This window comes from Antechinus flavipes, chromosome 3 (genome assembly GCF_016432865.1).
Source record: "Antechinus flavipes isolate AdamAnt ecotype Samford, QLD, Australia chromosome 3, AdamAnt_v2, whole genome shotgun sequence".
Taxonomy (NCBI): domain Eukaryota; kingdom Metazoa; phylum Chordata; class Mammalia; order Dasyuromorphia; family Dasyuridae; genus Antechinus; species Antechinus flavipes.
The window spans coordinates 451,612,291-452,475,323 of NC_067400.1; the positions used below are offsets into that span (position 1 = coordinate 451,612,291).

The 863,033-nt window shown below is 34.8% G+C and overlaps 5 protein-coding genes, 1 long non-coding RNA gene and 1 pseudogene across 20 annotated transcripts; 4 read left to right on the forward strand and 3 right to left on the reverse strand.

Annotated features, from left to right (window-relative positions):
* The first annotated feature begins 40,166 nt into the window (after positions 1 to 40,166).
* LOC127557312 (peptidyl-prolyl cis-trans isomerase-like 4) lies at positions 40,167 to 50,726 on the forward strand (annotated as a pseudogene).
* A 37,381-nt stretch (positions 50,727 to 88,107) lies between these two features.
* N4BP2L2 (NEDD4 binding protein 2 like 2) lies at positions 88,108 to 169,055 on the forward strand. Of its 8 annotated transcripts, none has more exons than XM_051986482.1 (11): positions 88,133 to 88,227; positions 90,728 to 92,079; positions 106,311 to 106,435; positions 110,382 to 110,470; positions 110,828 to 110,904; positions 117,993 to 118,127; positions 148,159 to 149,939; positions 156,991 to 157,076; positions 159,306 to 159,351; positions 161,246 to 161,446; positions 164,231 to 169,055. In XM_051986482.1, the coding sequence occupies exons 2-10, from the start codon at positions 91,064 to 91,066 to the stop codon at positions 161,407 to 161,409; spliced, it is 3,519 nt and encodes a 1,172-aa protein (XP_051842442.1). In that variant the 5' UTR covers positions 88,133 to 88,227; positions 90,728 to 91,063; the 3' UTR covers positions 161,410 to 161,446; positions 164,231 to 169,055. The 8 variants fall into 8 exon arrangements, 5 of the variants coding, with proteins under 5 accessions (XP_051842444.1, XP_051842442.1, XP_051842441.1 ...); XR_007952039.1 differs by lacking the exons at positions 88,133 to 88,227; positions 164,231 to 169,055 and adding exons at positions 88,276 to 88,612; positions 158,305 to 158,419 and having other exon boundaries at positions 161,246 to 161,298; XM_051986481.1 differs by lacking the exon at positions 88,133 to 88,227 and adding an exon at positions 88,276 to 88,612.
* Positions 169,056 to 196,609: 27,554 nt separating this feature from the next.
* On the forward strand, positions 196,610 to 225,088 carry N4BP2L1 (NEDD4 binding protein 2 like 1). Of its 2 annotated transcripts, XM_051986486.1 has the most exons (5): positions 197,559 to 198,007; positions 219,355 to 219,482; positions 219,814 to 219,902; positions 222,101 to 222,177; positions 223,464 to 225,088. In XM_051986486.1, exons 1-5 carry the CDS (start codon positions 197,727 to 197,729, stop codon positions 223,717 to 223,719), a joined length of 831 nt encoding a protein of 276 aa, XP_051842446.1. In that variant the 5' UTR covers positions 197,559 to 197,726; the 3' UTR covers positions 223,720 to 225,088. The 2 variants fall into 2 exon arrangements, with proteins under 2 accessions (XP_051842447.1, XP_051842446.1); XM_051986487.1 differs by lacking the exon at positions 222,101 to 222,177 and having other exon boundaries at positions 196,610 to 198,007; positions 223,464 to 223,520.
* Positions 225,089 to 230,373: 5,285 nt separating this feature from the next.
* LOC127558020 (uncharacterized) lies at positions 230,374 to 233,931 on the reverse strand. The gene is made up of 2 exons (XR_007952705.1): positions 232,941 to 233,931; positions 230,374 to 230,610 (listed from the first exon to the last, which is right to left on the reverse strand). It is a non-coding gene; the product is annotated as an uncharacterized LOC127558020 (long non-coding RNA).
* A 5,826-nt stretch (positions 233,932 to 239,757) lies between these two features.
* BRCA2 (BRCA2 DNA repair associated) lies at positions 239,758 to 305,397 on the reverse strand. Its single transcript, XM_051986488.1, has 26 exons — positions 305,142 to 305,397; positions 303,448 to 303,699; positions 296,307 to 296,421; positions 294,070 to 294,119; positions 293,921 to 293,961; positions 293,514 to 293,625; positions 291,903 to 291,952; positions 287,366 to 287,480; positions 284,387 to 285,493; positions 277,166 to 281,998; positions 271,752 to 271,847; positions 269,929 to 269,998; positions 268,125 to 268,558; positions 267,480 to 267,661; positions 264,303 to 264,490; positions 259,360 to 259,530; positions 258,541 to 258,898; positions 257,864 to 258,019; positions 256,876 to 257,020; positions 251,199 to 251,320; positions 246,203 to 246,404; positions 245,812 to 245,975; positions 245,576 to 245,714; positions 243,859 to 244,103; positions 242,597 to 242,737; positions 239,758 to 240,544 (listed from the first exon to the last, which is right to left on the reverse strand). Exons 1-26 carry the CDS (start codon positions 305,185 to 305,187, stop codon positions 240,128 to 240,130), a joined length of 9,951 nt encoding a protein of 3,316 aa, XP_051842448.1. The 5' UTR covers positions 305,188 to 305,397; the 3' UTR covers positions 239,758 to 240,127.
* Positions 305,398 to 315,000: 9,603 nt separating this feature from the next.
* On the forward strand, positions 315,001 to 321,073 carry ZAR1L (zygote arrest 1 like). The gene is made up of 4 exons (XM_051986497.1): positions 315,001 to 315,764; positions 318,333 to 318,425; positions 320,082 to 320,156; positions 320,745 to 321,073. The coding sequence occupies exons 1-4, from the start codon at positions 315,126 to 315,128 to the stop codon at positions 320,886 to 320,888; spliced, it is 951 nt and encodes a 316-aa protein (XP_051842457.1). The 5' UTR covers positions 315,001 to 315,125; the 3' UTR covers positions 320,889 to 321,073.
* Positions 321,074 to 327,296: 6,223 nt separating this feature from the next.
* FRY (FRY microtubule binding protein) lies at positions 327,297 to 841,707 on the reverse strand. Of its 7 annotated transcripts, none has more exons than XM_051986496.1 (63): positions 841,493 to 841,707; positions 723,097 to 723,269; positions 561,274 to 561,473; positions 532,121 to 532,174; positions 513,942 to 514,081; positions 501,504 to 501,594; positions 501,001 to 501,080; positions 500,821 to 500,901; positions 492,803 to 492,971; positions 490,699 to 490,791; positions 490,504 to 490,602; positions 487,346 to 487,447; positions 477,590 to 477,693; positions 476,948 to 477,056; positions 475,095 to 475,181; positions 472,256 to 472,427; positions 470,876 to 471,008; positions 465,522 to 465,629; positions 454,819 to 455,077; positions 452,925 to 453,107; positions 450,351 to 450,437; positions 448,123 to 448,382; positions 447,683 to 447,872; positions 446,509 to 446,633; positions 442,160 to 442,217; positions 441,287 to 441,378; positions 440,905 to 441,077; positions 437,658 to 437,818; positions 436,359 to 436,469; positions 434,149 to 434,303; positions 427,938 to 428,037; positions 427,190 to 427,361; positions 426,713 to 426,969; positions 426,006 to 426,152; positions 424,059 to 424,227; positions 422,092 to 422,182; positions 416,181 to 416,263; positions 409,189 to 409,339; positions 407,555 to 407,658; positions 406,344 to 406,529; positions 402,461 to 402,659; positions 398,175 to 398,296; positions 391,475 to 391,662; positions 389,031 to 389,125; positions 388,026 to 388,633; positions 386,742 to 386,839; positions 386,211 to 386,381; positions 383,585 to 383,725; positions 383,038 to 383,217; positions 380,241 to 380,402; positions 378,891 to 378,965; positions 375,178 to 375,348; positions 365,583 to 365,783; positions 364,830 to 364,991; positions 360,425 to 360,591; positions 357,077 to 357,266; positions 351,615 to 351,764; positions 350,563 to 350,661; positions 346,518 to 346,601; positions 334,482 to 334,499; positions 332,157 to 332,267; positions 329,901 to 330,103; positions 327,297 to 328,780 (listed from the first exon to the last, which is right to left on the reverse strand). In XM_051986496.1, the coding sequence occupies exons 3-63, from the start codon at positions 561,391 to 561,393 to the stop codon at positions 328,522 to 328,524; spliced, it is 8,910 nt and encodes a 2,969-aa protein (XP_051842456.1). In that variant the 5' UTR covers positions 561,394 to 561,473; positions 723,097 to 723,269; positions 841,493 to 841,707; the 3' UTR covers positions 327,297 to 328,521. The 7 variants fall into 7 exon arrangements, with proteins under 7 accessions (XP_051842456.1, XP_051842451.1, XP_051842450.1 ...); XM_051986491.1 differs by lacking the exon at positions 841,493 to 841,707 and adding an exon at positions 803,294 to 803,970; XM_051986490.1 differs by lacking the exon at positions 841,493 to 841,707 and having other exon boundaries at positions 723,097 to 723,409.
* Between the last annotated feature and the right edge of the window lie 21,326 nt (positions 841,708 to 863,033).

An 863,033-nucleotide genomic window follows, 5' to 3' on the forward strand; every position in this document is an offset into this window, starting at 1 on the left:
CAATGAATAACACAGTGCCTGGCACATAAAAGGTGGGTAATAAATGTTAATTGGATTAAACTGAAGTTTTGCTATGTGCTTATTTATATAAATATTTGACAAGATTGTAATAAAACTGCTATTTCTCCTTCTGCATTTTTGTTTTCTCTGCTTTTCTATAGTATTTATTGCCTCTAAAAATTTCTCTGCATTTTTATAAAAGTAAATCTTACTAGTTTTTTTCAATTTCAGTAATGACCAATGCCATTTATATATATACACATACACCTCTATGAAGTGGATGCATTGTGATGACACTTTTTTTAGAAATTTTTTTTCAATAGATATAAAATAGTAAAGGCTATAGGTTTTAGGAGATGAATTCTCAACACAAAAATATGGCTTCAAGAGGCCACTAGGTGGTGCAGTGTAATCAGTGCTGGATTTCGAATTAGAAAAAGAAAATCCGCGTTTAAATATTACTTCAGATTCTTTACGTTTCTATGCCCCAGTTTCCTCATGTGTAAAATGGAGTTAAAAACATCTCACATATTTTACAGGATTGTATTTAAGTATGAATTAATTAATGTATGAGTATTCAAAAGAAATAAAGCACTTTGCATCCTTTTAAAAACTATATGAATACTATTATCATTTTTGTTATTATTTGAGAAGCACTCATGATTTCTAAATAGTGAGTGGCTGTTGCTCCCAGGTCCTCTCAGTCTTCCAGACTTTTCTTGATAAGCTTGAAATGATTTCTCACTTTTATTGTATTCTATTTCCATTAGAAACCAAGAACCACAAGAATATGTCCAGTCCTGGCCTTACCAAAAGCTATTTGTGAGAGTACTCACACATCCATCTGCATATGAATCTTCAGTTACCATTGCCAACATCCCAAAATTGATGAGATTTTTTTCCTATATAAGTGTACTTTTAAAATAATTTTATTCCCAGAATAAAGATATCACCAGCATCTATCATAATTTTAGATATAAAACTGGCATTTATATATTGCTTATAGAATTTAATAAGAAAAAGTAAATTGCAGTGTGTCTAACAAGTTAATGTTACCATATTTTACAGACTATACCATCCCTTGATAAGGTTATATTGTTGTGCAAACTAATTTGTCATAGTGGGATAAAACAATATAGCATTTCACTTTCACAAAATGGCATCACCTCAGTATGGTGAAACTAAAACTATAAATTACCATCTCATCTAGCTCCACTGGGTAATATAGTTTTTGGAAGTTCCAAATAATGATTTAAACATATTTTGATATACAGTTATTCAAATGAAGAAAAGACATCTAACTATGATGTAGGTTTTAAGGATCATGGCATATTTCCTTGATTCCTCAAGACCTTTCATAATTTTCACAATATACAATAAAATACAAAACTTTAGCAAGTCAAGCTGAAAGTAAAAAGAGATTACACCTCATAAAATTTTGTGCAAAAAAAAAAAAAAGAATTGATACCAAGAGAGAGAATTTTATTTTTCATAACTATAAAGACCCTTAAAAACAAATGATCAACAGAAAAAATGGAGACTTGAATTAAGAAACTCTGAATATGTTTTGTAAGGTTGGCAAGAATAAACAAATTTACTGGCATAAAAATGTTGTATGAGGTGCTGAAGACCTAGAATTGTTATAAAGGCAACTTCTTGAACTGTATCACTAGAATCACCAAGTAATGATCATCAAGACCAGTGAACTCTTAGATAGTATCAAATGAGTGTATAGAAATGTAAAGCTGAAGTGTCAATACAAAAATTGAAATAAATACTCTGCTGTAAGGCTTACAAAGGATTTAACATACATTATCTCAGATGATTCTCATAACAACTCATGAGGTCATTAATGAAATTATTATGATTCCCAAATAACCATTAAAGAAATTGATACAGAAAAATTAAATGATTTACCAGGGTCATATAATAAATGGCAGAGTTATCATATGTTGTACAAAATCAAAACATTCAAACTTTTCAATGGTCTATTCAGCATTTAAGTCCAAAATAATGGTCAAACAGCATGATCAATCCTGTTAAATGTATCATTTAACACAAATAAAAGGACAAATCCACCCTCTAAATAGCTTACTCAGTGGAGATTTATGTCCTGAATATCACAAATAGTATGACTTTCTGCAAATAGTGTCTACACTATCAAACTAGAAAATTTATAAGTGTGAGCAGTGTGAAAAACAGTTACATGCTTGGCATTATCTCTAACTATGAAAGACCAAATGACAGCTACAATATGGAGCTACCCATGTCTACCCTTAACCCATCTGACTCTTCAGGTTGTCTAGACTTTGTAGATAACCCTTGAAGTAGAAGAAAAGGAAAAACAGGAGTTATCCATGGCTTCCATTTATTCAGAAGATTAGACCTGCGGACCTAAGATTTCCCCTTAAAATGCCTTAGGCCAGATCCCCCCTGTGACTGAAAAATCAGAGGAACTCTTTGCTCAAGTTTAGATCTGGCTATCATCCAGCTTGCTGATCCTCCCTTTGGTCTCAAGCTTTGATTCTGCTTGCTCCCTTGGATCCTGCTGAATTTGTGTTGCCAAATGGATTGCTAAAATAGCTAGAATAACTCATTGCTTCTGGCCCTTCCTGAGATCTGTGTTTAACAAACTCTTTTTGGATTTCATCCACTCAGTACAAAACCTGCCTCCTGACCTGTTGTTTTACCAGAATTATGATTATCTTGCTGCTGACCTCCCTTCCCTACTTCTTACAGACCTCCCTAGGCTCATCCCCACTGCTCTCCTTGACCCTATCTCCTGAGGAAAGCTCAGAAGGGTGGAAAAAATTGGTATATCACCCAGAGAGTTCTGTAACACACGGTGACCCTCAAAATTCTTCAGTACTTGGAAAAAAGCATCTCTGTAGATGGTTAACTACAAAATTATCTCTTGACAGTCTGGAATTTTAACTTGTACCACTTGGAAGTTGTTTCCTGGATGATAAAATAACAGAATCTTGTACCAATAATGTTGTTACTGGTTGTTTTGTTTTTATAATCATTGTATTCATTAAGATATACTAGTATTAGCCATTTAAAAAATTAAGAATGTAGGCAGCTTAAAGTAGACTATGAATAGTACATACATACTATATAGAAATGATAAAAATAAAATAGAGGAACAAAGCTAATTTAAATTGTCCAAGATGTAGGAAGAATAAGGGAACTCATGTAAGAAAAGATGATATATACACTAGATTATAATTATGTTTTCCAGGTTACTTGGGTTGAAGGAAGTATGAAATGAAGTGGAATAAAACAATCTATCCCTATTCAGAAGAAGCCATCTTTGCAGGTTATTTGGAGTTATCCAAACACATCTTTTTTTCTATGTTACTATCCTCTTTCTTCCCCCAAAATGTATCCCTTTCCCATAAGTTCCAAAGCCCCACTATTCATGTTAGACAAATTCTCTGGGTTAAAGAAGTATCTTCAAAAAACATTATCAAGATGCAGCTTTTAACTAATCAAGCGACATTAATTTATTTGCACTCCTAAAAAACTTGTAGAGAACAGGGACCTGAGGGAATAAGAATGTCAAGAATCAGCAAGCAAAAGGAAGTAGTTGAAAATTTTTGGAGGATGATGGACAAGGAGTATTGGAACCTTCTGAATGCCCTTGAAATTCATACTAAGTAAAGAAGTAGTCTATTCTGTCTATACAAGAGACCAGACTGAATCACCAACATCATATGATTAGAGTATGACAGAAAGGTCCCTACACCCAAAAATGTTCCCCCACTGATATCTAAAATTCTTTCGTTGGTGATTTCCTACTTTGTGTTAAGTCTTGGGTTTATTGTGTGATCCTTTAAAAATATTCCTGTGGTTATCAACCCCTAATACCTTAGTAAAAAGCAATGTAGTATACTGGCAAAAGGTAATCCGTCAGTCAATCAATAAGTATTTATTAACCTCTGTTACTCTGTGTCAGGCACTTTGCTATACTCTGGGAATAGAAAAAAAAAAAGCTATATGCATGCCTATTTGTATGTGTGTACATATATATATATATATATATATATATGTACACGGAAAATTAGAAGTCAAGAATACCTGGTTTTTCATCCAGCTTTCCATCCTTACTAGCTGTGTATTCATTAGCAATTAACTTAACATTTCTTAGCCTTAGTTTTCTCATGTTTAAAATAAGAATAATAATACTTGTTGTACTTATCACCTAGGGTTGTTATGAGGCTCCAATAAGGTACTACTGCAAAGATAAATTTACAAACTTTAAGTGTGATAAAAATGTCAGTCAGTCATATTATATATGAATTTATTAGGGGAAGAGGTGAAGGGATATTAAGGAAGCTGAAAATTTACAAAACAAACTTTACTTCTAAAATTTGCTTAAGATAGGAATATCCTTTTTTAAAAAACAGTGGGTCCCATGCTAAGTGAAATGAGTAGAACCAAAAGAACATTTTACACAGCAACAACAAGATTATATGGTGATCAACTCTGATGGACTTGACTCTTTTCAACAATAAGGTGATTCAGGCCAATTCCAATAGACTTGTGATGGAGAGAGCCATCTGTATCCAAAGAGAGGACTGTGCGGACTGAATGTGAATCACAACATAGTATTTGCATCTTTTTTTGTTGCTGTTTGCTTGCTCTTTTTTTTCCTTTCTCGTTTTTTTCCTTTTTGATCTGATTTTTCTTGTGCACCATGATAAATGTGGAAATATATATAGAAGAATTGCACATGTTTACTTGCTGTCTAGGGAAAAGGATGGGGGAAGGAAGGGAGAAATTGGAATACAAGGATTTGCAAGGGTAAATGTTGAAAACTATGCATACTTTTGAAAATAAAAAGCTATTATTTAAAAAAACTGTGGATCATATTTTAAAATGTGATTAAGATAAGAATATGCCCCCCTTTTAAAAGTGAATCACAGATCAAAAACCAAAGAAGCCAAGTGGTACAGTGAATAGTGCATTGGATTTGAACCAGGAAGATCTGAGTTCAAATCCTATCTCAAACATTTACTAGCTGTGTGATCCTGGAAAAGTCATTTAGCTCTTCTTGCCTTAGTTTCCACATCTGTAAAATGGGACTACTCACAACATCTACTTCCCAGAGTTTTTATGAGGATCGAATAAGATAATATATAAAGGGTTTTGCAGACCTTAAAGTTCTGTACAAATGCTAGTAATGATGATGGAGATGATGATGGTACTGATGATAGTGATAATGATGATATTTCCAAAGATATTAGTATTTAATTATCCACTTAATTATATTCAGCTTCAATTACAATCTATTGACATCATCTTTCTATATCTTGGCTGCTTATACTCTCCTGGCCTACTAATTCATATCAAATGAGGATCAAATGAGATAATAATTGTAAAGCCCATCTCACAACCCAATGAGTGAAACTCCTCTTTGCAAAAGTTTGCTAACTGGGGAAAAAGGGCCCAGGATTGTGGAGGTATACAGACAAGTCCAAAAACCATGTCTTTCACAAATTGGCCCTGTGACCCTCATTCACAATTGTTGATATATCAATAGAGAATTTCCTTAACAAGATCTTCTTTGCACACTTTATTAAATCAGTTTTGACCCACTCCTCTCCAAAAAAAGCTGAAGTCATACTTCTCTCCAGTATCCCACATTCATATGAGAAGAAATAATCCTATATGGGAAAAAAATGGTCGAGTTTTTTTTTTTTTAATCCTGAATAACTGTTTGATCTATCTTTATTTTTCACATAGTCTTTAAATTGGATCCTGCAAATATTTCCATTACATTATAGCAAGTCTCTGGACCAAAACTAAGAACAGACAAAGTTGGTTGCTTTTTGGAGCACAATATGGCAAGTGGACACAAATAAGAACATCCTTTAATAAGTATACAGTACACCCATTTATAATGCTAGAAAATTCCATTTTCTCTAGTAAATATCTATTTGGAAAGGAAGGATAGAGACAAGCATTTATTAAGTATCTATTATGTACCAAGTACTATGCAAAGTGTTTTGCAAATATTGTTTCATATAAGTTTCATAACAACCCTAGGAGATATCTCCATTTTATAGTGAGGAAATTGGAATATAATTGATATAAAATCACAATTATAAAATGAAGACTCAGAATAACAGAATTCTCTTTGTATATCACACATTGACCAATAGAAATGAGGTCACATGAATGTTCCTATAAAGTTTATGCTTTGTTTAAATGTTGTTATTCATCCTTCATTGGGAAGAGGACCAATGACCTATCACAAGGGTGATTTGTGACTGAGTTAGATGAAAGTGAGACAGAGTTGCACAAAGACATCAGCCTCTCTCTTCCAGAGTTATTGAAATCCAGTGGCAAGACAAAAGGCAGAATGACTGGTGATGGCCTGGGATTCACTGTATGACCTTGACATCTTTATGCATAAACAACCTCTAAGTGCTCTCCCGCACCTGCTTCAGCCATCTTCATGGCAGTTGGGACAAATGGTTCTCAAGGGAACTAGGTGCCTCAACAGATAGAGCACCAGCCCTAGAGTCACAAGAGCCTGAGTTCAGCTCCGGCCTCATACACTTACTACAGCTAGGTGTCTTTGAGCAAATCACTGAACTCTAATTGCCTTTAAAAATATAGTTCTCATCCTCCTATTCTGCTGAGGGAAGTTTTCACATAATTGAGATAAATATCTCACTAACTCACTAGCAAGTTTGAAACCTATCAGTTACTCTCAACCTGATTTAAACTATATGCTGAGATGGTTTTATCAAAGTGGACCACAGGTTTGTGGAACCACAGGGGAGAATATATAAAGAAAAAACTGTTGTAAATTTAACAGCATATAGAGAATATTGACTACATACCTGTCACCTCTAAATTCAAGTAGATTTTTTTTTTTTTTTTTTTTTTTGCTGAGGCAATTGGGGTTAAGTGCTTTGCCCAGGGTCACACAGCTAGGACGTATTAAGTGTCTAAAGCCACATTTGAACTCAGGTCCTCCTGGCTTCAGGGCTGGTACTCTATACTGTGCCACCTAGCTGCCCCTGGTACTACAATTTTTAAATCTTATCTCAGATATATAGGTGCCTTGTCTCAGTTTTGGGTAGGCACATTTAAACATAGTCCCACCAATAAATGAATGTTTCCTAGGAGAAAAAATTAAGATCGATAAAATAGGAACAAATTTTTGAGAAAAGCTGGTTTTTAATACAGATTATTACACTAAATTCAAATTGCTATGGCAAGATATTGAGCTAGAAAAGTTCAGTTGAAAATTCAGTTTAAAAAGTGAATCTGGAGCTCAGGAGAGAGGTAGGAATAAGAATAATAGTGAACATATAGCTCCTCCATTTCCTTATATTAGCAACTAGGTGGGACAGTGTGTGAGGGTCTGGAAGAGAGGAGGTAAGTCATAGAGATGACAAAGACTGCAAGAATTTGCCATTTTCTCCTCCAGCTCATTTTGCAAATGAGGAAACCGAGGCAAATAGGGTTAAAAGACTTACCCAGGATCACATAGCTAATGTTTGAAGCCTGATTTCAACACAGGAAGATCAGTTTTCCTAACTCCAGGTCCAGCACTCTATCTACTTCACCACCTGGTTACTAATATAAGGAAATGGAGGCCACCTCAAAAGATAGAAGACTTCTCTAAGGTCACAAGGCTTTACAGAGCTGGATTATTTTAGTAGTCCAAAAAATTTCCTAATTAACTTGGCAAAGAAAGTAAGGAAAAAAATATATTACATCTTGCAGGCAGAAGTTTGCCTCGCCTTCAAACTTAAATCTAACCTAAGTCTTGAATAAATATATGAGTTTGCAAAAACATTTGAGACATTTAAGAGGGGGTTGGGGTGGGAATGTCTTGCCCTTGGGCACAGATGAGTTCTTCCATCCAAGGATTTGTTTGGTATTTTTATACATTTTATTACTATTTGAAAGTAGCTTAGACAAGAAGAGAACTATATTCAATTGACTATGTTTAATAAATAAAAGCAAAACTCCAAAATTGAGAGATTGAAAAGATTTTTTAAACTATTTTCTAGAAGAAATAAAGATTTGTATTTGGAAGCAAATATTCATTCTCTACCAAATCATCATCTTGAAAAAATATATAGTCAAGATTAATTTACTAAAATGTTCATGAAAAAATGTTTAGAAGATTATGGCACTGTGAATAGAGTGCTTGTTTGATTTAGTGTCAGAATAATAGGAGTCTAAAACCATGTCTGAATTGACTAGCTATGTGACAATGGGAAATGATTCAACCTTTCTAAACATCAAGTTCCTCATCTATAAAAAGGGGATAATTACGTCTAAAGTACTTAAATCACAATTAAAATGATATAAAGTACTTTGACATTTAAAAAAAATTAATTACTATACTTACTGCATCACCTCACAATGACTCCTGGAGTTGCTGATAGAAATGCTATAAGCTTTGTATGTATGTGTGTTGGAATCCTAGTGTTAACTCAACTTGAAACAAGGTGATAACTCAAGGGAGATGTTAGAATCCTAGTGTTAACTCAATGTAATTGATAGAATGCTTGTGTTCACACCTTTACTCATTGGAGTTCACAAGTATGGGAGTTTCACAAAGTAAACTTTGTAAACATTTGCTTTTTATCACCTGGCTGCTTTTTGGATGATTATTACTTTCAACTGAAACTAAGGCTGCCTCCAGAAAACCTCCCCTGAGAAACCTGCTTTCTCCCAGAGAGAACCAACTTATATTATATTAAAGAAGAAAAATACCCTGAATGTGGGGCTGACAGACCCCTCAGTGGATTTCAGTGGAAAAGCCTGTGATCCTGTTCCAGTGGAAAAGACTCTTCAACCCAGAAATTAGGGTGAGTACAACAAAGAAATTTTGTTAAAAGAGTTAAAGTAGAATTTCAGCTAAGATGGGACAGATATTTAGAAAGCAGCCTTCTGTTTCTGTTCAAGGAAAATGTTTAGAGAGCATTCAAGAAAAATGTTCAGAGACCATTGCTAGACTTAGAAAAAAATCAAGGTTTAATTATAACCTGGGAGCATGTCGTTAATCTTTTAAAAACTGTACAGCACACATCTCCTTGGTTCTTTACAGAAAAAGATTTGGATCCAAATGAGTGGAAGTTAGTGGGAGAACAACTAGGTGAATTCTACAATTCTCATCCAAACTCAATTTCTAAAAATATACTTTATACATACAATTTAATACAATTGGCTATAAGAAATTATTTAAGTGTTAGAATGAAGAAAAAGAAGAAACAGCAGGAAGGAGAAGTGCCAACTAAACTAGGTGAAAAGAATGGAGTTAATTACAATTCTGAGTGTGATACTTCACAGCAGGAGGAATTAGATCATTCCACATCTCATGACCCTCCCTCCTCAATTAACCCTTCATGGGTGGAGGAAAAAGGGGGAGGAAGAGAGGCAGAAACACAGTCAGCTTCTCTTGTAAAGCAGAATATGACAAGATTAGAAGAGGCATTAATTAAAGCAAAAAATGAAGCAGAAGATATATCTGATTTTATAAATGCACATCCTGTGATTGAAAAGCTTGACTCTTCAGGTCAAAAAGAGAGAAAATATACTCCTTTTAATTTGGAAAAAATTAAAGATTTGAAAAAGGGTTGCACTCTTTATGGGGTTACATACTCTTATGTTAAGATGTTACTAGATAATTTGCCTTATGAAATCTTAACCCCGAATGACTGGAAATCCATAGCTAAGACATGTCTAGAATCGGGACAAAATTTGTTGTGGCTTTCGGAGTTTCATCAATTATGTAGAATTCAAGCTCAATGCAATAGGCAAACAGGAGCTATTGTACAAGTTGCTTTTGACCAACTAGCTGGTGAAGATCAGTATGCAGAGAGTTTAGAACAGATTTATTATCCCATAACAATGTATGAGCAAATTTCTAAGGCTGCAATAAAAGCTTGGAATTCTCTCCCTGGACAGAAAGATGGAAATAAAGCTTTTACAAAAATAGAGCAAGGTCCCAATGAACCTTTTGCAGATTTTGTGGGACGTTTGTAAACAGCTGTAATAAGACCATTGGAGATAATGCTGCCACAGAAATAATGACTAGACATTTAGCTAAGGAAAATGCCAATGAGGTTTGCAAAAGAATTATATGGGGGCTAGACAAAGATGCTCCTTTAGAGGACATCATAAGATGCTGAGCCACAGTGGGCACAAATGCTTATTATACTCAAACTATGATGAATATGGGAAGACAGGGTCCCTCTTGGCAAGGAACTTCTAGAGAAACTCGTTGATGTTTTCAATGTAGAAAAGTTGGACATCTTAGAGCTCAGTGTAGATATGGAGATAGAATGAGAAGACAGGGTGAGAAAATAAAACCCAAAACCCCATGTCCAAAATGCATCGAGGCTTTCACTGGGCCTCTGAATGTAGATTGACCCAGAGAAATGAGAGGCAAGGCCCAGCTCCAAGGTATCAATCAAAGGAGAGGTGGGGCATGATGTCAGCTGAGGTTACACCCAGAGAGACTTTAGAAATTCAGGACTCTGATGTCATCAACCAACAGAAAAGCAATCAGGATTATAGTTGGGGAGAATATAGGCCTTTTTAGACAACAAGGCAATATCCAGTACAAATAGCTCCAATGTAATTTGATGAGGAGAAATCCCAAAAGTGGTAAATAGAAGGGAATTAGATAGATTAACTGCTTGGGAGAAAGGGTTTGCTTGTATTTTTACAGACAGAGAAGGATACAGATGGAGAATGAATCAGATGGGTGCCAATGAGCTGCATTCGCCTTGTCTATCAGAGAGAAACAGAAAAAGAGAAAAACCTCAAAACAAAGGATAAGAGTTAAGAAACATCTGACACTGAAAGAGCATGGCTGACAATGAGACTGTTAAAAGAACTTTAAAATCTTCAGCTTTCAGTTCTTGAAAAACCAGCAACAATCACTGGATTCCCTGAGATGAAACAGAAAAAGAGAAAAACTTCAAAACAAAGAAGATTTAAGAAAGAGCTGACACTGAAAGAGCATGGATGACAATGACACTATTAAAAGAACTTTTAAAATCTTCAGGAATCATTGGATTTCCTAACACAAGATGAGACTGTTTTAGTTCTTAAAAAACGAGCAAGAATCATTGGATTCCTTGAGATGAAGAATTGTTGATGAGACTATTGCAGTACTTCAGAGCTTACAGAAACTATTGGATTCCTGGCACATGAACTAATGGACAGTGGATTCCTTTTGGACTATTTCTAGGACTTATAGACATGTGTAAATTCTCAGGTTGATTCATGTTATTTGTTACATTACTATTAGCCTGTGTTATATTGCTATGTGCTTATGTAAATTATGTGTAATGCCTCCCATATTGATGGATTTATATATACCATGTATATCTGTTTCAAGTTCTGGCTCATATTGATGGATTTATGTATACCTGTTTCAAGTGAGCCGCTTCAGAAACCTGCTAATCTGATTTGACTTCCTATTTCTTTTGATGTTTTCATCTCCCTTCCTGAGATGTCAGGGAGGGTGTGACACCTTCTTTTTATGGTGTTTTCACTTCTTTTTTGAGCAGTCAGGGAAGGTGTGATCACCTTCTTTTTGGGGTTCTCACCTCTTTGAGAAGTCAGGGAGGTCATGATCACCTATGTTCTAAATCAAAAGAAAGGGGGAAATGTTGGAATATCAAAAGAAAGGGAGAGATGTTGGAATCCTAGTGTTAACTCAACTTGAAACAAGGTAATAACTCAAGGGAGATGTTAGAATCCTAATGTTAATTCAATGGAATTGATACTGTGGTGAGCTTTTTCTTCTCAAAACTCAGCCAGGTGATAAAAGTTCAGATCTTTTATTATCTCCAATATAGCCCGATTAGTTTAGAGGCCTATCTCTCTGCTTGGTTCCAAGAGCTCCCTCCAAATGTCTCCAAATCCAAAGGTTCTGGTCCTTCAGCCTCTGCCTCTGTTTTCTTCTGCCTCCAACCAGCACAGAGATGGAATGAATCTCTTGTTTCCTTCACTTGGGGCTCGGCTAGCTTTCTGGTGAGTCTTTCAGACCAGCTTGGTCTCAGTGGGGGAAGTGCAGGAGCCCAGCCACCAACTCCTCTCCAATGCAGCTGAACTCTCTTCTACGACTAGCCAGCCAAGTGGAAAATATATTCTGCCTTGCCTCGGAGAGAGGGCTTCTGGCGTAATTCCGCTGAAATCTTGACTTGTAGCTTCTTCACTCTGAAGGACTTCTTTGACTGACCCATTGAAGCTCTATTTATGCTCCTTCAAGAGAGGGATTGTGGGTTTTCTCCCATAGTGCTCTCTGGCCCAAAGAGCTTCAAGGGAGGTGTGAACTCATAAAGGTACAAAGTTTACTTTGTGAAGCTGGCATACTTGTGAACTCCAATGAGTAAAGGTGCAAACACAAGCATTATACTAATTAGTTCTACTTAGTACCTTGTTTAAGGTTCTGCCCAAAACATCTTCTTGTAAGATTAGATCAACTCTAATTAGTTAGCAGTTTGTAAGGGTTCCAACATGATACAATGCTTGTTCACACCTTTACTCATTGGAGTTCACAAGTATGGGAGTTTCACAAAGTAAACTTTGTAACTTTGTGAATTCACACCTCCCTTAGGTGTACCTCCAGAAGGAGGAGTCAACCTTTGGGAAATCATATATAAAGAGGCTCTTAGCTTCAGGTTAGTTAGTTACTTTGGGTTAAAGAGAGTTCAGCTGAATTACATTGGAGAGGAGCACTCTGGGCCAGACACAGAGTACTCTGGGAGAGCCAGAAGCCCTCTCTTGGAGGCAAGAAAGATTCATTACAATTTTTACCTTGGTTCTGGCTGGAGGCAGAGGCAAAAGCAAAGGACAAAGCTGCAAGAGCTCTTAGAACCAAGGAGAGAGAGAGGTCTCTAAGAAAAGCTAACCGGGCTATATTGGAGACAATAAAAGATCTGAACTTTTATCACCTGGCTGTATTTTGGATGATTATTACTTTCAAGTGAAACTAAGGCTGCCTCCAGAAAACCTCCCCAAGAAACCTCCTTTCTCCCAGAGAGAACCATCTTATATTATATTAAAGAAGAAAAACACCACATATGTGTATGATTCAATCTATTTTATTTTTAATTTATGGAATCAAACAAGCATTTCTATAATAAAATTAAAAAGATTTTACACGGAACTGCAAATCTATTATATATAATTTACTATTTCCTTTAAAGTTATCCTGTAAATATGTTTGTTTTCATTATAAATAGACATATGATAGTGTTGGGGGACTTAATACCATTAGCACCATGTGACACCATGTGAACAGGAGCATCTGGGGGATTTAGCTATCAGTAGGGATTTCAATTTGGGCTTTGAACATGTGTGGTTTTTTTAATTTTTATTTTTATTATAGCTTTTTATATATAAAACATACGCATGGTAATTTTTCAACAACAACCCTTGCAAAAACTTCCCCTCCTTCCCTCCATCCCCTCCCCTAAATGGCAGGTAGTCCCATATATGTTAAATAGAACATGTTTGTTTACTAGTGTCCCATAGGATGTTCTATGCAAAGGCTATATGATTACATCAACTACAACGTAATTATCAGACTAAAATAAAATAAATTTAGTGGCTTAGACCTTCTTGAACAAATCAGAAATATGATTTCTTTGATTGGAGGAAAGGGGAAAAAATTTTTAAATAATTGATTTAGTTCCTCCATAAACTGAGAATTTGGTACTATAATGACAAATCATTTGGTACAACCACACTCAAGGTCTTGCAATAACCTCAGTTTATAACATAAGTACATGTACACACACATACACATACACACACACACACACTTTCTATTCCATACCTGTGATTTTTTCAGTGTAGGAAGATAGCAGTGAGGAACTTTCTTTACAAATACAGATTGGCACCTTCTCCCCAAAATAATTTTAGACCACTGTCTGAGGTACTGAAAATTTAAGTAATTTTCCAAGTATCTCTATAATCTTATTGAGAGTGTGTATATATGTATGTGTGGAGAGAGGGACAGAGAGAAAGCAATAAATATAGATATATGTAAGTACGTATAGCTATTCACACATTTATACATATATATACTATATAGGCATGGACATTTTCCTCTATGTGCACATGTGTACATTTAAATGGGCCAAACTTGAATTGGTAGATAGAATTGAATAGGTAGAAAATAGGGCTCAATTATATTTCAGAAATTATATTATGCTTTCCACAATCCCACAGTCCTTCCCTTCACCTCTCAAATCCTATTTCTCTAACATCAAGTTCTCCCACTAATTCTTTGTTATAATGAATATATCGGAATTGTATGAAAAGAGAAATAAATATAGAGGAAAATTACAGTGATATAAAACCAAAAGCTATCAGTAGCAATTATATTAAATGATAATTATTTAGATTACACTCAAAATCTTGGTGAGAGATAGATACTAGAATAGCAGGTATCCAAAGACCTGGGTGCAATTCCTAGGTCTGCTACTTATTAATTGTATGACTTGAACAAGTCACTCCAACTCTAGGAGATTCAACTTCTTCCTCTGTAAAAGGGGAATGATAATATTCCCCATTTCCTACCTTGTATGACTATAGTAAGAAAACCATTGAATAAACTCTAAAGTGTCATATATATTTGAGTTGTTATTATTATCAATATTATGTATGGAGGGTTGCAATTTGTACTATGGGAAGAAGTGATCATACTTCTAAGATCACATATCCCTTCACTTATTATTATTATTTATGACTATTCTTCCAAGATAAACAAGTGACATCCTATTTTCTAAAATAGAAATCCATTACATTGTATGGTAGTTTGGTGAATGACCTACATTGTTTTGACTTACAAATTTTTAGCTTTAGTTACTTAAGGTAAGCAAATACAGATATGTAAATAGTAAATACAAAAAGCTAGTTTTGCTTAGCAACCAGCAGATGGAGCTGTTGAAAAATTCTCACCAGATGTAAATGTTTCAGGGTGCTAAAACTTGATCAATATTAGTGTAATTTTGCAAAATTGACTACATGTGAATTGTCTAATCAGTAAATAGTATAATTTATAAATGAGTTTGAAGTTTTTGTCATATCCTATTATAAAATAATTTATTTTATTTTAAAATGTCCTCTAGAAAATTTTCACCTTCAGATTAAAAAACGATTAGTAATATAAATGTAATATCTAAGAGAAATTTTAGAAAGGCCTCATTAAAAATGAGTCTACACTTCTGAAAATGAACAAATTTAAACACAGAGTGATCAAAATTGTAAATCAAGGACAGATGACTGAAGAAAAGATATTGATGACAACCACTTAAATTGAATTTCTTATTTCCAATTCCTTTATGGTTGATGTATCATTATTACCTTATCATTCTTAATTTAATATTTGTTGATTGCTTTAAGTTTTCTAAGGATCACAGTAACAAGTAACAGTAACAAGCAACCTTTGAGAGATGGTGAATTAAGATTTTAATTCTTCATTTCTACAGTCACTCTTCTTCTTTAGGTATAGGGTTTTTACCCCATTATTACCAATACCATTTTCAGGAATAACTGCTACAATATGAGAGGTATGAGTAATATAGTCACAGAATCTTAGAGTGGGAATGGCTTTTAACAATTATTTTGCCCCATCTACATATTGTAGAGATGAAAAATATGAGTTATCAAAAAGACTGAAGGACTTAGAAGTTTTCTTCTATCCATTTAGAAAATACTATGGACATTAAGGTTCATAAGTGAGGCTTGAAAGGACAGTGGCAAAATAACCATTTTTAGTAAACGTAATGCTGTGCTCAGATTCTTCATAAATTTTTGTTCTATTCAATTGAATGAGTTAAACTGGAATCAGACTCTATTGTAGTAGTTCAAAACTAATACAACTTGCTTCTTGGACTTGGTGTAACCTGAGTTCATGCTTTCCTATGGAGGAACTTGAATACTAAGCAAAGACATTTAAACTTTATTCTAAAGGCAAGAGGGAACCACTGATTATTTTTTAAGCAAAAGAGTGATATGATCAGACTTTTAAAATACTTAAAATATTTCTCTTGTAGATTATACAAGAGTTGAAATGGTAGCAAAGATATGGAAAGCCTTGCAATAGATCTGAGATGATAATCAAGCCTATTTTTTTTTAAATTTTTATTTAATAATTACTTTATATTGACACTCGTTTCTGTTCCGATTTTTTTTCCCTCCCTCCCTCCACCCCCTCCCCTAAATGGCAAGCAGTCCTTTATATGTTGGATATGTTGCAGTATATCCTAGATACAATATATGTTTGCAGAACCGAACAGTTCTCTTGTTGCATAGGGAGAATTGGATTCAGAAGGTATAAATAACCCAGGAAGAAAAACAAAAATGCAGATAGTTCACCTTCGTTTCCCAGTGTTCTTTCTTTGGGTGTAGGTGCTTTTGTCCATCATTTATCAATTGAAACTCAGTTAGGTCTCTTTGTCAAAGAAATCCACTTCCATCAAAATATGTCCTCATACAATATCGTTGTCGAAGTGTATAATGATCTCCTGGTTCTGCTCATTTCACTTAGCATCAGTTCATGTAAGTCTCGCCAGTCCTCTCTGTATTCATCCTGCTGGTCATTTCTTACAGAACAATAATATTCCATAACATTCATATACCACAATTTACCCAGCCATTCTCCAATTGATGGGCATCCATTCATTTTCCAGTTTCTAGCTACTACAAACAGGGCTGCTACAAACATTTTGGCACATACAGGTCCCTTTCCCTTCTTTAGTATTTCTTTGGGATATAAGCCCAATAGAAACACTGCTGGATCAAAGGGTATGCACAATTTGATAATTTTTTGGGCATAATTCCAGATTGCTCTCCAGAATGGTTGGATTCGTTCACAACTCCACCAACAATGCATTAGTGTCCCAGTTTTCCCGCATCCCCTCCAACATTCATCATTATTTTTTCCTGTCATCTTAGCCAATCTGACAGGTGTGTAGTGGTATCTCAGAGTTGTCTTAATTTGCATTTCTCTGATCAATAATGATTTGGAACACTCTTTCATATGAGTGGTAATAGTTTCAATTTCATCCTCTGAAAATTGTCTGTTCATATCCTTTGACCATTTATCAATTGGAGAATGGCTAATCAAGCCTATTTTTAATTGTAGCAGTGGGGATAAGGAACAGGGTACAAATGCAAAGAGTGGTATATACATATCAATTAGGTATGAGAGAGAATAAAGAAGCAAGAATCAAGGTTAACTTCAAGATTTGTGATACCAAAGGCAAAATTGTGACATCAGAAGGAGAATGATGTTTGACAAGAATACTAATATTTAAAGATGTGGCTCTGCAATTCAGAAAACAGTTTAGGTCTGAAAATGTATATTTGTCAACAATATTTATTAAGCAAATATGTCAGTTCTCTATGCAAAGTAAACACAGAAATCTATGGCATAAAAGTGGCTATTAACAACTGTGAGAGTGAATATGTCACTGTACATAAAGAATGTATAGAACAAATAGTAGGAAAGAGAAACAAGAATGGATCTTTGCTGAACATCTGAACATTCACTCTTAGGGTTTAGGAAGAAGCTATGGAACCAGAGATATTGGAGGAGAGGATGAGGTGGGAAATAAACTTCATTATATCATGAGGAGATTACTGGGAAAGATTGAAATAAGGAAAAACTCCATGACAATTATAACTATCAAAATGTGAAACTACCTAACATCCCCTTCCCTGTAGATCTTCAAGCAAAAACTAGATGATGATTTTTCAAGTAGGATGTAGGAGTAGTTGTGTTCAAATATAAATTAGAATCCAAGTCAGTAAACACTTATTCAAAAACTACTATGTTCTGGGAACTGTGCAAAGTGCTAAGGATACAAAAAGAGACATAAGCTAGTCCTTGTCTTCAAAGAATTCACAATTCAATAGGGGGAAACAACCCATAAAGAGAAACTTAACGTCCTAGCTGGGTGACCCTGGGCAAGTCACTTAGTCCCAATTGTCTCAGCAAAAAAAAAAAAATGGAGGAGAAGAGGTTACCTGTAATGGGATATGATGAAATCCTGCCTACAAAGTGGAAAACGAACTGAGGATGTGTGAGTTTAGATTTCATCATGCAGAATAATGAGTTTCTGGAAATCATGAAGTTCAGGAAAGTAATCCTTTGGTGCCCTCCTTAAAAAGTGGAGGATCTGGTAGGAGCGTTTTAATATCCATCTTCTACCTTGGCCAAGCAGAGGGAGTGAAGGATCAGGGCTATTGAGGAGTGTGAGTTTCAGATCTGATTTCATCTTGCAAAATAATGAATCTCTGGAGATCCTGAAGTTCAGGGAAGTCCAGAAAAGTAGGAGACATGAAGGATTAGAGAGACTGAAGAAATCTTTACCTGTGAGATTCTGAGAGTCTCATATTCCATGGCCTTCCCCTACTCTTGGATACTCCATATTCCAATAGGTAAGCAAGCATTGGTCTCTGGCTGGTTCTCCTCCTGCCTTCCTAACTAATCTTTCTCAGAGACTTTCACTGGCTTGTCTTATATTTTCAACCCCCTACAAGTGTGTGTTACTTGAAGTTTTGTCCTGAGTCTTTCACAATCTGTCTCCAACCTTTAAAAAAAATAATATCCATTCATTTTGTTTCAGCACAAGAGACATTTCTTTACACAAACCTAAACAAATTATCTTAACAAAGCTCAGTCTTTAAGGAAAAAGTTTACTAAATGCTACTAGAAAGGATTGTGTCCTTTCATTCTGATAGTTTGATATAACAAGGATCATTGAAAATAGCTGGGATTCAATTGATAAATGATCAAAGGATAAAAACAGACAATTTTCAGATGAAGAAATTAAAGGCATTTATAGTCATTTGGAAAAAAAATGCTCTTAATCACTATTGATTAGAGAAATGCAAATCAAAACAGCCCTGAGGTATCACCTCATACTTATCAGATTGGCTAAAACAACAGGAAAAAAATAATGATAAATGTTGGAGGGGTTGTGGGAAAATTGGGACATTAATGCATTGCTGGTGAAGCTGTGAACAGGATCCAGCCATTCTAGAGAACCATTTGGAACTGTGCCCAGGGAGCTATAAAACTATGCATACCGTTTGATTTTTTTTTATTATTGTTATTATTATTATTATTGGGGGTTTTTTGGAAGGGGCTGGGAGGATGTTTGGTTTTTTTTCCTCGAAATAAAGAAGTGATATTTTTAAATGAAAAAAAAAAGTCACCGTTGGGTCTGTATCATAAAGACATCATAAAAGAGGAAAAAGTAGCAGGTTTTTTGTTTTTGTTTTTGTTTTTAGTGGCAAGAAATTGGAATTTAAGTGGATGTCCATCAATTGGGAAATGGCTGAATAATTTATACTATATAAATGTAATGTAATATTATTTTTAAAATTGTTTAAAATAGCTCTTTATTTTCAAAATGATACAGTTTTCAACATTCACCCTTGCAAGACCTTGTGTTCCAAATTTTTCTCCCTCCCTCCCAACAGCAAATAATCTAATAAATAGTTTAAACATGTGCAATTCTTCTAAACATATTTCCACATTTATGTATAAGAAATAAAAAAATAGAAGGAAAAAAGAAGGGAAAAAAGATGAAAATACTATGTAGTGATCCATATTCAGTCCCCATTGTCTTCTTTCTGGACACAAATAGCTCTTTCCATCACAAGTCCATTGAAATTGCCTCAAAGCATTTCATTGTTGAAAAGAGCTAAGTCCATCACAGTTGAACATCACATAATCTTCTTGTTGCTGTATACAAAGTTCTCTTGGTTTTACTCACTTCACTTAGCATCAGTTTATGTAACTCTCTCCAGGACTTTCTGAAATTGTCCTTCTGATCGTTTCTTATAGAACAATAATATTCCATAATATTCATATTCCATACCTTATTCAGCCATCTCCCATCTGATGGGCATTCACTCATTTTCTAGTTCTCTGCCACTACAAAAAGGGCTACTACAAACATTTTTGCATATGTGGGTTCTTTTGCCTTTTTTATGATCTCTTTGGGATACAGACATTGCTGGACCAAAAGGTATGCATAGTTTGGTAGCCCTTTGAGCATATTTCCAAATTGTTCTCCAGAATGATTGGATCAGTTCACAATTCCATCAACAATGTTTTCACAGTTTTCCCTCCAACATTTATCATTATCTTTTCCTGAAATTTTAACCAATCTGAGAAGTGTGTAGTGGTACCTCAGAGTTGTCTTAATTTGCATTTCTCTGATCAATAGTGATTTGGAGCACCTTTTCATAACACTAGAAATAGTTTCAATTTCTTCATCTGAAAATTGTCTTTTTGTATCCTTTGACCATTTACAAATTGGGAAATGTTTTGTATTCTTATAAATTTGAGTCAATTCTCTATATGTTTCAGAAATAAATCCTTTACCAGAGTCCTTGGATGTAAAAAATTCTTTCTACTTTCCTTTTACCCTTGGCTGCATTGGTTTTGTTCGTACAAAACCTTTTTGATTTAATATAATGTAATGTTCTCTAGTTCTTCTTTGCCATAAATTTCTTCCTTCTCCATATATTTGAGAAATAAAACTATCCTTTATTCTCTTAATTTGCCTGCAATATCACACTTTATGTCTAAATTATTAACCCATTTCTATCTTAGTATAAGGCGTTAAGTGTTAGTCAATACCTAGTTTCTGCCATGCTATTTTCCAATTTTCCCAGTAATTTTTGTCAAATAGTGAATTCTTATGCCAGAAGTTGGGTTATCAAACACAAGATTACTATAGTCATTGAATTTTGTAACTTGTGAGCCTAACTTGGAATATTATTGTTCTATAAGAAATTGCAGCCTAATTTCAAAAAAGTCTAGAAAGACTTACATGAACAGATAATATGTGAAGTGAGTATACAGTGAATCTTGTATAAAGCAGCAACAAGATTACGTGATGATCAACTGTGATAGACTTGGCTCTTTTCAACAATGAAGTGGTTCAAGGCAATTTCAATATATTTGTGATGGGAAGAGTCATTTATATCCAGAGAGAGAGCTATGGAGACTTAATGTGAGCCAAAGCAGGGTATTTTCACCTTTTTGTTGTTGCTATTTAAGCAAAGATTTTTTTCACCCTAGTTCATATCTCTTCTTCTATTTCTACTTGAAATTATTTTATTTATGCAAGAGTTTTCAAATTTCATGCAAGTATGATTGTTCATTTTGTCTTTAATAATCTCTTCTCTTCCTGATCGTTGACTATGAATTTTTTCCTTAACCTAACATGTAAAATATAAAACAATCCATTCTAGTGTTATCAATTCTTAAATCAAATTATCTGTTATTGGAAAAAGAAAAAGAATTTAGTGAAAAAGGCCAAAAAAAGCAAGACTCAGGACGTTTTCAAGGACTGGTACTGCATAATGATTGTGGAGAATTGAGAGAATTGCTAGAAGGATTGCTGAATTGCAGTTGGGTAGATATATAAAAGGGGGAGTCCAGCAACTATGTTTTTTTTTTTTTTTTTAATTTATTTATTAAAGGCAGGACTGCTTAGAATTTTTGGAAAGGCAAGTGAGGGAAGTTCTGTCCCCTACTTAGTCACAACAATCTCATACTTCTGCCTCTGTGTTTATTCTTTCTTGATGAAATATAAATGTAAATGACTATTCTGGGATGAAAGTGTCCAGATGACCTCGGGGGATTTCTAGGATATTCGTAAACCTGAATAATGGCAGCAACAACAGTGGCTACTGAAACAGTAGAGAAGGATAGCAGTGAAAAATATAGAAATTCAACCAACTGAGCCGCAATTCAGAAAGCATGATCTTATCATGATGAAGAAAAATATTTTGAGTATACTCTCTAAAAGGTCATCCTTCAGGAGAGCACAGGTACACCTAAGGAAACTTCATCAAGATTTTATCAAGGGAGAGAAGGACATCCAGAAAAGGACTTAACTAAGAAGTGAGAGACACAACTTTGCTACATATATTTTTTAAATATTTTACTCACTACCTTTATACTGAAAGATTGAACTTATTCTCCTCAGGAAGATTTTCTGTATGATTGGAGAGCATGATCCCAGTTTAGGAGAATGTTAACATTAATTTCCTACTGTGTTTGCTTAGTAAATATCTCTTTCTTTCTTTTTTCTCTTTTCAGTAGTATTTAATTTTTCAAATTACATGTAAAGATAATTTTCAACATTCATCATTGTAAGATTTTGAGTTCCAAACTTTTTCTCCTTCCTTCATCTCTTCTCTCCCCAAGACTGCAAGTAATCTAATATAGGTTAAATGTATACAACCATTTTAAACATATTTCCTTATTTGCCATGTTGTGAAAGAAAAATCAGAACAAAAGGGAAAAACCACAAGGAAGGAAAAGCAAACAAACCTCCCCAAAAAAGTGAAAATAGTGTGCTTTGATCTACATTCAATCTTCATAATTCTCTTTCTGGATGCAAAGAGCATTTTCCATCACAAGTCTATTGAAATTGTCTTGAATCACCACATTACTGAGAAGAACCAAGTCTATCATAGTTGATCATCATATAATTTTGCTTAGTATACAATGTTTTTCTGGTTTTGCTCACTTCACTCAGCATCAGTTCATATATCTTTCCAGATTTTTCTGAAATCAGTCTGCGCATCATTCCTAATAGAATAATAATATTCCATTATATTCACATACCATAATTTACTCAGCCATTCTCTAATTAATGCAATCCATTCTTAATGTCCAGAAATACCTTTTGCTAAAGTTAATTGAGCTCCTTGTTAATTGCTGCTGGGAATCACATTGAAGAAGTCTCAGAAGCATTCAGTACTGGAAAATAAATCACACAGAATTATTTATCCTAGGAATCTGGAAGGAGGAGAAATCAGCCTCCCTCTAAAGACACCAACCTGTAGGGGCAGATAGATGGTGCAATGGATAGAGCACTAGCCCTGAAGTCAGGAGGATCTGAGTTCAAATCTAGCCTCAGACACTTAACACTTCCTAGAGTGTGATCCTGAGCAAGTCACTTAACTCAAATTGCTTCAGCAAAAAAAAAAAAAAAAAAAAGGAAAAAGACACCAACCTGTGAATTCACATACTGCATATGGGGAGAAGTCCCTGAGAAACTAATACATAGAACTTCTTTCTTTTTTTTAATTTTTGTTTGTTTATTAAAGCTTTTTATTTTTCAAAACATATGCGTGGACAATTCTTCAACATTATCTCTTGCAAGACCTTGTGTTTCAATTCCCCCCCCCCCATACCCTTCTCTAGATGGCAAATAGTCCAATATATGTTAAACATGGTAGAAATATATGTTAAATTCAATACATGCATACATATTTATACAATTATCATGCAGCACAAAAAAAATCAAATCAAATCAGCAAAAAAATAAAAAAGGGAAGCAAAATAAAATGCAAGCAAATAACAATAAAAAGAGTGAAAATGCTATGTTGTGAACCACACTCAGTTCCTACAGTCCTCTCTCTGGGTGTAGATGGCTCTCTTCATCACTGAACAATTAGAATTCATTGTTGAAGAGAGCCACATCCATCAGAATTCATCTGATAATATTTGTTGTTGCCATGTATAATGATCTCCTAGTTCTGCTCATTTTACTTAGCATCAGTTAATGTAAGTCTCTCCAAGTCTCTTTGTATTCATCCTGCAAGTCATTCCTTACAGAACAACAATATTCCTAACATTCATATACCATAATTTACTCAGCCATTCTCCAACTGATGGGCATCCACTCAGTTTCTAGTTTCTAGCCACTACAAAAAAGGGCTGCCACAAACATTTTTTGCAGATGTGGATCTCTTTCCCTCCTTTAAGATCTCTTTGGGATATAAGCTCAGTAGAAATATTGCTGAGTCAAAGGGTATGCACAATTTGATAACTTTTTGAGCATAATACAACTTATTTCTTTAAAAATTATTTCTTTGTGACCTCAACTTTTGGGTTAAGAATTCAGTATTTGACAAAAACTGCTGGGAAAATTGGAAACTAGTATGGCAGAAACTAGACATTGACCTACACATAATACCATATACCAAGATAAGGTCGAAATGGGTTCATGATCTAGACATAAAGAATGATATTATAAATAAATTAGAAGAACATAGGATAGTTTACCTCTCAGATCTGTGGAGGAGGACGGAATTTGTGACCAAAGAAGAACTAGAGATCATTATTGACCATAAAATAGATAATTTTGATTATATTAAGTTAAAAAGTTTTTATACAAACAAAATTAATGCAGACATTAGGGAAGGGAAGCAATAAACTGGGAAAACTTTTTACATTCAAAGGTTCTGATAAAGGCCTCATTTCTAAAATATATAGAGAATTGACTCAAATTTATAAGAATTGAAGCCATTCTCCCATTGATAAATGGTCAAAGAATATGAACAATTTCCAGATGAAGATATTGAAACTATTTCTAGTCATATGCAAAGGTGCTCCAAATCACTATTGATCAGAGAAATGCAAATTAAGACAACTCTGAGATACCACTACACACCTCTCAGATTGGCTAAGATGATAGGAAAAGATAATGATGAATGTTGGAGGGGATGTGGGAAAACTGGGACACTGATACATTGTTGGTGGAGTTGTGAATGGATTCAACCATTCTGGAGAGCAATTTGGAATTTATGCTCAAAAAGTTATCAAACTGAGCATACCCTTTGACAAAGTAGTGTTTCTATTGGGCTTATATCCCAAAGAGATCTTAAAGGAGGGAAAGGGACCCACATGTGCAAAAATGTTTGTGGCAGCCCTTTTTGTAGTGGCAAAAAATGGAAACTGAATGGATGCCCACCAATTGGAGAAAGGCTGAATAAATTATGGTATATAAATGTTATGTAATATTGTTCTGTAAGAAACGACTAACAGGATGATTTCAGAGAAGCCTGGAGAGACTTACATGAACTAATACTAAGTAAAATGAGCAGAACCAGGAGACCATTATACATGGCAACAAGAAGACTATATATACAATGATCAATTCTTATGAACATAGTAGCTCTTTTCAATAATGAGATGATTCAAACCAGTTCCAATTGTTCAGTAATGAAGAGAGACACCGGCACCCAGAGAGAGAACTGTGGGAACTGAGTGTGGATTACAACATAGCATTTTCACTCTTTCTGTTTCTATTTGCTTGCATTTTGTTTTCTTTCTCAGATTTTTTTTCCTTTTTGATACAATTTTTCTTGTGCAGCAAGATAATTATATAAATATGTATACATATATTGGATTTAATATATATATTTTAACATATTAAACATGTATTGGACTACCTGCTATCTAGGGGAGGAGGAAAGGGGAAGAAGGTGATAATTTGGAACAGAAGGTTTTGCAAGGGTCAGTATTGAAAATTACCCATGCATATGTTTTGTAAATAAAAAGCTTTAATAAAGTAAAAAAAATGAATTAAAAAAATTAAAACAATTATTTCTTTATAATTCTCACATGAGTCTTGGTAGAGTTGTTCTCAGTAACACCTTTTGACATATTTTTAATGGAATTTCTCTTCCCAGCACTTTATCTTGGATTCTATCAATAATAGACAAAAAGGCTAATGATTTTTATGACTTATTTGCATCTAACTACTTTACTGAAATTCTTGATTATTTAGATACGTGTTTTTCAATGATTTCTAAGATTCTTTTTTTGGCACTTCCTTTTTTAAAATTTATTTTATTGAAAGAAATAGAAAAAGAAAAAAAAAGCAATACAAAACAAAGGAGAACATTGTCATGTGCCCAGAAGAACATCAAGAAGGATTCAAAATATATAATAACAAATATCAGTTCAAGAAAGTATACATATATATTAGTATAAGAAATTATATTCATAACTAGTCAGCTTTTCTTTATTTTCTTGTAAATTGTACTTTTATTCTCTGCTGCTCTTTTTACTTTATTCTTTTTTTCTCTTTTCATCCTCTCACCCCACCCCCCAAGTGGGTTATAGTTAAAAAGGGATATAACTCCTCTTTGTAGTGGCCAGAAACTGGAAACTGAGTGGATGTCCATCAATTGGAGAATGGCTGAATAAATTGTGGTATATGAATGTTATAAAATATTATTGTTCAGTAAGAAATGACCAACAGGATGATTTCAGAAAGGTCTGGAGAGACTTACATGAACTAATACTGAGTGAAATGAGCAGGACCAGGAGATCATTATATACTTCAACAACAATACTATATGATGATCAATTCTGATGGATGTGGCCATCTTCAACAATGAGATGAACCAAATCAGTTCCAATAGAACAGTAATGAACTGAACCAGCTCCACCCAGTGAAAGAACTCTGGGAAATGAGTAGGAGCCACTACATAGAATTCCCAGTCCCTCTATTTTTGTTCGCCTGCATTTTTTATTTCTTTCACAGGCTAATTGTACACTATTTCAAAGTCCGATTCTTTTTGTACAACAAAATAACTGTTTGGACATGTACACTTATATTGTATTTAATGTATACTTTAATATATTTAACATGTATTGGTCAACTTGTCATCTGGGGGAGAGGGTGGGAGGAAGGAGGGGAAAAATTGGAACAAAAGGATTGGCAATTGTCAATGCTGTAAAATTACCCATGATATAACTTGTAAATAAAAAGCTATAATAAAAAAAGAAAGGATATAGCTATAAATAATATATAAATATATATACACACACATACACACATACCCCCACATATGTACATTTTTCCTATCTCTGCATGTTTTTTGCTTTAATTTCTGCTCCTAACTTGCTTTACTTAACCTCACCCCATCTATGGATCCCCTCCTGGTCTTCTTACCTCACTCTTTGTTTCTCTATCTACCCATCCTTCCCCACTTATTTCTTTCTAGATTTTGGAGAGTGTTATACCCTTAATGGTATATATGTAGTATTGTCTATTTAATTCATTCCCAATGTGAATAGGTTTTTGGAATACAAGTCTTCCTCCCCTACTAATGCCTCTGCATTTATTCTTCCTCTGCACCTCATTTGTATGACATAATTACTATTTTTACTTTAACTCTGCCCCAATCTTTCTTTTGAGCTGTCTTTTTATCGATGTCAATTTTAAATATGTTAAAAATTTCCCATGTAAAAAAAAGTTATAAACAATTTATCCATGTTGAGTTCCTTGTAATTGATCTTTGAAATTGACTCCTATATGTTAAATTTTCTATTAAGTGTGGGTTTGGTTGAAAGTCCTGTAAATCTCCAAGTTTATTGAATGTCCATTTTTTTCTCATTCAATATTATAGATAATTTTGCTGGATATAATATTTTTGGCCACAGGCTTAGTTCTTTTGAAAGTAGGTAAATATGATTCCAGGACTTGTGATCTTTTATTGTGGCAGCTGATAAGTCCTGTACAATTCTCTCTCTCTCAACTTTATTTTACTTGAGGGTTTGGGGGTTTTCTTTCACAGCATGACTTTTATGGACATTTTTTGCATAACTTCATATGTGGTTTTTTTAGTGGGGGCTGAGGGTAGAGATAAAGGGAAGATTCTGGAACTCAAAAGTTGTTTTAAATGTAATTGGGGAAAATATAAAACAAATAGTTAAAAGAAAAGAAAAGAAAATCACATTTCTAATATCAAAGAAATTTTGACCTTCTCAAAATAGTATTTGCTCATTGATACAAATTACAACCCATCCATACTCCCACACCTCCCAATGTATCTGTACCTTGCTGCTTCATTACTTGCCCATCACCAAAGGACTTTGAGATAAGTAGAAGTGTTAAAACAAAATGGGTAATATTTTATTATAATGTCTGTGAAGAAAACAAACCTAAGAGAACTAGAGAGAGGGTGAGAAAGCAGTAAGAGTAGAACCTTCATTCTTGGGAGGTGTGCTTATAATTTCCCTGAAGATTCTGTAAACAGCTAGTAAGGAATCATTTCTTTTAATAGAGACTACATTATATCCCAAAAGCAATTTTCAGAAAGAGGAAATTTCATCAGAATAACAGAGATATTATTCACAAAATCCTTCATTAACAGGTCTCATTTACCTATCAAAAGCAGAATAGTGACAGAGATTAACCTAGACTTCTATATGAGACATATGTGTAAAGCCTCTTTGCCAATATTATTTTTAAAATATCCCCCCTCTTTTGCCAAGGTCTGTTGTAAAATGGACTGGAAAAGGCCAATATAAATTGGCCAGCAACTTTTCAATATAAATTATTCAAAAGAAAATACTGTACAAACAAATGTTATACCCACTTTAGTAACAAATTTAAATAAAAGTTACTTTCCCATTGATGTAATAAAATATTCCATGTTACATCCCTCTAAAAAACTTGAGTACATTAAACTCCTCTTCTCTAAGCCTTAAGAAAGATATTTCAGCTTTAGTTTCAATAATAAAATAACAGGTCCCACAGACAGTTGTATCACTTTTTTACATTTAGATAGGGTCTTTTAAAAACCTTTTTTCATAGATATATATATACATTTGGCAACAGATGGATGACTAAGCCAAATTACTCATTTACCTAATTATAAGATATGACTATATAGTTTAATATTGAAAACAGCAAAACATTTTATTTTCTTTCTCATTTTTTCTGGTTTGATTTGATTTTTCTTATGCAGAAAGATGATTGTATAAATATGTATGCATATATTGGATTTAACATATATTTCTAACACATTTAACATATGTTGGACTACTTACCATCTAGGAAAGGAGGTGGAGGAAGGGGAGAGAAATTGGAACATAAGGTTCCAATTGTGTTAGTTAATGTTGAAGAATTATCCATGTACATGTTTTGAAAATAAAAAGATTTAATTTTTTTTTAAAAAAGGCTATTTGTCCCTCCCCCCCAAAAAAAGAAAACAGCAAAATATTACATACTTGAACAGTACTTATGATTTCTATTGACCACTTACTCTGATTATAGAAATTTGCTATAAGAAGAAATTAAAATAACATCTTTCAGGGCCTCAACATGAGAGCACAGTTGACAATCAATCATGTAGTAACAATGCTACTTTAGCCAATTCAGCTCTCAAATGATGGGTTACTAACTTAATAATTCATCAGATAATCATTCCCAAATTCACAGCACAAAACAGTAGATGTCATAATCCCAAGAGATTTCATCTCAATAGCAAGGTTGCTAAATGGGTTTCAAATTCTAAACTATCTCTCCCATGTGCCTGTAAAGCAAGAAAGCTATAGATTATATTCATTAAACAATGAGACCACGATGTACTTAATAAATGTTAGATAATTTGCTGAATGGGCTTTGAAATAATCATTTTTAGAAAATTTGCAATTAAACAGAAATTTAACAAACTTCTCTTATAAATTGCTTGCATTAGTATATCAATGCTATATTTTTTGATATAGCATCACAAATGACTTTATCTTAAAACACTCATAGTCCTGAACAACCATATCCAGTGAGGAAAGGGTGGACTAAGCCATCATCTTCCCAAGCAAACAGATCATGCAAATAACAAGTATGCAGTTTTCAATTCTAAAGAAATCCAAGTTATGTCAAACTCCTGAAACCTACCTTCTGCAGAGGAGCAGTCTCTCCCAACCATGCCCTGTAAGGAATCCCTGCCGTCCTCCCCACAAAATCTACTTGTAGACCATTGCCACCATCTTTGGGAAAGCCCATCATGGCATGGTATCTTTTCCTTTTCCTTTTCCCTCATGCCATGTGGTGTTTCTCCCTACTCTACCATGCTTTCTGACCCCACTTCTCCTCCTTAACTTAAGTATTTAGCCTGCCAGCTACGGGCATACCAACCTCATGGGGTGTCTCCTTTCTTCTGGCAAATGGCAAGTTACACTAAAGAATTTGTCCTTTCGATCATTATTAAAACCCCTTTTTGTGCTCTCTCATTCTATTTCATACTTATCATTCCTGTTGTCTGTTATATGCCTCCATTTTGCCTGCAATCTCTTCCCTACATAAATCTTTTTGCCAAAAAGAATGGCCACTATGAATTCTTCACATGACTTAACCTTTTATCAATTTTAAGTTTTAATATTACAATAATCCTAAATAACTTAAGTAGCAATCTCACAATTTTCATAAGTAATAGCCAAATAGACATAACATAGCTTATAGCAAAAATGGATAGGAATCTCATATAATTTATAATCAAGTTTCCAATTTTAATATAAATTGAAAAAATTGAAAATAAAGTTATTTTAAAAATCACTATTTTAAGGGGCAGCTAGTTGGTGCAGTGGATAGAGCACCAGTCCTAAACTTAGGAAGACCTGAGTTCAAATCTGGATGAGATACATAACATTTCCTAGCTGTGCGACCCTGGGCAAGTCACTTAACCCCAATTGCCTTCATCCCCCCCCCCAAAAAAAATCAATACTTTAGCTTATGGTATTCAGACTGTCGAGTGCTTTTGCAAATAAATTTTTCTTGTCCCTTTTTCCTTTCTTCTCCTCTTTCAGAAAGATTTCTTCAAGGGCTATAGTTGATGACTGACTCCTGTTCTTCATTCTCAAAGAGGACCAAAAAGATATCACTATCTTGAAGTTCAAGCTCTACCACTGTTCAGGCATGAATAGTACATAGGAAGATTTGGAGTGGCAATGTCTAAAGTGTAATCTTAGGTCTCTTTTGAACTACTGCAATTCTGCTTTGGTCCTAGAGCATAGTAGCTTCTTTGATGTGGGCACACCATGCTTAGCAGTCTGTTTCCAGTATCTCCCATGTCTCACAAATGATTCTATAGTTCTTCAGAGAAACCTTGAGCATATTCCCGTATTAAGTCTTCTAACCACCAAGAGAGTCCCTGCCTTGTGTGAATTCTCTGTAAAATAGTTTTTTAGGCAAAAGTATATTTGGTCCTCAAATAGTATGGCCCGCCCATCAGAGTTGAACACTCTGTAAAAGAAAGTTTGAAAGTTGAGGTTGAGAAAGGACCTCAGTGTTCAGTACCTTGGCTTGCCAGGAGAAATTTAGAATCATCCGAAGCAATTAAAATAGAAGCAGTTCAATATGTTGGTAGACTATCTTGGTTCCACAAGCATGCAACAAATGAGGCCAGCATAGAGGCTCTGTAGATCTTCAGTTGGTTTGTCCAATAATTTCCTCCCTCTTACACTTTCCTTAAGAGCCTCCCAAACACTGAGCTAGCATTGCATGCATAAGACTTTTCATCTACCTTTATATCCCTGGAAAGTGTACTGCCAAGATGAGTGAACTTATGTTAAAACATGTTAAAAATTCCTCCATTTGTTGCAACTGATGGTTCCATGTATGGATGGTATAGTGCCAGTTGATGGAGACTGTATTTTCTTCGATCAAATTCTTAGATCAAAATTAGAGGGAGGGAGAATAGAAGCTATTGTCATTTTGTTCCCAGGGCCTGTGTTTCCATTTCAAGTCTCAAATAGTTTACTACCATTTCAAAGATTTCAGGCAGTCTAGGAGAATGGAATTTTTGAGGGGAAAGAGTTATTATTGTCATAATATTGAAACCCAAAATTGATAAATTTTATTAATTGTGGATCATGATGTTGGGCAAAAAAAAGGAGTAGGATATTGGGGAGAGAGAGATAGGATGTTGGAAAAAGAAAGGGGGGAGGGAGAGAGAGAAAAGGGGAGAGGTAGAGAAAAGAGAAGAGAAAGAAAGAGGCACAGAGACACACAGACACATACAGAGAAAGAGAGAGAGATGGGGGAAGGAAAGAGAAAGAGACATAGAGAGACACAGAGAGACAGACATACACAGAGTGGGGGGAAGGGAGACAGGCTGTTGGGCACAAAGAGAGAGAAAGAGAGGATGTTGGGCTGGTACCAAATGATATGGTTTGAGGATCCAAAAATGATATGAGATATATAGATCCCAGATGATGATAGGCACCAAAGATTGGGGTTTGGTCATGTGAGGAATTCTTAGTGGCCATTTTCTTTGACAAAGGCAGATTTGTTTGGAGAAGAGGTTGCAGATAAGCTGGTTGGATAGCAGTGGATACTGCAAGGTGGGGTGGATGGGGAGTAAAGTGGAAAAGCATAGAGGATCTGTAGATCTTCAGTTAGGTTTTTGGTAGTTAATCTGAAATTTGGAATTGAAAACTGCATTCTAGTTATTTGCATGATCTGTTGCTTTGGGCAGGTGAAGGTGTAATCCCCCTTCCCTCACTGCATGTGGCTGCACCTTAGAAGTGAGAAAACAAACCTAGTTCCTGGAGTTCACTCCCTCTCCCCCTCCCAATTAATTGTTTCAATTGTTTAAAAGAATAGCTTATGTTTACACCGTTTTAATAACTTAATATTTGTTTTTATTTTTCAAGTCTGTGTTTTTTTAAGGCAAAGTCATTTGCAATGCTATATCAAAGATTCTACTGCTTAACAATACAAAGAAATTTTTTTAAGAGATAAATTATCATATGATTTTATTTTTATTTTTTTTATTTTTGCAGAAGTAATTGGGGTTAAGTGACTTGCTCAGGGTCACATAGCTAGGAAGTGTTAAGTGTCTGAGGTCAGATTTGAACTCAGGTCCTCCTGACTTCTATCCACTGCACCACCTAGCTGCCCTAATACAAAGAACTTCTAAGAGAAGTTGTGAGATTTCTGTTAACTACAAATTCTCTGAAAAAGAAGTTATCTAATATTTATTACATGCATCATGGTCTTATTGTTTAATGAATATGATAGCAAACATGTTTTCTTAAAGTATCTAGAGGAGGATTTCGATCTTCCCTGTGTCTAGTTTTGGTTGTGCTGCTCTGCAGGTGTTAAGGTCCACTCCTAAGTGCAAAACCCAAAAAGCTTGTAAAAGATTAAAGAGAATTGTACCATTAAGGGGTTAGTTGGTTCTCAGAAAGCCCCCACAATAGTGAAGAATCATAACACATTTAAAGGAATTGCAAATCAGCCTTTACTGATGCAGATGTTGCTTGTGTATTGGGAATGAAATAAATCAGAGGCAAGAGGGAAGTAGAGAGAGGACAGAGAACAGCAATTGACTCTCAGTTTCCTTGTATTGTTATCATCCTCTCACATGAATGTATCTATTCTGCTGGTCAGAATTAGATCCCCAGAAGCCATTAGCAGATTGCTCCCATAATACCCATCAGCCACTAGCAGGTTGCTCCTGTAACATGCAGGCACATGGGAATAAGGTCTAAAACATCTGATTAGAAATTTGCTATCAAGATGAAAAGTCATACTGTTTTGAGTTTTGAATTTGGGAATGATTATCTGAATTAAGTTAATAATCCACCATTTGAGAGAAATACCATTAAGTTACTCAAATGAATTCTTGAGTTGACTATAAGGTGGGATTGTTAGGTATTATATCAGGCCCCTACTTTTTTCTCTTATAGCAAATTTCTATAATCAGAGTAAGTGATCAATACAAATTATAGCAAATTATAAGTATATTTCAAGTATATGATATCTTACTGTTTTCAATATGAAAACATGTAGTCATTATATCTTATTATTAGATAAATGAGTAATTTGTCTTAGTCATCTAGCTGTTGCTAGATGTATATGTCTGTATGAAATATCTGAAAATATGAAATAAGGTCCTTAAAGGACATTATGTAAATATAAAAATAATTGCTACAACTATCTGTTGTTTAACTGTTTTTTAGCAGTTATTTATTTATCTGATATTTAACTGATTATTGAAATTAAAGCTGAGGGCGGAGCCAAGATGATGGAGAGTATTCACATCTCTAGCTACTTCCTCTGAGTTTCCCTCAAATCAATAGCAGCTTAAGCCTCTGGACCGGTTTTGGAGTGACAAAATCCACAAATATTTGGATGGTGGAAAAAGAGGGCGGGGGGGAGGGAAGGGAGGAGGAGAGATTAGCTGTAAGACATCAAAAGCAGATACAAAAGGCAAATTGTGACCCCACTTTAAAACCTTGAACCCCAGAACTGACCTGAACACACAGACCTAGCATGGGAAGTCAGTCAGCAACAGTGGCCCCAGGGAAACTAAAGCAGCTTTTGTCCCTTAAGCCTTAAGAGAAGACTTCAACCTCTGAAAAAAATGAGCAAAAAAACCAAAAAGAACTCTGACCATAGACAGCTTTTATGGAGAAAAAGAAGATCAGATTGCACACCCTGAGAATCATATAGGCAAATCATCCCTAGATGAAGCCCCAAAGTGTGATATAAGTTGGTTCCCATCAGACAAGGCTCTCTTTAAAGAATTCAAAAAGGATCTTAAAAGAGAATTAGAAGAAAAATGGGGAAAGGAAATGAGATCCTTTGCAAGAGGGTATGAAAAAGAAAAAACAGAAATTATCTGAAGAAAACTCCTTTAAAAATAGATTTGATGAAATGGAAAAGGCAAATAACTTCTTACAAAATAGATATGAAAAAGAAACCAATTCATTGAAAAATACAATGTGTGAAATGAAAAAAAAAAGGCAATGATCAAAACACATCAATTAGCCAAATACAAAAGGAGTTAAAAAAACTAACTGAAGAAAATAATTCACTAAAAATTAGAATTGAACAAATAGAAATGAATGACTCAATGAGACTTCAAGAATCAGTCAAACAAAATTTTTAAAAAATGAAACCATAGAAGAAAATGTAAAATACCTCATCAGAAGAACAACTGACCTGGAAAATAGATCTAGGACAGAAAATCTAAGAATTATTGAATTTCCTGAAAAATATGATAAAAAAAAGACCCTACATATCATCTTTCAGGAAATCATCAAGAAAACTGCCCAGATATCCTAGAACCAGAGGGTAAAATAGCCATTGAAAGAATTCATCAATCACCTTATGAAAGAGACCATAAAATGAAAACTCCAAGGACCACTATAGTTGAATTTCAGAATTATCAAATCAAGGAGAAAATATCACAAAGCAACCAGAAGCAACAATTCAATATAGAGAATCACAATCAGGATTACTCAGGACCTATCCACTTCCACTCTAAAAGATTGAAGGGGAATGGAATCTGATGTTCTGAAAGGTTAATGGGCTTGGATTGCAGCCAAGAATCAACTAAACAGCAAAATTGAGCATTATCTTTTAGGGAAAAAGATGGACATTCAATTCAATATTTTTACCTTCTGAATCCAATTCTCCCTGTGCAACAAGAGAACTGATCAGTTCTGCAAACATATATTGTATCTAGGATATACTGTAACATATCTAACATATATAGGACTGCTTGCCATCTCGGGAAGGGGGTGGAGGGAAGGAGGGGAAAAATCAGAACAGAAACGAGTGCAAGGGATAATGTTGTAAAAAAAAATTACCCTGGCATGGATTCTGTCAATATAAAGTTATTATTAAATAAAATATTAAAAAAAAAAAAGAAACAGGTGAATTTCATCTGTTTCTGATGAAAAGACCAGAACTGAATAGAAAATTTGATCTTCAAATACAGAACTCAAGAGAAGCATAAAAAGGTAAAAAAGGAAAGAAAAAAAGTTTCTTTAAAAAGTTAAAAAGCTTATATCCCTATATGGGAAGATGATATGTTTAACTCTGGAGATCTGCATCTCTGTTATGGGTGTACTTAGAGGGTGCAGGTATAATTTGATTTGATTGTGATAATTTTAAAAAGAAACTAGAGGAGGAAAGGTGATTCTACTGGAAGAAAAGGAAAAATGGAGTTAAAATGGGGTAATCTCATGAGGAAGCATGAAAGACCTATTGCAGTTTAGGGAAATGTGAATGTGAATGGCCTGAACAGAAAGCAGATTGCAGACTGGATTAAACAGACAAATCCTACAATTTGTTATTTACAAGAAACTCATTTAAAGCACAGTGATACATTTAGAGTAAATGTAAAAGACTGAAGCTGAGGTAAAAAAGAAAAAGAAAAGCAGGGGTAGCAATCCTGATCTCAGATCAAACAAAAGCAAAAATAGATCCAATTAAAAGAGATAGAGAAGAGAGTCAGCTAGGTGGCACAGTGGATAGAGGACCAGTACTGAAGGCAAGAGGACTTGAGTTCAAATCTGGTCTCAGACACTTAACACTTCTGAGCTGTGTGACCCTGGACAAGTCACTTAATGCCAATTGCCTCAGGAAAAAAAAAAAGAAAAAAAGAGATAAGAAGAAAACTACATCCCTTAAAGGTACCAAGGATTATGAAGTAATATCAATACTAAATATATATGTACAAGTAGTATAGCATCCAAATTCCTAGAGAAGAAGTTAAGAGAGCTGCAAGAAAAATTAGGCAGCAAAACTATACTAGTGGGGGATCTCAACCTTGCTCTCTCAGAGCTAGATAAATCAAACCAAAAAAATAAATAAGAAAGAAGTTAAGGAGGTAAATGGAATCCTAGAAAAATTAGGAATGGCAGACCTTTAAAGAAAATTGAGTGGAGACAGAAAGGAATATACTTGTTTTTCTCAGTAGTACATGAAAAGTATACAAAAATGGATCATGTATTAGAGCATTAAAAACCTCAAAATCAAATGCAGAAAGGAAGAAACAGTTAATGTATTTTTTCTCACATCATGATGCAATAAAAATTACATGTAATAAAAGGCCATTGGAAAATAGACCAAAAATTAATTAGAAACTAAATGATCTAATCCTAAAGAATGAATGAGTGAAACAACAAATTATAGATACAATCAATAATTTCATCCAAGAGAATGACAACAATGAGACAACATACCAAAATTTGTGGCATGCAGCCAAAGTGGTTATTAGGGGAATTTTATGTCTAGGTGTTTACTTGCATAAAATAGAGAAAGAGAAGATCAATGAATTGGGCTTGCAATTTAAAAAACTAGAAAAAGAATAAATTTTAAAAACTCCCCAATTAAATGCCAAATTTGAAATTCTGAAAATAAAAGGGGAGATTAATAAAATTGAAAGTAAGAAAACTATTGAATTATTAAATAAAACTGAGAGTTGATTTTATATAAAAAAACAACAAAATAGATAAATCTTTAGTTAATTTGATTAAAAAAGGAAAGAAGAAAATCAAATTGTTAGCCTCAAATCTGAAAAAGGAGAACTTTCCACCAATGAAGAGGAAATTAGAGCAATAATTAGAGTAATTTTGCCCAACTATATGTCAATAAATTTGATAATCTAAGTGAAATGGAGGAATACCTACAAAAATATAGATTGCCCAGATTAACAGTAGAGGAAATAAATTATTTAAATAACCCCATTTTAGAAAAAGAAATAGGACAAGTTATTAACTCTCTAAGAAAAAATCTTCAGGGTAGATGGATTTACATGTGAATTCTACCAAACATTTAATGAACAATTAGTTTCAATACTCTGTAAAGTATTTGAAAAAAAATAGGGAAAGAAGTTCTATCAAATTCCTTTTATTACACAGATATGGTTCTGAGACCTAAATGAGGTAGGGTGAAAACAGAGAAAAAAAATTATAGACCAAAATATTAGCAAAGAGATTACAGAAAGTCATTTCCAGGATAATACACTATGACCAAGTGGGATTTTATACCAGGAACACAGGGCTGGTTCAATATTAGGAAAACTACTAGCATAATTGACTATATCAATAACCAAATTAACAAAAATCATATGATTATCTCAATAGATGTAGAAAAGCATTAAATCCATAAAATTCAACACTCATTCCTGTTAAAAACACTAGAGAACTGGAGTTTTCCTTAAAATGACCAATAGCATATATTTAAAACTATCAGCAAACATCATATGTAATGGAGATAAACTAGAACCATTCCCAGTAACATCAGCGATGAAACAAGGTTGCCCAATCTCACCATTACTATCCAGTATTGTATTAGAAATGTTAACTTTGGCAATAAGAGAAGAAAAAGTAATTAAAGGAATTAAAGTAAGTAATGAGGGAATCAAATTATCACTCTTTGCAAATGATATATTGGTATACTTAGAGAACTCTAGAGAATCAACTAAAAAACTACTAGAAACAATTCACAACTTTAGCAGAGTTACAGGGTATAAAATAAATCCACTTAAGTCATCAGCATTTTTATATATTATCAACAAAGTCCAACAGCAAAAAATACAAAGGGAAATTTCATTTAAAATAATTGTTGATAATATAAAATATTTGAGAGTCTACTTGCCAAGGCAAAGTCAGGAACTATATGAACAAAACTACAAAATATTTTCTATATAAATAAAGTCAGATCTAAACAAACAATTGGAAAATTATCAAGTGTTCATGGGTAGGCTGAGCAAATATAATAAAAATGACTATACTACCTAAACTAGTCTATTTATTCAATGCCATACCAATCAAATTCCCAACAAATTATTTTATAGATCTAGAAAAAATAATAAAGTTAATTTGAAAGAATAAAAGATCAAGAATTTCAAACTAATTGATGAAAAAATGCAAATGAAAGTGGCCTAGCTGTGCCAGACCTAAAACTATATTACAAAGCAGCAGTCATCAAAACCACTTGGTATTGGCTAAGAAATAGAACAGTTGATCACTGGAATAGGTTAGGTTCACAGGACAAAATAGTTAATGATTATAGTAATCTCATATTTGACAAACCCAGAGATCCCAGCTTTTGGGATAAGAACTCACTATTTGACAAAAACTGCTGGGAAAATTGAAAACTAGTATGGCAGAAACTAGGCATTTACCTATACCTAACACAATATCCCAAGATAAGGTTGAAATCGGTTCATGATTTAGATATAAAGAGTGATATTATAAGCAAATTAGAAGAACAAAGGCTAGTTTACCTCTCAGATCTGTGGAGAAGGAAGGAATTTGTGGCCAAAGAAGTGGAAATCATTATTGAACAGAAAATAGATAATTTTGGTTATATTAAGTTAAAAAATTTTTGTATAAACAAAACTAATGCAGATAAAAAGGGAAGCAATAAACTGAAAAACATTTTTATATTCAAAGGTTCTGATAAAGGCCTCATTTCTAAAACATATAGAGAACTGACTCAAATTTATGAGAATTCAAGTTATTTTCCAATTGATAAATAGTCAAAGAATATGGACAGACAATTTTCAGATGAAGAAATTAATACCATTTCTAGTCATATGAAAAGATGCTCTAAATCATTATTGATCAGAGAAATGCAAATTAAGACAACTCTGAGATTGGCTAAGATGACAGGACAAGATAATGACAAATGTTGGAGGGGATGTGGAAAAATTCTGATACTAATACATTGTTGATGGAGTTGTGAATTTATCAAACAATTCTGGAGAGCAATTTGGAACGATACTCAAAGGGCTATCAAAATATGCATGCCCTTTGATCCAGCAGTGTTTCTATGGGGCTTATATCCCAGAGATCTTAAAGGAGGGAAAAGGACCCACGTGTGCAAAAATGTTTGTGGCAGCCCTTTTTGTAGTGGTAAGAAACCGGAAACTGAGTGGATGTCCATCAATTAGAGAATGGCTGAATAAGTGATGGTATATGAATGTTATGGAATATTATTGTTCTATAAGAAACAATCAGCAGGATGATTTCAGAAAGGCCTGGAGAAACTTACATGAACTGATGCTAAGTGAAATGAACAGAACCAGGAGATCATTATACACAGCAATAACAAGATTATACGATGATCAATTCTTGGTTTATTTAATTTAAGTTTGTTACTAACATGGGAATAACATTTGTTTATAGAGTGTTGTATGGTGTGTATAATGTTTTCTTTTGATTTATATTGATTTATTTATTGATTATATTAATTTATATTTGATAATTTTGATAATTTGATAAATATATAATTGATTATATTAATTTATATTGAAAAGCTGCTGGCCAATCTATATTGGTGAAAGAGGGGAAATATCTTTTTAAAAAAATACTGGCAGAGATGCTTTATATATATGTTTCATGTAGAAGTTTGGGTTAATATCTCTATCTTATTATCATGCTTTTAACAAGTAAATGAGACCTATTAATGAATGATTTTGTGAATACCTCTGTTATTCTGGTGGGATTGCCCTTTTTCTCAAAATTGCTTTAGAGTTATAATATAATTCCTGCTAAAAGAGATAATCCTTAAGCAGGTATTTGCAGAATCTTCAGGGAAAATAGGAGCAAATCTCCTAAGAGTTCTGCTCTTTGTACTTGCTCTCACTCTCTCTAGTTCTCTTAGGTTTGTTTTCCTCTCAGCTTTGAGCAATTCACCTTCAAATGATCAGCACTAAACAACTGTATTGATCAGCTTCAGGAGTCTGACTCAACCCACTGTAACTTGAATCAGCTCAATGTCCTTCAAATAAGACCCTGTAGGATGACCCAGCTGAACACCTATTCTCAGCAGAAAGTAGTTTCAGAAGATGAGATCATTGCCCCAGTAAGAAACAAAATTTTTTACCATAAACCCCACTGACATACTGATGAATCCAAGAAAGATTTATTTTACATTCTTGCAAGAATGGGTGCCTAGGTGAGTAGACACACTTTGAAACTCCAAAGGTAGCATTTTATTTCCTATTCTAAAGCACAAATACCTCCCCTGATTCCACATTAATTGGATGTTACAGAAATTACATGTCATGAATCTGTATCACTCATTAACTTTGATATAGCATCCTAAATGACTTTGTCCTAAAACAACCACAGGCTTGAAATATAAAAACATTCAGTTATTAACACTATGTCACTATAAGCTATTCCTTTAAACAATAAATGTAGTTAATGTTAAAGTAATTTCATTTAATAAGTAAGATGGAGTGGCAGAAGTTGGGGGAGAAGCTTCAATGAGTGGGTTTATTTTCAAAATCACTTCTAAGAAGCAGCTGCACCCAGTGGAGGAAGGGTCTCTCTCCTAACTCTACCATATATTCAGATTCCACTTCCTTTTGTAGCTAACTCTTTTAGAATGCTAAGTCCCTTTCAGGATTTGGCCTTCCAGCTAAGGGCATGAGCCAACCTTCTTCTGGCAAATGGCAAGTTCCACTAAGAAACTTGCCCTTTCCATCATTAATTATTAAAACCCCTTTCTATTCTCTACCACTCTACTTCATATAATTACCATTTTTGTGTTTATTCTATTTCTCCATTTTTAAGTCCTGGAACCACATCTTTTGGTGCTAGCCAAAACATCCTCTTTACAGCAACTTATCACATCAATAATCCCTAACAATTTTAGGTTTTAATATTATGACAATAACCCTATGTGGGACAGTATCTACTGATGTGGGGAACCCTGAAACTGTCCTGACTCTGGGGGAAATGCTTGAGAACTCCTTTAAGGGGAGAAACTCCTTCAACCCTGCCTCTGTGAAAAACCACCCCAGGGAATCAAGATAAAGTGCTTTCATTCTATTATCTTGGTGGGACTAGTTGAATCCAGGACCAGTCCTGCTTAGCCCCAGCTGGAGATTTAGATTTCTATGGAACTCTATTTCTATGGAACTTTCTATTGAACTGAAAATTGGCTCCACTGCTCCCAGTAGGCTGTCCCATTCTACTGGAAATCTAGATCTGGGACCGGTAATCTCATTCAATTGAAACTTCTATTCAATTCGAAGAATTCAGTCTGATTTCAACTCAAACTGCACCCAGCCCCTAGCAAGTTTCAAATTCCTTATAAAAAGGGGTAACTTCATGCACTTCTTTGCAGAAGGCCAAAGCAGGAATATGCCATGCCAAGGAATTTCTCTCTCTCCTCGGCATGGCTGCTTTTGAGGACCCTCTGCCCACTGAGAAGTCATTCTCTTCTCAGTGTCAGACTCCATTTCCCTAGAGGACTATATTCCTCTTTACCTCTCAGGATTTCTCTACTAGGAGATTTCTCTGCTAGGAACTTTATCTTGTAATGCCGGAGAAACTGAGGCAGGAGAGAGATTAGAGAGTTTTAATATTTTATTAATGGGAGAGTAAGATTGACTGGACAGGACTCTCGTCTCAGATTATCCAGTCAGACAGAGATAAGTATACTGGGACCAAGGAATCCATATTGGTCCCAGGGCTGGAGGAGTCCGGCATACAACTGCCAGCCGCCATACTCCAGCAATGAATGGAGGAACCCCAACTCCTTAAATACCTTTTTGGAGACAAAGAAGAGAAAGGGAGGGAAAGTTTTTATCAGGGAGGGGAAGCCATAAAACCCTAAAAAATCCGGAGACAAAGTAAAGATATCATGGGTTATCTTGGAATATTCTAAAGGAATATTGTAAATCCTTGAGGACACAAAACAGTCAGGAATCTACTCTCTTATCTTGCTAATTTATAAGAGATTGAGACAGAACAGTTAAAGAAACTGAGACAAGGGAAACTTTTACAGGGAAACTGAGTCAGGACAGTTAAAGAGAACTGTGGCATAACAATCTCTCTCTCTCTGTCGGGACCTTGCCACAAAGGAAGTCAGTCTTCCTAGCAAAAGTTGACTTCTCAGTGCCAATAAACTTCTTTTTGCCAGTCTTATCTTTTCAGGTTCATAAATTCTTTTACAAAGGACCTGCACGGACCAGAAGGGGATCCCACAACTCTGCCCTGCTCCAAACCTCATCATCTACCACAAAAACAATCAGACTCTTAGAGAAAGAAAAAGCAAAGAGGGATTTATTATGATTTTGCAAGAAACGGCATCTCTCAACTAATAAGGTGTTTATCAGTAAAGAAATGTAAAGTAAAAACTGCAAAACACATTGATTAAATACTCTAAAAGCAGAAGTCCCCATCCCTGCCTGACCTTTTCTCCCATTGTTTGGGGGAGCCCAGGTTTACATTTCAATCCAAGAAATCTAACTCAGAAATAAAAGAATAAATTGCCTTTAAAAGAAATATTAAAATTCTAATGAAGAGATAGTGAAAAACACAAAGGGACAAACATCTGCAACTTTTTAGCTATAGCTCTCTTTTTTTATTACAAAGTCTCATCATATTTAAGATATAGTTTAAGACTGTCTTCCCATGAAAGAGTCTTCCCTAAACTATGTAGAGATAGACCACACCTTTTTATGAATCCAGAGTCCCCAGAAAAGTTGGGACTCTGAGGGTTGGAAAACTTAGGGACCTATGAGGCTGACTCCAGAGCAGTAGTTCTCAAACTTTTGTTTTCAGTATCTTTATCGTATTAAAAATTATTGAGGATCTCTCCAAAGCATTTTTGTTTATCTGGATTATATTTATAGACATTTACCATATTGGAAATAAAAACTATTTTTGAATTTGTAGACCCTCTAAAAAGGTTTCAGAGATCCCCAGAATTCTCTAGACCATATTTTGAGAACCACTGCTCCAGAGTATGGAGTTTTGGGGGAGCCTACCATTCTTTGGATAGACTGGACTGGACATAATTCTACACAAAGCAGCCCTGGCCATTCCCAGTCCCTTTTAGAAAGAGAAGCTTGAAAGCTTAAGAAAAAATCAGGATACTCTGCATTAAGATGTACAAACAAACAAACAAACAAAACCCAACTTTAAAATCCCCCAAATGGCCATTTTTTTTTTTTTTTTACTTTGTAATTCAGCTAACTGAGAAAAACATTGAAGACAAAACAGATTCACACCCATACATTGCTTTTAAATTCTTTGGAAGTGTTGCATAGGAACTTTCTTCGGTATTGAAAGGCTCCTTGACATTTACATATGAATTTAACTTTTAACATACCCAATGCTCAGAGGGTGCATACTTGAGCCAAATAGTACTCTTCCTAGCAGTAGTCTTATTTTTCCTTTTACATCTAGAGGCATTACCCCAATTAAAATTTTTTTTCTTAGGTTCATGCTTAGATTTATTACTGAATACCAATTATGGAAGAGTTGCCTCCTTTCTTCAGGCTAATTAAATGCTTCCCCTTTCAGTGGATCACTATCTCTAATGATCCCAGCGCCCAGTTCAGTTTGGCTTAGTAATCCCCTTTCAGCTTTTCCCCCAGGCTATATGCATAAATATTGCAGATCGTTCCTCTCTCCACCAATGAGACTATTCCTCTTTTTTAATCTGTAGGAGCTTCTTCTGATTTGTACTCTGGCAAGTCTGTCTCTTTGGGCTTCTACTTTCCCACAGAAGGGTCTCCTCCATCAATTCCAAAGACTTTGAGGGATGCTTCCCCACAGGCACCTGCTTTTGAGAGTGAAGAGGGAGTTGCTTGTGAGATCCCCAGAAGTCCCAGACCAGTCCCCAGAAAATTGTGTGAGCCAGCGACCACTAGACTGATATAATTCAAATAAATGTTTCTCAGAGCCAGAGCAAAAAGATGTTTATTCAGTTCCTGCTTGGAGATTTGAGAATATGCAGCTCTCAATTGGGGAGAGTAAAAGAGAACAAAGAAAACAGATTTCAATCAAAGAAAATAAACAGACAAGAAGTGAAGAGAAGTCTTTTTCCAGAATTCTTCTTAAATTTTAAGTTTGTTAAGCTTCTTAAAACTATTTTGGAAGATTATTAACCCTGAGAAATAACGAGTTACATAGATCCCAATGAAGAGATGAGTTTACTGATAATCTACAACTTTGTTAAGTAGGAACAATTTCTAATGATTGGCTTTTACATCAGAAATGTTGAGCTTAAGGCCACTTCCTTAGATATGAAGATGAGTTGTACATTTTTTATGATGAATCTCTTACTATTATAATTATATGGGATGATCACTATTAAATGGTATGTGCTTGAATTGTGAATTTGTTTACTTTAAGCACAAGATCTTAGAAATTTGTGTACATATATGGAAACATTACTTAAAAATAGATTGTTAAAACAGTTCTGGTAATTTACCTTAAGAGGTCACATGTTTGTATCTCCCAACTAAACAAATTAGGTTGTTTTCTAAAATGTATATTGAATAATTTATAGAAATTATGAGCTATGCTTTAAAATTTTGTCAGCTCTGCTGGACATATGTAAAAGTTTTATGAAATTTGGTACAAAGTTATTTAGATATTAACTATATTGTGAATCTTAAAGTTTAAAAAAAAGGTGATTTTTAAAACAAGGCACAAGAAAGATTTGCAAAAGCAATTGATAGTTTGAGTGGAATATTTAGTAAGAATATCACATGGTCAAGCATTGATTTTAAAATAACTTTTTAATTGGAATGTATATTAAAATAGGAAATGACTAAATTACATGAGATTCCTATCCATTTTTGTGATAGACGACATTATGTCTTATTTGGCTATCACTTATGAAAATTGTGAAATTTCTAATTGAGTTATTTGAGATTATTGTTTTAATATTGAAACCTAAAATTGTTAGATTTTATGTGGGTTATGTAGACATGATAATAGGCACCAAAAGTTGGGGGTTGGTTGTGTGAAGAATTCACATTGGCCATTATCTTTGACAAAAAGTAGATTTATTAAGGAAAGGGCAAGCTCCTAGTAGAATTTGCCATTTTTCAGGAGAAAGAAAACACATTATGAGGTTGGGAAATGTTCTTAGCTGTCAGGCTAAATCCTGAAAAGGACTTAGCATCTTAAAAAAGTTAGCCATAAGAAGAAGTGGGGTTGGGATGCACAGTGGAGTTAGGAGGGATATCATAGGGCAATAGCCATACGGTGGCTCATGGGTAGATTTTGTGGGGAGGATTTGGCCCCAAGAACTGGGATTTCTGGATATGGCAGGCAGGGTGAGGCTGCTCCTCTGCAGAGGGTGGACATAACCTGTATTTCACACTGGACCATCTCTCCAAAGAGTGGGACCATGGAATTGAACTGACTTAATCCCTGCTCTAGGATCCATTTTCCTGCTTTGTGAACTTGACAGCTTTGGAAAAAGTTTGGTTGTGGGTGTAGTGTTCCAGTCTCTTCATCTTTAGGTTTCTAGAGGTTTTTGATTGGGATTTTTGGTAGTTAATTTAAAATTTATGTTTGAAAACTATATACTAGTTATTTGCCTGATCTGTTGGCTTGGGAAGGTGAAAATTTAATCCACCTTTTCCCTCATTGAGTGTGGCTGCTCCCTAAGCAAGAGAAAATAAACCCACTTCACTGGAGCTCACTGCTCCCACCACCAATTAATTGCTTTTATTGTTAATAATTGGACTTTTGTTATTTTTCAAGTTTATAGTTACTTTAAGGCAAAGTCATGTTTGATGCTGTATCAAAGATTCCACTGCTTAGCAATGCTAGAAACTTTTAAGAGGTTTGTTAGAACTGAAAATTCTCTGAAAATTATTATTTCTACCAAGGTCTCCATCTGTCTTTAGCAAATTATTTCATTATTTAAGTGCATAATGATCTCATTTAAATGAATATGATAACAAATATGATCTATAGTTTTCTTGAAGTACCCAGAGCAGGTTTCTAACTGACAGTCTTGCATCTAGCTTTGGTTGTACTCTACACATTTGATAGATAAAAATCTGATTTGTGAAACTTGCTATTGAGATGAACTCTCTTGGGACTGTCACTAATATTGTTTTGAGTTTTGAATTTAGATATGATTGCCTGTGAGTAACCCACCATTTGGGAGAAATGCCATATGTTATTCAGAGGGATGCTTTCCTGAACTCTTACAGGTGGATGTCTTATGTGGACAAGAGCTAGGGGACAACCTTAGCCTCTGCTTAAGGTGGGATCCTTTTGACTCAGTTTCCCAATTCTGTTTTTTTTGTTGTTGTTGTTTGTTTGTTTTCTACCTGATTATTCCTGAGTCTGGTTATGAAGTAGAATTGTTACTGCACGATTAGTTGTCAGAGCTAAGGATGCTTTATCCTGTCATGTATGTGCTCTCAAGCTGAGGCCCTGAAGAATCAGTTTTGACTGATTAGATTATATTATAATCATGTCTCTGCTTTTTCCTCTTACAGCAAATTTCTGTAATCAGAGCAAGTAGTCAGTAGAAGATTTGAACACCATACAAGAATGTAGATGATATCTTGATCTGCAGCTCAACCCTGGAGGCTTCTCTAACTGATGCCATGAAAACCCTTAATTTTCTTGGTTCCTGGGGTGAGAGTTTCTTTGTCTGAAGATCCACTTTGCCTATCAGTCTGTTAAGTATTTGGGTCATGAATTAACCTCCAGCTCCCTCTTGCTCACATATGGAGAGGAAGTAGATGATCTTATCATGCCCTAATCAGGCCAAGGCTTTTTAAGAACGTGAAAGATAAACTGACCTCTCCCCCACCTTAGCCTTACCCAAAGTCTTTTACTCTGTATGTTGATGAAAGGCAGGGCCAGGTCCTAGGGGTCTTGACTCAGTCCCTGAGACCCAATTGCAGACTCCTTGCTTAATTCTCAAAGAAACTTGGCATCTTTGGGGTGACCCTCCCACCTAGAGTAATGGTTGCCATGGTCTTTTTAATTGAGGAAGCCTCTAAGCTTACCCTAGGCCAGTTATTGGAGATTCTAACTTCCCACCAGGTTCAGAGCATTTTTGCCCTCACTAGAGCTTTAGAATTGGGGAAAGGAATGAGAGTGAATAACTATACTTACTCCAAATATGTCTTTCATGTTTTGCACACTCAGAGGGACTATGTTGAAAGAAAGCATGCAGGGGAACAATTACTACAAACTGTCTATGGACCTAGAGAGGTTTCTATTATTTTTCATAAGCACATCCCCCCCTTACAATAGAAGGGGGATTCATATCAGGCTAAGGGAAACAGGCTTACAGATTCAGCTGCCCATGATGCTGCCTGTTTGCCCCTGGCCACGGCACCTTTAATTCCCCAAATCCTGGCTCCTACACTCCCTCATATAGCTCCCACGTAAGTAAATTCTGAAAGGGATGTTAAAACCCCCCATCCTGAAACCTATTTGGAGAAGGGGTATACTTAAAGGAGGACTGGCAGATGGATTTTGCACATGTGCCCTCTAGCAGAGGTTTCAAACCACTTTTGGTTTTGGTACTAATTGGGTAAAAGCTATTTCTTGTAAGACTGAAAAGGCTCTAGAAGTTTTGCAAAAGGAGACCATACTCACTTAAGGCCTCAATGCTCCACCCATTGCCCCATCTGCTTTGAGAAAACAAAAGCAGGAATTTGGGGAAAATGTTCTTTGATATTTATTCTAAGAAAAGCTGTCTGACTGAGATACATTCATAATAGTCTCATTTCCCCACCAAGTCTTCCTTTGGGTGGGATCCCTGGGTTCCCTAGTAACCCCATACTATTAATTCCATCTTTGTTTTATTTTTTTGCTCACATTTAGTCTTTGGATTTTTAATCTGCTTGTGAGAATTGTTTCTTCCAGACTCCAAGTCATGAAATTCCAACTACTTGGTCAACCTGAAATCACCTGAGACCCGATTCTGACATTCAGCACCAGACCCTGCTGCCCCTGCCTATGAGTCTCTTGCCTCCTCTTCTCAGTCTGGATCCCACTGGGCTGGGTGAGCTCTACGCCCCTTGTCAGCCTGAAGCAATTCCAGAAGATGAGACCTTTGTCCCTTTGTCCTAGTGAATCTGGGTCTGGACTGCCTCAGGTGGGAAGGATGGGATAATGGTCCTGAGGCCCTTGGGCCTCCACAGTGCTGGAGTTCTATGGCTGCCAGACTCCAATCTGTTCTGGGATGACTGGGTTTCCAAGACAAATGGTGGGAGTCAGTGAAAGGGGGGTCTCTAATTCCTGCTCGTTGCTTTAAGCAGCAATGTCCTGTCACCCACTTGCTTATGCACTTAATCATTAGAATAATTCAAGATTTCTTAACTAAAGAGGCTCCTGAAAGCTTCCACTAATGTGCAGATGTTGGTTTAAATGGCAGAAGGTGGGTTACAGTTATTACTAAAAAGGGACCAACCTGAAGGCTTAGGTAACAAGGATGTCCTTCTAGAGAAATGGATCAGGTCTGGTCTGAGAAATCTTCAAAGTTTGAAATAAAGAAGAAGAAGTGAATGGGACCAGGGTGTTGGAATCCTTACAAACTGCTAACTAATTAGAGTTGATCTAATCTTACAAGAAGATGTTTTGGGCAGAACCTGAAACAAGGTATTAAGTAGAACTAATTAGTACAATGCTTGTGTTTGCACCTTTACTCATTGGAGTTCACAAGTATGCCAGCTTCACAAAGTAAACTTTGTACCTTTGTGAGTTCACACCTCCCTTGAAGCTCTTTGGGCCAGAGAGCACTATGGGAGAAAGCCCATAATCCCTCTCTCTCATATCCCACAATTCCTCCCTCTTGTATAAAAGAAACAGACAGAGGCTCTCGGTCAGATTTCAGCGGAATTACACCAGAAGCCCTCTCTCTGAGGCAAGGCAAGACAGAATATATTCCACTTGGCTGGCTGGCCACAGAAGAGAGTTCAGCTGGATTGGAGAGGAGCACTCTGTTGCAGACACAGAGCACTTTGAGAGATTTCACCGGAATGACATGAAGAGTGGAGCCGGCTGGAGGCTGAAGAAAGCAGAGGCAGAGGCTGAAGGACAAAACTGCAAGAGCTCTTGGAACCAAGCAGAGAGATAGACCTCTAAGCTAACCGGGCTATATTGGAGATAATAAAAGATCTGAACTTTTATCACCTGGCTGTGTTTTGAGAAGAAAAAGCTCACCACATTTTGACGCCTGAACAGGGGCCGACAAAATCCTGATTCCAGGGAAGGCACCCAGAGAGAATTTTTATAATATTTTATAGAAGAACAAGAACCCAACATTTGAACTCCCAACATTTTGGCGCCCAAAGTGAGGCCATACAATTGTATAGTGATCAAGCAAGGTTTTTTGAAGCAGAAAAAATGCCAAGAATTAAGCACAAGAAAAAAGGCACAGTATCTATGGTGAATAATGGCAGTGATCAGCATGGATCTCAGTTTCTTATTACCACAGGAGAAAATCTAGATTATCTTGATGGTGTTCATACAGTATTTGGTGAAGTAACAGAAGGAATGGATGTAATCAAGAAAATTAATGAAGCCTTTGTTGACAAAGACTTTGTACCTTATCAAGATATCAGGATAAATCATACAGTGATTTTAGATGATCCATTTGATGATCCAGCTGGCTTATCAATTCCTGATCGATCACCAGAGCCAACCAAGGAACAACTAGATAGTGGCCAAATAGGAGCAGATGAAGAAATTGACGATTTCAAAGGGAGATCAGCTGAAGAAATTGAAGAAATAATGGCTGAAAAGGAGGCAAAAACTCAGGCTATTCTTTTAGAAATGGTGGGAGATTTACCTGATGCAGATATCAAATCTCCAGAAAATGTCCTGTTTGTATACAAATTGAATCCAGTGACCACAGATGAGGATCTAGAAATAATATTCTCAAGATTTGGACCCATAAAAAGTTGTGAAGTTATTCGTGACTGGAAGACAGGAGAATCCCTTTGTTATGCATTTATTGAATTTGAAAAGGAAGAAGACTGTGAAAAAGCCTTTTTTCAAAATGGATAATGTGCTTATAGATGACCGAAGAATACATGTAGATTTTAGCCAGTCTGTTGCAAAAGTTAAATGGAGAGGGAAAGGTGAGAAATATACCAAAAGTGACTTCAAGGAGTATGAAAAGGACCAGGAAAAATCTAAATTTGCTCTCAAAGATAAAGCAAAACCCAAACAGGATGCAAAATATGATCTTGTGCTGGATGAAGAAACAGAAGACTCTAAATCAAGTCACTCACACTCAAGTAAAAAACATAAGAAGAAAAGTCATCATTGTTCTGAAGAGGATTATTCCACAGTGAAAAATTCTAAGGCTTCCAGCTGGGAGTGGCATCATAGGAGACATGAAGAAGAGTATTGTAAAGAGAAGCGGAAAAGTGAAAAAAGGAAACGGCCTCAGAGCCGCAGCCGCAGCTGCAGCCGCAGCCGCAGCCGGGATAAAGATGTCCACTCTGGCAACAGTAGATCTAAACACCAAACAGAACACCATGAAAGAGAAAGGGATAGAAAGAGAGACAGAAGCAGAAGTCCAAAGAAAGTCAGAGACAAAGAAAGATCTAAGCACAGGTGAAGGAAGAATTAGGTTAACTGCTTGGGGAAGAGGATCTGCTTATATTTCCACAGATGGAGAAAAAATCAGATGGCTGACAAGGATACTGTTAAAAAAGACTTTTAAAATCTTCAGGAATCATTGGCTTTCCTAACACAAGATGAAACTGTTTTAGTTCTTGAAAAACCAGCAAGAATCATTGGATTCCCTGAGATGAAAAATTGTTGATGAGACTTTTGCAGTACTTCAGAGCTTACAGGAATTATTAGATTCCTGGCACATGGACTAATGGACAATGGATTCCTTATGGACTATTTCTAGGACTTATGGATATGTGTAAATTTTCAGGATGATTCATGTTATTTGGTTACATTACTACTAGCTTGTGTTATATTGCTATGTGCTTATGTAAATTATGTGTAATGCCCCCCATATTGATGGATTTATGTATACCTATTTCAAGTGAGCCCCTTCAGAAACCTGCTAATCTGATTTGATTTCCTATTTCCTTTGGTGTTTTCATCTCCCTTCCTGAGATGTCAGGGAAGGCGTGATCACCTTTTAGGTGGGGTTCTCACCTCCTTGAGAAATCAGGGAGGTCATGACCATCCTATGTTCCAAAACAAAAGAAAGGGGGAGATGTTGGAATCCTTACAAATTGCTAACTAATTAGAGTTGATCTAATCTTACAAGAAAATGTTTTGGGCAGAACCTGAAACAAGGTACTAAGTAGAACTAATTAGTACAATGCTTGTGTTTGCATCTTTACTCATTGGAGTTCACAAGTATGCCAGCTTCACAAAGTAAACTTTGTACCTTTGTGAGTTCACACCTCCCTTGAAGCTCTTTGGGCCAGAGAGCACTATGGGAGAAAACCCATAATCCCTCTCTCTCATATCCCACAATTCCTCCCTCTTGGATAAAAGAAACAGACAGAGGCTCTCGGTCAGATTTCAGCGGAATTACGCCAGAAGCCCTCTCTCCGAGGCGAGGCAAGACAAAATATATTCCGCTTGGCTGGCTGGTCGCAGAAGAGAGTTCAGCTGCATTGGAGAGGAGTTGGTGGCTGGGCTCCCCACTTCCCCCACTGAGACCAAGCTAGTCTGAAAGACTCACCAGAAAGCTAGCCGAGCCCCAAGTGAAGGAGACAAGAGATTCATTCCATCTCTGTGCTGGTTGGAGGCTGAAGAAAGCAGAGGCAGAGGCTAAAGGACAGAACCTTTGATTTTGGAGACATTTGGAGGGCTCTAAGCTAAACCGGCTGTGTTTTGAGAAGAACAAGAACTCCAACATTTTGAACTCACCACATTTTGGCGCCCGAACAGGGACCGACAAAATCCTGATTCCAGGGAAGGCACCCAGAGAGAACTTGTATAATATTTTATGAAGAACAAGAACCCAACATTTGAACTCCAACATTTTTGGCGCCGGAACAGGGAAGCTGGCATACTTGTGAACCCCAATGAGTAAAGGTGCAAACACAAGCATTGTACTAATTAGTTCTACTTAGTACCTTGTTTCAGGTTCTGCCCAAAACATCTTCTTGTAAGATTAGATCAACTCTAATGAGTTAGCAGTTTGTAAGGATTCCAACACCAGGGGAAGATTTCTCAGAAAGTCTATGAGATGGAGTGGATCAGATCCTAAGCCTAAGCTCTAGGAAGTCACATGACCCACAGGAAGTAGACCATTGGTCAGTGATCATTTCTTTTTCAGTCCATCCAATGAACCCAAGTCTTTTGCTATTTAATTCATTTCCTGTTTACTGCCCAGGGCTATACACCATGCTGAACTGCTCAACTGTAGTGCTTGGGCTCTCCTTGCAAGGACCAAATAAATGCTTTCTGTTTGTGTCTGAAGATGCCTCTGAGTGGTCATTTTGGGTAAGGGGGTTTAGCACTCTGTCTCACACAGTATCCTAGTGAAGTGAGGCAAAGGACAGGCAACAGAGAAGAGTTTTTAAACCCTAAAACAATCATTGGAGCTCATTACATTGTGTGGTAGGGGGACCAGTGAAATTGTTGAGGTTGGGAAAGGGGATCCCAAAAGTCCCAGACCAAGGTCACGAGATGTCTCAAAATAATTTGCAGACTTGAACCCATCTCCTTAGTCAAGGGGCAAAGTTTTATTGAAAGTAATGGTATGCCATTATAAAGCTGACTGAATTCTAAGGAAATCCAGTAAAGAAATTGAAGCAAGGAGATACCACTTTCAATCATAGATATGCTAATTCTATGGTTCATAGTAGGAAAGAGTGGTTCTGGATTGACCAGCTTGTTACTGGCAAGATTATCAGTCAGCAATGAATTGGAGTGGTCTTATTCACTATTTTCTCAGACTTTGATCTGTGGGAGTTTCCTAAAGCCAAAAGCTATCTGTCTAAGAAGTGGTCTTAATCAGATAGATTGGGAGTGCAAGTTTCCTGAGGCAGGTTCAAAAGCTAGAAGATCCAGGACCATTGACCCATTAGAACAGAAGCCTCCAAGGTCAGGGGACCACAAAATCACATTACATCAAAATGATCAGATCTTTATTTTAGAAATATTAGTTTGAATGGAGGCTGGACTGGAATAGAGAGAGTTATGGCAGACAGAGCAATCAACAGGCTATTGTAATAGTCTAGGTATAAAGAGATGAAGATTGGCACCAGATTGGAAGCAGTGTCAAAGGAGGAAATGGGATATATGTTTGAAATATTAGGAAAGGAAAATAAATAGGCCTTGCTTGGCAACATATAGCTGTGTGGGATAGTAGTGACCACTAAAAAAAAAAATCAGCAGTCCAAGTATGAGTAGAGGAAAAAGTTTATTTCTTTTTCATGAGAAAGGGTATAAAGTCTCTTACACCCAAATCATGGTTTTAGAGAGAAACACACCCAAGCAAAGGGTATTCCCTTTTTTATTCCCCAATAAAAGCTTCCCTTCCCAACACTCTTGTTCCTTTCTCCATTGACTGGGATTTCTAAGGTGCAGTTTCTAAAAAAATTAGGTAAGAAAGCTTGAGGCTATCAAATATTTAATAGAGTAGGGTGTTTCCCATTCAATCCAGTCTCTGCCCCAAGAAGCTTCCAACCAAGGGGAAGATACAATGGAAAACAGAGGGACAAAGAACAAAACATTCTTTTCAAATCTCAGGCCACCATCTCTGACTACAAAACCTAGTCCCTGCTCCTAAGAATCTTGCATTCTTATATACTTTGGGGGGAGATGACCTTCACTCCACCACCTTATAGGTTTCAATTTTCTAATTTAAGTTTCATTTCTCAAATTTAATTTTTATACTGTGAAAACCAAATAAATCTATTTCTCACATAGATATGGTAGGCCAGAGAATAAAAAGTGCAATGATACCGAGTTTGAGAACCTGAGCAACTGAGAGAATGGTAGGAACTTTAATAAAAATAAAGAAATTTGGAAACAGAGAAGGTTTAAGGAATAAGTTAATGAGCTCAATTTTGATGTGCTGAATTTTAGATGTCTATAGGACAAAGAGTTTGAAATGTCTACAAGTCAATTGGAAATAAAAGACTGGAGATCTGCAGAGAAGTTAGAATTAGATTAGTGGATCTGAAAATTATTTGCATAGAGACAGTAATTCAATTTATGGGAGCTGATGAGATCATCAAGTAAAATAGTATAGAGAGAAAAGAAAAGCCAGGAAAATCCTGTAGGACATTCCACCATTAGTGAGTGTAACCTAGACCAAAGCTTCTTAAACTTTTTCATAACCACTTTTTGCCAAAGAAATTTTTATAGGACCTTTGGCATATAAAATAGGTATGACTGGGACTGATTGGATGAAGTTTTCTTGAGACTAGGCCTAAGTCACATGGTCCCTATACCCAGAGCAGGAAGATGGGGCTCAGGATTCAGGAAGTCACATGATCCCTATGCCCAGTCTAGAACTCTGGGTTGCAGGGAGTCATGTGGTCTCTAAAGGTCAAACCCTCAAGAAGTCACACCTACAGGAAGGGAAGTGACCCACAGGAAGCAATTCTATGGTTGGTCAAGGATGGTTACTTCCTTTTAGACTCTCCAATGAAAAGGTTTGGATCTTTTCCCATATAACCGAGTGTTCTGCTTCTTGCTGGTCAGGTTCAGGAGCACATGGCAGGAGATGGCTCCCAAGTGTATCTGATCCTCTTCCTGCAGAGATTAAATAAATGCTTTCTCTTTGTAATTGAAGATATCTCTGATGAGTTAACCTGGGAAAATTTAGCACCCGTCCCACACAGGTATATAAAATGGGGATACAAATCAAATATTTACTGATAATAAATCATAATTTTATGATCCCTCACATTCAATTACATCATCCCCCTATAGGATTGCAAACCAAAGTGTAAGAAGCTGGGGCTAGGGGCAGCTAGGTGGCGCAGTAGATAGAGCACCAGCCCTGAAGTCAGGAAGACCTGAGTTCAAATCTGGTTTCAGGCACTTAACACTTCCTAGCTGTGTGACCCTGGGCAAGTCACTGAAGCCTAATTGCCGCAGCAAAAAAAGAAGGAGAAGCTGGGACTAGATGAAAAGCCAGCAAGAGATTAAGCAACAGTGGTTAGATAGATCAAAGGAAAAACAGGAGAAAGTAACATCACAAAAATTTAGAGAGAAAAGAGTATCAAGGATGTGTGGAACAGTAGTGACCACAAAAAACAATCAGAGACTCTCAGAGGAAGAAAAAGCAAAAAGTTGATTACAATCTTGTGAGAAAGGGCATCTTCCATCTGACAAGGTGTCAGCAAAAGGAGTACAAAGTGAAAACTGCAAAACACAAGATTAAATACCCTGAATGCAAAAGCCCCCACCTCCACCTGGCCTTTTCTCCCATTGTTTGGGGGAGTCCTAATGTTCTAATCTTGGAAATCTAACCTAGCAATAAAAGAATAAATTGCCTTTAATAGAGGTACTTAAATGCTATTTAAAAGGTGGTGGTGATGTAAACTGTAACCTCCTTGATCTTAGGTGGGGGGAGGGGGAGGATGGACCTGGCTTAGAGAAACCCTAAAAATCTCAAACCCCTCTAGGGCTCTGGGAGGGGCCCCCACTCTCCGGTTCACTGGGGAAACTCCCAGATGGTAATCTCCTCCTACAATTCAATTGGAGATTTTGGCCTAGAGCATTACCACCCTTTATTGAGTTGAAAATTAGTCCCTCAAATTCATCTGAAGATTGATGCCTATATCCAGGCCACAAAACCTCAATATAATCAAAGGCTGAAACCCCAAACTTTTGCTAAAAGTCCTAGGATTTAGTTCCCTGAGAAGTTGGTTCTTCTCATTATAAACCCATCTAAAAACCTGCTTTGGCTAAAATTCCTTTCAGGATTTAGCCCACTGAAGAAATTATTTCTTCTCAGTGTAATAAACCCATTTTTTGCTATAAACTCACCTATATTTGGGATTGCAAATTCTTTCACAAAACCTATGACACTGGCCAGGGAACCCCATTGCTGTTAGGAGATCTCTCAGCCCTCATTTCTCACACCTCAACAGTGGGAAACAGGAAGGGGCAAAAACCTGCAATTTTTTAGCTATATCTCTATTTGTTATTATAAAGTCTCAAATCACAATTAAGGTATAGTTTAGGGCTATATTCCCATGATTGTCTTCACTCAGTAAATTCCTGTAGAGACGGAAGATAATGCGGAACTCTGAATAAAGTATACTTGAAGCAAAGATACTTACTGCAAGGTGTTAACTCAGTGTGATTAATGAGATGATGGTTCTCTAGTTCATATATACTTACTATGGTGATCTAATGGTTCTCTAGTTCACACAGATTTAGTGTGCTGTAATGCTGTAATCATACTAAGGTATTTAAGGGCTGAGAAGACTGGAAATAGAGACATTTCCATCTTTGACCATCCTCCTGGTGGCTCTCCTGCCTCCTTAACTCCTCCACTAAGATCAAGGTCCGTCCCGAGATCCTCCAGAAAGCTAGCCTGGACTTTACAAATTCCACACACAAGAAGAGAATGATTTATAATGACAAAGGTTGGAGAGAAATCAGGGAGGATGGTAACAGGGAGGTTTTGAAAGGGGAGGTTTTGTGGGAAAAGATAAATTCTGTTTTGGACATGTTGAATTTGAGGTACTTAAGGCTCTTCCCTATTGCACCAACAACTATACCTTGTCTAAAAAAATAATAAAAAATCTAATTTCTAAGAATCTTCTATGACTTTTTAATCAATTGCCTTTTCTGAATGCTAAAAAGTCTTTTCTCTCAATTCTGAATGTTTTGAAATCTGTTCTAAAGTCTGGGGTACAGACCAAGTTGTGCTTAGGCTCCAACTTGTTATCAATTACAAAATCACATTTTTTTGGTAAGTCAGATTTTAATCAAAGATTGAACTCTATATTCATGGATCTATTCTGGAGAACAGGGCTAGAAAAAATTGATGTTATGGAGTCCTTCTTTAATACCCATCAAAAAGAAAAGTTCTTTCACAATGACTGCGTTTGGAATTTAGCATCCAAACTATGAAATTATGAAATACATAAATGTCATGTTTATGAAATAAAATGTCATTCTATTGCAACATAATAGCTCGACTTATGACAAGGCACCAATATTTATGATGGCATAATCAATAAAATGCATCATTATTGGTAAATTAGTAAAGACAAAATTCATGCATGTCTTTATTATGACTATATATTAAATGGATATTGATTCAATGCTCTCTTTGCATAAAGATTAGTCACAAGTCATAACTATAAATAACCTTGGAAGCAAATAATATAAGAAAGATAATCATAAGCAAAAATGACACATACAAAATCAATGGAAATTTATTTTTGGAAGAAGGAAATTTTTAGTACGCTATGAATTAAAACCTCTAAATGGTATTTTCCCACAAAGACTTAGAAAATAATTATAAAATAAGGGTTTTGTAATGTTTTTGGAATTACCAACTCAAAGTATATGAATATCAATGTTTTCTGAGTAAAAATGGAGTCTCATGAATGATGTCAAAGGGCATATGGCTGATTGGCAATTTGAGTTTTTTAAGCAGACTTCCCTTAGTAGTAATTTGGAAAGATTTTTTCCTATTCTTCCTTTTAATTTTGTTCACTTTTAGTCACATGTGAGAAATGTTGTCACTGTGAGAATCGTTGCTGTTCAATGTCATAAATACTGCCATGAACATACCATGCCAATGTAAGAGGGAGCTGTATTTTCATCAATTCAAATTTGGGAACTCATGGTGTGAATCTGTGAACTGCATCCTGTCTAGTTCTTGGTTACAGAGGATGCATGCCCTAGGGCATTTCATAGAATTTAAATGATTTGCCCAGGATCACATAGCTAGTAAATGTAAAGGGAAATCAGGTTTTCCATAAATCTAAGACCCATTCTCGATCCCAACTGCTCACTCCCTCAATTCTACCCTCCAAAAGTTCCCCTCCAGATTTACCAATCCTTCCACTGTGATCTTTGTGTATGACTGCTCAAGAATGTACAAACTTGCTTTCATCATAAATCTTTTTCCTTTCTCCATTCTTCCCTCTTCTGGTACTCCTTGAGTCTTGGCTCTTCCCTGATTTCACTGCATTTCTGACCAGTACTTATACTTTCACATATATCCCCAACTCTCCAGTGGGAACAAGGTTTTTTGAGCATTCCTTGCTCCCCATTGCTTACATCCTGACTTTCCATCTATTACCATCACTCAGAAACCTTTCCTCCTTTGAAGCTCATATTATTCAATTTGATCACCCAGTTTGGATCCTAAGAGTTATTCTCCATTGACATTCAGAAAACTTTTCCTTCTTCCTTCTTACTTCCTTAGTGCCTTGTTCAGTCTTTTCTCATTCCCTCAATTACTTCCCTAATAATAGGGGACTTTAATATACTTACTGATAGTCTCTCAAGTACCGTTACTTCCCATCAGTCCTTCAATCTACTCAATTTTCATAACCATTTCATCTACCCACAGATATAATCAACTGTTCACTTGCTCCTTTGTCCTGATTTGGATAATGCTTTCCAAACTTGAACCTTAGATTATTCTACTGCCTTTTTCTCTATTTCTCTATTCAAGCGCTGCTGTATAGAGCCAGTTGGTGACTGAATATATTACAAAGGTATGTTACATAATCTTATTAGGGCCTCATCGCAGCAAGGCAATCCCTTTAAACCTCCCACTCAGCATAATAAGATAGTCTGAATCTTTTTATATCTTCCTCAGACTTCCTATAGTACTCCCCCATCTTCAATTTTTCCTTAGCTGAGGACCTCACTTCATATTTCACTGAAAAATTGAAAGTATTTACAGAAATTCTCCTCTTCCCTTTTCTTCATCTCACATCACTCAGATATCTCCCTTATATTTTTCTTCACTGCTATCTCTCAGGAAAAGATGGCCTTTCTCTCTTTTAAAGCAAGCCCTTGTTCATTTTTGCTCTTCTTCTCCATCACATTGTTTCCTTTGTCACCTCCATTCTCTCCAATCTCCAATTTCTCCCCAATTATTGGCTTCTTTCCTGCTTTCTACAAACATACCCATGTTTCTCCCATTCATTGGGAACAGATTAGGTACACAAAAGCAAAAGGAAATTGATCTGATAGCCTAGCATTCAATAAACACGAAGATCCCAGCTACTAAGATAAGGATTCACTATTTGATTTTCTTAAATTGCTGGAGAAATTGAATAGCAATATGAAAGAAATTAGATTTAGATGAACACCTTGCACTTTATACCAAGATAAACTCCAAATGGATAATTGAACCTCATATAAAAAGTAACATTATAAAAAAAATTAGAGAAACACGGAAAAAATATCTATCAAATGTATAGATCGAAGGAAAGTCAAGATAAAAAAGATCACAGAAAATAAAGTGGATGATTTTGAACAGATAGAACTTAAGTTTTATTACAAATAAATCTACTAAAGCAAAGATTAAAAGGGACACATTAATTAGGGGAAAAAAAGTCTTTGCAACAAGTTTTACTTCTATTTAAGTACTCTGAGGGGAATGAAATGTAATAAGTATTTATTAAGCACCTACTATCTACCAGGTGCTAAGCTAAGTGCTTTATAAACATCTCAGGAGATAGGTATTATTATTATCCCTATTTTATAATTGAGGAAACTGAGGTAGATGGGACACAGATTAAAATTGGATTTGAACTCAGGTCTTCCTGACTCTAGGCCTAGCATTGTGTCACCTAGCTGTCTGAGAGGCTAGGGAGATCATTCTTCCCTGTCATTGTCTAGCACACCTGTGTTCACCTAATCCAAATACCCACTTTCATTTTACCATTTAACAATCAAATTAGCTTTTCCAAAGGAATATTTACTTTAAGGGCATAACAAAAGGAAATTTACAAATATTTTTCTCTCTGACTGTTGAGGGTATAATCTCTCCTACATCCCATCATTCATAGTTCAGCTCAGTTCTTACACAGCACTAGATCTATCAATTTCCAAGTCCAAAGTCCCCCTGAGATTGTGTCCCAAGACCCTAGTTTCTTGGTGCTCCCTCACTAGGCTACTTGCAATTATCTGATGTGGAATCCTGGGTTCCAAAGTCCTGATGACTTGAATTCTCAGCCTGGTGACTCCATTCTCTATACCTAGAACTAAAAAAAAAAGTAAGCAAAATCCTAAACCCATATTTCAAGACCAAATAGATGGCTTAAGAAAAGAGTATAGTGGCCCTCAGACATTTCTTATTTATTTCAAGCTGTCTCATTCAGTACCTCTTTTTTTTTTTTTTTTTTTTTTTTTTGCTGAGGCAATTGGGATTAAGTGACTTGCCCAGAGTCACACAACTAGGAAGTATTAAGTGCCTGAAACCAGAGTTGAACTCAGGTCTTCCTAACTTCAGGGCTTCCTAACTCTAACCACTGTGCAATCTAGAGTTCTGGCTAAGTAGCTAATTGGAGCAAGTTGGTGACACAGTAAAATAAAAAGAAAATGGCAAACTACTTCCTGACAGATAGTTGATGGATTCAGGATACAGAATGAGCCGTTTTTGTTTTTTTTTTTTTTAATTAAAGCTTTTCATTTTCAAAACATATACACAGATAGTTTTTCAACATTGACCCTTGCATAGCCTTCTACTCTAAATTTTCCCTTTCTTCCCCCCACTTCCTCCCCTAGATGGCAAATAATCCAATATATGTTATACATTTTAAAATATATGTTAAATCCAAAATATGTAGACATTTGTACAATTATCTTGCTGCACAAGAAAGATCAGATCAAAAAGGAAAGAAAATGAATAAGAAAACAAAATGCAAACAAACAACAACAAAAAGAGGGAGAATGTTATGTTGTGGTCCACACTCAGTTCCCACAGTCCTTGCTCTGGGTACAGATGTCTCTCTTCGTCACAAGACCATTTAAACTGCCCTCAATAATCTCATTGTTGGAAAGAGTCACATTCATCAGAACTGATCATAGTATAATGTTGTTGCCGTGAGACTTTTTTTTTTTTAAGAACATGGTCAATGAAAGAATTTGTTCTCTTTGACTATGCATATCTGTTACAAGAATTTTTTTTTCTTGGAAATAAAATAGGTTTGTTCATTTAAAAAAATAAAACTTTATGGCCTCAGACATTTAATTCTTCATAGCGAATTGCCTGTGTCAGGATGTAAATTGCCAGGCAAGTCATTTAACCCCAAATGCCTCAGGAAAAAAAAAAATAAAACTTTAATTTAAAAAATGTTCACTTGATCTTTTCTTCACTTCTAGATAAGGTCCATTTTTTTCTCCCTTTGTTGGCTCAACTCCTTGTAAAAGCCACTTACAATTGGTATTTCCTCTTTTTCCTCTTTCAGTTCTAAACTCTGAAATCTGACTTCCAAGTTGATTACTTAATGAAGCTGCTCACTGTAAAATAACTGGTGATCTCTCAACCAGTGAGTTTATTCCCTTCCTGATTTTGCTTCTGACTTTCTGGTTGCAGCCATCAATCTCAGTTGCCTTTGTACCTGAAGGCTTCCCACTCTGAAACCTGTTGCCATGCCAGTTTCCATTTCCTATTGTGTGGATACAGAGACCGTAACACAAATTGATTACTCGGAGAGCTCTCAGAGTAAAGGTAGAAAGTTTTTTATTAGAATATTGAAAGAAACTGGCAGTCCCACTCCTACTAAATCCAGAATGAGGAGAGTCAGATTGCAGAAAGGAGGGTGGGATTAAATAAACAAGCACTGCCAAAACCCTCCCCAAAATCCCAAAATGCAAAACATTTAATCTAGATTAGCTCTTGCCATTACTTTTCCCTTATGTAGCAGATAGGATAATAATAGGCTGACTAGAGATGAGGTAACTACATAAAAAGTTTCATTTCTTCAAGTTACATGATTTCTAAGAAAGCAAAACTGAGGCCTAAGGCTTCTCTTACTATCTCAGATAGTTTCTGAGAAAACACATTGCTTACCCCACACACCAGTGATGAGTTTCTTCAAGAGGTCACCGTTTTGAGGAGGGGGCTGGGCTGGCCATCTTTCATTTCCTACTTCACAACTTTATTTTTGATTTTTCTAACTTTGTTACCTTGTCATCATATTCATACCTTCCCATACCCTTTTCCCTTTTATAGGTTGCTTTCTTCTATTAGAAAATAAACACCTTGAATGTGGTACACAGTAATAGCAATATTAATAATCAACTATGAATGACTTAGCTATTTATTCTCAGCCACACAAGATAATTCCAAAGGACTCATGATGAAAAATGCTAACCACTTCCAGAGAAAGATAATGAAGAATGAAAGCAAATCAAAGTATACTATTTTTCATTTTCTGTATTTCTGTGTGTGTGTATTTTTCTTTGACTTTTTTCACAACATGACTAACATGGCAATATGTTTTACATGATTGAGCATGTACGATCTATAACAAATTGCTTTCTGTCTGAGGTAGAAAGAAGATGAAGGAGGACAGAGAAAATTTGAAACAAAAAATTTTTTATTGAATGTTAAAATTTGTCTTTATGTTCAACTAGGGGAAAAATATTGTTAAAAAGAAAAGAAAAAAAAAGAATATCTCTTTTTTCCCCTTGTATTTGTATCCCCAGGGCTTTGCAGTACGTCTGGCACATAAATGCTAAATAAATTCTATTTGCCTTGCCTTTAACTCTTAATTGCTAAATCTAATGCCCTTTTTTAAATCATTCTTCTTGACGTTTGTTCAACCTTTGATTCTGCTTACACTTTTATCCTGAATAATCTCTGCTCTCAAGGTTTTCATAACAATACTTTTTCTTGGTTTTCTTCCTATCTGTCTAACCACTGCTTCCCAGTCTTCACGGCTAGTTTTTATTCAGATTCCCATCTGAGCTGGTGCAGTGGATAAAGAGTCAGACATGTAGTTCAGAAAATTTGAGTTCAAATCCAGCCTCAGACATTGACTAGCTATGTGATCCTTAAGGTAAGCAAATCACTTAACTCTGCCAACCTCAGTTTCCTTATTTGTAACAATGAACTGGAAAAGGAAATGGCAAACCATTCCAGGATCTTTTCTAAGAAAACCCTTCCAAAGGGGTCATGAAGAGTTGAAAATAACTGAAAAATGACTCAATAAAAACAATCCAAATTACACATTCTAGCCAAGGGATCCCTAAGAACTTTGTCCTTGGTTCTCTACTCCCTCTCAATTATCTCTTGGCTATTTCATCAGTCCTCATGGATTAAATTTTCATCTATATGTATGTAGATGATTCCCAGATCTATATGTTCATCCCTAACCTATCTCCTAAGTTCCAGCCTTGCATTTCCAATGTCCTCTTTTATATCTTGAACTGAATATCCTTTAGACATCTCAAATTCAATATGCACAAAATAAATCTCATTTTCTTTTCTAAATACTGTCCTCTTCTAAACTTCCTTATTACTACTCTCCTATTGACCCAGGCTTACAGCTGGTATCATCTTTGATTTCTCTCTCACACTCACTCCACATATGCAATCTCTGGACAAGTTTTGTCATTTTTTCCTTCACAATATCTCTAGTACATGTTCCCTTCTCTCTACTCATACAGCCCCCATCCTAGTGCAAGCTCTCATCACCTTACCCCTAAACTATTACCTCAAGTCTCTCCCTACTCCAGTCAGTTCTTTCCCAAATTTACTAATCAGAGACATTTTCAGGTACAAAGAGAAGGCATTTATTTAATCCCTGTGGGGAGAGGCCCAGACACACACCTGGGAGCCATCCCAACTCCTGCCATGTGCTCCTGGACCTGACCAGCAGAAAGCAGAACCCACGGATAAATGGGAAAAGACTCAAACCTTTTCATTGGATAGACTAAAAGGAAGTAACCATCCTTGATCAATGTTGTTTGCTTCCTGTGGGTCATTTCCCCTCCTGTGGGTATGACTTCTTGAAGGTTTGACCTTTAGAGACCAGGTCCTGCAACCCAGAGTTCTAGACTGGGGATAGGGCTCATGTGACTTCCTGAATCCTGAGCCCCAAGACCTCATCTTCCTGCTCTGGGTATAGGGATCATGTGACTTTGGCCTAGCCTCAGTACTGAGAAAACTTCATCTAATCAGTCCCATTCAGTTCTCAGCTGCCAAAGTAATCTTCCTAAACCAGAGACCACCCCCTTCCCCACTCAATAAACTTCAGTAGCTCCCTGTTCATTCTAGGAGCAAAAATAACATCATGTGTTTATCTTTTAAAGCTTTTCATAAACTGTTGCCTTACTACTTGCTAATGATGAGGTCTAGATACGGGGTACCTAAATGAAATTAGGGTTCAATTGAGGTCTAGTGGCAGGTTCAGGGTACAGGGAGTCAAATGGAGCTCCCCTGCAACCCCATTGGATTTGGCGCAAGGATATGGCAGTAAATGAGGTCTAGTAGCGGCGCGAGTCCCCAATAAAAGCATTTATTGACCCGAAAAGCTAGATTGATAAAAGAGGTTTATTATTGGGTTTGGAAGTAAGGTTAAAGTATAGGCAAAGGTAGAGAGAAGAAGGACACCGGACAGAGGGTACAGTGGACAGAAAGTCCTGACAAGGCTAGCATGTTTGGGACCTCTGCAAAGAACGGGTCCTAGTGTGACCCTTTTATAATGGGAGATTTAGCTAGAGGAGCCTTTGGGTGCAACCCCCAACTTGGCTCAGATCCAGATGGGGGCTGGGACAGGTCCGGAGGACCAGGATTTGTGAATCAAAAGGTAATTTACATTAACTAGGTGGGGGTTGGGAACCAGAAAGAAAGGAATCTTAAAGGGACCATATCCACATCACTTATATTTTGTTGTTCAGTCATGATTCATTGTGTCTACCTTTTTTCACCCTTTTTGAGTTTTCTAGACAAAAGTGTTCATTGTTATTCAGTTTTGTCTGACTCTTCATGGCCCAAGATGATAGCACATTAAGCCCTTCTATCCTCCATTATTTCTCAGAGTCTGTCCAGGTCCTTATTTGTGTTTTCCATGATGCTGTATATCCATCTCATCTTCTGCCCTTTCCTTTTCCTTTTGCTTTCTATCTTTCTCAACATAAAAAACATGGAAACATGAAAAAACAAACAAACAAACAAACAAACAAAAAACAAAAACAAAAAAAAAAAAGTGGTTTTTTTTTTTCCACTGAGTCCAGTTTTCTTATTATATGGTCAAAGTATTTAAGTTTCAACTTCAATGAATAGCCTGAATTAATTTATTTAAGTATTGACTGGTTTGATCTCTTTGCTATTCAAAGTCATTCAAAAGTCTTCTCTAGAGCCATAATTTGGAAGTATTGAGTCTGTAGCATTCAGCTTTTCTTATGGTCCAACTCTCACAGTCATACATTGCCATTGGAAAAACCTGAACTTGGATTAAATGCACTTTTATCAGCAAGATGATAGCTCTGCTTTTTAGCACGCTGTCCAGATTTGCCATAGGTTTTCTTCCAAGGAGCATGTATCTTTTAATTTCATGGCTGCAGTTACCATTTGCAATGATCTTTGAGCCCAAGAATATAAAAAACTGATACTGCTTCCATTCCTTCTCCCTTTAATTTCTTGGAAATTATGGGAAAAGTTACCAAGATCTTTGTTTGTTTGGTATTTCGGGGGGAAAGCTTAACAGCTTTAAGCCAGCTTTTACATTCTATTCTTTGACTCTCATCAAGATGTTTCTTAATTCCTCTTTCTGCCATCAGAATGCTATCATCTTCTTATCTGTGATTGTTAATAATTGTCCCAGAAACCTTAATTCTAGTTTTTGATTCATTTAACCTAGATTTCACATGATGTATTCTGCAAATAAGTTAAATGAGTTGACAATATAAAGTCCTATACTCTTTTTCATTCTTAAATCATTGGTTCCATGTTTGCTGTTCTAACTATAGCTTCTTGATCCATATACAGATTGCTCAGGTGAGAAGTAAGATGATCTGGTTTCCCTGTTTCTTTGAGAACTTGCCACTTTGTGATCCTCATAGTCAAGGGCTTTAGTGAGTCAATGAAGCAGAAACAAATGGTTTTTTTTTTTGAAATTCCCTTGCTTTCACCATAATCCAGTGAAAGTTGACAATTTGGTCTCTAGTTCTTCTGACTCTTCAAAAACCAGTCTGCTCATCTGATAATTCTTGGTTCCCATATTGCTGAAGCCTAGCTTGCAGAATCATAAGCATAAACTTGCTGGCATGTGAAATGAGCACAATTGTTTGATAATGTGAACATTTATTTTCTTTGTCTTTCTTTAGGATTGGGATGTAAATTGTTTTTTTCTAATCCAGCAGTCACTGTTGCGTTTACCAAATACATTGGCATGTTGAGTACATCATCTTTTAGGAATTTAAATAGCTCAACTTGGGTTCCATTACCTTCACTAGTTTTATCATTAGCAATGATTCCTAAGGCCCATTTGCTTTTATTCTCTAGGATGGTTGGCTCTGAATCAGTATCTATATCATTGTGATTATTGGTGACATCAAGAGCTTTCTTGTATAGTTCTCATATTATAGTTTTTGCCATCTTGTTTTAATCTCTTCTGTTTCTGTTAAATCCCTACCACTTTTGTCTTTTATCATAACCACTTCTGCATGAAACTTTCTCTTGATATCTCTAATTTTCTTGAAGAAATCTCATCTTTCCCATTTTATTGTTTTCTTCTATTTCTTTACATTGCTCATTAAGAAATCTTCTTATCTCTCCTTGATTCTCTATCCTCTAGAATTCTGCATTCAGTTGATTATATATTTCCATTTTTCTTTTACTTTTTGCTTTCCTTCTTTTCTCAGCTATCTGTAAAACCTTATCAAGCAACTATTTTGGTTTTTTTTTTTACTTTTCTTTTCCTGTATTACACAATATTGTGAACCTCTCTCCATAGTTCTTTAGTCATTCTATCTACCACATCTAATCCTTTAAATCAATTTATCACCTCCGCTTCATATACATAAGAGATGTTATATGTTTCAACGGTTTGCCCTTCTTTTTTCAGTTTAAGTCTGAATTTTGGCAAAAGCAGCTTATGATTTGAGTTATAGTAAGCTTCAATTCTTGTTTTAACTGATTGTATAAAGCTTCTTTACTTTTGGCTGCAAAGTATATAATCCATCTGATTTCTATATTGCCTACCTGGTGATGTCCATGTGTAGAGTTGTCTTAGAGAGTAAAAAAAAAAATGTTTGTTATGACCAGTAAGTTATTTTGACAAAGTTCTATTAGTCTCCGCCCTGATTCATTTTGTATTCCAAGGCCAAACTTGCCTATTACTCTAATTATCTTTTGATTTCTTATTTTAGTATTACAATCTTCTATAATGAATGGGACATCTCTATGTGTGTGTGTGTGAGTGATTTCTAGAAGATGATGTTCATCTTCACAGATACTAGACCAGTTTGCCATGTCCTTCTCCAGCTCTTTTTACAAATGAGGAAACTGAGGCAAACAAATTTAAGTAACTTGCCAGGATCCCACAGTAAGCAAGTGTCTAAGGCAGAATTTGCCCTCAAAACTGACTCAAGTCTTGGCACTCCATCTATTGTGCCATTTAGCTGCCCTTGCTTATTCTTTACTGCTCTTCCTATATTCTAAGACGAGAAATACTAGTTTTGTTTATTATTATTCTTTTGTGATATTCCATTTTCTGACTTTATCCTTTTTCAGTGGCTATGCCTATGTTTGGAAAGCTCTTTCTTTTTAACTCTACCTCCTGGTTTTTCAGCAAGATTCGGCTTAAATCTTACTTTCTGCAAAAAACAGTTCTCCATCATTTCTACTGTTAATGCCTTTCTTTTCATTTATACTATATATGTTAGATATCTGCACAACTCTGGCCTCAAGAAGCTTACAGTCTCTTTATCCCAATTTATTAACACTCTATTCATTAAATGGAAATGTTGGAACAAATATGTATTTTTAAAAATCATATTTGGAATGAATTAGGAAGTAACTAAGAGAGTGAAGGCTTAAATACATATTTGTCCACTTGTTTTCACACATTAAATTATAACATCCTTGAGGAAAAGTATCTTTTGCTTCTTTTTGTATCCCTAGCAATTGGCTCTGGTCTTGACACATACTAGGTACTGAAAATTGTTTATTGATGATTATGATTGATTAAACCACCACAAGTTCCTGATTTGTAGGTATGTAATTTTTAATATATCTTGAACTAAAGTTAGGCAATGAATTTGGCCCAGAATTAGATATAAGGAAAAGAACAGATTGAATTGCATTTGGGAAATTGTGTAATGCTTTTTATGCCTCCAGGCTTCTCCTAAAAGGAAGGCCCCAGCTTTTAACACAAATATTCTTGCAGCAATGCTATATGGATGAAAATCACAGAATTCTATTCTTCAAAGAAATTAAGTTATAAGCGACCCAAAGGATAAGAGAACAGACTGCTTTTATTATCAATAAACATCCACCTAAAAGGATGTAAAGGATTTTTCCAAGAAGATGTGTAATTAGAAGAGGGAAACAGATGGACAATCCATGTGTTCCAGTAATGCTTTTCCAATAATATGAGCTCCCAGTGTATTTTATGGATCCCTTTAGAGGACTATGAGAGTATATGGTTAAGAATGTATAAATGAATATGCTCTATATTGTTGAAAAAGTGTCCACATTGATGAGCTCATAGACCTGTTAAAGTAGTAAAATAAAAAAAGACAGCAATTTATATGTTAATATTGAGTCAAGCTTTATCTGTTTATTGTCATTGATATCCCATGTTCAGTGGATGAAATTCTGGATTTCACATCAGTCTTCTCTTCAATAGTTCAATGGAATATCTCTCAAAGCAGGTGTCCCTCTTCAAATTATACATCTTGGAAAAATCCTTTACTTCCTTTTAGGTGGATGTTTATTGATAATAAAAGCAATCTGTTGTCTTATCCTTTGGGTATCCTATGACTTAAAACCTGTGAAGAATAAATTCTGTAATTCTCAGCCATATCGCATCTCTGCAAGAATATTTGTGTTAAAAAGAATGAACTTTTATTTTAAGGGAGAAGCCTGGAGCCACAAAAAACATTACACAATTTCCCAAATGCAATCCAATCTGTTCTTTTCCTTATATCTGAAACTAGACCATATTTTGGTAGATTTCCTTTGAAGTTTGGTGAAGTGTACCGTTCCTTTTCAGAATAATATATTTAAATGTATAAAATGAAATAAATAAGATTACCAAGAAAACCAATTTTATTGAAATATAATTATGAAAATAATTTTCAAAGAAACCAAGAAGTATTCAGAGTCTAGATTAAGAACCTTTCATTTGGAAGGTTAAGCAAATTGACATAATCAGGTGGTGGGACAAATTGATGAATATTAAGTTTGACTTTGGTCATATAGTTTGTTTGTTTTTTTAAAGTAGGACATTCTTTAATGTTTAATCTGCATTATTAATATTTTCCCCAGCACTTTCTTAGACAATCAGCAAAACAATAAATCAAGCCCCAGTTCATAGCATTTGTCAAATTTCAAGCTGTAAATGTTCATGCTAAAAATTTAATAATTAACTCTCTTGAGCCCCTTCAAGCTGACTCTAGCACAACCCTGCCTATATGTCTTCTTTTTAAATTATATTTATATTATAGCTTTTATTTACAAGATACATGCATGGGTATTTTTTCAGCATTGACAAATGCAAAACCTCTTCTTCCTGCTTTTCCCCTCCTTTCCCCCATCCCTTCCCCCAGATGGCAGGTTGACCAATACATGTTAAATATGTTGAAGTATAAGTTAAATACAATATATGCATACATGTCCAAACAGTTATTTTGCTGTACAAAAGAATCAGACTTTGAAATAGTATACAATTAGTCTGTGAAGGAAGTCAAAAATGCAGGCAGACAAAAATAGAGGGATTGGGAATTCTATATAGTGGTCCATAGTCATCTCCCAGAGTTCTTTCGCTAGGTGTAGCTGGTTCAGTTCATTACTGCTCTGTTGGAACTGGTTTGGTTCATCTCATTGTTGAAGATGGCCACATCCATCAGAATTGATCATCATATAGTATTGTTGAAGTATATAATGATCTCCTGGTCCTGCTCATTTCACTCAGCATCAGTTCATGTAAATCTCTCTAGGCCTTTCTAAAATCATCCAGTTGATCATTTCTTACAGAACAATAATATTCCATAATATTCATAAAACACATTTTATTCAGCCATTCTCTAATTGATGGGCATCCACTCAGTTTCCAGTTTCTGGCCACTACAAAAAGGGCTGCCACAAACATTCTTGCACATATAGGTCCCTTTCCCTTCTTTAAAATCTCTTTGGGATATAAGTCCAGTAGTAACACTGTTGGATCAAAGGGTATGCACAGTTTGATAACTTTTTGAGCACAGTTCCACATCACTCTCCAGAATGGCTGGGTGTATTCACAATTCCACCAACAATGTATTAGTGTCCCAGTTTTCCCACATCCCCTCCAACATTCCGCATTATCTTTTCCTGTGATGACCGAGTATTTAAAATCAGCCAGAGTCAGGAATTCAGGTTAAGGGAAAAATCTTCAATCTTTATTGAAGTGAAGAGGTGAAGAAGGATTGCAATAGCAATATGGGCAGACAGGAAGCCCCCTAGCAGAGGGGATTGGAGGTGAAGGGCAGTCGCGATAGCAATGCGAGCAGCTCTGACAAGACGCCAGCCAGCAGTCTCTCTTTTCTCTTCCCTTTCCACTCCCCTGCCTCCAGTCACCCGAATCCTCATTTCCTATACAACACATCAGGACTTGCACAAAGAGTGGGCAGGGTCATTCTTTCTCCAAGCTTATATATTAATAGAGTATGGTCCAATTACACCGGAATACACCAATTTACACCGGAAAGGCAGTGTCCAGAGTGAGCAGCTCCACTATCTTTAGATAATCGCCAGGTGATGTGGAGAGACCCAGAAAGTGGTGAATAGAAGGGACCAGATAGGCTAACTGCTTGGGGGAGAGGGTTTGCTTGTATCTCTACAGGTGGAGAAGGAATCAGATGGGTGCCAACGAGCCGTATTCACCTTGTCCATAGCAGAGAGACGGAGTAGACCCTTGAAATGAAGGAGAAGACCCAAGAAACATCAGGTGGTTCTGTTGCCGATTGTGCTCACCATTGAAAGAGTGTGGCAGTTATGGCGTTTGACTCATGGACATAGAAAATCATTGGACTTCAAAACCCTCAGAAATTATTGGATTCTCTGAGACATAAGATTGTTGTAGGACTTGAAAGCCCTCAGGAATCATTGGATTTTCTGAGAAATGATAAGACTGTTAGAGGACTTCAAAATCTGCTGGAATCATTGGATTCCCTAAGACATAAAAAGACTTTTGCAGGATTTCAAAAACTTGGGGGGATCATTGACATGTGAAGCAATGGACAATAGATTGGTTTTGGACTATCTCTTGGCTGCTGAAGAAGGCATATGTGTGACTGCTATTTGTATATTCTCCTTCTAGGACTTCTGGCAATCTTTTACAATACCATATTGATTTATATTGTTCATTATACCACTACTTGCGTGTACAATTCATGTTTGTTACACCACATCAAGCCTGCACTGACTGTGGGGAGAGTCATCACTAATAGCCTCTACATTATTGCTGTGTGTTTGTGTAATACCTCCCATGGTGATGGGTTTGTGCATATCCGTTTCTAATAAGACCCTTCAGCCCAGAGACCCGCTAGCAACCCCTGTTGGAATCTTTACAAACTGCTAACTCATTAGAGTTAATAGATTATTGATCTGCTCTTACAAGAAGATGTTTTGGGCCAGAACCTGAAACAAGGTACTAAGTAGAACTAATTGATACTATGCTTGTGTTTGCACCTTTACTCATTGGAGTTCACACGTTTGGGAAATTTCAGGGTTTAGTATGAGATATCTGAATTCACACCTCCCTTGAAGCTCTTAGGGCCAGAGAGCACCATGGGAGAAAACCCATAATCCCATTCTCTCAGAAGAGTCATATATAAACCAGTGAGGAGTGATTCAATCGAATATTTTCCACTTGGCTGGCTGGTAGCAGAAGAAGAGTTTTCAGAGGAAGAAGCTACAAGTCGAGAGCTCAGTGAAGATTGAGAAGACTCTCTCAGAGGCAAGACAGATTCAACTTGGTGCTGGCTCTGGAGCCTGAAGAAAGCAGAGGCAGAGGCTGAAGGACAAAACCTTTGGATTTGGAGACATTCGGAGGGAGTTCTTGGAACCAAGCAGAGAGAAAGGCCTCAACTAACCAGGCTACTTTGGAAGGAGAAAATAAACATTTGTATTTTTACCAGCTGGCTGCATTTGGGGTAATTATTGATCTGAACTGATACTAAGGCTGCCTCCAAGAAAACCTTCCCCAAGAAACCTATCCTCTCCCCCAGAGAGAATTCTACTTATTTTAAAAGAAGAAGATCACTGCAAACCCCCACTTCCCTTTGGTGCTTTTCATCTCCCTTCCTGAGATGTCAGGGAGGGCATGATTATCTCCTTTTTAGTGCTTTCACCTCCCTTCCTGAGAAGTCAGGGGGGTCATGATCACCTCCTTTTCGGTGCTTTCACCTCCTTTCCTGAGAAGTCAGGGAGAGTGTGATCACCTCCCCTTGGGAGATCTGACCTCCCTGAGGAGTCAGGGATGGCATGACCACCTATGTTCTAAAACAAAAGAAAGCAGGAGATGTAATGGGCTGAGGCTCGAGTTGATGCACTGAAGTCCCAAACATGTGAGGCTAAATAGTAATTGGACCATACTCTATTAATATATAAGCTTGGAGAAAGAATGGCCTTGTCCACTCTTTGTGCAAGTCCTGATGTGTTGTATAGGAAATGATGATTTGGGTAGGTGGAGGCAGGGGAGTGGAAAGGGAAGTGGAAAGAGAGACTGCTAGCTGGCTTCCTATCACAGCTGCCCATATTGCTATCACAATCCTTCTTCACCTCTTCACTTCAATAAAGATTGAAGATTTTTCCCTTAACCTGAATTCCTGACTCTGGCTGATTTTAAATACGTGATCATCACAACTAATGAACTTTAGTACTTATTAGAGTTCACACCTTTCACACCTTTAAGATTCACACCTTTAAGAGAGCATATATAAGCTAGGAGCCTCAACCAGGATGGACTCCAGGAGATTCAAAAGTCAGAAGCCCACAAGCCCACTCTCAGAGGTGGAGTCAGATTCATTTCATCTTCCACCTTTGTGCTGGCTGGAGATTTTGGGAGGACAAGAGGCTAAATCAGAGACAAAGGACTAACGGCAAGAGCTCTAGGAACCAAGAAGAGAGATAGTCCTCTAAGAAAGTTAACCGGGCCAAAGGAAGGAGATAATACTTGGAAAGAGAAAATAAAGGATCTAAACTTTAACAGCTGGCTGCATTTGAGGTGATTATTACACTGAACTGAAAGGAAGGCTGCTGCCAGAAGCCCCCCAAGAAACCTGCTCCCAGAGAACATTACACTTTAGAGTAGAGAACATTACACTTCCTTTGCTGTCTCCTTTAGAGTTCATTCTATTAAACATTTCCCTCATATAGATCTTGGTTGTTATTATCATCATCCCAAACTAATTTTTCTTCTTTTCTCAAGCAGTATATTATTCAGCTCATTTCTTCTCATCTTCTTCTCCTCCCCAATTTCTGCACTATAATAGGGAATTTCAATAAAATTGTTACTATTCCCATAAATACCATAAGTTATTTGAGAGTTCAGTCCTCTCAAATCCTATGACCTACTCTTTAATTCTACCTTAACCACACACAGAGATGGTCATACCCTGCCAATCAACATTAACCACAACCACTCTACTTCCAAAACTCAACTCATATTGCTTTATTTGATAATAACTTTTTTTCATGTCTTACTCCTCCAAAACCTATTCTTTGTCTTCATTCTCATCTCCAGTTTTTCCATTGCTTAGTACTTTCAGTGATTATTCCATCTGTTCTGACTTCATTTTTCTTTCTTTCCAATCTCTCCCATAAATTTTAACCAATTCACTTCCAATTCAACTGCCCCTATAGTCTTTTTTTTTAATTTAATTTTATTTAATAATAACTTTGTATTGACAGAATCCATGCCAGGATAATTTTTACACAACATTATCCCTTGCAATCACTTATGTTTCGTTTTTTCCCCTCCCTCCCTCCTCCCCCCCCCCCAAGATGGCAAGCAGTCCTATATATGTTAAATATGTTGCAGTATATCCTAGATACAATACGTATTTGCAGAACTGAACAGTTCTCCCACTGCACAGGGAGCATTGGATTCAGAAGGTAAAAATAACTCGGGAAGAAAATCAAAAATGCAAATAGTTCACATTCATTTTCCAGTATTCCTTCTTTGGGTGGAGCTGTTTCTGTCCATCATTTATCCAATGAAACTCAGTTAAGTCTCTTTGTCAGAGAAATCCACTTCCATCAGAATACATCCTCATACAATATCGTTGTCGAAGTGTATAATGATCTCCTGGTTCTGCTCATCTCACTTAGCATCAGTCCATGTAGGTCTCTCCAAGCCTCTCTGTATTCATCCTGCTGGTCATTCCTTACAGAGCAATAATATTCCATAACATTCATATACCACAATTTACCCAGCCATTCTCCAATTGATGGGCATCCATTCATTTTCCAGTTTCTAGCCACTACAAACAGGGCTGCTACAAACATTTTGGCACATACAGGTCCCTTTCCCTTTTTTAGTATCTCTTTGGGGTATAAGCCCAATAGAAACACTGCTGGATCAAAGGGTATGCACAGTTTGATAACTTTTTGGGCATAATTCCAGATTGCTCTCCAGAATGGCTGGATTCGTTCACAACTCCACCAACAATGCATCAGTGTCCCGGTTTTCCCGCATCCCCTCCAACATTCCCCCTATAGTCTTGAATCTTTTATCCTCTTGACCTATGGTCTTTCATTCTTTGTCAAACCCTAAAGCTGAATTATTCCACCACACTACCTCCCTTTTCATTCAGATGTAGTTAAGGAGTTGGAGAAAGTCATACAATTGTGCTGACTGAATAAATTGCAAATGTATGTTATTTAACTTCAAGAGGGCTTTCAAAAGGTTTCTCTCTTCTCTCCCTCTTCTATTTTCTTGTCGGAACACTTCATTTCTTTAATGAAAAAATTGAGATCATTTATTGTGAATCCCCTTTTCTTTTCTCTTCATCATAAAACCCCTTCATTTCATCACCCACTCTTTCCTCCTCTATTCCAGTTTCTGTTAATGAGAGTGCCCTATTCTTTCTCAAAATCAACTGCTCTAATACCATGTTCTCCATTTATTCCAGCAGATTTCCCCTTCAATTGTCTCCCCTCTTTCTAGTCTTGGGCATATTTGAAGACATACAAGAAGAAACCAATGGAAATGGAGAAGTTGAAGATTAAATCTTCAATACACCTTACTATCTTCTTAGGCTTTCATCTTATTTTCCTTCTCCATGTCCTTGAAAAAGCTATGTATATGTTCATCAGTTTTTTGTCTTCTCATGAGTTCCTTAATATTTTGAGTTTGGCTTCAGTTCTCATCACTCAGTTGGATTATCCACACCAGGAATGTATTTCTTACTCATATTTACCTTATAGTTTCCCTTTCTCTCTTTTAAGATTCAGCTCAAGGATCATCTTCATTATGGAAACTTTTCTGATACAATAGCCATATTTTTTGCCAGAAATAACAAAATTTGGCAACTAATTGGATTTGTACTGTTGACAGATTATTACTTTAAATGCCTTTGCTTTGAATTGTTGTCTTCCGACTTTCAAATAAAAGTAAACACATTGATAGGGGCTCATAAATTATGAGGTTTCATATATACCCAGAGGGCACCATGGGCCTGCAGGAGCTATGAATAGAGACACATGTATGAGATGGAGTATACTTTTCCCTCCCCAGATTCTAGGTGTCCTAGGTACTACTATCATCAGTTTTCCAGGACCAAGTTTGATATTTTGATATATTTCAAATGACCTCAGTTCAGGGAATAGCTTTAGAGAAATCATGTAGTAGAGGTGCAATTGGAAAATGAGGTCACATGGGAAAACTACAGAATAATGGAGAGATAATTAAATACTCTCTTGGTGTTCATGAAATTTCAAGAAGCCCAGAAGATGGTTTTCAGAATTTTGGGTGAATTCTTTGTGATGAACATCTGAAAAGACAAATTGACAAATTGTACATAATGAAAAGGCATAGATTGTGTATAATCTATATTGATGGAAAATCTAAATTGATGAGAGCAGAGATCCATTAAGGTATTTAAGCAAGTAAGCAAAAAACACTTATAAACTATTGCAAGACTCTGAGAATATGACAAAATGAAAAAGTCCATGCCCTAAAATAACTTAAATTCTTCAGGAAGATCCAATTTTTATGAAGAATGTGAGTAAGATAAGTTTAGGAAGGAGAAAACATTATAAACAAGAGGTATCCAGAAAGGCTTCTGTAATAAAAAAAATATCTTACCAAGAACTCCACTGATTCACTGATGAATGCAAGAAAGATTTTATATTCTTGTAAGAATGATGCTTAGGTGAGTAGATACACCTTTGAAACTCCAAAGGCAACATTTTATTTCCTATTCTGAATTACAAATCACCCACCCCATTTCTCATTAATTGGATATTACAAAAATAACAGGACATGAATCTCCTCCCCTCATCACATACCCTGTCCCTACTCCCAAAGAGCTTACATCTAAAAGGAAGGAGGTAACAGAGGAGGGCTAAGGCCAAAGAACAAAAGATTCTTTTCAAATTTCAGGTCACCACCTTTCATTACAAAAGTCAATCCCTGCCTCCAAAGAGCTTACATTCTTTTGGGGAAAGATACACTCTACCCTTGATTATTCCTTGATGTCCATATAGATTTCAGTTTTCTAATTGAAGTTTCAATTCTCCAATTTAATTTTTGTAACTGTGGAAAACAAATGTCCATCCATTTCTCACACTTCTTAAAGGAAGCTGTACCTGAACTAAGCCTTTAAGGAAGAAAAGTAATGCAAAGAAACTGAGATAAGGAGGGAGTTCATTTTAAGAGCAGAAGATACTTCCATGGAATAACAGAGGTAGGAGACAGAATCATGAACTCAGAACAATAAGTAAGTTGATTGACTGGAACCATGTAAAGAGAAATAATATGAAATTAATCTTGAAGATAGGCAGAAGTTAGACTATAAAGGACTTTAAATAACAAATTGAGGAGTTCCTATTTTACACTAAAAGCAAGGAAGACCAGTAGGTCTTCCTAAAAAGCCCCCCTTCTCCATTTGGGAGTGGGCAATGGGGTAGGTGGCTTGCCCAGAGTCACATAGCTAGTAAGTTTTGAAGGCCAGATTTGAATTCAGATTCTCTTGACTCCATGACTCATACTCTATCTACCATACCACTTTGTTAAGGATGTCTAAGTGAAGCGGCAGGCCAATTCTCTAAGAGGCTCCACAATTGTGAATCATAACACTTGAAGGAGTTGCAAAGCAGCCTTTACTGACACAGGTATTGCTTGTGGACTGGGAATGAAATAAATTGGAGACAGAGGGAATAGGAGAGAGGTCAGAGAACCCAACTGCATTTCAGCCTCCTTGTTTTATCATCATCCGTTCACATGAAGAGATCTATTCTACAGGTCTGAGGTAGACCTCCAGCAGCCACTGGCAGGTGGCTCCCGTATCACAACATCAGTTGGTTGTCCTGTTGGGACCATCTTTTAAGAGCTCAAAGCATGTGAACCCTTTGATCTCAGAGGCGAGCTGAATGAGGCAGGAGATTCATAGAGTATGAAAAGAGCTCCAGTTTATTATGCAGCCTTGTTGATATACATTTTCGCAAGCGTAATCAGTGCATGAACAGTAGATGATAATCCCCAATCACCATTCAGAGAAGCAGCTCATGGGCTTTGTGTATGCATGGCATCTACCAGTGGGAGGAGAACCAATCCAGCAATTGAGCTACTAAATTGCTGGATTTTAGCAACTCCCTCACAGGCAAGAGGCCCTGTCAACTCATCCCTGCTCATGAGCAACTAGCTGTGACCCTTGACTTACTTGTTCCTGTGATTACAAACCATTGCTCCTTGCTCAACAAGGGTGTTTCTGGTGTTTCTGCAAAGTGGCAGAAAACTTATTGCGCACCAAGGTCGAGGTGGTCTCAGTACTCCCTCTCGGCAGGGTCCCATAACTCAGCAATTCTGCCTTTTTATCTTTTAGATAAAGTCCTTTCTTGAGCAACCTCTGAAAGGATGGTGGAGAAAGCTCTATAAAAGCATCCAAATATTACAGGACAACAACAAAGCAGTAACAACATAACAACATACAGGGCAACCCATGATTCTAATTTTAACCACCATGAAGAGTTATCAGACCAATGTATGATTTTTTTCAGCAGTTTTATCTGGATTCAAATCTCCATGAGAAGATTTCTCTATATAAGATGCTAATTTACATAAACTTTTTATGTCACCTTCATTTGTATTATTGAGAAATGTCATTTAAATGCTTCTTGATACTGTCCCAATCATAATCTTGACATGTATGATTATACAGCAAAGGGGTTACACAAACCTTTGCATATCTGTAATCACATTGTAATTGAGCCTGGAGTTTCAATAACTCCATTTCTGCTCCTATTTCCAGTGATACTTATCTTAAATCTTTTATCATCTGATACAATTGTTCTTCTATCTTAGCTTGTCAGGCAAAACCTACTGAGACATTCCTGGCTAGTTCCTCTATATATGTAGATTGTACAATGCTATTTTGTACATTAGATATGAACATTGCAAGAGACACTAATGAAACTGTAAGTGAAAACAATATAGAAATACCTATTATGACACAACTGAAGCATCTCTTTTTTCTAATGGGACTAAGATCTGTTTCCTTTTCTATTATGGTATTGAACAAATGATCACTCTTAGTATGATAACATTTCTCACTTTTGATAGGAAGCATTAATACATAAGTTCTAGTAATCACAAATACAGTCTGATTTTCAATTTCAGTATCCAAGCAATCATTAACTGTATAATTCCAACAAGTAACATTGTAAAAATCTAATGTTTCTTTGGTAACAGTTACAGAGTCTCCCCACATAAATGTATATTTCCCTCCCAGACAGGCTTTAGTATAGAACTGGTATTCAATTCTCATGCCATTTGTCCAAGAACCAGGGCCCAAGATGTTTTTCCATGTGCCAAGCTGCCGGCCCAATTCTTCAGTGACAAGAATGTGTCCCATGGAGGCTTGTGCTTTCCATAAACCTTTCCAGGTTGGCAGGTGGAACCCTGAAACTCTCCTCTGACAGGGACCCACCCTTTGGGGCAATTTAGTGATTTCATTAAGATTAATCCAGAATCACTCCCTATTTAGCTTATACTTAAATAGTCTCATTTAGCTGGAGATCCAGACCTGATATTTCTATTGAGTAACTGTACCCTCTATTAAGCTGAAAATTAGTCCAGGACCACTCCTAGTTAGCTCGAACTTAAGTGGTCTTATTCAATTGGAAATCTAGGCCTTGGGGCAGTGACAACATTGAAGTAATTTCATTCAATTGAAACTTCAGTCTCAGATTTCTTATTTAAAGGTAAATTTGGGACTCATTTCTTTGCAGAGGCCCCAAAGCAGGAATTGTGCCACGCCAAGGGACCTGTCTTTGGCATAGCTTTCTGCCAGGACCCCTGCCCTCTGTGAAGACATTCTCTTCTCAGTGTTAACCCTTCTTTATCTCTCTGCCAGGAGTTCTCTGCTAGACTTTTACTTTTTGGTCAGGATCTTGCCACTGAAGAAGTCAGTCTTCTAGCAAAAGCTGACTTCTCAATGCTAATACATTTCCTTTTGCCAGTCAAATTTTTCAGGTTCGTGAATTCTTTCACGTTGGACCTGTGCCGACCAAAAAGGGGCTCCCACAACTCTCTGCACTACCACTAGCCTCATCATTTGATTACCTGACTGGGAATGACCTCATCACAATCATATAACAAGTACGAGTATGGATACAGCACGCAGATGTGAGGGGCCAACCTGATGACCCCTTTATGTAGACACACTACTGAAACCCTCCCACATGGATGAGGGTATTGCTATGGCAGGTTGTTCCCTGCAGGCTCAGCGTGTGTGTCACATGATACCCCTTATCTGAAATTGGCGTTTGTAGAGTCACCTTCTTCACTTGTGCACAATAGGTACTATTCCTTCATGGCCAGCACAAAGGAAGTCTATTTGCAAGTCCAGCAAAGTTGTACTTTACTTTTGCCATAGTTCCATTGTATTTCTCAAGTGAAATCCATCCCCGATTATTCCGGATGCATTTCCTGTTAGCATTACATCAGGTATAAATTCCCTCTATGAAACAATCCTAGGCCATAGTGGGTCCATCATGATAGCCCACCTTTTGGCCTCTGTTGCCAATCCTGAGTGTACGTAACACAAACTCATATATATAGAAAACATTTTGCTAGTGGTCTTGGGGGTATGTCTTCTCCTCCTTTTTGAACAGTTGCCTCTTCTTCCTTCTTTTCCTCTTCAGTTCTATGCAAAATTTGAGATGTCTGGTGGGACTCCACTGCTGAAGGTTTTCTCCTATGGATACAAGCATATCCTGGCCCTCACATTAGAACCCTATAGGGTCTTTACCATCTTTCAGGACCCTTTTTCATTGGGTTCTTTGGGGGCCTTCTTAATGAAGATGGAATGTTATTTTTGAGTGATTCTTTGTCTATATTCACAAAGAATATTTCATAACTGGACTTAAATCATTTGAATCAAATTTTAAGTAATTTATTGTGTCTATATTTATTATATTTATATTGTATAATATATTTATTTATTTATTCTGAGTGATCCTACCTCTTGAGAGTCTGATTAGTCCCGTCTACAATGGCCTGTCCTGTAGGTTGTAAGAAATCCCAAAATTATGATGTAAGGAGAATTCCTGTAAGAATTGTTTTTAATATTTTAAAGGTATATGAGGGACCATTATCAGTCTTAATGGTGTGTGGGATACCCATAGAAGCAAAACAGTGAAATAAATGATTTATTACATGTAAAGCAGCTTCCCCCTGTTAAGAGGATGCAGATACAAAGCGTAATAAGTGTCAACACCCACATGAATTTTCCCATATGTGTAACATCTATTTGTCACATATCATTTGACCTGTCACCTCTGGGGTTAGTCCCCAGTCCTACAGGTCTTTGAGAATATGGTATATAAGCTACACATCTTTTTATTAAATTAATTGCTCAAAAGTAGGCTGAACCAATATAATAAAAAAGACAATATTACATAAATTAATTTACTTATTCAGTGCATGCAAAAAAAGTCAAAGGATAACTTTATAAAGCGAGAAAATAAATAACATTCATCTGGAAGAACAAAAGATCAAGCATTTCAAGAGAAATAATGAAAAAAACAATTGAAAAGGAAAGGGACGTAACACTAACAGATCTCAACTATGTTACAATAGTAATCATTAGAATAATCTGGTGTTGTTTAAATAGAGAATTTGATCATAGTAGCTGATGAGATACATATCATACCAAATAAATGAACTTAGCCAAAAGCCCAAAAAACCACAATTACTAGGATAAAGACTCACTATCTAACCCAAACTGCTAAGAATAATGGATTGGCAGAAATTAAAGTGATACCAACATTTAAAGCTTTATGGCAAGAGAATTTCTAAATAAATACATGATCCAGCCGTGAAAAGTTATTTTATAAACAAATCAGAGCACCAGTTTTCAAATTTCTTGGCATCAAGCTCTCTTTACATTACATAAAAATTTTTGAAGACTCCAAAGAGAATTTGTTTTTATGGGTTATAGCTTTTGATGTTTTCCATATTCAGAATTAAAATTGATAAAAATTTAAAAATATCCTTTAATTTATTTAAAATGATAATAAATCCATTACATGTCAATATACATACTATATTTTTAAAATTAAGATTTTTTTCACACCCCAAAAAAATCAATGAGGAAAATAGCATTGTTTTTCCATACTTTTGCAAATCTCCTTTATGTTTAGCTTAACTGAAAACAGTTGGATTCTCCTATCTGCTTATAATACTTTATAATATATTTAATGATTTATAAAAATACATGAAGAAAATCTGTCACCATATGATATGTTGCTAGAAAAGGGAAGAATATTTTAATAAGCAATTAATATCCTAATATTATTATGAAATTAGTTTTGACTCTCTGAAAGGGCCTCGGGGTCCTCTGACTATACTTTGAGGAACAAGGAAGAAATGATTTTTCAAATCTATAGATAGGGAACAAGTTCAATTGATCATATATGGTATAGAAAAGATCAGAGAAGAAAATTTTGGTACATAAAATTTAAATGTTTGTGCACAAACAAGCTCAATCCAACTAAGATTTGAAGGAAATTGTTAAATGGGGAGGAAATGCTTTGCAACAAGTTTTTCTGATAAAGATCTGATGTCTAATATATATATATATATACATATATTGTTGTTTGTCCTTCATTTTGAGAGGACCATGACATCAGGAAGGTGATGCCATGACATGTAAGTGAATTGGATTTAAGTGAGGGAAGGCTCATTTTCCCTTCCAGAACCATATGGGTCCAGTGCCCAGATATAGATCAGGATGACTAGAGATGGTCCTGGATGCTTTTATACAGACAATTTAATCTGCAACTGAGTTTAGTTGTTGTTATCATTATTCTAAATGTTAAAGTCTGTTCATTTATTAAAGGCATATTCTCAGAGATATGTTTTTAGAAAACTAGAATATGTAAAAAAGACTTTTAAAAATTAAACATTTTTAAAAGTCTAATTAAACTAAAACTTTTTACTAAACACCTACTAAATGAGCCAATATAAGAGATTCTTTAGGTGACAAAAATGTTTTATAAGGTAAGTTCTTTCTTACAGTAAAAACTTTTTGTACATACTTATATTGAATTTAAATTTATAAGAGCCATTTCCCAATTTATAAGAATTTAAGGATACGAATAGGTAATTCTAAAGAAAAGATATCCCAGTCATCTATAGTCATACAAAAAATATTTCAAATTATTAAAAAGAGAAATGGAAATTGAAGCTTCTCTGAAATTCCAACTTTCATACATCAGATTGACAAAGTTGGGATAGGAATGTGCTTGTTGGTAGAGTGGTAAATTGATCTAGTCATTCTGGAAAACAATTTGGGACAAAGTTATTCAACTGTGCACATTCTTTGATCCCCTTATACCACTTTTAGGCAAATAACACTAAGGAGATCAGAGAAAAAGAAAAAGGTCATATATGTACAAAAATATTTATAATTGGTTTTTGTGGTAGCAACGAACTGAAAAGAAAGAGGATGATCATTTGCTGGAGAATATTTGAATAAGTTACTGCTTATGAATGTTTTGTACTATAAAAATAAAACTTAGGAAGACACGTGTACTGATGATGAGTAAAGTCAATACCAAAAGAATAATTTATAATATTACATCAAATTTATAAAAAATGAACAATTGTGAAAAACTTAAGAACTCTGAACTAAACAATGATCAATCCTGATTCCAGAGACTGATGATGAAGAAAGTTATTCACTTACTGACAGGAAGGTGATTGATTAAATATACAGAACAAGACATATGTTAGTCTTAGTCAATATGGGAATTTGTTTCCTTGACTATGCTTATTTGTTACAAGATTTCTTTTTCTTTTTCTTAGAGGATTTGAGGGAAAGAAAAACTGCTTGACAATTGAAAAAATTAAGAATAAAAAAATCCAACCTAACCTAAAGATGTTCACACCCCAAAATGAGAATTGGATTGGAAAAAAGAACATGGATGCAAATTATGCTATGTTATGGAGCTGACCAAAAGAATCACTTTAGTCAGCATGCATCCAAGATTAAAATTATTTTATAAAATTTTACAGAGAAGGATGTTGGAAGATTATAAGAGGGATTTTCTCACAAAACCACAGGTAATAGAGGGAAAATAAAACAAAAACTTTAAAGCAAACTTTGTGAGTGACTCAAATGAGCAAAATGTTAGTATATATAGTTACATATTTGAAATTCCTTTGAGGCTTTTAAGAGCATTTCCTCTTAAAGTCTGGCACATTCCATGTTGTAGGATTTTATTAAGTGTCTATGGTATGCTTAATGAATTATTCTTGTGAATCAAAAAGAACTTTATCACACTAACAGGAAGCTAAATAGTATGTGATTTTAATCAGGAATCTTGCCACTTGAGATGAATTGCTTTTTCCTTGGAAATGGTGGACACATAGAAGCAGACCATCAGTATATTTTGTCCTACATGGTCCTGTGTCTTTTGTATTTTCTTCACTATGTTTCTTCATTACAATGAAAGCCCATTAAATCATGGGTAGGGATGGATTTGAGATTATTAATCCAAATCAACATTATCTTTGCTACTGTGAAAAGTTATGACAATATATGTGTATACATGTGCATATTTCTGAGGTTAACATATAAAACAAGCATTTTCATATACAAAGTAGAATATTTTTAAAAGATGATTTTTTTCACATACAGTTTGTTTTTTTTCCTTTTGTAATAAATTCAACATGAAACTTTCAAAGCTCTCTTGTTTGCTATCTGTTTTGACTATAACAATTTACTACCTCTGAATCTATTTGGAATCCTTGTAATTCTACATTGTAGATTGCCTACACAGATGCTCCCTTCGCTGATCATCATGCCAAGTTCTTTTATACATCCTATCAGCCTCTCTTTCAGGTGTCCCTTTCCACTTTTCACTATGTGTTCTGGATATCCCCTGTTCTATTATTTTTTATTTTGTTAAATATTTCTCAATTACACGTAAAAAAATTCTTAACAATTAATTTTTTAAACTTGAGTTCTAAATTATTTCTCTCTCTCATCCCATCCCTCTCCTTGAGAAGGCAAGCAATTTTATATCAATTACACACATGAAGTCATGCAAAACATATTTCCATATTAGCCATGTTACAAGAGAAAACACAGACAAAAAAATGAAACCAGAGTACTTTTTTTTACAACATTATCCCTTGCACTCACTTCTGTTCCAACTTTTCCCTTCCCTCCCTCCATCCCCTCACCTAGATGGCAGGCAGTCTTATACATGTTAAATATGTTGTAGTATATCTTAGATACAATATATGTGCAGAACCGAACAGTTCTCTTATTGCACACGAAGAATTGGATTCAGAAGGTAAAAATAACCTGGGAAGAAAAAAAAATGCAAATAGTTCACATTCGTTTCCTTGTGTTCTTTCTTTGGGTGGAGCTGCTTCTGTCCATCATTTATCAATTGAAACTGAGTTAGGTCTCTTTGTCAAAGAAATCCACTTCCATCAGAAAACATCCTCATACAGTATTGTTGTTGAAGTATGTAATGATCTCTTGGTTCTGCTCATTTCACTTAGCATCAGTTCATGTAAGTCTTTCCAAGCCTCTCTGTATTCATCTTGCTGGTCATTTCTTACAGAACAATAATATTCCATAACATTCATATACCACAATTCACCCAACCATTCTCCAATTGATGGGCATCCAATCATTTCCCAGTTTCTAGCCACTACAAAAAGGGCTGCCACAAACATTTTGGCACATACAGGTCCTTTTCCCTTCTTTAGTATCTCTTTAGGGCATAATCCCAGTAGTAACACTGCTGGATCAAAGGGCATGCACAGTTTGATAACTTTTTGGGCATAATTCCAGATTGCTCTCCAGAATGGTTGGATTCGTTCACAACTCCACCAACAATGCATCAGTGTTCCAGTTTTCCCGCATCCTCTCCAACATTCATCATTATTTTTTCCTGTCATCTTAGCAAATCTGATAGGTGTGTAGTGGTATCTCAGAGTTGTCTTAATTTGCAGAGAAATAAAGTTTTTTTTTTTAAATATGTTTCAATCTGCATTCAAACCTCATCAATTCTCTCTCTGGTAGTGGATAGCATTTTTCTTCATAGTGCTTTTGAATGGTCTTGACTTACTGTCTTTTAAAAATTAATAATATCTTTTTAATTTTCAAAATACCTGCAAAGATAGTTTTCAACACTACAAAATTTTGTGTTCCAAATTTTTCTCTCACATTCTCTACCGACCCTAATACAAGTAATCCAATATAAATTAAACATATACAATTCTTCTAAACATATTTCCATATTTATCATATTGCACAAGAAAAATCAAAGATGAAAAGGGGAAAATATGAGAAAGAAAAAAAAAAAGCAGCAACAACAAAAAAAGTGGAAATACTATGCTGTGATCTACTTTCAGTCTCCATGCTTCTATTTCTGTGTGTGGATGACTGTTTTCCATCATAAGTCTATTGGAATTGCCTTGAATCACCTCATTATTGAAAAGGGCCAAGTCCATCACAATTATCATCACATAATCTTGTTGTTGCTGTGTACAACATTCTCTTAATTCTACTCATTTCACTTCCTATTAGACTTTCCAGACTTTTCTGAAATCATTGTGTTCATAAGTAAGAGTAACCAAGTCTTTTACTGTTGCTCATTCTTAACAATATTGCTGTTACTGTTTACAATGTTTTCCTGGTTCTACCACTTCATTTTGCTTCAATTTATATGTAATTTATGCATATTTTATACATATTTTTCTGAAACCATGCTGTAATTTCATCATATTCTTACACTACATCTTATTTGGCAATTTTCGAAATGTCGAGCATTCTCCTTCTGTTTTAATATTAACAAACTTCCCTTCCTGTTAGACTTCTATTCTGTGCCCCAAATAAGTTTATATATATATATATTTTGTATCTATTTACATATGTATACATTAGTTTCTCCCCCCAAAAGAATGTAAGCTAGATGGAATAGTGCAATGTTACTACTCAAATAGAAACTATTAGACCCACATAAGATCCCTGCAGGCTGCATATTGATACAGAAAAGCATATATTAACATTATCTACATTCTATTGTGACAGCTAGGTTACCATACAGTGGATAGAGCTTGGAGTCAAGAAGATTCATCTTATTGATTTCAAATCTGGCCTCAGACACTATCTATCTATATTACTCTGAACAAATTAATTGAACTTGTTTGCCTTAGTTCCCTTACCTGTAAAATAAGACAGAGAAGGAAAGAGTGAATCCATCTAGTACTCTGCCAAGAAAATCCCAAATAGGATTGTGAAGAGTTAAACAACTGAATAACAATATTCTCTTATATTTTGCTTGACTGCACTTTGAGTGAAATGGCCTCATATTTGACATTTCTGAAATGAATTGTATTTTCTCTATTATCAGGAGGACCCAAGTTCAAATCCTGAATCAGCTACTTGCTACCTACAAGAGAAAGCAGATGCTTATTGGCTTAACTGCTCTAAGTTTCAGTTTTCTCACGTGTAGATTAGGTGTAATACAGTTGCTGGAAAACAAAATGAGGTAACATATGCAAAGCCTTAAATCATGATATAAGCACTATTTATATATTAAAAAAAAAAAAAACTCTTTGAACCCTGGAACTAAATCATTTTGATTTTGTATCTCAATAATCAAGCACAGGTGCTTAATATAAAGAAGGTGCTCATTAAATTTTGGTGGAGATGAAATCAATGGAAATGACAGTAGTGTTTTTAAAAAGCATTAATAAAGTAAATGTTCATTAAAAAACAAAACAAACACCACCAATAAGGTTTTTTAAATCTTGGTATTTGGGAGCATCCAGGTTTTTCTGAGATTTCGGGGTCATCGCTAGGAAAACGCATCGAAATAATCAATTCCTCTGTCCTTTGGAGGGCCCGCGGGGAAACTTTAAGCGCACACTCCCTTTATACACAAACCGACAATAGCTATTTAAGTGAAAAAGGGAAACTTTTACAGCATTTCCTAGTTCCAATTGCAGGAAGTTCTTCCCGGCTTTTAAAAAGAAAAAAAGGACACTTTCGCAAAGGATTCTGGAAGATGTAGTCCCGAGACGACGAGATTCGAAAGGGAGGTTCGATGAGCCAGACTCCAATTCCGAAATGCCTAGCACCTGAGGCCGAGGCCCGGAAGTGGAAAGAGCAGTCGCCATCTTGTTGAGAGCTGAGACGCTGCTGGCTGTGGACGGAGCCCCAGGGGTTCACCCACAGCCGCTACCCCGGAGAGCTGAGCCTCCCGGGTTTGCTTTTCTTTTTCTCACACACAGGTTGGTTTCTAACTACGAGACGGTTTTATTGGGAGGGAAAAATTAACGCAGAACTTTTAGGGAACGTGCACTAAGGCTCGCTAAATGTGGCTTGTATTTCGGCCTTTTTCCTTTCATTGCCTTCCGCCATGGGCCTTTCGGGTTTATTCTGGTTTGGCAGTCAAAGGACTTTGGGGAAGGCGTTATTCGAAGATTTGGAAATCAATGACCTGTGGAGACCTCCAGGACTCCTAGAGAGGACCCGGAAACGCCCTGGGGGTGGGGGGTGGCAGAAGCCAATGACGTATTATCGGTTCCTGTCTATGAGAGTCTGGCATTCCTCAAGCCCTGACCTCTTATTCTCCCTCTTCCTGGCGATGTTTACTTTAGAGTTCTCGCTGAGGAGGTAAGGAGTGATCGAGCTTATAAAACTTAGGCGAATGGAGCTTTTGACAGGCGACATGCTGGATATCCGGCTTTGCCTGGACTCGTCCTTTTTCCTCCTCTGATGTATTTTGTCCCGAGGCTCAGTATTGGTATTTGTGTCCCTTATTGTATATCTCTGGGTCTTTCAGATATGTGTGATGAGGAGCCAGTAGCTCTTTGAGGGGCTTTCTTTATCCCATCCTGAATTGGTTGCATTCATTCAGTACATAGTTGTTTAGTAAGGTTTTGAACACTTCATGGAATACAAAATTGATTAAAACTTAAATTTTCCTTCAGGACTTTACGGGTCATTGGTAGAGTTGAAACAATTAAGTGAATTTCTAAGCCACAAGACCAAATAATAATGAGACTTGAGAGGTTTTGTGTAGGGAGAAAAATCTAAAGAGGTCGTGGAATAGAGACATGATTGGAAAAATTGGACAAAATTTATTGGATTCATTGTAATCAGCCCATTTAGTATGACAGGCAATGATGAGAAAGAGAGGCAGAGTGCTTTCAGAATGTTTATCTTCCCATAAACTTTTTATCTCAGAGAAGTCAAATTCAAAGATTTTACTATAAAATAGATATCGTAATTGTAACTTACTGAAAGCAATAAGACTCACCAGGTGATCTCTTAAGTTCTTTTGCTGCTCTTAAGATCTGTATTTAGTGGTTCTTCCCTATGGTTTGGGGGCACGGTGAACTTTTGAAATATGGGCCAGGCTGGACCCTCAAAGGAGATTGGTTGGAAGGAATACATATTGGAATGAGGTGAGAGATAGTATGTTTAGTTTAGGATTCTCAGAGCAATAGATGGAAAATACATGTTGTAGGAAGATTATTTGAAGGAACAGAGTCAATTTTGGCTGAAAAAGAGAAGACTTAGTGGAGAATTAGTATTTGAAAGGAGTTAAATTTATTGTGCCCCCAAAAGACAAGGGAACTAGCAGAAGTTGCAAAGAAGTAAAAATTGTTTAAATTAACAATTATTAGAGCTATCTGCAAGAAGGGTGTTTTAACAGTGGATTTTCCTTTCCCAGGAAGTATTCAAACAAAGGCTGCCTGATCTACTTGTTGAGTATGTTGGTGGAGCATTTTGCTATTTAAATATGGTTTGGACTAGAAGAGTCTCTGAAGCCTATTGAGAGACCTTGAGACTCAATGAAATTTAGGTGAAAAAAAAAAAAGGACAGTGTGATTCAGAAAGGCAGAGAGCCATAGAATTTTTTTTTCCCCTAAAGTATACACAGCCATCAAATATGAATGTGATTAAAAATAAATCAAACTATGTCTTTACTAAAGTTAAACATTTAAGTAAAATAGTCAATTATCCTTTTGTCTTTTTTAGGATTTTGAATATGGGAAGTGCCATGTTTTTTCCTTAACTATATTATGTGTGTTATTTCGTGTGCTACTAAAAAAAAAAAAAAAAAAAAAAAAAAAAAAACAGTGCGTAGGTTTTGTATTAATTTGATTTGTAAACCAGCCTTTTTAGTACTTACTGAATAAGTTCTTTAAATAATTGGATTTCAGTTCTAATACTTAGGAACTGGAAAGGTCCTTTGCTAATTGATTAGAACTTATGAATTTATGTTATTACAGCTGTAAAATCATACAGGTTTTTAAGTGGAAAAGAAGTGAGTTATGAAAGTTATCTCACATATCTTTGGCAATAAAGACAAATTAAATCAGTGATATCATTACTGTTCTTGTAGATAAGTGTCTACATCATAAAGACCTTCATTGTTGGTACACATTTCAAATTTTGCTAATACTCTACTTTGAAAAAAAAAATAGTGAATTATGCTTCCAGACTGAAATTGACTCTATTTTGGGGTGAGAGATACTAAAAAAGAGGGGATCTTATGGAAATAATTTTCTGCTTAAAGAATATTCATGTATCTTTAATGAATTCTATTTTTTTAAGTGAAAATAATATTTAAATACAGACTTTACTACATGTGATCTTTATCTTTAGTTTTTTAGATTTTTGCTTCTTATTAAAACTTTATTTAAAAATTTAGATTTTTCTTTTAAAAATCAATTCTACAGTCAATAACATAGCTATTAATTGTATGAATTTTCCCTCCAGATGCCTTACTGTGAAAATTAAGCTAAGTCTTTGGGACATGGTTTAAAAAAATCTAGCAAGTGAAATATGCAATAAAAAACTGAAATCAAGAGAAGAAACTTATACCATTTCCATGATGGTGGTGACCATTTTCACAGATCCTAAGAGAAAACAGAAAATAACTGGTTATCTTTATCCATCTTTGATTACAAGGAAAATGGAAAAACTCAGGAGAGCAAGACTAAAACTACAATTTTGTTGAAACTTTTAAGGGACATAATTCCTTATAAAAGGCCAGATATTATTGAATCATTTCATTCAGAAGATCTATAGCATGAAATTTCTACGGTAGGATCCATGAACATCAACGAAATATCTAGAAATAACTATACTTATGTTTCTGGAAATAGTAAAGAAATTAGAATGGAAAGAAATCACAAGGTAGCTATCCCAGTTAGTGGAGAGGAAGTGGAATATAGCACAAGCAAAGCATTCATAGGACCTATTTACAAAAGTCCTGAGGAAAATGAACGAGATGAAAGAAAATGTCACACAGAAAAAGTCACTGGTGGACTAGAAAACAAACAGAACCCTTCTAATAAACTGGATATAGACAATGAGTTATCTCAGTTTTACAAAGAAATTCAGGAACTTGAGAGTGAAAAAGAAGATTTGGAAGGTAATTGTCAGGAATTTAAACCTCAGGAACAATTTAGTTTATGTTATCAAGGTCATTCCAATGACAATTTAAAATCTGATGAAGAAAAGGAAGATGCTTGGTTTAGTACTATACATTCACTCCCAGGTGATGAGCAATATTTTAGTAATGAGCCAGTTGGTTGGAACACTGAATATGCAGTTAATGGACAAATGGAACCTGTGTTTTTTAACAACCCAATTCCTACTTTTAGGCCCGAATGGCAACCAGTGGAATCCTCTTTAGTTCCTCATGGCCTTTTTCCTTCTGGGTTCAATTATCATTTAAATGTTCAAAGATTTAATCCCTCTCCATCTCCACCACCAAATGTTTTCCATAGTCAAGATGTTAAATTATGTGAAATGTACAATGGATATAATATAACCAGTGTTAACACAAATTGGAATTGTCCAACATTTGATCAGACTAGCAGATATTCTGATTGTGATGGGAGAAACAGTAGCATACAGCCCTTTAGAAACGGCCGCAATGAACAAGATGGACAAGAAAGTAATGGTTTTTGTGAAACAAGAGAAGAATCTTGGGAAGACCCTTCTTTATTCCAGATGGAGAAAACAGACAGGCTTATGAACCAGCAATTCCAAGAAGAAAAGCTAAAGAGGCTACTTATTCTTTTAAGAGGTCTGCCTGGCTCAGGGAAAACAACACTGTCTCGGTAGGTGAATAGTGAGTGATAATGGAACTATTTAGTAATCTTAATGGTCTTAACACTAAAAATACTACTGTAATCAATAGCAAGTATGCTCAACATGTGTAATAAAGTGTAATAAAACATGTCTCAGCTGAGGAGAAAGCGAGTTATAGACTTTTAAGGAAATATAAATTTATTATTTTTAAGTACATAGAAAAACACTGCTGGTGTGGGAGAAGGAATTAGGTTTTATTTGAAGAGAATCTTAAGTCCTTAAAATAAATATGGTAAATGTAGCAAATTTTATGAATGAATTTAATAAGGATGCTAGACATTTTGGGTATTTAAGAATACCTAGCTAAAAGTTAGAAAAATTAGATTTTAGCCATAGCTTTGCCAATTATTAGTTGTGTTATCTTGGACAATTCGCTAAACCTTATTTTACAAGTGACTTATTTGCCCAGTGTTCTTATCAGTCAGTAAACATTTATTAAGCCCTTAGTATGTGTCAGGTACTGTGCTAAGTTCTGGGAATACAAAGAAAGGCAAAAGACAGTCTTAAGGAGATCGCAGTCCAGTGGGAGAGACATTGTGCAAACTATTAAGTATGAACAAGCTATGTCTAGAAGTCAATAGAGAGAAGGCTTAATCTCTCTGGTAGAGAGATCAAGAATTAAGAGGGATCAAGAAAGGATGGATTGGAATGGAGTGAGACTCATGGTATTGACAAAACCAGAAAATTATTGCAGTATAAGTCTGAGGAGAGAGCCTACTACAGTGTTGAAGGAGAGAAAGGGGTATATATGAGAGATGTAAGGTAAATAGATTCAACATGACTTTAGCAACAAATTGGATAGAGTGTAAAAAAGGAGGGGTTGTGGGTGACACCTAGGTTGCCATCTGGGGGGAGAGAATGGTAGTTCCCTGAGTAACAATAGGGAAATTAGGAAGAGGGGAAGGTTTGAAGAGGAAAGGAATAAATTCAGTTTTGAAAATGTTGAATTTAAGATGTTATGTCATACATGTCACTTATTTGAAGAGATCCAATAGGCAGTTGGAAGTATAAGACTAAAGATCAGCAGAGAGGTATTAGGCTGAATAAGTAGATCTGAAAATCTTCTGCATAGAAATGATAACTAAATCCATGGTAACTAATGAGATCACCAAATCAGGGAGAAAAGAAAAGGGCCCCAGATCATTGTGGGATACCTACCTTTATTGGGCATGACCTGAATAAAGATCTAATAGGAGTAAGAGTGGTCAGCTAGATAGAAAGAGAACTAGGAGAAAAGTTCAGAAAATCTATAGAAAAGAGAGTTATCAGTAGTGTTAAAGGCTGAAAAGAGGTCAAGGATAATAAGGTCTGAGGAAAGTTCTTCAGATTTGGCAGTAAAGGAATTGTTAGTAACTTTTGGAACGGTTGAATGAGGCATTTGGATGCCAAATTACAGTTAAAAAGAGTGAAAAGAACTAAAGAAACCTTTGTTAGATGGCTTTTTTTAAATTATAGCTTTTTATTTACAAGATATATGCAAGGATATTTTTTCAGTATTGATAATTGCAAAACCTTTTATTCCAATTTTTCCCCTCCTTCCTCCCACCTCCTCCCCCCAGATGGCAGGTAGATCAATACATGTTAAATATGTTAAAGTATATGTTAAATACAATATATGTATACATATCCATGAGTTATTTTGCTGCACAAGAAGAATTGGACTTTGAAATAATGTACAATTAACTTGAGAAGAAAATAAAAAATGCAGGACAAAAACGGAAGGATTGGAAATGCTATGTAGTGGTTCACACTCATTTCCCAGAGTTCTTTCACTGGGTGTAGCTGGTTCTATTCATTATTGAACAAATGGACTGATTTGGTACAGTTAGATAGCTTTCTTAAAGAATTTATCCTTGACATAAGAGAGATGTGGAATGATCAGGGAATAGAGGGATCAAATTAGGATTTTTTGAGGGTGAGGAAGATGTAGACTTGATTGCAGCTGGTAGGCAAGAACAGACTGTAATTAAGGGAGAGTATGGATGACTGGGAGCTTGCTGCTGAAGAATACTTGAGATCTTTTATGCAATTGGCTAGAGAAGGGTCATTTCAGTACTTGAGATTGGACAGAAGGCAAAGATAATGGCAAAAGCTTCTGGGACTTGTAAGCTAAGCAGTGGGGGAGAAAAATAAGTTGTAAGAAAATTGCCGATAATTTTATGTAGAATCTCATTTGATCTGCATTACAATCCTATGAAATCAGTGCTATCATCCCCACTTGACATGAGAAAACTGTGACACAGAGAAGTTTAAGGGACTTGCCTAAGCACTCCCAAGACCTTTACCAAACACTGAATAATCTAGCTCTTCAAGTTAAAAAAAATAAATAAATACACACACACACACACACACACACATGCATAATGCTGTGAGATTTGCAAAGCTCTCTACAAATATTGTCACTTGCTCCTCACAACAATCTTGTGAGGGAGGTGCTGTCATCCTTGTTTGACAATTGACAGAGTTGAAAGTCAGATATAACAACCTACCAAAGGTCACATAGTGAGTATCTGAGGAAGGATTGGAACTTACGTAACTCCTGTTACAAATGAGGATAAACAATGGAACTTCTTGATAACTTTGATGCTTTTGTGGTGAATTTGTGAGTTTTGTGTCATAAATCATATTGTGAAATTTTGTTTCTTCTAAATATTGTTGTGCAGTAGTCTCAGATGTGTCCCACTGAGTCTTCATGACTCTATTTGGGATTTTCTTGGGAAAGATACTGGAGGGGTTTGCCATTTCTTTCTCCAGGTCATTTGACACATCCAGAAATTGAGGTAAACTGACTGCCCCATTTCCTAAGTAGTATGTTTGCTGAAATTAAATTTGAGTACTTATTAATTACTGAAGGTTTTGTGATTTCAGTAGTATTTATAAAAAAGAATAAAGTTATCTAGCAAAGGCATTTTATGTTCTAGAATTCTAGAATCTTTGAAAAAAATTAATAGGAAGTTTGATTAAGCAAATTATTGATTAGATTTTCCTGAGCAGAATGAATAATTACAATTGGGAAAGATAAGAGGTTAGGCAAACCGGGAAAACTTAATGGATTATTTTAAAATTGAACACAAATAGGAAGAAAAAATAGTATTAAAATAGTATTCTTCATTTCAAGTCTTTCACAGGCATTGTATGGGTGTGAGTATATGTGTACATCTCCCTTCCTCTACTTTTCCCCTCATCCCAGCATTGCTATTGAAAAGTAGATTCCCTGCTAATTGAAATTCTCCCTTTCCAGGCAAGGTCTTAACTTCTTAAGGCATGTGTAAATAAAGATGAACTTCTGCTCCACTTTTAAGTCTGGCTATGGAATTTAAGTAAAGGTCTTTGGTTTATCAAACAGAACAATATTAACTTTTCCTTCTTCCTGGAAAAGTACCAAAAACCATTCAATCCCAGCAAAAGAGGTATTTGGGAAGGAGAGGTGTATGAACGTGCTAATTTTGGGTTCTCTGGTATCTCAGAGTTCTTCCCTGAACTTTGACTTAGTTTTCCATTTAGAAATTCATTTGACTTTTACTAAAGAATTTCAGACACGGACACTTTATCCTTGCATGTTGTTATTGAGTCTTTCAGATTCTTCCTGAACACTTTAGTGGTTTTTTTGGTTACTGAAATGGTTTGCTGTTTTTTTTTTCTAACTCATTTTATAGATGAGGAGCTGAGGCAAACAATTAAGTGACATGCCCAAGATCACATAGCTAGTAAATATTTGAAATCAGAATTGAACTCATGAAGATGATTCTTCCCAGTTCCAAGCCCAGTACTCTATCTACTGTTGCAACCTAACTTGCCTTGCTAAGTATTGACAAGGCTTATTTCTTTCAGATGAGTCTCAAGGCTAAAATGACTTATGGAAACTATAGGATTTCTTATTATTTTAAGAACAATGTGAGTAGACAAATAGAAGAATTTTAAGAGGGAAAAAGTTCATCATAGGAAAGGAAATTTATGAGATTAAGAGTCATTCCTCAACTGAGAAACAAAGTTTATGCATAGTTGTAGATGGCTAGTATTGAATAAGTCCATGAACAGGAAAAGTCTGGGGTAGGTATTACTTGAGATCTGCCCTCTGTAAGGTCAAATAATTCAAAGCATTGGCTCACCACCTCTCTTAACAATCAATGAAAGATATACTTGAGATAAATTTTGGATAATCTTGATGGAGAATGCCCATGACAGGAATAAGGTAGCTCAACTACACTATTTACAACTCTGTTTTGACAAATATCTTGTTATTAATAGTTACTGTTATTTATGATCCTGTTATGATATAACCTTATTATTGCTAGTTAAGATGGAACTGAAATGTTGAAGTATCTATACATTAACCCTGGAATGTATATAGTGCCACCTGGAGGTAGCTGGTGTTAACACTAGCTTAAAGAGCATATAAACTCTGGCTCTCGGATTATAAATAAAAATTGCAAAGCAAATTTTTTTCCGCCTGGTTTTCTGTATATTTGATTCAGATTTACACACTCTGTGTTCACTGGAGCTGAACTCCCACAAATAGTCAATTTTTAGAAATTCAAGCTGTTATTTGTCCTATCCTGTTAAATTGCTGTTAAAGAAATGCATGCAAAATAGCTCTTAGATAATCACCTTATACCTATCAAATTGGCTAAATTGATAACAAAAGAAAAATAATATATGTTGGAGACTCTGGGGAAATCAATGCAAATCAATGTTGATGGAGCTGTGAACTGGTTCACTCATTCTGGAAAGCACTTTGGAACTGTGTCCAGAAAGCTATTAAATTGCATATCCTTTGACCTAGTGATACAGCTGCTAAGACTATATACTCTAAGGGGATGGGGGAATAGGTGGTAATTAAAATCCATTTACACCTCCCCAAATAGTAACTCTTTCTAGGAGCTTCTTTGTAGGAAAGAATTATAAACTGAAAGGATATACCCATCATTTGGGAATGGCTGAATAAGTTACATGTACAAATGTGATGGAATCCTATTGTACTGTAAGAAATGCTGAAGGGGGTTAATTTCAGGAAAAATCTGGGAAGACGTGTTAGGAATTTATGAAAAGCAAAGTGAGAAGAACCAGGAGAACAATGAGAACAGCAATAGTAATACTCTAAACAAAATCAGTTTGAAAGGCTTAGAAATTCTAATCACCACTATAACCAATCATATTTTCCAAGGACTAGTGAAGAAATATGCCATCCACTTCCAGTTAGACAGTTAATGAACTTAAGAATGCATATTTAAACTTTTTTTCATTTCTTTGGACAATGGCTAATTCAAGAATTTATTTTGCATAACTGTACATATTTGTCATGGGACAGCTAAGTGGTGCAGTGATAAAATGCTTGAAAATAGAAACGCTCATTGTCCTGAATTCAGATCTGGCCTTGGACACTGTATGACCTTGGGCAAGTCACTTTATCTTGTTTGCCTCAGTTTACTCATATATAAAATGAGCAGAGAAAAAAAATCACAAACTACTCCAAGTATCTTTGCCAAGAAAACCCCAAATGGGATCATGAAAAGTCTTGACATGACTGGACTATGGCAAAACATTTGTCATGGGTTTTCTTTTTCATGCCTCCACAATGGATGGGGGAGCATATGGAGGGAGGGTCAAAATTCAGAATAAAACATAAAATTGAATGAATTGAATGAAAAAAACAGGACATTAGCAATTTTGAAGAAATGTGCACATTTTATTCATAAATATTGACAATATGCATTAGAAAAACTATAATGTTAGTAGAACTTGCTGTTCATTACATTATATAAATGTATAATTCTATTAAGTGTGAATATGGTAGTTTGGGGTTCAGTGAGCTTCTTTGGAAGAAAAGCTACTATAGGAAGTTTGAGGTGGTTTTTAAGAAGAAAGGTGGATTTTAAAAAAAGAAAAGACAGATTGAGAGGATTCCTAAATTTTTTAGAAATTATTAGATAGTGATGTTTAATACTTACAGGTATGGGAATAAAGTTTGATTTTAACAAACACTTTCCTAGTCAGCACAGCACCAGGATAAAAGGAAACAAATTCAACCTTAAGAACATAAACATGAAGACAGATAGCTATGATATAATGTTGGGAAATGGTATGTACAAAGGAGACGTCTAGACCAACTGTAATGAAGTATAGGAGGAAAGTAGAAAAATTGCTTTCAGCTTGAAGAATAAAAGCAAGAGTGAATTTTGTGAGGGGAAAAAGGTAGCAGCAGAATTTGGGCTTGAAGGAAAAGAACAGGAATCTTAGATATTTAAGTGGAAGTGTTCCATTCATGACATGGGCACAACCTGAGATGGAAGAGCAGTGAAAACATTCCTTATCTTCCCATTCCTATTTTCCTATCTTCTAGGCTCTGCCTGAAGTATCTTGTTCTCCAAGAAACTTTCCTTTGCCCAAGCCCATAATAGTCTTGCTTTCCTTCAAACTTCTGCCCATTTGTTCTTCATACTACCCATTTGGCATTGATATAAAATTTAGTGTTTTATTTTTATGTGTATTTTGGTCAACCAACTAGAAAATAAGTTCTTTGAAGTTAAAACCTAAATTTTATACTTAACAGTTATAGTACTTGCATTTAACACAGTTCTTTAGAATCATTAGGTGTTTAGTAACTGTTAATAAAATAGAGTATGAAGAAGGTTTTTAATCTGGGTAGATAGAAGATTGTTAGTATCGGAAATAAAATTTGGTCTCTAAGGTCTTACATACAAGAAGAATGTCATCCATAGGAAATTGGAAGTAGGACTGATAATTTTGGTAAAACATTTGGTGTTTACCTTTCTTGCTAAAAATTTATTTTAAACTTACATACAAAATAAGAAAAAATAAAATAGAGAAAAAAGGGGAAAAAATTGTGTCATGTGCCCATAAGAACAGGGAGGACTTGAACAACTGTGATGGTGATACAAACTAATTTCAATGGACTTGTGATAGAAAAAGCTATCTGCAGCTAAAGCGAGAACTATGGAGATTGAAAGTGGATCAAAAAAATACAAAACATAATATTTGATGGTGGTGGTGTTTGTATTTTTTTCTCTTGTGTTTTTTTCCCTTTTGATCTTATTTTTCCTACATAGCATTACAAATGTAGAAACATGTTTAGAAGAGTTGCATACCTTTAACTTATAGTGGATTTGCTTGCTGTCTGGAAGAGGAGGGGAAGGAGGGAGAAAAATTTGGAACACAAGATTTTGTAATGGTGAATGTTGAAAACTATCTTCATATATTTAGAAAATATATTTAGAAAAATAAAAAGCTATTAAAAAAACCAGGGAGGATTAAAAATATAGTATAACAATAAATTTCCATTTCAGGAAAGCATATATGATAATAGAAGACATTATATTGATGACTATTCATCTTTGCTTCCCTTATAGGTTTTCTTTTGTTCTCTGCTATGTAAAAATTTTTTAATAACAACAGCAATAATTAATTAAATTTCATTGATATTCTAGAATGTTTCATCTCTGTCACTGACTAGCTTTGTAACATTGGACTAATCATTTAGTCTTTTTTGGGCCTCAGTTTCCTCACCGGTAAAAGGAGGTATTGACCTAAATGATTCATAAGATCTTCTCCAGAGATCAGATTTTATGCTTACATGAATGTGGTTTGGAGCCATGTTAGAATACTTTATTTTTTTCTTTTTAAAATTGTTTTATTTTTTCTGGTTACACATGCACATTTCTTTATGAATCATATTGGGAGAGAAAAATCAGAATAACCAAAAAAAAAAAAAACTAGAAAAAAAAGTGAACATATCATTATTGATTTACATTCAGTCTCCATAGTTCTCTCTTAGCATGCAGATGACATTTTTTTCTTTTTATAATAATAGCTTTTTACTTTTCAAAATATGTGCAAAGATAATTTTCAACATTCACCCTTGCAAAACCTTGTGTTCCAAATTTTTTCTCACTCCCTTTCTCCCACCTCTTTCCCTTAACAGCAAGCAGTCCAGTATATGTGCAATTCTTCCATGATATTTCCACAATTATCATGTTACATAAGAAAAATCAGATCAAAACCGAGTTGGGGGTGGTGGTGGTGGTGGTAAGGGGACAAGAAAACAAAAGCAGGCATTCAAAAACAAAAAAAGTGAAAATACTATGTTGTAGTCCACATTGATTCCTCATAGTCCTCTTTCTGGATGCAGATGCTTCTCTATCACAAGTCTATTGCAATTTGCTTGAATCACCTCATTGTTGAAAAAAGGAGATGGCTTTTTCTATCCAAAGTTTATTGGGATTATAATGGATCATTAAACTGCTGAGAAAGAACAAAGTCTTTCATAGTTGATCACACAATCTTGCTGTTATTATCTACAATGTATTTATTCCTGGTTTTGTTTATACTCAGTATCAGTTCATATAAATCTTTACAAGCCTTTCTAAAATTGGTTTGTTCATCATTTTTTATAGAACAATAATCCATAATTTTCATATACCATAACTTATTCAACCACTCCCCAATTGATGGGCATCTACACATTTTCTAATTTTTGCCGCCGCCGCCACCACCAAAAAAAAAAAAAAGTTTGTCACTGCAATCATTTCCTTTTCCCTCTATGATTTCCTTGGGATACAGTTCCAGTAAGTACTAATTCTGGGCCAAAGGGTCATAGTTATAGCCCATTGGACATATAATTTCAAATTGCTCTCCAGAGTGATTAACTTCACAACTCCACCAACAATGTATCCCAGTTTTCCCATATCCCCTCTAATATTTATTATCTTTTCCTATCTAATCAATCTGAGAGGTATGAGGTGATACCTTAGAGTTGTTTCAATTTGCATTTCTTTAATCAGTAGTGATTTATAGTATTTTTTCATGAGTAAGAAAGGCTTAAATTTCATCATCTGAAAAGCGTTCATATCCTTTTGATACTGTGTACTTTTAAATTCTTTTTTCTCTTCTCTTCACCAAACTCCCTGAAGCAGGCTATAATTTTAAGCATGGTATATTTATGTGTGTATACACACACACACACATATATATATATACATGCATGCATGCATGTAAACCAGTATTAATACGGCTGATATAATATAGCTTTCTCTCCTGATTGAGTCTTTAAATTTGACTTTGAGATCAATGCTTATTATCCCTACATTTTTTTCCTAATAAATTATACTCTTGATCATTGTTATTATGTTTGTATATATATCTCTTATTTTCTATGTCTACTAACTTTTCTACTTTAGTTCTAGTCTTTAACTTGCCTTGGGCTCAAAGCTGTGCGGGCACTCGTGTGTGTGTGTGTGTGTGTGTGTGTGTCTGTGTGTGTGTCTGTGTCTGTGTCTGTGTGTGTGTATGTACACGTACATACTCAACAACCTCCCCCCTCCCAAACCTCCTTTATCTTCTCCAAACCCCACCCTTTTCTTCCTCCTTAATCCCTTCCATTGTGGGGGAATAAACACTCAGATTACTCTAACCCTTCTATATTCTACCTGATCTTTTTCCCTCCACCCCTTATTTCTTTATAGATTTTAGAGTGCTATACCCTCCTTGGTTTGTATATGTCTTATTCTCTATTTAACAGATTCCTGATATGAATAGGTTTTCAAAACTACCATCCTTCCTCCCTCATCTAAATACTCTGTGGGTTCTTTCTATCTCATTTGTATAGTATGATAAATATTTTTACCTTTTCCTAAACAGTTTTGCTTATCAAAGTTAGATTATACTCAGCTCTGCCCCAGTCTTTCTTTTGGACTATTTAATCATTATTGTCAGTGGCTTAAATTTCCTTATAAAAAAACACAAATTTGTCCTTATTGAGTTCGTTGAAATTCATTTTTGATGTTGACTCTTATATGTTAAATTTTCTATTTGAGTTTAGGTTTGAGACAGAATCCTAAAAAATCTGAGAGTTCACTGAATGCCATTTTTCTTCCTATTCAATATTATTGCTGGATACAATATTTTTTGCTGCAGGCCTAGTTCTTTTGATTGTCAATATATAATATTATATTTTATTGTAGCTGCTAATAATCCTATATAATTCTAATTGTAGTTTCAGGGTATTTGATTTTTGTTTGTTTCTTGTAAAATTTTCTCTTTGATCATGGATTTCAAAATTTAGCAGTTATATTTATTTCCCTTGTAGATTTCTTTGAGAGAATGATCCATGGGTTTTTTCCTATTTCTACTTTGCCTTCTTGTTCTCACTTCAGGACAATTTTCGTTGATTATTTCTTGTATTATTGTGTCAAGGTTCTCTTTTTTGGTCTCAGTTTTCAGCTAGTCCACTAGCTTAAGTTTTCTCTTGATCTATTCTTCAAATCTGTTGTTACTTTTCTTGTAAATTGTTTCACAGTCTCTTATATAATAAGTTTTCATTCTTTATATTTTGTTTTGTTATTTCTTGGTCTCTTATATAGCTTCATTGGTTTCTGTTTTAATTCTAATTTCTAAAGAATAATTTCTCTTTTATTTATTTGTTTTTGATTTTGTTTTTGTTTTTTTGTTTGTTTGGTTTTTTTGCTGAGGCAGTTGGGGTTAAGTGACTTGTCCAGAGTCACACAGCTAGAAGTGTTGTCTCTGAAATAAAATTTGAACTCAGGTCCTCCTGATCTTCAGGGCTGGTGTGCTATCCACTGCACCATCTAGCTGCCCCATAATCTCCTTTTCTTGTTGGTTGACTTTATTTTATTTTAGTCTTAGTTTTTCTTCAGTTTCATTTGATTTGAGTTCTATAAATTCTGAGCAGGTAGCCATTTAACATTACTTTTTGGAGTAGGAGAGGCTCTTTATTACTTCACTGTCCTCTGAAAATGAACCCTGTTTTCCCTATTCCCATAATACGTTTCTATAATTGAGTTTTTTCTTTTTTTCTTTGCCTGTTTTTTTAATGAGAACGATTAGTGTAAGGTCCCTTTTATCCTGAGCTTGAGGGGATGGTACCTCTAGCTTCACTTCAGCTCTCCACTTTGAAGAGCTCTCCCTTCCTGCCAGAGTGTGTATCTGTGTCTGTTTTGGGGGGGAAAGAGCAGGGGGGGGGGTGAAGGGGAGGGAGGGGGTGGGGGGGGAAGCTGGAAGCACCCAGTCTTCTGGGTGTCAAACCTCATATTCTCCACCCTAAAGGTTCTGTATTTACAGCTAAGGATTTATTCAAATCCAGCTAACCTCAGGTCTTGGCCTCTTGCTGTTTCTCTGGAGCTAGCATGGAGGTGTCTACACTTCACACTTATTAAACCTCCCTTTTCCTGAAGTTCTTATTCAGGTCTTATCTAGTTATCTCTTGGAAGATCCCTGCCCTAAGGCTTATTAGTTTTTCACCAGTTTACATTCACTCTTGAGGCACAATTTTGTTTGGTCTGTAAGGAAAATCTAGAACATTTTGAATTTTCTGACCTATCCTACCATCTTCCCAGAGTCCTCCCCTTATGTTTACCTTTCTTACAGAAGAAAGTAGAGAAAGGAAGCTGCCAAGGTGTTGAACTGCATTGAAGACGTTACAAGGGCCCCTTCCCCTGTTCTTAGTGCAGGGAATATATTTTTTAAGTAGTTCATTATGCCTCTTTTCAACAATGAGATGATCCAGGCCAGTTCCAATGATCTTGTGATAAAAAGAACCATCTGCACACAGAGAGAGGACTGTGGGAACTGAGTGTGGATCACAACATAGCATTTGTTGTTTGCTTGCATTTTCTTTACTTTTTTTTTTTTTTTTTTTGATTTGATTTTTCTTGTGCCGCAAGATAATTGTATAAATATGTATGCATATATTGGATTTAACATTTTTACCATGTTTAACATTTATTGGATTACTTGCCATCCAGGGGAGGGAGTGAAGGAAGGCAGGGGAAAATTGGAATATAAGGTTTTGCAAGAGTTAATGTTGAGAGGCAGCTAGGTGGTTCAGTGGATAGAGCATCAGCCTTGAAGTCAGGCTCTAATCTCAGATACTTAACATTTCTAGCTGTGTGAACATGAGCAAGTAACTTAACCCCAATTGCCTCAGCAAAATTAAATAAATAAATAAAAACGTTAATGTTGAAAAATTATCCATGCATATATCTTGAAAATTAAAAAGCTTTAATAAAAATAATTTTTAAAAAAAACATAGTCCAATCACATCTGATTGTTTTTTTAATTAGGTTTACTGAGAGTGTTACTAAATTCATTATTTGTTTTTGGTATGCATGCAGGACTTCTGACAACATTTGACCAAAAGAACTTTGAAAAATTTTTGTTTTTCAAAAGTACCTTCAATATTTAATTGAAATTCCTTATTTGTTTTAGTTATTTTTGCTTAAAATGTTTAATTTTATGTTCAATATCTTTAGAATATTTTATTCAAGTGTAAGAGCTCATTTTGTTCAATTTTTTTTTCATATCCAAAAGTACTCCATTATTTTGGAGATTTTTAATTCAAAACATTTTTAAATGATAGCTAAACATATTTATTTTGCCTTCTGTTGGGGGGGATGTTGCTAACGCCCCCCCACCCCCGCAGAAGAAGTGGTAAAATAAAATAGCTTATTTCTTACTTCTGTTGTTTGTCAGCCCTTTATTTATTAAGTAGCTCTTGTGTGAACTCAATAATAAATGTTATGGAGGCAAATTAAATGACATAAAAGCAGCAAATAAATTATAAGCTAGTTTGTCACAAGCATATGAAAGTACTAAACAACTTTTATAAGCATTAAAGGGAGTATACAGTAGGGTAATGAAATATAGTCTAGATTTCACAAGACACCTAACATTTGTTTCTAAGTTTCTGATAATTGTTGCATTTTCTTTTTGAAGTTTTCAAAAACCCTGTGAAAGAAAATTGCAGATTTTTCAAATGCAAGATGTGGACAGATTAGCATCTTTTTACTTTTCAAAAAGGTTTGGAACAAGAATAATTTTTTGAATTTTTGGAAGTAAAAAACCCAAGACAGGGTCTGTTTCATAAATTTTGAGAGCTATTTAAAAATAGATTGTTGTATTTTGTTACCAAATTGTAGCATGCTTATATTTCATTGTTGGAAGTGAGTGTATTGGTGATAATAAGATGAGTATTTTACTAGTCTAGTATTTTTTTAGGGAACTTATATCCTGTTACTTTCTGTGACCTAAAGTGCTGGGAATGATGGTAGTTAGAGAAGAAAAGGAATGTGGGTCTTGCCCAATCATTCTCAATATTCCTTCACTTCATTTTTCTGCTACTGGCTATATAAAAGACTGATATATTCTCTATTTGGAACTTTGGAATTCTGGGTATATTGTTAAATAAAATAAAAGTCCTTTCTTCTTTTCTCCTAAGCGAAATTTATTTAATTCTCTCCCCACTTGTTCACTCCTAACTGAATTCCATTTAAAATGTTTGTACCATTTTAGGGGTTCAGATATTTTATGCCACAACCCCTAAACATGAAATTATTCTTCATGATATTGTTTTGTTATTTAGAGTTGTTTTGGATCAAATGTAAGATTCTTTAGAATAAATATTCCTATAGTGTTCATTTTCAGATTATTAGTTCATTGAAGATGAATTAATTATATAGTTACTAAAGATAAAGTATCAAACTGTTACTGTTGTATAAGGTTACTGGCTTAGTAGGCTTGAAAATCTGGTTTTTGACATCTTCAGTTTGTTTTATTAAAGCCAGTAACATGTTAAGAGCAACATAAAAGCTCTTTGAAGTAGACTGTGGCAATAGCAAAATATGACTGTTGACAGCAAAGGAAGGGAAAAAAAAAAGTGATTTGTGAGTATTCTGAATAGGGAAAGATAACGCTAACTCAATTCAAGAACTCCTGATGGTGTTGCTGAAATATAGAATAGTTGATAATTTTTAATAAACTATAAGGATTATATTATGGTTATTTACTAAGGCAAAGTATATGTAATTCATTGTAGAGATATTTCTAGAAAAATATATATTAATAAATATTCATTCCTGTGTTGCCTCCTCTCAAAAAAAAAAAAAAAAAAAGATGAAGCCAAGAGAAAAAAGTTTTTCTGATTTGTGAAGAGTTTAAAAAGTGGCAGAAATAATGTATATATTTAAATCCATCTTGGATTTTGGCTTTAAACAAATAATATTTCTTCAATGAGGCGACATGCCCAGAACTGAATTAATTATCTCATTTCATTATCATTTCAATTATTAAGTATAGCTAATATGCTTTTGAGTGTTTTTTAAAAATGTATTTCTAGATATGTAGAGATTTCTATATATAACATTTATAATTTCTTTGCTTCTGTTGACAGTGTTCTGCTCGGTCAGAATCGTGGTGGCATCGTCTTCAGCACTGATGATTATTTTCGGCATCGAAATGGGTACTCATATAATGTTAGACAACTTGGTGATGCCCATGATTGGAACCAAAGCAGAGGTGTGATAACATTAGATGACGTCTCAGGTTTTTTAATAAATAAAACACATCTCTGTGTACCTGGTCAAATCAGCATAGAGATCCTAGCATATAGAATTTCAGAATTGGAAGGAATCTCAGTAGTCATTTAGTCTACCTTATTTCTGAACAGGAATCCTTTCTGTAGCATCTCTTCAAAATACTTATCCAGCTTTTGCTTGAAATCATATAATGAAAGGAAACCTCCTGTCTCCTGAGGATCCTTTTCTTTATTAGATTTTCCCTTATGTACAGCTAACAATCAAGAACTTAAAATGCTAGAAGCTAGAGCTATTCTTTGTGTTTTCCCCTCCCCCTACCCACACCCCCCCAAATTCTTTTATTCCTCAAACCAAACAGCTTTATTTACATAATTGATCCTTTTTGTATATTGGTGTCTTGCCTTTGATCCTGTCTGATTCTTGGAAGAATAGAGCTGTCTAGTAGATAAAAATGTTATATTTGAAGTAAGGAAATTCAGGTCCTGTCTAAGGCACTTTTTTAGTTCTATGACCCTAATGGAGACATTCAATCTTTCAGCTTTCATTTTTTTATCTGTAAAATGGTTATAATAATACCTATTGAACTTTATTCTAGACTGTCAGGAGATCCAAATGAGATAATAGGCAAAGTGAGTCTGACACTTTCTTATCTTTCCTAGGGGCTGCTTTGGTTCTCCTAAGCATCCTTGTTTTCCCCATTGCCCAGTACTTTCCCATTGGTCTTTGGCTGCCAAAAGCCCAATACTGTTTAGTACCACATTTATATTTGCCCTTTCTACTTCTGATTTATCTCTAAAAGAGCTTCCCTTTGCATTTGATCATCTGATTAACATAATGCACAGTAAGTTGAGAGGATCAAAAGATTTAAAGATCCTCCAAGTCCAATCCTCTCTTTTTGAGATCCAAAGAAGTTTAATTGATTTTTTTTCCTCAAGATTATTGATAGTGAGGAAGGAGGGAATAATTATTAAGTTTTACCCTCCCAGGATTACCTCCATTTCAGATATCTTCATTAAAATCCAGCCAACAAGCATTTATTAAGCATCTACTATGAGTCAAACCTTACACTAAGCAGTTGGGATACAGAAAATATGCAAATAGTAACAGATCAAAGTAAGGTAACTATATGTAGGATAAATAGAAAATACTCAACAAAAAGAAAAAACTAGAATTAAGAGGGATTGGGAAAGACTTCCTGTAGAAGGTAGGATTTTTAACTGGGCCTTGAAGCAAGCCAGGAGATAGTGATGAGGTGGGAGAACATTACAGGTATGGACAACTGCCAATGAAAATACCTGATGCCAGGAGTGGAGGTTTTTGTTTGAGGAACTGCAGGGATGCCAGCATCATTGGATCACAGGATACATGGCAAAGGAGTATGAAAAGTATAAGAAGACTGAGAGAGTTAGCTTATTAACAGTATTAAACACTAAGCAGGATTTAAAATTTGATCTTGTTATGTGATGAGAACAACTGGAGTTGATTGAGTAGGGCAATGATATGTTCTTACCTGTGCATTAGAAAAATCACTGCATGGCTGCATTAAGAGTAGGCTAAATGGGGGAGGCCTTTGGATGAGGGGGTGTCAAAGTAGTGGCAGTGAGGGGGGGGAGGTATTTAAGAGATGTCACAAAAGTGGAAATTGACAAATGGGGTGTAGAAAGTGAGACAGTGAGGCCTTAAAGGTGAAACTTACCTTGGGAGACTAGGAAGTTGGTGGTACCTTTAGCAGTAATAGGGAAGTTTGAAAAGGCTAGGGTTTAGGAAGGAAAAGAATTCAATATTCAACATTGTAAATTTGAATTGTCCAAAAGGCATTTGGAGATAGACTAGAAGTCAACATAAAAGTTAGAGCCAGATAAGTCAATCTGAGAATCGTCTGCATAGGGAGTTTATGGGATCACCAAATGAAAAGAAAATAGGGGAAATGATATGATCAGACTTATCACTTGGGTGAATGAGTAGAAGATAAACTAGAGTGACAAAAAATGAGGCAGGGACACAAGTCTTGGCATGAGGTGGGTGGGAATTTGCACTAGGAAAATTACAATGTCAGTAAAGAGAAAGGGTCATATATGAGAGAATTTACAAAGGTAAAATCAGCAAGAATTAATCACAGATTGGATTTGGGAAGTAAGAGAGAAGGAAGAATAACATTTTTTTGGTAGCTATTTTTTTATTATTATAGGTTTTTATTGGCAGAACATATGCATGGGTAATTTTTCAACATTGACCCTTGCAATCACTTCTTTCCCTTTCTTCCCTTCACCTCCTCCCCTAGATGGCAGGCAATCTCATACATGTTAAACATATTAAATTATATCTTAAATACAATATATGTGTATATATTTATACAGTTCTCTTGTTGCACAAGAAAAATCAGATTTAGAAAGGTAAAAATAACCTGGGAAGAAAAACAAAAATGCAAGCAGTCCACACTCATTTCCCAGTTTTCTTTCACTGGGTATAGCTGGTTCTGTTCATCACTGTTCAGTTGGAACTGAATTGGATCCTCTCATTGCCAAAGATAGCCACTTCCATCAGAACTGATCCTCATAAGTATTGTTGTTAACGTGTATAATGGTCTCCTGATTCTGCTCATTTTACTTAGCATTAGTACATGTAAGTCTCTCCAAGTCTCTCTCTATTCATCCTGCTGCTCATTTCTTTCAGAACAATAATATTCCATAACATTCATATGCCATAATTTATTCAGCCATTCTCCAATTGATGGGCATCCATTCAGTTTCCAGTTTCTAGCCACTACAAAAAGAGTTGCCACAAACATTTTTGCACATGTGGGTCCCTTTCCCTCCTTTAAGATCTCTTTGGGATATAGCCCAGTGGTAGCACTGCAGGATCAAAGGGTATGCACAGTTTATACATTTTTGAGCATAGTTCCAAATTGCTCTCCAGAATGGTTGGAGCTTTCACAACTCCACCAACAATTTCAGTGTCCCGGTTTTCCCACATCCCCTCCAACAATCGTCATTGTCTTTTCATGTCATCTTAGCTAATCTGACAGTTGTGTAGTGGTATCTCAGAGTTGTCTTAATTTGAATTTCTCTGATCAATAATGATTTGGAACACCCTTTCATATGAGTAGAAATAGTTTCAATTTAATCATCTGAAAATTGTTGATATTCTTTGACCATTTATCAATTGGAGAATGGCTTGATTTCTTATAGAGTTATTCTCTCTATGTTTTGGAAATGAGGCCTTTATCGGAACCTTTAACTGTAAAAATGTTTTCCTAGTTTATTGGGAAGAGTAACATCTTGATTGTGAACCTAATACTAGAAGGATTAACCTAAAATATCTCAAGAATAGAATTGTCAGGAATAAGGTATATATTTTAGACTGAGGTGGTCTTTTTAGTGTTATTACTTGAATTGATGGATCCTATCACCTCCCCTCAAAACACTGCAAGCATAGTTAGTAGTTTAGCCATCTATTTCTGTGATAGGGTCTTTTTTTTTTCCTGTCCTAAACCTTGGACTAGGCCATATTGGTAGATGTTATAGCCATTTATATTGTTCTGATTTATTGATTGAGCCTATTCTTAAATTGTTTTGAAATTTTAAGTTAATATGGAAATAACCAGATTGACAAGTTCTTTTAAATACAAGTGCTTTATGCCACATTCTTCTTAGAGGAAGGCACATGCAAATATGTTGCTATATGACTCAAGTAACTAAGTGTGAGATATACACAGAGCTTTTTGGTCCCAGTTACTTGGCTAAAACAATTGTAGCAAGCAAGCTAGTCAGAGTAAAATCATAGTTCTGCCTGATTTAGAACAAAGAAACAAATTCTTTTTCTAGAAACTTTTAACAGAATGATTGCTTGTTACCATTTAATTCTGTTTTGTGTATTTACTTTGTATTCCTGAAGTGTTTTTATTGAAATTTCCTTTTTTTTTTCAGCAAAGAAAGCTATTGATCAGGGAAGATCTCCAGTTATAATAGATAACACTAATACCCAAGCTTGGGAAATGAAACCTTATGTGGAAATGGTAAATATGAGTAATAGAAAATTTTGATTTAGTCATTGTTTTCTCTCTGTACTTTCATTCACAAATACTAAAAATGTGGGTGCTTTGATCTTTTTATTCCTGTTTCAGAAAAGATTATTTTAAAAATTATAAGTGATGATTCTCATATAGATGAAAGTAAATTTATCATGTTAAATTAACAATTGAAATAAAGTAAATGCCAAACAAAGGAAAAAAATTCTAATATATTTTGTCTAAAAATGTGAAATTTACTGTGTTTCTTGAACAGACTTAAAGTGCTCCTTAACATATATGCAGTGGTACAGCTTTTCTTATTTTAGGAAATCTAACTTCACTTTTAACATGATTTTTTTGTAGGCTATAGGCAAAGGATACCGAGTAGAGTTTCACGAACCTGAAACATGGTGGAAATTTGATCCTGAGGAATTAGAAAAGTAAGAAAACACTTTAATTTCTCAAATTAATATTTTTTACATTGCTAAGTCACTTGGCAATAATAATTTATATTGATCTAATTTGTAAAGCCCTATTGCATACATTAACTCTTAATTCTAACTACTAATTTCTGAAGTAGATGAATATGTTATAAATGTTTGAAGATTTACCCAGTCACAAACTACTCAATGGGATTAGCATTAGGATTTTCAGACTTAATTTAATGCTTTTCTATTATATCTTGATGCCTTTCTTAAATTGCTTTAAATTTCAGAATATTAATGCTAAGAGTTCTGTTAAGTGACAACTATATCAAATTTAGTCTTTTGATTTAAATGGAACATTGATTTCTTGTTGTTATATTTTAATTTATTCATATCTTTTGTTTTTATGCCACTTTTTAATATGTCCCTTCCCAGCAAGATAAAACAGAGAATAAAAAAGGAGAAACATTTCAGCAAACCAGCAACTCCAGCTCCTATCCCCACCCTAACCCTGTGTGATGACTATATACATCCAAGAAACATTTTTTTTTATGTTAAAGCATAGTTTTTAAGAGATCCTGTCTTTGATTGCATTAACTATCTTTTATTGTCTTTAATTTATTTAATTTATGATTTATCTCATGTGAATTCTAAGATATTAGAAGTAATCATTACCTTTATTGCCCTCTTTCAGCAAAATAACCACACTAGGTCAGCTTTTCATTTTGCTTTTATTCTCCTATCACCTCTTTTCTAGTATACTTCTTGGCTTCCCTTTGTATTTCCTTCGTCGTCGTCGTCTTTTTTTTTTTTTAATTAAAACTTTTTATCGACAGAACCCATGCCAGGGTAATTTTTTACAACATTATCCTTTGCACTCATTTCTGTTCCAATTTCCCCCCCACTCCTACCCCCTCCCCCAGATGGCAAACAGTCCTATACATGTTAAATATGTCACAGTATATCCTAAGATACATACAAACAATATATATGTGCAGAACCGAACAGTTCTCTTGTTGCACAGGAAGAATTGGATTCAGAAGGTAAAAATAACCTGAGAAGAAAAACAAAAATGCAAACAGTTTACATTCATTTCCCAGTATTCTTTCTTTGGGTGTAGCTGCTTCTGTCCATCATTGATCAATTGAAACTGAGTTAGATCTTCTCTTTGTCAAAGAAATCCACTTTCATCAGAAAATATCCTCATACAGTATTGTTGTTGAAGTGTGTAATGATTTCTTGGTTCTGCTCATTGCATCAATTCATGTAAGTCTTTCCAAGCCTCTCTGTATTCATCCTGCTGCTGGTCATTTCTTACAGAACAATAATATTCCATGACATTCATATACCACAATTTACCCAACCATTCTCCAATTGATGGGCATCCATTCGTTTCCCAGTTTCTAGCCACTACAAACAGGGCTGCCACAAACATTTTGGCACATACAGGTCCTTTTCCCTTCTTTAGTATCTCTTGGGGGGATAAGCCCAGTAGTAGCACTGCTGGATCAAAGAGTATGCACAGTTTGATAATTTTTGGGGCATAATTCCAGATTGCTCTCCAGAATGGTTGGATTTGTTCACAACTCCACCAACAATGCATCAGTGTCCCAGTTTTCCTGCATCCTGTATTTCCTTCTTTAGACCTGTTTCTTTCATTTTCATGTTTTTCAGAGAAGCAGTCTTCTTTCCTTATTTGTTTGACTTTCTCGTTGCATCTTCTACAAAGCAACTGCAGTGATGAAATGAATTCTTTATAGTTTTTCCTAACATTGTGATAGGGAAAAATAAAATGAAAGTTAATAAGCTATGGATATTAAAGTTAAGCATAGAATATATTTCCTGATACTTTTTGACATGACATATAATTCATCATATAAAAATTTGAAGGAAGAATGAAGGAAATGATACAATCTCCTAGCAGTGTTTGAAAAATAATTTAATTTTCATTCTTTAGTAAATCTGGTCTGGTTTTCAGTCCCATAAGACTTTCTTATCCTTTTTAATTTTTGTCAGTTTTTTTTTTTTTTTTTTTTTTTTTTTTTTAGCTAATGTTTCCAAGAAAGCCTAATGTGCCAAAATCTATCTTTTGGTTCTCAAAGATATCACTGCATCACTTGGGCTGCCCATAACTTATATTTTATTTTTTATAATATGATTGGTTTTATCTTCTTTTTTGGTCACATATTTGATGTTACATAATTCAGACTCAGAACACCATTAGAAAAATGTTGATATTAAAGAAGTGAACTTTTATAGCAACATATATTCTATATATAATAATTTGGGACCCTTAAAAGAAGTTTGCAAGATCACATGATTGGCAAGGTGGAGGACTAGTTTTTGCAAGTCCTTGTAACCCAAAAACCTCAGAAAAAGGAATTATATGCCAGATGTAACGTAATCAAAAAATCAGCACTCTTTATTTTGCCTCTGCTATGTGCTTGTTGAGGGAAATAAAAAGGCCAAAGATGAAAGCAGAGAGCTTATTTTTTTGGGGAAAGGAAGATGAAGGGAATTTATATGTAGAAGTATATACAAAGTAAATGTATACAGAATAAGTAAAAAATAAGCAAAAAATAAACCAAATAATTATGAAATTAGGACAGTAACAGTTGGAAAGATCAGGAAAAACATGATGTGAAGTAGTGCTTGAGCTCCATTCACCAGAAGAGACAAGGAGATGGCATTCTTGGGTGTAGGAGAGCCAGGACAGAGTTGATAATGTAACTAAGCCATCCAGGGAGAAAAGGAGAGTAATGTAAACTTGGGCCAGAGAGCTAGATTGCAGTCCAGCTGTGAAGAGCTTTAAAAGCTAAATATAGGAATTTATATTTTATCATAGAAGCCATAGGGAGCCATAGCTAATTCTGATTTGTATCCCAGATTTGTAACCTCATCATTATTCTCCTCTTTCTGCAGGCCCCTCAGCTCTGTATATCCAATCAGTTGCCAAATCTTGCCATTTCTACTGGGACAATACCATCTGAATCTGATCTCTTCTCTTTCCTTATATAGATACCACATGCTCTAATTGCAGCAGTTTCCTAATAGGTCTTCCTGCCTTAAATTTCTCTCCAGCTATCCTCTATACAGTTAACAAAATAATGTTTCTTAACAAAGCTGACCGTGGTGCAGAAAAAACACAAAACTTTTATATGATCTGAATAATTGACTTGCATACTCTCTCATCAGGAGAAATAGAAGAATCATATAGATTTATAATTGTCAAGAAGAGAGCATAGTATCACAGATGTAGAAGGGATCTCAAAGACTATTCAGGCCCTTTCTTGTCACACATGAGGAAACTGAGGCCTAAGGACATTAAATTACTTATTCAGTGTCACAGAAGTAGTTAAGCAAAAACAAATAATAAAATCAATGGTTGTGTTTATAGGTTGTTGGGTTTCTTAAATTCAACTGAAGGATTATTGAGGTTTTTAAAGAACCCAAGAAACTAGATATTTTAAAGGGAACTTAAAGAATTAGCATAAGTAAAGGAAGAAGAGTTAAGCTATAGTAATATTCCAAGGACTAAATGTCATAATACTTCCTATAAGTAAAACAGATTGTTTTAGTGGTAATGGTAACAGTGGAGAAAAGTATAGAAAGTGGCAAAGAGGAGGTAAGAAAAAAGGGGGAGCTGAAGACACATCCCTACTAAATCTATAAGTGAATAAAGGATAGTAATTTCTTCAGACATTTAAGAATAAGAGTGAAGGCTTTGTGGGGAAAAAAAAGACAATCTAAGGGAAGGATTTGGAATGGGAGGAGAGTAAAAGGAGAATCTCACTCCAGAAGAGGAAAAGATTAGGCAATATTAAAGAATATGCACATTGGGAGCAGGGAAATATATGTCTATGCTAAGAAACAGGCTTTTGTCTGCAGGTACTTGAACTTAAAGAGATCACCTTTTTATATTTCCCAAGGATTACATCTCATCCAAGGATAGAGAGATCCCACTTAGTTCAATGGAAGTTAGCACTTAGATGATGACGGGGGGAGGGCAGGGATAGAATAGAGATAGGATAACTAAGTCTTAATAGTACTAAAACATCATGGTAAAGACAAGGGAGTATGACCAAGGACAAAGAGTGGTTCCAGCTGCTCTTATTTGATATTGCTTCCATAATTAATTAATATTTCTAAGAATGAGACATAACAGAAAATTAGGAGTATGAAATAAGAACAGTGAATTCATTAAATGACAGTGATGGAAAACAGGAGAAATGTCTCCCCTATCCTTAAAAAGCCTTTGCTGCTCCTACCATTTCCTCAAATTATCAAATTATCCTGTAGCTTTTCTTGGTTTTCTCCTCACTTATCTTTTAGTTCCTTAAAGTCTAGCTTCTGACTTTATTGAACAGAAATTGCTTTCCCTCAAATTATTGATCTTTTTATTATTAAATTGTTGACCTTTTCTCAATAATCCTTCTCCTTAGTATTCCTTATTTCCATCAAACCTCATCTCAACTACCTTCTGAATGAAGTTTCCTGATCCTCCCAACTTCCTTCCCCTCCAAAAACTCCTGACATTTCACTTCCAATTCAGTGCCTTTTTGCTCATTCACTCTGCCCCATACCTGGAATGCCTTCTTCCCATCTTCACCTCCTGGCTTCTCTGGCTTCTTTTAGGATTCAGTTTAAAACTCACTTCTCATATTCTTCCCTCCTAGCCCCCATTATGTTTCATTTCTTTGAGATTCCTTCTTATTTGCACTGTATCTATCCACAGAAGCAAGTGAACTCCCTGAGGGGTGACACTGCTTTTTCTCTTGCCTGACACTTAAATGCTTCTGAAAGAAGGTTACCACCTTCTTTGTCTTGGTGGGTGGTGGTGAATAAAATGGTGTCAGCTGTTGAATTTGTAGTCTTGGTAGAGAGATAATGTGTATAGATAGAATTAATATATATAAAAGATATGATTGAGACATCCTTTTGTTTTTACTTGGTACACTAGAGCTTCTATATTACACACAGATGTCCTAGATGAGCATATCTCCCTGCTTTATACAACATTTTATTAAAGCAGTTTTCATAGTTAGAAATGAAGAGAAGGATCAAAACTATATTTTGCTCTTCTGAGCCGTTTCTAAAAATCAGTAAATAATGCTGCTTCCTAACTAAGTGAATCACTTCAGCTCCCTGGATCTGATCTTCTCATCTGTAAATAAATAATCTCTAATGTACCTTCTGGTTCTGAATCCTTTTATTCTAAATAAATACTAGAGGGCTCTTAGACTTTCACACTTTTCATTCAGGTAACTATGGAGATGTGGTTTGTTGTAGAAAATCAGCATAATTTGCTTGTTCTGTTTTCAAGTGTTCAAGATGTCAGTTCATGGAGAGAACATTTTTATACAGTTTTTTTTTTTTAATAAGTAAGGAATCATTAGTTGTTGATATATACTTGTTTTTGTTTTTAAGTAATAGCACTCTCTATGATCATTTGAAATTTTTTTTCTCCTTGAGATATTTCAAGAATTGACTCTTGAGTGCTTTTAAAATTTTGTTGACTCCTAGTATAGACTTCTTTTTTGCTCATTCTCTAGCTCATTGTAACCCTTCCTGATTTAATTTTCTAAAATATGATCAGGATGACAGGAGATTGCACCAGATGCAGTGTGGTAGTTGGTCTTTTTAAATTAATAGGTTTTTTTTTTTTTTTTTTTTTTATCAGGGGGATTCCCCCCGAAAAAAAAAATCATTCTGGGAGGGGAAGACCTTCAAAGTTTCTGGCCAAAGCAAAAACAGTTGAGACCTGCTAAAGACCTTAGTTGTAAAAGCCCAAAGTCTCCCATTGCATTCAGGATTATCTCTGTCCAAATCTATGTATGGCCACTGGACCCTGATGGCTCTAGAGGAGAAAAGGAGGCTGGTGTAGCTTACCTAGTCTTAAACACTGCATAAAAACTTCCATCTGTTCTGTTTGTTGTCATCCTTTGAGATTCAGAAAATACTTTGAGGATGATCTGTTTTAGCTGGATCTCCTCCCATACTATTTCCAGACTGATTTTTTTCCTCAACTGTTTTAGATATTAAAGTTTTAAAATTAAAATATTGAATTATTAAAGTGATTATTAAGTAGAGCTACATATAAAAGACATAGTTGAGACATCCTTTTGTTTTTATTTGGTACAGTAGGGTTTCTGTATCACATGCAGATATCCTAGATGAAAATATCTCCCTGCTTTATACTACATTTGTTGTATGAAGTTAGTAAAGTGTTGAATTATGAAAGTGATTGTTAACATTCCAATAAATTTGTTTTCCTAATATTAATAATTAAATATCTTAAAAGTAGTAGAATTATACTAAATTCAGTAATTCTTCTCCTTAGTATTCCTTATTTCCATCAAATCTCAACTCAACTACTGAATGAAGTTTCCTTATCCTCCCAACTTCCTTCCCTTCCAAAAATTCCTGACAATCTTTACTTCCAATTCAGTGCCTTTATCATTAGAACAGTTTGCCTTTCTGTTAAGCTTAAGAAAATAATATGATGCTCCTAATCATGTAATGAATTATATGGAGCTATAGAATTTCTAGTTTCTAATCTTTGAGTTAATCTTTTCAAAGTATTCAATCTTACAGAAGTATTCAATCTTTAGTTTAACGACAAAAGGTAGTATAATTATTGATTTTGCTTAAAAAAATAAAAATTGTCACATTACTAAATTTTAGTCAACAAAGCAGTTTAATATACAGTTTACTCACAAAGGATTGGTTTTGATTAAACTATTAAGCTTTTTGTTCTATCCAGTGGGTTTAAGAGCTTAAGTAATGCATTCCAAATTCTTTGTATAGCTTCATGAGATTCCTAATAATGATCAGTTTTTAAGTTGGCATTTTGTAAACTGCAGAAAGGTGGATTTCATTGACAGTTAATTTTTTCCTGTGAATTGCTCTACACTTTTAATTATTGTAAATGAACTTTGAGAAAGCAGAGATAAATAGTGACATATAAAATTTATGGCCTGTCTTGTTTATTTCAGTTTTTAAAAACTAAAAACAGTTTTTAAAAGTGCTATTGTGCTAGTGTTTAATATATAAGTATAAAAAGAACTATATATTTCTTAAATTATAATTCTTCTTTTTCATAGGAGGAATAAACATGGGGTATCTCGTGAAAAGATTGCACAGATGTTGGATCATTACGAATATAAAATGTCCATCTCTATTGTAATGAATTCAGTGGAACCTCCACATAGAAGGTCTGAGAGACTTCGAAGACAGAGGTGGGGAGGCTGTCTAGACTCATGGAATCACTTTGATGTTGCAAAATAACTAATATTCAGTCTGCTTTCAACTAAAATGAGCTGTGGCTTACCTCTAAAAAACAAGCATTGAGATTTTCTGGAGGTTTTTAAATAGGTTCAAGTCTAATAAAAAAGAACTATCATTACCTTACAGAGTTTGTTCCCAGAAAACTGTTTAAATTTTAAAATGTAAATAAAAAATAGTATATACAATTGTACATTATTTTTTAATAATTTTTATTGTACTAGTTTTGGTTTTAGTAAAACATCTGAATAGTGTGGTGTGATACAGAATTCTTTACTTTGGTTGAATCTTAAAATAATTTTGAAGTCCAAAGTAGGAACCATTGAGCAGTTTTTAATAAGTTTATTGTAAAAATTGATTATAGATAAAATCTTGACTATTCTGCTCTCCCACAAACAACTTGGAATATGCAAAACTTAGCTAATTTGTTACAGTGTATTCTAATATTTTATATGGTACTTATTTCTTTATATGGGTAAAAATTGTTTCTACAAATATGTCCACATAAACATTTCTAAAACTACAACCAATGGCTTAATTATTTTGAATAGATTTTAATTTTTAAAAATAAATTGAATAGTCCCTTAGAATTGATTGTAATAAAATTTTACCATAGGATATTTTGCTTTTGCCACTTGTCTTTATACAGAGCACCTTAATATTTTTTTGAGCAATAGCTTTTCTGTTGATTAGAATTCCATAAATTAATATTATAAAATAATACTCTTAAGTTAATATAATTCATCCCCCTTAATTTCAGGCAAAATTCAATAATTATATATGGAACTAGGACGAATGAACAGATAAATGAAAATGTATTTATATTTATAAAATGTTTACTAGGTATCAGGTTCTGTACTAACTCAGGATATGAATAAGTTCAAACTAAGCATGGAGACCCTTTACAATCTGACATCCTTATAAACTTTCCCATCTCTAATTACTGCCCTTTTATTCACTCAGTAGGAATCATTTACTACAGTTTTCAGTTTCATTTGTGAGAAAACTGAGTCCCAGGGAATGTGAGGTGTTTTGTTCACATAGCATAAAGCTTCAAGCAAGAGAGAAAATTCAAACCCAACTTGGTCTCTTGATTTCAATTGCCCTTTCTACTGCCTCTATACAATTTCCCTGGATATATTCTATTCTTAAAGGTCTCCAGCAAACTCTTTCATCATTTCTTTCAAATGTTTAACAGTTTAACCATAAGAAAGCTTTTTTTAAAGAAACCTGTGATTTTACTTGCATACGGATTGTGTATCGATGGAATTATAGACCTTCAGTGCCATAATAGATAGTTTCTGAGTTGTTGTGCCCAGAACTGTTTATCACCTAGTGGCTAACTTCATGGTATAAAGCCCCTTCCCACTAATAGAAGAAATAGGGCTTTATAAAGAACTTGATGGCATTTTACATTTATAATTCCCCTTCATATGTTATGTTACATCATATGACATCCATTACCAATTAATTACTTTTTTCTAAACTCAACATTCCCAATTTTTGCATCTTTTTTTTTTCTGCTGCTTCTCAATATTTTGCTGTTCTCTTAAACTTTAATTTTAATTCTTTCCTCTTTCTCTTTATCATTCTTGCACTGTAGAACTTGAAACCAAGTGTAATATTCAAGCAGTCTTTAGAAAAGTTATCTCAGGATTACATATTTGTACAGCTCAGTACCATGTTTAGTTTTAAACAAGTGTTAACCTCACTCTTGTTCTTGTTCAGCATGTATCTGTGTATCTGCATTTATAAAAACAGGCATATGCTAATTCATGCTTCATATTTTCTTTCTCAGAAGAGTTATTATTATAGTCTTATTCCCAAAGTACAGTTTTCTAAAGTACACTCATGTACTGGAATCAATAAAAGCAAGTTTGATTTTTCTTCAGGGAAGAAAAAATAATTGATGATTTTTTTTTTTTTAACTTGTGTCCCCTTCAAAATTTTTCTTAGGAAAAGGAACATAGTAATACATACTTCCTTTTAGGAGTAAGAGGAAAGTAACAGGGAGAAAAATAGGTCCTAGGTTATATCTTGTGATTACTATTGATTCATTATACTTTTCTATAATCTATAGCCATAATCTTCCATTCCATAGTCTTTATATCTGGATATATAGATATATCTATATATATACTCCACAATGATCAGGCAAATTCTGAAGCATCAAATAAAAAATTAATTACCTTTAGTAGACCATATATCTTAAGACCCTAAAGGGAATATTTTTAAGCAAGTAACAGTTTTTGGTAGAAACAACAACAAAAAATAACATCAGAAAAAGATAAATAAGTGATTCCTTTCCTTTAAATTTCCAAATTAATATTTTAGGTGATCACCTAGCAGTGAAATAATTAAATTATAAACATGAAATTTATTAGTTTGAAAATTGAAGTGATTTGATGATCCAAAATTTATTGGCAGAACTTAAGAAAGATGGGATCTTTGTGCTCATTCCTTCTCCCTCCCCTCCTCCCCTTCATATCCCCATCTCCCACCAGCAGCATAAGTTAATTATACTTATTTTTAACGAAATAATATTGTGTATTATCCCCTCAGCACTCATTCTCTGTCTGGCCTGAGTCTAAAAATTATAACAAATCTTTAGTTCATTTATATTAGTGAACTGCAGCTATAAAGTTTACTCACAGTTCTTAGCTATGTTTTTCATAGTTTTTATATAAATAATTGTGCCCCCATAATAAGCTAATTTGCAAGTTTTTTATGTGCCACAGTCCTATTAGTATTTTTTAAAATTCATTTGCATGATCTCTCAAGTGGAACTTGGTTATATTTGACTTTTATCTTTGTTTTGAATTAATATTCTTTATTTGTGCTTTGCTTGCTTAACTGGAACATTAGTTCTGTTTATAAAATCTCTTAAAAATATTTTGTGTAAAAGACTGGGTTGTATTTTTTGTGGATTAATGGAGTTGAAAACTTTGGAAGCAGATGCTATTTAGTATGTCTTTCAATTAATGTAATCTATTTGGGATTTTCCACTTTCTACATAGGGTTAAGCTTCTGAGAGATCATGACTAATTGGGTAGTTATTGTTTGTTATTAGAGAAATGGCTGGATTTTTTTCTGATACTAATTTTGAAAATATTTGTAGAGTCAATAGGAGGTTATAATTAGTGGACAATGTAAAAGAAAAGCAGTTTTTAATTGTTGCCAAAGTATCAAAGTTTACGCCATAAGTCATTGCTTTGCCAACTTTTGTTGCATCTTTTTTTAGTATAAAAGATTGGTTGAAATAAGTATATATTCAGTTTTCTGAACTTAAATGGTCAATTAACTTGAGTAAAGCCAGCTTTTACCTATACAGAACAAGGAAGCATTACATAGCTTTTCTATTAAAAAGCCATTCACATTAAAAAGCCAGATATTGAGAGCAAGTAAATTAGATTAATTTTCAAAGTGAGGTTCAGAATGAGAAAATCTGATGCTCTGTTAGAAATTTACATGAGATTTTTCCCCCCACATTTCTAATGAAAATGGAAACTTGACAACAAATAGGAATTAGCTAGTAATGACTAGGTAAAACAGTCCGGCCTTGTAGTCTTAAGAAGTTCTTAAATATTTTGGTTCAAATTGTAAAATTTTTTTTGTTAGGACAAATATTTACTTTGGTGGGGTAGCTGAATTTTCAAAGTGAATGCCTGAAAAAAACTTATATTTTACTTTCATAGATCAGAAAACTAGTAATAGGATACTTACATTTTTATATCAGGTCAAATTGCATAATTGAAGTGATTAAAAGGGTGAGAAAATACAGATTTTCACTTGATCTACTCCTTGAAAGCCTGAGAATGATGAGTTAAAATGCATTTCCCTTGGAAATGAAATTTTATTCTCCCACTCTACACATGCTAAAAGGGAGGCAGCCAGATACACAACTATTTCAGAAAAAGCCCTAAGAGCAAATAGAATTTGAATTGGCTATTTCAATCTTGCAACAATTTTGATTTACTTTGACTAGGTATCTTGGGTAACCAAGGGTTTAATCAAAGATTATCGTTCTAGTTGTGAATGGTCTCATATTCTTTCTAACGTGGTGAATTAGAAAAATCTTTGAAAATATACTTTGAATTTTTAAAGAAGTTATTACTTTTAAAAATTCTATCATCAATTTAAAAATAATCAATACATTTATGTACAAAAAAAGGATGTATTCTGTTAATTATAATGATAATTGAAATGGCCAGTTTGGAATATTTGTGCTTAGAGTTCTAGTTGTCTTTTCAGATGTGGGGACAGGTTAAATAGTTAACTTTTTCTAGAGATGATTGTTTTTGCCTACAAATTTGTCTCCTTTATTTTTTTGATACCTTAGATTTTTCTCCTTTACTCCTGAGTATGACAAATTGATGGAAATTTTTGAAGGAGCTTGTATATCCCAGTCTTTCCTGTATTTTGTAATGAAAATTTCATTTTCTAGTTTATTCATTATTTGCTTTTTTTCCCCTTCATTTTAAAATTTCAGTTGATTTCTAGGATATATTTATATTAATTTCTATTTCTAGATAAATTTTTTGTATGGTGTTTATTTGAAATGGACAGACAGACCTTAGGACCTTTAGATACTATAAATTAAATCAAGATAAATGTTATACAGAAGAGTAGATGAGGAAAAGGGCAGAAAGTTTTTAGCCACTGTTTAAATCCTATTCATATCAAAAAGATTTCTTTGGATATGTGGGTGTGTGACTCCCACTAAGGCTCTTAATAGTATAATAATAAGAGTGTTTCGGATGCAGGATATTTCAAAATAATAAAGTAGGACCAATGTTTTGGTTGCACCTGATTTATCAGCTACTTCTTTTAATCTCAAAAGAAAGAGAATGGAATGATATATGGACGTCTGAAGACCATTAGGTAATCTCTTTGCCCTTTTGTTGTCAGCTCTACTGATTGATTGTATCTTGCTTGATGAGTTTAGGATTGGAGTAATGAATTATAGTAAAGTATCTAAGTATATGGAGCTTCCTGACTTACAGGCAAACTCCTGGCATGGAAGTACTTTGTAAAAAAGTTTTTAAAGACTTTTCTAATATGTTCATTGTTAGGAATTACAGATATTGGGTTGTTGTATTTGGAATAGAGGTAAAATATTTACCACATTAAGTATATTTGTTTTGATATTTTCCTCTAATAAGTTGCACCTAAAGTGTTTTAAAAGATTGATGAGCTTCTTTGACCTTTTAGTTTTATTAGTTAATATTTAATTCTTTCCTACAATCTTAACTCTCAGCACCATTTGTTTGTATCTATCTTTTTTTTAACTTTCATTATTCATCTAAAAGTCATGGAAATCATTTCAATCTGTTGAATATGTATAAAAATAAAGTTTTATATATATAATATATATATTTTTTAAAAAGAATTGGGAGCATTTTGTTATTTACAACATTTTGCAATCATTTCCTGTTCAAGAAAAAAGGATTTTTAAAAATGCTTTTTTAGTTTTATACCATCACTAGATTAAACCCCAAACTTAAAGAGCAATAGATAAAATAACAGAATTTTGGTATTGCTTTATAAATTCAGGATGCTTATTTTTATAAGAAAAAATGTAAATGCTTCATAAAAACTTATTAGCTTACAATTAAGTGATTCCTTTAATTTTAATATACAAATGTTGGGAAAAAGCAAATGATTTAATCTAGTTAAATTTTATTTCATTTCCTTAGAGATCAGTTTGGTCTTTCCTTTTAAGTGCTTGACATATATAAGGGCATAATAAATATTTGTTGTCTGTGTCAAGCTACCAGATCAGGGTGGATGTCTTTAATTGTGAGCCTAGAGAGTTTTATCTTGAACTAGTATTTAAAGAAGAGGAAAGCATTAATCTCATGGATTAAGATTGTTCCCAAACTAGTAAAATGAGAGACATGAAAAATGTAGAATTACAAAATTTTAGGACTGGAAGAGAGATCATCTAGCCACTATTTTTACAGTTGAGGAGAACTAGATTTTTTGTGATAGGGACAAAAGGGGCATTTAAAAGATTTTGTATCCCTGGTGTGTAATATACTGCTTTGCACATCATAGTTTCTTAATTAATATGTATTAACTGTTATAAACAGAATGTCTGAAATTGGCAGTTAGAAACAACATGGTATGTGATATTGATAAAAATGGAGTTGATATACGGGGAATTTAATTTTAGTCCAATATGAGGTTTGGTCTAGGCATTTTGCATTTGATTGATTTAAGAAATAATTTGAATGGTGAATTTCTCTTCTGGGAATTGAGATATTGGGGGAAAGACTTCATAGTGTTTTAGGATTGGAAGCGATTATTAGACAACACCCTTTATAATTAGGAAAAAAGAGAGTTTTCTTACTGTAAGTTTTCTATTAAAACTTATGCTGATGTATTGTTAAGAGGCTATTGAATGTTAGAGAATTAGTGGGATAATAATTTCATTAATCCTGGATAGAATATGCTGAGTTGATAGATACAGGTCATTATTTACTTTCCAACTTATCCCTAAAGACACTTCTGATTGTGTGCACTCATCACATAGCCTTCAGATCTGCTCTTTTGTTTCTAAGAATAAATCCTAGATTACTATGAATTTAACTAATATGTAGCTTCTTTTGCTGTTTCACATACCTTTCATTATGACAAGAACTTTCAGAGGTAATTTGTTTTTGTTTTTGTTTTAATAGTTTTTTATTTACAAGATATATGCATAGATAATTTTTCAGTATTGATGGTTGCAAATTCTTTTGTTCCAATTTTTTCCCTCCTCCCCACCTCTTCCCCCCCAGATGGCAGGTTGACCAATACATGTTAAATATATTAAAAGTATAAATTAAGTATAATATATGTATATATGTCCAAACAGTTATTTTGCTGTACAAAAAGAGTCAGACTTTGAAATAGTGTACAGTTAGTCTGTGAAGGAACTCAAAAATATAGGTGGACAAAAATAGAGGAATTGGGAATTCTATGTCGTAATTCATAGTCATCTCCCAGAGTTCTTTCCCTGGGAATAGCTGGTTCAGTTCATTACTGCTCTATTGGAACTGATTTGATTCGTCTCATTGTTGAAGAGGGCCACGTCCATCCGAATTGATCATCATATAGTATTATTGAAGTATGTAATGATCTTCTGGTCCTGCTCATTGCACTCAGCATCAGGTCATGTAAGTCTCTCCAGGCCTTTCTAAAATCATCCTGCTGGTCATTTCTTACAGAACAATAATATTCCATAGTATTCATATATCACAATTTATTCAGCCATTCTCCAATTGATGGGCATCCACTCAGTTTCCAGCTTCTAGCCACTACAAAGAGGGCTGCCACAAACATTCGTGCACATACAGGTCTTTTTCCCTTCTTTAGTATCTCTTTGGGATATAAGCCCAGTAGTAACACTGCTGGATTAAAAGGTATGCACAGTTTGATAACTTTTTGAGCATAGTTCCAAATTGCTCTCCAGAATGGCTGGATATATTCACAATTCCATCAACAAGTATCAGTGTCCCAGGTTTTCTCACATTCTCTCCGACATTCTGCATTATCTTTCCCTGTCATCTTAGCTAATCTGACACGTGTATAGTGGTATCAGAATTGTCTTAATTTGCATTTCTCTGATTATTAATGACTTGGAGCATCTTTTCATATGGCTAGAAATAGTTTCAGTTTCTTCATCTGAGAATTTTCTGTTCATATCTGACTATCAATCGGAGAATGGCTTGATTTCTTATAAATTAGAGTCAATTCAGAGGTAATCTTTTGTGATCTTTTTAAAATTAAGTTTTGTTTGTTTCAAATAAAGACTCACTTTCCTCCCCTCTCTGCCACTATCCTCTGAGAGAGCAAGAAAAACAATACTTGTAAACTTGTAGAGTCAAGCCATACAGATTACTATATTAATCATATTCAAAGAAATTGTCTCAGACTGCACTTTAGAGTTGATCATTTCTTACAGGAGGTAAGTACTGTTTTTCAATCATGAGTGTGATTATTTAATTAATAATCTTAAGTTTTTGCTTCAGTTTTTATCCATCATAAACTCTAGTGTTTGATGTTATTGATATCTATTTCTCTCTTGGATACTGTTTCTTCTCTGAATTTTCATGCAATAACTCTTTTGTTTGTTTGCTGCCTCATCATCATCCCTATCGTTATTACTATGTGCACCACAAGACCTTAGCCTAAACCTCCTCTCTCCTCTTTCACTTGGTGGTCCCTTTGTTTCACTTAGAAGATGATTTATACATTGATATCTCTGGTCCTATTTTGCCAAGTTCCAGTTTTACATCTCCAGCTGCTCATTGGAGATTACAAATTAGGTGTCAATTAGATAACTCAGATTTCACATGTTCAAAACAGAGATCATTATCTTCCTCCCCACTAACATCCCTATACCTTCCCTACTCCTCACCTTCCCTATTGAGAACACCACCATCCTTTCGGTCTTCCAGATTCACAACCTCATCATTATTTTTGACTACTCACTCCCTTGTCTGAGATATTGATTCCATTACCAGCTGTTGCCCTACCTACTTGTATAAAAATACAACTTGTATTTTTGACTCCTCTCAATTCACATGGACTATTGCCATCATCTCTTCTCACCTGGACTATAGTAATTAATGGCTTGCCTAATTGGTCTCCCCTCACATTCACCAAGCATTTATTAATCCCTTGTTATATGTCAAGCACTGTGCTAGTAGTACAAGGATGGTGATGATAGCATTTGTAAAGTGCTTTAAGATTCAATTAGATTAAGATACTATAAAATTATAGTATCTTACCTGATCTTCAAAGCAATCCTATGAGGTAGATGGTCTCATTTTATAGAAACTTTAACCAAGTGGTTAAACTTGCTCCAGGAAATATGTAGTTGGTAAGTTGTCTGGGGAAGGACAAAGACACTTAGAAAGATAAAAAAGTGAGAAATGGTCTTCATTGAAGAGGCATTCTTTGAGGTTGCCTAAGAGAGTATATGCCAAATAAAAACAAGATTAAAAAATAACAATCAAAAGACAGGGCATTACCAGCTGGAGATGTCAGAAATGCTTTCATATTGAATATGGTACATGAGGGGAAAAAAGGAAATAGAATTTTAAGAAGTGGAGAGGAAGAAGAGCAAGAGCATTCCAGATATGGACTACAACAGCCTGTGCAGACCCAGAAGCTGGAATTTTGTGCCTGGAAACAGTAAGTAGGCTGCAATTTATTTAGATCAGTAAGCATTTGAAAGTGAAAGGGTGAAGAAATAGATTAGGGCAGATTTGGACTTGAGGAACATCACTTGACTTGGGGAAGGCTGAGACAAATTGGGGAACTCATTTAAGAAGCTCATTCAGTATCAGATAAGAGGTCTTGTGAGTCTAAACTGTGGGTGGTGGCCATGAAGAGAGACAAGATGTTTGTGGCTAAAGAAATGACAACATTTAAAAACTGGCTTACATATGTTGGATGAGAAAGTGAGGTAACTGAACAAAACAAGGGTAAAAAGAATGGTGAGCACATAATAAATGCTATCTAAATGTTGGCTGCTGTAATTATTATTTTGGACATGTTGAATTTAATATATCTACAAGTTATATTATTCTATATGTCCAATGGAATTTAGATACCCAGATCTGGAGGTTAGGAGAGGTTAAGAATAGATCAGCTTATCTGAAAATCATCTGCTTAGAGATGATAACAGAGTCCATGGGAGCCAATGAGATTTTCAAGGAAATTAGTAGAGGAGAATAGAAGAGTGTTCAGGACAAAGCCTTTGGGGTCACCCACCATTTTGGCTATGACCTGGTTAAAGAGCCTACAAAGGAGATTGTGAAATAGGCAGGGAGGAGAATCGGGAGACAGTAGTATCCCAGAAACCTAGAAAGGAGAGATTCAAAAAGGTGATTGGCAGTGTCAAAGATTAAGGAGAGGTCAAGAGTGATTAGGGTTGAGAAAAGAGTTAAATTTGACAATTAAGACAATTGATAACTTTGGAAAGAGCAGTTTCAATTGAATGAGGAAGTCAGAAACCAGACTACAGAGAGTTTTGAAGAGAGAGAGAGAGGCAGTGAAGGCTTTGATTATGGAAGACTTTCTGCAAAGGAAGTTAGCCACAGAAGGGAGATAAGTGACATCTAGCAGAGATGGATGCAACAAATGAGGATTTTTCAAAGATGAGAAACTGATATATTTGTAGGCAGCAGAAAACTAGCTGATTTAGTCAAAATGAGAATGATAGAGGGGTTGCTAGAAATAATAGCTTTATGGAAAATCCACTTTAAAAAAAATCTAGTATAATAGAATTACTGTCTCTTTTTAGTATAGATTTTCTGATGATTCTGGATCTAAACTAATTCCTGATAGTGATCAGTATCTTCTTTTTACTGAATCTGCATATTGAGTTCCTGAATTGGAGCTTTTTCTGGTGCCAATCTCTCACCTACTGAGCTTTTGGGTGAGCTAGTCACCCTTACTTTTATCTTTACCATGATCACCCAAGTTACTGTGCTGACCTCCACCTCCTGGGATGTATCCGTGCTAAGAGTGCTGGTAAGTTTTATACTCTTCTGTGTTTTTGTGGTTTAAGATACTGAATCATATGGACCTTCTCTTGGCATCAGAGTTCTAGGAAACTTGGAGCCCCTGGACCTAGGGAGCTCTAGGCTGAACTTCACTCATACTAGTCTTTGCTACTTCAATTTGCTTCCAAAATCCACAATATGAATTTCTGATAGGAGCCCTTTATTCTTATTGCTTCCAGATAACAAGACTTGTAGACTATATAGTTGTCATTGTTGTTGTCATTATCGCCATTGTCTTTGTCATTGTTATTGTTGTCATCATTTTTTCCTTTTCTTCCTCCTTTTTCTTTTACTTCTTTCAGTTCTTTGGTAGGTGAAGATCTTAAAATAATTTTTCATTTAATGATGATTGTTTTTAGGTTTTTATTGGTAGACATGTATAAAAACAAGTTCTGTTTAGTCTCCTTTTTATATCTATAGTCAGTATCTTAAATCTAGAAATTGGTATTAGACTTCATTTTCAGTCTTCTCTAAATCTCGCACAACAGCATCCAAGGTTTTTAGGATAGCCATGTAGATCAGTGCTGTTCATTCTGTGGTAAAAACTGCATATTCGAGTCATACTAGAAGACATGCAGAGAATCATGCATATATGCATGGCATGAATATTATGTTAAAGGAATGACACTGAGGTCATGAAAATCCTACCTACAGCCCAGGATTTTCACTAACATTATGGAGTTGAAACGTTACTAAATTTGTTTAACTGGCTTCCATGATATTTAGTATAATTATTGATAGTCAAAGATATAAAAATGTTTTTTAAAAATCTCACTGCAAAATTTTTAATTTCCATTAAAATCCCATTTTAAAAATTCTAAGTAGAATTATTAGAAATCAGTGAGCTCATCACTTGAAGATAAGCAATATGGTATTAATACCTCAAACTAAATATACTTGAATGTCTATTGAGTTATTATATTTTCTCAATATTATAGTTAAGAGACTTCAATTTGCCTCAGATGTCATCTTCTGTTTCTTAATTTCTTAGAGGCAATGTCCTATTTGATGTAACAGGATTTCCATTAGTGCAGCCTGTCTGTCAGCATGAGGTCATATAACTGCTGGGCCAGATGTATTTGTTCTACAGATAATGGTATTAGAATTAAAAAACAGATGATGTAAATTTGACAATCTAAGCAGAACCAGAAAGTCACAGAAACAGACTTTAAGCATAACTGGATTTGAATCCTGGTTCTTTGTGACATTGGGCAAGTCACAACCTCTCTAGGGTACAATTTCTTCATTTATTAAAAAGATTTTGTACCAGATGGCCTCTAAGGTCATTTTTAGCTCTAACTGAATATTTTTATGAACCTAAAACAATTCAACTTAGCCATATAATGTTGGGAAACAACAAATACGACCACATTTATATATTAACTTGTAAGAATTGGAGTTTTTTCTGATCAGAGGTAGATATTGTGCATCCCATTTGGCAGAATAGGAGGGATGCCAACAATGATTGTAGTCATGTGTTGAAAGACAATATCTACACATTCATAGAGTAGAAGATACAATGACCATTTTAATCACATACTTGACCACTTTAATGGTGTGCATTACATACATTTGGTAGTATCATCAACTTTGAAGGACAAGAATGAACAATTAAAAAACTTAAGGTGTGTAGTTCAAATGCTAAAAGTTGATTATAATATTCATACCTATTCCAGGAGTCCTCAAACTTTTAAAATAAGGGGCCAGTTCACTGTCCCTCAAGAGTGTTGGAGGGCCGGACTATAGTGAAAACAAAAACTTTGTTTTGTGGGCTTTTAAATAAAGAAACTTCATAGCCCTGAGTGAGGGGTATGAATATCCTCAGCTGCCGCATTTTGGCCAGTGGGCTATAGTTTGAGGACTCCTGCCTATTCAATATCTGACCTGTCAGTACTAGAATTTAAAATTTTCTTTGTATCTTCAATTGTTAGCTTGGAACATTTATTGATACACAAAGCAAAGTTGTACTTGGGATGAGATTCACAGTGACACTAAGCTGAAGACCTGAATATAAAAGTAGCCAAAGTAAATTTCTTAAATTTAGGTCCTTTGATTTGATAAAAAATTCAAAACAATTTTAATTCAAAAGAATTCTTGAAAACCAACATGGCATAGTGATGAGAGCTAACTTTGGAGTCAAGAAGACCTGAATTCAAATCCTAACTCTGATATCCATTGACTATGTGATCATGGACAAAATATTAATATCAGAGCTCCAGACAAAACTCTGAATTAAAAGATGACAGAAGGTAGTTTGGACATCTACAAATGTTAATAGTATGGAATAGTTGAAGCATTTCAGAGAACATTTCTTAAGGTGGATGTTATATTGTACATGTGAAATGATAGGTTTGTGAAAATTCAATATTGGAATTAAACAAAGTGCTTATTGGGACAGTAATCTAAAAAAATTTCAAGCATAGCAAATTAATTTGATTTTTATTAATAGTTCTTTAGAGGAAAATTATATAGGTTTTACAAAATGTGGGATATAAAAGCTTGTAATTAACTATTTCCCTCTTTTGTCTTGGCTTTTAAAAAGAGTATATACTGTGAAATATTAAATACACTGTTGTGGGTGTACTAGATAAAATATATGTAGACACATTTGTCAGAAAATAACATTAGGTTATGGAGATAAAGTTAAGTAAAGCTTTTTTTAACATCTAAAATAAAGTTTTTTTATATGACATGTTTTGAAGAGCATTGCCTTAGGTAATACTTCAATCTTTCAATGTTGATATTATTGAATTCTTGAGGCAGGTAGATGGCACAGCGGATAGAGCACTGGAAGTCAGGAGGATTTGAGTTTGAATTCAGCCTCAAATACTTAGTACTTGCTAATACTCATCCATTTGCCTTGCCAAATATGTATATGTAGTTTTATTCTCCACACTTTTAGAAAAGAAATTTAGTTCATAATGCAAGAAGAGTTTGAACTAACTTATTTTGCTTCCCTCCAAAGAGGCAGAGTCATTATTAGCATAAAAGTTGTATCCAGATGTCTTAGAAATCATAACAAAATTCTTTTGAAGACTAGGCACCTTTACTCCATTTGCTCTACTGTTCCTGCTTCAGTGCTTTAACTTGATTCCTTCTACACTTGTCTGGATTCCATTTTTGTCTTACAACTTCTTTGTCTCTTCAATTCCTGCAAATTCTGTTACTGATCTCTGACTTGCTTCAACATACAGCTTTCTCTGGCACATCTTATTTATTTATTTTTTATTATAGCTTTTTATTTACAAGAAACATGCATGGGTAATTTTTCAGCATTGACAATTGCAAAACCTTTTATTACAATTTTTCCCCTCCTTCCCCCCACCCTCTTCCCTTCATGGCAGATTGACCAATACATGTTATATATGGTAAAGTATATGTTAAATACCACACACACACACACACACACACACACACACACACACGTCCATACAGTTATTTTGCTGTACAAAAAGAATCGGACTTTGAAATAGTGGCACATCTTATTTAAACTGTTTTTAAGTCCTTGTTCTCATCTCGCTGAGACTCCAACTTCTCTCTTCACACTGTCTTCTAGGATCTCTCTTGACGTATTTCCAACTGACCTCAATTATAGTCTTTAATCCAACTTTCACAGACTCCATTTTCAGGATTTTCTTCCTCTAGGAGAAATGTCCTCATGAAACTTAGGCTAATTCATGTTCTGGCCACTTAAGGATACTTCTCTGACGACAGGGAATTTTTCTATTCCCAGGTAGGCATAGAGTATTCATCAGCTAACATCACAGCATTAGAAGCTGAATGGAGTGGGTTGATTCCAATAGAGAGGTTCCTGCCTTGTCAGTTAATTTGAACCAATTACAAGCAGAGAGTACAAATCTACAGCACTATTAGCAAGTTACAAGAAAGAGAAGTATGGCTCTCAGAGCACTTCAAGAAAGGTCTCCTTTACAAAGCCTGGCCTATCAGCTCATGCAAAAAATTATAAAGTACAACAGAAACTTCTTAGTTTTTCTAGAGCACCATTCCTCACTCTCTGAACCAAGGTAGGGTTCATTTTGCCCTGCCACTTAGATCACTCTAGTTATGTACCATGCCCTCCTTAACTAATCACTTAATACTGGGAAAGTATTCAAAATTTGGATGGTTCTCTGGATGGTTTAGCAAATATTTGACAGCCCTGTCTATGAGCAAGATATCCATGTAAGGCAATGATATTCTCGGGAGAGCCAGGGATTAGATATTTATGCTGACTCCTTCTGAATCTTCAATCAATTTAAGAAAGATGAAGCTGTGCTTTTCAAACAATTCCCACAGTGCATGAAGTTCAAAGGCCATCCATAATTTCTCCTAAACTAGTATATGAAGATTTGAATTCATCTATATTGATGGACCCTGCTTCTTGACTAAGGTACCAGTACAAGAAAGTAATCTTACTGTTGAACTCTGAAAGATGTCTACAGGTAAAACTCAAAGCTCATCTTGTTGAATGCATACATTCTTGGCAAGAATTTGTTTATACTTCAGCTTGCTAGGATACTGTTTTACAGATTGCCCTACTAAGGATCTAAGAACTGAAAAACTGGAAATGGCCAAGTTCTTCAGTGACTAGCTTTTCTCTGGTACTCTCTCAAGTCTCAGTCTTTTTCAGTAGGGACCTAGCTGGTTGATCAGTCTTTCCTACCTGAGGTTTTGTGGCTAACAAACTCTGGATGTAGATTCTCATTAGCTGGAGGAGGCCACTAGCTGTAGATCAATTACCTCTGGAATCACTAAATACTTCTTGTTCCTGGCAGTACTCAAGATCCTGAGGTTTTTCTTTTTTGACATCCACAGGAGTTTTGAGGTTTTTCTTGTATATCTACATTTTTTGGGATTCTAGGTAAGTCTTATTCAACCCTTACTGCCTCCCATAATACTTTAATACTCATTCTAAGCTACCACTATCCACACTAATCCCTGAATTATCAGCACTTTGACTCCTTAGGAAATGTTATTTAAATGGGAAAATGCTATAGAATTATTTTCTCCTGACACTACTTTGCATTAGACTTCCTTTTTGTGTGTACTTTTTGTTTGATTTTAGGACTCAAGATCTAGATCATCTGAGTTTTTGGAGAATAATCTTTCTTGACACTCCTGCACACTTTCTGCCCTAGAATCCTAAAGCTCCATGAAAAAGAATAAGGTCTGGTTACATCCCAATTATTGAATTGCCATTACAGTAAGGGGTTAGTTTTTGTTACTTCTCATCTTGGACTTTCTGGACCAGTTAAAGTGAACCGCTATCAAGTTGGAGGTCTATTTTGACATGAGAGATGAATGGAAAAATTGTTCCAAACTCTATACACACATATTGAAAATGTAGCAATACCCTTTAGCTTATCTAATGTTTCAGCTGTGTTTTCCATATTTTGTGAACTCCATCTTCTAAAATAGAATTGAGTTGTAAAATGGTAGTGTAGCTACATGATACCTTAAGTTACTTATAGGTCCCTAATTCCCATATCAAAGTAGTCTATGTGGTTTCAGTGTACCTTCATGATCACCATCTCTGTGAAGTTCAAATGTACTCAATCACCAAGGAGCTAGAATTTCTTGGGCATCTGGTAGGTGGACATGATGTTAGAAAGAGTCACTGGAAGATGTACTTAAATAGGAATACTACCAATAAAATGAAGGATTTTGAATATTTCTTATGGAATATTATCATCTCATTGTAGAGTACACATCCCTGATTTATTGAAAATTCCCAAGTCATTAAAATAACCAAATGTCTTACAACAAACCTTCACATCTTTTGAAGGCAATTCATCACTGAACTCCTCCTATTCTTGGATCTCAACAACTGTGGCTAAATTTTGTGTGGACAGAACACTGGGGGCCTTAACATAATCACTCAGCACTTCTACTACTACTCTACTTGTCTTGCATCTTCTATGTTTCTGGATTTTACCACTGACCTGCCTACCTTTTAGAATCAGGTTTCTATCTTGGTAAGGCATAGTATAAACAGAAGTGGCCCACTTCCTCTTTTGTCTTTTCCCTCACAGCTTCTGAAGTTCTGTGAGTGTGTTTCCAGGATTCATGTTACTTCTTCTCAAGCTGCTCTTCCACCCTCATCTATAATTGAAGACTGATTACTCCCAAGTTAAGATCAACCTGTCTGCTTCCTTTGGGTGAATGGAGAACACCAATTGCTTCTTAGATTAATACCTAACTTACACCTCTTCCCATGATGATTGGACCACCATAATCCTCACTTTGAAGTTTTCATTTTTTCATCTTTCTTTGCAAACCTTCATTATTGTTGTTGTTTTCCCCAGTTCCCATTATGTGGACCCTGATCTTAATTTGAAGATGGTTACCTAGGAGAAATTGAAATCATCAATCTAAACAGCAGATGACTTCAGAAACTCTCAAGATGGTTTATAAATAATTGCTGTCACCATTGTGCCTTGAAGGAACACTTCCAGATAGAAGGACAGGTTAGCTGTCTACCAAGAAATTCTGCTTTACCTGCTTTCCAGAAAATTGGAAGATTAGTTCTTTGGCCATCATGCAAGTAGTTGGTCTTGTAGCCTTCAGATCCAAGATCCTTTACTCAATCTGAATCCATCCCACATTTCATTTATTGCTGTTATATCTAGTTCCAAGTTTCACCCACTGCCCTTTCATACCCTCTTAGGTTTCCCCAATTTTCTGAAGGTCAAAAGCAGTCTGTGGTATAGGGAATCCTGTTTTCTGCCGCAGCAAATGACTGCCTTCAGGACAGTTTGAATTACTCAGCTTAATTCACTTTGTTCTGTTTTCCATGACTCTCAAATGCCATTAAATATCTTGCCTCCACCCTGTGACTTATTACCTTTTGGAAATATTTTCAGTATATTGTTTCTCTCTTTTTGGTTTCCTTCTATTGAATACATTACTCAGCTGGAAATCACCTCAAGCATATTGCTTTCTCTGGCAAATCAGATCTAGCCTGCCTAAGAACCATAATTCTTCAGGGTAATTCCACTATCTGGCTCTGGTCTTAATCTCCCTCCCTCTACTTAAGAGAATTCTGAGTAATCTCCATCAAGTGAAGAATTCTAGACAGCCTCCAGATTACATTTCATCACTCAGCAACAAATTTTGGCAGGACCAAATCTCTACTCACCAAGATACACTCTCTAGCTCACAATCCCTTTGAATAATAGTGGCATAAAGGGGTTTTATAGTTACTGACCATTTTTAAAAACTTTCTGATTGTTATGTAAAATACCTTCATTAATAAATTTTTCCATATTATAAGGAAACAAATTTACTTAAGCTTAGCAGTCAATTTTCTACCTGCTGAGGTATAAGCATAGTTCTGGCCTGCTTGAGACATTTTTTCCCCCTGAGAAAAGTATTATTTCTGTTTTACACATCAGTGAAATCCATAGTATATTGGATGTTCTCCATTTGGGAAGAGATTCTTTTTATAGGAAATAACATTTCTCATAGTTTTTCGTATATACTTCACAATGGTAGAAGTACCCTGGAATTTAAGATTAGCTATAGAACTTAAATATTATAGCTATTGTCAGTTATAATAATAGTAATAATAATAATGAACTTTTGTATAGTGTTTTAAGATTTGTAAAATAGTTCGTATACATCTCACCTGAACCTCTCAACAGCCCCTTTGAGTGAAATTTGTACTACAAATATCTCTATTTTACCAATTAGGAATTTGAAACAGGGAGAGTTTAGGTGACTTGCCCAGGTCATATTGCTATAAATGTCTAAGATAGGATTCAAACTCAGGTCTTCCGATTGATTCTAAGTCATAACACGCTAGCCACTGCACTGTACTCCTTACATTACACCATTCACTTAATGTGTTCTGCAACTACTTTCAATTTTATATCAAGTAGACTTGTTACAGATTATTTATATCCAAGTTCTATTTAATGTAAAAGGAATAGGGTTAGCAGAGGTATTTAAATATGAGAAGTCCCTTTTTAGGGTCATGATAAATGATGAGCCACTGAGTAAGAAGATTGTTTCAGAGTACATAAGAGCAGTATATGGCCTACTGTATCCACAGATTTGTCTGTATTCAATTTCTGAAAACTCTCCCCTCTGTCCTCTCTAGGGTCTCCCCCAAAAGAGGTCTGAGTATCTGCTCAGAGTAAAAGGCAATGGTGGTAAGAAGGCAGGTCAATGGAACCAAGAGAAAAAAAGGGCCTTTCTTTCCTTAGCAGGACAGCGAATTAAAGAAACTGTAAGTCATTCTGTGATGAACCAAAAAGACTTAACTTTTTGCAGATTTCAAATGTGCATTCCATATCTGTTTTTGTTACTAGTAAAACAGTTTTTGACCCCAACCTATGCTAGATCTGCAATTTATATAGAGGCAGATTAATTCTCTAGTTTATTTTGTCTTTATAGTTTTAATAGGTGTGAGAAACTTTTATTTTTAATATGAATTCTTAGGAATGCATGACAGAATTATTTATGTTTAGCTGTTTGTCATGATATTGACTGTACATTGCAAAATGTATTCATCTATTTCTTGACAGCGAAAATGATATAAGTCACATAATAAAGGAACAGAAAATGAGTTGAGTTTTGGCAGCTAAGTAGTATATCAATAGCATAGGAAAGATGTCATTGTCATAGATTGAGTTAACACTTTAGAACATTGAATCCATATTTCATCAGTTTTTATTCTATACAGATGGCAAGGCTGCTGTTAAGATAAAATAAAAAGCTTTTTATATTTGACCTAGTCAGTTGAAATAATTGGGACTTAGCTGGATTTGCTGACAAACTGTTGAGAAGATATAGCTTAAATATTCATTTCAAGAAATCAAAATGTCAAGAAAATGCTAGTTTTGATAAAGTTTTTAGCAAGGTCTACTTTCTATATTTCTTTTATAAAGATAGGCATAATGAGTATGATAATTACATTTAAGAATTTAATAATAATATACGTTTAAGAAGGAAGGAATGAAAAGGTGGGCAGGTCTGGTGTGTGTCTACTGTTATACTAATCACTTTGGTATGTTGAACTCATTATTATTGAAGGTAATAATTCATTTCAAATAGTATTATAATCTGAAATAGAGAATTTATGATGCAGAAAAATCATCTCAGTGCACCATTTCTAGAAATGAAATTAGTTCTTCTAATGACTGGCAAGGAGGCTATGAGATCATCAGGTGTTGTAGAGGACTTTTCAGATGGAAGAAATTGTATGCAATGACTGGACTGGATTTACAGGTTGGAATGTCTTTGTAAGTCACCTAAAAACATGCTTATGTTCCCAAATGAACTGACTATGTTTAACCTAATTTAGAGTTTTTATAGTAGCTAAAACTTTTAGCTCAAATTTTATCTTTATTGTTTTCCTTCATTTTGCTTGGCTTAAAAAATGACAAAGGATGCATTAAGGGTACTTCTTGACAGTTTATTTGAGTTTCCCTAAAACATAATTCTCCCCTCCTTTTTTTATGTCATAGTAATATTTGTTTTTAAAAAATTCACATTTTGCTTTCCTGTTTTTTATAAACTGTGGTTCATAAAAAGACCTAGAGAAAGATTGAATAGATCCTCTATAGTGAATTGATGGGAGGCATGGACTAGTTATAAGATAAAAAGACATCAACGGGTTATCATCTACACAGATATCTACTTTATAAATCTTTCAGCAGGTGGTTGTAATAAACACAATTTATGATTTCTACATCTACTTACATATAAATCCTCATTATTAAAAATACTCACCAGCAGTTTATATAGCACAGTTATTCTGAGTTACCAATATTCACCTTTCTAAAGTACTTTCCATATGCATAATTGACTAGTTTTACAGTACTTTTAAATTCTCCTACCTACCTTCTTGGAGGTCCCTCCCAATAGCAATTAAGCTCACCCAACTCGACAGTGCTACTTGCATTCCATACATGGAATTGTCTGATTTAATATTTTCCTACTACCGTGTCCCTTAAAATGATTGTGTAAATACAGCATTCCTTGAAACTTTTCTTTTTTCACTGATTATTACTGCTTAATCAGCTTCAGTTCACTCAATCTCATTTTCATCTTTATTTTTATTCTTTAATTTCTTTTCTATTTGGTCATCATTTCCAGCTGTTGCTGAGTTTTCTCAAGAATGACCTTTCTTTTTTATAGTAGCTAAAACTTTTAGCTCAAATTTTATCTTTATTGTTTTCCTTCATTTTGCTTGGCTTAAAAAATGACAAAGGATGCATTAAGGGTGCTTCTTGACAGTTTATTTGAGTTTCCCTAAAACATAATTCTCACCACTCAATTTGTGATCCCTGAAATGGCCTTAATTATGAGTGGTAGGCATAAATATAATCCTAAAAATACTTGTATCAAGGACAAGGAAAAACATTTGTGAAATTACATGTGTAAAATGAATTCCATCAAAAAAAATTAATTCCATCAAACTCTAAAAACTTTAAAAATGTTAGAAGCCCCTTCAGATTCTCTCCAAGTCTCCTTTTACTTTCTCATTCCTTCTCTAATTAAATCTATTTTATTTCAAGCATTAGCTTTACTCATATTTCTGCAAATTATCACATCAGTGTGTTACTGTTAGACACTGCAACCCATCTATTCATTCTCATCTTATCCCATTCCTCCATAATTACTCTATAAAATAGAAATATTCCCAGTATGTTTGTGTAAGCTGTATACTTGGATTGATGACAATTTTTTTTTAATTACAAAACTGTTATCCAGCAGGGGACCATACCAATTCATATAACAATTGTTTGTTTGTTAAAGCAAAAGGTATTTTCCCAAGAACAAAATGTTATCGAAGTTTATTTTTGGTACAATTGGTCAATAGTTCACTGGGCAATGAATGAACGATTCAAAACTATAGTGAAAGACTAGGGCAAATTCATTAAATATGTATTTTTTGCTTTTGGTAACTAATATACGTTCATTAGATCCTGGAAGGCCTGGGAATGTAATGGTTGAGTTATTTTAGTATTTTAAACTCAGGATATGGTGTCTTTTTAAAAACAAAAGTGCCAATAGTATAACCCGTATCTGGGTATCTGTTGTGGAAGTAGGCTGGCTCTCTCAGTAGTTTGATGGTGAGCTACATTTTATAAGACAAAGTAGTGACTGACAAGAAAATCATTTAATTTTTTTTCATTTTATATTCATTGTAATAGAAGGAATCTTGTGCTCCTTCACTGTTCTTAAAATTAGTGTCAATTTAATTGCCATGTTTTTATAAGTTAAAAACTCTCAAGATATTCTTCAGTTATTTTAATAACCAAAATCTTTATTCCTAGAAATTGAAGATTTTGTAATAGAAATTTAAGGTTTTTAAGAATAAAAGGCACAGATAAGGAAAACTGAAGGAATATAACTTAAATTATTGATTTTATAAATGAACTGTTATGTGTTGATTCCCTAGAGTTTAGAATCAAGTTAATAAATCTCTCCTAACTTCCTATATCTTTTTTTTTTAATAGCTTTTAATTTACAAGTTATATGCATGGGTAATTTTACAGCATTGACAATTGCCAAACCTTTTGTTCCACTTTTTCCTCTCCTTCCCCCCGTTCCCTTCCCCCAATATCAGGTTGACCAATACATGTTAAATATGTTAAAGTATAAATTAAATACAATATAAGTATACATCTAACTTCCTATATCCTAACCAGGGAATCATGGAATTCACTTATTCATTAAGTACCTAATATGTATAGGGCACTGTTTAGGAGCTAGAGTAAATAATGCACCAGAAAAGTAATGTAACTGATTCTGGGAACTAAAGACTCAAATAAGTCTTATTACGTAACACAAGTTGTGCAATAGGACTGCAGGCTGACATAATCCATTATTTATTTTTGTTGATACATAAAACTTTTTCCACTTATAACCCTTTTTTGCCTGAGAAAATTTTACATGACCCCAGATATATAGGCATGTAAGATAGGTGTACAAAGCAAACATTTACTGATAATAAATCATAATTTCATAATCTCCACATTCAGTTATGAGACCCCATATGGAGTTGCAAACCACAGTTTAAGAGGTTTGAGGCATTAGATTATGTCTTTATGCTATGAGTATATGCAATGACTTTCTTATAGAATACCTAGAAACCCCAAACACCATTTGAAAAAAATATTGAACATATTAGGTGAAGACATACCAAGAGCATTAAAGAACATAAAATTAAGAAGACCATCTGAACTTGGTCAAATAGATGGAGAAGTAATGTATGCTGAATGTGACACATTTTTAAAGATTTCCAGGAATTGATTTTTGAGTCTGTAAGAGAAGAATGCAAAAGAATGGAAATGTTCAAAGGGGATTTTTTTTTTTTTACCACCACCACCAAAAACAAAAGGAAAAAAGAGATATCTAGAAAGATAGCAGCCACTCACCTGTTTTTCTTATCTCTAAAATCTTTATGAACATCATCTAGGAAACCTATTGAAGTCATCCTTGATTTAAAAAAAAAAATAGATGAGAAGGAAACAGGATTTTGCTGACAATTTCCTACAAATAGAGGCAGCTAAGTGGCACAATGTTACTATCTGTGTGACTCTTGGGCAGTCTCTCATGTGAATTTTTTTCACATGTGAAAACTCTTTTCACATCTTCAAATTTCTTTTTTCATGTGAAATTTATCTCTACCATTATGTTCAGGTCCTTTAAATTTCAGTGACATATCACGGAGAACCATGGAGATAACTTTGCATAAGGTCCACTGAGCAATGCCAAAGAAAATGTGACAGGGATACATATGCTTGTCAAATAGGTTTGCCAGCGATGTGGAGAATCTATGCAGAATTCAAAAGAAGGTTGCTTCCCTATTGATGGTGAGATTCCTCTGGTGTTGAATTTATGGATGACATGGTGCTGATTGCATTGAGCCCCAGAAGTTTCTGTATCTTTCTCAGAGCCATAATTATTCAAAAGAGATTGATCTAGTTATCCATGAAGAAAAAACAAATAGAGGATTGCAAGCTCACAGATTTAGAATCCATTCCTTTAGTTCCTGGAATCAGTATCTATAATTAGTACTTGTCTTGGACATTGTTAGGGTCAGTAGGGAGCACAGTAGATGGAGAATTGACCTTGGAATTAGAAGTCATTTTCCTTAATTAAAATCTGGACTCACCAGCTGTGAGGTCCTAGGCAAGCTACTTAGCTTGTTTACCTCAGTTTCCTCATCTTTAAAATGAATTGCAGAAGGAAATGGCAAACCACTCCAGTATCTTTACCAAGAAAATCCCAAATGAGGTTGCAAAAAGCTGGACATAAATGAAACACCTGAACAACAATAAAGGACATTGTTTATTATAGCATTTTACACAGTTCCTTGTACATATTGGGTACCCAAGAAATATCTGTTGAGTAAATAAATGAATACTACAGTTTCTCAATTAGGATGTAGGAAGTAAGAAAAGTGAAAGATTTTGTTGCTTCTATTATGAACTCTGGAGAATCAGTGTAGGACATTTATAACTGAGGATGAGAGTTTGTTTCTACAGGGTCATGCAGCTAGTAAGTATTAGTTTTGAACCCAAATTTTCTTGATTCCAAGCCAATGTCCTGTCCACAAAAGTATATTGCTCTTAAATGTAACAAAATATCCATAGTAGGATTATTTGTAAGCACCAAGATCCTGGAAATAATGAGGCATCCATCTACTGGAAAATAACAAAATGTGTCATATGAATACAATTTTCTATCATTAGAAATGTCAACTATGAGAAATCTAGGTAAACATGGCAAGACAATATGAAATAATACATAATGAAAAGAGTAGGACCAAGAGAACAATCTATACAATGACTACAATAATCAAATTAAAAATAATGGCATCTGAATTCAGATTCATTGCTATGAGTGGTCTTTTCTACAGTAAATGAATTCTACAGTAATGAAATACCCTTCCCTCCTCTTAATAAATGCAAATCCCTTAAAAATAGAAATGGTTTCATTCTTTGTATTTGTAACTCTTGTATCCAGCACCAAGACTGATACACACAGAGTAGACATATAATAAATGCCTGTAGATTAATTATATAGGTGGATGACTGGTTGCAGAATGTTGTGTACTCTGTCAGATATCAATTTTTCAATTTTATTTAACTTTTCTTTGTTAAAAGAGAATGTTTAAGTGGAGGGGAGAGTATTTATTGTAAATTATCAATGCTTGGAGTGGGAAAGGTTACCAATAAAGATATTTTAAAATGTCTGTTTCTTAAATTGTAACATATATTATTTGTCCATTGAAATTCATTGCATGATTTCATCAATTTTTATCTTAGACTGCTATTTCACATGGGTAATGAGTTGGATACAAAATGAAACAGAAAGGAAAAAATGATTGCATTATATTTAGAAATTTTCACAGTCCTTTTAGTAATCTTATGCTGTTTGCTGATCTAAAAGTCCTTATTTTTACTAGGAGTATTCTTTTGGTACTAAAATAAAGTGCTAAGTCAAAGAATACGATAAGTCATAATGGCAAGTAAACCAAAGGGAATAGAAAAATACATGATTGGTGTGAGCATGCTATATTTTACTATCAGTGAGGATTATGTTGGCAAGCAGAAATATAAAAGATTTTATCCTTCATTTATATTCCTAGAAAAGGAAGTAAGCTGGTCATGTAGCAAAAGTAAGGAATAATAGGTGGTCTAAGTACTTCACTGGTATACAAAAATAGGAGAAAAATAGGGAGGCCTTTAGGCCATGGAATGCCTTTACAAATGACTCATAGAATATGTTAAGAAGAATTGCATAAAGTATAAAGATACCAATGGATTGCTTTTTGTACACAGAGAGAAAAGTCCCTGGATACCTATGAAATCTTGAACTAATCAAATAATCACATAAAGATCATAGACAACTATTCTCCAAAGGTTGTGTCAGCTGCCTTCAAGGTTACTGATGGCTTATTTTTTAAAGCAATATTATTTTTACATCACCTACATTTCCCAATGTATGTCTTCTCCCCCTACTTCTGAAAAGAATATCTTATAACAAAGAATAAAAAAAGAAGCATCACTAAACAATAAATCAAAAAAGTCTGAAATTATGTACAGTATTTCAAAATCCTTCTGCAAAGAAGCTTATAAAGATATAATCTCATTTCTCTTCGTGGGGCTAAGTTTGATCATTATAATTTTGCAATATCTACTTTCATTTGTTTTGTTCTTATTGTTATTCCCATTTCCATTGGTGTAGTCATTGTGTATATTGCTTTCTTAGTTCTACTTCTGTAATGTTCAGGCTAGCTTTCTGGAGGGCCTTGGGACCAGCCTTGGTTTCAGCAGAATAATCACCATGAGTATAGTCAGGAATAAAGTCCAAAGTCTTTATTGTCTCCTTCACTCTTCCAGTATGAACCAGTCTGCTCCACAGTCTTTTCCAGCAGTCTGACTCACAGTTTGACTGACTGTCCCCAGTTTCTTTCAGCAGTCTGCCAGTCTCCCCCATAGTGCAGGAGGCAGGAGAGCTACCACAAGGATAGTCAGTGATAAAATATCTGTCTTCCAGTCCTTGTTAACCCTTATATACTTTATTGTAATTATATCATTACAGCATACAGATTATGTGTGAACTTAAAGAACCATTATATCACCATTCTAAGTACTAAATATATAAGTGAACTAGAGAACAATCATCTCATCAATTCCATTGAGTTAACACCTTGTTTCAAGTATACTTCTCCAGAGTTCTGGCTCCCTACATCTCCCACTTCATTTGTTTTAGAACACAGATGGGTCACACCCTCTCTAACTTTTCAGTAAGAGAGGTGAAAACACCAAAAAAGGAGGTGATCATGCTCTCCCTGACTTCTCAAGGAGGGAGGTGAAAACATCAAACCAGATATTGTTATCAGCTTTCCTCTGGACTGAAGGGGTTTTACTTGAAACAGGTATACATAAATCCATCAGTATGGGAGGCATTACACAAGCGCATAGTAATATAACACAGGCTAGGAGTGATGTAACAAACAATATGAATCAACATGAGGAATTATACATGTCCATATGTCCTAGAACTAGTTCAAAACCAATCTATTGTCCATTACTTCGTGTGTCAGGGAATCCAATGATTCCTGCAGATTTTGAAGTCCAGCAGCAGTCTCATTGACAATTTTTATTGTTCATTGGCACATGTAGTCAGAGATGGAACCATCTGATGTTTCTTAGTTCTTTTCCTTCATTTCAAGGGTCTTCTCCATCTCTCTCTGATGGACAAGGTGAATATGGCTTGTTGGTAGCCATTTGATTCCTTCTCCATCTGTCCCCCAAGCACTTAACCTGTCTGGTCCATTCACCACTTTCTAGATCTCTACACATCACTTGGCGATTATCTAAAGATACCAGTTTTCCATTGAAGGGGAACAAGTAAGAGTACAGGCAGGCCTTCAGTAGCAGCCCTGCCTAAAAAGCCAAAGTACTCAATTGTAATCTTAAGTGTTGTAAGATGTCTCTTCCCCATAGATTGATGAGAATTTTTTCAACTACAAAAAGAGTAAAAGCTCCTGTTAGCACTAACTTCAGTTATTGATCCTCCTATGCCAGATATGTAGGCGTCTGCCTTAATCTTTGGCCACTGACTGGGCCAGTTGGCACCTCTAATGACTGTATGTGTCTACCAATCCTTCTAATAGTATGCTATTTGCAAAGATAGTGAGCATAGGTCGGTCAGCTGTAACAGCTGCAGGCTAGAATATTCCTGGATTCTGTTGCTTGGAGTCAGAATCTGGGCAACTATCACCAGATTGCTTATTAGGAGTCTGTATCAGTAAACTTGATGCTACTACTTCTCCTGAGTAATGTCACACATTGTCTACCTGTATTAGTGGCTGGGATATTAACTACACAATCCCGTTTCCCACATCAGTATATGGATGGACACTTTTGTAAATACTCTCAGGAGGTAAAATGGTCAAGCCTACTGTGCCTGGTGGCAAAGGATCCATAGGCCGGGTAGGGACTGATTTCACCTCTCCAGGGAGTATCTCAGTAGTCCTAGTTGCATACAACTCTATTCTCCCCAATTGTAATCCCTTTCTCCCATCAGGTTGCTACTCGGCTGATTGATCATATCTGAGTATTGAACTTCTAAAGATTCTCTGGGTGTGAGGTTGGCTGCCATCATGCCCCACCTGTTTTTTGCCTGGAGCCCTGGACCTGGACCTCATTTCCCATTTCCCTGAGTCAATCTACATTCTGAGGCCCAGTGGAAGCCTCTGTTGCATTTTGGAGATGGGATATTGGGTCTTGTTGTCCAACCCTGTTTTCTCACTCTTTCTCTATGCCAACATTGAGCTTTCAGATGCCTACTTAACCACATTGAAAGCATTGACGAGTCTCTCTAGAAGTCCCTTGCTAAAGGATCCCTGTCTTCCCACGTTCGGATCTTGGGAAGTCTGCATTATAGCCTGAGTAAAAGATATTTGTGTCCACTGTGGCACAGCATCTTATGATCTCCTCTAAAGGAATATCCTTGTGTAGTCCTAGTATAATTCTTCTTTTTAGCATTTTCTTTAGCTATTATCTTATCATAATTTCTGTTGCTATATTTTCATCAATAGTTCTTGTGACAACTGTCTGCAGATGTCCCACAAAATCAGCAAAGGGGTCATTTGGGCCTTGCTCTATTTTCCTGAAGGTTTCCCCTCTATCTTGCCTTCCTGGGAGGGTGCCCCATGCTTTGATAGCAGCAGCAGCAATTTGGTCATATTCTGCCATAAGGTAATTAATTTGTGCTAAGGTGTCTGCATAAAAACCTAAACCTGCTAGTTGATCATAGGTGATTGGTATATTAACTCCAAGTTGCCTGTTTCATTGGGCTTGAATTCTACAGAGTTCCTTATATTTAGAAAGCTACAACAAGTTTTGTCCAGGTTTTAAACATGTCTTTGCTATAGGGGTTAAAACTTCAAAAGCCAAATTCTCTAATAACATTTTAACATAGGATTACAAAGAAAGCTATATTAAAATGCAATTAACAAAAGCAACTTTTTAAAAGTCCAAGGACTCTAGGTTAAATTTTAGTCAAGTGAATGAGTCATCAGAGATAAGGAAACTGTAACTACCTGTGCTGATTATTAGATGAGGCTTCTGCTATTTTTGGAGCAGACAAGACCCTGTCTGAGTGTAGTAGCTGAGAGAAATTGGAGAGATAATTATGCCTGAAGGGATGAATAGACCCACCCACAAAAAAAGTACAAAGGCGAGTAAGAATGACTGACAGCCCTGCTTAATCTTAGGGAACCACTTCACTATCCCATTCTTTTCTCACAACTGCCCTGTAAGAAAGGTACTGCAGGTTATTACAGATGAGAAAACTGAGATTCAGAGTTTAATTGTTGAAAACATTTACTCCATTGACCCTTGAAATAATAATAATGTTTGGGAATCATCCCCCTAGTCTAGCTATTTTCACAACCAGTTAAATGGAAAAAGACTTTTGTGCTCTAGTTAGAAGATAAAATATTGAGTTGTTCATATCTTACCTCTCATAAATTACTCCATAATCTGGAAATGAAAACAATTAGGTAAAAGGTCAGTTAACTCTTTTCAGCTCTTAAGGTCAATGATGTATTTGCTTCATTCTGTATTCTTTCTTTTCCTTCTTTCACTGTGGATTTTTGTCTCTACTCCTATTTCTATACCCTTTTTTCTCTTTCTGCCTTCCCTCCCTTATTCCCTATGATCTCTCTTTCCTATCCTTTTGAGTTTCTCATTGTTAGAAAAAGGATAATTACATTTTATTGTGACACCAAAGAGAATTCCCTTAAAACAAAATGACTTCCACCAAATATCCAAATAGGGTAAATTTGTTTTATAAGCTAGATAGAGAGGGAATCATTGTCACTTAGGGAATTTGCTCATCCCAGATCTTGGAAACAGCTGCAAGAATAGCTATCCATTGATATGAAAAGTTAGTTTTATAAATCAAAAAATGAGTTCCTTAAAGGTAAGTGTTTGGGGGGAGGGTGGGTTATATGCCTAGCATTAGTACAATACCTGGCACATATTAGGAATTTAATAAATGGTGTTGAATTTAGTTGGGTTGATCCATTAGGAAGCATTGATGTTCTGAGAATGAACAAAATGTGTTTCACAATGAGTTTACTTCTTGACTTTAGGAAATCTCAATTGTTTATTGATAGATTAAAAGACAATTATTAAAAAGATAAAATTTCCTTGTTTCAAGAGACTGCCACTAAAGGTATTTTATAAAATTCGCTGATTTAAAAAATTATTTGAGAATGGAATTTTAAACACAAATTTATTTTTTATGTAAATTGTTCAGTTCCATGCAGGAGTATAGTCCTGGAAACCTGCTAATACTGTTACATGATACAAAACGCCATCATTTTGTCATGCATAGTATATTAAATAGCATAGTTGTAAATTTTCTAATTTCTGTTTTCTATATTTAGAGAAGAAAAATTGAAGAAACCTAGCAGAGCAAGTCAGAGGAGAAATAGAAGAAGAAATAGGAAACTGAAGAATAGTAATGCTAAATCTATGGAGAAAGAATCATATGGAACCCTAAGTTATCCTGTGCCAGAGGATGAAGGCACATCTGAAAGTGAAGAGCATTACTCAGAAGAAGAGAATGATGGAAATTTAGTCTCCATGTCCATTGGAGATTTGGGATGTACATCAGCAGACTCTGTAAATAGACATAGTAAGGAAGGTAGTAAAAGCATAAAATTTGAACTTGGAAAAGAAAATATTTCTAATGCTCAAACTGTCACATCTGTAACTTGGGAAAATCCACCAAGGTGTGACTCAACTGCAGAAAGTAACAACTTGTATCAATTAAGTTTGACATCCATTCCTCATGAAAATGCACTTGGATACATATATAATCATCAGACAACAGTTCAAAACTTTGTAGAAAAACAGAATAATCCCTATGTACCAGGTATCAGTTGCTCAGAAATGAAGGCTGATAATCATGTTGAACCAAGTTATTCTGTGGTGTGCGGCATGAAGGATAGAATTGTGTCTGCTAAGGCCACTTGTGTTCTCACAGAAGAGGATAGCATGTCAGCTGAAAGCCTCAGTGATAAAGAAATGCTGCCTAATCAGTGCAGATTTAACTCTTCATATGAAAATTTAAAATATGGGCACAGAGCAAATAGGAATCAAACAAATTGTTGGGCTTTTTTCTCAGCTACATTATCTGATGAAAAACTGGAGTGGGATTTGGACACACAGCCTTCTTTTACTGGTTGGCCTGAGGGGCCTCATAACTTTATAAACCCACAGAGACAAAAGAAATCTAGGTGTTCCAGACAGACTTGTCCAGATAGCCCTAGAGAACTGATGAGACTTGTCTACAGAGATAAAGGTACAGACCCAGGAAACCATCTGCAAGCACTGATGGAGGAGAATGCTGATGCATTAAGAAATGAAGAGCTGGCATCTTCTCCAAATAAACTTACAGACCTAATTCCATTCATGGAGACAGAAACTAATATCCTTAGAAGCAACTTGCCTGAAATATGTGTCCAAAGGAAAACATCAGCCATAATTACTAAGAAGGGAAGACCCAGAAGGATTTTTAATTTGGCTCCAAACTTTCACCTGCCAAGACAAGCTGTGGTTAGTGTAGAAGAGAAGAGGGATGCTCTGATAGCAGGTAGTCAAATATTTAAAAACATTTTGGTTGTAGAAAATGACAGAAGTCCAGAAGTGAATCATGAAGAGAAGAATAAGCCAGAAGGGATGACAGTCCAATGTAATCTATCACTAGGTTATCCCATAGATCTTCCATCCAACCCTGGAGGAGAATTGCAGTCTCATGATGTATCATTTAGTCAATTGAAACAGACTTTGTGTCTCCCTGAAAGGGCTGTTCTGAAGTTTTTGTTTACAAGTGAGAAAAGAATTGTGATGTTTAAATCACAAACAGTGGGAAATAGGCTGAATGAGGTAGAACTAATTTCTTCAGAAATTTCAAATCATAAGCCCAAAATTTTATTACCTGCTAAAATTTCTTCGGAGCATCCAAGTTTTGGCTTTGATGTTTTTTCTGGAAGTTTTGGTGCCAAAGTTCACAAAGGAAATGAGTCCAAGTCATCACAATGTGTACAAGCTGAATGTAGTCGAGATTCACTAAGGGTCATGCCTAATTCCTTTGGTCTTCCCTTATCTCAGAGATTTGCTTTCCAACTTGTAAATCTGTTTGGATCTCCTGGAGTGCCAATAGGTAACTCTTTTGGTCACTTTCTTAAAATGAGTTTTTTAGTTTCATCCTGCCAATTGTCTTATAGTCAGTTATCACATGGTGTTTCACTTATTCTTTCATATAGTTCAATTTTGCAATCAGAAGATTCATCATGAATTGTGCTTTTTCCTCACTATTAGTTATTTTGAATGAATGATATTATGGGTATTTTTAATCTGAATAAATTCTGGGAGAATTTGGTGAGAAGATGAGAGTCAGACTGGACAAATAAGTGACGAAGGGATTATTGAGGAAATTTAACTCTTATTTCCCTCACAACTTGCTATCTTGTCAGAACTCCCAGTTGGTACGTGATCCCTATTTTGTCTTCATTCAGTTATAATAAAATTGTGCAGCTCAGGTTGAAATTTTTTTTTAATAACTTTTTATTGATAGAACTCATGCCAGGGTAATTTTTTACAACATTATCCCTTGCATTCACTTCTTTTCCAATTTTTACCTCTCCCTCCCTCCACCCCCTTCCCCAGATGACAAGCAATCCTTTACATGTTGAATAGGTTACAGTATATCCTGGATACAATACATGTGTGTAGAACTGAACAGTTTTCTTGTTGCACAGGGAGAATTGAATTCAGAAGGTATAAATAATCCGGGAAGAAAAACAAACATGCAAGCAGTTTATATTCATCTCCTAGTGTTCTTTCTTTGGGTGTAGCTGCTTCTGCCTATCTTTGATCAATTGAAACTGAATTAGCTCTCTTTATCGAAGAGATCCACTTCCATCAGAATACATCCTCAAACAGTATCATTGTTGAGGTATATAATGATCTCCTGGTTCTGCTCATTTCACTTAGCATCAGTTCATGTAAGTCTCGCCAGTAGCTCAGGTTGAAATGTAAGAATACATTAATTATTGGAAAAAAACCAGGAATAGGAGCAACATTAACAATAACAATCTTGAACCCTTTCAAGATGAACCTTGATAACCATCTTTGAGGAATGTTGTAAAAGAAAGGGATTTTGCACTGAGTGATCTCCAAGTTGACTTCCCAATTCTGTGACTTGAGTTGGGGAAAAAAAAAAAATCCTTTTATATATACAATGGTATTGATTATAAGATGGATTAGTGTACACATCTAAATAATTTCATATTAAACTTGTTTAGTCTTAAAAAAAATCATCATACACCATCAGATATATTTAAGACACTAGCTGACATGAAATTAAAAAGATATGCATGTTCAATTTTTGCCAATAGGGCAGTGGGTCTTAATCTTTTTTTTTTTTTTTTAATGTCATGGATCTCTTTGTTAGTCTAGCTAAGCTTACAGACCATTGCTCAGAATTTCTTTAAGTGCATAAAATAAAATATATAGGATTACAAAGGAAACCATTTATATTAAAATATAATTATCAAAATATTAAAAACAAAAACATTCATAAACCCCAGGTTAAAAATCTCTATGGCAAAACAGCTACTGTTTTCTCTCACCTTGCTTGCTCACTTTTCTACTCTGTTCTTAATCCTTTTTCAATTTGGTATTCTCAGATAGCTTAGCTCCCAAAACATCTTACTAAAAATTAGCAACAAATTTCGTGGCCAGACAGGCAGATTCAGTGACTTGTTTGGGACATTTTTGAATCCTATTAATGCTTTAAAGTAGTGATTCCCAGCTTTTAAAGAATTGCTATGTTTTTTCATTTTCTGTCCTCTAAAAAAATGCTATGTGCCACATTCATTCATTCACTTATATTTGGTTTTTTAATTTGAAAAAATTTTAAATCTCATTTGATTGGCACAATCCAACACTGTTAAGTGCTATTATTATTCCTGTTTTACAGATGAGGAAACTAAGGCTGAGAAAGGTTGAGTGATGATGATCCTGCCTTAAAAACCTCCTAGCATTGTAACCCTAGTGAATCACTTAATTTCAGTCAGCGTCAGTCCCTTCATCTGTAAAATGAGGATAAAATTAGTATCAACCTTCCAGCATTGTTGTGAGAATTAAATGAGATGATGTATATAAAACACTTTGAAAATGTCAAAGCTACATATATGTTAGCTATCATCATTGTTGTGTTCCTTTTTTTTTTTTTTTTTTAAATTATTATTTCCCCAGGTCATTCTCTTTCCTCTCAAGGAGTTCATTGCCTGGTTCACTGTCTTCTCCACAACTCCTGTCACAAGAGACCTCATTACATATGTTAACATTCCTTTAAATACTCTAATAACCCAGTTTCTTAGTCTCTTCAAATTCTATAGCTTTTTCCTTGACTCTCCCTTAGTACCACACAATGATGGTAGCATCCTAGACTATAAGTATTCAATTTCCGTGATAAAATACTTAACAGACCTATGTCTGATCATAACCTTCCATCATCTTATCTCTCCTTTTGAGTTGCCTCTCCTGATCCTATTCTTTGTTTCCATTGTGCCCTCTAATCCTGGACTTTCTGGGGCTATTAGTCCTGTTCTAACTTCACTTTTCTTTTTTACCAATCTGAATTCTCAAATTAATCAGTTCAATTCTATTGTCTTCTATTCACAAATATCTTGTGTTTCTCTCTGTCCTATTTCCATTCCTGCCTTACCAAACTGAAACTTTTGATTTCTGCCCCCAATCTAGTTCACTCTACTTAATGCTGCAGAATGAAGTTGAAGATAGTTCAGCCAGCCAGCCTAAGGCCTCCACTTACAAATTTATGTTACCTAACTTCACTTGGGCTCTCATTCTAGCAAGGAATCCTATTTTGCTCCTCCCTAACAGATTGCCCATCCCACTTGTGAAAAAGGTTATTTAAAACCTTTTCTCCTCACATCTTCCATATTATCTTTTCCTCCTTCCCCCCAACTCCCTTATTGTTTTGTACTTTACTGAAAAAGTAGAGGGCATTTTGCTAAGGCTTAGGTTATTGACATAACTTTCTTAAGTCCTAAGTACAAAAGCCAGCCCGTGACGGCAAGAATTGCTCTCTGTCACACACACACACACACATACACACACACACACACACACACACAAACAGTATATCAAGATATTCAATACAAAGGTAGGGAAGTTGGCTCTCATCTCTTTTCCTCCAGTCTCCAATTATGAGATAACTCTTCTTGCTAAGGTCAACTCTTCCACATGTGGTCTTTATCCTATTCCCTCCTTTTTCTCTGACAGACATCTTCTCAATCATCCCTCCTCACTATGTAATCTTCATTCTTTCATTTATTTATTCCTTCACCACTACCTTCAAACATGCCCATCTTCTCTGTCCTTTAGGAAAAAAAAAAACACTTTATTTTAGACTCCATCACCCTCTCAAGTTGTTTTCTCCTATAGTGCACCTCCCTTTTTCAGTCAAACCCTTAGAAAAAGATATCTAAACCTATTGCCTCTATTTCCCCACTTCTTGTTTCTCACCTTTCTGTTCTCTGGCTTCTGACCTTATTACTCAACTGAAATTGATATCTCCAAAGTTTCCATTGTTCTCTCAATTGCCAGTTTGATAGGCTTTTCTCAGTCCTTATCCTTCCTGACCTTTCTGTTGCATTTAATGTTTTTGACCACCCTTTCTTTCCTGTTGCTCCCCCCCCCCTTTTTATGACATTACTTCCCCTGCTCGTCTTACTGATTCTTAGGCTCCTTTGCTGGCTCATCAAATATGTCATACCTCCTAACAGGGTTTACCCCAATATGCTTCCCTAGGACTTCTTCTCTCTCTAAACTTTCATTTGACAACCTCATCAGTTTTTTTGTCATAGATTGAACTTGGTTCAGGTTAGTCTTGTTATTTTATGATTGGAAGTGCAATAAAATGAGATATTGAATCATCTAACAATTGTTATTCATCTTTCTTTTTTGAGAGGGCCAGTGACATCACAGGGATCACCCTTTCTTTGCTTGCTCCCAAATTGGATTTAAGGGAGGCAGTTACACAAAGTCATCAACCTCACTGTTTCTTCCAGAGTCATTGAAGTCCAGTGGAAAGACAAAAATGGAGACGACTGAGGATACCCTGGGATGTAATTGATGACCCATGCATCTTCAATGTTTGACCAAGCTATCCATGCCCCACAGCTCCACAGGTGCTTCAGACACCTTTGCCAAAGGAAACCTTCATTCATACACTTGGGATAGACATCCCCCTAACTCACTTGATCAGCTTCCTTGCTTCTCTATTAACCATCCTGATCTACCAGTAAATTGTGACAGAGCAACTTTTACCTCCTGTGAGTTGACTGTACTTAGGATCATCAGTGACACAAGTCTTAGTCTCCTGAGCTGATTAAGTCTTGAGGATGTTTCTAATACTATTTAAGGAAAATTAAGCTAGCTCACAGATAAGGCATTAAACATTTACTATGTGTTTAACACTGGAAATACAAAAAATAAGCTCCTTCTCAAGGAATTTATATTCTAATGGGAGAAGAAAACACATAGGAGATGGAATGGATGGGGATGACAGGTTGGAGTTGTAACTGCATGGAGTCAAGGTAGCTAATGAGTTAAGTGAGTTAAGAAATTGAGCAGTGTAAGTGGGATTTCTGATTATGATGTGGTGGTTCTGCACTCACCACTCCACAACTCAACCTTAGGGGGAAATGAAGTCATTTTCAGGAATACAATATAGCCAATGTGATACTATATTCTAATCCTTTCCCCTCTGAAAGATAAGATAGTTTTTCCTTAAATGGTATTGAGATTATCCTTTAAATTTAGCTGGCTCAGGGATTAAAGACTATGGCTAATGTTACTATATTTTGGTTACCTGAGTACAAAGCAGCTGTAGGAAGTTCCAGATGTGCATTGATGCTTGGCTGATGGAAGACAATGGACAGCTGAAGCAAGTAGTAACTCGGTTTAATCAGCTTGAGCTGTCCTGAATGCCTATCCTTATTGTATACCTTTTTCTTTCTATTGTGGCTCAGTAAATCTCCTTTTGTTAACAATGAATAATCTTCATGTTGTTCCAGTACCAAGTTTAAACTATTAAGAGGACTTGTTATTAGGCCCAGCTCAGAACACCTACAGAACACAATATCACTCCTTACACAAACTCCCATGGGCTTAATTATCATGTCTGTTTTGATGACTCACATTGGAATGTATCCATTCCAATTTCTCTCCGGACCTGTAGCTGTGAATCACCAGATGTATATTTGACATTTTAAAGTGCATGTCTTAAAGACATCTTGAATTCACTGTTCCCAGACTAAATTCATTATTTTTTCCTCCAAACCCACTCACCTACCCCCTCCTACATATCTTTTTCTATTGAGGGAATTATCATCTTTCTGGTTCCTGGATTTATAATCTTGACATTAATCTTGACTCTGCTTTCTCTCACCTCACATAACCAATTAGTTGCCAAATCTTGCATCTACCTTCAAAATATCTCTCCTATCGAACCTCTTCTCATTACTCAGATTGCTTCCATATTAATTCAGGCCCCCGTAACCCTTACCTGTAGCATCACAATGGCTTTCTGCTTTGTTTTCTTGTCTCCATTGTCTCCTCATTCAAATCCATTTTCCCACATAGATGCTAAAGTGACTTCCTTGAACACATTTCTAACCATATCAGTATACTCCAATGATTCCTTTGGTAAGAATTTGGGAAATAAGTTATTAACAGTGACTTGGTCAGAGCACCTGATCCCCTAGGAATCCTTTACATACAGAATCTAGATGAGTATCTTTAGGAGTAGGGCTGAAACTCTGAGTAGGTGTACTGGAATCAGACAACTGAGCACTTAAGGCTAATTATCCATTGGACAATACTCTATTAGCATATGCTATTCTGTGCTGGCTCAATCTTTTGGTGCATACAGAAAATTGTAGGAAGGATTAGGGGGTGGAGTAAGACAAGCCAGAATCACTTAAGTGGATGAAGAGAAGGGAGGTTGTGGAGATTGCTGTGTCCATTCCCTTCACTTCTACCCTAAAGACCAATAATAAAGACCAAGGACTTTTGCTTATCCTGACTCCTGCTGATTCTAAGGCATCCAGGGTGCTAACTCAGTCTTTACACTTGCTAAATAGAAAAAGTCATGGATGATGTAAGCATTCTATAAATATTATAAGACAAATGTTAAGGGGATCATTGAAGGGGCCTGTGATTTTGGCTTAGATTTCTGAAATGGCTACATGGAAAAATCAAGTTTTGCTATGTTTTTTAAAGGAGATAAAAAACTTGCCTAGGGAAAGGCAAAGTAGGAAGGAGGAATGATCAGGCTGAGAATTGTCAGTGAAGCAGTGTGAATAGATTTGTTTTGACTAAGTCAAACTGAAAAGTCAATAGACAAGTGACTGGTATATTTGAAAGTGGCTAAAGTTGTGTAGAAGGGATACCACATGACAAAATTACATCTCACTTATATTTTATAATAAAGATGTAATGTTTTGCATATTTGTTGCACACAAATTAAAAGTGCATGATAAAGTCTTGACAAAGATCTGACTATGGCTCTGCCTGAATTTAAGCAATTCTTTTACCAGCTACTACTTTTCTTAGCAGACAATTGAGGAAACTAAGGCAAACACCCAGGTTTGCCCAGGTTCATACATAGGAAATCTCTAAGGTCATATTTGAACTCAGGTCCTCTAGACTCTATCCAATGCACCACCTTGTTGCCTCTATATACCATTAAAAATGATTCTTTTGTTGTTTTTGTTTTTTATGCTACTTCTATTTCACATATATAGCCACGTACATTTAAAATTTACATATGCATAGAATTACATGTGTGTAATAACCATTTTCAATAAGTCTAAGTACTTTTCACTAATCAACATCTTCCTGTTATTCTTGTATCTGGAAGCAGTTCCAAGTTTTAATTCACATTTTTAAAGGATTTTTAAGGTCAAAGCCTATCTTATATTTGTTCTTTATATCTAGTTACAGCTACATCTAAATCTGTCTATTTTTAATCTCTATATCTCTAGTTAGATCTGTATCTACATCTATATAGCTATCTATCTGTCTCTATTTGTATAACTGAATATATCTATATTCCTATGTAAAGTAAAAGGCTTCTGTGACATTAGTGACTAAATATATCCTGTTTCTTTTTTTTACAGAATCTTTGTTGCTTGATGACTATGTAGTTAGCCTAGACTGGAAAACATTAAAGATGATCTATTTGCAGTGGAAGACATCAGTAGAGGTATATTGTCTTGTTTTAAAAAAAAAAAAAAAAAAGGAAGCCTTCCCTAACTTATATTTTAAACACACACCCACTTTAACCCAAAACAGCTGGAAAAAACATGCATCTATTAAATTTGAATATTAAAATGTGTTATTACTGGATAAAATAGGAAATTATATCAATGGATAATGTGACTGTATATGCTATACAACTAGTTAATAAAATAGAGTAACATTTATTTGCTTAGATTTTCTAAGCAAGCTGTTTTGTGGCTATCCATAGCAAGTGAATCAGCAACTATCTTTTAAAAAGTGTTTCTCCACTAATTTGGATATAGACAGAGTATCCCAAAAGTCATAATATAGTTTGGAAATATTAATTAAAACTGAACTATGCCTTTTAGAACACCCTGTATAAATCCATATAGCTATACCTATGTCTATTTGTACCTATAGCTCTATCTACATATCTCTCTCTCAAGGCCTATACTTATATCTGGAAGTATCTATTTGTATCTATGCATCACTAGCATCATATGTATCTGTATCTTTCTATATATCTATATCTGTATCTACATCTATCTGTATAGCTCTAATACTGTATCTATGTACCTATTATCTATTTGTATTTGTATCTATCTCTTTGTCTATAGCTATACCTATATATTTGTCACTATATCTTTCTCTCATTAACTATATATCTCTATCCTTGAATCTGTATCCATATAAATACATATATCCATATGTTATGTATGTGTCTATGTGTATCATATTTTCTTTCATTTCCCTGATTTTATTCTGTTTTGGGTGTCATATCAACTGGAGAGGCAATGTGGTATATTGGATAGAAGGCCAGCTTTGGATGATCTAAATTCCAATTGTACAATGATACCTATAGAATTAATAGGTATCATTGTACAATTGGAATTTAGATCATTGTGATCCTGGGTCAATCCTTTAACCTCAGTACAGACAGCTCTTTATGACTGTAAACAACAGAAAAGTTGCTGGTACTGCGTGAATAGAAAGAGTTTTTCTACTAGTAGCTCCCAAACCTATGAAATTACAGATCTTTGCAATTTATAGTTTTGGAGAATTAGCTGTTTAAAGCACTGAGAAGTTATGAGATTGTCCAGGATCACATAATGTGTTGGAAGGACTTGAACCCAGATCTTTCTGTCTGGCTCTCTCTTTATTAATGTGGTTATCTATGTATCTAAACTAAAAATTTGACGCTTATTTTACAGATTCAGAAATCACTCATGAGGCTTCAGTGGTCCTCTATTGTGATACAAGATGTCATTGATCCATTTATTTTGTCAGGAAATTTCACTGATGGATATGGGTACACTGGCTGAGAAGGTAGAAACCTTATAAATTAAAATTCTAGAAAATACAATACAATATTGACCCTAGGGAGGGATCAGTTAATGTTAAGTGGTGATGATGAAAGTACAGGTTAAGATTATTCTGAAGATATGAGCTATTGCCTCTGATGTCCACAACCTGTGTCCTTTCTCAAATCTAACACATCTCTTTATTTGTACCTGTTTTATATAACTTATATTATTTGATTTTATAGGGTTTGTGTGTGTGTGTGTATGTGTGTGTGTGTTTGTGTAAATGTGTTTGTGTAAATGTGTGTGTGTGTAAATGTGTTTGTGTAAATGTGTGTGTGTGTTTGTCATATTCTTTCCTACAGCACTTTGAGCTCCATGAGGACAGGAACCATGTCTTATCTAAACTTTATATCTCCCCCATGCAGCACAGTGCTCTGCACACAGTAGGTGTTTAATAATTGTTTATTTCATTGGGTTTGTTATTGTATGTAAATTACGTGTGCCCAGAGGCATTGCTAGTGCATCTTGAAATCAGAATTATAATGACAGAAATGTAATGGAGCATTGGAAATCTAAAAGCTCAGGATAATAGATGCTTCTATTTTTTCTTGTGTTTATATAAACACTTCAATGAAAGCAGTAGCTTATTCTTCCATTTATTCAGATAAATGTTTTTTTTCTGAAGAAGTCTTACAGTTTTCCATCTCCTAATGATAGTCTGAAAAGTAGCAATATTTTAGCAAGTTGAACCATCATTCTTCTTTGTGCTCCATTGGGAAGTTTTCAATTCCTCTTGGCTCTGCTTCTCTTGGGAGTTCTCTGATTTGAAGCTTAATGGCAATGTAAATTGAATACTGAATGCTGACTGTCCCTTTTCAACATATGCATTTTATCATGATGATTTCTAGGAACGACAGAAGAAGATTAGAAAGAAAAATGAAAATTCCTTCATTGGTAAGTACAATTTATCCCACAGGACTCTAAACTCAGAAGGAAATAAATGTTGACGTTACTTGGTATTTTAAAAAATGTAATTGCCATGCTATTCTTGAAACTAAAATACAAGAAAATTAAATTTGTTACTATAGCAACATATATCTGCTGTTTCAAATGTAAGATTTCTATAAATTTAGTTCTTTTTTTTTTTTTTGGACCATAACAATGCTGGTATTGTTGGTGCTAAATTTATTTTCCTAGCTTTATTGGATTGAACATATTTTATGACATTCTCTCAAGAGTTTGAAGAGATTTTTTTATTTTATTTTTTGGAAAGAATTAGGAATGTGGGTAATGATTAAGTAAAAAAAAAATTAAGATGCTAGGAAAATGGGTTAAAAATGTAGAAAACTCATGTTTACATGAGAGTATATTTTAAATGTGATATCAAGCAGATGTTAAATAAACATATCACACATTTGTTTGAATGCCAATTGTTGAAATAAACACAGCTGTCTTTATTCTGAATGCACAGAACTAGAAGACTACTTCTAACTGATAAGAAAATTATGTACTGTATATACATCATGTTATCTTCAGTCATTTTAAACTAATTTAGTTAAGGTAATTTATTTCTCAAATCACACTGTATATCTATTCTTCATTTATAATCATATATTTATCTAGTTAAAAAAAGAGTTAGGGTTCTTAGAAGGGGAGGCAGTACTTGGAGGAAGAGGGAAGAATTAAGGCATTTGAAAAAAAAGTTTAGAAATTTTGGGCCACTTGGGAATAGAGTTATATGACAAAAGACGAAATGGGAATTGTTAGGAAGATAAGCAAAGAAATTATGGATGTTGGGGAAGAGAGAAAGCTCAATCAATCAATCGATAATCAATAAACATTTATTAAGTGACTACCATATGCCAGGCATTATGCTAAGTTCTAGGAATACAAAAAGAAACAAAAGGCAGTCCCTGCCCTCAAGGAGTTTACAGTTTAATTGGGGAGACAATATGAAAACAAATATATATAAAGCAAGCTAAATGCAAGAAAAATAGGAAATAATAAACCAAGGGAAAGCACTGGAATTAAGAGGGATTGGAGAAACCATCCTGTAAAAGGTGAAATTTCAAAAAGAATTAACTTTAAGGTGAAATGAAGAATGTTAGGAGGACATAATGAAAGGTTATTTCAGAGAAACAAAACTAAGATGTAAGTTACAGAATGTTGAAAAAAGATAAGTCTAAAGGTACTAAGAGTAAAAAGAACATCAAGGTTGACAACAGAGAACAAATAAAAATTCAAGAAGGAGAGACTAATTAAGAGAAGCTAGCTAGTCTTGGTGGGATACTCTTAAGGCCTAGCCTGCTGCAATATATCTTTCCATTGATTGATGCAGTTATTTAAATTTCTCTTAATATAAGAGTTCTTTTTTGGCATGTTAAAACATTATCTTCATATGGCCTTTGGTTAAAAAAAAAGCATATACATTCCTTGCATGTGTGTGTGCGTGTGTGTGTACATGATATCAATAGGACTAATAAATTTTATTAGTATGAAATAATAATATGATTATATTATTATACATTGTTTTATAATTATTATATTCTAATTTAGTATATCTATAAAAACATATGTCATATTAACTTACTGAGTCCTAAAGAAATAGGACACCGAAATGGTAGACTCTATTTGGATGTAAGGAGGTGTAGAATAAAAGGGATACTACATAAGAAGGATAGTTTGTGATTTGGGGAAGGTGGTTGAAGGCAATTGAAGCTGTAAGTCAAGGGAGGTTGGGAGGCGTTGTGGGGACATTAGGTGCCAAAAATGGGGTACCAAAGATGAATTTCCCCTGTTTTAGAATTTTGTCTATGACTAGTCCTAAATTATAGTTTTTTCTTTGTAGTTGATGTGACTAGCCTTCATGATAATAAGAAACCTGATCATCAAGAAAGTCAAGGATATTTTAAAACACTTTCAGAAACAAACTTTTCTAAAGCTGATGAAATAAAGGATAATTTCCAAGCCAATACAACACTTATTTTGGATACCATACCCAATCATTCTTGAAGAATTATTTGAATAAAATGCCACATCAAAGAGAAAGGTAACAATTCGAAAATGTTTTGTTTTACTAGCTTCTAAATTCCTAAATATTTATCAGAACCAATAATTTCTCTTTTAAAGAAGGAAATAGAACTTATAGGCTTCTAAAAGGGTTTTAAAATTAAGAGGAAAGGATAATTACAGAGTCACAGAATTTTAGAGTTGGAAGGTATCTCAGCTTTCCCCTGTTCATCCTTGGCCCGAAGAGCTCCCAGTAATGGAGAATCCATTTGCTACCTGAAATAGCCCTATTCATTTTCATATAGCTCTGTTAGAATATTTTTCCTGGCGTCAAAACTCCATTTGTCTCTTAACCCTTCCCACCTGGTCCTGCCCCCTAGAGCAAACAAAGAATAAATCCAGTCTTTCTTCCTCTTGATAGACCTTCATATCCTTAAACAATGATATGAACCTTGTCCTCCCTGAATCTTCTCTTCTTCAGGCTAAATATCCCTAATTCTTCCATCTGATCCCCTTCTGGCATAGATTTAAGGTCCTTCCTCATTGCTCCCTGAGCAGTTTCCCATTTATTAATGTCCTTCTCAAACTATGATGTCTAGAACTGAATACAAAATACTTTAGATATAGTGTGGCCAGGGCATACAGATGATACCTATTTATCCCTGCAAGGATCCCTGTAGCCTAAACTCTGGAGTTTCCTCTCCCTCTTTGGGAGGTCCCCAAAGAAGCTACTGCTCTGGACTTGAAGAGGTTATCTCTGGTATTATTATTCACAAATCCCCATCTTATGTGTTCTTTCCATTATTAATTGAACAATTAACTTTAGGTAATTAGCTTTTACAAAAGGGTATCTACTGAAAAAATACAGCAAGAACAAAATTATAAAAGTTTGCAGGTTGCCATTTCAGTCTTTGTGGAGATTGGACTCAAACTTAAAATGGTTGCTATGAAACAGTCCTCCCTCAGGTTTACTTCTAGATGTAGCATAAATAGGAGTATATTGGAGCTGATTTGAACTGAATTAGAAGAGCCAATTATTAAATTTTCACTGTGAGTATTTATTCCTCAGAAATAAGGCCGCAGGACTTATTGTTTTATTTGGATTTAAGAAACCACAGATAAAATATTAATAATGCATATTAAATTTAAAATTACATTGTGCATATATATATATTTTTGGAGATCTGTTAAACATTTATCAGCATACCCCTGGGCATAGCTGATAGAAGCCTTAGTCCTGTGTAGAGATAGAACATAGTGTTTTTTGGCTGGATTGTTTCATTGCTGAGCTGGATTAAGCAGATCATTCCTCAGGGCTGATTTCTCACTAATGTAAGTATTCGTAGATTCTGCTATGAACTCCAGTTGCTAGACTTTTGCCTTATTCATCTTTTGAAACCCACAAAAAATCAAACATGTATTCAACCATATGATGGTCAGATGGAGAGATAAGGATTGCTACTTCTGCTGTTGCTCCCTGTCCCCACATTTGGATGCTTACAACTTATAGCAGTTTTTGCCTAGTTCACCATCTCTGGTGGTGAAGCAAAAGAGGGAGAGATTTTGTCATTCAAGTCTTTTGTGTGCATACAGTCGTTTGTTTTGACTCAGCAATCAACTTAAGGGCTTTTCTTCATCATCCAGTAAGCCAATAAGTGAGTCTGAGAATACCTGTGCCTACTCTGAAACAAAAGGAAAGAACCCCTCCATCACAAAGTTAGACCTCACCAAACCACCATATGGATACGTAGCAAGCAGCGAACATTGAGCATGCTCCAAAGACTGGACTTTCATTAGCCAGTTTCCCCATTATACCTGGAGAATCATGCTTAACACAAAGTTACATTAGTTTTTCTTCAATGCCACATCACACTGCCAATTCATATTTAGTGTATAGCCTACTGAAAAGCTCAGGTTCTTTTTAAACTAGTCTAATCAGCTCTTCTCCCTTCTGTGCTTATAGAAAAAAATTGATTTTTAAAAATCCTTCTGTGAGACTTCATTCAATGAGACCCTGCTGAATTTCATCTTATTTGATTCAGTCCAGTACTTTAGCTCACAAAGATTTTATTGAAAACCTCTCCATTATTCTCTGTTTTAGCCAACCACTATCCCTCCCACCCCAGCTTTGTGTCATCTGAATAAGCATACTATGTTTCCTTTTGTTCAAATTGCTGATAAAAATGATAAACAGCAGTGGATAGGGACAAGAGTGAAATTGCTGTAGCCAAGTCCTATAATAATATCTTGTGTTCTATCCCTCACTTTATTTTAGTATAAAAACAACAACAGTAATAAGCAGCATTTTTATGGCCTCTGCTATATACCAAGCACTATGCTAAGCTCTTTACAAATATTAACTCATTTCATCCTCACAACAATATCAAGAAGCAGGTGCTATTTATGATATCCCCATTTTATAGTTGAAGAAACCCAGGCAAACATAAATTGCCTTGGCTTGCCCAAGGCTACCCAGCTAGTCAATGTCTGAGGCTAGATTTGAACTCAAATCCCCCAAATATGAAAAATATTTTATATTTTACCCCCGAAAAGAGAAATTAAAAGTAGTTGGCCAGTTTACAAAAGAATTTATTCTATAGGATTTCTTTATGCATAGATTATCTAATACCCAAGGAATTCATCTCTTCTGCAAAGCAAGGTGCTTTAAAAAGCACAGAACCAATTTCTCATTCTTGAGGGGTATATGCTTTAACTACTCAGGTGCTGAATCTAATAGAGTCTAGAAGATCAAATAGCTCTTGTTTATGTGTTTTCTTGCTATCAATTCTTATAATTCTCATGTGTGTATTTTTTATCTTTCCAGCTTCATTAGACACTTCTTCAGAGCTGAGACCATTTCTGGATTTTCTGTTCCTCATTTTCATTTGGCTAAAGTTAATCTAACTGAAGACTGTATTCTTCATTAGTAATGCTTTATAAATGGCTTTGCTCATTTCCTTCCATTTGAAAAAGAAAAAAAAAAAAAAAGCCACAGGATTGGTTCTAGCTTAAATAGGAAGCAGGTTATTTGAGGAACTACCCGATTTCTGATAGACTGCAAGCTTAATAATAACCAGCAGTGCAAAATTACAATCTAAAAAAAACAAAATTGATCTTAGATTTCATTAACAGTGGCAGTCCCCTTGGCCAAACATATCTAGAATGCTGTATTCAGTTCTGGGTCCATATTTTATGAAGGACATTAATAAGAATCTGGAAAGCATAAGCAAAATTGTGACCAGGATGGTCAGGGACTTCAAGATCATGCCACCTTTTTTTTTTTCTCTCTCTGGATTTTGATCTTTATTCCAGCTAGTAGAGCTATTTTTGGCAGCAGCATGATTCATCTGACATATTAGCCATCTTCCTCCAATTCAGTGTTTGCTGCAGATTTCATAAGCATGCAGCCTTTGTCTTCATATTAGTCACTAAAAAATGTTAAGTTAAAATAGGGCTGTGAACTGAGCCTTGACATTGATTGCTCTTTTGGTCCTCTCATTAAAGCAGTTATGAATCCATCCAATCCATCCGATTACATGATAATCCTGCACACATCTTTCCATTTCTTAACAAAAATATGTGGACTTTTATCAAATGCTTCACTACAAATAAGTTAATCTATGTATATGCTATTCTTTGATCTTTCTGGTAACTCAATTTTTGGAAGAAATGAAGTGATAGATGCCCTATTCAAACAATGTTTAGAGCATTCAATTCAAGTGCTATATTTTAGAAAGAATATTTACATGGAGATAGCATGGCATAGTGGACAAATACCTGATCTTAAAAACAGAAAGACCTGGATTCAAGGTTTCAGTTCGAATACATATTGACTTTGTGACCCTGGGAAAATTACTTAATGTCTCAGAAATCTGGACAACTCTCCAAAATTATAAATTACAGAAATGGTGATAACCTAACTAATAGAGGAAATTCCCTTTATATCAAAACTGAAAATTCTCTGTGCTAATGAAGTTATAGGCCCAGTCCCTAGGTTTTAACAAGTCAGGTCATGTCCATTGAGGACAAGGTAGAGTTGATCAGAACTAAAATGGAATTAGACATCATATCGGGGTGGATGTCTGGAAACTGTCTTAAAATAATTTGTTGTTTTTGGCCTTAGTTGGCAGAAGTAGAATAATAGGCTGTAAGACACAGGGAAGTAGATTAAAGAGATATTTTCCTTCACCAACAGACATTCAACAAAGTTTAGATGACTCCTTTTTGGAAATGTTACAGAGAGAATTATATTACAGAGAGAACTAGATGGCTTTAATGTCCCTTCTAACTCTAAAATTCTATAACATTGAATGAATCTGGCATTTTTTTTTTTAGTGAACCCATTCATCATGCTTAATGATTAGCATGTCTATTTCCAAATGTTCACAAATTTGTTTAATAATCTGTTCAGGAATTTTGATGGAATTGGGCATTAAATTCTAGATCTATAATTTGAAGAACCTATTCGTCTCCATTCTTGGAAATCAGGATCATATTTGTCCATTTCTAGCCCTAGAGTACCTAATTTTTCAAAGCTCACTGACAGCAGTTCAGCAATCTTATCTAAAAAATTTTTAAGAAATCAGTATCAGTTTCTTTGATCTTTAAAACAATGGCATAGGATTAGATGATTCCCTAAGGTCCTTCAGCCCTCAATTCTATGTATCAGGTATCAGATTTAGCCTCACTCCACCATTTTCTAGTCACATGATTTTAAGATAGGTCACCTCTCTGGATCCCAATTTTCTTATCTGTATGTGCCCTGCCTGCTTCATCAACAATGAAGATTCAAATGATTATCAATCAAATGAGATTATAAATGTGAAAATACTTTTTCTATTATTATTAACATCTATAAGTGTTTTACAAAAATAATTCAGTCTATAAACATTTGTTAAATTCCTGCTGTGTGTCAGGCACTGTGCTAAGCTCTGTGGATGCAAATACAAAGAAAAAGAAACAGTCCTTGCCCTCAAAGAACTTACAATATAATAAGGGAAGACAAATCCCTACTCTTAAGAAGCTAATTGGAAAAGGCACAAAAAGAAGCTGAAAAGGAGAGATAGAGGGAGGAAGGAAGGGAAATGGAGAAAGGAAGATACTCAGGGTATAATGAAGTCCTGAAAATGTAGCTGATAGAAAATAGGAAGAAGAATGTGCTGAGCCCCTTCCTTAAAGAGAAGCCCTGGAGTCCACGATTCTGCCCTCTAGTCAGAGGTTCCAATCAGAGGAGCACAGGGTCCTAATGAAATGTATCAGGCAGATTGCAATTTTACAGGATAATGAAATTATCCAATGATGAGATCATATTATATATATGTATGTATCTCCAAGTGTTGTACAAATATAAAGTATTGTCCAGTAGTGCTAAAAAAAAAAAAAAAAAAAAAAAAAAAAAGAATCCCCTCCCTAAAATATCTTCCATAATTCTTGAAATCCTCACATTGGGCTGGGCATGGGGGAAACTAAGGCTGGACGATCTTTTGATTTCCAGAATTCTGAGATACTGCAGGTCTAAAGCTCAAAGGGTGTTCACATTAAGTCTGGCAAAAATATGGGGAACCCTTGGATCTGCCAAAGTCAAAAAAAGAAGAGGTAAAAATTTCTTGTGTTAATTAGCAGTGGGATTTGACTCATGGGTAGCCATTGCCCTTTTAACCCAGGTGAGATGGGGAGACCTAGTTTCAAAAAAAACACAAAAACTACCTCTACTGATTTAAGTTCTTAAAGTCTATTAGAATGCAAATATATCCTCTTTAGGGTACTGTAGTTTTGCCCCACATATCTCAGCAGTTGGCATTTCTATGTCTATAACATTTTTAGATCTCAGGGCTCTTTTCATACAAGCATCATCTTTATTCAGGTCCTTATTATTTCCTGCAAAAACTATTACATTGGCTTTTAGATTATTCTCCCTACCCTAATGTATAGTATACATGATTCCCAAAGTGATTTCCTTAAGCACAGACTTGTCTATGTCCTTTTTCCCCTCAGGAAACTTCAGTGACTCCCTATTGCCTCTAGGATAAAATAAAAATTATATTTGACTCTTAAAGCGCTACATAATCTAGTGAACCTATATTTCCAGTCTCACTCTTCCCATACTCCCAAAATGGATTTCTTTCTCCAGTTATTCACACATGGCACACCTTCTCCTGACTTAGTGACTTTGCTCAGACCATCCTATGTGCCTGGAATATATTTGCTCCTTCTCCAGGGGCTTCCTTCCTAATGATTTCATATTGTATGTGTGTTGTATGTGTGTATTTGTAGTCCACCTCTGAGAAACTATAAAATTCTCCAAAGTGGAGATTATTTTGTTCTTTGTATTTGTATTCCAAGTGCCTGGCATATAATAAGTGCCCAATAAATGTTTGGTGACTGATTGGACAATTTGTTGTGTGGAAAATACTTTGGAAATGTTAATATATTAAATAAAAGTAATTAGGGTTATTCTATTTACCCCAGGAGTAAGCTAGAATAAATGATTTGAACTCTCTCAGAAGAGCTATGTCTGACAGACACACACACATACATACACACAGACATCTATATATATACATATATCATCTATGTATGTAGGGGTGTGTATGTGTATGTGTAGGTGTATGTATAGAAAAAGAGATAGAAATAATTCAATAGTCCCAGTGTGGGACAGGTGCAGGATCTCCTTTCTCAAATTAACCTTCAGGTACAAAGAGAAAGCATTTATTTAATCCCTGCAGGGAAAGGCCCAAACACACCTGGAAGCCATCCCAACTCCCAACATGTACTCCCGAAACTGACTAACAGGAAGCAAAACACTGGGTTAAATGGGAAAAAACCGGAGCCTTTTCACTGGATAGACTAAAAGGATGTAACCATCCTTGACCAATGGTCACCAATGTTGTCTACTTTATGTGGTTCATATTACTTCCTGTAACTTCACTAACTTCCTGCATCCCAAGATTCAAGACTGGGAATAGGGATCATGTGATTTCCTTAAACCAGAGCCCAAAACCCCATCCTCCCACTGTGGATATAGGGATCATGTGACCCAGGCCCAGTCTCAATACTGAGAAAACTTCATCCCATCAGTCCCATTCATTACTATATTCCAATCATTTAACCAACGTTCATATATAAGGCCCCGGAGCTGCGAGCTACAGATTAAAAATTCACTTCCTTAATTATAGGAAGTTAATGAGAGTCCCTCCACCCTTGTTTTTCATTGTCATGGTGACCAAGTCCAGGGTGACAGAGGTGACAACAACACGAAAAGTTCCCCAAAATATTTTGGTATCTCAGGACCAATCTCTTGTCCAGCAGGTGACTATTTTATCACCACTTACATTACTGACTATGATACTTGTACCATTTTTTCCTGCTCAACCTAAGGAGAACCGTGTCTATCTTGTGTGGAGATATTTCTTGCTTCACCCAACTTATGACCCAGCTGATATAATATTTTGCTTATTTTAACTTATGCATCACATGTCAATAAATGGTATTATTCTGTATTGGTATAGCTGTTCTTGAGTGACTGGGCATCTAGCCCTATAAAAACAGGTTCTGGAAGGAGAAGGGATCTCAGGTTATGAAGAAGATCTGAGGTCCACTTCATTGGAGGGAACCATGGACCCGTTATTAAAGTGCCATTGGCTCAAGCATTCTGCCTCAGTCTCTTTTATTTTAGGTGGGAAAATTTCAATCTCATATATATATATATATATATATATATATATATATATATATATATATATATATATATATATATATATATATATATATATATATATATATATATACACATGGTTCCTATGGTTCCACTTTCCTTTTAATTTTTGTTTCACTGTTTTTTCGTTCAGTTTATTTTTTATAAGACAATGGAAACAAAATGGAAGTTAATTCTGCTCTCTCTCTTGGTCAGCCAGTAACATTGTCCATGTACAGAAACATCTTTTTCCCAGATACATTAAAAAAAACACAAACCCCAACACATCTCCTTTTCTTGTCCACAGTATTTTTTCATGTCTCATTTCATTATTGACTTTGTTCTTTTTGACATTATTTTTATTGGTTCATGCCACATCCTTTGGTTTTGTGCCCCTACTTTTTGTTACGTTATGTCTTTCTAAATTATGAGCTTATCAGAGAGCTCTTTATGTAGACAGATGGATAATTAGAAGCTTCTTAATTCTTCATTAAAATGATTATTTTATAGTGTTGATGAAATTTTTTTCTTGAGTATTAACAGGCTCTTCAATGTTTGTTATTGTTGTTTGTGCTTCATTCTCTAAGAGGATCATGACATCAGGGATGAGATGCCATGACAGGCAAGTAATTGGATTTAAGTGAGGGAGGGCTGTGCAAGGTTACCTGCCTCACTTTCCTCTCCAGAGCCATCTGAGTCCCATGGCAGGATATAGATCAGGACAACTGGAGATGGCCCTGGAAGCAATGGGAGAACAGGGTCTTTTTAGGGATAAGTAAGAATTGAAGCAAAGAATGGCCTCTTTTAATCAGTCCCCAAAAAAATCAATTTGGAAAGAGAAGATCCTTAGGGTTTCTGGCCAAACCAGAAATTGCTATTTATATTTACTCTGAGACAATAGAGGTGGGGAGATGGGAGAGGGCAACAATGACAAATTGGGGCTTGAAATGCAACTTGTTAGGCAATTAATGAAATCCAGGGTTATTTAAGGCTTGGTCCTTAAGAAATCTAGTCAGTAAATCCCAAGATATCTTGGGGCTGTTCAAACAGGAAGGATGCTGATATGTTGTTCAGTCATCTCAATTGTGTCCATTTGGGTTTTGTTGTTTTTTGGCAAAGAGATGGCAACGGTTTGCTATTTCTTACTCCAGCTCTTTTTACAGATTAAAAAACTGAGGCAAACGGGGTTAAGTGACTTGACCAGGGTCAAGTTTACAAGCTAGAAAGAGTCTGAGGCCAGATTTGAACTCAGGAAGATCAGTCCTGACTCCAGAGCCAGCATTCTATCTCTGTGCCAGCCAACCACTCCCATTAGAGGCATACTGAAACCCCAACAATGTTTCTGAATGTCACACCTTAATATTGAATGTTCTATAGATAGAAAAAAGAAAAAAATATATATATATATATACACAGTAGCATTGGGATAGGATTAGGCTCACAAAGTAAGTGACTTTTTGTCTCTTGAAAGGGGCAATGCATCAACCTTGCTGACCATAAACTGTAATATCAAAGAAACTGAGGCGAGTAGAGATTAGTTTTTAATTTTAATATAGAGTTTAAACTAGATGACTGAATGGGATTACAATCTAAAGCATTCGATGCAGATAAACAGAGGCAGAGAGCTTATATAGGGTTTTAGCTAACTCGGTTTTGTAAACAAAATACATAACCTGATTATACAATTAATTTTATCCTAACATTGCAGCTTTAGGGGAAACAAAGGCAGGTAAGGAAGGGTGGTCAAGGACACTGGGAAGATGGACAAGCCATAATTCCAGCATAGGATTATAATTTAAACATGACAGGATAAGGGTCAAGAAAAGATCAAGCATAGGAGACAATGAGGTGTGGGGCGATTACTCAAAAAGGGGGAATTATCCTAGCAAAGATTGAGGTAATCACCTGGACATTTATGATACAATGGCATGTAAAAAGGGGGAGTCAGAGCTTCAAGGTTTTCCTAGGCTCTTTTTCAAACGAAATTTTTCCAGTCCTAATTGCAAGGGAGGGGAGTGGCTGTGGCTTATTATCCAAGGCTCAACAAAACCTACTATACCTCTTAGTCAGTATGAAGATAAAGAGCATGAATGAATAATTCTGGAACAAAATATTACCTAGGATAAAAACCATTTTTAATGAAAGCAAGGTCTCCCTGTCCCCTTCCCAAACCTCTTTGTTAGCTTGTCATAGTTTTTAATTCCCAATCCATAATTTGGCAGAATTCAATCTCCAATATATTGGTCACCAAAGGTTTCCCTATCCCAGGTGCAGAGCAAATTAGGGTGGTCCTTGAAGATACCTAAGAACTCTGTAATCTTTTGTGCAGTTATTTAACGTGTTTATATAAAAAAGAAACAAATGTTTTCAAGGATTAAAATAAAAGAGGCTAGAATAAAGTTTTTCTACACAAATTCATACCATGAGAAAGCAGGAATATCAGTGATAATTCCATATTTTGTAGTTTGGAAAAAAAAGATGCATATATGTATTGAAGAGTAAAGGTAGAACTTTTTTGGGAGGAAGGGAATGAGGCTAGGGTTTTCTCTCTTAACTCTTATACCATTGTTTCAAGAAGGGTAATTTCTTGTTACATATTTTCTTTTCTCTTTCTCTCTTGCTGTTACTACTTGTTTTGTGTTGGATAATATTATGGGGAGGGACAATTTAAATCTTTTTCTCTTTGGTTTGGAGAAAAGCTCAAAGTATTTTTGCTGTTTCTCTTTATTGTCCTGTCCTGTCTTTCCAAAAGTACTTAGATGTCAATAATGCGTTTGAGGTTCAGCACCAAATATTGAAATTGATATTCAAGCACCAAATGATGTGTGCTTTAGGAGAGTAACTGGCATCAAATGTTGGGATTCAGTCATGTGATGAAGTTTATTTGTGAGAAAAGGTTACAGACAAAATTAAGAGATACAATAGACACCCAGGAGTGGAAAATATAAAATAGAGTTGGGAGAGCATAAGAGTTAGACACCTCTTAGGTGTTAGACTTGGGATTAGAAGTAGGGAATGACGTAAGGAGAAAGACATCAGGAGGCATGGTGAGGAATGAGAGGCAAAACACCACGAGGCATGGGGGAGTGGGGAGGAGAAAGACAGCAGGAGGCAGAACAACCTGGAGAGCTAACCCACCCAAAAAGGATTTAACAAGATGTTATGGAACAGGAACAGATTTATGGGATTTGACAAAACTTGGCTTTCTGATTGAATACAGTAAGGTGGGTTTATCCAAGACCTCCACAGGGTGGGCTTTAAGGTTGAACTGAAACCCATCAAACCTTCTCTGCTTGTTTCAGGGAGTAATCTTAGCACTTTGGACTTTCTCTGCCAATTCACTTTGTTACTCGGGACTTCATCAGCAAGTCAGCCTCCACTTCTGTCAGCCTCCACTTCTGTCCCCAGTATTCTAGTTCTGTGTGCCTTTCCCTTCTTATGAGCCTCACCTCTCTGTTCACTCCATCTTGTGGTCATGTCTTCTCTACACAACAGTGGTGTGTATGTGTTCACTATTAGAAATGGGTACATATAACAAGAGTTATTTAGTTGAACTAATTTTTAATAATGATTTACATATTTGTCAATCAACTGAACTTCCAAGATCAATATATCTTAATTCTATAAACTTATTAATTTGTATACCTGTTTTCAAAGAGAGATGAGTTTGGAGGAACAATATTGTAAGCTGCACAATGCCAAATGATCCTAAATTCATAAAATCTGCAGAATATGTCAGAGTCTCTCTGACATGATAGCTTTCCATCTTCCATTTTTCATTCTAGACTATGAAATTATACTTATCTTTTCTCTTAAAGTCTAGAGAATAGAGCCATCATTTTCCTTGGCTATTAGGACCTCTAGAATAGTAGTAATAGTTGATACCAAGGTTCTGTTTATTTTCATTTTGGTAACAAGTTCCTCCTTATCATCAAAAAATCAATTTTTTAAAAAGAAAATTTATTTAAAACTTAAAAACAAAATAAATAAATAAAACAAAGAAACAAGCACTGCCATGTGCATATCAGAACATGAAAGGATTCAAAATATGAAACAATTTCCATCTCAAGAAAATCTATATAATAAAGATTACACATGGTGTTCAAAACTGTCCATCTGACAGGTTTTTTTTAATGTGTTTCTTCTACTTTCTGAAAATTAAATTACCAATAGACTAGGTCGATAAAGCTTCAGATGCTCTGCTTTTAATGAAAAAAAGTTCCAAGCAGATGCCTGGATAGTTGCAATACAATTATATCTTGATTCTGTTTTATTTTTTGTGATGTTTCTAGAATTCATTTTCCACTTTTCCAACCTTCCCCTTCTTCTTGACCAGATGGTTTATATATAGTGTATTCCTCCACTAAGATCACACTTATATCTCCCTACTATACCCTCATTAATATTCTCTTCTAGGCCTTCCTTAGCAAGTTGATGGCATTTTCTATACAAGTATATACATCATAACATGTAGGGCTATTTTATTGCCTTTGTACCTACTCTAATTCTTTTGAATAAGAGACAGTTTTCTGTGGTTGCTTTTTCACTTACGTATCCAGTCTCTCAAATCCTTTTTGATTCCTTTAAGGTTGTTCTCACTTCCTTGTTCTAAAAATATCACCATACCAGTTCCAATGGTCTTGTAATGAAGAGAGTCATCTGTATCCAGAGAGAGGACTGTAGTGACTAAGTGTGGATTACAATGTACTATTTTCACTTTTTTTATTGTTTGCTTGCATTTTGTTTTCTTTCTCATTTTTTCCCTTTTTCATTGATTTTTCTTGTGCAGCATGATAATTGTGGAAATATGTATAGAAGAAGAATTGTACATGTTTAACATATATTGGATTATTTGCCATCTAAGGAAAGAGCTGAGAGGGAGGGGAAAAAATGGAACACAAAGTTTTGCAGGGGTGAATGTTGGAAATTATTTATGTATGTTTTGAAAATAAAAAGCTTTAATAATAAAAGAATATAAAAATATGACCATAGATAAGGTTGGATCTGGCTCTAAAGAAATTGTCATTTCTTAGGGAGCTCTAACAACACTTCCAGTTTCTCTTTGTGCTGTACTCAGTTATTTTTGTAGTGTGCTGATTACTTTTCATACCTGAATTGCTGTATCTTATGTGTTCATTTAAAGTTGGGTCTTCCCTTCCCCTGTTTTAATTTATAGAATCAATCACTGGAAAACAGGAAAAGCTACTTTTCCCCTCTCAACTAATTAAATTAACATCTGCAAATTCCAGGTAATCTGTATTTGTTGAATACCTACTTGTAAAAGCAGATGGTACCAAGTGCTGTTCAAAGATAGGATTGTAGTGGAAGGCTTGGAATCACTGGAAGAGGTATATGTTAACATAGCTCTGCACTTGGTATGACTATTTGCCCTTGCTAATTTTAATCATTCTAGACCTGTCTTTCCATCATAGTTAGGGCAATCTACTTTATCTAAAGGTTTCTTAAACTTTTTCTACTTGTAACTCCTTTCCACCCAAAAAATTTTTTGTGACCCTGGGTATATAGATATATAAAATAAGAATACAAATCAGACATTTACTGATAATCATGATTTTGTGTCCCCCACATTCATTTACAAGACTCCATATGGGATCGTGACCTACAGTTAAAGAAACTGGGCTTTACTCTTTGTTCCTTTTTTCCTTCTCTCTTTTTTTCCTTCCTTTCTCCTCTACTTTCTTACAACTAAAGCCATTGTGTGCCTCTAGAAAAGAAGTGAAAACCAGGAAATAATTAAAGATATCCTAGAAGGGTGTTTTAGATGCTGAATAATATATCTGTGCACCAGTCTTTAGCAAGATTGTAAATAGTTTGGCAAATTGTGTGAGTTTGAGACACTAGACCAAAAATTTAGTCCATCCACAAAAATGGAGAGAAACATTATTATACTATAATATGCTTGTATCACTTTTATGTTCTTCATATTTCTTTATTATACAGGATTATGGCTAACTCTTTATAGTTAACCCAAGTATCCAATCAACATGAAAAAATAACTTTTATTAGGAAGAGTTAAAAAGTCTACTACAGGTGGAAGAAAGGATTTCTTAACCTTTTATGCCATGAACCATTTTGACAGTTTGGCAAGACTATGGATGGAGCCCTTCTCAGAATAATGTTTGTAAATGCATAAAGTAAAATACATAGAATTACAAAGGAAACCAGTTCCACTGAAATATATTTATCAAAACATGAAAGATTTTTTACAGCCCCAGATTAAGAACCTCTGGAAGAGAAACTATGTAAATTAGAAATTGCATTGCATAATTTTAAGTGATTTTATATTTTCTGCTAACTTTTTGGTTTTTTGTTCTGCCTCTGAAGATTATTTTATTTTATATACTTTTATCAATCTTGGCATCATCATGAAAGGATATATTGATGGAGACTTCAATTGATTAGAAGTCTGAACTAATACTTTCTGTGAAAAGTGACAGAACTTATAACTTCTTGAGTTGCTTTAATGATAATTTTAAAACTTCAAAATATGAAGGAAATCAACAAAATGAAATTCTTTCATGGATCTGATTCTCATCAGCTGGGAAGAGTTGATTTCTAGAGTATTAATTATGGAAATATTGGGAGCAAGTGACCACTCTTAGGGTTTGTAATAGAAGGAGAGGAAAGACTATTCTGACATGTGCCTTAGATTCAGGAAGAATAGATTTCTATCCATAGAAGGATAGATGAGATCACATGGCTTAAAATTCTAATGGAGAAATCAGTATAGGAGAAATGTTAAGCTCTCGAAGATGAAATTCTGAAGTCACCAAAAAAAAAAAAAAAAAAACACTTCCAGTGAGGAGGAAAAAAATTGTCTAAAGAATCTGCTGTGGATGTTTATAGAATTCATCATATAATAAAGATTTAAACTGGAGAAATATAGAATATGGAAACAATGACAAGTAAAAAAAGAATGGATACAAAAGTATGACACAGCACTGTAAGTGTAACTTCAGGAGAATTAAAACGTAGATTAAGGTTGGTAAGGAAAGCCAAAGATAACAAATTTTTAGTTACTTTAGGGAAAAGAAGATATAGGACCTCCGGTAAAGGGGAGAGGATATTGATGACAGAAGACAGAGCAGAGCTACTCTTATTTTGCTTCTCTTTTCTTTTCAAGAACACCAAGGACCATTTCATCAATTCAAGTCACTTGATATACAGGTCATCTTCAGGTACTGAAAGCTTGGTACATGTGATTGTGGGACCATTATTAGTGTGATCTCTGAGAGATTCTAGGGTCTAGGCAATGAAAATTAGAGAAAGCAAATACTCTCTTTTTTTAAAGAAGGGGAGTAAATTATTTCTGCACACTATAGACTAGTGGATTTAATTTAGATTCCTAGAAAGATTTTGGACTAAAGAGGTTAGTGAGCATCTAAAAATGAAAATGATAATCCCATTAAGCCAGCTTGTCTTTATCAAGAATTGGTCATGACTAATTTTATTTTCTACTTTTGATAGGGTCACTAAATTGTCAAGTGAGGAGAGCACTATAAATATATAATGACACAGTGGATAGAATTCTGGGACTGGAATCAGGAAGACCTGGGTTCAGATTTGGCTTCAGTTACTATGTGGTCCTTGGCGACTCACTTAATCTTGTTTGCCTCACTTTCCTTATTTTACAATGAACTGGAAGAGGAAATGGCAAAGTACTTCAGTATCTTTGCGAAGAAGACCCCAAATGGGATCATGAAGAGTTGAACACTATTTAACAACAACCTATCTTTTATCTAAATACTTGATAGAATTTCTCTTTCTTGTAGACAAAGTGGAGTAAAAAGTAACAATAAAATCAAGTGGACTGAGGATTGATCAAATGGCCAGACTAAAAGAATACTCATGAATGGTTTCATTTGGATATGGAAAGAGCTCTTTAGTGGAGTGCTTCAGGTATCTGTGCTTCTCCCAATGTTATTGCTTAACATTTTTATAAATGGCGTACTTATTCAACGTGCAGATGAAAATGCTTGGATGGAAAGCCAACACAGTAGATGATAGGGTTCAAAAACATTTGACAGGCTAAAATTGTGAGTTAAATTTAATAAGTTAAAATTTAGGAAAGCTACACCTGGATTCAAAGAATCACTTAAGTCATGTTTCATTAAGTCAGTATATGTTTGGGGAAAAAAAACTGGGAGTGGGGGAAAGGTTACTGCAATGCAAAGTCAATATAAGTCAACAGTATGCTACAGCAGTCCAAAAAACTAATGTGATTTTAGGCTGAAGTAAGAGAATTGTAGCATCTAGCTATAAGAATTGTGATTTACGTCTAGGTGTTCCGATTGGAAAAAGCCATTGCTAAACTAGAGAAGGTCCAGAGTAGAGCATACAGAATAAAGATTTGAGCTCATGCCATATAAAAAGTTGTTAAAGGAATTGGAATGTTTAACCTAGAGAAGAAATTTAAGAAGGAGTAGGATACTTCTCAAATTTTTGAACACTTACGTGGAAGAGGGATTTGGGCGATCTGTCTATGCACAGAGGACAGAACTATTAGCAATGGGAGGAGATTGCAAAGTTGCAAATCTGAGCTTAAAATAAAGAAAAAAACTCTTCAATAATTACAGCTATTTAAAAAGAAAAACGAACAGGCTCAGGAGATGATAGGTTTTTTTTCTTTCTTCCCTCCCCCAGGCCTTCAAACTCAGGCTAATCAGATATAATGCAAAAGATGTACTTTGGGGGATATGGTTTAGAGTAGTATGTCACTGAAGTTCCTATCAACTCTTAAATAATGTGATTCTGTGAAGGACTTGAAAAGGGGTCAGTTGATTCTATCCAAATATCAGCTGTACTGGGGGAGATGAAGCTATAGGATTAGGTGGAAAATTTCTGTTCTCCATTAGTTTTTTTTTTTGTTGTTGTTGTTGTTGTTGTTCTAACTCAGCTATATGCATTTTCTTGTGTCCTTCCCCCATCATTAAACAAATTTTTAAAACTGCACTTCTTCACTTCTTTTCTCTTTTATGAATGAATGAATGAAGATATGGTTTTTATTAAAGGTTTACTATGTGGCAGGCACTGCCAAAGTACAGGAGAAACTATAGAAGCAAACACATCAGTCCTGGACTTTACAATCTTTTTTTTTTTTAATTTCAAAAAACTAGTTCAACATCCTTTGCAGAAATTCTACTCCATTTCCTTATCACAGCATGTAAGTGGCATTAGATTCTCAAGGCTATGTTTTTATAGTATTATCTCTACTGAATTTTACCCATTTTGAAAAAGAAATTTTATTTCTATCTTTTGTTTTTATATTACCTTCATTTCTTCTTAATATATCTCTTCCCCCATTTTCCCAACCAGAAAGCCATCCTTTATGATGAATTTTTAAAAAGAAGAGAAAAGAAAAAGCAGTTCAGGAAAATAAATCAACAAATCAATCAGGTTTAAAAATGTATTCAATATTCTACAACCATAGGTCCCCTTGCCTGCAAAAAATAGAGGGAGGTATGTTATGTTTTTTCGGTGGGGCCAACCTTGATCATTCTAATTATATAGTATTTAATTTATATTGAGGTTGTTGAGATATTTTTTCCTAGTTATGTCTACACTCTTCATGAGTTTCTATAGGTTATCCCCTACCATCCTATATTCTTCCTATTCATCATTTCTTTTGATGTAGAAAGAACTGAAAAGGATTTAAGTTCACAATATGTCTTCTGTTTGAGTACCAGCCAATCAAAAATTGGAAAGACTTATTACCAGAATATGTGCTACCAGATGATCAATTATTTTGGCTGTAGTAGATCATGAAATGGACAAAAATAAATGTCCTTCACACTCTTTAGCTCCCTACTGTGTGACAGTGAAGGTGACAGAGTAGAAAATGAGCAAAACTCACAGAATCGTGCATTAAATTTTGAAACTATTATTGTGTAATCCTTATCTCTTTGATATCCTACTTCAGGAAATGATCCATATTCCTATCAATATTTTCATTGCAAATGAAATAAGACATTTCAAAAAAAGTTTCAACTAATTGGAATAATGGCTTCTCAGAGCAACAAATAAAGGAATTGGGAGAGTTCTTTTTGCTGAAAGTCCAAAAAGGTAAAATGCATACTATTGAGAATAAGAAGACCTCACTTTGAGTTCAGCTTCCAAAATTTCTGGTCTGTGTGACTTCAAGCAAATTATTTAATGTCTCTGAGATTCCTTTTTCTCATCTGTAAAATGGAGATATGACCTATGCAGGGTTAATGGATAAAAGCATTTTTAGTAAATCTTATGTAAACACATCCAGTCTTTGTATTTCTTGGGATACCTGGTCCCAATTTGTAGGGCTCATAGTGAACATTAAAAAAAAAAAAATCATGACGAACCTGATTGCAGTTTATGTACTAACATCCAAGGTAAAAGATGAAGAACTCTATGAAGAAACTGACAAAGCTCTCTAAGTAAAAATATACATTAATACATGATGCTATCCATGGAGTGACAACAGGAGAACATGAGGGGAAAATAATAATAGCTTACATTTATATAGCATTCACTATGTGCCCAGATAGTGTGATAGGTTTATTACAATTATCTCATTTCATCCTCACAACAACTCTCTGAGCTAGGTACTATTATTATCCTCATTTTACAGATGAAGAAACTGAGGCAAACAGGTCAGGTGACTTATTGAAAACATGGTAATCATTTCAGATTTTGCTACTCACATGCAACTAACTAGTTAGCGTAAAGGTCCAAGTAAGCACACTCTAGGATGAAAAACAAGGAGAAATTATAATGACTTTATAACCTAGATCCTTTTTAAAATTTTGTATCATTAGGTCATTAATATAAAAAGTAGGCAAAAGAAAAAGTATTTGTCACCATCTCTTAAAGAATTTTTTATTGTGACCTGTGATTTCACTGGTCTAGGGAATTCTCAGTGTAGTGAACATCTCTACGAAAGTGCAATGTATAGACTTACAGAATGATCTAGGGGCAGTGAATGGGTGGTTAACAAACTTGTCCAGATTCCCATAATCAAAAGAGCACATAATTCATCTCATTTTGGAACTTATCAAGAGTAGAGACCAAAAGGCTATAGCAGCACCTCTTTCATATATAAGATCATGTAAAATATTCTAGAAGAGGAAGATGAAAGGCTAAGCAGGATTGCCTCAAAAAAAAAATGAAAAACAGAAAAATGAACGCCTTCAATGAGATCACTTCTATACTTTAAACTTTTAAGTAATCCTTTCTTTGGCTATGAGTCATTGTGTTGAAGGGTATGTTAGTTTCTCTGTAAACCAACATGCTATTTTAGAATTTATGATGTTGTTCTCTTTCTTCCATAGAGAATAGAACTTCTTTCATAAAGGAAGTAAGACTTTAAGACTTTTTTTAAAGTCACAAATTCCAGAGGACCTGGAAAGTCCTCAAAGAATTTCCAAGATAATGAGACTTTCCAAGGTCTTTGGACTTTCCCCAAATACTAAGTAATCAGCATCATAATTTTTACACCAAAATACACCCATTTTAATAATACAGTTTTAAACCACACACAAGGATGATGTCCTTGTGTGTGGTTTAAAACGGTATTATTTTATTATATAGGCACTATATATATTATATAGGCAATAGCTCTAATAAGTGAAAAGTCAAATTCATAATTTCACAGAATTCATATCAAAATTTGAGATAATCTCTCATGACAATCAGTCTTGCTAAGAAATTTTGTTCAAATAAGAAATGTATGTGTATTTCTTCTTTGATTTATTGGAGTATAATCAATTGGTATCTACTATTTAATTTTAAAGACAATATTCTGGGTTTTATATATGTTAGTCACATGTTTTTTGTTTCATAATCACTATAACTCTTTTTGGCCCAAATTGTTTATTTTGCTATATAATATAAATATATTAATACTATAAATATTATGCCATAAATTAACATCATTTCTATATGATAGTTTCCCAGAATCTCAATGCAAGAAGTTATAAGCATAATACTAAGATAAAACAATGCCATGGATTTAAAAATAGACATAATATCCTAATCCAATTAAATAAATCTTTAAATTATCTTACATGAAAAAAATATTTCATTTGCTTACTAATTTTGGGATTCTATACTAGTTACATTCAGTAACCAAAATAGAGTAGGTATCTCTTTTGCTCTTATTCTTATAAAGGTAGCACCAGGAGTTACTACTCAGTACAAAGATCAGTTATGTTATGAATAATAATTTATCTGCCCTAGTAGTTTACAGTAAATAATTACAGGCACATACCTGTTAAATTGTATTATTAAACATTTGTACTTCTAAGAATTTGGCTAAATTCTTTGTTTATATTGACAGAGGGTCACTTTTGATTAGAGCTTTGCTAAAGGAGTATTTGCACTTGATACTCTTCTTGCCTATCCCTTTTTCCCTTTTTCTCTTCTCATCTAATTTGCTTTTTGAAGATAAAAGTCATCATCAAGAGGAGTTCAGAGAATTGTCTTTACTATCCAGAGACTTGGTAGCAGACAACTATTGTATCATTCTGTAAGGGAATGAGATACTATGTCAGCAGTGCTTGTATTTCCAGAGAGGGGCAAATGGAGAAAAGTCCTTCCATGGTCTATTCTTAATACTCTCTATTCAGATGACAGAAAGATCAGGGTAAAGCTGGCATTAAGAAGGAAGAGTCAAGACTAAAAAGGAAGTTAAAGTCAGGAAAGATGACAGTGACAGTGAGAAACAAAGGAAGGATGAAGAAAAATTACAGGAGTTACACAAGATGCTAAAGAAGGTGATAGTGGCAAAGGAAATTAACACTCATATGATAAAAGCTTCATAAGAATGTATTTTTTTCTTTTCTTAATAAGAAAGAATCTTTTTGAAAAATATAATTTGACAAAATGCATGCACGTCAGGGGTTACCCCAATAAGACAATAACTCATTTGTTTCAGGAATTGAATCTCTATTTTATGCTTTAGAATTTTCAAAATTTCATGGTTGAAAGGACCATGTAGTAGGCACAGCCATTCAAAAATATAAAAGATTGATCATTTAGATGGATAGTTATTTTCCCCAATTAAATCCCATAATGACCACTGACTATTCAAATGGATATTGAGATTTATGTCAGATGAATGACCAAGAGATAAAGATTGACTACTCACCACTTGAAAAATTATATCAAGTTTATATCCCTAATAAAAGTTGATCACTGAACATTAAGAGATAGAGATAGATGGATGGATAAATAGATATCTAAGATTTGTGTCAAATTTACATTCACCAGAAGTTTAGATAAGGGCTAGGAGATAGATTATTAGACAGATAATATCAAAGGGCAAAAGTAGAAAGTATACAAAATACTAACCTGTCTCTGTGAGTCAAAATTTAGATCACAAAAATGCTAGACTACAATTTTATCCACCCTTTTCCAGTAATATCCAAATAGATTACATGCTATATAAAACTGCCAGAGATGTAGATGTGGGAGAGTATGAACAACAGCAGTCTCATCTAGGGTGCTAAAATTGTCACATGATTCCTTATTTTTGTTGACAGCCAAAGTCAATAGACCAACAATGAGACTACTATAGGAGACCTGCAACTTGATTCATTCAGAGTGGGACAAACTTTGAAGATGACAGTTTAGAGGCAACCCACCTGAATTCTCTCAACATTTTCCACCACATAAATTTAAAATAATCTCTCAAATCAAAGTTTGGAGGAGCAGTGCCAACAAAAAGATGGTTGAGACATTTTTCCAGTTCAAGATAACTTAGATGTCAGCAAGAAAAATTTGTAACATTGGAGTGAAAGTTTGTCACAAACACTGCAGCAGCAGTTTCAAAAGCTCTAAGTTCATAGATGGTAAGGAGATTAAACAACTGGTCAGAAAGAAATTATAGGAGACCTGCTGTACTGTGTACAAATGACACTAATTGGCACTCTTGCCCATTTTGCAGTTTTGGGTCATAGTTCTTGAACAGAGAGGAGCATTTGAGAATCAGTTACAAAGGTGTAAGGGCCCCAGTTGCAGTTCTAAGGCAAAGGCAGCACTAGCGCTTATAGTTCTCTCTGGGTAAAGACCTGGGTACAAACTAGGAGAACAGTAACCATATCTCTCTCCAAATCACACCACTTTGTAAACACCAAAAACTTGCAAACTCCCAGAATTAGTTCTAAAAACAGCATGCAAAATCCTAAAGTGAGACAGTGTCTCCCAACCCAAATAATGTGAAAACAGTTAAGCCAAAGCCTCAAAGAAAAATGCTAATTGAACATAAGCCCAACAAGAATTGCTGGAAGAGTTCAAGAAAGGAAAAACTGGGAAAAGAAATGAGTGATGTAAAAGAATTATATCAAAAGAGGCACAAAAAAAATGAAGAAAAGAAATCCTTCAACAGAATTAGTCAGATGGTAAAAGAAGTATAAAAATCTCACTGAAGAAAATAATTCCTTAAAAATTAGAATTGGGCAAGTGGAAAGTAATGACTCCATGATACATCAAGAAACAATCAAAGCCAAGAGAAAATGTGAAATGTCACATTAGAAAAGCTACTGACCTGAGAAATAGCTCAAAGAGAGATAATTTAAGAATTTATTGGACTACTTTAAAATCATGAACAAAGAGGCTAGACATAGAATCAAGAAATTATCAAGGAAAATTGCCTTTATATCTTAGATCTGGAGAGTAAAATAGAAATTAAAAGACCAAAGCTAAATATAAATTTTGACATTCAAACACAAGATTCAATAAAAGCATAAAAAAGGTAAACATGAAAGTTGAGCTATTCACATTCCTCTATGGGAAAACATATATAACTCCTAAGAACTTTGTCATTATTGGGGCAGTTAAAAAGAGTACCTAAACAGAGGATTTGAATGTGAGTCAATTAAGTTGGAATGATCTCCAAAATAAATACAAAAAAAAGTGAGAAAGATCCAGCAATACCACTAGTAGGTCTGCATCCCAAAGAGATCATAAACAATGCAAAAGGACCTATATATACAAAAAATATTTATAGCAGCTCTTTTTGTAGGGGCAAAGAATTGAAAATTACGGTGATACCCATTAATTGGGGAATGGCTAAACAAGTTGTAGTATATGAATGTATGTAGAATACTATTGTTCTATAAGAAATGATGAGCAAGCAGATTTCAGAAAAACCTGAAAAGACTTAGTTGAACTGAGCTGAGTGAATTAGTAGAACCAGAAGAACATTGAACACTATACCATCAGTATTGTACAGTGATAAACTAAGATAGACTTAGCTCTTCTCAACAATACAAGGCAAGTTCCAAGACAATTCCAAAACACATGATGGAAAATCCTAGCCAAATCCAGAAAAAGAGTTTGAATGGGGATTGAACATATTATTTTTGCTTTTCTTTGTTTTTTTTCTTTTGTTCTAATTCTTCTTTCACAAGGTGAATAATGTGGAATTATGTTTAACATGATTGTGCATGTATAACATATATCAGATTGCTTGCTTTTTAAGGGAGGGGAGAAAAAAAATTTGGAACTCAAAATTTATAAATTTAAAAAAAATAACTATATATAATTGGAAAAAATATTAGTAAGTGCAAGAAAAAGAAAAAAAAGAAGAAAGAGGAATACATTGGGAGACAAGGGAAGGGAGAAATTAGAATGGGGAAATTTTTCACATAAAAAAGATAAGCAACAGTGGATACAGCACCAGCCCCGAAGTCAGGAGGATCTGAGTTCAAATCTTCCCTCAGACACTTAACAGTTCCTGCTGTGTTTCCTCAGCAAAAATAATAATAAAATAAAAAAGAGATGTGCAAGAAAGAGCTTTTTACAGTGGAAGGAAAATGGGGGTGGTAAATGTGAGCAATGCTTGAATCTCATTCTCATTGGAATTGATTCAAAGAGGGAAGAATATACATATATGCCACTGTGTATAGAAATGTAATTTACCCAATAGAGAAATAGGAAGGGAAGGGTACAAAGAAAAAAGGGCGGGGGGTAATAAAAAGGAGAACAGAATAAAAAAGATAATAATTACAAGAAAAATGAACTTTTGAGGAGGGATAGGATAAAAACAGAAAGAAGGCAAAGGAAATAGGATGTACAGAAATATAAAGTTAGTAAGCATAACTATGAAATGGGTATGGAAATGGATAGCAGAGTGTTTTAGAAACCAGAATACAACAATATGATTTTTGTAAGAGATAAACAATGCAGAAAAACAGCTAAAATAAAAAAGGTTTGTAGAAGAATCTAATATTTTGGAAAAACTAAAAAAAAAAAAGGCAGGATGATAATCATAATCTCAGAAAAAGAAAAAAATAAGTCTAACTAAAAGTGATAATCAGGGAAACTATATAAAGAGTAAAATATCAAAAAAATTTCTAGCAAGTTTCTCTGATAAAATCTTCATTTCTCAAATATGTAATGAAATAGAAATAAATCACTTATAAAAATGAGACCCATCTTCCAATTGATAGAGGATAAAGACAGGAGATTTTCAGAAGAGGAAATCAAAGTTATCTATATTCATACAAAAATGCCCTCAATCACTATCTATTAGAGAAAGGAAAATTAAAACAATTTTGAAATATCTTCTCACACTTATTAGAAGTGACAAATGCTGGAGAAGATAACAGGAAAAAATACACTAATGAACTATTGATGTCCAACCATTCTAAAGAATAATTTGGAAGTAGGCTCAAAAGACCATATCCTTTAATCCAGCAATACTTCTACTAGGTCTATATTCCTAGATCAAAGAAAAGGAAAAAGGACCTCATTATACAAAAATATTTATAGCAGCTTTTTTTGTGGTGGCTAAGAATTGGAAATTGAGGGATGCTCATCAGTTGGGGAATGGCTGAACAAGTTGTAGCATGTGATTGTAATGTAGTACTATTGTGCTATGACAAATAACAAAAAGAGTGATTTCTGAAAAACATGATAAGACTTATATGAACTGATGCAAAGTGAAGTAAGAAGGAACAGAAGATCATTATGTACAGTAATGGCAATGTTGTAATGATCAATTGTAAGAAACTCGATTACTCTGATCAATACAATAATCCAAGACAATTCCAGAGAACTTATGATCAAAAAATGCTTAAGAGAAAGAACTGATGAACTCTGAGTGTAAATTGAAGTATAATTTTCTCACTTCCCTTTTCTTGCTTTAAAAAAAATATGGCTGATATGGAAATATGTTTTGCATAATTTCACATATATAATTGATATCATATTGCTTGCATTAATTGGGAGAGAGAATAGGACGCAGGGTAAGAATTTGGAAGTTAAAATTTAAAAAAAAGTTATATATAAAAAAATTTTTTAAAGGAGAGACAAACTACCAGCAAATGGATCAGAATGTGTGTCTCTTTCAACTTATATATATATGTATGTATGTATACATAAATATATGCCATTTCTTACTTGACACAAAAAAGATGGTTGTTTGTTACAAAACAGCTAGTTACATAGAAAATTCAACAGATAAAGATGGATTGTGTCCTTATTAAAATTGTAGAGGGCCATAGATATTGGGGGAACTCTGGGTAAGGTATAAGACCCTTCAGCTCAGAGGTAATCTGCTAACAATGTCTGGTTCAGCTCCCCATCTCCCCTAAGGGCTCTCGCCTTCCTGAGAAGTCAGGGAGGGCTTGACCACCTGTGTTGTGATTGAAACAGAGTGATACCAGTGAAAGAGTGATATCAGGTGGCAAACAGCAAGTTGTTTATGTGGTCCCACATATGCAGTATATACTTAGCGCATGTGCAGTGTTGCTTTGGTTATATAATGGTATGAGGGTATATAAGGGTGAAAGAACTTGGAATAAATGGACTCTATATTTTCACCATCCTCAGGAGTCTTGCCTCATTACTCCACTAAGACAGTATGTTTTTTTCACCCCCGGCATGGGGGCTCTAAAAAGCACAATACATTTTGTCACCCCAACTTGGGGAGCACTAGAAAGCAGAACACAACAAAAACACAGCTACTTACATGAGATAAAAGAGGATATACATTACTTGAGACATGAGACAAAGGAGTGGAAAATCCTTAGAACAATTAAAAAAAATTTTTTTAAAGCCTGTAGAGAATCAACTGTTATAAATCTATGCTACAATAAGTGCTAGAGTCATACTTAGTAAATGGTAGATTAAAACAAAATAGAGTGTGGTTAATATCAACTCTTAATCCACTCTTACTAACAGAAAAATATGAATATGATCACATAAGATGAGAAGGTCTTGGTAGGGAATTCCTATATTTATGAAATCATGGGTCTATCAAAGTGTCATTTATAAGATCCTCTTAATTCCTACAACTTTGCCTGCAAAGAAGTATAATTGTATAAAAATTGAGCAGAAAGTCAGTTCTTAAAAAATTGTTGAATCTTTAATTCTATTCTCTAGCTCAGTTGCCAGTAAATTTAAAAACAAAATACTTTATTACTTTCCCTATCTCTAGGATGTGAATTCAGAATAGAGAGAAAGGAGAAATGAAGAAAAGTGAGATAAAAAGAAAGATTAATTTATCTAAGCTGATACTCTTTTCATTCATTCAATTAAGTATTAAAGGCTAATACCTTATCCTGGAATGAGGGAAAGGATGTAGTTCAACCAAGAGTGGGATGAAGAAGCAGGACAAACTTTTCACCTTTCTTGAGCAACATATTTTCATCATTTTTTTTTCCAATTTTTTTTTATTTTGTAAATTTGTAAATTTTATTTTAAACTTAAATATAAAATAAGAAAAAAAAACATTGCCAAGTATATAGTAGAACATAAGAGAGGATTCAATATAAAACAATAAATTTCTATTTCAAGAAAGACTGTATAAAAAAATACTACACAATGTTTTCAAAGTTGCCCAGCTTTCCTTTGGCTCCTTGTAAGTTTTTTGTTCTCTGCTGTGTACTTTTTGTTTTATTTCCCCCCCTTCTCTTCCCTCCACTAAGCCCTAAAAAAGGCTACATATATATGGTCTTACACAGATATTAGGGCATATGGCTTTGTTAGTGTGAAGTGTTTTAAATGCTCTTGACTTCAGATAGTTATATTAAAAAATAGGTATAGGACTACAGCCCAAATCATACTAATGTAATCAGAAGAGGACTGGTTTTGGAGTTAGAAGAGTTCTTCATTCAAATTCCACCTTTGATCCTTACAATATAATAAAGTCCTGAATGTTGTATTGTACAGAGAGAAACTAAATAATTGATCTCTGAGTAAGCAGGGTGAAGGGACTGATAGAGATCAGTTTAGCTCCGTGGTTCCATCCTCTGTAGAGTTCTCCAGCAGTCCCTCCTTGCCACGCCCTGTCAGAAATCCCAGTTATGTCCCTAGATAAATTTTCCCTATAAAATCTATTTAATCACCATCCCATGGCTGCTGCCTTCCTTTGAGTCAGCCATCACCACACTCCGCCTCCTGATGTCTTTCCCTTTACCCTTCCCCTATGCCACTTGATGCGTCTCCTAATCCTACTAGACTTCTCAACGCCCTTTCTCCTCCTTACAGCTAGCTAACTCTTTTAGGAGTTAGTCCCTTCCAGCATTTAGCCTGCCAGCTAAGAACATGCCCCAACCTCATGGGGGGCTCCCTTTCTCCTGGGTATGTGTGAGTTCCACTGAGGAACTTGTCTTTCATATGCTCTCCCACTCTATTTTATATTTACCATTCCTGGCATCTGTTGTATCCCTTCATTTTGTCTGTAACCTCTTCCCTAAATAAATTTACCTTTTGACAAAGAGAATGGCCATTGGGAATTTTTCACATGACCGAACCCCAACTTTTGGTGCCTACATCACTCACATCATTTTGGTGCAGAACTCCACATCACTAGCTGTGTGATTTAGAGCAAATCAGTCTCTGAATCTTATTTGTAAAATGGACATAATATTACCTGTAATATCTATTTCATAGGGAGGTTTTAAAGATCAAATGAGATGTTTATAAAGTGCTTTGCAATCCTTAAAGCAATTTATTAATGGTAATTGCTGTTTTTAATTTTAAACAAATTCTGTTTTATCTACTGTTTTGAATTATTCATATCTCCTTTACCTATCTAGTGTATATCTAATCAAGTTGCCCATTTCATTTTTACTAATGGAGGTCCTGAGTAACTAGGTGGGATTGACAGAAAGAGCCTGAAATACTGGTAAAATTACTTCTTGAGTCAAGCAGGGAAGGGCACTGATGGGAATCAGTTCAGTCTTATAGTCCCACCCTCTGTGGAGGTCCTAGGTAGCCCCACCTTGCTATGTTCAGTGAAGAAAGAGTTATGTCAAATCACTGAGGTTAAATTTCCCCTATAAATCTGTCCATGGCTCACACCAGCTTTACTGAATCCTTTTTGTGGTTATAGCCCTCCAAGACACTCTGCCTCTTAGTGACTTTCTCCTTACCCCTCCTCATGCCACGTGGTGTCTTTTCTCTCATTCCACATGCCTTGTGGTGTCTTTTTTCCTTCCTATAACTAAGTAACTTTTTTAGGGTGCTAAACTCCTCTATAGATTTAGCCTGTCAATTAAGGGCATATTCCCATCTCACAGAGTATATCCTTTCTCCTGATTAATTCTGAGTTCCACGAGGGCACTTGTCTTTTCCATCATTAATTGTTAAAACCCCATTCATTGCTAACTGTTGTTCTCCCAGCTCTCATATTTACTACTCCTGGTGCCTATCGTATCTCTTTGTTTTGATTGTAACCTCTTCTAAGTAAACCTACCTTTTTGGCAAAGAGAAGTCATTTTGAATTCTTCATATGACTGAACTCCAATATTTGATACCTATATCAATCTCATCATTTGGTGCTAAACCCCAAACACATCATTTGGAACTAGCAATTGTTCTCCCAGACCACATCAGTATTGCTTAATTGGAAATATATTCAAAACAAAATAAATTTATCCAAATAATTAGAAGTTGGAAAATATCTAATACATTTTTTTATTAAAACTATATTGATGTCTTTTGTTTTTTACATTTTTTGATTACTTCTCATCTCCACGGAACCCTCCCTTTTATCAAAAATAAAGAAATTAGCAAAACTAAGCAACATAGTCATGGAGTTTAACAGCCTAGCAACATTCAACACCTATAATTTCTCACTAGTTCTGTAAGAAACAGGAAGTGTTTTTCATCTTCTGATCTCTGAAACCAGTTGTAGTCATTGCTTTTTACCTGAGTTTAGGTGTTTGGTTTTTGTTGTTGTTTGTTTTTCTTTTTCATTTACATTAGTGTAGTCAGTTTATCCAAGTCTTTTGCTTCCCAGAATTATTCATTCATTTCTTTGTAGACCTAGTGTTTAAGAATAATTCCTGAAATACAGTAGGGACTTAATAAATGCTGATTGGCTTCCCTTGACTTGACTTATGGAATTACTTATATTCCATTATATTAATACATAATTCAGTCATTCCCCAAATGATGAATGCTCACTTTGTTTCCAGATTTTCCACTACAAAAAAATTTTTTTGCTATGAATATTTTGGTCATTATGGAATCTTCCTGCTCAGGTAGGACAGCAGATGTGTCACGACAAAACCTATAAATTACTAATTACTCTTGAAAAATTCCAAATTTTTTTCTAAAATAGTTGGACCAGTTAAAATCTTCACCAATGGTGCATTAATGTGTCCAGCTTCATACATCTTTTTCTATGCTAGTTCTATTTTTCATCATCTTTGTAAATTTGACAGTTGGAGAGTGAGAACTCAAGAGTTATTTTGATTTATATCTCTTTTATTGTTAGAGATATGGGGAAGTACCTACGTTCAGTCTTAGCAGATAAATACAAGTAGTCTTATTATTCACATAATATTTAAGCAAACAGTATACAGAGAAGATCTGCAAACAAAGCAATAACAGCAAGCATTTTTTGAGCCCCTATGTGCTAGGCACTGTATTAAGGATGGGGGTACAAAAAAGGGCAGAATTCCAATGTCTTTTTAACTTTGTTTATAATCAGGATATAGCAAAATCTGAAATGCTGGGTGAAATTCTGGCTGCTGACTCTCCAAAACAAATAAAGACATTAGGAAAGTTGGAAACTTTCTTTCAAAAAGGTCTAAAATGAACAAAATAAAAGGATTGGGATTTTTTTTTTTTTTTTAGTAGATTACAACTGAGGAAACCATTTCTGGGCAATAAATGGTTAACAGCATAGCATTAGTGCCAGGAAGAAATTTATAGAATCATATGATCTAGGCTTGAAAGCATTTAATACAACTCCCTCATTTTATGGATAAGAAAATTAAGTTTTGCACAGGCTAAATGATTTATCCAAGGCCATACAAATTAGACTCAGAGCCAAAATTTTGACTCTGGATTTTCTGACTTCAAATTTAATATTTTTTGACTACACCATTTTGCACCTCTAATTAATAATATATTCAGTATAAATACATTGCCCTCTTTTTTTTCATAATTTGATTTTTTTTTTCATTTGATAAGGATTCATTTTCTTTCCCTATCTGCCCCCATTTTAAAAAGAGAAAGGAAACCTTTTACAGTAATATGCATGGTTAAGTAAAACCAATTCTTACATTAGCCATTTCCTCAAAATGTATGTATCTTTTTGCGTCAGTCTAGGGTTTTGAGAAGAACCCACTGAACAAGTGACCTACTTGGCCCTATCCTATATCCATCATCCCATGACAAAATCCAGCTCAGTCCAGCACTGAGCCAGTGACTGAGTAACCTTTCTGGCTCATCTAAGAAATAGCTGCGCCTAACAGTTAATGCATCTGCCTAGTCTAGACTGAAGTCAAGCAATCTGCTTGACAAACCCCCGAAGAACAACCCATCCGTTAGAGAAACCATTTCTGGGGAAGAGCCAGACCGGAAGAACCATTCACCTATAACTGATGTCACACCCTGCAGCCAACTTTATAAGGACCTTCTAGAGAAAAAAAAAAAAAAAAAAAAAAGGATATTGAAGCTCTCAAGTTCTAGAGCTGTGAGTTGCCTGGCAATGTATGTCCATATACATGTCTCACTGTACTTCATTTCCCTTTGTACCCTCTCATTACCTCCCCTCATCGATTACTCGATGGGTTTTTGTAGGAGAAGGTGTCCTGGTTTTACCTGATAATCATTGATTATCCTTGCTAAGCCATGCACTAAATACCTTTACCAAAGATTTGAGTGTACTTGCTGATTGTTAAGAGAAATACACCAGTGGGAGCTCATAAACTAGTGTTAGGAGGATAGCCACCCACAGGTGAATCCTGAACCATGACCCTGGGACCTCGCCTGCTAGCGCCAGAGTGAGTTAGGGAAGGTTTAGAGAGTAGGGGAGAATAACATATTCACTTATTGGAATCCTCAGTGAAGGTTTGACAAGGGAATGGAAGTCTTTCACAAACAATATTTGTCTATAGCAGACCAGAATCTGCTTTTGGCACAGTGCCTATGTTCAAATTCAGCTTCACACTTTTACAAGTGGTGTTACCCCGAATGATCACTTAAACTTCTTTTTGCCTCAGTTTACTCAACTGTTAAGTAGCACCTACCTGACAGAATTGTGAGGATCAAATGAGATTAATAACTGTAAAGCACTTAGCTCCTTGCACATAGTAAGTGCTATGTAAATGTTATTTATTTTTTATAGTTATTATTATTATTACAATCACACAGTTGACCAAAAGGTATAAAGACTACAAGATGTCAATATTTCTTATTTCTTTTTTTTAAAAAAATAGATTCTATAATAATATTTACTTGCATTTAAAGTTTACCTGACAAAATGCCATCTCAAGGCTTTCTTCTAATAAGTTGCTTCATTATGTTTTTAAATCATGAAAGATTTCTTAAAAGTTCTAACAGCAATAACTTTTATCAATGACTACTTATATTTTAAGTTTATCACCATTTTTATAAATTTTGCAAAGTTTTAAAGCTTTTGTGTATTTTCATATATAAGATGCCTCAAACATCTTAGTGTAGTTTTGAATTATTAGAGCTTAAAATTTCACCAAGACTTTTAGGACAACCTGCATATTTTCTTATTTTATCTTCATAATAACCATGTAAGGTAAGTTGTTATAGTAGTGATATTATTGAAATTTAACAAATGAGGAAATAGAGGCAGAGATGTTAAGTGGCTAGAAAGAAGTGGTGGAATCGAAATCCATGACAAATAGTGATGTTCTTTAAACTATTATCAAGGTGCTTCTCAAATTGATGATAGTCACTTTTCTACTCTCTTTTTAAGGGTAAAATGTCCTGATTTTCATATCCTTTGACTCCTCATATCTTTATTTGCAGGTGTTTTGGAGGGGATTTTATCACCACATAGACATTTTTGAACATGTTAACTATGAACTATCTTTCAGAGACAGGATACTAGGCTAGCGGGAACACTGATATGATACAATATCATATTCCTTATGTGATAATCTTATGAAATTTTACTGATTTTAACACTCCACAAGTTGCTTCCTTTTTTTTTTTTTTTGTCTTGTCCATAGTACCTGTTACATCTGTACTTATATTGACACGGGGAACTCTGTGTAAAAGCTTCTCCTGCCAGGGTGTATGGGCAATTCCTTTGTAACTTATAGTAACTTAGTTTCCTGGGTTGAATGAAAAGTTCATTAACTGGTCCCAGGGTTACAAACTGGTATGAGTTGAGTTTCCCGAATCTCCTTATTATCTCTGTTTCTTCTCTCTCTTACTTTCTCTGTTTTTGTCTCAGTCTCTTTCTGTCTCTTTCTTTCTCCCAAGTTAACATCTCAAGAAGTCCACTTTTTATACTTAGAATGATCTTCATTTTCCTGTGTTGTTTCCTTTAGCAATGCAAGTGGTGCCTTGTTTATGCCTTCTTTTGTGACTTTTGTCCAAGTTTTACCACAAAAGCACTAAAGAGGAACTAAATTTGCTGCAGGCCTTCCTCTTGTTCCCTATCATGAATATACAATTGCCCTTTGGTTTTTGTTTGTTTGGCTGGTTTTTTGAAAGAAAAAAGGGCATGTTCACAAGTACCTTTCCACTATTTTCATATCAGAAAATGAAGTTGAAATTGTATTTTTATTTATTTCTAGTCTTGAGTGTGAATTTACTTTTTAGAAAACAATATAAGAATACTATTTGTGCTTACCAATTCGGGGAAAGTCTGAATTCTGAGTATTTGTCTATAAAAACAAGTGCATTTTTTGGACTTTGTTACATTTCCCTGACAAATGTAAATAGTTCAAAGTATTGAAAGTGAAAGGCAATTTACCACGCTTGTGCCCTGAGCCTAAAACCCTTTAACGTTTGAGCAGGGGTAGTGGTGCTAAATATTGGAGTTAAACATTTATTAAGGATGTGTTCAAAGACAAAATGGAAAGCAGCCCCTGTCCTCGAAGTGTTTGTTATCTTTGAGGGGAATTGAACAGGTGTGTGTGTGGCTGGAGGAGGGTGTGGGTGTATGTAAAGACAAGGAGAGAGAAAAAGAGAGAGGGGAAGGAGGGAGAGAAGAGTAAAGAGGGGAGAGAGACAGAGACAGAGAGATAGAGAGAGAGAGAAGACAGACCAGACAGGAGAGAGAGAGAAAGAGGGAAAAGAGAGGGAAAGGAGAGGGGAAATGAAAAGAGAGAGAGAGAAGAGAGAGAGAGAGAGAGAGAGAAGAGAGAGAGAGAGAGAGAGAGAGAGAGAGAGAGAGAGAGAGAGAGAGAGAGAGAGAGAGAGAGAGAGAGAGAGAATCAGCTTGTGAGAGGTGGCCTGCTGAACAATTTTGGAAACAACTGGTAGTCCATTTTGGCCTGACCATAGAGTATCCCGAAGGGAAATAAAATAATATGTATCTGGAAAGTGAAGCTGGAGTGAGAACGCGGAGCTATAGGGAACCATTGAAGTTTCTGAGCAGAGAGGAGAGATGGGGTCAGACCTGTCTTGAGAGGATTATTTTGGCAGTTGTGTGGGAAATAGATTGGAAAGGCAGATTGATAGCGGAGTGACCCATCTGGCACCTGTTGAAATAATGGAGACAAGTATCTTAAATAGGGTGGTGACTGTGTAAGGGCCGAGAAGGGGACATATTCAAAGGTAGAATCAGCCTGTCTTGGAGGTAGAATAGTCTAGACATAGGTTTTGAGAGAGGGAGAAGAGACTGAGTGATGGATGCTGACTTTACCGTGTGTCTAGGGGATCCTGGAGTACTTAAATAGGAAAAATTGAAGGAGCATGCTTCAGCGGGCAAAAAAAAAAAACTGAATTCTCTTTTGTAGAATAATCCAAGGAAAGGTGCCCAGCAGCCAGTTTGGAATTTATGTAGACTTGGGGGTGAGGTAGGGATGGTGAGCGGTATGGAACTATTAATTTTTTTTTTTTTTTTGTCTTGTCCATAGTACCTGTTACATCTGTACTTATATTGACACGGGGAACTCTGTGTAAAAGCTTCTCCTGCCAGGGTGTATGGGCAATTCCTTTGTAACTTATAGTAACTTAGTTTCCTGGGTTGAATGAAAAGTTCATTAACTGGTCCCAGGGTTACAAACTGGTATGAGTTGAGTTTCCCGAATCTCCTTATTATCTCTGTTTCTTCTCTCTCTTACTTTCTCTGTTTTTGTCTCAGTCTCTTTCTGTCTCTTTCTTTCTCCCAAGTTAACATCTCAAGAAGTTCACTTTTTATACTTAGAATGATCTTCATTTTCCTGTGTTGTTTCCTTTAGCAATGCAAGTGGTGCCTTGTTTATGCCTTCTTTTGTGACTTTTGTCCAAGTTTTACCACAAAAGCACTAAAGAGGAACTAAATTTGCTGCAGGCCTTCCTCTTGTTCCCTATCATGAATATACAATTGCCCTTTGGTTTTTGTTTGTTTGGCTGGTTTTTTTTGAAAGAAAAAAGGGCATGTTCACAAGTACCTTTCCACTATTTTCATATCAGAAAATGAAGTTGAAATTGTATTTTTATTTATTTCTAGTCTTGAGTGTGAATTTACTTTTTAGAAAACAATATAAGAATACTATTTGTGCTTACCAATTCGGGGAAAGTCTGAATTCTGAGTATTTGTCTATAAAAACAAGTGCATTTTTTGGACTTTGTTACATTTCCCTGACAAATGTAAATAGTTCAAAGTATTGAAAGTGAAAGGCAATTTACCACGCTTGTGCCCTGAGCCTAAAACCCTTTAACGTTTGAGCAGGGGTAGTGGTGCTAAATATTGGAGTTAAACATTTATTAAGGATGTGTTCAAAGACAAAATGGAAAGCAGCCCCTGTCCTCGAAGTGTTTGTTATCTTTGAGGGGAATTGAACAGGTGTGTGTGTGGCTGGAGGAGGGTGTGGGTGTATGTAAAGACAAGGAGAGAGAAAAAGAGAGAGGGGAAGGAGGGAGAGAAGAGTAAAGAGGGGAGAGAGACAGAGACAGAGAGATAGAGAGAGAGAGAAGACAGACCAGACAGGAGAGAGAGAGAAAGAGGGAAAAGAGAGGGAAAGGGAGAGGGGAAATGAAAAGAGAGAGAGAGAAGAGAGAGAGAAAGAGAGAGAGAAAGAGAGAGAGAGAGAGAGAGAGAGAGAGAGAGAGAGAGAGAGAGAGAGAGAGAGAGAGAGAGAGAGAGAGAGAGAGAGAGAATCAGCTTGTGAGAGGTGGCCTGCTGAACAGTTTTGGAAACAGCTGGTAGTCCATTTTGGCCCGACCATAGAGTATCCCGAAGGGAAATAAAATAATATGTATCTGGAAAGTGAAGCTGGAGTGAGAACGCGGAGCTATAGGGAACCATTGAAGTTTCTGAGCAGAGAGGAGAGATGGGGTCAGACCTGTCTTGAGAGCATTATTTTGGCAGTTGTGTGGGAAATAGATTGGAAAGGCAGATTGATAGCGGAGTGACCCATCTGGCACCTGTTGAAATAATGGAGACAAGTATCTTAAATAGGGTGGTGACTGTGTAAGGGCCGAGAAGGGGACAGATTCAAAGGTAGAATCAGCCTGTCTTGGAGGTAGAATAGTCTAGACATAGGTTTTGAGAGAGGGAGAAGAGACTGAGTGATGGATGCTGACTTTACCGTGTGTCTAGGGGATCCTGGAGTACTTAAATAGGAAAAATTGAAGGAGCATGCTTCAGCGGGCAAAAAAAAACCGAATTCTCTTTTGTAGAATAATCCAAGGAAAGGTGTCCAGCAGCCAGTTTGGAATTTATGTAGACTTGGGGGTGAAGTAAGGATAGTGAACGGTATGGAACTATTAACTTTTTTTTTTTTTTCTGAATCATTTCCCCGTTTTATTGTTAGGTATTTCGTACACTCACAGGGTAAGAACAAGATTGGCATTAGGAGCAGAGGCAGTTTGGGGTCAGGAAAATCTACATTCAAACTCCACTTTAGATTCTGGGCATCCTTTAACTTTTTTGAGTTTCATTTTCCTCTTCTATAAATGGGAATAAAAAGTCTCAAGCGATACAAAGTATTTATTCGGTACTTGCAGGGCTAAGCACCCGGGTATGCAAGGAAAGGCCAAAGATCGTCACTGCCCTCCAGGAGATTACAGTTTAACTGGGGGATAAAAAGCTGTGGGAGTCTGTGGGATGTAATCGAGAGAGCTACTACGTGTAAAGCGCTCTGCCCCAGTGGGCTCCACGGAACGCGTGGAACCCTCGGCGGGGGGTCTTTCCTCCAAGAGCTGGAGGGGGGCAGGAGGAGGAGGAGCCCGGGCCGCTGCGCCCGCCCCCCGTCACATGGCCGAGAAGCCACAACAACAACAGCAGCAGCAGCGGCAGTACCAGCCGCGGCGGCCCCCGCAGGAAGCGCGGCTCAGGTACAGGGGGCCCTCGTGGGCCCCGTCCGCCCTCCCCATGGAGGAGAGTTTTCTTCACTCCTTTAGCAGCTTGAGCTTGCAGCCTCCGCCGCCCCCGCAGCCGGCGCCCCCGCGCCGCAGACCCCCGCGCCGGGGCAGCTTCAGGAAGCACCTCTACCTCCTGCGCGGCCTCCCGGGTTCTGGGAAGAGCACGCTGGCCAGGTAATAGGAGCTGCGGGGCCTGGCGCGGGGAGCGCCGGCGACCCCTCACGAGCCCCCTGTCACGCCGCGCGCGCCCCCGCAGTTCCGCGCGCGCTGGAGCTGGGGTTCGGGGGACGCTGCGGGCCCGGCCCCCGCCTTGCTTCCTGAGCGGCTCCCCTACCCCAGGGAAGTGGGGGACGGGGGGTGGAGGGCGGTGGGGAGGTGAGGGGGAGCTAGTGCTGCCGGTGCGCACTCTTCTTGGAGCGTTCCGTGGGGGGTGGACCGGGGAGGAGGCCCAAGCTGGAAGGGGGGAATAGAAGGGCAGGAGGACCCCCCGCAGGGCGAGGGACGGAGTAACCCGGGCGAAAGCTGGTGGCCTAATGACAGTGGCCTTCACTTCAAAGGCCGGCAGGTTTGCAGGTCCACCCCCTCCGGGAAGGGGCGGCTGGCCACTCGATTCCGAGGGGCTGCACTGGGGCACACGAGAGCACCGTAGCCTCTAAGGTCCTCCCTTGACCCAGACAGAAGTATTTATGAAGTGCCCACTGTGCACCACGCGGCCAGTACTTATCTTTAGGTAGTCATACAATATTTTTGGAGCTTGTTTTCTCATCTGTAAAATTGGGATGTATTACCGATTTTTGCAGGATTGCAGTGAGGGCTGAATAAATAATAATAAAAGTGCCAGAAAACACCTAAAAACTGTCTAGCTCTGTAATTTGGAGTTACTATTTTTAAATTCGGTGCCCCTACACCCACACAAGGAAGCATACAGGAGAAGCAGAAGACGGGAGGAATTTTAAAGCTTTCTGCTTTCCTTCTTCATCCCTCTGCTCTTGGCAGAGTCACTACCGAGTGACCAAATCCACTGGTTTCTCAAAACTCCTATTTCCACCTTGACCTTTACAGCATTTGCTCTTTTGCATAAACGCAGGCCTTGTTATCTCTTTCCCGGACTTCTTTTTTTCTGTTACTTTCTGATTTTCCTGCTATTTCCCCTTTTTTGCCCCCAAAGGGCTCTTTCTACATTCTCTTGGCAACTTCATCCACTTTCATGCATTGTTATCCTTTCTAAGCAAATGGCTTCCAAATCTACATCCTCAGAGAGCCTCATCTTGGCCCTCTGCTCTGCTCCTCACTTCTGGATGTCTCCCCTTCCTTTTGTATTTCCAATTGCCATCCATCCAGCACCTCAAAATCAACATATCCAGTAGGGAACTTTAACAAATCTGTCTGAATTGCCTCAATCCTGTTAATTACACAGCTGATCTCCTAATACTCCTGAAATCTTGGCCCCTCCTTCATACTGCTTCTACTTCATTCCCACTGTCCTATGTGTAATTTAGGCATTTTATCTTCTTGATTTTATTTTATATTCTGTGCCCCCACCACAACACAAGATGGCATGCCAAAAAATAAAGCAGATCTGTAGAAGAGTTCACTGGTTTCCTTCTTTGTCTCTTCACTAAAACTGCTCTTTCCAAGGTCACTAATAATTTACTGGCCTTTCAGAACTCTGTTTCCTCCACTGGTAGAGCAATCTTTTTTGTGAACAGGGTCAGTCTGATCATGGTACTCTTTTTGGTTTTATAGTGCCTACTTATATATAGTTAGTGGGGCCCCATCAAACTCCAATCTGTCTTGTTAGCCTTATTTCACAGTGTTTTCCAATACTTTCTCTCATTTCACCCTCTTGCCTGGAAAAAGATTCCCTTCTCTTTTCTGAGATATCCTTGTCCCCAAGTGTCATGTTCCCTCCAAGAATCTCTTTTTTATTTCTCCCATGTCTTCAATTATATTTGTGTATGTCTCAGATTTTCATTAGAATGTAATCCATTTGAGGGTAAGAGCCTTTTTTTTTTATGTTTTAGTCTCCTGCATCTAGTTTAGCACTTTTGCACATAGAATATTCTAATAAACAGTTGTGTACTATAAAGAGAAGACATATTTGTGAATCAAGTGGTCAAGTAAACCTTCTATCCCATTATCTGTGTTTAACAGATAATTGTACAGTCAAGTACTAAATCATAGTGAACAGAACAGTGTCCCAGAGATTAAGCATGTGATGTCCTTTGAGCATCAATGAGCAGGAACAGTATAAGACTGGAACTGGGATGTCCTGTCAATTTTTATTAAAATTCTGGTTCATCTAGAAGTCTTTAAAACAAAAAACATTATAATTGAACAGATTTAATGGCATTGGTGATTCAGATATAGTCATAATGGCTTTATCCCAAGAACACTGGATGCTTAGTTCCCACTTGGCTGAGTGACCAGCTGTGTGACTTTGAACATGTTTCTTCATCCATAAAACAAGGTTTTATATTAAATGTTTTTATCAGGACTTTTCTGGTTCTAAATTTCTATTTTCTAAAAGACTGTGGTCCAAATAATTTCTAGTCCCTTTCACTGTTACTGAGAAGTAAAGCTAGAATTGCAGAAATAGGACTAGAGGCTCTTTATGGTTTGAAGGGACATTGGGCCATCTGTAATCCTTATGAAAGAATTGGGGGGGAAGTAAAGGGGAAAGAATCCAAGATCTGAATTCAGCTCAAAGAATTTTAATTGTGGAGATGGACCTCTAGCATGACTATTTTTTTAAACTCCCAATACATTTTACAAATGAGTAGACTGAGGCCCAGCTTTGATTGCTTATCCAGAATCACAGCTAATTAGTGATGTAGCACAACTAGTACTAGAATGCAGTGTTTTTATTCCTCAGAAGGCATCAGATCCAGGAAACTGATACCCAGGGATAAGTGTATGCTCAAGATCGCAGTTTTATTAAAGTATCAGAGGTCATATCTTTATCCAGGTCCCTCTGGCTCCAAAACCAGTACTTTTTTCATTGAACCAAAATTCTTCCTGGTAAAGTAGTTTTTTCATTTAACACCACACTGCCTCTTGATACATATAAGCCTAGAAGTAGGAAACACGAATAGAAAAGGCAGCTCAGCTAGGAAGAACTAGACACAAGGTAATGATTTGTGGCCATTCTTGAAGGTACAATTTACGGAAAATCATTTTTGCTAAATTTGGTCATGTCTCATTTCCAAGATCAGTTTAGTTAATGGGAATAGAGATAATTCTGAGACAGCAAAGACTCCTGAGAAAGAAAAGGCTTCAGAACAGGGTCAGATTCTCACTTTTGTACATTATATTTTTATAGTCTGAAATGATTGAAAAATGGGCAAAACTCCTATTTTAAATTCTAGAGATGGTGTTTAAGTCAATTCAAGTAGAAACTTAATAGAGAAAACTTGCAGCATTCTTTCCATGTATTGAAAAGTGTAACTCATCTAGGGAGAAACTTTCAGAGAAGTATTGGCAGATCAGGAAAGTTGCTAAAAGAGAAAGAAGGATTGTGTTAGATTTAGGAGTTATTTGTAACTTGAGGTGTGGGTCTTCATGTGTGAAAATTAATCTTTCTGAGATTCACCTTTCTTGGGGGATGTACTTGGAGTTTGTCCCATAGGTAAGAAAGAGATAAAATTATGTTAAACATTTTGGTAACCTTTAAGCTAGGTGTAAATGCAAGTTTTTATGATGATAATTGTTATTGTTAATTCTCTTTTACAAACCTTTGAGTCTTTGTGATGGAGCAGGCAAAAGGACTAGTTTTGGAGCCTGCACTCAGAGCTGTCTTACCAGAGAGGTCCTCCTAGGCCTTCTCATTCTCCTTGTTCTTCTTTGCTACACTATGTTGTATGTTCCCTTTTATGTTTCCTTCTTTTTCCTTTTTTCAAACATTTAAACCAATAAATCCTCTCTCATCACAGGACCTCTGTTTTTCTTATTTAAACTCCCTCAATAGCCTTTGAAGACATTAAGATTTTTAAGGGACACACACTTCTTTTTCTATTAGAATGTTGGCATATGCCATCATATATTTTCCAACTTCTCAAATGAATTTATCTTTCTGGGTTTCTTTGGACTTGTGTTTGTATTTCAGAATTTTTTTTCAACTCTGTTGTGATCATCAGAATTACTTATAAGTCTTCTCTTCCATTTTTCCTCCTATTGGATTATATTCATCTATTCAGGGTAAGTTTACTCTTGGTCGTAAGCCTATCTATTTTGTCCTTTGGAATATTATATTCAGAATCTCTCATTTTTAGTCGATGCTGCCAGGCCTTTTGTGATCTCCACCATAGTTTTTAGTACTTGAACCAGTTTATTTTGGAAGCTTGCAGCAGTTTTTTCTTTGACAAGAGTGCTGTGGATTTTGGTTATTACATTCCTGGAACTTTGGCTTTTGGAGTACCTTTTGGGAGGTGATTGGTGGATTCTTTCATTGTTTTGCCCTCTGCTTCTAATAGAATGGGGTAGTTTTAATTTAGGATTTCTTGAAAACCATACTATTCAGAGATTGTACCAATTCTTAAATAATCTCTCCACATCTTCTTTCTCAAGTTTTCTTCTATTTTCCCAATCTTTTGATTTTGTTTTAATATTTCTTGTTATTTTATGGACTCACTGATATCTGTTTGGCTTTTCTCTCTTTTTCAGGAATTCCGTTTCTTAGAGAAGGTTTATCATTTTTAAAATTTCAAGTCACTTATTTTTTCAGTTCTTTCCTCGATAATCTTTATTTCATTTTAAATTTCTTCTTGATATTCAAGTACTCCTTGTGAAAAAAACAATTTTTTATCTGAATCTCCACCTGCAGGTGTTATCAAGTTAGATTTGCAATAATTTCTTATGCTGATATACTTTTTAAAGTATTAATTTCTCTAGTCAGTCCAAATTGGGCCTTTGACCAGTGCCAGGGCAGAGTTTCACTTTCGCTTCAATTTTGGATTAGGATGGTATGTCTTGCTTGGTCTTCATCTGGCTCATCTGGGTCCTTATCTCTCCAGGCACTTAGTGACATTTCTCCTCTCAACTTCTCTCCCTAACTCGTTCAAAGCATTGATCAAGGCTTTTTCTGGCATCCTGGAACATAGATTAGACCTCAGAACTTGAAACTAGGATTTTTTTTTTTTTTTTTTGTATTTCTGGGATGGAAGAAGTCTTTTTTTTTTTTTTTAAATAGTTTCTCATTGGATTTTTTTTTTTTTTTTGGATAACTATTCAGTTTGATTTAGAATTGCTAGAATAGGTAGGTGGGAGTTGCATGGTTGGGCTCTCTACTTCCCCTTTCTTTTCTGCTGTTCTTGCCATAGAGGATAGTTTCAAATACTCATAAAACTTATAGGTTTGGATCTGGGAGGGACTTGGGAAATTCACAGTCTAACTCCCTCATTTTACAGCTGAGAAAACTGAGGTCCAGAGAGGTCAAACACCTTCTCCTAGGTCATGTAGGTTATAAGTGACATATCGGAAACCCAATTTCTCTGACATGAGTCAGAGCTCCTCTTAGGGGGAAGATACAAATGAGAATTTTTGGAAACATTACAGCCAGGCACAGAGAATATATAACAGTGATGGGGTCAGCTTTCCAAGGATCTACTGGGGTACTTTTTTTTCTTTCTCAATTTCTCTGTCTCTTTCTCTCCTCAGCTTTTATTTTGCTATTTTTTTTTTTCTGTCAAGGAGCATAATCTTTGGACCATGAAGGATAGAAGTGGCTAATAGAGAAGTCAAACAATATATAAGTGAGGACATAATTAAGAACACCCATGCCCTTGATGAGCTTATTCACCTGGTCCACATGATCTACTTCCAGGGAACTGAAAGAATGGATGGATATAATTGCTGAGCCTCTGTCAGTGAAGGTTGAAAGAATGTGGAAAATGGGAGAGGTCCTGCAGGTTGGGGAAGGATATGTGTTTCTGAACATGGAGTCTGCAAACTATAGGCCAATGAGCTTGATTTTGATTCCTGGCAGAACTGTTCAGGCTCATATAAGAGAACATATTTGAAAGAAAGAGCTTTTAAAAATGCTATATTAAGTCATTCACTGGAGAAGGAAATGGCAAACCACTCCAGTATCTTTGCCAAGAAAACCCCATGGACATTAAGGTCCATAGGTACGTGAAGAGTTGGACACAACTGAACTACTTAAGAAATAAAATGTCATTAGTGTTGTTATTAACAACAAATACTCATGGTGATAGATGTATATGGTCCTGGCAGTGGACTGAGTCTGCTTTCCATTGATCAGCCTGGCTAAGTATGGAGGAGCTTATCACCAGTAGTTTAGATCTTTGGTGATGAATTCTTGAGCCATGGCAACCAATGAAACAACTACAACAAAAATAAAAAATGATCTTCAGTCCTGTGGTGGGACCCCCACTTTTCTTTCTGCCGTGATGAAGGCAGAAGTAAAGGATCTGAGGTGCTAAGGATTACTTCATTTTTAGGCTGTCCTTAACTTTTAAATTAGATTCTTGTTCTTTAAATCTGTTGCTTTGGAACTGTTAGACTGTAAGCCCATTGAGGCTAGGCCCTGACTTCCCTAGGCTTCATTTTTTTATTTTTTAAATTAAGGGGGTTGACTAGATGGTTTCTGAGGTACTTCCTATCTCTAAATAAATGATCTTCTAATCCTAAATATGATAGATCATTACTAAGTCAAGACAAATATTTACTAAATAATTACTATGTCCTAAGCCCTGTGCTAAGTGGTGAGGATACAAAGAAAAGTTTTGCTTTCAAGGAATTCACAGTCTAACGGGGGACACAACATGCAAACAACTGTATAAACATCATAAAAATAATATAGTTTATAATATATAAGAAAATATCTTATAGAATACATAATATTAGAAATTGACTCATTAATATGGGAGTCATTTGTGAATCAACTGTCTGTGTAGTCAGACCTTGTCTTACTATAACAAAAATAAAAAATTTGTACAAAGCTAAGAGAATAAGTATGAGAAAATGATGATCCATTTAAATAAGTTATTGGTGATCAAAAATTGGGATATGAGTGCAAGGAAGGAGTAAACACTTATTAAAATAATTTCCTTTAAGTTTAGCCATTTAAATTGCATTAATGAAGAGACCTAAAGTTCCTAAAATGCTTTAGTCAGCAAACATTTGCCAAGTAGAGATCTATGGTAGCCAAAGGCAATACTGGGTTTTGTATATAAACTTGTTTGGGAAATCTTAGGGAGAAAGAGAGCAATGGATTCTAAGCAGTATCACCTTGTTAAACCAGTTTAGAGAAAGCTCCCAAAGAGACCCAATATAAGAAAATCATCCCGAGGAAGTTTAAGGATGACTCATCCAGGTGAATAACAAAAGAAAGAAAAGGGCTGCAAAGAATTTCAGTTCATTTGGTTTGCCATTCCAAACTTGATAAATGCCAATTAACACAAATATTTCCATATGGAAAGGACAGGAAAAAAACCAATATATGAAACTACAGATCTCATGTATTTCAGGGATTTTATGTATATGTTTATATGGGGAAGTGGTGGTAATATATTTTTTCTGCTAAGATTTTTTTATTGCAAATTCTTTTCACCATCTATGACCATGATGCTGTAGCCAACACATTTGTATTCTAACTCTGTGTTCCTGAACTTAGAGACAAGGTAGAAATAGTACCAAATGATTGGTTGTTGTAGGCACCAAATAATGTTATTTAGGAGAGCACCAAGTGTTGGGGGTTTGATCATGAGAAGAATTTACCAGTCTTTCTCTTTGACAAAAGTAGGTTTATTTAGGAGGTTACAGACAAACATGAGGGATACAATAGACAATAGGACTGGTAAATGTGAAATAGAACATATAGTTAGCAAAAAAAGTGTTTTAATAATTAATAATGGAAAGATAAATTCCTAAGTGGAACTCACAATTATCCAGGAGAAAGGGTGTTCCCCATGAGGTTGGGCATGTCCTTAGGTGGCAGGCTAAATCCTAAAAGGGACTTAGCACCCTAACAGAGTTAGTTTGCTGTAAAGAGGAGAGACATCATAAGTGGTGTGGGGGGGCAATAAGAGGCGAGACACTACATGGCATGGGGAAAGACACCTTGAGCTAGAGTGAGGTGGCAGACTGACTCAGAGAAGTGCAGCAAAAATGGCATGGGCCACACCGATTTATAGGGAAATTTAAGCTCAGGGATCTGACTGGGGTTTCTGACAAGACATTGCTAGGTTGCCTGTGATCTCTCCAGAGAGTGAGCGGGTTTGAAAGAACTGGGATTTCTGACTGGATGACCTCTACCGAGTTTCTGCCAACCACAGTTAGTCATCCAGGATCTTATCAGTATTAAAAAGCAAAGACAGTTAAAGCGGTTAGATCAGAATAAGTGTGCCAAAAGGAGATTATGTTGGGCATTGAAGACCAACTTACAAGGTATAAAAATCTTGAAATTTATGCCACACACACAAAAAGATGACCAAGAGAACAACTATCAATCAAAAGGCCAATATTTTCCAAATAGAAGAAAATAAGCAGACTTTCATAATTAATCAATGTAGATCACATCTATGCCATTATTTAGTTGACTGAAAGAAGACAGGATCTCACTGTGCCTTCTGTTGTCTAAAAAAACCAACAACAACAAACCTTAAATAAAACAAAATGCTGTTGATTCTTTTCTAGTAAGGTATTTCCCATGCATACATCAAAATTATGCAAAATTCTTTGAAAGAAATAATCAACAGAGAAGACATTTTTTGATGATTAATAACAGATGAAGTACATAAAACAAGGAGACTTTTTTTTTTTTTTAAGTGTGAAGGATTTTCATGGATATTCAATTCAGATGTCAAGTTGAAGAAAAATTCCCTTACAGAGGTCTCTCAAGATTTTTCTATTCGTGAATATTTGTGTCAAACCCCAGGATACTACTACAAACATGGTTGGGTGAGATCCACAACCATGAAAAAGATTTTGGATTAACAACCTATGCAAAAAAAGTCCCAAATGGATTAAAAGTTATGTGTATGTATCTATCTGTTCTTTTCCTCTCCCTTCTCTTCCTCTTCCTTCCCTCCTTCTCTTCCTTCCTTCTTTCCTTCCTTCTTTCCTTCCTTCTTTCCTTCCTTCCTTCCTTCTTTCCTTCCTTCCTTCCTTCCTTCTTCTTTCCTTCCTTCCTTCCTTCCTTCCTTCCTTCCTTCCTTCCTTCCTTCCTTCTTTCCTTCCTTCCTTCCTTCCTTCCTTCCTTCCTTCCTTCCTTCCTTCCTTCTTTCCTTCCTTCCTTCCTTCCTTCCTTCCTTCCTTCCTTCCTTCCTTCTTCCTTCCTTCCTTCCTTCCTTCCTTCCTTCCTTCTTCCCTTTCCTTCCTTCTATCCTTCTTTCCATCTTTCTTTCCTCAAATTCTTCCAGAAACAAAGGCCCATCTTTTAAATACCAGTATTCTGTGACTGGTGGTGTACAACTGCAAATAATGAGTATCTTTCTGAGAACAGTAGAGGATGTAAACATACTGCAATGCATAATAAATGAGTGACTATGAAGCAGTACCGATGTCATATCATTAAAAAATTGTACAGTAAAAAGAAGATGAGAGCAAGATGGAACTTAAAAGCTCATGTTCTCTACCAGCAACTTTGTGATATCAAGAGAAAGTAAAAAAAAAAAAAAAAGATATCAAGGAAAAAAAGCAATTTAGATGAATCTTCTATGATGAACTTAAGAGGGGACATGGAGAAGATTTACATATGATGGGCAGTTGTGGATGAGTTGTTAACTGCATCAAGGGATAATCTACATTGATAAGTTCAAAGAACCATTTATAGTATTTGAATGTTAAAGGAATGCTTAGTGAACATCTAAAAAAGAAGACAGTTGCAAAAACCAATAAAGGCTTATTCAAGAATAGGTCATGCAAAACTGATATTGCCTTTTCCTTTTTCTTTTCAATGTTACTATACTGGTAGACCAGAAAAATACTAAAAATAAAGTTTACATGAATTTTATAAAGCATTTGACAAAGTCTCGTTATTCTTGTGGATAAGCTGGGATATATGTAGGCTAGAGGATACAGTTAAGTGGATTCACAAATGATTGAATGTTAGAACCCAAAGTGTTCATAAATGGTTGGTTATCACCTTGGTTGGGCTCTCCTAGGATTCCTGACTTCTGTGCTTGGCCTTGTGCTGTTTTACATTTTTATCAGTGACTTAGATAAAAATAGGTGCATGGTATACTCAACAGATTTGCAGGTGATCCAGTGCAAGGAAGGAAAGCTAATGCATAGAATGACATTCAGAATCCAAAAAGATTGACAGGTATGAACATTGGACCAAATCTAATGGGTTGAAATTCAGTAACGATAAATGTAAAGACTTACATCTTGTGTCAGAAAATCATGAAAAAGATCTAGTTTTAATATGGGTGATCATTGTGATATAGTAGGCAAAAAACTTCTCTAATATTAGTCCACATTACAAGAAGCACTGTCACATTTTACTTTGATAAGCTGGATACCATCTGAAGTAGCAATGTCAAACTAGAATTGAAATAGGGTTCATAATCTAGTAAGCCCTTCAGGCTTAATTTAAACTTATTAATTAAAAAAACTATAAAATTATCGGTTTTATTATATTTTTATTTTGTTAAATATTTCCCAGTTACATCTTACTCTGACTTAGGCCACAAAGGCTGCATCTTTAACACCTTTTATTCACAAGTAGACAAACAAAAGGACTTTGAGATCATGTCATACAAGGATCTTTTGAAGGAATTAAGGAATGTTTAGTTTACAGGAGACTTAGAAGAAACATGATAATTGTCTTGATATAAACATATCTAATCATCTGCCACATAACAATCCTTTAAATATTTGTAGATATTTAAATTTGTTTTGCTTGATCCCAGAGGCCAGAATTAGAAGCAATATGGGGAAGGTGCAGAGGCAGATTTCAGCTTAAGAGAATCATAAACTTCCAAATAGTTAGAGCAATCTCAAAGAATATAGATTACCTTGGGAGATAGCAGATTCTTACCTTATTAGACATGTTAAAACTAGAGCTAGATGATCACTTGTTGTACATGTAGTTGAAGGAATTGTTTGGATACAGGTTCAACTGTTTGGTTTTTGGAATAAGCATCCCTTCCGTAAACTAATGACTCTTTTTATTGCATTGAAGTCTGTAAAGGATATATTTACTATTTCTGCTTTTTACAGGTAAAAAAAAATCTCTGGCCTAATATATAGTCAATTCTGTGAGTTCCATATAATGCTAAGAAATATGTATGTTCTTTGAATTTCCTTTTAGAAGACTCCATAAGTCTGTTAGCTCTTGTTTTGCTAGAGTTGTTTATTTTTATCTTTCTCTTAGACTTTTCCATAATTGAAAATAATATTGAACTCTCCTATCACTATTGTGTGCCTTTCTGTATGTTCTTTTAGGCCAGTTGAAGTTTCCAGTATACATTTAGATACTAAGGCATTTCAAGTGAATAAGTTTAATATTGATAATGATTTGTTGCCTATAGTTCCTTTCAGCATAATGTAGTTTTCTTATTTAGCACTTTTTATTTTTTGAATGTTTGTTTTTTCTTTGTCACATAGCATGATTACAGTTCCTGCTTTTTTTGGATTCAATTGATGTGTAGTAAATTTCCCCCTCCTCCCCCCCAGTTTCTCAGTTTTATTCTTTGTATGCCTTTGTTTTTCAAATGTGTTTCAAGAAACACATTGTGGAGTTTTATTTTCTTCAAATCCTCCTGACTCCAGAGCAGGTATTCTATCCATTGTGCCATCTAGGTGCCCCTAGAGTTTTATTTTCTTGACCACTCTATCACTGTTTTTCATTTTATTGGATTGTTTAATCCATTCACATTTCAGATTATAAATTAGGTTTTCATTTGTCTCTAATACTGTTTTTTCCCTCAAGTTATGATTTTTTTCCCTTTCTGCATAATACTATGCCTATTCATTTACATGTTTAAATCTTTTTTTTGAGGTAGCCCTATTCTTAGTGGCTGTCTTTCTCCTCACTTTCCCTGCCTCTCTACCTATCCCTTTGTCTTTGGAGTTTTAAGTTCTTTTTCTTTTCTGATTTTATCTGATTATTTCATTCACCTTTTTTTGTCCTGTCAGTCATGTAGAATTCTCCCTCCCCCATTCCTTTCTTCTTTAATTTGTCCTTTTTATTAGTTTCTAAAATTTAATTTTCTGCTCTTTCTTTCCAGAAGGGGTTTCTTTCCAGAAAAGGTTTCTTTCCCTTCCTCACTTCATTATCCTCCCTTTTCTATCTACTCTAGACCCTCATTTTCTTTGTTTATAGCCCCAAAACTTATCTAGCCCCCATAGGCATCATGGAGAAGTTGGCGATTGTACTGGATCTGGAAGGAAATGAGATTCTAAGAGGAGGTGAGGAGGAAGTGCATCCCAAGCATGGGGGACAGCCAGTGCAAAGAGATGGGAAATGGATTGCTGGATATGAGGAACAGTGAGAAGGTGAGTGTGGACTGTTAGATGCTGCAGAATAATGTATAATAAGGTCAGAAAGTTTGGTCATGTGGTTCAGGGATTTGAATATCAGAAGACTTTACCTTCCCTTCTAGAAGTAATAGAGATATGTTAAAGTTTGAATAGGGAGTAAAATGTTTCAAGGAATTTGTTTAGCAGTTGTCTGGAAGACTGGATTGGAATAGAGCAAGACCAATTAGGTCAGCAAACATTTATTCAATGCTTACTATGTGCCAGGTACTGTGTTAAACACTAGGGAAACAAAAGAAGCAAAAGGTAGGACTTAAAAAGAGCTCATAAATAAGCTACTATTTATATGCATATGGAAGAGCTTGTTAGAAGTTTTACACTGACCCCACTCAAGGAGTTTACAATTGAAGGCAGTAAATCACATACTCTAGGGAATACATAAAGACTAATTAATAGGTTAAATGCTATTGATGATGCTGAGTGACACAGCCTAATTATGGTTTTTAACATTGGACTTTTAGCTTGGTGACCTGAATCAAACAAGCCAAATCAGGAGTGGGGAACCTTCTTTCTGCAAAGGGCCATTTGGATATTTATGATACCATTTGAGGGCCATACAAAATTATCAACTTATAGAACTCAAGCAGCAGGAGGTTGTTCTATCTAGTTTTCAGCTAATCACCTGTCGTTATCTTTGTAAATGGCTCTTACAGAACTCATGGGCTGGACGTTTCCCACTTCTGAGCTTGATGAAGGAGTTTCCAAATTTCTTTCATGCCCCGCTCTGCTCTCACCAATTTCCTATTTATTTATTTTTCGTTCATTCTTCCTTTCTAAGGCTCTGTGTGTCAGTGTATGATGCTAACAAGATATGTTTTGGTTAGTGAGTATACTTCTGTTTGGTAGGGCATCCATCCATTCATGGGCCTCTATTATTCACCTTTGTCTTTTCTGGTGGTTTAGTTATCTTGTTTTCTCATTTCTACCTTTCCCCCTGCTCTTCCTTTCCTCTTGATTAAAAGTTTGTGAATATGAGTAAACCGTTTTGATGTATAGAGTGCTGGTGATTTGTTTTCATTGAAAATACATGGTTAGACTCCTGTTCCTGGACAATAGGGAAATTAATCTATGTGTAGTGTTCTTCTGTAAGGCCAGTTGTAAGATAAAATTGAACCACAACTGAGGTTTTATTAAGATTTCCTCAGAGATGTTCAGTTGTGTCTTATTAGACAGATGCTGTAGCAAACATCAGTCCCCAAGCATGGCCCGACTGGAGATTTATAATCCAGTACTTCAACCCTCCTCATATAATTTCAGAAAAACCTTCTATAAGATTCAGTCATGTACCTCTTGCATTCTCTTTCTCTTCATTCCCATTTCCACCGCACTTCTTCAGATTTATGCCAGATTAATAATAAATCCATAATATTTAGAACTTGAAGAAAACAGTATTAAACTAATTTAACTCACTCATACAAATGAGGAAACTGAGGTGAAACAACTAGGAACAGAGCGCTATTTTTCTGGGACTTCTGTTTGTCTCAGTTTGCTCATCTCTAAAACGGGGATTATAGCAGCAGCACCTGCCTCCCAGGACCAAAAGAGAGAATTGTAGAATGCTTAGCACAGTGCCTGGCACATAGTATACAACATCTGTTAGCTATTATTAACGAAGACATGTTTGCATCAGCCCTCCCCTCATCCCCTGGTATCTGTTGGATACAGTCCTAACTTCTTAGCCTTGCACTCAGCCTCCCCACACAGTCTGTTGTCATGCTACCTTTCCAGATGTACCGAGTCCTTCTGTAGCTTAGATTTAGTTTAAAAAAGACAAAGCCCATGAAAGTGATAAATGTGGGTGTTTGGGAACACAAAGAACTTATTTGTGATTCAGTAGAAAACTGACTTGATTGTCCAGGTTGGGGCTGGGGGTGCATTTCTGGAAGTGCCAGAGAGCAGAGAGGAGGAAGCTGGCCTCCATCCTCCTCTTCTTCCTTATTGCCTAGTCCTTGCAGGAAGATCCCTAAAATCAAGGGAGGGTGTTGGGGATGGAGGAAGAATTGTGCCTAGGGGAAGCTAATTCTGTGACTAAGTGGAGTTAAAATCACCATATTTAAGTAAACTATATAGTATCTCTACATTGCTCTACCTACTTTTGGGCAAACTACAGTTTTAGAGACAGCCTTAACTTTCTTGTCAATAGATGTAATTATAGTGAAGTCTTCAGTGTCCAGTTGTCTAAGAAAAAAAAAGTATTTCCATTTAATAATTCACTTACATTTAGCTTTATTTTTTCCCATGGCTTTTTGTCCTTTGAGTGTAAAAACCACACTAATAATGACAGTCATTTCTTTCTCTGCCTTCATTTATCTCTTCCCAGAAGCTGGAAGCCTGCCCACCTGGCCGGCCTGGACCAGCTCTTTTTCTTTTGCTTTGTACTTCTCTGGTAAATATTGTGTAAAAACATCAGGAGCCTTTATCCTGCTTTCCTTCTTTTCTGTTTAGTTCCCAATAGAAAGAGTCCTATTCTTCAGGAACCATCAGTGGGCCTCTCACCACCTGAGTTGAAGAAGGCATGAGATCAGCAGTGATTTCACATGATGAAGAGTTTGAGCAGTCCCTCCATGGCTTGCTTTTCTCAGCTTATTTTGATCACTTCCCTTCTCCCATGGGTCAGAAAAACAGAAAGACTGGACTGCTTCTAAAATGCTTGACACCAAACCCGCTAATAAGTTTTGTAGACTTTTCCCTGCTGTGTGTGTGTGTGTCTTACCTGAGTGGGAATCTTTGTTTTTTCCTATTTTTGCTTTGCTTTCAATTTGCTCTCCTTTGAAAGGCCAGAATACGACAAATGGAGCAGTGAAAAATACTTCTGTTTTATATAAACTTTTCTCTGTTACTCTCGGTCCATTTGCAAGTAGAGGATAACTAGATCATGGGGTAAACAGAATTTTCCCAAATTTAATGCATGTTTTGAACTTTAATGCCTACCTGAATAAAGGCTACTTATAAACACCAAGGAATAGGAAAGAGGAGTTCAAAAAGAAATTGAGATTATGTGGAGATAGAGCATTTTATTGTCTGACTTTTGTTACTATAGCATCTAATCTTAATAAAACTGAAAGTAAAAAGGCTTATACTTCCATTTTTGGGACACAGTATGCTTAATTTAAGCAGTAGTCTTAAATTTACATATTATGTTATCTTAGGTGACAATGTTTTATTTATAGGCACCATTTAACCAAAATAGGCAGTTATAAAGTGGTTTAGATATCTCATATTCTTTTATAGTTCAGAGTCTACAAATATTTGCCAAATTAAGAAAATGGCATACTCCTTAGTAAACATTGCAGTTACTGCAGTTGAAAAGAGCTGTTTTGAAGAATTTTAGATCATATTTGCCAATCATAGTTTTAATTAGTTGTGTCAACATTATACAAATGAAAAATAGGCTTGCCTCAGCAAAATTTAATGAGAACAGGCTTTAAAGTCTAAATTCACCTGGAACTAGAGTACTTACCCCTATCTCAGCTAGGTGGCAGGAATCAGGAAGACCTGAATTCAAATTGAGCCTCAGACAGTCTAGCAATGAGAACCCAGGCTAGTCACTTATCCTAACTGCCTCAATCTCCTCAGCTATAAAATGGGGATAATAATAACACTTACCTCATAGGTATGAAGTTCAAATGAGATAGTTATAAGGCCCTAAGCTTGGTGACTGACACATGGCTATATAAATGTTGGCTATTATTAAGTATCTCATTTAGATTGGTACAGTAGTCATAGCATACTCTACTGAGGAATTCTGATGTACTCTTGGAGAAGGTTTATTATTATTATTATTGATTAGTGTATATATGTGACAGACACTTCACTTCCCGACCTTACAGATCAGAGAAGCTTAAAGTCATCTGACCCAGGATCTTCATTTTTATAGAGGAGAAAGTTGAGACCTTGGAAGATAAAGAACACAACCAACTAGGGACAGAAAACCTACTTTTCCTTAAATAGGTTGCTTTTTGTCAGCAAGACAAGCGAGATTATTTTTATTTTAGCTTTTAATGTATCTCGTTTTTATCCCTATTTTCTTTAAATCTGACTAAGTTCAGGGAGGGAAATATCCAAAAAATATGGGACAAACTTAAATGAATCCATGTCTATATTAATGTGCTGAGTTTTGCTGATTACTCACTCCTGAATCATAAGTCCATAAATGATATTTAAATTTAAACCAGTTCTACAGTTGTTTTGAGTATCCAGATCACTTGAGATCAGGAACAAACAGTTTAAATATAAAGCGCCTTGTCCCTTGGATCACAGATCTAGAGTTGGAACAGTCAGAAGTCATTTAGTTTAACTTTTATATGAGGTCATGGGACAGGGGCAGGAGTGGTGGTGGGGGGGAGGGTTGTTTGTCCAAGATCAGATAAGTAAATAAGTAGGAGAGCCAACATTTGAACCTGTGTTCTCTGTCTCCAATTGTCAACAGTCATTTATTAAGGACCTGCCATGTGCCAGACATTGGATATACTAAAAACTAAGAACAGAACAGGCCTTACTAAGGATTTATGGTCCAATAGCCTCCAGAACCAGTGGTGTGTGTTTGCTTTAACCAAATTGCCTGTTTAATGAGGATGGGTGAAACTTGGGGTCTCTGCTTTCCGCTATACCTCGACTCTTCTGTTTGGTACAAATGGAGAGAAACTTTCAAGTCAGACAATTACCTTAGTTCAGATTCCACCTCTGAAGTAACTTTGGGCAAGTAGCCCAAGCTCCTGGCCTTTCTCTTCCTGCTCCAAGACTCCAGGGTTGGATTAGATGACTCAGGAGGTCCCTGCTAACTCCAGGCCTAATGTTTGCCCCTGGCCTCAGGCCTAATATCTTTCCCCTGACCACCCAACTTCCTTTCCCTCTGCTCCTACTTTGACCCATTTCAGCCCCATTATTAGTCTCTGTCCATAAGAAATTATGATAAAATAAAGATCCATATGAGTGGAAACTGGAGAGATGAAAACCTAATGAGGTAAAAGGTTTTTTGCAGGGCTCAGAGAGGAGTCTGAGAAGCTTAAAAGCTTGATTGCCAGTGATTCTGCTCAAAGTCATGAGAAAGGAGCTAATGTGTAGGTCCGTGTTATGGCTGGTATTAGAGAAAGGCATGGTTTGTTACAAAGAGCTCTAAGCTTAGAACCAGAAGTCTTGGGGTCTTTCCCATGTAAAATTTCTTTTCATGTAAAATGATAAGGTTAAAGAAGATGATGTTTAGATGATTCCCCCCAACAACAACAAAACTCTCCTATTCTTCCACAAATACTTATGCTTGTATTGTCTTTTTTTTTTTTTTTTTTTGAGAGGCAGTTGGGGTTAAGTGACTTGCCCAAAGTCACATAGCTAGTAGTATTAAGTGTCTGAGACCACATTTGAAATCAAGTCCTCCTGACTCCAGGTCTGGTGCTCTATCCACAGAGCCATCTAGCTAGCCCTGCCTTTCTTTACTCAAAGATGCTACTCTCTTAGAGTATTTCCACATTCAAATGAAATGTTATTTTTCTTTTCTTTTTTTCAAGTAATATCTTTTTATTTTCAAAATATATGCAGATAGTTTTCCACATTCACCCTTGTAAAACCTTGTGTACCAAATTTTCTCCTTCTCTTCTCCCTTCTCCTCCCTTAGACAGCAAGCAATCCAATATATGTCAAACACGTACAATTTCTCTATATATATTTCCCCAGTTATGCTGCACAAGAAAAATCAGATCAAAAAGAAAAAAAAAATGAGAAAGCAACAAAAAGCAAGCAAGCAACAACAAAAAGGTGAAAAAACTGTGTTGTCATCCACAATGAATCAGTTTTTAAAGGAATGGTACTAAAGGCAGGTCACCCAACAAAATAGTTAATAAATAAACATTTATTAAGTATCTCCTAAGTGCTAGTTACTGTGCTGAAGAAGGGCCACCAACAATGAAGGGTGCAGGAACTGAAGGCTAGGAAATACTTTGTAACTTGAGGGCTTTGTCTTTACAGATAATAGTAATAAACATTCTTTCTCTGATCACTCATACAGATAAAATGTATGTAAATTAATTGGTCAGCCAAACTACATAAAGTTGTACAAGCAGATCTTTTTTCTTAATCATAGAATTTTTCCTTCAAGAACAGCAGTATTTTTTCTAAGAAATGAACGAGGCTACAAATCAAACAGAAATGTGCTTTGAACAGCCTTTTTCTAGGGGAATCTTTCCTCATTCCTTCTCCCCAGGGACAACAGAAGAGTTCATAAAAAATAAGAGCTTACATAATTTACAAAGCACTCCTCCTAAAAGTCTGTCAATTAGGTACCTACAGTATTATTAGCCCCATTAAAATATTAAAACAGGTTTAGGAAATCATGATTTGCCCAAGATTATTTAGATATTCAATGGCAAAACAAACATTTGGACCCAAGTCCTTGACCAAGTCCAGTGTTGTTTTTCTACTTTACAATGCTAGTAGGATGTGTATATCTGAAAAGAACAAGAAGCAAAATGAATATTTCCATGAACAGAAAGTTCAACTCCAAAGGATTGATAGAGATTAGAGAGTCCTTGAGAAAGCAATCACAAGAGATAACAGAGAAGATCTAGTTCAAAAATTAGAAAATCAGTCAAGATTAATTAGCAGTTCTCACAATGTCCAAGATATTTTAAAATTTAAATATTAAAAAAAAAATTTTTTTATACTAGTCATTTCCGTAAATGTCCAAACTAAAGAAAAATGACTGCATATGCAGGCTTTCACACCTGTACCTACCTTTCTAAGGTGAGGGTAGTATGTTTTATCATCTACCATCTGTTCACCAAGGATAATTTTTTAAAGATTCAGTAGCAAGTCAATAATACTAATCCCACAGATTTCAAATCCAGGACTAAGAAGCAAATGTGGACATTGATTGCCAAAGATGCTTCAAAAGTACATAGATAAGTGGTGATTTAACAAGCTATAGAACAAGTAGATTGATCCATGAAGTCAATATGTCATTTGCTGCTGTAACCACCATTGAATTTGATCTTCAGGCATAGACAGTTTATTAATCAATACTTCATTTATTTCAAGACTTGGAAAATACACCTAGTTCCAATGTGGTTTTTTTTTTTTTAAGTTTAAATCATGTGAACTCTCAAAAAGTGTCTGGAATAACTGTCAGCCATGGGAGACAGTTTGCTAATAGCATAGGCTTAAATCAAACCAAATAATAATAATGAAATAGAAAACTTAAGAATAAAACCTAGTTTCAGCAACCCTCCTTTATGCATCTTCCTTTCTTTCTCACTCTCTCTTTATCTTCAAAGAGTTCAACCATGTCATGTGCTTGAGCTTCCTGGAGAGAGTTATTAAAGTAGCAGGTGCTGCTTGCTTCCATTTCTCTTTATCACATGCCGCCCTCACTTGATTTGTAATAAGGTAAAAGTTTAAATTAAATACTTGTGGCAAGTTTATAAGAACACATCACTTTTCTTTAAGCAATTCAGTGTATTTCCTCCTGCCACATACAGGATCTCAAAAATTAATGTTCCCTTTCCTGTTTGTGTCTTCCTTGGTCAGACAGGACAAAACTGGCTTCAGCAGGAGCCTAGGCTGAGGGATGGGACTGTTTGCTTCTTGCAGCTGCCAGGCTTGTGTGCCACATGCTTTCTATCTCACTTGGCTCATATTTTGGGAGGTATGGGTCCAATGTGCTATTCTAAATGTGACCATGTGTATTGAACCCAGGGTTCTTGAATACAGATTTTCCAAGATGTAGGAAATATAACCTGGGTATTTCCAGTGGAAAATTATGTATTTTAAATTACAGAAACTTTCTGTACTGTTCCCTTCCAGTAAATAGGAGCAGTTAAATGCTGCATAGATTGAATTTAAACAGGAATATAGGAAAGCAATGGGGGAAAAACAATGGAGAAAAGATCCAATAGATGTTAAGTCCCAATTTTCTTACCCATAAAATGGGAATAAGAATTGTAATTTCTATGTTCCCAAGGTTGTAAAGCCCAGATTAGAAAATTTATATAAATACTTAAAAACCTTGAATCACTCTGTGACCGGTAATTATGAATAAGCCTTCTTTCAGAGGAGGGACCGAAAGGTGAGAGTCTGCCTCCCTGCTTTCCATCAGTGTTGTATTTAAGGTCTTGTCAGGTTCTTCACCTTGAGAGTGTCCTTGGCTTATCCACCAGCCAGCCACAGTGCCTGAAATCCCCCATTTTTCACACTTTGCCTTAAATTATTCTATGCTATTGGCTGCATTATTGTAGCATAATAAGAGGACTGCCAAATTTGTGCTTGAATTCTGATTTGAGGCACTGGACAAAGTACTTTTAACTTGTTGGAAACTGCTTATCTGTGCAGTGGGTTAATACTACTTATAATATCTACAAAATGAGGAAAGAAAGCCCTTTGTGAACCTTTACCCCTGTATAAATCTTGGGGGTGAGGCACTACCTCCTTATTAACATTAACACCTTCAGTTGATAAGAGTAGCCCCAGGAGAGAGCAGGTCTCTTAAGAAGATGGGAGACAGGGAAGGTAAGTAAATGTTAATTGGGAATGGGGCAGCGGGTGGCAAGATGTAAAGACAAAAGGGGCAGAGTCTGGGGCATTCCTGAGAAGGAAATCCCAAAGTAGAGCCAGTGGACAACAGCTCTTAGATCAGAATGAGCAAGCTACCAAGTGTCTCGAGGGACAGGGAGAGGGAGTGGTAGGAATCAATAAAAGAGAAATAGAAAAATGTCCCAAAGAGAACTTTTCCTGGCTCAGCTGTACTTAGGGCTGACTTGGCCTGTCCCAAGCAGAATATGTCCCAGGAACCCTGACTCTTTCCTGCCTTATTCTGAGATGCCAGTATTTTCCCATTTTTAACTGAGTTTTAATCATTCAAAAATCTGGGAACTGCGGTCTTGTTACAGGATCATGCACTCGTAGGATGTTCAGAGCTGAAAGGGGACTTTAGAGGGCCATCAAGACTGAAACTTCCCCAGAGGGAAACCCTTCTGTTGTGACTGTACCTAGGATGAAAAAGCAATCCATGTCCTCCCCTTATTTTCCAGGCAGCTGAAGCATGACTTTCCCAGGGCCTTGATCTTCAGTACGGATGAATTTTTCTTCAAGGAAGATGGTACTTATGAATTCAACCCAGATGTCCTAGAGGAAGCTCATGACTGGAACCAGAAAAGAGGTGATGAAAGCCTCCTAGGCTCCTGGGAGGCCCCCACGTGTTTTGCATGCCAGGCAGAGTGCAGGGGCAACGGAAGGAAGATGTTCTAAGGAAGGGCAGCAGCTCCACTCACTCACTGTCTCCCAGAGCGGCTCACCTGAGCCGACTTGTTCCTGTGGCCTCTAGGAAGAAGGGATCTCTATCTAATACAGACCAGGGTTAGAAGAGAGGGCATTCAGGCTGTGTAATGGCAATGTCCAAGAGTAAACAAAAATGAACCCTGTGGATGTCACTCACCCCTTCCACTGTTTGTTGCATGTTGTTTACTGTTGTGTAACATGTTGTGTTGCAGCAAGGAAAGCAATGAGGAATGGCATATCCCCAATTATAATTGATAATACCAACCTTCACGCCTGGGAGATGAAGCCCTATGCAGTCATGGTAGGAAGAAGTATCATTCTGAATTTTCAGTTATAGACGTTGGTGGGAAAGTGAAAACATTCATTCTTTCCTCTCTTCTTGATCTTCCGCTTCCATCTATTGGCAGCAACGGCCCTTCTCCCTCCTGGGAGCAAAGGGGCTGAGGCTTCATTCTGCCGCTTGCCTTGGCTGTTCTGTGGCTGAAATTTTCCGAAAATGACACCTCCCCAGCTGTTACTCTGTCCCTAGGAGATGACAGTATGACAATTTTCAAATCCTTCCTTGTTCCTGTTCTGAGTTCTTGGCAGATTCTCTGTTTTGGGCCGGTCTATTTGGAGAGGGCACTGCGGTTCTCCCAGAAACAGAGGTTGCTGGGTCAGACAACTTAAAGGGAGAGTTGTCTTTTGGTCTCTTGCATATTTCAGGACTCTTTAACAGGCCAATTTAATTCTTTAGTAAGCCAGAGCTTTGGGTCCTATGCATGCGCGCCTGCTTCTTTGCAAGTTCAAACTCCACAGAATTTTTGAGTCAAAATTAAACTGGAACAAATGCTATGATCTTATGTGTGTGATATGTATTTTGTAAACATATTCGAGTGCCTATAATTCATTTCTCAAACATCCATATTAACTATGATGGGAAAGAATAACGTGGATAATTCCCAAATCCTTTCGACTTTGGAATGAATTTTTTTATTAATAAAAAAAATCTTCTTTGTATTGATATTAAACAGATTTTCTTCCTTTCTTTTCCTCCACACATCTACTGATAGTGGGGGAAGGCATTCAGAAGCTCTTGGGGCACCGGGGAGAGGACAGACTGGCATATAACATTTACTACTAGTGATCTCCACATGGGTAATCATGCATTGACTATCTCCAAAAAGGGACTCATTCTATTCTAATTCATTTGATTACATATTTGATTCCTATCACAAATACAAAACTCATCTATATCATATTATTATTTTACTTTTGGCAAAGCATTAAACTCAGGTCTGCAGCATTCCTTGCTTTCTTCTCTCATTGTTTTTCATGGGTTCAGGTTATAGTGTTTGGTGGTTGGTTGAGGGAGGGTAGTCTATGCTGGCTAGTTCTGAAATGAAAAAAGAATGAGCAAGGAGTATAGGGTACATGGGGAAAAGCAAAACTCAGAATTAAGAGTCCAGAAAGAACAGATTTTTGTGGAAGGAGTTTGAACTGGTCTTATTTTTAAGTTTTCTGAATATCTTCAATCTTTTTTCCTTAGGATGCATTCAGTAGTTATTTATGACTTTACAAGAATTAGGTGCTTTCTAGATTACTTTATTTAAGTAACCTTCCAGTTAGAGGAATGAATATTACATTTGAAGAAGAGGAAAATGAAAATTTGTATATCAGGCTAGTAAACAGGGAGGAAAGTGGACAAGACGTAAAACATGAATATGTATGAATGGACATTGTTTAAAGGAATAAAGAAAATGTCTTGATTGGAAAGGGGGAAAAGTGGCTCATGTTCCATCGTACTGAATGGCAGGAAGAGTTTCTTCTAGGGAAGAATGCCCAGGTAGGTTAAATGGAAATTATTAAGCTTTGTTCCTAAACTGGGAAGATGATGACATTTCTGTGGATTCTAAGTGCCTCTGAGAGAGTTCATACTCTTTGATAAGTATTCCATAACAATATAATGAAAAAGTAAAACAGTACTCTGTATTCAGATGCTACAGAGAAGTTTTTTGTGTTTTACCCTAACAAAAAAAAATCTCAACTATCAAAAACACATCTAACATTCTCACTTCCTAAATGAAGATCATGCTATGTTCCTAGAGTAATTATAGAAGTGAATTTAAAAATCATTTAATAATTCCTGATGTCTTTGGACAGGATTACATTTGCCAAAATAGATCCACATAGTTTTTACATCTTCTCTTTAAACATTCCAGGAAGGATTTTATGGACTTTCTCTATCACATTTTTTCTGAAACCTGTTAATACTTTAAAAAAAAATGAATGTAAAGAACTTCTTGAACATAATAAGAACTTTGAAAACATTATAAAAAGAGAATCAACTCTAGATACTGTGAAGCCATTAGTTAAATCAAGATATGACCAAGGGTTGTGAATTACCAGCAATGCAAGAGAGTTTTAGAAAAGTTACAGAATAAATGTTGTGACAGAATAAATAATGTCAAACACATGCCTATGTCCTCAGTGGTTTTTGCATTTTCTTTTTAAATTCAGGCACTTGAAAATAACTATGAAGTTATATTCCGAGAACCTGAGACTTGTTGGAAATTCAATGTTCAAGAGTTAGCAAGGTACTTTTTTCCTTTAGTACTTCTTAACATGTATATGTCTTGTAGTTTTCAATTATTTCAAAATGAAACAAGACTCTTTAAATGACAGAAATGATAATTCTTGAAAGTGGCTCTCAAATGATGAGTTTTAGATTTTTCAGCCTTTTGTCTAGAACTGGGTATCTCAGCAAATTCTGATTCCTTTGTTAAGACTATTGATTTCAAGGTTTGTCTTTGTGTACTAAAAGATTTAATACAAATAAATATTTGCTAAAGAACCAGAAAAAAACAGATGCCCACTGACAGGGAATGGCTAAGTAAAATGTGGTGGTATATATATTGCAATATTATTGCACTGCAAGAAATTATGTACATAAAGGACACACAGAAGCTTGGGAAGACTAGTAGCAATTTTGGAAACAGTTTTTTCCACTGTTTTCCTCCCTTCCCTCCATTGCTTTCCTACCTAGATTTCTGTTTAAAGTCATTCTGTGCAGCACTTACCTGCTCCCACTTAGTGGAATTTACCTAATCATGGAACCCAAAATGGAAAAATAGTATATAGAAGTGGAAAGCACAAAAACAATTGAAACTAAGTACTGTGTAATTATATGACCAAACTTAGCTCAGAAGAGATATGAGAATGTACCTTCATCCAATCTTTGAAGAGAGGAGGGATTATAGGTCTTGAATACAGAATATGCCATCAGTCAATTGAAGTTTTAAGTAGTCTTGTTGAACTGCATTTTTCATCCGTTTTTTGAGGGGGAAAGGCTATCTGAGGGAGCTGGGTGAAATAAAAGATCATTTAAAAATCAGTAAATAAAACAAACTCTGAGAAAAAAAATCTTGTTCAAAGAGGAAATGTCACCTGAAGAAAACATACAAGCAGGTCATTTTAAAGCAGTGTTCTGGAAGTGAGATTGTATAGTGTTTTAAAACATCCCTTAGGTAAAAAAGATATTGTTAGATGCTAACCTGGTACTAGCTCTCATGGGAGGACTCCAATATAACAATACTTAACTCTGAACTACGATTATTAATGTGAAATGCTTGATGAGATCCAATGATGATCCTTGAGTTTGAGAGAAATTTTCACTTCAATCCAAATATGTGGTACCCTTTTTGCTTCTGCTTCCTCACACTGGTGTAAATGGCACAAGGAAGACAGGGTTCCAAGGTAACTTAAGGATCAGATTTTACATTTTCCCCATTAACTCTGGGAATAAGAATCATCACACTTTTTAGCATATGAAAATAGCCTTGACATGTTGCTATAATTATTATTTTCTCTCTTTTCAATGCAGAAGAAACACACATGGAGTCCCAAGAGAAAAAATCCACCGAATGAAAGAACAGTATGAACATGATGTGACCTTTCACAGTGTACTTCATTCCGAAAAACCTAGCCGATTGAACAGAAGCCAGGACAGGCACATGGCGCCTTTCAACAATGCAGGATATTGGAACGCCTACTCAGGGTTTCCAAACCGGAGAGTTCCCAGGGGCTTCCCAAGTGACAGCTACTTTAACAGAAGGGGGGGTGACCATAATGGATATTAAGAGTTCTATATTTTATCTTTTTGACTGTTTTAAAATTTCCTAAATCAGTTTTTACTTCAAATTTTTGTATTTTATTATCTGTTCAGTTTGTCAGAGTTCTAATGTAATTCCGAGGTAAATAATTGAACTGGGGAAGTCTTTGTGCCTAAGTCATTATTATCATCAAAAGGAATGCATTAAGTGACCACATGTGCTGAGGGCCTGTGTACAGCTGACTAAACAGGTACAGTCCCTTCCTCTGAGAATGAAATTGCAGATGAAAATAGATAATAAATGTGTGCTCAGGTGTAGAGGACATGTGTGGCCATGTGATTAAATCAAACTGTACCAGTTCATAATGTGTTTCTATGATAGATATTTGAACATTAGTGCAACTGGTTTGTTTCTCTGTAATAGATAAGGATTTTTTTTTTCACTTGATATATTTGACCTTTAGGACACTTATGCATGTCTTGTGTTGTGCTGTGGGGAGTGTCCATCTCATTTTAGATTGTCCCATTGCATATGTTGTTTTGGTTAAGATATATGTGCTTCAGAGTGTACGAGTCGTGACCAAAAGGGGGATATTTTTCTTTTAAAACAAATGTAGCAGAATTTATACAAGTGTTCTTCCCTTGAAAATAGTCACTTTAAGGAAGATTAAATCCAAGATTGCTATTATTTCAAAGTATTTGGAAAGGAAACTAATTATATTAAATAATGAAATCACAGCCATAACTCCTTTTTGATCACCCCTCCCCCCCCCATCCATTGGTTTCCAAGAGCTTTAGACCACACTAGACTATAATTAAAAGCTAACTGCACTTTAAAAGTATCTTTAGGTTTGTATAGAAACATTGTTTCTAGTTTATCAGAAACAGATCAAATTTTGGGCAACTCAGTTAACTAAACATCAATCATAAACTAGGTGGCTAAAAAAAACACAATATCAAGACCAGTAGCATCATTAACATGGTAGCAATGAGACCATGCACAATATCCAAGAAGACGGTATCTTGGGAATGTCCCTTTCTTGAGTTAAATCATGGAAAAGCATCTGTTAACAAGTACTGTTTCCTTAGTGAAAATTAATTAGTTTTTTCCCCCTTGTTACCTATTCACTTTAGATAGTGATAAACCATCATGACATATAGCTTTCCATTTGCTTTTGGCTAATGTAGGATTGTTCTCTATAGGCTATATTTTCTAGTGTTTTGTAACCTCTAATTTTTAAAGTGTTTTGAACAATGGTGCTTTAAGTGGTTCTTTACTGTATGTTGTATTTATATGAATTTAACAAAGCAAATATTGAATGTAAACTATGTTTTCTGGATATGACATTCTATTTTCTTACATGGTATCAATATACATCAGTACTTAAGAACACTAATGATTTTCTACTTCCTTCACTGCCAAAAATTAAAACAATTGGTCCTCTTTGAGTTAACTGTGGCAAAAAATAAATACCTCCCACCTCAAACACACACACACACACACACACACACACAAACGACCAAACTCTGTCGATGAACTAGCTCTGTTCATGAGTCTCTTTAAATTCAGCTAGGCTGATTTTGAGATGAAAGACATACAGTCTATTTCCAAGCCCAGGTTATGGCCACAATGACACTGTAATATGTTAATCTAAATCAAAAAAAGATTTTTTTTGATGAATCAATAGAAGACCTAGGAGAAATTGGAAAGTTAAGAAAACCAAGAGGGGAATGTAGGAAGAATACAGTAAGTAGTGCCAAGGTCTGCTGAGAGATCATGGCCTGTTTTAATGCATGTAAACAAATGAAAGTGACATCTGCTCTATAAAATTTTCTCCAGTAATTTACCTAAAGACATTTGAAAGCCTGAGATATTAGCATTCCATAATCTGGCAACATTTAACATTCATTTTGCTGTAATCTTAATACCCATTTCCAGCAAAAAGATAAACTTTTCTAAGTTGGTATTTCCTTTTTTTAACAGGAAGATCCCATAGATTTTGACAGATGTTGCTACTCAAATTTGGGCCAAAGGATAACAGGCTTAAGTTTAAAGTGTCATCATAAATTTTACTAAACTGTAAGAGTAAACTCTGTCAAAAAACATCAGTCATGTGCTTATTATGTGCCAGACACAGGAGTAAGCACTAGTGACAAGAAACAAAATTTTGTTTAAAAATCCTTGTTCTCAAGCCTGTATATAAATGGGGCATACAATAAGAACATAGACAAGATAATTTGAGAAGGGATCCCTTAATAGCAAGGAGGACCAGAAAGGGCTTCAAGGAGAATGTAGCCCTTGACCTAAGAATGAAGAAAAACAGGGATTGGGATGGGGGAATCAGTCTAGCCCTGAGAAAGAGACAGGACAAAAGGAGATAGATGTGATGTGGCTAATATGGCTGAATTGTAATATTTAGGAAGAACGCAATATCTAAGAGGGGAAGAAACAATAGGATCCACTTCTCTTTCCAGTCTTAAACCTTATTTTCCTTCACATGTAGAGATTTAAATACCAAATAGAAAAAGTTGTAAAGGTACTAAATAGGGAGCCACTGGAGTTGATGAGAAAGGAGGGAACACAGAGCTATGCATTAAGGAAATTGCTCTACTGTGTGGAAGACAAAATTGCAGAAGGAGGCAAACCAAAGAAGCTAGTGTAATAATTCATTCAAGAATAAAAGGGTCTAAATTGGGTGGCATGAGTGGCATGTAGGAGACCCATTCCAAAAACACTGAAGATTTGACTATTGATTGGACATGTGGTGAGCAAAAGGAGATCCAGGTTGTGAACTTAGATGAATGGAGAGATGATGGTGTTCTTGATAGGAGCAGGGAAATTTGGAAAAGGCTTAGGTTTTCAAGAGAGAGAGAATTGTTTTGAAAAGAACAATAGGCAATTGGAAATAGTTGGAATAAGGCTGGATTTAAGGTTCAGGGAGCTGTTTGCACAGAGATACTAGAAGAATGAATGGGAACTGATTAAGTCAACCAGTGAGGCTGTACAAAATAAAAAGGGCAGGACAGAGCCTCTGGATGCACTCACTGCTGGTCAACATAATATGGATAATGAATCAATAGAAGACCTAGGAGAAATTGGAAAGTTAAGAAAACCAAGAGGGGAATGTAAGAGGAATACATTAAGTAGTGCCAGGGGCTGCTGAGAGATCATGGCCTGTTTTACTGTTTGTGATACAGGAACCACCTGCCAGTGGCTGCTGGAAGTCTAACTCACACCTGTAAAATGGATGTCTTCATGTGAGAGGATGGTGATGGCAAAAGGTGACTGAGAGGCAGCTGCTGTTCTCCAGCTGCTGTTCTCTTACCTCTGTGACTGAGAGGCAGCTGCTTTGTCTGACTTCTCTCCTCTTCCCTCTGCCTCCAATTTATCTCATTCCCAGTCCACAAGCAACACCTGTGTCAATAACGGCTGCCCTGCAACTCCCTCAGATGCTGTGATCCACAGCTGTGGAGGCTCTCAGAGAATTGACCTGTCCCTTCACCCAGGCATGGTCCTTACCATTTTAGTCTAGCCTTTACAGTCACCATACAAGGGATCAATTCTTATAGAGGAGAAATCTGCCCATCACTGTCCCCACCACCATGAAATGCCAACTGCCGTGATGAGCAGGTCAATCTGTAGGCATTCTCCAGATCCCAGTTCTTGAAAGCATCATAGAGGGGGTTGCACTCATGGGGATGTGACTAGGCCCTTTCTGGCAGGGTTATAGGCCTGCAAAGCCGCTAAAGGCTCAGAAAAGAACATTCTTATCCTTAATATCCTTGATAGTCTCAAATGTTTCAACATGGCTTTATCAATAGAAATGACCTCAGAAGATGCATTACCATCTGCTTGGCTGCTGTATTCTGGAGACCACTAGACCTCTCCATCTGACTTATAACTGAAACCTCATATAGGTTATCTTTCCCATTAGAACATGAACCTGAGAGCAGATCTTCCTTTCTCTATCTCCAGCACTAAACACAGTGCTTTGTTAAGTATTAATAAATACTTGTTCATTTGTAAATTAAATTAAGTAAAAGGTTTGAAATCATTAAATTTGGTAATTAAGAGCAGTTTCATTTGAAATTCGAAGCCAAACTATAAGTGCAGGCACAAGTGTAGACAATTTTTTCAAGGCCTTTGGCTGAGTATGAAAGGAGAGATAAAGCATGTAACATTAGTGAAGATCGCTCAATAAGCACCTCTATGCGTTAGGCATTGTTCTAGGTACTGGGAAAAGAACAAAGTGAAGGAAACAATCGTTATTTGAGAATTTTTTAGGGGTGGAAGAGATGGGGCATTTTGGAGACACCAGGAGGGAACACAAAAAGGGAAAAACATACCTTTATTTCTTGTGCAACAAGTCTTGGACAGAATCCTCCCAAAAACTCTTGAGATGTCATTATAGAACAGCCCCTATGAAGTGATTTTGGAGCTCTCCCCAACATTCAGTAGCCTCCTTAATAATAATTCTGTGGAGAGTGTTGACTAGCCCTAGTCAAATTTTTAAAATATTTGAGTGCTTTTTCTTACTCTTCCCCGTCCCTACCTCAAGCAGTCCTGTGCTATCTAAAATCACTATAGTACCGGCTTCCCCTTCCAACTTTCTTAAACCTTATCCCTTTCATACACTTTAGGATTTAGTGATATTGGCCTCCTAACACAGGAGACACTCCCTTTTTCTGACACCAAATATATTCACTGACTGTTGCCCTTAACTGGAATGCTCTCTCTCATTTTCACTTTTTGGCTTCCATGGCTTCCTTCAGGTCGAATCCTGCCTTCTGCAAGAAGTCTTTTCAAGTCCTTAATTTTAGTGTTTTTCCTCTGAAACTGATGCTGTTTGGGTGGTCTAGAGCTATAAGAGAGATATCAAGAATCCCCTTTAAATCAGCTGCAGGTTTTAGGAGTGAAAGAATTCACTCATTCCCGAATTATGAGTTGCAAAATGAAAGTTTATTGTTAGATAGAAATCAGTTTACCCAGAGACTGACTTCAATAATGACAGATCTATAGAAAATGGAGTTTTGCACTGAGAACGCAGTTCTCGGTGCACAGAAGGTTCTGGCAGTAAAGTGAGCTACCAAGGTCTATCTGCAAAGGACTTTAGTTGATGGAAGCTGTTATATCGAGTGTCTTAGTGGGGGCTGGAACCACCCCGAACAGGTCAGACCTGGTGGGGGCTGGGACAGCCCGGATCTCCTATTGGAATTAACAACACTTCAAAGGGATGCTTTTTGACCAGGATTTGTAATTGAATCAAAGGCTCTGGCATCCTGGAAAGACAACTTGTCTGGGGAAGATATGCCTCAGCCAGGAGGGGCTGGGAATCTGAAAGGAATCACAGATCAATAGGAAATACAATTTCTTAAAGGGACCACAACAACCCGCTTCAAAACATCCCTAGTTTATCATGCATATATTTTTTGTATGTGTTGTTCCCTTTGAATGCAGAGAAAATAATTTGCCATCCTTTGTATCTCTGGCACGAAGTGGCTGCTTAACATCTCCTGGCTCTCTTCCAACAGACCATTCCTCAATCTCTTTTGCTGGATTCTCCTTCAGGTCACTTTGTCTAATGTAGGTGTCCTTCAGTATCCTTATCCTGGGCCCTCTTCCCCCATGCCAGAAAATTGAGCAGCTTCCATTTGAATTGTCTTAGGAAGATACTGAAGGTCACAGGGGGATAAGGTTCTGGACACTAAGGTCCTTTGTTGAGCTGAACTGCTAAGCATTTAAACTCTACTGCAGAGTGTGCAACTTCGGTAGACTGATCTTGTTTGAATGCCAATCAGACATTTGCCTAGAAGACTATTTACGCATGTGGATCAGAAGTGAAATAAGAATACTCTGCTTTCTTAACACTTTACCATCTAGTCTTAGATTCAGTGACACTCCATCTCCTGCATCTGGGCATTTTCTCTGGCTATTCCCCATGTCTGGAACACTCTCTCTCCTCAGCTTTAAATATTGACTTCTATGGCTTCCTTTAGTCTTAATTAAAATCCCTTCTATAGGAAGCCTTTCCCAATTTGTCTCAATTCTCATACCTTCCTTTTAAAATTATTTCTTAATTTGCTGTATTCACTTTACTTTTACTCATTTGCTTTGTTGTCTCCTCCCCATTTGAATGTGAGCTCCTTGAGGGTAGGGGCTATCTTGTGCCTTTTTTGTATTCCCAGTGCTTAACACAGAGCCTGACATAGAGGAGTACTTAATAAATGCTTATTGGCTAATAAATGCTAGCTGACTATCCTTCCTGTATAGATGGTTCATGCTCTAAAATTTTTAACTTCTTTATTCCCTACATTAACCCTCCCCCCAATTTCCTTAATGAATGATACTGCCACTGAAACGTCCCAAGCATGTTTATTAATTATCCCACACAAATGCTTAATTGGCATTAGAGATTTGAATCCCATTTTTGCCATTGGATTAAGATGCTTCGGTTCTTAAGCTCCTCATCTATGAAATAGGTGGGAGTGGGGTGGTGGTGGTGGTGGGGAGTGCAAGAGAGGGAGGAGGGATTTAGACTTTGTATTGAAACAAAGATTGCTTCTACTTCTAGATCCATGAACTGTGAAATGTTTTTGGGGCTGGAAAGTCCTTAAATCATTCCTGCGCAAGAAAAACAAGGCAGAGGTGTAATGCCGGAGAAATTAAGGCAGGAGAGAGAGATTAGAGAGTTTTTAATATTTTATTAATGGGAGAGTAAGATTGACTGGATAGGACTCTCGTCTCAAATTATCCAGTCAGACAGAGATAAAGATATACTGGGACCAAGGAATCCATGTTGGTCCCAGGGCTGGAGGAGACTGTCATCTCAAAGAATCCAGCGTCCAGCATACAGCCAGCTGCCAGCCGCCATCTTCCAGCAATGAATGGAGAAACCCCAACTTCTTAAATACCTTTTCTCTAAACAAAGGAAAGGGTAAGAAGCTGTCAGGATGGGGGAGGCCATAAATTCTAAAAAAAAACCCCAGAGACAGGATGTCTGAATACACAGATATCTTGGAATATTTTAGAGGGATATTATAAATTCTTGAGGACAGAAAAAAGTCAGGAGGTCTCCTCTCTTGTTTGTCTTGCTAATTTATAACCTTTGAGCAAATGGTCCTCAGTCTTAGTGGCCCAGAGGGGGGTTTACAATTTAGGGGATTGAGACAGAACAGTTAAGGAAACTGAGACAAGGGAAACTAGTGCAGGGAAACTGAGTCAGGACAGTCAAAGAGAACTGTGGCATAACAGAGGTAGACCACTTGTGAAAGAGGACAATATTTCTCATTTCTAGGGTCACCTTTTCCTGCTGGAAAGTGGAGTGAGCCTCCTGTCCTCTTGGACCCCTTGTCCATTTTAACCTTTCTGCCAAAAGCTGAGTTTGGGTGGGTCTGCCAGCCAAGGGCTGTCCTGCAGCACTTAACTGAGTCTGTCCCATAACAAACAAAGGGTTGCCATGTAATTTCCTCTTTTTATCCTTTCTGTTGCTCCAATGCCAATCCCTTCTGGTATCCCTTCAAATGGCTATTTTTGTAAGGTTAACTCACTTTTACGATAATAGCTTCCCCTTATGTACTGCTTTAATAATTTTCTTCACAACCTTGTGAATTAGGTGGCACATTTATCCCAAACTGGGTCCTGCCTGAGGTCACCCGGTTAGCAGATGTCAGGGGTTAGAGTTAGGACTGAAATCTAAGGACCTGCTGACTGACTCCAGATCCAGTGCTTATTTATTTGCTACTTTGTACATCCTGTTGACATTATTTTAGTTATTTGTAGACAGAGAAGGGTGCACAACAATATTTTTGACTACCATTTACATGATAAGAACTACCTAATTATTAGATGGCACAGTAACAATTTTGCATCTCACTAAATGACTATTGACTTTTGCAACAAATTTTATGTTTTATGGCTACTAATGACTTTTAAATGCTTTTAGTGAATAGGGAGCAGCAGGATGTATCATGATTTTGCTCCATTCTCATAAACACTAATTCCTTTGCAAATCTGCCACTTCACTCTCAAATATGCCAACTTCTCCTTTCTAAAAATCTGTTGTTGCTTTGAGATTTCTCTCTATGCTAGATTTTCTCAGGAAGAGCTGCTTTTCCTGAAGCCTCTGGCAAACCTCACAGATAATTGGGATGATCTCAGCACCGCCCTTTCATCCCCTGGGTTTTTTTTTTTTCTCTTTCAGACTCAGTCCCCCTTAGTGAGAACATAAGTTATAGTGGAAATAGACTAAACTGAGACTTAAATTAAGCTTCAAAACCTGGCCTTTCTCTAGCTGTGAGTCCCCACAAAAGTTAATTCAACTTTCTATTTCTCAGTTTTCCTAGCTGTAAAATAAAAACAACACACCTAGTTTGAGGAAAGTATTCGTAAAGATATAACAAAAATGTGGCTTATTATTCTTTGAAATCTAGGAACAAATTGGGTCCAAAGTAAATTAGGCTATGAAAAATTTTAACAAATGAAAAATAAAATCCATAAAACAAAGATGTTCACCAATAAAAAAGATAATAATAATGATACTTTTAAAAGTTTAAGTACAAGGTAATTAATCATAACTGCATATAACATACTCTGAAGAGTAGCAACATGACTCTGGGGTAACTTCCAGTCAGTCATGCAGGAACATAAACTTGTTGCCATCAACTCAGCTCACATATCTCAAACAGAAAGATCTGTTTGAATACTAACACTAACATTAGCTGTGTGATCAAGGGCAAATCACTCAAAGTTTATAATCTTCAACTTCTCTAACTGCAAAATGGGGATAAAATACCTGTACAATCTAGAAGGCTCATTATAAAACTCAAACATGAAAACATGTTTAAATCGCTTTTCAAAGGGTGGAATTTAGGAATTGGGTTTGTCTGTTATTTCAGTGGTAAAAGGAACTCCCAAGTGAGATTTCTCTAGCAAAGCTGGTAAAGAGTTTCTCCTAGTAAGCCCTACAGGGCTTTGAGAGATAAAATTACTTGCCCAAGGCCACAAAATCAGCATAGTCTTTCTAAGCCTCAAGGCTGCATCTTTATGCAACACCCCACAATGCCTCTAAGCCTTAAAAGAACTATAAAATGCCAGATATTGTTTTCTAAAATACCAAAATTATTCCAAGTATTTGGAATTTTTTTTGCATAATATTTTAAAGTATTATTTAAAAGCAAGCCATACTATGAACACCTGATACAAGAAAAACGATAAAATCATTAATTTGCCAAATTCTTTCCATTACTTACTTCTCCTTACTATGAAGAAATTAATTTATGAGATTAATAAACTCATAAATCTAATCAGAGCTGCCCTTTAAGTTAGTTGTCTTGGAATCCAGACTCCTTTGTGAACAGGTAATGATTTAAATTAAAAGAGCTTTGCCATCTAGGTCCTGTAAAAACATCAAAGGATGAAATGAGTACAGTGAGTGGCAGTGTGAAAAACCTGAAAAGCAGGATTTGCTGGAAAGAGATAAACATAAAGAATTAGGTTGTAAATAATCCAAGATGATACTAAATTTAATGGCTTCTTTTCCATCTTTATCCTTCTTGGGTTCTCTGAAGACTGACATTATTGATCTCCCACTTTCCTTTTGAGATTTTCAAAACATTGATGTCTCCTGAGTTTTTTCTTTTTCTTCTTTTTTTTTATTATACCTTTTTATATACAAAGGGGAGGGGAAAAGTTGAAACAAGTTTTTGCAAGTGTCAATGTTGAAAAATTAGCCATACATATGTTTTTTATATTTTTTAAGTTAAAACTTTTACCCTCCTTCCCTCCACTCCCTCCCCTAGATGGCAGGTAGTTCTCCTGGGTTTTTTCTCGTATCTGTTTGATGATCCTCAATCTTCTTCTATATAACTTTGATGAGGTACAAAATAAAGAGAAAGAGATTCCCTAACAGCAATGGAATCCCCTTGGCCAGTGGCAGGCTTTGCAAAAGAATTTGCAAACCCTGATGAATACAGGCACGAGGTTTGTGGCAGAGAATGGGATTTAATTACACTAAGAAGCCAGCTTGCTAGGAAGACAGACTTCTTAATGGGCAAGGAATATAGCAAAGGTGGGTTACACTGAGAAGAAAATATTTTCACAGTGGGCAAGGCTCTGTTTAGGATGTCTGTGAAAATTTGGGGTTGAATCACCTTTTATTTAGCCTTCTGAGGTTTTTTGGGGTTTTCCCAGGTTCCAAGCTGAAAGCAACTGCTCTCAGGAACTAATCTCCAATTCAAGAGAGGGTGGTGATTATATTCTGGCCAAGATCTCCAATTGAATGAGACTACTTAACTTGGAAAGGGTATAGTCTGGAAAGGTGTGCTTCTCTCAGAGAAGTGTGAGACCCCCCAATCACCCTTCTCTCAGATGAAAGGGGACACAGTTTCAACCTCCCAAAGGTTAAAGGGGACACAATTTACCATCATTTCCCTGCCTCAAGCAGTCCAGAGCCAAATTCATTTGGGGTAACAGGAGAAAGGTCTCATCTTCAATAGCTTCAAGCTGACAAGGAGCATTGACCTGTCCCTACTTTCACCGAGGGTCCAAGCCAGGAGGGAAAGTATGAGGTCTAAAGACAGCCGCAGCAGCATCTAAGGGATGCACGATATCTAGGCTGAAGGAGATGTTCATAGCTCGGAGTCTAGAGGAAGCAAATCTCAGAGCAGATTAAAAGTGGGGTGTCATCCAGGGTGGAGATGGTGACATTCGGGAATGGAGCTTTTGCTAAAAATACATCAGGTCCCATCTATGGGCCACCTTGAGGGTGCTGCTGGCCCACCCAACAATGCTGAATGCCCCCTTACCCAATGAGATCCCTAGCTGAGAAGCTAAGAAAGAGTTAACTGCTGGCAGGGGCCAAATATGAGTAAAATAATAATTAGAAGCTTAGGTGAGATATGATCTCTTTCAGCCAGCACCTTGATGCTCCTGAGCCTTCTCAGTCCTGCAAGGAAAAGCTTCTACCCAGATGGTAAAGGTGTCAACAAAAACTTGAAACCAATCTCCCCTGGATGTGTCCTTTCTCTGAACAGGCTTCAGGAGAGGGGGAGATTTAACAGCTAAAAGTTGGCCTAAGAGTCTTTCTTCTGGTGGGCTATAAGGAGGGGTGTGAGAATCAGGGAGCTGGTGGGGCGGGGTCAAGATCAGGGCAGCAACCCCAGCAGCTGGATCTGCAACCCCATTTCCAAGAAAGCTCAACCCATCTGTAAACCATTCACCATCTGGGTTGGCAAGAGGAATGTCCCCTAAGTCAGGTCGGCTGGAGTGGACAGAATCCAGAGCTTCCTCACAATTATGGATGTCTCCCGACTGGGTGCTGTCAGGAAGCAGGGTGGCGGGATTCAGAGTATGGAACACCTGGAGAGTCAGGTCAGGTAGGAGAGCCTGATACCTGGCAAGCTACTGATGCCCTTTGGCTTCTAAAATGCTCTGAATCTGATAGGGGGTTAGAACCTCTAATGGATGTCCCAAGGTTAGTTTTGAGACCCCTTCAATTAAAAGGGCCGTGGTAGCCACCACTCTGAGACAGGATGGCCATCCTAGGGAACGAGTCCAGATTTTTTGAGAAGTAGGCGACTGGTCTGGGGTCAGGACCCAGAGTCTGAGTTAGACCCTCAAGCCTGTCCACGCCTTTCATCCACATACAGAGTGAAAGGCTTTTCTAAGTCAGATAGGGCCAGGCCAGTGGCAGAGGTCAGTTTGGCCTTCAAGGGGAAGATTATCAGGGCCTTGAATAGAATCCTAGCGAGGTTTGGCAATAATCCCAAAATTGGGAATCTAGATCCTGCAGAAACCAGCTATGCCCAGGAAAGGGCGCAGCTGCTTCGGTGAGGCAAGGTCTGGAAGGCCTACAATGGTGTTTCCTCTCTTCGGTTAGAAAGCGAGAAGTGGGAGTGAGATTGTGGCCCAAATATTTGACAAACTAGCAGGCAATGTGGGACCTTATAGCCCCTCGGGTTACATGGCTGTATTTAGAGATTCCTCTCTGGTGGGACTGCAGATTAAAATATCATCCACATACTGGATGAGACTGCTGTTAAGCAGCTCCAAAAGTTTGTGCTTAAGAAATATCTCAATCCTGGCTAAGGCTGGAGCAGAGAAATCTATTTTCTTCCAGATTTTGGAGAAAATATGGGAGAGCTTTGGAAGGAGCACCAAAAAAAATCTGAAGGCCTGAGAAAATTTGATCCCCAATTTCACCATTAAATCATGCCCCAATAAGGGAGCAGGATAGGAGGGAATAATAAGAAACAAGTGTTTAAATGACAGGTCACCAAGTTAGGGAGGCAGAGGAAAGGTCTCAAGACAGCTCTTAAATTCCCCTACAATCCCCACTCTATGTGGGCAGGGGTAAGTGAAACCAGAGTGTCAGAGTGAGAGTGAAGGAGAAGCCTCTCCCACAGTAAAAAGAAATTCAATGGTCTTATCAGCCACATCTGGGGATAGCCAGGGTTCCCATGTCATGGTGGAGTAAGGGGGAGCTTGACCAAGCCCCAAACTCCTGCTGGAGGGCAGGGTATTGGAGGGACAGATTGTGCCCTGTAGGCAGTCTCTCCTCCATCGCTCCTCAGGACAAGGACTGGAAAGTTTCTCCAGACAGTTTCCATGACACCTAAAGCACAAACCTCTGGTTCCCAGAAATGTCAGCAGCCAAGAGTAGGGACTTTTCTCCAAATCTCACTTTAATTCTGTGGCCTCTCTCCTTGGCTATCGCCTGATCCCTATCATTAAAGACTCCAACAGCTGTTTCTAAGGGAGAAATTTGAGGGCCCAGAACTGGCTTCTGCAGCTTCCTCTGTATTTCTCTCCCCAGGACAGATCAAGGAGGGCGTTGGCCTTGGACCCCTCAAAAAGCTGAATGGAGTCTTCCGAGTGATGGCCAGGTTTTTCCTTAGTCTGGGAGAGATTTGACATTGAAAGAGACACCTCTGCTCTGAGTGTCTCTCCCTGAGAGTCTGCTGCTTCTCCCAGGGGGCAGAAGTATTCTGAGGCGAAGAAAAAGAGGTCCCACTCCATGTATAAGAGGGATTGAGGCGTGGGGGCTGAGAAGACTCAGGATCTGGTTCAGGTGAGGGGGATAGAGTTAAATATTGTTGGACATTAAGGTCCTGTTCTGGAAGGGATTCAGAAGCCTCCTGATAAGGACTGCATAGGGGTGCCGAGGAGGGATCCTGTGTCTCTAGAGGAGCAGGAAGGAGGGAGTTTGATTTCTTTCCAGAAAATTTAAGCAGAATCCTGCAATGCTGTTTTAATTTAAGCTTTTTAGTTTTAAGATGTTTTAAACCGAATTTGTCTGGTTTTTGAGAAACTTTCTAAGGGAGAATACTTGGAGAAAGATTGTCCCATTTTGCCACAAACCCCAGATTTCCTTGATTCTATAGTGCCTTCTTTGTCTCTAGGCATCCCCAGAGATGGAGAGATGACAAAAGACTCCCTGATTAATGGGGACTTTTGTCAGACCACAGGAATTACCATTTTCCCTGAGAGAATTCTTGGAGCTCCAATGATGACCCAAATCTTTCCTGGAAATTTTTGGGTGTCCTAGCTATAGAACAGACAACAAAAAAAGGCTTTACCTCGTCCAGATTCTCAGGGATCCCTGTAATGGGCCCACCAAATGATGAGGTGCAAAATAAAGAGAAAGGGATCCCCTAACAGCAATGGGATCTCCTTGGCTGGTGGCAGGCTTTGCAAAAGAATTCACAAATCCCAATGAATATAGGCACGAGGTTTGTGGCAGAGAATGGGATTTAATTACACTAAAAAGCCTTGCTTTACACTTGCTAGGAAGACAGACTTAGTGGACAATATAATATATATAATATAATACAATGTAATAAAGGTGAGTTACATTAAGAAGAAAATATCTTCAGCAGTGGGCAAGGTCCTGTTTAGGACATCTGCGAAGTTTCAGGGTTTAAAATCACCTTTTATTCAGCCTTCTGAGGCTTTTTCAGGGTTTTTCCAGGTCCTGAGCTGGAAGTAACTGCCCGGGAACTAATCTCCCATTCAAGAGAGGGTGGTGATTATGTTCTTGGTCAAGATCTCCAATTGAATGAGACCATTTAACTTGGAAAGGGTGTATAGTCTGGGAAAGTTGTGCTTTTCAATCACCCTTCTCTCACAGATTAGAGGGGCCACAGTTTCAGGGCCCCTCCAAAAGGTTAAAGTGGCCACAGTTTACATCAATTTCATCTAGGCATTGCCCACGAAATTATGGGTGTCCCCTGAGATTCTGTTCTGGATATTCTCTCCACTATCACCAGGGCCCTTAACCTTTTGTCGTGAATTCTTTTGACAATCTGGAAATCTATGGATCTTTTCTCAGAATAATGATTCTAAATGATTGAAACAAGATCATAATGTTAATCAAAATATTTTTAAATACAAGTTCAAGGATCCAAGGTTAAGAAACTTAGCCCTACTTACCATCTAGTTTAGCAATCTCATCAACTCCTGGATTCAATTAGCTTTTCTATCTAGATAATTCTCAAATCAGTTTTCTTCTTTTAGCCAAAGCCTATTACCTCCCCTCCCCCATGTCACTTACACCCACAGTCCCATCTCTTCCCAACTATTCCAAAAAGTGTCTTCACTAATTTGCTGGCCTACTGTAGCTCATCACCAAATGTTTATTAGAAATCTGGAACCCAACGTAAATTCAACATTTCCAAAATTGAATTCATTATCATCTTTTCCAAACCCTCCCTTCTCCAGAACTTTCCCATGACTATTAAGCGTACCAACACCCTCTTCTAGTCAGTCATGCAGGGACATGACCCTGTTATCATCAGCACAGCCCACATACCTCATCTTTTGTCAAATCTTGCCATTTTTACCATTCCGTCTCCCCTCTCTACTCACACAGCTGCCATCCTTGTGCCCTTAGCACCGCACATCTGCACAATTACAACCACCTTGTAGGTGTGCTGTCTTGAGCTTCTTTATTTCAGCCTGCCCTCCCTCCTCTCAGCTGCTAACTATTAAGCCAGCCTGTCATCTTCCACTCCCCATCCACATCCCCAAGTCTAGTGCACATTATTTCTAGAAGCAAATTAAGATCTCTTTGGTTTTTATGGATCTTTACATACTGGGCTTTCCTATCTTTGCATTTTCCATCCACTTCATCCCTTCCAAATACTCAGGCCTCTTTGCTGTTCCAAGCCTATGACACTCCTGACTCGGGCATTTCACCTGGAGCTCTCTTTCTCACCTCAGCCTCTCATTTTTCCTAGTTTCCTTCAAATCTATGCTTTCCTCAGTAATACTCTCCCAACTTTGTGACTGTTAGGGGCTTTCTATCAAGTCTGGAATACTTTCCTTTCTTTACCTTCACCTCCTGACTTTCTTAAAGACTAAGTGACATCTGATTTTCTGCAAGAAGTCTTTCCTCAACTCCAACTGCTTGTTACCTTACATGTGAGATTATCTCCCATTTACTCAGTATATGTGTGCCTATTAATTACACATAATTCTTTGCATGTTATCTCCCCCATCAGAATGTGAGTTCCTTGAGGGCAGAAGCCATGCTTTTGCCTTTCTTTGTATTCTTGGTAGTTATCACATTGCTTAACAAATAGTAAAAGCAATTATGGGTAATGATATCTTTTAAAAGCTCCTAGCTTAGTAATAAATTTCTTTAAAAATTGAAATTTTAAATTTAAGAAACAGAATATTAATTTTTGATATTATAATTAAGTTCAATTGACAGAAGGATTAAGCTGAATATGCTGTTATCTCTGCAATCAGAATGCTGATGACTAAGTATTTATTCACAAAGAAAATCCTGTTGTAATACTAGCTTGCTTCAAATTCAACAACTGAAATTAGAGAGTTTAAAAACAACTATAAAATTCTTCTACCCCATCCCATAAAAGTATGAATACATGCATTAAAGAAATGATTGCTAAGAGGTTAATGTTTCTCAGAATAAATATTAAGAATTTATGTCAACAGAGATTAAAAATTATCTCTTACTGTAAAAAAAGGCTTGTTAAATAGGTTTTAACAAATAATATAACTAGCAATAATAGCAATAACAACATAAAATAAAAAGCAGGGAAAACATGTAAACAGTGGAAAAATACAACTTTTAATTTAAAGCATGTTTCCCCATTAAATAAATACATACATATATCCTTATGAATACTTATAGAATCTTGAAAATAAGACAATTTCCTCCCATTTCACGTTATTATATTTAAAATTTTTTTGAATACATATATACAAGTACAAATTATACAAGTCTTTACAAAACAGAATCAGAAATAAAGGATGTGATATTGCTTCTTGTCTCTTTTTTTTTTTTTGTCACTTTGAGCTTTTCTGATAAAACATTTCATTTTACTTACCAATTTTAATTTCTTCAATAATGATTTAAGAAATATTTCCCATGTCTATGCTAATGGATCTATGAATTTTTAGTATTTACTTAATTTTATTCAGATGAATTAGACAAAAGGGCTTGTGTATTTATCAAAGCCAGTTCTTCATCTGCAATCAAATCATTTTCTACCATATTTGTTCCACTTAATGTTTTTAATGTTGTCATTGGAGGAGAATTCAATGTATTTTTCTTAATGGGCTTGCTGCTATAGTTGTTGCCACAGCTCCGTGGTGGCTGAAATGCTTTCTGTGCAGCTGGAGAAACAAAAGTACAAATTGGGCTAATTGGTGGAGGTAAAGGCAGTCTACTGAAGAAATCCAATGATCTTCTCTTTTTGCAGATTTTGGGGTCATCCATTTTTCTGTTTCCTCTACAATCTGACGTTGGAGTTATTTTGTCTGAGCTAGTGGTAAGACCAGAATTCCCTTCAGGACAGCGATGACTTGGTTCGCTATGAAAAGAGGTTATCTAATAGGAAGCAAAAATTCAACAGAGAAAGAATAACCCTAAGTCAAATAAATGTTTTAATAGCATAAGTCATATTATTTAATACCTGTAAATATCAATTAATTCTTTTAGAAGGAAATATTTTAAAATAAAGGCATTTTATAATAACAAAAAAAAAAAAAGGGGGGGGGGGACACAAAGACAGACCCAGGGGAGGAAAAAGGTAAAAACTTATAGCTTTAAATAAAGACAATGGACTTGTAAAAAATAATGAAGACAGGTATATTCAAACAACCATAACACTGTCTTGAATTATAATTCTAGAAATCACTATTGCAATGTAAAATTCCAAATAAAACTAGTTTATACGGCAAGGGAAGATGAAAAAGCCATTCCTTAAAATAACGGAACTGAAAGCAACTTAAAATAGGTATCCCCATACAAAACATTAACTGACTTTTTATCCCTTAGCAAGTAAATCTATTTGAGGATTCTTGGTGATAAGAAATTTACTACTTTATTAGGCGGGACCTTAGATATTTAGCTCATTGTCATTGTAGATGAAGTTCCGATATACTCAACAAATGCACTGTTACTAACATGTCTTTTAATTCAAGTTTTTTCTATTGGAGCCAAGCAGAATGAATCTCAAAATTCATTTCCATATGGCAACCTTTCAAGTATTTCAAGATAATTATTATTCTTTTTCTCTCTACTGCATTTACCTCTTCCCCACCCAATATTTTACTCTTTGGGTTCATCTCTAGTTCCTTTAACTAAGTTTGATATAGCAGAGTTTTGAATCCTTTCACCATCCTACTGCCACATTCTTCCCAGCTCGGTAATAATATTTTGGGGAAAAAAAGAAACCACAGACTCTAACCAAACAAAATACTTCATATGGGGCCTAACCAGGACAGAGAATAAAGGTCACTCACCATATTTCTATTAATGTATTTTAGTTTCTTCTAACACAAAGTTGACTCTCTGTGTCAAATAAGATATTTAGATGCTTTCACCTAACCTGATTGACCACAATTGTCACAATCTATCTTGCACTGTTAATTATTTTGAACCTGTATGCAAGAACCATATGCACTAAATTTCATCATTTTGTAGTCTGACATAATTCTAGTCAAACATTTTTATATCCCAGGCATTGAAATCTGTCAAATACTAGCTATTTCTCCGAGCTTCAGTTCATCTACAAATCTGACAGTACAATCAACATGCCCAATAGAACCCTGTGGCACTCTCACTAGACACTTCCTCTTAGATCTACATCAGTTCATTCAATGACATTCTTTGAGTATGACTTTTGAGTCAACCAATCAATGAACTTCTAAATCCATTTTAATGTAGTGATTTGTTTACACCACTTCATCTTGTCCCTGAGGATACTATTAAGGTTCTGTCCAATGCTTTGATGACTTCCAGGTATAATCATAGTAGTAAGAAGAGCCTAGAATTCTATAGCACTTTAAAGTCTGTAAAATGCTTTATATAATTTGATGTCCTTCAATCCGCATATGAACCTTGTAAGGTTGGTACTATGATTAGACCTGTTTTATAGATGAGGAAACAGTGGGAGATTAAGCAACTTGCCCAATATGTCCCTTGTGAAGCAGGATCTTTCTACTTTCAAGACCTGCACTCTGTCCACTATACCACCTGCCATTTTCCTGAGTGACTAATATAGGAACTGTGTTAAAAGCAATTTCAATTATCCTAAGATAGTAGCATGTCATTTCCTTAATGAAATGTAAATACTTGGAAGGAATTGTTTTGTTGGATGTCTTATCTATTCCTAAGGCCAGCAAAGTCTCTGGCATATAGCAGGCTCTTAACAAATGGTCAACTACTAAACTGAATCCTGGAGTTAGAGATTCAGCCTGCAAAGGCAGACTCCAAAAATGGTTTTGTGGTTGTTGTTAAACAGTAAAACACCCATATTCCAGATTTCCTTGCCTGATGCTGTAATTCATCCTTAAAATGATACTGAAATAAAAAATTGCATTTATTACTAAACATCACATAGTCACTTTGCACATGCTCTTAGTAGTGCCAACTTACCACATGCCCCAGGCCAAGTTTTGCTTGAGGAGATGGTGAGTCTAAATTATATTCCTTGACTGTATTTGGTTGTTTGGAATTATGTATGTTGTGTAGATGAATAAGTTTACTTTCTGCATCATTGCAAAACAGGTCAATATTCTAAAATGACAAATTGATAAAAGCTTTGTGAAATGAAAATTCACAACAAAAAATTTATAAATTTAGAATTGGAAAGAGACTTAAGAGGTGATCTGCTTAAGGCTGACCTCTTCACAATCACTCTTTTCAAAGTATATTTAGGAACTAGAATCAAAGGATGAACTGAAAAAGCAGGGCCTGATGGCAGCCCTAAAAACACTAAAACATACTTCAATATAGACAGGAGCTACTGATGGTGGCATATCTTAAGTCCAAGGTAATCAAAGTATCTACACAAACAAAAGAACTGTGGGAGAGAAAGAGAGAGAAAAAAATCCACTCTTTACTTCTTTAACTAAATGGTAGAGACTTGCCATCCTTCATTTAGATAATACAAAAAAATATGACATAGATTTAGGTAGAATATACTCCTACTCTGCTAGTACAGGGTACAATGAGAGTAATTTCCCCATTCTTCTACTTAGAACCACAAATATTAAAATATCTGGGCAAAGAGTATAAAATATTGGAAGTGAATTTTAAATACAAATATACAGATTACATATAGTCTTGGACAATTCATAACTAACTTACACAGTAGGCACCACAGTGATGTGTTGCTTCTGTTCAATGTGAGTTGTGTCCAACTCTTCAGGACCACCCCATTTGTAGTTTTCTTGGCAAAGATACTGGAATGGTTTTCCATTTTTTTTTCTAGTTTACTTTACAGATGAAGAAACTGTGGCAAATAGGGTTAAGTGACTTGCCCAAGGTCACACAGCTAGGAAGTCTCTGAGGATGGATTTGAACTCATCTTTTCTTGACTTCAGGCCCAGTGTTCTATCCACTAAATTACAGGTGCCACCGCAGTGACAGCTGGATTGAATTCAACCTAGGTAGCTCTTCAGTTTATGAGTTATACTGAATTTCTGGTATTTAACCTATGTAGTTCATTCTCTGGTTTACATCTCCTGTCTTCCTTCCTGTGGTTTCCCTTAATTAAGTTAAGCAATGTAAAGGTCACTTTCTTCTTCCTTAGCATTGCTCATTGATCCTGAACATAGAACTTTTATTTTTAAAAAATAGTCTCTTGCTATTTTTGCTACTTTAAGATCTATGGTTATAAAAAGAAGCAATTTTACCTCAACAGAACTTTTCAATCTGTTGAATGTCTCTTGAAAATGACTTTCCTTTGGACTGGCAGAAAACGAAGAAAATTCTCCAGCAAATAAGGTAGGAATTCCTGATCTGGACTCTGTTCTCCATTGAAGGTTGCTTGCAGCTAGCAATGTATTTAGTTTAATAACATCTTCATTAAGGTCTATCCAGAATTTTATTGCTAGTAAATTATAATATTCATCTGACAAGTACACCAAAGGTGCAATACCTGGAATTTTTTTTAAAAGAAAGAATATATTTACCAGTTATGTAGGACAAATTCAGAAATGCAGATAAATATAAATGTGCCCATTCAGTTTTTAGTGTATCTCAAGGATAAAAACAAAACTCAAGAAAACAAATTTGGAAAAATCTGTGAAGTCTCTTAAATGATTTATCCCCAATGAGTGACTAAGAGTTCTCCATCAATCAAAATAAGAGACTCTGTGACAGCAAGAATAATAATGACACTAATATTTTATAGCACTCAAGTTTTGCAAGCCAGCCACTACCCACATTTCGTATGATCCTTATAGCATCCTTTAAGTGATTGGTCCAGGGGCACACAGCTGGTGTTTAAGATAGGATTCTGATATACACCTAAGTCCAGGATTCTACTGACCACACCCCCTAGCTTAAGGTTGGAATTAAACAATCATGCAGTTTTATCATTAGCCCTATTTGGACCTGAGGGCTCCCAAATGAATGACAAACAATGAGAAAAGATCAAGAAAATCATTAAGAAAAAATTACTTCAGTGAATGAGATACAATGAATGGGTTATGTTAAACATAACAAAATATTTAAAGACCAAGAAGAAATTACTTGTCTTGGTCTAGATAATCAGATTTTGGTCTGAGCAAATATTAATTTTTAAAATACAAGAATTAAGAACCACATGCAAAGTTAGCTTGTTACAGTAAAATCTAATTTGAAAATTATTATTCTTAAAAGTTCTGAGAAGATGCTCTATTTGGAATCAGTCAGGAGATCCCTGGATCTGAATCTCACTTCTGTCCCTCAGAAAGGGATGAGTAAGATCACAAGAAAATCACAATCTCTTTGAGACTTAACTTTATCTTTAAAAGATAAAAATACTTGTAGTAATACTCCTTTCAAAGATTATGAGAAATCAAAGTAAAAGAAGTAGAACACATACCTCAAAGTACTAAATACTGGCTTAATACTAGTTTCACAGGTTACTCAGTTTAGTATACTAATGAAGCCTGCAATATGTACCAAGAATTTTCTCCAATCCTTTATGATTAATTTTGTTTTTGTTTCAGTTCATGTCTGACTTCATGATCTTATTTGGGTTTTCTTGGCATAGACACAGGAGTGGTTTGCTATTTCCTTTTCTGGCTCATTTTACAGATGAGGAAACTGAGGTAAACAAGGGTAAATGACTTGCCCAGGGTCATACAGCTGGGAAGTATCTGAAGTAAAATTTGAATCTATAAAGATAAGTCTTCTTGATTCCAAGCTTAGTGCTCTATCCAATGCACCACTTTTTATAATTAACAGTAGTACTTAGCTAGTATTTATAACAATAATATATTATATGTAATAACATTATTATAACATCTAATTATTACAACAATAATAAAAAGAAAGATAAATATATAATTACTACCATTATCTAGTAGGAGGAAATTCAGAATACATAAATAAAAATGCCACATTTAATCCCATTCAGAATACCTGGTTTTTTGGTGATGAAAACTACAAATCCCACTACGTCTACTTCAGCAAAAGGTGGTTGAAAGGATGGATCCACCAACTTGCTCAATGGCAATGCTTCCCTTGGTTGATAAACTTGGAACAGTGTTTCATGAGAGACCTACAAAAAACATTTTTTAAAACATTCTGCTTCCATAGGTTTCATAAAACTAGCATAAATTTATTGTTATTGTAAAAATGAGTTAAAAGTTTCATACCGGCAACTGCTGATATTGAGTTTTCTTTGTTGCTGTTAATCGGATATGCGTGCTATCAGATTTGCTTTTAGATGGTGATGCTGCCAAGTGATAGATTCTGTATCGATTTCCCTCCTTTAGTAGAGAATATATATCTGATAATGGACGCCAGATGCTCAGTATAACTATTTTAAAATAACATTTTAAAGGAATTATTTAAACTTAAAGAAAAGATAATGAAGTTCAAAAGAGAAGTGGTTTAAGTTTTCAGTAATAATTACACAGGCAATACAATTTACATACCAAATTCTTCATCTTGCACTTGTGATTATTTAGCCATTAAACAGTTATTATATAGTTTAACGAAACTAATAGAAAATAAGCAACTCATTTACGTATAATCATTACTGACCTGAATCTTTCTCTTGTTTCCCATAGTTAACGACTCGTAACTTCCAAACCATAGTCACATCTCTTTTGGACAATCCTTGTTCCTCCATTTCAGCAGCTGCTACAGCTTTTCTGAATTCTGACTGTAACTGCGCTTGCTTTTTATCATTCAACATCTGCCTGTGATTATTCAAAGCTCTTAATTGCTCTTTGCTGAAACAGCCCTATGACCACAAAAAAAATCTTCTTGTGTATGTACACATTTTAAAATGTTAATCAAGAAAATATTTAGGACAATTTTTAAAAATCTGTTTTCTGTAGCCAGTTGAGAAGATGCTAGTAAGAGATTAAAATGTGCTAAAAATTATTAAGGATATCTTCTTTATAAAGTGGATAATTATTCAGAAATCAACATCCTTTGAAGCCATAAACTGTTATATACTCTCAGTACCTAATGAACTTTTTTTTTTCCTGAATGAAAAAAGTTTATTACAGGTCTATTGTATACAAAGCACTGTGCTAAACATTGGAAATACATAGAAAAACAAGACAGTCTCTACTTTTAAGGAGCTTCCATTCTAATTGTGGAAGCAATACATATAGGAGATTTTAGCTTCAGTTCATTTGGAAAGAGTCCAGCCATCCCCTAAGGAACTTTTTTTTTTTTTTAAGTGTTGGAATTAGAATTTGAACTTTTCTTTTCCTTTTTTTTTTTTTTTTAATTATTATAGCTTTTTATTGACAAAACATATGCATGGGTAATTTTTCAACAATGACCCTTGCAAAAACTGTTTCAACTTTTCCCCTCCTCCCCTAGAAAGCAGGTAGTCCCATACATGTTAAATATGTTAAAGTATATATTAAACATAATATATGTATACATATTTATACAGTTATCTTGTTGAACAAGAAAAACTGAATTTAGAAAGAAAGTAAAAATAACCTGGGAAGAAAAACAAAAAACAAGCAAACAATAACAGAAAGAGTGTAATGCTATGTTGTGATCCAAAATCATTTCCCAGTATTCTTTCGTTGGACTTTACTGGTTCTGTTCATTACTGATAAATTGGAACTGAACTGGATCCTTTCATTGCTGAAGATAGCCACTTCCATCAGAATTGATCCTCATTGTTGCTGGAAGTATATAATGATCTCCTGGTTCTGCTCATTTCACTTAGCATCAGTTCATGTATGTTTCTCCAAGCCTCTTTGTATTCATCATTTGACCTTCTTACATAACATTCATATATCACAATTTATTCAGTCATTCCCCAATTGATGGGCATCCATTCAATTTCCAGTTTCTAGCCACTACAAAGAGACCTGCCACAAACATTTTTGCACATACAGGACCCTTTCCCTTCTTTAAGATCTCTTTGAGATATAATCCCAGTAGTAACATTAATGGCTGGATCAAAGGGATGCACAGTTTGATAACTTTTTGAATATAGTTCCAAACTGCTCTCCAGAATGGTTGGATCCATTCATAACTCCACCAGCAATGTGTCAGTATTCCAGTTTTCCCACATCCCCTCCAACATTTGTCATTATCTTTCCCCGTCATCTTAGCCAATCTGACAGGTGTGTAGTGATATCTCAGAGTTGTCTTAATTTGCATTTCTCTGATTAATAGTGATTTGGAACACCTTTTCATATGACTAGAAATAATTTCAATTTCTTCATCTGAAAATTATTTGTTCATATCCTTTGACCATTTATCAATTGGAGAATGGCTTGATTTTTTATAAATTAGAGTCAATTCTCTATAGGTTTTAGAAATGAGGTCTTTATCAGAACCTTTCTGTAAAAATGTTTTCCCAGTTTATTGCTTCCCTTCTAATCTAATCTGCATTAGTTTTGTTTGTACAAAAGCTTTTTAACTTGATATAATCAAAATTTTCTATTTTGTGATCAATGATGATCTCTAGTTCTTCTTTGGTCACAAATTCCTTCTTCTTTCAAAGAAGGTCTGAGAGGTAAACTATCCTATGTTCTTCTAATTTATTTATAATCACATTCTTTATGCCTAAATCATGAATCCATTTTGATCTTATCGTGGTGTACGGTGTTAAGTGTGAGTCAATACCAATTATAACCTGGAACCTGGTTTAGGTAAAAGCAATCTGTTTTTTTTTCCCCCCCAGATGTATTTTATTTTATTTTTAAACGTGTGTGTGTGTGTGTGTGTGTGTGTGTGTGTGTGTGTGTGTTTGTGTGTAAACTTTTAAAATACACAGTTTTTTATGAATCGTGTTGGGAGAGAAAAATCAGAACAAAAGGGAAAAAAACAGAAAAAACAAACAAACAAAAAAAGTGAACATAGCATGTGATGATTTACATTCAATCTCCTTAATTCTTTTTCTGGATGCTGATGGCATGTTTTTGTCCAATCTCTACTGGGACTGTTTTGGATCACTGAACCACTAAAAAGAACCAATTCTTTCATAGTTGATCATCTCACATTTTTGCTGTTATTCTGTACAATGTATTCCTGGTTGTTTCCTTTGCTCAATATCAGCTCGTGTAAATCTTTCCAAGCCTTTCTAAAATCAGCTTGTTCATCATTTTTTAAAGAACAATAATATTCCATAACTTTCATATATCATAACTTATTCAGCCATTCCCCAATTGATAGCTATCTACTCATTTTCCAATTCTTTGCCACAACAAAAAGAGCTGCTACAAACATTTTTGCACATGTGGGTCCCTTTCCTTCCTTTATGATTTCCTTGGCATACAGACCCTTGGTACTTTGGAGTCAAAACGTATGCCCATTTTTATAGCCCTTTGGACATAGTGCCAAATTGCATATTTGGTGCATTTCTCTCCCCAGAATCAGCATATCACTAAGTAATATAATTTTTGTCAGGCTACATTACACACATGTAACTTATTATTCTTACCAATAGCTACTTTTACAACCATTATATTATCATGAAGATCAACTGAAAAAACTGGGGATGATTAGCTTAGAGAAGTCTCTGGGAAGACAAGATAGCTGTCTTCAAATATGATAATATATGATTATGTAGAAGATGAATTAAGATTTGTTTAGTTTGGCTCCACAGAGTTCAACAAGAAGCAATAGCTACAAGTTACAGTTACAAAGGAAAGTATATCATCATGGCTACTACTACTATTAATAATAAAGTAGTATTTACATAATGCTTTATGATTTGCAAAATGCTTTTCAAATACAATGTCATTTTATTTACACAATAACCCTCGGAGTTAGATACTGTTACAATCCCTTTTTTATAAGGAAAATTGATATTAGAATAAATTTTCTAAAAATTAGAGCAATCTAGAAGTAGGATCTGGGCTGCCTTGAAGTGTTTGGGACAGAAATAGGAAATTTGAAAGAAGGAAAGATTTAGGGGAAAGATAATGGGTTTAATTTTGGACATACTGATTTTGAAGGGCATATGGAACATCTAGTTTGAAAAGTCTAGTGGGCAGTTGGAGATATGAAAGAGAAGCCCAAGGGAAAATGGGACTATAGTATATACCTATGGCTGTACATAAGTCTGCTAAACCTAATGGAGCTGATAGGATCACCAAGAAAATGTGGAAGAAGAAGAAGAGAGATCTTAGAATAAAGTATCACAAAATTAGGGGTTATGATACACATGATGAAGAAGGGATCAAACCATTGGGATGGAAACCAAGAGAGAGGCACCAACATTAATATCCAGAAAGGAGACATTATTTTGGCATGAGAGAATGAGGATAATTCAAAATGCAGAGGAGAAGAAGAGATAGGGTCAAAGCACATAAAGAGGGCTTAGTTTTAAGAATCAGAAGAGCTGTTAGTCACAGACTGGGAGAAAGGAGGAATGGGAGAGCATGGTAAGGAATTCCAAAATAAAAAGAAGCCAAGAGATGGTTCACAATGGCCTTAATTTTTTTTTTTTTTTGGTAAAGTAAAAATCAAGAGGGGCAAAGGACAGGCAGGGGAATGCTGGAGAAAAAGCCTTCACTTCTGCAGTAAAAAGTCAGCTGAGCTGGATAATATGGTGGGGGGAGAGAGGAGGTTTAAATGTACTTAGTTGTAAGCATAGTTGTGAAACTTCTTCCAGCTGTTTTTAATAGTTCCAGTAGGAGTGGAGAAGGAAGGTGGCAGGAATAATCCAGGGTTAAAGCTTGGCAAGATATCATTGGCAACAAAAGACAAGGAATTTCAAAACAGAGGACAGTGTAGAGCCGAAATACCTAACAATTAGATTGAAATAAGAGAAGGAAGTAAGTGAAGTCAGGATAGGGGTATTGGCTTAAGCAAGTGATAAAAAATAGACAGCCTGGAGATTTTAATAACCATGGGTTCAGGAGAGGTTAGATATAGGGAAAAATGGAGTAATGGGATACGACTCAAGTTTCTAATTAGGAAAGTTGAACAACTAAGGGTAAAGTTCAGATTTCGTGTGTGACCATTCCTATTTGTGGATAAAATCGCACAAAGCCCTTCATGATTCAAGAAGGTTGAACTGAGGTATCTAAGGGATTTGAGGTAGCATATCTGTAAATATTAGTACAAAGGCAAGACTTAAGAGGAATAGAAGATGATGCTGTGGGTATTCCTTGAGAAAAAAAGAATGACTTGAGGGCAAGTATATTACAGCCATCATAATTTGGATTGGATGGAACATTTTAATTGAATAGAGGTCAAAAGAGGAAAGATGAATAAGATCTATAAGGAAAACCTAAAGTAAATGAAATTAAGGGAAGATTTATGTATAAATTATATGTAGGGATGCTATCTGGGAAAATGTTAAACAATAATTCTCTCCAGCCACCTATCCTACCTTTTACCTTTAATTCTTGGCAATGAGTCCTTGAAATTTAGCTTCTTACTGCTACCTAATTCAAGGAATTACATCATCTTTCTTAGACTCCCTAGGGGGTACCATATATTCAATTAGTATTTTAATGCATGAAGGAATGGAGTTGATGCAGTTTTCTAAAGTGCTCAGAATTCCCAACTTAGATATTAGGGTAATTGGATCATCTAAATGACTCACCTCAATGTAAGCTGGATCTGGTGCGTTTTTAACTGCTTCATAAAGGTCTGCACCATCCTGCAAAGCACGAACCTGCTGTCTTGTTAAAATACGTGACAGCCCATGCTGTGTTGCACTGTTTTCTTTTTAAAAAGACAAATAAAGTTAAAATGCCAGAAATACATATATATTTATTTACAACTTTTTTTTTCCCTGAGGCAATTGGGGTTAAGTGACTTGCCCAGGGTCACCACAGCTAGGAAATATTAAGTGTCTGAGGCCAGATTTGAATTCAGGTCTTCCTGACTTCAGGCTGCTGCTCTATCCACTGTACCATCTAGCTGACCCCACAATTTTTAAAAATAAATTGTAAACTAATGTACCAAGTAACATACTGAATTATTTCAAAAACTATATATACAAAAACCAGAACGTAATCTTATATTAAGTTTTCAACTACTCTAATAAAACCAAACTGGCTATTTCATTCCTTTGATAGTAATACATTTACTATGGAATAAAAGGGAAAGAATTTACTTATATAAGTGCACTCAAAATAGCAATGATGTAGTGAGATATTTTAAACCAATGATATCGCTGTTATTTCTCTAAGATGTACAATTTAGTATTCTAGGAAAAGGTGAAGTGTTAAACAAAATCTTCAAACACATAAAAAAAGGTAGATAGATCTACATATGGTGGAGTATCTGCTGCTTCTGATAACTGCTGTCCAGATATATAAACCAGAAATAAATATGGATGTGGAGATTAAAAAACTATATAAATGAGAAATATAAGGAAAAACTAAAGAAACTACAAGTTGATGGGAGAGGAATAATCATCAAGTAATCTCTCCTAGAGTCCTCAAACCCTTCAGAAACTGAAAGTTAAGATATAGTTCAGGGGTAAAGATATAAGTACAGGATAGTAAAAGTCAGAATGAGGAAAGAATACAAAGAACTATTCTGTAAAAACTCTAATCAGAATTGCAGGAAGACCTATGGAATGGACACAAGCTGCCAGTGTACCTGAAAGCTCTACTGAAAGAAAGAAAGAAGAAATGGCTCAGAAAAGGTGGGTCCTGAGGAAAAAGAATGGAAAACCGAACTCAAAATTCAGGATTTGTTAAAGTCAAAAGATGGAAAAACTGAACAGACACAAGAGACTGAATATCAAAGGCTACTGATCTGGAAAACAGCATGGAAAGACAATCTAAGAGTCACTTGGGCTCCCTCACAATGATGAAACAAAAAACTTGAACATCAAATTTCAAGAAAATTCAATAATTACTTACTAACCTACTCTATGTTGAACATTGTGCTATGTGAGGGGTATATAAGCTTAAAAACAAAAAACAGTCCCTGTCCTCAAAGAGCTTACATTCTATTGGTGAAATGGACAGAGCACTAAACATAGATTATTTAGAATAGACAGTGATTAGGAAAAAAACAGAGAGGGAAGAGAAAGGATTAAGCATTTATGTTGCACCTGCACTTTTACAATTATGATCTCATTTGATTTTCATAACAACCCTGAGAAGTGGGGTGCTAATAATGCCCCCCTCCTCCTTTTAAAGTTGAGGAAACTGAAGGTAAGTAACTTGCCCAGGGGTCACATAGATAATAAGTGCAAGAGGCCAAGACTGAATTCAAGTCTTTCCTGGCTCTAGACCCACCTGCCTCAAAAAAAAAATCTATAAAACTAGAAACATATGAAATATAAAAAAATATGTTCACAGGATTATAAAATAAGAGCTAGGTAAGACCTTTAAATTTTTATAGATGAAGAACTGAGGTCCAGAAATAGCAAGTGATTTGCCTATGATCACAAGGATTCTATGTGGCAGAGTCAGGATTTGAATTTGAATGTTCTAACTCCAAATTCAATACACTTTCCACTGCACTTTTTGCTGGTACTCTCCAAACTTCAGAAGGAAAAGTAGTAGTCAAACAGGGTCTCCCATATGACTATATATCTTATTTCTTAAAAAAAAAAATTGCCCTCCCATTACATTTAAAATTGTCTTTAACATTTAAAAAAATTTTGATTTCCAAATTCTCTCATCTCCCCTTTCTGAGATGATAAATAATCTAATAGAGATTATACATGGGCCAGTATGTAAAACATATCCCAGAAAGATGGAGTGTAGAAGAAAGAAAGAAAGGAAGGATTCTAGCAAGGAAGAGAAGGAAGGAAGGAAGGAAAGGAAGGATTTAGAGTCTATCAGTTCTTGGAGGCAGATAGCATCATTTTTGTCTTGAGTTCTTTAGGATTGTCCTGGATCACTGTTTTGCTGAGAATAGCTAAGTCATTCATACCTGCTCATCATACAATGTTGTTACTGCGTATAATGTTCTTCTGGTTCTGCTCACTTCACTCTGCATCAGTTCATGCAAGTCTTTCAGGCTGTTCTGAAATCATCTTGCCTATCATTCATTTTTTTCTTAAATGTGCCTTCCATCTTTTGATGTGTTTGTTTCCAGCCTAATTTCCAGCTTTATCCTGGGAAAGAGGAATAGTACCTTCCACTTATGAATAATCATTCTCACCTGTAGTCATACCCTATACATTCCAGGGATTCTAAACTACTGTAGGTCCATCGTCCAAATGCTATTCCCAACCCCTTCAACTCTCCTACCCCAAAATCTGTGCTTACTCTTTCCACTGTACCCTTTCGAATGCCTGTTCCAAATGACCCTTCATCCTAAATTTTTTCTTCTCTTACTCATTCCATCTTCTTGCTATTACTGAAACCTATCAAACCCATTGATGACATGGCCTCCTGGGCCACTTTTTTTCAGTACTGACTGCACCTTCACTCATTTTCCTCTGGTAGGAATAAGGAAATTGAAATAAAACTCCTTACTCCCCATTGTCATTTCCAGGTTCCTCTTCTATCCCCAACACTTAGCAAGTTCTCATTTGAAGTTCATACTATCCATATTCACCACCTAATCAAAACCTGGTAACTAGACCTCAAGGTTACTCTTTCCTAATATCTCAATTCTCATCTCCTCCTCACCTCATATCTTTATACTTGGGAACTTCAACATAAATACTGACTCCATCAAACAATCTAAACACTCAGTTCCTCAACTTATTCACTTTCCATAAGATACTCCTTCACCCCTTCTCAGGCACACAGAAAGCACATGGCTGGAAACAAACACATCAAACACAGATGCTCTTCCCCTTGATTTTGCTATCACCTACAAATGTACCACCTCCATGTTTAAAAATTCCCAACCCTTCTTATTCTGGTCATAATCTATTGGTTTTCTATTCCCTCTGCCTTCACTTAAACCCCACTCTTTGGCCATATCATGATCTTCAATCCCTTGCTCTCTAGGTTTTCTTTCAAGCCATTTCCCCGTTATTAGTCATTCTTTCATCTTTCCCCCAGATTCGTCCCGTGGTGAACAAGTTCAATTCTGCATACACACAGTCTTCACCTCTCGACTTTCTAGCCCTCTTAACATGTCACTGATTGGACTCTGACAAATCTCAGTGGTGAAGACAATCATGTAGCTGTACTCAATGTGTCTACTACAAATTTGTTATAAAACTCCAAATGGACCTTCACTGCTATTAGGCAATTTTATCATACTTCCTTTTCAAATCACTATCCCTCTCTTCATCTTTAGAAGTGGCTCTTCTAAACTTTTCATCTTTCCTCAAACCTCCCATCCTCAGCTAAGAATTTTGCTTCATGCTTCAAAGAAGTTTGTACATTTGCCATGAACTTCCACCTCTTTCCTTTTCCTTATCTCCTGTCACTCATGTGCTTTCTGTCATTATCTCTGCCTTCATCCCTCATATAAAGATGTGACCTCATTACTTACCAAAGCTAATCCCTTTACTTGAACAAATAATCCCATTCTATCCTATTTCCTCCATCAGATTGCTCCCTCTGTAATCTCCACTCTTTCACTTCAATCTCTCCCTTTTTATTGGCTCATTCTCTAGTGATTACAAATATGCCCATGTCTTCTTCACCTTCATTTGATCTTTCCATTCATGCTAACTACTGTCCTATTTCTTTTGTCCTTTATGGCCAAATCCCTTGAAAAGGCCATTCACAAAAGATGTCTCCATCTTTTCTTTTGACTCTCACAAACTGGCTCAGTATTCTTTTTCTTAACCTCTGAAATCTTTTGACACTATTTATACATCTTCACTAAACAAAAATCTTCTGCCATTTCCATAATGTAGACAGTTCTACCTGATAAAGCCTATTAACTTTCAACTTTTGATCTGGTTCTTTAGTTGTCTGGAAGAATGGTTATGGATGAGCTCTAAAAGCCAAAAAGAAGGGTTTTTTTTGTTTGTTTGTTTGTTCTTTTAAATATGACAATCATATGGTCAAAAATAAGTAACTTTAGGGACAGAGTTGTAAGTGAGATAGCACCTAAACAGAGCTTTCAGAAAAGTTAGTCTAAGAGGCAAAGCTGAGAAAACAGTGCTACCTGTAGATAGTCTATACACAGGCCCAGAGATGTACAACATAAAACCATAGTGAATATAAGCAGAACAATGTGACTGAAAACTAGAAAAGAAGGTAGCCTTAATCACTGAATGGGCTTTACTTCAGTCAAAATGAGACCTGGGCAAGACCTTAGCTTAAAAAGGCCCAGGCCTTCCACTGTTTTCAAGGCCATCTTCAGTCATCCTAATCTGTATCTGGCCACTGGACCCCAAATGGCCTTGGAGGAGAAAATGAGGTTGGTGACTGTTGCACAAGCTTCCTTCACTCAAATCCAATTCATTTCAAGCTATGGCCTCACCTTCCTGATATCATGAACATTTCCTGCCAGAATGAAGGACAATTATCAAAGTAAGCAACATTAGGGATGTATTTGTAGGTGAGAGGAAAAGTCTGTGAAAGCACCTGAGCAGATCTCCCAGGAAACCTAGAGAATCTAGGAGGCATAGTTAATAAAACAGCATAACCCGGTGACAGTCTATTCAAAGGCCTAGAGATAGAAGATGAAATATCATGTACAAGATAAACCAATGTGAGCATGAGCCAAACAGTGTGATAGATAAATAGTATGTGAAGGAAGTTGATGTGAAATAATTCTGAAAAGGCCAGCGGGAGTCAGAGTGGGAAGAGTTTTAATGTAAGAAAGAGGAGTTTCTATCAGATCCTAGAAATCAGAGACAGCCACTGGAGTTTTCTGAGCAAGGAACAGTTGTCAGATCTGTGCAATATGTACATCTCTCAGAGAATTAGTAAACTCATAATTCTCATACAAATATAACAATTTTGAACTACCTCACTAAAAATTTTACACAGTGAATAAAGGGAAAACTAACTAGAATACTAAGAATATTGGACAATGGACAGAACACTATCCTGGAGTCAGGAAAAACTGAATTTAATTCTAGCCTCAGAATGCTTCCTGTGTGATCCTGGACAAGTCATTAAACCCTGTATCCCTCACTTTCCTCATCCGTAAAATGAGCTGGAGAAGAAAATGAAAAACCACTCCAGTATCTTTACCAAGAAAACCCCAAATGGGTCACAAAGAGTCAGAAATGACTGAAAACAACACAATACTAGCAAGCATAACTAGATTAAACAATTCCTATGATAGAAAAACTTAAACAAACCCTTCTAACACCAAGAAGAGAAATTATGGTAAAATTTAAAACTTTTAATAATATATTTACATAAGTAAAATTTTGAAATCTTTACCTTCATGTTTTTCAAATTCTGCTTGTATTTTTGTAAGTAAGGCTTCCAGTTTTTTTTGCTGACATTCTGCATGCTTTAAAGCTTCCTTTTCTTCTGCTCGTTCATTACGAAATATATATAATCCAGATAATGTTTTCTCCATCCACTTGAATGTTTTACACAAAACATCTAGATTAAAATTTTAAAATCCAGCTTCCATGCATTCTATCATATTTCCAAAAGAAGGTTGAATATTAATAGGTTTTATCAGATAGAATTGTCTATATTATGGTAATGGCAGAAGATTTTTATTTAGTGAAGATGTATAAATATACAGAGGATCCTCATTACTTGGAGATTCCGTATTTGAAAATTCCTCCAAATCAATACTTACTGTACTTTTGCAAACATGAACAAAACTCAAAAATTTGAGCCTTCTGATGTACATCTGAAGTCAAATAAGGCAATGCTCTACATTCCTATTTCTATACTACACTATAAATAAGAATTATTGAACTTACTAGAAATAAGAATCCTTTTCGAGGTCTATCTAATGCCACATTTTTTCACATTTTTATGTTTTTTGTTGGTGATTTTGCTACTTAAAATGACCCCCAAAATAATGCTAGCACAAAAAGGCTTTGATGTCCTTACAGAGAAGATATGTGAGTTAGATAAGCTTTGTTCAAGAAAAAGCTATAGTGCTATTAGCCATGAATTCAATGTTAATGTGTTAACAATACAATCCAAAAAAAGTAAGAGGAAATTCACTGATCTGTCAATGAGATTACTCCAGAAAGTGCTGAAGTAAATGCTGTGACCAAAGGTTCACAAGTAACAAACTCTCTATTTCCCCTCAAAACAAATAATTTGATATTTGCTAATCCAGTGTTCATAGTCAATCTATAGACCATGATTTCCATTAATGACAAGACATGAGTATATTTCTGTGTGCAGCATGAAGAATGTTTAAGTAAATTCAACTGGAAGTATCAAGTTTATGTCATACCTGGGTAGGATAAACTCTTTGAACAACTATATCCACACAGCCAACATTTCCGCCTTCACTAAAGAGTGATGATAAGGGCAATGAAAAAGGTCTGGGATCTGAAAAGAAGCCCAGTTTGGTATACCAACAAGCAGGACGAGTGCTATTAGCTGAAAGCTGGAAAAATTAAATGTGAATAAATTTAAAATTCTCAAAACAAAAAACTGATTATAACTTGCTTAAATCTATATTCAATTTTTCAAAATAAACATTATACTTGTATTAGTTCATATAATCAGAAACGCAAAAAGGGTGCTCCATCATGGCCCCTGGCTGCTTAATCCCACCAGAGCAAAGGTTCTACTGAAGTAGCACAAGAGGAAGGAAGCTGGTAAGATATCAGGAAAAGGAAAGCCGAACTAAAACATCTGACCCAAAATTCACCATTACTTTCCTTGTTACAATTGAACTTTAAATGTTGATTGATAGTTGGTATGGGAAATACTTCTTACTTTCCCAAAAAGTTTTTAAAAGAATGTTTAATTAGACATTAATTGCACTCAGCTTATTGAATTTATACTTTGAGTAGATTTTCATTAAATAAAATTTATAAACAGACTTAAAAGCTCAATAATGCAAAACTTCTGTTTAAATTTTACTAATAAATTTTAAGAAACAAAGAATAAGATTTTCTTTACCTTTAACATAAGAGATGGCGGAGCTTCAAAAGGTGTGCATGCCTCCTGAGAGCCTATCAGTTCTGCTCCGTGAGTTATAATCTTCTGACCAACAGTCAATTTGCCCCTATGTAAGAGAGCTAATAGGGGAATGTCTAACAGTGCCTTAATTGCATACCATCCATCTGTAACTTCTATAACTGCTGATTCTTTTTTGGTGTCCACCTTATTGTTTTTACTGTTGGCAGCTATAGACATATTTGTTCCTGATGAAATTATTTCAGAAACACAAAGCACCAATGTTTTTGCAGCTGTTTCATCTCTTTCCATTATCTTTTTAATAGCTGATCTTCTGCACTTATCAATTTCTATGTCATATCTAAAAAGATACAATATTAAAAAGTACAAGCTTTGTATTTGGTGAACTGGAAAGTCACAGCATAAAGGCAAAACAAAACACCCTACATGGAAGAACTTAAAACACATTCAATCTGGCAATTCATATTGCAATCACATGACTATAAACATAAGTAAAAATTATACAAATTTAACACAGTTCTGTTACCATACAAAGTCATTAGCATTGGAACATTATTTGCTAGGCTGGCCATTCATATTTTTCTGGCATTTCAAAAGGACAGGATAACTTTGAATTTTGTATCAGGTATTAGTTGTCATTGGGGGAAAGAATGACGAATGATGGGCAGTATCTTGCATAGGCAGGATGAGTTGTAGTGATATCCAATCTATGGATCAATGAAAATTGAAATGCTGCCATCTCTGGCACGTATAGTTCAGATTATGAATCTCTATGAATCAACACTGCTGCTCTATACTTACCTATATTTCAGTTGGAGAAGCACCCGTTCTGGAGTTAAGCACCTACTAGCAAATTCTTTAGGAAAGGTAAATTCCATGGCTGCTAGTTTCCATATAATCCATCTATAGTGGTTATATACCCAGGTTTTAGTAATAAGTTTTGGATCAACACCAGGAGTATCACATAGAGCCCTGCACATAAAATGAATAAGAAAAAAAAAGTAAACAATAATTTATCTGGGTTAAAAATGTCTTATTGTATATATTACAAATATAATAAATAATTTAAATCCAGAAAATTATTTAGCACCAGAATACTGAGCAAATAACTATTTTACTTAAGCAGTGTAACTATTGTTGAATAATATTCTTATTGGTGAAATCCTAGAAATATGAAACTGCAGCATGAAGTCAATGGTCCTTGACTATAGAAAAAACAAGATATCCAGTGGATATTATAAAGTTCTAGGGATTATGGTTCAAGGCCAGATAAAAAGAAATTTGGGCCAAGGAAGGTGGAAGTGAGAATTGACTCAATGAGGAACTATGACTGCCAAAAGATGTGGATTCCCTCGTGTATGGCCCTAGTCCCAGAATGAAGATAACTTTATTTTAGATAATAAAAAGTTTGGGGAACATGGCAGTCTGTAGTTCAAAATTACTAAGAAAAGTAGTGTGACAATCTCCATGTAAGACAAACTTAGAAAATTAACAGAAAATATGTGGGCCCCCATGATCACACAACACTGTCAGGCTTTCATAAAAGTTCACTTCAGAGCTTGCCACCAATGAGTGTTCTAACATTTATAATGTTTTCCCTTGGGAACAAATTAATACAAGGATAAGGGAATGGATCTGAGCTCATATTCTGCTTCAGATACTTCTGTGACCCTGAACCTCAGTCTTAGTTTTCTCATCTGTAGGATAACAACACCCACTTCTCAGTGCTTTTAAAAAGCAAAATGAGTTAATACATATAAAATGCTTTATAAATCTTAATGTTCCAGCTTTCTTCTAGAGAGCTGTATGTCAAAATAAAGGTATTTCTTTTTTATATTTTAAAAAAATTTCACATCTGAAAGCAGTCTTTTGCAAAAAGTTGTCTTTGAGTATTTTTTAAAAGCTGGAATTTTAAAAGAAATGAAGATGATCTTAAAAAAAACTAACAAAATTTAATTGTTAATGGATTTAAATGCTAAAATCATTAAATAAAGAAATCAAATAACTTTTAGGCTCTTTATAAAAACAAAGTGACATAAACTAAATTTTAAAGCTCTTACTTTTTACATGAGGATTAGTATTTTTTGCTTATCAGAAATATATAATTACAGTGATATATTGGTACTAAATTATGATAACAAGGAATAATGAGCAAATATTTGTAGAATTTAATATTTCTACATTAACATTTAGTTTAAAAATAGAGTAAAACAAACTATCCTAAAACCCTACACAAATACAAATTCTGGAAGGATATGCAGAGGCTAAGAAATATGGCTATACTAAATAAACATACTATCTTCTGTCAATCATTAGGCAGAACATACACAAAGATTCAGAAAAATAATAAAATATTCTAACGTAATAATACACTGTAAAATTTAAATAATACATATATGTTGTGCCACATAACATAATATAGTAAGAATACTTTTTTAAATAATTAAAAATGAAGACAGGAGAAAATTTCTCATTTTTGAATAAAACTTTTTTATAGTTACCAACAAGCACAATGGAATCTTGTATTGCCTTTATCTTTCAGGAAATTGTATGAGAATAACAAGTGGCTATTTGTGAAACAAGTGGCTATTTGTGAAACATTCCTAGTAAAAGTAATCTTGTTTCCACCTCATATTCTCATTGGAGATGTCCTTGCTATGTGTAAATTATTCTCATAAAAATGTGATACACACACACACAAATAGGTATTTGGGACAATAGTTTTAAGTTTTTCTTTAAGTCACCTTTTAAATGGGGAATAAGATCTTAAGTTTTTTTTTTCATGCTTTTGGGATTTTCCTCCTCCACATATCTTGAAAATCAAACTTTTGAAAATCAAAAAAACCACCTTTCAACACCTTTAGCATTGGACTTCCGTCTTTATTTTACTGAGATAATCCAGCTACTTTTTCTGTTTCCTTCAGCACTTTTTTTTACTTCATTTAGCCCAGAATGATATTAAACTCAAGATATGGTTTCTACACAGTCACCAATGTTTGAGTTCAATTTCCAGGTCTTTTCCATATTTTATTCTGTTGTCCTTTAAATTGCCTTAGGATGACTATTTTTTGGTCTTCATCAATATTCTTTAAATCTGTTTGTTTTTGTGAGGTGATAGTGTTTATAATCCTTTACTATTCTCCTCTGTAACATGTTACAAATGAATTTATATTCTACATGGTGCTGCTATTGGCTGCCATCTCTCTTTTTGGCAACTCTGTTAAGTACCCAATGAGAAAGTTTTTTAAGGGGCTCTTTTGATTTCTTCTTTATAGCTACTGATGGATGTCTTTTAATTTCTATGCAAAATTTTTAGTCAGCATTGATATACTTTTCTCTATCCCTATCTCATTTTTCAGCACCAATTACTTCTTTAAAAGGTCAGATTGTATTTGTTTTAATTCCACTTTTTACTTTCTTTTCCTCTCTAGATATTTATTAAAAATAGCTAATTCAGAAATGACTCTTACAATAATGACAAGTTATTTCTTGTCTATTAAAAATAAACAATTTCATATTTTGTGATATTATTTGGGTGTTTTTCACACTCCAAACATTTCTTGAAGAAAAATATCCATAATGGATAGGGTGTGAAGTACCTATATAGTCTACAAATCTTTAGCTACCCTCATTTCTTATTTCTGAACTGTATTTTTCAATACAAAAAGTTGAGAATTACTGTCATTGTGCTCTTTTTTGCAGTGCTGGAAAATCAAGTCTTGTAAAATGGTGTTTAACTCTGCTGGCACCTTTATTTGCTTCTCTAAAGAGAACCTGAAAGTCATCCTCCCCTTCAATAGCAATTTCCTTTTGTCTTCACTTTCATTTATTATGAGAATGTCAAGATTGATATGATTCACTTACTTTAGCAGTATGTCAGTTTGTCACAGGACAAACATTTCATTTTTTGAGAACCAATTGTGAAATTCATATTTATAGGTCTAAAAACCGTATAATTATGAGTTTCCATATACTCTATTTTGCCATTCGGCCTCCATCATTACAGAAGATAAAAGCATTCACAGAAAACTAAAGATCATTTTGTACTTTTCTCTGTGTCTGTGCCATGGACAAAAAATTAATCAGGTCTACTAGTGATAAGATGAGCTTCTCTATCTTGAAAAGTCTGTCTGCTTCCAGGACCATATTTGAAAAGCCTTCCTGCATGGCAAAAATTATCAAAGCATGTTTGACTGCCATATCTTATGAGAACTCTGTCTCACCTTCATGTAATATTGAAGTACTGGGGTAGAATTTTGTGAAAACTTGTTATTAGTACTTTACTTTTAAAGCATGTTGACATTTTGCTTGAATTTTAATAGCTCCAAATGATATCCCAATGCTGGCAGAGTTTATATATATCTATATATTCCAAGCATTATTTAATAAAGAATTAATTGATTATATGTACATATACCTTCCCCCCAAATGCTGTACATGGAAACCAAACTCTATTAAACCTGTAATCTATCCTGTACAAAAATACACACACTAATTTGGATCCTACTTAAAGAAAATTCAATACAAGAAAATACACTTATTAAATATATAAAATCGAAAATAATTAGTAAAAACAACAACAAAAGTTTTAACCACAGAATTATTATAAACATTAAGTGTGTCAGTGCTTTTAAAATTATTTAATGCATTAAAAAAATCAATTTATAGTCAATTTTGAGGTTTTCTTTAGGGTTTTTTGTTTTTTGTTTTTTTTTTGGTGAAACCTATGATTTCAGTGGTAAAAGGCTTTAGGGAGAAAACTTCCACTATTAACGCAGACTTGTTCCACAATTTATAATTTTAAATAGTTACTAGGGGCCCTAAGAGGTTAAATAAATTCTTCAGCAGTATGAATGAACAAAGAGATGACAGGAATGATAGTCCTTGACAGAAGAGAGATATAGAGAAATGTAGGCCATGATGACAAATTCAAAGTTGGAAGGGACTTTAAAAGCCTTCTGGTCCAGCCTCTCAATTTATAGAGAAACCCAAAGCCCAGAGTAGCTTAAGAAAGTTTTGTGTTAGGTCTTAGGAATCTTTTTCAAATATGGGTGGGTTATAACTATTGAGTACTTAGTGCTAAGGAAAAAGCAAGCAGCAGTTTCCAAACAGTTCCAAAAATTCACTTAGAAATTGGTTGTTTTTAGCTTAGTAAATTTTTTATTAATTAAATTTCAATCCTTGCTTTCATAGAGCTAAGTCTATAAGAGACACCAATGTAAAAAATATAATGGAAGAGATAATGTAATAGGGAAATTATGTTACAGTTTTATAAAAAAAAGTATATATATATATATGCATACATATATACATATATATATATACATATATATATATATATATATATATATACACCCACACACATATATACATACACACATGAAAGATACAGAAGTAAAATTGTGACAGCACCCAATTAGTCCACCCTTCTTAACCTTAAACTAGACAGTTTGATAAAGTCTGTATATGATTTTCTAAGTGACATCTGGGCCTCAAGGTGAAACGGATAACAATACATTTAGAGTCTACCTTGAAATGTTATGAGGCTCAAATGTAACTATACATTTTGGATGCATTTTGGCTACTTTAAAAGCACTTTGGATATTTTAAAACTCTATATAAATAACAGTTGTTCTAAGTAACAGAATTAAAACCTGGGTGTTCTGATTCCAAATTTAATACTCTTAAGGTATCATACTGCCTTTCTCATGGTAAATGCAGAATCCTCTACAAAATTGAAATACCTATAAAATTCTTCTTTTCCAAGCTTTCCTTCATCATTTGGGATAAGCCACCCACCGTCAGCCAGTTGTATTCCATTTCCATCCAATAAATACTCCTTACTAAAGTAATCTTGACTGTCAAATTGGAAAGACTCTGCATTTTTGCTGTTAATTCTTGAGCACTGTTTTGAAACCCCATACATATACAACTATTAAAAAAAAAAAAGAGAGGTAAATTAGTGAGATTAGAATATGGAAGATTTTTTAAAATTACAAAAAATTATAGCAAACAAAAACTAAATTTACAATAAATCTTAATATATCAAGTATAAAATCTTCATTCATTAAAAAAAAGTATATATATATATATAAAATGATCACAGAAACACTACAGGAAGACTGACTCACAAACAGCTACATTTACAAAAAACTGTATCCCACATCTCATTGTTCTCACTATTGGTGTTTTAATTTCCATGGGAATACAGCCAAAAAACAAACAAACAAAAATCTCAAGATAAATATTTTTGAGAATCTGTGAATTTAGAAATGGAATTTAGAAAACCTGTTAAAAAGTAGAAACAGATTAGGAGACCCAAATTCAGAGGTTTGGCTTTAATGGAAAGGCTGAAATGCAAACATGATATGCTTCACTGAAAGCACTATCTGTGGTACCGCTTATTTTTTTCCACCTAACTTTATTCCACCAAACATTTTATTAATTAGAAATTCATTTAAGCTAACAAGCAACTTTTGTAGTCACCAGTTATCCATGCACTGATGCATGGTTCCATCAGATTGTCAAGAATTTGATTAACACAGCTAGCTATATAGAAATAATAGAATTGTGATTTAGGGTCCTGTCAGTTCTGCCTCTACCTTCAGATCTTATAATTTCTCGTCTCTTTTTATTCTTAAAATAATAAAAACTTCAATATTTTGATGATGAAGTTCCCGGATTATTACAATATCCTCATCCTTGACTTCTCTCTCTTTCCAATCCATACTTCACACACACACACACACACACACACACACACACACACACACACACATACACACATGCACGCTTTTGTTGGCAAGCCTAAACACCACTTAAAACACTGTTTTTAATAAAAAATTTACTAAACTAAAAACAACCAATATCCAAGTGAATTTTTGGAAGTGTTTGGAAACTGGTGCATCCTTATTTCCTTAGCACAAAGTACTCAATAGTTATAGCCCAACCTATATTTCAAAAAACCTCCCAGCCTAATATAATAGAGCATCTAGGAATCCAACCTCTGCTTGAAAATTTCCAAGGACAGGAAGGGTTTTGGGAGAGGGTGGGGAATGGAGGTGGGGGTGAAATACCTCTCCAGGCAGACTTTTCCATTGTCAAAAAACTAATTTTGTACCAAGTTCTTTCTAGCCTAATTTGCCTTTCTGTAACATCTATCCATTGTTTTTGGTTGTTTGCTGGGGTTAAACTGAATAAATCAAATCTCTTCTCTATGTGGTAGCCTTTTTTTTTTTTAAAGATAACTGTCAAGTCCCTAATGAGTCTTCTTTTTTTCCAAATTGAATGCCCAATTCCTTCAATGTATGATTATAAGTATATACTCAAGGCCCTCAACCATTCTGGTTGCTATCCTCTGGACACCATCTAGCTTAACAATGTTTTTAAGATCATGGCTGACATAATTCTCCAGATAAAGTGTAGGGGCAAGCAGACAGTGGAACTATCATTCCTGGAATCTATGTCTCTCTTTAAAGCAGCCCATGATTACATTAACTTTTTTTGGCTAGTATATCACAATGCTGATGCATATTAACCTTGCACTCCATTGAAATTCCTGTATCTTTTTCAGAACTACAGTTTTAGCTTTCATCCTATACTTCGGAAGTTTACTTTTCATACTCAAGTTCAAGACTTCCCATTTATCCTTACTGAATTTCATCTAATTAGATTCAACTAAATGTTCTACTTTCCCAAAATCTTTTTGGATTCCAAGTTCATCTTCCAATAAGTACTAGTTATCCTTCTCAGCTCAAAGTGATGTGCAAATGTGATGAACAGAGTATCTATGTTTTTAAGTCAGTGACAAAAATGTTAAATAATACAAGACCCAGTAGAGACCCTTGAGCCGCTTCACTATAGACTACGACTGAACCATTAACAGGCACTTTTTGTAGTAGTACTGACATCCAAAAAGTTCATCTAACTATATCACTGTCTAGTCCACATCTCTCCTTCTCAACTATTTGTAGAGATTTATTTGACTTAATAATCTTATTGCAAATGAATGGATGCCCATGAATTGGAGAATGGCTGGGTAAATTGTGGTATATGAATGTTATGGAATATTATTGCTCTGTAAGGAATGACCAGCAGGATGAATACAGAGAGGCTTGGAGAGACTTACATGAACTGATGCTAAGTGAGATGAGCAGAACCAGGAGATCATTATACACTTCGACAACAATATTGTATGAGGATGTATTCTGATGGAAGTGGATTTCTCTGACAAAGAGACTTAACTGAGTTTCAATGGATAAATGATGGACAGAAACAGCTACACCCAAAGAAGGAATACTGGGAAATGAATGTGAACTATTTGCATTTTTGATTTTCTTCCCGAGTTATTTTTACCTTCTGAATCCAATTCTCCCTGTGCAGCGGGAGAACTGTTCGGTTCTGCAAATATGTATTGTGTCTAGGATATACTGCAACATATTTAACATATATAGGACTGCTTGCCATCTTGGGGGGGGAGGGTGGAGGGAGGGAGGGGAAAAAAACGAAACATAAGCGATTGCAAGGGATAATGTTGTATAAAAATTATCCTGGCATGGATTCTGTCAATACAAAGTTATTATTAAATAAAATAAAATTTAAAAAAAGTTATTATTAAATAAAATAAAATTTAAAAAAAAATTTAAAAAATTAAAAATTGAGTAAAAAATAATAATAATAATAATCTTATTGTACATATTTAAAAGTAACCAGAGAAGTAATCACATAAAGCAATAAAAGACTAGATCAAAATCTTTAGACCTCCAACTCTCATTTCCTTATTTCAAATTTAATTCGGTTTCTTCAAAGCTTCAGTTATATTAGGTCACAGTTAAGTCTAGATCATTCCCAAATTAATACAAAGAAATCTTTAATTTGCTGATAATCATATGAAACTATCAGCAATGCAGACAAAAGCATACCTGTTTACTGGAATAAGTAGAGGGAACTCTGCCTTCTACTGCTACTTTGAGAGATATTCTAGGGATGGTAGATGTTTTTGTAAGATACAGAGTGCCTGCCTGTGGATGAATCTGTTGTGTCTGTTTCTTTTTAATTCTCATATCTTGCAACTCTCTGGCATCCTGAAGATTTTTATTCATCTCTATTAAAAGAAAAACATCAGAAAAAATCTAAAATGATTTTCTAATAAGAAAACAATCTTAAGTTTTCATCTATATTATTATCAAAGAACTATTATATTTTAATATCTTCTTAAAGAATGAGCATATTTTTAATAAACTTGAGCATCCAAAATCTTTAACATTTAGATTGGTAAAGAAAGCTTAAATAAATAATCCCTACAAGGAAAGAAAAAATTTTATTTGTATTTCAATTTAGACAGAAAATTCACAGACTGGTGAACAATATACTTAAAAGTTTCAGCTGGAGAATTTCCATATTGATGCTTCATGATCAAAATTTTTAAGATATAGCACAATAACATATTAACAGTGGGAAAAGCACAGAACTCCATTAACTATTGTTTGAAAAGAAAAAGATTATATTCAGAAAAATATCTAATTACAAAGCAAAAACACAAAAGCAAAACCATCCACATACAATACCTAGAGTTGAGTTTCCAAACTCTTCAAAAACATCAGTTGTTGCTTGATTGTAGTTATCTTTGTCAGTGAGATAATTTTCATTGTTTTCATTGTCTCTAGTCTTATGTCCATCTATATATTTTTGCTTCTCGTTTCCTTGTGTATGCTCCTTTATCTTCAACTTAAGTCTCTTACTGACATACTGTTCATCTGTGAAAGAGTTTGACTTAGTTTTGAAAGGTGGAACAAAGACTTTGGAAGGCTTGTTTAGAACAGTATTGGGTTGCATCTTTCCATCATTTGTAGAGAAAATTTTATATAATGGACTTTCCAAAAATGACTTATAGCTGGAATTTCCCAAAGTCTGGCGTTTAAAAAAAGGAGATTTGGATGTAAATCCTTGATCAGGTGCAGTAAAATTGGGATGCCGCATTTCTTGTCGTTCCTTAGTTGTGCTACAAAAAGGGAAAATATTTTTGTTTTATTTTTTTTCAATTTTAGTGCTAACTTTTGCTTTTAACAATGTAGTAATTTCCTGTAAGGACTTCAAGTCAAAATGGATGTCTGAAATAGGAAGAAGAGATCCTCTTTGATCTAGGAAGGTAGAGACAATCTTTATATTTCCAATTCCTAATACAGTATGTTGAATATAATAGACATTTAATATGTATTTGTTGAAAAATTGTTTCATAAATGTTTGTTCAGTGCAACTGAAACTGAATTGGATATCTAATAGAATGAAGTTTAGTTTAAGGTTATCTAGTGAAGAAAAGTTTCCCTTTTATACATATGACATTTTAAGATTTAATTTTTTTTCTAGAGAAATACATGTTATTTTTCTTTTTAAATTCACAACTTGACAAAAATGAGTGAAATTATATTTTCTGGATTTTTTATATACAACTCATATAAAATTATATCTAATGAAGAAAGCAGCTAGCTACTGAATCTATTCAATGATTTGACTAGCTTTGGACAAATCACAATCTCTGTGAGCCTGAGTAATTTCAACTGTTAAATCGGTAAAAAGATTGGTTCCCTAACATATCATATGGTCATAGCTTTTTCCACACATTCTCTACAAATATATCATAAATTTGTGAACTGAACATTTCTCAGATTTATTCTAAAATTATCTCCACATTAAATCCTAACACTAACTTAACTAAGAGTAAAAAGCTACATTTATGTAGCACTTATATCTCAGGTGTTATGCTAAGCTCTTTACTAAGATGATTTCACTTAATCTTCACAACAACTCTTCAAGGTAGATGCTATTATTATTATTATTATATATTATCTCCATTTTACAGATGAGAAAATTGAGGTAATATATTATGTAACTTGCCCCAAGGCCACACAGTAAGTTCTTGAAATCAAATTTGAATTCAAGTCTTCCAGACTAGTGCTCCCATCCACTGCACTCCCTAGCTGCCTTAGCATTCTCTCTTGGCAATGTATCATTTTAATAACAAAAGGAACATAATATTTCCAGAAAAATTAGAGATAATACAATATTTTCCCCCCACATCCTGTTAATGTTAAAGCAAGAGCATGGAAAAAAGTACACTATATTATTTCCTTTTTTTTTTTTTTCCAAATAAAGAAAAATGATACAGAGACACTGGGAAAAGGGGGAATATGACCAATGAAAGAATTTGTTTTGCTTGACCATATGTACCTATAACTGCAGCTTTGTTTTTCTTGCTTTCTCAAAAGAGAAAAGAGAATGTAAGGAGAATTAGAATTGGGAAGAAAAATATTGATCTGAAAATTAAAAAAAGTTTACCTGATTAATTTTCATATAAAAAATTAGACTTCTTACCTAAAGGGATCACAAATAAGTGGCTTTAAGGGAATATGGTGCATAAACATTCGCCTATCTTTCATTGTGCCTAAAAGAAAAATATTAAAGTACATTAATGAAAAACCAAATGACTAATTTTACTCTTAACTTATTTCTTTACTTTTATTATAAATGCTTACTCAAAAGAAATACTTATGCTAGGTTTCCTACCAATAGCATTGATGAATAGAAGTTGACCCACAATTGCTAGAAAAATTTTGGCTTTACAAAATTGTTTGAATTACTTAGCATGTAATACATACTATTAGGTGGTGTCAACATTTAACATATTTATATGAATTTTCTCAATGTCAATATAAATTTCAAATGGTTTAGTCAATTTAGCCAACTACATAAAAATCATAGGTTTTAGAGACCGAATTTAAATTCCAGCTTTATAGTTGTTTTGAAGTTATGCATTGTGTTTGAATTAGTTTTATAGCTTCTTAATTTAAAAAAAATCAATAAATACAAAATGTAACCATAAGAAAATAAGATTCTTAACAAAAATACTAGAAATTAAATATTCATATGAATGTTATGACCAAACTCTCTCTCCATTTCACATAAGCACATTTTAAAAATTATCACACTAATTTCAACTAGATGACATTGCTTAGAACTATTCTTGAAACAACTGTTCTGGTATAGATTTCAAAGTCTTTACAGTATTCTTTTGTATATCTTAAATGATGGTATAAACTTTCAGTCTGAGAATGAACTGGATTTTTGAAAAAGTCAGTAGGAACCATGTCTAGTGAATAAGGTTTTTAATTAAATTGACTGCCATTTTTACCTCTGACCGTAAGCAACTCGCTCAACCTCACTGGGACTCAGTTTTCCTTATCTATTAAGGAGCCCTAAACCAACATTACTTTAAAAAAGAGTCCCTTATAAAAAATTACCTACAAATTGATGAAACATGGTTTACTGTGAAAATTAAAAACTAGTAATAAGAGTCATTCCAAAAACCTTTTAAATAATGACAGAATTGGAATATGTACATAGTTTTTGTAGGCAATTACTTTAAAGATAAAAACTATCAGGATGTACAATTTCTAGTAATTTTCCACACCTATTAATTACTTATCAGAGTGGCAATTAGTTATTTTGATGCCTGAAAAGGACAGGGGGAAGGAAAACCTGCGACATCAATATACCCTAAGACCACTGCCAAGGAAGGTATCCACTACTGGGAATAGAGGGGAAATAGGAATGAGTGATCCCTTTTCATAGTGTGGCCTATGCCCTGATGACATATCCAATAATACCTAAATATCCCATCTCCTGGAAGGAGGTTAGAGGTGGAAAAGAAGGTGGCAAGCAGAAGGGAACATAGGGTCAGTTGTCTTCTTTAATTTGAATATGTTATGGGAGCATGAACATTGAGCTGGTTACCAGACACTAGGATAGATGTAGAATGGTGAGATCATTCAAGTCAAGCAAAAGGGTAGAAGCAATCCCATTACAGATTGGAGGTTGGGGTTGGAAGAGACAGGACCTGAAAATAGGAGAAGCCCGTGCATAAGACGGGGGAGAAAGGTGTCCCTAGCATTTGACATGCCCTGAAGAAAAGCCTCAGTCATTTCATTCATTTTACATCTTTCATACCTATTATGCACTAAGAACACTGCTATATTAACAAGGAATAAATATTTCAAACAACAAAAAGAACAAAGAATGTTTTGATTACAGCAGTCTACCTCCAAAAAATTTATATATTAACCTTAAAGAAGCAATATAATGACAACCTACGCAGCAAAATAAGCAAGCAAACAACAAAAAACAAAAAAGGTTTTTACCATCTGGACTGCTTTTTGAAGGTTTTAAAGATTTTTCTTGATTTTCCACCACTCTGTCAAATTCATATAATAATTTTCTTTTAATTGGGGGTTCTCCTAAAATGAAATAAATGTCTTTTAAAAAAAAACATACCTATTACGTGCTGTATCTTTAACCCATTATAAACCCATCTATCTTTAAAACTAAAATACTCTGAATGTTATTCTAACTTAAAATTATAAGCATTATCAAAGTCCTCCTTTTTCTAGTGGAAAGAGATAGTTTTTCAAAGACAAATTCATCTAGCACTCAAAAAAATCCTTCTCCAAACTTTACTTTGATGCCCTATCCTGAAGATGAAGTCATCTGAAGATCCAAAATCTGTTATAGAGTATAGAGTAAATTCTGGCATGCCTTCTCCACAACAGAAAGACATTGAATATAGGATTATTTCTGAGAACTACCCCAGCTAAGTTCAGAAAAGTTCACCAATCACTATAAGATTGGTCACACAAAGATAACATTTTTATCTCTTGCAGTTACTAAGATTAAAAAACATAAAGAAACTTAACTATATGGGAGGTAGGAATGTTCACATTAAAAAACTTGATCTTTACAACTATTAAGTATAAAGAAAAGTAAATAAAGAGAGGGACAGGCAACAAGCAAGTGTGTGCATCCCTGCATATATAACATAAAATAAATAAATACAAATATGTACAAAGTAATTGTATGCAAGATGATTTAGAAAAATCTACCAATGTATCAGAAATCAATGTGGTTTTGTTGCATATTTGTTAACATTAGAGAGGTATCAGTGACCTATACATTTACTTGGGATATACATTTTATCCTCCTTGGATATGATCAATGTAACACTTTTCCTGTTCATATATTTATTTGATGATATCTTTTGTGATATTTTAACACAAATGTGATTAAGACAAACTCTAGAAACAAAAGTGGATGCATGATAATTGAGGAATGGTTAAAGAGTCTATGGTATATGAATTAAAGCAAAGTCAAATAAATAAAACTATAAAAATAAGAACAATATATACAACAAAAATGTAAAAGAAAACATTAAAAGGAGAAGTAATTAAAATTGATACAATGTCTAGTCATGGTTTCTGAGAACAGGATATAACTGTGTTACTCTCTTTTTAGTAGAAAAGTAAGAGGATTAGAGATCATGATACTGTATAAGAGTGTGCTGTTAATATTTCTGTCAATTACATTTCACATTCTTTGCTGTGTTTATTTGGAATGGGTGGTAGTAGTGGATAATTGTAAATAAGAAACATAATAAGAAGCATCAATAAAACTTCAAAAATAACATAGCCTACTTGTGTCTCCCATGTCTTTTGTATCCATTGCATCTTTTGGTTCACTCAAAATTGTGATTCCTCAGAGAATACAGTATTACAGGATTCACAGCCACACAGCATTAACAGGAAAACATACTCATGTTGAAAAAATGTTTGCCCTGGGGAAGAGCTTCAGAACCATTAAAAGCCTTGTAAAACTTCCCTAAAGCAATCTAACTCACTCTCTTCCTCCCATTCAATTTTGGATTCACCTTACAATCTATTGGCAATGGATATATTAAATGATTTAGTTGTGTAGCCATTTAGCTGCATAACCGTTTGGATAATAGGAATTTTTCATATATTTTGTTTCAATCAATCAATCAACAAGTATCAATAAGCACCTACTATGTGTCAGGAACTGTGCTAGGTATTGGGGATACAAAGAAAAAATGAAACCATTCTCTGATGAAGGTGTTTCTCTTCTGTAGTCAGAAATGGAATAAAACATATGTAGTCAGGTGGAAAATGGGTCAACCAGGTACAAAAATGATTCTTAAGCTTGGTCTTGAGTGAGGGATTCCATGAGACAGAAGAGAGTAATCCTAACATGTGGCAAAGGCTGAGATGGCAGAGTACTTTGCATAAGGAAGAGAAAAAAGACTAAGTTAGCCAGATTGCAGTTTTTGAAAAGAGTAATGTATAAGGAGGTTGGAGCTCAGTTGCAAAGAGACTGAAAAGCCAAACTAAAAAGCTATTTTAACCTAGGACAACAAGAAGGTCAAATCAGTGCTTAAGGAAAATCATTCTGATAGCTGTCTGGAGGTTGAATTGAAGAAGGAAGAGATCTGAGACAGAGAAATCATTTAGGGGGGTATTGAAATATGTCAGGTATGAAATAATGAGAACCTAATGTGATGACTGTGACTGGAGAAAAGGTTCAGATGCTAAAGATACACAGGTAGAAACAATAAAATTTGGTAAATGACAGGATAAAAGAGTGAGGAATCAAAGACCATGCCAAAAACTAGCCCTGCAATGTTTTAATGTTTGACAGATTTAATCTGCCACCCAAAAACAGGAGTACAAAACCTCATTATCTGGATCAGAATACTCCATGAATGGTGAATACCTTAGAGAAGGATATATTTCCCTGTTATGAAGAAAGTGAACCCCAAACTTGAGGGACAACTGCAAAGGCATATTTAAAAAAAAATAAACTCTATGTATGGGGAACAGCTAATAAACCAGTTTGGCTAATACAGACAACACAGAAAGGGGAATGATATAAAATAAAGATCATAAAGATAAATTGGAAAGTTTGAAGAGAGAAGTTTGTGGAAAAAGTTAAATTTCATTTTGTACACATTGAATTTGTGATGGATGCTTGTAGGACCAGATCTCTGTAGATCAATATCGGTCTAGCAATTAATAAGTAATAAGGACTAGACCAATAAAGAGAACAAGGCAGAAGATATAGATTTGGGAGTCATAATCATAAGAGATAACTAAAATCATGGGAGCTGGGACCAGGGCAAGATAGCCATCTCACAGCACTGAAGGACTGCCTTAGAGGGGAGGGGAAAAAGTGGGGTGGAAGGTTTATCTCTTATTTGTCTCCAGAGTGCAGAGCTAGAAGAAATAGATGGAAGCTTCAAAGAAGCAAATAAAGGATTGATGTCAAGAAAAACTTTCTAACACTCAAAGTTGTCTGAAAATGGAATGGACAATCTGCAATTGTCTCTGAGAATACTGGGTTTCCTCTCATTCATGGGTCTGCAAACAGATCTTTTCACAAAGGAATAGATTGATGAGAGACCTTTCTTTCTCAGGGAAGGGTCAAACAAAATGAAGGATCAAAACTGCTGCAGTATTGAAACCAAGGGAGAAGAGATTGTTGGGAGTGGGGGGAATAGTTGTCAGCGTTAAAAGCTGCAAAAGCTTTATAGCCTTGGAATCATCCTTGACTGTTCATTCTACCTTATTTGCATATCCAGTATTATGCCAAGTCTTATTCATCCATTTACTTTACAAATTCTTTCTTTTCAGAACCAGAAAGATCTTATAAGGAGTTAGAATGAGAAATAAATGAATTTTAAAACCAAAAATTAAGCCATAATCCCAGAAAATTTTATGTATTAATTCTGACCAAAACTGTATTTTAAAATTAAGATGACTTCTAAAAAGTCACTGGAAGGATGGGGTGAATGAGAAAGTAGCTTTAAAAAAGATCTTCTGGACCAGATGTGGAAAAAAAAAACACAAGAGTAATTTGGAAGAAAAGGGTATATGAAGAATTAAGTAATCAGAAGAATACTTTTCAATTGTAATTAGCAAATTACTATCTTAAATTAATAATTACAGTATGATAAAAACCAATTATGATACTGTATCAATTACCACGTATAGACAGTATACATTCTGTCTCAAGCATTGTGCTAAGATCTGATTATGTTGGGACATTGGTGTGAGGGAGTAAGTGCATAGAAAAGTAAAAATAACTTTTAAAAAAAAGAATTAAAAGAACATTTCAAATAAAGAAAAAAGGCAGGAGAGTGTAAGGAAAAGAAAGATTATTAGAGATAATTTGCATTTCTTAATTTTGAGAACAGATGCAAAAATAATTGGTTATCTAACAAAATGAATAAGAATGTAACGAAGAATGTTAAAGAAAAAGTGCTAGAATGTAAGTGGACTGAAATATAAATGGATTATAAAATGAAAAAGGGTAAGAAAATGGCTTGAAAGCAATATCCAACATGTTGTTTATAGGAAATCTATCTAATCCTCAAAGATATAAACAGATTTAAACTGAAAAGACAAATCAAAATTTATCATGCTACAATTATTTGGCTTTGCTACGATTTATAACAAAGCTAAATTCAAATGGGATAAAGAAATATGTTTAAAAGGTCACAAATAAAAAGAACACATTATTTTGAATATGCAAGTACCATATATTGTTTATCTTATATCCTGCATAGCAATAACATTTGTGAAGGAAAATTGAATATGAAACTAGAAAACTGAAAGTAGTTTCAGCAACCCCATTTATTAAAATATAACAAATTTATTTAAAAAGGTAAATTTAAACATTACAAAGCTACAAACTGATTTAATACACACATAAATGTATATGTACATGTATATAAATACACATGTACACATACATGGATACACAGACATATATCCTCTACTAAAGTCTTATTCTGAAGTGGAAATGGAAGATCCTATACTAAGCTAGATAAGGTTTCCTATATGGCTCTAGTGAAATCTGTCATTCAAGAATCTATCATTCTAGCTAAGTAGAGTCAGACAGCAACAAAGTGGCTATAAAATAATAAAATTTTTTGACAAAGAAACTCTTAACTAAGTTATAGAAGAAATACAAATTATGTCAACACAGGGAGTACCATGATACTTATAATAGATTTTTGAAGAGTTGAAGTACAAATAGAACTAGAAACCAAGAATTTACATTGCTCCCTGCCCCCTGCCCAATCTACATACAAGAATTGTATTCTCAATCTCAGAGAAGTTATAGTCAAATTTGGAAAGGCAAAAATTGTAAACACTATATTTATGGACTAAAACAACAAGCAATTGCAGCCTATGAGTTGAACTATTGGAGGGAACATTCCTATATGGGAAACTTTGATTCATTATGTAATATGATGCGATATAATGAGATGATTCATTGGAATTACTTACATTTTCTCTTAAAACCAAAATGTTAATGATTCAGAATTCAGTTTTAAAATTTTATTCCCCATTTATCTGATCTTTTTTTACTTTTCTAAAAATGCTACAGCATGGGATGAAATGAACCTGAACACTCCATATTTTTATATGTAAAATGTTATCAAATGGCCTTGTAATATTCATGTAGGTACTACACTATAAATGCAATTATTTTGTATTATTATAAACTACTGTAAAAATACTGGAATATATATAGCTACTTTTGGGATTTACTATTTCATGGACTTAGAATGAGTCAAATTATTTTTCCCCAAACATAAACTACATCCAAGTCTAACACAATTTGGTTAGATTAATAACATCAAATAAAGGAATTCACTCTACTTAACTAAACTGGACACTGAAAGAATAATTAAAAAACTTACCATATGAGGCACGCTTTTCCATTCTTCTTTTCCCAAATCTTGAATTTAGCTGCATGCATTTTTCTTTGTTTTTATAAGTAATAAAATTCTGTCTAGCATTATGAGGCAATTCAGAATCTGTGAGTTCATCATCTTGCATAAAAGCATTGGCAATTTCCATTGCTTCTCTTTCAAGAGAATTTTCTGGGGCTTTGGAATGAGAAGCTTGTAGGCTTTCTTTGACAAGAAAATCATTTAAAGTTTCATCCCCTTCTATATTCACATTCTTAGGGCCACTTTGCTTTTTCTTCAAAAATGAAAAATTTTTTTCAGGCATCAAATTGGTTTCTAAAGGTGTCTGCATCTCATTTTGCTTAAATTGATTACAAGAAACTCTAGTAGTGGTACAATTTTCTAAATAATTTGTTTCAGCATCACAATTATTTGAAAAATTAAACTCTTTATTACAAGTTTCTTCATTTTTGGAATTTACAACATATTCTGGGTTTTTACTATCATCAATACAATGGATAGGAGACAAAACTTTTGGTGTAACATTTTGTGTAAATTCAGGTAAATGCTCTAAACTTTCATTTTTCATTAAATCAAATTCTACTAACATTTCTTTAACTTTCTTTAGTGCATTTTCTGAGATTAAAACATGTTTTCCGCTTGCTGTACTAAATCCAGACTTGTTATGTGAATTTACCATATCACTTAAATAGTCTTTCTTTTGTGATGGTAGGTTAGTTTTTACATGTAGTGTTGTGTTTTCTTCTTTGGTTAATGTTTCCATATGGCTTTCACTATTTTTAAAGGGTACCATGGAAAATAATTGCTCAGAATTATTTTCTATTTCAGAAAATACTTGTCTGGCTTTCTTTAATGAATTATCTGATACTTGTACAGGTTTGCCATTTGCTGTATAAAAAATCCCAACAGATGAGCTACACTTGGGCATTCTTTCCATAGATTTAGACAAATCAGAAGTTTGGGAATTTATTTTATGATGTGACAGTTCAGAGTTCACTTCTGATCCAGTACTTGTAGACATACTTTGAAGTTGTGCTAAATTACTACATTTTGTATTTGCAATGTCTTTTTTGTTTCCCAATGTCTCAGAAAAATCTTTTACCACTTCCATTTCATTACTTTTAAATTTTGTTTCAATGTTTGGCTTAAGGACCTTATCACAATCATTTATAAACATTTCTCTTGCTTTCTGTACTGCTTCATTTGAAATGTGAACTGCCTTGCCACTTGCTGTAGTGAACGCAGGTGGTCTTGCCTGAAGACACGACATTCCTTTATCAGAGATATGTTCTAGGAAGAAATCTGCATTATCTGAATGATAAAAACCAGACCTTTTAGGGTCATGTTTTAAATTATGTTTAATGTTTGATACATTATTACTTAAATTAACTGAATCTTGCTTATCAGAGATACAATTTTTGCCATCTTCAATTGACGATGTCTCACATGAAACATTTAAAGGCACAAGCTTCTCTACATGGACATCAGGGTCTCCTTTTAAATGTATGACCTCATCAACAGAAGAAACAAACATACCTGAAGCTTCAGTTTTTCCTCCTAAATCTTGTAAATCTCTATTTCTAAGCCATTTTCTTGCTTTCAATAATGATGTCTCACTTACAGAAATACGTTTACCATGTCCTGTGTAAAATCCCAAACCTGAAATTTCAACAGGCAAACCAGTGGACTTTTTAGTATCAGACAACAAACAATTTTCTTTACTTTCCTTATTTTCAGATAATTTTCTTTCAAATAAAATATCATTTGAAGATTCATTAGAGAGAGCACTATCAAGTTTTTTAGACAGATCTGCAGTTGTAGAAGAAACAAGGATTTTTTCATCATCATTCTGGTAACTTGGTATTTCTTCCCAAACTTGGGCATTATTTAACTCAACCATTTCACAAGCTTGTCCATGTTTTTTATTAGCTTTTTCTCTTTCCTGAAAAAATTCTATCTCAATATTCTTAATGTTAGTAACATCATTTTTCAAATCTTCCTCAACAAAAATGTGCTTTACTTTAGCCAGAGATTCCTTTGAAATTGTAACCTTTTTCCCACTAGCAGTATGAAAACCCACCATACTATGGTCTTTACATTTTTTGTTTTCAATTTTTGGTTCCTGTTGGATAGACACCAATTGATTTTTAGTGATACCAAAAAGCATTTCTTCTGTTTCACTTTCAAGTAAGTTTTGTTCCTCTTTTACTGAAGGTTCTGTTAGTTTATTATAGGCAACATTTGGCCTTTTTGAAATAGAAGGAAATGAAAAATCATTTAATTCTTTTACTGAGCATTCCTTGGCAAACAGGTGTGCAACTTTATTGAAAGATTCCTTAGAGACCATAATATTTCTACCACTAGCAGTCTGGAAATGCTGTAAGTCATGAAAGCTGTGGTTTTCCCTAATTTTTTGCTCCTTTTGATTAGAAATCAATTGTTCCACTTGGTTTATATTCAAAGTAAACATTTCTTCATCTTTAACAGTTTCTCCCAAGCAAGTTAAATCTAACAATTCTTCTTTAATTTGGTAATTTTCTTGTTTCATAAGTTGGTTAGACATTTTCAGAGGTATATTTTGTTGGCCATTCAATGACAAACCATTTATTTCTCTATGACAGTTATTATTTGAATTAGGAACAACAGATCTTTTAAATGTACAATTATCTTCATGTGAACTAATAGATAATGGACAACTACTCTTTATATTTTCTGGGTCTCTGCTGGAATTTACTACCTTTTCCTCAACAAAAACGTCAGTATAATTCTCAACGTTGTTTTGTGGTTTCGGTACATATTTAGCATCTTTCCCTTTAAAATCTTCATTATTATTATGATTTGCAATTTTGAATGTAGAAACAATGTTAGACTTATGACTTCTTTCTAAGGAACTATTCCTAAAATTTTGCAGAGGCATTTCCTCACCAATTTCCTCAATATCACTAAATAATTTCAGAGCTTTTTGTAAAGCTTCATTAGAAACATTCATCTTTCTACCAAGAGCAGAACAAAACCCTTTAAACTCCATTTCATTTTCAGCGAAAGTAGCAGTGGAGTTGACTTGTCTAGAGAGAGCAACAGTTTCTTGTTGCATATTTATTACCATTTCAGAGTTCACATTTAAATCCGGAGTTCTGCTATTACCTATCTCGTTTTTTGCTCCAAAATATCCATCAAGTTCAAAAGTGCGCTGGACCTCATAAGTATTTAAGTTATCTAATTGATTTCCTGTTTGGTTGGTGGATATTTCATGTATCTGTATTGTAGGACTTTGTTTTTTGAACTGTGTAAATTCAAACTGGCTTCCAGTCTCTTCTAATATTGTGGAAAGCTCTGTAATTTCTGCTTTTTGGCTAGCTGTTAAACTATGATTAAGATCAAGATCTTTTTTTAAAGTTAAATCTTCCAGAGTTACATTGGTATCTTTCTTATTAATAACAATTATGTTATTCTGAATATCCTTAGATATAGTATGGCTTGCTTCTGAATTCCAAGCTGAGATAGAATTCTTAATTTGGTTTTTAGTATCTAAATCAATCTTGACATTTTCTGCTATTGAAGTATTCATTTCTATGGAAGAGCAATTGTTATAGTGCTGTTCAATATCTTTGAAAAAAAGTTTCCCTTTATTAATATCGTTTTCAGAGAGTATTATTTCCTTATTGGAAGCTGTTTTGAATCCATTACCAAAATTCTTATCTAAATCAAGATCAAAATTTCCTGTCCATTTTCCCAAATAATTATCTTCATTTGTCTTTGATTTCACATTAGCATCAATAGTCCTTTTTGAATAAAGATTTTTACAGGGTGATGCACATTCATAAGTCAATTTTGGAGCTTGATTTTTATTTTGACTGTCTCCTGTAAATTCAGGAATCACCTTTAATAAAAAAAAGTCCTCTGTGCACAACTCTTGAACTGTCTGTTTACAATCTATTTCTGTAGAGTTCTCAGAAATAGGCTCTCCTAAATAACAGAAATTAGTTTCAAGTTCTTCAGAACTGTCCATAATCTGCATGTGTTTTTTTTCTATTGTTTGAAAAAGGAAATCACTTTTATTCAAAGGCAAATGTTCCTCAGGATATGGTTCTAGAGATGTTTTTTCTGTAAGCAGGACAGTTTTTTCTTGATCTCTCAGGCTTACAAAGAAGTCAGTATTTCTGTTGACCTGTGTCCCCAAGGAAATTGATGATATTTCTTTGCATTTTTCAGATGATATTTGTTGAGATTTTCCTGAAATCTGATGTAAAATGTCAGTTTCTTGATTCTTCTTAAAGTGGCTGTCAGGAAATTCAGAATTATTTGTAACAAAAGTTGAATCAGAGTTTCTCCTAAACCTTAGTTTTTGTTTCATTTTGCATAAAGGTTCCTTTTCTTCATCAGTCACAACAGAAAATTCTGGTGGATCCTGAGGAAGCTGAGTTAAAGTATTAATAATGGAATTAGTAGAGCCGTTTAAAGTTCTGTTTTTTGTTGTTAGGTGAATATTCTGTCCAATATTCCCCAATTCTATTTCTGTATATTTTTTTGCCAGGAGATGTGCTGCAGCCAAGGCTCGTTCTTTTATATTTGAAACTATTGGATTTTTTGAAGCATTGGTGTGGTCTTTTTTTTCATCTTCTGTTACAGCAGACTCTGGATCCCCTTTCTTTATTTTTACTTCTTTAAAATCTATACCCTGAGATGTTACTTCATTTTGAAGAAAACTGCTTTCATTAAAATATTCTTCCAGCATTGTTTTGTCACAACCAGTTAAGGAGACAGTCTCTTCTTCAGGATTAAACTGTAAACACTTTCTTTTGACAGAGGAATCCAAAAAATCTAACAACAAAAACCAAAGAGAAGAGTCCAATTTAGAAGCAGTGCTATAATAAACTAAGTAGATAACTTTCCCTAAGTTAAAAAAGTCAACTTCTAAGAAAATTATTACATGATGAGCAAAAGGTCAGTTCAGTAATTTAATATCGATAGTTCAAACCCTGAAAGTTAAACTATTCTCCAAAAAAAAAAAAAAAAAAGGAAATGAAAAAAGTTTATTTTAGAAAAGCAGAATAAATTGCACTAGGACTTGTGGGAGTATTTGAATGGTATCATGAAATAAGGGGGAGCAAAGTAACCTTAAAGCCAGGAAGACTTGGATTAGATTCTTGACTTGTGACATTTGTGGAACCCTGGGAAAGTCACTTAATCTCTTAGCATTCTAACAACTTTGTACAACTATGACTACTAAACTACCATTTAAGTAGTGCCTCAAGGTTTACAACATGCTTTATAAATATTATCTCATTTGATCCTCAAAACAATCCTCGGACTTGACTGATATTTACAGAAGAGGAAAGTGAAATAGGCAAAGATTGAATTACATGCCTAGGGTCACACATTACGTGTATGAGGCCATACTTGAACATGTCTTCTTGACTCTGACCCAATACACTATCTAAAGATAACTTGCATTTTTTTCCCCTTATTCTAATAAATCCCCATACCAATAAAATCCTTCTCTCTGTTATATGAAATGTAATTAATTTAATCTATAGTAGTTTATGATAACAAGACATTGTTCACACAAACTTAAAAGACTCATTTTACCTGGCCATTAATTTATTAATATGATATCAAGTAAAGGATTAAAACTTTTAAGAAACTCACCCCTTTACTAACATTTTTGTAAGTTTTGCAATTTATAAATATAGACTTGTGACTTTAAATGTAAACTGTCATGAAGAGCATCACAACAAAAGTTTGCTTTAGGTTTTTTTTTCCCTTTTAAAAGCTATCCTTTTTTTTTTTTTTTGAATTTGAATAATTGATCATGAAAGTTAAGCAAATATTCAATGGACAAACAAATGGCATATTTGTCTAAGATGATTGTAATATTCTGTAAATTCTAATTTCTCTTTAGGAGTTCCAAAGCTATTGAGTATCACTGGAGAAATTAACAAAATAGTTTTAACTTTTTGCACTATAAAGTCATGTCACATAAACCTAGCTTATACTGCTTGACTACAATTCTGTTCTCCCTTTACTTTGTTTTTGAGTACCTTTTTTCTTCTCTTATATTCTGATTACTTCAGTGAGAAAACTGAAGTTTCTTAGCATCGTTATCTACTGTCTCCTTTCTTCTGATCATAGAAAATCAAGTATTCTAATTCTCACTAAGGCTAATACCTCTATTTGCATCCTTAATTCTATCCTCTTAACTTTTCCAAGACTTAGTGTTAGTAGTTTTTCTCCATCTCTCATTGAGTGATTCTTTCCTATCCACTTACACATAAACTTAAGATTTTCCCAACCAATCCTGTCTTTCTTTGATTATTTTACTCCATTAAACTGCTCTCTCACAACTCTTCTTCCATTCATATTTCTAAATTGGGAGGGGGAAGAGGAGAAAAGTGAAGCAAAAAACCCTTTCTATTCAATATATCTCTATTTCATTAACCCCTCTCTTCCCAATATCTCACTATCAAGCTTCTTTTCCTGACATTCCAATAAAACTGCTCTTTAAAAAGTTAATACCAATGGCTAACTGCAAGTTAGATATTATAAACATAGATATAGTTAGATATAAAATACCAATATTCGTGACTGCCATTCATGTTTATACATAGTTTATCCACTGTTCTGCAAGTAGTGTATACAATCACAAGACAATTTATGCATCATAAAATATACACAATTGGGTCCTTTCATATCTCTTTCGCTATCATTGGTACTGTTATCTTTAGAAAATAAAAGACAGCAAAAATAAAAAGTACTTCATTTTAGGCCTATATGAAAAACATGATTGCTATACATATATGGGTATACTAAATAATTTTATTAAGTGCTTCCCATTTAAACTCAGAAAAGCAATTGCACAGTTATATAATTATATTTCAGAAAAATCTGTGCAATAAGCTTTAATATATAAAGCTTCTATCTTAAATGTAATACCAGCATAAAGTTTTTATTGAAGGTTTATTTAGTTTATGAAACTCTTATTCTGACTGAAAATATACATCTATCTAAATACAGAGGTTTAATCAGTTACTAGTCAAAAAATCCACAAATTATGTAATTACAAATGGTCTGACTTTAGATGAAGCATAAAATAGATATCAATGTTATTTCTGTATAATTTTAAAATTCAGATTATATACCCAATGCTGTATGCTTAAATTATGATAGGAAGAAATTCACAACCAATATTAGTTGTAACAATATAAGTACCTGAAACAGCATGTGTGAATTCAGGATGTATACCAGAAGAACTCAATTCTAAATGGGATGATTCAGAATAGTTCACTGATTCTATTTCTTGAGATTTTTGTATATTTTCATCTTGACAAGATGAATCATCATTCACCACATAAATAAACTTTTTTGTCTTCGTTTTTAAATGAGATATTATACCTTTACTGTTCAAAGATGATGAGTTACATTTGGTAATTGTTGGACAGTGTCCTTTATTATCTGTATATGGAAATAAGAAACTATGCTCTCCAGGACAAACAATATCATTTACAGAAGAGTTGGGATTTTCCAGTTTATTTCCAAGAATTTTAGATTCTGTAGTAATGTTTGTGTTGACTGTGCAAAAGGAAGAACAATCCATGCTGATGGTTTCTTCAGATGTTTGTCCCATCTCGAATGTGGAACTTTTTCTATTTTGAGATAAAGATTTCAAAGGAGAAATTTCAGGGGATGCCTGTTTTAATAATAGAACAGTTTCTTTCTGAGATATGGTAATTTTCCCTTCATCCTTCTCACAAGTTGATATTTCCACATTTTTTAAAGTAATGAGGTTGGAACATTCACTGTCTGAATTTGTTGATCTTTCTCCCGAATCTTCGTCACAAAAAGAAATATGTGGCAGTGGTGTTTTCTCTATCTGTGTTACATTTAGACCAGAGAGATTTAGTTGAGACCATTCTGTTGCTGAGGATGGAACATCATCCTTCAACAATTCTTCATTAACATTCTCAATGGGCTTCTGAATTTCATTTTTTGTAACTTTTGAAATAGATGGATAACAGTATTCTAGTTCAGTTTCAGAAATATTTGAACACCTATCCTTATTTAATCTTTCAGTTTCTTCACATTCATTAGTTTTCATTTTAAAATATTTTTTCCTGGTCTTGTCAAGTTTTACTTTTCGTAGGCTTCCTATTTTATAATCAGGAAAACTAAATGAAGCATCATCTTCTACAGGTGTATCAATGGCTGGACCACACATTTCATCTTCCATAACATTTGGTATATTTTTCATCATCTTTCCATCATGGTCTTCAAAGCTATTTCCATCACCAAATGAATCATCTATCATTTTTTCCAGTTCTGTTAAATTAAAAATATACCATTATGAAAATCATTATAAGTACCATTCAATGCATATCAAACCACACAAAAATTATATGAAGCTATTTTGTTATTTTAAAAATATCTATGTATGCATATATACATATGATCATTTAAACAGAGGGGAGGGGAATATCTTTATCCAAATTATAGGAAAGTAATAAAATACTAAACATTTTCAAATTACACAGCAATAACATTGTATATAGCAACAAGAAGATTATGTGATGATCAACTGTGATGGACTTGGCTCTTTTCAGGATAATTCCAAAGGACTTGTGATAGAGAGAACCATCTGCATCCAGAGAGAGGACTATGGGGACTGAATGTGGATCACAACATAGTATTTTCACCTTTCTTGTTGGTGGTATTGTTTGCTTATTTGTTTTTTATTTTCTCATTTTTATCCCCTTTTGATCTGATTTTTCTTGTGTAGCATGATAAATGTGGAAATATGTTTAGAAGAATTGCACATGTTTAACCTATACTGGATGGGGAGAGGTGGAGAGAAAGAAAGAAAAATATGGAACATAAGATTTTACAAGGGTGAATGTTGTAAACTATCTTTGCATGTATTTTGAAAAAAGATATGAAAAAAAGTTACAAAGAAGAAAGTTCAGTTACTATTGTTTTCAGTTACTATTATTTCATATTTTCATGTTTCTCATATTTTTAGCAGTAGGACTGAAGCTAAGCACTAAGGATTCAAAGGCAAAACCAAGGTAGTTCTTGATAAGGGCATTGGGGAATTATTTATAATATCTATTTCATCAAACTTAAATATTTATGAAGTATCTAAAAATATGACTTTATTAAGTATCTAAAGAATATTCATGTTTTTAGTTGTCAAATTACTCAAGATGCTTTTTATTCTTATAATATCCTTAGTGTTTTCTATTCTTTTTTCTTTTCTTTTTTTCTGAGGCAACTGGGATTAAATGACTTGTCTAGGGTCACACAGCCAGGAAGTATTAAATGTCTGAGCCAGATTTGAACTCAGGTCCTCCTGACTTCAGGGCTGGTGCTCTATCCATTACACCAAGTAGCTACTCCATTTTCTACTCTTTTCAGAAAGGCAGCAGATATAGTGGAATGAGAACTAGGCTTTGGAATCAGGAGAGACAGATTCAAATATTAACAACTAACATACTCTATAAACCAGTTGTCCCATTTGCAAAATCAGGCATGTAAAGGCACCTATGTCATACCTATCTTGTCATACCTTGTCAAAAGAAGTAACTGTGCAAAGCATTTTACAAAACTGAAAACTCTTAAAAAACCCCAAAAATGCATGACAGCCCAAAAGTCATAGTTAAGCTTTATTAAAGTTTTAAAATGCATTAAGACTTTTGGAATATCCTGTATAAATGTGTGCCACAGATTTTTCTTTACCAATGAGAGTCAAATCAAATCTCCTCCCCCCCGCCCCCTTTTATTTACTCCTCAAGCAAAATTAATAAACTGAGAGAATTTTAGATAAATTCAAATACTCCCTTTAGAAAAAAACAAAATTGTAGCCTAGTATTGGGGAATGAGCATTGGACTAAGAGACAGGAAAGCTGGGATTCAATCCCAGGGGCTAGTGTGATCTTGGGCAAGTCCTCTTCATCTTGAGGAGCTTTGGTTTATCACCTTGAGGAGCTTTGGTTTATTACCCAAGTGTAAAATGAAGGTAGGAATACTTTCACTAATTACATCATAAGGATGCTGGGAAATAAGGATTACAGAGGAATTTACTACATAGGAATGATCTTAGATTTTATCTCTTTTCACTTGAGGTGGCAAGAAAAGCATCTAATTGTAGACTAATGGTAATGAGGCTGAGCAAATCAGTAAAACACAGATTCTTACCTTGGCTTGTGACAGAGCCTTCTGCATGTGTATTTTCAATATTTGGTACAGAAGAAGTGGTCCTATCAAGTCTCTTATGACTTTCACCATGCTGAGATAAAGATTTTTGCAACATCTGCAAAAATTAAAAATGATATAAAAATTTCAAGTCTTACATTTTTACATATGTTAAACACCTACATTTTAATAAGTCAGTGACATAACCTACTTCTAAAAATAATGTCACAAATTACTTTATAGAAACTTTAAATAAATAATTTATTAGGGTATAAGAAATTGTAGGTGAAGAAAAATACCACAGAGACTGGTGTGGGAAAAATGGCATAGGAAGAGAGTAATGTTATGGTATAAAACAGATTCATATGGGAGGTGAAGTCATAAAGTAAAATTTCAGTTTAGATTAAACATAAAGCAAAAACTATCAAGTATTAAGGATAAATTGTATAGTGGTTTGCAATAATAAAGACAGGAAGAATAAGGTCCCAATTTCAGCAGTCCCTCCCCAAAAGACTGTTGTTTGAATATTGTTTAAAGCTACAAAACCAAGCCTTAGTTTTTAATCATTCTAAAAATAAATTTTTACCATGTCTTTTACCATATTTTATTTAATGAATAAAGATTACTTAGACTTATATACCTTATCAAAACCAAGCAAAAAAAAAATGCTACTAAACCAAAAAGTGCTGGAAGAGTGACAACAGGGGAAGGTTCTATGCAATTTAAACTTGAATGTGTTATTTGGTCATTTTTCCCATATAATAATCATTTGAGAGGCCTTGTGTCACAGTGGATTAGGCATCCTGGAATCAGGAGCACCCAGAGTTCAAGTCTCATCTTTGAAGGAGAGTGGTCTTGGGTTCTGGACAACTCATTCACCCTCTCTGTGTATGTCTTAACACTCTATACTGCAGAAAAGGTGGGAATGTTCATTGGTGGAGGGAAACTTTTCATGAGGAGTTCCCAGTACCAATAAAATCAGGCCAGGAAAATAATTATCTAGAAATAATTCACATTATTAATAACATATCATTTTTTGTTCCAGATCTTGACTACAGATTGCAATCAGTTAGCTAATGTGAGTGTCCAAAATGAAAGGACATGGGAAAATCCTCATGGGAACTCTCCAGTTAGACCATGGCTAGAATATTATGTCCAATTCTGGGTATATTTGGATATTAATGAGTTAGAGAATATACCAGAGACAGGAAACAGGATGATGAAAAGCTTTGAAACCATTACTTAATAGTGATGAAAGGAACTGGGAAATATTAATGGTAGTAAGAGCTGTCACTTATATAGCACTTTATGGAATGAAAAGCACTCTACAAATATTATCTTCACAACAACCCCTGGGAAAAAGATAGTATTATTAACCCATTTTACAGAAGAAACTGAAGTAGACAGAGGTTAAATGACTTGCCCTGGGTCATCCAGTGTAAGTATCTAGAGTAGGATTTGAACTTAGATCTTTCTCACTCCAGGACAACTGATGTTTCCACTAAGCCACCTCTCAGATTGAAAGGATAGAAAGATCTCTCTCTTCATCACTGGAGAATTTAGAAGTTAAATGTATAAAAGTCTAGGTTGGTTACATAAATACAGTACTAATTATAATTCTATTAATTTTATCATATATGCATTATTACCAACCATACAGCATAATATTGATTATATCGTTAAGTACCTGAATTTAAGACTAAATTGTGTTGATTTATGCATTGTTCTGTCTTTCTGTCAAAGAGCTTGATGTATACAACTTTATTTATTGTATATAGAAAGTTGTTTGGGAAAAACCTATAAATAATTAACTGCCTTTAGTTGATTTCAAGTAAATAAGGTCCCAAGTCCTAATCCAAGTCTTCTCTTAGAAGAGAGGGAGTAGAAGATTACTTGCATGTATTAATTAATTAAGGCTTTACAAGGTTCCAGGCACTGTTTGGTGCTGGAGATACAAATGCAAATAATTAAACAAGCTTAACCCTCAAGCATCTCCTAAATTGCATGCATCACATGCACTCTAATATAGAACTCAGGGAATCTTGTCCAAAGAGATGATTACTAGGCGGCTAAGTAACAGAAGATAAGACCATGCTAGACTTGAAATCACAAAGACCTGACTTCAAATCTTGCCTAAGATCTATTATTAGCTATGTAATCCTGGGCAAGTTATTTAAATTGTTTCTCTCAGTTTCTCCATCTATAAATTAGTGATGATTATAACAGCACCTACTTACAAAGGTTGTTGTAAGGATAAAATAAGCTAATATTGTAAGCATTCTGCAAATTTTAAAGCACTCCATAAATGGTATTATTAAAAGTTGCCTAGCAGGAACAATTAGGGATATCATTGTCATCTCTCCATAGCAAGTTTGTTGCCAGGTGAATATGTCTCTTTGACAGGAGTAGTACCTGGGGTGGTAGGATTGGAAACAAATTTATGCCTACTGATTTCCATCCCTACAGTGTCTACATGCCCTGTAATTTAATCTTGATTTCAATGTTTTAAGAATATGCTATTTTAATAAGACTTGAAGCTCAACCTCCTACACAATGCAAGAGCCCCTTCTCAATTCACCAAAATACTGCTTAAGCACCATCAATTTTTAAAGCTCTCTACTCATTTTTTAAAAAATTAGAGCCAATCAATAGGTTTTTCTTCCTTTGACCCCAAAAAGTACTTGGTTCAAATTATTTTTCTGCACTTATGTATCATTTCATTCTTTAGCTATTTGGTATTTTTTACATGATGGCAGAAGAAAAAATTGAATGTCAACCTAAATCTCAGGTTCACTATTTCAAATTAAACAAAACAAACAAAAAACAATGACAAAAATTATAAGAGAAAAAAGGAAATACTTCCTCACAAGATAATTCCAATTAAAAAACTAAACAAGTGAAAAAAAAACCCAGAAGGCTATATTACTACTACCCAGCTATCTGCTGACAAGTATACCCAGTATAGCTGTTTCATGGAGTCCTCCATGAACAGAAAAAGTTTAGGCAATTTCTGTCCAACTTCCTTGAAATTTCTTTTTGGTTATGAATCCAGTCTGAGCTCCAAAATCTTGTCTCCCTTAATGGGGGAAAAATATATGGAGCTTGCTAAGCCCTGCCAATGAAGAAAGCAATTCTGACTAGAGACCACAACTGAAATCCAAGTGGGAGACTTAATGAACATTGGAACTAAGAGAAAGGAAATCCAACCCTGAACTAAAGAGCAAAAATAAGGAACACAGTAAGAGGGGAACTAGAAATCAATAGCTAATAAACATGCAGAAATCACTGTAAAAGCCTGAAACATCAGGAAAAGAGTATGTTATTTAATCAACATATTGCTTATATTTGGAAATTGCTTCCCATTGTAGTAAAACTTCTATGTACCTTAAACAATTGATCATGTTCTTATAGAATGGACAAAATAGGGAGATGGCACAGCATGAGAGAAATGAGAGAATATATATATATATTTAAAATTAGTGATATATATAGAGATAGATATCTATAATATAGACCAGAAACATAGTCTCTAAAATGAAAACTCACAGTAGCATTGAAAATTCACCAGCAAGATAAAATGAGGAAAGCAGAATAGACAAAAAAAAGAAATAAAAACCCCACTTCTTGCAGATCATATAATGGTTTTATTAGAAAATCCTAGAAAGTTAACGTACAAAGCGTTCCTTTTATAAATAGAGAAACTTAAATAATTGGAGAAATTTTAATTGCTCATATGTAGATTAATTCATTATATTAAGAAAATTAGTGAAATTAATTTACTTAATCAGTGCTATGACAGTCAAATTACCAAATAGGAAGTTTCTTTGATATAAGGTTAAGACCTTTTTCTAAGACATATGGAACTAATTAAAATTTATAAATTTTTTTCCAACTGGTAAATGATCAAGATTGAAATTCTGATTGTATATTTGTTACGAGTTCTGGGTTTTTCCCTTTTTTTAAAGAGGACTAAAAAACTTTATGTTAATTAAAATCTATTTTGATACATTAAAAACTTATTAATATTTTAAGAAGTTACCATTTAAAAAACTGGTCAGAAAGCCATTTGACTTCCTGTACTTTGCAACAAACATGTTAGTTAAATAAATCCAAGCTGACAAAGAACTTTTGGACACAGGATGCAGAACGGGACATCACCAATAGAGTTTTCTTTGTTACAAGAGTTTTGTTTTAATTTTCTTTCTCACATTAGGGAGGGGGGAAAAGGGAGAGAAAATTAAATTTTTGTTCACTGGAAACAATTACTTAAATAAATAAATAAAATTCATTAAAAAAATTTTATGAAACTGATCAGGAAACTATTTGGTGAGGAGCTCTACTTTGCAACATATATATTAATTAAAAGTTGATTTATTTAGATTCCGTTTGTATATAGAATTCTACTGGATTGAGAATCTGAATGTTTTCAATACTGGGCTATTGCTAACTCTTTCATAATTTAATTACTGAAAATTTGAAAGTATTATATAGTTAGTACAAAGGAAAACAGCATATCACAGATTCATAAAATTGTACTTACAATTGTAGTATCATTAGGAGTCCTAGCTCCAGAAGTCTGACCATCTCTGACTGAAAAACAAAACAAAACAAAACATTAAATTTTATATAAGACTTAATAGTCAGAAAAGATAATGTGGATAATCATACTTATGGTTTAATAAATAAACATTTGTCTCGTCAACAAATGAGAGAGAAAAGCAATTTTGAAAGAGTCCCATTTATATTTCTTGCTTATTGTGCTCCTGGATCACAGATGTTCTCCTTATTTAACCGACCACAAATTAAAAGTACCTTATATCAGCCAGGTGCTCCAGAAGTGGCCATTTGGCTTAATCTTCCACTCCCCACAGGCCAAATCTTTTTTAGCATTCCTCACACGCTCAACTACATCTTGATTTCACACATTTACAATGGATAAATGAGCTTTCTTTCTTTCTTTAAAAAAAAATTTTTTTTTATTACAGCTTTTGATTTACAAGATATATATGCATGGGTAATTTTTCAGCATTGACCCTTGCTATATAAATGTCAGTTATCACCACTCATTCTCTCTTTTTCTTTCACAAAAAGTTTCCTTTTAAGGCACTAAGGCAAATATTCTAGTTGTCAAAACCAATTCTTTAATTAGTCCTCCTCTTCCTCTTCAAACATCTGATATTTATAAGATGCTTTATAAAATACTTTATGAACAATCTATCACTTAATATTTTCTTCACTCTCTTTGCTATTGCTCCTTTCTATCTACTTTTAAATAATGATCAGGTCTCCTCAATCCTAGAAAAAGATTTTTCTTGAGCCTAGTTCCATTTCTCTCTTCTCTTTCAATGCTAACCTATTTGAAGATGCTTTTTACATCCTATGCCTCCAGTAAAATCAATCTCTTCTCAACCTTCTAAAATTTCACTTCCATTCCTTCTTTCCTACTGCCTTCTACAATGCACTTCCCCCCTCTTAGCAATTCTAAAGGCTCCTACCAAAGTTGCCACAGAGATCCTAATACCAAGTCATCAGTCTTTTGGTTTAACACATAAGCTCCTTGACTTTCCTTCCCAAAGTTTTTGATAACAATGAGAAGTTCCTTCTACTAAGAAGCTTCCCTTCTCTGGTTTTAGACATACCACATTCTTGGTTATTTTACTTCCAAGTCTCTGCTTTTAACACCTGTAAGGGATGTCTTCCTTTATTTCCTTCTTCTCTCTCTCTGCACTCTCTACTCTAACTATGCTCAGAGCCAGTCCTTTTTAAAATTCTTAGGCCTTTATAATTTGGTTTATTTGCCTTTAAACAGCTAATTAATTCATATATATCAGATCACATCCTTTGAGGCTTATGGATTAAGAAATAAATGTTCAAATTTAGAGCCTATTCGAGAGTCAAAATAATAATTTTCATTCAATTAACATTACAGGTAACATTCCCCATTTGCCTAGAAAATTCCCAAGAGATGCAGAGAAATGGCCTGCTAAAGGAGGCAAAACTGGCTTATAAGCTCTAGCTTGACTATTTAGACAGAGCATTACTATGTTTTTAAATTTTTATTTGCTTTTTTTTTGGGGGGGGGGGGAGAGAAGCATTGCTTTGTTGTACTCAATCTATTTTTCATCATATGACACATTTTTGATAACATTACCTATTAACACAGTTGAACTGAGGGTGGGAGGAGTGGCCAAAGAACTAGTCCAAGACATATCTGGATCCACTTCTGCTCCCAGACTTTCAGAAATGTGTTTTGGTGTATTAACCTGAAAATAGAAAAAAAATTTATATATACATACATACATATACAAATATACACACGTGTAAGTATTTAACAGACTCTCAAGAAAAAAGAAAAAAAACAGACTCTCTACATGTCACTCAATCTTGGTATACTTGATTTCACAATTTTAAGATGAAATTTGCTTATTAAAAAATGACAGTTAATTTACAGAAATGCAATGAAGATTAAAAACATTTGTATGGAGAATCTCAAAGAAAAGATACAGTATATAAAATATAAAAAAAGCTCCTATTATTTACAATTAAAATAACACTTACCTTCATTAGTTTAGGAGTATAAAATAAATTTCCATATGCCACTAAAAAAAATGAAGTGAAACTCAGTTAAACCACCAGATGTCTTAACAAATATAAAAATCAAGTATGATTTTAAAAGAACACATACATAAAAATAAGGCTATTCATACCAGGCTTTTCCCTCTGTGGAGTTCTGTATGTGCCTCGTAAAACGACTGGACTAAAAATATAAAACCACTCAGATTATTCAATAGACAATTTTAAAAAAATGACATTGTATAATATAGAATCATGACAAAATTGTAAGAGAATAGCTAACAATTTAAATTTTACAAGATTTAAGAAGTCTAGATATAATAGCTGTCAAATCTATAGTACTGAAAAACAGAAATAAAAAACTGCACCCAACAAATAATCAGAATTGACCATGTCCAAAAAACAAAGTCTGGAGGTGGCAGCATCTTTCAAAATAAACCTTCTCTAACTGTGGTTGGTCATTGTGTTCAGAGTTCCTAAATCTTTAAAAGTCATTTATCTTAACAATATTATTGTGATAATGTGGGAGTGATCATTAGTGTATAGTGAATTGAGTCTTACTAAAATTTCCACTCCATTTCAGTGGATTTAATCAATTTACTATGTATTAGTTGGGTCCCTTTGTTGAGTGAGTCTTGAGCTCTTTAAGCCTCTAATTTCAGTTGCCTTCTTCCACGCTTATAGTTTGCCATCTATATCTTGCCAATTGCCTGGCAACAGAGGAAAACAATTCAAGATGTCTCATTCTTGGTATCCTTTTTCTCAGTGTTTCTAACAATAAAAACTCTAAACTCAACCTTAAGTACTAAGTATGCAAAACACAAGACTCCTGTCCTCATTTCCCTGTCCTCCTCCCACTTCTCCATCCCCCGATCCCCTCAAAAAAAACCCCAACCCCCCCCCCCCAAAACTGTCAATCATGAGACTTCAAAAGAGGGATGTTAGACTACCTGGTAAGGAACAACATGATATAAGAGGGCACCAACCAATAAATGGTCAGATTATAAACAATAACTGTGTACAAGCTATAAAAGTGATGCTCTGCCTGTTAGTTCTATCCCTGGCTACTGAGGAGCTTTGGAGAACATTTATCAGCAACTGATAGCCTTGCTAATAAATCAATGATACTTAGAACTTTGTGGAATATATATTCCATCCATATGTATATAGCATAACTTGTTTAACCATTTCCAAATTGACTGAGGAACCACAAAAAGAAGTGCTATAAATATTTTTGTATATGTGGGTCTTTTTTCTCTCTCTCTCTCTTTTTTTTTTTTTTTTTGCTGTCTTTGGAGTACAGAAGAAGGTGTTGGTTTAACATTGGCTCGCCAAAAAATGTACATCACACTTTAAAGTTTAATCTGCATTATTAACATTTTCTATACCACTTCCTTAAACAAAACAAAACACCAAATCCTGATGTGTGGCACTTGCTCATTTTCAAGGTGTAAATGCTCACATTAACAAGTGACTCTTGAAAGTACAAGATTTACTAGTATAATCCCTGAGTCAAAGGGCATGCAAAGTTTAAAACTTTTTAGGCTTAGTTCCAAACTTTTTCCCAGAACAGCTAGACCAGTTCACAGCTCCACCAACAGTACATTAATGTACCTGTTTTTTCACAACCCCTCCAATATCTATTATTTTCTTTTTTTGTCAGATTAGCCAGTCTGGTGGTTGTAAGGTAGTATCTCAGTTTTTTAAATATATAATTCTCTAATTATTAGTGATTTTTATTTGGCTATTAATAGCTTGAACAGAATTGGCTATACGTATCTTTTGACCATTTATCAGTTGACATATGGCTCATTCTTACAAATGTCAATAAGTATGTATTAGAAAGGAGATCTTTATCAAGGAAATTTACTACAAAGACTTTTTTCCTCATTTACCTGTTTCTTTTCTAATTTTAATTGCCCTGTTTTTGTTTATTTAAAACTTTTTAAATCTCAAGTAATCAAAATTGTCCATTTTACTTTTAGTGATTATTTCTTGTTTGGCCATGACAATTTTCTCATCCAAAGATGCAAAGACAAATTCTTCCTCTAATTTGTTTCTCACCCTATATATCTAAGTCATTTATTTAAATCAGTTTGACTTGGTCTAAATTTTATGTCAATTGTTGATCTCTATGTAGTTTTTGCCAGACTGGTTTCTAATTTTCCTAAATATATATGTATGTATATTTTTATCAAATAGTGAGGTATTTTCCCAATAGCTATGATCTCTGGGTCCATAAAATTCTTCAAAAATATAACTTTAGCCGTCTATATGCTGACTAAAATGTTAGACAATGACGTACAAAACAAATCAAATCAAATGCAAGAAAGCACTTCATTCTATATTCATAGCTTCAAAAAAATCATACCTTTCACTGAGACAAGCATTGAGAAGTGGACTGGTAGCATCAATTGCTTGACCTAATTTGGTCTTTATTATGCAATGACTTTTCCTGAGTTCTTTATCAATTGCATTATCCTTACCTGCAATAAAGCAGAGTAACTAATAAGTATTGTTAAGAACTGTTAATTTTTCTCTCTCGGAGTCTTTACACTTAGGAGAAATTCTCATTGATTTGAAATGGTTTGGATCCAGCACAAAAGCAGAGGAATAGAATAAAGACAATTTCTGAAGATCACTTTAGGCTTCTTGAATAAAATCTGGCAGACATTACCTGCAATGAGTTGCCTGGGAAGGTTTGTGAAGTGATTTGATTGGTGGATAAGAAAGATCATTTTGGCACCAAGTGGAGAATAGAATGAAAAGGAGACAAATGTCAAAGAAACCAGTCAGGAAGCACTTACACAATAGCCCAAACAATTATGTAGTACAAAGGATGTGCAGTAGGATGACAGCAGGAGTGGAAAGATAGGGACTGATGATGAATATATTAAATAAAGAAACATCACAGGACTTAACTACTAAATATGAAGGAGGGGGAAGGAGAAAAGAGAGTAAAAAATGATTGAAGTTACAAGCCAAAGTCAATAGAAGCATAAAAATACAAAAAACATAAAAGTTAAAGTTGACAAGTTTTAGTGGAAATGATGAAGAGTTTAAGTTCTGAGGGGAGGATGACAAGGGAAAAGATAACGAAAGGTCTTGGTAGCAGGAGTGTTGGAGCTACATTTTGAAGAGACTAGGGAATCTAAGAGGCAATGGTGGAATGAGAAAGTGCTCCAGACCTGTGAAACAGCTGATGCAAAGACACAGAAAAGAACCACAGAATCATGCAGGAGGTATAGCAAGTGCTCTCATATGATCTCGACCAGAAAACTAATAGAAGCAAGGGCTATACACAAGAATGGAAGGAAGGAGGGGGCCAGGTGTGAAGAGTCAAACAGAAGAGTGTTGTATTTGATACCAGAGGCCACATGGAACTACTGGAGTAGGAAAGCAGTGTGACAGGGGCAGAACTAAAACCTGGAAAAATATTCTTGTCAGCTATATGGAAGAAGAATTGGAGTGGGGTGAGATGTAAGCCAGAGATATCAATACAGTCAGCTCTGCTACAGTGCACCCTATACATTACTAAAAATCATCATGCTATGCAAAACTGCACAGTAAAAACTTATGGGAAAAATGCAATTAGGAGCACAACACTCAAAAAGTTCTATCGATGACCCATTTTTTAAAAAGACAGAAGATTAATACAAATGGTAATACAGAATTTCCAGGGACAGAACCAAGATGGTGGAATAGAGAAGCACTCAGCCAAGCTCTCCCAAGATTCCCATCCAAACAACTTTACAATAACCTCTCCAATCAAATTCTGGAATGACAGAATCAACAAGGAGTTAGAGTGAGACAATTCTTCCAGGCCAAGACATCACAGGAGGAGATGAGACCTGTGATATAGGGGTAAAGGCTGGCCTTGAGCCCACATGGATTATATATCAAAGACAGGTTTTAGTGATGATGACGGAAACAGCAGCAACTTCAAATACTATAAGCCAAATACAATAAGGAAAGTGGCAAATGGTAGGAAAGAGATGTCAAGGGACCTCTGTGCTAGCATTGGGTTTAGGGACAGCTGCTATTTGGCAGCTCCACTGTTTATACCCATTTCTAGGTTGTAATTCAAAGATGGTGAGGTATACTTATGATTAAAAGGCAGCAGAAGCACTGCTTCTAGTGATCAAGGACCCTGAAGAACTATATCAATTGTAATCCCACAGAATCAGGGTCTTTACTACTTCAGGACCCTCAGATGCAGAGTCCATAGATATGACATATATCCCAAGAAGAAATGAAGGCCCAATAAACACTAAAATATTTATTGGTGCATCTTTAGTAAGAGCAAAAAACAGGCAATGAAGTAGATGCTCTTTGAAGCAGAAATAGATAAAAGTCAATCAAATAGGATTTATTAAGTGCCTTCTATGTGCCAAGCAGTGGAAATATAATGAAAGGCAAAAGATAATTCCTGTTCTCAAAGAACTTTATGGAAATAATTATGTACAAATAAAATATATGCAGGATATGGGAGATATTGAATGAAGAGAATGTATTATTAGCATTAAGGAGGAACAGGAATATAATGAAATGTTACTATACTGAAAGAAGTGATAAACAAAATGAATACAGAGAAATACAAGAAGATATATGAACAGATGCAAAATAAAGTAAGTACAATCAGGAATATAATATATACAATGTCAATGACAATTTAATTCACACTAAATACTCTCAAAATACAATGAATAAGCTTGTCCTTAAAGTGCTATTAGGAGGTATTCCCCACCCTCACCCTCCAACCTTCTTTATAGACAAGGAGGACTATGCATATGAACACTGCAGATAATATCAGTTTTGGGGGAAGGATTAGCTAATGTTGCATACTTCCTTTTATGGAGTGACTCTCTGGGAAAAAGGAGAAGGCAGGAATAGATTGCAAAGCAAAGTAAAAGGTGAAGCAAAAGCAAAATATCAAAAAAATTTACATTTAAAAAAGTAAGTTTGTGAAATTAGTTCTTAGCCAAAGGATAATAATCAAACAAATAGCCTCAATGTTCTATTTATATTTATCAATGTAAAAAAGAGATCCAGAAGACATATTCCTGCACCTTCAATTGATCCTGAGTAGGATTTATAAGAAGACAAAAACATGAAATGAATCCATGAAAAGTTATAAATGGGTTATGACTATTTCATCTTCACAATTTGTATAGTCAGTGCTTGACAATAAGTACCTAAATGTAGAGGGAAAATTCATTTATGTCTCTACAACAAATTGTAAACTCCTTCCTGTGGGCAGGGAAAATATTTTTGTGTTTGTATCCCCAGTGTGTTGCATATAGTAGGTTCACCTATTGAAGTTCTTGTATTTTTCCAAACTACAGTCTTAGATTATTCTCACTATCTACTACATTCATTCCTTCTTATGGACTGAACAAAGCTGGAGAAATCCCTAATTCCATGCTGACTGGATCCAATACAAATTTGTTAAGATGATCTCAGCTGAATCCTCACTATGGCCAGGCAATCTTTTTACATATCCCAATGTTATTCCAGGGACTTTTTCAACCCTTTCTCTCAACATTTTAACTAAGAACCTTACTTCATATTCACTTAAAAACAAAACAAAATAAAAACCTCTGAGGTTATTTAGCACAAGTTCTCCTATTCCTTAATTCAGATGCTTTCTGACATTATCTCCCTTGCCTATTTCACATGTCAAAGTAGCCTTTTTTCCTTTTTAACCTAAACCCCTCTCTCTATATATATACAAGTCATTCCATTATATCTCATTTTCTCTACCAGACTGTTCCCTCTAATATCCTCACTCTTTCACTAATCTTAAATCGATCCTTGTTGACTGGCTGCTTCCTTCCTGCCTGCAAATATACCTATCTCTCCCTCATCTTCAAAAATCTCTCACTTGATCCAATTCTTTTCACTAGCTATCATCCTATATTTTTCTCTCTCCCCTTTTATGACTGAACTCCTAGAGAAGGCTAATAGATGTCCCCATTTTCTTTCCTCTCACTCTCTTAACTCTCTACCATCTAGCTTCTGACTTCACTCAAATGATGCTCTCTCCAAAGTTACTAATGACTTATTGCCAGATCTAATGGCCTTTTCTCCTCATCCTTCTTGACCTTTCTTTAGTCAATGACAATGTCAATAATGCTCCTGATGATATTCTCTTTTCTCTAATTTTTGTAACCCTGTTCTTTCCTAATTCTCCTTCTATCTGTATGATCCCTCCAGTTTCATCCATGTCATGCCTCCTAATGGTGGATATTCTGTATAAGGATTCTTCTGGCCTTCCCTTCCCCCACCCCCCCCCTTTATACTATTTTTGTTTAGTGATCTCACCAGCACCCATGATTTCTAATTATCATTTCTATATAAACAACTCTTAGATTCAATGGTCCAGTATTAACTTTTCTTGCCTCACTAACTGCCTTTCAGACATCTTAAACTGGATGTTCTATAAACATCTTAAATCCAACATGTCCCAACTGAACTCATTTTTCCTTCCTAAATCCTCGTCCTCTCTTTCTAATTTCCTTATAACTTTTGCAGGTGCCCTTTCAGTCACCCTGGCTTATAACCTAGACGCTATCTTTAACTCCTCCTCTCACCAATTTGCTCATATTTAATCAGTTGTCAACTCTTGACATTTCTACCTTCATAACATCTCTTGTATACAACTCCTTGTCCCCTGACAATGCCAGTACCTGGCAGGCCTTTTCCATCTCATATCTCAACTATTGCAATAGCCTAATGGTGCCGCTGCCTGCCTCAGGTTTTTCCTCAATCCGTTCCATCTTTCACCCAGCTATCCAATTGATTTTCCTAAAACAAAGGTCTGACCATATCACACCCTTATTCACCAAACTCTAGTGACTCCCTATTACTTCCAAATTCAAATATATAAAATCCTTTTTTGCTTCCAAAGTCCTTCATAATGTTAGTCCTTCCCATTTTTACAGAGCAATCCAGTGACAATGGCCTCCTCCCTATTCCTCAAACATTCCCATCTTCAGACATTATCTCTGGCTGCCCCCAGTCCTGTGTCATCTCTGCTTCCTAGCTTTCTTAAGAGGTTCAGCTGAATTTCTAACAAACAATAAACATTTCCCTAAAGGTAAGTGGTGACACAGTAGCTAGTGTTGGGCCAGAGTCAGAAAGACCCACATCAAATCCAGCCTCTTACTAGGCCATTTAACTTCTGTTTGTATCAGTTTCCTCATTTGTAAGATGGGGATAACAGCATCTATCTTTCAGAGAAGTTGTGAGCATCAAATGAGAATATTTTTTTAAAAAAGCTTACTTAGCACAATGCTTGGCACAAAATAAATGCTATACTACCAGCTTGCTTTTTATTTTCACCTTGCCTTTCCCTCCCCTTTCTCCCCAGTTCTTCTTCATCCTCCAAATTCACCTACAATTTTTCACATATATATATATATATATATTGCTTACACACAGCTGTTTGCATATTGTCTCCCCTATTAGAGTGTGAATGCCTTGATAAAAGAACTGTTGGTTTTTTGCCTTTCTTTGTATCTCCAGCTCTGAGTATAGCACTTGGCACATAGTAGGCATTTAATAAATGCTAGTTGACTGACCGCATGTTCCAATGCTTTGGGTTTCCCATAATTGTCAGCTACTTATGTACAAAGACTATGTTCGTATTTTGCAAAACCAGTAATATCTAACATACGGCCTTACATCTAAGTAGGCTTCTGAATTATAGAATTTCAAGAGTGGAAGGGATCTTACAAAACATCTAGTTTCGCTCTATGAGGGGAAACCTACTACTTCTTCTTCTACTTTTAGATAGATCTAATTACTGAGGTCTTACAAAAGATCTAAATTTGCCTCATTCCAACTTCTACCAACGACTAGTTCTCTCTGAACTGAAGCAGAACAAATCCGGCCCTGTGTTTTTCTTTCCATATTAAACATTCCAGTTTCTTAATCTAAAACCCAAATAACATGGACTCAAGGAAATTCGCCATCCTGAAGAGTCCTCTGGATACTACAGCTAAACAATGTCCTTTCTAAAGTGTGATGTTCAGAATGTAACATAATAAAAAAATTGAACACTTATTAAATATGTACTACACATCAGGCACTAAGGACAAAAATACAAAGAAACAATCCCTACTTACATGGAGTTTCCAACCTAACAAGAAAGACAAATACATGTGTGTGTGGGTATGTGTATACACATACATAAATTTATATGTATGTATATGTGTATAAACACAAAGTGAATAAAATATATACAAAGTAATACAAAGTAGCTTAGAAGGGATGACTAGCAATTGGAGGAGATCAAGAAAGATGGTGCTTGAGCCACATTGTAAAGGAAGAAGGAGGATTTATGAGAAGGGAAGGAGAGACTACATTTCAAGTATGTGGGATGTGCAAAAGCACACAGATAGGAGGTGGACAACATTACATGTAAGAAAGAGGCAAGACTAGTTTTGCTAGATCACAAAGGTTGAGAAATGAAGCAATATCCAACAAGACTGAGAAGTTTGGGCATGATCCTAGAGGCAACAGGATCCCAATGAAGTTAACTGAATAGGAAAGTCACATGTCACAGGAAGATCTGTGCTTTAATGAAAGTGACTTTGCCAGCTGTAAGATGGATCAGAGTGGTGAGAGACTTAAGATAGTGTCACTGTTGCAATAATCTAGTCTTAATTAAGGTGGTATCTGTGTGAATAGGAAAACTAGTGAAAAAGAAGCTACTGAAACAAAATATATTTGAAAAGGAAGCAATATGCAATGTAGCTGTGAAATTAAGGTAGATCAGATTGTAAAGGGCCTTGAAAATTAGAAGGATTTTATATCTGATTCTAAAGACAAGTGACTCACACTTGCACACAATCCTGTACAAAAGACTGTAGAGATAACAATATTGTAGCAATACTCTAGATATGATCTAAAGCTAAAAAATAATATAATTACTCTCAAAAGCTATTCCTCTCTTCATGCATCCCAAGACATGTTCCCTTTTTTGGATAGATACCATAGCATACTTGGACTCAGAATGAGTTTTTAATGCACTAAAATCCCTAGATCTTTTCACATAAATTACTTTCTTACCACGTCTCCAGACATCTTGTACTTGTGAAGTTGATATTATGAAATATAATACTTTCTCTACATTAAGTTTCACATTATTGATTTAATCCAATATTCTACCCCATCAGGATCATTTGGGATCTGCTTCATCATCCTTTCTTGTCAGCATCTCTTTCAGCTTAGTGTCACCTACAAATCTGATAAGGATATCATCCATTCCTTTATCAAAGGAACTGATAAAAATGATCAACACCACAGAGATAAGCACAGATCTTTCCTGATTAACTGACAACTCTTTTTCTCCCTTATATGATAACATACAAATGTATCATAGTTTGGAGCTTTTTTACCTTTGGAGATATATATATATATATATATACACGATCAAACGAACCACAACTTTTAATATAGGAAAAAAGTTTCACCCTTGTGAGTATATTTAAAGAAAATTCACTCACCTAAGTCTAATTTACAATGATCTGGACCTCTTAAAGGAGAGGAATACAAGGAAAAATTCACATTCTGTTCTTTGAAGATTAATGGTGTTGATGCCAGCTGATTATAAGTAAAAGGTTTTCGCTGTGGTGTTTTAAAAGAATTCAGCTCAATAATTTCAGTTTTATTTCCATGGTCTTCTGAAATTTCATAATTATGGGGTGGAGCTTCTGAAGTAAGTTCTTCAAACCAGTTAAGGCTTATGGGCCCTAAATCTGTGAGGAAACACAAAATATTTTATTTTTTAAGTTTTAATCAATGCCATTTAAATGTCCAGGGACCTAGATCATGATATGAGATTTTATGGCTTTGATAAAGAAAAAGTAGTAAGAATTAGAATGGGAATGTTTCTAGTTTGTTTACCATTAAATCAAGCTATCATAAGCGTCTATGTTCATTGGATTAGAAACAACATTTGGGGAGAGGGCACAGGGGATACAAGTGAGAAATTTCCTAGAAGAGCTATTAAGCAGGTAACAAATATGTCTACTGACCTGGTAGAACTGGAAAAATGATCACTAATAATTTAAGCTTAACTTTTCCATTCCAATATGCCTTTCCTCCACTGCCTCCTCCCACCCCCCCCACTATTCTCATTTCTATCTATTAATTATTTCCTATTTATTATATAGAAGGTTTGCTTTGTATGTATCTGTTTATATGTTTGTATCCTCCATTAGATGGCAAATTCCCTAAGGGCAGGGATTGTATTTTGCTTCTTTAGATATCCCTGGTGCTTGATACACAGTAGGTACTCAATAAATATTTTTGATTGATTAGTTCACTATGTATAAAAATTGGTACTATTTATTTCTAGAACTTAGATACAAAATGTTTACTTTGTACAGCATTACTTTCATTCTGATAGGCAAATCAGACAAGACTAAACAAAAAACGATGCTTAATAAATGCTTGCTATAAGAGAAAAACTGATTAGGTTTCAGGTAAGTGACTTTTACACATATTTTTACAATATCTTTGACTACAAGCACCGTATAAGGGACATTAATAGATGTGCAGGTGACATGAAGACAGCACTTAAGAGTACCAGACACATAACAGACACTAAATGTTTACTGAAGTGAATTTTCAGTCATCAATTATTTTCTTTCAAGCCTGACATAAACCCTAACAACCCAGTCACAATCTCAAGTCACTACATAATAATTAATGTGGGTATTAAAGTTATTTATCAGGCAGTTATTTGTTAACATTATAGCAAACAGAGGGGCAAAAGAAACCCCCAGTTTCTCCTTAGAGACATACAAATTATTTCTAAATTGTCTTGCACATAGTTTCTAGTTGTGTCTTAAACTATATTCCAAGGAAGCTGCCAGAATTAACAATATTCTTCATGGAGTGCTCTCTGGAAAGACCCACAGGATTAATCAATGCAAAAACAATATTTGTTTACTGGCATGTCTGAGGCAATGCTAAGGGGAAGGAATAGAAAAATAAACATGACAAGCCCCGTCCTCAAGGGGATAGATAATATTCTGAAAGCAGAGAAAGACAAAGAAGGGGACAGCGAGAGAGGGCTATTGATTTGGCTAATTTAATGCAAATAAATATTAATGAAAAAAGCATGGGGGGAGGGGCGCTGAGATTGGTGAAAAATATTTCTGCTCTAAAATCTGAATGAAATAAGCCGTCCTACCTGATTCGCTGCACTGTGTCTTAAAAACTTCAAAAAAGGATGGCATTTTCTTGCTCCCAGAAACATTAGTCTGTTAAAGAAGTCTGCAAAATGGAGGATTATAAGAAATACCTGGAGAATAAGAGGGAGGTTATCAGTAAATATTAGTACCAACTAGAGGGGCAGCTATGCTGTGAGCCAATCTTTCCATTGTATGGATAGGTAAACTGAGGCGGCGAAAGATTCAATGCGAATCCTGTTTCTTTCGAAATTCCAATCCTTCTTAGGTTGGCCTTGGGAGAACTGGAAGAGGGAAGGGCTGTGACCTTGGTCACCACCCACGCCCGCCCTCAAGCTGACACTAACCAGGTCCGGAGTTGCTGCCCTGCACCCGGGCAGACGAGAACTTCCGGAACTGACCGGACCGATGTAGGGGAGGTTGGGAACGAAGGGAGAGAGCTACGCAAGCGGACATGCACTTCCCCAATTCGGGCTCCGACAACTAATCTAGTCTGCACAACATCTCAGCAAACTTTCAGGTTCTCGCGCCAAAAGGCAGCCGAACCGTCACGTGAGCATGTGACGTACGAGCGTAGCTTCCGGAATCGCGATTCGGCGCAGCTTTGGCTCCACCCATTGCCCCTTCTCGGGCTTCCCCTGAATTGGAAGACAAGTCTGAGGGATTGGGCGGGGACAAGGGTGGATTTGACCTCTCACTCCCGCTCGCCTCTCTCAAAAAGGGCCTAAAAGTATTTGTTTTGCCATGAGCATGTGCGTTCCTGACCCCCCCCCTCTTCCGCTTTCTTCGGGGGCACCAGGACGCTCAGTCTACGTTAAGCAGAGGGCGTGGCCAAGTGGGAGGTGGGGCTGCGCCCTTTGCGTCCTAGGGAGCGTCACCACGGCGACATCCCCACGTGCTTTCTCCTCTCTTTTGGTTTTTAGCGAGCGAGATCTACCTACTCTGGGTGGGGCGATTGTGTTGCCTCTTCAATCCCAAGATTTTAAAACTTTGTTAAAGAAGTTAGATGGCATAAATACAGAAAGATCTGAATTCAAACTTCCATCCCCAGGGTGAGCAAGCTAATTACTCCTTTTCTGCCTCAGTTTCCTCTTCTGTAAAATACAACTAAGACTAAAGATGAGTAAACATTTCCAGACCTTGTTCCTGCGCTCACTCCCCGCTTCCTCAAAAAAAAAAAAAAACATAAATCCAAGTCTTTTTGTTGTCTCATTTCTATCACAGCGCCCCCATTCTTTTAGTTGCACAAGCTAAAAACCATTGCCTTATCTTTCTCAGGGACCACATCTGTCAACTAAAAATAATATCTGTCAAGCCCTGGGGATAATAAGGACAAAATATAGCCCCTGCTCTCAAGAAACTCACATTTTAAATGGGCAGACGTGTATAGAGTTATGTACAAACAAGATATAGACAGAATAAACTGGGGGTAGTCTCGCTGGGAAGGTGCTGTGGTTTCTAGCCTCTTGCTAAATGAACGAAGAAGCATTTAATAAATGCTTATTGTGTGCCGAACACTGTCTAAGTTCAAAATCAAAGACAATCCCTGTTTTCAAGCCGTTTATATTTTAAATAGAAGTGTAAAACGGAAGCATACCGTGGAGTAGTCATTGATCCAGAAGGTTACAGGGATGAAGAATGGGGCATAGGGGGACATAGAAATGAAACATCTAGCTACAATGTTGGAGTTTAAAAATCACACTCTAGTCTAGACTGAAGAGGGTTAGGGAGAGGTGTAGTTTGATAGAGTGAGGCAGAATTTCAATTTTATAATACTATTGCTATTCCTTTTCTTTCATTCCTACTGCTGTCCTGTCAAAGTAGATCACATTTGATCATTGCCATAATAACTAGGAGCATTCTCATCCTCTCTTCCTTTACAGAGGAAGCTAAGGATGATTATATGATCTCCCCAAGATCCCACTAAGTAGCAGTATTCTGAGATGTGCTTAGAACTTAATTCTGTTAACTCTAGAATTAGGCTTCTTTCTAGACTATGATTCCTTCTCTGTTGTTTTATGTCACACCAGTGAGAGAATCAGAATTAAAAACTATCGTTATCTCCAGGCTGGACTGTTGCCATATCTAGTTCTTGCCTGAAATTTTCAATCCACTGTGATGAGTTGGGTTAAATGGCCTCTGAGTTCCTTCCAACTCTATATCTTTGATCTATGATTTCTATCCAAAAGTAGGCCTGGCATACAAATTCTGCCTCAGATGCTTAGCTAGTTCTGTGATCATGGGAAAGTCATTTAATCTTCATCTACCTCAGTATGCTACACTGTAAAATGGAGATAATAGCATTTAGGTCACAGGGTTTCTGTGAGGATCAAATGAGACAGTATGTATAAAGTGTCTAGCATATGGTAGGCCTTTATCTTATTCCTTTCCCCTTTGTTTCATCCATCTTATGTTCTGATGTCAGATTAATATTTCTTTGAAAAATTTTAAAATAATAGTCTTTTATTTTCAAAATATATGTAAAAGATACCCTCCAACTTTCACTCTTGCAAAAGCCTATATTTCAAATTTTTCTCCCTCGCTTTTCTTCACTCCCCTAGATAGCAAGCTAATACATGTGCAATTCTTCTATATATATATATATATATATATATATATATTTCCATATTTATCATGCTACACAAGAAAATCAGACCAAAAAGGAAAAAAAAACGAGAAAAAAAGCAAGCAAATAGCAACAAAAAAAGGTGAAAATACTATGTTGTAATCCACATTCTGTCCCTACAGTCCTCTCTCTGGGTAAGATGGCTTTCTCCATCACAAGTCCATTGGAATTGGCCTGAATCAACTCATTGTTGAAAAGAGCCAAATCCATAAGAGTTTATCATCACACATAGATTAATATTTTTAAAGCATTATTATGATTGTGTCAGTATTTAGTACTATGTACTGTCACCATTCTTACAAAAAAAAAAAAAAAAACTCCAATATTCCCTAATGTCAGTGGAATAAATCTTTGACCCCTTAGTCTGTTATTAGGAGCACTTTACAATCCTATTTTTCCAATTTTATTTTCTACCACTCCTCTAAAAACACCGTAACTGCTGTCAAATTTAACTCCTATATGTTCCCCAAACAGCCTTTTTCACACTTCCATGTTTCCTTCTAATACAATGAATTGGAAGCAGGGGTCTGCTGGACCCAGCAAGTTTTTACATCTCTGAAACTGATATTATTTTGTTAACTGTCTAGACTTTAAAAGTGCTGGGAAAATTGTTAATAATGCATAATAATTCCAAACTCCAGTAACCACTAACTTAACTCACATACTTTCTTGTTAGAAGGAAAATTCTTTCTCCAGGTTTTTGCCCACTTAAGAGGCAAAACTTGGAAAAAAGAGAATTAAAAGAATTTAATAAAAAAATCAAGTTAGCCAACTTGACAAGCTAATTACCAGAAATCAGCCAGGGATTCAGGACAGAGCCAGTTTTTATCAATAATTTTCCTAATAAGATAGATAATTCTGATTGGGTCCATAGAAGCAAAAGAGGGTGGGCTATTGAATCTCAGCTTTTCAATTACCTATAAGTGATGCTTAACAATTAGAGATATGTCTCAGATAGCAGGAAATAGAAAAATTACAGATGGTTGCCTTCTTTAATATTGATTGACAAGCAGGATTGCAAACAATGAGTTACTGAGTCATCATAACTTTCAATGCTATCTCTCCATCAGAGAAGCATGCTTGGTGAGATAGCATTGCTTCCTGAGTAACAAGGGGAAAAGCTGAAATACTAGTAGCAGTAAAAGAAAATTCAGAAGCTAAAACTGATATGCAGTTGAATTTTCCAGAAAGAGCACCAAACTGTCAAAAAAAAACTTGATTCCTTTCCCAGGTCTGTTCCTGATCAGCATTATAGTAGCTAGGGTCCTTCTTCCTTCCTAATCTATTCAGATTCTGGACTAGTAGCAATTGCCCCACTGGAGACCCAACTGGTCAATTCCAATTATGCAATCTCTCCTTCCTTCCTTCCTTCCTTCTTCCTTCCTTCCTTCCTTCCTTCCTTCCTTCCTTCCTTCCTTCCTTCCTTCCTTCCTTCCCTCTTCCTTCCTTCCTTCTTCCTTCCTTCCTTCTTTCCCTCCCTCCTCCCTCCTCCCTCCTTCTCCCTCCTTCCTTCCTTCCTTCCTCCTTCCTTCCTTCCTTCCTTCCCTCCTTCCTTCCTTCCCTCCTTCCTTCCTTCTTCCTTCTTCCTTCTTCCTTCCTTCCTTCCTTCCTTCCCTCTTCCTTCCTTCCTTCCTTCCTTCCTTCTTTCCTTCCCTCCCTCCTCCCTCCCTCCTTCCTTCCCTCCCTCCTTCCTTCCCTCCCTCCCTCCTTCCTTCCTTCCTCTCCCTCTGTCCACATTGGAAGTCATATCCCTACATGTGGGAGTTCTACTCACAGGAATGTAAATTTTGATTGTTTAAACTTCTCTAGCTATCTTGGGGTTTGTGGGGATAGATTTTTTAAAAATTCTTTTCTCTTCCCTTTGGCCTCTGACAAAACCCATTGGAATTCAAATGGAGCTACTAGACAATAGCTTAAAACCCAAATCATTCCGGCTCTCAATGACTGGCCAATAATAGGTCTTACTTCATTTGATCATTGTTTGGATTTTGATAGCTCATTGTGAGTGAAAATAGCAACTGTTTCTGTTTTGGCCAAAACTAAGGATCTTCCCCTCCCATATTAATTTTTTTTTTTTTTTAAGTTGGTAAACTAGGTTATCTTTTGCCTCATTTCTTATCTAGCCTTAAATCACCAAATAGGTGTTGTCCTCAGACAAACTGAGACCTGGGAAAGATCTTAATTTAAAAAGGCCAAAGTCTCTCTCTGCAGCTGGGGCCATTTGCAATTGTCCTAACCTCTGTCATGCCGCGAACTCAGTTGACTTCTGATGGAGTGAGGATTTTGCACACACTGCCTCACTAAAATCCAATTCACTTGAGAGTCATGACATTATCCTCTTGATGTCATTGGTCCTCTTGGGAACACAACAGATCCCGGAAAAGTAAACTCAAATTAATAACTCTGGAACCCTTGTCAATATGTTTACTTTTTTTCCCTAGTCAAAGGATTTTGTAAGGCTCAAATGAAATAATAAACGTAAAGTGCCTTGCAAAACCTTTAAAGCATATATAAATGCTAGTCATTATCATTTATTATGAGATTGCAGTCACTTGGCTTTAGATTGGTGATAATTTAATTCCCAGAGACTTCTATGCTATTCTGACACAGTTTAACCAGTGTTCATAGATTAATACTAGGGTGTGTTGATAAATAGTTAAAGGAGGAGGGGATCTATATACACATACACATATACACTTTTAAATTTAATCTGCATCATTAACATTTTCATAAGTCAAGATAATCAACAAAACAATAACTCAAGTCCTAATTTGTAATTTCTGATGTGTAAATGCTTACACTGAAAATTTAATAAGTAAATTAGAGCTGGCTCCAGGATATAGCTGCTCAGAAGACATAATTCAAAGCAAGGACAATTTATGAAATAAAGTAGGGAGATTAGTAATAGCTTGTTTCCCTTATAAACCCTGGCAATATTCTCTCACAAAAATACATACTATCAGTGGGGAAGCACTATTCATAGTGATCCTGTGTGGAGGGGCCTTTCACAGTCTCTGCTGGACTCATTGGGCTTAATCGATTTATAGGTATAGAGCATGGTTCCATTAGGTCATAGGGTCTGTTCCTTGCTGAGTGTGGAATATGCCTGTCTTGCCATAAAGTGTCTACTGGTGCTTTCTGCTTGTCACTTTCTCAATATCTTTTTATGGAGTATTATTCCTTATTACTACTTTTTAAACTTTTTCTTCCAGGACCAGCCAAGCCACCTCAACATCAGTTTGTTATAAAGCCTAGGTTTCCAAACTTTTGAGTACTGATATATATATATATTTATACACACACACTATAATATATACCATATATATACTATAATATTTAAACAAAGATATATATGTGTGTATGTATGTATATATGTGTGTGTGTGTGTATATATATATATGTAAATTTCATGCCTATTGTACTAATCACTGGTGGTTAGTCATTAACTGTCTCAGTTCCATACTCCTTATTAGCTGTGGGATCATAGGCAAATCACTTGGGCCTCAGTTTCCTCATCTGTAAAATGAGAGGACTGGGCAAGATGCTTTTAAGATCCTTTCCAGCTCTAAATTTACAATTCTTTGAATATGCTTCATTATTTTGCCATTTCTTGTGGCAGGTGGATGACTCAGTGGATAGAATGCTGCACTTGTAGTCAAGAAGACTTGCATTTAAATATGACTTCAGATATGTATTAACTGTATGACCCTAGACAAGTCATTAACTTTTGTTTGCTTTGCTTTTTTTCAGCTGTAAAATGGGGATAACTATCTTGCAGAGTTGCCGTTGAGAGTTAATTGAGTTATTTGTAAAGTCCTAAGAACAATTCCTGGTACATAAAAGGCATTATATAAATGCTTATTCCCTTTCTTTAACAGTGAATATTAAAATGTTTTAAGAGGAGTCCTATTTCTTTATCTGTAGATATTTTATATACATAATGCAAAAAGAGACAGTTAATTGACTCTGTAATTATAGTGTTAGCTTGGAGTGGCTGGGCAAATTTTTAAACTCCTCTGCCTTAGTTTCCTCAAATATGAAATGGAGATCATACTACCAAAGACTTCACAGATTGTAATAATTAAATGGCATAATATTTGTATAGCACTTAGCATAGTTCTTGACACATAGGAGGTACTTCCTTCCTTTGAAAAATAACAAGCTATGCTTTTTCTTTTTTTTAATTTTCCCATTTTTTTCCTTTTTGTTCTGATTTTTTTTTTTGGTGCAGCAGGATAAATATAGAAATATGTTTAGAAGAACTGCATATGTTTAACCTACATTGGATTACTTGCTGTCTAGGGGAGAGGAAGTGGAAGGGAGGGAGAAAAATTTGGAACACAAAGTTTTGCAAGGCTGAATATTGAAAACTATCTTTGCATGTATTTTGAAAATAAAAAGCTATTACTAAAAAGAAAAGAAAAGAAAAACAATAAGTTGGAGTCAATTGTCTCTGATTCCAGAATGTTTTCTATCTTACTTACAAATTCTTTTTTTTTTTTTTAAATAAAGGTTGGCTCTGACAAGAGAACTTACCCAGGCTAGCCATGTTTTTATTCTTCTGCAAGCTGGACTCTTGACTTTCTGGACTTTCTCTATCAAGCTCCAGCATGTATAATCTTCTCCTACATTTTCATCTTTTCTGTGTTGTCTTCCCCCATTAGAATGTAAGCTTCTTGAGGGCAAGGACTATCATTTTTTTTCTTGTATTTATGGTCTCAGTATTTAGTATGGTGTTTGGAATACAGTAAATTCTTAATTAATGCTTCTTGACTCCACATGATTGTCACTTTGCATTAATTCATACAAGTTTTACCAGTTTTCTCTGAAACTGTTCTTTTTATCATTTCACATGGAAGAATTATTTCATTATATTAATAATCATAATTTGTTCAGCCATTCCTCAAATGATGTAAATCTCCTCAGTTTTTAATTCTTTGTCACGATGAAAAAAGCTGCTTAATATATTTGTAAAGATGGATCTTCTTTCTTTGAACTCTTTAGATTTAGACCTAGAAGTATTCAAAGGATATACTGCACAGTATCTCAGCTTTTGGGACATGTTTCAAAATAGTCTTCCAGAATGGCTGTTCTAATTCACAGCTCTAACAACAGTGTTTTCCCACAGCTTCTTTTATATTATTTTAGGCAATCTGATAATACTAGGTGGAACCTCAGAGTTGTTTGATTTTCATTTATCTAGTTATTAGTGATTTGGGGCATTTTTAAATTGGCTATTGGTCACTTGGATTTTTTCCTCTAATAACTGCCTATTTATATCTTTGGATCTTTTATCAATTGGGGAATGACTCTTTATTCTTATACATTTAAGTTCCCTTTATATATAGGTATAATATATATATACATACATATATATATATATATATATATAGGTATAATATATATATACATACATATATATATATATATATATTCAGAATGTAATCTTATCAGAAAAAAAAGGTTGTTACAAAGCTTTTTCTACAATCTCTCCTTTTCTTCTAATTTTAGCAAAGCAATCCAGATTGCGCAACTTGCCCAGGATCACAAAGTGAGTCGGAGATCATTATATACCTCAACAACCATACTGTTTGAGGATGTATTCTGATGGAAGTGGATCTCTTCGATAAAGAGAGCCTTCATTGATCAAAGATGGACAGAAGCAGCTACACCCAGAGAAAGAACACTGGGAAATGAATATAAACTGCTTGCATTTTTGTTTTTCTTCCCGGGTTATTTATACCTTCTGAATTCAATTCTCCCTGTGCAACAAGAAAACTGTTCGGTTCTGCACACATATATTGTATCTAGGATATACTGCAACCCATTCAACATGTAAAGGACTGCTTGCCATCTGGGGGAAGGGGTGGAGGGAGGGAGGGGAAAAATCGGAACAGAAGTGAATGCAAGGGATAATGCTGTAAAAAATTACCCTGGCATGCGTTCTATCAATAAAAAGTTATTAAAAAAAAAAGTGTCTGAGTCCAAATTTGAACTCTGGTTCTCCTAATTCCAAGGTTGGTGTTCTGTCTATCCTCTGTTCCACTCAGCTGCCCCCTCCTGCTTTTTTTTTTCCCCCGAGGCAATTGGAGTTAAGTGATTTTGCTCAGCGTCACACAGCTAGAAAGTGTTAAGTGTCTGAGGCCAGATTTGAACTTAGGTCCTTCCTGACTTCAGGGCTGGTGCATCATCCACTGCATCATCTAGCTGCCCGAGCCTTTTTTAAAACTTCAATTGACATATGATAGATTTTGCTTTAGTCCTTTATTATAACTGAATCTATCTCTTTCAAGTGAATTTCTTAAGAACAGCATATTGATATATTCTTCTTCCTAAGTCATTTTCTTATCCTCTTCTGTTTTATGGTGAGTTCATCCAAATAACATTCACACTTATGATTATTAGTTGTGTATTTCCCTTCATCCTATTCTCCTATAAGTCTTCTTCTTTTTATTTCTAACCTCTTCTTTATAAAGAAAAAAGTGGTAAGAATGGAGTGTGCTTATCACTATCAATCTATGCTTGATGTAATATTCTTCTGTTCTTTTTTTTCTTTCCCTTACCCAGTCCCAATCATAAGTTCTTCTCTCTCTCTCTTATCTTTCTTTCTCTCTTCTCTCTCTTTCTTTATTTCTTCCTTTCCTTTCCTTTTCTTGGTCCATCTGCTGCTTTAAAATTTGTTTTTCTTATGATGAATCCCTCTTTTCTACCTTTCCACCTCATATGATTTCCTTATATTTATCACCCTCCCCTTCTAACGAATTGCTAAACAAGAACGAATATTTAGTTAATATTTGATGAATTAGTTATTATTATCAACTACATCTATGTACTTGTATGTACTAGTGTGGATTATGCGTCAAGTTTCAGTTTTGATATAGCTGTTATATCACATGGAAAAAAAATTGTGCCAACAAAAAGATGAGTATTGGAATAGCTAAAATATAAAGGCAAATTACACAGTGACACAATTACCTTGATCCTTAGGTTAAATGGTGTAAAGCAAGAGATATAACTATGGTTGGCCCTAGAGGAAAGCATTGAAATGGGTGGGGTAAGAAGGTGATGGAAGTAAAATTTGGGTTAGTCTGGAAGGGGGCAGGATGAATGCTTTTGAGTAATGGAGAACCAGGTGGCAATTAGCATAGTGGGTATTTCCTAGTTTCTTATTTCAATCAGAGATAATAGGCAGCAGCTCCTACACAAACTTGAGATAAATGGAGAAGCTGGTAGTCGATCGAGGGGATGTGATTGGAAGGAGGAAGTTTTGGATGTGCTAGGAAGTGTAGAAGCACTGAAAACAAAGCAAGAAAAGTAGGCCTAGAATTTGGATGTGCTGCCCGGGGAGGGAAGGGGGGCCATGGAGAGATTCGTTTGTTTCCCCTTATATCAGGGCTATGGAAACCCCCTGGCCGTGGGCAGGCCCGCTCTCCCCAAGCAGAAACACCCTGGGCCTTCCACTTTCTTGGTGGGCCCTGGGCAAGTGCCCGCCAACCCCGGTGACTACTTGGACAGTTACAAGCGGGCACAGCTCAAGGCCATCCTGTCTCAGGTGAACCCCAACATGAGCCTGCGGCTGTGCAAAGCAAACACCAAAGATGTGGGGGTGCAGGTCAGCCCGCGGGCGGATAAGTTCATTCAATGCTCCCTGGGGCCTCGGACCCTGCACAGCGGCTCCCCCTGCGAAGGCGTCAGCCCCTCCGGCCTCTCCACAAGAGGTTTCTATTCTCCCGTGCTGGGTCGAGGGTTCCTGCTTCGCCTCAACAAGCAAGAAGGCCAGGGGAAAGGGAAGTCCTCAGAGCCGGTGGAGTCCGGACCTCAGCCCTTTTCTCCAGAGGCAGAAGGGACCAAGGAGGCTGAGGAACAGCCACCCCAGCTGGAAGAGAAGCCCCAGGGGCAGGGAGATGAAGAGACTGATGCCCCAGGGCAGGAAACCCAAGATGGGGAGGATGAACTTCAGAAGGAGGGAATTACTCTTCCCAGGAAGCCCACTTTCCAGGTGAGTCCCATCTTTAAAGGCTAACTCCTCTCCTAATTTTTCTTGGCCACCAGCATGGGTCTGTCCCTGTGCAATTTTCAAAGGTCTGTGAAAAACTGAGCAACCAGCTTTCTTTTATTTGAGGGAAGAAAAGAGAAGGTAATAAGCATTTTTATATGACAGTATGATCTTCTCTTCAGAAGGGTGACAGCAAATCATCTCAACTCTTTGGGCCTCTGTTTTCTTACCTGCAAAGAATATATATGTGTGTGTGTGTGTGTGTGTGTGTGTGTGTGTGTGTGTGTGTGTGTGTGTGTTACATGAGTTCAAGGTCTCTTTAATTTCTGAATCTGTTCTGTGGTCCTATAAGACTAGTTTCAAGTTCAGATTAGCCTTTGGCTTTACATGCTTATGTGCAGAGGGCCCTGTCATAATAAGGAAACCTCTAGTTTGGAACCTAGAGATAAAAAAATTAAGTTTGCATTTGGCCTGATTCCAGCCCCCATTAGCTGAGTGACAGGGTAAGGGGCTTAGTTTACTCTTCTGGAAAAGCCCTTGGTGGTTGTTTAGGAAATGTGCTAGATAAGATATTAAATTTTCAGGAATCTCTGGCTTCTTTTTTCCTATGCATCTTGAGTCCTATGTCCACACTGTAAAAGTAATAGTGTGACTATTCTTGGCTTTTAAATATGGCAACAAGAGCACAAAGGACAAGCTAATTTTTGAACCTTGTTAATAGTAGTATTGACCCACCATGTTTTTCTGAATAGTTTGAATATTTGGACCCCAAACATGTGTACAATTGATGATTATATAGTTCAGAAGCCTAGTGATGTTACTGATTTTGCAAATAACTATTATTTGCCAATTTCTGAGGTGTCAATCCTCACATCAAAAATTTAACAATCAGTGATGAAATACAATTGTATTACTGTAAGAAGTAATGAGCAGGAGGACTTCAAAAAAAAAAAACCTGGTAAGTCTTTTATGAATAGAAACAAAGTGAGGTAAGAAGAACTAAGAGAACATTATACATAGTAACAGAAATATTATAAGGGTGATCAGCTGTGAAAGACTTAGCTACTCTAATCAAGATAATGAACTAAGGAAATTCCAGAGTACCCATGATGAAAAATACTATCCATGAACTAAATGACATCTAAAGGTACTCCTCAGTTTGGCATCCTATATTTCTATAAGCATTACACATTATCCCATGTGTAAAGAGAAAGTAAAGAGAAAACTGATTAACTCTCAGGGTAGTTTGAAGCATAATTTTAAAAAAGAAAGTAAAGAGAAAACTGATTAACTCTCAGGGTAGTTTGAAGCATAATTTTAAAAAAACTGTCTTGCTTTTGTGTTTTCTTTTGCAACATGGCTAATATGAAATTTATTTTGCATTATTTCACATGTATAATACCCATCACATTGCTTGCTTTCTCATTGCTTAAGTGATGAAAAGGGAGAGGGGAGATTTGTAATTCACAGTTTAAAAAAAATGAATATTAAAAAATGTTTAAATGTAATTGGGAAATATTTAATGAAAATATATTTATGACATGTTATTTTATATTTATAATGATAATTACAGTAAATAATTATATTATTAATAATATTAAATCTATTAAAAATTAATAACCAGTTCTAGCTAGATAAGGTACTGGATTAGGATTTTAAAGGAGAAATTTAGTGTCCAAAACAAATAGTAGTGACAGTCTCATTGTTTGCTGTCTTGGCAGATTATATCTAGATTTCCTATTATATCCTAGTATGACTAGCTCATTTTAGGAGAGATACTTATAAGGCAAAGCTTATCTACAAAAGGATTAGTAGAATGAGAATGATGAGGAATTTAAATGGCTGGAAGAAATGAATGTTTACTGGGCCCACAGCAGAGAATATTGGGAGTGAGAATTGGAACTAGCCTTCAATATATGAAGGGTTGTCATATGACAGAGGTATGAGACTTTTTTCCTCTTGATCACAGAAGACACCTGGATACAAGGGATGGAAATTGCAACAACAGATTTTTGTTCTCTAATAAAGATAAACTGCTAACAATTGCAACTGTCCCAAACTTGAATGGTGGGCTGTCTTGACAAAATACTGAACTCCTCAGTCACTGGAGCTCTTCAAGCAGAGGCTGGATGATTGTTAAAGGATTTTGTAGAAGGGATAATTTTTCTGTTTTGGGTTACATCAGATGACCTCCAAGGTCTTGTGTGGTTCTGAAATTCTTTGCTATTTAAGGATAATGTATAATGCTTATAGAAATATGGAATGGCAGAATTAAAGAGGCATCTTTAGTTATTGTTTAGCTCAATCTCACTCAGTTACAAATAAGGAAACTTAGGCCCAAGAGATAGAGTGACTTGGAATTGGTGTTTAGAGTTCTTAAAAAAACCTGGGGCATCTTTCCAAAACCCAGAGAATCCCATCATTTAGGAGTAGTGGAGCCTAATGACAAAAGATTAAGCAAATTTTGTTCTCTTTGGTTCATCTCTTAAATTTTATAAGATTCTAAAAACAGTCAAGGGAATAGTATCTTGAGGACAGTCATGAGCTTTTCTTCTTCTTTCCTTATTGCAGTTTTTGGAACAGAAATATGGTTACTTTCATTGTAAAGACTGTAAGACCAGGTGGGAGAGTGCTTATGTCTGGTGTATTTCTGGGACTAATAAGGTAAGTGAAAAGAATAACTAGAAGAAATATTTTTCTTCTAGCTCTTAAGGCGAAAATATTTTTTGGCCCATTGGCCCTCTTTACTAATGAAACTCCTGGTTCTAGAATACAGAAAACAACTTTCTATAGTTTACCATGGTCAGATTGCTTCTGGAATACTGTGTTCAATTTGAACACCACATTTTAGGATTTTTCTTCTAGCTCTTAAGGCGAAAATATTTTTTGGCCCATTGGCCCTCTTTACTAATGAAACTCCTGGTTCTAGAATACAAAAAACAACTTTCTATAGTCTACCATGGTCAGATTGCTTCTGGAATACTGTGTTCAATTTGAACACCACATTTTAGGAAGGAATGTAATAAGCTAGAGAGCATGGAATTTCAGACAACCAGGATGCTGAAGGGCTTCAAGTCTGTTCTATGTGATCCACAGAAGGAATGAAGGACCCCAGCCTAGAAATGACCCTGGGGAAATATATTATCTTTGGCCTGTCATGTGAAAAAGATTATTATACTTGTTCTATTTGGGCAATGAGTAGAAGTTAAAAAGAGGTGAAATGAAGCTTTATCAGGAAAAACTTCTTGAGAATTAGAATTGTCCAAAAGTAGAATAGTTGGTTTCAGACCTGGCAGTTTTCCCTCTAATTGGAGGTATTTGCACAATTATCTACCTTTATCATGTAAATGTTGATTACAATGACTTTTATCCTTTTTTGTTTTTTCAAAAAAAAAAATTTACACTTGGGAACCAAGATCAGTTTGTGTTTTTCTGATCACTACAAAAAAAACAAACAAACCAGAAAACCCAACTTTAAAAAGTCTTAACACAAAATGTAAATAGGACCACAGTTTATGAATTTGTTGTTTATTTTTTCCTCTTCTTGGTCATTAGTTACACAAATATGTAGAGGCACACAATCCACACATACTTGTAATATATAAAGTGAAAAGTATATATATGTGCATGTATGTGTACACATGCACAGATACCTATAAAGATACATATATGTGGATATATGCAACCAACACACAGCACATCTGTGCCAATAGGTAGTCTCATGCTGAATGTCATTAATCATTCTTGATATTTTGCTTTTCTGCCTCTGGCTCAATAGAAAGAGCAAGCTTTCTGGTGGTGGAAAATCTGGATTTAAATCCTGCCTCTGAAACTTACTCCCTGTGACGTGGGGAAATCACAAAATTTCACTTAGTCTTAGTGTCCTCATCTATAAAATGAAAGGGTTGGTCTAGATGTCCTCTGGGTACTCTTTTAAGCTCTAGATACTCTGTTAGGTCAGATGGACATTTTTTGGTGTACTTATGGCTTGAACCACTTTCTTAGGGAATCAAGAAATTTTCATGGTAAGCCACCAGATGGAGCAATGAGTATGAAGTGCCTCGTCGTAATGGTATTACATCCAAAAGCTTGCTTTCCTGGAAGAAGGAAAAGGGAACAAAGCAGTATAATTAGTCTGAAGCTTGAGCAGACCACTAGTGATCTAAATCTGACCTTGAGATCTAGTTCTGTATCAATACAGTGAATAAAGATTTGCATTTATTTTGCCCTTTGTAGATAAGAATAGGGTCAATTTTACCTGGATTAAGAATAGGGGAACTGAGATATGTAAACTTTTATAAATGCCAAATCTCTCCTTAGGTTTATTTCAAACAACTTTGTCGCAAATGTCAAAAGAGCTTTAACCCTTATCGAGTGGAAGGGATCCAGTGCCAGGTAAGCCAGAATTTTGTTTACAATAATCAATAGAAGTTAGGATATAATCATAAACTTCTCCTTTCCAATGTACATAATAATCTAATCAAATCATTCCAGAAGGTATTTTAAACAATTACAAAATAATCTTCATTAGAGAAAATGATTTAACAATTTTTGGGGTAACTTGATCTAATGTTTCAGTACTTCTTGATAAAATCTGTCAATTTAAGTCTCATTCTATAGCAAAATTTCTTGAATTGTGGTGTCATAACCCTATATGGGGATCACATAACTAAATATGTGGGGGTGATGAAATTATTTATTGCCAATAAATGTTTGATTTTTATACCTGTTTTATATACCTAATTTCTTCTCATCAAAGTCGACTTCTTCTTAATACCATCTTCCATAGTATTTCTTTCCCACAAAAAGTATGGGATTTAAATAAACTTAAGTTGTAACTCAGTTTGACTTATAACTCCTTGAGGAAATAAAAGCAAGATGAAGAGTAAATATGGGACATGATCCATTGATGGTGCTTTAGATTCATTTTGGTTGTTTTTCCTCCCTAAACTGAAGGAAATATTCTTTTTTTTCCCTTTAAAGACGTGTTCAAAGTCTCGCTGCTCCTGTCCGCAGAAGAAAAGACATATTGACCTAAAGAGGCCTCATCGCCAGGAACTCTGTGGTCGCTGCAAAGACAAGAGACTCTCCTGTGATAACATTTACAGCTTTAAGTATATTGTCTGAAGACCAGTGAGGCTGATGATAGGGTCCTGGGGCTCCTTTTGTTGCATTTTGTCTATTCTTTTGTCATTTGGCTTTGACCTGGCATGGAAAATGGATTAGGCTTTTGTATTTTTTTTGTAAAATTTGTAGAATGAAAACTGAATAGTATAAATAGAATAAAATAAAACTAACTCATGTAAAATTCATGGCAAAGGCATGTTCAGTGTGGTGATTATGGGACATAGTGAAGTAGAGGGCTATGGACAATATTTTATATTTATGATAATGTTGAGAGCTACAATTGGTTGTGTGGGGACAGATTATACATAGTCTACAGTCTTTGTACCCCACTAAGAGAGGAAGCAAATGTCCTAGTAATTTGGTATACTATGGGAGTATGCGCTTCCTGATAGCGGAAGACTGAATTGTGTCAAGAACAAGTAGAGAAATACTTGATAGAAAAATGGATATTGGATCTCCAGCTATAGTTACATTTGACACAAACATAAAACATAAAACACATGTTTTGTCCACCAAACCTTCCTGTAGTCAGTTAAAACGGATATCGAATAGAAGCTCTTCTACACACAAACAGGCCAAAATAGAAAAATGAACATGCAAGTTACTTTTCATTTAATGTACATGTACCATTCTGGTTTCTGCAAATGGGATATTATATTTACTCCTTTTAGAGTATGGATTTGGCTCATCTGCTTGGCTAAAAATGCAGATAAGCTAGCTCTAAACTTGTGTCCAGGGCTACTTCTAAGTGGTAGCCTGCTTTTATAGAAGTGAATATCCCATCCTTCGATTCTTGAGATGTATCAGCTATTTTATAGAATAATATTGGCCTCTGCTTTCGCAAAATAGTATCAGTTAGTATGGCTAAATATTAAGCTACTGTTTAGCCTTTTGAAGCTTTTGAATTCCAAATCAAAAGTTTCTTATCTATAGGCCTTAGCGTATGATAGACATAACATGACAACATTAATTAGCCTTTTAATAAAGTAATTTGCCACTTCCTTGAGAAATAGGTGAAACTAATGAGAGGATGATGGTGGCTCATGAGTGGCAATGGCTGTTGATAGATGAGGCCCTCTTGGTGATGGTATTGATCCACCTTGTGCTCTAATCTCTTGATGCTCTATTTTTTCTTTAGCTGTGAGACTGATATTGGCATGACAGTTGGCAGGACATTAAGATGGACTTGGATAATTAATACCAGATGTTTAACATTTCAGATTGAGTCCTAATTAGGCTTCCCAGTAAGTGGATTTTGGGTTGATCTTTCCACAAGAAGAAGCTTTAACAAGTTTTATAACTTTGGGTAGGGAGGAAGTAGTTGAACACAAATCCTGTTAATAATTTATCCTAAAAATTATCTAAGTGGGAGAAAAAATAGAAATCTTCATTTTTCTCTTTTTCTTCTCTACCACTCAATTATATTATCTCTGATCAAATCTGCCAAGATAAGCTTCCTATTGAAGGAACTCTGAAACATAAGGAACAAAATAACCATTTTAGTAGATTAATTCCTGAGCTTCTTTGCCTTACCTTGCTGGAAGTAAGAAAGTAAACAAAAGAGAAACAATAAAAGCCTTAATGCCCCACAAAATACACCACCTGTTCCTAGCAGACAGAAGAGTTTTTTCTTTCTTTGTTTTTACGGACTTAGACCTTACCTGTTTGTTAGTTGTAATAAGGACATACATTTCTTCTATTCTCGGTATTCCTCTAAACTCTTCTTGGGCCTCTGGTTTTTCCTGTTTTTATTAGTTAAACTAATGCCTTTAAAGATCACATCTATACTGATGATTTCCCAAATCTATCATTCTAAGCCTTGAACTCGATTGGAAACATCATGGCTGAGCATAAAGAAACCTACCTTCTAGAGGCCAAGATCTTGGGTTTTATTTTATTTTTTTGCTGAGGCAATTGGGGTTAAGTGACTTGGTCAGGGTCATGCAGCCAGGAAGTGTTCATTGTCTGAGGCCAGATTTGAACTCAGGCTCTCCTGAATTCATGACTGGTGCTCTACCCACTGTACCACCTAGCTGCCCCAAGATTTTGGGTTTTAAAGTCAGCTAGATAGCATAATGGACACAGCTTTGGGGCTGGAGTTGGGAAGATCTGAATTCAAATACTATCTCACTTATTAGTTTTGTGACCCTGGGCAAGTCCCTTAATCTATTTGCCTCAATTTCCTCAACTGCAAAATGGGGATGATAACAATAGCTCCCCAACTTGTGAAATTACTGAAATATGTACAAATACATGTACATATATCTTAACAGTGCCTGGCACACAGTGCATGTTGAACAAATAAATGCCTTTTTAAAAATTTCTGCCTGCCTGCTTGTTTTTTTTTTTTTTTTTTTTTTTGATACTTACTGTTTGGAAAGGAACTTTAGTGATTTCTTAGTACATCTTATTTCCAACAGACTGCATTTCTTGTATGTATCCATCATCCCTATGCCAGTATCTCTCTCTTCTCCTCTCACTTTCTTTGGGGGTTGTCTTTTTCTCTTTAGACTGTAAGCTTGAGTGCAGGAAGATCCTTCTTTTTCATGTTTGTATCCTAGCACTTAACACAGTGCTTGGCACAGAGTAGTCATAATGTTCACTGGCTGACTATTCTCTCATTTTCTTTCCCCAACTCACAACCAGATATATTTTTGAATACTCCTTTGATGTCATGTTCATTATTACCTCTGTTGCTTCTGGGCATATCTCATCCATTGCAATCCATTTTTTTCAAAACCCAAAATGACACCTGACTACATCAGCCCTCACTGAATTTTTTTCCCCAAGGCACTCCTATAGCATTTATAGTATAATATACAATTTAGCATTTTATTCCTGTGTTACTGCTGTCATTATCTTAGCTACTCTTCTAGATTGTAGAGTAAGTGAATGAGATAAAATGAGATCTTTCAAGACAGTTGTGAAAATCGAGTAAGTCTTCATCTATTTCAAAGTTTGAGTAGGCCTGAAGGACTTTAAGGTCAAGGGCATACTTAGTGTCTCCTCCCTGCAAAGTGTCTCCTCCCTGCTATCTTAAGGACATACTTAAAGTCTTCCTGCTATCCCCTCCCTGTTAGCCCCCTAAGGGCATACTTAAGTCCCCTTCTTGTTATCCTCCCTATTTCAGCCAAATATGGGCAACTATGTACTTGTTGGTCAAGTTCAATTTCTTGGATAGTTCCCGCGTTTAGAATGTAAGCTCCTCAGTCAATAAGGACGAGGGTCAGTGGTGGGAGGGGGAATTTGCATCAGGGATAAAAGCGCTGACCCTACCTCCTACGGTGCCTCCTCCCTTCAATTGTGTGCACCAAGTGTTGGACTCCTGTTCTCGAGAACGTAAATAAATTTGCTTTGCTTCTAGAGATCTATCCAGTTGTTTTATTAATGGTTTCTGACCCACACATAAGGATGACATGCAATCTTGATTTTGGAAGTTATTGCAGAAATAATTTAGTAGTTAGACTTAATTTTTGAGGTAGAAAAGAATATTTTCTACTAGAGGAAAATTTCTATTTATATGTCAAGTGATGTGTCCTGGAGATGTCCAATCATCCTATTTCCCTTTCTGTTCATACTTAGTACATAAGATCTATTCATTAAGATGCCTCTGGGGAATAGTTTTAAAATAATAGAAGTTTCTTCTCATGAGAAGAAGGGGTATTTTTTTTTCTTTACCACTACTATAGCTAAAAGATGTTTTGGAAATACTTCATAGCTCTGAAGGTTCAGGAAGTTAGTATTATTATCTGATCTCTCCCTATTCTGGGGATCCTGATTCTTGCTGTTCAAATTCCTGATAGATTAATTTATAAACCAGAATGCCAATTTATCAATTTGCCAGATCTTTGATATTTCAAGCTCAGGATCCACTTAAGGAAATCCATATATTCCTGCCCTAGTATGAATGCCTTTATATTCTATGCATCAGACCTTAAAATAACCAGGTTAAAATAATCAGTCTAGATTCAGAGATGAATGTGTCAGAGGTTCTCAAGGGATTTTCCCATTAAGAAAAGGGAGGTTAGTCAACTTCCATTCCGCATTTCTGGGAGATTTTATTTATATAGGCTGTGGTGAGGTGGGAGAGGGTATATGTTTGCTATATGTGATCTCAAAACTGGAAGAGACCTGAGAGATTATCTTATCAGAAACACAACCCAGCTCTTTTGGCTCCTAGGCTGATCATTCCTAGAGCGCTCTCTTTTTAGGATAGTATCAGTTATTTTGTTCCTCTTAAACTACTTAGCACACTGCTAAGCACATAGCAGACTTTCAAGTGTGTGGATGTTTGTGTATAGTTTGGGATTGGGAAGGATCTGTAGGGTCTTTTATGCTATCATTGTGTTATCTAGGATAAGCCCTCAGGGTATTGTCAGTCTAGAAATTCCAAACTCCTCCAACTGCCCTGAATTGTAAGTTTGTATGCTTTTTCTGTCTCTTACTTTAAGGAACACTAGAATTTTTGCATTTCAATTTGAGGTAGCTGAAATCTTGTCAATTTTTATCTGTCATATAAGTGGAGATGTCTTTTTTTTTTTTTTCCTGTTTTCCACAGTTAAGTTTAAACTACAAGTTGTGATTCTTGTCTGTAAGAGAATATAGCAAAAAAAAAAAAAAAAAGTCAATACTTGGTCAGTCTTTTCTATTATGGGGAGAAAATAAAAAATGGAATCTGCAAGCAATTATATTTTGTGACTTTTAGGAAGCCTAAGATTTTATCAATCAATATAAACCCATGGCAAATTTGCCTTCAGATGTCAGTCACACAATAAATATGTTGCCATCTGTGATCTTTGGCATCATATAATTAAAAATTAATTCCTATTTATTTCAAGAATTATTAAAATTATCTACAACTTTTATTTTCTCTCCTGGTGCAGGTTTCTTGATCATTCAACATATTCCCATCCTTGACACTACTTCTCTTGTATGTGCACAAGGAACCCAAATTAATTTTAATATTACTTATTAATTAATACTTTAAAGATCCATGGTTTTGTTGCAGCCTCTCTGTGCTTTAGGAGATGAGATAGTTTTCATGAGCTGCTTATGTGTTCCCCCACTTCAAATGATCATGCAGGAGCCAATATCTTGAGAAGAACTGTTTTCTAATTAAGACCAGATTGCATTCTATTTCCAGGTCTATCTTCAAAGTCTTTCCAGCATGGTGGAATCTTTTAAAACTTTAGATGTGGGGCAGCTAGGTGGTGTAACGTATGTATGGAGCACCAGCTTTTAAGTCAGGAAGACCAGAGTTCAAATGTGACCTGACACTTAACACTTCCTAGCTGTGTGACCCTGGGCAAATCACTTAATCCCAATTGCCTCAGCAACCCCGTTCCCCCCCAAAAAAAACCCCAAAACAAAAAACTTTGACTCTGTTGGCATAATCATTAAGTATACAGGGCAGAATCCTCCATGCCAAAAACGAGGCATGAGAGGCATTCACTTGATAGTGGAACTTTAACACTGTCATGAGTAAACATAATTAAGGAGGCCAGGTATCAAGAGAATCATATCCTATATACTAGAGAAAAACAGAAATCACTGCTGACCTTCTTTCTATTGGCCCAGCTTCTTAAACTGTGGTTTGTGATCCCATATGGAATCTCATAACTGCATATGAGGGTTATGAAGTTATGATTTATTATTAGTAAATGTTTGATTTGTATTCATATTTTATATATCTATATACCTGGGGTCATGTAAAAATTTCTTGGGTAAAAAGGGGTTATGAGTGGGAAAAGTTTAAGAAGCCATGCCATTTACATCTTGTTCTTTTCTTTCCTCCCCTACTAAAGGTAGATAATCTATAATTACTAGAATTAGAAAATTGAAATATGACTTCTTTCTTTGCTATTTATTTTGGAATAGAGATTGGCAAACTATAACTGAGGGCCAAGTCTGGCTTGCTGCCTGTGAGCCTGCCAAGCTAAGGGGGTGAGGGAGTGTTACATTTTTAAAATAAAATAAAACTTTGTTTTAAAGAATGTAAAAGTCATTCTTAACTGGGGTTCATACCAAAAAAACCCAACAACAACAACAACAAAAAAAAAAAACCAGGTGCAGGCTGCATTTTGGGCAGTAGTTTGCCGACTCCTGTTCTAGAAACTTTTCCTCATTCTTGGTTTGTAGCCTAATGAGTTTCTAAGGTTTATTGCTAAATTGAGATAATTTCAAATTTACTGTGACAATTCTGCTTTTCTTAGTGAATTCTGCTTTTCATAGTGAAGGATACAATATTTGATTTTGCTCCTGAAACAAGCTAGATCACTTCTTCCTTAGGTAGGAAGATAAATTTAGGTCAAAGTCAAATATCTTCATGAATTAGCAGTAAAATGAATTGTCATCATATGACTTTATCTTTTACTTAATGGACGCATTGAATAAAAATATCAACCCAAGTTACTTCACAAAACCTGCAAGTGTATTTACAGAGTGAATAAGTTACATAGATCACATCTGAATAGAAGTGTTTCTGATGTGCAACAGGTTTACACACCCACATTTTAACACTTGACAGCATTAAGTGTGAGGGGGGAAATTTATAAGAATGGGTGTGTGTGTGTGTGTGTGTGTGTGTGTGTGTATGTATGTATATATATGTATATGCATATACATATATATACATATATATATAAAACAAATAAAATATCATCTACAAAACAAAGTGAGGACTTGTACTTCACCTTGATAGTTCTATTTTCTGTTATCCAAGTGGACATTAAATTAAAATATGCATGCATGACAGATTAGAGGATTTAGACAGTTAATGTGGATGTATTAACTTTGTTCTACAAAATGTCAAAGTTAATTCAAATTAACAACCATCTTTTTTTTTTTTTGTAGTATAAATATGTTCATAAAAGCAACCCTCTAGGAAAAAGCAGCCAAGATCCTTAAAAAAAAATTCTACCTATACCATTTCTGATACTTGGGTCCTAATAACAGACCTCTGCAAAGCAATCCAGTACCTTCAGAGACAGTAGCCTAGCAACATTAAGAAATGTACTTCATAGCAGCTCATTTTAGATACAGTAATCGTATTCAAATTACAGTGTATGTTAAATTGTAGTCCATTTACAGTTTGTTTTCATATATACAGGCGCTCAGCTTTTGACCAACTGTCTCAGTTTCTATTGGCCAGCTTCATTCTGCCTGCCCCTTTTCACCCCTCCCCCCAGAAAAGAAAAAAGAAGAAAAATACAGGGAAATAATATACAAGTTTTAGGATATAAAAAGAAAAAAATTAGTAAAGGGAACATTGCACTTTTGCCAATCTAAAACCAGTTTCTAGAAAGGAAGGTATTGTTCAGTGTTGTCGGCTTTGGTATGCAATGGAAGTCGCCTCTTCAGTAGTGAGTTGTGGTTGCTCAGTGAAATGCTAACTTTTTTTGTGCAACACAGCACGGAGACTTGAGAATGTCCGGTGTGTTCTAGGCTACCTCTGTCCTGACAGTATTGCTACACGTTGGAAGTTCCGCCCACCTCTTTGTAGAAAAAGTCCTACAGGTAACAAGAGGGAGGACAGCCTGGCCAAGTCTTCTGAAGACTGAAAAGACACTGGAAGACATCACTCCAGCACGGCAGCACTCCCAGCTTGGAACCAACGGAGGACGGAAGACTCCTGTCAGAGACTTGTGCCTGAAACACTGGAGTCTGGGAGAAAAGTTGTGAGGACTCGGTAGCTCTGAGCCCTGCGAATCATGTCCCGGATCTCTATGTTGAGCTCCATCAGCTTGGTGCAGATTTCCGTGAGGCTCTGGTTGGATCCCACTAGTGCATAAGTACCAGTCTGTCCCAGAGTTTGATGTCGGAAGTAAATGTTCAGTAGTGTCTGGACCTCATCATCAGAGCTGCTCCCAAAGATGTCATTGGGCCATAAACTCCTGCAATGGGAGATGGACAATACACGTTTCTTCAGTGTTGCTTACAAAGTTAGGAGAGCTCGATTCATAGTATACATTTATTCACTCATGTCTTTAGTAAAAGACTATTACTAACTGGAGGCAAAAAATTCTCCCACTGACCCAGTTGGGTACAGAGATTGGCACTGAGCCCTTACTACTTATAAGACATAATGCTATAGAATACTGAAGGTGGAGAAAAGAAACTTAATGATTAATTTACAAAGAATCATATAATCTCAGAGCTGACTGAATTGTCAAAAGTCATCCATCCCCAACTTCTTAAACCATAGTTCATGATCCTCCTGATCCTATATGGGATCTTGTAACTAAATGTGGAAGTCATGAAATTATGATCAATAAATGTTTGACTTGTATATTTATTTTATATACCTATATACCCAGTATCACATAAAAAATTTTTTGGATGAAAAGAGGCAGGGCATAAGAAACCCTGTTTTCTAGTCTATTCTGTAATTGAATTACCTGGTTTCAACCATTTCATTATTTTAGATATGAAACATATAACAAAAATGAATTTATTCAATGACCAACACAAAACCATGAATATAGATTTCTAAAGTATGAAAAGCTGTTTATTTTTTCTTCTCTCTTCTACTCATTTTTTTTCTAGCTAAGTGTAAAGACTTAGTAGTTAGAAAATCAGGGTTGGGTTTGAGAACTGATTCTGTGGCAATGCACTGCTCTGCATAGGACCAGAGACTTAGAGCTGAAAGGGAACTTACTGGACCTTGAATATAATCCCCCTCAATTTACAGATGAAGAAATTGAACCCCAAAGAGGATAATTAATTTGCTCAGGGTAACACAGGCACGTGTTTGAAGTGGAATCTGAATACTGGTCTTCTTGACTCCAAATAAAGCACTTTTTGCACTTTCCTTTGCTACCTGCTTGAGTTTCAGATTTCTCTTTCACAAATTGGGTCTGATTTTGATAGATTGATAATAAAATTCCTCAGAGCAAAAAGTGAAATGCCTATGTTCCCCCAGGGTCACCTAGGTGAGGATTAGATAGCACATAACTTCATGTATGTCTCACAAATGGCAACAAAAGAGAGATCCCACATGTGGTTAAGACTTACCTGCATTCTCTGATTTGCCGTAATGCTTTGCCAAGTTCATTGTTCTTCAGGCATTCTAGCATAGATTGGATGGCTGCTTCTGTGGAGCTGAATGTAGGCTCAGGCCAGGAGGATTCTATGTATAGAGGATCCATAGCAATGGCAGCTGTTGCGTCCTTCAGGTTTTTCTTTAAGTCACTTAGTTCTCTGGACATATTCAACAGCTGTGAAAGAAAAAGTAAAGAGACCACAGTAGGTGCAGACAGGGCATTAACTTTTGTGTTTATATGTTTTGTGTATGTAGTTAAGCAAAAAATAATCTTGCTGAACCCAAAGTGACAAATGAGTCATGACAAAAAAGTATGGCACAGTATGTGTAAGTGTAAATGAGGTAACAATGATTTATAGTGTTCTGTATAGACAGACATATCCTCCCCATTTACTACACACTCTCCCCCCCAAACTTGTTTATCATTACTTTCTTCATATGAACTCCCCAGGAGTCATATCCAGATAACTGTTGATGCTTCTTTTCTTTACCAGTATTTTCCATATCACAATAGAGAGATTTCTACTATTTATCTAGAAAATGAAGGGAAAGTCTCAAATTGGGATTGCATTTTAGAAGTCACACAGGTGACCATAAAATTTTCTCTTAAAAAGGGAAAGACCTGAAAGACCCAGTTCCTTGGCAGTCAAAGAGATGCTAATCAAAGGAATTTTTACTGCTTTTTAGAGATTAAAAAGTATAAATATGATAAGAACACTTCTTTGTAATTTGATTCTGGGAGTATTTCACCAAAAAAAGGCATGCTAAGATAAATATTTTGTTAAAAAAAAAAAAAAAAGGATTTAAAATTTCAACTATTTCTATAAAGGAAAGTTCATTGTTCTAGCAAGGTATGCCATCTTTTATCTTTAAAATTTTGTAATATTTTCCTCATCCATTTAAACAATTTGATCTTATGTGCTATAAAAGCATGGTCAAAAGATACTTTTACAGGTTTTTTAACTTTTGCTGATATTTTACTAAATAAATTCTTTTAAATTAAAATTTGAAAGTTTCCTGCTCTACAGATTCATTTTTTGAAGTTGGGAAATGAGCATTTTTGTTCTTCAAAGTAGTCTAATCCATATTAAAATAAAACTTGAATTGTTCTTTTTAGTGATTTGGAGTATTTTTTTCTAGATTCTGGATGAAGATAATCCTGTTTTATAATCAGAAAGGTCAAGTGGTAGGGAAAAGAATAAAGCTTAGTCTGGCCTATCAGTCCCAGAAATAAATAACATCACTTTCCCTGACACTGGAATCATTTGTAAGTCAACTGAGAAAAGCCAAAGAATATATATTCTTCATAAACTGTCCTGAAGAGAGTGATTGACTAAAGAGAAAAGAGAATACAGGGTACAACTTATTCTTTTAATTAAATAATACTGTTCGTTTTTATAAAGAATATTCATATATATATATATACATATACACATTCTTTTCAATAATTTTTGGATGGTTAGTATAAGGTCATAGGTCATCTCTCTAATGATCTAACTTTTAGACCTTTTATAGAAATTCTCCTTAGACAAAGCATCAGACTAATTTTCCCCCATCAGTGAAGGGCTGAGCTGATCAGCCAGGTAAGCACTCTATCTTGCTTTTTTGGTTCTGAGGAGACACAAAAGTCTAAAAGAATTTTAATTTCTCTGACAGTGCTAGATCCTCTAAAGATAATATTTCCAAATTTAGAATAATTTCACTTTTTATTATTTAAAGCTCTTTTCTTGCTAATATATCACAGTCTTAAATTCACTGTTAGTTATTCCTAAAGGAAAAAAAAATCTTTAAAAATTGAATAAACATAAATGTTGCTTTTTTATTTCATTAAGAGAATGATATTTTCTTTGTTCACCTATTAAATTCATCATATCTTACATATATGAATTGTGGAGAGAGTCATTAAAATTTCCTTAGGATTAATTAAGAATAATAGCATCATCTCTCTTTAAATGCGCTATGCCATCATTCTTTGCTTATAACATCTCTCTCTAAAACATGTCAATGATTCTCCCATTGCCTACTAGGCAAAAAGTACATGAGAACTCTACCTTTTTAAATAAAAACAGAAAGATGAGATGTTTTTTCAGCACAGTAGATCTAAGGTAAATAACCTGTGAATCAATGGAATCTCAGATTGTCATGGGGAAGGAGAAGTAGCGGAAAGGAGGAACACAAAATAGAACTGATCACTTGAATGAAAAGATTGGATTGGGCTTATGACTTACCTCTGGCATGGAACTAACTTCATGCACCTGGCCAATGAGTTTGCAGTAGGACTGAAAAAGCAACAGCAGCTGGAAGTGTAGTTTATATAATCTCTGACACAGTTCCAATTGCTAAAGAAAGAATTTATAGGGGAAGACATAGTTATTAAGGAATAGGTTTTTTTTATAACCTTCTTGGAATTAGTTTTATATAATAAATGAAATATATGGGTTCATAAGTTTCAATTTTTTAAATGAAGTATGATTAGTCATTTAATTTCAAAATAAAACAAAAATCCAATCAATGATTGTATGTAAAATTTAACATTGTGAATCAGAATAAGTAATGTGGAACAGCCATAGTCCCCTGAGGGATGTCTAGTAAAGAGGACCAAGGAGATTTATCCTGTTTGCTAAGTTATAATTTTTAGACATTATTGACAATGAGCATAATTTTATGAGATGGTAATCTGTTTTTTTAAGTGAAAAATATTTTTAATAAAAGTGTATTTTGAAAGGGAAAACATTAAGTGCTCTGAGTGGGTCACCTTATTATATTATATAAGCAGAATCCCACAGAGATGAGCCTTACTTAATTATTTATAACTACTATTAAGGATAGAGCACACAGAGACGATTTGAAAAAAAGTTTTTATGACTATCACACACAAGATATTTTTACAAATCAATAAAAATGTTTTTAAAATATCAAAATTAGGTTTGTTATTATTAGAGGGAATATATATATATAATGATAATCAAAGAGTATATGCTTTATAAATGCTTTATAAGGAGAGTACAACATTTTTTATGGAAAGTAAATTTAGAAGTAATTGCAGGAACTGGCCACTGAGCTCCACTAAAATGGATAATTCTGGACTTTAAAAGTTATTTTCATTAAAATCAGAATAGCTCACACATATCTTTTAGGGAAAGGAGTCAATTTCTTTTACTCTTGGGGGAATTATCATCCAGTCTGTCTTTTTTTTTTTTTTTTTTTTAATAACTATTTTCTCTAAAACCTGGCATTGACACTTCAAGTGTTGGCCTGATGAATAAGGTAGTTGATGGGAAAGATTACTCAAAACGATGAGAACTAACCCCCAGAATTCATGCTTGGCATTCAGAAGCACTTAATAATTGTTTACTGAATCGAATTAGACTGACATACATATGACAACTAGACATGAGCTGTGGGAATCCAAACCACCCAATGTTTCTTTCCTTAATTAGGATTAAATTAAAAACAAAATAGGGCATTTTAAAAACTCCCAATCCAAGAATATCTCAAAGGATGAGGAATTTTAAATCTAGTTATTCAAATTTAGCTCTTTGTTACATATAAGCTACTGAAGATATCTTTTCTCTAAATGAGTCTGACAAGATTTAAAATGGGGGCCGGGGAAGAAGAGGTGATTACTGATTGTTAAACAAGACAATGCCATTTAAAAACTGATTGATATAATTTATAATTAATCCATATATAACTAAATTGAATGAAGTTAGATTCTTTCTGATTTAGAAAGAAAATATGATTAAGTTGACCTCTGTGAAGAGGCTAATAGCACGCTTTAGTGCAAAGGAAAGTTTTCAGTGTTTAAAACAGAAATGTTAAACTGCATGCTGCCCACAACACTCTGAGTGCTGTTGAACCAGATTTGGGAAATATTTAAGAAAATAAATAAAAACACAATGAAACATAGATAATATTAGTATGTGGTTTTCTAAGTCAATATGCAGCCTGCAGTGATCTTTATGCACAGTTTGGTGCTCCCTCTTTCTATCTGAGGTTGACACCACTTATCTTTCAACAAACTTTTCTTTATAGAAACCTTTTGACAGATGATTTATAAATGAAAGAATTCTATTTAGTAGAATTTAAAAATTTTATTCTACTTAGTAGAATTTTAAATCATATTTAAAATCTTATTCTATTGATAGTAAAAAAAAAAAAAAGACTATAAAAAAAGACCTAATAGTAATTTTACAATTCAGTAGAGACAGCTCTGCAATTTAATTCAATTTAAAACCCTAATTAGGATTTGTGATATACACAAACTTCAAATAATATTATTACACACATATAATACATGTTTATATATCATATAAATTATTATTGAAGTGACCCATGTACTATATCAGAAATCATAGCAATTTAGGTTTTCTTTTTTGTGAGGAAAACAACTCAGAATGCTACTAATAAATGACAAGTTTCTAATTATGAATAAATAAATAGAAATGAAAAAGGAACAACATGCTAAGAGATACAACAGTAACAGTAAAATCAGGGTTCATTCAGGGTCCATAGTTTAATGGACAAAGAGTATGAAAGAACTTTTGACTTACTGCAAGAGATTCCATTTGCTACCCAGCAAGCATGGCACAGGAAAAAAAAGGAAAGGAAAGAAAGTAGAGGGTCAGTGTAATGCATGCAACAGAAAGCACAGCCCTCTTTAAGAACATCACTGTTCAGCAGTATTAGCATGGCTTGTTTCAATTTTGTCAATGGCTGCTAGTGTTTCACTCCCACAACATGCACTGCATTCCAGTTAAACACAAGCTCTACACACAATGGGGAGCGCCATTGGCCAAAATAATGGAACCAGCATTTAGTAGGTTTTAAGTTTAGTTTGCTAAGATTTTGGCAGCCAGGTAACAAAAAAATCAAGCTCTAGTGACTGAAGGACTTAGTTGTATAAGCCTGAATGACTACTTCTTGACTCTGAGGAGATAATCTAATAATATAATGATAGTTCTCAAAAGATCAACTCAGTAATTTTTAAAGACATTTATAGAACTGGAGCATAAAATAAGCTGCTGGGAGGCTCAAGTCTGTGTCTTTAATAGGATCTTAAGATCTTACACTCTGGAAATTCAACCATTATTTATTGATAATATAAATACAAATGCTATTAATAATCCAATTTTCATTTTTATTACAAAATTTTCCTCTGTACTTGGAAAATGTTTAGTAGGAATATTAATACTTCTTTCAAAAGGATGATGGTGGTCTTCCCCTCCTCAAAAAGAATCAAGTACCTGTGAGCATTTTTTTCATACTTTTATGATTAAACAAAATAGACAATTTATGATAAAAAAATTGTAACAATTATTTTACAAAAGGGATTTGCAACTTACATTTTAAGCTAATCACTTTTAATTACAGGAGAATGAAAACTTTGAATAGGAGGGTAGAACAGTAGCTCCAAGGACAGTAATTTTTGATTTCCTTAAGTCACAATCACAATATTAGCTTAAGGAAGATCTAGGTATATGGGAATCTGAGGCCATAAATTGGCATGGAATTATTACTTGAATTGATTTGTTATTCTTAATCTTAAAGAATCATATACTTCATTCTGAATTATCAAAATATTTTTAGTCTAGCTTAAAGTTCATTGACCCATGATGATAAGAATTGCCATCTTCATGCTCACAATATTATTAATTTAACATTCATATTGATAATGCTTCAGTGTGGAGTTTAATAGCCTTATCATCAGTGTGGGGAACTTCCCGAATGAAAACTCCCTCCATGAATGCAATTAAACAATCAATCTTTAATTTGGATCTTAGGGAGTTGGTAGGGCAATGACATCAAACTTAAGTAGAAATGGATCTCTGCCAGCCCCATGTCAACTTAGAAAACCACAAATTATCATTATCTATGTTGTATTGCATTTTAATTTATTTTGTTAAACATTTCCCAATTACATTTTAATCTGGTTTGGACTATAAGTCTGGTACCTCTGGCTTAGAACACTGAATGGTTAAGAAACTTAAAGCCAAAATGTATCAGAGGCAAAACTAAGTCCAGACCTTATGTACTTAGCCCCTCATGAATTTCTGATTATGAAAATAACAGTTTAAAACTCTTTTTAAAAAGAACAGATGCTAATATGCTAAACATTAATTTAAACCACATCCCCCTCCCATTCACCCCCAGCCAGAACAATAGCATTTATTCCATCAGTCATCTTACTAGAGACCAGTACATGGGGATTTTCACCTGTTGAAAATGAATAGATTCCACAATTCTCCCACTGGTTGAGATTTTATACCTCAAACCCATGACAGAAATTAAATAGCTGAGAATATTTAATAGTTTTATTGCTTTAAATAAAGCTTTAAAACTAGCAAGGTCATGCAGTTTTCATTACCAAGTCTTTGACAATGAAATCTGCACAAGAGATGTGGCAGATTCAAAAGCCAATCATCATTAAAGTTCACTTTTATTCCTTTTTTTACCTTGAAAAACTGGAGAATAACTTCAAATAGGAGCAGAGCATTTAATATACAGTTTAGCAAATTACCATCACTAGTAGTTTGCCACTATGGAATTTGCTTTCTGGCAGCACGGAAGGAAGCAAAATTGAGTGAATTACATGGTCTCAGGTTGGGAAAACTGTCTTCCAAAAGAAGGGATCAATGTGAGCCAAAAAGGATAATAACATCTTTTCTAGTCAATAAAGGTAAAAAAAAAAAGCTGCTAAAAAATTGCAATGCAGGCTAATTTTTTCCCTTTACTCTCTTTAGTCAAAAATAATGTCTTTCCTGGGGGATGGCCAATTTCTGACTTATAGAGCTCTGGGTGTCCTTGACCTTTGTAAGCAGGAGATCTCAAGCATCTTCAAGGCAATATGGCATAGTGAATAAAGGGCAATATAGAATAAGGAAAATCTAGGATTCAATTGCTATATCTTTCTAGTATTACTTCTTTCTGGACACACTTTCTAGGTGACTCTGGACAAGTCATTTGCTCCTATGACCTGTTTCCTTATCTATAAAATGGGGATGAGATAACTATGATTAGGGTGCCTACTTCAAAGAAATGGTGAGAGGCTCAAATGACATAATGTATTTTGCAAACTTAAAATGGATAAGGAGTGGACTTATTATTTTACTAGGGAACTCCTCATGAGCAGACTTCCTCTACTAGTGCAACACCTTCTCTACAAGTTGAGTTTGGGAAATAAAAAAGGATCTAAGTCTTAGGGAATTGCTGAAGGGTATGAGGTTAAGGGACTTGCTTATTAGTGTGATCTAGTCATGGTATGTCACATGGGTACCATCCAGGCCAGCTCTTTAGCTGCTAAACCAAACTTCTTAAACTGGGGGTCATGGTATAACTGAATGTGGGAGTCACAGAATTATGATTTATTATCACTAAGTGTTTTATTTGTATCTCTTTTATATAACTATATATCTGGGGTCATGTAAAAATTTCTGAGGTGAAAAGGGGTTTCTGAGTGGAAAAAGTGTGGATATACCACATTATATCCAGGGAAACATTAGAGTGGGAGCACCTGAATATGTGAAGAGAAGCTAGATGGTTCAGTGGACAGAGGGCAGGGCCTGGAGTCAGGAAGACGCATCTTTCTGAGTTCAAATCTAACCTCAGCCATTAACTGGGTGACATTGGGCCTGCCACTTGTTTGTCTGTTTCCTCCTGTATAAAATGAGCTGAAGAAGGAAATGGCAAATTTCAAGAAAATTCTAAATGGGGTCACAAAGAGTCAGATTTCCTCTCTCCCTTCCCCTCTTCCCCCTTCTTTCCCTCCCTCCTTTCTCTCATTCTCTCTCTCTCCTTCCCTTCCCTTTTCTCTTCTTTCTCTGTGTCATTTCCTCCCTCTCTGTTTCTGTTTCTTTCTCTCTCAACCCACTCTTTTCTCTATCATTGTCTTTCTCCCTCTCTTTTCTCTCTTTCCCTCTCTCTCCTCTTTCTCTTTCCCCCTGCCCTTCCCTTTTCTCTTTCTTCCTCTCCTTCCCTCTCTCATTCAGACTTGTGAATGTCCTATACCAGTCCTATAAGGTTAGTAATTTAGCATCTCAGATAATTGCTTAGGGCCCTGAGAGGTTAAATGATTTCACCAGACTAATAACTAGTATACAACAAAACCCAGCTTGCCTTAATTTCAAGACAATTCTCTATCCATTATACCAGGAGTGTCAAATTTGTGGTTTTCTAAGACAATAGGCATGAAATCTGAAGGTACCCATTTCTCTTTGAGCTTGATGCTGCATTATATCACACCATGGTGTCTCTTGATAAACTTTATTATTTCCTAATCTATTTTTATGGTTGTAGGCCTTTTATGAGGCTATTGGGTGGGGAGACTCAGGCCATAAAACATTTTCAATGTTCCAAAGTTTTAAAGTTCTTCTTAAAAATATGAGGAAATCAAAAAAAAAAATTTAAAAAAAAATGAGGAAATCGCATTGTTTTCTGTACTCCCAAGTACCTCCCTAAGTCCTAGCTGTATTCTTGGGATTTCTTGATTCCTAGAATAGATACAAGTACATATGACGAAAAGATTTATTTTCCTCATAGAAAAATGATTAAAACAAAAACTCCACCAAAACTCTCCAAGATCTCAAATCCATATGATGGGGCACACAGACAACTGGGTAAAATGGGATTCTGTAAGGAGCAACGAAAGCTCAGAAATACCCAATTTCAATGCTGATTAACAATAATACCCAAGATTCTTAATCATGTTTCTGTGAAGCCTTTGGGACTTAAACAGAAAAAAAAAAAACATCTAAAAGAACTTGACAATGAAGATATAAACGTGTCATAAGTATTTTAAAAATCTACTATCAGTGTTAGCTCTTTGAAGGCAGTGACTGTGTCTTATGTATCTTACTCAACACTTCACATAATCAGTGCTTAATAAATGTTGAATGATTGAATCTTTAAAACTTGAGAACCACTGCTTTAAACTTTGTGAAATAAGATACAGGTGACAATTGACTCAAAGGTAAAAAATAGATTTTTTTTTCTGTACACACAATCAAACATGTTTGTTCTCTGTTTACTAATGAGGCATGAGGAATACTATACCTAAGCAGCAGTTTGTTGAGGTGTACTAAGTTCCTCAGTGACCCTAGTGAAAGGGCATTAGGCATCTAATAAAAGCTGTTTTTTTCAGTTATTTTCTATTTTGATACTTACATAAGAACTAGATTTCTCATAGACATGGGATATCTTATAGCAATTTATTGCTAAGTAAAATAGATTGGGGCTAGACCTAGGCTTTTGAAAGAATGGACAGCATCCTGTGAGATATTTGCTATGGGAGAAAACGCTAGAGTTTTGTTGGCTAACAAATATTTCTAATATGGCTATGGCAGAATTAGGAGACTTAAAAGTGGTTCATTTAAGAAATAGGCAAGAATAATAATAGGTCATCAACTTAAAGAAGAAAAAGAGAAGGTTTAAAGTCCTTGCTATACAACACCATTGGTGAGATTCCTTTCTTAGACCTCCATCTTGGAATTTAGTCCTCCCAGTTAGTTCTCAAACTGCACAAATTTAACCATCCAATCATAGTGCTTCTCATCTAAGTCTTTCAAGAAAAGGAAATGCCCTATTCAGGGTCCTGGGAGAAGATACTGACATTATATTCACATTTAAACATTATTTTAAATATCTATTCAAAGACATTTACCATGATTACTGTATTGTTACAATTCTAAGTGGTAATGATCTTTGAGCTATCATTTAAGTAAAGATTGGTATCTTTAAATTTAGCTTATTCACTGAGAAATTACATTTTCCCCTTTATATCAGGGACAGAAAATGTCTGAATACATTATCAATGCAATAGTTGCTCAAAAAGCTGTATCGGGAGATAGGCTGTATGGGTGTTAGAGGGTCTTCCTCATTATTTGCTACTTTGATTAGATCTTTACAAGGGCACAGTCAGAAAAAACTCAGGTTTAGTTAGAATACAGTTTTCTTTTTTATCTATTAACTTGTGAATTAATGCATAATCCTATAAAGTTGTCTATGACAGTTTTATAACTCTCAAATGGGTGATGATGGGACAGTTTTTCACCAAAGAAATGCTTCAGTAGTAGTAGGATTTGCTGCTTGGGGTTTCAGATTGCAGATATCAAGCCAAATCATTGACTGGGAGGATCTTGAGGCCTGGGAGTCAGCCTAGGAGAGAGTGTGGTCTCTGCATTCCTTGGATTCTTTGGAGATCAGGAATGTGTAACAGATATCTGATACTCACAATATAGTGCTTTGGTTATTTTTCCAACTGAGTGTCTCACTTTTAGCTCAGCATAAGATGAGTCTGGAACATCTGTAGCTGATCTAGGACCAGTGATCTGGTTATATTGATTAGCCTTACATAACTAGAGTCGAAAGCAAATGTCCTAAACCAATTCTTTCATCTCTCCTCCAATACCAGTAGAAATAATGGTAAATATTTCGTTTTCTCCACATAGCAGTTTAAGCTATCATAGAAATAAATTATGTGAATATTATATAAATTATATACACATTATATATTTTATATAAATAGTAATTGAGGCTATAAGAATGTCTTTTGTCTAAATTAATTAATCATGACACCTCATTAGAGCCTTAAATCCTACTCATAAGTATTGAGTTTAAGTCAGATAAAGATATTTTTCACTCCTCTTTTTAAGTGGTCAGGTTGAGAGGGTATCTTTAGAAAATGTGACTACAAGTAAATGAAATCAAGAACAGAAAAGCCTTTATATATCACTAGCAATATCAAAAGCAAAATTATCAAGAAATAGAAATCATTCAGCTGGCACTTTTTTTTTCCTTCAAGAATAATCTGTCTCCATTCAATAATGGCCTCCCTCTTTTTTAGGATCAGTGTCTGTAGGAAGAGGGATCAAGAATCCTTGAGATACTGAATTAAAATTTGGGAAAAAAACTATTGTTGACAGCCAACTTAAGTAGGCAATCAAAGAGAGACAGCATTTTGTTTTTCTGCTATTATGTTTTCTGGTGTCTCTGACTTCTTACTCTTTTAATACATGTCTGCTATTTCTCATTCAAGAGAGCAGAAGAGAATGTGAAAAAGAAGCATTCACTACCTGGAGAAAAACTATCAATTTCTCTCTCCCAGAGACTCTTCCTCAAACATTCTCACTCACAACTGTTTTAAGTAGAAGGAAATGGACAAAAGCTATTAGGAAAAATAAATTTAGTTTAGTATATCGCTTGGTACTCTGGAGAGAAATTAATGTGTGTTTTTTTTTTTTTTCCCTAAAGCTCTACCCACCCCAGTGTCTATATTCATGCTAGCAATATCTTCCCCTCTGCAAATTTCCTCCTGTAATGGTGGTGAACTTGGCCCCCTAATCTCTAGTGGAGGAAGCATCCATGCCAGCCTGCTTTCTTCATGTTCAGCCCACAACTCCTGAGAATCATTCTAGACTTTACCCTTGCCAGCTACCTCTCCTACCTCTTCTGGCTTTTCAGCACCATTTTTATATGTTGTCTTACTCCATTAGAATAGAAATTCCTGAAGAAGCTATCTTTTTTCTGCTTGCATTTTATTGCCAGCACTTTATTAAATTTCTGATATATAGTAAATGCTTAATAAATGCATCCTCTACTATCCAGGTACTTTTAAAAAAGAAATTGCTCAACATTTCTATCTCTACTATGTGCTAATCTATGTTGAATGAGTTTATCTGGTAAGGAGAAAAAACTCTTGGCCTGATTACTAGATTACTAAGGTTTGTACTAATCCTCATGTTAGTATACATATCTCTAAAATAAAACACCTCAATATTTGTTTTTAGCATATTCTTTTTTTTTTTTAATAACTTTTTATTGATAGAACGCATGCCAGGGTAATTTTTTACAGCATTATCCCTTGCATTCACTTCTGTTCCGATTTTTCCCCTCCCTCCCTCCACCTCTTACCCCAGATGGCAAGCAGTCCTTTACATGTTGAATGGGTTTATTAGCATATTCTGATATTTTTTTTAATGGAAATTAATGCCATAAGCATAGAGCCTGTAAATTTAACTTTTGCTCCTATTTTATCTATAAGATACAGGGCTCTTTACTTTCTTTAAAGTTTCAATTTCTTTCAAATATGTGGGGAGGAAAAGTTATTCAAGAGGAAACAGAAAACTCTGCTTCTTTTGAAAAGAGCATAAATTGAAGGAATCCATGCAAAAGCAAACAGTGTATTGGGTCATAACTTTTCTTAAGGACTATTTTTAGGTCGGAGGCCAGACAGTTAATACAGTTCAAGTTAGCAAACAAATGGGTGTCTCTTGCATCATTTGACCTTAAGCTTTTTCTGTATTCAGAATAGCAAAACTGGCTATTCTCTTAAGACTTGTATGTTATGTGGATTTTGTACCAGATGCTTCTCTAATTCCAGATTTCTATTGGCAAAGAAAAATGGCAAATTGAAGCTGTTATTTAAGTGATCTAGACAAATTGCTTGCCTTTGCCTAAATTGTCAAGAGTTAGAGAAATTTTAGGTTGACTAAGTTAGGACTAGCCTCAAGACTGCTAAATATAGTCTATGCCTCCCAAAAAAAGTCAAAACAGTTAATTTTATTACTTTTCTTCTTGCTGTGGGCAACCTATTTTTGGCAAGGAAGAAGGAAATGTTTGGGCCACTTTTGGATCATTGAGACTAACTTCACTATGAGTTGAAGTAGAGCTGATATTCTCCACTTAGTCAAGATTCAACTGGTGTTAAAGAAGTGAATGTCAAAAGCTAACTTTATCTTGCAAACATAACTTCTTTAAAGTTTTCCTTGACTAATCCAATTCTAACCTCTACTTATCTCTGCTTTCTCCATTCTCTCAGAACTTACATGGAAAGAGTTTTTACAGTCAGTTTGCACTGGTGTTATGTGAATTTTTAAAATTTCCTTTTTATTATCTGGGACTCAGGACCATTTTTTCCTGCAATTTTTGGTTAACTAAAAGTCTCAACTAAAAAAAAAAAGTTAACTAAACCCTCACCTGAACAAAGCTGTCTCGTGGAGTGTGAAAACTGAAGAGTCTTAAATGCTCAGATAAGAAGTCAGAGGATTCCAACACTGATTTCAATTCTACACACATCTAAATCCTCTTCCTAATTAGAAATTCTTTAAATGTATTTGAATTTGTAATCTGATTTAGGTCAGCTATAGACTTTGTTTGGCAAGGTTTGTTTTCTTACTGGATATATGAGATTATGGCTAAATTTGTAAAACTTTTATGACACTGAAGAAAGCATGGGATCATGGAGCTATCTTCTCTTTAACTTTTATGGCCTAAGAGGAATGTAAAGATTGCAACATGTAAATGAATTATTTCACTGTTACTCTGCTCTTTAATTTTTCCTGAAAGAAGCCCTGTCAGCCCTCATAATTGTTCAGGTTTTCTCTAAATCTATGCTTGAGTACACTAATAAAACTGAGGTTTTTACCTTCATAATTCTGTGTGGTCGTCAATATATATTTGGCAGCATGAACTAACTCAGGGAAATATTTTTCCTAAATACTTGTTTGCACATCTGATGTTCAATTATTTTCTCATAGTTTAAAGATGTTTGGTCAACAAACCTGGGCTTTAAGTTCCCTGAGGCCAGCTATTAGGTTTTCTACTTTTGTTTACAAAAGCCACTACCTGACTGCACAGAATACATGAATGAACTTTTTTCAGCTCTCTCAAGCTTAACATTTTGTCAAAATATTTGGAGAAGAGAGAGAAAAAAGATGGAGCAGGGAGAAGAAAGGTAGGACTGAGGGGAGGAAAAGAGAAGATCTTGTGAGTAAAAATGGAAGAATAAAGTAGAAAAGGAGAAAAGGTATGAGGAGAAAGAGAGAGGGGGAGGGAGAGAAGGAGGGAAGGAGGGAAGGAAAAAGGGAGAGAGGAAGGGAAGGAGAGAGAGAAAGGGAGAGAAGGAGGGGAAGAGAGAGAGAGAGAGAAAGACCTAAAGAAGCAACTGAATAAATTAAAAATAAGAATTTTAAAAAATCAGATATATTATATGTTTCTTCTTAAAATATGTAAGAGATATATGGTAGAACCTCAATCTAAATGCTTGTGGGATAAGTGCTCCAGCTTAGTGAATTTTCTAATTAATTTGGTGATAATTAGAAAACTTTTTGTTTTGGTTCTTGTTAAAAAGTGTTTCTAAAGTTATCAATACATTTTCCTGACTTAGTAAGTAAAATCTAGTGAATTCCCATTGATGAATGAAGATCTTGAAGTATTTAGATTATCCATGATCAAGATCACAGCACTGAACTTGAAGGTAAATAGAAAGAAAGGAAAACTGGGACAGAATCTGCACTGGTTCCAACATATAACTGGGGAACTGCTTTCTCGACTAACTCATTTTCCTATGATTTAGTGTGTTTTTTCTTACTGTCAATACAGCAAAATCAAATTTGATAGAAGCTATTTTGCCATTTTTTAATGGTCTAAATTCATCTACCACTTTTTAGTAGATAAAGAGGATATATAGCAATGGTACTTTCTATACATCTTCTTTGCTCACTGTCCTTTCTTCTACTTCCATTTCATTCCTGGCATGAAGCCAAAGTGGTGCTAAAGCAAAGCTCCTTAGCATTTTGAAAACTATATCCTTTGCATTTAAAAAATTGGACTTGCCCCTCATCCTCCCATCTAACAGAAACTTTGAACTTTGATTCTAATGTAGCCACAAAATAAATACCAACCTGTTTTGGAGAATGGAATTTTTAGGCATAAAAATGTGCATTTATAAAAAGTAATTTTGTAAAAAGTTTCTTGTTGTACCCTTCCCAACCTTAGCAACCTTAGTTCACCTAGTGAACAGAACAAAAACCTGACTGGTATGTGACCCTAGACAAGTCATTTATTCTCATTGGGCCTCAGTTTCCTTCTCTGGAAAATGGAGATAATAATAGCACTTCCCTCTTAGGAAGGAGGAACACATGAGGGAAGACAAAAGAATATTTGCTCTAAACATTATCAGTTGTTTTACTTCCCTTCTGCTTCATGCAATAAAACAATTATTTAATTCTACAGTTTCACAAAGGTGGGGGAAATGGTATTCACTGCTGCCAGACTAACTTTTTATTTCTCCAATATACACTTTCCTTTCTTTTTGAAAAAAAGTTTTCATGCTTATTTTCTATGTACCTCTCTTTCTCTGTCATGTAGACAGACATTCAAAACATTTATTCTTAGTCAACAACAACAAAAACAACAACAACAACAACAACAACAACAACAACAACAAAAAAACCCCAACAAAACCTAATTTATATGTAGTGGGTATTTCCAGATATAATCTTGGGTTCTCAGCCTCCATTGAAGAAGACATTATTCATCATTGACAAGGCTCCTTAATAAGGTGTGAAATTCACTTGACAAGGTTAACTATGATAAGGTGTAAACTTCTCTTGGTTACTTGTCCCAGAACATTAAGGATAAAACATTGATGAATCACTTCTTGTTCTCAGACTGAGCAAGGTCTTTGGGTTGGACATAACTTTTAAAAGAAGGTTGGAGAGAGGACAAGAACTGACAAAGTGAAGTTAGACTGAAAGAAAGTGGATGGATCCTCATGGACTTGGTCCCCTGGAGGGAAAGGCTGGGTAGTCTTAATTCTCGTTGGAGAACCTTGCTCTCCAGGGAGGAATTCTTGGACCAGTGGAAGAATTCCTACATCAAGCCTTCTAGATCTAGGGGAGGAGTTTCTGGAGCAAACAGGAACTAAAGACAAAGAACATAAAGGGACATATAAATGGGGAAGGCAGGTTTTTTTTTTTTTTTGGTTTTTTTTAAGGCCTTGAGCAAGCCCCTTATCTTTTGGGGTAGATTATAAGTAGTAGGATAGTGCTTCCCTCAGCATTAATTTTAATACTAGTGACTTAGAATTATTTCACAGCCATAGACTGTAGTTAAGCAGGCTATCTCATAAATGTGTGGTATTATAAGCTTTGAGGGGTAGTACTATAAGCTTGGAGGACTAGACAAGCTCCTGCTTTGGAAGTGGAGCTGACTGGTGAGCAAAGGACAATTTATGAGTACATCAACTAATAATATTTATAAAGTACCTACTATGTGCTAGGAACTATGTTAAGTATCAGGAATACAAATACAAGGAATTAAAAAATACTCATGAAAGAAGCTTACATTTTAATAGAGGACATGAATCTTTGGTGTTTTGGGTTATGACAAATTCTTTTTTTTAGTATATTTAATTTTAATTAGTATAGTTAAGTAGTAAGCAGAAAATCAGGGATATATACTTATATAGTTTTGTTTCTTTAAAAAAAGCACACAAAAATTGCACAATAATACGCTGATGTGCTCTCTCAAATAAGGTGTGGATTCCTACAACTAATAACACTAAGGCCATGTGCCTTTTATACCAATACAAGGCATATCTCCCCATTTTTTCTCATTCCTACTCTCAAATTTCAGTAGTTATTTTATAAAATGAGTTCAGCATTTTACATTTCATACACTAAAACTAACCTTACACTATTACCTCAGTGAACAGATTTTTTTTTTTAATGGGGGTTGGGGATAGAGAGACAAAAAAAACAACACACCATGTCAAAGCACAGAAGAGAAAAATACTAACAATCTTTTATTACCTTTTCTTCTGAGTCTCCTGGTTGACAAGTAATTACTCCATCTCTCGATCCTCCAGCAAATGTTGCCTTGCAATTTGCAAGCCACTATTTAAAAAAAAAAAAGACAAGACATCAAAAATAGAAGCACAGTTAGGTTTAGTGATGGCTTGAGAATATTTTAGTATCAATTCTTCTTAGCATAAGAAAATCTGTTCTGTCTTAATTCTTGTCTTGGTGAAATTTTAGAAAACTCCATCTCCTTTCAAATTGAGCTGAAACTATATTATCTTTCTGTTTGCATTCAAAAATCCTTTAAACTCTTAGTTTTAGCACTATTTAAATCTTAAATCCTGAACATATATTTTATAAATTCCTGCTTAATGTAGGTTTGTACCCAGGATATTTAAGGCCTATGTTTGTTGCAGTTAGACACATACATGCACAAATTGTAGAAATCTTTTAGAATGTTGGTGTTAGGAAATAGGAGGATTAACACTGGTATAGGCTGTAGTACAATTAAGCTTTTAATTAAGTAGCTATGGCAGGGGTCCTCAAACTTTTTAAATAGGGGGCCAGTTCACTCTCCCTCAGACTGTTGGAGGGCTGGACTATAGTAAAAACAAAAACTTTGTTTTGTGGGCCTTTAAATAAAGAAGCTTCATAGCCCTGGGTGAGGGAGATAAACATCTTCAGCTGCTGCATCTGGCCTGTGGGCCGTAGCTTGAGGACCCCTGTGAGGAACATGATTTGACTAATGATACATCTGAATCTTATAGGCTATGTTCTAAGTGGACAGGTACACTCTGCTTATCTATACAGTATGATAATCTCCAAGATGGTAAATAATATTTTAATTATCTGACCTCTGATATCCCAAGAATTTAGAAGAAAGGTGAACATAACATGTTTTTTTTGTTTTTTAGAGAGAGAGAAAAGAGGGGGCAGCTAAATGGCATAGTGGATAAAGCACTGGCCCTGGAATCAGGAGGACCTATGTTCAAATCCGGCTTCAGATAATTGAGACTAATGTATGACCCTGGGCAAGTCACTTAATCCTAATTACTTTAAAAAAACAAAAGAAAAAGAAAAGAGGGGTGCTGATGCACAGAAAAAAAATAGCAAAGGAAAGAAACTGAGATAGGAGAAAAGAAGAGGACCAGATAGTATGATATACTGCAGAAAATACTGGGTGAAGTCAGGATCTAGAACCTGAGGCTGTTCTATTTTCTCATCTGTAAAATGAAGTAGTCAAGTAAGATGATCTTTAGGGTTTTTTCTAGTCTGAAATTTTATGATATATGAGGGGAAAAATGATGCCCTTATCAGATGTCCTTTCAGAAAAAAGACAAGCTAAGTCCTGTTCACTGGCTTTATAGGATATCATACAGAGCTTTAAGGATTAGATCTAGTTCTGACTCAACTATTCCCCTGCTTAGATCAATCAGGCAGGAAGATAGAGGAAAGAAAAAAAGGGGAAGCCACATTTTACTGTTTGATTAAGTTTTATAAAGAGATAGTTATCTCTTGAGGTGAGAATTTAATTTGAAGAACAAACAAAATCAGCTATTATTATTTGTCCTTAAAACTCTCTTCTTGGTCACTTAATAATTAATTAATTAGGAACTAGTTAACAATGTTAGATGCACTATGAATAAGGACATAATTTAGTTAAGAAAATTTATCTTTTCAAGTTTCCTCAGAAGCAGTTTCTTAAAAACAAAGGCAAATATAATGGATATATAGTAATAATAACAATACTAAAATTTTGTTTGAGTTGTTTCAGTCATGTTCAACTCTTCATGACTTCATTTTGGGGTTTTCTTAGCAAAGTGAATGGAATGGTTTACCACTTTCCTTCTCTAGCTTATTTTACAGATGAAGAAACTGAGGCAAATAAGATTAAGTGACTTGTCATAGCTAGGATAAGTCTAAGGGTAGAATTGAATTAAAGCCATAAATGATTGCAGGTCTGACATCCACTTAGATGTCCTAATAATAATAATGCCTAATATTTACATAGCACCTAATGTGTGCCAGGCACTAGCACTTTACAATAATCTCATTTGATTCTCACAACCACTCTTGGATATAGGTGCTATAATTATCCCCATTTCACTGATAAAGAATCCAAGGTAGACAGAGATTAAGTGATTTGCCTAAAGTAAATGTGCTAGTAAATGTGAGAAATAATTATTAATAACCAGTGTCTTGGAGAGATTCAGAGGCTCTTCCCTTTTTCTAAATTTCTCAAATTTCCTTTTTCTTAGCCTGGAAAGATTTATATGAACTGATGCTAAGTGAAAGGAGAAGAACCAAGAGAACATTATACATAGCAACAATAAGATTATGTGATGATCAGTTGTGATTTACTTGGCTCTTTTCTTTTCTTTTCTTTTCTTTTCTTTTCTTTTTTTTTTTGGCTGAGGCAGGGTCACATAGCCAGGAAGTGGCACACAGTCTGTCTGAGGGCAGATTTGAACTCAGGTCCTCCTGACTTCAGGGTTGGTGCTCTATCCACTGCGCCACCTCGTTGCCCCTCTTTTCAACAAAGAGATGATTCAAGGTGATTCCAATAGTCTTGGGATGGAAAGAGCCATCCACATACAGAGAGAGAAGTATGAAGACTGCATGTGGATCAACGCATAGTATTTCACCTTTGTGGTAGTTGTTGTTTGTTTGCTTGTTTTTTTTTTTTTTTTTTTCTTTCTCATGTTATTTTCCTCTTTTGATCTGACTTTTTTGCATAACATGACAAATGTGGAAATACATTTGGAAGAATTGCACATATTTAACTTATACTAGATTGCTTGCTGTCTGGGGAGGGGAATGGGAGAAAGAAGGGAAAAAAATTTGGAACACATTGACCGTAGGGGTCTTCAAAGAGTGAGAAACTATACTGTGTTTAAAAATATGACTTAATTTACATAAAAATCTCACTTATATACAACTGTTCAAAAATAGCATCATTTCAATAAACTCAGCAAAGAATGAAACCCTTGGAAGAAGTTAATAGTGTCCAAAAGTTAAAAGCAAATGACTTTAAATTCCTGTGAAAAGATCTTTTTTAGTTAGGGGGATGACATCTCAAAAGAAATGCCTGGAGATAGAGCTAAGATGGCAGAGCAAAGGCAGGGACTCACCTCAGCACTCCCAAATTCCTTTCCAAAAAACTCTAAAATAATGTTCAAAATGAATTCTGGAGAGACATTACTATCAAAAGAACAGGATGAAAGCATTTTCCAGCTCAAGACAACTTGGGATGGAAAAAATTGGGCTGACTAGATTATAATGTCTTAGAAGAATTAGAAATGTATAGACCCCCAGAACTAGCTCCGAAAATAATGGCACAGAAGAACCTAAATGAAGCTTGAGAGCAGAACCAACTTTAACATAAAGTTAAAAGTCAAGAAATAAGCTGGAAAAAATGAGCAAACAACAAAAAAAAAGTATCCTGACTATAAAAAATTATTGTTGTGACATGGAAGATCAAAATAAAATTTTGAAGAAGATAATGAAATCAAAACAGCTACACTCAAAGCCTCAAAAGCAAATGTAAATTGGTCTCAGGCCCAAAAAAGATTCCTAGAAGAGGTTAAAAATCAAAATAAATGCCCAATTTTTTCCTGACTTCTTGGTAGAGTTATTACAGAATTGAGAGAAATACCTATATTTTTTTTTCTAAGCTTTCATTAACATAATTGAACCCAGCATCATTTTACTCCTGATCTTAAATTCATATCCTGATCTCTATAGAGAGAGTGATTATCATCTCTACCTCACAAGGAGATGGGAAGAGGTCATAAGATTCTGACAGTAGTCTCCCAATTTACACTTAAAATGATCATAGAATCACAGAGTGAGAGCTGCAAGGGTCCTTGAAGATCATCTTCTCCAATAGGCCAAGAGAAGCCCAAGTAGGTCCACAGTCCTACTGGTAAAAAGCAATAAAGCTAGGATTTGAATCCAGATACTTGGATTCTACCTCCCTCCCCAATTCAAATGTTCTTTTTTTTCTGTTTATTGGCCACAGTATCAACTAATCTAAAAACAAAGAAACATATCTTACTGAGAGAGTGGCTTCTTTTCTATTGTTGTAGGTGTCCAGATATTCTTGCAGTTCTAGAACGCTGAACTTCAGTTTGTCAAGAAGTCCACAGGAGAGGAGCTAAAGACATAGGAAGAAATTTTACAACAACAAATTAGTTATAAACAAATGTAGAGGTATGATCATACAAACTGAGAAGAAACTTTATTCAGAAATATTGCCAGAGCAGGTGGTAGTATACCTAAGAACAGACATATACTGTGCAGAGTACATGCATACATATATTAGTGTGTATATACATATATGTGGGTGAGCAGATAGGTAGCACAGTGGACAGACTGCCTGGGCCTGGAGTCAGGAAAACTCAGTCTTATGAGTTCAAATCTGGCTTCTTATATAAGTGAATAACAACATACATGTATGTACATGTACATACACACACACACTAATTTATATGTTTATACAGTCATATTTACATGGTGCTTTAGGTTTACAGTATTTAAAGAGGAGTGAGATAGGAGGTAATACAACTATATTTACTTTTACCTTCTAGTTAGGAAAACCGTGGTGCACAGAGACTAGGATTTTAGGGCTAATCAATAAAGTCAGAGTCATGATTCAAACCCAGGCATCCTCCTGGCTTCAAATTATATTTTCTTTCTATAATCTCCTAGCAGTTTGCAATGCAGTATTGTTATTAGTTGTTGCTGTTGTTCAATTGTGTCTGTCTCTTTGTGATCCCATTTGGAATTTTCTTGATAAAGATAATGGCGTAGTTTGTCATTTCTTTCTCTAGCTCATTTTACAGATGAAGGAAATTGAGACAAACAGGGTTAAATTATTTGCCTGGGCTTACATAGCCAGTAAATAAGTATCTGAGGCCAGATTTACCCTCAAGTCCTCCTAACTAGAGGCCTTTGTACCACCTAGAGGCCTCCAAACCACATAGGTTTAACTCTAGGATTTACCTAAGTGCCTTGTACATAGTATTTAGTGAAGGTTTGTTGGTTGATTGCCTGACTGCCTAAACTGGGCATACCATTTCCTATTAATTCAGGATACAAGATACTCACTGTCTCAGCATCCACAAAAAGCGTTGGGCATTCAGAGCAGGAGGTCAGCATTTGGGAAGAACTAACAAATTTGGAGCCAATTCCCCGAAGGTTGTCTCCAAGATAACTGGCTGCATCACAAGTCAGGAAGCAGAACCTTTTCTGAATATTCTGAAAAACACAACAAATTTCCCCAACCCCCCAAACTTATTGACATCTTTCTCACATGAAGATAAGTTATCTTCATTCCCCCAAACTATTTTTTATTTTTCCTTCTTTAAGCAATGAGAACAAGTGTGAAACAAGTTCTCTTCCCTTGAGAGAAAGCAAATGTTTGTTTAAAAAGTCTCCTAAATAATAATCTCCTGAGACCACAGAAGCTGAGGAGTTTGAAACAATTTTGTTCTTTATTGTTTGAGTGGATTCCTGTAATCACATAACATTCAGGGAAGAATGCATGTGTTCCTAAAAATTCCCCCTCTGTTTGGGTGGCACACTGCTATTTCTTGCATCTTCTTTGTCAGTACTAAAGTGGCTTTTTTTTTTGGGGGGGGGAGGGAGTGCATGGATCCTTGCAACCCACAAAACCCATGTTTTCTCATTTATTTCTTAACTGCCATCATTATACAGATATAACCCATAGAGGTCATTCACCTATAAGTACCTGTTTATGTTTGAGAGCTGCCTGAAACCTGAATGCCAGGATGACAATACAACAAATTTATAAAGGAAAAACTGAATTAAAAAAAAAATATATATATATATATATATAATATGGTGCTTCCAAAATTACACACAGTGCTACCAATATTTTGTTTCTTTTTTATTTTTTAAATCAAAATTTCCCTTTAATTAAGTACAAGTCTACATATCTAGATATGAGATATTCAGACTCATTAGAAAATAATTGGGAAAATGGTAAGTAGACACTATCAGGCAATGGCTGCAGAAGATTAATTATAAGAACCAAAGTGAGGTATCTGCATAGATTTTTATCATTTACATTTGCTACACAAAATGCTTCTGTTATTATTAGGTAACATTTTATAAAAATGGCTATGAAGTAAACATAAGGCTTTTTTGTATGCATGAAGATGAAAACACAAATTTAATTCATTTTATTATGGAAGACAACGATGTCTATGAGAAGAGGAAAATTCTTAAGGCAGAGCTAGAATTAGATTTATTGAAAAAGCCAAATTAATGATCCATGTTCAGAAGCATATTCCTTGTAAGTGCCCACCAGTACAAACATTTACTCTATGACAAAAATCAAGCAAAATTTCCCCTTCTTGCTTAGCTTATAAGAAATTTTCTCCACCTAGTTCAATAATAGGCAAGGCCAGAGCAGTGACTATTATCTATAAAGAACAAGTTTAATGGCTAAATAAATCTGTTATATTAGGATTGAGGAAGGGATAATTGGACAAATATTGGGTCAGGCCAGTTCTGAAATGTGAACCAATGCCATGGTAAATGAGTATTAGGTGGCTGGAATAGGATATAGGTGGAAAAAATAGCAAATCTACTTGGGGAGGGAAGTCAGGTGGACTGAAGAAGAATTTATGTAGGAACTAAGGCTGGTTGGATAACAATGCTGTTGAAACCATTATCAGAAGGCCAATTTAGGAACAGATTAATTTTGAGGCAAGGTCTGGGTCTACATCAGAAGCAGTGGTTGTGATTTCTTCCCAAAGGGTAAATTTTCATGGCAGATTTGCTATCTAATGACCTCTTCTAAAAGAATGGTTTTGTTGTTGGGTTGTCTGACTCTTTGTGACCCTATTTAAGGTTTTCTTGCAAAGATATTGGAGTGGTTTGCCATTTTGTTCTCCAACTTATTTTACAGATGAAAAACTAAGGCAAACACAGTTAATTGACTTGCCCAGGATCACATAACCAATAAGCGTCTGAGGGTGGATTTGAACTCATGAAGATGAGTCTTCTTCATTCCCAGTCCAGTCTTCTATCTACTATATCAACTAGCTATGCTTAGTTTTCCAGAAAGTTCTGACTCAGAAGTGATGGAGCTCAGTCTTAAGAAGCTCAGCTGGCCTGGGATAATAATTTTGTCTTCTACAATCCTGAAATCCTTTGTGTTTTATAGAGTACTTCCCTATGACATCCTTTGCTGAGGGCCTAGAGAAAATCAATGTCTCCCCAGTCCTTCAGTTTCCTACATTCTTTCACTGGGTAGGATGTATAGTGAGAAATCTGTTAACAGCCCTGGCTGCCTGATTTCAGCTAGGGGTTATGTCCTAGGACACAATGGATAAATGTGAGTAAGGTTAGGACAGAAGGTACTATGAATAGTTATATAGGGATGAGGATAGTCAATCTGGTGTACAAGTATTGAGATTGACAACTCAGACCCGGCAGGGCTGGGAAGAGTTGGGAGGAACCAGAAAATGTAAGTCAAGAATGGTGAAAGGATGGAGCAAAGCACAGGTCAGAAGCTGAGATGGGATGCACAGAGAAAGCAGGGAAGTACTCTTCATCAGAACAAACAAACTAGGTAAGACACTGAAAGTGGGAAGCTATAACAAATGCTAGGCATATGAGAAACAGAAAATTTAAGGTTAGGTCAGATGTATTGATTAATTTTGCTTGAGTCCATTTATTTGTTAAAAGAAAGGGCTTGAGATGAAGTGGAGTGAATTACTGAGTAGTAAGAGAAATGACACAATACAGAAAGAAAATAATATCGACAAAAATGGTCAAAGGATATGAACAATTTTCAGATGAAATTGAAACCATTTCTAGTCATATGAAATGGTGCTTTAAATCACTACTGATCAGAGAAATACAAATTAAGACAACTCTGAGACACTACTACACACCTGTCAGATTAGCTAAGATGACAGGAAAATATAATGATGAATTTTGGAGGGGATGTGGGAAAACTGGGACACTAATACATTGTTGGTGGAATTGTGAATGGATCCAACCATTCTGGATAGAAATTTGGAACTAAGCTCATAAAGTTATCCAACTATGGAGCAGCTAGGTGGCACAGTGAATAGAACACCAGCCCTGAAGTCAGCAGGACCTGAATTCAATTCTAGTCTCAGACACTGAATACATCCTACCTGTGTGATCCTGTGCAAGTCACTTAACCCCAATTGCCTCAGCAAAAAAAAAAAAAAAAAAAAAAAAAAAAAAAAAAAGTTATCAAACTGTGCATACCCTTTGATCCAGCAGTGTTACTACTGGGCTTATATCCCAAAGAGATCTCAAAGGATGGAAAGGGACCACATGTGTAAAAATGTTTGTGGCAGCCCTCTTTGTAGTGGCAAGAAATTGGAAACTGAATGGATGTCCATCAGTTGGAGAATGGCTGAATAAGTTATGGCATCTGAATGCTAATGTAAGAAATGACCAGGAGGGTGATTTCAGAAAGGCCTGGAGAGACTTACATGAACTGATGCTGAATGAAATGAGCAGAACCAGGAGATCATTATATATGGCAACAACAAGACTATATGATGATCAATTCTGATGGACATGGTTCTCTTCATCACTGAGCCATCTACACCCAGAGAGAGGACTGTGGGAACTGAATGTGGTTCACAACATAGTATTTTCTTCTGTTTTTTTTTTTTTTTTTTAATGATAGCTTTTTATTTACAAGTTATATGCGTGGGTAATATTACAGCATTGACAATTGCCAAACCTTTTGTTCCAATTTTTCCCTTCCTTCCTCACACTCTCTGCCCCCAATGGCAGGTTGACCAATATATGTTAAATATGTTAAAATATAAATTAAATACAATATTAGTATATATGTCCAAACAATTATTTTGCTATTCAAAAAGAATCAGACTTTGAAATAGTGTACCATTAGCCTATGAAGGAAATCAAAAATTCAGGCAGAAAGGTAGAGGGATTGGGAATTCTATGTTGTGGTTCATAGTCATCTCCCAGAGTTCTTTCACTGAGTGTAGCTGGTTCAATTCATTACTGCTCTATTGGAGCTGATTTGGTTCATCACATTGTTGAAGAGGGTCAGGTCCATCAGAATTGATCATCATATATAGTATCACAATATAGTATTTTCACTCTTTTTGTTGTTGTTTGCTTGCATTTTATTTTGCTTTTTTTTTTTTTTACTGGTTTGATTTGATTTTTCTTGTGCAGCACAATAATTGTATAAATATGTATACATATATTGGATTTAACATATATTTCTACCATGTTTAATATATATTAGACTATTTGCCATCTAGGCGAGGGCATGGGAAAAGGCAGGGAAAATTGGAACACAAGGTTGTACAAGGGCTAATGTTGAAGAATTGCCCATACTTATGTTTTGAAAAATAAAAAGCTTTAATTAAAAAAAAAGAAAAGAGCATCAACAGACCATTAAAAACACAGAAGAAAACAAAAAAAAGTTTAGAAGGAGGAACAAAGGGTAATTTTATGATTACCATGTTAAATATAATATCCACTTAGACACTGTAAAAAGTTGACAGTTATGCATATAATCTTATCTTTGTCTATTGTTTATGTTTACGGATGATAATTAAGTTGATAATAAAAAAGGAAATTGTAAAAAAAAAAAAAAAAAAAGAAGGAAAAAAAAAGAGGTTAGGTCAGGACCAAAGAAAATGTATGCATGTAAAAGAGACAGAGGCAGAGAGAAATAGAGAGACAGAAAGAGAGGAGGGAGGAAAGGGAGGGGAGGAAGGAAGGGAGATAGAGAATAATCTTTCAGTTGTACTTTTCAGAGGATGAGTATCCCTGTATTTTGTCTGTGAGTCAGTCTTGTAAAATTGTTGGGGGAGGGGGAGAGGCTAACAAGTCATGTTTGAAAGAGCTGCAGAGAACACATATATTGTATCTAGGATATACTGTGCTATATTTAACATGTATAGGACTGCTTGCCATCTGGGGGAGGGGGGAGAAAGGGAGGGGAAAAGTCGAAACAGAAGTGAGTGCAAGGGATAATGTTGTAAAAAATTACCCAGTAATGGGCTCTGTCAATAAAAAGTTATAATTATGGGGAAAAAAAAAGAAAGAGCTGCAGAGAGGAGCTTTGGATAATGGTCTTCATTTGAATGGGAGTAAGCCATGTTCTTGGCTACTACTGGAATATCTAAAGAACCATGAGAAATAAAAGCACAAAGAATTGGATAGAAATGGAAGGAGGAGGTGAGTTGAAAGGAGCTGGAAGAAGGGGAAAAAAAAAGATCCAGAGACCAAAGAGAGTTGTATTGGAATGAGGATTGGGAATGCATCCATCTGCCTCTGCTTGATGAAGACAGTTTTAGAAGAAGATATAGAGTGGCTGGAGAAAAAGATATAATAAGCATTTCTGACCAGTTTTCTAAGGGAAGTTTCTGTACTGGAGAAAAGAATAATAGAAGGTTGAGGGTGCCACAAGTTAAAGGGAATTCTGATAAGCATCAAGGACTATACTTTTGGAGTAAACTCACATAATTCTAAGGCTACAATAACCTTGACATCTCCATTCAAAGACTTACCTTAAACAAAGAGGAGAACACATGAAAAGTGTACACAGCACAGGAGCCATCTGAGTCGCCCATAAGCTGGTTAATATGACTGCGCCAGGCTTCTTCTGCATCATCACATGCAGCTGGTTGAAAAGCAGCCAAGATGGCAGAGAAGAAGGGTGAAGGTGGTGGAGAGATGCCCCTGTCTCCATCTCCATAGCTGGAAGAGAGGAATTGAGTCTTGACAACATTGCCAAGCCTTGCTTTTTAAAAAACTGACAAGGGACGGAACTACACTAATTGGTGTAGTGGTTAGAGCACCAACCTTGAAGTCAGGAGGACCTGAGTTCTAATCTGGATTCAGACACTTAATACTTCCTAGTTGTGAGACCCTGGGCAAGTCACTTAACTTCCAATTGACTCAGCAAAAAAAAAAAAAAAAAGACAACAAATACTCAGAAACTCTAAATCCTGACCAATAAAATGAAATAGACCATTTCTTCCCATTATTTTTTTTAAGTTTTATTTTCTTATGTCTCTAATGCTCTTTTATAATTCTGAGTAAAAGAACAGAAAAGAATAGAGATATTTATGTGATACAGTAGATTGAGTGCCAGACCTGCAGTCAGGAGGACCTGAGTTCAGGTTCAGACACTGATTAGTGGTGTGACCTTGGACAAGTCACTTAACCCTGTTTGCCTTAGTTTCCTCATCTGTAATATGAGCTGGAGAAGGAAATGGTAAACCAGTCCAGTATCTTTGCCCCAAAGGTATCATGAAAAGTTAGACATGACTGAAATGACTAAACAACAATAAAAGAATAGGGTCCTTAAATTCTACATATTCTCTTTTATCTTTCAGAAATGCATTATTCTTCTAAGTTTTCAATATGATCACTACCTATATTAAAGGATATCTTGACTTTTATTTTCTTTTTTGAATACTAAGTTCTGTATTTTAGGACTTTTTATTCCCCAGTTTTTATTAATTTTATAGCCTACCATAATTGGTTTTCCCTTTATTTTGAACTTCAAGGTGGCATGAGGTTTAGGGCAATAGAGTTGCATTCAAGAAGACCTGAGTTCAAATCCTGCCTCAGACATTAATGGTGGGTCACTTCAGTTTCCTCATGCACAAAATAAGGGGGCTGGACTCGATAACCTCTAAAACCTTTTTGCTAGTTTGAATCTATGTTCTTATGACTCTATAATCCTTTGATGTTCTTAAGCATCCATAATTTTATCTCTAGTCTTTAAAAAGAGAAAAGACAGGAAAGGAGAAAGGATATTAATGAATGCATGCATCTAAATATCACAGAGATGGAAAGGATAATAAGATAAGATGAAGATCAAGGGAGGCTGAAAAAAAGGGAAAGAGAAGAGGGGAAAAGAGAGAGTGAAAAAGAGAGAGAGAGAGAGAGAAAGATAGAGAGAGAGAGAGAGAGAGAGAGAGAGAGAGAGAGGTCTATGTATATAATATTGTTATCTATGTCTTTTCTAAAATCCTACTTTTTTTGAACTTTACTTAATCTGCTCCCTTTAGAGAATCTTTTCTTTTAAACAAGTTTCTGATGCCTTTTTCCCATCACTGATATTTCTGAACAATCCCTTCTCAACTCAGTGTACTATTAAAAAACAAATGGAAACACGGGCAAGGTTTGACAGTGTCTGACTTATTCTATACTATTTATCTGTTGGCTTTCTATGCATCAAAGTGATAGACATGTTCAGATTCAGCAATCTTAATAGAGGACTTTTCACCCCCACAATAATATCTAAAAGTTTCTGCTCAGTTTTTATCTCAGGTCTTTAACAGAAAAGTTTAGAAGGAGAAGCAAAAGGTAATTTTATGATTATCATGTTAAATAATACACCCACTTAGATACTGTGTAAAAAGTTTACAGTTATTCATGTAATCCTCTTTTTTGTTTTTATTTATTGTTTATGTTTATTGATGATAATTAAATTCATAATAAAAAAGGAAATTGTAAAAAAAAAAAGGAAAAGAAAGAAAGGTTAGTGAGTGTATTCAGGAATTCCTGGTGTCTTTAGCATTTTAGTTGGGTCCCTTCAAGACAATTTTTATAGGTTCAATACAAGGATTTTGTCTTGTCCTTTCATAGTCTTCTTTTACTAATACTTCGAGGCCAAATGAAATCTTTGAATTTGAGCCATCATGCTGGAAGCAACCACTTAAAAGAACTTAGATCTTTCAGTTTATGAAGAGCCTCTTATTTCCAGACTTGCCATCAATTTGTTATTATCTTTAAGGCTTTTAAAAACCTATACAAATTTAACCACACACATCTTTCTTGCTTTTTTGATGCTGTCTTTTGTTTTGATAAGTTCTTTTGTTAATCTTTTTCTCTGGTTTCACAAAGCTCAGGAAACTGCACAGTATGAGGTGGGATGGCTTCAATCCAACTGATGCTCTATCCTGAGAACAGCTGGTCAAATGGTCAAAGGGTCCCTCTGTTAAGGAGGGGCAACAGGCTTGCGGAGGCATTTTCCCTCTGAACATAGGTGAAACTGTGTCATGATACAGGCTGATGGGATTCTCACCTTGCTCAATTTAGCTTATATTTGTTTGCTACTCTGTCATATCCCTCAATTCAACAAGAAACTTTCAAATGGTAAAGCCAAAAATGAAACAGTCTCCAACCTTAAGGGACTTACTTACACTGGTAACAATCTATGTACAAATAAGGAAATACTTTGTATATGTTTTGAAATAACAACTTGAAGAATGAGAGAAGGCTTTATGGGTCTGAGGAGATGTATGAGGAGGGCTTTGAAGAAAGTTAGGGGTCCTAAGAAGTGGAAATAAGGAGAGAATGCAAAAGCATGAAGGAAGGAAAGAGAAAGCTAGTACAATGTAAACTCTGTGAGGATAGGGATTACCTTTTGGTTAATTTTTACAAGTCCTACTTAGATACTGCTTGCAAAGGGGAATTGTAGAGAAAAATGGATATAATGATCTGAGTTCAAACTGACCCTCAGTTACTAGTTTTATGACCCTGGGCAAGTCACTTTAATGTCTGTCTACTTTAATTTCCTCATTCATAAAATGGAATAATGATAACATTTACCTTCCAGGATTGTTATAAGACCCAGATAAGTTAATATTTGTAAAGCATTATGCTTTACAGTTTCAAATACTTCATTTGACTCTTTAAGACTATACAGTCTAATATAGAATTTTATTCACAAAAGGTGCTTAATAAATATTTTGCTGAATTTGTAAATTTCGAATTGTTAAAGTAGCTAACTAGTTATTTAAGTTAAGGAGGCACTTAACTAATTATACTTGGGCTAAAATAAAGTTATATGATGGTACCATTCTGTCATATGAGGATTTTTTTCTTTTTTCTTTTTTTACCTTGCAAGAGTATATTGGTCCAATGCTCGTTCCCCTTTTTCTTCAGCTTCAGTCATGTCTAGGCTGAAGCTATCACTGCATTCAAATGTTGCCGGAAGTTCATTGATTGAACCAGAAAGTTCATCTTCATGCACTGTGGTATCTTCTTCTTCATTGACACCTTCAACCTGAAACGACAAAATGGAGAAGAAAAAACAAGTATGTTACAACTGTAAGGAAACATGCTAATAGAAAAATTTGCTAAAGGAAAAAAAACAAACAAAAAACGGTAAAATCTTTAAAATGCTAGGAATGAGGGCATTAATGTTCCAAAAAGTCCACCTTCTAGCTCATGACTGTCATTTTCCAAATATCTCTAATAAACTTTGCTTATTCTTTCTCTAATCTTTTGTCTTTTACCTTACAGAATCATGATGTAAGAAGCTGGAGAGGTCTTTAGAAATAATCTTGTCTGATGCCCTCATTTTAGAAATGAGGAAATGAGGCCCAGAGAAGTAAAAGTCATATTAGTCTCAATGGCAGAGATAGAACAAGGATTGACCTTTTCTGATTCCTAAAGTTAGTGGAGTCTGTCAGCTGCAAACCAAAAACTCTCTGATACAAAGTACCTTGGGTCTTGTGACTCAGTCAGATGGATTTTCTGTTGGCCTTTTCCAAACTGGGAATGTCCTAAGATGCACTAGGTATACATTTTGCCCCTGGGGAAACCTGGTAAGGATGACAGATTTGAAGGTAAGAGCTGACTTGGCTGAGCTGGGCATCCAAATGAAAGATCTATGGAATAGAGCCGAATTAGGCCTGCTGAAGGGCAGGAAAAAGACAGTTAAGAAACGGAAAAGGAGGGTGTGCCTGAACCTGGGCCAGGGGGAAACCAGCCAGAGAACTGATTGTTCTGTTAAGAAAGGAAGGAAGGCAACTGGATCACAGAGCAAAAGAGGAAAATGAAAAAAAGCACAGGAGTATGTTTTGGTGAGTCAGTTTCTTAAAACAAAAACACACCAAAAAAAAAAAAAGAATAAAAATTTATGTTAATGCGACCAACATCCACAATGAAAGATTATAGCAAGTTAATATCTGACAACCTCCTAGGTATGTGACATTGTGAATGCAATAAATAGGGCCAAAGAATTAGGTGAATTCATAGGAATTTTAAAGTAGCAAATAGGAAAAAAGGACTTTTCATTATTAGGTTTTTTTTTCAAGTCTTTAAAGAATAGGAAGTAACTTTTGGATTTTTCAGCTCTCATTTCTTACTCTTTTTAAATGACAGCTTTGTTGCCATAGTAAGATCTGGGTTGAAGGATTTTTGGAGTTCCCTATTTCACAGAAAGTTCTAGCAATGTAGGAAATTCAGTCTCTGAAAAAGATGGATGGTTTTGCTTTGGTTAAACTATTTAATGAGACAAATTTTTCCAGATTAAAAAAAAGTTCTATTTGGGCAAGTCCTAAAATGTCAACTCTTAGCTAGCTTTCTCTATGCAGAAGCTGGGTTTTATAGAACTAGAATAGAAAAATGGAGAAAAATAATAACAATAAAACATTTTCATATGGAACGATTTATTCTGGTTTTCTTTTGATATATGATTTCAGTGAAATATTTTCTACATCTAATGGGAAATCGTTGGTTCTTATGTCCCCTCCAGTCAGAAAATTCTCTTTCAACTTTTTTGGGAAAAAATTATACTAAGTTGGCAAAATTCTTGGCCCAAGTTCTTATGCAATGAAATCAACCCAGAAATGCTCTTCATATAACTAAATATGCTCTAGGTCAAGAGAATCTGTCTGCTCAGTAGTGAAATGAGAAGCAAAATGATGGGGAGTGGAAATGGGGTCAGCTATAGAGTCATGAAGCAGAGTTCAAAATTTCCCTCTGACATCTATCTAGTAGTGTCAAATGACTTAACCTGTCAGCACTCCAAGCAACTCTTTAAGCCTGTAAGTTATAGATGATGACTATATGGGAAATTCCTCCCAATGATGAAACTACTGGTCTGGACAAAATTAAAAAAAGTTATAAAATATATACTTCTTCACTTGTGATCTTTTTTCAGTTTATGGATTCCATAATCTCATGACATATATATTATAAAGTGAGCTTAAAATATTTTGTGATCTTAAAAAATGAAACTTAGTTTATATGGAGGTAGGAGGAGAAGGAATGTACTTTGAAATCTTTCATTTGGATTCATTCACATGAATTCTTTAAGAAACTGAGGATGAAATTTCATGTTCTCAGCAAGAAAAACTCAAGCAGCTTTTGTTATATGTGGTATATGTGATGTTCCTGACTTCAGGAAGGAATGAAAACCTATAAATGAACTAGCTCTGTAAGAGTTTGTAGCTTGGTGCTTGGCACATAGCAGTGCTTAAAGAATACTTGTTGACTGACTGGTAAGTTTTTAGAGCTAAAAAAAAAATTCTTTATAAAGTCATATCCTCATGTTTTCTTCAGTCCCTCTCCTTGGTCTCCCCACTTTCATTTCTACCCCAAATTATAATACAGAATCAAACCCAGGAAAATTAAGTCAGTCTATGTAAACAGGCCAACAGGAACTTTGTTGGTCTACCTATTACTTAACAATTTTTTAAAAGAATCACTATTGATACTTAACAGCTATGTAACTCCATGAAATAACATTACTTCTGAGCCTCCATTTCCTCATCTGTAAAATGGCATAATGAGAATTATTGATGTTCTTTTAATCTTCTTGCAACTTTGGTTAATTGAAAGACTGTCTTCTCTTAACACTGACTTCACTTGATCAAAATCATAGGATGTAAAATTTCCTTACAATCCTTAAGCATTCTTTAGATAAGAAGCTAGAGGAATCATCTCAACTATACCTAACTCCTTGGTGACATGTAAATTGTTCCCCCTCAATCAGGCTATTTGTGAATCCTCTAAATGTAATCTGCAACCTGGTTAAATTTTCTTATAAGTTTCTTTGACAAAGTTTGTTTCTTCAGGGGATGTATGAGGTTATTGGTTCAACTTTCATGACATTGAAGGAAATATGGGATTATAATTTATTTTAGCTTTTATTTTTAATGCTAAAGAGGAATGTACAAGATTGCAATATGTAAAAGAATTACTTCAATGTCACTACGATATGTTTGTCTGTAAGAAACATTGTTAGACTCTTAATGATTGTTCAAGTTTGTTGTTTTCCCTGAGGCCTGAACCAATGCTTGAGTATAACTTTAAAATATTTTATAATATTTATACAATGCTATGTATTGTTATATATTATTTATATACATTATATAAATTATCATATAATATTTCTCCCATAACAGTGGTGATACTAATACATGCAGTGTCTATTTCATGAACCTGTTATGAGGATCACCTGAGATAGTATTTGTAGAAAATTGCAAATCATAAAGTAATATGATTGTGTCAATTAGGACTAATCCAATTCACGCACTTGTGTATAATAAGGTAGTATGGAGCACAGGAAAGAGATTGGCCTTAAAATCAGGAAGAACTGGAATCAAGTCATATAATGCCTGTGGGACCCAAGACAAGTCACTTTATCTCTCTCTCTAAGTAATTATTACATTTTAGAGAAGGTGCTGATTTGAACTGGTGGAGGGAGTTTACTCATTCAGGAATTCCTGATATCAGAAAAATCAAAAGTTCATTTCCCCCTTTCCACATATAAAATATGGAAGCATGGGGCATGGTAGATAATTTTGGGCAGTTGATTTGGCTATTCTGATAAGAGTTACAAATAAAGGGAAATTCACACAAATCAAAACAGATCAAATAAATAAACAAAAAAAAACAACAACCAACCTTTCTTAGTAAGGTAATTATGTCCATAATTCACGGTTCACTTCAGATAGTTGGCAAGAACTGTTTTGTGCAAATCTAGCCTAATACTGTGATTGGCATGGAAAATTTCCGAGGATATGCCAAAGGGCAAGAATTGAATGCCATGGGCAAATGACACAATCGGTTCCCACATATGGAAAAATCTCACAAGAAAACATGCACACCCACATCCAAATGAACACTGCTCCATACAATTCAGTTCAGAGAACAGCTGCAATGATCCCCTGGCTCTGCAACTTCAGACACACACAGATTTGATTTTGCCATTAATCAGCCCTCTTGAGCTATGCAGAAAGTGCAAATTGCTTCATTCAAAAGGTCCCAAATCAAATTTTTGTTTGTTTGTTTGTTTAAACTAAGAAGATCAGCATGCAGGAATCTGGTAGAGAAACAAGTCAATATGTGTCCCATGGATATATTTTTCATATAGCTTTAAATGGAATAAAGAGGAAGAAAATAATATGTTGCCCAGAATCAATCCCCAGAGAAATCTTAGAAAATCAAGATTATTTTAAAAAGTGGAATTTAAAAGGAGCTACAATGATAGAACTCCCAAAAGTCTTTCACCTTAGAACCCTCAGACACCTGTAGATTATTCATATCAGTCAAAGAAACGTCAAAGCTAGATGTTCTGGTGTTAAAAGCATGAGGGTCAGCAGTAGTCGTATCACATGATATGGTGAGCGAGTCCATGTGATTTGCCTCCTCAGAGGGGGAAAGGGTCATGATCTGTTTAAAAAAAGAGAAAAAATGGTGTGAAGAGACTTTTTCAAATGTGTCCATGCTCTTTACACAGGTGTTGTGTTTCGTGGCTATTCATTAGTTTTTCCTGTTCTGAGCATTCATTCTCCCCACCCCTCCATCTATTTCTCTGTTTATTTGACCTTAATCACAGCAACAGGTATCAGTATCCTGGTGCAGATTTATAAGGTGTTTATTTATTTATTTTAAAATTATATCACAAGGCTTGACATGTTTCCTAAAGATTCAAAAGACAGAGATGGGTTTAGAGTGAATCAGGGATACAGGCTTGTTGGGGTAAAAGAAAAGGAAGCTTTATCAGATTGGTATTTGCATTCTGGATTTGTAATTCTCATCTAAGAATTGTTGTTTGTTGTTTTTGTTGCTGTTGTTGTTTTGCATTTGCCTGCTATAGGAAAAAACAAAACAAAACAAAAAAAACCACCCCATTCAATTAGATAGAGCCTATCAGTCTAGATTCTTATCCAGCAGCTTGGAAAGTTTCTTTAGCTGCAACAGTAAACTTGAGTTAATTAGAACAAATCTGCCAGTTTTTAAGAGAGTAAAGGGGCTACTTACTAGATCGGAGTGCTCCAGAATCTGGCTGGTTGGTAGGTCCTCCTCCTCTGATGACTCATCTGAATCCTCATGGTTCATTTTATTTAAGCTGGGAGTACTTCCTGAAAGTTGGCTCTCCTCCAATAGTTGCATATCACATTTGTCCAGGCTATCCAAAGAACGCCTGCGCACTCCCCAGTTGAAATTGTCCATGCTCTCACCCTGAAATCATCATCAACATAAACTTGATTTCTATGCCAAATTCTATTGTACAATTACACTAGCACACATTTCATTAGTTTGTCTACTTTAGAAAATAAAATTTAAATAATGAATATTGTCAACCTGAAATGACACTGTAGACTAGAGTTATTTTTATAGGATGTGAAAAAGCAAACTATGTCCACATAGATATACATTTCACTTGTAAGGAGAAACCTTGACTATTACTAAATATTCCACAGATTGGAGAAAACATCAAAAAATGCAAGCTATTATTTTTATTTTTCTTTAACATGCTAAGTGATTTTACATTTTTAAACACTGATTTTGCCTAGTGATAAGAACATCTGTTTTTAAAAATAAGGAAGAAAATAGGTACTAAATAATCAATGGACTTAAGGCCCTTCAAAAGATCTAAGGCTGTTTTCTGGGGAAAAAAAGTGGCAGTTCCATGGCTGTGCCCTATACTTTCCAAATCTCAGAAGTTAAACATCCTCACTGGTTTCTGCCACAGTAGTTTTTTACTGTCAATAAAGATAAAATGCAATGTTAAAAGCTATCAGGAAGAAGCTGGGCATTATCAGATTGAACATGCAAAATGCAAAGGCTAAAAAGCATCTTTTGCTCAAAGGTACACATTTATTTGGATATCTTCATAATAAGGGAAAACTCTGATGGACTGAGACAGGGCCCATATAAGACTTAGCTTCAAACCTCATTTTGGAAAGAGATGGTTTTATATAAAGAGAAACAGGTTTATTGGTGACTTAAAGAAAAAAAAATTAAAAAGTAATTTTTTTCAAGCTTCCATGATCTTGAGAGAAATAAATGTGGATCCTACTATATCCTGTGTTAAAAAGGGATTAAAAGGAAGGGCAAGGAAATGCTGGAAACTTTCAGATACATTGGAGAGTAATAATAATAACAATAATAATATTAACTAACAGTTATATAATGCTTACTCTGAGCCAGGTACCATGCTAATGTTGTGCCACAGTTCCCTTTTAGTGTCCTGACCCACTTTCCCTAATTGTCCTATTCAGTTACTCTGCCTCAGGTTATAACCATTCCCTCTTAATGTTAGAATACAGGTCTTATATCTTGGGGTCCTCAAACTTTTTAAATAGGGGGCCAATTCACTGTCCCTCAGACTGCTGGAGGGCCGGACTATAGTAAAAACAAAAACTTTGTTTTGTGAATCTTTAAATAAAGAAACTTCATAGCCCTGGGTGAGGGGGATAAACATCCTCACCTGCTGCATCTGACCTGTGGGCCAGTTTGAGGACCCCTGTAGACCTTAGGCTATAACCATTCCCTCTTAATGCTTAATGGGATAAAGGTCTTTATCTATTTTAGACATCATTAAAATATCAGGAGCCTCTCCAGTACCTCCCATTATGTCATCCTAGATGCCTACCCCCATTAGGTCATCCCCATACAGGTACCTCCCCCATTATGCCATTGTTCTTATTATCCTATAAATGAATCTTGTAGCTGACATTCACAGCTGGATTCTTTGAGACAATAGTCTCATTCAGCCCTGAGATCAAACATGGATCCACTTGGTCCCAGTAAATCTCTCCATTAAATAAATTATTAAATTGTTCTCTAATCTCTATCTTGCTCAGTTTCTCTGGCATTACACTAAGAGCTTTGTGATTATTATCTGATTTGACCATCATAGCAAGTCTGGGAGGTAAGTGTTATTATGGACCCCATTTTACAGATCAGTTATCTGAGGCAAACATAGGTTAAATGATTTGCCCAGGTTACATAGCTAGTAATTGTCTGAGGCTGAATTTGAACTCAGGTCTTCTTGACTCTGGGTTATATATTCTATTCACTGAACTACCTAGTTACCCATTTGTGAAATTGTTTTTTTAAATGACTTTTCCTTGGCTAGCTGGTTGTTCTCCATGTCTAGAATGTACTCCTTTCTTTTCTTGGCTTCTACTTAGTTTTTTTTTTTTCCAAGATTCAACTCAAGTACCATTTTCTATACTGAAACCTTGCCTGATTTTCCCCAATTGCTAGTATCCTCCTCCCCAAATTACCTTTGTTTAATTTTGTAAATATTCTGAAATTACTAATATATGTACAGTCATCTCTATTAGAATGTTAAGATCCTTAATGGCAGGAACTTTCACTTTTATTTTTGTAAATCCCCAGAACTTAGTGCTTAGTTCACAATAGACATATTCAATAAATGTTTGTTGATTAACTCAACAGTTGATTAAGAGGCAGTTTGGGTACATGATTTCTATTTCATCATAAACATGTCTTCCAGTGTATTTAAGCATACTTAATTGAGAGTTGAAATGAAACCAAACTGGGCATGGGAAAAAAGAAATTAAGTTTTGACCTAACAAATGAACATTCTAAATCACCTTTATTAACAAAGGCCTTTTATAATTAAAATACTGCTTGATATTTTGCCATTTAAAAAATGATCCTTTGATGCTCAAGGGTATACATGGCAAAGAGAAAGTATCACTTGGAATCCAGTGAAGCTGCCAATGCTTTGATGTGTTCTGCAAGGGTAAATGACAGTACAGTTTTTATAGGCACATAGCAAGGCAGTTATTATTTGGAAAATGAAGTTCTTTTCTTTGTCAACGGTTTAGTTCAAGTCAACAAGCATTTATTGGGTAGCCACTGTTTGCGCAGTGTTGTAGTGAAGTGCTAAACTAAGTGAATACCAGGGAGCATTCCTAATGCTATAGACTTAAGGGGTGTGTGTGTGTGTGTGTGTGTGTGTGTGTGTGTGTGTGTGTGTGTGTTCTGAATCTGTGATTTAATGAAAGTAATCTTGACATAGAGACTCCCTTTATATTTTGATGCAGATTTATACTGTTCTGTAAGACACAGTCTTAGAGTACTGGTGTCAAACTCAAATAGAAACCAATCTAGCCAGTAGCATGCTTACTTAGAAAATTACCAATAAACATTATCTATGTTGTACTGTATTTTAATTTATTTTTGTTAAATATTTCCAATTACATTTTAATCTGGTTTGGGACTCACTCAGGAGTTTGTTGGGGTCTGAGCTGGAAGTCTGACATCTCTGGTTGGAGAACTGTTGGAGAACAGTTAAGTGGCAACCAGCACATGTCACAGGTGGGACTTTATTTTAAATCTCATTGATCAGCTATCTATACCATACCAAGGGATCACAAAGTATGGCTAGCAGATCAAATTCTGGTCTTCAGTTTGTTTTTGTACACCCCCTGAGCTAAGGATGATTTTTTCAGTTTTAAAATACAATAAAACTTTATTTTAAAGGGAAAAGCAACAACAATATTTTAAATTCATGGGCATATAAAAACAGTAGACACAGACCATAATCTAACAATAGTAATCCAAAGACTGTAGTTTGACAATCCTTTCACTAAATATGTCAATATGCTGTAAAAATGAGCACTGTTTAAGGAATTCATTGACTCTTTCCTTTTATTTTTTCAGCACATGACTAGGCTCATTATTCTCTTTGCCCTCTCTCCCCATCTTTTAGGGAAATCGATCTCTTGTTATTCAATTTCTCATCAATGTCTACCAAGATAGAAGAAGCAACAATCGTAAATACACCCTGAGTTGGAGGGAAGATGTGAACTGCCTCTTCTATTTATTCACCATATGATATAAATAAGGTTTATGGTCTTTTCACAAGGCAACTTGAGTTGAAGAAGAGAAACCAGGGTGATAGTCAAGCACAGAACTTTTCCATTTTGTTGGGATAAACTCCCAATAAACTGCTTTTCTTTTGGCGGAAAAGCCTAATGGACTTCATTCTATTGGTACCCTAAAATATCTAATTGAACAAAAATAACAAAGAAAAACAAAAAAGCTGAGATTTGGATAAAAAGGAAAGAAATACATGAGAAAAGGAGGAGAGATGATAAAAGACAAGAAAACAGAAGAAAGAGAATGAAGATATAAAATGTGGAAAAACACATCCATTGGTGAATAAAATATTCTCTTGTTAGTTAACTTAACTTCTGTATCCAATTCTTCTCACTGATACCTCCCAAATTAAAAAAAAAAATAGGAACAGGGCAACTGGGAAGAAGCCATTCCTCAAATATAACAAAGAATAAAGCTTTTAGAGAGTTACATTAGGAAATGAACTCATATGACTGGTGTTCAGGGGTTGTGATTGAATAGTTCTGTGGCCATGCCTCACCCAAAGTCCATGGTGATTAAAAAGGAAACATCTTTTCTCAGTGAGACAAAAGAACATCCCTGTTGGCAGTCCATGAAAACAGTGCTGGGCTTGCTCTTTTCACTGGCTGAAAAATTTAACTCCCACTACCTTTTCCAAAAAAGGCAATCATTTAAATTGGGTATAGTAAAAATAGTGTTTGGGAGCAATCATAACAGTCTTCCCTTATGTGGCTGTCCAAGTTCTTAGCTGTGCTTCCCAGGCTCCATGATATTATACACAAAATTAAAGATCATAAGGCTGTTGGGTGGAGTAAGGCAGATTTTCTACAATAAGAAAATGTACAATAGGTAACTGTCCTTAGAGAGTTTGTAAGAATTAAATAAGTGATGTTAATTCTTAAAGTTTTATACCATCAGATTTATAAGGAAATGTGCATGGTAATCATTGATTATATGCACTAACAGAATCCCCTTTAAAAAAAAATTGATGTTGATCAATAAAAAAGTACTCCAGTCTAACAAAATCCAAGGGCTGTTCTCTGTGTGTGTGTGTGTGTACATACATGTGCATGCATGCATGCACATGTGTGATGTGTCCTATACACACTGAACAGGTTGCTGCTTACATTTATGATGTGGAAATTAAGAATATAAACTGTTAAAGTGCTTAACTCTCGGATTAGAACAGAAGTGTTTTCCAAGGCATATTTTTGAAATCTCTTGCTCATTTAGAAAAAGACAAACATGCATCTTTGAGAACTAGGAGCATAATAGCTTTTAAGAAAAACAAATTCCTCTAAACTTTAGAAAATATTTTTGTAGCAGAGCAGCCATAGGGACCCCTTTGTTCTCTCTCACATGCACACACGCACGCACACAAACACACACACACACACACACACACACACATCTCTAGAAGGGAGGAAAAAGCAATTATGTTGTTACAAGTCTGCGATGATGCATAACATCTACTAGCATGTCTGAGTTAAAAATAGCATTTTTTTTTTCTTACCTGGAGTTCCTGGGTTGCAGATTGAATGGATAGAAAAACAAATAAGAGGTCTATTTAAAATGATTATATTAAAAAAATCAGAAAACTCAAAAGCATCTGCCCTAGTATTATCACAACAGAAACTAATAGGACTTGTAATATTTACTTCAAAAAGTAAAGAAAAATACAGTTAAGGATGCATTAACCCCAGATGGGAAAGTCAGTAACAGACAAGAGAGAATCATAACTTAAGATAAGTAGAGGATGTAACCTTAAGTGACCTGTTTTACAAACTAAATATATTTTGGAAATAGCTTTTTATTTCCATTATAATTTAGGACTCCTTAACACTGTTTTATTCAGAATGTTTAAATTTCTTTTGGTGAGAAAACAGCTTCATTACATCAGAGAACAATGTATGAGTGTCATCAGCTGGTAAAATGCGTCACCACTTAATATTGTGACTAGGGTTAAAAATGTCTATGGTTCCTGATCTGTTTATTGCTGAGGTATAACAGTAGACATAGCAGATTTTAAAGCCTAAAAAAAAAAATTGAAGATTCAAGGGCAAACTCTTATTGGAGCTATCAAAAATCTGACTCAACAAAAGTTTGAAACAGAAGAACTTGGGACTAAAACGGGTCTCAATTTATGGGCAATTTTCACCCTAATAACTAGAGATGAAAGTAATACACTTGAGTAGCCACATACCCTTAAAGATCTCAAGTCAGGTAGCATTATAAATATTAACAAATGTAAGCATGCTATAATGTTTATAATTTCATTATTATTTTATTGAGAAATATTTAAATATTCCTCCCATAGTATCTTTGACTTATGAGTACTCTAAATATTTCTATCTCTCCTGTGCTTTCCTATAATACTGATCAACAAGGGATTAAATGTTCATTTAATTTTTTTCATCATATAGAAAATAAGAGGGAGAAATGGGAAAGTACAGTGCTCATTATTTATTTGCCCTGACATGGGAATTAATATGATTCAAAATTTTAGGGATGGGCTACTCAGGTTTTTCTTCTCATTACTTTGGCAAAGATTAAATTTCATTAAGTGCTCTGAAATGTCTTTGAGCATACTCACTCATAACATGAACACTGGGTGTCATAAATGCTGGGACATTTCATTTGATGGTTTTGGGTTTTTTGAGGGACTGAAAACAGAATTATTCCTTTCTCCTCTTCTGCTTCATCAATTCCCTGCATTCCCCTTCTCCTACCCTTCCCCTTTTCTATCTTAACTTTTAAAATGAATAAGAGTTCAATCCTTTGATGTCAGCCTCTTGGCAAATACAAACATAGTAAGCAGAATAGATGATCAATTAATCTATAACTGATCATTAAAAGGAATGGATAACCAACCCTCTGATATAACCTACAGCCCTGGCTCAGATAAACTTTGAAAATGACAAACATAATTTCAGTACGTCTCAAACTAATGGAAAAAAAAAAAACAAATAGAATCCATTGACATGAATGTTTTCCCTTTATGGTTATGGATAAATTCTAAAGACATGAAACTTTCAAATCAAATCTCAATTTATCTTAAAGATGTCCATAATTCCCTTGAATTATTTATAAGTTATGCTTGATGATTTTATTTTTAAAGTCACTGGGGATCTACTAAAGCCCCTTTTTCTTATTAAGTTTACTTACTATTTTCATTATGATTTCAGATTAAAAGTAAAGGATATGTAACACTTCTAATTAAATAAGCAACAATTTTAGTGTGGGGGGAAAGGCAAGAATTTGATCAAGATAAATAAGAAAACACTGAAAATATAACCACTTATTCTTCCTCAATTTTTCTTAGCAATGTTAGAATCTTAAATAGCTAAACAGCAGAGGACCTCTTGAATGTTTAGTTTTGCCCATAATATGTAGAATGTGACAGTAAGAGAAATAAACATTGTGATACAAATGATAAACAAGGAAGTCCCAGATTAGTAGAAGCATTCCTTGGAACCGAAGATCCATGCTGAAATGATGTTAAATATTTGAACCTTAAAATTGTTATATGAATCTATTGTTCTTACAGCAAATTGTAGAGCACTTGCTTACATCACCAGTGTGGGCTGATAGCTGCCTTGTACCTAACGCATTTTGTCAATTTTTCTTCTAGTTTAAATCCCCACTCTTTTGCAATTCCAAAGGAATTCGGAGTGTTAGTTTAGATAAGCTATAGCCTGCCTTTTTAGCTTACCAAATTTTGACTTGTAACTGAAGCTTTCTATGTTTCAACTTCATTTCTAAAACAAGTAAGGGAAGCATAGCTTAGATGAATCCTTTGGGTTTAGAATCTATAATCCTATGATTTAGGATCTGAATATAGGGTCTTACATTTTCTAGTGAAATTATCTAATTACAAATGAGAGAAAGTAGATATACTGTGAGATCATGATTAGCAAAAGGAAGCTAGAGGATTTTTTATCTTGGATCTTAACTCTTTTCTTCATGGATTCCCAGTTAGAGTAGGGCATGGTGAACCTGACAGATTCCCTGTGGTTATTTTGTATTTATTTTTTATTCATTCAGAATTGTTCTGATATTCAATGACCTGTATTGGAGAATGTGTCTTAGGAAAAATCCTTCTCTTGACTGTTTTGAGTCCTTAGAGATTGGAAATCTACTGACAAAATATAGAGTACAGAACACTTTGCCCTGTGAATAACAATATCTAAAGCAAGATGTTGAGGAGGCTTTGCCAATCATTATCATAGTAGTTCACAACCAATTTAGGTCTTTAAAAGTTTGCCTGTGGACTGGAGCTGATGAGATTGGGAAAAGACATCCTTTAGCCCGGTAGTTATATAAGATTCTTTCATGCTCCTCCTCTCACACAAAAGACTAGCTTTGGGACCATGGTAAAGAGGAAGGAACAGGCTCCTTACTGGACACTGGTCCCTGGTTGTAGCAATATTTTCCTCCACTCAATCACAGGAGACTGTGATGAATAGAAGAGAATGATTATCTTATTTCTTGACCATGACTTGTATTGACTTGCCAGATATACTATCTCTTTGGGTATGACATTCCCTTAGGTGAGGAAAGGTAAATAACTATTCCATAGAGGATTATATTCATCAGAACTTGCAGCACAGGCCTTGGATAATAAGTTCTGAAATTGAGCACCCAGTTTAACTGTTTTAAAGGTATCAAATGGTCCTAGGTCTGAGTTTCTAAAAAAAACTATGAGGATATGGAAGTCCTGAACTGAAAAAAAAAAAAAAAGCAAAACAGTCAGGCAAGCATATGAATTTTGCCAACCTAGGTATTTTTTTCCTCACCCAGAAGAGTCATTTAAAAAAAAGAGGGAAAAGAGAGAAAAAATTCTCCTTCAACCCTCCTCTATCAAAGAAATGCTCAACTTAAAAATAGTATTATCAAAAGGAGTTAAATAAGACTGACATTACTATTCATGTCACCTAGATTCTAATTTTTTGGAACATCTTATTTTAAATTTTGAAAATGCCAAGAAACTTTATTTTATAAATCTTAAAAAAAAAAAGACTCAAAATGGAAAGCATCTGATGACGAGTCATCATTCAACATAACATTCATAAAATTGTTATTTTTTTTTAATCTGTTGAGACTTGAATTCAGACTATCCAGTTGTCTGTGTTGATGCAAAAGTTCTCGTACCCAAAGCAGAACTGGGTTCTAGGAGCTAATACTTTTTTTTTTTTTTAAAGGTTTAAGGATTTCATCAACTTTGGTTAAAACCAAACCAAACCAAACTAGAAAATCCAGAACACCAGGGGCTCTGACTTCATGTTTTGTCACGTAAGGATTGAACGAAGCGAATGCTTAGAATATTTTCCTTAAGGATCTGGAGACTAATAGTCTCAGGAACTGAGAGGATGTGAGAGATCATCCTGTGAGCTGATTTAAAACTTCAATGTTTTTTGGGCTTTTCTTTAAAAATAATCCATCTCTGGGCTACACAAACTTAGCCCTTTGTGTGGTCACTGAGGCTTAAGTCTCTGCCATTTAGTTGTCAGTGCTGGCTCAGACAGTGCTGGGTGGAGCAACTTTTTGCCAGGGCTCAGCCGTGGCACTAACATTGTGAATACCTTGCTTTGAATTAAATTTACAGCTTGGCAGCTGAACTGCCCTGTTACAAAGAACTCCCTATTTCTCAGGTAAGGAAGAGGGGGAAAAGCAAACTGTGCCTTTAGCCAAAGAAAGAGCTGAAGTGGGTTATTTCATGGAGAATATACTGTACCTCTCCATCTTCCAATTCCACATCGAGGAAATCAAAGTCTCTGAAGACTCTAAACTGCTGCTCACTGTTGGTATCGTCCATGTTTTCTTGCTCTCGGGTGCCGTCTTCGGAAGATACTAGGCTTGTCTGATGTTCTAGAAGGTCCAGATCTCCACAAGAGGAAAAAATCACCTAGGAATCAAAAGATTCCACCTATGAAAAACAGTTCTCCCTCCAGTTGTTTCTGTTATTAGAAACTGGATCTGGTTATTCAGAAGACTGTATTTCCAGTACACACCTAATTCCTTAAATGAGTATTTTTAGCATGTGTTCTTCCCTTATTTATGTTGGACAGGTTCCTTCAGATTAAACTTGTGCAAAGACGAAACTTCATGCTGCAGGAATCTGTCCAATAGTCAGCTACCTCCTAATGGCTGCAAATGGGACAATGCCTAAATGTTTAGATAGAATAATATATTTATGGGAATGAAATTCTAAGAGCTACTGTTATAGCAGACAATGTTATTGCAAAATGAACTGCAAGAGCAAAGAATTTAACCCATTTAGAAAGGATTAGCTTTTAGCCAGGCACTAGAATATGCCAAGAAATATGACTACACTGTTATTAGTACCTAGAAACACCCAATAAATACTTTCTGACTGAATGTAATAGGAACAAGAGTAAATCGTTGTTTACGTGATGAATACTAGAGATAACTCTGATTTAATCTCGAGCTCTTGTCAATGAAGATGAAAATATGTTTAGAATTAATATTTTAATGCATCTTAATGCAAATTTGGAAAATGTACACATATATCACTTGACAAGATTCCCTAAATGTTTCATGTGACTACTCTCCGAAGGCTGAATACAATGAATAAATGAAGTCCATATTTTTTTCTATTCAACTTTTGTAACTCACTAATTGTTTTTTCTGGAAAAATGGGTAATTATTAACAAAACAATTTTGTCAGTTGAGCCTAAAATCAGGAAGACTTAGGTCAGACACTTATTAGCTATATGACCCCGAGCAAGTCACTTAATCCTATTTGCCTCAGTTTTAGCATCTATAAAATGAGCTGGAGAAGAAAATGGCAAACCACTTCAGTATCTCTGCCAAGAAAACACCAACTGGGATCATGAAGAGCTAGATATGACTGAAATGACTGAACAATAATGATATAGAATGCATCTCTTAGAGTAGAAATGTGCTTTTGGAAACGCCATGGCATCAGCATTTTGGATTTTTAAGATACTTTTTTTTTTTCTGGGGAGACCAAGACTGATCTTGCCTATTACTTCATTTAGATAATTAGGCAATTATTAAGCACTTACTATGTGCCAAGCTCATGCTAAGCACTGTGGATACAAAACAACAACATGGCTCCTATTCTTGAGGTATCCTATAAGTCCCAACTAAAATACCACCTTTTACGGGAAACCTCCCAATTCCAGTACTTTCCCTCCTTTATTTCCTATTTATCTTGTGTATAGCTTGTTTTGTATATATCTTCTTTCATTTTTTTGGCATCCCCAACAATTAGCATAATGTCTGGAACATAGTAGGCACTTAATTGTTGGTTCATTGATTGACTGAATATTATTGGTACATGGTTTGGCACAGGGCTTGCATATGGGACAATGAAATCAGAGTACTGGAATGGGGTAACTGAGAAATTTATGAAAAACTGGAATTCAGGTCTTCAGGCAAGCACTCTTTACAAGCATATCTTGAAAGCATGTCTTGAAAGAAAAAGTAATCATTAGTGTTAAGGAAACCTCCAGGCATTAAAAGAATGTAAGATTCTTTTTGTCAAGGACTTTTTGCTTTTATGGCTGCCTGGGATCCAAAGTGCTTTGCATATAGGAAGTATACAACAAATGCTTAAAATATGCAGCTGGATACAAACCTGTCTTTTTCTTTTTTTGATCACTTCCCCTTCCCCCAAGTCTATCATTAAACTATGCAGTTTCTCTTGCTTCTCATGGAATGTATGAGCCAAGTATATCCTGTGGACCTGGTCCCTGCTAATTTTAATTGTTTTGGCTACATACACATAAATATAAACTCACAATCTGTTAGTCATATAAATCTTATAAATTTGCAGCTGCCTCCTCACTGCTAATACTTAAAACATTTACCAGATGCATATTTTAAATGAGTAGTAATTTTTTTACTTCCATACATTCATTTAATCATTCAACAAACATTTAGTGTTTCTTACGTGCAAAGAATGTAAGCTTTTTATGGACAGGTGCCATGCTATCTGATAAATGTTTATATTCCCAGTGGTTAAAAATGATAATTACCACTCTAGAGAATATTGAACTCTATCAAGTGCTTGCTGAAAACTGGCCAGAGTGTTTTGATGATAGACAGAAATGTCAATCAACCATGCAGAGTTCTTAATCTGGAAAATGTAAACTTAAAATAAAATATTGATAACTTTATTTCAATAAAATTATATCATGAAAATCACAAAACCTCATGAAATAGGTACAATAGTTATCAGTATACTCATTTGACAGGTAGAAACTGAGGATTAGAGTTTAAGTGGCTTGATCACAGTCACCTAGCTAAAAGGTAGGATTCAAACCTAGATTATTAACGTATAGTTTTGAGTAAATGAGTGCTAAAGTGCTAAAAAATTAATTTTAGATAATTAACTAGATTACTAGATTAATGTCACAACCCCACCAAATTACTCTTGTAATTACAGATATTCATATAAAATAAATACTATGTTGTCTCATATTTATCCTGATTGATTATATATTGGAGGTGAAGATATGGTATGGTAAGAATTGCTTTTATACAAAAGTAACTCCAATGGAAGTAGAGATCATGAACATTTTGTGGGCTAGTATTTTAAAATTTTACATAATTTGTAAGGCATTCTCTTCACACTGGGTAAGAGTTTAATGAGTTTGCGAAATAAGAATTGGGGAACTGTCCCCCTGGAGATGGGAAAACTATTCACCATGTTTGGTTATTTCTGAAATAGGGTGGATTAAAAACAGTAGTTAAAAGGTGAAAGGCTGATCTCTGGGGGAAGGACATAATGGGCTGAGGCTTGAGTTGATGCACTGAGGTCCCAAACATGTGAGGCTAAATAGTAATTGGACCATACTCTATTAATATATAAGCTTGGAGAAAGAATGGCCCCTGCCCACTCTTTGTGCAAGTCCTGATGTGTTGTATAGGAAATGACCATCTTGGTGGGTGGAGGCAGGGGGGCGGAGAAAGGAAGCAGAATTAGAGACTGCTGGCTGGTTTTCTTGACACAGCTGCTCCCATTGCTATCGAGACCCTCCCTTCACCTGCAATCCCCCTTCACCTCTGCTGGTTGCCTTTCTGTTGCAGCTGCCCATAATATTGCTATCGCAATCCCCCTTCACCTCAAAAAGAATAAAGATTGAAGATTTTTCCCTTAACCTGAATTCCTGACTCCGGCTGATTTTAAATACGCGGTCATCACAGAAGGAGGGAAAAAGTTGGAACAAAAGGATTTGCAACTGTCAATGCTGAAAAATTACCTATGCATATATCTTATAAATAAAAAGGTATAATAAAAAAAATTAAAAAATTAAAAAAAAAAGGTGAAAGGCTGCAAGGGTTATCATCTACTGATTATATCAGGCAATAATACTTGATCTGGTGATCAAAGCCTCTAAATTATATCAAATTCCTTTAGTTACTCAGTTCCAAAGAAAACACTGAAGAAGGACTTACTGAAGGATTTTTGCTTAATCCCACTTCTTGGCCACACAGAGTAAGTACATGAACCAGCTTCTCTTTTGTTCTTTTCTGGAAAATATAAATGAATAAAGAGAGTTTTATCATAGGATTACATGTTCCACATCAAACCCCTTCCTCAAAGAGAACTGATCCTTAAGGAGAGTCTAAAATTTCCTTTGGAAATCTATTTCACTATTTAATAACCCTCAATTTCATTAGGTTTGTCTTTATATATAAAACCTAAGTTCCTCATGGTACCTTTTAACTGTATTATGAAGAAAAACTCTTCCTGATTTTACAAGACCATATTAAGTTCCTCCAATCTCAGGAAAATTATCCCTAATCCTAAAACAAAGCACTAAAGAGTCTTTTATATAACACATTGGAATAACTCTCTCAGATCTTCTCACTGAAGGGTAGGAGGAAAAGTGTGATCATTATGGCATAGTCAGAGATGCTATAATCTATTATATGGTTTCTCTCAGGCTTCATGGCCATTTTTTTAACTTCTGAGTTACGTTGAAGATAGGCCAAAAGGTGTCTGTCTGTCTGTCTTTCTCTCTCTCTCTCTCACATATGTTACATATATATACATAGATATATATGTTACATATAGTTTCTCTCTATATATAGTCTCTTTGTATCTTTATATATATATGTACACATATAATCTAGCTTTTATAAGTACATTTAATTATATGCATAACATATATGTTATAAATAAAATGAATAGCACAAATAAATAAAAATGCCCCACTTTCCTAATATTAAAGAACTCCTGAGAGGGTTCTCCCTTAACATGTAGCCTTAAAACTCTATGATAGTAATGATTAGATAAGCTAACCAATGTGAGAATGTAAGGATGCTGAAGTTTCCTAAATTTAGATTGTAACAGACTTATATGTAGAGTTATGTGGACCCTCGGACGCCATCAAGGACAACTACCTCATTTTACAGAAAGGTTAGGAGCTTACTCAGTGATACACAGAGAGCAATCATTGGAGGGAAGATTTAAACCCCGGCTCTCTGTTTCCAGAACCAGTACTCTTTATACATTACCATGTTTCTTCCCCAGAAGTGGTTACAATCTGTCGCTACTTCTCATCTCAGAGCCAGGAGTCTTTCTCTGCTTTAAAAAAGCATGGTCCTGATTATAAGAAATGGTGCTTTCTAGGGGATTTGGATTAAGCCCCACTCACCTCTTGCATGCTCAATGGCATGAGTTTGGGACTGACATATTGACATTTTGGGGGGTATGATAATGCTAGCATGATTCAGCCTGCTTCCCACTTGGCTCAGAGTTTCTCCAGAGGGCCCCCTTCCAGATGGGTGTGCAAGAGCTACCTGAGAATACTGAGGCCTTTTCCAGCTCACGGGGACAAGGACATTAGAGTTGGAGCCTGATGAAGTAGAGGAAGTGCTTCTAGTGACTGCCATGGCTCTAGGTTTTCCGTCTCGGCCAGAAGAACTCTGTAGCTCATCATATCTCCTCCCAATGATTGGAGTCTTAAGAGAAAGCACATACAATGAATCCCTCCATTTTCTTAGAAAATTGAAGGAAGAAAGTTGTGATATTTACTATCCTACCTAAAAAATGTTCAATAGCTCTGCCTAAAGACCTCTAAGAATAGCTTTTTAAATAATCTGATCATTAATGTGGGAACTCCCTTCATCTCAATGACACAGATGGATACTTCTCTTAATCTTTTATTGATTGTTATGATTATTCACCACAAGAAAGTCATTCTCTGGAGGACTGACATTCTAATGAACTTTTTTAGACTTTAATTTTTAGACTTAACTAGATTTTTTCTAGGATAAAATATACATAGCATATATCATGGGCCTGTATAAAAAAGTCTTTCCATTCTGGAGTGATTTTTCAATTGGTGAAGTTGACCAGATCGTAGGATTTGGCTGACACTGCCTGTGAGAATATACAGTCACTTACATAAGCACTATGGGAGATCTGGGCTTGAATTTAAAAATTAGACTTGATAAGTTCAACATCATAATTTCATTCTTTTTTTCCCTGGTGTGTGTTTTAAATGAAATGTTCTTTAGGCCTATTCTTTCATGTTCAGTGTCCTTGTAGTATTCACTGCAAACTCCCATTTATAGTTTGGGACACAAATCCATGCAAGAGGAAACAGGTGTTGGTCAGTTTTTAGTTGTTAAAGCTCAAAAAGAATTTATGAGTGTTAGAATATGAAATACTATTCCTTTGCATCTCCTGCCTGAATTTCCTGGCTGAATCAGTCAATTACTGAGCAAACATTTATTAAGGTCTCAACTATATATTCCAGGAACTATACACTTAGGTACAAAAAATGTAACACTTTTCTCTCCAAAGCATGTATTTTAATGGGAGGAAATTAATATTCTTTCTTTCCCTTCCTCCCCACTCCCTTTCTCTGCCTCTGCCTCTTTTTTTCTTTCTCTATTACATTCACACACACACACACACACACACACACACACATATAGTTTCTCTATATATTGACTATATAGTGTAACTTTGTATCTTTATATACATGTATACATATAGTCTAATTTTTATAAGTATATTCACATATATGCATAACATGTTACAAATAAAATGAATAGCATAAATATGAAATGAGTAAATACAAATATGTGGAAAGTAATTGAAATAGTTTACAGGGTAGGATACATAGTTGGGTTCAAGAAAAGTTTCCTGCTGACTATGGCATGTAGACTGTGTTGTAAAGGAAGAAGAGGACTCGTTAAGAAGAACAGAGTGCATTTTAGGCATGATATGTCCAATGGAAAGGCACAGAAATTGGAGATGGAATGTGTGTGAGGAACAGAGAGAAAACCAGTTTGGCTGGATTGCAAAGTGTGAGAGGGGGAGAAGTGTCCAATGAGCTTGGAAAGATAATTCAGGGCCAGCTTGTGAAGGATTTTCAAAGTTAAAAAACAGAGTTTATATTTTTATCCTGGAGGCAGTGGGAAGCTAGAGTTGACTGAGTAAGGAAGTCATACGGTCAGATCTATGCTTAAGGAAAATTACTTTGGCAGCAGTGTTTAGGATGGATAGTTGTGGCTCTATCTGTCAATTTTTCAATGTTTTCAATTTTTTAGGGAACAAACTTTGCCAAAGGCAAAGAACAAGGCCAGTGCCAGGTATTCGTACAGACATTTCAAAAGTTCTAATTTCTAAGAGTCCTTTGGTTGTCTGCTGGGCATTGTAAAACTCGTGTCAGCATGAGTGAGTTAGTAGGTAGGTACGTAAGGGGAAAGACAATGGGAAAAGATTTAATTCTGTATCTGGATCCTCAGACCTATCATTCTGGAACTGTCTTGGGACCCTAAAAAAGGCAGCCTGGTTAAATACATTTCTTGTGCAATATGACCTTTTGAACAGAGAACACTTCTAGAATAAGCACTCAATCTGCTTGGTCTCATTGCCTTTCTTCCATGTCATAAGAGTACCCCCAAATGACTGATTAATATTTCTAACTGTTATGAAAGACACAAATACACAAACAGCCCTTACACTGAGTGGCAAGGCCTTCAAAATACTGAAATAATTTGTAAAGATCTAATGAGCATTAAGCATCAGAAAGTCCAATCTGAAATAACTGAAAATCCTAGTTAAGAATGCTTTTAAACTCAAAGAAATCTGATTAGACTTACATATTTTTGATATCTTTATGTTGTCCTAAACAATGAAGTTGAAAAGTCTTTTAAAATGCTAGATAATTCAACGTATTGACTATAGCTTAAAGGAGAATACTGCCAAATAGAAATCAGTTGCAAAAGCCTTTAATAGTATTTCTGTACAACCACCCCCTAATTTGAGATTGCTGATATTACAGTCAATGCATAATTGTCAGAGAGATTAGGAGAAATTTCTTGTTTTACATTCTCTGTATCATTGCATTTGTTAAAAATGTATTTGAATCAGATTCTTGGATCAATAAATATGAAAAATCATATTTAGACTTAGATACTGTAGGTAAATGTTTCTTATTTCTAAGAATTTTGGTCTTAGAATATTATATTCAAAATCTTTAAAAGGAATGTTTTTATTTTTTTCTCTCAAGCAATTTTCACCCCTGCCATTACAAATCTATGTGAAATTTATAAAAAATAATAAACACAGTAGAGTGATTACCTCTGAAATATCAAAGTGAAAGTCCAGGGTTTTCCCCGGCAATTCCTTGGAAGCACTATTCCATACTCGATGAATTTCTATTTTAGAAAGATCATTGTGCTGGTATGAAGGCAAGACTAGGCTGGCAGATCGAGAAACGACTAATTTCAAGATATTCAAAGCTTCTCTCCAGTGAACACTCTAAAGGTAAAAATCACGGAGTGAGAAAAGAGAGTATTATAATTTCCTTCTTCTGCAACCTCACCCCACCCACAATATAATTTCTTAAATAATAGTATTCTATAGTATAAAATAATAATTGTAAAGTGTTTGTCTGGTACCTAGCAGATAGTAAGTGCTATTTAAATGTTAATTATATTACTATTATTTATTATTTGGATAAGAGACCCCAGTTCATGCAAACATTTAAAGTAACTGCATGTTAAATAAAAAACAGCTTTAATGTTATTTCACACAATATGTGAAACAAAAGAAGGCCTTATGATAATTCATAAATAGAAGGACTTGTTTTGTAGTATCTTATAAAAGAGGCTAAAAAATACTTTACCTGCACGTATTTTTCAATGGTCTTCAACACTTCCATGTTAAATTGCTTTACGGGAACACCTGATAAATCCATATAGCTGAGCAGACTATAGATCATCTGTAGAAGGGATTGCTGCATACTTGGAAGACCTTTTTCTAGGAGCTGTGAAGCAAAAAGTACAAAGGGAATTAGTTAAATTTTTTGATAGAAAAAAAACTTAACGAATTTCATACTTTTATGGGAATATATGTGAACTGAGGTTCCTTGGGTATTAGTGGGTTCTCCCTCACTGACAGCATTTCAGGCAGAGTTTGGATAACCACTTGTAGGGTATATGGCAAAAAGGGATTCTTGATCAGAAATGTATTATTCTAAGTATGTGGCAAAAAGGGATTCTTGATCAGAAATGGGTTATTCTAAGTGGTCATCAAAGTCTTTTCTTTGAATCTGTAACACTAGTATTAAAGTAACCTAATTTTGAAAACATTTTTTAATAAAAAATCTACTACTCTACAAGGGATATAAAATATAAAGTAGAGTGACCCATTCACTTCCCTAGAATTCAACTCAGTTTAATTTAATTCAACTGAATTTCAAGCATTTACTTGATATGTGATCTATTTTAGGCATTTTGCTAGACCTGAATATACAAAGGCTAAATGGGAATAAAAAAAAGATTCTGTCTTCAAGGTACTAACATTCCATTTGGTAAAATCGTTCTACTCACACAGTTTCACCAGCTCTATAACCACTTTGTCTACCTTTCTCCATCTCAGCTGCCATATACTAAAATAGAAATCAATAAACTTTCAGAAATGAGTGCCATATGTATATTTGTCCTAAATAAAAGTCCTAAATTCACTGGAAATGTTGATACTACCAACTTCACTAATAAAGACAAATGAGTTCATTTGGATTAGAAAATTTTAATCTTTTAAAACCCTTCAGAAACTCAATTTATCCCTTGACCAGTCCAGTCTCATATAGGAAAGAACACAAGTAAACATTAGCAGAATGGGTTATTTAGAAGTCAAAATATTTTTTGAAAACTACTACATGTCTTTTGAAGGAACACAGAGTAACACATACTGGATTTGGAGTTTAAAGATATGGCTCCAAAACTTCTAGACTGTGAGACGTGAGCCAAATAATCTCAAATTTTAAGTTTAAAATCCTTTTAGCCATGTTATTTTTCCTCTATAGAACCTAAGTTTCTTGAGGACAGGGGCTGTTTCAACATTGTTTTTGTTTCTTGAGAATCTAGCAGTTTCTTGTATATAACTGGCCCTCAACAGATGCTTGCTGAACTAATGAATAAATATAAATGCAAAAATGCCTAATGAATAATCAAATGTTACCATAGTTGCCACAGCATAGGAAGCTAGAGCCAGCAAAGATCATGTGATCTGCTGGTATCCTTAGACACATCTTCCACTAAGCCTTATATTCCACATCTAAAAAATGGGGCTAATACTTATATGACCTACCTCATTGGATTGTTGTGAGGAAATTGTTTTGTAAAATATAAAGGATTATGTAAATGGGAGATAACAATATATTAGAAGAGTATGTCCTGCATGTTGCAAAAAAATAGCAAAAACAAAAAATTCTGAAAAAAAGTAGGTGACATCACCTATGCATAATGTCAACAAATTTTATATCTTTACAGATTAAACTCCTCAGGGTAGAGAATGATACATTATAAACATAGATTATCATTGCCATAGTACCTTGTGTTTAATAGGATCAAATAAACTGTATAGAAATGGGAAGAAAAATAAACATACTTTTCAGGAAATATCTATAGATTTAGAGGTGGAAGGACTTTAAGAACTTACCTAATTACAGGGTCATGGGTCTAGAGATGATTGAAATTTTAGAGACCACCTAATCTAGTTCCATTATTTCACAAATACACTGTGATTTGCCACAAATCACACAGGTAATAACAGGACTCAGTCCTCTGACTTTCAATGTAGGGCTCTTTCCATTGTACTATTGTTGCCCCAACGCCACTGCTCTCCCAGCACTAAGTAGCAGCAAGACTAGGAGCAGAGGAATTGCTTGCTTGGGCTGTGCTAGAATCACACTTAGATGAGGATTAAAGAAAAATCAACATTTTAATTTGCAAAATGAACTGGCCATTATAAAAGTTTATTTCAAAATTTACTTTCTTTTTGGCTTCAAAAAAACCCATGATTTCATTAATATAGGTCCTGCCTCCATAGACATAGGCAGCAACTACTCTAATGACTGAGGAGATTAGCCTTTATGAAATACCATGACAGGGACAATTCATCACTTGGTACTAAGCCTCTCAATGTCTAGATAGGTGCATTTTCTGATGAGAGATACACAGTCCAGTCTATCATTAGTTTTAGATTTCAGGGCATTTCCTGCTTTCTTGGAATTTGCACTCAACAAAGGTCACCTTCATCCATGATGAGCAATATGTTTTGTTAATTAGTGCAAGTAGAGAGTATTGAAAATACCAAAGTGTGATGTATTCTCTTTAAATGTTCATACAAACAGAAGCAAAAATTCTTTCTGCTATGACTTCCCTTGAGATCATTCATTCCAGGTCTTTCAGACAATATCTATCAAAAAGAAAACGATGATAACAGGAATTTCATTCACTGCTCCTCACCTCTGCCAGATATGTCACCATATTCAGGGTAATATCTGCAAATGCTTCATGAAGGTATCGACATACAACATTGACCCATGTTGCACAGTCTCTTGTGTAGCTATGAGTTTTATAAAGAGTCATGACATGTGCAAGATTTGAAAGCTTGGGGTTCTTTTCTTCCAGGCAAACCTAAAAAAAAAAAAAAAAGAAAATTAAAAATCAGGGACAAAATGTCCATTGGAAAAAAAAAGTGAATTTAAAACTCAAATATTCAAAGCAGCTTTGCAAGATGCAGAATTGAGTTTTTTTAAAAAAGAAATTGTTCTATAATATTTCCACAATTTTTTCTGTATTTGGAGATGATTAAAAAATTTATCATATGCTAGATTACCATAGGCATTTGTCACTTAGAGAAGTACATGGTTAATAGTATGTCATGTTTTAAATTAAAAAAAATTACTTCTAGTCTTATTTCTTTAAGAGTTTGTCTAATTTTGTCAAAGACAAGTCCATGCCAATTTAAAGGTTAGTAACAAAATAATACTATACCTGAGCAATCCTCTCTGCTATATCCTTACAGAATTGATTGGGATTGTCAAAGTGTTGAATCAGCTGAGGCAGGAGACAAAGGACATTCAATGGAAACCCTAGAATGGGAAAAAAAAAGATATAATGGGGATATCTGAAGGAAAAATAATGTATATTTTTACTCATTAGCAGACTGAGGTAGGCAGTTATATTAAGAAATGTGTACCCACTAAGGTAAAGCAAACGCAGTCTATTTTGAGGCAGCTTTACTTTGGCAAAATACAAAATCCAGGAAAATATTGTGATCACAATAATGTAATAGAAAATCTTGGCAAAAAAATTTATAATTGATTTTAAGTTTTAAAATAAAGACTTTTTGAGCATTATCTGATAGAATTATTAAAAATATTAATAATATACTGAAACATCTCTTTAAAATAGCAAAAGGGGGAAATTTTTGTTTTAAAAAATTGACATGAGAATTAAGAGACTTGTTAAATTTGGGCGTAATCATTCTTACTGTAAGGCTCTTTAAATAATAACAGTTGGCAACTAGATTATTCACCAAAATGCTTTGCTTTGAATCAACACAAAGAATATTAGGCTACATGTTAGAGCACTAAAAAATGGGGTTTGTTTATTTGGCTTAATGAAAAGTAGTAAAAAGCAGGGGGAACAGTTAGAATGAAAAGACAAGGCAAAATAAAAGGTCTGGATGTTAACTTACAAATCCTCAATGAGAAGGAACAGTTATGATGTACAAGTCTAGAAGGGTAAAGAACTTAACCTTCCCTTTTCTCCCATGATAAAACTAATTTTAGAACAATATATTAACTGTTGCTTTGGATATAGAAATACTTTCTAATATAAATAGTCAAATGAATGAACTGTAGGCAATTGGGAGAGAAAAAATAAACTTACACATTATCACAGAATATTTTGGGAGGCAGCATGGTATGGTAATTAGAATCTATTTAAAGTCAGGGAAATATAGTTTCAAGACCCACTTTTAATATATACTGGTTGTGTGACCCTGAAAATGTCATTTATGTTTGAGACAATTTAAGACATTAAGGTAATGCTCTAAGACGGTAAGATGAACACTATAAAACCCAACTATGGACATAGGAATTATGATCAGGTCCAACTCACCAAAGAACTGGTGACAAAGGATGCCACTTGCCTCCTGAGAGAGGGGATGAATTAAAGGGTACATAATAAGATATTTTTTGGACATAGCCAATGAGGATGTTTTTCCCCCTTGGAATGGCAAACATCTAAGAAGGAAAGATTCATGGGATTTACCAATAGCCTGAGAAGAGTCGACCATAGATACTCGAGACACTGGTGTTAGCAAACTGAAGAGGTGCAGGGTGAGGTCTGTGGTAGTAAGGGAAGTGAATCCTTTGAGCAACAGTTGTTGTAACCCTGAGAAATCTGCCCACTTGAGTTGTCCTTGTAATTTTTCAAGTTTCTCTCGGTTTTCAGCTTTATCCAGGGGTAAGTGAGTCAGTAACTTATTGAGTAACCTTAAGGCCATTAGATATTCAAACTCAAAATCAGATTCCATTAAGGCCACGGTGACCCAGAAAATAGTGGCCAGTAGGTTGGTTGGATTGTTGATGTGGGATGGATCAGTGAGGCTGTCTTTTAAAGAAGATGAGCTCCTGGTCTTAGAGGAGAGCCCTTGTTGGGTACAAGCCTGGATCCGGTCCAGAGTTGCACTTCGAGGTGGGTCTGACGTTCGGTCTACAACACCAAACTTTTTAGGGACGGAGAAGCTTCTCTGATGTCGGCTTCGTTCGGCAGTGGCTGTGTTGCCACTGGCGACTCCAGGATTCACATTCAGTTGACCTGTGCTCTTTCGGTTTGCTGTCAACTTAGAGCTTGAACTTAGATCAGGGGATGATGAGCTGGGGATGAGGATAAATAAGTTTATTAGAATATGTCAATGAGCTTCTGTGAAAATCCCACCCTTCTCAATAAAGTCAAATGCATCTCAGAGAATATTAAGAGAGAGAGCATGCTCACTCTTATGAAAACGTCAACTTTAATAATTCCTCTTTCTTGAGTCATTTACTTAAACATAAGCACTGACCTCAGGCTGAGGGCATAAAAGAAAATCAGGAAAGTCTAAGAAACAGGCAAAGGATTAAAAAAAAAACTCAATTGTTTCTTATAGTGATTGAAACGAATTTTTTATAGTTTTTTTCCTGAATTTATTTTATGCTGTTAGAACAGACATTTCTCAAATGTTTAAAAAAAGCCTACAGAATTCTTGATTTCCAAATGTCATGGAACTTCTCTCACCGAGACAATACAGTCAAAAGATCACTGTTCTTCAAGCAGTCTGACAAATTATCCACAGTAGCTTCCAAGGTAAGAAGTGCTTCCATTACATAACCCTGTCAAACACAGAAACCAATCATTTCAATATAAAAATGGATTCATTGATCTTTAAAAACAACTCCAAATAGATATCTTGGTGAAATAGAGCACAGGAACTGAAGTCAGGAAGGCTTGGGTTTGGCTCCTATCTCAGGTATCTACTAGCTATGTGACACTGAGGAGTCATTTAACCTTGTCTCAGTTTCTTCATCAAAAAAAAAAAAATAGACTTGATGATTTCTAATGTCCTTTATAGGTCTAAATCTATGAGTTTATGATCTATTTGGGCTTCATGTGCCTGCTGACTTAATAATTTGAAAAATTACATTAATATTACATGTCATAACTCGAGAGCTGAAATGGACTTCAGAAACCATCTAGTCCAAGTCCTTCAATTTATAATCAGGGAAACTAAGGCATAGAGGGGTTAAATAATTTTCCAAAATTATTTAAGGATATACATATAGAAACTGGCAGCATTGGAATTGAAATACAAATCCTCTGTCTCCAAGTCCATCAGTCTTCACTACACCATATCATCCTTCAAATTACTCAGGGCTATTTATGTGCAAATAATCCTAGATTAATATCATGGTAAAGTATTGTTTCAGGCTTGGTTTATTATTATAGGAGGGATAAGAAAGAAGAGTCTATCCCTCTTCCTGATGGTTAGTTTATTGTTGGGGAGTATAAGAACATGATATCCATCTGAAAATGTTTTCATGAATGTCATATTAAGAAGAATAAAGATGGAGTCTATATAGCTCCATAGGATAGAAATAGGATCAAAAGGTGGAAATCAACAGAAATTGGAATTTAGTCCAATATAAAATAAAATTTCCTAATAAATTAGAATTCTTTGAAAACAGAATGGTCTATATTACAGGATAGTAAGTTTCTGTTAGACTGTAAGCTCCTAGAAATCAGGGGCTATTATTTGCCTTTCTTTGTTTCAGCATTTAGTTGATACCAAGCTCCACTTAGTCATTGTTTGAGTCCTGACCCGCTCAGAGTGAATAGCAATTATTTCTGGGCTAGAAACCCTGAGGGTCTTAACCTTCTACATTCAAATATATACACATATATGTGTATGTATGTATATATATGTATATAAGCATATATGTTTAGACATGACTAGGTAAAAGAGGCCACATTCTCTGCCTCATTTCTTACCCAGCCTTAATCATGACCTGGGCATTGTCTCAGTCAAACTGAGACCCATTAAAGACCTTAGCTTAAAAAGCCCAAGATCTCCCATTGTCTCTGGGGCAATTTCCAGTCATCCTGATCTTTATCTTGCTACTGGACCCAGATGGCCCCTGAGGAAAAAGTGAGGCAGGTGACTTTGCCCAGCTCTTCCTCACTTAGATCCAAGTCACTGCATCACTTCTCTGCTGTCATGGTCCTCTTTGAGAAGGAAGGACAGACAACAATAATCAGCACTAAGCATAGTGCTTGGTATATAGTAGGTGTTTAATTAATGCCAGTTGACTGTTATTGGAGTGATTTGAATGAATAGAAGCTTAATATCATTGGTTGAAGGTGCTACAGGGAGAATTCAAGCACTGTACTTAATGAGCTCTCAGGCGTCCTCCACTTGAAAAGTCTCTGATTCTGAGGAACAATCAATACACTCAGGCAAAGAACAAGAAACCAGTTTTGGGCACTGGTAGATGGATGTCTGATTTTCAATAGGCTTGTCAAGATCAACCAAATAGTAACAGTGGGATATCATATGTTATATAGTTTGGTGTTACATAAATGTGAGCTTATTGTCATCACTACCATAGATTCTAATAAGGTAATGTGGGAGTCACATTTTCCAATTAAATTCCCAAATCCTCTGGAATTTGAAATGCTGCCTTAAGGTTATAAGGAATGGGATTAGATGTAAGCTATAGATTATAATTTATAAGCTACAGGTTTTTAGCCATTTTTTTTTTTGGCCTTATATCCTTCTGATAGTCAGGTAAAGACTAAGAACCCTTTCTCAAAATGTTTTTAAATGCATAAAATAAAACATATAGAATTATAAAGAAAATCAATTATATTGAAGTATAGTTAACAAACAAAACAAAATGTCAAGTTAACTTCAGGTTAAGAAGGGCTAGATGGAGCAACTGCTGCTGAGCAACCCACATTTAGAGTCCTTTGGGATTATGTTGTAGTGATATGGACAAGGCTACTGAGAATGAAATGCCGCCAGAGCTTCCCAGTGAATATAAGATCTCCCTCCCCTGTTGTTATCCCTCTTCATCCTTACTCTCTTAAGCAAATTTTAACTATTACAGGCTTTAAGGGAGGAAAAAAGTAGTTCCTTGCAGCAAAATTGTTGTTCAAGAGCTCATTACCCTTTGCTTTTATACCTGAATCTCATCTCCATGTTCTCCAATAACTTCCACCAGTCGGGAGAGGAGATCAGACAGGGCATGGGCAGACAAGGGTTGCTTTAGGGCCCTGAAGATTTGGAAGGAACGACCTGCATAATGCCTAGAAGAACTGGCCAGGGCTGTTTGTAATGCAACTTCACTCAGGTGCTGCTCCAGATGGAAACCTGAGAAATACAGAAAGAGAGGGAGAGAGGGAGAGGGGGAGAGAGAGAGAGAGAGAGAGAGAGAGAGAGAGAGAGAGAGAGATGGAGAGAGGGAGAAATAAGAGAGAGAGAGAGATATCAATGAATCATAAAATTTCTGAGTTAGAAGGAAACTCAGTGGTCATCTAATGTAAAACTTTCTGGATTGAAAATCCCATTTAATTAAGTCCCCAAGGTATCATTCAAATTTTAGTTGGGAGATTAGCAAGGAGGGAGAAATCGATATCACCCCCTATCCTATCCCTTGGCCCCACATGGCTTCCCATTCCTTTTGGGATAATAAGTACAAAGATAGCTTTGACTGGAAAAAAACTCACATTTTCCAAAGTTCATTAATCCTTTTATAATGGACTAACCTGATCAAATCCACCAATATTACATCTTCTGAATGAAAAGAATTAAAAAAATAAAAAAAATAAAGCTATGCTTCCATATTTAACTTCAGGAGAATAATTTTAATCCCTTGAATTTCCCCCAATTGATCTTTTACACCACCTTTACCATTCAATATTTTGAATTCTATTTGGTCTTACTCATTCACATAAGTTGTTTGCAAATTTTCAGTCCTTTTGTGCATGGAATGTAAGGATAGCCAATGTTTTAAATTCATGCTCTTTTAAAACTATGGCAGTTTTAAACCCAGCCAAAATACCTGTAATCTCTTTTAGACACAGCAATGCCCTTGTCCCCTTAAGACAGAGACTACAAATGGGCATTCCCAAGATATTTATAAGCTTGAAATGCAAACTTGATCATGTAATTTAATATGTGTCCTATTTATATATATTTTAAGTCGAGATAAGACAAAATCGTGGTCCTCTATGTTCAGCCGACCACTTTATTGGATAGTAATTAAAGGACATTGTCATGGAATTCTGGTAATCATTCAAAAGATCCATGGCTGAAGACAATGAAACAATCAGACTATATATACACAGGAAAACCAGCCCCAGTGTCCATCAATGACTAGAGTGCTGTGGATCTCTTTGGCTGTATCTCAATTTATAAGGTAAAAAGAATGAGCTGTGACAATTCATTAAGTTGTACTCTCTCAGCCTCTTTGGGCTGTTGGGCTCAGCAAGTCTTTAAGTATCTATAAAATGCAGCTAATGTGTTAGGAAATGGGTTTAGAACTTTTCTTATCAGAAAACACAGTGGTAAAATTCTCACTTATTAGAAAAACGAAACTTAATGACACATACAAAAGAAATTACTTTGTATCTTTGCTTAAATCCGTTTAACCTTCAGTTTTAAAATGAGCTATTATCCTAGTAAGCTTGAATTGTAACTAAAAGCTTGAATTGGAATCAGGTTTATATGTGAGCTATACACCAGCTACATTTATTGATAAAGAAACAGGAAAAAAATGATACTGACTGAAAATCTTATTGTTTCAACATTTTGTAATAACAATCTCTAACTTCATACGATTTAGAACTGAGTAGTGATGGTGGGGAAATTAGTTAATGACTGAAGCAAAAAGACAGAGGCAAGTTTCTATAGCATGGTCAGGGCACTGTGAATAATGGATTTTATACTTCTCTTATGCCATGATTATATTTGCTTTTATGTGCATGATGTGGTCCTCTTTTCCCTACTCTATCAAGCTCCTTGAGGGCAGGAGTTTCCCCTCAGTCCATCCCTGTGACTTCATAGTTATGTCTAGGAACCTTTTTCATTTATTCCTTTGCTGTTGTTTAGTTGCTTTTCAATTATATCTTACTGTTTATGGCCTGATTTTTTAGGGGATGGGGGAAGAGATACAGGAGTGATTTGCTTTTCCTTCTCAAGCTCATTTTACAAATGAGGGAACTGGGAAAACATGGATAAGTGATTTTCCCAGGGTCACATAGCTAGTAAATATCTGAGGCTGGATAAGAATAGATATTTCTGATTCTAGACCTGGCACTCATCTATTATACCACCTAGCTGCTCCTTTACACATCAATAAACCAACACCTCCATAGTATTTCAAATCTTTCAGAGTGTTTTGCATATATTATCTCATTTGATCACAGCCTTGTGTGAGTAAGAACTATAGGTATTATTTTTATCCCCGGTTTTATAGATGAGAAAATTGAGACTCAGAATGGTTGGATGCCTTGCAGGTAGTCAGAGTTAATGATTGCTAATATGAGGCTTGAACTCTGTTCTTCCATGCCTCCAAGTCTAGGACCCTTTTCACAATATACCACACTTCTTAATCTATATGGTTCATTTTCAAGGGGCCTTGACACTGGCAGCAAACTCCCAATAGACAAGAACTAAGTCTTTTAGAATTAATTTTTGTTCACAGTACTACATTTTGTGCAGACACTTAGGAATTACTCTTTAATAAGAGAAAAGAAGAAAGGCATCTCTCTGTGCAGCTTTCCCTATCTTAGTTCATCTGCATGGACCTTAGAAGGGCCTCTCCATTCAAAGATGGGAAAATGCTATTGGACCTTTATCAAAAATAATTGAAAGTATTTTATGGAAATTAGTCCATTAATATAATGATTCAGGAACACCATGAATAGGTTTATGAAAATAGGTTGTTATAGTTAAGAGTAACATTATTTTTCAAAGTATATATTACATATTAAGTTATTTTAAAATGACAGGCCTTTTAAACAATTTTCTTGTAAAATAATATACCCCTGTCTATAGGTCTGCATTTATTATGGGAGCAACCTGCTAGTGGCTGCTGGGGATCTAATTCTGACCAGCCAATAGATCCCTTTATGTGAGAGAATGATAATGATACAAAGAGATTCAGAGGCAGTTTTATTCTCTGACCTATTCTTCCTCTTGCCTCCGATTTATTTCATTCCCAATTCACAAGCAACATAAAGGCTGATTTGCAATTCCTTCAGGTGTGTTATGATTCACGACTATGGGGGCTTTTGGAGAACTGACCTGCTCCTTAATGGGGCAGTTCCCTAGAATCCTTTACAGACTTTCTGGGTTTTGTACATAAGCATGGACCTCAACATGAGCAGAAAAAAAATTTCCTTATAACAACAATCACTGAAGTGTTATTTACTAGATAAATTTCATATCATTTAATGTAAACTGGAAAAAGGAGACTAATACATTTATTTTGCAGTGCTTTATGATTCAACACCTCCTCTTGAACTAAATGTGTGTAAAGGATCCATGAATACAAAGTGGAATAAATGGAAATCAAAATTTGTTGTTAGCCATTTTTTAGTCATGTTCAACCTTTGTGACCCCATTTGGAGTTTTCTTGCTATTTCCTTCTCTAGCTTTTATTCCATATGGGAAAACTGAGGCAAACAGGGTCCAGTGACTTGCTCAGGGTCACACAGCTAATAAGTGTTGAGGCCATATTTGACCTGAGGAAGAAGAGTCTTTCTGACTCTAGATCCAGCACTCTATCCATTGCACCATTAGTCAAATGATAACAATTCTTGGAGGCTATACAGATCTAATTTTCAAAGGCATTAAACATTCTTATTTGGTGGGCTATAGCCACCTAATTTAATGAACACTATCTCAGTCCTTTAGGAAACTTGCGGTCTAAAAAAATTAATAAAAAAAGAAACAGAATGTTAAACAAATGATGCTATGATTCAAATATATACATATATAAACTTATAATATGGACGAAAAAGCATAGAGTATATAAATTCTGTTTGCAGTGTGTGTGTGTTCGTGTGTTGAATGGATACCATGTTTTTGATTTATTGGAGAATGGTTCTCAAAGATTTCATGAAGGATGAGAGGTAAAAAAATTGGGCAGCTGGGATTGTTTTAGGTTGTTCAAGGTATATGCTAAAGTGTGGAAGACTACTTAGGGGCAGGCATAGGATGATCAGACAAAAGAAACCTTGGCAAGGAAGGCAGGACAATAGGGAGTAACACTAGAGCAAGTGGGAGTGTCTTCTTCAAGGCTGTGGTCTCTCTAGCAGCTGAAGCCATTGTCTTATTTTCTTTCTTGTTTACCACTCTCCCCCCTCCCCCCCTCAAGCAGGGTTGAATTAATTAGCAATTCATATGAAAATAATAAATTTCTTTCTTTTAGGCTATGTCAATTCTCAGATCACTGTTTAGCAGAGGACACTCCAAATAATCAAGTGCCAAGTTTAACCATTTCTGCCTCTCTGTGGAGGAGAGATGCAGCTTCTATACAAACCTAAAGTTGGACGTTTGGTTAAAGGACAAATTAATATCACTGAGCTCCATGATTTTCAGAAGTAATTTAAAATGGAATCTAAAAACAAGACACGGGAAACCTTATTCCAGCAATACCTCCTCCACCCCAGTTTACCATCATTTTTTTCTAAGTAATTCCTCTAACAAGTAATTAGCATGTTATGATACGCTCAAGTCTCTCTTAATAACTTTAGACTGGGAGTAACTGGCACAGGACCACCCACCTTGGTGTGCCCTCATCAGAGAAGGGTGTGTGCAAAGCAGAATTGAAGCAGTTCAAAAGAGAGGTGAGATGTACAAAGAATCCACCCTAAATGTTCATAGGGACTACTTGTGTCCGACCTGTGGCAGAGCGTTTTGAGCTCATGTTGGTCTGATCAACCATAGTCAGACACACTAACTTGGCTCTAACATAGTGATGCCATTTGGATCCTCTCTGAGAACGGACACGAACCAACCATCCAACCATGTTATGATAATGGGCAGAAGTGTGGCTCAAATATTCCAGCCCTGGGAATGTCCATACCAAGAGCAGCTGAGGTTTTTAATGTTTTGACTGAGTCACCAGATTAGCAAAAGACTCTTTGGGCTTGAAATATTTAGCAGGTTAGAACGAAAACAGAATTCTTAGACCACCAATTCAATTTGTCAGTTAACAAACTTTTACCTAACTATTAGGGCTGAACGCTGTATTGAGGAAGGAGATATATAAAGATTAGATGATATATAGTCCCCACTTTCATAGAGCCTATATGTAGGAGATGGATAAGGCACAAATATAATTGGTAAATATAGAGTATTACAGGTCACAGCAACCATTAATTTGCAAAACAAAGTCTTTGTTAAGTCTGAAGGGGAAGGCCCTAATTGGCTAAGAAGATCAGGAAAGCCTGCCAGAAGAAAGTTGGTTTTAAAGATTTGGGCAGAATTCTTTTTATTGGATATAAAGGATTAATGAATCAATCAATCAATATGCATCTATTAAGGGCTTACTATGTGCCAGGTACTGTGCTGGGTGTCAAGTATGCAAAGTCATAAACATGGTCTCTATGAGCAGTAGTAATTGAAGCCAGGATGAAATTAATGGACTTGGAGAACTTGAAGGAAAATTCAGGCGTCAGCAGCCATGGTAAGGAAGAAGAGAAAGTTCAGTGGAAATAGGAATATAAAAAAATGGAAAGATAGGAACTGTGCCAAAAAGTAGGATTTCAAAGTTCAGTATTGATGGGGTCCTTTGTTCTTGGTAGTTTGGTGAGCCTTGACAGGAGAGAACCTGAATTGTATTGTCCATGCTACTCCCTATGGCAAACAGGGAGGAAAACTGATACATTATCTTTTAAAATGGACCTTCTGTTCTTACGAAGGTCTTTTGTTCTCAACTGAATTCCTCCAATTGACAAAATCATCATGACATCACAGTAACTGAATCCAATCAGAAGGCCAAGTTATAATATAAACTCCTGAGGTTATATTCCCCCCATAAAAGAACCAAATTAACTCCCCCCATTTTTTTTTTTTTTTTTTTTTAGAAATTTAGCCTACTGAGTTCATTAAGAACCACCAGTCTTATGGCAGCAAGTTCTTTTAGAACTTGCCAAGAAGTCTTTCCCCTTGTTATGGCATCTTTCCTTAACTAATGGCAGATTCCACTATTGAACTTAGCTTGTGTTTTTCCTCTTATTAATAGCTAACTCCCTTTTGGAACTTAGCATGCCAGTCAATGGAGTAATAATAAAATCTTTGCCTCTTGATTTGGAGGTCTAAGCCTACAAACTCATTTGGGACACCTTGTAACATTGGCCTGGAACTCAATATACTTTTAGGGGCAAAGCCCTTCTCTCCGACATCTGATGGACTATATAGGGAGAATCCAGAAACCCCAATACTTTTTTGGGTTCAGTGTTTCTATACTCCTGTACCCCTTCAGTATATTGAAGATGGTATAATTATGGATAATGGTGAAGTCTAAGGATTGGCCACATCAGTAAGTGGTTGAATTGAGTGGAAATGGAAAGAGATAAAATGAGAGGAGGAAAAATACTTTAAGTAGGGTAATGTAAATATAGATGACATCAATCAGTGTTAAATTATATAGTCTGTTTATGAGAGTTTTTATAACCTTATATGGGATAGAACTATTACTCTGAGTTTTCCAAAAAATTAACTCATCAGAAATTTGGCAAATGTAAAAAGCACCCCTAATGTTCTTTGTTTTAATAGTGTCAAGTATAGAATAACATACTAGATAAAAGCAGAACAATGGATCCAACTGTGGAAAAGCTGAGGGTACACTTCCAGCTAACAAGATAAAGTACCTGACTTGGAATCCTTAAACACAGACACAACATGACGTAGGAAATTAGTGAGCTGCTCAGCACTCTTGGAATTCTGATTCTTGGGTGTGATATCTTCATGGCACCAAAGTGGACCAAAAGCCCTTAAAAGACATAAAATAGAAAGCACATACGTTATGACTTTGAGTTAGAAAAATGATGCATTGTGATATATTTCTTCTCCACTAATAACAGCTTTGCTAAATGTTTAAAAATTCATTTTATTGTGAGTCAGGTCTCTTATAATATGTTCAATAAGGGTTTCTAAAGTTTCATATATAGTGCAACTTGGAAATAAAGGAATCTATCGTTCTTCTATTTTAAGTAAAAAATATGGGTGGACTTTAGTTTGAAAATTCTAATCACCAAGAAACATTTACAATCAGAAACTTGGGGCTGTCTTACAGACTGATCTCCCCTGGGGTTCATTATTGTTGCCACATTCCACATAGGAGTCAATTAGTGCTGACATGAGATCTGAAAGCCTTAGACTGAAACTCAAGACTTCTTAAACTTTTTCTCCTCCCTACCTCTTTTCACCTGCAGGAATACAAGTATATAAAAGGTATACAAGCCAAACCATTTATTGATAATTAATCATTTCACAACTGCCACATTTAGTTATAATACCTCATATGGGAATCTATAGACTTATAAAAAATAGACTCATAGCCCATAGCCAGAATTGGGTGGGGGCTACAGAGTCATCTTACTAATTGTTGTAGTTTGTCCTTCCTCCTAGAGGAGGACCATAATATTATAGAAGGTGATGTCATGATACTCAAGTGAATTGGATTTAAGTGAGAGAGGGCTGTGCAAGTTACCTGCCTCACTTTTCCCCCTGTTATCTCTGATAGGGGATGGCTCTACAGAGAACCAGATCTCTAGCTTGGCCTTTTAAAGATAAGATTTTTTTAATAGGTCTCAATTTGACTGAGGCAACACCCAAACTGTGATTAAAACTAGGCAAGAAAGGAAGCAGAGAATGCCCTCTTTTACTTAGAAAAAAAAATCAAGCTAGGAGGAAAAGACTAGGGGTTTCTGGCCATAACAGAAACAAGTGCTATTTCCATTCATTTTGAGTTAATCTGAGCCCACCAAGTCAGTCTTGGCCTGGGATTTATTCCTGGCTAATCAATGAGAGCCAGAATGATTTGGGTTTAAGACATGGTCCTTAAGAAAGAACCCTAAGATAATTTGAGAGGTTTCAGGGATCAAAGTTTACATTCTTTTGAGCAGAGTACATGCATCAATGGAAAGGAAGGAATGAAAGAAGGAAGAAAGAAAAAAAGATAGAAGATTCCTTTGTTTCTTTTACTTTACTAATAAATTCATAGAGTCAAAGATCTTAAGCTGGAAGAGACCTTTGAAGTCATCAGGTCCAACTCCTAGACCATCATGGGGAGAAAATTACCAGAGAAAACATTTTTCTCACTGAAGAAACTTTTTTCTTGTTTCTTTCTCTGAGAAAAGTTTGGCTTTCTTGTTATTGGCATTGTATATGTGTGACATAAAGACTAAGGAGAGTTTGTATTTGTACTCAGGAATCCTTACTTGAGGTATCCTCATTGTTCTAGATTTTAAAAAAGATAGTTTTCTAAAGTAAAAGAGGGTATGTTCCTATGATCCTATTATTCACAAAATAAAATATATGCAGAAATTATTTGGTTATTTTTCTCATGATTTTGTCATCATCAAATTCTTTTTATAATGGCAAGAACGTCTGGTCCCTTAATATGGTTCCTATGACCAAACAATGCTATTTATGTATGATAATCTCAGAGTTCTTTCATCTTTCAATGCCTAGTTTCTGCCATATTAGTTTCCAATTTTTCCAGCAGTTTTTGTCAAATAGTGAGTTTTATACATCAAAAGCTGGGGTCTTTGGATGGTCCCTATCTTTCAATAAAATTGATTAAATTATTAGTCTATGCCAGAGACAGTCCTTAATAAAACGGACATAAATACAAAACCAAACAGGCCCTGCCTTCAAGATTACATCCTATTATGAGAAACAACATGCAAGCAATAAGATACAGACAAAATATAAGCCAAATAAATACAAAGTAATTTGAGCCAGACCCACACAATATTAAAAAAAGGACCTACTAATTTTTTTTCACAAGTTTTCTCCAAATAGTATAGATCTTACTGTCACTCCTCCCCTTAATAAACTTCAGTGGCTCACTGCTGGGTCAGGGTCAAATACAAAGTTCTTCGTTTGGCATCTAAAACTCTTTACAACCTGGCCTTTTCTTACCTGTTCAGTCTTCTTACACATTATGATCTAGCTACATTTAAGTACTCGCTGTTCCTCTAATTTATCCCTCTGACTCCTTTCTCTTTATCTTGGTACCTGCTGTCCCCCATGTCTGGAATATTCTGCTTCCTTTTCTCTTTTTAGTTTGCCTGGTTTCCTTAAAACTCAGCTTAAATCCCATTTTCTGAAGGTCCTTTCACAACTGCACTGCTTAACCTCTGAAGTTATCTCCCACCTACTCTTTCTATACTTGTATGTATCCAGCTATTATCATGGTGTTTACTTCTTTAAAATGTGAGCTCCTTGAAGGGAGAAGCTGTTTTCTGTTTTGTCTGTATCTCCAATGCTTAGCATAGTATCTGGATCATAGCAAACATTTAATAAATGACTGCTGATGAACTCATTGACTGACAAAAATATAAAGAGGGATTTGTGAAGTACAGAAAAGGCTCTAGATATTTAATAATAGAAAAGGAATTTTTCTCTAGTGCGGTAATAGGAAAAGTACTAGAGGTCAGACTTAATCACATAAAAGTTTAAGGGAGCAGATCATGAGCAGCTGCCCACTAGAGATAAGAAGGCATTGTAGGAATGCCCCACAGTGCCAGTAACAGTCTGGATTTATTAGATAAATCTTAAGTGTAAGCATCATGAGACCTGAAGAATTGGGTCTTTTTATCGGAATTATTAAGTATCAGTTTGTTTCATCTTCCTTGACTATCCTCCCAATTTGTTTCTGCACGCTATTTGTGGTCTCTTCTAACTAATGAACAGAGGGAAATTTTTCATCAATAAACATTTATTAAGTGTCTCCTGTAGGACACACACTGGGTATATTAAGAAAGATAAAAAACAGTTCTAGTAGCTTACAATTTAATGAGTTTTCTAGGTAATTGTTCCTTGGTAAGATTCAGCGAATGCATAAGTTTACATATAAAGATGATGAAATTTTGGGTCATTGGGGTTGGTAGAGAAAGTCTGAAATACTGACAAAATTACTCTGAGACAAGCAGGGAAGGGCATTGATGGGGCTCAAATTCAACCTTATAATCCCACCTATAGTGGAGGCAGCCCACCTTGCTATGTCCAGTCAGAAATCCAAGTTATGTCAAATCCCCAAGGCTAAATTTCCCCTACAAATCTGGCCCATGCCATCTCTGCTGAATGAATGCCTTTGGGTTATAGCCAGCCACTGCTTTTTGCCAGGTAGTGCTTTTCTCCTCACCCTGCCCCCATGCTTCATGGTGTCTTTCTCTTTCTTATAGCTAACAAATTTTTTTTAGGGTGCTAAATTACTCTGTGGATTTAGTCCGCCAGTCAATGGAATACTCCCACCTCATGGCATATTACTTTAATGGATTCTTTCTCTTGGGTAACCCTATTGCTCCCTATTTATATTTACCACTCCTGGTGTCTATTGTATCGCTTCATTTTGTCTGTAACCTCTTCTAAAGAAATCCACCTTTTGGCAAAGAGAATGGCCACTGTGAATTCTTCCCATGACTGAAGCCCACCATGTGGTGCCCACAACAATCTCATCATTTGGTGTCCAAACCGCAAACATTAAAGGTATTAAAGCAGAAAACACTGGCTTAATCCTGGTTAAAGTTAGGATTGTTTCAGAATCAGACACCAACCATATAATACACAATGATTCCAAAAAACAAAACAAAACAAAATGAAACAAAAGAAGCCCCTTTCTATACATCGTAGTTTTATCAAATTCTTTGAAAATACTAGAATTTGTTGGAACTTAGTGTTCACTTCTCTCCCTCCCCCTTCCTCTTTTCCTCCCTCTCCTTCTCTCTGTCTCTTTCTGTCTCTGTCTCCCTCTCCCTCCCTTTCTCTCTCTCTGTCTGTTTCTCTCTGTCTGTCTCTCTCCATCTTCCTCCCTCTCTCTCTCTGTTTGTCTCTGTCTGTCTGTCTGTCTCCCCCCCTTCCTTTCTCTTTCCCTCTAAATTCTGGCACTTTTCTAAATGATGGCTCTGAGATGCAGACGCCTCATTACCTGGTAGTCAGGAACTCAATGAGCTTGTTTGCCTTCTCATCATTTTCAGTGGCTGTGTCAATGTCTTCAATCTCCTGGGTGATCTGTGGGAGATTCCCGCTGCTGCCTCCTAGACTGATACTGGAGGAGGTAGAGCTGGAACTTAAGCCAGAATCTGGCACAGGGGAGGACTGGTACTCTCTGAGAAAGTCAAAGCCACCTGGTGGAAGAGGAAGAGAAGGGTAGAATGCATTGTTCCAGGGTGCTTATCTGCACCAGATAATAAGACCAGGACACACACACAACACTGCCCCCCTTTAAGTTGTAGGAGTACCACCAAGATTTAAACTTAAGAGGAAAGAAGCAGTTGGGAGGTTTAGGCTTACATTTAGAGAGAAATTAGTTTTTTGTGCTTCATTTGTGGAAACCAGTATCATTACCTTATCACCTTATGTATATTATTACTTCTGTGGATTACAATCTGCTTGAGGGGAGGGACTGGTTTTGATTTTGTTTTTGGAGGTCCTTAGCACACAAGGAAAATACTGATTGATTGAAGAGACCAAAGGCAAGGCCAATGTGGAGATGAATTCCCAATAAATAAAAGGCAGCTTTAAACTGCCTTGGGTAATTAGTTTTAGAAAGCGTGGTCTCAAATACCTTGAGGATGGAATCAACATAGAGGAATACAAAGAAGAGAAAAATCTGGCCAAAAACTGCAGACAACCCTATCATACATTTGATTGATAAGAATGACATAGTATATTATTCTAGAGACAGAGTTGTTTCTTTAAACAAAAGCTTGCCTGTTCCTTTCTTGTTTTTTCAGCAAACATGTTCTTGATCCATGTATAGATCATGTTCTTATAGATTTGGGGGAAGATGAGAAAGTAAGTGTATGGTTTGGTGGTTACTAATGTTCTTTTAATTGCCTTTCTAATTGTTAAGCCATCTTTTCCTCACCTTCTGCCTCTCTCCCCCTCCCCCCACCAAATCATTCATTATCTTCCTTTTTTTCAGATCTCTTGGGAATCAGTACAATTTTCTTCAGCCTGGAACTGTTCTGTAGGTGATCCAGGTATGTTTCTGTCTTTGTGTGGATATGTCACTATTATTTTATGCAACACATCAGGGATTATGATATCAGAGTCCCAATGTCTATTATCATTGATGGAAAGATATTGACAGATGTTTCCCATTTTTATTTTATTTATTGTTCTTTTAGGTTTCATCTTCAAGTGCTCTGGGGAAGACATAGCTTTCCTTGGGTCTCACCCTAACTTTTCTGTCAACTCATTTCCCCATTTATTGCTTATAATGTTTCACTAACTTTCTCCCTAAATTTTTTTTATTTGTTCTAAAAACTAATTTCTAGTTTACTGTCCTGGCTTTTCTGCCTGATTGCCACAATTTCCTGTAGAAGCAGAAGTGAAAACATATCATAATACAATATAGAAAAGAAAATAAAATACAAAGATTGGTCTTTAAATTGTACCAACCAACTGGATTAAAAAAAACCCATCATGGTTAATTTTAGGCTTTAGGTTAAATTTAGGCAGTCCTAAGTAAAACTGATATATTTGTCCTGGGAATTCATTCAAATAACAATGATATAAAATTATTTTTAAAATTTAAGTACTGCCTACTGGCCACATTTCCTAAGAAATTCCTTAAGAGAAACATTTGACTTCAATACATCAGCACTACTTTTCAAAGTACTCCGAAGGATAATAATTTACAGAATTTACTGGAAAAATAGATTCTAGGAATTAAAGATTATTGAATCTGGCATCATTCCCTAATAAAATTCAAGAATGGATTATTAAATAGATTTATCAAGTCCTTTAAAAAGGGAATTCCCAACATGGAAATATTGCTAAATTGAAAAAAAACCTGACTAATGATATCAAGAATATGATCATTAAGAATAAGCATTTTTAAATATTTAAATTTAGGGTTATAGGTATTTGTTTAATGTTGGTGAAGGAAATGTAAGTGGAAGGCATAGTAACCATTTGAGTGAGTGCCTGCAAAGTGCTTGGTTTATAAATTCAGAACAAGTCATATTTATATATATTAAGTGAAATTTAAAGACTATATTTCTCCAAAGGTGAAGATTATATCTTTTTTTTCTTGGATGCTTTAAGTCTACAATGTCATACTTTGATTCAGCTTGTTGTTAAAAAAAAAAAAAAAGCCTGCATTCTCTGAATAAGATCATTAGGAAAGAGTTACTCTAGATTCACTAAGAACAAATTATGACAAAATCACCTACTTTTTCTTTTTTTGAAAGGCTTATTAGGCTGGATTGTGGATAAGGTTTTGATGAAAATTTTCATAATATGATTATGAACAAAATGGGACAAATATGACCTGTACTAATACAGCACTATGAAATTGTTGATGACCGAGTGCCTGTATTTCAAGACTATTAACAAATGTCTCTTTGACAAAGATCCAATCAGATCAAGACCAGAAGGAAGTTTTAACCCACACTATATTCCCCAATGAACAGCTAATGGCACAGTGGATAGAATGCCAGGCCTGAAGTCAGGCTCTAGTTCAAATACCACCTCAGAAACTCAGACATACTAGCTGCATGACCATGGATAGTTTTAACTCCGTTTGCTTCGGTATCCTAATTTGTAAAATGAGCTAGAGAAGGAATTGGCCAGTTATTCTAAGATCTTTGCTAAGAAAATTCCTAAAGTGGTTAATAAGAGTCAGACATGAATGAAATGATTGAACAACAATAATCTTCTTCACTTCTGGTGATTCATGTAGACACAAATGATATCAGAAGAAAACCAGAAATCACTATAAAGTCTTTCAGAGAAATTGAAGACTTCACTGGCATAGGATGTTACCCATTAAAGGAAGAGCAGAAGATAAAAGAAAACTTGAGAAATGAACAGTTGCTTAAGGAGATGGTATTAAAAATGGGATTTGGATTTCTAGAGGATGACTTAAAAAATAGGAATGGCAGCTTTTGGTTAAATTGGATCCACTAACAAGGGCAGGTGATGATAAGGTTTATTTTAATAATCTTGTAATTCTAACACACTGGAAAAGGTTAAAAAGAAGAATATCCACCAAGCTAAATATCATAGCAGTGGAGATACTCAGAAATTCAGAGGAGATAATGTTCAAGAAAGGAACCTTGGCCTTAAATGTCTATATCCTCATATCCAAAATATGTAAAGAAAAGCAACTCTGGAATGCTTAGGAATTCTGATCAACACAATGATCCATTCTAAAGCAGTCATGCTGCTTTGGCCATGTGATGACATGCAGGCCATGCTCTAGATGGAGAGCTGATGGTCTCACAGTACAGACTGAAGTATATTTTCTTTCTTCCTCCTTTCTTCTCTCTTCCCTCCCTTCCCTTCCCTCTCCTTTCCTTCCTTTTTCCTCCCTTTCCCTCCTTTTCTCTCCCTTTCCCACCTTTTCCCTTCCTTTCTCTCCCTTTCTCTCCCTCCCTTCCTTCCTTCTTCCTTCCTTCCTTCCTTCCTTCCTTCTTCCTTCCTTCCTTCCTTCCTTCCTTCCTTCCTTCCTTCCTTCCTTCTTTGACAAATGGAATAAATGTTATTTCTTCTAAGGAATTGGTAATAGAAAAAAGATTCTTATACTGGAGGGGAGCTATATGAGACAATCCTTAACATATAGTGTGATGATCCTAGACTTTTGTGGACCTCATTTTCTTCATCTGCAAAATGAAACACTGGCCCTGAATTCACATGGCCAAAATGGCATCCAGCAAAGATTTGTAGATTTATTGCTATGTTCATCATGCAGAAGACTGAATATAACAACATTAAAAAATTACTTATTTTTACTCTGAGATCTTCAGAAGTCTCAGAATTTTAGAGGATGGCTCCATGCCAACAATTTCTGTTTTTGTTACCTGTATAGAGGTATTCAGGGAGATAAGCTGGCTGAACTGTGAGCGTCTTGGCGTCACTCATCTCTCTGGTCTGCAGAAGTACTGATGCGATGGAATGAAAATTGCTATTACAAGAAAGAGCAATCAGCAGATGGAGAAGCAGCTTTTTGCTGTGTTCAAAGACTTCAGGTCGGTAATGGTCCAAACCTAAGAGGAAAAGGGAAATCTCTTTGTATAAATTCATTTTTAGTTAGCTTGTAGACTACAGAAATAATAAAAAATTCCAGCATTTGTCATGGCAACCCTACCTAAAGGAACATGCAAAGTAGATTTGTAATTTTCTCACCTTGACATCAGTTAATAACATAAAGAGTGAGGTTCGAGGAAAACAATTTATCTTACTCCTTATGTCAAAACCTTGGAGTATGGGTAACTGGATGCTTCTCCTTGGCCCCTCAAGAGCATTTGATATTGTTCACTCTCTCTTCCACCCTCCTCCCCAATCTCCATGGGATTGCACTTTCCAGATTGTATTGTTAATTCTTCAGTCTTCTTTTACTCTATTCCTGGTTGCTCTTCCATGCTCCACCCATAACTATGGATATTTTCTCAGGATCCATTCTTGCCTCTTCACTCCTGTTGCCTACACTTTTGCCACTGAGTGTAATTATTCTGTCTTACGACTTTTAATGGATCACCTACTGTTAATAACTTCTGCTGTCAGAGATTATTATCATTATTTTCATGGATCTACTTTATATTGAATTTCATTCTATACAGCATTATAATCATTAGCATTTATACATTGATTTAGGCCTGCAAAGCATTTTACAAATGTTATCTCATTTTATCCTAACAACTACTGTGGGAGGTAGGTACTATTTTTGACCTCATTTTATAGATGAAGAAACTGAGGAGAACAGAAAGGTAAAATGAGTTGCCTAGTACTCCATAGCTAGTAAGAGGTTGGACTTGAATCAAATCTTCCTGCCTCCATGTCTGGTGCTCTCTCCCCTCAGCCACTTACCTCCTTTTTGATATTATCACAAGTTTATCAAAAGTTTCCACTGTATTTGGATTATTGCTGAATTGTGTCCTGAAGCTAATTTGAAAATCCAATGTTCTGAATGACAGTGGAAAAGTTTGGAAAGAATGCTAACAAAATTCCTTTTCTCAGTTTGTGGCCATATGGTGTACAGAAGGATAATGACTCCTCTTAGATGTAACCTTACCTAAAAAGACAGCATGGAGTAGTAAGGGGAGATGAAGGGCCCAATCTTCTCTCACACTGTGATCTACAACCATCTCAGTCATAAAAATAACAGCAATATTGCACCTGATCAAAAAAAAAGTGAAATTAGAGATGAGGAAGGTAAAAATAATAATATATTACTAAATTTTAATGAAATAAAAACACTTACACCCTCCGAATTAGCATATCAATAAATCAAAAAACATTTATTAAGCAGCTACCATATATTAGGCCCTGTGCTAAGTATTGGGAATAGTGAAGGACAAAAGACAGAATTCTTCCTTTAAGAGGCTCACTGTCCGATGGAGGAGACAACAGATAAATAATTTATCTGTGAACAGAATATCTACAGGATAAATGGGAAATAATAAACAGAGGGAAGGTCCTAGAATTACTGAGGACTGGGAAAAACTTTTAGAAGGTGAGATTTTGTTGAGACCTGAAGGAAACCAGGAAATCTGAGAGGTAGGATTTGAGCAGAAAAGGGATTTCAGAAATGGGAAGCAGCCAGAGAAAATGCTCTAAGTTGGGAAATAGAGCATATGGCCTCTACTCCAAGAAATAGCTCCATTTTGATTTATTCAGTTGCACAAGCATTTCTTAAGCACTCATTTATTATGTATCAAGTGCTGTGATTTTGAGAATGCAAAGACAAAACCAGTGGTGTTCACCTTAAGGGGCCTACTTTGGATAAATAATGTAAAATTAAAAAAAAGTAAAAAAAAATACACACACACACATATATAATATATATGTATTTATTTATTTATGGACATGGAAAACATAATAATTGGGGGGAGAGAGTGTGGATCAGAAAAGGCATCTCCAGGAGGAGGTATATGAGCTGAGCTTAGAAAAAAGTAGGTATTATAGCTCACAGGAATGAGGAGGAAGAGCATTCAAAATGCAGAAGACCTGTGCAAAGACACAGACATAGAAGGTAGGATAATATGCATGAGAAAAAGCAAACAGTCAAACTTGAAAGCAATATTCACTAGGTGGTAGGAAGCATGTTGTAATAGGAGTGAATCATCATCATCATCTTCATGGTAATAATAATGATAACCAATATTTTATATAGTACAGTACTTTAAGATTTGCAAATTATCTTATTTTTTATCCTTAAAACAATCCTAAAAGGTAGATGCTATTATAATTCTCTTCATTTTACAGATTGAGGAAATGAGGCACAGAGAGGCAATCTTATCCAGGGTCATACAGCTAATAAATGTTTGAAGCTGTATTTGAACTAAGGACCTCTTGACTTTAAGTCCACACTATCTACTGTGCCACCTACCAGTGGGAATGCAAGTTCCTTGTCTTTATTTTGCTTTACTCTCTGAAGTTCCAAATAATTAAAGTTGTGTGACAGGAAGAATTTTTAGGGATAAATCAGAATGGGCCAGAAAAGTTTTGTGATCTATGTCTAGGACAAGAATATATTTTGGCTGATATAAATCCAGCAAATACATGGAGAATTAAAAAGCTATTATGTTGTGATTATTTTTAAAGCTCAATCCATTTTGGAATCCAAAGTAAGTTCATTACAGCCCCCTGTTAAAAAAGACTAATCAAACTAAAATTCCATTATACTTAAATGAACAGTTAACTCACCTGTGAAGTGGTCCCCGGGGAGTGATGGTTTCTGGAAGGTAGTCTACCAGGGGTGCCCAGCATCCTCCAGTGCAGGGCATAGGTAATGGCTGTGGTTGTTTGGTCTCTGTGATATTCAATAACCATCCGGTGTATGGAGAAATTGGATCATCTACAAGGCAAGAGAGAGAATTATATTTCATTTACACTAGGGAAGATGCTCCTATTCACTACTTAATAGATAGATTCTAATCTATCAAGCACTTATGATTTCCTCAAGATGGGAACTTCCTCCACTAACATTCATAACCAATATATCTCTAATGGGTTTATGGAGTTCTCTGAGATTCCCACAAATAATAAGTAATTTATCCATAGTCATACAGCAAGCTTATGACCCAGTTATCATTTGAAACTAGGTCTCTCTGACTGCAAGTTCAAAACTATTATAACACCTTCCTGTTTTTTTATTTGTTATTTGAAAGAGAACAAATTTCACAATAGTTATAACTTTGAACTATTCAGTTCGATCCAATTCAACCAAAAATTTATTAAGAATCTTTAAGTGATTTAACCCTTCTGTTCTCAATTTCCTCATCTGTAAAATGAGAGAGTTAAATAAGATGGCTTCTTCAAATTTAAGATCTACGATTCTATGATTCTCTATGTAAGGTCCTCTAATAGTTACTGGGGATAAAAAGCAAAACAAAACAAAACAAAAAACTCGACCCTAAACAGCATGGTCTTATCCAATGGGAATTTACAATATAACAAGGGAGAGGAAATTCTCTCTCTGATACATAAATGATAGAAGGTATAATGACAATCAATCATTTATTTTCTACAATACAGAAAAATATGAAGAGGAAAAATAATTTTTAATGTGGAGGAGATTGATCATAGGAAAGGCTTCATGGAAGAGGTGGCACCTGAGCTGGATCTTTAAAGAAGAGTATTTTAACAGGGAAAGATGAGGATGGAATGTATTCTAACATATTTTGGGCATTGAGGGATTTGTTTAAGTTTTTTTTTTTTTTAACTCATATCCAAATAATTCTCTGTGACCTCATTTGGGGTTTTCTTAGCAAAGATACTAGAATGGTTTGCCATTGCCTGCTCCAGCTCATTTGCTAATGAGGAGGCAAACAGGGTTAAGTGACCCAGGGTTACACAACTACTAAGTATCTGAGATAAGATTTGAACTCATGAAAAAATTAGTTTTCATGATTTCAAACCCAGTGCTCTGTCCACTGCACCACCTAGCTGCCCTGAAAGATAACCTGTACAAATACAAATACAAATACAACTATTACCATAGTTCAAAGATGATCTATATAAAAGGAGAGAGATACAAGAGATATTATGGAGATAGAATCAACAGAACTTGGCAACTGATTGAATATGAGGGAAGATTAGGAAGAGGATGGAGTCAAAAGTGACCAAGTTCTTCAGCTAGGATGACCAAGAGGATGATAGGGCTCTCACCTTAACAGAAAAAGGAAAATTTAGTGTTCAACTCTAAATTGATTTGGAAAGTAAAGACAACAAATTAGCACCTGTGTTTCAATTCATATTTTAATAAAGGAAGATGACAGTTTACCGTGGATATGAATATTCTTAAAGCTCTTTAAAAAAATTTTTTTTAATAGCCTTTTATTATATGTATGGGTAACTTTACAGCATTGACAATTGTCAAACCTCTTGTTCCAATTTTTCCCTTCCTTCCCCCCCCTTCCCCCAGATGGCAGAATGAAGAGTAGATGTTAAATATATTAAAATATAAATTAGATACACAATAAGTATACATGACCAAACCGTTATTTTTCTGTACAAAAAGAATCGCACTCTGAAATATTGTACAATTAGCCTGTGAAGGAAATCTAAAATGCAGGTAGGCAAAAATATAGGGATTGGGAATTCAATGTAATGGTTCTTAGTCATCTCCCAGAGTTCTTTCGCTGGGCGTAGCTGGTTCAGTTCATTACTGCTCCATTGGAACTGGTTTGGTTCATCTCATTGCTGAGCATGGCCAGGTCCATCAGAATTGGTCATCATATAGTATTGTTGTTGAAGTATATAATGATCTCCTGGCCCTGCTCGTTAAAGCTCTTTTCTATGTATTCACTTTGAAATGTTAGTGGACCATTCTGGTAGTTTTCCAACAGATAGATGAGAATGAATGGAGCTTGGGAAAGAGTATATTAAAGCAAGATATATATATATATATCTTGATATATAGATATAGATATCTACTTATCTATATCTATATATCTTGGGAACCATTTCTGCTACAGTCAAGGAAATGTATAAAATTTCTGAAGAAATGAATATAAAAGAAGAGGAAACTAGCTGAAGACTTATCTTTGATTGGACCTCAAATTCAGAAGTCAGCAATTAAAATGACTAAAAAGAAAAAAGCATACAAATAGGAGATTCAGAAGAGTAGAGTGCCTTGGAAACCAAGACAGAAAGGAGTATTTAGTACAAGAGTTCTTAACTTGAAGTTTGAGAACTTAAAGAAAAACTCTAAAAAAACTATTTCAAAATAATTTTTTCCCTTTATATTACCATAGATTTTATTTTATGCATTTAAAACATTCAGTCCAAGAAGGAGTCCGTAAGCACACACACACAAAAAGGATAAGAACTTCTGATTTAGAAGGAGGGGATAGTCAAAAGTGTTAAAAGAAGCAGAGAGGTTAAGGAAGATGAATAATAAGAAAAAGTAACATAATTTGGCAATTAGGAAGTCATTAATAACCTCAGGGAGACAACTGAATTTTCATATCAGTATAATATGAATAAAGTTGCATAATTTATCCTTTCTTTTCCAAGTTGAAAATATGCCCTGGGGAGTCTCAAAAGCAAGCTGTTCACATTTTAAAAGCTGTAGATGAATTATTATTTTTTCTTCATCTTTAATAGTGTACCTCCCTAATCATAAAGTATGCAGCAGTAGGATCTTCTTTCAAAAACAAAGCTTAAACAACACAGCCGTTTATGCTACGAAACTCTACTAATGGTGAATATGTTTTTGTCGGATGTTGTTTAGGGGATGTTGGAATAAAGAATGTCAAACTCAAATTTATTGACTCAGGCAGACGTTATAAAAGGAGGTGCTCACGGCTATGTAATTAACTAGTGCAATTAAGGATGAGGTTAATAGTGTTCAACTCTAAATTGATTTGGAAAGTAAAGACAACAAATTAGCACCTGTGTTTCAATTCAAAATTCACTTAGCAAAGAATTAACTGGAGAAGTGTTGAACTCAGTCCAGCAAAATATCCTCTAGGGAAACTGCTCAAATACAATGCATGTGATCAAAAAATACTCTAAGATATAGGGCTCTATACTGTATAAATAGCTTTCAAGAACAATACTTCATTTGGTCCTCTTAGCATGGATCCATTTATAATCATACCCATTTTATAGATGAGGAAATTAAAGCTGACTTCCCAACATCAGATTGTTAACAAACACTGGAGTTGGGACTCAAACCCAAAGTGGCATTTTACCATTAAAGTTTACCAGAACTTTGTAGATGGGGATCTCCCAAACTGCTATGTTGTAGTAACTTCATTGATTTGGATTTGGATCTAGATACTATCACTTCCTCTAGATCAGGAGTTCTTAATATTTTCTGTGTCAGAGACCCCTCAGGTAGTCTGGTGAAACCCACACATGGAGGTTTTCTCAGATTAATGTTTTCAAAAGCATAAAATAAAATATGCAAGATTACAAAGGAAATTAATTATACTGAAAAACAATAATTAAAAGTTCACATACTCAAGGTTAAGAACCCCTTTGTCAGGGCCAAGTGGACCTTAATGGTAAACTGCCACTAAGGCCTGTGGACTTCACTAGAATAAAATGAAGCAACAATGAGTCACTGTGCGGCCAGGTCTCTTTAGCAAGTCCACAGGGCTGAGTGGACTGAATTAGGTTTCATCCCTAACTCTATACCACTGTTAGAGTGGTTAGAATGAAAGGATGGTGGGAAAACACCAAACCAGTAGCCTTGTATGTAGAATTTAGTGTCAGGCTAACTTGGCACTAGTTACAGGACTAAAGGCTGAATGAAAATTTTCTCATCTATAATATAGAGATAATATTACTTGTTCTATCCACTTTTTACCTTACAGGGTTGTTTCTAGGCAAGCAGTTTGTAAACCTTAAAGTACCAAAGAAACGTGAATTCTTATTAGTAGGCTAATGATTAGTAAATATTTTATTAGAATGGCCCTTACTTGGGAACTTATGGTATCTCTGAGACACCAGGTTGGTGAGCTTATTCAGTTTCTTTGTAATCAGTTAAAATACTGCTCTCAATGCTAATATTCTGAATAGATGAATGTTTACTATTCAATGATTTTTTGTGGTCTGAAATGACCACATAAAATAAAATTGCCTCATAGTATTCCAAGAACAAATTTAAGTTAAGTAGCCCACTAACATTTTCTTTTTATCAATTAGATTAGAGACTTTTTACAATAAAAAAAAATTGAATCCCATAGTCTTGTTAAGAGTACAACAGATTTCACATTTATAAGAAAAAATAAGAACATGTATAGCATGAAATGACAAATTATATCTTGTTTGAATTTATAGTGACTTCTACTCCTACAAATACTTCTGTGGCTCTTTTCCCCTGGAGTCACAAGAGTTAGGTTCATATGATGGCATGATTATTAGCTTGCTTTTTATTATAATTACCCTCTGACTCATTCATCTAATAACTGCTAAGTGTGTGAGGTTTTCATATAGGAGGGCTCTAAATAGGCAGTTTAATTTTGGGCTATCTTATTTATTACATTTTTCTGCTCAATTCTATGTCCTAGGGCCCTGAGTACATAAACACATATCATCAGTGACCCAAAGATTTAAAAGAAATAATATGCTCATTGGTCCTTTTGTCCAAAATACTGAGGTATTCATGTCATAAAATTGCTCAGGAAATGTAACATCCCCTTGAGCTATATTTTATTGTGTTAAGCCCATCAAGAAGCAGGGATCTTTTTATAATCCAATTTTCTCCACCTCAAAATGTGGATTCAAGTATATTGCCATATGAATCAGACTTTTCTTTAAGCAACAACTCTCCATTTTTCAGAATCAGAAACTGATTATCTAGCTTTTGGGTTGCCTGCATCCCTGATTTGTCCACTTTACTGCTAGCCGGGGGTGACAAGGACTATAGAGAACAAATACAAATAATTATAATAATAATGACATCTAACATTTACCATGTGCTAGGTAGCACTAAGTCCTTTACAATTATCTCATTTGATTCTCACAACAACCCTAGGAAGTAGGTGCTTTTATAATTGCTATTTTACAGAAGAGGAAACTGAGGCAAATAGAGGTTAAGGGACTTGTCTAGGATCACATATCAGTTCATTTTATTATTAGTTTGTAGGGAGCACTCATGAAAAACTATTTTGTTATTGAGTCCTTATTTTGAGACTATGATCTCATTTGGGGTTTTCTTGGCAAATATACTAGACTTGTTTGTTATTTCCTTCTCCAGCCCATTTTGCAGACAAGGAAACTGAGGCAGGGTTAAATGACTTGTCCAGGGTCCTATTGCTGAACTCATGTAGATGAGTCTGATTCCAAGCCAGTGGTCTATCCACTGCCCCACGGAACTGTCCAACCTACCCTCCCCCTCACTCTACAAACACAAAAGAGTATAAAGCAGACAATTGAAATCTAGGATTTCAACATCTGTGGATTTTTAATTATTCATTTCTCTTACTATCCTAGACATTAGAGAATTAATATACATTAGCTCAGACAGCAACATTATAACACAAAAACTTGGTTATCATCTTTACCTAGTTCCTCTTTCCCATAATTAAACTATGTTTTGTTAACTGAAATTCACTTACAGGAGGACAACACCATATTCATGATTTACATTAAAGCAGAAACAGCTGATTGCTCAAATTCCCTTTACTAATCTCTTTGGCACTTAGATATGCTATTAGGTCTGTTATTTTGATCCAGCATTTCTATCATGTGAAGACAAGTGCTACTTTGTACCCTGGTGCCTGAAGCAGAAGCTTGAGGCTTAATAAGATAAAATGCCTGGACTCTTTTGTTTGTCCATCTGTCCAAATTACAAGAAAAATAATGTTGCAAATTTATCTCTGAGCTCAATTAGATTTTAACTGTCAATTAAGTGCCAGATGTAGATAAAACCAGCATCAAAGCAGAGAGATTTAGGTGAGTTGGGTCCACAGGCTAGGACATTCTTGCAAATGGACATTTTTAAAAGTATTTAACAAAATGTAGTTTCCCTCTCTTCCCTGCCATTGTCAAATTTTCACCATTTCTTTTTTAACTCACCCTTATAATATCAATAATACTTTTTTTTTTCCTAGCAGCAAGGAAGAATGTTATGAATGAGTCATACTGATTAAGAACTCATATTAACCAGCACATCATGATAATGATAAAGCACTTTACATTCATTATGCATAAAGGGAAAAGCAAGGATCTGGGCAGGATTTTGAATTTTAATTGGACTTCTTATTTCTCCATAGCTTTCAGGTGATGAACCCTGTGCAGATAGCAAGAGTAAATTCCTGACATCACATCTGTGGATCCATAATAATAAAAATAGTAATAACTGACATTTTAATAGAATGCTTTAATGTTTTCAAAGTGCTTTACGTATATAACCTCATTTTATCCCTCCTCACATACTATAATTGTATGGATATTCTTGGCTGTTATTATTATTTCTCTTTTATGGATGAGGAAGCAAATACTCTTAGAAGTTAATGATTCCACAGCCAGAGATGGGATATGGAGTCTATTTGACTCTATGGCCAGAGGAGTTAAAATGGAATCTAAATCCATTATTCATTAGATCAAGCTGCTCCTCAAGTACCCTCTGGTAGTTAATTAGACCAAGAATATTTAGAGCACTGTGATTCTTAGTCTATTTGTTCCCTTTTCATTTAGCATTTCACATTTTCACTTTAACAGATTCACCAATTAGTACTTACTCTTGTCCTCATCATAGGAACCTCCAGAGCTATTGCTGTATCTTGATTCTAGCCGAGTATGGGCTCTGATGACATTACTGAACCTTCAAATGCAAAAATAAACTTTAATTTAAAATATGTATAATTAATAATAAAAATTATTATTTAATCACTTTTGAGGACACTTCTTTCAGAAAGCACTCTGATTCAATCTAATTCAATTCAAGAAATACTTAGAGACCCCTGCAAAAAAAGATTCATAATTTTTTCATCAAGGAAGCTGTTTGGGGAACCCTTTCTGGTTTTCCTTGTATTTATTTTTAAAACATGTTTTGCAAATACTTATTTATATATTTTTTGTATCTCTAAACAGAATGTAAGCTTTCTTTAGGACAGGGATGATTTCATTTTTGCCTTTGTATCTCCAGAACTAAGCACGACACTTGGCACAGAGGAAGGGTTTCATAAATAATAATAGCTAGCATTTATATAGGGCTGGAGAGCTAGGTGGCACAGTGGATGGATTGCTGGGCTTGGAGTTTGAAAGATCCAAGATAAAATCTGGGCTCAGGCACTTACCAATTTTGTGATCCTGGGCAAGTCACTTAACCCCATTGATCTCAGTTTCTCATCAGTAAATGAGATGGAAAAGGAAATGACATATCACTCCAGTATCTTTGCCAAAAAAAGCTCAAATGGGTCACAAAGACTCAGACATGACTGAACAACAAAAATATAGGTCTAGGTAGCATTAATGTGGTGCTTTAAAGTTTTAGAATAAGTTATTATTTGAAGTTCACAACAATCTTGGGAGATTGTTACTATTATTATTCTCATTTTTCTGATGAGGAACTTAAGGCAGATAGATGTTAAGTGATTTGCCCGGATTACTCAGTTAGAAAGTGTCTGAGTTAGGATTTGGACTTGGGTCTTTCAAGTTCAACACTCTCTATTATACCATTTAGGTTGCCCATCAATTGGTTGGTAATTGTTCTTGATCACAGCCACATGATCATAGCAGTAGGAGTTTTCTGTATGCTTGTTTCTGAAAGATCACAGTCTTTCTAGTTTTCTGGAGGACCTTGGCAGATATACAAAGACCATATTGAAAGCTACAGTATAAGTTTAAGAGAAGAAGAAATAAATAAATCAAGGTATATCAAGTTTGGGACTATATCTTCTTGACTTGCTTCACTTGGCCTGAGGCTTTTTAGAAAATAGCTGCAGAATGAAGGTCTAATTATACAGAGAAGCTTTCCTCCACAGTTTCTTTCCTGGGGTTAACAAATAATAATAACATGGATTTATAAAGTACCTTTTCTCTTCAGAGCTCTAAGGGATTTCGTAGCTAATATTAGGTTTACTATTACAATAAACCTATAAAATAAAGGAGAGAGATGGGCATTTTGGTTTCTATCTTATGTAATGGGGAACAGACACAGGGAAGCTTTGTTTTCGTGTCTGTATTCAACCAGAACAATTATCTGGTAAATCTGGGACTATCCAAAGAGCAATTCAATCAACAGGTGACTTTTTTTTTTTTAAACTTTGCTTTACTATAATTTTCTGTGCAGTGCTGGCGTTCCCCTTCTCCCCCCATATAATGCCCAACTTTCTGTTTCCCTCCCTTTAAGAGTGGTGGAGAACACTGGAATGGACCTATCATTCAATTTGGCTCCTCCATGCCAATGGAGGAAGAGCAATTTCTCTTTCCCTTTCTTACATCTAAGACATCTTTGAGAGACCTGACATTAGGGTGATAATGTCAAAATAGTATGATCTATGCCAACTAAACTCCAGAAACAACTACAGTGACTTTGGGTTTTATTCATCTTTCTTTAGATATAAATAGCAGCTTCTTTTCTTACATCAATCAGGATTTTTCCAGCAACTTTGTACTTTATACATTCTTTCCCATTATCTTTTTGTTTTGTTTTGTTTATTTGAATTGCTACTTTCTGAACCTGGAAAACAAAACATCTGGGACATCTGCTTAGTTTCATAATGTAGTATTCCAAATCAGGCCATGCAATACTTCAAATGAGACCATTACTTAAGAGATTAGAACAGTGGTAAACTTTCTATTACCTTGTGAAGAAGTTCTTTAATTATATTTATGCTGACAAATATCAAAACTGTAAACAACATGTGCTGAGCCCAGACATCATTTGGTAAAAGACAAAAACAGTTTCATGAAAGAGTTCCACATCTGGCGATTTCCATGGGCTCACAGCTTCTGCTGACTTTGTAAATATCAGGAGGAAACTGTGACATAAGCTGCTTTCCCCCCATAATTCCATCAAATCCTATTTGGAGAGCTGGAGAAGAGATGGGCTGCAGAATAAATGACAATCTCCCTTTCCCTTTTTAGAAGCTCAGCAGCAGGCTGGAGCTAGTGTCAGTTTTTGTTTATCTAATAAAATGAATTCTATCTTGGTGATAATCCAGTCTAGAGAAGGAAAAGTGGAGACTAATGAATAGTGCCCAACATATAATAGGTGCTTAATAAATGCTAATTGAATTTAATTGAATTAAATAATGCAGAATTCTTATAGAGGATTGGGAAGGTCTGATTTTGTGTGTCTCAGTAAAGACACAATTAGTAAAGGAAAACAGAAATCAGGATTCTAAGTGGCAATTATTCTTATTCTTTTCCTAGGCTGAAAAAAATCAGTTTCAGTCTGGATTGAGGAGGAATTTTAAGAAAGAAGTAGACAAATGACAGTTTTATATTTATACACACAAAGTAGAAAGGATTTAAGTCAAAGTGAATCTATGAAATCCATTAAAGTATGAACTCCTTAAGAACAGGGACATTTTTGGGGTCTTGCTTTGTCTCCTCAGACATCAGTGACTGCACACTGTGATTATGTTTGGCACGTAACAGGTATTTAATAAATGTTTGTTGACTAAGTGAAACACATTTTTAGGAGGTTGTGGAATTTCTTTTGGAGATTTTAACCACAAGCAAGATAACTATTCCCTCAAATCATTTTAGTGGCCTTTAGATTTCATCCATTTTGGGGACTATGGCTTTGGGATGTTATCCTAGGAGCACTCCAGACTCAAGAACTGGATTAAATCCGAAGGAGGGTTCCAACAATAACTGAGGGTCAGCTAGGCACAGGGTCCCAGAATATTTTCAGATTTTCTACAGATAATGTGGAAATTTGGGATTCAGACAAGAGACTTCTTACAAGGCATTGCCAATCATCAAGTTCTTGGAACTTCTGGAAGTCTTTGAAAAATTAGATAAGATTGTAAGCTCCTTGGGGGCAGGTTCTATTTTTTGCCTCTTTTTATCTTCCCAAGTCTTTGGCACAGTGCCTAGCATATAGTAGATACTTAATAGATGTTCGTTAATTGACTAAAAAAACAACCAACCAACCAGTAGGCCTATACCTTTAGTGATTATTCGGAGGTTATTGTTCAAATTCCATGCTTAACATTTATTGAAAAAGCAGAATTCTTGCAGAAAACCCTCTTTTTTATTACAAGAGAACAAATTTCTGGTGGATTTAAAAAAAAAAAACACTTGAATTTCAATTACAATTATAGCTATTCATTTTCCATTGAAATTCTTCTAAGTATCTGAGGAGTAGAAGGTAAAGAAATTGAACAGTGAAAAAAAGAGGCAACCCAAGATTATTATTTCAAAAGGACCACTTCACACTAGACAAAATTGTTCTATTGATTTCACTGATCCTATCAAAATGAACATTAATGAGCCAGGTCCACAAATTCAGGATTCCTGGGACTGATTCAGAATTCTGTCCCTAAGTAATCCTGAAAACATCATTTGACCTCTCCACAAGTTCCATTCCCTCTAATGGAAAAAGATGACTCTGGTATCTGGAGGAATGTACATGGAAATTTCCCAGGCGCAAATAGTACAGATGAAAGTAAAGAAAGGTCAGCAGCAGAAAGAGTGGGTAAGAAGGCTGCCCAGAGCATGTAACTCGGCTAACTCACTTAAGTAAAAATTAAAAAGTTCAGGACTCAAGAACAAAAAACAGGTAATGATGCAAAATGCCCCAACTCTTCTCATAGGCTGGATGGAATAGTCTTGTTTTTATTCCATGTTTTATTATCACGATAAAGGAATTTAATGGCATACAAGTACATTTTTACAACGTCCTCCTCTGTTGTGTTGGTGAATTTGAGGCAATCTTGGGTTTTGGAAAGTTATACCAATAGACCATAAGTTTTGGTGGGTCCTACCAAATTTGATACGTGGCACTGATGATTGGTTAGCATACCTTTCATCTTAGGATCAATGTATCTATGTTTGGAAAAGCTTAACACTGGGTTGGCTGCAGAGTGATAAATTTTTCAATTATAGCAACTCTCAAAGTTCATCTAGTAAACTGTTCAAGTATTGTACTCACACCAATGAGATCATGAATCCTTGAACTATATATTCAGATATACATACATATAAACAATATGTGCATATACATAAATACTTATGTATGCATATATCCACATAGATAAATTAATACATCTTTTTTTTTTCTAATAGGAAAAATGGTAGCTAACCTAAAAAAAGCTCCCTATAAAGGGTCTGTTGGTCCTAATGATAAATGACTTGTCCCTTAAAACACTATATGAATATTAGGTATTATTATCATCACTATTCAATGAGCATGAGAGTTTAGAAACTCAAGTTCTACAGAAACCTCCTTAGTGATGGCATATCAGTATTTTCAAAACTATTTCTAACTCTTCCTGTTTCCAAATGAATCATGATAGAAAAACCAGATTTCAAATAAGGAATGATGAATAGTTCACACAAGCTCATTCCCTTTCAAAGGAGAACATTCTCGGGGCAGCAAAGTAGTGCAGTGGATAGAGCACTAGCCCTGAAATCAGGAGGACCCGAGTCCAAATCTGGCCTCAGAAACTTAACACTTCCTAGCTGTGTGACCCTGGGCAAGTCACTTAACCCCAACTGCAAGGAGAACATTCTCATTTTACTACTGGCTCTACTTCCAAGACTTTTCCATTTCCACACACCATTGCGGTATCCCAGGACTTCAATGGAAGAACTTGGGCACAGTATGGGACAAAAATAATGAACAAACATGTAGTTAGTATCTGAGGCCAAATTTTAACTTTGGGCTTTCTGATTCTAGGTCAAGTACTTTATTTATTGATTGGCTCAATCTTGATCAAATAGAGTTATGCCATTTACAATGGAGAACATATTCTTTGGGATATCATATGCTTTGTCAACTGAATGGTCATCCAACTAATAGTTATTAAGCTCTTATTATGTACCAAGTAGCCACTAAATTTATCTATGGTATAGGTTTTCTCAGTTTTATAGAGTTCACCCTCAGTGGTTTATTTGCCCCAGTTTACCTATGAGAAATCACCCAGTAAATCAGACACTGTGTGTGACTGTTTATAAGGCTGAAACTCATCCTCCTCTACTTACACTTACTATTCATGAAATGGAACATGTAATAGTATTTATTCAATGGAATATCTATTCAACAGTATTTATTAAAATTTTTGGGTCAGTAAATGCATCCCAGAAGAGAGTGAGTCACTTTTTCTGATCGTTTTTTTTTATTTTTCCACCTTTGAGTTAAAGATGACAGAAGAAACTAAGTCAATTTTGTTCAATTTTAGCAAAGGGAAAGAGTGACCCTGTGGATGTATACTTTTTCTTCTTTTTCTGATCAGGGAACAATATGTGACACCATTGGGACCTTCTGACAAGGGCTAAGAGTCTTTGGTAATATATTAAATGAAAAACTAAACTAGCAATACAGCTCCTGTCCTTGATATGATAAGAAGGCCAATTAGCACAGGAAGAAATGGATTGGGAAAGGTAATGGAGGTGAGTCAATTTTAAGAGAAAAAAAAATCCCAGATAACAAACAAGAATATTGCATGCTAAAGATTTAATAAAATGTGCACCAACCTCTCATCGTTTTCTTTCACCGTCCTGCCTTCCTCCACATCTGGGAAACTGTCCTGGCCAGCTACTACAGTGTTGCTGCTGGAAGTGGTTCCTGTGCATAAGGTTGAAAGAAAGATACTCAGAATAAACGAACAAACAAAAACAAGGATGCAACCTAAGGACCCCAAGTCATCTGAGGACAGCATTCTCTGTCTAGGCTTTTCGAAGATTTCTTATGTTCTTGGCAAAATCTGAGAATGTAAGTAACCATAAAGACCATAACACCAAAAGGGAGACGGTTCAGACATCTTCAAAACCAAACTTCCTTAGCCTTCTTATAATCGAAGGCTACAACATTCCTCTAGCTTCCTGGCCATCCAGATGATGAAGCTGTTTATCATGGCCAGCCTGCTGCTGACATGCTGTAGTATGCTTCTGCTCTCCTTTCTGTCCTCCTGTGACTATGCATTGGAATTAAGGCCAATAGGGAGAATCAACTAGAGACCAAAAACTTTTGTAAAAGCAAATCATGTTCATCATAACAGGTTTAAAAAGGAATGCATCAATTCCCTCACTCCCCAACCTTTTTAATGTTAGTACCAGAATTTTCTTTACCAGCCTCTGAACCCTTGAACAGTCACCATCCCCTTGCTCTTCTTCCGAATAATCATTAAATCTTGTCAATTCTTCCTTTGCATGTTTTTCTTGTCTATTCCCTGCCCCCCATTCCCACTGTGCTTATTAGCTATCCATGGAGTACTTGGAGAGTTTCCTAATGGGTCTCCTAGCCTCCAGTCTTTCCCCCTTTGGTCTGAATTTATTTTCCCTAATTCATTGTTTAGATTATGTTACCCCCTGCTCAAAAACCTTCAATGCACCTCTACTACCTACAAGTCCAATCCCCTCAGCATGACATTGAGATCAACAAAATTTGACTCTAATCCATATACTCCTATGTAAGTCGTGCACTTGGCCAAACTGGACTACTCTGCTGCGCTGGGATTTTTTGTTCCTAATTTTTTCTGATCATAACATTTGTAGTGGTTTAGAAACCTCAATGTGCTATGCAAATGTGAACTGTCATAGCTGTTGTTATCACACCATTCCTTCTACCTGAAATGTTCTGTCTCCAACTCTACATTCTCATGAAGGATGGGTTATTTCAGTGAGAAGAGCCTCTCCTTCCTCTCCACTCTTTGAGCATCAATATCACTCACTCATGGCATTTATCTTTTTTGAAGTAATACGATTTGGTATTATTTTAGCCAGACATAGGAAAAGGTTCCCCCAAGTAAAGGTCCAGGAAGGAGGGACTAGAAAGTAGAGGCTAGATATTTTTGCCTTTCTTTATATCCTCGGCAATTAGCATGGTGCCTAACACATAGCAAAGACTTAATAATTGCTTATTGATGGATTGACTGGATTTAGCCTGAATCGAAAAGAAGCTGAAGCTATTAGACTATGTGCTTTTCCAACAAGACTTTCTATAAAACCAAGTTGATACCTAAGGTTTCAAGCTAACCTTTCTAAACTGTCCTATCTGCAATCCCACACAAAGCACAAAACATACACACACATACAAAAATCCCACACAAACAACTATGGAATTATACAAGAATAATTTTCTTCTCCACAGAGAAGAAAAAAATGAATTAGTGTTATGCTGGTAAATGTTTAACAACTGGCCCTTTGAAAATACAGAGCACACTTTGATCTGCATTATTAATTTTTTTCCATTACTTTCTTAAGCTTAGACAATCAACAAAACAAGAAATTTGGTTTTGATGTGTAGCATTTGCCGGTTTCTGGAGTACAGAAATGCTGACACAGAAAATTTAACTATCAGTTCTCATCAGCCAGTACAAGCGGGCTCCAGCATACCTCTGGACACGTGACACCATTTTCTATCTAGCTGCCTTTGCTCCCTGAATAGCAGTAAATGAATGCTAAATTCTACACCAATAATAAAAAAAAGTTTAAACTCCTACCCGAAGCAGCAGCTGAGGGCTTGCTGCTGGCGGTGAACCGGTAAAAGGGTGGGTTATCACAATGCTGGACAATGGGGTTTACTGGCTCTGTCTGCTGCAGCTCAAACAAGAGCTCCTCCATGGTTTGAATGGTGTTATTGCGACACAGGTATATTGCTACCTTCTTAATCTAAGTGAGAAGGAAAGGATAATTTTCAGATTGCAAAATGTAAGAAGTCAAGATTAAGAATGGCATAGATGGTGACTATAAACTCATCTGAAGGGCATCATTAGCCAGATTTGGAAGAAATTACCAATAAACTGAGATCAATACAAAGCACTCTCTGACTCTGAAGATTATTCCTGAATTAAATGATCTTTGCAATTATGCTGTCCTATCTACTTGAATTTCCATCTATGTAACTGATAGGTTTATCTATCTCTCTACCTTTCTACCTACCTACCTACCTATGTATCTGTCTTCTTGAAAATAGGGCCAAGTTGAATACTCTAAAGATTTTGTTATATTTAATGAATGAATGTTGGTGAAATTCATGTGCTTTGCCTTTGAGGCATATGCATTTTCTCCATACTGAAAACTTGACCTATATGGTTATATTTTAGGAAAGAATTTTATTTATATAAAACATGGAAAAAATGTTAGTTATTTTTGTTTAAAAAGAAATTGAACTTTCTGCCATTCCCTCCTCCTTAAGAAATCAGGGAGTTTTGGTTGCTTTTTTGTATTTTTACCATTTAAAAATAAGGTTAGATGAAAGCTTTTGTGGACCAGTAGACAAATTTGCCAACTCAGCTATCCAATCTGAAATCGAGCTTGTACTTCTGCCTCCAAAGCACCCTAACAGCAGGGAAGTTCAAACTTCCCTGGGAAAAAAAGCAGTTTTTAAAAATCACAAAAAACATCAATCTTCATAAAAGTGTTTTAACATTCCAGTTTAGCTAATAACAAAAAATACCAGATAGACACATGGGATCTAAGAAATACTATGTTATATTTTTTCTGTCTGCTAAATTTGGAAAGAAAATAATTTTAGATAAAAATCTATCCTATCTACCTACCTACCTACCTACCTACCTATATAATGTCTATCTGCCTGTCTATCTATATCCATCATCAGAATGGCCTTATAGAAACTATATCAATGGCAGCAGAATCCCAACTTGAAACACTTTATAATATTGATCCTGCTACTTTCCAAGATTGTTGTAAGAATAAAATGAGTAACCATGAAGATCTTTACAAATATTAAAACATTATGTAATATTAAATATTGTTGTTGTTATCATTATCATCATCATCATCATCAACCCTATTATGATCAACCTGGTCTGATATCAGAGTCCCCATAGTCAAAGGATCTTGAGCTTTCTGATGTGGACAACAGGGAAGTGTTTACTAGAAGAAATTGAGAATGTAAATGACCACTGATGACAAAATATTATTAGTGTTTCTGCTTAGGGTACTAGAATTCCTGTGGGCAGCAATTTGACTGGAAGATACTCTCAGGGTATTGCTGGGATCTATTCTGGAAGGAATGGAACTTTGAGAAGTTTAAGGAAACATTTTCTTATCTTCAAACTTTTATCTAATATTTCTGCCTCTACCTTAGCAGTTAATTTGCCCGTAATTCTCAACCTGGCACTATTCCTCCCCACTAGAAAATTCACTGTAAAGAGAATGGGTCTAGATTTATATGATTTCTTCCTAGCTTTAAGATATTATATAATCATACACCTGTTTCCATATCAGCATTAATATTAAAAAACATCAGGAAGCTTGTCTCCTGCCTGAGGTAGGGGGACTAGTATCAAATATCTTAGGTGAGACCCCTAGGAGATCAGTGTGATCTGCCAACTCTCACATTTCTATAACAAATATTAAATCATTCAGTGCATTGTAAATTGACCCACTTAAAGCCAAATCTTCAAAACCCAAAAGATACTCACATAAGGCAAGAGGATAGTATCACTGCTGACCCCACACAGACTAATTAGAAACTGCAGGGTGATTCTCAGATTATTACTCCACTTCTCGTTGTTAGCTAGGGCATTCCAAGCATTTTCCATTTCTGGTCCTGGAACTTCATCTCCATACTACAAAAGATAGAAATAAAAAAGAGGAACTCGAGAAAGAGGGGGACAAAGTTAATATAAAAAAATTTCTAAAAATTATACTCAAATCCAGCATCACACAAGCCTGTATTCTTTGCTATTAGGGGAGACTGAGGCTGAGGAATCCCTTGAGTTTGTAGGTTCTAAGTTAGAATGGGGTTAAAGCTGATAAACTGTCCACCCTAAATGTGGCAATGATATGTGGAGACTTTGGGAGTAAAGGGCCATGAGGCTCACTAAGGAGGGAGAAATTAGCCCATGTCAGAAAAATGGAGAAGGTTCAAATTTCTGATTAGAAATAGAAATGGGTCTGTATTTCTGACCCAGGAAAAATAGGGAGACTCAATTAAAAAAAAAAAAAATATATATATATATATATATATATATATATATATATATATATATGTGTGTGTGTGTGTGTGTGTGTGTGTATGTGTGTACACACACACACACACACACACACACACACACACACAGACACAGACACAGACACAACTGTGGCTTGCTTGATTATTCTAGGAAAGATATCCATCTTGCTTTACCTTGGCCGTCATATACATGAGATTATTAAGGACCAGGGAGGTAGCCTCTGGAGAACCCCAGCCATTTCCTTTCAGGCCAAATGAACCGGTAACTTCTCCTTCTCTGTCCTTGACTTCATCTTCTGGAGTGCTGGGGCTGGAGCCTGGGAGGAGGAGCCGACTGTCGACCAGTTCAATGTTGTGAAGCCAGGGAAGCAGATAGGTGAGCATAATCTGACGCCCGTTGGGGTGTGTTGTAGGGAATCTCTGGCTCACTTCTAAAGATAAGCACAGGGAATGAAAACATGAATTTAAACATGAATTTCATCAAAATCATCATAATAAGCATTTATTAAATGCCTACTATATACCAGGCACTGTGACATAACTAAGCCAAAGCAATTATGAATTTTTTTCATTAGTACAGCTCCTAAATGAAGTGCGAAGGAAAGCGACTTTTATAATTGTACATAACATTATCAAATATTCCTTAAGTACCTGAGAAAAGAGGAAGGGTGAGCTCAGGATACATCCTGGCCAGTTCATACGAAAGTAGGCCTAGTGATACACTGTAGAGAGGTGGTAATGGACCATGTGTTCCATAGAGAATAGTTCCAGGTCTTTGTTCAGCTACCTTCTTTGAATATACAAAAAGTTTTGCTTCTAAAATCTATGAAGTGATAGAAAAGTGAGAAATAGAACCAAGAAATTAATAATAATATTCCATCAATCATTAGTTGATTCTTAGCATTTCAAAATAATATTAACAAAAACTAAAATTAATGAATATAGTAAAATGAATACTTAAAGATAAGGAATCAAATTTTTTCCTGTATTAAATATAGGAATTATTTCCTGTATAATTTAATCACAGATTCTTTTTTGAAACTAATGAGCTGAATATGTGTGCACGTACCATATATAAAGGATATATACACATGTATATAGTAAAAGCTATATATATTTTCAACTCATTGTAAATGTATTTTTAACTTATTAATTTCAAAAATATAATACATGATGTATAATGATATGTATAATGTAATGTAAATATAATACTATTTATATGTACAGAAAGAAAGACAGAAACACAGCAAGATAGAAATAGGCAAGCAAACAGAGTGTGGTATAATGGATAGAGGGCCAATCTTGGAATCAGAAAGCGTATTTTATGGGAAATTAAATTAGATGTATCTCTGTTCTGTGTTTAAAAGCAGAATGTTTCAAGAAACTAAATAGTACTTGCCTGCATGAGTTGCATGGAAATTTCATAAATCTCTCTATTGGTATCAGAGGCCTTGAATAGAACAAGGTTTAATAAAGTCACTATGTCGAAGGGATAGTTCCTGAAAAATAAATAATCCAATTTTATAAGCCAGTATAGCTGATAACTTTAAAAAAATCATTAATTAGTTTCATAAAAATTCTATGTGGCCTATTAAAAGTATATTAATTTTATTCATATTTACCAATACCATTTCCATCATGTTAGCTACCCCTGCCTCATTCTGTTACTGTTCATATTGCCAGATGTGAACACAAAAACATCCCTTTCTGTTTCCAAATCTGGTATGGTACAAAGTAAATATACTTGAATTCTTCCATAAACACATTTGCATAGAAAACCAAAAAATAAGACAGCAACAGTATGTTGTTTCTTGGCAGTTCACTGCTTGATACAAATTATACATAGTGTACTTGGGCATATCTTTAATTACAAGACTGTTACAGGAATACTTACATAGAATTTAAAAATTATTAAATGCATTATTTCTTGCTATGCAATACTAGTTTAAAGATGATTGCTATTTGATGTGTATATTTTCTAACATTTGCTGTTTTCTAGAGTGGAAAATGGGTCACTCCTCACACTGGGGATTAAGGTGGCCAACTAGTGAATGGCATCTTTGTAAATGTAGAATGACTGACATTCCCCTCAAGTCTAACCTCAGAGTGCTGTGGTTAGCCTGGGGGTATAAACATTCCATACCTGTTCTCTTTCCTGTTATTTTCTTTTTGATTTAGGACCAACTTCCAGTAGTAATTATAATGTCTAAGAAATTCCATTTTTAAAAGAATTTTTTTTGAAAGGTACAAGCCCACTACAAATACATTCCTATCAGAAAGAAAGTTTAAGAAAAGATGAGAATGAGGGCTGGAAAAGCACTGATATGAAAAATGATTCCTATGCAGGACCATTTCTTTAAAAATCATCAGTGCATGAAGTTGTCTCTATAAAGGCAATTTCTCATTTAATACATTTAAGGGACTTTTATAATTTTTGAGAGAATTTCTTGAGATGCCCAAATATATTCCCTTTTACTGCTAACCTAGTTTGGGATTCTTAGAAATTGGGGGATTTTGAAACACCATTTTACTCATGTTGACAGATGAATGGACATAAGGTAGTGACTATATTCTAAAGCGGCCCCAGTGCTGGATCTGGGCCATTTAGTGGCCAAGGACCAAAGAAGCATGGGCAAGGGCATATCTGAACAAAAAAGGGGTCTGTAGAAGAGGACATAAAGATACTCTTCCCTTGAGATAAAGGAACACTAGTTTCTGATTGACAGGATGTTGGGCCAATATTTAAACAGCGAGGGTGCAAGGAATTTTATTGCATGACCTCAAACCCAAACTACTAGACCCCTTATAAATCAAGACCCCAGTCTAGTATAAAGCTCCAACATAAATTAAAAAATAAAACAAAGACATAGTTAGTTATATATGTTGAAGGATTAAAGGAAAAACCTATGGATACCAAAGTATCAAATGCAGTGACAAAAAAAAATTGCCATCCCCAGAAAATAATAACTGGTAAGTGACCCAGTAGCCAAATAAAACCTGTGTCTCCATAATCAGGAAGTTCTGTCCCATGATGCAGGTTACAGCTCATTCATGCCTACCCATTTTTTGGGACTCTTATCCACTTCCTTCCTTAAGTCTGTCACAGAGGTCCACTTTGGTGAGCTACTGAGAGGAAATATGGATACCATTGTTCAGGTCCTAGACAGCCCTATAAAAGTCACTGAATCTCAATATGTCTTAATTTCTGTAAAATGAAAAAATCCTTCCCCCCCCAAAAAAAAATAACATACCATCACTAACTGATCACATAACTCATCTCAATTAGAACACATGAATAAGGACTGAAGAATAAAGGGGCAGTATATATAAATAATGCCTCTCTATAAACTCAATCTTCCTATTAGAAGACTGTGCTAACATGTATGTAATTATAATAATGTCTTGACTCTCCATGCTTTTTTTTTTTTTAAACTTACCAAACTACATTCATCACTACTCACTGTACCCATTGCACCTACTCTTAAAGACTTGTTCTCAATCTCCTCTCAACATCTCCAGGCTAAAAGAACTCTCCTTGTGGTTTTGGGTGCAGGTATATAGTTCACATAGCATTTTCCATAGAAATTAAATTCCAGTCACAAAATAAAGCCTGAGTCTAACAAACTTATTTTAAGCCCACTGTCTCAATTAATTATCTAAGTATCAGCCCCATTCTAATTCACACAGCCATAAAGAGTAATGAATAAACTTTTAAAAAGTGGTCTGAGAAATAATCTTTTCCTTCACAGAGGAAGAGATCTAAAATGAAAGACTATAACTTAAGATCAATGTCAAATAATTAAATATGATTTAGTTCTATTTAGAAATGGCTATAATCATTAATTTTGACTATTCTTTATCCACTTGTGTGTGTGTGTGTGTGTGTGTGTGTGTGTGTGTGTGTGTGTGTGTGAAAGAGAGAGAGAGACAGAGACAGATATACACAGAGAGAGAATGAGAGAGACAGAGAAGGGGAGGGAAGGAGTGTATTGAGCTTCAGGATTACTAGGAATACTGTTACTAGAAGACCCTTCTCAAAACAAAAGGTACAAAAGGAGATATGGAGTTGAAAACTGTATTATCACAGCTAATAAATACAAAGATTTATGGAAAAAAACACATTTATTTCCATATAAAGACTTGAAGTTCTTTTCTAAAACTAAAGGGAGATATACTAAACTTGAATAAATCATTAAAAAGTATACTACTACCTTATTTTAAGTTAATAACTAACAATTTACTATTGAATAAAAGATTTACATATACCTATAGGACACATCAAATAAATCCAAAATATAAAATTTGCATTTGTAAGAAAAGGAAACTGAAGAATGACTGTTTGTTTTACAAAAACAATGTCATTTTATATTTATTTTACAAAAATAATGCTACTTTGTTAAAGAATTCATTATGAGTACCAGCATGGCATAAAGTGGTTAAAGAGCTGACCCCAGAGTCAGGAAAATCTGGCTTCAAATTCTACCCCAGAATTATCTTGTCTGGCTGACATATTGCTTATTTTTCTCAGGGCAATTCTCTCAGACAATGGTTTTCCCCCTAGAATCTACAGACTTCAGTAAATTTGAGAGGGGAATCACGAACTTGGATGGGAAAACAATAAAATTTTTACTTTGACTAAACTCTAACTGAAAGTCAACTTTTTCTTTAATGACCAATTTATAAAAAAAAACACACAATTTTTCACTTTGAGATAAGGTCCATAGCTTCACCAGATTGCCAAAGATTTCCATAAGACACAAAAAAGTTAAGAACTTTTGACCTATGCCTATAGGTTGCAGACCTACATGGAGCTCTTGAATAGAATAAGATTACAGGTGTGATCTCCTTTTTTTTTTTTTTTTTAAATTAAACAGATTTAATGTTTCTCTGGTATTTAAAATATATTTTAATCTTCATCTAAGTTTTCAGGAACATCTATTATTGCGGAAAATGAGACCATGGTTTTATTGCTTTACATTATAGTGGTTCTCAAACTTTTGTTTTCAGTATCTTTATCCTATTAAAAATTATTGAGGATCTCTCCAAAGCGTTTTTGTTTATCTGGATTATATTTATAGACATTTACTATATTGGAAATAGAAACTATTTTTGAATTTGTAGACCCTCTAAAAGGGTTTCAGAGATCCCCAGGATTCTCTAGACCATACTCTGAGAACCACTGCAAAGTTTACAATATAAACTTACTGAAGGAATAGAAAACATTTATTGCATATTTATTATGTACTAAATGCTGTATTAAGTGCTTAGGATACAATTACAACAGTAAAATAGTCTTTGTCCCCTCAAGGGGACACAATTATAAGGTGGTGGTGGTTGGGGGAGGGAGTTACAAAGGATCAATAACTCTTTAATAGCTTAATCTTTAGAGTTTCAACATTTGTGAATAATTTTACACACCAAGTTCTTTCCCAGCTCTAAATTTGGGGTCATGTCATTTCATTGGATGCTCACAACAATGAGATAGGGTGGAAATTATTATTTCTATCTTACAGGTGAGAGAACAAAGCTCAAGAAAATTAACCAATTATTCCAAAAGGTCACTGATGGAAGCATTAGAGCTGAGACATAAACTCAGGTTGTTAGACCTCAAGTCCTGGTCTCTTTCTCCTACAATGAGATGAAGATGTTTCATCTTCAATGAAGATGTCCTTATAAAAAGCGTTTTTAGTCTATGGTCTGGGTTAGGTACCATGAATGATTACACAAGCAACTAATTAGTCAATAAGCATTTATTAAGCACCTACTATATACCAGGCACACATACACACACACACACACACACACACACACACACACACACACACACACACACAATATTATCTTTCCTTATCTAATGTCATAAGGCAGGCTAAGAAAAAAATAGAAAGAAAATCCTACTACTGAAAATCTCCAATTTATCTTGTAGAAATCTTATCTGTTCAGAGCTGTGCTGTCTCCCTGACCAGACTATGAACACATTGAGAGCAGGGCTTATCTTCTGTCTTTCTTAGCATAGTAGCTAGTATATAGTAGGTATTTAGTAAATGCTTACTGAATGTAAAAAATTTGATTTAATACAGTTTTTAAAAGATTAGAAACCTAAATTGCCAAAAGCACCAACTTCCCTCCCTCTCTCTCCCAAATACTTTAAACTCTGATTGTGATTTCTGATGAGTTATTTTTGTTGAACTTATAACATATACTGCTAAAACCATGTATCCTTTTTTGCATTCCTACAAGAAAAATACCTGGATCTTCTCAAAGGAATGCAATATGTTATTTTATGGGGTATCTGGCTAAAGGATTAAATGTGCTTAGGACAGTTCACACTAAGTTCACAGTGGATGAATATTAACAAGTTTTTTTTTTTTTTTTTTTAGTCAGAGAAAAGTGAATTAAGTCAGAGAAGACAAGCCAGTTTTTCAGTTCCCAGGTAAAAATGTTAACGTAGCCAGAAACATAAAAATATGGTTATCAAAGAGTTGCAAGATAAGCAAAACACAGGCAAAGAAAACTGTCAAAATCTTCTGGGAATTTTTATGATGATTAATTTTCCTTAATCATGTTTTCGCTTTTACATTTTCTTAAACAAAAGGAAACGCAATTTTAAGGAAAAAACTGGGCTATTTAAAAAAGTTCTTTTGCAGTTGTTTTTACTGAGAACAAAAAACTGAATAGAAAGTTCCATGATCAGTAGTTTTTAAAAATCAAAGCATGAGATTCCTATAACTAAATATATATAGATATATATACATATATATATTATATTGTTTTTATTGACAGGAAATGTCATAGTTGGTTTCTTACAATGACTCTAGGCTTAACTTTTTCTATATGATTAGAATTAGATACTTTATAAAAATGATTTTAACACTGGACCTAAACTGATTGGAATTAAAGACTGATAGACTTACTGACTCAGTCCAATAAATCAATACTGCTGCTTAAAATGCATTATTTAATGAAAAATGAAAATAATTATGTCAGATTTTTTTTTGCTCTGGATTCTTACCCTTTAAGATATTCTGGGTTATCTTGCATTCTCATTAATTATTTTTGTTTTGCTTAGATAATTTCAGTTATTAAAAGCTCTCAATGACCTATATCATTAAGAGCAGTTCTAATCCCACTTCTCTGTGATGAATATCTACATCTATATCATCTACACCTATATCTATATCTAGGTCTATATTTATATCATTACATTTATACCTTTATCTATATTATTGATATTTATATCATCTATATCTACATTTATACCTATACCTGTATCAATATTAACATATATCATCTTTATCTATATCTATAGCTATACCTATGTCTGTATATATGGGCAGCCAGGTGCACAGTGGATACAGTGACAGGTTTAAAGTTAGGAAAATTGATTTTCCTAAGTTCAAATCTGGCCTCAAGCTCTTATTAGCTGTGGGACTCTAGGCAAGCCACTTAACTGTGTTTACCTCAGTTTCCTTGTCTGTAAAATGAACTACAGAAGTAAGTAGCACACCACTCTAATGTCTCTGTCAAGAAAACCCCAAATAGGATCATAAAAAGTGAGACACAACAGAATACAACTTACCAACGACAACAACATGTCCATATCTACATACCTGCTTCCACAAACAGTGGCTATGGCTTTGAAACACCCAGAAGCAAGCTGATAGGAGCCTGTGTAGCACCGGTCAATAGCCCAGTTGAAGAGATTTATTTGGTCAGGATTTAGTTCCAATAACAAAACAACAACTTCACAGCCAAGCTGGTGGACCTGAAGATAAATAAGACAACATTTATTGACATGTCTACTCTTAAGTCTCATATAGTGTAGGTACTTAATAAATATTTGGTTTCATTGAATTATTCCTGTTTAGAGAAAAAATGTTCCATTATATGCATCATGTCTATGATGAAGCAAGGAATGTTCTAGGCAAAGTGGAGGAAGCAATAGAGCAACTTTAAAGGTTCTCATCATGTGTTTTAATTCAATTTTCATTTGCATATCTTTGCATGTCGAGTACAATTTTTTAAAATAACAATAAGAAAAGATTAGAATTGAATTTGACTTTTATGCAGAGAAATATATAGGATGCATTGAATGAAATTTACTCTATTTTTTACACTCTGAAAATACACAGAAGTAGTATGATTACAGATATGATCTATAATTTCATTGATAAAGTAAACTTTCAGACTCTTCCTTCTTGCTTCCAAAGGATTAGAAATACCTATCCATTTCGTTTTCTGGCTTCTAAGATTAATTTTCTGAGATTACTATAAAATCTCAGAAGAAAATGACATGTCAGTGACAAAATGCTGGTGGTGGCAGTAATGGGGAAGACAAATGAGATACCAAGGTGCCAAGCTAATTTTGCCTTCTGTTCTTCACCTCAGCCCACTATTAGCCTCTTGTCTATTTAATATTAGTCTTTTACACTTTAGCATGAATATATCTGAACGCCGTGTGTGTGTGTGTGTGTGTGTGTGTGTGTGTGTGTGTGTGTGTGTGTGAATGGGAAGCAGTAGATCATCTCTTCTATAAGATCTAGAAACTATTTTGCTTGAATACTGAGCTCTTTTTCTTCTCCTATACTATTATCCTGAATCTTCATTATCCCCTAATCTGGGTCTCTTTTCTTTCTTTCCATCCTTTTGGCAAGAGGGTCCATGAAATTTTGATTATTCTATTTAGACCATTGATTAAGCAACTGTTTTAAAATAAACGGTATCTCTGTTAATGCATTTGTTTGTGTCTGGTTAGGCAATTAAGTATGTGTTAAAGGAGAGATTAATTAGCTTATGAAAAGGAAAAAATGTAAATATTGCTGACATTTATAGATACTAACAAAGAAAAAAGAAAACTTGTTAAACTTTGGTTTGCTAAATTACCATACAGCACAATAATCTTTAGGCATATCATCAAATATTTTATCACATGTATAGGTAGATTAATTTTATTGTAAATTCTATTTGATTACAACACTAAGCTATGCTCAAATGTGATTGTAGCTCATGTAGCATGACTATACTTTGAGCTTAAAACATTGGAGGGAATATTGTTCATTAGTTTGATTACAAAGTATTATCTATAAGCAGGTCTTTTTCATTATTTGAAAACAAAAATGATAATATTTAGGGTCCTTCCTTTTTATTAGAATCTCTAATTATTATTAAAAATGATGAATTAATCTAAAAATAATGAAAATATTAAATGAAGGTTGCAGAAATACTTCCAAACATAATAAAATTGATTTCTATATGTTTGTTCAAAACAGATCTAGAAACTATAACTTGTAGCCTTCATTTTTCCTTCAATTAACAAATCTAAAATTTTTAAAATTTTTTGCCTCCAACTAATGCCTATCTACTTGTCATTTTGTCTTTGTTAGCAATGGCTATGAGGGAGAAAGAAATGAAGGTCATTTTGCTTATTCGTAAGGCTCTAGAAGCAGATGAGAGTGCTATGTAGGATGAAGCTCTTACAAGGGAGATCAAATCAACTTAATAAGTTTTACCTCTTGGTTGATAACCTTGACTAGGTTATCACATAACAGCAGATAAAAATTCATTGTATTTTTGTAATGCACTTGAAAATAGTGTATCATACTAAAATGATAACTAATATAGACACAGAGAGAAAAACAGTAAGCTTTCACTAAATGAAATTTCAACCCCCTAAAGTGGCTTGATGTTGGAATATAACAGAAACCACTTAAATGCCTGTGATGGGTTTGTTTTAGAAGTGATAAAAGAAAACTGCTTACAATTCTCCAGAACTTGATAGGACAAAATACAAAACAGATTTTAAAATAAAGCAGCTACTTACTCGTAAATCTTGACAAGCCAGAATGTTGTCAAGCCATTTGTATAGATAGCCATCTGGGGAAAGGCCCACATTGTCAAAAACAGGGCCACAGCACAATACTGCTGACATAGCCTAATAATAAAAAATAGAGAAAGATACCGAGGTAAGATAGAGGCTTAGTAAAGTTTTGCATATTCTTATTGAAATTTGGTTGAATCTACTAAGCCATCTTAAAAGAGAGCTTAGATGTATAATTTATGAGAGCATCTGAAGCAATATAATTATCTTAAAACATTCCTTAGTTAATCCAACTATCAAATGTCAGACCCTAAATTTTAGCCCTTTAATAAAAACAATCCATTTGTTTAAAGAATATATATATTTTTGTGGTTTTAACTAAGACTTAGTGAGGGAGTAAGACATTCCAAATTTAATGATTATTTCTTGGCAATTTAAAGAAAATGGACTTTGACTAAACAATTTACAATCAATGGATTCTGGAAATCAGAGGAACTTCTGGGGGAGCAGATCAGTAGTATATGAACTCTCAGGGGAGGAAACTCCCTCTACTAATGTAGGCCAATCATAGTTCTTCACTTTAAAGTTTAATGAGGACAACCTCAGGATCACACAGTCGGTGTATGTCAGAGAGAGGATCTGAACATAAGTTTTCCTGACTCGAAAGCTAAGTTATTGAGATCCAGTATAATATACCATTTCTTTATAAGTAGAATATGAGTTTTAAAATTTTGTTTGGATAATGAATAGCCACTGTAGAAAAGAAAAATATTTGATATTTATTTAGAAAAACTGATGAAGTGTTAAAGTTGGGCATGTATATAATATATATTTATATACACATATGTAAATATGTATACATCTTTATGTATATGCACCTTTAACTACACATGCATATCCACACATACAATACAAACATACATATTATGTTTCTGATGTTTCCTCATGGTCTAGAGAGGACCCTGAATGGGGTAAAACTACTAGAATGCATTATCAGACTGGAAAGACTTCAAATATAGGCCCAAGGATCATCCTGAGGACCAGCTCAGATAAGTTCTCAGAATCTCATCTTCAGAAAGGTGTATATTAGGTCATGAAATTTTTGACAATAAACAACTCAAGAAATAGTCAACTGAGAAATGATGGGGTGTGCATGGTGGAAGGTATCCCCTCATTGGTATAATCCTGGATTTTCAAAAATATAAACCTATATCTTATAAATATTTTCCTAGCAAAGTTCTTGAGCTTTTAAAAAAAAATGAGACCGCAACATTTCACAACAAGGAAAAGAGAACTACCTACCTTTAACGCACAATACTGGTATCTTGTAATCTGGTGATTTCTATCACTGTAACGGTCCAGAGGTGTGAACATAATGCTGAAAGGTCCTGCCCACTGGCTAAACAAGATGAAGAGATGGTGCCTCAAACTTTGCTGGGGGAAGAGAAATCTTCTGTGGTGAACTGGGGAATGAAACAGTGCAGTCTGAGCCCTCATAGTACATATATTTCATGTTTTAGAAAAGTAAAGAAACATAGCAAATAAAAAATGTCTTTAGCTTATACAACATTCTATAATATTAAACAAAACTGTTCAAAGATGTAGGTGTTCTTTTCTCTTACTTTTGTATGTAATTTCCCTTAATGCCCAAGGTAGTGAGAGATAATACTAAAATTAAAAAAAAAAAAAACTGGTCCTTCAGATGTTTTTTAGACTCTGCTTGTTACCTGCTCTACTGCTGTGCCTTTAAGACTTCTGAATCTTTCAACTTATTTCATCTCTGAATTTTCTTTTACATGTTGTTTTCTCTAATTAGAATGTGATCTCCTTGAAAGCAGGGACTTTCTCAATTTTTCTATTTATAGTTTGGCAGACAATAAGTGCCTAAGAAATGTTTTTTTTTTCATTCATTTATTTCTAAACCTCTTTTCTTCCTTCTATGTGGAGCATTTTTTTACTTATGATGGGCTCTAAGGAACTGTTAAATGAAATTTCATGAATTGCCTATTCTAAATAAATAGGTTGTAACTACTGGAAGTAAATTTTGAGTCTGAACCAAAGAGAAAAAAGGCTAAAGGAGAAAAAAACCCCTGCTTTTTGATTGCCTATAATAACATCTGTAGGCAGATATGTATTATATTTCTATTCAAAATAGCACTACTAATAATACTCCAACTATACAATGTCATTAATAACATTCCAACTTAATAATAATAGTAGTAGCTAACATTTGCATATCATCTCATAGTTTCATAGTGGACTTATATATATTAACTCTTTTGAACCTCATAATGATGCTGTTAGATGGGTAGAATATTATCATGTCCATTTTATAAATAAAAAAATTTAGCCACAGAGGATTAGAGAATCTCTGAGTTGGAAAGGACCTCCAAAGCCAGTTAGTTCAATACACATCTAATAATTCCTTTTATCATTCTGTTCATCTTGGTTATCTCTAGTCTTTATTTGAAAATCTCCATGGACTGGGACATACTTGAAGCAGTCATGTTGCTTTTGGACAACTCTAATTAGAATACCAATTGTAAGGAAGCTTTTCCTTACATCAAACTCAAATCTGTTTCTCTCCAGCTTCTATCCATTGTTTCTTATTCTGGGTCCAGGCAGACCAAAATGTATTTTCTTTAAATGGCAGACCGGCAAATTTTTCGTGGCAGTCACATATCAAATCCTGTGTCTTCTCTTCTCTAGACTGATAATCACTAGTTCCATTCTATCAGCAAGATCTCTAGTCCCCTCACTATCTTAGTTATGCTCCTCTAAACAGGTTTCAATTTTTCAGTGTCCATAAGTTGAGAACCCAGAAGGAGCTAGAGGATACACTGGATAAAGTACTAGGCCTGAAGTCAGAAGACCTAAGTTCAAATCCCACCTCTCACACTTAAGTAACTGGGCAAATCACTTAACCAGTTTGCCTCAGTTTTTTCAAATGTAAAATGGGGATAACAATAGTACCTATTTTCCAGGTTGTTGTGAGGGACAAATGAGTATTATTTTTAAAAGTGCTTAGCACATTGCCTGACGCATAGGTGCTTCATAATAGACACTTGATAAAGCCAGCCAGCTTTCCTTCCTTCCTTCTTTCCTTCTTTCTTTCCTTCCTTCCTTCCTGCCTTCCTTCCTTCCTTCTAATACAAAACTCCAGATATGGTCTGACTGGAGCCAAATTCAGCAGAATTGCTACTCTCTTGTTCTGCACATTGAACTATTTTTAATGCATCCCAAGACAGCATTACCTTTGCTGATTTCCATGTTATGCTAGTTAGCTCATATTATTCATATTAAATTTTCAATCGCCTAAAATTATCAGAAGTTATTATCTTGCCACACCTTTATCAAATTGTAATCTGGAGGTTGACTTTTTGAAGTCAAATGTAAACTTTACATTTATCCCCCATCAAATTTAGTCTACTGTTATAGTTTATACTAAGATTTTTGATTCTGACTCTATTATCACATCACATTAGACTTTGTGTCAAATGCACATTGGACAAGTTATGTATACCTCATCCAAGTCATTGATAAAAACATGGATGAACCCAAGGCAAGACCAGAGCTCTTTACTACTCTTTTATTCCAAATTGACATTAATAATACTTTTAAGTACTTAAGAATAATAAGTAACCCATTAATAAATGTTAAGTGCTCTTTGGTACTGGCTATTCAACCAGATGTTTACTATATTTAGTGACTTGTACAAGGTCACATAGCTAGGAAGTGACCGAGCCAGGACTTCAACCCATACCTTCTGCCTTAAAATCTAATGTTCTTTCAATTACATACATTAAAGCTGTGTCTGCATGGCACCAAAACAGTGAATCCTAAAGTGAAACTTTTAGCCAAGGACTGGTTGTATATAAACTATGACAACTCCCCCCATATGCCCCCTGTTTTTACTCCCCTCCAAAAAAACCCTTCTACCACCTTGACTGATTTTTTTCATTGATGTGACTACTTTATTTGTATTTTTTGTTGAACTGACTGTCTTTTTTAAACCTGAGTCTTCTTGTTCAGTTTGGATTTCTTTTATAGTCATTTGATCTGACAGAGAATTTTGCTTAACCATATAACAATAATCAAAATGTAGAACTTCTTAAAATATAAAACAGAAACTATGGCTTTTTTGTCAACTATGCTTATTGGCTAGAAACTGACTGCAAGAATTTTGCTGAAATGACATTAAGACATTATCTCAATAAGAACAAGATAAAAACTAAACTAAACATAACACACAGCCTCTCCAAAGGCTTTCTTTGAATGAGTTCCTTCCTATCGAAATCACACAAGTTCTTTATTTCAGATGGGAACCAAAACAAAGGACAGAAATAACAAGAAAAACACAAAGTCAAATTGATTCACTATTGTTCTCTCTCCAACTCTGTCTTCAATTGCTGCAATCTGTTCTTGTTGGCACTTCCGAATGTCCAAAAATAAATAAAACACTCTCATCCATCCCTGAGCTACACAGAGGCAAAAGAGGGTAAAAATGTTTCAAGTACACAGTGCAACACATGTTGGTTTATCACTTTACCTGGAACACACTGAATTAAGTTGGCTATCATTGCACTGAAATGGGCTCGGATGTCTTTGAGAATTTCAACCTCCTTATCATTTTCAGCCTCGAGCAGCATTCGAGTCAAGTCAACATATTCCAAGAACAAAGCTCCGAGTGCTAGTGTGTCTCTCTCTAAAGCTCCATTGGTGCTAGAATGAAGGAGAATTGAAGCTTTCAGTCAAGTTCTTATCAGGGAAATAAATTCTGCAGTGAAGTTCAACCATTGACCTTAACAAGTCTGTTGCCCTTCCCAGGATACAAACACCCCCTTTCCCAGTCTTAGAAACATGCAGGGGAACAGTGAAAAATGAGATCACAAAATGGGAAAGACAACTGCTCAGGGCAATCATGACCTTACCTGTCACTTATCACACCTGCATCTGCAAGAAGCTCAAAGATTCTCAGCAGCTGGAGCCTTAGTAAATCCCGCCTTTCTCGACGTTTCTTGTTCTGTTTTAGAGGAGATCACATACCTCATGAACACATTCAAAAGCATATTCAAAATATAGCCTTCGAAAACCAAATGTATTAAAGAAGGGCAGCCATAATAATAATCCAGTCATGCTCATTTTTCTAAATCTAAAAAGTAATGTGCATTTATTTTTCTGCCTACTTAATCTTAATGGAAAATATTTTCTATAATAAGGCCATTAGAGATGGGAGATAATGGAGCTCATGTAATATTTCCCTAATAAATATTTATAAAACAGAAATGTTAAAACTTAATTGGTCTCATTTGCAAGATGGAGACTGATTTTTTTTGGGGGATTACTACATATTTTTCTTAACTAGATCTGTAATATAATGAGGAAGAATTTTTCAGATGAGTTTTCTCTACCAGTGCAGACTGACCCCTTATTTGCATCTTATAATGTTGTATTTCCCACTCTGTTCTCTCCTCTGAAAAACATAAACACATAGGGCGCTTCAGTCCCAAACCTGAAAGCCTCAATTCAATGAACAATGAAACAATTTATTATTCATATTATTGAAATATATTGCTTTACTAATTTTAGGGCATATGATTTTTGAGAACAGAAATTATGTCACAATGGGTGTTCATTGAATGTTGAGAAACTTCTTTACCTCATAAAAGAAACAGAAATAAAAAATGGTGAGGTTCATTGCTGATGTCAAGTCTATGTACATCTGTTTTTAAAGGCTGACTTCACTGCATTTCACTTTACAAAAGTATCTAAAGCAAACCAAAGCACTGATCATTTAAACTTACTTCAGGTCTTCGCTCTAATGCTTCTTTCATTAATGGATGGAGTTCTTCTACCAATTCTCTGAAGAAAAAAAACAAAAACCAAAAAAACAAAACAAAACAAAACAAAAACAACATCCGTCACTATGAATAATAAAGGTGATCGTGTTGTAAAACAGGGGCAATGATAATTGCCCTACTTCTTTATGGGGTTCTTGTGGCAAAAATTATATATGCATTAAAGGAGAGGGACTGGAAAAATTATGTCAATGGCATAGAGAACTCCTAGGAAAGAGATGCCCTTTACCAATACAGTGTAGCACCTTTCCTGAGACTTCTATTCTTAGAGAATTGTCCAGGAATAACAATTGGTCTACTCACAGATTTGCCCAGGATCTCATAGCCAGTATGTGTTATGGAAAGCAACTGAGTCAGGTCTTCCTGGCTTTCAGGCAAGCTCCATATATTAATTAAGACATTTTGTCTCAAAAATATTAAAGGTGATAATGAATCTATCAAAATAATTATTATGATTATGACTACTGGAAACAAGTTCATTTTCCAATACCTGCTTTTTTTCTATATTTGATTTTTCTTAAAAAAATCTCTCAGATCTTATCCTTCTTCATTTCTTAATTAGACATCAAGTTCTTTGAAGGTTAGGCCCCAGTAAGGCAGTCAGTTAATTTGTTGTTGTTTTTTATTCATTCAGTCATGGGGCTAATCTATGATCCCATTAGGGTTTTCTTGGCAAAGATACTAGAGTGATTTGACATATCCTTCTTTAGACCACTTCAAAGATAGGGAAACAAAGGCCAACAAGATTAAGCAACTCATCCAACAGCTACACATCTACTCAGTATCTGGGATTGGATTTGAATTCAGATCTTCCTGACTCCAGTCTCAGCACTCTATCCACTGGGCCACCTAGTCGCTCTTTACATAGTGCTACTTGTCAGTTATGATTAACATATTTCATTAGCTCTTAAGTCATAACCTAATGAATTTTGAATCAAAAAGAAAAATAAATTGGGTTTAGATTTAAATGCACTGAGATTTTAAGAGATTTTACCAAAACTAAAGAATTTGATATCCACTGTGTCACCTAGCTATCTCATAGTAAGTAAATAAGCATTCTTTATTAAGCAGTCACTCTATGTCTGGTACAGTGCTAGATAAAGAAGATACAAAGGAAAAACCAACAATACCCCAACTCCACTCTCGGGGAGTTCACATCTAATAGGAGAGACAATATTCAGTGACTAGAGGCATTCAAAGTATTTTCAGAGTTAAGGCCTCCTGGCATGTTCATTAGGAACTAGGTCCACCTCATGGCATTATAATAAAGCTTTGGCCCCTTGACTGGAAAAAAGAAAGACTTAAGGCCTCTTGCAGAAGGTGCTGAATCTTGAAGGAGTCGGAGAAACTGAGGTTGAAATGAGGGGGACAAAGTGCTCCAGGAGTGAGGGCATGCAGATGGGAGAGAGCCCATGGGAGGGGGAGGGCAGCAGCCATGGGACCAATGCAGCCAGATCTCAGAGTAAGTGCAGGCTAGAAAGAAGTATATGAAAGGCATGAAGAGTTAGGTTGTGAAGAGCTTCATAAGCCGTGTGTATATGTGTGTGTGTGTGTGTGTGTGTGTGTGTGTGTGTGTGTGTGTGTGTGAAAGAGAGAGAGAGTTGCATTTCCAAGACTGTTTCAATAACTCAGATGAGAGGTAATAAGGGCCTAAACTAGAGCAGTGACTGTATGTAATAAGATATTTTAATATTTTCTATTGCCTCTAGAATTTTTTGTGCAAAGTATAAAGTTGGTCCCAAGCTGTACTTGCTTGTTTGATTTTGAAGTGCTAGATTATTCCAATGAAGAAATACTCCATGTAACACTGACTATAGTATGGTTTAGGGGAATCTGCCTGTGGGTCTGCCATTTTAATATTATCTTTGATATTTCAATCAAGAAATTTTCTTAATTGAACTGTGAGATGGGTTATCAGAGATACCGGAATATACACCATAGGAAACACTTCTGTTTCTTACAGAGAAAAATACCTATAATATATATATTATAATACAATACTTATAACTAATCCCTAATATAACTATAACAAAATGCCTATAATAACTAAACTCTAATAAAACTATAACAAAATACCTATAATGTACCATAACATAACTATAATAACTAATGCCTAATATACTATTACCTAAAACAAAATACCCACAACATACTAAAACATAATACCTATAATAACTAATTCCTAATATAACTATAACAAAATACCTATAACATACTAAAACATAATACCTATAATAACTAATTCCTAATATAACTATAACAAAATACCTATAACATACTAAAACATAATACCTATAATAACTAATCCCTAATAACTGTAATAAAATATCCATAACCACTAAAACATAATACTTATAATAACTAATCCCTAATATAATTATAACAAAATAACAACATACTAAAACATAATACCTATAATAACTAATTCCTAATATAACTATAACAAAATACCTGTAACATACTAAAACATAATACCTATAATAACTAATTCCTAATATAACTATAACAAAATACCTATAACATACTAAAACATAATACCTATAATAACTAATTCCTAATATAACTATAACAAAATACCTATAACATACTAAAACATAATACCTATAATAACTAATCCCTAATAACTGTAATAAAATATCCATAACTACTAAAACATAATACTTATAATAACTAATCCCTAATATAATTATAACAAAATAACAACATACTAAAACATAATACCTATAATAACTAATTCCTAATATAACTATAACAAAATACCTATAATGTATTATAACATAATACTTATAACTAATACTAATATCTAAAATAACATTACTATATCATAATACTGATAATATAACAATACCATATCATATATTCTATGTGATAAACTTTCAGTTGTGATGAGTCTATTGTCCTTGAATCTCAAATTGCATTAAATTATTGAATTGTTTCCTAAAAGGTAAATTATTTCTAAATAGCAATGTGAACACAATGAAGTGATCAGAACTGGGGGTGGATAATTGTATGAATGAAAAACAAATTTTCAGACAATTATTCAGATATTTTACCTCTATTAAGCCAGATATCTGAATGTGTGGGAACTTTTGGATTTTTTAAATGTTTTAAGGGCTTTATAGATAGAACCTCAGATGGTAAATCACAGAACTTAACACACTACAATTTTCTCATTAAAAAGAATGGGGATAAAAACAATGGTCTCCTATGTTTGTTTTCCCCTACTTTGATCTGCTTCACTTAAGTAATCAGAAACCTCACTGGCAGTTCTGAAAGGCTATACCACCACTTATCAGGGAGCATCCAGTATAGTAGATAGAGCACCAGGCTTGGAGTGAGGAAAACTTGAGTTCCAATGTGTCTTTAGCCACTAACCAGCTCTGTGACTGGGCAAATCACTTAATCCCTGTATTCCTCAATTTTCTCAAATATAAAATGGGGATAATAATAGCACTTACCTCCTTAAGGTGGTTGTGAGGTTCAAATGAACTAATATTTATAAAATGCTTGGCACTGAGACTGGCATATAGTGGGTACTTAATAAATGCTCATTTAACAAAATGAAGCAATAGACTTATAGCCCATAAGACCCGCGTTCAAATACCACCTCAGAACCTTAGTAGCTTACATGACATCATACAAGTCACTTAACCTCTCTCTCTCAATCTTTGATAAAATAGAAATAATAATATAACCTAATAAACAAGGTTGTTATAAAAATCAAACAATATAATATGTGAAGCATTTTGCAAATTTTAAAAGTGCTATATAAATGTCAGCTATTATTATTTTTGTTGTGAGTTGAGGGGATTTTTAAAAATCTGTGGTTCAGATGGCTTTGAAGGTTTTCTCCCACTCTGAAATTCTATGCTTCTTTGAGATGATATGCAGTTTGAATTTTTTTATGATACTCCTCTTTACAAATGTATTGCTTTTGCAAGAGAAAGTTTGGCTATTTGGAGTATTTTATAGTCCAGTTCAGAATTTCAGAACTCTCAGGTTACTTCTTAGAGAAAAAAAGGGAAACATTTTTTCTAAAGACATATTATAAGATATTGTAAAAATAAAGGTGTAATGACTAAAAATTAAATGTGTATGAAGAAGTGCAGTAGTAAGCTAGAAAAGCTTGCTCAATCCCAAAACCAAATAAAGTCAACAGAGTAAAATCTCCAAACTCTCAGGGCCTATGCAACCATGAACGACAAATGAGATGACTTAAACAGCAAATGCAAAACAATGTATTATTAAAATATAAAAATGTCAAAATTTAAATCATATCAATTTGGGCAGTGTACCTGAAAACAAGTGAGTTTGTTCTTCCAAATCCTAGTACCAGAGACTCTGTGATTTCAATGCTTTCAAGTCTCATCAAAGGCACCAATTGTTTCAACAAAACTCCCACAGATGGGGTTCCTATAACCTAAAAAGTGTTGATTAAAAGTGAAAAAGGTAATGTGTTAACTCAAAGTGTCTTCAATTGAATGAATAAACAATTATTTAGATTTCAAAACACTGAATCATATCCCAAGGCATTACCAACACTCAAGGAATAAAAAATAAAAAAAATACAGCATGGAGGCTCCCTTCCAACTTGGGAGAGAATCTCATGGATTCTTAATGATGGTTTCCCATGAACTCAATATATAAGAAATATTCTAGCATGGTGACATTTTATTGTCAAGATCTACAAATAGCTTAACTAAAGAATATCTTAGGATAAAAGTAAATGATAAATGAAGGGAAAGGGAAATATAAGATAAAGTTCACAGGATGGAAATTTAGGGTTGTAATAAATGTATTGAGAGCCATCTACTCAAATTGCCTCAGAGCTAGGAAGAATTTGGGTTTAAACTCTGCCTTTGATATCTGTTGGCTATGTGACTCTGTAACCTTTCAGTACTCTGGGCCTGAGGTGTCAAACTGGAAAACTCCTGAAAGACTAGAAATCAGACTAAATATAAACTGAGAAATATATAACAAAATCAATAAAAATGCAATAAAACATAGATAATGTTAATTTATGGTTTTCTAAGTTACCATGAGATCCTCAAGAATCACTTTGTATTTGAGTTTGACACCTCTGGTTGCAATGCAAATGCAAAGAATGTTTTGATCTATGTTGGCAGAGGGAGTTCCTTCTTTTAAGAGTTCCCTACTTCAATGAAATCCTAAGTCCAGTACTAATCTCCATTTCTGATAAATGCAAAAGTGACAATAAGTCACTCAGTAGTCTTTTAAGAAAAATTTCTTCACACTTTTGCATGTTCATTTCTCTGCTTATCAGGTTTATGTATTGTGCATTCTTATTTATTGTGTTGGACCATAGCGCAGACCAGTGTAATTTGACAATATGTAGGATGAGACTCTGGTGCTATAGTCCCAATGACAAGTACACTGCAACTTGCCCTGTGAATCTAGACAAAAGCTCAAAAAATAATGAAACCATTCTGTGGGAGCAGGCCATGTCACCTTGTTATCGTAGCTCATGGTGCCATCTGGAGTTGTCGCCATAATTTCAGGTGTAGATGCTCGCAAATGTCCAGGGCTCATAATACTGGGTTTGGCAACTCCAAAACAAAGAATCAGGTAATTTCTCCACAAGGTAACATAGTTGTCTCCACTACTGGCAGTGCTGGTTTTCTTCGCATTAATAGGACTACTGCAGATATTTAGAAGAAAATGAAAATGAAGTCCACTTTCTTGGTTTTCAGGAATAGGAGGTATTAAATTAATAAAAATTTTAAACACTCATCTTAGTTAACGAGTCATAAATTAATGTTAATAAATCATAAATAACTGGAAAATGGAAAATAAAAGTTTTACTGAGCAAAGAGTCCTAGGTTAGTCTTCTCTGGAACTGATAAGGAATTCTAGTTAGGGACTAGTATCATGGAAAAATATATACTTACTTTGGATCCACCAAGGGCATCACCAGCTGAAGCCTGGTAAAAGCATAAGGCCAGGCATAGCTGAGTGCGGTGGGGCAGTGCTTGGGTAAATTCTCCTGCCTGAGGAAACTGAAGAGGCAAAGAACCCAGGGGTCCTTGACGGATTGGGCAAAAATCCAGACGTGGGAGGGGCTTTTGACATCATAATGGCTGTTCACCAGGACCGCATTCCATTCCACCAACCACTGCAAATCCACGTTGTGAGTCAGTGGTAATGTTGCCTGTTGGTAGAAAAAAAACCAGATTTTGTTACCAGGCTATTTCTGACTTTCAAATCCTACCCTTCCTCAAAGGCCAGCCTGAAAGCTCCCTCTTCCGAAACGTCTTTTTAGATGGCCTTAACCAGTCAAAAGGGATTACTGTCTTCTCTACATTCTGAGAGCGCTTGGTCTGGGCCAGTCTCATAGCACTTCTCATACACGGCTTGTATTCAGTGTGCATCACCTAAATAGGCGATAAATCCCTTAGGGAGAGTGCCCGACACAGCTTCTCCTATATATTAGGCATCCAGTAAAAATATCTGCTGCATGATCAAATGAACCAAATGGGTCAATGAGGCAAAATACCATTGTTTCTTATACGTTGAAGATTTTTTTTCCTGCTTTATTTTTATATAACCTTCATTTTCAAACATCTTCCTTCATAGCAAAGAATAAAAAAGGGAGGAAATAAAACACAGTTCAGTAAAACGAATCAATACATTTTCTCAATCTGATAGTATACAAAATATTCTGTATCTAGATTCCCCTGCCTTGGCAGGAAAGGAAGAAAGGTGACTTTTTTCATCTTCAGAGCCAAGCTTGGTTATGATAATTACACAGTGTTCAGTCTTGGCAAAATATCATCTTTAAATGATATAATTAATTTTCTTGAATAATATAATTATTTTTTCTTTTAAAGCACGACAAATTCTGAAAATCTACTACTCAATTTCTTAATAACCTTATATAGAGTCATGATAAGTTCTATAACACTTGATTTTCTCCCTGAATAAGTTTTATTTTTCCCATATGGCAATATTCTTTCTTTTAGCTTAGAGAAGCAATGAAGTGGAATGGCTTTTATTAATGCTGTTCCCTGGCATTTCCAAGAAAACAAGGCAGCTGATTCTCATCTGGAACTCTATTATTTTTACCCTGTGGCACCAAACCACAAAGTCAGACATTTCAAAACACCTTGGAAGATAAAGAAATTCCTAGATTTCATCATTTTCAAAGTCAGGATGTGAATGCTGAATAAAAAATAAGTGAGTCATAGATGTTCATGTTATAATCTCAATCTGGTGTTCTTTTCAAGAGACTACATTGTCTTTGGAGAAACTCCTAACAAAGTCTAAGTAGGATACTTAGATATAAAAGATCTCTTGGACTTCATGAGTTCCTACTTATGACATTATTATCCCAGTTCAAGAAGTTAATGCATAATCCCAAGTACTTTGAAGATATACTAGATCTTAATTTACATTCAGCACAATACTTATTAAATACTAATTAAAAATAGTGTAAGCTAATTAATTTAGGAATCAAACACATCAACAGATAACTTTAGATCACAGTTAATGTTCTATAGAGAAACAAAGATATTGAAAATGTTTTGGACTTTGTTTGATTTCTGCTACATTTACCATGTAAATCTTGCATATACCTATAGATCATATATACATATATAGTTATCTTCTAGTTATCTTCTGTGGACAGTTATGGAACTCTTCCTTGCCACTGTCCATCAAGTTTGCCTCTTTCAATATCTTTCCAAAGTTACCACAAATTCTAATGTTATACTTTCATCATAAAAAAAAAATTGTGAGCTATATCATGCTACTGTGCATTTGTGCAGAAAATTGAGAACTGGCTGCATATTTATTAATGTAGAAAATATATTCGGGTGGCAATCAATCAATGTCAAGCTAATAAAATATCTTGTCTTATCAAATTCTTGTTCATTGTTGTAGAAATTGTGGTTTTCAAAGAAATTAGTACTATTAATTCTGTGGTTCATGATCAAAGGACAAACTTTAGACCAGTATTAGGAAAGTTGTCCTTGTTTTTTATATGTTGGTGAAAAACCCCAAAGTTCTTCCCAATACTTTTATTTGTCTCATCAATCATTTTTTTAATGCTTTAAAATTTTTTTAGCTGAGAGGTACACTTTGGGAGCCATTTGCAAAACACAATCAAATGAATACTTACTGAATCTGAGACTGCTACATGAATAAAACTTTCAAGAACAGAAGAACTCAATTGATCCATGACATCAATCATAGGTCTGTCATCATCCTGTACAAATGACAATTACATTCCATAATAAAATAAACCCATCCTTTGCACTCCACCTTTTCTGTCTGGTTGATGGCACAGAACTATCTGGAAGATGATGATAAAGAATGTGGCTTCTAAGAGAGCTTGGTAGTTGACTCAAGAGACAAAATTTGGCTCTTTTCCCTCTTTCTTCCCCCCTCCCCCAGCAGTTTCTTAAACTTTAAATGGTGATAACTACTGGACAAAATTTGTACTTGCTGAAAAAAGATGTAGCTGACTGAATTTTATAAAACTTAATATATATTCAAGAGGATCCAAATACTCATGCTGTATGCTGTACATGAAAACATTACTTTATCATTAATTTTAAATACTTAGGACAATGACCCTAAATATAGCATATCTGAATTTCTAATCTAGAGCACATTTTCTTTAGGGCATTAGATATTACTTGTTTTTATTGAATAAGCTATTTATTAGCTCTATAGTAAGCTTTATACTAAGAGCTTATGTCCAATATGAAAGATTCATTGGTCCCTACTCTCCTAATCTCACAGAACTCTGCACTTCCCATTATGTCTCAGTAAAAAGAGCTTTGGTCTTAGAATTCAAAGTCATAAGTATGTAATAGCTTATGTCCTATATGAGAATTTACAGATCTCCCTTCTCTTAACCTCTGTAGTTGGAACTGATCTTCCCTATGATTTCACAGAACTCTGGATTTCTCTTGAGTAGGTTAGTAGAAAGTCCAGAAGTTGGGCTTTCCACTTTCCAGTTGGAAATTCTGAAGTTATAAGCAGTTCTGTGTTATCTCAGAATGGGATCAGAAAATATCAGGCAGAATAGTCGGCTGGAAAAGCTCAAGGAGAGACTATGGGAAGGAGGCTAAGAGAAGGCCTTTTTCATCCTGTCAGAAGCTCAGAATCTCAGAGAAAAGAATTCTGGCAGTCAATTTATTTAGTTCAACTTCTTTAGAGAATGTATGCTTTTTGGCACATAAGGGAGAATCAAAAAATATGGTTATTCTCCCAGAAAGGATAAAAGTGAATTATATGCAAAAACAAACCTTTTAATAAATAAGAAACTTGAGCCTTTAATGTTATTATATGGTGTTTTGGTTGTTTTCAGTCATGTCAGACTCTTCATGATCCTTTTTGGGAGAGTTTTCTTGGCAAAGATACTGGAGTGGTTTGCCATTTTCTTCTTCAGCAGATAAAGAAGGTTAAGTGATTTGCCAAGGGTATGAAGCTAGTAAATGTCTGAGGCTGGATTTGAACTTTGGTCTTCCTGCCTCCAAGTGCGATTCTGGCTGACTCAGGTATACCACTCACTATACTACCTAGCTGTCCTTTACTTACATGTTTACTAATCTTCATAAGTTCCTTAACTGTAACTTATTGAGATCTAACAAAAGAAGTAAAATAAGTTGAGACTCAGATTTAAAAGCACTGAGATTTTAAAGATTTTTACCAAAGCTGTTATGAATTTAAATATTACAGTTTTTAGTGTGACTAATATAGTTTATCACATTGATATACTTGATTTTCATTATTATTATAGATTTTATTATATATATATATATATATATATATATATATATATATATATATATATATATATATATATATATATATAAAAGATATCTGCTAATGAAGCAAGATTGTTAGCTTATACCCACGCACATACACATAATACTCATTTCTATTTATATGGAATACTAAAAGTCTTAGTGCAGTTTTTAAGTTTTAATAGATGAAAATTATGTTAAGGGACAGCCCATATATACACACATATAAACATATAGATATGTATACATATATATATATATATATATATATATATATATATATATATATATATATATATATATATATATATATATATATAAAAGATATCTGCTAATGAAGCAAGATTGTTAGCTTATACCCACGCACATACACATAATACTCATTTCTATTTATATGGAATACTAAAAGTCTTAGTGCAGTTTTTAAGTTTTAATAGATGAAAATTATGTTAAGAGACAGCCCATATATACACACATATAAACATATAGATATATATATATGTGTGTGTGTGTGTGTGTGTGTGTGTGTGTGTGAGTATACCTTCCACATGAATTGAACATTAGAATATTAAGAATAATAATTATTTACATCTTATCATTCTTTTTAGGTATGTATTTTGTGTCTTCAATTAGACTGAAACATGTCTCCCTACTCCTATCTGAAAGGCAATGGGCTGCCTTTTTTCTTTATAAATTTTTCATAGACCCTACTACAAGTCTCTGCACATAGTAGGCCTCCCATAAGGGAGTAAGTGGTTAATATTTCAGCATGTCACGAATAAGGTGGGTACAATGTCCAACTAAAGCTAAGTCTGTTGCTTATTTTTCATCTAATGGGGTAGGATGAATATAAAACAGAAAAAGTGATACTTCATAGTTTTTTTGTTTTATATTAACCCCTGGATGACACCTGAAAATTCAGAAAGTAAATCCCGTACCTCTGGCTGGCCCAGTGCAACAAATAAAGCCCGGATTTCTTTGAGTATCAAAACAGCTAGTTTGCGTGTGGCCACCTGGAAACTGCATAATAACACAAGGGCAAATCCTTCCACAGCATGTAATACACTGGAATAAGGACTTCGTTCTGTTGGTATTCTGTGACTGGATCCATTAGGTATCAGCTGAAATACAACAAGCACAGCTCACTCAGAAAACACAAAGACCACTGGCAGGGAGGGAAGATACTATTATATAATAATTTCAAAAATTGACATAGTAACACAGATGCCTGTAAATCTATTTATCTGTCAGGGATCGCTTGTGTGTGTGTGTTTTTTTTTTTTTTTAAATAAACTGACTTATTCTGTAATACAGTCAACTATTGTCTCTAATGAGAATTATCTTTTTCTAAATATGAATTAATCAACAATTATTTATTAAGTGCTATTTTATGCCTGGCACTAAAGTAGACATTGGAGATACAAAGGCAAAAATAGAATAATCCCTGTACTCAAAGAATTTATATTCAATCAAGAAAAGTAACTTGTACATCTGCTATTATATATTGATAGATACAAGATAGTTGGATAAAAGGCTGCATGTAGAAGATGGAGCTTGAATCGAATCTGGAAAACTCTAGATTCTAAGGTAAATTTTTTTTTTTGAGACTGAATTTTACTACCTTGCCCTGACTGGAAGGCCAGTGGCCAGTCCCAGACCTGAATCCACCACTGATCAGTGTAGAAGTTTTATCTGCTCTATCTCCAACCTGGGGGTATTTGTTCCTCTTAAGGCAGCCTGGTGGTTCCCACTCTCAAGGGTGTATTATATTGGTGACAGACTTAGTTTGGGATTTTCTGAGTTCCAGTAATCCACCAGCTTCAGTCTCCCCAGTATTAGGGATTACAAATATCATCTATTAGTCAAATTAAATATTTATTAATTATTAACATTAATTATCAATAAAGTTCAATAGCATAAATTTAAATTAATATATCAATATTATTAAATATTATCTAAATATTAATAATTTTAGGGCAGTAATAGGGATTGGACTTATGATTTCATTAGTTTAGAGACTCCTGGAGGAGAATATTCTATAAATTCACATTGGTATGTTCTTTGCAGGTGAAAAGTAAAGTGACTTACCCAAGTTTACTCATCCAGTATGTGACTGAGGCAAGACTTGAATCCAGGTCTTCTTGGCTTCAAAGCCAAATCTCTAGTCACTATGTGTTGCTGCCTCCCTATTATTAGTTATATTTTAATAATAGAATAATAAATACTCCTGACTTTTGGAATGATCTGGTAAAACCTATCCTGCTCCCCTGGTTTGTTTCATTCTGTAGCAACAGCCCTCAAATTGCTCATTGCTTTGTCAATCACCAACTTCTGATCTTTATATTAGATACTTTTCCTTCAGATAATTCCTTGAGCAGAGAGAAGAAAATGATGAGTTTTTTCTCTCTCTAGGGACATCTGACAAAGAGACAAGTACACTTCCCCCAAATGATCACCATACTGTGGAGCAGGCTACAGACTTTTTACATGTGTTTTCAAGTTCTATTTTGGACCAAAAACTCCCTATTATTTAAAATTTTTCTTTCATTAACAAATCTGTGAGAACATTCATTATTTGAAAAAATTAGCTCCATTTTTGTAAGCAAATCTAACTCGAATCTCTTGGCTCCTCAGGTCTATTTCATGGGGGAGAGAGAATATATCACTCATAGGGAGAGTAGATCTGGGGAGACTCATGAATGAATGGATAATTTTTCTGGATTGTGAGCCATACAAATGAATTAAGCATAAGAACATAATTTGGAGAGAAAACTCTTAAGACAACACTAAACAAACTCCCAGAACAGGACTGATTTCCTTCCTGAAACTTACCTCTGAACCTCTATTCTTGTTGGTTTGTTCATACACTTTGCCTTGGGTCTGGATGACAAGTTTCCACTGAGTAAGCAATTGGAGTAGCAGTTTCAGGGATGTATCTAGGAGGGTGTGATGCATGTCATTGACTTCTCGCAGGAGGAAATTAGTGAAACCAAACAACACATCTTCTCTCCAGTCTGTGAAGTCAACAAGTAACCCCTGAAGGGAATTCTGGGCAATGTGTCGAAGTTCATCATCCATGTGGATAGACAGCCTATGGGAGTAAAAAGGAACGCAGACAAATGATTCACCTTGTTTGCTTTTCATATAAATAATGTGTGCAGATTAAAGGTAACTTCCCAGGACCCAGTTAATTGTAATAGTAGATTAATTGCTGATTTGCCCTAATAGAGGGAATTTTTTCATTGGAAGTGCCTTATAATATAAATGAATTAATAGATGTTGTCCAAAAACTTCCCAAAACTAAACCAGTAATGCAGCTAACTTTCTAGATACTATTTCCTATGAAATAATTATATTTTAAAGATAAAATAAATAAGCCTAAGGAAATTTAAGTCACTGTTTCAGAAATTTCAGTGATTAAATGAGTAATAGGATTCATTGCAGGAATAAAATTTATCTATTAGAAGGATGAGAGTTCATTTCCTGACTTTCTTCCTTTTCACTGACCAATCACCAAACCAATAGGTATTTATGAAGCACTATGTGCCAGACCGGAATGCACTTTATCCTCATCTTCTCTATGGTTTCCTTTAATATTCAGTGCAAATTCCACTTTCTGAAAAAGGCCTTTCTTGGACTCCCTTTCTCTCCTCTTCCCCTACCACCCTCCCCTTGCCATGGTTAGTGTCTTTCCTCTGACTACCTTCCATTTACCCTTGCATGCATGTGCATAGTTGTTTACATATTTTTCCTTTTTTAGAATGTGAACACTATGAGGGCAAGGACTGTGTATTTTGCCTTTCTTTACATCCCCAGCACTTAGTCAATGCTTGAGACATTGTAGATACTTATTCAATGTTTTCTGATTGATTATTCCATCTATATAGCATTAAATTAGTGACAGACTATATTTTAATATCCCAATAATCAAATCCTATTTATTTCTAAAGGATGTTATAAGTTCTTAGTGGAGGTGTTCCCAGTTGAGGTGATTTATTTCTAGATGAAAGGCATTTTGTTTCAGGAATAAAATTTATAGGGCCTTGATCTGGATTTCTAATTTAAAGGTATAAATGATAAATCATCTACCATTATTTGCAAGTTAGACTCTCCCTGAGTATATCTAATGACTTAGAACCAAATCTCTAATTTAAACCATGCATCAACATAGTCCCCAATATAACACTTAGCATATTCGGGGAATTCAACAGATGTTGACCAGGAGTGATGAGATTGGTCATAAAAATATGCAAATAAAGATATTCAAAATCAACAATTAAAGCCATTTCATGATCTATTTAGATGTAATTTTTTTAGTTATAAAGGTCAGTCTGTTCAATAGCCTTTCTATTAGCTTAATTTCAACCTTTACTCAGCACAATTTAAAATAAAGAATCTGTTTCTAATGTCAAATCATACAATTTGGAACCATTATAAGACTCTGGTGTACCAGGTAATCCCAACTACAGCTTAATCCAAATGGGATGCCATCATTCTTAATTGATGGTATTCATATATTTAAGAAACTTGCTTAAAAAACAACAAAACAAATCCCCCAAATCCCAAGACAAAAGCATAATGTAAGAATTAATTGCAATTTCAACAAGAATTTTTAAATGACCCACTTATGTGCAATGCACAATATAGCCATCTTTTTGCACTCTTGGAAATTCCAATTAAAGAAAAACCTACCACAAAAAAGAAGCTTTCTGATTGCTGAGGTCAATGAAAGTCACAATAAATAATAAGGGATGATAATTATATCTTAACATCTTACAGTGTATACAGTGACATATATATATATATATATATATATATATATATAGTTTATATAACAGTTAATACAGTCCTATATATACATATAGCATGTATAATACTACACACACATACATACATATGCACAGCCCATGTTTTATATATGTGTGTGTGTGTGTGTGTGTGTATGTCATCTTTATAACAAATGTACAGTTTAGGTAATATAGATATTATTGTTCCTTTAAGGAGAAATTGAGGCACAAAGTAGACATGTGACTTACTTAGGTTTCTCTGCTGGTAAATGGGCAGAACAAGTTTTCAAACTTCAAGTCTTCTAACACCAAATCTATTACTCTGTACAGTACAATTTCTTGCTTTTAAGAAATAAAACTGGGGCAGCTAGATAGCTCAGTGAACAGAGAACTGGCCCCGAAGTCAGGAGGACCTGAGTTGAAATCCAGCCTCAGACACTTAATAGTTCCTAACTGTGTGACTCCAGGAAGTCACATAATCTCAACTGCCTCAGAAAAAAAAAGAAATAAAAATTGTCTTTCAAGAAAAGAACTTGTAGCTGGTGCTTATTAATTAATAAGAGGAAGCAAGCTTTGTACTGTAAGGATGCACATTCTGAACACCCTTTCTCCTGGGCTTTCTCTTAACCTTTGGCTGGAGACTGTGGAAGGTGGAAGCAGAAGCTTTCTCCTGGACCTTTCATTTAAGGAAGGGCACCCAAATCAATCATCTCTTTATTCTGTATCCAGTTATACTCCTCTGGATTTTCCTTATGCCCCAAGTAGGGTACCTTCCCTGCCTGTCTTCAGCTTCCTTTTATATATTGTCTCTTCCCATCAGGAGCAGGGACTTTTGCCTTTCTTTGTACTCCTTGCCTGGCATATAATAGGTACTTAGTAAATATTTATTGACTGTCTGAATAGCCTGGGACCATGAAGGGCTTCTAGAAGGCTATTATAGTATCAAGAGTCTTAGATAGATCCTATTTTTTTCCTTTACTACAAGCTGCTAAATTTTTATCAGTTGCCTTGCAGAATATGTGCCTAAACCTAAATGAAGCCATGAAAAGCTCCAAAATAGGCAGCTACAAAAACTATGGCATGAAAACATACCAAATGAAACCAGAATGGCTGACATGACTGACAGCCGTCCCCTTCCATCAGCTGGCACTAACCAAGCAGAGGATGATTACAATTGCTCAGATTCCTATGCACACATGCTGCTGCATTCTCCAGGAGCCGTGTGTGCCAGGGAAAACAGTCCTGGAAACCCTCATAGGAGCAATTTAGAATAACTAAGCTGTGTGGTCACAAGGGTATGTGCTCCTCTTACAAGGTTGTTACTGAATAAGTAAGGGCACAGCTGCTAAATATTTCAAAAAAGGGAAAAAACCCAGACTTTGACAAAGTCACCTTCCTAGCAAACAAGACATGGGATGTTTCATAGGAAACTTTTACTTGAAGGTAAGTTAATTCAATGGACATCTATTAAATGCCTACTGTATTCAGAACACTTACTGCGTATTAGATATTGGAGGAGATACAAAACTTAGATAATACATGATTCCTGTATTTCTGCAGCTTATGTTCTATGTGACAATCTATACAAAGTAGCAAAAAACCACCTGCTATATAAGGCCTGAAGCAGGGGTTCTTAACCTGAGAACCCCTAAGCTGCTTTGCAAGGGACCCATGAACTCAGATGAGTAAAAAAAATTAGTTCTTTATTTTCATTAATCTTTGGTTTACTTTAAAATCCTATGTATTTTATTTTATGTATTTAAAAATCATTATTTTGTGAGATGATCCATAGGTATCACTAGTCTATGAAGGGGTCTACAACATTAAGAAGATTAAGAAACCCTGTACTAAAGGGAAAAAGTGTTAGGACAGAAGAGATCAGGGAAGGCTTCATAGTGGAGGAAGTAGCATCTGAGCGGGATTGTAGAGAATGGGTAGGAAGTTAATAGAAAATGGGAAGAGGGAAGGACATTTCAGGGTTGGAGAAAAATATAAGTAAAGACATGGAAGTGAGGCTGTGCTGTCTCTCATAGTAGAAGCTTAATTAATGTTTGTTGAGTTGAAAGGAATGAAGGAGTTTGAATATTAATTGGTGGACCACTAGGAATCACTAAAGGATTTTATTTTCTTAAACCATCAGCACAATATGGGTAGATCTAGTCATGAGCAAGATTGTTTTGGAAGCTATGAGAAGCAAGAATTGGAGGGTAAAAGTGAGCATTAGTAGAAGACATTTTAGAAAACTGAGGCAACAGTCCAGGGAGGTAGATGGTAATGGGCCTCTGTGTTCATCTAGCAACAGTAGGCCTAGAGATCATGGGACATATTTGAAAGATATTGTAGCTGCAGAATCAGTTCTTTTTTTTTTTTTTTTTAATTTTTTAAAATTTTTTTATTTTTTTAATTTTTTATTTAATAATTACATTATATTGACACTCGTTTCTGTTCCGATTTTTTTCCCCCTCCCTCCCTCCACCCCCTCCCCTAGATGGCAAGCAGTCCTTTATATGTTGGATATGTTGCAGTATATCCTAGATACAATATATGTTTGCAGAACCGAACAGTTCTCTTGTTGCGTAGGGAGAATTGGATTCAGAAGGTATAAATAATCCGGGAAGAAAAACAAAAATGCAGATAGTTTACATTCGTTTCCCAGTGTTCTTTCTTTGGGTGTAGCTGCTTTTGTCCGTCATTTATCAATTGAAACTCAGGTCTCTTTGTCAAAGAAATCCACTTCCATCAAAATATGTCCTCATACAATATCGTTGTCGAAGTGTATAATGATCTCCTGGTTCTGCTCATTTTACTTAGCACCAGTTCATGTAAGTCTCGCCAGTCCTCTCTGTATTCATCCTGCTGGTCATTTCTTACAGAACAATAATATTCCATAACATTCATATACCACAATTTACCCAGCCATTCTCCAATTGATGGGCATCCATTCATTTTCCAGTTTCTAGCCACTACAAACAGGGCTGCTACAAACATTTTGGCACATACAGGTCCCTTTCCCTTCTTTAGTATTTCTTTGGGATATAAGCCCAATAGAAACACTGCTGGATCAAAGGGTATGCACAATTTGATAACTTTTTGGGCATAATTCCAGATTGCTCTCCAGAATGGTTGGATTCGTTCACAACTCCACCAACAATGCATTAGTGTCCCAGTTTTCCCGCATCCCCTCCAACATTCATCATTATTTTTTCCTGTCATCTTAGCCAATCTGACAGGTGTGTAGTGGTATCTCAGAGTTGTCTTAATTTGCATTTCTCTGATCAATAATGATTTGGAACACTCTTTCATATGAGTGGTAATAGTTTCAATCTCATCCTCTGAAAATTGTCTGTTCATATCCTTTGACCATTTATCAATTGGAGAATGGCTTGATTTCTTATAAATTTGAGTCAGTTCTCTATATATTTTGGAAATGAGGCCTTTATCAGAACCTTTAACTGTGAAAATGTTTTCCCAGTTTGTTGCTTCCCTTCTAATCTTGTTTGCATTAGTTTTATTTGTACAAAAGCTTTTTAATTTGATGTAATCGAAATTTTCTATTCTGTGATCAGTAATGGTCTCTAGTTCATCTTTGGTCACAAATTTCTTTCTCCTCCACAAGTCTGAGAGATAAACTATTCTATGTTCCTCTAATTTATTTATAGTCTCGTTCTTTATGCCTAGGTCATAGACCCATTTTGATCTTATCTTGGTATATGGTGTTAAGTGTGGGTCCATGCCTAATTTTGCAGAATCAGTTCTAAAGGGAAGAATAAAACAGGTTTTAGGGGAAAGATGATAAATGTGATTTGGGACATATTAAGTCTGAGGTACTGGGGGACATCCAAGTGAATGTCCTATAGATGGCTGAAGATGCAGATCTGGATTTGTAGCTCTAGAGTTGTGAGGAATTAAACTTGGAGATAGATTTTGGAAGCCATTTGCTTAGAAATGGTAGTTGCAGTCCTGGGGGTGGATTAATCTCAGACTTCTCTAGGCTATGTTGCCTCTACTCAGCTCTTCCATCTCTTCCCCACAATGGGCTGGATTCTGTCCTTGGCTCCCTCAGCTCCCTCAGTGTTTGCCTTACTTTGTTGAAGACCAGGTATCCATGGACTTCTAAACCACACCATTCTGCTGCATGGCTCACCCTTCCCTTCCCACACTTTGAATATTATCTTCCCTAATTAGTATTTAGACTACTAGAGGGCAAAAACTATCTTTCTTCCTTGAACTTATATCTCCAGCATCCGTCATGGTACCTGGAACATATTAAGTATTTAATAAATGCCTTATGAATTGTCCAAAGGAGAGCAAAACATTGAATCTTGGGTATCATCTTTAACTTAAATAATATTAAAAAAAATTTTTTTTAAAAAAGGAGGATATGGATACATATATAGAAAAGAAGAAATCCTGAAGATAAGAGAAAGAGAAAGGGAATGATTAAGGGAGGAAGCTTTTAATGAGTAAAATGCAATGGGATCAGGTATAGAAATATTTTAGAAGTAGTAGGGTTTATCCTTGGCAAGGGGAAGGCTCACTACTTCTTTAGGGTATGAAGCTAAGGAATAGATGCTGGGAATAATCAGAAGGTTTTGAAATGGTAGTGAGAATGACTTTTATTATCTTAGTAAGATAGTAGGAATAAGTTTGTCAACCTGACCCAATTAGCTCCATTTTGTGACTGAGTTGTTCTGACCAAATTTTTTACCTAGAAGTTATTTCTTAATAATAAGATAAAACACTTGCCTTTTCAAGGAGAAAGCAGAAGAGGGAGGAAGGGTATTTAGAAATGAAAATTAAAAAAAAAACAAATGTTAAATTTTATTTTACTTGTAATTGAGAAAAAAAGAGAGAAATACAAGCACTTCTGCAATTTGATGTCTTAAACATATATGCTTGTGCTATTAAAAACTAATCAGCATATCTGGACTCTCTGATAGGACAGAATACTGAGAGATAAAATATAAATAACTTCATCAGTAGTTTTTTATAATAAATTACTCATCAAATCATATAGTGAAAAAATTTAGGAATATCCATAGCCAGAACTATAAGAAATGCATCAGTCTCCTCTAGTTCTTGATTGGGACTAGCTTTTGCTTTCCCCACATTTGAGACTCAGATAGCCTGTGAACATTTGAAGGCAGTGCTGATTGATATAGACTTGTCAGACTATCACCTTGGAAGAAAACACAGAGCCTCCAGCTGGGCAGAGAGAGAAGCTGGTTATGAGCATTGGTACAAAAGAGTTTTAAGGGACTTTTAAGAAGCATTTATTTTGTCTTAGAGTTGGCTGATGTTAGCATTGTTTGCACATATTGATTAATGAGGTTTGGCAGAATTGAAAAGTCTGAGTTTCAGAGGTCTGCAGCCGGCTAGGAAACTGAGTTCTCTATTTTGAAGGAAGGGGGTCCAGGTGGTGGAGAGGCAGAGGAAACTGGAAAAGCTGCCATGGAAGATATAACAGTCAACTAAGGAAGACTAAAAGGATGCTTATAGTGATCCCAGTGGGCGTGACTAGGGGCAAAAACCAGAGCATGTTCTTATCTCTTTGAAAAGCTCCGAATGGGTTGCTATTTGGGGAAATGAAAATATACAGCTTGTTTTGTCCCTTCTCCAGATCTGAGACTTTGGGATTTTCTTTTCCATTGCTGCCATTCTCCTGCAGCCTCCTTCTTCCTCTAGTGAGAATCCTATAACGATCCTTGTCCTTTGCTGCCATGCTCCTGTGCTTCTTTTTTACCTTTCCCTTTTCAGCTCCTTTGGTTTTTTTGTTCTGTTAACCCCTTAGGTCCCCCTAAGGACCTCTTAGCTCCTTGAGGGTGGGGTCTTTTTTTTTTTTTTGGTTCCTCTTTGTATTTGTATTCTCAGTGCTTAGCACAACATCCAGCATCCACCAAATACTAAATAATTGTTTACTGTTTAGACTTGGCTTGCCATGAACAATTACTTCCTTAACAATGAACAATCACACCATGTAGAAAAATTTGTTGAAAATATGTCATTTCGAGTATATGATAACATGTTCATAGTTACATTACCTAAGCAAGTTTGAAAATTGAATCACAAAAAATCCATAAATTATGTTAGGAAATTGCCTCTCCTAGTCTTTAGTAAACCAGAATTACTCTCTGTACATTTGAATTCATATAGATATTTGAGTAACACTTCGGATCACACATTATCCTGTAATAAGGAATGGCAAAACTTCTATTTAAATTAATTTAATCTTTAAAAATAAGACAGATTTTTCTATAGCATTTGATAGGCTGATAACAGTAGTACTTCTAAAACAGTAAGTTCCATAAGCTCTCTGGCTCTTTCATATATTATCTGCCACATCCATCCATCTATCTATCTATCTATCTATCTATCTATCTATCTATCTATCTATCTATTTATCTCTGTATCTCTGTATCTCTGTATCTATCTCTGTATCTATCTATCTATCTATGTATCTAACTATCCATCTATCTATCTATCTATCTATCTATCTATCTATCTATGTATCTAACCATCCATCCATCCATCCATCTATCTATCTATCTATCTATCTTTCTTTCTCTGGAAAAATGTAAGCAGTTTGATTTGAATTCTGTGCCCCTAGAATATCCGAAGATGATCTGAAGATCTGAAGATGGAGATTAGAGATATCAAATAATTAATTTTATCTGAGATGAATTGATTGAGGTTTTCTATGACAATGGTTTCATAATGGGTTCTACCAACCAACTTTGCCATGTTCTTAACTTCTCCTCAAGACTAGGAGGCACACGAATATTTATTTGTTCTTTTGACTTATAAAAACAGCACCCATTGCCTCTGGCTTGGTAAGAATGTACATAATAATAAACATGCCACACTAAAAATAGCAATTGCATTCCAATGAAATCAAATAGAATTCCCTCCCCTACATGACTCAGGTCTGGTTAGATTAAGTTGTTAACAGAATTGTTAAGATCACTCTTTTACACGGAGTAGCCAGATATTCTGTCTTTAGCTCCCTGGGTGAAAGAAACCTATAAGATCTCAATGTAATGGCTGTCATTAAGGTCTACATAGATTCTGGAGAACAGAGAAGTTCAGTCACAAAATCATTTGAGTTCTGCTTCCAAACCCACCAAATTAAGCATCAATAAAATAAAATGTAAAAATACTGAATTTCTTCTCTAAGCCTCTCTAAGCCTGTACTAAAGAGAAGACATAAAACCTAAGAAAGGCATCCTATCTGCTTGTCTTTAATAATGCACTCTTCATTCTTTAATGTTTTCTTGGTCTGTGTCTAGCCCTATCTCTTTATTTTACCAATTCACCAGAGGTTAATAACCTAAACTTCAAGTGTTATAGACTTTTGGACAGAGCAAATAATAATAATTACTGACCTTTATAAAATACTTTAAAATGGGTAAAGTATTTCACATTAACTACTATTTGTAAAAGAAAAGTTCACACGGAGTCCAACCAAGGAAATTAGAGACAAAATTTGAAATGCAACATGATGTTAACTTTTTTTTTGAGGGGGGGGGAAGGGGGAGAATAGAGACTTCTTAATTTGTATGAGTTATCATTGTGTACATTAAAGGAAGACACACACAAAAATTAAGTCATGGGCCCTAATTTTTTTAGTGGCTTGTAGTGCAGTGAAGGAACTGAAATATATTTACATATAAATAAAATATGTTTACATGCAATAGTACAAAAGAATATTAGAGACATTCAAGAAAAGTGTTATATGAAGGTTGAGGGACATAGATAATTTCCAATCATTGAAGGTTTTATTGAGAAGATGGAATTTTAGTTGGATTTGGTTAGGATGGGTGGCATTTCAAATTGTTGAATAATCATCCAATTTTTCTTCTCATTCCAGTGACTCTTAAATACCACTAGGATTAAATTCAAAGTCCTCTGTTTGGAATGTAAAGCTCTTCACAACCTGCCTCCTCATTTATCTCCAGCCTTATTATACATTACTCTTTGTCACACATTCTATAATTGAGACAAATCAGTTTTCTTACTGTTCCTTATGTCAGATATTTGGTTTCCTGAATCCCTGCCTTTGCCTTGGTCATACCTCTCCCTCATTCCTGGAGTATGTTCCTTTTTCTCCTCCACTCTCAGAGTCTTTCATTTCCTTCAAAGATTTGGCTCAAACACTAACTTCCACCGGAAACCTTTCCTGAGCAACCCATTCCTACTGCTTCCTTCACCATGACTATTTATTTATTTTGCATCTACCTACATATTTACAAGCTTCTCACTGACAGAATCTTAGTACCTGGAAGAAAAGGATTGTCATTTAATCCTGCCTTTGTATCTCCAGGGATAAACACAGAAGTTGACACCTATTTGACACATATTGACACATAAGTGCAAATTCAGAGATGGATTAGAGCATCATATTTATTGCTTAAAAATCAAAATGTCTTCGTATATAATGAAAATAACTTTGAACTCATAGAGCAGTTAGGAGGTGATAGGGAATCAATGAGGTTTTTGGAAAAACTTTTTGAAACAGGTACTACTAGATGTACATGACTTGTTTCTTAACTTAGATTATCTGCTCCTTGAAGTCATGTTCCAATTCTCAATATCCCCTATAGGACCTAACAATGGTTTGCTGACAATATGTATGTTTTCAATATTGGTGACTGAGTTAACAACTAGTTTGTAATTTTGGGAAATATTACCTAGCATGAGAGTCAATTGTAGTCTACCGTCCCAAAGTCACTGCATTATTTGCTCACTTACCTGGCTAGCAAGTCAATCAGCTCAAGTTTGGACATCCCATCAGGAAGCAGTCGAGGAATTGCAGCAACACAGGTTCTGAAAAGGTCAATTTTTGGCTTTCTCTCACCCCTGAAAGTGGAAAACAGTATGTTTATATAATTTTAAAATGTTCTGAAAATTAAAATAAATGAATTCATATCTTTATACATAAAGGTTTGTAGAATCACAGAATTTTAAAGATAGCTATTTTAAAGACCATTTAGACCAACTCCCTTATTTTTTCACAGAAATTAAGTGTCCTAGAAAAGTTAAATGATCTGGACAAGGTCACATAGCTAGTTTGTGGCAGAGATAAGAACCCAGGGCTTCTCATAGTACAGCATTAAATTCACTATTTTATAATTATTTTCTAAGGTATAAACATTTAGATTGGTGAGCTCCAAGACATTTGAAGAAAGTTTAAATGAAAGACACAGCTGTGGATTTGAGGAGAAAATGTTTATGTACCAAAATGTTGATGTCAGTATTATAGAATTAATTATAGGCTGTTAGAGCTGGAAGGGACCTAAAAATCAATGAGTTTAATTCTCTTACATTTGTCTCACAAATGAGGAAACTGAAAGTCACAGAGAGGAAAGGAATGGTCAAGATCACACAAGTAGTAAGTGGCAATGTCAGGATTAGGATAAAAGTCATCTGATTGCAAATCCAAAACTCTTTCTAATGTACTCTACCTGACATACTCTTAAAATGGTTTGAATTCATTTTATAGGTCCATGGAACCTAGTATTCTTTGATTACACTGAAAATATGAAAGTCAGTAAGGAGTAGTGAACAGAAAGCTTTCTTGGAGCCAGAAAGAACTAGGTTTAAATTATATCTCTTACACATACTGGCTGCTTAAGTCATTTTATCTCTTCATGTTCTAAGCAATACTTGACCCACTTTAGTAGAGGGAGTTTTCTCATTTGGGAATTCCTTATAACAATCAAATTATAGGCCCAGTCCCTCTTCCTCTTCCTACTGAAAAGATCACCAAACTCAACCATAATCAGTGAGGATTACACTATATTCATTCCCAAAGACAACATTCAAAAATAGGGCACTAATGACATGAAACTCCTCCTCCAATAGACAACTGAAGATATCTCTAAGAGACTTACTCTTCTTTCTACATATTCCAGGGGATACAATGGATCTAACTTTAAAAAATGTGCTCCACAATCTAGTTCTGTCTAAAAAATGGGCATAGCCTGCTCTAGGGATAAGAGTACATGATGTTTCTGATCTTTGAAATTATCTAGACAGGATAGAGCTCTATGAGAATATTTTATCTTCTTTTTAATCACATTGCTGAGACTGTGAAGAATGTACACAAAGCATACCTACCTTGAGCATCCTGTCTATACTGTAATTATACTGTGTAAAATTTGCAAGATACATTTCATGGCAAAGTGCTTTGATTTTTTATTCTTTCTTTCTATCTATCTATCTATCTATCATCTATTAAGTAAATGATCTGTTTGGCTCTCTTATTGCTTACTTTCTCATTAATTTTTATAGAAAAATGAAATAAATTGGAAGTGCTTTAAAATAATTTACTTAGGAGAGGTTATGATTTTCTACTTAACTCTAACATTTTATTTTCTTGACAAAGAATGCTGGATTGATTCAAAGTTAATATCCTGTTAGGAAAAGATAGTATTGAAGATACAAAACAACTCAGAAGCCTGTTGCTCTTTTTTTTGGGTCACAATTTCTGTCTAAATTTTTTTTTCAATCAAAGAAGCATTTATTTCCTATCTTTTCTACCTTACCTTCTCATTAAAAAAAAAAAAAAACAAGTCAAGACCAAAATCTTTATAACAAATTTGCACCATCAAAAAACCAAATTTCTATATTCCCTATCTCCAATGTACAGGACTCATTATGCATTTTGAATCTGTCTTCTTTCTTTCATGAGGTAGATAGTATGAGAAGCCATTCACTCATGAAATGGTGACTACAAAAAACACAGACATATGCCAAGTAAAATTCATTCACATTATAGGAAATTTATAGTCAGACATGCTTTTCACTGTTTCTTAAGATGATGTTTTATTGTGTGAGATTGTTTCTTAGTAGGTATTTACAAGGTTATTATCTTGGGAAAGAACTATTAGTGAAAAAAATTAAAATGTAAGCATTTGTGTCAGTTGAAAAACATAGTTGGACATTGTAGTCCTTTTAACAGACCTTTCTCATGAGTTTTTTATGACTCCTGAGGAAGAGTAATTATAAAGTTTCTTCCAACCACTGATGGTAAGTTATGCCTTTAAACCAAAATTTTATCTAGCTACAGAGCAATAATAGGAATCTGGTGATCTGTCCTTGTTCTTCACTTGTACTAATGTATATAATTTTAAAAAACTCTCCTAAGATTGCTTACCAGATGTTTTAAACAGCTGGGATTAGTTTTAGAGCTGCTTGGAAACAGCTGACTTTGGTTGGCTTAAAGTAGAAAATCAACTCTGCAAGACTGATAAAGCATTGCCTGGATTAAAAACTTTAATTAATTCATGATTCCTCTTCTTCTCTAACTTTCTTTATGGGAAGCACAAGAACCATCAACAATCTTTAACTAAGAAACATTATTAGCAGATGTCAAATTATTTATTAGCTTTTTATTATGGTTGTTATCTTTGGCTAACCCAGATGTCTAACAATAGCATCACTCATAAAAGGGGAAAAGAATGGAGAAGTAGCTGACATACTCTTTCAGATTCATGTCTAGAGGAAGAAAGACTGGGAAAGTTGCAGACAAAACAGCAAACCTCAATTCTACAGATTTTTTGTTTCAGAGACTCTGTTAACTTAGGAAGACTTACTGATTTGCACAACCCAGTAGGTACTTAATGTTTGTTGAACTGAATTAAGAGAGACTGTATTTAACTTGGTTTTGATTTATATTATTTTAATTGGCATGTCCAGTTTCCATTTTATTTTTGGAAAGGTAGAATTAAAATTTCAAGTTGTGTCTTCCCCTATCCCTCATACACTGTGTATTTATTTTGTATTTGTCTTAGATTTATTTTCAATGAACATTTTATATTCTTTGCATTTTTATATCCAGTACCTGAAAGTACCTGGTAAATAATTTGTACTTAGTAAATGTTTGTTGATTGATTGATTGATTAATAAGGTTCTATCATGGAAAAAAATCTGTTAAATTTGTAAATTCTTACTTTATCTATTTGCCCATATGGATCACTGAGATTGAGGAAAGGCAATGATGATGATGATGATAATGATAATAATAATAATTGCTTTACAATTATTTTCTCATATGATCCTCAGAACAACCCTGGGAGGTAGTTGCTATTATTATCCCATTTTACAGATGAGGAAATTGAAACAGGGGTTAAATGACTTGCCCATAGTCACATAATTAGTGAGTTCATATTTGAACTCAAGTTCAATTCTAGCACTTTATTGTTCCATGAATAAGAAGAATCTTCTAGAAAGTTTTAGATGATATGTTTTATGACTTAAAAGATTCACAACTGGAACAAAGTATATACTCCCTTTGTTGATGGAGATCATAACCCTTCATACTTTCTAAGATGGCCTTTATGAATTGGTATGGTGCAAAAAATTTATCACTTAGTGGTAGATAGCCTGGGATGTGGATTGTAATGAGCCTCTCCAAATTTAGCAGGATGGCCCTCAGAGGCGTGACATATAATCTGTAGTTAGGCTTAAGCTTGAAGCCGTTCCACCTTAGAAACCACTGTCAAAAAACCTAGATTCCGCTGGAATTATCTCTGATCACCCAGGGTCATTTTTCACACAGAGATGATAGAGTAGGGCTTGTTTAATAGATAACTGAATTATTCACACATAGGCATACCTACATATTTTTAGTATCATCACATTTAGGAGGCTTTTAATTCTTCTTGATCATCATTCATAAACTCTATTAGTCATATATTTTATTATTAACCAGTCAATAAACATTTATTAAATACCTACTTCTGTGCTAAGCATTAGGGATACCCAAAAAAAGTGTCTTCTTTCAAGGAGCTTACACAGTCTAATGGGAGAAATAATAGTCAAAACAGATATGAACAAACAAGAAACATGTGTAAACATATATGTGCATACATTTATGCACAATACAATATACACATACATATATATGTACATATATAGCTATGAATATGACAAATTAAAGAGAATTAATAGAGAAAAGTACTAGAATTGGGGGGGGGGATTGTGAAAGGCTTCTTACAAAAAGTGAGATTTTAGCTGAGACTTGAAGGAAGCTCGGGAACCCAGGAGGCAGAATTGAGGAGAGAGAGAGAATTCTAGGCATGGAGGTCTATGGGCCAAACATTTTGCTACAGTGGATAATAGTGCTGGATTTGGAGTCAGAGAGAGCTGGGTTCAAATTTCACTTAGACCTTTATTATCTGGACAAGCTGCTTAATTATCAGTTTTATCAGAATATTAGAATGAGATGACTCCAGTAGTTAGGTCATAGGAGTGTTGTGGGGACCAAATGAAACATAAACAAGGTGCTTTGTAAGCCACAAAATACTGTGTAAATATGAGGTATTATTACTATTAATATCACCAAAAGAAATATTTTGAGGAAATAACAATCCACAAATAACCACTCTCAAATGGTATAAAATACATAATAAAACACACACACATATTTATATAAGAAAAAAAATTAACTTATACCATTTGGGAATGGTGATTTTTTTTCCCTGTAAGTATTTCTTTAAATGGTGTTAATAAAAGTAACCATACATATCACATATTATATATTCATATACATACCACATATCTATATACAATATATACACATAAACACAAACATATACATACATACATACACATTATAAATAAATATAACCAGAAGTGTTGAGTGGGGTTCAATTGCTTTTGCAATTATGCTGGGCAAATTCTTGTCATATTAGATACTGGAAAGAGCTGAAGACAAGATTTCTAAGTGTTTTCTGGGGCCTGAGGTAGAGTTGGGCATCTTTGCTCAACATCCCTTTTCTTAAAAATATATGCACTAGTTCAGACACCCATGGAAATCTGCCTATCTCCCCCGCCAGATGAGATACAATTGAAAAAATGGATAGTCCAGTGCCTTGGATATAATAGTCAACTTAATCTATGTTTATTGCATTGACTTGTTGAATTTCTAGGTTTATCCTAATTTCTGTGGTTGGCCATAATATAAATGTTGGCAAATTAAAAAAAAAGATTTTAATTGTAATAACATAAAACTAAAAGATGGATTTATACATGGATTCAACATAAACTGAATATAATATTAATATTCATTTACTCAAGAGTTAGTCCTTACTAGAACTTACGTGATCATATCTTCAGGCTCTTTGTTTAACATTTGAACATTGGTCAGCATCATACATCTTCCCACTTCTTTATCAAGATGTCTTAAAATGTTGTCTACAGCTTTTCGTACTTGAGAGTAATATAGAGACATACCTGGAAAAAATGGACATTGTAACTGTATTTTTGACTACATACATATTATGGAGGAATTCAAAAGCCTGGAGGGAAAGTCAACCACATGAGGATTATAAAAAGTCAGAAAATGATATATATTATATGCCATAAACACTATTGCCCTAATTAAAAATTTTGATTCTTGTCTAACATAAAAAATTACATTATTACTGATTAAATGGATAAATGATATCTTATCCTAGCTCAGGATTTTAATAGCTTTATAATATCAACTGCTGAATTGTCTGTCAGTGTAGGGTTTACTTTAATTGAGTAGAGAAGAAAAGCTTTGAGGCGCAATTTAATTTTAAGTTTAAAAAAAGAAGAATTAAACAACATTCTAAATATTCCCAGAGACTGGAAAAACTTTGGTTTTGTAGTTTTCTATTCAATATGGGATTAATATCCTGCAGTAGAATGCAAATAGGGATTGCATGTAAATAGATACACTGTTAAAATGGAATCGAAAAGCTTAGACCTCATGAAAAACACTGTTAATGTATGTTATTTCTCTTGTTATAGCTTAAACCTTTTATTGTATCATATTTAAGAATTCTGCAATTATTGATAATTATTTGAATATAGGAAATTTCTTCCCATGCTTCTTTCCTGTCTTTTTAGTTTATCAACCCAATATATTTCCAACTTGGCAATTATTATACAAATTCTTTACTAGATTTCTAACTTCTGGGACTCTGTAGAAAGCTAATGTCAGTGCATATAAATTCAACATCATTCTGATAAATAAAAAATAAATTTTGTTGAGAAAACCTTATGTGGAGAAAAAAACTCAGAAGGCATCATGGCTCATGATAGGATTTAGGATATTAAAGCATATATTGGACATTTGCTATAGAACAAGAAAGAAATTAACTATAAAATAAAGTTTTTCTGTTGGACTGTTTCATAAACAGGATTATCTCCTAAAGCACACAGATGTCTTGGCACACTGTTGCAGATTTTGGATTATCAATATTAAAAGATTGGAAAGACCAAAGATAAAAACTCGACATTTTGAAGCCAAAATATTCATCCAGGAAATGCCAAGAAGATTAAAAGAAATCTAATAAAGCACAGCATGAATTAATCAAAAGACTGGATGACAAGATTTCTAACTAATTGCTTTCATAATGTCATTTAAAAATAAGTTTTTACTAAATAAAAGTATATCTTAGTCATTCCAAAAGCTCAAGAAGATTAAAACCCAAAGCATGTGTATCACTCACCTATCATCTTAGCCTCCTCTTCAGTTAGAGTCTTACTCAAGTAAGTTTTTTTCACTCTCAAGGTGTTTCCTGAAGGAAGGACAGCTCCTGTTACTGGCATGGGAGGCTCACCATCTTTCTGTTGTAAACTGTCAGCTATTACCAAAAAAGCCCTTAAACCTATGTTCATTCTCTGTAAGAGATAATATAGGAAGGGTGATGAAGAAGAATGTTGCTATTTTTATGTAAATAAAACATAACTCTTTTGGAAAAATAAAATTTGGTCACATCTATAAAGCACTCTGATGGACAAAATATCCAGGATGTTATCTGAATTTGGTCATGAGGGTCAACATGGAGTAAGAAAGGCAAAAGAGATGAGTGAACAAATACACACACAAATCAATTTCAAATTTAACATAGAAAAAGTCCAAATCTAAGTAAAGTACTGATAAAAATACTGAAACATTCGAAATTCCACAGAGTTTGGTACAATGGTGCATCCAGACCAGTGGTTCCCAAATGGTCCTTGGATCACTGATCTATGGAAATTGCCTTTTATGATGTTGAGTTTTAATGGATAGGATGTGCCCACCAACCATCTGTAATTTTCCTGAACAATCTTTTTCTATCTGTTACAAAAATTGCTCCTTTTCAGGAGGGATATATTTGGAAAAAAAGATATTAATAAAAACAATAAAAAAGAACTATAATAAGCAGTAAATTTTGTATCTAAACCTTTCTTACAGCTATATTTTCTCAGTTATTGGATAACAAGTTCAATAAATGTGTTATTTTTCGGGGATGTGTACTTCCTTTGATCCATCTTAAAACTTCTTTTAAACTTTAAGAGATGCTCATTGGTACTAATATTCCAGAATTTTCTAGCCTTATCCTTCATCATTAAAGACTTCTTTTAAACTTTTAAGAGATGTCTGTTGATTCTAATATTCCAAAATTTTCTAGCCTTATCCTTTATCATTATAGATTCTGATAAATCTTCCTGTACAGACTCTGCTTTCTAGATTGAAGTACTAATCTTTTCATCTATTACTGTATGTCCTCCTGCCCTCTGTTTATGTTAGATGTATTTTCCTGTACCTTTTCTAGTTCTACAGTACCACAAAATGGATCTACACATAGCATTCTGGACAGGACACATGATGTATAATGTCATTAAATACATCACTACTATGAGTAAATATGGAAAGGGCTGATGATTGGAGTCTCTCCATTTTTCAACGCTCAATTATGCACAAATGAATTATTTAATTTGTAGATTATCCATAGTAACCCCAAAGACTCTTTGCTTTTGTCACTGGACTGGGTCCTTGATGATTTTTGAGGATAAAAACAGAGGTGGTGGAGTATGTGATATGTGTATGTGGGGAGAGGGAGAAGAGAGACTGCTGATTATACATTTTTTATTTCATTCTAAAGATAAATGCCCAGTTTTCTAGAATAGGTTGTACTTCTTTTTTCTTCAATGTTCAGTTTGCTGCATTGTCCTGGTTGGTAAAAATATCTCATGTAGGTTTATAAATTTTTAAATTTATCTGCAGGGATGATTTAATCATTTCCTCCAGTGCTCCACATTATTTTAGGTTAAAGCAAAAGGAAGTGAATATCAGAAATCCCCCAAAGATAAGGGCAAAAAATCCCATTGTCACAGGATATGTCAGAAAATCTTCAAATATTTAGTGAAAATATATTGTAGACATCTATACAAAATCCCTCTTCAATCCTCATCTGAAATGCATGGCATTGAATATAAGAATTGGCATTGAATGTAAGATAATTATTATGAAATTAACTTATCTTTTGTTTTATTTCTTAGTGTCGTTTCCCTCCTCATACAGCTACATTCTCACCTTGCTTTAAAGTGTTTGCTATAAGGTGTATGAAAATTGTTTTAAAGTTAGTAATGTGTACAGTGGTGTACATATAGGAGGAGTTGTGAGTATAGATCTCATTGAATTGAGGATTCAAGCCTCAATTCTAAGCCTCTTTTCAGCTGAATGAAAAAGCACTTCTTTGCCAAGAAAATCCCAAATGAAGAATCTGAAAACAACTGAAACAACTGAACACACTAAAATTCAGCATTTCCTTCAATTATGAACTAAAAAACATTCTGAGAAAGGGTCCATAGGATTCCTAGACTGCCAAAAGGGTCCATGACATTCTCAAACCTTGGTTCTAAGGTTTAAAACTCCACCCTTCTTTGATGATTTTTGATTTTTATTTCAAGGGCTGACAATATGCATTGGAATCTAATTTCACAAAAGAAAATATTGATAATCAAAAAAAAAGTTTCAGATTTTCCTTTTCCAAAAAGCATTTAGACCATGAGACAAGTAGATTGAGCACTGGGTTGGGAGTCAGAGCACATGGATTTGAATCTTTGCTTTGCCCTTTAGTAGTCATGGGAGCATAGGCTCAGGGAGACATTACTTACACTGCAAAGTAAAGGTACTAGATTAGATGATCTGAAGCCCTCCTACCTCTAAATTGCTAATTGAATGCTCCTTTGAGTTGCTCTTTTGGGAACAGGAATGAATACACTGGCCATCCCCAAAGTATTATTACAGTGTTAGATTTCAATAGCTTAACATCATGCTAAGACTTTGAGAGAATACTGTATAGCCAAATAGCATAGAGTAAAATCTGTTGATCCAAACTTTTATTTTGGAAATACCACCATACTATGCTGTTTATTCAAACAACTTGACATTTGACAGAAACCTATTTCTGATGTTTTAGGAAAGATTTCTCTCCTTTGACCCCAATTCTTCATAGTAAAAATGTTTTTCTGTCATAATAAAACACACAGCCAATATAAGATTTATATAAAGTATCATACCTCTGGATTGAGACTGAAAGCTTTTGCTGGTTTTCCAACACAAAGGAAGTCAAAAATAATTTCTTTCATTGCAAAATCTAAACGTTCCTATGGAAGAAATAAATGAACAGATAAAAAAGATTTCTGGTTACAAATTTAATGTGAAATTTCTCGGTCTTCTTCTGTCCCTTCAAATGAAAACCTGAAGTAGTGGGTAATGAGCCAGCTTTGAAATCAAGAACACTTGGGTGTTAAGTCTAACTTCTGACACATATTGACTGTGTGACTGTGGACAATTCTTTAAGACTAGAGGTTGTATAGAGGAAGTACTGATTTACATTGGTAGGAGGGGGCTTAGACTTTTTTTTTTTTTAAACCAGGGACTTTCCCTTTACTAGCAGAATTACAGTTCCAGTGTCTATCCCTTAATTCTTTCAAAATGACTATTGTTAAATGACAGACAATCTATGTAGGATTTTATGTGGATCATAGAAAATCCCTAAGGGAAGACAATATGCATTTGAACCTTTGGTAAATTATCTGTTTTCAGATATTTCAGATATTTTTCAAAAATGAAATAAGGTTTTATAGCCAGGAATGACTAATAATAAAAATAACTTTTTTTTATTGCTCTCTAACATTTAGGAGCCTGTGGCTCTTCCTACAACTAACCTTGCAAGAAATGACTCAGATTTAAAAAGTGGGGACTATTTAAGAAAGGATATTTATTTATTTAAAAAAGAATATTTATTTAGGTAACATGAATGGACAGCAAGATGCTGCAGTGGATAGTGGATCAGATGTGATCTAACCAAGGCAGAATCTAATAGTACTGTCTTTTGCTTTTATGTTCCCAGTACTTAGCACAGTGCCTGGTACACAGTAGACATGCTATAAATGGTTACTAACTGACTTGCTATCCCTCACACACAGTTTCATCTTCTGTCTCATCTTTGCATTGGTTGTTCCCCATACTGAGAATGATCTTTCATTTTTATTGGAATCCCTGATTTTAAGCTCAAGTACCACTTTCACTATAGAGGCTACATTTGGTACCATTACCCCACCCAAGAGTTGCTAGTATCTACCTCTCCAAGGTTAATTGTATCTACTTTGAACATATTTTGTATCTATATTCACATATATAGGTTGCTTTCTCCATTAGAATGTAAGCTGTTGAAAGAGGAAGGGAAGATGGAATAGGTCAGAAATTTCCAGGCTCCCCAGATTTCCTTCACAAACAGACAGAAAATCTCTATAAAATAAACGAACGCAGAACAGTAAAATAAAGGGATAAAGCAGTTGTGCTCCTGAGACAATCTGAGAGGAACTCAGAAAGAACAGGGCTTACAGGGCTGTAACTCCACCAAATCCTGAGGGAAGCAGACTGGGTCTCAAGAAATTTCATCTCAATTTCCACCTTACTTTCTCAGCCATAGAAAACTCCATAGCATAAACTTTCATCTCAAAGCTTCGGGGACTTTTCATCTGAGGAACAGTAGAAGCTAAGTGGGAAAACAATGAAAGACCCCCTTTTGGATTGGGATTTGGGAGGGTAAAATGAGGAAGACTTTTGGAGGAGTGAGTGAAATGGGGAATGGGAGAGTGGGGGGGGGGAGAACATAAAGTTACTCTATCTTTATGCATACTTTCAAAGAACTCAACACATAGTGAGCACACAAAAAGTATTTATTATTTTCTGGTGACACGATTTGACTCTTCCAGAATAATTAGATAACTCTAGGCTAGTTAACATTAAGGTATATCTATTTTTTTAAATTTTAGATTTTCTTTCTCTGTGTATTTCTTTAGATAGAGGCACATTCACTAAATGACTCTGAACAGCTCCTCAATGCCAGGAGCTCTTCTGTTACCTGGGCAATGAACTGGATGATTTTCACAAAGATGTTCAGAGGCATGTCTCTGGGTACCACACCACGGGATCCTTTGGGGAAAAGTGTTGTGATGATGGTTATAAGTCGGCTAAAAGATAAGAAAAAAACAAAGCACAAGAGAGAGAAAACAAGCATTGTTGGCTGAGCTCTTATTCTTTAAGGAAACATAACAGATGGTACTTTTTGTCTAAGTATCATTGAAAATATGGGAATGGGGGGTAAAGGGATGGTGAAGGAACACAAATCACTTCCGCATTCTTAGTCTCATTTATCTTTTTTTATAGAAAAATACTTTTTATGAAAACTAATCATAGTTTGGAAATAAATCCTTTCCTCAAGCCTCCCTTCCTCTTTTGATCATGAGTAATGCTGTTCTTGGTCTATGCTGCTGCCACTGGGCTCCCTGAGGAGAACCACCTCTAAATGCAGAGTACATTTACCCTTGTGAGAACAGCTACTTTAGTTAACAGCTGTTTAAATGACAACTAAATAAACCCAGGGAAACTGTTTGGAAGACATCTCTAAAAGGAATCATACCTTCAACACTAGCTTAGACTACAGTTTAGATCATCCCACTCCACTCTGAGCTTTTTGATCATGAACCCACACCAAATCCTTTACCTCTGAGTAGCTGTATTGCTTTCACATTTGATTCTAATCATGTAAACCCATAGTAGTCGGTACAGAGATTCCAGTGCAACTCGGGCCATCTTGGGGTCTTTGTTCTATAACAAAAATAAAAAGGTAAAAGTCACACTTAAGAAATAAGGAGAGATATTCTTCTTTTAAGTAATATTGGGAATAGAGAATCTAGTATGATACCAGATCCTTGACCCCAGGGGTAAGATAGTGCCTGAATATTACATATATGTGTGTAGAGGGAATTTAGTGACTAGTAGGAGAAGTCAAGAGAACAATTTTCAAAAATATCAATTTATTTTCCCCTATATTTAGGTATGGACATAGTTGAGAGAGTCCAAGATGAGGGAAGCTGAAAAGTTTTGTCTACTTTATTTTCACCAAAATATGCATAAATTCAAATATGAAGGGAAGGTTCAACTTGCCCTTTCTAAATTTTTTTTTGCTCTTTTCATAATACCCTCATTGCCTAGATCCATGCCTAGATCTCCCTTTTAAAGTCCAAGAACACAGACTTTTCATATTCTTCCATCCTTTCAATTTTTTCTTTAACCATCAGTCTTCATATTATCACAGTCTGTCTCACTTTTCTTTCTTTATCCATTCAATTAACTTGCTATTCTTACTTTAGCTACTTCCCCTCTTAGCTGAATTAATTGGGAACATACTAATTCAGAATTTGTGACAGCTGTGAAACAGGTCTGGCCAAAGTCTATCTTTGCATTACCACTGAATTGAAAAATGGAAAGAGGGTTTGCAAGGGGAACTAGGTAATTTAAGAAAACTAGATTTTCAAACTCTTAAAATAACTTTAGAAGATTGTATTTACATACAAAAAAGGAATCCTTCCTTTCTATTTATTAAAGAAGATCTGATAGGGACTACCACTTGGCAACTTTATTAATGGTATTATATGTTCATGACTAACAGCACTATTTCTTTAAAAAATATGCTATGATTCAATTTTTTCATTAGTTCGGATTGGATATTCTCCAAAAATTACAGATAATGAATTGTACATAACAAAGATAATGGTTCCAATTTTATGCTATTAAAAGTGCTTTCACACTTAAGTCAGCTATACAAACATTTAATAAACACTGGCTCCATAGAGAATATTAAGGTAGATGCTAGGAAAGAGACCAGAGGGGATAAAACATCAACATTGGTAACTGAAACTATACATAATACATCATTATGTTATAGATGCATTACAGGTATAATACAAAGAACTAGCCAAAGAGAAGGATATTGCTGATTTAGGGAGGAGGTGGATAGAAACAGATAAAGTTTCAGTGAGTTGGATTTTAAAAGGTAGGCAAGGAATTTCATAAGTGAAAAAAGGAAGAAGGTGAATGTTGAATGTTCAGCTGGATTGACTATATGAAAAGGCACAGAGTCAAGCAAACTAGTGGTATGTATTGGGAACAAAGAATAATCTTATTTGACTGCAGTATAAAGTGCATGGGAATAAGTCAAAGGAGAGCTAGCATGGAGAATTATTCTAGAGCCACACAGAAGCCAAGGAAGCTGAGATCGGAAAAAAAGGGGACTAAATATAGTGATTAGGAGGTAATTAGGAATTTTTGAGAAAGTACTTTTAGCATAGTGGTTGGTAATGCAGAAGTGGATTTATTGGGACAGTTTAAGAAAATTTAATAAATGTTACACTGAATTATTTAAAAAATCCTTCTACATTATTGAGAGTATTGGTTTAAGTAGCTACAGTAGCCATTTACTTGCCAGAATCCCTGAATTCTTTTATATAAATTGACCCACACAAGGACTATTAATTATTTGAGCAACCTTGGACTGCAGTAATAGTGATCTTATAAGCAGCAATGTGCTGGCAAATGTTTAATAACAGGCCCTCAAATAACCATGATACCTTACAATTGAATCTGCATTTTTAATACTTCTCCACTTCCTTAATTTTAGATAATTAACAAAACAAATATATCAAACTTTAATTTGTAGTATTTCCCAATTTCTGAGATGTACTAATTGACTTTACTGACTTATAAGCTCTTGCTGATGTGTTTAACCAGGCTAAAAGAGGGCATATTCTTACAAACTAAAAGATATCTAATTGAACAGCATGGCAAAATAAGTTACAATAAAGGTTTTTCCCACAGACATATATATTTGTCTTCCCATCAGTTATCATTCCAACATCTTGAGAAGACCTTTAGCGGTTTTAATTCTGTCTTCTGAACACTCTTTTTCCATGCTCTATGGTCTCTTAAATGTAAACACTTCTTTGTGTTATGGCCCACCCTTCTTTCAACTCCTATCATATCTGTGCTAACTATCCTGAGTCTTTTTTAGATCATTTCAGGTATTCCAATGAGCAAAACTCAAATGGCCCTATTATAGGGAGATTCCTTTCTATCTCCCCAAATGCCCTTGGTTACTATGAAATAAATTCAAGAGCACAACTGAAAAACTCTTGACTAGTTCTATTTCTCACCAGTAACCAAAATTTGATATACTTCTTGTACCCATAATGTCTATAAGCTCTCTTTTTCTTCCACTTCTTTGATTTTACATTAATTTACCAATAATTTATATTTATCTTTTATTTTGTTTCATGAGGTATATTTTGTTTTGGAATTGTCACAAAATTGCCTTGTCGCAATTCTGAAAAACTCATATTCAACTGTTGGCTATGTGAAGTTTCTATAGATATTAATCCATATCTTTTGAATCACCAAGCATTTACCTTTGATCCACCTAATTAACACTATTTAATTGGAATTCATAAAACCATTTTGAAGTACTTTTTTCTATTTCCTTTTTGACACAAGTCAACAGAAAGAGGGAATATGAAATTCTCTTAGGGTTAGAAAGAGAGTTAATGTCAAATCAGAATGACTCCAATATCTGGGAAATTAATTTGAAATACTGAACACTATGTCACTAAAGGACACCTTTTAAAAAGAATATAAAATATTATAAAAATTGGGCATGTTTTAATACATTTGTTTATACGGTTCTCCTAAATGCAACTTGTAATCTATTCTTGCTACGATCTACTCACTGGTAAAAGTCATCCATTCATATATTAATTCATCAACTTATTGTCATATTATTATATGAGTACATCAAAGCATAATCTGCAAATGGCAAAAATAGTCACAACACTGAAATCTATTTTAAATGAGGAATAATAGGCAATAGTCAGCAACACAAATTCCAGTTTAATGCAATAATTACTGAACTAGAAATAAGTAGATTTTGATTCAAGCTTTGACACTGGCCATGAAGCAAAGGAAATAATTCCCAAGCCTGTATCTCAGTTTACTTAATTTTAAAAAAATGGGATGAATCATATTTGTCCTTCACTATTTTACAAAGAGTATAAAGACTTCAGTATGTTTGATTTTAGTTATGTAGGGACTCCTTCCAAAGTTAAGTACCTTAACCCATTATGTCTTCTCATATTTTCTTTCATTTCTTTTTGACAGAAAAGCTTGGAGAATAAAAGAAATCGGTATCAAGTCTGGGAGAAATGATAAAATGAAAAGTATAATTATCTTTATCACCAACGAGGTAGGATGAGATGTTGGATCATTCAAAATAAGTCATCACTACTACAGAGGCAATAATTCAAAGTAGATGTCCTATTTACAGATATCAATTTCATCTTTATGTAAGATGAGGAAGAGTGCATCATTATCCCTATTTATTTTGTCATTAAGGAGAAGGGGTAAAATATTTCTTACCCTAGAAGATTTTTTTTAAAAGCAATTTTTCAGTGGATAAAAATTAATATTAATTTCTCTAATATTGTGGTAGTTTGGAAAACTGCCCCAATCTCATAAATTGTGAAAGGTGGGCAGGCAGACAGTTGTTCCTAGTGCATTATGTCAGTGAGAATACTTCATAAATATTATTCAAATAATGAAGCACTAGTGTAAGATTTTACTCTTTTAGAATTTGTCATAATATTTATGGCAGACTGACTCGTTCACTGTGATTTTCACAATTTCTTACCTGCTCAATTCTTAGGCAGAAAATAAAGAATAGAACCAAAGAAACTGTTGAATAACTTTACTGAGACTTCTTATTAAAGGATTGCTCCTTTAAGAAAATAACATTCTGTATTTCTCATTGCATTCTATGGAATATGACTGCTGAAAGACCAGCTAAAATAATTAGGTGTTAATATTCAAGAATATGCATTTGTTCTATAACAGCAGTATGTTGTTGACAGACAAGTCCTGTGGATAAACTAAGGCATTGATAGAAAATTAATGTTCAGGCTGAGATCTGCTGTTTACTTTGAAAGCTGGAGATCTTTACTGTAAATTACACTTATATATTGCTATATTTCAATTTACCACCTAGATGCCTTGCCCACATTGAATAAACCAAAGATGACTGCCAAAGTCAAACATTCATAATTCTAACACTGTGCATATTGTTTTGTGAATGCTGAAGTCAATGATTATCCAGGAGGGTGGAGGGCAGCATGTGGAATGAAGAGCACGGAGAATGGACTGGGTTTGGTAAAGCCTTAAGAAATGATCATTTGGGCTCCAAATTCTATAAAGTATAAATCTATAAAGGTAATCAGGAAAAAAATTTTTAAGGCTAATCAGGGAGGAAAAACTACCATACTTTCAAAGACTTTTTTTTTTTTTTTGCCAGTGATTCCTTCCTTGCTAAGTATTTATAAACATATAAGCAGTTATGGATATTTCTCCCCTACATTCATGACTATTTTAAAATATAACCTGTTTTAAAATTTCTCTTGGCTTCTAGATTATTTTTAAGTAAGAGATAGAGTACTATTCCTCACTTTGGAAGTTTCTATATTTTTAGCTTTGTGGTAGTGAATTCTATAAGCTTATTACTTTTTTCCTTTAACTTTTCTCAAACTACCTGCTTCAAGGTTCAAGAGGATGCCAGCTAATATATAGCTGAATATAATAGCTCTTAATGGCTTAATAGCTAAATTCCTATCTTTGTCAGTTCCACTCATCCTCCTCTGATACAAGCCATACCATTTTCTATTTTACTTATGTATGTTTCCTCCCCAGTGGAGCTTGAGTTGCTTGAAGATGGCAACTGTGTCTTATATGTCTTTTGTAGTCACAACAGAGACTAGAACTATCCTGAAGAAATATTAGATGCTTAGTACTGTGGATTTTTTTTAAAAAACAAAATAAACAAACAAAAAACACTTGGTGCAATTTTACAAAATTCTGAGGTTTGGATCACGATTGCTGTATAAACCTTTCATGTTCATCCTTTCTCTGTCTTCATCATTCCAGATGGGAGTATTAAATATTTTTTGTTTTTCATATTATATCTTTTTCATCTCTTTGATGCTTTAGTTACCCTCTTTTGAACTTTTCTAATTTCTCTGGGTTGTTCTGTAGATGCAGTGACCAAAACTACATATTGTATCACAGATCTGTAAACAATTACTTTTGATCATTCTCAGAATTATCATGTATTTTTGGTCACAATAACAAATTGACCTGATAGAATTTGATCCTAATGTTTACAATAAATTAAAGAAAACTCCTCAACAACATTAAAATTGTGTTCAGTATAACATTTTCCCCTACCTTCACAAATAACCTCTAAGTGGATAAATTTAAAAAGACAACACTATGAATTATCCTTTTCCATTCCCATATCTTATTTTTTCTATTAAGCAAAATTATTGTTTTCTGTTTGTGTATAAAAAGAAATTGGAAAGAGAAATCTTTTAAGTGGAAAAGATAATCGAGAAACTGAAGAGAAGAGAAACTAATCAATCAATCAAGCATTTGCTCACTACCTACTATAAGCCAATCCTAAGAAAAATGCCCTCATCCTGTAACTTGTGATTGTGCTGTCAGTAGATAAAACAAATTCCACAGTAATCAAATATTTAAAAGTGGTGACAATATAATGGTTGCTAATCCTGGAAGACATTTTATTAAAAGCACTGGGAACAGTTCAATTCCTTGGCTATATCTATCCATAGCTAGTTTGAAGAAAATAAATGACGTTTACCTTGAAGTATGCAGTGAGCCTTTTATACCAATTCATAGTTAAGAGTTCTTAAAGACAATTTTTCTAACACAGACCGGGCTATCATCACAGTAAGTGCCAAAATAGCATAATTAATCTTAACCACTCTGTGAAAATTATAGTGTCTTAAAACAACCACAGGAGCATGTACAAGCATATCCACATGCCTTACAACCAACCAAATAGAATGAAATTCAAAAATTCTAGGAAATTGATGGCCATCAATCCCTGGGAGAGCTCAATATCACCTTTGGAAATGCAAAGTTTTTGTACTACTTAAAATGACAAATATATCACGTTGGCATTGAGGATGGCTATTATTTTCCCTAAACCACTAACAACAGCTAGTACATATATAGCCCTTTCAAGTTTGCAAAACAGTTTACAAATATTATCTTCTTTGGTTCTCAGTGGGAGGTCAGTGCTATCACTCTCACCATTTTACTGATAAGAAACTCAGGCATACAGAGGTTGAATGACTTGACCAGGATTATGAAGCTAATAAATTTCTGAGAATGAATTTGAATTCAAATCTTCCTGACTCCAGGTGCAGTGCTCTATCAGCTATACTACCTAGCTGCCATTATGTGTATAATAATGTCATTTGAATTTTAAGATTGTTTTATAATCTCAAATTTTTAAATACTTTGAAGTTAATTATAATAATTAGTTTAAAAATATGAAATACCAAGAAACTTTGGAATCACCTTGAATTTTTCAGTCTCCTTAATCCTCTACTTCTAATCTGGCACCAAGTTCTGTCATTTCTTCCTGGAAGGTATTTTAGGCCTAGAAGATTCTCAAAAAGCTGTGTATAATTGCCTCAAATAGAATGTAGCCAGGAAAATAAATTGGGAATATCTTCAAAGAACCACACATAACAGTGACAGGAAGGAACTGTTAAGCTCCCTTGGCCAATACTCTGAAAACAGAATTTTAATTATGAACAATCCATTTTCCTAGACTTAAATTAATCATATTTTAAATAATCACATCAAAGGAGGAGTCACAATTTCTCTGAGGAATCCTATGACAAACATAACCAACATGTCATATACACATCAAGGTAGTTTGGTGGCACAGTGGAATTAGGAAAACCTGAGTTCAAATTCAGCCTGGGCAACTCATCTGCAAAATGGCTTAGACAAGGAAATAGTAAACAATTCTATTATCTTTGCCAATAAAGCTCCAATGGGGAAACAAAGAGTCAGGCATGACTGAAAAAGCAATTGACCAACAAAATACACACATCAATTGGGACTTAGAACTTTGCTTCTCAGACTTTTTGGCCCATAGGATGCTTTTTACAATTCTTACTTACACATCCTGATGATTATAATCCTTTAAACAACACTGAAAGCACTTGAAATATTCACCATTATCACAGAAACCATCATCACTTAGTAGGATTTTTCAGTCAGAAGGATGATGGCTGACAGGGATAGAATCTAAGATTAAAATCAATCCCAGAGTACCAGAGCTGGCAAATAACCCTTTAAATGGAACGAGAAAGCTTTAGTTACAATAAAAGAAATTGTATTTTATGTGACATTGGTGAATTACAAAATTTTACAGAAAAAAGGTAGTATCTTCTAAAAATGTAAGTAAGTCCAAGTTTAGAAAAACTGATAGAAGAAATATGCAAGAGAATGAGGGATGATTTGTGAATATCCATAATGTTTGAAGGGTAGCCATTCTCTTTCAAAAATGTCTCAATATTGCTATTAAAAAAAAAAAAAGAAAATCTTCAAAACTGATAGAATTCAATGCATAGACTGGAGATAGGGACCCTATAATATCATTTCTATAGAGAATTCCTATATGAAGGTGCCCAATGTAGTAGCGCTTATGTTTCCTAGTATCAAATAATAATTATATTTCTATCCATAAAATCTAACATCGATGACCCTCTATAGCTTATTTGAGCATCAGTAAAGATACAGACTTCAGGCCTGTGGTATATTGAACTCTGAAGTTGCTTCCTAAAAAGGATATAAACTGTTTTCTAAGACAGTATGGCTCTATCACTTGTAGGATCAATTCATCAAAAGCATGGTCTGCACTTGTGATTTCATCAGATTTTATCTAGGTGGAGAAATTCCTTCTGCCAGTGTAAGTAAGCAATTCTTCAGTAACTTACAGTGTCAGAGAATTACCTGCAGGCAGTGGGGGTTAAGACTTGCTAGAGTCACATGTCCAATATGTGCCAGAGGGAGAACTTTTCGTGACAGGCAACTCTGTAAGTCTCATTCTAGGGCCAGTCCCTCTGAGACTGGAAATAACCAAGTCTAATTTCAAGGAAGGTACTTTAATTTCCCTAGATACATAGCATAGCATTCATACTCTGACTTCACAAAATATATCTAGTCTTTAACTTTATTTAGTAGGTAGTACAATGAATAGAGAACTGCGTCTTGAATCAGGAAAATTAGAATTTAAACCCAGTCTCAGACACCTACTAGCTGTGTGACCCTGGGCAAGTCACTTGTTTGTCTCACTTTCCTCATCTATAAAAGGAGCTGGAGAAGAAGATTACATACCATTTCAGTATCTTTGCCCAAAAAACCTCCAATAGGGTCAAAAAGAGTCAGACATGGAAAACAATTGAATAAACAAAATAAAAAAAAGCCTTGGACAAATCACTTAATTTTTATCTATCTAGGTTTTTTCAACTATGAAATGAGGATAATAATAACACCTACCTCAGATGATTGTTAGGATCAAAATGAAATAACATTTGCAAAATATGTAGGACAGTGTTTGGTTCATAGGAGGTCTTTAAAAATGTTCCTTTCTTTCCCTTCTCTTCCCTTCCCATAAATTAAAGAATGGTGCTCTTGAGACTCAGGTTGCAAGATATATACATGTAAAAGAGAGTGTATGGATGCTCATGGAATATTTCCCCTTTAATACTAAATGCTCCTAAAACCAGTTCATATGCTTAAAAGTCATGTGTCTTAAAGAAAAGCTAGGGATAACATAATCATTACTTGATTTACATGGATACCATTTGCAATTTTTTATTGTTATTTAATAGCTTTTTGTTTTCGATTTTAAGAAAATTTTCACAATTTTTTAAACTTCTCTAATTTACATTTTGCTAAAGAGAAAGATGATGACTTATTGTCTTTCCTTATCTAAGTAATCCAGAATAATCTTTCCCCAATGACAGAAATGCTTTAAGAAAGGCAGTCTACTCCTTGGACACTCCTCTCTTAACCCACTAGTTTTGTTTCCAGCCCAGCCCCTGTAGCCATCATGGAAGGAATCAACCCTTGTGGGGATAATACCTGGCAATTGTTTCTATAAGGGATGTATCCTCTGCTATCCACTGCAACTTAATATTGGGAAAAGAAAATTCTTAACACTAAAGTCCTTAGCACATCAAACTGACCAATATCAGAAGTGAATATAAGCTTATATAGTAGAAATATACATTACTATTTACATTGCTGCTGCACCAAAAAACTCATGTTGTCCATTAAAGTGGAAGCTTCTTGAGAGCAAGGTCCTGCACAGTTTTTCTATTTGTATGTTCAGTGCTTAGCATAGAACTTGGCACATAGTAAGCACTTTATATATATACATACACATATTTTGTTCATTTAAATATTCACTTATATCCTCAGAAACACTAGATTACACTAGAATCTCATCTCAGAAACATAAGTTCGCTAAAAGGATTTTTTTTGAAAGTGAAATACTAACTTTAAGATTGGATAAGCAGTTGTTGAGAAAAACATGCCATCTGTTTAGGAAGAATTGCTTCTGACTGACACACAGCAGGCACGTCACCAGAGGGTACAAAGCCTAAATAGGAAGAAAAAGAAGACATCACAAGATTATTTATATTTCAACAAACCAGGTAACCAAATTTCCCTAGAACTATTAAAATAACTTTTTCTCCCATGATTAGTGGCAGCCAAAATAAATATTTTATTGCATAACAGAATGTAAAAAAAAACAATGTTCCTCTACAGAGATTGTGGGAACAAATGGAACACAGCATTTTGATGAAAGGAAATAAAGAAATTTCATAATTAAATTCTGAAAAAATATGAAATACCATTATAGCAAAAAAAGACAAAATCTGAACACAGGCAGCTAAATAGTGAGGTGACTAGAAGTTAGAAGTTAGAATCAAGAAAATCTAAGTTTAAATTCAACCTCATATATTTACTGACTGTGTGATCCTAGATAGGTCGCTTAACCAGTTTGTTTCAGTTTTTCAACTATAAAATGTGGGTAATAAAAACAGTTATTTTTAGGGCTATTATGAATATAAAATAATGTTTGTAAAGCATTTTGTAAACATTAAAGTGCTCTTTGACTGATTTTTTAAAATTATTACAAGAAAAACATATATATATTTATATATATAAATTCATATTTTTATATCTCAATCTACTGCCTATTAAACATCATAATGGATACTTAATACATGTTTATTGACTGACTACCAGATCATTTTTATTAATTTCCTTCATTCTGCCTTAAAGTCTCTTCTAAAGTTGCAACATTCATTTATCAGTTATTGGTGGGTGTACTTTTCCTAAATGTCAATAATCTCAACTGGTTAAAATGTGTACCAATGAAAGCAAATTCACAGGTTTAATCCCTTATATAAAAGTTAGCTAACTTTTGTCTAAAGGTCGGTGAATATAATTCTAACTCCAACTAGCAATCCTAAAAATTCATAAAATCTAGTCCATGGAGACCAGCAAAAAAAAAAAAAAAAAGCAACAACTTTATCATAATGCTAGAAAACCAACTCAAAGGACATGTCCTATTCAGAGTTGCAGAATTTAAGAAATGGACAGAACCATCTATTCTAGCTGCCTCATTTTACAAATGAAGAAATGAAGATCCTAAAAAGTTAAATGATAAAGCCCAATTTAGAGTGGTAGGAACTTTTTTCTTTTCTTTTCTTTTTTTTTTTTTCCTGAGGCAATTGAGGTTAAGTGACTTGCCCAGGGTCAAATAGCTAGGAAGTGTTAAGTGTCAGAGACCAGATTTGAACTCAGGTACTCCTGACTTTCAGGGCTGGTTCTCTATTCACTGAGCCACTTAGCTGCCCCAGGAACTTTGTTTTATAGCCACCCAACAAACTAAAGTTACTTGATCACGGCAATGCAGGTAATACTGTATTAGTGCTAGATTCAAGATGTGAATCTAAATTCTCTACCTCCAAACCTAGGGCCTTTTCTGCTGTACTATTTGGCAAAGGTCACATAAAAAACAAGAGACATTAGCTAAGAGAAGAAAAATCTAATTCAGTATTATTATTATTTTTTTATTAGACCATACTGCCAATCTTCAAATATTGGGTTCGTGTAATATATTAGAAATAGCAAAAAAAAAAAAAAAAAAAACTACATCTTTAATCTATCTTAGATTTTACCTTTCTGGAGGGCAGGAATTATACATACATGGTTCTTTTGTACAGGGCCTAGTACATGTTAGAGCCATATACAGTTAGGTATTTAATGAGTATTTTTTGATAATAATGATGAAAGTTTATAACAATCTCATTTAAAATGAAATTGTATAATTTATACAGGATTATATAAGGGACTAAATATTTAAAACTAAAATTATGTTTTCTTAAGAAATGGAGTATTAAAATATTAAAATATCTATAATAAGAATAATAAAATAATTTATCTAACAATATGGAAACTTAATTTAGCATTTTAAATAATTTCTAAGACTGAATTTTGAAAAAAAAGCCATATACTGTTCTCCCAAACCACAGATAATAAAGTATGCATGCAACCTTGTTTATAAAAAGTAGTCACTGGCCCATTTCCCCAGAAACATCTGCTAGTATTCACTAGGTTTCTGTCTTGAATGTAGGTGTGTGTGGGTTTTTCTGCATGCAAACTTACCGTAATTAAATGAACTTCCCAAAAGGAATGTTATTTCATCAATAACCATAGCAAATGTTGCTACAAGACTCTGCTTATATCAACATAAACAGAAGCAGTATGTGTTTGTCCAGCACGCATCTAGATACCCAGAGCCCCTGGGGGAGATGCTGGCAGAAAGGTTAGTGGAAGGCCACCCAAAGAATAAACAAGGGCCACTGTACTCCTTATTTCACTGAATCAGTTTTTTACCATGATATGAAGTAAGTTAAGGCCAAAAGAAATCAAAATAAAATGATATATTATTTGAAGCAGGAAGAAAATATGCTACTATAAGATGCATGTTGTTAATGGAAGATTGGTTAATATTTTACCAATTGGACTTTAGAATATATTTAGGCTGTCATTAACTCATCAACCACTCTACCACCAAAAATATAGCTGCTGAAATTCTATAAAGCTTTGAGAGGGATCCAGAATCAAAAAAGTCCTTTAGCCCTAAAGGATAGAAGACATACCTACAAATCTTCTACAAACTTGTTTTTTGAGGATTATTATATCTTTCATGTCAGGCAACTATCTGCTTCCCCATTCCCTCTCTACCCCGTCTTTCCTTTGCTTGTCAGAACAAGGACTTACTTGTGAGGAATCTTGTGTGTTAGGAAGAAAAATGGTTTTTTAAAACTGAAGCTTTTGGTCAACAAAGTTCCTTTTTTTTTTTTTTTTTTAAAGCAAAATTTGATTTGAAGCAAATCTTACTAATATCAGAGAATAGTTAAGGTGAAAGGATCTTAGAGATCATCTTGTCTAATCCCCTTATTACAATTATGCAACTAAAAAAGATAATCAATGTAAATGCCTGCTGTGAAGTGCCAAACTAGAATTTGCTGAAGCATGATTCTACAGTCCATGGGACTCCTACCTATACAGATTTCTGTTATGGAACATTAGTCTTGGATACCTTGCTGTTTAATTTTTTCCTTGCTCATGGTTACTAACCAGGGAATGCTTCTTCCTTGAAGAAAGTTCGAGTGTTGTGTCATAAAGGCTTTCAACAAAATTCCTAAGGCAGGGAACATTCACTTCATTTTTAACAGCCTGAAAGAAAGATATATGTATATTAATATCATTAACCACATGTTGACTTTCCTTCTCTGACTTTGAGAAATTCATTGAAAGAAAAATGTAACTCACAGCTGCTACAGGGACGAGAATTTCAACAAATAGACCAGCTAATGCGTGCTTGATATCCTTGTCTTTGACTTCCAGAAAATAATGTGCACATTCCTATGGATTAGAACAGAATAACAAAACAAAACAAAAAAGCAATTAAAAGTTGGAATGAAGACATGAAACAAGACTAAAGTGTTTAGAATTCAATCTAATATTTGTGTTATTTATAAAAAGGATTACACACAATAAAGATATCAATCTTCATTTATTCCCAAACTATTTATCTCAGTGCTCAAAAGAAAAATATCACCCAACTGCCAAAGTCACCATAATGGACAAAATCAGCATTATCTCATTCTCATTTGACAGTGCTACCCATCTTATCATTTCTACTTCCTCCTATTTCAATATTATATGCTAAAATAATCTTCTGCTAGCAATGGATACACTTATCAGTTCCTTTGCTAACACAGATATTTAGATTATTCAAACAAAATAAAATTTTATCCACAGGCATAGGAGATTATATTTTGAGTCCTGAGGCCTTTAATATATCTATTCTCATTGTTTTGTCTGTTCTGATGTTTGTTTTGTCCCCTACACAATCTATTTCTGGTTAATGGGGCATGCTTATGATGGATTTTCAACAATCTGAGTTTCTTTTCTATGAGGCTAACCCTATAACTCTATAATCTGTAGGATATTGCTCTTCTATCATCTGGCCAATTTAGTCATACAATAAAAGTACAGTTTTTACAAGGGACTGTGTAAATGGAAATAATATCTTAAATTATCCATATGTAATTTTATGACATTTAAATACTTTTATTATATGACTTCTAATACTATATGAAATGAAATGACTAAATTTGAAAAAGACCAAAATCTATCAGTAACTTAATAATATATCTGACATATACAAACATCCAAAAAGAGAGCTAAAAACTTTTCCTTATACAAGACAGAGTATAAAGATTCCTGCAAGTCTTGTAGCCCTTCCATAATTTTACATTATGTATTTATGCCAATATTCTCACGCATAGGCTTGACCCAAAGTACAGAGCCAAGTTCACTTGGTACATGTATGAGTAATATTCTTCATCTGTAGCTGGGAAAACTCAAGCTTTCAACATATTGACTATCATCCAAAGTAAGCCAGTAGCAGAACCCGATAAAACTTAGACTCTATTCTTTATATCTCATGTGTGCTTACTATACAAGATTCCCACCACCAAGAATTCTTCTCAAGTAAACCATGATAAACTTGATATTATCTACATTCAAGCTCATACAACTTAATGGGACTCTTAAATCCTATGCTTATCAGCTACTTATTTATAGTATAAATGAGAACCATTTCTTTCTGCTCACATTTGAAGTTCTCAAAGATATACACTATGGATAAGAGAGTACGTTAATAATTATTAGACATAAGGAATATTAAACTAGCTAAATTCCATCCAGACCAAATGGCAAATATCTATGAAAGGGATTTAAGTCAGTAAGTCAACTAGCATTTCTTAAGGGTCTACTATGTACTAGAGACTATGCTAAGCCCTGAGGAAATTAAAAAAAAAAGGCAAAAACAGCTCCTGAATACACTCAAGGAGCTCATAATCTAAAGAGGAAAACAATATGAAAACAATTCTGGGTAAACAAGCAATATATCGTCATATAAATTATAGATTAGGAATAGGAGGAGGTCACTTGAATTAAGAATGGGAAAGATTTCCTGTAGCAGGTAGGATTTTAGTTAGGTCTTGAAGGGAGCCTAGAGACAGAAATAAGAAGGGTGAGAATTCTAGGCATGGAAGACAGTCAGGGAAAGTATATTGAATTTGGAGATGGAGGAAAAAACAACAATAACTAATATATGGGACCTGCCAATATATTGTCCTGCTTCATAGTATAATGTAAAAAACTTAACACACCAACAAGGTAAGTGAGAAAAGAGACCTCTGTGTTCAAGTAGAATTTAAGTATCTCTCTCTATACCCTCTTTGCCATTTCCCTCCCACTAACATTAGGAAGTCAAAGCTTCCTTCCAATTTACAGTACAAAAAAATTAGATGGCGTGAACTCATGAAAGTCAATCCCATGTTAGCCTTACTGCCTGTGCACTCACCTGCATGAATTGAAGAGAAGCTTCAAAGTCCTCCACTGGATACATTTTAATGCGAAAGAATTTCATACCCATTATTAAACTGATAATGCTTTGAACTACATATGGGCTCTGCTCTTTATGCCGGAGCTCTTTTAGTTCTGCCATAAATTTTTTCTTCACAGCAGGGAATCTGAAGATAAAAGACACATGCGTTTGGTCAAGTCCAGATAGGAAAATCACTTTTATGCAGACCTCCCTCAGAATATCTAAGGGAGAGAGTTCAAGCAATACCAGGATTTGGTGAAAAATCCAATTTTCCTTTGCATTTTATTGTACTATATTTAAGCTAACCAGCAGATGAAACATGTATGTTATCTGTACTCTTTCTAAATGGCTAGGTTTTTGCTTGTAGGGTTGTGGTGAGTGTGACTGTTTATTTGAGTGAAGTTATAGTCTTGGATCTCAAAGTACTAGAACTTCAGGGCTGTAAGAGTGTAAGAAATGCCATAATGGGCCAGACTCATGTATCTTCACTATCACTGTAAATTGCAAGTGGATTGTAAGTTCTTCCCTTGAAATATAAGCTTTTTGGAGTCAAGGACTGTTTCACTTTGACCTTAGAATCCTCAGTGCCTAGAACAGGCATACGGGAAGCAATTAGGAAATGTTCATTGATTAACTAATTGACTGTAGTAAGCAGGGTACATATATACCTGAAGAATTTTGTTGCCACTGTCAAAGATTATTGCTATCTAAAATTGCAAAATTTGAATTTTTAAAAAACATGCAATCTATTGATTGCTAAAGAATATATTTTCAAATTATAGGAAAATCTTGTAATTGAAAAAATCAAATCAACAATTATTTATAAAATGACTATTATTCTGGAATACTAGAATTAGAGGGATTTCTGAGAGGTTTTAAAGAGGTAATCAGGAAAAATTTATGTAACTTCTCTTAACTTGTAGCTGATATATGTGTATCTTTTATGAATAAAATACATATTCAAAAAGGATACAATTATGAACATTAGCTCATAAGCTCATAGGCTTAAGCTACGTCCTTAATTTATTATTTGATATCATGATCGAAATCAAAATTTTGAAATGATCCATGATGAGATTTTTTTACTTATGTAATCTTTGTGAGCATATACCAGGAAGAAGCATGACAGCAGGCTGAGCTGCCTTTGGGAAACTGCCCAGGATTCTGAAGAACTCCAAGGTTGCTCCAAGGTACAAAGCCTTATTATTATTATTATTTTTGGCAACACAAACATCTAACTAAAATGCTCAAATTGCTGCAAATCTTGTGACACCATAATCTCTGAGGTGGAGGTTCTTAACCTTATATGTGTCATGAACCATTTAGTGATTTGTTGAATGCTATGAACTCTTATCAGAATTTGCATTTTTAATGCACAAGATAAAATACCTAGGATTACAAATACAGTGATCAAAATAAGTTTAAAAAATCAAGTTTATGGAAAATCGATTAAGATCATGTGCTCTAAGGATCATAATTGTGAGAAACCAAAGGACAATGTATTTTGGTCACAAGAAAGCTACACGATATTTCTAATAAGAAGCTATGTACAAGGAATAGCATAAAGATAGTCCTGAGGAAATACAGAATCGGAAAATGAGTGAGCTTGTCATCTATTGATAACAATCACTAGTATTCATATACTGCCTTAAGGCTAACTGTTTGATATGCTAATTTACCTGATCCTTATAATAACTCTGGGAGGTGAGTTTTTATTAATTTTCCCCATTTTACAGTTGAGGAAACTGAGGAACAGAGAGATTAAATAACTTGTCCAGGATTGTTTATCTAGTGAATATCTGAGGCAGGATTCAAATTCTAGTCTCTATGCATTGGGTTGTCTAGCTACTTTATAGCTACTGAGAACAAGATTAAACTTGTTTTGGATCTCAGAACAACATATCTTTTGATAAAAATAGTTTTACTTGGGTTCCTAAGCCAGTCCACAAAAAGATGCATAATGTGGCTGAGCTATGCTGTAAATAGAAAAGAAATATAGAACATAAATACAACGTATGATAATGTATCTTTGGGGAAATTCATTCAGAATGCTATCTTGTGGGGTAAGGACTATTCACTAGTACTCCCGCAATGTATAGAGACTGCAATTACACCCTCCAAGATGTCAGGGGTAGGGGAATCACATCAGATAGGAAGACATGGAACAACCACAATCATAATGAAAAGAATGAATGCCAGATTCATGAGATCTCAGATCCATGGCATTTGGGAGATTGAAGAGTACTCCTTTGAATCCTGACTCACTATTATTAACACTGTCTTCCTGATGACAGATGGATAAAAAGCTCTGAAACTCTATGATCTCAGAGAAATTAAAATGCAGCCAATCCAAAAGATAATGGAAAGCCTCAGAGTATAGATAAGGAACTGGCAGAATATTACTAAGGATGGTGATGGGTGTGAGAGGTCATATTAAAATATAGTCAAGGAAGTGTATGATTGGAAAAGCAGTTGGAATAGTCATGTGGTAAGAATGGGATATAAAGTGTGAGTAGCTTCAATGCTCCTTCCATATCCCTGAGATATAAAAAGAACCAGTTAAGTATCGAGGCTATTGGGTTCCTTTATGGAGTACAAATGGAAGGACATGACACCACAAAGATGAGAAGGCAGAGAAGAGTTGTGAGCTATACTGATGGAGAACATTCACAGCAATAAAAGATCCATCAAAGTATGGCAGAACTCAAAAAATATTTCAATGAGAATTAAAGCATCTATTTATATAGTTTTTTGGGGAAAAGATGAAAAAGCAGATAGGTGAAGAATAAAATATTTAGTAAAATATTTCTAATTTTAAAAAAAATCTTGATATGAAAATTGACTTAATTTTTGCTTAAAGTATATATGCTTCTGTCTAAAAAAATGTTAATCCTTGAAGAACAATATCCATAATGCCATAAGTTTATTATTTTAGGTTTAAAAAAAAAAACCCTGCAACAAAACTGGCCCTGTACTTTCATCAGCATCAGGAACTACTGATAAAGTTAACTCCTACATGTTCTGTGATAGAAAGTCTTAAAAACTGACTAGGGCACTGAGAGGCTAATTGATTTCTCTAGGGTCAAAAAATTAGTATGTGCCAGAGATTTCCCTGACTCAGTGACCAACTCTCCATGGATATACTGCTTCTTATTATATTATAAATATATTTTTCTACTATATTATAATTGAAAATAAATTTAAACATCTTTTTCAATTGTTCTAACACAACGTTCCAACATCATTTTCACATATCTATGATTAACCTATTTATAGGGGTACAATTCATTTCCCAAGATCTTCCCAAGGATTTGTTCAATTCACTTGAGGAAATTAAAACTAGATTCAGTTTTCTGATGCAACCCTAAAAGCAATATGAGTGAAGGACAATGCTTCTTTGAAATTTATAAAATATACTAAGAAGGCAAACTCTATGTTGTGAAATATCTATTAAATTCATATCAAACAATAACATACTTTTAAAATCAGAGAGCTTCAGGACAAGTGATCTAAATCACAATTTAAATGGATTTGATGCAAATTCAAGCACATCACTTTTAATCAAAGTCTATAGTTACCTAATCTCAATGTAAATGGCTTTTAAAAGCTTAACCCACTCTCCAAATTATACTCAAAGATACTTTTTCTGATGTAACATTATCACCATTAAACTGACAAGATGCTGCTAAAACCCTATTAGACTAACTATATAATCCTTATAGTAACTAAAGTTTAAGAGGAAAAAAACCCTATAACATCCTAGAATCTCTTTACTATGGGAAAAATGATAAATGTACCATGGAAGTAACCTTATTTAGGAGAGAGTGTAACTGTAATATCCCTAGTTATCCCTGGTTATTTCTTCCATCAGATAAATATGTTATTCTGAAAAATTACCAAATGAACACTGAAGCTGATTTTACTAGAGAGAAGAAAAAAAAGCACTAATTCTTGAAAAGTCACGCTTTAACTGATTTAAGGGAGACTTTGCTAATCTTTAATAAATGTTAATTATTTGACTAGTGGAGAGTATATTAATTCTTTCAAGCAATTTAAGTATGAGATTATTCTAAGTCAGAAGTTTCTAAAGGTTATGCAAATGACTGTGAAGACCTTAAAACATCTCCTAAATGTGAATGATTCATGAACTACTAATTATAAATAGAACTGGACTTATCCACCATGATGGATCATTAGAAGTCTAGAGTTCGAAGGCAATGCAGAGGCACCTAGAACAGGTTTCTCATTTAATAGGTACAGAACTGTGGTCCAGTCAAATGACTTGTCACATTGGTAATGTTGGAAGAGATTTGAATCCAAGTTTTTTGATTTCATAGCCATCATTTTTTCTATTGCCTCCCTAGGGCTATCAACTACTAGTGGCAATAGACCTGATTGATATGGCATTTCTATCTTCTATTGATAACTATTATTAATCAACTACAAATTTGTTTTTTTTTTTTTTCCTTTCTTAGTTCATAGAATCATAGAGTTAGAACAAACCTTAAAGGTAGTATATTGGATAGAATTTTTCTGTACATGAAGTTAGGAAGAATTGAATTTAAATCCTATTTCATAAACTTACTAGCTGTGTGTCTTTATGCAAGTCACTTATTCTCTCTTATTCTATTTCATCATCTGTAAAATGAGGATGGTTCAATGGATAGAGTGCTGGGCCTGAAGACAGGGAGGGCTGAGTTCAAATCCAGTCTCAGATACTTATTAGCTATGTGTTTCTGGACGAGACACTTTAACTTTGTTTGCCTTAATCTACTCTAGAAGGAAATGCCAAACTATTTCAGTATTTTCTTTGCCAGGAAAAATCCCATGGACAGTGTGATATGATCCAAAAGGTTATGAAGAATCAGACACAACTAAACAACTGAACAAGAACAAAACCACCAAAATGAGGGCTAATCTCCAGGGTTGCTTTGAGGATCAAATGAGATAATCTGCAATAATGTGCTCTGCAAACCTTAAATCACTATGTAACTTCTAGCTATTATTATCAGCTATTATCATTTAGTCCAAATTCCTCTTGCCACTACTGCTGAAAGACTGATGTTTTGGTCTGCTTCTGGCTTAGCCTGGCTTGGCCCACACCCACAACCAATTTGAAAGCAAAATAACTCTGGGAGGCCTTCCTACAGTAACTGATACTCATGGTACATAATCCATCAAAACAAAGGAAAATGGAAGTGGTTTCTTTAACTTTGCTACTTAACACCTAATGTAAATATAACACAAAATTATTCTGGGGCTGTTGCAAAGAAGTTATAGAGTTTTGTGAAATGAAAGAACTGACTGATTAGCAAAAAGAAAATAGCAACTTTTCATTTATTCAGAATTGGGTATAATGAAGTACTTTACTAAAGCAAAACATTTTCTAAATAACAACTTTCAATCTTCAATGCTTTAAAAAAGTTGTACCCCATTCTGAATAAAAATATATCTAAATAGACATATATCTAAACCTCAACCTCCTTGAATTAACTGATTCAATCTTTTCTTGAGGACTTTAGGGCCATCTTATGAATATTAATTATACAAAAGTAACATGATGTGGTACAAAGAATAACAGACTGTAAATCTGAAGAGTTGGGGAGTTTTTTTCCAGCTGTGTGACCTGGAGCAACTATCTTGATGAGCTTAAGGGCCCATAATCTTGATGAATTTATTCTAAATGATTAAAAACCTTTTTTGGGATTGTTTTTTGCCAGTTTCAGGGGATGTAGATAGTAATGGTCACTAGAAAAATGATCTCAGGAAAGGAAGTAATGTAGACTAGTAGAGAGAGAGAGAATTAGATTTGGAACCAGGAAGCCCAAGCTTTATGCCCATTTGACAAATATTAGCTACATGATGCTGGTAATTATTATGATAAATTATTTAACTTCTCAGTGCTCTAAGACTATAAGTTATAGAGTAGATGATGACCTTCATTGATATCTCCTCACTGCCACTTCCTGCACCAAGGATTTTACAGAGCCAGGCCCCATGTTTAGTTAAGCACGATGAAGTTAAAGACATCAAAGCCTTGCACGACTGATCCAATGAAAGGAAGGAGATAAGAGACAAGAGAGTAGGAGGTGACATAATTTCCACAAGTATAATATTGCTAATAAGACTAATGTTATTCAATTCCAGTTTCCTACACAGAGTTACAGGGCCTGATAAATTTAGCTATGAGAACTTCCCCCTGAGTTGTTTCCATGACAGAATCTGGGACATTTTTAGCTCAACTGAAATAAGTAGAGAGCAATACATAGTAATGGAACATGTTAAAATGAATTCTTTCATACTTTATAAAACTATTACCCACAGAACAAGAAAAAACAAACATTTGAAATATTATAAACTTTTTGGGAATCATGCTGAGCTGAGATAATCCTACTTGTATTAAAAAATTTAGTTTTCTCATCCAGGGGATTGAAAACTATGGTCCAGAGTGAAGATCTGGCCCATCAAACAAGTCATTAGACGTTAAATAGGTGGGTAATGTGTAATGTGTTTGCTAAGAACTAGGCTAGACAACTGGATGAAAAGGAGGATGGAGGGTCATGTGTGAGGGCAGAGAGAAGATTAGTTTAACTGTATAACAGCACACAAAAGGGAGTAACATACAATGAGAATAGAAAGCTAGGTTCAAGCTGGGTTGTGAAGGGCTTTGGAGCCAAAGAGAGGCATTTATATTTTATCCTAGAGAAAACAGGAAGCCACTAGGATTGACTAAGTAGAGAGAGAGCACTGGAACTGAAGTCAGAAAGATCTGAGTTGAAACTGGACCTCAGACATTTAGTTGGTCTCTGACCCTGGGCAAGTCACTTAACCCTGACTGCCTCAGTTTCCTCATCTGTAAAGTGATTTGGAGAAGGAAATGCCAAACCGCTCCTGTATTTTTTCCAAGAAAACCCCAAACAGAGTTACAAATAGTTGGACACGATTAAACAACATCCATAACAAGAAATGATTGAGTTTGGGAGTCATGTGGTCAAATCTGCACTTAAAAAAATTTCTTTGAGAGCTAGGGATTGTATGCATTGGAATGGGAGAAGGACTAGATAGTTTTAGCAGTATTCTAGGTGAGAGGTGATGTGGTGGCTGTGTGAGTAGAAAAATGAGATTGGAATTAAAATAGAAATAGCAACATTTGGTGATTGATTAAGTTTTGATCAGATGTGGCATAAGGGAGAGTAAAGAATATTGCTAATGGGCCATCCTATAACTCTGGGAGGCTTGGACAATGGTGATGACTATCAGGAAGAGGAAAATTTGGAAGAGAACGGGGTTTAGGGAGGAAATAAAATGAACTCAGTTTTGGATAGATTGAGTTTGAGAAGTCTTTGGGAGATGTTACAAACTGGTTAGTTTGAGATATCCAATAGTAATTAATGATTTGTGACTGAAGCTCAGGAGAGAGTGTAGGGCTCGATTTACCAGTTTGTAAGTCATCTGCAGAGAGGTGATAATTAAACTTATGGGACCTGATAAAGTTCTAAGAGAGTGTAGAAAAAGCAGAGAAGGTTCAAGACAGAACCTTGTGGAACATACATTGCTAGTGGGCATTAAGAAAAGCTAGCAGAGAAGATGGAGAAGTAAAGGCAGGAAAGATAAAATAATGCTAGTTTTTTGTTGTGTCTCTCTCGTGTGTGTGTGTGTGTGTGTGTGTGTGTGTGTGTGTGTGTATAAATATGTGTATGGATATATTTGTATATATACATATACACAAACACACATATATATATATTTTCCACTTACATGTAAAACCATTTTTTCATTTATTTTTAAAACTTTGAGTTCTAGATTCTCTCCCTTCCTATATCCCACTTCCCCACCTTGAGAAGGCACATGTGAAATTATAATGCTAGCTTTTAATGGAAAAGATAATGATATGCTGCTCTCCCTCTTCAAGAAAACTGAGAACCACACACACATACAACACACCCTCACCCTCCCAACACATTCTAGAATGACTAGAAGGTATATTTACTCACTTAGCTTGTGCCAGCACCCCAATTACTTCTGCATAGAGGTCTGCAACGATGTGCATATTTCCAGTGTTAGGACCAAGATACCTAGCAAGATAGAATGAGGTGATATAAGAAGTATTGGTGACCTAAAAAGAATAAATGATTTCATTTTAAGCAATCTACTTATGCGGTGTCCTTACTTACCCTTCCTTGTATTTAAAGTGCTTGAAGGCCAAGTTAATAACCTCATGGATCAAACTGTCTATTACAGGATGAAGTGGAATCTGAAAATACAAGAATAATCTTTCAACTGACAAGGGAATACTAAATATTAACTTGCTCACAATGCAAAGCATAATTCTGTATATGGCTTTTAGCAATATAATTTACCAAGAACACCAAAACTGTTAACATGACCTAGTAGTTATTAGTTGGGAAAACACCAAAGGCTAATTTCTATTACTATATTATGTAAGGTAAATTCAGTAGTGAATATACTGCAAAATTGGAATGTCATCTACCAAAATTTATAACAGGTATCTTATTTCAATTCAGAAAATATGAATAATATAGTACATAGAGATATTATTGGTTTTTAAATTGGATTTGGAATTTACTGACAATTTAATAGCCTGAGAGCTTTTAATGCCAACCAGACTCAGAAGTGACAAACTTTATCTTAGAGCAGTATTAAAACAATAACATACCTGCTTCAAAACTTCTATTAACACTAAAGAAAAAATAAAATCAATGGCCAGATCTCTTCTTTCCATTAAATAATCTCGTTGCTGTTCATCACTATAAAAATAAAAATATGGCAGTAAGTGGGAGTAATGTTTTCTGTTAAAGTTCCTGTTATGAGATCCAATACAATCCATTAAAAAGCTAGAAATCACAATAATCCACCCTTAAGTTAAACATATTGCTTAACTATTTTTACAATGGTGAACTTTCCAAGTAACTTAATCTCTTTGGGCACACATTTTCTCATTTGTAAAATGACTGGATTGGTCTAGACATATGTTCATATATTACAACCTTCCTTGGGATATTTTTTACTATATATAATCACTCACGGAAGGTCCTTAGGTTAGAAGCAACAAAATGGCTTAAATTTGCTGAGAAGTGGGGTGAGGAGGAGGAGGAAGTGGAGAATTAAAGTGTTCTCTCAAATGTCCTATAACACTTAAATCTCCCTTTTTCTGCTCTTTTTCACAAACTAACAGGAATTCTAGTTTGAGATTTCCCAATTTGTTAGACATAAGGAAAATATGGAGAATTACCAAATGGGGGCAACTAGTGATTAAGAGAAGGATAAAATAAGATTTATGAGGGGAAAGAAATGAAAGAAATTGGGGTTATTTGGTAGAAGTTTCTTAAATATACTTTACATTCCAAATAGAAATATTTTGAACAGATGATATTTAAATGAGATATAGGGAAAAATTTCTTTGCTTAGTCAATTTGATAGATAATAGAATGAGTTAGTAAAGGAGGTTGTGACATTGTCTTCCAAGGAGAAATGTTTTAGTAGTCTGAGTCTCCTTATTTAGAAGACGGTAGCTTAACTACAAGTACTGCCTAGAAAAAAGGAAATGGACACAAATGACTCAGGAGTCCTCTCATCCTGCGATCTATTTAGGGAATTGTGCTGGAAAATGCTGCTATAAGTTGGGGGAGGGGGAAGCTAGATGAGAGGGAAAGCAGCATTAAAGAATGGAAATTAAGTATATATTTTGGAGTAAGGAAAAAGGGAAAAGTGTCTGTTTGGAAGGACAGACAGTTAAGGATGAAAAGGGATAAAGGAGACAAAAGATAATACAAAAAATGTTATCAACATAGTTAGAACACCTGGATTCAAGTCTTGGTCCCATTGTTGATAGGCTATATGATTTTTAGATAAGTCATTAAAGCTCTTTGAGTCTTGTACAGTCATTGCTAGAGAAGTGTGAGCCTATGAACTATCATGGAAGGGAATGAATGTAGAAGGGAGATAGAAGATTTAAATGCAATCCTTAAAAGGAGACTTCAAAAGATGCTATAAGATCTTTTTACCAACAATAAAAATTGACTTTGTATAGAGCCAGACCTGTTGAATTCTTGGTGGGGAAACTCACTTCACTGATATAGATCTTTTTTATTTATTTATTTTTATTTATTTATTTTTTGATCACTTTTTTAAAAATATATTTTATTTTATTTTATAATAACTTTATATTGAGAGAATCCAGGCCAGAGTAATTTTTTACAACATTATCCCTTGCACTCGCTTCTGTTCCGATTCCCCCCCCTTCACCCCCTCCCCTAGATGGCAAGCAGTCCTATATATGTTAGATATGTTGCAATATATCCTAGATACAACATATATTTGCAGAACCGAACAGTTCTCTTGTTGCACAGGGAGAATTGGATTCAGAAGGTAAAAATAACCTGGGAAGAAAAACAAAAATGCAAATAGTTCACATTCATTCCCCAGTGTTCTTTCTTTGGATGTAGCTGCTTCTGTCCATCATTTATCAATTGAAACTCAGGTCTCTTTGTCAAAGAAATCCACTTCCATCAGAATACATCCTCATACAATATCGTTGTTGAAGTGTATAATGATCTTCTGGTTCTGCTCATTTCACTCAGCATCAGTTCATGTAAGTCTCTCCAATCCTCTCTGTATTCATCCTGCTGGTCATTCCTTACAGAGCAATAATATTCCATAATATTCATATACCACAATTTACCCAGCCATTCTCCAATTGATGGGCATCCATTCAATTTCCAGTTTCTAGCCACTACAAACAGGGCTGCCACAAACATTTTGGCACATACAGGTCCCTTTCCCTTCTTTAGTATTTCTTTGGGATATAAGCCCAGAAGTAACACTGATGGATCAAAGGGTATGCACAATTTGATAACTTTTTGGGCATAATTCCAGATTGCTCTCCAGAATGGTTGGATTCGTTCACAACTCCACCAACAATGCATCAGTGTCCCAGTTTTCCCGCATCCCCTCCAACATTCATCATTATTTTTTCCTGTCATCTTAGCCAATCTGACAGATGTGTAGTGGTATCTCAGAGTTGTCTGAATTTGCATTTCTCTGATCAATAGTGATTTGGAACACTCTTTCATATGAGTGGTAATAGTTTCAATTTCATCATCTGAAAATTGTCTGTTCATATCCTTTGACCATTTATCAATTGGAGAATGGCTTGATTTCTTATAAATTTGAGTCAGTTCTCTATATATTTTGGAAATGAGGCCTTTATCAGAACTTTTAACTGTGAAAATGTTTTCCCAGTTTGTTGCTTCCCTTCTAATCTTGTTTGCATTAGTTTTGTTTGTACAAAGGCTTTTTAATTTGATATAATCAAAATTTTCTATTTTGTGATCAGTAATGGTCTCTAGTTCATCTATGGTCACAAATTTCTTTCTCCTCCACAAGTCTGAGAGATAAACTATCCTATGTTCCTCTAATTTATTTATAATCTCGTTCTTTATGCCTAGGTCATGGACCTATTTTGATCTTATCTTGGTATATGGTGTTAAGTGTGGGTCCATGCCTAATTTAATAACTTTTTATTGACAGAACCCATGCCAGCATAATTTTTTACAACATTATTCCTTGCACTCACTTCTGTTCCAATTTTTCCCCTCTCTCCCTCCAACCCCTCCCCCAAATGGCAAGCAGTCCTTTACATGTTGAATAGGTTACAGTATATCCTAGATACAATATATGTGTGCAGAACCGAACAGTTCTCTTGTTGCATAGGAAGAATTAGATTCAGAAGATATAAATAATCCGGTAAGAAAAACCAAAATGCAAAGTTTATATTCATTTCCCACTGTTCTTTCTTTGGGTGTAGCTGCTTCTATCCATCCTTGATCAACTGAAATTGAATTAGATCTCCTTATTGAAGAGATCTACTTCCATCAGAATACATCCTCATACAGTATCATTGTTGAGGTATATAATGATCTCCTGGTTCTGCTCATTTCACTCAGCATCAATTCATGTAAGTCTCGCCAATCCTCTCTGATTTCATCCTGCTGGTCATTTCTTACAGAGCAATAATATTCCATAACATTCATATACCACAATTTACTCAACCATTCTCCAATTAATGGGTATCCATTCAATTTCCAGTTTCTAGCCACTACAAACAGGGCTGCCACAAACATTTTGGCACATACAGGTCCCTTTCCCTTCTTTAGTATCTCTTTGGGGTATAAGCCCAGTAGAAACACTACTGGATCAAAGGGTATGCACAGTTTGATAACTTTTTGAGCATAGTTCTAAATTGCTCTTCAGAATGTCTGCATGTGTTCACAATTCCACCAACAATGTATCAGTGTCCCTGTTTTTCCACATCCCCTCCAACATTCCCCATTATCTTTCCCTGTCATTCTAGCCAATCTGACAGGTATCTCAGAGTTGTCTTAATTTGCATTTCTCTGATTAATAATGATTTGGAGCATATTTTCATATGGCTATAAATAGTTTCAGTTTCTTCGTCTGAGAATTGTCTGTTCATATCCTTTGACCATTTATCAATTGGAGAATGGCTTGATTTCTTATAAATTTGAGTCAGTTCTCTATATATTTTGGAAATGAGGCTTTTATCAGAACCTTTGACTGTAAAAATGTCTTCTCAGTTTATTGTTTCCCTTCTAATCTTGTCTGCATTTGTTTTGTTTATACAAAAACTTTTCAATTTCATATAATCAAAATTTTCTATTTTGTGGTCAAGTCATTATATAGATCCGCAAATCACTTGAAATAGCCAATACTCAGAGTCAATAAACATTTATTAAAGTAACTAACTCAATATCAGTTTTTCAGAGACAGTATAGGATCCTGTGACTCGTCTGAGAGAGTCACTGCAGAAATACTGTTTTAAAAGGTGTTAGGCTGGCTCTCATATAAACTGACATTTATACACAATTTCTTTCTCTAAGAGGACTTATATATATATTGCTTCCAAGTTTGTAAAGTAAAATTGATGACCAATGATAAATGCTTTCCAGTACAAAATTTTAGTCAAATACCTTTCAAATAAAGGGCTTGGTTTGATTATGGTTTTGAGGTCTGCCAGTTACAACATTATTTTGGCATGTGAAATGTTGAGATCATACTTATCTTGGGAAATTGTAACTTACACTACACCCCTCACATTTGCCTAATTTCAGTTGCTCTTATATTTCTCTAAATTCCTTTCATTTCTTCTAGTAAAAAAAGTTCACATTGTTGTTAGCTAGATGAAACCCTAGAGACCTATGATTTTCTAACTTTCTCTCAATCATAAATATTCTTCTTCTTCTTCTTTTACTGTCAAATACTAAATGTGAAATGCTACTAAAATCCAGTTCCAGAGCTTTAATTCTGGATTGGATCTCAGCATTAACTTTGATCTCTTAAAAATGATCAGGAATACAATTAAAAGGGAAACATTACTGTCAATTCAGGGAGAAGTGATTACTTTATTTTCCATTTTAAATGAATCCATGAAATATTCATAAAGTTTTAGCAATTAATTATTCACAAATGAGATTAGAAGAAACTTCAAATTCCATTAGTCTAACCCCCAAACTATAATAATCTGAACATTATGAAAGCCTCACTAATTCAAAATAATTGTGGGGGAATGACTATGTTGAATGAATAAGATATTTGAATTATATTATATTCCAATAGAAATAATTTTAAATAGTATAATAATTTGAGGTAATAAAACAATATCAAGTAAAGGCCTATTTTAGTGAATGGGTAAATTAATTTTAATAAACATAACATTTTTTAAAACAGTATTTTCAATGATGCTATATAGCTGTCAATTATTGAATACCAAAGTCTCTGAAGATTTTAAGTTGAGAGTCACCAAAGAGGCATTATATAAGTACATGTGGGTATGAGTAAACAACCCTATAACTATCCCTAACAAAGAACAATATATGAGAAGTAGAATAAAGGATGTCACCAGGGTTATGTCTGACTCAAAAAGAAGGTTAGCGAGTTTTTGAAAAAAGCAAGGAATCACCAATAGGTAGCTTGCATGTTCCTCTGGGATGCTTGTAATGTGAGGAAAGCTAGAAGGCCATCTGTGAAAGATATGTAGGAGTATATGGGCAAGGATCAGTCAATTAATAAACATTTATTAAGTATCAACTATGTGCCAGACCCAAAAAGAGCCAAGAGACAAGGAGTTTGCAGTCTGGGGTGGGAGTGGGGGGGCAATAATAAACAAACAAATATCTTCAAACAAGTCACATATAGGATAAATAGGAAATAATTAACAGAGAAAATACTAGAATTAAGAGGAGAGAGGAAAGACTTTCTGTGGAAAGTATAGAATTATATTCTAGAAGTAGACATGCATGGCTTGCTATCTATAGCCTTATTAAAGATAAAATCAATAAGATCACAGATTCCTCCAAAAATCAAAGTAATTCCTATAGTAATGGCTGGCATATAAATAATACTAGTGATATCTAACTAAAATGTTTTCTTACAAGTATTTTAAAATTTGCCTTCAGTCTTTTTTACATTATCAGCACAAATGTAGTCTTGGGAGAACAGTGATAATATACAGTGATAAATAACACCCCTTCACTTCCACTTTCTCTATGCAGGCAGTTCCAGCAAATAAATACCACATTCCTAGAGATTACATGTGAAGGCAGAATATCATAAAACAAAACTCTGGAGCTAGATCGGGTGTTGTATTCTTCTGTTTTGTCATTTTCCATGTCATCCCTGGATATTATCAAATGAGAAATGAGGTATCAGTGTTTATTATAGTGTTGACTAAGCAGAGTGTTGGAATGTGAGGGGATAAAAAGTGGATCATGCTTCCTATTCTCCTCAGTCTTTTCTTTTTAATACTTTCTCTGCAAAGTTATAGCTACTTATCCAAGATTTAAAGAGTACTCCATTCCAAAGCTCTCCACCTGGCAATGCAAACTTTAAATCAAATTAGGTACTTGTGACAGGTGGGTGAACACTTACCTCTGAAACTGGCTTGCACACATTATAAGTCACATTACAAATAATTGCTATCTAATCATAACTGGGCTGTCTGCACTACACACATTTGCTGGATAATATCAAGTAGGATACCAGCACATTGATTCTCTTTATATCTCTGCTTTTAATTGTCCCAAATCTCTTCACTGTTCCAACTTTCAATATCCCCTCAGAGAGGTATAATGGCACAATAGAAATAGTGCTGTATAATGGATGAAAGATTCTGGGTTTAAATCTTGGCAGTGACATTCACCACCTCAAAGACTTTGGAAAGTTTCTTAATTTCTTTGTGTTTCAATTTTCTGAGTCTCAATTTCCTTGTGTGTTAAATGAGAAAACTGGATCAGATAAACTTTAGAGGGTCCTTGTCAATTCCAAACCTACAACATGTGGCTATTTCTTCATTGAGAAGTAGATGATTTCATCTATATCACTTAAGAGATTAAGGCCAAAACAGATGATGATAACTCTCCTCTATTTCTCTTTTTTAAAAATTATTTTTATCATTAATTTTTTTAAAAAATTGAGTTCTGAATTCTCTGTCCCATTGAGGGGTGGGAAATGGAGAAGTCAGAAAAAGTGATAGCAAATACTCACGGAATCATGCAAAACATATTTGCATATTAGCCATGATACAAAAAAAAAAAAAAAAAAAAGAAAAGAAACCCAGACAAAAAACCAAGAAACAAAATAATGTTTTAATCTATATTTAGACTCTTTCAGTTTTTTCCTGGAGATGGATAGCATTTTTCATCTTAAGTTCTTCAGAATTGTTTTGGAACATTGTATTGATCAGAATAGCTAGGTTGTTCATAGTTGATCATCATTACAATATTGCTTTTATTGTATACAATATTCTTCTAGTTTTGCTTACTTCACTTTACGTCATTTGTATGTCTTCCCAGGTTTTTCTGAAATCATCCTGCTTATCATTTCTTATAGTGCAATCGTATTTCATCACAACCGTATGTCACAACTTGTTCAACCATTCCTCAGTTTCTAAGTATTCCTTCAATTATGCTATCACAAAAAGAGATGTCATGAACATTTTTTATATGTACATCTTTCCCCTTTTTTTCCTCTCTGATCTGTTTAAGATATAGACATAGTGGTGACATTGCTGGATCAGAGGTTATGCAGTTTTGTAGCCCTTTGAGCATTGTTCAGTTCATAACTCCACCAACAGTGCATCAATGTCCCAATTTTTCGACATGTTCAACAACATTTGCCTTTTTTCCCTTTTCTCTCATATTAGACAATCTTACCTCAGAGCTACTTTAATTTGTATTTTTCTAATCAATAGTGGCTTAGAACTAATTTGTATGACTATGGGTTGCTTTGATATCTTCTGTAAACTGTTTGTTCATATTTTTTGACCATTTATCAATTTGGGAATGACTCATATTTTTAGAAATTTAACTCAATTTGTATATTTGAGAAATGAGGTCCTTATCAGAGAAACTTGCTGCAAAAATATTTTTCCAGTCTCCTGTTTTCCTTCAATATTGATTGCATTGATTTTGTTAGATTTTGTTAAAAATATTTTCCCAGTCTCCTGAGTCCTGTTTTCTTTTAATATTGGCTGCATTGATTTGTTTTGCCCTTTTTAATTTATTGTAATCAAAACAATCCATTTTATTTCCTGTAGTCTTCACTCTTTTTTGTTTAGTCACAATTTTTTCCTTTATCCATAGATCTGACAAGTAAAAATTTCCATGCTCCCCTAATTTGCTTATGATATCGCTCTTTATGTCTAAGTCATGTATATATTTTGGTTGTATCTTGGTATGGTGTGAGATGTTAGTTTATACCTAATTTCTGCCAAATTGCTTTCCACTTTTCTCAGCAATTTTGATCAAACAGTAAGTTTTTGTTCCTAAAGCTTGGATCTTTGAGTTTATCAAATACTACAATAAGATGGTTCTAGTGTCCAAAATTTTCTAGTCATATCCTTGGAGTTAGTCTTGGCTCATATCTTCTTTTAAACTCCAACTATCCAATCAGTTGTCAAGCACTATTGACAGTCTCTTACCACAATCACCTTATTCAAGATTTCATCTCTTCTTGTTCAAATGATGGCAACAGTCTTTTAATGGGTTATTTTGTTACTTTAACTTTTTCATTCTCAGTTTCACTACATATGGAATTTAGATGATAATAGTATTTCCCTTATAGAGTTGTTGTGAGATATGGAAAGCACTTTATGAACTTTAAGGCATATAATATTAACTATTCTTAATATTATTGCTATTATTATTATTATGACTTATGAAGGTCATCTTCCTTAACAGATCATAACATCACAACTTAGCCAGTGATTTTAGAGCAAGAGATTTTAACCTGGGGTTTATTCAAAAATTCATTTTTGTGTAATCCTACTTATTTTATTTTCTGCATTAAAAAATTCTTTTGATAAGTAATCCATAGGCTTCACCAGATCGCTAAAGGGAAATTTGATATAAAAAAGTTAGAACCCTTCTCTTAGAGAGTTGTTATGTTTAAAAAAAATCTATCAACCTAGTGATGAGACTCTTGTGTTTAGCTAGGCTGATCCTGAGGCAATAGAAATGCATTCCATCACTAAGCCCATACTTGAGACCATTCCAGCTTAGTGGAATCTGCCAAAGACTGAACTTTGCTGGCAAAGCTTTTGAGAACCCAGATTCATTTCTTACCCACTTCAATACATAAGAAGAGTTGCAGGTGCATTTCTAAAATACCACTTTTTATAAACACACACATTTTGGATTAATACCAGTAAATTCTATTTTCTATAACAGATACTTATTTTGAGATAAATTAAGTTGTATGTGTTATATCTTCAACACTGTGATAGAGAGGACACTCCATGGTTCATTTTTTCAAGGCTGGGAGGAATAATTTTCAAACCTTCCAGAGGATATCTAAATACTTTGTCTTCAAAAAGAGACTAGATTTCAGGTCTCTAGTTCAATACTCTTTCTTCCCCATCATGATGAATTTCAAGATTTATTCTGCAGATTACAGCAAAAGAATCATTAAACTGAATGGAAACTCTAAAATCACCTGTTCTATTCAGGACCAGAGCAGGAATATCCCCAATAGCATTCCTAAAAAAGACTGAAAGATTTCTGAAAGAACTCCAATAGGAGCAAACTACTTCCTGAGGCCAGGCAAATAGAAAGAATATGGGTGTTCAGGTCAGAGAACCTGGGTTCAAATCTCAGATCTGATACATTTTACTTGCATGGTCTTGGGGAAGTCATTTAATATCCCAATGTGCCTCAGTTCTCCCATATAAAAATGACGAGACTAAACTACATGATCTCTCAAGTCTCTTTCAGTTCAAGGTCTATGACAATTCTATGACTTGGCAAACTACTGCAATTTTGGACAGCTCCAAATCTTAGCTTTATGAAGCATTTCCTAACAGTAAGGCTACATTTACTTCTCTATAATTCTTAGTTTTGCCTTCTGAGGCCAAATAGAATAAGTCTATTTCATTTTTCACATGAAAACCATTAAAATTTTTGAAGATTTCAATCTGTCCATTTCTATTGCCAGGGAAAATATCATTCCTTCTGTGGCATTGTTTTAATTTCCATAATTATGCCTACTCTCTTTCTTTGGTACATATTCCAATTTGGTTTTCTTAAATGGTGGGAACCAGAACTGAAGTAAACTAGATCCGGATTAGTGCAAATAATGAATTCTGTTAAGTTTTTACATTATTGAAATTAACACAGCATATTTCCACAGAAGTGAGATGAGTTTGCTTATTTTTCACAATCTTAATTTTGAATGGTATGAATTAGAATATTTACGACCATTTCATGGGACTCTTTTTTTTTTTTTTAAACTAATCAGTATCTAGCAGTACTTTAGAAGTGGTCTGATCTTAGAAAGATCCTTTTGGAGTCTATGCTCCTAATCATGATATTTTAATGTCTGATCTGTTATTTTTGATTACTGTACCAGTATTAAATATTGAGTTTTTTTAAAATTTATTTTCACAAGAATTACTATCAGCCATGCCTTTCCCATCCAGTATTTAGGCAGTTGGTTTCTTGAACCCTAGTGTATAATTTATATTCATCCTTATTGAGTTTCTTTTTAGTGAATTTGGTCTGTTATTTTAACTTATTGAGATTCTTTTGGATACTGAGATTGTAATTCAGCATATACTAGCATATACCTTTCAAGTCCTGCTGTGATTAATAAGCATGCTATCCGTGCCATTTGTCTTGGTTACTTTTAATGTTGAACAGAAAACGGTCAAAACAAGATCCTAGGATACTTTGCCAGGGAACCCACTCTATTCTTGAATTACTACTCTGTAAATATGGCTGTTCATTAGTTCCTAATAAACTTGAATGGGTTATAACCAATCCATATTATTCCATCCTTCGAAAAAGAGAAATCTTTCAATATCTTCCTGAAATCCACATATATCGTATCATAATTTGCCTAATATTGTAATCCTAGTGAAGCTTGCTGGCCTACAGCTTTCAGAATCTACCTTCTTTCACCTTGGAGTATCAGGACAGTTATCCTGAAGCATCCCTTCTATTCTTCAGGGTTTTTTTTCCCCAAGCACTCAGAACATCAATTCAGGGATCCATATATTCCTCCAGTGATTAGGAACATAGTTCATCTAGATATGGTGATTTGAATTCTTTCAGTGAGTTGCAGTGTTCTTCTGTTCTTGAATGTCAATTTCTTCTATTCTTCCTAACTATTCCTGGTTCTCTATTTCCCAACCTGAAAAATCATTCTCCTTGATTAAGAAGAGAATCAAATAAGTTTTGCCTAGTTCTATTCTCTTTTTTTTATTTTTTAAATTTTTATTTAATAATTACTTTATATTGACACTCGTTTCTGTTCCAATTTTTTTCCCTCCCTCCCTCCACCCCCTCCCCTAGATGGCAAGCTTTATATGTTGGATATGTTGCAGTATATCCTAGATACAATATATGTTTGCAGAACCGAACAGTTCTCTTGTTGCATAGGGAGAATTGGATTCAGAAGGTATAAATAACCCGGGAAGAAAAACAGCCTAGTTCTATTCTCTCTTAGCTATCCATTACTATCTACTCAAAGAGTCTTTAAAATCTCTTTCTTTTGGTCTTTCTCTTTTCTCCAAAAGAGCTAACAAAGTCCATAGCATTTATGATGATTTTCAACTATTTCTAGCCTTTAAGATTAGGAATTAGGGGCTGTGCCAATTTTTCATATTTATCCCAAGTTGAGTTTCCTTTTTTAAATTTTTCATTCCATTTCTTTTTGGCCTCTTTCATTTTCAATTTTAGGTCCCAGGATCTTCTCTTTCTTGTTTCTTTCCCATGCTTTGTGTATGGAAACTGAAAGAATGAATATAAATATTTCTTTCTTCTGTGATTTTATATTCGGTGAATTGCTTGGTCTCTTAAATAAGGCTTCTATGTCTTATTTGCTATTCTCTAGGGGTATTTGACAGCTAATATAAGTGTATAAGATATATGTGCCTGGGCAGATATAGGAATTTCCCTCACCAATTTTGATTTATAAACACTGTTGATCAGAGATGTGAGTCTCTAGCCATATATATTGTCCTTGACCCTCATTAATTTTATCCCTTATCCTCATAGCTATAGTTTGCTCTAGAAATCCATATGCCCTTCTCCAATATCATCTCTTAAACCAGCTGTTCACTTTCCAAGTATTCAGCAATAGCAGTTTCAGACAGCAAGACTCAGTATAAATATAAAATAATTATTTAGGTTGTTTAATGTCAGTGTACTGCATCTTTTAAAAGCAATTATTTGGTATATGAAAGGAATGTTTGGATAGTGGGGCAGAGGTAAGAGGTAGGCAGATTTAATGGATGTATTTATTTTTTAAAGAAATCAAAGTATACAAGAATGTGAATTTTTATTCAGTGTAAATGTTTACAATATGCTGATAATTAGACGGAACAGATAAAAGACACAAATCTGGCATCAGAAAGCTATGATCAATATAAAAGGAGCATACATGGACAAATACTCCAATCAGATCAGGATTTTCTAGCATCTTTCACGATTTTCATTCTGCCTTTATCAGTATTATTAAGCCCATTGTATTCATCTCCTGAACATAAAACTATGGTTTCACAGCAAGAAAATATAACTACCTTTTGGATTTAGTGCTTGTCCTGGGTCTATATTCATGAGATTCATCCTCAATGCCATTTTGTCTCTTATACCAGTCAAACAACGTTCGCAGAATGGAAGGCAGGCAGTATTCTGAAAGGGAGCTCATTGAGCTTATTACCTACAGGAAGGAGAACAAACTATTAGCTTAAATATTCTCATATTACTGCCATCTATGAGAAACACTTCATTTTAAAAAAGCATATTCAAGTATATTTGTTGAGTAATTTTCCTTTTTTACCAATCATGTTCATTTTATGACTACATTCCTAAGAGCCCCAAACCATCAATATTAACAATTCCCTTTATGTTCTAACAAATTTTTACTTTAATAATGTTAATTACTTTGATACTAATACCACTCATTCTAGAAATTAGACTTTAATTGCAAACAGATTATTCATGAACCAACCAAAACTTGTACTGGTAAAGTTCTCAGCAAAAGAATAAACCTAACAATTGTTTATGCAAACATAAGTGTCTTCCTTTATCTTGAAAATCCCCCTTCAGTCAATGGTTTCAAAGATTTTTATTCAATTGAATTTATAGAGCATTTTTTATGTGCTAAGCACTATGTTAAATCATGAGGATACAAAATCAAAAGAAATAAAGTTTCATAAATGCTTATATCCTGTTGGTGGAAAACAATACATACACAGATAAAATAAATACAAACTAACATTTTTTTTTTTGGAGCGGACACTAATAATTGAGGATCACCCAAGACTAACCTATATTAGGAAAACAAATGCCTTTTTTTTCAATTTTAGTATCTGGCTAAGTGGCTCAGGTAAAGTAAAGTTATCCATCAATCCACAAAGACATATTAGGTCCCTAATCTGAACCAGGCACTGGTGTATTTTAGTGAGGCTTATACTTCTGTTAAGGGTTGGCAATTCAGCAAAATAGTACCATCATACAATACTGCAAAAACAACAAAACATAAGAACTTGTCTGATTCTAATTAGTACCATGTTCACCTAATAGAATGATTCTTGTTCTTTAATAGCTTAACTAACTGGTTTCACTCTAAAGTTTAGGCCTGGTTTGTGGTAACCCACAGCCTCTGCCCTTCCTTTCTCCCTGTTTTTTTTTTTTTTTTCCTTCAAATTTACACTCTGCACTCTAGGACTAAGAATACTAGAGAAGGATGTCTAAGCATGAAAGAAGAGGACTCAGTTTTAAAATTTAATAGGTGTCAAGAAGTAAGAACTTTGGTAGTAAAAATTTTTACTGACTAGGAAAAAATTGCTCTAGATTGATTCCAGGGCATGGTCCAGAGGCTGGAAAACATGATTCCCTGTCTCATTAGGTTAGGAACACAAACATGAATATAAACTATTTTTGGTTTGGCTTTTTTCTCCTTCTCTATGATAAATTACCAAAGATAATCAGCAAAGATATTAAACAACCTTTCTAACATTATATTATATAATTATATGTGATCATGATATAATATATGATTTTGATAATGTAATATATGATTATAATATAATATATATGTGTGATGTATATTATATATAAATTACATAGGACAAATATACCCAAATGGAGAAAAAAGCAACTCACCCTCTCTGATATTCATTTCTCTCATCTTTAAAATTAGGTTTTTGGATTACATGACGTTCTATGTCTAAGTCTGTGATCCTATATGATCCTTTGATCACCACCACTGATTCTACATCATCAGATCTGCCAGTTCTTTTGGATGTAAATTGTCTGGACTTGTGACTTCAAACTCATTAAGGGCAATTAGGTGCTCATATTCTCTACCTTTCTCTATATAATTAATCATTTTTGTACTCTTCTTTTTCTCTAGAGAATATTCTTCCAAGGAAGAAACAAATTGAGAGCTGAGCAGTTCCACCTTTTTCCCATTTAAGTATGAGATGTGGTAGTCTACTTTATATTTCATCTCTGGCCAAGAACCTATGTTTGGAACCATAGTAAAAAAAAATCCAAAACTCATTTTCATAAACTGTTTCTTTAATTTTAGATAGTTGTATAAATTTTTATTAGCATTTAGTTATTATTATTGTTATTATCATTATCATCATCAATGAGGAATTCACTACCAGAAATTTGCTCTTTTCTTCTGAAACCTTTGCTTTCAATAAGCAATAGTAATGAAAATATCATCTGTGTTCTTCAGGTCACCCATATTTTGCTCAAGAGTTCATAATCTATTAGCAGAGTTTTATACATTTCTTCTGGCAGTATCGTTTTATGTCCATGTGAATCACCAGACATTACTTCAAATAGTAATCAAATTCTCCTTTACTTCAGAATACATGATCTGGGAAGGCAGTAGGCCTCTCTATTGACAGTATTTCAATACTGTTGACAATACTGTCAACAAAGGAGTCCTTTACCTTGAATATATGAAAAATATTCTGCCATTTTGAAGTGCTTTTCTTTCAAAAAGTATGTCTTACAAACCATTTAAATTAATCCACAAATACTAACAAATATGAATCATGATCTCTATCCTTAAGAAATTTACAATCAAATTGAGAAGATGGAATATGAAAACAGAGCTAATCACACATTATTATTAGCTATTAATTAATAATTAATCCAATAATAATGTTTTAAGTTAATAATAATAATAGCTAACATTTATATAGTTATATAAAATGAAAGAGACAATATTTAAGAATAAGTTTTGGATTATACAAGTATGCTAATAGAGTTTAGAAAAAGGAATATTATTTTGGGCTTGGGTTTTCACAGTTGGTTTTTGTGTTGCCAAACTAGAACAAAGAACTCCAAAACAAAGTAGAAGTAAAGAACATTGTCAAGGAATTATATGATAGCGTGATAAGGTGTGAATACCTGCTAATTAAAAAGGACAAAAAATCTAAAAATAACTGTGAGAGAAACATGGAATATAGGCACTTACTCTGGGTAAAAATGGCTGCAGTGTCTAGTTTCACAGCATTTAATCTTTAATGACTGACATGGGAACTTTAAAATGAAGAAGGGGGAAACAATGAACTCTAGAACTACTTTGGGACTATGGCCCAAATGTGCCTAGTCTGTGGATTCTGTTTTATCACTATGAGATAGAAGTGAGATCTTCATTGATAAGATCCTAATTGGGAACAGTAGGATAGTACACACAGAGTTTGGAGGATGGACGACTATAGGTGATTGCAACTTGCATTGTTGGAAGAAACTCTTCAGTTACTGAGATCACAAAGCCAACTTAGTATTCCTCCCATAAGACAGGGGTAGGCATTATGGTTATATTTTAAAGAGAAAACAGAAGAATAATAAGAGCCAATGTGACTTGTTCAGTTTATGAGAACTGATGATTTTGATTCTTTTCACTATTATCTGTAATTGAACTTTTTGGGTCGTGTGTGTGTGTGTGTGTGTGTGTGTGTGTGTGTGTGTGTACATATGTGCTATTTTGTGTGGTTTATTCCTTTCAATTTAGGTTCAGTATTCTTGCATCTTCTCCCATTCACATGAAGTATGAACAAAGTAAACATTGACCATATAGAAAGTTCAATATTATTCTTTTTTATGAAGTAGCCTATTTCTGTTTGGTCATTTAAGTCTAAAATTTCCTAAAGAGCAGATTCTACTTATTCCCCACTTGTTTTTACAGAATAACCACAGACATCTGAATATCTCAAATCCGTAGTAGTGCAAAATCACACAAAAATGTTTACTTAGGAATTTCCCAATTCATTTCCTCAGAAAATATTCAGAATGCATTTTTCAATAGAAACAATGTTAAAAACATTGTTGGTTTCCCAGGTCAACCCCAAAACATCTATTTAATCCACAAAACACTTGAATATAATACTAATAGCATTATTTCAACTATGTCTACCACCTATAGCTTAATTTCTACTTGAAAATTCATTCTAAATTCCAATATATTCTAAGACAGTATTTTCCTAATCCTGTATGGCAGCAGTTCTCTTAGGAGCATCATAGGGATGATAAGTTGCCTTAGGGATGAGATAGATATCCCAGGGCACCAATATCTTATTAATGTCCTACACCTGTTCATCTGCATAGGCGAAATTACCTGTCTGGATAAATACTCCCCAGATGTTTTCAACTAACAAACAAAAGGCAGTTGATCCCATAGGGGGAGGGGCCTTGGGTCTTGAATGCTTCCTCTGCTCTATACATGAATGATTTTACAATAAAATATTCATGCATAAGCTAGGGTCTGTGTGGATGATTAAAAAAACTTTGTTGGGGTGGATTTATTAAAAAAAAACTAATGTAATGACTTCTAGGTTCAAATAAATAGTAAAAAGGAAAAAGGCTAAGAATTATCCTAAAATCTTGCTCCTCCCCATCAAAAAGACTTCTTTGATGAGAATAAAAGGATGACAGCAGCTGAATTCATAACTCCAAAACCAGAAGGAAATTACAATATTAAGAGGCTTTTGTGGAAAGATAAATTATTCCCCCCATTCCTAGTAGAACTTAGGCTGTAGGGATCAGTTAAAAAAAACAAAAAGAACAACAGCAACATGGTCCTCCTCATGTTTTGAAAGGTTTTGACAGAATTTTAAATTTTAAATCTATCTACCTACCTACCTACTACCTACTTCTGTCTGTCTGTCTGTCTCTGTCTCTAAAATAATGATCTAAAAGTTTATGCTATTGAGTTTTAGAAACTCACAAAAGCTTGGGATATAATCTACCTAAGTATTTTCAAAAACTTTATTTTTCAAGTATCCACTACTGTCACCATAAATAAAATAAAATGCTCTTTTGACACTTAGACAACTCTGAAGAAACTATTCAGTGATGTGCAGACAGTTACTTCCCTGAGGTGTTACTGTACACTTCTCTTTACGTATGTCAACACTCATCATGAAGCCTCAGCTAGAATCATTTTGGTCACCCTTAAAAAGTCACCCTTAAGTAATTCTTGGTATTGGATCTACCTGGCCTACTTTTCTTGGCAAATTTACAGAAGCTGCCTTGAGCAGGCATAAAAGGTCAACATAGAGTGGTTGTCTGTGAGCTTTAAAAAAAAAAAGTCTGTCACTGCTCTTTTTTAAGTCCAGTCAGGAAGGAAGGGTGGAATTTGCAAAAAACCTGGCTCCCTCAGCACAGGAAGGGAGGAAGGTCTAGCCACCCTGTTGGGTGCTCCACTTTTTCATTTACTGGAAGAAAAGCCAATGGTGAGATGAATTCTTGCTCTGTACTGCAGCTGGCTGAAAGAGAGTGGGCTAACAGACAAATCTGTCCTTGTTGCACTTGAATGTCATGTCCTTCCATCAGAAATGAGCTGGGGCTCATACAGCTTAAGGATATAAGGGCTGCAGAAAGCACAGAGCTGTAATCCTGGTGTGCACAGGGCCTTCCATGTACCTTATGTAAATGTTTTCTTAATATTTCTTTTGGCATAATATGTATAAATGCGCTAAATGAAACTTTTCTTCATGCTGTTACTATGACATAAATTTTTCATAAACATCTTATTCTGGCTAAATGAAAGAAGGAAAAAAATTCACACATAGCTATTTTAATAATTACTCTTAGGAGACATTCTATATTTTATATTGCTGAGGCTGATCTAATCTGAATGGTGCATTGAAATGTACTTTTAATGCAGTTCTACTGAATTTTGGTTTAATTTCCCCTCTTGCCCTGGCTATACACCCTATGGCAGGTAGCTTTCACTATTGTTGCATATGTCATGCTATTTTACATTTGGAATCTGTTCCTATAGTAAAAATATGAGTCAAAAATATAGGCTGCACAGGAAGAAGTAAATTATCTTCACCACCAGGAACATGATTATTCCTTTACAACCCATAACTTCTTTCTTGTCAAAAACTTTTACTCTAACTTTATGAATTCACATCTGGGAATATTATTTTTTGCCATGTACTTCCTGAGTAGAGGGGGAATAAATAGATTTATCAAGGAATTAGGAAAAATGAGGTTCATACAAGTAAAAGTGGAAAATAAATTATCTGAAATGAAATTGAACAGAAGTGAGCAAAAATATCAAATAAATGTTGTGGAAATCATGGGATACATATTGAGAAACTTCACAGGTCACAGTGATCTCATATTGCAACAGACACGTAAAATACTATCAAGATGTATCATTTTTTTCTCAAAAGGTTTGCCACATAGTACCCAGGAAAGATGACAATTTCCTAATATAAATACAGAGACCAAAGAGTAGATATTGAAAGGAAGTTCAATAAGATTACATCATTCATGGTAAAGCTAAAACAAGAATTTTCACATTATTTCTCCCAAAATATTCCTATTTTCTAGAAAACAATGCTCTTTCTCTACTGAACAAGATATTACTAAATGAAATTTTAAGGATGTTTAAGTATTAACTCCTGACATGGCCACAAATCAAACACTTTGGAAATACAAACTTTTATGGCACACGGAAAAACAGCAGACACAGAATTAAGTGGTCTTTGATCCTTTGTTTTTCCTTGATTGCTCAGGTACAGAGGTTAGGTAGGCAGATATAATTCCATACATTAAAAATGAAATATTCACCCAAAATGAACATAAACTGGGCAACGGAATCATAGAGTTTCAGTGTTGAAATGGATTGTAGTTACCAACTACTCTAAACTATATTAAAAACAAATCCTCATTCTAACATGAATGTCTAGAAAATAATCATGCAGTCTTGAAAAGTTCTAACAAAAGAGTTTTACTACTTCCTGAGGAAGTCCATCCTATTAAGAAGTTTTTTCCTTATGTTGAGCCTAAGTCAGGCTCTTTGAATCTTCTTCTTTTTTTTCCCTTAGTTCTGTCCACTGGAGCCTATCAGTCAAGCCTTTTCCATTTTTCATATAACAGCTTTTCAAGTACTTGAAGTTGTTTCCAGAGTCTTTACTAGGCTAAACATCATCAATTCCTTCATCCCATTCTTAAATGATACTAACCATTCTGGTTGACTTTTTTTTGGATTTACTCTAACTTATCAATAGTCTCCCAAATATGTCGTGACAAGAACTTAAGAAAATACTCCAGATGTGGTCTGACCATGGCAGAGTACAATGGACTTATCCATTCCTTATTCCTGGAAGTTGTCTGTCTTAATAAAATCCAAGGTCACATTCACTTTTGTGACTCCATGTGTTGTTGTTGTTGTTGTTGGTTTTTTTTTTGGCAAAAATACCAGGATGGTTTGCCTTTTCCTTCTCCAGCTCATTTTACAGTTGAGGAAACTAAGGTAGAGAGAAGTGAGTTGCCCAGGATCATACAGCTGGTATCTGAGGCCAGATATGAATTCCTAAAGATGAGTCTTCCTGACTCCAAACTGGATTCTTTATCCATTGTACCATCTCACTGCCTGTGCTAACTGTTAGGAATACAATTAATAAAAAGAAAGACAGTCCCTATCCTCAAAGAACTTATAATTTGGTGGAAAAGGACAACACATAAAAAAAGACAGAAGAGGAAAGGGGAAAGCCAGCAGGTTCTTGTTCCATGTAGTTGAAACCAAACAGAGTAGCAGATGTAGAATGGAGCGATCCCCAAAGTACTGTTTCCATTCTCCTTTCTTCATTCTTCCTTTATAAGGAAGGCACTGGGAGGAGTTTAGTATTCCACCCTCAAATCAGAAGAGAGGGAGACTGAGGAAAGTGGTCCCAATGAAGGCTTGAATCAGCAGCATGGTGATGAGATTGGAGGGAATGAGCTTAATCTGGGAAAGGCTTCCTGTTCCAAGAATGAAGCCAGGGAGAGCAGCCAACTCAGACTAGAAAGAGAGGGGACTGACCCCTGGAGAGGCAGTGAGATCTCTCTTTCTGAAGATTATCAAGTCACTTGCAGAGTGTGCTATGGAGAGATTCTTCTTCAGAGACTGGATTGGATCAGTAGTGTCAAATGTGTAGCCTAAACTAGACTAAAATATAACTGGGAAATGATGAACAAACTAAGTAAAAATAAATAGCAAGTTAAGATGTGATTTTCTGATTCAGTATGTGGCACACAGAGCCACTAAGTGCACAAGATCACCAGGCCTGAATTTAGGAAAACTCATCTTCCTGAGTTCAAAACCAGCCTCAGACATTTAACTCATTGTATGACTCTGGACAAGTCACTTAATCCTGTTTGCCTCAGTTTCCTCATCTGTAAAATGAGCTGGAGAAGGAAATGACAAACCACTCCAATATTTTTGCTAAGAAAATCTCAAATAGACTCATGAAGAATCAGACATGACTGAAAAAGGACTGAGCAACAACATGTGACCCACAGAGATCCTTATGTAAATTTAGTGGCCTCCCTCTTCCTATTTGAGTTTGACATCATTGTTCTATGTGGTCTTCAGCTTCCCTTCTAATTATGAGATTCTGAAAGTCTGAGCCACTGATGGTTTTTGAGGAAAGGGAGTGACATGGCCACATTTCACTGTAAGAAAGATTGTTTTGGTGGTTGTATGAAGAACCAAATGAAGTGCAGAGCAAAGGTGAATATCTGTACAAATTCTACGAACACCTTTACTACAAAGCAGCCCTCAAACTGCCTTAGCTTGATGAATTCTCTCCTCCTGAATTATTATAGCATCTAGCTGTCTACACTTTCAGTGGGCAATTAATCACATACTTCCTTGTGGCATCTCTCCTTTTGTAATCTTGAACTGTTAATTAAAGGTTCCATTGTTATTTACTCTCATGACCTTGTCTCTTGTTTCCCCAAATAGGCTAGAAGCATCTTGGGGACAGGGACTATTTTACAATTCTCTGTATCCTTCCCAACACCTGGCTCAGTGACCTTTACATAGCAGATCCTTAATAAATATTTACAGACTTGATTTGATATCAGTAACCTCATTTTATAAGCAATTCTAACAAGCTTGGTTATCTGTTTTCTCAGCCTCCAGAAGATTAGAAGCAGCAAATTAGTGATGATAGTGGGGGTTGGGTGGAGAGGAAGAAGGAAGGTGCCCTTAGAGATAGACACTTTTACAGCACTGAAAAATGATGGCTAACACTAAAGCTGAAGAAAGACCTATAAAAAACAGGCACAAAACTATAAAAATACAGCAGCCTGAGATTATTTACCACAGGGGCCAACAGCTATATAGACTTTAATAGCTCCCAAGAGCATCACAGTATTTCAACCCAGAGCAATAAATGATGTTCGTAATGATAATCCTGAGTCATCAAGAAAAGACCCGATAGTGTTGTTCGATATCTTTTAAAAAGAAAGGCAGGAAAACAGTTGTGACAATCTGAAAAATCTCCATTCTGGAGGCTCTCTGAAGAGTCATAAGGCTTATAGGTGACAGATTGTCTCTGCTCGACACATGACTCTTCCTGCCTGGCATGCCAGTCTGTGCCCATTTTCTAGAATTATTCTATTTATGCCAAAATTCATGCTAGAAATATCTAAGCCTATGTTACGGTCCATAGATTCTCACTAGCCAATCCCTGGAAGTCCCCCTGCCTCTGACACCAGAGGTAAGAAATCAAGGAGATTGTTAGAGATGCCAAAAAATTCCCTGTAAAATTCCTGGCTTTTTTCTGCATTGCTGAGTTTCATCACTGAAGAATTCAGGCCAAGGACCCAAGCATTCCACTCATGTAACTTGGAGGAGTAGAGAGACCTTGGTAGAAATCCTTCCAGTTAAGTGGGAAATGGATGGAATGCTGGACCTGAAGTCAGCAATATCTGAGTTCAAATTTGTACGTGGACATTTACTAGTTCTGTGAACCTAAGCAAGTCACTAAACCTCAATCTCCCCGAGTTTCCTCATCTATAAAATGGAGACAAGAAGGATAAAATGTGAGATATGTGAGGATAAAATGAGATATTTGTAAAGAACTTTGCAAATCTTAAAGCACTGCAAAAAGACTTAATAATGATAATATTAAAAATAAAAGTAATTAGATGTACCGGGCCTGTAAGCTATCACCTCTCATCAAAGTCATCAAAGTAACTTTTCTGTTGCAGGTTGAAGACCATCTTGTATTCATAAAGAAAAGGGCAATAAGGGTTGAATACTAGAAAAATATACCTTTAATGAAAAAAAGAATGGTAGATAATCTGAAGATATAGCTATGGGTTCAGCTCTGCTCTTGTATTTGTAAATATAATTCTGCAAATAAAGTGAGTGTATTCTAATTTATCCCTGCAGTATTTAGGTTCTGCCAACATCATAAGGCATATATGTGGCGACTGCAGAGACAATTTGATACCAATCTAAATATCTAAAAAAAATATGTTTTTTATGTTAATATGTGACAACATTGAAACAGCATGCCCACAGGTTACCAGTAACTTAAATTTTAATTTTTCAATTAATAGCCATTGATTTTTTTTCTTCCCGCCTATCCCCATTGGTAAAAAGAAACAAAGAAAGAAAAAAGGAAAAGAAAAACAAAACCATCTAACAAATATGCATAAAGTATAATGGTCTCTGGCACATACTCCATATCCCTTTTACACTAGCAAAACAAATTCCCACATTGGTCATGTCCAACTATATGTGCTGTATAAATATATAGCTATAGCTATGTATCTCTGTTTGTCTCTCTATATTTACACCTTGAGTCCACCACTTATTTTCCACCAGTTCTACTTTGAACTTCTTTGGAACTTGCATTATGCTTTTCTTCCCCAGGAAGTTTATCACTGGAAAATCTCATTATACTGCAGGACTGAATCAGCCTTGGTACTCACATCTCGTCAGAACCCACTAACCTTGGATCGGAGTCTTTAATTGGAGGGTGGAGTCCTGGGCTCTATTTAAAAAGGAGTCTCAACATAGTTTTTCTCTCCCTTTTCCACCAGTAAACTAGGTTCTGGCTGGTTCAGAATTTGCCATCAGATAACTCTCTCTTCACTTTTGGGTTTCCTTTTGTCGTCTCCTGTTAGATTGTAAACTCTTTGAGGGCAGAGACTGTCTTTGTTTTTATTTGTATTTGTATCCCCAGGGCTCAGTACAGTTCCTGGCCAATAGGAGGCACTTAATAAAAGCTTATTGACTGAGTGTCCAGAGGTGGGTAATATGCTTCATCATGGGTTCTCTGAAACGGTGATTCGTCATTGCATTGTTCAGAATCCTTAAGTGTTTCAAAGTTGTTTCTTTTTATAGCTTTGCCATCACTGTACAAATTGTTCTTGTTCTACTTTCTCCATTTGGCATCAGTTTATACAATTCTTCCCAGGCTTACCACTACCACTGACTTTATCATTGCTAAGTTCAGTGGTCTTTTCTCAGTCTTTATTTTCCTTGCTCTTTCTGCAGCATTTCATAAGCTGACCACTCCCCATTTCTTCAAATGCTTTATCTCTTCTTAGTTTCTATGACATATTATTCTTGATTTTTACAGGATTTAGTGTTGAAAGAGATTTAAGAGATCATATAATTTTCCAAGAAAATCTTGGAACCTGAGAGTTGGAAGGCAGCTCAGAGGTTATATAATCCCACCCACATGGAGAGATCTCCTTCCAAATAAAATGAGAAAACTCTATAATGTTATTATTCCAAGTTGAAGTCAAACCATTAATGCTTCTTTTTGGTCACTTAAGTCGTTCAAAATCCATAGAATTATGCTACTTATAGAGCCTATACTGTTCCATTTTATCCATGAAAATTGCATGAAAAATGTAAAATGTTTCACTGAAATATAGATAAATTTATTTATGGCTTTATACTGCTGTATAATGCAGTTTTGGAAAACATATAGAGTGTCTTGGAGATAGCATCTCTCCTCGTGGAAAAGCTAACTTTCTGGAGTCATGATTATGTGTAAAGGAAGTAAGTACTTTGAAGAGATTTTGGAGTGTGCATAGAACATTCATTCTGTAACTGATTCCACTCTGATGGCCATAGGGTAAATAGGAAGCTTACTGATTGACAATAAAGATAAAATCCCTTAGATGGTTACTACCACCTCTCTCTCACCTTATTATTTTTCTGTTCAGTGTTGGATTCCACTGATAGCAGAATTCCAAAGATAAGTCCCTCATAAGGTCATCAGGCCATGAGAAACAGGCCTCTATCCTAATCTTCTGTGTTTGCTAATTTTTCATTATTTTTTCATTCTAGCTGATGAGAGTGGAATTTTCAACCTCGTAAATTTTTTAAAATCAGGAGATGTGTCTGAGGAATCTGAGAGTTTTGTTTTGAGTTTTGTTGATTAGCATCCTTACTCAGAGGAACAGAGAGTGACTTTAGGGAGTGACCTTATAAAGCCAAGCCAACAGAAGCTGAGATGAGCACTCATCTGTCAGCAATACCATATCTTTCACTTGGTGGGACTAATATCATAATAAGAACAGAATTAAATTTAGAGTCTATGACCCCCAGAGACTGAGGTGATATAAGAAAGGGTATATCTGAGGTTTTGGAAGGGAAATGTTTATACTTTAATTTTTACTATAATCTTCAAAATAAATATATTATTTTAAAATCTAATTGATATTAAGAAATTAAATGGAACTAGCAGAGCTGAATGGTGTAATGGATAGTGTGCCAATCCTGGAATCAGGAAGATATTTTACTGAGTTCAAATCTGGCCCCAGGCATTTACTAGCTGTGTAATACTGGGTAAGTCATTTAATCCTATTTAAAACTGTTTGCCTCAGTTTCTGCATCTATAAAATGAGCTGGAGAAGGAAATGGTAAACCATTCTAGTATCTCTGCCTAGAAAACCCCAGGAGGTCATGAAGAGTTGGATAAAACTGAAATGACTGAACAACAATAAAAATGCTAATAACAGGTCCTGCTATATAGTTATTATACAGCAGAGATACTGGGTCCTTGAGCTGATAGCAATATGTAATTGGGAACTATTTAACAAAATAAATAAAATGCTAAAAAACAGAGATAATATTAATTTGTGGTTTTCTAAGTTACCATGTGCTCACTGGGATCGTTATATATCATATATCCTGTTTTTATTTGAATTTGTCACTATTGCCTAGACCCTGAGAAATATTTGGATGCCTGGGTCTGAGAGAGTAATGAGACCTGGATTTACCTGTCTAATGATCCTATCAAAAAAGGAATCAGAACAATCTATTATCATACATTCTTTTGTTCTTAATACTTGTGTTGGAATCTTTTGTTTTTACATCACATTTGTGATGCTATCAAGGTGCTATCACCTTGCTATCAAAGGTGCTATCAAAATCGTTCCATCCTTATTTTAGGTCTTATACATTTATTGGTAAGAACATATCTCAAACAAGTAATCACTAATTGGACTTGAACTAGGTGTGAAAGATCATTAAATGTCTTCAGATAAAATGAGGTGATGTTTAAACATAAACCTTCTAGAGAGTTCTGCTCTAACAGACTGAGAGATCTAATTAGTTTATTGGTCCTGCATAAAGCATCAAGTTAGATAGGATCAAAAAATGCCAGAAATTGGTCAGAGAATAGTTTTCTAACAGTCCGTTGAAGAGAAACCACAGGAGTGTGATGGGGGTCAAGTGAAAAAGAAGCACAAATTTCAGCCTTAGGAGCTTTAAAAGGTTCACAGGATTTGGGACTATCTATCTCCCCACTGGTACTTTCAGATAAATTGACAGCAGTGTTTGCATTTGGAGCCACAGACAGATTAGATATTTACTGAAATGTAGTGACATCCCATAAATGCAGAAAAGGACTTCTAACAACAAGGAACTATGAATTATCCCTTTGCCATATGTTTCCAAAGCTTGAGTCCACTTTATCCTGGAAGTTAAATGTACTTGTGGGAAAATATATTGCAGACTTTTGAAGGGGAGGTCTTGTATCAACTGTTCTTTCCACTTCAGTAAATACCTCTTTAAAAAAAAAAAACAAAAAAAACTAAGCAAGACAAAACAAACAACTCTTCTCTCTGCTTCCGTTCCCTCCCCCCCAACCAGCGCCCCAGCCAAAATCCCAACTCCTTAAGGCTGGCTAATTGAAATCTGGTCATTTCAATTGGTAATCTTGGGTGATATGGTGTGTGTGTGTGTGTGTGTGTGTGTGTGTGTGTGTGTGTGTGTGTGTGTATGTGTGTGTGTGTGTGTGTGTGTGTGTTTGTGAAACCAGTAAGGGCTTGAGCCAATTGCCTTACAAAATTACCTCCAATTTCTCAGGAATACCCCCAGAACTGTGCTTCTGTAAGTAGGAAATGTGATAAGAATCTTTAGAGCAAAGTTATTTAAACTTTGGATTGCAATCCCATATAGGGTCTCACAACTGAAGGTGTGGGTTGTGAAAAATTTGACAATAGTAAAAGGTATCAAATATTCTTCCAAGATTTAATTCTTTATGTAAAAATAAGCAAGTACATTCATTTCATTGGTATGTAAATTTGCTTTTGTCTTTAATAAATGGTAAAATTATGTAAATACCAAAGAATTGTTTTAAAATAAATTTCTTCATGATTAATAAGTCACAATAAATAGTAAATGAGTAAATATTTTATTTGTATAACTATTTTATATACCTAAATACCCAGGGTTGCATAAAAATTTCTTGTGGGAAAAGGGGTCATGAGTGGAAAACTTTAAGAAATTTTGTATTAGAGTTCAATGTGTGTGTGTATATATATATATATATGTGTGTGTATATATTCATTTTCAAATTTCCAATTCTCCTATTCAGCAAACTTCTCCTTATAACAAAGATTAATGATGATTATCACATTATAATATTGTTTGAGGTGTCAAAATTTTATTCATCCTTCACTCCTACTTTTTTCATTATTTCCCTTGAGATACTAAACTTTCAAATGAATTTTAGAGAAATGAATTTTCTCATTATTTTGTTCACCTATATAAAAGTAGCCACTTTGATAGTTTTTTCTTTTCTTAGATCTGTACAATATTGTAAACAAAAGGAAAAATAGAGAGCTGAACAAAGTATTGTAGGAGTTGAGTTTGAACAATATGATGTCTTATTAATGGAAATATTAAAAATCATAATACTCTCAACATCATGTGGTTCTAAAAAAGCAAATCAAATTTGCCCCAAAAACCCAAGGTAAACTTGTAACAGAGAAGAAATAAAAATAATTATTAGAATAATACTAAAAAGAATTGCATCTATATCAGATTGCTTGCTGTCTTGGCGGGGGGGAAGAGGAAGAAAAATTTGGAACACAAGTTTTGAAAAGATGAATGGTAAAAATTATCTTTGCATGTATTTAGAAAAATAAAATACTATCAAAAAAGGATAACATTAGATCTAATTATATACACTTAAAACTCCAAGAAAGTAGATGTTACCTAAAAAAATACAAAATAATCATATTAATAAAACACACTAGAGATCTCAAATAGCTCAGTTAGAAAATGAAATTGAACAAGTCATTAAGGAATTGCCCCTTTCTCCCAAACCCCTAAAAAAATCCTGGTTCAAAAAGATTTATAGGTGAAATCTATCAAATATTTTAAAAGCAGTTAATATTTATGCTTCATAAATTCTCAATAATTAAAAAAGAAACAGTTGACCAAAAATTGTTGGGGTTATAATACCTAACCTAGTGAGAAAAAAAGCAGAAAAATAGAACAATAGGCCTATATTACCAATTTATATCAATGCAAAAATTTAAATAAAATTAAAGCAAAAAAGACTAAAACAACATTATAAAAATTATTTACTCTGGCCAAGTTATCTTTTATCTAGCCATGTGTTATCTTTTCTCTAATCATGCAGAGTATATGGTTATTTCATATTTAGCTGCTGCTGTTATTTGGCAGCTGCTTAGAGGCTTGTTTATAAAGTGTGTACTTGGTGATTTTGAATATTTTTAAGATTTGACACATTGCTGGATGAGGAGTCAGACTGATTTGGACTCAAATCTCACCCCAAACAGTTCCTATTTTATTATCTAATCTTTTAGATACTAATCTTTTAGAACTTAATCTTTTAGAACCTCAGTTCCCTTGTCTGCAAAATGGAATAATAATACTTGAATTATAGTTCTCCTAAGGTTGTTATAAGTAAAATCTAAATAAATGTGAATTGCTATTATTTTTCAAAATAAGAATCCAGGTTATCTGCTTTCTACAGTTGTTCTTTTTAATGTGTTTTTCTCTTGTTTTTAGTCTTTTAATTATTTCTGATTTTGATATGAACAAACTGTCATTTATCACCGATCAATAACAAATAACAAAAATAATGATAGCTAACATTGGATAATTCTTTATAGTTTACTTAGCAATTTACACATGTTATCTCCTTTGATCTTTAAAACAATCCTTAGAAGAAGCTGCTATTATTAATCCCTGTTTTACCAATAAGGGAATAATGCTGAAAGAGGTTGGACTAGTCTAGGAACAGAGAGTAAGAATCTGAGCCAGGATTCAAATAGTTCTTCCTGATTCTAAATTCAGTTCTATATCCACCTATCCAAATTTCTTTTGCTTTTCTTGGTAGATGTAATGCCTGAATGCTTATATATGTTATGAGTATCAATTATTTTTTGAATATCAGATATTAGTTTTCATAATGTATTTTAAGATACTATTGACATGCTGATATTAAACAATAACATTTATGGAACATTTTAAAATTTGCTAATTTCTCTCTCATTTAGTTGAAAAGAATTTATTAAGCACCTATTATGTGCCAAGCACTGTACTGGCCAAGAGAAAAACAAAGAAAAAAGTAAAATAGTCAAACTGTTTACTCTAACTGGAAGAGACAACATATTCATATATATAGGTATACATAAAATAGATACAAGATCATTTTTGGGGGAAGTTATTCATTATGAGGGTCAAGATGTCAGAGTTGTAGAGACAAGGAAAAGCTTCATATAGATAATAATGTCTCAGCCTTAAAGGAAACCAGAGATTTTTAGAAGTGGAAGTAAGGAGGACATTCATTCTAGTAATGGAGACAGATAGATGATCTGGAGACTAGCTATTAACTATTCACCTAGACCAGCATTTGTTTATTTATTTTTGATAACTTCTTAGTGAGTAATTTTATATTAAATGAGTTTATTATGATGTTTAAGACCTCTAGGATATATCTGATTAATATGATTTATTTCATATTTTTGCAGATAATTATTTCCTTTAAGTTCTCAGGTTTGAAAGTGTATAATCGTGTCTAATTTAGTCTAATGATTATTTTCTTTCTTCTTTGAATTTACCATGTTCATTTGAAACAAAATCAGGTTAGCTCAGAGTTTAATAATTTTTCTGGTGTTTTCTAAGAATAAGTTTTTAGTTTTGTTTGTAATTTTTGTAATTTATTTTCTATTTTATCTATTTCCCTCTCATTTTCAAAATTTCTTCTTTTGTGCTTCTTTTATATTTGTTAATTTGTTAGTGAAAGATAAAAACTATGATCCATTTTGTCTTTTGAACAAACATATAGTTAATATGATACAAGCCAAGCCAACTGTTTTAGCATAATAGATGTTCCAAGTGATGATCAGAAAGGAAGGAAGATTGGTTATGAAGTAAGACAGAAAACATTAATGAAAAACCTAAGTGGCTAATCGTCCTTAAAATACCCAAAAGACAAGAGACACCAGACTTTTTCTTAATGGAGATTTTTTTGGGAAAACAAAACAAAAAATGGTTAAAAACATTTCCAACTAGAGAGGATTTAGAGGGACTATGAATGACATCAGAGGAAAGAGGGCACAGACTGATGAAACTGTGGATCCATGAAAGTATTAAGTATTAACTTTCTCTGTTAACCTGATAATAGATATGATCAAAAATGTTTTTTAAAAATAAGCCTACTTATCTTCTTCAGTTCTTGCACAATACAAAAGTTTAACATATATTCAGACATTAAATAAGTTCATTATCTTCCTTTTAATTTGTTCTTCAACCTTTCTTAGTTCTGGCATTCACAGATTTTGGGCTTAAATTCTTTGAGGATCTAACCTGTGTATATCTCCAGATTTTCTAGATTTTCTGCTCTGGAAATGAGAAAATTGGTTAGATACCATATTTCAATGCTGTTCATAGAAACCCATTATTAGGATTACTAAATGGGCAGGTTTTTTTTTTTTTTTAAAGAAATATATTGGGGTAGCTTGTTATTACAGTGGATAGAGCACCAGTCCTGAAGTCAGGAGGACCTGAATTCAATTCTGACCTCAGACACTTAACTTGTCCTAGCTGTGTGACCCTGGCAAGTCACTTAACTCCAATTGCCTCAGCAAATACACACACACACACACACACACACACACACACACACACACGAATAATACACAATACATTGCTACTTACTTGATCAAACTGAGGGTCTTCTCCTCGCTGAAGAGATTTTGTCAATGGCTTTTCCTAAAAAACAAAACAGATAAAAGTTATGATTAGGAATTATAATATTTTATAATAATAAAGTCTGCATTGTTGCTGAGCACATGTAAATTACCGCAAGAGAAAAAGAAGGGAGAGAACGGAGATAGATAGAGACAGAAAGACAAAGAAAGAGACAGAGACAGATGAAAAAAAATGAAGGACTAAAAGCAAACATCAGACCTTCAGGTCTCCCAGATCTAAAAATACAACAAAATGGCCTCTCTATAACAACTGCTGTGTTAGGAAATAATATCAAACATTTTCTGGATGCAATAACACTTGGGGGCCTTGCTCTGATCAAAAGTATCTCCAAATCTGTGTAACAATAATTATTTTTTGTCTCCCTACCAAAAAAAATCATGAATCCTCTTTGAATGAAGATATCACAGCAATTAATTTCTCATTTGTATTAAAATTTGTTTTGGGAAAATGTATTTATATCCAACCTAAGTCTGCCTGGGATTTACTTGCCCAAACAAATTATGAAACACACATCACCTGTAGTCGTGAAGATTTGAGTTCAAATTCTATCTAACAGTACCTACTTCCCAGGGTTGTTCTTTTTCAAATCTAGCCTTTGATACTAGTTATGTGAATCTGGGAGAAGCACTTTGCTTTTGTTTGCCTCAGTTTCTTCATCTGTCAAATGAAGTAATAGCACCTATTTCCCTAGGGTTGTTATGAAGATAAAATGAGATAATTGTTAAAAAAGTGCAACATCTGACATATAGTAGGTACTATATAAATGCTTATTTCCTTCCCTTACACAGGGTATAAGGAATGAATTGTTGTAGTTCGTCTATAGGATACTGTGTTTCCTCCCAAAAGATTAAAGAGAACTTCTAGAAAATATGTGCCTTGTCTAAAAATAGGCCAGACAAGAAGATGTCTTTGCTCTTTAGGAATGTGCAAAGGAGTCTATTTACTTGCCCTTCAAATTTGCAGAAATTTCTCTGTAACAGATCTAATAATTTTTAAAATGTCTATAAATTTATAAAGAAGGTAATTCTATTCTGTTAGGAGCCAATAAACATTTTCTTTTCAAATATTACTCATTGGGACAAAATGGCCACAGGGAAGGTGCCAGAGGGGATATAGAAGGATGAAAAAACTATTCAGTCATAAAGAAAAGTAGCCAAATTATTGATTGCATTGGGAGGCACAAGTTTCACAACTGCCTCTGTCTGCCAAGTTCTATGGAAAGCTTTGCATTAATTTTATGTAGTTTATGAAACCATTTAAAACACTAAGATAAAAGCTATTTACATCCAAATATGTTAAACAAGGAAGTGGATGGGGTGGTGCTGGGCTTACATCATGTCCCCAATCCTCTCATTTACCAATGGAATAAATACTGCCTTATAGGTTTCAGGTATCTAGCTATGGAGTCACAATCCTGAATTCCTTTTAAAATAATTATTCTATTGGGCTATCTTGGTATAATGGGCAAAAGGTGGCCAACAGACCCTCTTAGTGCCCCAACTGTAATGTGGAGTTGTGTTCCCCATAGACTACAAGAATGTCTGGTTAGGGCTGAGGACCAACACTAATGGTAGAAGAAGTGACCATGTTGACATTGGCTCTGCACTGAGTAAATTCTCTACTCCAAAAAAGCTATTGCCTGCTACTGGTTGGGAGGGAATTCTGAGTAATAACATATTTTATGTTCACCCCTACATATAATTGTAAATATATGGGAGGGTGGTGGCTACATTAGCACTTCCCAGGGAGGCAATATATTCCACTGCTCACTTTCTCCACTACATATTATTCATTTGAATAAGTTAAACATACACAAAGGTGGAGTTCAGGAGCTAAATTCTGTTGCTTAAAATAATATTGAGTTTATTAGATTACAGCTGGAAGCATCTGACCACCTCATTTTATAGATGAGGAAGCCAAAGCCTAGGAAGGTTAACTGATTTATCCATGACTGCAAAGGGAATAACAATCAGATATCAGATATGAATCCAGGATCTCTGACTACAGAACTATTGATTTTTTTCTATTGTACCACATTGCTTCATGAAATAGCTCATTTTTCTATTAATTACTTGTTAACCCCAAATGGTTCTGCATTAAAAAGAAACTCATCACTTTGACCTCCAACTGCCACCTGGAAAATAGATTGAGGCATGGAAAAGAAGCTGTAATCCAAAAGAAATAAGACAGGAGACAGGAGGGAAATTTTAGAGAATAAACTAGGAATTCAGGGTTCAATTCCTAGCCCTTTAGGCCCTTTACAAATGTACTGCTCTACAGAAAACCTGCTTAAGCAGGCTGTCATTAGCTTTGTTTTCAAGGAGGGCACAGTGCCCACCCAATATCTCTTTTCAGAAGAATATACTTGAAAACAATCAAGTTCAAAGACATCCCCAGAATTGTGAAGGCTGTCAGGCACATGAAGTCACCTGTCATCGACTGCCCTGGCAAGTTAAACACTTGACATTTTTGTCTCCATCGATAAGCTAAAAATGCTTAGTACTCCTGCTTTGTGTAAATGGCCCCCAACATGCCAGACAGATTTTGTTATTAATGCCTGGTGTTCTTTCACTGGAACACCAGAGCCAACCAACAGCTTGTGGCTGACTATTAAGCCTTTCTTTTGTAAGTGAATCTTGTGAAAGTCTGCTTAACTGTAATTAGCCCATATTAGTTGTACAGCAAATTAATTCTGGTCTTAAAAAAAGTTTCCGAATCATTCACTCTCTGTGTGTCTGAGAAAAGCTTAACAACAATAACAACAAAAAGTTGAGGGAGATTATCACTACAGGCTGTCTGAATATAAAGATGGCTTCCAAGCCTAGGGATTCCTCTGGTTCCAGATAGCTTCCCTAGCTAAAAATAAGGAGAAAGAGAGGGAAGGAGGGAGGGAAGGAAGGAAGGAGGGAGAGAAAGGGAGAGGGAGGGAGGGAGGGAAGGAGAGAGAGAGAGAGAGAGAAAGAGAGAGAGAGAGCGAGCGCGGGGAAGAGAGAGTGAGAGAGAGAGAGAATGACTCTATGGATTGATTCTAGGTCAAAAGCTCAAGAGAGAATTCAGTATAAGAAGGTTTGAATGGACTTTAAATTGCTGTTTTAGAAAGAAATAGAGAAAGAAGAATTTGCCTTGATAGAGGGAAGCTGTATTTCAGGAGGAATGTTTCAGAAGAAGAAAAATAATGTAAATTTAAATTATAATATAAACTAAAATATAAAAATTATGTAAATTTAAAATATAACACAAATGAAAATATGAAAAATAAAAATATGAAAAAAAAACTATTAGAATTTTTCTTTTCCCCCCCCAGTTGCTAGAGAGATTCCCTCTAAGATTATTTTCCATCTTGTCTATATATATATTTTTTAATATTTTGATTCATTTATCTCTTTCTCTCATTAGAATGTGAGTTCCTTGAGGGAAGGAATTGTTTTTGTCTTTCCCTAGTAGAGAGCCTAGCATGTAATAAACAATGAGTAAATAAAACAAACCAGCTCTTCCACTAGGCCCTTTGTAAATGTCTATTCCACAAATAACAACCTGTTTCCCTTTCATCTTAATCTTTTTGCTTTCTTAATCCTTCCATCTTGCACTCTCTGAAACCTGACTTCCTCCTAAGGACACAGCTTCTTCCCTAGTTTACTTTTCCCAGCAGTGGTTGAGCTTTCACATATCTAAGACTCACTCATCATGGCAGGACAACTGGAACACTGCTTGTTTCCCATTGCCATTTGCAGACCCTCCTTCTGCCACAAAGTCAGTAATCCTTTGAATCCTTTTATTCAATCAAGATTCTGATGGCTATTGTCCACTGACCTCCAGGACCCACTCCTTTCTTTCTTACTGAGTTCAGAGTTTGACCGATAGTCTTTTTCTCCATCCCAACCCTTGCCCACATACTAGAGGACTTCAGCATATGTTTTGATTATGGAAATGAATAAACATCCCAACCTCTCTGTCCTGGTTCTCCTCCTATCTATCTAATAGTTCTTTCCCTGTCTTCTTTGTTAGGGCTTTATCCAGATCAGCCTGTAGGTCATCAATGTCCTTCAAGGTACTCTCTTAGGTCCTCTTGGACTGACACATAATAGGCACTCAAGAAATACTTGTTGATTAATGGATTCCATGCTAATTAATTAATTAATTAACTGGTGAGCATGAAGTGTTATGAGATTAGATAACGGACAGATAATTTCTATTTTGAGATATCAGCCTACATGGCAAAGGAACATTTAAGGAACCAATCAGCAGGAGGAGATGGAGATAGAGTTCATTTCAAGTATAAGGATCAGCATGAGAAAAGTTAGGAACATTTAAGGAACCAATCAGCAGGAGGAGATGGAGATAGAGTTCATTTCAAGTATAAGGATCAGCATGAGAAAAGTTATGGAAATGTTGAACTGGGATCTTGTTCAAGAGAGAGAAAGTGGACTCTTTTGACTGGGACAGAAAGTATTTGAAGGAAAGACAGAGAGAGAAGAAACATTTTCCAAACATTAAACTACTATGCTGGGTGTATGCCTTCCTAAATAATCACATCAATTCACATCATGGTATCAAACTCAAGAGGATATAGGTTAGAAAAGCAGATAAACATTATGCCATAGTGTCATATGTCAGAGGTTTATTGCTATTTTCAAAATGAATTTGAAATATTTAATTTTTAAAAAATGGTATGGACCACCAAAGTAAAATGTCCTTTACTAACTCTATTCTGAAAATTTTAATCTTCCTTTAAGGGAGTGGTAAATTGATCCCTGTGCTTATTCCTCCCCTTCTCCCTTAACCCCCTGCAAATCAGGAAGGACTAGGTGGCAAACTTCTTGACTTCTACGTGGGAAGCCCAGATTTAGTTCTTCATCTACACAGTGGTCTTTTCTCTGAGATCTCCTCTCTGCTGGCCAATGAAAGAGGACTGCTGTTTGAGTCCATCAAATAAATGCAACTATTTTCTCTTGCTGAACACTGAGGAGGTTTTCAGTATTTTCATAGGAAAAGTCCATGTCTCAGTTGTGTTTTTCACACCTCAGGGAGTTCAAATCTCTGCCCACCTTCCCCTTAAGAAAACAAAAATTCTAAAAGCTCTTTGTGTTCAATATCCCTAAAAAGAGAGGAGGAAAGACATTGATTTCTACCTTGTTTTTAAAACAATTTCACCATACACTATGGCTTTGTTTTAAAAGCTGTTTACATGCTCATCTATACAATTCATGAAGAACAACAGTAACAACCATGATGTAGATAACCAGATAATATGTAAATTATGCCTTAATTGGAAGATGGGCATTTTGAAATTTTATCAGTTCTTAATGGATAAATCATTTATCAAATAAGTTTTTATAGTGGACTAAAAAGAGAAAGCAATTACAAGTAGATCATATTTACCGAGGAGGATCTTTATTAATAAAACAGGATTTAAGCAACTTTTTCAATTGTGTTCAGAAATGCATACATAAATATAACAAATATAAAATGATAATCTTATGTTATTGTCATATACAAATTTTAAGTGACCCCAAGATCAATGGAAGGCTGTATAGCAGGCAGGAGTGGACTACAGAACATGATTAGCAATGATTCTCATAAAAGAAATATCATAAAAGATGTTATTTAGGATGTCTATGTCCAGAAAAAGAGGTGGGTTAGTCTGGTGACAATAATTAAGACAGAGAAAATAGACAATCTTAATAGTACACTGGTAACTACTAAGTATTTAACATATCAATATTTAGTACTTTGGGAAGATCCTCTATATAAAATTTATGGAAAAATGAAGACAAGAATTAGAAATGATATAAAGGGCTAGTTGGATAGGGTACCTTCACCATCTCCCAAGAGATCACAAATACACTTAAGTATCCGCATGGTAACAAAACCAAAATTTCATACATATTCCCAATGTCATATATATTATATCTTTTCTTGATCAAATTCCTATATAATTCTTCTAACAAATTAAGATGTCTAAAAAACCCTCTATGGAATAATGTAGATAAGAATCTTCAATACAAGTATATAATGTTATCTAAACTAATTTTCTTTGTGAAAATTTTGATTTCTTTTATTTTTATGTCTCCTTAAATTTCAAAACCCCAGCTTCATCTAGAAAGGCATTCCCTTTAACATAGCATAAGAAAGATAAAGAAGTATTTGGAAAAGGAAAAAAACTAACAAACATATAAAGTAAATCTGATTGTATATGCTATATTCCATACTTATTGTCCATCTTCACTCCTGCAGAAATATCAAGGAGGTTAGGTTAATTTTCAATATAAGTTTGAGTGCTAATTTTTTAAATGGTTCAGATATCAATACTGCATTGAATTTCTCAATTTCAACATAGCAGAATTGTATTCATTGGAATTTTTCCCAAAAAACTTGTCATAAAATTCTGTGTGCAAAGACAGAATGCCATAGTAGCTATTAGAAATTATTGTTAGTTAGTGCCTTGCTGTAGGATTTAATTATACCAGTGATTTACTATCCATGTTTAATCCTTGAAATAACTGCTCACCTGTATTTACTTAATAGTTGCCTTCTTCAGTACTATAGGTATTTAATAAATCCTGTGTCACTAAATCAACTAGTTTCACTGTTTTGGTTAAAAAAACAAAACAAAACACTTCACTAATTTGAAATAAAAGTCAGGTAGAAAACCTTTATTATTTATTATGTCATCTCAGGGATAGACGATTTTATTGACAAGATTTCTTCAGTGAGCTCTGAGCAGAAACAATTTTTAACCAGAATAAATAGAATATCAAGAAATAATGAGGGTCATATAAGCTGTTTCTAGCTGGCCTTGGAACTGGGAAGTTTGTTGTATTTGGGGAGAAAGAGCAAAGATTTGCTAAATACTAGTCTGCTATTGGCCTTGGACAGAATGCCTCTGTGGCTGGCCTGACAAAAGATCTGGCATAGAGGAAATGAAACAGGTGTACCCGCTTAATCTATGCTGAAGTGGAGGCTGGTTTAAAGGAAACAACACTCATGTCAAGAGAGCAAATAATACAAAGCCCTTCTGTCTCTGATTTCATAATTGTAATAATATGCAAAATACAAGAGAATTTTCAGCCCACAGCCTCTGCAGAGGTTTAAAAATTTATATCACAAAAATCAGATATATCTATATATTTATTGGATAATGGTATGTTCTACAAACCCAGATGAAAACGGAGGATGAAAAGTGACAGGCTTTCTCTGCCAATAATTTGCCTGATGGGATTTTGTCATTATTAGTATTTTAAGTTTCCATGACATCACCAAAGGGAAAACCCCTCTTATGGATTTTTGTTGTTCAGTCATTTTTTAGTCATATATGATTCTTTTTGACTCCCTTTGACCCTTTTCTTGGCAAAGATACTGCATGGTTTGTCATTTCCTTCTCCAGCTCATTTTACAGATGAGGCAACTGAGGCAAGTACATTTAAATGACTTGCCCAGAGCTATACACTGGTAAGAATCTGAGGCTAGATTTGAATTATGAAGATGAGGCTTTCTGACTACAGGCCTGGCCCTTGATCCTCGCTGCCCACTCTGTCACAAATTACTATGTTCTTATTCCCAAATTCAACCTCTCAGACTAGTCTTTTGGTGATGAGCCTCTTAACCTTAGCTAAGATGGTCATTAGAAAGACATACATATTAAAAATTTTTTCCCTACTAGGGGAAGCTTGCCTTCCATTTGTCTGAACTCAAGGTCATCTTCACACTATGAAAAATTCAACCATGAAAAGGGAATATGTTGAAAGAAATGTGTATTTTAATGAGTATTTTAAAAATCAAGCATTTGCCTTTTGTCAGATTCCTGTGATTTTTGACTTATTTCCCAACCTAAGATTCTGACAAAAATCTAATAGAAAAGAGAATAACTTAGTGATTGCTGATAATGCACTGAATTTGGAGTTAGGAAGACTAGGGTCTAAATCCTAGACTTCACAAGATTGTGTGACTTTGGCCAGGTCACTTATTTCTCTGTGCCTCATTTTTCTCAGTTATAAACTAAGGGGGTTGTATTTGGTGGTCTCCAGATTTACTTCCAACTCTAAACAGAGGATCCCAACCTTTGCTGATCTTGGGACCATATAGACATAGTCCTCTGGTTTTTTCTGTAAACTCTGTATCTCTTTGGCTCTTGCCATTAGATAACATCACTGCTCTTATGAAAATATATGAGAAAAAGAAAGAATGCTACAAATCTTGCTGACAAAGACATTTTGGCATCCTTTAACAAAACACAGAATTGTATTAAAACAACTTTCCCAAACTAACCAACCCACACCAACATGATTTCATCAAGAATTTTAAAACATCACTGCTATCCAAATCAGATGAAACTAAGCTGTGTGCCATCTTTTATATTTCTCAAGAGCAGAAATTAAGTTCTAAGTACCTTTCCTAAGGCTATACACATTCTTGCTGGCATTAATTAAAGCTTTAATTTAAGTTTCTTGGAAGCATCTAAGTATAATTAGAAAGTTATACTATGCAAAAATTTTTAAAATGATGGCTATAAAAACAGCAATTGCCCATATCCTTTAAAAAAATCTAACAGTATAACTGACTTTAACTTTTAACATGTAGCTTATAAGAGACCTTTTAATTTAATAGTGGGATAGTTATGAAAATATCCAAGTAAATGTCAAAAAGCTCTTGAGCCTTCAAAATATCAAGCCTCTGATGAGAATATTCTCATGTATTAAAAATGAATGGAGGATTTGATGCATTTTGATGGGTAATTTAAAAAAATATTGCTTGAACAAACAGTTCATAGTCTAATGTGATGATTTCACAGAGCATTACAGCACTATATTATAACCTTCAGAGATCCCTTTTCTTCAACTAGACCCAATAATTTAATGTTAAATAGTTATTCATTGGAAGAAAGGGAGAAGTATTTGAGTTTTTTATTCTTTCTTTTTGTCCTCATTCGGTGTCTACAAGTAACATTAAATAACATTTGTGAATATTTAAAACATCTACAAATACTTCTATTTGTGTCTACCAGGAAATATCAAGAAAAACATGCCAGATGTCACATCATTCTTCAAAAAAATGAGCAGCTGGTACACTGTGAGGCAACAATGCAAATTTGTCTCCGCCCTGCTGGATGTGAAAGGAAGACTAATAACTGGTGAGAAGGCACAGAATCTTTCTGCATACAAGAGAAGTAACAAAAATCTCAAGCAACTATTGTTTCACACATATATTTCTCCTTTCTTTTATGGCTAGACTCTTTGAGAAGTCTAGCTGCAATTGATACCTCCACTTCTTTTCTTTGCAATTCTTTTCTAAATTCTATGCAAACTGGCTTCTGATTTCATCAGTCAACTGAAATTGTTCTCTCCAAAGTCACTAAGGATCTCTTAATTGTCAAATTTAGTGACCTTTTCTCAATGTCAAACACTCAACTCTCTTATACTGTTAATTATTGTTTTCTCATAGATAACTCTCTTTTCTAGGTTTTTTTTTTTTTGGTGACATTATTTTCTCCTTTTATTTATCTAATTTCTCCTCAATCTCTCTTGCTAAATATATATCCAGGTTATGTTTATTAACAGTAGGTATTCCCCCAAACTCCTGGGTCCTCTTTTCTTTTCCATCTATTACTATCTCATTTGGCAATCTCATTAACTAATATAGGTTCAGACTGTTGTCTTTATGCAGATGATCCTTAGATCTGTATATCCAATCCTCATCTCTCTTGAGCTGTAATAAATGTTTGTTGACTGATCAATTGACTTGTAAAACAAATCACAGAGAGATAATCATAAGGCCTGGATACTATAGGTTAAAAAATCACATATGAAAACTATGCCGATCTCTCAGAATCAGAAGACAAATTGAAAACAGAAATAATTCACTTGTTATCAAAGAAAAAATATTACAAGATAACAGAAAGAAAGAGGTCAAGTTACTAATGAACCACAGTCAGGATCACACAAAACTTGGCAGCTACCATTATTAAATGAGAAGATCTTAGATTAATGAGAAGATCTTAGATTCTAAAAGGCATTAGATAAAGGCTTATAACCAAAAATAATTTACCCTACATTCCTGATTAAAAAACTAGAACTAAATTTAAAAATCTGAACTTCAAACACAGGGTGAAGAAAAAACCTAGCAATGTAATTTCATTTAAACAGAGCCTTAGTATCTAAAAGGGTCATAGAGGAAGTTAAATAAGATGAAAGATGTTGGGGTAAATCTGTTCTCATTTAACTACAGTAATAGAGAAAAAAAGAAAGGGGGAAAAAGGAAAAAAGAAACTTACTACTCACAACTGGTTGAAAGAAACAAGTTTACATCATGGAGGAAGCAGAAGGAGGGAAGTGGTATATGTATGAGCCTCATTTATCTTAACTGGGCAAAAGAAGTTTTAACATATATATACAAATTCGTTTATATACTCACAAAGAATTTGGTGTAGAAATACATTTAACTTCCCAGGAAAAACACATGTGGACTAGAAGAGAGAAAATCTATGAAGTAGGATAGTCTTGGGGCAGCTAGGTGGTGCAGTGGATAGAGTGTCAGACCTCAAGAAAGGAGAATCTGGGTTCAAATCAGGTCTGATTCTTACTAGCTGTATGATCCTCGGTAAGTCACTTATCCCTTTTCACCCAATTTATACTATGATTGATTTTTAACTTGACGTCTCTATACTCTAATCAATACTGCACATAATGTATAACTACTCTATCACTTTTCTCCCCTGTAACAATCTTCAAAAGTACCCACTTGCTTATTTCTTAATTTCTAAATTCTTCTGTCTTTCAGAGTTTTTCATGTTTTGTAGTTACCTACTTTCTTGATAATATTTCCTATTCCTCTATTGCATAAACATTAAAAGTACTTACTGTTTAACAAAAAATGGTCTTCTTGCCTTTGCCTTTTCATTCATATTATTCTTGGTACACAAAATGCCTAACTAATCCATCTTAGCCTATCAAAATCACACATTTGAGAGTTGCCTCAAATGTTCCTTTTTCATCAAATGTTCCCTTCCCCAATCATCTCAGTGAGATATAACCTCCTGGTTTTTTCTCCTCCAATCTTTTATTAGACTTTGTACTTAAATGACATATATTAAGTAGTGCCCAATATTAGAATTATGTTACAGAATCATAGAATCTTAGGGATCTTAGTGTCTATCTAACGGAGAATTCCCTTCTACAACATACCTTTTAAGTCATCTAGTTTTGCTGAAAAATTTCCAGCAAAGGGAATACCAACACCTCCCAAGGCAACCAATAAATTTACCTTTAATTGTTAGGAAAATTTTCTTTATATTGAAGATAATAATTAAAACCAAATTATATTTTTCTTATATTCCCAATTGTTCCTCTTTGGGACCATTGCATTGCTTCTAGTTCTACTATATGAAGCCAAAAAAATTTAACATGATTTATTAGGCCTACTAAATCATAAATTTTTTGAAGATCATACATTGTCTTAACCACCTCTGTATCTCACAGTGTCTAGAGTACTTGCACTGCAGAAATTATAATTATTTTTCTCTATTCAGTGAAAACATGTCATAGGCCATTCATCCAGAAAGAGGATATAGAGGAAGAATAACACAGAGATAACCTAAAAGCTGTATATTGTAAACCTTCCAAAGAATGCCATTCTGATGTTATTTAAAAAGCACTGAATGAAAACAATTTCCCAACTAAAGAATTATTTTTTGTCACAAAGCTGTGTATACATATATACCTCAAACAACAAGGATTTATAAATATTTTAGCTTCCCTTACATTCTTATAGAACAGTGCCAGACTTTTGCATTAATTCTAAGTTATCTGCCCTTTTTTCTATGTATGACTTTGGAATCTGAGTTGGTTGATATGCAGCCAGATCAGGTTATTTAGAAAACTTTTACTTTCCTCGTACATAGAATTATTTGTGTCAGTATAGATATTATTTTCACTGGAGCAGGTCACAACCCTTTTATACTTAGTACGTGGCCTTTTAAAGTTAATTCTACCTAAAAATTCCTCTTTCCCAGCCAACCTGGTAATGAATTTCTCCAAAATTAGCAGGGATCATTCTCTGACAATTGAGATGAGCAAATTCAACCTAGTAAGACATCTGTTAAAGGTCTCTCTGCCAAAGCAAAGCAGCAGATAAATTACCGACCAACTCTGGCTTGTTCAAAAATATATCCTTTAGAAGATGGAGGAAGAAATGACTATTTTAGATCCAATTCTGACAAATATGAAGGATTTTACTGAAGAATTTGAAATGCTTAAAGCTTGAGAGAAAGCGATTATGCTATTTTAGAATTTATGATTAGTAAGGAGGGGAGAGCCACTCACTGACTGACATGGACCCAATCAATTAATAAATCAATGAATCAGTAAACATTTGTTAAGTGCTTACTATGTGTGCCAGACACTGAGTTAAGAGCAGATATCAAAGAACCCATGACTCAAGACTTTACAGGGGAAGTTGATAAATCAATATGGAACTCACAGGAACAAAACTCTGATGATTTCCAATCAACACAAATAACTTCTGTAAAGAAAGAAACTTATGTGGCTTCCCAGAGAATTCATTGACAAAATCAGATTTAAAAGATATGTATAAAAGATGGAATCAAGGGCAGATGATTTAAAATTAATGAAAAAGACTGACAAAGTCATAAAAATATCAGGGAGGCTAAAGGGCATGCTATCACAAATGTCATTATTTTAGGCTGGGAGTTTCATGAGATAGATTTAAAAGACCCTAAGTTCATAGTAGTTCTGCCTTTGGAAGTATGTTATAAAACCTTGTAAATATGTCCTAATTTGAGAATGAAAACTTTCTAACAGAATAGACTAGGAAAAGAGGTATATGGAGTTGTAGAGAGAAAAGCATGCAAAATTGGGATTCCAACCTTATACAAAGGATCTAAGCTCTGAAACTTATTAGTTCTGAGACCCTGATCAAGTCACTTGATCTCTTTCTACCTCAGTTTCCTCCATAGTAAAACAAGGATAATAATAGCACTTACTTCACAAGACTGTTGCGATGATTGGATGAGATAATATCTATAAATTTGCTTTCTCCTATGTATCTTCCAGAGCTATTCTGCCCCTCACTTCATAAGTAAAGGGACACAGGGAAATGCAAATGACAGGTATTTGTGAGAAATATACCAGTCAAGTATAGGATTTAACAGAATAAAAAAACAAGCTTAGATATTTATCTGAAATAAGGTGGTGGTGGTGGAAGTAGTAAGTACAACCAGTCTGTTCTTTTTCTTCAGTCCTTCAGTCATTTGAAAAAGTACTTGTGCTAAAAAAACACAAATAAACTCATTTCTATATCTTTTTTTAAAAGCAACAATAAAAATATCTATGTTGGGGACAAAAGGTGATCAGATAAGTTCTAAGTACCTTCTAGCACCCATGCCTAGGATCTCAAGAAGGACATAGGATAATAATAACAGATGAGAGAGAAAAAATAGTGACATCTCTTTTGTCCCTCACCTCAGGTGAAGGATCTTAAGACTGGAAATTATAAAATGAAAATAATTTAGAGGTAATTGAAAGGCAGAAATAAAGAGACTGTAAAACAAAAACTTAGCTATATTGTCCCATTCTACTCTATATTGGTCAGAACACATATGGAGTATTGTGTTCAATTCTGAGAAAGCCAGATTTCAGGAAAGACCTTGAAAACCTGAAGTGCATTCAAAGGAAGACAACCAAAAATGATGAGGAGATGCAAAACCATGGCACAAGAATATCAGCTGAGAGAACTGGGATCTTTAGCCTGTGAGAAGACTTAGTATGGAGATAAAAGCTATCTTTACATATTTGAAGATCTTTCATGAGGAAAGGGATTTTGCTTAGTTGCAGAGTAGAATAGTTATAAATATTTAGATTTTTACTACATAGAATTAATCAAATAACCATTTATTTAGCACCTAGGAAACACTTATGATGTAGTGGAAAGAGTGATGACCTGAGGAATTTGGAAATTAAGATCTAATCCAACTGTAGACACTCGCATACATTATAATCATGGGCAAATTACAACCTTGACTAAACACCCTCCTCCTCTCCCCTGTTCTTTCAAAACAGTGGACACCAATAGCTATAGCATCAGCACATCATGTCAAAGGTAATACTTGAGCTGAATCTTGAGGCAAGTAAGGAAAATCTCCTCTTGACAATCATAGACAGTGCCTAGGCACATATTGATAGATGAATTGGCTAGGTGATTGTTCATTTGCATGTTGTAGTACAAGCAATATGCATTTTTTATCCACTTTGTTTTCTCAGTGTGGTTAGTTAAAGTATTCTTTTTATGTTACTGTGAATTGCCCTAAGAAGGCTTTGCAATATTCTAAGATTCAGTGCAAGTAGTCTCATGCAATCTATGATTAGGATCGTTTGAAGAAACTCATCATTGATTGGGAATTTTTTTTGGGTAGGACTTTTGTACACACCTTTAATGAAAATACATCTACAGGTTTGACAATTTATTTGATGCCAATACTTGTGAGATTCTTGAACAAACTCACCTCTGGTACATTATAAAAATCATATGCTACATTATAAAAAAAAGTATTTCTAGTATGTTGCCTAATAAGAGGACATCAATAACAGAGATGCAAAATCAACTTCACTCATACTGAAAGGGAGACTTCTAAAGTAGCAATACATAGATATTGTAGTAACTTCTAGACTGAAGCAGAAACAGGAATTAAGGAGGGTATCATTCCTGATCAGAGGTCTGGCTAGCACATAGGATTAAGCATTTCTAATTATTTCGATGTTCTAAGAACCATAAGTATTTAGAGTCTTAATTTTTTGTATGAGCTGAAAAAGAAAATTTACAGGCAGAATTTTCATAATTACTATCACCAGAAAGTACTGATTGCATGCTTAAGTGCACATGGCTCAGGAAAAACATAATTTGCCCTAGCTAAATTCTGAATGTCTTTATTATCCCAAGCAAGGAACAAAGAGGTGTAATCCTTTAGCAATGAAAAGGATTGGATCCAGGAGAGGAAAATCAGACAAGTAAGTATGGTAAAATCTGTATTAGATGGGAAGCAGACCCCTTGTTTTGAATAAAGCCTGTTTTAAATTGGCCATATGACCCCATTTCTTGCTGTCTTAGAGAGGAAAATATCCCTTTTTTGAATCCTTCCCCTTCCCCCAAAGCTATTCAAAAATTAGAGTACCTTGACTTCTTGATTTAATGACCTTCAGTCCTTCAATACAGTTCATTACTTAGCAACTGAGCTTGTTTCCTAGGGCCAATCAAAACACTCAAACCAAAAGGTTCTATTTAACTTCAGATGCTGTGTTTGGTGGGAAGTATTATTGGAGTATCAGAAGGAAATGGCATGTGAATAATAGGGTATGACCTTTTGAAATAAGAGCTGTCCTGCTTGCAAAAATTAATCATAATGCCACAGCAAAGGTCGCTGCTGCCAACAAGTACACGTGTGCATTCACAGGCTCTGAAATGCAAACAATGGAAAAGCAGTCTGATAGTGAATTACAGCATGGTAATGACCTGGGTATTTATGTTCAGTGTTTCAATCTTGAGATCCACACCTTGGACCTTAGTTTTGTCTGTCATTTGTAAAACATGTCTGTCGATCATTTGTAAAACATGAGAACATAATACTCCCAAAAGACAACTTTTCAAATTGTTTTTTAAAATGTCTTTTATTTTCATTAATAATATAAATATGTATCTACACTAAAAAGTCCAACAGACTTTGAGAGCTATTTGACTATTAGTGTAAGGAAAAATATTAAGAATTTTCTTTTGATAACTATCAATGGGAGAAAAATTAATAGAAAACCATTAACACATGACATTTCAGCAAATTATTCTCTTTCCTAAAGAATTACTTCATGATATTTTTCCTGTTTTTGAAAGAAAAGTTCCCTTTTCTATCCTATGGAGATTTTTATATTTGTGGCAAATTTAATTTAATTTCTGAATAGTCACAGCCAGAATAAGTTTCCTGGATGAAAAAGCAAATGAGATGCTTTGAATATATATAATGGCAGCTACCATCATCAGTAAGGAAAATGAAACTGCATTGAATAGCACCCAGGAAAAAAAGAGAATCTGTGAGCTCTCTTGAAAGATTAGCTTCATTCAGCAACTAAAATAAAACCTCACAGCCATTATTTTTTGCTTTCATCCCCAAATAATGCTTGGTTTTGAGTTAGTCTGAGTTTTCAGCTTTTTCGATGAAATTTGTGTTGAGAGATTCCATTGAGTTATTATTGTTATCTAATTTATAAACACTATTTCAGCTAGATGGTGCACTGGAGCATGGGCCCTGAAGTCAGGACAAGCTGCAGGGCTCAGACGTTTAACATTCATTAGAAGGGTGATCCTGAGCAAGCCACTTAACCCCAACTGCTTTGCCAAAAATAAATATTTTTTAAAAAGACTATTTCAAAAATATGTATGTATGGATGTATGTATGGATGCATAATAAAGAATCCCACAGAAATATCCATGTATTGTGCATATATATACCTATATATATGTACCCATTTCCAGTAGCAAGTACTTCCATAGCAAAGATTAATATGTAACATATTTTGATTATTTGGAGATTATGGCCAGGAAAAAAGTGATATTTTTATAATCTAAAATTAAAATATACTGCCATTAGAATAAAATCCCCTTTAAAGGTAATTCTCATAACCACAGCATTACTTTGTTTCTATTTGTACACTATTCTATTTAGTTCAATTCAAGAAGCATTTATGAAGTGCAGGTCCTTGTGTTAGATGGTAGAAATAAAAAGGGAAAAAAAAAAGAAAAGGGGATTTCTTGCCCTCAAGAAGCTAATGTTCTATAGACACACATGTACTAAGTACAAGATAAGCTGGGGAGGGAGACAGAACCATTGTCAGAAAAGGCTGTGGAAAGAAGAACCAGAGTAGAGTCTTGAAGGGAAACTAAGGTTTTTAAGAGTCATAGTTGAGGAAAGAGAATCTGGCATGAATGGGAGACAGCATGTAGGAAGATAGGGGGATAGAATGAGGGTCCTGGGGAAATACCTGTAGGGACAGTTTGTCCAGCAGGTCCACTGTGTGGAGTAAAGTGAATAAATTAGGGAAAGGTAGACTGGAATCAACCTAGAGGCTACTTACTTGAGGAGTTTGTATTTTATAGTAAATGTAAATGGGAGCTACCAGAGATTTCCGATTAGATTAGTCACCTCTGTGCTTCAGAAAGATACTTTTGGTATCTGTAATAGTGATTTAAAAAGGGAGAGGAAACTAATTATAGAGGGCACTGCGATAATTCAGGTGAGTGAGGAGGGGCTTGAATTAGAGTTATGGTCCTGTGTAGATGAAGAGAAATGTGGAAGAAACTAATTATAGAGGGCACTGCGATAATTCAGGTGAGTGAGGAGGGGCTTGAATTAGTTATGGTCCTGTGTAGATGAAGAGAAATGTGGAAGTAACAAGAGTTAGCAAGTAATTGGAAAAGGAGGATGAGAAAGAGGGAAGAGTAAAGTATAACTTGAACTGGGATGACCGGAAGGATGGTGGTACCTTGAATAGAAATAGGTAAAGCTGGAGGAAAAGGGAAAAAAATAAAAAGTAAATAATTAGATTACTTAACTTAGATATCTTACTCTTTTAATCTTTCACTTGCTGGTAGTGTGAGGGAGGGGAAGAGGAGGAAGAAGGGAGAGAGGAGGAAATACTTAGTGCCTACATCTAAAGGATATATTATGTAAGAGAACTAGCTAATTTATCTCTTTGAATTTCACTTAAAATCCAAAATGATATCTACACACTAAAATCAGTTGGCCATTTTCACCCTATCTGCTTGAACAATTTGTCAAGTAAGACATCATGAATAACATTTACTTAAAATGTTGCAATGTAAGGAAATTATTTAAATACTTTGGGAAAACATTTATTAACCTTGTTGCAAGATTTCAACAAGATTGTGCATGTTAGATAATTGACAACATGATTAATGATTTGGTTTATAAAGACCCATCCCAAAAAGATATTTACTCATCAAAGCAAAGTAGCTCTATGTTTCATTTAAAATAAATTTTCAAATTCCTAAAGTCCTGAAAGGATTCAAGATAAGAGTTTTTTTATCTTTTAAAAAATATTTCTTAATGTCTTTTGCATGTATCTCATAGACTCACAGACATAAGGCAACATTCCACTAGAATTTTCACAGCTCATCTTTAGAGTATGGAATATTTTCACAGTATGCAGATGATGAGGACTGGGCTAGGCGTTTGGACCATTGATGTTTTCTTGAGGGACCTTTTTCAAGAGAAACCTGTTATAGCTCAGAATCAGATTTAAAGACGTTGAAGGCAGCAGGCTCTGATTAATGAAAAAAAAACAATAATAAATCTTATTTATTTAACAAAGTATTTTCTTGGAGACAATTCATTGTGATATTCAGATCTTGCCTAGTCAAGTGTGAGATTTATTCTTCTTACAGAGGAATAGGCAAGAATATGTATATTTTATATTACAAAATCCTTGCTTTTTAATAAGCATTAATTGTAACTTTCCAGTGATTATTGGAAAGATAACTCAAAGCACATACTCTATTTGAGGATAAATGGTGCCATCTTCTTATATGGACAGTGTTTTTAAATATTTTTTAAAAATTGTCTTTTTAATTCCAGATTAGATTTATCTAATTTTAGAGTTAGTCACTAAATTACCTGCTCTTGTTTCTAGTGTAAAATTACAGTAGGTGGGACAAAAAGTCTAAGATACAGGGTCTGTGTTAAGTTCTTTCTCCACTCCATTTCCAACCCAAGAATTAGGCTAAATTTCCTAAAAGGTAATTAAAATTAGGATTTGATCAGCCTGAGAAACAAGCAAAGCTCATTTTATACCTCCCTGCACCCAGTTTCCTGGTATCTAGCATCTGACCTGAAATGACTTTCTGGTCACTTACAGACATATAAAGGCATATGTACCCCATACCAAGCCAGATGTGGGGTATGTCCCAAGTCTGTAAATCAACACACCCAATCTTCCTGATTAGATACATTTTTATATAAAAATGGAAACAAGATATGGCAAAGCATATTCCTGATCTAAGCACTGGCATATTCTTCTTGTTGAATATTTTTCTCTACGAAGGCTAATTGTTCAATGACCTACGGATGCCTCATTTCAGCCAAACATGAACTCAAACTAGTAAGGTCCCCATCAGAGTCATCTCTGTTCCTAACAGGAGGCAAGAAACAAAAGTACATTCAGGAGTAACATTAACACCTGGAAACATTTTGCAATATAATTAGCAACAATTCAGCAAGTAGTTAATTGTTTCCACTATCCATGTTTATGTTAGCTAGTTATGACTAATGTTAGTTACCTTTAATCTTCATGCATGATACTTCATTACAGATTCATGGGTGGTGCAATGAAATTTGGCATCTAGATTACTTCAGAGTCAGTTCCCTAGCTTTGTTTTTCATGATTAGTTAGCATTGTCATCTCAAAATAAAAAATTTTCCATGAAAATTTTTTCTCTTACACAAAGAAAGACTTTTCTTTTTTTTGTGGAAGGTAAGGGGAGTATGACTTCAAACTTTTACTTCCAGAATGTTACAATGAGAACTTCTGTGAAATATCACAATACAAGAATGTTAACACATGGGTCTATTATTATTATTTTTTTACAGATGATTTACATATCCAGCCCAGTATCTCTCCTACCCCTTAATTCCTATCACCAACTGCCTTCTAGATATTTTGAACTGACAGTTCCAGATGTATTTAAAATTCAATTATCTAAAATTGAATGCATTAACTTTCTTCCTGAATCTTCTCTCTTCCAAATTTTCCTATTTTGTTTGAAGGAATCCTTTCAGTATCTTCACATTCATAATCTTGATATTCTGAAATTCCTCACTTTCCATAAATTTAATTAGTTGTCAAATCTTGCTATTTCTGCCTTCACAATATTTCTTCTATCCAATTCCTTTCCACTCACACAAGTACAATGTTTGTTCAACCTCTCCTAAGCTGTTGTCTTCCTGCCTTAAGTCTCTTACTGCTTCAGTCCATCCTATATAGGGCCCCTTAAGTAATTCTTCATAAGCATAGATCTGGCCATGTGATTTCATTACTGAACCAAATACCACTGACTTCCTATTGCCTTTAGGATAATATAGATAAATTTCTCTGTTAAGTTTTCAACACTCTACAAATCCTATGTACAACCTACCTCTCCATTTTTATTGCACATTACTTCCCTTCTAATGCTCTGCCATCCAGCCAAACTGGCTTTCTCTCTCTTCCTAACACAGAACATTCAATTTCATACATACTTAACTTTGCACTGGTCATCCATCTTCTGTCTCTCTGATGTGGCAATGTCTATTTCTCATTCCTGAATGTACTCCCATGGTATTCTGACTCACAGAGTCCCTCTTTTCTATTAAGATGTAGTGGTTCAAACACAGAGCTTTTCCTAATGTCCCCAGCTGCTAGTTTCCCAAAACATTATACATATATGTAATATATATAAAACTATATTGTATATGTACTTATATCTATATTATATGTGTTTACATATATATGTGTATATATATGTGTGTGTGTGTGTGTGTGTGTGTGTAATCTCTCCAAATAGTATGTAAGCTCCTTGAGAGTAAGGATTGTTTCATTCTTTGTCCTATATGCCCAAGGCTTAAGGCAGTATCTGGTACAAAGTAGGCATTCAACATATGATTGAGAGATCATACCACACAACAGAGAATATATTCTTATTAAAAACTTTATTTATTTTGTTTTTAATTTATGAAATGAGTATTTCCATAACAGATAGAAAAAAGATAGATATGAAGCTGAAAATTAATAATGCAAAACTTACTATTTCTTTGATATATATAATAGTTATATACATTTCTTTTTTTCCTCCTCTCCCCCTTGTCTTAGAGATGGCTACTGTTAGATACAAATATATACATTTATAAAATCAACTTCACAAACTTATTTTTATTAATTCTTTTTCTGGAAGAATATAGCTTTGTAGTCAATTTGGGTATTTATAATACATAAAGTAACTTAGTCAAAGTTGTTCTTAAAACAATTTTGTAATTACCATAAACAACATTCTCTTGGCTCTGCTCATTTCACTCTTCATTATTTTATGCAAGTCTATCCATGTTTTTCTAAGATTATCAAGCTCATAATTTCTTATAACATAGTACTATTCCATCTCAATCAAATACTACAACTTGTTCCTCATTCTCCAATTGTTGGATATCATTTCAATTTCCCATTCTTCACTACCACAAAAAAAAAGCTGCATAAATATTTTAGACCACATAGGTTCTTTTCCTTTTCCCCTAATCTTCTTTGGAAATATATCTAGTAGTGACATAATATAGCATATATTCAACACAACTTGAATATGAGCTAATCACTGAAACCTATTCCATGAAAAAGGATGAGACAAATTAAAATTAGCCATCACTGAAGAGCTCTGGAAATAAATACTTAATTTATATACTGCCTTTCATCACAAAGGCATTACAAATTCCTGGTCCTTATAAATAAGCAAACTCTTATTTCTCACAAAGCTGTGCTTTGTTAATTAGCAAGAATAATCTTTGAGTTGCTTTTCCTTCTTTTAAAGTCAAATAGATATCTTCTTCCTTCCAGGTTTCATTCAAAGTTCAAAGAGAACTTTGCAGTCTGGCTAATGAGAATTTATCATTCTCTCTATTGATATTTGGTGCTCAACGACCAAAGGCAAGTAAAAAAAAAAACCTCTCTCAGTTTACCTCTCTCATTTTTTGTTTCCAGTGCAGTATCTTTAACAGGAAAAAAATTTTAAAAGAGGCTGTGAGCACTTAGAGATATGTTAAGATAATATACACCTCTGATTTCTGTTATTCACAAAAAATATAAAAACATTCACATTACTTTTGAATAATTAGGAATGGTTGCTGGACCTATGATTTCTTTCATATTGGGATTTTCCAGATAATGAAACTCCCTTTATCAAAGCAGGTTGGCACTTTCTCTGCAACTTATAGTCTTAGAGAGTAGTTTAGAGAACTAGAAATAAGCGACTTCTTCCATAGGGTTGCAAGGTTCGTATGCATCATACTAACCTTGGTCTTGAACCAAGGTTTCCTTGATCTAGAGGCCATCTTTCTTCCTGCTATTTTATGCCATCTTTCATTTAAAAATAATTATATATCAAAATATGCATATCCATAGATTTTTTTTTTCTGAGGCAATTGGGGTTAAATGACTTGCCCAGGGTTACACAGCTAGGATGTGTGAAGTGTCTGAGACCACTTTTGAACTCAGGTCCTTCTGACTTCAGGGCTGGTGCTCTATCCACTGTATCATCTAGCTTCCCCCATAGATCCATTTTTAAAAGGAATTTTAGTTCCACATGGAACACTAGAGGTCATCTAGACCTAAGTCTTCATTTTAAAGAGCAAGAGAATTGAAATGGATTGTTCAAGATTGAAGGTCATCCATCCAGTCACTAGAAGAACTGGAACTGGAACTCATACTCTTTGTATTCTTGTTCCGTTTCTGCTGTATACAAGAACATATGTGTGTCTAAATTCTTATCTGGATACCTATCAATTCATAATTATATCTATAGCTAAATATATAGCACTCATGGATGGAATACCTCAACTTCTGGAAAGTGACTCAAAAAAATAATACAAGAATATATTTTCAAGGTTTGCTGATATTCCAATAGAACATACTGCTCCCACAACTAGAGGATTACATCTATAAGGGAAATTCTAGCTCCCTTGTAAATAATGATAATGATTACTGATTGTCTATTTAATTGATTTAAGAACTGGGAGGGGTGTCAAAGGAAAGAATATCTAATTGTACAGACAATAAATAGCCTCAAAGAGGTAGTAACTGAGGAACAAATTCTAGTATTTATGTCCACCACTGTGAAAAGGGGCCTAATCCCTAAGCAAGGGATTTTAAGGTCTGTGAACTTGTTTAATATAATTGGTCTCTGTTGTAATCCTATATATTTTACAATTTAAACATTCTTTTTAGAAGAGGTTCATAGGTTTCATTATATTGTCAGAGGGATCTATGCCACAAAAAAGTTAAGAAACACCTGTAGTAGGCCTTGTAACTACTTGCCGCCAGCACTTCCTAGGACCTGGTTCATGGTGACCCCCTACTGTTTTTTTTTTTTTTGCCACCATTTCTCCTTTTATCATATTACTTTCCCCATCTTACCTATTTTTCTCCTTTAATTGGAGACTGAAGTTGCAAAGAAGTCATAGTTCATATTTATTTAGAGTCATATTTCTTAGAGCTGAATTCTGAATACAGCCTATTAAGAAATGCAATTTACTCAATTTTTAAAGTGAAAACAAAAAAAGAGATAGCAGTGGTCAAACTTTCTAAAAAAAAATACAAGGTTTTCTTAAAAAAAAAGGAGAGATGGCATAGATTTTTTGGAACTACTCTGTGATCCTTGTTGCTATTTCATAAATCTTTGACTCTAGCATTGAGGGGATTCTTGAATTTAGAAAAGCTTAGACAAGTGATATCCTAGAAAAGTAAACATATATATGAAGTTCATGGCTAGACAATAAATACATACACACACATACACACACACACACATATGTAATACATACACACACACAGAGTAAGACTGAAAATAAGGAAGAAACTCTTGACCTTATTACTTCTATTCTAGTGTTCTAGTCATCATTTATCCAGTATTCCTTTGGTAAGCTTGAATTTTATCCTACATTATTTTTATTTTTGGATAATTATTTCAATAATCCACATTGGAAAATAGGACTATGCTTGTTCAGCAAATTCAATTCAACAAACATCTGTTCAATCACCTATTGCATGGAGAACACAGTGCTATACATCAAGGGACTTGAAAATCTTAGATCAATTCTTGTTCTCAAAGAACATTTTGGGAAATATACATAAAAAGTGAGTAAGAGAAATGCCAAGAAAATTCAAAAAGGGGAACCTGGATTCAAATCCTGATTGCACCTTACTGTTTGTGATTTTGGGCAAGGCAATTTCTCGTTTTAGAATAGTATAGAATTTGGAATTGATTTCTTCTAAGGTCCTTTCTGACTCTAAAATGTATGATTTATGTTATGTTATACTGATCTTAAAAATGAGTAAGTTGGTACCACTTTGGGTGTGAGTCAGTGAAGACTACCTTGAGGTATCATTTGACTTCAGTAGGTGAATGTGGAGGAGAGAAAGGATAAAGGAGATAAATGTAAAATAAAACCTTCTTGAGGACAAGCTAAAGGAATTGAAACTCATCAATCAGGAGAAAGAAAAGCATTAAATATATGGAAGGCTTTTCCATAGAGTATTAAATAGCCAAGTGTTCACTTTCTCCTGTGGGATAAAGTAAAACGAAATGCCAGGCAATATGAGACAGGAGGTTAGGTAGAAGAGTTTCTTGATAGTGAGGATTTTAAAATTCTAGAATGGATGGTCATATAATGAATTACCTCCTTCTCTGAAACTGTAGAAACAGCTTAGAATATTATCCAATAAAACTGTCCTATATAAAGGTAGAAGGAATAAACTAACTAATTTCTTCAGATCTATGATTTGATTTTGTTACACAGTTACTAAGAGAATTCTTGTTAAAGACGTCAAACTCTACTGTCTTTTGCAAGGAAGATAAAGATTGGCTTTCACTGTAGAGCTGTATCAGTTAATCTGATTCTCTTCTCTCATTGGTGGGGGGAGAAAAAAGGGGGAAGAAGCAGGTTACCACATCAATGTATAATTAGGTATCCTTAGATGCCCTAAAGCAGAAGGGTGGAGAAGTGGTATCATTTGCACTGAGCATACAGTGGGGAATTCACCTCTATTTCACAAAACTAGATAAGCATCCAACCAAGTCCTGCAGAATTTACTGCTCTGGTATGGATTTCCTTTAAGGCTCTGTCTTTCTTTGGCCCCTTCCCCCATCCTTCTCCTCTATATTCTTTCCCTTGGTGATTTCAATTACTTCCATAGCTTTACTCACCATCTTTACAAAGATAACGCCTAAATTTGTATCTAAAACTGATCACACTTCTCATCTCACATCCTCCATTTTCAATTTTCTACTGGATATCTCTGCTTGGATGTCCTCAGAGTACCTCAAATTCAATATACTCCAAATTATACTCATTCTCTTACTTCTAAAACCTCTCTTTATTATTACTTCTGCTTTTATGCTGATGGCACTGCATTCAGTCAAATTCAAAGTATCAGTCTTAATTTTCACTTCTCCTTTACCTCCCATTTTTTGTTGATTGCAAGTCTTGGTGAATATACCACTGAAATGTTCCACAGATTCTTTGAACTTTTGGATCCATATTCCAATTCCAAGTGCTTCCAGTGTCTCCCCTGAATAATCCATTCTGTATGCTATTGCTAAAGTAATCTTTCTGTTGAACACATCTAAACAGATAATTCTGAGATATTATATGTAAAGTACTTGCAAATCTTAAAGTGCTTCATAAATGTTGTCCTTATCATAAGTTCCTTCTCCTACTCTTTCTCTTCTTCCTCCTCCTCCACCATCACCCTTACCACCATCATAACTATTACTATTACTAATTCTATCACCATCACCACCACTACCATCATCATGATCACCTGTATCACTAAAGTTTAAAGTACAAATTAATTAGCCTGACATTCAAACCTTTTCACCATTTGGCTTCAACATACATTTCCAACCAATTCACAAGAATTTATTAAAGCATTACTATGAATCAGACATTTAACTGATGAGGATATGAAGAAGAAAATAATACAGTCCATGCCCTCCAAGAGATGATATTCTAGTACAGTCTTATTATGTGCTACTCTCTTCCACTCAGTCTTTCTTCTAGTAAAACTCATCGATCACCATTGCTTTTGTCCTTTCCTTTTCTGAATCTTTGTATATCCTATCCTCAATCCCCATGTACTAAGATTATTGTTGTTGTTTAGTGAATCAGTAATGTCTGATTCTACATGACCCCGTTTGGGGTTTTCACTCCAGAAATCCTAGAGTGGTTTGCCATTTCCTCCTTTATCGCATTTTACAGATGAGGAAATTGAGGCAAACAGGTTTTTACTCTCTTATTTCAAGGCTCATATCAATTACATCTGTTCCTATTTCATGAAACCTTCCTTGAATTTTGCAGTTTATTCTGTTTAACTTCTCTCTTACACTTAATAACTTTCTAACATAACTATCTATGAATAACTCATGATGTAAGAATAACTTATGACTCTTTTGCTTACAAAGTAATACAAAATCCTCAAGAACACAGGGTATATTTTCTTCCTCCCATATAATTCCTTTAATGATAAACACACATTTGTATATTCTTGAAATTTACCCCCACAAAATTTTTAGTTATGTGCAAGGTAAGAAGCAGCATGATATAATAGAGAAAAAGCTGCTACTAATGTCAATTAGATTTGGATATAAGTTGTGGCTCTAATATATACTGGCTGTGTGGACATGGACAAGTCCCTTAATTTTTCAGTGTCCCAGGCAATTCTTCATGATAAAATAATTATTGATATGTTGCTGGTTGTTTTGGAGGGAGAGTTTCCAATATTAATAAATCTATAGATTTCTACCTCCTGCTTCCTACTTAAAATAAGATATCACAACAATCCTCACAAGAAATTAGGTTGATGCCCAAATCACTGATCACCACCTTTGATATCAGAATGCCTGGGACACACTTGCATTTTTAAAATGGAATAATAGGCCATGCAATTCAATTTCCCCAAAGACAAATAGGTTATGACTTAGTACTTTCTCAAGAGACAAGAAACCAATACTGAAATGAAAGTTTATAGGTTTTACTTAAAACAGTGGGAGAAGCTCTTTTAAAAATAAGCTATACTCTAAAATTGACTAAAGAGAAAAAAACCCATACACACAATTTAGGGTATCTGAAAGCTCAATGGGTACTTATTATACTTATATAAAGCTAGATGGTATAATAGATAGAGCATTGTGCCTAAATGGATGATCTGAGTATGAATTCTGCTTAAAAGACTTACTAGCTAAGGTAGTATTTATATAGCATTTAGCACAGTGTCTGGCACATAGTACTTGATGAATGATTGTTTCTTTCATTCCCATTTTGTTGTTAACAACTTAGCAAAGGACTAAACTGTTAGTGATTGAAGTTAGATGACTTGCCTCAAGTCATATAGTTAGTAAGTGTCTGAAGTTGGATTTTAAACCAAAGCAGTTATAATAATATATGTTATATATTTATATATATAATAATATATGTTATATATAACATATAATTACAAATAATTTATAATGCTACAAATAACATTAAGTCCCTGACTTCCCATCACTGAATCTAAAGAGGAAACCTTTACTAGCTAAAAGCATCATGATCTATGTGACAAACAAACCATGACCCAAGGCCAGGTGAACACGAATCTAGAATCTCCAGTCTTTTGAAATCTCTAGAAACTTTTCTGGCACTGACTTACCATTGGAAACAACAACAATAAAACTTTGACAGCAAGATCCCAAGAAGGCATCACAAAAATATTTTCAAAATTTGAAATTCTAGGACAACAATCATTTGGTTTTCTATTTTTAAAAATACTGTTTTGTGAGTTAAAAAAAATTAAGATGTAGTCATCAATGTCTTTGGTTTTTATATCACATTCACTTCTCTATCTTATTTGTATACCCTTGCCCACACTCACTCTTCCTTTGTATAAAAAAGCAACAAGAGTAGAGTAAGACTATAAGACATATATGACAGCTTAGATAACTCTTAACTCCCTCACTCCTCACCCAGGAAAAGAGGAAAGCTCTTCTGCAGGGCCAAAGAGGCCAGTATAATGACATGACAGTTTCTTAATTCCTTTTAAAAGTGGACAGACACATCCTGAATGTTAATTTTGTATACGATTAGTATTTTTAATTGCCAATTGTGTTGATAACTTTGGTCAATGGATAAAATGCTGGGCTTGGAATCAGGAAGACCTAAGTTTGAATTTCACATTAGACACTTAATAGCTATATGACCATAGGCAAATCACTCAGTTTGGGAGCTTCTTTCCTCATTTGTAAATGGGGATAATAATTGTGCTGATTTTGCAGGGTTGTTGTGAGAATCACATAAAATATATTTGTAAAGCACTGTGTGAACTTTAAAGCCCTATATAAATGTTAACACTACTACTACTAGTATTACTACTACTATTACCACTACCGCCACCACCACCACCACTACTACTACTACTATCACCATCACCACCACCACTATAATTATCTCAATCAGGCAATTACTACATTTTTATTCTGTATCAGACAGCTACATGGCTCAGCAAATAGAGTGCTTAAGTTGGAGTCAGGAAGACCCTCGTTCAAATTCAGCCATAGACACTTACAACTTGTGTAATCCTGCGCAATTTGCTTAACCTTGTTTGTCTTAATCCATTGGAGAAGAAAATGGCAAATCACTTATGTATCTTTAAAATTGTCCCTGGGGTCTCAAAGAGTTGTACATGACTGAACAATAACAATAATGTGCCAGGCACATTTGGGGATACAAAGAATGGCAAAAATCTCTATATTTAAAGAACTATACATAGAAGATGAAGGTTAAACATTTGTTTAATATAATTTTAAAAGGAGATTTTAATGCCTTTTCAAAGAAAATACTTTAAAGGAGTATGGTTCTAATTAGCACAAATATTCCCTCCACAGCACAAATCAAAACTCTCTGGTCTTTGACAATAATCAAAGGCCAAAATTTCATTGCCCTGCAACGAGGGTGGTGGTGACCTTCACTGGACTCAGTGAGGCTAGTCCAGGACTAGATATTTATCTAGCTTAATAGAAACTACCCTATCTTGTACTTCCCTAATATAACTTTTGAGAGCTCAGTTTCATCTCTCTACCATGCCAAAACATATGTTTCTCAATAAATAACCAAACATAAACATTAATGGTCATTACAACTCTTATAAAAATCAATAATCCTTACAAGACAGAGAAGAGCATCTCTGGCAGTCTACTCTTATGTATAAAAGATAGGCTTACTATATGCAGTCCAGAGGAAGATGCCTCTCATTTTATAAACTCACCAGAGGTTCTGCCATGATGATACGAATCTTGCGCTCAGCTTGAGTGGTGAAGTTGACAAATAGACTCTTGAGTACATATTCTCCTGGTTTACTGTCTGGGTCAACATTGATGGGCAACATGGTGGGAGGCCCTTTCTCCCTTTGTGTGCCAGAAACAGGTGGAACTGGAGGTTTGATATAACCGTTACCGACTGGAGAGGCTGAAAAAACAAACAGGAGATTTTTAGTGCCTACAATCTTCCATAATGGATCAAATTTAGTACCCAGGAAAATGAACACATGCATTAGGTTCCAAAGCAACACAAAACACCCCCAAAAGAAAGTGGGCATCTTGCTGTTTGAGGAACTTTTTGATCTCACTCTTAGAAAATTTTGTCACATTTCATCTGGCAGACTCAATGCAAAAGTTAGAGTGCTGGATTTGGAATCAGCAAATATGAATGTGAATTTTGCTTCAGATATTTGTTGGTCATATGATTTTGGACAAGTTACTTAGTTCTGTTTGCCTCAGTTTTCTCATCTGTAAAATGAGCTGGAGAAGGAAATGGCAAATAGCAACTACTGCAGTATCTCTGCCAAGGAAGCCTCAAATGGACTCGTGAAGAGTAAGGCACAACTAAAAAATAACTTAACAAGAAATTAGATTAATACTAATTAGAGATATTATTAGCTTAATGCTATTAATGATAATAGATACTAATTAGGTGGGTACTATTAGGTAAATATTATTAATGTCAGTAGATATTACTCAAATGGATCCCAATTATTTCCATTTTATAGTAGAGAAAACTGACGCAGAAAAGTGACTGAGGTAGTATATAAATTCAGGTTTTCCTGACTCTAAGCCTTGGGTTAAAATCCAGCCTCAGACCTTTACCAGCTATATGACTTGAGGCAAATCATCTAACTTTGACCTTAAAACATTTCCCCCAAACTGAGTGGAGGCCCATCAGTTGGGGAATGACTAAACAACTTATGGTTATATGAATTTAAGGGAATATTACTGTTCTATAAAAATGATCAGCAGGAAGATTTCAGAAAGACCTGCAGAGATTTATATGAATTGATACTAAGTGAAGTAGGTAGAACCAAGAGAACACTGTACACACAGCAACAATAAGATTATGTTATGATCAACTGTAATGGATCTGGCTCTTTTCAATAATGAGGCGATTCAGGCCAATTCCAAAAGATTTGTGATGGAGAGAGCCATCTGCATCTAAAAAGAGGACTACGGGGATTGAATGTGGATCACAGCACAGAATTTTCACCTTTTTTGTTGTTTGTTTGCTTTTTTTCCCCATTTTTTTCCCTTTTTGATTTTGTTTTTCTTGTGCAGCATAATATATGTGGAAATATGTTTAAAAGAACTGCACACACTTAACCTATATTGGATTACTTGCTGTCTAGGGGAGAAGGAAGATGGGAGAGAGGGAGAAAAATATGGAACACAAGGTTTTGCAAGGGTGAATGTTGAAAACTGTCTTTGCATGTATTTTGAAAAATAAATAAAAAACTATTATTAAAAATATTTTCAAAGATAGACTTTTATTAAAATCCTGTAAAAGCAAATTTTGGGGAAGTTCATAGTCAGTCAAAAGCAATAATGTTAATAATAATGTTAATAAAGCTTAATGTTAAGCACTGTGCTAAGCTCAGAGGGGACAAAGATAAACAAAAATAAATAATCAAAAGAAAAAAAGATAATCTAAGAGATCATGAGTTTTTAAACTTATAAATGCAATGAAGCCTTCTTTATTTTTCCCCACAAGGCAATATGTTTGTGCACATGAATATATATGATCTGGATGTGATGCAGAAATTTGGGAAAATAAGAGATAGTAAAGTCAGACCCTGAATATTATGTTGGAAATTTCTTCATTTGAAAGACTTCTTTCCCAATCCAGTTCTGTATACTCAGCTGGGTATGTATTTTCTAGGATGTACACAGATCATTTCTTCAGAGGCCTGATCGATTCTAGGAGGGAAAGATCCCTTATGAGTTAACATAGCATCATTTGTCTCTTTCAGTTGAGGCAAGCAGTATACACTAAATAGGACTGAACTTTGCCAGTGATCTCTTACTTGCCAAATCTCAGGCCTTTTTCTTAATTCTCATCCTTCTTGACCTCTCTGAGGCCTTTGGCACAGATAATCTTTCCCACTTTTTTTGATACTCTGTTTTCTCTGGATTTCATAACATTGTTCCCTCTGAGTTTTCCTCCTTCATGACTGACTGCACCTTCTTCTCAGTCTCTTTTTCTGGATCTCTATCCTGGTAGACAAGATCCACTAACTGTGGGTATCTCCCAAGGTTCTATTTGGAACTTTCTTCTAGTCTGCCTAGTGATCTCATTAGCTCCCATGGATTCAATTATCACTTCTTAGATTATCAGGCCTTTCCTCAAGGCTTTTCCCACTCCAGTACATCCTCCACTCAGCTGTCAAAATGATCTTCCTAAAATGCAGGTCTTATGACATCATCCCTCTATTCAATAAACTTCAGTGGCTGGATACTAGCTCCAAAATCAAATGGAAAAGGCCTTCATCACACCTAGACTCTTCTTAACTTTCCAGTATTCTTATACCTACCCTTCTTCCATACTAGTTTCCTTGTTCTTTAATTATGGCACTTCCATGTCTCAATTCTGTGTGTTTTCGCTATGTGTACTCCAAGTCTGAAATTCTTTCTCTCCTTTATTTCCATTTTCTGAATGCCCTGGCTTCCTTCAAGTCCCAATTAAAATCTTACCTTATACAAGAAATCTTTTTCAGTAACCTTTAATATTTACTTTACTGCCTTCTCTTTGAGATTATTTCCAACTTTCCCATTATTTCTACATAGTTGTTTACATGATATCTTCAGTTCTTTTAGAGAAGATACTTTTTTTGCTCTTTGTATCCTTAGGGTTAATAACAATGCCTGGCACATAATATGTGCTTAATAAATATTTTCTGACCTAATGCCAAATGATAAACCAATCAGGCAAAAATAGAATGTGAAGAATTATAAAGCTCTGAGAGAGCTTAAAAAAGGAAGGATTACTGCTGACAATTGAGGCAGGGAGAGATGATGGAAAGCTTCATGGTAGAAGTGACATTTGAGATACATAGGGAGAATTCCAATTGACACCAAGATGGGAAACATGGTATAGGTGAAAGAGTGCTAAGACCTCCATTCCACGCCTGGTTCTGACCCTTAAAAACTATATATGATCTTGGAAAATTTACTTTATTTACCTGAACTTAACTTTCCTAATCTGTAAATTGAAAGGAATGGATTTTTGAAGCATTAAACATATGGCAAATGGCTGTCAAAATTCCCAAGTGGCCAGCAGCAAATGAAAAGACAATTGGGAAACAATCACAAAATAAATAAAAATATAACAACACAGACAATGTAATTTTTGTTTTTCTAAGTCTATATAGGGCTGTTGGGATCTGTTTCTATTTGACTTAGATACCACTTCACTAATTAACTTCTCAAGTTCTCTTTTAATTCAAATATTCTATGGTTCTGCTTAAAATTTAAACCTAGCAAGGGAGAAAATTCTCAGTTATCTGGAAAAGTTGGCTATCTTGTTTCTCAAGGGTTCCAGATGACCAAGGTTTTATTGTTCCTTAAGGGTTTTCAAAAGGTCTTCTCCATTTAACTACAATAGTTCAAGTAAAAATTTGAAATTTACTATCAATAAAAATATTTTTTCCTTTTTATCTAAAGATAAAGCTTCAAATTTCACTAAGCTATTAAAGACGAAAACTTCATTAAGACTTTTGAATATCTTGTTCATATTTACATTCATTCTTATTTCTATTTCAATATATATTTTAGTTACACTACTTGTAAAACCTGATTGACCAGCAGATCTGATTTTTTTTTGCCCCTCCCCCCCTCCTTTTTTGATGTGGTAAAAGATCAGCTATGCAATTTGAATCATCTTCATACTATTGTGGAATGGTTTCCTCATCCTTCTAGTTCTCCTATTCAAATTCTATTCATTCATTGTTTAAAGACCATTTCAAGTTCTATCTTCTTTAATGTTTTCTGACTTTTTCAACTCATATAGATTTTCCTCTTCTTATCCTATAAATTTTGGTATTTAATATTCCCAAAACCTATCTAGGACTTCTGGGTGGCATAAAAAATAATTGACATTACCATAAAATTGAAAGGGACCTTGGGAGTAATCCACAGCTACATGCAGCCTATGATGCCTCCAAAGTGGTCTGAACCAAATTAAAATGTAATTGGGCAATAATTTACAAAATAAATAAAAATATAACAAAACAGATTTATTTCTGTCATTGAGCTGCTTCAGTCATGCCCTACTCTTCATTTGGGGTTTTCTTGGTAAAAATACTGGGGTGTTTTGCAATTCTCTTTTTCAGCTCATTTTACAGATGAGAAAACTGAGGCAAATAAGATGAAGTGACTTGCCCAGGGTCACAGAGCTAGTATCTGAGGCTGAATTTGAACTCAGGAATATGAGTCATCTTGATTCTTAGTCTATTGCTCTATCCACTACACAAAAAGCTGTTCCTTTATATTATACTAAGTCAATATGTAGCCTACAGAGATCCTTATGTACAAAGTTCAGTAGTTTTGTTTCTACTTGAGTTTGACAATACTGGTCTGGGCAATAACAGAACTGGGCATTAAGGTAGTTAAAATAAATATACATTAAATGATTTTTAAAGTTTCCATAAAGCTCCTACTATTTGAATTCTGAGCTTAACCTTTCTTTTCTTCCCCAGGTAACAGCTTCTTCCTTGAACGAGTGACTCAAAAACTGCGTTCAGAACCTTAGTGTTGGCTATTCTTACTTCTCAAAAAAAAGAAAGCTGATATGGGTTTAAAGTTGAAGCCAGTTTCCTATAGGAATTAGATTTCCAATTATTTAACCTTTCTGAAATGTGCTCTTTCATTGTAGAGCTTCTCATGTACACACCAATTTTGCTTTCTCTTCTAGCCATCTGCTTAGGAATTGAAATCTATTATGGCTTTATAATTTTCTTTCTTCCATTAGTTTCTTTTTTGCTGATATGAATTTTAATCCTTGATTCTGCTTGCTGTTGCTCCATGGTTTATTTGAAGCATTATTTCCTCTAGTTGGTTTATTTTGTCTTTTGCTGTTTTCCTGGGTGTCCTACTTGGTATTTCAGCTGCCTGGGTTTATACTCCAATCTCCAGGAAGTCTGTTACAGAGTCTTTTTTTTTGGCTCATTCATATTCTCTTGACCAGATCCAGTTTTGCCAGCAGGTGATCAGCTCTTGAAAATCTTTCTATCCTTTGTTTCTAGCTCATTGACAATTCATTCAGTCTTCAGGCTGGCAGATCTTTGCTGGCTGTGATGCATGTCCCTGGGGCTATTCCAACTGTGTCCTTCAATTTACCAGCCCACTAACCAAAGCAGCAACCTCAATCCCAATAAAGTATTTCTTCAGCTGAATTTTGTTATAATACAGAAGGGGAAAGAAAGGAAATACTTTGTTTCCAAATGTGAATTTTCTATCCTTAAATTTCTAGTCCCTAGGCTTGACCTGCTCTGCATGGAGAAAAAAATACTTTATCCTCAGACAAAGAGCCAGAGAGGTAATGTAATTCCCAGCTTTAGAGCATGTGGCTCAACATTTTTACTGCTGTAGTTTGATAGCTAGGCTACTGGTTTAGAAGGGTATTAAGTAATAAGCATGCAGAATTTCAAGCATGAAAAAGACTTGGGTTCAAACCCTGTCACTGACATGGTCTATGTCATTGATCCTCTGTAGACCTGTTTCTTTAGCTGTAAGATGAAAGCAAGAATGTCTAAAATACCTACTACACAGGGATGTTAAAAGGACCCTTAAGATAATATATGCAAGGTATTTTGGAAACCTAAAGGTATGATATAAGTGTTTTTGTTGGTATTGACTTATCATTCTTGATATTGCTACAGAGCTTTCAAGTTAACAAAATACTTTGGTGCTTGACTTAAAAGTCAAATTTCAAATCATAGAATCAAAGAATTTGAGAGTTGGAAAGTACCTTAATAGTCACCCAGTCCAGCTTATAGATGCCACACAGCCAGCTACTTAAAGCCATCCAATCAGAGGGAACCAGCCACTTCCTTAGGCACCCCTTGCTTAGCTCTAATGATCTGGAAGTTTTTCCTGACATTAATTTTGCCTCTATAATATTCACCCATTACTTCTGGTTTTGCCCTCTGGTACCAAACAGAGCAAGTCAAATCCTTTTTCCATAGGCATTTCAAATCCTTGAATTTAGTTATTATGTATGCCCCTTGAGTCTTCTCTTCACCAGACAAAAACAATCTTGGTTCCTTCATCCAATTCTCATATGACAAGAATGTAAGGCCCTTCACCCTTCATTTTACTCTTCGCTGGATGCTGTTTATCGACATTTTTTCATTCTAAATATAATCTGACTAGGACAGATTACAGCAGAATTATTTATCCCCTCCTTATTCCCATAAACTATGAAAAAATGTAACTTTTTTATTATGTGTCAAGCACTGCAATATGCTCATTGGATTATAAATACAAAAGCAAAGCTAGTCTTTGCCTTGATATCCAGACATAGGGAAACAGCTGACAAAGAGGAGTAGTAGTTAGCAGTGGGACACTTTGGTCTGGAAAATCATAGGGATGGTGAGTGGGGTCATAAAGAAGTAGTCTGATATAATACCCCATGCCCACTCCATCCAGAAACAATGTGAAAGAGTTGATTTGATCACTGTTCCTAGTTCTGGAACTCTAAAATGAGAGGGAGTAGGGAGGAAAGGGTACTAGGGTCAAGGCTGTCAAGGCTATGGAGGAGTTGGCCAAAGAATGGGAGTATGGATGGGGCTTTTCCTTAGATACAAGAGTTTGTCAGTAAAAATCAGGAGAGCTGGCTCCAGTGCAGAAGTTTCTTTGGGGAAGAAAAGTGCCAATTAAGTTACAGAGGACAAGAACAGAGAGTCAGGAATGAAATGAAGTGTGATAGTTGTCTTTCCTGAAGTTATATCTCTCTTAATGCAATCCAAGATCTCATTAGTATTTTTGGAAGGCACATTAATACACGTCTGACTCACATGTGTTTGTAACCCACTAAAACTCCTAGATCAGTTTAAGATAAAGTGCTTTTTAAACATACCTCCTCCATATTTTAAATCTGGCCACATTTTATATGCATTACATTGAGCAAATCAATGTACCTCTTTGAAACCCAAGTTCCTTTACAGGTATTATCATAAAACTAATTATATCTTTTAAGGGTAGCTAAGGAGCACAATGGATAAAGCACAGGGTCCTGGTATCAGGAAGGCTCATCTTCATGAGTTCAAATCTGGTCTTAGACACTTCACTAGCTGTGTGACCTTGGTCAATTCACTAAACCCTGCTTGCCTCAGTTTCCTCATCTGTAAAAGGAGTATCTCTGCCAAGAAAACTCCAAAATCGAGGTCATAAAGCATTGAACACAACTGAAGAGCAAGAGAAACCATACCTTATATTACTTAGGCCTCACAAGATGGAAAAAGGGATGGATTTTTTTCCCTAAAGTATTATGGGCTGAAAGTAGTCTTTACCCACAAGGTAGACTGAACTTGTAATCATGGCATTTGGGTTCAAATTCTGGCATTTGCTACATAACTCCTGTGTGAACTATGGGCCTTCTTCAGTAAAATGAAGGGGAGTAAATGAAATTAACTCTAATGTTACCTCCTAGCTTTAGAGTTATGACTTATGATACTATGTAAAGCCCTATAAGAACTTAAAGCAATATGTGTTTTGCAAACTGTAAAGTACTGTATAAAAATACTAGCTGGTAAGTGTTTCTATTCTCATTTTATAGATGAAGAAACTGAGTCTCAGAAAAATGAAGAACTCTGCCCAACATCACATTGCCAATAAGAGATAGAGTCAGGATTGAAACTCAGATTTCATGACTACAAGTCCATGATTCACTGGACTATATTATGTTGCCTCTCATGTGATCATTGTTCAGCCCAAAATAACATGGACTGGAGTTCACTTCAAGATACAAAGGTCTCAAAATCAGGAGAAGGAAAAACTCTGCTTGTATAGCCATTTGCAAAAAAAAAAATTAATACTGACAGGATTAAAACAACTATATCCTCTATTGATTTTCTGATAACTAGAATCTGATCTGAAACATTCAAAGCCAGATGCTGTTTGGCTTTTGAAATATCTGGGAGATTGGCTGTTGTAAGCAGAATAAACAAATTTTCTTTCTTCGTAGAAATGCTGGTTACTAGTATTTTACTTTTCTAGAGACCAACAGAAATCTTAATCTTTCAGAAAAGAGTAATTTACTACATTTGTCTGTTAACAGTTGGGTAAATTATTTTTAATGGTGATTAGGGCAGCTCATTCATCCTGCATAGCACTGAAAACAAACCCTTTTAGTAAACAAGACGTGAGCTCTTCCTTACTTCAGGATAGTACATATCTACTACCTCCTCCTTTTTCTGTAGGACTCTGATAGATAAGTGACATTATAGGAATAGTTCTTTAAACAAAACAGAGCAAGGATGATGTAGTGAGAAGAGGTAACACATACATATTCAGCGACCATAAATGGACCACTAATGTATTTATGAGTGTGTTTAGAAAACCACATTCTCAAAAGGAAATACTCATTTGTCCTGGATTCCTAAAGTGAACAGAAATGTTGAAACTCATGCAAAGTAAATAAAACCCAAGGAAAATGCATAAATGTGATACAGAAAGAATTCCTCCAAGGAGTACTGAAAAATATTCCAGCAGAATTCAAATTCAAATTGAGAAGAGAAATAAAAATAAGGATATTTGGAAAATATCTGCAAGAGTAAGACTCCTTAGGCTGATGACATCTAAGAAGCTTTGCATATTTTAAAGAAGAGTTAGAAAAGAACTTTTAAGTATAAAATGGCTGGAACAGCTGTGGCCTTGGAAGAGCAGCAGGTTTAATAGCTCAGTGCATGTTTTGCAAGACTGGACCAGAGAAAAACTAAGAGAGGTGAAGAAGAGGTGATAGTAATTTAAAAAATGGGTTGAACATGTTCTTCCTTTATCTTCCATAAGTTAGTACACCTAATCCACTTGTTTTTAAACTATGTTTCATGGATCCTAGGGTTTTTTAGAAGATATCCCCAAGGAATTTCTTAGAAAATAAACAAATTTAAAAGCTCTCATACTGATGGGAATGTTTAATTTGTGGGTGCCATTATTTTCAAGCCCTGCCCTGATGCAATGCCATAAATTGATACTTCAGAATATAAACAAATGAACACCTCCCCCAAACTTAAGTAAAAATCATTTCTTGAGGTCTTTAAATCCTGGTTTTTTTATTGTTAGCTTGTTTCCTTTGCTTCCTAAGACTTTAGATTTCCTACATTAGCTCCAACATCTTCCAACTCCTCAAAAAAAAGTCAGAATTCTATGCTAATGCTATAGTAATATTCAAAGAGATATACAGAAGTGTTGTGACACAGACAAGACCTATGCAATGTAGGTATATAAGATGTGTTATCAGACAAGAAAGAAATATTATGTGCATAAGATTTCCTGAGAAATATGCTGAAATCAGAGGGAGGGCAATACCATTTGATTAAATGAGATCATATTTGTAAAGCACTTAGTACAGTGGAATATAATTGCATGTAATAGGTATTATAATAAATGTCTCTTCCCTCTTCATCTTTCCCCCTTCATTTTTCTCTTTTTCCTTCCTTCCTCCTCCTTTTTCCTTCCCTTCTTTTTTCCTCTTCCCTTCTCTACCATTTGCATTTATTCCCTTCTCGTTTCCTTCATACTCCTTTCCTTCTTTTCCCTACTACTCTCTTCCCTTCCCTTCCCTATTTCTGTATTCTCTTTCATAAACCTTCTGATGTAGTTTGTTAGACTGCGGAAAACTGCTGAGACACTATGGTATAGGCTATTCTCCAGTCCTCTAAGTTGGTGCTACAGCCTGAAAGAACATCTGCCAAGATCCACAAAAATAAGGAAAGGAGTGGCCACTTGGCCATTTCAAAGTCTTTCCTTAATATGATGAACAGATGTCCTGTTGTAGGCAAGGCAGTCCTGGATTTTAATGCTCCTATTTCTTCTGATGAACGTCTTTCATTGATTTAACAATTTAGCAAACATTTATTAAGGACAGACTACACTGTATCTATCTTTCACTGGATATTGCTTTTCTTGCTTTCTCCTTTATTCTTTTTCCCCTCTCCCTGCTATTATTTAGTAGATCACATTTTTTTCACATTGCTTTTATATTTTTATGCAGTAAAAAAGTCTCATTAATTTGAATCATAGTAATCATAGGGGATAAGACCAAATTTATCTTTATAGTAACTGGAAGAAAAGGCTACTAAACAAATTAATCATATAACTGAAGCCAACAAAGATAAATGTCTAACAGTTTAAAAGAAAAATTTAAATCCCCATTTTGACATTTACTAAATTTGTAGATATAGTTTGCCTGGATTTTTGCAAAGCTTTTGATAAAACAGGGACAGAAAATGAACCTATGATATCATTGATCTAGGAAACTCCCATGGGAGAAAATCCTTCTAACAAAGAAGGCCAATACATTCTCTATAATTTATAGCTTTAGAAAACCGCCTAGGGCACTGAGATGTTAACACCTTTCTCAGGTTCATTCAGACAGTATGCATCCGAAGAGGTATTTTTAAACCCAGGTTTCCCAGGCTCTCTATACACCACATGATGCTGCCTTTCTTTGATGCCTTTTTCTTGTGAAGAAGATAGGATATGGATAACACGATACCACATTAGAGATATTCAGAAATAGTTAGATGGCTGGTTGCAAAAGATTTTATTGATAGTTTAATGTCAATGTGGAGATAGGTTTCCTGTACTTCTACTGATCTGTGTTTGGTTATGGGCTGTTAAACCAATCATGATGTTCTCAGCATAGTTCATTCAGCAACACTTAAACTTATGGGTTCCATAAAAAACCTGAAATACGAACAGATTATAGACATACAGCACTCAATACACTAACTGCACATAGTGGGCACTCAATAAATGCTTTTTGAGTTGTTGACATGAATTTGCTGGGTCAAAGTGGTACTTGTACATCTATACATGTGAAAAGTAATGCTAGAAGTGGCATTAGAGTTATTACATTCATAGCAGCAATCATTTCCATTCAATACTATCTAGTATGTCCTGAAATATTTAGAAATCAACTTACAAAAGGTGTCCCCAGGGGCATGGCAGAAGGAGCCCTCAGAAAAGGACCTTCCTGCATACCATGGGATATCCAATATATTTTAAAACTTTCTATTCTCTTAGCACTGAGGCTTAGCTAGTAAAAGTAATTTTCTTAAAGCACAGGTCTGATCATGTCATTTTCCCAAATGCCTCCTCCCCTCCATTTAATAAATTCTATTGGGTTTCTATTACTTGTAGGATCAAATATAAAAACCTCCATTCAGCTTTCGGAACCCTTTATTACCGGGTCCCCTTCTTCTGATACTTCACTCTTCATACACCACAATTTAGTGACACTGACTCTTTTGCTGTTTCTGACATAAAATATTCCATCTCTTGTCATTGTACATTTCAGTGGCTGTTCCCCAGACCTGAAATTCTTTCCTTCCTCATCTCAGCTTTATGGTTTTTTCAAATCTCATCTAAAATCCAACCTCCCCCAAAGCTATTTCTGGTTTCCCTTCATGCTAGCATCTTTTTTTCTGATATAATCTTCAATTTATCTTGTATATATCTTATTGTCTACAGTTGTTTATATACTGTCTCCCCATTAGGCTGTAAATTTCTGGAGAACAGGGACTTTTTCTATCTTTCTGTGTGTCCAAAGAGCTGAGCACTGCCTCATGTATAATGTGTGATTGCAATAAATACTTGTTGATTTGACTATTCCATCTCTCTTTTGATGTATACTTTTACATGATCTCAAATTCTTTTACATGACCTCAAATTCCTCCTTTTCAGTCTACACACTTCCATGCTATTATGAGTGTACTGGGGAGGACTGCTTAGTCAGTGAAGGTATACCTACCTGTTCATTTGGAAAGGATGAAAGTGGGAATTTAAAACTGTTGAATTCACAAGAATGAGTTGCAAGTTATTTGTAAAACTTAAAATTAAGAGTTCTTAGGTACACTAAATTTCATTCATTCATTCAGCAAATATATTGAGTGAAAGACTATATAAGAGACATTAAAGGACATAAAATATAAGCTTGCTCTCAAGAAGCTTATAATCCAGCAAGATAGATGAGACACATGTACAAATAACTCCATGATAATACAATAATGGCCAAATCAACAACAGTCCACATTTCCATAGTAAATTATTAAAATCTATTATGCACTTATGAGAAAATTGATACTCAGAAAAGTTAACTAACTTGCTTAAAGTCAGATAACGATTGCAAAGTTGGGATAGGACTTGACTCTATAGCTTCTGTATTCTATTTCCACATTTTGCTAATATATGGCTGGTATAAGCAAAAAGAATCATAGGAAATCAGGAAGGGAAAAACTTTTCCTGATTGAGAAGGTCAGAGAAAGTTCTCAGGGAACAGGTGGAAATCAGAAATGGATTCTGAAGGAAGGGCCCAATTTTGACAGGCCAACAGAACAAAAAAGTCAACAGGTGGGAAAATGTGACATACAGCCAAAAGAGCAGGCCTGGCTTGGGCAGAGAGTTCATCAGAGGAATAAAATAAATAGGATTGGAATGCAAAGCTAAGTAGGATTTTATTTGCAAAAATGGAGTTACTGATTTTTTTGGAGGGGGAAGGGAATAGCATGCTCAAAGCCACACTTTAAGAAAAATAATCTGGTGATGATTTCTGGGACATATTTGATGAAGGAAAGATTGAAAGCAGAGAGACCAAACATAAGACTATTTCAACAAGAACCTGGATAAAATTATATTTTAGAACTTCATCGGAATTAAACCTGAATAACCCCCAAAAATAGAGATTTCTGTCATGCTTAAATAGTATCTTTCTTGTACCAGTTTCTGTGTATATGGACATAGGTATATACATACATATATTGTGTGCATCCATTCATACATAGTACCATAGCTACATTATAGCAACTGTTATAACTACTACTTGCTAAGTCACATAATGTCAAAGAAAGAATGTTAGAGTTCATCTAGTTCAATGTTTTCATTTAGAGATGAGGAAACAAACATCCTGAGAAGATCTTCACTAACTCAGGTCTTCTGATTTTTGTATATTGTGATCTTTCCACTATATCAATTATAATTGCAATTGTAATTTTTGGTTATCATTTTTAGAGATATGGAATATTTTTCTACTGTAACTCTATATCAGCAGCATAAGGAGAAAACCCTTTTACTCCATCTAATCTGCTAGAAGATTCAGTGAGAACCATAGAAAGAGGAGAAAATCCAGGGAGTCTGTCAGGACTGACAACCTGAGTTTTTTCCTTAGAGAAGTCAAGACTTATCTATTTCTACTGTCCAAATAAACTAAGAATTAGAAGCTTTCCCCAATGAGTAGAATAACAGCGTGAAACCTGTCATCTAGAAATAAGATTTTTTCCTAGATTCTGTGGAGCACTTTATACTATCCAGGCAGACTCCAAAAACAATGGTTCTCATCAACAAAGCAACACAAGCACTAGGGCAAGGAGTCTGTGAATTTATTTTTTGAAATATATTTTGTTAACTAATATAATTGGCTTCCTCTGTAATCCTATGTATTTTATTTCATGCATTTAAAACAGGATTCTGAGAAGGCATCCATAGATTTCAGCTGACTACCAGAGCAGTCTATGATAAACAAACAAACAAAAAATTAAGAACTGCAGACCAAAGAAAAATGAAATTCAGGTGGAGGAATAGAAGCAAGAGTGAAAAAAAAGACACAAGACTCCCAGAGACATTTAAAGGCAAATCAGTGCCCCATGAGCTATGCCAGCCAGAATGATCTGTAGCTAGCCCCTATCCCCTCAAGATTAAATCACACAGCTCTTCCAGTTCTTGGTTTCCATCTTTCCTTGTTGCTAATTTGTTTGTTTTTTCCCTAGCTGACTAGTAAAAGCATCAACATGGCCCCAAACCTTAGGAATGGTAGTGACAGAAGCTATGTTAGTCCCTGGACACAGAAGATAGAGCTGAGCAGAGTGGTGAAGATGATATAAGATAGTAAGAGTTGAAAGCAATTATGAATACTATTAATTCTTTCCTATCTGGTTCATTTCCTTCTGCCAACTTTTTCATAGCAGAAATAGCAATGTGTGTGTATGTGTGTGTATTTGTGTTAATCATAACATAATCACCTCATCATATCACCTCCACTCTTCTTGAAGTCTGTGCCAACAGAGTATAAGACCTGGCAGTTCCTACCCACCTGGAAAGGCTTCAAGTATGGGTACAGCACTGGACAAAGTATATACATCTGTCATCCACAGATCAGTGGAGTTAAGTTTGGGAAGGCTCATCACTGGAAGACTGGCCTGAAGTTGGATTTTTTTTTTTTTTTTTTGCTCAGAGAAACTTTTGAAAACAAAATAGTTAAGGCATGAAGGGATTGTGAACTACATCATTGGAGAGAGAACCCTTTCCATTGAAAGAATAGCTCTTTTAAGTATATATGTCTAAATACCATCCAAATGCTTATTCAAAACACATGCAGGAAGTGAAATACACACCATGTACAAACACAGTCCATGACTAGGCATTCATAGTCTAATATCAGAAACAGTAATGACTGAAGACTGAGCAGCATGGCATAAGTAGACAGAGTTCTAATACTTTGGGAGTCAGGAAGAGTTCAGCATGAATCCTACTTCAAGTTGTTATGACCCCTGGGGGAAAATCACTTCAACTCCTTGAGTTATAGTTTCTTGTTAAATGGAAATAATCTCTTGAGGTTGTTGGGAGAATCATATGAGATAAAGTATTTTGTAAAATTTGCAGTGCTACATAAATATGAACCATTAATATTAATATAGAAGTATACAAATCAACATGAAGCACTTAAATAAAATAAAATTTGTCTTTTATACCCATGCAAAGATATCGCTATACAATTTAGTAGAGTTATTTGTAAAAGGGAAGACAAGAGAATTGCAAGAGAGAATAGAGATACCCTCTTTATATAGAGCAACTATAACATGGCATAGTTCAGTAATATCTCAGGATTATCACACAAGAGTATTGGGAGGATTTTTATATGAGTAATAATATATCAATGGTATTTTCTTTCAAGATCAAGAAACTATGCTGTATATTTGGTATAACATTTAAAAAAAACATTTTAAGGGTAAAAAAACCCAACCCTACATGGATTGAAAAATGTTAACAATATATGCAATAGGTATCTAAATGAACTGATATAGCTTTCTGACTTCAGGTCCAATATTATATGTATGATGCTAACTAGCTGCTTTAATTAACAAAGAATTCAATATGATTCTCCTTCATAGTAACTCACCATCAACCATATGTTATTTTAGTCTTCTTATATCACTTTAAAAAGAAAGTTGAAATGGAGGCCTACAGTTAGATTGCTTATAGTTTTATGTAAAATTAATATTTACTGCCATAACTTGATTTTACAAGAACACAGATCATAAAATTTCAAACCTGAAAGGAATTTCAGAGATTATACTGGAATAAGAATCCTCCCTACATATAAATCTGACAAGTGTTTATCCAGCTTTCCCTCAAGATTTCCAATGAGAGGAATATATTCTTGAAGTCCATTCTATTTTTGGATTGTCCTAATTGTTAGCTATTTGTAATGCTTAGTGTGTGTGTGTATGACAGAGAAAAAGAGAGAGAGAGAGAGAGAGAGAGAGAGAGAGAGAGAAACAGACAGAGACAGACAGACAGTTTTTAGATACACAAAATAAACAGGATTGTATATGAAATCAAATATACTAAAATAAAATTATCAAAATATATTTTTAAAAACATTTAGTTTTGTAGTGTTTTGTGAAATCATCTTTTTATTATACTGTTATGGAAATGCCTATCTTAGTCCACAAATTAAAAAATAAAAATTTAAGAGATAATGAAAAGAAAAATCCCCCTTCTAAGAATTCCTACGCAGGGCCAAAGAAAACAGATAGACATTTTCACATAGATAACAGCTTCTTAAAGATAAAAATTATGTTTTCCCATATGTTTTCTTTTTTCTAGCCTAAACACTCCCATTTTTCGATTGATCTCCATAAAGCATAAACTTGAGACCTTTTGCCATTTATTGAGACTTTCCTGAATATTCCTTAGCTCTATGAACTTTAAAACACAACACACAGAACTGAACACCACAGTCTAGATGTGGATTGACAAGGGCAAATTATATGGGGACCATCAACTCCCTAGTCCTAGACATTAAGCTTTAAAATTCCATAATTTTCTTGGCTGCCATATTCTATTGCTGACTTAAATTTAGCTTATAATACCCAAACCCATAGATCTTTTTAGGTCTTTCTGCCTTTTTCAGTTGACAACAATAACAATAATAAGTAACATTTACATGTACTCTAAGCATTTTAAGAAATCTTATTTGATCTCCTCAACAAACCTGGGAGGTAGATGCTATTATTATTCATATTTTACAGATGAGGAAACTAAGGTAAACAGCAGTTCAGTGATTTGCCTTGGATTCAGTCATGTCTGATTCTCCATGACCCCATTTGAGGTTCTTAGCAAAAATGCTGGAGTCGTTTGCCATTTCCTTTTCCAGATCATTTTACAGATGAGGAAACCGAGGTAAACATGGTTAAGTAATTTGTCTAGGGTCATATAGCTAGTTATAAAAGACTCCAATTGAACTGAGATATGAGTTTAAGTTCTGCCCCAGACATATGTCTATGGGCAAGTCAAATAGCTGTAAATTAGATTTGGTGGAAGGAATTCCTAACAAGAGGCATTGCCCCAAACTGAAACATTACAAATCTGGTCCTTTACTTCCTTGTTTTCTCTCCTCCCATCCTGAACCACCCTTAGCAACAACCAGGAAAGAACATTTTCTTTTTGAATTGTTGGAAAATGATAAGCAAGGAACTATCAAGGTATAATCTGTATCTTATTTAAATCCCAATGCTAGAAAAGTAGTTATAATATTTAGAATAAACTGAGTTGAATTTGTCCTCTGTCTCACTACCAAGGATATTGAGGAAAACAATGAAGTGAATATATAACTTTATATGCTATTTTTATGTACTATTTTTTGTTTTTTATAATTATAACTCCTATGAGTAGTTTATGCCACCCAAATTTTCAGAAGAATTTCATCATAAGAAAAATCTGTCACAATGGCTTATTATGCAGATTGAATTATAATGTGGGTGAATCACAGCCCTCCTGAAAACATAACAACTATACATTATAAAAGCTAGGAAATTATTACAAGATTATTAAAAGGTAGGAAACAATCTTGTCTCAGAACATTAACATTACAGAAAGATTCTATTGTCTCTAATGAACTCTAAAAATCCACTTCTCCCTTATACATGCCATACGTGTTCTAAATTGCATTAAAGCAAATAAATGACAGGAACAGCTATGTAAATAGACTTTTTTTATACCTACCAAGCCCCTTGATAAAGTTGATCACACAGGATCTTCTCCAACAGGCTGTTGTAATCTCCATGAGCATAAGAAGCTACAAAAAACTAAATTCTCAAGCCTCTAAAGCAGACTATTTTCCAGAACAAGAAATGCTGCCAGCTCCATGGTCCCGTAATTCACTTCTGCCATAAATGTCTCAATGACAGGCTGGTGTGTGTCTTTTTTTGGGGGGGGGATGGGGAGCACAAAGGTGTATTCTTGGGCAGGTGTTAAAGACCTATAGTAAGATATAAACTAAAACAAGCCTTTAGTACAGAACAGGCTTTCTCCATACCAAAGGGGTAATTTTTAGCTCCACAGTATGACAGTGACCTACAACTTTCAGGGTGGCTGTCTGTCTATATTTATCTCCCAAGTACATACTCTACTGACAGATTAGTGAAACCAGTCAAAGCACTCCAGGAACATGAGACTGACCCCCCCACACACAGGCTGTCCATAAACAATCCATGCATACCAAATACATTCATTCTCCCACAGTCCAAACTAGCTGGAGTTGGTTGATTTCTTTGGGATAGAAGAAATGTAAAAGCAGTAACACAGGATGGGTGATAAACTCTAGCTTTTGAACTTTTGGCCAGAAGTGCAAATGATCTTTAAACAGCTTAAATTCTTTCAGACAAAATCAACAAGAGAGAATCCTTTTTCCAAGCCAAGAGTCAGCGAGAAACCACACACCCCTAAAGAAAATGACACGCTTAAAATGGGCTGAAATAACTCAAGGAAGTGTGATTGGTTTTTAAAACTATAATTATATTATTTAAAAAGGCACACAACATAAACCAACCTAAGGACTTAATTTGTAAGGGCAAGAAGGTGCACCGATCCTAGTAAGTGTTAAATGTCTTGCCTTTTATGAGAAGAGAGGTTTATAGGATAACAACCAAGAAAAGGAAAAGGAAAATTCAAAATCCTTGTTGCTTGAACCAAAATGAAAAAGATTGATCTTTACCTGGGCACAATTTTAGTTGTAAAATCTATTTTTACTGGCTAACCAAAATTTGGTCTAGACATTCAATCATTCATCTAATAAACATTTACTGTGTACTGTTGTCAAAGGTTCTGGGTAGGATGCAGGGAAATAAGAATGAGCCCCTGCTCTCATCCATGGAAGTTTAAGAAAATGTGACTATCACCTTGAAACAAAAAACTTTCTATCCTTTGTTTAATTCAATAAAGAAAGGTTTTCTTTAGAAATGGCCTCACTCACCAGTCCAATAACTTTCCAGGCCAAAATGTCTCTTTGGTTACCACTCCCCATATTTAAACATATATTTCTTAAGGTCAAGGTTTGTGTGTGTCTTTGTATTTGTATCCCCAGTGCTTATCAAAGTGCTTGGCACATAGTAAGTGCTTAAGTAAATGTCTTTTAGGACTTCTTTAAGGAATTATCTTTAAGGAACCTTAGTTTCTTTCCTCCCTCCCTCCCTTCTTTTTCTTCCTCTGTTTTCTCCCCCTTCCTTCCTTTTTTCCTTTTCGTTTTCTTCTTTTCTTCCTTTTGATTTCCATTTGAGTTAAACTGTGAGTTCCTTGAAGACTGGGGCTGTTTTTCTTTCTTTGTATCATTAGCTTTGCACAGGGCCTGACAAATAAGATACTTAATGGCTTATTGACCTATCCTCTTTTCTCCCTTCCTCCCTCTCTCCCTTTCTTCATTCTTTCTTTATTATTGAATATGGTATTATGCCACAGTTTTCAGTGTCTCTAATTATCCTGACCTGACTCAGTTTCTTTGCTTCTCAGTCCTGCAAAACCTCCCTCCCTCTTTATCAGAATATTTAATAAGGATAAAAGATCTTATGTTTTAGAATATCAGAATGCCTCTCCCCATCCCAAGCTACTGGAATGTCAGATACCATTTTATCAAGATACCTCTCTCCATCTCTGGGGTTCCTTCCCTCATGCCTCCCCTCACCCTATCAGAACCAGATTGTCAGAGTCCTGTTCCTGCTCTCAGCTCCCTGACTCCACCCCCACCCTCAATCTACCCCCTGAGTCTGAGCAAAGTGTATATATGTCATTGAGAACTCTCATTGTTTGCTGGATTCTTGGAGACGATAGTCTTATTCAGCCCTGGGACCAAACCATGGATCTATCTGATCCCAGTAAATCTCTCCATTTAATAAATTATTAAATACTCTCTAATCTCTATCTTGCTCAGTTTCTCCAGCATTACAATGGGAGGGGGGTAAGGGAGGGACATTTCAGATTAAGAAAGGCTATTCACCATAATGAAATGGACATTTATAGTAACTGGGAGTTAATACCATTGCAATGAAAACTTCTTAAAATTACAGAATCCTAGTTTTTAGGGGTTTACATCTCAATTGTGAAAACTAAGGAGGAAATGAGGCATTTGTTTTATGAATTACTAAAATGGGATCAAAACAGTCATGATATAGTCTATACCTACAAACTTGCCAAGAATTTGAATTGTGAACAGAATTCTTTCACCCAATTCATCTTTTGCCAAAAGACAGGGATCTGAAGAGAACTTAATGTTTAACCTTTGACAGTTTCCAAGTTGCCTGAGTTATTTTGAGATCAACCTTTCAAACTGTGTTTATTGTTTAATAAAAAGAATGTTATTTATATTAGCATCCCAGGACCATGAAAATAAAATTTATTTCTTCTCATTTCATTTTTCTTCTTTTCAGAAAATATAGATAAAAATTCTGATTTTATTATAGGACTTTTAAAGATTGAGGTTTCTAAGCATGATATAATACTCTAGGTAAAGGAAAGCTGGCCAATGACAGCTCAGCCCTTATAAGTATGCACGAATACATTCTCTCTCTCTCTCTCTCTCTCTCTCTCTCTCTCTCTCTCTCTCTCTCTCTCTCTCTCTCTCTCTCTCTTTCTTCCCCCCTTCTCCCCCCTCCAGGCCTAGGATTCCATGATTGCTTCCTGCTGATCATATATTGTTGCATTGGCTCTGATTGGTAACAGGAAGGAGCTTTGGGTTTTACCTTCATCTGAGTTATAGTCTGTGAGACCAAGCTTCTTGTTGCTTCTCTCTTAGTTGTGTCTCTCTATCATATCCAACATCAAATATAAAATATATTTGGCATTCAAAGTCTTTATCTGTCCCTTTCCTAGCTTTCCCATCTTCTTTATACTTTATTCACCCCAAGTACACTAGATTGCAGAGACAGTAGTCTCCTCACACAAGATATGCTATGTCTAAACTCTAGGCATTTTCACTGGCAATGTTTTATGCTTGAATTCTCTCCTTTCTCATCTTGTTCTCCTGGCTTTTTTGACTTCCTTTAAGTCCCAGCTAAAAATCCCATCTTTCCATATCTGCCTAAATGCTAGTATCTTTCCTTTGTTAAATATCTCCAAGTTATCCTACACATGTCCTGTGCTTCCTTGTTTGAATGTATTTGTTTGCATGCCATTTCCCCCATTAGATTGTCAGCTCCTTGAGAGTTAGGTCTGTATTTTGTCTTTCTTTGTATTCTTAGGGCTTAGTCCAGTACTTGGCACACAGTAAATAATAAATGCCTATTGACTGATTGACTCTTAAATGAATAATACTAGAGAAGGCTGGGACCTTGTGATCTGTGAAAGACTAGGAGAACAGGACATTAGAGGTTCAGGAACTGAATACCAAGAAAACTTGCTGGCAGCCATGCCCAGCTTGATCTAGCACAGCAATGGATTGACTGAGATTCTATTTCCCATTGTGGCAACAGATCAACTCTGTCTTTTGGCTATGACAATATAGAAGTGAATTTATTAAAAAACAAATATTCTGTGGCAATCACTTGAAGTCTGACACCATTCTGCCCAGGGACAAAGGCCCTGTAGGGCAGAGTGTGTCCCAGAGTTCTGGAGAGACATATTTGTACTTATGTTTTTATTATATCTTCTCAATAAACAATCTTGTTATAAGAATGAATGTTAATTGGCTAAATGAATCTTTGACATTACTGTTATTGATTATATTGAGAAGATAAATGGCATGATTGGATGATACTGAAAAAAAAATAACTGGCAATGAGTATTAAGAAGAATTCAGTAGAATGAGGGTTCAAGCCAGTAATAATAGAGAAAACTCCAACCATTCAAGCATACCCCTAGAACCACTAATTGAAGATCAGGTTACCCTTACTCTAACTGACCAACCACTCTGTATGAGAATGAGCTATGTGATGCAGAATTATTGCCTAGGAACTTAGATATTTTGAGATTTATTTTATGACTTTTTAACACTTTTTTTTTTTTGCTATTCATAGGTCACCTATTCAAGTAGTTTGAAAAAAGGTACATGGCCACAGAAATTAGCTGACTTCCTGAAGTTTTAGCTTCTTCATCTGTAAGAGGGGGCTAATGATATCTGCCTTATCTACCTCATAAGGTTGTTTTATGGACTAAATGAGATGTATTATTTTAAAATTCTTTTAAAGCTGTACATAATTGTACAAATGTGTTTTGATATTTTTATTATTTATCAGTCACACTATCAATTCATCCTTTTAGAATATTGCTGGAAAACTAGGAAGTAAGCACAAAACACTGCAGTCAAAATAGTGTCTATAGTCAATGTACTGAAAACTTGTACTTTTTGCTTATAGGAGAGATTCTGCCTCTCTGGCCCTGTATAGCTCTTATTTTACAAACAATTCTAACACATATGTGATTTATTCAGCCTATAAAAAATTTAATTGGGCAAAAAGCAAAAAAGAAGGGAGGGAAAGATGTTTGAGTTGATAGAAGCAGGCATGCCAAGCTCAGCAGGAAGTAACAACTAGTAGCTTGAGTTAGAGAGACTATAAAAGCAGATACACATTCTAAAAAATGTAGAGTAGTCCAGGAATATTTAGAAAATTAGAGGAAAATAGTCTTAAATACCATAATAACCTTTATATTAGTATATTATAGAATTATCTAACAACTGGTGTCTATTTTGATTATTGAATCATCAAGAAAAAAAATTAAAATCTATTTTAAATCATTTAAAATCTGCAATAAAATCTGTTAAGTATTTTGCTGCAAAACAGTTGAAATGAAAATATTTTGGTATTTCAAACAGCTTTATAATTAGGGAAAATTAGCTCAGAAGGAGTATATCATAACCTAATAATACTTAGATATTCACGAGATATCAATAGTGACACAATCAATACAGAATCTAAATCACAAATCTTTTCAGGTGGGTGATTGCTATATTTACCTTTACACCAATATTCTTCCATAGGGGATATACTCAGTGAATTGGAAGTTTTCCTCTATTTCTTTCAATATTTCATGGGTACAAGCATAACATTCAGGTTGTCCATCAACAGTGTCCAAAGCAACTTGAAACCTGAAGAGAACTCAAAGCAGACTGCAAAGATGTAATCTTTTCAGTTCTCTTGCTAACTTTGCCCTACCCTTGACAAAAATTTTGGGCATTTTCATTAATAAGGTGAGAGTCACATACTTTGGGATTAGGATTACAGGTACACAGTTCAATTTGTCAGGATTGTGCCAAATTTGGTTACAATCTCATAGAGGACCAACAGTTAAATTAATTTTCTCTCTCTCTCTCTCTCTCTCTCTCTCTCTCTCTCTCTCTCTCTCTCTCTCTCTCTCTATATATATATATATATATATATACATATACATATGTATATATTTTAAAGTTTTAAAATTTATTTGAGACAAGTAAAAAATAAGAAAAGAAAAAAAATTGCCATGTATAAGAGAGTATTCAATAAGTGATAAAGTTCCATTTCAAGAAAACCTATGTAATAAATACTACCGATTGTTTTCAAATATTCCATTTTTTCTTTGCTTCCTTGTAGGTTTTCTTTTGTTCTCTGCTGTGCATTTTTTACTTTGTTTTTCTCCCTCTCCCCCAAGAAGGCTACAATTAAGTGCAAATATGTATGTATGTATACATATACACGAATATGTATACATACACACAGAGATCTTCTTTTGTCCTTTTCTACTACTCCACAACCAATGCTAAAGAAGACTTCAAAGAATTGATAGTCATTTTGTATTTTATTGGTATCATAGTTATTATATTCAAAATGAACAAAATATGCCATATTATTGATATTTTAAAATCTGTAATACTCCCCTTCTCCCATCCTTGAAGTACTTTCCAGTTCTGCAGCCCTTTCCTCTGGATGAATACTCTTCCATTGAAGGAGGGCATCCAAATCACTCAATTTTTAATGTGCATTCTAGACTTTTTCATTATGTCCCTCTGTCAGGCAAACTCTCCTCTTTCCTTTTTCCTTTTCAACATCCTTTGATGTATTGTATTATTTCATTAGAATGTAAACTCTTTGAGGACAGGCACTGTCTCTTTTGCTTGTATTTGTATTCTCTGTGCTTAGCACAGACTTGGCATATAGTAAATATTTGATGCTATTATTATTTAAAGGTTTTGTTTCTCTATCAATGTTCATCCATCTACAAAAATGTACCTGTCAACCATCCATAAAAATGTTCTCTCAGTTTCTGCATTATTTTGGTAACAGAATTGTAAATGCAAATTGAAATCTCCCTAATCCACTGCAACCACTATCAGTCACACCTTATCAGAAGTTAGAAGGTATTTTAAGAATTCCTTTAATCTACATTACTCCTTCCAAGAATGGATTATATTTAACCATTGATTGATATTTCAACCTTAAGATAGGGCGAACACACAATAGATTTTATTTACCTAATTGAATATTTGTCCACATAATTTATGATATTATAAAAGCCATACCTGATGTTGATTTTGGTGGGCATTTCATAATAGCCAATATTTATATAGCCTTTTAAAGTTTATAAAATATTGTACAAAAAGTATCTTATTTGATAAACTTCATGATAGCTCAAATCATTTCACAGAGGAAGAAACTCAGATTCAGACAGATTACAAATAACAAAGACAGTCATTATAATATAGAATTTTGAGGTTTGTGAAGTACTTTAGACTACCTTCTCTAAGCCTCACAAATGCTTGAGAAATAAGTACTAATACTATCACTTTCATCTTAAAATGAGGTCTTGTAGATAGATTCAAGGAGCTTATGTCACAAAGCAAATGTTGGAAGCAGAATTTGAATTCAGGTCTTTCCTGACTTCATCATGTTTAGTTTGCTTTTATAAAACACTTCGTTTTCAAATGAAAATATAATGGTACCATCTTTATATTTAAGTCAATTAAAAACAAAACATTTTTACTAACAAAAAAATTCAGACAGACAACCATTAACTTTATTTGTCCATGATTTGGTAACCCAATCCATTAACATTTATTCTTTCAACTGAAAACTAGCAAGCACTGTTATTGTATTTAAATTTTGGTATTGCTGAAGTTTATAGTTTTTAGTAACATATTTTAATTATCCAGATGATTTCATTGTGTACAATTACAAATGCACTTAATCTTTCTAGAAATTTAATAAAGAGGTATAAATGCATTTAATATATCATTTGCTAATGATCATTCTCTATGTCAACCAGATTACAATGTTTCAGTGTTCTTCTAGTACACTTGGAAAGATTTTGATGACAGAGTATCTGAGTTTAACCACTAATTCTGCCATTTGAAGGGCTTCTAACTTGGGGTCCTAACTTTGTTTGAAAAATGAATGACAGAAGTGAAAGAATCAGACTAGATGATCTTTAATTTTCTTGAAGCTTCAAGACTATGAGCTATGACCTCTAAATTGCTGTCTCTCAAATTATCTATGATTCCACAATACTTAGCTCTTCAATTAAGATTAGAAGAGAACACTTTCCCTCAAAAGTATGACCACAATTTTCAGTGTGATATGTTACTTTTGCATAGTACTTCTATAGTGTTGACACTATTGCCATAAAAAACAAACCAAATTTTCATATCTGGCTTTCCCCATGGAAAACACAATGAGGCTATGGCCTTGAATTAAAGACAATGTCTCAATGTGTTGAGAAATACCAAAGTTAACAACAGGCTTTGCAATTACAGGAATATCTGCAAAGGATTGTCACTGCCTAAAGACATATACTGCTAACAAATGCATCACACAAATGTTTGTGCGGTGAGCCTCTAGGAAAATATTGGTTTGTTTGGCTTAGCCAAGGGAGTACTGTCATCTCTCTGGCCACTTAGTCTAACAGGTCTTAGGAGAAAGGCAAGAGTTGACTTCAAAGGGGCTTCCATTTAGTGGTTGAAAACCTCTAGCAATCTCAAGAATCATCCACTACCCCACATTACTAGATGTCCTCAAGTTATTGTTAGAGGGAAGAATCATTTGGAACTCATTTAATATTAAGTGAAATAATTTGCAGGATAAAGGCTCAAGAATCAAATTTTCAGTTGTTTAATTTTTAGAAATTCTTTGCTACCTAAGATGGATATTTGAAATATTTTTTATATTAAAAGCAGCTAAGTGGTGCAATGCACAGAGTGCTGAAGCTGGAGTCAGGAAAACTTGTGTTCAGATTCTGCTTCAGGCACTTTCTAGTTCTGTGAATTGTAAATCACTTAATCTCACTCAGTTTCCTCATCTGTAATATGGGATAATAATAATACCCATCTCCTGTGATTGTTGTAAGGGTCAAATGTGATATTTATAAAGTGCTTTTGAAACCTTAACGCATTATATACATGCCATCTAATTAGAGAGGCAAAAGAAAGAGTAATTGTAGGGAGAAGAAATACTAATTCATAGAAACAAATAACTCGAAAGAGGTTTGGAAATATTTACAGCTTCAGATTTCTTTCTTTTTCTTTTTTTAAAAAAACTTTTCTCTATTTATTTCATTACATTTTATGTTCCATACTGTCTATCTCCCTCCCTTCCCATCCTATACTACAGAAGTTCACCATTTGACTCAGATTTATAAATAGATGAAAAACAATACTATACATTATTTCTATTTATTAATTCTTTCTTCAGAGGTAAATAGGATTTTTTTCTCATAGGACCTCTATAATTGATTTGAATATTTATAGTATTGAGTATAATTTGTTCACAATTATTCTTTGAATAATATTACTTAATATAATGTGATCTTGATTCTGTTCATTTCACTTTTCATAATTTCACGAGTCTTTCCATGTTTTCCTAAAACCAACCAGCTCATCATTTCTTATTCCATCACAATCATATATTATAATTTCTTTGGTCATTCCCCATTTATGGGAATCCTTTCAATTTCCTTTTTTTTTGCCATCACAAAGAGAACTACTATAAATAGTTTAGAACATATAGGCTCTTTTCTTTTTTCCCTGATTTCCTTGGGAAACAGACTTAATAGTAGTATTGCTAAGTCAAATTATTGAAAAACTGCTGTTCATATCCATTTATCAATTATATGGCTTCAAATTTCTAAAGATAATTCTTATCTTCTTTCAAGGTTCCATTCAGGACATACCTCATATGGAAAGTCTTTCCTAATCCCCTTACTTATCATTATTATTATTAATTGTTGTTATATTAGAGATTTATTAGGAGATGCTTTCCATAAGATTAGAAGTTTCTCAATACTCAAATAATACATATATATATATGTGTGTGTGTGTGTATATATATATATATATGTTATATAATATCAAGAAAGCAAAAACTCTTGAGAGCAATGTGTAACTAAAAATATTTTAATAGTTTAGTATTTATTTATCTGTGTAAAAACCCTAAGTTTCTTGAGGGCAAGGGCAGATCCTTTTTATTTTTTATTTTTTGGTCTTTATATCTGTGTGGCCTACCATATGGTTGATGGTTCATAAATGACTAAAAAAAACAGCGAAGATTGTGTAAGTGATGAGAAAGTGATCTGGAGACTGCAACATAAGGGGGGAAAGATGACTTTACAGGTATGTTCTTTAGGAGAACACAGTTGAATAACATGCATCAGGAATGGCATAGGAGACTTTAATCAACTGGTAGCTTCTCTTGATCACTGGTTATCTTTGTAGCCAATCATTTTGGTACTCTCTGGAAGACTTTAGTAGCTACTTTGATCATAAAAGATTTTGTCATGAATAACCAGGTAATTTTGGTAGTTTGTCTAGTTTTGACACATATAATCTTCTAGAGTTTTAGATAATGATTAGGAAAATGAAGTACAGTTAAGTCTCAATTAGTGTATAATGAAGCCTGCAAAGTTACATGCATTTGAATTCACACTCTTTGAAGATGTAATTTTGTAAAATATGATCACTGGTTCCAGCCCAATGGAAATATGCAATGCAAATTTGAATAATATGTTCAATTCCCAAGATTCACTGTTTGTGCCATTCAAGACCCAGCTGTAATAATGAAAATAGCATATTTCTTCTTATAGTCAGCACAGGTAGGTGGAGAGTATCATCTCTGAAGACAGGAAGACTCATGTGCCTGAATTCAAAACTGGTCTCAGACACTAGTGACCCTGGGCAAGTCACTTATCCTTGTTTGCCTCACTTTCCCCATCTGTAAAATGAACTGGAGGAAGAAATGGCAAAAACCACTTTAATATCTTCGTAAAGAAACCTCTTAAATAGGATCAAGAAGAGTCAGATGTGACTGGGACAACTGGGTAACAATACTTAATGGTCAACATGTAATTTATGAACTTAGACAATTGGCTAGTACTGTGCACAGAGTGCTAGATTTGAGTCAGGAATACTTGGGTTCAGATTTCACTTCTAACTTTTATTAGCTTTTAATTTATTTTATGTTGAGAGGTAATTGGTGGAGTAGTAGAACATATGCTGGTGCTGAAGTCATTAAGACCCAAGTTCAAATATAGCCTCAGACACTTACTGGCTATGTGATCTCAGAGTAGTCCCCTAGACTCTGTTTGCTTCTGTTTGCTCACCTGTAAATTGGGATAATTTTAATTTGAGGTAGATGACCTTGTCCAGCCTTCCTACTCCAATCCAATTCACTTGCATTTAATGACATTACCTCCCTGATGTCATGGTGCTCTTCAAGAACAAAGGACAAACAATAAAATTGGGATAATAGTACCTATCTTCAATGGTAGTTGTAAGGATAAAATTAGATAATATTTATAAAAATACTTAATACAGTGCCTGGCATTTGGTAGGTGCAATGTAAATATGCATTCCTTTCCTTTTCTTCCCTCTTTACCTCATTTTGCTTTTCTGTAAAATAAGAGGATTGAACTTGATGATCTCCAAGGTCCCTTCCAGTTCTAAATCTCTTTTCTTAGAATCTGAGGCTCAGTTTCCTTAAAATGTGATACCTATAGTATTTTGTGTGTGTGTGTGTGTGTGTGTGTGTGTGTGTGTAGACATATATATATATATATATATGTGTGTATATATATAACAATTAACCAAATGGGCCAATTAAAAAGAAATAATACATTAAGTTATTTGATTTCTAATTGGATAAAAGACTAGGGACTTTCTAAGTTGGGAGGAAGAGAACAAATAGATATAATTCCCTAGAATCAGAAAAGGGGGTGTCCTACTCCCCAAAGTGCCTATAAACAATAAAAAGAACATGAAAACAATGATTGATCAGTATGTGGCCTGTTTTCAGATAAGACATAGGAGTTTCTTGAGATACACAATTGTAAGAAAACTACTACTATCATTTTTTTGCATCTAACTTTGTTTCTGGTCAGCATAACCTTTGTCCTTAGTTAAGGGTCTAAATAACAGGCAGCAATGATTCGGTTTTTCAGGCACATAGGGATAGGTTCAAATAATACAATACATTTTTCTCCCAGTTCTCACATTGAATAAATTTCCCTCAAAACACTATTTGAACTAGACAAATAATTGAATAGAAACAGAACAGAATAGAAACAGAATTTCTGAGCTAGCTTCAGAAATGAGTTACAAGATGGAGTCAGTTTGGTTCACTCTATTTCCACAATTAACCATTTACTTTTCCAATTCTCTCAATTCTCTCATTTTCCTCATTGTTCAGGGGAAGGGATCTAGTTCAGATATTTACCAATGGTTGAACCAAGAAGGAAAAAAAGACCACATTTGACGTGCCTTGGTTTCCAGAATTTTCAGACTTCACCCTGAACTATGGTTTGGTGACATTTTTGATGCTATGTGCTATGTAACCTTAAGCTTATAAATATCTCCTGCCAAAAGGAGAATGGACTTGTTAGTACCTAGAAGAGAATGAAACCTGAAGAGATACAGTATTACTCAGGATGAAAATAAGTAAAAGGATAGGTTAAAATTGTGAAGAAGTTTCTGAGTACTCCATTGAATGATACCAATCCTCAGTATTTCAGAAACAACACCACATTCCTGCATTTATCTAGGTCACTTTATTCAACTTCAGACCTTATAACTCAATAGGCATAATGGCAACCTTGGCTTTCACTGCCTGGAATCACTTAGATCATGCAGTGCAAGTCAACATCAACAACAAATGCAGGTGTAGAATATCATTACTTGACATCATGAAATCATTCTATTGCCTAGGACTATGGGGTCATGCTAGACAATGGTTTAGGAAACTGTTTTGTCCTGTTACAGCTCCTGTGGTAGTATTATAAAGGTGAAGACACATCAGGAAAACAAATGTGGTATGTTTAAAAAAACTAATATCACCAGCCAAAGCCAAAGCCACCAGCCAAAGCCAAAGCTATGGAGAGCATTTATAGTTGACCTTAGAAATAACAGGGTGCTGCTGGGGGTTTATTAAGAAGAATAATCACATCATCTTATCTGTGGAAGAGGATGTATTAGATGGAATGGGAAGCCATTAGAAACAGTGAAGTTAATTAGGGGGATGATATGATAGTCCATGCAAGAGGTGATAAAGGACTGAATTGAAAACTGGGCCTTATGAGTGAAGAGAAGAAGATGGATGGCAGGGATGTTGCATAGGTGGAAATGACAAGATTTGGCAACTGATTGTATGTGACTAAAAATGATTGGGGGATACTTGAAATCCTGAGTGACTAGAAGGATTATGGTACCCTTGAGATAACTAGGGAAGTTTAAAAAAAAGTTTCTACCACATTTCCCTCACTTGTTTTACTTCATCTTTGGATTCTCATCAAGGTGAGAGGCATTTATTAAGCATTTATTTTGTGTTAGGCATTTGTGCTAGATCGCAAGACTACAAATACAAGTAAAATGACAGTTCCTGTTTTCAAGAAGCTTATAGTCTGATGGGGAAGACAACAAATGGGGGAGCAAAAAAGGGGACAGAGGGAAAATACTTTCATGGAGGCCTGGTGATAATTGAAATTTAGAAAGTCAAATTTGGAGCCAGAAAGAGAGTGAAGGTTGGCTGGTCTTGGCCCCTCCCCAAAATGGAGCTCCTTTTGGAATTCATCCAAAAGAAAAAGGGAATGATATGGTAGAAGAATGTACTAATAAATATGTAAGTAAATTTATTGATCAAAGAATATTTGTTAAGAGCCTAACATGTATGAGGTACTGCACTAGATGTTGGGCATAAAGACAAAAATGAACTATCTAGATACCAAAGAAGCTTATGTTCTCCTGTGGAAGACTATGTACAACTATATAAAATGAAAATAAGTTGGACGGGGGAAGGAGCTAGCAGCTCCTATTGAAGTGGGTGATTGAACTAAGTCTTTAAGGCTTTGAAAGGAAGGTGAGGCTGGAGTGCATTCCAATTATGAGGAGGCAGTACAATAGGGAAATAGAGTACTGCATAAAACACAATAAGATAGCCAATTAATTGCATACATGAAGGGGAGTGATGTATAACAATGCTGGAAGGGTAGATTGGGATTGGATTATGAAGGGCTTTAAATGACAAATTCAGGAATTTATAGTTGATCTTAGAAATAACAGGGTGCTGCTGGGGGTTTATTAAGAAGAATAATCACATCATCTTATCTGTGGAAGAGGATGTATTAGATGGAATGGGAAGCCATTAGAAGCAGTGAAGTTAATTAGGGGTATGATGTGGTAGTCCATGCAAGAGGTGATAAAGGACTGAATTGAAAACTGGGCCTTATGAGTGAAGAGAAGAAGATGGATGGCAGGGATGTTGCACAGGTGGAAACGACAAGATTTGGCAACTGATTGTATGTGACTAAAAATGATTGGGGGATACTTGAAATCCTGAGTGACTAGAAGGATTATGGTACCCTTGAGATAAATAGGGAAGTTTAAAAAAAGTAGATTTTTTTGGGGAAAGATTTGAGTTTGATTTTGTATATAGTGAGTTTGAGATATCTACTTGCAGAGGAAAATCATAAAATAAAAGGAACATGAAAATTGAATGTATAGATACAATATAAGTTTTGAGGAGAAAGATAAGATACTTAGAATCTCTGGGGAAAGATTTTAAGTAAAAGATCATTTAAAAAAATATTTTATTTTATTTTATAATGACTTTATATTGACAGAATCCAAGCCAGGGTAATTTTTTTTAATGTAAAAGATCATTAATGAATTAAGCTTTGAAAAAAGGAGAGAAAACAATTTGAGTATTGGAAACATGTAGTCTATAAAAAAGCATAGAGATACTTGTGGAGTATCACATATGAGGAAGAACAAGACAGCAATTTATTTAATGTATCTCACCTCCTTTAAATTCTTCCAGGAACCATGTCAAAATTCATCTTTGTAACCCTAGCATTGTGGTGATCACTAAAATTGTAGGTCCTTAAGAAACACTTATTGAATCCCTGAGGACAAAGGTTGTTTTTTACTTCTTTTTATCTCTTGAAGCACAGAACCAGAGGTATTCATGAACTATTTGCAGACTGGACTTTTAAATTTAAGGCAGGCAACAACTACATGGAAAAATCATGTAAAGGAACACAGAGTGAGAAATGTTCATATAAACTTGCAATAGCAAAACTAGGCACCAGAACAAATAATCCATTTATATTATAGGCAAGAATGATATCCTGGTGGCTTCATAGAGTTAATAATATAAAGCTTCAAACTCAGGAGAAGCTTAGACTCTAGGAGAGATTGGCTGAGGAGGGAAGTAGTCCATCCAGTAGCTTAGCTAGGCTGAGGTCCTTATAAATTTTTGTTGGGATTCTTTTTTTCATTAGCGTATGGAGTTCTTTAATTACCTTCCATCTGTCTATGCCAACCTTCTCACCACTCCCTTCCTTTGGTGCTCCCACTCCCAACTCCATGGCTTTACAAATTCTCCTTGACATGCCTTTTCCCCCCTACTCTGCCAAGTAATCTCCTCCCTCCCTCCTTCAAAGACCTTTTAAAAATTACCTATTCCACAAACCCTTCCTTACCAAACAAGAAGGAAAATTATTACTTTCCTGTCCCAAGAAATATCCCTCCCAAATTCTGGGATGAAAGAACAAAAATCATGGTATAAATATTGTTTTTTCCTAAACACTTGGCCTTACTGCTATATAACCTCTCCTTTTATTTAAAATTCTCTTCTTCTGCTACTGCTAATTCAAAATATTTGTTCTGATGGATGCTTGTCTCTTTTATGCTATTATATCCTAGAGGAGTAATTTCCAACCTTTCTGGAGTTGTGACTATTATTATTTTTTTTACCATTTTTCCTACAAATATCAAGTGTATGTATATGTGACAGAACATTTAGTTTAATTCACCTTATTCTGAGACATGCCATCTTATTCTGAGACTATTTTAAAGACTAAGAGGAAAAAATATTAAATTTGGAATCGAAGGACCTGGGTTAATATTCTGATTCTGTCACTTATTCATCTTAGTTAAGCTACTTTTGACCTCAGTTTATCTATAAAATAACTAGGTTGGGCAAAATAAAAGTTTCTCTCCAAACTCTCTGTTAGGGGGAGCATCTCTTCATTTTCCACTGAATATATTCTTCCACAATATGATGCTTCCTCTGGCTCTGCATCTTACTTCCTGGATTTCACTGATTCTACAACTCTACATAGGATCAGTTATCTTTCCTCTACATCTCCCCTTTTTCTTTTGCTCACTTTGGTACACTACAGTAGCCACACAAAGATGGAAAGGAAAGACTGAAACAAATGATGTAACTTCTATTACTGTTCAACAGAAGAACTGCTGCTGGAATTTAAAAAGCCAGCAGGCATAATCCTCTGTTGCGTTTTCTTAAGTAATTTCTGTGTGGCCTTCCTAATGCAATGGGTTCCTCCTATATAATAATGTCTCATTTTCACAAAAGGCATCCCCATCCAAAAGTGGTTAGTTAATGAAGGCTAGCTGACACATTGTAATCATCCCAAAGCAATCTTAGTGGGAAATCCAGAATTGTCCACAGAGTGCCTTTTTGTACATTTAAACAACTCAAGAATGCGGCATCTTGCCATTTGTTGTCAGAGAAAACAAACAATATGTACCTGCCAGCCTATAAATTGTCAATATTCATCAAACAGAGGCTGTGTTATAACAACCATGAAAAAGACAGTTTTAATTTTAAAAGGACTATTGTTCCCTTCAAGTAAACTACAGAGCTCAGCTTCTGCTCAGCCAAAGCATCACTCTGTAGGCATTGCTCAGTCAATTGATTCCCTGACTTAAATAATTTTACATTTACAATAAAAAACCAAACCATAATTTGCCTTATCTGCTTAGTCATGCATGCTTTGGATAGAAAGTGAACTAATGGTTAGAACAGATGATGCAACCAGAAATATTCAAATGCTGATTTCATTATGGCACCCTTCCCCTTCCTCATTAAAAACCTCATCACATTGTCTATATTGCTAGGAAATAAAGTTCTTTCTCTTTTCCCCATTCCTTGATATTCATTAAGGACATTTGGAATATTCTTCATCAACTGATTTCCTTTTTTTTTAAAAAAAAGTCAACCAACATAATTAAGCATTCATTATATTCCAGGCAAAGACAAAAATGAAACAGTTTCTATCCTCAAGAACTGACATTCTATCAGGAGAAAGCAACATGTTTCCAAGTTATAATGAGAATTACATAATGAGAATATAATAATTCTATAACAGAATTCTATAACAGAGTATAATTAAATAATTCTATAATGGAATTCTATTCTATAAGAATAAAATATATAATAGGAACTATAAAAAAATTTCTAATTTAGATAAGTTTTATTTTTGACTAATAAATGACATTTATATAGTACTTTGAAATTTGCAAAGTGCTTTATAGACATCTCATTTGAAATTATATACATATATTTACTATAGTTACACAATATTTCTACTATAAGAACTATTTCTACTATGATGAGAATTTCAAAACTTTATAATAACTGTATGATGTTGGAATCACCAACCAATTTGCTTTTACTGGACAATGTTTCTTCTCCCATCCCAATTTGCCCCAATTATTCTCTTCTATGTTGAGCAGTCATTAGTAAGTGACTGTAGGAAAAAAAATCACTATTAGAAAGATTATTTAATAAGTTGTCTGCCTAATCAATCAATAAGCATCTATTAAGTTGCTACTATGTGTTGAACAGATAGTATTTCTCTGAGAATATCTTTCATTTATCACATATTTTTGTATGTTGTTTTACTCATTAGAATAGGAGCTTCTTTTTTTTGCTGAGGCAATTGGGTTTAAGTGACTTGCCCAGGGTCACACAGCCAGGAAGTGTTACAAGTACCTCAGGGCAAATTTGAACTCAGGTTCTCCTGACTTCAGGGATAGTGCTCTATCAACTGCGCCATCTAGCTGTCCCTAGAACAGGAGCTTCTTGAGGGCAAGTACTATGTTATTTTTTTCCTACCCAGTTCTTATGTCTAGAACATAGTAAAGCTTTTAATAAATGCTTATTGACTAACTGACTACCACTGGGTTCAGCTCTGGGGATACAAAGAAAGGCAGAAATTCTTGTCACTATTAAGGCACTCACATTCTAAGAAGAGGAGACAACTTTATGTATAGATACATATACATATGTGTGCAATTGATTTTCAAGGAATATTTTAGATGAGTTTTATTTTTGAATTGAACAATTAAAATGATTAATTATTGTATCTGTTAAATGATGATGATAATAGGTCTTATTTATAGAGTACTGTGATTTGCAAAGCTCTTTATGTATATTATTTCAATAGATCCACAAGGAAAGGGATAAAAAGAGTTTTCCAGACTAAAGCTTGGTCTGTTTTGGGAAGATGAAAGGCTCTTGTGGATAATATCTCCCATTCTACACCAACAAATGAAACAAAGATGGAATCCTTTCTTTTAAGGACATCAGTTCAATGTTTTATTTTATTTTTTTTTGTCCTATTTGCATCAACATGAACTGTCTTATGTTACAGTAAGTACAGCATATATTTTGGTAGTTCAAAGACAGAGTGGTAGTCCTGTCATTGAGAAGATCTGAGTTAAAATCTGCCTTCAGATACTTAGTTGTGTGAGTTGCATGATCTTGGATAAGGTATTTGGTCTCTGTCTCAGTTTCCTCAACTGTAAAAGGGGGATAACAATATCATTTATCTCCTAGGATTGTCATGAGGATCAAATGACAATACTTCACTGCTGGCCACAGAGGACAAAATAAGCACTATGCAAATGATAGTTATTATTATTATTATTCTGAGGAACTTCATCTATAAGATCAAGAGCATGGGGTTTAGAGCATGAGTAAAATCAGCTCTATAGAGGCAGAAAAAGGAACACTAGCCAACAGCCACTATAAGAACTGTCATCTGGTGAGTTAATGCCTGGGCTGTTGCCATAAAAACAGACTCCCATCATCCTGCTGTGATTTGTAAGGGAGAGAACACTGTGATTTGTGAGATCTGGAAGAAATCCTATGAACATGAAGCCGTTCCCAGGCTTGCCAGCCTAACTGCCCTATGATGTTCTCCCTCTCTGTTATTTCTTTGCTGCTACCTAGATAATCATGGAGGTAGCAAAAACATTCAGGATTATACTCTGCATTTGCTCACCTACTGCACATACTTGTCTATCTGAGGCCACAGAAGCATTTGAGCAAATTGACACTAAAAATGTTTTCTACCTTATAACATTCTGTGATTCTAGGAGAGAAATACCCAGCTGTGGAGTCAGGGGAGCTGGGTTCAAATCTAGCATCTGCCACAATCTACTTCCATAACTTCAGATTTAGATTCTGACAAGAGAGGATTTTTGGAGGAAACAACCCATTTGTTAATGCTCAATCTTCAAATTAAGATCTATAATCTTGAAATGGATCATTTTAATTTAAATGCCATGTGTATACACAAGGATAAAACAAAGATAATATTTCTATTTTAAAAAGAATTTTAACAGCATGAAAATTCATTCCAAATAAATATATACATATCCCACAAATAATTCATTTATTAAAAAATCATTATTTAAGTTTGATTGAACATCATTTAATAGAATTATTCTATTTCCACCTTATTTTGGGCTCTGTGGACATGATTATGAGAATAATGTGAAGTCCACGTTACATGTGCCTATAAAACAAATTCAATTTAATTCTCTGGAACTAGTTAAAGAAAGGAGGCTCTCAAAGACAAATGAGCAAATGAACATTCATTGAGTGATCCTATGTGCCAGGTACTGTGCTAAGTGTTAGAAATATGCATGCAAGGAAGCAAGATATTTCTTGCTTTTAAGAAGCTGACACTTTAATGGGAGGAGACAACATATGTAGAGAATTGGTAGCCCAAAGACTAATGTTCATTCAGGTATGGTTGACTATGATTTACAAAACCAGAGTCAGAAAGTAAGAATGAGGAAAAAGTAAATATCACAGTATGAAAACTATCAGGGAGAAGCTTGTTGGGCTTGGGTCTAAGTAAGATACAGTAAATGCTCATTAAGGTAAAAGTTCATAGTTGGATCAAAGGTAGAGGCTGGAACACTGCAACATAGGACGTATTTTGGAGTCTTTATGGCTAAATAAAAATCATGTCATACAATCTGTGGTTAAAGATCAAAATACACCTTTGACAGGGCTTCAGTCATTTATTGTTAATGTTAGGATTTAATATTGACTAAAAGATCACATGTTCTGGATACTGATCCATCTATACACGTAGGGTTACAAGTATGATGTAAAAGTTCATCAGATAGTTTTAGCTTAGTTCAGAGAATTATGTTAAAGATCAAATAACTAAGATTGGCAGAATATGCCTTAATTTTAAAGAAAAATTTTAATATATACCCTTTGTTGCTTTTATTATTCTCTGGACATCTTAATTCCATAAAGCTGTTCAATTTTGGAGTCATTCAAAAGGGTTTATTTACCCAAATTGTAAAATGACTTCATCATAAAAATGGTTAGTATCATAGGGATACTGTTTGTGGTTCAGTTATGTGCTAAGGTTACTCATAAGTATTTAAAGTCCAGCAAAACCATTTCCACATAAAATAAAAAGATTTATAACAATAGAACTTTTGAAATGAAAATGTCATAGGATATACGATTTCAAGGGACTGCTAAAATCATACAAGCCCAGCTACAATCCAGTTATTATTTAGTTATCTCAAATAAACCTCTTCTATTAAACAATAAACAGGAATCTAAAGCAATCACAATGACAGCACAGGCAAACAAAGCAAATGTCATGGGCACTATCATAATAAGAGATGGAGCCAAACTCAATGAACAACAATCATATGTTACTTGCCAGTCCCTCTATTGGAGCTTTCTTTACACCCCAAAACAATGATGAACAAGGTTTGCATAATGGGGCTTTATCCTTGATGCCATGTGACCAGCATTGCATCATTTCCCTCTGCAGCCATCTCCCTCAGTGAAGAAAGTGATTTACTTGTGTTCTCCCTGAAAATGCATGTTTCCAAATGGGATGATGCCACAAAAATGACACAGCAGTAGTTGATTATTCCTTTTCCTTCAACTGACTGACCCAGGCATCTGTACTGTCTGAATCTTGAACTCACATCTGGCTTTCTAACCCTTCTTAATGTCTCAGAGCTCCTTAGTTCCTGAGGCAATTCCTTGAGAATCCTGGCTTAATGTGAATTGAGCAAAGCCTACAGCTTTCACAGACATAAAATGTACAGCACAATTAAGACACAATCTGCACTGGGGAAAGATCTTCTACCCTTTTCCCAGAGAGAGAAGAGAGATCTCTCTCCCTGGTCCAAGAAGTGATAGTGTCTTAGTCACGCCCTAAAACAAGAGCCTTGTCTGGCAGAACAATGTGATTTAATGAGCTCACTGGGCCAGTTTGACAGTTGTTATTTTGTGTACAAGGGACACTTGAAAATTGTAGAGTGGGCTTCTATCACTGAAGTATGTACACTCCAACAGCAGTTATATCCTCTGCATAGAAACAATTAAAATATTAGCCCGACTATTACATTTTGCTTTTTTTTGTCTATTACTTAACTTTAGGCAACTACTTGCTTTTGGGTCTCTCCTACTATTGTATTATGCCGTACGAAAGTCATTTTTCTTAAGCCTAGTCAGTATATGAATATATGCAAGAGAATGTGCTTTAAAAAGCATTTTCAAGACTCTGATCATTTTCTCAACATTTCCCTAGTCTGTGACATTACCTGAGAATTACCTTGACTTGTCATCTATGGTAAGGAACTAAGTTTGTCACTCATAATCCACACATTATGGAAAAACCAGTATTTTCAGCACATGTGGTCAATAAAATTAGTTCTGACACCGATTTCTATTTTTAAGGATTTGTAAACAATATCAATAGTTCTGTAATCATCTACATAAAACAATCCATACTCTAATTATGTACAAGTGAGAACATAAATCTTTAGGGCTGTGGCAGACACCAATGATTTTAAGGAAGCAAGTGAAATAGGCAAAGACATGGGAAATAAGACCTGCATTCAGGATTGATTATGAGGAAGCAGTGAAAAAGGCAGGAAGCCAAGTGAGGAATGGTGTGCAATAGTCCAGATGGAAGGTGATTAGAGATTGGAACAAAGATTTGGCTGTTGAGATGGAGATGAAGGGCCAGATGTTGGGGATGTTTGGAAAAAGCAAACATGATAGGTTTTAGAATTAAATGTATATCTTGAACAAAGAGTCAAAAATGATTCAGATCTCCTCCTTGGTGAGTGATGGAGAAACTGAACACGAGGAAGAACTCCAGAATGCAGAAAAATAAACTTTATCTTCTTCACCCATGCTAATGGGAAAATAGCTGGAAATACATATCGGCAGGGAATCTTAGTGTTGGGGAGAGGAGAAAATTGGAGTTGTTAATGGACAGATGGTAACTGAAGCTCTAAAATGAATGCACTAGCATGCTTTGAGAATGATTAGGGGAAAAAAAGATTGGTCACAGGAAAGAGAGCAAAAGATTTCCTAGTGAGTAGAAATGGGACCTCTAAAGGAATACTGAAGTAGAGTAAAAAAGCAGTCAAACCAAGAGAAGGCAATAGTCTAGGAATCCCTCTGTAATAATTGGCTAGAGATTAGGGTGGATACAATTTTGTGGCAATGCACATTTTTGGATCAAAAATAGCAACCACAACTTTGATAAATTCATACAATCCTTAACCTACATAAAAGTCCTATATTTTGATCTTCCTGGGATTTGACTCTGGGAACTCTGTGACTGATCTGCTACATTAGCTGAGAAATTCTTTGGCTTCAGCAATCCATGAAAGAGATAATCTGCCTACTCTATACCAAGCTGATGCTGACTCTGCTGATAGCATAAGCATAGAGTTTCCAGTCCAATGGTGTGCAAATTACTTAGGACAAACAATAATGTGGATATGATTTCATTTTGTGAAGCTATAGTCATGTGTGAACTTCTACTTATGCTAGACCATCTTAGACATCTGACTCTGACTAGATAAAAATTGGAATGAGTTGATTTTCCAACCTGAGCTATTAATTTTTCTTTTGTAAGTTGAGTATTAGATTTCATGACTTACCCATGTATTGCTCTCCACGTATTTTTAATTCTGCAATTTTTAAGAATGGATATTACTCTAAGGCAGAGTGTTATAGATCCTTCTGGCAGTCAAGTAAAGCCTATGGATCCTTTTCACAAAATAATGTTTTTAAATGTATATAAATAAAATGCAAAGGAAAAGAAAGATATATTGAAAAGAAGGTATAAAGCTATATTCATTTTTAAAAACTAAATTTAAAGACTCTATCTAGATTAAGAATTGTTTTAAGATAATGTGCAAAAATTGTGGCTGTCAAAGAGTAGACTTCAAGGACTATTAAAGATATTGCAGCACCCATTAGTGTGGGAAAGTCAAACATTTCAAAGCTATTCAATTTCAAAATAAAATAGCATCCATTGCCAAAAGGATAAAGGAAATAAAGTACACTAACTGGAAAACAATCCTCATAAAACAAACTATTCTTGCCAAATAATCTAATTAATTAACAAGCTATTAAAGCAGCCTAAGGCTAAACTTGGAAAATATTCTGTTCTTGAAAAAATGTTTAATATTCTGGTCTTTTTAAAATCCCACTCAAAATCCCATCTTTTCTCCACAATCTTCTCCAATTCCTCTTAATTCCAATGTCTTCCCTCTGCTAATTATTTCATATATATTCTCTATATAGATTACTTTGTGTGTATGTGTGTATATATTATATATATAAATAACATATATATATAATATACATACATATTTGTTGTAAGACCAGGACTATCTTTTGCTATTCTTAGTATCCATATTGCTTAGCACAGTCATTGAAACATAGTAGCTTCTCAATAAATATTTACTGATTGATTTGATGCAATAAAAGTGTGGTTTCATGAAGACATAAAGAATATGCATCAAAATCTGGTGATCGCAATACCAAATCATAAAAATAATTTCAGCTAAATTTAAAAACTAAAAGCTTTTTAAGGATATAAAAATTTATAACATTTCTTTTATATGTCATTCTATTTAATTATTTTACTTTGCCCCATGTTATTCATACATTGGTACCTCCTTGATATTGTCTTTAGTAGCTCCTCTGACAGGAAGAACACAATGTCCTGTGGTTCATTTAGTCATTTAACAAACATTATTAAAAGATCTGCTATGTGTCTGGAAATAGGCTACATAGGGAGAAACACAAAATAGAAAACAATCCCTGACCTCAAAAGTGATTGGACTTTTGTTAGTGGTTCCAATATTCCCCTGGAAGGAAATAAATATGTATAAAAAATACAAAGATAAATAAATTAAAAATATATACAAAAACATGGAATTGTGAGTAGAGTTGTATTTGCATTAACAACAACAACAAAACCCAACCCAATTCTCTCTTGCTCCAGTCATTTATATTATCATGACAGTTCCTATTACTTCAGATTCATTGGATGTGAAATTTTTTCTACATTCATTGACATCTAGATTAAACACTATTACTTAAACTAATCATTTACTTCAAAATATGAAAGGATAAAATGCTTGCCAAAAGTACGTTTAGAAAGTGCATGAAGATCACAAATTAATAAATAATTATGAATTTAAAATAAAAGGTTAAGAAGAAAAAGTATTTCTATTTATTCAATTAACCCAGTAATATTTTAATATTCTTCCCCCAATATTCTGTTTATTACTATTGAGAAAAAATACTTTCTATTAATTTGGAAGGTATTATGCAACCAAATGCCAAATGAGGCTTCAGACATAATTACTTGGGAAGCAAGATATTCTAAAACATGTCCTGTACCTTCAAAAAACCATTTCCAAGAGAACACTGAAGAATGGAGTACATTCATTTATCATTACTTTTCAGCAAGATTATCTCTAAGTCTTAGTCATTAGCAAAAGACTGCTAATAGAAAAATGGCAACTCAAAAGAGTTTGTGGAGAAGAATAAAAAGAAAGCACAGAAAAATAATTTTTTAAACTCTTTTCTCTATTTTATACTGAGGTGATGTTGAGAAAAGAAGGAATGATTTTTTAAATTTATATTTAATATTTATATATATTTAAAACATATTTACTATTTAAATAAATAAAAAATTAAATGATTTTAAAAGTCACTTTTAAAATTTGAAGACAAATACAGTATTGTCAAATCTGCTACAATACTGCTGATATTCTTGGTAAAGATGACCTCTTCGATGATTACCTTTTTTAGCCAAAAGAATATAAGATCTCTATACTCTATTTTTTTTTTTTTTACAGAGAGTACCTATCGCATTAATTCAAAGTTCTGAGGTTCAATTATAAAAGAATGATACTAATTGTAGAAAGCACATACCAAAATGAATCCTGTTACTTTATAACCACTCCTTGAACACTCATGACCTTGAAGGAGCTCTCCACCATTCTGGACACAAAAGACTTTTGGCAATTAATCTTCAGAAAAGAATATTCTATGACCTCCTTGGGAAAGGACTGAGATGTTTTACAACCATTCATGTCAGGAAATTTATCCTTGTTCTAGACTAAATTCTTCTTTGCTGGACATGGAAGTCATTATTCTCTATATAGCAACTTTTCAGATACTAAAAGTCATTATGAATGAACTCCAATTAGCTGCTCCTTTACCCTTGATAATCCAAATCTTACACATTTCAAACATATCTTGAAACTTTTTCATTACTTAAGAAATGAAATTCTTTCCTCATTCAACTTGTCCTAGCAGATAAGAACTGTTTCAGTTTTATTTATTTTCAATGGCAAATACAATGAAAGGCACAATGTAGGTGTTGAATGTTTATTAAATAAATGGATGAATGAATTTCTAACTTTTCATGTCTTTCTCCAGCTACAAGTTTGCAAACTGAATAAAATAATCTAATAAATAAGATTGTGATTGTTGGTGATGTATCCCTTTGTTTTTGTTGCTGGGTTTGTTGATTAGTCATGTCCAAATCTTCATGATCCCATTTGGGATTTTTTTTTTTTTTGGCAAAGATACAATAATACTTTGCGATTTCTTCCTCCAGCTCATTTTACAGATGAGAAATTGAGGCAAACAGGGTTAAGTGACTTGCCCAGGGTCACTCAACTAGAAAAGATCTGAAATCAAATTTTAAATCAAGAATATGAGTCTTCCTGATTCCAGGACCAGCACTCTACCTACTGTACCATCCACCTGCCTTGTGTCACCTTTAGCCTTCTATAAAACTGGAAATCTAACAGACCTCAAAGAGAAAGACTGAAAGTTTTCTATACTTCAGAAAGATTCTGAGGCTTAAAAAACTTATTGCACTAGGCTTGCTCCAGGGCACATATTGTTTCAATAATTTTCTCCCCAATCACTCATTTGGATAAATTACTAATATATAGGAATATTATTCCTATAAATAAAGTATAACTGATCACCATAAAGTCTTTTATTGAGAGAATCATTTCTCACATGAATGGAAAGAATTACTGTACAAAAGAGGTTAAAACATTCTCATTTCTTACCAGGAGGTGATAAAACTCAAGAAGACTAAGAATCATTGCCCATGCTAAAAGAGCATAGGAGCATCCTAGCTGACAAATACATTGTAACACTCCAGCTAAAGAAAACAACAATGCTCAGCTAAGTCTGTAGCTAAAGGAAGAATATAGAAGCTCATTGAACCTATCCAGAGTGTTCATTGGATGGACTTGGACAGAAGAGATACTGAATCTTGTAAAAAAGTTCTGCAGTTAAGCCTGGGAAGCCACCATTCAGTGACTAATGGAACTTTTTAGCCCAGCTTGATAGCATCCCAGCAGCCAAATGACTTGCATGGATGAATCAAATAAAAGGAATCCAGCGTCACAGCCCAAGACCCAGTCTAAGACCCAGCTGAGATGTCATGTTCTATAAGGGAGAACAACTTGTCCACCAGTTGAAGCCCCACAGTATCAATGATGAATTACCTTGGCCACAGATGTTTCTTATAGATGTACCTTATGACCAGAGTATTGTAAAGTTGTGTCCACTTTTTCCCCCATAGACATGCTTTGTAACTACCGTATAAATACCTTTTCTACAAAGCTATTTAGTCAACTTGCTAGTTGTTAAGGGCAAATACACCAATGGATGCTTTTTGAGCTCTAGCATCTGCAGAATATCTAGCCCAAGGATTACTTCTAGAATCCTGAAAGTAGTAATCACTTTCCTTCCTGGGACCCAATGTGATAGGGCCAATGAGAATTGGGGGAATGATCCTGGAAAGGATGTTCCACAGAGAAAAATGTAAAATTTACCTCATAGCATAAAATTTTGATCTTTTTCTTCACAAATTACTCATTATTCCCTATTGCGTTCTGTTTTTAAAAACTGACTATAGTAAAAACACATTCTGATTACGTTTCATGAATAAAATGTTCAATAAATATCCACAGGAATTCTGTGTACCTTTTTAAAGAAGGTTAGTGCTACATAGTTAACGAAGATTTTATTTCTGGTTATTAAAAAAAAGATCACCATATTTTTGAAAATGAGCCACAACACTCCCTTCATTCAAACAAGACTTATTTACAATTGTTTTATTTAGTAACTTTTGAATGTACATGCTTAAGTGTTTCATATTCAGTTATCTTCCACATATAGGACTTTTAGGAAAATTTTTATGAATCTTTGACTGGCAGTATGTTAAGGTAAAGGTTCTACAAATTATAGGTTAGATTTCTAATTTTTGAGACTGGATTTTTCATTTATTTTTTAAGTAAAATTTTCTTGAGGAAATGAATAGATTATTTAATGATGTAATTGGGGGGAAGCAATATGGTAAAACTTTAATATTCAATAATATACATGAGAGTAATTTGTGTTCCCCAGTTAGCTATATATCTATGCTGTATGATCACTTAATAAATAGGAATAATGAATATTTCAAATTGTGTTATTTCAGAGTTTAGGATATATTATTTTCCTATCTTCTTTTTCCAAATATATTCCATTTTGCTAAGTCACTACAGACTTTTTTACAGGAATGAAAGATGGATATAATTAATTGACAGTGGGAAACCTTGGAAATTAATAGCTTGATCTTATTACTAATATACATAAAATATAAGTGAAAACTTAGCTAAAGGATTATTGAATTATCTTTTATTATTCTTTATGGGTATCTCTAAGATTTTTCTTTTCTAAAATCACAAAACATAGGAATTACAAAAGAATGAGAACCTTATAGGTTCAGCTTGAACTAATGTATCTAAAGCATGAATTCCCTTTTATAACATATGCAATAAGCAGACCTCCAGTGAAGTCAACTCACTGTACTGAAGCATATCATTTCATTTTTAGACAGATTTTCCTGATTTCCTGATTTAGGAAAATTTCCAGATTTCTTGATTTCCTAAAATTTTCTGATTTCTTGATGCTGAGTTAAAATCTGCTTCAACTTCCATTGAATTGCCCTAATTTTACCCTCTGCAGCTAAGCAAAATAAACTCTTTTTCTCTTCTACATGATAACTCTTCAATTGTTTTGAAGGATCATAGATTCATTTATTTAGAGCTAGAAAGAAGCTAGTTTATCATTTCACCAATAAGAAAACTGAAGCCTAGAGAGATTAAATTATTTGTCTAAGATCACTGAGATAATATGGCAGAAGTGGAACTGGGATGTGGATTCTCTGTCTCTTAATTCAGAATTTTTTCCATTGCATCATTTTGCTTCTGTTGAAACAAAAAACATGTCATCCCTAAATCTCTTACAAGACAAAACTCCCCAGTTCTTTTTAGTATACCATAGATAACATGCGTTTAAGTCCACTTACTAACCTGGGCATATTCACACTTTTAAATGTACCTCCTAAAATGAAGATTGTAGAACTGAAAACAATATTGCAGATAAAGTTTAAGCAAGGTGCAATTCAATGGTGCTGTCACCTAACTACCTTGGATTATAGTTATATGGCATATATCTTCACTCCCTTTGATTAAATTGTAAGCTTTGTGAGATTGGAACCCACGTCTTCCTACAGTGCCTACTACAATACCTTGTACATAGTACATTGTCAATAAATATTTGTTCAATAAATATGGGTCAACTATTGATATTTAACATGAAATAGGATTCTTTTCAAGTACTTAGAAAAATGTTTGGCATTCAATAAGTATTTAAGAAAACTTATAAATTTAAGAAAACTTTTTTATGTTTAATATATTTTGTGGTATCATATTTTAAATGTGATAGGAGAATTTCATCCATGGCACTTGGACAGCTTTCAAGGAAAATCATGCCATAGTAATTTATTTCAACTAAAAAAAATCAGTATATTCAAGGAAGTATTATTGCATAAAAAAGGTCATGAGGAGAGAAAGTCAGTCTAAAAACTGGAGACATTCAATATTTTTTCACATTAAACTCTGCTCGCAGTTGGAAGAGAATGAAAAGAATGTTTGCTTTATTGAAATGCATTTTTTTAGTTGAACAAAATAATATAATATTTATTCCTTCTGAAACTAAGAATAATGGATAAAATCCTTTTAACTTATTTAAATGATGATACATATAAGATATATAAGATCAACATGATTTCTTCTTGAGGAAATGGAGCTAATTGGTATAATAGTCAAGTATTTGAATATTATTATATTTAAAGAAACAAAAGTTTGAGACTAGAAATTGGAAACCCTTTCAATTTAGGGGGGAAAAAAACCTAAAACAAATAAAAAAGAAACTGATTCAGATGTAGGTGAGCATGTGAGAAGGCAGCATTAAGAAATGTTTATTTGTTTGAAATGCCAGGAGGAACAGATCCAGAAATTTTTCCTTCATCTACTATAAGAACTGCTTTTGACTTACTCTATTTCTGCAATAGTGGCCTGTACAATACATGCTGATATATTTTCATTAGCTTCAAAGCCCATCAGATTCAACTTAGTGTCTCCTAAGCTTTATTAAAATAGTCTTATGTAGAGACAACTGTAAATATATATATATATATATATATATATATATATATATATATATATATATTATATATATATATAGCCTAAATTCTGCCATCTAATCCATACATGGCACTGCAGTAGCTCCTGATGAGGAAGAAAACTTCACAGACAGTGATTTCTACTTTTTAGGAACAAACATTTTTAAAATAAGCTTTATTAATGTCTTCTTTGATCATGTTACAAAACTAATATCGCAGTGGCCATTTTAGGTGAATAGGTGAATTAGGGTGCTGGACAACAACACAGAAAGTTAGAAAGATTGAAGTTCAAATTCAGCTTCAGGCATTTACAGTGAGAAGCTGAGCAATTCACTTAACTTATGTCTTTCTCAGTTTCTTCATCAAAGATTATTGTGAGGATCAAGTGGGATAAGATTTGTAAACCATTTTGCAAAACTTACAACACTATGTAAGTTTTGGTGTTGCCATTTTAGTAGTTTCCAACTTCGTGACCCTATTTTTTGGGGGGTTTATTGGGCAAAGATACTGGAATGTTTTTCCATTTTCCTCTCATTTTATAGATGAGGAAACTGAGTCAAACAGAATAAAGTGACTTCCCCAGAGTCACACTAAGACTACTACGTGTCTGAGGTTAAATTTGAATTCAGGTCTTTCTGACTCCAGCTTTGGTGTCACCAACCTTGGTTATCTGTTGTTTATGATGAAAGGAGTAACTAAATGTTTCAGGAAGATTTTTCTCAGAATTTTATATTTCTCTCTATGACCTATTTCCTCAAGCTGTCCCTGACTTGTTAACTGAGGCATGTTATATGTAAAAAAATTAAGGAAAGTCTTCTTGTTTCCATGCCATGGTGTTTCCAAATAAAGCTGTGCCAGTAGAAAAAGCCTTGCTTTTCTTAAAAATAAAAACCAAATAACTAGATTATTTATATAATATATAACTGTAACCATGCAAAATGGTCTAATCTAAAGAATCCCCATATCCAGAAGATTTAGGTTTCATCAGGTACCTTGTTCAGATTTCAGTTATTATTTTCTACTGAAGTTTCAAGGGGTTAAACATCATAATGACTTAACTGTAAAATTAACAATACAAAGAATCCGATAAAGTCTTTAATTATAAAAGTTTTTCTTCATTGGAAAAACAAAAAATGTTAACATTCTGAATTTTAAAAGTTGGTATTTTTGTCCATATCAGATAAGCTTTATTTATGAACATTTGACATTCACATTAAATATAAATATGATGCTGTTGGAGAGGTATCATTAAAATATTAAAGTGTGTTTCTAGTAACATCATTTTTTATATAAGGTTTTAAAGTACTTTTCAAATTAATAATAAGAAAGTATATATGAAGTATGTCTGTTTTACATAGTAAGTCAAAGTGAATTAGTCTGTGAAAAAAAAAATCACAACCCACTACCACCACCAATGAAAGCATAAGAAAGAAAATCCAGATCCATTCTCTTCTCAAGTATTGATTTGCTTTTTCTGTGCTAAGACATTTTATTGATTTGATGACTCTTCTGAATAAATGCAAGACTACAAATGGAATTTTACAAGAGCATTGTCCTAGTTAATGTAATGCTTTAACTTCATTTAAGCTGCCAAAGCATATATTTATTTACTAAGGGTTGTCTTAAAAAAAATCTGTTTTTTAAGCTTCCAGAGTTTTCTTAATGGAAACTTAATTGTAATATGGAAATCATATGTGTGACATTAACTTAGAAACTGGAAATTTCAAAGGTGATTTCCTTTTTTTTTTTTTTTTTTTTTTACTACTTTGCATTGGTTAGCAACAGTGAAGAGTAGAGACAATAAGGTGATGGATTCAGTAGACAGAACACTGGTTCTCAAATCAGGAACTCAGGAAGACCCAAGTTAGAAAGTGACCTCAGACACTTACTAGTCTTATGATTTTATTTGCCTTAATTTCCTTATTCATAAAATGAGATGGAGAAAGAAATGGCAAACTGCTCCAGTATTTCTGCCAAGAAAATTCAAAGTGGGATAATGAAGAGTTGGTCAGGTGGCAGCTAGATGACACAGTAGACAGAGCACCAGTCCTCAAGTTAGGAGAATCTAAATTCACTTTACTAGCTATGTGAAACTGAGCAAATCACTTAAGCTCAATTGCTTAACCAAAAAAAAAAAAAAAAAAAAAAAAAAAAAGGATTGGTCATAACTGAAACTACTGAACAACAACAACAGAAACAACAAGACTCTGGTATTAAATTGGTGTAATAAGAGCCTTGAATAGCTTCTATAAAAATGATTTAAAATGCCTTAAATACCAACTTGAAATGATATTGACTTGGCTTAAGTTTCTACTTCCTGCTTTCCTACTCAGCAAATGACTAAACTGGATCAGGCTCATCAGAGAGTCTGATACCTTGGCAGAGAATAAACTTATTGCTTAGCAACTGGACTTCTTGGTGACTAACAGTTATCTGCTTACATGCTCTTTGAAAATGAGAAAGGATGTATATACATATGTCAATATGAGAGATAGTATCACTGAACCTAACAAGTGGAAATACAGAATTATATGATATTTATATAAATGTATTTCCTCTCCAGAGTCACCAAGGGATTCAGTTGTTTGAGACAGGATAAGTTTCTTTTGGTCACTGAAGACTTAAAATGAAGAAGTATTAGATGTTTCTTTCTTTTTAAATTCTTAAATTTGTAGGGTAAAACAGGGAATAAAAAGTTCAAAATTGCATAGAGGTAAAGTGAAGTTTGATACAAAGAAAACTTCCTAAAAATGAGAACCATTCAAAAGTAGAATGAAAAATGAGGAATGAAATAAGCATGCTATCTTACAATCTTTTTGGAAGTAGGTGATATTATTATCCCTATTTTATAGTTAATATAACCAAGGTGAAGTGACTAGGATTACACAATAAGAGTCACTTCCAAGGCCAGGACTCTATCCATAATCCCACCTATTGAGCTCACTGCAGGTGCCTTATAAGGGTCCCTTTTCCCTAGAGATCTTCCAGTAAGGTCTGGGTGACCAGTTGTTAGATGTGCTGGATGGGGCATTCTGATTCTAAATGACCTTTGAAGTCCCTTCCAACTGTAAAATTCTGAGGAAAGTGAAAAAGCTAAACTATTTGATTTCTAGGAAAATTTACTTAAGAAGTCAATGTAGACTTCTTGAGTAGAGAGAATACCCTAATATTTTCTCAGGCTTAAAATTCTAATCTTTCATGAGTCTTCCTTCCTTTCTTCCTATAGATAAGACTTCTCTTATATGACACTTTTACTCAGTAAATATAGTTCAAAGGATAAATGTGTACAATCAGTGCAAATGCCGTTCATGTACTCAGGAACTAGCTGAGAAGAAGAGACTTGCTGCATTAGCCTGATATACAAATTGTGGCTTATGCCCAGAAGGCATTATGGGAGAAGGTGTAGGGAAGGTATAAAGGATTTGGGATTAGAGTGGGAAAAGGGAAAAGCATGGGCAAGATTTAGAAAATTCTAAAATAAACAGTATAAGGAATGAAGAAAATATTAAAAATATATTCATCACCTGCTATGAAACAGTACTTTTACAAAGAAAATGTGAAATAAAAAGCCTTTATCTTCAAAGAATTTATACTGTATCAGGGAAGTATGGGGTGAGGAATGATATAAGCAGCATCTGTATATGGGTAAAAGAGAACTTTAAGATTTAAAAAGTACTTTATATATTTAGTAACCAACCCTGTGAGAGAGGTACCATTAACATCTCCACTTTACAAATGAGGAAACAGAGGCTGACAGAGGTTAACTGACTTATTCAAATCCAGAATTTGAATTCAGATCTGTATGGCTACCTTAGTCCTACTGACTCTTATACTGTTTTTACCAAGTCAGCAAAGAGGAGGAAGAGAAAGTCTTCCCAGGAGCATCAGGAAAGGCTTCCTTTAGGAGGTGATCTATGAGGTGAGCATGGAAGGAAGCTAGGGATTCTACTGTGAGAGAATAAGATGAGGAAGGAGTGCATTCCAATAAGGTGAATTAATTTATGTAGAGGTATAGGACAGGCCATCTGAAGGAACATAAAGTAAGTAAGCCAGTTTGGCCAGAATGATGAATGCATGAAGTAGAGTGTGAAAGAAGTCTGGAAAAACAAGGTGGAACTGGATTGTAAATGGTTATAAATGGGCAGCTAAATGGCATTATAGCACACAGAACACCAGGCCTAACCTTATATCCACTCATCTCCCTGAGTTCAAATATGGCCTTAGACTGGCTGTGTCAACCTGAGCAAGTCACTTCATCCTGTTGCCTCAGTTTCCTCATCTGTAAAATAAGCTGGAGAAGAAAATGGCAAACCACTCCAGGATCTCTGCTAAGAAAATTCCAAATGAGGTCATGAAAAGTTGTACATGACTGAAATGATTGAACAATAACATAAATGTCAATCAATGGATTTCGCATTTTATCCTAGAGGCAACAGAGCCAATAAAGATTCTTAAAAAGGAATGTGATGTGGAAGAAGTATATTTTGGATAAGTTGTTTTGGCCACTTTGTATTGAATGAAATGGGTAGTAGAGAAAATAGTTATTTGATTATAACTGAAATCCAGCAGGTAAATACAATACAAAGGTACATTAACTGTTAGCAATATTGAAAGTTCCATACAGAAATATGTCTTTCATTAAAATATCCTTCTCTAACTCCTTAAATTATATATCAGCAACCAGCATATTTTAATTATCTAGGGGAACTAAGCAGAGAGAAATAACAAATAAGATCATTAGAACATAATCCTAATATTTCAGCAGTTAAGAGCACTGATTATGACGTCAAAAAACTTGGATTCAAGTCCTGCCTGACTGTCAATGTAAGCTTGGGCAAAGAGAGTCTCTGAACTTCAGCTTCCTCACCTATAAAATAACAAAACTGGTTAGCATCAAGCCTCAGCTTCCCTGCTACCTCCTACAGGAAGTCTTTCCTGCTTTCCCCAGCTACTGACTCCTTTCTGTCTAAGGTTAACTTTTTGGCATGTGTTTTATATTTACCTGTGTTAGTGGATTTGTTCTCTCTGTTATAATGTAAGTCCTTTAAGGTCAGGAGCTGTTCTACCTTTATTCTTAAGTACTACTAAGCCTGTAACAGGTGGAGAGCACTGCTCTCTGGTTGAATGATATTACCTACAATTGTTGAGAGTACTCTGTAAATTTTACAGTTTACATAGGCTTTATAATAAAAACAAATATAGAGGATTTTATTTTTGTTGATTTTACTGTTGACATTTGCATTTTATACTTCCTGAAACATCTATCCACATCCACATACAGGAAACTCACAATATCCTAGAGCTGATGAACCAGGATTTCCATTACCCAGATCCCATTCTCCTTTCTCCTCTTACCCTTCTCAGTATTTGATGATAACTGCACCAGGCAGCATCAGAGTCAGACATGGAGGGAAAGGAAGGGAAATTAAATCACTCCTCAGCTGCCAGCCCAATAAATGATTTCATGAGGACACAGACAAATTATCAGCTAAAGTAAGATTTCTGGATTATGGTGAGATTGTGATATTCCTGGCTCTCTTTAGCCTCTACTGCTATATGTCATTTTGAGTTAGCAGCAGTTTCTCAACTGAAAGAGAACACATTAAAGTAATTTTCTCTACTCAACAAGATAAGTATCACCCCCATTATAGAAGAGATGTAGATTTGAAAGCTCTTGACGCATTTTTCCTTGTCTGAACCACAAAAACTATCTTAAAAAAACATTAAGAATCTTAAAGAAACATATAAGAAGCATGATGTCCTTGTAATATGTTTCTTATCATTTTCATTAAGAGCATTTCTTCCAGAACCTCCCCTCCAAAAAAACCCAACACAGTTCAAAAGACTTAGCTGTTAACCTGTCAGTCAGCCAATAAACTTTTTATTAAACACCTACTATGCCCCTTACTATGGCAGGGTGTTAATTGCTGGGGATACAAAGAAAAACAAAAGACAGTCCTTGCTCTCAAGAAGCTCACAATCGAACTGGGGAAAGCAAGATGCAAACAGCTATTACAAATTGAAGGTGACCCACAGAGGAAAAGAACTTGGAATTTAGAGGGATTGGGAAAGGTTTCCTGTAGAAGGTGACATTTTAGCTGACAGCACATATCTACAATAATAATTTAGGAAAGTATTGAACACATATAACTTTAAAATAAGGGTAAATGTGTGAGCTACTAACCACTTCTTCTATCCTACCCCACTAAAAATTGGTTTCAAGATTACCAGAAATAATAGGCTTTTAGGCTTGAAAATGAAAATAAGTAGTAGAGTATAATGGAAATGTATAGACTTAAAAGTTCTGGATTTGAATCCTGGCTCTATTTTATTATTTATTCATTATTACCTATATATGATCTCGGGAAAATCATTTCCCTCTCCTCTCTGAGTCTCAGTTTTTGCATCTATCAAATGGGATTCACTCCAGTGATTTTGCAGGGTGCTTTCAAGTTCTGATCCTCTGGCCCTGGGATCCCATAAATTAACATGGAGAATCACTTACAGAGTATGAAATACATTCCTGTGGCATTATTCTTTATAGGGGAAACAAGGCCAATACATCAAGCAAGGTGAGTAATATAAAGAGATCCTAGAGAGTCACACAAAGTCTCTGATTCTGTAGTTATTTGTAATTTGTGAATGTTAGCAGAAAAATATTCTTAAATGCCAAAATACATATGACCAGCTTCATTCATAAACCCATTATATTTCAAAATACATATTTCCAATGGCTACACATTTCAACATGAACATTCTGTTGGCATCTCACACTCAATATATTCAAAATGAAATTTTGTCACTGAACCACTTTATTATCATCTATTTATGTTGATTATGGGTTTTTCTGTCTTGTTTCTCTGTGTCATTTGAAAGTACTTGAGGGTGGACATATAGAGAATCTTAATTATACGTCCCTAAAGGCCAAGGACAGTGCTAGGTAGTTGCATATGGTTAAGAGAATGGAAAGTGAAGGCTTCTTGGGAATACAGTTATAATAACTGATCAAGTTTCAGCTTTAGGTCAATCACTTGGGATCACAGACTAAGAGGCTAAAATGGACATGTTTCAAATGAGAAAACTGAAAAGAGTTTAAGTGATTTGCCCAAGGTCACCTAAATGACCTTCTGGCAAAGCCACAATTGAAACCCACATCTAGTTCCAAATCATTAGTGCTCTTCCCACTGAACCATGCTCTTTGTATTTCCCTGTTTCTTGTATTCCTCTACTGTTCAATAAATCCTAGATCTAAAGCCACTTTCAGAATCCTATAAAATTTTCACAAACCCTTCTTCTCCTCCTTACTTGTGTCCTTGAGATGACGTGTTAGGTATCCATTAGCATCAATAATCTAAATAAATAAATGCACTGGGACCCATTGCTAAGAGATGGCATTTTCAATACTGACTTGCCTATAACATGATTTCTTTTGGGTTTAGACCATTTTCCATTTTTGGGTTAAACAAAGTTGGAGCTATTATCACCACAACTCATCTCCATAACACAACTCAGAAGTGCTGAGTCAGATTCTCCAGACTGGCAGAAGCCTCCCTGAAGCATACTGGACTTTGCAAAGCACATTAACTTTTTAATACCACAAAACTGACGACTAAAGAAAGAAATAGAGAAAGACAGAAAAAGAAACAGAGAAAAAGAAAAAAGAAAAGAAAAGAAAAAGAAAGAAGAAAGGAAGGAAGGAAGGAAGGAAAAAAGGAAGGAAGGAAGGAAGAAAAGGAAAGGAAATGAGGGGGGGACAGAAGGAAGGAAGGAAGGGAGGGACGGAAGGAAAGGAAGGGAGGGACAGAAGGAAGAAGGGAGGGAGGGACAGAAGGAAGGAAGGCAGGAAAGAAGGAAAAAAGAAAAAGAAAGCAAAAAAGCAAGAAAGATGGAAAGAAACAAGAAAGAAAGAAAGAAAGAAGTAATTCACAAATAGCATTTAATTTAATTAATGGTACCTTCCAGTCCTGAAAGAGTTAATTAATTTACTTCTATAACATTCCTTTACTCAGTTGGAAGATCTTGCCCATTGTGAGGAGACTATACTAGCTAAAAAGTCTTTATAAGAATAAGGAAGTATTGGGAGGAAATAAAGAATAAGATGGCATTGTTGGCTGAGTTTTTGAAATGCATCTTCATTCATTCATTGAGGAGAATATATTAAAATGACTAACAATTATTGATGGACATACACAAAAATAAAAACAAATAAGACTAGCCCATAATGTACTTCCAATGTAGTTGGGAGAGGTAGTAACCAATAAACCAACATAGAGGATATAATAAAATAACATATTCCTAAATGCAAGAAGACATAAATACAATTCTCAGTTATATACCTGTAGATTTTTTTACAGTGTATTTTAAAGCCCAAATTGAGTTAGAACTAACCAGATCAATCCCAAAAAACTTAACCAGACAGGTCGATTTGTGGGAGAAATGATCAAACAGGAAGAATTTTAATTATTATCTGCTGCTTTGAATCACATATTTGGAGCTGAGTGACCTTGGAAATCATCTTGTACAGCCTCTCATTTTAAAAAAAGAAATTGAAGTGACTGGCTACCTATAGTCACTCAAATAAGTAGGAAAGCTGGATTCTAACACTGATCATTTGATTTCAAATCTAATCTAACCTTCCACTATGTTAGTTCTCATGAAGGCCTCCTGCTTTATTTAGTGTTCATGGCCAGGCTAAAGGGATGTGAAGTAGTGAAGATAGTAGGTGTTCAACCCTGATGAAGAGAATGGGAGGAAAGAAGACATTCTAGGTAAAGAGTTTAGTAGTTGTGATATATTACATATATAGAAATGTGTGTGTATATGTGTGTGTTTCTATATACAATGAGGAGTAAAAAGAGGCTGAGACAGGGACAAAGAGTTAGAGGGGGGAAGGAGGGAGGGAGGCAAAGAAGGAGGGAAAGAGGAAGGGAAGAAAATAGGGAGAGAGACAGAGAAAGGCAGAAAGAGAGAGACAGAGACACACAGAGAGAGACAGACAGATAGAGAAAGAAAGAGAAAAAGAGAAAGACAACAATGTAATGATGAAGTAATATTTTGTTTGTATTGGGAACATTTTATCTAGGTATCACACATTGACTAAAGAAATTCAAGACAAAACCAAGCAACTTCCTCTTAGGAGGAAGACAAAGTCACTTAGTGAATGTTATGTATAGAAAACTAATACATTTTGGCAGGCAATGCCTAATTTAAAGAACTTGTTCCCAGGAACAGGCAAGTGCAGATACCTGGACACTAATGCTGTTTCCATTCTTTGCCAGTTTAATCAAAATCTCAAGCTGGAAACTTTTATGGAATTAACTTTCCTACTACCACCTTCTTGGAATGCTATTAATTATGAACATATAGTTTATTTATTTTTAATTGCACTTTTGCAGGTATTGCTACTGCTAGGTAGGAACCATAATGTAATTAGGGAGCTGATTTTTCTCTCAGGTATGTGGGCAAGTCCAATAACTTCCCTAAAATATGATGTGAGGCATGCATGTGCAAGTGTGGCAGCTACATATGCTAAGGCTTCCCCCAAACCAGGTTAAACACAGCAGTTTCAAGCCCTGGGGCTTGTATGTTTTACCATGTCTTCTGAACAAATTCCTTTATCTCCCAGACACTGAAAAAAGTATTTAAAATTGAGTAAGTTGGCTCATTCTGGGTTGTAAGCTGGTTAATGTTGCAACAAGCTTAAGAAAGACTTAGTAGAGACTTTATTTCCTCTTTCTCTTTTAAGCAGGAGCTGAGAAAACTATCTATTTACAGAGAAAGATCAGAGAAATGTCCATTTTACTCTTGTGTAACAGAGAAGAAGGGATGTTGCACAGCGTTTTGAGTAAGATGTTATAACCCATGCTTTTGATAAATATATAAATCATTGAAAAACATTTCCTGGAATGAAAAGGGACAAGACTAAGGGATTGAAAGAGGTGATTTGTAGAATCTACTAAGCAATGAATCTGAAACAGATCAAGTAAAAGAGAAGGGGAGAGAGAAAGAGAGGAAGAGAGAGAGAGAGAGGGAAAAGAACAGGGAGAGGAAAAGAGTTAGAGGAAGAGAGAGAGGGAGAAGGAAAGGGAAAGGGAGAGGCAGAGGGAGAAAAAGGAGAAAGAAATTTTTAAGCAAATCCCATTGGTCTAAGTATTGTCACATTTTTCTTATAATGATGTGATGACAAAAATATGGGAAGAAAAGTAGAATTTGGTTTTTGCTGTGAGAGTACTAAAATGAAGGCTAAAATAAGATATAAAACTATGATTTATAGTATAACAATCAGTTTTTTGATATCTATTATTATGTCAGTTTCATAAAGCATTTTTATCCTATTTTTATCCTTCAAATTAATCAAAAAGTAGTCCAAGATTCATCTTGAGGAACAATGTATATAAACTGATGATGAATCTGAGTTAAATAGTTTATGATGATAATAAATCAATCAATGATGTTTGGGTAACAGCATTATTTTCAAATGGTTTTTGCCCTCATGCTAGAAAAACAGCTATAGATAAGTCCATTAGTGAATCAAGGAGTACAGAATGACCTGGAAAAAATGGTTTCTATGAATATCATTTAGAGTTGAATATCCCAGACTATCATTCAGGTAGAAATGCTTTTGTTTTTGCTTAGTGATTTGCTTAGGATTTTCTCCACAGGTTTTGCTTACATGGGGTTAATCATTGCCACAGGTTATTTTGTGCAAGGGTTTATTGATTGTAGATCTTGTGATCATTAGCATATACATAATCCAATATTAGAATTTTCCAGGAGACATTGTTTTATTCTCAAACTTGCCTAGTTATGAAACATGGTTTTGTTAAGAGGTTAAAATTTCTGCTGGTCTTCTAACTAAAACAAGCACAAAGCCTTCTGCTAAGAGATGACACTATCTTTTTAAACTCCAGACAAAAATAGATGGCATTATGGATAACCTGAAGTCCTGATTTTGATTTGATTACATCTTCTGGCATCACAAAGGTTTGAAGATTTTCTTTTTGTGAAATACCACATTCTTGAAAATCTTTAAATAGGCTCAGAATATAACCCCACAATCCACAGTATGCTAATATTGTAATAAATGGGGAAGCATTTGAATCTCACTTGTTTACGTTTTTATAAGGCTTCCTATCTAAACTATGAAAATACCTGGGTGTTTTTTCTTTCTTTTTCTTTTTTTTACTTTTTTCTATGGGAAGAGAATTTCTTCCTTTCCATTTCAGTATCAAACAGAAGTCTGAATATCAAACAGAGTGGCAAGACAGAGAAAATGAATCTACAAATAGCATTCTATTCTAAAAATGATGAATCTCAGATTTGGGAATGTCAAGTACTTTTTTCTTAGACAATAATGCCATAATAAAATAATTACAAAGTACTGGCAGAGCCATGCCACACCCCTTTGATTAAACAGCACTTCACAAAATATTTAGATAAAGCCTGAACAAATCAAATAAACATCAAGGCAGGAAATGCTGCCTGGAATGCTCAATATTGGATGTACCAGGGAGTCTGAAAGCAAGTCTAACTTGAAAATTTGATCAAGCAAAATCTAGTGTAATCCCATTACAGCCTTTGCACTTAATGAAAGCTATTTAAATCTCTGACATCTTGATTTTATTTTTTTACAACAGATGTAAGGAGGAAGGGGGAGAGAGAGAGAGAGAGAGAGAGAGAGAGAGAGAGAGAGAGAGAGAGAGAAGAGAGAGAGAGAGAGAGAGAGAGAGAGAGAGAGAGAGAGAGAGAGAGAGAGAGAGAAGAAGAAGAAATAAAAACTTCCGGGGTTTGCAATCACAGTATCCAAACCTAATTCGGGATTTTATTATCTGAGTTACCCACATTATTGAGCAAACATTACACAGTATGAAAAAGAGATCAGTTTTCTACTACTCACTATTGCTCCAGGATTTCAGTAAATATTTGATACTGATTTCAAAGAAGCCTGAATCCTGCTGGCTAGCCATGTCTGCAGCATACAAAGACGCTTCTATGATTCTGAGCAGCTGAAGTGGCAGGTACTGTGTATGGAGATGTGACTGTCACCAGTTAGTGATGTAAACTAGAGGTCAGGAGAGGAAACGAAGACTCTGCAGATCTGCTTCTTCCCTCCTTGGCAGGTAGTCCTCATTAAAAAAAAAACACTAAGAAAAGGCTAAAAAAGCAGGCGATGGTTGGTCTCTGCTCCTCCTTCAGCTCCTGGACTTAGTTTTATTAGGTTTCTGTTTCTCCCTGCAGCCCCTCAAAAGCTGCTGTTGTTTGCATTGCTGGGCTGCCACGGCCCCAAAAGCCTGCTGCCTGTCCACATGCTCCGTTTAAGACAGGTACAGCCCCCAGAGTAGCTGCTATCTGCACAGTGAGCAATGTTCTCAAGGAAGGGGGTGGGGGTGGGCAGAAGAGAGGAGGGGAGGACTCGAGCTAGCTAGGCTTCTCCCAGGATGCAGCCTCCCCCCTGTCCAAACTGCTTTCCTTTAAGAGGCTGGGAGGTTGAGTGACCCAGCTCCAAGCACCTCCTTCCTTCTCCTGCTCACAGTATCAACTTGAAGCCTCCCTGAGAAACGTCTCCTCCCTCTCTGCAGCTGGCGGAATTTCCCAGGTTCCGTAGGTCTCTCTCTCTCCCTCCGCTTCAGAAGATCCTCTCCTGCACATCGCATGCATCCTCTGGTCAGCTACTTCCCTCTCAGCCTGTTTCCAGGCACCACATGCTGAATTATACACAACTGCATCACTCTGCGGTAAAGCAGAAGCTGCGCCCGTGGATCTGGTTGCAGTGACGTTTATAAAAGCCCCATCCATCCGTCAGCCTAGATGCTGGAGGATAGGTCGGGAGCATTTGCAGATCGGGAACAAGAAGACAATTTTTCCATGAGCTTTCTTTTTCTCTGTTTTTTTTTTTTTTTTTAAAACCCCTCCTCAACCACAACCAAATGTTCACTTTATGTTACTCTTTTTCCCCTTCCGCCCCGTCCTCCCTCCCTCCCTCCACGAAAAGTGATCATTGAGAGAAGCAGCCACACTAACTGCTTGGACACTGGATAAAGCGTTTTCTCTCTCTCTCTCTCTCTCTCTCTCTCTCTCTCTCTCTCTCTCTCTCTCTTTCTCTGTGTGTTTCTCTCTCTCTCTGTGTTTCTCTCTGTGTGTGTTTCTCTCTCTCTCTCTCTCTCTCTCTCTCTCTCTCTCTCTCTCTCTCTCTCTCTCTTCTTCTCCTTTCCTCTCTTTCATTTCACTGCATGTCACACTATAATGGATCTGACTCACAATCCTTTCATTTCTAATCATCCCAAAGCTCGTTTATTTATGGATTTATTTATTTATTTATGCTGATATTCGAGGGCAAGAAACAAGAGCATCAGTTTTCCTTGCCTTACAATAGCTTTTTGACTTCATGAATTCTTGCTCTCAGGTTTCCTGATTTCAGCTACTTCTGGTTCAAGTTATCATTTCACTTGCCCGAGGGATTAAAAAAAAAAGGGTATTGTGCTTTAATAATGACTGGCTACATTTGTGTAGACAGCATCTATCCTTCTCCCCCAACACCCAAAGTTGGATTTTCTATTTTGTCTTGTCCATATACTACCTCAGGTTTCATTAAAAAGCTTTCCAGTGAAAGAAATCAAAATGTTCTAAAAATGACAAGCATGATTTATTAAGATAGCAAAAACCAGGCAAATCCTTGTCTCCAGCAAATAAATATAAAAAATAAAGACCCAGAGGACATGAATTCATACTAGAAAGCAAGGAAAGGTAAAATACACAGTGTACTGTATAAAGCTATATCATTAACTAAGAAGCAGTGTGGATAGACACCTAGCCTTGGAACTCTGAACCTGACAGACTGGCTGTGTGACCTCTCAGTACCCAGAGAAACTATGCAAGATTCTGTTACAAATTGGTTACTGATATACATTGGTGAAGGAAGTTTCTACACCAAATGTTCCCAACACCAATAAAAGCACAAGTCAAGATCACATGTATATGTGTGTGTCTAATTTTACTCATCTATTTATTTTTTGCTCTAAATTTGTGCTTTCATTGACTTGGTAGACTAGGCATGAAAATTTTTCCCCAAAGCAGATCAGCACCATAACCTTTTATGGTCTTAGATAGTGACTTGATGCACTGAGCGATTAAATGACCTACCCAGGATGACACACCAGGGCTTAGCTGAGGTAAAACTTGAACTCAGGCCTTCTTAATTCTGTAGTAGATTTCCTATCCATTCTACCAGGGTGCCTTTCATACCTATGTACCAATAACACATATAACAATGTACATATGAAACACACTCACCATCACAAGGTTGGTTAAGTGTTGTGTTGTGGTTTTTTTTACTACAAGAAGCTCAGGAAATTAACTGCTGCGGATGGAAGGAGTGTCCATACCATTACAACACAGGAAATACAATGTGGTGGTGTTCAGTCATTTTTCAGTTATGTCTGAATCTTTGTGATCCCATTTGGGGTTTTCTAGAAAAAGATACTGGAGTGGTTTACCATTTCCTTCTCCAACTTATTTAACAAGCAAGGAAACTGAGACAAAAAGGGTTAATGACTTTTCCAGGACTATTCATCCAAATTTGAATTTAGGAAGGTCTTTTTGTGACTTCAGGGCTAGCTCTCTAAGTACTTCACCATACAACTACCCTAAATACAATGTAAACATCTATTAATTAGGGAAATTTTAGGGCTATGTCCTGAAATTCCCTTTATTTATGGAACAATTTTTATTACATTCTTCATTTTATACAAAGCACAAGTCTTGAAAAACAAAACACAAGTCCATCGATGTGTGTATGCACATTATTTTTTTCATTAAATCTGAAAGATCTGTAACTAGATTGACTTTTGTTTAACCTCAAATACTTCTTCAGAGGGCAGATTTATTTTTTCACTGGGCTTTGAATATGAGTTGTTTAGATGAAATGAGGACCTGAAGTTTTTGCATTGTAATACTTCATCTAAGAAAGGGAAGGAAAAATAGTCCAGGACATATGTTGAACTTAATGACTGATGGCTCAATAAGAGCTGGCTCAATAAGGACTTCCTCCTCTTCCTTCAGTTTTCAGTGTGAAGAAGGTTCATGTCTTAATATAAAGCTGCAGCTTAGAAAAATTGATGTTTTGCTTTATCTTCAAATAGATTTTTTAGATTCTATACAAAATTTCTAAAAGTCTACATCTTTTGAACATTAATGGTATATATCCTTATGGTAATATATAGATAGGAATGGGGAAAGGAATTTTGATTTCTGTGGCATGGGAAATACCCCAACTCTCACCCCGCCAGATCATGAAACTCCCTTTACCAATGCAGGTTGAAATCTTCTTTGCAATTTGGAGTCTTAAAAAGTTAATGAACACTGGTAGGAAAAGTGCCTTGGCCAGGATCTCAAAGCCAGTATACATCAAAGATGGGAATATACATATATGCATGTATATATGTGTGTGTGTGTGTACAGACACACACACATACATATGTATATGTATGTACAAATATATACTATGTATACAATATAAACGTATACTATTTGTAATATGTTCTACTACAGAGAGTGCAACTCTGCTGGACTGCCTACATTATTTCAATGACAAATATATGCTTGCCAAAAATACTATTTTATAGAGAACTCATGCAGGGCAAGTGCTTACATGGTGGTCAGAAAAAAGAGATATAAGGACACTTTCAAGGTCTCTCTTAAGAACTTGGAATTGATTGCACGACGTGGGAGACAATGGCACAGGGTTGCCCATTATGGCATATCTCAGAAGAGAAGGGATGTGCTGTATGAACAAAGCAGAACTGAAACAGTTCTAAAGAAATGAAAGATATGAAAATGTAGGGAATCATCCCAAATGTTCATATGCAGTATTTCAGCTTGACTTATGTTAGAGTCTTGGGAGTTCCTATTGATCTGATTAGCCACTAACTTGACTCTAACATAATGATGTAATTTTGACCTTCTTTGAGAAGAAAGGACAAAAGTCATATTTTATATATATATAATATATGTAATATATGTATATATATATATAACATGTCCATATAAATGTTATATATCCATATATAAATACTATGCATATACAAATATATGTGTAATATATACATATATTAGCATTATTTATGTATATATAAATATTGTATATGTATATGTATACACACACATATAAGCAAAATACTATTCCTTTGTTCAACCTTATAGAAGATCCTCTTGTTGGCTTTATGAAAAAAAGATTGCCTCATTTTAAAATTTTAACTGGATTCCATATGAATTACTAACTTGCTGAGAATGCTTCTGCAATTGCATTTGAAGAACTATAAAACTGTCATAAAAAAACCCAGAAAGCAAAAACTGAAAAACAATTTAGAAGAAACTTTGTTAATGGCCTTTTCTAGTCTTCTTTGTGAATATATCAATGCTACAGACCACAATTCTTTCTCTTGAAACCTGAATTCTTCTCCAGTGTATATATTTTTTTAACTTGGATGTCTTAGAAAAGGTGTTTGCTATGAAAGGATAGAAAAGGATTTTTAAAAGGGACTATAAATCAAAGACAATGATACCTGCTGTCAACCTGGATTCAACATTTAGACTTTTATCTTCAGTTTTAGTCATAAAAAAGTAGACTATAGAAGCACCTGGACTCAGGAGCAACTCAACAAGCCCAAGGATTGCTTAGTAATAAAACTGGACTCTATTTCATCTTGTAACTCCAGAAAAGTGATGCAAACTTTCTTGAAATAAACTACTTTTCCATCTGTTGCTACTTTTGTTCCTTTTTTGCTGAGGTCTTATTGAACATTTGATGAATGACCATTTTTGACACCTCCAAACACAATGGCAAGAGAAGAAGAACAATGGATTTGCATGAGGAAATGTGAGATACTATACACACTCCTAAGTCAGGTAATCAGGGTTAGTATTTTGAAAGCAATAACAAGAACAAGGGCCTTGTTTTAAACCAAAAGGAGAATACATTTCTTGTAACTGTCAAATAGGCTTCAATGAAACAAAAGGTTTACATTTAGCTCTAAAAAGAGAACCTGAAGCTTGCAAGGATTGAGAAGGGAAAAACTGGTAAAGGTCTATGGCATGGAAGTGATAGAAGTAGAGAGCAAAGAAGGCAACCAATATACTCCAGAGGTATAGGAAAAGGAAGTAATTTGTTTCCATGAACTCATGATCACAATCAAGAAAATGACCATGCTTGACAACCTTTAAAAAGATAAATTCAAGGTAGGGAAAGACTTTATAAGTAGAACAGCACTTTACTGACTTTTTACCCAAACTCTGCCCTGGAGCACAACTGAGTTCCAAGAGAATGTGAAAGAAACTGGCAAACTTGCAGGAATTAATTATATGTTAATCTGAACCTTCTTAAAGGAAAAATGAGGATGTATGATTTAAAGGTAAGGATGCAGGAGATTCTGGGCATGTGATGATTTGGGCCAGTACACAGATATGATTGGGAAAAAGTAAGGAAGTCGATATGAATTACAGACTGTTAAGAGGGTGAATAATGTACAATAGGGTCAGGTTGTAGAGGACTTCAAAATCTAAACAGTTTTATATTTTATCCTAAAGGCAATTAGAAGCCACTGGAGTTAACTGATTTGGAAAGTCACAGGATCAGATCTGCACTTAAGGGAAAATTACTTTGGTGGAAAAGTGGAGGATGGACTAGAGTGTTGAGAGACTTGAAACACTGAAAGAGGCTACTGCAATAATCCGGTTGAGAAGGGATGAGGGTTAAGATGGTAGCTGAGTGAAACAATAATATGAATCAAATGTTTGAGACATTGTAGTGGTAAAAATGTCAAAATCTGACAACTGATTAAATATTAGGAGTGAACGAGAGCCACATGTCAAGGATAAAGCTAAGCTTGTAAACCTGGAAGACTGCAAAGATAGTGATGTCTTTAACAGAAACACAGAAATCTGGAAAAGAAGAGGGAAAAGAGAATGAGTTCACTCTTGATCACATTAAGTTTGAGATGCCTCTGGGCATTCAGTTTGAAATGTATATTAGGTATTTGGTGATGAGGGACTGAAGCTCAGAAGAGAGATTATAGCTGAATACAGCTGAAAACACACACATATAATACACAGATATTTGCATAGATATCTGTGAATTCTATGCACAAAGATGATAATTAAACTCCATGGGAGCTGATGTGATTATTGTAAAAGGATAAAGGGAGAAAAGAAAAGGATCTAGAGCAGACCCTTGAGAAACACTAATAATTAGAAGATGTGATATGGATGAAGATCGAGAAAAGGAGGTTGAGACCAAGGTAGACAGGAGAACCAGGGAAGAATAGTGTCTTGAAAGCTTAGAGATGTCAGAGTATCTAAGAGGAGAGCATGGTTAACAATGTTTAAAAAAAGAAGAAGCATCTATTTGATTATTTCCATTTGGATTTATTTGTATTATCCTTTACCTTCCTATTTCATTTCCTATTTTGAAATGATTTGAAATGATTTAGACATGTGTCTTCCTTTTCTTTCCCACCACTATTTGTTTTAATCCAAGGCATCTCATCTGGACTATTACAATAGTTTCCTAATTGCTCCATTGTCTAGTCTCTTAAAAAATTCTACATTCAGCCACTACCACAATTTCAATCATGTCACTTTACTCTTCAAATGGTTATCTAGAACCTACCAAATAAAAATCCAAACTCCAAGGCCTGGCATTGAAAGTCCTTTACAATTTGGCAATAACTTAATTTGCCAGTCACTACTCCTTTACTGATGCCCTAAGTTCCAAACAAATTTAATGACTCTCCTTCTCAAACTTCTCCTGTGCTTTTTTGTCACTACATCTCTCCTTATTCCTCAGAATGGAGAGTTCTCTCTACTTTATATCTCTACTTGCCAAACTCCTATCAGCTCAAAAGGAACTTCCTTTGGTCTCTGATCTCTGAAGCAATTTGTTTGCTCCTCTTTGAGGAACCTTTTGTTACATGTAGGTAATACTTATGAGAAAATATTTTGACAATCATAATAAAGTCTCAAATAAACAAAAATATACTAAATAATATATAAAATATAAACTATAGTTGGATGAAGGAAATTTTTACTCCTTTGCATATAAATCTTAATGTAATAATAATATATTAATTGCTTCTGAACTTTTTTCTTCTGGGTAGATTTTGTTGCTGTTATTTTAATGTAATTATAGTCGACATATATGCTATGTTGATATTGCTTAATTGTTCTGCAAGATCTTATGACTTTACACATTTATTCTATTTTATTCTTTATATGTCAAAATAACATTTTACATCATTTTTGCATATATGCTTTGAGAGGCAGCATGGTTTAATGGAAAAAAGAGCTGGACGTGGAGTCAGAAAGATTTTAATTATATGAACTTGGTCAAATCATGTAACCTCTCAATGCCCCATGTGACTCTCTAATACTATAAGTTGGACCACAAGTTGCTGAGCTACATTCATAGGGGCAATTCTTATTGGAGAGCATAAATCACCTGGGGAAGGACTTTCCTATTTGATAAGAATTGATTCAATGATTGATTGATTGAGCAATGAAACATTGACCAGATCAATGAATAATTGATTCAATGTTATAGTATTTTATAGTATAAAATATAATATAAACTATTCATATAAATAATATATAACATAAAATAAATATAAAAATATAATATAGGAGAAACCTGAAAAGTCTTTTGCTCCAGTCCTAGACTGATTCTTTTGAGAAGGCAAACTACCCTTCTTTTGCCTTAGTTTTCACTTATCCTTTAATTGCTGAATGGGCATAGCCTCAGACAAACTAAGACCTGGGAAAGACCTTAGCTTAAAAAGCTCAAGGTCTTCCATTACATCCCGGGCCGTGGCCAGTTGTCCTGATCTATATCTTGTCACTGGACCACAAATGATTCTGGAGGAGAGAGGGAGGCTGATGATTTTGCATAGCCCTGTATCACCTAAATCCAATTTTCTTGCAAGTCAAGACTTCACCCTCCTGATGACATTGGTCCTCTTCAAGAATGAAGGATGAACCACAAACAACAATTTTATAGATGAGGAAACCGAGGCCTAAAAAGGTTAGGTCAGTTACCTCAGATCAATACAAATAGTAAATCTGAGAACTAGGATTTAATGTAATGTAGGTCCAGTGATTCAATGGTTTTGTATGATTTCTAACCTGACTATTGAAATGGACAAATGGCTCTCCTTTCCACCTCAGGCCAGCAGAAGAAAGTTTGCTCAGCCAGATTGGAGGACTTCTTTTGCATTTCAAAGGGCCAGCTCAACAATGCCTTTAAGGGTATCTGTTCCGGGAGGGTGGTGCTGAGAGGGTGGTACCGAGAGGGTGGTACCCCAAAACCCTCTATGTTAAAACATCTGCCCAGGTGAGACTCTCCTCTTATCCTGTAAACCCCCCTATCTTCCTGTTGTAAAATGTGAATCACAGATTAAAATGTAACAAGCCGAACCAAAAAAAAATGTTTATAAGGCTGTCTTTAGTTCTATGAGGCACGGTATTTGATTAGAACTCCGTCCTGAGCTCAGTACCAAATAAATTCTAAATTTTCCTCATTGCGGCTGTCTTGAATTTTATTGCCTGGGCTATTTCACTATAAGATTCCATCTGTGTAGAACATGGCATCTTCTTCGTTTCCTGACAAAAAAAGTTTGTGTATACATGTGTGTAATAGTGTTTGCACAATTCATGTAGAGCAGAGTTGGGGAATATCCAGCTTATGGACCACATAAGGCCCAAGAAATCATTTGCTAAGGCAAAGAGCTGAAAGCTATGTACAACAACCTTCCACAGCTTTAAGCTGATCATTTTGTATGGCCCAAGAATGATATTACAATTGTCCAAATGGCCCTTGGCAGAAAAAAAGGTTCCCCACTCCTGCTGTAGAGGATATACACAAGGATTGTGTAGTATTTTCTATCTGTGGAGGTATTTAAAGACTTGGGAAACAAGGGAATCTTTTATTGTAGGGGAAGGAGGCTTGATACATACTTGACTAGGAGATTCATATTTGATCATTTAGTTGGAGAATAATTATGAATATTATATCAATAATGTTCTAGGACACGGCTTAATAAGAAGGCTTTCCAAACTACATCAAATAGAGAAAGGATTGATTTAGAAAGATAGCAGCCAAGATGAGTGATGACAAAGCATATTGGTGAGGGGTGGATTTAGTAGGGTTTGTTATTGTTGCTGTAGAATCAGGGGTATGTTAGAAAGAACTTAGAGAACAATGTGTCCAGATAAATCAAAAACTGCTTTTTTGATCTATTTTAAAAACACAATGTGTGCTGCTCTGGTCCATTATGAGAAATATATAGAAAAAAAAATAGCACCAGATATCATTTATTTCAGGAGAATTCAGAAATGAAACATAGGAATCCGAGCATTTCTTCCTCCCCTCCCCCTTCTCCTTTCTTTCCACTTTCCAAAAAAGTCAACTCACAAGCAATCATATTTATGAAAACAGATTCCTGAGAGCTTTAGAAATGTTTTCATGACAAATGTTTGCAAATACAAATAATTTATTGCTCCACATACTTTTTTCTTATATGTTTTGGTTCAAATGCAGATGCTTCCAACCACTAGAACTAGGTATTTCTGCTGATCTCAGAGATTATCTGAATGCAAAGGCCAGGGGCAAATTCTGACTAGTACAAGCTGGATATGAGGTGGGAGGGTGGGGAGAATAAGGAGAATCCATTTTAAAGTTACAATTATGGTCCTGGAGACAAGAAGTCTCAGGTCAAAGACATATTTTTTGATATATCTGGTTGTATGAGACATGCAGCAGAAAAGTTCCATTCACTGATCTTACCACTAGGGTTATCCCCCAGAGGAGTTTAAAAAAAGAAAGGCTTTGATTCCAACAGACTTGTGCTAGAGAGAGCCATCTGCATCCAAGAAAGAGGATGGTATGGATCACAACATAGTATTTTCACCTTTTTTTGTTGTTGTTTGTTTGCTTTTTTGTTTTCTTCTCATTTCCCCCTCCCCCCTTTTTGATCTGTTTTTCTTGTGCAGCATGATAATTGTAGAACTATGTATAGAAGAATTATATATGTTTAACACATATTGGATTACTTGCTGTTTAGGGGAGGGAGCGGGGTAAGGGAGGGAGAAAATTTGGAACACAAGGTTTTGCAAGGACGAATGTTGAAAATTATCTTTGCATGTATTTTGAAAATAAGAACCTATTGTTAAAAAAAAAAAGAAAGGCTTCATATACAGAGCAGGTTCTGGGGAACAGTGGAACAAATTGTGATATATGGATACAGTGGAATATTACTGTACCTTACGAAATGATTAATATGAAGAATTCCAGAAAGTTATAAGACAACATAAAGTGATGAAGCATGAAGTAATAGAAAATGAAATTAGGAAAATAAGGATCACAATAATGTGAATTAAGAGATTATTAAAAGGAAGCAAAGCACTGAGTAATGATGATTAATATATGTATACCAGAGAACACATCTCCCTTTTCCCAATAGAAAAGTGGAGGACTAGGGATACAGAATAGTACATACATTTCCAGACAAGGTTGCTATGACCATTGATTTTATTTGTTTTCTCTATGTCACAAGATAGTATTTAGTGTGGGGGAAGGTACAGAGTGAAATATTTTATCAGTAAAAATGTATTAAGCACCTATTTAATAGGCCAAGTGCTATGCTAAGTACTTGTTGTTTGATTGTTTTTCAGTGGTGTCTGACCCTTTGAGACTCTATTTGAAGTTTTCTTACTAAAAATATTAAAGTGTTTTGCCATTTCCTTCTCCAGCTCATTTACAGATGAGTAACTGAGGCAAATAGTATTAAATGATTAGCTAATAAATGTCTGAGACCAGATCTGAATTTAAGAAGATGATCTTGACCCCAGGCCCAGCAATCTATTCACTGAGATATTTAGCTGTCAATTCTAAGCACAATGGATGAAAAAGAGGGGCAAAAAGTAATCCCTGTTTTCAAGGAGATTATAATCTAATGGGAAAGACAACAAGTAAAAAATATGTACAAATCATATACAAGATTAATAGGAAATAAATAGGAAAGGAAGGCAGTAGAATTAAAAAGGGTGGGAAAGGCTTCCTGTGGGAGATGAGGTTTTAGTTAGAATTTTAAAAAAAGGCAAAGAAGGCAGTATTGAGAAATAACAGTAATATTAAAATAAAAGACAATAATATAACTTTTATTTATTTTAAAATTATATTTAAATTCCAGCATTATATTTTATTTTATTTTTAAAATCAATTTTCAGTATTTGTAAAATATGACCACTGTATGGCACAGATATTAATTACAAGAAACTGTAATATAATGCTATAATATTCTTACACCATCACCAAAAAAATAAAATCTAAGTCTAAATTTGCAACTCCACATGATACTGAATTATATTCTGATTAAGGACTGCATAAACCTCAGGAGCTTAGAATACAACATAGGTAGATATATGGCCACGGGCACAGTCAATTAAATAAACATTTACAAACTGCCATCTCTAGCAGAGTATTGTGCTAGGCACCGGATAAGTGGGAAGCTCAGCAAAGCTGCATTAATTTGACTAAATAGTAAAATCTTTATCTAAATTCAAGTTAGGGTGGGGTTCACTGAAATTATATTAAAAGCAAACATATAATGTTTTAGGTTTGCAAAGAACCATATAGATTACATAGATATATGTATATATATACATATATTACATCACATATATACATTTCCTCCTTATAACAACTAGGTAAAGTAGATGCTATCATTATTTTTGTTTTACAAATAAAATTACTGAGGTTGAGAAAGGTTCAGTGATTTTCCACAGGGACATGGCCAATAAATGTCAGAATTTTTTCTCACTCCAATTTCAGTGCTCTTTCCAAGTAGGCTGCCTCTCTACCCAGCACTCAAGTAATAATTCCATATGTAAAAGTAAATTGCCCTGGGCTTGAGGGACTCACAATTTTTTCCCTTTAACATGTCCACATAATTTAGGTAGATATTGAAATATAAATTTCTATAACTAGTAAGGTTGGCGAGAGAAGACACTTCTCAGAGCTGGGACCAAGTCTTCTACATCCGAAGCAAGGTTTAAAAATGGCATCTCCCGGCATTTGAAAATTTTCCCTTGCTCTTATATTACTGTCCACCAGAGAGACTTGTGTAACACTTGTAACCTGACGCCTCACAAAATGCTTGCATATCGTGGAATGTGGACTGGTCTGACATTAAAAATGCACATATTTATTTTAAAAAATATTAAATTATCCTATGTTACCTTCTCTTCCTACCAACACTACATAGAAGGTAGTGGTTGCCTTTCAGTTGTGTCAGTCACTTCCGACCCTCTGTGATCCAAGATACTGGAGTAGTTTGCCATTTCCCTTCTCCAGATCACTTTATAAATGAGGAAACTGAGGCAAATAAAGTTAAATGAATTGTCACACAGGTACTAACTGTGTCAGATCTGACTTTAGGCCTTCCTTACTCTAGTACTGTACCACCTAGTTGCCTAGAATTGGTCCTGTTTATTGATTTTAGGCCTGTCATTTAATTTAAGTTAAATAATTGATTTGAAGGGTTTTCTCATGGATGGGATTCCCTATTCACTCCCCAGCAAAAAGGTCCCTGTATCAGAAATTAAGATTCTGTCATTTTCCATCTTGTTCTACAAAGGACATTGGATTTGGAATTGGATTCAAACACTAGCTGTGCTATTTACTACCCGAATAGGGCAAGTCATTTAGCTTGCTAGACATATATGCTCACATCTATAAAATGAAAGGTTTGGCTTAGATAACCTCTGAGCGCCCTTTAAACTAGAATTCTATGACCCTTTGATCTATGATCTTTGGAGTATGCCAAATATGTAACTTTGGCTAAATCTGCTAATTAATCAGGATACCACTCAGCACCAGATTATTTTGTCATCTAGGGATATAATCAAGCTTTGATTATGCTAGAGAAGAATGGCACAGAAAATCTGAAGTAGTAGATGGCTTTCAGATGCACCATATAATGCCTTAGCAACAAATTAACTTTTCCAATTATGTTTTTAACAAAGCCAATATTAGAAATAAATCACATTCCTTAGGCACTTTGGCTGGTTATTGAGAGGTAACTGACCTGGGAAGAAAAAAAAAATCAATATAATAAAATATTGAGATAATAAAATATTGGATAGAGAAAGAGTTTACTTTATTTTGTGAAAATTAATGAGATATGTATCAAATTGCTTTGCTCTGCTTAAATGACCTATGTGTAAAATTTAGGTCATAAGTGAAGATATTTCTAAATCTGCAAAATTACTGATGGGTAAAAATGATTACGAACTATGTTCTCCTTGCAAAAATTTTAAGTAATGCATTTTGAGAACTAAAGAACTACTAAAATAGATAATTCAATAAAAATAACTAATAGCATTTATGACACTTTAAAATTTATACAGTATTTTACATATGCTATTTTTATTCTCATAAAATCCATTTGAAGTAGGGACTATTATTATCCATATTTAACATATAAGGAAACTGAGGTTGAGAGAGGTTAAGTGGTTTTCCTGGGGTTACATAGCTAATAATTAAGTATTTAAGATAGAACTCATGTTTTCCTGAGTCTAAGTCTAATGCTCTACAATTCCATGGAGCTAATTTGGATTTATGAAGAAAGAAAGAAAAAAAGACAAATTACCAACATAAAAAATGTGGAGAATTCACAATGACTAAAATGACAACTATCAGAAAATATGTCAATAAAATTAAAAGTTTAAGTGAAATGAATAAAAATTATAAAATACCTAGATTAAAAAAAATAGCAAATAGAGAATCTAAACAAAACAGTATCAGAAAGAAAAAAAAAAGTGTTACAGATAAACTTCCCAAATAAAAAAGAAAAAGAAAACATCTTTTTTAAGCTGGATTTCCAAGTATCAAAACTCTAAACAAATAATTCTTATGTCACATAAACCATTCACAAAAATAGAAAAAAGAAACACATTATCAAACTTCCTTCTATGAGTCACATATGGTTCCAGTATCCAGCCAAGGAGAGAAAGCAAAGAAAAAAAAATTATGGACTCATATTTCCAATGAATATTGACACAAATATATTACATAAAATATTACCAAAGAGATTATAGCAATATATTAAAAATTATTCGCTCTGACCAGATAAGATTTATACCCCTAAAGCAAAGATGATACAAAATTTAAAAAAATATAAATGTAACAAATTAACTCAATCCTACAAATATTTTTAAATGCAAGGAAATAACAAAAATAACTATTTCATGATTATATCAATAAAAGCAAATAAAACAAGCCCTCAACAAAATACAGTATTAATTTGTGTTTAAAAACACTGAAAAGCACAATGAGAAAGACTTTTCCTTCATGTGACTAAAAACTTTTATTTAAAACCCCCAAACTATCATTATTTATAAAAGAGAAACAATGGAAGCTCCTGGTGCTATAGGGCACTGAATTTGGAACAGTCAGACCTGTGTTGGAATCCTAATTCTAGTAATTGAGTACTTGTTAATCCTGGACAAGTCATAAGCTCCCTGGCTCTGTTTGTTCATGTGTAAAATGACAAGAATTGGACCACATGTTCTCTAAGGTACAGTCTTTCCACAAGGGACTCAAGTTTTTGTACTACAAAATGATGGTACATGGTCTCTATTATTTGATGTAGTTTAGAAATGCAAGATGCATTAAGAATATACAAAGAAATTGAGGAAATAAACATAAGTAAAGAGAAAACAAAATGTTATTTTATTTTACGGTAAAAAAAAGGATACTATCTAAATTAAAGATTTAGTGCTATCCCAATAAAATTATCAAAGGGAAACTTTATGGAATACCTAAAGAAAAAAATCATTTGGAGAAACAAAGGACTAAAAATCAAGGGATATAATAAAAACAAGGGAAAGGGAGCTAATAGGAGACATTACTTGATTATAACTTCTAAGAAACCTGGAAAGCAGTTTAGTGAAAAAAGATTTAAATCAGCATCTTACACAATCGAATAAATTTCAAGTAGAAAAATAATCTAAATAAAAACAAATTTACATCATGAAAATTAGATGAGAATGGAAGCTTAAAGCTTTCACAATTATGGAAAGCAGGCATAGTTAGCCAGACCCCCCAAAAAAGTCACTTTTGTACAAACAAAACGAATGCAACTGGAATCAAAAGAAAAGATATAGCTTAAGTAAAAAATAATTGAAATATCTTTGAAAAAAAACTGTCATCCAAAACCTATTGGAAATTGAAAGAAATTTACAAGAGCCTTATGAATTAAAAAAGTGATCAAAAGACATGAATGTTTTTAAAAGGCAGAAGTACAATCACTGACAACCTAAAAATGTTGAAAGTTTTTAATCAGAGAAATGCAAATCAAAACTATCCTGAGGTAACACATCATACTCATCAAACTATCAAGATTGCTTTAAAAAAAAAAAGATGAGGGGAGAGAGGAAACTTGTTAGAAGAACCATGGGATATTCAAGAGTTCTGAAAAATAATTTTGAATTATATAAGAAAAATTATTAAACTTTCTATTTTTTGATCCAGAGACCCCGTTACTAGGACTATATTGCAAGAAAATTATTGACAAAAATAAAAGACCCATATGTATAGAAGTGTTAGTAGCAACATACAAAAAGATGGTAACAAAATAGGGATCCAATGATTGGGAAATGATTGAACAAAATGTGCTTTATGAATATAATGAACTAATACTGAAAGGAATAATGAATGTGAACAATTCAGGGAAACATGGAAAGACTTAGGAAATGATGTAGAGTAAAAAGAGCAGAGTCAAAAGAACTCATGATACTTATCACTACAAGATGAAAAAAATCAAATTGGAGAAGTTACACAACTGATTAATTACAATGATCAACATTAGTTCTAGATTACCAAAATTAAAGAATAACTCCTTCTCTCCATTAATAGTGGATAACCTTTTCTATTCCTATCCCCCAGAAACATAATTCATAAAGATTTTGTTTTGGGGAAAATATAAACAATAAAATGCAACATTTTTTAAAAAGCTTATAAAAGCACATATTTTGAGCTTAAAGAAGCCTCTGAAGTCATCTATTCCAATACCCTCATTTTACAGATGGCGAAATTGAGTCTCAGAGGGGGTTGTCTCTTTATCCTCCCTCCTCAGGTAATAAGCTGAAGAATTGGCTTTTGAACCCAGGTCTTCTAATTCCAAATGCAACACTATTTCTATGGTACTAAATGTATCATTACTTCATTATGAATTATTTTGTTCATTCCATTATTACTTTGAAAAGATGAGGCATCTGCTCTACTGAGCATCACTGATTTCATCATGAAAAACTTTTAAATGCCCATCTGTTCACTGTGCTGTACTGTGCTACATGATTTATGATATACCAGTCCTTGACCTTTAGAAGATAACAATTTAAGAAGGGAGACAAGAGGAATGCAAGTACTTATCTTAAACACATACATACACCCAAGTCAGTACAAACATGAAAAAAATTTTTTTCTATTAAATGAGGATTATTTATATTAATGCTATTTCTTAGTTATATGGCGTAATAGTGAGAAAGGAAGGAAGGTTCTACTCTCAATGTTAAATTTAAGCCCTTAGGAACTTGGTTTATCTGTAAAACAGGGTGGATGACTGAAAAAAAGAGGCTTGCTATCTAGTGAGAGTGAACAGTTCAAATGATGTATTATAGGATTCCTATAAGATGTTAAAATATCTAGAGGGAGGTGCCTAGTTCATTGAAAAGATATAACTTATGAGAAGACAGATCTATGGAGTATGCACAGGCTGTGGCCAGCAACATTTGAGGGAGTACCCACATCAAAGTTATTAGGGAGCCATTGAAATACTGATGTATTCCTAACTCAAACGCTCAAAAGGATTTTATAGAATGATGAAAGAAGACAAAGGTGGAAATGTGTAGAGATGGGGAGGGGGGATGGAGAGGTAGGTGCCACTTTCAAAAATGCTGCATACCTGAAATTCTTTACCATAATATTCCTTGTTCCTCTTCTCTCCTTCTCTCCCTCAGTCCTATTTGTCTGTCTGTTTCTATCTGCCCTTTTCCCTCCCCCTCCATCTCTCCCTCCTTCCTCCTTCCCCCTCTCTCCCTCCCTCTGTCTCTGTCTTTCCATCTCTCTCTCTCTCTCTCTCATCTTACATCTCTATCCTTCCCTTTCTTGCAAGACTATCTTTTCAGAATGTTTTACATGAATCAAAGATATATGAAAAAATTAAAAGGAGAAAGTTAAGAAGCTGTTTGTTTACCCAACACGTTACCCACAATCCTTGTATGAAATGTTCCAAGTCAAGCATGTACCATATAAGTTGGCAATATTTCTATACAAAGAAAACACTGTCTAGACTTGAAGAAAAAAATCTAAAAATTTCAGGGTGGGTTAGAGCAATATGTGATGTGTGTATGTATTTTTTTACTCTTTAACTACTGCTAAGTGATAAAAGACAAACTAGATATTCCAAATTCCAAATGAAATGGAGACTATGTTGCCCCACCAAAAACCAATAATCGATCAACACTGAATACCAGCTTCCCAACGCATCAAGTAATCTAGTCTTCAAATTTTCATTTATTTGTGTGCCACCCATCTCAAGACTAGCCATATTTTCTTTCTCCTACATTCTGAGGTCACAGAAGGTATTGCATCTCCACCTAGTGGTGAAGCTTCTTTCAAGTGCCATCAGTGAATTAAAAATGTCTGACTGCTAGTTTTCAAGTTATAGCATAATCTCGAGAAACTTATGACTAATCTTAAATTGGAGGTATGTACTTAGTTCAGAAAACTCACAGCAACTTTTCTTCAAACCATATTTCTTTAACATCTTAGAGAAGAAAGAAATATGGACTTTAGTTCTGGCAGCAGTCATTTGACCTCTCTGGAAATCAGTTTCTTTCTTACTTTTTTTTAAAGTATATTTTTAATTATTTCATTAAATATTTCCCAATTACATGTAAATCTTTTAAATATTGTTTTTTAAAATTTCAAATTCTCTTTTTCTCTCCTACCTTCCCCCCACTCATTGAGAAGATAAGCAATGTATTGATTATACTTGTGATGCCATGTAAAACATATTTCCATATTAGTCTTTCTGCAAAAGAAACATACCCACACCCACATATATAAACACCTACACAAAATAAGGAAAACAACATGAATGTCAAATAAACAAACTATGCTTCAGTTTCTACTCAAAAGTTAATCAGTTTTCTCTCTGGTGGTAGACAGCATTTTAAATCATGGACCTTTGGAATTGTCTTGGATCAATATCTTGATCAGATTAGCCAATTCTTTCACAGCTGATCATCATTACAATTTTGTTTTTATTGTACACAGTGTTCTGGTTCTGTTCATTTCATTTTGTATCTGTTCATGTAAGTCTTTCCAGGTTTTTCGAAAAACATTCTGCTCATTTCTTATAGCACAATCATATATTGCAAATTCTATCACAAGCATATATCATAACTTGTTCAGCCATTCCTCAACTGATGGGCATTCCATTAATTTATAATTCTTTGTCATAAGAAAAGAGTTGCTATAAATCTTTTTGTACAAATGGATCCTTTGCCCTTTTCTTTGATCTCTTTGGGAAACAGAGCTCATATTGGTATGCACATTTTTATAGTTTTTTGGACATAGTTTTGGATTGTTCCCTGGAATTGTTGGACTAGTCCACAATTCCAACAACAGTACATAAGTATCCCAAATTTTCCACAAGGGACTCAAGTTTTTGTACTACAAAATGATGGAGATACTATAGAAATAGAGCTATAACTAGGATGGGACAAATGGAACTCTTCCAAAGAGTTCTAAATTTAGAAAGCATCAACACTACTTTCAGTTGTTCTACAGAGTAGAAATAATAAAATCAAGCTACCGAGAATATTTAATTAAAATAGGGAACTAATGCAAGGCAGTAGATTGTCTCTCTACATGCACATAAATTTTTCTAGTAGTAGGCTTATAGTAATGTCCTAGAGTCTCTGTATCATCCCTAAACCAAGGGCATACTTTGTACCATTTTCCCTAGGCTCCAGTTGGAGGTATTTGCCCCAAGTACAAAAATTCCTAGTTTAAGCTCTCACTAAAAACATATGGTGAAGATTTGTTGCTGGTCCTCATGTAAGACTTCATGAATCTAAAGTAGAATATTACTGGGGGAAAGAAAATAGGAATGGTGGAAGTGGGTAAAAAGGAATGAGGTACTGGGGGGTTAATGTCATAGAAGCAAGTAGAAAGGAGAGAATGTGAAAGCTTGGACTAAGTTATCACCTGGGATGAGGAAGGAAGTAGGAGGGCACAGACAGCAGGAAGAGGATGGTTGACAATATATTCTTTGGAAAACAAGAAAAAAGTTCTTCATTTCTTGAAGGTTCTGTAGGGCTTCAAGAAGACCTTCATTAGCCAAAAGAACTATTTATGGGATCTTCAAAAGATTTATATTCAGGACAACTAGTATTGGGAGGAAAAGGTGAGATTAAGGTAGAAAATTAAATTAGACCTAAAAAGAGGAAAGAAAAATATTTGGGTGAAGAGCTGGCTTCCTTGTACAGTAAAAGATAAGTGGTAGTTAGAAAATATATCTGCATTACTGAGAAAATTGACAGGCTGAGGAGAGACACAAAAATAGCACATGAGGCAAAAGGTTTGGATTTGTATAAAAGAAAAGGATAAGTGATTGCTACTTTATGACATCATAGACCTAGAACTAGAGATAGCTAGGTGGTGCAGTGTATTAGGCCTAGAGGTAGGGAAACAAGTTCAAATGCAGCTTCAGACACTTAGTTCTGTGACCTTAGGGAAAGTCACTTAATCTGCTTGCCTTAGTTTCCTCAACTGTAAAATGGGGATAATAATAGCACCTACCTACTAAGGATATTGTGATCCTTATTTGATATATTTGGAGATATGGAGATATCTTCAATGGAGATAATAATTATAAAGCATTTAGCTCAGAGCTTGGCACATTGTAGGCATTTAATAAATGAATGTTTCCTTCCTCCCTAGAAGGGATCTTGGAGATCATCTATTCTGTACTTTACAAATGAGGAAACTGAGGCTTTTAGAGAAGTTAACTGACATATCAAGGTCATAAAAATCATTATGTAGTAAGAGGTAAAGGTGGGAATCCAAGTCCTCTGATTCCAAATCAAGCTTTTTTTTTTTTTTTTTTTTAATGCCACAATGCCAATCTCTACTGCAAAGTCCACGTATAAGACTAGGAGGAAAGACAAGTTTATCCATTTATAATAAAGAAGAAATACTAAAGCATAGATCTGACCATGGCTTTCTCTTGCTCACATATTTTCAGTTGCTTATTTTTAAACCTAAAATAAAATGTGATTTTCTCAGTTTGGAAATCAAAGAAAGCCCTTCACATTTTGACCCCAACCTATTCTGTCTTTCCAGATTGATTTACATTTTAGGCAATTGTAACGTGGCATAATATTGGTATAATAATAGTATAATGAAAATAATTTGGTGAAATACAGAATAATTTCAGTTCTTCAAAAATCAATGCTCTTTGTCAAATTGAACAAATAAAGACTTTAGGACTCATCTGGAAATGGAGTTAGGGACACGATACTCTAATTCAGTTCTAGGAAAAAACACTGAAACTACAAAAATAGAAAATCACACTGTGGGATTTTGGTCAATGACTACATCAGTCACTGGCCTGTGAGAAACACAGGTGAAATCGTCCTAATCACATCTGTTCTTTGGTGACAGATTAGAGTACATAGAGTTCCTGTTTCCCCTTCCCTTCTGCACCTACTTCTCCAGGCTTATTATTTCTCTCTCCCATTATACCCTGCCTCCATCTCCCTTCCCCATAAGTACATTCACTGCATCCTGGGTCAAGGAAGATGGATGGCTGCTGTAACCTTCCCTCTAGATGGAGTAAGACATCACTTTCCACACTGTATATGGGCAGTGTCTCCCCAACCTTTCTGTAGGATACCCCCTCTTGCACGTATTCCTCGTAGTACAGCTTTACCCCATGACTAAATCCTGCATAAGCAAACATATTTGCATTATGCTCATAATGTTCCCTAATACATCAATCCCATTGGCACAAATTTGCAATTCACAATAAGCATTATAGCAAAAGTGCTTGTACTCTCTAACCATGCACTGTGTGTTTGAGTCAAAGTGTGGTTCACTGAAAACAAAACTCCATCTTCTACCTTTATGACTGCACAGACTGTCCCGAGGTCTGGAATGCTCTCTCCTTATCCCTGCCTCCTGGAATTCCTAACTTCCCTTAAAGGAAGTTCAAGAACCACCTCTGGGAACAAATATTTCCTGACACACCCCTCCTCTGCAAGTTGTAAGTGTTTTCTGCCTCTTGAAATTAGTTTGTATATATCTATCTACTTTGTATACATCTTCTATTTACTTCTCTGTATACATACTGTGTTTCCCCTTCCTCCCAGTAAGCTCCTTGAGGGAAGGGATTTTTTTTTCTGTCTTTGTATCCATAATACTTAAAAACATTTACTGAATGTAATTGAATTGAATGGCAAGTAACTTTGGAAAACATGAAGGGTTTAGGAAGAATTGAGGTCACATGCAGTACACTGACAAATACAAGGTATTGAGCAGGGAAAGGAAATTTATTATATCATAACATTTTATATTAAACTTTATTTATTGAACAAGCATTTATTTTCTTTCCCTCCTACTACATCCCATTTACTGGGGGAAAAAGATAAACAAACATAAAATCCTTGCACAAATAAGCACAACAAGCAAAACAAATTCCCACATTGACCATGTTACAAAATATATAACTTCCTTCTATACCCTGAGTCCATCACTTCTCTCTCAGGAGGTAGGCAGCATTTGTTATTGAAACTCTGAAATCATGACTGATATTATTATGTTGATCAACATTTTTAAATTATTGTTCCTTTTTTTTTTTTGTATTTGAAAATATAACATATAAAATCTTGTTCTAATCATCCTGCAGAAAACTTTCATAAAGTCACTCTTCTTTCCAGTATCTGGCTTAATTTTTTACTCTTCTTAAATTTGGTGTGTTCTCAGACTTCTCAAGATCTTTCTGAGATTTGACTGGTCAGTCACTTAGGAAGCCAGCATTTTAATTGTTTGGTTTCTCAAAGCCCAATCTCATGAAGCACAGCTTGGTCTAAAGATGACTCATGTAAGAAGAAGAGGAAAAGACAGAGATTGAGAAAAAAAAAATTAGAACCGTAAAAGTGAGATCCTGGATTTCTCCCACCCCCAACTGTGTTTGCTCTCTCGTTCTTCCTCTTACTATGCTTATTCCTGGGCATTTGAGCATTACATTTGCAGTCAAAAGACCTGGTATTACTTGTGGGATTGTTGGACAATTTCCTGAACTCTGGGTTTCAGTTTTCTCATTTTTAAAAGGAAGAAGCTAAACCTGATGGTTCACCAGACTGAGACCCCTTCCTGGGTCAATGATGTTATATGCTTATTTGCAATTTTTGTAAGCCACAGGTAGATAAGGTTTTATCCAAGATAATATTGCAGCAGCCCAATATAGACACTGGATACATGTAGAATAGTTACTTCATATTAGAAAGATTTGCAGATTGGTTGCGATTTAAGGTTCAAATGCTGGGAGGGGGCAGAAGGAAGGGGTAGGACAGTAACAAAAAATTGGAAAAGTAATTCTTAATTCTTGCTTTTTGTAGTGAAGGGGAATGAAGGCAGAGAATAATATATGCCATTGTTCTTTGTTAAATGTAGGATTTCTCATCTTTGATGGATCATTTACTTTAAAGCTATTCACATTTTCAATAAGACCTTGAAATCTTTTCACTATTGACCAATTAACTGGAGGCATTAGAGATTCCCAGGTGGTCTCTGGAACCAACTAGAAATGCCTTTTAGTATAAAAGCCTGTACCCTTTGACCTTAAAATAAATCTGGCAATGTACTCTTAATGGTATCCATTTCTAAATGATGATATATTAAGGGGCATTCCACCTGACTTTTGATCAATCTCTTAGTTTTTAAGTTTAGGTGTGATGTTTTCTTACTTCCAGAATTTAAATCTTTACACTTGTCAAACATAAGGATACTATAGTCATTTGCTGCTGTAAACTGTATGTCTACTCTGTTCCACTGATCTGCCTTTCTATGTATGCAAAACAAGAGAGAAGATAGACAGATCTCTAGAGCCTCAATCCTCCAAAGAAGTTTAAAAAAAAACCTCAAAACAAAACAGGTCTTTGTTTTGACTCTGTTAAGTGGATTTTTCTAGAAAGGTAGAAGAAATAGGGGAGGAAGCAAGATATTATAATATGCATGTGAAATGTCAAAAGTAGGATATGTAGAATGCTATTCTTCTGAATCAAAATATCAAATCTAAGAGATATAACCCCTAGAGAGTAATTTCAAAGTTTTCAGTCCTCACTGCAAATTTTCCCTAAATGCCATATGCTTAGTCTTTGAAAACAACAAGGCTCATGACCCATGAAATCTCAGAATAGCCTCCAGATGTTTGTCAAATGACAAGGCATAATTTGCATTGAAACTCAAATACAAGACTAGTCATTCAGACAATGGCCACTGAAAGCAAGAACGGTAAGTGGATTTCACATAACTGCCTTTCTTTTGTAAGCAGGAATCAATCAATCTTCATAATGGTTCTGGAAATTATTTCACTTTTTTAGAATTTGTAGATGGTGAAACTGAGGCAATCAAATTTAGTGGAGCTGGTCACGGTCACATGAGAAAACAAAACACCCCTTCTAGTACTTTTGAGAACCTCTCTTTGAAGATCAATTAAATTTATGCCAGTGGTATTTCAGAAATTACAACAAAGAGAGTTGTTCTGGAATGTTGCCATCCATGAAACTAAAGAGCTAAGACTTGTGATAAAAGCTAACTGGCAAATTCCTCTATTATGGTTCATGAATTGGAGCTATTCAAGTTAGGCAAGGTGGGAAGAAGCTGCATGGTCCCGTAGCATTTCCTGGAAACATTCAACATTCAAAGCTCAAGACCTCTCTTAAAAGCCAGAATTGTTTGTTTATTGTTATTGTTAGGGACAGGTAAGTCAAATGATCTCCTTTCTCATGTAGGAATATCTCTTACAACTTCCAGGTTCTTTTTATCTATTTCTAGGGAATGGGGACCTCTAGGGAACAAGGATAGTTCATGTATTCATGCAGATACTTGACAATCTCTAATTGTTGAAAATTTTTTTTCCCCTGAAATGCAGATATACACTATCTATGTTATTTCCTTTATTTATTACTCTAGTAATTATTTATTTTTTTAAAAAAGGAATCAGTTTTGTTCAGCACAAATTTTATTTCTGCATTTGGGGCACCTCCTGGTCATCACTACTCCCTATCATAAGTGCTTCCAAATTTGCTGGAGATTGGTCAGTCTAAGAAATATGGAATTCACTTTTTGAAAATAAGAATGACTTTTCCTCCATCTTTACTCTTCTAGAATCTTTCTCATTCTTTACAATTAGCCCCTGCAAATTATCTAAGTATTCTGTGTTGTAATTCACAAGACCTGGAAACATTGAATTACTTTAAAGTTGCTAGCTGCCTTTCCCTTAACTGTCTTGAATTTTAATTCTATGTATACTATTTTTATCCTTTCTGTCTTGAGATGATGCTAATAAAAAAGGAAGAGTATATAAAATCATAATAAAATAAGCCTGCTTTTAATAATTCCCATTCAATTCAAGAAATATTTAATAAGCACAACGACTTCTGTCTTTTTAAAGCAAATTCTTTTTTCTTTTTACCTTTCAATAATATTTTTTTAGAAGCAGTGGATCTATATTCTTATTTCTTACACTGAAAAGTCTTTTAAAAGCTCTTAGATTATTTAAAAAATATACCTTCCATACCTTCCTGGTAATATCATTACATAAACATCTAAGTCTTTAGTAAAGTCATCTTTAGTAAAGCACCTCCACTTTCCTCTTTTCATGTCCTCTTAAAATAAGAATTCATGTGAGTGTTCCCTATGTACTCAGTTCTCTATTTATATATCATTCTCTTTCTTCCTCACAAGGAAAATTTAATATTGCATTATTTGATTTTTGTCATATGCAAACTTAGATACATAATATTTTTTATAATACATTAGAAGAGATTTTCAACATCTTGCAACTGCACAACACCCAGAATGACACAGAAGCAAGGCAAATCCTAAATGGACAGAGATTGGTCTCTTATAGCTTCCTATATTCTTTTCTTTTACCCAAAACAAAAGAAAAAAAATTATCCTCCACTACAAACTGAGAAATAACTATATGACAGAGCTCTAATTAATATTTGGGGCTGGCCTAAGTGATCCAGATTGAGCAAATAGGTTTGCTCAATCCAGATTGAGTATAGAAATAAAAATGAAAAACAAAATTATATTTTATGTTGCATACAAACTCTCTCAGTCTGTTATTTAATCTCTATGCATTTTTTATGGACCATAAAGAAAATGATCATTAATAAGACTGATTCACTATTGATAGTAAAGCACAAAGAAGATCAAAATAGTTTTATATGTATTAAAGTAGTGACATTATTGGGAAATTATTCCACACTAAGTATGTTTATCTGACACATTCCTATCATAAAATTTCTATTGAAATGTTAACCTGTGTATGCATGTAAATAATATGCAACTGATCTGCTTCTAGCTTTATTCCATTTTTCAAAAAATTGACAAGACTTCTGCACAGGTTATATCTGTCATTTTATGACCACTATGTACAAAGGAATGCATAAAGGTTAACCTCATGGCTAATGGTTCAGTTTTTTCAAGTTATATTTCAAAGAATAATCCAAGTGGTTTCATGAAGCTAAAGATTGTGATGGCAGATGAGCTCACACAGCAAAGTGGACTGTTCTGATGTTTATGTTGATAACACATAATATATCCATTCAGTTGAAACAAAAAATAATAATAGCTGATATTTACATAGTGATTTAATGTTTGAAAAGTTTAAAAGATTGAAAAGTCAAAAGTTTAAAAAGAGATAAATGCTTTATTACATATGATCTTCATAATAATCATGTAAGGCAATTGCTTGCAGTTATTATTAATCCTAGTTTAAGGTAAAAGAAAACAATACTCATAAAGATTTAAATGTTTTGCCTCTCATCACAGAACTAGTAAATGTCAGAGTCAATATTCTAACTTAGGTCTTTTCCATTGGCAAGACCAGTGCTCTTTTCATTACATCATATTGCCTCTCCTTGGCCATTAGGTGACTGAAAAGTTCATTTTTATTGACCTAAAATCAATTAGTGAATGCATCCAATAACACACTATATGGCATCAATTTCTTGTTAGTTTTTCTTGGCAGCATATGTAAAATAATCTTTATTATTATTTTTATTTGCTAATATCTATTATTAATAAATGAATAAAACTAGTTTGAAAAGATAAGAAAACAAAAGTATAAATTACTAAAAATTTCAATGATGAAACATTCACAAATCTGATTCAAACACTGCAAACACAAAAGAGACCATATAAAAATACAATAATAGCTATACTTACAATCTGTGTAAGCTATTACAAGTTCACAGGCATCATCTTTGAAGTGAAGTAGTTGGACTATAGGGCCTCTGAGGTGCTTCAAATTCTAGATCTCAGATTTTATAACCCTATTTTGAGATTATACCTTCCTTTTATCTTAGAATATGTATGGTGATTTGCAAAAATAGTTCCATGGTTCAAGAAAAAGACATGAATTTACAAACAAAACAGTGAATTTAAAAATAAAACTCAAAATTTTAAAGCAAAAAGATGGTGAACTGAAATAGTTTCACCAAATGCTAGCTTATATAAACAGAATGGAAAATGATCTTAAGCAACTGAAAAGCTATTGCATCCCCTGCTGTCGCCAGTCATAAAAGTCAAACCAAGAAGTCACATTCTTCTAAGCAAACTGTTTCTAATAGTTAGATCTAAATGAATATAAATTTTAAAACTGCAATTGGTTCTTTTTGTTTTATGGCTCTTGTCTTTTAAATTGGCCACATATTTTGTTTTATGGCTCTTGTCTTTTAAATTGGCCACATATTATTTGGTATTACTGGTAACTGATATTTAAAAAAATTAATGATTGCAGTGAGTCTGCAAAAATTTTGTTTAAATGCTTGATAATCATTAGCTTAGCCAATTTAGAACACAGTTATATTAGGAACACAGCATGGCTTTACAAAGCACTTGTTACCCTTTTAGTAATAACACTACTCACTCACAATATATAGCAATTATCAGTCACTGACTACTATTCATACATTCTCCTATTTGGCTCTCACAATAACCCCATGAAGTAGATAGTACAAATATAACTAATTCTCCCTTTAAAGACTGAGAAATCCACATTCAGAAAGTTTAAGGGACTTGCTCAAGCTTCTTCACTTAGGTGCAGGGTTAGGGCTCCTAAATATCTAGTACACCATATACTTCTTACTGGACTTACTGTACTATATAAACTCATGCTGTATAACATTCCTTTTTTAGGTAATTTAGTTTTGCATATGAACATATTTTCTTTCCATTTCTATCTATTTACATTTTGGGTAGAGCATACAAAACAGAATGTCCAGGTCAATATATGAAATATGTTAAATTAGACATTGACAAACATATCCACATCATTAAAAAATGTAAAAAAAACCCAATCTCTCGAGCCTTTTATTTTACCATAATGTATGCCTCAGGATTAAAAATGTCTGGGTTGAGGTTTCAATTCTGGTACTTACTAGCTATATAATTTGGGCAAGTCACTTAACTTTATTTCTCTTTGTCTCTGTTTCCTCTTCTGTAAGATGAGGTGTCCAAAAAATGGCTAAGAATCCAACTTTGACATTTTATGATTTAGTGGACATATGACAAATACCTTGACCTCAGTACCTCTATTTATACAATGAGACAGTTGAATTAGGTAATTACCAAGATTACTTCCAGTTCAAATAGTCTATCATTCATTTTGAAAATTGTTTCTCTACTTCCCCCAATCTCACCAAATCAAATAAGTGGATACTGAGATTGATGTACCAGTTGATCTGGCTATGCCTTTTGTTACTTTGTTGTTGCTACCCATTACTTTATATGTTGAATTCCTCATGTTGCTTCATATTTGACTAAATTTTCAGACATTTTCTAAAAGGAATACCACAATGTTTCAACTGGTTGTAACAAAAAATAGCATTGTTCTTTCGACTATTAAAACAGTTTCCATTCACCATTTGACCTTGTTTTGCCATATAGACTAAAATGAGTGACAGAGGCACTTTCTACATGGTCTATTATGACAAATGCTTTCTTTGATGAGGGAACATTTCAAAAATAGGCCACTATTTCCTAGTTGTAAAATCATAGCAACAGGTGAATTCTCGATGCACTTTTTTTTTTTTTGTCACTGATAATGCTATCTCGAGAGGTGCTCATTCAATAGAAGATTAGCTGGTACTTTAACTATTTATTGCTGAATAGAAGTATTGTTAATAATATTCAATTAAGAGAACTGCTACCATTCAACAACTTCTCAATTTATGATTATCAATATTGCCATCTAAAGAGGACTTTTACCATATCCTAAGAATGTTTCAGAGAGGCCAGTATATCACATACACATAAGCTGTTTTTCCTTCTCTTTTGCCAAATGACCAGTCTTATTCCTTTTCTAACTACTATCAATGTCCTCAATAGGGTCTCTTATGCCACTTTTCACAAGCAAGAAGATTTATTACTTGCACATGAGGAAGGAATTCATGCATTGTTGAAGTCACAGTCTTCCTAAAATATAAAAGTATTGTGGACAATATCCCTTACCTACAAAGTATGAATAGACAGTTCAATGTGGGAAATGACTTCTGTCAAAAACTATAAGCCAGCTACATTGTGTTTGGACATTGAATCTCTCTTGTTTCGACTTCAATCTATTGTACTTCACCTCTAACTCCTAACCAAAAATGAAATGTGAAATCCCAAGACATTTTTTTGAGGAAATTAGTATTTAGATTTTTAAAATTTTTACAGAAAAACAGGATATTTTAACTCCATTTGCTGTTTCATAAGCTTTTTAAATATAATATAATCACAATTATTATATATATATTATTTTATATGTATATAATATAATACTAGATCATGAGTTCCATGGGCAGAGGCCCATTTTCTATGCAGGCCTTTCATTATACACCACATTGGAGAGTCTTATTAACTGTCTAATAATGAATAATTAATAGCATTAAAAATGATCATAATTTCTTTAAACTCCCAAGAGAAGTGGCAGATGGTAGATTCTGGCTGTGCCTGTAGCTGCCCATAGATTTTTCAGTGAGCCAGGATTCAAAGAACATAGTGCAACTTAAAAGAATCTTGTGAATTCTGTTAGGGCTCCAGAGATTCCTGGGATACAAACACAGTTTCAACAGAAAAGACAGTAAACTTCCTTCCAGGAATTGCAGAAAAATTCTCAGAAAGCATCGGGAAGAAGAAGGAAAAAATAGACATCTTTAGAGGAAACAGAATGGAGGACTCTTGATCTATTCCCATTCCAGTGAGGGGCTTATTCTCAACTTCAGAATTCAAAAGGAAGGAAAACAAATATTTTAAGAAACTGAGAAATACCTACAATAGTGCAAGAAAAATGAAAATGTTAAGCCCATGCATGATTTTCATATTTGGGAGTTTGTTCATTCTATCTCTTTGGCAATTTTTTAAACCATTGCTCTTTCCATAGACTGTGTTTTCAAATTATCAAAAATAGCCAACAAAAATGTTGCATACAGATCCAAGATGGCAGCTTCTTCATGCAAACACATCCCTGTGTTTACAATATATCTACCCTCAAATTATTTTTGTTCACATTTTGGTTGTGGCAAAGCTAATTATTTTTATTATGAGAAATCATCACCTTAAGGGATCCAAAGAAACAACTGTTCTATAAAACTGATTAGTGAACAACAATTTTTCTAAATAAATTAGAAAATTATGTGAAAAAGAACATGGGATGAATCAAATATTTTTATTTCAGTTTGTTGGACAGTTAAAAAGCTACACTGTTTTGAATAAATCTCACTTGTGAAAGTCCCCCTCTAATTGTTATGATAGTTATTCTGTACCACATAGGGTATTAATCTAGGGATTTCATAAAATTGATTGCCAAATTCACAAAGATAAAATTTTAAAAAGTCTCTTATGAAACTTTTGTGAGCCAAATGGGGTTATATAGGATAAATGAAGGTATAGTTAGGTGGATTTAGAATTGATATGATTGAATCTACACAGTTCTGATTAATGAATTACTTTCAATCTAAAGTGAATTCTTTAGTGGAGTACTCCAATAAGGCGTCGTTGGCCCCATGCTTTTCAATTTTTATCACAATTTCCATCAAAAGAATAGAACACATGATTATCACATTTGCAGATTAAACAAAACTATAAAGGAAAGCTAATATGTTTACTATCATGGATGGGCTCCAAAAAGATCTTGATGGGGGGAGATGGGGTTATATATAAAGTTCTATGCTTGGACTAAAAAATTCAACTGTACCAGTACAAAATAAAGGAAATATCATTCAATGAGAATTGTTATGGAAAAGATCTTGGATTTTTAGTAAACTTTAGCTTTAAGATGAGTCAGTTTTGTGACACAGCAGCCCAAATAGCTAATGTGATTTTAGGTTTCATTAGTAGAGGTACTGTACCACAGGGGAGATCTACTATACTTTGCTCTGGTCATACCACATCTAGAAGATTATGTCTGGACAAAGTGTTCAGAGGTGAGCATCCAAATGCTAAGACATTTGAAATCATGATATATAAAAAAGTTAAAATTGATTGAAAGAACAGGAAAGTGTATTAAACAGAAGAGAAGATTAATGTACAGTATGATAACTACCTTCAAGTATTTGAAAGACTATTAGGTGTAAAAGAAATTAGATGTATTCTGCCTGATTCCAGAGAGTAAAACTAGGAGTGGAAAGGATAAGTTATAGAGAGGTAGATTTAGGTTCAAAGTAAGGAAAAATTTTCTAACAAGACTAGTCTGCTTTAAGAGGAAGCTCTGATCAACTCTTCTTATCTATTTGAGCATAAACAATAATTAAGTTCTTTTGAGCAAATCTTCTTACCTATCTGAAAAAGTAGTAATAAACATTCAAGATATCTTCTACTAAAACATCAATACTGTAACTTCATTTTTTGTCTGGTAGCTGAAACCAATATGCAAACATATGGAGAAGCTATGAAAGATATTGAATAAGCAGTTAGAAAGTCTACTAAAGGGTAGATATAGGCAAAAAATAGATGTTGGAAAACTTGGTTCCTATGTGTAAAAAAGGGTCACAGTTAAGTATAGCTAGGTAGTGTGATGTGATAGTAATGGAGTTCTGGGGGATATAAATTATCACCTATATATTTTTTGGTTCAGTAACTTCATCTTCTAGAATTAGCAGTGAACTATTATCTCTACCCCAGAAAGGCTATTTTTTTACTACCAGAATCTAAATCTTCTGCTCTGCTTCAGTTAGTTATGCTTCATGAGAAAAGAAGACAGGAAAGAAAGATTAATAGAGAATATAAATGAGATGAAGATGATGGCCATATTGTGGATATAATTCATAAATGCAGGTAAAATACAAAGAGAAATCCAACCATCTTTGTTAAATAGATCCTACTATTTAATAGTATTTAATAATTACTGTGTTGTTCAAATTTCCTTGTTTGATGTCCTCTGAGTCCGAGGGCATGCATGTTCTGGACAGCTGGTTAGGATTAGGATGCATTCTGGGGCCATGAAACAGGGTGAGGCTAACTGGCCTAAGCAAGGGATCAAATCTAAGAGCTTACCTTCATTAGTATTTAGCTAACCAGCTAAAGAAAAAAGGGACAAGTTTACTGGAATGTCCTTGGGACTTTACTGCCTGTTACCTAATAAATGATTATTGAATTGAACTGAATTGACTAGAAAAAAGACTGACCACCTATTTTGAGTTAATCCTAAGGAAGGAAAGACTGTAGTAAAATCACATGGCACTTAAACCCAAACCACTGTCACTTATGAGAAACCCACATGAACTATACAAGGGAACCCAACTGATCACTCTACTCAATTCTTTGTTGCTTTGAAGCAGGGGTTCTTAACTTAGGATATGTAAACTTGTTTTTATTTAAAATAATATTTTAATAATTGTATTTCAGTATAACTAGTTTCCTTTGAAATCTTATGTGTATTATTCTATGAATTTAAAAATTTTTTGAGAAAGGGGTTGGTTCATAGGTTTCACTAGATTGCCAAAAGAGTCCATGAGTCTAAAAAAGTAAGAACTGCTTTGATGGGAAGAGAAATAGGGGAATAAAAACCTATTGGTATTAGCATTGGCTTTTAAGTCAAGTGAATTTCATAATTTGATGTCATTTTCTTTACTTCATTCTTTTTGACAATTATAGAACACTCTAAAACCGAATGGTAATCTATGCCAGGTTAAAGTGGTCATCTAAGCTAGTTTATAGTCTAAACCCCTTGGCAAGAATATTCATCCCTTTGAATAAATGCCCTTTCAATAAAAGTGGTTTCCTGGATAAGGGTGGATGCAACAAAGTATGCCAAGGATTCTGAACTAGGGTTAATTGGGACATATTGGGATCGTCATAAAGCAACAGGCCACAGCATATAATATTATCCAATATCAAAGCAACATTGGCATTTTTGTAGGGTGTTAGTTCTTCAAAGAGACTTTTATTTCTTCAAATCCGTCTCAAAATAAAGGTCATGAGACAGAATGGAACTGATCTTTATGGTGGGTTACAGAAGCACTGCTGGATAGCTTATTTCCTTCTGGTCTCAACCAAAATGTTTCAAGAACATTTCAAAGTAATCCTTATCTTTCTAAGTGAGTGCTTGCTAATAAACAAATGTACAAATCAAATGGAGACTTGCAAAGAATGAGGACACTAGTGCAATTTAATTCAAGCAGCCCCATATTAGCAAAATTATTTTTAAAGTTTTGCTTTCCATCTGAAAAAATATCCCTGAAGAATGACCAACCCCAAACCAAAAGCACAGTTTATTTGTAGTGGTCCAAGAGGATCAAATGGAAAAAACAGAATTAAAATAGATTTTGAAGATTACTCTGGAATAGAAGTAAGGATACTAACACCACTGAGTTCTACCCTACATCAAGTTAGCTCTATCTCCTATTCCTCCCTAAATTTTCAATACCTTCCTACCCTCAATTATCACTTCATAGAATTTTAAGTACTCTAGGGATAGAAGGGAACTAAAAGTTATGTATAGTCCAACTTCTATACAATTAACTCAATATACAAATAAAAAAATTTACAAACACATAAGATTCAATTCAGTACAGCTTAATAAATATTCATGACTTACCTACAATGTGCAAAGCAAAGTATAAGAGATTCAAAGATGACAATGGAAAAGCCTATCAAGGAACTTACATTCTACCAAAGAGTGTACGTGTACACAGATAAATAAATTTAAGAAAATTTGTGCAGAGTACAGCACTGAGAAAGATTAGGAACAGTTTCCAGGGAAACTAGGCCCTATATCATAGAAGAGAGAAGAATCACTAGAATAATTAATAAATCCATAGGTACAGCCCATGAAATCAAAAGAATACCACCAATCCATGTGTTTATCTTTATCTAGTTTATTTATGATTGGTGGATTTGGGGCTTACTTACTGGGAGTGGTGAATTTATCACAACAATAATAGTAGCTGAAATAATTTAAGATTTGCAAAGCACTTTATAATTGTCATCTCCTTTGATCTTTGTTTACCTCAGTAAACAAACAAATAAACAAAAAACCCCCCTAAACTCTGAAATTTTATTTTCTGCACTCATCTGAATTCCTGATCATAGTTTCATATAAAGTCTCATATATTCAAGAACCAAACCCAAGAATAGTGGGAAAGCAGAAGTATGTCTCCTTATATTCTTTATATGTTCTCTTGATGGGTTATATGTTATTATACAAGACTTCCCGCCATGCACTGTTCAGTGCAGCTAAACTGGCCTTTTTAATATTCATCATACACAACTCTTAATCTCACATCTCTGTGAGATTACATTGGCTATCACCCTATTCCATATCATTCCAGATGGAATGATTCCCTTCTTCCTGTTATCTCTACCTTATGGAATCCCTGGTTTACTTTAAGACTTATCTTAAGATTTTTCCTAGTTTTTCAGCAGCTAGTGCCATCCCCACAAAGCTGGTCTGAATCTGCCATCCCTTTCAGCTTCCTTTTGTGTAATGTCTTTCCCCATTAGACTGGAAGCTCCTTAAGGGTAGGGACTGTCTTTAAAAAAAAAAAACTTATATGTATACACCCAATGCTTAGTACAATGTCTTGCACACAGTGAGTGATTAATGATTTTTGAGTGATTGTACAAATGATTTCTATCATTATGAATTCAAATTCACTGAGCATCCATCATATTCTAGATACTTTATCAAAATTAATAAAAGGCATCATTTTTGCCTTATGAGCTCAATAATCAAGAAGATAACTGCATTTTAAAGTTATTTTCCTTGAATTTTTAAATTCTTTCAGAGATTTCATTGTCACTGATATTTTGAAGACCTGGGAATCTTTATTGTGCTGCTTGTATTTATAGAATGCATCTTGGAGATGATGAGATTTGAATGAGTTAGAAGAAGAAAGATATCTTAATAGATGTGATGTAATAAATTGTTTTTGAAATGTACAACAATAAATACTAAAAAAAAAAAGAATGAAAATCAGAGATAATACAGCAAAAGGGTTCTAGTGAGAGATAAAGGATGACTCAGCCAATCATTCAATCAACAAGCCTTTATTAAAGATTTCTTGTGCTAAGCTCTGGGGATTCAATGAGAGGCAAAAAAAGTCTCTTGTCCTCAAAGAACTTATTTGTTAATAGAAACAACATAGCCAGACATATACAAAAAATGAGAAAGTAGATAGAAGGAAGTCTGGAGCAACTAGCAAAAGAAAGATTTAAGCAAAAGAAAGTGAGATTTAAGCTAAATTTTGAAGACATTCAAAGACTGAAGAAACAGAGGTGAGAAAACAGGAAATTTCAGACATGGGAGACATTCCATACAAAAAAAGGCACAATGATAAGAGAATGGATGTCATTTTAAGGAACTGCACGTAGGCTTGTGTCACTGGAGCTGGAGAACATTAGGCACTAAAAGTAAAAAGGGGCCAAATTATTATGAGCTTTAAATGTTCAAACAGAGACTTTTATATTTGAATCTGGAGATAATACAGAATTACTAAAGCTCATTGGACACTGGTGATTAGGAGAATTTGGGGGGGAGGAGAGTATCATGGTCAGACCTCCCCTTTAGAGCAATCCTTGGCGACTATGTGGAGTTGGAGACCAGTTAGAAGTCTGATGAAGTAATCCAAGGATGAAGCCATGAGGAACTGAACAAGGGTTGCAATTGTGTAAGTAGAGGGAAGAGAACAGTGAAGAGAGATGTTTTGATGTAAGGAATGACAAGATTTAGCAGTGAATTGGATAAAGCAGAGTAAAGAAAGATGACAACAATGTCATCAGCATCAAGAAAGATTCACCAAGCAATCTTCTAAGCACTACTTCTGAGTATTTCACAGAAATATATATGAGGGAGATGGTCAATTCTGATGGACACGGCTCTTTTCAACAATGAAATGATCCAGGCCAGTTCCAGTGATCTTGTGATGAAGAGAGCCATCTGCACCCAGAGAAAAGACTGGGGGAACTGAGTGTGGTTCACAACATAATATTTTTACTCTTTTTGTTATGTTTGCTTGTATTTTACTTTCTTTATCATTTTAAAAAACTTTTTTGATTTGATTTTTTTTGTGCAGCAAGATAATTGTATGAATATGTATGCATATATTGGATTTAACACATATTTTTACCATATTTAACATATATTGGATTGCTTGCCATCTGGGGGAGTGGGGGAAAGGGAGGAAAGATTGGAACACAAAGTTTTGCAAGAGTTAATGTTGAAAAATTGTCCAAAATGCATATGTTTTGAAAATTAAAAAGCTTTAATATAAAAAAAAATATGTGAGGTAGAATCCATTCCCTCAAAGAGCTTACAGTCTATTTGAATTATAAAATTTCAAAGAACCAGAACTGACAATAAAGTGGAAGAACTAAGTCATATGAAAATAATAAAAAAGGCATGCATGAAATTAATTCTAACAACATTATTGAATGGAAACTGGAACAATGAATGGCAATTTGTAGAACTTTAAAACTGTCAAGATTAATTTAGTGTAGAAGGCAAAAGTATACAATAATTCAGTCATTTATGCCAAGGAGATATCTAGACAGATCATACATTGAGAAAAGCAATACAGCATTGGACAAAAGAAAGACCATGTTGAGCACAGGGAGGAACTCCAGAGATATTTAATTGACTGGTAAATATGGATTGGGGGGACGGGGAAGGAAGATGAGGAATTATCCATTTGTAAAGTATAGATGAATTTACTGATTGAATATTAATATTAAAAGTAAAATTCTAACTACCAAGTAACCATTACAAACACTGATTTTGAATGCTTACAAGAGTTTCATTTAAAAGGTAATTATTCCAATAATTGTAAGAACTGTTTCATGAATGCAATTTTATCATTTCAAAGTTGTGTTTTTTCATGATAGCTATTTTAATGTATTATATTGAATTTTTGGATTCAAATATGATGTGGGTAAATTGAGCCTGACAGGAATATTTAACCAGGAACTAAAGCATTGTTAAATGATGGAATTTTTATTCAAATGTAAGAATCCATATATATATATACACATCACATATTGACATCTTGTAAAATGATGCTTTGTGTAATTTTATATCCTCAAAAGGGCATTTTTCCTCTGTAGATAAAATAAAAGTTTTTTTTTCCTATTTGGTTGTTTCAGACACTTTGTGACCACTTTTGGGCTTTTCCTGGGAAAGGTACTGTAGTGGTTTACCATTTTCTTCTTCAACTCATTTTATAGATGAGGAAACTGAAGCAAACAGGGTTAACTGACTTGCCCAGAGCCAAGTGGCTAGTAAATGTTTAGATGAGATTTGAACTCTATTCTTCCTGATTCCAGGCTTGGTGCTCTATCTACTGTGTTATGCAGCTGCCTTAAAATAAAAAATAAATAAAAATTACTTTGGCCATTCTTTAGCACCATCCAAATAAGGGTCTTGTGTACAAATTAAATTTTGGTTTTGGGTGAAATGAGATAGAAAACCATGATTCTTTCATGAGATCTTCTTGTAACATCTATTTTTTTCTCCTTTTGTTGAGCCGTGACTACATTCAGGAAAGATGATATATTTTAATTAGGTATCATTTCTTATTCTTTTACTGTTTACTTTAAAGTTTTTTTCTACAAGAACTGGAACATACTGGACCACTGACCATTCCAGAAGTGACACTTTAGATTCTTCCTGTCATTATCCAGTGACGATCTACAGGCATCCTAAATCTATGCAACTAGGCCACCCTGTCCGAATCTTCAGAGGGCAGATTCTATTACTGAACTGATTATATCTGGTTTTCAATGTTCTACATAGTGTTCTTGCAACTTAACCCTCTGAAGCATTCTGGAGAGAACCAGTTTACTGGCTGAATCTTTGTCCTGCTTAATTAAAGTGTTTATTAAAACTATGAACCATATTCTCCTTCTGTCTTTGTTTGGAAGCATCCCCCATCCTGTATGAATTTATCTCAAAACATTTTCATGCATTAGAAATTATTCTGATGAGCCTAGTATAGCTCTGGGAATAAATATTCTCAATTAAAAAAACTGCTCCAGAGAGACATAAGAGAAAGCTAATTTGTTTTTATGAGTATGGACACACACCACCAGCAAATGTTCATTTAATAAACAGACTGCAATAGAAGGATTTTTAAAAGGCTCCAAAAGTCATTATCAGACTGCAGCCTGACTAAAAAATTTAAAATCAAACAGAATTTAGATCTCAACTATGTTACTCAAATCCTTTTTATTTTTTAAGAAGAACAAATAATAAAAATTCAGGAAGAACTATAAAACTATAAAAGAACTATAAAAGAAACATGCATTTGAACTTAGTACTTTTCCAAGTCTTAGTACTTTTCCCAAGTTTATCCTAAGAATTCTAGATACATCTTATCAATTGAAAAGGCCCATGATGTAATCACATATTTTTTCCCAGTCCTAAGTCATGTTCTCTTAGACATCTTGGCTATCTGCATAAAAACTTCATTCTTTCATTCGATTGTAAGTTCTTAAGGTTAGGGACTATCTTTGGCCTCTTTTTGCATCCCCAGTGCTTAACACAGTGCTGGCAACATAGTTTCAGTCATTTTCTCAGGTATGTTTAACTTCATTCTGACTCCAGTTTTTTAGAGATATTGGAGTGGTTTGCCAATTCCTTCTCTAGCTCAGGCAAACAGGTTTAAGTGATATTCCTAGGGACACAACTAAGAAGTGTCAGAGATCAGATTTGAATGCAGGAAAAGGGATCTTCTTGACTCCATGCCCAGCCTTCTATCCACATATCACCTTCCCTCACAGTGGGCATTTAATGAATATTTATTTATTGCCTGACTTATGCTGAGGGTGAAACAAAGACACATGGAGAATCCTAAGAGGACCAGAAGACATGTTTTTTTCATGGTCAAATACAGTCTAAAAATATTAAAACAAATATAAAACCAGGCCTTTCTTGACAGTATTACACAGCTCTCTAGAGAAAAGATCTGATTATAAGTAGTATAGGAAAGACTTGATGAAGAGAAATGTTTAGAAACATAGACACAAAAGGAAATTTAAATGCTTGACTTTTGCATTAAGCTGGGAACACAAATCCATGACTTAGCAGCAACTTGGTGTTAACAAGATAGAGACCAGTTTATCTGCAAAACTTCATGTTCCTAATGACTTTTCCTACTCCCAAAATATATAGTCACTTTGCCTAAGGAAACAATAAAACCACAAATTTCAGAACATTTATCTGTCAAAAAGATCTACTTACAAAAGTACAGGGATTCTGATGATTAGAGAGATAGATTTCCAGTGTGTGGACATGTTCCCCACACAAATAAACAAACTTGGAGAAAAGAATGTCAAACAGGCAAGGATGAGAAAAGTGTGGAAATCTGAGCTAGGTTAGTGGTGATGCAAAGGAAAAGATAGGGTACTCAGTCATGATTCTGATGAAGGGAAAAAAAACTAGAAACCTGTAAAACTGGGAAATAGATTACTAGTAAAGTTCAGGGCTTCAAAATGCCTTTCCTATTACATAGAAAACACCAACTAGTTGATTCCTGCTGCAATCTATTACAGCTCCTCCATCACTAAAGATACCCTTAATTTTGGTCTCTGGAATATGCTATTTTAAAAAAATTTTCTATCAAACAAATACAATAGGCCTGGGATCAGATCCTATGCAATGGTAAAGACAGGAAATATAGGGAGAGGAAGGGTAAGAATTTTCATAGTGCCAGAACATTTATTTTGGAAAAAATGCTTAGTTTTGGTTATAGGTTAAATTTTTTTTTAATTCAAAGGGAGGACAAAAATTCAATCTAGTTTCCATATACACAGCATTTATGTGGTTCTCTGCCATGAAGAGTGAAAGTAATATAAATGGATTATTGAGAGGGGGTGAGATATAATTTGCTCCAGCCTTTGACCTGGAATTTTGAATTTCACAGTACTACATATCTACAGCTGGAAAGCACCATGGAGGTAAACTAGTCTGAATTGGTGAATGAAAACTATTCCCTCATTTGACTGTAAGCTCCTTATCTCATTCTGTATTCCCAGTGCTTCTTAGAAAGGTGTCAGATATATATTAGGTAATTAATATATATACTGATTGATTGATTCATGCTGAATGTCAAATAACAATATAGCATGTGGGAGGCAGATAATTCCTTAACAAGAGCTGAAGTCAGGAGGACCTGAGTTCAAATTTGGCCTCAGACATTTAAAGTTCCTAGCTGTGTGACCCTGGGCAAGTCATTTAATCTCAATTGCCTCTCAAAAAACAAACAAATAAGAGTATGAAAAGTCCAAGTATTGTAGTGGAACAAGGTTTTGAGGAATTCCTCCAAAAACAAAAATCCTTCATTTTATGAATGATGAAACTGAGGTTCAGGGAAGTTATATAACTTGCCTCATGGTCACTAGCAAATGGGAGTAATGAACCTAGAATCTAGATCCTTTGGGGGTTAAGCCAGTGTTCTATTTCCTCTATTATGGTGCCTCTCATCCTTTGCCATTTTTTCTCAGTTTTTTCTCAGACACTGGGGCAAAAACATTCAGACAAACAAAATTTTTTCCTACACCTCCTTACTTTTGGGATCTTTGCCAAAATAAATGAGGCTAAGTGATCTTAATGAAGGAGATGCAAAATATGATTAAAAGCATCCCTCTATCTTTTCCCACCTCAATATAATTTCAAATGCACTTTCCCAAGGCAGCTGAAACAACTGGCTCATACCAAGTTCACATTGTTTGAAAAATAGGAGTCTTCAAGATTGTTCTGTGTCATGAAACCACCCAGAAAAGCAGTGGTGCTCATTCTGATGTCCTAGGACCTCAATATACTGGTCCCTACGCCAAAGCATGATACTTGGTCTACCTCTCCTTCCCTCCCAGGCTGAGCACTAAGAATACAAATGAAACTGAGACAGTTATCAAACTCAAGGAGATCACATTCTAATTAAGGGGGATAATGAATAAAAAAGGATTCATATTCATATTGAGTTAATGGCAAATGAGAAGGCCAGAGTACATGGCAAGGCTTTGAGTGCTTTGAGGAGTAATGACAGATGGACCCCTACCAAGAGGATCAAACATCCAAGAGTTTGAGTCCAAGATTGGAATGAGGATGTGGGATTCCTCCAGCAGAGATCACAAAACAAGAGTTAGGACTTGGAAGATTACCTAGGGAGTGTACTCTCTCCTTACAAATGATGACTATATTTCTCTTCCAGATTGTACTATTCTTCAAATTGCTCTCATGAAAATGATAATTCAAGGGAACTGAGAAGGGAAAGCATCATTAAAGTTAGCCCTCCACTAAAAGACTAAACATTCAACTGGAAACTGACTTAGTTTCTCTTTGGTACTTGTAAGATTTGTGAGTTAGAGTAGTCCTAATTTTAGTTAGTGTCATCACCTTAACAAGTTGACCCTAAATCCTACAATAGTTTCTTATTGGGTTGTGCAGTCAACCTAAAATCTCTGTAAGCTTCAAGGATCTTCATCACGCTATCAAAAACTAAGATCTATTCTCTGTACATCCTTATATTTTTATGCTATTCCTAGGTATTTGGTATTACGTTTCTATTCTCATGCTTTTCTTAATTTAAGAATTAATTTAATTGCTTAATTCTTTCAATTGAAGTACAACTATCCCTTCTATCCTTTAAAGATCATTGAAATATCACTTCTCTCTGATGCTTTCCTAGACTTCAGGAAAAAGATAGTTTCCTCCCATTCCTACTCTTCTCTTTGTGGCAGGTAGTGAATAATTCATATATATATATGTTTGTTCTGATGTGGTATATGCATATATACACACATATATGTGTATATGTATACACACACACAAAATATATATATATATATATATATATATATATATATATATGCCACATCAGAACACAAACAATAAAACCTCTAAAAATTCAAATGTTTATTAACTTGACTTACTAGAAGATCCTTTTTTCAATCAACCAACCTACAAATGAATCAACAACAACAACAACAACAAATTGATGTTAAATGTGGAGCACTATACAAAGAACTACGAGCATCTGTTCCTGTCCTTAAGGAAGTTGCAGTTTGGATCAAAATGGGATGCACACATTTGACACTGACAAAATAAGACAGTGGAATAAATGTTGCATTCAGGTTTGTAAAATAGCACACACTTAGTTCATTTGATTGTGGCAAAAACCCTGTCAAACAGATTATATAGGCAAGCAATGCATAAGCATTTATTAAGGACTTGCTGTTTGTGAGATATTGTGCTAAGCATTGGGAATACAAAAAAAAAGGTTTAAAAAGTTTAGTATTCCTATTTTACAGAGGAGAAATTGACACTTAGTGAAACTGTGACTTGCCTACAAGTAAGGCTCAGAGGGAATTTTCAATCTGAGGTGTTTCTTCTTCTCCCCCCTTTTTTTGTTTTCTTTTTTTCTGGTTATACATGTACATTAATTTTTAAAAAAATACATATTTCTTCATGAATCATGTTAGGAGAGAAAAATCAAAACAAAAGGAAAAAACCATAAGAGAAAAAAAACAGAAGAAAAAGAAAAAAAGTGATTGATTTACATTAAATCTCTAAGAGGTGTTTCCTCTTCATCCTAATTCCTCTGGAAAGAGAAATTACTTTCATATTGAGAGATAGGAAAGGAAGACTATACAGAGAATGTAGAAGATGAGCTAGGTCTATGCTTTTAAAATTATATCTATACATTATTATTACTATATTTTATTCTATGGAATGTAAGTTTCTATGACTATTTCCAAAAAAGGTAATGTTTCCTGGATTAAATTAAATTAGTAAATGTCCTTCTGACCCTTGGAAAAATGTGCTTCATTAAAGAAGGTGAAATTATTATTTCCTTGTACAAAAGTGTCAGGCATGTTAAACTGCTTTTAACATTGAGTTGCTGGAGAAGTAAAATTATGAATCTCTTTCACTTGAGATATTTAAAGAAAGACAGAGTGATCATTTAGTATATCTATAGTAAAAGGGACTCTTCTTCAGGTATAGATTGAATTGGATGGCCTCTGAAGCTCTATTATAAAACTGAAGTTTTGTGATCCACTAATCCATTCAGCATGATTTTAAAATATATCAAAATCACATAGAATATATATCCTGGTTGCTTGAAAGATTAAGAAATGCTAATAATGAATTGATAAATTATATTTTATGAGAAAGTTTCTGTGAGTTCAGTGTATAATTCTGATTTAAAAGCTAAATACCTGATAACTCTATGAAAAAACACTCCAGAACTTTGATTAATATAATGTTCAACATATAGGATGTGTGATGAAGACTCCCACACACCTCCTTATAGAGAGGTGATAAACTAAATATGTAGAATAAATCAGATTTCTGGACATAGTCAAAATTCCTGTCCACCCTTATTACACCATCAAGGATACTCTAGGTATAATCCTACTGCTTCTTGTACTCCTCTTAATAGCCTTATTCTCACCAGACTTACTCGGAGATGCAGACATCTTCTCACCAGCCAACCCCCTAAAATGTGAGAGTCTACTTTACTTCATCATACAGACTTGTTACTCCGTTTTTGATACATTGTTTTTTAGTTTGAGGGATAGAAGAGAGAAAAGTGAATAATAATAGCAAAAACAAAATTTCTTTTAAGAAGAGTTCATTGATATATTTTGTATTACTGTTTCCTAACTTCTTTCTTTCTTTATGTTGCTCCTTTTTAAAGATACTGTTCCTTAGCATCTTAAACAGGAAATGGACATATTACTTGACTTTCCCATTTTTTAATAGGAATTTTGACAAAATTTCTGGTTAGAGAAAAGCCAATGAAATGCCTAAGAGGAGATTTTGATATTAACTATGGAATTAAATTATCCATACTATCCTGGAACAATTTATAATTCTATATTAGAGAATCCCATGCTGATTTTCTCAGATGTTGGTAATATGTATTAGATGAGGGAAAATGACATTATCCAAAATTTGAACTAAATTAGTTGAAAATTTTTGTCATCTTCTCATTCCTATTTTTAGAGAAGACATCTTTTTTCATATTGTACTCTCTGACAAGAGACTCTAGATCAAAGTATATAAATATGATTAAGATTCTGGTTGAATAACCTGACAAGTTCTCTTTCAGTTCCTGAAATCTAATTCTAACTACATATAGTCCATAAAAAGTACATATTATAAAGAAGTTAAAGTAAGAAATTAGAATGTAAACTCCTTGAAGATAGGAACTATTTTTGCCTTTTTTACTATAGCCAGAAATTAGCCCAGTAACTAACACATAGCAAGCACAATGAATGCTTATTGATGGCTTGATTGATTGAATGTGATCAACAAGAACACAAAAGCTACAAGACAAGTGGCCTAAAACAAGTAGAAAGCTGCAGAATAGGTTTTCTAGGGCTTATCCTATAATTGGCCAATAACTACTTCTTGCCATGTTGAGGAACAGGACACCTGTACAAAGATTCCCTAAGAGCAACCAAAAAAAGCTAGATTTCCAGCAATATATTTGATTTAAAAGTGGGACAAGTATAATTCAGTTGCAGGAGGCCTTGAAGGAAAATGGCCTATAACATTTTGTTACCTCAAAAGCATATCTTGGAAGAGTACTAACTAGTCTTTCAAATGATATGTTGCTTCCACAATCTATATATCTGACACCCATTAAGAAGGTTCTAACAGGAGGTCCAAAATAATGGTTGACCCCTTCATCTAGACATGATGGCTCCAATAATGTAGAAATTGCTTGATCAGAATTTACAATGCCTAATTACGGTAAAACGATGAACAGAGTTTTCTTAATGGGAATACTTTGAAATTGAAATATTCTCCCACAGGGCTCCCCTTGGGTTGGGGAAGCCAATAAGTGCAGGTTGTCAGGTTCTATTGCCAGCTCCTTGGCCCCATTTCAGGGGAGAGGGGGAGATAGGAGGGAAGGGAATGTGAGGAAGCTCATTGATGACATTGAGGTAGGCAGTGCTAGGCTACAGTTAGAGAAATTTCATCATCACTCTCTCCTCCTATTCTCGTGGGATATGCTATATCTGGACTGTAGAGCTGTGCAAATCACATCCTAGACCAACACAGACACTCATAAATTTTTCATATGAACCACAATAAAAATACAAAGAGGAGAAAAACATCAGGAGCCCCAACACCACAGGCACAGTTGCTAACATTTCTCCAAGTCCCTCTAGATTCTCAGCACAGGTTCTCCATTTTTTTTTTTTTTTACTATGTATATACTAGTCTGATCAACGGTACAAAAGCTTTGCTCCCTCCAAAATATTCTTGTTTCCTTCAATCTGGCAGAATTGACAGTGAATGAAAACAACTTCTGATTTACTCAATCGTTCCTAGTGCAGGGTAGAGGGGATTCCTAGGCAATCTCCTTCAATTGGTCAGTCAACTAGCACTTATGAAGTGCCTATTATGTTCCAGGCACAAGAGACATTACATAGAATCATCAAAAGATCTGAGGAGTATAGACTAACTACTGAAGTGAACCTTAAGCATGAGCATAACTGAACACACTTCACATAACAGAATTCTACTTGTCCAACTCTTAAATCTACCACAGTGCTGGAAGTCTAGCTCCCTTTAGTCTTTTATTGCTCTTAGTCCCCATGGCTCAGTTGTTGTTCAGTCATTTTTAGTCATGTCCAACTCTTTGTGACTCCATTTGAAATTTTATTGGCACTTGGAGAGGTTGCCATTTCCTTCTCCAGCTCAGTTTACAGATGAAGAAACTGAGGCAGATAAAAGTGCCAGAACTATATAGCTCGTAAGTATGGATTTGAACTTTAAAATTCCTGACTCTAGGCTCAGTATCCATTGAGTTCTCTCCACTGCCTTGTCCTATAACTCCAAATTTAGTCATTCTTACCATATCATAGTCTCTCTCTGATTGTGAAGTGCTGATTTTTCCATCTTCCATCTCCATGTCCAAGAGTATTTTATTCTCCTTATTAAACTGACATAAGAAATAAAGAAGCCATGGGAAAGATCATACCTAGAGATAAGGTGATTTGTCATTTAGGATGCCCTTTATATCTTATCTAAATTTCCACAGTATCTCTCTGTGTCCAATTAATTTACCAAAAATTAATTACTTTCCTCTTCTGAGTGACAAGAGTGTTACAGATTTCTCAAGGAAAGGGCTTGGCCAGTAGGAAGGTGAGATAAAATTATATCACAGGACAGTTTTTAGGCATAAATTGTTTTTAAATCCATTATTTGTTTTCTTCCTAAACAAGTCCTCTTTGTAGGAATGTTTCCTAATCTCAGACTTGCCCCTATTTGCTTGTAGAAAAACTCCTTAGTTACAAGTATATATTGTCCCATATTAATTGTGAGGCATCAGGAGGTAAAGAGTTAAAAGTCAACCACAGGAGCCTGATACCTGGAATAGATGAGATCAGAAGGTCAGGGAATTAAGAAAATTGAGTTTATGGAAGCAGGAGGTGTGTTATATCAAGCTGGCTAATGAGAGGAGATGAAACAGAGAACAAACACAGAAATTGGCAGTCAAGAACTCAGGTATCATTTAAGTGTGCATGAAGCTTGAGCAGACATAAGGAAGAATACAGGGTGCCAGGCAGTTGTGCCTTTCTCCGCCTAGCTTCCACTTAATAGTGAGTTGGGGTATGTTAGCTATGCTCAGTCCTGCAAATTAGAGGGTCTGGATTAAGACCTGGAAATTCAATTCAATTCAATAAGCATTTATTAAGTGCCTATATGCCAGGTACTAGACATGTTAAAAAAAAACAACTGACCTAAGGCAGCTGTTTGATATTTCTTCTGGTGATATTTTAATTTTTTTGATTCTTCCACATAAGATTTTCATTTCCCTATAGGAAACCAGGTGTTGGGCCCTATATGTTTCTGTGATGTACTGTTTTAGGCTAAATGGACACAGTCAAATTCACTGTACTCCCCACCGCTGGGGGTGTTAGAAAACTGTTAGAAAAAAAGAAAACATGTTCACATTTCTAAACCCAGCTGTTCTCCTAAGTTCAACCACAAATGCTTCTTTGGTGTCTGGTGTCTGCCAAATCATCTTTCCCATGACATGTTGTTTCAGATATTGCAAAACCTCATTAATTAGAAATGCAAAAGACTGGGGTGGTGATGAGGAGGCAGAGAGAAGATTTTAAATTACATTGATTCAGATTATCTAGTATTTTCTTCATTTCTTTAACCAAAAAGAAGGGTTCTTTGCAAACTTTAAGGCAATATATAAAGATGGGCTATTGTTATCATCCAGATGAGAAGCTGTGGTGAATGTGTCAGAAGTGTCAAATGGCAAATGTTTTGAATTATGTACTCCTAGTGAGTATTATGATGCCATATGAATGAGTTTGTAATAATACTCATACTTCAGGGTTACAAAGAGTTTCATATGTATCATCTCTTTTGATTCTCAAATCAGCCTTGTAAGACAGGTAGTGCAGGAGTTGATGTCCTCATGCCATAGATGAAGAAATTTCAGTGCAAGAGTCAAATGATTTGGCCAAAGACTCACAGATACAAAGACTCACAGAGAGCTGGGATCCAAGCCCAGAAATTCCGGACTCCAAATTCAATGCTTTTTTCTACTACTTCATTTCATGGACTTCTAGCATTTCTAGAGAAATTGGCCTTCAAAATATCTTTATATTATGCATATTGGACCATGGTGATGAGCTTTTAAAATAGAGCTAAATGACAGGCTATATTTCTAAAATAATTCACTTTCTCCACAGAGATTATATATTCCTTTTTAAAAAGATAGTTCATCCAAAGAATCATAGAAGCACATATAAAATTGGAAGGGACTTCCACAGGTTAGTTATTCAAGTAAAGAATTTCATCTGTAAAATTTTAGTTTCCTATGAAATTTTATCATGTATAAGGTGATTATTACTATGGTTTATTATTCTGCTCCAGATAGTAGTAATGATATCAATATTATGCTAAGGAGACCCTTCAATTCTCCCATTGGATTTTTACCTTTGCTATACTTTCTCATCAAAGATATTTTGTACTTATTAAGCCTGCAGGGATACAGACCTTATATAGAGGAAGGCTTTCTGTTAAATGGTTTCTAAATGATATTTTTTATTCCCAGGATAACTAGTTTTATTTATTTTGGGAACGATTATTAGGGAGAAGCCCTCAAGGAAGGCCCCAATACATTTTACTGATTGGAGATCATTTGGATTAATTAGAGTTCTCTTTGGTACTTGAGTATTTTCTGGGAGGGTTAAGACTATTGGTCATTCTTACTTAGTGTTAGTTATTTTCATTAATTTAACATACACAAAGTGACACTTGCTTCAGTAAAATGATTTTCTGCTTTTTTCTTTTTCAGAGGAGAGAAGGGACAAGGAAGGAAAAAGAGAAGATTGATCATAATTCTATTTTCACATGACTCTCTACATTAGGATTTCCCAAAATATTTTATGTAATCAAGGATACTTCTAGGATTTATTCCTTGGGATTGGCATCCTCTATCTATTCACTTCATTTATTCATTCACACATTAAAAAACAATAAAACTATTGGAGATTTACCTTGTTCTAGTATTTGCTAGGCACTATACGGGATTCAAAGTTGAATAATCTTCTAGATGATTCTGAGGGTCCCTTCCAGCTCCAAAGCCAAAGCTTGTGGTACTATAACTTTTACCAAAAATGAATTTATACTCTAGGAGAGGAAAAAATTATATAATTCATGTATAGAGGTAAGCAGAAATCTGCTGTAATCAAAAGAAGACTAAACTTGGGAGTAAGTTTGGCACTTTTATTTACCAGTTTATGGCTGTGAATTAGCCATTTGACCTCCATGAAATATATTTTCTTTTGCTGCAAAATGAAGACATTGGATTCAGTGATTTTTAAGGTCCCTTCCAGCTTGAGAGCACTTTGTATGAATATTGTAAACAGAATGCTGTATAAACTCAGAAACGGGAGGTATTTATTATTTATGGAAGAGATGATCAGGGAAGGCTTTATGGACAAAGAGTGCCTTGAAAGATAGGTTACACAGAGATACAGTAATGGTATTCCACAGAGAAGGAATGCAATAACCAGAGGCAATGAGTTGGGAAAGCAGAACATTTGTTTAAAGAACGACATAGTCTCGTGTAGCCAAAACATGGAGTACATGATGTATAAAAGAAAAGGGCATGGGGCTAGTGTTCAGGAGACCTGGCTCTGTTGTGTGATCTTGAACAAGATAGTTAACTCCTCAGGGCCTAAGTTCCCACATCTATTAAAAAATGATTTGGAATTGATGAACTTTACATTTTCTTCTAGCTCTAAGATCTTATGTTCTGCTATATGGGAAGAGAGAAAAGGAAAACAAAAAGGTAAGTTGGGCCTAAATTGTTGATAGGATAATAGTTTAGGAACTGATAGTCTGACCTCAGAGACATTCAGTCCAATTCTCTCATTTTAAAGATGAAAAAATGAACTCCAAAATGTTAGGTGAATTGCGTAGTTAAGGAGCCCTGAATGCCAGAGTGAGATAGATAACTTCATTGAATACATTATGAGGAATCAATGAAGGCCTTTGAACAGGGAACTGAGAGTTTCCTTTGCTAAATAAGGGTTATACTTTAGAAAGTAGTTTAGCAATTGCAATTTTGTCTGTCTCATTTTCAGATTCCTTTCTTCATTTCATTTAAATTCAACAAGCATTATGAAGTTCCTACTATGTGTCAGGAACTATTCTAGTTGTGGGGGATAAAAAAGATGGGATATAACACAATAACTCTCTTGTAGGAACTACAGTACAATGTAGGAATAGGAGCTGTATAAGAATAACAAAGTAGAAAGTGTTAAAGTGTTAAATGAAAGCAAAGTTAGACAAAATTCACTAGAACAGTCTGAGAAAGAAAAAATCTCTTACAATTGGGGAGGCATTTCACTTGGCCTTGAAGAAATAAAAATTTCAGCAGGCATTGATATAAAGAGTATTCAATCCAGGGATAAGGGACAATGTATATGAATGCACAGGGATTGTTTTTTTTTTTTGTTTGTTTCTTTTTATATTCCCAGCACTTAGCACAGTACCTGGCACATAGTAGACTCTTAATGTTTATTGGCGGACTGATTAAATATGGATGAAATCTGGGACTGGTTGATAGTCCAGTTTGGCTGGAAAATAGAAAATAGGGAAATGAGGCTAGAAAGCTAAAGAGGAGACAAACTGTTAAGTGTATTAAATGCCAAGTGAAAGCATTTATAATTTACCCTAAAGGCAAAACGCAGCTACTGAAGGTTTTTGAGGATAGGAGTAAATCAATCAATCAATCAGCATTTATTAAGTACTTAGTATGTGCCAGATACTGTGTTAAGCTTTGGAGTGGCAGTGATAGATCAGACTATTTTTGGTAGTTTTGCAGAAGATGGATGGAAGAGGTCAGAGCCTTGTGAAAGGCAGGTAAATCAATTAGAAAGTTGAAACAACAGTCAAGGTGAGGTAATAAAGGCCCAAACTATAGCAGTTGCAGTGTGAATGGAGAGTAAAAGATAATCAAGATATTGTGGAGGAAGAATTAGCAGAATTTACAACTAACTCTTCCTTCTCTCTCGGTGCTGAAATACAAATATAATTGCAGAATTCTGAGCTTAGATGAGTTGGAGGATAAAAATAGCAAAAAAGTAGATAAGTTGAGAAGAGGGGACGATTTCAGAGGGAAGATAAAGAGTTCCATTTTAGGCATAACAATTTAAAAGTGGCTCAAAGTATCCAGATGAAGATGTCTAGCAGTTGAAAATAAGGCAGTGGAGTTCATAGCACAGATTAAGGCCTGATGTGTAGATCAGGGTGTCATCTGCATTGAAGTAGAAACTGAGGCCAAGGATATGGATGAAGTTGTTAAGGGAGAGAGCAGAAAGGGAAGGAAGGCAAGGAGAAAACTTTAAGAAACTCTCACAGTTAGGTGATAGAAAAAATGATGAATTGGCAAAGTAGATCTATAAGCGGGGTGGGTGAGTGGGATATGAGAACTAGAAAACTGACCTAAAGACTGAGGGACAGAAGGAAGTTCTGGGCAGTCAAGAGCATCGAATGTTGAATCACTGAATGTCAAAAAGGAAAGGTTCTAAGAAAAGGACATTGAATTTTTTTCCTTTTAAAAGTTTTATTCATATGAATTTTTAAAAATATCACAAACATTTACAAATTACTCCAATCCCATGAGCAACAGAACTAACAATATAGTGACTGCATCTGAAAGTACATGCAACATTCCACATCTAGTTTCTCCAATCTATTTTTTAAACTATTTTTTCCTAATGAACAGAAATCTATTTTCTCTCCTCACTTCTCACTTCATTTTAAAAGGATAAAGGAAATATGTATAATAATAATAATAATAATAACCACTTATATAATTTACTCTGTTCTAAGCATTTATAATTATTGTCTTGTTTGATCCTCACAACAACCCTGGGAGGTAGATGCCATTATTATACCTAATTTACGGATGAAGAAACTGAGGCAAACAGAGGTTAAAATGATCTGATCAGATTCACACACCTACTAAGTGTCTGATGTCTCAACTGAATGAAGATGTCTTCCAAATTCTCAGCTCCTCTACTTCTCCAATCTAGAAGTCAGGTTAAAAAAGGTTTGCTAAGAAAGCAAAGCAAATTCCCTCATTGGCTATATACCCACTTAACCCAGCTTGCCCCAGTTTCCTCATTTGTAAAATGAGCTGGAGAAGAAATTAGCCAAGAAAGCCTCAAAACGGATCATGAAAAGTCAGACAGAAAATGACTCTCTTTTTCCATATATACACACAGACACACACACAATATATATATATATTATATTATGTTATGTGATGTATGTTACATATGTCATTTCATATCTTAAATGTTACCTCTCTGTCAGGAAGCACACTGTATTTCTCGTCAATTCTTTGGAATCATTAATAGACGCTATGTTTTTCATAGTTTTTAGAGCTTTCATAGTTGTTAGTTTTTACAGTTTTATTGTTATTGTAGAATTTTTTTCTCATGGTTTTCTACTCATTTCATAATTATGGTTTTTATAAATCTCAAGAACTATTCATTTCTATAACATTGATGTTACAGTATGAATTGTTTTTGTTCTACTTCTTCATTTAAGCATCAATTCATACTAATCTTTACATGTTTATTCATTTCTTTCTTTTCTCATTTCTAACACCACTACCAAAAGATTCAATCATAGCCATATATCACAACTAATTCAGTCATTCTTCAATTGACAGAGTATTAATCAATTCAGTTTCCATTTTGAAGGTACTACAAAAAAGCTGATAAAAAAAATTTTTTTTTTAGTATATGTAGGACCTTTGCTTATTTCTTTGATCACTTTTGGGTATAGGCCTAGCAGTGACAGAGCTGCATCAAAGCTATATGGTTTTTTTATTTAAGAATCTAGTAATTATAAAGATGTTCAAAAAAAACATTTTCAGTAGCACAGAGAGTTCAGAAACCAGATTACAAGAAGCTGAGGAATGAATGGATGATAAGAAAATGAAGGCAAGGAATGTAAACTCTCTTTCCAAAAATTTAAGAGGGAAAGAAGATAAAGCTGTAACATAAAGGGTTGGCAGGGTCAAGGGAAGGTTATTATTATTTTTTTTAGCATAAGAGAAATGAATAGTTTACTAGTAGAAGAGAAAGTGCCAGTAATGAAAGAGAAGATAAAGAGAATAGAGAGGAAAAGAAAGATCAAATGAATTGTTCTCTGAAAGTTAGTTTTTTGAAAACTGATTTGGACAGGGAGAAAAGTGGAGATTACTGAATACTTGGGGGAAAAGGGATGGAGAATGAGGAGGAAAAGGATAAAGAATGGGAAAACCAAAGTCCCAAACCCAAGCTCTGCTCTTGGAAGCATTTTGATTGAGTTTGGCTTTCATTTCTATTTCACTCTCTCAGCTCCTTGGGCCTACACAATGTTCAATTTAATTGAAATTTAACAAATAAGTCTTGATTTTTAAAAATTTGATCTTGGCACATAGAAAATAGACATTATCTGAAGGGTCAAAAGTGGAATTCACAGCACTAAAGTCCCTAGAATCTCATGTATATGTCATATATATGAAACAATGAAATCACACAATACAGCAAAAGAATCCAAAGCAATTTATTTTAAAAATTGTTCTGCCAGTCATTTTTCTTGCCAGAGGGCCAAGAGGAAGTCTTCAGTTTAAAAAACAATGTTTTCTCTCACAGCTGGTACCCCACAATTCTCCTTCTAAATCACCTTGAATTAACAGCCTTCCATATAATTTGTAAGGAAAGGTTGACACTAATCACTTAGCCATACTTGCCCTGATCAAGTTAATTATGCATTTCCTTTACCTAAAACTATTAAAACAGCTTCTTTGAACCATGGATTAATTTTCCTCTCATCAATTACTTGCTTAATATGAATAATCAAAACTTAGCACACTGCCAGTGAAGCATGTGGCAAAAACATAGTAGAAGGCTTTGAATGACATCTTATACAGTCATAGAAAATATGTTCTCCTTGGAGGTGTATGGATCAATTGGGACTTGGCAATGCAAGTGACCTCAGAGTTTGCCCTGGGAAACTGGCCTGGCCCAGCCTAAACCTGTAGGCATTCTCTAATTTCAATGCTTGTTTGTTCAGGTGCCTTCTGTTATTGTGCTCATTCCACCTGGCTTTGAGGAAGAGCAGCATAACTACCCCCTTTGTCCTTTCTTATAAAGTACTATATAACCCATTCTGGCTCCTTAGGATTTTTCTGTTCCTTTCTGTATTAACTGCTATGTTAGAAATTTTGAATATAGTCAGAATAATTGAAAGAATTTACCTTTTTAAAAATAATTATTTCTTGGCTGGCTACTTAAAATCTCCAATTTGACTGTGTAAAGTTTTAGAGGGTAACCAGAACAGCATGTTACTTTAAATCATCCACATCTCTTTTTTTGGTTAGTTTTTTGACATTCCTTCAAACAAGGGATAACTTTATATAATTAATGCATAGACATCCTGATCTTGAATCTGTAACCAAACTAACTTGCACAGTGACATATTTTTTTCTTTTCTTTCTTCTTCATGACAGTCTATTAAATTAAATTAAAAAACCCTATATTTTTTATATCAAATCTTTTATTAATATTAAAGCTTTTTATTGATAGCAGCACATTCATTTCTAATGAAACATATTTTTCTCCCTCCCCTTATTAGCTATCCTTTGTAAAAGAATAATTTAAAAAAAGGTCAGCAAAACAAACACATCAATTAAGTCTTATGGAATATACAATATTATACACCCAATTTCCTATCTCTGCAAAGAAGTCCCAGGTGATAGACACATAATATGGGAAGAGTTTTACTAGGGCAGTTTAGATATATTTTCTATATCATTATTAGTAGTAAAATTAATCCCATTTTTCATTATTCAAGATAATGAGCAATGTAACATGGCAGCTAAAAAGCTTTACCTGCTCTTAGGTTACAAAAGTAAAAAGAGAGCATCCAATCAGAACAAGACAGAAATGAGAATTGCTACTGTTCTCTGCTACATTTATACTATTGGCTTGGTACATAACAATAGGAAGTCCTTATTGATTGTCCAATTATATCTCACAATTAGGTAGAATTTCAGTGGGCTTTACATGCCTTCCTCACAACAATCTTTGTAAGACAGGAGGTTGTGCAAGTCTTGACTATATCCACTTTACTGAAGAACAAGACATTAACTGACTTGCCCAAAATTATATGGCTGGTTAGCAGCAGAGCCAAGATCCAATGATTTATGGAATATCCAAGCTAGAAGAGATTTCTAGTCGAAATTAAATTTTCCATATGTGTAAACTGAGGGTTAGAGGAATTTAGTAATTTCCCCGTCCAAGGTCATACAGCTAATTAGTGGTAAGCCGACACCAAGGTCTTTCACTGTATCCTGGGCCATTGACAGTTATTTTAACTTTCATCTTACTGCTGGACTCGAATGGTTTTGGAGGAGACAGTGAGACTGATGACTTTGCATAGCTATGTCTCACTTAAATACAATTCATAAACAAGTGATGTCACTGGTACTCTGAGAATGAAGGGTTAACAGCAACAACAGCTAGAATTAAAACCTAGATTTCCCGATTTTTGATCCAACTCAGATCTATTCCATACATAGGTTTTCTGAGATCTCATCTAATCATAAAAGTTTATTATGTTATACTTAGAAATAGTTTTCATATATGGGATGTCCCAAATTCTTAGTGCAGTTTTAAGCTACTTAAACTTTTTTCTCAATTAAAAGTATAAAAAACAACTTTTAAAAAAGTTATTAAAATGTAAAAAAAAAGTTAAAAAAACACTAAAACTTTTGGGAGTATTTTGTATATTATAGATACACACACATATATTTATATTTATAACAATATATATACATTGTATACATGCAACTATATTAAAAGATTAAAATTGCCCTAAGATTTTTGGGACATCTAATATATGATGCACACACACACACACGTATGTGTGTACATGTGAATGTATATGCATACATATTAAAACCTTAAAATTGCACTGAGTTTTTGGATACCCCGGAATAATACACAAACATTTTAGACACACATACACAATACATATACATAGGAAAACTGCCCTAAATTTAAAACTTTTGCTAAATAATGTACCAAAAGATTTTTAAATTACATAGACTAAAGATATAAACTTTTTACTCTGTTACCAAAAGCTACTTGATATTTTTTCTAATTCTCTAGTTCTAATTCAGAGAAAAGATTTGTATGATACTAAAACCAAATCATTTACAATGGGAGGTTGTTCAAGAAATAGTAATGATTAAAAATTATTATTGACTTAAGAAAATCATGTCACATCAAATTTCTTAAACTTAAAAGTTTTTTAAAAACTGTTTTTTAAAAAAAGTGTTTTTAATAGCTTAAAAATCTTTCAAAATCTTAAGCTATTAAAACCTAAAATTGGATGAAGACTTTTGGGAATCCTGTATTATTATTATTATTAAACTAGGCCACCAGAGGCATGCTTTAGGGCAGCATACCTCTGAATAGAATTCAGATCTGTTGCCTTGAAAAATATGTGGAGGTTAACAGAAGTGGCAGATGCACAGGAAAAGTATGAAGTCTTGGCAGCATATTGAAATGATTAAATAGCTACTCTTTGTCAACCTCAACTCCTTATTTGTTATCTAGTGCTTAATTCTTGCAGTCTGAATTCTGGATCTTGTCTTCCTTGACTCCTTTGACCTTGTGAAATTTTGGTTTTGAGCAAGCTTCCTCTTCTGTTACCACTTGCTCAACCTCTGGCACTTTCCAATCAGGTCTATGGGGGGTCTCCATGGCTTGTCATACTGGGGATTCCACTGCTAACTTTTTCCATATTATATAAGCAGAGGAAGGTTTAGTTTGCACTAAAATGGTGCTATGCAATCATGGATCTCATTTCTAAAATCATGGGATGGGACTCAATGGCTCTTTGGCTTTTTCTAGCTACTAATTTATGATAATATCAAATATTTTAGGTAAGAGGTAGAATGAATGGAACCAATAAAATCCATAGTTGATTATATAACCATATCTAAAAAGTATGGATTAATGAATTGATGCTAACCTAGCAAGAGGTCTTAGTTATTCCAGGCTTTCATCCTTTGCCTGGTCCTGTTGAACATGTTTATCAATGACAGATAATAAGACATAGAAAGCTATAGATGATATAAATTGGAAAAACTAGGAAGGAAGAAAATATGCATTTATTAAGCCTCTATTATGTGTCACACACTATGCTAAACATTTTACAAATATGATCTCATAGGATCCTTGAAATAATCCTGGGAGATAGATGCTATTATTATTCCCATTTTTACAGCTGAAGAACCTGAGGCTGAGAGTGATTAAGTGACTTACCAGGATCACAAAGCTAGTAAGTATTTGAGAGTGGATTTAAATTCAGGTCTTTTTGACTATAGGCCCACCACCAGGTGACATACTTAAAATTGTAAAATAAACTGAATGACCAAAGAACTAGAGAACATTATGAAAGACAAAATGTACAACGTTGATTCATTAAATTAAAAAGTTTTTGCACCAACAAACCCAACAGAAGCAATAATAGAAAGAAAGTACAAAGCTGGGAAAAATCTTTACAGCCAGTGTTTCTGAAATATGTAAAGTATGTAAAGTTTCTAAAATATGTAAAGAAACTGTGTCAAATTTATAAAAATACAAGTTGTTCCTCAATTGATAAATGATCAAAGGATATGAATAGACACTTTTCAGATGATGAAATGAAAGCCATCTATAGTTATATGAAAAATACTCTCAGATTGACTAAGATGACAGGAAAAGGTAATGATAAATGTTGGGAAAACTGGGACACAATGCATTATTGGTGGAATTGTGAAATGATCCAACTATCCTGGAGAGCAATTTGGAACTATGTCCAGAGCGCTATCAAACAGTGCATACTCTTTGAGCCAGCAGTGTCATTACTGGGTCTGTATCCCAAGGAAATCATAAAGGAGGGAAAAGGACTCACATGTGCAAAAATATAGCAGCTCTTTTTGTGGTAGCAAAGAATTGAAAAAATGAGCAGATGCCTATCAATTGAGGAATGGCTAAACAAGTTGTGGTATATGAAGGTAATGGAATATTATTGTTCTATAAAAAGTGATGAACAAGCTGATTTTAGAAAAGTCTGGGAAGATTTACATGAACTGATGCTGAGCGAAACAAGTAGAACCAGGAATACAGTGTTCATAATAACAACAAGAATGTGCCATGATCAACTATGAAGGACTTGGTTCTTTTTAGTGGTTTAGTGATCCAAAGAAATACCAATAGAGTTTGAATAGAAAATGTCATCTACATCCAGAAAAAGAGCTAAGGAGAATGAATGTAAATCAATACATGTTGTATTCACTTCTTTTTTTCTGTTTTTATCTCTCCTGTGGTTTTACCCTTTTGCTCTGATTTTTTCCCCCAACATGATTCACAAATCAATATGTATTAAAACCAAATACATTTACTAGAAAAAATAAAATAAACTGAGATATTGTAATGATTTATCAAATTAAGATGAAATTCAACAGAAGTTAATATAAAGTTCTTTAACTAGGGTAAAAAAATCTATTATACAAGTAAAAATCTGCACAAGTACTATATCACATCTATTTATCACTAATTAAAGTTCACTTTGAGGGAAGTTGCAGTTCCGTCATACTTTGCTCTGACCATTTGGAATACTATATTTAGGTTCACTTTAAGAGGACCATAGATAAACTACAATGTGTTTAGTGGAGAGTGACCAAGATAAACAAGGGCCTAGAATCCATGTCATCTGAGTAATGCAAATGATGATGTTTAGAGCAGAAAAGGGGAAATCTGGGGAGGAGGTGGAAAGGCAGGGGAAGGGAGGCAAAAAACGGGACAAGAATCTAACAATCCAACATGTGGAAGAAGATTTACATTTATTCTATTTGACCCTAGAGGGTAGCAGTAGGACCATTAGCAGAAATTACTGCGAAGTGGGAGAAAGATTTCCAATCAATATAAGGAAGAACATTTTAGTAATTAGATTTAGCCACAAATGAAAATGTCTCATTGTGAAAGTATTGATCGATATGTTCAAATAGAGACTTATTAACCAGGGATATTGTTTTAGGGAAGATTCCTGCTTTAAATTGTAGGTTGGACTTCTATAAACCTCTTCAATCTTGACATTTTACTTTTTGTTTTCCAGGTTTTTATAGCTTAGAGTTCAATCATTTCTATGATATCACTTTTTAAATCTTCAACTTCTTCTATATTTTTCCTCCAGTTCTGAACATTCAAAGAAAACTGATGTTAGCTTGTTGTCTCTTCCATTTAGAATGTGAACTTGTGGAGGACAGACTTTTTTGTTTTTGTTTTTTAATTTTGCCTTTCTTAGGTATCTCCTGTTCAGAAAACAGTATTTGGCACATAACAAACACTTAACAAATACTTGTTGACAATTGTGAAATTTATCACATCCCATTTCTTAAATACTCTAGTGAAAACTTCTGGCTTTTTGTGATCTCATGATGTTGGAATCTATCTACAAAGCAGTGGTGTAGCAGTTACCCAGATCACCACCAGATGGCATTGATATACAAATTTAAGAATTTCTCCCCATCCCCTCCATCCCCAACATTTAAGGTAAACAAAAACTTCCCCATACTGACCCCACCCAAACCCACCCCATTTCATTTTCTCTTTAGGTAAATGCAGTGCCTTTTTGCAATCACATACATTTGCTTTTTTTTTGGTATTATACCCATAGTGCATCTTTCCATTGTCTTAAAATGTATGTGCAATTTTAATGTTCTGGAATTTGGAATCTGAGGATCTGAGTTCAAATTCTAGCTCTGTCAATTAACAGCTGTGCAGCTTTCTAAAAGTCATTTCACTATTATGAGTTTCAGCTTCCTAATTTTAAAGATGAAAGAGTTAGATTAGATACTCTAAAATTCCTTACAACTCTTTTAAGTCTGAGACCTTAATGAATCCTAAGATTGAAAAAAATGAATAACTAGTTTTAATTTAATTACTTTTAACCTGCTCCCTAATTTAAAAGTTATATGACATCATTGGGAGAATATTGGTATTAAAGAAAAGAGATTTTTTGGTAGTGAGAAATTTAAAATAATTGATGATGCTATATAATTTTCTAAACGTGTTATAGACTTTTCTTTGTTCTAATCAACTATGGCCATTAAGTCATAGTTTAATTCTAGCATCTGTCCAGAATTTTCCTACCCACATATGTCTATAGATAATTGTATTTTGGTTTACCAGCTCCGCTCAATGGGTTATCTGTGTAGCCGTATGACATAAACAGAGCAGGATGTTTTTCATCCACTTTGCTTTCCAAAGCCTCTGATAAAATGGATCTATTCAAAATAACCATACCTATAATTTAACTGCAGAAATTGCCCATACTGTTACCTTTTAAAAATCATTCTGTCATTTTTAATAGGATGGAAATATATTATTCAAAAAAGTCATGGCAAGTGCAAGAACTCAAAAGAATTGTTAAATAATTATGCTCATGTTAAATTCTGACCATAGTAAGAATGTTTTCAAGATGACTTAGTCATATCATGTGATCAGAGGCTTTGTTGAATTCTAAGGCTTCATATAATCTGTCTCATTTTACCTCTAAATTTGAACATTTGGAAAATCTTGACATCAGTAGATTGATTTAGGTATAAAACATCTTCCAGAATAGAGGTCACCTTAGATGAGTATCCTCAGTATTTTATAACTTGATACTGGCTCACAACGTTCTGTTAAATGAAATTATTTCTGTGAACACATCTTTGAATTGAGTAATTTTATTATACGTAAGGAAGATTTGTTGATGATCCTCTTTGTATTTACCGATTGCCCTGGAACAACACTAAAAGTCAAACATGGTAGAACCTACCACACTTTTATGTTTTGTTTTCATAGACTTTAAGAGACCTGGTTCCTCTTCACACCATGATGAGGCATTTGAAGGGGACTTTTGTGAGGAGCCCCTTGTTCGAGGAGAGTTTTTTAAAGTGAGTGTTTCTCCTACAAACCAAATATTTTTAAAATTAACAAATAATAGATACAAAGATCTTCTATTTTCTACACCTTCCAAGCAGTTCTATGACTTAAGTAATAGGCTGCTACAGAAAATTGTTGGCAAAAGCTTTTCATATAGTCATAAAGACTGATAGCTAAATGGGCTATCTTCATCAAAATTTTTATAGAGATGTGAATTTAGGCATTTGAATTGGAAATTGTCGAACTCTTATTGGTGGGTTTTTTTTTTTTGAGTAATTCATTATCCATGATATTTTTTATGCTTTTGGATTTTGACACTCTTGGAAATATTAGGAAAATAAATCCCTGGAATCACTTTAAAATTGAGTCTTATTCAGAAGGGATTTCTTCTGTATGTATTTGGTCAATTATAAGTACTCATATTGACATGGTATGTTGGGTACTGAAATGGTAGAACACAAAGGAGGTATTTCTAGTATCAATAGTTTGAGAAGCTTTGTCTAGGTAATCTCTAACTTAGCTAGCAGCTCTAAGATTCTAAGACTTTATGATCAATAAGAGTCTCAATTACAATTCTTTGCTGGAACTCCTTTATTCACAGGGATATATGATGGGGTGCTCCTGAAGTGTGTAGGTCCATGGCCCTGATTAAAACGATTTTTTTAGTTCTTACTATAATTTTAGAGCCAGAAAAGAAGAGAAACACTGTGGAGAAAGAGCTAAGCCTGGAGGAAGACCTGAGATCAAATTCAGCCTCAGTCATTTGCTAATCTCTTTTGTCCTTAGTTTCTTCAATTGTAAAATGGGGATAATAATATCACCTATCTTCTAGAGTTGTCATGAGGATTAAATGATATGATAATTGTAAAGCAGTTAGAACAGTGTGTGGAACAAAGTAAGCACCAAATAAATGTTATCATTGTTATTATTAATTATTATTATTATCTAATCCAGTGGTATCAAATTCAAATAGAAACAGATCCCTACTGACCACATACTGATTTCCAAAACTAAAAATCAACATTATATTGTATTTTTATTTTGTTAAACAGTTCCCATTATATTTTATTCTGGTTCAAGAGGCACTTTCCAGTGTTGATGCATCCTGCAGTGTCACTGACATCTCTGATTTAATCCAGTGGTATCAAACTCAAATAGAAATAAGGTCACTGAGAACTATCTGCATTTTTGTTTTTCTTCCCGGGTTATTTATACCTTCTGAATCCAATTCTCCCTATGCAACAAGAGAACTGTTCGGTTCTGCAAACATATATTGTATCTAGGATATACTGCAACATATCCAACATATAAAGGACTGCTTGCCATCTAGGGGAGGGGGTGGAGGAAGGGAGGGGAAAAAATTGGAACAGAAACGAGTGCAAAGGATAATGTTGTAAAAAAAAATTACCCTGGCATGGATTCTGTCAATATAAAGTAATTATTAAATAAAAATTTAAAAAAAAAAAAGAAAGAAAGAAATAAGGTCACTGAGCAGGATGATTTCAGAAAGGCCTGGAGAGACTTATATGAACTGAGAGCTGAGTGAAATGAGCAGGACCAGGAGATCATTATATACTTCAACAACAACACTATATGATGATCAATTCTGATGGACGTGGCCATCTTCAACAATGAGATGAAACAAATCAGTTCCAACAGAGCAGTAATGAACTGAACCAGCTACACCCAGGGAAGGAACTCTGGGAGATGACTAAGAACCACTACATAGAATTCCCAATCCCTCTATTCTTTGTCTGCCTGCGTTTTTGATTTCCTTCACAGGTTAATTGTATACTATTTCAAAGTCCGATCCTTTTTGTACAGTAAAATAACTGTTTGGACATGTATACTTATATTGTATTTAACTTATACTTTAACATATTTAACATGTATTGGTCAACCTGCCATATGGGGGAAGGAGGGGTGGGGAGAAGGAGGGGTGGGGGGAAGGAGGGGAAAAGTTGGAACAAAAGGTTTTGCAATTGTCAATGCTGAAAAATTACCCATGCATATATCTTGTAAATAAAAAGCTATAATAATAAAAAAAAATGGCAAGAAAAAAAGAAATAAGGTTACTAAACTATAAATAAGGATTTCTCCTGGCCATACATTGTCTTAGAAAAATACAGATTAATATTATTTGCAATGTATGGCATTTTTATTTATTTTGTTAAACATTTCTCAATTGCCTTTTAATCTGGTTCAGGCCTCATTCCTAATGTTTTAGATAACATGTACCTGCTTGTCTAATAACTCTATCTAATCCTCTGCCCTCATTTTATGAATGAGGAAATCGGGCCTAGAAAGATGATTTCACTTCTCTGAGGTTCTCTGAGGTTCTCAGTAAATAAGTGGCAGAGCCAAAATCTGAGTATGTACATTCCTTTGATTTTCTACAGTTCTGGTGTCTTCCCTTGCTTCTCAATCGTCACTTTTTATTCCTTTTACTGTCTCTAAGCAATCACCACTTGTTCTCTGTCAGATTTCCTGTTTCCAATTTGTGGTAGTCCTAATAAACAAGTTTATTTGGAACTTTGTCTAAAATAAAGGCTAAATCAGTAGAGCAAAACAAATTCCCTCACAAGTTATGGGTTTGCCTCGGTTTCCTCATCTATAAAACGAACTGGAGAAGAAAATGGAAATCCACTTACAGTATCTTTGCAAGAAAATCCCAAATGGGGTCATGAAGAGTTGGACACAAGTAGACAATGACAAAACATTTAGTTCACGAGCTTGACCACATGAATTTGATTGCCTTTGGTTTGGCTGGTCAGAAGTCTATTTTGCTTTACAAATAATTTTTTGGCTTAGCACAGTGCCTGTCACAAAGTGAATGCTAAAGAAATCCATATTGACTTACCTTTGTCTGAATAGCTGATATTTCTAAATAATTACAACCAGAAGTGTGCTGGCAAATGTTTATCTGCCAACTCAATCAATAATTCAGTCAATAAACATGTATTAAGCACCTACTATGTGCCAGACAATATGCTAAATGCATTTGGAGGATGCAAAAAGAGGAAAAAGACTGTCAAGGAACTGTGTGTCTATTGGGAGACACAACCTGCAAACAAATATATACAAAGCAAGCTATATACAGGATGAATAGAAAATAATAATAGAGGGTGGCACAAGAATTAAGAGGGAATAGGAAAAAGTTTCTATAGAAGGTGATATTTTAATTAGAGGAAGTCAGAGAGATCAATGGTCACAACAGAAGAGACAGAGGAAGTGCTCCAGGTATGCAAGGCAACCAGAATGAATGCCTAGAGCTGACAGATGGAGTATCTTGTTTGTGAAACAGCCTGGAGTCAATGTCATTGGATCAAAGGGCATGTACTGGGGAGCAATTGTAAGAAGACGGAAAAGTAGGAGAAGGTAAAACCATGAAGGACTTGGAATGCCAAACAGAGCTTTTTGTCCTTCTTTATGTATCTCCAGCTCTTAGCTCCACTGCCTGGCAGATTAAAAAAAAAAAAAAAAACTTAACACATACTTGTTTACTGATGAATGATCCTAACTTTTCAAGGGCTATGAAATTTGGGCATTTTTGTATATAATTCCCAATACATAGCACAATAGCATTAGAGTGCTATATATTTGACAGGGTATGTTTTATTCAGTATCTGCAGTCTACCTTGCCACCAAGATAGTGTTGATCTGAGTTTTGATTTCTTTTAGAGTTGCTTTTTTAAAGCATTACTATTGTCATTGCATATATCATCAGTTTATACAAGTCTTCTCAGGTTTCTCTGAATTCCTCTCATTTGCTATTTCTTATGGCTCATGACATTCATAAACTGTAATTTATTTCTAGTTATTTCCAAATTGATGGGTTTCCACTTTGTATCAGTTTTGACATTTTTGAATATATGGGATCTTTGCCTTTGTCTTTGACCTCCTTGGGGTATATTTTCCGAACAGCTGAGGCAAAGGGTACAAACAATTTAGTAATTTTTGTAGCAGAGTTCCCAATTTCCCCAACCTTTCATTTTATAGATAAAGAACTGAAGCCAAGAGAGTCTTAATGATTTGTCCAGAAGTACTTGGACAAGATTCAGCCAAGGTCTGCTGATTCCACATCAGCTATCTTATCACAGAGCATACTTCCTCCTGAGATCTGATAGAACAATCTTAACAATTCTTTTACATAAGTAAAATTTCTTAAGATGGAAAAAACCAAGAACAACAACTCATGAGTCTCACAAAGCTGTTTCAGGAATGATTTAAAATTCTGAGTACTATCCTTCAGAGTTAAGCTTGTTAAGTAATTACAGAGCACTGATGTGCTAGCAATATGACCTCACATTATATAACTTTCAGGTGGAACAATTTTCAGTGACAATAGAACAATTATGTGCCAGCATGTGTTTGCAGGGAGGGCTGCAGTAAAAGTAACATTTATCTCTCCAAATCACTGAAACTGCTCATTTAAGCAGGAAGAAATGACAGTTATAGGATTTCTTTCATTTTCTGCTTGGCTCGGTGTCATAGGACACCTCAAATTTTAAGGTCTTCAAGTTGGGGGACACGTAAATTATAGGGCATGCTTAGGGAGGCTGGAGAGAGAGGATAACTGAATCCAGGGAATGTTTTTTTTTTTCTTGCTAGATTTTCTAAAAAGAAAAAAATGATTTGGGAAGAATAGAATGCTACTGGAAAAACTTGCCTTGCCTGGGCTGCTTGCAGTATCCACGTTTCAGACTCTGAAATAATCAAGCAAATGGTCCAATTGAGGGGGACTGAGGGTTGTGCAGAATAGCTCTGATGTGTTTACTAAGACTGCCTATGATAAAGAAATGTTTATGATGTTTGATGTTATTTTTTAAGCTTTAATTTTATAAGCATTTGTTATCTTTTTCTCCCTTTGCTTCCTTCATTGAAAAAAAAAATTTAAGCCTCCTCCATTAGGTTGTAAGCTCCTTGAGGGTATGTATTTTGCTACTTTTTGAGCCCCAAGAGCCTGGCATATAGTGGGCATTTAAAAAAATTATTAACTGAAAAATAAAAACCTTATATATGCATAGCCCAGCAAAATTATTTCTCACATTGATCATGTTTGGAAATGTATGTCTCATAATTCATTTTAAGTCTATCACCTTTTTTGATAGGATGTGAGCAGTATGCTTTCTTATCAATTCTAAAGTAAAATCTGAACCCCAAATTCCACTCAATTCAATAAACATTTATTGTCTATTACATGGAAGGCCTTTTTATGTTTATGTCTAGAGACAACTTATAGAAAAAAATAGTGTAATTGTTAAGTAACATGCTATAAGGAAGGTTTTAGAACACATGTGTTCACTATTATCATTAATGAAATTGATAAAATGAAATATCATTCAGCATCTAATTAGTGGTAGTCTGATATTACAAGTAGTATGGTGTAATAGAAAGAAGACCTTGAAGTCAAGAAGCACTTGAATTTAAAATTTCTCTTTTTTGTTAAATGTATGACAGGAACAGTTTTTCTGAGTTTTAGTTCCTTTATTTTCAAATAATATAGTAAGAAGCTACTTCAAAGTATTGCCAGAAGATCAAATGAGACAATAAAAGACATTTGGTATATTTTAAATTACTATTATTAGGAAGAGTTCATAGGATCAGAGGAAGAAGGGGATAGGATATTAGTACTAGAAAATACCTTAGCCAAGGGCTCTTAACCTGGATATGTGATGTTGTTTTTAAATATGTTTTTTTAACTATTTTTTTTAACATAATTAGTTTCTTTTGTAATTTTATTTCATTCTAATTCTATATTTTACACACTTAAAAACATCCATAGGTTTTATCAGACTCTAAGAGGAGTCAACATTACAGAAATGGTTAAAATGTTCATACCTTTAAAGGTAATAGTAGAAAAAATGGCTCCATTACCTTTCAAAGACTCTTCTATTATTTTTGATAAAATAAAACTGTTTACTTGAGGCTACATATAGGCTGGGGAAAAGTTCAGACTAGATCTTTTTAAATGAGAGCATAGATTTTTGATTTCCTTCATAGGTTAACTATACAATATTTCAAAATCCGATTCTTTTTGTACAGCAAAATAACGATTTGGACACGTATACTTACTTTGTATTTAATTTATACTTTAATATATTTAACATGTATTGGTCATCCTGCCATTTAGGGGAGAGGGTGGGGGGAAGGAGGGGAAAAATTGGAACAAAAGGTTTGGCACTTGTCAATACTGTAAAATTACCCATGCATATAACTTGTAAATAAAAAGCTATTTTAAAAAATTTAAAAAATTAAAAAAAAATGAGAACATAGGTTAAGAGTACTTAGTACCTGGCACATAGTAGGTACTTTATAAATGCACATTTACCTTCTCTTGCCTCTCTTCCCTTTAGTGATATTAGAAACATGCAATAGTCCTTTATTAAATTCCACTAAACAATATAAATATTGATGTGTTTGTGTTTCCATCACTGTGTTTGTATGTGTGTGTATGCACATACACACTCTATCACACAAAAATGAACCAATGCATAAATTAGGAATTTTGCTAAATGGGGACTTTTTTTTAATGCTAAATCAATCTCACAGAAAGATTTCTAGGCAGGATTTCTGAGGTCAAATGAACCTTAAATAAAATTTCATAATATATGAGAAATGATAGGAGATACTACAAGATAGGAAGATATTTTATATCAGAAAATCTGAATTACTAATTTGGAGGTCTTAAAATCATGTGTTTTGTAATCTTATGAAAACCAGGAAATAAATTTTGAGACTAAATGAAAAAATAGAAGACTACTCAAACCAGAGGCTAAGACTTTAATAAGTGAGAAATATTTAATCCAGCTTATAAAAAACTCCCATGGAACAAATGCCAGTACTGTTCTTTAGTCTGCATTAGTATCTGTCATCTCTCCATTCTCTATTTTCTTTTAACTTTCTCTTTAACCCATCCTCTACAATCCTATAACTCATACACAGTGGTGACTTCAACTTTTCACTTTGGATTTTCCCCTTGTGATCATTTTCATCTGGTTTCACGACCCCAATTTCTAGCTACTGGATGGACAGTCTTGTTAGAACAGAAGTGACATTCTCACTCTACATTGTGAACCAAGTGGGTTTAGGCAGAGCAGCTGTTTCACATCTCAAAACAATAAATGAAGAAAGTATGTTTACAGTTCTCAACTACATTCTCCTCTCTTTGCCACCTGCCTTTGGTGCAAACAGACCACAGACACAGAAAAAATAGAGTATCAGTGGGACAACAGATGTGATTGCTGTGAAAAAACAACTGAAGCCCAAGTCCTAAGAATGGAAAGTCCAGAATAGGGCAAATACATATACACAGGCACACATAAGAACATGTGTGTGTTTATATGTGTGTGTGTGTATATAAATTACATGTGTGTCTGTTTGGAGAGGGGGGGAGGAGGGAGGGAGAGAAATAAAGAGGGGGTGCATAACTTTCCTCAATTTCCAATAATTTATTCCTACAGGAAAACTTCTCATCAAATACTCAAATACTCATCAAATCAGTTGCTTTATTTTGAAGTCAAAGACTGTCTACCATAGTTGAACCATACTCTTTCACCTAGTTTGGACACAGAATTCTCTCTTAACTACATTGTAAGCTACTAAAGGGCAGCTAAGTTATGTCTTATTTGCTTTGTATTTCCCACAGATTTTATGTGCCTAGTACATAGAGGTTTCTATATAAACATTATTTCCAATCAATTTCTATATCAATGACAATTTATTGCATTACAATTAGTAGAGGCAACTTGTTTTTTTGATTTTTCCAATTTGTCCTATCTAGCCTGTCTAGGCTAGACACACGTGTGTGTGTGTATGTGTGTGTCTTCTGTGTTTATACTGAGCTAAAAATTTCCCCCTAAATTTATATATTTATTTGTATTCATTACATGGCTCTCTCAAGAAAAGGCTATATTTATCTAGTGAGATTCAGAATGCTCCCCCTGTTTAAATCCCATTTCTGATACTTACTACCTATGTACTTACTACTATGTACTACCTTGGACAAATTACTTCCCCTCCCTGGACCTCAGTTTCCTTATGTATAAAATAGGAGAGTTGGACTAGGTGAGACCTGAGTTCTAGCTCCAGAACTATGATCTTATGAATGGATACAAATTAACTTTTCAACAGAGACCTTTCAGCAACATTATTTTTCTGTAAAATAAACAGCAGTATCTTCAAGTATAAATGACAACTTACATATATGCAAGCATATGAAAGCACACCCACATGAACATACGACACCCACATATGCATCATTTGAGTCAATTTCATCACTTCAGCCTTATCATCTGACCCAATATTTTCACAAGCTAAGGACTTTGCCAGAGATAACTAAGATCTATGTCTGAGCACGTCCAGTGTGTTGTCTTTTTAAAATATAGCGCTAGAAGATCTACTTTAGAGTTGAGCGTCTGAATAATGCTTGGATGAGATGCTAAAATATATTTAGGCATAATCCAGTAAGTAAATATGCCCCTTTAAATGTAGCAAAAATAACTCTAAGCATGAATAAATCACAGTAAAAATTCTGTCATTGCATCATAGCCTGCATTAAAATGAATGTGGTTGATTCATTCTCTGGAGGTGACATGTTGCTGACAAATTAGGCTACATTTTCACCTAAGAATCAGGAAATGATATCATAGTGATGGAAAAAGCTGATGCTTAGTATTTAAATAGTCAAGAGTAAACATTTATTAAACAATTACTATATACCAGGTATTATACTGGGATACATATATGAAAAAGAAAGACAGTCTCTGTCTTTAATGAGGGAAGACAAAAAACAAAAGAAGAGTATGGGGAAAGAAGTCACAGGGCCATGGTGGAAAAGTTGGGGAAATCTCAAAGTAGCATGTTGGAGGGAAATTTCCCAGGTGGCAAATGAAGGGATGCTCTATGCTGAGTATCCTCTTAAAATGGAGACAGTGGGATTCGTGTTACTACTTTCCAATCTGAGGGGCAGAGAAGAGTGATGAGGTGTGAGTATAATGGTTGATTCAGTCTTGCAGAATGATAGGGTTTCTCAAAATAATGAGATTCTTTGGATTATGGCAGAGAAGGAAATCCCAAAGCAGTGCAAGAAGGTGGTGGTATCTCCCAGAGAACTGAAGCAAATAAAAGAATTCATAACACTCAAGGGTGATATCAAATTTGAGGGGGTATTGCTGAAGAATATGAAGGAACGGTTTTAGACAGAGATATCTGAAAAGAATCCACTCATCCCAAGTTACAGTATATCTCTGATCATAGGAGTCCATGAGCCATATGACCTATGGCTCATTTCAAAAGTTTATATGTTCAATTTGTTTTTTTTTCTGGACTTGTGATTAATCATCATAGACAACTTTCTGGGCTGAAACTTCCTCCATTAATGTGAACCAGAAATTTTCTAACTTGCAATTTTAGAGGGATGCCAACTTCCCTGCCATATAAAGTAATTTGTTCACAGTCACAGAGCTAATGTGTGTCAAAAGATGTGACCCCAAGATCTGTCCCCTCTATCACACTGCTTCTCTTTTATGTTCCACAGGCTAAGAATTTCTTCCTGTTGGCATACTTATATAGATACACAATCACATCATTTAAAATTATTAGGTGCATGTTTAATAGTTGTACCATAAATTCAACAAGGGGATAACATTATCTTAGTCATTCTGAAAAGTTTCCAAAAACCAGGCTTCCACATGACACTTTGAATTGTTTAAACTACTGAACTGGGATTATTAAAGCTAAAAATACTTTCTTCATATTTACTTCCTTATGTATGCTTGAAAATTCAGATTGCTTAGCTATGATATAAAATTGGATCTTGGTGTACAGAAGCAGACATATATGAAAAGGTTACTAGCTTCAGAGGGAATAGGAACTATTTGAAATGCCTCTTCCTATTATCTTTTCATAATCTTTAAATGTACCATTTAAACTGTCATTTTGGATGCAAACACATTTCTACATGGCTGTAAATCTGTTAAACCAGACATTTGGAGAAAACACCCACAGAGTTTCCAGAGGTATCCTTGGTCTATTGAACAAAGCCTGTCTGGGAACCAGGAGCCCTGGTTGCTTTTTATAGATCTTCCCTCATGTACTGAATCACCCTGGACCAATCATTTTGCTAAAAGGGACGATAATAGACATGCTTCCTGTCTAAGTCAACAGCACAGTCTGGGAATTAGGTGATATTTATATGGCATTTAGAAGAGTGAGAAATTAAAAACAAACTCTTTGAAATAGAAATTCTTCTTCTTCTTTTTGAGTGTGTATTTGTCCTAAATATCAAGAGGCTTTGAAAATCCATAGATATGAAATATCAGATACATATATGAACTTCTTTCACAGACTGTATATACAGTGTATGCAAAAAAGAGAATCCAAAGGCAAAAGGAGTAATATTAGAAACTGGTACTAACATCAAAATTTGTCCAGTGCTCTAATCTTTGTATTCTACACCTATCCTTAACACATATTTCTTGAGTTTCCTTAATTTAAAAGAAAAAGATTTGGAGGGATGGTTATGTTTATTGTACTACTAAATTTCAGAAAGATAATAATAGTTAACATTTATATAGCTTTTAAGGTTTGTAAAGTACTCACAAATGCTATTTTAATTTATTTTACAATTGGGGAAACTGAGATTGAAATAATTATATTTATAATTATAACTATAAATATATATATATATATCTATATACATATACATATAAAACACAATCTTACAATTGCCTAGGATATAGGTTAAATGACTTGTTGAATGACACAAAATCAATGTTTCACAGACTTGAATCAGGACTTTGAAACTCTAAGATGAACTGATTTCCATTATACCATTTTCATTAAGAGATATGATCTTAAAATGCATACCTTTATTTCTTTTAGATAATGACAATTATATACCTGGAAGATGTAATAATCTAAAAAAAGTGGGGGTCCACTTTTTTTGGAAGAGTAAACCTTTAAGAGGAAGGCCATTTAAATCTTCTTCTAATAAGAATTTGGGCAATAGTGAGAATGATCTTTTTTTTTTTTCTATAGTGCAGAGGTGCTCACAAATATTATCTGATAGGGATTGATAGTCTTCTATGCTCAGTGTTCTATACTTAAACCCAGAGAGGATGGTATGAAGACAAACAACCCACATATAAACCAATCTTATAAACTGGCATCACCTAGCTGATGATTAATGCACAATACACATTGGGTTCTGACCGTGGATGTGATAAATTGGGTTGACTAGACAAGTCAGGTTTAAGTGTGGGAGGTGCTGTTATTAAATATTTATATAACACTGCTATGCAATCAGTATAATTGTGCCAAACATATAAAGTCCTTACCCTAAGGAGCTTGCTATAGAGAGTTATATTGCTTGTTTTGATTATGTTTGTGCTCTCATTCCATCAAATAGAGATCCATTTCAATGCATCAAAGAATCAGCATTGTAATATGATTAAGATGCATGCAAGATTTTATTTGAAAAAATGAGAAGTTGTGAATACCTTCTAACATAATTATTATTTAGAAATTAAATATGGTACCATAAAAATGATAAGCAGGATAATTTCAGAAAAGCTTGGAAAGATTTACATGAACTGATACAAAGTTAAGTGAGTAGAGCCTGGAGGACATTGTACACAGAACGTCTTAGCTATTCTCAGCAATTCAATGATCTAAGACCATTCCAAAGGCTCATGATAAAAAATGCTATCCACCTCCAGAATAAAAACTGGTATAGTATGAATGCAGATCAAAGATTATTATTTTTTACTTTTTCATTTTGGTTCAAGTTTTCTTCCACAAAATAACTAATATGGAAATATGTTGTACATGATTATACATATATAATCTAAATCATATTTCTCACCATCTTAGGGACGGGGGAGAGGAAGGAGGGAGAGAATTCGGAGTTCAACAGAAATGTTGAAAATAGTTTTTATGTGTAATTGGGGACAGATTTAAAAACAAACAAACCATTAACTCTGAGTTATTGGGCTTGTTTTTTGTTTCATACTCCCTTTATCTGTATCTCTGTTTACTGCTTTTTCCTGCAGCTCACTTCTATTTTGTAAGAGACAATCATAACAGGATTTGCCAATACAAAATAGTCCCCAAACATCAGAAGCAAATGGAGAATTTCACTAATTCTAATTTCATTAGAGAATTGGAATTTCACAACCAGGAAGAAACTGTCATATAAAGGGAGCTAATTTATTATCTGTAGAAGCAAACAAAAAAAAAAAAAAGAAGAAGAAAATTCTGTAAAATATTATACAAGTTAACTGACATCTGATGTTTTCTTTATCAGGATATATGTGCCAAAAGGAAAAATGTTAAAATCTCAGTTAATTGTATTACTCAGAAGAGAAGGCAATAAAATCACTCTCTACTAGTTGTGTGATCCTAGACAAGTCACTTAACTTCGATTATCTTGTCAAAAAAGTAAAAATAAATAAAAGCTTGAAAAATATCTCCCAACATGCCCACTCCCATCCCTACCCAGCCCCAGAAAGGAACATTAAACAAAAACATTTTTCCTTGGTGTTTAATTCATTTGGTTCTATTTTGTTAAATATTAAGGATTTTATATGTTACTCCTTATTTTGTGTTTTTATTTGATGATTTGACCTTGTTAATGGCTATTAAAAGTTTTAATGACATTTTTATTGTGCTTAAATGGAATTTTTTGTTAGTTTCGTTGTCAACGCAATTGGAGTTAAGTGATTTTTCCAGGGTCACACAGCTAGTGTCCAGTGTCTGAGGCTAAATTCGAACTCAGGTCCTTCTGATTCCAGAGCCTATCTACTCTGGATACAGTACCACCTACCTGCTCCTATTTAAATGGAATTTTAAAATACTCAGGAAAAACAAAAATACAAAACCCTGACTTTTAAAGAAAAATAACCAGACAGCTGGATTGTAAAAACTACAGAAATTAAAGAGTTGTATTCACCCATTTCCTGTAAACTAACTTGTATATAAGCTGAAAGCTTAAAGGAAGAACCCCAGAGCGAATCATCTGTAAGGAATGATGGCCATGAAAGTCAAGAGAAATTTTTTTCCTGGTTGTAGTAACATTCTGGTTAAAGTGAGATGTTTAAAAGTGAGACTCTACACTTTTCTCTCTTTCTGCTTAGCCATTAAAGGATTGTGAGAAATCAAGTCTTCTAAGAGAAAGGAAGTCCCTTTGGTTCAAAAAGAAAAAGAGTTCTCCGGATCACATGATGACATTTTTTAATAACAGAAATGATTATGGCATATCCCCTATGGAGTTAGGTATCTACATGTTGTTTGACTCATTAGAATATATGCCCTTTAAGAGTGCAATAATATATTACAATATGATATGTATTATGTGGGCAGTTAGATTCATGTTGCAGGGCTTGAAAACAGGAAGATTCATATTGCTGATTTAAATCTGGTTTCAGACAATTATTAGATGTGTGACACTGGCAAGTCAATTAACTGCTTTAGTTTCTTTATCTGAAAAATAAGCTAGAGAAAGAAAAGGCAAATCATTCTAGTATTTTTGTCAAGAAACAATAGAGTCAAAAGAATGAGATATGATTGAATCAAATGGACAACAAAAATATATGTGTGTATATATGTATATACACATATATATTACTTTAAGGTATTTATATCATATATACATTTATGCAACATATATAACCTTTTAAAAAGGATTTTATGTAAGATGTTGCTCCCTATTATGTAAGTATATTTGATAATTTGTCTTTGTTAAATATTATTAAATTGGTTGAACAATTAAGTATTTATTAAATAATAGGATAAACAGTTTGTATTTTTTCTAATTGTGGGGAGTAACTTGATTTAAATAGAAGAATGATAAATTATATGCAATAAAAGACCTTTGAAGAAAAAATTAAAATTTAATTTGAGCCTAAATAAGTTAGTCCTAAAGAACTAGTGGGCAAAGAATTATAGAAACAATAGAAAATTTCTTCAAAGAAAATGACAGTAATGAGACAATAGAACAAAACTTATGGAATGAAACTAAAGTTTTCTTTAAGGGAAAATTTATGTCTTTAACCCACCCACAAAAGAAAAGAATGAATCAATGAATTGAGTATACAACTGAAAAAGAACTAAAACACTAAATTAAAAATCTACAATGAAAAAACAAAGTAAAAATTTTACAACTCAAAAAAGAATTTAAAAACCTGAAAGTTTAAAAGTTTGTTTTAAAAACATGCTTAATTGATTAAATACATAACATTAAAGTTTATTTTGAAGAATTTGATAAACTGTTAGCCAATGTAATTTTTAAAAGAGATAGGGAAGCCCAATTGCTTGTATCAAAAAATGCAAAAGGAGAATTTACAACACTTAGAGAAGAAATAAAGGAAATTCACAAAAGTTGGTTTATCCAATTATATAACTAAGCTTAGAGAAAATGGATGAATACTTATAAAAATACAAAGTGCCCAGATTAAGAAAAGAATAAATCATTTAAATATGTAGTGTTAAAAAAATTTCAACAAGCTCTGAATGAATTTCTTCTTCCAAAAATCTCTAGGATCAGAAGATTAATGAATGAATTTTAACAAACATTCAAAGAACAATTAATTCCAATGTGACATAAACTGTAAAAAAAAAAAAATGTAAAATGACCTGGTCAGATCTACTCTGGCAGTGACATTTAAGATGGATGCTGAAGAGGGCGATGCTAGTTAAATAGTGAAGAGAACAAAGAAGGAATGAATGAGTGTACCTGAATGAGGGTGATAGTAGAGGAAGTGAAAAGAAAAGTTTGAATGTGAGGGAAAATGTATATGACTTCATGAGAGATTAGTTGTAAGGAATAAATTAAAAACAGATAAGCTAAAAATTGGAAGGAATTTTATGGGTGATTCAGTTACTCCCTAACTGAATAAGATCTTCTCTACAACACACCTGACAATGGTCATCTTTCTTTTTTTGAATACTTACTATCTCCTAAGGCAGCCATGCTCTTTACTAATCACTGTCCTTAAAAAGTGGTACCCAGAGCTGAACACAGTATTTAAGAATTAAGCTGAAAATATCAAAACTTCTTAAATGTGGGTATGGGATCCCACATGGAGCTGTGTAACTGAATGTGGGGGTCATGAAATTATGATTTATTATCAGTGTTTGATTTGCATACTTATTACTTATTACTATTACTATTACTTATGTCCCTGGGGGGTGAAAAGGGATTGAAAGGGAAAAGGTTTAAGAAGCTCTGGAATATATAGCCTATATGTCTCAAACTAGAAAAAAATCCATCCATATCACATTTATACAACTTTTTCTTCTTTCACTAACTTTTCATCTTCTTGCAATATTAAAATTTAAAGTTAATAACAATTTCTTTACTTGTCAAATAAGGGGTTTCTTCTCAGGACTCATTCTTCTTGACTCCTCTTCAGCATCAGATGCTATTGATTACCTCCTTCCCTTGGGTATGCTCTCTTCCCTGAATTTTTGTAACAATGCTTTCTACTGGTTTTCCCTGTCTGGACATAGCTCAGTTCTCTTTGATGGATCATCATCATTGTCTTATCCCAAGCTATGGGTGTAGCCAAGGATTCTCTTTTTTTCTCAGGGATTTAAGAAAACCTACAGATCTATATATTCAGCCCTAGTATCTCTCCTGAGATTTAGTCTCCTATTTGGACATTCATAACTAAATATAGTTAGGTAACATCACCTCAACATATCAAAAGCAGAACTCACTATTTTTTATCTCCGCGTCTTTACTTTCTCTTATTAATTTATTTCTGTGGAGAGTAACTCAGCCCCTCTGGTTCCTCAGATTACTTTATCTCAGAGTCATCGTCAAATTTTCATTTCCTTCCCAACATTCTAATTCTATGGTATTTATGGCAACCCTCCCCTTCTCTCACAGTCATATTACTTATTACGCCACAACTATACAACCTCTCATTTGGACTCTTAAGAAACTTTTAATTGGTCTCCTTGTTTTGCGTCTCTCATCTCATCACACTGCCTGATACTCTTAAAACAGATCTGACCATTTCATTCCCATGCTTGCTTCAAGACCTAATTTTCAGTATTTCCTGACTTTCTGTGACCTCATTTTGAGGTTTTCTCAGCAGAAATACTGAAGTGATTTGCCATTTTCTTCTCCAGGTCATTTTATAGATGATGAAACTGAGGCAAACAGGGTTAAGGGACTTGCCCAAGATCACACAGCTAGGAAGTTATCTGAGGCAGGATTTGAATTTAGGAAGACAAGTTTTCTTAATTCCAACCCTAGTGCTCAATCTACTATACTACCTAGCTGCCCATAATTAAAGCACCACCTACTAGATTGGATATAACCCAATCCTCCAAGGTGCTGGTAGTGTGCTTTCCCATATCTATCCCTTTAACGAGTAACATGTATATATTTTGTATTTACCTGAATTTATGTCAAGTCCCAAAAAGAATATAAACTCTTTGGTGGCCAGGACTTTTATTTTTGTCTTTGAACATCTAATATCTAGCACAGAGTAATCACTTAATAAATGCTTTTCTTTACTTTTTTTTTGGGGGGGGAAAGGAAATTGGAGTTAAGTGACTTGCCAGGGTCACACAACTAGTATATGTCAGGTGTTTGAGGCTGGATTTGAACTTACATTTTCCTGACTCTAGGGCTGATTTTGCAATACCTAGCTGCCCCAACAAATGCTTTTCAAATGAATGAAAGATTAACTATATTTCTGAATGCAACCTAGGATGGTTTTTAGCTCTTTTGGCTGCTCTATCACATTGCTTCAAAATTGTGTTCTAGTAAAATACTTATATCTTTTTTATGTAGTCTAGCAATGCCTTTTTCATCATTTCCTTGTATAGATAATTGTTTTTAAACCAAGTATAAAATTATATTTATTAAATTGTATTTCAGGGAAAGAAAAGAATAAATATAATTCTTTAAGTTAGAGTCTGGTTTGAAAAACATTTCCAGTATCATTGGGAAGAAAGACTGGACTCATTTTGCTTGGTTTTAAAGGGGAGAGTTGGGGATACTAATTGTTTGATGTGAGTAAAATGTTCATGATAAGGAGATTTGCCCAACAGTGAGAGATAATGGGCTCCTACTCTCTAAGATCTTTAAGTTAGGACTGGATGAATACTTCCTTTCTCCATTCCTAAAGTCATTATTCACTTTGTATAATATAGTAGATGAACTCTTGAAGTATACAAAAGATATTTGTTTCAGTTTAAATATACTCCTAAAAAGAAACATTCACCTATTTCATTGAAAAATGAAAATTTATTTTGTGCTTTCAACTTTTTTATCTTTTATATGCTGTGAATTACACCCTTCCCCCACACATATATAGTCTTTTAATAAAGGGACACTTCTAACATAATCTAAAATTAAAATATTGGTTCTACTCTTCCTATTTTGAGTTTTCATAAAATTCTGTAGGTCTGACAAAAAGAGTAAATGTATGTTGTACTAGCTCTAACTCAAGACAATGTTATTTATAACTCCTTTATTATGTCACACTCCATGAGGAGATCATATTAAGCAAAGTTCACTAGGTTGTTTCTGAGTAAGTTTTGTCCTCCATACGACTCGGCTTTATGGGTCATTGAGCCTATCTGAGTGAACACAAACATGTTATTGGCAAGATAAATCCTCTTAAGGCCACAGAAATACAAGCCTTATCCCTTACTAATGAGTGCACCAAAGCTTTAACTGACAGTACCAAACTACATCCTTACTCTATGTTGGAAAGTTGATCTTGGCAATATAGGACAATGGGATAGAAAGATAAATGGAGAAGTCATGTGGTACCATGAAAAGTACATGAGATTAAGAGTCAGAACACTTAATAGTAAAATGTGACACTCACTAGCCTTGTAACCATTAGCAAGATAGTTTCCTTTGAACATCATTTTCCTCCTCTATAAGATTTCTAAATGAATGCTTACCCTGACTACTTCACAGGGTTGTCAAGATCTAAAAATATAGTTTAGGAGCCTATGTGGAAGCACCTTATGAATTATCAAGTGTTATGAAAATATAATTGTACTTAGGATTAATTCTCAGGTTTTTTTAGAAGACAGAATATTTCCTAATATTCTTGATTTGCTTCCTATTTGGGGGAGGAAATAATCCTTTTTCTAGACTCCACTAAATCACCATCCTCTAAAAAAAAAGTAGATGTTATTTGACATTAGGAAGAACATCAATTATGTGTTATGACTTTCCAGGAGGCATAGGGTAGTATTACTACTTTCCCTTATATATAAAAACATATAGGCCTCTCTGTTTATATTTAAGAACATATAGGTAAGTATTGGGGGGGAGCAGTAGTGTAAACGCTGGACTTGGTGTCAAGAAAACATGAATTAAAATCTAGCCATAGACTGTTAACTTGTATGACTCTAGGAAAGTTATTAAATCTGACTAAACTTCCTTGTCTATAAAATGGACATGAGATATTACTAGATACTATTTGTTAAGTACTTTCAAATCTTAAAGTGCCATGTAAAGACTAGCTGTTACTACTATTAACACCTTACAGAAGTCATTGATTAAAGTCAGGATTCTCACTAGATATTCCTGTCTCCCTCTTCCTTTCTTTCATGCAAAAAGCTTCAGCATCTTCTCTTGTCATAAAAGCTAACTTACTGATTTGAAAAATTGTTGTCATATTGGGCAGTGCAGGAAGTATGTATTTTCTTCAAATAAAAGGGGATTACAGGCTTTGTCCTTCATGATGAGTCTTGTTTTCTTTAGAGTGGAAAATTCAATTGTTTTAGGTCAACAGGGTCATTGCTTTATAGGGAATAAATGGAGCCTGAAAGAGTCAATGATTATACTTTCCCAAAGCAAATAGCTCATTAACTTTTTCAGTGATAAAACTCAATAGCTGATTCACTTAGTATAGTTCTTGCAATTCTTATATAAGAGGCTCTTTTGTGACCGAAAAGAACCCAGTATACTTTGTAGGATTTTACACATTACTACCTTTTTTCTCTACCCAAACATTCTGGGTACATCATCATGCAACTTAAAGGAAGTGTGTTGCAACCAACTGTTCTTGCAAACACATAGTTCATAAAGCTCAAAAAGTTAAAAAAAAGTTTATAGGTGAAAGAAAACAAATCTCTTTTTGTTTTCTCAGAGCTCATGGAAAATACTGAAATTGTCCGATGAATATCCCTTCATCAATGACCTGTATGGCCTGGGTCCCTTAGAATCAGTCATGCACTAAAGCTTCTTTCACTGCTCCTCCTGCAGTTCTCTGACACTCGCATCTAGCAGGTGGCCTCTCTCATTCTTCATCTGCAGCTGCTCTTGGACAGTTGGCAGTTACTCCTCCCACACTTCCAGCCATGTAGCCTTTAGTGACTCTGCCAGAAGTTCTGCAAAGCTCCAAGCAGGTGGCATCACTTACCCACCCCCCTTTTCCCAACTTCTTTACTGCTGGGGTGGGGATGGGGTGGAGATGCCCATTTCAGAATAGCAGAGGAAGAAACTTCTGAATTTTTCTGTCATGGCAGCATTATAGCTGAAACCTTGGAGTAGGTGGGGTGCTTCTACCCTTAAGCATTTCCTTTGTGCATTACTTTGTGCCGACTATTTGTTTCAAAGCAGTTCATCCAGTTGTCAATCCTTTTTATTGCTAAAGAAGTCACCATCATTGCAATCAGGTGAGGCTAGGGTAAATTCACAATCTTGTATCCCTTTCCCCTCTCGTAACCAAGTGGTATGTTTCCTATTTGTGTCAGCATTTATCAAAGATTTGGAAGGCTGTCAAAATACTGCATTGCCCTGTGGGTACTTCTGGAACTAACTACGTGGGATTATATTTTCAAAGAATCAAGCAGTACTTCTAAGACATTCAAGAAATGAAGAAAAAGAAAAGAAAAGAAACTTTTTTTAACAAAAAAAGAAAAACTAATAATTTTTTTCTCCTATATTACCAGTTGCCAAGAAAAAAGGAGGAGAAAAAAAATGAACAGTCTCTGACACATAAAACAAGACCTCTGCAAGGATTAGAAGCTCTATGGAATACTGGAGAGAAGGAAAACACTTTGGCGGCAAAATACCTGAGTTTGAGTTTTTATTCCACTTTCACTTACTAATGTAACCCAGGGAAAGGAAACTAGTTAGCCTCTCATTTTCCTTATTTTTTCCCACCTGCCTCACATTTGTATTTTAGGGAGAAAATTAATTAGTATAGAGGAAAGCTTTTCATACACTATAAAGTCTACTACAGATATATATTATTATTATTAGTTAATTTTTAAAATACTCTCTTTCTCTAGACTGGTAAAATGAAGATCTCTCAAAGATTCTCAGAGAGCATAAGCTTGAATTTCTTTATCAGCCTGGCCACTCACCAGAGTGCTTTTTTTCCCCTTTATCATGTCTACCCTGAATACAATGTCTGGAACTAAGCACAATACTCTAGATCTAGTCTGACCAGAATAGTGGAAGTAGCACTTTTTTAGCCATGGATATAAAGCCACTCATTGCAGCTCAACATTAGCTTTAGCTGTATATACTTCAGATGATTTTTTTTTGGCCTAATAGAGTTAATAGGATAATAGCATAGCAATAAACAAAAACTGTAACTTTTTTACTTCTGGTTTTCAAATATGTTTCCCCAAAGAGTAGTACATTGAATATTTACCTATCAAATTATCATTTAAAATGATAAGAAAGATAAACATGTGATTAATATGATTGACTATAATAATAACTTACATTTACCTAGGGCTATGAGATTTGCAAAGTGCTTTCTTAATAATCTATGAGGAGAAGACACAATAGTCAATGACTATAGTAATCTGGTGTTTAAAAAACCCAAACACTTCAGCTTCTAAGATAAGAACTCACTATTTGACAAAAATTGCTGGAAACATTGGAAAAGAGTATGACAAAAACTAGGCATTGACTAACACGTAAGACCCTATACCAAGATAAAGTCAAAATGGGTTTATAATTTAGAGATAAAGAGTACTATTATAAGCAAATTAGGAGACCAATTCCACCTCTCAGATTTGTGGAGAAAAAAGGAATTTATGGCCAAAGAAGAACTAGCATACATTATGAAATGTAAAATGGATAATTTTGATTATATTAAATTAAAAGGGCTTTGTACAAACAAAACCAATGCAGCCAAGATTAGAAGAGAAGCAAAAAACTGGGAATTTTTTTTTTTTACATCCAAGGGTTTTGAGAAAGGCCTCATTTCTAAAATATATAGAGAATTGACTCATATCTATAAGAATACAGGCCATTCTCTAATTGATAAATGGTCAAATGATATGAACACATACTTTTCAGAAGAAGAAATTAAAGGCATTTCTTGCTATATGAAAAAATTCTCTAAATCACTATTGACTAAAGACATGCAAATTAAGACAATTTTGAGGTACTACTACACATCTCTCAGATTGGCTAAGATGACAGATAAAGATATTGAAAAATGTTGGAGGAGATAGGGCACTAATACATTGTTGGTGGAATTGTGAACTTATCCAACCATTTTGGAGAGCAATTTGGAACTATTCTCAAAAGGCTATCAAACTGTACATATCTTTTGATCTAGCAGTATCTCCACTGGGTCTGTATCCCAAAGACATTATAAAAAAGGGTAAAGGATTGACATGCAAAAATGTTTGTAGCAGCCCTTTTTAATAGTGGCAAGGAACTAGAAACTGGGTAGATGCTCATCAGGCAATGGCTGAATAAGTTGTAGTTTTTGTATGTTATGGAATATTATTATTCTATAAGAAACATTCAGCAGGATGATTTCAGAAAGGCCTGGAGAGATTTACATTAATTGATGAAATGAGAAGAACCAAGAGAACATTGTACACAGCAACATGATTATGTGATGATCAACTTTGATGTATATATATTTTTTCAATAATGAGGTGATTCAGGCCAATTCCAGCACTCTTGTGGTGGAGAGGGCCATATGCATCCAGAAAGAGGACTATGGAGACTAGATGTGGATCACCTTTTTTTGTTATTATGTGCTTGATCTTTTTTCCTTTCTTATTTTTTTCCTTTGTGATCCAATTTTTCTTATGCAACATGATAAATGTTGAAATATGTATAAAAGTAATCAATGAGGAGACTAGCATAAGTATTCTACCCATTCACATTAGGAAATTGAATTTTTAAGAAACTATGTAATCACACAGCCAATGAGTATTTGAGGCTGGATTTGAATCCAGACTTCCTGATTCCAAGTCCAGCTCTTTATCCACTATGCTATGCTGCCTCTTACAGTAGTATTTTACAAAGTATTCGGTAGATATTATTTCACTGAGTCTTACAACTGATTGGCTCAGTAGGCATTATTGCAATTTTATGAATGAGAAGTTGAGGCTTAGCTAAGTTAGATGGTTTCTCATGTTCCTATAGTCAATATGTGCCAGATGCAGGATGATCCCCTACTCCTCTCTGGACTCTAAGCCTAGCATTTTTTCTATTGTACCAAACTCCACAGACTATCTTAAAATGACTAATGCAAAGTCAACAAACATTTATGAAATGCCTACATGTGGTTAGTACTGTGTAAACACTGGGGATATATTGGAAGGGAGGAAAGGATGAGAAGAGAAGGAAAGGAAAAGAAGGGTAAAAGGAAGGAAAGGAAAAGAAGAGGAGAAGAAAGAAGAGGAGAGGAGGGGAAGAAAGGAGAGGAAGAAAAAAGAGAGGAGGAGAGGAAAGGAAAGGGGGAAGAAGGAGGGGAGGAGAGGAGAAGGGAAGAGACAGAGAAGGGACAGAAGACAGGACAAGAGAGGAGTGGAAAGGAGAAAAGAGGAGGGGAGAAGAATGTCAAGAAAACTATAGCTGAATTTGTGTTAAAATTTATATTATATAATATAGAGACTGTTTTAACTGTTTCAAAAGAGACTTCTGTTTTTTAAAATTCCTGATGGATTCCTAAATCTTTGAGGGCAAGGGTAGTAACCTAGTGCAAGGGAAAAAAAAACATTATCTTATAAATAGGTTTTCAATATAGATTTGTCATTCAATTAAATTCAGCAAATCTTTGATAAGGATCTAATGCATATAGAACATTGTGCTAGGTATGAGAGTTTTCCTCTGGTTTGAGAAAGGCATGGACCTTGTTGTCATGTAATAGGACAGCTAGATGATACATTGGATAGAGTATGGAATCTGAAGTCAGGAAGATTTATCTTCCCAAGTTCAAATCTAGTCTCAGATACTTATTAGCTGCGTGACCCTAGACAAGTCACTTAACCCGATTGTCTCAGTTCCTTATCTATAAAATGAGCTAGAGAAGCAAACAGCAATCCATTCCAGTATCTTTGCAAAGAAAACCTTAAATGGGGTCATGAAAAGTTGTACAGGGCTGAAATAACTGAACAACCACAACAAAATAGGCAATAATCAGTCAGTAAACATTTACTATGAAGCTATTGTTGCTAGGAACTGGAATACAAAAAGAAGAAAAAGACAGCACTTAACCCTGAGACTCTCAGTCTAATATGTTACAATTTATGACAAAGATGTACATATTTTTTGAAATTAGGAATTGGCTCTGTTGAAAACAAATACTTCCAGATTCCTATCATTACTTGAATAGTAGTTATTAAAAAGGAAAGTATACAATCTTGTGTGCAAACACAGGAGCATTAGACAGTCAACCAGAAATTTCGAAAATCTCTTGAGAAGGTACATCCAACTAATGTAACCATTTGCAAACATCACAATCTGCATCATAACCCCAGAATCATCCTTACATCTTCTCATCTAGAATTTTCCTTTTCTTACCAAATACATCCACAATATCTCTTCCCCTTGTCTTTCTCTCTCATCACAACACTCTAGTTCGGGCAATTACCTCCTTTTATCTGACTTGCTCATAATTGTCTGCTACTTGTTTTCCCTTTCTCCATTCTCTCAATTCTCTAGTCATCCTCCACACAGCTGCTGCTAATCTATCTCAGATTGTCAAACGTTCTGGCTGGAAGATCTTCGTTGCCTTCCTATGCCCTCAAGGATAAAATACAAACAATACAGACTTCTTAGCCTGGCATTCAAGCACCCTGGCAAACTGGCGCAGATTTGCCTTATCTCCTTCACACAGTCTACATTCCAGATAAACAGGACTACTGGCTAATTCCCAAACATTACCTCTCCCACCTTGTAGCATTCAACGCAAATATATAGGTTTTTGTGGACCTACTCCCTCTTCACATTTTCCTATCAGAACTCTTATCTTCTTCAAAGCTTGCCAGTTGCTACCTCTCCAAAAAAGCTTTTCCTTATCTCTTCAGTTTCTCTCTCCCCACCCCCCTTCTTCAGTGTCTGTCTGTCTGTCTGTCTGTCTGTCTCTCTCTCTCTCTCCTCTCTCTCTCTCTCTCTCTCTCTCTCTCTCTCTCTCCCTTCCTCCACCCCCTCTCTCTTTCTTCCCCTTCCTTCTTCCTTCCCTCCCTCCTCTCTGGCTGTTTGTCTCTCTCTCCTCTGGGTCATCCAATCTGGCTTGCTCACTTTTCCCTAAGCGGCCATTAAAGTTTTTAACTTCACTTGTTTCTTTTATTATGAGTCATACAACATTTAATTTGGTCTATAAAATATCATCTATAGAAAGTCATGGTAGCTTGGGTTCAATAGAGCTATAAATGGGGGACCTTATTACTAATGCCATGCCTGAAGTCCAGAAGAGTCATCTTTCTGAGTTCAAATCTGCCTCAGACACTTATTAGCTGTAATGTATCATCCTGGGAAAGTCACTTAACCATGTTTGCCTCAGTTTCCTCATCTATAAAATGAACTAGAGAAGGAAAGGCAAACCATTCCAGTATCTCTGCTAAGAAAACTTCAAATGGGGTCATGAGGAGTCAGACAGTACTGAAATGACTGAACAACACAGAAAGACAATCTTTCAAGAACCAAAAAAATCACAGGATTATAGATTTAGAACTGGAAAGGATCTGAGAAGTCATTTAGTTCAACCCCTCTTATTTTATAGATAAGGAAAGAAATTCAGAGATGAGAGTGATTTGCCTAGTAACACAAAAGTAGTAAGTGATGTTATATTGGATTTGAATTCAGATCCTTATCTCTAAATCTAGAAGTGTTTCCATTATGTTATGCTACCTCCCAAGTCCCCATCAAGCTATGGGGAGTACAGTGAGGACAAAATAGGGTGTCCTGAAGGGATCCTGAGAAAAAAGGCTAAGAAGCAGATTACAAGAGGAAACTGGGACAAAAGGTCTGACTTCTAATGCTATTAGGGGCAATTGAGAGGACAATTTCTTGGTTGATGTCACTGGCTTTTGATGACTCTGGGCATCTTTAGTCTGAATTGAAATGTCCAATGCAGAAATGGCGTTCTCAAGACTAGACATATAGATCTGAGGGCTATCAGAATAGAAATAGTAACTGAAACTATAGGAAAGTGGACAATTCTCCACAGTTTCTTATATATAACAAATACTCAAGAAATATCTAAGCAGTGAATATATTAGAAGAGAATAGGGATAAAAAGAGAGCATTGTGTTTAAGAGCTTGAGGAATTTCTCTGTGCCTATAAGAAGGTCATTCATAGAGAAAGATAGGACAAGAATGAAAATTACCATTTACTTTTCTAACACTGCCTCCTCAAGAGTTCAATATGACTGAGTCCTGATGCTCGGCCAGGGGATGGAAAGAATATTCCTTCCATTTTTATCTACTGAAAATTTTACATCCTTCAAGGCTCAGTTCAAATTCTGCAGCTTTCATAAGAACCTTCCTTGATCATGTTAGTGGAACATGATCTTACTTCTAGATCAGTATGCATTACTCATGGAGCTTACCATAGATAAGAGATAAAAGAATCAGGGAATTTTGGAAGTGAGAAGGATCTAATCCAACTCACATGTATATAATGCTTACTATGTGCCAGACCCTATGCAAATAAGCGCTTTACAATTATTATCTCAATTTATCCTGACAACATCTCTGGGAGATAGGTATTATTATTCTCCCCGTTTTACAGATTAGGACACTGAGACAAACTGAAAAGCCCAGGGTCACACAGGTATGAAGTGTCTGAAGCCAGAGCTTAATCCAATAATAAATCTACAAGTTAGTCTGTGCCAAGCTTTTTTCACATTTTCTCTTTAGAAGGAAATAGTTCCAACTTGCCCTAAGGATTGATGAATTAATAAGCCCTCAACTTTTAAAAATACAATCCTAAAATAGATACAAGATGAGATTACTTCTAACAACTACATGCATTTCATATTAAATTCACAACGAATCTAAAAATTTTCTCCTAGTATTTCATATATGAATTTATATTAGGCCCTTTATTATATTCTATCAATAAGAACCTATTAACTTGTACTTCCATGAAGCTAATTTAATAATTCCACAAGCTGTTTGAATAAATAATTAAATATAATAATGATTATGAGGATAATATCTTAGAATTTTATTGCATGTTGCAGTGTTAGTTGTGTAATCTTGGTCCTTCCCCTCCTCTGGCTATTTCAAGGTCCCATATTTCCAATAAGCTGAAACCCCCAATACAACAATAACTATATAATCAAAAGATGCCTTGCAGGTTGGAATTAATTTTTAACTCCTTTCTCTAGCTATAATAAACAATGGGTAGTGGTTCATATTGCCTGTTTTCCATCTGACTCTCAAGATTTCTCATTTCTGCAATTCTTACTTCTTTCTAGCTAATAGTAATAGTAGCTAAATAGTTAAAAACTCTTTGAAAGTCAAACAAGATAGAGTTCTGAGACTTAAAGATCCCTTTATGAAATTATGTATAAATGCAAAAACAATAACAATGACAACAACAATAACTATTATGCATAGTTTCAAGTCAGAAAAAAAGAAAAACTTATCTGTTGTTCTGCCCCTTTTAATTTCTGATGTTTTCCTTTCTGTCTATGTAAAAGTTCTGAAGATAATGGGAAAAGGGAAAAGATGTATGTGTGTGTGTGTGTGTGTGTGTGTGTGTGTGTGTGTGTGTGTGTATGTGTAAGGAAAGGGAAGAAACTCCTTTCATAAGCCCAAACTCAATCTTTAGTTTCTCCCCACTGTTATTTTCATTATAAAGATAAATTCAAAGACCTTTTTCAGGGAATAAAAACCCAAACATCTTCACTGAATATTATTTTCATGAGAACCCCTAATCCAGAGCCTATTCTGCTCATTAACTAGCTGTATGACTAGGTTTTGAACAACATTCTCCTCTTCCCACACAGGGAGGGTGCTTTGCAGTGATAGCATACCTACCCAAGGGAACATCTGACCTAAGTCAACTGCTGAACTTGCCTCTCTCGCATGGTGAGACCTGTTTTTATATCTGTAGATCATGTTGCCTGGCCCATATCAACAAACTTTTCCCAATAAAAAAAAAAACACACATTTGAATTCCTTGGAGTGGGATGTTCCTACGAACTTGGATGCCTTCTGGGAAAGCTTAATTTTACTCAATTTATTGGCTATAACAAGAGATCATTTAAGGTAGACAAATGGTATCAAACTCAATTAGGAATAGGATCACTAATCCTCAGGATTCTCACAGGCTGTATATTGATTTAGTTTTAAAATGTAACATTATCTCTGTTTTACTGTATTTTTATTTATTTTGCTAAATATTTCCAAGTTATGTTAATGTAGTTCTTTTGCATTTTACACATACATTTTAAGGAGTTTGTGAAGGAGACAGTCATCTTTTCTATTTCTTCCCCACTCCTGGAAAATGAAATCAAGTATTTACTTGTTTCCAATTAAAATTATTTCTATCATTACAAGAATGAATAGAGGTTAAGTATGCAGTGTTCAGGAAGTGGAGTCACATTTATTGAATGAAGTATTTTATTACATTGGAAATAGTCAGTCAGATTCTTTTTAAATGAAAGTTTTAAAAGAATACTGGCACAAAGTATGCCAAAGACCAAATACATAAAAATGGAATGCTATTATTCATAGAAAACTGCAGACAGACTATTGTCTTTTATTTTAATAATTGTATCATTTTGATTTGTGGTATCCTTATTAAAATAATTACCTTTTGGCAATATTTCTCCTTTAATTGATGGGGCTCTATTTATTTTGGGCAAGGATGACTCAATAACAAAAGAAAATACAATTTTGGCTTTTATGGTTTATTCCAGTTTTGAGTAATGTAGTTTCCATGCAGCATTCAACGTTATGTATGAGCCTAATTAACTCTTCTCCACTCAATGTTTATGTATTTTATAATAACATATGTATTATTATTATTATTATAGAGTCTTACTCAGAAGGACCTCAAAGGGTTTCACATCCACTTAATTTATTCTAACTAAGTTCCAGAGGCAGTCACATTATTCCCCCCTCCCCTTTTTACAACTGGGGAAGAGGATGAAAAGAAAGACCAAATGGTTTTCCAAAGTCATCTGATGAGTCAAGACACAGAAAAGGGGCTAGAGTATTGGTGTCTGGACAAATAGTCCAGGCCTTTATCCAACATTTATGCTAAGTTTTCAGATGAGTTCTTGACAAATGTGGCAACTTCTGGACTGAATTTTTTGACTTCAGAATGACCTACATACACCCTAATCTTAAAGGAGACCATAGGTACATGTCATGGCAGAGCATAAATCCTCACTATCAGGAAAAATAAATGACTACATTTTGTCCTAAAAATGGGTAGATTCATCATTATGTGTGACTGGCAAATAGCATAATGGATTTCAATTGAGCTTGAATAATAAAAGCAACAATGATAATATTTTTCATTTGCATAGATTTTAGAGTTTAGAAAGCACTTTCACAGAAATGATTTGTCCCTCATAATAACCTTGTACAGCAGGTAGGACAGTGATCATTATCTCAGTTTTTAGATATGAGAAAACAAAGCTTTTGGGGGGAGGAGATAAATGACTTGTCCAAGGTCACAAGAGTTGTAAGAAGTGGCAGAATCAGCATTCAAACCTAATGGTCTTAATACCAACTCTTGTATTCTTTCTAATTTGCCAAAAAGTATTGAGGATTCTTATGAGGACGTGTCAGATTTTATTACACTTGGCTCACATACATAGCTAGGTGGCACAGTGGATAGCACACAGGGTTAGAGTCAGGAAAATTCCTTTCTGTGACTTCAAATCTGGTCTCAGGCATAAGTTGTATGATTCTGAGTAAGTCTCTTAACTCTGTTTGCCTCAGTTTCCTCATATGTAAAATGAACTGGAGAAGAAAATAGCAAATTACACCAATATCTTTTCTTTTCTTTTTTTTTAAAATAACTTTTTTGCCAGGGTAATTTTTTACAACATTATCCCTTGCACTCACTTCTATTCCGATTTTTCCCCTCCTCCCTCCACTCCCTCCCCCAGATGGCAAGCAGTCCTATACATGTTAAATAGGTTACAGTATATCCTAGATAAAATATATGTGTGCAGAACCAAACAGTTCTCTTGTTGTACAGGGAGAATTGGATTCAGAAGGTATAAATAACCCGGGAAGAAAAACAAAAATGCAAGCAGTTTATATTCATTTCCCAATGTTCTTTTTTTGGGTGTAGCTGCTTCTGTCCATCCTTGATCAATTGAAACTGAATTAGATCTCTTCATCGAAGAGATCCACTTCCATCAGAATACATCCTCATACAGTATCATTGTTGAGGCATATAATGATCTCCTGGTATCAATATCTTTTCTTAAAGAAAAACTCAAATGGAATCACCAAGAATCAGACAGGACTGGAATGACTGAACAACAAGAGGCCACATACTGTCTGTAGCATATTGGTTTAAGAACTTTGCTCTTGAGAATGATTTTTGTTCCTTCATAATGGTACAACGTATAAAATTCTGATTCTGGAGTCAGAAAAATCTGAGTTCAAATTAGACTCTGATCCTTCATAGCTTTGTGATCTTACACAAATTACTTAACTTCTGTCTGAATAAAAGAGATAATAATAGCATTCATTGCTGTAAAGAACAAGTGAAATGAAATTTGTAAAGTGCTTAATACTTGGCATATAGTAGATGATTAATCACTAAACTTTCTGCCTTTCTTCTCCTTTATGTTAGCAACAATATGATTTTGTTCAAGAAAAATACGATGTGGAACATATTACTGTGTATTTGTGCCTTACTGTACTTCCATATTCTTTACAACATCTAGTCCAGAGCCTCACACATCCCAGGCACTCAATAAGCATCTCTGTTGCATGAATATTATGGTTAATATCATATTCTTCATTTATTTCATATCACCTCTTTTGTAATTTTTACATAAAGATACCAAGTTTTTTAAGCTGAAGAAAAAACAAACAAAAAACCCCACTATCACCTAAAGACACATCACAAGCTCACATATATACACACATACACAGAGCTCCATCTACTATTGACTATAGTATTAATGTAATTTTAGCTCCTTATTAACTGATAGGGTCAGGCGGGAGTATGGCTGTTGTTATCCAGATGAAGCTCTGTCTCAAGGCAATCTGATCTAAGGAGAAATAGGACTACACTAAACTGCTGCATTGATTTCTTGTATGCATGTTCAGGGCTTAAGGCAGACAGCCATTTTTTGTTCATTTGAACACCTTGGACTAATAGCATGAGAGGATTAAGTCCTGCCAAGCTGGGGATGGCTTTAAAGGTTTTAAAGAGTGTTAAGTGGAAAAACATGTTGGTAGTCCTATTATGAGAGTTCTCGGACATTTTTTAAAATTATCTTGAAGTGACTACAAATTTACTTTCAGCTCAGCATTTATTTTTTAAAGTAAATAAATGCTTTTCATACACACACACACACACACACACACACACACACACATATATGATTAAGTATTAAAAGAAAGTGTTCTTTAATTTACATATTTTTCCTGAGGTTTTGGAATTTATAATTCCAGACTATTAAGCAAATATATAAATGGTTAGCACTGTCCCCTTCTAATTCCCCCCATTGAAAGAGTTGCCCAAATAACTGCAAGGAAATACTTCAAAAATACCATTGAAATTTACTGCATGGATTAATTAACTGGTTAAAATAAAACACTATGACATTTACATAGTCTAGGAGGAAAATGTACAATTAAAGTATCTAATTGTATCTGTATAACGACAAACCGAACTATTTTAAAGTGGGTAGGGGAATTAGGGAAGCCCCAATTAAAAAAAATTATATAGCTACTATGGATCTAAAATTAGAATAAACAGATTTTAGATCAGACATGCTTAAGTTGTTTTTTTTCTCTTTACCTATCAGCTAAGACCTGAATTTATGACCGTATGTTTCTTAACTGTGAGAGGAGAAAGCTAGCAATTGAAGCATATTTATAAATCTAGTGTTTCCCACTATCATTAAAAACTTCATCAAGTTGCTGATAAAATTTAAAAAAAACCCAAAGAGATGCTCATCAAGTTAATGGTTAAAAGAGTATGGTACATGAATGTTATAAAATATCATAAGTATAAGAATGAAAAATTGAGAGAAGCAGATTTATACGAATTAATGCAAAGTAAACTAAACAGAATAATATGTATTGCAAAGGCACTGAAAAGAACAAAAAAAAAAAAACCTCTCAAAGCTCATACTTTATAATGACCAACAACTTCTCTTTGAAATAAGAAAACGCATGTCTCTTCTCTGCAGAGATGGAAAATTATGACTGTTATGATGTCAGACTCAGTTGATGTATTTGATAGTTGTCTTTAGTAAGATTTTTTTAATTATCTTGAATTTTTTGTTACAAAAGATAGCTTTCTGGATAGGAAAAAAGTAGAGATACATTTGGAAGTAATAGTGATATAAAGAAGAAATAGCAAACCACTCTAGTATCTGTTGTGAAAATAAATGGTTACAAAGAATCAGACATAACTAAATAGCAACAACGTAGCAGAAGGCATTCATCAATAGATCATAAAGGAGAAGGAATTGTGTCATCTTTCACCTCTTGTATACCAAATTCTTATTCAGTGCCTTGCACATATGAAGTACTTAAATAAATGTTTATTTGAATTCAAGTTGTTTTAAAACATGCTTGGAATGTTCTCCCCATTCATCTCTGCATCCTAGTTTTCAGAGTTTCCTTCAAACACTAGCTAAAATCTTACTTTTAAGACACACCTTTCTCATCCCCCTTCATTCTAGTGTCTTATCTTCCATTTATCTTATTTATATCTTTTTTTTCTTACTTTTCATGTTGTCACCCACATCAGACTGTAAGCTACTTGAGATCAGAAATAATGTTTACTTTTCTTTATATATCTAGTTCTTAGTGTAGTGTTTTTGTTGTTATTCAGTCATAGCTGAATCTTTATGATCCCATTTGGGGGTTTCTTGGTAAAGATATTGGAGTAGTTTTCCAGTTCCTCCTCCAGATCCTTTTACAAATAAATCTGGAAATAGAGGCAAACAGGATTAAGTGATTTGCCCACACACTAGTTGATATCTAGTAAGTATCTAAGGCCAGATCTGAATTCAGAAAGAGTCTTACTGACTCTAAGTTCAGTGTTCTATCTACCTTGCCACTTAGCTGCCCCACAGCAGAGTGTAGGCACTTAATAAATGTAATAAATATATACTAACTGAAATTCTACCTTTTCTTCCCCATCTCTTCCACCAAAATTTCAGTACAAAGCAAAAGTGTTTTTTTTCTTTTAAATAAAGATTCACTAATGTTTCTGGCTTGAAGGGTTTTTTGGGTTTTTTTTTTTTTTGGTATGAATTAAGAACCAACTTGATATAGAAAATATAATGTTGGGCTTGGAGTTATAAAGACCTGGATTCAAAACCAGTCTCTGGTATTTACTAGCTATGTATGATCATAGACAAGACACTTATTCTCTCCAAGTTTTGCTTTATTCATCTGTAAAACTTAGATAATAATATGTGTAGTCCTTAGCTAGCTCCCAGGATTATTGAAAGGTTCCAATGAGACAATGTATAACACTGAATAAATGTCAGCAATTATTATTAGTTTTTTTATTGTAGAATATCAATTATTGAAAACATGGAAGCCCCAAAGCCACAGCCCAGTCAAGGGAACAGCACAGCACATTTTGTGGAGTGGATGGCATAAAAGTAACACGTCCTACAATCTCTGACAGTTTTAATCTACATTTTTTCCAACTACAGGCCTAAATTAATAATAATCACACTTAGCATTACCTAGGACTTTAAAGTTTACAAAGTGCTTTACAATATCTCATTCATTCTTCATAATAACCCTGGGAATTAGATGCTATTCTTATTCCCATTTTAGATTTGACAAAAATGAGGTAGGTAGACATGCTTAGGATAATACTATTTCATTAGGTGAGGCTGTATCTGAACCTAGGGCTTCCAGATTCCAGGTTCATCACTCTATGGAAAATGGACCTATCTACAATTAAGCCTTTCAAAATATATTGCTTCCCTTAAATCTTTCTCCCTCCTTTCTTTCCCTCCTTCCCAAGACAAAAAGCAAACTGATAAAGCATATTTCCATATTTGTCATGTTGTGCAAGAAAAATAGACCAAAAAGGAAAAAAAACCTCGAGAAAGAAAAAGCAAACAAAAGAAACAAAAAGGTGAAAATACTATGCTTCTATCCACATTCAGTCTTCATAGTTTTCTCTTTGGATGTGGATGACATCTTCCATCTCAAATTTATTGGAATTATCTTGGATAACTGTATTGCTGAAAAGAACTCAGGCTATCACAATTGATCATTACACTATCCTGCTGCTACTGTGAACACTATTCTCCTGGTTCTGCTCACTTCACTCAGAATCAGTTCAAATAAGTCTTTCCAGACTTTTCTGAAAACAGCCTGTTAGTCATTTATTATAGTGCAATAATATTCCATTACCTTCATATACTATAACTTATTCAGGAACTCCTTAATTGATGGGTACCCACTCATTTTCCAGTTCCTTGCCACTACAAAAAGAGCTTGCTACAAACATTTTGATTCAAGCATTCTTATCTGAGAATTTTGCTGCTCAGGTGCCTCATCTCCTGCCTTTTGTGGAATATTATCCTCAAAAAATATTTACATGAATTGATGCTGACTGAAATAAACAGAACTAGGAAAACAATGTTCACAATAGCAGCAGGATTGTGTGATGATCAATTGTGATAGACTTAGCTCTTCTTAAAAATACAATAATTAAAGACAATTCCAAAAGACTCAGGATGGAAAATGCCATCCATATCCAGAGAAAAAATGATGGAATCTGGATGCATGTTTTTGTCTTTTTTTTCACATGGTTTTCCCCTTCTGCTCTGATTCTTCTTTCACCACATGACTAATGTGAAAATGTTTAATATGATTATACATGTATAACCTAAATCAGATTGCCAACTTGGGAAGAGAAAGAGGAGGAAAGGAGAAAGAAAAAATGGAAACCAAAATATTATAAAATAAAATACTGAAAATTAATAAAGAATTTATAACAAAACAATAACAATAAAAAGAATATTCTACTCTGGTTACTTTCAAGGTTAACAGATGTGTGATAAAAAATCAATTGCATGGCGTTTGAGGGAAGGAGAGGATACATTTAATTTCATAGCACTTGTACCTTGCCAAGCTCAGTCAATTCCATTACATCTATTGTTTCAGAAGCATTAAATTAACAATTTAGTAATAATTTAGATGATCACAACAATCTTAAAATATGCACTCTGAAAGCCCTGAATGAAACATTCACCTCTCTAGAAAGTATTACTAAAGTGTAAACCCATTAATTTGAACTCTCCCAAGATGAAATCCCTGGGCAGCTAAACTGGTGCAATGGATAAAATGCCTGGCCATGAAATTAAAAAGAATCTTCTTTTTGAGTTCAAATCTGATTTCAGATGCTTGTTACCTGTGTGATCCCGGATAAGTCACTTAACCCCATTTGCCTGGGTTCCTCATCTGTAAAACGAGCTGAAGAAGGAAATGGCAAACTACTATAGAATCTTTGCCAAGAAAAACTCAAATGGAATCACATGACAGAACAAGAGGATGCAGTTCTTACAACGACTGTGTAGGAAGGAATATAACACAAGAAGACATCTATTTAAACAATTTCTTTCAATGTGTCCTAAATAAACATTTAGAAACATATTATAATAGACTATATAATCTTTAAGCCCTTCTTGACATCTGAGGACTTTGGACAAAGTGACCAGGTCCAGGTGAAGGGTGTCTCAAAAATCTTAGTGTATTTCCAGGGATGCATAGTCTAAAAGTGAACTACAGCTTGTTGTTATGTTGAACTGTTATGTTGTTCAAATTATTAAATGAAAATGCATTCAGAGAAGAAAAAACAAAACTATTGTCTCAATATACTTCAAGAACCTGTTGGAATTGAAGAAGATTAAATTTATCATTTAACAATATCCTGCCTTACAAGATAGATATGAATTGCGGATTTTGGGAAACAAAAACTTGAACTTAATATTGAATAATATTGACAGCTTGTTGAAATTTAAGTTTTTAGTAAGAACTCACTATTTTTATAGTAGTGAGTATTTCTTAAAAGATTTCTCCTCAAAATAAGCAACATGAAAGCATATGCAATAGCTTTGATTGGTTGGTGTACTTAAGCAAAATGACAGCAGAATGATAGAGTCAAGTTAGTGTGCCTGACTGGGCATTCTATATACTCTTTAAAATGCAGGAGAATCACCCTTTAAGGATCATTACACATTTGGTTTTATTTTAATTTTTAATTTTTGGCTAACATGCTTATATCCTTAGGGCTTTCCATTTCAACCATCTGTGCAGTAGATGATGATCCTTTCTCTGGGAAGAAGTCATTGAGATGTCTATATGAGACTCTGCTAATGCAGGAAATGTCTATCAAAGAATGACAATTTAGGAAAAAATCAGACCAATACAACTTTGGAATGCTCTGTCAGGTCAGACACAAATAGTTCCTATAAACATTTGGGGTCGACATCTCTGCCCATCTCATACTTCTAATTCAATTCTGTTTTGCTCATAGAGCACAGAATCTTCTCTGAATGAGGGCATGCTATGCTGGGAGGTCTTCTGCCATCTCCCATGTTATGCAATCAGTGCTAAAGTTCTCAAGAGAGACCTTAAGGGTGTCCTTACACTTATCCTGTGTGAGCTCTCCATAAAAAGACTAATTTTTTTATGGAGTAGCTTATTTTCTCTCAGCAGCTGGTCTCTAACTTTCCACAAACAGTTTGCTGTAAAAACAAGGTGATTAAACACACCAGCCTGTTTACTTAAGTATGTTGAATGGATAACTCTTTACACCTGGAGCTCTAGTCTTTTTTTTTTTTCCCCTTCCTGGTGCAATCTATGAAGTTTTTGGTAGTTTGATTCAAAGGTCAAAGGCTCATGGAATCTGAGGGCATGGCTTCAAATTCTGCCTTGGTTGGGTATGTTCTTTGGGATGTTGGGCCTGTCATTTTACATTCTTGGGACTCAGGTATGGGATTGGATGACTTCTGAGATCCCTTCTCTTGCCCAATAATGCTATAATAACAGCTCTCCCCCAACCCTAAATCCTATCTTGCTTAGATAAAAAGCCCTATGGCAATGTTTTAACTAAAGGTAATGCTTTTGCTAATGACAGTTGGAGTTGACCCTGGAGCAGAAACCAGGGTGTATTCTCAGTAGAGAGGCGCCATCTCTTGATTTCTTATCCCTATGTTCTCTGAACCAGTAGAATCTTACAAGAATAACCCTAATGCTTAATTTTTAAGGTTTTTACATACATCTTCTGAGAGATATATTAATTTTTTAGTTACTTTTGTCCATATGTGTATATATTCACCACTACTGTTTGATACATTTTTAAAATAGTAATTAAATGACTCTTAAATTAGCAAATGTTTGACCCACCGTGCTCTTCCCTTCCAGTCTCTAATATCAGTGGATTAGGGTTCTTAGGAAGCTGCATAGTGTAGAAAAACTCTTCCCCCACGTAGAGTTCATATTGGGAGAAAAGTCAGGCTAAGCCCTGCCCTTCCTTTTGTCCAGCCTCTGTTTGCCAGTGGTTTCGTTTCTAATGCTAGAACCAACCTTCTTAACAAACAAGGATATGCCAACAATCTGGAATGATCTTAGCAGCCAAACCCACATAACTATCTATCTATATAGTGTATGTATGTGTGTATGTGTGTGTATGTATATAAATGTATATAAGTATATGAATGAAGTATATCAATGAAAGGCTATGTAATTTGTTCCTGTTGGAACAAACTTCTTCCTTTCCTGTCTCTTGTTTCCCATGGGTGGAGGGAAATCTAAGATAGTGCTTCAGCTACTTATATTCAATTAATTAATCAAAAACATTTAATATAACAATAAAAATGTGAATAATGGAATATAAATCTCTGTTTTTCTCTGAAGGTGCTTATCATCTACCTGAGAAAAAGAAGGATGTACATTAAAAAGTAACTAAGAGTAAAAGACAATATATAAATGCCAGAAGAATAGCATGTTGTGGTGGTGGGGATATTATGAGAATTCAGAGAATAGAGGAGAAAACCTTTCAGGTTGAAGTGTTTATGAAGGAAGTAAGAAGTGTGCTGAGCCTTAAAATGAGAGGGAGTGTTCGAATCAAAAGAATGGGAATAGGGGAAAACTGATGAATTCATTCAGAATGATGAATGAAGTTTCAAAAGTAATTATGCAATGTGTGATTTAAACAGTGAATATAAGAGACTGGTTTGAGTAAGGATGAGTTATGCAATTTTATGAAAAGGAATAGTTGGACATAAGTCTGGAAAGTAAAAGGGGGCTAGATATGAGAGAAACAGTGTGATCACATATAAAGTATTAAACTCAGAATCAAGAAGACAAAAATTCAGATGTGGCCTCTGCTACTTATTAGCTATGTAACTATGAGCAAGTCATTTAATGTGTGAACCTTGTTTTCCTCATCTGCAAAATAAGAAAAATAATACCAGTCCTTTATACCTTCCTCACAGGGTTATTGTGAAATTTAAATTGGAAAAGTGGAAAAACATTCTGAAAGTATTATGTGAATGTTTTTATTAGCATTAATAGAAAAATCATTCTTCTTGACTTGTTCAATAGAGTTCACACAGAAATAGTTCTGAGACAATATGATGTTCTATTTAATATCAACATTTATTGATATTAACTAACTATAAACATATTTTTGATGGAGTTCAATTAGAAACAGTTCTAGAACAAACAGCTATCCTATTATTCTTTCATATTTAATCTTCTACAGACTAAGGGGCACTACCTTCTGTTTTAATAAATAAACATGTTATGCTATAAGCTTATCCTCTGTATGCTGACTGAAGATACTGTACAGTAGTAGAACTGACAATAGGAGGAAAGGATGACATGTTCCTCATCCCATTCCCACATTATTTTGATTTTGATTTTTTTTTTTTTTTTTTTTGCTGAGGCAATTGGGGTTAAGTGATTTGCTCAGGGTCACACAGCTAGGCTGTGTTAAGAGTCTGAGTTCAAATTTGAACTCAGGTCCTTCTGACTTCAGGGCTAGTGCTCTATCCACTGCACCACCTAGCTACCCCATTGTTTTGATTTCTGATAGGTCTCTTGTATCTAATTTGAAAGCTTGCCTTTCTAATCATATGAAATTTGAGTGTTATGGCAACATCTATAAAAATGGTAACAATCATCCATAAAAACTTAAGAACAACAAAGAAGCATTTATCAAGAATTTCCTAAGTATTAGGCTTTGTGCTAAGTTTTTGGGATACAAAGAAGGGAAAAATAGTCTCTGCCTTCAAGGAGCTGAATTCTGAGACAAACTGCAAAAAGCCAGATACAATGTAGGACAGAAAATAATGTTGAAAGGAAAATGGTAGCATCTAGGCTAGATAAGCAAAGCCCTCATGCAAAAGGTAGGATTTTAGTTGAGTCTTGAAGAAAGCCAGGAAAAGTAAGAGGAAGTGCTAAGGAGGAAGAGTATTACTGAGCAAAAGGGAAAACTAATACAAAAGGCACAGAGATAGAAGGTGGAATGTCATGGGTGAGAAACAGCAAGTGTACCAGAGTTGTTGAGCATAGAGTGTGTAGAAGAATACAATATAAGAAGATGAGAATGTTGAAAGCACCCAATTTAGGTCAGTTGGGTGATGCAAGAGTGCTGAGAAAGTCAGGAAGAACTAAGTTCGAATCCAACTTCTAGACACCATGTTATCCTGGGCAATTTGCCTCAGTTTCCTCGTTTGTAAAATGAATTGTAGAAAGAATCAGAAAACCATTCCAGTATCCTTGCCAAGAAAACCATGGAGATCACAGGAAAGTTGAATATTACTGAATAATGTATGAACAACAAAACCCAAATTATGAAGACATTAAAATGTTAAATAGCAGACTATATATTTGATGTTGGAAGTAATTGATAGTCACTAGAATTTACTGAAAATGAGAGTGACCTAGTCAGATCTACACTTTGGGAAAATAACTTTTGACGGTTGGAAAATTCATTAAATGGGGAAAGACGAGATCATAACTAAGATGGTGGTCATGTAAATAGAGAAAAGGAGTTGGGAAAGGAGAGATGACAAGATTTGACTGTGGAATAGATAAGTGGGCTGAGTGAGAGTTAAAATGTAACCGAGGTTGAAAGCCGAAGTGGTTAGCAGAATAAAACTTCAATAAGGGTAGTAATAGGGAAGTTTGGAAAAAGGGAACATTTTTGGTGAAAAAAAATGTTTTGAGTATGTTGAATTTGAGATGCCTAAGAGAAAAATAATTTAAAATGCTCAAAAGGCAATTGGGCATATGAGGCTGTAGCTCAGATAAGAGACTAGGGATGGATATAAGGATCTGATAGTCACTATCAGAGAGATTGATATTGGAACTGATGAGATCATCGCATGAGATAGGCAAGAACCAAAAAAGAAGAAAGCTATGGCAAAATTCTTTCTGTGATAAAGGCCTGATTCTTGTACAATTTATGGGTTGAATGATCTAGGATATTTTTGGGCCTTTATTTGCAATACAAGGATTTGTCTCTTTTTAGTCAATGAAAGATTGCAAATTTCTGATATTTAACTGATGTTCTCCGGTCATTCTTTGCAAAGTATTCAGTAGGCAATTAATTATATCATAATCACTCCAACCTCATCTTTTTGGTGGTATTTAGATAGAAATAGTCCTGGTTCAAGTTGCTATCATGTTCTTATTCCTTTATTACAATGTTTTTTTGAATTTTTGCATGGGCAGATACAATTATTGCTTTTTGTAATTGAATAAAAGTGTTAGAATATAAGCTCATCCTACACAGACTCACTGAAAGTACCTTTGGTGCAACTCTAGTGCTAGCTAAGACAAAAAGGATGATATGTATTTCATCTTGTTCCCACATGATTTTCATCACCATCATTGTCATCATCATACAGCTAGGTGGCACATTGGATACAGTCCTGGGACTGGAGTCAGGAAAGGCTCCTCTTCTTGAATTCAAATCTGGCCACAGATACTAGCTATGTGACTGAGCAAGTTACTCATTCCTGTTTGCCTCTGTTTACTCTATTAGAAAATGAACTGAAGAAGGAAATGGCAAAGCATAAAATTTGGACAGGTGTCCATATCAAAATAAGAGTGTATATTTTTATGCAGAGTGTAAGTGTTCTGGCAACATTTACAAAGCTCTATAATAGCCTAGTTCATCCAATTTGGAAGGCAGTGCAAACTGAGTGAAACTAATTACAGTGTTAGCCTAGGATCTTGGGTAAGATAAACTGGGCAGAATCAGAGTGAAGTGGTAGGCTAAGTAGGTGGTCTTCTACCCGCTAAAGCCACTTTACTTAGAGGTACTAAACTATATAGTCCCAAGTTAAGAATAATAGAAATAGTGACAACAAGATTTGGATCTTCTCCTGGGATAAAATTTAGGAATTTAGAATACTTACGAAAAATAAGAGGAAAACTAGGGGAAAATTAAAGTCAGGAGTAACATTGGTGAGAAGTTGCTAAGGATAGATGCAAGATGAATTTCCATGAGAAAAGTTGTTTTATTCCAAAACAGTTTTTTTATAGAAAAAAAAATAAAACAGAGAAAACTTTTTTTGTAAATCTGCAAAATAAGTAAGTTGAATAATGTGGACAAAAAGAAGGAGGTTCCTAGTTTTCTTTGGAAGTTTGAGTGAAAATTAAGTCAGAAAAGAAAATATTTGAAGATATATTCCTGGTACCCATTTCAAGGTATTTGCTCTTTGCAGAAGAGTTTTACACCCAGGACTCATTTCACACCCAAGAACAAACCTTCTGGAACCAAAATCCTTTCATAAGACTATTTTTTTGGACTGTGATCTTAAGTCCCTGCCCTGACTTCCCAAAGTTAAACAGCATTTGATTTCAGCAAATCAGCTATAATTATCAATAAAAACTTCCTTGAGTTTTTCTTTACCGTTTAACAGTTTTATGTGATCAGAGAGTCCTTACAACTCATCTAACCAAAAAGATTACTCAGAAAGTCACCTCTAGTTTTTTGGTTGTACTTTTTTTTTTTTTTTTACTAGAAATCCCTGCATAAAGAATTACTCCAAATTCTCTCCATAGTTATAATCACACAATTCAAAGATCAATTATTCAATTATCTTAAGTCACAGTTTATAGCCCCAAGTGTCATCTTGTTTCAAAAGTTTGTCTTATGAATACTGCCTATAGATCATAACATACATGTACTTTTGAAGTAAATGCCAATTTTGCCAATGAGCAGAATCCAAAATTCAACAGTCTCTTATACATTACTAAATTTCACCATCCAAATTGTTCAACTGAACTCTACTACAAATATTTTCAGGCTCCAATGCAGGACAGGAATTCAAAGCATGCATCTGAGTATTTAATGGTGTTAATTTCTGGCTGCACATAAACATCAGTTTCATTTAACAAGTCAATATCTTAGAAAAGTAAAGCAAGTAAGTCCCAGTGAGAAGCATCAAGCTGGGTTCTTCAGAACAGCAAGAAAAACAGCCCAGTGATGGATGTCTGGCTATTTGGAAATATACCTCAGGTTTATCTTTAAATGTATTTAGTTCTTAAATATTAGAACCACAGTCCCAAATCACAGATTCTTCACCTATTCATTTGTATATAAAAGAAAATGCAGAAGGGAAAATCCCTAACAATAAGATGGTATCCTCTACAATGAAGATTTGTTTAGATTTTTTTAAATTCAAGCATGCCTGCTTTGCTTTTCAACTACAAAGCTCAATCATGCCTGGAGCAAATTTTGAATTGAAAGCATAACTAATGAAATAAAGGTTAGCTTTTTTTTTTTTTTGTTTTGTTTTTTTGAAACTAGCAGGCATTTGTTAAGAAAAAGGGAATTTATCTTACCTGGAAATATAGAAGGCCTTTTCTTAGGACGCCTCAGGTGAACAGGGTCCAAATTCTTAATGTTTCTCTGCAGTCTTCCTCGAATGTCATTTCCTATGAGCAACTCTGGTGGCAGGCTACTCCGTCTTGAAGATTTATGATCATTCTGAGATCCATTTAGTTTGTTCTTCGTTCTGGAATATAAATTACTGTCATCAACTGCCATTGTACATGGGTAAGCCCTTAGCAGCCAGAGTTTGTGAAGCCAATGGCAGCCGCAGCCGCAGCCATCCCAAGCTCTGACGTTCTCATGCTTTACCAAACACTTGTTTGGTAAGTTTAGCAAGTTGATAGGCGTGGGCTAGACAGGTGTAGAATTACTAAGTAGCCCCTCCTTTCCAACAGTTAATAGCACAGGGGAGGAGAAGCATGAAAATCATTAGGTTGACAACAGTTTTCAGAAAACTTGGATATTTGAAAAAGTGGAAAGTCCCAACAGCCTATGATGTAAGGGTCCTTATTTGTAACTTCTTAAGATTCCCTACAGCAAGGAGACTTGATAGTTAAGAAGAATGCCCCTGCAGGGATCATGTCTAACTCTTTCTTTTTTTAAAGAAATCCCTATAATTTCCCCAAGTAGCCTCTTCTAAAAAGTGTTCACAGTAAAAGAAGAACATCTTTGTCATTTTAAAATATATTCAGAATCAGAGCTATGTGTACATACTTCAAGATGTGTGTGCATGTTCAGAACAAACTTCTGTGTTTAATAAATTTCTTATCTAACTGATAAAAAATAAAAAGCCTGGCAAAACAAGATCGGAGAAGACTTGAACAGCATTATAATTATCTGTAAACAATCTTATCATCTGCATATGGCAAGGTTAGTGTGACAGCAGCAAATATTGCACTTCCTCCTTCCTAAATTTGCTTTATAAGGAAGGGAGCTACTTTGAAAAGCATCTGGCACTCAGATCAGGAATCCAGGAAACGAGTGTTAATTCCAGAAGTGATGACAAGCTTCTATGTTCTAAGGAGCTGGTGACTAAAATTTTACTGTCTTTGAGGGGGTGGGGTTCCTCCTCATTTTTAATCTTTGGGGTCAATCAGTCAATTGCCTTAGGAAAGAGGGGCATTTGCTCTGTATAGTTTCCTATTTGTGCCAATTCTTCCTTTCCTCTTTTCCATGTTTTATCTAGATGCTCATTGCTACTCCTCCCCTACTTATGCTCACAGATCTTTTCTGTACAATTCTGCCTAGCTAACTATACACAATTCCTATCCTTGTCCTTCTTTCCTAGGAATCCCCAAGGCTAGATTAGTAAGCACACACCTCACATCTATTAGCACTGTGTGTCAGACTTTAGTCCTACATCTTTTCTTCCTATTACCTGGCATGGGTAATTAGTGGCAGAGAGAAGGCAGGTTATATAAAATATGCATCCATGACTAATAACAAATAGAAATAGTTGCTCTCCCCTAAGGAAAAATAAATTCACTTTTTATTCTCAGTCTATTCTTTCCCTGGGTGTATTTTTAATGAGAAAGGCATAGTGCAGTACAGAATAGGTTTGCGCTTATACCCATTTAAAGTGGGTGCCAGTCTGTTGAAAATGTGTTTAGTCAGAATGACTGGTTTTTAAAATAGGAATTCAAGAGACCATTCAAAATCACTGAGTTGCTGAACGACTGCTGGGTTACTTAGGTTTCCTGGATGCTAAGTAGGTTTCACTGTGTTAAAATTCACAAGTTGTGCCTTCTTACCTAATGAAAGCCATAGTAAGTGGGAATTTCTTTCCCTCTTTGTCCTACAGCAATGAGGGTTCTAAACCACAAAATTTTCTGAATATAAGAATTTTCTTTACTGTATGTTTCCTGCATTATCAGAACTCCATAAATTCCAGTTCATATAATTAGCCAATTTTATTGTTAGTCCCTATGCCAGTACTGTTAAACTGGGGCTACCTATATTCTTTCCCTCTTGGAAACAGGAAAAGGGGACTCATACTCTACCAACAAAGATACACTTCAAAACAATGAGACTCCTGAAGAAAGCTACTTTTAAAAGCACATAGGTTCATAGATTTAGATCTAGAAAAGTCCTTAAAGCTCATCTAGTACAGCCCTTTAATTTTGCAGATTAGGAAACTGAGGTTTAGAGAGGTAGCATGATTTGCTGGAAGGCACACAGCTTACTGCTACCCTGGATAAATGATGACAATATAGAACATGAGAGATGACTATAGTGTTAAACTATGCTTTTGTGACTTACTCTTTATGTCTTTAAGAAATCATTTATTTAAAAGAATGGTGTTGTTTTGTCTCCTTCCAAGCAAATGGGATACCATGTTAAATGGAAGCATTGACTAAGAATCAACTAATCTGGGTCTGAGTCCATATTTTGTAAGTGACCAATTATATGAACTTTGAAGTCACTTAATCTGTACTTCAGTTTCTTTACCTATGAAATAGAGAAAATTATACCTATTATCTTCCAACTCATAATAAATATTGTGAAGCTAAAGGAGATATGAAAGGTGTTATTAACAAACAGTGCTATATACAAATATAAACATAATATATGGTTATAATTTTGTTTTTATTTATATTAATTATCCTAAAAGAACTGAGACAGAACAATCCATATCAGTTATACATTGTTACATATATACAATATCTAAATTCAATTTGGAGAATGACCCTGTTATTATTTTTAAAGTTTATCCAATATGTAATATTTACAAGCATTAGATATCAAACTTGGCTCAATATGTAATCTTCTCAATTTCCTCAAGAACTTCTTTGCCTTCTCTTCTCTTATATTTTCCATTCCACATTCCATTCACTTGTTGTCTTCACCTATTAGAATGTAAGCTCCTTGAGAGTAGGGACTTTTGTGTTTACTTGCATCTTGTTCACTTGTTTACTTAGCACTATCTGTCTTTTATTCGTTGGCCTATTGGGTAATTGGTTATAACATTTTCTTTAAAAATAAATTTTAATCGATAATTTAATGAGCAAATTTGTTTTAAACATCACATACTTCCCAATGTATTTCTCTTCTATTCCTTGCCTTCCATTCCCCAAAGACATCCTTTATAACCAAGAGTAAAAGAAAAATATAAAATGATTCAAGAAAACTAACCAATGAGCTAAAAAACTCTGAAATAGTCAGAATTCCCCATCCATTGTCCCTAAACTCACTAAAAATAAGAAAGGTGCTTCACACATTCCTTTTTAAGGGAAAGAATGATCATTATAATTTTGCAGCATTCAGTTTTGATTATTTTGTTGTTGTTCTCTCCATTTACACTGCTGTATTTTTTATGTATATTGCTTTCTAGGTTTAACTTACTTCATCAATTGATCTAAGTCTTCCCGTGCTTCTCTATATTTGTCAAACTTGAAGTTTCTTATTGTATATTAATATTCCATTATATTCATGTACCATAATTTGGCCATTTGTCAAAGATAGACATCAACATTGTTTTCAGTTCTTTGCTATTATAAAATATCTTGGTATATGTGTGGGACTTTTATTTTCATTTTCATCTATTTGGAGAAGAATATGCTTAAAGGCATATTAGTCACTTTCTTGGCATGATTCTAAATTGATTTTCAAAATGGGCAAAGCATTTCATAGCTCCACCAATAATTGATCTTTTTAACTATCTTTGCAGCATTGGCTACTCTCATTATTTGCTAATTTTCTGTATATGAGGTGTTGTCTCATAGTTGTTTTGATTTTCATTCCTCTTATCATATTGGAGTGAATTGGAGTAATCTTTCGTATGGATGTTAATGTCTTTCAAGTTTTCTTTAAGAATACTTGTTCTTAACCTTTGACTTTCCTTATTTATTGAGGAATGACATTTGACAAGCAGATTTTTAATGGGCAATGGAATGAAAGAGATGAACAGAGAAGAAATAAAATTCAGGTTTTTGTCATTTAAAAATGCTAATTATTTGATATGACATTGTTAAAATATATTTCAAATAAATATATTCCTTTATCTGTGAATTTTTATTTTACTTACAACTTAAAAAAACTAATATTCACATAAATTATAATTTTATAATCAAAATTAAGAGATAACATAGACTTCTGGCCACTTTTAAATATTCTTTGTTTAAGAGATCTCTATTCAGATAAGACTCTTTTCCATTAAATCTGTTTTTTTTTTTTTTGAGGAAAAATGATGGAACAATCTGGATGCATATACTACAAGGAGTACTGTCTAGCAGGAACAATTTCCTTACATACATTTGCATGTTCTTAAATTCCTAAACAGTGAAGTGGGAAGATAAAATACTCCTAACATAAATACAGGTATATACATACATACATACATACATAAATACATACATACATATATATATATGACTGATAATTTTAATAATGACCAAACATAGATAAATTTGCACTTGATTCATTTAAGTGAAACTCTTCATGCTTCATAAAATTAAACTAATCCTTCGTTCTTGAATCATCTACTTTTCTGTGACTGTTAAAAATTGGGATCTCATTTTTATGAGAGTCAAAAGAAGAATATGGCTGTGTGGAGAGGTTCAGACGCTCATAAATTATGATTTTCTAAATAACTCTCTAATTAAATGATATTAATATGTAATGAGGGGTAGCTGCCCTGGAGGCAGAAGGACTTGAATTCAAATTTGATTTTAGACATTTGAGATTTACTAGCCATGTGATCCTGGGCAAATCATTTAACCCCAATTGCCTTACCAAAAAAAAAAAAAAAGTAATAGGATTAATCATGGTACTGGTCATGAGATCAAAGACAGAAAGAGAGATCCAACATAAACCAAAATCTCCATTAACCGCACATTTTGTGGAAACAAAGTGGGTGCTCATTGATTAATAATTTCAACACTCCAAAACAATGCTCCATGAATAAAATGGAATATTATTGTGGAGGGGGAAAGAAATTGAGGGAGACATGTTGGGAGCTATATAAGCTAATGCAGAGTGAATGAACAAAACAAAAAGAAAAATAATGGCATCGATTCCCATATCCCTGTCAAACTTTCTGTTCCCTCTTTTCACTTTATAGTCTGCTAATGGCACCTTTGATGTAAATTATACCTATCTCTTCAAGAAGATTTTTTACTACTTCATAGAAAATAAAATAAAATGAACAATATCATGCAGCCATGATTTCTCCCTGAATTCAGGTAGTTCTTAAACAATATTTTTTAAATGGTTTTGCTTCCTATTAGTAAGCTGAAATCCAAGAGGCATTTTACAACTGTAAGCAGCAGCATATTCCTAGAAATGATCAACCAAGAATGTATTAGGGCTGTCAGAGTTAGTCATGCTGGCTCTAAGATCTTGACTGAAGTGTATCAAATGTTTAGTTAATGAGCCCCTTTTCTGAACTTCTTCTCTGTGTTTATTCTGGGATTTCCCTTGGATTTCCCCTTCCTCTGCCACCCAAAACCATAAATAGCAGTTTCCCAGGTTCCTCCATTGTTGGACAGCTCTGTTAACTTTCTAGACTACTGAGCTACTATCTGTCTCCCTGTAACTTCCACCCTCTGGTTCCAGTTGAGACCTCTGAAATAACAGAGGGAATCTAATTTCTACTCTGATAGTCCTCTTAATATTTGTAATGAATTTAGTTCAAATATGTCTTCTTTTTTCACACTAAACATTTCCAAGTTTTTTCAACCTCATTTGATATATCTTCCACAACACTATTTTATTCCTCTGGCTACAATCTAGTCTGCCAACATCCCTATTAAAACCTGGTTCTTAGAACTGGCAAGGTACAATGAAAAAAAAACTTTGAATCAGAGACTCTGGATTCAAATCCCGGTTCTGTCATCTAATACTTATGTTACCTTGAGCAAATCATTAACCTGTCACATGGTTAATCATGAGTCCCCATCTAGAACACCTTTTTCTCATCTGGGGGAAAAAAAAAAAAAAACAAAGGTCAAAGAGAAGATAAAAGAACATGGAAGTTAGGTGACTTCTAAGCTTCTTTCTAACTCTAAATCTATGATTCCACAATTTTCTAAATAGTTCAGATATAGTCTTTCCAGATGTGAATGAATGTAATATATCTTTTGATGCCACCCAAGACTATATTAGTTTTCTAAGCAATCACATCTTATTATTGATTGTCAAGTGAACCTCCTGGGTTTTTGAAATAATTTTGAAGATGTGAAATTATGAATTTAATCATCAACAAATATGACTATTTCAGTATGCAAAGAATAAGATAATTGTATTTTTAAAAACCCTTTATGATATTGTTAGTTAAATTTAGCAGAGTAATAAAATTATTCAGTCCTCTTGATTTTTTCTTAATTTTAAATTAAAAAAAATTATAATATGCTACGTCTCCATCTTCTATTTATGCAATTGACTTATTTTAAAATCAATTATATAGGACTTTGTTTTTATCCTAGTTAAATTTCCACATGTTGAAAATATTAAAGCCTGACTATATAAAATAGTCTGATCACCCCAAACTTATTTGCAGTTTTAAATGCTAGAAATAATGATGTTTTGGAAAATAAATGGAATTAAGCAGCTTAATTTATTCCATATGACATATTTATTTAAAAGTATTTGCTTGACAACTTATGTAGAAGCTCCAAGATTGTTTATATGCTATTTCATTCAGATTTTGGTTAAATGAAAATCCTGTTTACCAGTATAAGCTGCATCTTAATTACCTGGTCTATATAAGAGGTTTGTCTTTACTTTCTTCACCAAGAGTTTGAATGGATAAACTAATTAATGACATAGTTTCTTAAATGAAAGGTGCTGGAAGAGTACAAAGTAAAAATAACAACAACAGCATGCTTAGAATATATAATGATCCATAAAAATGTTAAGTATCATCCTCACAGGTGAATTATATCTTTACCATTCAGGTATAGTTTATGTAATGCTAGGTTGGGAATTAGGAGCCACATGTACCATTTGATTCTGTTTCCTATTCCTTGGATGACCTAGAACAAATCCCGTCATCATTTACTGCCTCAGTTTTGCCATCTATAAAGTAAGAAAGATAATAGTGTATCTGGTCCAGAACATCTGACTGGAGATTTGGGTGGATTGCATATCTGTGAAGTAGTTTAGTCTGAGATACTATTTATAAATACATTGCTATTCCTATTCTTTTGAATCTGATTAAATTTGGCATATATTTTTAAAATATGACTGCCTGCTCCAATATTTTGTGATCCTTTTTGCTTGGGTTAAATGAGGCTATAGCTTAAGAGGGACTAGCAGGCTGTTTTAGTCTGAGTCTCTTAAGTGATCTACACGTTGGAATTTCACCTGCATTCTTTGGTCTGGTCTTGAAGGTTCAGAAATCTGTTCTTGTCAATTTATCTAGTGATAAATAGGCTCTAGGAAGCCAATTCATACTAATAAATTTCACAGAACTGTGACATAAGCAATTTGTTAATTGACAGTGGAAAATATATCTGGCACAAGAAAAGGAATAAGCTATCTGAAAATATTACTTCCCATGGGTGACTAAGGTCACTAGTGGGAGGAAAAATAAACAACCAACTACATAATCAGAAGATTTCTTGGTGAGTACAGATTTAGCGCAAAGAGAGATGTTCTAAAAAAGAGAGAATTCCATTAAATTAGAGGAGATTTTATGAACTCTATTTTAGGTATATTATTTCTATATAAAGACCCCATGTTGGTCATTTAAAATCAAAGCACAGTCTCCCTTGAGAGAAAAGCAGGTAAATATTATTAAAATTCTCATTATCCAACTCCCTTTTCCAGCAGACTGTTATTAGTTAACCAAGAAATGTTTGTCATTACACTGTTTCCTCATGAGATAAAACTCAGAGTCAGAAGAGATTTCAAAGACTACCTGCTCCAACCTATACTTGAACAATATTCAATACTCTAAAATATACTCAAGGTATGGGTCATTTAATCTCCATTTGGATACTTTCAGTGAGGATGAATCAAACGTCTCTTCATTTCAGGCAGTTCATTCAATTGTTGGAAGGCTTAAGAAGGGCTGCTAGATGGTACAGTAGATATAGTGGTGGGCCTAGAATCAGAAACTCTCGTTTTGTGTTTAAATCTAACCTCAGGTACATACCAGTTTGCCTTAGTTTCTTCCTCTATCAAGTGAGCTGGAAAAGGAAATGTCAAACCACTCCATTGTTTTTGCTAAGAAAAGCCCAAAATGGGGTCACAAAGACACGGACATGATTGAAATGAGTGAACAATAATCTTTAAGACCTTTTTTTCCTATCAAACTGGATTCTGCCTCCTCGCAATTTTTGCTTATTGTTCCCAGATGCTGCTCTCAGGGCCCAAGAAGAATAGGCCTAATTGCTTATAATATCTCTTAAAATACTTGGATATAGATATGTTATTGCCCTTCCTTCATTGGCCCACTCCAAATTTTCCTATTTTCCAGAATAAATAAACTGATCTCCTTCAAGCAATCCTCATTTGGCATGAGACCTCCAGTCTATTCACTATATTAGTCACTCTTCCCAAAACTGTGTCCCTGTATTGACTTCATCCTCAAGATATAATCTTGAGTGAAAGGATATTTCTCTTCCCATTGCTCTAAACACTCATCAAAGTAGAATGCAAGAATGATTTCGGAAAGGCCTGGAGAGACTCCATGAGCTGATGTTAAGTGAAGTGGGTAGAACCAAGAGAACGTTGTACACAGTAACAATATATGATATCAACTGTGATGGATTTTAACAATGAGAATGATTCAGACTAATTCAAATAGACTTGTGATGGAGAGAATAATCTGCCAGAGATAGCCTTGACAGTAGAAGTTAGATAAGCTACCTTTAAGATGGTTGTGAAAACTTTTGGTCTGAAGAATTTTAGAGTGAGAATGCTCAACTATTATTCTTGGATGATGTTGGTAAAGTCCCAAGTACTGAAGTCCCCAGCAACTAGACCAGAAGAGTTCTGGATGGCCCTTGAAGTTCTATGATTCAAATAGCTTTCTTCAGGCCAAACCATTGGACCTTTCTGAACATACAAAACAGAATAAATATCCATGACAGTTTTAAAATCTAGAAAAATAACATAACTATATTATTTTAAAATGTATCAAAGACTATTCATTTATTTTCAGAAAACCAGTGGCAGTTAACATTTTCTCCCAATCAATAAAGTTATAGGTGAAATGTTTTAATAGAAGCATAACTTTATGACAAATTGAATTCAATATACTTGAAATGTGACATTTTCTTCATTTCATTGTTCCATACAATTTCAGTTCCAGTCTATAAAACACTATTCAGTATGCTTACCTGAAAATAATTTTAAAGAAAAAGGGCAAACATTTTGCTTGGTCTCAGAGATAAGGAACTATTTCACACACAACACACACAATATCATAGAGAGGATTCATGGATGAAGTGGGATTATACTAGATTACTTTTATGGTACTTCCCAAATCTGAGATTCTTGATAAGAACTGTATTTAAAAGGACTATATTATTAATTTGCTGCTTGTAAACTATGATTATATATTTTTCCAACTAATTTGTTATAACATAACATACTCTAAACAATAAATAATACTCTAAAATAAAATGCATAACCAAAAAATTAGATCTGGAAAGGTCTTTGGAAGCCCTATAATCCAACTTGAAGCTTCTTAAACTAGAGGCTGTGACACCTTAAGGGGTCACATGACTGAATGTGAGGGTCATCAAATTATGATTTATTATCAGTATATGTTTAATTTGTATAACTATTTTATTTACCTATATACCTGGGGTAGCACAAAATTGTCTCTGGTGAAGAGGAGTCATAAATATTAAAGAAACTGAAGTCCAGAGAGGTGAAGTGATTTGCTTAAGAAAATATGGATTTTAAGTAGTAAAGATGGGAGTCTAGGTCCTATTGATTCCATAGATTATACTCTTTCCCCCCATTCTGTAATGTTTTCCAGTCTTTCCCAATAATTGTCAACTCTTCTTGTCTTTTTTTTCTACTTGTCCATTTTCACCATACCCAATTATATTATTCTTCTTTTGCCTTCACCTGTATGTTTTTTATCCTTATTACTAGAGAAACTACTGAGCCATGTCAGACATCAAGATATCTTTTTAGTTCTTCTCTTCTCACAGGATTGGAGGAAAGTCACCATTTTATTAATTTCCTTTTCCAAGAATTAAATTCAGAAGCAAGAAAACCAAACTATACTTGATTTTATATAGAATTTTAAAAAAGAAAAAAAAAACTTTTTTCCTTCTCAATCAAATTAAAATTTTAATGTTAGCTGCCTCAGAAATAATCTTACTAAAGGGATGCTGATTTTTAAAAACTTTCTAATATAGATACTAAAATCCAAGACTTTATGCTACCTTAATTCTCCTGGCTGTTCCCAAACTCCACTTGTTAAGGTAGGGTTACGGCTATTTCATATTCTACAAGCAACAAAATACTCAGAAGTACTGATTTAAATAGTATAATTCTATCCATAAACTTCCAATATTGAATCCTAACTTAACATAAGATAGCCTGCCATCTTTTGACTCAGCTAAAAGTGAACATCCTAGAAATATAATTAAAACATGAAATTGGAAAGTTACTTTTCCTCTAGTTTAGGAATTCTTAACTTTTCTTTTGAAATGCATCCCTTTGACAGAATGGTGGTGTCTACAGACCCTTTCTCAGAATAATATTGTGTGTGTAAAATAAATTACATACAATTACAAATAATACTGAAATATGGCTGTCAAATATATATATATTTTAAAGTTCACCAATCTCTTATTCCTTCATTAAGGATTGCTCTAGTTCCTTAAACCAGATTCAAATTTCTCCAAGGGATTTTAATGGGCAAGAGAGCTTATATTAAAGAGGCAAAAAAAATCATTCATGGCAAGAAAATCTTCCTAACTTGTGGAAAGCCACAAACAGAAGTAGAACTAATATCCAGGTGGTAGGGGTGGGAGTCCCAGCCCCTTTCAGGAACTAGATTTGGAGCCTTTATTCTATTCTTTTTTGTTTTCAAAATCTTACATATTTGAAGGCTGTATTTGCTCTGTCTTTTGTTATCAATTTGTCTGAGAGAACAAATTTAAAACTTCTGTTATCACTGCCTAGGTACGTGACAAGGATAGAAGGGGAAGTGGGGAGTTATGACAGCTATCTCTTAGACTAGTTCTCCAATATCTGTTCCTTGTCTTTCACAAAACTGAAGTGAGGACAGTAGGGTTTCAAAGTTGGCACCTCTCAATGACTAGATTGAGGAGGTGGGGGAAAGAATATTATATTTAAAGTTATAGTTCTTTGATGGTTACTAATTGTGTAACATTGACCAAATTGCTTAAAATTTCTGGGTTGTGGTTTCCTCATCTTTAAAAATAAGGGGTTAGATGACTTCCAGATCTCTCATTTCGTACCCAAACTGTCCCCCAAGGGTCTGTCCTGGGCCACCTTCTTTTCCCTCTTTCTGTTTTGAGTTCTGAGTTCTAAGTTGCTATAAGGGTAATTATTGCCCTGTTCATATGATTCCAAATCTGTGTGTACAATTTAACTTCATTCAAAAAGCATTTATTAAATGCCCACAATGTGCAAGGTATTAGAAATTCAAAAACTAAAGTGATGGGAGTGACAAAGAGAGTTCCTTCCTTTAAGGAGTTTAAATTTTACTGGGGAATATAACATATGAATAGAGAAGTAAATATAAGCTGAACTGAAAAAGAAAAGAACAATGACAACTATGGGGATCAGGAAAGGATTTTTTTCATAGGAGGTAGCACATGAGCCTTAAAGGAATAAAGAGATTCATAAAAGACAAAAGTGAATAGGAAGTTAATTAATGGAGGCACTAAGGGGCTGTTTTTGTCCTCTTTCCTTTTTTTAATCAGATTTACTAAGGGTTTGTCTATTTTGTTGGTTTTTTCATAGAACCAACTCTTAGTTTTATTAATCAATTCAATAGTTTTTTTACTTTCAATTTTATTGATCTCACCTTTTACTTTTAGAATTTCAAGTTTAGTGTTTGACTGGGGGTTTTTAATTTGTTCCTTTTCTAGCATTTTTAATTGCAAACCCAATTCATTGACCTTCTCTTTCTCTATTTTATACAAATAGGCCTCTAGAGATATGAAATTTCCCCTTATTACCGCTTTGGCTGCATCCCATACATTTTGGTATGATGTCTCATTATTATCGTTTTCTTGGTGAAGTTATTAATTATGTCTATGATTTGCTGTTTCACCCAATCATTCTTTAGTATGAGATTATTTAGTTTCCAATTATTTTTTGGTCTACTTCCCCCTGCTTTTTTGTTGAATGTAATTTTCATTGCATCGTGGTCTGAAAAGGATGCATTTACTATTTCTGCCTTACTACATTTGAGTTTGAGGTTTTTATGTCCTAATATATGGTCAATTTTTGTATAGGTTCCATGAACTGCTGAAAAGAAAGTGTATTCCTTTCTGTCTCCATTACATTTTCTCCAGAGATCTATCATATCTAATTTTTCTAGTATTCTATTTACCTTTTTGACTTCTTTCTTATTTATTTTGTGGTTTGATTTATCTAATTCTGAGAGTGCAAGGTTAAGATCTCCCACTATTATAGTTTTACTGTCTATTTCTTCTTGCAGCTCTCTTAGTTTCTCTTTTAAGAATTTAGATGCTACCCCACTTGGTGCATATATGTTTAATATAGATAGTGCTTCATTATCCATGCTACCCTTTAGCAAGATATAGTGTCCTTCCTTATCTCTTTTAATTAGGTCAATTTTTGCTTTAGCTTGATCTGAGATCAGGATGGCTACCCCTGCTTTTTTGACTTCACCTGAAGCATAGTAGATTTTGCTCCAACCTTTTACCTTTAACCTGCATGTATCTCCCCGCTTCAGGTGTGTTTCCTGTAAACAACATATTGTAGGATTCTGGCTTTTAATCCATTCTGCTAACCGCTTCCTCTTTATGGGGGAGTTTACCCCGTTCACGTTTATGGTTAGAATGACCAATTCTGTATTACTTGCCATCTTGTTAACCCCGGTTTATGCTTTCCTCCTTCTTTCCCCTTTCCCCCCTTCCAAGTATTAAGCTTGTGAGCACCCCTTGCTTCTCACAGCCCTCCCTTTTTAGTATCCCTCCCCCGCCTTAGAGTTCCTCCCCCTATCTTACCCCTTTCCCTCCCAGTTCCCGTATTCCCTTCCGCTTAGCTTATTCCTTCCCTTTCCACTTTTCCCTTCTCACTTTTCAATGAGATGGGAGAAGTTTCACCATAGATTGAATATGTCTTAAGATTTTTCACTTAAAGCCAATTCTGAAGGCAGTAAGATACCTACTATATTCATCCCCCTCCATTCTTTCTCTCAGATATAATAGGTTTCCTATGCCTCTTCATGAGATGTACTACCCCCACTTTACCCTTTTTCTGGTACAATGTCCTTTCCACATCAATTTCTAGAACAAGGTATACATGTATTCTTTATACATCTATATAGTCAAAATATAGTTCCCAAGATTAATCTTTACCTTTTTAGATTTCTCTTGAGTTCTATATTTGTAGATCAAACTTTTTGTTAAGTTCTGGTTTTTTCATCAGAAATAGATGAAATTCGCTTACTTCGTTGAATGTCCATCTTCTTCCTGGAAAAAGATGCTCATTCTCGCTGGGTAAGTTATTTTTGGTTGCATACCAAGTTCCTTAGCCTTTCGGAATATCATATTCCAGGCCCTTCGATCTTTTAATGTGGATGCTGCCAGATCCTGGGTGATCCTTATTGTGGCTCCTTGATACTTGAATTGGGTTTTTCTAGCCGCTTGCAATATTTTTTCTTTCATCTGAGGGTTCTGGCATTTGGCCACTATATTCCTTGGTGTTTTGATTTTAGGATCCCTTTCAGTGGGTGATCGATGAATCCTTTCAATGTTTATTTTTTCCTCTGTTCCTATGACTTCTGGGCAGTTCTCTTTGATAATTTCCTGGAAGACAGTGTCCAGGCTCTTTTTTTCATCATGTTTTTCTGGGAGTCCAATGATTCTCAGATTGTCTCTCCTGGATCTGTTTTCCAGGTCTGTTGTCTTCCCCAGAAGGTATTTCACATTTTTCTCCATTGTTTGATTTTTTTGGATTTGCTTGACTGATTCTTCTTGTCTCCTCGAGTCATTCAATTCCACTTGTTCAATTCTGATTTTCAGTGAAGTATTCTCTTCACTCACTTTTTAAAATCTTTTTCTAATTGTCCAATTGAGTTCTTTTGTTCTGTGGAATTTTTTTCCATTTCGCCAATTTTGTTTTTTAGAGAGCTGTTTTCTGTTTCCAGTTCACTAATCCTATTTTTCAAGGATTTTACTTCTTTATCCACTCTCTCTTTAACTTTCTCCAGGCTCTTTTGCCAAGCCTCCCTCTCCTTTTCCCAAGCTTCCTCTCCTTTTGCCAAGCCTCACTCTGCTTTCCCCATTTTTCTTCTAGCTCCCTTGTGAGAGCCTTTTTAATCACTTCTATGAGGTTCATCTGTGCTGAGGAACAGACGATCTCCTCCTTTGGGGATTCACCTGGGGACTGCCTGTTTTTAGTCTCCTCAGGATTTAGAGTCTGCTCTCTATCTGTATAGAAGCTGTCAAGGGTTCAAGTCCTCTTCAGCTTCTTGCTCATTCTGTCTATTAATCAGAGACAAACTACCAAAGAAAAACAGAAAAAACTGGAGTCTTTCTTTGGGGGGGGGGGGGCTGGGTGTGTTATCGAGCTTCCTCTACAGACTGCAGGGGGCAGCAGTGAGGCACTAGCAGGACTGTGCTGCGCCTGCGCTCTGAGATCCCAAAGCGTGCTGAGTCACTGAGGGGGGGGAAGGGGGGGCGGCCAGGTCCTGAGAGACTCCAGCTGTTTGGGGTTGTATTCTTCAGCCCCGGTGTTTTTAGCTTCTCTGCTGGGCTGCTGACTTGCTGCTGGAGTAAAGTATCCAAACCTGTAGCGAAGCTCTCCCCACAGAGACGGCTACGATCACTCTCCACCCCCTCTCCAGTCTGCTCCCGTGCTCTCCCTGCCGCTGCCCGCCGCCTGCACCCGATCTAAAACCGCCCCAGCCCTCCAGTAAAGACAGACCTTTCTTGGCGGATCTCAAGGATGGCTTCTCTTGGTAACTATTTGTGGGTTTTTTTCAGTCAAGCATTGATTCAGAGGCTTGTAATGAAATGGATAGTGAGAGAAAGCGTGGAGCTTATGCAGCTGTGAGCCTCCTCTCCGCCATCTTAACCGGAAGTCCACCGGGGCTGTTTTTGTCAAAGGTTCTCAGGATAAGGAGGGAAAGCTAAGTTTGGAAAACTTATCTGACTGGACCACAAAATGTGTATAGAGGAATAATATGAAACAGTTCTGGAAAGTTAAGATGGAGCCAGATTGTGAAACATGTTAAATATGTACCAGTCTGAAGAATTTGCATCTTATCCTAGAGGCAATAGAGAGACACTGAAGGTATCTGAGTGGAGGAATTATTTGGTCAACACCTGTGTCTTATTGACAGTTGTGTAGAGAATGGATGGAAGCTAGGGGAGACTAGAAGCAGGGAATCAAATGAAGAGGCTGTTGTCATAATTTTGTTGTAAGTTGGCAAAGAACTGAACAATAATGATGATCATCACTAGTTAGAGAATGAAAGAGATGGATTCCAGGCTTATTGTGAATATAAAATAAGATTTGGATAAGATTTGGTAACTGGTTGGATATAGAAGAAGGAGATGAAAAAGTAAAGAATAAAAATGAGATAGTGAAGCTGAGTGCCTAGAATGATAGTGGGACCCCTAAATAGCAAATATAAATTTGGGGAGAAAAGGAGATTTAGAGAGGGAGATAATGGCTTCTATTTTAAATATATTGAATTTGAGACAGCCATGGGACTTCCAGATGAAAAATTGTAGCAAGAAGATATTACAAAGTGTCTTTTGGGAAACGGAGCTATAATTCTGTACTAGTGCCTTGTATAAGAAGAAAAACTTCATAAAAGTACACATTATCACCAACATGGCACACAATAGGTCATAAGAGTCAAATACATACTCATAAAACCACAATATTATACAACTTGAAGGAACTTTAGATATATTTTTTACTTGAAGGATCTAAAACTTACAGCATCCATAAATATAATCTAGTCCAAATCCCTCATTTCATAGACAAGATGATTGAGTCCCAGAAAGATTAAGTGACTTGTCCAAATCCTCAGAAAGTATAAGTGTCAGTATCAAGATCTGAGACCAAGTCTTCTGACTTCAAATCTAATACCTAAACTATAAAATAATTTTCTGTCTCTTTTTATAGTGGAGATATAAGTGCTTTACTGAAGGTTACATGTCTGCTTCTAGGTAAAACTTAGCGAATAAGTGGATCTCTTAATTCCCAGCCCTATATTCTTTTTCTTTATCAAATGCAGTTGTATTCTAATATGCACTGATGAAAAATAGTCAAGAGTCTCTGATCTTGTTAATACTATTTCTCTTATTCTTTTTCCTAACTGAACAAATAAATACCTTTAAATTTATTTTGCATCCTGTACTGTCATGTATTTTCTTACTAAATATAATTTTAAAAATGTATCTTGGTAACAGTTATTGGAGAGAGGGGTTATAGAAGAATTAGTGGTTGTTTTGGTTTATTTTGTTTTAGCAGAGGTGTTTCTTTTTGGCTTACACTATTTTGTCCATTATTTCTTTCAATTTCCTGATATGATTCTTGAGTTTTATATACTATTGGGGTAGGAAATTGTTATTTCCTTTGAATTTTTCTTAGATTTCAATACTGGCATTAACTCATGAAAAGCTGCTGCCATCTTTATTCTTTGTTCTTAAATATTTGCTTTTTTTTCCTTTAAGCTGTGAGTATTGTGCAATCTGATCTCCTTTGGGTTCTTCCTGCAGTGTCCACTGAATTCCTGTAGAAATTGATGAAATTTCAGAGGATTATATATTTCTTTTCATTCCATCTGTTTTCTCTATGTTCTAAGTACCATAGTTATCCAAAGAAACACAAATACAAATAATTCATGAGAAAAAGGAAAAGGAGGCTTGAGCAGGTCAAGCCAGGAAAGGGATTCAAAGCACCCTGAAGTATTTAGGCCAAAGGCTGACAGGCAGCTGAACGATTCACCCTGTTCACTGAATACTGAATTGTTTGATTCACAAATAGTCAAAAAGTCTGAATTCTGAAAATTCCTTTGCTCATGTTTCACTATCACAGTGAATGCAACAAATCTGAAGGAGAAAATTAACTTCTCCAGACATGCTAAAAGGAAAATAATCTGAGTCTTTTATCTCTAGTTTTTCTTATAGATTCTAAGAGACAGAGGACAGACTTAAGAAAGATGGATAAAGTCATTCCAACATAAAAGCCAGGAGGGGCACAGCACCAAGAGTAGCAAAAGAAAGTGGGAGAAAGTAAGCTGATTCTTTCACCCATCAGCAATTTATCTGGGTTCTGTTATTCTTTCACTGGCCTACAATCTAGCCTAGCATAGTGTTTGAATGTGTGTAGCATGATGGATAGAATTTTGGTTTGAATTTCCAAGACTTGAGTTCAAATCTTGCTTCTTATGCTTACTAGCTGTGTGACTAGAGGTAAGAGTCTGTGCTTATTTACTCATCTGTGAACAGAGCTGACAATACCTATAGTAACAATCTAATAGGTGATTCAAAGAAGATAATGTACATAAAGCAATCCAGAACAATTAGTACAGTTAGTCAGATACTGTGTGTGTGTGTGTGTGTGTGTGTGTGTGTGTGTGTGTGTGTGTGTGTGTGTAATCAGGGTTAAGTGACTTGTCCAGGATCACACAATCAGTAGGTGCCAAGTGTTGGAGGCGATAATAGGACTCTATTTCCTCCTGACTCCAGATCTGGTGCTCTATTCCTTGAGCTATCTAGCTACCCCATAAATGTAAATTATTGTTTCAATCCCTGTCTCATCTCTGTTGTTTCATATAATGTATTTCTTACATTGCTCTTCTGCCTATATAAAATGCCCATATACTTTGTAAGTCTAAGTGAGAGCTACAAGTAGCATTCTTGGAGATTTAAGAAATCTTCACCTACTAGAGAACGCAACCATCTTTAATTGTTCCTATTTTTTTTTACATGAGTAAAAAGAAGAAAAAAATGACAAAATTTTGATTAAATGAGTTCCATGATGACTTAACATGAACAAAAGGAAATTGTTCTATAATTAGTAAACACGATTTATGTCAACAAATGATCCAGATTTTTATACTAGACTCCCTCAATGATTCCTCTTAATTGAGATTATCTGTGGTATCATTTTCAGGCCTGGATAAAATTTAGTACTAACAGGGCCAAAAAAAAAAGATTTTAAAGAAAAATAATGTTTCTTACTTATAGAACTTCTATAAAAGTATGTAAATTCCTTTTTTGAGAAATTTAAGTAAAATTGTAAAATATATATTCTCTCCAAGAAGGAGAGAATAAAAAATGAACAAAAAAAGCTCTTCAAAAAATTGTTGGATACAGAATTATTGAACAATAAAGATGTCTTGGCTTAGTGTTCAAAGACCCGAGCACAAGTTCATAGTTTGAAACTCAAAGGATATGTGACCCTAGACATATTATATCACCTTTTTGCTTTGGTTTCCTTATTAAGATAAAGGAGAGATAATGAGAATAACTTTTATTATATCTGTGACTTTGAGCAAATCCTTTTACTTCTCTGGGCTTCAATATCTTCATCTGTAAAATTATATTACTGAGTAAAATGATTTCTAATCTAGCCCCTGGTCTATGATCCTATGAACTATCTCACAAAGTTATTGTAAGAGAAGCAAAAAAAAAAAAAAAACAAACATTTATATATGCCAAGTGCTTTTTTTTTTTTTTAACAAATATTATCTCACTTAAGACACTATAATAAGGAGAATTATAATGAGGAAAACACTTTGTAAATTGTAAAGTGCTATATAAATATGAATTTATTGCTACCTTCAACTACTATGTGAACAGAAAAGTTTCCTAAATTTTCTCATTCACCACATTTGTTATCATTCTTGAAATCTTTTCAAATGGCATTCTGGTTTCCTTCACATTTTTTTAAGGAGAGAGGACAGGGAGATACTCAAGGGTCTTCTCACTGAATCAATCGGTTAACTAGAGGTATTTCAACTAGGTATGACAGTGTGTTGGGATTGGTTGAAAAAACTGTCAGGTATTCTGATCATTTATAAAATAGGAAGCCAATTTGGAGTCTTCTATTAAAGTATGTGGCAGATTAGAGGGGAGACTATTTTAGCCAGGCTCTTGGGAGAGAATCACTGGGGAAGACATAGTGTCTCTAGTCTTTCATTGCCTCCTACCCTCCCCTTGAAGTCCTTGTGAACTTGAGAAGGTCAGAAGATTTGAAGATCTCACCCACATCCTAGTACTGTCCCAGGAGCAAGTGATTGTTCTCACTGTCTTGTATTGGAATCTGAAAACAAATTAGACACACTGAGAAAAGACAGCCTTAAGACTTTACAAAGTAACCCTGCAAAAAGTTATATTGTGCCATTTTGAGAACTCCAGGGAAAGCACTTCCAGGAGTTGCAACTTATACCCTTGGGGCTATTTTCCATTGGACTCTGTATTTGTTTATAGGAGAATATCACCTCCCCTGCCCAGTTTGGAGGGATATTTTGTGCCAACTCTTCTTATTGTTTTACCTTAGTAAATATCCCTTTGTAAAAGCTAATTCATTTGGACTAAATGATATTGATAATCATTGAAGGAAATAAACCAACAAAGGTCCATAAGCTTCAGCATAAAGTACCCCTACAACACACACACACACACACACACACACACACACACATATATTCCTCAAGCACTCTGAAGGGAGAATTGATAATCCCATTCTGGGGAATCAACTGGTCTCATTGAATTGGGGTTGGGAGAATAGTTACAGAGCCTGAGCTATATTTCTAAACTAACAGATATCACTTCATTTTAGGTCTAATGGAGCCCATGAAAAATGACTGCAAGTTAATAATATCTTAAACCTGTTTTCACAAAGGGTCAACACCAATGGCAGTGCAGGTCATGGACTGGTTTGTTCAGTCACACAGCTTTGATGAGTGATATTATCAGAGACTATATTTCTTTCTTTCTTCTTTTTTTAAACTCAGCTTCTGATTTCAATGTTATGGCAATGTCTAGGTAGGAATAGTTCATCAGCCAAAGCATATCTGAAAATGCTGTGCAATGTATCATTTAAAAATTATCTTTATTTCATTAAATTTCCCCCAAATACATGTTAAAAATGTTAACACTCATTTAAAAAAAAACTTTTGACTTACAAATTCTGTCTCTCATTCTTGAGAAGATAAGGAATTTGACAATGATATGAAGTCATGTAAAATTTATTTCCATATCATCCAAATAGCAAAAGAAAACACACATAAAACAAAATAATAAAAATGAAGATTAAAAATACTTCATTTTGCATTCAGTGGTCATCAATTCTCTTTCTGGAGACAGATAGTTTCTTGTATCATGAGTCCTTTGGAATTGTCTTAGATTATTGTCTTGATCAGTTTTTCACTGTCAATCATCTTTACCATATTGCTCTCTCTGGTTTAGGTATCAAAATCATCTTTTGTGTTATAAAACAAATTTGATAGAACTCCTTTGCTTATTTTTTCAAATAATTTATATGGTATTGAGAGAAATTTTTCCTTAAAGATTTGGTAGAATTCACTTGTAAATCCAACTGGTCCTGGAGATTTTTTTTTATGGAGTTCATTGATGACTTGTTCAAATTGTTTTTCTAACATAGGATTATTTAAATGTTTTATTTTGTTTAATGTGGATAATTTATAGTTTAATAAATATTCATCCATTTCACTTAAACTGTTATTTTTACTGTCATGTAATTGGACAAAAACCCCCTCATTTTTGATGCTCATAATTTGTTTTTTCTTTCTTTTAAAAAATCAATAACCAGGGGTTTATCTATATTATCGGATTTTTTTTTTTCATTTAACTGCTCCTAGCTTTATTGATTAGTTCAGTTTTTTTTTTTTACTTTCACTTTTATTTATTTCAATTTTCAGGATTTCCATTTCAGTGTTTATTGATTTTTAATTTAGTCTTCTAGCTCTTTTAAATACATACCTAATTTATTGATTTGCTCTTTCCCCTTTTATTAATGTATACATTAAGAGTATATTCTTCTAAGTACTGCTTTGTATTCTAATATACTTGTATCCTTCTTATATACTGCTTTGTATTCTTCTAAGTACTGGTAAGTATTCTAAGAGTATGTCTTCTAAGTACTGCTTTGGTTATATTCCACAAAATTTTGGAATGGTATCTCATTGTTGAAATTCTCTTCAGTGAAATAACTGATTGTTTCTATGATTTCCCCCCTCCCTCTTAATTCTTTAGGATTAGATTTAGTGTTTATTGGAATTCAGTACTGGAATTCAGATTTTCCCAACTCCAAAGTGGGCTCTCTATCCACCATGCAGTGCTGTCTCTCTTCTCATCCTTAAAGGAACATAATTCTAGAATTAGAATATATCCCAGATGATATTCCATGTTTTAGAATAACCCATTTGTGACATATTGTGATCTAGACTTCATTCCCTCCCTAGTATCTTAATGCCATGCCAAGCAAATGGTTGGTTATATGATAAATTTAAAAACTTGAATAACTGAAGCTTGTATTTAGGGTTAAGATAATCCAGATGAGGACATAGTATAAAGTATACATGGTCAGATGGGGATTCAGTGACCTTCTACTTTAAATACATACAAGTAGCATTGTGGAGTAGTGGGAAAAACACTGGTCTTATGTACAGGAGAGGTTTTAGTTTGATTCCTACCCACCTTTAGCAAAAATTGTGTGGCCATGGGAAAGATTCCTTTACCTCCAAGTCCCAGCTTCTTCATAGGGATAAAAAGATCTCTTCAAAGAGAAAAATGAATAGATGAGGGGATTGAATTGGTCATCCAACAATGGAAGGAATAATCTTTCTACTAAAGTAGTCCCCATTTAATGCTAAGAGATTTTTAAGACTCTGTCTTTGGAAGGGGGTTCATAGGAGAGCACGGAATAAAGTCCAACAAGTCTGAAGGTATGAGTAAGTAGTGAAGGGGACCACTAAAGAAAGTAACTATAAAAGTACCTATGCCCCAGGCTGTAGTGTTCTTTGTTAGTTTTCTGGAGATCTTGGAGCAACCTTCTTTTCAGTTCAGTAATCAGCATGAGAATAGCCAGGAGTTAAAGTCTAAATCCTTTATTATCTCCTTCACAATCTAGTTTCCTTGCCTGGAGTCCAGCTAACTTTCTTGAGAGCCTTTCAGACAGCCTTAGTCTCAGTGGGGGAAATGCAGGAGTCCAGCTATCAGGAGCCTGACTGAAGATGGAATGAATCTGTCTCTGGGTCCCTTCCAAGTCTGTGTTTGGCCCTTCTTAGTCTCTCTCGGAGCCCTTCTGAGTCTCTCTCTGGCTCTCACTTTGGCTGAGTTTGTCACAGCTTTATATGCTCTATTTTGAGTATAAACCAATCATTATATCACTAGGAAACCATTATTTGTTGTAAGATTAAATCAATCATACTGAATTTAAAGAACTATTAATCACCATGCTAAACTAGTTAACCATTGTCTCATCAATTCCATTGACTTAACACCTTGTAAGAATTCTTGTTTCAGAGTTCTGGCCTATAACACCAGGCCATTGAAGATTAAATGGAGTAATACATATAAAGTATTTTGGGGGAGCTTTAAGGAATCACATAAATGTCTGCTATTTTTAAGCCCAGATCTCCTTAAGTTAGAATCTAGCGTATTATGCATTCTACAAGCAGCTAGTGACATAGTGGAAAGAGAAAGACAAAGTGCAGGTACTGGAATCAGGAAAATCTGGATTCAAAATTCAGTCTTTAGACATTTATTAGCTGTGGTATTGTTATTAATCAGTCATTTTTCAGTCATGAAATTTTCCACCATTCCACTTGGGGTTTTCTTGGCAAAGATACTGGATTGGCTTATTTCCTTCTCCATGTCATTTTACAATTAAGGAAACTGAGGCAAATAGGTGACTTGGCCAGGTTTATACAGCTAGGAAGTGTCTGAGACTACATTTAAATTCAGAAAGATGAATCTTCCTGATTCCTAGCCTGGTGCTCTATTCACTGTCACCTAGATCAAATGGCTTAGCAAAGTGCCTGGCACATAATAGGAGCTATATAAATGACTATTCTCTTAATCTTTTATAAGTCTGCTTGATAGACAAGACTTCCTCACAGACTGAAACAAAGTACCTGCCTGAGTTTACCCAGCCTTTCTAAAGTGATTGAGACCTTTCTGAGCCACAGCCATTCTTTAGATTTAAATTTTAAAAGGCCTTTGCTCCAAAGTTAATGTATAGAGAAAAAGTTCCTTCCCCTGGCTTTAGACCAGGAAGGCAGAGCATCAACAAAGAAAAGCAAAATAACTGCTCTCAGTTGGATAATTTCTCTAATGAAAGTTTTATCCAGGGATAAAGCCATAAACCCATCGTGCTTTTATATAACTTATGGTTTATTATATATAAGGGAAATGAATGCTATATAGAATGATGTCTTTGGAGAATTCCTGAGTTTTACTTTGACTCAAATTGTTTTCATCATCAAAAATACAACAGGGGAAATAAGATTCTAAAATCCTGACTCTATTAGAAACATTACCCTACCTATGCACTCAGTTCAACAAACATTAATGAATCAACTAGGTTGTGCTCTGAGTATAAATTCAGTCTCTAACACTTAATAGTTGTGTGAGTCTGGATTCTTTTGCCTCCTCTTCTTAATCTGAAAAATGGAGATAATAATAGCACCTCCTTCTCAATGTTGTCATAAGGATTACCTGGGAAAACATTTGTAAAGCACTTAGCACAAAAAGATAAATGTTAGCTAATAGCAATATTCAAGGCACTATACTAGTTGGGAGTGGGATGGGTATAGACACAAACCCATGCCCTCAAGAAGTTTACAATCCACTTTCAATAACAAACTTCTTTCAATCGCTTAACAAACATCTGAAAATCAGAAAGTGGGCAGAGGATACTAACTGGTACTAAGAGATGGAAAATTCAGATAAGGTACAATCCTTTGTTAGGTAAAGTTTATGAAAATTTGCATTTATAGAACTCAAAGACAAAATAATTCCTATTACAAAATACTTTAATTTGCAAAAGAATTCACTCCAATACAGTGTTCAAAATTTTATTCTATATAATAATTCTATTTATTTGTATCTTTTCCAGTAATGTATTCATTTCATAAAGCAAAAGTACACTAACATTATCTGATCGTCAATATTGCTACCAAGTTACTCATTTGAAAGTATAACTGAAAACAAGATTTCCCAAGGCTTACAATGTTTATTTTCAAAAAGGGATCTGTTGATTCTGGCTATAGTGAATTGTGTCTTCCTTCAATCCCTTCTAAATGTTAGTGTCACAGTATAGAAAAAGGAAAAAAAAAAAAAAAAAAAAAACATGGAGACCAGAATCAGAACTAGCCTATGGGTGTTTATTAATTAAGCACCTTTTACTCAATTTGTTCCTTTCCCCGCCTCAATTCCTATTCTGGCTACCGGCCCAGCTCCTAAAAGTGAAATTCAAGGAGCTGGCAGATTTTCTGACTGGCTTTTGGGTAAAAGTTCGCCCAGGGTCAGGAAGAACAATGGCATTCAGGGTGGTGGAAGACTAGTTCAAAGATGAAACATTGTGGGAGCAGGATTTGGGCTTTGGATCAGGGTGGGCTGAGCTTTGACTCTGCCTGTGAACTCCCTCCACTGGGGAGTTGTGCCTTTAAGATGGGTGTTGCTGAGCTACCTGAAACCCTAGTTCCCCAAGATCCCTACTATAGAGACCTGTACCTATATAGGTTATTTATTCAGCCTGTGTCAACACAATCTAACCTCTATCTCACAGAAAGGGAAAGAATTATGATCTTATTTTGAAGTCCTAACAATGCTAGTTGGTCATTTGCCCCACAATAAAAATTTCCCAAGAACGGAGTCTTCCTCAATTTTTGTTTAAAGATTATCTAAAGAAACAATTTTTTAGGTCACAGAATAAATTCTTAAAAGTCAGACACTATTAAAAAAAGGGGAGGGGAGCATCAACAATCACTCCCCCAGGAAAGCAAGAATCTTATTTCCAAGCTTCTCCTGAAGTGTGACCTATTTAAAAGCATAGTCTTTGGGGTCCTTTGACTTCTGATACTTGGACTGAGAGGCAACCCCAAAGACCATTCCAACTGGCTTGTAGGAGTTCAGGAATCTAAGCCAAAGGCAGTGCATGCCTTGGCTGGTTGAACAAGATATCCATTTAAAAAAAGATTTCCTTTTTAGTCATTTTGTAATCTCAGAAGGCTGATTTCAGTGGGTCCACCTATAAGACTCATGGTACAATGCTTATGGAAAATATGCTTGGGATTTGTAATAAAGTAAACAAAAGGACAGATTTTCTGGCAATCCCCCAGCCCCTCCAAAGAAGGAAAATTAGATTATGGAGGCAGGAAAAATAACTACATTATGCATCTTTTGAGTGATCTTTTCTATACCTTTTTCATTTCTTCTCCCTAAATCTAAGTTTTCATACTTCTAAGGCTGAAATAATATGGAAAAGAAGAGGGATTCTCTCTTCTGTATTAGGTATGTATATGTGGTACAATAGATAGAATGACAGACCTGGAGATAGAAAAACTCAAGTTGAAATCTTGTCTCAGACACTCACTAGTTAGGTAAACCTGAACAAATCATTTAACCTTAATTTGCTTCAGTTGCCACATCTGAAAAATGGGGATAACAGCACCTACCTCAATAGCCACATCTATAAAATGGGGATAACAGCACCTACTTCCTAAGGTTATTGTGAGGATCAAATGAGAGAATAATTATAAAGTACTTTGCAAACCTTAAAGCATATATAAAATTCTAGCTATTTACTATTTATAACAACAATTATAAATATGATAATGGTGACAAATATGATAATGGTGGCAAATATGATAAAGGAGGGGATCTGGTTTCTATTCATATAATCAAACCAATTTAATAATGACTTAAAAAGAATTAAGGCTGAGCTTTCAAAGATGAAAGAGGGCACACACTAGGAGCTTACAATATAAAGGAAAGATATGATACAAACACAAGTTAAGTATGAAATACAGTAGAATGCGATAGAGACAAAGGAGAGATAAAGATTGAGCACTTTAAGAAAATATTAGGTGGGAGTGATCACCTTCTGTTGCTTGGGAAGAGGCACAGAAGGAAGAGTAAAACTTCCATGATAAATTAAGACTTAATGAAGGAAGTAGTAGAAGAACTAAGCCTCAAAGAAATAGAAGTATTTTTAAAGGGAGGGGACAAGGAAAAAATAATTTAGATATAAGACCTATGTGACTTTATAGAGATGGGAGAAAAGTAGCTAATAGGTGTTGCTCAAATATAAGAGAGATGAATGGTAGTGGTGTGAAATAAGACTGAAAAGGTCAAGTTGGAGATAAATTTTCCAGGCCTTAAATGTCAGGATTAGTATTTTGCAATTTATACTACATGCAGAAGAAAGACAATGGAGTTTTAAGAATAAGGGAATGACTTACTTAGTTCTGTGCATTAAGAAAACCATTTTGGCAACTATATGAAAGTTGGAGGGAAATTTAAGATGAGGGATACGATGGGCTGATACTTCAGATGAAAAATAATGAAGATTGATAGAGGGTGATAAACTGTGTAGGTGGGAAAAAGGGATCTGATGAGAGACAACACAGAGTCAGAATTAAAAGGGATCTGTGAGGGATTAGCATGAGGGACTATTAAAATTGATTAGAAAGTGAAGCTTGTATCATTGGGATGATGGTGGTGCTATTGGAAATTGACAGGAAGAACAGAGGTCAGGGGAGATGATAAATTCATTTTCATAAATGTTAAGTTTAAGGTTGCTGGCAAGAAATCTTAGTAAAAATGTCCAAGAAGTTGTGGGGTGGGGGAGCTGGGAGAAAAAGAAGGAGAGAGGGAGGGAGAGAAATTAAAGATAAAAGAAAGGGAGTGATTCATGGAGCAAGTTCCTGGAGGAGGCAGGTGGATAATAGGATCAAAGTCATATAGGAAGTTAAAAATATTAGCTTTGGCAAAGAGGAGGACTACTATATCCTCTTACACAGGAAACTAGGAAGAGAATATATAAGAAAAGAGACATTTTGCACTAGATAAGACTAGAAATGAGGGGACTCAAAACAAATGGCCTCAGTCTTCTCAGTAAAGTAACAGAAAAGGTTACTTGTTGGGGTTAGAGGAGAAGATTTAGAATAGTCACTGTGGAGATAATAAGGAGTTGACCAGAGATACTTAGCTTGGCATAAAGGAGACTGGAAAAATCTGTAAACATTGGGAAGGGCTAGAGTCATTCCAGCACCAAGCAAATGCTATACTGGAGAGGAGACTCAAGACCCACGATGGGGCAGCCCAGACTCATGATGGTCACTGTGACTCGGCCATGTACTAATTAGCAGTTTTGTTGCCTACTATTTAGTCCCAAGTCACAGATCCAGAGCAGCCTGAGAAAGGGGCCTCCCAGGGGAGTGGCATTCCCTAGAAGGGAGGCCCTGAGCAGGAGACCAAGAAAAGAGGAAGTTTAGAGGCAAACAGCCCCAGTGTAGCTCAGATTCCAAGAGCAGGGCAGGATCTTCTGTCCAGCATCTAGCCTAGGCCACAGAGGATTAGCCAAGGTAGCAATCCCAGAGCAATGCAGAGCTTATAATTCTGCTACTCTGAAATAATAGAACTTTTCAGCTGGCTGAAAGAGGTGGAGTCAAGCAATAGTTCAGTCTTTCTCAGATCCAAACTAAGGTCAGGAATTTACAGATCTCAGAGCAGGGCTACAGCAAATAGGCTTTTCCCTGGATGAGGCTACTTTGGGAATGCTAAAAACAACATGTCCCTGAGGTCCTGGAATAACAAAACATTCAATATCTCAAGAGAGCAGCAACTGGGACCAGCCTTGATCTTCCCTCTAGAAATGTGACAGAGGGAAGCTCTAATATTTAGCCTAAAGTCAGGAAGTAGGCTGGAAGAATGGATAATTTCCACCCCAGAACCCCAGCAGTAATGAGCTATTATGGTGGCTCAAAACACAAATCCAGAAGAAAATTAATCTAAAGCATCTATGAGCAATGATTTAGAGAAAAACATAGTTTTAACCCAAACTCAACTAGAATTCCTGAAAGAGATAAAGCAAGAAAGGCTTTTTAAAAAAGATTCAAAATGTTATATATATGGCATGCCACTGTTAGAGAAAAAAAATTTGGAGAGGAAATGAGAGGTATAGAAGAAAGAATTTGAAAGGAAATCAACAATTTGGCATAAGCAACAAAATCCCTGAAAGTTAGAATGGACCGAACAGAAGTCAATGATTCCAAGAAATAATAATAAATATTAAAACAATGTCAAAAGTATCTAAACATAGAAGAAAATGTTAAGTATTTTATAGCAAAAATAACTGAACTGGAAAATAGATTGGGGATTTAAAAAATCAAGAATCATAGATTTATCTGAATACCACAACCAAAAAAAGATCCCTAGCCATCTTATTTCAAGAAATATTAAAAGAAAACTGCCCAGAAATTTAGAACCAGAGGGCAAAAAGGAACTAGAATTCTGAGGTCACCTCTTGAAAGAAATCCCAAAATGAAAACTCCCAGAATGATCATAGCCGAATTCCAGGCCTTTTAGGTCAAAGAAAAAAAAATACTACATGTGATTTAGAAAGAAAGAATTTAAGAACTGAGAAGCCACAGTAATAGTCACACATAATCTAGTAGCCATCACCATTAAAGGAGTGGAGAACTTAAAATAAGACACTCTAGAAGGCAAAGAGAGGGGTTATAGCCAAGAATAATGTATTCAGCAAAACTGAGTATAATTCTTGGGGGAGAAGGGATGGACCTTTAAATGAAAAAAAAAAAGACTATAAATTTCAAAAACAAGAGGGAAGAGAAACAGAAAAAGATAAACATGAACAAGTGATGACAAAGGAACAAATAAAGGATAAATTGCTTACATTCAAATATGGAGAGATTTATATATATATGTCTTCTCTGAATCCTGTCATCATCAGAATCACAGAGAGAGTTCAATTAGATGATACCTCCAAAAGGCTCTTTTATATTTGATGATCTTAAAAGAATAACAGAAAGGGAAAGATGAATTTTTTGAGGGGGAAATAAAGAAAGGAAGGTTAGAGAAAATTATTTTATACAATCAAAGTGTATAAGAGCATTCCTTTACAAACAAGGAAAAGAAGTGAAGCTAAGACACTGCCATTTGAACCTTACGCCCATCTAAACTGGTAAAAGGAAGGAAGAATACACAAACACACACACAACTGGGTACAGAAAAACATTTTATTCAACAAAGATATAGGAGTGAAAGAGAATTGTGGGGGGAGGAGAGTTAGAGGGAGGTCACATTAGGAGAGGGGTTAGTCCTAAACAAAACAAACTTTAAATATATTTTTTAAATTATAGGAATTTTGAAATAGCAGAGAATGGGAATCTGAAGAGGTATTCATAAATTGGGGAACAGATGAATAAGTAAGATGTATGTTATTAAAACTCTTCTGTTGAACTATTATAAGAATAATGACCAATCATGATTCCAGAGGACTAATGATGAAACACATCATACATCTCCTGATAAAGAAGTGAAGTACTCTGAATGCAGACTGAGACAATTTTTTTTTTTTTTTAGAAATAGCCAATGTAGAAATATGTTTTGATTGACTCTACATATGTGTGATGAGTTTTGTTTTTCTTGGGTTCTTATTTGGAAGAAGGTAGCTAATTAAAACAAATTAAATATTTTTTAAATGAGAAGGAAAGTGGGACAGCTAGGTGGTACAGTGGTTAGAGCACCAGCCCTGAAGTCAGGAGGACCTGAGTTCAAATCTGGCCTTAATACTTCCTAACTGTGTGACCCTGTGCAAGTCACTTAACCCCAATAGCCTCATGAAAAAAAAAAAAAAAAGAGAAAGGAACTAAAGAATCATTAAAAGCAAAATCATTGTAAGAGGTAGAATAATGGATGATCGTGGTCATAGAGGAGATCTCAGAGTTTCATATGATGGAGGTGGAGAAATATTAAATGTTCATGGGTTTCCATATGGGCCCATGGTGGCCCAAGTGCTTGATATTGTATTATTAACAGTATAATATACTTGTTCATAGCCTTTCTATCCTTGTAAAACAGTCAGATCTAATATAGGGGATATTCTACCTTCTTTATTAATAATCATTGCATTAATAATTAGCACCTAGTACCCTAATAACTAAATTCTCCAATGTTTAATTTTAACATTTTATTTTATTTTTTCAAAATTACTTCAATAAGGTTGCATAAGGGGATATTTTGAACAGGAACATTATGCTACTTAAAACAAAGACGGTGGCTGATGGCACGGACTTTTCCAATTTGATTTGAATGGAATGAGAATATGCTTTTTGTTGTCCTTCAGTTATTTTCAGTCCTGTATGACTCTTCATGACCCAATTTGGAATTTTCTTGGCAAAGATATTGAAAGGTTTTGCCAATGTTTTCTCTAACTCATTTTATAGAAGAGGAACTGAGGCAAATGGGGTTAAATGGCTTTCTCAGGGTCACAAAGCTAGTAAGTATCTAAGGCTATAGTTGAATTTAGCAAAATGTCTTCCTGACTCCAGGCCTAGCATTCTGTCCCCTGTACCACTTACTCGTTCTCAGAATAGGCTCTCACTTGCTTAATTTAACATTACTGCCTATTTTTCATCAATCCAAATACTTAATATGGACCCTACTTTTCCACCTCACCCCAAAATACTTGAATCATAACAAACAAATGTTTATTTTCATGTTTTCTGTGCTTTCTCAATTATTTTATGTAGACAATTATACTACATACATATAATAAATACATATAGAGCATGTGTTAAGGAATATAGTCAATGTTTACAAGAATAAATATTTATTTAATCCTAATTCAATCTCTCATTTTCTACATGACATTAACTAAGTCACTTTACCTTCTGTGTCTCAATTTCCTCGTCCATAAAATGAGGGGGTTGTCTCTGATACTTTTAAAGTACCTCTCTTAGAGGGACAGCTAGATGGCACAGTGGATCTAGAGCACTGTGTCTGGTGTCAAGAAAACTTCCTGAATTCAAATCCAGCTTCAGACAGTTATTACCTTAGTGACTCTAGACAAGTCATTTAAGCCTGTCTCAGTTTCCTCATCTGTGAAATGAAATGGAGAAAGATATGACAAAGTATCCCCACCAAAAAGAATCCCAAATGGGGTCATGAAGATTTGAACACAATTGAAATGAATGAACAACAAAGTATCTCTTAGCTCCTAAAACAATGATCCTATGATAGAAATGCTCAGATTTAGAAAAAAATAAAGCAATGCATAGAAAAAAAATGTTAAAAATCAGAATCTTGTAGGTCAAATGAGAGACCTATTGGACTTTTTTCTTATCTCCTGAGAATTTTCCCAATTATTTCTAATATACTCACTTGACTTCTATTCTTGTGTATATGAAACATTTAAGAACAGACCAATTAAACTTAAGTTTAATAATCCAAGAAATTAACATTAGTGATTTTCATCTATTAAGATGGAATATAAAATTCACTCTCATAATTCAGTAAATACTTTAATGCATACACAAATGTCTCTGTATAAACTCTATGCCCTTTCTACATTCTTTCTGCTTTACAATTGCTATTTAGACTTAGGTTAAAGCCTTCTGTCAAGTGTTTTGGTGGTAACTCTGGGTGAATGTTGTAATACTAAATAAATGACACTCAATTTGAATACTAAATTCCTTTTATACTTGTTTAACAATAGTGGAGGACACTTAGCATGCTTTACAAACAACAACCCAGTTTCTGTCACAGACTAGGCTATAACAAGTAGGCTGATGTTTTAGATTTCTACCAGAGAAATGTCAGCATTAAGTTTAATATCTATAGATCTCCCAGTCTTAACAGCTACAGCCCCTTCCAACTACATTAAAAGGAAATGGTAAGATATGATCAGTAATGAATTTTAGCCATAGAAGTTTAAAGGAGAAAATACCCCTCTATGCAAATGACAAATTTGTCATTCGGTTGTTTCTGACCCTTTGTCTGACCCTCTGTCAACCCATTTGGTGTTTTCTTGGCAAAAATACTAATGTATTTGCCATTTCCTTCACTGAATTATTTTACAGACGAGGAAACTGAAGCAAATCGGTTTAAGTGACTTGCTCAGGATCATATAGTAAGTATCTGAGGCCAGATTTGAACTCGGGAAGTTGAGTCTACTTGATTGCAGGTGGGCCCTCTATTCCTTACTTGCCTAACTATCCCAAACAACAAATACATACGATTAAGTTAAAGCAATCTCTTAAGGTTCCCAGGCATTCTCTAAAGATTAAATTGTAAAATAGGTACTTATTCATATCCATAGAAGGAATTCCTCACCAAAAACTAGCATTATTGATGAAATCACAGGCCTTGATTTAAAATATGTATGTGTGTGTGTGCATACATATATTTAATTCTAGTGCCTACACTGATCGGTACTGTAGAGAATACAAAGAACAAGACATGGTTCTAAATTCTGGCTGCTTAGGTGGGGCTTTCTGGAGAAGTTGGGCTGTGCCTCATAAGATATGTAAGAATTAAATAAGCAGAGGAGAGAAAAGGGGTTTCCAAGGCAGGGGTATGATGTAAGTACAAATGGAAAGTTAGAAAAGTGTAAAAAAAGCACTAGTAGCCTAGTGATGAAAACTGAAGTAGAGAAGATACAAAAATATCTTTATTTAGAAAAGTATTTCATCTGTCTTTAGCATTATCAGATGTATTAGATAGAACTCCTCATATCAGAACTAAATAAAATGCCCAGAATAGTAAGCAGGACAAAGGAAAAACAAGAACAGTCATTGCTATTAAAAGTCGCCTTCAATTATAGCGACTTTGGGCTTAGTCTAACAAACTTACAGCATTTGTTGCAGGCACATCAACCCTTGATTTTAGGATGACTTGGCAACTCTGCCATGGAACTATTCTCAAGTGTAATCTGGTCAACTCTCATTTTTCCTCAGACAAATGACCTCTCAGGAGTTATTGACAAGATTTTAAGTTAGGAATTCTGTTCTATAACTCTCTCTCTCTCTCTCTCTCTCTCTCTCTCTCTCTCTCTCTCTCTCTCTCTCTCTTTCTCCACTCTTTCTCTCTCTATATATACATCAACAAGAGAGTCAATTTCCTCATGGGGATTTGACCTGACCTTTGTATTGGGGAAAATCTTATTTGTGATAAATAACTTGCAAACTTCTTTGTATTATGACTATGAGGCAATTGACTAAATGGTAAATCTATCTCTACTTGTGATTTTTTTTCCTATGAGGTAATTACAGACTAGGAAAGAGCCATATTAGACTTTTTCTCCAAATATTAAATTCCTTCCATGAAAATAACATTTTGGCTATTAATATGTTAATTGCCTTTTCTAATCTGCCCTCACAGTTGGGTAACCTGGAGTTCCTTAAAATATTTTAGGAGAATGGTTATTAAAACAACTATTTTAGGAGAATGGCTATTAAAAAGAACAAAGACAAAGGAGCTCACAATTATTTTTATTTCTTCAAATTATTTGTAAAGGTAAATTTCTCAAGTATTTTGCAATGTAGAACTCATACTGGATTTCTTTCGACACAAAAAGCAATAAGGGAGAAAGCTACAAAATCAGAAAATGTTCATAGAACAGATACTGAACCGAAATGCCTTAACCTGATTTGGATGACTAAACTAGCACACATATCTAGTCTTTGATTCCTGCTAATTCATTAGTTATAAAAGGAGCTAAATATCCCAAATCACATCTTTATTGACAGAGCAACAGAATATGCACCATGAAGGGCAATGAATCAATCAGTAACTTTAAATGATTTTAATATTTAAAAGAAAAAAATCTATATACAATTCCTATTTAGATCATACAATAATAAAATATTATAATAGATAGCACTTACATAGTACTTCACAATTTGTAAGCACTTTACAAATATCTCATTGATTCTCACAGTAACCCTGGGAATAAGATGCTATTATTATCCCCATTTTACAGAAGAAGAAACTGAGTCAGAGGTCAAGTGACTTGCCCCAAACCACACAGTTATTAAGTGTCTCTGATTAGATTTGAATTGAAGTCTCCTTGACACCAAGTCCAGCACTCTATCCATTGTTCCACCTAACTGTCTGTACAATTTTGAAGGGTATATCTTATTTCTTGAAGATTACAAAATTAATGGAAAATAGGACATTTTGGGAAAAGGATATTTACATGAAGATTAGACATTTAAGTAAATTACCATTGGAGGGAAAATATTTTATCTTTGTGAATGGTAAGTATTTCTTAATAAAATAGAATGAATAGAATTTTCAAATTAACAATGGTAACAAAATCATAGAATCTTAAGAGTTTAAAGCAACAGTGCTGTGACCCGACCTGAAGGAAGAATGTCACCTACATTATTCCTAACAGCTGGCTCTCTGACCTTTGCTTAAAGAGCTCAAGGAATGATGGTCATAAGAGCTGTCCATTTTCATATATCTATCTATCTGTGTGTGTGTGTGTACATATATATGTATGTATATAGCATGCAGCAAGTCTGCAATGTGGTTTAAGTATATCAAGTCATGTGATTTTCATAAAAGTCACATAAAATGCTATTGTTATCCCAATTTGTAGATGAGGATCCTATTTAATGACTGAGTTGTAAGCTCACTAGTCTGCCTAACATTTTGTCCCTATGACTCTTGCTTGTATTAGTTATGCTTATGCTTTAATCTAATGATAATTATGACCTTTTCCAGTTTTAGCACTTCTTGATTCAAGTCATAGGCTATACCTTGGTTTTGGGGAAAATATATATTTTATGTATATGTATTCCCCATCGACTTGGTTCCACTGCCTTTCCAAAGACAGAAGCACCAACAGATCTTCTTTCAAACTTCACAGTTAAGATAGAAAGTCAGTTGAGTTCTCTACTCTTGTTTTATAAAAGCAAAAGAGATGGATCTACCAGATACTAGAGTTTCTTGAGCAATTCCATCAATATTCACCAAATCTATATTAGTGTCAAAGTTGTATTACTAATAAGGAATTTTCTTGTATCAAGCAAAATATAATTCCATGTAACTTGTCTTTATCAATCCTACTTTGCTTTCCAGTGTCTAAAAGAACAAATCTAGGCCCTTGTAGATATGTTCATTGGCCAAAATCAAAATAAGCTGAATAGAAAAATGTAAAATAAGAAAAAATGGGGACACCGTATTTCACTTCAATTATTTCAACAGATGATTCTTAAGTGTGCTATTGCTATTATTGTTCTTCATCCATATAACTTAATAAAGTTATATTGCTGCACTGAAATATTGGTTTCCATTCCAGATAGCATACTTAAGAAAATTTTTATTAAAACTATTCAACACTGGGATAGGTTGGTCTTAGAAAGTACATTTTTCTCATAAGAAGAGGTCTTCAAGCAGAGAGTACCGAGAATATGGTAAAGAGAATTCTAACTTCTACCTCATAAAATAAATTCTATGAGATTCTATGAAACAAATATTCCAACTTTACTTCCCCATTTTGTCCATTTATTTGAATGATTTTTCATTTGTAGGATATGTGCAACATTACATATGTAAAATATTGTTTTAGTGTGTCAAACAACACAACTATTATATTTTATTATTTTCATTGCCCTAGTACAGAAGGCAGGATCTTCATTTGCAAATTTTGCTCTCAAATTCTTTACTGATATACTTGGCATCTTTATTTAATTTAACTCAACAACCCTTTATTTGATTCTAGTCAGGGTGAAAACAGAACAGATCAAAGCTTCCATGCCACACAGCCACAGGGCTGGACCCATCAATGGGACTTGGGTAAGATGGAAAAACCTGTCCCCTCCAAATGAAGGTGGAGAAGGGAATAAAACTCTCAGCATGAACAACATTTATAGTCAGTAGAAATGGTTTGAATCTTAGCCCCACCACTAATTACTTCTGTGTCTACTACAGAGCCTGACACATAACAAATGGTATTTAATAAATGCTAGTTGATTGTGTTATCTTAAGCAAATCTCTTTTGTCCTAAAAAATAAAACAGTTGGGTTGGATATTCTTCCAGCTCTAAAATTCTGTGATAATTTGACCTGATATACCTGGCTAGAAGTAAGTTCCCCTTTCTTAGCTTTAAGTTACTTACAACATTTAATATTTCTCCTTGGGACAGTGATCAGGTGCAGGAAATAGAGTGATAGGCCTGAAGTCAGGTACACTCATCTCACTGAGTTTAAATCTTATTTCAGATATTTACAATCTGTGTGACTCTGGGCAAGTCATTTAACCCTGTTTGCCTCGAATTTCCTCATCTGTAAAATGAGCAGGAGAAGGAAATTGTAAGCCACTCCACTATCTTTGCCAAAAAATTCCCAAATGGGGTCTTGCAGAGTCACACACAACTGAACAACAACTTCCATCCATTTGAAATCATAGATTCATAAACAGAGTTCCATTTTATCTCACCCCTTCACCCTGATCTTTATGATTAGAAGAAAACTGAAAGTAAAGTTAAATAAAGAATTTGCCCAATATGACATTTTAGGATTTTATGATGAAAAATGCTATCTTATATCCAGAGAAAAACTGATTATGTCTGAATATAGATTGCAGCATACTCTTTTTTTTTCTTTTAACTTTACTTTTCTTGAGGTGGTTGGGTTTTTTGGGGGAGGGGAGATCTGTGTTTTTTTCATACCATGACTTTTATGGAAATGTTTTATATAACTTCACATGTGCCTTTTCAATGTGGAGTAGGAGTGGGGAGGAAGGGAGAAAATCTGGAAGTCAAAGTTTTAAAAATCAATATAAAAAAAGAATAATGAGTATAATTGTAAGAACATAATAACACTACAAATGTTGTTTTGTAAAAAAAACAAAAAGAAAAAGAAAATAAAAATAATGAAAAAAAAAATGTCTGCAACTTCCCACTCAAAAAAAAAAAAAAAGATTATACTCTCTCTAAGAGCAGAGGTCATTCAACTTCCTATCCCCCATGGCCTAAAAAGAACAGGAAGGAGCTGTTTTCTTCAGAAATATTTGGTATTTATTTTGCTATTTTATATTCTCTCTTCCAATACACACACACACACACACACACACATACACACAGATTATAATATGTACATTCTGATGCCATCAAGAGATTCTTGGAATATGTCTGCATAAGGCCTATTGACAAAAGAAAGCAAGTGGAATGTGTTGTGTATAATTAAAGTTAGGCAAACTCAGAAGAGAGTACTTTACCAATAGACATAGTTCTTTTTATAGGCTATTTTTAAAGATGATAGGGGTAGCTTTAATGTTTTTCTATAAATGGGAATAATATTCCATTTTATCCTAACCATTAAAATATATATAGTTCTATAGTTCTCTATTAATTTAGATTGTTTCCAAAAAGAAATTACTATTGCCAGTTTTGATTTATGGCATTTAAAAAAAATTATGGCATTTTATGATTCAGAAACATGAAACAAAGCTAATTTGGAGAATATAAAATAAAAAAGAATTGCAGAGTTGAGTGCATATTCACTAACTGATGATGAGTTCATTTATTGTGATTTTTCCCCTTTTTCAAATTAAGAGAAATCAGTTTCAGGAGGTAAGAAATTGTATCTGCCTTTGCAAAACAACTCAAGTGGTCTTCCATAAAAATAAACATATTCAAGTTTGCAAACTGTTTAAAGGTATCTGTTCTTGTAAAAGAAACTCCTCAGAGAAGAGGAACAGACCTTTTGCCACCAAAAGCCTCAAATTTGTGGTATACATCTGCTACTCCCATTCCATTGCTCCTCTTTCAAATTCTTAAATCTTTAACAATTGAAGGCTGCTGCCCTTATTCACTATTCTACTAAAAGCGAACCTTTCAGAATTTACCAATGACCCTCAAATCCCATGGCTTTTTCCAAATTCTCTTCCTTACTGATTTTTTTTTTTTAGTACTGAACAGCAATGGCCATTCCATCCCTTTTTCTTGAAACTTTTGCAATCTTGCTTTCAGGGATGCTACATTATCCTAATTCTCATCATTCCATTTTCTTCCATGATATTTCTTTTTCTTCCCACACGATAAATTTGGAGTTTCTCCAAGTCTTCAGTTCTTTACTCTTTTCTCTTTAAATTCTTTCCTTTAGATAAATGATTCAGTTTTTTCACTTCATATATTCATTATCTACATTTAAAAAACACACTCACATGTAAATGTCATGTTAATAATAATCTTTGAAATCTAGCCCAAATTTAGTATATAGGCAGACCATTGTGTAGAATAATATACTCATATAGATCTTTTATATATTTTAAATCTTAAATAAAGTCATAGATCACACACATTACTTCACATAGACATAATTAATATATGTATGTATATACTTATTTATAAAAAATGTACATATTTGCCTTGTTTTTTATCATAGTCATCATTTCCCTTTAACACCCTTCCCTAGTATTGGACTCCTCTTTTTAACAAGTAAAAATATTTAAACAAAATTGACTAACCATGTCTGACTGTGTGTGGTGTATCCTACATTTGTGGTCTCCATTTCTTTATTCAAAAGGGAAAGACAGGCTCTTCCATGCAAAGATTCATTTCAATTCATCAGCCATTTTCATGAATTTAGAGACTATTTCTATGCAAATGTTTCTGGGCACTAATTTGTGCTCCATTTATATAGTGGCCTTTTTCATTTGGCTCTTTTGCCAGTCCCTCTAAATTCCCCATCTCTTATGTCAGTATGATTCTCCAAATTAGATTTGAAGTCTTGGAATCCATTTAATTTATAGCTGTCCCTATACCATATACATTAGTCACTAATCAGATCTGTTGATTCTTTCTAATTTCTCTTAAATCATCTTTTCTTTTCTAATCCATATCTATTTCACAAATTTGGACCTTTATCACTTCATATCTGAATTATTGCGACATACTTCTAACTGTTCTGTCTGCTTCCATTCTCTCTCCTATCCAATCCATTTTACCAAACATGATACCGCCTTGATCATTTCATTCCCCTGATCAAAAGCCTTTAGCAAATCCCCATGGCCTAAGAGATCAAATCCAAAATTCTTAGTCTGGCATTCAACTCCTCAAAAATCTAACTGCAGTCCTCTCCTCCAAGATTATCTCCTACTGTTTTCCTTCTCTATCTTTATTAGTCAGACCTCTCTGCTCATTTTCATACCAACACACCATGCACATTCTTGCTTCAGCTATCTTTATTCATTCTGTTCTCTTCTGTGTATCTAAAACCTATCCATCCTCCAAGATCCAGCTCATCTCACCTCTTTTATGAAGCTTTTGCTAATTACTCATGCTCTTAATAATCTTTCTTTTCTCTCAAGTCACAGTGACATTTAATCAGGCCCTGCCAAAACATTTCTTGAACTGGCTTGAATTTTCTTTTTTTCACCATGTGTATATATAATAGGTGTTCTTAAATATACTTGAAGTATACATTACCAAGATTTATGTATTATACTTCATATGTCCTGACTCATTTCCAATAGAACATAAGTACATCATAGATTCTCAACTATTTGTTGGATGAACATTAAACAGACTTTAATTACTTTTTGAAAAAAATCAAAACTATAAAGACAAACTTATAATGATAAAAAACCCTGCATTGACAAAAATAAATGATGAAAAAAATTGATAAATAAAGGCTGCCATTATAGAAATGTCATCTTTCCCCTGGACTATTGTAATAGCCTTCTCACTGGATTCATTGGCTCAAGTCTCATCCCACACCAATCTACTCTCTATTCAGCTGCCAAAGTAATCTTTCTAATGTGAAGAACTGACCATGTTACCCTCCCTCCATGCAAGAAATTCCATTTGTTCCCAATTACATCTAGGATCATAATTATAGCTCCTCTCATTTGTCTTTTAAAACATTTGCATAGCCAGACCTCATCTTCCCTTCAGTCTTACACTTGATTCCCCTCTATGCATTCAACAATCCAGCCCCATTGGTACACATAACTGTGCCCCTGTACTGACTGGCTCAACAGTTCAGTGGGTGGAGTACTGGGCTTGAAGTAAGGAAGACTCATCTCCCTGAATTCAAATGTGACATTAGACACTTAATAGCTGTATGATGCTGAGCACGTCATTTTACTCTGATTCGGCTTCCTCATCTGTAAAATGAGCTGGAGAAGGAAATAGCAAATATCTCAGTATCTCTGCCAAGAAAATCTCAAAGAGAGTCACAAAGAAGTGGACAGGACTGATATGACAGAATACCAACACGCCTACTTGATCCAGGGCTGGAATGTTTTCTTCATATTGTACCTCCTGGCTTCTGAGGCTTTCTTCAAGACAAATTTCAAAGGACCATGATTTGCAGTAGGTCTTTCCTAGTCCTCCATGTCCCTCTCTACCTGCCATATTTATGCCTCCCCTTTATAATTGATTTCCATTTACACTATATATAATTTATATACATAGTCACCTCCACATTGTCTCCACCATTAGAATGTGCTTTCTTTGAAGTCAGAGAAATGACTTTTGCCTTTCTCAACATCCTCAGCATTTGGCACAATGCCTAACACATAGTAAATTCACAACAAATGCCCATTTACAGAGTGCAGACTAATCTAAATTCATGGAGAAATAGGAGTTAATCTGTGATTTCATTGACACAATGGAGTTCACAGTAAAGAAACCCCTTCTACCAATGTAGGTAGAGCACTGTATCAATCTCTGCATTATAAAATGACTCTCCCAGAATCATAAGGTCTGTATGCATTGCTAGAATGAGTTAAAAAGAGGACTTTTTCACTTTGAGACTAGCTGTCTACTAAGTGATGCTACCTCTGCTTGGAGAGATACCAGTAAACATTTTCCATTTCTGACTAACAAAAGCTTAGTGAGGTTTATATTGTACCCAATGATAGAATTCAATTTGCTTTCAAGTAAAGGAACATTGATCAGAGAGTTAGCAAAGCTGACATTGGTTCAGGTTTTTCCACTGATTTGGGGGAACTGGTCAATTTATTTTATTCTTCTGGATCCTAATATCTGCATCTGTAAAGGGAAAAGGTTGAATTATATGATTTCTAAAGTCCCTTCCAATTAAAAAAAATGGATAATTAGATGTATCAAAATAATGCATATGTCAGTCCTTTCTCCACTAAATTCTTATTTCCTGTGCTTCATTGTTATCTAAAAGGAATTTGGTTCCCCCAAGCTAAACCACCTGACCATAAACTCTGGTTGGTGCCAATAAGCTGGAAAGATTATCTACCATGGAGCTAGTAATGGTGGATATGTTGTTCTTTTGAGGAAAAATCTATTTAAGTTCAGAGAGACTTATCCTTAGAAGGTCGGTCACAGGACAAAGAATTCCTTTGCCCACAGAAGGTCCTCTTCTTAGGTATAAAGGCTGACTGAGATTTGCACCTGTGACATATATAGTCATATGGATAGAATAAAAAATCCTTGAAATATGTTTCCTGCAAGTTCTGATCAAAGTTTCTAAGGACTTTTAGAGAAATAGAAATTAATTCAGTTCTTTAGTACCTATAAGATCAATCAATTGTAACTTTAGGACCACTAAATATTTTAATGCATAAACTTCTCACTCAAAAAATGAAAGACCACAGACCAGTCCAAATTCCCAAACATGTGATCCCAAATATGCAACATCCTCCAGGATGCTTTCCCTGATTTCTCTATTTCTTCATGACTTTTCCCCTCAGCCTTCTCATATTTTTTAACAACTCAATAACATACTTTTTTTAAAGAGTCCTGCATTGTATTTATTCCTGAATGTCTTTGCTTCTCCTACCCAACTAAACTGAGATAAAATTGTGTTATCTAAAGCTATGCTTTTTCCAAATCTAAGTATGATGTTCCAAAATGAATTAATATATAAGGTATATAACCTGAAGAGTTTTAGGTATTGTGTACACATTAAAAAATGATATCTTCATGTTAAAACATCCCAGATAATGTATAAGGACTCTCTCAGTTTTAAGATTCTTTGAGAATACCTTGATGGAAAAAATAGAAAGAAAAGTACTTTTGAAAGGACAAATTAGCAAAATTTTGTCTTACCTCACCAGGCTTGGTGGTGGCTGCTGGTGGTATTTAAAATAAATGATATTATCAAATCAGTGCTTGTTGTGTCTAAATCCTTTCTCACTTCACGGCTGAGCTCAGTGGATTTTGCAAGATGAAAGGTAGAAAGCATCATCTGTATTACTTTAGCGCCATCTGGTGCCACAACTCTAGTAATGTATCACTGTATTTCAGATTCTTGGGAACAAACAAATGGATTTGGAGGAGAAACTGTCTCTCCAAAAAAAAAAACCAGAATTGCCAGAATATTACAACATAATGATGCTTTGAAGTAAGCTAACTACATTTTAATGGCAGGATCTCAGTCTTACACTCAGCACATACTATTGAACAGTGCACTGGGGAACAGAATCAGTTTCCCCACCTGTAATAGGGGCACCCTCTTCTGTGTCATAGGAGAGTCATCCTTTTTGCCTATTCCACAGTCATTTCATGTGGAAAATTTACATAAATTTTCTAAGGGGCCCTTTTCTGAATTGGGGGCAGAAAGCTGTAGCTGCCTCTACTCCATATCCCCTCATGTTAAGAGAGAAAAAAAAAAAACTGGACAAGTGAAAAAGCAAAAAATCCTAGCTAAAAGTCAGTTTAGCCTCTATGTGTGTGTATCTGTCTGTGGTTGACAAAATAAATGTGTGTTTTTAGAAAATTCACAGATCAAATAAACACTTTTTGGTGTATTGAATATATTCAGATTTGGTTATTATATCAATTGGTTTGCTGAATTGCATTTCCTCCATTTTTTAGTTTTTGTTACAAAGGATAGATCACTGAGTAGGTAACAGAGGAGGTATATATTCAGAAAAGATCATGTCAAAACAAGAGATAACAATACATTTAGAAAAATGAACAAAAAGCATTTTTTAAAATTTTAAACAAGCTAGGCTTTCTTCAATAAAGTGTTTTAAAAATACAATTCATCTTCCCTTGATAAAGGCTATTTAAATAAATATTCTGAGGATACATTCTCCATGATTTTGAAAGCAGCAGCAGAATATGGAAAGAAAAGTGGATGGGAGTGGTGGTAGTGGTGGTAGTTGCATTTGATTCTTATTTCCAAATCTGCACAGCTGGCAACTGTAAACTTTTTTTTTTTTTTTTTTGGCAATCAGCTTCACCCATTGCCCCTTTCCATCTGCAAATAGCCTAATCCTAAATCCATTGGGTTGGAAGGAAGCCATTTTCTCTAAATTGTGGCTGTGGGTAACATTTCTGGCTCCTGAAGCCCGATCTTTTCATTGTTGTAATGCAGTGACTGACAATTTATGCAACACTGTTCATCTGCTTAGCAACAGGAAGGGTGGGGTCCAAAACAGTGGAAAATGATACCAGCCACATTTGGCAATTGTGAAATGAAAAAGGAAGGACTGGGAACAGAATGAAGGACATATTACTTAGATATAAAAGAGAAAACTTCCCCTGACAAGGAAATAATACAAATGTTATTTGATTGCAAGTAATAAATCCAGAAAGAATCAAAGTAATTAATTTTTAGTTTCCTCTCTAGTAAACTTGATTATTTATTGTCAAGCAAGTGCTTGTGGTTAGAATGTAACAAACAGGACTTTTAAGATACACACACATTTAAGAGTACTTCATATATACTCTCATTTTTTCTCTAACACTCCAGAGACATTTCCTCAGTACATGGAGTTGGCAAAGTGATAGGTCCTGGTTATTTCATTAGTAACTAAATGATTGTGTAATTAGCTCCCTAGAAATGCAGGTCATGGGATCATAAGATCCCACAGCTAGAGCTGGAGTTACAGAGAGATGATTTAGTACAATGCACACATTTTACAAATGGAAAAACTGAGTCACAGGAATAAGGAAGTGTTGACTTCTGATTAAGAGTACAAGGTAAGTTAGGGGGGAAAGAGCTAGGATTGCCTCCAGTAAAATTCTAGCACATCCAAGATGGCTGTCTTCCCTAAATCAGGGTATCTATCATTCACAGCTGGGATGGAATGTTAGATGCTATAATTTCTAAGATGCTCATAGATTGTTGGCAAAGTCTTCATTAGGAAATAGAGGAAAATTAATTTTTATGATATCACAATATTGGCCAAATGTTGATGAAGACATACCTAGTCTTTAGGAACCAACTGAGACTACTGTTTCAAGGTTTGTTTTTTTTTTTTTTTTAAATAACTCATCTTCAATTGATAAAAACTATTTTTTTCCTCAGTAGTATTTTATTTTTCCACATACATGTAAAGAGAGTTTTCAATATTCATTTTTGTAAGACCTTATGTTCCAAATTTTTCTCCCTCCCTTGATAAAAGCTATTTTATCTCTGAGGACATATTCTCCGTAATTTTGAAAGCAAAATGAAAATAAAACTGGAAGGGAAGACTGATAGTTGTTTTTTAATTTCTGTGTACAAATTTGCACAGTTAGCAACTATAAAAATAAGAAATTTGGCACTTTTAAAGATAATTTAGAACTAAAATTTCTTTCCTGCTTGCAGAGTCCATTATAGAAAGGCTCTATTACAGAATTACAGAAATCTTGAGCTAGGCTCTCATAGACCATGTAGGATATTTAATAGCTGGATAATCTCTTCTGCAGCACCCTAATAGGTAATCACTAGTGAGTCATCTAGCTTCCAGTTAGCAACCCCTTATTTAGCTAGGTTTTAAAGGCAGTATAGGATTTGGAGAGAGAAATTTACGTGGGGAAATCAGATGGTGAATGGCATAGTGAATGAATCTGGTCTTAGAAATTTATTAGTTGTATAACTCTGGGCCCTACTTTACTCTCTGCTTCAGTTTTCTCATTTATAAAATAAAGATAATTATATCATCTACTTCCAGGAGTGTTGTGAGGATCCAATGGGACAATATTTGTAAAGCATGTTGCAAACTTCAAAACTATTACTATTACTGCTACTACTACTATTATTCAGTTTAAGGAAAGGCATATTCTTTGCTCTTTTAAGCCTGATTTTCATCCTAATAGTCAGTGGTTATGTTTTTAGCTTGGGATTTTATGAAGAGACTTGACTTATAAAGGTTAAATTATTTAAGTTTAAGGAGTTAAATAACTCTTTCCATAAGCAAAAACTTTGATTTCTATTACAACTACTTCAAGTGCTCTGAATAAACTGACTAGTCTGCTAATCAATCACTACACCAATAAAAAACCAGGCACACAACCCTGTCTGAGACTAAATTTGAACTAAGATCCTCCTGATTCCAGGACTATCTAGCTTCCACTAAGAATAATATTTTTAAGGACAATTAATCCAAGAAAAGAAATTGAACTGAGACTCTTTTGGGCCTATCTTATTCCTATAAGTCTCTATTCACAGAACTTTTAATACTGGAAATGACCTCAGACATCAAAATAAACTCTATCATTTTACAAATAAGAAAATTGAGGCCCCCCAAAATTATCTGCCTAATATTTTATAAATGGAAGATCTGGGATTTAAATCCTGATCTTGTGACTACATGTCCAATGATTTTTCCATTTTAATGATGAAGGTGACAGTCTTAATCAAGTAAGAATTTGAACTAGAGTTTCTTTTAAGTCTGTTAAGAATTCTGAATTCCGATATTCAGGTTTCCTCCCTATACTAGTCCATTCCAAGAAAAAATTACATGATAACTTTATTATATATTTTAAAAGATTAGCAAATTATACATATTAAAATTGTAATTTCATGTGCAATCATCTTTCTTATTATACTAAGTTGTGGGAATGCTTGTTTTGTTCTAAAATTTAAAATAAAATAAATAAATAAAAATGTTTCAGAAAAAGAAACTTGAGTGTAGGAAAGACATCCCACTTTTCCCTTCTTCTTCCAGACCCCAAAAGAAATCTAGAATTATAAGTTTTGCAAAGCTTTATTTTCAAATATTACCCCAATTGATCCTCACTACAACCTTGGGAAGTAGAAGCTATTATTAATCCCCATTTTACAGGATCACAGAGCTAGTTAAGTATATGGGGGTCAAATTGGAAGTTGGATTAAAGAAAACACATTTAGGGATTCTTAACTTTTTTGTGTATAATGGACCCAATTGACAATCTAGTGAAACCTGTGGATTCTTTTCTCCAGCTGTTTTAAATAATGTGAGAACTGAATGAAAATTTAGTTTCCACAGAGATACATAAAAAAAAAATCAGAGAAATAAAACAAATTGAGGACATGAAACTGAAACCTAAGAAATGAAACCTAAAGGTTAGATAGATGTAGAACAAGGGAAAAGAAACTTCTAAAAGGAAGCTGTAAATTAAAACAAGAAACATGCTATTGTATACACACCCAGATAAAGGTTAAAAAGGTGAGGGGCGTAGCTAGGGTGACTGAAATGTGGGGAATAGAGGCTTGAGGGGGAATTGGGCATTTCGGATAGGTTTTAACTTTTGTAGTACTTAGCCAACGGAGGAAACGGGGAGGGACTTGCATTTTGGGGACAAGGATTAAAGGTTGTACTTTTGAAATTCAAGGGTGTGCTTACTAATCTAGACACCCACTTTTGCAATAACATAAAATAAAATCTTTCCTGAATTCATCAGTCAGTCAGTGGACCTCTCAGTAAGACATCTCTTTTTACAATGAATAAGGTAAAATACATAGGATTGCAAAGGAAATAAATTATAATGAAATAATTTTCAAAATAGAAAAAAAAGTTTATGAATTCCAGGTTAAGAATGGAGGCTCTAATTTGATGCTTTATTATAGGTAGTATAAGACAAGGCTTTTCTCATTTTATAAATTGGGGGAAAGAATTAAAAAAACCAATAATATGTACAAGGTCATAGAGCTAGTAATTGGCAGAGCTATGTTTCAAATGAATCTTCTTACTTTAGAGTGTTCTTTACTCTACGCCCCTATTGCCTCTTAAGCAAAAGTGACACAGGAAAGGTTTAAAGAAATTTGAGAAACAACAACAACAACAACAAAAAACTAAGTAGAATGCAAATTATATCTAACCATTTCAAAATTTATGGGGATTTGTAAATATTCTGTCTGATGCAGTATAAAGGGTCACTGACTTATTTTTAGCCCCTATCATTACCTGTTATATTCCAATGTCATTTCCCCCTCTTTAAAAATATTACACATATCTAAATATGCGTGAGAGCTGCACAGAAGATTGGGTAGATCTCTAGCTGTGGAGACAAGGATGACTTGAATTCAAGCTTGCCTATGACCTATATTAGCTATGGAAGCCTAAACAAATCACTTAATTTCTCAGAGTCCCAGACAATTTTCTAAGATTAAAAGTTATAGAGAAAATGCTGGTCCATGTAATAATGAGTTTTTCATCTGGGAGTCCCCTATACCAATAAAATTCCAACTCTAATTGTATTTTTATCTGCACCCACAGAAACTGGTTTAGTATATCACTTCTTAATGATTCATTTTCATTATTTATTTATTTAATCTAATTCTTTCTCTTTTCTTTTCTCTTTTTATTTATTTTATCCAACTCTTTTATCTTTTTTCTTCTCTTTAAGTCATTTCCCAGCTACAAGTGTTCAGTGGTAGGGACCTGTCAATTAATTGTTACAACTTGTTAGTAAAGCCTTTTTCCTGAAAATGGTTTCAAAACAACTAGATAGAATTTGAGTAATATCTTCAGACTTTGATAATCTATATCATCTTGCTTCATATTTACCACAGGCAAAAATGTTTCAATGATAATGTAGATTTGTAAAATTAATTCTGTGTTCATTAATGTGTTTGTTGGACCTCTTCCCAAGACAGAGATCTTTGAAGACAATGTTTTGTGATGTTTAAAAAGTTGGAAAGACACAATTTTCAAGTAGTCATTTTATTAATAATGCTAGCATTTTAATAAAAGTGATCAATAGCACTCATAAAAGCTAAAGACCCTCTTAGTGGTAGGCTCACAGATTATATGCCTTTGGAAGAGAGATGTCCCTGAAGATAACAATCAACTCTGATTGGTTAAGAATTAATGAGAGAATGAATATTATAATGAGGGACTGATTCTATTCTAATAAGGGACTGATTTTATTTTAATGAACTCTGATTATGTAATTTATTTCTAAATTATCCCCAGACTTGAACAATCTAATCAAAAAATCTATCTCTCACTAGAAACCTGAGTAGAATACAATGATATTAAATTCCTTGTAAAGTTGAGTATGGTCTGACTAATATTGAAGAGACTTAATTCAATCTCATTATTAGTAATGTCCTTGAAAAGAATGAACTTTGAAATGAGAACTATAGAAAAAGGGAAAACTCTGGATCTCTCCAAACCACTGGATTGTTAATAATTATTTCTCTCAAGTCTTCCATTCCTTTCTACAAAGGTCAGGCAAATTTAAATACTTGTAGGTCACCAGAACTTTCCAATGATAGCAGAATACATTTAAGCATTTAGGTGGCTTAGTGAATGGGGTTTTGGACCTGGAGTTTAGAGGGCCTAAAATGAGGAAGACCTGAATTCAAATCCAACCTTAGACATTTACAAGCTGTAAGACACTGGCAAGTGAGGATCAAATGATATTTGTGAAGTACTTACCACAGTGCCTGGCATATAATTGGTACTTAATGTTTGTTCTTTTTCTCCTTTCCCTTAATCCTTGCATCTCCAAAATTGGTGGAGAAAGTGTAGGTTGCCCTATATACATCATACTTCTTGGGTAGTCCAAATCTGATCTTTGCTTTTTATTATATACATTAATCTCGACCCACAAATGCTCAATATAAGGCAGGTAGACATCATAGTGGAGAGAGTGCTAGACCTAAGTCTAGAAGACTGATTCAAATCCAGCCTTAAACATTTATTAACTGTGTAATCTTAAGCAACCTATTCTTTGCCTCAGTTTCCCCTTTGGTAAAATAGGAATAACAATACCTATTTCTCTCAGGGCTGTCTTGAGAACCAAATGAGATATTTGTAAAATGGTTTGCAAGCTTTGAATCATCTAAATGCTGGATGTTTTTGTTATATTAAACTCTTCATAAAGGTAATAGATGTTCCCAAATATTTTTGACAAATAAAATATGAAAAGTTACCTATCTTTTAATTCATAATTGTTTGCAGTTGCCTACATTTGAGCAGGAAAAACCCAACATATTAATTAATACCAAAAAGGGAGAAGTATCAATTAGCTATGGAAAAAGAGAGGTCAGTTGAAGACCTCTTTTCTTTGAGAAAGTAAAGAAAAAAACAAGACTTGAAAAAGAAACCAATCATAACATTCGATTGAGAATACTTTTTTCTCTTGTTTCAGCTTAAAGTTCATCCTTTGCTTGATATGGCACATTGAAAAGGGAGTGTTTTCCCTTTCATACCTGTTTCACAGGTTGCCAAGAAGTAATCAAAATGCTGCATAACATACCATGTCTTTAATAATTGTTACTTATACATTCTTCTAGTCCAATAATAAATGATGTTTATGATGGTGACCCTGAGGTATCTTCAATATGTTTCAGTGACAAAAGATTAAATATGCTTAGTATCATTTTAGAGGTGTGTTTGCTATATACTAATATCATCCAATAGTTCTTTGAAAACTGGCAAGCCACATATGCAATGTTGTTGCTGTTGTTCAGTCTTGTCCATGACCCTATGAATTTTACCGGAATAATTCGCAATTTCCTTCTGTGCCCCCCCCCCCATTTTATAGATGAGAAACTGAAGGGAATAGGGGTAAGTGACTTGATGAGACTAAGTGTCTGGGCTTGGATTTGAATTCAGATCTTTCTGACTCCAAGCCCAGTGTCCTCTCTACTATATGACTTAGCTGCCCTAGTAGTATATAAATCATATAAAGGAGAACATGAAGTTGCTAGAGAGGGTGAAAATAAATCACCTATTTTAATATATTGGATTGGGTATAAAGAGGATAATGCTATTGACTAACCATCTGCATGTTGCATTTTTCTGAGATGATTTTCTACTACTATCAATGTGTTTTGTAGCAAGAGTCCCAGACTCTCACGTGGACTCCTCCTGAATAACAATATATATGAACAAGATAGTTTGGCTGGGATTAGGAGTATCATATGAGCTAGGTGTTTCAGTGGATAGAACACTGAGTCTGGAGTTAGGAAGATCTGAATTTACTTAATAGCTTCATTTACTAACTATGTGACAAATCACTTAGCCCCTATTTGACTCAGTTCTTCATCTGGAAATAGGGACACACTGGAGAAGAAAATGGTAAATCACTTTAGTATCCTTGTCAAAAAAATTCCATGGACAAAGTCCATGGGGTCACATAGAGTCAGACACGCAATACTGAGCCTGTGGAAATGACTTTGTGAAACTAATGGATTTGTTCAGAAATGGACAAGAAATCATGGCCTTGTGAGCACCAAGTTCTAACAAACTGACCCAAGTTGACCTGTGTACTGGAAACTTAAGAGATCTAAGACTTATAGAAGTTTAGACTGAGAGGTATATGACTGATTAAATGGAATGTGTATATTTTACCTGTCCCAATATGAAGCAATCTAGCAGAGCTTTATCAGTAAATACTTATCACATTCTTACTCAGTATGGCAAAATCTTTCAAAGTTGCCTCTCTTCTACTTTATATAGATATCTTCTGCTTATAGATTTCTGAAATACTCCCCCAAACCTTCCAACTGAAGACAAAAGTTCTGATGTGATAAAATAGTAATAAATTAGATTGAAAGATTCAAACATCAAAAGAGTTATGATCATATTGATATGGATAAACCCCCTCAAATAATTGTAAATTACTTGTAATGTAAATCCTCAACACCTTTGTGGACAATTTAATGAGACACTGAGATTAAAAAACCAAAACCAAAACCATAACTGATTGTTTCCATAATAAGAGAGACAAAGCAATCAATGCTAGGGGACAAAAAAAAAATTACAGGTGATAACAGTTCTAAGGGAATTAACCTCTCTTCCCACTCAAAGCTGGGCAACAGTAGCATAAAAAGCAAAAGGGAACTTAAGCATATGGAACAGAATTTGTAAACTGGCTTTTCTTTATATATTGTAGCTACAATGCTGAGTGTGCTGATAAGACAATAAGAAAAGTCTGGTGAGACTTCATAGTTTCATAGGAAAGAGGACATTATTTAGAATCAGAGGACCTAGGCTACTTACAACACGTGGGAACTTCAAGCAAGTAACTCAATTTCTTTGCAACAATTTCTTCATCTAAACAATTTAAAAATTGTTTTAACAATCAATGTATACAGTGCCCAGCCTGGAGTCAGGAAGACTCATCCTCCTGAGTTCAAATTTGTCTCACTTACTAGTTGTGTGACTTTAGGCAAGTCATTTAACCTTGTTTGCCTCAGTTTCCCTCATCTATAAAATTAACTAGAGAAGGAAATGGCCAACCTTGCCAGTATCTTTGCCAAGAAAACTCCCAAATGGGGATATGATTGAAATGACAGAACAACAATAACAATAGCAGCAAATTAGCTTGAAGAAATGATCTCTAAGGTCCCATCCTGCTCTAAGTCCTATCGTCCTGCAGCTCTGGAAGTCTGGTTAGCTAAGTGTTTTCCCTTTATGTCTATGCTTATGTTCCCCTGTATTGTTTCTGACCTGGGAAAATCCTGTTCAGTAGGCCATGCTATAAGTTTCCTAAAGTTTTAGACACAGAGTAGACCAAAGGGCTAGGCAGTGACAATAACCAATCACAATTATATTCTTGACAGCATCTTTGGATCCTTTCTTCATTCTTTTAGGTCTGTTTGAGTCAGAAATCTCAAAGCTGTGAGACTTTGAGCAAATCATAATTTTTTTGAGTAAAAAAAAATATACCTAGTATTTTACATAATCTACCTCACAGGATTGTTGTGAGAACAACATGAGATAATAGCAACAAGGCAATGGTAAGGATAGACACTCTTTTTCAGAACACTTGTAGATCAAAGTCACATAGAGAAGAGCAATGAGCCAGGGTTGCTAGGGAAAGACATGAACTGTGAGGAAAGAAAAGTTTTCTGGGAAATGGCAAGAGGTGGCTGTGGCAGCTGCAGAAGCCTTGGCTAGTGGCCAGTGCCTGAGCTTTCCTACTAAGACAAAATCTGTAGGACCGGAGGGGAGTATGGTCAATAGCTGTCCCCAGACAAGCAGCAGGAGCTCCTAAGCTGGGACTAGATAGGAATGCAAAATGAAAAATTAGTGACAGAGAAGTCCTTGGAATACATGAAGTTCCTGAGCCATGCTGAGTCCTTGGACCAAGTGAAGTGAACAGGGCAATACTCCAAGGGGAAACCAGAGGCAGGGGGGACTGGAGCCAAAACATGGTCTTTACTAGAGAAACTCCAGCTCCACCCAGATTGTGGGGACTTCTCTAATAATACTGTGAGTTTTCTCCTTGTTTTTTGAATTAGATCTGAGTCCCATTTATATTCTTATCTGCCCTGTAACAAATATATTTATGTTCAAGATGCTTAATGTTTGCCTTGGTTGCTAGTAGGTATGCTGACTTAAGTACTCTCAAAGAAAGTCAAATTCTGATTTTTTATATTTTGTTGGGGGGGATTTGGATCTATTCCATATCCCTGTAATTTTCTGAACCAAAATGCTCATCCCTCTTCATGTGTTGTCTCCCTCATTAGGAATGTAAGCTCCTTAAGGGCAGGGATCATCTTAATTATATATTTAATATTTGCATCCTTAGTACTTGAGTATGTATTAAGCACTCATTTTTTTTCACTCATTCATTCATTCACAAGTCACAATGTTATTTCTAAGTCTACAAGACTGAATTCTGCATGTCTGCCCCCAACTGATAATTTTGTAAAGTACATTGTAAAGCCTAACTTGGTGCACAGATATATTAATAAGGCTCAGTCTAAAGCTTGTGAAATTTTTACTTTAATGACATTTTACAGGTCCATGCAATCTGACTGGCTGAATGACTGACTGATCTCTCACCATGCTAATCTTCATCCAACTGCTCTACAATTTAAAAATGTCTTTCTCAAAGTATAATCCCCAGAATTTAACACAGTATTAAAGATGAGCAGAATAGAGATACTATCACTCCCCCCTCCTTATTCTGAACACTAGACTTCTCTTAATCTAATGTAAACTCTCATTGGTTTTTTTTTTGACTCATATTGTTTTTCATTTTGATTTTACAGTCCCCTCTATCTTCCAGTTCTTTCCCCATAGAAACTATTAACTATCCTATGCTGTACTTATGCAATTGACTTTTTGAACTTTATATTTATCTGTATTATATTTTTATCAAATTTGACTCACCAGAAAGCATAGGAGCCACATTTAGTTGGATTTAACCATGAATATACTTTTATACAGATCAAAATCTATCCATCTGTGCCTTATCCTAGTTAATCCTCATCCAACTCTTTGTATAAATATTTCATAGAAATTCTTTCCAATGTCATAGACGGTTTCTTTTGGTTCTTTTAACATTTTGTGGATTCCAGTACAGTATTTAGACCTGTTCATCTAGTATGCTCTTCAATATTGCTACATGATCAATATTTATATTTTCTGATTGCTGAACACATCTTTTTGACAATTTCTGACTTGCAAATCCTACTGACAGTATCTTGAAGCCATATAACTTTTCATTATTCTTTGGGTCACATGTATCCAAGAATATAAATGGATTCAGATAATGTCTCAGGGGATGTGTACAAACTTTAAAAGGAATCAGGAAAGAGCAAAGAAAAAAGTAGTGGACAAAGAAATTAGTTGAATAGAGTTTGTTTTCCCTTTCCCATTTTTTGGTCCATTTTGTAATTGTTGTTTTCAGAAACTTTTTTACTGAAGTAATTGTAATGTGTCTTCAAATCAGGGAAAGTCTGTATTCTCTTGGCCTCAGTAAGATGGAATTAATGGAGAGTGAAAGGGAAATGTGAGAGATATAAGTTTTATGGATCAAATAAAAACTGAGTTAGACTAGATTTCTGAAACTATTGGTATAGGTGGCTAGAACACTAGCCCTGAAGTCAGGAGGACCTGACAGATTGTCAAATCTGGTTTCAGATATTTAATACTTCCTAGCTGTGTGACCCTAGGCCAGTCACATAACCCCAATTACCTCAGCAAAAACAACTCCTAAGTTTGTTTGTTTTTTGTTTTTGTTTTTCACCTTAAATTTTTCAGGCACAACTTAGTTCATGAATTTTGGGTGGGGGTGGAGGGTGGTGTTCAGATCCTTTAAAATCTGCCTCACTTACATAACCTTATTCTTCTTTTACCTTATGTCTTGCAACTGTCCATCAAATAAAGTAACTTTCCTTTATGGTCTTTCTCTGTTTCTTTGTTGTTGTTGTTGTTGTTTTCATGCTTCAGTCTTTTTTTTTTCTTATTAACTGTCCTTTATGTCTGGAGCCATCTCATACTTATTCATTATTCAAATCAATTCCCTCATCTCATTCAAAATTCAGCCATAATCTTATCCTCCATGAAGTTTATATAGCCAACCATAACTAATACCTCATAGCACACATACACATGGGAAATAAACAATATGTCAGAAATTGAGATAATTGAAACATTATACCTTGTCACTTTGGAATCTATCTTCCCAGAGGACAAGAAAATTTCCTTTTAATATTTTATTTTCTTGTCATGTTGTCATCTGTTTCTAAAGAACTATATTATATGAATAGCTAAATCTGTGTTCCATATGCCAAAGTAATCTTTCTGAAGAGCCTTTCTTTGATTAATGTAGGTATAACACCAGTCATTACATTCTTAATAAATCTTATCATTTTTGCCTTTCAATCAAGGGGGCATTCTTGTATCACCTTTCTGTCAGTCTGCACTAATATTATAATAGGACTTAATAGTAAGCAATTTAAATGATAATGCTTATTATCTGTGTAATACAGTTCTGACCATGTCATTCTCCTGCTCCAATATGGTAAGCTAAAAAAATAGAATGGTAACTTATTGTCTGCTGAATGATGTTCAAAACTTCTTAGCTGAACAATAAAGGATTTTCTCCAGCTGGCTCCAATTTAGCTTAATATTTTACTTCATAATATTCTCATTTAGATATTCTATGAAGTGACCAGATTTGCTTTTCCTTGAATATACTACTATTGTGATACTTGATCATTTTTATCTATAGCCCAATTCAAGTGCCACATTTTTCATTCTTTCCCCGATTCTTGAACTTCTGGCAGCAAATGATTTTTTCTCTCTGGCCTCTCACAGCACTTGGTTTCTACCCTTATAGCACACATATCATAATTTTTACATTTATTTGAGAAGCAGTGTGATATAATGATAAGAACTTTGAAGTTAGAGGTAAAAGAGATAAAAATTTGAATCCCTCTGATTATCTATAAAATGGATAGGCCCTATTTCGCAGGATTGCTATGAGGATCTAATAAGATAATGCATACAAAAATCTTTCTAAACTTTAAATCTTAAAACATGTATAAATGTCAATTACTGTAATCGTTATTATCATGTCTTTCCTGCATATAAGTCACTTGATTTGCTGAATGAATTTTAAGCTCCTTGAGGGCAAAGGCTATATGTTGAATCCATTTTTGTATTAACTATCTTTTTTGGCTAGATTTACCTAGGTCCAAGAGGGATATATTGGAGACTCCCATTATTACAGTTTCCAAGCCCTCTGTCTAATGACTACCTTTACGGTGCTTGATGAAAATAGAATTCTCAGGGAATGTATATATCATCCTACCAAAAGGTAAATACTTTATTTTTAGTCCCTTATTTTGTTGTCTTATGTTTATCTTTTTATGCTTCTTTGACTTCTGTGTTTATATTTTAAATTTTCTACATGGTTCTCTTTTTCATTAAAAACTCATCCTCCCTCTGTATAAATATACTCAGTTTTGCTAGAGAAGTCATTCTTGGTTATAAGCCTTAAATTCTTTGCTTTCTGAAACATCATATTCAAAGCTATTTATATTCTTTTTTATAATGGTAGCTACTAAATCTTGTGTGATCCTGACTGTGGCTTCTTGTTATTTGAATTCTGTCTAGCTACTTGCCATATTTTTTCTTTGACTTTGGAAGCTTTGGATTTTAGTTATAACACGCCTGAGAACTTTCTTTTTCTTTTTTTTTTTTTTTTTTCAGTAAAACACTAGTCAATTCTTTCTATTTCTGTTTTGTCCTTTGATTTGGAGAGATTTGTGCTGTTTGCTTTTATGATATCATGTCTAGGCTTCTTTTTAATTTTTTTTGGTCATAGTTTTCAGATTGTTCAATGATTTTCCTAAGGAAAGTTGTTTTTGCTACAAGATACCTAACATTTTCTTCTATTTTTTCAGTTTTTTTTTTACTTTGCTTTAACATTTCTTGATGTCTCAAGGAGTCATTAGCTTCTGTTTAATCAATCCTAATTTTCAAGTAGTTTTTTTCTTTGAAAAGTTTGATGCCTTTTGTGACTAGCTATTGCTTCTCTTTCAAGTTTTTTTTTATTGATTTTTTTCTTTTTCCACCTTCTTCTTGAGTGCATTCATTTGTTTTTTCAAATAATTTTTAAACTCTTAAAACAACTTTTAATTTTTCTCTTCCAAGAATTATGGTTGGATTTATGCTCAGGCTGTACAAACTTTGAGGCTTTACATGTAAATATTTTGTACTCATTTTCATTTGAGTTTGTGTCTTGGGCATCCCATCACCACAATAGTTTTTTTTTTTTTTTAATAGTGGATGTGTGTGTGTGTGTGTGTGTGTGTGTGTGTGTGTGTGTGTGTGCACGCGCATGCTCATTTCTCCCCAGCCTACTTCTTGAATTTGGATTTTATTTTAGGAATGAGTTCTGTATACTTCTGGAGGGGAATGTGTGGGTTGAGTTTTTATCCTGCTTTCTTGAGGTACTGAGTGTTGCTTTATCCCAAAATTTCAGGAATAAAGTTTGATCCTTGCCTTCCTGATCTGAGATCAGCAAATTCCTGACATGGGTTGGGTCTGAACAATCTTCTATGGACCTGTTCTTGGTTAGAAATTCCAATAGTGTGCTGCTGGACTCAGATGCTATCAGCCGGCTGGATTCTGTAGGTTCAGAGAAACAGAACTATGAGTCTCTGTTGGTCTGGCATTTGTACTCTTATTATTCCACTGGTTTTAGATTGGGCTTGTGGCTGGTGACTGAGAACTTGCTTTGTTCTTGGGCTTGCTTCTGAATTTATTCATGTCTCATAGTCTAGGGTTCAGGTCTGTCCCTGCTCAGGAGTATCATACCCAACTCAGTTCCCTATCTTAGTCTCCCTTGGATTTATAACCAGGAACTGATTAGTGAGAAATAGATGCCAGATGGCTTTACATGTAAATATTTTGTACTCACTTGCTTTTGAGTTTGTGTCTTGGGCATCCCTATCACCACAATAGTTTGTTTTTTTAAATAGTGGATTTGTGTGTGTGTGTGTGTGTGTGTGTGTGTGTGTGTGTGTGTGCTCATTTTTTCCCCAGCCTACTTCTTGAATTTGGACTTTATTTTAGGAATGAGTTCTGTATACTTCTGGAGGAAAATGTGTGTGCCTGGCTATGGCACCACGATATGAATCTGGAACCTTATCTTGCCCTGATACACATCTTTGATCCTCTCTTAATCCCTGGTCACTTCAATTCTTTTCTATCCAGCAAACTGGCCGGACAAGTTCCCAGTGTTCACTGTCTTTGCTGTTTTTTTATGTTAACCTTAGTTGGAACAATGATTCACTATTATTTTTTTCTTGGATTTCATGATTAGAACTTAGTCTACTGCATTTTCTAACTCTTTGTGGGAGAAATATGTTGGAATAGCTGGGCTTTATTTTTAATTACTCCTCATTATCTTGATTCTACCTCATATTTTTTATAGACTAGAACAGTGATTTGTACCTAGCAGGAAATTAATAAGCTTTTGTTAAATGAAAAAAATTTTAGGTTCTTTTCTTTATGAACACCACAGAGACTAATATAGTAATGTTAAGCATAAGAGATACTTAATTTTAAAAATCTCTTGAATTTATGATTAATACTATTGTAATTCATTGCTATTTTAAGTACTAATATGTTATAATAAAAATGCATTATATTGTTTATATATATATATATATATATATATATATATATATATATATATATATACACACAGAATATGAGATAACTTAGACATGATTTGTTAAGGATCATGAGGAAACAGATATGTTCTCAGAATTAAATACACCTGGGTCCAAATCTTGCCTCTGACCAATACAATTTGTATTCTTGTTTGAACCTTCCTTTGCTGAAGCCCAAGGATGGGGCAGCTATGTGATGCAGTGGATAGAACACTGGCACTGGAGTCAAGAAGATCTGAGTTTAAACCCACATTCAGACACTTACCAGCTGTGTAATCTTCAAGTCACTTAATCCCTATTTGCCTCAATTTCTCATATGAAAAAATGGGGACACTGGAGAAGGAAATGGCAAACCACTGCAGTATCTTTGCCAAGAAGATCTCATAGACATAGTCCATGGGGTCACAAAGAGTTGGACTGGATTGAACTGAACATTCAAAGCATGCTAACCATGTTCTCTTCAAACTCAGATCAGCCTATGAGTCCCAAAATTATTTCTCCATCTTATATATATTATATTATATAAATATATAAATAAATATATATTATATATATATATTTCCAGTGCTTAGTATGGCAAATGACATATGGCAAGTGCTTAATACATACTTACTCATTCTATGGATACACACACACATCTCCCCCTCTCCCTCTCTCTTTCTATCTTCCCCCTACCTATCTATATCACCCTACACAAGTCCCTTCACAACTGACTACTCCCAGAAACTATAAAATTTCCTCATCAGTAATTCCAACACCAATGAAATCACAGAAACTAAGGGAAAAAAAAACAAAAATAACCCATAGATCCAGGATACAGTAATCATCTAAAATATTATAAGTATTATAATTACTACATAGATGTAATATGCTAAAATATTTTTCTAATGGGGTATCACAATATTCAAATAATACTGTTTAAAAGAAAGATTCTACTTTAAATAATTATAATAATAGAATAATAATAATTAGAATAATAGAAATATATTTCTAATAAACATGCAATCAGTATGTACCCAACCACCTAACCGCAGTTGATATATTTCTTGCTTCTTTCACATGTTTTCAGCCCCTGAAGTAGTGGTTGTGGCTGTGGGTAGATGGGTGGGTCTCCCTCTCTTGTATATCTCATGTGCTGCCAGTAAGCACCAAGAAAGAATAAATAAATAGGGATAGCTGCCCAAATAGCAGGAAGCATTAGGCAGTACAAACATCTTCCTATGTTTAACAAATAAACAAACATAAATGAAAAATAATAACAGTTATGTTGAGACTTGGTATTTAGAAATAAGTAGCATTTGTATTTTTATGTTTATTTTAAATTGGTTTGCTCTTTGGGTCAGCATGGGGGGTTGGAAGGTGATTCTTAATATTCTTCTGTTAAGCTATCTGCTTCTTGCCAGTTTCTTCCACTCAGTTTCCCAAGCTGATTAACATCATATTCTCTTTCTATTCATGAGTCTAAAATTATCTTTTTTTTCTTTTTTTAAGGGCCTTGCCCAATCGAGAAAAATCTCCGCTGTGGTTTTTAGCTCACAGAAGCCCCATGGGTCTCCTCAGCCAGACATTTATGAAGGCTGCTTTATGTTCTGAGGGTGGAGTCCCTATTTTGAGGGTGGGAAAATAAGTTCTTATTCTCTTGGCTATTTAAGACTCTGTGAGGTATTCCTGGCGGTCCTCCTCTGCCACAGGCATTAGGCAGCTTCCAAGATTTCTCTTTTCTTACCCAGAATTGATATCTTCCATGGAATGGAATCTTTTAAAACTCTTTTTGGGGGCACAAGTTCTTAGTGATAATTTAGAGACACCTCGTTGACACAGAGTGGCTTTTCAGATAGAAGGCAAGCAAAAGAAATCAACTTTATGAGCTGTATGACCCCAAAGCTCCTCTGACAATATGCCTTCTAGCATAGATTCTTTTTCAAAGAAAATATGAGAAGTGGGTTTTGTTTTCCTTGTTTCAGTTTTGCAGGTTAAGATTCTAAGAATCCAAAATTCTAATAATGCCTTCAAATTCTGTAAGAATTCCATTCTAGTCATATTCTGATTATTTAAAAATATATTCCCCCCCAATGAAATATTAAAGTAAATCAGAATTCACCCATTATGTGATCTTGGGCAAGACATACCTATTTTCAGTACCTTAGCTTGCCAAGTGTAAGATGATGGGGTTGGACAAGACAATCTCTAACAGCCTGTTTCTATGAAAATATATATCCTAAGCCAATTCAAACCTGAAGTGGACACTTTGCAAATATGCAACTAACCTGCATATTAAAATGCCATTTATTTTAATGAGAATATCAGCAATGACATTTTTGATCTGGCCAGACAGACAGAGATCTATAATCACCATTCTAAATCACAGCATGATTCTGGGCAAGTTACTTTCTTCTTAATCTGTAAAAGTGGGGGTGGAAGATGGGCAGACTAGATCAAGGCTTCTTAAACTTTTAACCCTTTTTCACCTGAGAAATTCTTATGGGTATGCAGATATATAAAATAAGTTTACAAATGAAACATTTGCTGATAATAATTCACAATATTGTAACACCCGCATTCAATTATGAGATTCAATATGAGGCCATCACCCCTAGATTAAGAAACTAGGTTTTAAGACTCTTTCTAGCTTGGACTAGACTCACATTTATTGTACAAGGCATTTTCCTCTATTTCCCATTTAATCAAAAGCCTTTAGTCTTTCCAGGTTTAGCTTGAGTTCAATTATCTTCTATGAAATCTTTCCTAGACTATAGGGCTTTTCTACTTCCTTCCTGTTTTATAGCACTTACTATTTTTGACTGTTCTTTGGCACTTACATACTGTGTTGTCAATAACTTGTTTATATAGGTCATGGAAAATTTTTTTTATTTCATGCCATATTTTTCTTGTTTTTGTTCTTTCTTCTATGCATACACACACATATATATACACACACACACATTGCTCTCTGTTCTAAGAAGCCTTTGGTATGTCTATGGAATAAAAAATGGTATCATCTCAAATCACAGCTGTCATTGTCACTAGCTAAATCCTTGAAAAAAAATCATATATCTTCCCTGAGTCTTCCTTTGTTCTTGTGTAAACTGAGAATTTTTATGCTACCCACCTCATGGGTTTGCTATTAGGCAAGTACTTCATACATATTCTCAGTTTAACTGAGGCCATCATTCAATGCTTAAGGTTGTTAAAGACCTTAGTTTAAAAAGGCCAAGGTTATCCACTGCATCTCCAGTCATCCTATCTATATCTAGCTACTGGATACCAGAGACTGGTGACTCTGCACAGGTCTCCCTCACTTAAATCCAATTTACTTGCATGTCACAGCATCACTCCCAGATGTCACAGTCCTCTTTGAGAACTTTATACACAGGGATATAAATGCCAGTTGCTTTACAGGTATGTAATTTATGGTTAATGGATTTGGGGTAAAAATGATCTTTCTAGTGACATCTATAAGAAATGGTACAGCATATCCTTGGTCAAGAAGAAAAAAAGTTTTTTTTTTTTTTTTCAGAACTGTTTCCATGAGAAAATCTGATCTAAATTTAAATTTGCCGAATCCTATTTAGGAATATAAAGTGAAGCAAGTTTTTATTTTTCTAGAAAATTCCTATATGTTAAAATGTCTACACAATGCCCTATACTTAGATCATAAAACTAGATCTATACCATAACATTTTGTTTGTCTCAGTTCTCTCAGCTGTAAAATGGGAATAACGGCACTTGCCTCCTAGGGTTATTTTGAGGATCAAATGAGATAATATTTGTAAAATACTTAGCACAGTGTCTGGCACAATGCTAATTGTGAATAAATTCTGAATAATTTCTAATAAACATGCAATCAGTATGTACCCAACCACCTAACCTCAGTTGATATATTTCAAATGAATATATTGAATAGATGACTGTTTCTTTCCTTTCTTGGCTAAGTCAACTGGCTGTCATGTCACTTCAAATTACTCTATACATAACTGGCACTTGAAAAAATGTACATATATACACACATAATACATACATATAGGTGTATATATAGGTATATATACATTGCTATGACAAATATTTGATTTTTTTGCCATCATATTTCTAGGTCCACTGAAAGTTGCTATGTCAGGCCTACTAGACATTTAAAGTTGGTAGCACCCAGAGATAAGGGATTAAAGAGGTGACCTACTTGCCACTCTTCTCCCCACTTTTCTGCATCTCTTTAGAATACAACACTGTCTCAGGTGGCAATTCACTTTCTTAAAATAGGACTACTGTTTGAAAGCTGAATAGATGATATTTATGTAGCATTTTAAGGGTTACAAAGTGCTTACCATATATTATTATCTCATGTGAGCTTTGCAAAAATTCCATGACGTAGGGTCTTATGGGATTCTCATTTTACAGATTATTAACATTCTCAGAGGTTAAAGGATTTGCTGATGGTCACACAGCTGGTAAGAGTAGAAGGAATGCTTCTAAACCAAGTTTTCCTGTCTCCCTTTCTAACACTCTTTTCTCCTATGTTTTGCTGTTGCTGTTCCAAAGCATATCTGACTCTTTATGACCCCATTTATGGTTTTCTAGGTTCTATTCTGAACCATCTAGCTACCTCTTAGGGCAACATAGATTAAGTGACTAGTCCACAGTCACATACAGCTAGCAAGCTAGAATACAAAGATTCCAGTGGAACAAGTCTTGTCACACAGCTGTTCCTTTTTGTACTTAAATGGCAATGCCCATCTTATCTAAAAATCATGTGGTTTTATAATCTCCATAATCTCAGCATCGTAAAATAACTTTAAAATGCATGGTATTAATTCTTTATTTCACTGTCTTTTGTTTCTTAGCAATTTTAGGTGTCATACTTGAAACCAACAATTCCAACTGATAAACAGAAAAGCTTTTTTTATGATACTAGTTTCTTTTACAGTCACCTGATAATAAACAAAAGCAAAGTATTTCTCATGGCACTTATTACACCTTTCTCCTTGGAATAATTCAGAATCTCTGTTCTTCAGGAATGAGAGAAATTTGACTGTCTCCAATTAATACTATCTCGTCTAAAAACAATCCCCAAACTAAAATATAGTCTTGGGGACATTTGGTTCACCTTACAACCAGCATTTTAAAAGTAAGGGCTATGTTCTTTTATAAAAGGGTTCTGTCTTTTTGCTATGTGTATGACTGCTCCCAGTAATTGTACCAGATCCTAATTATTCCCACAAAATGGGAATGTGTTGTCATCCCCATTATTTGTTCCCTCGTAGGGGATCCATGAGACTTCCTAGTGGCTGAGGGATGTGCAAACATTACATAAGAACTGCCTGTAAATCACCATTTCTAATCTGAAGAACATATCAATTATTTACCAGTTTGCTGCTGCTTAGAGTAACTTTTAAGGAATTCATCATGACAACATGGTATCCTTTTTTATTCATTTGTGAAATTGACAAACATTAGATTTATGATCTTATGAATTAGTCCATATGTCAGTTCTATATGTAGTAGCTTCTTTATTAATACTGACTCTGAAAAAGCAGGGTTTTTTTATTTTTAAGTAAAACTTTATATTGGAAATTAAGAAGTTAAAAGCCAGGTGTCATTTTCTACTTTTCAATATCAATTATAAACACACAGATTTGGTTCATCAGTCACTGTTTTATAAAAGAAAGAATTTGTAGCCAAGGATTTAGCCTAAAAGCGATTTAAAAGCATCATGCTGTACCTGCAAAGCTATGTGAGAGAAAACACAAAATGTATTTTTTGTTCTTTTCAAGTTAACACAGTATTAAAAATTATACATGTTATTGCTAGCCTTGCTTATGATTTTAAAAGGGAAATTTTGCACACTTTATCTCCTGCTGGGCAAGACTTCCAACATTTTCCCATGGAAAACACAATTTATCATGTCAGTGAGTCTATGACTATTTGGAAAATTGTGTGGCATTAAAAAATTTATTTCATTCTGAATTTATAACTCTCTCTTTCCTCCAACCCCCACCCCTTTCATGAATGTAGCTAGGGAAAAGAAAAAAAAATATGGGTGCAGGGAATATAAAATAGAATTAATCAAAAATCCAGGCTAGGCTGCCAATTGTTTCCTGAAGCCCCCTGACTATATAATGACATGATGACTTAGCCAGCCTTGGGAGGGAGTGTGTGTGGAGGGGGAAAGAGAAAGGGTGATTGCAATTGTCATGATAATGAGGCTTAATAAGCATGTGTCCATTATGTTTATAGTGAGATAATATGCGCCATTTCATGCTCAGCTGTCACCATAGACAGGATAACTTCTATTTTTCAGTTGTGGAAAAAAAAAAAAAGGAAATGTTGATTTCCCCTGTTGATTATAGCAGTCTAGCTCAGATATCTGGAAAAAAGAACTTATGTTATCATGTTCCATAATTAGGAACACATCCCAAGATGTGCTCATGAATATCTCACATCAATAACATGGCAGTTACTAGGGATTTTCACAAGGTCAATTTTAGTTTATAGGGGAAAAAGTAAATGAATCACACCAGGATGTGAGCATGATATGAATGATACGATTTCTGAACTAATTACTAAAGTGTTGTAGTAAGTGACAAAGTCCAGATTCAAACTCAGATCTCCTTATTTCAAATCCAATACTTATTTCTTATCTTTCTTCCCTTTCAGGAGATTTTTCTGACTACCAGATAGGACCCTGAATTTCTGTTTTATACACTAAAGTAATATTGTACAGAAGATAATAGCTTAGAATTTTTCCTTGGCCTTTGGACTATGTAACAATCACACCTCACATACAATGCCAAATTGTTTAGTTTATGTAAATTTTGAATAATAAAAGTAGTATAGAAAATTGGATGGCATTTTAAAAGATAGCCTTGAAAAATGACCATTACAATGTGTATCTTTGGACTATGTAACAATCACACCTCACATACAATGCCAAATTGTTTAGTTTATGTAAATTTTGAATAATAAAAGTAGTATAGAAAATTGGATGGCATTTTAAAAGATAGCCTTGAAAAATGACCATTACAATGTGTATCTTTGGACTATGTAACAATCACACCTCACATACAATGCCAAATTGTTTAGTTTATGTAAATTTTGAATAATAAAAGTAGTATAGAAAATTGGATGGCATTTTAAAAGATAGCCTTGAAAAATGACCATTACAATGTGTATCCCATATACTGTATCAATGCTTGTCAAGGGCTCAAGACTTTCTCAATCAGTTTGAGTTACAGAAGAAGTCAGAAAGTATGCCTTTAAAGAAGACAGGAGCAGTAAAAAGTAGCACATGATGGTTTCTGTGGAGGATGATGAGGTTTGGAAATTGTGACAATTAGAAAACTAAAAGTAGGAATTAAAGTGACTATGAAGACATCAATGAAGTTAGGCATGACAAAGATAAAAAGTAAGATTATCTAATCTTCTATATATCTGGATTTCTCTTGGTTCCTAGAAATATGGAATTATTAGTTCTGTTTTATTTGGTAATATAGGGTGATTTTGTTGTTTTAGTTGTGTCTGGTTGTGTTTGGTTGGAGTCTTTTCATGACTCCATTTGGGATTTTCTTGACAAAGATACTGGAGTGGGTTGTCATTTTCTTCTCCAACTCATTTTACAGATGTAAAAACGGAGACAAATAAGTCTAAGTGACTTCCCCAGGGTCACATGGCTAGTAAATGTCTGGGGCCAGATGACTCTGGAAGAGAGACAAAGGCTGGAACTTTGTGGATTTCTGCCTCACTAAAATCTAATTCATGTGTAAGACATTATCCTAGTGATGTCACTGGTCCTCTTTAAGAACATGGGATAAACAACAACAATATAGGATAGCTATGTGATGAGGGGTCTGGGATCAGGAAAACCTGAATTCAGATCTGGTCTCAGACACTTACTAGCTATGTGACTCTGGGCAAGTCATTTAACTCTATTTGCCTCAGTTTCCTCATCTGTAAAATAAACTGGAGAAGAAAATGGCAAAACACTCCAGTAACTTTGCTAAGAGTAGAACATAATTGGAAAAATGATAAACAAGCAGCAGAATTCAAATGAAATTTTGGATACTTTATTATCTGTGTGACCCTGAACAAGTCACTCAAATTGTATATCTCTGTTTTCCTAACTGTAAAATAAGAATAATAAGACTTACCTTCTAGAGTTGTTATGTGGAACAAATGAAATAATAATTTATAAAGTGCTTAGCACAGTATCTGGTACATAGAATAAGGACAGAAAATAGCATATGGCTATAATATTTCTGACAAGTATCAGCTTCTGTCCAAAAGAAGCACACTAGGAGCACACTAAACATATTCCTCTGTCCCATTTCCATGGGGAAAGTGACATTAGGGCAGACATAGCAGCTTTCATTGTTTTAGGACAAGTTACTGTGACAAGAGAAAAATCACAGGGTGTAAATGTATAATGGTTATTCTGCCTTCATCTCTCTTCTTGACTCGTACCATTTCTATTATTATGAGAATACTTTTGGCAAGATGGAAGTTTCGAGTGTCATAGAATCAATGAATTATTGTTTTTATTGATAGTATTTTATTAATTTCATTAATAATAAAATAATAATATTCTTGAAGTCCAACATATTTATGACGTGAGAAGAGTGATAACAAAATTAGAAAATCCTAGCCAGGGAAGTACAACAGGGATCATGTGGGCTTTGAGACTGCTACATCTAAGGCTCTGTAAGAATCTTAAGTACCAGTCAAATGGATTCTGGCTATGCTATTGATTGAATTAGCACCCTGGCCAGAGGGTTTGCTCATGAAATAGACAACACAGCATAGGGTAATATACAGGAACTACTTAAAACCATCAGAATAAAAATCTTCACACAGAGGACTCCAAAGAGAGTTGCTCTTTCATGTGGTCACATAAAAAAAAAATGGCAATATACAGAGCAACAAATCAGAAACACCCACACCCCACTTCCTGGGGATGCTTGGGTACAGATTGTGCTGACCACTAAAAGAAATAAACTGGGAGTGTGCATGAAATGGACTAAAGATATGAATGCTTTTTAACCATTCTTTATTCATTCCTTTCTCTGTCTGATTGTGACTCTCTGGACACCACCATCTTGCCTCTGATGCCTTCTCATACTGAAACTTCCCTCTGTACTTGTGACTATCTCACTCTCATGTCAACTTCTATATAAGTATTTAAATTCCTAAGGAATTCATTTTTGCATATGTCCAAAGAATTGTGGGATCTTTTAAAATTTGATTCTGTCTTTCAATTGTTGAAAGTGATTCAACTAATTTAATATTATCTTTGGGGCAAATCAAATTGAACTAAGAATGTATTATTTTCATTGATTTTTGATTTATATAACATTCCTAGAATATTTCTCTACCCCTGTAGTCCTTTTCTCCTATTGGTGAGTTCTTCCTAGAACTTTCATTTTGGGGAATGACCTAGACTGGCCATTTTTCATTTCTTTCTTAACTTTGCTTCTGAGTTTTTAGATATTGCCACTATTGTTTGGTGAGGGTATGTCCTCCTACTACAATTTTCAACTTCTTTTTTGTATTGCCTTATCCTTTCATGAAATAAGATTTTTGAGGGCAGGGACTGTCTTTTTTTTTTTTTTTTTGGCTTGGATTTGTGCCTCTAGTGCTTAGCACTTAATATATAGTTAATAATTTTTATTTAATTATTCCTGTGCCAGTACCCCATCAAGAAAGTACAGACAGTAAGGCTCAGAACTAGATACATACCCCACCAGACTCCAGAAGGGGGAAATTTTATCTAGTTATACAACTTAAAAATTACAGCTTTTTCTTTCACATCATAGGGGTAAAGGGTTCAGCACTCTCTACTATCTAGAATCCAGGTAAATTTTTTATCTTTTCCTTTGTATCAGCAAAAAAGTCTGAATTATTTGGTGGTAAAAGATAAAATATATTGATATTACACAACACTATACATGTATTTTATGCATTTTTTGAGTTTCTAAACCTTTTTCCTCATCTGTTGGTCTTTGTATTTTCTGTGGCTTCTGCAAAACTCCTCCCAAATTTCCATTTAATTTCTTATGTCAATCACAATGGGGAAAATCACTATGTGGAAGAGATAATGGTACTTTCTTCCCCTCATCAATTTCCAACTTTTGGCCTGAAGATACTTCTGGGTCCATAGTAGCTTCCAGTTCTTCACTAAACTATTAATGACCAATTTGAAAAGGTAGGGGGCCTCAGGAAGTAGATAGGAAAGCATCCTAAATGTTTCATCTAAGGGAATAGGGTGGGTAAATATTTGAGGTAGTATGTAACAGTAAAAAAATAAATAGACCTTCCTGCAGTCAGGAGATCTCAATTTAAAATATCTGTGGGATACTAAATGTCACTTCATTTTTCTGGATCTCAGCTTTCTCTTCTGCAAAATGACATTGGATTAGATGATCTCAAAGGTCCCTTTCAACTCTAAACCTATGACTCTGAGAGTATAAAGAAGAAAAAGATGGAAGAAAAGACATCATTGAGGGAGGGAAGAGCATGAGCAGAGACATGATTGTGGGACAGAAATATAATTAGGGAGGATTCATCCTTCTCATATCACTCAATATTAAACCAAAACAAAACTCTTTTCCTTTTCTCACACCATTCTGCCATTTCAAACATACTTTTATTGTGACAGTGATAATAAATTTACAATGGTCAATGGTACTGGAGTTTTAAAGCTTTTGGCACAACTTTCTGGCACAACTTTTAAAACTTTGTCCCTACCCCTGACATCTCTAATCCCAAACCATATCCTTCAATAGGAAATTGACTTTTCTTTTGTATACAACTATAAATAATTTTCAGATTTTTTCAATGCTCTTTTGAAATATTTAGAATATCTTTATGGGACACAGAAACCCAACATTTGTGGTTGACTTCAGGTCATTTATGTCTTGATGTGATCTGAACATACATGCACAGCTTATAAAAAGATCTTTCCAAGGGCAGCCAGGTGGCGCAGTGGATTGAGCACTAGCCTTGAAGTCAGGAGGATCTGAGTTCAAATTTGGCCTCAGACACTTAACACTTCCTAGGCATGTCACCCTGGGCAAGTCACTTAACCCCAACTGCCTCAGGAAAAAAACAAACAAGCAAACCTTTCCAGGTGTCTATGCTTGAAAATAAATACATAAAAAGAGATATTATGGGACTAATGGCAAAAAACATACGATGTAACCACTAAATTAGAACTAGAAATAAATGGATGTCCTCATATCACCTTCTACATAAATATTTAAATTGCTAAGGAACTCATTTGTGGACATGTTCAAAGAACTGTGAATCTTCTAGAATTTGGTTCTGTCTTTCAGTTGTTTAAAGCAATTCAAGCAATTTAATATCATTTTTGGATCAAATCAAATAGAATTGAGAATGTGTTATTTTCATTAATTTTATGATTTATAAATACAAATTGACATCAAAGTAGAGAAAAGTTGTATGAATTATAGAGTCTTTAGACCATAAGCTTTTTAGGTAAGTATAGATATTATGAATATTTTTACATAACATATACTGAACATTTCTATAAAATACAAGAGTTTATATAAGAAATCTAATGGGACCATTTTTCTCCACTTTTCAAAGCAATTATAACTCATCCATGAAAACTAACAAGAACCAAGAAGTCTAGAGCTTCAACTAACTTGGCTAAGCATGAATCAAAACAGTGGGTAGGGCCACAGTTAGTTAAGAAAATAAGAACATCAGCCAAACCAAACATTTTTTTAAAGCCAGACAGCATAATTATTTTAAGCAACTGAAAATTAGCTTTAAAAAATCTTGATGCACTAAATAAGTTCTATGTTTTGTATATTATTAGGTTATATATTACTTGGATATAAGGTCTTTGTATTTATTTGTTTCACATAATGTTGTATTCTGGCAAATGCTATTTTTTCCATGAACATAAAAAATACCGTTTGCCTTGTTATTGTATTTGCTTGTGACAAAAATAACATAAAATGTAGTTGCATGAGTATGCCTGAGAAGTGTTCATTGCAAGTAACAGCTTGTAAGGAATTCAGCTACCTGCATTTTTAAAACATGAGGCTCAATGAGACAGGCCATCTATGATTTAGTAACAGTAAGGAACCTTGCCAGCTTCAGCTTTCTCAGTTTCAAGATGGTGTTCCACTAGCCAAGACTTTATCCATCATGCAGCAGAGAATGTGAAAGGCTTGCTTTCCCAGTAAAAAAGCATTTCCCCAAAGGATAAGGGGTTAACTAAGAAAGACATTCTTATCTTCTTTGAGAAATCTGCTTGCTTTTGAACCATGTCTGTTCAGAGTTGAGAATTCACTAAAAGTGGCTGCCTTCCTGTCCAGGGTCACCTGAAGGTGTGCAACTCTAAGAGGTGTGGCTAAGTATCTTGAGACTGGCTATTCTATTACACACCAGATTCTCTTCCCACCTTGACTTTCCTTTCATAGGGTATGAGGGAAAGAATTTGATTCCAAGGGCATTTCAGCACACATGGAAGATTGTTCTGAAAGATACTCATAATACTAATAAAAACAAAATAAAAAAGAAAGAAGATTATCTCAATGACTGAGGATAATTTTACAAACACTAGTTGGACACTGTACAAAACTGGGAAACCTATCAAACCTATTCAGCAGGAGTGTCATTTAGGTATTTCTACTTCAATAGCAGAACACTGTAACATACCTAACTGATGAGGCTCACTGTATGAAGGTTCAATTTATTTGAGTGATGAAAACAGATCACAACTTTGATTTACAAGCAGTTCGTCTTACTGAAAATGTTAAAGTGCCTTTTCATATAGACTCAATTTTAACCTCTACAAAATCAAATTCCCTCCCATGCCTCCATGCCTCAAGGAAATGATTGTGGGTTATATGATTTAGAGTTTTAAGGGTCAACTCTTTCCTTTAAAGATGAAAAAATTTGTTTGACATCACACAAGTAATTATTAGTAAGGTTAGGATTTGAACCAACATCTTTAGAACCCAAATCTAGGGCTCCTTCACTATTAATCAATAAACATTTCATAAGTATCAACTAAGGTGGCAGGGCTAATATTAAATACTAGCTAGTTCTTAATCTGGAGTTCATGAATTTTAAAAAAATTGATAACTCTTTCTATGTGATTGTTTTCTTTTGTAATCTTATGTATCTTTTACATTTAAAAACATGATTCTGAGTGAGTTCCATTGATTTTACCAGAATGCCAAAAAGATTCCAGCATTCCCCCAAAATGTATAAAGAGCCCCTTTGCTTACTATACCAAGATGCTTCCCCAAATGTATACCATATAAGCTCTGGATGGTCCTTCCAAACTAGAATAGCTTTGAGAATAGGTTCATTGAGATAAAAGGCTTTCTGTCATGATAGCTTGGTTTGGAGAGGTTCATCAACAGAAAAGGCAGTCAGGTGGCACATTGGATAGAGTGGCAGGCCTGGAATCACATTTTCCTGAGTTCAAGTCTGGCTTCAGATATTAGCTGTGTGACCCTGGGAAAGTTATCCAACAATATTTATCTCAGTTTTCTCATCCATAAAAACAGAGAAAAGAAATGGCAAACCACTCTAGTGTGGTCATCAAGAAAAGTCAAATGAGGTCATGAAACATCAGAAGTGAAACAACTGAATAGCAATAAATTCACAGAGAGCTAGCCTTCAGCTAATAACTTTTCAGCTCATGAAAATAATTTAAATCACAGAGGGATTCTACTTTATATCAGTGCTCATTGGAGATTTCAATTTCCTAGGTCAAAAGGTCATTGATTTAGAGTGAAAAGGGATCTTAAAGGCCATGAAATTCAAATTCTACCCCAGCACTTACTATCTATGAGATGTTGGAAAAATCATTTTACCTCTATTAGTTTGTCCATAAAATAAGAGATTTGAATTAGGATGGCCTTTGAAGTCTCCTCCAAGATCTAGATCTATAATTCTATGTCTCAAAGTTAGGGTCTGGGAAGTGGCAAATTTATAGTTTCATCAAGGAACTGGAGGCAGAGAACTGTTAAATGACTAAATTAATATCCTATTCTCAGGCTTATTTTTTATTACGATATTACATAGCCTCCAAGAACTAACTTGGTTTTCTTTCTCAAAACAAAGGGCGGGTTACTATATAAGGAAAGATTAGGGAAAACTTCCTAACCCAAGAACTATAGTTGTTCTAATATAAAATCCAATACTTAAGTCAGTAGGAAAAGAAATTGCCAGGCAGATTATAATGCTGCACACATTCAATTATATATTTAAGACACTAATATTTTTTATTTAGAAAAGGAAAAGGACTTATAAAATCTTTGTACAAAGCCAACACTGTGTAAGGATAGTGTATAGGACATTTGAACACTTTGAAATTTCAAGACATTTGGAATCTTTTTCAAGATTAGATGCTTGTATCTTTTCTCCATGATGAAAAAGAGTTAACACTCTTAAATATGATAACCTTAATGTCTTCCCGCAAATTTTGTCTGAAAGTTTTTGCTGTTAAATAAGAAAATAATCTCTAAAGAAACATAATTCCTTTGTACCAGTACTAGCCCATGAGATATGATATCACGAGTCTTATATTATGTAAGACAATTTTACCTCTTAGTTCATGGTGTTATTCAGTAATTTCAGTCATGTTCAATTCTTTATGATTGCTTTTGGGATTTTCTTGGCAGAGATGAAATGGTTTGCAATCTTTTTTTTTTTCCAACTCAATTCACCGATGAGAAAACTGAGGTAAGCAAGGTTTAATGAGTTGCCAAGAGTCACACTGTTAGTAAATGTCTGAGGCCAGATTTGAATTTAGGAAGCTGAGTCTTCCTGACTCCAGACCAGCATTTTATCCACTGTGCCACTCAGCTGCTCCATTATAAACACCCTATCCTGACACTGCTGTACAATATTTAATCTATTTTACTTGTTAATACTTTTTAAAATCAATTACATAAATTTAGTACAAAAAGCTGTTTTTTTTATGTTGTGGTCATTTAAATCTATTCTTTTGCAAAAACAGTGTTTATTTTGTTTTTTAAGTCTAAAAAATTAATTGTAACCACTCTCAGGATCCATTCCATGTATGAAGAAGTGTTGATATACTCAGCACTTAAGAGAATGTCATCATTCTCTGATTACATTAGATAATAGTTTTTTTTAAACAAAAAGTCTCCTGACAGCCTTAAATAGATCGACTACAAAAATTAAATTCTTGTCTTTGTGGGATCAAGAAATCTATGTTGAAAACAAAATATCCATTTTAATTGGCAATTGTCTGTGACAAAGACAAATCTTCTCAGTTAATATTATTTTCTTATCAAACAAGGTATACACCAAGGTAAAGTTAAGTTCAATCCCATAATATATTTCTCAAGTAAAGATGATACCTACATAAATCAAATAAAATGTGGGGAATTTGACAATTTCATGGATAATTCAACTAGGCAAGAAAGAAAAATAAAAGTGGCCTCTTTATATGTATGTTCCTAGGCAGTATGAGAATCATGTAGCGGGCTGAATTATATAATTTGGCAGTCTACACTGATTTAATTCGCCAGATAATTATACCTTTCTCCACTTTTCTTTGCTTAGGTAACCACAGTAATTAGATGAATTCCTCTGGGGCTTCCAGCTTCACTGGAGCCACTCTAACTGGTAAGTGATAATTAGCAAAAGTTTTAATTTGTTTCTTTTCCATTTTTATCTCTCTTTTTCCTTTCTGCCACACCTCCCTAAGAGAAACAGAATTTTTACCAGATGCCCTAGACACCTGGATCCACATGCCTGAGGGGCTGGTCCCTTCTTCACACATTATATGTTGCCATTCAGTGTGTGGATCCTGCTGTAAGAGAAAATTTCCCTCGAAGAAAGCCCTGGATAAATCACTACATTTTCTGTGAAACTGGGCCATAAAAACATATATGTGATTGTAGCACTGAACAGATAAATACAGAGACTTCAAGCCAAAGTTCCTGGTTCATTTGTGAGAAAGATATTATCCTTCAATTCATGGCAGGTGTAGATAATTCTTCATGGTTGAAGAACTCTACATATGTTTTTAATAACTCACCTGTAGTGTATCCTCAGTGTTTAGAGAAATATCTTGCAAATAGTGGGTGATGAATACTTGCCAACTGATGGGCTGACAAGATCAATAAACATCAGAAATCTATCAATGCACAGACTAAAGTACACTGTAGCTACAAGTAATATTTTGAGAAGCACTTTTTGGAAAAGTTAGCTTTATTGACAAAATATAACATCCATTCCTACTAAAAACCACTAGAGAGAATAGAAATAAATGGAGTTTTCCTTAAAATTATAAGTAACATCTATGTAAAATCATTAGCAAGCATTATACGTAATGGAGATAAATAGGAAGCATTCCCAATAATATCAGAGGTGAAACAACGTTGCTCACTATCATCACTGTTATTCAATATTGTATTAGAAATATTAGCTTTAGCAATAAGAGAAGAAAAAGAAATTGAAGGAAAAATTATCTTTGTGCTACTTCCATGGCATTCTGATGAATATTCTATATTAAGGGTTTTGATGTTACACAAATCATGAAACTCCATAAAGCTGCTGAAATGATATTTCCAATACAGAGATCTAATCATGTTAGTCCCTTGCTCAAAAAATTCCAGTGATTCCTTAGTGTTTCTTGGAGAAAATAATATTTCCTCTTTACTATCTGGGTCCAGGCTACCTTTCTATTTTTTTCTTTTTTTACACATTATTTTCCTTTATGTATTCTATATTCCACTTCAACTGGTTTACTTGCTGTAATTCATACATTTCATTCTGTCTTCCCATCTCCATGTTTTTGCACAGGTTGTCCTCATTCCTGGAATGCATTTCCTGGTAATCACTTCTTGGATTCGTTAGCTTACTCCAAAGCTCAGTTCAAATACTATTGCCTGAATAAAGACTAGAACCTACCTTACTCAAAAGTTATCATGTATATATTCTGTATTTATTTACATGAACATGTGTTGTTTTTCCCAAGTAGAATTTAAACTCCTTGAGTGAAGGGACTATTTTGTTTTTGTCTTTATGTCATAGCACAGTACCTGGCATACAACAGGCAGGCACTTATTTATTTATTGATTGAAATAAAAAACCATTATACCTTATCTTGACATCAAAATATGTGACATAAAGAATAATACATTGACCAATAGCCAAGGATAAAATTCTTGCTTTTCTCTTCTTTTTGTTTTTTTCCTTTACCTTGTCTTTTTTTTTTTTTTCTTGAGGCAATTGTGGTTAAGATGCCCAAAGTCACACAGCTAGAAAGTGTTAAGTGTTTGAGACCTCCATTCACTCACTACCTAACTTCCCCTTTACCTTGTCCTCTTAATATAAGATATATTGAAATGCATTTATGCTGGGGTTATACCTATCTTGAATAACAACTGTGCCCATTTAACTATGCTATCATTTCAGAAAGGGACTTATCCCGGTAGATTCCTTAGTATAATTAAATAAATAGGATCACGAGATCATAGATTTAGAACTGGAAAGGATCTAAGAGCTCATCTAGTTCAACATACTTTTTTTCACATTTGAAGAAACCCAGGACTAAAGAAATTAAATGACTTGCTGAAATTCATTTAGATAATATGTTGGATATTGTTGCAGCTTCTTGGATCAGTGATCTCATTTATTACTTTAAAGAAAATAATAATAAGTGAAAAGAAAATAAATCACTGCATTAGTAAAGGTTATATTAAATAAAAATATAATTCAAGATATTTTAGACACTGGAAAGGACCTATAAACATGGTTCTTAGCACATAATAAATGTTTCATTTATCCATCTATAAATACATCAAGTTTTATAAACTTTAGTGGCACTTTTATTCCCACTTGACTACGCTTCTCTGGACTTGCCCCCAGAAACCTCATGAACACTGGTACTTTCACATCTCAACAGTACCCTCTAACTCTTTCACTGGAGGACAGAAAGAAGAGCTCTTCTTAAAAACTTCCATATAATGAGGGGACCCAGTTCAGCTATCTCTTCATTTCCTAACTGGATGTATTTACTTCTCTTTACTTCTCCATTATACTCCCTGTGAAGTACTTTTCCCTACCCTCTTTTCAGCACCTCTAGTTATATAGTAAGCTCCTTGAGTGTAGAGACTTTTCTTTTTAGTGTTCGTATCACTAGTGCATAGTAGGTGCCTAACAAATATCTATTGCCTCTTAATGGACCTTTATCATAACTCTTTAATATACTTGCCACATTTTATTTGGAATTATGGTTATTTGTCATATGGTTATATGTGTAATCTCACTATTTATACTTAAAACTCCTTGGGGAATAGGAGTTATGTATTATTTATCTTTGTATCTCCCTCAGTACCAAGGACTTGGTCTTACACATTATTTTTTGGTCTGTATCTGTGATTTTATTTTTGGATTTCCTTCCAGATGCAGATGGGCAATAAATCTGTAACTTTTGTTCAGTTGTATTTCAGTTGTGCCTAACTCTTTGTGATCCCCTTTTGGGTTTTCTTGATAAAGATGCTAGAGTGGCTTGCCCTTTACTTCTCTAGCTCATTTTATAGATGAAGAAACTGAGGCAAACAGGGTTAAGTGATATGCCCAGGTCCACACAGCTAGTAAGTGTCTGAGGACAAATTTGAACTCTGAAAGATAAGTATTCCTGATTCCAGATCTAGACTGTATCTATTATGCCACTTAGCTGCTGTGAAATCTTTAACTTAATAGATTTACGAGTTCTCTAAAGGCACTGAAAGGTTCAATGATTATATATCAGTTGCTGGACTTGAACCCAGGTCATCTTGATTACAAAACCAGTCCTCTGGGTACTATATCAGATTTGTATTAGTAGAAACTTGATAAATGTTTGTCAAATGAGTAAATATTTTTGAGGAAATAGTTTTATAATTTTATTTTTTTTAATATATATTTTTTCTTTTTCTTTTTCACTTTCAAACATATACTATGACTTCTACTAGCCTAAAATGTTTTACCAAGTGTCATTCCTAGTAAGATCAATTATAAGGAAGGGAATGGATAATTCATAAATAGTATCCCAATGAATTGTACATTACTAGTAATGCTTGCACTAATAAGTAAAGAGAACAATCTTAGAAACATAACTCTTTATGCTTTACTATATTTAGTGTTATTTTAAGTATTTAGAGATTAACAACTTATTATCCAATATTTAATTCACATGATATATAATCTCATGAAACTAAATGGAACATTTAGTTAAAAGCAAAAGCTCTAAACTTCTACATTAAACAAAGGCTCAGAAATTTGACTTACAAATATCTATAATAGTGACTCACACAGTGATATGTTTTAGTCCCTCAGGGCTTAGACCTATTTCAGAAAGATTTAAGATCTTTTTACAAGATCTATTCTCATTACTGCGATCAGAAAATGCCAGGTAAGTGTCAAACCTCAAAATATTTATTCTTGAGCTCATAATGGAGATAATTTTTCAAAAGTTCGATCAAAATTTAGCATTTTAGTTCTTAGGCCCATGGCAAATAAATAATTGCATATGCAAAGAATATTTTAATATGCTTCATTACTTCTTTAAAATTTTTCAGAGTGAAAGTAGTAAAAATGAATCAAATTTTCAAAAAAAATACATTTTGACAGAAACATTCCATCATTTATACACAAAGCATTTATTACAATAAGGGTATTTCTGTCCAATTTAAAACCCTGATATTTTGCAAGAGTTTATCAATGGTAGCATGATACAGGAAGATCTGAGTTCAAGTATCTGACACAGGCTGTGTAACGCTGGGCAAATCAATCACCTCATTTCGGTGTTCAGTCAACTCTCGGTAAATTGCAGAGTAGATATTTCTTTGTCTCTCTGTTTCTGTCTCATTCTTTCCCTTCTCTTATACATTTCTTCCCTCTCTCCATTATATTTCTTTGTCTTCATATACACATGCATGTACACAATAGTATACATATGTACATATGTATGTATATACATATACACAGAAACATACATCAGAAAATAACTATTTTAGACAGGCTCCTATATATTTGGTATATACTAAGTATTAAACAGACTTAAAATATTTTGCACAGATACATGATTGGGATTATGCCAGCACCTAGAAAGAATAATGTTTCAGGACAAGCTATCACCACATCAGTATCCCCGATTCCTCTTCCACTTTGGTCCAATACGAAGGGCAATGATAGTATTCTTTATCTGACTTGGCTTCAGGTTTCCACTGTGTCTCAATTCCTTTTGTTATTCAATCTGTAGTCAATTATCCTACACTTAAGTTAAAGGTCTGAATAAATTTGGAAATATGTCTAGGCACTAACCGTGGTCATGATTTGATTCATTTTCTCTTGAAACTGCTGCACTAGAGGCAGCTTTTGGAACATTTTATTCACCTTGGACAGAAGCTTTAGTATAAACAAGCTATTAATCTGAATTTGGATAAAGTATATAACAGTTTAAGCTTGGAGGACAATTTTTACCATCCTCAAAGACAAAAGCTTGTCTCAAATAATTAAAGTGTCTCAGTTCCTTTTGAGCTGCCTTCATGTTAATTAGCTTCACAGTTCTTTTCTTTCTTTCTTTTAAGTGAAATGAATGAAATATACTGTATGAAATACACAAAATATGCAGTAGTGGCTGTGTCTTTGTGTTTCAAGAATACAGTTTTGTAGGACTGTGTGTGCAGCTGATTCAGGGCTATGCTTTAAATTAGGCAATGAGTCTAAAACTATTTTAAAACACCAGGGTCAAGTCTCAAAATAGGACTTTTCCATTTGACTAACAACAAGAAAGTCCCCAAAGATTTTCCTACATTTAGAGGGGGAAAATAAATATTTTAAAGATAACATTTTATATTGTGTAGACTTTTATGTCGTCAATAACCAAGAAACAAACTGGAAAGAAAAAAGACTAGATTTTTGCCAGTTTGTCTTCTAAGCCGAAATCATAGCCTTATCACTTAACAGTTTACTTGAAACAGTAGTGAAGTAAAATGGGAAAAAGAAAACATTTCCCAAATAGGAATATCAGCTGGACATCATTAAATAAATCTTAAATCCTATCAGTGAATAGCAATGAAAATTAAGAACTTGAGGGGAAAATGATAAAGTTATAAACCCAATTTTATTAAATGTCCTGCTCCTGTTATTAAATGTATACTACACACATATTGTCAAATGTGACTGATAAAACCTCTTATAAAATCAGCTGTGGAAAGAGATATCTTAGTGGATGCAAAGTAATTAAGCCAAAAAGCAAGAAAGTGCAGGAAATGTTGTTTTATGACCTTTCAGATCATTAATTATTAATGTCATCATCTCAAAGTAGTTTTCATGAAAGCTTCATTTGACCCCAGTGACCTTTATTGTTATCATTCATTTTTCCTATTCTCACACCCCCATCCTTCATTCAGTAACAATATCCTGGAACATACCTTGGCATAACCATGCCCTCACCTCCCCATAATTTTCTCCTTAATTTCCCTCAATGAAATCTTTATTGCTTGAAAACAAAACAAAACAAAACAAAAAACTAGCCTTGACAATGAGACTAATTGCCCCTTTTTCCACCTTTATTTTTGCAAACCTATAGGTAGATATTTCCTATTTGGTAACAGCCTGACCCTCCTAGGTTTCACTTAATAATCATTCTAGGATTCACTCATAATAGCATTCTTTGCTTTGGGATTTCTCCCTAATATTCTCATCTATTCACTCAGGAAAAATCTACATTATTTAGCATATTGCCTAGCACATAGAAAGGAGTTAATATATCTTGTTGGTTGAATGATTATGCTAAGTAAGTTGCCATCAACACATCTGGATGATTTAGTTTCAATATATTACACATAACCAGGGAAATTAATGACATGCATACATTATAGATCCAAATGAACCCAAACAATCAGAAACCAAGATCCATTCTGGCAATAATCTCTCCACAGTTAAACTAAGATTACTGCCAATATGGAAATCTATCTTATAGGAACAATCAGGAAATACCCTACCTTGTGTGTAGACGGAGCATCCGTTTCAAAAATTTCTTTGGGAACTCCAGGCTGGAGGAATACAATGAATACTAAAAGATGTTTTGGTCCACTAGACTTCCCTTGCAAATGTAGTGTAGACATAGCCTTAGAGACTTTGCTTTATCTCCTGCTTATTCTGGATCTCTTCTGGATTCTGAACTTGGATTATTTTTTTTTTCACACTTTGCCTGAGTCCATAGATTCTACCAACCACTCCGTGAGTGTGGTTCCTAAATTTTACTGTACACCCCACATCTCTTTATCCTGTTGAATCTTGCCTCCCAATTATCTCTTCAGCATCTCCTCCTCAGTATCTCATCAGCAATTCAAGTGTAACATGACCAAGATTGTTGTCTGCAACTTTCCTCATAAACTTTTCCCCTTACTCTGCTCAGTCTTGTTATCTGACTCTTCCCTTTCTTGCCTCTTACCCAAACTCCACCCCCTAATGATTTGCCCTTTATGGATCCCAAGCCTCTCTTTCAAATCTTAGTTTTTATTTGTATTAAATGTCCTTAAACAACTCCCCCACTTCAGAACCTACAGTAAATGTGTCTCTTACTTCTATCTTCCCAAATCTCATTGTACATCCTTATTGAGATCTCATATTATAAAAATAAAGCTTCTAAAGTTTCCTCATTAAATAAGGAACTGACAATCCATAGCTAATTGGCAGTACAAAATCCGTTATATATCCCTTATGAGTGTAATTTATTCATCATATCATAGAGTGCTTAGTTCTTTTTATATGAAAAGAGGTAGCCTGTGCCCTTATGGATTTGACATTAGATATATTAAATGAAATATCAGTGATCTTGATATGATTAAATCATTTGTTAAGAGGTGCTTGGGAAAAAGAGAATGGCTTAAGTAGACAACATCAGGTACATGGGATTATAGATTTAGAATGGGTAGTGACCTGAGAGATTTTTAAATTCAGTCCCCTCATTTTACAGATTAACTGGCTTCTGTTGTCTATCAGCTATTTCATCCTGACCACTGGCATCCTGATCAAGTCCCCTAAACTCATCAAGGCCTCAGTTTTCTTGTCTGCTAAATGAAAGATTTATAACTTTATGGTTGCTTTCCAGCTCTAAGCTTATGAGTTTCATGAGTCTATGGGTATGCAAAGAATAAAATGAATTAATTCCTTGGACAATCTCATCTGGCCTCTAGGGTTGGGGAGAAGTGAAAAAGTGCTGCTTACTTTACAACTGGCCTATTTTTCTCATGTTGGTTTAACAACTCTGTGTGTGTGTGTGTGTGTGTGTGTGTGTGTGTGTGTGTTCAAAGTATAGCCCCTTCCATACTTCATAGATCTCCTAAAATCTCTGATTCTGCAAACAACAGTATGAATTAAAGTAGTACTGTATTCTTCAGTTGTTCATGTTTCAAAAAGGACAGTGAGACAAGATGCAGACAAGGACACACACACACACACACACACAGACACAACACACACACACATGCCTACATCTGTATGTACATCTAGGGACAAAGCTACAGACAGCAGGAAAGTAAACTTTAATTGTGGGCACAAACCTTTATGTTTGTGGTTTTAACATTATAAAATAGGCTGAAATTTAGTGAGGCCAAACATGGTAAAATTACATTTCAAAGAAATCTTAGAAAGCCTTAAAAAATTGGGTATGGACATGGGAGTAGAGAAATGTTTTATACATCCAGAAAGGACAAAAGTCATAAAGAAACAGGGTAATAATGATAAAGTGAAGAGCACTGTTCATTTTTCCTCCCCCTAGAGGCCAATGCAATTTGGCCTGGCATGGGGAACTGAATTCATTTTATTCCTTTCATTTCTCATTAGTTCAAAAGACTCCTAGAAACTTGGAGCTGAAAGAAGGGAACTTTGAGAGATCCATATTTCTCATGTAACAGACAAGAAAACTGTGTGATAGAGGGATTTAAGCAAAACTTATCTCTTTTATCCTAGCCAATTGTCTATCTCAGACACTACTTTCTGCTGTCTAATTGAGACCACCCCTCTAATCTTAGTCCATAAAAATCTGAATTTTTTTTTCTGAAGTAATTGGGGTTAAATGACTTACCCAGGGTCACACAGCCAGGAAATATTAAATGTCTGAGGCCAGATTTGAACTCGGGTTCTCCTGACTTCAGGACTGGTGCTCTATCCACTGCACCACCTAGCTGCCCCCAAATCTGAATATTCTTATTGTTCTGTCTGTTGTCTGCATCAGACAGATTTCTTGTCTTTGGTGTCTTTTAAAAAAAACTCAACGAGGTGTCTTTATTTTGGAATGTAGAAGATATAAGTGGAAAGATACATTTATCTAAGTGCTGAGAGCAGATAGGATTTCTGTTAGCTCTTATTAATTTCAAATTTATTTTAATGTTACTGTTGATAGCCATTCTCCATATTACCACATTACTATTAAATCATCATATCACAGATCATTAAAAAACCAAAGCTCTAGTCTTTTTCTCTTAATTATCATATCTTCTACATTAAAATCTTGGCCTAATTTCAGTCTTCTTGGTTGACTTATTACTCCTTAACATTGTTACTATCTTTACCTTTTCCCCTGCTAAGCCTCTCTTTTCCAGATTTTCCTATCTCAATATACCCATGATTGAGCAAAGGAAATCACTTTTTCAAGAGAAAACTATCCACTTTATTATGATGATAACATCTATTATTTACATTGTTTCTATCATTTGATTCTCACTAACAACCCTGCAAAGATGCTGTTATTATACCTATTTCACTGATGAGGACACTGAGTATCTTGCCCAGGGTAACACAATCAGCAAGTTATCTAAGGTACTGTTTGAACTCTGATATTGGTAATTTTTAGTTCATCATTCTTTTTTCTATATCTTTTACATATACCATTTGTTTTTTATCTTATATAGAACTTATTAACATAACTTTCTTCTACTATAAAAGCAAACTATGTGGTACAGTAGATGAGTAGGGGTTCAAATCAAATCTCAGATACTTACTAGCTTTGTGATACTGGGATACTTAATTTCTAACTATCAGTTTCTAAAGCACCTACTATTGTGAGGATTAAATGAGATAATATCTGCAAATCTGAAAGTGACGTCTAAATAATAGCTATTATTAGAATTACTATTTTACTGCTTTTAATAAGTAGAATACTAATTTAAATCTTATTACAAATTCCTCTTTTGTTTTATACCAATTGTAACTGACTAGTCTTTATTTTAAAGTTTTTCTACTTTTACCTGTATTACCATTGGCATTTTACATTAGCATCTGACCTCTCTTCTGAATCATGTCTACTATTTCACAGAAACAGAATATAGAGATGGAAGAGACCTTAGAGATTATTCCATTTCAATTCCCATTTTTCAGATAAGGAAACTGAAAGATTAAGGAATTTATTTACAGTGATATAAGTAGTGAGGGACAAAACTGGGATTAAATCTCACTCCAAATACAGTGCTTTATTTATTATACCAGTATACTTCTCATGTTCAATTATTCCCACCCTTACAATAGTAATCAAATCTAACAACATATGCAGCATTATGAATTTTTAGCCTCCTGCTTCTCCACTTAGAGAAGTATCTTTGGTCTCTTTAAGTGATACAATGTGTTTTTAAAATTGTTGTACTTTGAGATCTCCCCTATCAATTATTTTAAGAATACCAGATATACCCAAAATAAGACTATATCGCTCCGCTTATGTCTTATTCTTATACTTGTAGTAGTCTGGAACTAACCCTGAGTTCTCTGGGGATACAAATTATTTCAAATACTTAAATCTTCCTAAGGCACACAGGTCTGAACTGATTGTGTCCTCTGGCCATCTTAACACTGAAATCACTTTGTGTTGACTCTAAACATTGTTTACATACTTATCTGCATGTATTATTTTCACACAAGTACAACCTAAGCTCCTTGAGGACAGAGGAACTCTTTCTGCTTGGCCAGAGATTTGCTTTTTCAATGATTTGATTATCCATTACTTAAACTCTTAATTTTATCTAGCTACAATTCAATTTTGAATTAAATTTAAAAAATAAGTTGAGATAATTAATTCTTCCATTAGGCCTATAAATCAAAAGTGATAACTTCTGTCTTATTAATTCTTGGAAAGTTGAGGTTAAAGCTATCCATTTCCAGAGAGAGAACTTTCAGAGAGTCTGAATGTGGATCATAACATAGTATTTTCACCTTTGTTGTTGTTATTGTTGTCTGTGTGTTTTTCTTTCTCATTCACCTCCCCCTTTTGAATCGAATTTTCTTGTACATCATGATAAATGTGGGTTTAGAAAATTGCACATTTTAACCTATATTGGATTACTTGATGTCTAGGAGTGGGGAGAAGAGGAAGAGAGGGAGAAATTTTTTCAACACAAGGTTTTGCAAAGGTGGACGTTGAAAACTATCTTTGCATGTATTTTGAAAAATAATTAGATATTATTTTTGAAAAGAAAGAAAGGTGGAGGATGGAGTATGACCTGTTTATGGATGTCTGGACCTTGGCATATATGTAGTAGAGTGTTCACTGAAGTCACAGAATTCATTTCCAGATTGTTCTTTTTGTCACTGATTCACTAATTCACTAAATTTCCTCATTGTATCCCAGGAATACTTAGGAGGAGCAAGCACAGAAAAAATGCTTCATTAGCTGTGAACAATGACAGTGAAATCTTGAAGGCTTTCCTTCCATCACAGTTCCTCACTGCCAAGTTGTTTTTTTTTTTCCTCATTATAAAATAATACCTTTGACAGCAACTACACAATCATTTCATTATGATAAAAATCAATCAACCAATAAACCATCAAAAACAGAAAACAACAAAAATACTGCAACAAGCAAAGACAAGTAAAGGCCAGAGCTTCCAATTACATAGGTAAAATTCATTTTGAAAGATTTCAGGAGTATAAAACACTGTGAAATTTCACAGCTTATTTAGTACCATTACCCAGAGAAGTTATAAAAATGAAGTGATTAAGACAACTGAAAGCAGGTAATGAAGACTTTAATTTTCTTTTCTTTTTTTAAATAGTATTTTATTTTTATCCATGCAAAGATGATTTTCTACAATCACTTCTGCAAAATCTTATGTTCCAAATCTCTCTCTCCCTCATTCCCCTTTCCAAGATATAAAGTAATTAGATATAGATTAAACATGTGCAATTCTCCTAAACTTATTTCCATATTCATCATGCTGCACAAGAAAAATCAGATCAAAAGAGAAAAATAACATGAGAAAGAAAAAAAAAAAAACCAAGCACACAAACAACTACAACAAAAGTGAACATTCTCTGCTTTGATCCGCATTAAGTTTCATAGTTCTCTCTCTGGATGCAGATGGCATGTTCCATTCCAAATCTACTGGAATTGCCTTGAATCACCTGATTATTAAAAAGATCCACTTTCTTCATCCAATAACCTTATTAGTTCCAAGGAAAACTAACCAGCTTAAAAGTAACTCTTCCTTGTCATTAGTAGTCATCATGGTTGACATTATGATGGTTGTATTATCGCCTACTAATAGCTAGCATTTAAGTAGCACTTTAAGTACTTTTCAGTAAACATTACATTGTGTGTTTTTATCTTCACAATTATAGGAGGTAAATGCCAGTGTCATCCCCATTTTACATATGGAGAAACTAAGGCAGGTAAATATTCAAGAACTTGCCAAGATTCACATAACTAGTTCCTGAGGCTGAATTTGAACTTAGATCTTGACTCCAAGTCCAGTGTTGTAACCACTTATGTACCTAGCTGTCTCCAAGCAAAGGGAGAGAGAAAAATTAGTGTTTAGGAAACAGACTCCTTAGGTGAGGTAACAAATGTTTTTTAAAAATCAGAATTATTCCCATTTTTAAAAAATGTTGGTTTAAAAAAAGTCATTTAAGAGCAGTCATTCTTTAAAAAATTCTCTAAAACTAAAACCTCCCTTTTTGATTGACTGATCTCTACTGAACTATTAGAAGACATATTCTTTCTGTTGTCTATTGGCTTAAAGCCACTTCTGTAGACTACATATTTAGAGAGAAAGTAACAAAAAAAAAAAAAAAAACAACTCAAAGGCCAGCCACTTAAGAGATGTGAATATGTAACTCCCTTCCTTCCTTCTTTCAAGAGGTGGGGACCCATCAATGTGGAACATTGTACAGACATGCTGGAGACAGCTGAAGAGCTGGTTAATTTCGTTGGTTAATTATTCCTCTTCCTTTTTTATTTATTGTTTAGTACAAAGAATGGCCCTTTGGGGAGGAGAGAGAGGAAGAATACATTTGAAAATGAAAATGATGTTGAAACAAAACCAAAAAAAAAAAAAAATGAAACCCACTAAGCAGCAATTCTTAACCTTTTTGGTGGCTTTCTGGGGCAGTCTGGTGAAGTCTACCTATCCCTTTTTAGAATAATAGTTTTAAATGCATCTAAAATGTGTAGAATTACAAAGGAAGCTAATTACATTGAAATACAATTATCAATGTATATATAAACAAGGTCAGAGACACCAGGTTAAGAACATCTGTACTAAAAGGTTAAAAAAAAATTATCATCAGCTGGTGAATAGATGGGAGCTATCTTTTCTGCTTATTAGTAATGAGATTTTAATAGTATTTCTAGGACCAAATAGGGAGAAATACGCACATATACAAACACACACACACATATATATAATATACATACACGTATGTACATATATGTACAGAGAGAGAGAGAGAGAGAGAGAGAGAGAGAGAGAGATCCACATCTAAATCTACATATAAAAATATAAGTGACAACTCTGGACTAAGCCAAGAATGAACTTTGTTACTTATCAGAACTCAAAGCCTATTGTGATTTTTGCTTTGGTATTAATTTTCAATTTGCATTTTAGGGTCAGGTTCAGGTCTTGCTTCAGTTAGATGTATAACTGCGAATCCTCCATCTTTCTCTTACTCTCTGGATAAAAGAAGTTTTCTACATGGAAAATAATGTTGCTTTTAATTTTTAAATGCCCTTTTAAAAAAATTTGGCAGGATCATCTCATTCTAAAAATATCCATTTGTTATGGATCTTTATGTTAGATAGGTGCTTTAAGGACAAACATCATTGTAAAGCATAAGGAAAAGACAAGATTTGGTTGTTTTTTTTTTTTTAAACAAGATATCAGAAAAACCATCCTTTAATATGCAATATTCCATTAGTATCCTTGGAGCTTCAGGATTCTATATGTTCATGTGGAAAAAGAAATAGGGATACAGATTGGATGTGATTTCACTGATATACAGAACATAACAAATATGGAAATTCCCCCTACTAATGAGGTCAGCACCTTCTTTGCAAGAGATAACACTGGAGAGTTGCCCAGAACCATGAAAGGCTAAGAATACTGCCCAAAGTCACAAAACCAGTATGTCTCAGAAGTAAGATTTGAACTTGGGAGTTCCTAGCTCCAAAGTTAGCTTTCTACCCATCAGGCCACACTGCTCAATGTAATATATGAAAAAAAAAAAAAAAAGACAAACCATTCTTTCCCTCAAATATCATAGATGTTACTGGGGGTAAACAACATGTACATATATAAAGTATATATAAAATATATGACAAGCAAATACAAGGTTTTTTTGGAGGGAAGGGGAGGCAATAGCAGCTAAGGTAGTCATTAATGGTGTGGTAACTGAGCTGAGCGCTGAAGGACATGAGAGATTCTGAGAAATAGAAATAAGGAAGGACAATTTTTGGATGGCTTCTGCAAAGCTGGGATGGGGATAATTCATGATAAACCTGCAAAAAAGTTAAGTTAGAACTAACCTGTAAAGGGCTTTAGATGCCAAACAGAGAAACCTGTATTAAGTCCTAAAGATAACAGGAAGTCACTGGAAATTACTGAACAGGGGAGTGACATAGTCTTGACCAAAAAACTAATGTTCAGCAAAATAAAATGACTTCCTCCAAATGGCAGAAATGGGTTTCAAAGTCAGGTGTCCGAATGCCTAATCTAGTGCTCCCCTTCCCACTCCAATTACATTATCTTGCTTCTTTCTCTAAAATGGGGATTATAGAATCACAAATCAGGGATGAAAGGGGCCTCTAAGGTCATTTAATCCAATCTCTTCATTTTATAAAGGCAGCCCAAAGGGCCAAAGAGGTCAAATGACTTGCTCACAAAACACAGGCCATAAATTAATCTGTCAATAAGCATTAAACACCTGCTATATGTCACATGCATGACCATATGAAAATTTCATTTTTATGATAATGCTATTCAAAGATGGTTGCTGGGTTAAAGATGGAAGTCTTTATAAATGCTTATGATACCACTATCTTTTGTGGAAGAAGTGACATAAGGACATTGCATACATGGTCTAAGAGTATATTGATGAAATTGAGATAACAAGACTCTTAAAACAGGGCTCCAACCAGCTTTCAGTTCCCTTATTTTTGATGTTTCAATACAGCAGACATTCCTCATGACCTTCAGAATCAAATGCCTTTATTTTTTCTTTAGCTGTTGATGACCTATCCCCACAATACCTTTCCAGCCTCATTAAACATGATTTCTTTCACACAATCCGTGGTCCAACCAAGTAGCCTTTTTTTTTTTTTTAACTGTACTGTACTCTGTGCTCCTGCCCTGAATGTCCCTCAATCCTGGAATGCCCTCTTCCCTCATATGGAATTTTTAAGATTCATAATCTCTTTCCAAATTCAGCATAAGAACCAGCCTTGGTTGGCATGTTCTTCCCATCTTCAAGTTACCTTGTTTATTATGTACAAGAGGGATGATAGTGAGACAGCAAGACCTGTCTTATATCTCTGACATACACCAATTTCCTGACACCTCCCTTTCCCACTAGTGATTTAACCCCTTAATGTCCATAAGTAACTCTAAAAGGTTTTAAATTGCTAAGAAGGTGACAATCTATATTAGGAAAGGAAGTTTGTCTATAATTGATGAATCAGAGGTCCAATTGCAAACCCTTTTTATATATACCTAAATTTGTGCATGTTTCTTCTCTCCTTGAGGTAAGGGACAGATTCTTTACTGCCTTTGTATCACTTCCAACCCCACAATGGTACCCAGCACATAGTATATGCTTAATAAATGGGAAATATGATACCCACTGACCAAGTAACACAACTTTCTTCCCATCAATCCAGGAAAATATTAGCCATAAGATATGGGACCATAGATTTAGAACAGAGGCCAATCCTCTTATTGAGAAAATAAAATTTACAAGATACTAAGCAGTTTGCCTAGTCACACAGGTAATGAATGGAAGTAACAGAATTTGAACCCAAGGCCTCTGATTCCATCCAGTGTTCTTCCCTTATATCAAGATACCAGTTCCTTTTCATAATGATGGAGAAAAGCCCTCTTTGCCCCACCAACCCAAGCCATTTTAGAGATTCTCCAGGGAAAAGAGCCACAAGCATGTCTCTCAGGCAGCCCTAAAATCACTAAGAGTTGGCCCACAATAGTAGGTGACCCCTTCCCATCAATACTTGAGGATCTTTTTTCAATTTGTTAACTAAGTTGCATTTCACTGAGTATGCTTGTCCTTTCATATATACTGAGGAAGCTATCTGCAGCCAGGATTCAGTAATCAAAGAGTTTTAAGAGGATTGTTTCAAAACCAACCTAATCAAATCTTTGCCAGGAAAATAATATCTGCACTTGAGGCAGAAACATTTAGCTACACATTTATGAAAGCTATCCACAAAGGTCTTGTGGGATTTGGAGGAATAGTTATATTCAAGTGTAAAAATAAATGGAGCAAAGGTATTGCCCATCACAAGTGGAATTGATACTAGATTTATAATCATAAACCTAGCTCTTGCTTTTAGAACTTGTGGGATTACTGAAAAGTCATTTAACATCATTAAATTTTAACCTTGTTCATAAAATGAGAGGCTGCACTAAGTCTCTGAGGTTAAGTTCAGAATCCTAGGTTCCTTGGTTCACTTGTACACACAATGATATATAGCACTCTATTAGACTGTTGGATGGCTTTTTACTTATTTTGTGTATTTTGGGAGACAAAAAGGATTAAGTGACACCCAGGGTCACAGAGCTGGTAAATGTCTGAGGCAACATTTGATCTCAGATCCTTCTAACTCCAGGCCTTTCTTTTATCCATCAGGCCACCTAGCTGCCCCACATGGATCCTTTTAAAAGTATACACACATTTCCTTAGAATTTAGCCACAAATTCAGCCAAATATAAGACACTTCTGTTTCCAAAATTATGCTAGATATTAAATAAATAGAAGGCATTGAATAAATATTTTATGAATTGGCCTTATTTTATAACCAAGGTATTATTAATATGCATTATTATAACCAAAAATTCAAAATACTTTGTGTCTATATTTAAATCATACATTTGGAAACACTTATTCAAAAATATTTCCATCTTCTATGTCAAAATCTTTTACCTTAATGTGCCTTGGACTTTGGACATGTGTTACCTATTAATCTATATTATCAATCAAAATGTCAACATATCTTAAGATGCCTTATTTAACATCTTTCTATCTGATATATTGTGGACAATGATATTATTGGGGAAGGAACAAAAATGATAGCTACCTTTTGAAATTTTAGCCGAACATGATCACTTGATGATAATTAAGTTATAGAGACCATTTCTCCTTTCTCTTCTAAAGTTTTATATATATATATATATATATATATATAGTGATGAATAGAATGAACTCTTGTATAATTCTGTTATATCACTTCTGGGGTCTTAATTCTGACATGAACAAAGATTAAATTAGCTAATGTTCCCCATGAAAAACATACAAGAGGACATCTGAAATACATACACAGCAAATACTCTGTGATTCCAGGAAACATCAATCCTGCAGAAAACTGTTTAGAGCTTATGAAGAGGGCAGGTTTATAAAGCTCTGGCCACAGAGAGCTAAGAAAGGCTGAATGTTATCGTGGGATAAAACTGTTGGACTTCTAGGAATGGAAATCTATGATTAATTAGGCTATAAGTTACCAATGAAAATGTGACTTAATAAAGTTAGTTCTTTACTATATTTTTGTTCATAGATTGGCTGTTCACAGTGAACACATGGTTTTGTGTTTTTGCCTGATGAATATCACCTTTAATGAGGGGGTGGAGGGAAGAGAGTAAAGAAAGAAATCTGAGACCCAGCAACATTTCAAATAAATTTTATAATAAACTTTAATAGCACACTCTGAAAAGTTATTGACTTACATAAAGAGGGAAAGTTTTAGGTTCTGATAATTAGAGCCATTTCTAAAGCCCATTTTATAGCAAGTAATTAATAAGACTAAGATGACACGAACTGCTGGGCAGGGAGCATTCAGCTCATTCAGAACAGAAATATGAAGGAAAAATCTCTTTGTTAACTTAAAGCAAGTTTTCTTCACCTTTTTTTTTTTTTGTCATGAATCTCTTTGGCAGTCTGATGAGGCATATGGGCTTCCTCTCAGAATAATGTTTTTAAATTCATAAAGTAAAAAAATATAGGCTCACAATGATCTTGAAATGCAGTTTCCTAACAAGACAAAAACAAGTTCACAGAACCCAGTTTCAAAACTTCACATTTAAAGTTTCTAAGTCAGTAAGAATTCTGAATCAGACTTTTCCCCCCTTCCACTACACCCAAGGGATAATGTATGGTACAATGCATTTTTGTAAGGAAATCAACTTGTAAAGATATAGTCACACTTAGGAATCATTTTCATATGAGACTGCTGGAAACACTATTTTCCATTTCTCTTGTAGTCTCTAACATCTGGTACAATGATTTTGGTATACAGTAGGTACTCAACATGTATCTAGTGGCTAATGGGCACATATTGAACAATCAACAAGCCTTTATTAAGTACCAACTAGATATCAAATATTGTGCTAGGGATTGAAGCTAGAAATTCAAAGAATGAAAATAGCTATTTACAGAAAGGGTATATTCTAAAGGAAGACACAAGTCCATTATTGTGTGTGTGTGTGTGTGTGTGTGTGTGTGTGTGTGTGTGTGTAGTTATTCAATTGGCTCACTTGTGTCCAACTCTTTATAACTACATTTGGGGTTTTCTTGACAAAAATACTAGTCATTTGCCATTTCCTTCTCTTGCTAATCTTACAGATGAGTTAACTGAGACACACAGGTTAAGTGATTTGCCCAGGTCACATAGCTGGGCACTATATCCACTGTGCCACCTGGTTGCCCTTTATATGTGTGCATGTGTTATATATACTTGTCTCATATGCAAATATATACTGCCAAATATAACATAATATTATATAATATAATACTGCCAAAGTTAATTTGTAACTTTAATCTCATACCAAAGAAATACTTTATGGAACTTGATAAAATGTAATAAAATTTACCAGGAGAAACAAAGGGTCCAGAATATCAAGGGAAATAATAAAAAGGTAGATATGAAGAGGGAATGGCAATTCTAGATCTTGAACTAATAAATGGTTTGATGTCTAATATGTAATATTAGACATCAAACCATTTAGTACAGATTGGACTAGATGAGAGAATCAGAAATAATAGAGTTCAATATCCCAGAGTTCAATAAACCCTAAAAATCAATTACTTAGGAAAGAATTTCCTATTTGATTAGATAATACTGCTTGGTATGTTGGAAAGCGGTCTGGTAGAAATTAGGCTTATACCAACATCTTCTACCACAACAATTTGAAAATGGATACATAAGCTCAATATTAAAAATGAGAAAGAAAATAAATAATTTATCTCCCACATTTACAGGTGGGGGATATATTCTTAACTAAGAAGAGGTAAAGCCAATTACAAAATAGATACTTCTGATTATGCTGAAGCTTTTCAATTTTATATGAATAATATATTTAAGACAAAAAGGGAAGCAGTCAAATAAGAAAGAAAATCTTTTTATCTAATTTCTAATTTCTCAGACAAGGATATGGTTATGTAGCCAAAAATAATCCCCCCAATATACAAGTAGTTAAAGGATGTGAATGGTTCTCAAAAGAATTGCAAATCATTAATCATAAGAAAGAATCTTTCAAATCACCATTAACAGAATTGCAAATCAAAATAATCCTGAGATTTTACTTCAGATCCCATAAATTGGTAGAAATGACCAAAGATAAGGGCAATCTGTTTTGGAGGGGTTGTGGGAAGATAGGCACACCAGTGCACTGTTGGTGGAACTGTGAATCAGTATAACCATTCTGGACAGTAATTTGGAATTTTGCAAATAAAGTGACTAAGATGTCCATACCCTTTGACCCCAGAGTTTTCCCTAACAGACATCTATGCCAGAGGACTTAAGTTGAAATTCTGCCTTATTTTCTTTATGTTTCAAACAAGTGGATTATAACATTCCAACTCTGCATATGTAATTTTCCATCTTACATGCTTTTAGATATGTTTCTGTAGAAAAAACATACCTTAGAGGTTCTCCAATAGCAGGAGTTCTATATCTGTTTTGCTTTTTTCCCTCTTGAAATTGCCCAAGCCTAAGTACAATTATTTGGGGGAATCAGAGTACTTAATCAACACAATCTATATATATTAATAAAATAAATATTTTTATTTCTAGAAAATAGGCTTATTAGACACGGGTCCATTTTATATGTTTTAGGGAAATGCTCATTGAAAAGCCAAGTTCTTTGTCAGATGTAGGAGAGGGGCTACTGATCATGTCAACATTTTCAGCTGCATTTTTAAGGCACAGGAAATGTCATTGTAAACCTTCATTGCAGACATACAGCTCAGAAATATCAGCCCCCACATGTCATGGGTAATTGAAGATGTTGGAATGGCTTACTGATAAACACACTACAAAGGATTTTTCTTGTTTTATTCACTAATCACTCATGTAAACACAAAACATTTTCTCCCTACAATTAAAGTTCTAAAACTATAAATTTTGTGAATAGAGTTTTTTTATTACCCCACACAAATAAATTTTATTCAAATGGGCAAGGGGACAATAAAACAAGCTAACCTAGCATGTGTGGGTGGAGACTACAAGTCCCACAGAAGGATACTATTTCACCACATGTACACATTTGGACATTATCTCTCTAATTATGGAGTCATGGGAAGGGTTGCTTTAGAATGGAATGTGAAATTAATTATAAGAGATCATTTCCTAAAGTAAAGTGTTCTCAGATCATTTCCTGAACTTAATTCCTTAATCTTTCTCCCCACCCCCATCATGTATAAATCATAGACTTCTTTTTTCCAGTGATAACAATTTCTAAGAAACCAAATTAGAAACAAAGAAATATGATGCATAATTTAACAATGATAGACCAGTGCAATCAAGCTAATTTTTGAAAAAAATTAATACTTAAAAAAGTAAACTATTTTGCAATTAATTTCCCATTGCAAACTTCAGCATTACAAGGTACTTTTCAAAAGTCATAGAAGATGGAGTTATCACTTCACATAAGCATAACAAAAATATTCTTCAAGGTTTATGTTCTTTTTTAAATTTCCTAAAAACAAGAATGATGGAAAGGATACAAAATACATACATGCATGTATTTATACATCTATATATATACACCATACCTATATGTCTATTGACCTACCTATTTATGCATCTATTTATCTATCTATTTGGCTCTGGAGTCAAAGAACTTAAGCTTGAATCTCGGTTTTGTCATTTACTATTTATATGATCTAAGAAAAGTCACTTGATTTCTTTAAATTTCAGGTTTCACATGTGTAAAATGAGGAGGTTATTCTCACTGGAGTGTTGATACTGGAGTTTTAGTGCAGGCTGAACCAGATTAAAATGTAATTGGGAAATATTTAACAAAATAAATATAAATGCAATAGAATATAACAATGTTAGTATGAGTTTTTCTAAATTAATATGCAGCCTGCTGCGATACTTATGATGTTTTAGTGACTCCTGTTTTTATTTGAGTTTGACACTACTACTTCAGTGGATCTCTCAGCCTCTAAGCTCCCTTTCAGAGGATACAATCCTGTATCATTAATCTGACAAGTCGATCTTTTGGTGATGAATATATTATATGGATTATCACAGCTAAGATCCTTAATAAGAGACTTCTAACTCTTGAAACAATGTAAATATAGTCATTGAATGGATTCCCATTCATCCCATTACCCCAAACTAAGAATTGTGGACAATATCCTGTCATCCAATATTTCTTGAAGGAGCTTGGATTCCACTCTATTTGGGCCAGCTTCAATTGCTTTGTTTCTCATAGAAATTTTACTTTCTAAGTTTTCTCAGTAGCATCTGTTTTAAGGACACAGTCACTGGGGATGGTGAGAATGATTTTTCTTGCACAAAACATTTAAAAAATATTAAAGATCATGCAATGACAACTTAATAATTATGAAAAACAGCTCTTTCCCTTTCTTTCAACTCCCCACTATTTAGGAGAGGATGCCAAATCTCATTAACTTGTACACTGACAAATTAACCATGAGTGTCTGACTTGATTTTGATGAAGGAAGTCATTAAAACAGCAGCAAGGGACTAAGACTTTCTCTGTGCAAGTTATAATTTTCAGTTGTCTGGGTCTGAAGATGGAGGAAAATAAAAGTCTGACAAGTGCTATTTCCCCCTGATGATGACAACTCCATGCCTCACAAGACTGAAGGTCTGATGGCAGAAGTCCCATTACTGCATAGATCTGGGTCTGTCTATAATGCTTAAATACTCAATCAAATGTATTCATAGTTTGAGTCAAAGACAAGAAAGTAATTTAGGAAATTACTATTGTCAGGCATACTTCCCTTTCCTACTCCAAAGACTGGTCCCAAAACTAGATAGATAAATTTGAACTCTTACTCTTTCTACATAAATGTCTATCATCATCTATCTATTGCTGATTTAAATATCTATTGTTTCTTTACAAGTGACTACATTCAAATAAGGGTAGAGTAAAGAAGTATTACAATTTTAAACACCAGGAAAATGAAGATTTTAAAAATAAATTGAATATTAGTATTAATTGTTTTTCTGCAACCATCAAATGGATTGGAATGTAAATCTCAAAAAAATAAAACATGTACCCTGTAGAAAAAACCTAAAAGTCAAATAGTAATATGATCCTTATCTAGCTATTTTGAAAAATATACCAAAATAAAGTATATAATTGCAACCAGAATTCAATAGGGCCAAAGTGAATTATGTGGTATTATTACCTTATATTAGAGACTGGAACTGTGATTTCACTGATATAAAGAACTCTCTGGGTAAGAAACTCCCTCTGCCAGTGTGGATTGTTTTTTTCTTTATAATTTCTAAAGCTGCCTAAAGCAATGAAAGGTTAAATGACTTGTTCAGGATCAGATCAATATATTTTAGAAGTAAAATCTGAACTCAAGTCATCTGAACTTAAGGTTAGTTCTCTGTCCACTATGTCACTGTTCTCTAGCCAAGTTAATGATTCATTTCCAACTCTATTTTCATTGCATGAATGTAGAATGCGTTTAAGAAAAATCAAACAACTGAAAAGTCTCCTCATTTTCAGATGAGAGAGTTGGTGGATAGATAGCCTGTTGGGTGCCTTCCAGTTCTTTGAGTTTGAAAACCAAGTTTTGAAATGTTTCTTTCTGAAAGTGAGAAAGATTGGGACTAAAGAATAGCGAATTTCTTTGAGCAATGGAAATATGTAGCTAATCTAATTATTGTTTTAAAATTATCTCATGGAAAGATTTTTATCACAAAGACAAACAGATGTTTCAAGCAAACTAGACATACTTTCCCCTCATACATTAAAATGCATCAATCTATAATGATGAAATGTATATTATACATAAAAAGTTTAAAAAATAGAGGAAGGCAATTATGGACACATTTATTTTTAATGACAGTAACATATTACATATTGTTAAATATAAATATATATGTATAAATAAACATACATATATAGTGCAAAGTGACATAATTTATAATTACATTTATAATTACATGGAAAAATAGTACAAAGAAAGAAAAAGTCTGAACATATGTCAATCGGTATGTAGCTCATGCCAATCCTATAAGAAAAATTCTGACACATACTATGATACATATGCCCCTGAAAAGACTCAAAAATGCCACTGACATCTTTTAAAAATCCCATTTATCTGAGTTTCTTGAAAAATTATATTTATCTTTTCAAGCATTTAAGTTCCCTTCCAGTTCCAAATCTTAAATCCTATTATATTATCTTTGGTAACCTGTATTGCTTATTATAGATAAGTATTCATACTTATCTATAGCATCACCATAAAGTATCATTTTAAAAGGTACAGCATATAGATAAATGTGGGGCAGGACTATTAGAAGAATTTCAAAATGGATATAAGAACAAAACCTTTGAACAAAAACATTTTAGGGTGTAGTGCAGAGTCAAGAAAGTGTAAGCTATCAATGCATATGCTCCCATGAATAGAAAGGTTATTAGAATCTACCATACTCCCCTGTAGGTCAAACGTCAACTTGCAACTTCACTTGTTACAATATTTAACCTTATTATATGAATTCTAGTAAACCAGGAGCATATATGGATATTTCATTAATTGTTAATTTCAATTAATCACCCAAGCACAGATTCCCAAGTTCATCAATATTTACTTAACTGGAGATTCCTTCTTTTCTAGAAGTTACTCATACTCTCCACTAAATCTTTTAATTTCCTAAAATTAAACAAATGTTAAAGTTACTGAATTGATAATTCATTAATAATGGAATCAATAATAAAATAAGCCATATATAATCATTGAAAATATTTTATCTGTAAGAAAGATTACAGCCAGATTCACCAAGATCTTACTACAACAGTAAATGACTTCTCTTTATTGCTAAGAACACATCTCCACACCATTTAGATTAACAAAATATTTCTTCATGAGAATCTTCTACATCTTTTTTGCAAGATAAGGGTTAGGATAGTTACATGGAGAGAAACAATATCTCCATCTTTCTCTTTCAATCTCTCCAGATGTGACAATAAAATTGGACCTTTAAGCTTTTCTCTTCTACTCTCTTGAGATTCACTCCCTCATAAAATTCTTTTTGATGCTTTTTAATAAAATAACAGTTCTAACATAAAAGTTCTCCTTATCTTTTTTCTAAATCTTTTCTATAGTTTATCTCATAGATCAAAATTAAACTCACACATATTTCCCTCTGACTCTTGTGAGAGAAGCTCATACAATGACATTTATAACCATAACAACAATCTCCTCTGCTCTTAATAAGGCAATAATTAGAGTCAATTCAATTAATAGGTGTCTACCATGTGCCAGACACTGTGCCAGGCAGTAGGGATACAAATAAGAAAAAGAGTGACAATCTCTCAAAGACTTTACAATATGCTGGGGGAAGAAAACATAAAAAAGAAGGTGAAGGAAAAGAAGAGGGCCATCCTAACTAAAGAGAATAGGGGGTGGAGGAAAAGGATAATCCTATAAGTCCAAACCAAACAGAGTGGCTACTAGTAATAAGAGTTTCTACTGCCTATTAGAAGATGCTTTCGAAATTGGGGTTATACCTAGTTTCCTATTTCTAGGAAACAGTCATGAAAAACCTATACAGGTTATTGAATATTTTTTTTTGGAAATATGGAAGGGAAGTGATGACTTTCAAAAATGAGAGCAGTCATTATTTTAGCAGTCACACAATTGACTAAAGGGTTTAGAGAATTTAAAATTCAATCTCTATGCTTTCTATTTATTTGGTTATAAATGTTTAAAAATGTCTCCCAAGATTGATTTTCTATGTATATGTTAAAAATCATGCAAGATTCCTTAAAAGGTGCAAAATTGGAGACAATTATTCAATATCCTTCTGATTAAATCAGCAAGGCATAAAATAGGAAGAGATATATTTGTCAAAAGTTTTTGCCATTGTCATGGATGACACCCTGTGTAGACTTCAAGTGGCAGAGGAATTCTGTATAGAGGGTGAGGTTATCCAGATGATCCCATTTGTGGGTAACATTATGCTATTTGTATCAACCCCAAGAATGTTGGAGAGACTCCTAAATGTTAAAAAAAAATCACTCAAGAGATTTCAGTCTATCCACACATAAAGAACTAAGTGAAGGAAGAATGCCAATGTCCAGAAAAGTGTGCAGATGGAAGATCAACCTAAGAAGCTGATACAAGTACATATATTTAGGTGAATGGTGTAGATAGACAATGAGGAGAGTGAGTTAAAATGCATTTGTGAAATTTGTACAATGACTCTAAGAGCATCAAAGGTACTAAACTTCTCCCTGAAACAAAGGATTACCATCATCACCTATCTTCCCACAATACCAGATGGCTATAAATCATGAACCATAGTTTCCAATGAATTAAAGTTATGAACCAATTAAAGAGTAATGGGGAAATGCAGAGAGAACATAGAGGGGCTATAAAACTTTTCAATCAGAAAATGGATAATAGATATCATGAAAGAGACATATGAAGAGGCAAAGGGATAGGCTAGTTTCATAACAAGACAAAGGGATGATAAATAAATTGTGTATATTCCATTGTTATCTGTGCAACAGGAATTAATCAAAAATCAAAAAGGAAGTCACTAACACACTGGGGGTATGCCTTAATTCATGACATAACATGAACATAAGTAACAAAGAGTGAGAAGGACTAGCTCAGTAAACATTTATTAAGCATAATATTAACCATAATATGTCAGGTACAGCTAAACACTGGGGACAGAAAAAGAGACAACAGACAGTCCCTTCCCTCAAGAAACTGAGACAATATATAAACAACTATATCCAAAGTAAGCTATAAATAGGATAAATAAGATTTAATTAACAGAATGAAAACAGTGAAATTAAGAAGAGGTGGGGAAGGCTTCCTATAAATAGGAAATATTTAGAATAAAGGATTGGAAATAATCACATTCATCATATTGAAATGTCATATTGAAAAAAAGAAATATCATATTGCAAAATCAGTTGGTGCTATATTCTATGGAATATGGAATCATGGAATCAGAGCTCAAAGAGACCTTTGAGGGAACCTAACCCAACTCCTTTATTTTATAAATGAGGAAACTAAGGTCTTGAAAGGTGAAGTGATCTTGTGCCCAAGATCACATAAGCAAGAGGTGAAGTAAAATCTCTAGAAAACTACAAGTTTGTGAGAAAGACAATTAGTACATAAAAATTTACAGGCCCGAATGAACTCAGATCTACATATTTCTTCTTGTTAATTTAAAAGTATAACTTTCCCTAAGTATGCTTCACTTTGAAGAAAAGCTATAGAGGGATCCTCTGATCTTCACCCAAAGAAACTTATATAACATAAAACAGTGAATGTTTGACAGCTGCGAGAAGTGACAATTGACAATACTTGGAGGAGATTGTAGAATTGCAACAAGCATACACATGAACTCTAAGAACAAAGTCATCTGGGACTCTTTAATATCAGGGAACTCTTCAAGGTTTTACTATATTATGGCACAATGTAATAATAGATATTCACCACTTTTTTCCACCTTTTTGTTTTTTATTTTGTTACAAGGAATGGCTCACTGGGAAGGAGAAGAACAGGGATAAATTTGGGAAATGATACCATATAAAAAGGAAAAAAAAATAAAATAAGATTAAAATTGATATTTACAATGACAATGTTGTTCAATTAAGAAAAAAATAAATTATGTTTAGTATACCATGTATAGGAAAGCAAAAAAACCCTAACTTTTCTTAGGTATATTTCTATCCAAAATTATTTAAGTTTAAAAAAATAAAGGCTTGGCACATAAAAGAGTAAGCAGCACGTTATCTGGAAAATTCATTTATTTGGGACACTTCCTTCTTTTACAAAGCTGGGTAAATAAATCATGCCTATACTTATGATGTGGTAAATGACAAACTTGAATTTGTCTTGAAAATGAAAAAAAGAAAAATCTTAAGCAACACATTAGGGTATTATATGCTGCCAAATAATGGATTCTATCGGTTAAACAAAGCATTTTATTTGACCAGGGGAGACATGAAAAAAAGATCAACACAGTAATTACTGATGCATATTACTACCATGCATCCTTCTCTTCAGCTTCTAATGGATTAAATTTATACCTCTTTGAGGCAGAAAACTGTGTCTGATCCAGTGCATTTCAACACATGCCCCACTGAAATCCTCTAGACCTTGCTTGGAAGGTTGCACACAACAACCAGATCCCAAAAACCAGTGAAACTCTCCAAAAACATAGCGAAGTTTGATTCTGTTCTTAGTCATACCTCTCAAACTCAGCCTTGAAGAAGCCTGCTCTTACAAAGAGTTTGACATTTTTGCAGAATTTTACAATATGGACATTTGAAAAGTTCAAATAAAACAGGCCATAAAAAGGAATCCTTAGTCGAAAGAATTACCCAAGTGGTAGCAATAATAAAGAAAGGAGTTGGCTTTTACTGACATTAAGATGTCCGTAGAAAACTTCCAAAAAGAGAAAAAGAAAAGGGCTCTTGTGAACAAGGAAGCTGAAAGAAAAGTATACAAATGAAAAAAAACAAAAGCATCCACAAAGAGAGATGGGGCCTTTCACTGCTGTAGGCTATGGGAGAGTTTTCTTCACCAGCTTTTTAATGTTTTCTTTTTTTAAAAAAGCTTTTTATTTTCAAAACATATGCACAGATAATTTTTCATCATTGACCCTTGCATAGCCTTGTGTTCCAAATTTTCCTCTCCTTCCCCCTCCCCCCTCCCCTAGATAGTAGATAATCCAATACATGTTAAATATGTTAAAATATATGTCAAATCCAATATGTGTAAACACATTTATATAATTTTCCTGTTGCACAAGAAAAATCAGATCAACAGGAAAGAAAATGAGTAAGAAAACAAAATGCGAGGGAACAACATCAAAAAGAGTGAGAATGCTATGTTGCGACCCCGACTCAGTTCCTGTAGTTCTCTCTCTGGATGTAGATGGCTCTCTTCAACACAAGATCACTGGAACTGGCATTAATCATCTCATTGTTGGAAAAAGTCATGTTTATCAGAATTGATCATCATATAATAATGATGTTGTGTTGTACAATGATCTCCTAGTTCTGCTCACTTCAATCTGCATCAGTTCATGTAAGTATCTCCAGGCCTCTCTAAAATCATCCTCCTGCTCATTTCTTAATAGAACAATAATTTTAATCTGTTTTCTAGAGCTGTTCTACTACATTCTAAACTCAGTGGCCCTAGGTATGAATAACTTTGACTCATTCTTACATTAATAGGGCTGGAGCTTCTTCCCTTGTGGAGGGAGACAGAACCAGTCCTAGAGTCTTCTCCCTTATTTAATATGGTGATCACTGTGAGTTCTCCAATAATGTGATGAAGGGTAATTGGTTATCACTAAAGGCTATGCCATCTTTGACCTATCCTTTTCTTCTTTGCTGAAGAGTGTTTTAAGTCCCAATTAAAATCCCACCTTTTACAGGAAGTTTTCTCCAATGCTTAATTCTAATGTTTTCTCTTTATTAATTATTTCCTATTTATTCTGTTTGTTTGTATATATTTGTTTATTGTCTCTCCCAATAGATTTGTAGGCTATGATGGTCTTCATATATCCCCAGCACTTAGTACAGAGTCTGGCACATAGTAGGTACTTAATAAATTTTACTAATTGATTAATTTTCATGGAACTGGACTATCAAAGTCTATGGACATGAACTATCAAGAAAGCAAGTGCCTGCAACTTGAGGGGGAGCATATAATTGAAATAACATATTGTGTTGTGCTCCATTTTCACTGACATTCCTGACAAATATCTTAACTGTTTAACAAACAGTGAAGAGAGACTACAAACACCAGAAAGGCATTCATCCAATTCATCTGCACTAGCCAGTAAGTGCTTGCAAATGTTCATTCTGAGAAAGCTTTTAATGTTATTGACAACTTATTCAAAGAGGTGGGCATAACCCCATGTGACTTAAAATCAATATTGCCCTCCTAGGAATTAGCCATTTTCCTAGAAGTGATATAGAGAACATATTCGGAAGCAATTGTTTTAGTATACCTAGATTAATTTTAATAAGCCCTTTTAAATTTCGGCAAATTAACCATGGAAGGCAGCAGTCCCATCCTAAAGTTACAAATGAATTAGCTAACAAGAGAATTCATTATAAAAGCCAAACCACAGAATAATTACTTTTTTGAAGAAAAAATAATCTTGAATAAATAGAGTCACTTTCAGAGGGATTTTGTTTGTTTTGCTGATCATAGCCTGTGTCTTGGTTTTGTTTTCCCAGAGACATCATATCTCATTCAGAGAACAGAAAGTTAGTGGACCAGAAAACAGAATTATACAAAGAAAAGGCAAGGGGGAGGGAGGAAATGGAAAGGCTGAGAGAAGAGTGAATCTGGCAAGTGGGACTTAGAATTAGGAGAGGAAGGAAAGGGTGGAGAGAGTTGGAAAAGCATAGAAACTGTCTCATGCTAGCTAGCAGGGGAGGAAAAGATGCTGGCACACAAGGTACCCCGTAGACCAATGATTCATAGGACATGAGAAGGCACAATTGAGAGGGTTTAAGGATGAAGATGTTCACGTGGCCAACTGTGGTGCTATAGCTACCAAAGACCCAGAAGTTCTTGCCAACAAAATCCCTGGCATTGTCAAATAATTCACATCAGAAACTGAACTGATTTCATCAATGGAAATGACATTAAAGATGATACATTTCTATAGGCTTAGTTGCTGTATTTTAAGGATTATAGGATCTTTCCATTTGACTTGCAGTTGAAACCTCTATGTGTTGCTTCCCCCATTAGAACTTGAACTCCTAGAGAGCACAGATTGCCTGACTTTTTCTTTATATGCCCAGCACGTAGCACAGTCCTTTGCATACAGTAGGTGCTTAATAATTGCTTTTTATTTGTTCATTCATGCTAGAGGATGCTGATTTTAAGGAACAGAATAAAAGAGAGGGAGGAATTGTGTATATCCTGGCCAGGGTTAGGGAGGGTGAGGAGCTTATTATTAGTAAATTTGTAAAGTTGAAGATTTCTAACTAGTAGCATTAGATAGGATCAAAAAAGGGAATAGTAAAGAATCAGACTATTTGTTCTTGGGTAAAGTAGCTGGATAAAGAACTTAAAAGAAAAAGAGGATGCCTAATTCTATCATTTGTGACTCCCATCCAGAAAAAAAAATGATTATTGCCACTCTACTCAGTTTCATGTTGTAGTATTTGTAACTCTTTTAAAATTTGGCTCAGATGCCAATCTACACATGAGAAATTTTCTGATCCCCTAGCTTTTAGTATTTACTCAAGACTACATGACTTTGTTTTTCTTTGGCAAAACTTATTTGCATGTAAAACCCTTTCCCCTGAAGAATGTAAGTTTTTTGAGGATGAGGCTGTTTTAAATTTTTGTCTTTGAATTTCTAGCACCTAGCACAGTGCCTAGCACATGGTAAGCACTCAGTAAATACTTGTCAGATTGAACTGATTATAAAATAATTGTTTCTAATGTGGTCGATGTTTGGTGGTTCAGAGGCTGACATAATCAATCTAACTGGTAGATTATAGATAACCTCTGCTTCTGCTTTTCCTCTCTGATTGTCAGCCTTCTGGTCACAGCACTGCTCATTAGCACCTCTAAGAGAGGAAGAAAAAGGAGAATGAAAGGTGAAGCTTAAATCAAACCATTTACTCCTTGTTAGCTGTACTGCCCTGAAAATCTAATGGGAAAAAAAGGATCGAAACAACCATGAAGCTTGGATATTATCTAGGGGATTCAATTATCCATTGGATCTTGGTCCCATGAGAACAGGCAACTTGAAAGTGGGTGACAGAAATGGAAATAAATAAGTAGGAAGGAAATAATCAAGGGATCAGAATGGTAGTTATTCCTAGGCAGATGGGATGGGTTTTAAGCACTCAATTGTCAGGTGTGTGTCTCTTGACAATTATATGCATTTAACCACCAGGAGATACAATGCATATGGGTAACATTCTCATGTTGGACAAAAGTTCTATAGCATGGACAAAAGTGGTTAGGCTTCAATCTGTGCCATTGGAGGGGACAATGAAATCAATGAAATCATGAATCCATTTAAGTATATGAGTTGAATAATGGTTCTAAATAGTTCTAAATAAATAGTTCTAAATTTTACTCATCCAAATGGCCATCTATTTATTTGAGAAGAGAATGTATCTAGAAGGCAAAGATGACAATTTTAGGTAACTATTCAAAAAGTGCTTTGCAGGAATGGAGTTATAAGAAGTTATCAAATACTTTAAAGATTTAATTTCAGTCATGCATTCATGGGCATGTAAATCATCCTACTTTGTATGATTCTGTTCTCATGTCTCTGTATACCATTCTCATTATTATCCCCACTAACTTTCCATCATCAAATCCTGAGCTTAATAGGAGAACATAAAAAAATTGAAATGAAGATTGGAATCCAGATCTCTTAACTCTCCATTAAGTGCTCTGTCTACTATGTCACAGAATTTAAAAATTTGTGTGAAATGTGGATATATTTATTTATACAATATACACTTTGAACAACTAAAAATGAAATGCCTATCTGATAGGCCAGGAGGTGAAGGGAACTACTTAAATTTGGGGAGAAGCTGCCATCACAGTGAGACTGTATCTTTTGCTAAGAGATTGTATCAAAATGATTCCACCAACAATGTATCAGTGTCCCTGTTTTCCCACATCCCCTCCAACATTCCCCATTATCTTTCCCTGTCATTCTAGCCAATCTGACAGGTGTGTAGTGGTATCTCAGAGTTGTCTTAATTTGCATTTCTCTGATTAATAATGATTTGGAGCATATTTTCATATGTCTATAAATAGTTTCAATTTCTTCGTCTGAGAATTGTCTGTTCATATCCTTTGACCATTTATCAATTGGAGAATGGTTTGATTTCTTATAGATTAGGGTCAGTTCTCTATATATTTTGGAAATGAGGCTTTATCAGAACCTTTGATTGTAAAAATGTTTTCCCAGTTTATTTTTTCCCTTCTAATCTTGTTTGCATTTGTTTTGTTTGTACAAAAACTTTTCAGTTTGATATAATCAAAATTTTCTATGTTGTGGTCAATAGTGATCTCTAGTTCTTCTTTGGTCATAAATTCCTCCCTCTTCCACAGGTCTGACAGGTAAACTATCCTATGCTCTTCCAATTTATTTATCATCTCATTCTTTATGCTTAGATCATGAACCCATTTTGACCTTATCTTGGTGTATGGTGTTAAGTGTGGGTCAATGCCTAGTTTCTGCCATACTGATTTCCAATTTTCCCAGCAATTTTTGTCAAATAATGCATTCTTATCCCAGAAACTGGTGTCTTTGGGTTTGTCAAACACTATATTATTAAAGTTATTGGCTGTTTTGTCCTTTGACCCTAACCTATTCCATTGATCAACTAGTCTATTTCTTAGCCAATACCAGATGGTTTTAGTAACTGCTGCTTTATAATATAATTTTAGATCTGGTACAGCTAGGCCACCTTCATTTGATTTTTTTTTCATAAATTCCCTTGAAATTCTTGACCTTTTGTTTTTCCATATGAATTTTGTTGTTATTTTTTCTAATTCATCAAAGTAGTTTTTTGGGAGTCTGATTGGTATAGCGCTAAATAAGTAGATTAATTTAGGTAATATTGTCATCTTTATTATATTTGCTCGCCCAATCCAAGAGCATTTAATATTTTTCCAGTTGGTTAGATCAGACTTAATTTGTGTGGAAAGTGTTTTGTAGTTTTGCTCATAAAGTTTCTGATTTTCCCTTGGCAGATAGATTCCTAAATATTTTATACAATCAGTAGTTACTTTAAATGGGATTTCTTTTTGTATCTCTAACTGTTGGGTTTTGTTAGTGATATATAAGAATGCTGATGACTTATGTGGGTTTATTTTATATCCTGCAACTTTGCTGAAGGTGTAGATTGTTTCTAATAACTTTTTGGTAGAATCTCTGGGGTTTTCTAAGTATACCATCATATCATCAGCAAAGAGTGATAATTTGGTTTCCTCATTACCTATTCTTATTCCTTTAATCTCTTTCTCAACTCTTATTGCCAAAGCTAGCATTTCTAATACAATATTAAATAGTAACGGTGAGAGTGGGCAACCTTGTTTTACTCCTGATCTTATTGGGAATGGTTGCAGTTTGTCCCCGTTACATATAATGCTTACTGCTGGTTTTAAATAGATGCTACTGATTATTTTAAGGAAAAGTCCATTTATTCCTATACTCTCAAGAATTTTTAATAGGAATGGATGTTGGATTTTATCAAATGCTTTTTCTGCATCTATTGAGATGATCATATGGTTTTTGTTAATTTGATTATTAATATGGCCAATTATATTGATAGTTTTCCTAATATTGAACCAGCGCTGCATTCCTGGTATAAATCCTACTTGATCATGATGTATTATCCTGGGGATGATTTTCTGTAGTCTTTTTGCTAATGAGATTGTATCAAAATGAAATTGCCAATAAAAGCAATTGGACTAATGGAGAAGAGTGAGTAAATATGAGCTCAATATGTGTGTGCCCCACATGGGCATATCTACATATGGACAATACAAACACTCAAAACTTTGTCATTTGCTTTCCAAGCAGTCAAGCCAAAGAGAAACTCTGATATACTATAACAATTGTTTAAAGATGACTTAGAATAATGACCCTGTTCATCTTCCTCATTGTATAAATAAATCATCTTGGCTGGAGCTACCAGGAACAGAAGTTGTGCTTTTCACTTCCCATTATAAAGGGAAAAAAACCCTAAAACTCAAGTGAATACTGTACAGGATAATAACAATGAGTGAACATGAAATTTACTTACAAAGGGGACAAGTTTACTTTCCAGGAACTGAATTTTAATAACCTATACTGCAGAATGGGACAGATATAGGGGCCCCACAGGTTTGAGTATGGTTTCAAGCTGCCTAAAATTATGCCCTTATGAACTTACTTTGTATTTATAAGCCAGGCAACTCAGGTTGACAAAAAAAAAATCCAAAGGAATTATAAAACTAAAGTCCTATCACTGACTTTTTTTTTAACCAGTGTTGTCAGCAGCTTTGAGTTGTAAAAGTTGGGAAGTCCTATTTCCATAAATCAACCAAAGGAATTTGAGGTACAATTCAAGTCTCATTTTTAAGTATGAAGTGACTACAGCTGTAAATTTTTCTGACCATGCTGATGAGAAACAGGGACATTAGGAAAAATCTTGAAGCCAATGAGAGTCCTACATTGACATTTTTACTCATGTCCTGAAAGGCTGGAAATTTTTATCAGCCTATTTTGTGAAATAAAGAACACACTCTAAGGGCTCTGGGACTGGTGGGGATGGGGATGTGTGCCAAAGGTGTTCCTCAGACTGCAATTAAGCCTCTAGTAGACCCAACTGTGCTGAAAGGCTTTTATGGGCCAATCCATGCTTATTGTTGCTCTTTAACTTAGAGAGTGAAGATGTCATTACATTCACCATGGACAAAAAGGGAAATTCCATGAGGGAGCAGCTGTGCTTCTGTGATATTTTTAATATGCTGTCCATCCTCCCTGATGAGGCCAGATGTGATATAAGGAAGCTGTGAACAGGCCATGGGGTGAAGAAAATTAAACTGCAACTGCAGTCAGTCAGACAAATATATTTTTGCTAAGAGACTGCATCAGGAAGATAAAATACTTCTAAGAATTGCCTTTACCTCTTTCTCATCATACACGGATCTCACAGGAAATATCTTGGAAGTTCAAAATGCTTTTTAAGAATATCATTAAGCAGCTACAAAGAGAAAGCCAGAAAGCTGTCTCATGCAACATGCCTTCAATTTACTGGGTATTTTTTGCCTCTAGTCCCACCCTGAAATGCATTGCACCAGACTGAGCCCCACCATTTCCAGTGTTTCCTTTAATTTGCTCAAAGTTCAACATCGAGTACATTCCTTTACTTAAAACACTAGGAAGGCAGGGTTTGAGTCTTGCTGCTTCCCATCTGCTGACACTGTGGCTTTGGTACAGGTCAATTTCTCACCTGTAAACCAGGTATAACAATATCTGTACCAACGAAAATATCTTAGAGGATTGTGAGGAAGAAAGCTCTCAAGAAAACTACTATGGAAGTATGAGCTATTGTCATAATGAAACACTGCAGTGGGAGCTATGTGGAATCAAGGAGAAAGAAGTAGAAATTTCAGTCTGGGATGGGGGAGATAAGGAACATACATGCAATTATAATTTAAGATACAATTTGAAAGTGAATTATAGACTAGAGACCTAAGATTTGAATTGCTGTGTGAGTGAATTGCTTTTCACTACAGCGAGATAACTCTCAATATCAAAGGAGTCCCTGAGATTAGCTATATATTTGAACGTGAGCTCCTTGTTTTTGTTGCTTCTTTATATTTCCCATGTTTAACATAACACCTGGCACACGACAATCACTTGAGAAATGTTTGTTGATTGGAGAGGGAAAAGTGTATGATCAGCATTAAGTTTTCTGCACTGTCTGGTCTATCCACACTCTGAAGTTATTTTTAGGAGCTTGAGTTGTCCTGGCAACTTCTCTGTATAAGGGGCAATGTGTTTTCAGTGACAAGAGATTTGAACTGAAAATCAGAGAACCAGAGTTCAAATTGCAGCTATTTCTTACTATTTAGGTAACCCTCAGTGACTTAGCCCAGCTTCAGTTTCTTCAACAATAAGATGGGAACTGATGGTCTCTGAGGTAGCTGCCATCTTCGATCCCTGCATGGTAACACAGCCAACTGTGTTTAGATGGCTTTATCTAACGCTATGGAAAATTGCTAAATTCAGAGGTATACAAATACAGTTTCATTAACCCTAAATTTCAGAGGATAACAATAATATAACTCATGGTAGTAAGAATTAACATTTATATAATGCTTTAAGCTTTGCAAAGGGCTTTAAACTCATTCGATTCTCACAATAGCCTTGTGAAGTACATGCTATTATGATCTTTGTTTTGACAGAGGAAGCACTGAGGCAGGGAAAGGTCAAGTAATATGCCAGGGTCACATAGGCAAGATGTACCTGAGGAAGTATTAGAACTCTAAATCCAGCATTCTAACCACTTTGCCATTTGTTGCCTTCTAAAATAAAATTGGGATTCCAACATTATAACATGCTTTTGTCTTGGAAAACACTTTTCCCTCAAGAGGTTTCAATGAAATAATCACTTGAGAATACTAAAGATTTTGCCCAGAGGTAAACATTCAAGTGATGATGTACCCAGATTATAAATCTTTCAGACTCAGCAAAGGGCTAAATATTAATTATGGGCTTTATAGATATACCAACTTATAAAAGAAATAGGCCAGAATTTTCATTGAAAATGGAGAGCTTCAACTTACTGATTATGTTACACTGACTGATTTTCTGTCAAAAAGTATATTCATAAGAACAACAGGTTGCAGTCAGAAACACCTGAGTTCCAGTCCCATCTGAGACACTTACTAGTTATGTGAACTTTAGCAAGACATTTAACCTCCACCTGCCTCAGTTATCCCAACCGTAAAATGAAGAAAATAACAGCATCCAACTGGAAAGGTAGTGAGGATCAAATGAAATATTCAATGTAAAGCACTCAGCACAGTTTTTGGCACACAGTAGGCATTAAAATGCTTATTCCCTTTCACTCCCTAGATCCAGAAACTGGAGGCTAGTAGAGTTTAATTACAAGCTCTAAACCAATTATTGAAGTCAAGGAAAGAGTTGGGACAAACCAAAGAAAAAGATTTGCAATGCTTACCATATTAACCTTCTAGTTTACTTATAACTTGCACTTCCTTTTGCAGACTCTCCTCCAGACTCTGAACTGTCTTTACCATGCCATAGTAGCCTTCTTGCCCTGGATGTTCCCTCCACTCCTAGACTTGTCACACTGGAATTACAATTCACTCCTACAGCTGCTTCCTCTAGCTTTTTTCTCCCCAAACCTCCATTTTAAGGGAAATGCCCAAAGCATCCAGGTCTTCATTCTTCTTCAGGCTCCTCCCCTGACTTTCTTTATAATACCCCTTTTTGGGAGGTACCTTTCTTTCCTACTCCTTTTTTTCTCCCCTCCCCATTAGAATGGAAGTTCATCAAGGAGAGAGATTATTTTTCTTTATACTTGTGTTTGCATTCCCAGGACCAGGCACAATAACTGAGATATAGTAAGCACTGAATAAATGCTTATTGACCTCGCGATATCAAATGGATAAAATACCAATCTGGAAGTTTAAGGTACAGTGACACTTCTTGGAGAAATAGCATGGTACAATGGAAAACATGCTGAACTGGAGTCAAGGGGCCTGAAGTGAGATCTTGTCTTTGCCACTTACTAGCTATGTGACTTTGGTTAAGTCACTGGGTTTAGGTAGCACAGTGGATAAAGTGCTAATGGACCTGAAATTGTCAACACACATACTGAAAGAGAAGAGGAATGGTATTATAAAATGAGGACTGGTTTTTGAGTCTTCGGACCCTAACTCAAATACTAGCTCAGTCACTTTCTACCTGCAAGACTTAAGGCAAGCCACTAATCTCACCGAACCTCAGTTTCCTAATCTGTAAGATGAAATAGTTGAATGAGATGAATTCTCAAGTTCTTTCTAGACTTAAATCTATAAAGCTATGATTCTCAAGGTACATTAGACTCCAAGAAAGTTCAATTTGAGTGTACACATACACACATACACACACAAAACTACCAGCCTCCCCCAATTATAGCTACTAACCATCTGGAGAGACCCTCTGGTGTTAAGTGGGGGCAGAATGCAAGTCTTTTAAATCAGCAATATACCTAGAGGACATTTTTAACAGCAGGACTGTAGGAGAACAATCACATTTTATATGTGTGTATGTCTGTGTATATGTACACACAAATATAATGATATGCAATATATATTACATATAAAATTCATTTCAGAATACACAAAAGAACACTATATATACATATATTTATATATAATACTTAGCATATTACATATCATTTAATATCTATAATTCATTTTAGAATATACAAAAGTAATACCATACACACATATAATTATATATAATACATATATTGTAGATAATCTACTACTTATAATTAATTTCCAAATTAGTCATTTTGAAATATATAAAAACAACACTATATGCAATATAATTATATATTTAATATCTACAATATAATTCATTTCAGAATATACAAAATAACACTATAAACACATATAATTATATATATTTAACATATATATAATTCACTTCAGAATCAGACATTTCAGAATACACAAAAGTAACACAAAATGAACTTTTCCAATATGTATTTCTCAAAATATAAATGAAAAAGCAATGTTTCCCACATTGTATGCTGCTGGTGAGCTTATGCTAATATGAATGTGTACACAAATAAGCTGCTGAAAAATAGTGTTCTTCTCCACTCAATGTCATGTCAAAGTATGTAGAATGCTGGCTGATGTGGGGGTCATGCTGTATGACAAAGGTGGAGAAAGCTAGTATATATATCACATTTATATAGTACCTACTATGTGCCAGACACTCATCTGATTCTCAAAACAACCCCGGGAGGTAGGTACTATTATTATCCCCATTTTATAGATGAGTAACCTAAGGGAAATAGAGGTAAAGTGACTTGACCAGTCACACAGCTAGTGTGTGAGGCTAAATTAGAACTTGACTCTTCTTGACTTCTGGCCCCTCTTGGCACCTAGTTGCACATTTATGTGCATGTGTATGTGTGAGTGTAGATATATGTGTGTGTGTGTGTGTGTGTGTGTGTGTGTGTGTGTGTAACAAATATATTATGTATGTGTTTACCACATACACATTCACACACACATTTATAATGGTACTTTATGAGGATTAAAATGATTTAAGCATTACAATAAACAAAAAAGTACTTTCATATAAAATTGAATGTCAAAAAATGCATCCACATGAATATATACATCGCAAGAGAACTGAATGAAGGGTACATATGAGTGGGGCACAGCATTAGAATCACAATGAAAAGATAAATGATGATGATTGCAGGAACACATGCACATATGGAGGAATGTCACAGTTTATCATGTCAAGTGAGCACGGATTAGTAAAAATGTGTGATTCCAACTGAGTGGGGGAATATGATCCCCATATAAAATTGTATGCATTTTCTTGGCTGAGTCTGTACACCCCAACAGATATATATGAGCATTGCCAGTTGGCAAGTTCATAAATCATAGAATTTTAAATGGTAAAGCAATTTAGGGATCATCTAGTCAAACTTCTGTATTTGATAAATAAGAAAACAGATTTGGAGATGACTTGTCCAAAAAGATGCAGAGACAGGTTCCCTGGCCCTAGTGAAAAAACTTTGGGTGGTCTTTTCACTATATCATATTTGTCTGTTGCGTTCACTTAATATTCTGTTAAAATAACAGTGTCTTACATTCATTTAATATTCTGTCAAAACAACATTGCCTTCCAATCTTTGGTACACAAATATAAATAATATGTCTACTGTCTAACAAAAGTTACTTGCCTCTCTTTCTTTCATCCCAAGCTTAGAATAAAAATATGGTAGTGAAAACACTCTTCCCATATATTTCAAATAAGGCTACTTCAATATCTTAGCTGCCCTTAAGTGGCACAGCCGATAGAGTGTTGGATCTAGAATCAGGAAGCCTCATCTCCTGGGGTTCAAATCTAGCTTCAGACCATTATTAGGTGTGTGACCCTGGGTAAGTCATTTATCTTTGTCTGCCTCTGTTTCCATATCTATATAATGAGCTAAAGAAGGAAATGGCAAAGCAGTCCTGTATCTTTGCCAAGTAAACTCCAAATGGGGTTATGAAGAATCAAATGAAATAACTAACAATAACTCCCTAAGTCATTTAGAGTAGCAGTTGCAACCAGAAGTTGTGAACCAAGCAAAGATCTTGTTACCATTGAAAAATGGGAAATTCAATTCCCTGAAACAAATATTTATAGAGCCTTACATTGTACAACTGTGCTAAAGAGATTCTCTTCTGCCATCAAGGAGTTTACAATCTAGTACATACATCAAAACAAAGCTCAGATAAGACAATTTACCTGGAAATACCAAAATATCAATGTGGGATTTTGTGCTTCTTAGCACTATGGCAATATAAGTAAAATGCTAATTGGGGACTATATTCTCAGAGAGCATCTGTTAACAGCTCAAAATCCTACGTTTTACTTCTTAAGAAGCTTAGTGCTATTTTTTTGATTTGCAACCAGAAGAAGAGTTAGGAAGTGAAAAACCACACCAATAAGGAATGTATTTATTCATATTCCTCTACACACAAGTTTTCTTGTAAAGAAAAATGGCTAAATAAAACCTACTGATCTTATCGATGACATGATTCTAGGTATAGACTAGGAAAATAGTGCTTCATTGCCATGACACCATTTTTCAAATATGTATTACACCAGCAAAAGGCCTTTTGCCAAGTGGGAGTTAAAGGTATAAGTCTAGAAAATGAGGACAAGGTGTGTTGCTATGCAGAGGATGTCACACCCACCATAAAGGCAACAGGTGGTAGCATATAAATATGGTAACAGCTTTCTTCACACAGTCTTATAAAGTATTTTGTTCTGAGCTTCTTTGGATAGTTAATACTGTAAAAGTCACTGGAGGAATTTTTAAATAATGTGGAGAAGAGTTATTTCTTTTCTTCTTCTTTTTTTTTTTTTTTTAAGAATTTATCATCTTAGCAGGACCAGGAGATCATTATATACTTCCACAACAATACTATATGATGATCAATTCTGATGGACATGGCCCTCTTCAACAATGAAACGAAACAAATCAGTTCCAATAAAATAGTAATGAATTGAACCAGCTACACCCAGGGAAAGAACTCTGGGAAATGAGTGTGAACTACTACATAGAATCCACAATTCCTCTATTTTTGTCCACCTGCATTTTTGATTCCCTTCATAGGTTAATTGTACACTATTTCAAAGTTCGATTCTTCTTGTGCAGCAAAATAACTGTATGGACATGTATACGTGTATTGTATTTAACATATACTTTAACATATTTAACATATATTGTGAGGAGGTGGGGGAAAGGAGGGGAAAATTGGAACAAATGATTTTGCAACTGTCAATGCTGAAAAATTACCCATGCATATATCTTGTAAATAAAAAGCTATAATAAAATTTTAAAAATAAATAAATAAATAAATCAGAGGGGTTTGAAATCGTCAATGAAAAGGAAAGTAAAAAACAAAGAATTTATTATCTCAAGAAAATGCTGTTATTCATCCCCAATAATTCATAGTAATAACAGAAATCAGGGATAATATGGATTAAGGAAATCCACAGAGAACCTCAACAACTTCCCATCAGTCAATAGTTGCTATCTTTTCTGTTTTAATAAGTCAAGCAAGATTGCCTGTGTCTGGACTGGAATTAATATCTGTATTGAAGGTGAGTGAGGAGGTAGAGAAAGGATTAAGGATTTCAAGGATGTAAAATTATACCCTGGTGTAGAGAATTGCAAAGTTAAGACCAATTTATATGATGAAGTAAGGCTGCTTCTGGGTTCCTTCCCCATCCTTGTCAGTTGAGAGTATATTTGTTCACCCTTTTCCCCCAAGATCTTTCTCCTAAAAGATAACCAGACCTAAGGTGTTTTGAGATTGGTGTTTGATTTAAATTCTTGGGATGATCAATCAGGCAAAATGACTTGTTAAATCAAGGACTTCTCAGGGTTTTACAACAATGTGCTCTGGGCATATGTGTGCACACTTGTCTGAATATTAGAGGCTGTCTTTTAAAGTTGCTATGTGTTGGAATATGTGAATTTCCCCCTATGCAAAACATGGACAAGTTTTTACAGGCTGTAAATTATAATGTCAGGTGGGCTGTGTGAGCATATGCTAATCAGGAAGCATGAGGCCCACAAAAGAGAACTGTGTTCTTATCAGAGTGATATCTTGTGGCTCGTGGGTAAATATGAATTAAAATGTAATGTCAACAAACAGGGTGTTGGTTTCCAAGGCCTTTTAGGTAAGTAAAGATGTCTGAAGCTAATTGATGGTCATGCCCAAATAAGAAAGAAAGAATATGGTAAAAGGAAGTGTGTGTGTGTGTGTGTGTGTGTGTGTGTGTATGTGTGTGTATGAAAGACAGAAAATAAGATTAATAATACAAGTCATCCCATGTACCCTCCATGATAAAATGACAGATCCTGGGATTATGAGCTCCTTGAGGACATGGGCTGTCTTTTGCCTTTTTTTTTATATTTTTAGAGCTTAGCACAATGTCTGGCACATAATAGATTCTTCATAAATGTTCACTGATGGACAGAACTGATGTTAGAAGGAACCTCAGAAGCATCTAATCTAATCCGCCAATTTTGCAAGTTGAGGAAAGATTGAATACACCTGTGGACACTGTAATAATAAATATCAGAGGCAGGATTTGAATTCTGGTTCTGTAACTTAAAAATCAGAAAAATTTCCACTATAACATCCTATCTCCCCCAACTATCTCTTTGCAATAAATAGATGTATTTCAGAAAACCTCTGAACAAATTAAGTATAAAATAAATCACAACTTAAAACTAAGAGTCAAAGGTAGGATTTGAACCTACCTCTTCCTAATTACAAATCAGTACTTTATAACACTCTCTTCTGTGTGTGTGTGTGTGTGTGTGTGTGTGCAATGGTTTTCTCATGGAAGATATCTTTACATTATTATTATATCATACTATTTCACTAAATTGTATTGTTTTCTATGTTTTGGTACCTTTTCCAAGGATGATTCACAATTGGGCTCGATATCTAATACTGTCTCACTTTCTGACTGAAAGAGTGTAACAACAAAAAAGTAGAGTTGACTAAATGGGACTAAATGTAGTTTAAAATGCACAATATTCCCAGATCTGTGAAAAATTCTCATCCATTGACAAGGTTATGAACTTTTGATATTTGTGCACCTGGAGGAAGGGTTTCAGAATATTCAAGGATAGGATAGTGCATAATGAAAATGTGGATGTGGATGTGTGTGTGTGGATGTGTGCGTGCACACACCCACATCTCTGAAGGCTGCTAGGGGGCATTTGTTGTTAGAATTCAAGAAAGAGGCTCCTGCCTCTGGCACATTTGTGCCACCTTGGCACCACATGACACCAGTTTTGATTCCATACTTGACATCATGTGTATTGCACCAGGTGTCCCAAAGTACAGTGCTTATAATGCCTGCTTATAGGCACTTTCCAGTGTGGTAACTAGAATATGACAGCTAACTACTGGCTGTTAACCTGACACATTCAGGGCCATTTGGTGTCAAGGTGTTCAGTTCTTAATGGTGCTACTAGCACTGTTGGTTAATAGTAGCTACTAGCTACTAGCACAACAGTGGCTACACACTGTTGAGTGTGATTCACTCAATCTGTCCCAATGTTTTCACTGCTTTCTGGTTCTGATGCATGCTTTAATTAGAAGGATGAAGATGCTCTCATATAGGACTTTCTTGATGCAAGTTTCTGGAGATAGGAGAGGGGTCCAGTTCAGGATAATTAAAGATCGTTACTATTTTCAGTCAATCAATAAACATTTATTATGTGCCAAGTACTGTGGTTAAGCACTGGGTGTGCAAAAACGGGCAAGATGTGGGAAAAATCTGGCTGCACTGAGTCAAGGAAGAAGTAGCAGTGTAGAAGAGGGAGCGGATTTTCCTTGTGGAATTTCCAAAGGGTATTTCCAAGTGGAAGATGGAGATAGGATGTCATTTTGGGAACTAGTAGACAGGAACACCTGTGTTCCACCTGTGAACACTTGATGGTGAACCCACACAGTTTGCAAGGGTAGCGGGTAAATCATCAGTGGAAAATAAGGACAAAGTATATTCCCGGGTTTAAGGGGTGCCTGCCTCAAGAGCTTAGTCCAGCCTCATTTTCTCACAGTTCAGCATCAAACTTTCTCCTGTTCCTGAAATATAACCGCTCTCAAACCAGATGGAGGCAGGATGAAGGATAGAGGATGGAGATATTGCCAGCTGCTCCCCCTTGATCTCCCCCTCCCCCTCTTTCCGTAGCTCCCACCCTCTTCCTCAAAGGGAAACCAGTCCAGCCCGGCCCAACCCCACCCCGCGCATCATCCTTCCCCACCCACCCTCCCGCCTAACTCCGCGCCCAGGAGACACAAAGCCGGGCGCAAGGACGGGAGGAGATGGGAGCGAGAACAGGGTCCTCCTTTCTGGAGGCGGGGGGTGCTTTGGGAATGATCGGGGCGGGGAGTGGGGAATGCCCGCGCTCGTGTACCTTTAGGAAGAAGCCAGGTCAATGGCAGGAGGGGAGGGACGGCCTCAGCATCGCGTGCGCTGCGCGTCTCCTCCGCATCCACCGCTGCGCTCTGGGCGCTAGCACCGCTCCAGCTTCGCGCAAACGCCGCTGCCGGGGCTGCTGCTGCTCCTGCGGCCGCTGCCTCCCGCCGCCGACGCTGAGTGCGGGAGCCTCGGTCACACACGGCAGGCGCTGACTCCCCTTCCCTCCGCTGCTCGCCTCTTCTCCCCCAGCGGCTGCCACTGTCAAGCGGAGCCCCGCCCCCTGCGCTCTCAGACCAGCCGGGAGCCTGAAGCCGCCGGGAGCTGGGGCGGGGCCGGGACCACCCGGGAGAACCACGCCGCCCGCCGGGATTGGCCCCGCGCCGCGCCGGCTCCGCCCCTGCCCGCCCCCTCACTTGCTATAGCCCAGCAGCTGGGGGTACCTCGCGCCCTCTGCCCTGCAGTCTAGCCTCGGGATGGAGGGACCGGCATCTGAGCTCGTGCTCCTCTGCTCCTTTCGCGCTACCTCTGCAGCAGGCGCTTTCCCTTAGAGTGGGTATCCCCGGCTTCACCTCCTTCTGAGGCTTTTCCTCCATCTCAGGTCTCCCAGAGGCCCGCCAGAATATAAATGCAACCCATAAACAGATAAAGCGGCACTTCTCTGGGGGCACCTTCCCGGGGGCTGGCTGCGCTAGGATGAAATGTTATTTATTTATGGAAAGTGATTTCTTGAGGCTCCTGGAAGGAAGTGTGTGTGTGTGTGTGTGTGTGTGTGTGTGTGTGTGTGCAGGAACGAGCTTGAGAGACTATCTAGTTCAACTTCATCTTGTGGATGAAGAAAGAAGGAATTCAGTGGAATTAAAGAACAGATCAAGATCACAAAGCCTTTTAGTCCAAGAACCCACCTGCTAAAGAAGAAGCACCTTTAGAGGCTCGGGGACACAAGAATTAAAATGAAGCAGTTCCTAGACTCTCCCAAGTCTACTGATTTCTAGATACCTGCTTCCTCCCCGACACCACAACTCCTCACTGTTCTAAATTTAATTTTATTTGATAATAACTTTGTATTGACAGAATCCATGCCAGGATAATTTTTACACAACATTATCCCTTGCAATCACTTATGTTTCATTTTTTTCCCCTCCCTCCCTCCTCCCCCCCCCCCCAGATGGCAAGCAGTCCTATATATGTTAAATATGTTGCAGTATATCCTAGATACAATACATATTTGCAGAACCGAACAGTTCTCCCGCTGCACAGGGAGAATTGGATTCAGAAGGTAAAAATAACTCGGGAAGAAAATCAAAAATCAAATAGTTCACATTCATTTCCCAGTATCCCTTCTTTGGGTGTAGCTGTTTCTGTCCATCATTTATCCAATGAAACTCAGTTAAGTCTCTTTGTCAGAGAAATCCACTTCCATCAGAATACATCCTCATACAATATCGTTGTTGAAGTGTATAATGATCTCCTGGTTCTGCTCATCTCACTTAGCATCAGTCCATGTAGGTCTCTCCAAGCCTCTCTGTATTCATCCTGCTGGTCATTCCTTACAGAGCAATAATATTCCATAACATTCATATACCACAATTTACCCAGCCATTCTCCAATTGATGGGCATCCATTCATTTTCCAGTTTCTAGCCACTACAAACAGGGCTGCTACAAACATTTTGGCACATACAGGTCCCTTTCCCTTTTTTAGTATCTCTTTGGGGTATAAGCCCAATAGAAACACTGCTGGATCAAAGGGTATGCACAGTTTGATAACTTTTTGGGCATAATTCCAGATTGCTCTCCAGAATGGCTGGATTCGTTCACAACTCCACCAACAATGCATCAGTGTCCCCGTTTTCCCGCATCCCCTCCAACATTCATCATTATTTTTTCCTGTCATCTTAGCCAATCTGACAGGTGTGTAGTGATATCTCAGAGTTGTCTTAATTTGCATTTCTCTGATCAATAGTGATTTGGAACACTCTTTCATGTGAGTGGTAATAGTTTCAATTTCTTCATCTGAAAATTGTCTGTTCATATCCTTTGACCATTTATCAATTGGAGAATGGCTTGATTTTTTTTATAAATTTGAGTCAGTTCTCTATATATTTTGGAAATGAGGCCTTTATCAGAACCTTTAATTGTAAAGATGTTTTCCCAGTTTGTTGCTTCCCTACTAATCTTGTTTGCATTCGTTCTGTTTGTACAAAGGCTTTTTAATTTGATATAATCAAAATTTTCTATTTTGTGATCGTTAATGGTCTCAAGTTCATCTTTGGTCACAAATTTCTTTCTCCTCCACAAGTCTGAGAGATAAACTATCCTATGTTCCTCTAATTTATTTATAATCTCGTTCTTTATGCCTAGGTCATGGACCCATTTTGATCTTATCTTGGTATGTGGTGTTAAGTGTGGGTCCTTGCCTAATTTCTGCCATACTAATTTCCAGTTATCCCAGCAGTTTTTATCAAATAATGAAATCTTATCCCAAAATTTAGAATCTTTGGGTTTGTCAAACACTAGATTGCTATAGTTGACTATTCTGTCTTGTGAACCTAACCTTTTCCACTGATCAACTAATCTATTTCTAAGCCAATACCAAATGGTTTTGGTGACTGCTGCTTTATAATATAATTTTAGATCAGGTACAGCTAGACCACCTTCATTTGATTTTTTTTTTCATTAATTCCCTTGAGATTCTCGACTTTTTATTGTTCCATATGAATTTTGTTGTTATTTTTTCTAAATCATTAAAATATTTTCTTGGAAGTCTGATTGGTATAGCACTAAATAAATAGATTAGTTTAGGGAGTATTGTCATCTTTATTATATTCGCTCGGCCTATCCAAGAGCACTTAATATTTTTCCAATTATTTAAGTCTGACTTTATTTGTGTGAAAACTTTTTTGTAATTTTGCTACTCCTCACTGTTCTAGTGTTGGTGTTTGTATATACATCCTCTTGTATATAGCAGGTACTTAATAAATACTGCTTGGATTCGATTTTTTAATAATTCTTAAGTGAATTTCAATATTTGCTAGAGAAGCAGCATGGATAGTGGGTTAAGTGCTAGACTTGGAACTCAAGGGCCTAGAAATTCTTGGAATCCTAGAAAGACTTGGAATCCTGTCTTAGACATTTGCTAACTCTATAAAATCTGGACAAATCACTTTTATTCTTTTAAGCTCAGTTTGCTCATCTGTGTTCAGTCCTGTTCAACACTTTGTGAAATTATGAACCATCACGCACCAGACCCTTCTGTCCTTCACTGTCTCCCTAAATCTGTCTAATTTCATGTTCATTGTTTCTATAACTCTATCCATCTCATCCTCTGAAATTGTCTTTTCCTCTTGCCGTCAGTCTTTCCCAACATCAGGGTCTTTTCCAGTGAGTCCTGTCCTCAATATAAGGCCAAAGTATTTAAGCTTCAGCTTCAGTATTTAATATGCCAGGGGATGACCTGAATTAACTTGTTTAAGTATTGACTGATTTGATCTCCTTGCTGTTCTTAAAGGTCTTCTCCAGAACAGTTTGAAAGCATAAAATAGGGAAAGATACATAGGAGAAGACAGAATCTCTGCCTTCAAGGCACTTTCAATCTTAGGTAGGATTTACTGTCTTAGAAGTTTCCAAGGACAGAAATCAGTTATGCTTTGATCAGGTGTACATGTGTCAAGTGTGCACTAAGCTTGCTAGTTTAGTTGCAGATTTTGGGGAGGGGACTGTTTTGTACTGGCTATTCTTACTATAAGGCTTAGTAAATACTCCTTTCTAGAAGTTAAGTTCTGACTGACTAATTGATATCTACTGATAGTGGGGAAAACAGACTGGTGGGGGCTTATGGGCTACATGATACTACTTATACTATATGTACTATAATACATCCGAAATTCATCAGGGTTTTCTAGAACCCTTAATGGATCTGAGCTCTGGCCTGCTGGTTCAAGTAAGGATTGAAAGAATGAGTGCAGAATATGGCTTATATCTGCAACTACTTTATCTTTTAATTTGATCACCTGTGTAAAAATATTAACATATTTGTCATTAGCCTCATATAGTGTAAAGATGCATGTTCAAAATGCTGAGAATTCTTCAAAAAAAAATCTTATAATCTTTAAACATTTTGGTCTCTGGATCCCTTTGCACTCTTAAAAATTGTAAAGAACCCAAAGAGCTTTTTTTTTTTCTAAATGTGGCTACCATATGAAAACATTTATTATTTCATTTGAATAATAATAAACCATTACATGTTTTTTAAAATTTTATAATAACTTTTTATTGACAGAATCCATGCCAGGGTAATTTTTTTACAACATTATCCCTTACACTCGCTTCTGTTCCGATTTTTCCCCTCCCTCCCTCCCCCCCCCCAGATGGCAAGCAGTCCTATATATGTTAAATATGTTGCAGTATATCCTAGTTACAATATATGTTTGCAGAACCGAACAATTCTCTTGTTGCACAGGGAGAATTGGATTCAGAAGGTAAAAATAACTCGGGAAGAAAAACAAAAATGCAAATAGTTCACATTCATTTCCCAGTGTTCTTTCTTTGGGTGTAGCTGCTTCTGTACATCATTTATCAATTGAAAGTCAGGTCTCTTTGTCAAAGAAATCCACTTCCATCAGAATACATCCTCATACAATATCGTCATTGAAGTGTATAATGATCTCCTGGTTCTGCTCATTTCACTTAGCATCAGTTCATGTAAGTCTCTCCAAGCCTCTCTGTATTCATCCTGCTGGTCATTTCTTACAGAACAATAATATTCCATAACATTCATATACCCACAATTTACTCAGCCATTCTCCAATTGATGGACATCCATTCAATTTCCAGTTTCTAGTTACAAACAGAGCTGCCACAAACATTTTGGCACATACAGGTCCCTTTCCCTTCTTTAGTATTTCTTTGGGATATAAGCCTAGAAGTAACACTGCTGGATCATAAACCATTACATGTTAACATATGTAACAGACTTTAACAAAAAAAATTTCATATTTTCTAATATGAAAAAATTAGAAGAATGTTTACATATTTTTGCAAATCCCTTTAATGTCTGGCTTAATGGAAAACAATTGATTTCTTATACTGTATCCTATATTTGATTTGTTTCACTGTATTGTTTTGCTTGAACTATATGTAGAAAATTTGGACTTACATAGATTATCAGTAAAATGGAGGAGTAGTTAATAGCAAATAATATCCTCATTCCTTTCCAGGCTTTACTTAGAACTTTTTCTACCATGCCCAGGAAGCCTTTTCATACTGGAACCTCACTCCAGCTCTGGAATTGAAAAAACTGTGGGCCTCAGAAGCCTCTCCCTCTGATTGAATGGCTTCTCCCTAAAACCTCCATTTAAAGAGGGCACCCAAACTGGAGAGGTCTTCATGCACACTCTCCAAATTGCACTTCTAACTTCCTCTATCCCAATTTTGTGAGTCCCCTTTCAGCTTTCTTTTATGTATCAGTTTATCTAATTAGGATATAAGCTCTTTAAGAGCAGGAACTTTCTACTTGTGTATGAATTCTCACTGTTTAGTACACAAAGCTAGTAAGTGTTTAATAAATGCTTGTTGACTGACACTGAGTCATTACTACGAAAATAGTTTTGACCTTGATGGAATCATCTCCCAAATCCTCTACATAAAGAGTCTCTGATTCCCCAGGGATCATCAGAAAACACTTTGAGAACCACTGCTATAATCGAGATGCCAATTTTTAAAATATGTAGCTTTATTTTGCTATGAAATGGGATCATTGTGAGAGTCACAGGAAGAAAGGTGAACCTCCTTGCCTTAGAGGCATCAGGAAGAATCAGGAGAAGTAGGCTTCTGTAGAAATTGGGCTGAAATTCTTAGACGGGGGTGTAAAAAATTAAAAAGAGCTGCTACCAGAAACAGAGCAATGTAGTTCTGGCATCAGTGTGCAGGTTTTTTCCTCCTCCAAGATTCAGTGTCTATAGTGATGAAATTCATGATGAAAATTGGCCCAGATAACATGTAAGCCATGGAGTTTCAGAATATTTTGGCAAAGAAAAAACCCCCAAAATATCCTGCTTCGCTATGCTCTCTAAAAATTATTAAGTGCAATCACTCAACATTAAAATCTGTTATTCTCAAGCTAGGACAGTTCATATATTTCATCATAGATTAGTATTTGAAAACTAAAGAATTTGTCACTTATTTTTAAGATAGCAGAAAAATTCTCAATCTAATTGTTTTCTCTTCCCCTTTTCTCTGCAATCTTTTTTCCTTAATCCATTCCTTCTTTCATGAGATTCTGATGGTTAATCAGTACCCAGGAGTAAGATTTTCTTTTTTCCCTAACATTTTCCTGTACCCAAATCTAGAAAATAAAAATAATAAGGGAACAGTGACTTCATTGGAGGTTTGCAGACAGACTAAAACCAGAAGGGAAGCTTGTAGTTGATTCTCTTCCAGGAACAGATGTCATACCTCCCAGAGGAGTTATTATGGATGGGAAGAAATGAGATAATGAAAATATACAAGCTACTTTGGAAATGCTATCAAATATGATTGTATTTGCCAGCCAGTCTGTGGACTGGCTGGTAAGTGGTATTCACTGACAAAAGTAAAAGAAAAAACACAGTAGTTATTTTCTGAGGGATAGTCCAAAGGGGGAAAGGACCAGGAAAAATGATTTAAGAATTGAAGCATTTGACATGATTGGACTATGCACAATAGTGGTATAAGATTGTAAAGCACCTTGGGAAAAGTCCTAGGGAATCATATAGTGTGTTACTAGTTGGCCTCAGCTGGCTTTCAGCCATCAGTTCTGCCTTTAAAGGGGAACTCTCTCAGTTCACAAGGCAGGGGGAAATAACAGAGCCATAACTAGCATTTTTTTTTTGCAATGGGGATAAAAGCCACTGCATGAGCAATACAAAATTGATCCTTAAGTCTTTGGTATACCATCTAATAATAGAGATAAAATAGTGAAAGAACAGGGAGAAACTTTCCCGGTGTGAGGGTCCCCACAGCAAAGGGAGATGAGCTATCTACTAGTTTTGGATATTTTCTTTTGGATATTCTTTTGGATATTCTCTCCTGGTGCCCCTTTTGCTTATGTGACCACTCAGTCTCCATTAGTGGATCTTCATCCATGTCATACTCACTAACTATCATGTCCCTCGAGGCTCTGTCTTAGACTTTACTCTCTTTTCTTTATATATTCTCACACTTGGTGATCTCATTAGCTCCCATGGGTTCAATTATCATCTCTTTGCAGATGATTTCCAGATCTATTTATCCAGCCCTAGTCTCTCTCCTGAGTTCTTCTCATCACTAAGTGCTTCTTGGATATTTCGAAGTAGATGTCCTATACATATAGCAAAGTCAATAATCCAAACATAAGTCATTATCTTTCCCTCAAAATCATCTCCTCTTCTGATCATTCTGGGATTTTTCATGAGCATTACTTTTCTCCTACTTCAAGCAGATTCATAATCTCTGTGTCATTTCTTTTTCTCTTGATCACCTCACATAGTCAATCAGTTGCTAAATTTTATAATCTCTTTTTTCTATTCACATATATTTCCTTTTCTTCTATCCATAGTCACCATTTTCATTCAGGGTCCCATTACCTCTAGCCTGGATTATTATAATGGCCTTCTAATTATACTCCATGTATTATTTCTCCCTCCCATAATCCATCATTTCCTTAGCTATCAAAATGATTTTACTAAATCATACTTTTAACCATCACCTGCTCGATAAACTCCAATGTCTCCCTATTTCATGCTAGTGTAAACAAATTTCTCTTTTTAACATTTAAAGCTATTTATTTCTTTGGTTTCTTCCTATCATTTCAGTTTTTTAATATATTATTCTCCACCTTACACTATTTGGTCCAGCCACAAACAATGCTCCATTTCCTCTCTCTGGGTCCTTTTATACCTGAAACACTCTCCCTCCTAATGTTTAACTTTTAGAAACCTTAGCTTCCATTAAGATTCTGTTCAAACACCATCACTTGCAAGAGGTCTTTCCTGGTCCACCCAAGTGCTAAGTAGCTTTCCCTCTTGGTTATCATCTATTTTATGTTTATTTCCTTGCCCTGCCATTTGCTACCTGGGTGACCTTAATTTATTTGGAGCTCATTTTTCTTATCTGTAAAATAAAAAGTTAGAAGAGATAGCATGTAAGGTCACTTTCAGCTCTAAACCGGTGATCCTATGATCCTAAGATTTGAAATCAATCCCTGGTGAAGGACTGGTAGCCAGTTCTCCAGGTTTGTCTTAATTTTATGTTTTAAAGTACAGTTATCCTTTCCACATTAAGGAGATTATGGGAATGGTGCCCAACCTCATACATCTGGAAAATTCGCGTAAAATTTTTTGGTCCTTCCTTTGTACTAGAGAACAAATTTGAATTATGGTATTAAAAGATAAAATATGTTGACATTATGCAATATATATATATGCATTTCTAAATTTCTAACTTTTCCTATGTTATCTGTGACTTCTACAAAACTTCCCCTCAATTCCTGTTTAATTTTTTGTGCTAATCTGAGATATAATGCAATCTTGATGGGAAAAGTCATGCTGTAAAAGGGATAACAGCTGTAGGCGTCCTATAAAAATTTGTTTATATTTTGTCTTCCTTAAAATGTAAGCTCCTTAAGGGAAGGAACTATTTTTGTTCTTTGTAGCCACAACATTTAACATAGTACGTGGCACATGATAAGAACTTGATAAATGCTTATTAATAGTTTCATTTTTAAGTTTCTTTTAAAAACTAATTATACTTGCTAGATTCAAGTTGATTTATGTTTAAACTCAATTGTTTTAAGCTCTATCAAATTTTAACTCCCTAAAGCAGAAATTTAGTTTGGTTGCTCCAACCCAGTTATGCCTCTGTTTTTAGAACACATCTGTGCTGCTTTTTTAAATCTCTTACTTTGAGTATCATGGACTTTTAAGCTCTGAGATGTATGTCCAATTGGGAGATGGCTAGCTGGCTGTTAATTTGGTAAGCCCGTGATATCTGTGTGTGTACACACACACGCACACACACACATACATACACACACATATATATACATATATATATACATGCACATATATACATACACATAATATATATAATATAATATATACTACAATACAATAAAATATATAAAACATATGTAGCAAAGATAAATTTGGAAATGAAGTATTATTACAAAAGTATACTACTTTAAAACACAAAATTAGAACAGGGGATAAGGCCCATCATCAGGGATTAGTTTCCCTTGTTATATTCATCTTCTAGGTAACTCAGTGGAGACAGAAAGTCTTGAGTTCAAATCCAGCCTCAGATACTTGCTAGCTTTCTTACCTTAGACAAGTCACTTAACCTGTTTTCCTCAATTTCCTCAGCTATAAAATGAGGATAATAAGAATCTTCTTCCTTCCAGAGTTGTATTGAGAATCAAATTAAATAATATTTATTAAATGCTTTGCAAATCTTAAGGCATAAATTTGTGCACATGTATGTATGCATATGCATATGTACACATACATATGGGATTATTTTGAAAAGGACATCATATCATCTAAATCCTTAATTTTACAGATGAGGAGATTGAAACCTAGAGAACAAAAGTCACTTGCCCAAAGCTACATCAGTAGTAGGTAAGAAAGTCAAGATTCAAACTCACATTCCCCCAATTCCAAATCTTTCACTCTTTCCTCTATACACACTTAGCTTATTGGCTGTTTTGGTTGTAAATACCATAGAATTAGATTTTGGAGGGGCCTTGATCTTATAATAGTCCAACTTCCTCATTTTAAAGAAAAATAAACTGAGGCTAAGAGAAGTTAATTGAGTTCTCCAAGATCACATAGTTAGCAGGGAAAAAATATGGATATATTTTGGACATCTGACTCCACCACTAAATCCAGTAATTTTTCCACTATACCATGGTATATAGAAATTGGGGTGAATGGGTGCTACTAAATTGTATTGTAAGAATCCCTATAGTCCACACATTGATTTGGAAAATCTTATATACTTATGTAATTCTTTTTTTTAAAATTAATGTATAATATTAAAATCATAAAGGAGCTACTTTTTCATCTGTTTGGGGCTATACATGGACTATGTGATTGACACCTTTGTCCTATCCCAGTCTGCTTTCCCATATTGGGCAAGACTATTTATTATTTAGTTATAGCTATGGAGAAAGAGTAAACTGTAATTTGTTGTTGGGGTGAAACAGGACAAAGGTCTTCAATTTTCCCCAGCCAGCCTCATCCTTGTGGTTTTTATAGATTAGAGGAATATGATAGACTCCTTCCTCTGGAAAAGCAATTTCCTGATTACAGGATTTTCTTTCACATATGGGAAAGGAGAGCTTTGGGATCACTTACTCCGACTAGGAGGATAGGATAAGAAGAAAGAACTTAAATGTTCCTTTGACTCTTAGGTCAGAAAAGAGTTGAACTCTCCTACTTTAGATCTCTGTCTTTGATCTAGGATTACTGTTGTGTCCTGCTTTCTAGAGCCTCCAAATTAGGATGACAAAATGTACCATTGCTTTCTAGAGTCCCCACACTGGGGTGATTAAGATATACCTTCCTAGTAGAGAAGTGATGAAGTGGGACTGCTGAGGATGGTGGGGAAAATAGAGTCTGTTTATTTCAAGGGCTTTCCTCTTAATATAATGTATCAAAAAACAACTTTGTGCATGTGGGACCACAAGAACAACTTGCTATTGTACGTAGTTTGCCACCTGGTATCACTCTTCCACCTGTTATCACTCTGCTTCAATATCAACACATGTTGTCATGGCCCCTTACTTCTCAGGAAGGCTGAAAGCCCTTAGGGGAAATGGGGAGCTAAACTAGACCTTGTTAGCAGGTTCCTTCTGGGCTGAAGGGTCTTATACCTTACCCAACGTTTCCCCACTGACTGTGATCCTCTAAAGATTACAGTATATATTGCTTGCTTTAAATAGAATATCTAAGTAACCTCCTTGGGAACAAAAGGAGACAATTAAAGGAGAAGAATTCAAAGAATTATTTAGGATTAGCCTGAGCATCTTCAGATATTCACAGCCAACAGACAGAAGAATTTCATTCCACCCTCTAGAGGAGAAGTTTATTAATACAGTGCCCCCAAAAGAAAGATAATGTGGCTTAATTGATATAGTTTAGAATATAGCAGATCTGGACTCAGAGATACAAGTTCAAATCTTAGCTCTGATTGCTGAGTATCCAAGTGACAATGAACAAATTCACCTACTTTAGCCTCAGTTTCTGATCTGTTAAATGTGGTTATTGAACTGAATGACGTATAAGTCCATTCTAACTCGAGATTTGTGATTCTATTAAGTGGTCTTGAAGACAGTGAAAATATAGATGGGACAAACAAATAAATGGTGAGAGAACCATAGCTAGTGATGTCCAGTAGGTAGAAATGGAGGCCCTGCCCCAGTGAGGGGTGACAGAGAGTAGCACCCAATAGAGTGGGTGAGGTTCTGGGTCTGGGACAATAACATTGCCAGAATGTGTCTGTGCTTCCATAGAATTGGAGGTATGATTTGATGCTCCATGTGTATGTAATGGCTACATATGTTCTCAATCTCTTTGCATTTCAATTCTTCCCACTGAATATGTGTGTATCTATAGGACACAGATATCCAGGTTCATAGGAAGAATGTTTCATTGCTAGTTTTGTTTTACCATGTTATTTCATTAAATGTCCTTGCTTCACACTAAGTGTGTTCTCTATCTAACTAATTAATAAAGGTAATCACATTAATGGAGGAGCATAAGCTATGGTTTGGAGATGAGAAGCCTTATATCAAAAATACATACAAATTTGAGTAGCTTTCTATGGCCCATGTTTGAAAGGACACCCAGGTACTATAGATAAAAATATCCACAACTTTGAACATTGCACTCAGTCCAGATTGTTTGGTTGAATAAAAGGGCTACAATAGGATTGATAGATTCTATATCCTGCTCCCTACATTCTTACTTTTAGCTTCCATAGGAGGAGCAAGAGAGGGAAGGATTTGATCTAAATTAAGAAGAAAATGAGGATTGTAGAGGTAATTGGGAGGCATTTGAACTAGGGAAACATATCAGATGTTGAATTGGTTTGGAGATATTTGGGAGAAATTAAGAAAAATCTCTAGATATTGATTCATATTTCAAATTTGGTTGGAAAAAGAGTAGGGTCAAGGAGAAAGAATTAAGGAGGGGAATCTGATATGGAAGAAAGGAGAAAATTGTAGTTGTCAAGAGAAGGCAAAGTAAGTAGGAAAAAGCAAGTAAACATTTAGAGAATAAAGCAAATTAATAGAATAAATTGATGATAGAACAAATTGGTAAAAGGGACAAAATTTTAGTACAAAGCTGAAAGGGAGGTGGTTGAGGTTGTGAAATTGTTGAGACTAAAGAAATATAGATGAGGGAAGGGACTGTTTCATTTTTTAATCTGTTTCCTGCATTGAATACAGTGCCAACATATAGTAGGTTCTTAATAAATGTGTATTGATTGATTAATTGAGGCCAAAGTTATGAAATTTTTTCCTTATATAAATCAGATGGCATAAGGAAAAAATTCAATTCCATTACTGCAAACTATATATGTGTCATTGGTCCTAAGGTATACTAGATGAGTATGGATGACTCGGTGAAAATCTATCAGTAATTCTCAGAAAATAACTCAGCACATATAGATCAATATTCTGTTTGGGAAAAGACAGAACATTAAAAAGAAATAACTTGCAAACTTGCTTCAACACATTTTAATAGAGCTCTGGGACTGGAATCAAGAAGAGTGAGGTTAAAATCCAGCCTCAGACACTAGCTATGTGAACCTAAGTAAGTCATTTCACCTTTGTCTCTCTTAGTTTTTTCATTTGAAAAATGGAGATAATAATAGCACCAACCTTCTAGGGTTGCTATAAAGATCAATTGAGAAAATACTTAGAAAGCATGTAGCATAATGTCTGGTACATAGTAAGAATTATATGTAAACTATTATTAATAACATTCTATTAGATACATTATTTTCCTTTCCATGAAGCCAATATTGTAAATATAGTTTAAATAATTTTTCACAAAGTTTTGACTTAATGTATTGTGATTTCACAGAGGTGACTCTGAGTTCTTACAAGTTGTACTTTTGACACAAGTTCTGACTTGTTCTATTGTAGATATGGTCATAGCAACAGATCTCTCTATTTTCTGTGTACCAGCTAAACTGTACAGGGAGAAGTTTGGCAACTGGTGTATTGAGCACTAGGTGATACTTTTTTTTTGGTCATAACAATCCATATAACCAATAAAAAAATACAAAATGGCTCTCAGTGTTGTTTGGTCCTTTTCTGCTGCTATGATGATAGTGTCATAAGAAACATAAATTGTTAAAGAATCATGTTTTTTAGACATTCTGTGCATATTGATTCAAATGTTAATCTAAATGTGAGGATTCCTGTTTCCACTGACTGATGAGTATACATTCTAATAGAAGAAATGAATTATTGATATATTCTTATAAATTGAAATAAAAGATAAAATGAAGTTGTATCTAAAAGGAACGATGCCCAATAGGTTCTTTTTGGAGAAGAAAATAAAGACATTGTTAATCCCATGTCCAGTGGTAACAAGAAATTTTTTTTTAATAAAGTACTTGGTCCTTCCCTTTCCCCATGCTAATGATGATCACCTACAACAACAATGACAAACAAATGCCATGAATATAATCATAGCTTATATACCATCTGCTACTTAAGATGAGAACGTTGACAAATTCTACCAAGAACTCAAATAAGATCCTTAATTTAAAATTAAATATGTAAATACTTTAATTTAGGAAAGGCAACATAAGTAGATAAAAAATTAATCTCATACTTAGGAAGAAATAGGTTCATATGCCTTTTGTGTCTCATATCGACTCAAAGTATGTGGACAAATCACTTACCTTCTCAGGATAGTTAAGAAACAACTTTTCCAAGACCATAAATTATAGGTGATTTGTTGATTTGCATTAGTAGGGGATGTTTTCACAATAGGGGTTTCCTACACACATGCAATAATAAGTCTGTTTTCCCTGTTCCCTCATTCTTTTTTTGAAAAAAAAACAAAACAAAATTCCACAGAAATAAAAAAGTAATTTAATAGTGATTTCAATGAAAAGTTGAATGACAAATCAAGGTATGTAGTAAATGTTTAACAACCAGCTCTCTGTAAAGAAAAAAAAATAGCATAGTACACTTTTCAGTTTAATCTTCATTATTCACATTTTCTCCATCAGTTTCTTAGATCTAGACAACCAAACAAAAAAAACCCCACAACAATAAATCTGATTTGTAATATTTGCTGGTTTCAAGGTTTAAATGCTCATACTGAAAATTTAACAATTATCTCCTTGAGCTTGTATAAACTGGCTCTAGCTCACACTTGAGGGATAATTACAAAAAAACAGGTATATATAATGTAGGAATAAAAAAAAAGGGAAAAAGTCTTATAAATGATAAATAGTTGTCATTCCTTTAACCACAAACATATAATTTAAGAATAAATTAGGAGTAAGGACACAGTTAGGGAGAGACTATGGACAACACTAGTGAGAAACAGAGGAGGGGGAAATGACTTTACAGAAAGAGACCAATTAAGTCAACACACCCCTAGAATATTTAAAAATTAGTTTAAAACATTGAGTGGATTGTAATAATAGTAAAGAATAATACAACTATTTCATATTTATGTTATACTTTCTCTTTTTTCACAAGATCTTGATATACTTTCACTTACCTTTTATCAATGTTTAATCCTTATAGATAGTCTTCTAACTATCACTTCACACTGAAACTTGTGGTCTTTGAAGTCTAGAAAATAGACTTGCTGTGTCACAATTTAGTGTTGTTGTTTGGTTACTCAGTAATGTCTAACTCTTTATAACTTCATGAACCATAAGACACCAGGTCCTTCTATCCTTCACTATCTCTTGAAGTCTGTTCAAGTTCAGGTTTGCTGATATGACAGTAACCATCTCATTCTCTACCTTACCCTTTTCCTTCTGCTTTCAATCTTTCCCAATATTAGAGTTTTTTTTCTGATGAGTTTCATTTTTCTATTCTTTGTGGGAAGTATTGTGTGACCAAAGTATTTAATCTTCAATTTTTGCTCTTCCAGTGAAAAGTCCGAATTAATTTCTTTATGCATTGACTGATTTGATCTTTTTGCTATTCAAGGGACTCACTTTAAAAGTCTTCTCCAACTCCATAATTAGAAAGCATCAATTCTGCGGTACTCAGCTTCCTTATATTCTAACTCTCATAGCTATACATTGCTATTGAAAAAAAATTGACTATACAGACTTTTGTCAGCAAGGTGATGTTTCTGTTTTTTAGTATGCTGTCCAAAGCTTTCTGTCCAAGGAACAAAATATCTTTGAAGTTCATGACTGTGGCAACCACAGTCATTGCCACCTGTAATCGTCTTTGAGTGCCATGATTAACTTCCAAATTTTGAGGCCATACCTCCAAAGTGAAAGAAGCTAAAATCACAGAGGCTCAGAGTCAATTATCATTTATTTCCTTATCTCATTAACAAAACCTCATTCCAAAAATTGTTCCTCTTAATCATCCATCTATAATCCAATCTTTAGCCTAAGTTTTTCCTTTATTTTCATTCAAGTAGACATTTATGGTCATTAAAATAAGCACTGCCATTTAAACCAGGACTAGAAGACATCGATAAAAATTCCATGCTTCTTTCTTCAACTTGGCTTTTATATTCTATTCCTATTTTGTTTGGTTTTCCATGAAATCTATGTATTTTTAAAAAATTTTTATTTAATAATTACTTTATATTGACAGAATCCATGCCAGGGTAATTTTTTTTACAACATTATCCCTTGCACTCATTTCTGTTCTGATTTTTCCCCTCCCTCCCTCCACCCCCTCCCCTAGATGGCAAGCGGTCCTATATATGTTGGATATGTTGCAGTATATCCTAGATACAATATATGTTTGCAGAACCGACCAGTTCTCTTGTTGCATAGGGAGAATTGGATTCAGAAGGTATAAATAACCCGGGAAGAAAAACAAAAATGCAGATAGTTCACATTCGTTTCCCAGTGTTCTTTCTTTGGGTGTAGCTGCTTCTGTCCGTCATTTATCAATTGAAACTCAGGTCTCTTTGTCAAAGAAATCCACTTCCATCAAAATATGTCCTCATACAATATCATTGTCGAAGTGTATAATGATCTCCTAGTTCTGCTCGAAATCTATGTATTTTTGAATGTATTCAATGTTGTGTCCTGCTTTCTAGAGCCCCCATACTAGGGTCATTAAAATATCTGGTTTCTAGAACCCTCAAGTTGGGGTGACAAAATGTACCATGCTTTTTAGTACCTCATGCTGGGGTGATTAAAATATACCTTCCTAGTGGACAAGTGATGAGGCGGGACTCCTGAAGATGATGGAAAAATGGAGTCTGTTTCTTTCCAGGACTTTTCCTTTTTATACCCTCATACTCTTATGTAACAAAAACATGTCTACAATTTAAGATCATACTTGCATTTCTTATAGCACATAGGCAAAAAAGAGAATTCATGGAGGGTTGGAATCCGTTATGATTATTCTAGGTACTTACATGGATTCATGGACTTTATTTTTTTTTAATTTTTATTTAATAATTACTTTATATTGACAGAATCCATGCCAGGGTAATTTTTTTTTACAACATTATCCCTTGTACTTGTTTCTGTTCCGATTTTTCCCCTCCCTCCCTCTATCCCCTCCCCTAAATGGCAAGCAGTTTTATATATGTTAGATATGTTGCAGTATATAATAGATACAATATATGTTTGCAGAACCGAACAGTTCTCCTGTTGCACAGGGAGAATTGGATTCAGAAGGTAAAAATAACCCGGGAAGAAAAACAAAAATGCAGATAGTTCACATTCGTTTCCCAGTGTTCTTTCTTTGGGTGTAGCTGCTTCTGCATGGACTTTATTTTGAATCACATTGTGATCCTCATAAAGATACTATGAGGTAGATACTATTTTTAACAGTTGAGTAAAATGAGGCAAACAAAAATTAAGTGACTTGCTTAGGGTGTTATATAGTTAGTAAATGTCTGAGGTTACATTTGAATTCAGGTTCTCTGACTCCAAGCCTCCCACTCTATTCACTTCACCATCTAGGTGGAGAGGAGAGTCAGGAAAGGCAACATGTAGGAGATGGCATTTGAGCAAAATTCAACAATAAAGACCCCTGCAGAAGAACATGTAGATAGTTAGCATGGGAGGAACTGGCATTTATATAGAGTGGGGAGCATGTAGACTGAGCTGGAATAAATGGAAATGTTGAAGGTAGCTAGAATTGCTTGCAGCACTATATTTTTTTAAACTTCACTTTAAGTAGGTCATATTGTGAATGCTAATTTGATAGCAGCTACTAAGTATCTCTCAAAGGGTGAGCCATTTTAATGAAATCAAAGGAGGAGCTCAACTGTTAATGATGCATGTAAACAAACACAATACCATTCCAAGAAAGGTTGGGGCAGAGCATGAAGCTTTTCAGGTAGATTTTGGCTCACCTCATCAGATTTTGCAGATTGAGGATTCATTTCCAGGTAGCTGCATTCTGCACTTGTCAGATTAAATGACAGCTGTGACATCTGGCAGAACAATCACTTTCGAAAAAGCAACCACAGCTTTTTTAGGCTTCAGATGAGATTCTAAAGATTTGTATTCTGACCTCTACAACTCTTAGGCATTGTTCAGAGTTACTGTTCTTGTTAGAAGGACTTTTGAAGTTAATCAAATGCCATGTTGAGAGAGAGAGAGAGACAGACAGACAGACAGAGACATAAAGAGAGGGACAGAGAAAGACACAGAGAGAGACAGAGACAGAGACACAGAGAGACACAGACAGAGAGAAAGAGAGAGACAGAGAGAGACTCAGACAAACACAGACAGACAGACAGGCAGAGACAGAGACAGAGAGTCAAAGAGAGACAGAGAGACAGACAAAGATAGAAAGAGATGGAGAGAAAGAGACAGAGAGAGACGGAGAGGGGAGAGACAGAGAGAGAGAGAGAGAGAGAGAGAGAGAGAGAGAGAGAGAGAGAGAGAGAGAGAGAGAGACTCAGAGAGACAGAGACAAAGAGTCAAAGAGAGATAGAGAGCCAGACAGAGAAACAGACAAAGATAGAAAGAGATGGAGAGAAAGAGACAGAGAGAAACGGAGAGGGGAGAGACAGAGACAGGGGGAGAAAGAGAGAGAGAGAGAGAGAGAGAGAGAGAGAGAGAGAGAGAGAGAGAGAGAGAGAGAGAGAGAATGTCAAAAAAAGAAAGGGACACGGGACACAGGACACACACATACCAAATTCTGGAGGTAATGTGTATAGCCTACACTATCAACTTGTAAGCTTAATGAATATCATAAAGTTAGAAGAGCACCTTAGAATTCACTATTATACTGTTTACTAGCAAATGGAATTTGTTGTAAAGCAGGATAATCTTGAATTCTATTTATGGGGTTTTGGATTCCCCACTGGAATAATCCCTGTTCAAGCCTTTATCATCTTCTGCCTCAATTATATTAATAGTCTCCTGACTAATCTTTTGTATTTCCCTCATCAATCCATTCTTCATACTAATTGAAAATATTTTTCCTAATAATAGCTGGCATTTGTATAGTGCTTTAAATTTTACAAAATACTTAACATATGCAACACTTGCTATCCTGGTTCTTTCTTCCTGTAAGGTCAGGTATGTTAGATTTCACAACACTCTCAAGATTCTTCAGGGTCCATAAAGGAGTTGGAGGTATCTGGGTTCTCTGCTAATAACACTCATGGAGGTTGCCAGTTGTAGAGGGGATCCCTGCATCCTAGTTCTATTTTACTAACAGATTAGCTTTAACAAAAGACATACTTTCAAAAGGTATAATCACAACTATATAAATTTACTCCACCAACATGTAGAAGGATTGTACCACCTCAGTCTTTGGAGAAGAGATTAAGTTCATAGCTTAAATTGGCTCCTACATAGCATAATTTCAATTCCAAATGCAATCCTCCCTCCACTTGGGGTTCCAGTCCTTGCCTCTCAGGTTTACCTGGTAGGCTAACTGACTACAACATCCTACCTGGAATCTTAACTCCAAGATCAATATGGTTCAAACTTCAGTCAGATGGAGATTACTGCTGATACCTAAAACTCGGAAGGACAAATAACATAGAACAAGACAATCATCTTCAGGCTCATTTCTCAGAGTTGGTATAAGGAGAGAGGAAGGAAGTCCTTCCCCCTTCACTATTTTAGTTTATAGTGCCCTCACTTGAAAAAGTATGATTGTCTCTATCTCTCCAATTTTATACACATAATATTTCTGATTAAGGTCAATCAAGGGAATTTACTTCCACCCACATAGTAAAAGATTCAGGAAACTTCCATATTGTAAATCTCAGTATGCTTCCAAGGCAAGTTTTGTTGCATGTATATTATCTTATTTCAAACTCATAACAATCTTCTGAGATGGGCATTATAAATAATATTATCCCCATTTTACAGATCAGAAAACTAAGGCTCAGAGATGTTAATTAATTTTTCTGTGATCATACTTTCAAGAACTTTTAGAAGTATAATTCAAACTCAAGGCTCTCCTAACTCCAAGACTGACATTACAACATATTGTCATTAATATAAAGATTTGACTTTGCTGTTACTGTGCTCAAAAATCTTCAGTGATTCTTTTTTGTCTATAGGATGTAATATGAACTCTTTAGCCTGATATTCACAATCCTCCACGTTCTGATTCTAATTTAGCTTTTGAGTCTAATTTTATAGCATACTCATTCACACACTTTACATTGCATCCAGGCTAGACTACTAGCTGTTTGTTAGTTTTATCCTGGATTTTGACATTTCTATGTACTAAGGCATACTTGGAAAATACATTTTCTTCTTTTACATCTGAGGAGTTCCTCACATCTTCCATGAAGCCTTCCTTAATTCCATATGGTTGGAAGTGACTTCTCCTTCATTAAATGTATAAATCCTTCCTTTTCTCCATCACATTCTATCAAACATCACAAATTGATCTTGTATTTTCTCTCTCTCCCTACTTAAACTGAAAACTCCTTGATATCTGGGACTACATTTGTATTCATATTTTTTAATGCCCAAGGGTTAGCATAGTATATGATTAATATTTGTTGAATGTATTAATGGACTATTGAATACATGAGTCCTTGAGAGGTCATGTTATATTGAACTCCTTCTGAAGCTTTCATTTCATTCAACAAACATGAAACATGCCACTCTTTGACAGAGAAGTGATGAATTTAAAATGCAGAAAGACATATGCATTTCTTTTTTCCCCCTTATTTCTTCTTTTTCTTTTTTTTTATTTTTGCTGAATTCTATCTATATATATTGAGGGATTTTTTTTTCCCACCAATTTTTTTCTGTTGAAGGGAATAGTGGTAGGGACTGATTAATAGAAACAGACAAACAAACAAAAAGAATCCAAGTTACACACAAATTGTTGATCCTTTTTCTCTACCTTTACTTCACATATACCTTTACATATACAGAGGAAATCATAGTTCTAGGACTCCTGTAAATACCCCTCAAAATGTGATTATTTCAAATGTTCTGTTGCTTCAAGCCCACAATCTTATTCCTTATGACAACTTGGTAGTCTCCTCTTTTTCACTAAGAAAAAGAGAGGCAGACAGACAGACAGATAGGCAGAGACAGAGAGACAGAGACAGAGAGGCAGCCCTCTTTTTCACTAAGAAGATTAAGGCATCTTGGGATAGATTTCTGGGCCTGAGCCAATAAGACTCAACTTCGTGAGTTCAAATCTTTCCTCTAACACTTACTAGCTGGGTGATTTTAAATGAGTCACTTAATCCTGTTTGCCTCAATTGTCTGTAAAAATGAGCTGGAGAAGGAAATAGCAAACTATTTCAGCATCTTTGCCAAGAAAATTGCAAAGCAGTCATAAAGAGACAGAATCTCTACATGATCCAATAACAATTAAAAAATAGTTCATAAGCTTCTTTCCCCTCTTCTATCCATCAAAACCTCTCTATATCTTTATATTATGATTGCAGAAGATGAGTATCTCTCTTCCATACCCAGTACTAACTCCTCTTCTATCTTTGATCCCATTGTCTTCTTTTTTTATTTAGCAACTGTTTGTTCTCATTGCTATATTGAGAAGGAGCATTAGCCTTGCTCTCTTAGTCACCCCTATGAACTTCCTGACTCCAGCAATCATTGACTCTTGTGACATGACCACGGGCAAGGCACAGAACTTCTCAAATCCTCACTTTCTTCATATTTGTACTTTCTACCTCTCAGCCTTGTCAAAATGTGTTCAGATATTCATTCCTTATCACTTCACCTTCAATAGCAAACTAATGATAATGTAAGATAATAATAATTTACATTTTTGGATCCTTAACATTTGCAAAGTATTTGATACATTATCTCATTTGACCCTCATTATGATCCTATAAAATAAGTAATTACTGATATTATCCCCATTTTAAAAAC

What these genes read in the sequence shown, in the direction of transcription:
- N4BP2L2 (XM_051986482.1), top strand. Translation starts at nt 91,064, where the DNA reads ATGAACATCAACGAAATATCTAGAAATAACTATACTTATGTTTCTGGA. An exon ending in TGAAACCTTATGTGGAAATG is followed by an intron (nt 110,471 to 110,827) that starts GTAAATATGAGT and finishes ATTTTTTTGTAG; the next exon opens with GCTATAGGCAAAGGATACCG. An exon ending in ATCTCCTGGAGTGCCAATAG is followed by an intron (nt 149,940 to 156,990) that starts GTAACTCTTTTG and finishes TTTTTTTTACAG; the next exon opens with AATCTTTGTTGCTTGATGAC.
- N4BP2L1 (XM_051986486.1), top strand. Translation starts at nt 197,727, where the DNA reads ATGGCCGAGAAGCCACAACAACAACAGCAGCAGCAGCGGCAGTACCAG. An exon ending in TGAAGCCCTATGCAGTCATG is followed by an intron (nt 219,903 to 222,100) that starts GTAGGAAGAAGT and finishes TTTTAAATTCAG; the next exon opens with GCACTTGAAAATAACTATGA. An exon ending in AATGTTCAAGAGTTAGCAAG is followed by an intron (nt 222,178 to 223,463) that starts GTACTTTTTTCC and finishes TTTTCAATGCAG; the next exon opens with AAGAAACACACATGGAGTCC.
- BRCA2 (XM_051986488.1), bottom strand. Translation starts at nt 305,187, where the DNA reads ATGCCATCCTTTTTTGAAGTTTTTAAGACACAGTGCAGCGAATCAG. An exon ending in AAAGAGTTTATCCTACCCAG is followed by an intron (nt 257,021 to 257,863) that starts GTATGACATAAA and finishes AAAACATTCAAG; the next exon opens with TGGATGGAGAAAACATTATC. An exon ending in TTTCATCACCAAAAAACCAG is followed by an intron (nt 244,104 to 245,575) that starts GTATTCTGAATG and finishes AAAAAATTCCAG; the next exon opens with GTATTGCACCTTTGGTGTAC.
- ZAR1L (XM_051986497.1), top strand. Translation starts at nt 315,126, where the DNA reads ATGGAGAGATTCGTTTGTTTCCCCTTATATCAGGGCTATGGAAACCCC. An exon ending in GTATTTCTGGGACTAATAAG is followed by an intron (nt 318,426 to 320,081) that starts GTAAGTGAAAAG and finishes ATCTCTCCTTAG; the next exon opens with GTTTATTTCAAACAACTTTG. An exon ending in TGGAAGGGATCCAGTGCCAG is followed by an intron (nt 320,157 to 320,744) that starts GTAAGCCAGAAT and finishes TTCCCTTTAAAG; the next exon opens with ACGTGTTCAAAGTCTCGCTG.
- FRY (XM_051986490.1), bottom strand. Translation starts at nt 723,301, where the DNA reads ATGGCAGTTGATGACAGTAATTTATATTCCAGAACGAAGAACAAACTA. An exon ending in CTTAATTCAGTGTGTTCCAG is followed by an intron (nt 437,819 to 440,904) that starts GTAAAGTGATAA and finishes TTCATTCCCCAG; the next exon opens with TTCACCACAGAAGATTTCTC. An exon ending in AGGTGTCTGAGGGTTCTAAG is followed by an intron (nt 360,592 to 364,829) that starts GTGAAAGACTTT and finishes TTGTCGTTTCAG; the next exon opens with GTTGAAGGTGTCAATGAAGA.